General features: G+C 37.8%; 2 protein-coding genes, 1 long non-coding RNA gene and 3 pseudogenes across 8 annotated transcripts; 4 read left to right on the top strand and 2 right to left on the bottom strand.

The window, feature by feature from the left end:
- The first annotated feature begins 6,986 nt into the window (after positions 1-6,986).
- On the top strand, positions 6,987-9,311 carry LOC129492685 (ubiquitin carboxyl-terminal hydrolase 7-like; annotated as a pseudogene).
- Positions 9,312-94,145: 84,834 nt separating this feature from the next.
- Positions 94,146-116,396, top strand: LOC129492512 (uncharacterized). Of its 2 annotated transcripts, XR_010114472.1 has the most exons (7): positions 94,146-94,402; positions 96,159-96,868; positions 98,784-98,915; positions 103,590-103,726; positions 111,787-112,084; positions 113,374-113,563; positions 116,268-116,396. It is a non-coding gene; the product is annotated as an uncharacterized lncRNA (long non-coding RNA). The 2 variants fall into 2 exon arrangements; XR_010114473.1 differs by lacking the exon at positions 103,590-103,726 and having other exon boundaries at positions 111,784-112,084.
- A 20,417-nt stretch (positions 116,397-136,813) lies between these two features.
- On the bottom strand, positions 136,814-670,146 carry FBXL17 (F-box and leucine rich repeat protein 17). Of its 5 annotated transcripts, XM_055298027.2 has the most exons (9): positions 668,726-670,146; positions 656,019-656,141; positions 652,918-653,175; positions 636,388-636,519; positions 505,461-505,568; positions 467,242-467,372; positions 298,895-298,971; positions 159,543-159,685; positions 136,814-139,684 (listed from the first exon to the last, which is right to left on the bottom strand). In XM_055298027.2, exons 1-9 carry the CDS (start codon positions 669,716-669,718, stop codon positions 139,544-139,546), a joined length of 2,106 nt encoding a protein of 701 aa, XP_055154002.1. In that variant the 5' UTR covers positions 669,719-670,146; the 3' UTR covers positions 136,814-139,543. The 5 variants fall into 5 exon arrangements, with proteins under 5 accessions (XP_055154002.1, XP_063468953.1, XP_063468951.1 ...); XM_063612883.1 differs by lacking the exons at positions 136,814-139,684; positions 159,543-159,685; positions 298,895-298,971 and adding an exon at positions 385,670-385,913 and having other exon boundaries at positions 668,726-669,866; XM_063612881.1 differs by lacking the exons at positions 136,814-139,684; positions 159,543-159,685; positions 298,895-298,971 and adding an exon at positions 446,703-446,742 and having other exon boundaries at positions 668,726-669,866.
- LOC134731844 (collagen, type I, alpha 1b-like) lies at positions 669,893-676,079 on the top strand. Its single transcript, XM_063612884.1, has 2 exons — positions 669,893-670,447; positions 671,269-676,079. The coding sequence occupies exons 1-2, from the start codon at positions 669,934-669,936 to the stop codon at positions 671,331-671,333; spliced, it is 579 nt and encodes a 192-aa protein (XP_063468954.1). The 5' UTR covers positions 669,893-669,933; the 3' UTR covers positions 671,334-676,079.
- Positions 676,080-855,594: 179,515 nt separating this feature from the next.
- LOC129492686 (syncytin-1-like) lies at positions 855,595-856,624 on the bottom strand (annotated as a pseudogene).
- Positions 856,625-872,635: 16,011 nt separating this feature from the next.
- LOC129493379 (small ribosomal subunit protein uS10-like) lies at positions 872,636-873,031 on the top strand (annotated as a pseudogene).
- The last annotated feature ends 111,304 nt before the right edge of the window (positions 873,032-984,335 follow it).

Consider the following 984,335-nt stretch of genomic DNA (forward strand, 5'->3'; position numbering starts at 1 on the left):
ATCCCAGCTACTCAGGAAGCTGAGGCAGGAGAATTGCTTGAACCCGGGAGGCAGAGGTTTCAGTGAGCCTAGATCATGCCACTACACTCTAGCCTGGGTGACAGAGCAAGACTCTGTCTTAAAAGAAAAAAAGAATTCCAAGAATAGTGGGACAGCTAAAACAGTGTAACACACATGTAATGAGAATACCAGAAGAAGAAGAAGAAAAAGAGGAAGGAAGAGAAACAATATTTGAAGCAGTAACAACTGAGGATTTCTCTCACATTAATGTCAGACATCAAGCCACATATCCAGGAAGCTCAGAGAACACCAAGTAGAATAAATGCTCAAAACTCCTACACCTAGTTATATCGTATTCAAACTTCAGGAAATCAAAAAAAATTTTTTTTAATTTTGAAAGAAACCAGAAGTAGAAAACAGTTTACCTATAGAGGAGAAAGATCAAAATTCTGTCTGACTTCTCAAAAACTATGCAAGCAAGAAGAGAATGGAGTGAAATATTTAAGTGTTGAGAGAAAAAAATCACCAACTTAGACTACTCTGTGAAATAATTTTTCACAAGGGAAGGAGAAATAAAGATTTTCTCAAACAAAAGTGAAAGAATGTGTTGCCAGTAGACCTGCCTTGTGAGAAATGTTAAAAGAAGTTCTTCAGAGAGAAGGACAACGATATAGATCAGAAACTTGGATCTATGTTTAAAAAAAGAACAGTGTCAAAGAAAGAATAAGTGAAGGTAAAATAAAAACCTTATTTTTCTTATTCTTAACTGATTTGACAGATAAAAGTTTGTTCAAAATAATATAAACAATGTATCTGATTACATATGCCTATATAAAATATATATGTTATATATATATAGTTGCTCATGCATACATGAAATGAATGACAGCAGTGATTCAAGAGGTAGGAGGGAATATTTTGTTACTACAAGGTACTTGTACTAGCCATGAAGTAGCAAATTGTTATTTGTTAATGAACTTGAATTAGTTGTAAATGTATAGTGCAAACTCCAGGACAACCACTAAAACAAGTTTTAAAAATGTATAATTTATATGGTAAGAAAAGACAGGAAATGAAATAATAGTGCTTAATTAAAACCACAAAAGGCAAGGAAATTATGGATGACAAAAATAAAAACAAAAAATAAGGGCAAAATAACTTGGAGCGGGGCCAAGATGGCCAACTAGAAATAGCTGTGGGAGGCTCCCACAGAGAAGGTAAATGGCAAGTGAATTGTGCACCAGCAACTGAGGTATCCAGGTTCTCTCACTGGGACTGACTAGGCAGTTGGTGTGACCCATGGAGAGTAAGGAAAAGCAGGATGGAGTGACAGCCTACCAGGGAACTGCACAGGGCTGACCCCTAGCCAGAGGAGGTGGTGAGTGATTTTGCTACCCCACCCGGGAAACCACACTCCGTACACAGATCTGTGCATCCTGAGTATCACGAGATCCCCCTCATGAGCCATACCACCAGAGCCTTGGGTCCCAAGCACAGAGGTGTGCAGATTCTTGGCAGCCACTCAGCTGGAGACTGCCTAAGATGACGGAGTTTGGGTGGTGAGGGGGCTGCAGCTGCCTGCTGCCTAAGATGACTATGCTCCCAGCGGGAGGGGTGGCAGCCATCACTGCAGCTGCTGGCTGCCTAAGATAACCAAGTTCCCAGGTGGAGGGGCAGCCATTATCACTGCAGCTGCCTGCTGCCTAAGAAGACTGAGCACCTGCTGAGAGGGGCAGCAGCTATCACTGCAGCTCCAGTCTGTCAGTTTTCCCTTGCCAGTGCCGGGGAGACTGGGCACTTTGGACCCAGGAGGAATTCCCCACAGCACAGCACAGTGGCTGTGACAGATCATGGCCAGACAGCCTCTTTAGGCTAGACCCTGACCCACCCCTTCTCACCATGCAGGGCCTCCCTTTGGGAATTTCAGCAACCCCAGTCAGGGCTGCAGTGGCTGCAGATCAGTGGACTTAGTCTTTCCCCCTGCTGGCTCTGAAGAATCCGGGCATTCCAGACGAGTGAGATTCCCCCCAGTGCAATGCACCCCCTCCACCAACGCGCAGCCAGACTGCATCATTAAGCAGGTCCCTGATCCCATGCCTCCTCACTGGGTGACACTCTCCCAACAAGGGTCACCAGACACATACAGGAACATTTCCACTGGCATCAGATCAGTGCCCCTCTGGGACAGAGCTCCCAGAGGAAGGAGCAGGCAGCCATATTTGCTGTTCTGCAGCCTCCACTGGTGACAGGAGGGACCCAGATGAATAGGGTCTGGAGTGTACCCCCAGCAAACTGCAGCAGCCCTACAGAAGAGGGGCCTGACTGTTAAAAGAAAAACAAACAAACAGAAAACAACAACAACATCAACAGAAAAGTCCCCAACAAGACCCCATCCAAAGGTCAGCTACCCCAAAGATCAAAGCTAGATAAACTCACAAAGATGAGAAAGAATCAACGAGAAAACACTGAAAACTCAAAAAGCCAGAATGCCTCTTCTCCTCCAAATTATTGCAATACCTCTCCAGCAAGGGCACAGAACTGGGCAGAGGATGAGGTGGATGAATTGATAGAAGTAGGCTTCAGAAGGTGAGTAATAACCAATTTTGCTGAGCTGAAGGTGGATGTTCTAACCCAATGTAAAGAAGCTATGATAAAGCAATGTAAAGAACCATGATAAAACATTACCGGAGCTGTTAACCAGAATAACCAGTTCAGAGAGGAGCATAAATGATCTGATGGAGCTGAAAAACACAACACAAGAACTTAACAATGCAACCACAAGTATCAATAACTGAATAGACCAAGTGGAGGAAAGAATTTCAGAGCTTGAAGACTCTCTTGCCGAAATAAGACAAACAGACAAGATGAGATTTAAAAAAAAAGAATAAAAAGGAAAGAACAAAACCTCCAAGAACTATGGGATTATGTAACAAGACTGAACCTATGAATGATTGGGGTACCTGAAAGAGATGGCGAGAACAGAACCAAGTTGGAAAACATACTTCAGGATATTATCCAGGAGAAATGCCCCAACCTAGCAAGACAGGCCAACATTCCAATTCAGGAAATCCAGAGAACCCCAGTAAGATACTTGATGGGAAGATCAACCCCAAGACACATAATCATCAGATTTTTTAAGGTTGAAATGAAGGAAAAAAATGTTAAGGCAGCCAGAGAGAAAGGCCAGGTACCTATAAAAGGAAGCCCGTCAGACTAACAGCAGACCTCTCAGCAGAAACCCTACATGCCAGAAGAGATTGGGGGCTAATATTCAACATTCTTAAAGAATTTCCAACCAAAAATTTCATATCTGGCCAAACTAAGCTTCATAAGTGAAGGAGAAATAAAATCCTTTCCAGACGAGCAAATGCTGAAGGAATTTTTCACCACCAAGCTGCCTTGCAAAAACTCCTGAAGGAAGCACTAAATATGTAAAGGAAAAACCGATACCAGCCACTACAAAAACACACTGAAGTACAAAGACCAATGACACTATGAAGCAACTACACCAACAAGTTTGCAAAATAACCAGCTAGCATCATGATGACAGGATCAAATGCACACAAAAATATTAACCTCAAATGTAAATGGACCAAAGGCCCCAATTAAAAGACACAGAATGGCAAGCTGAATAGAGTCAAGACCCATTGGTGTGCTGTATTCAAGAGACTCCTCTCACGTGCAAAGACACATATAGTCTCAAAATAAAGAAATGGAGGAAAATTTACCAAGTAAATAGAAAGCAGAAAAAAGCAGGGGTTGCAATCCTAGTTCCTGACAAAGGAGATTTTAATAAGCCAACAAAGATGAAAAAAGGCAAATAAGAGCATTACATAATGGCAAAGGGTTCAGTTGAACAAGAATAGCTAACTATCCTAAATATATATGCTCCCAATACAGGAGAACCCAGATTCATAAAACAAGTTCTTAGAGACCTACAATGAGACTTAGACTACCACACAATAATAGTGGGAGAATTTAACACCCCACTGTCAATATTAGACAGATCATTAAGACAAAAAATTAACAAGGATATTCAGGACTTGAACTCAGCTCTGGATCAAGTGGACCTGATAGATATCTACAGAACTCTTCACTCAAAAACAACACAACATACTTTCTTCTCAGCACCACATGGCACTTACTCTAAAATCAATCACATAATTGGAAATAAAATGCTCCTCAGCAAATGCAAAAGAACTGAAATCATAACAAACAGTCTCTCAGACCACAGTGCAATCAAATTAGAACTCAAGATTAAGAAACTCACTCAGAATCACACAATTACGTGGAAATTGAACAACCTTCTCCTGAATGACTCCTGGGTAAATAATGAAATTAAGGCAGAAATCAAGAAGTTATTTGAAACCAATGAGAACAAAGAGACAACATAACGGAATCTCTGGGATGCACTATTTTAGCTGCACTAAAGCATTGTTAAGAGGGACATTTATAGCACTAAATGCCCACACCAAAAAGGTAGAAAGATCTCAAATCATCTCCCTAACACCACAACTAAAAAAACTAGAGAACCAAGAGCAAACAAATCCCAAAGCTAGCAGAAGACAATAAATAACCAAGATCAGAGTGGAACTAAAGGTGATAGAGACATGAAAAACCCTTCAAAAAATCAACAAATCCACGGGCTATTTTTTTTGAAAAATTAATAAAATAGACTGCTAGCTAGAATAATAACAAAAAGAGAGAAGAATCAAATAGGCACAATAAAAAATGATAAAGGGAGTATCACCACTGACTCTACAGAAATACAAACAACCATCAGAGAATGCTATAAACACCTCTATGCAAATAAACTAGGAGATCTAGAAGAAATGGATAAATTCCTGCACACATACACCCTCCCAAGACTGAACCAAGAAGAATTATTGTGTGGGAGTCTGAATAGACCAATAACAAGTTCAGAAATTGAGGCAGTAATAAATAGCCTACCAACCAAAAGAAAGCCCAGGACCAGATGGATTTACAACTGAATTCTACCAGAGGTACAAAGAAGAGCTGGCACCATTTCTTCTTAACCTATTCCAAACAATTGAGAAGGAGGGACTCCTCCCTAACTCATTTTATAAGGGCAGCATCATCCTGATACCAAAACCTGGCAGAGATACAACAAAATAGAAACTTCAGGCCAATATCCCTAATGAACATTGATGCTAAAATCCTCAATAAAATACTGGCAAACTGAATCCAGCAGCACATCAAAAACTTCAACACATGGACACAGGGAGAGAAAAAACGCACACTGGGGCCTGTCAGGGGGTCAGACGGACTGAGACCATCAGGATAAATAGCTAATGCATGCGGGGCTAAACACGTAAGTGTTGGGTTGATGGGTGTAGCAAACCACCACGGCACACATTTATCTATGTAACAAACCTGCACATCTTGTGAACTTAAAATTAAGTTAAATTAAAAAGAAACAAATGAGGACAACAAATAGAAAGTGTATCAAATATGATAGATATTAATTTAATATATCAATAATCATTTCAAACATCAATTTTCCAAATACAGCAATTAAAAGAGAGAGATTGTCAGAATGGATTAAAAATCATGACCCAACTATATGTTGTTCATAAGAAACCCACTTTAAATATAAAGGTAAATATAGATTAAAAATAAATGATGGAGGAGAATATATCAGGCTAACAATGATCAAAAGAAAGCAGCAGTAATTATATTAGTTTCAGACAGAGCAGACTTCACAACAAACAATGGTATCAAGAATAAAGAGAGGCATTAAAAAAAATAAACAGGTACAGATTTCAAGATGACATAACAATCCTTAATGTATATGGACCTAAAAAGAGTATCAAGCTATGTGAGGCAAAAACTAGTAGAACTGTGAAGAGAAATAGATGAATCCACTATTATAATTGGAGACTTCAACACCCCCTTACCAGAAATAAACAGATTCAGCAGGCAAAAAAATCACTGAGGACATGCAGTTGAACTCAATACCACCATCAATCAACTGGATATAATTGACATCTATCAACCACTTCAACAACAGAATACACATTTATCCCAAGAGCACATGGAACATTCACCAAGATAGACCACGTTCTGTGACATAAACACAACTTAAAAAAAAAAAAAAAGAGCCAGGCACAGTGGCTCACACCTGTAATCCCAGCACTTTGGGAGGCTGAGACGGGTGGATCACGAGGTCAGGAGATCGAGACCATCCTGGCTAACACGGTGAAACCCCGTCTCTACTAAAAACACAAAAAAATTAGCCAGGCGTGTTGGCGGGCGCCTGTAGTCCCAGCTACTCGGGAGGCTGAGGCAGGAGAATGGTGTGAACCCAGGAGGCGGAGCTTGCAGTGAGCTGGGATCACACCACTGCACTCCAGCCTGGGTGACAGAGTGAGACTCTGTCTCAAAAAAAAAAAAAAAAAAAAAAATTGAAATCATACAATATCTGCTCTTAGACCATAAGGAAACTTAGTTAGAAATTAATAACTGAAAGATAATGGAAAAATCTGAAAATACATGAAGATTAAATCACATACTTCAACATAACACATGGGTCAAGAAGAAATCTCAAGAGAAATTTAAAAATATATTAAATTAAATAAAAACAAAAGCACAACTTATCAAAATTTGTGGAATGTGGTGGAAGCAGTGTGTAGAGGGAAATTTATAGCATTAAAGGTAGATATTAGAAAAGATGAAAGATTCAAAATGAATAATCTAAGTTTCTACCTTGGAAAACCAGCAAAAGAAGAGCAAATAAAATCCAAAGTGAGCAGAAGAGAAAAACTAGTAAGAATTAGAGTCAAAATCAATGAAATTGAAAACAGAAAATCAACAGAGAAAACCAACAAAACCAAAAGTTGGTTCTTTGAAAAGATCAATAAAATTGCTGCCGATGACGCGCGGGAGGAGGAGGAGGAGGCCGCCCCGCCGCCTCCGCCTCCCGCCCACCCGCCTGCAGCCCCGGCCCCCGGCCGGCCGTGGCCAACATGAACCAGCAGCAGCAGCAGCAGCAGAAAGTGGGCGAGCAGCAGCTGAGCGAGGCCGAGGACGTGGAGATGGAAGCTGGAGATACAGATGACCCGTGAAGAATTACTCAGAACCCTGTGATCAATGGGAACGTGGCCCTGAGTGATGGACACAACAACGAGGAGGAGGGCATGGAGGATGAAACCAGTTAGTGCTCTGAGGCGACCTTTCAGTTCACTGTGGAGTTCTTCCGCAGACTGAGTGAGTCGGTCCTTAGTCCTCCGTGTTTTGTGCGAAATCTGCCATGGAAGATTATGGTGTGCCACGCTTTTACGCAGAGAGACCACACCAAAAAAGTGTAGGATTCTTTCTCCAGAGCAATGCTGAATCTGACTCCACGTCATGGGCTTGTCATGCACAAGCGGTGCTGAAGATAATAAATTACGGAGATGGTGAAAAATCGTTCAGTCGTCGTATTAGTCATTTGTTCTTCCATAAAGAAAACGATTGGGGATTTTCCAATTTTATGGCCTGGAGTGAACTGACTGATCCTGAGAAAGGATTTATACATCATGACAAAGTTACCATTGAAGTCTTTGTACAGGCGGATGCTCCCGATGAAGTTGCGTGGGATTCAAAGAAGCACACAGGCTATGTCGGCTTAAAGAATCAGGAAGCGACTTGTTACATAAACAGCCTGCTACAGACGTTCTTTTTCACAGATCAGCTACAAAAGGCTGTGTACATGATGCCAAACGAGGGGATGATTCGTCCCTTAAGCATTACAGAGAGTGTTCTATGAATTACAGTGCAGTGATAAACACGTAGGAACAAAAAAGCTAACAAAGTCATTTGGGTGGGAAATTTCAGACAGCTTCATGTAACACGATGTTCAGCAGCTTTGTGGAGTGTTGCTTGATAATGTGGAAAAGAAGGTGAAAGGCACTTGTGTAGAGGGCACCATACCCAGATGATTCTGAGGCAAAATGGTGTCCTATATCCAGTGTAAAGAAGTAGACTATCGGTCTGATAGAAGAGAAGATTATTATGATATCCAGCTAAGTATCAAAGGAAAGAAAAATATATTTGAATCATTTGTGGATTATATGGCAGAAGAACAGCTCAATGGAGACAACAAATAGGAAGCTGGGGAACATGGCTTACAGGAAGCAGAGAAAGGTGACATTTCTAACATCACCACCAGTGTTACATCTACAACTGATGAGATTTATGTATGACCCTCAGACGAACCAAAATATCAAGATCAATGATAGGTGTGAATTCCCAAAGCAGTTACCATTTGATGAATTTTTGAAAAAAACAGATCCTAAGGACCCTGCAAATTATATTCTTCATGCAGTCCTGGTTCACAGTAGAGATAATCATGGTAGACATTACGTGGTTTATCTAAACCCCAAAGGGGATGGCAAATGATGTAAATTTGATGATGATGTGGTGTCAAGGTGTACTAAAAAGGAAGTAATTGAGCACAATTATAGGGGTCACGATGACAACCTGTCTGTCCGACACTGCACTAATGCTTACATGTTAGCCTATATCAGGGAATCAAAACTGAGTGGAAGTTTTACAGGCAGTCACCGACCATGATATTCCAGTTGGTGGAACGACTCTAAGAAGAGAAAAGGATCAAGGCTCAGAAAGTGGACGGAATGGCAGGAAGTCCATCTCTATATGCAAGCCCAGGTAGCCTCAGAGGACCAGTTTTGTGGCCACCAGGGAAATGACATGTACGATGAAGAAAAAGTGTTCAAAATATTGAAGAACTCCTCACTTGCTGAATTTGTTCAGAACCTCTCTCAGATTATGGAATTTCCACAAGATCAAATTCAACTGTGGCCCATGCAAGCAAGGAGTAATGGAACAAAACAGCCAGCAATGTTAGATAATGACGCTGACGGCAATAAAGCAATGATTGAGGTCAGTGATAATGAAAACTCTTGGACAATATTCCTGGAAACAGTCGATCTCGAGCTGGCTGCTAGTGGAGTGACCTTACCCAAGTTTGATAAAGCTCATGATGTAATGTTTTTTTTTTGAAGATGTATGATCCCAAAACGTGGAGCTTGAATTACTGTGGGCATATCTACACACCAATATCCTGGAAAATATGTGACTTGCTCCCAGTTATGTGTAACAGAGCAGGATTTATTCAAGATACTAGCCTTATCCTCTATGAGGAAGTTAAACTGAATTTAACAGAGAGAATTCAGGACTAAGACGTGTCTCTTGATAAAGCCCTTGGTGAACTAATGGATGGTGACATCATAGTATTTCAGAAGGATGACCCTGAAAATGATAACAATAAAAAGATTAGGTTGCCATAGTTTGGACAGGAGGGAGAAATGAAAAGGTAAAGAACAGAGAATTTTTAAGGCCGTGAAGCTATTCTTTATGATACTATAATGATGGGCATATGTCATCACACATTTGTCAAAACCCATAGAATGTACAACACCAAGAGTTAACCCTAATGTAAACTATGGATTTGGGGTGAGAGTGATGTGTCAATGTAGGTTCATTAGTTGTAACAGATGTATCACTCTGATGCTGGTTTCATAGTAGGGGAGGTTGTGTGTGTGTAGGGAGAGGGGCTATATGGGAACTCGCCGTACTTTGCATCCATTTATCTGTGAACCTAAAACTACTCTAAAAATAATGTTTATTTTTTTAAAGTAGGGTCAGAAAACATAAGCAAATTTTCACACTCACATTTGGAACTTCCCTAGACATTAAACTATGAAAACTAGAGAAAAATGGTTTTATTCAGTTGTGTTTAGAATCATTAACACCACTTAGGTCTCATTTTATGAACCTTGGTCAATGCTTTTCCTCGTGATAGAAATACAGAAAAACCCTCTTTCTCTCATGGTAGTTGAGAGTTAATACACACCATTTTCCATTGTAACAGAAGATTTCAATTTCATAGTTTTATATGATCCTCTCTGATTTTTAGATTTCTAGAGAGAAAAGTATTTTATTACCCGTGTTAAAATATAGCTTTTGGGTATTTCTATTGAGGCTTTAAAAAGAATATGTCCTAATAGTTGTTTCATTAATCTCTTTTATTTAGGCTAGCATGAAAATAAAAGTATATGTAATTTCACATTAATGCTAATACATAATACATTGTGTTTAGATTGGTTATATAAACCAAAACAAATTTTTTTTTCATTACAGAAGAAATAATGTGAGTACCAGAAGAGAAATAGAGCATAATGGATATAATTTGCTATATTTTTCTGATTATCTGCAGGTGGTAATATTTATGAAGTAGGCATTTTTTTCTTTCTAATGTTGATCCCTGAGCAGATCTTTTGCTGTTACACTAGTCTGTGCCCCCTTCTAACTGCACCTGCTCTATTCAGAGATCATGTTGCAAATAATGATATAATTATCTACTTTGGGAGATTATTGCTATGTTATGAGTGAAAGATAATGGATCAGTCACTTTGCATGATTGCAATTTTTTAAAATGTTACCAATAATATTTGAACAACAAACTCCATGAGAAATCGATTCTCAAGACTTGGGAAGTCCTGGGAACCAGTGAGGGAGCATATTTAAAAGGACTTGCCAGGGTCTGCAAGGCCGAAAGAGTCTAACAACTCACTGAGATATTTTTCACATATAAGTTAAAAAAGTAACTCCCAACATATTTCTAGAAATGACCATCCAATCTTTCAAGACTTCATTCTCCACTGGAGAGACAGCACTTCCTTCATACCAAATTTGTCGACCTTACCTCCAATTATTTCCAACCCCATTCTTCTCTGATTTTACTTAATTATCTACTCTCCAAAGAATTCCCACAAATGGTCCTAATAACTCTCTTTTACCTATCTTCCATGATTGCCAACTATTTTTCTATGCCTCACTGTCTCTTCTGACTCTGTAGGGATAATGAGCTCCCTACTTTGACTCACCTGCTCAGGCCTCTTGAGGGATGTCTGAATGTCACCATAGTGATAGGGTACCACAGCAGGGCCCTACTGGGAATGAGTAGTGCTCAAGGGGTGAGGCATACTTCTGGCAGAATGAGTTTAAGTCCTCTTGGTTGTGAGAGAATAGGAGATAGAGGTACATAAAGCTATATTCTGATGCTGACAGACCTTGGAAGCCAAATTTAACTCACTATTTCAAAGAAATGAATCCTGGTTTTGCAGCTTATATCTCTATTCCAATAAAAAGATAGTCAAAATTCAGGCCCCAGAAATATTGCTGTGTCATCTGTGTTAATGAACCTGAAGACATATATGTGTGTGTAATATAATAATGCTCTCAAATAAATTAAGCTTAACATTGGTTTGAGTCATCTATTTGTAGGGGTAGTTTCAGAGTAATTAGTACTGGGGGGAATAATTATTAGCAATCTAGTTATATCAAAGTGCCTTAGCATAGGACAAATAATCCAGCCATTCCTTCACAGCCCGATTTTAGATCAATATTGTTAAGGGATAACCCCATAGATGCTGAAAATCTAGGAAACCCCGTTTCATTAAGAGTCCATAACTAATGATGCAGTAACTACTTCATAACTGTAAGCTGGCGTATAAAAAATCATCTCAAAATCTTCAGAATATATTTAAATTTAGTCTTTTCACTACAAACTTTTAGAAGACAAAATTCTAAACAATATATTCTCTAAAATGTCATAGATTTTCCAATAACATTCTCAAATGGCTGCAGAAAGGGAAAAGAAGAATCATTTATTGATCAAAAACCAAGAAAAAAAACAAAATCACTGGCTCAACAGGATAAGGTTAAGGAAGGATTTGAGATGACAAAACGCATTTGGAGTTTGAAAATGCAGGAAGTAAAGAAATAATAGACCATATAGGTAGTATTTTGTAATTATAATTTCAAGGATTTTGAGTGAGAGCTAAAATCAACAGTCTTGTGTATAGAAGAAACGTATATAACCCAGCATCTTACATATTTTTCTCTCACTAATTTGTTCCACTTGGGTGGATCTCCAGCTGGCTCCTCAGTCTCTATTGTCTAACATGGTGCTAAGTATGAAATTCTTTCTAGGTACGGAACAGACCCTGCACACCTTCTTAGGGATTAGGGAAATTTAAGAATAACCACTGGGTTGAAATATAATTTTCTTACGTGCTAAAGTGGTGGTTCTCAAACTGGTGTGCATCAGACCCACATGGAGGGCTTGTTAAGATGGATTGCTGGGCCCTACTGATTCAGCAGGTCTGAGGTAGGGCTGAGAACATGCATGTCTGACAATTCCTAGGTAATGCTGATGCTGCTTATCAGGTGGCACCCATTGAGGACCACCATTCTGGACCAATGGTCTCTACCTTGGCTGCACATTACAGTTGCCTGGGAGGTTTTAAAACACCTGATGTCCAAATCATAACCCAGACCAATAACATCAGAATCTATGGTGTTCATGACTAAACTTCAATATTTTTAAAATTTCCTTTATAGTTTCTAATGTGCAGCCCTGATTGGGATACTGCCTAATGTCGTAGTGGTTCTTAGCCCAAGCTTTACATTAGAGTTACCTGGAAAAGTGTTTTGGTTTTTTTTAATTGAGATATAATTGACATACCACAACACCCTGTTAACATGCATACTTTTTTAAAGTCAGTGGTTCTTTTTTATTCACAAAATTATACAACTACTACCACTATATAATTCCAGAACATTTTCATCACCATCTAGGAAGTTTTTAAACAACATTCTGGTATGTGAGTTCTACTCTCAGGGATTCTGACTTAATTGGCTCAGACATCATTGTTTAAGTTCCGCAGGTGCTTCTTAAGTCCAACCAGGGTTGAAAACCACAGTTCCTGAGTTTGATTACAGGTGTTCCAAGAGAGTTTGAAAAGTTAAGAACTAGTCAGAGGATTTTGTTTACCCTGGGAGGGATGTTGTCTGTACAGAGGAACTAGGACATATTCTCCTTACATCATGCCTGTCTATCAAATTTGGTCAGTCATAATACAGGGGAACCATTACTCTGATTTCTAGCTTTTACTACATGGACATGAAGGTGGCATGCTGTTGAGTCTGGCTCCACTGCCGGCAGCATTTCCCTGCGAATCAAAGCTGAGTTTTGGAGACTGCAGGAGGCTCTGCAGAGCTCAACGGGAAAAAACAATCCTCAGAGCAGAACTGCTACTGAATTTTCCAGCATTGGCTTACTATTTTTAAGAATCCTACAAGCTCACACCCGCAATCCCAGCACTTTGGAAGGCTGAGGTGGGCAGATCACCTGAGGCCAGGAGTTCGAGACCAGCCTGGCCAACCCGGTGAAACCCCATCTCTAATAAAAGTACAAAAATGAGCCGGGTGTGGCAGCACATGCCTGTAATCCCAGCTACTCAGGAGGCTGAGGCAGGAGAATTGCTTGAACCCGGAAGATGGAGGTTGCAGTGAGCCAAGATCACACCACTGCACTCCAGCCTGGGTGACAGAATTTGACTCCATCTCAAAAAAGAAAAAAAAAATTCCACTCCTTATAAAGTGTTGGATAGATGTTGTTTCAGTGTTGGCCTTTTGTTGATTAAGGCACAGAAGCAGGGTGCACTTGTTATTTGCCCATTTTTAAAAATGTATTGTCTATTTATTTTATCTTCTTTACAGACAGAGTCTCACTCTGTTGCCCAGGCTGGAGTGCAGTGGTGCAGTCATAGTTCACTGCAACTTCGAACTCCTGGGCTCAAGCAATCCTCCAGCCTCAGCCTTCTGAGTACCGAGGACTACTCTTATGTGCCACCATGCCTGGCTAAGTTTTACGATTTTTCTGTAGAAACAGGGTCTCACTATGTTGCCCAGGCTGGTCTCAAACTCCTGGCCGAAAGTGATCCTCCCACTTCAGCCTCCCAAATTGCTAGGGTTACAGGTATGATTTACCTGATTTTGAGTAAAATTTTCTAAGCTATACTTTCTTCGTTTTGTAATGGTCCCTTCCTTCCAGAGATGCTCTAATTATTAAGGAAAATAGTGTATTGGACACACTCACCTATGTAGACTGGATATAGTAGAAAGATCGTGAAATTTTGTGTGAAATGATCAAATTCAGTCCCTGGCTCTGGCCCTTCCTGCCAATAAGATTTTGGTAAATCAGTGAGCATTTATAAACTGTTATCCCCTCATTTGTAAAGGGAAACTAATACCTAAGTCATCTACTTTATAAATTTTTGGGAAGATCAAATGTTACAGTTCACATGAAAATGGTTTATATACCATGACACCATGTAAATGGTTAGGCATTAGGTTATAACTAGATAGATAAAAATATGAAAGGATAGAAAGGATGCATATTTTATAAATTAAGTTGATTTCTTTTGACGTATAGACAGTTCGAAACTTAGGACCTCAGAGCAAAGTGATATTTCCTCTTATGGATCATTTAAAAATAGCTTTTGCCTGAAATCTAAATAATAAAGTCTCATTTAAATTTTTTAGGGAAAAAGATATCCTGGTTTGATACCCTTCAAGAAGTCACTTTTTTTAACCTTCTCTGCCCCTCTTCATTTTTTATTTTTTTGGTCCGTGCCTATACAGCAGTGAGTGAATCATGCTCTTTAGTTCATAGCACTTCATTAGTCTGTGCATGGCCACTCCTGTTAGTTTACTTTCCTCTTTCATCCACATCTCTGATCCTATTCCCCATTTTCTCACAAGTCTTCATTCTTAGGTTTGCAATGGCAGTTCTTCCAAACTACCTTCTGTAAATTTGTTAAGATGTATCCATGTGTATTTGTAAAAATATTCTTTAGTATATGTGAATGGGGGGAGGAATTTACACAATTTTTTTTTTTGAGACGGAGTCTTGCTCTGTCGCCCAGAATTTACACAATTATTGTGTGCTATAAGTTTCATTTGTTTTATTTCACTCAGCAGTATGTTTCTGAGATCTAGCCATGTTACTATACGGCAATCTAATTAATTTCTTTTGACTACTGCATATTATTCCATCCTAGGCAAGTACTCTATTATACTTTCCTACTCCCCTAGTGAAAGACACACATACCGCCTCCAACTCACCATATCAAAAACAATGCTGCAATGCACCTCCTTGTGTGTCTCCCTGTACATAGTTGTGCCAGGAGTAGAGTCTCTAAATCATTGGATACACAAATACTTAGTACCATTAAATTCTGCAAAATTGGCTGGGCACAGTGGCTCACGCCTGTAATCCCAGCACTCTGGGAGGCTGAGGTGGGTGGATCACATGAGGTCAGGAGTTTGAGACCATCCTGGCCGACGTGGTGAAATTCCATCTCTACTAAAAACACAAAAAATTAGCCAGGTATGGTGGTGTGCACCTGTAGTTCCGGCTACTTGGGAGGCTGCGGCAGAAGAATCACTTGAACCTGGGAGGCAGAGGTTGCAGTGAGCTGAGATAGCACCATTGCACCCCAGCCTAGGCAACAAGAGCGAAATTCTGTCTCAAAAAAAAAATTCTGCAAAATTGCAATCCAAAATGGATTATGTACCAGATTATGCTCCCACCTGGTTTGCATGAGGGTTCCTATAGCTCTGAATTCTTGCCAGCTGATGATATCTTTCATGCTTGAATTTTGCCAATGTGAATAATATCAAGTGATATATCCTGATAGTCTTAATTGGTATTTCTCTGATTATTAGTGAGACTGAGCATCTCTTCAAACAGTTTTTCACCATTAGAGTTTCATGAATTGCCTATTCATACCTTTTGCCTGTTCATTTTTCTGCTGGGTTTCTGTCCTTTCCTTGAAGATTTTTGAGAGTTTCTTAGATATTCTAGAAACTGATGTTCTGTCTGTTGTTTATGTGAAGATCTCCCAGTCTACGAGTCATTTATTAATGTTGTGTGTAGTATTCATTGTGCAATAGGAAACTTGAATTATTTTGATGTAGTCAAACTCAATCCTTATCTCTTTATGGATTATGCCTTGGGGGTTCTACTTAAAGACATACTTTTCTGCCCTGAGGCTTCAAAGATTGCCCTGAAACTCTGTATAACTCTACAAAACTGTGTTTTGTAACTCTATTATTTTGTATTTGTCATTTGTTCTTTCACCAGTAGTATATTGTTTTAACTAGTATAATTTGTCATAATATCTGTAGTATTTCTTAGTGTCTGCTAGGGCAGTTTTCTTATTTGCCCTTCTTTTTCAAAATTGTCTTAGTCGTTCTATATTAATTAATTAATTTATTGTTCCATATTAATTAGAATCAGTTTATCCAGTTTCCTGCAAATATTCTGCTGGTATTTTTATTGAAGTGCATTGAATTTGTAGATCAACTTGCAGAAGTCTACACCTTTACATTGTAAAACAATAACATCCATTTATATGGTGTAACTTTCCATTTATTCAAATCTATCTTCTTTCAGTTGAATCTTAAAACTTCCCCTGTAAAGATTTTCATTAGGTTATTTCCTAGGAAGTTCATAGCTTTGTGTTATTGTAAATAGTGCTTTATTTTCTATTGAATTTTCTAAGTGGTTAGTGCTAGTGTAAAAAAAGTTATTTCTCTTTGGTTAATGATATTTATTTCTCTACCTTGCTGACTTGAACTCTCATATTATTTTTAATAGTTTGTTGATTTGCTTGTGTTTTTAAGTAAATTATTATGTAACCTACAAATGATGGCAAATTTTCTCTTCCAAATTTTATTTACTTCAATGTGATTGCATTGACCAAACCTCCAGTACTATGTTCACCCAGTAGCATTCAGACTCAAACATATCATGGTATGAAACCACATATCCTCTTGGTTAGGAATGTGGTAGTTTTTCCCATAAGACTTTCATCAGCCTGTGGTGGGAAAATGGGTGGGATTAGAATGTGGCAGGAAATGAAATGCAGGTATATGAAGTCTTTGATAACACAAATCCAAGGATTCCTTGTACTAAAGCCAGGTAATTATGTTAAAAATGCATTTTGGGTTTACCCTTGAGTGATTACTATAAACTAAATTAAATTTCCTCCCTTTCTTTTCTCTCCCATTCTTTCCTATTCTAAAACATACTCTGGCGCTCCTCTGTCTTTTTTTTTTTTTTTTAAAGACATGCTGTGTCTTTAATTTTTTTAAAGGTATGTTGTGTGCTCAGGTTGGGATGCAGTGGCTGTTTACAGGCACCATCCCACTATTAACTAGCACTGGAGCTTTGACCTGCTCCATTTCTGACCTGGACTGGTTCACTCCTCCTTAGGCAACCTGGTGATCTTCCACCCATGTGAGGTCACCATATTGATGCCAAACTGAGTGCAGACACCCAACTGGCATAGCACACAAAAGCTCAGAACTCCTGGGCTCAAGCAATCATCCTACCTCAGCCTGAGCAGCTGGTACTACAGGCACGTGCCACTGCACCAGATCCTTCTGTCTTTAAACACAACCAGCTGTTTCTTCACATGTGCTCATTGGCTTTTCTGTGTCTTCCTCTATCCCATCCTTCTTTCCCACACTATCCTTTATTATGTAGCATAATGTAACTTGTCCCTCAGAGAAAACCCTCCCTGGGAAGGGGGATGTAGAATATACAAATAGCAGGTGGGAGCAGAGAGAGGGCTGTGAATATTTCCATTGGTAATTTTTGTCCTTCTGCAATGTGATTTGGCACATTGAGGGAAGATCATTACATATTCAGGTAGAAATATTTGAAAACTTTACTTTCTTTGGCTCTATGTCTTTCTAACCTGCAAGCCTAACCTTATGATATGTGCAATATGACATCTGCCTCCATCACTACTGTATCCTATTTGTGCAGTCCAATGTAACTCTATTTATTTATTTATTTATTTTGGCAGCCATATCATGTTGTTGTACATTTCAAAATTACATTTGACTAAATTTCCAGTGTTACCCAGTTATTTGTATAATTAGTTTTTGGATCTAATTCAAAGATTTTACATTTGGTCTTCTTAAAATTCAAATTTTATACTCTAGCTTATGAAGAATTTTAGAAACCAGTCTCTGTTATCCAACATAATATCTAGTCCTCCAATCATCTTGTCATCTGTAGCATTTGATAGGAATGCCATCAGTCTGCTCATCCAAACCTTTGATAAATATGTCAAAAAGGACAGGCCCAGGAAAGAACCCTGAGGCACACAGCTATAAAATTCCCTTCAGGTTGACATGGAATTAGCATTCTTGGACATGATCCTTCAATTATTGATGAAGTCACCTGATTGTACTTGCATCCACTCCAAATTTCTGCATGTTATCCACAAGGATTTCATGAGAAACACTGTCAGATGCTTTGCTAAAAGGCTAACATACTATGTTTGCAGCATTTCCTTGACCTACCTGAGTAGTAAACCCACGTATGTTCAGTTCAGCTTCGATTTTAAATGAATTTCAGTTTAAACTAAATTAAGCAAAATAGATGAATTCATAGGAATTCACCTAACTGTACATTCTATCCTCCAGAGCACTGGCTGTCTCTGCCTCTAGGCTCTACCACCCTGTGCATGAGTCCCATTCTTATGCAGCCTCTTCACTCTTAGAGCCAAGATGGCTACACCAGCTACAGAGCTTCTTTCCCCAACAGCTCCTCTAACCTCTTAGAACTGAGTTGCATTGTCCCTGACTAGATCATGAGCCATCTCTAAACCAAACCCAGGGATAATCTGAGTGGCTAGCCCTGGGTCACATGCCTGCCCTTGATGACAGAGCTGCACTCTGTTCTACCCAAATTATATAGACTCACAGATTATTATAAAAGCCTCACAGATACCAAAAGAAGAAGAATGAACAGATATTTTCCATATTCAAGAAAAATATTTTACCTCTCAGTGTAGGTTCCACAGTATCTTCTGAACATATTGTTTTTCTCAAGGATTATTCACATCATATGTTTATATAACCAATTACCTTCTGTGTATTTATATACATATATCAACCATATATATGTATAGACACCGAATAATGTCTATACATACACATATATAAAATCTCTAGTTATTATGCAGTTGAAAGCATGCTATACTTGGATAAATAAGGTATCACCAGATGTTTATTTCTATACGGCTGACTAATGAGTATTCTCCATTCTGCAGCTGGCCAACAGACTTCAAACTCACTCACCACAGAAATCTGGGCAAGAGAGCCTGTCCACAGATGAGAGGTGGGGTATCATGTATGCATTCTGTGGTGAGCTGTTCTATTATGAAGTGATAATTTCCTGGTCCTGATTCATTTGGATGGCAATGTTAATCACAATCCAGAATATAGTGGTCTTAAAGCAACAGGAAATACCAGAGTTGAGAGATATAAGAACAAGAGTTATACTTTGGCTTCAATATAACTATCAGAATCTGGGGAATCTGGGGCTGAAAACTGCTTTTTCAGAGATGGATTCTCCAAATGCACTTAATAGTGGTCAAATTTGTTCATCACCAAGGCATTCTCCCAGGCCCTAATTCTATCTGTCCCAATCACATTCAAGTCCACGGAGAAAGAAGTTTCACTTTTTATCATGCAAAAATCTGGTAATGAGAAAATGCAGGGATGAAAGAGCTCTTAGGGAACACTTTGAGAGGATGCTTTGGAGGAGAAAATCTTGGGAACTTTTATCTCATGGGATTGATCGAGAATCATTTGCAGCCAAACTCATTGGCAAAGTGAGGACACTTCAGGTATGACTGCCTGACGAGGTCACCATATTGATTCCCACTCTATCCTTAGCTTTCTCGTCTCTGTACTGTCAGGTGTCCCAGAAGGAAAGCCAACAGCAACAAAGACAGGACCCCACGCTCCCCTGTGACCACCCCCACCAACAATACAATATGACCTTGGCCTGAGTTACATACCTCTGTTGGTACGTAATACCTCATAGTGGTTTGTGTCTGCCTCTTTCCTGTTCTTATTTTACATGGTGTCCTGTCTTTTGTGTTAGGTGAACTTGATGGTGTATCAGAATCAACATCTACCTGGGCAGCAACAGAATCACCATATCTGACACTGAAAGGTAGATAGATAGGCAGCAGAGAAGAAATAAGAGGATTGCCAATGTCACAAATAAATTGAGCTTGACCTGAATGTACTAGAAGTAAAAATGAATGCAAAAATCTGTTGGGATTTTTGTCAATATGCAATACTTATTAGCACGTGAGGTATTACTCTCAGAGAAGGTAGGGAAAAAAGCGAGTATTTCAGGAACCTAAGAAAGAAGGCCAATAAGCCACCTTTTCTTGACAAAGTAGAGCCAAGCCACATAGCCATGGGAGTGTTAGAGCATTTTGGTACTTTCAAGACTGATCGATAACATTAAATGCTGCATTTAAGTCTAACAAAATGAAACTAGCAAGAACATATCAATGAACACAAAGAACCTGATCATTATCACTCCTAGAATGTATAGAACAACAACTAAAATGTAATTTATCTAAGGGTCTCACCATTAGAAAATAGAGCAGTGTCTTAATTTTCTTTCCCATTTTCACAGTAAGAAAGTCAATCCAGTGCTCCAGGCACTGTTACATTAAATATTGATATAGAGTCACTGTATAGTAGGTTTTCCTTCTAAGAAATTGATAAATTCTTAATGAAGAGTAGGGAGACAGAGCCCAACATGAATGGGTAATTCATTCAAATACAGTTGACTTTTGTCTTTGGAGTTGTTCTTTTTCCATATTACACAAGGAACGATTTTCCTCTGGATTTAATTTTTCTGACACAAAAACATATATACCTAATAAATATTTCTAGATTATAAATGAACATTCTTGGAAAGCTTTCATTTGGCATAAATAAAAATGAACAAAATCGAGTAGGCAGCTAGCTGACTTAAAACCTGTATTTTATGAGAGGCCAAACAATCAATAGCACCTACTTAGGAAAAGAAAAAATAAAACCCGGTTGGATATGTGGCTTCTTCTCCTGCCGCTTTCTGAACCTTTGAGGCTGCACAATCCTCTATGCTGTAGGTATGTGGAAGACATGGAGACTATAGTGCTCTGAAGCTAAAAGGGCTTTGAGATGTACATCTGCATTGGGGCTGCACAGAACCATCTAGATATATAGTTGTCAGTTCAAGGGTTCAGCTCCATTCACTTCAGCTCAACAAATTTCCATTAAGCACTTAGGTAGAGAGGTATAATAAGAAATCTAGAAATAGAAAAGGCACAGAAGACATGATTCCAGTCCTCAAGATGCGTATCACCTGGAAGACATTCAGAGCACACATACATGAACTAAATAGCCAAGATTAATGTGTGATGACAATATCTATCAAGCTATATGCAGAGATGCTAAGTGGAGGAAGCTAATTAAGGAAGATATTTTGGAGTTTTGAGTTGAAATTTAAAGAAAATGACAAGACTATCTTTTGGCCTCAACTTGCATGCACCCACATGTGATATCACGGAAAGCGTGCCTCAATTCAAATATGCAGTAGGAGCGCTCTTTGGATTTAAAAGATCACTAGGGAATCCCTTCGTAACTTAGAAAAGATGTATTTCCTGGAACTGGGTATGTATTTTTCTAAAGATCCCAGCAGAGCTCTGCTCAGGGGATGGCCAGTGAGATGTCCCATACAATTTCCAGATGACCTCTAACCAGGCAATTGGCACCTGGAGGGCAGCCCAGCCTGTCCAACAGAAACATCAGTAGAATAAGATAACTCCCTTATATAAAAAAGATCACAGCGAATTAAATATATTGATGCATTAGACAATCCAATAAAAATGGAAACATATACTGTATTTAAAAGAAGGAAAGTGAATGTCTTGAGAAATTCCAAAGAGTATTCCACGACCACAGTATTGAGGTTTGAACTAAACTAATCAAAATCAGTCAAGACAAGTAGCTAGATAAAATTACGTTTACTAAGATTTACAAGCATTCCTATTGATTAGTACCAGGCCTTCTCGATGTATCTGAATGAGAGATTTAGTCCATGTTATCAAGAAAATGAATGAAGAGTCTTTAGCTTGCTTTTAAGACCATGGTTTTGGTATAATGAGTACCTTTGTTTTTGAGTATTTCTTTTCTCCTATGTTCTTTCTTGCCTGATGGAAACAATAGCACTATATTTTAGTTGTATTTATCCGTGTAATTTCCTAATTATTTATTGTTGCACACGTGTAGACTCAGTACTTAAACCTCCCATTGGTTGACTTCCCAATCTCTTATCAACACCAGGCTGTAGGGTGTGGCGGTTAAGAGTATAACTAAAGAGTCAGGCTGCTGTCTCCAAATCACCCCCTTGTCATGCACTATTTGTGTTACCTTAGATGACTTACATAAAGTCTCTTTGTCTGTGGTTCCTTATCTACAAAATGGAAGCAATAATAGACCACACATCATGCATGGTCCATTATTTGTAAACATTTACAGGGATAATGTAAGAAAATCTAGGTACAATGTCCATAGTTGGCTCTCAAAAGTATTTGTTAATTATTTTCATTGACATGAAAACAATCCTATTAACTTTGATTAACATGGTTACAAAATGAACATTATTGTGCCACAGCTTGCAATTTCTTAGTATTATCATTGACTACTTCCCTGCCTGATTGCCCTAGTTATGGTCAATTAACTCCACGTGGGCTTCCGAATTGTTCCAGATTCTTTCTCAGTCCTTTAGATGAGGGGTGATTTGATCCTCACCTGATTGATAAGGACCTACTCCAGATGGACCTTCATTTTTGACGTGACAAGAACTAGACCAGATCTGGAGGCAAGAAGTTAACTTTCACCAAACATTCAACCTGTGCTCTTCTTTTCTCCTATAGAATTTCCCATCTTCTGATTTTCTTACTTTTATTATTTATGGCTTACTATATGTTTCTCCCACTAAACTATAAGCCCCAGGGAAAGAATGATCTTTGTTTTATTCTTGGAAGTACCCCAGTTGCCTAGAAGAGTTCCTGACACATAGTAGGAACTCAAGAAACATCTGTTGAAATGATTCAACTTGTTGAAATGAATTGAGTGCAATGAGCCTCACAAAGATATCTTGCTTTGGACCATATTCATTCAACAAATACCAATTAATTAGGGCAACCATGCATATTTAACCATTAGAGAAGTCTCTCACAGAGAATACAATCCCCAAAGCATATGCAAAGTGGTCTCTAGTTGAGTACACACTAAGTGTACCTTATTTGGGGCTATTATAAAATACAGTACTGACAACTGAGATGCTTGCTAACCAACTGGAGAGACAGGACAATTACAGAGAAAAGTACAACTGAAACGTCAGACTCTATATATCCTGTGCCTCAAGAATGATAGTGAGAGTGAGGGCTGGCATTCAGTTGAAGGAGAATGGTAAAAGAAAGGTTTAAAGGCAAAAAAATGCAATGACGTGTTCACAGGAGATCTGTGAGACTATGGCAGAGGTTGTGAAGTACAGTGGAGAAGGTATTAATGTTGGAAAAGGAAGTGTTCACTGCAGGCATTGTCCCTTCCAAACATTGACTGCACAAAAACTGACATGGCCCCTGTACTCATGGAATTTAGTCTATTGGGGGGTAACAGAAGTTAATAAAATAACCAGTCAAACAAATGTAAAATTACCTCTTCTTGGGAGCATTTAACACAGGAACACATACTATTAAAAATGCACATAGGGGATATGACCAAGATCAGGGAAGGTTTCCCTGAAGAAGAGAAAGGAGAGAATTTGCCTGTTTCTCACTATTATAACTTGAGGTCAGAAAGTGTCCTATTTTGCCTTTGTCTTTACAGGCAGCATAATAGATATACAGTATCTTAATTCACTTGTGCTACTATAATAAAATATCACACACTGTGTAATTTATAAAGAGTGTATTTCTCACAGTTCTGGAGGCTGGGAAGTCCAAGGTCAAGGCACTGCATTTGCTGTCTTGGGAGGGACTTCTTGCAACATCCTCACATGCCAGAAGACAGAAGGGCAAGCTAGTTGAATGCTGTGTGAAGACTCTTTCATAAGGGTCTTAATCTCTTTCATGAGGGAGGAACACTCAAGAACGAATCATCTCTTAAAAGCCTTACCTCTTAATACTATCACATTGGCAACATTTGAATTTTGGAGGGCACACCTTCAAACCATAACACACAGTGTAGTTCTGATGAGTGACTAAATGAAGGGGTGCAGACTTTGGAGGGCATTGGATTTTGAGTAGAGGATGTGAATCTTATTCCAAATTAGATCCCACTCTGAGCATATTTCTACTAAGCCTGGTGGGAAAGTCCATTTTAGTTATTATTTTGCTGTCTGCCATTCCAAAATACACTAGAATCCGAAAAACTTGTCTGAATCTCAGAAAAAAAAAGGATCAGATCTCTATTACCTATTCTAATGTGAAGATGCTGACCATTCTTATTTACTGTGCTCACTGAAGTCCTTTACAGCCCCTTGAAGTCCTATGACTCTCTTGTTTTTTTTTTTTTTTTTAAACAGTGGCATCTGGGAATCTTTGCTAAGAATGTGAATATGGTCCCATCTCTTGGGTAGACCCTAAAGCCATTGCTTCTGAAGTCTTACCTGCTTTGGGGGGCATTGCCATGGAAGACACACTGTATTCCCTATCTTTTTTCTGAATCTGTAGCAATCACCCTTTCTCACCTCTAGCTACCTTCAAAGACATTAGTGCTACCTTCAAAAAACTAGGTCACCTTTGAGAAATGAGATAGGAGATATTAATAATAGAGGGGTAGGGGTAGCGTTTGGGTATCCCCTATTAATTAATATCTCAAGACTCTTTCTGCCACACCTAGATGAGAAGCTTAGAATTCTTATTTTAGACAATGATGTTTTCAAATGTATAAATGATTCTCTAACTTAAGGGGACAAGACGGATTGTATGGGGGGCAAGTTGGGAAGGCATTACTGGGAAACCAATGAGAAGCTTATGGCCACAATCTACATGTGATGTAAAAAGATTCTGGACTTTATTGGTGGCAATGGATACGGGAAGCAGAGCAGACATTAGAGGCACATAGAAAAGACTTTAGTAGCTATGGAATACAGATGGTGTGCGAAGGAAGATTTAAAGTCTCAGTGAGTGGAAAAAGTTGACTTGGAGGGAAACAGGGACATGACATGAACATGTTAGCAAGACAGTCATTGAGGTAGAGATGTTCAACTAGATGATGAAGCTGTGAGGTTGATCCTCTGGGAGAAAGTTAAGTGCTAGAGAACATTTTGGGAATCACTGGTAACAGATGGTGATTGAAAATGTGAAGATGAATGAGAACTCTGAAGGAGAAAGTTAGAGAGAAAATCAAGACAAGGTTGGACCTTGGAGTTTGGTGGAGTTTAGACACAGGCAGCTAAAATCCAGAAGCCTGTCTCATGAAGAAGAAAGTCTCCCTAGACCACTGACACTGAAGCCTCGAGTCAAGCCGGGCTGACTTCTGTGAAACTAAAAGCCGTAGAGAGGACAGAAAGAATGAGAATGGCCAACTTCCTAAAATTAATTTAGGAAACAAATATTAAAAAGCTATTAGAGTAGGCTACTAGAAACTTGGTGGGTTCTAGTTTGGTGGGAAGAAAAATTAGGAGTTCAGGAAAAAAATAGGTGGTGAGGAAAAAGAGGAAGGGCTTGAAGACCCATTCTTTCAGAAATCTGGCAGGGAAAAGATGATGAGAAATATGACAATAACTAGAGGGTGTTATAGAATAAAATAAGAAATTGTTTTCTCTTTCCGAGTACCTCAAGAAAATGTCTTTTCCAAGGAGGCAGAAGTATCAGATTTACACTCTTAAAGGAAATAACCAGATTTCTATAACATTTTGCCATTTGTAGGTAGTCATACTGGAAGTTGTTCATCTAAATTACTTGGCCCAGGGTATACCGTGACTCAGTAAATGATTAAATGTCCATTTTTGTGGCCTTATGAAAGAGACACTCACCATCACAGCACAATCAGCAATGATAATGGATTCTTTATTTCTCTGTTGCCATCATGGTTACTAAAGCTGACCACTCCTTCCCAGTGGCTGTCAGTTCTGCTGCAGAGGATACAACGAAGAGAGAGAGAGAAGTTGGAAAAGAAATATATACTCCAGTCCCACACAGAGATCTAAAGAGTTGGATTTAGATGTGTGCTTTTTTCAGAATTTGGATTACGAATAAGCAGAATGGAGCCTTGAGAACAGTGCCTCTGGCATCATGACTCACTATTGAGGATTTCATTAGGAGGGGAAGTACATATCCTTCAGTCAGTCATCAGGAAATTATGACTGCCTGCTTATTCCACTAAATCCTGCAGAAGTTAGCTGGAGAGGGTAAGAGTCTGGGGGTGGAAACTTCACACTGCAATGCTTTCCTTGCCTAAATCCAATCTTTTCTATTTCAAATCATGAAAATACATATGTTTTTAGATGTATTGAGAGATGCACATACAGATATATACCTGTGTATATATTCATAAACATTTACCTGTCATGTAACTTAGGGTACCTTTAAATAAAAATCTCAACTGAATTAACCTGAAATGAAATGTTCTCTATACAAGTCCCCAAAAGAAGATGAACCCCAAGAAGGACTACTTAAATTCATTCCAGAGAAAATAGGGAATAAATGAGCATACCAGGTAGAGTTAGAGAGTTATTTTGATGAACTGATTTCTATATAATATGAAGGAAGATTACAGCTCATAGGGTTTTATATTTTAAAATAAATCATTGCATAGAAGCATAGGAAATAGAATTAAGAATTTTGTTCTCATGTCAAGTTAACACTTTCCTCCCTTTACAGAATTCAAAATTGCAGAATGAAAACACGATTTACGCAGTCCACCACTCATTCAACCAGAAGGCATTGGGGGTCTCCCATGAGCCAGGCACAGTGTTAGGCTCTAGGACAAGATGGTGAACAGAAAGATCTTTCTCACTTGCATGGAGTTGAGAGGTTAGTGGGGGTAGGGGGAAAGAAGTAAACAAATAATGGCACTGATGAATGTATAATTACAAACTGAGATAAGTGCTTTAATGGAAAAGAATGGAGACTTCTAAGAAGCAACAACAAAGGACTCCAAGTCGGGGGCATAGACCTGGGAAGGCTTCCTGCAGAATGGGCTATTTGAGCTTAGAGCTAAAGAACAAAGTTGAGTAAAAGCTAACCAAGAAGCAGGTGGGCGGCAGGGGGAGCATCCCAGATCCTGAGAAGAGCTTGCACGAGGGTGAATCCCACTCCCACTCCCAACCTCCACAGGGGCCAAGCCAGGCAGCTCCTTGTTAAAGATTTGGTCTTTATTCCAACATCAGTGGGAAGCCATTGAAGGATTTTAAGCAGGTTGGTGACATGATCAGATTTGTGTTTTGAAAAGAGCACCCTGGCTGCAATGTTGAAAACAAACTGGAAAGACATTGTTTAAAAGCCAATTGTCGCACTAAGTAAATGCGAAGGCCTGCAGCTGTCACAATCACTGTCTTGTGGTCACCTGACCCCAGTAATATTTTTCTCTGCCCCGAGGACATTTGGAAGCTATTTGCAGTGAAGAATTAAGAATTTCTTGATTCCAGATTATTACATGTCAACCTTTGAGCTAGAGACACAATGTCTTTCTGTCCGCTCACAATTTTGATTGGCACAACTAATCACTGTTCCTGTTGGTGACAGTCCAAACAAGGCCTAACAAGCACATGTCTGCATTTCAGAGTCAGGGAGAGCAGCAGATTCCTCCTCTTCTCCTTCCTTCTTTGTGTTGTACTTACTCATCACCCTTCTATCTTGCCCATCTGCACTTTGACTCTCCATGCTTCTCACCCCTGTCTCTAACTTCCCTGGTTTCCCATCATACCTAGACTCCCAGTCAGTTATTTCAACAGAGCTGTTGCTGTACTGCCAGACTGAGGAGGACAGGGAGAGGAACTGGCAGGAGCCAGGCAGGATCCAGTCATCTCTGACTAGCTTGTAACCTTGTCTTGGAAAGGACAGATTGCAAAGGCCTGTTTATCAAATCTCAACTAACCAGGACTAAAACCATGTGTATTGCCCTCATCAGAACCCTGAGTCCCCATTGTCATGTTAGGAGTACTCCTGGAGCCCAAGCAGGGCTGAGATGGAGTAGAGAGCTGGACATCTTAGCTGGGGTACGTGGTAGAATATGGGGACAGGGAGCTAGGTAGGTTCTGATGACTCCAGCCTGGGAAACCCACCTGTCAATATATGTATACCTGCCTCCAAGTTGCAAAACATTGCTGTAGAAACTAATGTGCTCTTAGATGGCATCCAAAATGTACCCTCTGCCACGTTTAAAGCTCTCTTCGCCATTGCAGGCAAGTGGCCATGACCAGATATTAATAATATGCCTTTAGCTGTTGTCTTCTTATGTTGACTCCAAGCAGACCCCTCCCTTAATTTCCACTAACTTAAGCTAATTGCAGCCTATGCAGCCACACAGGCTAATCCTTTGTTGACAATAAAACCCTTTAGTACTTTCAGTGTGTCATTATGTCTCATAGATTTTCTGCAGGCTGGAGCTGCTTCTTTCTTGGCATGGGTGCTTCTCTGCTGAGGCTTCCAGTGTGTTATCATACTGGCTGCACTTCTGTGGACCTGCCAAGAGTCTACCATTTTTAAGACATTTGCAATTGGTTGATTCAATGAGCTGATTAATCAACGTTATTAGTTTATCCATTGCTTTCAAACCAGTTCCGTTTCTACCATTGTCCAAAATTTGAAACAGACCCCACAGCTTTTCTAATGTGGGAAATAAGAGTAGTCCTTTTAGACATTTAAAAACTAATAACTCTGTAACTCCAGTTGGGTCCATCACAGTTTGCTCAACATTCCAAATATATGTCCAGTTTAGGGCTTATCCCCTCCTGCCAAGATCTGACCCAGTCTCAGAAGCCTGGAGTTGGGGGACAGAGTATGATTGCATATTTATTGTTTCATATCTGTTTCTCCTTTTCTCACCGACTGCTGTTTCCCATGATTTAGTGCTGGGCTGAGGAAGAAGAGACTATGGGAACGTGGCTGACACAGTTAAATGTGCTGATGCCTTCGAAGTATAATGGCTGATTCTCTCTTTTACATGACACCATTATATGTTCTTTGAGGTGCTTTGCTGATGACATCTAAACCAGTTCTTCTCAAAGTATAGTCCATAAATTACACAAGTATTATCACCTAAGAGCTTGTTAGAAATACATATTTTTGGGTCTCACCTCTGTCCTAAGGAATCAGAATCTCTAGGAGGTGTGGCTGAGGAAATTTGTTTTAACAGGTTCCCAGGGTAATTCTAATGCAGGCTAAAGTTTGAGAAGCATTGATCTAGATAGTGGTTTATCCTCTGGCTGGTCACTTACAAGGCCTGGGTTTGGGGACACATTGCACATCTAGGCCTGCGTTTTCCTGTGAGCTGAGCCCACAGGTGAACTGCAGGACAAGACAGCTTTTTCCCAGTTTCCTCCCAACATTATCCTTTCCTCTCTGCTTTACTTCTCAGAGGTCCCTGAACCCAGTTGTCCTTCTTACACTTCTGGGATGAGGCAGGTGTTAAGCGTCTCTGCTCCAAACTCCAGGAGATAAGAACAAATCTCTCAGGGAATTCTAAGCCTCCCTCTCTTGATTTAAGGAGTGGAGAATGTTCCTCTTTTTTCTCTCCCATTGAAGTGAGTGATAGGCCCATGCAAACAAAACTGGATTTACTGTCCATTAGCTGTTCCACAAAAGTGATCTAGCATTTCCATTTGGGATGCAGAAGGACTTGATACCTCTTGTATTATTCATGGCCTTTGGGGTCTGTTGCAAAAATCTGAGAAGCAGAAAATTCACATTTAACATCTTCTTGGACATGGCAACCAAAACTCAATCCAATAAGATGGCTCTTCTTTGTTGTACACACCCCTTTTAGGTATGCAGTCAAAGTTCACATTGACCACATCATATCACTGATATAAGAAATATACTGTCAATTTCCTTAAATTATTTTCCTTTATGCTCCTGTTGTCATGTCTGCCCAAATTTATTCTTAGCTGGGTTTTTGTGTTGCTTTTTAAATAGATTTTTGCTTCTCTTTCATATTTACCATGATTATGGCCCCCTCTTGCCTTCTTGTGTGTGTACATTGTGGAGCTCACAGAACTTTCCAGCACTAACTTTTCTAATATCCAGATTATCTGTGTTACACACATTCAGGTAAAATGATCACAGTTCCCATTATTGGCAACATTTTCCCCTTCTTGTTGATCAGAATTAAGAAGAGATTACTAATCCCCTGGTCCATTCCTCTACATCTGAAAGACGAAATTATCATCAAGGCAAATGAATTTATCAGACGTTTTGCTGTCATTACATCAGACATCCTGCAGATGTTTATTACACATATGTGCTATCTGCCCTTCCTGGATGGACATTCACTGCTGCCCAGCAATTTATTTCTTAACCCTTTATTGCTCTCCATGAAGATTATGCCAAATCTTCTTCATTCCTATAAATTCAGGCACCATTTGTTCCCCTCACTCCCCATAAATGATTCCACATCCAGTGGACTAAAAGAATTGTCAGACAATATGAGATCCCTGAACTTTCCTCCTCTCTACCTCAAAAATCTCTCTGTAATTTGACTCTGTTACTCTTTCCTCTAAGACCATGTCTCCATCTTTGTCGTTTTTTCTCATCCCACTTGGGGCTCCCATTTATTTTTCTCTTTAATCTGTCTCTCTGCATTAGCTAAATAAGTCTCATATCCCAAAAACCAACCAACAAGAAAACATGTCGTGACCATCATGTCCTTTTCCCATGTCCCACTTCTGTTGATCCACTTCTGCTCACTTTCCTCCATTCTTCTAATAAAGTTTCTTCAAAGCCAGTCAATGATCTAATCACAGATCCCAAGATCTTTTCTTATTTTTTCATCCTTTTGGAACCCTGTCATTTTTATGTTAAAATGTATACTCCTGACTCTCCCCTGGGCATGCGATAAGTACTCAATGTATTTCAATCCCAGTGATTACAATTTCATCAATTTTAAAACTGACCTCCCTACTGCTAGTTTCTTTGTCTATTGTATACTGTTGCTGGAATTACTTTCCTAAAAGAAATTCGACCTTTGCTGAAAAATCTTAAATAATCTAACTCCAATATTTATTTCCAGCCTTATTACCTACTGTCTAGTGTTTTTTTGTTTTGTCTTGTTTTTGTTTTGTTTTGTTTTGTTTTGTTTTGACACGCCAACCAGTGAATGACACAAGGAACCATTTCCTCTTCTCCAAGGTGTTTTCATTTCTTCAAGCACTGGATTATGCTACTTTTTCATTTAGAATTTCCTTCCTTCCAAGTTGTTTACGTCACAATACTACTTATTATCTAATATCCCTCACAAATGTTACCTTTCTTCAAAGCTTTGCCACGTTCCTTTAAATGAGTGTAACTTCTTTCTTCTGAATTCCTATAGTCCATTGACATGGTCTTATGTTATACATTCAAATACACAAGTGTGAATAAATACTAAATTTAGAGAGTGTAATATTTTTTCCAAAATAACTACATCTTTCCAATACAAGATAAACAATATAAACTACTCCACTTTTTGTCTTGCATTAGATTAGACAAAATACCATCTGAGAATTGGGAAAACTATAATTTTCTTTAGGTTTTTGCCTGTAATTTGTAAAACAACAGAAAATATTCCTGTGGACCTGTTTAAAATTTTTCCCAGATGCCATAATTTCAGTACTCTATGGTGATGCCTTCATGACACCCACTGAATATTCAGATGTTGAAAAATCTGGAAGATGGGAATTAGAATGATTAGCACTTTTGGAAATAGGCCCTTTGTGGAAGTAATTTATATATGAAGAGGGAGGAGGAAGAGGAGATGGAACTGGAATTATTTGACTTAGAAAAGAAAATGCAGGGGCAGAAAATATTAGCAATTAGTTTCTGAGTATCTTAAAAAAACTATTATATGAGTGAGTGACAGTGAGCAGCTGTTTCATGTCCTACTTAGAGCAGGACAAATGCTTTGAGGCTATTGCAACAAAAAATCCAAAAAGGCATTAGGAAAAGTCTTCAGACTCTAAGGTTGGTAAAATTGTGGTGTATGATAACAGGTTGTCAATGAAGGCAAAAAGACATCTTTCTGCACTGGGGGTCAAGGTGGTTTCCTGTATGGAAGAAAATATACTGTAGATGAGGCTTATTCAAGGTTTTTATCTATTCCAATGAGATCCTACATGTAGGGAAAGAAGTGATTCATTCTATCACACAGTATTGAGAAAGCTTTTTCAGAAAATGTAAGTTAATTATCTGATCTACACCTAAAGAAGAAAAGAAGGTTCTGAGAATATGGCATTGTGAGCGGATAGATGCACAGTCTGAAACCAGACAGTTTGGTTGCTTCTCCAGGATCATCACATCCTAGATTTGTGACCCTGGAAAGGTTTTAAACTGCTCTAAGAATCAATTTTCTCCTCTGCAAACTGGCGATAATAGAGATGTGAGTAGTCACGAGATGATACTCGATAAATGTCAATTTTTATTATTTTATTAGACATATAGCACCTTCTAGGCACTGTGTTAGGCATTTTCCCAATAATTATTTCCTTCACAGAGCAGTCATCCAAGGTTTCTATAAAATAGGATGATATGATGACTTTTCACGAGAGTTATGTTCTTTAATTAAAAATGAAAGCCCTAGGTATCAAAGACCAGCCTGCTGAGTTCCCTTACCTTTCCCAATCATGAGACATTTCCCTGATGTCTGCAGCACGTCTTTGACATCTGGGACAGAAGACCAATTTGCCTCCACCCCCACGTGGCTCCACCTGTCACCATTATTATGTGATCTTTATCAAACTAAACTGAGAATGTACTAACCTCTTTTCATTATGCTTTTAACCAAAGCCATCAAGCTCACAAATATGGTGTCTGTTTCATAAAATGAATTGATACAGGAAAGAAAATTCTGGTATTTAATTTCATATCTTCAAGACAATATTTTTATCAACTAATATATTCATGTTCTATTTGAGCTATAATGTATTTCTCATCACCTGATGAACTTGTGATAGAGGGTCTGTTTGTAGCCAGTGGTTAATACAGAGTGTATTTTCCTCTGGGTCACTGCCTGTTTCTTCTTCTACAATTTACCTTCAGAAAAAAAGCCATTTTCTCAAAAGCCATTTTGAGAGTCAGTTAAATGTGCAGGATGCTAAAGTTACATATGTACTTGTATCAGAGTTTACGTGTGTGTGCACGCGCGTGCGCAACGCATTTGTGTATCCTTTTTAAAGAAAAGTTTGTATTCCCAGGAGCAAGGATAATGAGGCATATGCTCTATTCCTAGCAAAACAACAAGCTCAGTACCAAGTGTTAGATATAACTTAATGTAAAATATATTAATAACTCTCTCTATGCTAATAGTGAGATTTAAAAATCCAAACCATAGGGTTGAATTTATATGGCTAAATCAGAAAGAGCCATCATAATTGGAATTTCAGCAACATGTTTGGATGATAGAAATCAGTGGGGCATGACAATCTTTACTTTGAGTTATACACAAAGGTATCTTAGGACTTGAATAAGACATGCATAGTGTATAAAGAAATCCTGAGACACTGTGAAAATAGTTTACCACTGTGAAGAGAAAAAGGGAAGGTTAAATTACTTTGGCTGTAAAACCACATGTAATGCAAAAACCCACTGAACCAACTTTGTTTTCCAGATGTCTTCAGAACTGCATAATTGCAGAATTTTGAGAAGTATATGAAGATGATTTCAGGATGTGCCTGATACTTTGCATCAGAAACAGCAACAATAATGATAAAGTTTTAAACGATCCTAGAATGGACAAAGGAAGTACTATTGCATTAGATTCAGTAAAGCATTCTTTTATAGAAGATGTTTAAAACATCAACATTTGGAGGAAGAAGAAAAACTTGGGTTTGAGCCCCAGCACCACCACTTCCTCGCTATTGGACTGTGGGAAAGTCCTTCAATTCACTAAGCTTAATTTCTTCATCTGCAAAGTGAGGACAATAACAAGGCCAATCACATGGGGATGTGAGGATTTCAGTGACATAAAATAAAGCCCTTAGCATAGGATCAGGGGAATAGAATAAGTGCTCAATAAATGTCGGCTACAGTGTTGATGATGCTGAGGCTGGAGGTGATGCAGAGGAGGAGGAAGGGAATAAAGAAGAAAAACATCAGGTAGACTCTGCATGTATATTATTTGTAAAAAGCAACTCAATAGAGGAAACAACTGTCTGATGATAAAATGAGAAAAATCTTCTCACTCCTTCTGAGGACAAAATATTTTATAGCGAAGCTTTTAGGTGTGTTTTTTACTTGTCTTTGCAGAAAATTACTCATTGCAAAATTAAAAGGTTGTATACCTTTTGTCAGAGTAAAAAAATGATCCTTTTAGCCAAGAATTAAGAACACATTTCAGATCTGCCATTTAAAAATAAATTCTGCCCTTGGCTAAAACCCTATATGGCTAAGAGTTTATTAAAAAGAGCAGTTTCTTCACTCTCTCTATTTTGCAGAGACAGTGGAGATAGAATATGACACACCAAAAATTGAGGCTGGATGAGGAGGCCTTTTGTTTGAAATTGGTGAGCTGACTCTAACATTTATACAAAAGGGCAAAAGACCTTGAACATTCAATCTTGTAAAAGAAGAAAAAGGTAAAAGACTTATACTACCTGATTTCAATATTCTATGATGTTATAGTAATCAAGACAGTGTGGCACTGGCATAAAGATGACAGAACAATGGAACAGAACTAAGAGCACCAGAATAGACCCAAACTTATGTGGTCATTTGACTTTTGACAAAGGTGCCAGAGCAATCCAATAGGAAAAGAAAATTCTTATTGCATACAATAAACTAAATATTAATAAATTGAATATCCACATAAAAAAGTGACCTGTGACCCCTACTGATGTGGTTTGACTGTGTCCCCACCCAAATATCATCTGGAATTGTAGTTCCCATAATCCCCACATGTAATAGGAGGGACTTGGTGGGAGGCAATTGAATCATAAGGGTGGTTACCCCCATGCTGCTGTCCTTGTGATAGTGAGTTCTCATGAGATCTGATGGTTTTATAAAGAACTTTCCCCCTTTTTGCTCAGCACTTCTCCTTCCTGACATCTCCTTCCTGTCATCATGTGAAAAAGGACATGTTTGCTTCCCCTTCCACCATGATTGTAAGTTTCTTGAGGCCTCTCCAGCCACATGGAACTGTGAGTCAATTAAACCTCTTTCCTTTATAAATTACCAATCTCAGGCAGTCCTTTACAGTAGTGTGAGAATGAACTAATATAGTAAATTGGTACTGAGGGTAGGGTGATGCAATAACGATACCCGAAAAGGTAACAGTCAGAGGTTGGAACAGTTTGGAGGGATCAGAAGAAGACAGAAAAAGTGGTCAAGTTTGGAACTTCCTGGAGACTTGGAGGCCTCAGAGGACAGGAAGAGGTGGGAAAATTTGGAAGTTCCTAGAGACTTGTTGAATGGCTTTGACGAAAACGCCGACAGTGATTTGGACAATGAAGTCCAGGCTGATGTGGTCTCAGATAGAGATGAAGAACCTGTAGGGAACTGGAATAAGGTGACTCTTGCTATGTTTTAGCAAAGAGACTGGCAGCATTTTGCCCCTGCTCTAGAGATCTGTGGAACTTCGAACTTGAGAGAGATGATCTAGGGTATCTGGTAGAAGAAATTGCTAAGCAGCAAAGCATTCAAGAGGAAGCAGAGCAAAAAAGTTTGGAAAATTTGCAGCCCAACGATGAAATAGAAAAGAAAAATCCATTTTCCGAGGAGAAATTCAAGCCTGCTGCAGAAATTTGCATAAGTAAATGAGGAGTTGAATGTTAATCACCAAGACAGTGGGGAAAATGTTTCCAGAGCATGTCAGAGAACTTCACAGCAGCCCCTCCCATCACAGGCCTGGAGGCCTAGGAGAAAAAAGGTGGTTTCCTGGGCTGGGCCCAGAGCCCTGCTACTGTGAGCAGCCTAGGGATTTGGTGCCCTGCATGCTAGCCACTCCAGCCATGGCTAAAAAGGGCCAAGATACAGCTCAGGCTGTGGCTTTAGAGGGTGCAAGCCCCAAGTCTTGGCAGCTTCCATGTGGCATTGAGCCTGTGGGTGCACAGAAGTCAAGAATTGAGGTTTGGGAACCTCCACCTAGATTCCAGAGGTTGTATGGAAATGCCTGGATGTCTAGGCAGAAGTTTGCTGCAGAGGCAGAGCCCTCATGGAGAACCTCTGCTAGGGCAGTGCAGAAGGATAATGTGGGATTGGAGCTCCCATACAGAGTCCCCACAGGGGCACTGCCTGGTGGAACTGTGAGAAGACGGCCACTGTTCTCCAGACCTCAGAATGGTAAATCCACTGACGGCTTGCACCGTGCAACTGGAAAAGTCTCAGACAACACCAGCCTGTGAAAGAAGCTGGGAAGTGGGCTGTACCATGCAAAACTAGGGGTAGAGCTGCCCAAGGTCATGGGAGCCCACCTCTTGCATCAGTGTGACCTGAATGTGAGAAATGCAGTCAAAGGAGATCATTTCAGAGCTTTAAGGTTTGACTGCCCTGCTGGATGTCAGACTTGCATGGGGCCTGTAGCCCCTTTCTTTTGGCCAATTTCTACCATTTGGAACAGGTCTACTTACCCAATGTCTGTGGCCCCATAGTCTGTAGGAAGTAACTAACTTGCTTTTGATTTTACAGGCTCATAGAAGAAACTTGCCTTGTCTCAGATGAAACTTTTGATTTGGACTTTTGAGTTAATGCTGGAATGAGTTAAGACTTTGGGGGATTGTTGGAAGGGCATGCTTGTGTTTTAAAATGTGAGGACATGATATTTGGGGGGAGCCAGGAGCAGAATGATATGGTTAGGCTTTGTGTCCCCACCGAAATCTCATCTTGAATTGTAGTTCCCATAATCCCCGCATGTCATAGAAGGGACCTGGTGGGAGGCAATTAAATCATGGGGGTGGGACCACCATGCTACTGTTCTCATGACAGTGAGTAAGTGAGTTTTCATGAGATCTGATGGTTTCATAAGGGGATTTTCATCTTTTGCTCAGCACTTCTCCTTCCTGCCATCTCCTTCCTGTTATCATGTGAAGAAGGGTGCATTTGCTTCCCCTTCTGCCATGACTGTAAGTTTCCTGAGGCCTCCCCAGCCATGTGGAATTGTGAGTCAAACTAAACCTCTTTCCTTTATAAATTACCCCATCTTGGGCAGTCCTTTATAGCAGCGTGAGAGCAGACTAATACACCTACCTTACATTATACACATAAATTAATTTGGTATGAATAATAGACCAAAACAAAAAAGCTAAAACTGTAGGCTTTCAGAAAAAAAACACAAGAGAATATCTTTATGATTTGGGGATAAGTTAAGTTTCTTTAGGTACAACAAAGAAGAACTAACTATCAAAGAAAAACACTGATAAATTAGACTTCATAAAACGAATGCTTCTCTCATCAAAACACAGTGCTGACAAGATAAATAAGCAAACTGCAGACTGGGAGAAACTATTTGCAAAGCATACACCTGACAAAAGACTTGTATCCAGAATATAAAGAACTTCCACAACTCAGTAATACAAAGTCAAATAATCCATCAATAAAGGAGGCAAAAATTTAAACAGACACTTTACAAAAGTAGATGTATGTGTGGCCAATAACTACATGAAAAGATGCTTAACATCATTAGTCATCGGGGAAATAAAAATTAAAACCATAATGAAATAGCAATATGTATCCATAGGAAGGCTAAAATGAAAAAGACTCAGCAGCACCCAAATTTGGCAAGAATATGGAGTGATTAGAAGTCTCCAACATTATTGGTAGAGGTAAAAAAAATGGTACAACCTGGAGGATGTGCAAGCTATTTTATGTTCCAAAAACGCTACTCCTAGGTATTTACCCAAAGGAAATTGCAATATGTGTTCACAAAACCTTGTATAATCATGTTCATAACAGCTTTATTCATAATACCTAAAAACCAGAAAGAGTCTATTAATAACATAAAAATAAACTGTGCTCTATTCATATAATGGAATATTGCTAAGCAATAAAAGGGAAAAAACTTGCCAATTACAGAAGCACTGATGAAACACAAAAACATAATATTGAGTGAAAGAATCCTTACACAAAGATTCCAGTTAGAGTGGTTCTAAAACAGGCCAAACTAATTTATGATGAAAATGTCAGAATTGTGGCTGGCTAAGGGGGAGAGCAATTGACTGGAAAGGGGTATGAGGAAACTTCTTTGGAGTGTTAGTGATGATCTGTATCTGGATAGGGCTTTGAGTTACACAAGTGTATATATTTGTCAAAGCTCAACCAATGTTTACTTAAGATTTCTGCATTTTATTATAAGTAACTTTTACCTCATATAAAAACAACCCTGTAAACAAATATTGAACCCTGGTAAATAATATACATGCTGAAATGTTTGGGGAGAAGTGTACTGATGTTTAAAAGTGGCTTTGAAATATATCAAAAGATAAACTAGATTGATGGGTGCATAAAGGAATAGATAGGTGGATTGTTGCGTGATAAAGCACATATAGGAAATTTTTAATTGCATTATCTAAATAAAGTGTCTGTAGGTGTTCACTGTAAAATTGTTTCAACTTTTCTGTGTGTTTGAGCATTTTATAACAAATTGCTGGAAAAAGAAGTTAAGGCTAAATGGGTAGCCAAAACCCTGATGAGTGAGTTTGGTCCTACCATTGAGTATAGAATGGGGAGCTATGAAGGTTTTCAGCAGGGCATGCTATCATCAGATTTATACTCTAGAATGTCTCTCTGCCTTAAGTATACAGGGTGAATGGTAGGCATGGGTATAGGAACTAACTTCAGGCTTGAAAACCAGTAAGAAAAGATTTCAGTTGTCTGCGTGAGAGACTTAACAGGTTAAGATCTATAGAATCGCCATTGGTTGGTGATGGTTAGATATTGGGGGAGGGTGAGGAAGGAGTCCAGGATGGCTTCCAGGTTTCCAGCCATGCTCCCTGAGTAAATGGCAGTGACCACTTCTGAGAGGAAATAGAGGAGATGAAGCAAATGAGAGACTGGGAGAGGGAAGGGTGAGATAAGATGTTTCATTCTATATTAGACATGTTGAATATGAGGTTCATTGTAATTCCCTGAAGTGAAGATGTACAGGTGGCATTAGCAATATGGGTCTAGAACTCAAGAAAGGGGGTCTAGGTTGGTGGCATAGTCCATTTCGTGCTGCTATAACAGACTACCTAAGACTAGGTAATTTATAAAGAAGGAAATGTATTCTCACAGTTCTGGAGTCTGAGAAGTCCAAGATCAAGGTGCTGGCAGGATGGGGCCCAGTTTCTCTGCTTTCAAAATGGTGCCTTGAGTGCCATGTCCTCCAGAAGACAGGAATGCCATATCCTCACATATCAGAAGAGCAGAAGAGAGACAAATAACTCCTGCAAGCTCTTTTATAGAATTATTATAGGGAATTAGCAGAGCTCTCATGACCTAAACACCTCCCAAAAGGTCCTGCCTCCCAACACTGTTGCATTGGGGATTAAGTTTCAACACATGAATTTTGAAGGGGGAAAATACATTCAAACAATAGCAGTTAGATATATGGATCTTAGCAATATCAGCTAAAAGATGGTAGTTGAAACCATGCTAATGGATGAGATCATCCAGGAAGAGAACACAAGTGAGACAGCCCTGAGGTTAGCAACAAATTGGGGATTGACTGAGGAAGAAAAGAAACCCAAAGAGGCATTTGACGAACAACTTAGAGCAATGTCTACAGTTCTGAAAAAAACAAAGAATAAAATTTGTACAGAGGAGGGTGTAAATAACTTTGTCAGGGATATTGGTGTGAGGAGGAAGAGGTCAGGAAAGTTTTCACAAGGAAAATGATACTTGAACACGACTATATAGGGCAAGTAGGAATTGTCCAGGCAAATAAGGCAGACAGAAGTAAGGCAGACAAAAGAGAGACAGAAAGAACAACATAAGAGGCCAGAAGCTCTAGGAGTGTTCAGGAAACTTCAGGCTATGCCTTTTTGACACTAGATTGGGGAATGTTGTGTAGCATTTTCATTCAATATGAATCCGTTGAAATATAGTCATGGGGTTGGGGAAGGGCAGCCTCTGTAATTCTCCCTGATGTAAACCACTAGTTCTGCACCAGAATCACCCGCAAGGCTTGTTAAACTACAGATTGCTGGGTCCTATCTCCAGAGTTTCTGGCATAATAGGTGGACAGATGAGAGACTGAACTGGGTAAATCTGGGTGGGGCCTGATAATTAGAATTTCTAATGAGATCCCAGATGATGCCAGCGCTGTGGGTCTGGGGCTCACACTTGGAGAACCACTGAGGACGCTGGGAAGAAGGGGTGCTGTACAATGCCCAGAATCAGCTTCTCAGGGCAGGCCTTTCTTACCGAAAGGTGCTAGTTATACTGTGGATAAGGCACATTTCCCACCATATAGTTTACATCCTCTCACTTCCTTGGTACACAGAACCTTCTTAATTAAACTTCAACTTACAGAAATCTTGGAGAATTTTTGAGGCTGAGGTCTCTTCAATAAAATAGACTCATACTCATGCTGCATCTCAAGGACTCCTCTGTTCACACACCCTGGTGACATATAGGAAACAACTGCTGTGCAGTTCTCTGCATCCTTGGCTGCCTCATGGGGACTGATAGCTGGATGAGATGTACCTAATATAGTAGTTGTTGAATGTTTTGTACATTTTAAAGTACATTTACATCAATTCAGCATTTTAATTTCCTTATAAGCCAGCACTACTATTACTGATCAATAAAATAAGCAATAGGAGAGGATGATGTGTCATTTTCCACACAGGTCCTGGTCTGTGGTGACCCCAGTGACACCCTAACATCTCTTAGAAAATGGGTAACAGGTTTCTATCACTTTATAAGAAGGAGCTGCTTTTTATTCTCCTCTTTTTCCCCAAATCTTGGGATTGTGGGGGGTCTTGTGGATGTTTTTCATACCACCATGTCATGGGAATAGTATAATTAACACGTCTGCAAGGTGAATGCCAAATGAGTGCCCTGAGTCTCTCTGAAATTGGTGCAGGGGAGGAGCTGGGCTTTCCCTGAGTACACAAGAGGAACACAGAAGGGATGAGTGAGGATCAAACTAGTCCACAACGAAGAGGACATAGTATGAACTGTGGGGCCTCGCGACAAAGGCCATGAAAGGAGGTTATTTAGTTTGCGGATGGCAGGTCATAATGCGGAGAGGTGTTTACACCAGCTAAGAAAGTTTAAATAGGGAGACTTACAAGCAATGGTAGAGACAGGACCAAACTAAAATTTACTTGCAAGATACTTTAGAGCTGTGGAAGGCATTCATTCAACTCAAACCGAGCCAACAGATAGATGAAGTTATCTAGTTTCAGGATATACAAAGAGAAACATAATCACTAAAATATGAGACTCCTATAGTCCATCCCATTCCTCTGTCAAACTAGGTTCCATTTATGATAAAGACATTTACAAAGTGGGGTAGAGTAACTCAGAAGATGAAAAGGCCCAATCTCATGCCATCTGTGATCCGATAGGAAAAAAACGATGATACTGAACCATGGGAAGAGGCAATTCAGGGAGAATGTGATATTCATCATTGAATATTTAAGACTCCATCATGTGAAAAAGAATTATACTTCTGTGGATATACAGTAGGCACTGTGGGTGAATGTTACAAGAAGTAGATTTCAGAGCAAGCAATATAAGAAGGAATTTTCCAGAAAGTAAAACAGCATGAGGAATAAGAGCATAGCATTTAAAATAAGGCTGCTTGGGTTCGAATTCCAGTCCTGTTTGATCTTAGACAAATTATTTACCTCCTTGGTGCCTCAGTTTTCTAATCAGAAAAATGGCATTAAGTAGTATCTTCTAATTGTATCATAAGATTAAATGAACTAGACATTTTAAAATGGTTAGAACATCGTCTGGCATGTGCTAAGCACGCAATAAATCCCAGCAGCTGTAGTTGTTGTTATTATTGTTATTGATAGAGCTGGCGATGGAAGGACAGCCTTGACTGATGGTCTGTACCCTCTGAGGAGCTGTCCCAGCAGACGCCTGGAGACACCAGGCAGGAAGTTCTGGTGAGAGGAAGCAGGGCTAGCTCGCTGATGGCACCAGACTGATGGTTTTCAGCTGGTAGGCTGCATGCCACCCATGGGCTGGAGGAGTAGTACATATAGACACAGGATGTCAGAACAACTATATATTTATTCTCTGCCATATGTATTTCTAATGGCAACGGTATCATGACTACTTTTATGTTCTAGAGATATTTTTGTTTCAGCAAAAACACCAAAACTCACTCCCAAAAGTACTTCTGCCATTTTAATATCTTTAAACCTGTCCATAGATGATACATATTTTATGTAAACTAATAAAAGTCAGAGTCAGCCTTGAGACAAAGTAAGTGTTTTAAATCATGGTGAGGTCCAGGGATGCTCAATCTTCTTTGATCCAATACTTACAGAGTACTTCACATATATTAGACACTGTGCTAGACACTGGGGATGTTTAGATTAATATTAATAAGCCATAGCCCCTGCCTTCAATAAGTTTACAATTTAGTCACGTTGGTTGGACATAAAATACAAAAGGTTAAGCACTACTAAGTTAGATGAATCTTAGTAAAGCCGTTCAACACTGAGTGAGAGTCTAAAATTTTATCATTCTCAACAAGTGAGCAGCAGCAGCAACCCAGTGGACAAATTTCATACAGAGGAGAGACAAACAAACAAACACGAAAAGCCCCAGCAGCCTAGAATCAGCCTTGAGGTTGTATAAGCCTGTGAGTTAAAGGCACTGAAGGTCACTGCACTTTTGAAAAGTAAAGTACAAGGGCAAGAAAGAGCAATCCCTGTGTGATGAAGCAGAGAAATTACTTTTTCGGAGAGAAAACAGAAATTCTTTAAAATAAAATATCTTGTAGCAAATGAAAATCTACCTGGACATAATTATAGCCACTGAACTACCAAATGTGTATATTAAATTCAGATGGGATGGGGTAGATAAACAGAGGATACACAAAATAAATTGTTGAAAACCTTTACGAAAACTACATATGGTAGTTCAGAAGCTGGATGAAAAACTGTGTTGCCAAAGATAGATTTCACAAAGAATTTGACACCAAGCCGAGAATTTAAGAGATGCAGTTTCAACAAAAGAAGTTTAAAGTAAAACAAAAATTTCTCCTGCAATCATTTTTAGTACAACGTTGATGGAGAATAAAGTTTCCAGGAAGTCGTTACATAGCACTGAAGACATGTAAGTGTTTCAAATCTCCAAAGCCAGATGGTATGCATTGTAAGATCCCAGAAGGACTCACATGTGAATGGCCATCGGACTGGTCAGGACATGAAATACACTCTCACTGCCACGTTCTTAAGATCTGGCTCCACTGGGAATTTTTCCCTAAATAAAGGTTGGAGAATTGGGTCCCATCATCTATTAGTTCAGACAAATTATTTTGGGAAATTAGAAAGGTGTTCTGTCCTCAGGAGATACAAGAAATTAAAAACCTCTGCGCCTCTTAAATTCTGAAAACACTTGCTTCAAAGACTAATTGAATCAATATGCAGTTATAATCTTGATATACTCTCAATTGAGAAATAAAGTCAATATTCAATTTAAACTGTTTTGGGGGAAGGACAATAAAATGGGGAGAAAATAACTAACATTACTTTCTGAAGGTAACATATTTTTCTGTTTTTTTTCTAAATTTCCTATCATGCATATGTATTATGTCTATAGTCAGGAAAATTGGTTGAAATAAATAACTGTAAGATACCAATATTAAAATGTTCCCTGAAATATTTACCTAAAAGAGTATAATTAATTGTGGTGACTTTACTCAAAAAGATCTAGGACAACTCTGTATAGTAAGAGTTAAAGCAACCACTCTTGGCTGGGACTCCAAACAGACACTGTAAGATGGAACACAGTGGCTGGGCGCAGTGGCTCACACCTGTGATCCCAGCACTTCGGGAGGCCGAGGTGGGTGGACCACAAGGTCGGGAGTTCGAGACTAGCTTGGCCAATATGGTGAAACCCCGACTCTACTAAAAATACAAAAATATAAAAATACAAAAATACAAAAATTAGCTGGGCATGGTGGCAGGCACCTGTAGTCCCAGCTACTCAGGAGACTGAGGGAGGAGAATCGCTTGAACCCAGGAGGCAGAGGCGGCAGTGAGCCAAGATCATGCTGCTGTACTCCAGCCTGGGTGATAGAGCAAGACTCTGTCTCAAAAAAAAAAAGGAAGGTCCAATACATGGCATGAAATTGAACAGTCTTGCATTATGTTATTCTGCAATAGAGAAAAATTATTAGAGCCTTTATTGAGCTATTCAAACCCTCAATGAAATCTGAGTAACTAGACATTTTTACCTAATTCCCTAAGGAGTAAAAAGGAAAATTAGCAAAAGATATGAATTAATACTTTTATCCTGTATAGAGCTAATGTATGGAATAGAGGGTCAAATATTATAGTAGGAAAATAACAGAAGTATATATTTTATGATTATTAATTATATTTTTCCCATAAGCATAAAAAATTATTCTATAAATCTCTCTTATAGGTAATCTGAAGCTATCAAAAGCAATAGCATATTAATTATCTACAATAGAGTATTTCCCTTACTCAATAATGTCACCTTGGAATGCATACCCATTGGTTATTGCATTATATGGAACCCATGGCCAATATATTTTGGAATTATCAGCTACTGGCAACTAATTAAACAAGACACCTGGTGAGGGAGACCAACGATTTGGCCATTCATGGGAGATCTTTGTCTTGTAGTATTTTTCTTTAAGAGACGCTTCTGGCCCTCAGTCGAGAAGACCAGTATATTTCCCAGGGAACTGAAAGCTGTGTGTAAAATAACCTCTACTCAGCACGAGATAACATCTGTCTCCAGGTCAAAGAGAGGATATACTGTGTTGCAGGACACTGGTTCCTTTTTGTTCCCATTGGATTAAGATAAGGTCAGACACTTGGCTTCAAGCAACTGCTGCACAAGTCACATACCCCAAAGTTTATACATGGCCTAGTGTCAATCAGCAGTCTGGAGGGCAAAAACTCTTTCCATGTAACAATGATGCTTCATTCTTAACTCATAGCTGACATCCTCCTTAAAAGCGATTATCACATCAAAAACTCTCAACATTTAACCATAGGGGATGGAGTAAACATAATCGGCATCTTTACCAAGGGCAAGGACTACTAGGACTGCCGTTTTATTGTGCTCATAACCTTAGTATGTTGATTTTCTATTAATTTGCTGATCATGTAGGGACTTTAGGCTCAGTGTATATATTTAAAATTTGTAGAAATTGATTCTATAAAGACACAATGTCCTGTGACTGCTTTAATAGAATTAAAATGCCTAAGCAGCCCTCCCCATACAATCTTCCTTTGTGTATCTGACTTCTGAAAAACACTCTCTTTGTAGTGTTCAAGCAGTATCCTTGAGCTGGAAGCAAGAGTGAAGGTTAAATAAGAGAGGAAATCTTAAATAAATCAGATACATTTCATTTTGCACCAAGAATTTTTCTGTCATACTTACCTCTATCAAAAATCCATCTTTATAGTTTACTTTTTACTTGGAGTAAAAATTAGAGTTTGCAAATTGTAAATAGAGTGGGGCAAGATAATTTAGCACATTGTTTTATCACTGTCAACCCAGTGGTTTTCATAACCGAATTCCACATATTTCGAGAATGTCATTATTGCTTGGCAGTGTTTATAGAGCAGAGTGGAGCAAGCCTGCCTCCACCAGAGGTCAGAGAAAGAAACAGAATGACCCAGGGAAGGACTCTCACAAACAGAGAGTGACCTGTTTGTGATTAAACCCCAAAAAAGATAAATTGAGTTAGGATAGTGGCCAGAGTGGAGGAAATAAGGTGCACACTTAGAGTTCAGTCATATTTCCTGAATCTTTTAATCCGCCCCCCACCTACCCAGAGGACGCCATGATTAATAGCTGCTCTTCTACCTCAAGGCATAAATGCTCTTTCTTCAATGCAGTCATTAAAGCTGGAAGAAGATGAGGATCCTATTTAGTGATGCCAGGATGTACTTCTGTTTATTTCTTTGTAGTTGGGGACAAAAAACGGCAAGGGGAGTTTACTCTGGATTTCAACATATGTCAAAATCGAGGCAAAAATTTTCAGCAGCTGAAGTCAATCAGTTTCTGGAAAGTGCTAAGCAACCATACCAAGTGCTCCCAACTAACATTACCTCTGAATGTGCATGACCAGGCATATTTCAATATGCTCTGCCAGGTGGTGTTGGTAATGCGAGCAATATGCAGCTCACTTTACTTGCTGACTGGCTTAAAAAGAGAAAATTAAATACATTTCTCATAAGGATATTTTGTGGAATTTTTCCACATCATTAAATAAAATGTAGCCCTGGTTTAAAGGCATTTCCTGAGAGAAAACATTTCTTAACCTAAACTAACTGAACTATGTGAAACAGTCTGCCTGTATACACCATAATATTTTTTTCCTGATTACATGTAATGGGTCTCCTATCATCCTGCAAGCTTACCCATATCACTGAATTGTTTCACAGCCAACTGAAAAAATTGACTGCAAACTTTTTAAAGCGGTTCTCGGGAAATGGGTGGTTATTCAATTTTCTCCTCACAGTTACAAAAGACTGGATGGTATCGAAGGTGACATTTCTGAAATAATTAAGAAAAATAATGACATGCTTTCTTCAGCTAGGTACATACTTCCTTCACAACTTCAACATAACAAGCTATAACACCGCTTCCTTATTGCTAGAGAAAGGAAGATAAACTCAAATATGACAGACAGAAAGTGGCAAATGCTATAAAGAAGTACAGAATCAAATTGAAAGCTTTCTTTTTTGCCGTTGCAATGCGTATTTTCACCTTCTTCCCAAGGAAGGGATGGCACATCCCCAGCGACAGCTTAAATCCATTCAGAGTTAGGTTTCCCAATGCCCATTTAATTATTTTAGAACTCCAGTGAGGTGAATTACCACTCCTGACTTCATGAGTTCATGGTTCCTGCCTAGGGACTGAGGTGCTGTACAAGGCTTATGTTTCTTTTTGGTTTTCTATTGGAATAGCCACATGAGGTGTTCTGATTTTTCAACACACTCTCTTGGCCTCTTTGGCTCACTCAGAAATTTTCTATTAAAAAGAAAGGGGAAAAAAATGCTCCTTACAAGAAGACACCAAATATCTTCTGTTCAATCCCAGGAGCCCTCTAGCCAATTTGAAAGTCAACATCAGACAGAGAGGTAATGCTTTTTTGTTTTGTTTCAATCTGAACTCTCACAGCTGTTCAAATTGAATCAAGAAGCAAGAGTTTCAAACTAAGTGGTGAGCTAAAATAAAACTTGGAGACATCCATTTTACAAGGTTGTATGGGAGAACTGCTGAGTACACCCTGAGAGAAAAATAAAGGAGGGGTAACCTTTCTACAAGAGGTTATGGCTTCACAACGATCCACAAAGCAACGTGTAGGAAGAGAATGTACACACCTCCTACACAGCATAACCCACATTGTTGTAATATGGCTTGGTGAAATATTTTAGCACTGGGGTTTTTGAAAGAACTCTGTGAGTGAGATGCCCTCTGAAATAAAAACAAAGTCAGGTTCCAAGAATCCTAGTGATTCTTGTTCCCATCTGGCAACACTGACACACGTGCATGAGTGCGCACGTGCACACACATACACAGTAGATGAGCCATAGAAACAAGGGTGCTAACAAGAAACATAGGACAATTTTCTCTTTGGGATGCTGGATCAAATTCCAGTTCTCCTAACTAGGTTAGGACTTTGTCCCTGCTCTGGGCATTGCCTTGTGGCAGAGAATAACCTCCTGCTCCATTCCTATTCCCTGAAAAAATAAAACTCTCAAGAAGAAAGAATGTCCTATTGTTGGAGCAGAATTATTCCCCCAGCTTCTCAAAGAGGAGGTATTTTTTGCATCTGGGAAGAGGTTGTGTCCAGAGGGGCTTCTTACTTTTACAGCTGGGTCCACTCAAACCAGTCCAACAAGCCAGCATTACATAGAGGAGCCCAGCCAAACACAGGCACTTCAATCACGCTCAATTCACTTGGGTTCTGGTAAGTGAAATGAAACCCCAAAGCTTGGCTTTTTATTTTTCTTAGGGCAAAGTCCATTTAGAATTGATATAATCACTTGCTGTGGTTACATATGCCACATTTATTTTTAAATAGCTCTACATCCCAAGGGCTCCTGATTTCCATCCACACGACATGTAGGAAGACTGCAGAAAAATAATTTTCAACACAGTTTACATTTTACTAGGCTCAAAAAAAGCACATCTGGAGATGCATACCTTCTTTGGGAAGGAGCTGGGCAGCTTGGTAAATATGCCCAGCATTTTGTGTCCTGCAAAAGGGGGCCCAGCCGAGGGCATAGATGGGGGATGAAATCCATGCCACGGTCTTCTGGCCAAGCCATGCATCCTGTCGTGGGGTTCGCAAGTGCCTAGAGGAAGAGGTCTTTTTCCCTATCCTGTGTGAATATGTCATCCACTTGCAACCCTTGTGCATGTGGGGCTGCATCCACAAGTCTCCTGAAGTAACGGTGACTCTGATTAAGAGGTCTTCCATCTGCTCTTGAATCCCAGGTGGAGGTGGATCTGTTGAAGGATGCTTATCTGTTGAGACACAGCTCAGGTGCCAGACTTTCCCAAAGCCTAGCTAAGTTGCAGAGAAATACGAGCTCTCAAGTCTGTTTGTTCTTCTTCCTAGCTAAATAGTGTTTTTTGCTTCTCCAAAGGCAGTTTACTTTTTTTTTTTTTTTTTGCCTAATGTTACCTAACTTTGGTGCTTTCCTTTTCTCCCTTATCAGTCCCTTGCAGCCAAGGACTGGGTCCCACTCATCTTTGAACGCTAAACCTCATCCAATTGAGTCTTGCTAGTTAATGTTTTATCTAATTCAGATTGCAAACTGTGGCCTACAGACTGATCTGGCTGGTCGCGTATCATTGTCCCAAAGACAGTTTAACAAACTGTGAATTGGGTTTTTCGTTTTGCATACATACTCATATTTACAAATGAAGAGATTCCACGTGAAAAATCTGCATTTCTACTTTATTTGGAAAAATTGGAAGTGTTGGCAATACTAGGCTTGCTTTTTCTCATGATAGCAATCAATCAGAGGAGGGTAGCTGCTGCCTCTTTTTACCTGGTGTGTTCTTCAGGTCACAGAATCAACATCGTGCCCTATTCCTTCTTGTGATCATCTACCTTGCTCCTCTAGGTATTTGGTTTAATTGAATAGGAGTCCATTAGCATATATGATCCAATAATTTCCCCAACATTCAATTACTAGATCCCTTGCTGTACCACAGAGTTTGTCAACATTTTTTCTGTCTTATCATCCATGGTAGATGGCTTTCACATATGCAACCACTCCCAAGGGTGCTGTCAGGGTTGTTCTAGCTGTAACCAGACAGTGAGATGGTTACTATAGCCAGGAAACCTCTCGTCTTAGCAAAAGGAAAGCAAATACTTTGCAGGCTTCAGAGAAACTATTACCGGTAACAAATTTCTTGTGACATCTCGCAACTGATCATGACACATATGCGGAGTGAGTGCAGTTGAGAACGGCCCTTGTAGCCGAAAAAGGAAAAGCTTAAATAAGTTTAGAGAATTGTATTTATAAATCATGACAGGAAAGAAGCATCAATAGGACCTCCAAGTGAATAATTTTAGGTCAGGGTAAATACTAGGTTTACTAACTTCAATTCGATTTTCTACGCACATACAGTCGTACCTCAGAGATATCGTGAGTTCAGTTCCAGACCACCAAAATAAAATGAATATCGCAATAAAGTGAGTCACACAAATTTTTTGGTTTCCCAGTGCATATGAAAGTTACATTTATACTGTACTGTAGTCTATTAAGTGTGCAATAGCATTATGTCTTTTAAAAATGTACATACCTTAATTTTAAAAAATGCTGCTAAAATTGCTAGCAATTATCTGAGCCTTCGGCAATTCGTAATCTTTTTGTTACTGGAGGATCTTGCCTCAATATTGATGGCTGCTGATAGATCAGGGAGGTGGTTCCTGAAGGTTGGGAGTGGCTGTGGCAATTTCTTAAAATAAGACAGCGATGAAGTTTGCCACATTGATTGACTCTTCTGTTCATGAAAGATTTCTCTGCAGCATGTGATGCCAATTGATAGCGTTTTACCCACAGTAAAACTTCTTTCAAAATGGGAATCAGTTCTGTCAAACACTACCACTGCTTTATCAACCGTCTGTGTAATATTCTAAGTCCTTAGTTGTCCTTTCAACAAGGTTTACAGCATCTTCACTAGGAGTAGTTTCCATCTCAAGAAACCACTTTCTTTACTCATCTCTAAGAAACAACTCCTTATGTACTGACATTTTATAATGAAATTGCAGCAATTCAGTACCATCATCAGGCTCCACTTCTAACTGTAGTTCTCTTGGTATTTCCACCATATCTGCAGTTACTTCTTCCACTGAAGTATTAAACCCCTCGAAGTTATTCATGAGGGTTGGAATCAACTTCTAAATATTAGTGTTAATATTAAGACTTTTCCCCTTGAATCACAACTGTGCTTAATGGCATCTAGAACTGTTAATCCTTTCCGGAGGTTTTCAATTTACTTTGCCCAGATCAAAGAAATCACCATCTATGGCAGCTGTAGCCTTACCAAATGTATTTTTTAAATAAGACTCGAAAGTTGAAACTACTCCTTGATCCACGGCTACAGAATGAATGTTGTGTTAGCAGGCATGAAAATAACAACCTCTTTATATATCTTCATCAAAGCTCTTGGGCGACTAGGTACATTTTCGAAGAGCTGTAATATTTTGAAAGGAATCTTTTTTCTGAGCAGTAGGTCTTACCAGTGGGCTTAAAATATTCAGTAAATTGCTATAAACAGGTATGCTGTCATCCAGGCTTTGTTATTCCATTTATAGAAAACAGGCAGAGTAGATTTAGCATTACTCTTAAGGGCCCTAGGATTTTTGTCTCTAAGAGAGTTTTAAAGACCAGTAGGTTCTCTCAGACATTCTTCTTGAATTTGCACTAGGATTAGCATCTTAGATTAATAATCTGTACCAAGAACCTCACCTGGAGATTCTCAGGACTCTTGGGCATGTTTCAAGAGAGGTGGGGGAAGTCGAGAGTTCAGCAGCAATAGAGAGGCAGAAGCAGTAGGTCTGGAGCAGGGGGTTATAAAACCAGATGAAGAATTGCCAGGGAGCCTGGGGGTGCTGGGTCCTGGGTGCTTGGTGCTGTCTTAGGGAAAAAGACCCAGGAGATGAGCTTTTGATAAAGAAAAATGGAGTAGGGGTGAAATCTACGGGGGTTTATTACTTCATAGGTTCTCCCCAAAGTTGGCTTTGTTATTGATTTTGAAATTCACCAGTGTTATGCCAGTTCACTTAAAAGCATAGTTGACAGATTGCATGAGAAGCCAGCCTTCACCTGTGGGGCAAGTGCAGCATCAGATGCCAGCCCTTGTTTTTGTCTTGATCACCAATCTGTTTTTCAGGATTTTAAATACAATGACTGGCATTTTGCTTGAGAGGAATAGAGTCATCTTAGGGAAAATAATGAACATCTAATGTTTTTAAGAATTACATTTTTAACAGGCAAAGTAAATGGATCAAGTGGTTCATCTTTTTTGTAGGCTGGATTATTTACAGGTTATGCTGAGAAAATTAAGGTATCAAGAATTAAGTATTTATTACTCTGGTTTCTTCAGAGTCAAAGTAGTATTTTGAAAGAAAAAAGGGATTTCAGGGGCTTCTAAAAAATGTTGTATAGGCTAATGGTTTTAGTCATAGCTCTTTAAAATGTCTTTACCACCTCTCAGAAGGACTTAAATTTCAGCTGTCTGAGCTTGACTAATTATTGAGGTAGAGTTAAAAGTTGCTCGGTACTCAGAGAGGACAGGGGAAATAAAAGCAGTGAACCACAAAACTATGTCAGGAAAGTTTACTTTTCATGGTCATTGAATTAACGAAGGAACAAGCCAGGCCCGGTCCATCTCTGTCTGTCTGCGTGTCACCCTGGGCCTCCCTGCCACAAAGGGAGAGATATTTGTCAGACCCAGACACTTTTGAACAACAGAATGCTCCTTTATTAGAATAAAAGGTTGGAAATTTCTAATTCTCACTTTCTATGCACTTGCTTGAAATGTGACAATTATGTTTCTGGGGTGTTCTTCAATAGATATAAGGATGAGAAGGCATGGGGCAGAGAACACAATGCCTGTCTTTTTTCCCTCTGTGGAAATGGAGGGTGAGCAGAGTGGCTTGCAGGTGGCCCTCTCTGCAGCTGAAAGGAAGGCAAGAATTTTGAAAAAAAGAGTACTATTTTTTTAATTGCAAAAAAGAATGAGAAAAAAATGCTAATAGTTGCAGCTAGAAAATATGCCTGGGAGAATGGCCTTTATCATCTGCTTTTGAAGTAGGGATTGAGAAAAAGATGAAGTCCGGGAGAGAACCGAAAGGGCCGATCAGGCTCTATGGGCACCAAGACACAAGTGACGCCTGAGGGAGAAACTTTTCTATAAAGCCGTTTCAAACTTGCTTAGTTATTTGGTAAGAGTAATTTACATGGTATTCTAAATGGTATATCCCTGTTTCATCTCCAGACAAGAATTCAAGCGATGTTTATAAAGATCCCAACCTCTGTTTAGGGATGTCTAAATACATTCTGGTAATCAGCTTAACTTTGATCCAATGCAGTTCTTTCTCTTAGTAACATAAATAAATCAGTGAAAAGTTCTGGAACACTCTCCCTTTTGAGATCTCTGCCTATTAATATAAAACTCAGTTATTTCTATGAATATGGTTAGTTTGATGTTCACTTTTTTAAAAATCTGATGTCTGGTTGTCCTGTTAATAAATAATATTTAACATCTATTTATAAGAGTTCTAAGTGAAAAACTGTGTAATTAATGCAATGCCTATATTTTCCTCATAAAACAAAACGTGAAAAATGTTCCATATGAGAATATCCACACTTTGACAATGTTCTCATCATAATCCGCATCCCAGTTTCTCACTTTGTCAGAAATACTTGATCACATGGCAAAAGCAATAGAAGGGACAGTGTTCACCTTCCATACCAGTGAATGACTTATGTTCAACATTTTGCGTGTGTCATTTTTATGCATTCCTCTACCATAGAATCCAGAAAGAAAAGAATGAGGTAGAATTACCATTTAGCTGAAAAGTATCCCAGGCTAGTAAATATCAGACATACTGTCTACCTGCTCTCGTCCCCGTTTCCTGGCATTTCCTCAGTTGTGTTGTCTGAGAAATTGGCTGGCCTCAGATCAGACTTGGAGATATAAAAATAAGTATGATTCCTTTTATTATAAAGAGAGAAATAAATGGACATTTAATTATTTGATCTGAACATATTAATGTACAACATAGTCTCATAACAACAACTGATATCTTCTTGTAAAAAGATTTTGGAATGCTTTTTCAATCTGTATAATTATGAGTAAGAGGTTCCAGAACAGCATTCTCCCATAAAATAGCACTGACCCAAAGACAATAAACATAATGTACTTTAAGGGGGCTGGACATTATAGAACAGTCAAGGAAAGGAAGGCTCAAACAAGCCAATCTATTCTCATTCTGAAATTAGACATTTTAACATAATTTTAAAATATAACTGTTTCTGAATTTAATAACCCATAAATATATAAAGAAAAAAATTTGCTTGTATCTCACCACTTAGAGATCATCACAAACAACATTGTGAATGATTCCTTTTCAGACTTTTAATATGCACATAAAATACCACTTTTTGCAAAACTGAGATCCTGCTGTATACATAATATTGCACCCTGACTTTTTATTTAAAGTTTATTCTCCCATGTCATCTGATGTTATTTAAAAATAAACATTAGCTTTTTGTAAATGAAAATTACATGTTGATGTGTTGAAAAAAAAAATCAATACACTGTGAAATGTGATGTGATGGAAAGGAATTCTCTCTTCTCTTATTGCAGACCTCAGTTTTATTTCCCAGGATTGAATAACCATGGCCAACAGTTTCCTATAGACACCAGTTTTCATTGAAGTCGTATCATACTATTGCAGTGATCGAAACATCCCACAGAATTTTTGGGAATGAAAAAGGAAAAGTTGCCATACTGTTCATTTAAGAAAATATGAAAGTTCACTGTTAATGTGAACAGTATTGTTTATGTGATTGTGCAGGTGAACAACCAAAGATTTGTACAGGTAAATGCAAACAGCTCTTCACAGTGTCACTAAGGCCAAAGGAGTTAGAATAGCCAGTGACACTGGCCTCTAACAAAGACTGTAGCATCCATGAGAAAGGCAAGGTATTGTCATGTTTAATAGAGGATATTGCACTCCACAATTTTCCCCAGGTATGCTCTTGCATCTTGAAGGTTGCAAATTCAGGTGCCCACCTGGCCAGGGGAAGCAAGTGACTGAAGTGGGAAGGTGTGAGAAATGAATAGGGGATGGTGGGAACCATGGTGAACGGGAAAGAATGTGTAATAGGGCAAGGGGGAAGTTGCTACTCAGACTGGTACATTATGGAAATGCAGTCCAGTATTATCCTTCTGATTTGTTAAAAAGAAATAAAAGACCTAAATTTTTCTATGAATTTTGCCAATTTTTAGAGATTAGCTATTTATTTAAAAATTTAACAACGCTGAACTGAAAAAACTTGTCTAGAGGCTGCCTTAGAGTATGACCTTATTTTCCCACCAAAAGGCCCCCTTATCAAGGACAACCATTTCCTTAACTTTTCCTGCAAGCCCTGGCCTCACTGAGCTCTGCAACATACCTCCCTCTACTTATCTCCTTCCCTGCAGGAAGCCTGTGTGACAGAGCTGGCTGGCACAGATGCTGACATTACATCACATCACAAGTTTCAGCATATCCAGAGCAAAGATGAGCAGGGGCTTGGATCAGGGGTAGAATGAGGACAATCCTGCTCTTGCCATAGACAGAAAGTGGTGCTTTGACCTCCTCGTCCTGTTGCTGTGATAATGTCGTGGGTCTCCCAGGACTGCAGGGGTGAACAGGACCCATTGCTGCAGCCGCTACCCAGGAGCTTTTCAGTGCAATGCTTGTGTCTATAACAGGAGAGCACTTACGGTAGAAGTTATGGGTAAGAGATCTGAATATGGTACCATTGTCCTTTCTTAAAAATCCACTTAATGTGATCTAAAACATTTTTCCCCACTCTAAGATATTCTTTCTGTGATCCAGTCCAACTCCCTTTGTGTTAGCAGATTTGCCCTTGAGTGTCCCTGGGTGAGTTTACTTAGTTTCTTAAGAGGCAGAAAGAAAGCAGATTTAATTTTACATAAGTGGTGAAAGGCAAATACCATCAAGAAGCTCCAGGGGGGCAACTGTAGATGTTTTTCACAAGGGGAATTTGAGACTGTGCTGTGTAAAAATGACAAAAGGTTGCTAGGAAGAGTCAACAAACCAGCTTAGAAGCTGGTGTACCACAAAAATGATGGCCACTGGGCATGGTATTGGTGGGATTAAAGGGTGCTGGACCCCAGCGAGGACTGCAGGTCCTGTCTTTATGATGGATCAGACATCAGTTTACTCAAAAGGCTTACAACTCATGTCTTTGCTATCCTCCTACATAAAGGGGTGCCCTATTATTTGAATAGTAAAATATGGACTCAAAGCTATAGATCTATTTTTCCTAGTTATTTGCATTTCAAATTAGTGCGATCTTTTTAAATATTAATATTCTTCGACTTGGTAACACCACTTACAGGAATTTATTCCAAGGAAAAAATTCTAAACAATAGCAAACAATGGAAAACAAGTTAAATATTCAATAATGGTGAAATGGTTAAGTAAAGCACAGTTTATGATCTCAGTGAAATGTTATAGAACCATTGCAATGATTATAAAGATTGTGCAATAACAGAGAAAATACTTATACTAAAATGTTGTCAGAAAAGCAAGACACAAATTTCCAAATAAGCATGATTATATATTATGCAAGCCAGCCAGCCAGCCAGCAAGTAAAAAATCTTTTGTATAGGAAATATAAGATTAGGGGAAAATTCACTGAAAAGTTAATAGTAGCTCTGTGTCTGGGTGATACCAGCTTTTTCCTTTTTTCCTTAATTTTCTGCATTTTCTTAAATGAGCATGTTTTACTTTTATAATGAAAAAAGTACAAATTCTTAAAATGAAACTTAAACATGTTTTAGGAAATGACAGCTAACACCAAAATGAAGCAGTCTCTTCAATAAAGTGCATTTCAGGTTGTCATGAACAAGCTTTTCTAAAGCAAAAAGGTTCATTTAGCTCCATAATGATCCAAAAGCACAGCTTCTAAGGAAGAAAAATAAATCCAACTCTTCCCTCGAATAGCTTTGCCCACACTCTGCACAGAATCAAGTTAATCATTCCAGGGATGGTTTACAACCCAAAGATGAGATTTTATTATTTTTATCATAATCTCAGCTAAACCTTGCAAAAGTGGTACAATCAGTCAGAAATTTAACTTTATTAAAATATGATACATTATTAAATCAAGGATTTCCATGGAAGCAGATTCAGAAGGTTGCATGAATGTAATGCGAAGTGGAATTTCCTTTCATTTTGTACCCCCTCCTCTCATAAATCTTTGTCCTTCAATTTCATCAAGCAATCCTTTGTTCTAACATTCTGGGCAGGAAGTACGGTGAGAACTGATCAACTTTCCTAACACCTCTCATGATTTTTGAATTTGCACATGTTTGAATACATCAAACACATCTGCTTCAAGAAAGTCCATGCTAAGTATTCTCAACATGTGTAATTCATATACAACACGAGCTCCCTTCCTCTCTTCTCCCCTTTATGTAATAGCAGCTCACGATATATACACACTGCAGCTTTCCCAGCCTGATTTTTTAAATGAAGGAAAACAAATTTACAACAAGAATGTGCAAAGCAGTATGCTGCTATGTCCAAATAACCATCAAAAGTGAATTAAACTGAGGGAAGAGGAAAAAAATTTAAGCCTGAGACTTCATTGTGTGATTTTCAAAGGATTTTCTGAGCTTTCTTTTCTCTATTATCACCTTACAAATAGCCTAACATATGCCCATTGAGAAGAAATGGATACAAATGTTTGTTTTTGTGGCTTTACTACCTTCTTCTGGACTTAATGGACGAAGTTTTTAAAGAAGATATTTTATTATTCTCAAACAGCTTTTGCTTACGTTTCTTTGTAGTAGCAAAAAGACATAAAGTGAACACACAAAAATAACCATTACTATGTCACCAGTTGACTTACTTTTTCACATTGTTTTCTTGGTGTCTGTGTTTCATGTTGCTAGAAAAAGGTACTGATTGGTTGACAACTATTTTGAAGACCCTTCCACAGGGATGTGTATGAATTAAGTTTGTGTGTGTATGTAACAAGTTTGAAGTAGGCAAACTTCATATTGCCTTTCCCCAGTCATTAGCATCTTTCCTTTCATTTGTCCACATTAAACACTACATGCCTTTTGTCTGCCCTCTTTCCCAATTTGCTTGGTTGCATCTAAAATGTCTTCAAATTTGCCATTGCTTATCCTTGAAGGAAGAGTATTACTGGCGTTGAACATCCATAACTAGGCTTCAAATTTGGTTCAGAAAGTAATCTGGTAGACATTATTATCTGTATTTGGGCTTCAGGTTACTTATTTGAGGATGTTCAAAAAATAAGGATACTCATATAGAGTTTAATTGAATAGAATTCCTAGGAAGTTAAACGTCATTTATGGAAAAGCATATTCAGTTCCTACTCCCATAAGCAGCACTCAACAAGGGCGGGGGTTGATGTTCTGCTACTAAATGCTGCCTTGCAAGTCCACAAGTCCTTTCCTTTCCTAGCTGGTTTTCAATTCATGAAGAGATCTGACCTTTACCCTATGGTTACTTATTTCCTTTAAAAGACAGGAAAAATGAAAGACTTTATTAAAATGTCTTATAAAAGATGGCATATTCTTCAAAAGCTGGCTCCTGCCTCCCAGCTTCTCTCTTCCCCCATTTTCACTGGGATTTCTGGTTACCCAAGTCAGGGTAGAATTTTCTCTTCATTTCTCACATATTCCTCTGACCAGACCAAAATTTTATTTTATCTTATGTTTGAGACAGGGTCTCTATCTGTCACCCAGGCTGGAGTGCAGTGGCTAGATCATGGCTCACTGCAGCCTCGACCTCCCTGGGTTCAGGTGTTCCTCCCACCTCAGCCTCCTGAGTAGCTGGGACCACAGGTGTGTGCCACCACACCCAACTAATTTTTTGTATTTTTTGTAGAAACGGTTTTGCCGTGTTGCCCAGGCTAGTGTTGAATATCTGGGCTCAAGTGATCCTACCACCCTGGCCTCCCAAAGTGCTGGGATTACAGGTGTGAACCACTGCACCCGGCGTCCAGAAATTGTAAAATAGCAAGAGCTTGCAAATTGGAATAAACAATTCCATAGGTATTCCAAGTACCCATTAAGACTTGGGGTTATCAGGAGAGATGTATGTGGAAATGGCCTACAAAGGCTAGTAGACTGGTATATGGGTCTTAAAATTCACCCAGTATAAGTATTTTTCAATGAGTTCTCAATTTAAAAGAATTAAAATAGGATCCCATAGTTATATGTGTTGTATTAAGAATATCACACATTACTTATTCCTACCTGAAAGATTTCCCAGCCACTATGAACCCTTAGTTTTCCTCCGAGGCCTCTGCTCTACAAGAGGGCTCTTGCTACATGTGGCCCTAGCAGCTACCCTCAAACTTGGTCTCAGCTCTTCAAAAATCATAACAGTTCTTTTTATAGTGACACTGAACAGACCATCTCTTTGTGACTGTCTTAATGAAAATGGACCTCAGCTAGAACATACAAATGCACATACCCTTTCTCCACCCCCCCACACACAAATTATCTTGCTTCCAAACCAAAATGCCTTTACTTTCCTTTGATTCTCCACGTGCCTTTTTGAGAGTAAAGAGCTACATTGTTTTAGGCCAGTTTCAGTGAATAGGTCATTTCTCCGCCTTACTTCTGCATTATGAACACACTAATGATAACAATTAATGAGAGGAAGGGTTTTTATGATAGTGCCCAGCATCCTGTTTTCAGCTCTTAAACTCTCCCTACATGTGCACGGATCCTACTACCCCTGGGCGAGCTCTTATTAATCTCAGTGTCGGAGCTGTTTCAACAAATCTACTGTAATAATGAAAAGTCATCTTATCACACTTTGCTCTCAGTAAATTTACCATTCTTTGATAAGGTTGCAAACAACTGGGAAGTAATTGATCTGTAATTAGTGTGGCGACTGCTGAAGAGAGGCTGTGCTGGGGTTTCATCATTTATCTGCCCAGCACAGTGCATCCTGCTCGTGCACACTAAATTATTTAGCATTCCTTTCAAATACAAATGGTCTCAATGGGTCCTCCATTATTTTAAGAACTTTCTGAAGAGGAGACTAACATTTAAATTTCTGATTATCTGTCACCAGTGCAGTGCTTAAAGGAGCTGGGAGTGGAAGGGGATCATTTTTCACACATGACTTGCCTGCTGAAGCCGGCCTGTGCTATGAATGGAGAAGGACAGGGGTTCTTTGATCTGAACCAAACTTGCACAATTTATCTTTTAAATGCACTAAGGCTTTTGATAAATGTCAATTTGACAATTAAATTCTTCAAGGGCCACAATATATCACCATCACAGTGTCTATTTTTGAGGGTCGGTCAGCCATAACATCTTTCAGCAGACTGCAGCAAGCAGAAGTCAGAGGGGAAATGACAGCTCTCAGGCCTAGCTCTTCTACACATGGTAGTTTTATCTCTTGGTAAGTAAAATAGCTGTGATCTTTTCCTTCAAGACATTCACAACTCCAATGGCAACTCATGGTTGGCCTGGCAACCCAAAGGGATTGTGTTCAAGATCCGTTCTCTATCATTTCTCTGATAGTTCAGGGGAGAAAGGAACAAACCCCTTTCTGTTACATGGCCTTTTGAAACTATTTCTCTCTCTCTCTCTCTCTCTCTCTATATATATATATATATATATATATGTATGTGTGTGTGTGTGTGTGTGTATATGTAAATATGTATATATATATACGTATATATATATATACCACACACATATATGCATATATATACACACACACACATATATATATATACATTTTTCCCCCGTCTCAAAAATATTTTCCTTTGTATTTTGCAAGAGATGAGCTAAGGCAAGTCTTTCATTCACAGAGGTATCAGAGTCAGGAAAAGGAATGGAAGTAGAACCGCTGAGTTGTGACTTCGGTTTTATGGAAGACCCAATTTATCCTTTGATTATAAAGGTTACTGATTAAGTCGGAGACTGTGGATGCAGTTGCAGGTTGAAGGGAATGGGGAAAATAAATAGCAGGCACGATGATTTGGGGTAAAATTTCATCTTTGAGGACATTCCAATTTTTTAGGCTATGGGAACTTCGAAGTTATCTCTTGCCTAAACTCAGATCTTTCTATGCATCTTTGAGACAAAAATAGCTATCAGATCATGAAGAAGGATTGCTCCCTGCCTTCTCAGGGTTTACATTCAAAAGCACTTCTTCTCTTTGCTCTTTTTGCACTATGAAAACTCAACGCTAGCTGGAAGAATAACAATTGTAATGTGACATTTTGAAGTGTTTCACATGAAAGATTATTTTGAACTCCATGGTTACGAAGGAGTTTCTGAAGAGCTGACAAGGGAGGACCCTTTGGACATAACAATGCCTCTGTGATCACCTTTCAAGCTCTTCCATCATCATAGATAGTGTTGCCATGGCCCAATGCAGCCCCACCACTCAGATATTTGGCATTGATGTGATACTATCTTCTGACAAACTGACATTTCAGTATGATTGTGAAGAAGACTAAAGCTCCCAGATTAGATGGCTGACCTGCTGAAAATACACACGTTAAGATGCTGTGCGGATGTCTGCGTGTTACTTTTCCTCAAGGACAGAAGAATCACTATAATCCTTACTATCTCTAAGAAAAAGTGAAAAAGACCCAACTGACTGTCTTTAGGGTGTTTCAATGCTTTCAACACAGATTAATTTTTTGGTTGGGCTATCATGCAGCATTGTCAATCAAACCCTCCTAGAATTGTCGTGTGACATCAGCTCTCAGAACAGCTGGAGTCATGAGTGCTGAAGGTTGGCTACAAAACAAATGCAGATCACTTTCCTGACCTTCACAATGTCTGAAGTCTTTAACTTTTTGTGAAGGACTGAGAATAAAAATTATTTTGCAGATGCGGCTACCAGAGGATGTTTGTCATGTGCTTAAGATTATTTCATGAAAGTAAGACTGGGTATAATGACTACACAAGAAAAAACGTAATTTCGGCCAAGGCCATTTCTAGATGGAGTTCTACATAACACCAACCCCTCTAGATGAAATTTACTCAGTGATCATTTAGCTTTCCGCTGGCAGCTGTGTAGTGTGTAGGTCTTTGTTGTGCCATATATATTAATTTAAGGTACATACTTGCCTTGTAAGTAAACTCCTATTTGGTGTTTTCCTCATATTTTTCTCCAAGTATATCTTATTGGATATATTTAAGAGGTCAGTGGGTAGGTAAACCTTTACAAACCTTCGATGGATAAAAAATCATCTATTTTAAGTACTGATATTCAGATCAATGCTTTTCATAATATATGTTAATGTATATTTTTAAGAGATTGGCAAAGTCCTTCGGAATGATATTGCTAATGTAATAAACTTCTAAAGTCTCCTTTTCTCCATAAACTGTCTTTTCAAATATCACTAAATGAATCATACAGATTAAACATATGGAAATCAGATTGAACACTTAATTCCTAATTGAGAATTTCATCATTTACCCTGAAATAGCACTTAGTAAGTATCTCCTGTTATTTAACATTCTCCATGCATTACTGGATGAACAGCTGCAAGAACTATCCAGAGCTTTATGTTTTTCACTGTCTTTTGCTGCATCACACACTGTAGAACAGGCCTATCCTTAACACTGGTGGGGCCTGAGGCAGGAGTACAGATGTAGGTTAGTATATCTTATGTCTTAATATGTAAAAGGTAGACATTACATCTACAAATATAAAAGTTATACATTGGAGCTAGCTGTCAATAAAATATACTTTCTTCATCTACCTTGATAAATATAGGTTCATAACAACAAAATGGAATAGTATGTATAAAGGATACACATAAAGAATAATATGTATATTATAAAATAATATGTTTTTATGTGACTGAATGTCAGCAAAATACAAAAGATGACAGAATTTAATTATTTTTTGATTTTTGTTGATGTGCTGCTGATGTTTGGATAAATAACAAAAAAACACACATAATTCATAAATTATTATATATTTATCCCTCAAAATTGTGTCTTGCCTTCCTGTCCTTTGCCCCTTAAAATTTTGTCTTGCCTTGCCTTTTTATTTAGGTGAAATTCACATAACACAAAATCGATCATTTTAAAGTGAACAATTCAGCGTCATTTGGGATATTCACAGTGTTGTGCAATTACCATCCCTATCTACTTACAAAACATTTTCATACCCCGACCTGTTAAGCACTTACTTTCCATTTCTCCCTCTCCCCAAGTCCTCATAGTCACATGCAAAATTCTATTGTAATAATTAAGAGTTGCACAAAACTTTTGTTCTATTTCCAAGAATAAAGTGTTAAATGTAAAGGGTAACAGCAAAGTATATGACATTTGAATATAATTTTAAATCAAAATTTAAATCAAACAAAAATTAATATTAGTTTTTGTATATTTTTCAAGTTATTTTTATTCTAAAATGTCAAAAGTTATATATTAAAATGAAAAGGCAAATTATAATAAGTGACAATTACCAGAATATCAAAATTCCACGAAAACTTTAAAAGATAAAGTCGCTTTAAAATTTATTTTTAAAAAATAAAAAGCTCAATTATTTTTATAAAAATAAAAATAGACACAGTATTAACATTCTGTGTCTGAATAGGAAATAAAAAGTAAGTTAGAGGGAACTCCTGCCTGACTACCTTTATGTTAGAACATTGTTTTCTTTCCTGCCTTCAGATTCACACTGAAACACAGCTCTTCCTTGGTCATGAGCCTGCTGGTCTTCAGATTGGAACTACACTATCAGCTTTCCTGGGTCTCCAGCCTGCTGATTGTGAATCTTTGGACTTGGGACTTGTCAGCCTCCATAATTTATTGAGCCAATTTGGTACAATAAATCTCTCTCTCCCTCTCTCTCTGTATATATATTATTTGTTCTGTTTCTCTGTAGAACTCTAGTACATTCCTTTCCCAGGGTTTGTTGTTGTGACTATTTGTTTATTACTTTCTTGAAGTAATTCTTATAGTTGTATTCTTTGTTGTGTGCTGCCCATGTAGTCTCTACTTGGTTAGTTTAGTGGTCAGCTAATGATTGAACAGACATTTGCTTAAATTCGAGGACCAATAAATCTCCCTCCCACACTTTGCTGAGAGGCTGTGTGTGTGTGTGTGTGTGTGTGTGTGTTGGGACACACCTTCAATTCAAGGGAAGTTCACAACTCTGCCTTAGTCTTCACTTCTTGCTTGTACAGAACTAACTCTCAGCTAGAGTTGAGAGATTAGAGTCTCTTCAGGTCTTTCCTGATCATACACACAGTCCTGCACATGCACATGGCTATCTAGATTCCCAGGAGTGTGTCAAAACTTTTCAAAATCTCCTCCAGACCTCTTATGACCCACACTTACCTTTTAATTATTTTGGCTAGTCTCTTGTTTGCCCCAGCTTGGAGTATTGCATCATGCAGCTGCAATAGTAAACAATTGCCACTGACTGTTTTCAACAAATGGTTTGCGTATTGAGCTTTGCTCATTGAGTGAACTCTGAGTCAGGTAAAATAAAGAAAATGTTTCTAATTTTTTTTTTAACGGAGCTGACAGATCAAACAGTGGTAATTCTCTCAGTGTAAGGCTTATGGGAGAGATCCAAACCCAGCCCTGTTCAGTGGCTGCCAGGATTTTGGTTTTCACAGCCACCATGACTGTGAGGCTCCCAGATTTCAAAGCTACCACATAGATGGAGAGAGGAAAACAGGAATAGAGCAAGTTACAACACCACAAAATGTACTATTCTTATCAAAGTTTAGCCTTTTTTTTGAATAAATGCTTCTCTAATTGTTGCAAGTCTTTGGTTAATTTCCAAAGTTCTGAAAAGGTTAATTTTGGCCATTTGGGGCCAGTTTTTAAATTGCTTTTATATACAACAGATTTTGTCAGGTTCTTACTCTGCCAGTTTAGAAATGCTTCCTCTATTCTGCAAGTTTTACACGTTCAAAACTTTTGTCTGTCATCTTTACACTTGCTGGAAATAAAAGTTTGGCTGAATATAAAATGATTGGCTTACACTTTCCATTCCTTAAGCATGTTAAATTGTTGAGGTGCTGAAAACTTCTTTGGAGAGATTTGAAGCCAGCCTAATTTTTGCCTTTCTAGGAGACTTGACCGGTTAGCCTTGCTGTGCTCCCTGGGTTGACAAGACTTCATGTCTATTGTCACACATTGACATTGAGAAGGTAATGTGTCCTAAGTGCAATGGAAGCTTCATGCTGGGAACTCAAACAGATTCTGCCCTGAGTGTCTCTTCTTCCGGCTGGTTTTTTGTATTCTTTCTCTATAATTAACCATATTATAAGAATAATAGTTTTAAGTGAGTTCTGTGACTACATCCAATCAATTATCAAAACTGATGGTGATTTTGGGCTTCCTCAAACTTGAAGTTGGTATCAGAAGTGAAGGTGGTTATGTGGAAGACTATGCCCTCAGACCTTGCAATTTGGCTAACTCTGGGAATGCCCATTTTAAAAGAGATTTTTGTCTTTTTTAAATTAAAAAATTGATTTTTTTTTACACATTCTGAATACAGGCACTTTGCCAGATATCTATAAGACAAACATTTTCTCCCTGTGTGGTTTGCCTATTTATTTTTTAAGTGTCTTCTTATAAGCAGAAGTTTCAACTCTGAAGACATCTAATTCATTATTTTTTTCTTTTGTGGATAGTGCTTTCTGTGTCCTGCCTAAAAAATCTTTTCTTGCTCTGGTGTCGTAAAAATATTTTGACATGTTTTCCCTAGAAGCTTTACGGCCTTTGTATGTACTTTAGAATTCGTTGATTATATCTGTCTCCTATCTTCTCACTGAAAATAATGTTTACAAAAGTTTTCTTTATTTACTTTGTGCTTTTATATAGAGGAAAGGAGAGAAAATGCTGACATATGATATCCTGTTCTTACAGGAATCTATGGCAATATAATTTTAATTTACAAAACCGATCCCACTATCCTGTCAACTTCATATATTTGGAATCTGTTCTCTTACTTAGAAGCATTCTTTTTTCTCCGTTATAGCTCACTTGAAAGTAAACTTTACTCAAGGAGATTATAGTATCAGCCCCAGATAAGATGAGTGTATAATATTGAAAGAAACACCTCACTTCTTCCTCTGACAAGGAGAATAATGACATGTGCATTTGACAAGGGAAATGTGGAAATAGGGACCCAATGGCCCACGCTAAAATATTGACAGATGGCATTTGGGTAAGGAGGAACAAGGGAAGAAACAGGACAAAGAAGGCCATAATAAGATTTTCTATCTAGGTGCTTCCTTTTTTTCTTAAAAAGTTATTAGAAAACTTGTAGTTTCCATGTCTATAATAATCTCAGAACTTCGTATCATGGACCTGGTGACTTATAAATACTGGTCTGGTCCAATTGGAGGAAGGAGAACTGAATGCATTTGGCATAGAAAAGAGACATTTGGTAAAAATGATCTAGAAAAAGATTGGTAAATTGAAGTTATAAATATAATATGCTGCAGCCTAGCCCAACTTACCACTAATAGAAACGTGAGTGGGTTCAGAATTTGTCTTGAAAGAGATTAGGCAGTAAGTTAGTAAGAATGACAGAAGGAATGTGTGTTACAGTGGATTTAACTATTACTGAGTCTTCCAGACAGAGTTGAGATCATGACTAAGCATTTACTGCTGTGAGAAGGAATAGGAAAGTATTACCGGGAAAAATCTTTTGCACAGACCATTTTGCTGAGGTATCAACCAAACCAGTGCATATATGCATGTATATAAATATGAATGTGTTATCTGTAAAACATGCACATAGTCTTCCTGTTCATTATTTCCTGTCTAACAATCTAAGGCAAGTATACTATACGAGTTAAGACTAAGCAATTCTTTCTTTTTTTATGATAAGGATAACTAGTTTTGAAAATAGAAATATTTTATGAGTTTTTGATCCCACTTATAAGGCTGATGATATTTAATTCAGACTGTATAAAGCCTCCCTCATTCTCTTAGTATGACAGTCTGAAAGTTGTTTAAATAGGATATAGTCTGGAGTTAAGGTGTTTTATATGGCCTTCATGTATTTAGGCATGAAAACTTAATTTTTTGTCCTTGGCTGCAAAATAGTTATTTCCTTTCACAGACAGCTACTGACATCACTGTATCCAACAAAATAATATTCAACTGATTTTTGCTAATGTAAGTTCATGGAAAAAAAAAGAAGCACAACTCTTTGGAAAATAGAAAATGTTCATTTCCTTTTCTCTGTTTCCACAAAATGACAAGAGTATCAATGAACTGACAAATGCACAGAGTGCCAACTTCATCTGAGGATTCCACTATTTCAGAAATACAGGTGCAGATTAATGTATCTTTAGATTTATATTTCAGGATGAAATTTTAACACTGCAATACTCATGATATATAATAAAATATAAATAATATTCAGCAGTTATATTCCATTCTGAAATTATCCTACCTATTCTCATCATTTATCATTCCTTTCTAACCATAGAAATCTATAACTCTTAACACAATGGGTTCTAACTCTTTCATCTTCTTTGAGACTGCAATTGTAGCAGGATTAATAAATTAGTTTCTTGCCTCAGTTCAGTGATCATCTACAATCTTTATTGGACATATTCTTGATCCCCTCCCTAATTGCAATAAAAATATTCTTTAGAAATAATAAAAACAACTAGGTTTTTATAAATATTATATTTACAGTCATTGATTGTGTTACTGAAGGCTTACCCATTATAGCCACCAAGTTACTTGTACTTCTAATAGAACTATATTCTCCTGACACTGCTTTGCTCCTAAGATTCAAATTGCAATGGGAAAACTCAATAGTAGCCTTTTTCCAACTGGGTTCCTTGAAGTATTAGAATGCTGCAGACAGAATATAACAGGTCTTTAGCCAAAATAAAGAGAAGAGGTAGAATTTCATGAGAAAATGTATTTGGAAAATGTTCTGTGAAAACAAGGCCTTTATTCTTTACTACAGAATTCTCATGACTTTTGATATGCTAATATATTTTGTGACTTTCTGAAAAGGCCATAAATTCTAAAACTATCCCCAAATATTGGAGACCAATAAATCATTCAAAAAAATTTATTTAAAAAATGAAAACAGATTTTAACAGGTTAATCTTCAAGCTCCCTTTCTATCTAGGTATTGGAATCAATCTTAAACACATCAGTGAGGGACTAATTAAATAAATTGCACAATAGCTATACAGCAGAATATTGTACAGCCATCAAACATAGATTTACAATAATTTTGAACGGTATAGGGACCTGCTAATGATATAATAATACTGAGTAAAAATAATACATAACTATAGATAATTTGTCATCATGTCATCATGGCTTTCTGAGGAAATCTCAGCCAAGCCAATGGGAAGCCCAAGAACAAGACTGGAAGGAGAGGAATCCTGCAGTAAGCAGGAATGGCCTGGATCTAATAACCCTGCCTTAAACACCACAGTGGGTCCACGGATGTCACTGCTGGAGGCTGTCAGCTGAATACGCACACAACAGAAAGCTGTTTTAAAGAGACATCCACACAGTACACCTCCATGGCCACCACAGTGCTTATTAATATTTGCCCATGTGATTTAAGGTGTATAGTGGACATTGTGGTTATTTCCTCCCGAACCATCTGCAATAGATTGAATGTTTGCATGTTTACATCTCTCCAAAATGTATATATTGAAATCCAAAACCCTGAAGTGATAGTATAAGGAAATGGGGCCTTTGGGAGGTGATTGGGTCATAAGGGTGAAGCCCTCATCATTGGGATTAGTGCCCTTATAAAAGGACCCAGGGAGCTCTCTTGCCCTCTTTCTGCCATGTAAGCATACAGTGAGAAGAAAGCAGTCTCAAACTGGAAGTGAGCCCTCACCAGGATCCAACCATAGTAGCAACTGATCTCTGACTTCCAGCCTCCAGAAAGGTGAGAAATTAATTTCTGTTGTTTATGTGCTGCCCAGTCTATGGTGCTTTGTAACACCAGCCCAAAATGACTAAGGCACCATTCTGCATTCCCTTTCTGGTTCGAAAGAGATTGGCCCTGTTTTGGACTTAGGCAATCAGAGTTAGGTCATCCCTAGTGCCATAGTGATTGCTGCAGAGACGGTTGAAGCAGAGTGAAGTTTAGGACTTTTAGTCAGTCGTTACTGTTAATGGTAGCTTCTCTCTCCTTGGGAGTAAATGAGGAAGGATGTAACCCTGGCTGCTGCTGGTATTCTGTATTAGTCAAGAATGCTTTTAGCCAAAAGAAACAAAAGGACCCCTCCTTAATGTGGTTTATCATTGTGAAAGAACAAGAGGGTGGAGAATGAGGTTTACTGACATTGATTCAGTGGTTTTGAGGCAACGTCTCCATGATTTGCTTGGTCTTTTTGTTGCAGCAGCTCCATCCTCACACATGTGTACTCAGTGGCAACAGGCAGAGGTGACAAAAGGCACAGGACACCATTTCTCCTCACATACCTTCCTCCCATTAGCGATGGAAATGTGTCATTCATAAACACTCCTAAAACCATTTGCTTGTCCAGAACTGATTTGCATACCCACCTTTAAACCAGATCGAGAGCCCACCTTCTCTGAGATGGGGGCATCTCTGTTAAACACTACTATGAATTGAATATCTGTGTCTGCATTCCCCCAGATTCATATGTTGAAATCCCAACCTGCTAGATGATGGTATTAGAAGGTGGGGTCTTTGGGAGGTGATTATGTCATAAGGGTGGAGCCCTCATGAATTGAATTAATGCCCTTATAAAAAATGCCTCAGAGAGACCCCTTGCCCCTTTCTCCATGTGAGGATGCAACAAGAAGACACCATGTATGAATCAGGAAGTGAGCCCTCACCAGATACCAAATTTGCTACTGGCTTGATCTTAGACTTTTCAGCCTCTAGAACTGAGAGAAATACGTTTCTGTCATTTATTGTTGAAGCAGCCCAAATAAACTAAGACAGAACACTGGTCTGACTAGAGGGTGCTCTGTGATAAATACCTAAAAATGTGGAAGTGGTTTTGGAACTGGGTAATGGATAGAGGCAGAAAGAATTTTGAGGTGCATACTAGGAAAGGCCCCATTGTTATGAACCAATCTTTAAGGGTAATTATGGTGAGGGCCCAGAAAGAAAAGAGCACTAAGAAGAAGCCTCAATCTTCCTAGAGAATACCTAAGGAATCTTGAACAGAATGTTGGTAGGAATCTGGATGGTAAAGGCCATTCTGATGAGGTCTCAGGCAGAAATGAGGAACACATTACTGAAAACTGAAGAAAAGGTGATCCTTTTCTTGTTATAAAGTAGTGAAGCACTTGGCTGAATTTTGCTCATGTTCTAGGCTTTTGTGGAAAGTAGAACTTGTCAGTGGCAAAATTGACTGAGGAAATTTCTAAGCAAAGGTTTGAAGGTGCCCCTTGTCTTCTTTGACTGCTTGTAATAAAATAAAGGAAGAGAAAGATGACTTAAAGATGGAGTTTTTCATCAAAAGAGACGCAGACTTTACCAATTTGGAACATTCTTAGCCTATCCATATTGAAAAGAAAGCCTGTTCAGGTGAGTATTCTAAGGATGTGGTATTAAAAAAAAAAAAAAAAAAAAACTACTGATAAGATTAGTCAACTACCTCAAAAAAAACGCAGACGCTACTGTCTAAGAGGGGCCACCCGCAAAGGAGAGGCCCCCTGAACCCACAAGACCTCTATGAGTGCTGTCCATGCTGTCTCACATCACAGGCTCTGTTCTCCACACTCCAGCACCATGCTCCTTGGCTGCCCCAGGTGCAGAACCAGTGGCCTCAGCGCAGCATGGTCAGCACCCAGCATAGCCTTTGGGACAGGGCTGCCTGGAGCTGCGAGGGCCCAATTCTTGCCCAGCAAAGTTTTAGGGGGCAGAACTATCATCCCAGTGGGTTCAAAAGGCGAGACCTCTGTCACTGTGGGCCTGGAGGGCACAGCATTGAGCCAAAGAGGATTATTCTCGAGCTTCAAGATCTAAAGGATTTGCCCTTTTGGGTTTCAGCCTTGCTCAAGACCTTATTTCTCCCTTTTGTAATAGGAATGTTAATCCTATACCTGTCTCACCATCGTATTTTGGAAGCATATTAGATGTTTGATGTCACAGGTTCACAGCTGGAGAACAATTGGCCTCAGAATGAAACAAATCTTAAGTCTCACTCTTATCTGATTTAGATAGTATTTAGATGAGACATTGGACTTTAGACTTTGAGTTGATACTGGAATGAGTGAAGACTTTTGGGGCTATTCAGATGGAATGAATGTGTTTTGCATTTGAGAATGACAGAAGTTTTAGGGGCCAAGGGCAGAATGCTAGGGACTGAACATTTGTGTCCACCCCCTCTAAATCCATATGTTGAAATCCTAACACCCAAGGTGATATTAGGAGGTGAGATATTTGGGAGTTGATTATATCATAAGAGTAGGTCCTCATGAATGGTATTAGTACCTTTATGAAAGAGTGGCTAGAGACCTCCCTTGTCCCTTCCACCATGTGAGGATGCAGCAAGAAAGAGGTTGCTGTCTATGAGCAGGCAGCAGGCCCCCACTAGACATTAATCTGCCAGTACCTTGATCTTGAACTTCCCGGCCTCGAGAACTGTGAGAAACAAATTTCTGTTGTTTATAAGCCACCCCATCCATGGTATTTTGTTATAGTAGCCCAAACAGACTAAGACACACTAAACAAAAGTAGGCCTCCACCTAGCATGGAGATACCAGGAGGTAGGAAATAGTTTTTAGAAGGGAAACAGACAGAATATGCCTCTTAGTTGTCTTACAAGGACAGCCTAAGGATGAAGCTGGCACAGACAGAAAGATAGAGCTCTAAAAACATAGAGACATGGAGCTAGAGCCCCAATCAAACCACACCTGAAGCTCACCTGAAGGTCAGGAATTTCCTGTTATGTGAATAAATATAACCCCTTTTCTGATCAAGTCAGTTTGAGTTGGTTTTCTCTTTCCTGTAACTGAAGGACTTCAACTGATAGAAGGGAAAAAGAATTTCCTTGCCTTTAGACTTTCCAAGACAGAGCAGCAAGGTGAAAAATCACCCAAGTATCAGCATCTATCAGTTAAAACACATTTGGTTGCAAGTTACAAAACATACCCTAACTCAAAGTGACTTAAGCAGTAGTCAAACGTATTATCTCTTATAACCAGAAGTGCAAAAGAAAAGCAAACTCTGACTTGAACAGCTGAAGAATATTATCAAGCACCGAAGTTCTTTCTTTCTCTCTACTCTATCATCAGCATCAGGATAACCTGAAGCAAATATGGATGCCATTGACAATGGAGCTACATCCAACAGAAAAGGGAAGGAACACAGAATCCAGGCCTTTCTCTTCAGTATGCTATGGTCCATTTGAACCAATAGCACATGAAGTAAATGGCTGTGTGGAGGGGAAGCAGGGATGAGATTTGGGAATAGCTGATATGTGTATGTATGTGTATATGTGCATGCATACACATACACTCACAGTAATACAGCTAGTCTCCTATTTCTTCAAGTTTAGAATAAATCTAGTCTTAAGTACTTCTTTCATCGTTGTAATTACACAAACTAATAATTGCTAAGCGTTTACCATATGCCATTGTACAACCATTTTATCTTACCCCCTTTACAGAGGAAGCAACTAAAGACACAGAAATGTTAAATAATTTGGACAAGGTCACACAGCTAGTAAGTGAAAGAGTTGATAGTTGATTTCAGACAATCTGAGCACAAGTTTTAGTACCCAGCAGTCCTAGTTTGGATGCTTGGCTCTGTTGTTTTCCAGCTCTGCAATCTTAGGCAAGTCACTTCACCTCTCTGAGCTTCATGTTCCATGCAATAGGATCATCTGATAGGGTCTCATTTACATCACAGATATACTCATCACTGTGCTGGAGTTCTCTAAGACTACCCTCAGGTTCAATGATTCACTAAAAGGACTCAGTACTCAGAAAAACTGTGTTCCTTGTGGTATGATTTAATACCATGAAGGGATATGCATTAAAATCAGTGGAGGGAAAAGTAGCATAGAGCAAAGTCCAGGGAAGACCAGGCACAAGCTTCTAGTTACCGTATCGCAGTGGAGTTTATGAACAATACTTCATTTTCCCAGCAACAACGTGTGACAATATGTATAGAATATTGCCAACTGGGGAAGCTCAACTGAGCCTTGGTGACCCCTCACCCCTTGGTGGTAAGGGGTTTTATCGGGGATTCTTATTGGGGGTTTGTCATGTAGACATAGAGTACCCACATGGCTGACTGTAGTTATTTGGTCTCTAATCCCTCCCAGGATCAAACTAATATAGCCAGGCCCTAGATCCCAGGTATACAAAGATACTCTTATCAGGCAGGATCTTTCAAGAACTTAGATGTCATCTTCTGGGAGACAGTCAAGGACCAATCCTTTCTTTGGAATATAAATGGTTTGAATGACCCAGGCAGGCTGGTTAACCCTTTACTGTACAATCGGATTTGATGAAATTGGTACCATCTCTTGAATCCAAACATTGGGCCTGTCTCATCTAGGCACTTACTTTTCTCTTCTTCACCCCTACCCTCACAGACACAAAGCTACACTTAGCAATTAAGGACTTGAGAGGATCCCTCCAGCTTCAACTCATTGAGTACCTTTATCTAGCATCTAATTCTCACTATCCCTGGTCCCACAATTAGTAAATACCAATAAACTGCTCATTTTTATTTTGGAATCTCAGAACCAAACACTTTTAAAAGGGAAGATTCCTCAAAAGTCATAGAATTTATCCATAGCAAAAAAATGTCAGTGGTTTGAGGTCATACTCTTTATGATAAATGTATCGAACTGTTTCCTCTAAAAATCAGATGATCACTTTTTATTTTATTCATGCATATGTAGACAGATCAAGATGTTTACTTTCTGCTTGGAAGTCTATTCCAATAATCTGAAAGCATTTTAAATTGCCTACTCCATCTCTGAAATAATTTTGACTTAGCCTCTCCAATATAGTCATGCGTCATTTAAAACATTTCTGAGAAATGCATCGTTAAGCAATTTCATCACCGTGTGAACATCATAGAGTGTACTTACACAGACCTAGATGATATAGCCTACTATACAGCGAGGTTACCTGCTAAAGCCTGTTACTCCTAGGCTACAAACCTGTACAGCATGTTACTGTACTGAATACTGTAGGCAATCATAATACAATGGTATTTGTGCATCCAAACATAGAAAAGGTACAGTAAAAATACAACATGAAAGATAAAAAACAGTACACCTATATAGTGCACTTACCATGAATGGAGCTTGCAGGACTAGAAGTTGCTCTGGATGAATCAGGGAGTGAGTGGTGAGTAAATGTGAAAGCCTAGGACATTACTGTACACTACTATAGATTGTATAAACACTGTACACTTAGGCTAAATTTATAAAAAATAAAGTAATTGTACTATGATATTATAATGGCTATGACATCACTAGGTCATAGGAATTTTTCAGCTCCATTATAATCTTATGGGGATGCTGTCATATATGTTGTCTGTTGTTGAACAAAACATCGTTATGCAATGCATGACTGTATGTATATATACATATATATAAATTTATAAAATGTGCACATGTATACTGCTGTACTAATATAATGTACATATAACAAATCACATTCTCAATAGAAATCTTCAGAGGGTAAAATTTAAAAGTAAATTTAAATGGGAATTCTAACACTATCTTCTGTTACTTGAGGGGATCATCTTGTAAACCCCTTGGGGTACACACCTCCAGTATGGATATCATTGTTTTTCACATTGAAACCACATCCCAATCCCTTAATGTCATACTATCCTGCTGACCTAGAATTCATGCCATCTCCCCTGAGGCCCTCACTGTTATAACCTTATTGTAACAGCATTGTGGTCCAGAGGATATGATTTGATAAAGTAGTAGGATAAAAGAATCAGTATGTCTGACGTAACTCAAAGCAATGGAATATAAGCTGTGCGGTAAGGGAACTGGGGATTCAAGGCACTCTCCAGATGCTGGACGAGGGTCATTAGGAAGGGTCCATAAAAGAGGGAGCTATATGGTTGGCCTTTAAGATGGATGGGATTGGGTTGGAAGGTAAAAGTATAAGGTGAGCCAAGGCCTGAAGGAAGGATTAAATGTGACCCAAATTGAGGAGATTATAGACCAGCCCGACTAAAACGCCAAACCCAGTCCAACCTCAAAGCTCTTGACTTCTTCTCCCAGTGGGCTACTAAAGTAATTCAATCTGGTTCCTTTCCTAACTCTCAGGAGCTCCAGAGCCTGACAGCTGTCCTCTCAGGCCTCATCTGTCAAGGTAACTAAGGAATGTCCATAGTTCTCACAGGATAGCTCTCTGCAAACTCCTTCCCCTGGATTTTTAGCCTCTGGCCGGCTTTCAGGCCCTTCCCCAGGTAGTCATAATAACTAGGCTTCCTCTAAGTGGGACAGGGTTGGGCAGATGACGGGTGGGGAGTTTTAGTCAGGGTTGGAGCCTTTTTGCTACGGTAAGTAATTCATGCACTCAACCTCAAAGTTTTGCCCATATAGTGATGTACTAGGTGCAGTTTTCCTTTAAACAGTGTGCAATGCAGAAAAAGATACTCTGTTGTTACCATCAACAGAGTAAACAGACAGCCTAAGGAATGGGAGAACATTTTTGCAAACTATGGGTCTGACAAAAGTGTAATATCCAGCATCTATAAGGATCTTAAACAAATTTACAAAGAAAAAACGAACAATCCCATTAAAAAGTGAGTAAAGGGCATGAACAGATACTTTTCAAAGAAAATATGCATGTGGCTGACAAGCATATGAAAAAAGGTCAACATCACTAATCATTAAAGAAATGCAAGTCAAAACCAGAATGTGATATCATCTCATACCAATAACAGGTGCTGGTGAAGTTGTGGAGAAAAAGAAACAGTTATACACTGTTGCTGGGGATGTAAATTAGTTCAGCCATTGTGGAAAGCAGCTTGGTGATTCCTCAAAGACCTAAAAACAGAACTACCATTCGACTCAGCAATCCCATTACTGGGTATATACCTGTAGGAATATAAATTGCTCTATCATAAAGACACATGCACACATGTGTTCATTTTGGCACTATGTACAATAGCAAAGACATGGAATAAACCTAAATGCCCATCAATGGTAGACTGGATAAAGAAAATGTGGTACATATATACTATGGAATACTATGCAGCCTTAAAAAAGAATAAAATCATGTCCTTTGCAGAAACATGGATGGAACTGGAGGCCATCATCCTTAGCAAATTAATGCAGGAACAGAAAACCAAATACCACATGTTCTCACTTAAAAGTGGGAGCTAAATGTTGAGAACACATGGACACAAAGAGGGGAACAACAGACACAGAACTATCAGAGGATGGAGCATAGGAGGAGACAGAGGATTAGAAAAAATAACTAATGGGTACTAGGCTTAATACCTGGGTGATAAAAATAATCTGTACAACAAACCCCATGAAACAAGTTCACCTATGTAACAAACCTGCACATGTACTCATGAATTTAAAATAAAAGTTAAAAAAAAAACAAACTTGAACTTCAGTTTCTGTTTTCCAGTAATGGTAGGCTAGGTTACCTTAACCAACCCTCCTGCTGAAAATATGTACTGTTGTCGAATAAAATACTTAAAAATATATTTGTAAAGCATTGAAGAGAAAAAAAGTGTGCAACGGGCCAAGGTTGAAATAATATCGCACTGATACATCAACTCCCTCAGTAAAGTTCACTTAGGATCACGCCCCTGGGAATGTCTCCTCTGCTGAGAGTGGGCCTACAGAAAGCTCTCTGAGAAGGGGTGAGGATGGTGGGTACTGCGGTAGGAAATCTGCATTAATGGAACTGAAAATTAATTGGCGTGTGTGTGGTAACGGAAAAAATGAAGGAACAGATGTTGAGCCAAGGCCAATTGCCAGCACATAGAGATGGATTGCCTGTCTTTCTGCCAGAGCTCACTCGAGCTCCTAGGAGAAACTGTTCTGCTACCTCGAGGTCTTAATGGAACATTAGTCAGGGCTATGGGGGCTAAGTTTTTGCCAAAGAGATGTCATTCTAGACCAGATTTCGAAAAGGCAGTGGGAGCCAGGGGCTCTGCTCTTTGTGTGTTCTGTCAGACCCACCCCTTCCAGGCTCATGAGCTCCTGTAGCACCTTCAGAGGCAAAACCGAAGGAGCCCATTGTTTTCTATCGCACACACTGTGTGCTGTGCCTGAGACATCAAGTTGCCACTCCATCTCCAGACTCAATCCAGCCACACCACAGGCCACAAGCGTCAGGCCTTGTCCTCCACAGCATTAGGAACTGTTAGGGCATGGGTCTTCTGCAGAGATGGATTTCCATGCATAATGCCATTCATTCATTCATTCACTCACCACAAAGACATGGTGAGCACTCCCATTGTGCTTTGTGCAAGCACTAGCATAAGCATTGAGATAGGTCGGTAAACAAGACAGACAAATGTTCTCGTCCTCACAGAGCATACATTGCAACGGGAGGAGAAATCCATAAACAATAACTATAATGAATACATTACATTTTTTGTTGAAGGGGATACATTGTACTATGGATGACAGGAAAAAGTAAAGCAAGGTAAAGGGGATAGGATAGTGCCAGGGGCAAACACCAATGACAACGTTGAATAGAATGCTAGGTGTATTAGGCCATTCTTGCATTGCTATAAAGAAATACCTGAGACTGGGTAATTTATAAAGAAAAGAGGTTTAATTGGCTCATGGTTCTGCAGGTTGTGCAAGCATGGCGCCAGCATCTATTAGGCTTCCGGGGAGGACTTAAGGAGCTTTCACTCATGTCAGAAGGCAGAGCAGAAGCAGGCACTTCACACGGTGAATGCAGGAGTAAGAGAGAGACAGTGGGGCGGAGGGAGGTGCTATACATTTTTAAATGACCAGGTCTCGTGAACTCACAGTGAGAGCTTACCACCAAGGAGATGACCCAAGCCATTCATGAGGGATCTGCCCCATGATTCAAACATCTCCCACCAGGCTCCACCTCCAACAGTGGGGATTACATCTCAACATGAGATTTGGAGAGGACATCCAAACTATATTGCTAGAGTGGCTTCTTCATTCAAGCAAGTCAAGCACACATTGATATCTGGGGGAAGAGTAGTCCAGGCCATGGGAACAGCCACTGAAGAAGCCCAAAGCTGGGAGGCCATGAGCAGAGTGAGCAGGGGAGAAATGAGTAGGAAATGAGGTCTAAGGGGAACAGGGCCACAGCGCGGAGGGCCTTAAAGGCCACTGTAAGGCCCTGGGCTTTGGCTCTGAGTGAAATGGGAGCCACTGAGGGATTTTGAGCAGAGGAGAGCCACGATGTGACATGTTTCAAAAGGATCCCTCCAGCTGCAATGTTGAGAATAAACTGTAGGGGACAATTATAGACACAGGAAGATGATTTAGGAGTTCATTGCAGTAATCCAAGCAAGAGATGATGGTGGCTTGGATCAGGGCATAAGCAATGAAAGTGGGAAGAAGCAACTGAAGTCTGGATATATTCTTTCGAGACTCTTCTTTATTTATATTTGAGTTTCCCAGAGTGTAAGTTACTGCATTCCCTTTGCTGTGTATTTGTTACTCACTCTATCTTGAATTTCCCAACCATATGTTTTCATGTAACACTCATGAAAATAAACCTTGGAGGCCAGGCGCGGTGGCTCACATCTGTAATCTCAGCACTTCAGGCCAAGGCAGGTGGATCACCTGAGGTCAGGAGTTTGAGACCAGCCTGGCCAACATGGTGAAACACTGTCTCTACTGAAAATACAAAAATTAGCCAGGCGTGGTGGCACATGCCTGTAATCCCAGCTACATGGGAGGCTGAGGCAGGAGAATCGCTTGAGCCTGGGAGGCAGAGGTTGCAGTGAGCCAAGACTGCACCACTGCACTCCAGCCTAAGTGACAGAGTGAGACTCTGTCTCAAAAAAATTAATTAATTAAATAAAAAATAAACCTTGGAAAACATTTCAATGTCTAAGCCTTAAGGCAAAAACTGGTAACTGGCCATCCACCGGCTATATCTGGTATAAAGTGGGGTTTGTTTTGTTTTGTTTTGTTTTGTTTTAACTGAGCCAGCATTCTAAGAACAAGTGATTCACATAAACTCTGAATTCCTAGCTTCACTTGAAAAAAAAAATGGAATATCTGATAATGCATTTTCTCATGGCAGTCATCAGCTGTATTTGAGTAGCTGTCCCCATTGTGCTCTCCAATTCCCCATTGTCCCTATTTGGCCCCCTTCACACATTGAGGTTACTGCCCTGGATCACATAGGCATTAGGGTTTATAAAACTGTCCAAGTCCAGGAGGAGCTTTGAGGAGGAAGAAGACAAGTAGCGATGTTGATTGAGACCACAGGTACTGATAGTCCCTTAGGTCCCAAGTACCACTGGGACATAAGCAGACAACAAAGTTCAAAGCTCATCTGTCTACACAAATAGTCTCTTTGGATTTTCTCTGTAGGCACCTGTCTCTCTCTCTCAGTTCCTCTTGTCCCCTCTCACAAAACTGGTGTGATGAGAGGAACCAGATGTCTTCCAATGTGTGAAGACAATTGCTTCTCTCTCATTCTCCCTGGAGAGAGCCCAGTGGGTCCAACACAGGGTCCAGGTATCAGGACATAGGGAGTGGGTGGCAGACCCCACATGCTCTAGACTTTAGGAAGAATTTCACTCTCTCTTGCTCTTGCGTATATTATTTTCTGTGCTTTATTGCCTTCTGACTGGTACAGCCTGTGGGGCCAACACTAGTATGAGCTTGCGCGTAACAGACTTAAGCCATAGACCTTGAGCCTAAGGGACAAAAGCCACTTGAGATCCAGTCCAGCTCTCCAAAGCCAGGGACCCTAAGGAGGTCTCTGGGCCCAAATTTCTCAAGTCAGGAAATGTGCATTTGTTTAGAATTTCTTTTGTGAACCTGTAGTATCTATAAACAAAGAGTCAAAGAGATGGTGACCGAGGGTCATCTCTCTACGTAAGAGCCTCATGGACCTCAACTAAGAGTCCTTAGTAAATGAGACATATTTTGAAAGTCATAATTCCTGAACTCCTTAGGAAAAGACAAGGGTAGACTCACCATGCCCTCCTCCTCTCTTGCTATGAATCTTGAAGATGCAACAACATGGTCTACCTCACTCACGTGTACAGTTCAACCTCAAATGTATACTCTTTTCCTTGGCCCTTACCAAAATCATCCCACACGTGATGAGATTTGAAATTCCAACTCTTCCATTGCAAAATGAGAAAGAAGACTTCAAATGCCAACTGTAGAAGAACAAGCCCTTTGGCAGCACTGGTCCTATGAAGGTCCCAGGATAGCAGAGAAGGCAGAGATCATGAGACAAAGTATCCAGGTGAATTTCTGATCATCTTTCCTCACACAATGAGAAGCAAGCAATATCATTGTCGGGCTGGATTCATAGGAGAAAATGTTCACAAAAGTTTTATAACATATCCTCATCTCTTCCTACTTCCCATCCTTCTATCACCATGGCAACCCACATTTTATAAAGGCAGGAGACAAGATTTGTGAATCTTAGCTCCTTGACTTTCAGGCCTCTTTAACATTAAGTTTTTCTCCGTGCTTTTCAAGAACATAAGTTACCTAACTTGTATATTGCAGGGGAGAGGATTCCTAGGGAGGAATGTGGGAAATATCGGAGAACTTCTAAATGGTTATCCAGATGTAGCAGGAAAGTAATCATGCTAATGGCTGATCATTTAAATCTATTTCACCAAGGGAAGAAGATGTCAGACTCCCAACTAAGACTGCATGAGGAAATGTTTATGACACATCTGAGGTCACTCCCACCCTGTTTGAATGTTAGAACTTCTTATCATTAAAATTTTTCCTGGAGTGCTTATTGTTACAGATAAATAGATTCATCTGGGAGAAATGACATACGTACTCCAATTCTCACTAAGGTAGAAATGACTGACTCCAGATCACTCCTGAGGATAGTTTTAAATAAAAGAAGGGGGGACAACCGATAAACACTATGGAGAAAAGAAAATCAACCGACTAGAAAAGTTAGTGAGCAATAGGTACAGAAAATGCCACAGAATGTCATTTAAATAGTTTGCTTTTGGACGTATGGATTAAACTTGAAGTGGAGATTTTAAAGATAGTCTTTGCCCTCACAAAGGAGCTTACACAGTGAGTTGATATTTATTTATTTATTTTAGATTTTATTTATTTTAGCTTTCATTCATTTGTTTATTTATTTATTTTAGAGACAGAGTCTTTCTATGTTGCCCAGGCTGGTCTTGAACTTCTGGCCTTAAGTGATTCTCCTGTCTTGGCCTCCCAAAGAGCTAGGATTACAGGCATGACCCACCACCGTAGCCTATGAGTTTTACAATCTAATGCATACCCTGATTCTGGGTGAAATAATGAGCTCAAATGGCTCTCAGCATTAAATCATCTCTGGTGTGAGGTGAGTCCAGTCAATATGGTTCCCAGATGCCCCTCGACAAGCTCTAATTTGAGCCAGGTGCTTGGGCGTGATCAACTCACTGTCCTTGACTTAGTCTTAGCTGTTGCCCCAGTGACACGTCCACTGTTCTAAGCGCAAAGAGGAAGCAGTCAGTGCATTACTGTCAATGATAATAGCAGCCCTGCAGAGGTCTGACCGTGAATGGCTCTAGTGCTATCTCATCGCTCTTGCATGGAGCCACATTTGTGGCAGCCCACAGCCAAAAAAACCTGATCTTTTCCTTGACTTTTTGGAAATCTGAGGAGCATTTTTAAAAACCTCAGGGTGCAAATGATAAAATGAACTCTTTACCCATGTAAATGTTTCGAGGCTCCAACTTCTGAGAGATCTAATTCATTGACACAAAGGCACAATATCTCAACAAGGAGGGATATTTTGCTTCTATCAGAGAGCGATTTCTTTGGACCTCCTACTGTTCTCAGACAATAATAGCCAAAACAGAGAAACAGGAAGACAAGATCAGTTACTTTAGAAATCAAAAAGATATTGAGTGGGGGGTGAGGAGGGGTAAGACAGCAAACATATGGAAGAGTTTTCAGTTATGGAGGAAGGAAGCCAAACACAGGGGCCATTATTTCAATTTTCTTTTGTTTTCAGCCTTAAGAAATGCCCAGGAAATACTTTATGCTAATTCTCATTTTTTAAAAGCTGGAAAATCTTTCAAAACTAGAGGACAGTAAATGTGGCTTAGAACTATGTTTTTCCCCTTTTCTTCAAAGTAAGCTGCATGTTTATTCTATACAGAATTTAACTAGTTCAAATCAGTTACATGTAACAATTTCACTAAAATAATGAGAATATATTTGCTGTGTAGAAATCTTCATGAAGTGAAATAGTGAATGACAGCATTTTATAGAACACTAGGTACATTCACTTGTGAACATTCTGGAAACACAGAAGATAATGTCTATTAACAAGAACATTCTGGGCTTTTGTTATTTTTCATGGTGCTTCTTGGCCTATTTTCACCCCTTTTTTCAGTAGCCTTCTCTGTAGAGAAGCAATTTCTCTGACAAAAATAAACAGACCAGAATTTAAAGCAATTCTTATTTTCATAAGCCTTACATCGTTTTTGACTGATGTTTCAATAAACATAATCTAAAATTGTATAGGGATAAACATCCTCATGTAACATTGTTTAAACAAAAATTTTTGTCCTCCTTTGCAAAGATATTAATTCATATTCACAGCTACCAATGTGAAAATTGCACTATTTCTGTTACGAGGTAATTTTAATTACTTAAGATACATGAGGTATTGAGTGCTTTCTTTGATCTCAAGGAAAGCCAATCAGAGTAGCAGAGAGCAGAAAATAATCTCAGGCAAACAGAACCCATGATCTCTTCATGCACAAGTGCGAGTTTATGAGTGTATGTATATTTGTGCACAGATATCTGGTGAGAGCAGGGTACATTTCACAGCAAGTTTTAATTGTCTCAAAATGTCACTTTAAAAACAAAATGTGATTAAAGGTGAAAATTTGAGTAATTTTATCTTAGTAATATCTCTACCTTTAAGTTTAGTAATAGCACTACCTTTTCATACAGTGTTTCTTGCTACAACATGATTCTAACATAGCCTTCTTCTTAAAATGTATGTTATCAAAATTAAGTTACCTATTACTTACACATTGATCAGTGACACACAAAAAATCATATAATTAGTCACAATCAAGAAAAAATATATCATTATCATCAGTGGTAAGGAGAATTAGACCACTCACAGCCTGTTGGCTCTAAAATCTGTTGTACTTTCCCAAATCCTTGTGGTATCAGAGTAAACCCTCTCGAGGCTCAGTAAATAACCACATCAATTCCTATAAAGAGCCTCAGTGGAGTGGGTGCTGGAGCAATGGGAGCCCGAGTGCTGGTGGTGAAGGATCCCATTAAGCACTGGCCTGAAAAGACCAATGGAAGTTAAGAGACAGCTCATCAACGGAGCCCATACTTGGGATCTGGATTATTTAAAAAGATGAATAAAGGATCAGCATTTAAAAATCAGTATATAGTTACCTAAAAATCAGAAGTTCTGGCTCCTCTTACAAAATTGGACAACCTGATCACACAGGACATGCACTCTTGCCCAGAAATGCTAGGCTGCAACAGAGGAGCCCTGCTCCCTTTAGAGGGGAGCAGTCTTCAGTCTATAGTGTACGTCCCTCACATCTTTCCTGTCTCACTCACTTGTGTTACCTTCCTGACAATGGTAGACATTTGAATTGTCTCCATCCTCAGAGAATGCATGGCCCAAAGCACTAATTTTGGGCATGAATAGATGAAATAGCCCAACGAGCTACCTGAAGATAGAAACTAGGATGTACCCCAGTGTCCTTCAGCTGGAAAAACTCTACCCAGCCTTAGGTGTCCTCATCTCCCAGAAGGCTTCCCTGCCCCTCTGAAGACAAGTCTGATGTCCTCATACCCCTAGGGCCCTATATGCTTCTTTATCATCGTGCTTGTCATATCACAATACAATAATCTCTGAATGTGCTTGCCACCCACAGGTTTGTATATATCTCTTACCCTGTGCCAGGTCCTACAAGGATGCTAGGATACATATAATATATTCCCAAAAGACATTAAAATATAATAGATGAAAAATGAAAAGAGCCATTTTCAAGTTTAATTAAGAAGATTAAGAAGGACTTCTTGGAGAAATCGACATCTGAAATATTTTGTGAAGGTTTTTCCAGGAAAGATGAGCATGGGATTTGTTCCAGGAGGAGGAGACAAACATTGGAAGAGCATGTAGGGATCAATGAGTTTATAGGGTGTGTCTAAGCACAGGGGAAGACCATCAATACAAGGCTGAGGAGTGGACACTTGGTTGAATAAATGGCAGGAGCCCTGTGGAGGTCTGTGAACTGCAGAGTGACTTGATCAGTGCTGGCTATGGTGGCATATGTGGCAGGATGAATTGGAGAGGTGAGACGTAATGTGAAAAGGAACCAGCATTTCTTGGGTGTGTCAGCCTGTGGTAAGGCTTTTAATCTATGATTTCATCTTATCTTCACAGCTCTATGAACAGGTTGCTAGGATTCTCATTTAAATTACAGAGGGGAAAGATCAGACACAGTTGGTTATGTAAATTGCTACGCTTTCTATACCTGTATCTGTCACATTTTGCCTAATAAGGGTTTGTTGTAGGGTATAGACAAAGATGAACAAATAGATGAATGAATGAATGGGTTGGTGGATGGATGGATGGAAGCAGTGTTGAATCAGCTCTGCCTGATGCTAAACTCATGTTCTTAGCCTTCTGCTGATTGGAAGATGCTTCAATAGGCCAGAACAGGCTCAGTAAAGGCCTAAACTGGGGCTGCGGTACTGAGAGTGGACAGAGGGGCCAGCAAGAAAGATGCTAGAAAGAGAGAGACCATAGACTAAAGATCTTGCACTGCTCATCTCTAAAGGAGGAAGGGCTCTTTTGTTCCAGCCTAGTGTTTCCATATGGGAATGTGTGCCCTATGTGACCAGAATGCCCAATTTTGTAAGAGGAGCCAGGACTTCTGATTTTTAGGTAAAATCTACTGATTTTTAAATGCTTATCCCTTAATTACCTTTTTAAAAATTGCAGATTGCAAATATGGGCTCAGCTGGACTCATGGGCATCAGGTGATGAGCTCTCTCTTAATGAATGAAATCCTGGCTTGAGTGACCAACTATCTAAATTTGCCTCAGACTAAGGAGTTTCTGGGATCACAGCCTCTTAGTGGTAATACTGAGATTGTTTGTCCCCTTAACTAAGAGCCCAGAGGAAAGTGTCATACATCCCAAGGTAGGGAAGGAGAAATGCCAGAAAACCCTTCAGGAAAGGAATAATGCTGTAACTGGGTAGCAGTGGTCCTAAAACTGTAGCAGCCACGGGAATCCCCTGGAAAGCTTATTGAAACAGAGTGCTGGGACCACAGCCCGAGTTTCTGACTCAGTAGGTATGGGGTGGGAGCCAATAATTTTCATTTCTAACAGGTGCTACTGGCACTGCCAAGTCCAGAATCAAACTTTCAGAGCCACTGCTTTCCAGTTTGCAAAGAACTTCTGCAGGCCTCAACCCATTTGCAGCTTATGGGGTGGGCTGGGACCGGGAAGGTCTGAGAGTGACTGCTGGCCCATGGAGCTGTATGGTCTCAGACCAGGGAAGAAGTAGAAATGGGTGTCAGACAAGACGCTGCTTTGGCATCCAGTCCCTGGGAATTTATCTGTACTTCTTTGTCAATACCACCCCAAGGCTCTAATTCTCCACATATCCTTGTACCCACAGAGAGCTTTTATGCAGAGTGAATCCTACCCTGATGCTCCAACATTTGAAATCAATCCCTTCTATCTAGACAGAATCATGAAAGAATTATGAAAGACCTGCCATTTCCTGCAACCTTGCTTATCCTATGATCCTACGCAAAAGTTTCTACTTTCTAGAATTGGTTTTCTAGAAGCTGCTCTGTTCTGCTGTTTATAGAGATGCCTGTCTATACAAGAAGAGTTGTCTGTTTGTAATTAACAATCTCCCAAAAGCACCCCTGGTTTTTATCTGGCACTCTCTGGATTAAGCCAGAGGTTGCTTGCATCAGCTTTTATGCTTAAGAATTGAGGATGCCAGTTGGATATAGACTATCAACTTTTACAAAAGAGATTAGGGAAGAAAAGGTTATTTTTATGTATTCTTTATACTCTACAAAGTACTTTCATAGGTCATGTCTCACTTAATCCTTATAAAAATCCTCTGAGTCCTTTCTACGTTTTACCAATGAAGGAGTTACAGTGATGTGTCCTAGCATTGCCATCTAAGAAGCAACTGAGTTCGGACACATCCTCACTTCTGCACTGTTGTCTATCTTTACCAATCGCGAAGGCAGAAAGTCTGACTGGCTGCATCCTTTCATACATACATGATGAAACATACATAGTTATTTCATATGAGTGCCAAACCTGTGAATATCCAGATCCTGGCCATCCCATCCAACTCACAGCCCCACAGTGAATGCCACCTTCTTAAACTACTTTGTGTCATGGATTTCATATGTACGTGTCTATTTTCTCCAATTAGATGGTAAGTCCTCACAGACAGTTTTACATTCCTTCTACTCTCCCCAAAACCTTAGAACAACACTTTATAAATAGCAGGAACACAGTGAGCATGCAGTCAACATTAAAAGACTATTAAATAAGAACTTTGCCTTCTTGCAGATCTATACATACCAAATAGAGTGAGATATATTTTAGTTTCCTATTGCTGTAACAAGCGACCACAAAATTACTGGCTTAAAACAACACAAATTTATTCTACAGTTCTGGAGGTCAGAGTCTGAAAGGGTTTCATGGGACTCAAATCAAGGCATTGGCAGGATTACATTCCTTATGGAGGCTCTAGGGAATAATCCCTTTCTTTTCCTTTTCTAGCTTCTAGAGGCTGCCCACATCCTCTGCTTTGTAGCCTCCTTCCTCCATCTTCAAAGCCAGCAACAGAGGGTGAGACTTGACATTGCATCACTCTGACCTTCTCTTCTGCCTTTTTCTTTTGCTTTTAATGACCCTGTGATTACATTGGGCCTACCTGGATAATCCATGATAAATTCAGCTGATTAGCAAACTTTTTTTTTTTTTTTTGAGATGGGGTCTCGCTCTGTCTCCAAGGCTAGAGTGCAGTGGCGCAATCTCAGCTCACTGCAGCCTCTGCCTCGTGCAATCTTAATTGCATCTGCAACCTTCACTCCCCTTTGCTATGTAACATAACAGATCTCCAGGTGTCTTAGTTCACTTGCATTGCCAGAAAGGAATGCCTGAGACTAGGTCATTTATAAAGAAAAGAGGTTCATTTTGCTCACTGTTCTGTGGGCTGTACAAGAAGCATGGTGTCAACATCTGCTTCTGGCGAGGACCTTAGGACGCTTACAATTACGCAGAACAGGAAGGAGGAGTTGGCATATCACATGGCAGGAGCGGGAGCAAGAGAAATGGGGAGGTGCCTGGCTCTTTTTAACAATCAGCTATTGTGTGAACTAACACAGCAAGAAATCACTGATTACCTCGGGGAGGGCAGCATTCATGAGATATCCTCCCCCACGACCCAGATGCATCCCACTACGCCCACCTCCAACATTGGGGGTCACATTTCAACATCAGAATTGAAGGGAACAAATATCTAAATTATATGAACAGGTTTCAGGGATTAGTATGAGGACGCCCTGGAGGGAGGGGCTTATTTTGTCTTCCACAGCGAAACAGAGCGTAAAAGTGAAAAAAGGGACACAGAAATTTGTAAAATTCACATTAACATTACTCACCGAAAGCACCTGCCACCACTGCCCACTATTTGAGCACTACGAGATATCTGAGTCTGAGTTCAGGGCCTTATATAGCTTTTGGGTATATAATCCTTACATCAATCTGGTAGCATTGGTATTAGCCCTATTTTCAGATTAGGAAAGAGAGGCAAAGAGAAATTATGTAACTTGCTTACGATTCATAGAAGTGCTAAGTAACAGATCCAGGACGGTGCAGTCCTCTTCATACTGCCCGGCCCTGCCTCCTGGAGCCCATCTGAACTCCACTCTGCTGGCCGCCATGGTGTTGCATTTTCATAGGTCCTGTTTTCTGTAACTCCCAGTCCAGATCCTGCTTAACTAGACAAAGAGAGTTAGGGTAAAATGAGACCTGGCAAAACCCTCCAGCAGGTAACTCTTAGGGGATTTGTTTTTCCTCTTATTCTTGTTGTTCAAGGAGACAGATGATAATTAAAATGTCAGAGCCCTTCATGCTTCCCTGATCAAGATAACTACTTTGCCACAGGTGATAGAAAGAAAAGGAGGAAAATGTGTGCTCTCGGGGGTGGGGGGTAGGTAATGATTCTGATAAGGGGCAAAGCTGGGGAAACTGAGCCCCCTCAGCTCAAGAGAGAGCTCATTGCAGCTCCAGCTGCACCAGGGCGAGTGCTCACCCACAGGCTCTTCAGGGAGCTTCCCACCTCATCCCACCTCCCCAAACCTCCACCCCTACCAGCTCTCTGGGAACCTATTCTCAGAGGATCCATCCAACAGCTTGCTAATTCTATCCAATCTCTCCAATTCAGTTAATTCCCAGTTTCAGTAACAGAAGCAGCAGCTGTCATGATCAGCAGCTGTGTTCTTTGTCTCTAGTTCTACCTCTCCCCCTTCCCTCACCAGGTTAACGGAGTGGATCGCACACAACTTTCTAGGGGAGAAAGACAATAAAGGTCCTCGACAAATTGAGAGAAAAAAGGGGGAATGAATTTGTATGAGCATGAAAGTGTCAGGTGGACTGGAGACAATGAAGAACATTCTTCCCCAATCTCCAAGTCCCAGTTTAACATTGAACAACCTCCTCAACAGCCATGTGCTCTCTAGAAGTTAATTCTTCTCCGACTCGCAATGGCAGAGAACTAGTTTTTTAAATTCCAATCTGTTGTGGACTTAGTTTACAGTTCTACTCTGGAATGACTAGTGTGTAAATTCACGCCACATATGACTCACCCTCAAGTGCGACAACACCTGGATTGGCCTACCCCTTGCTCCAGAGCCACACGCATGGATGTCAGGGCAATGTCAAGTTGCTGGAAAAGTTTTACACATTTTTATTTTTGTATTTATCTCAATTGACTAAGTAGCACTGTCCCAGAGGCTCATCGAGAAAGTGTGATTAGCACAAAGATTTAAGGTATGTGAGCCTTGTGAATTTTTGGAGGAAAAGTATTTTAGGTAGAGGAAACAGCTAGAGCAAAGGCAAGAGCCAGGGTGGCTGGATCTCAAGGAGTGATGGGATAATTAAAGATGAAATCTCACCTGTAAGAGAGGACAGTAGGTCATGTTGGGCCCTGTAGACTGTTAAAGATTTTGCCGTTTTTTCCTTCTGAGTAAAATGGGGTGCATTGTAGGGTTTTGAGCAGAGTGGCGGGATCTAGTTGCAGCATTAGGGGACCAAGGATAGAGGCAGGGAGACCCATCAGCTGCTGCAGTCATTTGGGCAAGAGATAAGAGAGGTTCAAGCCAGGATATCAATGCTAGAGGATGTACAAGAGGACCCAAACTGGGTCTAGTTTGAAGATAGAGGATGGATAGGGCTTAAGAGAAAGAGAGCAGTCAGGGATAGTGCCATGGTTTTGGCCTGAGCAACAAAGGGTGGAGTTGTCATTGCTGAGCTGGGGAATGCAGCACGTGAGGGAATATGAGGAGTTTAATTTTTGACACAGTGAGATTGAAATATCCAATAGACCTCCAAACAGAGATGATAGATGCAGAGCGGCAGTTGGATATACAAGTCTGGAGTGTGGGAGAGACGTCTGGGCTGGAAATATAAATGAGAGTGTTGTCAGTATTTAAAGCCATAGGATTCAGTGAGATCACCAAGGGAGTAAATTTAGAGAAGAGGGCATGCTAAAATGAAGAGATCAGGGAGAAAAGGAAGAACCAGCGAGGGGAAGGTAGGATGGAAACCAAGAAAGTGTGGTGCCCTGATAGCCAAGAGAAGAATGTGTGTGAAGCAGGGATTCGGGTGAATTGCCTAGCTTCACTTTCTGCATCAGCTAAATGGGAATATTAATTCTTCATGTGAGGTTACTGTGAGGATTATAAATGAGTTAACCCATTTAATAAATACATACTAAGTGTAGTGATTGTACTAGGTACTTGAATTTGAGTAGCATATAATTCTCTACCTTAAATAGGAGTTACAAATTTGCAAAACATCTAAGCCCAGTGCCTGACCCCAGAAGGGGCTCAATAGATACTTTTTTGCTAGAATAATAATTGCCTCTGTGTGGCCTATATGGATCCACACTCTCCTCTACTTCTTGAGACCAATTAAAATATTTAGTGCTCATTAGTTGGAATGGATAAGCAAGGGAATCTTTCCTTTCCCCACCACTCCAACCATTTCACGCTAATGCTCTGTTGCTCCATAGAATGTGTGGATTTCTTCCTTGGTTAGGGAATATGAAGGGTTCACTTGGGAACTTAGTAACGAGGCTTATCTGGGCTAATCTGAGAGCCTTCAGGGCCTGAGGCCACCCTGGGGAAGCCAGTAGCCCAATCACACCACATACACAACTCAGTCCCAACTCTCCCAGCTTTGAGGTGAAATAAGACAAAGAGCAGTTTCCAGAAGGGGAAAGAAATCAAGGAAGGGCAGCCTCAAGTGTGCAGCCTGGAGGATAGGCCCACTGCTTTCCCTGTGGCCCATGGACAGGATTTAGTGTTCATTGCATTCGTGCTCCCGGAGTGTGCACATGGGTATATGTAAGTAGGTGGGACTTACTGTTTTATTTTCCCACAAGCCAAGCAGACACCTCTTTCACCTTGTTCACTTTGAGTCTTCCAGCAGCCCAGGGCTTGGAACAGTGCCTCCTCCTCCCTTCCCCACTTTTTCTCCAATCCTGCCTACAGGCTAGGTCTGACACCAGGGCTACAGAGCCAGGTAACCAAGGTAACCAAAAGCCCTGGAGTCCAGGGGCTCTCCCTAAGGACCACCCAAATGCCACACGCTCCATGCAGTCAGGTGGAGCAGCTCTCCCTGCTGTGTCCTCTCTCCCTCGACATTGCCCGGCCCATCTGGGCCGCTGCTGAGAGAGGCTCCTTGGGGCCTGCTGTTTTCTTCGTGACTATGGGTGACATGGCACAGGCGGTCCAGTTTCTCTCACAGTGCCTTTGCTTTGATCTGCAAAAATCTGCTGAGTTTCTTTTGGGCCTTGTCATGTTAACAAAAACAAATGTAATAATATGCACTTGAAAAGGCTCACATGTCTTGATATTTTAATAAGCTTTTGATTCTACAGGGACCTCTGAGCCTTTAAAAGTTTAAAGTTAATAAAGAGAGTAAAAGAAAAAAATATGAATTGTTTTTAATTATTATTATGCAGGATTAACCAAGCCAGTTGTGTATAATTAGACAGTAGCTAACCTTGCAACGTAAGGCAGTAAATAGGCCCACAGGGGGGCTGCCAGAATGCTGAGGTGTTTACAAGGCACTGGAGATGTTTTCACCAAGCCCATAATCCCTGTTGCAGTTACTACTGCGTTTATAATGGATGTGTTCATTACAACCAGAGACTAATAAGTGTATCCATCATCTTTCTAGCACAGATGACTCCAAAGTGGGGGATGGCAGTGAAGATTGTACGATATACTTTGGTGATAAAATTATTAAGAGAGCCCATTTGTGTGCAGCTTTTTTTGTGTGTGGTTTTATTTTTGTTGCCATTGCTGGGAGGAATTTTAAGAAGTTAAATAAACAATTGCCAAAGGAGTGATGATTAAGATATTGCTAAGAAAGTTTTGTTTCTTTTAATACCTCCAGTAGTGAAAGCAATGAGCCAGGAGTTCTAGGGCTTTGTTATGAACCAGCCTGTGATCTTAGGGAACTCATTCATTAATTCAACATTTATTGAGTGCTGCCATATGCCAGGCATTGTCCTAGGTGCTGGGGATAAAATGAAGTGCAAGAAGGACTGGGCCCTTCTTCCCATATGTTCTCAAACCAGGACATTCCTCATGATCACCTGGGAAGCTTTTCAAAATGCTCTCACTGTGACCCCAGCACGGCCTTAGTAGAGCTGCATAGCATCTTCAGGGTACCACTCAAGCATGTGAATTTTGAGGAAGTGTTTCAGTGATTCTGGTGGTTTCTCATTGCAGTGGGAGGGAGTTATAAATAAACAATAAAATACGATAAGTGCTATGAAAGGGAAGATGTGACTGCTCTGAGCTTCCATTTCTCTATTTTTATAAAGGAGGTAATAATTCCTGTCCTGTATATCTATCTTAGGTCACAGATTCTGAAAAGGAGAGTATAGGAAATTTGGTAGGGAGTGCTCTCAGATAAACCATTGTTGGGGTGAAATGGGCCAGTCATTGGCTGCCCCCAGGAGAAGATGTGTCTTGGGGCAAGTAGTAGTGACCAACCTTAGGCCAATTCCTGGAGAGTGGGTCAGCTGATAGCTGCCAGTCACCACCTTTACCCAACTCCTAGAAGCTGGGGAATGAGGATGGGAGTGAGAGCCTCTGTCCTGAAGGAAGAGGGTGCAGGTGGCATGTCACAGCACCACCAGAGCATCCTGCAGGAATAGACATAAGAATTCACATTGGGAAGTACTGAAACAGATAAGAAGTCATTTGTTTTCTATTATTAGCCCACAAATAAATTTGCTCATGACAATGGTTTTCTTTATTCATATTTGATGTAAGAATAATCGGGCTGCAGCATCTGTCACTCCATGCTTACCAGCGTTGATTGGGCTCAGCTTGCTGGCTGGGCTAGAATCCTATTTTTGCCCCAAAGCTCCTTGTATGTCATCTCCCAAGCCTGCACACTTGAGCTGAGAGGGCACATTTTCAGGGAGAGAATATCTGATTTTTGATAAGAGACATAAGTGAGGCTAGCTCTCCTACTACACATTTTAAACAAGTTGGCAGGTTCCACTTGTCATCGAACTGCAACTACTAAGTTCTTTTATTTCCATTTGTTCAATATTTTTTTGACTGTCCTACTCAAGGGTGAGTTGCCGGAGCTATATCATCTCTTCCTCCTCTAAACTCATTGGAATAGCGAATAAATAGGTGGTTTTTACACAACGGCAAATGGAGTGCAAGTGAGAAGATACTACCAAGGGGAAGAAAAACATTATTGAAAATTGGGTAAAACATTGGGGTCTTCCTCCATTGTCTTGGCTGTATGCAAATTACACTTCATCCTTAAATCACGTTCATCCATGTTCCTAATTTTGTTAAACAATTGGGATGAGAAGCGCCAATTAAGTTTTTCATTTTACATTTATGTAAAGAGCCATCTCTCATCAAGCTGCTCCATCTCTCGGCATGTTCGAGAATATTTTAAACAACAAGAAATGCTCCATACAGCTTCACTGGAACCTGTAACTCCCTGTTCTGGAAATTGAAAGCAGCAAAACAGTTTGCTGGGGGTTAGCAGGGCTGAAACACAAATATTTAGAGTTAGGGGTCGATACTTGGAACTCCAGAACGCTGGTAATGAGCCCAATGGCAAGTTGGAAATGGGTTTTCAATACAATCACTTGACAAACATGATTTTTAGGACTTTGAGCTTCAACCACAGGCCATGTTATTGGACAGACATGTGAATAGGTAAATGTCTAACTACTATTTCTATATTTCTATAATATTCTTCTTTTTGGGACCATCAGGACAATCTACCGGGCCTAGGAATCAGACTACTTTCCGAATCTGAAAGGGGGCTGATGGCAGCTACCAGGATTTGGGAACTAGGAAGAATGAATAATGACAACACAGTTTAAGAAAAGATGAAAGAACTACTTTGGAGCAGAATTGGCTAGAATAAATGTTAATGGCCTGCCTTCATGGTGTTGTACAGAAAATGAAATATTGAGAAGCCACAAAGAGAGCTCATCCCTGTGGTATAACTGTGAGGCATAATAGGAGGAATTTAAAAAGAAAAACTTGAGACAGGCATTAGGAAACAGACAGAACTTCCATATTCCCAGAAGAAGGTGAGCACGTTGAAGGCATTTAAAAACTGAGGTTGAATTAAACTCTAGGAAATATTTTCTCTTGTCGGCAACAATTCTCTGCTGGCCCAGTGGGACACAGTACATCATCTAACAAGACATTTTTACTTCTAATTTCTTTAACTCCATGGAAAATCCTTCCTGAATTCTCCGCAACTCTCTGTGGTGTTTACTAAGTGAAATAACTTAGTGCCCTCCACAGCCTTCACTAACTTAGTAACCATTCGCTCTTCCAAATCAATAATAAACACATTAAATACATTGGTCCCCATACAGACCCCAAATGCACCACACTATTAACCTCTCTCCACTCCAGGAAACCAACAGTCACTCTGTTTCCCGCGGCTTAGCTGGTTTTGTAGAAATCTCCAGCCTTTGACTGCTCCTGCCCAGCTGAAAGACGGGTCTAACTCCACTTCTGCTCTTTCCTGGTTAACACTGCAGGGCTCTCTGGCAGAAGCCTGCACCCCTGGGGCAGTGGCTGCAGGTAACACTAGCCCATTTGATGGGAGGCCTAAGAGTTTCAGCAAGGAAGGAAAGCAAGGTGGAAAAAAGTTTATTGTTCTTACTGAAAACCCAATTGCACTGCCATTTTTCAATTCCATTGAGAAATGTCAATGTTCTTTCCCACCGTCTGGCAGAGGCAGATTTGACCAGGTGTCTCCACACAGAGTGGGTTCTCACAGTTGGGCTGCGTGTGTGTCATGAAGCTATATAAGGAGCCAGTTCAGTCCGCCACCCCCCTTCGCTTTTGCCGGCCAGACACACTTCCCCATATGACAGTCTTATAAATAGCTGCTAAGCAGCTGGTCCTCCTCTCACCTCCTGACTCTGTCAGAATCCCCCACCAGAAGCCCCTGACAGTCATGCAGCTGGGAGATCCCCCTTTCTCTTCTTCTCTCCTCTCCACTCTCTACCTCTGACATATGGCCGCCACCTCAACGATGTCCACTGAAACCAGCCAGGGACTGATTTCCATGGGAGAAGGGGTCAAGCAGGCTGAGGGCTGGATCCGACCACTGAAGCAAGCTGTCACCCAAGTAAGCAGGGGGATGGAAGGTTGGGAGACACCACAGTGAGGCACCAGGCAGCCCACAGTACAGCGGCCAGATGGCTGACCCAGCAAAAATCCCAGGAATCTTTCTGGAGTGAGTCAAACATTATAAATATCTGTGGGACTCCGTGATGCTTCTAACTATATATGTATATATTCGAAAATAGTTTTGGACAAATAAATATAGGATAAAATGTATTATTATTAACTTTTACAAAGTTCCAACAATGTGTTCAGAGTTCAAATGAGGGTAGGATTTAGGATAAAGAAAATACAGGAAAGAAAGATTTGGAAGCCAATACATGACAACAAGATAATAAAACAGAAATGGTGCTTTGTTTCTAAATATTGTTGGTTTTCATGAAAGAAGAGGCTCTAGCTGATAGGGTATTAGAGCTGCAGGTATGGTCAGAGAGAGTCAAGTCAACTTCACAGGAACTTATTGAGTGCCCACTATGTGCTAGGCACAGGGAATGCAGAGTTATCCCCAGCCTTGATCAGCCCAGACAAGTAGAAGGCCAGTAGATGTTGTAGAAGGTGGAAAGGTCAATTTTGCTTTTGGGGTAGAGAGTCGTGGAAGTCTACAGCGAGGACACAGGACAATGTAAGCTGTAGGAATAGCAGGAGGTCAGGCAAGAAGGTGCCCGCGTTCCCACAAGTCTAAGAAACAGTGAACAGGTCCCCCTGGCACAGCAGGCATAGTGTGGGAGGCGGGGACCTGCTCAAGCGTGCTGGAGTGGGCATGCGGCTGGGGGAAGAGGACTTAGACACAAGTAAATGAAGCCATTGAACAAAGTGTGCAGTAACCACAAGCTAATGCTGAAATTTCAGATCTCAATTGTCACCTAAAGAGCTCACCTCTTCTTGGTTCTCTTCACATAAGCTATTCTGAAAGTTTATTTTTATTTATTTATTTATTTATTGAGACACTCCGTCACCAGGCTGGAGTGCAGTACACTATCTTGGCTCACTGCAATCTCTGCCTCCCAGGTTCAAGCGATTCTTGAGCCTCAGCCTCCCAAGTAGCTGGGACAATAGGCACCTGCCATCAAGCCTGGCTAATTTTTGTATTTTTAGTAGAGAGGTGGTTTCTCCATGTTGACCAGGCTGGTCTCAAACTCCTGGCCTCAAGTGATCCACCCTCCTCAGCCTCCCAAAGTGTTGGAATTAGGCATAAGCCACCGCACCGGCCTAATCTGAATGTTCAAATAGATCATAGTTTAAATCTCCTGTCAAAGAGTCATCCTTGAACCATGGACCCCCAAGCATTTCCCAACACGCCCGCACATTTCACAGGAAGTGCATAGTTGTGGCTGCCACAGAGGGACCCTTCACAAAGTGTTCCAAAGTTCTGCCCTGGCATTGCTGGACCAGGACCCCCTCTGGGGTTAACACCACCATCTGGATATTTCACCGGCAGGGCTGAAGCCAGAGGGCAGGGAGGACACAGGCAACCAGAGATACTTAGTGGTTTCCTTTGGGAAAGATCAGGGCTTGAGTCCTGAGGCTGGGGAGGGGCAGCCTCAGTCTTTGAGGATTTAGTGGGGCCCAGCAGGGATTTGGCAGATGGGGCTGGGCAGAAGCTGAGTATGCTTTCTTCTGAGGTCAGCCAAATCATCACACTCTCAGGGACACCTTCCCCAGCCCTTTATTACATATTCTGATAGAACTGTGAACCTTTTCTGCATACTACCCTTGTCACTGTATGGTTATTAATTGACATCTGTTCTCTTCTTCTACAGCACAATCCGCAGATTGTCTTTGCTCTCCGTTGAATCCCCTGTTTGCAGCATCCTGCTGGGCACGCAATAGACACTCAGGAAATAACTGTTTCTTGAAGGATTATAAGAGCTAATGTTTATTGAGAATTTTGTATTCTACCATTTAATCCTCACCAATCACTTGTGAAATAAGTAATATTAATTAATCCCATTTTACAGATGAGTAAATGGAGACTCAAAGGATTAAGTGACTTGCCAAATGCTAATGAGTGGTGGAGTGGGGCTTGAACCCTAGTAGTCTGACTGTTGAGTCTGGGAGAGGCCATATGGCAGGTCTGGTGGCAGAAGAGGAACCAGAGTGGCCCAGAACAAGGGAGGCAGAGAAAGTGGTGGCTCTGGGGGTAGGGATGTGGGGAGATCCTTTCTCCCATTTAGGCTTAGGGGACCCAGATTTCTGGCATCACTGCTAGATCGCCCCCGCTTCAGCTGTTCAGGGAGTATTTTAGCGAGTGAATGAGGCTGGACATCCTTAACAGATGCTGCCTGCCCACGTGGACTGGTCTTCCAGCCGCTCACTGCTGAGCTGAAGCTGTTGAACGTTTCCTCAGGCATTCCCTCCACAGCAGGGCCTTCCAGCAAACCCGCAGGCTTCCTGGCTGCTGCCTTGACCTAGGTCCTGTTCTCAGGAGCTTCTCTGCGACAGGCGAGAGGCCAGGTGCTGGGAGTTCAAGGTAACCTAGTTCCTAGGACATTGAGATGATGACATTAACTAAGGCTGTCTCCACAAGCTTAAGTCAGAAGTATCCCAAAACCTGGGGGCCTGGGAATTCAAACGGTCCCTATCAAGTCTGATTCTTTCTCCATCTCAAAGCTATTCTGTTACCCTCAAATCTTAATCTGATGCCACATGGACAGTAATTTGTAATGTTCTGAAAGTCAGGATGGCTTCCTCGGTGTAGCTTTCTAAAATGAACTGAACTTCAAGCGGTGCTAAGCACTCTACATGCATTCATTTCATCCTCACGGTTTTACAGACAAATCAACCAAGGCTCAGAGGGGCGAAGGCACTTACTCAGTGTCACTCAGGGAGTGAATGGTGAAGCTGGAGTGAGAGCCTAGATCTTTCTTAATGTAGAGTCAAAGATCCTGGCAACCAGCGTATCCTGGGGTAATAGCCCATTATGGCTGCCGGGATACTATATGTATAATTTTTTATATTTTTGCCATGGAGAATAAGGTTTTTGAACAGTCAAATCTATCACCTGAAATGTCGTGAGGAGTTAAGGTGAAGATTTCTTTCTTAATCAACAATTTGATTGTTTAATGGCCTTGTTTTTTTTTAGAAAATAAGACTCAGACTACAAATCCCATCTTGGTCTGCAATACTAATTCTAGGAGGCCTCATCTTTAGTTCTTACAGCAAAACGCAAGGGCAAAAATGGGAAGTAACACTGTCTGAATGGTATCATTTGGGGATTTTTTTCTTTGTGATGCTCATAACTGAACAACGGCTTTTGTCTAAAAAATTAAATGTGACAAGAAATTAATCCACATTGTGATCTAATTATTTTTAGAATTATGAGAAAAATGTAAGGTGTCTCAACTATTTAATTTTGAGAAGTGTCTATGGAAATTAACTTTCACTACCTTTCATAAGTATTTTAGTTTTCTTGCCACCCTTAAATGGCATTTTCAACAATCACTAATATGGCTATTGCTGTCACGTAAGGTCACTGGCTTGTGAGGTAGGGTTTCTTGCAAAGCCTGACTTTAAAGAACATGTGATGTATCATGCTCTAGACTACATTAAAGTGTAATTTATCAAATTAATGAATTAGAATACAGGGGCTAATCAAAGAACCAACCAGTTTCCTAATTTCCTTAACATCTCTGAAGAATCAACTGTTAAGCAGGAATGAACACCAAACACAGGGAGATTTCTTGTGGTACGTTAAAAGCAAATATCACTCTGATCCTTGAAAATGAGATTACAATAAGACCAAAAATAATGGAAAAGTGGTTACTGAATGAAAAATATTTGGGGAAAAATGAGTTGACAATTGTGACATTTTAATAAAAAGGTTTTGGCGATACTAAGTTCCACCCCCCAGTCCCCTATGTTCAGGCTATAGTGACCTGAATTCTGAGTACTGAAGTTGATCTTCTGGGAAAAGGCATTGGATCCAGAAGGCACTGATCAAACTCAAGAATATAATCTGGAAAGGAACCTGCTTAAGTGGTCTACTCTTAGGAAAGGGATATTTATTATAGAGAGAGCAAGTTGTAGGTGAACTCCAAACTTGGCACCAAAAGTAGTAGAAATTCTGCTGTGGGGTAAGAATGAGGGGAAAGTAAAGGAAAATGAAGAAGGCATGTGGCCTTAATAAGAGGAGTGCCACAGGGAGCTGTCAGTGGAAAGCTTTGGATTCCCAGTGCTGTGAAAGGAAAGGAAGGAGCTCCAGAGACGGAGGTGGGGAAGCGCAGGAGATGCTCTGTTTTATTTACCTGGCAATTCTGTGGACCCCTCGATCACTCTAGATTCTAAGTTCAATGCGAGCACATGCCTATCTGTAATTCTAAACATCCATTTTCCTGAACAACACCCTTAAACCCCAGGGAAACACTTGTTCACATCTCTTGCCCTAGGTCCTCAAAACAAATGGTGACCACATCCAAATGCCATGAAGCTGTATGGGGTGTCATCTGCTAAGGTAGGAGATGGTGGGGATGGACTCCACCTCAGAATACAGGGAGGATTTCATCAGCAGAAGTGCTTAGGTAAGAGCAAGGACAAATTAATTAACTTGTCATATTCTTCCTCTCACAAAGCGTGAATGCTATGGATTCTTGCATAACAAAGCACCGTTTCCCTGTGGTGCCAAATGTCCATTTGCTTGCTTCTCTTCTTTCTCCAATTGGGGGCCCCAAAGGTACACAACATGTTAACATGACAGTCCCAACAGTTACACATAGCTGCTAATGGAAATCACTCTGAAGTGTGTATCTATACATAGGTCTGTATGCAATGTGAGTGAAGCATGATACTGATTCTTTACAGACAGCTAGATAGACACTTAATGCTAGGGCTGCAGGGCTTTTTAAAATAAAAATGTACATGTTTACAAAACTAAATATCTGGCCTTTATTAGAATATTCTTTATTTAAAAATTTGACATTTATTAATCATAATTTATATTTTGCCTTTCAATTTTAAGAGATCATTTTGAATATTTCACAAGAAAACTTTTCGTATTGTGGTAAAAAACACACAGCATAAAATTTACCATCTTAATCATTTTTAAGCATATAGTACTTTTTAAGGTATAGTGGTAACTATATGCACCTTGCTATACAACAGATTTCTAGAACATTTTCATCTTGCAAAACTGAAACTCTATACCCCGCCAACAACAACTCCTCTCCCTCCCCCATGCTCCTGGCAACCACATTCTACTTTCTGTTAAAGGAAAATTGGTTTAGAAAACATACTACACTTTTAATTTATTTTTAAGCATTAATTTACATTTTGATGAAAATAAATTCAAATTTCGTATATATGTATTTGAATATAATTGTATCTTAATATTTTAACTCTTTAGACATTAGTCTCAATAGAACACACATTGTATGAAAAATGTTGAATATAATATCTTAACTAGTGAGTTCATTGAAAGGAAGGAAAAAATAAATTTTATGGAATGAATCTATAATAGTTCATGAATTATGTATGTCTTTATTTTATTACTCATTTAAACATCTCCAGCTCTTCAACAAAACACCCAGACATATGCAATAACAATTAATTTAGTCATTTTTGACATTTTGCTAACTTTAACTCATAGAAAGGCTATACTTTCACTCATACGTTTCAATTTGTCTCAATGAAATATAATTGTCAAGGAAGGAAAGTAGAACATATTTTGTTTAACAGTTTATTAGCTTTAAACATTTAGGCATATGCTATGTGGGCTATCTGTACTCTCGTCCTGGCCCCCAAAATATAAGTATGGCTGACTGCAATTGCATGTTAATTGTCTGTGTTACTTACCATAAATTTTGAAAGGACAATATTTGTTTTGTTTATCTTTGTATCTCCAGTGTTTGGTATAATTGAGCCTCAAAGAAATGTTTGAATGTCATTGAAGTCACCTTTGTTGATGACAACTAACTAGCTGTGAAGTGTTGGCCACTATTCTATCTATGCTCTGAAGAGCAAAGGTGAATAAGACAGGGTTCCCACTCACAAAAAGCTTGTCATTTAATTGAGGAAGCAGATCAGGCCTATAGAAGGGGCTTTATAGTAGGAGTTTTATTCATATAGGTACAAAGTAAGTGCGACAGGCAGTAAGCCTTGCTAAATTCCAGACCACATTTGTAATATGGTGACAATAATAGGACCTACCTCGCAGGGTTGTTTTGAAGATTATAAAAGATAATTCATGTGAAGCACTCAGCACTAGGCTGGCACAGAGTATTCACTCAATAGTGGTAGATGGTGGTGATAATACAAGTAGTAGTAATTGTAATAATAGTAGTGGTCGTGGAAGTGGTATTAGTGGTAGTCATAATAGTAGTGATGGTAACTGGTGTAAAATTTAATAGTAAACAGTGTTTATGGGTTCAGATGGTCAGGGAAGACATCATGAAGGAAAATACAGAGGTATTAGAGAGTTGAAGGTACTTCAATGAATGTATTTTTGAAAAGACATTTCAAGGAGTCTATACTGGATACAAAAACAATGGAAGAAGGTAGAGCAGAGGAACCCATAGGTCAGTGGATGGATCAGTTGGAAATGGGACAGGGTCATGTAGCCGAATGGTCTAGTTCATGATGGAACTGACTCAGAGAGAAAGGAGGTGGGGCTATTGTGGTCAAGTAGAAGCAGAAGCAAAGAGGACCTGACCCCTCCTGCTACCCATGAAGCATACTGGATGGGATAGAGTAAGAGTCAGACGTGCAAGGGCTGCAGCCTTGGGGAAGACCCAGGTGTCAATTCAAAAAAAGAGCTAACAAGAGCACCCCGAGAAAAGAGTATAGATCTGGTTTGCTGGGACATGGTGAGTCCAAGCAGCCAGGTAAAAGCATTGATGGTGCTGGGTTGAGATCAGGAAGCTGTATCAGGAGCAAGGAAGGAAACAACCTCACCGGGGGTGGTAGAGCAGTTAAGGAGGATGTGAAGGTCTAAGTTTGTGGAGAATCCATGCACAACGGGGCTTATGCTTGCTGCACCAACTGATGAAAATAGGGAGAGGTATTAAGATTTTATTTTCACCAGTTTCCTTGGAAAGGATAATATATCATCCCAATCCTGTCACCAAACATGTGTGAACTTAGATAAGTGACTCAACTTTCTGTATTTGTTTCTTCATTGAAAATATAAACTCAAAAGTGCTTGCCTCGTGTGTCCATAAAAATAAAATTATAAAGATTTGGAGGCTTGGAAAGGTACAAAACGCTTTGCAAATACAAGGGATGATTATGATATTCATATTTCAAGTCAGGATGGCTTCCTAGTTCAAATATTCCAAATATACTAGTGTGGTAAATATGTAGAGGTGCACAGGGCAGCTTCAACTGCTTGCTGGGTTTTTGTGAGACACAAAGCATTGGTCCTAACAATAACCTTAACCATGGGCATGTTGCAAATCAAGCTGGAGAAGGATGGACATGAAGAAAGAAGAGAATGGAAAAGGAGAAAGAAGCAAGGCCAGACATTTGGAAGGTTCTGTGAAGTCAAAGAGCCAGTGTGGTGACAGGTGCTCCATAGAGAGGGGACTCTCCCTTCCCTAGTGGAGTCACGGCTCCATTACATGCCACATGACTCAGCAGTCTTGAGTAGAGAAACAAAGAATAACTCAACAGGATAGAAATTAAATTAGCAGCATGGAAGAACTTGAGTCATATTTGAGTAGAACAGTGATATTACTTCCTGGGCTCTGGTGATATTTTTTCCCCAATCTTGGCTGTGGACAGCTTTAGTCATATATCTCTCCCCAAAGTTGTAATTCACTGTAGTTTCTCACGTGTTCATGTATCACATTGAGTGTTGACAGGCTGGGCATTTAATTATCTGAGAACTGCTGTACTTTCTTTGCTTCTTGAATAATGGACTGGATTCTATATCAAAGTGTGAGGTACTTACAGCTTCTTTTAGACACGCGGGACCCTGCCTTGGGTTGCACAGGGATTCAGTTATTCACATATACCCCAAGAGGGCAAGGGAAGCAATTATCTGGAGATTTCAAGAAAACCACTGACTCATCTTAATTATCTGGATGTAGGTAAAATCCCATTTCAACACACTTTAACACACTGTCCTAATTACTTTGAATATTGAATATTGTTTGTAAGAAGTGAGTCATCATTTGGGTATTAGAGCTCTATAGGCTGTTATCATTGTAATGGTGTCTGTTATAATCAAATTTAACCTGCCTAAATTACCTTAAAAAATGGCCTGAAATGATTACTTCATTTTTTTAAGTATATAATCCACCTTGAGTAGAGATAAGCAGAAACTGCCCCTATCAATAATGTATTTGAGTTTGCAGAACATGAACTCTGCCACAGTAAAATTATGGTTCTAGCAAAACAATTTTTTCCAAATTTGCCTGAATGAAGGCAGCAGTGGGCTTGCGCTCCTGTGCCAGTCAGTTTTGCATTCTGGGCAGCTTGTTTAGATCAGCTTGCACACAGTGTAGTTCAACAGTATCTGAGCACTGCCTTTCCTTAGCCTGGCCTTTCAGGTGGCATGATTATCTAGAGCTGCTTCATTTGCCAAGGTCATCACTCCAAGGGCCTAGCCTTTCCCCTGGTCATGTTAGGCACTACTACAAGGATATGAGGGCTTGTGACTTTACATTTTCACACGATTATAATGGCTTTAATTACTACAAGGCCACAAGAGGTAGAGCCTCCATTAAGAAACAGAAGAGCAACATCCAAAGTACTACCTGAAGGCCTAACATCGTGTCTCATGCACAGAGGGTGCTTGGATATTTACTAAGTAAAAGAGAATGTATCTAGGGCATTCCCCATTCTCAAACACAGCTGCTATAGAGCTCTCTGGAAAAAAAAAAACGCTTCACACAGAATTGTTGTTTGGCCCAACTTTCCTTTTCACTTCAAATCTTTGTTTTAAATGACTCAATTGCCATCAGCATCTTGAGGCCTCATAGTCAGCTCAAACAACATTGCAAAAGGCCAGTGTGGTAGGTGTTCCCTACAGTGGTTGCCAATGACCCTGCCTCCTGCTATTCGTGCCCTTGAGAAGGCTGAACCTAGAGACTTGCTCCTAACAAATGGAGGATGACAAAAACTTATGGGATATGAATTCTGAGGCTAGATGCCCAAAGACTCTAGCAACTGTCTTGCTTGTCCTCTCTTGCTCTTTAACCCTCTCTATCTCTCCCTAGTTTTCTTTTTCCTTCATTCTCTCTCTCTCTTTCTATCAGAGACCTTGCTCCAGGGGAAGCCAGCTGCCATGTTGTGAGAGTTCTGTGGAGAGGCCCATGTGACAAGGAACTCGTGTCTTGGCCAACATCCAATGAGAACTCAAGGCCCACCAGGAGCCACGCAATTGAGCTTGGAGGTGGGTCTTCTGAGGGCTCCCAACAGCCATGTGAGTCAGCTTAGGAGTGAACCCTCCCCTGGTCAAGCCTGGAGATGACTGCAGCCCTGATTGATACCTTGATTGCAGCCTTGTGAGAGACTCTGAGTCAGATATACCCTGCTAGGCCATGCCTGGACTCCCAATCCACAAAAAGGGAGATAAGAAATGTTTGTTGTTTTAAGTTACTAAGTTCAGGGATGATTTGTTACACAGCATAGATAGCTAATACTGCAGTGCTATGTTTTCTAGAGTATTATAACAATCTGATGAATGGTATCCTTGTTTCCTTTAACTTCCTTGCTAATTTTCCTTGCCAAAAATTCAATCACACTCACCTCACTGAAAAATATTTTACGATCCCTTATTACTCCAAAAGAAAAATTGTGAAATCAAGCACAGAACATTCTAGGTCTTTGGTCATCTGGTACTTACCTAGAGCTTTTCAACCTATTTTCTATCTGTGTTCCCACTTCTTTTTTTTTTTTCAATAGGGTCTCACTCTGTCACCTAAGCTACAGTACAGTGCCACCATCATGGCCTACTGTAGCCTCAACTTTCTGGGTTCAAGCAATCCTCCCACCTCAGCCTCCCTAGTAGCTGGATTGCAGGAATGCACAAATATGTCCGGCTAATTCTTTTTTTAAATTTTTTGTGGAGACAGGGTTTTGCCATGTTGCCCAGGCTGGTCTCAAACTCCTGAACTTAAGCCATCTGTCTGCCTCAGTCTCCCAAAGTAATCCTAGGATTACAGGAAAGAGTAATCCTGGTGAGTGTTCAGACTTCTAAATGTCTTTATTCCAACCACACCAAAGTACTTGCAATTGCCCAGCACACCACAATTTTTGTGTTCCTCTGTCTTGTCCTGGCTGTTTCCTCTCCCTGGAATGCCATTTCCACCTCACCTGTGCTGGTGACATCCTGCAAAACTCTACCCATCCTTCTAGATTTAGGCTCCAACTTCCTTTCTGTAAAGCCTTTTCTGCTATAGATAAAGTGGGACACTCCCTCATCTGTGTTCCCATGGTTTTCTGCTCCCACTCTACCACTCTCTCCTTGACTAGACCATGGATTTCTCACAGGTAGAAAAAAATAATTCCTAGAGCATGATTATTAAAAGCAAAGGGTTAGGAGCCAACCCGACTAGGTTCAAAATCCTTTGCCTATCTCTTTACTTAGCTACGAGCCTTAGACAAGTTATTTAACCACTGATATGGTTTAGCTCTGTGTCTCCACCCAAATCTCATCTGGAATTGTAATCTCCAGAAGTCAAGGGAGGGCTCTAGTGGGAGGTGATTGGACCATGGGGGCGGTTTTTCCCCTGCTGTTCTAATGATAGTGAGGGAGTTCTCACAAAAGCTGATGGTTTTAAAGTGTGGCACTTCCTTGTTCTCTCTCTCCTGCTGCCACGTAAGACATGCTTTGGTTCCCCTTCTCCTTCTGCTGTGATTGTAAGTTTCCTGAGGCCTCCCCAGCCATATGGAACAGTGAGTCAATTAAAACTCTTTTCTTTATAAATTGCCCAGTCTCAGGTAGCATCATTATAGCAGTGTGAGAACAGACTAACACAACTACTGAAGATTTAATTTTCTAATCTGTAAAATGAGAAGAATAATAGGACCTATGTACAGGGTTGTTTTCTGGTTAAATGAGATAATATGTGAAAAGTGCTCAGCACAGCCTGGCAATAAGAGGTAAATATATATCAATTATGATTATTTATAATTATAATCACAGAGATAAGCACATAGTAAAATTTCAATCACTGTTTCATGATTCTCTGAGAATTATTTGCATTTTCATTGGGGACAAAGGCATGTAAAGAAAAAGGTGTGACAATGGTAGAATTTCAGACATCACGGACACCTGTTTTGCCTTCTTCTAAGTTTGGCCCTGGGTATTAATATTAAAACAGATAATAAATTAACAGGTAGGAAAGAGAGCAGGGTTCATTTATTCACTGGACTCTTTGTCAAGAGTCTGGAAATGAGAAATTTTCCCCAAATGAAAGATTAATATTAATGTGATGAAGTGATTGTAGTCTTGAGGATGAGAAACCGATTTCCATTTTTTTTGAAAGGAAAAATTGCCAGAGAATCTATTCAAGGGGTTCACAGTCTTTGACAAGCCCTTTCAAGCAGCAGGATGCAGTGGAAGGGGCAGAGACTGAAGAGTCCAATGACCTGGGTTCTAGATCCAACACTGCCTCTACTAGTTTGTGCCTTAAGGCAGGACACGCTCATGCCATCTGTAAATGGGGGATGGCAATATCCATTCTCCCTAATTCACAGCACCATAGGGGGGAGAAACTGAGATCACGAATGTGAAGACAATGTTTGAAAGTTTAAGAAAACAGAAATGCACGATGTATATATTTTCATGGTTTCCTATTTAAATAAGAAATAGCCAAGCATGTGTAAGGACAGCGATGGAAGATATAATTGATTCTGCTTATGTAAATGTGGTGTTTTTCTTATAAGCTTTCCAAAAAACTCAAAAGGAAGTCATAAGACTAAAAGTCATTTTAAGGAATTTTTTTTTTTTTTTGAAGTAAAAGCAATTTTTCTTTTTTGGAACTAACAGAACACAAAAGAAAAACAACCTGAGGGATCCAATATTTAACATGAAGAAACTAAGGATCACAAGCCAGGAGTTGGCTTCTTTACGTAGTGTTTGAGTCCTTGCAGATGTCCTTGGGCCAGGTAGACCAACTCCTAAACATTAGCAAGTATGCGTATTTCCCAGGAGCCTATTTAGAATCTGCTCATAGTTAGACTTAACAACTTGTCTTGGAAGAAACAACCCATCTGATCTTCAGAAACCTCTGTTATAAGCAGATATTTTTTAAAAAATCAAATGCAGAAGAGAACTCTAGGTAAACTAGGTAAACATGATTGTCCTTAAAGGGTGCTTCATTTCAAGAGAGAAGAATAATGAAAGAAAACGGTAGATGACCAACATAGTCTACATATTAAACAGGGTCTCCCAATTCCAGTCTTCTTTGGTAATCTCTCAGAGATAAAAATCACTCTTCACAATTTGAAACAAAGTAAATGGATGTTTGCAATGCTAAGAACCCCTGTGGAAATGAGGCGGAATAAGACAAGGCCTTCAGACCTGTGAGAAAAAAATCAATCTGATGGAAAATTGACAAACTTGTTTAACGTGGGGCACAAGAGCCAAGGGCTGACCCCAGAGGCCTCCTCTGAGACACCCAGTGAAGTTCCCGTCAGTTCCCTTAATCCGTTCAATTACACAACAGCATCGCGAAGGGAACCTTTTTTTTCTAGCCAAACATCACTTTAAATTAACTTTTTTGTCATTGTGTTTTAAATTCCAATTTCTTTCTCTTCATTCTTTCTGTACACTAAATTATTAAAATCACCAACTGCTCTACAATCAAAAATATTTCAGAAAGCAGTGATGCCAAATTTGGATTGACTAAAGTGAAATCAGACAGAAGGAAAGATATTTTGAACATTTCTACGCTTGGTGCATTGTTTAAAGATACGGCAACAAGTAATTAAGATGGACTACTTGGCTTTTCCCCACAAAACCAACCCAGTGTTTGGCCCCATTACAGCCTAATTCAGACCAGAGAGACATCTGAGTGAAGTGAAACACACCAATATATTTACAAATAGACTGATTTTTTTCTTCATCTATAACATGTTCCTTTTTTATATAAAAAAAGTTAAGCTACACTAAAATGAAAAAACAAGTAAAATAAGCCTTTTATTTGGAAGTCAGAACGAAAAAGCAAAGTGGACTAACTTTTAGAACTAGAGAAAGGAAGTACTTGATTTTTTTTTTTAAAGAGCAGATTTTACTCAAAATGTCGCATCAACGGACTTGCACATGAAAGTGGCCATCTAAATTCTGACAATTTTCTTTTCATTTACCATCATCTATCTACACATGACACAAATAAAAGTGTATGCACAGCCTCACAGAGGAAACCGAATTACACTCCACCTTTACACACAAACACACCTCAGCCACGGGCCTTGTTTTCTGATGGGTGATGTGCCCTGAGCAGACTATCTGCAGGCCAGCGTTAATACTCAACACCTGTCAGCTCACGGCTTCTCCTTATTACACTGCATTCAGTTCAATGGCTGAATTCAAACAATTGTCACAGCACCTGGTGCTAAAGATGCAAAGATAGTCCCTGCTCTTTAAAAGCTGGTGGAATAGTGAGTCCCTTAACATTCCTTCACAGCAGGACCCTGAATTCCAGGCAGCACTAAGCAGAATATTTGTTAAATTGGTGCATCCTCAATCAACAAATTGGCTTTATTTTAAAAAGAAATAAAGAGGTGGGTCACGTGCTAATTATTTGATTGGAAATCAATTCACTCTTTTCCCTGTGAAAGAAAATGTGCCAGGCACGGTGGCTCATGCCTGTAATTCCAACACTTCAAGAGGCAGAGGCAGTAGGATTGCTTGAAGCCAGGACTTTGAGACCAGTCTGGGTAACAGAGCAAGACCCCATCTCTACAAAAAATAATAAAAATTAGTCAGGCATGGTGGCACGCACCTGTCCCAGCTACTTGGGAGGCTGAGACAGGAGGATTGCTTGAGCCCAGGAGGTCAAAGCTGCAGTGAGCCATAATTACGCCACTGCATACCAGCCTGAGTGACAGAGCAAGACCCTGTCTAAAAAAGAGAAAGAAGATAGAAAGAAAGAAAGAAAGAAAGAAAGAAAGAAAGAAAGAAAGAAGAAAGAAAAGAAAGGAAGGAAAGAAAAGAAAGAAAGAAAGAAAAGAAAGAAAGAACAAAGAAAAGAAAGGAAAAGAAAGGAAGGAAGGAAGGAAAGAAAGAAAGAAATAGAAAGAAAGAAAGAAACAAAGAAAGAAAGAAAGAGAAAGAAAGAAAGCAGGAAGGAAGGAAGGAAGGAAGGAAGGAAGGAAGGAAGGAAGGAAGGAAGGAAGGAAGGAAAGGGAAGGGAAGGAAGGGAAGGAAGGAAGATGAGTAAAGGAAAAAAAGAAAAGGTTCCATGGTGGTGGTAGTTGCAAGCCTGGACATATGAAAGCCTGTTTAACTCCTAACATGGTCGCAATTCCCTATAATGGTAAAGAAAAGTTCAAAGGTAATTGCATTGTTGTAAATACATACCATTTCAGATATGAGTTTCATGTTTCAAAAAATCTGTACTAACTTTCAGAGTATAAAAAACACTTGCAAATATTACCTTGTTTGATCCTGTGAGAAAATTGACTTATTGATCTTGGTTTTTATAAGTTAGGAAACCAGGCTTGGTGGGGGTTGTGGGGGTGGAGGGGGTTGCAGGCAACTCCCTAGGGATCAGCTGGTTAAGAAGTAGTGGTTCGGGTACTGGAACCCGGGCTTCTGGCACAGGAGCCCATGTTATTCCTTCTACCTGAGACTGTCTCAGAATATCTCCAGGGTAATTCAAGTGATATACCAAAGCATTGAATTTTATTTCAAGTTAGAAAAAAAAAATGTTCGCCTTGAATTTTCCTATGTTCCTGGGATATTTGATTTCTTCCTTGGGACTTTGAGAGTAAATCTATCTCAGAAAAGAATAAATTTATCCTGAAGCAGTTTTTCTGGCAGTGGATGAGAAGCTCATTAACCATCTATTATTACCAAGTTTATTAGTTCTTGGTTCTATTTATTTGTAATAATCATTTAAAAAAGAGTTTCCCCTTTAAGTGGCCAATTTGGAAACCAACATAATAATTAATCAGAAAAGAGAGAAGGGAACTGCTGCTAAAATACAAAGATAAGCTTGTAAAGATTGGTCTTGCTTAGTTTGGACATAGGTCATCCAAGGGGTTTTTTTGTTTGGTTGGCTGGCTGGTTTAAATGAAAGAGTAAAAATATCTCAAGGCACTTATTAAGGCATTAGTTATACAAAGTTTATGTATTTTACCAAGAATTTTATTTAAAAGATTAGGTCTTCAAGCAAATTAAACTGAAGTCAATTGTATTTTTTTCCTAAGGGACCAAGGAGTCTAAAGGGACCAAAAGCATCACCAAAAACATGGCACTTGCAAGAACCGATTTTAAAATTAAAACACCTGAATTTTAGTCACATGCTGAAGGGAAACAAACAAAGGCATTTATACTCCAAGTTGTTGGACTGAATGTTAGAAGTGAATGTGTTTGTGTCCGGTTGCATAAATGCATTATCTCCAGCTATTTCTAAATTCACAATACGTCTTCTGTATGAAGATTTACCCTTGTCCCCTCGCCAGACTCCACATCACTTATAATATATACATAGTTTATTACTGTACCATGCAATGATGACATATTACTTTTACTTTGTGAGTCGAATATTGCACTTTGCCACATGTTACCAAGCTGTAAGCTTTTGTTAGCTCTCATGGGAAATTTGTGATGGTGTGAAGTGAACTCCTGTCACCATTCAATGGATTGCAAAAATGGTACAGCTCTTGCCAAAGACCTGGATCATATCTTGAAAGATTGCCTGATCAAATCAATATCTTCAACAAGGTTGGTTGTAGCCAACCATTTTTCAATGTGTGAAATCGATATAGTTTGCTTAAGAATGTGTGGTTGGCCATCTTTTTCCATTGTATTCCTTCTAACTAATCTTTTGGCATGGATTTTTGTAAATATAAAGAACACAAGGTAAGTATACTCAAACACCTTTCTTGGCACCCTATGGATACTGAACTGACCACAATTAAGTATTATTGCAAAAAGGGGATGTTTTGATGTCCTGCTGACCTAAATTCAAGGCCAAGCTCTGTTGCTAAGTAGACATGTAACTTTGGGCAAGTTACTTAACCCTCCTGAGTCTTAGTTTCCTTCTATGCAAAACAGAGGTTATAATGTCTGCATCACAGGTTTAAGAAGTACCAGACATGTAGCAGAAACCTTCTAAATATTAATTTACTTTATTTTATTCCCTCCTAGGTACCATTCTCTTTTTTGCTCCATAATCTACCAACATTTTATCTTTATATTATCCCCTTCTTAAATATATCTTTACATTTATATAGGTGCACATGCATATGTGTGGATTTATGTCTTTATTTGCACAATGTTAAATATTGAGCTGTACATTGATATTTGCTGTCATTACCTTTAAGAATTTCAAAATAAACTTCCTTTTTATATAGCTATTTTTATTTCCAGTTGGTATAGTCAGTAAAAAGAAATATTCCTTTTACAGCGAGATTATTGACTCCAAAATCTGTAAAAGGAACTTATAATTAAAAAGAAAGTTTAAATGAGTAGCAACATGCCGAAAAACTAACCATATGAAAAATAGTGTTTTTCAGGCACTCATTTACATATTAAGAAAAATTGAATTATAAATGGGAAAGATTAAAAAGAAAATACCTTTAGAGGATGTGTAGAGAAAAGAAAGATAACAAAATCATACTGAATGTTACACTCCATTTTTATATAAATTTTGACCTCACATTATACCAAGAAGAACAAGGGCAGCAGAGAACAAGTTAGGAAGAGATCTGGTATTCACCGCCATATTGGTAATATGGTCTGAGAGACCTGGTATTCACCACCGTATTGATAATATGGTCTTAGAGAGTGCTTGAAGTCCTTTGCCTAAGTTAAGACATTAGAACACAACTATTTCAAAAAGAAGAAACAAACATCAGTGTGCTTAAAAGTAGCCATATTTGGAAAACTAACGCTAAATTTCACAGAGTTTGCTGGAGTTCTTCATTCTGATATATTGCTTCGCTTTACCCTTAGCAAGCAGGCATTAGGAGCTGCAAATGTGGGGACTTTTCAAGGAGAGATTTTTGCTTACTATGCTATTTTATCTTTGTGGCAGAATAATATCTTTGAAATATTAATGTGTTTTATACTCATTCAAGCAGCTGGGCCACTTTAGGGTCATTCTACAGGGGAAGAATGCTATGTAGGGTGGAAAGCAAAATTGCGTTCCTGGATTTTGTCTTCCAAAAGCCTTGGCTCTTGAATCTCCCTAGAAGATAAAGTGACAAAAATTTTGAGAGCCGGCGATTGAATGAGAAAATGTAGAAATTCATTCCTCTCTACCTTTAACTCAGCAGACTAGAAAAAATCTCCTGGGCTGGGGAAGATGAAAGAGAGACAAGAAGAATCCATGAGCGCATAGATGGTTAGAAGTGTCTTCTGAATAGAAGTATCTCTAACTCTGCCTTCTGTGCCGAGCCCCGTGGAAGCAGGAAAACCCAAGGTGCTTTCCAAAATCCAAGACCACAGGGCCCCTGTGCCTTTCCCAAAGGGATAAAATGGCTGTACTCATGACAATCTTCTGGAGATTTTCGTGGCTCAGCAGGACACGTGGCATGAAAGGATCAAAATGATGACTCATCAAGCATGGCCCTGGTAAGCTGAGAGAGATGTTTGGCCTTGGGGTCCAGGTGAACAGGAGCAAAGGACTGAGGACAGAGGCAGAAGGGCTGGTAGACTACTAAGCAGAAACCTGAGCGGCAGATACTCTGTGCTCAAAAGTATCGCCTCTCATACCCCCTTCCACACTCCTCCTCTCCCCTCTGTAAGTGCCTGCACAGCAAATGCCATCCCAGAGAGAAAGGCGAGGTGGAACCCTGGATCAACAGAGGGTACACTTCCTCTACCTCAGCAGAGTCAGGGCTGAATATAAATTAGCCAGAGTTAGAGAAAAATAAACTAGTATAGTTATTGCACAGCTGATTTGTGATGTGCATTCTTATGAAAGCCTAATCAAAAGTCCAGAGATAAAAACCAGACCGCCTGCCTGAGAGAGAATGGCCAGAACAAGGACAGGGCAACATGGTCTCCTATAGTCAGAATTGCATCCTCCTCCCTGTCATCCCAAGTCTCACTTCCAGTTCTGTTTAAGTTTTGAAGCTGAGAGAAAAGAAGAAATGTCAGAGGGAGTTGGGGCCTTTAATATTGTGCACCGCAGTTAGCTCTTGAAGCAGAGTCACTCTGCTGCGCTGTTTAAAAACGAAGTGCAGTTCTCAACTCTCAGTGCCTCACATTCAGGAACTTCAGTAACAAATTCCTTTCACATTTGTTCCAAAGACTCTCCTTATACCTGAGGGTGAAGCTCTGGGTTTTTTAAGCGTTCAAATGCCATGTTTAGAGATGGGACAAAGTTTTCATTCCAAAGCAGTAGCGATGGAGAATGATGCCTGAGGCACATCAAGGTTTTCTTGCCAGATCCCAAGCAGCGTCGGTGGAGGGCCCCTAGAAGGTAGCTTCAGAAGAGTGGGGGACTCAGACTCTCTGGAGCCAGGGAGAACCTGACTCCAAAGCAGAGACTCTCTGCTCTTTAAAACTTTGAACTGTTGAGCCAAAAATCTCCATGATACTGAATCACAGTCGAGTGGGCTTTATTTTACAATATGGCATGGGTGTCGGTCACTAATGCTGAAAGAAGCTGACAGATGAGCCATCTATATCCCAGTAAGGAAATAGGGCTGGCTGGATTTTAAGCAAAAACCTTGTGATAACAAAAACAAATACGTTAAGAGCTGGTCAAGGGCAAGTCAATAAATAAAGAGGGAAAGACAGCCTCCCTGGTGTGGCTGCCAGAGGTTAAGATTGATTGCTTTGCGTGTGTTGTGAGAGAAGTTGCATGTGATGCACTTCATATTTGTGCTTCTAATCACACCACTTCTGGCTTACAGAGAGAGGACTCTGATCCCAGACGCGTACTGCCAATCCTCAGCACGGAAGGGAAATGTCTTCCTTCTGGATGGCCTCCTTTTAATTTTTGGTCACAATGAAATCACTTGTCTTCTTTTGTGATTCCTCTCAGAATGTGGGAAGGAAGATGATAAGAGCATCTCCTGAGGTCTGCAGGGTCCTCTTCAGCCTGTAAGTAGCATAGAAGGTGTAGATCCACCTGGTAATATTTCAGGGACACCTGGAAGGTTCCTTGCCTGCCTCCTCCAATTGCTCCCAGGTGCTCAAAACTCTTTTAAATAAATGCAATCTTTCTTTCCACTGTCAGACAGAAAGAATCTTTTAGGTGTAAATGACTGATACCAGATTCTTTCCCAGGGACAGGTTTTGATGAAAGGAAAATAGGAGACAGCGTAGAGTTGTTATTGACAGCTTTAGAGAAGGGAGGGGGATGCCGTGTTGGGGGAATAATTTAAAAAAGGGAAGGGTGAGGTTCCCAAAATTGGTCACTTTACATTTTTTGCATAGGGCAAGACTTATCCAAAGGTAGTGAAATGGCTTTGCTGAGCTATGTGGAGGTGTCATTCAGAATAACCTGCTGGTTGAGAATTCTTACATATTCCACATTATTAACAATGATATAGGCAGAACTCCTACCAAAACACTTAAAAACATTTGACCTTTTTCAGCTCTGGCTTTCTGGGTGATTCAGCCTTCAAGTAAAACACAATACTAATACTGGTCCAGCAGAACTCACTGCTGAGTGTGGAGGTCAGTGTGCAGACACCATCAGAATCTCCTTGAAACTTTTACAAACGAAGGGTCCCAAAATGTTTAGTCAATAAGTCTTTTCATCATTAACATCAATTCCCTCTAAATTACAGATTGAACATGATTCCAATAAAAGCGTAAATGTCCTAGTCTGGACCTAAATGAGCTGATTTTCAAGTTCATATGGAAAAATAAACAAGCAAAATAACCTGGAAATTCCTAAAGAACAATTGGCAAGAGCAGAGGTATTAGAGATCGGCCCTCGTAGATATTAGAACATACTAATAAAACCTAAATATTTAAAGACTGTGGTGTGCCATATCAGTACACCATTGAAACAGAAAAGAAAAATAAAATACACTTAGAATTCGGCATGTGATAGAGACGGACTTTTTTATACAGGGCATTGAGACAACTGAGTATCATGTGATAAAGGATAAAACTGAATCCATACTTTTCACTATACGACAAGATCCATGTTTTAAATGTGAAAAGTAAAATCATAAAAGTACAAAGGAAACACATGAGAATTCTTTCATAATCTTGGTTTCATGAAGGCATTTCTAGCTATGACTAAAACTTCAGGATCCATAGAAAAAGAAATTAATAAATTCAATTACATTAAAAAAAACTCCTTCTCAATGCAGAAAGAAAGTCAAAAGAGAAAAACAACTGCAGCTCATATACAGGCAAAGCACTAATTTCTCTGTGGAAAGTACTCTTAGAAAAGAAAAAAGACTAACAACTAACAACCCAAATATAAAAATGAACCAAAGACATGAGCAAACAGTAGAAAAAGAAACACAAATGTCAAACATACATCAAGATTAGCAGTGTCACTCATTACAAGAAAAAAGTAAATTAAAACTATACAAAATGCCATTTCTCCCTAGGAGACTGACAAAATCCAAAAGTTGGACAACAATTCCATTGGCAGGGCAGGAAAAGAGGTGCTGGCAGAGTGCAAAATGGCAGACTCCTGAGATAGGTATTGACAGTGACCTTCAAAATAACAACACACCTACCAGATCTCCACTTTCAGCTGTGATGGAGGAGGAGAAACTGAATGTACTATCTCTCGAGTCTTCACCTAAAGACTCTTCTGATCCATGAGTTCATCTCAGTTCTGGGTGCCTCTCTTGGTAGAAGCAACTTTACAGATTGTGGGTCTTTAAAGACTCATTTAAAGACAGCAGGCCCCCAAAACCCCAACCCGCCACTTCATTTGGTGTGCAACGTAAGAAATAACGATAGCATTGACTCTGAAGGCAAACTTGGCAGTGTTGGACTCAATGACAGATGTGATCATCTCCCGCATAGTGACTTCCTAAGAGATTTCCAGAGGCTATTTTGACCCTCTGCTACTTTCACCTGGTGTAGACTTCAGCTCTGTGCAAAATACAAATCAAATGAAATGGCAAGACTACTCAATGTTGAGTCAGGTGACTTACTGTAGGCTTTGGTCTGTCATATAATCTCTCTGGGTTTGTTTTCATCATTATAAAATGAAGTTACCCAACTATGTGATCTCTAAAACCCCCTTAGTTCTAGAATTCTATAAAAATTTCTGATAAGAATACATCAGAGTCACAAAGAATTTACAAGGCTCCAAGATAAGGCATAATTACACTGGCTCTAAAATATATAGTTATGCTACTTAATTTTATGATGAGATTTAATTAACTCTCCTTTCCCACTGTCAGAAGCTGCAGTGGAACAATTGTCTTTGCAAGTCATACAGGGCATCAGTGCCTTGGCTGGGCACTCTCGATCCCAATTTGCTCTCATAGCAGCAGGCAAGAACCTTGGAAAGCAGCAATGCTTGCTTCACTGGTGAAGGGGGGCAGGGCAGTTGCACAGGAAATCTACTTCCACTCTCCCCTAGCAGCCCCAGAGGCCCTCCCAGAAGAGCTATGGCACCAGGTGCCAGCCAAGGACCACGAGAAGGATTTAGCCCAATAGATAAAGTTTGTTCCTTCGGCTGCCTCAGACGGGTGGGTCCATCTGAAGCAAATGTTACGAATTGGACTTTTTCATATAGCCTTGTTGAAATAACCAGTGCCCCTAGGCCCCGGTAGCCAACAGGGAACTGTCTGACTTACCCACGGTTTTACTCATCTTTCAGCTGGAGCAGACCTTCAAACATAAACCCAAGTCGTCCAGGGCACGGAGTGGATTTGTGATCCTCCCTGGAGGTTGTTGGCTCCAAATCCCAGGAATGTGTTATATGAAAAAATAAATGCCTTTTTTTGCCATCTGTGAATGAAAAAGTTCTTCATATGTTTAACTGTTTCAAATTGCCATATGTGACATACACGCTCGCGCACGCGCGCACACACACACACACACACGTCTGTTTGGGGGATGGGATCGAGTTGGTAATACAGACTGGATTCCCTCTTTCACCCTCTGTTTTTTCTTTCATAAGGGCTAGAGGCAAAAAGCTTGCAGGTTTGTACCCCCCCCAGAAATAGAGCAGTTTTAGTCTTCATGGGGTGGGAGGTGTGCTGAGCCTGACTTAGCCAGGGCATTTTTCTGGAATTTCAACCATCTGCTGCAATCCTCCCCTCCTATGCCAATTGTTTGCCTAAACTGCCCGTATGCCACCACAAAATCATAAACATCTGATGACTAACACTATGGCAGAATAGGGCACAGGCCCCTTATGTTGTTTTATGAGAGGCTGGAGGGTGGAAAGAGAGGGGAGAAGGAAGAAACTGACACGATTTGCTGAGTTCAACTCTCCCGCATTAACTCTCAATAAGAGAATGAATGGACTTCTTTCAAAGACGTTTTATTTGGTCATTTGCTTGAATTTATTTTGGTCAGGGAGAAAGCCTAACAAACCAGAGCTTTGTTTATTGCTTACATTTCATTATTCATCCCACAAAGCTGTTAGGGAATGAAGGTGAAATCCTTAATAGTACCCACTGCAAGATCTATTTTGATCTGACTCTCCCGTGGTGATTAAGGAACTGTCTGTGAGTAAGATCCTAACCCATCAAAGCCATTATCTTCTAAATCTAAAGGAAACCCTCTTATGAAGGACCTTTTCAATGAACTCACGTTGCTAAATACATCTTCTTGTAGCAGGCAGTGGATACTGTTTTCTGCCTACCAAGATCAATCCACAGATATTTCTTTGGCCCACGGTTTGATATTTATTCCATTCCCCCTGGATAGGGTTTTTATTTAGTTATGATCACGTGACTCAACTTTGGCCATAGAGATATGAGAGGCTTGGGATTTCTATAAAAGGCTGTTTTGGAAGTCTTTGCTCATGTTCACTGGTAATCTGGTTCTGGTCTACTTCTATGTACTTGGCAAATTGTACCTGCCCATCCCGTTGAAATTAGGCACAGCCATAACAGAATTCTAGTCAACAAAATCTAAGACACAGTTACATGTATCACTTCAGGCCAAAGGATTTAACAGCAGGAGCTAAACCATCCAGCCTTCTCTTCCCTTGCCACCGCTAAATTTGAAGTTCTTTTTAATATGAGAGCCTCAGTTAGCCTGGGTTCAAAGACTTGAGCATGCAAGTCTTTAAGACGTGGAGCAAGAACAAGCAATGCACTTGTATTAAGATACTAAGATTTGAAGGTTATTTGTCACTATGGCATAAATTTGTCCTTGTGATTGATACAGCTTTTCTTGCTCTTAAAAATAGACATGAGATACAAGAAGGAACAGCCTCTTTTCCTACCCTAAATATGACTTGGGGGCTGATGCTGCCATCTTGCAACTACCAGAGGACAGACTGTGGATCACCTCAAGTCAGAGGAGGACACCACCGCACCAAAACGTGAGGAAACAGGGCTCTTGATAACATTATTGAACCAGGGAATTAAACCTAGATGACTCTGTCACCAAACTTCTGTGAGATAATAATCATCTCATTGTTATACTGCTTTTAGTCAGATTTTCTGTTACTGTCAGTGAAAAGCACTCTAACCGACACACTCCAGAAGTGCCTCTCTCCTACTCTCTCTGTCTCCATCCATTCATCCCTCCGTCCGTCCATCCCTCCGTCCATCCATCCATCCATCCATCCATATATTCATGTGACAAAAAAGTATAACACATGCTTTTTAGGCCATGCCAGCCATGAGAAACAACACAAAACAAAACACTCCCAGAGTTTTAGTTAGAGCCATATGCAGATTTCCTGGAACTCTGGCTCCACCAGATCTTCCCAGAGGTCGTCAGTGCTGTTTTTACTACCGATCACCTCCAGGAGTCCACACTGACTCTTCTAAGGCAGTGCTGGAAAGCTGGAGGTCTTCCGGGGTATGAGGCCTCTTTTCTTGAGTACTTTCAGTCCTACAAATATGTTTCCTGTGGATAGGCTCTATGCCTGGCACTGCAGTGACCGCAGGAAACACCACAGTCACTGCCATCAACACAGACAGGTGGGCATTGGGCAGGGAAGAAAGACAGACAAATCAACAGGCCACCTGAACACGGGTGTGCCACTGTGACCTGCAGACACCCTGCAGCTTCTCCCTGCCTTCTCTCTGGACACCACCCACCGTATCTATGGTGGATGGGGGTTGTCACGTGATGTCAAGTCAGCAGGCCATGCTGGTCCCGCATGCTCCAAACCTTCATAGCCAAGGATCCTTCAGCCCTGGAAGTAGCTTTTCTTTTTTAGGTCTAGACTGATGCCCTGAGATGCCTTAGAAGCTTTTCTTTAAAGCTCTACTTTGCCACATGATAGCACTGCTTTAATCATTTCTAACCAGTGATTGCTTCAGGACAGACCCTGGCCTGCAAGGTGACTTCCTAAGCATCCATGACAAGCATGGGGAGGCAATCTTTATCTCCTGCCCTTGATGCCTGGCTCTGGGGCCAAAGATTCTTTCAGGGATAGCAATGGAATGCATTCTCCAGAAGCAGAAGCTTAGATGGCATTTGGGGTGCAAGATGTTTTTTAGGGAATCATAGCTGTGAATAGAAGGCAGATAGTGCAGAATTAGGCAGAGGGAGAAGTAGAACTATGATGCAGGAGTGACTGACCTCAGCCAAGCCAGTGGGTGCTTTGGAGAGCTTACCGCCCATCGGAGTGCACCGAGTTTGGCTGAAATGGCCAGCTTCACGCTACTCTGCCTTACTCAGTCATCAATCAGAGCTGTCCTAGGAGCACGTAACCTCAAGTGAGCAGCGCTCTGCATCTTGGCTGGATGGTAACAAAAGTGACAGAGGAGTCATCTGTCCACTGTGCTGCCCACAGCTGGGTGGCAAGTCCTTCCCTGAAAGAGGATCTGGGAGGTGTATCTCTGTCCTTCCACCCAAAGGGATCTGTCTACCGCAGCCCACCCTTTGGACCACCTGAATTCATTTCTCCATATATGTTCAGGAAACAACGCTTCCAGGATTTCCATGGACTTCTCTTCCTGGGGGAAAACTTAGAAAAGGGAAATTCATGGTCCAGTGCACTGGCTCCCACCTGCAATCCCAGCACTTTGGGAGGTTGAGGAGGGAGGATTGCCTCGGCCTAGGAGTCTGAGACTAGCCTGGGCAACATGGCAAAACCCTGTCTCTACAAAAAAAAAGAATTCTTTCAAAAATTACCCAGATATGGTGGCAAGCCCCTGTAGTCCCAGCTACTTGGGAGGCTGAGATGGGAGGATCCCTGGAACCCCGGGAAGTCAAGGTTGCAGGGAGCTACTATCTCACCACTGCACTTGGCTCCGGTGACAGAGGGAGACCTTGTCTCAAAAAAACAAAAGAAAAGGAAAATTCATGAATAGTTATAGCGCCCATGTGATTGCCTGGACAGGGCAAGTGTTTTTTGGACCCACAGGTGACCATCACTGACTCCTCCTCCACTACTCAGTTTAGATTCCACTCACTCTCAGTTCCCACCTCTGTGCACCTTTGTGGGTGGGCCCCCATCATCCTCTCCAGGGGGCCAGGGCCTCTGGTCACCATGTCCTTCTCGGACCAGGATTGCTGACCCTGTCCACTGACAGTTACAACTGGGCAAGGGAGTAAAAAAGCACCCAGTGGGTTTTTCACATATTTCTCCTGCTCCCACGGTGAAACAGCGGCCCATCCTCTACTGATGATCAGGGTCAGTCACCTCTACCGCTGTTCGTGCCCAGTGGTCCCTGGATACAAGGATCTTGAAATGCCTGCCCAGAGAGCAGGGACATCACTAGAGCCCACAATTCTGTGTCTATTCCAGTCATGGCTCATTTCTTTTCTGCACAAGTTGATGCCAGGTATGACCCTTGAAACTGCCCTTTGGGACGATGGTCCCTTGACGCTGTCTTTCAAGGCCACTGCTGATGAGGCTATATTGAAGCCACCAGCTATTATTTTTGGCTTACGCCTACACACTGAGCCACCCATCTGTAAAGCAAACTCAGGCTTTCCCTCTGTTTTCAGTTAGTTACACACTATGCCCCACACACTCATAAGCAGGAGCCAAGGCAGGGACTGTGTAACAGTGGTGGGTGCCGTAGATCTGGGCTTCCTACGTTCACGCAGCTTGCTTATTTGGTCCCACCTGTGTTTGATCCCAGATGTGTTTGATCCCAGATGATCCCATCTTATTGCTGGGCCTGCCTGACCTTATGATGTGGCAGATCTACAGGACCCAAACCATGATGGGTGGTTGAGGCTGCATGGTCACTTAGTGTCTCGTGTTTACTGTGATCAACAGTCTCAGTTTGCACAGAACTGGGGGGTTTCTTGTGACATGAGACTTTCAGTGCTAAAACCGGAAAAGCTGAGAAGATCTTGGGCAAACTGGGATGCATTGGTCAGATGCTCTGTCTTTAGCAGGACCTAGTTAATATGCCAGGAGTTCTATTTCAAAAAGTATGTGATTCTCCTTTGAGCATAACATGGTTTAGCTGCAGAGCGTCAGAAGCCTGCATTGTTATTCTCCCACTGGGGTTTTCTATACACTTGATCTTAGCCAAAAGGCTGAAAAGCGATACTGGGGTTTGCCATAAATTCTTTGGAGTCATCCACCCAGATGTCCTTATTCCATGGGTCAAGGTCCCAGGTTTTCCCAACCACAGCCCTGACCTTGGGTTAACAGACCTGTCTTGGTTGCGTCAGCCACTCTGACTTAAAGTCCTGGGCGTGGTCCTTGGCTTTCTGCATCCTCCAGCTGGAAGTGATGAAAGCTTCACTGCGTGTAACCGAAGAGTCCCTGTGGCTCGCATTCCTGGATTTCAGTTGCCTGTTGCTCATCTTCAGCTGTGCATTATCTTTTTGGAGAGGATCAATGACACTTAGCAATAACCATCCAATCCCACTCTCTTTATGTCTGCACCTTCTTAAGTGTCAAGCGTCCTGTAGATTGCTCTCACTAGTTCGTTCCCTTCTACCAATACACCATCCCAATTTGCAACTAATTAAAGTGTTAACAACAGGACCACCACCTGGTGCAGAGGCTGTCAGTACTCCACCTATCACCAGAAAAACAGGCCCTAATTGCCAGGCAGGTGGTGAGTGACTCAACTTCAAACTCTGTCTTATCTCCACCAGCTTTCTCAGCCCTCCTTCTCTCAGTGCCAACTGTTGCAAGGCTGGCTGTCTAGAAGCAGTCACTGACACAGAGTTTGGGGAGCACAATGCTTATTAGAGATTAATACCTGTAAAAGGAAGAGAGAAGAGACAGGATTGGTCAGAGGAAGAAGGTGATCACCAACGCAGACCCACAAAGCTTTGGCTAACCTGGCAGGGCGTTCTGGAATGAATATTCCCTATCAGAATCTCTTGCAGGCTGCCCTGGAGGAGCAAGACCAGCGAAGTGGCTTCTGCAGCTGAGGATGATGCTGGAGCTGATACCGGCTGCTAGCTTCGTTCACTCTCTGCAGCTGGCGCTACGTCCCTCTGGGAAGGGGGGTCTGCACAGCACATTTCCACACCGACTACCTTCCCTCTCCTCAGACAACTCAGGAGACCTCATGAAACAGGGCAATGGCGTTGCACAGGATCCGATGTGGTCATTCCCTCCACCTAGGAGGACAAATTGAGCCCTCTGTGTTCCCACTATGTGGTGAGGGGGAAGATGGCAGGGAAGACCCAAAGAATAATTGTGTGTAAATTAGAGGGTAAAAGATAAAAGCACCACAACAACCTAAGAAGAAAAATGACAGCTTGCCCCTTTCCAGATATCTCTTTCATTGTCCTTTCTTCCCATCTTTTTCAGTCCAAGCTCCACAATAAGAACACCAGGGCTCAGTTCCTCTAAATTTCTTGGAATAGACTCAGATCTATCTGTATTAATCTTTCTTCCAGATTTCTGCCAGAAATGTTCAGTCAAATCATGATTGATCTTCCCTGTATTTGAAACCAAAGCTGGAAAAGAGAAATCTATTACTTGTCTATAAATGCCAGCCCTGGGAATCCCATCCTAGGTTCCATTTCCCGCCTAATCCCCTAACCATCTGGTACCTGCCCCCCCATGGATCATCCTGCAGGGAACTGACCCATCGTGTCATCCCTTTAGTGTGACCAGCCACACAAATACACCAAAACCACTTTCGACAGGTCTACAACGTTGCATGCTGAAAAAGTTAAGAGCGTTTAAAGTGCAAGTATTACTCTGAAAATGTTCCCTAATTAATAAATGTTCTACATTTTTATGTGAGAATGTTTAATATTTAATTTTTCAATAATTTTATCATTTATAATTTATTAAATTTATTTTGTGGCTTGTATTTATTAAAAATTGATATACTTCCTATTTCTCTTACTCCAATGTTAGATTATTTTTATGAAAAATGAAAAAAAGCTGGCGCTTTTAAGTTGCAGGATTTTTTTTCTTAAAGCCTCAGTTATGGCACTTTCAGACTCCAATATTCTAGGCCCCCCTTCTATATCTCTCCCAACATTTTCTCGATGGTTATTACATTTTTGTAGATCAGGGGATCAGTGAGCCTTCAGAAGCAGGGTAAGATGCTTACGTTTTTTCCAGTGAGCTGGGTGTAGAGATTATTGCAGTTCTAAGTTTCACGTCATGGGAATGGTGTGGACTTAGAGCAGCCATGGTCCATATGCCACTGAAAATTCAGAGTCTGCATGAAGATGCGTTGAGTCAGGGATTGCTAGCCCTCAGAGTTGACAGCACAAATGTCTTCAGTTTCCAGTCAGGTAATATAAAAGAAGGAGGTGCTAGAAGTGGAGTTGGTGGTAAATGTCTCAACCTTTTGAAACTAAATGTTTTCAAAGAAATAAAACATGATTTATGGCTGTAATCTGGATTCTGCCAGTTTGTGGCCTCTGCAAGGGAAGCCTTGAGACTTTAACTGAAGTCTGAATATAGGGCAATTTGTCCTCCTAGGTGGAGGGGATGCTATTATTAAACTTCTTTCCTTAGTATGGGTTATAGGCAGTTCAAGTTGTTATTAAGGTCAGGGAACCACAACGTGTGCTAAATGGAGGGGCATACTAGCATAAAATTCAGCAAGCACACAGCAGGTCCAGTTCATTCCATGCACAAATGTTTATTGAGCATTTACTATGGAAGGTGCCCGTGAGGTCAGCTGAAGAGAGAGATTCAAGGGGTGAGAAGGGCTTGTCAGTGGAGTTGGCAGCATGAGCAACAGAGGGAAAACATGACCTTTGAAACTCTGTAAATCACCAAAATTCTATGAATAAAAGCCCGTCAAACAGGGCTGTGAAGTGCTATGAAATACTGTGTTCAAAATATAATATAAAATCATTAATATCAAAATCTACCATTCATATTTAACATCATCTTAGGACGACTCATGAACGTGCCTTTTCACCACTACTGAACTAAGGGCACGGTCCACATCTGTTTTTTCTTTGTTTCTTGACATCCTGCACAGTTCTTTGCTCACAGTAACTCTCATAAAGACAGGCCAAATAAATTAATGTTTATACCTAGATCATCTCTAGCTTGTAGGCTACTGGAAGATAGATTGGATGTCTTTTTAATTAACGTGTCTTCCAAGGAACCTAGAGCAATGATTTGCATTGAAGGTGCTGACCAAATGCTGGTTTCCTTGAAGGGAACCCTTTGATACTCAATCCTATTTCTGATCCTCGCTCCCTCAGTGCCCTTCTCTCAACCTGGCAGTGCTGAGTGGGGTCTCCTTCGGTGCCAAACAGAGCTGTCTCCCGTAATCTAACTGCTGAGAGTCTGTAGCATTTTGATATAATGCATTAAAACATTTCCTCAGCCAAGTGTTTTACACAACATAAAATATTTTTCTATGCTAATGTTTCTTTTATTGAGTTTTTTTTTTTACAAAAAATTATCACACATTCTACAGATATTCAGCAACACTTACTCAACTGAAACACAAAATAAGATTACAGAAACAGCAAATACAGACATTCTCTCAAATTAACCAGAAAAAAAACATTGTTAGTGAGAAACAAACTCCACAACATCAATGGCAGCACAGCCCTGCCTAGGGTCCCTCCCGTCATACGTCGTGTCGGTGGACACTCTTCAGGTGGCAACACTGCCATCACTTTACCTGCTGAGCCAGCAATCGAGACAGAGACTGAGCATTCCATGTCTCTGTTCTTAGAAGAGGGTTTATCCTGTAGCTCTAGGAGTCTATAAAGGAGACAGAAACACCAACATATTGTACAGCCCAAACCAAATGAGAGCAAGGAGGATACGAATCTCTTATGTAAATTCTGCAAGAGCTACTGCATTGAGAAGAACACTCTCCAACAGAAGAAATTGGAGAGGGCCTTCACCCTGGAGAAGGACCAGAATCTGAGCAAAAGGTGGTGAAGAGCTATCAAAAGAGAGAGGATATTAAAGGCCTGGTCATAGGGAGAAGAGTGTGAGAAGGAGGAAGAGTGAGGGAGGATGTCCAGGTAGGACATCGATAAGGGAAGGTCCACGGTGGAGAAAGTGTGGGGAGGGGGGCACGTGGGTTGCATAGTGGGAAGTGAGGTCACGAGTTGTATATGGTGCTCAAGGAAGGCTTAGATTATGTACACAAAACTCAACCCTTTATACTTCAATTTGCAACTTCACATAACACCAATTTTGTCCCTATGAGTTAGAGGCGAAGGGCCAAGGAGCCTACAGCCTCACAGACAAGGTTAACAGCACTCGTGCATATATGCATCCTATCTGATCCTCACAAATCAGTCATGAATTAGCTATCGTGGGTATTTTTATTCCTAGTGGACCACTAAGGAGACCCAGGGTCAGGAAGTTTAAGTAGCTTGCAAAATGTTGCAATACACAGGGAGAAGGAGATATGGGGGCTGGAATTCAGGTCTTCTGACCACTCACTCACTGGGTTGCTCTCTTATTTCCTTTATATCTCTGTTCACATTTTACCCTCTTGGTGAAGGTTTCCCTGATTACCATGTACAAGTAGTAACCCTCACTCCACATCCAGACTTCCTTCCCCTCTTTCCCTGCCTTAACACTATGACCATCAGAAACTCAAATACTTATCTGTCTGCTTGTTTATTGCTTTTTCTCCCTTCTCCCATTAAAATGTAAATGCAACACAAGCAGGACTTGTCTGTTCTATTCCCTACTGGATCCCCCAAACCTAGAACTGTGCCTGGCTGATCCTCTTTGGACTGAGGATCAGTCCTTCTGAATCGTCTGCAGATTTTGTTCCGGTGCAGATTTTGATGCCTGGGATAGGGCATGTGAGGCTGATGTTGCTGGTCTGCAGACCATTCACCATGACATTAGCCTATTTGGTATTCTTTGAGCTCTGGGGTGGGTGAAAATCGCCATTGAGGAGGGAAAGCAGGGCCAGAGTGGAGGGCAATGGCTAAAGCGAATCTTCCATAGGTCCGTTCTATCTTCAGTAATTCCTCTATGATCTCATGTGCATCTTGCATGTGTGATGTTTCCAAATTCCAAATAGGAACTAGCATTTATCTCGTTTCTATCCCACAGCACTTTGACAAAACAGCAAGTCTCAGATTCACCAAGCCTCCTTCATGAACCTTTAGGGAGCTGCTCTGTAGTTGAAAACCTGGTTTAATTCCTAAGCATACCTTAAACACAGAAAAGCCTCAAAGATTGCAGATAAAGGAACCAAATCTCTCAAACAGGGATTTTCTTTAGGGTCTGTTTGGCAAACACGTATGCTTCTTACTTTGAGGCAGGCCATGTCAGCAGTTTAATTTAAGACATCAAATGAGAAACAATCTGTCTGGTATAACCTTTTGCCGGTGAAATGAACAGATTCTGAGCCATCTCCCAGAGAACACTCTCATTATCCTGGTCTCCGTGACATGGGACATATTGTCTCTTTTCTTGACTTGACCTTAACACATAACTGATGCAAAACATATTTCTAGTTTGAAAAATAGTCATCTAGAAAATAAAACCATTTTATCATCTCAACCACAGTTCCGAGCCTCAGCACTGCTGAAAATGTGTTTTATTTGTACCATTCACTGCTACCAGCCTCTTAAAAAATTAGGGAAATCTTTGTGAGCAGAGAGGTACCTTGAAAAAATTGATGTCTTTCCATTTGAAACATAAGGTCAACAAATGAAGATGAGTGGGAACATAGACTCTGGGGTCACAAAGTGTTCTTTCAAAATGAGGGATAAAGGGGGTTTTGTTTGTAACAGAGATTCATGATCAGAATTTTGAAATTACAAGCTCTGTAACTCCTTAAGATAGTGAAAACATTATCTACATCCTGGAGAGGTTCAGTGGAATGAGGAGAGAAAAATGAGAGACCATTTAATTTAATGCAACATTTTCACAGATGAGGAGACGGTGGCCCCAGAGAGGGGTACTTGCCCAAAATATGTAGCCTAGTTGGAAGAAGCAGGACTAGAATGCATGTTCTCTGGTTTTCAGGCTAATGGCCTCTCTACTTCATCACTTTATTCCCTGAAAAGTCCAACATGATGGCTATACCTGTATTTATTGCTACATTACTTATATGAGAGTCTCCTTGCATTTAAATTAGTTAGGATTAGCATCAACTACTATTAATAGTGGCTAGAACAAGACAAAAATCTACCTGTTGCCAAAAGAAATGTACATTGTGACTCTACATCAAATATGAGTTTTTTCACTGAAGAAGAAGAATATGCGTATTGGGAGGCAAGGAGCTACCTACCTCTGCTAGTGTAGACTGTGTGTATGTAGTACTAAAAACAGCAGAGTTTGGCATCTTTAAAACCAATACATTAGGGATATGGTTCTGGCAGCTTGTATTAGACTAACCCTCCATAGATAACAATTCAACAGTTTGCTGGCAGGGGGTGGTGTGGGGGTGGGGGGTGGCCTTCTTGAAGTCACTGGAGAACAACAAAAAGTGAGCAGCTATTGAAGGGGATTCGACCATTTAAAGAAAGGAGCCACACTTATTGGGCGAGATCCACTTTTATATGGCTTTTCCCTTGAGGGTACTCCCCAGTCTACGAGGTACCGGGGTTAGAACCTGAGCAGAATGCTACTATCTTACAGACTTGAAGGATCAGGGAATGGATTTGGGGTTGTCCATGAGACTGGAAATTGGGTGGGGAAAATCCTAGAAATTAGAGACTAATCAGAATCTGCATATAAGCTTCCCACAAATCTTTTGCTGCCTCCTTTTCTGTGCATGCATGGGGGAGGTTATAGAGAGCCTGGTGGAAGCAGCAATTGGAAGGCTGAAAAAATTAAAAATGTAGTTCAGCTCTGCAGATGCCGGCAAGCAAGAGCTGGGGGTTTAGGTTCCTCCAGGTAACAGGGGTTGGCTACTAGTTTTTCAAATATTTTCTCCCCTATTCTTTTCTTCCTCTTTGTCTGGGATTCCAATTGCACATATATTAGACTGCCTGATATGGTACCACAGACTACTGAGGCTTTGTTCTTTCCCCCACCCCCCAGCTTTTTAAGAAAAATCTTCATTCTTCAGATTGGATCATTTCTATTGCTATATATTCACATTCACTGACACTTTTTTCTGCCAACTTGCATTTGCTCTTAAGCCCATATTCAATGAATTTTCTATTTCAGATATTGTACTTTTCAGTTCTAGAATTTCCTTTTTTAAGAAAAATATAGTTTCAATTTCTCTGCTGAAATTCCCCATCTGTTCACTCTTTATGACCATTTTTTCCCTCAAAGTACTTGTACATATTTATAATAGTTTCTTTTAAGTACTTGTCTAATAATTCCAACATCTAGATCATATCAGGTCTATTTCGATTGACTTTTCCTTTCTTGAAAATGGGTCAGATTTTTCCTTCACATATCTAGTAGTTTTTTTTTTATTGTACAAAGGATTTGGAAGAGATTCTGGTTTCTGTTATCTTCCTTTGTATACTGTTGACTTTTTTCCATCAGTTAATTAAATTATTGGCTGATGATCTTAAACTTTTGAAGACTTAGTTCTCTGTGTTGTTAGAGAGAAATCACAAATAACCAAAGAAGGATGTTTTATTCACAGTAGAGGGTCTTACACTGCTTTCATTAAATGTACTCCTTTGCATTGTATGCTCTTTGATGCTGCTATAAATGTAGTTTACAAATTTTTTATTTTGAAGTTGTTCATTACTAATATATAGAAGTGCAACTTGTTTTTGCATATTGTCTTTGTATCCAGTGACCTTGCTATATTCACTTATTAGTCCTAAGTAGTTATTTGAAAATTTCTAGAATTCTTTAATCTAAAAACTTATGTCATATCTGAAGACAGTGCTATATAAGTGACATTACTATAGATTCTACAAATATTAAAAAGATAATAAGGGATTGTGTACAACTTTATGCCAATAAATTCTACAACTCAGATGCAGTAAAAAACTGACACAACAGAAAACAAACAATAGAAAACTTGCCTCCAGATAAACTCCAGACCCACGTAATTTCACTGGGGAATTCTTTCAAATATTTAAGAGATAAATTACCAATTTTACATAAACTTTTTCAGAAAACACAGAAATATTATGAGGCCACACTATAACAAAAGAAAATAAGTGAGAGAATCTCTATGATCATATCAATCCACTTTCAAGAAATACTAAGAAGAAAATTTTCGGGACTAAAAAAATATTAGAAAAGACTTATATAAACATGAAGTAACAAAGAATACCAGAAGTGGGAAATATAAGGATAGATATCACAGGACTAAGAAAACGTTTGATGAAATCCAACACCCATTTATAATAAAAACCATGGATGAACTAAAAATAAAAGTGAACATTTTTAGTTTTATAAAGGCAATCTAAAAGACCCTAGAGCTATGATCATACTTAATTGTGAAAGATTAAATGCTTTCCTCCTAAGATCAGGAATAAGCAAGTCAGCTCTCACCATTTCTATTCAATATTGTACTGGAGGTCCTAGCCAGTGCAATAAAGCAAGTAAAAAAAGTTATCGATATTAGAAAAAATAAACACTGTCTTCACATATGACATAGGTTTTTAGACTAAAGAATTCTATAAATTTTCAAATAACTACTTAGAACTAATAAGTAAATTTAGCAAGGTCACTGGATACAAAGACAATATGCAAAAACAAATTTCCCTTCTATATACTAGTAATAAACAACTTCAAAATAAAAAATTGTAATTAACCACCTGAGTGGTGCTTGCATGGTGTTTGCTTCTTAATCATTTTACAACTGTGCACATATGTGTTACATATTTTCTCTGTGTCATATTTCAAGATATAATGTTTGGCAACATCACTGAGCATTCTACATAATTCATTTAATTCTCCCTGCCACCACCATCTCTTTCTCTCCCCAATTCTTTGTTTGAAGATCGTGCCCAGGTGCGCCGTCCACTCTAGAGACATGAAGATTCTAATCACTAATTTTCTTCGTCTCTTTGGTTAATATTAAGAATGAAGTAGGACTGGGAAGAAATGGGAACAGTAACATTCAACAGCAGCTGCAGAGTAGGGAAGTGGACTAAACATCCATTAGCACAAATTTATTCTAAGACAAGTATGTTTTCTATTATATAGTTTACTTTAGAGCAAATTAACTCATCTAAATTATCTAATAATCAGAGTGCCAGTAGCTTAATTTTCACATTAAACATAATTATTTAGGTTATCTACAAGTGTTTTTCCCAGTATTTGCCTCTCTACATCCATGAATTCTATATTGTAATCCAATTTTGATTTGAAATTGAAAAAACACTTTAATAAAAGCTTTATTTAAAACCAATTATCAAGATTTCTCTTTTCCCACTTAGTAAATGATTCAGTTGCAAGATGTTGCTTAAGAATCCAGTAGAATCATGTCTGTCAACAAAATCAAGCTTGCTAAGCTTTCTCCATTCATTTCGGCATTATTTATAAAGCTCACCATTGTCAGTAGCTACTAGCCCCATTAAGGCAGCATCTATGTGTGACACTGTTCTTTTTAAAAATCTTTTATTTAATGACTAATTTTTCATTTTCCATTATGTTAACCACAGAGGGCTGAATAGACTGCATTTGGTAGGCAGTATTCATGGTGGGATGGTGCATGGACACGTGAGCACGTGCACACACACACTCCAAGCCACACCATTGGAAGATTTCAGTCTACAGAAATGAACTCAGTGAGTGCCCACCGGCCTGGTTTAGCCAAATATCCTCAGGCCACTTGACCTTGACGCCTCTCATCTCCAAATCTTTCAAGTAATGCCAAACTGTGGGGAAAAAATTCGAGAAATGCATGACTGTCTCTTCCATCATGTGGTGAATAAAAGAGCTGTACCAAATAATGCCTGCCCTTTCAAATGTTTCTGTTTTCTGCTGGGCTGTTGGCATCCGCACATAGTTTTATTAGTCAAGGAAAATCATAGGAACGGGGATGCTTTGAAGGGCTAGTGCTTAAATGATTTTAGTTTTCTGAAGTTTATTTGCTGGAGATGGTTGCATTTCAGGGATTGAGGGAGCCTCTCTAACTGCGTTTGTATCTACTAAATAGCTCATGAAACTGTAATGAATTTTTATAAGCATTATGCCCCAATAATATCCAGCAACAGTAGTATGGGCAAAGAAATTGTGGTATACTCATATAATAAAAGGGATAAGCTTAACCCTAACTGAATTTCCATTTCAACTCTAGATTATGACATTATCAGATGAGTGTCTGTATTCTTTGAAGAAGTTTTGATACCAGATTTATTGGCATAATGAAAAATGAAGTGATAATGAAAGGGCCCTCCACTGCTTTACAAAACCTGTATAGTGGTCCTTTGATTTCTATGGTAATGACACGACAGATATGCCACACGAATTCTCACAGCTGTCTCGGCACAACATGAACAGATGTTCCACTTAGAATTCCAATGGGGGTCAGCCCAAAACCAGGAACTTACATAGTGCTATGCTCCCAGCACAGGAGAAGGGTGAGACTACTGGGTTCTCCCATCTCTGCCACCTGCTTAAATATGGAATTCTGTAAGCTCTGCCTCATGCGGAGATAACCTCCACAACCAAATAGGTGGGCAAACTTGTGTTTAGGTTTAACAACTCTTGATGGTCAGTCAATCGATTTAAATGAGGTATAAAACAATTTTAATTTAAAATTTTAATATTGGATGCAAAATAATTTGTTACATATTTTAAATATGTTTTGTATAATGTAATGTTACATATGTTTAACTTAAAATATGTTTTATATTAATAAAACAAATATTGGTAAAGCCATCCTTCAATTTATGAAATAGAACCTACGAATTTGGTTGAAGGCCTCTTTGTGGTCCTAGAATCCCAGCACACTCCCTGTCGTCCCATAAATAACAACTACTCTGAAATTTTGCAATTGTTCCTTCTTTCTTTTTCCCTTTTTCTAAATTCAGTTGCATCCCTAAATAACAGATTATTTAACTTTGTTGGTTTTGAACTTTATACAATGATGTACAGCTTTCTGCATTCTTCTAGGACTCGCCCTTTTCATTCAACTCTCTCTAAGATTCACACATGTTGAAATATGTTGTTGTAATTCATTCATTTTTACTACTTTAATTGAATTAAATATGTAAAAGTTCCTAGTTTTACTGTGATAAACAATGCTGCTATGCAGGTATTTTGGTACATGTCTCTCGGTTCACATGTGTTAATGTTTCTCTGGGGTATACACCTATGAAAGGAATTGTATGTGCATGTTTACCTTTTTAAGATAATGCTAAAATCTTTTCCAATTTCCAGAGCAATGTGTAAGTGTTCTCACTGTTCTATATCTTTGCCAAAGCTTAATCATGCAAGACTCACTTTTTGCCAGTTTTTTGGGCATCAACTTTGTATCTTTTAATTTGCATTTATCTAAATACAAATGAGTTTGGGTTTGTTCTTCGATACAAATTTAAGAAAAAGCTTGTTGAGTTTGATTTTTAAAAAACCTTATTAGGATTTTGTCTGGAATTGCATGATATTAGTAGATTAATCAGGGGAGAATTATCAGGTTAAGAACTGTGAAAGGTTTGAGATTTTACTCTACTTGTAAATTCACATCAGTCTGTTAGTTTCAGGGATGCTGGCAGAAGACGCTAGAGTCTTGAATCAGAGACAAAGGGCTTTATTACCCACAGCAATGGCAGTAGCCAGAGTATCAGCATTTTCCTGAAACGCTGATTCTGAAGGTTCTGAAGCTGCAATTCCCACAGGAAATGTGAAGAGGGTGGGTGACCCCCGTGTCTGTACTGGGTTGTGGTACAGGAGAGGAACACTGAGCATAGGAAACAAGTATTTTATATGGAACAGCAAGTACATTTACCCTCTGCTCTAGAGGGAGACACTCTCTCTGTCTTCGAAGGCTATTCACCATAAGAACATCTTTGAAAAGATAATCCAGAGCAAAGGCAGCAGGTAAATAAGGAATCTCTGCTTGAAAGATGTGCAGAAATGCAAGATGCCTATGGAGACATGTCTTTCAACATGACCTCTGTAGAATATTAAGACTTCCTTTCCTTGAAGATGTTTGCTGTCTACATTTTTTTCTGTCTTTTATTATAGTTTTGTAATTGACTCATAAAAGGAATGCTACTTTGCGCATTTGTTGCTTTTGTAAAAAGTATTTTTTCAAATTACATTTTTCTACTTCATGATTGGTGTATAGAAATGTAAATAGGTATTATATTTGAACATTACATCAACTAACTTTTAAATCCTCTTAATTCTATTTTCTAGATTCTTTTGGGATTTTGCTTGTCTATGTCTGTTATGTCTATATTCCTGTCAGCTGTATATAATTCAGTTTGTCCTTTCCATTATGGCTCTTACTCTTTTATTTTGATATTTCTGTGCTGGCTTAGCTCTCTGATTACCATGTTAAATAGAAGTTATAATAATAGTAATCATTCTTTTTTCTTTTTTTGATACAAAGTCTTGCTCTACTGCCCAGGCTGGAGTGCAATGCTGTGATCATAGCTCAGTGTAGCCATGAATTCCTGGATCCAGGCAATCCTCCTGCTTCAGCCTCCTGAGCAGCTAGGATAGGAGGTGCCACGCCCAGCTACTTTAAAAATTTTTAGAGACAGTTCTCACTATGCTGCCCAGGCTGAAGTTGTCCTCTCACCTCAGCCTCTCAAAGTGTTGAGATTACATGTGTGAACCACTGTGCCTGGCCTTTTAAAAATTCTATACTATTTATTTAGTTTTTTTCTTTAAGTATCTGTTCATTTTGGTAGTTTCTTTTTTTCTTATACCTGTTAAACACCTTTTTAATACAACATGTTTATTTTGTAATATGTATCTGAAAATGTAATATTGAAGTCTTTGAGGATGTGGATCTATTTGTTGTTTCTACTGACTTGCCCTGCTAATCCTGGGTTATGTCCTTTTCATTTCTCTGTGATTTTAGATTGTGGGTTTATATTTGCTGGCATGCTATCTCTGGAGTTTCTTTTGAGGACTAGTTTGAGGGTACCTTTCTCCAGGGATGATTTTTGTTTGCTTTTGTCAGACACTGAGCACTACTGACATGAATCCTCTTAAAAATACAATGATCAGCAACATACACTATGTAAACAGTATAGATTCAGTTACTAACTACATCTGTTCTGTGTGCGTGTGTGTGTGTGTGTGTGTGTGTGTGTGTTTGAGACATGGTCTTGCTCTGTCACCCACATTGGAGTACAGCGGTGTAATCATGGCTTACTGCAGCCTCGCCTTCCCAGGCTCAAGTGATCCTTCCACTTCAGCCTCTCAAGTAGCTGGGACTATAGGCATGTACCACTATGCCCGGTTAATTTTTTTTTTTTTTTTTTTTTTAGTTTCTTGAATTTTTATAGAGATGGAGTCTTGCCACGTTGGCCAGGCTGTTCTCGAACTCCTGGGCTCAAACGAGCCTCCTGCCTCGGCTTCCCAAAGTGCTCGGATTACAGGCATGGGCCACCACACTTGGCTTAAACCCATTTGAATGTTGTTAGCCAGTAGCTGTTAATTTGCAGGGGAGCCCTTAAAAAAATCCATGAACAGCCCAGGCTGAGAATGGTTACTTTCCTCACTATCTGCCTCTTTGATCTTTTGATTTATTGTAGTTCACTCTTTTTATTTTATTTTATTTATTTATTTTTATTTTTTGAGACGGAGTCTGGCTCTGTCGCCCAGGCTGGAGTGCAGTGGCGCAATCTCGGCTCACTGCAAGCTCCGCCTCCCGGGTTCACGCCATTCTCCTGCCTCAGCCTCTCCGAGTAGCTGGGACTACAGGCGCCCGCCACCACGCCCGGCTAATTTTTTGTGTTTTTAGTAGAGACGGGGTTTCATCAGGATCTGGATCTCCTGACCTCGTGATCCGCCCGCCTCGGCCTCCCAAAGTGCTGGGATTACAAGCGTGAGCCACCGCACCCGGCCAGTTCACTGTTTTTAAAAGGGTAGAGCCTTTCAGGAATCCAGGCTTTCTGTGAGGTAGCTATGACTCTCAATTATTCACTGGCCCTAAATGTTCCACAAGTTCTCTAGGCTATCGTGATCAATATAGTCCCACGTTCTGATTATTTCCAGGCTTGTCTCTATAGAGATAAAAGTTTAGTTCATGCATCAGTCACCTGGAGGATTTGCACACAGATTTTGGGAACTCACTCTCTGAGTTTCTGATTTAGTAGGTCTCAAGTGGGGCCCAAGAATTTGTATGTTTAAGTTCCCAGGCGAGGCTGATGTGATTGATCTGGGGGCTATACTTGAGAACCACCTCTCTGAACTAGGTTGATTGGCAAATTTTCTCTGTGAAATGCCAGAGTAAATCTTTCTGACTTTGTGGATCACATGGCCTTTGGGGCAACCAATCAACTCTACTGTTGTAGCATGAAATCAGTCATAGAGAACGCAACAACAAATGGGTATGACTGTGCCCCAAGAAAACCTTATTACAAAGATGCGTGTCTGGCCACGTTTGACCCAGGGTCCTCTCTTTGCTGATCCCTGTTCTAGGCTGATCCCTGTGATCCCTTGTCCCAGGCCACAGGAGCTTTCTTTTGCTTTCTCACAGTTATACTGGTCACTTAAGAAGGTTTTTAAAAAACATTTTAATGAACATTTTTAGATGTTACATAGCACAAAATCTTTCAGGATCTCCTTTCCACTATATTATTATAAGTGGAAGTCCTGCATTTTAAATTTCTACTTGTTTGAATAATTTAGGGCAAGGCTTTTCTAGCAGATCTGATTTTTCCCACAAGTCCAATCTCTTTAGTAGGCCATAAAATGTTTCGTTTGCCCTTGTTTTCTTCCTGGAAACTTTTCCACCTGCTGCCTCTATAAAACATACATTCCTATTAAACTCAGTTACCTCAAGGGCCCTGCTCTTTCCACGCTATCTCATTCCGTCATGCCTCTGCACATACTTTTCCATTTTCCAGGTTGCCTTCCGTTCCTTCCCCCAAGCAAGGCTGGTAAATTCCCGCTACTTCTCTGGCCTTCATGAAAAGCTCCTCCTCTGTGAAGCTCTCCCTTCCCAAAGCTGCTGATCAGCCCTAGATGCGCTCCCCATAATTATGCCCATCATTATATCTATTGTACTCCACTGTTACTGCTAGTGCCCCAGAATGTCCCCTTGTTAAGGCTGTGAGTAACTTGAGAGTGGGAGTGAGTTCATTTATCTTTAAATTTCCAGTGCCTATAACATATTTGTCACTCAATAAATGTTTTACGTATTTATTTACTTTGGAAAAATAGAATATATGGCTATATAAATGAAGACTATTTAGGAAGTGGGATTTTAACAACTCACTTTTGATACGGTTTGGCTGTGTCCTCATCCAAATCTCATCTTGAACTGTAGTTCCCATAATCCCCACGTGTCGTGGGAGGGACCCAGTGGGAGGCAATGGAATCAGGGGGGTGGTTTCCCCCATGCCATTCTTGTGATAGTGAGGAAGTTCTCATGATATCTGATGGTTGTATAAGGGGCTTCTCCCTTTGCTTGGTTCTCATTCTTCACTCTCCTGCCACCCTGTGAAAAAGGACTTGTTTGCTTTCCCTTCTGCCACGATTTTAAGTTTTCTGTGAGTCAATTATACCTCTTTCCTTTATTAATTACCCAGTCTCAGGTATGCCCTTTTAGCAGCGTGAGAATGGACTAATACACACTTATGTAAATCCTTGAGATTTTAATCTTATCTCTATAATCACCAGCCCAATCAGAACCTCCTAAACTCAGTCTCGTTTATTATTCTGGGTTAGTCAAACCTACATAAGTCTGTAGTGAAACACACAAATACACAGACCACTGCATGCATCATACCCAACCAGCATCAGGGAGGTCATTTATTGTTTCTAAAATAAAACAAAAGGCACAGTGTTTTGTTTCTCTTTTATTGCAACCCATTGCAAGGTCAAAGATTCACAGAAATATAGAAACTACAAACTGGGTGAATTTTCTTTATCCACTCAAAAAGACATTAAAGACAAAGGACCAGAATTTTCCACTACAGCAATATATTTCATAGTCTTTATTCTGAAAATACTGTTGACATTTTGGAGAGAATAAAAAGCCCTGCATTAAACGTGTTCACATGTATTTATGACATTCTAAGCAAAAAAAAAAAAAAAAAAAAGAAACTCTATATTGCCCAGAAAAATTATTTTAAGCCTCATTTCAAAGCATCTAATGAGAACACATTCAACAACCATCACAGGACCACTCAAGGTGATGCTTTTTTCTGGCTGTTTGTTTTTTTTTTTGTTTTTTTTTTGTTTTTTTTTGAGATTAATGCTTTGAGGCTGGATATGGTATTTCTATGGATTTCTACAAATGTACCAAAGCAGTTTTCCAGATTATGTTGCATCAGGCTTTCTGGATTAGTCAACATTTTAGAGAATAAGTGCAAGTCCCCACCCCACCCCCCCCCACCCCCCCCAAGCTAAAGCATGTTATAGTGCTGTACTTTAGATTCAAACAATGCAACATTTTAAAAAATCAGTTATACACTCTGAAACCATTTGACAACCAAACTGTAACACTTCAAAGGTTATTCCAACTTTGAACTGAAATGGTACCATCTATATCATAGATGGCTCTCCCTTCTTTTGTCTTTTTTAACTATTTAAAATATAGTATGACATATATAAAAATTAAACTTTTGCATATTCACTCAAGCTACTATTACTATACATACTGTCTTATAAATTAGTTTTGGATTAAAAATCAGTTAAAATATTGTGAAATAAGATATTTCAGTGGTGGGGAAGTGGATATGAAAATGATACAGTTCAATGTGTAAGAAGAAATATAGTTTATTAATGTTAAACAGCTTTTTTCTTACACAAATCTTATTCCCTTCAAATTAAATTAGAAACCCATTTAGTTATGGGAAGAATACTCATGGTGCTTACTGACTAGATTTTCCTAACTGATTGGGATTAAAACAAAAATGCCACATCAGAAACATGTTGACATAATCAAAGGAAACAGTTGTTTACAAAAAAAGAGAATCATCAGAAATCAGTAAATGGCATTCGAATGTAAAGCTATCTTTTGTTTCTTACAGCTAATGTCATGTTAGCAATGTGAGACTTAAAGAAAATGAAACTCAAACCTCAGTATATCTGTTAAAGACCAAATAACAGTTACATTCACTCAGGGAAAAATAAATAGCAAATTCACAAGTTAGGGTTTTGTTTCTAGTTCTACTGTGAAAGATAACCACTCTTTAGCTTAAAAAGGCTCCCTGATGTCCTCATTATAAATCTAGACACAGGAACAGTTATTTGAGCCTGAGTCCCTATTATGAATTAATTGTAAAGATGTGTTAAATCAAAACATATATTCATTTACTGATAGGTCTTGTCTTAACTGAAGCTGGCAATCTTTAATTCAACAAAGAAATGCTTATTTCTGACAAGTGTAAACAGAATTTCAATGAACAGATTTTCTAATTTTCTTTCTTAACTCATATATTGGCTAGCAATAGATCTTTGCAGTAGCATGAGAACTAGTCCAAAATGACAACATGCATATATCCAAAAAACCTGTTCAAGAACCCAAAGCAAAGCAAAAAGAGCAACAACAGTAGAAAGATTGTCTACTTATATCTCACTCATGAATCCTCTATTAATGTGACTACCCTCTCGTATCTCAGAAATAGACTTTAATAATTACCAAAATTAAGAAAATAAGGAAATGATCTGTAGTTTTTAAAATAACTGCACACCATTAATTACATTGGTGGCTTCAATGTTAATTGCTACGTTGGTGGCTTCAAATATCATTAAAATATATCCTGACCAGTTACTACCCAGGAAATAAAAGCTAACACATTGTTAACATAAAACCAACTAAAATATTTAGTGCTCAACAGAATGCATTTGTAGAATAATCTGTAATTAACTTTTGTGAGCTGGCCGGGGGAGTTCAGATTGTTGCCTCTATATAACAAATTTAGAAAAGGCTTTATTCTTTCTAGTCCCCAAGTCACCCACCAGATAGCAAGTTGGCCACCTGAAGATACACGGAGTTAGGCAGTGCCACAGTGGATAACATGCTACCTTAGTGGCCTGGATGAAGGCTTCTCTGTCAGGAAATGATCTAGAGTAGATCACAGCCCTGGTGTAGATGTGCACACGTGTGAATATGTGAGAGAGTGTAAGTGCCTATACGTGCAACATCACTTCTGCTGTAGTCATCATCAGTAGAAGTGCACAATTCATCCCATGTAAAAAGAAGGCCTTCTTACTTGGACATCCCCAAGTGGCAGCAATTAGAAGCTCAAAATAATACATCCAATTTTTTGACTCTATATTAAAAATACCTTTTTTTTTTTTAAAGAGAAAGAAGCCTTTGAAGTTAAAAACTAAAAAGTTTGTGGCTTTCATAATCTCTAATTTCTAAGAAAAAAAGCCAGCTCACTTGGGAACAAATGACAACTGCACTTTTGGTATGCAGTATGCAAACAAGACACAAATACACATACTTAACACACACAGACAGGTGACAGTCAAAACCCTTCTGAGAGATCAGCTCCCCAAATGTACAATTCTCCTCTACTCTGCTGAATGATCCCAGTGGACTAGGCGGGGCAGGAGCGTTAGGAGGAGGCGGCAGACATGTTGGGGGTCCAGCCCATCTGATAGGCTCTCTCCAGGGTCCTCTTGCAGTCCTGCAGGACGGTGCTGAAGGTGATGTGGGGGTACTGCTGCACCAGCTGTTCCACCGTCACTTCGTTGACCTGCAAACAAAGAAGAGTCACCATCACGCACAGAGACCACCAACACCACGCTGCTGCCCACGCTCACTGATGTGCTGCAGCCGGCTCACTGTGACACAAAGAGCCCTCGCCTTGTTCCTCCTAGCGATGTGAGGAAGGGTTTTGTGAGAAGATATGCGTCCCCTTTCATCTGACCTCTCTGATCTCCCAGTAACACACCTGCCCTTAGGGATTTTTAAAAGACATAATATCAAGAAATCAAAAGTGTTTTCTAGAAGCATAAATGACTGTGATTTGTCAAGATCTTAACAATGTCCACTGAAAATCTAGTGCTTGGGAGGTAAAGAAGCAGTAAGATAGCTAATGTGCATTTGACTTCATCATCAACCCGACAGCCTTTTTAGGACAAAAATTATGGAATGCTGGAGAGGATACACTAGATTCCAGACAGAAGTGTTGGGGAAGATGTTTATTTTTCTTCCCTTTAAATGTTAAGGTACGGCAAACTTCAAGTTCCTTTGTGAAAAGGGCTGAAATGTGAGGAATCAATAATTAAAACATACATGGCTGGCAGGTCAGAGATGGCCCCAATAGACCTTAACCATCAAAGATACCACCTTGATTCATGATTAGACAAGGCAATCAGACAGGCCTAATTAAAACTAACACCTTTACAATTGCTGTGCTGTGAAGGGATTAATTTGTCAATTATTTTTAAGCTGATTGCAGTTCATATCACAGAAGTAGACAGTTTTCTTCATTCTTTAGATAAATAAATGATTAACCTAAGAACCACAACTTTTAGGTAGTTTTATTTAAAATCTTTATTGAACACTTGAGCATTTTCAAATACATCAATATTTCATTCATCTCGAGTAAGCTAGCCTGAAAGAAAGGACTTGTGACACACATTTTTGAGTACACCTCTTGATGCCCATTATTGGAAAAGATCAGGACCACTAGGAAAAACCTAAAACAACATCAAATCCTTGCTGTTTGCTTTGAAAACCTACTTAGAAGTATGATGATCATGAAATTCAGCTATCTGCACTTTTCTGAACTAGCATGATGTTTTCTAAGTGATCTAGAAAAGTATGTTATCTGCTAATCTTTTTACATTATTGAGAGTTGATATTTCAACATTGTGTTGATGATGCCAGAGCATTTCTCTATTTAAGACTTGCTTGTGTTTAAGTCAACTTTTATTCCAAATTTAACAAAGCCATACAACTAATTCCTTTTGTGATAAAGCTATGATTTATACCATTTTATTTTCGAAAGCTAAAATAAAATAATTTTGAATAAAAAAAGGAAAACTGATATACATATTGGAGTTGAAATATGAACTGATGAATTTAATATAATTTAAATGTGTGCTCTAAGTCTAGAGTTCAGACAGCTTATAATAGTACATTTAGGAGTCATGTATCACCTGGCCTTGCCTATTCCTCTAGCATATTTTTGATACTATCCAGCCACTTGGCCTAGTTTCTGTTTATTAAGTTGTTCAAGTTCCTTCTGGTCTTGGGATCTTTACACATCCCTGGAATACTTTTTGCCCCACTTATCCATTATGACCCCTTTCGCATGCCTACTTACTACTCATCTTTGAGTTCTTAGCTTAAATGTCATTTTCCCAGCAAATTTGGATCACTGCCTTATCTCTGCTCCCCTCACTAAGTTACATAAGTATTCCAGATCATTCACTGCTGCCCACTTTCCCCCCATAGTACTTATTATTGTACTAAGTTTACGACTGCTTAGTTTAATGTCTATTTCTCTTGCTCCAATCTAATATCTACTTAAGAACTATGATAAGCCAGGCATAGTTATTAGTGAGTGAACGCTAAAACAAATACAAACTACAAATAAAAAATAGAAATCCAAGAATAAGGAAAAGCCAGACACTAACATACTAATCAAGAAGACCAACATTTTCTTGAGGAACTCATATTCAGCTCAATAATCTCCTCCTTCAGGGAAGCCCTCCCTAGGCAACCCAACCCAGAAGGTTGAGTTAGGCACCCCTTCCCAGTGCACCATGGCAGGCACCCTGCAAGGTATGTCCTCTCTTTGAGCACTCTCACACTGTACTACAATTATCTGTCCACTTGCCTATATATTCCACCTCAGTAAAAGCCTCTGGAGATTAAAGATTGCCTTTTATCTTTAAATCTATTGGGCTGTTCAAAATAGAGAAGAACCATGGCAACTGTGGTTCGTATCATGGGCTTTGGAAGCCACCAGAAACAGGTTTGAATTCTGCTTTCATGTTACTTCTTTTTTTTTTTAATCTACCAGGTTTTATTTTGATAAGATGTGATTAAGGAATCTAATTTTACTTTTTAAAAAAATTATACTTTAAGTTCTGGGATACATACGCAGAATGTGCAGGTCTGTTACATAGGTATATACGTGCCATGGTGGTTTGCTGCATCCATCAACTCATCATCTACCTTAGGTATTTCTCCTAATGCTATCCCTCCCCTAGGCCCCCACCCCCTGACAGGCCCCAGTGTGTGATGTTCCCCTCCCTGTGTCCACGTACTTTCATTGTTCAACTCCCACTTATGAGTAAAAACATATGGTGTTTGGTTTTCTGTTCCTGTGTTAGTTTGCTGAGAATGATGGTTTCCAGCTTTATCCATGTCCCTGCAAAGGACATGAACTCATTCTTTTTTATGGCTGTATAGTATTCCATGGTATATATGTGCCACATTTTCTTTATCCAATCTGTCACTGATGGGCATTTGGGTTGGTTCCAAGTCTTTGCTATTGTGAATAGTGCTGCAATAAACATACGTGTGTATGTGTTTTTATAGTAGAATGATTTATAATCCTTTGGGTATATACCCAGTAATGGGATTGCTGGGTCAAATGGTATTTCTGGTTCTAGATCCTTGAGGAATCCCCACACTGTCTCATGTTACTTCTTTAACATTTGGTTTTTCTCAACTGTAAAGACAGGACAAAAGTACTTATCATAGGACTGTTATAGGGATGAAATGTAATAATATAACTAGCACTGTGACTGTTATAAAAGGCCCACCATACAGTGGCTCTCACTATTGAAGGAGGCACTCAGTAAATGGTCACTGAATGCAAGAGTTAATTCATGATCTCTTAGGGCCACCAATTCTCTATAGCGTTAATCAATATTGTTCCACCTCTAAGTTATCTCATAAAGCAAACCTTGTTAACACTAGTTGTAATGTTTAAAATAAATTAATCACCAAGCAAGAAATAACTTTTAGAATGTTCTCCATGTACAAGAAGAATCTATTTTTTCTTAATGCTTTCTTGAGCAGATTCCAGAACTCTCCTTAACAACATAGTCCAGGTTTTAAGTGACTACTTTGGCATGGTTTGGATATTTGTCCCCTTCCCATCTCATGTTGAAATGTGATCCCCAATGTTGGAGGTAAGGCCTGGTGGGTTTGGTTCACGGGGGTCTGCCCATCATGGCTTGGTGCTGTCTTCGACATAGTGGGGGAGTTCTCTCGAGATCTGGTTGTTTAAAAGTGTGTGTAGCACCTCCCCCAACTCTCTCTCTTGCTCCCAGCCTCGCCATGTGACATGCTTGCTCCCCTTCGCCTTCCACCATGACTGTAAGTTTCCTGAGGCCCTCACCAGAAGCAAATGCCAACATTGCACTTCCTGTACACCTGCAGAACCATGAGCCAATTAAACCCCCTTTCTTTATAAATTACCCAGTTTCAGCTATTCCTTTATAGTAATACAAACAGACTAATATATCACTGTCAGGAAATTCTTCCTTTTTTTTAACGGATGTTCCCCATGCTGCAGTTAGGTGCCTTGCCTTCCTTCTGCCATAAACAAACAAAAGGATGCAGGTTTCCCTAAGAGATGAAGTCATTTCGTCAGAGAGGAACCTTGGAAATCTGCATCACATTGCAAAGAAGTAAATGTAGTCCAAGCCACTTGGCATTCAAGTAAGTACTAACTAAAAATAAATGAGAAAAGAATGGAGCAGAGAAAACATTCAAAACCACTGTCAACGATATGAACTCTTTTCTATGGTACATCTTTTCCAATTTATACACAGGTTTGTACAGAGTTTTGTACCTAGGGTTGACAGGCAATTTGTTTTAGAGGGCCAATTAATTTAAAAATAGAAAATATCTCTATGTGATAACTGTTTTCCAGGAAAAGGCACATAATTCACCTTAAGCAAACTGGATACATGAAGATATGGATTTATGAAGTATACAAATTAGAGAATAATTGTTCACTTTAGTAAATAATTTCATGGTAGGGTTAATTTATTTTGCCAGCTCCCCCAGTGTATTTTATATATCCTCTGATTTCCCAAAATGCAATTTACCTATTTCGGCTGCACAAAGTAAAATACATCTGTAGTTGAGAATATAGATGATGATGTGTTTGTTCTCTGGCTTTCATAGGTTTGGGGTAAGAATAGACAATAATTTGACTTTGTGTAACTGTATGAAAAATGAAACCAGTAATCCTCTGTGGATATAATGTATCTTCTAAGCAATCCTTTCGCTAACTGTACTCTGTAAATCCTAGGAAACAAAGCAGTGGGGAAAATGCAAATATTTCATTTTAGAGCTCTGTTGGGTAGAAGTTATTCAGGGGAAATACATGGGCTCCTACTGTGGGAGGGTTATTTTACTTATAATCTCTCCTGGCAATAGTGTGACAAATATTGTACTACAGTTATGTTCATTTACTCCTCAGAAGTACAAGTTATGCTCACCTTTTCTTTGTATGGACTCCATAAGTGCTTTGGTGACACAGAGGATTCAGCGTAAGACTCCAGCAGAGCCCAAATCCTTTTACAGCGTTATGCCTACATGCACATTCCTGCAGACATTTTGTCATGCACAACTCCACTCGCTAGAATGAAAAGAACCTCTCTCTGTTCCAACTTACAAAATATATGTAATATAAAAAGGGAACATTAAAGATGAAGTTTTTTTTTTAATTTCCCCATGATCTCTGGTTTTCTGTATTCAATTTCTTTTCCTCCTACTGAAAACTATCAATGGCAACTCCTATATGACACATGAGATTTAAAAAATGCAATGTATCTTCCTAAAAAAATATGCTGCACTGTGATTTGAAGAAATTACTGTGATTAAAGGGGAAAAAACCATGTGCCACAAGTTTTTTTTTAATATAAGGAAGACTGGATTTTATACTTCTCTCCAAATGCTGCATAACCATAATTTACATTTTCAAAATTGTTGTAACTCTTTTTAAGGTGGTAGCAATTTGTCTGGTATTTTAATCTATTTTGAGTTAACATCTATTAGCACTTTGTGAAAATGTGAGGCAAATTGCTATGCTAATGAAGGTAAATCACACCACAATTTCATGATATGGCTGCTGCTCTTATGGAAGGGTGAGGAGAGAAACTTCAGAGTTACAGAGAGTCGCTGTAACCAATTTATCTAGGCCATTACAGTCTCTTTATTAATTTCTACAGAAAGTTCTAGAAAAGTGTAAACCCAGGCCTGACTTATATCCTCAATGATACCTACTGTTCAGTAAAAGTAATTTCCGATAAAATTTGCAGAAGAAGGCATTTTCATTAAGTGACTGCTACTTCCTTTTTGACTCAGGTTTTAAGAGAAGACATATTTATGATGGGGGAAAATATCTGACATCTGAGTATATTAAAATCACACTTAAGACTGAACCACTTAAAGTTCCTGACAACAAGGAGAATTTCAGTCATCTCTTTGTTGTTAGTCCTATAGGCACTGTCTGGTATATTCTTGCCCATCAGAATACAGGCTCTATGAGACAGACATTCTTGCTGGTTTCGTTCACTGTCAAATTCCTAGCGCATAGTATATACTCAATAAATATGTGCTGGCTAAATTCATATAGGGATTGTTCAATGAATATTTATTGAGTACATTAAAAAAGCACCAAATAGTACTGTACCAGAAATTGAAGAGAGAAGCTCACCTTGTTCCCAGACTGCTCAGCTAGAGTGGTAGCAGTCTCTAAAGTCCTGATATTATGGCAGCCCCGAACTCCTTTAATCCTCTGAAGTTCATACCCATGGTGATTCTTTGGGCTATTGTCTTTTCCATCTGACATCACCAGATACCCCTTTCCGGATACATCTTCCCTAGAGTTTCTAATAATTTTGCACAGGAGACCAAAGCAGCTCATGACAGTAGTTTAATGAGTTTTGATGGGTCATGTGGCTGTCAGGGAGTACTCGGAAAATAACTAAGCTACACTTTGGATTACCTGATGGCAACCCTCCATACCAAGTGTGTAGACTAAGAGGCATGCTAATGATCCTGGACGTGAATCGGTTTCCAAAACTTGGCAAAACCCTACACAGTTCAGAGGATTTGACACTGGTGTTTACAGCATCAGCAGCCTGCTCAGGATGGCAGGCCCAGGAGGGCAGATGATTTGGAAATTTTGTGACATTTAAGCTCCCTTTTAATGTCATAGTTATCTGATGGCAAAGAATAAATTGTGGACAGGTCTCCTGACTCAAAGCAATGCCATTTCTATCTTCTGATTTCTTGGGCTTTGGGGAGTTGGTATGCCTTCACCCCTATGTGGACGCAAGTGGGAATGTGAAGGGCTATCTTTTTTTGGTTGGTTCTGCTGTCATGGTAGTGTTTAGTATCTGGTGCCTCAGGAGCATGCAATAAATGGCAATCTCAGATAAGGAGAAATTCTGCCACCAAAACTGCTCCATGCTCCCCCTGCTAAACACGTAGTATTAGGCTTTCGTGTGTTAAGAGATAATCAAACACTTCTCTTCAGCATTGTGTATTTTGGCAAAATACTTGAAAACAATTTGTTAATGTTTTACTCAAATAACCAAGGCAAAATAAAAGTATGTCTCTGTTCAGGTAAGGACAGGGAAGACAGGAAAGGAATAATATTCAGTGAACATCTATTATTTCCCAGACATCTAAGCATGAATACCCCTACTCAGATGGAATTCCTATTTCACACAGCTAGTAAATGGTAGCTAGAGTTTGAATTCAGGACCCCAACGCACAGTGCTCTCTGCACTGTACCACATTGCCTGGCCCCTTAGGTAAGATGGTGTGGTGTGGAAAGTGTCCGACTGGGGCCTAGCTGATCTCCTGCCCTGTAAAATGTTTACTGACATTCGTTTTTTCACTGAACATAAAACAGATTGCAGTTTGCATATAAATACATTTCAAAGTCCTTGATAATGTTTTCAAAATGGCTGCTCTAAATGTAAATTATAATGGATCTCATTTGGCCTGCAGAATGGTCTGTTGTGGAGCTGTGGGTTGCATGAGACTTTGAAGCATGATGGAAATGCGATGAAGCTGCAGGCCTGACAATGGGCCTTTGGATAGGCCATCCATGACTATGCCAGAAACGGGCACTGCTTCCTTTCCCGTCTCTCACCCATAAAAACACTTTTCCTTGTTACAGAGGTAGGATGGCCTGCAAGCCAGATACGGCCCCTGCCCTCTTGCAGCTTATAACCTAGCAGGGGAGGAACAATGACACCAACAACAGCAAAGCCCAAGAAGTGCTTTCTAGGGAAGTGGAGGTTGCTGCAGAAGGAAGCCTGCAGTAGGCACCTGACCTGCTCCTTGAGGGCTGGAAAGGGCTTTCCAAATGAAATGATATTTCAGTGGACTTCTGAAGGACAAGGAGGTGTCAGCCTGTGTACCACATGCATAAAATATGCACATATTATTCAGAGAAGAAACCAGCTCATGAGCTAGAATAAAACAACTCATCAGTTGTTACTTTGTAAGCTATGCAGTGTTTCTCCCGCCCCATCCAACAAACTCAAGGGTATACCTGCAGTAAGTTCTTGTGTCAAATAGCTCTGCTCTGAGGAAGAGGGGGCGAAGAAGGTGGACCCCTTTATTTGCAGGTGGGAAACGTAAAGTGCCCACAGTATACCTGTGAAGGCATCACAAATAGCACACTCAGCGCCTGCCTCCTAATTCAGGGCTTGGCCCTTCACACTGGTCTGTCACTCTTCACAGACTCCCTGGGCAATGTCACTCACTGCTAACAGCCCCAGAGGCTGACTCCTGGCGGCCCAGAGGCAGAGTGTTGTCTCTGGTGCAATAGCCTCTGGAGCCTGCTTCTCTCCGCGTTTCTTGGCTCTCTGGGAAACTGTGGTGGATATCTGTGGAACCTGGTACTCACCAGGTGCCAGCAAAAGTCATCGTGAACAATGCATATTCAAATGGCCCTTAATGTGCTTTCAGCTGGTGCCCACAGACTCTAAGATGGGCACATATTAAAAAGGATGAAATCAGGGTAATGTGAATTTTAGTAACACCCCAAATTTGCATGTAAATGAGGTGAGTCATCTAAGTGCAGTTTAAAATATTTTAAATAGGACACTAAGAAAAGAAAAAAAGAGCAGATGATATATTGATTTTTCCAGGATCCTGCACAGCTGACATGTGCCCGCTCTCTGCTGGCCTCGGTAGATTTTTATAATTCCATCTCTCTCCCTTTACAGCAGGACTTCGCACATCCCTGTTTGGGTGACATGCCACATTCTGCTGAGGTTTGCTATGGTGAGAGCAGGGAACTAGGAATCCGGTGCCGCTTTTCAATCTCTCACCTCTTTCTCTTCAGTGGCAAGGCTAAGCTTCCTACCTTAGCACTTGGCTCCTTTGTTCTCTCGTGTGATCAGCTTCACATTCCCTTCCTTCCCTCTTCCTTTCTCAGACAAACGAAGGCCTTCTGCCATAAACCCTACAGTGACTCATATATAGCAAACTTATGATAAATGTTTACTGACATGGGATGAATTAAACTGTGTCTACAATGGCAAGCAAGATACAAACAAGAATAAAGTGGTTGTCAACCCAACTGCTCATTAGAACTACCTGAAGATCTTTTAAAAGTCCCAATGCCCAGGGCATATCCTAGGCCAGTTATGTCAGAGTCTTGGTGGAGAGGGTGCCAGGCATCAGGATTTGTATAGCTCCCAGGAGGTTCCGAAACGCAGATCAGGTGAGACCTACTGGTTTAAAGCCACTGACTGAAAAGCTCCTAGAAGGCACAGGTGATTTCTGTTCTTGGGGATCTGAAGGCAAGGTCTGAACTAAGCACCTGCCCACTTCCCATGATGTGACACCTCTGAGCTACAGATTCTGGGGAAAAAGAACTGTTGCTACTATAGCTTATTAGCCCTTCTTTTTTCAAATATTCATCACTGTCTGAAACAAAATGTGTATTCTTTGAATGTGGTAAAAATGGACTGGCTTCCTCTCCTTCAGCATCAAGTCTTAGATCTCTAATTAGGCAAAGCCAAAGGTGGCCTCCATCTGATCTTCCCAACAGCTAAGGGGAAGGAAAAAAAATTACCCTATCCTCAGTTCTCACATGGATCTAGTGCTTCCTTAGTGGAAAACCCATGATATGGAAGGAGAGGGTACTCATGATTAGGTATTTAATACAATTTTTTTTTTTTTTTTTGAGATGAAGTCTCACTGTCACCCAGGCTGGAGTGCAGTGGCGCCATCTCGGCTCACTGCAACCTCTGCCTCCTGGGTTCAAGTGATTCTCCTGCCTCAGCCTCCCAAGTAGCTGGGACTACAGATGTGTGCCACCATGCCCAGCTACTTTTTTGTATTTTTAGTAGGGATGGGGTTTCACTGTATTAACCAGGACGGTCTCGATCTCCTGACCTCGTGATCTACCCGCCTCGGCCTCCTCAAAGTGCTGGGTTAATACAATTTTAAGAAAAGAAATTTTAAGAACAAAAATTGACTATGTCACTGGAGCCTAAAAACAACCTGCTAAATATGGGAGTCAGCTGACCACAGAACATCCATACGACGCTTCATGCATGAACCTCATACCGGTAGCCTGGGGTCTTTAAGGATGCGTTTTTCACACAGAGGTAAGAAATATTACTCTTGGGTGGCAAAAACAAGCAAACAAACAAAAACTCATCTAAAAATCTCGAAGTATACAATAAGACAGATACTGAGAATGCAATGAACCTGACAGAGGCAGGCTCATAAATTCAGTCAACTTTGTCAAATGCAGTCATTCCATTTCAGAATCTGCAATGATTGGAAGTGCTATGCTCTGTCAATATCACAACAGGCCTGGCTTCATGCTGTCTCTTTTTCATGAAATGTGTGTTGCCTGTTAACACTAGCACTGCTTCTATTCACTTGAATTAGCACAGTGAGAAAGCAGCAAAGAACTTGGGAGGATGGGGATCACAGAAACGCCTGCAGTGTTAAGTGAGAATTGGGGCTTGCTAACCTGAAGCCTCTAATTAGAGATTAGTGTGACAGGAAGTCCAACAACCAGACTGTCAGAGAGAAAAATTAGTGACATTTTCATTCCCTGTATCACCAAGCTATCCTCCACTGACAAAGATGTTTCCAGCCACGTGCATGCAAGCTCCAGGTACACAACCATGCACTGGCCGCTCTACGGCCACAAACCACTGGCCATGGACTTGGCCATGCTCAAATCTATGCATATGCACGTGTGGTGCAGATGAGAACCAGAACATACATATGTGGGACACCAGGATGGAGAAAGTTGCTTGGGGGAGTCATCTGCAGTGCTACAAATGGTTCAGCAAATGTCAACGATTTGAAAAACAACAACAACAACAACAACAACTAGGCCCTAATAAGATAATTAATATAGTCACTAAGAAAGTGGTAAGTGCAATGTATTTACGGAACACATCTGGGTATTTCTAAATTAAACTCATGAAGTTAAGCTGAAAAACATAATCGAGGGGGAAAGCTCTCTGAACTAAAAGTGTGTTTTCTTTTGTGCATAATGGCTTTCTTGATTTCAGTTATTACTTTCTTACATAAAGGATAAGGTAGTGGTAATCAGCAAGTGCACACTTGATGAAAAAAAAATCTTTCTAAAATTGCCATTTCCATTATGTAGAATTTATGAATTTGACCTGTTTCCTAAGACAAATTTATGATTAGCAAAAATTTATTCTGCATTAATGTAACTGGTAAATCTGTAGATTTAAAAACCTGAAAATAAGTTATATTCTTGGTTTTCAGAAGATGAACTGTATATAAATCAGGGCATTGCAGGGCCGGGCTCTGAAAGATGCCAAGTTCAACCATGGAGCAGATGCTGAGCTCATCTGAATGTCCTGATCCCCAAGGGCTTGCAGCTGCCCTCACAACTCCCCAGCTATACGGAATTCATATGAAATCCAAGGGGGAACCTTTCTTACTTGTTTATTTATTTTCTTCTGTCTAGGTACTTTCTACAATCCATTAAATTATTAAGAGGCAGTGGGATCTAATGGTTTTCAAATTTGCTTTTAGCTGTATAATACTTTCACAAACCAAAACTGTAGATTTCAAACATATAAAGCAATAAGAATGGGGCTGCTCTGGTTGAAGAGAACTCAGATGAGAAACACAATCCAATCTATCCATCCATCCAGCATGCAATACATATTTGTCTAGCAACTAGTATGTACCAGCCACTGTGGTAGGTCCTGGTAATATAACATAGAAGGAGAAACCCACAGATCTTATATTCTAGTAAGGAGAAGGAAAGAGATGAAGGTAGGAAGGGTAAAAATTAAACACTACAACAAGAGCTAATATTCATTGCTTGCTTCATAGGCGGAACACTACACAGATTAATTCACTCAACTCTCTCAATGTGAGATAGATGCTATTATTTTCATTTTACAGATGAGGGAATGGCGGCACAGAGAGGCGGTGGGGAATGCAGAGATAGCAGCAAAGCTCGCAGTCTGGTGACGTGGAAGACAAGAGACAAGCATTCTCCGGCAGGACAGAGTGGTTACCATATGGATGCTGCTGCCAAGAGATGGGGGAAGTGAGAACAGAAAAATGGCCACCACATTTGGTGACACAGAGGCCACTGCTGACCTAGAAAAGAGCAGCATCCGTGGCATGGTGGGGATGGAAATAGATCATAACAGGTGGCGAGAAAGTAAGGAAAACTGTTCCTAGACAATCCTTTTCAGAAATTAAATAGAATGGCAAGAAGAGAGGCTTAGAGGACCACAGCTGAACGCTGATGTAGGATCAAAGTGAGGCTTTTTGTTCAGAAGAAGCATAACCTTGGGTGCCATTTAAAAATAAATAATCAGCAATTTTACAGTACTGTAGCTGCCCATTTGCTTGTCCTCTCCCAAGAGGCTGCAGGCCCCATGGGGTAGGGAGTATATCTTGTTCACTGTTTTTTCTGACCTATCATCTATCACAGTGACTGGAATATAGTAAGCCACTCAATAGATAATTTCTTGAAAAAATCAACTATTAATAAAATATATGATAAAAATTGGAGGCAGGAGAGGCTTAGTTTTTCTCTGAAAAATTCCTTGCAAACAGGAACAGGATTTTCTCTAGGCACAGCATGGTAGGCCCTGAAGACCTGCTGCTGCTGGATGGACAGGCCTGGCATGTGGGCTGAGCCATTCCTTCCCCACCTGCAGTAGTCCCTCAGTCACCTGGTCACTGCAGGCTGGTCTTGTTGCTACTTGGTGAAGTCAGGTGATTAAGAGTTCTGGGATCTCATCTGAGCTCTGTTGAGGAATTGCTGCTACCTATTCTATTTTTAAATTCAAAAAATAATATGATCCTACAATCTAATTCTTTCATATAATTACTGAAACCAAATCAAAGCTCCAAGGAGATTATTTACTGCAAAGCAATGATGCTCCAGGGTGCCTTCAGGCAAACTCCAACACAGCAATCTATTCACCCTACAGTATTTGGGGAACAGCAGGCTCTCTCCTTCCCCCTTTTAAAAGCAAACAATTTCACTATCCATCAATCCCATAACAGAGGCCAGCAAAACATAAGCAGCTACTTGCAGCACATTCCCTTAAAAGGTTCTACACAGATGTTGATTTTCCTGAAAAAACAAACCAAACAAATCTCAGCCTGGACAATGACTGGCTGTTTGACTTGGCAGGTCTTCACTCTCTGCTCGAAAGGACTGACTCCTACCGGTTCCAGGTTTCTTCTTTCTCTGTAAGTCTGGCTGTAATTTAGTGAGTCCTAATGATTAAAAAAAAAAATTCTATCATTTTCAAGAATTCCTGCCTTAGTCTCAGGAGGCTAGTTTTTCTATGAAGATCTGAGCTTGTGAATTTATATTCATGGCTAGAATATTATGAACCTGATGGACAGGTGATTAATATACCAGATATAAGATTCCAGAGCAGGTATGTATATGTGAATAAATAGAATGATAATGCTAATAGTAGTTAACATTTATTGAGTGCTTATAGTGTGCCTGACTTCGGGCTAAGGGCTTTATCACAATATTTCATTTAATTTTGTAACAACCCTATGAAATAAATGTCATTATCATCCCCATTTTTCAGTTGGTGAATTTGAGGCTTTTAGAGATTAAGTTGCCTAAGGTCCCAGAGACAGTAAAATGACGGAGGTAGAATTTGAAAACCTAGCAATTTGACACTAGTGCTCAACCATTTCACCTCTTTTATAAAGTTCCACATCAGTGTTTCTTGGTTTCATATTTAAATACTGGAAAGGACTTTTAGTTACTACTTCTTAGAAGTTCAGGTGAACAGGGTTGGAAGAGGAGGAGATGGGAACACTTAACTAAAATGAGGTTGAAAGGTAACCTCTGAATTTCAGCTGATGTGTTTTTCCCTGTTTCAATTACCAGGAATAATCAGGAGAGGGTTGTAAAATGTGTTTTAAAGTGCGCCTATGTGAAAATCACCTGGAGAAACTGTTTAATCAGCAAAAGGAACAAGATGCTGATGCTTCAAGTGAAGGACTTAAGTTCAGATTTTAGAGCCCCAGCTGCACTCTCACAATTTCTCATCCCCCCTTTCTTTTGGGGCACATGTCATGTGGGCTGAGTAAGGGTTACGTCACCCACAACAGAGGACTGCACAGTCTGACACTCCTGCCTTATTCGGATAGAATGTTTTCTTTTCTTTCTCTCTCTCTCTCTCTTTTTTTTTTTAACTTTATTTTCTTTGATATGGCATCAATTTTAAATCTTACATTTTGGCTATGGGCAACCTGGAAACAGCTGTGCAGACAAGGCAGGGAAGAGGAGAGTCCCTGCAGGTATACGCTTTGTTTCATGGCTGAATTGCTACCAAAACAGTCCTGGACACAGTGCCCTCAAATTATTTTTCTCTGAAACTGATTTTTCCAGTTAGTTCTGTACATTAGTTACAGAGTCCTATATTATTTTCCCCATAGGGCTTTCCTGCTCATGATTCCTAAACAAGCTGATAAAAACTCCATTTTCTCCACAGAAATATTTAGGTTGTTGAGGCTTTCTGTTACCATAATTACTTCCTGAAATATGCAGTGGTCAATTTTTCCTGAATATTTTTACATTAAATTGGGCACCCAAAACTTGGCCCTAGATATTTTCAGGTGGTAAAGCAGACTCCTGGCTCGAAAGAGCTGATTGGTTTCTATTACTTGCTTTCTGTATTGGCTTCTTATTGATTCGATTTAAAAAAAATCTCTCTCCCATTTAAAAATGTGGAACTCCATGTGAAAACCAGGATTTCTTATGTCCTGAAGAATACAGCAACATTTACTAAAAGAAATCACTATTTCACTCCTCAACTAAGAACTTCAGGAATTGAGGCAGGTAAGGAGAAAGGTCTTGGCCATGTCAGTTTGATGAGAAATGAATTAACTCGATTATTTTCATGGTGTGGATCAATAGCAGTCGGCCTCCACAGAGGCCCCTGGCCTGAAGGCAGCTGGATAATCAATAGGCTCACACAGAGGCGGGCTCTCCTCCCCAGCAGCTTCTCTCATCTTTTCTGGGCGGGCTCTTCACGCCTGTGTAATTCTAATTTATGTCAACTAGAAATCAAAGAAATTCCAAGAGGCTTTGGTCATAGGACATTAGGGTGGACCTTTCACAATCTATTTATGTCTGTTCCTTAAGTAACATGGCCCCCACAGCCCTCCAGGCGCCTCTACTGGCCAAGGAGAAGAAAACCTCCCAGCAGAAGGGTAGCCATCTGCTCCGGGCCATGGCAGAGGTGTGGGGTTAGGTAAACCGAGGCACACCTTCTCCTTCCCATCTATAAGTATGCAGGGACATAAGAACCAAGCATTTTAAGCAAAATGCTTTGCCAAGAGTGGCTCCCTCAATAACGCTCTTTAATGATACCCCAGACGCTGGCATTTTCAAATCAAATGAACAGTGTATAAAATTAGTTCTGCATGAAGTTAAAAAAAAATAGAAAGTGAAAGGGAGCTTTTAAAAGCTCCAGCATTTCTCCATCCAACTGCTTTTCACAAGGGTTTGGCATTTGAGAATTGCTACGTTTATGATGTTATTCACTGCTCATAATTCAGGCCTGCATCTCCAAACTTCTGTATTAACACACACTGCAGAGGTTTCCACCATGACACTTTTATCACCGAGGCCTCGCAAACTAGCCAGCCTGCCTCTGGTGAGGGCTGTTTTTTCCGCCAGTGCCAGGCCATGGTGCCTCCTCCCTTCTCATCAACCTTGTCACCCCAAACATTTTTCATTAACCTTGAACACTGCATTTCCATTTGCCCTACAGCTTTATCATTATTCTTTTTTTTTGGTCCTTTTTAGTTTTGTTCTCCATCCAAACTGCCTTATAAGAAAAAGAAAATATAACACAATTATAAGAAACAGATCTATAGAGAATCTAGAATTCACTGAAGTCACAAAAACAATTTCTATGACCAAAGACGCTGTTTATAATTGTGGAAAACAGAGGGAACATACTGCTCTTATTAGAGAGTCCCGTTGATTACACAAGTATTTTTAACTAAATCACCAGATAAATGTGAGTTAAGTTGATAGGTGATTTTGGGTCAACTCTAATTCCCAAGGTCAAGTAAGCCTTTGAACAGTCTTTAAGAATATAAGCTCACCCCAATTCATCAAAGCCGTCTCACACAGCGTTTTCTTCTCTTGGTTCTTACAATGCACTAAAGTTTAGAAGATTAAGTGGCGTCAGCTTCAAAACCCTCTAACATGCTTATCCATCCAGCAATCAGAAAAGCTACTCAAACAGGGGCTTCTTAATGCACTTCCTGACTTTACAATTGCATAGGGAATGCTGCATTGTTGAATGACTGGAGGACTCCTCCCCAGGAATCACCAATGTTGTAGCCAAACATGTTTACTGCAGTTTAGCTTAGCCCTTGTTTGACAATCCAAGTACATGTTGCTTTCATCTGCAATGAATATGTTTAACTTTTCCCATTTGTTCTCTGCTAACCTAACCAAGAGAGACGGGGGGTGGGGGTCGTGGGGGGAAGCACTGTTTTCCTACAACAAATACAATGCATTTTGTTATTCTTGCAATTCCTCAAAAGGTGAAATGAGGAAAAAAGCATCAGTTTGCTAAAGTATAGCCTCCAAATTAAATATAAGTGGCCCTCAATAAAACTGACTGTGAAAGAACATGCAACTAGAATGTTCTTTCTCAGAACCACAGGATCACCGAATGCCAGCGCAAGGACACACAGACTTCACAAACCACGTCTCTCTCCAGTGCAGGGATCCCACTGACGCCATTCCTGACCAAGGGGTTTGTTGAGCAGATGCTGAGGTTCCCTGCCTCCTCCATTGGTGTGCAGAAACAAGAGGAGAACTCCAATGGCTTTTATTTGTGGTTAGCAGATTTGGTTAAGGTAGGGAGAAAAGTGACAGGGCCAAATTAATTTTGTTCTTTAATGCTTTGCTGGCACAGATGATCACAGACTGCCAGGAGATGGTGTATCTTCTTCTCCGTTCCCTAATCATAGTTTTTCTGTTTCCTGTTTCTATTCTTATTTTTCACGTTATTTTTCTTGTTACTTTCTGTTTCCCTAAGTACTTGAAGTATCTTCAACTCACCCTTTTCTCCCACTGTAAATCTTTCTGCATCCCTGTGCTGGAGTAAGATGGTTAATAAATTCATTCCAAATACTGAGTGTCCTACGGATGCATTAGTTTTTCCATTGCAAAGTGTGTAGAAAGTGTAATTACTGACATCTTTGTATAAAAAATAATCTTAATTTTAAATTTAGGGGAGGAAAAAGCACAAAGGCAAAGCATTCTCTAATCTGAGTTTATTTTTTTCCTTTCTTTTTAATTTTCTTTCAAAATGGGATAGCAGGCAATATAATTTTTTTTTTTCTCACTGGGAAATTCCGATATCACAGCACAGGTTAATATAATGATATTGATGATAACAATAATCAGTAACAGAGCATTTTATATGTAATAGACATTATTCTAAGTGCTTCACATATGTTAACTCGTTTACATGCTCATAATTCTACAAGATAGGTACTAGTATCATCCTCCTTTTGCAAACGAGGAAACAGGCACTGAGAGGTTAGTAACTGCCCACGGTGACACAACTAGTAAGTGCAAAGCCCAGATCTGAACCTGAACTCTGGCTCCGCAGACCATACCCTTGCTACTAATTTCTTTTCTTTGTTACTCAAATCTTCCTTTGAATCTTGATGGTAACTTAAAATCTGGAGATGGATGGCATGATACAAAATCTGAAAACTGAATAGCTACTTTAGATTTCCATCCAACTAAACCAACCAGCAGGCTTTTCTGTGCAAGGCTTTGCTTGTGCTTTGTGTGTGGTTTGGAACTGTCTTCCATCCTCACAGAGCCTCTCGTGTTTGGCTCTGAGCTGCTTTAAGTCTGAGGAAGCCAGACAGCAAGGCTGGGTCCAGCATCTCCCTGGGCTGCGCTGCAGCAGGCTCTGACCAGACGGCATCATGCTGGAGCCAATGGGTTCTCAGAGTGGCTCTCTGGTTAGAGAAAGGATTCAGAGGCAGCCCAGGGAAAGGGCTAAAACCCTCAGGGATACAGCTAATCTGAACACTGTCTCTATTTAATTTTGGACTAATTTGCATTTGGGTAGAAAATAACCCATTTCTTAACTAAAAATCAGCAAAATGCTGGTCAGCAAATATGTCTGGAATAATATTCTCCCGTAGTAACTGTAACATACAACTTCTACAGTGTATGTCCGAAGATGGAGCTGATCTTAACCATCTAAAGATTACAGGTTAGAAATATGGCAATTTCTGAGAATGGCTGTGGACACATATGTATGAAGGTGTACATTTTGGTAGCTTTAGTTAGACAGCATTCATGTGGCAGTTCCTTCTGCTGGAAGCTGAGGAGCTCTGCTGTCATTGACTCCTGTTTCTAGAACACTCTGCCTATGGTGGACCCTTTAACTTGTCTTAAAAGAAGTCATTTTAAAGTTTCAGGGTTAGCAGCAGCATTAGGTTGGTTAGTAGAAAGATTTGTGGGAGACTTGCAAGTCCCGGATCTCAGTGCTGTTGCCTAGTTACAAAGTAAGTCGCTTCTGGGCTGGGCTGAGAATATATAATAACATTTCTCTAAACATAACTAGCTGGCAAAGGTCTCCTATAAGTTGGAATTCTAAAGTGTTTGGAGAAAAGAATTAGCCAATTAACAAAAAATGACAAAGGACACAAGGGCTTTGGGCCATACCTCATTTGCCCCCAGATTTGCTACATTTAGAAGATGCATGCCCTTTGAATGGCATGTCTATTTAGTTTCACATTATTTTGCTAGATTTGTTCCTAATCACCATTTACAAAAGTAGCACACATGTGTAAATTAGTACAAGATGGCGGCACTTTCTGAGCAAGTATCTGAACTGGACATTTTCTAAGGTAAGCAGTCCCCGTGGCCAGAGACTGCCCCCTGGGTTGTGCCAGCAGCACTGGATACAGACTCCAAAGACCCGGCATGAAGTCTTGCCAGAGTATCCCTGGGCCACTGACTGGTCTTTCTGAGCCTCCATTTTCTCCTCTTCACAATGCAAGTAACTATTTCTTAGAGTTGTTATAGGAAAAACATGGAATAAACAAAGAAGAAGACACCTGTGGAGTGCCTGGTGTCCAGTATAGGTTTTTTTGTTTGTTTGTTTGGGACACAGTCTTGCTGTGTCACTCAGGCTGGGGTGGTGTGGCACAATCACGGCTCACTGCAACCTTGGCCTCTTGAGCTCAGGTGATCCTCCCACCTTAGCTTCCCAAGTAGCTGGGACTAAAGGGGTGTGCCACTATTTTCTTTTTTTTTTTTTTGGCGGGGCGGGTAGAGACAGAGTTTTGCCATGTTGTCCAGGCTGGTCTGAAATTCCTGGGCTCAAGTGATCCTTCTGCCTTGGCCTCCCAATGTGCTGGGATTACAGGTGTCAGTATAGATTTTTATTGTTTTCTCAGTCTTCAAAGGGTCCCACGTTAAATGCTACACCATTTCCTAAACTCATGCTCACATCCCTGGCTGGTTCTACAGGCCTTCCGCCAGGACCTCTGGAACCACTTCTTATCATGTGCTAGGAGTGGCATTGGATGTATGGGGAGATGCAAATTCCCACATACCCCCTCACTGGCCCTTTCTTGGTCCCGAATGGCCAGAATACATAGATGTTCAGTACCAAAATTACACACTTGTGAAAAACCAGTTTGGCACTGTTCTTTCCACCTTTACTGTTGCTGGAAACTTGAAGCCCAGAATATAATTTTACGGTTAGACCCTGCAAATTGCAGTTTGTCATGTAACCTTTTACATTTTGGTCCATGGACTTATGAACAGGATGCCAAACTCTAAGTTGACTATGTATATGATTACTTTTTCTTTCTGCTTAAGCACAAAACTCATTATTAAGTGGGGAAATACAAAGATAATCTCAGATTAGTTTACAAAAACAGGCAAACAATGCATAGCTATAATTGTGTATATATATATATATAATGTATATATAATATATAATACACAGGGTGGGGATAGAGAAGGAGAGAGGATATGACATCAAGCTATTAACTATACTGACATGTAGAAAGCAAACAACTTGATAGTCAACTCTTACTTTATCACATCTCATCAGCCCCAAGTATCTCAGAGACTTGCTGCTCTGTGCAATCAGGGTGGCTCCTTGGTCTGTAATTTCTTTACACCATCCAACATCCACAGTCTCTATTGTCATGCTGTATCGCCCAATGGCTATCAGTGCTGCAAGAAGGGACAGAGAGGAAGCATTAATGTTAGCAGTGTAAGGGAGCTCTATCTTATTATGACTATTCATCTCATTTCCTCACTAAATTTGTTCCTGAAATTTTGTGTGTAATTTTGTGAATGTTTTATAAACTAAATTAAATTTGAAATGCTTTAGGAAAGCTTCCCTATGACAAAACCATTTGCAAAGTGAATAATCATTCCATAATTTCCCTTTCATTGGACACAACCTTTTATCAGTTTTATTCATTACAAGGTTACCTGTACTTTCAAACATTCAGCTCTGCAGAAGGAATAAATTAAAATGTATTACGGATACAACATTTTAAAAAACCCAAGTACTAACTTAATTTTACCCAAGATAACTTTAATTTTTTTTTAAAGAAGAACCCATGTAAACACCATTTTGAGGAGTGTTATACTGCATGTGAATGTCTTTACCAATTGGCATAATTTTTTCCATCTGTTCATGACCTGTAAAATGTAAAAGTATAAAATATTTTTCACATTAGCGCTTCTTGAGACTGTTAGGAATTAAGAGTACATCATACATACAGCTGATTTTAATTGGTGCCATGCTAGAGTGCAGTAAAGGGACTGCATTTGTTATGGTGAATTTCCTCATCCTATCCGAAGTCTTCCTTCTATTAACATACAAAATGAAGCCTGTCATCTGTAAACTAGGAGAGTATCTGTAGTCTTCTCGGCTGTTTAGCATTGTACCACCACTAAAGTGCAGACACTTATCCCATAATCTATGACGTGCACTACTAATCACTGCAAAGTCCCATAACCCATCACCCCATCACAGTGACCAGTTGGTGAATGTGGCTCTTTTCTACCGACTTTGATAAATGTGCCCACCTCTATATTTAAGGAGCAGAAAAACAAATTTCAATATTCCAGCACCAGTTTATGGTGCATTGGTTTGTGAATCAAAACCCTGAAAACAGTGCCACAAATATCAAAAAGAAAAGAGAAATGGTTTTCTGATAATTTCCTCATTCTAAGATAGCATAAGTTGATTTCTGTGACAATAAAGGTGAATGATAGGTCCCAAAATGTGTTGACTAGATGGATAATTTAGAGTTAAGTACTCATGTTAACAAATGTTTACTCCTACAGCTCACAGAAGAGAATATTTGGCAAAATCTTTCTTTGCTAATTATCTCAGTATTTTTTTTTTTTTTACTAGAAAACTCATGTCCGTACATTCCAGTAGGAAAGCACTCCCAAGTAGCCAGATATTTAATGTTTATAAAAACAACAATCATGATCCCAGTGTTTTCCAGTGAAAATACAATAGAGACAATTTTTTAAAAAAAGTTCTTTATGTACCGGTTTAATGTTTTCATCTTTGTGCATGCTGTTTTGATATTTAAAGTTTTCCAAGGGGTTTGGGGATTTGCCAACTACTAAAAGTTTGAAGAAATGGTCTGAATACTATTTTTGTATAGAAGGAGCAACATCCCAGGTTAATTTTGGTGTCTCTGACCTAAGAAAATTGTTCTCTCTGGTATCATCATGACTTTCATTGGTAATGATATCCTGAAGATCTGCTAAGAAAAATGAAGTAGGGGATACATAAAATAAATCCCTTTTAATACAAAGTGCTCAAACTATGATTTCCAAAGATGACAAGGCACCACTTGCAGGATGGCCTGAGGTTGGTAGATTTTGTGCAGCTGTTTCATTGAGGTCTGAGGCTAGAACATGAAAGCCCGGTCCTATCCAGAAAAGCCCTGGACTATCATAGCCTGCTTTATAAGCAGATAAGCAGTCAATAGCTATTGATTCTGGGTGGTAAAATCACTGATGTTTGAAGGCTTTTCTTTTGACTTAGTATTATTTACTGAAGTTATAATGAAATTTTTTATTTCTTAACTCATTCATTTATTTAATAAGCACCTCGTGAGCTCTAGAGCATTTTTGCCAACATTTACTGACTACATTCCATGTGCCAGGCCCTTGGCTAAGAATTTCAGGTGTATTGTCAGATTTATTACTAACTGCAACCCTATTAAGTCTTATTGTTATTTCAACTTTAATAATCAGGAAACGGAGTCACAGAGAGATTGAATAACTTTCCTAGTGTCACAAGATAGTAAGTGGGGGAGTGGATTTTAAGTTGGGAGCCAGCTCCCAGCAGAATCATGGGGCAAGGCAGCTGGCAGTTCTGATAGGCCATGCCACCAATGGTGGAACTGCAGTGTGACATACTGGGCCTGTGCCGGCTACTGGGAATATAAGATTCATGGAGCTCAGAGTCCAGTTGAGTGGAGGTGGGGGGTGGGTGTGAGGTGGGGTAGAAATAAGGAATAGCCCAGTAAACAGTCACAATCCAAGGCTCACCCCCCATCTCTTCCCTTTCCCAACTCCTTACCTTTCAGATCTCAGGTCAAAGGTCAACTTCTCAGAACTGATCACCCTAGCATTTATTGCTATTGGGAATGTTATTATTTGTTTACTTCCTTGTGGCCCACTCCCTCATTAGAACGACAGCTCCTATTCACTGCTGTATGCCCAGCACCTAGCACATGCCTCGTACAGAGAAGGTTCTTAAACATATCCATTGAATACAGCAACAACTGTAACAGAGGCATGCTAAGGGGGCTTAAGAGCCCCCTCACGCTTCAGGGAAATGGAGATACATCAGAAGCCCTCACAGAACAGCTGAGTTAGGTCTTGAAGGATGAGTAACGGTTTTCCAGATAAACAAAGGAGCAAGGATAGGTATGCTGGGCAAAGGAAACAGCATGTGTGAAAGTAGAGAGATGAGAAAGGACAAGTGAGTTGCAGGTATTCTACGTGGCTGAAGTAAAAACAAGTACAAGAAAGTGGGAAGACTCATTTCAGAGAGATTTATTCAGTGATTAATGGCACTGGGGTAGGTATAAGAGACACAGAGTAACAAAACCAAGCAGAGTCCTTGATGTCATGAAGTTTATAGTCTAGCAGAAGAGACAGATGTGAAACAAATAAACATGAAAGTAAATGTAACTCTAAATTGTGACAAGTGCTCTGAAGGAAATGGACTGACCACTGTAGGATAGAATAACATTTAGCTGGGGGCTTCAGGGAGGGTCTCTCTGATGAAGTTACTCTTAATTCTTCCAACAGCTCTGCAGAACAATAACCATTTCAGAGGTAGGAAAACAGAGGTTCAATAGCTTACCAAGGCCCAAAAATCTAATAAAGTGGCAGAACCAGGGTGCAAACTGAGGTTATTTGGCTCCAAGGCCAGTGCTTATTCTGTTACAACAGCAGTACCTAGGGTGGGAGTAGAGCCCTGCACATGGTCAGAATGGATTTCTCTTTACCACTCAGGTAGCCAAGTATGTACCCTATGTCTAAGAGGCCTGAGGGAATCTTTTGATTCCAAAATACACAACATGTAATTTGCCTCTCTTTGACTATATCATGTCCTTGGACAGTTTTTCATTGTTGTTTCACAAGCTAGCTATAAAACCTGTAGTGTGGTCTAGTCTCAAGTTCGGTTCTAGCCTTATTACGCAGTAGATGTTTGACACTGGGATCACATTTAACTTTTCTGAGTCTCAGCGTCCTTACCTGGACAATGGGGAGGTTAATTATATGTCCTATCTACTTCATGAGGTTGGTCTGTGGCTCAAGTGAGATGATAGATGTAAGGGACTTTGCACTACATAAATGTCATGATTTATTTGATATTTCCCCAATCCATCCTACAGTTGTGTAGTTGCTATAAAATGAAAAGACTTGAAAGAATTTTGAAAAATAAAAAACTCTGGGCAAATGATAGCATTATATAAATACTTAGTCATTATGTCACTGGTAGAGTTCTTGAACTGCCTACTCTCTATCAGTGATCATAAACTTCTAGTCTGCATCTGGGCTGATAGGGCTGTAAATGTAATGTATCATTACTACCTTCATTAGAGGCTGTTGACACATTACAATGGTATTTATTGAACCTTGAAAAGGGATAAATTATGCAAGACTAATTCCTAACTCCAATGCAATTTTAATATACTTTTTAATGTGCTAAGTGCAACTAATGAAGAAAGTTAAATTTTAAAAAAGGTACACAAATTAAAAGCTGTAGTTCAGTAACTTGTGTGTTGATGAAGGATATACATTAACCCCCTAATAGTCATTCCCATAGGCATACAAATGACGGAGTGATTAAAAGACTTAAGCACACATGCACTTAATTTTGACCAAGAAATGCCATTTCTAGGAATCTACTCTGACAATATACCTCTAATAGTACAAAATTACTTCAATATATACAAGTTTATTTATTGGAGCACTGATTGTGATTGCAAAATAATGGTAACAGCCTAAATATCCATACATAGGAGAGTGGTTGAATAACCATGCTATATCCACACAACTGAATAATACTATGCCACTCTAAAAATATGAATAGGGAAAATCCCTAGGAATTAATTTGGAATGATTTTCAAATCATTAAGTAAAACAAAAGCAGAGGCCAAAAGAGTTTATATGATGTGTTACCACCCTTCATAAAAAGCACAAGGGAATATAATAAAATACATATTAATCTGCTCATCTGTGCACAAGCAACAAGGGAAGCATAAACCAGAAACCACAAAATACTATGTAACTATAAAGGTTGGTAAAAAATAAAGAAGCAGGCATGAGATGTGCGCGTGGGGTTGTGAGGAAGAAGAGAGATAAGAAGAGATACTTCTTGTAATAGCTCTTTTTATATAGCTTTGACTCTCTGAACCATAGTAATGCTTTACACACTTCCCAAAATAAAAAAACAAACGTGTAAGAATCCAAAGAGGAATACGAACAGTAACAAATGAACCCAAATAAACAGCATAACCCAGATGAATAATATAACTATGCCAAAGGGGATAGGAATTTAAAATGAATTTAAGTCACTTTGGAAACATGATCTTGACTGTATAAGAGGAAAACCAAAAAGAACTGTAAGCAAACAAATACTGTACTATAGCAAGTAAATTTATTTGTCACAGGAGTATGAGTTAGGAATTCCGTAACTACTCGGTAATCTAGGATTGTAAATAATGACAGCTAGTGTTTTCATTGTTAGAGAAAGAAGTTACAAATAAGAAAATAGGAGAGGCACACACATACACAGATACATAGATAGCTACAGAAGTAAGTAATAAGTATTGTGTATGTGTATTCCTGGTTTAGTATACATACGTATATTCCCTAGCTCTTTCTGCTGGGAGGAACTGAGGGCAATGGCACCCTAGCAGCACTCAGATCTTGGTTTCTAAATATCATTCTCCAGTGAAAGGAATCAGAGCTTCGTAGAGAAATGGCTGATTCCAGGACTGGAGCAGGAAAAGTACAAGATGAGTCTGGAACATCTAGTGATACCAGAAAAAGAAAAGCTTTTAAAACAATGAGGGCATTTCAAAAGGACACAGGATCCAATCAGAAGAAGCTGCCAGTGACCAAAGCTGGAACAATCTGAGCATCAAAATAAATAATGATAGTACGGATTATAGTTCATAAAGTAAGTATCCACAAGTCCATACTGATACAAATAATCAGATAAATATAAACATATTGACATTATATATACTCCCTGATCACTTCTACAATATTCTTGCCAAAATGAATAACTTCATTGTACTTATAAGAAAACATCACATGAATCCAAAGTGAAAAACATTCTACAAATTAATTCACTAGTCCTCATCAAAAGGGTCAAGGTAATGAAATACAAAAAAAAAAAAAAAAAAAAAAAAAGAACAAGGAACTGTTACAAATTGGAGGAAACTAGGGTGACATGACAACTAAACACAATGTGGCGTCCTGAGTTGCATCCTGGAACAGACAAGTCAGGGAAAACTAGTTAAATTTAAATAAGACTTGTAGTTCACTTAATTGAATTGTTTCAGTGTTAATTTCCTGGTTTTGATAAGTGTATTGTGGTTATAGAGGTTGTTAAAGTTAGAGGTAGCTGGGTGAAGAGCATATGTGAACTCTACTATTTTTGCAACTGTTCTGTAATTCTAAAATGATTTCAAAACAAGGAGTAAAAAAAGTATGGATAAGCTAAGAATAGGTAACAAAGTGAATGAATTAAGTAGAGGACTAAAATTTTCTAAGTGACAACATTTTCACAATGGAACCTTGGATATATAAATGTGAGAACTAAAAATACATTTCCTCCTCAATAGAAGGAAGATTAGTCATACAAGTGCATTAACAAGCGACCTGCATGTGCCATTTTTTCCTTCCCAGTTCTGTCTTCTCCTATGGATCTATGTACCTGTAATAAAATCAGAAGAAAAGCCCTAGTGCTTGAAAGAATTAGGGTTAAAATTTAACAGTAGGATTAACATCTTTCATGTAACACTTCGATAAAAGCCATTTGCAAAGAAATTTCTTGGCACGGTTACAAAGAGATAAATATGAAACGTGCTCTTCTTTGTAGAAGCCACAGAAGCTCCAAAAACAAAGAAATGACACTTTCAGAATCATTTGTTGCGTTGATGGTCCCTGCAAAGGCTCCCTCCATCCCGCAGGGACTACAGGGATGGTTCCTAACTCAGGCTGTTCAGGAGAATCACAGGTGCCTATTCAAAGTACAGATGCCTGAGTCCCACCCCTGGAGAATCTGATTCCGGAGAAGCTATAAAAGTTTCTGTGATCCTGATGTGCAGCTAGAGCTGAGAACCACTGGAACAGAATAACCTACAGCTTGAGCAAAGTCAGTCAAGTGAAAACAAAAGAGCTCCCTTCTAAGGATATAAATAGCTAATGTGTTCTGACACTTTAAAACAGTTTGGTCTCTCAAACGGTAGTTACTTTGTATATAATCCAATACTTTTAAATCTCTTTACTTCTAATTTATACCATTTTTATACCTTATTATATTCTTCCTATTATCTATAGTAAACTGTACACTGACCACACTCTAAAACGTTTTTCCAGATAGTTCTTTTTTTTGCAATATTTTGTAAACATTTTCCTTTTCTTCATTGTACTTATTTTATATTTCTAATGTAGCACTTACCAGAGTTTGTTTCATGTTAAAATTATTTATCAACATGTTTGTCTTCCCCATTAGATTGTAAAATCCTTGAAGCAGTGAATATGGAGTGTGTTTTACCTAGGACCTCTGAATGTCTGAAAATCAAGTGTCACTCATTTTTCATAGTTTTAATTAACTTTCTGGAAGCATAACTAACTGTAGAAAGTTGCACATGTCTGAAGGGTACGCCTTGATGAATTTTAGTAAAGTTCACACAGCTGTGTGACAGTTTCCAGGCTGAGAAACAGAGCAAGCCCAGCATGGCTGTGGTCTTTCATCCCCACTTCAGTCGCTTCTGTTTTCCCAACAAGGATAATCATTATCTTGACTTCCAATCACACACATTACCATTCCTGTTTTGAACTTTATATAGAGTCAAACACCAAACATTCTTCTGGGTTTTTAGCTGCCCATTACGCATGGGAGATCCATCCACGTTGTTATGTACACTGGTAGTGTTATTCATTTCTCAATGCTGTATAATATTTCATTCTGCTAATGGACATCTGGGTGGTTTCCGCCTTGGGGCTATTACAGATAATGCTGCTGTGAACTTTCGCATACATGTCTTTGTGTGGACATATGTTTTCATTTCACGTGGGTAACTGCCTATGAGTGGAATTTCTGGGTCGCATGGTGTTATGTTTAACTTTATAAAAAAAAACTGCTAAAGTGTTTTCCCAAAGTGGTTGTACCATGTCACATTCCCACCAGTATTTATGCAAGGTTCCAGTTTCCCTTGCATTCTTGGTACTTGATAATGTGTCTCTCTTGGATTACAGCTGTTCCAGTGGGTATGTAGTAGTACCTTCTCATGGGTTTTAATTTCCATTTCCCTAAGGATTAATGGTATTGTGTATCTTTATCATGGTGTCATACTTTAAAAAATTTTCTAGCAGAGTGTCTCTACCATTGTAATACCTAGTAGATATCTATTACATTAAATTAATGATGGGAAGGCACATAATTTTTCTATTATTGGATTACAGCAAATAATAGCTTTCTAAACACCAGATAATTTCCCATGTAATCTGAAGATGTGAAACTTAAGTAAATTCAGGAAAAAATAAAGTTATAGAAAATGTTGCAAATGCTCAATTGTTTGTGAAAATTTTAAAGATGGTGGAGTACTTTTTATTTAGAAACTTTGAATCCCTGAAAATCAAGTGGAAAAATACAAATAATAAAAATGATTGCCCATCAATGGTAGATAACATTAGAGACTAAAAATTTGAATTGTGCTAGCATTTTCAAGCAGCTGCATGCAGGGGCATTCGTTTTATATAACTCTGCTTATTGAATTCAGAATAACAACACATAGGTATTGTCTGACTCACAGAGGGAGCAAGCTGGCTGTGGCCCTTGACCTTTCTGGGAAGAGGCTCTCCTGCCCTGTAACTCCTGAAATGGTAATGCAAGCCTTATTTATAGGTTGCATCTGCTTTCCTTCCTATGAGATGAACAAGTTGGTGGAAAAGTCAGTTCAAGTGAAGAATTTTTTAAACAAATGTCTTAAGCAGCAGCAGCAGCAGCAAGGATAAGCATTTATCCCTTGTCCCTTCTTATTTATTTTTATTTTGAAAACAGACACAAATTTGATTATGTAGAAATGATTCCTATTATGTGACTTCCAAAAATGTCAAAAACAAGGGGCATATTTAGAACTAACATATATTTAACAGGAATCTGATCCACTGCTCTGGTTTTCAGTGGTGCTGTATTTGGTGGGAACCAACCCTTTGAGTAGAATGTTAGGTTCCCCTGACAATCCCCCTATTACATTTTAAAATTAAAGATGAGGAGGAAAAAGAACCTTACAACTCTAACATTCACTGAGAACCTGAAGTCCCTGGTTCAATGATTCTTTTTTATTCCAGCCTGCATAAATACATATATTACTTATCAAATAATTATGCATCCTTTCCAAAATCCTGACATTACATTAGATTTCCTCACTTTATGAGAAGTGAATTCTGCGTTTAAATATGTTAGTTTGCAGAGATGGGAAAGTACATTAGTGTCTCTGTCATATATCTGCCGTGTCCAGCTTCCTAAACTGAGTTTTTCAGACCACTGTAAAGACAGAATGTCAGTTTTAAGCTGGTCTCAGATTTAAAAAAAAAAAAACTGTCTGAAGCTGGGCATGGTGCGTTCATGCCTGTAATCCCTGTACTTTGGGGGGTCAAGGCAGTCAGATTGCTTGAGGCCCGGAGTTCAAGACCAGCCTGGGCAACATGGCAAAACTTCGTTTCTACAAAAAAAAAAAAAAAAAAAAAATAAGCTGGGTGTGGTGATGTGCACCTGTGGTCCCAACTACTGGGGAGGCTGAGGTGGGAGGACTGCTTGGGCCTGGGAGGTGGAGGTTGCACTGGGCCAAGATTACGCCACTACACTCCAGCCTGGGAGACAGAGCGAGACCTTGTCTTAAGAAAAAAAAAATTGTCTGACCTACTGTGTATCAGAGTAGGATATGATTTCAGTGAGCGCCACTTAAAAGACACCAAGGTTGATGTAAACATACATGTTGTCAGGCTGACCAATAAACATTGTAAAAGTATTTTGGTAGTGAAGCAAAGGAAAACAGAGGAAAAGGGAAGAACATGGAGGATAATGGCAGAGTGAATAGATTACCTTTTCTTTCATTTGACAAATACAAATTGAGTACCCACTATGTGTCAGGCAAATGTTTCAGTGGTTGCGGATAAAAAGATCAAATTCCTGGTCTTGCAGAGCTTGTATTCTGGATACAAATAAATAAGTAGAATATATAATTTGTCAAATGGCAATAATTCTTTGGAGAAAAATAAAGCAGAGACCAGGATGAGAGTGTTACAGTTTTAATGAAGTCTGCTAGGGAAGGCCTCACAAAGAAAGTGACATTTGACCAAAACCTGAAACGGTGGGGGAGTAAGCCATAAAGATATCTATGGCAAAGGCTTTCCATGCAGAGAAAACCTAGTGCCAAGGCCATGAGGTAGGAAGACTGCTGGTTTGTTCCAGAACGATGGAGTGTCGTTAAGATGACATCAGGGAGTTAATGGAAAAGAGGGTGGAAAAATAACCTTGTAGGCCATTTTTAACAATATTGGCTTTCACTCTAAATAAAATGGGAATTGACCGAAATATTTGGGGCACAGGAGTGATATAATCTAAGTTAAATTTTCAACGAATTGCTCCAGCTTCTGGGTTGAGAACAGACTGTAAGGAGGTAAGAACAGAAGCAGGAAGACCAATAAGGAGGCCATTGCAATTATCCAAGCAAGAAGTGATAATGGATTGGCCTAGGGCTGCATAATAGAGATGGAGAGAAGGGGTTGAATTTTGAATCGATTTTAAAGATAGGACCAACAGCATATGCTCATAGATTGAATGTGGAATGAGAAAAAGAGGACTCAAGGATGTAAAAAGAAAAAAAAATTTCTTGGCTCTTAGATTTTGAAGGAATTTCTTACATGGAGTTTTACATAGTTGCTCTTTGTGTCCTTGTGTGTCTAAGTGTCCTTGGATTGGTAGGAATACACTGATTTCTTCTACTGGATATAAACTCCACTGAGGGGGCAAAGACCACTCTTATTAATCTTTGCATCATCATTGACTAGCTGAGTCTTTCTTATTATTCAATATATATTTGTTTAAATAGAGATACTCTTCAACTTACGATGGGGTTATGTCCCAATAAACCCATCGTAAGTTGAAAATATCGTAAGTTGAAAGTGCATTTAATATACCCAACCTACAGAACATCATAACTTAGCCTAGCCTGCCTTAAATGTGCTCAGACACTTACATCAGCCTACAGTTGGGCAAAATCATCTAACGCAAAGCCCATTTTATAATAAAGTTATTGAATATCTCATATAATTTATTGAATACTATAGTGAAAGGAAAAAACAAAATGGTTGTATGAGAACTCTAAGTACCGTCTCTATTGAATGTGTATTGCTTTCACACCATCATAAAATCGAAAAATCATAACTCAAACCAATGTAAGCTAGGGACTGTCTATGTGTACATATTAGTTATCACAATTACAAGCACTTAGGGGAAAAATCAGAAAGGGGTCTTGTTCATTGGTCTAGAGTTCACACTTATTCTTTTATTCTGAAAATATTTATTGGGTAGCTACGAGTAAGTCAATCACTGCGATGATTGTGTCACTGAGATGTCTTTGCTTGGGGGAGATTATAGGTAATACATATTTTTCCTTACATGTTTGTGTATTTAAAATTTTTCAACATTATGCATGTTTTATTTTTACAAAGTAAAAAGAAAAACATTTTTAAAAGGCTTCTACTGAATAGATCACTTAATTTTCCCAGAGTAAAACTAAGAACTTGACATTTCCTACAGTGAGTTTTCTTTCTAATCCAGTGCTCCCCAAGGCAAACAAAGCTATTTACTGGTGCCAAAATCCAACACCTAAAATCATGTAAAATTATGTGAAAAAAAAGCAAAAAGCTACTTACAAACTAAAACTAAACATGGAAAATGTAGCACAATTGTTTCTCCCTAACTGCAACCAGTACAGTTGTAACTCAGAGGCTGTTGTCTGGAGTGTGGATTAGCGTAGATATTTGCAATGATTTTTGCTATGGGCATTTCTGCCATAAGAAAGGCAAAGGAAATAAAAACATGAAATTCAAAACATTTCCAGTTTTGACAGTTTAGTAGAGAACTAGATTAGAATACAGCAAATAATAAATTTTCTATATTCTGTTTTCAATATTCTTTATTATCTTCCTATCAATGGCCCCTTCCATTCCCAGTTTGCTGTCTAATATACCTGTCTATCTCTCAAGTCCAGCAGTTATTTCAATCCAAAAATCCAGCAATGGGACTTGTGGGTATCATTGTCAGGGTTAGGAACTAATGAAAAAGTAGGGGACACAATCAAAGGAATGGGAGGTAGAAAAAGAAAGCACAAGAGGAAGTAACAAAGCAGGGAGGGAAAGGACAGACATTGAGAGAAAACAGTTGAGGTGCATAGAATAAACAAGATGGATGCTACAGAAGGGAGAGGCCTGGTTCTGGATCTGCTCATCTGGGAGCTTAAACCATGCACACAAGCACACTGTTCACATGTGCACACACATATACATACACAAATACACACACACATTTATCCCTAGGCCCTAACCCACAGGTAGATTCAGCATGAAGCTAATGAAGGTTGAGCTTCAGGGTTTATCACTTACATGGACCTATACATTAGAAGGGCTTAGAAGTGTGTTCACATGGTAATATGTTTTGGAAAGTCTGTAAAAACAAAATACTGTTGTATTCTTTTTCTTAATGAGAGCTTACCTATTGTATAATCCTCAGGCACTACAAAATCCTGAATCTGTCCCTGACCCAACCAACAATATTCTGATTCCAGTGGGTTTGGGGATAAATGCTGTCTTTTTTTTTTTTTTTTCCTTAAATGTCACCAAGTGATTTTGATACATAGCTAGGTTTGGAAATCACTGACGAAGGACTACAGACTGATCACTTTAATGAGTCTCTGACACCTAGGTGGTATTTCTTTCTGGAGTTTTGCCACCATTGATTGCGACATAAACCATATAACACTATGCAGTTTGGAAAAATCTGACAATTGGCAACATTCACTTCCACATTGCAGTGATGAATCACATAACCCTCTGTGCCGAGTAATTAACTATCCATTCGTATGTACTGGCTGTAGCGATATAGTTCTTTCCAACAAGGAAGGAAGGGAATTTGGACCTAACATTAACAGTTGTTAATACCAAGCAAATAGAGTAAATTGGATTTATTAAAAAGAGTATGTGTGTGGATTTTTCCCTAGGAGTTGATATAATTTGCCTAGCTTTCTAATTATAGCTGGGACAGAAAATGGCTGAACCCAAAGACCTCTCACGGTATCTAATAAACTTTTACTTACAGGGAGAACATTTCTTGGGTTGGAGAATGACAAATAATTTACTAAGCTTTTCCTGAAAGATAGCTAAAGGTGTTTCACCTATATCCAGCTGATGAATTAGCTTTAGCTAATAATCAGTGTCATGAGACAGGGAAGAAGCAGCCTGTAATTACTTTGAAAGGAATAAGGAACAGATCTGATAAAGAAACTAAATCAGCTAATTCCTCTAGTGGCATACCAAGTGGGAGAGAAGCTTACTTTACTGCAAGTTTTAAAGTGAGGCAAAGATGGGGGACATTGGTGGTTTTTACCTGCCTGGCATCAATTCTAATTTTCTCACAACAAATCCTCAATTTTCCTTTCCATAGGATGCAGTCTGGGGCATATGATCCAAGATTCCCTGCCTTCTTCAGGCCGGGGGTAGGCATGTGTCCCAAACCTGACTAACCATTCTCAGTTGCAAATAATCTGAATCCTGCCTGGAATGACTTAAGAGGAAAACCAGCTGGAGCTGATCCATCCTGGGGGACATTATATATAAATCTCACTCTTATATATAATTATACATGTGTGAGATTTATACATAAATCTCATTCATATATATAATTACACATGCTTTTAAAAATGTATTTGTTTTTACATAAATTTAATCAAAATAGACTGAATTGCAACTATAAGAATCAGAATTTCAGCTATTTCTTTACCATAAAATATAATAATTTTTAAAAGAATTTACATCAATTAAGACAAAATTTTATGAAACCTTTAATAATTTGGAGTCATTTAAAAAATTCTGCACTTTAAATTCAGACAATCTATTAGGAATCAGTTCTAGGAAAGATGAGAAAACTGGCAGGCACTTCTCCCTTTTCCCTTTTCCTCCTTTTATTTTTGTTAGCTATATTATTACTTTTATATTATCAGGTTTTAATGTTTCTGTCTCTTGTAACCACTCTCATGGTTGTTTTCCTCTGGTTCTATACTTAGCATACTTTTATCCACAATTTTTTTTAAGTTCTTGAGATCTTTATTGTGATTAATCTCTGGTGGCTAGATACCACCTTTAAGAAATTTTTTTAAAGAAAGATTCATCATATATTCCCTAAGTTGTTGTATGCTTGAGGAAAACTGGTACCCTCATGCCTGGGAAGGAACAACATGGCTAAATAGTAAATTTTGGGATCATCTTAATTTTACCTTCGAGGCTTTATAGATAGGTGCATCAGTTTGCTGCGAAGAAGCCTAAGTCCAACATGATTTCTTACCCTTCTTATGTATCTAGCTTTTAATGTCTGAAGCTATATTCTTCCTTTGTATCTTAGGTCAGTACCTTTATCAGGACATGTTTTCATTGTTCTGTGGCAATTTATTTAACTGGAACTTCACAGGCTCTTTTAATTTTTATAGATTCAAAATCCTTTAGACACAAGATCCACAAGCATCACTCCTGTTCTGTTGGTCTCACTTCACTCCCCATCCCCACTTTTCTGCAAATGATGCTCTCAAATAAAATGCAAGTTAATAGGTACTGTAAATGATCCTATGTTTGTTCCTTTCAGATTGTTTCTTCTTTGATTGACCGGGGTTGGTTATCTGTTGGGAATATGGGGAAGTGATTAATGAGCTAGAGCTGTCTGTGTGTCCAGTGTTGTTACCAAAAACCTATTATTTCCTTTATGCAGGCACACTTTTCCTCCCAGATTTCTATGTTCAAGGGGTTACATGGTATTAATAACAATGATTTAAGTCGTTTTTGTGTTGAATTCTGGCACTTTCTCTCTGTCATCCTCTTTTGCCCCCTTAACTTCTGGCAATCTCCTCCATTTGGAGGCAAGGTGACAGACAATGTAGATGGCTCATCAACATGGTCTGTCCATTGGATCCCTCTTCCCTGACATTTTTGGGATGTGAAACTGGGACTCTTTAAAGATATTCTCACCTCTTCAGGGACTGGTATACTACTGGAGTCATGACTGTAAAAAAAGAATTGCTGGATGTGCCTTTCTAGATGGGGATACTCACTTTTATGTTAACCAGAAGTATCCCGCATCATTAGTTTGTTTAAGAATTATGAAGTTAAAGAGAGTCAATAATGTTGAGAAATAAATTATGCAATGAACTATTAAAGTTTAGGTTAATTTGACTAATATTTGTTATATGATTACTTCATGCAAAATAACGAAGGAGATTAAAAAAAAAAGATGAGTAAAAGAAAGTCCTTGTCTTCACTTTGTGTGGCAGGAGAATAAATAAAACAGAAGATATTTATATTATTAAGACTGTGCAAATACTGTTCACTGCTGAGCCAACTAGAAGGTGAGTATTGTGAGCATCCACTTAAAACACTGTGTGACACTACTCATCTCCATGTGAGCAGTACATCTCTCAGTAAATGGCATATCATAGTAAAAAGTGATCTCTTGCAGTTCTTGTCTATTTTTTATCATGTTTAATGCAAAATTGTAAACCTGGAATAACATCATGGGACACATACAACATGCCACTAGTGATGCTGGAAATGCTCCCAAGAAGCAGAGAAAAGCCATGACATTACAAGAAAAAGTTGAATTGCTTGATACATACTATAGACTGAGGTCTGCAGCTGCAGCTGCCTGCCATATCAGAATAAATGAATCCAATGCAAAGACCACTGAAAATAAGAAAAGAGAATTTGTGAAGCTGTCACTGCAGCTACACCAGCAGGCATGAAAATTTGTCATTTTTTTGTGAAATACCACACATTTTTATCTCATATTGAAAATATAGCTTTTATATGGGTAAAGGATTACTTTAAGAAAGGCAAACCTATAGACTTTAGTATAATTTAAGAAAAAAATGAAGTCATTATAGTAAATGACAAATTAAAGCAAACGGAAGACGAAGGATCTAAATATGGTGAATTTAATGCCAGCAAAAGATGGTTTGATAATGTTAGAAAGTGGTTTGGCCTAAAAAAATACCAAGATAATAGGAGAAGCAGCTTCTGTCAACCAAGAGGCAGCAGAGTTCCCAGATGTCATTAAGAAAATCATAGCAGAGAAAGGATATCTGTCTGAACAGATTTTTAATGTAGATGAAACTGCCCTATTCTGGAAAAAAATGCGACAAAAATTTTATTAGTAAGGAAAAGAAGCAAGCACTAAGATTTAAGGCAGGAAGGGATAGGCTAACTCTGTTTTGTGCAAAATGTAGTTGAATTCATGATCAAGATTGCCCTTATCTATAAAGCTGCTAACCCATGAGCCTTGAAAGGAAAAGATGAATACCAGCTGCCAGTCTTTTGGTTGTACAGCAAGAAAAACTGGATAATGACAACCTTTTTCTGGATTGGATCCTTGGATGCTTTGTCCCTGAAGTCGAGAAGCACCTTGCCAGGAAGAAACTGCCTTTTAAAGTTCTTTTGATGTTGGACAATGCCCCTGGCCACCCAGAACTCCATGAGTTTAACACCAAAGGCATCAAAATGTCTACTTGCCTCCAAATGCAATGTCTCTAATTCAACCTCTAGATCAGGAAATTGCAAGGACCTTTAAGGCTCATTACACGTGGTACTTTTTGAAAAGAATTATCAATGCTGTGAAAGAGAACCCAGATACAACATGTAACAATCTGGAAGCACGACACCATTGAAGATGCCATTCTTATTATTAAAAAAAAAAAAGCTGTGAAAACAATCACTGCTGGAGAAAACTATCCAGATGTGCATGACTTCACAGGATTTATGACAGGGCCAATCAACAAAATCATGAATGAGATTGTGGATATGATTAAAAAAAAAAAAAAAAAGAAAGAAAAAGAAAGTGAGGGGTAGAGGATTTCAAGATAAGGATCTGATCTTGGGGAAATTCAAGAGCTAATAGACACTACACCAGAGCAATTAAAAGAAATGAAGATAAGTAGTAGTTCTAAACCAATGCCAGAGGATGAGGATGAAGATGTAGAAGAAGCTGTGAAAGAAAACAAATAGACATTAGACAATCTGGCAGAAGAGTTCCCATTACTCAAGACGGTTTTGGATTTTTTTTTTTTTTTTAATGACTTGGACCCTTCTATGAAGTGGGCACTGAAACTAAAGCAAATGGTGGAAGAAGAATTGGTACCATAAACACTTTTAGTGAAAAAGGAAAATAGACAAAAATTATGCTGTATTTCTGTAAAGTTACACTGAGTGTAGCTGCCTCTCCTGCCTCCTCTTACCTGTACTCCACCTCTTCCTCCTCTGCCACCCGAGACAGAAAGACCAGCACCTCCTTGTAAGTCTACTCAATGTGAAGATGATTAGAATTACGACCTTTATGATGATTCACTTCCACTTAATGAATAATAAACACATTTTGTCTTCCTTATGATTTTGTTATTAACATTTTTTATTATTATATTTTACAAGTTTGTTATATAAGTATACATGTGCCATGGTGGTTTGCTGCACTCATCAACCCGTCATCTACATTAGGTATTTCTCCTAATGCTAACCCTACCCTAGCCTCCACCTCGCAACAGGCCCCGGTGTGTGATGTTCCCCTCCCTGTGTCCATGTGTTCTCATTGTTCAACTCCCACTTACGAGTGAGAACATGTGGTGTTTGCTTTTCTGTTCCTGTGATAGTTTGCTGAGAATGATGGTTTCCAACTTCATCCATGTCCCTGCAAAGGACATGAACTCATCCTTTTTTATGGCTGCACAGTACTCCATGGTGTATATGTGCCACATTTTCTTTATCCAGTCTATCATTGATGGGCATTTGGGTTCCAAGTCTTTGCTATTGTGAACAGTGCTGCAATAAACATACATGTGCATGTGTCTTTATAGTAGAATGATTTATATTCCTTTGGGTATATACCCAGTAATGGGATTGCTGGGTCAAATGGTATTTCTGGTTCTAGATCTTTGAGGAATTGCCACACTGTCTTCCACAATGGTTGAACTAATTTACACTCCCACCAACAGTGTATAAGTGTTCCTATTTCTCCACAGCCTCTCCAGCATCTGTTGTTTCCTGACTTTTTAATGATCACCATTCTAACTGGCATGAGATGGTATCTCATTGTAGTTTTGATTTGCATTTCTTTAATGACTTTTCTCTATTTACTTCATTGTAAGAACACAGTGTACAATACATATAACATAAAAATACGTGTTAACTGGCTGTTTATGTTATCGGTAAGCATTCTGATCAACAGTAGGCCATCAGTAGTTAACTTGAGGGGAATCAAAAAGTTGTAAGGGCTGGGCTCACACCTGTAATCCCAGCACTCTGGGAGGCCGAGGCAAGAGGGACAGCCTGAGGCCAGAAGTTGGAGACCAGCCTGCGCAAATAGTGAGACCCTCCCTGTCTCTACAAAAGTTTAAAAATTAGTCAGGTGTGGTGGCAGGAATCTGTAGTTCCAGCACTTGGGAAGACTGGTGTGGGAGGATCACCTGAGCCCAGGAGTTCAAGGCTGCAGTGAGTTATGATTGCTGCACTGTACTCCAGTCCTCTTAAAAGAAGATTTTTGACTACATGGGAGGTTGGTGCCCCTACACATTGTTCAAAGGTCACTGTACTTAAATTTAGGTTATTCCATACGAATGAATGGATGATTTTCTAAACGTTAAGTTGTATACATCTAGATGTACTTTATCAGCTGGAGAACTGTATTTACCATTGAGTAAAATAATATTTAAAATTAAATCCTGAGGAGGGGGAGTGAGGGTTGAAAAATTACCTGTTGGGTCTAATATTCACTATTCAGGTGACGGGTACACCAAAAGCCCATACTTCACCACTCAACACATGCATTTTAAGAAATCTGTACTTGTACCCCCTAAATATTAAAAAAAATTAAATTTTGGACGCTTGAAACTTTTCCAAATAGTCTCAAGAAAGTTTCTATAATTTGAATCTTTCCTTCGTAACATATTTGAAACATTTTTTTCTGATGCAACCAGCACCTTACATACACTAAATATTTTTATTTCAAGATATATGAAAACAAACAAGTAAACACCTGATATTTTTTTGTAAAAGAGTATTTCCAGTAAGGATTAGTTTTGCTAAAATAAGTTTATTAACAAGACTTGATTCAGTTGGTCTTTTAGTAAGGTTAATTCTACTTTGTTTAATTGAAGCAAATCTTGATGAAATAGTATTATGCTTCCATTTACTTCTTTCTATCATCTGCCCACAATATATGTAATAGTCATTACATTCAGCCAACTATTTCTCGGGTCAAGAGAGAGGTCTTCAAGAAAACAGACTATGATTGACAGTTCTCCCAAATCAGTAATATCATAAATATTTATATGTACAGTTATAAACAAACTATGAGTTTAAGAAATGCAATTTATCCTTGGTGATAATAGCTTTGAAGGTTAAAAGGCAGAATTTAACATTTTAGTTCTCTAAAATTTTATGCTTTCAACAAAAACAAACTGTTCTAACTAAAGAATATCAGATAATGTAGTTCTCTCTCTACTGATGATTACATTTCATTTTTTTAGATATGCGTACAGCATGTAGTAACTACTATGTGCTTAAAAATTATTTGTGTGCATTAAATGCATTACTTGGCAGAACTGTTCAGACAACAAGTAATGAAAGATTTTAAATAAAATTCCATTCCCAAAAGCTTCTACTTAAGTAGTTTGAATTTATTGAAGCTTCTAATATAGTAAAATCTACTGAATTTTAGGTGACAATCTCTTTTTAAAGCGAACCCTATAAAAACAGCAAGTTGCATCCACAGAGGAGAACTAACAAAGTGCAATGCACTTAATTTCTTGAACAGATTTTATTAGATGCTAAATAAAGTAAGCCTCTCCAGAGACACTATTACATTTCAGGGGATTAGAGGATTTGTAAAACCACTATCTGCTCATAATGGAGGGCTTATCAACTGAAAAATATTTTTAATGATTTTACTGAGTATATTATCACATCCATGAACATAAGCTGCATTTAAGACTGTAATGAAGCATGATCTAGTGTTTTAATTGCTTTTATAAGAGTTACATAATATTTGTAACCATTCTTCAGTATACTATAAATTTTCTTAACCTGGATAAAGCACTGTTTCATTTATTTGGTATTGCAGAAAAGAAAGAGTTCCATATAAGTGAAATAAACACATAGCACAATCTTACTACTTTACAGTGGGTTATTTCATGTGAAATTGACACTTTTGTGGATCAAAAATTGTTAAATACGGACAATTTCAAATGGCTCAGCTTATACACCAAAGGTTTCTCATTTTATTAATAACTATTTTGGGTAGAAATAGTTCTGGAAATTTTTACTTTCTTGATTATCTTAAAATAGCCTTTATTAGATCTAGGCAAACTTTTCCTTAATGATAATGATTTCACTCTGCTAAAGTAAGAAGCTGTGCTCACAACTACTGAAGACATCTTTACTAAACTCCAATGCCTAACGGGCCCATGTAGGTAAAGGGAACAGGTGAGGGTGCTTTAATATATTATTTTGACAGGGACACACTTTGTTTGCACATAACACACAGAAATATCCTTCTCCATAAAGACATGCACTTGCTCCCTTTCTGTATCCGCCACTCATTCCTCTAGGCCTGCCTTCCTATTGCTTGCTTTTGATAGTGACTCACATGTAACAAGTATATTGTTCGGTTTCTTTTCAGCCAGACTGTTTTTAAAAACACACAAAGATCAATGGCAACCAACACTGGGCCTCTAGGTTGGGGAGATAATGGGGAAAGGTAGGAACTGGGAACACTGAAATGCCCTCCATAAAAGTGGGGGCTGTGGTAAACTGGAACCACATACAGTGCAGTCAGTTTAAACTCCCAAGAACAAATACCTTTTAGGAATGTATATGCAGTGTTGCTAGATCTTCAGTTCTTCAAGAGAGACTTGAAATAGACTTTTAAAAATGTGAATTACCTGATATTTAACTGCTAGCAACCAAAACAAGACAAAAGAAAAACACTGTGTAGATGAACATCGTGAGAGCTAAACAAAACCAGTTTGTGAGCTGAATATGGCCCATGGAGTTTGGAATCTCTGTTCTAATTGTTTCCATACTATGCTGTGGTTTTTTAGTTTTTCTGTGTATTTCTCTCTCTTCCCTTGTTTTCATAGCTGTTTTTCAGTGGTTCCAAAGTTAGCTGGATACTTTGAGAAATCAGATCATCACACTTGTCACAACAGTATATAAAGTTGGAATTAATAGGTTTATATGGGAGGAAAGGACAAGAGATTTCTCTGAAATGATTTAATTTATTGATACATTAAATCAATAAATTAATTTATCCAATACATCAACACAGCAGGTTTTTAAAGAAATATTTATTACTGGCAATCTGCTAATGCAGCTCAGCGTATCAGAGACACAGGTAAGAAAGGAGTTGCCATGAGATATTATCCTACCACAGCATTTCTTTATTAGAGTAAAGGAGTTGCGGCGGTCAAAATTGTTAACACTGCAAGATTTCAAACAGCTAAATTGGGATTATCCCTCAGACCTAAGCAAAGCATGGGTATCTCAGAGGCTGTTCTCCTCCTTCCATTAAGTAAAGCAGCTACCTGAAGATGATGTACTCTTGGAGACCATCTAAAAATATCTTTTAGTACTTTCTTCCCATCTGCCTTTATTTATTTTTTAAAAGTTCTTATTATGGAAATTTAAAAACAAAAGTACAAGAGATTTTATGCATGCACTTTGTGGTATCTATTTTAATTACATAAAGTTTTTTTTAATAACTTGCAGGCTTTTGGTTTGTGTTCTAGTTGAAGTTGGTTGATAATTGATCTCCAGACAACTGAAACTTTACTGTAGTTTGTATAATAAAAATCATCATTCACTACACTGACTGAATAAAAAGTGAAGAGAATAGAAATTTTGTGTTTTGTCTCAGTTAGTCATTTATAAGACTGAAGAACTTTCCTTGTGTATTTCATCGACCTCTATATGATCAAAATGAAAACTAATAAATCATTTAGATTTTATCTTTGTAACTGTAACTTGACTTGTAATCTAAGCTTACAAAAAGAACAAAAAGACTTGGGCAACATAGCTCTGGAAAATATTTCATATTTTACAGACCTTACAACAGTGAGACATGTCATTCTACATTATTTTTTGCTTTTGATTTTCAATTTAAATACTAGCTTTACTTGATATACCTTTAAAATAAACTATCGCTGAAAACGAATTAATGGGGTATATTTACAGAGTTAGTAGCAGTCAGACATACAATAATTAATGAAAAATGTATTTATTGAGCATTTTCAAGGTACTTGAAACTGTATCTCATCCTCACTATAACACTGCAATGTATTAAGGTAAGCCACATGGAAATGCTGTTTTTATAGTCCAAACATCAGCAATTTCAAGTGGTTCAAGTTAATAAGTAATACTAGCATAGAACTTATTTTACAGAAGAGGTAACTAAGTAAGGAGAGGTGGAATGATTTGTTTACAGTCATGCAGTTAGTCAGCAGCAAAGCTAAGAATCACACTGAGGTCTGCATGGTCCAAAAGCCTGTATTCTTATATCAAATAACTGTGGTGGGACATCTGCTGATAGACGAAGACAGAATAAAAGGAAAAAGGTAAAGATAGGTCTTTAACTACAGGATATTTATAACTTGCTTAGGGAGAAAATAATAATGCCAAAATTATCAGGAAAATAGAAACCATCCTAATACAAAATGCAAAATGATGGGACATTTGTTTTTACACCACGATTTGAGCTTTACTGGTGCAACTTCAGAATCAATTTTCCTCTGCTGCTCTTCATTTCTCAAGTGCTTTTTTCTTGAGGCCATTAGAGCACCATGTCACTGGTTGGCAAGAGAGAAGTATTGATTATACGATCCAAATACTACAAGGGCAGCTTTCTCTAAAATATCTATAGTTACATATTTATAAGAATTACATTTTGACTTTGATATCTGCATAATTCATTACAAAACAAACAGACTTCTAAAATATTAATGACTCCAAGCCTAGATCCCCTTTCCAGAGCTCTCCACTGCATTTCTGCCTCCAGGGCTTCACCTGGATGCTCTAGAGGTACTCAAAAGCGACATGTCCATTTATAAACTCACTCTTTTGTCTCCAAACCTATTCTTCCTCCTATTTCCTATCTCACGATGGCACCATAGAGTTGTCCAGATCACAGCCAGGAGAGACAACCCCTTCTCTCACTGCCACTGGCCTCCACGTTCAAATCAGTAACTCACTATTGATCCTGTCTCCTAAATAGCTTTACCATCTCTTTCAGCATCTCCAACCCCACTGACTCTGCGCTATTTGGATCCTCATCATCTCTCCCCAGTCAACAACCAAGTCTAACTGGTTTCTTGACTCCAGTCTTGCCCCACTCCAATCTAGCTTTCTTAGAAAGGAAACTTTCTGTTACATCATCTGATATATAACTATATCTAGTTTCTAGTCATACCAAGCATATTTAAAAGATGAAAAACCACCTTCTCTCCTTAAATAGCCTGCTTTGGGGCTTAGATCAAAAGCACAGACATCATAAACACTAGATAACGCAGGTTTTGGCAGGTAAGTGATATCCACTGACAGGTTGGGCTCCTTAATGGAATATTTATTCATGCTAATAATAAAATATAATAACAAAACCCAAAAATATATTTTGCTTAAATAAATTTGCTAAAGGACCAAATGTGTAAAATAATATCAATGCTTATATATTATCATTCTAAGAAAATATAACATATGCCTAATTGCTGTTAGATTTTTTAACTCCAGGAGTGACATTCTGACACAATGCTGAAGAACCCCCAATTTTGCGGCAGGACCTCTGGGTCCCTCATTTCCAGGGGTGAAGCAGGAGGAGGAGGGTGAAGGTGGGAAGCAAAGAGAAGAGGAGGGAAGAGGCAAGGAAGATCCCAAATAAGTGAGATTCCTAGCTTCCTGCTTCCAACTCAAACAGGGCAGCTGAACTTTTTTGATAAATATATATATGGATTGTGGATCTTCATAAGACTTAATAATAAAAGAATAATAATGCTTAAAATAGTAATTTAAAAATTATTGCTCTATAGTCTAAGATGAGAAAAATTTGAATGGATGAGAAAAATTTCAATTTAGTGTGTAGCAACTAATTGTATATATACATAAAAACAGTTTTTAACTAATCATTAACACAAAACCAATTCCTCTTTCATAAATATAAAACTATTCTGTGCCTTCTTAAACATTTTCTGTTTATAAAATATCTGATGTATTTCTAAAAAGAGCTTATCCCAAACTCAAGATTTTATCTAACATTGTTCTGATTAATTCCTTTTGCTTTGATTTCTCATATAATCTACTTTTTTTGTTGTTGTTAAGCAAGAATAACCTTAAAACAAGGTGTATGGAATACCTCCTCAGACATCCATGTTGATATTTGTTTGCTATTTGTGAAATAACATATACTGAGTATATATTGTGAAAAACGACACTTTAAAATACATCAAATACACTCAATTACAGACATGTATAGTTAAATACAGCCAACAACAGGTCATTCCGAGCATACATATGATCACAATGTATGTGCTATGTGCATGTATGTATATATCTTCTCTCTCTGGATATGCAGATGAAGCTATAACTCGCCCACACTAAAATATTATTTTCAAGACTTTGTCCATCTGGAATTATTTCCATAATGGAATTTCATATCACACTTTTGGGGTGGAGATTCCCTTTTAACAAATTCTGTATGTTTCACATTTTCTCTAGGCCTCACCTGCCTCAGGCAGCTGCAGCCTCCCGTGGTAATTTGTGTGTCTACATTTGTGCATATGTGCCTCTGGGCAACATTTCTTAGAATGAAGTGTGGGACTGTAGTCAAACTCAGCAGGAATACAAGGGCATGACCACATTGGGAACCAATCTAATATTATGCCCAAAGAAACTGAAAAGGAAAAGAGGCAGACTACATGCCTAGAGTGAAGCTTTTTTTTTTCTCAAGAAGTTTAGCAAATCTGGTTAAATTCCCTGGATCCAAGTGTATATTTTGACCTTTTCTTGGAAACTAGATGACAGGCCAGCCAAGAAGTCAGAATAATTTCTACTAATACATATTTTTAAAAGACATGTTCCTTAAACATCATAGAGATTCAAGATGTTATGTTTATATGTATATGCTAAATGTGAATAAAATATATCCAGTATTTATTATTTGAAGCTTCATATACTAATGCTTAACTGATAAAAACTATTTTAAATATAAGTAAAATAAGAGGGAAAACAATATAGCACCCACTGTTATGAAAAGCACTTTGAACATAAAAACAACAAAAGGAACAACAGTTTTTCAATATTTACTTTGTGGTAACATCATGCTAAGTGCTTTCATGTACATTTACCAACTAATCCTCAGCCCATTCTTGTGATGTAGATGCTATTTGTATCATCTAAATGAGGAGGCTACATTTCACATGACTGAGCAACTTAAGGACCCAGTTAATAAGAAGTAGGGACAGGACTGGAGCCCAGGTCTGTCTGACCATACAGGATCCCAACATCTCACCTCATACCACTGGGTAATCAGATAAAACTGAGAAAAGGAAATAAGGTAAAAAGATTTGAGTGGGGAGGCCATGTATAGGAAGAGGGCTAATAATGGCAAATTGTTATGAATAGTAAACTAAAGTAATCAAAGAGATTTAAAAGCAACTAAGGAGTGGAATACACTTTCATTTAACCAGTCTGAACAAAACAAAGAAACTACACATTCATTAACATTATGCAATATTCAGGTAGCTTATAATACTACTGTTACATTAAACTTAATTTTCTTTCAATTAGGCAGTATCTTTAGAGGAGTTTCCATTCTGCATGGAAAGTAATGTGATACTGAAATGCAAGGGCAGACATTTTCTAGTCAGAGTTAGAAATATAGTCAAACTTTCAAATCACAATTCATATCTTTGTAAAATAGATAATACTCCCATGACATATACAGTAATTCATTGATGAATGGAGCAAAATATTAATAGCTAATTTGCACCTTCCTACCCTGTTGTCCTCTACCTCTCCTTGACCATACCATCCATTTACACTTCACACATTGACCTTGTAAAGACCTCTGAAGTGTGACTACAGTGTAATGAATAAGGAGTAGTCTCAAAAGACGACTAATTTGAAGGCAGTAACAATGATCTAAATGGGGAAGCTCTAGTTATGTTGGTTAAAGATCAGTCACATTACTTTATAAGCATCCTTTGTGCTTTTAGAATGAAATTATTCAACAGCTACAAACACATACATACAGCCTCAGAACTAAGCACCTGTGAACTCTCAACACAGTGCCTGGCTCAGCACAGCTGCAAAGTAGTATCTCTCCAAAATGAAACAAAACAAGGCAAAGCAAACAAACAAAAAACATGAAGCCAACCAAGTAAACAAAGAACCAACATGATTCTACCTGGCAGTAGGCTAAGAACTAATTCTGATGTATTTTGGTTATTTAGTCAAGTTAGGTTATTTGCTAATTTCTCCAATATTCAAGTATTGTCTCTCACATGCAGAGAATCTACTTTTTTATTCAACAAATGATAATACAGATCTACTAGGTTAAGTTTCAGGCACAATTCTTAGGCACTGCAATACAAAAGAATAGGTTGAGTGGGAGACATTAAAATACATCATTTAAAGCCAAAAATATCCACATATTCAAATTTAAAGGAACTTTGACCTCATCTGAGAAAACGACATATATAAAAACTGAGATATGTGGCCAAAAACCTATATGCAATTAATTCTCCATAAAGAGCTATGGATTTATAGGTAGGGATAATCTCATATGCGCTAGAGTAGTCAGAATACTTAGGAGAAGTGTGCTATCAGCAGGGCCACTGAAGCACAAGAGGGCTGAAAAGTGACAGGAGGACTGCAGGGCAAAGGCCATCGGGTGGGAATGCTCATGGTAGAATGGAGTTCAGTGAGCATATCAGGGAGCCTTTAAATTTCTAGATAGAAACCGCTAGCATCAGGGTGGGATATGTAGTTTAAGATCTTCTGAGGACAGTGTTAAATGTTAAATGCCAGTTTGGGAAGTTGAACTGTATTAATGGCCCCCAAAGCCTCAGGCTTATGGATCTGGGACAGTGAACTCCTTCTGAAATGGTTCTATCTGCTCTGTCAGTGCACACCTTTGCTGGCTACAGCGCAGCAAGTGGCCGTCGTGATAGATTGTGCCCCATCTTAACTATGATTAACTGAACCCGTGATAGTCTCATTTGTACACTTAAATGAACATAAATAGATGTTTGGAGCAACCTATATTGAGATTCTGGGTAAAAAATGAACAAAATTAAATAGAATTCTATACTGTGAATCAATGTAGATTGAGTAAAAACACAGTGAAGGGAGTATTTCCAGTCAGACCATTTTGAAGACTCATTATTAACTCATTTAAGTGGATTCTGAGTACTTCAGAAAGAACAATTGAGCCAAGTTTCCATGGAAAGAGCCACAATTTGTGCACAGTGCTTCAAGACTGTCAAATTAGCTTCAAATAATGATACCTACTGTATGTGAACAATGTTTATTGCTCAGTGGCTACACATAACTTACATATTCTTTAGACTAACAGAGCTTCAAACCATAATTAGCTGCCTTGCCTAATGAGTACATGGAACTTTAGGAAGGTGGTTGAATGAAATTGTCTTTAAGATCCTTGAACAACAATAAGAATGATGGAAATACAAAGAATAGCTATTAGTTCTGGAGGCCTTTGAAACATTTTGCCCCTAAACTAAAATATTTCTTCAGCCTATCCTGCATCATAAGCTTAAGTAGCAAAATCTTACTTTTCTCACTAAGTGAGGCCTTTTTGCCTGAGGGATTTTTCAAGAAAACGTAATGGCAGCATCTTCTTCACATCCTCACCCAATGAATTCTGAGACTCTAAATAAAACATAAAGCTCTAGTGCAGAGACAAGAGAGGTGAGCAGAAGGGCTGAGCACAAAGATTGAGCCAGACCGTCAGAATGCATCAAGCCTCACTCTTGAAGCACTGGGACCAGACCAGAGCAGTCCTCTACTTCCAAGGAGGTTTAAACATTTCAGGAATAAAAGTCAGTCCTGAGGAAGGCAAACAAATATATTTATATTTACCTGACTACTACTGCTGCTGAATGTATATGATACACTTTGGTTGCGCTCTACAAACCCGGCTTCTTTAGAAAAGTAAAGTCACTAAATTATTCTTGGAGAGCTACATACACTGAACTAAAGTGACTTCACCACAAGCCACTCAAATAAATGCAACTCAGAATCTCCAGTGTCATTTGCTTGCCGTGTGGGATGGGGGTTTGGGGAGGGAGGTTATTTGGGGTGGATAAAGGCCTGGCCATGGGGGATTAGGGGACAAACTATTCAAGCAATTCAAGAAAAGAAAAGAAATAATACAATTGGGCCAGACTCTTTTGAAAACTAAGTACGAAGCAAATGAAGTAAATTAAAAATCTTATACTCCTAAAAACTTAATGAGTGATAAATTATAAATACATCTACTAGGACTTCTAGAAGGCTGACATACAATTTTAAGGCTAATTGTTTTGGTCTTCAAAACAACGAAATGAGAAACAGCATGGTGTAGCAGAGATTCTCACTAAAAAGTGTCCATCTGAAACTGACAGCAAGCATCAGATTTGATGGTCCAGTAGTCTAAGTATCCATTAAAGCCATAAACAAGTTAAGAGATGCCTCAAACATTCCCAGTATCCAGTATATTATCCAGTATATTCATGGTCCTAGATAATTACAATAAAAAAGAAGAAATATGAGGCATAAAAATTGGAAAGAGGCAAAATGATCAGGATTTCCAAAGGATATAATTGCTTACCTAAAAAAGTATAAGAAACTCAAACTGATATACTATTAAAAATATTTTTTAAAATTTAGTATGTTAGCTAGTTACAAGATCCACAAAACCAGTTGTATTCCAATACAGTAGCAAGAACCAGTTAGAATTAGAGAAAAGATTCCACTGACATTAGAAAAAACATCAAAAAAAGTTATATAGGAATAAACCTAATAAAATATGAAATAGCTTTGTTGAAAAAAGTATAAAACTTTATTAAAGGACATTAAGGAAGACCTGAAATGGAGAGCTACACCAAATTTAAAAATGGGAAAATCTAATGCTATAAATATATCCTTTGTCTTCAGAAAGATCATTCTGTGCAAAACTACATTCAATGTAATCCCCTAAAAATACCAACATGATTTTTAAGAAAAGTTTAAGACATTGATCATAAAATTAATATGAAAGAATGTTATGTGAGAATAAGTAAGATAATTCCAAAAAGTAGTTAAGAGTGGATGAATCTCCTAGATATAAAGTCATTATGTAAGTTGCAGTAGTAACAGTATAGTGTTGGCGTCAAAATAGACAACTAGCTGAAGAGATTCCAGGAACAGACTTGTGGATATATGAAAATTTTTATAAGAGAAGTGCTATATCTAATCAGAGGAAAAAGGATATTAATAAATGATGTAGAGAAAATTCATGTTTCCTGTATTAAAATACACAGACGCCAATATCACATATAAAAAGCAAATTCCAGGTGGACTAAAGACTTAAACCTTAAAAGAAAACTGAAATAATTATGATACTAGAGGAGAATATCTGACTTTGTGTTGCAGACGGCTTACTTCATAATAGAAAACACTTATGTGGTGTTTACTCTGTGCCAGGTACTTTATATATATTAACTCACACACCTTACAGCAATCTGTAAGGTGGATACTATTATTATTCTCATTTTATGGCTGAGGAAATGAAGGCATCCAGAGATTATATGAAGTTGTTCCAGACCTCACAGTCAGTAAGTGACAGAGTTGGAATTCAAATCTCAACTGTTAAGACCGAAAGTACATAAAGGAATAGATTGAAAACTGTGGCTTCATAAAATTAAAATCTTCTAAAAGCCAAATACATTTTAAGTCAAGATAAATTTAAGTAAGTGGCAGAATAAGAGAAAGTATTTGTAGCATGTAACAAAATGGGTCAAGAGTATATATTTTTAAATTTTACAAGGTCTACAAAAATAGAAACATGGCTAATGGTTACAAATAATTTAGAGAAGAAATAAAACTGGCCAATAAATACATTAAAATGTTATACTTCACTAGTAATAAGGGAAATGCAAATTAAAATGTCACTGAGAGGACCTTTATCATTGGACAGAACAGCAAATAAAAAGGTTTGATAATACAAGGTGTAGGCAAGAATTAGGAAAATGGACACTTTCTCATACTGCTGAGGGGAGTATAAAACGATGTGGCCAATCTGGAGGACAATTTGGAAGTAGCAATTAAACTGAAATGAATACAGCTCAGGACCCAAACATTTACAATACTAACAGCTCTCTTTATCTGGAGTGCTTACCTTGTGCCAAGCCTGTAACTCCACACCTTAAATACATTATTCATCTAATCCTCATCACAACTCCATGATGAAGAGAATGAAACTCAGATTGTTAAGGCAACTCCTCTAAGGTCCCATAGCTAGTAAGTCCAGAGCTGGGATTTAACCAGGGAAGTATATTGCTCGCTGCACCCGAAGAGGTTCACTGAAGTATTTATAATAGTGAAAAATGAAGAAGAGCTTAATGTTTACCAACATGGGAATATATAAATAAAACATAGTATATTCATTTCAAGGTATACACAAAGTGGCTAAAAGAACAAAGTACATCTATATGTATCAATATAAGATGAATCTCAGGGAACACTGTTGAATGAAGAAAGCATGTTATTGACAGATATCTACACTCTGATACTATTTACATAATAAAAACAAAATGCCATAAATTTTGGATGGGTACATACATATAAATATGTATAAAATTTTTTGGCAGTATGACCACTATGAAAGTGTTTTCCACTAAGGAAGAGAAGAGAGAATTAGGAGGGAGACTGGTAGCTAAAAGGAACTTCAGTTTTATCTGTAGCATCACACAGGTTTTTACGGGACAATGTATTCATATATTATCAGTGCAATTACAAATGTAATAATAAGGAAAGTGCACAATTTGGTGCCCCAAGAACTTGGGTTCAAATTTTAGCTCTGCCACTTATTTCCATATTTGGCCAAGGAATCAAACGTTCTGAAAAAGTATAGTGTAAGACTTAGGGAGGAGCTAAGGTCTGATGTGCAGGTGGGCACTGGGGACCCTTTGAAGGATATCAGTGGCTTAACTAGGGTGACAAATAGCTAACATAAGATTATAAGTGCTTTAAAAGTAGAGATCATATTTTATTCATTTTTTTATCTTAACAATGATTAGCTTTTTACACAATAGGCTCACAATACATACGGAGAGTTGCTAGAGAGACTTTAGGAGAATATATGGGTTGATGGGGAGGGTACAAGGAGCTGAAGAAGCTGGTATGGACTACATTATTTACCACCAAGACAGTAGCCATGAAGGGCAATGAGAAGGTGGCATTTTTGTGGAACTGACAGACTGAAGGAAGAGAGGTTTGTTTTGTTGCCTTAGTTACATTCCAAGTAGGCAGAATGTAGAAATGGCATGTCAAGTCTTGGAGTAGGGCAGAGGAGATGGGATGAGAGAAGTATATGTGCAGATGGTCAGGTTAAGAGAAGTAACATTTGCTTCTGATATGGGAGTGTAGGAAGAGAAGAACCGTGAAGAGATAGTGGTGATGTGGATGACAGTGATGATCATGACAATGATGATGGTGTCACTTTTTATGTTCCCTTGATCCTCAGAGACTGCTACTTAGTTTCAAAAACTTTAGAGCTCCCCTGAGAATTTCTGAACTTTAAGTGAAGCAGGTCCACCAACTCTTGACTGCACTGCATCCTGGAGATGAGGGGTGGAGGGTGGGAGGGAGGAAGGAGCACACTCTAATGCTTAGACTCCTCCCCTGTAACATCTAAGAACAGCATTTGGGGCTTAGCTTCGTCAACAATACGAAAGAGATGCTATATGCTCAGGGCAATAGTGTCACTGCTTATTCTGCAAAAACTATCAGCTGTGGGCAAAAAGTCATATCCAAATTAGGGCCAACCAGGGAAATTTTAGAGCTGTAAAAAACAGTACAAGGGCATGTGCCACACAGGATTGAAATGGGCATATTTGGATGATATTATGTAGACAGGCAGGAAAAATAAAGGGGAAAGACTTTAGGTTTCATTTTATGAGTTTTTTTTTTAACAAGAGGCACTTCACACAATGATATAAGTATAAAATGCAACCATGAGTTTATGGTATGAAAATTTAGTTCTATAGGAATACTTCATTATAGATTTAGTTTAAAAACCTCCAGTAAAACTGGTGAAATGATTCCTATCAAATTTAACTTTTCTCTAAACTCTACAAGTAGTTCATTGAAACGAGAACAGTGTTTCAAATCAGAGAGTATAGTCAATTTAAGTGGATTGATGGGATACTAGAGTCATGGGGGAAAACTCTCCTTTATGTACTGATTACACTACTCCTTTGAAAAGTGAATTTCCTTCCAAAAGATAAGGCTGCAATGTCCCTACCTGGAAATACCCGAATTATGAGTTCTCTCTCCTGAAAGGTAAAGGGGATGATGGGCAAGATAAACTTTCCCCAACTCATTTCAGCTTAAGCATCTAGTCTGTATCCTTTTTTTAGATCCACAGGTGCAAGGAATATTTGCTGCTGCCCCCAAATTATTCAATTTTCCTTTAAGAATCAGGCCATCTCGAATTCTTAACAGTACTTAGATGGTTGAAGCCATCCTCAACTCTGGGGTTAGGCCTTGATTGGCTTAAGCACACTTGCGTATTCCATCCACTTGGCCACAATGGTGGGTGGGGATTTGACGTAAGTCAATCCCACCCAAGTGACCCCGGGACTTTTGCTGGGAATGCTCAGAGGATTCTTTCTTTCTTCAGGATGGTACCTATGAGGTATAAGGTCTAGAACTACTGTAGCCCTTTCTGCTACCATAAGGAAAGTCTGCCTAAGAATAACACCAATATATTGAGTAAGACAAAGTGGAAGGAATTGGAGAAAAACCGAGCTGAAGCCCGAGAACTGTGAACTGCTGCTCCAAACTTTACATATAACTAGAACTACCTCTTAATTTCCATGAGCTAATAACCCTCCCTTCTTTGTTTAAATCAGTTGAGGTGGTGTTTTTACTAACTGCAACCAAAAGATTCCTGACAATACTCCATTTAGTTGATTAATGGTTTTAAAAATAAACATGGATAGAACACTGAACTACATTTTAGTCTTTGATGAAGAAGATAATAAACTATCTTTTGTATAAAGAAAATCTACTTTCTTACTATAATTGAAATTTTAAAATATATTATTTGCTTAGACCCAAGCATCTCTTCATTATTTTTGGCACTCCCTAAAATTTATTCCATATGGAATCTGGAGAGGGATGTTTGAATTCTAAATGAAGAGTCTCAACCATTACAAGCTGCATAAAACATAAGTAAAACATTTTTGCCAATTTTTAAAATTTGTATACCCTATTTTAGATCTGGGAATCTGATGCTAAAAATGGTCTCAGATTTAATGTTGATTTGTATTCAGTGCCAACAATAAAAAAAAGAACCCTAGTTAATATGTCTTTGGTGTTTTTATTTTAGAGAACTGCTATTTCATAAGAACGTTTTCCCAGACTGGGTAAGGGCTGGGATAGGGGACTGGTTTATTCTTTATATGTGAAGAAAAATTTCCACCAATAGTCTGGAAAAAATACACAACAGTCTTCTTTTCTGCAAGAACTTATGAAAGTAATGAGATGTTTTCCCCTTAGCTTCTAAGAAATTTATAGTGAGCCACAATGTTCTTGCGTAATCTAGTCTTGGGACATATAATTTTATAAGCTGAATGTACCTTTTTGCATGTAGAAGTAAAAGTAATTTTGGTACTTATAATAAATCAACAGCTAAACAGGAGGATTGTGTTTGCTCTAGCCTCGTCTGCTGCCTTGTTCAACTGCTAGAACCAAATACCTTAATCCAAACTTGACTTCCCAAACATTTCATCGTTATTGCTAGTTCCCGCTGTTCCCCCTGTCTGTGTTCAATCAGGCTGACATCTATTGGTTCAAAGAACTTTACACATCTGCCAGCAGACAAAGGATGCGTGGTGCCACATCTGCATGTTACCAGTAGGCACCTTGGACTTCTCATCTTTTTGCAGATATTTTCTCTCACTGTATAAAAATTCATTGAACACTTTCTTTGCTCCAGACAATAGATTTTTCTTCTTCTGATGGGGCAGTCTAATAAGAACATAACCTGGTTGCTTAAAGATCTTCTGTGTAGCACAGATCTTACCTAAGCCACTGCTAGGCAGTGTACATGGTGCAGTAAACATAAAGTCCAGATCCCCAGTGTTATGTCCATATTTATTCAATAAAGACTAGGTGGTTTGGGACTACAATAATCAATCCTTTGTTTTCACAAGGTTTTATGAAATGTAAGGCCATCTAAACATGGTTAAGGTCATGCTTTTAAAGTCTAAAACAAAATTTACAACAGAGGTTGGGAATGTTCTTTTGTTGAGACTAAAATCACTGTAAGAACCCAACCTTATACACATTCTACTTGAGCATGGGGGGTTGGGGAGAAGGGCTACCCCATGTACTCTAATGTCTTATCTGACATTATACTTTTCCTCAAAGCTGCATCACCTGCTGCTTAACTTTGTAAATACAGTTTCATGAGATAAAAATGAAACTAAATAAAGATATTTGGAATATACAATTTCAGAAAAGGCTGTTCTTTCCTCAAAGATATTCAACAATAAATAGGCATTATGTTTAATCATTTTAAATGAAGTCAAGTCTAAAATTTGCTATTTTTATTCCAGAGCATAGGCTATACAAACATATTTCTGCTTTCTTATATAAGAAAATAAACTTCTTAAATAAGCTGTCCTACTTCCCATGGCTCCTGGGCATAAAATGTGCTATTTAACTAAAGAATATTTTACTTCTTTCCTTTATCTTGTTCATCTTCCACAAAATAATGTACATAGTTCACCTTCAGAACAGATTGAATGAGAAAATGCCTCAAACATATGTGGTTAAAAATTTTTGTTTTCTGAATTAAAAATACTCAGAAGCAGAAACCATTTTCTCAGTAACATGCTAAAAATTTAGTCTCTGAGTATGATCAAAGTTGTATCGCTAAAACATAGCAACTTTTGGTTAAGAATCCTACTTAGGATTTCCTATTTCATAGCCTTTCAATATATTTCTATCCCTTCATAAAGACTTTTCAAAGAAACTAGTAAAAGTTCACTTTGTAAACCTTGAGTATCTTTTACCCTGTTAACTTGCAAATATTAATAGATTACTACCACCGCCACTACTATTACAATTACAGCTATTATTGACAGCAACTGTTAACTTGCTAGAAGAGAGCAAACGGGGTAGGAGAAGCCTTCTTTATTTTCCTATTCTAATTTCTAAGATTACTGAGGGTTTAAAATGATCTTGTGAGGATGCTGGTAAAACCACAGCTGAAAATCCAGAGAATGAGCATTCTATAAAACCTAAGAATGAAATAATATCAAAAGATTTACAAAGCTGTGGGGTTTTTTTTAAAGAAGGTGAAAGATGAAAGAAAAACCTGCACAAGTAGCATACCAAGAAACAGATGGTCTTTTTAAAAAATGAACCAAGAGTGTGCCTTCCACAAGTCTGCTTCTTAATTGTAGCACACTGAGCACTTTCATGCAGATGATTTCAATTGCTAAGCACAGAACCGAATAAACAGGGTTAGCTCATTGACATTAAATGACATAGTGTACTTGGAGCTCATCTACTATTTAGTCTGTAAACACCTGATATGCAAAATTGTATGAAGAAACTAGTGCCAAGACAGTTTAAGATTAACCAATGTTCAGTGAAGATTTAAAAGCTTGGCTTTCATTTTGCTAAAGATGCTCCCTTTCATATTTAATCAATGAACTTCAGTTCTGTTTTAAGTGCTCGATTTAGAATTTATGATTTTGTTTCTTTTTGGCTTATTCCAAAATGAGTTAAAGAAAGCTTAAAATTAGGAGGAGAAAAAGGAAAAAACAAACTCAATAACTTATATGAGTTAAGCAGCAATACAATTTCACAAGAAAATTTCAGAAAGAAGTAGATTATTGAATTTACCTTCCACTGGGCAGACTGAGAAATAATGGTTTAAATGTTTATTACAGGATCAGGACAGAATCATTGAAACGTTAATAACAATCCTCAGTGAAGGTCTCCTTCTACCTTCCTCACTTTTGACTTGCCATGCCATGTCCCCTCATTCCTTGCTGAGGAAGACTTTCAGTGAACATCCAGGCAGATCTACTCACCCTCAGGAACACAGGCAGCTCCCTCAGCTCCCATGTGGGAGAAGACCCAGAGCAGTGGGGGCCTGCTGTGAAGAGTGGCTGAGCTCCCTGGAGGCTGTGGGGCTGGGGTGGCCCTTATGGTGGCAAAACCAGAAGTGATTCAGAGTCTGCACACAACTGCTCTCCAACTTCCTTGGACAGTCATAACCCAGTCAAGGGTAACTTAAAGGGCTGGCTGGGAACTGGCAAATCTAGGAGGGTTGCTGAGATTACATTACTCAAATGTACAGAGAGTTTTTAAAAAGAATCTTGATCAACATCTTCTGATTAATTAATTCACTGATAAACAGTGACTTCTGAGTCACTGTTTGGGTACTATCCAAACAGCTTTTTCACAGACAGAAAACTTGAGTAGCTTGTATAAACTCTTAGTTTACTATTGTTTTACTAATCAGGGTAGCCAAACAATTTCTGAATACTAAAATATGGGACAAGAATATGGATAAGTTTGCATTCACATACCTATATTGCTGGTTTCTATATACATAAAAACATGTTGAAATATTTATATATATATCAATATCAGTATCTGTATTCAAAATAGTCACCTTACTGATAAATCTCTGTAAATGACATAAATAAAATCCTAGTGTTCCACTGAATGATGATAGACAAAGTGCTTTCATGAGACTTTAAGCTCCTCAAAGACAAGAAATGTGTCATATTCTGTTGTTGATTCCCAATGCTTAGCCTTGCTGCTTTGCTGAGTGAGTAACTACACCACCAGCTTTTGCTCAGCCCTCTTCTGGATTTTGTAGATCCAAGGAAGCCATGCATGAGCTCTTGCTTTCGTTATATTTTAAACTTAACCCTCTCTTGGCTTGCATTGCTAGTGGACTATACTTTGTGGGAGGGGCTGTGTGATGAACCTGGGTGTTTGGCAAATAAATTCTCAAGCAGTATCTCTATTTTGTTACACCATAGTAAAACTTTGTTTACTTTTCAAAAAATACTACCAGTATCATATTCTTTTTAAAGACAGATAAACAGATTATGCACTGAGTCAAAAAAAGAAAAAAAGTTGCAGGGTCTTGACTAAATAAAGATTGGATTCCTTATCTTGGCTACATAATAAATAATTGGGACGACAACACTGGCATCATCTTGACTCTCATTTGCTCTTACACGCATATTTGATCCATTAGCATGTCCTGTTGGCTCCGCTTTCCATCGATCCAGGATCCAACAGCTTCTCCCCAACTCCTTTGCTCCACTCGGGTCCAAGCCTGGATTACTGATGGATCGCAACAGCCTCCTGACAGGTACCTCTCCTTTGTCTCTGGCAGATCTACTCTCATGAACAGCCAAAGTGATCCTCTTAAAGTGTATCAGCTCAGGTCCCTCCTCTGCTCACAGTAGGTTCTCACCTCACTGAGGGTAAGGCCATAAAGGCTTTAAACGCTCCAGTGTCCTTTACCTCCAGATCTCATCTCTTTCTGCTCTTGCTCTTGCTCACTCCACTCCAGCTACACTGCTCTCATCCCTCTTCCACCAACAAATGAATCATCCTCCTGTCTCATCCCCCAGATATGCTCTATCCTCCCATCCCCAAATCTTCACGGCTCATACTCTCTCATCTTTCAGATCTTTCTTATAGAGTTCTCTTCTCACTGAGGTCTTCCCTGACTACCCTTGTTAAGATGGCACTTGCACACATTCTCCATTATCCTCCCTGCCCTGCATCATTTTTCTCCAGATCACTTACCAACTGATTGTATTTACAGAATTTACTGACACTAGAATGCAAGTCCCAAAAGGGCAAGAATTTTTGCTTTTCTTCAGCGCTTTATCTCCAGCAACTAGGACAATTCCTGGGGTATAGTACTCACTAAATACAGAATAAATGAATTGAATGATGACTATATAGTGCAACCAAGCAACCTTCTAAGATCTAGTTTTATGCCACAGTTGCAAAATGCATACTTTAAACTTAAGCAAAACAGCAAAGTTATTCAGTGTTGTGACTCCTCTTCAGCAATTAGACATTTCAAATGCCACATTAGTATGTTTTTGAGAAATCTGCAAACTGAGAACCAAAGTGATGGGGCCAGTCACATTCATATCGAAACTGTGGATGTGAATCTTTTTTTTCTTTTTGAGATGGAGTCTCACTGTTGTCACCTGGGCTGGAGTGCAATGGTGCGACCTTGGCTCACTGCAACCGCCGCTTCCCGGGTTCCAGCAATTCTCCTACCTCAGCCTCCTGAGTAGCTGAGATTAAAGGTGCCTGCCACCATGCCTGATTAATTTTTGTATTTTTAGTAGTGACGGAGTTTCACCATATTGGCCAGGATGTGAATCTTAGTATAGGAATTCCGAATCTTAGTAGCACTGCCTTTGTCACTTAATCAGCAAAATTATGGTGGCCAGAAAGAGCTAATATAATTTCTAGGTAGACATGAATTATCAGAAGGGATTGGAACAACCTAACTCAATATGAATCTGAGAATATTTCTTAGGTGGTCAACTTCAAGGGATAATGAAGAGATGTCTGTAATATGAATAAATCCACACCCCAAATTCGTAAGTGAACTTTTGAGAAAATTGAATGACTTCTGTATAGCACCTTTTATAAATCTAGCAGAAGCCAAATTTACATCAATGTCAAAGGCAGAGTGAATCCTTCTCCAGGAAGTACCTAATCCTGCAATAAACCTGTTGAACAGACAGGTTTAATGTTCACCAAGGCTAAGTGTTTAAGAGGTCTCCACGGTATAATCTGTCACCACTACAAGTTTCTGCTTTGCCTTAAAAGCCGTGAAAATTGCTCCACAATCTCACTAGGAACTAGGTTGCTCATGTCAGGACCACGGTTTACAATGCATTTTTGTTTTCATAGAACTTCCTTGTTTATGGCTTGTTGAAAAAAAAATACATGCTATTATATACATTATAAAAGCCACAGAATATAGATAGTTGCATGAAAATTCAAAGGGTAAATGATTTAAAAACTAACAGTTTGACTATAATAAATTGAGTAAAAAATAAGATTGTATTGTTCATCTAACAAGGCACAACAGTTTGAATAGAAAGTTTCAGATTTAAATGGGAATGGGGGAGCTGGTCATTGAATTTTTATTTCCAACCAGTGGAAAAGTTAATTATTTACACACTAGTAGCCCAATGACTATCGTGTAGTCCCTGAGGCTTCTTCAGAAATTCTGTAAAGTTAAACAGCTGCCACCTTCATTTAGTGTGCCAAATATGATGCAAGGCAGTGGCTGTGTGCATATATCCCATACATACCACATATTTGCATGTAAAGTATTAAGAAATCAGTAATGCAAAACTTAGTATCAATGAGCCGCTTTAGTAGATTTTTCATAGCCAAAGGCAATGACATTGAGAAGCAGGAAATAGTATGGCAAAGCACCCCGCATACATGGTGGCAGGGCATACAGGAAGGGGCTGGTCATAAAAAGGAATGTTGAAAATGGAGACAACAAGGCAACATTTTCTTACTTATTGTTAAACCAACTCCACGTACAACTTGAAGAGTTAAATCCAAGCCAGCTGTCATGATGGCTGCTGGAAACCAGGTGAACAGTCCAACACTTGTGCTTCCCCTTGGTAAGCTCTTGCTCTGAGCACTGCTGGCTGCTCCTCCCTCTGTCTAGAAAGCCAGGGAAGGTACAGTCACATAACCCAAACCTGGTTTGACCCAGGTTTACTGAATCCTGATTCCATTTCAATGACTATTCAGCACTTGCTGAATATAAAGCTCACATGGGTAGGGTAGTACTGCTGGGAGCCAGCAGACTGAAACGTGGATTCCAAAGCTAATGGCAGAGACCTGGGTATCACCAGACAGATTCTGAACAATGATGCCTGCTGCTGGCTTCCCTACACAAGTACTAAGTGATGTTGGGAAAGACAGAGAGAGGCCAATAAGACCTGCTTTTTCCCTTACCGTATGGAACATTTCATTTCCAAAATGGATTGAGCTCAGACAGAAATACCACGAGGCATGCTGAATCTCTGAAAGCGGATGGTTTGCAATGTGTGCTCTAATGCTGTGGGCACTAGAGTCACTAATATGTATGAAAGTCTATGGGACTATTTCTTCATGTAATACATTACAATGTCTGAAAAATCAATGTCCTAGGGCACAGAAAGATGAATACAGAGTTTTTCAATTATCTTTTTTATTTTTTCCTAAAAATACTGCTCCCTTCAAACAGATTCGAAAGACAACATGAGATTGTTTTCATTTTGCTTAAGAAGATGTTGAGTCTACGCAAGGATCTTAACTGGCTCAATCCCGGTGGGTAATGGCCCACTGGGCAGAAGACTGTAGAGACCTTGAAAACATAATAGGTTGAAAAACCCTCCATGGAAGCTCCATGAATAAGAATGAGATATCTTCAGCAATTGACTATCAGTGTAGCTGCACCCAATTTCTTAAGATTGACACTGTCTTTGTTTTTTAAACCAACATCTTCTCTCAGTAAGTCTACAGATCATAAATTGTTTTAAAATAAAATCTCCTGTCACACTCACACCTTGGGAAATAAAACAGAAGGAATCCCAAAGACCGGCTACTTCATATTCAGTCAAATAAGAAACCAGAGTGAGGTTAATATAACAGGCAGAAACCTAACTTTCAATCTCAATTACCCAAAAGGCACAGGGTCATCTGCCACCTTCAGAGAAACAGGCCTGCACATAAATGATGTGGTATAAAGAATAAGCTCAGAGACCTCTCAACTTCTTGGGGGGCAGGAATGGATACTGTAGCGGGTCATATAGCATTACAATTTTTTCTTTCATTCAGTGTTTTGGAACAGGTGTTTCTGTCTAGTGCCTAAAGCACTTCCTACCAGTGTTAATAAGGTGTGCTGAGAAGGCTTGTCAGACTTGTTATAGTGGCATAGCCCTTTTTGAAAATCAAATTTTTCATGAAAGGCTAATAAATAATAGAGTCAAAAGTAGAATGACTCTGTAGCAATGGGCATGCCAGTATGTTGTGGAGGAGGAGAAGGAAAAAAACAGGCAGGAATTGAAATATTGAAATAGTACTGGGCCATGGAAGGTGCTCAATAAATATTTGTTAAAAGAATAAATGACCTGTCATTTCAGGAAAGCACAGACTGGATTGCTCTGAAGACCCCTGGTGTGCTTGCCTCCAATACACTCTGCCTGTCCTTTCCTCTGGTGGCCGGTTATGGCATTTTCATCCTTTCCTAGTCTTGGTAAGTAGGCCCTGGTAACTAGGGAATGGCTGCAATATAGGCCCTAAGAAAATAGGGTTTCTTTGAGCCTCCTAGGTCCTGGCCAATTCATGTAGTCTTAACTCCTAAATACTTCCCAAATACAGTTCCACAGCTGCCTGGCACAATGGCCAACAGCATCTTCTCCTGGCCATCTTCTCAAGCCCTGCACTTAGTGCTCCCTTTCAGAAAACCCATGGTCAATGGCTCAGCATTCTACTCCTGAAAAGGTGCTTCTTTTTAAAGCTTATGTTATTGCTGTAGTAAAATGAAATGCACTTTTAAGCTAGAAAGGGTCAATATTGTTCCCTAAAACACTAGGGTACTTGATATTTTTCAAGGGCACAGGATTCTTAATACCCACTCTTTCATTGATTCATTCAACACATATTGAGTGCCCACACTGTGGGAGGCACTGTCCTTGACACCTTGACACTGGGATATTACAAACAAGCCAGACAATTCTCTTCCTCCAAAGTGGTAACATGCTAATGGGGGGTGTCAGACAAACATACAAACAGATGAAGGAACAAGAACTTTAGGGAGTGATGAGTGTGCTGAAGACAACTAAACTGGATGAAGTGATGGCAATGAGGGGCCAGGAGAGGGGGCTGCTATTTTAGATCCAGTAACCAGAGAAGTTCTGCCTAAAGAAGTGGCACATGAGCTTAGTGTTTGTTTTTGTTTGTTTGTTTTGTTTTGTTTTGTTTTGTTTTTTAAGATATGGGGTCTTACTTTGTTGCCCAGGCTAGGCTTGAACTCCTGGGCTCAGCCTTCTAAATACCTGGGACTACAGGGGTGAGCCACTACGCCCGACTTTGCAAGACTTGTCTTCTGAGAGAGTGTTCCTTTCAGACCTTAGCTTGCAGCCTTCACCAGGAAACACCAAAAATATGAAGGAAGTACATAAAAGATCACTTTATTTGTCTGCATTAATGTAGTTTAGATTCCATTAAAAATTAAGCTTCATGGCAGAGAGCCATATACATTTCTAACTGGGTACAAGGAGTCTCATTAGAGAAATATTTATTACATGTAACTGGGTAGAATACTCCAGATGGTATCTAGGCATTTGCATAGAACTTCTGTCAAATTAATAAACGTTAATGAAGGTTTAGATTATTCAGGATAAGATGGGTTAAAAAATGGTAAATACGCGGTCAGGCCAGTACTAATCCTCTATAAAACTTTAAAGAAGACAAGGTTTGGCTTTGAGGCTGCCCTAGTCTCCATCTAGAATTCTCTTTTTATCATATTCACTATCAATGTACCCAGCATCTTTATACTCTACAGTTTAGCAATTCTGGACTTAACCAGGTAATTATGAGGATCTGCCCTAAGAAGAATCTTAGGAACCCTCCTTTTAACCTGAAAGCAATTTCACCAGACGATCTTAATTTAAAATTAAGTAAACCATCCATCACGAAATTCTTGAGACCAGTTTAAGAATTCAACAAAATTTGTTGTGCCTAATAACACTTGCTCAGCTGCAGAGGCAAACTAAGAAGATAATATGTGAAATAGAGCAATTCTGAAATCTTTGCATTTTCTCATTTGTGTTATGGTATAATGCAATGAAAGAATTGCTTTTGACCCTGTCAAGTGGAACCTCAAGGACAAAGATTTTTATCATTTTCTTTTCCTGGAAAATTGATGTAAAGATTTGATTTACTTTGGAGTCTCCAAGTGCTTCAGCAACTAAAAAAACAGATTCATTTTTCATATAGATGTGATGTAATTAAGTTCTAATTTGATAAAAGAGCTGATCAAATAGTGGTGACCATTCTGAAATGTTCTCAGTGCCAAACAATTATCTGTAATGGTTCTTGAAAGAAAAACTCCCAAGTATATTTATTTTCTATAACTCAGGTGTTGTGTTTCCATACTGTTTTCATCTTTATTCTAAAAAAAGAATTATAAGCCCACTGTTTGCACAGTTCTACTTCTCTTATGTTTCTATGTATTTTAATCTTGCCACATCCTGATTTATGTTGTAGTTTTTGGGTGAAGATCTACGTAGCAGATGCTATCATTGCCTTCCCATATTCCTTCAACGATCACTGTTTGTGAAAAGGCCAATGGCTTCCTGTTGCAAGTACCTGTCTGTGACTTTGTTGACAGCACGCTTTGGCCCCAGAGCATGCCTGGATTGAATACACTGCTGGCTAGAAATGCCACAGAATTATCTGCCCAAGAGCAGCCCCTGGCCAATGACAGAAAGGCAATGGCTAATAAATATCCCAGTTTCTTTCCCCTTTGGGTAGACAACTCTGAGGTGTGCTTTGTCTTCTTGCAGAAACCCCCAGGCGGGACTGAGCCCCAGTTGTCCACAGTAGTAATGTGTTCATTAATGCACTCTCTAATGGCTATTATTTTTCTGACTCCTCCTTCATCCCCATTCCCCTACCAGTATGTCCTGAGATGACCTCTTAAATATACTACATACATTCAAATCTTTGCCTCAGAGTCTACTTTAGGGAATTACAAACTAAAGTAATCAATATCTTAATATGCAAAAAGACTACTAATACTAAAAGAAGGGTTTCATGCGTTCACAGACTTTTTTGCATTTCTTTTAACACCTAATGCAATGCTTTTGCACATAAATTGTGGCATTGATAAACAAAGCATCTAACATCGACTGAGCACATTCTCTACGCAATGCACTGTGCCAAACTTTATATCCTATTGACTCCACCAACAGCCTTATAAGGTAGATAGTACTGAAGGCACAGACTTTATTTAGTTCACTGCTAAGCCCTAGCTCCTAGAAAAGTACCTAAACATATCAGGCACTTACTAAATATGTTGCATAAATCCAATTTTACAGATGATGTAATAGTGACTTAAAAAGGTAAGTAACTTGCTGATGGTTCTGCAGCTGTAACTGGGAGAGCTGACTCCAGAGCTGAAGCTCTTAACCCCCTACTATTCTCGATGATGGAGATGAGGAAGGGGAGGGAGGAGTGCATTGACAGAGATTACAGAGAGATTAAGTAATAGGTAGGTTGCTAACACATTTGTCCTCCCCACCAAACCTGTATTACTTGCATCTTCGTTTTCTAATTATACTAGTTAGAATCCTTCTGGCTACTTGCATCCTTTCCTATTCTTGTTCCTTGCATCTCCTGAGTAGGTAAATTCACGTTTCTGCCCTTGTGTTTGGTGAGAATATTCTGATGTTTAATTTGGTGATTAACATGTGTCATGATCTCTGGCAAACTTCCTACTCGTCTAATAGCTGGTTCTCAGGTCAAAAGTTAGGAAGGCAGAATAATTAGCTAGTCTATGATAGGGAAAGAAGTAAATGCTTCCTTTTTTTCATTAAAAAGGATAATATGGAAGAAGACAGTTGGGAAGGTGGTAGTGACAATATTTATTTTCTGCTTCAAAATAAATTAGGAACACTTAGTACTTCAAACATACATTCTTTTCAGTTACTAATGCACATTTTGGAGCTATCTACAACTGATTTCTCCAGTAAGTTATGATTTTCCTAGCCCATTCAGTTGGAAACATTTGTTTTTACTGGACTATTGACCTGAATTTTGTTTAAAGACAAAGCACAATAAAATTACCACTTAAACATTTAAATGAAATAAAGCAATAAGGGATGCATCTAAAAATAATAATTGAAAGTTGCATAAGTGAATGAGCAAGTTTTTAGAAAAAAAAGTTAAACTTAAAGCTATACACAGAACAGGTCTCAGTGGTTATTAAAATGAAGCCCCTAAAGTCCTATGACTTTTAATAAAAACACTAAATAGAAAATAAATGCTAAATCAATTTCTCTTAAATATTTAAAATGTTAAAAGTTAATCTATTTTGGTGAACTAGCCATGACAGAGTGACACGTTATAAATAATAAATGGCCTCTAATAATAAGAACTGTAACTACATTATATAATAGCAATATTTAAATAATGGCTCAGGGCCATGTTGCATGCAATGGTGTAGGCAATTAACTGTATGAGGGAAAAACGCAACGGCTACTCTGACTTCAGAGTTACTTTCCTAAACAAGTGGATATTGTAGAGGACCAAGCAAATGCTTAAGACTCTTTGGTAGAAGGTTTTAAAGATTTTGATTCTTGAACAGCCTATGCGCTCAACAGCTAGGAACAATCACTTTCTTTTACATAAAGGAGTATGAGCCAAATGTAAAAACCAAAACATATAGAAAATAAAATTTCCAATTAATAAACTCTCATAAGGCTACTATGAACACATAATGATTCTCTAGTAAATAAACTTGATATAAAAGAGCCTATTATCTATCACAAGATTGTATTTGTCACTAGCATAGTAATTTTCTTCCATAGAAAAGGTTCTTTAATTTCCAAGCAGTATTCTTTACAAGGGGAAAAAAATCTTAACTTTTTGATGATTTATAATGATAAGTCGACACTCAACTGACTCTTTTTCTTGCCATATGCTGACTGGTATTCTACATGTGTTCCAAGAAGTTAAGAAGCAAGAATGAACGAGGTTGCACACGGTTTTTTTCAGATCATGTTGGCAATTACTCTTTTAAATTCACCTGCTCTTATAACTGACCTCCTCTGGCATTTAGATATCAAATATCCAAATATTTTAAGAATGGCAAACGATATTTAAAAATGACTGCATTTCTCACCATCTGCAAACCTTTTTAAAATATTAAGGCTACCCTAGGAAATGAAGTTCTTGGATAATCCCTGCCATAACAAAGACAATTCTAAATAATAATTAATATGAGAAAATACAATTTCTCTTTGAACATGAGTGTAGGAAACAAGTATATCTTAAAATCTGGTAAAGAGAAGCAGCATGTAGAAAACATAAAGAAAAAATAGGACTCCTATGGGGTCTGCTCAAGCTCTAAGGAAAGGTTTTTCACTAAGATTAAGGAGGCAGTGAGAAAAAAGTCTTTGACTAGCTTTGCAGGGAAATACATATACAGTGGCAATCCATCACACCATTAGTTGAGAAACATTTATTCTTTTAAACCTTTATTTACTTAAGAGAGTTTGGCTCTAGGATTCTTTCCAAGAGACGAAAAGCTACATACTTTGATTTTTTTTTTTAAGTCAGCAAAGATGACCCCCACCCCAAATACTCCCTAGTTACTCTTTTTGAAGAGGCTGTATTGTATTTTGAAATAATATTACCTCTAATTGTACATACAGAAATTCAACTTGGTAATATTACTTCTAAGTAATCTTACATGCTCAGATTTGAGGGAGACAAGTAATTGGCACATTTAGTTCACTGATACAATAGCTTCAAAAATTTATTTTTGGGGGGAAGGAGAGAGCTTGATGAGAAAGAGGTAGTGGTTTTAACAGGATTATCTACTATATTATTACTATAAGCAGAGCAAAAGGCATATATCCCTAATCTTCCGAGTCCTAGTCTTTCATTTGCTACTTAGCTGTGGGCTCACCTACAATTACACAATTATCAGTGTCTCTAAGTGTAGGCAGCCATTTGTAGAAAACATGCCCTTAAAACAGAAGTTATACATATTTCCTCATCACCTCTCTGGAAAAAGAATTCTTTGCTAAAGCAGATTTTTTTTTTCCAAATATAAACTGACACCATAAAAAAGAAAACAATCTTCTTGTGCAGGAGTGAATAGTCCAAAGCTCTCCATTTCATGCACTGCCATTTTACCATTTACCTTTCTTTACATAGTTCAGTAGAGGGGAAATAACACAAGGCAATGAAAGGTGAAATCTCTCTTTATCTCAAAGGAACTTGCCATATTGGTGGTGAAAAGAAACTCACTGTCAATATTGAAAATTGTGAAGACTAAACAGACACAATAGGGAAAGTCTTCAGAGAATAATTCATTTTTAAATGGCTTGTCCTTTTATTTCCTTGTGGGTGGGATGGCGGATATGGAGCCAAGTGCTTTTGAAAGCCTAAATCTAATTATTCTGTGGTTTCAGATTTGTCCTGATGCTTCTTTCCTACTCCAGTCTCATTACTTAAAAGAGCCACATTTGTTTGGCATTATTAAATCTGATAAATTAACCTAAATGCTCTAAAATTACTTTTACTACTACTTAGTGGGAACACATAGTAAATTATTATAAAAACAGTGTTTAGCCAGGATAGGATATATATGTGTGCAATAGTAAAATAAAAATACTTAAGCACACACATAATATATGTAATTTATTCTGGTATTGAGAGTTTCTAAAAGCTTCAGGTTTACTCTAAATCTAAAATGCTGATTTATTGACAATATTAATTTGGTGTAAAAGGCAAAAATTGGAGTTGGAATCAGATACTTATGAAACAATGATTCCAAGAAATATTTGCTGATGTATCCAGAGGACCCCATAATGTGTTAGATCTCTGTGGGAGGAATCAAAGAGAGAAAGCCTGTAGGCGCATCACCTGTTCCATCTCTTCCCCCCATCTGTATATACAAAGGCAAATGGTTCTGTGATGACCACTCCAAAAAGGACAGAGTCTAGGACGGGAGAAGAGATGGGAGCTAGCAATTGCAAAATTTTTATACCCTATTTCCCTACACTTCTACACCCATAAAGTCTGGATATAGTCTTCGTGAAAATGATGCTCCTAGCAACTTCAAGCAAATTCCAGAAGAAAATCTAATGAACCATGAATCCATTCACTTTTGTCCATTTCCATGGCCACTGTCATCCTTCCTCAGGCCATAGCAACAGTCCCCTACCTGGTCTTTTTCCTATCCCCAACCATTCTGTACACAGCAGCCAAAGTAAATTTTTCAAACAGTAATTCTGATCTTATTTCTCCGTACAACACCCTTCAACGGCTTCCTGTTGCATTTAGAATAGAAGCCAAGCATATTACCACGGCCTATATGAGTTATGTCCCAGTCCACCAATCCAACTTCTTGTCCATTCCCCTTGTTTCTGGGGCTGTGTTCATCTTCCATCAGTTCCTTTGACTCACCAAACTCTCTCCCCTCTGCCAGGCCTTTGTGGCCACTGTTCTCTCAGTTTCTTTACCCAGCTCTTCTTGTGGCCAACTCCTTCTCATCTTCAGGCCTGTACTTCGACTATTTCCCTCAAGAAAAGCCTTCTCTGACAATCTTATGTAAAGTTAGGCCCCTAGCCTGTTCTTTTCTGTCACAAAGTCTTGTAAATTCCCTGAAGCACTATTTTATTACTTGATTTGTTCAAGTTTTCATGAACTGCCTCTTCAACTAGTACGTAAACCCCAAGTGGAAGGAATGATTATGTGTGCTCATTTTACGTGGCAGCCCCAGTGCCCAGGCCAGTGCCTGGCAACATCACCTAGTAAGCATTTATTAAATGGAAGAACACAAAAGAAAGAAGTGAAATGAACAGAAGATCTAGCAGGTTCCTGAAGTTCTTTTATATTTCATTTTGTTGTGTGACCTATTTATATATAATTATGACCTACAGGACAAACTATTATGCATGCATATTTATGAAGGTGACCTATTTATTGGAATTAGTACTTTTTAAATAAATACTGGAAAGCTACATCAGTTTTTTGGAAAGTTTTATTTATACTAGTTTGTCAATATTTCCTACTTTGACATTTTCTATTGATTGTTCAGCATCTTTTGGAAGTTAGTTCTATTTACCATTTTGAAGTATTGGACAAAAAGTAAATAAAGACATTTTCCCTTGGGGCTATGGATACAGCCTTTGTGACCAGTGTGAACTATCACTTTTGGTTGTGCTGAGCAGTCGGTTGATTTGAGCAGAACAATAAAACCCAAGTGATGGATATTTCTGAGATGCTGCCAGTTGCACATCTGAACCGATCAGGTTGTATGTACTGTTGGCCTCAAGTAGATTGACTTGATGTTGCTTTTGCTAGGAAACATGTAAGAAGTCAAAACCTCTTCAGCATTTTTATTGCTGTTCATGTTAAAGAGAATTTTTATTATTTATTTATTTATTTATGTATTTATTTATTTATTTATTTGAGACAGGGTCTCACTGTCATTGCCCAGGCTGGAGTGCAGTGGTGCAATCTCGGCTCACTGCAGCCTTGACTTCCCAAGCTTAGGTGATCCTCCCACCTCAGCCTCCCAAGTAGCTGGAACTACAGGCGTGTGTCACCATGCCTGGCTAATTTTTTTTATATTTTTATACAGACGGAGTTTTCCCATGTTGCCCAGGCTGGTCTTGAACTCCTGGGCTCAAGCTATTTGCCCACCTCAGCCTCCCAAAGTGCTGGGATTACAGGCATGAGTCATCATGCCCGGCTGAGAATTTTTTTTTTAATTGAGTGATTTATACAGGTATCTTTCTACTTCATTGCATAGCAGATTTATTCCTAACTTTTGCAAACATCACCTCATTCTGACATATCTAGTTCAAAACAGAGTCTCTAGAATATGTTTAATTTCTGTTAAAAGTTAAAGACACCTAAGGCATAGAAATATAGGTAAATATTTATCCAGGTGCTCACTCCATATGTTAGGTCACATATTCACATTTTATATTCATTAGAAACATAAATTTAAGTATTTATCAATGCCATTTCTATTAACATAACTACCACTGGTATTGTACTTCTATATCTTTTCATGTCTGTCTTCTTGACATACAGGTGCCTCTCCAATTAATAAGCCTCAGAATCACTAGCTTATTAATCACTGGTTTACATAATAAGATGGCTTATTAAAAGTACAGATTCCTGAATCCCACTTGCAGATTATAATTCAGTAGATCTGGAGTGGGGCTCATGAATCTGCATTTTTAACAAGTTCTGCAGACGATTCGGATGTTGGTAGAAAGAGGCATACCCTTGGAAAGACACTGGTCTAGACTTTCCTTCTTAGAAGAAGGATTTTTGTTTAGCTCATTTTAATGTCTCATTTAGTACTTTGCACATTACCTGGCATTGCATAGGCATCGATAAATTTCACTGAATGAAATGTTCATGTGAATAGAAAGTTTATTTTATAATTTTATGAGACATATAATAGAATGTTCTCATTGGTATAATTTATCTTCTTAGTAGTACTCTTAATTAATACTAGATTTTTAGGAAAAGACTACATTTAAAGAATATGTTGGTGTTTAAAATTTTCTAGGGATAGAATGAGGTTGGATATTTTAATGACCTCCATGTGGCTAGCAGCAGGTAGAACTACTGTGAAGAAGAGGAAAGTGCACTTTACTACTCAATCTATTTGGGCAATTTGATTAAATAGTTTGAAATAAAGTGCTGACCATTGTCCACTGAACCTTCTAGCCCAAACAGATATAATAAAACAAATGCCATTTGTTTTAAAAGCACAATTGTATGTAAAATCACTGAACTAAACAGTCTTTTTTCTCCTTTAGCATATGGTGAAAAAATTTCAAGAATCAAAGACAATCTTAAAAAATTCAAAATGAACATGATTTATTTCTAAATAAGAGTTATTACCTGTTAAAATATGTTTAAAGAGAAACTAGAAAGAATAGCAAAGGAGAAAAAATCCATAGACTATCTCTAAAACAGATTTTAGAATCCAAATTACTTCTAAGCTTAAAAAATCTGTCACTGCCAAAAGCAACGAGCCAGCTAAGAAATACATAAGACGTCTCGTTCAGTGTTGATTGTGGATATAAACTAGGAAATTTAGGAAATGGATATAAGGTCATGGTTATTATGAAAGAGGAAAAGGGAGATATATGTGGTTTTGAAAGACAAAATGGAATTGTATAGGAAGATGGGTGAAGGCAGCAGTACGGAAAGGAAGTTTGAGGTCCAGCAGTGGAAGCTTGGCCATGTCACTTTAAAAAAGTTCCAGGTTTCTTATTTGAGGTATGGAACGGTACTGAATTTACAGGTTTATTCTGAGGATATGCTATAATCTATGCTAGAGTGCCTGGTAAATGGTTGATTGATATCATTGTTACCATTACTGCAGCACAGAATTAGGATCTATAGGTAAAGAATGAGATGGAACTTGGGAGACATCTGCATTTGCCATTCTATCCAGTTTCACAGGTCTGCTCAAAATTCACCTCCTCACTGATTACTCCACACATTCGGTCTGGGTATGTGCATCACAAATATTTTCTATTTACTTATCTTTGTTTTGGTCCAGTAGGCAAATTCTTACTTACGACTTACAAACAATAAATAGTCACTTACATTGGACTTAAGACAATATGAGTTAATAGGCTTCTCAAGTATTCTTTACATCAAGGTAGCTGGAACGCAAAGAAATGGAAAATCTAAATCCCTTCTTGTCTTCCTAATTATTTCAAACATGCAAGGAGTTTATGGTAAGTATACAGACTTAAACAATACCCTGTTCCCTGAATACACTTAAAATGTAGTCACTGAAATGCATACAATTCTATTTCCTTTCTTTTTACCAATTTGTCTTTGATTCTGCTTATGAGTTTTCATCTTGGCTTGCTATTCCTCCTTTTGCAAAGTGTGAAGTAGTGTTAGGAATTTTAAAAAAATCTGTGATTTATTCTAGGATATATCTATCTCCCTAACTGTTTTGACTTTGACCATTACGTTTCTTTTCATTTGACAATTTTGAAACAAAAAATAGATAGGAATTGGGGAAGGGAAGGAAAGGATGTGAACTCATATCCCACATGATCAGCTTCAAACATTAATTATATAAAAGAAGCCGTCTGAATTCCTACAGTGAGATGACAATTGTGGCTCCTTCTGAGTATAAGGCATTATTACTGTACTGCCATATAACATGGACTCAGGAGCCTTTAAGCCCTACCTGTCTTTTGACATCACAGGTGCTACACTGTGAGATCTGAAAAACTCTATTTTTTTTATAGTATCTGAAATACTTCTCTCATAATTGACTCTAACTTTATTTACCTTTTTTACTTTCCAGGACAAATCTAGGCTTTGGGAAAGAAATTATTTTCATTGTGGATAATAATAATCTAAAAGTAAAGTTTGACCAAAATTCTATCTCAAAAATGGCATATTTAATTACGTATATTGCACTGTGAACTTCGAGAACAATTCTAGTTAAAAATCATTTTTGATTGTCATCCAATAGCATAAATGACCATTTTACATAAATAAAACTAATCTTTTTCTTGGTTTCAAAATAGTCAATATGACAGAATAAGCAGACATGATATTCTGATATTTTAAAATTATTTCCCAAAAAGTAAAATTATTGAAAAGTTCATTTAAACCTTGAACCTTTCTTTGAAGCACTATAATGTCACCAAAGGTGTTTTCTCTTTTTAAAACCAGAAGTACACTCCCAACTTTAAAGGTTACTTTTTTACTTTCTTTCCTGTTGTAAAGTTTTCTTAATTTCATTTTCTTCTCATTCTCTCACTAGGCACTTTATTTTGCAGACTAGCTCTAGTTGCCAGATCTCAAAAGTAGTTCTTTAGGTCCTTATTTGGGGCTGGTGGAGAGGGAGAATCCCAGAGATTGCTATGACTGCATTTCAGACAGGCCATTTCAGGAGGTCACAAGAGCTGGAATCTCTCACTATGTATTATATTTCCTGTAAAAGTATGGTAATGCATTTTGAACTACTGCCCTAATGACACAAATTTTATCACATACTTTAATGTACTTTGGAAAGAATATAATGTCATATTAAACATGGAGGTGCCAAATGTTGGCCTAAAACACAGTATTCTTTTGACTGGAAATAAAATCAGTGTTCTGACCACCAAGTCAGGTGGGCTGTGAAATGAGTTGTTCTAAGAAGGTTATTGTTGTCATTAGTCTACAGAAAAGAATGGTCTGTAGATCAACAAGATGGTATCTTTTGTTTTTTTACACTTTACACACATAAGATATTTTTAAATAAGAAGTCATATTTTATGTATTAAATGTCTATTTCCTTACTAAAGATGCAAAGTTTGCCTATATTAGATTCTGGTTGTTATGTGTGAATAGCAGCCTTCAAGAATCAAGGACTCTTAAGAATTGATTTGAAAGTGACTGTTGTCCTTTTTACATTGGAAGGAGAATACAGCAAAAGTACATAAGTGTTACTGCTATGCCTAAGCTTTTCTGTAAAAACACACCAAAGAAAACAAATGAAACAATGCTCTTGATTTTCAAAGTAACTTTAAACAAAAGAGGCATCTATATGTCTGTGTTTGTGTGTGCGTGTGTGTGTGTGTGTGTGTGCCTTATCTCAAAATATTGTGTTTAACATCTTTTAAAAAAAGTGTTGTCAGTGGTAATGGAACACTTTTCACAGTGATAGTTAAGAATCTTTAAGAAAGAAGGTGAATATGCTTTCAAGGTTTGCCTTAAAAACATTTTACATTCTTGTACTTTAGGAGTAACAATAGAGAGGTAGTAATAAATAGAATTACGTCATTATTTTTTCTTGGACAATTTTGCAAGATGTAAGCACGTAAGTTGGTATAAAGGGCCATTTTCCAATTACTAAGCCAAACAGAAGTGTTAGTTAACAAGTCTGAATAGATATGCCAGCACCAGCTTGTCCAAAAGGTTCACAAGATCTCATTCCATAGATCAGTTGGAACACGGAAGCAATGGAGGGGAAGCTAAGATTGTATCACCATAGCAACCTGAAAGGGTAGGGTAAGGCAGCAAACTGCATGCCACCTGCTAATCAATTAGAACTGTTTGCAAGCTCAAGAAATCCTGGAGAATCTGAGTGGGGCTGTAGGGTCAAGTACACAGAAAAACTTAATTGGGAATTCTCTTTTAAACTTACAACACTCAGTCAAATCATCAACACCCATATATTAATAATACTGTAGTTCAAATCAGCCACTTTGCAGTATGCCATCTGCTTTGAAGAAATCTTACTTTCTTGTATTATTAGTAGGAGTATGGTATCCATTTTCTAAAGTTGTATTGATAGTTTCTTTTCAGTTTGCATTCAATTGCAATATGGGATGAGTTTGAAAATCAACTTGATTTTTCAAATTCAGTATTTTATAATCTCTCATTAAGGCATCATGTAGCTTCAAAGTTTATATAACTTTACATTCAAATCTTTTCAAATTCTTAATAGCTGAAAAAGGCAAGGTATCAATTCTCTCTTTACATTTATTTGTTTTGGGTGGCAAGATTACTCAATTTACTGTTAAATGGGGTCAAAAATGCTTGTAAGTTACTTAATTTACTACTTAAAAAAAAAAAAAATATTCCCAGGGGCTGAGAATCCTCTTACGTTTGCTGCTTTTCTTTTACCTTCTAGCTAATTATTCTTCCTCCCCTTGCACCACCTTCTACCTTGGCAGATTTAACAAATATTCTTTTGTCCTACTTTTCTTAAATTTGAAACTACTGATGACGCTACATTAGAAGAATGACTGATGTGTTACACAAAGGTCCCTATGTGGGTGAAGACTGGAGATGTGCTAAGCAGCCTATTATTTTCACAGTACAGTGATCTGCTTGTGGAATTTTCTGAAAACATTTCCAAGGGACAAGACATCAGAGCCTCCATTCCTGTTTCATATTGACTTTTGACCTAACATTGGACCAGTAAATCCCATATGTAAATATGAGGCTGGGTGGCAAGACGACTTTTTAAAATATTTACAATGGTAAACTCTCTGGATTATAAATTACAACAGAAACAAGATGAACAGCTTTACCCACCATAAACTTGTCTTTAACACTTTTTTTAATTATATTAAGCAGTCTAGCAGGAGTTTCACTAGCAGCATAAAGAAACTCAAAAAAGAACAAAAATTAGATTAAACAATTCATCACTGAAAGTAACCACGGATTAAAAAAAATTGGATGGGAAAAAACACAATGGCTAATGTCAGCCTTGAAAAATGTTTTTTAAATTAAAAAAAAAAGTCAAGATAAAACCTGGGTAATAAATAAGTCATATTATTAAACAAAAAAAAAATCCATATTCTCATTTGTAAACACAAAAGGATGTGAATTAGTGACAAAAATATATTATACAACGTATGTGAAACATTCAATAATCATCTGAGCATAAATAGGGTGAGATGCTCAGTCACCAATGGGTGAAGCAGGGATGCAAATCAGCCTGATCTTTTGCAATCTATTGTGTGAGCATTCTCTGAGAATGGAATAAAGGACTCAGAAGCCAGTGTTAGACTGTGATTTTTGTCCTCTGGGAAACTCCACTTAACAGCTCTGAATATCATTAAAAGCCTGTGAGGCAGTCATTCAAGGGCTGCTGTTGTAGGTTGTCATGGGAGCTTTCAAAACACACACACAGAAAAACAGGCCATGATTACAGATCTTACTGCAGAGTAAATCCAGTGGCCAAAATGTTGATAAGCTTACTCTGACCTCCAATGGCAATTATTGTCTGTCTGTTCTAATCATGAGTTGAACTTTCATCATCATACAATAACACTGTAAGCTCCTTGAAGGTAGAAACTGTACCTTTATTTCTCTCTTGTGGCATCTTGTGTATTTCTGGGCAAATGGTAGGTGTGCAGTGAATACACGTTGAATTGAATTACAGCATGAGATCACGTACTTGCCCCCATCGGCAGAATCCTACACACCTCTCACTGGCAATATTGAGATTACAGGGGTCACTGGCAGCACTCTGCCTAATGGCATACTGACTGACAGAGTAGAAAATCAAATCAAGAAGGCCAGTATGACCTTTGAGTCGGCAGACAGGGTGGGCACTCACTGTAGCAACAAGGTCAAGATCAAAGTGATGAATGTCCAACCTTCTCGTACATGGCTAGAGACCTGAGCTGACCACATCTGATTATCTGCACAATTTCATCAGCATCACATGTGAGTAATACTTTAAATAATAGTAAACACTGAGAGAGGAGCACAAACAACACAATCCCAGAATGCAGCAAATTCACCAGCTTGAAGATGTGCACTTGACGACAGACAGGCTTCTTATGGATCATGCAAGCCTGCTGATTAGACATGAAAACAACTGCTTTATGGTGACCTGAAATGGGATTAACGTAAGCCGGATGAGTGTTAGAAATGCTTTAAAGAACCCAGTGAAGTACCATTCAAAATGATACAGCCAAGCTGTTTAAGAAAAAAAAAAAAAATCCTGGGAAAACAGAAAAGCTGAGATCAACTTGCTTATCAGTAATCAAAAAACAGGATAGCTCACACTGAGAAAAAACTATGTGGGAAAACACGGTTCTAGGCATCAAAGTCGGTAGTTTCTATGAACCTAGGGTGAAAGGGGTTGTTAGTCACTTATCTGTCTTTTAGTGACATCGGTCTTCACAAACTGTAGTCAGAAGAAGTAGCATGAACTTTAAATACTAAGGATAAAAATAAATACATTGTATGTAAATAGGTGTCTAAATGATTTTCATCTTTAAAAATAACTTCACTTTCAGCTATTGAAAAGCTCCTTTAATTGCTAAGACAGAAAGTCAGTAGGTGACTAAGGCACTGCAATTTACATCTGCTTAGTGGTGATATATTAGTATACTCTCCAGAGAGCTTCCAACCCGATTTTCTCCATATGATGCCCATATGTTATATTTCCATAAACATATTTTCTAGAAAACAGCCAGATGCTTCATTTTTATACCTGAATAATAGTGGCCCTTCTTTATCCTTTGGTCTTATCTCTTCTGTAGATTTTGAAATATTTATAGTAATTAAATATGAAAAGAATTATTTTAAAATGCATTGAATATAAACCCAGTTATTCATAATATTGTATTTCTAGGACCTACAAACTTCTTTTCTAAAATACAAAAACTCGTAAGCTTGAATATCAAGATAGAATATTACTGCCATTCAGATGAAATAGAATTTAGCGTGAATTTTAGCACATCGTCCAAACCAACATTCCTGACTATGTTCTGGAAGTGGATGATTTGCTGAATGAGTCATGAATGATCATCATCATACTTATAATATCAACAAAAGTTTATAGTTACTGAATACATATGATGTGCCAGGCATTATGCTATTGGACATAGCGTATCATTTTTCATTTTACCTACAAGTAATATGTAGGTAAAAATGTCGTTAATAATGTTTACAGCTCCATTATTTTCAGGTTGAATTCATATAATTCTCCGTTATCACAGTCATGATTTTGCACATCTGAGACTTGACAATCCTGGTGCTTCTGGGGCACACAACATAAGAAAAAGTAAATAAGTGACCTCTTTATTTCCTCTCTGTCCTCTTTCTCAATCTTCTTTCTTTTCCTTTTAACTACTAGAACCTCCACAGATTCGGGCCACGGGTCAGGGAGGAGTATGCAGATCTGCTTTCAACAAATGCCTCTGGGTGGGTGACTCTAACCATGAAGTATTAGTGTGTATCCAACTTTTAATGTCAGGCTGCTGTATAGTGGGGAATTCAGAGGCAGTCTCTACCCTGGGTAGATTCTCATTATTTCACGTCAGAGTATGGAGGATCACCCTGTTTCCCGTATTTCCTATTTTCAATCACTGTATAGAATAATTCTGTGCATATATTATACAATCTGAATTATTTCACTCTCTTGCTATAGCATAATCTGTCAAAAGACAGAATCCTCTTGCTGTCTTCCAAAGTCTACTAGCTCTTTCCTGTGTACTCCTTTCTCAAGATTAGTCAATGAAGGCCCTGGAAGAGCAGAGCAGGAGGGCTCAGCCGACCCAGACCAGGCTAATGCAAATTTCATGAAACAGGTGACTATATTTCACCTGTTTCATGCTCTATTCCTGTCGCAAATAATTCTTACAGTTCCATCCAGATGAAAATCTATTAAGGGGTAATAAGAATAATAATAGTAAGCATTTAGTGCTTAATGTGTTAAATAGTATACTAGCCACTCTGACTAGCATCTCATTTCAGTCTCACAAGCCTCTGAAGTAGGCAACAGTATTATTTCTACTTAATAGACAATGAAATTGACACTAGAAACATGAAATAACTTGTTCAAGGTCACAAAACCAGTAAGTGGCAGAGTTGTCATTTGAACCCAGGAAGTCCGACTCCAGAACCCACCTACTGCTACATATAATGCATTTTTAGAATAAATTGTATTCATTCATTCATTCATCCATTCATGTAGTTCCTATGTCTCAGGCACTGTGAATAATACAAAGAATAGTAAGGCATGAATCCAACCATCACATAAACTCAGTTTTTTGGAGGAGGGGGACACATGGACAAACAACAACAGTGAGATGGCGTATATGCAAGGTGGTCAGCATGCAAGGTACAGAGAGGAGTGAATGCTGCCTGGAAGAATCAGGGAAGGCTTGTTAAGTAAGGTGGTGATCTTCAGGGGCATGTTTAAAAATGGAAATACTTTAGTGGGGAAGGATATGGTCTCTTCTCCAAAGTATTTGCTAACACATGGAGATGGAAGGTAGGACTGCCTATTAGAAAAAATGAAGTAGTTGGAGGGTGGGTGTGTACAGGAAAGTAGCATGAGCTTATCTGGGAGGGTAATGGGTCCCTTCTAGGAAGGACCTTAAATGCCTTGCTCCTTAGTAAGGAGGCTAAGGCTTAGGCTGTTGAGGAAAGGTTTTAAACTAATACGCATAATTGGATCTGCATTTTAAAAGGCAGGCGTTCTCAAATCTGGCTACACACTAGAATCACCTGGGGAACTTTGAGAGAAATACTGGGGGCCTGACCCCATCCCAAGAGAATCAAATGCAATTAATCTGTGGGAGGGCCTGGCATCAGTATTTTAAAGAGGTTCCTATGTAATTCAAATAGGTAGCCTAGGCTGAGAACCACAGTTTTTTGGCTTCTAATATCTAATTTATGGGGGAAAAAGTGCTTTATTAAACATTTGCCATACAAACAGCAAAACTTAACTAGTAATTCAGGACATTTCACCTAAGATATGATTCTAAAAGATGTCTCAAACAAAATTATGACTAAATCAAGTGAAAAAGAAAAACCCACATACACTTTTGTCTGCAATTACATTTCAGAGTTACAGGTTTGTTGGCAAGGTGTGTGCCAGGGTGCTGAGGGGTTAAGAACTAGATGATGATGCAACATTGAAAAGCCATGGCATTTAATGGAGTAAAAAGGAAATCAACCACTCATCTTAAAACTCCACGATACTCTATCATTGCATCTTGGGCGACAACAGTTAAAAGTCACTTGAATCATTGCACTACTCTACAGAATCATGGCTGACCTCTGCTGTGACAAGTGCAGAGTACCCTCGGTTGAGTTACATAATGGAAGTATCTGCAACAGTGAGTTATTCCAACCCTCGGGTAGAATGACGGATGCTCCACAGTTTCCTCGGATGTGAAGCCACTAGGGACCTGGTTGCAAGCATGTATTTTTATAGACACCTTAGCTCATATAAAAGTTCTAATGCAAACTTTAGTGCTTGGGAATGTTAAATAGGTTTAGGATGCTTCCCCAGAGAGTTTTAGTTCCATTAACACAAGACTTGGTGACTAAGGACGGATATAATCCTGATCCCACGTTAGAGATACAGAAAGAGAAACTCTTCACTGTCTTCAAGTTAGCACTCACATTTCAAAAGATAAGACGAACCTTTCAGCATCAAGAGGACTAAATAATTGAATTCGAACCTAATTCAGCATCTTATGCATCCCCCTTCCTCCAACAGAGCTCATGTGGCAGAATATAGCTAAATTATTTCAGCTGTTAGAAAAGAAGGTGACAGAATTCGTAGGCTTCCTTCTGTGACCATCGTGGCTGAAAGTTCTATTACTGAACTACTGGCACTTGGCCTGTGGAGATTCTGACTGTTCACTCTCAAATGGCTAAGGGCTGAGCTGCATGTAATAATGTCTGCCACCAACTCAAAGGTGCCATGTTGGTCCCTGACCATGGAAGGCCAGGGGCACAGATGTTCCCATGTAGAGCGTCTACCTCTCGGCACAGGGCTAAGGGCGTACACAGCTGGATGTACCAGCACATCTACTGAGGCCCCATGACCATCTTCAGAGTGCCTAACATGCCCACACTGGGTCCTTCCCCACCACCATGGTTCCTCAGCTCATACAAGGCTCTAAAGGAAAAACAAAATTTGTCCTCCTAGAAAGTTCAGAGCAGAGGTGGAGGGGAGAGACCACGACATTTCAAGGCTTCCCAATGGCAGGTTCCACAGCCATTTTTTCAAACGTGTGTGTTCCTCATCTCTTTGTATAACCTCTGCTGCAATTAAATGGGCCTTCTCAGCAATCACCCAACTTGATATGCAAATTCTTACCAACAAATAACTACTGATGACACACCTAGCTCCTCCTCACTATCTAATCACAAATGGCTCACTCGAACCATGAAGATTTGCCCATTACATTAGCTTTGCATGACTTCCAACGGAGAGAACCAGGACATTTGGCTGGAGCTTTTTCCACTTAACTCAGTCCCTTTACCCATCTCCCCCTTATATGCAGCCAACCTCTTCACCTGTGCTTCCAGTGCACTCATGACTACTACTCTGGGATTTTGTCCCATTGACAATGCCTCTCCCTAGTATCTCTTATTTTAACCAGCTCCCATTCTCTGTGTACAAACATGCACAAGTATCTCCCTTCCTGAAAAGAAAAAAAAAAAAAACCTATCTGATTTCTTCAATCATACTTCACCTTAGTGGAATTCTCCTTTCCCCATTTCCTCACCTTCTATTTGCTTCTCTGCTTCATCATGCTGACTGCTCTGACAAAAGTCACCAATGTATTTCCCTTTCCAAATACAATGGACGCTTTTCAGGTCCTCATTTCACTGAATTGACTTTTTGGTAGCACCTGGCATAGTTGTTCATCCCTCCTTTGTGGAATGCTCCTTGCCCTGCCTCTCTGGGTATTTGCTCACTCTTGCTGGCTCTTCTTTGCCTTGGTATCATGTAAATGTAGGTGAGCCCAGGCTCTGTCATTGCTTGTCTCCCACTACACAACACTTCCTGTATCCTGCAGACTTCAATCAACTCTACACTTTGAGTCCCAGACTCTCCTAAGCTTTAGAGACATAAGTGCAATAACCCAAATCTCCTTGTGAGCCCTTTCCATTCAGTATGACAAAACTGAAATACATTCTGTTCTCTTAGCTCCCTCACTAAGCCTCCCTCCCTCACACCATCTTCCCCCACAAACAGAAAACACCATTCATCTATTCCTAGGTTTACCACCTTAGTTGAAGCCATCACCATCCACCTTTTGGTTAACTTCGGTCTTCCCTTTCCCTTACCACTAGCCCCACACATACCAGAGCAGTGTTGCCAAATTTCTTTTGCAACATTTTTCTCATTCATCCCTTTCTCTCTATCCCAACTTTCATAGTCTTGGTTTAGAACCTCATCTTTATTTTGTTTTTCACCCAATCTACTGCAATCATTGTAGTTAACCTCCCTTCTTCAACGCATCTTCACTCCAAGCTCTCCTCTACTCCACTGGTCAAATAATGATGGTGCAGGGTCAAATCTGGCCTGCTGCTTTTGGTATATAAAGCATCTGCCCACTCCTTTATGTATTATCAATGACTGCTTTTGTGCTTCAGTGGCGAAAGACACTGTACGGTCTGTAAAACCTGAAATATTTATTACCTGGTCCTTTAGAGAAAGTTTGTCCAACCCACTACTGCCAGGATGATTCTGATCAAAAATACAAACCTGATCACATTGCTCCCATGCTTAAAAGACTTTGGTAGTTACATTAGATGGTGAGGTACCAATCTATGACTGCCAAATGCAGCACTTCTGGCCACACTAAATAAACCCCTGATCTTGAAGGTGCCTTATATACTGATGCCAACTTTGTCCTTCCGTGCTGTTGCATATGCTGTGCGTTTTGTATACCATGCCCTTGATGTGAATAATTTATTTTCATCCTCCCAGATTCAGTTCAAATGTCATCACCATGTAGCCTTCCTTGACTGCTCTCAACAGTGAAATCTTCCCTACATACCTTATTTCCATATACTTTATACATTTGTCTATTTTGCTTTTATCACTCAGTATTTCATTCATTCATTCTTCTATTTACACATCTGGTTGTCTTGCTAAGTCATGAGGACCTGACTTAAATATACCAAGAGTAAACTTCCAAATGAATGTAATGGAGGTTTTATGCCCTTATTTATATCAAGGTCAATTTTATTTCAAAATAGTTCGAGAATTTCTTCTATGTGTCTGCTCTCAGAATCACTTTATGTTCATTCAAGAAAGGCCATCTTAACATTTCAAAGTTAACATTTCATTTTAAATTAAACAAAAACGTTACTCTCCTGCTTCATCAGCAATCATGTTCTAAAGGACTTTGAATCTTTCAAAAAATCAAATCTGCCCTTAAAGGAAAAAGTTTACCAATGTTGGTAGTTGCTAAGTAAGGAACAGCAGACATTGGATGTAATTTTGTAAAGATAATTTTAGAAATATTTTGAACAATGACAACCATCTTGAAATAGATAAACACTTTTGTTAACCTATTAACTTTGATGAGACTGCTACACGTTCTGGAATGTCTTTGTCTTTTTTGTTCATTCAATTAAATCACACTGAAAAAAGAATGGACTACTCAATAAATGTATATCCAATTTTTTAAAAGACTATTGGATTCAAGTAGATAAAAGATCTAAATATAAAAAGCAAATTCAAACTTTCAGGAGAAAATTATCATTATAAAGTTGGAATAAAGAAGGCCTTAAAAATGCAAAATAGAAGAAACTGAACAAAGCAAAAGATAACTTCAACTACATTAAAATGAAAAATTTGTTCATTGAGATAACATAATAAAATAAAAAAGTCAAGCCATGAATTTGGAGAATTCATACCAGTAAAAAATATAACTGACAAAAGATTGGCATCCAGACTAACTACAAATCAATAGAAAAAAATTGAATCTTCTAAATAAAAAAAACATATGAATGGACAATCTAAAATATGAGGAAACTTGAAGATTCAATACACATACCTAAAAAGGCTCTACCTCATCAGAAATCAAGTAAATATAAATTTAAACCTTAAGGAGATTCAGTTTCACAGCAATCGGATTGGCAAACATTAAAAAGTCTGGCAACATCAATCATTGGCAAGGATATTGAGCAATGAGAAATGTTATACCTGATGGTGAGAGTATAAATTAGCACAACTTACTTTGGAGAGCAAATTGGCTCTAGTAAATATCTAGTAAAGTTGAAGATGTACTCTTATATTTATTCTTAGACACAAGAAGATACACAAGGATATTCATTGCAGCACTGTAATATAAAAGTGGAAAATAACCTAAATTCTCATTACTGTGAGAATGGAAAATTAAGTTGGGGTTGTTACACATAATGGCATAAACATATAAGAGCAAACGTGAAATAATTAGGACCACATATAAAAACGTGGATAAATCTCAAAAGCATAATGCCAAGAAGCAAACAAACAAAAAAAGCAAGATGCAGAAGAATGTAAACGTACAATTTACATAAAATTTCAAAATCTGCAAAGGAATGATATATATTGTTTACAGATGCATACAAATGAAGCAAAGGTATCAAGATGTGCCAGGGAATGATAATACTAAAATCAGAAGGGTGGTTACTTTTGGAGGGCAGAGACAGGAAGGTAATTAGGGACTTCATTTTTCTTTGTCAACATTTATTTTTTAAGCTAAGGTATACTGATGTTTGTATACTATTCTCCATGTTTTGCTGAATATCTGGAATTTTCACAATTTGAAAACTCACTTTTAAGACAATTAGTTTTGGAGGAAGTTGTATAGAGCATGTACCCCTATAACATAATCTAACAGCTAGACATATTCCAGTGCATTGAAATCGAGATTTTAAAGTACACAGTATTAGCAGTTTTAGAATTAGAATTTGCCTTAAAGTCTGACCAGTCTACCCCTTTCCTATTTGCAAATAAGGAAATGGAATAATTATTTTAATCACTTAGTATTATTAGATTGGCTAGTAATAGGGTTAAGACCCCATCTGCTACAACCCCAGACATACGAGTGTAATTAAATTAAGGCATTCTAAGCACAATGCCCAAAGTTGTTCTAGTATTATTACTTTTATCAATCTCATTATATATATGTATATATATATTAGTGACAGAGTCTTGCTCTGTTGCCCAGGCTGAAGTGCAGTGACATGATCATGGCTCACTGCAGCTTCAAACTCCTTGGCTCAAGTGATCTGTTTCAGCCACTGGAGTAGCTAGGACTACAGGTGTGTGCCACCACACCTGTCAATTACTATTATTATTATTATTTTGTAGAGATGAGGTCTCACACTGTTGACCAGGCTGGGCTCCAACTCCTGGCCTCAAGTGATCCTCCGGCCTTGGCCTCCCAAAGTGTTGGGATTACAGGCATGGGCCACAGCTCCCAGCTAATCTCATTTAATCTGGAATCACAATCTTGTATCTTGAAACTTTTGTCAGGGACAGAAGCCCCTGCATAATTTTTGGGCTGGAGATGACTCTGTATTGAGAAAATAATCATAATTATCAAACGAAAACAGTAATATGCAGAATAGTGTATATATTATAGTACCACTTTGTGAAAAATAAAAAGAAATAAGAATATTATATTTGTGTGGCTTGCATATGGAGAAAAATACCCATGAATGGATAATACATAAGAACCATGCTTAGCAATTAGCAGGAATGGGTACTCGGTAGCGCACAGTGACATCTGGAGGGTGATTTTTTTTCGTATACTTTTTTATTTTTTTGCAATTCAAACCATGTAAAGATATTACCTATTCAAAAGTTAATTAAAGAATTAAAAAAGAAAGCCCCTATAAGATGCACTGATTTAGCTCCTCTGTTGTGAAAGATGTATTATTTTTCTCACCTACTTCTCTCAATGAACTCCAGTTCCAGCTTCTAATCACACCAACATGACTTTTTTCATGGGCTGATCACAAAATGATGGCTGACAGATCCTGACAGGTAAAGTACAATGGCCTTTACCGCGGCATTGCTATGGACAATGGAGACAATTTCAAGGCCTCAGCTTCTTGCGTATTAAGACTTTAGTTTTAGCTTCTGAGTTGAAATGTCTCATGCCTCTTCCTTCCTATGGGCTTTAAGCTCTGGCAGGTAACATGGCGCAGGCCTTGCCTGGGCTGTGAGGTGCCTGAGTTTCTTCTGAGTATCTAAAATATGCCCACCAGGCCACTTGGCAACCTTGGCTCACCTTGACCCCTAGGTTTGTGGGTGCTTACTGGCTCATTATCTTGGCTTAGGCTTGGCTGACCTCGACCATGTGCTGCTAATTGTCATTGGAGCATCCACTGTAAGCTCTTTTCCCCCTTTTCTCACCTGCCAAACCTACTAATTCCTAAGATGTGAAGTTCTCACTAATATATTCTTCTGTTCTGATAATTTCTACCAATTAGATGGAAGCTACTTCTTCCTTAACTTGTAATTTTGTTTCTTTATCTACTGGTCCTTTCTAAAGAGCAGGGTTCTAGCAGATAGCTTCCAGGAAAATCATGACAGTGGCAAGAACCCTAGACTGAGGATCTAGGGCTCCATGCTGAATAAAGAATAACTTCTCTGGTCAACTCCAAGACGAGTGGCTTAGTGGACATTATCTGTAAGGTTCCTTTACAGAGCTAAAATTCTATGACTCTCTTATTTTTTAAAAAATTCTCTTTTACCTCCTTCCACCCTATTACTTTTCTACCTAAACATTTAAAACATACTCTGAGCAGAAGATGTGTTTAGACACATGTACCCATGATTTAATCTCATAGAAATATATCAGAGAAGACTATAAAGCCTCGGAAACCTAAAGGAACAAATGGGACTTGCTGCCTGCCAACTTTCCTCATGGGAAAAAGGCATTTTCTTTTAGAGAGAAACATCTCTCAATGCACTGTGGTTAAAAAAAAAATAGGCTCCACTTTCTCATAAGGATATTATCATATATAATTTTCCCTAAGAATAAGAGGTAATAGAGAAATAAACCTTTTGAAAGTAGTCTTTTATTTTAACTTTAACATATATAATCTATACATTTAGACGCTCACTTTTTTCTGAGTATTTACCTATCATAACCATGTAATTAATTCTTAACTGATTTGTATTTTTAATAATAATTGTGACTATAATAATTCAGCATCGTGTGACTGAAACTGCACACCTGGGAGTCACCCTGGACTCCTTCCTTTCCTTGCCCACACATTCATTCCATCACCAAATCCTGAACATTCAAACTCCGTAACAGACCTTGAACCATGTACTTCTCTGCTGTTCTTCTCCCGGGCCTAACCATCTCTTGCTTATACTCTTTAATAGCCTCGTGGTGGCCTCCTTGCACTCTGGCCATTCTCCAATCTTCTCTCCAGAGAGTAACCAGAGCCGTCTTTTCAAATCCATAAACCTGGCTGTGCCACTCCCCAGGGAACGCTTCAATGTCATATCAATGGCTTTTGAATTAAACCCAAATTTCTTCCTTGGTCTTCAAGGCATACATGATTTAATTCCTGCCTTCCTTTCCATCATTAACTAGTTATGTGAGCTTGAGAAAGTTATAGGACCTCTCCTTACAGTATAAATTTCATGCTATAAAATGCCACTAAGAGGCAGATCCTGCCTATAAAGTGCTTAAGATAGCTCTTGGTACATAGCAAGTGCTCAATGAGTGATAACTATCTGAAAATTTAATAGTCAATAAAGACAGGGCATTCGCTCTGTGTGTAACACTAAACTAGGCACTTCAAAAAACGAATGAAGCCTTTCTAAAACTTCTCTCAACCTTCATCTTTTTCTTATCACTATATCAACAAGGAGATTCCTAGTAACTATATGAAGTCTTGCACTTGGGGTCAAAGATCAATAGTACCAAAAACGGCTTAGGGCATTTTCACAGTTAGTGTGAAAAGATCTTAAGGATTTTAGGTGAATGGCAAGTAGCTAAGAGCACAGTGGTTTCCACACCACATTTGTCAATGCACTTCACAAAAAAAAAAAAAAAGAAAGAAATCTTAGACCACGATGTTACTTATATATACAATAAGAGAAGTAACATGTTGCACTGGTCAGATAATATTTGGTTTTATTCTAGGTACCATATCTTAATAGGGACATTAATGACCAATTTAAAGCAAGTAGGGAGGTAAGGGGCCTGCAAAGAATGTTATATATGAAAGTTAAGGGGCCTGTGTAATTACCCTTGAGAAGAAAAGATCTAGAAGAGTAGATAGACAAGATATTTCAAATATTTGAAAAATCTTTTTATAGACAACACATTCTACATGTTTTAATGAGCAGGGCTGGACCCAAAGCACAGAAATCACAAGAAGGAAGACTTCCATTCTCATTATTAGAACTATCCAAAAATGAGGGGAAAATACTTGGGAGAGGAGCAAATGGCTCTTCACAGGGAAAGTTTTAAGTACAGGTTGAATGAGCACCCTTTTAGAACCATGTGAAAAGAATTTCCTTTTGGATAGAAGCACAGACTAGATAAGAGCAGCTAACATTTACTAAGCACTTAATGATAGGCTAATACAAAATTATTCATTTAATCCTCACACCAACTGCAAGAAATAGGTACTCCTATTTTACTGATGAGGAAATTGATATAGGTTAAGTGACTTGCCCACTGTCCAACAAGAAGTAGCTGAAACAGGAGTGAAATCCAAGCTGCTTGGTTCCTGAGTTTGACTATTAGTTTATGTTCTACACAACTTCTAAACCAGATGATTTGTGAATGTTCCCCACCTCCAATTTCCATGTTTCCATCTCACATAACTTTCTGCAGTCACTTTGTTGACTGCTGTCCCATATGTCTTTAATTTCCTGTTACTAAGATTTGTTAGAAAAGAAAGAAAGTTTTTTTCTGAATAGATGAAAGTATATGATTTCCTGGAAATGTACAGCAATTCACATGCAAGGGGAAGGGTTGTTGAAGAACGGGAGTATTAGTCTATGCAAACCCTCCAAGAAAAAGACAGAAGTCCCTGCAACCAGAGAGGACCCTATAGGAGACCTCTCTACTCATTTAGAAAGCAAATTTCCGGGATCAATTTAGATATACAATTATCTTAAATATGCAACATCTGATCCCTATTTAACAAAGGGATCTCAGAGAAAATAAAAATATATAGTAATCTTTACAAATATCTTCTTGCCATTAGACTAAAAAAGTTTAATTGGAAGTTATTAACACTGCAAATATTCTGAATATAGAATAATCATTATATAATCTTCCCCATAGAGTTTATAAAATAAAATGTTTTGGAATAATTTGAGATACATATAAATATGGGGTAGATAAATGAGGTAATGGCAAAGAGGAGAATGCCCCACAGAATGCACAAATGTGCCACTCTGTTAGAAACTTTTGGGTATAGTACCACACTCCGATGTCTCATATGGTCTCATCTGGCACAATTTTGCAGTGATAGTAAAAAATGCAATTTGCTCACTTAGAACATGTTTTAGAGCTGGGTGAGAAATAATTTCCCTAAATTGAATATTTGGGAACCAATTTACAACCCCAAATCTGCTATTAACCTCAAAATAGGTAATTGCAAGTTTGTGTCTAAATCCATTTGTCATAATAGAGCAAATTAAGAATCACATGATGGACGTGATTAATGTGTGACAGTTATCATGAACACCATGAGCACAAACTAATAACAACATCACAGAGAGATTCCAAATGTGATGCAGCCATGAAGGCAAAACTAATTTTCAAATTATAATAGCAACATCCAAGAAAGCTAATGTTTCCTTTGTGTGATAGTCATGGCTGGGCATCTGGACGATGGCCGGCCACTAATGTCCTAATAAATGGCAGGCACACACTAGAAAGGCCGTCATCATGTGGTGAGCTGAGCACAGTTGCTGCTGCCATTGTCATAATGGACTGGCTAGGCAGAAGGTCACAGGGTGCTGAAAAAAAGTAAGTCTCATTACTGGCTCAGTCTCAGGGTTTGATGTGCCTGAGAATTCTGATGCACATGGCATAAACACATTTTCAATACATATGGGTAATATGTCTGCTTAATTTTGGTCTTATGCAATATTTCTTCCCTATTTTCTGCTGAGGGAATATCAGAAGACTTGAAAAGTACTTGTAATTTAGTGTCACAACAATTAAAACGTTTTATTTTTGTGTAGAGCTTACTTTCAGCAACCGTCACATTGGCATTCAGATAAAAAACTGCCAGTGCATTCTGGCAGAATAGGTGCTTAGCTGATGGCACTTGATATCTGGGGGAAGCACATACTCTGGCAGGGCCTAGTGGGCCTGGTGCTGCAATGCACCTACCCTGCTAGACTGAATGCCATGAAGTGAGGGAGAAAGTCTTTTGTCTTGACGTACCTGGACTGAGCATAATGCCCTGAGCAGATGGCCAAGAAATCAAGGGCAGTATATGAGAGAGCTAAGCAAATGGATATAACTCTGGCTTTGCCATCTACTAGCCTATGTAATCCCAGGCAATGATGTCAGCTCTCTGTCTCAAGTTCTCTCTCCAAGAAAGAAAATAAGTTGTTGTGAGGATTAAACAGTGTATTAAAGCATTTAGTACATAATTGTGCTAAAAATGGCAGTTTATTGCATCAAATACATTTTCATAGATCAACAGTAGCAACAAAAATTCTCTGCACAGCACCTATGAGATGGGCGCAAACGATCTTTACTTGTACAAAACTAGTTTTAAAAAAGGAAAACTCTAATTGGCTTTTCAAAGCTTTTTCTCACAACTGTCTAAAAGAAAGCTGTCCCAAAACAGTAAATTCTCATAAGTATAAATGATGATCTGAATATTTCTTGCCATATATAAGCTCAATTAATTTCTGAAAATTTTGACTATTTTAACACTTGCAGAACATCAACAATAGGAAAACACAAGCATTTAAAAAATGTCCTTTAGTCATTTGTGCAAGTATGCACATATATGCCAATTTATGTGCAAAAACATAAAATAAATAATTGATGGCTCCTCTCTTTCAAATATTTTTACATTTACTCTTTGCATTCTTCTATAATGATCTTTCTATGGTTTATCTCCCTTGACAGAATAGAAATTGAAATTTTTTGTATCGCTAACAGTCTTGAAATTAAAGTGGATGTATTAGGTGCTGGCAGTTTTCTACATCTGCCTCCACTATAACTGAAACTATTTCAGCATCATCTTAAGGAATAAACTTTACTTGTTATTTGTAGACTTCAGTCACAGAGTTGGTTAGAAATGATGAGTATTTTAATATAATTGTTTCTTATTAAAGGGTCAAACCTTAAAGAAAGTATTGTTAGGTCTTTGTGGAACTGTTTGAATTACAGGTTCTCTGATGTATGTTACATTTTGAATGCACAAATGTGATTGTCTTATTTTAATATACCATCAAAAAGCTCAGATAACCAAATGACGTTTTCAGTGGTTCCATTTCAAATATTGGCATGGTTCCAAAATGTAGACCTGGAATAAGTAATCAGAGATTGAAGCAAGGCTAGTTGAACTACTCTAATGGCATAAATGGCATCTTGAAATATTCACACATTCAGATTAAACTATATAGTGTACATGAAAACGGTTTGGACTAAGGAAGTCTAGCTTTTCTTAGAATAGGTAGTAAGTTAATATGACTTTCCGGATGCATAATATATAAATATTCAATGCAAATAACTAGGGGGAAATCTATATTTATATAATTTAAATTTAAAACTACAGTATTCCTCAAGGCTCAGTCCTCCTCCATTACTCCCACCAAATATTCCTCCCCTCTCACAGGTCAGATGTACTTCTGCAGATTCAGCTATTGCTTTTGAGTGGAGAACTCTGAAACGTTTATTTCCAGTATGTTAAAGGTACAAGGAATTTCAAGACTCTTGTTTCATACTTTAAAAAAAAGGCAGATGTAGGCCGGGCAGATATAGGCCGGGCAGATGTAGGCTGAGGTGGGCGGATCACGAGGTCAGGAGATCGAGACCATCCTGGCTAACACGGTGAAACCCTGTCTCTACTAAAAATACAAAAAAAAAATTAGCCGACCGTGGTGGCAGGTGCATGTAGTCCCAGCTACTCAGGAGGCTGAGGCAGGAGAATGGCGTGAACCCAGGAAGCAGAGCTTGCAGTGAGCAGAGATCTCGCCACTGCACTCCAGTCTGGGCAACAGAGCAAGACTCTGTCTCAAAAAAAAAAAAAAAAAGGCAGATGGAATCCATGAAGTTGCTTGACTAAATTTACCCATCTAGTTGGTGTAAGGAAAGGAACTAGAACACAGGTCTCCAAAACTCCAGTTACGTGCTGCTCTCTATCATACAATACTGCTTCCCTTTCTAGGTTTGGTATCTAATTTGTTCTCTTGTATATCTGCCTTCTAACTAGACCTCACACTTCAAATGTCCAAAAGCAAAGTCTTCACCTTCTCTTGCAAGCCAGTTCCCATGACATCTTTCTTCACTAATGACGTCTCACTCTCTAGGTAATCCCTGCATAGAATCGTAAGATCATCTTTGACTCCTTCCTTTTGACCTTCTAAATATAATCAATAAGTCTTTGGTATAGCGAGTACATTGAACTTATATCCATCTTTCAAGAACAAGTGCAAATGCCAGCTCTTCAATCAAACCCTCCAAAGTAATTAATTCATGTTAATTTCTCTTTCCTCTAAAATCATACATCATTGATTGAATCCACCAATTATTTTGATACTTAATCATATATCTTACTGTGTCACTAATGACTAAACTCTAAATTGTTTTGTATTTCTCATAAGACCTAGAAAAGTTTATGATTAGTAGGTACTCAATAAATTCTCACTGTGTTGAATCACATTTCTTTATAACTTGTTATTGGCTGACATATCTCTAAAACATGAATAAAATGCTTGCAAATATTTTTGATAGTTTTGAATATTAAAACCATAGAAACTGAGTTCTGAATAAATAGTCCTCTTAAAAGAACATTTTATTTAATATAATAATTCCAAGTGAGAAGAAAGTATGAGAAAAGTTATGCACAAAATAAAATGGATATAAAATAACCATCAAGTATTGTGTACATTACCAAAATGGGGCCATTTAAATAAATACTTTTCCTGACATTTACCTATTTGAATCACACAAAAATAATTTAAAATAGCTACGACTTTAAAAGACCAGTGATATCTCATTAGGAAAGAGCAGTTCAGAAAGTAGGCTGAATCATGCAGTGAACCACAGTCAGTGGGCCTGTAGGCCATGGAAGGAGCACTGTTACAGAGTGCAAGGGTCCTCAAAAGGAAACACTCTGCTTTAAGAAATCATTAGTAGGCAAAGACAGCTGATTTTAATTGTTCAGACTGGTACACAGGAGGAATGACAATCTCCAAAGTAGAGAATTCTTTTTAAAAACCCTCCTAATTAGTCCAAGAAGTTGACATACCATGGCATATTCATGAGTCTACAGGAGAGGAAACAGATTTTAAAAGGAGGGATGAATGAAAAGACAGCAGATGGAAAGAAAGTGGTTTTGATCACAGATGACTATAAATGAAGGACAACTGAGATAAATTAATATTAGAAAAGTTAGAATAAAATTAATAAATATAAAAAGCAGAAGATAAATGGAAGAAGGCTATAGGAAATTCCTATCTATAAAATTAGGCTTAAGAACTATAGGTTGCACAATTTCTACTTTGATATTAAACATGCTCATAAAGCCAGAGATTTACTTCCAAAGTCACCCAGGAAATTCCATCTTGTTAATTTACTGACAACCCATAGATGTTAAGTATGGAATATGTAAAGCACTTTGAAAATTGACTGTCTTAAGTTTTACCCAACTTCAAGGAAACAAAATGATCAGTTTTAATTATAAGACAATTTCTTAGAAAAATAAAATGCTAAAAGCTAGTAAACTAGAAAGGATGGCATCTTTTACTTCTTGATATTCTTTAAAAATTGCAAGAAATAATAGAATAATTTTTATAAATAAATTAACATTAACTAGGAGTAAGTACTACGCCAAAGGACCATAAATTCAACACACATCACAAAATAGTTCTTCCTCTCACCTAAATAGCTTTTAGTCTTAACAAAAAAAAATTAGAGTGTCTAACACGAGTAGCATAAGTTTGAGATTTTTTAACAACAAAAAAACTAAGAAAGATTACTTTTTAAAAACCAATAACTAAGAAACATCAGAAAGATGCTTCACTTTACCACAAAGTGATCTGAAACCCTCTTTAATGTTGATTTTGCAATCACAGTAGAGGCAGCTCAGAGCTATTGCAGTGCGCTGTGACAAGAGCCTCCAAAGGAGATGAATGAGATCTTCCTATTGATAAGGTCGCAATCGATCTGAAGCAGACCTTTTTTAAATTAGCGAAATGTTACAGCACTTTAGTAGGTGTCACCAACAGCCCTTCTCCATGAAAAATGCACTGGCTTATGGAAAAACTAATTTTGTAAATTAAAAATTTGTCTCATAACAAAAAAGTGTTGCTAAACCTATTTTTCCTCCAAATGCTCAGAGACAGAGATTCTCAAGGTAGCCTGCTTTTATATCTGGTTTCAGAATAGCCCACCTCTCAAAGGTCTCTTAAAATAAGTTGTGTCTACTAATTAATATCAATGTCTATGGCTAAAAGTGTCAAAAGAAAGGTTCCTCAAAATACTAATAGATATCAATCTCAAATAAATTCTGATCCCATGAAAATAAAAACATCTTTAGCGTTACTTGCTAAAAAATCAATTACCTCAAAATCAATTACCTCTAATTCATCTGAAGAAAGCAAAACTAACCCTTCAGCTTTCTTGGGAGGAAGAAAGTGGACACAGAAGCAATCTTATCGATGGCAAAGGGGTTGTCATAAAACCATCAAAAACATAATCATTGTGTAGTAAAAGTCAATTTCTTTTTCCTTCAAGTAAAAATGATTATGGAAACTTTTAGATATATACGCACACAATGGATGAATGTATAGATAATAGAAATAATTTTATTAATATCTTTAGAAAGTGATTCTCAAAATGGAAATCTGCTTCAGAATTACCTTGCACTTGTTAAAACTTCAGATTCCTGAGATCTCTGTGGGTATGGTAAGGAACCTGCAATTTTACTATGTTCCAAGGTGTTTATTTTGTACGGGTTTCAGAACCACTGCTATAGAAAAACTTGGTTTGCCACTTCACTTGAATACAAGATAGTGCTGGTAACATCGAGCTTGCTTTCTAAAGGTGTAAGGGGTAGTGATCAGAGGTCAGATAGACCAAAGGCACCAACTCTAGTTTTTTCCTTTATAATCTAACTTTGGGCAAGTTACTTAAACTCTGAGATTTAGGTTTCTCATCTGAAAGCAAAAATTTTAATATCTCATAGAGATGTTTTAGGGATTAAAGAAAATTTATGTTAAGGGTCTGACACACAGGAGGCTTTCAAAGATAGTGTAATTAGTTCAATCCCCACAGTGACAATTAACTTGTTCTGCAGCTGGTCCACAGAAAGTACCTCAGAACAGCAGCCAATAAAAGAAACTGACTACTCTGGGGTGGTGTGCTCCTAACTCCCCAAGACAAGCTGATTTCAAGAAATCTTGAAAATTTTTACTACTATTTCATAAAATTAATTTTCAGTGGGTGGGCAGAAGAGAGAATACTTACTGGACAGCTTAGGAAAAAATTAAGAGAAGCACCAAAAAGAACTTGCTTCAAAATAAAGACAAATTTTTGGGTTTTCTCAGTGCTCAACTCTAGGCACTGATAGTGTTGAGATGGTAGCAAGTGAATTCGCATCGATTTCACATTTAAAATTAGGGTGTAATTTGCCACCTTCAGTACTGTGAGGTTGACTCCTTTCATTTTAAATTTACATAGCTTCACTGCTTTGCTTAATATAGTCACTTCCTGATTATTCCTTTCTTTCTTTTGTGGTTTCTCAACCTTTCGGTGTCCCTGATTAAGATTCCTTATACCAGAAGTATATAGCTAACAGGACAAAGGGCCCCAGCTTTGTAAATAATCCAGGTGAGGATAATAGGGACAGAGACCCAGGAAGAGTGGGTGTAAACAACATTTGGTTCCACTGACTGTTCACTATACTCAGCCAATTAGTGTGATGAGGAAGTAACATGCTAATAAACAGTTCTAACACTGGAATGGAGAAAAAGGAAACAAGATTTTTTCCCATTGGTTAGAAAAAACTGGCTCCAGGTCTAATTATAAAAAAAAATCACTCAACAAGAAGAGAAGCTTTAATTCTTATTTTGAATACACAGTTAGAAATATATTATTTAAAAAGGACTACACTCAAAAATGATGTTAGTGAACAGAGAGTTGACATCATCTTTCAGATCTCCATACAAATTTTAACTCATTGGTGACATATGCTTTCTAAATTTGCAGCACATACTATTTTTCCAACTAAAATAACTATATAGTTCTGTGCTCACATCACCTCAGATTTAACCTAAATTGGTTTGCATGCCCAAACACTGCATAAACACACACTGACATATACATATAGAAAAAGCAAGCACTTTCAACTGTACTTTGACTGCCTAGGCCATAATTTGTACATATTTAAAATATAATTGTGGTAGAAAATAACTAGTGATTCAGTTGGATTGAGGAAGAAATCAAAAATGTTGAAAAATGAATCTCCATTTTCCATGTTCACAGAGCAGTTTTAAGATGACCTGGTCAATTCTGTGGGGAGCAGACATCAACACAGGCAACGTATCCTTGAACAGCAGTCTGTGGCCCAAGCATTCTGTGCAGGGAGTGAGGCCCAGTGTCCAAGTAATACATCGTTAATTGTTGACATGGCAGAGAAACGGTCTAAGTTGAAATAGTTCAATGGCCATGTAATACAGGTGAACAGCACGATTATTTCCCTTATGATTATGAGTCAACTTTGGTACACAGAAATGGAGTAGCTTGAGAAAAAAAAAAGAATCATGAGTAAAAATAAAAGGAGAAAAGATATCCCAGGTTCTGTTTTTATTTATTTATTTATTTATTTATTTATTTACTTATTTATTGGTGGCTGTTTAGAGCACATAAAGATATAAAACTGCTTCTTTATTTTTTCATAGGTTTAAATATCTCTTTTCCCTTTATGGCCATCAATGTTTCCCCTTTTTGTTCTAATTTTTTGTTTAGTTTATGGACTAATATAAAATCTTTAATCTCAGAACTAAACATGTACTATATGGACCTCAGAGTAATTTGCACTGCAGCCAGCTAGAAAATTTGAGAATCAACATCTCATATAGTTTTTCTTACTTCCTTCTGAAAAGAAAGAAAAGCTTAAATTATCTTTCCTTCTGTAGTTTGCCAGCCAGAGGGTAACTTGTCCTTAAAAAGCACTGAAACATAGATGACTTAACTATAGACAGCTCTTATGTGCTCCTCTGTCCTGCAGCCTCACTTCTTCAAGGAATGGTGCAAGAGCTGTCAAGTGAACATGTATATAGTTGCTCCTGGCATGCCCCTAAAACAACAGTTTCTTCTTCCAGTCCGTCTTTTCCCAGATAATGTGGCTGCCAGCTAATACCTGTGACCCATTTTTCATATATTAGGCAGGCCTGTGCTTTCTCAGAAATATCTAAGTTAAAAGAATTACATTTAAAATTAAATGGAAAATAATCCTGTCATAATGCTAAGAAGAAAATAATGGAAAAATTACATCATGTTCTAAATTGTATATAGGTCACTCATTTTCTTAAAATAAATTCTGGCATATTAGAGTTTAAAATGTCAAGTATGGTCAAGGTTCTGTGGAAATTAGTGAAGAACTGAAGATCAGGTGTATTAGCATCAGGAAGTGACTTGAATCATGTGGTCTCCATGGTAACAGCCTTGGTGCTTACATCAAAGTGCCTTCTCTTACACATACCACACGCCATGATATTTCTGATGAGTGCTTAGGCCATGGAATTGTTCTCCTCATCGGTGGGGGCCCTCTGCATTCAGGGCTGGCCATTAACCTTAATTTAGGAATGCTGATGGGTGAAATTGTCAGTCACAGAGCCCTGGATCTAGCAGGGTACAAGGAGCACTTTGTGTAAAGAGGGGTGGTCAAGAATAATTTAGAAGTACCTTATATATTTTCAATTTACTTTTGGTAATACAGAAAACTAAAGTGTTTTGAGTCATGATCATTATTTAACATACAGGGCTGCTATGAACACACACACACACGCAACACTTTATTATTGAAACGTATTTTATTTCTGTACATGTGTTGTGCCCCACCTGCCTTCACCTGGTTCTAACCAACCTCACGCCCCCTTACGCTCACTTATCAAACTCACTGGTTTATTTGCTTGGTACATTTCAATGGGCACACTGTGAAAAGCATGTTAACCACCCCATCTTGTTTATATTTTAATAGGAGTGGCTTTTATTACATCCCCAATGTATAAAGTTTTGTCATAATGGTTCTTATAATGTGGGGACTAAGTGTGATATTTGTTACTAAAAACATTACAGTTTTCAGGTCTTTTCCAACTTGGCCTTGACTGACAGAATAGGGCTTAAAGAAGTTTGCTGAAGTTGTGGTCAGAAACAACCTCTGAGCTCTCTGCTTCTTTGAAACTTTGTTTTCTCATCTGTTGAACTAACATAGTCTCACAAAGGCAAGAAAAGCTCTGGGAGGTTTATTCAGCACTTTGTAATAAAATCCATACTTACTTCAGGGGATGTTTCAGTAGATCTGTTCTCAGTGACTAAAATTAATCTATGTACTTTCCTTCCCACGTGACACAGAAGTCCCAGGGCCTTACTCTGTTGTGGAAACTGATATTCAGATTAATCAAGAACAGGAATGATGGGGACAGAAATCTTGAGAACTCTGTGTTTCCTATTGGTTCTCAATTCCTTTTTATTTTTGCTCCTTTAGTTACCTTGCTTTTCACCTGGACTAAAGCTTACTCATTTATCCACGGTTCTGGGACACAGTTTGTCCTAAGTCTCTCAGTAGTTACTCATTCATCTACTCTTTCTCTTTTCTTTAACGTGTACAACGTGATATTTTAAGATATGTACACACTATGGAATAATAACTTCATATATCATTTTTGTGGTGAGAACATTGGAAATTTACTCTCTTAGCAATTCTAAAATATACATTATCACTAACCATATTCACCATGCTGTGCAACACACCTCAAAAACATATTCCTTCTCTCTAACTGGAACTTGTATCTTTGACCAACTCTCTGCTCCCTCCCACTCCCAGCCTCTGGTAACCACCAGCCTACCCTCTGCTTCCAGGAGTTCAACTTTTTTAGATTCTACATATAAATGAGATCATGCAGTATTTGTCTTTCTGTACCTGGCTTATTTCACTTAACATAATGTCCCATAGGTTAATCCATGTTGTCCCAAAGTAATACAAAAAGGTTTCTGAATAAATAAAAAATACAAATCCAGCAATCCATTGTTCTTGGGTCTGACTATAACTACTACAACTACAACTGAAAAAAATGCTAATACTGTAACATTTATTTAATAACTATTTACTGACTGCCTTTTCCTTCATGCCAGGTACTGTGCTGGGAAATCGAGATACAGGTAAGTCACAATCCAAGCTGTAGGGAGTTCCAAATCTATAGACAAAGAAGGGCAAATACGTATACATTTTCAGTAGAGTGTGACTCAGGTTACCAGAGGGTATGCACAGGAAGTTATTGGGGAACTGAGGAGAGGCAGGTAGGATGGGTGCCAGAGAAGTTTTCCTTGACAAAGTGAAGTCTAAGCTGAGTAAAAAGTGAAACGGAGAACCAGGCTGGCTGGAAAGAAGTGGGGGTCCAGGTTGGTGAGGGACACTTCAGGTAGAATAAGCAACACATGCAAGAAGCACAGACATGGGAACTTCAGGTGCTGTCAGCTGCTTATTTTTCTTTTCTTTTCTTTTCTTTCTTTCTTTTTTTTTTTTCTTAGAGACAGGGTCTCGCTCTGCTGCCCAGGCTGGAGTGCACTGGCGCAATCTTGGCTCACTGCAGCCTTGACCTCCCAGGCTCAAGATATTCTCCCACCTCAGCCTCCCAAGTAGTTGGGACTACAGGCACATACCACCACGCCTGGCTAATTTTTGTAATTTTTTTGGTTTCCCCATGTTGCCCAGGCTGGACTCTAACCCCTAGGCTCAAGCCATCTACCTGCCTCAGCTGCCAAAGTGCTAGGAATACAGGTGTTGCCTGAAGAGCCAGGCAACTTCTGATTAACCAGTGTGATGGGGGTGGAGAGTGGGAGTAGGCAGTAAGAGTGGGGCAAGGGGCAAGGACAGGGGAAGTAGTTACGAATTATTCAAACTCATGATTAAGACAAAATGAGTCAAAACCTGGTATGATTTGGATAAAATGGAACATAAAATCATAAAATGTATTTCCTGATAAATATTTTATTTGTTAAAAGATACCTGATTCAAGAATGCTTGCATTTCAATGTGAGACAGCCTATCTCATGGTTGCATGGGTTTCTCAGCTACACTTTTTTATTTCAAATGATCATGGGATAGGGTCTATGTCTGTGCAGATAGGTGGGAGGGAACACAGGCTAGGAGATAGGCTCTTGGGGTTTGAAGAAGAAAAGGTCAACATTTTAAAAATGATACTTCTATTTACATTTACAGTAAGAAACTAATTGTAAATGTGACTCATCAGACAGTGAAATGCCTTTGGAATAACAAATGTGAGCACAAAATTATGTTCACTATAGATCTGTTAAATATACTTCTATTGTATAATTCTTTGAAAGGAAGAATCATTTTAAGATTAAAAATAAAAAAAAAATCTATACAATTTCTCTTTCAGATGATGAAAAAGGTCTGGAGATAGTGGTGATGGTTGTACAACACTGTGAATGTACTCAATGCCACTGAACCATATGCTTAAAAATGGTTAAAGTGGTAAACTTTATGTTATGTATACCTCACCAGTTAAAAATTATTTAAACCTATAAAATAATAGTTATAATTTGTAGTATAAAAATTTTTATGTAGAGTAAAACAGCATTAATGACATTTAGCAATCTATGCTTTCACTGTGACCATAACATTCTAGTATATAAATTGCTACCAATCATTGACCATCCATTCTGTGTTAGACCAGCTACACAACACATGCATTGTATAACTTGGATATTGGTATTTTTTCATTTTAAAGATGACAAATACATATTACTGGGATAGAAAGTACCATCTATATACAAAACTCGAAAAACATACATGGATATTATTGCTACTATCCTGCATGCCAAGAGAAATTTTTAAATTGATATTGCTTATTACATTATTAAATGCATTTTAAAAGTTATCTATGAGCTAGTCTCTCTGGAATTAAATAACAGGGCAAGTGTTAAAAGTTTTTTTTTAATGAACAAATCTGATTTCATTTTGAAGGAGACATGTCTATCTATAAGCTAATTATTTTTTTCATAAATTAGAATGGAGAAGTAGATATCAATAAATTTATATTGCTTGATACATTTCTTTTAATGACTTCAGTTATTTCATGATCTATATAGAAGTCTTTGTAGATGTGCCCAAATTTGGCAAAAGTATAAGGTTTGATAGAGAAGACAGTTATTTTATACAATGCATACCACCCGAATCTAATTTTTAAAGGATATATGAGTAATTTCATGGTACAAAACCCATCCTCCGTTAGGAAACATTTTCATTTGAAACTGAAAGTTATATGTTCCCAGTGAAGGAAAAACACACTTAAAATATTTGGAAGTGCTAATCTCATACTATCAAAGATCAAAGATATTTTCTTTTTATTATTTCTAAGATTCTGGTGTCCTGATCTTTTACTAAAGTACACATATTTTATAAACTGAAGAACTTTACCAGAGAGAGTATTTAAGGGATTAGTTTAGGCATTAGAAGCCCATGGCTCTGATATTGGCATGCCCATCCACCCATACATTGAGGGCCTATTGTGAGCCAGGTACCGTTGTTAGCACTGATGGATAAGACAGACATAGTCCCCTGCTCCCAAAATGGGAAATGAGAAATTAAACAAAACTGTGTGTGTGTGTAGGTGTACATTATACATGATTATAATAAGTCCTATAAAATAAATGTACAGGAAGGTGTTAAGACTAAACATGAGGGGAGGGATCTAATTTGCCACTAATTTTAATGAGCTAAGAGCAAAAGCTTTGAAGTCAGAAAAAAATGGGTTTTAATGGTGGATTCTCTAGTTAGGAGTTGTGTTTCTTAATGGCTGTGGTATTGAACTTTTCTAAACTTGTTTTATTTCCTTTAAAATGAGGATAGCACTACTTTTTCTTTTAGGGTTATTGTAAGAGTTAGTGATAAAGTATGTAAAATACTTAATAGTATAAATTGCATACATAGTAGATGTTATTATTATCATAATACCTCCATTTGCTATAAAATACAATAACTGAGCAGAAAGCACATTTAGCTCTGGAAGCATGGAAAATCATGTTGCTTCTCCATGTCAGACTCAAATTTCGGAGAAACAAATCAACAATTTTATTATTTGAAAACTCACTCCAGGCTTTATAAAACACAAACTAAAAATTGTGGGAAATAGATTCTTTTCTAATTAATGAGGTTAATCATCAGATAACTCAGAACATCTAAAAATCCTTTAAATATTTCTGAAGTTCATCTTGCTTTACCAGTACAATGGAGACCTAACACATTTATCACTTAGGCAAATGTCCAAACAAAGTTTGAGAAATATGAATAAAGTAGCATAGTTTTTATGTCAGTGGGAGCTTTATAAGATTTATTATGGTTCCACTCTAGTACAGACAGGTGAATTCACTGCACAGCTGGCAACTTTTTACTTCACTGTGTGTAGTGAAGCCTGGCATCAACCAAAGGTTCCCATTTTCTTTATCCAAATGGATAATTTTGCCCAAAGAGATAGCTTTGTCATATCAGCTTTCATGTGGTGAGCTGGCAGAATTGCCGCTGCCTTATATGATCAAACAACAACAATAAAAATCACAGGGGATGCAGTGTATAGGCAAAGTACAATTAGAGCCATCAATTATTCTCAGGGATAAAACTTATTTAGAGAATAAACATTACGAAATTACTGATTATCTGTTCCTTTCAAAAAAATTACCCAAAATGAAGAGTAATAAAATGTAATACAAATATCAAATGTAACACAAATATCCAAACTGGATCATAACTACACAAGATAAAAATTCTGAGCCAAGAAGCTGTACCCAATTCTCATACTTTAAATTAAGAATCTTAATAGAACTGATAGTCCCCATTAAATTTTGTCCCATTATCATTAGTACACAGTTAAGACTTTATATACAATGGACAGCTTTACCTTCAAGGCTATTTATAGCAAGCTAATAACTGAGACCCCAAAGACCTCAATTTACATAAAAAGAAGGCAAGGCTACATTCACTCAGGTATACAAATCACAACTATATAGACAAAAGCTCTAAGAACTCATAATCTCTTCTTTTTGGATTTTGTCAGGGATGGCTGGCTAATTGGGGAAACTCATGAAAGTACCTTACAATCCAATTAGCACTTCAGTGCAATTAAGTGGTAGAGGCTTCCCTATTCTGCAGAGACTGGCTTTGATCTTGCAGTGAAAAGTGTCCTTCCTTAAAGCTGAGGTTTTGATTTTTTTCTCAGTAATTAGTGCTAATTGTAAACCCAAGCCTGACCTGCTATAAACAGAGTGTTTTATCGCATTTGACACTAGGACCCTAAATCAGTGTTCTCTTTTGTCTATATTGTACTTGCTTATTAGAAATCTGGCTATTTTGCTCATCATTTGATGCACAATGGGTAAGTACATACTAAAGTCAGCTGAAACAAATGCCTTGATCTTAAGAGCTTGTGTGGGTATTTTCATTGATGTCTTTTAAGCCCAGTTACCATAAAAGTAGTTGATTGAATTTCACTTAAGGAATATACTGTAGTTTTTCTACACAAAGAATGACTATTCAACAGCAGTTTCTAAAGAGGTTTAACAACGTTTGTATGTTTGGAAAATAAAAACAAAAGATGAAAATGGTCTTTTCATGGGATCAAACATAAAGAACTGCATAAATCAATTGCAGAATTCTCCTGAAAAATACCTATTATAACAATGTCTGTTAAATCAATTCATTGTTTCAATTTATAAAAATGAATTAAAATAGAGGTCAGTGAGTGAGTAGGCTGGTGAGATATCTCTATATGGAAATAAGATGCTGTAAAATAGAAAATCCCAGACCTTCTCCAAGGTATAGATAAGAATCCTTTGAAGCTAGCACACAGTTTCTATGCAAATACAAAGCAGCTGGATGTTAGATAGAATGTTTCTCCCTCAAATATGTTTTTAAACATACCCTGTCCCATTATTTAGCAAATGCTTTCTTCATAGGAAAATTTATACATGGAGATATAGCCAGTTGAGGTTATAATGTTAGACACTCTGAATTAGGACCAATTTAGTGATCTTGAAATAGACATAGTCTAGTGTACAGATACATAATTACTGGAGGGAAAAATAGGTTCCCAATACAAATATGCATTACATATAAAATATGACGACACCAATTAGCACTTCTTAGAAATAGCTATTTTGGTGATATTTTTCCCCTTAGGGAAAAAAATCAAGAGTCTAATAAGAGTTTTTTTTCTATAAAAGACAATATGATTGAATCTGACTGAAACAAACAAAAGGCAGAATGGGCTTTTGGAAATTTTCCCTGATTTTATGCCTTGTAAATTTATTTTAATCATTTTAAATCCAGAGTATTACAGGCATAAAAATCAAACAATAATAAAAAGCCTGTTGAAAACTTTGGGGTATTTGCCCTATCCCTTCCCCTCCTCCTCTCCAGACACTACTTTCAACTCCTGCAAGCCATTGCGCTGGCTCTTCATCTCTATGTTTTTAAATCAGAAATGGCTCAAAGGGATAAGCCCTGACTATCTGTATTTTGCAGTTACTCAGGGGAAGGGGCTGGGATATTACATTTAGTACCAGACTCTCACCCTTGTTTTCAGTCTGATCTCACCCTCTTCAGTCCCTGCAGTCTCCAATCCCTGAGGCTCTCTAATTCAATCTTCCAAGAACATCATTTCCTGCCAGGATGGAAGTGGTGAGGTCATTTGTCCAGTGACAGATAATGTTTCGAGGAAGGAGAGATCAGGAGATCCAGTTGTAACTTACACACACTTTCAAGCAATGCCTGTTTCCACTACCCACACCTTCACTACCTGGCTCCCACTTTCTCAGACCTTTCTGGGAGGTAAACTGGGTAGCTGCTCTTTGGTACTTTCAACCTGAAAGCATTTTTGTTTGACCTCACTTCTCTCCCTAAAGCCTTATCATTCCTTTACAACATTTGTGTGGTAAAATGTATACAACAAAATTGGCCATGTTAACTGTTTTTAAGTGCACAATTCAGTGGCATTAATTTAACTTACCTTATTGAACAACTATCACATCTAGTTCCAAAACTCTCCCATCATTATGAACATTTTTTTATTCTTCCATCTGCTTTCCTGCTTCACAGGTTGTGTTTTAGGAGTACAGTGATCTACTTTAATAATAATTGAAATGTGTGTTTCTTTTTTCCTTGTTTTGGGTAATTTTTCAAGAGAAGAATGCAGAAGTATCTTTATTCTGTCATCATAAAACCAAAGTACCATCTTCTCTTTTAAAGATGGGACAACTCTTGCCTGGAATGATTAAGTAACTTGATCTGGCTATCAATGTGAATCAGTGTCATGACAGGACTAAAACCCAATTTGCTTAATTATCTACCCAGGGTACCTTCCATCAACTACACTATTGATATCATTATTGGAGTCCTTGTGAGTTAGGATCTCAATTTTTTTTCCTTTTTCTTGTACACCGTTTTAAATTGTGTATACCAAAGAGATTGAGAATGATGTTTCTGTAAATATTATTATAACACTAACTGTTGGACAGTTGCTCAGTAGGAAACTAGATCTACCTAATTCTTGTGGTGACAGTAAGTAGGAAATCGAAGATCAGAATCAAATCTCTAGAACTTCTTGGATGTGCAGGCATGGAAGAACTTGACCAATGTTGACAGTTAAGTTTATATGCCCTTCTCCTAGAGCTGGCAGTCTGTATTTTAGGACCCGTTTAAAACAACATTTTCACTCATAGGTGGGAATTGAACAATGAGAACACTTGGATACAGGAAGGGGAACATCACACACCGGGTCCTGTCATGGGGTGGGGGGAGGGGGTGGATAGCATTAGGAGATGTACCTAATGTAGACGACAAGTTAATAGGTGCAGCACACCAACATGGCGCATGTATACATATGTAACAAACCTGCACGTTATGCACATGTACCCTAGAACTTAAAGTATAATACAAAAAAGAATAATAAAAAAAGAATAGGAAAAAAACACAACATTTTCAATATTTTACCTAGTATGCATCCCAAATTAGATGTAAATTACAGCTTAAATATTTAACGATGTAACAGCAAAAAGGGTAAAAAAATTTTCTGTAATTGGATGCAGCTTTTTATGTTACAAATACTAACTTCCTATATTCCACGTATCACGTGGTCACCTATTTTAAGGTGGGACAAATAATTTTATCTAATGTTAGTTATTATCCGCTTCAATGATAAACTGGCTTTAACAGGGTGGTATTAAAAATAGCACATTATGTTTTGAGCTTATAAAAGCTATTCCAGTTATACTAAGGTATAACTGACAAAACTGTACATATTTAAAGGTTATGGGTGATGTTTTGATTACGTGTTAAGTTTTAAAACTAGACTTGATGTGAGTGTCACTAGCAGAAAGGAGGAGGAAAAGAGTAACAAGGTCAACAGCATCAAAGAAACAGAAAACAATGCTCTCAGGTGGGTATCCTTGGAGTCCCTATTTTCAGATGGAACAGCTTTTTTTTTTTTCAGAAAAGTTATGTAACTTGTCTAATATGACACAGCTATAAGTGATAGAACTAGGATTTGAACACAGATCCACTGCTCTAAACAACTAAGCTATGTGTGCAGATTAAAGAGTTCCTGAAAATTCAAAACACAAAGTTTACTTATGTACATAAAGTAAACCTAGATGTAAGCATAAAATATTCTAGTACACTGATCATGGTGAGGGCAGGGCAATTTCTTCTCATTTGTAAAAGGCAATTTAGTCTCTTCTTTTAGAGTAGACACATCTGTTACTCTTGCTAAACCATTCATAAATATGGAAAACATGGGACAAGAAACACTAAACTATGCCCATGAAAATGTAGTTGAAAATTTTGTTCTTACTTTTAAGCGAATGTGATGAATCATTACAAAAGCCTAATGAATCATAACAAAATTCTTTTAATATAAAACTTGGTTTACATGCCAACAATTAGGTGAATAATCCAAAAATAAATAAAAATTGCCTCTGAATAAACATTGAGAAGGAATGCCATATCAAATGCACTCTGTACTTTCTTTATAGGAAAGCCTTGTGAACCTTGCTTGGAGTCTAGTGGCTCTTATTTTAGAAACAATTCTGATAAGCTAGTTTTTTTCCTTGTAGTATAAAGCACATCAAAGTAAGTAAACAGAAAGGAGTGATATACTGCTAAAAGTAGGAATACAAGAACACTAAAACATCAAAAATGGCCATGATGACCCCCCAAACAAAACCCAAGAAAGAAAGAACTCCCCAAAATTACCCAAGCATAACTTAGAGGTTGTCAAACCACAGCCTGGAGGCCAAATTCAATCTACTGCCTTTTTGATGACAAAGTTTTACTGGAAATCAGCCATGTTCATTATTTATACATTGTTTATTTTATGGCTGCCTTCCCAGTGCAATGACACAGTGGAGTGGCAGCAACAGAGACTAGGTGGCCCAGAAAACTTAAAACATTTACTATCTGACCTTTTGCAGAAAAGGCTGTTAACACCGTGGTCTAGGTCATTGAAAGCATGGATAAATAGCTTTCCATACCGCACGGGGTACTGTGGACATGGCACATTTGACTCACACAGAAATTGTTGGTTTATGATTAGTACACTTTAGTATACACTCTAACAAATCACTGAAAAATGCAATGCATTTTAGAAGAGTTTCCAGAAAAAATGACTCATAATTGTTTAATGGACACAGCCTAAACATTTCAATTAACCAGAAACCCATTTATATAGAACACCCAAATAAAGATATCTTTCTCCATATTTCAAAAAAAAAACAAAAACTATTTAGAAGCTGAAATCCCAAAATTATTCACTGGCAGAAGCAGGTGAACAAAGTTAAGTCAATTCAGATGCCCTTGTTAAAATACTTTTTCCCCTTAAGATCAAAGTTTGTGTTCTTCTAATTTCCTGCAGGTGATCCACAGTCTCAGGACTGTAGAAGCCTCAGGTTCCCTAAACTGAGCACACTGGAAACAGTGATATTAGACAAGCGAATTGGCATTTTTGAAGAACTATGGCTGTAATTTAAACTACTCCTTGATCTTCCCCTAAAGCATGCTAGAGAACCTAATTTCCATAAAACTTTCTAACCCAATTTGAACAGTATAATGTGGACAGTGGGGAATAAATGGGTTTGATCAATTATGAATTTATATGATATGTTAGTAAGCTATTCAGGCATCATCTTACAATTCAGTATTTTGAACACTAATGCTATGCTACATAATTTTAAAATGATGCATTTCAGAAAAACCTCACTAGGGCATATTTGCATATTTGGAAATCTAATTAACCCAAGCATATCTTAAGGCTTTCAAAAGAGAACATACAATAACATTTTTGTCAGCTGAATGTTTGCTTCAGGCTATGTAAGGATTGTATCATCTGGTGTGTGTTAACCCTTCAGCTCCCCATTTTTTATGTAATGGCTGTTTAATATGGGAGTTGGGCAGAAAGAACTTTCCACTCCTTGTCTGGGCTGGAGACTCTAGGGCTCAGCATGAACAAGAGGACCTGTGATGGTTCTCTTTGTTACCAAACGCAAGTTCAAAACTCTCTTCTCTCCTGCCTTAGTTAATATAACTGAGAGCTGCAGTACTTGCAGAAACACTTGAATTAGATGAAAAAAAATGACCACCACATTGCATACACAGCAAAACATCCCTTTTATATTTTCTGTGGGAAAAATATTTCAGAAAAAGGACAGGTGCCCAGTGAGGGACATTACCCAACCCCACAGCTGCTACCGCTTCTGCCCTTTAATTTCATCTAGTGGGGTTTTCTTCTATCCCTTAGGCCAGAATCTATGATCAAAGCCAAAAATAAGAGCAGAAAGAAAAGGCCTCTTCTTTAGACCTATCAACTCTACTAGAAGGCAACACTTTGCTGCTGCATGCATGGCTCTCTCTGCATGCCTGGTGGTAGAGGCTGATCATGGCCAAAGTCCCACTTTCTTGTGATTTTTCCTTTGAAACGCTGGCCATTTATCTTGCCAGAGTGGAAAAAGACCTGCTGCCCTTGTTACCACACCTCCCCAAGGATTGCTGCAGGTATGGAGGGTCTGACTGCAAAACTGCCTGTGCTCCCACGGCCTTCACCTGTTTTGCCAAGTTCCCTGCAGGTGCTCCCTGTGTTAGAAAAGCCCAGAGAAAAATGTTGCTCTGGAAGAAATGGAAGTTGCTTATGTGAGCGTTAGTTAAGTAGAAAACTGGATTTATGTAAAATTATGATATGCCCGACAGAATCTAGACATAGTATGCTAGAAATTTCAGAAGTGAGGTAAAAAATTATATACTTAATTTGCAACAATGTACAGTCAGTTCTTCTATAAAACGTGCTTTGAAGTCACAAATTTATTCCAAAAGGATTGATATATGAGGGAACAATTTGAGCATAATGCAAATTACATTTGCTTACCATTTCTTTGTGGAAAACACCAGTTCAACATGGAAAACTTCAACAGGCTGAACTGGGCTAGGGAGATGAAATTCACAAAGCACACACAAGCACACATCTTAAACTTCTACCAGCTATCTCACTCCACCTTCTGTGTTATGTATGAGCCACACCCCTCCACATCTGCTGGTACATCTTTACATGGGATTTCGGATAGTTCTACTTCCACCATGTCACCATAACCTTCTGGTGGCAACTTCCACATGTAAACTTAAGGTCTTTTTCAAGGCGCACTGCCACATTGATTGTAGTATATATGTAGTTCTGTAGTATTAGTATGTATTTCTTAACCACTTAATACATGTAAAACTATGCTATTTTTTATGAGGTCCCCATCCTTTAAAAATTTTATGTGTTCCTGATAAAGTTCTTGAGTGTCAGCCCCTGATTCTGTTTTCTCATAAGCTACAATTTGGTGCATGGTGTGATGATTCTGTCACTTTATAACAGAACTGACCATAAATTAGGTTTCATTGTTTTATTAAAGAGCAAACAAAGGGCAGAGGACAGAATTACTAACATTTTAGTTGAGAAAGTGAAACAAACGTTTTCATGTCTACTGCTAGTATATATCCTATTAGGTAGGAACAAAAAGTTCACATGATTATTGGCATTTTAGAGCATACTGGGCTCCCTTCCCACCCCATCCCAATTCAGCTCACATGCCATCTCCCCCAGCAAACCTTAATTCCTCACCCCAATTCTGTATTAGATGCCTCCACTGTATCCCATGTGTTTCTAAGCTTCTGCTCATACCTTTGGCAAAGGCCTCACCACACTGCACTGCAATTCTGTGTACTTACTATACTCATTCACTAGATTGTGAGCTCTTTAGAGCTCTCTCTGCACATATATTTGAATTCTGAGCATGCAGCACAGTGTTCGCAGAGTGGAGGTGCCCAGCAAACGTGTGTGAAGGAAGAATAAAGGAATGTCCAGTTCTTCTTTGTATCACTCACAGCCCTGTGCACAGTGCTTTGCACAAAGCAGGCACTCAAAAGATACTTGCTGAATAAACAAAAAGAAAAGAGAAAACAAAAAGTGTACTTATTTAGAGAGAGGCAAACAGTAAGCAAAATTGTTATCTTGAATTTATCAAATAAAGTCTTGATATAAATGGTGTAAATGTATCTTTATAGGTAGATAAGAAAGGAAGAGGACTCATATTTTATAACAAGGATAGAACTGTTAGATTTCCTCAAGAGGTTGTCTGGCTCATTTCTACCATCCAGTCAACTCTTAATCCTCCCAACTATGTAAGTGTTCATTCCATTTTAAACATCTTCAAAGACTATATTATGTTCCTTGGTAGCCCTAGACAGGCTTAATAATATTTTATAATCAAGTTTCTTCCAATGTAAGATCAAACTTCCCCTTACTACTTTAACCTAATTTTCTTTTGTTCTTTCTTCTACAGGGATGGAGAACTGGTCAGCATTCTTATTTTTATATGTTATTCTTATTCTTATAAGCATTCTTATGATAAGTATACTATAAGACAGTTATTAAGTCACCGCTTAGCTTTCTATTTTCCTAACTAAGCAACCAAACTCCTTTAACCTTTTCCCACATGATCTATTTTACATCCCATAAGAATTTGTCACTTTTTTTACAGACCTTTCCCAATTTTCACACTTAACTTTAAAATGTGGAAACTCAAAGTTGTCAAAACAGTTTAATAAAAGCTTATACAATGCCAAACATAACAAAGAATTATTTCCTAATTCCCTAAATCCCAGTATCATGTGAGTTTTACAGCATGCTTTGCTAATAGCCAACAACCTCTCACCCCGTCTCCATCCCTGTTAGTCCTCATGCGCTCCCTGAACGGGTGGTGCTTGAGGAGGGCCTGGCACCCACACTTTCTCTATGGACAACGTTCAAAGTTGCCCTCAATGCACACAACATTCTCTGGGTCTGCCCTCACCAGCTCACTGAACTAGGGCTTCAGGAAATGGAGCCTGTTCAGGGTATACTTCATTTTAATTTTCTGTAGTTCTGGCCACAGAGGAGCTAAACATGCCTTATGCAGAGCAAAGCTAGCCTTTTCAGTCTTGTTTTAGACCAAGCTTGTCCAACCTGTGGCCTGTGGACCACATGCAGTCTAGGATGGCTTTGAATGTGACCTAATACAAATTCATAAGCTCTCTTAATTAAACACGATGTTTTTTTTGTAATTTTCTTTTTTTTTTTAGCTCATCGGTTATCAGTCAGGGTTAGTGTATTTTATGTGTGGCCCAAGACAATTCTTCTTCTTCCATTGTGGTCCGGGGACGCCAAAAGATTGGACACCCCTTTTTTAGAGTGTGCACCCCTCTGCTAACTGTCATACCTGTGCTCAGAAAATCTTCCTCCCTCTGCTGACAGTATAGTTTGCTGTCTCTCTCAGGATATAACCTTGAATTTGTTCCACAATTTCGAAATGTGATTTATATAATTTATTAAGATCATTTTGAATTCTAGTTCTAGCGTTCCAAGTGTTTGTAACTCCTGTTAGCTTAGTGTAATCTCCAAACTTAATCAGTTATGCCTTTAATTCTGTCACCCAGGAAATAATGAAAAATGCAGAATGGAATCTAACACAGGCACCGGGACTGAATTCTGAATATCTCCAATCAACAGGCCCCTATTGGCTTATGGTAAAGACTTTTGGGGTAATCTAAAAAAAAAAAAAGTACACTTAACTAATTGCGATAGGCTCTAGTTAGACAAAATCTTATTTAGTGATAAAGAGTAGCAACTTATGGGGCTGAATTAATGTGATACTAAATTGATAACAATTCCATCCGTTGCTTTCCTTTAGCCTGTGTAAGTTAATACTTCATCACAGAAAAAAATTATACCATTTTTGGTAGATTTGCTATTTGCAAAGCAGAAAGTAAAATTATACCCAAGGTTTTGCAAAGGGTGATCTTTACTACATTGTTTATTGTCACTGTGGAACTTTTTTTTTTTTTTTTTTTTTTTTTTGAGACGGAGTCTCGCTCTGTCGCCCAAGCTGGAGTGCAGTGGCGCGATCTCGGCTCACTGCAAGCTCCGCCTCCTGGGTTCACGCCATTCTCCTGCCTCAGCCTCTCCGAGTAGCTGGGACTACAGACGCCCGCCACCACGCCCGGCTAATTTTTTGTATTTTTTAGTAGAGACGGGGTTTCACCGTGGTCTCGATCTCCTGACCTCGTGATCCGCCCGCCTCGGCCTCCCAAAGTGCTGGGATTACAAGCGTGAGCCACCGCGCCCGGCCGGAACTTTTAAAACATCAGTAATCTAATAGTTTTAAAAATGTAAAATTACATTACATTAAAATGTAAAAGGATGTTTAAGTCAATATAAGAAGCTAAAGATAGAGACCTCATCAATCTAGGTGACTGTGATAGTCAACAATGTATGTACGGAGTAACTGCATAGAGAGGCAAACACTAGCAAAAAATAACTTGATTGTGAAATGCATTCTTCTAAAAAAATTCCTTTACCTTCTAGACTTCAAACTAGACACCCTATTATACAGTTAAACAGAAAAGAGTAAGGCAATTATGTCTTAATATTTATAAAGACTTTTTTCACTGGCAATTTTTAAGTAGGTAAGTAAATTTAATTTCCACTCAAAAATGTGATCCAGAGCAATTTCCATCAGACAACATTTCTTTTACCATTGCTGCAGTCTCCAAAGGATCTAAATAACACACCTAGAGACAATTAACAGCAGTGCTCTTAAGGAACAGTGTTCGGTTAATCAACAATATTTATTGACTGAAAATTCAACTGCCATATAGTCTCTTAGTTGATTATTTTCTAATTTTTTTTAGTTTTAGGTCCAGTGTTTTCAGATTACTAGGTTGTTTTATGCAACTGCTTATTAAATATTTACAAAACTGCACAGAAATAGGTATACGGAGAGTTAATAAAAAATTATCTCACTAGACTCAGATTTATGGAATGTTTGACAAAGGGATATCCAGTAACAGAAAATGGAATATGTATCAAAAGAAGAAAAAAATCTGAGCTGTGATGTTCAGCAAGGAGTTAGTGAACTGACCTTGGAGTTGTATTGTATAAACATACAATTCTCCCCATTTAGTTTTCTGCTGGCACATACACTTCTGTCTTCATATAATGTTAATGCATCATTTATTTATATCAAAAGCCTGCCCTAGACGAGAGTCCTAAAAATATAGTTAGATTAATTAGTCTTTGTTCTGGGAGTAAAATAACTTGAGAAAGTTCTCATTCTTAAAATATGTCATTTTATAAAATCAATTCTTAGATACTCAAAGTCTAGTCATTGAGCTATGAATTGCCTATAAATATGCTCAGATATTTCTCCTCTTCCTTCCTTTTCTTCATGTATTGGCTTTGACTGCTCATTAGCACATCCAGGATAAGACAGGCTGGGTGACACAAATCTACCAATTTAGAAAACTTGCCAAAAACTTCTGGAAATTGACTTCTCGAGGGTTATCTTATTTTTCATTATATAATGTCCTTAATATATGTTTAATTACTAGGATTAAGTCCAAGGGCAAGTAAACAGATTACATAGAGAAATGTCATAATATTTATTTTCACATCTCATATACCATCAGCTTATAATGTATTTCCATTAAAAACTATCTGATATTTGTTTTTTATTCTATACAGTATTCAAGACTGAAGATGTAGGTGAAATCTTAAAATGAATGTGTTTTTTAAAATGTGTTTTGGCACACTCTATTATATTAAAAAGTACCTGAAATAAATGTATCATTGTCTGGGATTTAGATAATAAAAATAGTGTGGTTTTCATTGTAATGGCATTAGGATTAGCATAATTTGACTTATTAATTGAAATGGGTAGGATGAATTTAGTTTTCCTCAATAAGACACAAAGAATTCCAGAAAGCAAAAGAAAAAAAGGATGCATGGAATCTAAACCAATCTACATGTAAATTTGACCCTTTGCTTTTGCTTTTATTATGACAATGAGAAGGATTTTTTTTTTTTTTTTTTTGAGATGGGGTCTCATTCTGTCACCAGGCTGGAGTGCAGTCGTGAGATCTTGCCTCACTGCAACCTCCGCCTCCTGGGTTCAAGCGATTCTCCTGATGCAGCCTCCCAAGTAGCTGGACTACAGGCAAGAGCCACCATGCCCGGCTAATTTTTTATATTTTAGTAGAGGCAGGGTTTCACCATGTTGGCCAGGATGGTCTAGATCTCCTGAACTCGTGATCTGCCTGCCTCTGCCTCCCAAAGTGCTGGGATTATAGGCGTAAGCCACCACACCTGGCCTAAAAGTCTGTCTTATGTCTACTGGTTACAAGAAGTATGAAGAACATTTTAAGTATTACAAAAACAGAAGAATCTAGGATTCTCTATCTGCAATTTTTCATCTCATCCCTGGATTTCCCTCAAACTAACAATTACTGAAGTAGGTATAAGAATGTCTGAAATAGGGAGGAAAGAAATTATTTGAATTGTTATGATTATTTGAAGCTAACAGATAATAATATTCAGTCAACAAAGAGTTATTGGGTAGATTTGTTAATTTTATACAGACTTAGATAATGGACAAAAAGGAAGAAAAAAGGATCCTACCCTTTCTCCCTCAGAGATAAGCAGTCATAAACACAAAGACTGAGTGGTGGTGATATTGGCAGCAGAAACCTGAAGGCAGGAATTGTCTGTCCATGACTTCCCATGATTGTCTAGTTTGGGCTTGCAGTTTGACTATTTGGGAATGCCTGTTCTAAACAACAATGAAGAATCAACCATGTGAGATATGAGTAGAAAAAAGGAACACATTTCATTTTTTAAAAATGCTTTAATGACTTTTTTTTTCTCCTGCTTTTTGGGACATTTCATGTTATAGAATCAATTGGATAAAAAAAAAACGATAAGACAATAACATATATAACAGACTTCAATATATTAATAAATAGTGTTTAAGGTCTCAAGCCATATAAGCTAGAGATAAAAGATGGCTGATTCTAGTCTCACAGGGGTTGAGGGGGAATTATAAGTATTAGAATATACTAAGACAATGAGATACATTTTAAATCCCATTCACTTTCACTCCCTTCTCTCTTTCCAAGCTCATATATGACTGGGTTGGCTTGGGACTGCAGAATACGGTTGGAAATATCTGCTATTTAAGTACCAAATTAAAACTAAAAATATGCTTATCCCTTGCCACTATTATGGGGCTAAAAATATCTAGTTGGGTATAGGCAAGCAGGAGCTAAGTTTTATTCATGTATTATACTAAATTATTCATTGGAGATAACTCTTGCTGAGAGAGTTAACAAATAACTGTTTAGTTTAGGGTCTAGTAAACTGCACATGTTCCAATTTTTTTTTAAATGAGAAGCAATTGTGGTTATCTCTGAGTTAGCATTTATTTCGTTTATGGGTTTTCATTTATTTTCTTCGTAATTTTCTGTATTTTCCAAATGATAAAGAACACACACACACACACACACACATAATTTAATGAGTGACCTACTATAATGCTAGGAACTTTACATTTATTATTGCTAAACTTTCAACAATCTTGCAAGGCTGGTATCATTACTCCTACTTTATAGAGAAAAAACTGGGGCTCAGAAAAGGTAAATCTTGCTTAAGTTCACCATAGATAATTGTCAGAGGCAAGACTTTTCAAGAAAAATGCTAATGAACAGAGATGGCCTGTTCATTATTGTTGCTGTGAGGGGTATATATGGGTCTAGGGTATAATCTTGGCATTCTTTACAGTCACTGCCTGAGAGTCTTCACCTGAAATCTATGGACTTTCAGTGGATTAACTCCAGGCAAACATGATGAACACAGTCTACATGGACATACATAATGTACACTTCTCTGGGCAGGAAGTTAATAACTTTCATCAGATAACGACTAGATAAAGTGCTTGTTCAAGAAACCCAGCACATAGTTTGTTCTTTGAATAAACATAAAAAACATTTCTTGTATGGCTGGATTCATTAAAGGCAGGAACGTGGTGAAACGAGGGGCTGGGAGGATGGCAAGTGAAAGGCAGAAATCAGCTGCAGCTGTCTGGGCAGATGTAGGTTAGGAAAGCTAGCCGGAGACCCATGCCTGAGACGGGAACAGCGGAAGGCCATGATCTCTAACTTTTAGGAAGCATGATCAGAATCACCTGTAGGGCTTGTTAAACCAGATTGCTGGGCCCCATTCCCAGAGTTTCTTATTCAGTCAGCCTGTAGTGGGGCCCAGGAATTTGCATTTCTCAGTGTCCAGGTAATGCTGACACTGCTGGATAGGGGACTGAAAGTGCCTTTGCCAAGATTATAAGAGAAATCTAACATGGCTGACTCCATCTTGCTTCTAGCCACACACGCTGGCTGCCTTCACTCATTCCTGGGTGTAGGCCAAGCTAATAATGGGAGGAAATTTAGTTTATGGTTTAACTTTGAAGCAAGGATGATAAGAGTCCCTCCCTAAAACTGCTCCCACTCCTTGTTTGGGGGCTGAAACTGCCTTTGTAAAACTAATGAAAATCCACAAGGTTAGGATTATGAGAGGGGCCTGAATTCTGCTAAGATATATCTGCAGTTAAATAATACCAAGCCATTGTTCCACAGCTCATGAGATTTGTAACTTCCCCATTACTCCTGTAGATAACATCACTATTGTAGAGCCTAAAATTGACCTTTTGAGATGTTTTTTCAGACTTTTACATTTCTGGCCACTGATTGATTCCACCTGGACCTACAACTTGTGATTCAATCTGTCTATGGCCCTGACCCAGAGGCTGACTCAGTGCATGAGGACCATTTTCCACATCCCTATGATTTCATTCCCGACCAATCAACATTCCCCATTCCCTACCCCACTGCCCACCAAACTATCCTTGCAAAACCCCAACCTCCAAGCCTTCAGAGAGACTGGCTGAATATTAGAGATTTAAGTAATAACTCTGTTGTCTTGCATGTGGCTAGCCTCACGTTAATTAAACTCTTTCTTTACTACAATACCACGGTCTCAGTGAACTGGTTTTGTTTGTGCAGGGGGCAGGAAGAACTTATCAGATTACAGAACCACATATAAGGGCTGAAACATAGGCTTTGGTGCCAAATGGAGTTTAAATTCCGGGTCTTACCAGATGTGGAATCATTGTCAAGTTAACTTCTATCTCAGTTTTCTAACTGTAAAATGGGGATAAATATGTCTTGTGAAGATTAAATGAGACAATGCAGTGAAACGGTTATTCCAGTTCCTGATATACATTAAGAGCTCTATAAACTTAATGTATAAGTCAATAAACTTAATAGCTCAATAAGCTTTATACATAAAATATATACATGTCTCCTTGGATTAAACGGAATTATGTAACACTCAAACAATCCCACAGAATAGGATAATATATTAAATCAAAGCAAGTTGGGTATAATATAATTTTAATCATCTTTCAGATAAATAAATCCTGTTCAAATTATTGAGTCAAGCTAATCATATCATTACTATTTCCTTAAAGTTCCAGCATTTCAATCGAAGCAGACCCATCAATGTTAAGGGAATCCATGGTAACCACACAAAGTAAACATCCACCTACCCATTAGTGCCAGCAATTATTTGGCATTTGTTACGTTAGTTAAATTGTGTAATGGTGTGTGAGAAATCAGTTTCTGCTTCCTTGACCCTTTGGAAAGCTGGTTCTCCAAGCCAGCATCCCTTGCTGAGACTCCAGAGGCTGACAGCTGTGACTTCCGGCGCTGGTTCTCTCACAAGCCCAAGAGTATGAATCTATTATAGGGGCTTGATTATTGGTAAGGACCATTTCTATTATGGGGCTAACATCTAACTAGGACTTTTATTGTTTATTTGAACAAATATTCATCATGAACCCTGAGTGATCCTTCAGAGAACATCAATTTTAGATGCATATGATACAACAAAACAAACTGAAAGGTTTATTTTCATGCCTTTAGATTTTAAGAAATATATCCTGTTTACTTAAAGTATATGAAGAAAAGGAAAAGAGATTTAAGAAATAAATAAATAATCCTTAACAATAATGGTTTTTAAATATAAATGCATCTGGTATGCTCTGACAAATCTTTAAATTTGATCCTTTTTTGTTGGTGGAAGAAATAGTCATTTATGTGAAATAGACCAGGAGGTGTCACTTGATCACATGCGTGAACCTATGTAGGATGTGGCTTTCGAATGAACTAAAAAGACCTTAAACTGCATTATCAGAAATTTTTAAAGAGAGAGAGCTTCCAGTTTCATTTTGCAGAAGCTAGGCAGAGAAAACTACAGCTAAAGTAAAGTGGTAAGGCACCTAGAACGGTGAAAATCTTATTATGAACAAAATGATAAAAGGACTTGATGAAGCTTGGCCTATGAGAGAAAAGACAGAGGGGATAAAATAATCATCTTTCTATTTAAAGAGTTGTCACGACTACCCTTCAATTAACCTAATCCTACAGGTATTATAGATCTAAAACCACCCACAAATTTTACTTAATTTTTTTTTTCTTTTTTTGAGACACGGTCTCCTGGGCTCAAGCAATCTTCCCACCACAGCCCAGCTGGGACTACAAGCTCATGCCACCATGCCCAGCTAATTTCTGTATTTTTTGTAGAGACAGGGTTTCACCATGTTGCCCAGGTTGGTCTTGAACTCCTGGGCTGAAGTAATCCACCGACCTCAGCTTCCCAAAGTGCTGAGATTATAGGCGTGAGCCACCACGACTGGCCAACAAAATAATATTTTATACATATGCAAATATATATATAGTTATATATACAAATATAATATTTTATTGTGTATATATATATATATTTGAGACGGAGTCTTGCTCTGTCGCCCAGGCTGGAGTGCAGTGGCAGGATCTCGACTCACTGCCAGCTCCACCTCCCAGGTTCATGCCATTCTCCTGCCTCAGCCTCCCGAGTAGCTGGGACTACAGGTGCCCGCCACCAGGCCCGGCCAATTTTTTTGTATTTTTAGTAAAGATGGGGTTTCACCATGGTCTCGATCTCCTAACCTCATGATCCACCCTCCTCGGCCTCCCAAAGTGCTGGGATTACAGGCATGAGGCACCGCGCCCGGCCAAAATAATATTTTTTAATACAATAGCTATTTACTACATCTCCTTAGTACGATATCCTGTATTAAATTCTGGGAGGTATACAAAAGTGAGTAAGTGCTTCTCAGTCATTAGGGAGCTTATAATTCATAGAGAAGATGAGACACAACTGTGAGGGAAAGTGGGAGGGCATCTGAGACACAGGCAACGTCTCAGAAACTGGGCTGAGGGTAGACACTAAAGGGAGAGTGAGGGGGAGCTCAGCATGGCTTGAGCAGGAGTCCATGCTAGAAGGAAGTTGGAGATAACACTAAGTACATGGAGAACCAGGGGTGAAAATGAATCCTATGGACTGGATCCTGTTCAAAGCTAAAGGCCTCGTAAGTCAGAATTCTGGTATCAGCCTAACATTTTCTTCTTCACTGTTTCTGCACATCTGTGCTGGTCACAGATATGCCTAGGAGGATGTTTACACGGAGTGACCACAACTGTGGGTCAGTGCTCCTCTCCATTTCCACAGCATAGAGATTTTGCTAGGGGAGTAGCCCCTTATTGGAGCAGAACAGAAAGAGCGGAGGTGTAAAGCTGCTCAGTCAGGACAGGCAATGGTGTAGGAAGGACTGACAAGGTCTTCATCACCCAGCCACTCCATTCCGCTCTGAGTGTCCCACTGGTCTAACGGAACACTTCTCCGTTCTGCCCAGAAGAAAGCATTTTCCCTTTAAAGAAATCTCAGTTGGCTTTCGCAGTTTCTGTTTTAAAATCTAACAAATTATGGCACCAGGGCAGGGAACATTATACAAGAAAAACATTCTCCTTGATATTCTTGCCAGCATGCGGAGGGGAGAAAAACCAATGAACAAACACAGTAAGTAAAAACAGCATTGATTCTAGAGCCACATCTACCTGAATTTTTTATCCCACCATGCTGATTTACCTTTTCTACCACTTCCCTTCATTACGGCTGAAAACAAAATGCCTCCCTATGGATAAAACCATGAATGTAACTTTATTACAGAAAAATGTACAAAGAGGTCTAAACTAAGGCTGATTGTGAAAAATATTATACATGATTGCTAGTTCACTGTGCAGCATTTCTAATAGACTATGGAGTCTCAGAGTAGGGACCTAACTATGAATATAATGATAGCTTAATGAGGGCAATTTCATATAATATCTTAAGGTTAAAAAAGAGGCAAAGATGAATCTTAAGCGCAAAGGTAAAAGATATTTGAATATACAGTACTCTCCACTTAAAGTAAAAGAGTCTTGTCTTTAGTATATAAATAAATTTTCTTTCACTTGTAAACTGAAAGCTTAAAAGGATAATTGTACTTTAAGGTACATCAGGCATACTTGATAGGATTACAGTACTGGGCCATCAATATTGACCTTATCTACACAAAAGGCTTTTATATTAGGATGTCAAGGAAATGTACCAGGTTCATTTAAAAACAAATCCTTCAATATTCAGTAACAGAACGATGAAGTGAGTACTCTTTGCTTTATTAGGCTCTTCTCAATGCTTTTAAAAAAAAACACACATAGCAATGAACTTGCTATAAAAATAACAATATTTCAAAACGAAACTTTCCTCTACTGACAACCAGAGGAAAAACATGCAACCATTTGCTAAAGGTACTGCTTAGCTACATTTCATTTATGGAGATTTTAGGTTAATTGATAGGACACACAGACAAGAGTTCTATAAACCATTTTACTGAGCATACATCCTGATTATAATGTCACGTTAAGAAATGGAGTGCAATCTGTCTTCATGTCATATTTAATAGATTTCTAGTAAATAGCCCAGAAGTGCTCTTTCTAACAGGTGATGAATTATATTAATGCCCTGTTGTACTTTAATAATTAAGGGTCTGGCAGCACTTCCATTATAATCAAGACTTGAGATTGGAAACAAAAGGAGTGGTTTCCATGTTTCCTGGCTCTGACTACAGTGCTCCTCCCATGCCCCACTGCTACGTTTGGCCATGGGGAACACACCTAGAAGGCTGTTCTCAGAAATAAAAGCTGGGGAGTTAGCTTAGATTTTCTTAGCAATCCATTATCAAGTCATTCCTTTTTTTTCCCTGGTTTTCTAGCCCCTTCAGTCAGCCTCTGCTTTTCCCCTTTCTTATTAATTCATAGAAGTCCTATTCTCTTCATCTGGCCTAGACCTGATGACTTTTCTTTGATGCTATTTGCTTACCCAGATGGGGTGTTGCCCTGCTGTTTCCTCCAAATGAAACCTGGCTGCCCAGTGTCTGAGTTGCATGCTGTCAGTTTTTGTTTTGTTTGAGGTAAGAGTCTCACTATGTCACAGGATCATAGCTCACTGCAGCCTCAATCTCCCAAGCTCAAGTGATCTTCCTGCCTTGGCGTCCTGAGTAGCTGGGACTACAGGCACGTGCCACTATGCCCAGCTTTTTTTTTTTTTTTTTCTTAGTAGAGACAAGGCCTTGCTATGTTGCCCAGGCTGGTCCCAAACTCCTGAGCTCAAGTGATCCTCCCATCTCAGCCTCTCAGAGTGTTGAGATTACAGGCATGAGCCACGGCGCCCATCCAGCATTCTTTGTCTTTTGCATAACTAGGAACGAACTTCATAAAAAAAATACTGAGATAGCAAAGAGAGAGGGGGATATGGTTGATGGGGAACTTCCCTCCACAAAACAGACACAAATTTACCAGAAAATTCAGAGAATAAAACCATATCCTCTTGGGTCCATTCCAAAGAAGTGCTTCTAGTGGTAAGAAAGTCAGAACACCTAAGCCAGGAGAGGAGAGCAAAGTCCGGAGAGGACTGGAAACTGGCATCTTTGCTGTATTCCCCAAATTACTTTGGGTAGATGCATCATACTCCATTTGCATTAACACACATCAGAAATAGAAATGGAAGAGACTGGGCACGGCAGGGAATAATAGAGGGAGGGACACAGGAAGAACGGGAGGACACAGTGAGAACAAAGGTGGGGAGGGTGTCCTGGATTGGTTTTATGTGTTTTGCAGTGAAGAAAAATAATTGACATCCAGAAAAAAAAAAAAAAAGAAAAAAAAAAGAAAATGGGATTGCCAACTCTGCTCCTCAAACATAAGTGATTTTTATAAGTCTTCTTATATTTGTAAATTCTTTATATTCTATTAATTTCTATCGCAGGCAGATTATCTAGTGAGCAAGCTCGGCCTTGGGGATTTGTACTGATAAGGTTTTTTATTCTCAGCTTTTTTCCTTATGAGCTGGTGGCATCAAATTGGACAAGTTATATAGAGGTAATATTAGTAACTTCCCACAGCTGTTATAAAGGTAGGCTCAGGTATTTAAAAAACTTCAAAGAGTCACAGTCCCATTTCCCTCTCCCTAAACTTTCAAGCTATTATGTTAATTTGTAACATAAATTGTACTTCATTTTTACAAAATTCATACAGAGTATATTACTATTAACAAGTGAGCACATATTGTTGGAATGACAGTATAACAAAGGTCTAGTCTCTCATGCTGATGCTGATGAGGTCCTCAAGGTTACTTGGGATCTAGTTCCAGGGTATAGCAAGCCAGCCACACAACTTCAGTTCCCGGATGCCTATGAGTTCCTGATACCTACTTGCTATAGCATACACTGCATCTTTCTAATGTCCTCTCCCTTTACTTGCTCAAACCCACGCATGCCTTTGTTTCTCGAAACCAAAATAGACTGAAACCATTGAAGCAAAGTCAAATAAAAATTAAAAATGGCTATCATGCCATCTAAATTCCTACTTGTTTTGCACTGGCATTATATGACCACAGAGGAAAAAATAATTTGTTATGCTTTTAAGATAGATCAGATATATTTAAATATTGAGAAATACTATTAAATATTGAGAATACTAGAAAATATTCAGAAAGCTATCATTCATTTTGGCACACAATAAGGAAATTGTGCACAGAATCCTTATATGTGCATTTTGGGGCAAAAAGGACAAGAGTATTTTTGTTGCTGAAGTTGTGTATACTTTTCTAGAGTAAAAACTTTATACCTGTCTTTTGTAGAAAATCAGAATGAATTAGTATGGTGTATACAATAACCTACTATGTCATTGTGCCAGAAGTTTGACCAATTCCTTTTCATGGAAGTTTGAAAATGTCAAGTTCATTTTTAAACCCATGGCTAGTTTCATCTAGTTTAAACCAAAAGTGACAAAATAGGAACTGACTGGGGGAAAATTCTGCAATCCACTGTTCTAATTATTTGATAATCCATGTGAAGCAGGTTTACCACAAACTGCTGTGACAGAACAAAGATGACAGATAAACTCCTGTGACCAAATTAATTGGAAATAGATGCCTCAGTCTTGTGATCCTATTTCAGTTTCTGAAAGAATTATATGCACCTTCAGAGCATGCCACATCTAAGGATGATTAGTCCTTGTACTGCTGGCATTGGGCTGATATGGCATGTGGACAAGTGTCTCAAGAGAAAGCTAAAAGTTTAGCGGAGGGGATGCAGACTACGTAGCTATTCCAGGATTACCTTGGAGAACATTCTGTCTTTTCTGTTGAAAGCTTGTCAGAGTTTGATAACTATTCTCTCTATGCCTATCATGTGTGTTTTCAGATTGCCCTAAGTGGACCTTCTTAAATTAGTCTCTTGTTTACTTCATTTTTTTCTACACTGCTGAGAAACACAATATAAAATTACTTTGATCATTTTATCAGGTCATCTATATCCACATATCTTTTCTCACCTTTGTTATGATCTACATACATCTGAATGATCTCATATTAAACTACGGCAACTACTCCCAAAGGGAACTCTTAATGTTTTCTATTTGCCAAAAAACAATAACACCATGCAAGAGGCAAATGGTCAACTATTTATAAATACAAATTGCTAATTTTAAATAAGTCATAATCTCTCTTGGTTTTGCTTCAAAATAATCCAGTGTGTGGGTAGAGAGTAGGGAAGGTGAGAGTGCAGATGAAACAAGTTTAGCTGTCTATTGGTCACCGTTAAAGCTGGGCTATGTGTACAGGGTTTCATTATCATCTTCTGCAGACTATTGTCAATGTTTGAAAAATTACATTATAAAAACAGTTCAAAGACACAAAACCTAACAACTTAGAAAAGTTATAATAATATTATATGTGGTTAAAATAAGTCTACTCTTTTGACTAGAGATATAATCTATCAGATTATCAGTAATTGAATCTACTCTACACAGCCAACCATAATAAATTTATGAGATAACCCATATCTGTAGCTGAGGTAGGTATTTTAATATCTGACACAGTTATAAGTTTTTTATACTGATAAATATACTTTTTGCCTTGTTATGCCAACCATAACAAAGATAATATAAGAAAACCTGAAATAAACAATTATTCTAATAAAGACTTCTTTTGTTAGCGTGTTTAACTCACAATCACAAATGATGCTAACCCTAACAAATTAATCTTTTTAAGGCTAAAAAAATTATAAGATTAAATATAAAGAAAAAAGAAATTTAATCAAATGTTAGAACAACATAACACAAACCTAACAGCAATTTATATTAATATATATTTATCATTTTGTTTGCAATGTGAATAAGATTGCAAGCATCTTACTTTACACTATAGAATTCAAATCCCAATGTGTCAGATCTTCCTTATCTCTTTAATATAACAGGGATACCTACTAAAATCAAGTAAACTGCTTAAAAAGACCTAAATCACATCACTTAAAATTGTAAGGTTAAAGTACAATATTCTTTTAAATTATATTTTATTCAAATTATTTTAACAAGAACTTGATATTCTCATTTAAAAGATAAAGCAGATTTTACAATAGTGCACTATAACTTTCTAGTTAGTAGAATGACATACAAATGTACAACCCTATTTATAATGACAATTTTGAAAACCATTAGTCACTGAAAATTTAAAGTATATTCTGAGAATCAGATTTGAGGGTGGAAACATCTAACAATAAATGCAATTTTAACCTGGAAGATAAATTTTGGGAAAACTATGTTTATAAGGTTGATCACTTTTTTTTTCTAATTTTAATGCTACTGTAGTTTCCAAAAGTTTATACAAATTTATTGACATGTTAAACTGAAAATACGAATAAACTCAGGACAAAAATGTCACATAACTTAAACCTTCATACATTTTTGAGCAACGGCATTTATGAAAGAATGGCTGAAAATGAACTAGCTCCTTTGAAAAGAGATAGGAAAACACAAGAGAGGGAATTTAAAATATAATATAGCACATAAAATTGAGTTATCTTTTCTGTACAGTCCTTTGATTATTTTTTAAAAGTAGCATTAAAATATTTTCTAATTGATATGCAAAAACCAAAACCACATAAGTAGTATGGATTTTCAGCTTCTCACATCTGCTATTACTTTTTTTTTTTTTTAACCAAAAATCACCTTTTTGTAAAAAGAAATTTCAAATTCATAATGGTCAGGAAGGTGAATGAATTTTACTTCCCTGGTGCTAAAGCTGATCTTGAAAATAATATTTTTATTTTAAGATAATAATAACTATCACTTGCCGAACGAAACTTGTTGAGCTGGGTGCTTTTTATAAGTTCATGTGTGCACTCCTTCCTAAATATTTCAGTGTTTTTCAGTTGAAGGAAAAGGCTCAAGTAGCTCAAGACACACAACTAGTAAGATAGTTTCAGTGGCCTGGCATGAGCCCTGCTCATGCTCTTTGCATATTGTGTGTCCAGAAGATAAAACCTCTTTGTGAAAATCTTGTCTACTATTTTTAATCGATGTTTATAATAAAGATATTCAAAACCAAGAAATCTAGTGTAATTTAGCACACGTTGAAGAGATGCTATGAAACCCTGGTTGGGTATGACAAAATTGGAAAAGAGCTTTTGAATACCCTTAGGATGGAGTGAGAAGCTCTGGTCAGGCCAAACAATGAATATATCTATACCATTTTAATAATAAAATATAATTCTTTGGCCATGTTGAATTCATTACAGGATGTATTAGATGAAATTGAATTGATGCTGATAGCTGAGAGGATTATTTTGTAAATCAGTTAGATATTACTGTCTAAATATTGGTTAAAAGAGTACTGTTGGATTTATTTCATTTTTATACAGATATGTTTGAAAACGAACACACAAAATCTGCCAATGATAACTTTAAATCACCAATTAAAAACAAGAATATCATCAGGTTTTCTCAATTTTAAAATATTTCTCATTTTTAAAAATATAATTAAAATAATAAAAATCAAATGACAAGATATTCAGAAGTCCTCTTCAAATATATCCTCTGTATAATACAGTTACAATATCCTGAGTTCTGTGATTAGTCTGAAACCAAGTAATTCTATATCTAAGAGTCTAGCAAGATATCTTTCAATTCATTACCACTTTTTTTCTACTGCAGAAACAGATTAATCTGAGAACTTACTGATCAACACTTTCCCTCCACTTTTGCAATTAAAAATTTTTTTTCAATCATTTTCTTTTGAAGATGTCATACAGAGTGCTAACACTTTCATAAGCAAAATCAACACCTTTAGAGCACTGAAAATTTGATATGAGTTGAATATATAGGCTGCTACAAATAGTCCTTTTCTACGTTTAGTTTTAGGAGTAGTATTTTTGCAAAGGACCAAATAAATCATTCTATTAAAATGAAGGCAATGCATTTAAATTAAATATTATGTATCACATATAAGTGAAACATCAAAGATCCAAATAATGGGTTCTATCAATAATAGATCAAATTTGGATAATAGTTTTTAAATGTAAAAATCTTGCTTAAGTGAATTAAAAGGATGAAATTCTTTTATTATAGATATAGTGCTATCTTTAAATTTGTTGGTCCATTAATTAAAAGTGAATAAGAGCATGATGATCTGATGTTTTGTTTAGCTTAATGCAAGTAACTGCCCACCCTGGAATTTAACTCCAAGGTAAAATTTTCTCGTAGATAGTACTGAAATTTGGCCAAGAAAGAATCTTGTACAAAGAAGCCAACTCTTAATTGTACCTGATAACGAAGGGCATAATCCCAAATGACTACTTTAACTCATATCATGGCTATTTGCCCATGGAGATGTCTTCATTTTCTTTTTTCTTTTTATTGATAGATAATAATTATATATATTTATGGGGTACAGGTGACATTTTGATACATACATACAATGTGTAATGATTAAGTCATAGTAATTGAGATATTCGTCACCTCAAACATTTACCATTTCTTTGTGTTAAGAATATTCCAAATCTTCTCTTCTGGCTATTTTGAAATATACAATAAATCACTGTTAACTATAGTTGTCCTACTATGCTATCAAACAATACCACTTATTCCTTCTATTTTAATGTATCTTTGTACCTATTAAGCAACCTCTCTTCATCTCTCCCTGCCCCCTTCCCAGTCTCTGGTGACCACCATTCTACTCTACCTCTATGAGATCAAATTTTTTTAGCTTCCACATATGAGTAAGATCATGTGATATTTGTCTTTCTGTGCCCGGTTTATTTCACTTAACATAAAGTCCTCTAGTTCTTAGTTCCAACCATGTTTCTGGAAATAATAGGATTTCATTCTTTTTTATGGCTGAATAATATTCCATTGTGCATATGCACCATGCCTTCATCCATTCATCTGTTGATGGACACAGGCTAATTCCACATCTTGGTTATTGTGAATAGTGCTGCAATAGTAAGAGAAGTGCAGATACCTCTTTGATAAACACTGATTTCCTTTCTCTTGGATATATACCCAGCTGTGGGACTGCTGGATCATATGGTAGTTCTACTTTTAGTTTTTTTGGGGAACCTCCATACTATTTTCCATAGTTGCTGTGCTAATTTACATTCCTCAAGAAGGTGTTCTCATCAGAACATCTAAATATCTAAATAAGGGTGTATTTGCAGCTTGTAATATTTCTAGATAACTTAAAAAAAATACTGTGACTTCTTGAATTAAGACAAATATAAAATTGGTTAATTTCTCCACCAGGTTTACTGATTGGAACTGTTTCTGGATTTCTACATGAAAAGGACCACCACTGCTGGGCTCTAGAAGAAAGCTATGAAGTTCTTTTCTTCTCTTCCCCTAACCCCTTTTCATTTCTCTCAAAGGAGGAGGAGTGCAGATCTGAAACTGGATTCTGGGATAGTAACTGAGCAACATGTTCTAGGGATGAAACTTTAGAAAGAGGTAAGAGCTTTTCTTTATCTACTGTGGTTGTTGCTTTCTTCTGGCATCCTCCTATGACGGGAAACTAGTAAGGTAAATTCAAGCTCCCTAACATCCCTTTTTCTTTCAGCTGGGGCATACAGAACAGGGGCTATTGCCCTAGGGAGACAAGGTCTGGGATAGTAGGGATGGGTATGGCTTTTTATTTCAACAGGGTTAACAATTATAAGATTGATGTTTGGGAGCAGAAACTCATTTGGTCCTTAAGGCAAAAGGACCATGTGTTTTTAAAATTAGAGTTCTGCATTAGCTTTGGGGTAAAAGATGTTTATCATCATTTATTCATTTATCATTTGATTATTAAGTGAATAATGATTAGAGCACACTCTGGAGTTGGTCCCTGTCAATTTGAATTCTGGCTCCATCACTTAAAAACTGCATTACTTTGGGCAGGTTATGTAATTTATCTATACCTTAGTTTTCTTATCTGTAAAATGGAAATAAAAACAACAACTAAATAATAAATCCCTAGCAGAAGAGCTGTGATACTTGATTAAGTTAATACAAGTGAAATCCTTAAAACAGGGCTGGCATATAGCAAGTGCTCAATAAATATTAGTTACTATTATGAATATTTAATATAAGAAATAATGTTAGTCTTATTTGGCAAACTGATAAGCAACAGAAGATGCAAACAGAAACATGAAAGACAAGGTCCCTGTCCCCAGGGAACCTATCTCATGGTGTCTTGTGTATGCATCTTCTCAGAGACTGACATCTTCTCCGAGACTGGTAGGATTTGTCTCAGTCTCAGACTTCCGGAGGCAAAGTACCATCTTAACAACCATCTAATTTTATCCTTACAACAAACATCGACTCTCAGAATGATGCTGGCACCAAGTCTGAGCCCCACTAGCTAAAATCTTTTGTTTTTATTTGAAAAGGGCTAGTTACAGACATAAATGCAGAGGCTCTGAGCTAACACTGATGTGTGGCATCATCAAAAAGGAACAGAAAACTGTAGGGGTAATGTCAAAATGGCCTACTTACATCATTGTTACTGTACCTCCAGAAAGATAAAGGATATGGGCAGTCTTAAAGATGGACAACCAAAGTGACTGAAGGGATGGAAATTTTCAGTGGTTACAGGGGCAGAGAACTAGCTCGCTTAGATGTTGAGAAGTTTGGAGGAAACTGAGGAGATACTGAATGCAGCAGTGCCCTCATGAGAAGAAACCCACAAGAGAGCTGCTTTAGTTCCCTACAGCTCTTCGGTTTCACACCTAGGTTATTTGCCTTTAAATCTTCTTTTGGGGGGTGGGGTTGAGGTGGGAAGAGGTGGCCTGAGTGAGTCCCTGTTTCTTAGTTTCTATAGTTAAGAGCTCATACCATGCCCATGCATAGGATTTCTCTACTGCTTTCACTCCATTCCTTTTCTCAGTTGAGACTGTTTCCCTTCTACTATATTTAGAGCCTATATTGGTTTTGGAGTGTCAGGAAGAAAGATTGTGTTGGCCTTGCAAGTTACTGTGTTCTTGCCCAGGCAGGGCTACAACAGAGAGAGAAGGTGGCCACTACAGTTTGCAGACTGGCTATATTCATCCCTCCTATTCCCCAGAAATAACCTGCTCTTTCAGATCTAAGTTTCTCTTGCTATTTTATCTCTTTCTATCTTTGGTATTTAAATACTGCTTACGCTGGGAGAAGAACAATCCTGCATGGTTTATCTGCTATTTTATAATATCCTTTCATTAGCTTGGAAAATGAGGAGTCAACATAATTTATTTTCAGGAGTACCCTATATAAAACTCACTTAAAAATATCTAAGCATATCATTCCATTGCTTAAGGTAGAGAGATTTAATCATAGTATTTAATAAAATAAAAACTAATTGCTTAAATCAGAGTATCAGAATTTCCTTCAAATGAAGTGAGGGGACCAACGGATTATGACTTTTGCCTGTTCGCATCTAAAATATTGAGATAAAAATTATACAGGCACACACATATCATATTAATTGTGTGTGTGTGTGTGTGTGTGTGTGTAAAATGACTTTTAAATCTATAAAACTGGAGCAGATAGATGACCATTTAATGTTGTAATTTTCTTTATGATAAATAAGAATCAGGTATGAATTGCCTCTCTTTACAGAGTTTAATGATCAATATAGACTGAGTCAAATTAGGATGGAACTAACTTTCTATTATGGAAAGAAAACATATCACTAACCAAATATCCTGATTTAACATGAAAAGTATAGTATTAAACACAGAACAAAGGTAAATTTTCTAATTTGGTGTATCAGAAAAAAAAATACATTGTCTCCTTGAAACTGGAACTACAATCAGAAAAATGTTGGCCTTGAAAAAGTCATATAAAAAAGGCTATAACTCTTCCAATTTCTGTCATTATTTATTTAATGTGAAAAACACTGCCATTACTAAGCAGATTTTCCCTTTTATCCTTCTACATGATGAAAAAGGCAACTGATGCCACTTGTGTCACTGAAACAGGAAGAATTACTTAGGTAAGTTCTATGTGTGCTTTGGGGTACATATTTTAAAAATTTTTTGTCATGGAAAATTTTAAACTTAAATAAATGTAGACAAATAGTATAATAACTTTCATGTATCCAACACCTAGCTGCAATAATTAACCCATAAACAAAAGCATTTTTTATATATCCCTACCTACTTCCCTTATTCTATGGATACACTGACAGATTGTTTTATAGCAAATACCAATTAGCATGTCCTAACATTTTGGTGACTCATTTAATTAAGCCATTACCCAGCATAACAATAATTATGCTTTCGTTTTTCCTTTCTCTTTTTTTTCTGAGATGGATCTTGCTCTGTCGCCCAGGTTAGAGTGCGGTGGTGTGATCTCGGCTCACTGCAAGCTCCACCTCCCAGGTTCACACCATTCTCCTGCCTTAGCCTCCCGAATAGCTGGGACCACAGGCGCCCGCCACCATGCCTGGCTAATTTTTTGTATTTTTAGTAGAGACGGGGTTTCACCATGTTAGCCAGGATGGTCTCGATCTCCTGACCTCGTGATCTGCCTGCCTTGGCCTCCCAAAGTGCTGGGATTACAGGTGTGAGTCACCACACCCGGCCTGTTTTTCCTTTCTAAGTCCTATCGCTTGTACTTTCCTTATTCCTAATTTTTTTTCTCTCATGTCTTAATGATTTTATAAGCCTGCAAGGGGTAAAAAGAAAGATTCTCATACTGTTATGGTAAGATGATGAGTGATTATTCTTTATCCATGTGTATTTCTGATATATAATTTGTGAATCTATTAAACAAATAATTAGGTAAGAAATTAGAGATACAGGGATTTATTAAACCCCCATGTGCAAATATGTTCTAAGCAAAGCTACTAAATACATATGATTTTCTGACATTTCTAGTAAATTAGGAAAGTTGAATGTCAGTGAAGCTTCCATTTTTACATTCAGCTGACTAAGCAATAAATAGTGTAGGCAGTTGCTTTTTCACATATCTAAAAGCCAAGACCTGCACAAGTAGGAACATTTCTTATATTCTTCTCAAAACATTTAATCTAATATATATTTTCCTACTGTTTTCCATTTTTACATCTGATGTCTACTTTAAACATGTTTTACGTTTAAAAGGAAGGTATACATTTTATCATTTTTCAGGAATTTTCCTGTGAAATCACACTCCTTGGTATCGTGGTGCTAGCCCCAATAATTAAGTCATGACAATACCAAAACAAAATATGTGGCAAACCAAAATTTATATCTGATAATGCCACAGCTAACCAATTTTTGAATAGAGCCTGTGTTACCAGATCAAGCTCATTTCAGACTAATATCCTTTTCTTAAGAATATACATTCCCCTCATAGTGTCCATCTTAGGGCTGTGGTATAGAAGTTAAAAAGTTAGAATTAGCTGATAAGAGATTTTCAAAATAATGTTAAAATCACACTAAAATTATAATTATCATTAATTCTACATGTTTTAAAATAAAAATTTAAAGTGAATATTGTTTCATTAATTAAGAAGGCTTGGAAAAGGCATAATACATATTGATTCATAAAGCCAGATTGTTTCCTCTACCGTTCTAGGAAGTTTCTAATTTATTTCCATTAAACCTAGTGACATGATATCACAAATATTGATTTTAAAAATAAAATCCTCTGTTTTAATGCCAAATAATTCCAAATATTAAAAAAATTGAATGAATATTTTTTTTCTTCTTACCATTGATAATATGTTTTCTTGCTAATACACTGCTCTGTATAAGAAGAATTTGTGGTACGGCAAAATCTTTTTAGTGTGTTGTGTGTGTGTGTGTGTGTGTATGTATGCACACGTGTATCAGTCTCCCTCCTTCTCTTTGAGGCCACAGGTAATTAATTAAAAATTAGTTTATCTTCAGGCTGAAGATAGCATTAGAACTGCATATTTTAAAAAATAAACATAAAGGGCAATAAACATACTATAAAACCTATACAGAGCCGGGCACGGTGGCTCATGCCTGTAATCCCAGCATTTTGGGAGGCCGAGGTGGGTGGATTATGAGGTCAGGAATTCAAGACCAGCCTGGTCAAGATGGTGAAACCTCATCTCTACCAAAAATACAAAACTTAGCCAGGCATGGTGGCAGGAGCCTGTAATCCCAGCTACTTGGGAGGCTGAGGCAGGAAAATCACTTGAACCCGGGCGACAGAGGTTGCAGTGAGCCGAGATTGTACCACTGCACTCCAGCCTGGGAGAGAGAGTGAGGCTCCATCTCAAAAAACAAAAACAAAACCAAAAAATATATACAGATATTTCTATAATGTTATATATGTTTAAAAAATGTTTTCTAAGTATAAAAGAAGTTAATATTAATCAACATGGTTAGAAGTAATGATACTGGTTACCCTCGGGGTAGGGTAATGACTGGAAAGGGTCATGGGGGCATCGTGGCAATAATAGAAATGTTGTTTCTTGATCTGAATTCTGGTTACAGAGTATATTCAGTTTGTGAAGATTCACTGAACTGCATACTTATGATAGTTGTGCAATTTTCTCTATATTTACATCAATAAAAAGATTTTTAAAGCAGAAAAAGAACTAAAATGGTATTAGAGCATTTTAACACTGTATCACCTACATCATTCTGCTATTTTATATATTAGAAAAATATTTTCACATTTATAAATACGTATAAAATACAGAAGTGATTCAATGTTTTACAAGTCAATTATTTCCTATTTAACCTGATTTATTTAAAACACATGCTGTTTGAAAAATTTGGAATAATCTTGCATATGACTTAGCTCCCATTAAGAGAGGCAAGCATGGCTAAATGAACTCTTTCCTATAGGATATTTAAACTCTATCAGGTGAACCAAAAGAACCAAAAAGCCAGGATGTAATTCTAGTAGGACTTATTTGAGAGAAGACAAACTTTCCCTTACTTTTAAGAAAAAAAAAGTTTTATAAGCGTTTGTGTGTGTGTGTGTGTGTGTGTGTACGTGCATGAATATAGCCAAAGCCAAATCAACTCAAATTTCTGAAGGCTTTTATAAATTATTCAGTATATTTAAAATACTTATTTTGGAAAATTACATGAGATTTATACTTAGAAATTCAAGTAATCTGGCCTCATTTAATGATGTTATGAAATAAGAATAAACATTAAATAAATAAGTAATATTAATCAATAAGCATTTAAATTAGTTCTGTGAAACCTAATAAAAAGCACAAAGCTGTTATTCTAAAAGAAGGTGAAAGTTCAGGACATTAAATATGAAAAATGGAAAAATACAGACGTAGAAAAATGAGACAATGAAGCGACCCAAAAAATCAGAATCTGCAGTTGATGAAACACAGTGCAGTAGCTGAGTCTATAAAAGACAATCCACCTCAACAGATTTATTCTTTTTCTTTTCTTAAAGCTACAGCTATATGTTCAGGCAGAAGCAACTACTTAATTTTATGGTTAGCTTATGACGAAAAACTCAACAACTTGGACCATGTCTAAGTGCTCAAAAAACATGACAAATGTCAAATTTCCTAATACACACCATGCCTGATTTTTTCCCCTTTGTTTCATACAATATCACTCTGCCTTGCTTGAGTTCTCCTGTCCAAATCCTCCCTTCCTTTCTCTACCAGCCTAAAATTTCATTTTTTCTTAAATGTTCCCTGATAACATTCCAGCTCTTAAATTATCTTTATCTTTCTCTGAATTCCTATGACACTATTTTTTGTTTGTTTGTTTGTTGGAGACAGAGTCTCTCTGTGTTACCCAGGCTGGAGTACAGTGGCAAGATCTCAACTCACTGCAACCTCTGCCTCCTGGGTTCAAGTGATTCGCATGTCTCAGCCTCCCGAGTAGCTGGGACCACAGGTGTGTGCCATCATGCCTGGCTAATTTTTGTATTTTTAATAGAGAAAAGGTTTTGCCACGTTGGCCAGGCTAGTCTAGAACTCCTGATCTCAGGTGATCTGCCCACTTGGGCTCCCAAAGTGTTGGGAATACAGGCATGAGCCACAACACCTGACCCAACAGTAATAATTAAACTTTTATATAAGAAATGTTTTACAAGTAAAACTCTCAAAGAATAAAATATATCTACTATATTTATCATTGATTCTTTACCACAGTCCAATTTATAGTGAAGAAACTGAGATCCAGAGAGACTAAAAAATGTGCCCGTCTTCACACAGATATTAAGACACAAGGTTGGGTTTTGAACTTAGGCCTGCTTGCCTCCAAAGCATTGAAGCTTATAGCTTTAAGCAGATGGTAATTTTGGAAGACAGAGAGAATCTGATTTCATCATGGTACCTCTCCTGGAAAACTGGGTTGAATTTCTAACATCACTACTTTTAGCACGTTGCCTGTGACAGACACAGATGTAAAATATTAGAGGGAAGATGAGGAATATGCACATGTTCGTATAACCAGTTAATATCAGGGCTGAGACTGGAAACTGTCTCCTGGTCCCTTTGCACCATGCCCCACTGAAAACTTACAGCATGGAGTATTCCAGGATGAGAGATTTTATCTAAGTAGGCAGTATATTGTAGCGGAAAGTTTAGGGTCAGTGAGATCTGGTTTTAAATCCTGTTTCTACTATTTACATTGTATCCTTAGGCAACATAGGCAAATACTCTAGGTATATTTCTTTATCAGTATAATACTAATAATATAGATATTGAAGGTTGATAACTGTGAAGACTAACAAAATACTTAGAGCTGATCTCTCTGCTCCATCCTAACTTATATGTAAAATTGAAATGCTGAACTCTGATATTCTAGTGACATGTCATCATTTGCAGGGGTTTGTCATACAGCAAAGTCCACAATGTATGTATGTACGTTCTCAACAGTGGCCGTATGTTCTCTACAGTGATGTAGAGATGTACAGATGTATGTTCTCTACAGTGGCTCTTCTCCACATGGGTGTCCAAGACCCCCCCAGGCATCTTAATGAGGGAACAGTGCTTCTCGCTATTCATCACCCAAGAGAATTAGGGAGATGGCATCTTGAAAACAATTTCAAGAATTCATTATCATATCAAATACTACAGGTTTCATTACAAGAGGGCAAGCAGTTACGAAGGAGATGGTTTCCTTTTTCTTTCTCTGTCTGATGTTCCTGTCTGTCTTCCAAGATGTCAGATGAACAGTCTGCTTTATTTATAAATGCGACTGAGGCTGAGAACAAAAGGATGTGATTATAAAAAGAAAGGAAAAGCCTCAGAAGGATGAGGCAGGAGGTGAACTTAAGGTCTGTTAACTAGGCGGATAAATCAACACCCTGAGTCACTAAGACAATAAGCAAAATAAAATTCATGTTCAGTGACTGATTGCATATTTGCCACAAAGAAAGAAACTAAAGTCCACACTGACAGCCATTTTCTCCTGTTTCAATAAATTTAGAATGAATCCTGAAGTGGAGTTTCAACATCACAGAAGGTTATTCTAGAGCTACACTGTCCAAAGACACACATGGCTACTGAGAACGGGAAACATAGATAGTTCAAATTGAGACGTGCTGTAAATGTAAAATACACACCCGATTTCAAAGACTTACTATAAATAAAGAATGTAAAACATTTCATTAGTATTTTTTAATTGATTGCATGCTAGAATAATAATACTTTGATTATACTGTATTACATAAAGTATATTATTAAAATAAATTTCACCAGTTTCTTTTTACTGTTTTCAATGTGGCTACTAGAACATTTTAAATTATATATGCAGCTCACATTTGTGGCTTCCATTAAATTTCCATTGGACAGTGTTTGCTAACGGTAAGAATGAAAGACATTTTAGACAAGTGACAATACATAGCAATTACTTTCTTCAACTTAAATGTAAAGGGTTAAACTTCATTAAGAATTCCATTTGCAAACCGTCTTTTGAGTCGCAGATGTTCATGTGATATTAAACAGTAGGTATTTAGTATGTTACAGTGCTACCTGAAATGTTTTGGCCATTAAGTTTATAATCTACGGAGATAAGATTTAAATTAATTCTAAATATATATATTCTGAATATAATTTCTAATATATAAATATAAATTCTAAATATATACAGTGACACTGATAAGGTGTCACTAGAATACCAGATTTCAACATATATGTATATAAAATTTTTGAGGTCAGAAAGTCAAAAGCAAAAACCTGAGAAACCTGAAATTTGTCATCCTCAAGTACTTTAATATCTTCCTTATTGTTGGTTTCTTCATGAAGCTCTTCCCAGTGCCATCCATCCTCCATTGCTAAAGTTCTATCATTGCAAGATAAATTTGACTTGACATTTGCCTCTTCAAACATCTCCAATAACTACTAACATTTATAGCATAGAGTCTAAACTCAGAGTTAAAGCTTGAAAACACCTTACTCCAAACCCCCTTTCCACTCTCATCTCAGATAATTCTCCACCATATAGTCTAAATACTGAAGGCGAATACCATGCCCTTTCCAATCAGTCCAAGCTTGAGCAGTGCTCCTGCCCATTTCCCTCCATGTCTGCTGGCGATCTCTCCTTGCCATCAGCGCCAGCTGCAGGTGACTTGGGAGGACCTTGTCTACACTTTCCAGGTATCTGGTAGATGAATATCATCATATATTCCACCTGTCATATTATGTTATATAGGTCTATTGCACCCCAGGTTAGTTTGAGATAGAGTGAGTAGGATGAAGATAAGAATAATGATATTTTATCTTTGTGTATGCAGTATCTAGCACAGCGATAGGCATATACTAGGCCTAAGTCTTCGACAAATACCTGTTGACTGAGAGCATTATGCCTTTTACCCTCCATATCTTAGGCACTAGCCATGCAAGACTCTTACGTTTCTGAAATATCTAAAATTGGACCTATATCGTTGCCGTTCTACTAAAGTGTGGGATGCTTTTTTTGAAATTTACTTTTTTTTTTACTTTTGTCAGAAACACACACACACACACACCACACACACACACACAAATTTCTGAAGTCAAATACTACAACTAGCAGTCTCATGCTGTATGCCTCCACATTCCCAAAGCCCCACCACTTTCAACTCATTTAGCTGCTTCTTGCAATTCTTCCCTTCATTCTCATATTTCTAAACAACACATGCACACACACACACATACACACACAAACACAGACACAACTCAGACCTTGCTTTCAAACAGGATATAAGCAAAAGGAGGCAGGTCTATCTTTATCTTTATGCTCCTCCAAATATAGGACTTTACACATAATAAATACTCAAAAAACACTTACTGGTTGATTGAATGAAGGGATAAGTGAATACACATGTTCTTTGGTGCTTAAGTGTGATCTATTCAACAGTCTGACATGGAGATGCATTCATATACCACATTCAAGGCAAAGAAACAAATGGACACACCAATTAAGAACAAGTAGAAAGGCGATAATGAAAGGAAAGAAAGACAAGGTGGGTAGAAACTAGGAAATCCTCCCTAACCAAAAAGTCAGGATATCCTGGGAATAGAGGTTATGTGAATGAGTTTTACTTCTAGATGTATAATCTTGGGCAATTTGCTTAACTTCCCTGGATTCCTGTTTTCTTATCTGTAAAATGGGATAATGCCTCCTCCCTTCTAGATTTGCTGTGTCTAGTAAGCTGTATAAATGAAAGCTGTATTGTTTTTATTGTTGTATGCATGCATATGTGAATAATAATATCAATAACAACATCACCCTGGCAACCCTGAAGATGAGCTGACTTCCGGTCTAACCAGAAGCTTCGTATACGCATACTGCTAAGACTTCACCAGGCAAGGGTGAAAATAGAAAATGTGGGTACACTTGGTAATGAAAAGTACGGAGGGAGAAGATGAAGACAGGTTCCTTGCAGCACTACTATAAAAAACTGAATTCTATTTAGAGCTGCATGTTAATCACCTTTTCTGTTTGTTCGTTTCAGACTCTACCAAGGAAAATCAAGTCTGTTCTTTAGCAATAACAATATTTTACATATGACAATAGATATCTGATTACTGCAAAAATTTAATACATATACTTGATGGAAAAATAAATTTCATAACATCCTATACTAATGTAATCCATACACTGAATAAAAACTCTATCTTCAACTTTCTATTAAGATAGATACGCCAGAATCTCAAGACAATAAAATCTCACTAGAGAGTATCATATGCCAGAACCTCAAATTGCTTTCAGCATCTCCACAATGTTCAGTGCATTAATGTTAAATGATTGGTTAAAAGCATTTAAATCAACCTTCTGTTCTTGAAATTTTCGATGAATGAAAACAACATCCATTTAAGAAGATCTTGCAAAAATGATTTTGTTGAAAAGAAAAAGAGGAACATAGCACAATAAATTATTTCAATGCATTTGGCTAGTGAAGTAGAATACAGCAGAAGCCCTTGAATCCTAAGTGCTCATAGATTATAAACATTTAAACACACCTGTGCTCCCTTTAACTTCAATGTACACAGGAAATTATAAAATAGCTGTGCACTTATTCATTAAAATGATCTGCAAATATAAAACTGTAAAGCAACTAATAATACTAAAATGTTGACCTCAAAGCCCTAAATAACCTAAAGGTAAAAAGAAGAAAAATTATCTTCACATGTGGTAGTAGACTTTGCTCGCTGTGTAATTTATATATATATATATATAAAACACCTTCAACTACTCAATAGTTTTGATACAACTTAGGGAAAGGAAAACCCCAAACAGAGAAATAAGAATGACATGTGTGAATATTTTTATGTTTTTAGTGAAAGCACAAGTAAAAACCATGTCTGCAAAATGGAATTAATCCCTAATTAAATTGCTTCATCATTTAAAATGTCTTTAATTATCACAATAATAAAGGTAGAATTTAAGTACTCTGTATTTAAATAATTGAGTAAATTAAAAATATATTTATTTGGCTGAAAATGCAGAAGGAAAATTAGTGCTTTTTTTTTTTTTTTTTGAGACAGAGTTGCACTCCATCGCCCCCAGGCTGGAGTGCAGTGGCGCTATGGAGTGCAGTGGCGCTATCTCGGCTCACTGCAAGCTCCGCCTCCTGGGTTCAAGCCATTCTCCTGCTTCAGCCTCCCAATTAGCTGGGACTACAGGCACCTGCCACCACGCCTGGCTAATTTTCCGTATTTCTAGTAGAGACGGGGTCTCACCGTGTTAGCCAAGATGGTCTCGATCTCCTGACCTTGTGATCCGCCCACCTGGGCCTCCCAAAGTGTTGGGATTACAGGCGTGAGCCACCGTGCCCAGCCAGAAAATCAGTTTCTTAAGGTTAGTTTCTGACATTCCAGAATTAAAAAAAAAAATTCCTGGGCTAATACTTTAAACATCCTATTGAAATTTTTCCTCTTGTGCTATTAAAGAACCTTGATGATTCTAATAACTAAAAATTAAAAAAAGAGATGCAAAAATATGATCATTACCTTGCAAGTGAATATTTTCAAATGACATAAATTTCAAATTGTAAATTTCTCTTGTAGATTTTTTTTTTTTTTTTGAGATGGAGTTTCACTTGTCACCCAGGTTGGAGTGCAATGGTGCGATCTCAGCTCACCGCAACCTCCGCCTCCCGGGTTCAAGGGATTCTCCTCCCTCAGCCTCCTGAGTAGCTGGGATTACTGGCACACACCACCACGCCCAGCTAATTTTTTTTTTTTTTGTATTTTTAGTAGAGACGGGGTTTCACCTGTCGGTCAGGCTGGTCTTGAAATCCTGACCTCAGGTTTTCCACCTACCTCGGCCTCCCAAAATGCTGGGATTACAGGCATGAGCTACTATGCCCAGCCGTCTCTTATAGATTTAAAACAAACAAAAAAACCCCTTCTCTTTCAATAACTCTTGTGCTCCAGATTTGCCAAACTTTTTTCCCACTTCAATAGAGATAGAAATGCTGGATAAAATACAATAAGCATTCTTTAAAATACATAAACGACTTAGTAAGAAAGTAAGAAAAAACTTATGATGCTACTCAGTAATACTTTTCCCAGGTATCTATCTAAGATAAATGAGAACACGTGTTCAAATCAAAGACTTGAATGAGAATGTTCACAGCAGCATTATTTATAATAGTGAAAAAGTAGAAATAACCCAAATGTCCATCAACTGGTGAAAGGATGAAAAAAAGTGGTATAGCCATAAAATGGAATACTATTTAGCAATAAAAAGGATAAAATACTAATACATTCCACAAAAAAGACAAATCTCAAAATACTAATACATGCCACAACATAGATGAATCCCAAGAAACTTACTAAGAAAAAGAAGGTAGATGCAGAAGACCACATCTTGTTTGATTCCCTTTATACAAAATGTTCAGAAAAGACTAATCTATATAGACAGTGAATTATTAGTTGCCTGAGATTGAACAGGAACAGTGATTAACTGTAAACAGAGAAGAGGATCTTAATGGAGTGAAAGAAAATTTTAAAACTGAATTGTGATGATTTCACAACTCTGCAAATTTACTAAAATAATTGAAATGTACACTTAAAATGCATGAATTTTATAATGCATAAAGTTGTTTAAATAAAGTAAATGTAAAAAGTTAAGGACCCAAAAATTAAGTATGAATGCCACAGCTACCTTGAGGAAGCTTGCTAATATTTGTGGCCTTTTGAATTTAATGGCCATGTGGGATAAGGGGAAAAAATATCTCCTCTGAGAATCAAAGTCACAGGCCAACCACATGAACACGGAGTGTGAGTTACCCTTTTTTCTGCTCTTAGAAACCCCTGCCCAAGAAATAAACTGAAAGTAGTCCAAACCGGTAGTGTACCAGAGTTCCTGGTGGACCAAACACAGATCTTTGAAGGCACATCCATTAACACAGGTCACAGTGGGTTCCCATAGATAAAGATCAAATAGAAGTTCACAATTAAAAACAAAACAAACAAAAAACCCAACTCACTATGAATGAGAGCCAGCAAAAAGAAGAAGGAAAAGACTAAAACCCTAAAGGACTTCAGACTTTGGATTATCAGACATAAATGTAGTAAAAGTATATTCAAACTGTGAAATAGAAAGAGAACTAAAAACATGAGCAAGTAACATGTTACTATAAAAAAGACAAAGCAGACTTATGAAAAAGAATCATAATCTCCAGAAAGTACAAAGATGATCACTGAAATTAAAAATGCAACAGATAGCTTACAGAGTAAATTGGACAGGGCTGATGGAAAAATTAGCAAATTCTAAGTAGATGTGAAAATAACACACATTATAGCATAGGGATGGAGAAAATAAAAGAGAGATTAATAGATTAAAAACATAGCATGAGAAGGTCTAATATATGGCTAAATGTCCAGAATAGAGATAATGGGAAAAAGGCAATGTTTGAGAAAATAAGAATTGAAACTTTCCCCAAATTAATTAAAGAACTGAGTCCTTGGGTTGAGGAAGATCTGTAAATTCTGAACATGATAAATAAAAAGAAACACATAGGAAGAGATATAACAGAAAAGCTGCGGAACATTAAAAGTAAAAAGAAGATATTGCAAGCAAAGAAAAAAGACAATTACTAACAAAGGAATAATGATTGGCAGCTCTTTCAACATAATGCAAGCCAGAAGACAGTGGGATAATATCTTCAAAATACACACAAAAAATTTAATTCCTAAATTGTATACCCAATTAAATATTATTCAAGAACCTGGGTAAACTAAAATATGGTTTGATATTTTAACAGATATTTGTGTGTGAAAGCCTCATACGTTTCAGTTAATGAACACTATTTTCTCCATTTTTTGATAAAAAGTAATAATGTAATCCTACTTAATCTAAATAATTAGGTAAGAAATTGTATCTGTTTTGAAAAAGCATATGCAAGAAATTAATAAAAATATTTCTAAAATCATTACATCATAGAAATAAAATAATATTCCATTATCATATAACATGATTTAATTGGAAAATACTCATATTTTCTACCCCCTCTACTACTGAGTAAAGGTCTGGTTGTCTCACAGAAAAGTTCCTGGGCAAAGAGGAGGAAAAAGTGCCATAGTTAAGCAATGGGAGGGAAAGTACTCCAGCCTGGGATCGAGGACAGCTTACTTCTGGTTCTAGAGCTGGGAAAAACTAGGCCTCAGTTTTCTTCTGAATGAAAATGGAGGCTTCAGAGGAATCAGCATTTTCTCACAGCTCCTATAGCTCTGAAGCTTGAAAAATTTTTAGCCAAATTCTATAGGATACCACTGAAACTTCTTCATAATCTCAGAACCAATAATCAAACTAGTGGGAAATACTTCTAGACAGAATTTGTAGCATATTATATAATACATTCTTGCAATATTTTCCCATAAATATTCATATTAGCTAGGAAGCTTCCATTCTGATTCCTCATTCCCCCAACCCTAAGAAATTAGATAATAGACATACTTGTTTTAAAAGATGTTTGCAAAACTGACAACTTTTTGCCAAGAACACTCTACGCTGGTTAGGGGATACTGAGTGCCTGTCTGCCAGTGTTCCCAATAGTAGCAAAGCAAATTGCTAGAGTGTCAAATTTTCAATGACTTTTTTTTTTTTTTTTTTTTTCCTGTTTTGCTCTGTCATTTGGAGACCAGACTGAATAGGCACAAGCAAGATTCTGGGTGATTTTGCTGCCTCGTATTAGCTAGGTTTTTCTCCCTTATGCAAAAATAAAATAGGAATCTAATGGTATTTATTCCTGTGGCTATGTCTGGACGATAAGTAAAGTATCAGAGTCCAAGATGAGGCCAGGACTGGCTGGTCCAGAGGCCAGAAGGGAGGATTTCAGAAACAGCACTGTAATCTTTTCATATGCCCTACCTCCTCTGTCTCAATTTTAGGAGTATAATAAATGTTCTCTTAAAAAGCATGCTGGGAAGAGGAAATAAAAAATGTGGTATGGATGGTGGTTAAATATCTGCCATCTAATACATATAGAATCATTTTTACATTTAAAGTCAAATCTGAAGCTGATTTAAAAATTCCTACAGTGGGTAAGAGCTAAGAAACCTTTTCCATGAAAATCTGACCTTTGGTTAGCTTCCCAGATCTGTTCTCTGGCAATTCTAAAATGGTATTTTAACCATGTTATTATAAGCAACTATGATTGCTTATTGTAACAATGACCCCGATTGATAAATAGCATCTGTCTGGTTTGAGAGAACTATAAATACCCGATGGGGACACCATTGCTTTCGATTACCTGAATGCAATCATTGATATAACTGGACTTACAACGTGTGGCAATTCTAGAAGCTATGCCTGTTGACTGTTCCAAGACATATTAGGTGGTGAGGGCTTGAAGCTTCTAAGCCAGGGTAATGCCTGTATCTATGCTATGTGGATGTTATCTCCTTATACTTGAGCCTTCATCTGGTGGGTGAAAGAAGAGCCTCCTGACTGCTGGGTGAACCGTGACATGGGACTACCACAAGGTCTCCTACAGAAGCTGACTGCCTGACACTGCCCTCTGGCAAGCTAAGGCTCTTGTCTTGCTGAGCACACTGTGCCAAGGGTGGCCTATGGTGGCTAAATGTCTAAATATTTAGTAGAATCTAAACTAAATGGGAGGCAAGGCACCAGAAAGTTTAAATTTTAATGTCTCTTTTGATTTTAGGTCTATATGTAACCCAGGATAAACACCATATTGCTAAAGTCATAAAAAAATTAATTTAAATAGCATTTTAATTCATTCAAAAAAATTGTAGAATGTTCATTGAAGCCACTCTGTGATAAATAGATTATAAGATAGGAAGAAGACAAATAGGGGATACAGTTAAGTGGTTAGCACAGTTATCAGTGGATTTGGCTCTACTTAAATATATTTTGAGGATAGAATTGACCAGGCTTGCAAATGGATGTGATGAAAGGTAGAAAGAAAGTGAAGCATCAGGGAGATCAAAGTTTTGGCAAAGTAAAAAGGTGAATAGTGATGCCATTTACACAGGGAAGAACAGTAGTGGTTATGATGAAGTGATAGAAATGATTGTGAGAATAAACAGCCTTCTATTCTGCATTTAGATTAACCTACTGAAAAGGAAGTACTTACATTAGCCAGTGCAGGGATATGATGCTTTGAAAACAGTGATAATGTGGATCCAGTTTTATAATCAGTGTGACATACTTAGCTCTTTTTACGGGAAGCAGGGATGAATAAAGAAGAAAAAGTAGGAAGTCAAAACACAGCTTTAAGTGTGCAGCACATCATGTGTTAAATTGAAACAACCCCAAAGTTCAACTTTCTTCACTGTTCAAGGAGAAAATCCTTTACTATGTACTTCAGGATAAAGGATTTGCAACTATATGGTGCTTGAGAAATATGCTATTGCTGTAATTTAACTCACTGTATGTGGGCTTCAAGATGCACAGTGGCATTCCAAACCAACTTTTAAAGAAAATTGCATGGAATTTTGAAGACATCAGGAGCGTTCTTAAAAGTTATGCAGAGAAAACGGATTTTTGATAGTTATAAATTATATTTAGTGCTGCCAGATTGCAGGGAACGCTCTTTTTGCCTCAGTGTGGTTAAAATTACTGTTGACAAAGTTTTAATTTAAAATTTTAAGGATTTAAATGGAAGAATATAGGTCACTGAATTTTCATTCACTGTGTAAGTATGACTACTGGCAGAAAGCAAGCTTTGTTAGTGAGGGTCCAATTTTGGCCCTGGAGTCCATCTTTTCTGTAGTAGTTGGGAATTGAGTATGTGTTAGCGAGAATAATTTGGCTCTCAGTCAGTCAATCAGTGGACTGAACACGCACAGTTAGAAACCTGCCTGGCACACAACAGAAGCTCAGTTCAGAAAATACTAAATGCATTTGTGAGACAGACTAGAGTCCACACAAATCATCTATTACAATCACAAGCTGGAAGGGATCCGATCTTTCCTAGCAAGTTGTAGATTTAGATAGATTTGTAATAGTCCAAAAATATACTACACAGCTTCAAAGTCTAATTCTACAATTTTCAACCGGTTTCTTAAAGGTGAAAAAAAAAAAGTAAATATTCGTAGAGCCCACTGCACGTAAAAAATGTTTTAAAGGACCTTCCCATTACCAGAAAAACTTGGGAAATTATAGTAGGTTTCTAAGTTAAATGCCGTATCTTAAAACAACTAATTTAAAAGTATATGGTATGTAGGCTATTAATATCAAGACCACACTTTTGAACAATATTTAAAAAGTATATTTTTTCATAAATCTGAGAGAGTAGATTTCAAATGAAGTCTAGGAACGAAGATGAAGCATGAGCTTCATGCAAAAGACAGCATAACGATAGAAAGGCTGTACCTTTCCACATAATGTAGAGTATGTGAGAGCGTCATCAGGTTTGTGCTGTTTGGTGTCCTATTTGTCCTCAAGGACCTCCTCCAGCTCTAGAATCAGCATTTCCTCCACCGAATGATGAATGTGATGGATAATGTTTAAATGTGAGGCACATATTCATGCGCATTCCCTGAATTTTCTGTAGCCCCAAAATATTGTGGAAAACAAGAATGTGACAGAAACGTGGGGGGAATATGCATTAGGGGAATAAGGGACTAGACTTTATAACAATAATACACTTCACAGGCATGTAAATAACTAATAAATCATACACTAGTAAGTACAAGCATCAAAAGCTGTGACAACAAAGAAACCAGAAATCATGTGCAAATATCAACATGCTTGATACCCTCATCCCTGTTTCTAGCACTTAAAATTTTGTCAGGGTCCAAGAGAGTTAAAAGAAGATATCACTTAATCTGTTCCAATTTATAATTTTTTTGAAAGTTAATCATTTGCAAACCTTGAATGCAAGGTGTGTTATAATGGCAAAGTTGAAAACGAATGCTTTAGAGGATTTCACCCAATTTCTTATGTAAACCAGAACAGAAGGGATGATTCTCAGAAAAAAGCCCAAGTACATTTGCCTCAACATAAAATAGGACTGATTAAATTTCAAACTCTTCATTTATTTTGTACAGCAGAAATTTTAAGTTCCTTATTGCTGTCCAAAATTGGCAGCTTAAATCTTATTTATTATTGATGCACATATATAGGTGTGCTACTATAATATATATGTGTGTAATAATATGTATTATTCATTAAAAGTTAATTGGTTACTATAAGATAGAAATAATTTAAAGTTTCAAATATACCGTCTTCGAGTATATTCAGAAAATATCATTCTGGATGCGCGCAGCTTGGTTGTGAGTTGCTCCCTGTACAAGTGCCTGCTCCTCAGAACACCAGAGACACATCTCTGGACTTCAAACCTCCACATCTGACTTCATAAGGTTGACTTCGGAGAGATTTCCAAACATACAAAGGGCAAGGAAGGGATTGGATCCTATTAGGATTTTATTGTGATTTTATTTCTAATAGTAGAACAGAAGAATCCTTTATGAGCGGAAATAAAATATCTTCAAAGCAAACTGCTTTCTTGGAGAGGCTCCTAGAGCCATATGTGAGGAAAGAGATAGTAAGTAGGAAGAAAAAAAAGGGAAATTTAACCTACGAAAGAAATAGAGATTATTAAAAATACACAAGTATCAATCATCAAAGAGTACATAGCTAGTTTTCCACACAATTTTTTTTCTCTGCTTCTAAGAATTATTTACCATATGAAAGTATTTTGGCAGGCAACATGTATTATATCAGTATGAACATAGTTCATTTGAAAATCATATATATATATATATGCAGCTTGGTCGTGAGTTGCTCCCTGTACTATATATATATATATATATATATACAGTTTTGCTTTTTTCATATATATATATGTGTGTATATGTGTGTGTGTGTATATATATATATATATATGGTAAATAGAAACGTACCATAACTTCCTGAAGATGGAGTGAATTTTCTTTGTTTATTCCTAATTTTTAGTTTTTAAAAATCTTTTCTCTGCCTGCACTCAGTCATTTTCAATGAAAGCCAAGTCACTTTCAGTCACTTGGCATACACAGCGCACAGAGGCACGGAGGCTGGATCAGCCATGTCAACTCAACACAATTATTTGAAAAGTTGAAAAGTTCAAAGTATTTATTTAATGTCATGCAGATAAACCCAAGGGAAGAAACACATTTGACAGATAAATTCTAGGTGATTGAGTCTTTACAAGCCCAAGGGAATGTTTTAGGATAAGGGTGAAAATTAACAGCTTAATATTTAAGTTAAAAGTAAGTTTGATTTACTTAATTAGGAAATTAGATGAACAAAACAGTCTTTTTGCCTAAGGAGAAAGTTCCATTTAATATCTATCCTACAGTGAAATCATCAATCTGTCTGGTTCTTTGCCTCCCAAAAATATGAGATGGAAGGAATATTAACCCCTGATTTTATAGCTAATAAGATCAACATGTGGGATCTGATGAGCCTGAGAAGGCTGGTACCTTCTACCTCGAGAATAGTGTCCATTTTGTACCAAGGAAATCTACCGGTTTTCTACCCTCTAGCAGGTCACTCACTGACAGATCCAGTTCTTACTTATATATTGAGAGAGAAGTTGAACTAGACTAGTATTTTTCAAACTTCTGGTCATTGTATTAAGTGACAAAATTAATCTACTGAGAGTCCAACAAGCACTTTAAATGCCAAATGGATTTCTCACTGCAGGACAAAGAAGTTTGAAAGCCCATGAATGTAATACCATACAGTTTTGAACACTTTTCTATTTATTTCCAAATGGCTGGGTCCAAGGGGTCTATTTTCAATACTTAAAACAAATGCAGAAAATTTGAGACAAACAAAATCAGAAGGTAATCCCCAGCAAGTTGATGGACTAGCTAAAATGTAAAATTACTTCTTCCCAAGTCCCACCTCCAACTTCTCCAAAAGTAGAAAATGTGTCTGGGGATTAAGTGAGTATTGAATACAAGAAACTACAAGCTTTTAGTCCTTGAATGAGGATGCTTTAAAACCTGTGGGGTAGGGGCTGACTTTGCTGAGTTGTAATGAGAAGGCTGGACCTGTGATGAGGAATATACTAGGTTTTAAGCTGGAGGAATAAAAGACATAAAATACAGTGACGTAAGATTCGGGATGTAGCAGACTTAGAAAAATTCAATCAAAGGAGGCAGGGTTCTTTAGAAAAATGGATTATCCCATGTCTCTACCATAACATGCATAAGAAGAGCCTGGTGTATCTTGACATAATGAGTCCATGTCAAAAGAAAACAGGAATCAAATGAAGAAGCTTCCACTATCAAAAATATGGCAATTTGAGCATCAATTAAAAAAATTGCAATGGATCATTGAGTTTAAAATGATAATTAAACAACAACAGTTCTTCATTGATCACCTTTATGGGATGATGTAAAACCACTGAATATTTTAAAAACCGGAAAATAAAGGAAAACAATTATGTACTATTCCTGCCTTTCCTAAATAAATTGAACTCAGGTAAACTGGAAAGTTGATATTTATCTAAGGAAGTCCAGCTAGGAGATGAAGAGGGAAAGACCTTCTGGAGAGGCTTAACTATGCCAATGTTCGTGGATACAAGAATGTGACTTTAATCTGTGATAAACATACAATATAATGAATTATTTTAATGTTAAATTTATATTGTGTTTTGAGTGTTACTCTCACTTTCTAAATAGGAAAGTTGGGACATGTTTGTTTTTATTTTTGTTTTTCTTCAAAATAAATCATGTGCTACGTGTCTAACATTAGTAGGCTAATTAGTAAGTAGTGAAGTAGATTTAGTCCAACATCAGCTGGTGAGGACAAAATTATCTTGAAGAGCAGGTAAAACCATAAGAGAGCACTTGGGAATAGAAGAGATATGGTTTGATACTTTAGAAGAAAGGGATGCAGCTCTTGGGCTTTTTCTCCCTTTTTGCTCCTACTTTTCATTGTATCTCAGAAAATAAGGAACACTAAAGCTAAAGAGAACAAAGTAGGTAGAACACAAAGACACACTGAAGAGGGATTTGATTTTTTACTTCTCAGAGAACATTCTCGGAGAGGCTCTCTCAGGAGAAGAAAGTTAATGGGGCACCCTGGCTCATGCCTGTAATTCCAGCACTTTGGGAGGCCAAGGCATGCAGGTCACTTGAGGTCAGGAGTCCGAGACCAGCCTGGCCAACATTGTGAAACCCTGTCTCTATTAAAAAAACAAAAAAAAAAAAAAAAAAAATTAGCCGGTCATGGTGGTACGTGCCTGTAATCCCAACTACTGGGGAGGCTGAAGCAGGAGAATCACTGGAACCTGGGAGGTGGAGGTCGCAGTGAGTTAAGATCTCGCCACTGCACTCTAGCCTGGGCAACAGAGTGAGACTCTACCTCAAAAAAAAAAAAAGAAAAAAGTTAACGGGCAACTGAGGGTGAATGATAACACTGAGGCCTGAGAACTTCTGAGTGTAGGGTTAAGAAAGGAATTCAAGAAAGCAATTGCTTACATTTCTAGAAATAGTAAAATTATGTATCTCTAGAAATATCTGCACTTTAAAGCTACTATGAAAGTATCTCATTGAATGTTGTCTTAAATTGCTTTAAAATTACTACTTAAATAAAGAAATAATTCTTATATGAAAAGCAGAGAAATTTGAGAAGTCATCTGCAATGGGGAAATTTTAGTTTTTGTTTTGCAAATTGATTAAAACCTGTCAGGCCTCAGCTTCCTCATCTATTGAAAATAGGTAATACTACTTTCATAAGTTAGTTATAATAATTTTAAAAGAGGATTGAGAAAAATTTTAACTCAAGAATTATATACACTTTTGAAATCATTTTAAGAAAGTATTTGTTGAATATATCAATACATACTGAATATCAGTAACAATGTCCCCCTTTCAGCTACAGAACACTTAATCATGGCACGCAACTTACATTTGGTATCAGCATGGCAAAGTTATAGTGAATAAGTAAATTAAACCTATTAAGTTCTAGAAGAATATAATTAGATCTCATGGGGTAGCTGCTTTATGACATTGTTTTCTCATATGCAGATTAACAAATATGGCTGTCTGGATTTAGTTATATTTTTAAGGCTCTGACATCTGGAAAAATCCTACTGGAAAAAAAAAAGTGTTGCTAATAATAAATACAACACATCACTGACCTCTGAGGGATTATGCAAGACACTGACTTAATATTGAATGCATACTATAGTGTTACTCACAAATTATGTAAACCTGAAGCTATCCAGGTCTCAGTTTCCATGTCTACAGCTTGAATAATAATAGTATCTACCTGGCCGGGCACGGTGGCTCATGCCTGTAATCCCAGCACTCTGGGAGGCCAAGGCAGGTCGGGAGTTCGAGACCAGCCTGACCAACGTGGAAAAACCCTGTCTCTACTAAAAATACAAAATTAGCCGGGCGTGGTGGCACATGCCTGTAATCCCAGCTACTAGGGAGGCTGAGGCAGGAGAATTGCTTGAACCTGGGAGGCAGAGGTTGTGTCAGCCCAGATCGCACCATTGCACTCCAGTCTGGGCAACAAGAGTGAAACTCCAGCTCAAAAAAAAAAAAAAAAAAAAAAAAAGAAAAAAAAAAAAGAAAGAAAAAAAGTACCTACCTAAAGTGGAATACTAATAAAATTAAATGAATAACGCCCACAGAAAACATCCAATACATTTTATCTATTTTATCTTTATTATTATTGTTATGAAAGTTTGTTATTTGACTTATTTCTAATTTAATTGGATACTTGATTAGTAGTGATAACCCAAAGTAACATTTCCTTTCACATAATATATGTTAATGGAAGTTGTTACCATGGGAATGCTGAATAAGACAGGAAAAGTCACAACAAAAATTGGAACTTACCCTGAATTTTCAACTAGAATATTTTCATAAGGTTTCTTCAAAAATTTGTCCGTGTTTGCATGTAATCACTTTGGATGATTTCTGTTCTTTCTTTAGAATAACGAACGAATACAAAAGCATCCATTCAGACACCTGTTCTTGCTCTGAGCCTTTCCAAGGGTTGTTCTACCTCAAATGCCCTTCCTTCTCCTCTCTGTTCTCCCATGTCTCCTCTTCCACAAATCCTTCCCCAAATATTGCAGTCTATGATGATTCTGTCCTCTCTTCAGCCCCAACATGTCATAGGTAGAAAACTTTACATGGCTTACATCTTCTTTCTCAACACAAGAGTACTTCCCATCCATCTCTGTATTTTCCACAGCACCCTGCCAGTAGCATGCACACACAGAGTAAATATTTGCTGAATGAAAGAAAAATTAAAAAACAGTCTAGAATGAACCCCAGGATTAGAAAGGAATTTAGAGATCATATAGGCTGATTTTCTACCCAATGCTTCCATCTTTCCACATCCTCCCTCAGATACTATCTCTGCTTGAATAGTTCTCGTAATAGAGAACTCACTACCACTCAAGATATCTATTTTCAAGAAGTTTTAAACATTAGGAAGTCATTTCTTGTTTGGCATACTGGAAGTCTAGCATTATTGCAATTATCTTGGTATTCATTCCAGCTCCATTTAGAACTATCCATCAGTGATATAATACTGATAATCATCAATAATAATTCTATACATATATATATGTATATATATACCTTTAGATAGTACTTAGAAAACAATGCTTAGTCTGCATATCCAAGGGTACTATGCAATGAGGGTTAAAGATAGGAACTTTGTGAAAAATGATGCTTTATATGATTTGGGACTAATTTCCTATACCTATAGCAGACTGTTTCAAAGACTAATGTTAAAAATAGCTAGTTAAAAATTAGACAATATATTTCAGAAATGCTAACAGGAATTGAGGAAAGAAAAGATAAAAAGTTAATATTTCAGTTAATAGTTAAATATGTAAATTTATTATTTAGCTTAAAAACTAATTTGGAACAACAACATACATGTACCTTAAAGGGTAAGAAAGTTAAGGGGTAAGCACATAAAAACAGGTTCATTTGTCTTTTAAATGAAGGCTAGAATGTTTCTTAATTTAAAAAAAATGATTAAATGTAAAGCTAGAGTTAATCTTTGAATTGGTTGTGGTGGTATTTTCTTGAACGGATGTTTTAAGAAGTCCTTCTCAATAGATTTGACATTTGTAGTCTATTCTAGCAAGACACAGTGATAAGAGTTGTCACTGCTCAGTCTTCTATTTCAAGGTTACTTAGCTGCAGTCTTGGGATGACCTAGGCAATAGGAAAGAATGTCAACAATTTCTTTGCTGTAGAGCAAAGGAGAAAGGAGAAAAGCTTAATAATTAAATACCAACTTTTGGGTGAAAAATCATTTCCATTATATATTAGTCCACTTTCATGCTGCTGATAAAGACATACCCCAGACTAGGTAATTTATAAAGAAAGAGAGGCTTAACGGACTCGCAGTTCCATGTGGCTGGGGAGGCCTCACAATCATGGGGGAAGGCAAAAGGCATATCTTACATGTCAGCAGGCAAGAGAGAATGAGAGCCAAATGAACAGGGGAAACCTCTTATAAAACCATCAGATCTCATGAGACTTATTCACTACCACGAGAACAGTATAGGAGAAACTGCCATTATGATTCAACTGTCTCCCATTGGGTCTCTCCTACAAGACATAGAAATTATGGGAGCTACAATTTAAGATGAGATTTGGGTGGAGACACGGCCAAACCATATCACATTACTAAGAAAAAGAACATAACACCTGCTAAATGTAACAGTAGGAATATAAATCTGGTAATGGGGAACTCCAGGAATAAAACAAAATTTAGAAACGGAGACAAATAACTTTTAAGATGAACATAAAAACAAGGGAAATTTGCAAGCACAGATTTAGCAATTTAGTACTACTTTGTTAGAAACAATAAAAGTTACCTAATTTAAATAACAGAATGGAAAAAAAGTGTGAACAATCAACAGTAAACATTAGGACATCCTTTTTGATTTACAAATGTCTTTTCTAACATTCTTCTCTATCACCTTACAACTATTAGATTTATTCCTGCTGACAAAAGGAGTGGAATCTTACCTAGCAATCTTAGAGCAGTTTAAAATACTATTTAAAAATGAAACAAAATATAAAATGAAAAAAAAAACCAGGAATTTCATTTAAAATGGGAGATCATTCCATGTAATGCATACCTAATAACATAAAACATAAAATGATATAATAAAGAGCAAAATTATTTTGGGTATAGAAATTTTTTTCTTGAATAATTTCAGTGCTAGTCTGGCAACAAAAGGGATACCACGGTAACCCAGAATGCTTGCTGGGGTTTCTTTTGTTTCATGAGTGTATTTACTTTGATGATGTAGCCCAGATCCTAATTTGGGTTAACTAACAGCTTAAAAGGGTTGGTATCCCAAGGAGAGGTAGAGAAGGTATAACCTTTTAATCTTCCAATAGTATCAGAAGGTTAACAAGGCTGGGGTGAGGCGTGGGTTACACCAAAACAATGAAAAATGTCACCAGGCCACTCCCTGCTATTCTTGTCTGGAAAAGAAGATGCATTCTTTTTTTTTTTTTTTTTTTTTTTTTTTTTTTTTTTTTTTTTTTTTTTTTTAATAAGCAGGCTAGCCTGTCCTCTGGATCCTACCAGCATTATCCCTTTAGGAATGCAGAAACTAAACATCTGTATCTAGCACATGGCCCAGCACACAGTGGGTGCTGACTCAATATCTTTTGACAGAATATTACGTTTGACAGAATGAAATTTTTTTTATCATGTCTGACATATGGCAGCCCAAGTAAAATGACATCTCCAATCATAATCATGGACAAAGTGACCTCCTTGACTTGGAAGACCTTTTGCCCAGAGCAATTCAAGAGTTTTGTCAAGCCACACGGTTATGTTAAAAAGTCCCAGATCAGTACTGCAATCAAGAATACAGGGCAGCCAAAGACAGCCTCAGGAGAGCAGTCCATGGGTCTGTGGAAACCACACAGAAGGATGTAGAGTGGTACTGAGTGAGCCTGTGGGTTGTCAGTGACCTGTATGCCCCCAAACAACAATGTCAGTGTTTGAGTGTTTACAGTCCTCTTTAATTAAAGATTATTTCACTACTTTAAAATGGAAACAAAAAGATATCTCTAGAGTGTATTTCTAGGGCCCACAAGAGTGCTAAAGTGAAAAAACAATGTGATAACTCAGAAAGAAACCTGGGTCATTTTACAACTGCCCCCCAACACAAGGGTCACAATGGTAATATTCACTGTGGAGGCACTAATGGAGATAAGCGCTTTATTCATCCATCCCATTTATTACACCATATGAAGTGCTGTGTGGCCCAAGAGAAAGATCACTTCCTCCATAGGCCTGAGGGATACAGGTTGATTTCTCCTTCTTGTCTTCCTCTTAATCCCAAGTATACATTTTCCTGAAGGAAGTAAATTATCTTTTTTCTTTTTTTTTTTTTTTTTGAGACAGAGTTTCGCTTTTGTCGCCCAGGCTGGAGTGCAATGGCATGATCTCAGCTCACTGCTACCTCTGCCTCTCAGGTTCAAGCAATTTTCCTGCCTCAGCCTCCCGAGTAGCTGGGATTACAGGCATGCGCCACCATGCCCAGCTAATTTTGTATTTTTAGTAGAGACGGGGTTTCACCGTGTCAGTCAGGCTGGTCTCATACTCCTGACCTCAGGTGATCCACCTGCCTCAGCCTCCCACAGTGCTGAGATTACAGGCATGAGCCACTATGCCCGGCCTTGAAGGAAGTAAATTTTCAAAAGAAAATTGAGCAAAAAAGTAGGTTGGGAAGTATTTGCTGACAAATTGTTCCAGGAACAGAGAAAAGCACAAGGGGAGCAATGAGAAAATTATCCACATAAAATGAAAGTAGCACAAAGGAGAGACAGGTGATAAATCTAAGACAGGAAGGCAAATGAAAGGTTTTAGACTTTTTGCTGTATCTTTTTCTATTGCCTACTAATAATCTTGTTTAGCTAGCTTAGCTCTGGAGATCAAGTAGGCAGGTATAGACTAATGCAGGTCTAATTTCTAAATAATGATTTCCACAAACAGAAAAGCCACACTTGGAAGAGGAGAAGGGCTAATTCTTCTTCAGAGGGAGAGAGAAAGAAGATTCTGTATGATAAGAACTGCCAATCAGTGAGTGTCAACTATGCCACCAGGCACTCCACGAGTGTTTTATATTGATTTTCACTAACGTATGTGGAATGTATCATCATGTGGATTAACAGATGGCAAAACCAGGAAGTTAAGTAACTTGCTTTAGGTTACAAAGAAAGTAAGTGGCAAAGCTGGAATTTTAACCGAACTCTCTAACACCTAAGTTTGATTTTTTTTCCACAACACTGCCAATGACATACATTTGTTTGGTGATATAGGAATGACAATATTATATTTCTCTTTAGGGAGCAATTTCCCAAGACTGTATTTTCTGTTTAACTGTGTCTGAATTACTGATTTGTTTATAATTGCTACCCTTTACCATAAAGATCTATGTTCAATTTGGGGAGTAAGAAGTCTATTAGCATGATCGTTTTCTTTATGACAACTATATCATATATCAATTAAAATAAACATAACTCTGTAACAGCCTGGCCAGGTGTTACAAAGTACTATAATACTACATTCAACACCTGTGAGAATCCTGACAAAAATTACAAATGATATGCCAGGTGAGGAGCTGTTTCTGAATCAATGAAGCCTGTAAAAAAAATCAAAAACCTCAGTATACTGTACTAAAAGAATATACATACCCACCACCATAGAAAGAGGAGGCCAAAAACAGACTCACCAGCTTGAATACGAGTAAAGCAATAGGAGGCAGAATCACGGGGTAGTCTCTTAAAGGATGAATTTCCCACTGTATCAAGATGTACATCAAATTTTACAATTTGTAAGTAGCTTCAATAATCAAAAAGTCCTATAGAATATGTTTCTACTCGTCCAGTCAAAGAAGGAAAAGGGCATCTGTTTTTCTTTCTTAGAATTTGTAACAATAGGGTAGGGGGGACACAGTCTCTCCAGCACAGCAGTTACCTTCAATAACACGCTGTTTCTCTGGTTACAATGAATAATCTTTTTGCTGCCTCTTTGACAAAAATTACTCATATAGCATTGGCATTGTAGTGGGTGAAAAGATGAGATGAGCTTTCAGTAATTTGTTTAATTTTATCATCAAATAGCTATTGTAGTACGATCTCATAACCTATCAACCTTTCCCTCTCTTCCTCAATTGTGCCCCAACATTTTGGAGAACAGAATCAACAGATGCAAAGACTTTCACCATGAACCTTTTGAATACTTGAAATCCTACTGAAGAAGGAAGATAAGATGGGGCAGAGAGCTTGAGAGCTGGAGGGACTGAGGTGCAAGAAAAATCATGATCAATTTCTCATCACAATGGAGAGGAAAGACCACAAAATTTTCACTTCCGATTATGCTCAAACGGACAAGATCAGTTGTCAACTTTGCCTAATATTATCTTCATTTAGGCAAGTTTTACAAAATGACTGGTTGGGGCCCATTTCATAGAAATTCTAATTTGACTAGTTTTAGGTGAGGCTTATATGTCAATATGTTTTAGAAACTCTTCAGATAGTCTAACGTGCAGACAGGATTGAGAAACACTGAACTAAAATAATTCAGAGACACAAATAAATGTAAACCATATTGGTAAGGTTTTTAACATAAACCTCTTCCAAGACTTAGGAAAGGAGAGGTGGCAGAAAAATTTTAAGTGAATCTTGTTTCCATCCCACTCCTGTAGAAAAATAACACTTACTAACAGTGTACACTGTGCTACTCACCAGGTTAGGTACCAGATACATACAGAAGCATGAAGTCAGACATTAATTCCTCATTTTACAACTGAGGAAATGGAGTGTCCTATATGTGAAGGAACTTCCCTAAGGTCAAAGAACAAAGACAGAACTTGATCTCAGATCTGTCTCAACTCCAGAGCTTTTTACCTTCTCAATTATCTTCTGGAACATTTCATTTTGTACCTGATAACTTAATAGTAGGTGCTGGGTACTGCCTTTGTTATGACACAAAGTATCTCTATGCCTTCAGAATAAAGTGTGACTTTAGCAACATTTTACACTGCAGAATCTCAGAAGAGTTCATTATAAGGGATTTACTATCCATAACTCCTGGCTATTAGCTAAAAGGGGGAAATATACAAAATGACCAGAAGAGTAGGTAATGACAAGTTTCAAATGAACAAATGAAAGTATTAGTTAATTAACAAATCTACATGGGTATATATACAATATACATACATAATACACACATACACACACACACACTCTCCCTCTCTCTCTCTCTTACTCTCACTCTCTCAATATGCCATGTGTTGGTCAGGGAGAACTCTTTAGGGCCTAGACAATGCAAGACATAAGAAGTTTTAGAGAGTTAACCATGTCTAAGTAGCAATCTAATTGCCAAACCAGAAAACAAACAATGTAAGTAAAGAAAAATATATCAAAACACTACTTTTACAAGGCAAAATTAGGAAAAAACTCACAACCCAGAAACATTATGAATAAGACATATTCTCCAAAATAAACTGAAATTAGGTGTGTTTCTAAATGTAAAAAAAAAATTAGATTATTTTTAAAATTATAGCTTCAGTAGAGTTTAGTAAAGTTTTTCAAAAAGATGAATTTAGTAGCTAATAAAAGACAGCTCTCCCATCCATGGCAGATGGTCAGTGTGACATCCTAGGACTGGAGTCATTTATTATTATATGTCAGGGCTAACAATAAAAACTTTAATAGATTATTAACTTCCCTCAAGGTAGAAAGAATATTCTCAAATTTAAATGAAAAAATCAAAAAGTTAGAGAAAATAAAAGAAAACCATTTCATTCTCTTATAAAGCCTAATATATTTTCTGGTTAAAACTCTGTAATTAGATTAAATACGCAAACAGTTACGAAAAAATTTATAAAATTAAACAAAAAAGGAAGAGTTATTTTTCTTTATTACTGCGACAATATGACTTCATATTTTTCATAACTGTAGAAAACAACTTGCTTTTCACCACTTTAAAAGAATATTGAAAAGTGAGATAATTTAAAATGTTGCATATAAATGTATACACTTTACTTCCTACATCCACAAATGGACATTTCCAAGGCTTTTCAGAATTTAAAGTGTTAAGAAGTTTGGCATTTAGAATGTCAGTAGATATGCCTTTGACATGATATTACATTAAGCAAATAAACTCAATGTAATAATTTTCTTAGTTATATTTATTATGCTCAACATTTTATTGTTAAACTTATTTTCATTGTATACCTCTTTTAGCTATACTTTTTAATTTTGTGTGAGTGTGTCTGTGTGTGCAAACGTACATGTGTGCGTGTGTGTGATTGCATGTGGCAATGAAGTAATATGCATATTCATTTTACTCTGGTTCTTAGCTCATAATTTTTTTATTTTTATTTTTTGATATGGTCAGAATGAGCATAAATGACGATAGACAGTCTCTATGATATAGTTCTTGATTTCTTTTTAAAAACTTTCAATGATTTTGTATCTTTTTATTCTTAGGATTAGGAAAATGGTTCATTACCTACCATAATCTGTGATTTTACAGGACACCAAATACAGCTCTTTCAGGTTTTGTCCTTCCTTTGCAATGACCTCCACACACCTGAAACATACAAAAAGTGGTGAGTTATACTAATGCGTTCCAAGTTAAATTAGCAAGGGTTTGAATATAACAGGAAGAGGTCAGAATTTGGTGAATGCCACAGCTTCTTTAATGGTGTTTCAGGAAAGGTATTATATTCCCTGCTTTAAGGTCAAGTGCCGTCATACCTAAATGACTTTATTTAAATATATTTATGACTAGTGCATCTTTTAAAACCAAAGAGCTTAGAAAGAAATAGTCCCATAAGAGTCATGTTACATTTGGTAATAAAAGACTAGTAAACATATGCTATTTAATGAATATATATTATTTATATAATTAAATAATTTATTATAATAGAACTGTAGAATATAGATAGATCATTATTACAGGTAGATGGTTATATGCTCATGGTTCAATTATTAATGATGGAATTAGGTAGCACTGAAATAGTATTTTTTGCAAAATTTTATTCAACATAATATCAAATATATTCTAAAAAGCTATAATTTTACAGATTAAAAATGAAAGAAAATATACACACATAACTTTAAAATCTTTTAAAGTATCTTATTCTTAATATTGTAAATAATTTGTTGTAAAGGTTTAGGCCATTTTAACAGTATAGATATAGATATGTAAGACTGTCTTTTCTGGTTTCATTTAGGTTAAATTTTTTTTTAATGGTGCACTCTGCTCTAATAGGCCTAGTGGAAGTTGTATACAGAATCGAATGAACTTTAAAAGTAATGATTAACAATATTATCCATTTCGTGGCTCAGTTTCCTATAATATCAGAAAAATTTGTGCAGTCATACAGACACACAGGCAAATGCACCCTTCAATGCAGTCCCTCTTTTAATCTTTATAAATAACAGTTAAGTAAAAGGGTAAAAGCAAAAAGAGTCATTAACCTTTTCTAGGAAGTAAGGATCAAGTAATTTGATACCTGTGTGCATAATCTATCAAAAAATTACTCAGTATCCATCTCTGTCTTTCCTATATTTTATTTGCTGTCTGGCTTATTTGTAGGAATCTTCATAAAATGTCAGGAAATTTTATACAATTTTACTTCACATAATTCATTATTGAAGGTTAAATTAGTTATAGAGAAGACACATATGTCTTTTAAAAATTTTTTATGGAATTTTGTTTTAATGGAATGATAAACATTTCAAATTTCCTCAGAATAACCGAATAAACATTCTTTATCTTCCCCTATTAAAAAAAGATCTATAAAAAAATGGATAAACTTTTCCATGTCTAAAACAGGAAACTTAAAACAGCAACACAATGCAATTATGACTGATACAGGTTGTGAGGGAAATTTTAAAGCCTAATTCCAAGTCATTTGGTTTTAACATAACATTTAAATAAATTCATTTAAAAAGGAATAAAAACAGAAATGAAACAATACCAACAATAACAACATTTTATATGGTAAAAACTATTTTTACATGCCAAGAGTACAAATAAAGGCCCTAGATGACTGTAATATCCTAAATCATTAAAAAATAATATGATGGCTTTCTGTCAAATCAAATATACATCTCACTGTCCTCCTCCATTGCCTACCAAAAAAACTAACAGATCCAATATTTTGCGTGGCCACCAAAAATCATTAATTGTAGTTTGTTCTCATGCTCTATTTGAATAATTCAAAATGCCTGATTTATATTTGATTATGCTCTAAACAAGTGCAATATCCTATTTATCTTCCTTGTACTTGATTTCACATTAAATATGCTATAAGCACATATGAACATTAAAGACATACAGATGACTACAAATAGCAAATGACACAAATTGACTTCACTGTACAAACCAAGTCAAATGTTAGTACATAGGCAACAAGAACCAACATTTATATAAAATAAGATGATCAATCACTGGATAAAGATTGTCCTAAAAACTGATAAAAGGTCATGAGCATCAGGTTTCCCCGCTATTCACAGAGAAAAGTTCAAGAGGTATAGACAATTATGAATACATATTATAAAATCATTTAGCATACTCAGGAGGCAATACAGTGGCCAAGAGATAACACATGATTAAGAGTGAGCAGTGTCTTTCAGATAAAAAAGGGAGAAATATAAGAGAAAAGCAATTTGCTTTTTATAAAGAATCCTCTAGGATTTTTGCTGTTCTTGAAAGTTCAGGTAAACAAGGTTTTCCAAATACTTTTAATTACCCTGATCACAGCCAGTGTGCTAAAAGTCACGTACAACATAAAATTATTCCTGAAGTAAAAATTCATGGAGACAAAACCATACTCCTTGGAAAACTTGTAGCAAAATATTAATTTTATATCTGTTATGGATTTTACATTTGAAAAGAGAAACCCCAAATTCTGTGTTTGGACAGAAACGTCATATATATTGAGACACAAAATTTAGTGGTTGAAATAGGTAAATAAAGGACATAAACGTCATATATATTGAGACACAAAATTTAGTGGTTGAAATAGGTAAATAAAGTAGGTGTTGTTTTAAGAATTGAAAATGGAAGTGGTTTGTATTATCCCATTACTACAAATTGGTGGAAATGGAATACCACCTCATGTTCCCGGCTAGTGTCTAAAGTCTCATAATCCACCTATGTCGCGTTTCCCTGGCAGCATGTGGTGATAGCAGTTCATGACGAGATTGTGGGTGGTGACTATCCTTTTCTCCTGAAACTTTGAGTCCATTCTATAACATGTTTACAAGTAGTACATAACACAAGTCTGTGAACATACTTACTTTAAATAATTCCACTGTTTTACAAAGAATCTTGGCTCTAGTCATAACCTTTAGTGTATTAAAATCAGAGCAATTCTCAGCTCACTGTATAGAATGTACGCAAAAAACAAAGTCATAAATCTTAGTATGGACTACAGGTACAGCAAGTTAAGAGGTTTTTATAAACTGATACCAATAAAAGAGAGAAATGTGTGCAAAGTGATAATCTTGAAGTGAGAAGGAGAGTGATAGAACCAAAGACTACATTTAAAATGTTTACTTCTTCATCACCTTTCTTACAGATACTACATAGAAGAATATTCATTAATCATAGTGATGAATTAGTTTGGTCTGTAGGAGCAAGCCATGAGTCTCTAAACTCAGAATCTAGAATTCAAATTATTCCTATTCTTCCCCAACCCCTTGTCCCCATCACTCCTATAGGCAAAGCTCAGAATATCACATGGCCATTCTCTATGGATCAGTAGGTTCAAAGATTTCCCACTTCATGTATGACAACATAAGGAGTTATAAAATTTGGAAAAAGAACTGTCTCCTTACAGAAAGTAACCATGTATAAGATAATTAAGAAAAAATCATAACATGGGAAAATGGCATAGTGGATAAATGCTGAAGAATATAAAATACTTTAAAAGTAGCTCATGAATGTCAAGCACAATTAAGATTACTAAACCCTAAGGAGAGATCTGTCTTAACAAGAGAGAACAAAAGAATCAAAAGACATTCTAGTCTTACCTCCAGCGAATCACAGAACAATCACGTACATTTTTTGGAGCCCTATATCATCATTCTCTACAAGATAACTCCTTATGAAAAAGTTCTCCAAATCAAATGTCTTAGGTTCATTTAAATATACTTTAATTTATTCTGAATTGCCTACCCTCAGTTTATTTTCCTGCCTTTATGTTTTGGCAGGGGTCTGAAGAGAATTAAAAAAAAGACATTGCTACCATTGTAAATTCCTGAGTAACAGCTGTTGAGTACATATATATAAACTCTTTTGGAATACAGAGAAAGGGCCAGAAAACCTGCTCCAAAGTATCCTAAGCATCCAGAGTTATTTTTGATAATAATGTAATTTTATGCTCACTTGCTTTTGATAATGTTCTAAAATGCATCTGAAACATTTGATGAAATATGAAAAGCAACAGAAAGGTTACTTTGGTAAGCTAGATAGGATTTTTTTTTTTAAAGATGAGAAGGCATTACTTATTTTCAGTGGAGGGAAAATCTGTCTCCTTAGCAAGAGATTCCTAATCACATGATTTATGTGAAGGGTAAAGGTTAATGAATTAAGCTGTGTAAGCTTCAAAACTATCAAAGGAATTCAAAAGAGCCTTGAATTATGGAAAACAATGGCCCATTCTACATACATACCAAATTTTTATGTTTTTTTGTCTCCTACTCAAAAGCTAGAACATGGCATTAGTGACAATTGAAAAGAACTAATGAGGAAATATGACTACATCGCTTGCAATAGGAGTGTCCTAGGAGACCTTGTTACTGTTTGTGATGTGCTTCAAACCCAAAAGAAGCTAATTGGAGCTGCCAGACACTGGTTTGCAAATCTCACTTTAAAGGACAGGCTCAATCACCTCAGAGGTGTGAAAAGAAATGTCCCCATTAGAGATGCATTAGTATGTGGCTTGGTGAATTTCTATATAAACTTTAGGATGTTCTTTCCTAAGTCACTTTTATATTTGAATAACAGATATATCTTTAAGTGAAACACAAATGCAACAAGACAAAAACAACCCCACAGATCTAAAACAAAGAACTATGAAGAGTGTCGTAAAGTAATTGGCAAATAAGTGCATCTGGGAGCTAGGTATGTTTAGGTTGAATAAACATGTGGATCAAACCTCAAAACTCCTGAAACAAACAATCATAAAAGTGATCTATTTGGGGTTTTAGAAATAGAACCTCATTTTCATCATTTCTTGAAACTAAACAAGCCAAGAATCCAACCTATGTTACATAGACTGTAAGTGGGTAGGGGCTTAAGTAGCTACAACACATACACACACACACACACACACAAACACACACACAAGGACACACACACACACAGAGACCCCACATGAAAGGAGTACAAAGTGTTTATGAGATCTAAAGAGAGTAACAAGAGAGCAAACAGTCCAATTCCATGCTGCAGAAGCTCATCCCGACTAATTCATACATGGGTCATTTAAATGATAGCAGAGGCCACCAAAACACAATTTGGTATCTTACAGAAAGAATAATGATATCTGATTGATTTTTCTAAAGCTCCAAATCAAGTTTTACTGAAGAATAATCCAATCCCAGTGCAGTAAATGAATGGGTATAATTTATAGGTTTACTCCACTTTCAGAAAATGCACAATATAAAAGATTTCTATGCACAAAAGAGATAAATTTACAAGTAAACTTTTACAAGATGAGTCAATTCAAGAATCTATTAATATACTTGATCTCAGTCAAAAGGCCAAGAAGTAATCAAGAATCTATTAATAGTATGTTTCCCCTTAATACATTTGAATACAATTTCATTTATGAGTCTTATATTTATAGTTACTTTTTCTAAGTAATAGGACATTTTAACCTTGCAGAAATGGCATGAAATATGTTTTCTTTTAATCTTCAAGTAAAACAGCTGTACATAAATGACAAATACAAGATTATTTATGGAACATGACAGATGGTATCAAGGTGATATGTTAAATCCACTTTGTATTTTACAGTATAGTTTTTTTGTAAATGCTCTTCTATTCAATCCTATTGACAACACAACACCAAATATACACCTAAGTCAATTTTTCATGTAAACTTCTAAGATGTGCTCATAGAAGAGATGTTTACTGCAAGAAAAATTCTTTTTTAAAGGTTGACTTGCAATTAACATGCGAGAGCATTTGCTCAAAGCACATTCTTAATATACCACAGGGGCAAAGACTAGGAGTGACATGCAAAATGTCACCAAATCCACCAGTTAACAACAATTATCTTGGGACACTCATTAAGTTCTCACTACCAAATGTTATTCTCTAGAAAGCCAATATCTGATTAGTGTGGCTGAGATTAATTTAAGCTCTTGCTACTTAAACAATAGCAAACCGATGCCCATTTTGTCACACTGAGAGGTAATGGAAGGCTACAAAATTAGAATAGCAGTGTTTCGTTATCTATGTTTTAATGAGACACACCACAAGAGGTGGCCTACAAACTGAAATGTTACTAAAACTTAAGTTCTATGGGCTTGCATCTTTGCCAACAGAGGGTATCCTTTAAGGAAAAGGAGGCGGAGCAGATGTCATTTGCTGATTCTTTCTGGACCACTCTCTCCTTGAGTGTCTGTGACATTAAATAGGTTTTCTCATTGGAGAACAGGATTTAGCAATGAAAAAGTAATATACCAACAAAATAATATTTTTCATATATTTAGGAATGGCCATCACAAACCTGCTGATATGAAAATACATTTTTATTCATTTATATAGTAAAATGTTTAAATTTAATTTGAGTGTTTCTTAGAATACTTTAAAAATGTATTTTAGATAGAATAATGCCTGCCATATTTTAAAATGCACATTTTCTGTAAGCTACTAAGACACAAGACGATTAAATGTTTTTCTGAGGGGCAGGTACAGAAATTGAACTAACAAACTTGCAATAAACTTGGCTCTGGCTTTAATATTTCAGATCTATTTAACCAAAAGTCTTGCTTTTTAATTTTAGCCATTGTTCCATCCATTACCATAACTAACTAAACCTTATATAACAAGTTAACATTTTCTAAGCATTCCTCAGAATATGCAAGAAGCAGAAAAAAGATGCTAAGCTTTATTTATTAATTACTTAATTCAAGAATGTTTCATTCAGTGTAAACTATGTTTTAGAAATACTAAAAGATATAATCAAAAGCCACATTATTATAAAATGATGAACATAATACTTACAATCTTGATGGATCAAATATTGTTTATTTTTTGTGACCGTAGTTGATATTAATGTTCATACCTAGGAGCAGCAAAATCATATTACTATGTCTATAACTATTAAAAATCAACTGAACGTAAGCATTTCCTTTAGTCCTGTAAAGAAAATATTTCAGGACTAAGGAAACGCTAGAAAAAAAATTAAAGGCAAGCTTTCCTAATTCACCAGTTTATTCATTCTTCAGTAGAAACACATGTAGTTAGTTACTTTGAATAAGGAAATGCTAAGAGACCTCCTCCATCTTTGAAGGTTTTTGAGTTTCCATCAATTCATAATCCGTAACTCTAATGGAATCCAGATACTGTAAAATTCTGATATAGTTAAGACTGGTGCTATCTTTATGGTGTTCTGGTATATTTTAATATAGACAGCAGAAGACAAGACTTTGTTACCCTACATGTAACAAAGATTTACCATGTGGAAACAAAAGCTCAGGACCCTAGAAAAGCAGAAATACTAAAACATTTAAAACTACAATCTAGGTTAATGAATTGTAATTCTTTAGAGACCATTCTTGTCCTGAAAAAAAGTCAGGAAAATTCTGCAACTCGAAACTGATGCCCACCACAAAAACATTAATAATGAAACTAGAAACATTGTAAAGAGATTTGTCAGAGCTCCAAATAGCTAAAAAGGATACCGTGAAATTTAGGTGAAATATTAAACATATAATTGATGATAATCTCTCTGCCCAGCCTGTTCCCTTTATCTTAACTGCTATAAATATTGATATGAAAGTCTCAATTCAACAGAGCATGTATTTTAAGCTTACTTTTAATTTAAAATGGCTAAGACTAAATTATTTTAGTGGAATATAAAAGCACTCAGAAGATGAGATTTCAGGCATCATTCATGAAAGAGTTAAGCACTTCCTCACCAGAAGACAGCCACAACTCTGCTTTGTAGTGACTAATTGCCTCTTTAACCCCTGTGCTCTGGGAGTTGGCCTGTGCTTCAATACTAGTTTTGTGATACAGCCAAAGACTGATGTTCAACATAGACCTCCCATGACCTGTGTAGCCAAGGAGGCAACTCAGACAAGATGCTGACAAAAGGTTTCCTTCTCATTTAGGAAGGCATAGAATCTTTTTTTGGATAAGCCAAATTCTCAGAAGACTATAAAACACAGGAGGTAAAGATAATTTATAAAAGTTAAAAGAACGGTTTCTCACTTGAGCTAAGAATGATTCTAAGAATCCCAATGTATCACTCAAAATTTTGTTCAAAAATGGTTTTAGTAACATGAAAAAAAAGTTTAGTTCTTTTAAACGCAATGAAGAGGGTACCTAATTTGATGCCTTTGAAAGCTTATAATTAGATAGCTATAATCAAATACAGAGGAAAGCAGGTCAACATCTTCATTCCAAATGTTTCCCGTATGCTTTAAACATTTGTAACCAGGAAGCCTGCACTTTGTCATTAATTTTTAAGCCTGGCAACTTCTGGTTTGATCAAAAACTAATAAAAAAATTTTACAGGAGATTTTATGTAGAGATTATATAAAACTAATTAATCCTGCAATCAGGATGGCAGAATAGGATAGTCATGACTTTTTGTTATTTTTAAAAGGGAAGGAATGAGGAAGGAGTTGTAGATTAGGGAGCAGGAAAAGTGTACGCAGTGGGAAAAAAGTAACCCGCATATTCATTCACAAATAAGAAAGGACAAGCTTGAGGAAGACAGGGACCTACATAAATTTGACATTATTAATGCTTAGCCAGACTGTACTCTGAATCCTTTGAGTCTCAAGGATCATCACTGAATATATAAAACCTGCTTCCAAAGCTCTGGGACTGCCATTGCTTTACTCTCATTTTTACCATATAATTGCACATTAATGTTCACATCAGAGGCAAATCATCTTTGCTGTAACATTTTTAAGAAAGAGGCAGCAGGTCATGTTAAGTTGTTTTGGTGCACCGTGTTTATGCAGAGAGATAACGTTTTACTTAAAAAATAATTCTTTTTATTTATAGAAATATGTGGACTATATTTAAAAAAAGAATGTGACAATAAAGGGCATCAACCAATAATTCTCTATAAAAACTATGTAGTTTATTTTTTTAATCCAAAAGAAAGGAAGACAGCTGATTTCGGTTATTTTTTTTTAACCTGAAGGATAGAGAAACAGTCTTCCACATTTCCTTTTTAATGTTCAAGTAAATGCTATAGGATTAGATTTTGAGATTCCAGAAGAGGCTATTAAATCTTACGTAGCTTCTCTGGCTATCAGGCCATTACAGTGGTTCCTAATGTTAAAAAGTCCATTTGTCTATAAAATAAATATACTTCTAGAAGTTTCTTTCTAAACTGATAATGCAAAGACTTGGTTATAAATAACTTATAATCAAAAGACTATGTAGTATATGTGTACATGTATGTATATACATTTATGAAGAGAACTCTTAACAAATATATTTTTTCCTTATCAATATTGTCACTAAATCAACAAATACATAGTTGTTGTGTGTGCACTAAATAAAATAATTTAGCAGCCTAACCTCTGAAATACCGTAATCACAAAAATCCAGGTTGCTCTGCATGGACTAGTCACCAGTCTATTCCCTCTGAAGAGAAACACATCTCATTGTTCATAGGGAGAGTGATGGAAAGCTAATGAAACCAGTGTGTAAGACTGATAGAGACCACAGGGAGGAAGTATTATCTATTTTCTCCTTGCAGAAAGTTGCAAAAGCAAGACAGTAAATAAACATGGAGAAAGAAGAAGGCACATTTCACTGTTTGTTTCAGACACTGGGTACCTCTGCAGGCAACATCATGTCTGACAGCCAGCAGAAAAAACCAACATTCCCAATCCAGTAGACAGATTTACGTTATTTTAAAGGATAAACCAAAATGAACAGTGCATCTCTCTGGCATATTTTGAAATGACCTACTATTAATTAATATAGTTACTGTTCTGTCTGCATAATCAACAAACCATTTAGCAAAAGACAGAAACTGTATTAAAATTTCTGCTCTACACAAAAAGCACTCCTTTCAAGTACCCAGCTAAATAAAGGAATAACATTCTGGCATTCTGTGAAAGAAAGATTGAGAGTTCAAGAGAAATACTTTATTGTTTTCAAAAGTCATTAGTGGAATAAGGAAGGGGAGCAATGGCAGGTGTTTGAAAGAGATGGTAGGTAAATGTGCCTAGAGTCAGTTGGTCAGTTTTGTGCTTCCATAGGTCGTGAGGGCATCATGAATTCCATCCCAGTAATGACAGAATTTTATAGAAAAAATAAAGTTAGAGCATAAATTCGTTTTTTGGAGATATTTTATTGAAAGGTAAGCACAGACAGGGTCATTAGATTCACGATACTATTAGGCCATTTGGCAACATTTGGGGCTATGGGAAAAGTAAGAGCAATTCAATGACACATCACACTGAAAAAGGTGACAAATTATAAAAGGTAACAGCATAAGCAAGTTAGCAAATGTGGAGATATACTCAGGGAAGCATTGGTTGAGTTAGTAATTTAAGCTTGTGGAGAGAACATTGTAAAGGGGAAAAAGAAGAAAATATTTTGGGGGGTGGAGCCAAGATGGCCGAATAGGAACAGCTCCAGTCTACAGCTCCCAGCCTGAGCGACACAGAAGACAGGTGATTTCTGCATCTCCGTTTAACGTACCGGGTTCATTGCACTAGGGAGTGCCAAACAGTGAGTGCAGGACAGCCAGTGCAGCGCACTGTGCGCGAGCTGAAGCAGGGCGAGGCATTGCCTCACTCGAGAAGCGAAAGGGGTCAGGGAGTTCCCTTTCCTAGTCAAAGAAAGGGGTAACAGACGGCACCTGGAAAATTGGGTCAGTCCCACCCTAATACTGCGCTTCTCCAACGGGCCTGGAAAATGGCACACCAGGAGATTGTGTCCCGCACCTGGCTCGGAGGGTCCTATGCCCACGGAGTCTCGCTGATTGCTAGCACAGCAGTCTGAGATCAAACTGCAAGGCCACAGCGAGGCTGGGGGAGGGGCGCCCACCATTGCCCAGGCTTGCTTAAGTAAACAAAGCAGCCAGGAAGCTCGAACTGGGTGGAGCCCACCACAGCTCAAGGAGGCCTGCCTGCCTCTGTAGGCTCCACCTCTGGGGGCAGGGCACAGACAAACAAAAATTCAGCAGGAACCTCTGCAGACTTAAATGTCCCTGTCTGACTGACAGCTTTGAAGAGAGTAGTGGTTCTCCCAGCACGCAGCTGGAGATCTGAGAACGGACAGACTGCCTCCTAAAGTGGGTCCCTGACCCCCGAGCAGCCTAACTGGGAGGCACTCCCCAGTAGGGACAGACTGACACCTCACTCGGCCAGGTACTCCTCTGAGACAAAACTTCCAGAGGAACTATCAGACAGCTGAATTTGTGGTCTCACGAAAATCCGCTGTTCTGCAGCCACCGCTGCTGACACTCAGCCAAACAGGGTCTGGAGTGGACCTCTAGCAAACTCCAACAGACCTGCAGCTGAGGGTCCTGTCTGGTAGAAGGAAAACTAACAAACAGAAAGGACATCCACACCAAAACCCATCTGTACATCACCATCATCAAAGACCAAAAGTAGATAAAACCACAAAGATGGGGAAAAAACAGAGCAGAAAAACTGGAAACTCTAAAAAGCAGAGCACCTCTCCTCCTCCAAAGGAACGCAGTTCCTCACCAGCAATGGAACAAAGCTGGACGGAGAATGACTTTGATGCGTTGAGAGAAGAAGGCTTCGGACGATCAAACTACTCCGAGCTACGGGAGGAAATTCAAAACAATAGCAAAGAAGTTAAAAACTTTGAAAAAAAATTAGACGAATGGATAACTGGAATAACCAACGGCGAGAAGGGCTTAAAGGAGCTGATGGAGCTGAAAGCCAAGTATCGAGAACTACGTGAAGACTGCAGAAGCCTCGGTAGCAGATGCGATCAACTGGAAGAAAGGGTATCAGCGATGGAAGATGAAATGAATGAAATGAAGTGAGATGGGAAGGTTAGAGAAAAAAGAATAAAAAGGAATGAACAAAGCCGCCAAGAAATTTGGGACTATGTGAAAAGACCAAACCTACGTCTGATTGGTGTACCTGAAAATGATGGGGAGAATGGAACCAAGTTGGAAAACACTCTGTAAGATATTATCCAGAAGAACTTCCCCAATCTAGCAAGACAGGCCAACATTCAGATTCAGGAAATACAGAGAATGCCACAAAGATACTCCTCGAGAAGAGCAACTCCAAGACACATAATTGTCAGATTCACCAAAGTTCAAATGAAGGAAAAAATGTTAAGGGCAGCCAGAGAGAAAGGTCGGGTTACCCACAAAGGGAAGCCCTCAGACTAACAGCTGATATCTCGGCAGAAACTCTACAAGCCAGAAGAGAGTGGGGGCCGATATTCTACATGCTTAAAGAAAAGAATTTTCAACCCAGAATTTCATATCCAGCCAAACTAAGCTTCATAAGTGAAGGAGAAATAAAATACTTTATAGACAAGCAAATGCTGAGTGATTTTGTGACCACCACGCCTGCCCTAAAAGAGCTCCTGAAGGAAGCACTAAACATGGAAAGGAACAACCAGTAGCAGCCGCTGCAAAAACATGCCAAATTGTAAAGACCATCCAGGCTAGGAAGAAACTGCATTAACTAACGAGCAAAATAACCAGCTAACATCATAATGACAGGATCAAATTCACACATAACAATATTAACTTTAAATGTAAATGGGCTAAATGCTCCAAATAAAAGACACAGACTGGCAAACTGGATAAGGAGTCAAGACTCATCAGTGTGCTGTATTCAGGAAACCCATCTCACGTAAAGAGACACACATAGACTCAAAATAAAGGCATGGAGGAAGACCTATCAAGCAAATGGAAAACAAAAAAAGGCGGGGGTTGCAATCCTAGTCTCTGATAAAATAGACTTTAAACCAACAAAGATCAAAAGAGACAAAGAAGGCCATTACATAATGGTAAAGGGATCAATTCAACAAGCAGAGCTAACTATCCTAAATATATATGCACCCAACACAGGAGGACCCAGATTCATAAAGCAAGTCCTGAGTGACCTACAAAGGGACTTAAACTCCCACACAAGAATAATGGGAGATTTTAACACCCCACTGTCAACATTAGACAGATCAACGAGACAGAAAGTTAACAAGAATATACAGGAATTGAACTCAGCTCTGCACAAAGTGGACCTAATAGACATCTACAGAACTCTCCACCCCAAATCAACAGAATATACATTTTTTTCAGCACCACACCACACCTATTCCAAAATTGACCACATAGTTGGAAGTAAAGCTCTCCTCAGCAAATGTCAAAGAACAGAAATTATAACAAACTGTCTCTCAGACCACAGTGCAATCAAACCAGAACTTGGGATTAAGAAACTCACTCAAAACCGCTCAACTACATGGAAACTGAACAACCTGCTCCTGAATGACTATTGGGTACATAATGAAATGAAGGCAGAAATAAAGATGTTCTTTGAAACCAATGAGAACAAAGACACAATATACCAGAATCTCTGGGACACATTCAAAGCAGTGTGTAGAGGGAAATTTATAGCACTAAATGCCCACAAGAGAAAGCAGGAAAGATCCAAAATTGACACCCTAACATCACAATTAAAAGAACTAGAAAAGCAAGAGCAAACACATTCAAAAGCTAGCAGAAGGCTAGAAATAACTAAAATCACAGCAGAACTGAAGGAAATAGAGACACAAAAAACCCTTCAAAAAATTAATGAACCCAGGAGCTGGTTTTTTGAAAAGATCAACAGAATTGATAGGCCTCTAGCAAGACTAATAAAGAGGAAAAGAGAGAAGAATCAAACAGACACAATAAAAAATGAAAAAGGGGATACCACCACCAATCCCACAGAAATACAATCTACCATCAGAGAATACTACAAACACCTCTATGCAAATAAACTAGAAAATCTAGAAGAAATGGATAAATTCCTCGACAAATACACCCTCCCAAGACTAAACCAGGAAGAAGTTGAATCTCTGAATAGACCAATAACAGGCTCTGAAATTGTGGCAATAATCAATAGCTTACCAACCAAAAAGAGTCCAGGACCTGATGTATTCACAGCTGAATTCTACCAGAGGTACAAGGAGGAACTGGTACCATTCCTTCGGAAACTATTCCAATTGATAGAAAAAGAGGGAATCCTCCCTAACACATTTTATGAGGCCAGCATCGTCCTGACACCAAAGCCTGGCAGAGACATAACCAAAAAAGAGAATTTCAGACCAATATCCTTGATGAACATTGATGCAAAAATCTTCAATAAAATACTGGCAAACCGAATCCAGCAGCACATCGAAAAGCTTATACACCATGATCAAGTGGGCTTCATCCCTGGGATGTAAGGCTGGTTCAACATACGCAAATCAATAAATGTAATCCAGCATATAAACAGAACCAAAGACAAAAACCACGATTATCTCAACAGATGCAGAAAAGGCCTTTGACAAAATTGAACAACCCTTTGTGCTACAAACTCTCAATAAATTAGGTATTGATGGGACATATCTCAAAATAATAAGACCTATCTATGACAAACCCACAGCCAATATCATACTGAATGGGCAAAAAATGGAAGCATTCCCTTTGAAAACGGGCACAAGACACGGATGCCCTCTCTCACCACTCCTTTTCAACACAGTGCTGGAAGTTCTGGCCAGGGCAATCAGGCAGGAGAAGGAAATAAAGGGTATTCAATTAGGAAAAGAGGAAGTCAAATTGTCCCTGTTTGCAGATGACATGATTGTATATCTAGAAAACCCCATTGTCTCAGCCCAAAATCTCCTTAAGCTGATTAGCAACTTCAGCAAAGTCTCAGGATATAAAATCAATGTACAAAAATCACAAGCATTCTTGTACACCAATCACAGACAAACAGAGAGCCAAATCATGAGTGAACTCCCATTCACAATTGCTTCAAAGAGAATAAAATACCTAGGAATCCAACTTACAAGGGATGTGAAGGACCTCTTCAAGGAGAACTACAAACCACTGCTCAATGAAATAAAAGAGGATACAAACAAATGGAAGAACATTCCATGCTCATGGGTTGGAAGAATCAATATCATGAAAATGGTCATACTGCCCAAGGTAATTTATAGATTCAATGCCATCCCCATCAAGCTACCAATGACTTTCTTCACAGAATTGGAAAAAACTACTTTAAAGTTCATATGGAACCAAAAAAGAGCCTGCATCGCCAAGTCAAACCTAAGCCAAAAGAACAAAGCTGGAGGCATCACGCTACCTGACTTCAAACTATACTACAAGGCTACAGTAACCAAAACAGCATGGTACTGGTACCACAACAGAGACATAGATCAATGGAACAGAACAGAGCCCTCAGAAATAATGCCGCATATCTACAACTATCTGATCTTTGACAAACCTGACAAAAACAAGAAATGGGGAAAGGATTCCCTATTTAATAAATGGTGCTGGGAAAACTGGCTAGCCATAGGTAGAAAGCTGAAACTGGATCCCTTCCTTACACCTTAAACAAAAATTAATTCAAGATGGATTAAAGACTTATATGTTAGACCTAAAACCATTAAAATCCTACAAGAAAACCTAGGCAATACCATTCAGGACATAGGCGTGGGCAAGGACTTCATGTCTAAAACACCAAAAGCAATGGCAACAAAAGCCAAAATTGACAAGTGGGATCTAATTAAACTAAAGAGCTTCTGCACAGCAAAAGAAACTACCATCAGAGTGAACAGGCAACCTACAGAATGGGAGAAAATTTTCGCAACCTACTCATCTGACAAAGGGCTAATATCCAGAATCTACAATGAACTCAAACAAATTTACAAGAAAAAAACAAACAACCCCATCAAAAAGTGGGTGAAGGACATGAACAGACACTTCTCAAAAGAAGATATTTATGCAGCCAAAAAACATATGAAAAATGCTCATCATCACTGGCCATCAGAGAAATGCAAATCAAAACCACAGTGCAGTACCATCTCACACCAGTTAGAATGGCCATCATTAAAAAGTCCAGAAAAAACAGGAGCTGGAGAGGATGTGGAGAAATAGGAACACTTTTACACTGTTGGTGGGACTGTAAACTAGTTCAACCATTGTGGAAGTCAGTGTGGCGATTCCTCAGGGATCTAGAACTAGAAATAGCATTTGACCCAGCCATCCCATTACTGGGTATACACCCAAAGGACTATAAATCATGCTGCTATAAAGACACATGCACACGTATGTTTATTGCAGCACTATTCACAATAGCAAAGAGTTGGAACCAACCCAAATGTCCAACAACGATAGACTGGATTAAGAAAATGTGGCACATATATACCATGGAATACTATGCAGCCATAAAAAATGATGAGTTCTTGTCCTTTGTAGGGACATGGATGAAACTGGAAAACATCATTCTCAGTAAACTATCTCAAGGACAAAAAACCAAACACCGCATGTTCTCACTCATAGGTGGGAATTGAACAATGAGAACTCATGGACACAGGAAGGGGAACATCACACTCCGGGGACTGTTGTGGGGTGGGGGGAGGAGGGAGGGACAGCATTAGGAGATATACCTAATGCTAAATGACGAGTTAATGGGTGCAGCAAAACAACATGGCACATGGATACATATGTAACAAACCTGCACATTGTGCACATGTACCCTAAAACCTAAAGTATAATAATAAAAAAAATAAAAAAAAGAAAATATTTTATACATTCATATATTGCCCAATTACTAAGGAGCCCAAATGTATTTTACCTGTTTACTTATATTTAGCTGTATTCCATTAGAAATTCATATAAAACTAAAAGAAATATTTGAGAAAGGCAAGGAGGGTAAAAAATAGGTAGAAAAATAATAAAATCTGGGATATAGCCATCCTGAAGGCATTCATATAATTCGGACCTGGAAAGCTTCCACAAGTGGGATAAAATTTCAAGCTTTCAAAGAACCAAAGAAAGAGGGAAACATGGTAATTTATGCATAATATCATAGGAGTTAAAAAAATCAGATGTTCAAAAGAAGCTACAAAAAGGCTAGATATGCTTGAGGCATTTCCGGTAGAAAGCTGAAGTTTTAAGAAAGTTCAAAATATTCTGTATCCATTTAGAAAATTTCCTCCCACTTCTTAATAGCATTGTAAACTTATTCCATGAGAAATTGGTCTCTCAAAAAAAAGTTTTAAAAATCAAAAAGTATTATTGTACATGGGTAGTAACATAATACAGTAATAAAACAGAGATGATATTTCACCAGACCTGTATTTTACTGAATTTTAACACTTCAGGTAGAAAATCAATTGGTTATAGATAATGGAAATGCATCTGCAATGCTGACTGCCAAAATTCTGTGTGTGTTTAGGACATGGTACTGAAGTTGGGAACTAAATTCAACTTCTCTAAGTCTCTTCTATAAAATAGAAATTATAATATCTACTTCCAAGGATTTTGTGAAGATTACATTTCATAACGTTTGCAAAGACACTTTTAGTCATTTAACAAACATTTGCTAACATCTACTTTGTCATTAATTATTTGGATACAAAGACAGATAAAACAAATCTCTTCCCAAAGGAAATTCACAATCTTGTCAACTTTAAATATCCTCCACATAAATAAGGCAGGGTTATTTAGAACAAAATAGTATTTCCTAAGGTACATTTCTCAGAAAACTAGCACTCTGGGGCTTTAATATTTGATATATGCAAGAAACAGTAAGTTTATGTTAAATCAAGTCCATTTTTTTTTATTTAGCAGAAATACAAATGTAAAGTATGTAGAGCAGCACCTAGCATACAGTAAGCAATTAAATGTTATTTATCATTATTTAGGCCCTAGCATGGAACCTGGCACACTTAAAAAATACCTGTAATAGGCTGAATGGTGGCCCCCAAAGACATCAGGTCCTAATTCACAGAGCCAGTAAACGTTACCTTCCATGGAAAGAGTGTCTGAAGGTATGATTTTGAGATGGAGAGATTTTATCTTGGATTATCTGGGTGGGCTGTAAATGCAATCACTAGCATACTCACAAGAGAGAGGCAAATGAAGATTTCACACTGACAGAGAAGAGAAGGCAATATTACTACAGAAACAGAGATTGTGGTGACGTGGCCACAAGCCAAGGAATTCCTGTAGCTATCAGAAGCTGGAAAGACAAGGAATGGATTCTTCCGTAGAGCCTCCAGACAGAGGATGACACCCTGATATCGGCCAGGGAAACTAGTTTTGGACTTTTATCCTCTGCTATTGTGAGAGAATACGTTTTCATTGTTTTTAAACTACAAGGTTGAGGTAATTTTTTACAGTAGTCACAGGAAACTAATACAGTGTCTAAGAATGATATTAATCACTGAATTACATGTGTAACACCAAAGAATTTGATTTATAAAGGTAACATGTTAATGGCAATTAAGATGATGTGATTGGATGGAACAAAATTTTAAGTTGTGACAAAGACAAAAAAAGAAAACCTATACTTAAAGAATGCTACCATATCTTCAGCCTGAATTAGAATAAATTCCAAAAAGTATGTATTTAAAACTTGAAACTTTTTTAGAATAAAGACTCATTTTCCTCTGATATAATGGAAAATTTCAAGCAAAAAGTTGACATAATTGTGCAGTAAAAAACCCATTATCCATCACTTAGATTCTATAATTAACATTTTGCTACATTTGCTTTATCACAGATGTATCCATCTATCTCTGTATTCATCCCTGTATCCATCCATCAATTTATCTTATTTTGTATGCATTTCCAAGTGCAGACATTGATACATTTCACTCCTAAACATTTTAGCATACACATCATAAACTACAGATGTATGTTTGTTAATGGTTTTTTTTGGTTGTTTTTTTTTTTTTCTTTTTTTTTTCCGAGGCAGAGTCTCGCTCTGTTACCCAGGCTGGAGTGCAGTGGCACAGTCTTGGCTCACTGCAAGCTCTGTCTCCCGGGTTCACGCCATTCTCCTGCCTCAGCCTCCCGAGTAGCTGGGACTACAGGCGCCCGCCACCTCGCCCGGCTAATTTTTTTTGTATTTTCAGTAGAGACGGGGTTTCACTGTATTAGCCAGGATGGTCTCGATGTCCTGACCTCGTGATCCGCCCGCCTCGGCCTCCCAAAGTGTTGGGATTACAGGCGTGAGCCACTGCGCCCAGCCTGGTTATTTTTTAAGTAAATTTTACTCACTGTGAAGTTTGTGATTTGGGCACAAATCTTAAAAGCAATCGGTTTTGACAAATGCATATATATGTCTACCTTGAACCCCTAACAAGATCTAGAGTATTCCTAACACCACCAAGTTCCTTCATGCCCAAGGCCCATTCCCACTCACAAACGCAACTAGTGTTGTAGATGTTTTTGTTACTTTGTTTTATTTTACAATAGCTTAGTTTTATCCATTTTCTTTTGTGAGTAGAAACCTAAAAGTGAAATTGCAGAGTCACAGAGTATTAGTAGTACATACGTAGTAGGTGTGCAATTAGTTTTATAAGAAACTGCCAAATCTTCTTCCAAAGTTGTTATACCATTTTATATTCCTACCAACAGTTATGATAATTTTAGTTGCTCCACATCCTTAACAACATAGATGTTATCAGGCTTTCAAATTTTAGACATTCTGGTGAGTTCGTAAAGACAGTTCAACATTAAAAAATTTAAAGATTTCCATAACAACAATTCTACTCTTTTTATTTTTTCATTAAGGAAATACACAATGACAAAAAGTAACTAGAAATTGGGCAATATTTTTAAAGTAATTCATACACTTTCAGAATTTTGAAAAAGTGTACAAGACATAAAACTACATATATGTCATATAATTAATGCATTTTACAGGCAATACTTGTTGTAAACCCCATGCAATAGCTTTCTGGTCCCAGATAACATTTCACATGCTAGTTCTTTGGGATATCTTCATGGTTAATTCTATTTATTTCATCACCTTTATTCCAAGCAACCTACATATCCAACAACGACCAGATAACTTCAGGACGCAAACCTTTAGTCATTGCATATAGCCCTCAATATTATATTACATGTAGTTCTCCACTTTATCTCTCATGAGTTGAATTGGAAGTTGGGAACCAATTTTAAACTCAGCCCCAAACTGTCATCCTTGTTGGCATCAGGCTTTTCATTTAAGGTTTCTACTCTAACTGAATATTTGATGGAAGACCTTATATAATGTTGTAACTTAAAAGGTACACTGCTTATCCTATCACCGAAAGAATTCTTAAAATTGTGTTGCCAGAAACTGGATTAGGACTCTGGCATTAGCTAGCAAACAGTAAAGCCAGATACCATGTACCTCCCAGCAGTTTTCTTCAAATCACTGAAAATAAAAAAGGAATTTCTTTTCTTTTACTATTTCTAATTAATACTTAAGTAAATTGCTCAATTTTAAGAAATATGCAGTTATTTATTTTCATAGCTATGAATACTGTACATGAAATAAAAATCTTCACTGAAACATGCTAAAACCTTAGAAGTTTTCAAATGAACATAAAGTTGCTTTGTATTATTAGAGAGACAAACTATTATTTTTCATAAGATTAATGTTTTAAAAATGGAAACCACTGAGAAATAATGGCAAAGTTAAAAACTGTATCAAAGCTTTTAAAAGTCATTTTACAGTTACACTATTCAATTATGCCATATAACTTTCAGAATATTCAACCTAATTCTTTTTAAAGTAAACTTACTATCAACCTCAAGGTTTTCATTTATTGACATGAAGGGTAATTTATCTTCTCTCATTGTTCTTTACAATGTTTGGCATTTTGAAGCTATAAAAGACAATTCACAAGAACCCTTCCCCCAATAAACATTACATAATTTTTTTCTACTAATGATCTAATACAGAAAGCCATGGAAAGTGACTCCAAATTACTCAATTGTTTTCAAATTTAAAGAAATTGATCTCTCAGTGTGTAGTTATGTACCTTTATAAATAGTTATGTTTATACCTTTCTTCTAAGAACAATGATTAGAATCAATGTCTACAAATAATTGCAAAGGAGAATAAATGCATACTTATTGCAAAAATTAATACAGAGTCCAAATCTGTGAGTTTAAAAATCTCTCATAATAGTTAGCAAAACAAATGCCAAACATTAATTATAAAAAGACATTCAGAATTATGTAGGAGAGGAGGAATTTTTTGTTTGTTTGTTTCTTTTTTCAGATGGAGTTTCGCTCTTGTTGCCCAGGCTGGAGTGCAATGGCATGATCCTGGCTCACTGCAACCTCTGCCTCCCAGGTTCAAGCGATTCTCCTGCCTCAGCCTCCCAAGTAGCTGGAATTACAGGCATGAGCCACCACGCCTGGCTAATTTTTGTATTTTCAGTAGAGACGGAGTTTCTCCATGTTGGTCAGGCTGGTCTCGAACTCCCGACCTCAGGTGATCCACCCGCCTCGGCCTCCCAAAATGCTACGATTACAGGCGTGAGCCACCACATCCGGCTAGGAGAGGAAGAATTTTTACATGGCCAGCCAACTTTGTATTCACACAAATGCAGTAACACCATATTTATTATTGAGCCTTGCTTCCAATGCCCATGCCCAGCCACCTCAAGTCTAGAGTTCAGCCAAACACCTAAAGCACTCTACCCTTGAAATCTGAGATATTATTGCCTGATCCAAGCCAGATAAAGGTGTGGAGAGGACATGAAGACCTGGGAAAAAAATATGGTTCCTTTTCCCTCTAGTTTTGTGAAAAACAATAATGAAAATACTGAATTGTACAATTGATGAAAGGAAAACCAAAGTCTAATTTTTTTCAGATTGTTTATGCTGCTCTCATCATGCTGATACACTAAGGCTGTGCCTGGTATGCCTAACAATAATCCAGGAGAAAGAATGAGTTTGTAGAAAGTGACTGCTGACCGTACTGGCACCAGTCTATTTTCCTGTTTTATGGATTGAGATGACTGTGCCAGTATTTATTTTTTAAAGTGAATGTAAATTGTATTGTGTTCTTAATTTTGGTGTCCACATGCTCATTGCTAGTATACAGAAATACAATCGATTTTTGTATGTTTATCTTTTATCCTAAAGTCTTGCTTACTAGTTCTGGAAATGTTTTTATACATTCCTTAGGATATTTCACATAAACAATCCAGTCAACTGTAAATAGGGGCAGTTTTATTTATTCCTTTCCAATCTGTGTGCCTTTATTACCTTATCTGGCCAACTGTACTGGCTAGAACTTCCAGTACTATATAAGAGTGGTGAGAGCAGATATCCCTACCTTGTTCCTGGTCATAATGAAAAAAACATTCAATCTATCATCATTAAGCATAATGTCAGTGGCAGGATTTTTTTATAGATACTCTTCATCAAGTTGAGAAAGTTCCTGTCTTTCTGCAACTAATTTTTATTATTAATGGATGTTAAATTTTGTCAAATGCTTTTTTGACAACTGATATGATCATGTGATCTTTTGATTTTTGAATACCAAACCAGCCTTGAATACCAGGAATAAATTCCAGTTGGCCATAGTGCATGATTCTTTTTACATGGTCCTGAATTCTATTTGCTCATACTTGTGAAGGATTCATGGGGAACACTGTTCTATAGTTTTACTTCTTTGAAGTGTATTTTTTTCTGATTTTGCTCATCAGGGTAATATTAGCTTTATAAAATGAATTGGGAAATGTTTCCTTCTGTTCTAATTTCTGGAAAATATTGTCTAGAATTGGCATTAATTCATCTTAAAATATTTGGTAGAATACTCCAGTGAAACTATGTGGACCTGGAGATTTATTTTGGGGGATTTTTTTAAATTATCGATGCAATTTCCTTAATAAGTATAGTGCTGCTCAACTCAGCTGTTTTGTATTGGATAAGTTGTGGTAGCTTGTGTTTTTCAAGGAAGTGGTCTCCTTCATCTAAATTGTCAAATTTATGTGTGCAGAATTGTTTGTTGTATTTCTTTATTATCTTTCCACGTGTGCAAAGTCTGTAGTAATATCTTGTTTCATTCCTGACATTGGCAATTTGTATCTTATCTTGTTCTTTGTCAGTATTGCTAGAGGTCTGTCAATTTTATTGATCTTTTCAAGGAACCAGTTCTTGGCTTCATTGACTTTATTGTTTACTGTTTTCAATTTCATTGATTTCTGATATTATCTTTATAATTTCTTTCCAGCCAGGCATGGTGGCTCACGCCTACAATCCCAGCACTTTGGGAGGCCGAGGTGGGCGGATCATGAGGTCAGGAGTTCGAGACCAGCCTGGCCAGCATGGTGAAACCCTGTCGCTATGAAAAAATACAAAAAATTAGCCGGGCACGGTGGTGCACACCTGTAATCCCAGCTACTTGGGAGGCTGGGTCAGGAGAATCACTTGAACCCAGGAGACAGAGGTTTCAGTGAGCTGAGATCGCACCACTGCACTCCAGCCTGGGCGTGCAGCAAGACTCTGTCTCAAAAAAAATAATAATAACAGTAATAATAATTTCTTTCCTTCTGCTGGTGTTGGCTTTACACTGCTCTTCTTTCTCTAGCGTCTTGACATAGAAGCTTAGATTTTTGATTTAAAAATTTCCCTCTTTTCTAATATCTGCATTTAACAATATAAATTTTCTCTTAGCACTATTTTAGCAGTTTTCTAATACCAAATTTAGAAAATTGTATTTTGTATTTTCATGCCAATTTAGTTCAATATATTTTTTCAAATTATTTCTCTTGTGACTTCCTCTTTCACCTATGAATTATTTAGAAGTCTTTTCTGTTTACAAGAGTTTGGAGAATTTTCTGATATCTTTCTGGTTTTGATTTCCAGTTTGACTCCACTGTGGTCAGATAATACAATCCACATGATTTTAATTCTTTTAAATTTGAAGTTTGTTTTATGGCTCAGGATATAGTGTGTTTTGGCATATGCGACATGGTTACTTGAAAACAATGTGAAATATTGTTCTTGGTTGGAGTGTTCTATAAAAATCAATTAAGTCCTGTCGGTTGATAGTGTTATTGAGATCATTTGTATCCTTGCTGATATTTTCTAACTGTTCTACCAATTGTTGAAAGAGGAGTGCTGACGTCTCCAACTACAACTATGGATTTATCTTTCTCCTTTCAATTTTACCAGTTTTTGCTTCACATATTTTCCTGCTCTATTGTTTGCTGCACAAACATTTAGGATGGCTATGTCTAATGGGTGGATTGATCCTTTTATCATTACATAATGTCCTTATCTGTCTCTTGAAATTTTCTAAAATATGCTTTATCTGATGTTAATGTAGCCATTCCTGCATCTCTATGTTGCATGATATATCTTTTCCTATCCTTTAACTTCCAACCTGCCTATATTGTTATAGTTCAAGTGAGTTTATTAAACATGGCATATACTTGGGTCACGGTTTAAAATCAACTCTGTAAATCTGTATCTTTTAATTGGAATAGTTAGAGGTTTATACTTAATATAATTATTGATATGTTAGGCTTATGTTTGCAGTTATATTATTTTTGTTTTCTATTTGTTTTCCCTGTTTTGCATTGGTCTGTTTTTTCTTTCCTGCCTTCCTGGGGTTACATGAACATTTTTTAGAATTGTATCTTACTTTTAAGAGTATCTCTTTATATAACTTTCCAAATGGTTGCTCTAGGTATTACATTACATATCTATAATTTATCACAGTTTACTGGTGGCGTCATTTTATCAGTTTGAGTGAAGTATATAAACCTTACTTCTCTTTGCATCCCTTTACTCCCCATATTTGTAATCAAACATTTCCTCTGCATATATTTGGAACTACATCAGGCAGCATTATAATCTTTGCTTCAACCATCAAATACAACTTAGAAAACTCAAGAGGAAAATAAAATACTATTGTATTTACCCACGTTTGCTTACCATGTTCTTTTTTTTATTGCAAAGTCCCTTCCTTTATTATTTCTTTTCTGTTTAGAAAATTTCTTTTTGCCATTCTTTTAGGGTAGGTCTCCTGGTGACAAATTCTCTTACTTGTCCTTCATCTGAAAAACATCTTGGATTGGGTGGGGCCAAGATGGCCAACTACAAGCAGGGGTGATGGGAGGCTCCCATGGAAGAGAACCATAATTAGCATATGAATCCTGCACTGGCAACCAAGGTATCAAGGTTCTTTCAACAGAACTGACTAGCCAGCTGGCATGATCCATGGAGGGGAGGGAAGAGTAGTGTGGTGCGGTGGCACAACTGAGAGCCAAACGGGGCAGGGGAGCCACCCCTCATCCAAAAGAGGTGGTGAGTAAGCATGCTACCCAGCTAGGGAAACTGTGCTTTCCCCATGGAACTGTGCAACCCACAGATCAGAAGATCCCACTCGTGAACCCACACCACGGGGGGCCTAGGGTCCCCACCCCAGAGCGACGTAGATTCTCAACAGCCTCTCAGCTAGAATCTGCTTAAGCCTGCCAGGTCCCCATGGGGAGAGGTGACCAGCACCAAAGCTGCAGCTGCTTGCTGTCTAAGTCCTTTGAGATCCTTGGGGGAGGGCCAGCAGCCAGCACCAGCACCCATAACTGCCTAACACGCTAAGCTCCCTGGGTGGAGGAAGGATGGCATCCATCTCTGTAGCTCCAGACAGTGCTTTTCCCTTGCTGGAGCCAGGGAGGCTGGATAACTTGGTTGCAAGAGGTGTCCCCCAGAGCCCAACACACCAGCTGTAGCATACTGCGGCCAGAGCGCCTCTTCAGGCCTCATTCTGACCCATCCTTCCTTACTGGGGATGGCCTCCCTGCAGGAACTCCAACAACTCCAGCCAGAGGCTCAGGGACAGAATCTAGATCTCCCTGGGCCTGAGCCCCTAGGAGGAGGGGTGGCCACTGTCTCTGCAGACTAGCAGACTTAACCTTTCCTCCTGGTAGTTCTCAGGAATCCAAGCAGCCCAGACAAATGGGGCTCCCCCCAGCAAAGCACATCCCTCCACCAAGGAATAGTCAAAGTGCTTCATTAAACAGATCCTGTTCCCCATGCCACCCAACTGGATGAGACCCTCCAACAGGGGTTGTCAGACACCCTAGAAAAGAGCGATCCTACTGGCATCAGGTTGGTGCCCCTCAAGGTCAGAGATCCCAGAAGAAGGAGCAGGCAGCCATCTTTGCTGTTCTCCAGACTCCTTGAGTGACATCTCCAGGCATGGGAGCAAACCAGATGAAGAGGGCTTGAAGTGAACCCCCAAAAAACTGAAGCAGCCCTACAGGAGAGGGACCTGAGCAATGAAAGAAAAACAAACAAACTGAACGCAACAACAACAGCATCAACAACAACAACAGAAGCCCCCACACGAACCCTATCCAAGGGTCAGCAGTCTCAAAGATTGAAACTAGACAAACTCATGAAGACGAGAATCATCGAAAAAATGCTGAAAACCCAAGAGGCCAGAGTGCCTCTTCTCCAAATGATTGCAACGTCTCTCCAGCAAGGGCACAGAACTGGACAGAAGATGAGACGGACAAATTGACAGAAGTAGGCTTCAGAAGATGGGTAATAAAAAACTCCGCTGAGCTAAAGAAGCATGTCCTAACCCAATGCAAAGAAGCTAAGAACCTTGATAGAACGTTAGAGGAGCTGCTAACTAGAACACCCAGTTTAAAGAGAAACATAAATGACCTGATGGAGCTGAAAAACACAGTCACGAGAACTTCATGAAGCATACACAAGTATCAATAGCTGAATCAACCAAGTGGAAGAAAGAATATCAGAGTTTGAAGGCCACCTTGCTGACGTAAGGCATGCAGACAAGATTAGAGAAAAAAAGAACGAAAAGGACCGAACAGAGCCTTTAAGAAATATGGGACTACATAAAAAGATGGAACCCAGGATTGATTGGAGTACCTAAAGGATATGAGAATGGAAACAAGCTGGAAAACACACTTCAGTACATTATCCAGGAGAAGATCCCCAACCTAGCAAGACAGGCCAACATGCAAATTCAGGAAACACCACTAAGATACTCCAAGAGAAGATCAACCCCAAGACATATAATCATCAGATTCTCCAAGGTCGAAATAAAGGAAAAAAATGTTAAGAGCAGCCAGTGAGAAAGCCCAGGTCACCTACAAAGGGAAGCCCATCAGACTAACAGCAGACCTCTCAGGAGAAACCCTACAAGCCAGAAGAGACTGGGAGCCAATATTCAACATTCGTTTTTTTTTTTTTTAGACAGAGTCTCATTCTTGCCCAGGCTGGAATGCAGTGGCGAGACCTCGACTCACTGCAACCTCTGCCTCCCAGCTTCAGGCAATTCCCCTGCCTCAGCCTCCCAAGTAGCTGGGATTACAGGAACCTGCCACCACACCCAGCTAATTTTTTTTTTTTTTTGTATTTTTAGTATAGATGGGGTTTCACCATGTTGGCCAGGCTTGTCTTGAACCCATCTTGGCCTCCCAAAGTGCTGGGATTACAGGCGTGAGCCACTGCACCTGGCCTATTCAACATTCTTAAAGAATTTTCAACCCAGAATTTCATTTCCAGCCAAACTAAGCTTCATAAGTGAAGGAGAAATAATATCCTTTCCAGACAAGCAAATGCTGAGGGATTTTGTCACCACCAGGCCTGCCGTGCAAGAGCTCCTAAAGGAAGCTCTAAATACGAAAAGGAAAAACTGGTACCAGCCACTGTGAAAACACACCAAAATATAAAGACCAATGACACTATGAAGAAACTGCGTCAACTAGTGTGCAAAATAACCAGCTAGCATCATGATGACAGGATCAAATTCACATGTAACAATACTAAACTTAAATGTAAATGGGCTAAACGCCCCAATTAAAAGACACAGACTGGCAAATTGGATAAGCAGTCAAGACCCATCAGTGTGCTGTATTCAGGAGACCCATCTCACATGCAAAGACACACTATACAAGCTCAAAATAAACGGATACAGGAAAATTTACAAGCAAATGGAAAGCAAAAATAAAAGGCAGGGACTGGAATCCAAGTCTGACAAAACAGACTTTAAACCAACAAAGATCAAATAAGACAAAGAAGGGCATTACATAAAGGTAAAGGGATCAATTCAACAAGAAGAGCTAACTATCCTAAATATATACGTACCCAATACAGAAGCACCCAGATTCATAAAACAAGTTCTTAGAGGCCTAGAAAGAGACTTAGACTCCCACACAATAATAATGGGAGGTTTTAACACCCCTCTGTCAATATTGGATAGATTAAGGAGTCAGAAAATTAACAAGGACATTCGGGACTTGAACTTAGCTCTGGATCAAGTGTACCTAACAGACATCAACAGAATATACATTCTTGTTAGTGCTACATGGCACTTATTCTAAAATCGACCACAAATTGGAAGTAAAGCACTCCTCAGCAAATGCAAAAGAACTGAAATCATAACAAACAGTCTCTCAGACCTGTACAGTGCTATCAAATTAGAACTCAGGATTAAGAAACTCACTCAAAACCAAACAATTACATGGAAATTGAACAACCTGCTCCTGAATGGCTCCTGAGTAAATAATGAAATTAAGGCAGAAATCAAGAAGTTCTTTGAAACCAATGAGAAAAAAGAGAATCTCTGGGGCCACAGCTAAAGCAGTGTTAAGAGGGAAATTTATAACACTAAATGCCCACATCAGAAAGCTAGAAAGATCTCAAATAGACACCCTAACATCATAATTAAAAGAGCTAGAGAGGCAAGGGCAAACCAATCCAAAATCTAGCAGAAGACAAGAAATAATTAAGATCAGAACAGAAATGAAGAAAATAAGAGACACTAAACTCCCCCCCCCTGAAAAATGAATGAATCCAGGAGCAGGTTTTTTGAAGAAATTAACAAAGTAGATAGACCGCTAGCTAGACTAATAAAGAAGAAAAGAGAGAAAAATCAAATCAAATAGAAAAATCAAATATATTTGATCAAATCAAATATAAAAAATGATACGGGGATATCACTACTGATACCACAGAAATACAAAATACTATCAGAGAATACTAGAAACACCTCTATGCAAATAAACTAGAAAATCTAGAAGAAATGCATAAATTCCTGGACACATACACCTTCCAAAGACTAAACCAAGAAGAAGTTGAATCCCTAAATAGACCAATAACAAGTCTGAAATTGAAGCAGTGATTAATAGCCTACCGACCAAAGAAAGCCCAGGACCAGATGCATTCACAGCCCAATTCTACCAGAGGTACAAAGAGGAGCTGGTACTATTCCTTCTGAAACTATTCCAAGCAATTGAAAAGAAGGGACTCCTCCCTAACTCATTTTATGAAGCCGGCATCATCCTGATACCAAAACTGGGAAGAGATACAGCAAAAAAAAAAGAAAACTTCAGACCAATATCCCTGATGAACATTGACACAAAAATCCTCAATAAAATAATGGCAAAGCGAATCCAGCACGGTCAAGTTGGTTTCATCCCTGGGATGCAAGGCTGGTTCAACATATGCAAATAAATAAATGTAATCTATCACCTAAACAGAACCAAATACAAAAACCACATGATTAATTACCTCAATATGCTCAAAAACGGCCTTTGATAAAATTCAACATCCCTTCACGTTAAAAACTCTCAATAAACTAGATATTGATGAAACATACGTCAAAATAATAAGAGCTACTTATAACAAACACACAGGCAATATCATATTGAATGGGCAAAAGCTGGAAGCATTCCCTTTGAAAACCAGTATAAGACAAGTATGAGGCTGGGTGCAGTAGCTCATGCCTGTAATCCCAGGACTTTGGGAGGCCGAGGTGGGCAAATCACGAAGTCAGGAGATTGAGACCATCCTGGCTAACACAGTGAAACCCCATCTCCACTAAAAATACAAAAAATTGGCCTGGCGTGGTGGCTCACGCCTGTAATCTCTACACTTTGGGAGGCTGAAGCAGGCGGATCATGAGGTCAGGACATCTAGACCATCTTGGCTAACATGGTGAAACCCTGTCTCTACCAAAAAAATGCAAAAAAATTAGCCGGGTCTAGGCCGGGTGCGGTGGCTCACGCTTGTAATCCCAGCACTTTGGGAGGCCGAGGCAGGCAGATCACGAGGTCAGGAGATTGAGACCATGGTGAAACCCCGTCTCTACTAAAAATACAAAAAAAAAATTAGCCAGGCGTGGTGGCGGGCGCCTGTAGTCCCAGCTACTCGGAGAGGCTGAGGCAGGAGAATGGTGTGAACCCAGGAGGCAGAGCTTGCAGTGAGCCGAGATTGCGCCACTGCACTCCAGCCTGGGCGACAGAGCGAGACTCTGTCTCAAAAAAAAAAAAAAAAAAAATTAGCTGGGTCTAGTGGTGGGCACCTGTAGTCCCAGCTACTCAGGAGGCTGAGGCAGGAGAATGGCGTGAACCCAGGAGGCGGAGCTTGCAGTGAGCCGAGATCATGCCGCTGCACTCCAGCCTAAGCAACAGGGTGAGACTCCGTCTCAAAAAAAAAAAAAAAAGAAAAAAGACAAGGATGCCCTCTCTCACCACTCCTATTCAACATAGTATTGGAAGTTCTGGCCAGGGCAATCAGGCAAGAAAAATAAATAAAGCGTATTCAAACAGGAAGAGAGGAAGATAAATTGTCTTGGTTTGCAGATTACATGATTCTACACTGAGAAAACCGCATCATCTCAGCCCCAAAACTCCTTAAGCAACAAGCAACTTCAGCAAAGTCTCAGGATACAAAATCAACGTGTAAAAATCAGAGCTATTCCTTTACACCGACAATAGACAGTCAAATCATGAATGAACTCCCAATCACAACTGCAACAAACAGAATAAAATACCTAGCAATACAGCTAACAAGGGATGTGAAGGACCTCTTTAAGGAGAACTACAAACCACTGCTCAAGGAAATAAGAGAGGACACAAACAACTAGAAAAACATTCCATCCTCATGAATAGGAAGAATCAATATCATGAAATGGCCATACTGCCCAAAGTAATTTATAGATTCAGTGTTATTCCAATCAAACTACCATTGACATTCTGCATAGAATTAGAAAAAACTATTTTAAATTTCATATGGAATTAAAGAAGACCTGTATAGCCAAGACAATCCTAAGCAAAAAGAACAAAGCTGGAGGCATCATGCTACCTGACTTCAAACTACACTACAAGGCCACAGCAACCAAAACAGCATGGTACTGGTACCAAAAAGACATATAGACCAATGGAACAGAACAGAGACCTCAGAAATAACACCACACATCTACAAACATCTGATCTTCAACAAACCTGACAAAAACAAGCAATGGGGGCCGGGCGCGGTGGCTCACGCTTGTAATCCCAGCACTTTGGGAGGCCGAGGCGGGCAGATCACGAGGTCGGGAGATCGAGACCACGGTGAAACCCCGTCTCTACTAAAAAAAAAAAAAAATACAAAAAATTAGCCGGGCGCGGTGGCGGGCGCCTGTAGTCCCAGCTACTTGGAGGCTGAGGCAGGAGAATGGCGTGAACCCGGGAGGCGGAGCTTGCAGTGAGCCGAGATTGCGCCACTGCACTCCAGCCCGGGCGACAGAGCGAGACTCTGTCTCAAAAAAAAAAAAAAAACAAGCAATGGGGAAAAAATCTCCTATTCAATAACGGTGCTGGGAAAACTGGCTAGTCATATGCAGAAAACTGAAACTGGACCCCTTCCTTACACGTTACACAAAAATTAACTCAAGATGGATTAAACACTTAAATACAAAACCCCAAACCATAAAAACTCTAGAAGAAAACCTAGGTGATACCATTCAGGACATAGGCAGTGGCAAAGACTTTAGGACAAAATACCAAAAGCAACTGCAATAAAAGCCAAAATGACAAATGGGATCTAATTAAACTAAAAAGGGTCTGCACAGCAAAAGAAACTACCATTGGAGTGAACAGGCAACCAAAAGAATGAGAGAAAATTTTTGCAATCTACCCATCTGACAAAGGTCTAATATCCAGAATCCACAGGAAACTTAAACAAATTTACAAGAAAAAAAAACAACCCTATCGAAAAGTGGGCAAAGGATATGAACAGACACCTCTCAAAAGAAGACATTTACATGGTCAACAAACATATGAAAAAAAGCTCAACAGATCGCACCACTGCACTCCAATCTGGACAATAGAGCAAGACTCCATCTCAAAGAAAAAAAAAAAAAAGCTCAACATCACTGATCATTAGAGACATATAAATCAAAACCACAATGAGATACCATCTCATGCCAGTCAGAATGGCAATTATTAAAGTCAAGAAATAATAGATGGTGGTGAAGCTGTGGATAAATAGGAACACTTTTACACTTTTGGGAAGAATGTAAATTAGTTCAACCACTGTGGAAGACAGTATGGTGATTCCTCAAGGATCTAGAACCAGGAATACCATTTGACTGAGCAATCCCATTAATGGATATATACCCAAAGGAATATACATCATTCTACTATAAAGGCACATGCACATGTATGTTTACTACAGCACTATTTACAATACCAAAGTCATGAAACAAACCCAAATGCTCATCAATGATAGACTTGATAAAGAAAATGTGGTACACATACACTATGGAATACTATGCAGCCATAAAAAGGAATGAGATCATGTCCTTGGCAGGGACATGGATGAAGCTGGAAGCCATCATCCTCAGCAAACTAACACAGGAACAGAAAACCAAATATCACATGTTCTCATTCATAAATGGGTGTTGAACAATGAGAACACATGGTCACACGGAGAAGAACAACACACACCAGGGTCTGTTGCGGGGTTGGGGGAGAGGGGAGGGAGCTTAGAGGATGGGACAATAGGTGCAGCAAACCATCATGGCACATATGTATCTGTGTAACAAACCTGCACATTTTGCACATGTATCCTGGAACTTAAAGTAAAATAAAAATTAAAAAAAAAAAAGTCTTTATTTCTTCTGCATCCCCAAAGGGTATTTTCACTGGGTATAAAATTCTGAGTTGACAGTTGTGTTTTTTTAGCATTAGATCTCCTCCGATAAGACTCCAGGAAGAAAAGGAGGGTCACTTCATTACTGCTGGGCAGTGGTGGAAGTCAGGCTCCTTATAGAGCCTGACTCCTCTACAGAGTTTCCACTGACACCTCTACATGTGGGGTATGTATGGCAGATAGTTGCTAGCTGGCAGAAGGGGAAGCTCCAACTCCCTGTTTGGCCTTGTCTGCTAAAACCACAGTGGGGTTAACTGAGGTTTCCCATTGTAGCTTTGCTCCTAGTCAGCCTTTGCTGAATGGGTAAGAGTAGCGTCACAGTTTTTTCTGCGGTGCTTGCCTGGAATAGAGTGGTTATTATCTAAAAGATTTTTCTCTAAGGTTGTCCCTTTCCTGGTCCTTTGGCTACAGAAAGCAGGCTTTTGTTGGAGCATTTCTGTCTACGCCCATTGCTGTCTCTAGATTGCCAGCTTATTCACCTCCAAGTTTGGGATATATGAAACAAAAAGAAAACCCAGGGAGCTCACCACCATGTCGTTCTCATCAGGTCCCAAGTTCCTAATTAGTCTGCATCTTCTCTTCACCATTTAGAGTCTTCTTATGTTTGTTTGATAGGTAATGTCTGGGATTTTAGTAGTATTTAGTGCAGGTAATAGGAAAAAGTATGCCTATTCTAACTTCCTCAAAGCGTAAGTCTGTCATAGAGTTTTAAAGACACTGAAAACTCTCGAATGCCAAGTATGTAATAATGTCATGTGAATTCCAAGGGTTTTTAAAAATTTTTCATCTTCAATAAATAGAATGATATGAATTTTTTAATTGAACATTGTTCCTCTTGTTTTTTAAATAATAAAATAACATTATTATTGATACTATGCTACTGTATTATTACCAGATGAGTACTCTCCAAGATGACTTTTAAAATTTAGACTGCTGGTGACGGATTTTTAAATGACATAGAATTTTTAGAAAAAACAAACAAACAAACAAACAAAAAAACGCTTCAGGCCAGGTGTGGTGGCTCCTGCCTGTAATCCCAGCACTTTGAGAGGCCGAGGTGGGCGGAGCACAAGGTCAGGAGATCGAGACCATCCTGGCTAACACAGCGAAACCCTGTCTCTACTAGCAAATACAAAAAATTAGCTGGGCGTGGTCGTGGGCGCCTGTAATCCCAGCTACTTGAGAGGCTGAGGCAGGAGAATGGCATGAACCCGGGGAGTGGAGCTTGCAGCGAGCTAAGATTGTGCCACTGCTCTATAGCCTGGGCGACACAGCAAGACTCCGTCTCGAAAAAAAAAAAAGAAGAAAAACCCTTCAAAATAAGAATGGTTCCGCATGCATGTAAAACAAAAGGTATATGAACTATAATGAAAAACTGAATTTTTAAAATTTAGAACTGGACATTTAGCCTTAAAAATTATCTTTTGTTATTCTTCACCTGGAGAAATAAACCTTTTAAAAGTTCCTCCCTTGTTATAAGATTTTGAAGTACACTTCCTAGTCTCTTCTGTAAAAGAAAAAAGAAAAAAAAAGTCCAGTCCTCATGTCATTTTTAGCTTAGTCTGAAAGTAAAGACTTATAATAATAAAATAATAAAAAGTTCATGATGATCAAGGTTATAGAGAGACTAAGACCTACATGGAATCACATACCTTCCCGCCACTGGCTTTGATGTAATACATGGAAAATAACCAGAGGTAGCTTTCTAAAACTATTTATATATATCATAGAATTTTTCAACATGACTGATTATCCAACATAAAGTTACCTATCTAGTCAAAATATTCTTATTAATTCTTTTATACCCTACACACATTCCTTTGGGGTAAAGGCCATGGTAGCTTGACTCGTAGGTGGGTGTCTGTGATGGTCCTTTAGTTGCCTTGTGTATGTAAATACTAATAATTTCCCTGGCAACTGCCTATCAGAGAGAAGCCAAAGCCTCTGGTCAGAGACTTGCCTCTCAAGTATTACAAAGAGTTGCAGAACAGCACACACCTGCAGTGAAAGTAAGTCTATTGAACTACAAAAGCTTGTGTTTCTTACAACAGGTAGTGGGGAATAATTTGTCTGTAATTAGTTTTCTAGTTTTGTTCACTCCCTTTCTGTGATTGGTTATGAGCAAAATAGAAAACCCTAATATGATCTGAGACAACATTAGTGCATATGCTGGGTCTATTACCCCAGCCGACTGGTGATGAGTTTTACAAATACAGAAAGTGCTCAACCCTAATATATTGATGCAGATAAGAAATGACGACCTCTCAGTGAGATGTAGGCAGCCACAGTGTTGAGACAGTGCTGTGACTACAAATGAAACAACATAGACGTTCATATACTCTATGATGACCTCCTAGAAAACTAGCTAAGGAGCACTCTCTGCCATCATTAATGGAATGAAAATAGACACCTCGTCTATGAACTTTTGAAATGTCACCAATTTAAGCACATCTTAGATGGGACAATAATTTACATGTTTGGACAACTTTTCTCAAAATTACAATTTTAAGACCATTTCTGCATACACACTTAACTCCCACAGGACATTATAAAATGCCTACCTATTCTCACTTGGAAAGTGAATTATGAATAGACAGTTGCAATGGACAGAATAAGCAGCCAGGTTGTTAGAGACATAGCCCAGTAATCTGGATCTTTCCCCTAAATGTTCAAAAGAACAGAGATTTAACAAAAAGGCAAGCTATCCGCCATCCAAAAGCATTTTGCAAATGACTTCAAAAACATTATTCTATTCAAAGAGGTTAAACATTTAAATGAAAAATTTAAGTAAAAAGTGTTTGACATAATGTAAGATAAATATAATACATGTCTCAGAATAAATAATCTAGTTTACAAAAAAAGCCTTAAATTTTTGCACCAAACTACTAAAAGTTCACATCAGAAATTAATTTGAAAACACACTAAAATAGCTAGAGCAAAACTGTAATACCAATAATATATTTGTGTTGTGAAGTTAATAGATTTAATGACATATCTTAAACATGACAGAAGAAATAAACAGTACGATTTTCATGTAGGAATTTAAAGACAGTTTCCCAGAGTTCTAAAATGTAGTTTTTAAGCCTCTCAAAAACACATTTTTCACATCTTTCCCATTTAAGGGTCCCAAAGACTTATAAATTGTTAACTCCATCTCTCCAAGCTCTATAAATTTTCTTTTTGGAGCCTTTCTGATGCATGGATTTGATCTATACACAATTCAGCTAAAAATTAAATGCACGATCTTCAAAAACTCTAAATCTCTTACAGTTGTGCAGTTGAAGATGAAAGAACTTGTATACAAATGTTTAAAAGTATATAAACCTTCCCATGTAAGATGGAAAACAAGAGGCTCTGTACTTTTTCTTAAATCCGTCCTAAGGGATTTTGTTCAAATAGTGTGCTCTTTCAGCAATCCCATTACAATACCTATTTTGCTAGAAAAAAAAAGTCCCTCTATCAGACTAATAGTCAATAATAATTTTACCACTACTAAGAATAAGTGTGATTAACTGGCACATGTTTTGAATCTTTCAAAATTAATTACACATCTGTTATTTCAGTTTATCCATAAAAAACACCACATGAGGTGGTTTTATCTTCATTTGACAAATGAAGGAATTGAGTTAGAGAGAACTTAAGTCCCAAGGCCAACAATATTCTATGTTGTGCAAAGTAGCAATGAATTAGTAAAGAAATGAGCCTAGGTTACTAGATTCCTAATTCTAGGACCACCTGCTAGACAATGAAAGAATAAAGTTACCTAACATTAGTGAGCACTCAGTAGTAATGGTAATCTGCTAAATATTTACTTAGTTAATTCTTCAGAATATCAGTCTGTTTTACCATTTGACCATCTCTGTTTTACAACTGCAGAAACAGAGGTTCAGTTTGATAGTGGTCTGATTTATTATATCTAAGTGGCAGATTTAAACTGAGGTAAGTGTGATTGCAAAGTTCCTCTTTCTCTAAGAGGAATATCTTACATTTAGAAAGAATTTCAAAGCCAAGATATGCACTCCTGCTATTTTCTACAGTCTACACGGATTCTTTTTTTTCTCTTTCTCTTTCTTTCTTTCTTTTTCTTTCTTTCTCTCTCTTTCTTTCTGTCTTTCTCTCTCTTTTCTTTCTTTTTTTTTTTTTTTTTTTTTTGACAGTCTCGCTCTGTCACCCAGGCTGGAGTACAGTGGCCCAATCTCAGCTCACTGCAACCTCAGCATCCTGAGTTCAGGCAATTCTCCTGCCTCAGCCTCTCGAGTAGTTGGGATTACAGGTGCGTGCTGCCACATCCGGCTAATTTTTTGTATTTTAGTAAAGACGGAGTTTCAGAAAGAAAAGGAGAATGAAACTGAAATGCAGGTGAACTTGGGCCAGGTCTGTACTGTAATTCTTTATTCTGATATTCCTACACTTCTTCCTAACACTGAATTCATAGCCCAATGCCTTGAGGTACTTCTATAGAAGTTGCCCCTCAAAGCTAAAGCAAGCTAGTAGAAGGGCAGATTTTAGCAAGAGGAACACTCAGTATATTTCATGATTGTTTAGCTGAATATGTCTGTGGTTTGAGAAGAGCCCAAATCATCATTTCCCAGAATGTAGAGACTTTCTGCACAAAAAGGCAGACTTCATTCAAATCATTCTGGAACCCTCAGATCCTTGGGTCACAATGCATATATGAGCATAGAAAAAGCTCTGAGCAGTATTGCGGAACAAAGGCTCGTTTCACTTGGTTTGACTGAGTGTTTCCCAAGTATAAGACCTATTAATATTCCACAGAATAACTTCCAATGTTTCAGACTTGACTCTGAAAATAATCTGAGTATGGACTGCACTGTGCTATTCCTGTGCAACAATTACCACAGAGTGAAACCTTTACTGCTTTTTCTCAAGGTTCAGACCTGTGGTGCATTATTCTAAAGGTATAGACAAGAAACAGTTCCAAGGAGGATGAGACTAAATCTCTGAATATTAGACCTGGCAGAGGCCTTAAGAGTTATCATCTCTTTCCATTAACATATGAAGAAGCTAGAGTCTACAGGGATTGACAACTGGCTCCAAGATCATAAGATCTTAGAAAGTGGCTGCCCTGCTGCCCTCTCATTACCAGACTTGGCAATGGTGCCTCAGCAGGATGGCATTTCAGAGGCAACGCATCTTGCACAACCTGGAATTCTCTGGAGGTCTAGTCCAGGGCCACCAGGTGGAAGGCTAAGGAGGAACAGGTATGAGCACTGCAGGAGACCGCCTCAGGATACTCTTGTTCTCTCCTCTTGCTTCGCTGTTTTTGTTCTCCAAACGACCATTGTCGTCAGAAGACAATTTTGACCATGAAATGTTTGTAGTGAGAATATCAGGCAGGTGTCTGATATTCCATGGTTTACAGTTTATTCCAGGCAGGTTTATGTTTCCATGCTAATATACCTATAATTTTCCCCCAACTACTGTATTGACAGGCATTTACAACACTCAGGAGTATTTCTAAATTTTATATGGATAATTTGGGGTAAAAATTAAGTGTTTTTCATCATACCTACATAAAGAGTGATTTTAAAGTGGTTTTTATGGTGGAAATGTATATAAATTATATATATTTTTTCAGCATATGAATATATATAAATATACACTGAATATGTTTTTATATACTGAATATATATAAAAACATACATATCCTGAATATATATATTTACATATTCATTTACTGAATATATATAAAACATATGAATATATATATTCAGCAGGACATTTGAAGTTTCTATATTTGTAGTAATATACTAAGTACAAATCTACATGTTATCTAAATATCTCTATTCCACATATGTGTGTATATATATATATATATAGATAGATCACCACTAAAAATATATTGATTGGTATTACTACTTCTGCTTCACACTATTTTTCAGCTAAATGGAGAAGAAAGTTTATTTAGAATTAAGTAATTATATTATTTAAGAAATAATATACTTATATAGCCACTAGTCTCTTAGTGTCTAGTTACACTTCTGAAAAAACCTTTTTCAGAAAGTGATCTTCCTAAAGTCCCATTCATCCCAGAAAATCAACAACTTCTAACCAGTATATTAAAATCTCTCAGTTCCCATAGAACTCTCTCTCAGACCCTGCCTTCCCTGGTTTTAACTTTTCTCATTCCATGCCCCCCCACCCACACACAATCCTATGGCCTTCCTTCTCAGTGTAAACCAAACATCCCAGAGTCCTTTCACCCCCAACTCCATATGCATGCATTAAATCAATCCGCACACCACCACCAAAAGGGAAAGTGGAAAAAAGACGTTCTTAGTCTGCATTCCTTTGATTGTCTACATCCCTGGGGCCCTTCCCCACAGATGCAGTGTAATGCAGGGGGAGAACCACAGGCCAACAACCAGACATCTTGACAGCAAGATGATCTGGGTTTTTTAATTTAAAAAAATTTTCCTGGCCAGGCATGGTGGCTCATGCCTGTAATCCTAGCACTTTGGGAGGCCAAAGTGGGCAGATCACTTGAGGTCAGGAGTTCAAGGCCAGCCTGACCAACATGGAGAAACCCCGTCTCTACTAAAAATACAAAAATTAGCCGGGCGTAGTGGTGCATGCCTGTAATCCCAGCTACTCGGGAGGCTGAGGCAGGAGAATCGCTTGAACCTGGGAGGCTGAGGTTGCAGTGAGCTGAGATCATGCCATTGCACCCTAGCCTGGGTAACAAGAGCCAAACCCCATTGCAAAAAAATAAATAAATAAAAATAAAATAAAATAAAATAAAGTTCCTTATTTCCTATTAATCTCTTACTCAAGCTTTTACAAATAATTATCCACATGTCTCTTAGTACCAATGAGATGACTTATGCCTTTTGCAAAAGAGAAGAGGAAGAGAAGAGAGAAAATGAACACAAGGCTCATCTCCAGAACCCGCCTTTCCTGCTGCCCTGGCCAGACCCCATCCACAGGCTGCCCTTTCTCTGGCCCTCTCAACCACAGTAACAAATCGTTCAAAAGTTGACCCTGACAACACTTTTTCCCACTCGATATTTTTATAATTTTGATATTTCAAAGTATTAAACGAATAGTCAGGTCTGTAAAATTAGGCTTTGTTAGAGCTCATTTTTGTTATGCCACCATTACTCTTAACTGGATTATGACAAGAATGCACTAGTACCTATTTCTACTCTCCACAATTTTGTTACTCTTCAAGAGGAGTATATAAACTGATATCCAGGTCCAAGAATCCTGAGTATTTTCACAGGTATATATATTTAATTAAAACCATGACTTTTGTTGTTGCAGGTGTGGGTTTCTTTTAGTGATTTAAGCTCTCTAGGCTTCATTTTTTGTACTAAAAAAAAAAAAGCCAGGGGAAATGCTACTTATGCATAAAACACTTTGAGCTCCCCAGATGAAAGCCTGCAGATATAAGTGTGATGCGTATTTATTGCCTCTCCTCTGATGAAAAGTGGCAGCCTTCTGCTTAAAATGGGATTAGAAATCCTGACTATAACAGAGAAGAGAGAAGCACAAATGAGTAACAAGCAGTCAGAACAAATAAAATTGAAAAGATGGAGAGGACTCCTTTTACAAAAGGAACATCAGTTGCAAAACTTGTGGTTTAATTTCATATGCTTTCTACTTTTAAAAAGTTGGGCTCAACTGCTTGTATAATGAGCTACAAGCAGAAGATACATTCAGTAGTACATGAATAAAAAATGACCTTTTCATTTGCTCTTCTGTACCTTGGCATTCCTATATTATTACAATATAATGTTTTAAAGATTAAGTAAGCATATTAGCATACAGACATCATGCTTCTGTGGTCATGGATATGAGGACTATCTAACATGAGGCTAGAAATCCATCCATGCAAAATTCATATTTTTAATAGTATAGATATCAATCAAAAAGAACACAAAACTTTTCCAACAACTATTATAGTTGACTATTCTATTAAGTACGGAAAAGAAAGCAATGAGGAGAGAATCTCTAAAGGGAGCCATAAATAATAATCACCAACAATTGTAGCTGGGAGTGAACTGAATTCTACATCATAGGAAACATATTAAATATATAAACTTCCTACTCTAATAAAACTTAACATTTTTTAAACCTAGGAATTTAAACGCTAAAGCAACTTTCATGCCTTTTTTGGAGAATAAACTATTCGTTAAAAATTTTTCTTGTATTTATTTCATCTCTATGGCTTATTTTTCTCTCTTTTCGACATATAATCCATAAATGTACAGAGTATCAGAAGAAGTAACTGCACAAAGAAGTAACTGCAAAAACATAAGATAAAATTATCAGATTTCCAAAGCAGAGAGCTTTCCTTTCATCTCATTATTATGTAAACGATATGGGTTCATAAAAGAAAATTTGAAGTTCGGCAAAGTGAAAAGAGAGAACAAATAATACTATGAGTATTAGTGCAGTTGCTGGTCACTTCTTATATATTTACCTTTACTGTTTTCTTTTTGTATTTTCTTCTCACTTTTATCTCATACACTATTATAGTAGAGATACAATATTATATCATGCTCTTTTCACTTATGTCAAGAAGTATTTTATACCCAAGCATGTGTTTTTCTAAGTTCATTTTTTTTCCTCTTCTAAAAACTGCTGTAACCTCTCACAATGGAAAGCTGACATTCCTAAATGTACAAAGAGGAGGCACTGTTGAACTCAGAGCTTCAGCATTTGTCCTACAGACTGTTCCCAATGGTGAGAAATGATAGTGGCAGTCTTATTTGGAGTGTTCCAAGAAAAGGAGACACCATAGTGTCTTGGTATCTAAACTTAGAGAGAAGCCAATAACTAATCTTGTCAACTATCCAAGGATTTGGTCTCATATTAGTTACAGGAAAGTCTTGGGTATTTCCAAGTATAGTATAAGATCATAACTATCCAGTAACCTAACCCTAACATGGCTTTCAAAAACCAGAACTGTCAATCTCTCTCTGCTGCAGCTCTCCCACCCTCAGCCTGCTGTAATACTTTTACCATGTAGGGAAACAAGAAACCCAATCTATGAATTACTATTCTGAATTTGTCAAATTCACAAGGGAAGTAACATAGAAGTGTATATTGGAAAGGAAGAAAGTCCTTCATACATACATTCATTAAAATGAGTAAAAATCTTCCTTATGTCTAAAAAATTACGTAAGACAGAAATCATATAAAAAGGTAAGCTAAACTGAAAATCCGGGGGGGAAATGCAAGCTTTTATTTTTAAAATGATATCAACACAAAACAGATGTTTATAATAGATGTATCTTTTTTGTTTTTTGTTTTCTTGGATGAAAAACAACAGTGATTTAAAAAAATTTGCTTTGAATAAAATTTATCATCTGCTGATGCATTATTAATTTCTTTTTCATATTATCTCTCGGAGATAAACGGCAATAACAAAGACACATTAACATGACACTAAGAACAGCTTTTTATAGTTTTAGTTATTTTTTCCTTTTTGGTAATAAAAATGATGTGGTATGTTTGCATGTGTTATATATTGAGAAGCAATAATACTCTTTAAATATTCACAATTATGAAGATAACTTTCACTCGATATTTAAAAAATGAAATAGCTTCTGGCCCCTTAACATTATGGCCCTGTTTATTAATATATATCGCAGGCACACCTATATTTATGTCAGTCAATCACTTACTGTGCTTTTTATTCTATTCTGAGTTATTCTGCATAAAGATAATTTTCTTTTATGAGTCCATCAAGTTTCATTTTCTGAGAAATAATTTCACAATTTGTAATGTAGATAATGAGCAGTCATTTTCCCACTTCTCTTGGGATTTGAGCTCATTTCAGTCTGTGAAATAAGAACTGAAGAAAAGAAACTAAAATCTAAAGTAGGGGAGACCATGATGAGTGGTGAACATGTATGTTCAGCCCTGCTACAAGCAGGGATGGAGATGCCAATGGAAGGTGCCGGCCAGCAGCTTGGCAGAGCCTCTCAATGGCAGCACTTATCCAGGTCACTACAGTCAGGGCCTAGTCTTACCTCTGCACTCCAGAAATGATTTTGCTTTTACAGAGAAATTGAGAAGCCTCTCTGGGATAAACTCATGAAAACCAAACTCCTTTATAATGAGACTTTATTATTTTAGAATAAGACATTATTGTAATGCAAGCTGAATTGCTGGTCTTGTCAGATTAGTTATTCTCACCCACTCAGAAATTTATAGTACAGAATTTGCCTGATGGGCAGAGTTAGAACTAAAGGGCTTGGTGATTTTATCCCTCAGTTCCTAGGCTAAACAGTTAGGACAGCCTTCCTGCAGCTTCCTTCCAGCAGAGGACCTCATCTGGGCCACTGCTTTTTAATTTTAGCTTTTTAAATTTAATTTTAATATTATATTTTATTTTTCTATTAAGATAGACATTACATATAAAAGCTACAACAGTTAAGAGAGTGAAAATGAAGTCTACCTTTCTCCCTCTTCTATCCCTAGAAGCTCAGTTTCTTTCCTTGGAGGCTACCCTATTAGCAATTTTTAAATGACTTTCCAGAGGCAACGAGTGAATTTACAAATATATGCCATGTGTGTGTATACATGTGTGTGTATGTATACGGGCATGATATGTACATATGTATGTATATATACAATTTGTCTCCCCTTTAATAAGAGCAGAGCATACATGCTGTTTTCACATTTTGCTTCTTAACTTTCCAAATATAGAACTTTTAAATTTTAACATGTACATAGGACATACAAAGCACACACGGGAAGTATCATTAAATATTATTTTATACATGTAGGAGTTTAAACAGCTACAATGGAATTTCTGTGTCAAAAAAGTATACACTTTTTGTTTGGAAAGATATTACCAAATTGTTCTTACATTTTATCAATGGTAAAAACCTGGATTCACAATTACAACGTGGCAATTAATCCCTTGTATGTTGTGACTATAGAATGATTTACCATGAATTTTTACAGAAGGGAAGACAATTCAAAATTAATAAATTCTGCTTCTGGTTGCCTTCTTATTCTCAAGGCTAATAATTCAAGGTGTATGATTGATTACAGATCCCTAGAAAATAAGACCATCAATCACATGGAGTATACTGCTTGATAGATGAGAAAACAAGAAATGAATTAGGTCCAACATGAAAGAGAAAGTTTTGGACTTGGGTTTTAAAAGAGTCTCCTTTCCCAAGTAACCTTGGAGTTTCCAGGCAAAATTTCTGTCCGCCTACCTCTGAAGCAAGAGTTGATGAGACAAAAAGAAACTGTAGAAAGAGTAAAATATAACAACCAGAACTATCTGAACTGGAAATCCTAAAATTTCCAACAGAGTCTCACATGGGAAAGGGATGGTTGTCAACAAAACAAAACAAAACCCCCAAAACTAATGGTACATGAGTACCTGGGAAAGGAAATGGCTTCATAAAGGAACAGGGGACTATTGAAGGTTAGGTTTATGGCAGGGATTTTCATGGACTCCCCTTCTGATAAGAAATTCTCCAAAAGCGAAGAAGAGGAAGGTGGGAAGAGTAAGTGGGTAGACCTAGGCTTTCAAATATCAGAATCCTAACCCAAAATACCACTACTGGGGACAAAAGAGACATCATGACATTGATTATAAAGAAGGTCATGAAATCTAAGAGATTATTCATATTCAGCTAACTTGTACTGTTATTAATGATGGCACTATGTTGGGTTAAAGAAAGGACGTTTAAAATGTCCAGGATACAACTATTAATATTCATTTCTATAACATATAAACTAAACGCACACATTATCATTGTATCTTTTTTGACATAAAAAGTTTGGGATATGTACTTGTTATGAACTAATACATGTATATAACCTTATTGCCTTTATTGAAAGACTTAAAATGAAAGAATTTATAAAAATTATTATAATTTTAATACTAAATGACTTCAAACAACTTACATAATTCTTGAAAACTATAATACTATCTCTTTTATTAACTATTTGTGAATTTTTCTAACTAATGCAGGACACGTAAAATAGGTTTCAAGTGTATAATTTGTATCTAAAATTTGAGGGCAGAGCCAAAATATTAAAACTTTCTTTTCATAATGTATCATTTTAGAAGGAAAATAATTATAATTTTCCTCCATTTTATTATTTTATCTTTTCTATAAACTTACATATTTTCACAAGTTTTTAAAATCACTTGTTTTTATAATTATAATGTTTACCTGAAATGGGATATATTAATTACTCACTTTTATTCTCAATTCTTCAAAATACAATAGATGTGCCTTTACAGTATGAATTTCTGATTAGTCTATAAAAATATATGAGAAAATTCTATCTGAAATTAAAGTCTTTGAATATTGAAAATGAGCACTAAGCATTTAGATGTAAAAGCTAAATAAAAAATTAAAGCAAAAATATATTCTACAAATAAAATTTTTTGAAAATGAACTATTAATTTTCTTCTTATATTTATAATAAAGCAAGGTCACAGTACTATATAAACCTGAATCTACGGTAGTTTTAAATAAATGTACTGAAAGACATACTCTAGAATGTAGTTTGTTTGTTGAATGAATATTCTAAAGGAATGTGATGAATGTCATTAATAATTTACACAACATAGAAGAAAACTTGTTTTCGTAACAATATGGGCTTTGTTAATGACCCTAACAGTATATGGTATTATTTGAGACATGTAAAACAGACTTAATATCTACTTCGTATTTTTGTTGTTGTTGTGATATGTATACTTCTTTTATCTTCCTCCTGGGCACTATATCATTGTGTACCGATTAGTAAGCATAGAACCTCACAAATTGCAAGAGTTCAATAAACACTGAGTAAACAAACAAACAGGCAAAAAACACTCCTAAAGTTAAAAGGAGACAAATTACTACTATAAATAACTAGAAAACAAAAACTTAACAGAATAAATATATTTACTAGAAAGTCAGTTTCTATAATCTATGAGCTTGAGGGCCTCTAGATTGTGCGTGCTGTTTCTAAGGCTTGAGAGAAATCCTAGCACTGAATTCACATGGTCATTTGTATTTGTACATTTTTCATATTTTAACTATAATTAAGACTATTGCACGTTTAGAACCCAACTTTGTATTTGTAGTTTTTTATATGATTTCTTAAGGGGTGGAGGGCAAGTATAAAAGTGAAAGGCCCAATAAACTTGGATCTGCTCCTACATATTTCCCTATTGTACTGTGCATAGCTTAATAGGAGAATTGAAATTGATCCCACATTTGGACAAGTAACAAAGGTTTAGTTTACATTCATAAATATTTGTCACTCCCTGTTGAAAAATAAAAATATAGCCAATTCTAAGTTACAGGCTAAGCACATTATTCTGAAATACATTTTATCATCTAACAAATCGTGTGGTGAGATCTCCATTATGTATCAGCACATATCCTCAAATTGCAGTTTTCTTTTCTAGTCATCATGCTTGGACATTTATTGATAGTTAACAGCTGCTTCAATACTTCACTTTTTTAAACTTCACGTATTGACATTTCATATTCACTCATACTTTCAGATAGCCTAAAGTATTTGAAAAAATCCAGCTCCTTTAATAGAATGTCACTTTTTAGATTCTCTACTTAAAAAAGCTTTGCCTTTTATTGCATATATGAAATTATCACAAAGTTGATAATTTTTGCTTATGGATCTAAGATGTTTCATAAAAGTGTACAGTAATTAAAATACACAACACTGATTTTCAGTTAAATATTTTGACATATTCTACTGAATATCAAAAGTCACTTCTCAGAAAACCATCATCAGGCCGGGCGCGGTGGCTCATGCTTGTAATCCCAGCACTTTGGGAAGCCGCGGCGGGAGGATCACGAGTTCAGGAGTTCGAGACCACGGTGAAACCCCGTCTCTACTAAAAATACAAAAAATTAGCCGGGCGTGGTGGCGGGCACCTGTAGTCCCAGCTACTCGGAAAGGCTGAGGCAGGAGAATGGCGTGAACGCGGGAGTCGGAGCTTGCAGTGAGCCGAGATCGCGCCACTGCACTCCAGCCTGGGTGACAGAGCGAGACTCTGTCTCAAAAAAAAAAAAGAAAACCATCATCAAAAACTGAGTCAAAGACGACTTGGTTAAAACTAGTCCCCCCAAAAGTACTCTTTATACCCATAAAATCTAAATACTCTTAATTTCTTTTCTTTTTTTGGGGGGGGGGCAGGGGGGACGGAGTCTCGCTCTGTTGCCCAGGCTGGAGTGCAGTGGCGCAATCTCGGCTCACTGCAACCTCCACCTCTCGGGTTCAAGCGATTCTCCCACCTCAGCCTCCTGAGTAGCTGGGGCTACAGGTGCGTGCCACCACGCCCAGCTAATTTTTTGTATTTTTTTAGTAGATACTGGGTTTCACCGTGTTAGCCAGGATGGTCTCGATCTCCTGACCGTGTGATCCACCCGCCTCAGCCTCCAAAAGTGCTGGGATTACAGGCGTGAGCCACTGCGCCCAGCCAATACTCCTAATTTCTAACAGACTTTTTCTGACAAGTGTTAGCCCAAAATGAATGTTTACAATCTACAGTGTGCAATGGATGCCTGTAAAATAGCATTTATAATGGAAACACTGACACAGTTTAAAACAAAAATGAAGGAAAAAACATCAAACTTGTATAGCAGTGCTAGCTAATGGGGTGATTAGAATACTCTTGGCCTTGGAATTGATTTAAGAAAACATTTAGAGAACATCTTATTTGGCTGGAAACAAGACCATAAGATAATTCTGTTAAAACAAGTGCTTGAAGTTGTGAATGTAACACTTTCACACACATACACACACAAACATACACACACCCCTTACAGTCCTCAGGAAGAAATATTTTGATCCATAAGACATGTTACTTTGGGGGCAGAGCTAGGAGAAATAAGAAAAACTACCCAGAGAACATGCCCTAAAATTTACAACTGAATCTTGTCAACTGAAACCATAATATCATTTGTTTTCCCCTCTAAATAAGTGGCACTGTATTGAAAAGGTGGAGATCAAAGATTTAGGAAACTACTATTTGAATCAACAATTTGGCTTATGACGAGGCTACTCGAGAATACATATTTTATTTTAAAAATAGGAATATTAAGGATATACTATTTTTAAGTCAAAGAACATATGGAATATGAGTGTTATCTATGTGCAATGAAACAATAAGGAAAAATCATTTTTAAAGGATAATTTTGTGTTATCTCTGTTAATGTGTTTTTGTGTATACGCATCAGGCCAACAGTAGGCATAAATAAAAAGTAAGAACTCACAGGAAGAAGTCACAAAGGAAATTATACTCATTAAAAAGCATGATTCTATAACCTGCAAGTCAGGAAATCACAGAGGTAAACTTCCTGCTGATCCAGGGAAGAAAGGAAAATTTTCCTTCCCCATAGCCTGGTTACAGTTGGTGAAGAAAACGTCTTAACTTTTCTTGGTTTCAAAGGGTGTCATGCCCCACACAGCTGGAGGAAGAAATGAGAGCTGACAACTCCTTACACACATCTTTCTAATTTCAAAACCTTCCTCATGCAGATGCCTGAAACAAAGTTCTATAGTGCTGATAACGGATTTTTTTTTCACTTTATATTCCAGACTACTAGCTATAATTATTTTGAAGCTAGACAGCACTCCAGTGGTCAAATAACAAAACTAATCTGTAGAAACAGTCTTACAAAGAGAATTACCTATCTAAGTTAGTTGGTTGATTCTTCCTCTATTGCTGTCCTAAGTTGTTTCTCTGGACACATGGCATATATTTCAAATTAAAATAATATGCTTTAAAACATCATATTAAGTAGAAGTATTTCTTCATGTAGCAGATTTGTAAATGAGCCTGTGAATGTTAGAAAACTCATCAAAAATTAATATGTTCACTTTATTGCTCCATTAGAACCAATAATGTCCCGCAAAGCCTAATTCTACAAAAGATCCACTAACATATGTAATCTTAAGGCTCTGATCAGGTTAATGATGGTTTCCTTCAGGATAGCATCAATCTACACAAAGTGTGGTAGTTTTTAAAAACCACTGTTAGGTTCAGAGGCATTAACTCTTAAATATATTTTCAACAGTTTTTCACTATTACTAAAAATCTTATATTTCATGCTGGCAAATGCAAAGACCTTTTGATAATACCATGAAGAACTAAATTGCTATAAAATGAAAACTGAAAAATTATACTGTTTTAAGTCCCCAACAGGGTTTACTTAATAAGGGTATACCTTATCACTACGAATGCTTCAAAAGCATCTCACAAGATGCATCTGCTTTTCTTACTGTTGTTTCCATTGCATAAATCAAAACAGTACTCATTAGTGTAAACTCATTAGGGTAAACCAAACCTCAATTGCAAGGATCTCAGCATTTCTGAAAACACAGATACAAAGATATCCAAGTTAATGTCACTTAATTAAAAATATAGTTTGCTTTGGACAGTTTTTACTAACCCTAGTCCTTATTATCTGGACTAGTGAGATTAAGATAATTTAAGGCTGAATAGTTTGAGAGTGCAGCAGAGCATAAAAGCCCTCTAAAATAGAGAGGCCCAAACCCAGAATACCCACTACCATGTAACTACCACTGGGAACTGCAATTTTAATTTGCAGCAGGATTTTAAAGAAATTCTTTGGTGTAGAGTTTATTTTAGTTCTACAAATCTTTTAAATTCAGGAATTTTGCAGATGAAGCAGATAAGACATTGCCATAACACTTTCATTTTTAAAACCAAATAAACACAGTTTCTTGATGGAGAAAAAGCTATCTCAACTGCAATCCAAAGCACCTTGAAATAAAATAAAAGAACAATTTGTGACAACAGTATATGTATACTGAGATACAAATGGCACTATCAGGTACAGGTTGCATTGCTGCGATGAACTCGGTTGTCACACTTCAATTCTCAAAGTGTAACTCTTGGCTTGGTTGCCAAAATGTGCACTTTAGTATTAGTATTGTGTTTCAGCAATATTAAGTAGCAGTGAGTACTAATGTGAGTACTAAGATTTTCATGACCCTACTACACTTGACCTTCCAGGTTTAAGGCAATGGAGCATAATCTGCAAACTATCTGCTTCAGGCCTCAAGAACAGTTGAAAAATCAAGAGCTCTATTTGGGTCACATCTCATGTGTAGACTTGAAATTAGAAAGAAAATTTATGTCATGATTGTGATCTCCAGTTGTGAGGATGACTTCACTGAAGTGCATGGATTCCTCTTTGGGCCAATCTCAATCCAGATCTAAGTTGACAACCAGCTTAATTCCATGTCACTTCCCTCCCCTGCTGTCCTCTTTCCCATCTCCTTCTCCCCCTGTTCCTCCTCGTCTTCTTCATTCTCCTTTTCTCTTTCTCTTTCTTTTCCCCTCTCTTAGTCTCTTTCTCTGTTTCCTCATGTTCAAGTTTTTCAAATCCTAAAACAAACTTCCCTTATTCTACTTTATCCTGAAGTGAATATTGCATTTTCCCCTTTCATTCATGAGTAAAGGCCAAATCATTTACACTTGCCATCGCTGCTTCTATATATTTCACTTACTCATTGGTATGTTATAATCTAGTTTCTATCCCCTACATTTTAGAGTACAACTCCAACAAAATTACCTAAGCCACAAAATTTCTTAAATCAAAGGCCTAGTTCAGGATCTCATTTGCACAACTTCTGTGGAATCTAATATGCCAAATAATTCCTTCATGAAACTGTCTTCTCTGCAGCATGAGATTGGTTCTTCCTCTATCATCCGGATTGTTTCTTAGTTTCCTAACATAAAGCTAGTGATGTTTCCTCAGCACCCTTGAATTGAGTAACGTCATTTATTCAAAGTGATGGGTACTTCACTTTGCCTGAATGATTCCCAAATGCATTCTGAGTACTGATCTTTGCTCTTATGTTTATGCCAGCAACACTTACCTACATGGACTTCAACTGAGATTCCACGTGTCTATCTTCCTCATACTTAACTATACCTAGCTAAAGTTTTAGATAGTTCAGGTAACAGAGTGTAAAGAAGTAAGAAAGAATACCCAAAAAGCTCCTTATTAACAGCTCAAGCCTTTACAAAATATTGTAAAAATGAAATAGTTATTAACAGAAATTAAAGTATGAGCAATAGCAAGTCAGTTAACAATTACAGGGCACAATTGGCAGAAACGTTCCTTAGAAAGCACAGAAAGAAGCCAGGCGCGGTGGCTCATGCCTGTAATCCCAGCACTTTGGGAGGCTAAGGCAGGTGGATCACAAAGTCAGGAGATCAAGACCATCCTAGCTAACAAGGTGAAACCCCGTCTCTACTAAAAATATTAAAAAAAAATTAGCCGGGCGTGGTGGCGGGAGCCTGTAGTCCCAGCTATTTGGGAGGTTGAGGCAGGAGAATGGCGTGAACCCGGGAGGCGGAGCTTACAGTAAGCCAAGATTGCACCACTGCACTCCAGCCTGGGAGACAGAGCGAGACTGTCTCAAAAAAATGAAAGTACATAAAGGAAATCCTCAACTATATCTTGACTTCAATCAATCACAACACTGATTATCTCATTCCTCATTAACGCCTTTTCATTAGAACCATTTCAGATGCCTAAAAGAAGACTAATATACATTTACTTTCCCTGATATGAAATACGTTGCTTTTAGCAGAAAGATGTCCTATAGTTACACAAATAAAAGGACTAAATCCGAGGTGAAAGAGATAAAAGTATATGAGATCATGAGCATAAAACTAGTGAAATATATATGCTTAGTTTTTGATAGCCTTTTAAAATTTACACATATTTTTACATCAGGATGAAAACTCTTTAGTCCTATGTCAAGTTACAGAAGTTAGAAAGGCTATATTTTAACAATATTCTACAGCAATAGTTGGATAAAAGACACAGTAAAGAGGACAAAATAAAAAATGAAAAACTCTGGCTATACTTCTAAACTGAGTAACATCAAAGCTACTGGGAAACATCTCTTAATGGATAAAAATCTGAACCAAAACAACTCTTAATGGATAAAAATCTGAACCACATTGGTTTTGAAATTTAGCGCTAAAGTGGGGACAAGGGGTGAAGAGAATATATATTTTAAATATTAACACCCTGCTTAGTTTCTGAAAAGAAACATGACTTGATTCATGTTTCATTTTGTTACTTGAGACACAAGTAAAAAGAAAGAAAATGTTACTCATGAATTTAATTACTGCCAATTATAAGGTATTACCTACAAAGACCCAAATTGAAGTAAAAAACCATAAAAAATATTATACATGAAGAAATGAAAAATAACCAAAACTAAAAAAACTAGAGTAAGTAATATAGAAATAAAAATATACAGCAAGTAATTAACCTGCTCTATCTGGAAGGCTCATCAGATGAAATAATAAGACAAACATAACGAGGCTTTACAGTACACTACAAATAAGTTTCCCTGAAAATCCAACATGTTAAGGTCATTGTCATGGAAAGCACTCAGTGCCATATTTATAAATAAATAAACAAGAGTTCACACAAGATCTATTGTTTAAAAGAGCCTGGCGCCTCCTCCCTCTCTCTCGCTCCTTCTCTCACCATGTGATACACTGGCTCCCTTTCCACCTTCTGCCATGATTGCAAGCTTCCTGTGGCCTCACCAAAAGCCGAGTAGATGCTGGTGCCATGCTTCTACTGCCTGCAGAACTGTTAGCCTAATAAACCTCTTTTCTTTATATATTACCCAGTCTCAGGTATTCCTATGTAGCAATGCAGACTAACATACTGGCCAAGCCTCCACTTTCCCCCATAGCCTCTTGCCTCTATAACCTGATTTACCACCATTACCTGTTTTGGGCTATGTTCTGAGCCCCCATTTTTTCTGTAACCTCAAGAATGTATAAAAGCTGTACCCCATTGGGGGACTGTGATGCTCCCAGTGTACACATTAATACGAGCAGTCCATTTTGGTTTGGTATTTGTGTGACCTTTGATATTTTGAGGTACCCATTTAACTTCAGAGAATACCTTTCATAAAAAGGAATTTAAAAGCCAGAGATACTGGCAGTTTGTCCTAGCTAAAATCTGATAAGAGATTTAAAAAGATTTATTTTATTTATTTATTTATTTATTTTAAGGAGCTCTACAGTCAGAAGTCAGCTTAATTAAAAGCTAGTTTTCAATGTATGTATTTAATGGACTTTCCGCTTCTTCTCCTTTTGGATCCTGTTTTGGGGATTTTTTTATTTTTTTAGGTGACTAAATAACATTTTTTAAATTACGTGTTTGGTCCCTCTGTTTGCTTCCTTTTTTTATGAATTGTTTTCCCATTAATTCTATTTCTCTCTACTCTTTCTTCCTCTTTGTCTTTTAAAGTACACATGAAAGGATCTACAGGGGACGTCTAATGACTCAAACTCCTTAAGGAACACACAAAAAAGGCACCACTCACCTGTCTTCTGCCTTTTCTGTATTCCTGAGGAGTCTAAAGTCATGGACAGATTCATCTCAGGGTCTAAAACTCTGCTCTCTTTTGTATTACATTACCCGATCGCTTTGGCTTTTGTGGGTACCAGAGATTACTTTGCACTATGAGAGAACACTTGACCTTTGTACCTGTGATGGCTGACTAGTCACTGGTAAGAGCTGCAGTTTTGGAAGTAGCTGACAGCAATTGTTTACAGTAAATGGTTATTACTACAAGAGGCTACTCGTTTCTTTGTGCATTTAGATAAGAAAGGCATGATTTAAACACTTAGAGAAGTGTCTTTGTAGCGAATCTCATTGTGAAAGGATTGCTCTGTCCAGTCCCATGGTGGTTCCCTTTTGTGGGGAACCCAGGATTCCGTGTAAAAGTGAAATTCTTTATTTTTTTAAAGATCCAGACGGTCTGCCTTCCAGCTGTGCATGTTTTTCACATGTTTACATTATTAGGCCCTAAAAACTGCAAATACTTTGTTGACTCTGTTTCTTTATGGGCTCCACCCTGAGCTCAGTTGTCCAGTTGGGAAAGAGATCAAATTAAGAGCTACCTATCTAAATGAAACTGGTCTTCTTATAAAATCCTATGGTAAATTCCTGTGATTTTGTGCTACCTTAGCATCATTCTTAATCTTCCTCTAACTAACACAAAATCATCTTTAAGCTTAAACTTTCCACCACTCTCTGTGCTTTGAGATGTAAACTTGCCACTGTTCTAAAATTCCATAAGGCCTTCAACCATGTGAAATAGATGAACTTTACTTTTTCCAATTACACAAAGGCACAGTTTGAATCCCGTGTTGTTTGTTTTGTTTTGAGATGGAGTTTCGCTCTTGTTGCCCAGGCTGGAGTGCAATGGCTTGATCTAGGCTCACTGCAACCTCTGCCTCCCGGGTTCAAGCAATTCTCCTGTCTCAGCCTCCTGAGTAGCTGGAATTACAGGCGCCCGCCACTACGCCTGGCTAATTTTTGGTATTTTTAGTAGAGATGGGGTTTCACCATGTTGGCCAGACTGGTCTCCAACTCCTGATCTCAGGTGATCTGCCCGCCTCGGCCTCCCAAAGTGCTGGGATTACAGGCTTAAGCCACCACATCTGACCCCAACTGTCCTTTTAAACTAGTGAGTTTTACCTTTCTCACAGCTGAACTTTTAAAGTCAAAGTTATAATGTCATTACTTGTGTTTGTCTGTATTTCTATGCATATATGTGTTATACATCTATGTTTACATATTGTCTTTATGATGCCAAATCGACTTATAAAACAAATGAGTATTCATAAATTAAGGAAATGAGCCCAAATGTTTTTCAAATCCAATAATTGTAGTAATCTTTGGTAAATAAAGGTAGTTTTAAAAGTGTTGGTAAAATAAAATAGAAATGTCTTTAGAATTTCAACATTTTGGCCTGGGTTGTTTAGTGAGACAGGTTTATACTATCTCTGCTAGATGTTTTAAGGTCACAATATTGGTGAATCTGTGATATTTCTCATACCTGCTTAATTTGTCTTTGAGCTTATATCTTTGGATGTGAGCTTTTCAACTCTGAGGTTGAGACAAGTGACCATAGTAAGGCCTGGGGACAACACCCAGGCCCTATCTTCCCTGGCTGGGGTGTGGATCTTGGCCATGCTAGGAGGAATCAGATTGTCCAGGCATTGCCTTCATAGCTCTGTCCTTTATCCTACGGTTTGCATGTGTTACATAATTAAAATGGCTTACTTTTATGTTTTTCACTGAAAATAAGTGTTATTAAGAGTTAACATTATAATAAGTATATAAATTAAAACTCCTATACATAAGAAAAACAATTCTATACATACAGTACAGGAAATTTGTTTTTGTTAAGAAAGGTTATTAAAAAGCATAAAATGTGATTTTTTTAAAGAAAATTAAAATATTTTACCCTGAAATGTATTTCTTTTTTTTTTTTTTTTTTTGAGACGGAGTCTCGCTCTGTTGCCCAGGCTGGAGTGCAGTGGCACAATCTCGGCTCACTGCTAGCTCCACCTCCCGGGTTCACGCCATTCTCCTGCCTCAGCCTTTCCGAGTAGCTGGGACTACAGGCGCCCGCCACCACGTCCGGCTAATTTTTTTGTATTTTTAGTAGAGACGGGATTTCACCGTGGTCTCGATCTCCTGACCTCATGATCTGCCCACCTCGGCCTCCCAAAGTGCTGGGATAACAAGCGTGAGCCACCGTGCCCGGCCCCTGAAATATATTTCTTTGACATATTTTAAAATGGCTGCTGCTTGGGCATAAGGCAGAAGCGGCTTCGCAAAGCTACCTTAAGTAGGAAAAATTTGTAGCCATAGAGCAATCTACCTTCATATGGCAATATCCCCTCCCCTTTCTACACCTTTCCCCAGATTCCAGAGAGACTGAGAGTCTGACACCTTTCAAAGTCTGAAAAGAAACATGTACCACCTATTCCCTCTGAGGGAGGCTTCATCTACATAACAAAGCTATTTTTGCTAGCCAGACTTCTTATTTTACTCAGGCTTTGACTGGAATGGCACATAGTCAAATATAAACGAACTACTTCAAGGAACTGAGGTTGACTTTATAGAGCCAATAAGAAACGCCTTGGAAAGACTGGTCTGATGCCTTGTCTATATGGTTCTTTTACAAGGTTCCAGACCTAAGGTAAGTACAGAATATCACTTTCTGACAGGTCCAGGAACCTCAAGTTATTTTGCGACCTGAAAAAAAGAGGAATTCACCCAATTCATACAGGTATTGCAAGCAAAGTCTGATGGTAAATACTTGGCTTGACTTCCTAGCCTCATTGATATCAAAAGTCTAATCTGAGATTCCTTATGCATTTTCCTTATGGAAATGTTTCAGTAAAGCCAATTTAAAAGAGCTCACATGATTAATCAATATTCTTGATGCAAATAGGCCGAGTATAATAAGACTAAAATTTATTTTGCAAATAAGTTAATCCTACTATGATTTTCTCTGGTAGAAATGGGGGGCAGGAGGGAAAAAATTGTGTTTCAAAAGAAAATTATAGGCTGGGCATGATAGCTCATGCCTGTAATCCCAGTACACTGGGAGGCCGAGGCAGGAGGATCACTTGAGCCCAGGAGTTTTAGACCAGCCTAGGTAACAAATGAAACCCCATCTCTACAAAAAATCAAAAAATTAACCAGATGTGGTAGCATGTGCCTATGGTCCCAGCTACATATGAGGCTGAGGCAGGAGGATTCCTTGAGCCCAGAAGGTTGAGGATGCAGTGAGCCATGTTCATACTACTGCACTCCAGCCTGGTTAACAAGGCAAGATCCTAACTCAAAAAAAAAAAAAAAAAAGAAAGAAAAAAAATGAAAATGATAGTATATCCATTTTTGGATTGTCCGTTGTTTTTGAGTTTTTATTATTTGTCTACAATTTGGACTGAATCCTGAATTGTTTCCTGGGTACAAGTCTCCAAATTAGCATTTTCAAATTTTTCTTCAATTTCTTCTAACTTAGAATCACTAAGAAATTAAAACTGTGCTTTTCTTAAAGCCCTGAAAATGGAAGCTAAACAACTTAAATGAACTTCAGGAGAACGCACAGCAACTTATATATAAACAGCCTTCATGTCTGTTGCTATATAGGCTACTCAGAAAGTTCACTTAAACACCTAATTCAAACTACAATCCAGAAAAATCTGTCAGATTGCCACTGCAATCTGAACATATTTCAGAGCTGCTAAAAAAACTATAGACTACTCCAGACATTAACTTTTGTTTTTCTTATGTTTCTACAGAAATGCCTCTTGTTAAAAATCTGTTTGCCTATATCACATATACAGGCCTCGCTCATCTGCAATGCCACCACCTGGACTGGGACACAGCTGTTCAACTGAACTAATCTATGCTCAGGAGTAAGAGACTGATTCAAGAAGATATGAGATGATATACTTAAATTTGCTCTTTTTTGTTTATCTCAAGTTGATTTCCCATTCCTTTGTCCATCTCTAACAACCTCTAACCGAAATTTCTCCAAAGCTATCAGCTTGGTTGTCATATGTGAAACTTTTTAAAGTTTCAAAGTGGGAACTGAAAGAAATCAAAATATTTTACTCTAAAATATATTTCTTTGACATATTTTGAGATGACTGTGAGAAAGCCAGCAAACAGAAGTGGCCCTGCAAAGCTGTCTTTTGTGAGGGAAATTTGCATCTGCAGAGAATCTACATTGATGCCAGCAGGCCTTCTCCTGCTGGGATCTCGGAAAGATTAACCGAGAGTTTGACACCTCAAAGATCTGAAAGAAGCATTTACTCTCTATTTTCTCTGAGAGCTGCTATCTGTGAGGTTTCATCTACATAAAAAGACTACCTTTGCTAGCTAAGGCTTCCTCTTTTCTCCCTCCCATAACCTGCGTTGCCACTATGACCTGATTTATCACCATTACTTGTTTTTGGCTATGCTCTGAGCCTCCATTCTTTCTGTAACCTCAAGATATTAATAGTATATAAGCTTCTGTACTCCACTGGGGGGTCAGGTAATCACTGTGTGATGCTCCCTGTGCCCAGATTAATAAAATGTATGCCTTTTCTCTTATTTGTTCATTTACTTATTACTAGAGATGGATCACATTCTGTTGCTCATGCTGCAGTGCAGTGGCACAATCAGCTCACTACAGCCTTAATCTTCCAGGCTTGAACGATCTAATTTTTTTTTTTTCCCTGGAGAGACAGGGTCTCACTATGTGGTCCAGGCTGGTCTCAAACTCCTGGGCTCAAGTGATCCTCCTGCCTCAGCCTCCCAAAGTGGCGGGATTATGGGCATGAGTCACCAGGCCTAACCCCTCTTTTTTTTTTTTTTATTAATCTGCCTTTTGTGAGTTGATTTTTTTAACCAACCTTCAGTTGAAGAAGACGCCCCCTATAAATGCTTATTAGAAAGCTAGGTGATTCTTAATGAGACAAGTGGGAAACTTTTACTGAGTATCTAGACTATGTTGCTGAAAAATAATTGTGTAATAATGGAGCAAAGTGATCCTGAAACTCTCTCCACAAGGGTTTTTTTTAGAATTTTTGACATATTTCTGAAATAGGATGTCTTGAAGATACAATTCCTGACTACTGATTAAAATAAAATTAGAAATAATAATGTATTTGAGGTTGTTTGATATGATGAAAGACACTGGGTAGAGTTTCAATACTGTTAAAGACAAAACATACTTTACATATGTTTTAATCCTCTGTATTATACAAGGACCAGAAAAAGTTTTGGAGAAAAATAAAATACCTTCAAACTGAAAAAATCCCATTATTAACCTCTGCTTAAAAAGTTAAATGTGTAATTATAGGCTCACTGGGAAAACAAACAATGTAGTTATAAAAAAACTGTATGGTTATTTTGTGGGTGCCAGCAATGAGGTTTTAAGGATTATCTCACAAGGGGTTTAGAAGTAGCAATTGTGAAGTATTTCAGGTTGCATAAAACAGGCTTGTCTCATGTTAACTACCCAGGAATTGCAATGGGTGTAATTTACACAACAATTTCTTAGAAGTTACTCTTTTGAAATGCACTGTGTGATTAACTGACTTGGCTTCAAAAATGGAATGCTGTTTCTACATTTTTGTTCACTTCAACCTAATGCCCCCTAGAGCACAGATCCAATTAAGAATTAAGGCAGGGAGGCAGGCAGATATTAAGCACAGTGTTTCTGTATTACACAACGCTTTTGTATAGGATTGAACACCACCACCTACTGTCTGCAGGCACTAGATTTATTCAGTGTATCCCTGTGACACTGTGAATATGGCTGACGGAAACCCATGAATATGAGTTAAAGCAAATATCTTAGCAAAGAACTACAACCAGATAAATTTACCTTACAGTAAAATTTTTGTTGCTTTTTAAAATAAAAGCCTATCTACACCTAAAAACTTGATTTTCATATAGAAATACAAAGGATAATAATCTGTTCTATTAATTATTTATATCTGCAGTAAGAATAGAATTTTCCTCTGAAATTAATGTTTTCAACCAAATTGCCATCAGGGAAACAATTCTTATGTTTCAACAACATTTACATTTCCCATCTTGTTCAGAGGTCATGCACTTTCTCAGTAGAGGCAAGATCTGTAATCAGTAGAGTCATATACCAAAATTCATGTTATTGATGAAAAAGAGTCAAACTCTGTAAAATATTTGAAGGAATATATTTTGGGCCAAGTACGAGTGACCAAGGTCTAAGGCACATTCTCAAGAGGTCGTGAAAACATGTGCCCAAGGTGGCTGGGTTACAGCTTGAGTGTATACAGAAGTTACAGGCAGACATCAATCAATACTTGTAAGGTACACGTACATTGGTTCAGTCTGAAAAGGCAGGACAACTTGAAGTGGGGGTTTCCAGGTCTTGGTGAATTCAAATATTTTCTGATTGGCAATTGGTTGAAGGAGTTAAATTATTATCTAAGGACATGGAATCAGTAGAAAAGAGTATCTGAGTTAAGATAAGGCGTCCTGGGGACCAAGGTTCTTATTAATGTAGATGAAGCCTCCAAGTAACAGGTTTCAGAGAGAATAGATATTAAATGTCTCTTATCACACCTAAAAAGGTGCCAGACTCTTAGTTAATCTCTCCTGGATCAGAAGGAAACCTGGAAAGGGAAAGGGATTCTCTACAGAATGCAGATTTTCTTCATAAGAGACAGCCTTGTAAGGGCATTTCAAAATACGTCAAAGAAATATATTTTGGGGTAAAATTCTGACCAAGCCCTGCTATCTGTCATGTGATGCTACACTAGAGTCAGTTTGGAATTTGGTATCTTATTGCAACAAAGAGTCAGTTTTATCAGTCTTAAGATCTCTTTTTTAGGCCGGGGGCAGTGGCTCACACCTGTAATCCCAGCACTTTGGGAGGCCAAGGCCGGCAGATCACGAGGTCAGGAGATCAAGACCATCCTCGCTAACGCGGTGAAACCCTGTCTCTACTAAAAATACAAAAAATTAGCTAGGCGTAGTGGCTGGTGCCTGTAGTCCCAGCTACTTGGGAGGCTGAGGCAGAAGAATGGCGTGAACCCGGAAGGCGGAGCTTGCAGTGAGCCCAGATTGCACCACTGCACTCCAGCCTGGGCGACAGAAGGAGATTCCATCTCAAAAAAAAAAAAAAAAAAAAAGATCTCTTTTGTAATGTTAATGCTGGTCAGTTGTGCCTGAAATCCAAAAGGAAGAGAGTATAATGAGGCACGTCCGGCTCCTCCTTCCCATCACAGCCTGAATTAGATTTTCAGGTTTACTTTGGAATCTCCTTGGCGGAGAGGAAGGATCGATTCAGTTGGTTGGGGAGCCTGGAATTTTATTTTTCATTTTACAATGTGAACACAGCATTTATATTTTGAGAAGTTAGGGTTCCTTACCATTAAGACTGCTTCTTCTAAGATAAGAGCCAGTAGGCCGGGCGCGGTGGCTCAAGCCTGTAATCCCAGCACTTTGGGAGGCGGAGGAGGGCGTATCACGAGGTCAGGAAATGGAGACCACCCTGGCTAACACGGTGAAACCCCGTCTCTACTAAAAATACCAAAAAAAGTAGCGGGGCGTGGTGGAGGGCGCCTGTAGTCCCAGCTACTGAGGCCTGAGGCTGAGGCAGGAGAATGGCGTGAACCCGGGAGGCGGAGCTTGCAGTAAGCCCAGATTGCACCACTGCACTCCAGCCTGGGTGACAGAGGGAGATTCCGTCTCAAAAAAAAAGAAAAAAATCTCTTTTTTAATGTTAATGCTGGTCAGTTGTGCCTGAATTCCAAAAGGAGGAGAGTATAATGAGGCACGTCCGGCTCCTCCTTCCCATCACAGCCTGAATTAGATTTTCAGGTTTACTTTGGAATCTCCTTGGCGGAGAGGAAGGATCGATTCAGTTGGTTGGGGAGCCTAGAATTTTATTTTTCATTTTACAATGTGAACACAGCATTTATATTTTGAGAAGTTAGGGTTCCTTACCATTAAGACTGCTTCTTCTAAGATAAGAGCCAGTAGGCCGGGCGCGGTGGCTCAAGCCTGTAATCCCAGCACTTTGGGAGGCGGAGGCGTATCACGAGGTCAGGAAATCGAGACCATCCCGGCTAACACGGTGAAACCCCGTCTCTACTAAAAATACAAAAAATTAGCCGGGCGTAGTGGCGGGCGCCTGTAGTCCCAGCTACTTGGGAGGCTGAGGCATAAGAATGGCGTGAACCCGGAAGGCGGAGCTTGCAGTGAGCCCAGATTGCACCACTGCACTCCAGCCTGGGTGACAGAGGGAGATTCCGTCTCAAAAAAAAAAAAAAAAAAAAAAAAAGATCTCTTTTTTAATGTTAATGCTGGTCAGTTGTGCCTGAATTCCAAAAGGAGGAGAGTATAATGAGGCACGTCCGGCTCCCCCTTCCCATCACAGCCTGAATTAGATTTTCAGGTTTACTTTGGAATCTCCTTGGCGGAGACAGTTGGTTGGGGAGCCTGGAATTTTTTCATTTTACAATGTGAACACAGCATTTATATTTTGAGAAGTTAGGGTTCCTTACCATTAAGACTGCTTCTTCTAAGATAAGAGCCAGTAGGCCGGGCGCGGTGGCTCAAGCCTGTAATCCCAGCACTTTGGGAGGCGGAGGAGGGCGTATCACGAGGTCAGGAAACCGAGACCACACCTGGCTAACACGGTGAAACCCCGTCTCTACTAAAAATACAAAAAAAAGTAGCGGGGCGTGGTGGAGGGCGCCTGTAGTCCCAGCTACTGAGGCCTGAGGCTGAGGCAGGAGAATGGCGTGAACCCGGAAGGCGGAGCTTGCAGTGAGCCGAGATCGCGCCACTGCATTCCAGCCTGGGCGACAGAGTGAGACAACGTCTCAAAAAAAAAAACAAAATAAATAAAAAATAAGAGCCAGTAACAGCACCTCCTTACAACCACATGTTCAAATATTATTCAAGCTTTGCTTCACAAATAAATGTCCAAGTCATTCCTCCAGCCCCACTCCACCTGCTCTCATCCAGCTTCCCTCCCGCTTCTACTCTCTCCGAGTAAATTTCTAGTCTGCTGACTTTGCTGAACATCACCTAAGCCCATTACTCTGGGCTGCAAGTTCATCAAGAAGGAAAGAGTTAAGCCTCTCAACTCTTCATAGAGCATAGATAAGGCCTCCAATATTGTTACGAGGGCAGAAGCCTAGTAGTTGAGAAAACATGGAACCAAGAAGTGCACAGGCTCAACTATAATCCTACCTCTATCCTGACAATCTGACCTTTGGAAAGTTACTCAGTGTCTCTGAGCCAGTTATATATTTACATACGAGGATACATGAAAAATAAGGAGGATTATTACAGAGGATTTATTAAATCTCCTCTGGTAAAAAAAAAAAAAAATGCTAATGCTGTAATGTGGAAACAGCAGCAGTTGAACCAAGGACAGTGGGTTCAGATCTCCTGGGTTTAAGTATCAGCTAGATCACTTCCTAGCAATATGACAGTGGGTCTCTGATTTCTTCTCTCTAGCATGGTGATACACCTCATAGCATTGTTATAAAAATTAAATGAGTCAATATTATCAACAAGTGCTTAGAATAACAGCTGACACACATCAAGTGCTCAATATGTTTGTTATTGTCATGGTTATTCTAAAAATTTCTGGTGACATACAGGTGTAAGCAGCCACCTGACATGCTGCCTCTATTTCCCAGTAGACAACATTTTACAAAGTAGCAAGCTCTTTTGTTTTTTCAACTTTTCTTCTTTCCAGTCCTGGAAATATTCCTTTATAACTGCAAAGTGTGGTAGAACATGAACCCCAATGATAGTCCAGAGTGATCATTTACAAATCCCTTTTTTAAAGCATCAAAATAATAATAATAGTAATAATCAAAAAATTATAACATTATTGTTTTGTTTCCAGTCCCTTTTGTAGAATTTATTTCCTCATCTTTGAACAGACTGAACTTTGCTGTGATCATATGTTTGGCCAAAAGAGATATAAAAAGATTGTAGAACTAAAGTGAAAATAGTTGAATTCTTCCAATAACTGGAGGTAAGTGGAGCCTTTCAGTAGGAGTTGGATAATAAAATTTGTAATTTAAAGAAATGTACGTTTCAATCAGCTATTTACATTTGTTTAAGAAGGCAACGTTGTGTAGCAGTATTGCTGAAATGTTATAGAATTAATGCATTATTTTGCCATTGTCCATGACTGAAGAGGGGAAGATATAAGAAAACTGAAAAATTATAATCCTCAAATAACCAATATTTAAGAAGGTGTAAAATAGTAAAAATATTTAATGTGAAAAATATCTACCTAATACAAGGAAGATAGAGCAGGAAACAATTCATATCCATGGCTTCTCCCTCACCCTCACCTCAGAACACACACACACACACACACACACACACACACACACACACAGAGAGATATTAAGATAGCAGCTTCTTTTATGATGCATATACGAATAAAATATTTTACATTCCTTCCTTAGCTCCATGTAAACTCACAAAACACTGCTCTCTAGGGTTTTCCAACTTGTGAAACAAAGCATCCATCCCGGAGTTTGTTTGTTTGTTTTGAGACAAGGTCTTGCTTTGTCACCCAGGCTGGAGTGTAGCAGTGTGATCTCAGTTCAGTACAACCTCCGCCACCCGGGCTCAAGCCATTCTCGTACCTCAGCCTCCTGATTAGCTGGGACTCGCAGGTGCATTCCACCATATTTTTTGTGGCTAATTTTTTTTTTTTTTTTTTTTTTTTTGGTAGAGACAGGGTTTTACCATGTTGCTCAGGTTAGTCTTGAACTTCTGGCCTTAAACAATCCACCTGCCTTGGCCTCCCAAAGTGCTGAGATTACAGGCATGAGCCACCATGCCTGGCAGTCTCAGAGTTTATGAAACCATTAAACTATAGGTGGCTTAAAGCATACTGGAAATGTAAATGTTCTCATAAAATATGATTAAATACGACCAAAAAAACATATGGCATAACAGCAACAAAACAGAGCAGACAGCTGTATACAGGGACCTGGGCCTGGAATCCTTACTATGTCTCCACAGCTTGGAGACCGGTGCTCAGCATCATCAATATGAAGGATCTGACTGACACCTAAGCTAGGAGGGAAAACAAAAGACACTCTGAAAATGTAAAATAGTTTCAGACTGATTTTCATAAGAAAGCTGGAAAGCTCAGTGTGTTTAATCGTTTTTACTTAGCAAAGAATTTATCTTTCATATTCTTATAAAGTGGCTTTCTTCTGTGTTATCAGTAAAAACTAACATTGACCTTCCTCTTGGAAGGTTAAACTTCTAGCTTGTGTTTGAAACGCTAGAGTGCCTTTTCTCAGAAGAAATGCTACATATACGTGCCGCAAGCAATGAAAAAGGATACAGCATCTCTCCGACCCTTCATTAGTCAGAGGATCTTGGCAACAGCAATGCTACTTGTATACGGTCTCTGCATGAAAAACTGTTTTCAAAGGTAACCTTGCCAAGGGCTATGTTCTGTCTTGGCAAAAGGAAGCAAACTTTACTTTTCTACCAATCAGTTTGCTCTGCGTGAGAAACAGGTGTTAAGGTATGAAACAGGGCTTGGAGCAGTAGCAAAATAAAACTCACCCAAAATAAGTTTCATCTGGAAAAAAACACAACTCAGAGATAATAAGCCTGCAGGGCCAACATGTTTTTCCAAAATGCAAATCATGAAAACTGGTTAAGGGATTAAATGCTCTTTTGCAAAAGTGACCATGGAGATTATAATCATTAATTAAATTCATGTAAATAATTTTCTGAAAGAACTCTCCCTTTTTATCTCATAGGTTTCAAACAGTCTAATGGTAAAAAGGTTTAGTCTCAGAAGAGATTCTCTAATTAAAACTAGAAATCTGGTATAATTAATAAGTGTCAGTATGCAATCTCAACCACTTAGTAAAGGCAGAGAAATCAAATGCTGATGTTTTGTAAAAAACCTAATAAAATCTCCAAGAAAATGAAATTTTTATAGGGTCTACTTCCCATCAATACAATAGGTGTCCCAGATGGGACTAGAAACTTCTTAAAGTAGATAAATATTTTAACACTTACAATTCCTATATGACAGTTTTATTCGTTTTTCTTTTCTCTTTGGAGTTGCAACTCGACCCAAAAGAAAGCTTTCAGTGATTTAATTTGGGTTTACATTTTTGAATTATCTAAGCTCCTTGATTCTTTCACTTTTTTTCCTCATTGTCTTCACCCAGAGGTGAACCATAGCAAAAAAGACAAGATGAAAGTCAAACATATCAATTTCAAATTTTGATTACATAGTCTTGCATAGTTCCTCCTTCCCTTCACTGGATGTCCAACTCTATGACAGCTTTAGTGTTTATAAATTTAATTTTACCCACAAGTAACAGTTCAAAGAACAAAGATAATTGGTTTTTAGTAACTAAGTTTTTGGTTTGTAGCTTGGTCTAGAGTTCTGCCCACACAGGTAAGGTAAACTGATTATCATCTGACAACAACACAGCCAGAGGCATTTTCCAAAAATCCATTTCACATTGTTTGTTGGTGGCCTCCCCTCCCTATGCAACAGCCCCTGACTTCTACTGGGAAACCAAGGGATTCCAGGAAAAGTTGACTCCACTGGTGGCTCCAAGAATAGATGGCTGAGCCTAGGCTAAGCTAATTATTCTTCTTTACCTCTGCCACTATTTGAACCCCATGTGGTCCAGGCTGAGCTTATCTCTGGACTGTCCCTGAACACTGTGTGCTGTTGGGGCTCAGAACATGACAACTTAGTGTATGGTACCTTGGCATACTGAATACTGTGAACAACAGAACACTGGGGCTGGGTGTGGTGGCTCATGCCTGTAATCCTAGCACACTGGGAGGCAGAGACAAGTGGATGGTCTGAGTCCAGGAGTTTGAGACCAGCCTGGGCAACACGGCAAAACCCAGTCTCAACAAAAAATGCAAAAAAATTAGCTGGGCGTAGTGGCACGCGCCTGTAGTCCCAGCTACTTGGGAGGCTGAGATGGGAGAATCTCTTGAGACTGGGAGGCAATGGCTGCAACGATCCGAGATTATGTCACTGCACTCCAGCCTGGATGACACAGTGAGACCCTGTCTCGGTAATAATAATAATAGTAAAGAACACTGGAAGAGCCTTAGAAGCAAGGTCTTTCTGACTTTCTTCCCTTCTCATATCCCCTGCCCCTTTTTTCTGCCCCTACCAAATTCATTCATAGAAATCAGAATTTCTTTCCACCATGGAAGATCATAGAAACTGGAATTCCTCAATCCCAGACCGTAAAAACCTAGAAAGGTCACACTCTCCCTTCTCCCTTGAAGATACTCATTTCAGAGAAGTCCTGCCACATAATCGGAAGGAAAAAATGGTACACAAAGAGGCCAGGAAAAATATAAACAGACAGGCCTTGGTGGGTCCACCTACCCTCTCATCTATTACCATTAGATCATAGCCTTTTGTCCAATCACATTTCTACATAGCTGTCTATTCTTCATCAAACCTAAGCATAAAAATAGACAGTTTTCCCTGGGTCTACGGGTCTTGATTTCTGAAGGCTCCATGTCACATAAAACATTGATTAAACAAATTTGTTTTTTCTCGTTAACCTGACTTTTTTTTACAGGAATGTTGGCTGTGACTTTCTTTGTTTTTGTTTTTTGAGATAGAGTTTCACTCTGTTGCCCAGGCTGGAGTGCAGTGGCACGATCTCTGCTCACTGAGACCTCTGCTTCCTGGGTTCAAGTGATTCTCCTGCCTTAGCCTTCCAAGAAGCTGTGATTACAGGCGCATGTGCCACCACACCCGGCTAATTTTTGTATTTTTAGTAGAGTAGGGGTTTCACCATGTTTGCCATGCTGGTCTCGAGCCCCTGACCTCAAGTGATCCACCCGCCTCGGCCTCCCAAAGTGCTGGGATTACAGGTGTAAGCTACCGTGCCCGGCCAGCTGTGACTCTTATAATGTGTGAGGAAAGGTTTCACACCCTTTTGCCACTACCATGGCACACCACCAGATGGTCTTTCCTTTCCTGGACTGGCTGGTATGCAGATGTGGGGCCTCAGTCACCTTGCTGCCACAAGAGAGGCCGGCCTGCAGCAAGAGCAAACTGAATAGGACATACAATTTCCATACACTGTCCATGCACTGAATAGGACAAGGTCCAGAACACTCTGGTGAACGGAGCTGGAGCTGATGGATTAAGGAAATTCTGAAACTTACCCAACCTCTGGGCCTCTGTTTATATGAGCCTATCAAGGCCTTGACTTGGTAAGTGCGAGTTGTTGCTATTGTTATTTGTAACATAAAAGATCCAAACCAATTTAAATGTATTCAACTCAATTACTTGGAAGATTACAATATACTGTGGTAGAGACAGATGCACTGATCAGATCCCTCTTCAAGTAAGGACTTGCAGCCAACCACAGGGTGGGGCAGCAGCCAGCCTATTCCAAGCAGCAGCCTGCAACAGTCACTGAGTGAGGTGGGGCATAAACGTCCATCCATGTCAAACCAAAGCAGGACACTCCAACAGGGAATACATGCTTGAGGGCTCCTGTTGGGTTGGCCAACACATCTTTGTGACCGCATCAAAGTTTGAATTTTACCTCTGTTCAATCCTCCTTCTTTCATACTTTCTTTTATGGAGGTTGATGCCTAGTAAACATCTTATACCCCAATCTTGATCTCTGTCTGCTTCCAAAGAATCCAACAGTAACAAAACATCTCTGTCCTTTTCCACATTATAACACACCTTCACATTAAAAAATCATAAAGCAGGAAAAAAAGGCAATTAAATACATATGAGAAACCACATGTAAACAAACAAAATGCCCCATCTCTCCCCTTTTCAACCTTCCTTTGATAACACTCTAGCCACATACAGAACAAATGTTGGTGAGGCAGAAAGGCATTATTTAATAAATTGAAGTAATACAATTAAGTTTGCTGGAAACCTACTTAAAATTGAAAAGACCTTTGAGCAATGTATTTCTCATGAGTCACCAGTTTTACTTTTTTTAAAAAACAAAAATTGTAAATGTTGGAACAAGAACCTTTTTCTTATTATTGCCCGTTTTTATTAAAGGGGATTTGATGTATAATCTGGGTAAGATTTAAATATTTAGGTGATGGGAAACAGATGTTTTCAATCAAAATTTGCTGCGAAGCAAATTTCTTTTAAGTGAATCCATTTTTAATTAACTGCCATTATAAACCTGGAGATCAATTGAACAATAAAAAGATCACACCTGGGATTGTAGGTTTTCTTTACAACTAATATATTTAAAGGTATAAATAACTTTGATAATAATTTAGGGATTCTAGTCTCACTGCCTCATCAAAACATTTCTTGCTCTGGTCACCAAAGACATTCAATTCACAAAATCCATGGACATTCATCAATCTCTTTTTGTTGACTTTTCTAAAGCATTATTGTTCCCTTGACACTTCTCTACCTTTGACTTCTACCACACTACACTTTTCTAGTTTTATTCCCATTTTTCTGCTTTTCCTCTGTATACTTTCCAGGCTCATGCCTGTAATCCCAGCACTCTGGGAGGCCAAGTCAGGGGGGATCATGAGGTCACGAGATCTAGACCATCCTGGCTAACACAGTAAAACCCCGTCTCTACTAAAAATGCAAAAAATTAGCTGGGCATGGTGGCATGCGCCTGTAGTCCCAGCTACTCGGGAGGCTAAGGCAGGAGAATCACTTGAACTTGGGAGGTGGAGGTTGCAGTGAGCAGAAATTGTGCCACTGCACTCCAGCCTGGGTGACAGAGCGAGACTCCATCTCAAAAAAAAAAAAAAAAAAAAAGATACCTGTATATCTTGGTCCAAGGCCTCTCTCCCTTCTCACTCTCTTAGCAATCTCTGGTGTTCTCAGCCATACTCAAGGCTCTAAAGCAGCACTTATCAACAGATTACTAATACACAGATATGCATAGTCCACTTATACACAGGTAACTCACGTAACATTTCAAATGGATGCCTCAAAGGCACCTCAAATTCCACCTGCCAAAGAGTGAACTTTTGACAGGCCTCCTCCCAAATTGCCTATCTCAGAGAATGGTGCTCCTACTTATCCGGTAAAGAAAAACCAAAACCAAATAGTTTAACGTAAAATCCCTCTTTCCTTCACTGTCTCCCCATATTCAAATCCATCAAGTTCTGTTGGCACAGCCTCCAAAATGTATTCTGAATTTATCTACTCTTGCCTATCCCTATTGGTACTATCATAAAACAAAATGCTCTTATCTCTCACTTGGACTGCAATGGCCTTCTAGTTGGTCTAGCGGGCCAGTTAGAATTTGTGCCCCTTGTTTAAAACATTTCAGTGTTGCTGCTTTTGGGGTAAAGACCAAAAATCTTAATGTGGCTACAAGGCCGGACATCTCCTGGCTTTTGCCTCAATTTCTATCCACACTAATCTCTTCCTTTTTCCTATAACTGGCCACAGGAGCTGATTTTCACTCTTAACTCCTACCATGGACCTTTAGCACCTATATTTCCTTCTAACCCAAATGCTCACCACTCTCCCATATCCATCCCCAGAATAACACCTGCTTCTTCCTTAAATCTCTTCTTAATCTCTACCTCCTCAGGGAAGATTCTCACGGTCCTCTGATTCTGGACCTGCTTATTATATGCTCATATCCTTGATGTCAATTACAGCCTTTCCTAGGAAAATTCTGTATTTGTTTGTGATTATTTGAGAAACCTTCTTCTTCCCCATAGACTGTTAAGTTCCTAAAAGGGCTGAGACCCATAGCTTTTTTCCCCTTGTTTAGTTTTTGTTTTGTTCACCATTACAACTGAGGTTCCTGACAAACTGCCTCATACACAATAGGCACTCAAGAGATATTTGTTAAAAGAATGACCAACAAAGAGTTAAATAAATATAAGTAAAATGCTTTTGTTGTTGTTGTTGTTTTGTATTGAGACAGGGTCTCACTTTGTCACCCAGGCTGGAATACAGTGGCACAAACACGTCTCACTGTAGACTCGACCTCCCAGGCTCAAGCGATCTTCCCATCTCAGCCTCCCAAGGAGCTGGGACTGCAGGTGTGTGCCACTATACCCAGCTAATTTTTGCACTTTTTGTAGAGATGGGGTTTAGCCATGTTGGCCAAGGCTGGTCTTGAACTCCCGAGCTCAAGCAATCTACCCACCTTGGCCTCCCGAAGTGCTGGGATTACAGGTGTGAGCCACCATGCCCAGCCAAAGTAGAATGTTTTAATAAGCTTAATCATAACATAAAGAAATTATTAGTAACATGTATCATCACTAATCTGAGTAGATAAAATCTCCTGTTTTGACAAATTATAGACATCTTAAAAATGCTTTACATGTATGAATTTGATTATGGCATACCACATGAGAGCCATTCACCCTCAGTCTTCTACATTTTCTCCCTTGTACTTCCCTTCATTGTGTGGACCTTCCTTAGCCTACCCAAATAGCCTGAATTAAGACCACTCTTTCACGATGCCTTCCCTGGCTTCAGCATTTAATGGTCCCCCCTCTTCTTCCACCATAGTATTTCTTATGGAAGAGGTTGGCAAATTTTTTCTGTAAAGGGCTTGATAGTAAATAATTTAGGCTTTGCAGACTATATGGTCTCTATCACAACTACTGTGCTCAGCCACTGTAGCAGAAAAGCATTCGTAAACAATATGTAAGTGAATGAACATGGGTGTGTTCCAATAAAATTTAATTTATAGGTAATTAACTAGAATACCATATAATTTTCACATCATGATAAGTTATCTTTTTTAAAAATTTATTTCAACCTTTGAAAATATAAAAGTCAGTTTCAGCATGTGGGCCATAAAAAAACAGGTGTTGGTCAGATTTGGCCAATGGACTAGGTGGTTTGTTGACCCTCTATCTCACAAGACTTACCGGGGTTTCTCAGAGCACATACCTTGGAAAGTTAGTTTTACTTGAGGATATTTTAAGGGGTTTTCAAATGCCTGGTTGTATTTTATAGGTTAAACATGAATACAAAACACATAGTCACTATCATCTCTCTTTCTATACTAAAATAACCAATTATTTAACTTGCGCCACTAAGTTTTTGTTGTTGTTGTTGTTGTTTCCTCTGCCAACAGTGTGTGGGGGTGCTGCTTAAAAGAAACTCTTATTGCCCTCTTATTTAACTGAAGACTATCACAATGTGATGTTCGCAGAGCAAGCTGTTAAAACGAAACAAAACCTCACAATGGACAACCATTTATCTGTGTGAATCAAAATTCTTCTCGACAATATGCAGTCTGAACAAAATACAGAAACACACTGAAAGCTGAGGCTAACAACACATTGCCATGGCTATCCAAAGCACATAATATATAAGTAATACCAACAACAGTAATTAACATTTATTGAGTCCTTCCCACAGACCAGTCCCTTTGCTACTTAAACGGCCTCATTTCTTGAATAATTTCTTGAGTAAATGGTATATACATCTGAACTTGTACGACAAAATTACAGTAATAAAAGATCGCATTTCTCTGTTTTCTATGTTGGTGTTGTGCACGCACTTTGATTTGGAAAGGGAGCTCTGCTTTTACTTTTTCCTTTAATACACCACCCATTTGGGTACTTTATTGCATGTTTCTTATTATTTCTTTATTCCATGTTTCTTTTTTATTTGCTTCTCTGCTGTTTGTTTTATATGAACCTTGCTTTTTCTCTAAGTAGGTTGTTAAATGTTTCTTGAGAATGGGAATCAGGCCTTATACCTTCCCCCTACTTCTTACACACAAAACACATACCCTCTACACTCCACTAAAACAAGGCTTAGCACAGCAGGACCCTAGGAAATGAACTGCTGCTTACAGAAGTGAATTTTTAACTTAATTTGTGAATTCCTTAAATTTGCATTTTGCTTAAATGCATTTCACAGAAATTGAGGTACATGAAACAATTCTTGTAAATTTTTAATATGCTCTAATCTTTATGTTGTAGATTAGAATAATATGTGGATAGCAAAATGAAATATTTAGTTTTAGTAACAGTAAAATAATATATAACAACACGTTTTCTTTGTTAATTTAGGTGTTATACACCTTTGCCTGTTAAACACAATATCCTTCCTCTGTTTATTTTCTGGCATTAGCTTTGGCTAATTACATACTAAAACTTACTGGACTGCACCACCAAAAATTAACTAGTGTCATTGTTGTAATTGAAGATCAGAGAAGCTCTTCAAAGCCTCCTCCTAGTATGCTGGACCAGTGGAGATCTGGACTTTTTCAAACGACCCTTAGCAATCCAGAGAAAGATGGATACAATGAGAGTAGATAACACTTGCCCTTCAGAAAGGACAAAATGAAAGTGAGGCTGGAGCTGAATGGGTCTTTTTTTTTTTTTTTCCAGACAGGGTCTCACTCCTGTTGTCCAGGCTGGAGTGCAATAGGCAATAGCGTGATCTCAACTCACTGCAGCCTTCACCTCCCTGGTTCAAGCGATTCTCCTGCCTCAGCCTCCAAGTAGCTGGGAATACAGGTGCCTGCCACCACGCCCAGCTAATTTTTGTTTTTTTAGTAAGTAGAGACTGGGTTTCACCATGTTGGCCAGGCTGGTCTTGAACTCTTGACCTCAGGTGATCATCCATCTTGGCCTCCCAAAGTGCTGGGATTACAGGCATGAGCCACTGCATCTCGCCCTTAGGTCTGAACTTTTTCAAATGACCCTTAGCATTCCAGAGAAAGGTGGATACAATGAGAGTAGATAACACTTGGCCTTCAGAAATTAGAGAGTGAGGCTGGGGCTGAATGAGTCTCTTCATTAGATTTTTTTAGACAGGGTCTCACTCCTGTTGCACAGGCTGGAGTGCAGTGGTGTGATCATGGCTCACAGCCTCGACTTCCTGGGCTCAGATGATTCTCAGCCTCCTGAGTAGGAACTATGGTTCCTACTCACACACGTCACAGGTACGTGCCACCACACCTGGCTAATTTTTGTAGTTTTAGTAGAGATGGGGTTTTGCCATGTTGTCCAGGCTGATCTTAAACTCCTAGGCTCAAGCAATCTGCCCACCTCAGTCTCCCAACTGCTGGGATTACAGACGTTGAGCCACTGTGCCTGGCAAGTGGGTGTATCTTTATGTAAATATGGAATTTACAAAATTTGGAGTTGTTTTCTTTCTATTGCCAAGAATCATTTATAGGTCTCATTAAATGTTTTCCCCGAAATGAGAACACAAGCAGCCCTTTTCAATTACACACCTGAGGGATGAATGTTTCCCAAAGGGAACAGAATGAAAATAAGCAGTAACTATTGAATTTGTGCATACTGTTAACGCTGTATGACATATTTTGAGAATTTGGTTATTTTTGTTTTGTTTTGAGGAAAGAAAGGGCAATGAATGGAGAGAATGACTATGGTATACTCTCTTCAATTCCCATATTATATAAACATATAATCAATGTGTGAAATAATTACACAGAAAATTTGCAATAGAGGGAGAATAAAACATTTCTAAACCATTCACTTAGATCAATAACAAAATTTAACAATTAATATTTTAACTTTATACATGCGCAGACCTTTTTTCACCTCTCCCCATACATGCATCATGCATACTTCCAAGCACCCTTCCAGAGAGTATATTAAAATTCAATGTTTATAATTAATTAACATAAAAGCTGGTAATTAGTTTACTATTGAAAAATGCCGTTTTCTGTATTTTATGTGCCATAACCAACTGTTATTATAATGTTCCCACTAAAAATTTTAATCTACTTAAAAAAAAAAAAGAGTAGTTTAGTGCAGATGGTTATCTTCCCCTGGAACTACTGCCCCCTTGAGTTCTATAAGAAAACTCAGTCTGCACCACCCCTCACTGCATTTTGTCAGTAAATTACCAATGAAAAACAAAACTTTATGAGGAACCATAGTTGACTTCACTGATGTGGAGCATTAAAACGATTACTACTAAAGAAGACTTCCTTTGGATTTCTAATAAGAAACTCCTCTTGAAAAGCTGAAAAGGTAATTTACACTACTAGATATTCCCTAAGGGTCACCAATGAAAAAGTATTTTATCATACAGTATTTACTGTCTTAGAAGAATTTCCTTTTCTACCTATTCAAGTTCACAATTCTACACTGACAGTTTTTAACATCTTCTGATTTAGTCATTTTATTGCATTTATATTGGCAAAGATCGTACGCAGACCTCAGAATTAAGTGGGTATATCTGTCTAAGGGTAAGTACAATAGAATAAGATTTAAAATCTTTAGCTCAGTGGGGTGTCTATGTTTTATTCTAAGGCTTAAATTTATTTCAAGATGTAATGTAAATGTATGATAATGTACAAAGAAACTGTGTGATTTTTAAAAATCAAAGTCATTAAATACTTAGAAAACCACAGATTCAGGATGTTGGAGCTTGAACACATCTGCATGTACTATCATAAGCCTTAATTTTAGACGTCTGTATTCACCTTTGTAGTTTTTTGATCACTTGATGTTCTAAAATAATAGCATAAAGTCTAGGATTAAAAATCAAAATCTGCACCTCCACATAGTATGCTCTCTGAATGCTGCACAGTTAAAAAGCCTCGGGCTCTTAAACTTTAAATGGTTACTTTACTGGAACACAGGCACAAAACGCAATCTACAGCTCATAGTAGCGTGTGCTCTTTTCAGTCACTGTTTTGTGCAAATTAAGCTCCCTTGATCATTTAGTTAATCAAAAAGCAAAGGTAGAACATGAGGGAAAAGCTCTTCTGCACAAATTATGAAATCATCATTCTGATAAAACAGGACAAAATTAATTACGTATCTTTGTATATCTTATATCCAGAAACTTGTTCAAACTCTGGTATACAAAGGAGGGGTGACTATTAGGTGAACAGGTTTCCTTCATACAAATGCCAGCAGGACAAGTGTTGAACACCATGTAACCATTTTGCATTAGTTGGAGAAGAAATCCAGAAAACTTTTCCATATTCACATCCATTCCATCTCTCTCCAATATATTTAAAGAATACTGAAACTATTTTTAAACTTCATTCTGCTCATTCACATGAACAACATTTACAACTTCCCCATTCATGTATAAAAACAGGTCTGTGGACAAATAACATAAAGTTGCAAATGTGTTCCTACTATTTTATGAAAGAAAGATCTTTTTGTAATTGAAAATAGATTCCTTTCAAAATCTGCAAAGGGCCATCATAGTCTGCTCTAAAAATGTTATTGTCTAAACCATTTCTGGGACTAATTATGACATTATTTACTACGATTAGGAAACTCATGGAGGCTGAAGCAAAAATAAAGATGACTTTAAAAGCCTAAATTTTGAAAGGTTTTATCAAAATTGACAGGAACAAGGATGCAAAAAAAAATAAATGAGTGACCTTCTATGAAAAAATCAACTGTTTATCTTGGCAAGCCTATTTCTTATGCATTTTATCAGAGCATTTCAAAATTGGTAGGGAAGCAATCATCACACTGAGGAAAAAACTTGCTTCTCTGGCCAAATATGATAAGTGATATATTTAGCTCTTCTACTTTGTATATAAGTGAGTCTTCTTAAAAAGCAAATAAGCCATTTACAACATTCATTTAAAAATCAAAACGTAATATATTTACATTTGGGGGGGGCTCATGAATTTTTCTTCCTATTAATGGTAAGCATTTTCCATGTGTCCATCAGAATTCTACTTTTAAAGGTTTCAAATCAACTTTTTAAATGACATCAAATGGTTAAAAAAAAAAAAAGTTTACCTACAATATGAAAATAAAGAACTGAGAACAGATATCGGTGGGAACCTCAGATGCTTTCTCACTTAATATGTGGTATTTACTTAACCTTTATCATACTTAGGAAGAAAGAGAGGGGATGATATTTATGTCCACTGTGTGGAGAAAATCTAAATACAATTTAGATAAAGTATTTTAGTAAGCTATTAACAAACAAATTGTTGAAGAAGTCTCTTCTAGTTCTAACCTCATATACTATATAGGGTAGATCAGTTGAGTAGCTAATCAAATAAATTAAAATATTTTCGAGCACCTGTTTTGATAATTTATTGACAATTTAGATAATTTTTGATTCAACAAATCTTAACAATATTTGGTGTATTAGGAAAATATAATGTGTTAGGAATCCATTATATACAATTTAGCACTTTTATTATTAGAGACAATAAATGGCAAATTTACTTACATTTTATTCATAATAAGAACTAATATGATGATAAATGGCATCATTCACAGAGTTTTCAACAGAACAAAATGACACAAACTCGATTGTTTGAAAAGAACTAGGAAATTTTAGGAAGAGAACTGTCTTCTCAGAAATAAGAAAAACTGATAAATCAATTTCTAGACAGGTAAAATCACTGCAAGACATGGACACACTCTCTATGCCAAAACACAACTTCTAAAAACATAGATAAAATTGTTTAAGTTTAAAATTCTAAGGAGCTAAAACTGCTCTACATCTGTTTAAACAGCATCATTACCATATCAATCTAGTTATCTTCCTAGATATAGATTCAGTATTTTAAAACTGTTATACGCTTGTTTGCAATTCCATAAAGCTAAGGAGTCCAAAAAAATGTGAATGATTACCGCAACACAAAATACCCTGATTTTGTTCATAAATGTTAGTTATCCTTTGCATATGTACTGAAGTGGCAATTTATTTAGGCATAAAGAGTCCACACATGGAGCATTAGCAAAATGATTTTTCAGCTCAGTAAGAAGCCATTAATTCACTATCAATAACATTGATCCTGTGCAAATAGAAAATATAGTGTTTTTCAGACATGAACAGAACAGCTCTCAATTTAGGCAGTTAACCATATAGGACGATCTTAGTGTTACAAGGCCCATTTTCTCCAGAATGTCTTTGGTGGCAGTTCAAAATCAATACCCAATGTATGGGAGATGCCCCAAAAGACCACTGGAAAATGTGCTTAGTTACCCTGGAGTGAGAGAACATGATTGACAAGCAAGGCAAAGTGTAATGGGACACAGAGAAGGAGAATACAGTCAAGCTTTCTTGCACTCATTGGCTCAGCTTGGGATGAATCAAATTATCCAGAAGTAAACTCCGGAAGAACAAGAATTTGGCATTAAGCAGACAAAAACAACACGATCAGCTTTTCTTATTTGTGGGGTGTGGGATACATGCAACAAATGTGCCTGGATGGCCAGTGAGTATGGAAGGAAAAGGATCAAGAAATAAGGAGCTGTCTGAGCAATGGGAGTACAGTATGAAGCTCTGGGTTAAGGAGGGCAGGCCTCGTAAGAATGGATGAAAGGCAAGAGAAGTATGGCAAACATAAGCATCCTGCTTTGGGCTTTGCACTGGAAGTTAAAAGGCCCCTATGGTGTGTTGAAGAGTGAAAGAGTGGTACACATTTAAAGGCACATGCAGGGGACATTTAGCTAGTTTACTGATGGGCCTAGTAGAACTAAGGTTATACATATATTAATACGATTTGGCTCTGTGTCCCCATCCAAATCTCATCTCGAATTGTAATCCCAAGGTGTCACGGGAGGGGCCTGGTGGGAGGTGAATGGATCATGGGGGCAGTTTCTCCCATGCTGTTTTCATGATAGTGAGTGAGTTCTCAGGAGATCTGCTGGTTTTATAAATGGCAGTTTCACCTGTGTGTTCACACTCTCTCTCTACCTCTCTTGCCGCCTTGTGAAGAACGTGCCTGCTTCACCTTCCGCCATGATTTTAAGTTTCCTGAGGCCTCCCCAGCTGTGTGGAACTGTGAGTCAATTAAACCTCCTTTGTTTATAAATTAACCAGTCTCAGGTAGTATCTTTCTGGCATTGTGAAAATGGACTAATACATATATATTATTTGGACAAAAGCCTGCCACTATGAAAGTTGGACATAGCTCTAACATTCTAGTTTTTAGCAAAAGAACTAAGCAATTCATTTTTGCATGACTGACTCTTTGTTGATCTTCTGATCTCAACTTAAAGATTTTATCTTCAGGCTGGGAGCGGTGGCTCACACCTGTAATCCCAGCACTTTGGGAGGTGGAGTTGGGCAGATCACGAGGTAAGGAGTTCGAGACCAGCCTGGCCAACATGGTGAAACCCCGTCTCTACTAAAAACACAAAAATTAGCCAGTCGTGGTGGTGCATGCCTGTAATCCCAGCTACTCAGGAGGCTGGGGCAGGAGAATCACTTGAACCCAGGAGGCGGAAGCTGCAGTGAGAAAAGATCATGCCACTGTACTCCAGCCTGGGAGACAGAGTGAGACTCCAGAAAAAAAAAAAAATCGTATCTTCAGAGGTGTCTTTCCTGACTACCTAGTGTCTCTCTTTCCATAACATCATGCTACCATAATTCTCTGAATAACATTTTATACTAACAGGTTTCTTATTTATCTATCGAAATAACATTTTATACTAACAGGTTTCTTATTTATCTATCCACAACCCCTATAATGTAAGCTCCATGACAGCAGAAAGTTGTCTATTATTCACCACTAGATCTCCTAGAAGAAGCTCATAGTACACACTTCTCATATGAATAATGAATGAACAAATGGACAAGCATATGGTCAGATGGATGGAAACATAGTGACTTCAGTAAAACTTCAATAAATATCTGATGATCATCTTCTGAAAAAAAAGAAATCTAATCTGGGCTATCACATACTGCAAAGATGATTTTTGTGTCTATCTGCAACAGTCTATGAATCATAGGGTAGTTTTTTTCTTAATAAATGTTTTGATTTCTTAAAGAAGGGTAGCTTGAACTCAGATAGTGAAGGCTGTAGTGAGCCATGATCATGCCACTGTACTCCAGCCTGAGCCACAGAGTGAGACCCCGTCTGAAAATAAATAAATAAAAATAAAGGCTTTGATTTCACCTCAACTTTTTGGGTCAACTTGCCACAAACACCAGTATTTAAAAAAATACTTCTCATGCCAGGCGCAGTGGCTCATGCCTATAATCCCAGCACTTTGGGAGGCCGAGGTGGGTGGATCACGAGGTCAGGAGATCAAGACCATACTGGCTAACACGGTCAAACCCCATCTCTACTAAAAATAGAAAAAATTAGCCGGGCGTGGTGGCGGGCACCTGTAGTCCCAGCTACTCGGAAGGCTGAGGCAGGAAAATGGCGTGAACCCGGGAGGCGGAGCTTGCAATGAGCCGAGATCGCGCTGCTGCACTCCAGCCTGGGCGACAGAGCGAGACTCTGTCTCATAAAAAAAAAAAAAAAAAAATACTTTTCAAATGGAATGCCATCAAACTTTCCAAGCTGAAAAAAATATATACTTTAAACGTTTTCATATGGCAAAAGTAAATGACTGTAAACATGAATATATCATGTTTACATGTTTATATCATGTTTATCATCACTAATAACTTCTTAGCTAGGATGTAGCATTCTTCAGAGAATATAAGATCAGTTACTTAGGCTCTGAATTGCTATATTCAAGAAAATACTAAGAGTAGCAATAGATAAGAGCAGAGTCATTAAAGACTCATCCTGCTTACTCAATAGTTACCAGCAACTACTTGATATTCCCATTGCCTAGAATACTAACATTAATGGCCTCATTAGAGTAAAGCTTTCGCAGTGGGAATCCACCAAGATATGCCCATCCCCCAACTAAGCAATAATATAACTACATTTTTTTAAAAACCTGAACTTTAATATAGTTGATTAATGGTTGAACTAAGCCAAAGAAAAATAAAGTATAAAACAGCTTATAATGTGATACTGGGTACGTAGAACATTGTAGGGGGGCAGTATTTTGCCTCTATCCTCTTAGTTTTCTTAGGCTAGGCCTGAGAATTAAACTAACCAAAGACAGATCAACAAGAGAAAAGCAAACAAATTAATTTAATATAAGTTTTACACGGCACAGGAGACTTCATAGGAAAATGAAGACCCAAAGATGCAGTTAGAGTTGAACACTTAGATACTGATTTATAGACAAAAGATTAGAAAAAGTTAGACAAAAAGCAGTAAACTATGAAAATGTGACAAGGCAAAGAGGCTTGGGCTAGAGTGTTTTGGGTAGAGAAGGGACTAGGAAGATGAAGGTTCATGTTTGTACAGATTTTCCTTGGCCTCAACTTACCATCCTAGATATGAATGATACTTTCCTTCTGGTATAGGGAGGGAGGACATATTTCACATGGAAATTTCATCCACTGCTTTTACAAAACAGAAGGAAGGTCAGAGTGATCTTCTTGCCCCTGCTGTTTATCAAGTGCCTTTACCTCAAAATAGTTAATAGTTAATATGCCAGAATGGCATGTTTGAGGATGGCATATTCTTTTTTTTTATACTAAAATATCTTTCTATTCCTTGATATAGAGAAATCTTGCATGTTGCCCTTTTTGTATCGGCAGCTTTATTTTTATAAATTTTGCTTTTTTTGTTTCTCAATGACAAAATATGGGAGAAAGTTCATACTGATATTTGTTAAAACTTTGCAACTAACACATTGAGAGTATAGTTTTACATTTTAAATTCCCAATAAGTAATAAGCCACATTGGATACATTTAATCTTTTTCACATTGAATTTGGAAATACTGGTGACATGGCTGTGTGTAGATCAATGCAGATGGCTTTAAGAGGAATTTGCTGACGTTATCATTTTTATGCTCCTTATTAACTACTTTACATCAGTGTCCTTTGTGCTTCTGTCTCTAGCCAAATGGACAAATATAAGTTTAAACTTCACAATATGTAAATAAGAAGAAAAGTAAGTTAAACCCGCACACTGGTGAAAACCACCCAGCGGTGGGGCGTGTCTCGTCATTAGCGCATCCGTGCAACCCAAAACTTCCCCAGACACACTCACTAGATAACTATTGGAGGGTTCACAAATTGTTTAAGGGAAAAAATATTCCAAGAGTTATTTTATCTTTAAATCCACTGAACACTGTGGTATTTCAAATTCTAGATTGGGGGAAGGCCTGCAAAGAGGGACCTTTGGACACCGGGGAAGAAGGAAGGGAAGGAAGTGGAACAGGAGAGACACAAACTGGACGTTTAATCCCTCGCTGCTGATGCACTCTCTTCGATTTCATCACTTTTGACACCCTTCACTACTGTGCTTCCTGTATCTGAACATCCTTGCCCTCTAAATTTACAAAGGTTTTCTACCAAAACTTTCTGACAGATCACTCCATGTGGGGAAGACAGGTGGCCAGGTGGGGTGGAAAAGAGAACAGAGCAAAACTGATGTACTCAGGGAAAAAATCATACCATAGTCTCTATTCCAGAAAGAAAAACTATAACCCACTTAGTCTGGTGGGACTAAGGCTGGAACATATGTGGGACTCTGGATGTGGAAGATTACATTATCCTTTGTGATAGATATAATGCTATAACAATAAGCAAGGTTACAGTTTGGCATATTCTTAACTCCTCTTTCATCTTTCATTCTCTTAACTGACACTTTATTAATCGAAATGTTTCCAACACCACAATGGTACGATAAATCATAACCATAAGAATCCAACCATTTTCTGGATCTTTTCACAGAAATTAGGTTGTCTAGTGTAGGTTTACTGCTATGTATTCCAGTATAGTAATGTTTTTAGCATTGTTTACCTGTGAATAACCTGTATTAGAAATTAAACTATCCCAAGTATCTCAATGACCTAAGCATTTCAGGTATCAAACTATTTATAGTATGATTTTTATATCCATATTCACAGCTAGCATTCTAAATGCAATCACTGGAGTAAAAATAGATTATTTACAAATGTATTATTTGCATAGCATACAAATTTTTAAAGATTCTAAAGTAGCTTAGATCTTTGGACTCTGTTTCTTTAACAAGAAAACATTTCATCCTATGAAACCATCATTCTGAACCATCAGAAAAAAGTTTTTAACTTTTAATTACAAAAAATTTCCAACATCTAAAAAGTAGAGGGAATAGTATAAGAATGTGCATGTATGCATCATCCAGGTCAACAATGAATTCATGGCTAATCTTATTTCCTTTACATGCTGACCTATTTATCCTTACATCAAACTGTTTTTAAGCAAATCCCAGAAATTATGTTGTTACTATGTAAGTATTTCAACATGTATTTCTAAAAGATCTTCAGATTTTAAATACTTGCATAATGTAGGTTCTTGATCATTTTATTTAACTCTTTATACCCTACCAGGAGGCTGGTTTTATAACACAGAATTAAAATACGCTTTAGAAGAACTCCTAGGAGACTCTTCTTGATCATTTACAATATCAACAGCATATGTTTCTATTACCCAAATATTCCTGGCTTCTTCAGGTACTTTCTGGCAGACTCTGACTATAAAATTTTTGTTCTGTTTTTAAGAGTAAAAATTAGACACAAAAGGCAAGTTATAATGTCATAGCTTTAATGATCTCTAGAGTTTAGTTTTCCTCCTTTGCTTTCAAGGGGGAACTGCTCATAAAAAGATCAATTCATTTCTGGAATTAAGATTTACTGAGACAAATTTAGACATTTCACTACAAATACAGATGGAGCTGTAAACAAAAAAGATCAGAACATCAGAAATTCTGCAGCAAAAAAAAATTTGTGATTACCACAGCTTTCAGAGGGAAGACCTTTTGAGGGGAGAAACAGTGAATGTCTACGCTGCTGTCCAGCTTAAAGAGTTTGCTCTTCAAGTCTTTGGACTTAAATTTCAGAGAGCTCCCAAATAAAAGAGTAGAGCTATGCCATTTTTACATCAGCCACTTGTTTCTGGGCATACTCAGAGGAGAGGCATTGAAGAACCTCTTCAGAGCTTTGCTTTCAAAGTTTAATTATGAATGGAATAGCATAGCAGGAAGACAGAGAAATTCAATGTGTGTACATAGACCTCTGTCCACAAGCCAAGATTTTATTTCCAAAGGAACACAGAGCCTTCTCATTGAACAATGCCATGGTTAGCTCATCATACTGACACAGGGCCTGTGCCAGGACATTTAAGCCTTTCGATGTTCCACTATTCATTACTCCCTGATGCTTGCCAAAGACCAGACTGAGCCCATTCAGTATAAACTTAGTGCTGGGCCCAATCAAAGGAGGTCAAGGAAAACATGAACAAGTGTTTTGTATGCAGAATACAGCCACTGGCAATGTCTATTAATGTAACAGTTCTCAGCTAATTCTTCTCATTTAGAAAATGGCTTTTGAACTAAATTGAGTTACCTCTCTGCCTTATTTCAACACTAAGAGATACAAAAAGAGGAGAAAATGTTTATAATTAGCCATTTTAAAATATACTTTGTGATAGTAATTTCCTAAACAATCTTCTCCCACGCTTCTCAATAGTGCATGGGCAGGGAAAAGTATTGGACAAAAAGTACCAACTTTTAATTACCATCTACACTAATCTGTGGCTTTTAACTAACAAAAATGTTTCAAAGCTACTAAAAATACAGAATTGACTATACAGGGCATGCCACTTAAGTTTGGGAGAAATGCTAAGGATATACTTTGCAAAAAGTTCAAAGTAGACATCACAGAAGCAAAAAATTCCTTGAGAAAGTGGCACATTTGACAGAGACCTGTGTGAATGGGTTCACAGGTTCCCAGGGCAGCTGCACTCCAGGACTAGGGCAGTTGGTGCAGCAGGGAATAAAAGTAGCTGGGGCCCAAGTGAGATGAGTTGCATTCATTTCGGCAGCTTGTACTCTGCCCCAAGGAAGAAGGATTAAATTCAGCCTTGAGAGAGAGATGGCAATTAAAGTGTTTCTGTCTCCAAAGAGGGAGATTCATGGAGTCTGAATCTGGAGAGACACAGAGGGCATAGGAGAGCCTGGTCCCAAAACAAAAACTCAGAAGTGACTTAGCACTATTTTTAAATGCTAAAATCTTCAGTTCCGTATCCGTTTTCAGTATCAAATTAAGAATATAAGTTATTACAAATTTTAATTTTCTTCTACTAAAAATGACTTTATGTCTATCATATTTTTAGAACTGAGGTAGCCAAACCATGAGTTTGGAAGGTAGCCAAATTCATGGTTCCAATCAGACAGACCTGAATTTTAATTCTGATTAAACCTTTGTGAGATACTGATTCCTTATCTATACAATGAAAATAACGCCTACATTATTGCATTTAAAGTGTGTGTTGTGGTGGGTGGGGTATCTCCATTTTAGCTTAGGCTACTCTGTTGGTCAGAAAGGCTCCAGACCACAGCAACTGTGTTACTTTTGGCTTCTCTTTTGCTTTCATTTAAGTTCACCATTGCACAATGGTGCGTGTAGATATACAGTACAAAATAAATGCAAGACAAAAACCTTCATGAAAAGATACTTCTGCAAACACACACTCAGGAATAATGCCTCCGTGTGTGTCATTAATGTTTAACCATCTAAAGAATTCCTGGCAGAATAAATATATAAATAATATATCTTGTAAGATAGAGAAATCTTAAGACAAAGCAATTTTCTCAAGGCATTTTTTTCTGCCAATAACATTTATTATTCTAAACACTGTAAAGCATAGTTGAGAAACTAAAAGATATAACATCAACTAATAGCACAAGGTAAAATATGTTATAAACACCACAGTGAAGCTAATCAGAGTGGGGGATGATATTTGCCATAAGAATTACTGGATACTTTGAAAATATGTATAACATCTTGTGAAGCTGTAGGACTATTTCATTTTTCTGTCTCTAAAGGTTTTATTTTATGTGAGCCAGTTAATCTGTCTTTGCTCTGCTTATAACCATCAGCTGTGAATTCACTTGGGCAGACTTTGGAAAGCAATCAGAGCAAAAGAGACCCATTTCATCAGCTTTATACAATTATGCAAAAGGTAACCTGTATTCAGTAATTCAATTTCTAAAAGTTCAGGAAACTTCCTGCAGCTTATGGTTTTAAGCTGCAGCCATTCTGCTTTCCAGTGGCATAAAGAACTTTAAAATTCAAATAGCATTCATTAGAAAATTCACAAAGTCAGACCACTGCCTGTTTCAAAAACAACACATTTATTTGCTACTGTTAAAAATGATCTTTTGGTCAGTGGATCCTATCGCTGCTATCGTCAATGTGAACCTTTAGTATAAAATACTATTAATCTAATTTAGGAAAAAATAAAATATAACAGTCTTTGTGAGAATCAAAAGTAAACAAACATATGTCAAAAGATTATTTTTTAGCTTTTATGTCATGTATTTTTCAGGCAATCTCATACTCCTGTAGTAAAACTTTTTATTTTTCAACTGTTTCAGGACAAAGAAGAGATATTCTCTTTCATTTACACACAAAGCTTATCTTTTTCCTTGATGGAATAGGTATTTTGGGAAGCCAGTAGGGCTTTTATTATAGTCAAAAGGATAAAAGGTCTCTTCCGTAGTTTTTGTATTGACTACATGTATTTGACTTCTCAAAAAGTTTCCCTTCATTTACCCTTTCTCTCAGTCCCCAACCAAGTCACTGTTATACTTTTTGTTGATTTACCCTTTTTATTCCCCAATACCTGCTATCCTTTTCCCTCATTTTACAAAGCAAATTGTGCCAGACAGTATGCCTTATGCTGGGTCTTCTCAAATTTCTGACATCAATTTTATTCTTTCTGCGACCAATTTTGCTGTTGTTGTTGTTGTTTTTTGAGATGGAGCTTTGCTCTTGTTGCCCAAGCTAGAGTACAATGGCACGATCTCGGCTCACTGCAACCTCTGCCTCCTGGGTTCAAGCAATTCTCCTGCCTCAGCCTCCCGAGTAGCAGGGATTACAGGCATGCGCACCCACGCCTGGATAATTTTTTGTATTTTTAGTAGAAACAGGGTTTCACCATGTTGGCCAGGCTGGTCTCGAACTCCTGACCTCAGGTGATCTGCCTGCTTTGGCCTTCCAAAGTGCTGGGATTACAGGCATGAGCCACCATGCCCAGCCCTGCAAATAAATATTAATTTTACATGCAATTGTACTTCCAAATGTTATTTTCATTAGAAAGATTACCTATAGTGAAAATAGTCAATCCTCTAAGACTTCTCTTGAATTTATAGACTTCTCTTGAATTTACAGAAGATCACACTAAGTATAGGCTCAAAATGTCCAATTTAACCAACACTTACTGAGTACCTCCTACAGAGCAGAGCTCTGTGCATTCCTGATGGAGAAGAACAAAAGTTTAAGAGTTAAGATATAGTCTCTGTCCTCCAAGATGTGTCTTATTTTAATTGGAGGAGTAAGACTAATCCACATAAAAACATTAAATAAAAACAAATAAAAAGTAAGTGAGTCATTCAGTGAGTGCAATAGATGACCCATAGTTTTGTGACAAAGCAAGTGCACAGCAACATATATGGGATATTCTCATTTGTGTCAAAAATATATTTGGATATATATTTAAAATGACTGGAAGGTTACACATAGAGTACTTTGGGGAGTACACAATTCTGTTTTGTTTTGTTTTGTTTTTTGTTTTTGTTGTTGTTGCTGTTTTTTGAGATGGAGTCTCGCTCTGTTGCCCAGGCTGGAGTGCAGTGGCACGATCTCGGCTCACTGCAATGCCCGCCTCCTGGGTTCATGCCATTCTTCTGCTTCAGCCTCCTGAGTAGCTGGGACTACAGGTGCCCGCCACCATGCCCAGCTAATTTTTTGTATTTTTAGTAGAGACGGGGTTTCACCGTGTTAGCCAGGATGGCCTGGATCTCCTGACCTTGTGATCCACCCGCCTCAACCTACAAAAGTGCTGGGATTACAGGTGTAAGCCACCACACCTGGCCCTGATTTTTTTAATGTATGAATTGCTTTTTCTATCAAAAAACAGCAGTAAATAAAAAGGATTCTAATGAATGAAGAAAGAGAAGAGAAGGCTTCTTGGAGAAGGCGCAACTGAAGTGGACCTTGCAGGCTGGACAAGAATAATGGGCCAGGCCAGTGGCACAAAGAGGGCAAAACACAATGGAAAGAAAGTTGATGGCACTTGTGAAAGATTATAATTGTGTCAATTTGGCTTCAAAAGATGATTCAGGCAAAACTGTGGTAGAAAAGTCTGGCTGTTGTAAACCAGTGAAGGCTTTGGCCACATGCTGTTTTTAAGACATTAGATCTTGCATATGTTCTCAAAGTTGCCTTTATCTGAAAAGAAGGTAAAGGAGAAAACACAGCTTTCTTTGGATACATACTCAAGTTATAAGAATAAATAAGAAAACTGTGGAAAAACAATTTAAATACTAGAAAAGAAAAAGAGCCACATAGTCATCTCTTAATTATCCATGTATGTCGATTATCTACTTCATTTATTATCCTAGACAAATTATAAAATTCTTCCCAAATGGAACGGACCAGGAGACAAACTTTGCTTTCAACTTTTCTGCTAATACAACTAACTTTAACTACCCATTACAAAGACAGAAAGGAAATTTAAAACGTGTTTAGGGTTTATATCTTATTAGGGAAAGGCCATTAAGGCAAAATTATTTAATATCTCCCCTTATTTATTTACTTAAGAAATATGCATCAAACAGAGAGTAAAATGGAGGGAGACTGAAAAGGAACAGGAAGAAGAATCTTATCTTCTAATATATTTTACATATTGCTTTACTGGATCATTGCCGGAAAGCAAGGGTTAATCCTATTTTAAATAGGGGGATACTGAAGCTCACAGAAGTGAAGAGAATGATTTATTCAAGGTCATTCAAGCAGTAAGTGCTAAACTGGGACTCACACCAATTCTTCTAAGTTTAGGGCTCTTCCTACTATACCAGAGGTACCATCTCCACCATAGTCTATAGCAGGGAAAAACTGAGCATGTAGAACAAGCAAGCAGGACAGGTTTCTAGTTCCTCTAAATGTGAAAATTAATGAAAATAAAATTGAAAAGACAGATAATAACAAGTGTTGGCAAGAATGTGTAGAAATTAGAACTCTTAAACTCTGCTAGCAGGATTATAAAATGGTGCAACCACTCTGGAAGAGAGTCTGGGAGTTCCTCAGAATATTAAATGTAAAGTTACCATAAGTCCCAGCCATTCTACTCCTAGGTATATATCCAAGAGAAATGGAAACATATGTCCACACCAAAATGTATATACAAATATTCACAATAGCAAAAAAGTAGAAACAACCAGAATGTCTATCAGCTAACGAATAGACATGTGGTATATCAATGGAATATTATTTGGAAATAAAAAAAATAAAGTTTGAAAGTGAATACATGCTACAACATGGAAGAACATTTAAAACATGGTTTTATGTGAAAAAAGCCAAACATAAAAGGGTACATATTATATTACAGTATTCCACTTACATGAAATGTCCAGAATAGGCAAATCCATAGAGACAAAAAGTAGATTGGTAGTTGCCAAGGGCTGAGGAAAACGAATAAATCAGGAGTGATGCTATGGGTTACAGAATTTCTTTTGGGACTGATGAAAATTTACTGAAATTAGATAGTAGCAAGAGTGAATATACTAAACTGTGAATATACTAAATATGAATATACTAAACCACTGTGAATATACTAAAACCACGGAATAATACACCTGAAATGGGTGAATTTTGTGGTATGTAAATTACATCTCAATGAAGTTATTTTTTAAAGAGGTGAAAAAAATTAAAGGAAATGCTCAGAAAATTGGAAAAATGGAAAATATTATAAAAATCAATTATGTAAAATTTCTTCCTTAAAAATATCTGAATTTAATTTTATTTATTTTTTTGAGACAGAGTCTCACTCTGTCACCCAGGCTGGAGTGCAGTGGTGAGATCTCAGCTCATTGCAACCTCCAACTCCTGAGTTCAAGCAATTCTCCTGCCTCAGCCTCTCGAGTAGCTGGGATTACAGGCATGTGCCACCATGCCTGGCTAAGTTTTGTATTTTTAGTAGAGACAGAGTTTCTCCATGTTGGTCAGGCGGGTCTTGAACTCCCGAACTCAGGTGATCCGCCCACCTTGGCTTCCCAAAGTGAAAACCTCTTTTAAATACAACTACGAAAAGTATATTATTTTGGTGTTTTCTGTTAATTAGATGAAATAATGACACAAATGCTTTTTAACTGTTAAGCAAAGTGTCTACATGATCAGTCATTAATTTATAATTCACTTTCCTTTGAAGCTTGACAATTTCACTTTGTTAGATTCCTTTAAGAGAAATCTCGGCCGGGCACGGTGGCTCAAGCCTGTAATCCCAGCACTTTGGGAGGCCAAGGTGGGCAGATCACGAGGTCAGGAGATTGAGATCATCCTGGCTAACACGGTGAAACCCCATCTCTACTAAAAATACAAAAAATTAGCCAGGCATGGTGGCAGGCACCTGTAGTCCAGCTACTCAGGAGGCTGAGGCAGGAGAATGGCGTGAACCCGGGAGGCGGAGCTTGCCATGAGCCGAGATGGCGCCACTGCACTCCAGCCTGGGCGACACAGCAAGACTCTGTCTCAAAAAAAAAAAAAAAAAAAAAAGAAAGAAAAAAAAGAGAAATCTCATTCTCATTCTGTTCAAAATCTTCCAATGGCTTTCCACTGCACCTAGAATAAAATCCAGACCCCTTTGCATGACCTGTTAGGCCCAGCATAATCTGCCTGTTGGCTTGCACCCCAACCTTATTTGCTACCTTTCCTTCCTTCTCTGATTCGGTCTGGCTATACTGCCCTCCGTTTTGTTTCTCAAACACACCAGTGTGTTTCTGCTTCAAGGACTTTGTACATACTGTTTACTCATTTATCCATGTGGCTTACTCCTTGATTTTACTTAAGTTTCTGCTTCAGTGCTAGCTCCTCCATGATAACCTACCTTCTACATCCATTTAATCTCTTATAATTTCTTACCACTATGTGATGTAAAGAATATTTCTATTTGTCCATTATCCATTTCCTGCTGGAATATAACCCCACAAAGACAGTGTAGTTTTGTTTTATTCACTGCTGTAACTCCAGTGCTAACAATAGGGAAATCAACAGTATTTGTTAAATAAGTAAATAAACAATCAGATGAACCTTAATGAAAGTGTTTAGAAAACTATAAAGTATCATGAGCTCTTTAGATATAGGATTCAATTTGGGGCACTTAGGGCTGCATATCTAGTACGTTTAAAGGTTTGATAGATTCATGAATGAATGAAGTTGTTATGTCTAAGAATAATCATGTTAGGATAGATCTATATATTTAAATAAAGACATGGGTAGCAATTACCAAAGGTTTCTTAATTTTTCCTTTAGTTTTCTACTGTAAAAAAAAAACTTTGTTATCCTCTCCAATTTTTTCAGCACTAAGTAGAACACTCCTTAGAAATCCTGGATCTGTGTCCTTACTTAAAACAAGGCAAGTTAGGAAAAGCACCCCCATTATATCTGGTTCCCCAGTGGGCCAAAAGACTCACACTTTGTTTTTTTTGTTTTGTTTTGTTTGTTTTTGAGACAGAGTTTCGCTCTTGTTGTCCAGGCTGGAGTGCAATGACGTGATCTCGACTCACTGCAACCTCCGCCTCCCGGATTCAAGCGATTCTCCTGCCTCAGCCTCCTGAGTAGCTGGGATTACAGGCATGCGCCATCACGTCCGGCTAATTTCATATTTTTTAGTAGAGACGGGGTTCTCCATGTTGGTCAGGCTGGTCTCAAACTCCTGACCTCAGGTGATCCGCCCACCTTGGCCTCCCAAAGTACTGGGATTACAGGCGTGAGCCACTGCGCCCAGCCAAGACTCACACTTTCAAAGACCTATTGGGAAAGTAAAAAAGGAGAACAGTAAGGGAAATACCTGAGATTCACAAAAGGAGGGACAAAGAGTAATGGAGAGAATTGATGAGGGTCAGGACACACTTCCCCAAAATATGGTACCTTGGCATTTGAGAAAACAGCAGAAGGAGGAAGGTCACTCTCACCTTCCCCATGTCCTTTTTCTGACCTTCCCCTGAAGCAGGTCATAAGATCTTCATGTGAGGGGTGCCCATTCTATATCCACAAGAAAGGAACATCCTCATGACTGATGATACAGGGACACAGAGAAGAATCTCAACAAACAAGACTTGCTAAGTTCTTCCCAGTTTATTACCATTAGATCATAACCCTTTTGTCCAATCACACTTCTCTGTATTGACTGACTTTTTCATCAAACCTAGCATAAAAAATATACAGGTTTACCTGTTTCTTTAGGTTTTAATTTCCTTATGAAGGCCACTATGTCACATAAAACTTATATTTAAATACATTTGTATTTTTTTTTCTTGATAGGCTGTCTTGTTATAGGGGTCTCAGCCATGAACCTAGTAAGGGATAAGAAGAGAAATTTCTTTCCCCCACAGAATGGAATACCAGTTAGTGCCCCACTCCCAGATTCCCATACTGTGCTATAGGAATCTTTAATTACATTATTGCATTAGCTCAATGTAAACAATGTATATCAATACAAGAGCAATACATGATTAAGATGTTCTGAGACATCTTTGATCACAATACTACATTTTATCTGAATCACTTTTCAAACATCAAATTCATTCAGTCCATAGAAGGCGGGGTCGTGGGGTTGAGGGAGAGAACACTTCCATTCTATTAAAATCAGAGAAAGAATTCCTTTTCCTTATAATGAATATTTCCATCTAAAAGTCTGCCATATGACTGAGTCAGATACCTTCATTCTCTTCTAGGTTACAGGTAAATAAGTGATTAAGATCATAGCCTATCGTACCACACAGCTCCTAAATGGGAAGGGTGTGCCCGTAGCTCACATCTGCTCCTTGGCCAGCCAAGCAAAACTCTCACTGTTCTGTCAGTACTCATTCTCACTCACTTGCTTTAAAATCCAGTGTTTTACTGGGTTCAAGAACACTCAAGCAGAACCTGAGCATAATTTTGAATTAATCTCTTATAAGATCCTCTCTTCAAGTTTAATTTGAAAGAAATTCTTCAGTAATACAGCCTATTTATTTATATTAACAACTGAAATAGACTAAAGTACATATTTCTAAATACAGAATTTCTGAAATTTCTTAACTAGCTATTAATGGAAATAATTGCGGTACATTACAGCTATGTCATACAAAAAAAAACCTATGAATTAATGCATGTATTCATAAACAAAATTGCCACTTGAATGTGGGAATTAGATTTTAATTAATGGGCTCTTTTTATCAAATTTGTAAACAATTTACCATTTGAAAGTAGCTTCCTATTTAGAACCCTAGTTTCCACACAGAGGAAAAGAAGGCACAAGATTAAATGATTTCCATTTTTCTATGCTGAGTAATGTACAATTTTTTCAAAGTATTCTTTATTTTCTTGTTTAAAAATTTGTTATTTTTTACGTGATTCATAACCTGCCAATCCTACTGCAGCTTCCTTTCTTTTTCAGTATATTAGCATGCAGAAAAAACGGGCAAATTTGTGCCTCAAAATTTTCACAGTGCCATTATTTGCTGTACCTAGTTGTTTTTTTTTTTTTTTTTTTTTTTTTTTTAGGAGAAAAAGCCCTGCACATCTTTATTAGGATGGCATTTGATTTTTTGTATTAACCATCTAAAGAGTGGTTAAACTAAAATATCATAATAATTATTAAACTAGGTACTAAGCCTCCCTTTCCTCCTCCCTAATACATTGAATAGTCCACATTCACCAGCATCAAGTCTCTTTTACTAGGACAATGGCAACAAGAAATCTTCAACAAGTGCTGGCCTGACCCCTTTCCTTTTTCTACAGCTCCAGCTGAGCAGCAGAAACTGCTTGAAATTCAGCAATCACATTTCTCACTGTTCCAGAATGACCTATTTCGCACTAGAATGAACCAGTGAATTCATACATATAAATAACTATCTGCAGACCCTGCTTTTCAAAACATGAACAGAAATAAGTAAAAAGAAGAAAAAAAAGAAAGAAAAGAAAAGAAAAAGAAGAAAGGGGGAGCAGCAGTTACAAATGAAGGTTTGATTGGATTGGTATTTTTCAATAGTTTGATATGATAATTAGAAACAAAACAAGACTATATAACTAAGATATCAATATTATATTTAAAGTTTTTTGGAATCGTCAATAAATAATATTCATGACAGTTCAAACTAAAATAAGTCAGATTATTTTTCTCTAAAACACACATCATCATATTATTATTTATTTAAGCTATCTTTTCTTGGAAACTAAGAAAAAAGGCTGTAAGCATTTCCTAGCAGAATATGCCTATAAATTAGCTACACTATCATTCATTCTTAAGTATTTATTGAATGCTGTATACAAGATCTAGTTATATGCTACATCCTGCAAACACAAAGTTTCTAAGATCTTCTGATCTCTCAGGATAATCTCCAATTATAATAATCTTTTAATCTCAGTCGGTGTAAAAAACTGTCTGTACATGTTAGCTTTTTCAACTAGTCTATGGGACCACACTTTATTCATCTCTGTATTTCCAATAATTAATAAAATCCTATTACATAATTAACTCTCAATAAATGTTTACAAATGGATTGATTACTTAGTCACTGCCCTTGATCTTACAGAAGTTCAAGCAGTGTTCAGAGAAGCCAGTATATAGATCATGTTAGCTCTCTGTCATAAATCTGTTGACACACATTGAACAAGGGGTAATGCTGCACAATAATATCTGAGAGAAGGGAGACAAATGAGGACAGCCATATACATAAGTAAAACGCTCACTGTCTGGAGAGAGTTTCCAGATGTGGCAAGGGGAAGGAGATCCCAAACAGAGCCCAACAGTCTTGCTTGGTTTAGGAGACAGAGTTTAGGGCTCTAGGATACCAAGGTGGCCAGAATATGCTGGGAAGAGTGCCAGAAAGGAGGTAGATGCACAGAAAGGGCAAGTGAGCAAGCTCTGGAGATAGGCACAGTCCAATTGAGTCTTTGGTTGAATACTGGTCTGGTCATATAAAAAAGAAAACTACTGAGGCCAGAGAAAGAACTATCATTAAGGAATAAGTGGGAAATATCTGGAGCTTATAAAGGCCTGGGAGTACTTGATACTTCATGAGCTTGGATAAAAATGACCTGCTAATTCCCAGGGCATTGAGTCAATGGCTCAGAAGGGCAATGCCTCACTAGTGTGGCTGAATTAGCCCTTGACTAAACACTGTTCAGGATTTACCCATCAAACTGTACCCAAGTAACTTTAATTCTTCCCAGAACAAGGCCCAGAAATATTTAAAGAATTTTTTTAAAAATCAATACCAAACATCGTCATATTCACAATGTTGGTCATCTGGTCAAAATTACTAGGCATGAAAAGAAACAGGAAACCATATCCCATAATGAGGAGAAAAAACAATCAATATAAATAGACATATAAATGACATAGGTGATAGAATTAGTAAACAAGGCATTTAATCAGGTATTAAAATATATTACTGCTCAAGAAGGAGAAGGAATGCATGACCATGATCAAGAGTGAAATGAAAGTTGTAAAAAGATCCAAATCAAACTTCTACAGATGAAATGGTATGCTAATATGCTTCAAGGTCAAAATATTCTAAATTTAACAAATATTGTATTTTCATAAAACTTTACTTCCTCTGATACCTTCTGATATTTTAACTCTAAAATAGGGGTAAAGTGGGAGTAGATATTATGTCACATCTCACTGGTCCCAAACTTTTTCTTAGTTCACCATTCGTATTCTTAATTAATCTTTCTAATATTCTTCATCTATTCTACCTCCATTTACAGACAGAAAGTCATACTCCTAAAATTGCCTAGCAAATAGTGATCAAGTTGACTGCAATCTAGAGTTTGCTAATAACTCCCCCAGTCCTTCTCATACTTCTTACTTACACCCAGACCACTTTTATCCAGACTTGGCAGTACTGCAGGGAAGGTACAGGCAGGGCATCAGAGACACGTGTTCCCATCTGAACTCTGTCTCTGTCTAAAGACCACATGGGCATGTGGCTAACCTGACTACATCTCAGTCTCTTTATTTTCTAAATTAAAAGATGGGATGTAATCTGCAATTTTAAAACACATTTTAACTACTGAGCCTTTAAATCTAATATGCAAGAGAGATAGATGCTATGCTAAGTTTGCATTATGTATATATATTTAAGAAAACAATTTTTCCAACATATGCACATATGTGTATATATGCTATACACATATATATACATATAAATAAATTTTTCTTCCAATGTATCGAGAATGAAAGGAAATATGAACGGAGGTAATAAATGTGAGCAAATCCAGTAAAGTAAATGAAAAATATGGGCAAGTGGACAGAAAAAAAGTAATTGAGATGTCCTCTGATGGAGGACAGCTACCGAGGCACTCTCAGAGGCACCACTGAAAAGTAGTAAATCTCTCTGAGAAATGTCCCCATTGAACTATACATTCCTCACATTAAAAATGTACAATTTTAGGTATACCTATTTTAAAATTCTCTTTTCTTGTTAATCTGGAAAGTCTGTCCCCAGAATCATTCTATACCATATACCTGTCTTCTCTGACATAATCCCTAAACACTACACTTGAAATAGTCATGCCAGGAATTAAGCTGTGTATAACTATTCTTCAGAAAATTGGTTTTTCAAAAGAAAATGTGCATCAGAATTAAAGCATAATTAATTAAGAAATATCCATTTCAGTTACTTCTATTTTTAGAACTTTTACATGTAGAACAAATGTATAATTATTAATTTTGAGTCATTTAAACAGAATAATCCTTTGTATGTCTCTTTCAGTTATACAAATAGACTTGTGGCAGTCAACTATTTGCATTACACAGCAGTGCTGTATACGAAGGTCATGAAGCTAATCTTCATTACCATTCTGTAATAAATAAACAAGAAAGTACCCCTCCCAAAGAGTTTATACTCCATTGTACGAACAAAACATGTACATATTTTACATAATCCAGTTCCCAGAACTTTACAATTGTTTATTTATTGTGCATAGTAACCATTTGCTTACTCTTAAAGTACTTCTGATTTGTTTTTGTATCTTAGTGAGTTTATTCCACTCAATTCCCTATAAGTTGTCTCTGGTTTCCAAATTATTATAAATTCAGTATGACATCAAGCATAAATCATCATTTATATTAATTGAGTGTTATTGTTAATGAAAGACAATTAGGTACACATCAATAAATGTCTGATTCAAACAAATTAGGCAAGAAAATAATTTTATAGCCTATAATGAGAAATAAAGTTGTTGTGTGTTCAGTAGCCCCACATTCTTTGTTTGTGATGGTGTAGGATACTAAGTGACTTTTATATTCTTATTTGTGGACATTTGTTTTTCAAACTATGTATATCAGAAAGACATTCAAACGGGCAAAATTTACCCTGATACTGAGTGGGGCACACAAATGCTTGGCACATTGAAAATGCTTCAAGCTTGGTTGGCTTTTCAATGCCTGTAAAGAGAATTAGAGATAGGCCACTGAATGCTAATCACACTACTGCATCTATTCACCACATTTAAATTCTTAGGGTGAACATATTTATCATTGGCTTGTGATGCCACATCATTTTTTAATATTGCTTTCAAGCTGCTGGATAGAATTTCATGTCCTAAGTCCAGAGAAACAAGGTAAATGACAAACATGTTGCAGCTTTCTTATCTGGAATATTAACAGAGTGTCTCTAATCCTATACAGAAATGTAGTCCAAAAAATGTAGTGATTTCAATATGGTGTGCACTCTTTTAAGTGTATACAAGATCATAATCACCAAGCAATTTTTTAAATGACTGCATCAATTACCTGACAATTGGGCAAATTCAAGACGTATTTAAAGAAAACCTGAAGAACGATGATTAGGAAATATAGGAAGGTGTCTATTGTCCAAGTGCAATAACCTGCTAGAACAGTAAGTACTCAAGTAAGGCAAACAAAAGTATTCACCTCTTCCTAGTACCCCGAGGAAAATCAGAATGTTCAGACTGAGAGAAAAAAAAGAGAAACAGGAGAAGCATGGGCTTTATTCACTATTTTTTTTAGCCTAAGTTAGTTTTTAAAATATGAGAATTGAGTATATATATAGGTTGAAGCTGATACAAAAAATTATAGTATTTAAAAACTTTTTTAAAAAAGCTCACGCTATCATATATATAAACTTAGTCCTTAAATTCTAGAACTGACCTTATTTTTTACACTAACTGTTTCTATGTAAATCTCATTGGCTCAATTCATTACAAAATTGGTGAGGTAGGCACTGAGGCAAATTGAAAAGGACAGGACACTAGATAGAAGTGGTCGTCAACACTCAGCTCAACCTGCTGGGGGGGAAGAAGAAATGCAGACACAGTATTTTCACATCTTTCCATCTTTAAGGAAAAAAGAAAGAAGAGTAAAATCTCCCAGTTTTTAAATATTTACAACTAATTAAAGGTTGAAAAAGTTTTTTCCCTGAGTAGTTCTACAAAGTGACCCACATATACACACCATGTCAGTAAAGAGTAACTGAGCAAGATGAAAAGCAGTAAGAATTAGAGCTATTAGAGATGAAAGAGAAGGCCCCAAGATATCTTCTCATCTGGCCCCCTGCCTGCAGACAGGTAAGATATTCATCTAGTTTAAAAGCTGAGGCAGTCAAGGCTCAGAGATTAAAATGAGCTTGTCCAAAATCACACCGAAAGTAAATAACATAACAGGCTGACCAGCTTCCATGACTGTTTTTGTTTGTTTTTAAGCTAAATAACCACTGGCTTGGAAATTTTACTGAATAAGTCATGGCCTGAAAAAAGATGAAAAGATCTAACAAAAATTTTGAAATAAAGGTGACAGTGAATCCCCATAGAAAGAATGTAGTAAACAAAAAAGAAAACAGAAACAAGAAAAATACTAAAGTTAAGAAAGCATATAATAAGGAGCATAGTAAGGGTTTCTCTGCCTTGTATCCATAAAATTACTAAAGAATAGTGGTCTAGGAGAAAGAACAACAAAATATAAAGCAAGTGGAGAATCAAGTTAGGTAGTTAAGAGGTTAATATGCAATCCATGGGAGGGTAGTGAATATCATTAATTCAAACTGGGCAATTAAAAATAATAAAACAGGGCCAGGTACAGTGGCTCACGCCTGTAATCCCAGCACTTTGGGAGGCCAAGGAGGGCAGATCATGAGGTCAAGAGATCGAGACCGTCCTGGACAACATGGTGAAACCCCGTCTCTGCTAAAAATAAAAAAAAAATAAAAAAAAAAAAATTAGCTGGATGTGGTGGCATGCGCCTGTAGTCCCAGCTACTCAGAAGACTGAGGCAGGAGAATCGCTTGAACCCAGGAGGCAGAGGTTGCAGTGAGCCGAGATCACACCACTGCACTCTGGCCTGGCGACAGAACGAGACTCCGTCTCAAAAATAAATAAATAAATAATAAAATAATAATAAAGCAGGTTAATAAGATAAAGAATAATGAGATGACAGATGAATAATACAGTTTTCAAAAAAAATATGTGCACAAAAAATTCTTATCATTCAAAAAAACAGCTCAGATAGATCCATCCTGGGATTAACACCCAGGTCTTTAACTCCCAATCTGGCCAGCAGCCTTGTATCCTCAGCTTTAGCAGGACTGAGAGGGTAATTCTCTGCCCTACAGGTAGGTGACCCTACAATCAGAAAAGGGGAGAGAATACATTTAAAAAAAAATGGGTGAAAACAATAATTTTTATAATTTTGTTAGGGCTGCAGATATTTCATTTGTTATTTCAAGTGTATGAAACGTTTAAGAGAATCTGACACATTGGGAAATCAATTTAAGGCTTGTAGTTTTTATTTAAAATATTTAAGGCGATTCACTAGTAGTAATCTTGTCATTTTAATTTTAAATACTTAAGGACAGTTTGATTGACTAAGTTGATATACAGTGTTTAAAAACTGATTGACTAATGCATACATTTGGCTTTCAGTGTGAAAGTGGTGTTTAAGTGCTCAGGAAGACTTGCATTAGATTTGTAAGGCTGCCTTCCCAGAGATTGAGAGTGCCTGGGAAAATTAAGCATATTGGGGGTTACAGTTTGAAAAGTCTAAAGGAATGCAATTAATCAAGTTTGAAAACGATGTGAAATGTTTAATAGAATTTAGTCTGTCAAATGTATAAGCTAACTGATCGCTAATTAAGGAACAAATGAAAAAGAATGTTTTAAATATAACCCTAAATTACTAGATTTATGAATAAAATAAGATATATAAATTGAGCTTAAAGGCTTACGAAAACTTGGCTTTATAATTTAAAATTTTTAAAAATGTTAATTACAACACAGTAACTATGAGTATGCCTTTCACATACAAAAGACCCTCAAAGATTAAAATCCCAAATGACTATGAAGATGACATTAATTTCTCCAGTCAAAAGATGAGCATTTTTCCAAAAATGCTGAGGTATTAATAGGTAGTCCATGAGGAAAAGGGATCTGTGGTTCGGGAAAAAAAAAAAAAAAAAAGCTCAAGAAGGAGCTACTAACTACACCCCCTCTCAGAAATCCTTGGCCTATATTATAAAGGTTTTGAGAAGGCCTGCAATTAAGAAATGTTTCATATTTCAGTTTTTGACACAGGAGTTCATGGATGCTTATTAACATCTTGCAGAATTGCCAGAGATGCTCTGGAAAGCAGTTTGGGAAGCCCTACATTAGACAGCTGGGAAAAAACTCCTTTAAGTATTCTTCTTTGTCAGCATACTAGAAACCGTAAGGAATGAAAAAGCAGGAGATGGAGGGAGGTTGAAGTTTCCATTATTTGGCATTACCACATTAACACCTGGCAGGTAGGCTAACTTAATGACATGGTATAGTTCTACCTCAGGATTTTTTCATGTATTCCCAGTGTTCAAAGCTACTGTTTGTGCTTTCCTGAGTATAACACTTAAGCCTGTTCTCTTCTTAAAACTCCATGCATATGTAAGATTTTCACTGTAACCTACATCCTGGATGATTCCAAAATCCTTATCGCCAGTCCTGACTTCCATCTTCAGATTCAAACCCAACTGAGTAAGGGACATCCCTGCCTGGTGGACCTACAATAACTTCAAATTCAACATGTTTAAAACCGAGTCCATTCTTTTCCATCCAAAAGTTGTTTGTGCTGCAACTTTCCACAGTTCTGTTACAGTATCCCATCTACCCAGGTGCTCAAGCTAAAAACTTGAGAAAATTTTAGAGTCCCTCATCTCCCTCAGCCTCCACATGGGTAAGATCTTTTGCGACACATCCTTGATCACACTTAAGTTCATCTTTTCCTTTCCATTTTGGTTTTCACTACTGACATTTAGGATGTCATAATTTGTTTCCCTGGACCTTTGCAATCTTCTCTGGTAGATTGTCCTTCTTAAGATCTCCCTCTGTAGTCCACTGTATGCAGGTGTTTTTAATTTTGTTTTTTAGTGTAAGTCATTCAATGTTTCCCCATCATCTATATATAATATTCTAAATTCTTGGCATAATATCCATAGTCCTTCATGCTCCGGCTCCTACTTACCTCTCTAGACCCCTCTCTCACTATCACCTCCAGGCTTATGCTGTGTTCTGGACACATCCAACTTCTCGTACTTCGAAGTACACACAGTGATCCTTCAGCTCTATCTTTACACGTGTGATTTTCCCTAGAAAATCCTTACTATACGCCCTTCTCCCAAAAAAACTCCTAACTCATCCATGAAGATTCAAATGAGATGCCACCTCCTCTGGGAAGCCTCTCCTATCCTTCACATATTTCCTTTTTTTTTCTGGCTTAGTTCACCACATTTTATTCATATATGCAAAAGGCACTCATTTCAAATTGCTGCAATTATTTGCTTTACATAGCTGCCATACCCACTAAGACTGGAACAACATGGAGTATTTTCCAGATATTTTTAAATCTTTGAAAAATACTTGGCATAGTACCTAAATTAAGTCAATACTCTATTTTTTTAAAGTCTAAATTATAATTTGACCATTTCCTTCTTTGTCTAATTCTCCCTTAGAAACTCCATCAGAAATGTCCATCTTACTATCTTATCTATTTCCTCAACTTTTCTTTTTTTTTTTTAATTAGCCAGTAGTAAATGATAAATGTCTCCTCCTATCTTTTCCTACCCATTTCTATAATTAAATCACAAAATGTAGTCGTTTCAAATTTGTTAATTTTAATATATGTTCCTTCTCTTCTGGTCACAAATCCATGTGTCTGAAGGACATTAGGACCTGAGGTGCTTGGGATGATTCTTCTGACAGGGTCAGAGGCCTTAGTCCTTCTTCCTCTAGGGGGAAAATTGATTCAATTAAAAAAAATTTACTGAGAAACCACAAAGTAGTCACCCCAGGTATGAAGATACCAGTTTTCCCTACCTAGCAAAAACTACTCATGACAGTGAGCCTTTTTTTCTTTTGAGCCCTATTTAAACACGCCAAGATTTAGTACAATTTGCTACCTACAAGAAGCCTTTCCTAATCACCCTCTCTCTGTTATTTCTCTTTTGTGTTTAAATGAAACACAAGTGTTTGGTTATACCACTGTACTCACAATTTTATTCACTAATGTGTCCTTCTACTTGTCGTTGAATTTCTCTATGTCTCTAGTTTTTGTCTTGCCTCAGGAGCAAGACCATTATTTCCTGTCTTATTTCTGCGTCACTGATAGAACCTAATGCAGTGCTCTGAATCCTTTATGAACTCAAAAAACACAGGTGTTCTAAAAGGAAATATTCTAGGACTATGATTTTCCTGATTCATGTATTAATATATTTCATCTAACAACTCACTGAGTTAATAGACTTTTTGTAATCAAGTTTCTAGAAAGTCAGGCTTAGATAAAGGCAAAAGAGGATGCCAGTACCTTATGAAAAATATAAATAAATTCAAGAGAATGTGACACTCCAATAGCCTCTTATTACTCTTGTTAAGTGCTCAGGGTGAGGACTGCACAGGGTCAGATGGGAAGCTCCTGCCTGACCCTGGCATGGATAATCATGTCCTGAGGTTGTGCAAGGGGAATGCCACTAGTCCCAAATCAACAAGCTCATTCTATTCATAACCCAGAATAAATTAGCCACTTCAGGGAATGGAAACTGCTATTCTCCCCAGGAGGAACCAGGGCTATATGAGCAGGTCAGAGTACCTGCCTTGGGCATGTCAGGTGCCCAGCCAGCTGTGAAGTTCTTCCTAGCCTTGCTCAGTTGGAAGCAGCATAATAGGGCCCATTGTTAACACAAAATCAGGACCCTCAACTTCAGAAAGAATATATTTCTCTTTCTCTAAAACTCAATGAAGAAAGTTCTGGAATATAGACCTTAAGCATCAGTGAAATTGCAGCATTCATATTTTTGTCAGAAAATTAAATAAGAACATCTAATACTCTAATGAGGAGGAATTAGCTGTATAGTAACTTGTTACTTTAATTAGACATTTTGCACAAGGTTCTATGTAATGAGAATACACAATCTACTCATTTTGAACCTATTTAATCCCCCTACATTATAACAATAGCAATTCCTGATCATTTCCCTATGTTTTTAAATAATTCTGGAAAACAAAATTTAGTAAAGATTAACCTGTGGCTGAATTTCCATGTTACAGAACTTCAGGAAATAAAGAAGGTGGCCCACAACCAGTGGTATCTGATGGGTCACCTATTGGCTCCAGAGCACTGCTTGATCAGGCCCTGGCATTAGACTTGCTTCATAGTGTGCATTCATCATTATTGCAAACATGCTGCACTTGTGCTCTTTGTGTTGGTCTACAATTAACTCTTGCCCACCTTCATTCCCACTACAAAAACTAGGCACTAGGTGAAACGAAACTGGCTTGAGAACATCATCTTAATGTGACTTAGAGGAAAACAAACCTTTGTGGGGAAGGGGAAAGGCAAAAAATTCCCCTATTCCAGTGTTTTGGAACAAAGAGGTTGATGCATAGCCTAAATAAAACTGGTTTAAATCAGGTAGCAACGCACCACTTATTATCCAAATTTAATGAAAAAGGTGGCTTATAAGATGGAAGTTCTATAAATAATTCTATTGTGTTTAATCTCACCTTTGTAAGAGATGATGTTTCAGTTTGTAGATAACTAAGATATTTTATAGAAGACAATAAAAAACCATTTTAACTGCATGACACAGATAAAGAAAAGCACTGTGTACTTGGATGCTATCAACAATTAAGACCATGAAGTTCCCATATCACTGAGAAAAATTTAATTGATACAATTATGAGTTCATAGTTTGATCTAAACGTTTCACTGGGGCTGGGTGCAGTGGCTCACATGAATAATCTCAGCACTTCGGGAGGTGGAGGCAGGAGGATCATTTGAGGCCAGGAGTTTGAGACCAGCTTGGTCAACATAGCAAGACTCATCTCTACAAAAAAACATAAAAATCAGCCAGGCCTGGTGCATGTGCCTGTAGTTGTAGCTACTCAGAAGACTGAGGCAGGAGGATCCTTTGAGCCCAGGAGTTCGAGGTTGCAGACGGCTAGGAGACAGAGCAAGACTCTATCTCTAAATAAATACATGTTTCACTGATGTATCCTTAGTGCCTAGAATAGTGCCTAGAAGCACTCAAATACTGATTGAATGAATGAATGCCTATCCTTAATCACCATATGTATGTTTTTTTTTAAAAAAAAGAACCAAAAACAAACTTTAAAAGCTCAGAAGAATACAGGAACTTCAGATTCAGTCCTCCACTGTTAAATAATTTCTAAATAAATAGTCTATACCATTAAGAAAATCTTTTTGGCCGAGTGTGGTGGCTCACGCCTGCAATCCCAACACTTTGGGAGGCTGAAGTGGGCAGATCATGAGGTCAAGAGGTCAAGAGCATCCTGGCCAACATGGTGAAATCCCATCTCTATTGAAAATACAAAAATTAGCTGGGCATGGTGGTGCATGCCTGGAGTCCCAGCTACTTGGGAGGCTGAGGCAGGAGAATCACTTGAACCCAGCAGGCAGAGGTTGCAGTGAGCAGAGATCATGCCACTGCACTCCAGCCTGGTGACAGAGCAAGACTCCATCTCAAAAAAAAAAAAGAAAGAAAATCTTGTTAATGTTTTCTGGCAATGGAATACATAAATGATGACAAATAGGAAGCACACATTTATATGCTCTACACACAAAGTCTTGACAAAAACGTAAAGCAAGGAAGAAAATCTTTCTAAGTTATACAGAATGAGTCCATGCATATTTTAATATAACTATTTATTATATGAAAGGAAAATGCTACATAAATCTCATTGATACAAAAATATATTTACAATTTTTTTTTTTTTGAGATGGAGTCTTGCTCTGTTGCCCAGGCTGGAGTGCAGTGGCACGGTCTCGGCTTACTGCAAGCTCCGCCTCCAGGGTTCACGCCATTCTCCTGCCTCAGCCTCCTGAGTAGCTGGGACTACAGGCGCCTGCCACCATGCCCGGCTAATTTTTTTGTATTTTTAGTAGAGAGGGAGTTTCACTGTGTTAGCCAGGATGGTCTCGACCTCCTGACCTCGTGATCTGCCCGCCTCGGCCTCCCAAAGCGCTGGGATTACAGGCTAACACCATGCCCGGCCCAAAAATATATTTACAATTTAAAAGTTTTCTTTATCTTATTTTTAAAGATGATGACAAGAGATACTTTGTTACTCTGTATTTTTAACATCTATTCCAACCCCAAAATTTTGCTTTTATTTGAAAGACTAATACTCTAATTCTAGGTACTAGAAAACAGATGGAATCAAATTAATAAATATTAAAAACATCTTTGAAAGGCAATGAAATATTATTCTCTAAGTTGTAAACCACATTTTGAAAAGGGCTTATTATGTACCAGGTACTATACTAGGTACTATATATATCATAATATTAAAATATATAGTTTTATATAATTTATGAAGTACTAAGTACAATGCACATATATTTGATTCTCACAAGAATCCTACAAAGTAGATGGGATAGTCTCCATTTTAAACAGGAAGAAACTGAGGCATACAGATATTAAATAATGTGCTGTTAGGTCACAAAGCTAATACATAACAAAGCCAGGATTCAAATTCAGGGTCTGGCTCTTGATTTCATGTTCTCAACCACAGTGCTATACTTCATAAAGAAATACATTTTAATTTTTTGTGAAAATATCACAAATTAAATATATTGTTCGAAAATGTAAAGATAATTTAAAATCTTTTAATAAATCCATTTATGAATTTCCCTTAAAATATGGACTTATGTTTTATAGTAACTTATTTTACCATGAATGGGAGGTGCATGCATACAGCAGGAAAGAAACAGAAATAATCTCTAGAGAGAAATGAATATAATTAGAAAACCAACATTATAGAAATGTAAAACGAATGCCAATGTGTATTCACACAAAAGCAAGACATTGAGTAACATATACTCAAAGTCAGGGAGGCAAATGCAAATGACTCTTAATATTGTCTACTGAATTATTTATCTGCAAAAAGCTTTACAGAAAATGCCCACGAGGAACTGCCCAGACAGCACTGCCTCTGCCTCTTCCTACAGTATGCTCTCATTCCTACAGCATTTCGGAAAAGCATGTGCAAGAAAACAACACGTTCCTCGCAGTCACCTCTGATTACTGGCAGTGCTGTCGCACTCATTAGCCTAACAGTTTACAAGAGCATCTGCTTCTAATACCGCCAAAACATGACCTTAATCTGTGGCCAAAGGCTAGGGCTGAGTGACACAGGCATTATTTCTCAGGTTCTAGTGTGATTTTTACTTTTTATTCTTTGGCTGCATATAAAATCTCCTACTTCTCCATACTGGATCTTTTAGGAAAAGTTTTTCTTTTTCTTGTTGTGTGATGGTGGTCGTGTATTTGCTTGGGTAAGTTTTTTGTCTTTTGCTTTTTTTAATTGCCACTACACAGTTTTGGCAAAACCACTTACAGGAAAGTTAAGATTCCCCAAGAATTGCTCAAATATCTCTATTTTCAATACAGTTTTATCCTGAAAGAAGTGCATTAGCCTGTCAATTTCCCTCTTTTTACCTTTTCTTTGCCCCCAACACAGGCAAAGCTGTTGAAAGCAACATTGAGCAACTCTTAAAATAATTGAGAGAAACTACCCAAAGATCAGCAATCATGTGTGCAAGCCAATTCCTAAAAACAAATCTTAAAATAAATGTCACTGTGGGCACTGAAATATATTCAGCTACTATGTTTATATTTCCATTTGAAAGCTTTAATATAAACAAATTATTTTCTAGTGTTTTCATGTTACTAAATCTTTGGTAAAGATATCACCGAGTCTTTTCCTTAGAGCTTACGTTCTAGGATGAAAGAAAAAAACCAGCAGCCTGAATGAAAGCAAACTTCAGTTTCATCCTATTCCAGCACAGCTCAAACTGTCGTCTCGTTGTCACCTTTCATTAGCTGATACTCCCTATTTCTGTTTTCTTGTCTATATACCAATGGAGCACACACACACACACAAAATCACTGCAAAATATGAGATCTCCCAGATTCTGCTATTGAGTAATGGGAAAGTAAAACAAAAACTTACATTCCTAAATGGTCCGTCAAAATCAGTACTTTCATATGCAAAACGTAAGACACCACTAACAAAACGAAGAATTTAAATTCCCACGGAAGCTATGGCTGAGAGTTCTTCTCTTGATCCCAACTAAAGATCACCTACCAACCAGCATTCTTTTTGAAAATATATTAAAGAATACAATAAGTTTGAGTCAGTGACTGGCAGTTTATTTAGGGTAAAGGATCACTTCACACTCCTGTTGTTGACATTGGTAAACTGTCTTCACAAAATAAGAGAAGCATATTTGCTAATGCCTAATTTAGTCTATGTTTTTAAAGTTTTGGCCAACTTCACCAAATGAGTCCTACAAATTCATCTTAAACACTGCAAATTTCAGGTCATCTGGAGGTTAAATGTAAACTGGAAGAAGAAAAGGCATTTATATTCCTGAAATGAATATATGTTAAGCATGGCAATTTCATAAGATATGAAATATGTTTAAAAAAAGAAGCAGAGTAATGCAGGAAAACTTATTTTAATTCCATTCATGCAAATTTCTAGGTCTTTGACCTTGGCATATTTTTTAACACTTCTGGGCCTCAGTTTCTTCATATGTAAAATAAGAAGGCCAGGCTGTTATAAACACTATGGTTCCTTAAAATTCTAAAACTCCAAACTTAAGCAAATTCAAGGATTTTAAAGAACAAACATAATTACAGGCATTTAAGCCCAGGAATGACTAAACCAGACTACTACAATATGCAGTAGTACTGAAAACATTTCATTTTGGCTCAAAATGTTATTCCACTTTAATAAGAGTGCTACCCAGATAGTAAGCAAATACCTGTACATTGAAAATATTTTTACAGCAAGCATAAACAGTTTGACAGTAATTTGTATCATTCTCACGGGAAAATAACTTCTCCAATCTCATCTTTCTAGTCTATGTAGCAGTGCCAATTTATAGGCATATAAAATTTGAAATCTCTTCTGTGCATCAATTATAACTTACGCAGCTCCCTGAGCAGCATTTAAAAAGCAAAGAAGTGCAAACAATATTCTGCTTGCTGACATAGTAAAAAACTTAGCTAACATAGCTTTACAACTTCACAGTTTAACTGCAATCAAATATCCCCTTTTCAAGAAAGGAGAACGACTAGGGCAATATCCTAAATATAAAAATCCATGTTCAACTAAACCATCCCTGAAATTATCTAACTAGTTGTTCAAGGAAAAGGGCTATAGTTTGAAAACCTGGCTAACACTATTTCTCCTTGTTATCTAGGTACTAGAAACTATAAAATTCTGTATTTTATTTAAAAAAAGAATGCTTGAGGGCCGCCTACTCCTACCGCCCTGGCCCCGGGCGGCCCGGGGCCTGCTGCGGGCGGGGCGCGGCCCGACCAGAGCTTCCTGTGGAACTTCTTACAGAGGGTTGATAAAGACAGCAGTGGAGTCATATGGACACTGAGCTTCAGCAAGCTGTCTCCAACTGTGAGTGGGCCAGTGGGACCTGGGCCTCCAGACCAAGAAGCCGCGAGCCTGCCCTGCTCACAGTGGATAACTTTCTTTCTGAAATTGATTTTCCAAGGACTAAGGAATCATTAAGACAAATTATTATTACTGCTTCATGGTGGAGATGCTTCTGGTATATTTTGTGGCTACCGCAGTTACTGCTTGGAGTGCCTCACCGAGCCAGCTAACAACTGCGTGCGTGAGCACAGGGAAAGGCTTCTTGAGAAATGAAAACCAGGTTGTAGGTTTAGGAGGGGAATAGGAAGGTTAGCTCTGTAGAGCCGAAAGCCTTTTGGTAGGTTGGAGGTCCTTGAATTTCCTCGGTGACTGCATCTTGGTGACTTCTTTGAATAGACCTTCGAGGGCACTGGGGGGTGATTGTTGGAGGGCTTGGGGAGCTCAGGCAGCACTTGTGTGGGAATGTGGCTGTTACAGGAACTGCAGAAACTGGGACTGGGTTCCTCGGGAAAGGATTGGGGGTGTTGGAGGCGCTGGCGGGGAGTTATGGGGAGGTGTTCTTATCAGTGTGCGAATACTGGGCGTTCAGGCAGCGGGAAATCCGGGTCCTTGCGTGTTGTGAGCTCCCTGGAGTTACGTTCTTGCCAGTTTCAGCTCAATTGATCCCCCTCCCCTGAGCTATCATTGGATACATTTTACTTCATTGAACACCTGACTGCTGCTTTTTCTGTAATCCCTCAGGGGCAGTCATCTTTTCTGATTCTGTGTATAGTTTGCCTTTCCAGATCAGTGCCATTTAAGCTAGAAAAGGGGTCAGTTTTGAGATGATGTGAAAATGTTGAAAGCCTCCTCGTTATTAGTGGGAAGTATCTGATGTTGCCAGAGACTGAACTGGGGCGCAGGGAGGACTACCGCTGCTAGACACTGCCTCACTGCGCTGTGGGTGGGGGGTGCTGGATTCAGTCTTACTGCCTAATGATTGTGAGGATTTGTGTTTTCAAAGTAACATGTTTACCTTATGACATCAGTTCCTAATATGTGACGTGTGGGCCACAAAAAAAAAAAAAAAGAATGCTTGAAACCAAAGACATAGAAATTTAAGCAACATACTAGAAAAATAAAATGTAATGCAACATAAATGAGCAATCTTACCCCATTTATCTTGATGTGATTGTTAAACATTATATGCCTATATCAAAATATTTCATGTACCCCATAAATATATACACCTACTATGTACCTGTAAAAATTAAATAAGTAAGTAAGGGATATTAAACATTAGGGCTTTCTCTGCTTGTACTATACAGAAAGATGAGATAAAGCTACATAAAAATAAACTTGGAAGGACTGAAAGTTTTTTAAGAGTTCCAGAAGAATCAGTAAAAGTAGGTCACGATCAAAACTGAACAAAATGGATAACACTTGTATCAGCTAGAATTTAAGTCACCCTGAAATAAGAACTTCCTAAATGAGATATTTAGAATTTATATTTTATGTATTAGTAACGATAGGAGTATTCTGTGGAGGGTGGCAAGGAAGGGGTAGATAATGAAATGTTTTAGATCTTTGAAAAAACGGCAGATAGTTTTGATGGAAGGTGGTAGCTTGGGTGGGATATGTTAATAGAAATTTGGGTTGATATTTACATATACTCTTCATTAGTGTTACTAAGACTATGTTATAGTTTTGTGTTGGAGGAGATGATCCTTTTTAAGCTGGATGTGTTTATATCCAGTTATTGTGTTTATATTCATTTGTGTTTATATTCAATTATTATTCAAAATATATCTAAACCCCAAAAAGAACCAGAAAATCTATTTTTAGTCGTATATGCCCTTCTATTTTCCTGATAAAGTAACCAAGTGAAACATAACACCTGTATATTCTTACAGTCCAAAGGGCCCAAAGAGTCAACAAAAATTCTAAAAGCCCACAAGTGGAAAAATCCTATTTCTCAACTCCTTAATTTTAGATTGCTCTGATGGAATGGGGCTTTTGAGAATTTCCTCTAGAGCAATCATGTGCAGTTATAAGAGGGGCAGAGGCAAGTAGTTTCTGGTCAGCTGTAGACTAGAGATAGTCCTAAGGTGCCCTGCTAATAGCACACAGCTTAACTAAAATACAGAGCATAATTTAGCCCCTAATTTGATCAGTTTAAAAATCAGGCAAAAAAAAAATTGGGCATTAGGCTAGAACCTGGCATATGAGATATCGGTCCAAAGGCACATTTTCTCAGAAACTATTTTGGACGTCTCATAGGTGAAGCTAGATCAGGTTCATTCACTTCCCTCTATTTTCATTTAAGGTTCAGTTTCTTTTGTTAAACCACTAAGCATTTTTTTAAAAATCACCTGCGAAAGTAATAAACCTAAAAATTTCATCCAATTAAAATCAGACTATATTTACTTCAGATTAAACATTATTTTATTAACATTCTAGACAGCTAAGACCCTAGAAGAAGAAATTGACAGTTTATATTTTTACCACCAGTCATAGGTTATTTTATATATGTGTGTATATATCATTAATTCTTGGAGCAACTCATGCTATGTAAGATTCTCTCTCTCTCTGTATATATATATATATAGCATGAGTCAGCTAAAGGCCTATTTTCTAAAAGAAGGGTCAGATGACAAAGCTCACTGACTTTAAAAAGCTTTCACAGCACAACATTTTTGATAAAAAGGTTTAGTCTATTCTTTAATTCACCTAAAGATACATTTAGCAAAAAAGAAAAAAAAGAAAAAAAAAAAAACACCATTGAGAGTCAAAAGAAAATATCGTGTCAACTAAAAGTAAAAGGAAAAATAAAAGAAAAAATCTCAGTACTCACTGAATACTACTATAAACATCAAAAAACTTCCATTTAAAGTCACCAGAAACGTTTGGGTTCCTAATACAATTTCAATCTTGTCTTTGCTTCTGTATATTATATTTGATATTGTTGTTGTTTATGTGTATGTTTTGTTTTTTAGTTTGCTTGTGCAAACAAGAATAACGAGAAAGATATGCATATGAAATTTTTTAAAGCCAGTTTTGTCTAAGAAAGTAATTACAAATTTGGAAGACACCAACACTTATGTCTTTGTAGAAGTAGCTTTCAAATTGCCTATCATCCTCACTATAGTACAAATTAAGGCTATGATGAGGCCTACAGTGATAAATTCTGATACTCAAGAACTACAATGATGATTAACATCAAACCACTGTCACTGTCCTGTTCAAAACATAATAAGAAAGAAAACAGCGTAGAAAAGCTGTGATGGCACAAGGGGGGTTATGCATTTTTTATTCCCTTTTTGAAATTACCATTAGTGCTCTTCTCTTACTCATATAAATAAAATGCACAGTCAAATTGGCATGACTAACAGGACTTTGGGTTTCAAAGATTATCGACACATAATGATTGTTCTCTTGGGGAAAAGGAGGTGCTTAGATTAAGAAGATGATGAGAAAAGAGAGTGCTTAGGACATGGAATGAGCTAAGAAGGGGGAAATTCTGAAGCATGGTATTGTTTCCAATTAAAAAAATCTTTAATAGATTTTTTAAAATTCTGCTTCAAAAAATCTATAGGTAATATGATGTAAACTTGAAAGCATAATTTTTAACATTAAAAGAAAACTTCCTAAATGCCAATAGCTTTCAATGAAATTAATCTAATAAAAAACAAGCATTAATTAAAAATTAATTTTTTAATATGCTATGTATAAATCCATCCAAACAGTGACAAATCTTTGAATAATAGCCCCCTGGTAGGATTTTCAATTCAAAGTTGTACATTTTCATAAAACAATTGTTTTTTTGTTTTCTCTACATATCAGTTAATTATTAAGAATTTCTCACTGGGTGCAGTGCCTCATGTCTATAATCCTAGCACTTTGGGAGGCTGTGGTGGGTGGATAACTTGAGTTCAGGAGTTTGAGACCAGGCTGGTCAACAAGGTGAAACCAGGTATCTACTAAAAATACAGAAATTAGCTGGGCGTGGTGGTGCATGCCTATAATCCTAGCTACTGGGGAGGCTGAGGCACAAGAATAGCCTGAACATGGGAGGCAGAGGTTGCAGTGAGCCGAGATCATGCCACTGCATTCCAGCCTGGGCAACAGAGCAAGACTCTAACTCAAAAAAAAAAAAAAGAATTTCTCTTTAATCCTGAATTTATCAGAAAATGTAACCATCTTTCAGTAATTATTTTTTTGTTTTTACTGGATTTCTATCTGTGATGGAGGCCAACGTTCCTCATTTGAGGTATCATTTTCTCTAATATGAGCAGTCAGTTGTGCTACTAGGGATTTTTTAGTCGACTAGCCTGCCTCAGTTTCAGTACCAAAAATGCTATTACATTACAAAAGAAGGTTATAAAACAGATGAAAAGTGAAAGAGTTAATATATCAACAATAATTTGCCACCTTATTATAACTTGTCCTGTGGCACATAGAAACTCTATGATAAAAACAGCAACCAAGAGAGCTTCTCCTAAACACATTTCTGATGATTTGTCATGATAACTGATTAAAATTCCAAATTCAACAAGAGTCTACAAAACACAGTTAAAAATTATGTGAAGATCTATAGCACAATTTTATTTCAAGCAGTTTAAAATTTTAATGAGATATAGATCACTCAACACTAGCTAAAGAAAGCAACTGGGAAACACCAGGGAGTACAGCTACCCATGTATATTTCTATAGGAAATATATTGTAAGGAAAACAAACTTTTCAAAAGTATATATAACTTCAACAGGAACAACTAGATATTTAAATATCTGCAACAAAATGACGAGCCCAACCAAGCTCAATTACTACATTTATGTTCATGGTATGTAGGAATTCACTTCCCTAACTATTTAAATGGGATTTTTTGGTTGATATGATTTTTAGGTAGATTTGATACCAATTATGACTGAGAATTACATACTCAGAGAATTGTATCAAATAGGTTGACTTAAAAACTCATTCAACAGTCTTGACTATTGTTAGTGGAAAATCTGAAGTTAAGTATTTTCTTCTGATGGTAAGCAATCAATCTACTGTTATTGCATCCTGTTGGAGCACGTGAATTAAAAATGAGAAAACCAAAAGAAAGGTTCTTTCAGCACTGTCTTTTCAAGAACTGGGATTTTACCAATTTGTTCTACAGTTACATAGGCTGTCAAGTATTATGAAATCAATGCAATGTATTCACTAGTTGTCACTCACAGGATGACAGTATTGTAAATTAAGGGAATGCATCTTCAAGCAGGGTTGCATACACATATTTCTAAGGAATTTATCTGTAGTCTGATTTACACTCTTAAAATAGACAACCTACCACTATCTGTTGAAAAGTCTCACAGGTATTAAATTGTCTAATTGAATATCATTTTCCTTTAGAATCAAAGCAGGCTCCCATTTAGCTTCAATCACTTTGCAGTTTTAACCTTAATATTTTCTATACAGTGAAAACGAGTCAAAAGACTTCAAGAATCATTTTGAATAACATTACTTATTTAAATATGTCTCTACTGAGATGAAAATTACTGAGTAAAAATACGTCATGGTAGTTACATAACTCCTGAGAATATATCAAATTGCATTTCTTATAGTAGTAATTCATTACCATAATGGATTGCTAAAATCTATTCTAAAACCTGAATAGAACAAAGATTTTCAAAATAAATAAAAAAAATTATTGGCAGGTAAACTAAGATCTTTTACATCTAAAATAATGGTTAAATTACCATTTTTTAAATAAGGTTTTTCAAGAGGCTGTTGCAGTTCTTTTTTTAATCTAAATAACCCATTTTTAACCACATTAACTTAATAATCTAATAAAAAGTGACCAATGTGATAATCAATACAAGTTCTGATAAGTCTCTATAAACAATTACATTTTTATGACTGTTTTATTAAAAGAGCATTTTAAAAGAAAAAATTATTTCAAAGAAAGAATAATCATACATGAACTGCTCTTATTTTTAATGTTTCCTTTAAGACTTTGTCATACACGTTTATATAACCATGAATATAATAATAAATATAATTTACTTTTAAAATATAATTTTTATCATGGGAGAGAAAGAAAACATTAAACAGGTTTTGTGAAGTCAAAACTGAGACTTGGATTAGGAAAGAAATGACAGGAAAAAAAAAAAAATCTCCCTTTCATATGCACATGTGAACTCTAAATTCTAACCCAAGAAGCATAAACCTTAAAATTAACAGAAAATCTCAAATCTTAGTAATTAAGAAGCTCTGAGTGGGAGTGGAAAATAATAATGATATTCAAAAGTATCTGGATATAGTAATATAATTTTAGGACATGCCTCTAAATAGAATGATTACTAGGCCTTTGAATAAGATGTCAGGGGCTTTTATTATATACAATTCAATTTAAATGAATAAAGAAAACAAAAAGTATCTTTTCAAGATTTTCACTCTGGTAGTAAAATGTAAAAACCCAGAACAAGCTCATTTGTAAAGACAGCTTTTCTGTATGCTGAAAATATCTCAAACCAATTCTTTTCCAATGCTGCCTTAAAAGAACATTTATTAACTTCTAAGCTGATAAATGTTAAAGAATGACTGCTTTAATATCCTACTTTATTTTTTTAACTTTTATAGACTGTCAATTGTGTTCTAACTGCATAAGATTTATGGGCTCAAAGATGGCACAACCACATTAGCCAGGTGTGCTGAGATTAGGATAGCTCTTATAAGTTCAATTAATAACACCATATTATTGTGTCGTAATTTAAAAGACTGACTTTGAAGTTCTGGTCCTCATTTTAATATATTTCTCATTTAGATTTTGTTTCTGAAAAAGGAAGACAGAATAAGTAATTTTTTTCATTGCTCTGAATTTTTCAAGTCTTTCTAAACCTTCAAATTTTAGAAAAATAGCAAAACTCAAGAAACACAGTTTTCATATAAATCTCTAAGCAATTCTCAACTCTGCTACTGAAATAAATAACATATTTCAAACAGGAATAAGAACAATTTTGCAGGTTTAGATCTATGCTTGTTTTATATCTATTCTGACACAAACTTCTTGGTTCAAGTTATTTCTAACCCCAGTAAATTATTACTTCCTGGTTACATTAAAAGGCTCCTTGAGCATCTAATGAATCTTAAAAAATAAATGTGTTTCCTTGACTATTCACCAGTGGAAGTTCTGAATTCTCTTATAAATAAATCTGTGACTGTTTGGTAATAATATTTTGCTATAAGAGTGATTTGTGAAAGATTGCAACCAGCCCAAGAATTCGGTTACCAAAATCACAAATGAAGAGACCTCCAGGGACCTCATTAATAGGATGACTATAAATGATTTAAAATTGCAGTGAGGTGGATGCTTCTATGAAAAGATAACTTACATGGGCATTATTGGTTTTAATAATGAGAACCTACACCTTTGAAGGAAAATTCTAATAAAACATTCCATTAGGGGGATAAAAAACGGGGTGGGATTTACTTCTTACCAACTATTCACCACTGTGTATTCCCTTATATTCTCAGAGCAGCAAGAGACCACATTTTCATCAAAATATAAATCTTTACTACAGAGGAAATTTCAAACATTGATCAGTAAGAAAAAAAATTATAGTATTTGTTATAGTTATGAATGCTAATTATTATATGGCTACAGTAATTATGGTTCCATTATAACTTATAGCTTTCTCTTATAATTTCTAAAAATTATCTCAATAAATGTAAAGGCTAAATTTCAGGGTTTTATTTGTATAAAATCATTTTAATTATTTAAGAGTAATTGACACATAAATTTGCATGTACAATCATATTAAATTTAGTATTCTCCTAGGAGGATAAGCATGAGTCCTTCCAAAATGAATTATTTTATATTAACCTTGACTGAAGAAAGTCTTTTTTTTTTTTTTTTTTAGATGGAGTTTCTCTCTTGTTGCCCAGGCTGGAGTGCAATGGCACGATCTCAGCTCATTGCAACCTCCGCCTCCCAGGTTCAAGCGATTCTCCTGCCTCAGCCTCCCTAGTAGCTGGGATTACAGGCATGTGCCACCACGCCCAGCTAATTTTGTATTTGTAGTAGAGACGGGGTTTCTCCATGTTGGTCAGGCTGGTCTCAAACTCCTGACCTCAGGTGATCCGCCCGCGTCAGCCTCCCGAAGTGCTGGGATTACAGGCATGAGCCACCGTGCCCAGCCTGAAAGTCGTTTTTAAGAAATGCAAAAGTGTGAAGAATTCACAAAGCTCTGTTAAATCAAAATTATCTCTTACAGATAGTAATGACCACAATAGACCAAAATCTGTGTTTGTTATTAGTGTTATGTATAAAAGAACAGAAACCCCTAATTACTTAATACACTAATGCTCTCTTCTTAATAGACATTAACCAAAATGAACACTATTTAGGAAAATGTGTTCTTTTTAAGGGAATAAATAATATTTTGCTCTATATAATATGTTGTATGTATAACAAACATTGAAAATGTAAATAATATTTTCTCCTTAAAAATTATTTTAGAGAAATTTTATTTTCTAATGGATTTGATTAGCAAGTACAAAAATGTCTGCATTTCAGTAGGCTTTCAGTAAGCAATGATTTACAAAACACCTTTGCCTTCATTATTACTTCCTCTCGACAGACATTTTATTTAACTATGTCATAATGATGGTCTTACCACCATACAGAGAAGTATCTGATTTCCCAGGTCAGGCTGTGAAATAAGTTTATATTGCCAGCCCTCACCCACACTCCATATTTCCAAATATGCATAAGAACATCTCCATTTGGATGTTCCGCCATCAGTTTACCTCTAACCTGGCATAGAAACATGGAACCAAAAGAAAGGGATGTCACATTAGCAATGGGAAAAATAAGCATTTTAAGGGCCTTCAAAGAGAGAAATGGAAATGGTTAAGTAAAGTGTGATAAATACCCACTCCAACGCATATTGGGAAACAATAATCGTCATTAATATGATCACTGAAGATTCTAGAGGAACACGAAGGCAAACAGTAAAACTGTACAAGCACTATGATGACAATTTTAAAAGCATTATTCATAAAAAGATGTAGGAAAAGCATCAAAAATAGTGAAATTTTTGAAGTAAATTTTAAACTTCTCCCATAAACCACCTCCTCTTTATCTTTTTCTGTCTATTTGTATATCCAAAATTTTTTATATCAAGTTTGGCTCTTTTTTTTCTCTCAGGGGTCTCCAACTAGTACTATGCCTGGGGGAAGTGGCCATGAATGAGATATTAGTACACTGTATTTAAATATTAATAGTTTATGCGTTTGAATTCCATGTGCCACGTTAGCCTTACTTATAAGCAGCAATAATAAACTAGTTGAAATTATGAGAGAAATCTGAAGTATTTATTTTATTTACTCCATTCAGTCATTCATTCAGAGCACAAATGAACAGTGCCTTCCGGAGAATGAATTTTAAATTCCCTGAGAGCAGCACTGAATTCTCAGTGCCTACCACGATGAGAGGCATCAAGACAGCATGCAGAGCTCTGCCAGAAGAGAGAAAGAAAGAAATGGAGGGCTGAGAAGAAAGGAAGGAAAAAAGGTTGGTCTATAGGAAAGCAAAGAAAAGGAAGAGAAAAACAGAAAAAAAGAAGAAAAGATTTAAAAAGTAGGCTTGTCTATTCTTACTGACTGTAAAATTTCAAATGTATTTTAATTTTTATGCTCCCATTTCCTTGTCTGTAAAAATGAGTCAAATGAGTTGGCACACGTAAAATACTCAGCAGAAGTCCAATACACAGTAAGTATTCAGTAAATACCAGCTGCTCTATTAATGCCTCAGTACACTTGGAAGAATATATATTTTTAAATAACTTGTAATGTTCTAATACTATAAATTTAAGTACTGGCAGTAAGGTAAGGTTAAACATTGGCTGTCCTAATTAGCTGTTTTGAAGATATATTACCATTACTTAGAAAAGCCCAAAAATCTAGCTTCATTTTTTCCAAAAATGGCAAAAAACAATAAATAGTGATTCTCAAGATAATGCCAATGGCAAACAACTCTAGTATTTCCTAAAAGACCACAATATTCCACTAAAGGAAAATTATGTGAACAAAAAACCCCCAAACTCTTGTATTTCATCTCAAAATTGAAGCAAACGTATGAACATATATGGAGTTGTAAATAGAATCCATCAGGAGAGCCAGAGTGAATCCTCTGTTTTGTTTTAAGAAATTATTTCATAATGCAAATAATTCCATATTCACTTTGTCTGGTTTTTACTTCTATAATTTAATACATGAGGTTTTCTTAAACTGGGGACATAGTTGTATTTCTAACCATAAGTTTTTAAATAACAGATAGATATAATTTCAGAAAAAGACAGATAAAAATCCAATTTTTCCCCAAAAACCTCGTTATCTGAACTGCAGCCACTCTTTCTGGGATAATAACAGAGTTCTCTTTCCAAAATGGGCCCAGCTCAGTGTACTGAAGGAAAGAAAAACACAGTTGTATCAGGAGAGATACCACAGAGAACTAACAGTGTGACAAGAGTAAATATTGGAAGAAATTTTCCATGAAGTAGAACATTTGAAAACCATATGTATGTGCACTATGTGTACTATATTGATGTACCTGCTGGTTTCCAATCCTAATTCCAACATCCTCCAGGCTCCTGAATTCCCCACAGGTTGGCAGCTTCTTCTGTAGAAATCCTCAGATGAAGATGCTTTGTCCCCCACTTCTGCTACAAATTAAGTCTTTCCTGAATTTGCTTTTCTTTCTCTTCCTTATTGACAAAAACAGCTGCTATGGAATTTGTAGTGTTTAATAAATTTGTATTTTAATAATGACATCATCTAAATATATTTTTGTCATTATATGTTTAAATAAAAAGTATTGCTGTTACCCTTATGTTCCAAAGTAATCCTATCAGAAATTCACAGCCTCAAAAAGGGTAGCAATATATGTAGTGGTAGCTTCAGAATTTCATTGAAGAAGGGATCTGGGGACATCAATTAGGTGGAAGGAAGAGTACCAATGGATATCATCTTACTGCTGTGCTGACATAGCTGGCCCATAGCTTTTACAAGTCATCTGTTTATTTAGCATAGATTTGGAGAAAAAAAGCTGGTGGTAGTTCTGAGAGGGGCTAAGACCCACAAAACACTCCTTATAACAGCTCCTTCATATTTAAAAGGGAAAGTTTCAATACGGACTAGGAGTGAAGGTGGCAACAAGGGGAATATTTACTCCCAAGTGCTGTTTCTGTTCCTGGTAATTTCACCCTTACATGTAAAAGGGTAAGAATTATGCAAGCATCTGGATCCTGATGAGAAACCACCTTAACTAATATCCTTGGGAATGAAACCATGTTTATAAGAGATTCAGTACTCCACTAACATCTTAAAGTACACTTACCTGTAGTGAAGTGAACAAATCTAGACTTTTGTGTCTATCTTGCTTCATAATTCCTTACACTCCTAAAAATTTCTTACTGAGTAAACAACAAGGAACTTAGTCTACACATGGAATTTTGGATAATCCAGAGAAAAGGCGGGGGAAAAAAGGTCTTTGTTCTAAAAGGTGACATGTGCATTTGGCATTCGTTTTCTTCTTAATTTTCGATTTAGGGCTTATGGAGTTCAGAAGCAGAAGGATAAGATGGTTATCTCCTCTCCAATCAATCACTCTAAACTTTATAAGTTGGACATATCTGATCTCCCATAAAATGAAATTCTTTAGGTGAATTATTTTGGGGAGCATCAGAATGGAGGCAAAGAAGTAAGTTCTAAAATATTCATCTCTTCCTCACACTATCCAGATGTCAATGCCTCCAACATAGTTTTTTATAGGCCATGGCAAGTATAAGGGGTATTTCAATCATCAATGAGCAACAATGGTTGCTGTTTCAAAATAGGAGGAAAAAAGTTGAATTATTTTGGGGGAGAAACAACATGATATGACTTTTGAAGAAAGTATTTTTTTGTCATCTGAAAATATGAATATGTATATAAGTATGCTGTTTATATGTAAAAGAAAAATATGCAGATAGGTCAAATCTTTTAGATTTGGAGATGGGAAGACCTTAGACCTTCTTCTTTGTATTTATGAGCTTAACTCTTTAAGTAATTCAAATTACTACTGGTTAATGTTTCTTGAATCACTCATTTATCCTGAAAAACTTTCCTTTATTTTCACAAAACAAGGAAAATGGCAAACATATTTTAAGCTTGGTAAATGTGAAAAAAGTAGATATTCAAATAAAAGATCCAAAACCAACAAGTCACAATGATAGCAAGTTTCTGTAATACATTTCTGGGTATGCTACAACACCAAGTTTAAACAATGATTTTTCTTGCTCCAAAGTGGGTTGCGGATGTAAGAACTAGTTTTTCTTGCTCAGTCAAGCAATATGAAGCAAAGGACTATAGTCAAAGAAATAGCTGAATAGCTTCTGCAGCCAATCCATACAAACACACAATGTGGTACTTAGTGGTACCTTCCTTACACCAAAAAAGATATATACTAATACATTAGAGAGCTTGGTAATCCCAGAAATTTCTGTGAGTGGCTATTAATAGGAATGTGGTCTAAACTCAACAGGATACCTCATATTTCTGTTAGTATGAAAAATTGCTTTGATCATTCCACATTTTCTTAAGATAGAAAAAAGGAAGATTTGATGAATCCAGAATATTACTGATGTTATTTTGAAACCAGATTTTAACTTATTAATTACTTCAAAACTATAACTTAAAATTGTATGTTTAAAGAAAAGGTAACATTCATTTCAAATTCCAAGAAACTCATTTTGATGATTAGATAACATCATATAATCTTTCAAACAAAGGGCAATAACATTTAAAAATTAGAGTTATCAGAAATGTTATATTAACTTATAGTATTATCAAAGTTGTCATAATTTAATTCTCTATGAACTAAATATATCTCTTTTAAGATGATAATCATAATGTTAATCACAAAACATGGAAAAATCTTGAGATGTCTTAGGCATTTTTAAGAAGGATAATTACATTCAGTGTAATCTCTTATAAGTATACATTATTTCATTCTGACTCTATGGAAATTGGTTATCTGCGCATAATACATAGCAGATGCTGGCAAGCCAAGGCTGTTTTTTTGTAGGAGAAGGTAAGAGGATCAGCCACTGCTTTCCCTCATGCGTTACTTGGAAGAGCCTCCTCCCTGATCTCTCTGCCTCTACGTCGTGGCATGTTGCTCCTTATCTCCCCACCACCCACCTTCACAGAATCAGATACATCACCCAAAAACTCTGTGTTTTTTAATGTTGGCGTGATCACCTATTAGTAATCATGCATGAGAATAAAGCTTTGAAAAAGATGCCATAGACTATAACTGCACACTGATAAGATTATTTCATTATTCTGGAGCTTATCATTGTCCAGCAATTACTTGCTTCAGAAAATGTACTGTACTTGTGAATTATATATTTAAAGAGAAAGTCATGAAATCAATTTGATAAGATACTCCTGGACAGGTATCTTACTAGCACCCTTCTTCCTCAAAATAAATGATCTAACAAGACCACCTACACATTTATTTCATACAATGTTTCTTGAACAAAATGAAATCTCAAATGTTGGGATAAAGAGAGGCATTACATGTAATTTTAGGTCCAGTACGAACTGGATGAGTTGCTAAGAAATACGTTATCTATGCCTAGACTATCCCTAATCTGGGCACAACGCTTCCAAGATAAATACTCAAGAGCTATTAAAACTATTTGTAACTGTATACTACCTGGATTTTAAGTTACCTTGTTTTAGTTTTCTAGAATTTTTTGTCTATTTTTGTAACTTCCAAAGAAAGTTCTCAGGACCAGGACTTTATAAATGCACAGATAACTTAAAGATTCTAAATCAAAAGGACAAGATTGTTGGTAGGATAATGTGTTATTCAGTAATTTGTCTAAAGTTATTTTTAAAACATACCCTAGCTAATTGGAGATACCTTACAAACAAAAGTAAAACAAGGTCAAGCAAAGAAAATATGTTTCAGACTATGAATGTCAAGATTACTGATATTTATAGAAACTCTTTTTTTTTTTTTTTTGAGACGGAGTCTCGCTCTGTCGCCCAGGCTGGAGTGCAGTGGCGCAATCTCGGCTCACTGCAAGCTCCGCCTCCCGGGTTCACGCCATTCTCCTGCCTCAGCCTCTCCGAGTAGCTGGGACTACAGGCGCCCGCCACCACGCCCGGCTAATTTTTTGTATTTTTAGTAGAGACGGGGTTTCACCGTGGTCTCGATCTCCTGACCTCGTGATCTGCCCTCCTCGGCCTCCCAAAGTGCTGGGATTACTTTACTTCTCCCCTTTTTCTCCTTCTCTCTCACACATCTGGCCAATATTTCATCGGCTTCACTCTAAATTTGCATTATCCATAGAATTTAAGCATGGAGAATTTAAAACTCTCTCTCTCTTTTTGCTTATCAATAATGTTGGTAAAAGATTTTGTGTGGGCTTTTGGATTGTGTGTAGATATCATACCTTTTTTTCTTTCCTATTCCAATGCCTAGTATAATTGGGCCTTATATTATTCAAGAGATAAACATCTCCTCTTCAATTGGTCAAAGGTTAAAAAGGTAAACCAGAAGATACTGCAGGTGAGAAGAGGGGACAAAGATAAATTACAGGTAGTCACAAAGAAAGTTTAATTTTTCCCTTCACTTACACATATCCTTTATTTTGAAGAAGTAATGCATCATTCATGAAGTTAATATTTACTTACTACTGATTTAGTGTGCAGTTGGCACTAGGCAACAGGGAGACACTGGAAATACAAAGATGAGTCCCCATTCTCATGGAATCAAAAACTGTATAAAAAGAACCATGAAATTCTGTGGTAAGTGCAATATGGACAAAATATGAAAAAGAGGTAGAAAGAGGAGATCAAGTTGCCTATCTAAGAGGGAAAATAAAAGCTTGTGGCAAATTTTACGGAGAGAGCCACATAAGAACTAAACTTGGGTAAGAATTGCCTCAGATTTACTAACTCATTGAGAATGAGCATTCATCTCCCTGCAAGAGAATCATTTATCAGAAGTAATCTTGTATTCATATGTGGCCAATTGAGAAATCTTTAATACTCAGATGAAATGATGTAACTGAAATAAGAATATTTTAGGCACAAAGTAGGCACTGGAAGAATTAAGATTATGCCATATTTAGTATGTGTGTGTGTGCACGGTCACCATAGGGGAAAGGGGGACCATCGGGGAAAGGGCGAGGCATGGAGGTAGTGATTACAGTATTTAAGTAACGGAGGATATTCCTGGATAGGAAACATTACATAGAAAACAAGCTGTGTCCATTTAGCACCTGAGATACAGCATTCGCTAATTTTAGAAATCACAAAATAATTCAGTCTATTGTCATCTACAAATCTGAATTTATGAAATTTGATAGGTGTCTTATACCATCTTGGATTCACAGCACCTCCAGTTTCAGTTTCAATCAGCATTTTTTGAGTTCTCATAACTGGACTGCTGACTTCTGCTGGAGGAAATACAACAGTCATGTGGACCGATGGCACTACAAATTTATAGTTTCCAAGCTCTCAAAACCACTCAGCAATTCTACATTCTGCTCGTCAGCTTCCTCTGCCACTTCTCACAGCAGCTCTTCCAAATTTTAGCTCCTGTCCCAAGGGCCCTACCCAATTGCTTCTCTGGCTCAAGCTTTTATCTCACAATTTGATTTGCTTCAAAGAACAATTAGAGGACCCCAAGCCTGCATTCTCTCAGCTTCCAACACTCCACAAACTCTTAGAAATGTTTAACCACCATCCATCTTCTTTCTTACAGCTGGAAGGCATCTACTCCCTGCCTCCTTCAGGTTAATTCCTTCTGATACTACTTTATTCTTAACTACTTACTTACTAGTGATTCAGTGCGCAATTTGCATGCCTTCTGAATTCCCCCTGAATTTCTTCCATGAATTTCTCCTTCCTCTCACTTATATCTCTCTCTTATTTCCTTTGGCTCAGCCCCTAAACATGTTTAAGTTTCTCCCACTTTGAAAGACTAAACAAAGTGAAACTCCTCAGTATATTATAATCTGGGTTTAGTCCCCCACCCTATCATTTTTTGTTTGTTTGTTTGAGACAGGGTACTCTTGTCACCCAGGCTACAGGGCAATAGCGTGATCTCAGCTCACTGCAACCTCTGCCTCCTGGGCTCAAGCGATCCTCCTGCCTCATCCTGCCAAGTAGTTGGGACTATAGGCACATACACCACACCAAGCTAATTTTTCTGTTTTCTGTACAGATGCGGTCTCACTATGTTGCCCAGGCTGGCCTCCAACTCCTGGGGTGAAGTGATCCACCTGCCTCGGCCTCTCAAAATGTGGGATTACAGGTGTGAGCCACTGCACCTGGCAACCCACCATGTCTTTTGCTAAGAAAAGAGTCTTCTTTTGCAAGATCCTCCTAATGCTAAATGCAAACTGCTTCCCATAGTCCTTAACCTTCATAACTCTCTGAGGGACCTGGTAACCTCTTGCTTGAAATTTTCTCTTCCTTTGGCCTCAGATGACAACTTTGCCTATCTTTCAGATGATTCATCTTCTTCATTTTCTCTAGGGTTTCTGCTTCCTCTGCCTACACCTTACAAATGACGTTTATTGGGGTTACATCTGGGCCCTTATGCCATAGCAATCCTGAGAATATATCCACACCCAAGGCTGTAACAGTCACCTATAGATTGACATATCCTGAATGCCTGGCTCAGATTTCTCTCCCAGGTTCTACTCCATACATTCAATAGCCAGGTAGATATAAACTCAAGGATATCCCCCAAAATTCAAGATGATTGCTTATTCATCGAATGGTACCACCCAATTACACAAACAAGAAACTTCAGCCATTCTTTTTTTTTTTTTACTCCCCACATCAAATCATTACTTCTATCTCCTTCTAATTTTGAATTATTTTCCCTTAATACTTTCTCCCTATCCCTGCCTTCAAACTAGGTATTGTCATCCCTTGCCTGGAACACCTGAATTGCCTACCTCCATTAATTTTCTTACGTCTTGATATTAAACTTCTCCTATTTGTCCTAACATGGAAATGTGATGATATCATTCCCCTATTCAGAGTTTCCTTTACGGTGGCCCCTGTCTACCTTGCCTGCTTCTTGCACGCATTATACTCCAGTAACAATGAGATATTTCTATTGCTCCACACATGGTATTCCTTCTACAGCCTGGTTTTGTCTGCCCAGGACGGGTTATCTACCTGGAAGAAGAGACCAACTGCCTGGCAAAATTCCACTTGCATTCAAGTCTCAGGTCCAATGTTTTTCCCTTCTTAGTGAAACCATCTTTGGATCCCCTCCCTTGACCCACCAACCCAACACACACACAGACCCAGAAGTTTCAGGCATTCCTTTTCCTATTGTCAAAATGACTGATATCCACTACAGACCTTTCCACACTATATTCTTATTTGCTAACATGCTGTATCCCTGCTGTTCTCTGAGCAGGGCAGAGGCCAGGTTTTCTTTACTTTGTAACCCCAGAGTCTCAAACCATACCTAAGCCATTGTAGGACCTAATCAATATTTTTTTCAATGAAAAGAAGGACATCAGTCCTTTCCCCTTCCCATCACTCTTCTACACATCTACAGGAGTTATATTTCTAAAAACAGATCCGGGCAGGTTACTTGCCTAATTAATCTGAAGGCAATGCGGAGCCTCTGGAGAAATTTCCAAACACCTCAAGATGGCATCCTAATCTCTGTAATACCCACCTGAACCTGTTTGCTTCAGTCACTTTCTAACACTCAATCCTCCTGTCAGATTCCAGCAATCAGACTATATGTTGCTCTATGCCCCAGGCCTGCACTGCTCTCCTCCAATGTCCACATGGGAAAGTCCCCCTCATCCTTCAAGCTTCAGTGTAAACCTCACACCTCTGTGAATCATTTCTGACCTCACTACTCCCATCCCAAGTTGAGTTGATTGACTTGCTCTCTGATATACTTCCAGCAGAGCTCAATACGTTGGACTCACTCTCTGTGTTTTAATTATTGGTTTAAAAATGTGTTTCTCCTACTAGAATGTCAGCTCCTTCAGAATGCAGGTTGTTACATTTATCTTTAAATCCCTGGCACTTAAAAGCATATGTTTCACATACTAGCAGAATAAGAAGATAAGCATGTATAAACAAAAAACACAAACACATTCTAACTCACTTTGATTGGCATTAATTTGTCTACACTTAAAATATTCTCTCTCTATTCCTATCATTTTGCACTGGTATTTCAGAAACTATAAGAGGCTCCACTCAAATTATAATTATTTTGAATTCAGTGTTTTACTTCCTCTGTAATCTTTTTTGCAAATAGTAATTTTTTTCAAAGACTGTTTTGATACTTTTTTTCTCCGTCTACTTTTAGCAAAAAGAGATTCTTAAAAGGTGTTTAATGAGCTAAATCTGTACAGACCCAAAATAATAGACTAAATGGTAAATCAGTTAGACTTGAATTTCTAGATGCTCCTTACTATTTATTTTCTTAAATCAACTCAAAGCAGCAGTGCTCTGGCATTCACAAGAGCACCTCTGTGCAAAAATGTTGTTTATAAACAAATATCAATTTGTTTACTGATTTTTTCACCTAGAGCCTACATAAATAATATTCATTAGTAATACTTATCATTGCATTTGAAAACCAATTGGGAATAAAGAAAACCGTAGAGGAAAAAATGTTGATGAGAAGTTAGACAGATTTCTTTTAAACTGTAAAAAGTCCTTACACAAGTAGTCCCCAACATATTAGGAACCAGGCTACTCAGCAGGAGTTAAGCAGTGGGCAACCAAGTATTATGACCTGAGCTAAGCCTCCCGTCAGATCAGCAGCAGCAGCAGGGGCATACGATTCTCACAGTGGAGGGATAGCATTAGGATAAATACCTAATGTAGATGATGGGTTGATGAGTGAAGCAAACCACCATGGCATGTTTATACCTATGTAACAAACCTGCATGTTCTGCACATGTACCCCAGAACTTAAAGTATAATAATAATAATAATAATAATAAAAGATTCTCACAGGGGCATGAACCCTATTATGAACTGCTCAAGTGAGGGATCTAGGTTGCATGCCCCTTATAAGAACCTAATGCCTGATGATCTGAGGTGAAACGGTTCCATTCTGAAACCAACCACACCCCGACCCCGAGTTCACGGAAGAACTGTCTTCCACAAAGCCAGTCCCTGGTGCCAAAAGGGTTGGGGACCACTGCCTTACATGATGAATTGCAATGCTTAAAGGAGAAAATATAACATTACATATCCCACCATGCAAAGTTCTTCAGATACTAAACACATTCTTCAATAAATGAACACAGACAATTAACATGTTTTACCAGAAGAACAGCATTCACACACACACACACACACACACACACACACACACATACAAATAACATGCTATTAATGTATTTATTCATCTGCTGTAGTATTTTATAAAGAACATGAAGTGTAACTCAAGGTATCTCTTCATGACCCGATTTTCTACAACAGATGTTTGGTCACAATGGAACACTCAGTCTTCTGATTCTACCTTGCTCTCTTCTCTCTTCTGCTTTTACCAACATCTGAAGCTAAAATTCCCCCATCTTCTTTTATGTATATGAATATTTAAGTATATTTTGAAGCCTAGATAACTCCAAGGAGGTCACATCCAATAAACCTTCCTTGAGCCCCTTAGCTGAGGTAAAGGTGCTTCTATGTTCCTCATACTTGTGAACTTGCTTTTATTCATGAAAAAAAAAAAAAGGACCCAAGACTGCTTTCTTAGACTCATCCTGTCTGTGGATGTGTCTACAATTTGGCTCCATGTAAATTTGAGAAAAGACTCCATTTTGGCAAGGAAAACAGAATTCACATTCTTTAATTTCTTAATCTATATCCCAGTAAGCTGGTAGAGATTTTGATTTAAAAAACAAAACAAAACTCAAAAAACTTAACCTAATGGAAAAAACTTATAACTGTAAAACTATAGAGAGATATCATAGCATCTCCTTATCTGCAGCTTTTAAAAAATACAATAGCAACTCACATTTATATGATGATGGCAGAACCAAGGAAGGGTGATACCCCTGGAAACTTTACTTTGGTTCCATAATTCTTTGGTATTTCTAACACACTTAGACCAAATTAAAAAGAATCTTAACTTAAAAAGAGGTTTTCTATTTGAACCATTTCTCAAACCAAGGAGAAGACTGTTTCCTTCCAGGTCATACTCTAATGCCCTCAAGGAGTTAATACTCATGCTATTAGGGAAAGTGATTCTTAAAAGTTGCTGAAAAAACTAATTCTATATGAACCCAAAATGATACGATAAATGGTAAATTATTTGTGCCGAATTTAGGTATTCTCATGGACCAAAATAAATACACTGGAATTATTTCTAACATGAAAAAGCCCTCATTTAATCATCTGTCAACTGGAGAAAACAATTTCCCACAGCTAAAAAATATTTTAAAATCTGATATAAAAACAAAATTATATTAAAATGCCATAATGCATGGATTTGGCTACTTGCCAAGGGTAGATACCGACTTCTGCAGATTTTTCTTTCAAAGATATACCAAGTGTTCCAACATTTCTAATCATTTGATAGTCAACTACTGTAGGCAAAAAACTGTACCTAGTAATTCTGTACTGTCGATATTTTAAACTATTTCATAAACATTCCTCATACAGTATGTCTAATAGATTTTTCATACTTTTTCTTATCAGAAACTTCTTTAACACATATAATCTACTGAAATTCTCCAACTAAATTAAATCATAATAGGAATGAAACTGACAAAATCTTTTAGTTGGCCTATTTTACCTGGAGGAACCAGTAAAATAGAGCTCATGACTCTGAATCTCCATATAAATTGAAAATAAACATGTTTAATATTCAAGTAATTTAGTTAGACTTACAGACTGATAATTTTGCTAACTTTTCTATATTTAAAAATGCAAATGTGATAGAGAAGCATAATAACATTTAAACACATTGTTTTAGGATTATGCATTTTCAGTCAAAACCTGCTAGAATCAAGAAAAAATGGCATTAAGTAGAGAAAGCAGTTGCTTCACTATCAGTTTCACAAAAATTTTTAAGAAAATAGTAAATTAGGATCAAATTTTCCATATACTCTAGTTTATAACACTTGCCAATGATGGATTGAGGAATATAATTTAGATTTAAAAAGCATACATGAAGTTTACTGGTCAGATAATTTTCTACTTCTGTCATTACAAGTAAGGAAGTACTTGTAGGAAAAATACATCAGAAACAAAACAATGAACTTAATAAAAGTAAATGAGTAGAGATCACATGGTAACAAGCAGAGCTGTATTCCTTGAACACAAGAGCATCACAGATTTCTTCTCTCTCAGAAATGCTAGAATCAGACAGAACTCTAAAGTTCATAAAATCCAACACCAGATAGGTAAAGACATCTTCCATTTTATCTCCCCACCAAACCAGCCTACTTAATAATTTCCCTCATTAAGCAACACTAACTGGCCAATTTCCTTCCTTCTCCCACTTACTTTCATTTACTAATGCAGAAATGTTAAGAAGTGTCTTACAATGTTTACTATGGGGAAGTCAGGGATATGAAACAGGTTACATTTTTAGTCCCAGTTCTACAAATAAAGAAAATGACTTATCAGATAGTGAGAATTATTCTAAACAACAGTGAGGTCAGTTTTGAAGGGTTACTTGAAATCAGAACTTTAAGTGGCTAGGTCAGTTCCCAAACGATACTTTTAAAGGGCGGCAAAGGAACCATTTTTCTTACAAAATATAGCACTAAATTTTCGGTTGCCTAAATAACAATAATAATAATAATAATAATTCATTATAATGTAGAGATAATCACTACCAACATTGAGAGACAAATGCACAAGACGGCAGTGATCATAAGATATTAAGACTTATCAGGCCAGACGCAGTGGCTCATGCCTGTAATCCCAGCACTTTGGGAGGCCGAGGCGGGAGGATCACGAGGTCAGGAGATCGAAACCATCCTGGCTAACACAGTGAAACCCTGTCTCTACTAAAAATACAAAAAAATTAGCTGGGCGTGGTGGCAGGCCCCTGTAGTCCTAGCTACTTGAGAGGCTGAGGCAGGATAATGGCGTGAATCTGGGAGGCGGAGCTTGCAGTGAGCCGAGATTGCGCCACCGCACTCCAGCCTGGGCAACAGAGCAAGACTTCGTCTCAAGAAATAAAAAAAGACTCATCACCAAAATTGAACCAGGATCTTAGAATGTGTATTAATTTTCACCACTTTGGTACAAAAAAAAAGAAGCACAAATCCCCATATTTGAACGAGGATTAATTTGATTCATGGGCTCCATGGTAATTCTAGTGGTATTCTCTTTCACTATCACTATAGTAGCATATACTAACAGCTTTCACACTCCCAGCTCAGTTCTTGGAATGCCATATCCTCTTCCCCCAGTCAAAATGGCCACAAAAGTCTACCTCACAACCTCAGAGAAGTGATCCTGAGAAAATAAGAATTAAATCCTTCTTTGAGTTTTATAAACCCTACCCAGACTTCTGAGATATAACAAACGGGCTTTTAAGCATTAAGGACTAAAGCTATATAACTTATGCCATCACCCAAAGATCTAGAAGACTCCTGGAGAGTCAGTCATTTCTCTCATGTCAAAAACTATCTAAATTTTCCACACAGAGGAGGAGAGAAACATTCAGAGGAGCTGTATCCTGGGGGTGGGGACACTCAAATCATAGGCTAGGGACCCCCCAGACAGGTTTCAGCAAAAAGGAATCTGTGAAACCTTATCTAGCACAGGCCAGAAGAGCAGTGTCTTAGTCTGTTCCTGCTGTTACAGCAAAATACCTTAGACTGGGTAATTCATAAGAAATAGAAACTTATTTCTCACAGTTCTGGAGGCTGAGAAGTCCAAGATCAAGGAACTAGCAGATTCAACGTCTGATGAAGGTTCTCTCTCTGCTTCATAGAAGGTGCCTTGCTGTTGCATCCTCACATGGTGGAAGGGGACAGGGGCATTCACTTCAACTTCTTTCAAAAGGGCACTCTGCCCTCATCACTTTAATCACTTCCCAAAAGTCTCTACCTCTTAATACTATTACAGTGGGTATTTCAACTTGTGACTTTTGGCAGGACAACAACATTCAGACCATAGCAAGCAGCAAGAACTCAGAGTTTTCCCAACATCCAGCATAAACTCGAAGCATAAAAAATAAAAGTTGAGGCAACAACATCTTTCTCTGTCTCTCCTTTGCTATCTCTTCTCTCCCCACTCTTACAGTCAATGGAAACTACTGTGTTTAGATGAAATTGGCATAATACAATTTGGATGACCTCTCATCAAAAGTGTAAAACATGAGGCACAGTGGCTCATGCACTATGGGAGGCACAGGTGGTGAGAGGATTGCTTGAGGTCAGGAGTTCTAGACCAGCCTGGGCAACACAATGAGATCTTGTCTGAAATAAAAAAATAAAATGACGGATAGGTTACAAGATATTAAGTAGAATGTATGTAGAGGGAAATAACACATAGGTAATTGGAATTCCAGAAGAACACATCAGCATATAAGAAGGTAAAAATTTACAGAGATACTGGCTAAGAATGTTGAGAAATGATGAACACCAATCTTCAAATTTAAGGAGCTCAATTAAAAGCATAATAAATGAAAAATAAACACCTCAATGTCTCATTATAAATCTGCATGATACCAAAGACAGAGATATGAAAATCTGCCAGAAAATAAAGGCTGATCACCTATGAAAGAATGTTAGTTAGGCTTATAACGACCTCTTAATAGCAAGAAAGAGTACCAGGAAACAGTAAAATCATATCTTCAATGAGCTGAAAAAAAAACTCATAATGTAGAATTTAATATTCAGCCAAACTGTCTTCCCAAACAATAAAAAATAATGATATATGCAAAGGAAAAAAACTGAAAAGGGCCTCTCATTAAAGAAAATTCTAAAGAACACAATGGAGAAGGAAGGAAAATTATCTCAGATGGAAGGACAGAGATGCAAGCAAAAACACTTGTATATATACGGGTAACTGTAAATATCGATTGTATAAAACAATTATTTCTGATAGGGAAGGGAGAAGTCTGACAAAAGAGTACATGTTAATTACCTATATATTTTGTTAAATGTGTATATTAAAATAGTGAGTGTAATCATTAAAATACCAGATAATAAGAGTATATAACTGCTAAACGAAGAAAAAAATAAGTGCCAGGGAATCCTGATACTCCACTGACACTTTCCACTGAGATGATCCAAATAAGGCTACTGTTCCACTTTAACCAATCAAATATTTCTTTTGCCTTGCTTCTGCATTTGCCCTATAAAAATCTTCCCCTCGTGTGCCTTTACTGGAGCCCCAAACCGTCTACGGTCTGGAGCTGCCTGGTTCATGAATCACTGTCTGTCCAAATAAAACCTCTAAGTTTTTAACGTGCCTCAGTTTATCTTTTATCAAACAAAAGAAGCAAGTCATAGAGGAATACACACAGTATGATTTCATCTATATAAAGAAACAAAAATATGCAAAACATAATTATATACAATTACACAGGTGACAAAATCTATGCTAATATGTGCTAAGCTAAGAGTATGGTAAGGAAGACTCCAAAAAATTGAATATCCACATTCAAAGATTACAGATTAATATCTCAAGGTGGTCTCACAGGACACATCAGGCCAAGTGATTTCATCCTCTACGGTAGCATATGTAATTCTGATGGCTGCCACTAAGTGGCAGTTCATGCTACAGGTTCTGGAAAAGACACAGAATGCTGAACTATATAAAAGTATGTCACAACAATATCATTAATATTATCATGTTTATAATCTCTGAAATGTTAACTACATGTCAGTCCTGTGTTATGTAAAACATTATGACTCCTCATGACTCAAGCAAAACAGAGGCTCCTTGCTTTGCTAACAATAAATGCAAGACAAGTTATTTTGTCAAGGTTACAAAGCACATGGCAAATGACAGGTTCTAATTACATGACTCCAAAGCCTGTTCTCTTTCCACCACTGTTTTGTGAAATGTACACAGTGTCTCTTGTAGGATGACAATGATTTGTAGACATATATATTATAATTCAACAATATAAATTCCTTGAGGGTGGGCTCTATATCAGATTTATCTTTCTTGTATCCTTCAAAGTAAACATTCAATTTTTAAAAAGGCTTAATTAGATAACGAGAAAAATCTTTTAATTTATTTAATTTTCAAAACTAAAATTTATCATTACATACATTTAGAGAAATTATCTGTCATTTGAAGAATACCTTAGCTACAGATTCTTTCCTTCAAAGATAGTTTCTGACTGCTCAGTTTCTCATTACTCTCATTTCTCATTATCCCTGAAGTAGATCTCACATTTAAGCTTCCTCAGTCTCACTTTGAAGTGTGTTACACATGTGTTAAGCATGAGAAAGCTAGGCTCTAGTCCTGGCTTCTTTTATTTTAACTACCCTTGACACATGAGTCTCTTTGGACAGTCTGTACAATGGCTTCAGTTGGGCATTATGAAGCCTCTTCTGCTATCTTAACCACCTTACATTACATACCAATCTCGGTACTTTTAGTAAGTCATATTCAATTCTTCTCATTATTAAGTCCAAGTTAATTATCCATTAATTTACTGTGAATAGAAAAAAATAGCTCAAACTTTAAGATAGTCCATGTTCTCTCTCTGTGTCTTCTTACATCCCATATGGCTAATGTTTTTAAAATATTCCTTTTTACCTTGATTATTTTTCTGCTCCTAAGTCCAATGCATAAGAGAGCAAAAGCTGACAGCAGAGAATTCTTGAGAGACTTCTCCTGTTCCTAGGCCCCTTAACTTTCCATCTTATATGTGGTTAAAAGCCTAACGTTTATTTGTTGGAAAATTTTCAAACATACTAAAAGAAGAAAGAGTAGAATGTACACCCATGAATGTTTCACTCAGATTTATCAATTGCTAACATTTCACCACATTTGCTTCATTGCTGTCTCGCAACATACATTTTTCTTTGCAAAACCATTTGAAAGTAAATTTTAAACATCGTAACATGTTACCCCTAAGTATTCAGCATGCATCTCCTAAGTACTAGGACAGTCTCCTATTAAATCGCATTATCATTATCATACCCAAGAAATTTAACTTTGATACAATCTTTTTTTTTTTTTTTCTCAGATACAGTCTATCTCTACTTGTCCCAATCATACTGCAGCTTCAATCTCTCGGGCCCAAGTGATCCTCCCACCTCAGCCACCCCAGTAGCTAGGACCACAGGCACACGCCACCACACCTGGCTAACTTTTTTGCTTTTTATAGAGATAGGGTCTCCCTATGGCACCCAGGCTGATCTCAAACTCCTGAGTTCAAGTAATCCTCTGGTTTCGGCCTCCCAAAGTGTTGGGATTATAGGCGTGAGCCACCATGCCTGGCCCCCAGTCATGTTCTTAATAGATTTCTTTCAATCCAAGATGCAACAAGGGATCATGCAATGCATTCAATTGTCATTTTCCTTTAACTTTTGCTCTTGTGTTTCATCACAATGACAATTTTGAAGAATCTATATCAGTTGTCTTGTGGGACATCTATAATCTTGATTTGTCTGATTGCCTCCTTGTGATTAAATTCAGATTAAACATTTTTTGGCAAGAATACTGTAAGAGGTGCTGTACTTCCCACAGGATCACAGAATCACATATGAAGGCACATAATAACGATTTTCTGCATTATTGGTGGTGATATCTGATCACCTGATTAAGTTGCTATCTGCTGGATTTCTCTGTTGTAAAGGTACCTTTGCCCTACATAATTAATAATTAGTGAGCTAATATTTTGAGACTACAAAATTACCTTTTCCACAGCTTTCCACACGGTCATTTTATCAAGATGAATCTGACAACCTTAGTTTTGTGTGGGTCTCTTATTTCTTTTGGTTGTTACATTAACCAGTCCGTCTTTCTCAGAATGCTTACTTAAGTAATGGCACCACAAGTTCTTTCATGAGGCCTACAGTTTTAGCATAACCGTCTGCTGAAGTATTCAGTATAAAGAGTCTCTTTTTTTCCCTAAATCTTTAGAACTTTATCTGAATTAGAGCTTCAAATACAGTATTTTCCATAATACTTGCTTCACGGCTCCTATAGGACAAACTCTGATATATCTGCTTGCCTTACACTCTATAAAAAGAAAGAAAGAAAAAAGTCATCCAAATACAAGCAGAACTAAACTAAACCCATCACATTTGAGCCTATGAGACTCATTGGTTAATAAGAAAATTCTCTTTGCTTCACAAAATTACAGGACAATCTGTCACTCAAACTCCTAACTTGTATCAAAAAAGAGTTTTGCAAGGTTGTCTGTCACATCTCCAGTGTTCTGTATTTGCTGTGGATCTTACTTTACCAGCTCTAATGAAGCAAACTACATAGAAAGGTGAGATAAGGTTTCTATCAAAATCTTAATTCCCAAATCAGAAGTCAAGAGGGCAATTCAAGGCAGAGCACAGCCATCTGTAGACACCCAAAAGAAACTTTACTAAGACAGATAATTATAATAGTGGAACTTTTTGAGAAAGTAACTGACCTAGGCTCAAATGTTACCAATAAAAATCAAAACTAATCTTTCTATTACACAAAATGGAAAGGCAATTTACATAAGGACACCTGTTTCCATTTACATTTTTACCTCTGCGGAAAAACCTGGCAGACATTCAAAGGAAGTGATCTAGGGATGATCAACACCCATTAATGGTTCTAATAATGAACACAATATGCTCCAATGACATTCTTTATTCTTAAGAACTTTGATATCAAAGGCAACAAGAATGCTTGAGTTAAATGATTCATTCTTCCACAGGAAAGCCAAAATGGCCAGCAGAAATCACAGCAAGTAAGAAATTGTGGTCTCAACCTTGCCATTGTGGTCAGTTTCTTCATTTATGAAAAACAGAACTCAACGGGCCCTCAAGATTTTGAATCGCTGGTGAACCTGAATACATAGGTGACTTAGATATAAAAACATTAAGTAGATACTAAAATGAAATAACTCCATGAACTCTCCCAAAAGATTTAACTAGAAGCACAAAATTTAAGGGGGTACCAAAACAGTCAAAAATCAAGGTAATAATTTAGTACAGTATTTTTTAAGATAAAAATTAATGCAGTATGATGGACAAAATATCAACATTTTAAACTAACGCTGCTGTTGTTTGATAATCCTCCACTATTACGCAATGAGAGCAGTCATTTCTACTCAACTGGTGGAGTTCCCCACTTGGAAGGACACAATGGTGTCCAATAGGTTGGGCATTGTGGATCTTTCTATATAGTCAATTTTTTTTATTGTAGAGCTTTTATTAACTTTTTTCATTTGGTACAAAATGTGAGGGGATATTCTGATAAGTGTATATAGAGGCATACTTTCTTCTATATTTTTGCCTCGGGCTCTAGTATGATTCAGCAGGGTACTGGATTTAAGGATTCAGTCTGTCAGCTGATACAGCATCAAGATACTTAAAACTAAATGCCTCTACTACAGGAGCTTTCAGTCTCATAAAAATGAAGAGTCAGTTTTACAAAAAGTAAAGTGAAATACAAAGTACCATAGAGAGAAAAAAATATCTGGAATTCAGGGAGCATCATGTATCCTTCTGTTGAGAGGCATGAAAATCAGAAAAGGACCCCTGGAAGTAATACAGGATTACCATATTTAGTAAATAAAAATGCAAACATTGCATGAGATACACTAAAAAGTATTTCTTGTTTATGTAAAATTCAGATTTAACTGGGCATCTTATATGGTTTGGCTGTGTCACCACCCAAATCTAGAATTGTAGCTCCCATAATTCCCACGTGTCATGGGAGGGACCTGGTGGGAGGTAACTGAATCATGAGGGCAAGTCTTTCCCATGCTGTTCTCATGACAGTGAGTAAGTCTCATGAGATCTGATGGTTCTATAAGGGGGAGTTCCCCTGCACATGCTCTCTTTCCCGCTGCCATGTAAGGTGTGACTTTGCTCCTCCTTTGCCTTCCACCATGATTGTGAGGCCTCCCTAGCCATGTGGAACTGTGAGTCAATTAAGCCTCTTTCTTTATAAATTACTCAGTCTTGGGTATGTCTTTATTAGCAGTGTGAGAACACACTAATACAGCAGCCTATATTTTATCTGGCAATCCTGATATGTTAGCATATAAATTGAATCTTGAAATATGGATCTAAATTAAAAATTTCTATTTTATTATTTGGAAACTACTATTCAACTAGGAAGCATTATGATACATGGCACTGAAGTGAATTCACCACCTAGCAGGATAACACTGGATAAGCTACTTCTTTGAATTTAGTTTTTCCACTTAATGTAATGATATAATTTGTTCTACATACTTTCCAGGGTTGGTAGGCTCAATAAACCTGGTATTAAATATTTGTGAGAAAGAATTACAAGGTATAAATAATGAGAAAATAAGAATTTAAGATAAAGTTTTATTGTAGAGACCAGCCTTCACGTTGCTGATCTACTAGGTGGTAACTCCACAGTTCCATGATCAGCACTTGGTCCATGGACAATAACATCTGTGACTGAGAGTTAGGAAATTTCATTCAAAAAATATCGAGGTTGGGCCAGCTTGCCTTCTTGAACATGGAGCTTCATTTAAAGTCAGAACCATCCTCTGACACAGGGTTCAGTCCATGAGAACACTCTCTACACTGTTGTCATGACTGGTTACAGATGATCAATTATTGTGTAAAACTGTGTTTAAAAACTGTTTTTAAAACATCCAAAATGCTCAAACACCCTTTATACCTGTATCTATGAACCAACTAGATGTCCAGGGCACAATTAACCTGTACAATTTCCTTCTTGCAGGAAGTATTTCTTTCTTGTGGCTATATAGGAACTCTCACATAGCCCAAATGAGCTCACTCTGCCAACAAATCTGCCTCAAATATGCCAACAAATAGCCCAAATGAGCCCACTCCTCAAATCTGCTAACTGGGACATCAGGTAAATGGTGGGTTACTTTACTCAACTGTGCTCCACCTTGCACCAAACAGCAAACATTGAATTTGGATGGTGAAGAACAAGATTATCTTCAATATGGGAGAATGAGAGAGAGAAAGGGATATTACAGAAAATAGAGATACATAAATTCAGAGGAGGAAAAAAAGAAAACAGTGTGGAAAGGATCACAGCTGGAAAAAAAAAAAAAAGATATGCCAGGCATGGTGGCTCATGCCTGTAATCCCAGCACTTTGAGAGGCCGAGGCGGGCGGATCACCTGAGGTCAGGAGTTCGAGACCAGCCTCAACATGGAGAAACCCCGTCTCTACTAAAAATACAAAATTAGCTGGGCGTCGTGGTGCGTGCCTGTAATCCCAGCTACTCTGGAGGCTGAGGCAGGAGAATTGCTTGAACCTGGGAGGTGGAGGTTGTGATGAGCCAAGATCACACCATTGCACTCCAGCCTGGGCAACAAGAGTGAAACTCCGTCTCAAAAAAAAAAAAAAAAAAAATATATATATATATATATACGCGTATATATACACACACATATATATATATATATGAAAAAAGAGGACAAAAAATATTTTTAAAAAGATGAATGAAAAGGGTGAAAAGAGGAAGCATGAAGGAGACCCAGCCAACCATTACCCCTGAACAGACCAATGAACACCAAAGAAATCAGGAAGGACCAAATCCTTATAGACTGCTCTGAAAGAAGGAAGCAAAAAATGAAGTCAAGAAACTGGGGATTTCCCTAAATTGAAGGAATAGATTAGAGATTAACAAGAAATCAGGCCACCCTTCAGACTTAATAAGAAAAAACAACCTAATTTGCCACTTTCCTCTAACTAGCTACCAGTAAAACTAATAAAACTAATATTCATGATAAGCTGATTAAATCTTTTGTAACCAAGTAGGGAAACAAATTAAACACATATAAACTCAAATACAATATATATACACATTTAAAACCTCTGGTGAAGTTTCTTGGACAGAAAAAACTGAGATATTATAATACATAAAGCAGGTTCTTACAGCTGTTTGTGGTTTCCAATGAGAGATTAATACAAATTTTAGGCTGGGCGCGGTGTCTCACGTCTGTAATCCCAGCACTTTGGGAGGTTGAGGTGGGCAGATCACGAGGTCTGGAGTTTAAGACCAGCCTGAGCAACACGGTGAAACTCCATCTCTACTAAAAATACAAAAATTAGCCGGGCGTGGTGGCACACGCCTGTAATCCCAGCTACTCAGGAGGATGCGGCAGGAGAATCACTGGAACCCAGGAGGTGGAGGTTGTAGTGAGCGGATATCGCACCACTGCACTCCAGCCTGGGCGACGGAGCAAGACTCCGTCTCAAAAAAAAAAAAAAATTTTAGTTGTGGGCTCTACAATTAACCCCCAAGCAGCTAGGAGGGGTAAAACTCTCTGACTTTGAACAATGAGCAACATTTTGACTAGCAGATCCCTGAAATGCTTATTAAGAATTTATTTTGATTTCGGATGAACTTACAAGTGTGCCTTCCTAATCTCTCTAGCTCCTAGTCCATAAACTGATTTTCTGTAAACACCTAAAACGCCATCAGAGTTCAGATATAAATTAGTCCTAGAATAAATTATGATTTAGAACAAAAAATAAAAATAAAAATTCCTTAAGGAATCCATCTTGCAAAAAACACTTTATGCCCTCAGGTTATTTTCAATTTTAATTATTATTCTTCTCTGCATTTTGCTTTTAAAATTTAATTTACAGCATATCAAAATTATGTAATTCTTATATGCTGCCTGGAAAATTAGAGTACTATAAATAAAAAGGCTACCTTTTGCTGGAAGAAAAGACACTAAAATGTAACTTTAATTTCAAAGAAGCAACCTATAAACAGTTCAGATTAGCTGAGGACGGCCTTATCCACCATAAACTGTTAAAACTTGGGAAGAATATTTGCTATAACTCTAACAGGGAATTATTCTTATTTTTAATTTTCCTTCTCATGATTTCTATTACAATACGCATCAGATCATGCTTTAGTTATTGGTTCATACATATGATAAGAGATCACATTATTTATTTACTTTTTTGTGTCCAGCACCTAGCACAGTGTCAGAATATATTAGGTGTTCTATATATATATACTTGAGTTCATAAAATTAATTGAGAGGACAAAATCCTCTATGAAATGTAAATTGTATATACTCAACATAGGAAAAAATCAATATATTTGATATCAGTAAATAATTTCTGGAAACGTACAGTAATATGGGTTGTAACTACATAATCCTATTTATATATCTTAGACATATTAAACCGAGTATTTTTTTTTAAGTTGTCATTTTTACAATGGTGAGAGTTAAAATTTCCTGGAGTAAAGAAAGTATCAAAGCTTGTTGAAATTTTAGCATCCTATTAGGAATCAATCCCTAATTGTTTTTGCTTTTTCCTTACTTAAAGAAATTATAAATGTGTTGTTATAAAAATATTTGGCATAAATAAGTTTTCATCTTCTTTCATAAAAGCAAGGTTTAGGAATCACTTTATGACTCTATCTAAAATTGCTTTTCCTTGAAATATATTTTCAGTTTTATATATCAAATAAAAAACAAAACAAAAAATTAATAGGAGCAATTAAACTTCTGCTCTAATCTGAAGTTCCAAGAATAATAATTTGTTTCTAATGCAAATATGTTAGCACATTTGCATGGCAAACAGACACCAGAAAAATTAAAACAATTAAATTAGTGAGGGCCAAGACAATTAGTTATATGAAGGACTAAACTAACAATCTTTCAAAATTAAATTATATAACTTTATCTCTAATCATCCTTTAAATAATCTATATTTTCCATATTTAAAAATAAGAATTTCAATAAATCTATTTTATACAATGAAACAAGACACAGAGTTAGATCTAGCTCTTAGATATGCAAATACCTACCATCTGATAATATGCATCATCTAGTATTCGATTTTCCAGTTCATGGACTCCTATCTATGGCACTGAACAAACTGGAAAAAAAAAAAAACTAGGCCAGGGACAACATACAAATGTGATATAATTAGAGAAAATAAATAAATAAATAAATGAAAGGGGAAAGGTTTCTTTCCAAAAGACTTTTCCATTGCAAATAATTCATTTCCTTTGACAACACAGGAGTGTTAATACACATTCCGTGAACAAATGTTCTAAAATTCTAAATCACTACTAAGTTACATTATTTCATATAGATATAGTCATGAAAACATGTCAAGGTATCTCTTAGAGGAAGGTTCGTTTTTTTAAAGAGAAAATATAGGAAAACTCACAAATAAAACTTTATTTCAAAAGATCATGTTTGCTGTATTCTATGAACAGTTTTAGAAACAGTCTATGAAGACTCAATAACCAGTGAATTGAACTTTGATTTTTCTTTAAAAAAAACTAAAACTAAAATCTGCAGGTAAATTATTACATTTAGCATATTATATGCAAAATAAACTCATATAATGGTACTATTTGAGCAGAGCCATATTTTAAGAAATATACTTAAGAAAAAGAAAATATTAAAAAAACTGAGAACCATTAATTTTTACTTGATAGAAATTAAAAACAAAAATGTAACCTGGTTTAGCTTTTTAAAAGTTCAATGTTAAGCAGAATGAATGCATCAGTTATATCTATATACCACCTTTCAACCCTAATTTCCCAGACAATGGTAACTTTCCATTAATACTCATTGCCATTTTATTTCATTTAATATATCTGCTTAAAAATACAGAAGAAAAAGAAAAGAGGGGAAGTTCACAGAAAAAGCAAGAAGTAGATGTAAATAATTAAACTTTACTTACAAAACTTGACTCTTGAATATCTAGAACATATAATCAGGTATATAAAGGAAATAAAAGGTGAAAATCCTAGAGAACACTGGGCAAATTTATCCTTATTTTCAGGTATGTAACTGTCTACTTTCAAATTCAAGAGACTCATCTATAAAACTATTAAAACTCGTCTATAAAACTATTAAAATTATTAAGTTCAGAAAGATGATAAATAAATTTGATCAGAAAGATGATCAATAAAATTAGCATCCATAAGTATATTAAAATGTACAAAAAGTATATTCTCATTTACCAACAACCAATTAGAAAACACTGAACCAATATAATTCACAATAGCCAAAAAATTATTGGATACATAAAAGTAAATTTAACATGAAGTATACAGAAATTTTAATAAGAAAATTAAAACCTCAAAAATGGGGCTTAAGCAAATAGAAAGTACTGTGTCTTAAAAGACTTTAAAGATATCAAATTTCCACAAATAAAACTATAACTGTAAAGCAGTGACAGTAGGGTGTGTGTGTGTGTGTGTGTGCACGAGTCCACATTTGCACATGTGCATCCATGTGCCCAGGGTGAGGGGAGGTAGAGGCTGGCATTATTTAAACACTAAAAAAATAGAGAGACTGGAGCAGAAGGAGCAGGGCCAGGCACTATTTTAGTGACATACAGACCAAGGATTAAACATCCTAAAATCAATTCATCCAAAACTGGATTTCTAGAGAATAAGGATAATAGTCACTGATTATGCAGATAAGTGGAATGTCTCAACTCCGGTTTTAATTACAGCAAACTAGGCTCAGCAGGAAGTTTAAGGTAATCGATCATGAAATATTCAGATTAGGGAATTTAAGACAATAGCATCTGAAAGCTAAAACAATAAAAGAAAGCCTTGATGAGTCTTTCTGGTTTTACATTTTCTCTGGGGTGTAGAAGATGCCAGAAGAGATCAATATAGATATGGAGAGCTTCAAAAAGTGGAAGATACACCTGAAATCTCACTGGAACAAGGAAAAGGAAACCAGTATAATATAAATGTTTCTGACAAGTGAGTGGTGGTATCTCAATTAGTAATGCAATCTTTTAGATTTAGAAGGGTATCAGAGAATAAAGATCAGAATGTCCTTGACCTTATTACCACAGTTACTCTAAACAGAGAAATCTACAACTCAGTATCAAGATGTAGGTGTTTTCTCATATCCCTCAAAAATCTAAGCCAAACAACTTTCCTTTCGCTTTTTCTTACTTCAAAACACAATGAAATTTGATCTTAAAAATCGTACAGCAAAGGACAATTTAGGAAGATGACCTTTGAGATCTGTAATAATCTGTTGATATGTGATACATCCTGCATAGCATATACTATGATCTGAATGTCTGTGTCCCCTGAAAACTCATATTTTCAAACACTAACCACCAAGGCGATGGTATTGGGAGACGGGGCCTTTGGGAAGTGATTGGTCAGAGGCAGCGTCCTTCTGAATGGAATTCACTCCCATATCAAAGAGACCCCAAAGAGGTAGCTCCTTCCTCTACTATGTGAGGACTCAGTGAGAAGGTGCCATCCATGAACCAGGAAGTGGGTTCTCACCAGACCACAACAATGCTGACACTCTGATCTTAACTACCCAGGCTCCAGAAATGTAAGACATAAATTTTTGTCATTTATAAGACAGTTTATGGCACTTTGTTATAGCAGCCTGAATAGACTAAAACATCGTGTAAAGATACATTCAAAAGTGTTCGGATAGACGTTAAATAATGGGTGAAATTAATGAAAATATTTCATTTCTATCATATTTTCTTAACTTGTACTAAATCCACAATGTCTTTTATGAGCTAAAATCCCTTAAATACTACATGAAGATATAAAAGCAGAAATAGCAATGATAAATCAACTTAGGTCCCAGGATTATTTTCTCATTAGGAGAGTAAAAATTTATATACTTTCCCTATATGTAAAAAGAAACATGATTGCAATAGTATACAATGCATGATTACATAGTATATCCCTGTCAAAAAAAATTTAAAAAACCTTAACCTCAACAGGTTATTTTGCTTTGTCAAATACCTAAAAATAAAAGGGCTAACCAGTGATTTGGAGGACCTATTTGTACTCATGTTGGCCAGGTTTTACAAAACCCAGATCTTAAAATTTATGATGAGCCACAGTGAAAAGATATACAGTTAACATAGGTTGCTTGCAATAATCTCTTCTCTGCAGCACCGAAGGCCTTTAATAGGGTGAGTGTACTATAATACCACGATTAGATTTATATGTCTTAGAAGACGGGTTACATGCTGATGAACAGCATTAAATTGACATAATGGCTCTTAGTGATTATAAATGTAGCTTTTTCCTCCTTTAATTGGCAATGACTAGACTGACCTTTTCTCTATAATTGTAACTACAGTATAGTAATTAGACAAACCACTACTTTCTTGTGAAACAAAGAGAAGAAGAAGAAAGTTCTCAGTTAGTAGCTTTGAGAATATAGGGTGAATTGGGTTGGCATTCTACTGGGGCAAAATGAGCAACCAATAAGAAAAACAGTTTTTCACAAATTATGTCCTACGTTTAGTTGAATATCTGAACTACAGACAAAAATCCCATAGGGAAGCCCTTTTCATATACTAGAGGCAGCCACCCTGAAGACAAAAACTAGACCTAAAAACAGGATTGAAAGTCAAAAAGTGAATTCAGCTATTATTTAGGACAGTTAGAGAAAGGACTAGAGAAGAGAGAATTTTACTCTCAAAGATCTAAAAATAATAATGATTTAAAACACTAAACTGTGGTCCATGCACATGCACCTTTTTTGGGCCCACATAATTCTGTGGGGAGGTAAGAGTCTTGACAAGGGCCTTATTGGAAAGGCAGCTGCCGTCAACCCAGAGGATTTATGGCTGAGGCTGTGAAGGGAGCCATTTCCCTTGCTGAGAACAAGGGCCCCCTGCTTTTGGGCCTCTGAGAAGGTCAACTAGTCCCCAAGCCTTTAAGCCTCCACATTGGTTAACACTAGGTTCCTGGAGGAGAGGAAGGGGAAGAGAATTTATTTTTCAACATCCAAGATTATGCATAAATGGTAGCCTGTTAAGAGAGTACCAGGAGAAAAAACTGTGGCATCTTGGGAATAATTAATTAACAAATAGATACATACATACATACATACATACATACATACATACATACATACCCTGGCCAGGCGCAGTGGCTCACACCTGTAATCCTAGCAGTTTGGGAGGCCCAGGTGGGCGGATTGCCCCAGCTCAGGAGTTCGACACCAGACTGGGCAACACAGTGAAACCCCGTCTCTACTAAAAAATTAGCCAAGCGTGGCAGTGTGTGCCTGTAGTCCCAGCTACTCGGGAGGCTGAGGCAGGAGAATTGCTTGAACCCGGGAAGCGGAGGTTGCAGTGAGCTGAGATCATGCCACTGCACTCCAGCCTGGGCAACAGAGGAAGACTCCGTCTCAAACAAACAAACAAACAAACAAACCCACAAACACTCAACCAGTAAGTTGATTCTTTTCACAAATTGCTACCCATTTGCATCCCAAGATCTCCACAGAGGTTAGCAACAGCTGCAATAACCAGCAGGCATTCACACCACTGGGCAATAATGAATCAACTAGGGGTCCAGGATTACTTTCTCATTAGGAAAATAAAAGCGTATTCATTTTTTCCACATATATAAAGAAATTTGATTGCAATAGGAATTTTTAGTTAAATACTATATCCCTGTTAGTAGTTCGTAAAAGTAAGTTAGAAAACCTAAGTGAGAACCAGGGACCATCTTTCATCAGCAAGAGCAATGATGTTAGACATATAAAAGGCAGGTTAAGGAATTTATTCTAAAATGTGTGAAAATCTAGGTTAAAGAAAAGTACAATATATAGTAATTAAAAACTGTCCACATATACAAATTGGAGACCATTAATTATAGGAACAGCAAATAAGGTTTCAGAGCATGCTCAGCAGAGTTAAAAGGGGTAAACAGAAATTATGAAAATGTAAAGTGACAAAAGCATTATACAATTATTGCTAAATTATAAACTCTATGAGGCAAATATTGCTAAATTATAAATTCTGTGGCAAATTCATGTTAAATTTTAAACTATGTGAAGGTAGGAAACCCGAATGTTCTACTCACTGCTTCATTCCAAATGCTGGATCAAGGTAGGAGCTCAACAAACACCTGGGGCTGGGTGCAGTGGCTCATGCCTGTAATCCTAGCACTTTGGGAGCAGAGGCAGGAGGATTGCTTGAGGCCAGGTATTTGAGACCAGCCTGAGTAAGACTCCAACTACATAAAAAATGTAAAAATTAGCTAGGCGTGGTGGTGGTGTGCCCCTGTAGTCCCAGATACTCGGGAGACTGAAGCAGGAGGATTGCTTGAGCCCACAAGTTCAAGGTTACAGTGAGCTATGTCACTGCACTCCAACCTGGGTGACAGAGCAAGATTCTGTCTCTAAAAAACAAACAAACAAACATACAAAAATCTGGTAAATGAATTAATGAAATTATATTCAGTAATTTCCACATATTCATTCTTGAATTGCACAAGCAACTACTTCTTGTAATGTTTATAAGACACAAAACAGTGACATGTGAATAATGCTTCTCAAAATAGCTCACTTGGGATAGAAAATTGTTTTCTACCTATACAACATTGGGCAAGTTATTTAATCTCTTGTGCCTTGGTTCTCTCATTTAAAAACTGGGCACAATAACAGTATCACCTCACAGGGTTATCGGAAATTTAATATATATATATATAACATTTGGAATAGTAACTGTCAGAGTCAGTGCTATAGAAGTGTTAGTGGTTACTGGTATTATTCTGTATTGATGTGCAGAGAAGTTTCTGAAATCCTAAGTAGCCATCCATAGGTCTTATTAACCCCTCAGAGTAGAGCCCATTTCTGATTCAACTATGTATCACCAGTACAAAGCACAGTGCCTAATATATTAAAAATGATTTTAAAAAATACAAATTGTATTGGATCAAACTCTTATATTGCAATATTCGTAACATCAGAAAAAAGTCATCTAGTACCATTATGATTCAGAGCATAAATTTCCTACATAATAAATTCAAATGTGGTAAGCATTTTCCTCTAACATTTGATAATATCTAATCAGAAGACAGTTACAATGAAAGAGGTTAAAATGTTTCATTTTTGCCAGGGCCCATCAGAGAGTCAACCTCAATTCCTTTATATTCTCCTTGCCATTCATTCATAATTCAAAGACTAAACTCTCAATCCTTTAAATGTATTATTGTGACACCAAAGGCAAGGAAATAAGATAAGAAGGTTCAACTGACAATCAAATACACGAAAATGGGCTAAGATGTCAACAACACAAGACATGAAAACTTTTTTTTTTTTTTTTTGAGACAGAGTCTCGCTCTGTCGCCCAGGCTGGAGTGCAGTGGCGCGATCTCGGCTCAGGGCAAGCTCTGCCTCCCGGGTTCACACCATTCTCCTGCCTCAGCCTCCCGAGTAGCTGGGACTACAGGCGCCCGCCACCACACCCAGCTAATTTTTTTGTGTTTTAGTAGAGACGGGGTTTCACCGTGTTAGCCAGGATGGTCTCGATCTCCTGACCTCGTGATCCTCCCGTCTCGGCCTCCCAAAGTGCTGGGATTACAGGCGTGAGCCACCGCGTCTGGCCTTAAAACATTTTTTAAAATCTGTACTGAAGATATGCAGAACTACATATTTGTCAAAATATGTTTAGCATTACATGCAAACTTCTTTGCAAAATTATATGTTAGAGGTCTAAGAAACACTGGATTTGTTTTACTTATAGTTTTAAAACTTTCCACCTAATTGCCTGAAATACTGCTCTCTTTAATTTCAGAAAAATAAAGTCTTTATTGGTTATTTTAACGCAACATGCTAGGTCATCTAAAACCTGGCAATAAACTATTTTTCCAGATTTTATCTCCTGATATTTATAAGCAGTACAAGATAGGCAAGTATGAGCTTTTCCCTGAGCACCTGAAAATAAGATTGTCCTCTAAATCAAACTATAAAATTACTCCAAAATAGAACAAATCAGCAAAGATGCCTTAGTAATCGAAATAGTTCTCAAGCCAAAGCAAGAATTGACATCACAATGACACTGACAGAAAGAAAATATCAACAGGAAATAGGATAAGCATATAATTAATTTAGTATCCGACCACGACATTAAGCCATACACGAACCAGGACTGTGGTGCACCAAGCGAGAAACATGATCACTCTAAATCAGAAGGTTTGTTCCTGTTAGAATAAAAAACAAGTAGAACAAACTTCATTATTGCCCTTCCAAGTATTATAAGAGGACCCTATTTCATGAATATATCACTCATTTGGTAATCAAAGATGTCTTAGTCCAAGCCTCTTCTTAGGCTGTAGTTCTGCTTTATTTAACCTAATTATGCAACTTTCATTTACTTAACGTCTTATTTCCTCCAGTACATGGTAGGTATTTTTTTGAACACTGTGGTGGTAATGTCTCATATTTCTTTTCAAATTCCACATTCCAACAACATTGTAGGTAGAAATCAAATACTCACTGACTGATAATAATAATAATTATCATTATTATAACTGATATGTATTAAGTAGTTAACTATATGCCAGGAACTATTCTAAGTACTTCACATGTATAATGACATTTAAATCACACAATAAGTTTATGAGGTTAAGTACTACTGCTGTCTCCATTTTACAGACGAGAAACAGGCAAGTTAAGTAACCTGCACAATGACAAGCAGGTAGAAAGTGGCAGAGCCAGGATTCAAATCCAGATGGTTTGGCTCCAGAGCTGATACTCGTGTCTACTACAGTATTCTGCCCCTTAGTGAAAAATACACTCGTGCCTAAATAACTTATTCCAAGTTTTGTCAGTTATTAAACCTTAACGCCATTTTTAAATGCTCCAAAATAGCTGATGATAGCATCCACAATTGCCATAGGTATGGAGAAAGAGACACAGACATAGAAATTCCATTTCATGAAATTATTCCTAAGGAGACAACAAAAAGTATACAAAGATATAGATATAAGAATGTTTATCATACAGTTATTTATAGGAGTAAAAATTGGAACCAGTCAGAATGTCTATTAATAAGAGATTTGTTAAATACCCTGTGCTAAAATCTTACCACTAACCTGTTAGAAATGGTGATATGGGTCTATAGTTATTAAAACAAAAAGAAGTTGAGTGACAGACACCAATTGCAAAATATTACAGACAGTGTAATTACAGCAGGAAGTGGGTAAGTTATACACGGATATGCACATAACTGAAAAGATTATCACCAAAATGTAAACATCTGAATGTAAACATCAAAATGTAATCTCTGAACAGCGGGATTTTAGGTAGTCTTTTCTTTTAAAAAGTATTTACTAAAAATCTACTGTGTGTATGCTATTTTCCATTCAAAGGAACATAAAAGAACTACAAGGGCCTACAATCTAGAGACTACAGTCAATTCTAGACCATGAAAGAAAACAAACAGTGACAAATAAATTACTAATAAAGAAAGGCAAGGGAGTAGCTGAGCATAGTGGGATATAACAGCCTCACAAGTAACGGAAAGCAGCATTCAGGCTTCACCTTCATCACTAACTAGCCGCATGAATCTGGACAGGTCACAGATTATCCTTGAGCCTCAGTTTCAAAATAGCAAAATATAGGTGTTAGATGGGTTGTCCTGCTCGGGAGTTCTTTATAATTCTGAGTGTCTGTGGTTAAAATTTTCAAAAAGAGCATGTAGGAACATGAAAACTCCTCCATCCACTACCAGTCACAAGTGGTAGTGGCTTATTAATCTGCAGTTTATTAATCTACACTTTAGTCAGTTTGTACAAGATATGAAATACCAAAGCACAGAAAATGGGAACAACAAAGAAAATCCACAAACACACTCAAGTGCTTGTTATTGAAAATACGATTATTCTTCAGGTAGTGAAATAATACACTAACCTAAGGAAGAAGCCCACGTGAGACACCTTACTATCCCACCAAAAGCTCATTTTCGAGCAGTTGACAGTTCCCTTATAACATTTCACTTTCATACAGATTAAAAAGTACATATGATCTATCTGACATTGAGGTATATATATATTTCAACTGACAAATATCTAAGGAAAGAGTCAAGTGAGACTTTGATGTTGCATTCCACTGTAATTCAGATATATCAATAATCAAATTTGGAGAGCTGCCAATAAAAATGGAATAAACAGCATTAGCATTTTACCTGCATGCACGGGCCTGGAAAAACAGAGCAAGAACCAAGCAAAGAAAAATCAGCACCTGCCAGTGTCTTACCTCTAGCAGTTTGCCCTTTGGCAGTCCACAGTGCCCTCCCTGTTCTACTCCTGCAAAACACATGCTCCAGGGAGACACCTCTGTATTTTAAAATGTCTCATAGACGTTTCTAAGCTCCAAAGTTAAGATGATGTGTTACAGTCTTTTTAAAAAGCTGATAATAAATAACCTGATTTAAGAAATACTCTAAGACAGTGCTGATCTGTTAGTTGTAAGAAGCATTTTGAGCATCAGATAGAGTGTGATTTGATATGTTAACAAAGTGGACCCAGATGATATATGAAGATAATATGGTAAAAAGATGAAAAACAAAAAACAACAAGCTATATGCAATAGATAAAGAGCCAAGAGCTTGTTGGCAGAAGGCTAAATTAGCTGACCTTTGACACTACTTCCAATCAGATCCTTTGATTCTTGGAATACATCAAGTTCAAAATTAAAATATAAACACTCAAAATAAATAGTTAATTTTCAGTCACTAGATCATTTTCTCAACTGAGCTAGAAATTAGAAATTAAAAGGTATGCTTCCTGGAATAATTTGAATTTCATTGAATCTCCTATTAATCCATTGGATGTGTATGTGCAGATAATGTTAAAATATATATATTTAAATGTAACTCATTAAAACATGTTTGGATGAAAAATCCAAATGAAAAGCATTTCACAAAAATATAAAATAGCTATATACTAAGGGATCTTATTTTATGGCAGCATAAAATATAAGTAGAGATCATTGTGTTTTTTTTTAAATCTCTGTTATGAATTTGAATGCACTTTGTCCATTTAATCTGAAAACAGACAGTATAATTGTCCTATTTTCTTCAGATAATTGTGAACACTTCAGTGCTACCATACCATAAGCAATAAGTCACCTTCAAGAATCTGCTAGTGTCTTTACAAAGTTTAAGACCTTCACTGTCAATTTGCAGAAAACCATGAGGCTAAGATTGTGATAAAACATCCATGATTGATGGTACCACCCAAGCCACCATTCTCATAATGAACTAATGATTCATGCTCAAGGTGCTTTTGAAACATGATTAAGCCTCCAAACATTTCACTAAGGTGGGTTCCCATTACCACAAGCATAAAAGAGAACTTAAATAAGTTTAGCAAGGTTATATAGTGAATGACCCAATGATAAAATTTTGGAAAAACAAAAACATAAAGGACCTCAGTCTCCTAGCTCCCACTGCAAGCTCTATTCATAGGTATTTGAAGAAGCCTTTCAGGGTAATTTATGTCATTGCTCTAACTGACCTTCTCTGGTGGCCACTGGCAAGTGTTTGCCAAAATGTCAGTGACCAAAAAACTCCTTACAAAGCCAATGTTTTATAAAATGAATATGTCAAGAATCAGATGAAAATGTCATCAGTGACACTGACAACAATAAAAGAAAATATTCTACAGATTTAAGAAAGTGAAGAAGATCCATATTAAAGGGGAAATAAATTACCTGAGAAAATGTCATCAGAAAAAAAGTAAACAGATCACAGCTTTAAGAAAGGGAAGAAGACACAACTTAAAGGGGGAAAAAATTATCCAAGAAACAAATGTTCTTTAAAGGGTCAGAAAGAGAAAGACTCATTTTACAAAAGCTGGTGGAAAAACTACATCTCTTTTAGAGATCATATCGTTGCTCCTGGGGAAAGGAGGAATGAGGAGATGGGAGGCACCTGTGAGGAGCTTGTCACATCTGAATCCCAAAGTTATTCACTTTCCTATTTGCGTGTCAAAGTGAATGACATAATTTGTGAACGTCAAAAGTAGTCACAGCAAATTAAATAAAAATTGAACAAAATTTACTCCAGCTGCCCTTAAAATAGAAAGTCAAAAGTTGTTGATTTTCCCACTTTGCAGTCTTTGGAAGTGAGTTTCACTTATATAAATACTTAAAATCAAACAACCCAGCTGAATACACCTACTCTCTTGAAATTTAAAAAAGAGAGGGGAAGGGTAAGGGTGATCTCATGGAGAAAATTACTTTAACACTAAGACTAGAGATCTTTCTTTCAAGTGAGTCTAGCTTACAAATGTGATTATCTAAAGAATGACTGCAGCTCATTACTGATGAACAGAATATATTTTTTGTATACTCTGAAATTTTCATACATGTATGATTGGCCCATTCCAAATGACCGCTTTAATAGAACGTTTGAAATAACCCATATGTAGACTTTCCATTAACGGCCTAAAGATTAACAGTTTTGAAGATTAATTTACCTAGGCGGAACCCCAGGCAGTTTGCTCTATCCAAATGCTTGCAGGACATCATCCTCCCAACACCCAGCTGAACTGAAATCAATGCTAATATAAGCATTAATAAAACACAGAGAGCTGCGATTTAGGATTTCCTACCACTTTGCATTACTATTCCATGTTCTCTCCCATGCATACTCCCAGGAAAACCGGTGTGGATCACCACAAATTCTAAATGCTTTACCAACTGCAACATGTACATAGGGAACCCATTTAGAGGATTGAAATATAGTGTACAACTAAGAGTGGCAAGTTAGTAAAGAAAAACAAAACCATTCAAATTAAACATAGGAAAATACTGTCACTGGGGAAAGAATCGGGAGTAAAATATATGTGCATCCCATCATCCCATGAACAACAGGAGTGTAGCATTGTAAAGTTATTGTGACCTTGTCCCTTTTTAAACAGCTACATTTTTCACAACGGAAGAAGGCCATCAAGCAGCAGCAACGTCTGCGTGGATGTCTAAATGCCTGTCAGGGCCTGCTTGGTAATACTTTACACTTCTCCCCCTCTAACAAGCTTCACTGTTATGTCCTACTTACAGATGGATGGCTGCCAAGAGCTATCACACAAAAAAGCTCCTCTATAACATAATGATGTGTCTGTACTGGGAATAAACTTGTGAGAAAAATCTTGGAAATAAAAAGAAGATAGAAATCTACTTAAAGATATAAATTACTGAAAGTTTTAATTCCAACAAGATCATAATATCCAAAATATTAACTCTATGTAAGCAATACGTATTTCCTCAAAGATAGTCATCCCATAAATGTCTATACATCTGTAGAAATAAGTGTTAAAGAAAACAACTGTTGTTTTGGTTTCCTTCAATTCATTTACTAAATTTAATGAAGAAAGCCAGGGCATTGTCTTGACATATTTTGTCATCTCTTTTCCAAATAAATTGTTGCCACAAGAATATTATGTTTCTCCAGCATTTTTATCCCCCGTATTTAGTTTTTTTAAACCTAGTAAGGTTAACGTGTTGTCAGTTAGGCTAAAACTGAATCCACATACCTCACACATAAGCCACCATTCTATGTTAGAGAATTCAGTGAGTGCTGCTTTAACTCTTCCATTACATTTACAGAGTATTTTTAAGGGCCATGTCTACCCCCAATAAATGAACTTGAAGATTTTTACTGACTTATTTTAACTTATTCTATCTTGTTCAACTTGAGTTGGTCAATTTTCTTTCATCTTACCTTGAACATAGGCTTATATTCACTAGGTTTGACTGCTATCCAATCAATCCATCAACATGCATTTAGTGAGCTTCTGTTTAGAAGCCCAAGACTGTGAAAAAGTCACAATTCCTGGCTATCACTTTAACTTCCATGCTGTTAACAATGTAACATTCTAAAAAATTTATAATCCATCTGAGTGTAAATTAAAACTAAAAGAAAAAAATGTAACTTACTCTCTCCCTTCTTTCCCCAAACATAAGATTCTCCAAATACATATTCACACATAGCAAAATATTTATGTGCATGTGTGCACAATACAATATTAAAATCATTGGTAATTTATTAATGAAAAAAATTATATCAACACCAAAAATAGGAATTCAGTTTAAATTCAAGTTAAAAGGAAAACAAATGGAAATCATATTTTCCAAATGAAAATAGCTCTCAAAATACCATAATAAATCATGGAGGAAATGCTCCCAGACATTAATATTTAACAAGCAATAAAATATGAGGCAGGTCTGATTAGTGTGTCACTATGGTAAATGGGTATGATAAGATATTATATACATGTCAGAATCACCTACTAATATTAACTAGTTTATGGATGTACTGTCATTAAGGTATTAGTTAAAAGAATTTCAAAAATAAAGATTCCCATTTCTATATGTGGAGTTTTTTAGTAGATATTAGTACCATTATTACATATACACCATAGAAGTTATGTTATTATAAGACTTTTTTTTTTTTTCCTTTTTTTGAGACAAGAGTCTCAGTCTGTCATCCAGGCTGGAGTGCAGTGGTGCCATCTCAGATCACTACAACTTCCGCTTCCCAGGTTCAAGCAATGGTGAGTAAGTCTCACAAGATCTGATGGTTTTAAAAAGAGGAGTTCCCCCACACAAGCTCTCTCTCTCTTTTTGCCTGCTGCCATCCATGTAAGACGTGACTTGCTCCTCCTTGCCTTCCACCATGATTTTGAGGGCCCCAGCCACATGGAACTGTGAGTCCAATTAAGCCTCTTTCTTTTGTAAATTGCCCAGTCTCAGGTATGTCCTTAACAGCAGCATGAAAACAGACTAATATAGATGGTCTAAGATGGCCTTACTCACACGTCTGACAGTTGGTCCTGGCTGTTGGTTAGACTTCCAAATTCATGTGATTTCTTATTCTCAGAGAGACCAGTCTGAGCTTATTCACATGTTGGTGGCAGTGTTCCAAAAATGCAAGAACAGAAGTTGCAAGGCCTCTTGAAGCCAAAGCTCAGAAGTCCCACAACAAAATTTCCACCATATTCTATCAGTCACAGCCAAGTCACAAAGCCAGCACAGATGTAAGAGGATAGAAGGATAAAGCAAAAGACTCCACCTTTTGATGGGAGGACAGGCAACGTCATGTTGCACAAAAGAGTCCATATATAAAAATACAGCCACAAATTGTGTCTATACTTTGACATCTTCTATCTTCTACAAAACAGAGAAATTTTTATAGTACCTATATTTTCAACTATAAATAATCAGAGAAGTTTTGAAGGACAAAAGTAGGTACTAGCTTGCATTTTCCCCAACATGAAGTAATATTACTCTGCTGCTTCAGTCACAGATTTCAACAGAAGACCAAGATCCAGACTCAACGTCTGATACCATCATTTAAGTTGCTTGGTTGGGTGATTTTTCTGTGTTTTAAGAGCCTTCAACGCTTTTCTATTTGATATAATCAATAAATTTCCATCTAATTTGATATTTTTACCTATAAGAGCAGCTTTATTTTATTTGTTTATTGTTTTTTGAGATGGAGTTTAGCTCTTGTTGCCCAGGCTGGAATGCAATGATGCAATCTCAGCTCACTGCAACCTCTGCCTCCTGGGTTCAAGCGATTCTCCTGCTCAGCCTCCCAAGAAGCTGGGATTACAGGTGTGAGCCACCACACCCGGCTAATTTTGTATTCTTTTAGTAGAGATGGGGTTTCACCATGTTGGTCAGGCTGCTCTCGAACTCCTGACCTCAAGTGATCTACCTGCCTCGGCCTCCCAAAGCACTGGGATTACAGGTGCGAGCCACCATGCCCGGCCAACAGCAGTTTTCTAATGGAACATTCCACAACAAATAGCACCACCAAGAAATCTAGATTGCGTATGTAGCACTACTAGAAACTATGAAGTTTATAAAAGAAGAAAAATATATCCTTATAAAAAGCACATATACTTTTTTCCTATGAAAATAATCCCTAGAGAAAATTTTGATTTTGTGATGTAGTTAATTAGCTATGTCCAAAGATCTATTCACAGTGAATTATGAAGAGATCAAATTTATTCCAGTAAAGAAATGATTATTGCTACCATGACTTCCTTTAACACGTTTCTCTAAAAGATTCATTTGCAGAGCCACAGTCTTTAATACAATACAACCTATTTTCTTTGAACAATTTAACGGGGCAGGATATGTCACTAAACATACCGCATAAGAATTGCTTCTATGGAAAGACAGAGGTAAAGGAAAGAGCTACTTGCTTGTTTGACAATATGGTGAACAGAGAAACAGTTTGGGGAATGAAAGGTTATTCCTCTAATAATGGTATTTCTACATTTCCTGACAAGAAATTGATCCCTAAAATTGTCATTCTTTTCAGCTGAGGACCTGCTACAACACTGCTTCATAGAGAAACAGCTGGAAACATAAGTAGCTTACAATTTTCGACAAATTGGTGCTGCCAAAATTATAATAGTTAATAACAAGGAAAACCTCAATAATGTGAATTGTGTCAAATCTGGTTGTCAATACATTTTAAAATCCTGTTTATGTTATGAGAAGCCATATGAGCAGCCAAACATACATTCATCTGGAGAAAATGCCAGTAGCCAATGTCACCTTTGGAGGCTAGCTATTTCTCACCACATTCAGCAAGCTGTCATAGCATGAATTGTTGAAATTAGATAATTCTAACTGAAAATTAGGATTAAAGATAACCCTATGCTATAGTTCAGACATAGGTAATCTACTCCTCAATTTATTCTTTATGGAAATCTTATAAATATATAAAATAACCTTATTTTGTTTAATTATTTCAAAGTACTACATGGATAAGAGATACATTGTACAGGTTTATATGGAATAGTTAACACTTTTAAAAAATAGTGACTATTCTAACATTTTTTAATTATATTGCTCACTAATCTTAATTGCCACGATTTCAAAAGACAGTTCCAAAGTGCATCTTGAACAAACAGAAAAGCAATTAGCCTAAATTAATTGCTTTGCTGATGTGATTTGCAGTAGGTATGCTTGGTGGTTTTGAAACTCCTGCCAGTGCTTTCACAACTTGATGTTCTGATGATTTTTTAGCCTCTTTTTGCACCAGAGCAATTAACCAGATAATTGTTCTAATGTGAACCTGGCCTTAATCAGTGTGTTTAGGTTCATAGTAGCAATTAACCAAACACTAAATATACATTTGAAAAGAAGCACTTAAAAGTACTACAAGAAGAGCTAAAGAAAAACTCGTAAGATTTTTTTTTTCTCATATAGCTGTACTTTTTACACAAAGAAGCAAAATAAATAAATAAATAAATAAAAATTTTAAAAAGCTGCAACTGTCTCCTCAGCCTCTTTTCAATTAACACAGGTATAAATGGAAGGCAGGCAAAGTTTCTGGTTCTTCACTTCTTCACTCAAAGTATTCCAAAGTCCCTACTAAAAGGGCAAAACGCACTGATTGAACATTGGAATTCTATTCCTTGTTCAAAAATGAGGCTATGGCTTTCAGACAGATAGCAGGTAATACATAAAGCAAGCTCTATCTGAATCCGAACAATGACATTAAATTTTCACTTTATGAAGCACCAACTTTATTCAGAAATAAATAAATCTGTTAGAAAGGGAGAATCTGAACCAATTGCCTGGATTTCAGCCAGAGTTTGAGCCAAATTTAAAAGAAAATTTATTCATCATACAAAAGCATGATCTATAATTCTCTCAACACGAATGTATTAAATTAATTCTCTGAGCAGGGCCCTGTGTGAGGTGCTGATTGGAAGCAGGGGTGGAGGGGGGCTGTGAAGTGAGGGCACAGGGCGCAAGATGAAGACCCAGGTCCTCCTCACAAGGAAAAAGACTCATAAACAAAACATCACACATCCGCACAACAATATATGCCACCAACAGAGCCATGTGCTATAGATTCAGCTAGACAGTAACATGATACAGCACTTCATTACAATCACCATTATTATTTCATCTTTTCTTTAAATAAATGGAATTCATATTCATTTTAAGGGAAATTATTAGTAGCAGTGCAACTATAATTGTTAAGTAACAACTTTGATATTTTTCATACTTCAGTAAGTGGAGTAATTGTATACTGTCTTAAATTAAATGTTGTATCAGTTGAAGAATGATATACATAAAACCTTTCCATTTTCATGAAGCGTAAAGGTTCAAGCTGAAAGTATTCTGTCATTCTTCATGTCTTCAGGAAATACCTCCCTTTCTTAATCTCTGAAAGGACTATCACACAGAAAATAGCCCAGACACTTGCATGTCATGTCTGCCATTTTTAATTATTACCAATCAAGTTCCAGCAATTTCTCCTATGGTTAAACATGTGTGTATCTATCTTCTAAAATACTTCTATATGCCACTGTTCATAAAATATTTTAGGCTGAAGCAAAATCCCTTGCACTAAATTAATAACTAACCACAGAAGATATTTATCATCTCAAGTCTTTTACAAGAAAATTGTCAGATTTAATCACCTTTCTCATATTTTCACTATTTACTGGGCTTCATTTATCAAACATTTTAAAATTTTGACAACAATGAGTTATTTTAATTGCCACTTTTGGTTTGGTGAATTAAGAATAAGACAACTCTTGGGAGAAGTGGGAGATGGTATAAATTTGTCCAAGCAGTCAATAAGGTATCATCATTTTCATCAATAAATGAAGATTTTCTTCATTGTTGGCAATTTTAAAACAGATCTGAGACTAGATGTCCATAAATCCATGGGTTTACAACACCGTATTCATCATGATATAAAATGTATCTCATTCTTTCCTATAATTTAATAACAAATTATGATTTCATAACATGGAAATATGTTTAAATACTGCAAGCTAAATGCATACCTCTGTTTACTCATCTTTTTATGGCCTGAAAAACACAAAAGCAGTTGCAGCATTTAGAGTAGCACATCCAGAAATATCCGTAATGTGATTCTATGGGAACTCTTAATTACTACTATTTGTATTTATAGAAATGTTCACTCATGCACTATTGCTCACTAGGAACCAAAGACAACACAGAAATTACAAATTACCATTACATGTTAGGACCATAATAAATATTCACATTATTCTATTAGACAAAATAGTGTCAACATGGAGAATCAATAAGCCAAAATCACCCACATCAAATTCAGTCCCATCTCATCTCTTGGAGTTAAAAGTCAAAGCAGGCTGAAATATATACATATCATATAGATTTTCCTTTAAAGTGATTTTACTAGGTTAAATATTCTGGTGTTACATAGTAAGTAGTATTTCCTTAAAAATGATATTAAATAACTAGAAGTACTAAAAGAATCAATATCAGAACTGATATTTAATACTACTACCTACCAAACAACTGAAAAAGTTTATTTAAATTTGAATGCACTAGGAATCTCATCTGAGGATAAGTGCACAAATAATTTTACCAGAAAAAACTCTGCCTGTTGTAGTAAAATTCATCGATTATTTGAAAAAACCCACATACTTAAAAAAGTATTGAGATTAATTTTGCCAATTATTTCTTGCCAAAGTTACTGAACCCTTTGATGAAGATAACTTTCTTCTTTTTAACTGAAAGGCAACTTATTCAAAGTATTATAACCAGCAGTCTCCTTTAATCTGCAATGGTTAAGTATTTGCTACAATCTACAAGGAAGCATTTACAGATAATGAAACATTTGTAAAAACAATTGTGCATCATTATAAGTTAAATAAATACCTATTCAAAATTCATTAGTGAAATTCTTTTTCAGACCAACTATGAGTCATGTGTAGTACAAAACACAAAAATGGGCAAAATTTTCTACTTTTCCTCAAGAAACATCATAAGAAATGAAGAGTATTTACAAATGGGGTTGATTGGAAAAATTACTTTTTACCAAAAATAAGCTGTTTTTTAAAATATCCACAACTCGATATATGCAGTAAAATATTCAAACATGTCACCTTTTAGATATCCCATAGGGAAAAGCAAAGGTACCATTCTAATTATGTTCAGAATGATCAACCATGTCTGATGTCTGAGGTCGGATGACCATTTAATTTATCATTTAAAGCAAGATATTCTGGAACTTAGGAACAGCAACAGCACAAATACTAAACCCGACAGAATGCCAAAACAACAGGCATGGGTTGGAACTATCCTGGGCAAATCAGGATATATGGTCACTCTAGGTCTGAAGCAGAATAAGGACATGGAGGACAGTGAGCCCTTCATGGTAGGAGCTTGAACTCTGAAGACCACAAAAATGGGTTCCAGTCTTGGTTCCTCTAGTTGTGAACTACTCAACGTGTCAGGCCTTAATTCCTTTGTTTGAAAATAGGAATAATTCCTTCCTCAGGGTTGTTGTAGAGATTAAATAAAACAATGTGTATAAACAGAAAAGTGTCTGGAACAGACTATAATTAAGTGGTAACTATTATTAGCTACTGCTATTATCCTTGCTCCAGAAAAAAAAAGAGAGAATATATATATATATATATACATATAGATATATATATACATATATATATGTATATATATATACACTATTACCTCACTAGCACTACATGGCCAATCATGGTTTTAGAAAGAAGGTCTAATGGATAGAAGAACAGAATAGGCATGGTTTTGTTTTGTTTTGTTTTGTTTTTTTGAGACAGGGTCTTCCTCTGTCACCCAGACTGGAGAGCAGTGGCACGATCACAGCTCACTGCAACCTCTGCCTCCCAGTCTCAAGCAATCCTCCCAGTCTCGAGCTATCCTCCCAGCTCAGCCTCCTCAGTAGCTGGGTCTACAGGCACGTGCCATCATGCCCGACTAATTTTTAAATTTTTTTTTATAAAGACGAGGTTTCACCATGTTGCCCAGGCTAGTCTTGAACTCCTGAGCTCAAGTAATCCACCCTCCTTGGCCTCCCAAAGTGCTGAGATAAGAGATGAGCCACCATGCCTGGCCTCATGATTTTTTAAAGATAGTTTGGAAGCCCAGAATAATAGTTACTCCAATATCAAACTAACTTTCTAGGGATGGTCTTACACATAATTGTGAATATGTGAATACAAAAAAATAGCGTCAAAAACATGCTTACCTCAAACTAATGTCACTAGTTTAGAAAGACTCCATTCTGTTTCTGTAATCCTCTCAGAACTCCATAAAATATATTTCATTATTCTTTTTGCAAAAACACAAATAATGTCATAGACAATACACAAAACTATTCAGTAGATTACAGAAATAAGCTAAAATTCAGTTTTACTAAAGCTTCACCTAACCAGCCCAGGCACATTATTAGGCACCAAAAGTATGCAGACAGATTGCTCTGCATTCTATAGTGGCAGGGCGGTGCTGCTATAAATACCACCCCCAAGCAGCTTCAACAGTCAGCATTATTTTTGCCACCTCTTTATTTCCAAGTTTTCAGGCTTTTATGATAGAAAATTGCTCAAACTTCACACTCAATACTCCAAGGTGAAAAGTATTTCTCTCCTCCACACCACTTAACTTTAAAAGAAAACAAAATATTCTCAAACTCAAATTCAGCTCTGCCTGCTGGATTTAATGGATAGGTTTGTTCCCCTTGGGCAATCTTTAAACCTCAGTCTCTAGGAGAATTAAGTAATATTAGGGGATTGAAATGAAATAAAATTCTAAGTCCACTGTGACATGACATTCACAGGAAGATGGTAGATTATCTACCCAGACCTTGAACACTTATAAATACAATATATAGCATATGTTCACAAAACAATTCTTGGAAATAAAACACAATGGGCACTCAGCAAATATTTTATATCACCAACACCTGCTCAAATCCTCTCTGAACTTTATTTCTAAATATCACCGTTTTTTATTGAATCAACTGAAATTTGAAAGAAGAAACAGAATAAACATCCAGAGAAGATCAGGGGAGTTAGAAAAATCTTTATATAAAGCCTCATTGAGTTTTACACGAGCCAAGGTGCTGTCAGTCTCACTGAAAGGGGTGGTGGAGTAATCTGTCACTCTACAACTTTCACCTCAATATACCTAAAAAAACAAAAGAGGGTTTTTTCTATACAAAAATAAAAAAAGAGACAGAATAGTATTAAGATTTTTTCTTAATATTGAAAACAAAGGAATCATGAACCAAACACTAAACATTGCCAATGAATTCATTTTAAAATAAGCAACTTCAAATTACGGGTTTGGAGTTTGAGGGACTTTAATAAACTAGTCCAACCCTCCTTATAATTCAGGAAACTGCTTTACAGCACTCTGTTTGAACACTAACAAAGAGTGCATTCTCTATTTTGGAAGGCAGTCAATGAAAATCAAGGTTTTAACTTATTTTAAGCTGCATTCTGTCTCCGTCTATAACTTCCACCTGTTGACTAACATTCTGGTGCCTGAAATAGTAAATAACTAATTTAGGTAGACTAATGAACTATTATTTTTTAATATATTTTACCATAATCAATTTTGAAAAACCATATGATTTAAATATGAAATATCTAAAATTCTCTACATCTTAATTTTAAGGAAGGATAATCCAGTTTGGTGGGAAGAGTGGATAAATGGAAAGGGGGCCAAAGGGAACAGTCCATTCACTATCTTGGAAAGAATGTTGACATGAGAAAATGTGGGACTAGTATTCTTGGGTCCACAACTTTTCCAAAAGCCTGAATTCAGAATATTTATGTGAACTATCCCAATTTTTAAAGTGCTGGCAACTAATTCAAAATTTTTAAATAACTGTATATGCCAAACAAAACAGCTTTGTGGACTAGACTCAGCTGTGGCCCAAAAGTTTGCAACTTCAAATGGTCTTATTTAAAAGTTACATTTAAAGAGAAATATCTGGCTGGGGGCAGTGGTTCACACCTGTAACCCCAGCACTTTGGGGTGAAAAGGTAGGCGGATAACTTGAGGTCAGGAGTTCTAGACCAGCCTGGCCAACATGGTGAAACCCCGTCTCCTACTAAAAACACAAAAATTAGCCCCACGTGGTGGTGAATGCCTGTAAACCCAGCTACTTGGGAGGCTGAGGCAGGAGAATCACTTGAACCCGGGAGGCAGAGGTCACAGTGGGCTGAGATTGTGCCACTGCAGTCTAGCCTGGGCAACAAAGCATGACTCCGTCTTTTTTAAAAAAAAAAAAAAGAAAAAAAAAAAAAAAGAAAGAAAAATATCTATAGGTACTATTTTAACCTCTAGCACATATAAAATAAAATAGCAATATTTTGTAGACTTTTTTTTACTTGAAAGAAACTGGATAACAGCCTAAGATTTAAAATTCTCCAAATTTTAGAGTGTGCACTGATGCAATAGCTTCCCTTACATAAATACAAGATTCACACAGCAAATCATGGCAATATAATTGGTATTAACAACAACCCTGGCCTTTGTTATGCTTTGTGACTTTAGCTACTGGATGTTAGATAATCTTATTTATCTTGTATTTTTTTTTATATTGTTCTCCTAATTCATGAGCAAGCATGGTCAACTGTCAAAGAAAGGCTCATATATTTGATAATGGGGATATAAAACATAAGATTAAACTAAGTTCATTTTCATGACCAATGTTAAAAATTGAAAATGGAGAGATTACCTCTTTGATAGTTTAAAAACTGAAAACAGCTTTTGTAAAGATCTATTAAAATCAATTAGATTTTATTTAATTCTTATTAACAAAAAAAGAATAAAAGAACCATTATAAGTATATTGCTATAACAATGCTCAGACCAGTTTTTTACACATCAGCTGTTACACCCAAAAGATGCTGCTTTTGGACTCCATGTCAAACATATAAAAATGTTGTAGACCAAATTGGATATGAAATAATAAAGACTGATATAAATACAAAAAAAATTTCAATAAACTTAGAATCAGGCAGTAGATGAGACGTAATAACCAGATGTTTAATGTAAATCACTGATAGAAATAGTACGGTGTCCTCTTTTCATAAAACACTTGGATGTTATTTGTATTCAAAAGCAATGGTAAATGTCAAATCACTACTAGACCATCCTTCTGAATACAAGAAAATATCATGCTGTTTAACTCTCTAAACACAAAAAGTGCTTTTGGAAAAACAAAGATAAAGAGCAGCATGTCTTAGTCACAGAGATCAATTCAACGACCAGAAAATGCTAACAGACACCATAAAGTATAACAGTAAAGTCATTCAATTACTATATATTTTAAAATTTTGAACTTAAAAAAAGTTCACAGATAAGAATTATTAGAACCTAGGATAAATGTTATATATATAGGACTGTGACAAGTACTGAAATTTATCTTAATGTGAGAAATCCTTTATTAAAACTAGCAACATTCAGGATAAATCTTTGTAATAGGTATTGTATATAAATTAATATCTAAAAGTTCCATTATACTTTCAATATGAGAGAAAATAATGAGCTTAGTTAAAAAATTAAGAATTTTATATATAAATGTCAATCGTATGTGAATCCCAGCTATGATATGGAAAATTGACTGATTAGCCATTCACTTTTTCTTGTTTAGAGTTTTTACTGCAACGATGATGGAAAAATACATCCACTGAAAAGCCAAAGAAAGTCAAAGAAATGGTCTAAATTTAATAGAAATAGTATGACCTTCCCCTGAACAAAAGACGTTGAAGAGATTAAATGAGAACACGTGTAAAGTCCCTATCAATTACCTGGGTAATAAAGGTTACTTTCGACCCCTCGATCCTTACAAGGCTCACTATTATCATTAAGTCTTATGTCCCCTAAAGAGAGTGACCTTTGAGAACAGCAGGAACTCAGTGCCCCACAGTCTGAGACACAGTACCAAGTATTTAGTAGGGGGCTAATAAATGCTTTCTGATTTACTGGAGGATAATAATAATGAACGAATGTAAAACAGAATTAATTGATAGGCTAAACGCATTAGTGCATTCCAGTGCCCTCTATATGGAAGGTTACTAACCCATCTCAGCTAAGTGCTGAAATTATAATTAAGTCTGATGGGAAGTTCTAGATTTATACCAATATAATTACAAATATTACTTAGCTTAGTAATATAGTATGGCAAGAACAATGAGATGAGTAATTTAGATGATACTGCAAAGTGGGTTTTAATGTTTGAAACTTCTATTACAGTATACAGGATAAGTGCAAGTAGTGTAATTAAAACCTAAAAGAGCCTGATCTTTAAAACTCTACTGCTCAACCTCATTAAAATGCATGTTTTCTTAATTAATCCAAGCTTTTCCATTAAAAACATAAAAATACACTTTCATTCCTTGCAAATAAATCTCTACAATACATATATTTAGGATCAAACACCAAACAACCATTAGTTAAGCGGGAAAAAAATGACTGAAATAGCACAAGGTTTGAGTACATGAAGCCTAACAAAGGGAAGGAAAGGCAAAGTGAGAGCTCTCAACATTTTCATTTGTAAATTACCCAGCTACAACAAAATAAGCATTTAAAGAACTAGAAATTAGAAATCCACTCTCCCATCTGTATTTAAATGATACAAACCTAAGCAAAATATTTACTTAGATAACTCACATAACCATGTATAGACCATATCTTATTTATCAATTATAGTATCTCCCATTAAATGACTCTTCTACACATGTCCTGTATAGGGAAAATTGTTGTGGAATATAATCACCTTATTGCAGAAACAGTTTTCTACTTTTTTTTTTTTTTTTTTTTTTTGAGACAGAGTTTCACTCTTGTTGCCCGGGCTGGAGTACAATGTTGTGATCTTGGCTCACTGCAACCTCCGCCTCCCAGGTTCAAGTGATTCTCCTTCCTCAGCCTCCAGAGTAGCTGGGATTACAGGCATGCGCCACCATGCCCAGCTAATTTTTGTATTTTTAGTAGAGATGAGGTTTCACCATGTTAGCCAGGATGGTCTCAATCTCTTGACCTTGTGATCCGCCCGCCTCAGCCTCCCAAAGTGCTGGGCTTACAGGCGTGAGCCACCATGCCCGGCCCAGTTTTCTACTTTAATTCAATGCATTACCAAGAAATTTACAGTAATATATTAAACTAATGTTAGATATTTAAAACCACAAGACAGTATTTATGTAATTTATTATTTGTTATGAGCAGCTTTTTAAAGATTACTTTAAATTGTCTATATAGGATGTTGATTATAGAGAAGAATTTTACTTTGTACACTTTGTTTTCAGGAAAGTTAATTTATTTGAACTTTCTTTTTCTTAAATGTTTTAATTTCAATAACTTTAGGGGCACAAGTAGTTTTGGTTACATGGATGAATTCTGTAGCGGTGAGGTATAGGATTTTGGTGCGCCCATCACCCGAATAGTATGCATTGTACCCCATAGGCAGTTTTTATCCCTTGCCCCCTCCAAGCCTCCACACTTGGAGCTCCCATGTCCATTATACCACTCTATATGCCTTTTCGCACCAATAGTTCAACGCCCACTCATAAGTGAGAACACACGGTATTTGGTTTTTGATTCCTGAGTTACTTCACTTAGAATAATGACCTCCAGTTCCATTTTCTTTAGACATTGATATATTTCATATGGTGAATATTATTCAAAAACAAGAGAGAATTTTTATGAATGGTGATCACATACCCATTCTAGAGGAGTACATTTTTCAAGAAAAATTTTACTAAGAAAGAGTGAAGTCAAGGCTATCACATAAAGAGTAATTCAGGGTAATTTAAGAAAATGTCACTAGAATTTACCAAAATTGGGGAAAATGGAGTCTACATGGTTTTAAGGTATAAAAGGAAATTAAAAAAGGGGAGGCCAGGCACAGTGGCTTATGGCTCACGCCTATAATCCCAGCACTTTGGGAGATCGAGGCAGGGGTTGGGGGGGGATCACTTAAGGCCAGTAGTTTGATACCAGCCAGGCCAACAGAAACCCCATCCCTACTAAAAATACAAAACTTAATCGGACGTGGTGGTACACACTTGTTTTTTCGTTTTTTTGTTTTCTTGAGACGAGGTCTTGCTCTATCGCCCAGGCTGGAGTGCGGTGGTGTGATCTCGGCTCACTGCAAACTCTGCCTCCCGGGTTCATGCCATTCTCCTGCCTCAGCCTCCTGAGTAGCTGGGACTACAGGCACCCGCCACAACGCCCGGCTAATTTTTCCGTATTTTTAGTAGAGATGGGGTTTCACTGTGTTAGCCAGGATGGTCTGGATCTCCTGACCTCGTGATCCACCTGCCTCGGACTCCCAAAGTGCTGGGATTACAGGTGTGAGCCACCGCGCCCAGCCAGTGGCGCACACTTGTAATCCCAGCTACTAGGGTGGCTGAGGCAAGAGAATCCCTTGAACCCAGGAGGTGGAGGTTGAAGGGAGCAGAGATCATGCCACTGACTGCACTCCAGCCCGGGTGCCAGAGCAAGACTCGGTCTCAAAAAAAAAAAAAAAAAAAAAAAAAAAGAGAGAGGAAATATCTTACATTTAAAGCATTATCTTACACAAACAAATTATTTATCCTATTTTTAAAAGAATATTTAAATCTAAACAGGTTCTAATTTTAGCTGAAATAGTGCTTTCTATTTCGAAAGGAAAATATTTTTGGAAACTTATCTTTTAAAACAAAATTCTTGGAAACTTACTGGGCAAGAATCCTCCTATGCTCATATTTACAAATCTACCTAATCAGTAGTGCTAGTGCTACTCTGTTGTTTTCATTATAATAGTCTACTTGTAAGGGTTTTCATGTATCTTTTTCTTCCTTCCTATAATATTTCAAAGAAAAATGGGTTAATCATTACCCATGAGAAAAAACTTCTGATACTATACTGTATAGTAAGCTATTCACCACGTGATTTCCATTTCTGAAACAAATTACATATATATACATACTGAGAACAAAATGTCATCCTTAGGTGCTGATATGGTTTGGATTTGTGTTCCCAGCCAAATCTCATGTCAAATTGTAATACCAATGTTGGAGGAAGGGCCTGTTGGGAGGTAACTGGATCATGGGGGCAGATTTACCCCCTTGCTGTTCTCCTGATAACGAGTGAGTTCTCACAAGAACTGGATGTCTAAAAATGTGTAGTACCTCCCACTTCACTCTTCTCCTTCCTTCTCTAGCCATGTAAGATGTACCTGCTTTTTGCCATGCTTGTCAGTTTCCTGAGGCTTCTCCAGCCATACTTCCTGTACAGCCTGCAGAAATGTGAATTAAACCTCTTATCTTTATAAATTACCCAGTCAAAGGTAGTTCTTTATGGTAATGCTAGAATGGGCTAATATAGGCGCAGTGGTGTATGCCTGTAGTCCCAGCTACTTGGGAGGCTGAGGCGGAAGGATTGCTTAAGCCCAGGAATTGCACCTAGAAAACACAGTGAGACTGCATCTCTGAAAAAAAACTGTCACCTTTAAGAAAGGGTTTAAATGTTAATGTTTCAGATGGTTTCTCCAAATCATTAAAATCAACCACAAATGTTGCAAAAATGTTAAAGTGACAAATAATATATCATTACAAACTTACAAGCATGGCAAAAAGCAGGCATGTCTTAGATGGATAACAAAGAAAAAATTCAACAGCCTACTGTTACAATTGTTGAAGTAAATATTTGCATTAAAGCACCTAAAAACTTTGCTGCACTTATAAGCAATAGATGCATTAAAAGTATAGATCTAGATGGTTTTCAAAACTTAAACATAATTTGAAAAGGCACAGCTGTATTCAATTTTAGTTATAGACATGCCTTGTTATAATAATTAGTATTTGTTAAATGTTTTCCTCTAGAAAAGTATTTTTAACATGTTACAATGGTTACCTGTCATTTATGATCCAGTTCAGACAGAGATTGAGAGAGCTAAGATTTTTGCACCTCTTGACAATTTCCATCACGGTTTCATTATCCAGTTCAGTGATATGACGTAGGTCCAAGCTGGAAAGGTTTCTTAGCTAATGAGATAAATAAAATGAAAGATGAAAAAGGTAAATGCTACATTCACTCTCAAAACTTACAAATGTAGTTTATTACAAGGTAGAGTATCATTGTAAAATATTTAAAATAGATGATAGGATAGAATCTTTTAATTAAAGATATTGTATATGTAATATTCTATACACTAAATTAAGCATGAATGTAGTATAGAAATCTATGGTGAATATCTGAATGGCAACAAACATTAAAAGAAAGTAGATTTGGCCGGGCGTGGTGGCTCACATCTGTAATCCCAGCACTTTGGGAAGCTGAGGCGGGTGGATCACGAGGTAAGGAGATCAAGACCATCTTGGCCAACATGGTGAAACCCCATCTCTACTAAAATACAAAAAAATTAGCTGGGCGTAGTGGTGCATCCCTGTAATCCCAGCTACTTGGGAGGCTGAGGCAGGGGAATTGCTTGAACCCGGGAGGCAGAGGTTGCAGTGAGCCCAGATCACATCACTGCACTCCAGCCTGGCGACAGAGCAAGACTCCGTCTCAAAAAAAGAAAAAAAAAAAAAAAAAGAAAGTAGATTTTACTTAAGTATCCTAAAAATCAAGTTAGCAATCTAATGTCTAATAGGTAGGCAAGATATTGAATATATTACATTAAGTACCTACAATTTGATAAGATTATTCTAACATTGTTCAATTTCAGATATTACCTTCATAATTATAATGCCATTTCTGTATAGATTTTCTTATTTTTTTAAGGATGAAATATGACTAAATGGTTAATTCAGAGATAGCTTGGTGATATATTATCAATGTACTCCAAACTGTACTATTATGGGTATGTGTTTCATCATAAAACAATATAAAATGTGGCTTAAGAAGCAAAAATTTCTCCAGGTTCCACCTTCTCCATGTTTTCATTTTCTATTTCTTTAAGTTTCTTGTCTTCCCCTGATGTTTCGCCTCTAAAGCAAATTAATGATAATATTTACATAAAGGTGGTAGGGTCTTTATCCTCTTCAAATAAGCTACCTTTTCAAATATTAAGCTATTTTTGCTTAATAATACCCAAAACTTAATCTGGAGGCATATGATAGACCAAATAACACAAATACCCCTCCCACCAAAGATACCTATGCTCTAATATGTTACCTTATAAGGCAAAGGGGATTTTGCAGATGTGATTAAAGGTATGGATCTTGAGATGGGGAGATTATCCCAGGTTATCTGAGTGGACCCAGTGTAATCACTGGAGACCCTTATAAGCATAGGCTTACTCAGAGAAAGCCAGAGAGATGTAATGGAAGATACAGGAGATGCTTCAATCATGAAAGGGATTCAAGCTACTTTTACTAGCTTCAAATATTGAGGAAGGGGCCAGGAGTCTAGTAATATGGGCAGCTTTAGAGTTGGAAACAGCCCTCAGCTGACAGCCAGGAAGAAATAAGGACCTCAGACTTACAACCTTAAGGAATTTAATTCTGCCAAAAAACCTGTAGGAGTGAGCAAGAAAATAGATGCTCCCTTCAGAAACAGAATCCAGCTGACACCTTGAATTTAGCCTGGTGAGACCTGTGTCAGACAGGCTTCTAACTTACAGAATAGTGAAATAATAAACTGGTACTGTTTTAAGTTGCTAAGCATGTGAGAATTTAAGTCAGTTCAGCTTAAACCCCAAGAGAACACAAGACACTTGAATCTCCACTGAAAATGTTCTATATTTCTGCTGTCTGATATAGTAATCACTAATCACTTGTACCTACTGAGCACCTAAAATGTGACCAGTATGACAGGGGACCTGAATTTTTAATTTTATTTAATTTTAATTAATTTGTATTTAATTTTTATATCTGCATGTGGCTAACGGCTACAGCGTTGGACACGACAGCTCAAAAGAATGGTTGTTGGAAGGGTGGGAGGTAAACCTGCCAGGCAGTACTCACACTCTCTTTCCACCTCAGCTCCCAATGGGAGAAGCTATACAGAGAGAGTTCATAGAGTCACTACTCAATGCTCTCTGAAGCATGCTGCCCAACTATGGAGATAAATAGAGATCGCTGCGACACATAAAACACAAAAAGGTCCACAACAGCAGTTAAATTCTAATTGAGACAGCAAGTGTATGCACCAGCTTCTTCTAAGGGCTAGGTTGTAGGCATTAGTAAAGGCAGAGCTTCAGGAAAAGCTCTCTGCAATTGGCTTATCAGGTAACATGTTCAAGGAAGTCATGTCCAGTCCAGTATGGGACTCAGCAAAATGATGCTCCAGAAAAGAGGCAGGTCAAGCAAAGAAGAAATGGGTTCTTACAAAATTCCTATTCAATAACCACAGGTTAAGGGTTTTAGCAACATCAGAACATAATTGGTACTTGGCAACCAAAGCACACAGGAATGGACTCATTCTTGTTAAAAAAGACCTTTCCGGTTATGTCAGCAGCTTCAGGCAACTGACCAGTCAGAACCTTGGTCAACTCCCTCAGTTTCCCCTTCCTCAAGGTTCACCTTACTGAAATAATTATAATTAATACTAAGTCCAGGGCTCAAATGTGAGCTGTTTGGGCTCTAAAGTTCTGCTGCAAACATAGCCCCTGTTTCCTATATCTTACTTCTCACTGTAGCTTTTTTTAAGTATCTAAAGGTATATAAAAAAGACAAATAAAATACAAAATAAATAGCAAAATAAGTTTCTATAACTTTTCTGACCTCACTAGAATTCACCTAAGGGAACAAAGGGCTGATATGAATGCTCTTTGCTGTGCTTTCTTCCTTTCCAATACGTGATCTGCATGTGGTGGGCATAGAAATCGAAATCACCCACAGTCATGGCTGGGCTTGGAGCAAAATGGAAGGCCAACATCTTTTATGAACAGGAGACACCAGAAGGATAGATGGCTAGGTACACTTATCAACTCACTAGTTCTGTGGGTCAGGAGACCAGACATGGCTTAGCTGTGTCCTCTGCCTAGGGTTTCGCAAGGCAATCAAGATCTCAACTGGGGCTGTCTTTCTGTCTAGAGCTGAAGTTCTCTTACAAGTTCATGTAGCTGCTGGAAGAATTCATAGGATGGGATGGGATGGGATGGGATGGGATGGGATGGGATGGGATGGGATGGGATAGCAATAAAATGAAAGAGACAATGGTAAGCCAAAAAGCGCAAGTCTCAGACTCAGTGTTTTTTTGTTGTTATTTTTCATGAGAGGAAGGAAAATAATAGTCTGAAAGCAGCTATGGAGAGCAAAGAGGATCGTGCCCCCACCTCCTGACCCTGAGAGAAACACAGTGAGAAAATAAACAGTTAAGGTAGGCAAAATTCTAAGATGATCCCAATGGCCTATGCTCTATCATAATCCCTGCCCCCTTGAGTGTGGACAGGACCCATGATTAGGATGGAAATTCTTATAAAGCCAAGAGATTTTGCAGCTATAATTATGGTTCCTGATTAGTTGACACTGAATGAATCAAAAGGGAAAGCATCCTAGGTGGGCCTGACATAATCAGTTGAGCCCTTACAAAGGATCTAGAGGTCAGAGAAATTAACCTGCTTGGCCCTAAAGAACTAAGCAACTGTGCTGTGAAAACGACTGTGAGAGGCTTCTGAGTATTGGCCACTGGCTGAGGGCCAGCAAGAAAATAAGGATGTTAGTTCTACAACCACGAGGAACTGAATTCTTCAAGCCACTACATAAGCTTGTAAGAAGACTTGAGCTTTAGAAAGAAATACAGCCCCGGTTGAGATCTTGATTGCCTTGTGAAACCATAGGCAGAGGACACAGCTAAGCTATGTCTGTCTGGTCTTCTGACCCACAGAACTAGTGAGATGATAAATGTACATTGTTTTAAGCTGCTAAACTTGTAGTAATTTGTTGTGTATTGGTAGAAAACAAATACAGGAGGGCTGTGGGGACGTTGTATTGCTGAAGAAAAGCCAGGCTTCACTCAAGACAAGGGGAATATCCTTGCCCACTTATGCTGAGGCTCTCTGTCCCTCTTCAGATACTTATGCTCACAAAAGCACAGAGTGAGAGGCTTAGTCCATTCGGCCTTCTCCTCTAGGTTTGTCTTCAGCTTCCAAGAAAATACGTCCTAGAAAACAGTCAGTTATGATGTGGCCACTCTTGTCAGAATAAAGAGAAATAGAGAGAGACAGAGAGTCTGAGACAGAGACAGAGAGAGAGATCTAGAAAGTGGGGAGGTCTTCCTAAATTTCTTAAACCAACCCTTACTCATGGGAAGATGGGTTTAATGGAAACAGTTTATGAAAATACTTGCACAGCTTCTGGCTTTTACTCAATTCATACTTGTCAATAGTCACATGCTTCCATATATACCTTAACACAGGTTAACTGCCTTTTTATGTTCCCTAAAGTTTTATTTTTCACAAGATTTTGCATTAGGGCTAGATAGGTGGATAAAATGGTTTCACTGGTCAAGTTTTCTTGTTTTTGATTGAGCAAAGATGAATTTGTGTGTGTCAAGGATCTGAGTCACTGTTAAATTTGATAATCCTCATACTACTGTTCCCAATACTTCTATTTTCTACCTAAAAAATCACCATTTTTTTAAACCACATTGTCTTTACAGCTAGCTTTCTTTATAGGGCATTTTTGATCCCCACACCCAAGAAGTTTTTATCATGGTTGGAAATATACTGTTCAGTGACATGTAAAAATAACCAGAAGGCCCTTGAGAACTGCAGACGCTGGGCAGCTTTCTGGGCTCATGTGCTGACAGCAGTCCCATGTTGGTATCACAGGAAAATAAGAAATAAACTACATTAAATGGACCCATAGGGCTGCCTGAAAATACTTTGACATATGACTCTTAAACCTATAAACATTAAGGATTAATTTTGCTATTTGTAGCTATATGCATATGTGAACTACTGAATAGAACCATTCAAAATACACATATAGCATGATTTATTTTCCCAATTTATCCTTTACCATAGTTTCTAGGAAGATTCGAAGTCACAAAAATTTTATCCAGCTACATAAATATCTCCTACGCATGCATATTTAGGGTTCTAGCACAGCTTCTGACACAGAGTTTCTATGTGAATTCTTACCTATCTCTTGCCTTCCTTGTAATGTTATCTCTTCATCACAACCGTTTGAATGTACTTAATGCCACTAAACTGTACATTTTACATGGTTAAAATAGTATATTCTATGTTACGTACATTTTACCACAATTTAAAAAATCACATATCAACAAGAAGATGGTGAGAGCATACAATAAAAATTGTGTAGAGAAGAAAATATAAAGCTGCTTGTGCCAGTTCAGTCCATCATAGGAAAGATAACTGAGTGTCAACGAGGCTGGGATAACTTATCAAATTGCAGATACTTGATAGAGAGATGTTGGCAAATCTGAGCTATTTTATAGACTTGTGAAAATCCAAAAATAGCTAAAATTTGAGTTCTATTTGACTCTTGAACTTTTAGAAAGCTTGCATCCAGGCCTACTCCTCACAGTAAGGTAGACTGGATGACGGATGACACTGGGCTACTTGTGACTTACTGCCTGTATGTACTGTCCATAAATAAAACATTTCTCACTCTTCCAGTGGAACATAAATGTATCCAGGAATAAACAGGTTTACTTGAGCTCTTATGCTCCAGGCTTCTACAGCGACCTTAAAGAGTATTTTACTCTTGTTTTTTCATGAGCTGACACTCACTACATTCACATGGCCTTCCCCATAACCACTTTGGCCAACTCAACTTGAAATATGACAGTATCTAAAGGCAGTTCCAAGAGACGAATCCCCAGTAACCAGCATCATTACAAGACACAAAACTAGCACTTCTATGAGATGTGGCATTTTTATTCAAAACTGCACAAACAGCTCTGTCAAATTCATCACATTCCTTCCTTCACTATGGGAATTTCATAATGGTGCCCTCCAGTGTTTCATAAAAAGCTACATAAAATAATCCTTCATAGTCTCAAACAGATAATTACATTTAGGAAACTGACATTTTAATTAAACTTACTTTCCTTATAATTCACTGGTAGTTGTGAGTTATACAAATCACAGAGGATTTGAATAAGCAAAGCCTTACAATCAAGATCTAAATGTTTCACTCCAATTTTTAAATATTTAGTAAGGTATTTTAACAGAAACCCAAGTCAGAATGTATAATGTAGGTAATCATCTTTCAGTTTAATACTGCTTTTATTAGAAAAAAAATGACATCTAATTAATTCATGTTAAAGACTAAAATTAGTCAATGATTGGTATGGCCATGTATGTACTTAAACATAAAATGAGAAACTAAAATGTTACCTAGGAAACATAGGCTTGGTGGATTATAGAAAGACCTCAAATGAGTCAGGAGTTCGAGACCAGCCTAACCAATGTGGTGAAACCCCGTCTCTACTAAAAATACAAAAATTAGCCAGGCATGGTCAGGCGTACCTGTAATCCCAGCTACTCAGGAGGCAGAGGCAGGTGAATTGCTTGAACCCAGGAGGCAGAGGTTGCAGTGAGCCGAGATCGCACCACTGCACTCCAGCCTGGGTGACAGAGTGAGAAGAAAGAAAAGAAAAGACCAGACCAGACCTCAAATGGCTTCCAAATTTTCTTAAGACCCTACAAAAGTTAAAAATGAAACAAAACCCTCGATTGTAAAGATTGACTGAAGTGGATGAACTAACAGAAGAGGACTCACAGTACCTTAGCAAAGGCAACATGGAAGTTCTATCACTTCAGGACTCTGAGGATAATTTAAGTGAAACAAGTTGGAAGTGTTAATTTTTAAAAATAATGAAAACTTCTATATAGTTAAATATGTTCAAATGTCAATTAGTACCTAAATTGCTTCTTGCCAGTACTGCACATATTGACTTTATTGGACCAGGTTTCTAAGTAATTGTAATGTTTAGGGAGCAAAGCCAAGGGTTAAGACAGGCTGCCTTGCTGATGAAGGGGTTGCTGGGTGTAGATTAGCACGACACACTAATCTGCCAAACAGCTGTCAGGCTGTCAAGATGGAGACCAAGGGAGATCCTAAAGGCACAGGAAGAGAGAAGGGTCAGAGAAAGGCACTTATAAGAAAACTGGGAAGAGCTTCCTATTAAAGACAGGGAGAGTGACTCAAGGAGAAAGGGAAAGGGGTGGTAGCAATAGATCTTGAAGTATAAAAGTAGAAAAAAAGTAAAGAAACTAAGACTGCTGGGAATGAAAAGAAAAGGGGCAGGGAGAATTTCTGTTCCCAAGTCTAGAAAGACTTCCATCCTTGAGAAGGTCTGGTATCTACACTTAGAGAAGGACTTGGTTGGACAAGGGAGGGAACAAGGGGTATCAATAACTAGGCTGGAATCTCAGCTAGTGTATTAAAATGTAATAAAAATCTAAATAAGCCACATTTCGGACATGAGGCAAATCCTTCCCAGCATCTGAGGGTAGAACTCAAAGGCTCTAAATAGCCTTAAAGCTTCACAGAGACAATAACAATTGCTAGTACTAACTATGAAAATAGGACTTCCAGGTTCTTGGAATTAATAGTAGCTATGATCTTAATTCTCAGGCACCTTCTCTATGTATTCTCTTTCACCCACTGCCTTTTTAATCACACTGGGCTTTTGTCTCTGCATTATTTTCAAATCCAAGGTGTGGTTTTGCCATTCTCCTGCTAGATCTGACATTATTCTCCATTTTATTCTTTCTGTTTTGCTTTCTAGGACATTTTACGGCCCGCTTCTCCTCAAAGCTGTCCCTTCTAACTCCTTTTTTGCCACATCACTAGCCAGATTAATCTTCTTGAAACAACTTTGATCAAATCTCCCACCTTCTCCAAAGCCTTTAGGAAACAAAAATATTTCTGCTGCAAAAAGGAATCCCAGAGCTTCCCTATCAAGGCCCTTCATTGTCCATCCCTACCATTCCCTGAAATCTGTTAAGCCAACTCGGATCTCTTTCCCCAGATTTTGAGAAGTTGTTCTCACTATGCTCGGTGAACTGTGCTTATTATTTTAAAACTGCTCTCACTTCACTTATGTTACTCTGATAACTTAGAAGTATCTGTTCTCCTCTCCCTTCCTCTTATTCCACTATCTGGTTCAAATCTCATCTTCTCCACAAAGTCTTTTTGATTAATATAGAGAGGAAAAAAAAAAGTCTTGGAAATATACTTGCCTTAATGCAAACTATTAACTAGGCAGTTCCCAACATATCTATGCTCTTTAAAAATGGGGAATCATTAATTGGCAACAGCTGCCAAGGAACCAGGTAACAATCTTTCCTCCCTGCTACAACTACATACGAATGCCCTCTTTGACTTCTCCGTCTCTTCACCCTCCCTTCCCTGATCGCTTCCTTCTCCCCTTCTAGCCTTTCCTAGACTGTGCTGCTCAGGATCAATCTCTCATCACAAACATTTGAAATCTAATCTTAATGCTTAAGCTGGGCCTAATCTGAGTCTCTGAGGTAGTAGTTGTGGTGACTCTTGATTCATTCATTCACATTCATTTAAATGTTTCCTGAGCACCTGGCTCTAACCTTGGCTCCAAGTTAGGATAACCAGGGAACATAAAAAAGAAGACTGACGGCCAGGCCTCATACTTAGAGATTTTGATTTAATTGTCTTGGAACAGGGCAAGCCTTCAGTATTTCTGAAAAAGATACCCAGTTGATCTCAGCCTGGACTGGTAACCACTGCTCTGGTGCAGCACAATTGATATTTAAAACTCCAGTTACTGAAAGTACAAAAATAATTTGTAAAGCTTAGTCCCTTTAATCACTTAAAAAATGCAAAAGGTATTATTCTTGTAGTCAGTAACTATTGATTAAGCAGCTACTGTGTACCAGGAACTTCTCCAGCTGATAAAAATACAGCAGCGAACAAAAAAGCAAAAATCTCAGTCCATAGAATGGTTATATTCCTAGTTGGGGGATTGGAGGGGGCAATAAATAAAATAAATAAACAAATATGTTAAAAAGTGTTAAGTACTATAGAGAAAAATAAAGCAAGACAAGCTGGATGGAGAACAGAGGGAGGGAAGATGGGTGTACTTTTAAACAGGCAGTCAAGGATGATCCTACTGAAAAGACGACATTTGTGCAAAGATTTAAAGGAAGTGAAGAGCAAACAAAGCCAGGCTGATATCTGGGGCAAGAGTTAGGACAGTGCAAAGGTCCTGAGATGGAAACTGGCCCAGCACTTTGGAAGATGAGTAAGGTGCTGCAGCAGAGTGAATGGAATGAAGACTAGCAGGAGACATGGTCAAAGCAGAGGGCTAAGAAGGACAGATCACACGGGGTCTTGTGGGTCCTGTAAGGATTTTAGCTTTTGCTCTGAGAAATATGGGGAACCTCTGGAGGGTTTTGAACAGGAGTATACCATGTTCTAATTTAGTTTTGAAATGATCACCCAAGCTTCTGTGTTGAATTCAGAACATAGAGCCAAGGGTGGAAGCAGAGAGAAGCTATATTGAATTAATCCAGTCAAGAGTTACAAGCGACTTCGACCACTGTGACAGCAGTTGGAGGTGGCATGAAGTGATTTTGGCTATACAGAATTTGAAAGTAGAATCAACAGAATTTTTTGACAAATATGTTATGGGGCATGAGAGAAAAAGAGGAGTCAAGGACGATTCCAAGAGTTTTGGTTTGAGCAATCAGAAAATATTGTTGCGACTAACAAAGACAATTTGGGGGCAGGCAGAAAAGATAGTTTTGTTTTGAATATGCTATGTTTGAGATGCCTAGATAACCAAGTAGAGATGTCAAATAAATTTAGGAGCCAGTAGCACATAAATGACATTTACGCCTCTACATTTAACATATAATTGTATTAATTATGTATAAACGTGTTAAATTCATTAAGTTAGCTAGGTACAAAGAGTAGTCTTACAATTTATAGTGAATAAATTTTGAATTAATTGATTGAATTAATGTGCAGGCATACATTCTCACAGTAATAAAATAGAACACAAAGAGCCTAGCCCAATTCTTTAAAAAAAATACACTTATAGCAATGGTGTCCCCCAGGCCATCTGAGGCAGTTACAAGGCAGAATTCATTTCCTTAGTCTATAACAGCATAATACAGCCTTCCCAGCCCCAGTGCACATCCTCTGTAAAGCTACCTGGGATGCTAGAATTCAGAGCAGCAGACTCTGCCCTCTGTACATCCACTGATGTTGCTCATTCTTTCACCATGTTGTTAACCAAGCTGCTTTATAATCTGGTCTAATTAAGTGTATGTTCCTTCCACTAGAGTCAAAAGGAAGCTACTGCAGGTCAGGACCATGTCTTATTCACTTTTGTGTCACCAGCGCTTAACACAGTACTAGGTGCATTAAACACATTTATTAAATGCTTAGAACTGAATGAGTAAATTTGCAATCAGGATCAAAACTTTAGATATGACTTTATTTATTTAAGTTTCTAGAAATCAGTTCTCCATTCTAACTCCATCAAATGCAGGATCTGCAGCTCTGAGGCTACATGCTTTTAAAGCTCTTCTATTTGAACATAAAGTTAAGTAATATGTAAACATTAAACAATAAAAAACTACTTTCTCATAGCATACAATTAGAGGTCACTTCAGAACAAGAAGCATAATGAGTTCTCTATTTACATATTTGTTCTTAAAATTCAAAACTTTTTTTTAAGAGCCTCTGTAAGTTATCAGTTTGAAGCATGTGGCAGGAATTTTGAGTAGTTCACCAAAATTTTAATCACTGTCTGCTGCTTCAGAAATGTGAATTTGTTAATTGGATTTCTGCTTCTCAATATACCAATTCAGAATGGATGCTCTGCTCCTCCTCTTTCACTCTGGCAGTCACACAGTCTCTAATTGAGTTTTTTTCCTAGGACTTTTCTTTCCACCAAATCTCTTTCTTTCCTCCGTATAAGATTTCTAGAGCTCATAACAAACTACAAACAGCACTTAAAGTTAGCAGCGCTAAGCAGCCTTGTCACTTTTTTACCCAGCAGGAGCTAAAAATGAAAATTTCCCTTCAATTAAAAAATAAAATATTCACACTGTTTCACTTAAAGAAGAAAAAAAATCAAAGCTTAAGTAAATTAAGGGTAAATTAAGTCAAATGTGAATGCAAGCAAGAAAAGACTGCTTCAACTAATTGGACTGGTTGTGTACTTCATTTCCTCATATCAAGTTCAGAGATCTACAAAAAAAAGAGACAGTTCACAAAATTCTGAACCAATTTCAGTCACTTGCACTCATGGATCACACTTCAAAAGGTGAAAAGTTTTGGAAATATATTCCAAATGAAAGTTTTACAATCTTATTTTTTAAAGTAGTGAAATAACTAAAATGCCATTAGCCCAAGTTGAAAGCTTACCATATCCAAGCCAAGCGACCTGTACACTGGCCTCTTGATCTTATACTATTAAAGCAATACAGTCAAATCATTTCACTCATTATTTCTAAATGTGTTAAGCTGAAAAACAAAGGAATGACAGCAATGATTTTTAACTTAATGAATGTTATGTCATATATTTTTATTTTCTGGCATTCCAAAAATGTTACAGAGATGTTGTATCTACACTCTCAAATAAAATATCTTTTTTTTCATGGTTTACAGTATGCAACTGGGACTCACCTTCACGTGGAAAATCTCATGGCCTTACATTCTCATTTATTGGTCTCAACCCCAAGTTAATAAAAAATGCCTAAACCTTAATTTCAGAAATCAGTTTTTCTATTCCGTGATCAGATACTGTTTCAAAGAGCGGATGAGAAACTTTCATCTTTTGAGCCAAAAAGCTGTAGTGCACAGGATGATAACCATCAGCTGAGCCACCTGCAATCTTTGGGTCTTCTACACTATCACAAAAGGATTCTCTAATATGTGGAGAAACGCCATGAGGCCCCCGTCAACAGGTCCCTATGGCTTCTCTCTGTAGAAGAGGTTTACTGCATAGACCTAGAACACTCTAAGTCACCTAGGAAGAAACTAAATAACCTAGGCATTCAGCAGCAGCTTTCTCTCCTTCTAATTTTAAGTCGTTTTTATGATAAAAAAAAAAATCCAAAATGTATACATAATTCTCCCCCAACCCGTGCTCCAAAGTCTGCAAAGAAAGCCACAAGTCTAATATTAATAATCTAAAAATAAATCAATTGGGTCATCCATACTACTGAAACAGGAGTCACAGACTCTGGTCCTAAAATAAATAACGATGCAGATTTGAAAAAAATAGTATTTCTTCCACAATCTTCAGCATTGTACTTGATTTCATTTTTCATGGTTATTACCAAAGTGCTCCCAGTCACCTGTCATGGATAGTGAAGGAACAAACACTTTCCAGCTGAGAAAAATCTTAGAAGCGTCAAACTTTTTAAAGGGCAAGTAAGGATTCATATTTGAAATCCAGGTCAAGAACTCCCCAAACACTGAATCAGATCACATTTGTTTTACTTAGTTTTACATTGTTCTATAAACAGTTCCAAGAGGCAACAGCATTTGGTCCACCAAGTATTTCAATTTGAAATTTGTAAGTTTTACTTCCTGACTTCTGCAATTATACTCAATGTTATAAGCTGAAAGTGAATGAGCTAAAATTCTAGGTTAATGGCTATGCTACAGGGAGTATATCAGTTATCAGCATGAAATGGTAATCAGAAAGATCTCTCTAAAGTTTTCCTTGATATTAAATAACATGGAATATGAAATTATTAAAGATGATAAAAGTATTTTTAAAATGAGGCGCAAAAATTTATAATTTTGATTTATATATTAAAGCACTACTTTCTGAAACAAAGAAATGTCCATCTGTAAAAATGCTCTCTCAACCAATTTTAACCACCTATGAATTCAAAAGCTTCAGGCAACTGAAATAAAATTAAAAATAACAATATCTAGTGTACATCTAAGGTAGAACTTTAAATATAAACTTATCATTTACCTTAATATTGCATACTTTGGGTCACTTATACCTTCTCACACCAATACAAAAACACGACCAAGATTTTTCAAAACAAATAAACAAGTACAGACAGGATAACATGAGTTGTCTTTTAATTGTCAATCAAAACTAACCAAGATACAGCTTCAAATAACTAGTAACCAATAACTCAAATAACTAGCTCACAACAGTTAACTTCTTTAGTCAAATATTTTTCTTTATTGCTTCTGTAGATTGACATTATAGATTACAGCACTGAGACAGCATTTCAACTCTGTTTTTGCTAGAAGCATGTGTGAAAACGATCTTTCTATAATTAGGCAGCTAGCACTCCACCCTATTCTTGGAATTCATCATGAACTTGTAGCTTTATTATTCTTAATTGTCATGTAACTGCCTGAGCTTACGTTTCTAGCTACAGCTTTTCTGGATTCAGGATGGCAGTACAGTTAGTGGTAGTCTAAGAAAGAGTCAAGTCTAATTTAAATCTTATATTATGTTCAATTCTCTGCTTGTGCTTTGATGCCAATTGTTCCAATGTTCTCTTAAAGAAAATAAATATCAATTCTATTGTCTTAAATGTGATTTCATGAAAGAAACCCAGAATGACACAGAAAGGAAGATGTGTTGGTCAAGGTATAATTAGGAAAACAGAAACTACTATAAATATGAAATTACACGAAGGAAATTTCATTAAGGGAATTGGTTATTTTGGTGAAGGAGCAGCTAAGAAGACAAACTGGATATGGTAGTGTAAGCCAGAAACTTAGCAACAGCAGGAAACCACCAGTATCCCAAAGCTGAAGACACTGAAGCTGATCCCTTCAGCACCCCAAAGCTGAAGACACAAAAGGAAGAGTCAGTGTTACTGGGACCCACAAGCCACAGTCAGCCAACACAAGTTGGAGCTGCAGATCAGTCCAGGGCTGGAACCATGGAGGAGATAGAGGTGTTGCCAGAAATGCTACCTGAGTTAGAGAAGGAGAGAGAAAAACATTTATTGTAGCTTCTGCCTCCCTGTGGCATTCCTGTCTCCCACTAAATGCAGCCTGCAAAGTTAAGCCCCCCATAGAATATAGATATAGAAGAGCATGCTTAGAGAGAAGAAAGGTTCTGAGGGGAAGGAGGCCTGGTTCTGAGGGCAAGCAGCATGAAGCAAAAGAAAAGAAGGAAGAAGGGGGGCATAGGTTTCCAGCAATGAAAAGAAACAGTCACTCTAATGGGAGTTCTTTATAACAATCCAGAAACAGGAATAATTGCCAGAGTATTCCTGTACTTTGCCTGAGAAACCCACAGTGCTGACCAAGTTTGTTTTCTTCTTTGAGCCAGATGAAAGCTGCTTTCTCAGACACAGGAATATTGTTTCACTGTTAAAGATTCAAGATTGACAGTCAATTTCATGTTCAAAAGGGCCTCTGATAAAACACAATAACCAAGCATTTCCTCTAGTGAATGTAACAGAGAAAGTTCCAGTGGGAAGCTTTTTCTCGAAAAAAAAAAAAAAAAAATTGATGGCCAATCATCCCACTGGGATACAATCAATTGAACAGAAGTCTACAGTGGGGGAAGCAGCTATGCTCCTGAAGGTTTTGTAAATACACTGTGATCAACAGCTTTTGTGTAAATGCCTGTAATACCTCTGGGCTAGAGAGCAAACATGTGAAGAGCTCCATTGCCTTTAGTCAATGTACTCTATTGGACTCTATTATTGGGTAAGTATGTCTAGAGAAGCGGGAGCTCAAAACCAAACTCTAATCCCAAAATTATTAGAGAAAATAATGAGTAATAACATGTAAGCCCAAATTCTGCTAAGATGTTGAGGTTCCTAGCTAAAATTTCACAACACTCTACTGTCTCATAAACAAGTAACTTCTAATGATTAATAACAGGGAGTTACTATGAAAATGAATTCCCTATTTTTAAAGAATGCAACGACAATAAAGACACAACGTAATTTATCTTGCTTTCAATACCCAGGAGCCCCTTTAGAATCATGAACATTTTCGTTCACCACTATAGAATCCACACAACATTAAACAAAATTGCAAAGAAAAAGATAATACATAGATTCTTTGGATTAGCTATGATTAATAATTGGTGCAGTGTGAATGTATGTACTGTGTTGAAGTATGCATGTAAATGAATAAACAATATACACAGACACAGGTACTTCCCTGTGGCTGATTGTGGCAGACAAGATCTGCCCAGGTGCAGTAAAAATGCTTCTGAAATAAGACAGTTTAATTAATTAAAAATAAAATATAGTCAAGTATTTTACACATGTACAAACCAATTGCCTATAACTATCAATGTTTTTAATCAATTTTTTAAATTAATGTTTTTTAAATTAATTGGATTCTATCTAACTCTGTAATTCTCAATACATGCTTACTTCAAGTTAATAAGTGAGATCTGCTTATTTTTTTCTCAGTAGTATATTTTCTCATTAAATTAAATTATTTATTTATCCTCATTAAGCTCCAAATCTGGTTTCTCTAATTCGGGCAGTCTGTTCTGCTGATTTAGAAATGGGACCCCTTCCATGTTCGATATCACTCTTTATGTATAAACCTGTCACAAGACTAGGGGAAGTAGAGTGACACTGATCCTTAAATAAAATTCCTGCCACAAAACGCTGTGAATGAATTTGAAAGTAAAAAGAAAAAAAATGAAAATAACAGCTCATAATCTCTTTCTTGGATAAAGACTGACCTCATGTGTTAGAGACCAGATGAAATAGAGTTGAAATCCTTTTTACAAGAGTATTTTCAACAAAAACCACAATTTACAAACAAGTATGTGATAAACATTCAGAGTGGACTGGGGATAATATAAGCAAAGCAAAATAATATTTAAAATATAAAGCCATGATCCAAGAAAGGTTCTTTCAAAAACAATTGCCAATTCTCTTCATTTTATATTTATATGTTTATGTTAAAGCCTGAAGCAACCATTTTATCAAAAGACAGATGCCACAAAGAAACTTATCGACTCACTTTATTTGTTAGGACTTTTATAAACTGAGTCATTTGAAAGATGAATTCATTTATTTTACTAGTGTGATACTGATACATATTGCCATTGAAGTTGCTGAAATGAAAACGTAGCACAAACAAATACACATTACAACTAGAGTGTAAGTAATAGAGTTATAAAATATAAAAGAGTACCCTCACTGATCAGGTATTACTGACTAAACAGCATGAAAAAATAAAAGTGGTAAGTTTCTATTGCTTATGTAGATGTTGTCTATACTAATTTATAAAAACATCAAAGTCACTAATTTGGGCAGTAATAATAAGGTAGAAGACTATATCCCAGTTTCCCCTTAGCCCAGGGAGATGCAATCCAAGACTCTTAGGGGATGCCTGAAACCGAGAATAACACAGAACTCTATCCATACTATATTTTTTCCTATATAGTAATAGGCAGGTAGGTAGATTATATAGTATGGATATGCTGGACAAAGACGATTCATAGCCCTGGCAGGAGGGAGTGGGACAGTGCAAGATTTCAACACACTACTTAGAACAGCTGCAATTTAACACTTACTAAGTGTTTATATCTGAAATTTATCATCTAACAGTTTCGGCCTGTGGTTGACTGCAGGTAACTGATGCCTGGGAAAATGAAACAGCAGACGGTGGGATCTACTGGATCCCCTTATTCAGTGTATTGCTACAGTATGAGTTTTTTAAATGATTTTTTAAAAATACTATTTTAGTTACACAGTGAGTTTAACTTAAACAAATAATTAAGCAACCTTTAATAGGTCAGCAGGAAAAGAAAAAAATTATACAACAAAGAGTAAACAAACATAGTTATTAATCTTAACATTCAGCACTGGCACTCAGGTAGAAAAAAAGGTCATGAAGTTTTTAAGTAAGATTTATTTTCATAAAATTATTGTATCTCACGTTAAAGAATATAAGTACATCAGGACTAACAAGTTATGAGGAACTTTTGTACATAATGATGGATATTTTTTAATTAGCTTTTTTTTTCATTTTTCAACCACTTCTTTAGTTATGTGCCAAGCACTCTTCCTCATGCAACCCTAGAGGTAGGCAGATGCTATTACTATCCTTGTTTTACAGATGAGGAAACCGAGGCAGAGAGATTAGGTGATTTGTCCTAGGTCATACAATCGGCAATCATACAATTAGCTTTGTTGACTGCAATAAATGCTTTGCTGGCCTTGGCAAACGTCTAAGGAAAAAATATCAATTAATGGATCACATCAGGCCTAGATAATCAACGCTTATATTCTCAACACTCAATTTTTGGCTCAATTCTTAACTGCTAAAAAGCTAAAAAGCAGCAAAAGCATCGTCATCCAACAAAACCCTTTCATAATACTGTACTCACTAGGTCATATTCATTAGGGAATATTTCAGAGCTGAATGAATTTAAGAACATATTTTTTACATCTCAGAATATCACTCAAGCACCTATAATTAATCAGAAACAAATGAAATGATAACCTATGACAAAGCAGCAATATTACCATTTAAGTATTAAAACAGTATGTTCTTTCTATAGAGTAAGGCAATCTAAACTGATTGTTTGAAAATTTAAAAGGCAAGAAAGTTAATTTTTCATTTCTAGTCTCTGAATAAACAAAAAAAGGAGGATGAAAATTGAGTTAGTTGCATGAATGAACATTCTTTCAGTTACTTATGTTAAATCAACTGAAAAAATCAATTTTGTTTTCCTTTAAAAACATTTAACACTTCCAACCATAAGCACTTTTAAAATATGTGCTTTTCTTGAAGTTCTTTAAATGTGATTATGATACAAGAAAATATCACAAGTTTTATCTAGCTGTCTGTTACCTTCCTAAGGAACTCTGTTTTTAAAAAACAATATTAAAACAAAACTCAACCAAACCCATTTGCAACACACCCCAAATATTCGGTTAATGTTTGTAAGCCGTTGATAAATAAATATTATAAATATTAATAAAAATTCTCTACCATCTTAATAGTTATTTAATATAAGGTCTTTTCTTTTTTCTTTTTTTCTTTTTTCCTTTCAGAGATAGGATCTTGCTGATTGCAGTGGCATGATCATGGCTCACAGGAGCCTCAAATTCCTGAGCTCAAGCAATCCATCCACCTCAAGCCTCCAGAGTAGCTGGGAATACAGGCATACACCACCAAACCCAGCTAATTTTTTGTAGACATGGGTCTTACTATATTAATAGCCCAGGCTGGTCTTGAACTCCTAACCTCAAGGGATCCTCTCACCTCAGCATCCCAAAGACTGGGATTACAGGCATAAGCCAACACAGCCATCCTAAAAAAGGTCTTCTTGACTACTGATTGAAATCATTTGTACTGATTTGATATAAATAAACACACAAGAGATTTGTGACATATTGATGAATTTACAGCATTTCTAAGGCTTGCCTTTGAACTACATGTAAAAATAACTTGCCATTTTTTGGCATTTCAGACTCTACAGGTAGCCTATTCAACATATAAAATAATATATGTTAATATACATTATCCTAAGCATTTTCCATGTCATTATGTATTCTTGAAAAGTATAATATTGAACAGTACAATTTTATCATGTTAGACTAACATCAACATTTTTAATTTTTTGACCCCTTAAAAGTTTTTTTAATCATTATGGAAATTTTCAAATATAAACAAAAGTATTGAGAAGATATAATAAACCTTCATGTCTTAAAATCTAGCTCGATTATCATTCTTTCAGAAACAGGGTCACACTCTGTTGCCCAAGCTGGAGTGCAGTGGTGTGATCGAAACTTACTGCAGACTCTAACTCTTGGGCTCAAAAGATTCCCGTTTCGGCCTTCCAAGCAGCTAGGACCATAGCATGTGCCGCCATGCCCAGCTAATTTCTAAATTATTTTTAGATACAAGGTCTGTTACCCTGTCTTTAAAAGGCTCATCCTTTATTATCATACAAGCCATCCTCCCACTTCAGCATGCCAAGCATCTGACATCACAGGCACAAACCACATTGCTGGCCCAATATTTTCATGATTTTTGTTTCCTTTATTGGCCTATGCACTTTTGTCTTTCTCTTGTTTTTAATCCGTTTGTAATATTTTAAACCAAATCCCTAATACTGTGTCATTTTACCAGTAAATGTCTCTTACTGATAAAAATTTAACAAGCATACCACTATCATTCTTGACAAAACTAACAATAATACCTTATTATCATTCAATGACCACTTCACGTTCAAGTTTTCTCAATAATCTCAAGGATATATATTTTAATGTTGTTTTGTTACTGTCAGGACTCAAGCAAAATCTCCATACTTAGTTGTTTTGTCTTCAGTGTTTTCTATAAAAATGTCTCTTCCTTTTTCTACAATGTTTTTTCCTTGGAGAAACTGGGTCATTTTCCTTAGACACATCTAGCTTTAGCTGATTGTCTTTTTGTGGTATTATTTAACATGATGCTTTAATCCTACTATTTCCTGTAAATAGGTAAATATACAGGCAGATTAGATTCAGGCTTTTTTTTTTTTTTTTTTTTTTAGACAGAGTCTCACTCTGTCACCCAGGCTAGAGAGCAGTGGCATGATCTCGGCTCACTGCAACCACTGCCTCCCAGTCCCGGGTTTCAAGCAATTCTTGTGCCTCAGCCTCCCGAGTAGACGGGATTACAGTCACTCCCCATCCTGCCTGGCTAATTTTTGTACATTTAGTAGCAAGAATACTATATAAATGATGCTGTGTACTCTCTACTGCATCACCTCAAGAGTACTTAAGGTCTGCTGTTTCACTTTTCTTCATGCTAAGATTGATAAGTGAGTTAAATGGTATCAACTTCTTCCCTCCATTACGATATTCCTACATGGGAATATCAATCCACATATAATCGCTTTTGCTTTCATTGATGATGATCATTGCCTCGGTCCATTATTTCAAGATAACTGCAAAATTACAATTTTCTAATTCTATCATTCCTCTTTCATTTGTCACTAGAATCCTATTCAGAAGAACTTTCCCTTGTGAATTATGTGGTTACTTTTTTGTAATTCCTATAAGAAAAAAAGGATAGGCCGGGCGTGGTGGCTCACGCTTGTAATCCCAGCACTTTGGGAGGCCGAGGCAGGCGGATCACGAGGTCAGGAGATCGAGGCCACGGTGAAACCCCGTCTCTACTAAAAATACAAAAAATTAGCCGGGCGTGGTGGCGGGCGCCTGTAGTCCCAGCTACTCGGAGAGGCTGAGGCAGGAGAATGGCGTGAACCCGGGAGGCGGAGCTTGCAGTGAGCCGAGATTGCGCCACTGCACTCCAGCCTGGGCGACAGAGGGAGACTCCGCCTCAAAAAAAAAAAAAAAAAAAAAAAAAAAAAGAAAAGAAAAAAAGGATAAATATGTGATTCTCATTTTGTTTACTCATTTTCAGAGTAATAAACTGCTGCCTTATTAAGTTCCAAAGATGACCAATGAGCTTTTCTTTAAAAACAGCTTTACTGAAGAAAAACTGACATACCAAAGACTGCACATACATATTTAAAATGTATAATTTGGTAAGTTTTGACATATGCACCATGAAATATTTGCCACAACCAACATAATATATGTCATCCCCCAAAGTCGTCACATGCTCCTTTGTACTCCTTCCTTTTTGTTCCTCTCTCCTCCCTCCCCTCCCTTACTGGTGGACTCTTTGTAACTTGACAATCATTTGCATTTCTTAGAATTTCACAGATGAAACAGAACTCTTTTTTTTTTTTTTTGCTGGCTTGTTATACTCAGCAAAATTATTTTGAGATTAATCCATGTGATAGTATGTATCAGTAATTCATTCCTTTAACACCCTGTGTGGTATTCCATTGTATAAATATACCAGATTGTTTATACGTACACCAACTGACAGACATTTGGGTGGTTTTAAGTTTGGGACTGTTTCTAATAAAGCTGCTATATGGATCCATGTCTTTCCATGTACCTGTGCTTTCACTGATCTTGGGTAAATACCGAGTCGTGAAATGACCATATCATATAGCAGATACACATTTAACAGTTTTAGAAATTACTGAAGTGTTTACCAAAGTAAACACTTTGGACCATTTTACATTCTCACAATGTGTAAAATGGGACCACAAGTATGTGTAATTGGACCACATACCTATCATACAGTTTAATTCATCAGTTAGGCATGAGATTAATGACAATAACTAATAATAAAATAGAACAATTATAACAATATGCTGTAATAAAAGTAATGTGAATGTGGTCTCCCCGACCCCCTTAAAGTATCTTCTTGTTTTCTACTTTGGGTAACTGATACCACCCATGGAAAGTGAAACTGCAGATAAGGGAAAAGGGACTCTCTCCTTAATTTGGATGAAATTTCCATTCATCTAAACTGTTGAATTAATAGAGGGTTCTGGTTTCTCTAAATTCTCACGAACAATTGATATGCAAGTGTTTTTTTTTTTATTATTATACTTTTAAGTTCTGGGGTACATATAGCAGAACGTGCAGTTTTGTTACATAGGTATACATGTACCATGGTGGTTTCCTGCACCCATCAACCCATCACCTACATTAGGTATTTCTTCCATGTTATCCCTCCCCTAGCACCCCAGCCGCCAGCAGGCCCCGGAGTGTGATGTTCCCCTCCCTATGTCCATGTGTTGTCACTGTTCAACTCCCACTTACGAGTGAGAACATGTGGTGATTGGTTTTCTTGTCATGGTTTGCTGAGAATGATGGTTTCCAGCTTCCTCCATGACCCTGCAAAGGACATGAACTCATCTTTTTTATGGCTGCATAGTACTCCATGGTGTATATGTGCCACATTTTCTTTATCCAGTATACTATTGATGGACATTTGGGTTGGTTCCAAGTCTTTGCTATTGTGAATAGTGCTGCAATAAACACACGTGTGCACGTGTCTTTATAGCAGCATGATTTATAATCCTTTGGGTATATACCCAGTAATGGGATTGCTGGGTCAAATGGTATTTCTAGTTCTGGATCCTTGAGGAATCACCACAGTCTTCCACAATAGTTGAACAACACTCCTATCGAGTGTTGTAAGTGTCCCTATTTCTCCGCATCCTCTCCAGCATCTGTTGTTTCCTGACTTTTTAATGATTGCCTTTAATGATCTGGTGTGAGGTGGTATCTCATTGTGGTTTTGATTTGCATTTCTCTAATGACCAGTGATGATGCGCATTTTTTTCATATGTCTGTTGACTGCATAAATGTCTTCTTTTGAGAAGTGTCTGCTCATATTATTTGCCCACTTTTTGATGGGATTGTTCTTTTCTTGTAAATTTGTTTAAGTTCTTTGTAGATTCTGGATATTAACCCTTTGTCAGATGGATAGATTGCAAAAATTTTCTCCCATTCTGTAGGTTGCCTGTTCACTCTGATGATAATTTCTTTCACTGTGCAGAAGCTCTTTAGTTTAATTAAATCCCATTTGTCTGTTTTGGCTTTTGTTGCCATTGTTTTTGGTGTTTTCGAGATGAAGTCTTTGCCCATGCCTATGTCCTGAATGGTACTGCCCAGGTTTTCCTCTAGGATTTTTATGGTCCTAGGTCTTACGTTTAAGTCTTTGATCCATCTTGAGTTGATTTTTGTATAAGGTGTAGGGACAGGGTCCAGTTTCAGTTTTCTGCATATGGCTAGCCAGTTCTCACAACACCATTTCTTAAATAGGGAGTCTTTTCCTCATTGCTTGTTTTTGTCAGGTTTGTCAAAGATCAGATGGTTGTAGATATGTGGTGTTATTTCTTAGGTCTCTGTTCTGTTCCACTGGTCTATGTATCTGTTTTGGTACCAGTACCATGCTGTTTTGGTTAGTGTAGACTTATAGTATAGTTTGCAGTCAGGTATCATGATGCCTCCAGCTTTGTTCTTCTTGCTCAGGACTGTCATGGCTATGTGGGCTCTTTTTTGGTTCCATATAAATCTTAAAGTAGTTTTTTCCAATTATGTGAAGAAAGTCAGTGGTAGCTTCATGGGGAGAGCTTTGAATCTACAAATTATTTTGGGCAGTATGGCCATTTTCATGATATTGATTCTTCCTATCCATGAGCATGGAATGCTTTTCCATTTATTTGTATCCTCTGTTATTTCCTTGAGCAGTGGTTTGTAGTTCTTCTTGAAGAGGTCCTTCACATCCCTTGTAAGTTGTATTCCTACGTATTTTATTATCTTTGTAGCAACTGCGAATGGGAGTTCACTCATTATTTGGCTCTCTGTTAGTCTGTTATTGGTGTATAGGAATGATTGTGATTTTTGCACATTGATTTTGTATCCTGAGACTTTGCTGAACTTGCTTATCAGCTTAAGGAGATTTTGGGCTGAGATGATGGGGTTTTCTAAATACATAATCGCGTCATCTTCAAAAAGAGACAATTTGACTTCCTCTCTTCCTATCTGAATACTCTTTATTTCTTTCTCTTGCCTGATTGTCCTGGCCAGAACTTCCAATACTATGTTGAATAGGAGTGGTGAGAGAGGGCATCCTTGTTTGGTGCCGGTTTTCAAAGGGAATGCTTCCACTTTTTGCCCATTTAGTATGATACTCACTGTGGGTTTGTCATAGATCACTCTTATTATTTTGAGATATGTTCCACCGATACCTAGTTTATTGAAAGTTTTTAACATGAAGGGGTGTTGAATTTTGTCGAAGGCCTTTTCTGCATCTATTGAGATACTCATGTGTTTTTTGTCATTGGTTCTGTCTATGTGATGAATTACATTTATTGATTTTCGTATGTTGAACCAGGCTTGCATCCAAGGAGTGAAGCTGACTTGATCATGGTGGATAAGCTTTTTGATGTGCTGTTGAATTCGGTTTGCCAGTATTTTATTGAGGATTTTCACATCAATGTTAATCAGGGATACTGGCCTAAAATTTTCTTTTTTTATTGTGTCACTACCAGGTTTTGGTATTAGGATGATGCTGGCCACATAAAATGAGTTAAGGAAGATTCCCTCTTTTTCTATTGTTTGCAATAGTTTCAGAGGAAATGATACCAGCTCCTCTTTGTACTTCTGGTAGAATGCTGCTATGAATCCGTCTGGTCCTGGACTTATTTTTGGTTGGCAGACTATTAATTACTGCCTCAATTTCAGAACTTGTTATTGGTTTATTCAGGAATTTGATTTCTCCCTCATTTAGACTTGGGAGGGTGTACGTGTCCAGGAATGTAACCATTTCTTCCAGATTTTCTAGTTTATTTGCATAGAGGTGTTTATAGTATTCTCTGAAGGTAGTTTGTATTTCTGTGGGATCAGTGCTGATATTCCCTATATCATTTTTTATTGCATCTATTTGATCCTTCTCTCTTTTTTCTTTATTATTCTGGTTTGTGGTCTATGTATTTTGTTGATCTTTTCAAGAAACCTGCTCCTGGATTCATTGATTTTTTGAAGGTTTTTTCATGTCTCTATCTCCTACAGTTCTGCTCTGATCTTAGTTATTTCTTGTCTTCTACTAGACTTTGAATTTGTTTGCTGATGCTTCTCTAGTTCTATTAATTTTGATGTTAGGGTGTCAATTTCAGATCTCTCCTGCTTTCTCTTGTGGATATTTAGTGCTATAAATTTCCCTCTACATACTGCTTTAAATGTGTCCCAGAGATTCTGGTATGTTGTGTCTTCATTCTCATTGGTTTCAAAGAACATCTTTATTTCTCCCTTCATTTTGTTATTTACCCAGTAGTCATTCAGAAGCAGGTTTTTCAGTTTCCATGTAGTTGTGCGGTTTTGAGTGAGTTTCTTAATCCTGAGTTCTAATTTGATTGCACTGTGGTGTGAGAGACTCTTTGTTATGATTTCTTTCTTTTGCATTTGCTGAGGAGTGTTTTACTTCCAATTATGTGGTCAATTTTAGAGTAAGTGTAGTGAGGTGCTGAGAAGAATGTATATTCTGTTGATTTGGGGTGTTCTGTAGATGTCTATTAGGTCCGCTTGGTCCAGGGCTGAGTTCAAGTCCTGAGTATCCTTGTAAATTTTCTGTCTCGTTGATCTAATATTGGGTGTTAAAGTCTCCCACTATTATTGTGTGGGAGTCTACGTCTCCTTGTAGGTCTCTAAGACTTGCTTTATGAATCTAGGTGCTCCTGTATTGGGTGCATATGTATTTAGGATAGTTAGCTCTTCTTGCTCCATTGGTCCTTTTACCATTATGCAATGCCCTTTTTTGTCTCTTTTGATCTTTGTTGGTTTAAAGTCTGTTTTATCAGAGATTACTACTGCAACTCCTTTTTTTTTTTTTTTTTTTTTGCTTTCCATTTGCTTGGTGAATATTCCTCCATCTCTTCCCTTTATTTTGAGCCTATGTGTGTCTTTGCATGTGAGATGGGTCTCCTGAATACAGCACACTGATGGGTCTTGACTCTTTATCCAATTTGCCAGTCTGTGTCTTTTAACTGGGGCATTTAGCCAGTTTACATTTAAGGTTAATATTGTTATGTGTGAATTTGATCCTGTCATTATGATGCTAGCTGGTTCTTTTGCTAGTTAGTTGACGGAGTTTCTTCATGGTGTCAATGTTCTTTACAATTTGATATGTTTCTGCAGTGGCTAGTACTGGTTTCTTCTTTCCATGTTTAGTGCTTCTTTCAGGAGCTCTTGTAAGGCAGGCCTGGTGGTGACAAAATCTCTCAGCATTTGCTTCTCTGTAAAGGACTTTATTTCTCCTTCGCTTATGAAGGTTAGTTTGGCTGGATAAGAAATTCTGGGTTGAAAATTCTTTTCTTTAAGAATGTTGAATATTGGGCCCCACTCTCTTCTGGCTTGTAGGATTTCTGCAGAAAGATCCCGTTAAGTATGATGGGCTTCCCTTTGTGGGTAACCCAACCTTTCTCTCTGGCTGCCCTTAACATTTTTTCCTTCATTTCAACCTTGGCGAATCTGATGATTATGTGTCCTGGGGTTGCTCTTCTTGAGGAGTATCTTTGTGGTGTTCTCTGTATTTACTGAATTTGAATGTTGGTCTGTCTTGCTAGATTGGGGAAGTTCTCCTGGATAATATCCTGAAGAGTGTTTTCCAACTTGGTTTCATTCTCCCTGTCCCCTTCAGGTACATCAATCAAACATAGATTTGGTCTTTTCACACAGTCCCATATTTCTTGTTCCTTTGTTCGTTCCTTTTTATTCTTTTCTCTAATCTTGTGTTCTCTCTTTCTTTCATTAAGCTGATCTTCAATCAATGATATCCTTTCTTCCGCTTGATCAGTTCAGCTATTGAAACTTGTGTATGCTTCATGAAGTTCTCGTACTGTGTTTTTCAGCTCCAGCAGGTCATTTACATTCTTCTCTACACTGGTTATTCCAGTTAACGATTTGTCTAACCTTTTTTCAAGGTTCTTAGCTTCCTTGCATTAGGTTAGAACCTGCTCCTTTACCTCAGAAGAGTTCGTTATTACCAACCTTCTGAAGTCTACTTCTGTCAATTCGTCAAACTCATTCTCCGTCCAGTCTTGTTCTCTTGCTGGCGAGGAGTTGTGATCCTTTGGAGGAGAAGAGGCTTTCTGGTTTTTGGAATTTCAAGCCTTTTTGTGCTGGTTTCTCCCCATCTTTGTGGATTTATCTACCGTTGGTCTTTGCTTTTCGTGACCTTCAAATGGGGTCTTTGAGTCAACGTACTATTCGTTTCTAGTTGTTAGTTTTCCTTCTGACAGCCAGGCCCCTCTGCTGCTGTCTGCTGGAGTCTGCTGGTGATCCACTCCTGACCCTGTTTGCCTGGATATCACCAGCAGAGGCTGCAGAACAGCAAAGATTGCCGCCTGATCTTTCCTCAGGAAGCTTCGTCCCAGAGGGGCACCTGCCAAATGCCAGCCAGAGCTCTCCTGTGTGAGAGAGATGTCTGTCAGCCCCTAGTGGGAGGTGTCTCCCAGTAAGGATACACAGGAGTCAGGGACCCACCTGAAGAGGCAGTCTGATCCTTAGCAGAGGTTGAATGCTGTGCTGGGAGGTACGCTGCTCTTTTCAGAGCTGTCAGGCAGGAACATTTAAGTCTGCTGAATCTCACCCACAATTGCTCCTTTCTCCAGGTGCTCTGTCCCAGGAAGATAGGGGTTTTATCTATAAGTCCCTGACAGGAGCTGTTGTCTTTTTTTTCAGAGATGCCCTGCCCAGAGAGGAGGAATCTAGAGAGGCAGTCTAGCTGCAGAGGCCTTGCTGAGCTGCAGTGGGCTCCACCCAGTTTGAACTTCTCAGTGGCTTTGTTTACACTGTGAGCTTAAAACCGCCTACTCAAGCCTCAGCAATGGCAGGTGACCCTCCCCCTACCAAGCTCAAGCCACAGCAGACTGCTGCTGTGCTGACAGTTAGAATTTCAAGCCAGAGGATCTTAGTTTGCTGGGCTCCATGGGGGTGGGACCCACAGAGCCAGACCACTTGGCTCCCTGGCTTCAGCACCCCTTCCCAGGGGAGTGAATGGTTCTGTCTTGCTGGTGTTCCAGGCCCCACTGAGGTATGGAAAAAAGAACTCCTGCAGCTAGTTCAGTGTCTGCCCAAATGGCCACCCAGTTTTGTGCTTGAAACCCAGAGCCCTGGTGGCATAGGCACCACAGGGAATCTCTTGGTTTACAGATTGCAAAGACCATGGGACAAGCGCAGTATCTGTGCTGGAGTTCCTCAGGCTCAGACCCTCATGGCTTCCACTGGGTAGGGGAGAAAATTCCCTAACCCCTTGTGCATCCTGGGTGAGACAATGCCCCACCCTGCTTCAGCTTGCCCTCCACGGGCTGCAGCCACTGCCCAACCAGTCTCAATGAGATGAACCGGGTACCTCAGTTGGAAATGCAGAAATCACCTGCCTTCTGCATCATTTTCGCTGGGAGCTGCAGACCAGAGCTGTTCCTATTCAGCCACCTTGCCAGCAACTATGGCAAGTGTTTTTAATATTAGCCAATCTAATAGGTGTGTGGTGGTATTTTGCTATAGTTTTCATTTGCATGTCCCTAATTCCTAATGCTACTGAACATCTTTTCATGTGCTTATTTTCTTACTTAGTTTTGACAATTCTTAATATATTCTAGACATAGCTTATCAGATATACAGTTTTCAATTATTTTTCCCAATCTGGGGCTTGTCTCCTCAACAGTACAGGAGTCCCTCTCCCCTATCTGCAGTTTCGCTTTCCATGAGCGGTACCAGTTACCCAAGGTACAGTTCCAGAAGATACTTTGAAGGGGTGGGGAGACCACACTCACATCACTTTTATTACAGCATATTGTTATAATTGTTCTGTTTTATTATTATTGTTATTAATCTCATATTGTGCCTAGTTGATTAATTAAACTTTATCATAGGTATGAATGGGTAAGAAAAATCATAGCATACAAAAGGCTTGGTACTATCCATGATTTAAGGCATCCACCAGGGGTTGTGGAATATATCCCACGAGGATAAGGGGGAACTACTGTATATGTCAAAGAGTAGAATATTTTAATTTTCATAAAGTGTAATTTATTAATTAGTAAATTTATTAATTTTTTTTTTTTTAAAGATGGAGTCTCACTCTGTCACCCAGGTCAGAATGCAGTGGCTCAACCTCAGCTCACTGCAACCTCCACCTCCTGGGTTCAAGAGAGTCTCCTGCCTCAGCCTCCCGAGTAACTGGGACAATAGGCGCATGCCACTGCACCCAGCTAATTTTTTTAAATATTTTTAGTAGAGACAGGGTTTCACCATACTGGCCATGCTGGTCTCAAACTCCTGACCTCGTGATCTGCCCACCTTGACCTCCCAAAGTGCTAGGATTACAGGCACGAGCCACTGCACCCTGCCCAATTTATTAATTTTGATCAGGCTTCTGGTATCCTCTTTTAGAAATCTTTGTCTAACCCAAGATCACAAAAGTTTTCTCCTGTTCTTCTAGAACTGTTTTATTGATATAAAATTTATTTCCTATAAAAGTCATCCTCATAAATTGTACATTTCAATGGTGTTTAGTACATTGAGTGACTTGTGCAACCATCACCAATATCTAATTTCACAACATTTTCATTATACTGAAACGAAACCCAGTATACATGGGCATATTCTGGACATTTCATATAAACAAATCATATAGAAAAATAGCCTTTGTAGCTATCCTCTTTATCATAATGCTTCCAAGGCCATGTTACAGCCATATTATAGCATATTTCAGAACATCATTCTTTTTCATGGCTGAATAATATTCCTCTGTATGAATATACCACATTCTGCTTATACATACATGAGATGATAGGCATTTACATTGTTTCCACATTTTAGCTGTTGTGTATATTGCTGCTATGGGCATTCAGGTACAAGTTTCTCTTTGAATCCTGTTTTTAGTTATTTTGATTCTATACTTAGGATTGAAATTTCTGGATCATATAGTAATTCTATATTTAAACTTCTGAGGAACTGCCAAACTGTTTTCCATAGCAACTGCATAATTTTATATCCCCACCATTAATGTACAAGGGTTCTAATTTCTCCACTTCTTTGTCAACACTTGCTGTTGTCCATTTTTTTTATTATAACCATCCTAGTAGGTGTGAAGCTGTACCTTACCAGGGTTTCTGATTTGCATTTCCCAGTCATCTGCATAACTAATAATGTTGAGCAGCTTTTCATGTGCTTGGCAGCCAAGTATATCTTCTCTGGAGAAATATCTATTCAAGTCTTTTGCACATTTTAAAAAATTAGGCTGTCTTTTTGTTGCTAAGATAGAGTTATTTATATATTCAAGACACTTACCAGATATGTGATTTGCAAATATTTTTTCCTATTCTGTCGATTGCCTCTTCAATTTCTTGAGAGTACCCTTTGAATTTTTAATTGTGGTAAAGTACAATTTATCTTTTTTTTTTCTTCTGTTGCTCATGCTTTTGGTGTCATATCTAAGAATCCATTACTGAATTCAAGGTCATGAAGATTTCTCCCATGTTTTCTTCTACGTGTTTCATAGTTTTAACTCCTACATTTAGGTCTCTGAACCATGTTACAGTTAATTTTTATATATGGTCTGAGGTAGGGGTCTAGTTTCACTCTTTCCGATATGGATATCCAGATATCCTAGCACCATGTGCTTAAGAGACTCTTCTTTTCTCATTGAATGGTTTTTGCACCCTTTCAAATATTAATAGGACATAGATGTGTGAGTTTATTTCTGGACTCTTGATCCTTTTCCATTGACCTACGTGTCTATCCTTACATCAGTACCATACTGTTTTGGTTCTTATAGCTCTGTAGTAAGTTTTAAAACTGGGACATATGAGTCTTCCAACACTGTTTTTCTTTTTTGAGATAGTTATGGCTCTTGAGTTGTCCTGCAACTCAATAATAATTTCAATATCAGATTTTCCATTAAAAAAAGCTGCTGAGATTTTTATAGAGATTCCATTGACTCTATAAAGTGCTTGGAGTAATACTGCCATCTTAACAATATTAAGTTATTTTAAGATGAATAGTGGATGCCTTTTCATTATGTAGGTCTTCTATAATTCCTTTCGGTAACGTTTTGTGGGTTTCAGTGTACAAGTCTTGATATCCCTGGTTAAATGTATTTATAAATATTTTCTTACTTTTGATAATAATGTAAATGAAAGGTTTTTCTTTATTTCATTTGCAGATTATTCATTGCCAGCATATAAAAATATAACTTTTTAATGCTTCTTTTAAAAGTCTTTTTAATTTTTTTAACTGACAAAATTTGCATATATTTATGGTATACAGCATGATGTTTTGATGTAAGTATACATTGTGGAGTGGCCAGATCAAGATAATTAATATATGCCTTGCCTCATATACTGAAAGGAGTTAGTTACCTTGCCTTAGGTAGATAACAAGGGAAGCATCTCAGAGAGGCCCCCGCCTATGGGTCAGTGCCTCATCCCCACATAACATAAAAAGCAGCCCGAGAAAAAATTCAAGCGGCAGGTGCCAATAAGGGAACTAGCACGGGGTGTTGTACCTAGAGACACACCCACGGCTGCACAGATAGAAAAACCTCCAGGCCATTTGGATAAAAACTTGCACAAACCTCCAGCTCACTCAGATAAGGGAACAAGGCCAGGCACAGAAATGCCTTTGTCCCCACAGTGGGATCCCAGAAAAAGTTTCTTCTCCTTTTGTGGGCATGGGCACAGTGGGCTCTGGTGGGTTCCAGTGGGCACTCTAGTTTCCTTTATTTGGACTGTAAGTCTGGCCTCTATGAATCATCACCTCAGCCCCTGATTGGTCCCAGGCCAAGCTGAGTCATGCATTTGCCAAGACAGCCCACAGACTAAGCACATTCCTTCCCCTTCCCAGTCCGTAAAAACCCTGGATCCCAGCCCCACAGTGGATACTCCCGTTCTGGACCCCCTCTCTGCTGGCAGAGAGCTTTCTTCTTTTGCTTATTAAACTTTCGCTCTAACCTCACCTTTGTGTCCATGCTCCTTAATCATCTTGGAGGTAGGACAAGAACTCCCAGCATTATCTCAGACAACAAAAGTTTGTTTTGATATTATATTGAAACAATATATACCCTTGCCATCCTTTTAATATCTGTAGTATCTGTAGTTTTGTCAACCCTCTGAGCTGTAACATTGGCAACTTTTTTTTTTTGATCAGTGTGACTAGAGATTTATCAATTTTATCTATCTTATCAAATCGCTAGCTTTTGGTTTCATTAATTTCCTCTCTTCTTTTTGCTTTCCATTTCAACACTGTTTCAATATTATATTATTTGTGGTCGACCACTTAAAATTTATTCTCTCAGCAATTTTCAAGTATACAATATAGTTACTTACTATAGTAAATATGTACTATATGTACTATGTACTATATGTACTATAGTCTATAGTCTATACTCTATGATGTACTATAGATCTCTTGAGCTTACTCTTCTTGCCTAACTGAAATTTTGTATTCTTCAACCAGCACCTCCTCAATCCCTTCCCCCCCTTCAGCATCTGGTAACCACCATTCTAATCTGATTCTACGAGACTGACTTTGTTAGATTCCACAAGTAAGATGATCATGCAGTATTTGTCTTTCTGTGTCTGGCTTATTTAACTTAACATAATCTCCCTCTAGGTTCCTCCATGTTGTTGCAAATGACAGAAATTTCCTTCTTTTTAAGGCTGAATAGTATTCCATTGTGTGTATATACCATATTTTCTTTTGTTTTTTTCTTTTTTTTTTTTTTTTTTTTTGAGACAGAGTCTCACTCTGTTGCCTAGGCTGGAGTGCAGTGGCCACTGCAAGCTCCACCTCCCGGGTTCACGCCATTCTCCTGCCTCAGCCTCCTGAGTAGCTGGGACTATAGGTGCCTGCTACCATGCCCATCTAATTTTTTTGTATTTTTTTTAGTAAAGATGGGGTTTCACCATGTTACCCAGGATGGTCTCAATCTCCTGACCTCGTGATCCGCTGGCCTCAGCCCCCCAAAGTGCTGAGATTACAGGCATGAGCCACCGTGCCTGGCTTACATTTTCTTTATCCATTTATCCTTTAATGGACATTCCATATCAACTTTGGCTACTGTGAATAGTGCTGCAATGAAAGTAAGAGTGCAGACATCTCTTCAGCATACTGATTTAATATCCTTTGGATATATACCCAGTACTACTGCTGGCTCATATGGCAGTTCTATTTTTAATTTTTTTGAGTCACTTCCATACTGTGTTCTACAACAGCTATACTAATTTACATTTCTACCAACAATGTTCAAGAGCTCCCCTTTTTCTACATCCTCACCAAAACTTGTTATCTTTCCCCTTTTTAATAACAGCCGTTCTGACAAGCGTAAGGTGGTATCTCATTGTGGTTTTAATTTGCATTTCTCTGATGATTAGTGACACTGAGCATTTTTTTCATATACTTGCTGGCCACATGTATGTCTCTTTTTGAAAAACCTCTAATTGGGTACTTTGCCCAGTTTTCAATCAGGTTATTTGTTTTCTAACTATTGAGTCGAGTTCCTTATATATTTTGGATAGTAACTCCTTATCAGATATATGGTTTGGAAATACTTTCTTCCATTCCATAGGTTGTCTTTTCACTCTGTTGTTTCCTCTGCTATACAGATACAATGGATTTTTGTGTATTGATTTCCTAGTTTTGATTTATCTTGAGTGCCTAATCAACTTTGCTTTTCTGGGATAAACTCTCATTAGGTCATGACATAATTATTCTTTTAAAATACTGTTAGACATGATTTTCCAAACTTTTGTTTACAATTTTTGAATCTATATTCATGAAAGATAGTGATGTTCAATTTTCTTCACTTAGAGTGTCTTTGTCAAGTTTTTTTAATGTGGGTAATAATAGTGTCTTTTCTAGAAGATTTGCATTGAATTGGTATTTCTTTCTTAAATATTTGGCAAAATTCAACAGTGAAGTCATCTGGGATGGGAGTATTGGTGGAAAATTTTTAACTACAGATGCAATTTCTTTAAGAAATACAGGGGTATTCAAGTTATCTATTTCTTCTTAAGTGAGCTTTGGTAGTTTGTGTTTTTCAAATAAATTTTCCATTTCATCTAAATTGTTGAATTGATAGGCCTAAAGATGTTCACTGGCTGGATGTGGTGGCTCACGCCTGTAATCTCAGCACTTTGAGAGGCTGACATGGGTGGATCACCTGAGGTCAGGAGTTCGAAACCAGTCTGGCTAACATAGCGAAACCCCATGTCTATTAAAAATACAAAAAATTAGCCGGGCGTGGTGGTGGGCGCTTGTAGTCCCAGATACTTGGGAGGCTGAGGCAGGAGAATTGCTTAAACCCGAGAGGTGGAGGTTGCAGTGAGCCAACATCCCATTACACTCCAGCCTGGGCAACAAGATTGAAACTCTATCTCAAAAATTAAAATAAAAAAAAAAAGATGTTCATAATATACCCTTGTTATCCTTTAATGCCTGTAGTATGTGTAGTTTTGTTAACCCTCTGAGCTATAACATTGGCAACTTTTTTTTTTGATCAGTGTGACTAGAGATTTATCAATTTTATCTATCTTATCAAATCACTAGCTTTTGGTTTCATTAATTTCCTCTCTTCTTTTTGTTTTCCATTTCATTGATTTCCTCTTTGATCTTTACTATTTCCTTTTTTTTTTTTTTTGCTTACTTTGGATTTAATTTGCTCTTCTTTCTCAAATTTCATAAAATGGAAGTTGAAGTCGTGATTTAAAATCTTTTTTCTCATATTGGTATTTGTTTCATTATTTTTATCTAAGTAGTACTTTAGTAGCATCACACTAAATCTGATACATTGTGTTTTCATTTTCATTCATTTCAAAATACTTTCTAATTTCTCTTTTGATTTTGTCTTTACTCACGGGTTATTTAGGATTGAATGCATAAGGAGGGTCATCCACAAATCCCTGGGATTCTTCTATGCAGTTCTCCCCACTCCAATATTCAGTCCTCTGAAATCTGGCTGTTTTGGTCTCCCTGGCCTTTCTGTTCTGTTTTGTCAACTCAGACAGTCTGCTGCGTGTTACCTGAGTTACCCCCTCCCTGTGCTGCAGTCTGGAAACTCTTTCCATGCACTAAACTGAGACAATCACAGAGCTCCTCTTGCCTGTTTCCCATATCATAGGGATCATTGTCCTTGGTTGCCTGATATCCAGTGTCTTAAAAACCATTGTTTCCTATATTTTGTCTGTTTTTTTAATTGTTTCAGGAAAGAGTAAATTTGGCCCGTTGCGCCACCTAAGCTGGAAGAAATTCAGTTTCGTTTTGCCTATATCATTATAAATCCATTTTTATATATTTTATTTCTTTTAATTCATTGCAGAGTCTTCCTTTTCAATGCTCAAAATATCCCAACCTAAGTCAGCAGGAGCCATTTCACGTTGGCTTTTGGGTCCTTTGACATGTTCCTTCTAGTCTCTTTAGTGGCAAATGACATGCAGGTCCCACAGTCTAAACACTGAAGGGAACTATATATTTGCATTTGCTGAACTTGTTTTTAAAAGTGGGTGAGAGAGCAAGATATACAGATTTTATATTTATATAACAGGTACACTACAATGAAAAGAACACACTTGTCTTAGAGTAGACCCAATTCTGCCACATACAAGTCACTAATACTCTTAACTGTTAAATGTAGACCTCAAAAATTATTATCTTTGCTTCCTAAATATAGACCTCTAAGTTTCCAAACAGTCCCATAAATCTGACTTTATCTTATCAACCTGTGTGAATTCAGTCTGGTTATTCTGGACTCTCATTTACACAGTCATAGCAGCTTAGAAAGGCTTCTTATCCTAATATTGCTTGATATTAGCAGAATCTAAGTAATAATGGAGTGTCATCAGTAAATATTACAAAGTAAACGGGAATCCAGTCAAGCCTGAGAAAATCAAAATAAAATTAAATCAAAGGGACCCCAAGAGGATATCAATGTCCTTCCATCTATTCCCAATCCTCTGTTTTCTTGCCCTTGATTTAAAAATCAAGATGTCACAAATCCCCAATTTTCCCTTCTAACCTACTAAATTAGACTTGATATTTCTTAGTTTCCATGAGAGCCCATAACAGTCCCTTCTATGCCAATGATTCCTAAATTCATAGATTCTTCAGGGTGCAAGAAATTGCAGATCTGAAGACAGATCACCTAATACAGGCAAATAATTTCAAAGACAGGAAACTAAGGTACAGAGATTTTTATGCTCCTTGCCTCTCTTAGCAAACTTAGAAAGCCAGGGATTTAGTGACATCATGTGTTAAAGAGATTTTCTAAATCACGTAAAAACATATTTAGGCTGATAACTCTCAACACCCTATATCTCACAGTTTCTTGATTATTTATTATGTACTATGATGATAAGGAAACACAACTTTTTAAGGGGTCTTTATATGATTACAAACATTTTTGTGAATGTCTTAGTAACCAGTATGAAAACACTGCCAGAATGCAAAGATCATAAAATAAAAAGCCTTAATTTTATTAAAAACTGAGTCTACCCTTGGTTTTCAAGAGATAAACCAATTAAAATAGCTTTGCAGAACCAATGCATGTATAAAATGTCCTCTTTTGCCTTTACTTGAATCCAGAAAACTAAGCTTCATTGCTTTGTTGTACACACCAGTTTTCTCAACAAAGAAAAGGCTCTGTTGAAGAACAAAGATGTTCCTCAAAACTTTGCGGACTAACTGTAATATGAGTCCAATAGATTCTGATTGTTGATAGACCAAACCAGCAATCCTTGCCTAAAATCTTCAGAAGAACCATTTCAGCAAATTGAGCTTTCCAATGCAGACATTTGCTGTAGCTGTGTTTTGTCACAGAGAATAATTGTGATCTTTTAAGTACCAGTGTACCATAATTTTTGGCCATCTCAAAATGCTCAGGGAAGCACTTACTGATCTAGTAAGTCTTGTTTTGTCTTTAATGAGTACAATTTCAAGTAATCATAAAAAGCCCACATATGGCCATCATAACACTTGTTGTGCACAATCTGTTCAACCAAAGGCATTTTTACTCTACACCATAAACAGCATCAGATGTGACTAGAAAAACATTCATCTACCAAGATGTTCAGGCCAAGGTTATAGGAAATGAATTAAAAATTATGGTTACATATGGTCTTGGTTACACTAAGATGTTCTGATAGAGCAATAATTGAGAATAACAGGCCTATCCTCTCCTCTAGCTTTAGGCTCTGATCCTCACAATAAAATTAAAGCTAATCAGTCCTTTAAGACATAGTACAACCACAGACTTTCTTTCAGATACACTAGACTAGAATAGTGATTTGATTTCTTAAAATCAAACTTTGTACTAATTTTCTAGCAATTTAGATACTATGGCATCTGGGGTTTTTATGTTGTTGTTTTTTGGGTTTTTTGTTTGTTTGTTTTGTTTTTTTTTGAGACGGAGTCTCACTCTGTCGCCCAGGCTGGAGTGCAGTGGCGCAATCTCGCCTCACTGCAACCTCTGCCTCCCAGGTTTAAGCAATTCTCCCATCTCAGCCTCCCAGGTAGCTGGGATTACAGCCACCGCACCACCATGCCCAGCTAATTTTTGTCTTTTAGTAGAGATGGAGTTTCACCACATTGGCCAGGCTGATCTCAGACTCCTGGCCTCAAGCAATCCACCTGCCTCGGCCTCCCAAAGTGCTGGGATTACAGAGGTGATCCATTGCGCCTGGCCTGCATCTGTTTTAATATTAATAGCTAACATTTATTTAGCATTTACTGTGGTCTCTATTCTGAATCAAGTACCTTATATATATTACCTTATTTAATACCCTAAAAAATAATTTTCCCACTTAGCTAAGTGATAGACCCAATAATCCAATCTGAGGTTATAATGGTGCCCAGGGTCCTATTCATTGTGTGACCCTACCATAGTCCTAGGTAACTCATAAACATTTGCTCTTTTCCTAGGGAGTAAAGAAAGACATTATTTCCCATTAAACTGTAAGCTCAAACAGATCTGAAGACACCAAACCGAAAGAGACCTGGAATCTTACCTGTTTTTTTTCATCATTGTGTTGCCAATACAGCAACTTTCTAATAGTTGTGAAATGAAGGAAGGTTGAAGGAAAAGGTTGCTCAGCTATAATAAGTCGGAAAAGGCAAGAATCACATTTATTTTCCTAAGTACTATAGGATAGAATTGAAATTTATACAGTAACAAATTTCAGATAACACATAGGTAAATTTTATAGTAGCCAGTTTTTCCATTACACAAATCTAAGAATTGGCTTTTAATTATTTTAAAGCTCTGGAAAGCAGTAGAGATGACACATCGCAGTAGAGATGACACATCAGTGAGAGATTACTAAAGAACTGGCAGTTTGATCATTTCTAAAAATATGAAATTTCATATAATTGTTATATTATTGAACTGTCTGAGCCATAATGTAAATTTTTGTCATATATTCACCTCTCTTTTCACCTTACATATTCAGCTTGATAATATACACTGACTAAATTCACTTTTTAAAGCCAAATACTCATAGGATCTAGTGATACATGAGCACTTAAAATTCAATCAAAATATCTTCTAAGCACATTAACATTTAAATGATTCTTGTCGTATATATTTATTTGATATATATTTCATAGCCATTAGCAATGAAAAAGCAAAAAGCTTCTTGTTTAAATGAGTATTCCATTTCAGAAAGGGTAAGTTTGGTATTGCTTTCTTCAACTCATTTTAACTTTTATCAAACCCTAGTAGACTTCTATAATGATCTGACTATCCCTTATTCAAGTAAATTAAACAATTTAGGGCTCATCACCTGTATGATACTCAAAAATACCAAGGAAAAGCAGCCATAGTACCTACCTTGGTTAGGTGAATGACTCCTTTAGAAGTGACTGAACAACCCATGAAGCCTACATATTGAAGCTCAGGACAGTGTTCAGCAAATGCTTTCACTGACTGATCTGTCACCTAGGGAAAAGACATGGATGAAGTTATTCAAGGTAATAGTCCAGTGAACTCAAGGATTTGGCTCCTGAAAATCCTCTCAGCCCCACCTTGCATCATTACTATTTTCTGCCCTGTTAGATCATTTGAATCAGCATACAAACATGCTATAATATTCCTGTATTTTTAAAAGTCGTCTCTTGACCCTACATCCACTTTTTATCACCCCATGTTTTTTGTACTTCTTCAGAGATGTTGACACTGGCTACCTCCAATTCTTTACCTTCTCCCCTCCCTCTGTGTGTATATATACATGTATATATATATATATATATACACACATACACACACACACACAAACACAAACATACATAGTTGGTTTTTGGGTTTTTTGTTTTGTTTTGTTTTGACAGAGACTCGCTGTGTTGCCCAGGATGGAGTGCAGTGGCACAATCTCGACTCATTGCAACCTCTAGCTCCCAGGTTCAACTGATTCTCCTGCCTCAGCCTCCCAAGTAGCTGGGAGTCCCAAGTAGCCGGAACTACAGGCATGCATTGCCACACCCAGCTAGTTTTTTTGGTTCTTTTTGTTGTTGTTGTTTTGTTTTGTATTTTTAGTGGAGACGGGGTTTCACCACGTTGGCCAGGCTGGTCTCAAACTCCTGACCTTAAGTGATCCAGCCTCCTTGGCCTCCCAAAGTGCTGGGATTACAGGGGTAAGCAATCACACCCAACCAATATATATTTTTTTATTGACATTTAATTCACATACCATAAAATTTACCCTTTCAAAGAGTACAGTTCGGTATATTCGCAAGGTTATGCACCATTACCGATATCTAATTCCAGAACATGTTCACCACCCACCAAAGACCCCATGCCCATTGACGGTCATTCCCCTATTTCCCACTGCCTCCAAGCCTGGTAATCTGGATTTTCCTATTCTGAACACTTTATATAAAAAGAACTACACAATTTATGACCATTTATGACTGGCTTCTTTCACTTAGCATAATGTTTTCAAGGTTCATCCATGTTGTAATATGTGTTGGAATTGCCTTACTTTTCAAGGCTGAAAAATATTCCATTGTATGGATATACTACATTTTTATGGGTTGAATTATGTCTCCTTAAGACTGACATTTTGAAATCTTAACCCTCACTACCTCAGAATGTGATCTTATTTGGAAATGGGGCAACCATTTCCAATAGTAAAGTAAATAGTTAATTTTGGATGAAGTTGTACTAGAGTGGAGTGGGCTCCCAATTCAACATAACTGGTGGAGCAGAGATACACACACAGGGAAAATGCCATGTGAAGACTGGAGTTATGCTGCACAAGCCAAGGCACACCAGATTGCCAAAAAGAGTGCCACAAGTTAGGTGAGAGGCCTGGAACAGATCCTTTACTAGCACTTTAGAAGAAACATGGCCCTGCCAACACTTCGATCTTGGACTTCCAGGCTCTAGAACTGTGACACCGTAAATTTCTATTGTTTAAGCCACTCAGTTTGTGGTACTTTGTTCTAACAGCCCTAGCAAGCTAATACACACATTTTCCACTCTCTCTTGATCTCATAGTAATCAAGTTTTTGTCCCTCTCATTCATTGTCACCATCCTATCAATTAAATGGTCAATCTCAATTATCCCAGCATTTCAGCAGCATCTGACACAATAGATGATTCTTCTGGAAACAATTAATTCATTTGCTTCTTGTATCAACTATCATGGCTTTCCTCCTTCCTTACTGTTGGCTCTTGGTCACTTGGTTGAGTCTACCTCATCTCAGTCCTCAGCTCATTTCTCCTTTCCATCTTACTTCATTCCTTAGGTGATCAAAACTAATTGCATGGCTCCTTAATAACTCTCCTAGTCCCTCTTTGTGTCTCACCACACTTTGATTTTCTTCATAACACTTATCACTACTGATCACATTACACACTTACTCACATGTTAGTTTGTCAGTCTTCCCCTCTCAAAATAACTCTTCCCTCCTTCTCCCCTAGAATAACCAACCATTCTGATTTGCCTCGGACAGTTTCAGTCTTAGCACTGAAAAGTCCTATGACCCAGAAAACCATTTAGTTCCCCATCGGCACCTAGAATAATCCCTGGCACTTAGTAGAAAATATTGAAATAAATAAATGAATTTTTTTCCTTCTTTCCATGTACTCCATCATACCTTTGACTTCTACTTTATTTTTAGACAAAGGATACATTTGTATCATTTTAATATATGATTTTTTAAATGTCATTGTACTAGTGGCTTTATTTTCTGATATAGTTCATGTGTCTTATGAAGTCTTTTTTTAAAGAAGTGGGAGGAGGCACATTTTTACACCAGTGACTCAATTTTGATCTGTACCATGGTTAATTTTCTATATCAACTTGACTATGCCATGGGGTGCCCAAATATTTGGTTAAACATTATTCTGGATATTCCTGTGAGAGTGTTTCTGAATGATATTAACAGCTCAATCAGTAGACTGAGTGAAGCAGACTGCCTTCTTCAATAGAGAGAAACTTCATCTAGTCTGTCAAAGGCCTGAATAGAACAAAAAGTCAGTGTAAGGGACAATTGGTGCTCTCTCTGCCTGACTATCTTCCAAGTAGGAGATCAGTCTTCTCCTGCCTTTGATTCAGACTTGCACTGGAACTTTCACCATTGGCTCTCCCAGTTCTCAGGTCTTTAAACCTGGACTAGAATTTACACCATTAGTTTTTGTACTTCTCAGGGCTTCAGACTTGGACTGAGACTATACCACTGGCTCTCCTGGGACTCTAGATTGCCAAGTGGAGATCTTGGAACTTCTCAGTCTCCATAATCACATAAGACAATTTCTTACAACAATCTCTAGAAACATATATAGACAGACATACAGACAATCTCCTAATGTTCTGTTTCTGTGGAGAACCATGACTAATACCTTGAGTATTACAATCCCAAGTTTTATTGTATTAAAAACTCAGAGCTGAAAGGAGTGGGGCCCAAGGAACTGTATTTTCAACAAGCCCCCAAGTGACTCTTAAGCATGTGAAAACTTGAGGCCCCTAGTGCTTCAAAGAAGTTACACTGACAGTGTTTTGTATTTCTAAGCAGCCCTGCTTTAAATGAATGGCAGAATAAAATTCCTTTTTTGTCTCCCTCACCTCCAAAAAATTTCCATTTACAAAATTATCTTCTTGTAATTGTGCTTAAATTTTCTTCATGGTTTCCCAAAGATGTAGCTTATAAAAGAAAGTCCAAATATTCTCTATCATATGCTTAATTTCAGATTCATTTTCTTCACAGTCAAGATGAAATCGACAAATTTAACATCTTTGTTAGTTTTTCAGACAATAGCAACTTATATCTCTTTGGCATTAGCTTTAGCATGGGTGACTCTTTTTGTATCTTCCTTATCTATGCTGAACAGATATTGGAAAAAAGAATTATGTGAGTAGCATTAATGCTAAAACAATCATAAGAACATTTTCCTAAAATAATGAAACCAACAGCATCTATGGTACATGTGATAAAAGATTAATTCTCCCCTCAAAAGTAAAGTATGCTTAAGCATATTAAGACTAAGGGTGCCATTGATAAATTAAAAATAGGCTTTCTTGACACTTAACATTCTAAAGGCATTATGTTAACAAAGAATTTTTAAGGCACTAAAATTGCTGGAAGCTTCAATGAAACTCAAACACTATTAAAAACAAAAAGGGGTAACAGAGGTTAAGTACATAGTCAGTTGGTTAAACACCCTGCTCAATTTCAGTCTAACATTAAGTTTTTCCTATATCCATCCTCGAGGAGAGGAGAGGAACTCGGATGAGGATTAAGGACAGAAGAAAACTCAGGTCCAAGGGGCCAGAGCATTCAGAGAGAAAAAGTGGGGTTTAAAAATGTGCTTCTTGGGTCTTTCTCTTTCAGCTCAAGCAATCAGAATAAGATAGCTCAGAGGAGCCTCTAACATCAACAGAGCCCTGGAAAGCAAGACAAGAGTGTGTCATGAGGATACAGAAACAGTCTTAGTAGGCTTGGGTACGTTTTAGGAGACTAATGAAAGGGCCTTGAAGATTTGGGTGGCATCCAGCTCCACTCCCCAAGGATAGAAGATCAGTTAGGGATTTGTGGCAGAAGGTCTGGAAGAAACAGACTATAGACTACAGGAAGCAGGTACTGGGACCCTGGAGTCTCACTTCTGGCTTCTCTGGGACCCTGGAGTCTCACTGTCTAGCTTCAAATCCCAACTGGACCACTTACTAGCTGTGTCATTTTGAACAAGTCATTTCTCCTCTCTATATGCTTTGTTCATTCTATAATATGGAGAAAATTACAGTACCTACCCCACAGGGTAAAATGTGAGAGTAAAATAAGATAATGCATGTAAAATATTTTGAACAATGCATGGCATATTGTAATTGTTCAATAGATTTTAGCTATTATCATAATTACTCCAGGTTCCCCCTTCTTCTGTATTCTGATTCTTAGCCAGGACTAAAGGGTTGAAATGTGTAAGAGAATATTCAAAAAGAGTGTATTTAAAGCATTATAGTTTCTTCTCCTGGTTATCACAAGAGATGCTGATCATAATGTGGGGGTTTTCAGTTATAACCTAAACTATAGGATGGCTGTAAGGGAGACATAGGTGAAAGTTTGTTACTGACTCCCTATGATAGAAAGAACGCCATTTTGTCAAGGCTCTTAACCGAGTTGCACATAAGAATCACTAAAGAAGATTTCTAATTTAATTGTTGGGTACAGCTCTGCATCAATTTTATTTTTAAAAGCTCCCCAGGAGATTCTAATGAACAAATTCTACTGCCTTCCATTCAAAGTGTAGTTCTCATGCCAGCAGCACTGATATCACTTTGGAGCTTGTTAAAAATGCAAAATCTGTAGATTGCTTTTAGCAGTATGGTCATTTTCACAATATTAATTCTACTCATCTATGAGCATGGGATGTGCTTCCATTAAATTCCCATTAAAATACCACCATCATTCTTCACAAAACTAGAAAAAACAATCCTAAAATTCATATGCAACCAAAAAAAGAGCACACATAGCTTAACCAAGACTAAGCAAAAAACAAAAACAAAAAACAAATCTGGGGGCATCACATTACAAGTTCAAACTATACTGTAAGGCCACAGTCACCAAAACAGCATGGTACTGGTATAAAAACAGGCACATAGACCAATGGAACAGAATAGAGAAACCAGAAATAAACTCAAATACTTACAGCCAACTGATCTTAGACAAAGCCAACAAAAACATAAAGTGAGAAAAGGACACCTTATTCAACAAATGGTGCTGGGATAATTGGCAAGCCACTTGTAGGAGAATGAAACTAGATCCTCATCTCTCACCTTATACAAAAATCGACTCAAGACGGATCAAGGACTTAAATCTAAGACCTGAAACTATAAAAATTCTAGAAGATAACATCAGAAAAACCCTTCTAGACACTGGCTTAGGCAAAGACTTCACGACCAAGAACCCAAAAGCAAATGCAACAAAAACAAAGATAAATAGGTGGGGCTTAATTAAACTAAAGAGCTTCTGCACAGCAAAAGGAAGAGTCAGCAGAATAAACAGACAACCCAAACAGTGGGAGAAAATCTTCAAAATCTATGCATCTGACAAAAGACTAATATCCAGAATCTAGAAGCAACTCAAACTCAAACAAATCAACAAGAAAAAAACAAACACTCCCATCAAAAAGTGGGCTAAGGTCATGAATAGACAATTCTCAAAAGAAGATATTCAAATGGCCAACAAATATATGAAAAAAAATGCTCAACATCACTAATGATCAGGGAAATGTAAATCAAAACCACAATGTGATACCACCTTAGTCCTGCAAGAATGACCATAATAAAAAAATCAAAAAGTAATAGATGTTGGCATAGATGTGGTTAAAAGTTCTACACTGCTGGTAGGAATGTAAACTAGTAAAACCACTATGGAAAACAGTGTGGAGATTCCTTAAAGAACTAAAAGGAGAATTACCATTTGATCCAGCAATCCTACTACTGGGTATCTACCCAGAGGAAAAGAAGTCATTATACGAAAAAGATACTTGCACACGCATGTTTATGGCAACACAATTCACAACTGCAAAAATATGAAACCAGCCAAAATGCCTATCAGTCAATGAGGGGATAAAGACATTGTGGTATATATACACAACAGAATATTTCTCAGCCATAAAAATGAATGAATTAATGGCATTCACAGCAACCTGGATGAGACTAGAGACTATTATTCTAAGTGAAGTAACTCAGGAATGGAAAACCAGACATCATATGTTCTTACTCATAAGTGGGAGCTAAGCTATGAGGATGCAAAGGTATAAGAATGACACAATGGACTTTGGAGACTCAGAGGAAAGGGCAGGAGGGGGGTAAGGGATAAAATACTACATATTGGGTTCAGTGTATACTGCTCGGGTGATGGGTGCACCACAATCTCACAAATCATCACTGAAGAACTCACTCATGTAACTAAATACCACCTGTTCCCCAGAACCTATGGAAATAAATTTAGAAAAAAAAAAAAGGAAAATCTAAAGGCATAAGAATGATACAATGGACTTTGGGGACTTTGGGGGAAGGGTGGGGGGGGCGAGGGATAAAAGACTACAAATAGGGTGCAGTGTATACTGCTCGGGTGATGGGTGCACCAAAATCTCACAAACCACTATTAACGAACTTACAAATATAACCAAATACCACCTGTACCCCCAATAACTTACAGAAATTTTTTTTTTAAAAAAAAGCAAAATAGTAGGCCCTGGCACAGACCTATTGAATCTTAATCAGCATTTTAGGAAAATCCTAGGGTGATTCTTATACACCTTAAAGTTAGAGAAATACTGCTCAAGTGATAAAGAACTATGTCATCTTCTTGGGGTGAGATGAAGCAAAAACTAAATGGCTACGCCATAATCCAAGTACTACGCACAATTTTTAAACAGCTTTATTGAGGTACAACTTATATGCCATAAAATCCATCCATTTTGAGTATAATTCATCAAGTTTTAATAAGTTTATACAGTTATATAATCATCACGACAATCCAGTTTTGAACACTTTCATCACACCACCCAAAAAATTCCCTCTATATTCTATGCTCATATACAGTTAATCACAGCTCTCACCCACAGGCAACTACTGATCTGCTTCCTATCTCTATACTTTTACCTTTTCTAGAAACTTCATATAAATAGAATTGTGTCATAAGTAGTCTTTTGTCTCTAGCTTCTTTCACTAATGTAATGTTTTTGAGGTTTATCCATGTTAGTCCATGTATCAGGAGTTGTGGAAGTGGCACCACTCACCATTACCCATAGTGATCCACTAGCAAAATGTGTGCTTCCTGTTCCCACAACATTACATTCTGCTGGCCTAGAGGTCTTAGTTCCACAGGGAACGCTGCCACCAGGAGACACAACAATGATTCCGTTAAACAGGAAGTTAAAATTGCCACTTGTTCATCTTGGGCTCCTCCTACCTTTAAGTCAACAGGCTAAGAAGGGAGTTACAGTGTTGGCTGGGGAGACTGACAGGACTATCAAGATGAAATCAGTCTACTACTCCATAAAGGAGATAGGAACACAGGAGATCCATACAGGATACAGGAATGCATGGAGTACAGGAGATCCACTAGGGCTTCTCTTAGTATTACCATGCCCTGTGATTAAGGTCGATGGGAAACTACAACAGCCCAATCCAGGTAGGACTACAAATGGTCCAGACTCCACAGGGATGAAGGTTTGGGTCACTCTACCAGGAAAAAACTATGACCTGCTGAGGTGCTTGCTGAAGGCAAAGGAATACAGAATGGGTAGCAGAAGAAGGTAGTCATCAGTACCAGCTGTGACCACGTGACCAGCAACAGAAACGAGGACTGTAACTGTCATGAGTATTTCCTCCTTCTTTTGTTAAAAACATGTTTGTGCGTGTATACACTTGTACTAAGAAAATATCTTCATTTTATTTCCTTTTCCTTCATCATGTGACATAAGATTTATTGACTTCACATAAGCATTTAAGTATCGTTAACTTTTACGTAATGGTATTTGGGTTGGGGATTGGCACGTTTGCAGTTGTACAAAGGACAGCTGCATTAAGTTAGGCGTAATTATGACCTTATTATTGTCTTTATTTGAAGATTATGTATGATCTCAGGAGATGTGTATGGGCTCAAGTTGGCAAGGGGTGGACTTGTGATGATTAATACTGAGTGTCAACTCGATTGAATTGATGGATACAAAGTATTGATCCTGGATGTGTCTGTGAGGGTGTTGCCAAAGGAGATCAACATTTGAGTCAGTGGGCTGGGGAAGGCAGATCCACCCTTACTCTGGTGGGCACCATCTAATCAGTGGCCAGCGAATATAAAGCAGGCAGAAAAATGTGAAGAGGCAAGACGGACCTAGCATCCCAGCATACATCTTTCTCCCGTGGTGGATGCTACCTACCCTCAAACATTGGACTCCAAGTTCTTCAGTTTTGAGACTCGGACTGGCTCTCCTTGCTCCTCAGCTTGCAGACAGCCTATTGTGGGACCTTGTGATTGTGTAAGTCAACACTGAATAAACTCTCATATATATATACTATATAATATATATACTATTAGTTCTGTCCCTCTAGGGATCCCTGACTAACACAACAGTTTATTCATGTTATTACTAAGTAGAATTCCACTGTATGGATATACTACATCTTGCGTATCTATTCGCCAGTTGATAAATATTTGAACTGTTTCCAATTCCGGGCTTTGACAAATAATGCTTCTGTGATCACTCACACATAAGTATTGTATGGACATATATTTTCATTTCTCTTGAGTAAATATCTAGGAGTAGAACTGGTGAATCACACAAATGTATGTTTAATTTTTCACCAATTTTTAAAATTCGGTCATTTGTCTTATTAAGTTGCAGGAGTTCTTTATATATTCTGAATAAACACCCTTATCAGATATTTGTTTCACAATTGTTTCCTCACACTCTGTGCCTTATCTTTAATTTTCTTAATGGTGTTCTTAGCTCTGACATTTAGGTCTATGATGTTCTCAGAATTCATCTTTGTTTATGGTGTGAAATAAAGGTAAAGGTTCATCTTTTGCATATGTATACCAATTTTGCCAGCACCATTTGGACCTTTACCTTGATCCATATGTTAAAAATTACCGGCTGGGCGCAGCGGCTCACACTTGTAATCCCAGCACTTTGGGAGGCCGAGGCGGGTGGACCACGAGGTCAGGAGATCGAGACCACGGTGAAACCCCGTCTCTAGTAAAAATACAAAAAAATTAGCCAGGCGTGGTGGCGGGCGCCTGTAGTCCCAGCTACTAGGAGAGGCTGAGGCAGGAGAATGGCGTGAACCCGGGAGGCGGAGCTTGCAGTGAGCCGAGATTGCGCCACTGCACTCCAGCCCGGGCGACAGAGCGAGACTCTGTCTCAAAAAAAAAAAAAAAAAAAAACTAAGAAACTCTTGGCTAGAAGGATAAAGAGAAGACAGGCAGTACAGGCTCACCAATTTTGCTTGGAGAGTTACTGTTTATAAATGTGATTTGGGACTGTGGATTACTCTACTTATAAACTTGGAGATTCAGTCTCTAGACGGTTCACACTCAGCCGAGGTGTGGGGTACTAGTTGCCACAGGGTTGAAGAGAGAATAGACAATAAAAATAGCTACATTTACTAAGGCCTTAACGTGTGCCCAGCTAAGTCCTCTCTATCCATCATCTGAGAGCCTCATAATAGTATTGAGAGGCATAATTATCCCCACTTAATAGACTGACTTCCTCCTCCAAACCAAACCACTAGCAGGTGGCAAAACTGGGTTTTAAACATTGGCCTTTTAGGCTTTAAAACCTATGCTTTGTATGTTACAGCAATTAGGATATGATTCCTTTCATGGAACTAATCTCACTCAAATGCAAGAGCAAATCCAAGGCCTTCCTTTAACCTCCAGAGAAGTGGAGTGGCAGATATCAAGGCACAATGGGTCTACTTTCTAGGGAATTTTCTGAGAGAAGTGTTACCACTTGATTACTGTTTTCATCTCCTGCAGATAGAATTGGTGTGGTACTGATGCTATGATAGTCTTGTATATCCTGAGAACTGCTCCAAAAGATGGAAGCATAGTAGAGAGTTAGGGGAATCTAATTCAGAGGTGTTGAAGAAGATACATTAGTGGTAGTAAATTATAAAATCATAAAAGTAGTAACTGGAATCCAAGGAAGCAGTTTTATCTAGAAAGGATTAAAATTAACAAAGAAAAAAAAGTAAGGACAGGGAAAGCTTTTCTATAAATTTCAAGATTCTAAATAAAGAGATGCAATGTAGTCTTATTTTAAGACTTGAAGTTTTCTTGGACTATAGGAAGACAGATCTATCTTTATCAGAATAAGATTGATTCAACGAAAGAATTTTGTAATCTGTGCTGAAAGATATTTTGGGAATAATTGCTAGCATATCTGGGATGAAAAGGAATTTGGTGTACTAATTCTAAAAAGGTGGAACGAATCTTTGGACATTTTAATACTGCCAGCATTATAGAGTTACTCTGTGTAATTCTACATGCATGTACCAAACAATATAACAGTATTTCTTGACCTTAATTAGAAACTAAAAAATTTTCCTAGACTTCACCCCAGACTACTAATTCAGAGCCTGAAAATACATACTTCTAATCCTTCTCTTAATGATTCTTACGGAATTGACCCAGAAAGTCTCATGACTAAATCTCGTAACAATGGCTAACTGGACCCATCATTACACTAGTACTGTAGATGGCCTGGAATATACATTGTGGTTATCTCTTTGCCTATTTCTACTGCCCCCACCTTGGCCAAAGATATATCATTCTTTTCTGGGATATTTGGAATAACCTACATAATAGACCTCCTTCTGCCATTCTTGATGCCACCAATCTATTTTTCCACTCATCAAGCCAGAGTGATCTTTCAAGAAGCACAAATCATCAGATCATCAGATCATGGCAGTCTGCTATTCAAAATCCTCCAATGGTACTCTTAAAATAAAATCCAAACTCCTTTTATAACCTATAAGGCCCCGCATGATCTGATCCTATCTCATCTAATTCATTTCATCCCACTATCCCCTCTCCTTGATCACTTTGTGATGATCTCTCCATTTATCCTGTTCACTACTCTATCCCTAGAGTTTGGTACAGTGTCCCACGTACAACAGAAGCTCCAGAAATTAAAATGAATGAATGAAGTATCTTTCTGATGCATGCCAATGGCTTGCTGGTTCAATACTGAAGAAATATATTTTTTGATGCAAAGAAAAACAGAACTATTGATTTTATTGCTTCCATGTGGCACACACAAGTAGTGGCTAAGAATTAGATAAATGGCTTCACAAAGCTAAGGAGAGAATTTTCAAAAAAATCAACAGCAATACTTTGATTCTTCAATATGTCTGAAGGGAACTGAAAAACCAATGTGGGATTAGTGGCACATGCCTGTAGTCCCAGCTACTTGGGATGCTGAGGCAGTAGAATCACTTGAGCCCAGAGGTTGAGGCTGCAGTGAGCTGGACCATACTGCTGCACTCCAGCCTGGGTGACAGAGTGAGACCCTGTCTCTTAAAAAAAAAAACAAACAGGACAGGCAGGGTGGCTCATGCCTGTAATCCCAGCACTTTGGAAGGCCAAGGCGGGAGGATCATTTGAGGTCAGGAATTCGAAACCAACCTGGCCAACATGATGAAACGCTGTGTCTACTAAAAATACAAAAAATTAGCCAGGCGTGGTGGCAGGCACCTGTAATCCCAGCTACTCGGGAGGCTGAGGCAGGAGAATCACTTGAGCCTGGGAAGTGGAGGTTGCAGTGAGCAGAGATCACGCCATTGCCCTCCAGCCTGGATGACAGAGCGAGACTCTGTCTAAAACAACAACAACAACAACAACAACAACAAAACCACAAAACAAAAATAAATAAAAACAAAAAGCAAACAAACGAATATCAATGACAATGTGGAAGAATTAACAGCGGTGAACAACTAATCTCACTTGAGACCTCAAGACCAATTCAAGACCTTCTTTCCACCCTCAATGAAAAAGAGCAAAACAGAGACCCACAGCATAGCAAGGTTAATTTCTGGGTCATTTTCCAGGAGAAATACCAATCGTTGATTAATTTTTTCATCTCTTGCAGGCTGAGTGGTCAGTGGGCCCATAGAGTACCCTCATCTTCTGAATGCAAAAGAAAGCCAGCATAAAGTAATCTCCTTAGACTAGGCTCTGCCCTGACTCAGCTTATACAGGAAGCGGAAATTATTTCCATCTGTTCCAGTGAGATTTACCAGTCTAAAACAGTCACATAGATTCGGGGTAGGAGTCTGTGGGATAGTTTGGTTGTCTGACTATCCTCTCTGCCATGTAGGGGGTGGTAAGAAAAGACAGCAACGGTGGGCATCGGGACAGGTTACTAGTTTAGGGAAGCATAAGAGAATATACTCCAATCCTGAACAGCTACCCTACTCCACTGAGTCAGCATTATCTTTGAAATAATAAAGTCACATTTATAGTGTGTCTAATGAAGGGTTTATTTCACTTAGGTATACTCAGACTCCTAAATCCCTTTAATTCAACAAATATACAAGTACCTACTATATGCACAAGACTTCATGTTAAGTGCTAATGCTGTATGAAGATGAGGTACAGTCTCTGCCTCCAAGAGCAGAGGTAATAGGTTGGGATGTGAACAGTCCTAGCTCTCACAACTACCAGTGAGATCTCTGGGAATATTTTAATCTGCAGATTGCATCCCAGTTCAGTTCAGATCCAAAAACAAGTTTGAAGAGAGAACAAGATTATGGGAGACCGAACACCAGCAGAATGGTTGTGACTTTATACTGAAGGAGTCTATTTTATTAGCAATAGAGAGACATATGAGCTTAATGGACTTTAATATCCCCTTGAGTTCCAACCGACTGCAGGTCCATGACTGATGGAGTCATTCATTAAGGGCTTTAAGGGCAGGGTAATAAAGAGAAAGTTGCACTTCAAAGTCCAGCAGGTATACACAAGACCAACTAAAGGGATATTAACGAGGCTGGCCAGGAGGCTATGAATGCAACAAGCCCCATGTACCCAGAAGATGATAGCATATCACATCCCAGGGCACCTTAGTTAGGCCTAGCCACATGCCAATGTCAGTAAACATCCATATCTGATGCTCTACAGAGTATATAAAGTACTGTGATGACAGCAATACCAAATGAAAGAAATTTATTTAAATTCACAATAAATACAAATTATACTTATTAGAAGCCTTAAAAATGGAACACAAGAAAATTTTTCCATTTGTTTACTCAACTCTTCAAAATCCATGTGAAAATTATCTTTTATCTTTACCTTCCTTTGCTTTTATGTATTTACATCTTTTACAGGGTACAGTATGTATACCTACTATTAACGCACCAGGAAGCCTTCTTATTTGAAACAGTAATACAAAAACAGAGAACACATTGGCACTTGTCACAGAAAAGGAAACAGCTAAATATGGTGACAGAATACTTGGTATGGATTCACTTTATAAATCATTTCAGTAAGACTCATCACTGTGCTCTTCATTTAATGAAAACTTCATATCTAGTAAATTTTTTAAAGAAATCTAAAGGCAGATTATTTAGAGTACTTTTCTTTTAAACCACAGTCAGACAACAATATTTACTGAGTTCGTGTTATGTGCTAAGTACCTTGCTATATACAATGATTAAGAAAGACAGGCTACCCTCTTGGAGCTTACAATCTAGTAAGAAAGGCACGTGTTAAACATCTATTTCAAGTGTGATCACTATATGAAAATGGTCGTTTGCATTAGTAAATGAATTGTGACTTTTTTATTTTTATTTACCTATTTTGGGGGAACAGGGTCTCATTCTGTCACCCAGGCTGAAGTGCAGTGGTGTGATCACAGCTCACTGCAGCCTTCACTTCCCAGGCTCCGGTAATCCTCCCACCTCAGCCTTTCCAGGAGCTTGGACCACATGCATGCACCACCATGCCAGGCTAATATTCTTTTTTTTTGTATTTTTTGTAGAGAAAGGGTTTCACCACGTTGCACAGGCTGGTTTTGAACTCCTAAGCTCAAGCAATCCAGCTGCCTCAGCCTCCCAAAGTTTTCGGATTACAGGTGTGAGCCACTGCACCCAGCCGAACTGTTACTTTTTATATATGCCTAACTCCATGTGTGGTTAATGTGGAAAGCAGCCAAACACATGACTAAAAATCACAGTAAATTAGTACAAAATATTTTTCTCAAATATTTTAAGTTGTAATTATATGACTGATATCATTTCAGTAGAGAGCTGTAACAAATATTACTTTTTTAATAAATAAATATTGCTCTTAGAAATCATGAGAAAACAAACTTTAAGAACTTATATGTACTAATATAACTTTGACATTGTTTTTTTTAGAGACAGTGTCATACACTGTCACCCAGGCTGCAGTACAGTAGCGCGATCATACCTCATTGTAGGAGGCAGAGCAAGATGGCTGAGTAGAATCTGCCTCCAACTATCCTCCCTGCGGGAACACCAAACTGAACAACTATCCACATAAAAATGCACCTTTTTAAGAACCAAAACTCAGGTGAGCAATCACAGTAACTGGTTTTAACTTCATATCATTGAAAGAGGCACTAAAGACAGTTGAAAAGACATTTTTTTTTTTATTATTATACTTTAGGTTTTAGGGTACATGTGCACAATGTGCAGGTTTGCTACATATGTATCCATGTGCCATGTTGTTTTGCTGCACCCATTAACTCGTCATTTAGCATTAGCTATATCTCCTAATGCTGTCCCTCCCCCCTCCCCCCACCCCACAACAGTCCCTGGAGTGTGATGTTCCCCTTCCTGTGTCCATGAGTTCTCATTGTTCAATTCCCACCTATGAGTGAGAACATGCGGTGTTTGGTTTTTTGTCCTTGCGATAGTTTACTGAGAATGATGGTTTCCAGTTTCATCCATGTCCCTACAAAGGACATGAACTCATCATTTTTTATGGCTGCATAGTATTCCATGGTATAGATGTGTCACATTTTCTTAATCCAGTCTATCGTTGCTGGACATTTGGGTTGGTTCCAACTCTTTGCTATTGTGAATAGTGCCACAATAAACATACGTGTGCATGTGTCTTTATAGCAGCATGTAGTCCTTTGGGTATATACCCAGTAATGGGATGGCTGGGTCAAATGGTATTTCTAGTTCTAGATCCCTGAGGAATCGCCACACTGACTTCCACAATGGTTGAACTAGTTTACAGTCCCACCAACAGTGTAAAAGTGTTGCTATTTCTCCACATCCTCTCCAGCACCTGTTGTTTCTTGACTTTTTAATGATGGTCATTCTAACTGGTGGGAGATGGTATCTCACTGCGGTTTTGATTTGCATTTCTCTGATGGCCAGTGATGATGAGCATTTTTTCATATATTTTTTGGCTGCATAAATGTCTTCTTTTGAGAAGTGTCTGTTCATGTCCTTCACCCACTTTTTGATGGGGTTTTTTTTTCTTGTAAATTTGTTTGAGTTCATTGTAGACTCTGGATATTAGCCCTTGTCAGATGAGTAGGTTGCGAAACTTTTCTCCCATTCTGTAGGTTGCCTGTTCACTCTGATGGTAGTTTCTTTTGCTGTGCAGAAGCTCTTTAGCTTAATTAGGTCCCATTTGTCAATTTTGGCTTTTGTTGCCATTGCTTTTGGTATTTTAGACATGAAGTCCTTGCCCATGCCTATGTCCTGAATGGTATTGCCTAGGTTTTCTTGTAGGGTTTTAATGGTTTTAGGTTTAACATTTAAGTCTTTAATCCACCTTGAATTAATTCTTGTATAAGGTGTAAGGAAAGGATCCAGTTTCGGCTTTCCACATATGGCTAGCCAGTTTTCCCAGCACCATTTATTAAATAGGGAATCCTTTCCCCACTTCTTGTTTTTGTTAGGTTTGTCAAAGATCAGATAGTTGTAGATATGCGGCATTATTTCTGAGGGCTCTGTTCTGTTTCATTGATCTATGTCTCTGTTGTGGTACCAGTATCATGCTGTTTTGGTTACTGTAGCCTTGTAGTATAGTTTGAAGTCAGGTAGCGTGATGCCTCCAGCTTTGTTCTTTTGGCTTAGGATTGACTTGGCGATGCGGGCTCTTTTTTGGTTCCATATGAACTTTAAAGTAGTTTTTTCCAATTCTGTGAAGAAAGTCATTGGTAGCTTGATGGGGATGGCATTGAATCTATAAATTACCTTGGGCAGTATGGACATTTTCACGATATTGATTATTCCAACCCATGAGCATGGAATGTTCTTCCATTTGTTTGTATCCTCTTTTATTTCATTGAGCAGTGGTTTGTAGTTCTCCTTGAAGAGGTCCTTCACATCCCTTGTAAGTTGGATTGCTAGGTATTTTATTCTTTGAAGCAATTGTGAATGGGAGTTCACTCATGATTTGCCTCTCTGTTTGTCTGTGATTGGTGTACAAGAATGCTTGTGATTTTTGTACATCGATTTTGTATCCTGAGACTTTGCTGAAGTTGCTAATCAGCTTAAGGAGATTTTGGGCTGAGATGATGGGGTTTTCTAGATATACAATCATGTCATCTGCAAACAGGGACAATTTGACTTCCTCTTTTCCTAATTGAATGGCCTTCATTTCCTTCTCATGCCTGATTGCCCTGGCCAGAACATCCAGCACTATGTTGAAAAGGAGTGGTGAGAGAGGGCATCCGTGTCTTGTGCCCGTTTTCAAAGGGAATGCTTCCAGTTTTTGCCCATTCAGTATGATATTGGCTGTGGGTTTGTCATAGATAGCTCTTATTATTTTGAGATACATCCCATCAATACCTAATTTATTGAGTTTTCAGCATGAAGGGTTATTGAATTTTGTCAAAGGCCTTTTTTGCATCTATTGAGATAATCATGTGGTTTTTGTCTTTGGTTCTGTTTATATGCTGGATTACATTTATTGATTTGCGTATGTTGAACCAGCCTTGCATTCCAGGGATGAAACCCATGTGATCATGGTGGATAAGCTTTTTGATGTGCTGCTGGATTCGGTTTGCCAGTATTTTATTGAGGATTTTTGCATCAATGTTCATCAAGGATATTGGTCTGAAATTCTCTTTTTTGGTTATGTCTCTGCCAGGCTTTGGGATCAGGACGATGCTGGCCTCATAAAATGTGTTAGGGAGGATTCCCTCTTTTTCTATCAGTTGGAATAGTTTCAGAAAGAATGGTACCAGTTCCTCCTTGTACCTCTGGTAGAATTCAGCTGTGAATACATCAGGTCCTGGACTCTTTTTGGTTGGTAAGCTATTGATTATTGCCACAATTTCAGAGCCTGTTATTGGTCTATTCAGAGATTCAACTTCTTCCTGGTTTAGTCTTCGGAGGGTGTATTTGTCGAGGAATTTATCCATTTCTTCTAGATTTTCTAGTTTATTTGCATAGAGGTGTTTGTAGTATTCTCTAATGGTAGATTGTATTTCTGTGGGATTGGTGGTGATACCACCTTTTTCATTTTTTATTGCATCTATTTGATTCTTCTCTCTTTTCTTCTTTATTAGTCTTGCTAGCGGCCTATCAATTTTGTTGATCTTTTCAAAAAACCAGCTCCTGGATTCATTAATTTTTTGAAGGGTTTTTTGTGTCTCTATTTCCTTTAGTTCTGCTCGGATTTTAGTTATTTCTAGCCTTCTGCTAGCTTTTGAATGTGTTTGCGCTTGCTTTTCTAGTTCTTTTAATTGTGATGTTAGGGTGTCAATTTTGGATCTTTCCTGCTTTCTCTCGTGGGCATTTAGTGCTATAAATTTCCCTCTACACACTGCTTTGAATGTGTCCCAGAGATTCTGGTATGTTGTGTCATTGTTCTCGTTGGTTTCAAAGAACATCTTTATTTCTGCCTTCATTTCATTATGTACCCAATAGTCATTCAGGAGCAGGTTGTTCAGTTTCCATGTAGTTGAGCGGTTTTGAGTGAGTTTCTTAATCCTGAGTTGTAGTTTGATTGCACTATGGTTTGAGAGACAGTTTGTTATAATTTCTGTTCTTTTACAGTTGCTGAGGAGAGCTTTACTTCCAACTATGTGGTCAATTTTGGAATAGGTGTGGTGTGGTGCTGAAAAAAATGTATATTCTGTTGATTTGGGGTGGAGAGTTCTGTAGATGTCTATTAGGTCCACTTTGTGCAGAGCTGAGTTCAATTCCTGGATATCCTTGTTAACTTTCTGTCTCGTTGATCTGTCTAATGTTGACAGTGGGGTGTTAAAATCTCCCATTATTCTTGTGTGGGAGGTTAAGTCCCATTGTAGGTCACTCAGGACTTGCTTTATGAATCTGGGTGCTCCTGTGTTGGGTGCATAGACATTCTTGAATTGCCAACACCACCCCTCCACCATCCTCTGGCAGCAGCCACATGGCACAGGGAGAGAATCTGTGTGCTTTGGGAAGGGACAGTGCCATGACTCTGTGACCTTGCACTGGAACTCAGTGCTTCCCTGTCATAGTGGAAAGCAACACCAGGCAGAACTATGCTGGCGCCTATGGAGGATGCATTTATACCAGCCCTAGCCAGAGGGGAATTCTCACCCCAGCAGTCAAAACCTGAGTTTTGGCAAGCCTCTCACTGTGGGCTGAAGTGCTCTGGGGTTCTAAATAAACTTGAAAGGCAGTCTATGCCACAAAGACTGCAATTCCTAAGCAAGTCCTGTGCTGGGCTCACAGCCAGTGAACCTGAAGGGCACATGACTCAGGCAGAAACCACCTGGCGGGAGGTGGGAGGAACCAAGGGAGTGCTTGTACCACCCCTTCCTCACCCGTAGGCAGCACAGCTTGCAGCTCCAGGCGAGACTCCTTCCTTCTGCTTGAAGAGAGGGAAGAGTAAAGAGGACTTTGTCTTGCAATTTGAGTACCAGCTCAGCCACAGTGAGGTAAAGCAGCAGGCAGAGTCCTGAGGCCCGTATTCCAGGACCTAGCTCCTGGATGACATTTCTAGATACACACTCAGTGAAAAAAGAACCTGCCATCTTGAAGGGAAGGACCTCAGCCTGGAAGGATTCATCATCTGCTGACTAAAAAGAGCCCTTGGGGCCTGAATATTCAGAAGCAGTACCCAGGCACTACTTGCCATGGGCCTTGGGTGAGACTTAAGTGCTGGCTTCACGTGTGTCTCAGAGCATTCCTAGCTGTTGTGGCTACAGGGAAAAAACTCCTTCTACTTGAGAAAAGAAGACATGAAAGAGGACTTTATCTTGCAGCTTAGGTACCAGCTAGGCCACAGTTGGGTAGAGCAACAAGTAGTCTATTGGCATCCCTGATTCCAGGCGTTAGCTGTTGGATGGCATTTCTATAACTACCCTGAGCCAGAGAGAAGCCAACTGCCCTGAAGGTGAGTCCTAGGCCTGGCAGCACTCATCACAAGCTGACTAAACAGCCCTTGGTCCTTGAATGAACATCAGTAGTGGCCAGGCAGTACTCCCTGTGGGCCTGTGGTAGTGGTGGCCATGAGAAGAGACTCCTCCCCTTATGGAAAGGGGTAGGAAGAGTGGGAAAAACTATCTTGTGGCTTGGGTACCAGCTCAACCACAGTAGAATAGAACACCAAGTAGATTCCTAAGGTTTCTGATTCCAGTCCCTAGACCAGATGTCATCTCCGGATGTGCCCAGGACCATGGGGAACTTGCCACCCTGAAGGGAATGATACAAGCCTGGATGGCTTGACCATCCTCTGATTGTAGAGAACTAGGCCCTTGACTGAACACAGGCAGTAGCCAGACAGTGATTATACTGCAGGCCCTGGGCAAGACCCAGTGCTATTCTGGTTCAGGTCTGACCCAGCACAGTTCCAATGATGGTGGTCACAGGGTGCTTGTGTCACCCCTCCCCCAACTCCAGGTAGCTCAGTGCAGAGAGAGAGAGAAAGACAAAGGCAGAGGAGGGGGAGAGAGAGACAGAGAGAGAGAGAGAGATTGATTCCATTTGTTTGGGAGAAAGTTGAGTCTCTGACTGATAATTCACAGAATTCTTCCAGATCTTATCCACCAAGATGGTACACCTCTATGCGAGAGCCACAGCATTACTGGAAAGCCTTCCCAAGAAGGATGGGTATGAACAAGCCCAAACTGCAAAGACTACAACAAATACCTCTTTAATGCCCAGACACCAATGAACATTCACAAGCATCCAAAAGTCTATCCTGGAAAACATGACATTACCAAACAAATAAGGCACCAGTGATCAATCCTTGAGAGACAGAGATACGTGACCTTTCAAAGAGAATTCCAAATAGCTGTTCTGAGGAAACTCAATGAAATTCAAGATAATGCAGAGAAGGAATTCAGAATTTTATCAGATGAGTTTAACAAAGAGACTAAAATATATTTTTTTAAATCGAGCAGAAATTCTGGAGCTGAAAAATGCAACTGGCATACCAAAGAATGTATCTGAGTCTCTTAACAGAATTGATCAAGCAGAGAATCAGTGAGCTTGAAGACAGGCTATTTGAAAATACATGGGGGAGACAAAGGAACAAAGAATAAAAAAGAATAAACAATGCCTACAAGATCTAGAAAATAGCCACGAAAGGGCAAATCTAAGAGTTATTGCCTTTAAAAGGAAGTAGAGAGAGTGGTAGAAAGTTTATTCAAAGGAATAATAACAGAATTTCTCAAACCTAGAGAAAGATAACAATATTCAAGCACAAAAAGATTATAGAACACCAAGCAGATTTAACCCAAAGAAGACTACTTTAATGAACAAGGCATTTAATAATCAAATTCACAATGGTCAAAGATAAAGAAAGGCTCCTAAAAGCCGCAAGAGAAAAAAAACAACAACAACAAAAAAAAAACAAATAACATACAATGGAGCTCCAATATGTCCGTAGCAGACTTTTCAGTGGAAACCTGATGGGCCAGGAGAGAGTGGCATGACATATTTAAAGTACTGAAGGAAAAAACTTTTATCCTAGAATATCTAGCCAAAAATGTCCTTTGAACATGAAGGAGGAATAAAGCCTTTCCCAGACCAACAAAAGCTGAGGGATTTCATCAGCACTAGATCTGTCCCACAAGAAATGCTAAAGGGAGTTTATAAATCTGAAAATGGATGTTAATGAGCAAGAATATATCATCTGAAGGTACAAAACTCACTTATAATGGTAAGTACATACAAAAACACAGAATATTATAATACTGTAATTGTGGTGTGTAAACTACTAGTATCTTGAGTAGAAAGACTAAAAGATGAACTGATCAAAAATAATAACTACAACAACTTTTCAAGATACAGATAGTACAATAAGATAGAAATAGCTCATTGCAACCTGGAACTCCTAGACTCCAGCAGTCCTCCTGCCTGAGCCTCCCAAGCACCTAGGACTAAAGGCAGGTGCCACCATGTCTGGCTAGTTTGTTGTGGTTGTTGTTGTTGTAGGAATGAGTTTTTGATATGTTGCTCAGGTTGGTGTCAAAGTTCTGGTCTCAAACAACCCTCCCACCTCAGCCTCCAAAAGTGCTCAGATTATAGGTGTAAGCCACTGTGCCTGGCCTATAACTCTGACTTTAAGTTAGTCCTATGTAATTATTTCATCAAGCAAACTAGAAGCACAAAGCAGTGAAATATTTTAGCTTTTATTTATGAAAAATTTCAAAAACAAAAAATGAAAGTTGACAAAAATAGTAAAATAAACCTCCACTTAACAGTCTTTTAGCTTCAACAATTACGAATTCATGGCTCACCTTGTTTCATGGTCAGCTTCATCTACTTCCAAAACATATTTAAGTATTTCAATATATCTATAAAAGATAAGTCTCTTTAAAAACCATAACCATAATACCATTACTATATCTAAAAAAATTCAGCAAAAATGTTCATGTGAAACTTACGAAAAAGGAACTAAGAATAGTTTTATGTAGCTAATAATACACTGAATGATTTTTAAATCTCATTAAAATTTTACCACAACTTTATAAAAACTGACCCTTTGTCAACAAGGGCATTGGAATTCATAGCTAATCATTTCCTAACTATTTAAAACTCTATTAGCATCCAACGAGAATCTGATAATTCGATTGTTTATTTGAACTTCCCTGATTTTTGTTCATTCTATCTTGCTTAGTGTTAGGCTGGATTTGGAAAAGTCAGATTGGCTGAAAAAAAGAGATTGATAAGTTATGTGTTAAAGTATCGTGAAAGAGAAAGACATTGGTCTACAACTAATGGCACAGAGATCTGTCCCTATTAAAAAGACCTATGATAAGTTAAATATGACTTAACCACTTTCCTTCAATTTGCTGACCAAATTTCTTTGACTAATATTGCTTTTATTTATTGAAATTTAATATTGAGATAATCCAAATGAAACAGAGTAATTATTCTCTGACTGTTCCCTCTTTAATTAATGAAAAAGGTAATTCAAAAAGTAATCTACCAATGTAACAGCCATAAGTATGTATAACAGTAATGTTTAGAAAGTACTTTTTGTCACACACATACACATTTGTACAGTAGTTCACTGAGATCAACAGGCAGGTGCAATCTCTGTTTTACAAATGAAGAAAGAGAGAAGTTAAAGTAATCTTCCCAAGATTATACGTGAGCCTAGTAGGTATTTCATTAAAAAACAATTAATCATTTGGTTAAGTGTTTTAACTCTCTGAAAGTAAAGAAACCTTCTTCCATTTTGTCAAACTGTATTTCATTTCTAAATAAGATATTTAAATTAACAGATATGGTTAAAGACTAAAAAAGAAATTTACAAGAGTATTACTGAAGGCTAAATTAAATCCACCATACAGATCACTTACCAAAAGCTGATTGTGTGGCTATATCATGTGTTATATACAAAAATAGAAAAACCAGAAATAGTATATACAATTTGAATTCTGAATCCTCTAATCATAAAGGATGAGATGAACTTAAGTCTCAGAAGGGTAACATACAAAGAACAGCGGAAGAGCTCTGAGCAGTGGCAGAGCTAGTCAGTATTTCAAAAGGCATGCTAAAATTCACAAAACCAGGGAAAAGTCAGCTATGATAAAGGCAATGTATTTAGATTTTCGAACTGTCTATGGTTCTTTTCTTACCTATGTAACTTTGCTTTCTGTGTTTTTATTCTTCAACCTCTTCCTGAATACCTTTTCCTCTCCATGCCATTTGTTGTCCTCACACCTTTTCTCCATTTCCATGTCACTTTACCTCCATTTACTAGTTCTCTTTTCCTCATATTTCTTCTGAATCCTTTTGCCCATTCTCATATTCTTTCCTAACTGGCTGGTCATAATATGGAAGCATTTTAAGTATAATTCTTATATTAATTTAAAATCAGTAATATTAAACTTTTCATTTATCTCAAAAGGAAATTTAAGTTTATATAACCCTATGAAATTACTGGAATGTGTGTCTAGGTTGCAATCCAGCTCCACTTCTTACTAGCTATGTGACCTTAAGGAAGTTATTATCTGAAAAGTGTGAAAATGAGATACCAACCTAAGGGGGTTCTTTAAGGTCATTCAGAAGACCTGCATGCCATGCATATACTATACAATGCGCTTAACAAGGGCTACCCACTATTCAATGTACAAACACTTCCTTTCTCCATCTACATGGAGCTGACATTTTGAACACTACTGGGCACTAACTTATTTCTATCATTGTACTTGATAGAATAGAAATCATTTAATGAAAATCTTCATTATGACATGTTGCACCTAAGCTCTCCAAACCATTAGAAATAGAAATGACAACAATACATAAACTGCCCTGTTCTATACTTATTCACGAGGCTGAAGTCATATATCAGGGGGAAAAAGTGCGAGTTAAACAAAACTTCCAGTTAGTAAAATATCAGTAACAAGTTTAACTGTATATAACAGGTTTACCTGTACTTTGCAATATATTTAAAATTATAGGTAATTTTTGAAAGTATCCAAATAACTGTTTGATACTTGAATATGGCAGCATATTCTACTGTTGTTAAAGTCTCTGGAAAGCACAACAATGTGTATATAGTCAAAATTAGGCTTTGTAATGGTCTTAAGGATATAAAATCTTGAGTAATGAGCAAAATACTGAAGTTTCTTATTTGTAAAGGAAATACATCAGGAAGGTTTCACTAAGGTATTTAACTCATATAGATATGAATAGACTTGATTTAAACGTATAATATTGCATAACAACAAAGAACATACCCATCTCTGGAAGTCTGATGTATAATATGCAAAAAGAAAATGCACAGAAGCAAGAGCACGACCTTCAAAAAGTCACCTGTGTTTGTGAAAATATTTCAGACTAGACTTTAATATTTTAACAGGAGAAAATGCTTCCCAAGATGAATAAAATCTAACCAAGGTATAAAGCCCTAATAATCTGTATTTTAATCATAAATGAAAGACAATAATTACTTGTTAAAAAAAACAAACACCCTGATGTATGAATATAGAACATTTCTTACATATTCATGCTAACATTCTTTAAACAAGAAAACCTATCATCAAAAAACAAAATCTAAAATTAGGTTATACATTTTTCATCATGTCAGACAAATAAATTCACAGCTCACTAAATGTTCTTTCTTACATTTCAAACAGCTTATAAAATCCCACCTCCTTTAAATAAGGTTCTCCAATAATGGGAAGTAAGATGGAGAATCCACCATCCATCGTAACTTAGCCCTCTTGGCATAAACACTTAAACTCTACAAAGAAAGCCATGCTAGTAACAGGAAAGCACAGAAGACATTTTCTTTGTCACTTTTGGCAGAGAGGAAAAAAAGAAGTCTTTTATACAAATCTGTTTAACTTTTTTAAATTAGAAGGTCAGAAAGGGCAGGGCTCACATTGTACAACACCAAGACATAGATTCATCTCTCCAATTGGAGGGGTCGAAGGAAGTTTTGGGGTATTTTCATGATAACTCTTCTACCCAAGTCCAAGTTAACATATATAAGTAGCACAGGGCCTGACAGACAGTAAGTACTCAATAAATATTTATTGAATACATGAATGAGTTAAATCAATCCAGTGCTTTGATTTCGACCTCAGTGCCTCACAATGTCTGTCTCTGCCACACACAGTTTCTTCAGTTTCTGGCCCTTTCCCTCTAACTACAGGAATTAAAATCAAGGACAAGAGGTTGGACGAGGAAGAGGTGCCATATACCTTGAGTCCTTCTTTACTCTTCCAGCACAAATCTCTCCCCCCTCCTCATAATTTCAAAAGATACACATTAGAAACTGTCAAGCACTAGAGGCTGGGCATGGTGACTCACACCTGTTATCCCAACACTCTGGGAGGCCAAGGTGGGAGGATCACTTCAGCCTTGGAGTTCAAGACCAGCCTGGGTAAAATAGTGAAACCCTTTCTCAAAAATAAGTAAGTAAATAAGAAGGCAAGTAAGCAAGCCGGGCATGGTTGTGCACATCTGTAGTTCCAGGTGCTTGGGAGTCTGAGGTGGAAGGATCACTTGAGCCCAGGGAGTTGAGGTTGCAGTAAGCCATGATCATGCCACTGCACTCCACCCTCAAAAAAAATAAAAAAAGGGCAGACAACAGTTTCTACAACTTCAGATGGTTAAGACTTGCATCCAGAGTCAAAAGGACTGGATTTGAATCAATCATTTCACAAACCAACAGTCACATACTTAACCTCTGCTAACTCTAATAATCTCGTAAACAGAATTGCCATAGTGCATCTCCCATTGAGTTGTAAGGATTAACAGGGATAATGCAAGTAAAGAATTCGCATAATACAAACTTGGTAAAATTGCTTTAAATCAGTTAATTTGGCAAAAGGTAGAAAAGATTATATGTTAATCTGGAGGAAATACCTAAATTTTCAGAATTTCATTTAAGAAACAAAAGCACCAAGAAAAGCATATCTTTGCTCGATGATGTATTTGGATTACTTTTGTTGAGGAGATTCAGTCTCTTGAAATATTAGGTAATTTGTACTTACCTAATATTGTGGAATTCACTCTATTCAGAGTATACATGAGTGAAGTGAGGGCCTGACTGGGGGTAAATATTAAATATAATTCAATTCACAAATGTTCACCACCAACTACATAATAATGCACACTTTCAAAAAAATAAAGGCCCTGTTTAGTATATCTGTGTTTGCAATAGTGGTGATGGTGGGATAATGTGCACAAGTATCCATAACAACATGAGATAAATGCTAAAACAATTATGCAAAAATTGCCCTGGCTTCGAAGAAGAGAAAGCAATTGGTTTTATGTATTTGGATTCCCATTTGGTTCTACATAAAACGAAGATAGAGGGTACAAAAGGACAGCCTTTCCAAAGATAATTCCAGAGATGGAAATGAGGTAGGGACCATTGTAAAGAACAAAAAATAGGGACAAGGGCCCAGAGATGTGAATGTACAAAGTATATGAGAGAATAAAAAAGTGAAGGTATCAAATTCCGACTTTGTCCTAGACAGCACTATAACAGTTGGTCACATTATTTAACCTTCTGTATCTCAGTTTTATTATCTGTAAAATGGAAATTAGATTATTAGGCTAAGGCTTTCTCGTAAATAAGGTCATTCTCCTAAAAATGTAAGGTATTATTGTTAAGATATATTTTGTCAGATTCCTTTTAACCTCAGGTTTTAATATTTTAAATATAAATATGTCTTTAAAATTAATAAATCTAAACTTGTGATATTTAAAGTTTATTTTTAAAAGTTTTGAGGATATTTTAATTTTTACTCATAGCATTTAAATTCTACTGCCTTTTAAACTTATTTCAGAGTACCCATGGCTTTTAGTGGTTTACATCATTCATCTACGTGATACTTGTGAGTGACATGATTCATAACAGCCAAATACCAGGGATTAACATTCAAGTCAATGCTTCCAGTTCCAGGGCAAAATGGTGTATTCTATTCCTCCTGCTAAGAACAGCTAAAAACTCTGGACATTATTTGTAAAACAAACACATGTGAAGACTCTGACTCTTTGGCTAGAAAGAGCAGTATTTCCTTGGGGCTTTTCTATCTGCATGCATTGGTGTTTCCAGGTTATCCGCTAATGTAGCACCTGGTCTGCAATATAGGAAGCAAAAAGAAAATCCAGAGAATTCATTGTTCTGTTGGTCCTCTGGTTCCTAGGAAAATCTCAACTTAAATAAGAAAAGACAATCAAGAGATAACACAGATTTTAGAATTATTTGATAAAAATTGTAAATCAAACATCATAAAAATGCTTTAACAATTACAGACATACTTGAAGTAAACGAACAAACAAAGTCTCAGTAAATAAGCAGATGATATAAAGAAGAACCACATGGAAGTTTTTGAACTAAAAAATACAATACATAACCAAAATGAAAAAGTCATTGGATGATCTCAACAGCAGAATGAAGGCAAGAGAGAGGAGTCAGTGAACCTGAAGATAGAATAAAAAGTACCCAATCTGAAAAACAGAGAAAATGAATTGAAATAAAAGAACATAACCTTAGACACCTATGTGACTATGACAGAAATTTTAATGTTCATGTTATCAGAATTCCAGAAAGACAGGAGAAAGAATATAGGACTAAAACGGTATTTAAAGAAATAATGGCAGAAATGTCCCCAAATTTGGTAAAAGACATAAACCTACAAATTCAAGATGAGCGAATGTTAAACATGAAAAACTCAAAGAAATACATGTCAGGAAATATCATAACCAAATTCCTAAAAACTAAAGGCGAAAATAATCCTGAAAGCAGTAAGATCTCTCTACAACTCAAATTTAAAACACAATTTGAATGACATCAGATTTCTCATCCGAAACCATGGAAGCCAGACGGAAGTAGGGTAATATTTTTCAAGTGCTAAAAGAAAGGAACTGTCAAGCCAGAGTTCTATATCGAGAAAAAAAAAAAATCCTTCAGGAATGAATAGGAAATAGATAAGAAAAACTTACAGAATTTTTTCCCAGCAGACCTACCCTAAAAGTGTAAGAGAAAGCTCATGAAATGAAATCCAAATGATTAAAGGAATCTTGAAACATCAGGAAGAACAAGCAACAGGAGAAGTAAAAATATGGATTAATACAACAGACTTTCCCTCTTCTCTTCAGTTTTCTAAATTATGTTTGACATCAAGACAGTCAAGTCAGTCCAGGATGAGAAAAGTTCAAAGCCAGATGCAACCCAGAGTTAATGCTCCTTTTCCCATTTTTTTCCTTTTTCACCAGAAAATGGGTACACTAATCATTCCTTGGCCTAGAGACCTGTCTAACCCTCTGACCCTACAACCACCATGACTAGACATGCCTTACCCTGTTACAGCTTTAAGAAAAGGAGATTTCAGTCTTTTCTCCTGCTAGGGAGTGTTTGAGACAAGCCAGGAATATATCTGACTGATACAAGAGCTCCACACATTATTTTTAAACATGAGAGGAACAAAATATTAAAAGTGAAGGCTCGTTCTATTTACTATCTGGTCAAACAAATATACTGCCTTATTCTGTACCAACATATTAATTTATAGAAACATATCTAATCAGCATTACAAACAGTATCATGCACATTGATGATAAATTAACATAATTCTACATTTAACTTATTCAAATAGTGAAGCTTGTTGCTCTGCAACCTTTGAAAGGCCATACACTTGTATACAAGTACAGCCTACACTGTAACAAAAAGAAAAAGGAGTTTTGCACCCCGGCCTTCAGGAATGTTATCTTCTGGGTTTGGCCTCAGTTCATATTCCACTGCCCCAAACAAGATGCTGTAAGAAGCAGTACTGAGCTGAGAACTACAAAACATAAGCGACGTATATTTTCTGGAACATGCTAGTAGAGGTTACCTGACCACAATTAGATATATTCTTGTACTAACAAAATATGCACACTAGGAAAGTCCTGCTGGAGGCCACCACATTAGGACAGAGAAAGAACTCCTCTTCCCTTTATCCAAAAGTAAACAGCAACGAATGAAGAGATTGTAAAAATAGTTAGAAGGAGCTGACAGCTCTCCTACATCCAGGAAACACATTTTTGGCATGCAAGAAAAAAGTGACCTTATTATTTTTTAAGAACTGTTTCATATCCAAGAGCCCATATAAATCTCTTCAAAGGTTTTTAAAATGTTTAAAAGCCAGGAAATTTAGATGTTTCAGTACCATTAATGCTAACCTTGGCACTGCAACTGCTACCAATCAGTTTTTTCCTTTTAGAAAGAATGCATAATTTTGATGAATGCTACAGCAAATTACACACTAAAAACATAATTTTTCATATGAATGGGGCCAATGTCTCTTGGCATGCTTGTCATCACAATATAGCTGCTAATCTTCAAACACAGTTATCAACAACTTCAGAAAATCATTCAGAAGACCAATTCTCCTTTTTTAGGTCAAAGATTACCACAGTTAATGACCAATTGGCTTTAGCCATTAATGTTCTGACCTTTACATCATTTTTTAAACTAACAAGGCAATAAATAATTATTAATAATGATCCATTTTGAAGGATGTTTTTTAGTGACCATCTATGCTCACTGAAAACATAACTGTATTGTGTTTTATATAATCACTTGCTGGTTTTTACTTGTTTTCTTGTTGCAGCTGGTAGTGTTTTATAATTAATATAGGAATAAGAGTAGAGGATGAAGAGATAGAAATTCTGACATAAACTCCAGTGGCATTTAAAAAATAAACACAGTAAAACATGTATTGGGTTAGAAAATATAAAAAGTACTGAAAGATACAAAATGAAAAGTTAAAGCCATCTTTCTCTTATATTCTCCAAAAGCAAACACTGTTATATTTCTTGTACTTGCTTATAAATTGTTTAATGCAAATGCTCCTGTATGGTATACATACTTGTTTATTTTTCCCTTTGATTTTACATAACAGTTTCATACTTGATACATTCTTTGCAGCTTTTACTTAAAATATCTTGGGGAACCTTCCACATCAGCATACATAGATCTCATTTATTTAATAGCTACACAGTATTCTATCACATGAAAATACAAAATTATATAATCAATTCCATATTGATAGATATCTAAGTTATTGCCTGTTTTTGTTATTTGTTTTGTTATTGCAAAAAATACGTCAACAAATATCCTTGTAGATATATTTTGAAAAACTAGCGCCAATTATCTGCAATAATTTCTTGCAGTCCAACTCTCAGATTAAAAAATATGGGCCTTTTTAATTATGAGAGATTTATTTATACTGTCTTCGAGAAAAACTGCACTGATTGATACCAGCCATTGAAAAGAGTGTCCCTTGCTTCATGCTCCTGCCAACAAGTAAAAAAATACCTCGATGATGTTTTCACTTGGAGTTCTTTCATTATTAATAAGGGTGTAAACCTTCTCATATGTTTATTCCAAGATGGGTTTTTCAGTTATTATTTTCTTATGTAGATAGAGTAAGAAAATTAAGTCTGTTCCCTTTCACTTTGGGCCTTAAAGATTACAGCCACTTAAATGCTTGTCCTCTTATCAGATGAATCAAGTAACAATTTAATAGAAATCGTCTTACAGCCAGACTTCATTATTCTGACACAATCTAATGTCTGGTTTTCAAAATTCGTAAGATTTCCTGAAACTGAGCCAAGAGAAGTTGGCAACACTACAGGACAAGCAGGTTACAAACAGAAGAATGTATACTGCAAACACAACACGCAGTAGCTTTCCTTTAGCTATAATCATAGACAATTTGCTACCCTGTTACACATAACACACATTTCTCCACATTATATAAACTCTTCGTAAAGCTCAATAATATTCTATCAATTCTATATAAATTGTTTTATAAGTTTTTATTCTTTATATAAATAACATATTGTATAGTTCTACAATTTGCTTTTATCTTTTCATTCAATATTATGTGGCTGAGATAGACATATTCATTGATACATGTAGATATATTCCATTAATTTTAACCACTTCCCATTATTTAATATACAGTGATTTATCAATTTTCTTATGTATTTTTATTACAAACAATGATACAATGAACATTCTTGATATGTCTCTTTGAACACATGGACAATAACCATAAGATCTGTATATGCAGATATGTGTGTACCTAGAAGTGGAATTGCTGAGTCTTAACGAAGCTTTTGCACAGGTATTGGAGAGAATACAAAGAAAAGAGAACTTTTCCAATATTGGTGAGAATATAAATTTTCATAAGCATTTTGGAGAACAATTTGCCAATATCTTGTAAAGTTTCTTCATCTGTAACTATAAACTAGTTTATCAGTAAGATTCCTTCTAGTCTTGTACTTTTATAACTGGGGGGGTTTCTTGTTATCAGGTGTAAAACTGGCTTAAGTGTATTCAGAGCAATTAAGCTGCAATGGAAAGCATACCAATGCATGGTTGAAGAAAAGTGATTTACAAGGTTAAAAAACATCATTCATACAAAATTAAATCAGCAGCCTCTTTGTTAAGACAAAACGCTATGTTGTTTAAAAAAAAAAAAAACTAATTCTGAAAAACCAGAATTCTGCAAGAGTATTATTTTCAAATTTCTTCTAAAATTTCTGGAACAAACAAAATGACTAAAACCAGATAAAAACACAGTAAGATAGTTGGGGTGAATTCCAGTAGTCATTGATTATCTGTAAGTTGGCAATGCACATATGCCAAGGAACCTAATACCATATAAATATGTTCTACTACACATAGAAAGATACATGAACGCATATAAGACTATCCTTGGCTTTGGTTTGAGGGCAAAAAGTCACAGAAATAACTATAGGCCACAAGAGAGCTGTATAGATATCAAATTTCTCTGACAGCAGAGAGGCAAACATTATTTCACCCACAAAGCTGGGTAAAAGGTACTGCCGCCATTCCTTATGCTCTAATTGAAAAATTCTCAAATTCTCATTATGCACACCATCCACATGAATCAGTTACACCTATACTCTTAGAAAAGGCTGATGTGAAGATTTTCTGAGGCCCCCAAGTAGAATCTGTGGATCCTCTAAAGGACTTAGGATTCTATATCAATGATCTGAGAGATTCCAAAGAACGGCAATAATAAAGCACCTCAGCAAGTTAAAACAGATTACCATATCAATAAAGCATTCTCAAAACAAACATTCAAAATTGTAACTGCATGATCAAAGTAACTGTTAAAGTTAATGAAGAGAAGAAAAGCTTTCCCAACCTGTACTATATGAAAATTTCCTTGTAAGACAGGTTCCATGAATCACAGAAAAGGTACTTTATTCTAGGAAAAAAAGGTGATTTTTTTTTTAAATCTTTATTTCTGTCCTGAGCAGGTTTTCTGTAATGGTAATTCTGTTATTTATGCGTGTAGAATGGTTCTTTGAATACTGTCTCCAAATGATTCATACCTGCTAAATGTAGTATTTTTAAATCTTTCCTCATGTTTGTTAAAGCATGAAATACCACCTCTCCATTCAAAGTTCTTCAGATTGCAGGAATACTATTCATCATTTAATGGTTCTTTCAATGTCATATGTCTTACCAATATATCTCATAAAATTATATTCCTCTCTCTTCTTTGTTCTCTTTACAAGAGGAAAATGAATAAATTAGCTTACATCCTGCCACCAGCTGACTCCCCTATTCAGCCCATTCTCCTTGGTTCTAACATTCCGCATTAACCATCAGGGATAATTAGAACTAACAATAATTTAAGAAGTAAGTATGAAAACATAGCAAATAATTAAAAATTTTTAAAGCGGGCTGGGTGCAGTAGCCTATACCTATAATCACAGCACTTTGGGAGGCCAAGGTGGATGGATCGCTTAAGCCCAGCAGTTCAAGACCAGCCTGGGCAACAAGGTGAAACCCCATCTCTACTAAAAATACAAAAATTAGCCAGGCATGGTGGTGGGTGCCTGCAAACCCAGCTACTTGAGAGACTGGGCTGAGAGGATCACTTGAGCCTGAGAGGCTAAGGTTGCAGTGAGTGGAGTGGGAGGCCACAGAGCAAGACCCTGTCTCAAAAAAAGAAAAGAAGAGAAACTGTAAAGAGGTATCCACATACAAGTTATACTGTAATAGATGTGCAATCACCTTTTCACACAGTATAGGTATTCTTATTAAGCTCGTATTTTGAATCATAGAAACAATTAAGACATGAACAAGTTTTACAAAATCTTAAACTTCAAATTTAAAGCATTTTCAAGTTGCATTATATACCAAAGAAACTTACTGGTAAAACGAGATAATTATGCCTTTTGACAAATGTAAACTGTGCTTCTAGAAAAGAAAGAACGAACAAAGATTTTCCCCAAAATCACAACATATTGAAGGCAATTTCCCTATTTAAGCTCGAACTGGATAAATTATATATTCTCTGGTATTTTAGAGGAGACAAGAAAGCAACTGCAAATTTCTAAAATTCCCTGCCTATGGTCTCTTCCCTGTCAATTCCCAACTATACAGAAAACCCTGTCCCGAATGCTTTCCTTCTCTCCACTGTTTAAGTCATTGCTGTGACTAAGTTTGCTGATCTGCTAAGGATCAGAAATCAGCACCAGGACATTCTATAGGCATCATTTATTCCCAAGAGATGAGATGAACAGCAGGAGAAAATGAAAATCTCTAATTTCCCAAGATACTCATTTAACTCTGTAATATTAAAGAGTAATAGATTTCTATTTAATTGTATCGCAAGGATGCTACAATATGCTAAATTGTAGAATATTTAATAATTTAAGTCAAATTTCACACAAATATATATTTTCCCCCACAAAGGTGAGCTAAATAATCACGGTAAAACAAAGGACAGCCCAACCCTCTGCTTTCTTTAATAGGGCTGTTAGAAGCACTGCATTAAGACCTTCAGAAAAATCATTGAGTGTCAATGTTTAAGTTAATCCCAATGTCTTAAACTGTCTATCTACATACACACCACTCAATCACAATTTACTGTAATATGATACTATGCAATCTGCACAATAAAGTTATTGCTTTACATACGTATCTACAATGCCGGAAATAATTTATCATGGCTTTAGTGAGTATACAAAGGGCTCATACAACTTGATGGAAAAGAGCGTTAAGTAAGTATTATCTTCACCAAAGAGATTAACCAATCTAGAGGAAAAGTACACAAACACAGACCTACATACACATACATACACACACACACACACACAATTTGTTCTTTATTTTTCAACATAATAAAATATATTTTTTGCAAATTCAGAAAAACATTAAGATAGAACATGATCACAGCAGAATATAATTATTCTAAAAATAGATGTTACTGTGTACTGAAAGCTCAGCATGCAGAATATTTTAATATATACACATACCGTAACATGGATTTTCACTTTTTCATTTGGTTGTTCCTATCTTATCTTTGTAGTATTTTATAAAATCATAAATCTAAAAACTGACATGATTTTTGATGTTTGTTCAATGATCCCTACATTTTGACCAATTCAAAGCTAAATTCATAAAAGAGGAGGAACAGATAGCAGGGTTTCTTTTCACTTTTTTAAAAAAGTAATCTAATAACTGATTTTCAATTCATCATCAATAGGCTTTCCTGGTTTATGGAAATTTAACAGAATTCTGTTGGGTTCATATTTAGGCTTAATCTCAAGAGTCCTCTGGGCTTGCGTCCAAGGAAAAACTGACCAGATCCATGACATGATCTAGTTTCACTGCCTGCATGCAACAAGGGCAGATGTCATTTCTAACATGTGGGATATGTTAGTTTATTTCCACACATTGCATTTCTGTAAACTGGTTGAAAATCAGATAATGGGAGTCTCACCATCCAAAACAGATAACACAGAACTTTTTTTTTTTTCCTAAGGCCTCTTTCTAGGAAGGCAACCTTTAGAGAAATCACTTAGGAAAACTGAGATTTCAATATGTTACTGCACATCAATTCCAAACTTTTTCTTTGGTTGTTCGGGAGAGGTAGGAAGTAATACCTAAAACACAGGAGTTATAGTGATAAAGTTAGAATCTATGTAAAAGTGATCAGCAAAAAGCCAGGCTCATGAAAAGCATGCACAAATTTTAGCAAAAACTTTGAATTTTGGCTTCTATGTTGACCTGGAAAACAGCCTAGCATTTTGCCCTGAGAGAAACCACTTAGCCTTTCTAGGCTTGTTATCTCCTTTGTAGGCTTGTTTACTCATCTGTAAAATCATACTCTTAGGTTCTAACCTTTCCAACTAAAAGAGACTTGGACTCAAAGGACTGGCCAGGAAGAAAAACAGAGGTGATCTGGTTCCTATTTCATACAAATATTATATACAGCCTTTCAGTAGTTTCACCTCTGCCCCACCACAGGTACTCAAAAAAACACTTGTTGACAAATGAAGAAACATTTGCTCTGACATAAGAGGAAAATTAGAACTAAAAATATAACGTCGATGAAAAGGTTTTGTTCCTGCCAATTTAATTTCTCTACCTGGGATTCAACTTAGGTGAAATCCACCAAAGAAAATGCTGAACAAAGCAAGGCGTAAGGCAAGGGCCAAGATCACCAAGACTAGAAACAGATAAGGGTCTAGGATAAAGCCAATTCTGCAAATCATAAGCAAGACCAAGATCAGTGGAAATATGAGCTGTACTATTAACCCAAGGCTTGAGGTAAAGCTCAGAGTCAAGAAGACTAAGAAAAGCCTGCTCCCCTGGCAGGTATTACATATAATCTTCCATTTCGGTTATTTGCATATATCTCATCTCCTGACAAGATCACAACTTTCTTGGAAGGACTATTGTCTAATTTACATTTACATCCCCTGCTATGCCTAGCACATTGCAGACATTCAATTAATGTTAGGCAAATTAAGTACTATGCCTTCTAAAGAAAATCAATGCTTATCTTGACATTCAAACAAAACATCAGCTAAAGTCAAAATATTTATCATTGGGCAAAAGTTTATTTTTTTTCTTTATTTCATTTTATTAAAATTATACAGGCACCTGGCTTGAATTATCAAGTAACTCCAAAACGTTTAAAAAATAGCAGACTTGTCTTTCCACACCACCTCTACCCTATTTCCCCCTTCCCAGAGGTAAACATTTTCAGTTCTTTCATGATTATTTTGGAATTTACTTCCGTATCTCCAAATACCATATCTCCAAATGTTTGTATTGCTACTTCTTGATTTCAAGTTTTAGGCATTTGACTTTTCAAATATGAAAATAAGGATGAAGCTGTATTTCCTCCACCCAGACCCAACAAATACACAATCTTTCCTATGTAGTTGTATAATTTTAGTTAGATTCACATTTAGTGTTTACTTAGTTATGACTATATAAAAATATATTTTTATATTTATCATTCCTATTATTCCTATCATATTATTCCTATTATTCCTTCTCCTTCCCTGCACAAGTTTTTGTTTACCTGAGGTAAATAAGTGTATTTTTTTTGTTTCTGTTCTGTGTTTTCCTTACTTAGATTTTTAAGCGTGTAACAAGAATTCAACACAAAATTCTTCACTAAAGGATATTTTTAAAGTTGTGTTGTGCATTATGACAGTGGTGTCCCTTTAGTATTTTCAGGAGCAATATAAATATTTAAATTGTTTTTAACTGTGTTTCAGTTACCAGCCTCTGGCTGAACAGGACTCCATTAGGCTTGGATCACAAACTACCTGGGCTTTATATTGGTTACAGATATTTGGGATGTTACAGAACTTAACACTGATTAGCTATCACTTAAAAGTATTAAATTGTTTTAATGTGACGTAATGAAAACAGCACAACAAATGAAGACAGACAGATCCAATAGAGAATTCTGGCTTCACCCTAGCTGAACAGTTATTAACTTCTTTGACCCTCAGTTTCCTTATCTATAAAATAGGGATTACTGGGAATATCATAAGTTGATTTCTGATTACTCATTGAATAATTTAATAATAACAAAGGACTTGGATAAAATATTCTATAAGCATACATCCACCATGATGAAACACAGAATTGATTAAATCTTACCAAGGCTGTAAATGACAAAGGCAGGATCTTTAGGGTAAATAAATACTGAGAACAAATGAGCGAGAGTCATTTGAGCTCCAAAGTTCAGGAAGAGTAGCAAAGGAAGATAATAATTATTATCGTTATTATTAACTGAATAATTTCTATTTATCAGGTGCTATCTCATGTAATCCTCACTGTCAGCAGCTGTGATGTAATCTTGTCCACTTTACAGATGAGAAACAGAGGCAGTGACTAAATCCTTTCCAGGTTCACAGATACTAAAGTGGCAGAGCCAAGAAACCAGGAATTCTGATGCCAAAATATGTGCCCATGTGGACTCAATCATGACCCGATAATGTCTTCCATGAGGATTTAAATGGGCAAAATGATCTTAAATTGTTCACATACATCCTGTATTATAATTTTTTTGAAAGAGGCCGGGCATGGTGGCTCACGCTTGTAATCCCAGCACTTTGGGAGGCCGAGGCGGGCGGATCACGAGGTCAGGAGATCGAGACCACCGTGAAACCCCGTCTCTACTAAAAATACAAAAAAAAATTAGCCAGGCATGGTGGCGGGCGCCTGTAGTCCCAGCTACTTGGAGAGGCTGAGGCAGGAGAATGGCGTGAACCCGGGAGGCGGAGCTTGCAGTGAGCCGAGATCGCGCCACTGCACTCCAGCCTGGGCGACAGAGCGAGACTCCGTCTCAAAAAAAAAAATAATAATAATAATAATTTTTTTGAAAGAAAGACCTGTTGGTACCTGGACCGAGGAACTGAGAGAAATCCTATGAGGTTGTGTATGCTTTGTTAAAGGTAGCAGAAAAAATTATGCTTGCATCAACCTGCATCTCCCCAGACCAGTCATACCTTGATCTCAAAGACTGATCACATTAAGGATGCTGAGGCAGGCATGCCAGCAACTGTGGGGAATGCAAATTACATCACAAGGTTATGATACATAGAGCATACTATAAACTGAATTGTGTCGCTCCAAAATTCTTATGTTAAAGCCCTAACTCCCTAACTCCAGACTGTATCTGGAGATAAGGTCTTTGGAATGTAATTAAGATTAAATAAGGTCATAATGGTGGGGCCATAATCCAACAGGGCCGTGGCTTTAGAAGCTCTCTCTGCTATGTGATGACATAGCAAGAAGGCAGTCATCTGAAAGCCAGAAGAGTGCCCTCACCGGAAATCAAACCCTGCCAGACCTTGATCTTGGACTTTTTATCCTCCAGAGTTGTGACAAAATAAATTTCTGTTGTTTAGGCCACCCAGTCTATGGTATTTCGTTATGGCAGCCTTAGCAGACGAATATGAAACATGAACTTAAAAGGAACAAGGTTAGTTTTCTTCTTTCTACCCTTTCATATGTTGGGGTAAAAAAACAGGTAGCAAAGAAGCACGCAGTTGTTAAAAGAAAAATAATGTGAGATTCCTAGAAGGAGAATAGGTTCAAAGAAAAAAATTCAAAATTTCTGTTTGTCATTCATTAAGGAGATTAAGTAGCATATAAAGACCAGAGTTGGGTCAAAAAACCTGGGCTCTAAGGAGGTTCAGTCTCTTATTAGCTAGATGCCCACTGGCCAGGTCATTTAACCTTTCCATTTCCTCAGATTAATTAAGGAAGTCAGGATAAATGGCCTTTAACATTTTTTTTTTTTTTTTGCTAAAACACTCTAGGATCCTACAGTCTAGCTGGTGGAAAGCTAGTCAACAGAAGAGTATACCCAGGATATATTCCTGAAGTGATAACACACAGAGAATTTAAAAGAAATTCCAAATTAGATCTGAGACACCAATAGAAAAACTAAACATAATAAACATAATACATAAAGCTAGACATAATAAAAGCTGTGATATGCTTTATCCAGGGCCCTCATATTTCCAAAGCAGTCTACATATCATAATGAAAGCAATTATACAATTTCCATTTAAATAACAAGTTTCTGTGCGTTAAAAGTGGCAGGTTTTTTCTCCGTTGAACAATAAGTCTTTGGCGACTATCAGCTATTTTCAAAGCATAATTTGAACTGAAGAAAAGACAGCACAAACAATACTGTTTTTCAAGCTATGAGAATCAGGAATTGAAGAGATCTCATATAAGAGGATGTCAGGTACAAAGAAATTATGTTGGTTAAAAATATATATACCACAATCCATCAAAAATGTCTATCAATATGGGATATGATGGTTTCATGGAAATCTTTGACTTAAAAGTTTCTAAAAAGCTAAAACTATGAAGCTCATTTTATTATGAAAACTTAAATTAAGAATTGATTTCAAAGCATTCAGAGGATTCTGAAGTTTTAAAAACATAATGTATCCTCAGTGTAGCTGTAGTGAGGCAGACAGAGAGCCCTGCAAGTAAAGTTGTTACATTCCCGACCTGCCAGCTGCTGGCTGTATTATCAGTTCTAACACACTTAACCTTTCTTAGCCTTTTAGTTTCACCCATACAGCCTCAGTTAGAAATGAATATGACTAATATATGTGAAAGGGCTTTGTAAAAATGTTGACTGAAAAACATTTGAGAACTTCTAAAGAAGTCCAAGACATTTTCTCAGTGTCAAAGATGTGACAATATGAGACGTAAAACACATAAAGCAAAACAAAAAGCAAAAGGAAGTCCCAAGGCAAAAGAATCACATAAGGATAGAGAGGGTATCTAAAAGGAATTTTTTTCAATAGCCAGCAAAATAAAAATTTAAATACCTGAAAGCAAGCAATAGATTATTATTTTTAAATTTATCCACTTGGCACTAACGGTTTTTAAAACTTAGACTAAGTTGAAATGTGCAGTTATCTATAAGGTAATATATTTTACTGTTTCTATCAGGATGGTAAACTCTGTCCACTACTGGCTTCCTCCACAAAAATCAATACTGGAGAAACTAGCTTAGTGAGAGAAAGTTATAAGAAACTTAAAAAAAAAAAAAAAAAAAAAAACCTATGTACGTTGAAGTCAGGATGCTGCAGCCTAATTTGGGAGGAAACCAGTTGCTGGAAAACTTTTCCATGCTACTCTTGCCTCTCGTATAAAGACAGATAAAGCATACACCAATTCACATTACCACACACGGTAGCTATATCCAGGAAATAAGAATTGATCTAAAAATCAACTAATAAAAACACCTACCTATTAAAGAAATACAAGTATCTAAACATGTAATATAATGGGCTTCCCCTTTCGGTAGGCATAAGGAAAGGGGGATATAGGAAAAGGAAGAAACGGCAAAACGGCAAAACCATGCCAGGCAACATCATATTACAAGTAGGGAAGAAGAGAACGGGTTCCTATACCCCTACATTTCTCCCAGACCAATCATTCCAATCAGGCCCACAAAATGAGAGACAACTAATCAAGAGATTCTTGGAATTGCTGCCACTGTCTTGGAGCTCACAAAAAGAAACTGTATTGTGCCTGCGGAACTTTAAGCCAGAGGAGCAGAGTAGGCAATGGCCACTAGGTGGCACCAAACTACAGCCAGGACCAAGAAAGATTCCGCTCTGTGCCCAACCCCCAGGACTTCTGCACAAGTTTGCTATAGTCATTTCACCAATATCGGTATCACACAGTCTCGCACTTTACATAACTGAAAAATCTGCGATCCCCTTATTGTCTTGTGTAGAGGTTTTATGTGCTGAAGCAGAATTACTGAAATACATGCCAATAATTCAAAATAAACATGACATAGCTAAGGCAGTAAGGAAAGATATCAGCAATGTGAAGTATGAATAAGAAATCATTAAAAATAATATTAAGTATTAGTAAAAAAACATAATTTTAAAATACAATAGAGATAAACAGTAGGATAAATACAGTTATAGGATAAATTGTTGATTTAGAAAATCAACCTGTGGTCCTTCCTAAAACACAATAGAAAATAATAATATAAAACAACATGAAAGAAAAGCCAAGGAATAGAAGCAGTTATGTGAACATACAGATAACAGGAGGCTCAGAAAAAAATGGTGAGAAGAGGGAGGTTGACAGAGAGACAAAAAAAAGCTTGAAAGGGCAATTAAAATATATGTTCCAGAACTAAAAAAGAAAGATCAAAGGTCTCAGAATGGAAAAACTAATAGGACAAATAAACCCATACCATGACATATTATGGTTAAATTTTAGAACAAAAAGATAAAATTTCTAAATCTTCCAGAGAGAAAGAAGATAAACTTTGGAACATGAGTAAAAGAATATAATATATTTTTTAAGTATTGAAGAAAACAATTTTGACTCTAGAATTTTACATCAAGCCAAACTGTCATACAAAGATGAGCACACAATAGAAATGCTTTAGGCATATAAGGCCACAGAAGGTTTGTCCATAAAGACCCAAACTAAAAACATTCTAGAGAAAGTATTCAAATAAAAAACAAAATCAGGAAGATGCAAGTATACAGGATAGAAGGGTTACCCAACATTTTACCTGTTATTGTCTTAAAAACGAACACAAACTAAATACAAGCTTAAAAAAAAAGAAAAAAACAAGCCGGGCGCGGTGGCTCACGCTTGTAATCCCAGCACTTTGGGAGGCCGAGGCGGGCAGATCACGAGGTCAGGAGATCGAGACCACGGTGAAACCCCGTCTCCACTAAAAAATACAAAAAATTAGCCAGGCGTGGTGGCGGGCGCCTGTAGTCCCAGCTACTCGGAGAGGCTGAGGCAGGAGAATGGCGTGAACCCGGGAGGCGGAGCTTGCAGTGAGCCGAGATTGCGCCACTGCACTCCAGCCTGGGCGACAGAGCAAGACTCCGTCTCAAAAAAAAAAAAAAAAAAAAAAAAAAAAAAAAAAAAAAAAAAAAGAAAAAAACAAAGAACACCCACAACTGAGAACTAAAACGCTAAACAATATTAAGAACAAGCAGCACAGAAATAATAAAGTGAATAAATCAACAAAATTCCAAACAAAAATGTAATAGGGAAGATTTTTAAAAGCTTACTTTCCTGAAGACCAAACATATTAATAAATATTTATAAACTTTTCTCAAGATTCATCAAATATAGGGATGAGATGGGGAGATGGGATGGGACAAAGCAGCGAAATACAGAATGAAAAGAGAGAATACAAAATGATAAATATATATTTTTATTTTATTTATTTACTTATTTATTTTTTGAGACAGAGTCTCGCTCTGTCACCCAGGCTGGAGTGCAGTGGCACAGTCTCAGCTCACTGCAAGCTCCGCCTCCTGGGTTCACGCCATTCTCCTGCCTCAGCCTCCCGAATAGCTAGGACTACAGGTGCCCACCACCACGCCTGGCTAATTTTTTTGTATTTTTAGTAGAGGCGGGGTTTCATCATGTTAGCCAGGATGGTCTCAATCCCCTGACCTCATGATCTACCCGCCTTGGCCTCCCAAAGATAAATATATATTTTTAAAGTGTTGTAAGTATAGGCTAATGATTTGGAAATCTACATAAAATGGGAAAAAGTCCCAGAAAATATATACATCAAAATTGTCAAAAGAAATAGAGACCTCGAATATACCAAAAATTATGAAATAATTTGGAAGGTACTCAAAGCACCCCTCTCAAAAAGCCAATGGTCTACATGGTTATTTACAAGTGAGATTTAAGAAACATTAATGACTTTATAATGCAAGCTGTTATAGCAAATAGGAAGAGTGTAAAAGTACCTAGCTCATTATAGGAGGCTACCAGAATCTTGATTCCAAAATGAGACAACATACGAGAAGAAAATATGGGCCCACTTCACTTAGGAATTAGATGGAAAAAACAAGCAACAACAAAAACCACCATCAAAAAAAGAGCTAAATAAATCCAATACTTTATTAAAATACAATTGTCATGAAGTATTCTGGGATGTAAACTTAGTTCAGCAGTATCTATGACTAGCTCAATTAAGAGGGAAAGCACGTGATAACCATTACTACCTATTTATAATTTTTTAAAGAGTTAAATTATAAAGTGAAGGGAACTTCCTTAAGTTGGTAAAAGTTATACAAGGATACTGTTCAGTCTGAACTTGGCTGAAAACCTGCTAGTGGAACTCAGTGACAAAATTAATTCAAATAAATTTTCAGTTTTTAATTTTCCTCACTATCTCAGTTCTCATTACTCACTATCCAAAATTCATGAACCATATATAACCAATTAATTGAGAATCTTGCTACACCAACTCCCCATCTGATTTCAGGCCCCAAGTAATCTTAGCAAAGAATACCTGTATAACAAAAACCTGCATGAACACTACACTTAATGGAGGGTCTGCATCTCCTTTAAGATTAGGAACAAAAGAGACTACTATCAACACGACTCAAACACAGTTGTAGAGGTCTTGGACAAAATTAAATTGAAAATAAAATAAAATCTGTAACGACTGGATAGAAAGGAAAAAAACTGTCATTATTTTTAGATGATATAAATATCCACCTAGGAAAAAAACAATAAAATGTTTAAAACTGCAGTACAAGGGAATTCAGTGAAGTTGCCAAAAAAAACAGTTCTTATCCTGGAGTCCATAAACTCTAATGGGTCCATAAATTTGGATGGAAAAATATATACATGTTTACATTCAATGAAATACTTCTATTTACTTTCCCTAAACTTTATTACATTTTTACTTTCACTAATCTCTATTCAGGATTTCTATTATAAATATAGTCAAGAAACCACAGTTGTCAGCAATAAAAATCAAAGGTGTTTCCACATCACATTATATTTGTTGCAGACATCTTAAAAAAACATTAATGTTCATTATTTCAAACTTATTAGTCAATAGTATTTAATATATAAAAAACACATCTATGTATTTTCACATTATCCCGAAAAACTTCCCATAGAATTCCCTGCATTTCAAAGTGTCCAGGAAACTTCACTCCAAAAAACCATGATATGGGAGAAAGAGAAAATTCTCTTTATTAGAACAAACTACCCAATATGATAGGCAAATTTCATTCTTAATGTGAAGTATTTGTTTCTTTTAAAAGAATCTCTACTTTATGCCGGGTGCAGTGGCTCACGCCTGTAATCCCAGCACTTTGGGAGGCTGAGGCAGGTGGATCACGAGGTCAGGAGTTCGAGACCAACCTAGCCAATGCTGGTGAAACCCTGTCTCTACTAAAGATACAAAAATTATCTGGGCATCATGACACACAACTGTAGTCCTAGCTACTTGGGAAGGTGGGGGAGGAGAATTGCTTGAACCCAGGAGGTGGAGGTGGCAGTGAGCTGAGATCATGCCACTGCACTCCAGCCTGGGCGACAGAGCGAGACTCTTTCTCAAAAAAAAAAAAAAAAAAATCTCTACTTCAAACGTCTCTTTTCAGTGAAATCATTTGGTCCCAACTGATTCAGAAAGACAACAGGTACTGTTGCACCAATGTAGCATCTATAAGTTAAGAGCACCCAAAACACTGAAAGAGTCAGGTGCTCTGTCCCAAGTGGTCAAAAGATAAAGAGAGAACCAACAAAGGAACTAAATTATTTAAACTGGCCAAAAAAGAGAGAGTAGATAAAAATAGTCAACTTTATAAATCATTATATAAAGTAGGATAACAGGATGGTCCCTGTCTCTATACTAGCTCTTTATACTATTTCCATTTTTTAAATGTACAGGTATAAGTAGGCTTAAAATGAAAATAAAGAGATTCCAATTAAAAATAAATTAAAATTTTCTGACATTGAAATAAATGAATTAGGAAGTATTCAGAATTTTCATCTAGAAACCTTTCTAAATACATCTCCAGTTGTTGAAAAAGATCAGAGTGCAAAGATGAGATCAGCTCTCTTAAGCCTTGCCAGCTTTATTGACCCATGACAACAACTTCAGTTGAATAAATCTTAGTATGAAAGTGCCAGTTATAACTCTTCTAATTTCAGTGAAAGAATAAACCAGTCAATTATTTTCGACTTCCTTAGTTTACATTTCCTAATGATATCTAGTATCAGTAAACATGAAAAAAAATCATGTTTTTTAAATTATATCATTATAGTAAGAGTTGATACTTTTTAAATTTTTATTGGCATTGTCATAGGTCAAAAGCCCTATTTCTTTTATCCGTGATCCATCCTCTGTATTAAAAGATTATTATATGAATTAATATTGTCAAGAATACAAAAATCTTTAAAAGAAGCAACAGAATAATTTATGTTTTGTTTTAATCAATGATTTATCTACATTTAAAAGTTTTGTTTTCATAGACACTGATTATTTCATTGTCCTTTTAGTTGCTTTGATTATATGACTAACCTGAGGTAGCTGTTACTTCATTTTCTGAAATACTTTATCAGCCATTCTACCTAATCAGATAGAACTATCTGCACTGATCTTCTGCACTAATCTTCAGGAAAAAAAAATTCAATTTGACATTTAAAGATACTAATACAATTCTTAAATCTAGACAACCGACCCAATTAACCATATACATTTTCAAATGACAAGAAACCAAAAGCCACCATTGCACATACTTACTGTTCTCAACAATTCCATAATATTAGATCTACACTATATTAAACCCAGTGCCACTCCATAATTATATAATAAATAAAATCAACATACACTAAAAAGATCCTATCTGTGATTTCCAATGTTCAACTGTATTTTGTTAATCTCTATATCATTCATTAAGAGACAACAAAACCAACCATTGTTCTTAGGGCTCACATACACAGTAACATCCTTACTTTCACCAAGACTTATGGAATTTGCACTATTATTAAATATCTTCAAAATCTCTGGAAAACAATATTTAACCATCTTCAGATCAGGATCTGTTTTCTTTTTTGTTTGAGAAATTTACTCTAAACCAGAGCATCTCAAATATTAATGTGCAAGCAAACTATAGCTTGTTAAAATGCAGAGCCTGTTTCAGTTGGTGGGTCTGGGGTAGAACCTAAGTTCCTGCATTTCTAACAAACTTTTAAGTAATGCCGGTATACTGCCCGTCCTCAGATCACACTTTGAATAGTAAGGTTTGAGATTACAATTAAGTTTAACTTTTACAGAAATGCAATATGGTTCTTCATATACAGAAATACTTAGTTGCCCTTCAGTGTTTTCTTACTGAGGGGAACTAATTCCAAATCTTCCGTATTTCTGAACTTTAAAATGTCTATAATATACAAGTAAGTGTGGGGGAGTTGTGGCACATACTAAAAATACACAATTTTTTTTTCAAGTTTTAAAAATAGCAAGAATTTGCTTGAAATCTCATAATGCAACTTTAAGTAAGGAGCAACTATTAGCAGAAACTATAACTCTAACTTTAAAGTTTGAATACAGTAGTCCCTCTTACCCATAGTTTCACATTCCAGTTTCAGTTACTTGTGATCAACCACAATTCAAAAATATTAAACAGAAATTTCCAGAAATAAACAATCCATAAATTTTTCACTTTCACATCACTCTGAATACCAAGTATCATGATTAAATCTTGTGCCATCCTGCCCTATTCCACCCAGGTCATAAACCATTCTTTTGTCCAGCATATCCACAAATGTCGACACTACACACCCTTAGTCACTCAGTGGCTGGCTCAGTTATCAAATTAACTGTCAGGGTATTACAGTGCTTATGTTCAAGTAACTCTTTTTTCTGTTAATAACATCCCCAATGTGCAAGAGTACTGATGCTGGTAATTCACATACGCCACAAATAAGCCATAACGTGCTTCCTTTAAGCAAAAAGGTAGCAGTTTTGGAATTAAGAAAAAAAATGGTATACTGAGGTTGCTAAAATCAATGGTAAGAACAAATCTTCTATCTGTGTAGTTGTGAAGAAGGAAAAAGAAATTTATGCTAGTTTTGCCATCACACCTCAAAACAGCAAAATTTGTGGCCACAGTGCATAATAAAGTGTTTAGATAAGATGGAAAAGGCATTATATTTGTAGATGGAAGACAAGGGAAATGTGTTCTGATTGAGGGCAGTTGGGTTTAGCACTATCTTTGGTTTCAGACATCCACTGGGATCCCTCATGGATAAGGGGAACTATTAGAATCAAAAACAATTTTTAATTATTTAGATTTAGATTTTAGATTTATTCTATAGCATAATTTTATATTTATTCTATAGCATAAGTTGCATTTAATTTTACAAAAATAATTATTCGAAAAAGCAGCTTTTTACTATTAAAGGTATTTAACATTTAGATATTGTAAAATTTTGAAGGGATTAGCATAATATATTCAGGATTTTCCAATAATGGATATCACTAAAAATTAGTTAGGAGATTATTAAAAAAATCTAGTTGGCAATAAAGAACCAGTTTCCCTAAATAATAATGAAAAGTCGAATTAAGAAAAACTAATGCTATTATCAAATTTTTGTATATTTGAAATTGTTATATAATCTAAATTTAGAAAACAGACCAAATTTTTACTACTGAACTAGCAATCTAATAACTACAATAAGAAATTTCACATAACCACGAAATACTCAACTTCTAGTTTATATTAAGACATTAACAAATTTAGGTGGTCTGAAATTCTTAATTATGTAAATCATCAATGTTCAAAATATTCAGTATAAGATGCAGAGTGCTACTTAATCTTACTCCTACTAGTCATAAGTAGTGTAACGTTGGTAAAGTTATCATCATTAAGTATTAATTTCCCATTTCTATAAAAACAAAGCAAATTACTTCCCTCGACTATAGTTTATTAAACAAGTATTTTGGCCTATTCTGGGGCAAGCACTATGCTGAAGTAAAGAATGCCAAAGTACTCACCACAGCACTTACAGTCTAAATCAGAAGACAGACAATATACAGGTGGCTGGACAAGCAGATGAATAAATAAAATAAGTGCTATGAAGTCAGATAAAGTCAGATACGAGGGTTAAAAATGACTAGAACTGCTGTATTTGGTAGGGACAGATTAAAGAAGGCCTCCTTGGGGAAGTGACATTTGAGCTGAGATCTGTCTCTAAGACATTATGAAAAACCAATGTTCAAGCTTATTTTGTTTTAAATGTATTTTCTAAATTTTATTATTAATCAACTCTATTTATAATGATAAACAGGGATGATGTAAAATGCAAAAGATAATTTCCAAGTAATTTTAGTTTTTTGTTGATTGCTAACAAAGTACAAAGTTGGATAATTTAAAGTGTGTGTCCTGGACATGTCCCATCCTCTAGTATAGTAATAAGAAAGAAAAAATTAGAAAACATTAGGCAGCTGATGGGGAGAAACTGGGGAGAGGGGAAGAATAAAGGGAAATTAAAGATCTACATGATCTATAAAGTGGATATTCGATTCATGAATAAATCATAAGTGACACTTCTATTTTCATTTTATTCCTAAGAGGCAACAACAGGTAGGTAGGGGTGTGGGTGTGTGTGTGTCTGCAGGCACAAATGCATGCATATGTGCTGTGGCTTTTATACTTAACTTCACCTAACACTCCTCTTTTCACTTTCAAAGCATTTTATCTCAAAGTATAAGATTTAAAGGCAAATCTGTAACTATGAAATGGCTCTGGTTCAACGTTATCAGAAAAGGACCAGAACTTTAGGTTATATAAATTCTCATGTTTTTCTTCTGAAATGCATCAGTCACTTGGCACAATACTTCAGTCACTGCAGAACACCTGATTCCTCACTCCTTCCCTGATAAACTGTTCAATCAGAACTATGTTGAATGTATTTTTAAGTATCAAACGAAAAAGCTAGAATTCAAACTGAAAAAAAATGGCAAGGAAAGAAACGCATTTTTTTAAAGATATTTACATACTACTCAAAAGAGGTTGATATCACTTACTACATATACTCTTTTTATAGGTTTTTAATTAAGGGACTTTAAAATGGACTATATGAATTATCTTGGAATGTATTCTTTAGGGGAGGTAGAATTTTACCACTACCATCTTAGACTTTTTAAGCTGGTCCTGAGCATTAAATTGAAGTGAGATCCACAGGAGAAAAGCTTACACATTTATTTAATACAAGTTTTATGTGGCACAGGAGCCTTCATAAAGAAATGAAGACCCAAAGACTCAATTAGACTTCAATTAGAGTTGAATATTCATATAATGAGGTAGACAAAGAGTTGTAAATTATGAAAATATAACAAAGCAAAGGGACTTCAGTTAGGGTGGTTACTTTAGGCAGAGACGTGACTAGGAAGATAAGAGTTGGTTTCATAAGGTTGTTTGTACAAATTCCCCTCAGCTTCAATTTCCCATCCTTGATAAGAATGTTACTTTCCTTCACATTGGGAGGACCTCTTTCACGTATGAATTCCATCTTGTGCTTTTAAGGAGTAGGAAGAAGGTAAGAGTGATCTTCTTGAACCTACTGTTTTTCAAGTGCCTTCACCTCAAAATAACCAATACGCCACTCAAAGTGGCGTATTTTGAGGTGGCATGCTCTTAAGTTCTTTAATTATTTCCTTACACTGTTATGCAAGCATTCAATCTTTAGTTTTACATGACATCCACGACCACAGCAACAGTACTGACGCCATTTAACCCAAGAAAGGTATAACCTCAAGAACTTAGTGGGAAAAATATATACAATAACTAATGCCATCAAATTTAGTTATATTGGATACAGATGAAAAAATCTGTAAATTCCTCAATTTTTATTTTTTTTTCCACATGATCATAAAACTGGTGGGCAAAAGAACAATCTTCATTCTCTAGACCTGGAGAAATCTGAAGGCAAGATTAAAATATGGGTACTGGATCTCCTCCCTCATCCTCTGTGCCCCTATTCCACCACCTTCCTTCCAACAATATATCACCTAGACAGATCATAAGGTCTTCCAAAGAAGAGAACCATGTATTATTTGTCTTGGAATCCATAGTACCTAAGACAGTGCCACCACAAAAAAGCTATTCAATAATAAAGAATATTTGCTGAAATCTTTTAGACGAGGGTTTGTTTTCTCTTTCTTAATCACGTTACTTTACTACCTGAAACACTGAATAAAACCTAGGTACTGCCCTAAAATACATTTCCCCCTACTACTGTTGCTACAAATATCAAGGCACAGGAGTGTGGCTATGTCCCCCCTCAATGGAGATTAGGTAGGTCCCAGAAGAACCAGAAAACAAAACAAAACAAAAAGCAGCCAAACCAAGTATCAAAGCTAAAAGGTCTTCTCAACAATTTTGAAACTAAGATTTCAAATATGTAGATTAAAAGATACTAAAGAAGTAAACAATCTCCAGCATCTAAACGCACCCAGGAGAGGTAAAAAGTACAGATGCCAGGTATGTTGCCATGTAAAAAATTAGATTATAAGAAAACCGCAGAAAACTCTTAATGGAAAAGGAGTCTTAAATACTGAGAAACTCTCAGCGTCTGTGGATACCCTACAAAAAAGTGAAGGCGATCTCCCCTACAATCCATTCCAGTCATACGTTGAGAGAGGCTGTTTCCTCTGTACATGTATCTAAATGAAATGCACCTAAATCATATATTTATGATGCAGTTAAATCACATATTTTTTATAACTATATGAATCATATTTTAATTACATTTATAATTAAATATAATTTATACATCATATATTTATTTATAAATACATAAATCATATATTTAGCAACAATTGTAATGAAAAGGAGGTGACTCTTAGGTTAATATAAAAAAAAAAAAAACATGTTCTCAAGGAAATTTGTCTAGTAAAACCAAAGAAACAGGGCATCCATTAGCCATAAACTTTGAGGATAACTGACATTTAAGATTTTCTTTCTCAGTATGATGTTTGTTTCAAGTAAATTAACAGTTATGTTAGCAGTTTTAAATTATTATGTTGAAATAATTGAACAGTTGACAGTTTTAAATTATTTCTCCTTTTTACTATTATGAGAAGGGGGACAGTTCTGTTAACAGTTTTAAATTATTATGTTGAAATAACTGAAGAGTTGACAGTTTTAAATTATTTCTCCCGTACCCTTTTTACTATTATGAAAAGGGGGGAAAACCACATATACATAAAGACTAACAGACTGCTGAAATTCTCCTCCAAAAGTCCATTTATTCATGGTAAACATTCATCTCTCCCTCTTTCCCCCTCTCCTTCTCCACATTCCCTACCTCCCTGTGTAAGCATGCAATTCACCTCCTTTCCCAATAATTACATCCAATAGAGCAGTGGAAATGATGAAGACAAATGATTTGGTAAATAAAGACAATGCAAAGAAAAAAAGAAATAGCAACAGAAGAGAATATGATTAATGAAAATTAGGTACTTACACCTAATCAAATCACAGTAGAAATCATAATACATGATGGTCTCAATTCCTCCAGTGAAATAAACCACTAAAACTAGAGCTCCCTTCCTCTTCCAGTCTATTAAAGAAGGCCTATCTTCTCTATTAATCCAACAAATGTCCAAATCATATTTATTTGTGGCAGCTTCTCATCCTTTCCCCACTCTCAGCCCAACATCTGTTTGATTGTGATAAGAACGCTACAAGCTAGAGAGAACATTCATTTTATATAGTCATTTACATTTACTCATCACACATTTATTAAGCCCATTCTAAGTTCCCGGCCCTACGCTTGGCTAGAAGGATCACTGCTAAGATAAGAAGAACTGAAACAAAGAAGAGAGGTTGCTCCATACTCAAGATTTGCTCCATGAAATATATCACTGGGCTCTCTTACGCTTTTCCTGTTCTTCCTCTACCCATTCAGTAACCTGGGAGGAGGCACCAGAATATACACACACAGAACAAACTAGGTTAAGATAGCTGGTGAATTCCTGACACCCGGCAAAACCATAAGCAATCTCTTTATTCATTACAATACAGACTTAAACTCTGGAGAAAAAAGCAGGAAGGTCCTACAACCACACATTATCAAGGATGGGCAGCTACCATGAAGAAAACTACCAATACAGTCAACTTCTTGAGAACATACTGGTGGATTAATACATGTTTATGAGTTGGGAAATACCTGCCAACAGATAATAAACTGTAAAACAACACCTGAAGCAACATGCTCAGAAAGACAGATATAAATGCAAGATTTCTCTATGTATCTATTTGTAACATCTTAATGTTCATTCATTGCTTTCATCCAGTTGGAAAAAACCTTCCAAGTATTTAGTGATAGAACTAGGGAGGAAGCATTAAGAATTCTTGAAAGATCTCCAAAACAGGAATTTCTGGCTCCCTTATGTGACCTTCAGCAAATTGGTCTCTCTGTGCTTCAGTTTCTTCATCTATAAAATGAGGCTATTACCAGGGCAAAAGGCCCTAAAATGGGCCTTATAGGGTGGTAATGAAGACTAAATGAGCTAATACACTGGCACAATGTGTGGCACATAAAAAGCAACCAACGGCCAGGTGCAGTGACTCACGCCTGTAATCCCAGCACTTTGGGAGGCCAAGACGGGAGGATCACGAGGTCAGGAGATCGAGACCATCCTGGCTAATACGGTGAAACCCCATCTCTACTAAAAATACAAACAAATTAGCCACGCGTTGTGATGGGCACCTGTAGTCCCAGCTACTCGGGAGGCTGAGGCAGGAGAATGGCGGGAACCCAGGAGGCGGGGCTTGCAGTGACCCGAGATTGCCCCACTGCACTCCAACCTGGGCGACAGAGTGAGACTCCATCTCCAAATAAATAAATAAATAAACATAAAAAAAAAGCAACCAACAAATGTTGGCTATAATTTTTTTTTTTTGAGACAGGGTCTCACTCTGTTGCTCAGGCTGGAGTGCAGTGGCAGAATCTCAGCTCACTGTAGCCACCACCTCCCAGGTTCAAGCAATTCTTGTGCCTCAGCCTCCCAAGTAGCTGGGACTACAGGCATGTGCCACCATGCCTGGCTAAAATTTTATATTTTTAGTAGAGACAGGTTTCACCACGTTGGCCAAGCTGATCTCAAGCTCCTGGCCTCAAGTGATCAATCTGCCTCGGTCTCCCAAAGTGCTGGGATTACAGGCGTGAGCTACCACACCTGGCCATTAGCTACAATTTCTATAACAAATGATCCTGCATTTTCCCAATAAAATGGTTTCTCATTTAACTTAGGATAAAATCAATATTATTGTCATCAGAAACCTATTATATATATGACTAGTGTCCTAATTGTAAAAGTCACATCATGAATACAGCTACAGTAAAATGAATTATTTATATGTGTATGTATATAAAAATACTCTATGCAGAGTATGGTATGAAAAACATAATCATAGTTAATAACTATCGGTGAACGTGCCCCGATATTCACGTAGGTTCTTTTCTATTTTCCCTAAGCGTCGGCCAGCTTGAGAAATAAAGGGACAGAGTACAAAAGAGAGAAATTTTAAAGCTGGGTGTCTGGGGGAGACATCACATGTCGGTAGGTTCCGTGATGCCCCACAAGCCACAAAAACCAGCAAGTTTCTATTAGAGAGTTTCAAAAGGGGAGGAAGTGTGCAAATAGGTGTGGGTCACAGACATCAAGTACTTTACAAGGTAATAGAATACCACAAGACAAGTGGAGGCAGGGCAAGATCACAGGACCACAGGACCACAGGACCGAGGCGAAACTAAAATTGCTAATGAAGTTTCGGGCACCATTGTCATTGATAACATCTTATCAGGAGACAGGGTTTTTGAGATCAACCAGTTTGTCCAAAATTTATTAGGCAGGAATTTCCTCTTCCTAATAAGCCTGGGAGCGCTATGGGAGACTGGAGTCTATCTCACCTCTGCAGTCTCGACCATACGAGACGACCACACCCAGGGGGGCCAGTTTAGAGACCTACCCCCAGGTTCACATTCTCTTTCTCAGGGATGTTCCATGATGAGAAAAAGAATTCAGTGATATTTCTCCCATTTGCTTTTGAAAGAAGAGAAATATGGCTCTGTTCCACCTGGGTCACCGGTGGTCAGAGTTTAAGGTTATCTCTCGTTTCCTAAACATTGCTGTTATCCTGTTCTTTTTTCAAGGTGCCCAAATTTCATACTGCTCAAACACACATACTGTACAATTTGTGTAGTTAATGCAATTATTACAGGGTCCGGAGGTGATATACATCCTCCTCACTAACAGGATTAAGAGATTAAAGACAGGCATAGGAAATCACAAGGGTTGATTGGGGAAGTGATGTGTCCATGAAATCTTTACAATTTATGTTTAGAAACTGCAGTAAAGACAGGCATAAGAAATTATAAAAGTATTAATTTGGGGGAACAAATAAACGTCCATGAAATCTTCACAATCCACGTTCTTCTGCCGTGGCTTCAGCCGGTCCCTCCATTTGGGGTCCCTGACTTCCCGCAACAAATAACATTAAGGATTTGTATGTTACAACTTTTACATTTGTTACAATATTTAAAAACAGAACCCCAAGTGTAAGTACCATTATTACTATTATTATCCTAATTATACATATAAGGAAACTGGAGAGCAGAGAGGTTAACTATGCAGGTCCACAAAAAGGAAGTGACCAATACAGAATTAAACCCCAAGTCTTTGCAATCCTCCAAAACAGAGTTCCTTACCAATATGAATGCTACATCCACAAATAACTCACTCAGAATTCAATTTATACGCACATATTTAATCTCATTTAATGACCTATAAGATTACTTATAATGAATGCTGAATAAAATGCAAATGTGCAACTTATAAAGTAGAGGATAAGGACACTTCTTTCACCCTAAGACTGCAATGAGAGTCTGGTTGACTAAGGCACTGCCTATGACACAAGACTCCAACAAAAAAGTTGGTCAAAGAGCTAGTTAAGATTTTTTGTTTTGTTTATTGTTTTGGAGGGTTTTTTTAAAACAAAATATTTAAAGTCAAACCAGTGTGTGAAATTACTAAAGCAATTTAAAAAAATGCCACAATTGTCACCTTCTAAGTGGCCTGGTCTATGCTAAGCATGCTATGACTTACCCTGAATATATTTCCATAGAATGTAAAATAGTAACCCTAACTCCCTTCTGCCTACTTCTATTGTCACTAAATAGGTCAAATGTTTTACTATCTTTGCTATCAGACAGAAGTGATGGTGAACAGGAACTAACATCAATGAAGTGCTACCTGTGTCAAGAACTATATAAACAGTTCTCGAATAGTTGAGATATAGAAATATATCTTCCCAACATCACATGAGCAAGATATTATTCAAATTTTGCAGACAGAGAAATGCAGACAAAGAGAGACTTAAGTCTCTTGACTAAATCTTCCACTAAGCAATGGACAGAGCCTGAATTTGAACTCTAACTCTAGAGCTTGCTCAAGCATGAATTCCAGAAGCAGCCTCAGCTATGCTTAATGAACAACACGTAACCTAACTTTCTTTGCTGGCTCTAATCTCCTAATTCGAACCCATTTACTATCCCAGAATCAATGTGGATGAGGAATGTTGGTAGGAGAGAATTTGTACACTGCATATAGATTTACCCTTCAACATAACCAGGAGCAAACAATTTGAAGAGACATTAAGCATAAAATTTTTAACACTATATTAAAAGTTGAAAACAATAAAAAGAAAGAAAGTAAATGTAATCCAATATTACATTATCACTGGAGGAAAAATAACATGTCTAACTCCAAGTATGAAACAAAATGCTTAATTAATTAGCTGGATTTATTTTAATGTTTCTTAACTTTTTAATCCTTCATTTCACTCCTTCACTGTACTACAGAACTTTAAGAAATGGACATAGCAGTTTATTTTAAATACTTGAATTGCTTAGTTAGAATATGAAAACATTACTTTCAGAGAAACTATCAAATGACCTTGATGATCTACACAACATTCATTATAGACTGGTAAACATTTGTGAAAATCCTTGCTGTGATGATTGATTGCATTTTTCCTTGCTTCAGTTACTGCAAACTAAATTGCCTGTCATTAAAGTGATGACTTCTGTCAACATAGTTTCTTAATCCTTATTCAGTCCTTTCTAGCAATGACAACCTTAGAATAATATGCTGTAAGTCTTTATGGATCAATAATGCTCAGTATAAAACACTGCAATCTACCACTAGGATTTTTATCCTTCTATTTATAATGATCTCTGACAAGCTAACTAGCAGTAAAATTTCTTACTAAGGAGAAAAAAAGGCATCTAACAAACAAGTCAAATACAACACTATAAACAGCATATGCCAATCCAAACAAGTTAAGAATTTTGAGTGAAGCTCAATATTAGCAAAATGCTTTTATCCTAAAGTAGTTAATGACTGAGATGTCATCTGCAGACTACTCAAGAAAAAAAATTATTATTCAAGCCCTTAGACATTTTGAAATGATGTATGGGTGGTTATTTATGTAAAAAGCCTTCTCCACAATGTCAGAAACAGAAAACTTCCACTTAAAAACCATAAAACATAAGCCAATGCACACCCTGGCTAATTTTTTCTCTAGGCAATTAGAGGACTTTTTTTTTTCATTTAATCTATATTTAGATTGTACCTCAGACATCTTTATATGAGAAGTAGATTATAATTGCCTTTAAACACCACAATTTAGATGTTTCCATTTAAACCAAAAATTACTTTAAAAAATGCCATTCTATCAATGAAAACAGAATCATGACACTGCTTTACAACTGACATTGCCTCTTTTATACAAAGAGTTATGTTAACTATGTCTTCTCTAAATCTGCATTTTTATCATTTATTAAACTCAACTAACCTGATATATTTGATAGCACTGAACTGGAGGGGAAATTTTTCAACAAGCTAGCAGTTCACCATATTTCTCCTCCCAAACTCGTTAACCAAGAGAAAATAATCTGATTTTATTGTTATTATTTTTTAAAATGAGAGTGTATTGGATTTATGAAAGAATTAACTTCTTAACAACTTATTAAACTTTCCGGGGGAAAACAATGTAACCTCCATGCATCCCTTCTCAAGAAACTACTGAAAAAATCAAAATTGAAGAGTAAAACAAGTAAAAGGAAAATACAGAACCAAGAAAACCAGAAATCTAATACAGAAAAGAGACAAAAGAAACCTAAATTGAAGCAGGAGGGTTGAAGGTTTCAGGAGGAATGTCTCTAAAAACAAACAAACAAAAAGCCAAACACTAATTTATTTGGTCATTCTGAAAAGAGCTTAGAGTTCTCTCAGTCTGAAGCAAGAAGCAGTAATTGGTACAAAGAAAATTAAGCAAATGGGGGTTTAAGTTATTAACTTCCCCTAAAAAACAAAGGAATACCTCAGAGATATTGCAGGTTCAGTTCCAGACCACCACAATAAAGTGAATAAAAGCAAGTCACATGAATTTTTGGTTTCCAGTGCATATAAAAGGTATGTTTATACTACACTGTATTCTATTAAGTGTGAAATACCATCATGTCTTAAAAAATGAATACACCTTAACTAAAAATACTTTTCTTTCAAGACAGTTGACTAGAAGCATTTCAAGCATGCTTCATTCGCTTAGAAGAACCCAAATCATGTGTAGACAATCACACTTTGAATACATGCCTAAGAGGGAACACAGGAGTTCAACAGAAAAGCAAAAGGAAACACTGCAAACTAGGAAGGAAAAGGAGAAAAGGCAGCCTGCTTGGCTGGGACCAGCCAGGAATTGGGAGTTATTCCCAGTACGGGAGAGGATAAGTGAGGGTCCTATTGAGGTCCACCTTCCCACAAGGGAATTATACAATCCGGGCTGACCCTCCAATGCCCTGACCCTCCAACCCCCAAATATAACTTACAGAGTGGCTAGAAGACTGTAAAAAGGAACTACTTCAGGGAAGGAACACATCCTGGGTTCCACACCCTTTCTGAAACCTAAGAAACAGTAAGATGCCATTCTCAATCTTAGCTCTTAAAAGGTTGTGTGCAGTCCTAGGAACCCGCGGCACCAGTCCTAGGTGTTAGAGAAACTCGGGCTGCTGCATGCAGAACAGAGGCACAAGTTGGGAGTGGACTCCTGCAAACAGGACTGAGAAGAAAAGTGTAACATGGGCTGCAGCCCCCAGTGCTAGAAGCAGGCACTGTCTCCGGGACTTAGGGAGGAGGAGAGTTGCCACAGAGGCTTGATCTTGAGCTTGGCAAGGGCTCCAATGGCCCAGGACTGAGTTGCAGGCCAGGCACAAACTGCCAGGTCTGATAGAACAGCCAGGTCAGCTGCAACAGCAGGGACAGTGGAATAAGCCCCACCAGAACCGGGGTATGAGTGGGACGCAAGGCCTTGGCCACTAGGTTCGACCCCACCCTCCCTGTGGCTGGACCTCAGTAATGCGGCAGCCACCACTCACCCAAGCATTCTGCCAGGGGCCTGAGAACTGAATTGCCTCCCCATCACAGCTGGTGCATGCACTTGCCACTGGGGGGCCTGAGTGCAAGCTTGACCAGTCCAGATGTGCCTGGCTTTGCCCGACCTCTTTTGACAAGACAGGGTAAGAGATCCAGGGTCCTAAAGGTTACAAACCCAATCCACCACCTGGTACATTGAAGCACTCCTCTTGAGAGACTAAGGTTGGGCATAAACACCCTGCTGCTTCTGGCTCTTACCTGTAAGCACCACCTACTGGCCTGGAAGCCAGCCTGCACATTTCAACCACTGCCAACACAAGCACACAGCATTTGGAACCCCAAAAAGCATCTCAACACTGTTACTGTCATCAACAATGCCATGTCAGCCAACTCAGAGACTCGTGAGCCACTTCACCTGGCCAGTAAACTGCTATTACAACCAACATTCAAGAAAGACACCTAGAGGCCCAAGAATCAGCATGCCTGGAATCACTAACACAATTGCCAGTGTTCAAAGCCCTGGGAACAAAAGGCATGCTTAGTCCACCACCATCACCATTAAAACTTGAAGACCAGGCCACCCAGCATCCCAGACCCCAGCACAACTTCATCACAGCCTCCAAAAAACAACAGCACCCTAACAAACTGAGGAAAACACGGATACCAGTAATGCTATTTAGCTAAAATAATAATATTCACAATCACACACAGACTTCAGTGCTGCATGCACCCAGAAACAAAACCAAAGGGCCCTACTCAACCAACATCATAGTCACATCTTCAGGAAAAAAAAAAAAAAAGTAATATGATACCCCTAAAGAAGCACAATAATTTTCTACCAATAGATCTTAACCAAAAAGAAATTCTCAAAACCCAGTTAAAGAATTTTAAGTATTTATTTTAAAGAACCCCAACAAGATGCAAGAGGAATCTGAAAACAAATACAAAGAACACAGAAAAATAATTAAGAATATTAATGAAAAATTTACCAACAAGATAGATATCTTTGGGGGAAAAAAGCAAATTCTGGACTAAGGAATTCAATGAAGGAATACAAAATACATTCAAAAAATTTTTTAAAAAGACTAGTCCAAAAAGAAGAATTTTAGAACTTGAAGACAACTCTTTTGAAATAATCCAGTCAAATAAAAACAAAGAAAAAAATAAAAAAAGAATAAGCAAAGCCTTCAAGACATTTGGGACACTGTGAAGCAACTGAACTTATGAATTATTGGAATACCTAAGGAAAAAGAGAGAACAAAAAGTTTAGAAAACCTATTTGATGAAATAATAATTGAAAACTTCCCAAGTTTAGCATGAGATTTAGACAACCAGATACAGGAGGCTCAGAGATCCCCAGGCAAATACAATGCGAAAACGACTTTGCCATAGAACATTGTATCAGGCTATCTAAAGTCAAAGTAAAAAGAGCAAATTCTGAAAACAGAAAGAAAAAAAGCACCTATTCACCTATAAAGGAAATTACATCAGATTAACAGCTGACTTCTCAGCAGAAACCTTACAGACCAGAAGAAAATGAGATGATATATTGAATGTGCTAAAGAAGAACATTGCCAGCAAGATTAATCTTCATAAAAGACGACAAAATAAAGTCTTTCCCAAACAAGCAAATATTGAGGGGAGTCACTTCTATTAGACTGGTTTTACAAGAAATGCTCAACGGAGTCCTAAACTTGGAAGCAAAAGGACAGCATTAACCATCATAAAAACACATGAGAGTATAAAACTCATTGGCAAAGTAATCACACAAAGGACAAAGGGAAAGAAATGTCACCAAAACAGAATACCACTAAATTACAATAACAAATAGAGGAAAAAAAAAAAAGAATTTAGAAAACAATTACAACATGACAGGACTAAAACCTCACATATTAGTGTTTACCTTGAATGTAAAAAGATTAAATGCTCCAATTAAAAGCTATACATTGGCTGAATGAATTTAAAAAAAAAAACATGGTCCAACTATATGCTGATCACAAGAAACTGACCTTACCTATAAAGACACATAGAACTGAAAATAAAGGGGTAAAAAGAGATATTCCACACAAACATAAATCAAAAGCAAGCAGTAGTAGCTATACTCATATTAGATAAAACAGATATTAAATTAAAAACAGTAAAAAGAGGGAGAAAGAGAGAGGGGGGATATAATAATATAAGAATCAATTCAGTGCAAGGATATAACAATTCTAAATATATATATATGCTCCTAACAGTGGAACACCTAGAGTCATAAAACAAATATTGCTAGACCTAAAGAAAGAGACAGATAGCAATACAATAATAGTGGAGGACTTCAACACCCTACTCACAGTATTAAAACAGATAATCAATACAAAAAAACAATAAATGCTGGACTTAAACTGGACTTTAGACCAAATGGACCTAACAGAATTTACAGAACATTCTGCCCAACTGCAGAATATACATTCTTTTCATCAACACACTGAACATTCTGCAAGATAGACCATATGTTAAGCCACAAAACAAGTCTTGGCACATTTTTAAAAATCAAAATAATATCAAGTATTTTCTCAGGCCACAGTAGAATAAAACTAGAAAATCAATACGAAAGGTCAAATCAATACCAAGAGGGACTCTGGAAATTTTACAAATACATGGAAATTAGACAACATACTCCTGAATGAACACTGGGTCAATGAAGAAATTAAGATGGAAATTAAAATTTTTTGAAATAAATGCAAACAGAAACACAACATAACAAAACCGGTGGGATACAGGAAAAGTAGTACTAAGAGGGAAATTTATTGCATTAAATGCCTACATCAAAAAAGAAGAAAGATGACAAATTGCCAGTATAACAATACATCTCTGGAAACCATAAAAGCAAGAATAAAATAAACCCCAAATTAGCAGAAGAAACAAAATAACAAAGATCAGAGCAGAACTAAATGTAACAGAGGCTTTAAAAAATACAAAGGATCAACAAAATGAAAAGTTGGTTTTTCAAAAAGACAAACAAAATTGATAAATAGCTACACAGACTATTCAAAGAAGAAAGAAGACACAACATCAGAAATGAAAAAGGAGAAATTACAACTGATAACCACAGAAATACAAAAGATCATCATACACTTATATACTCACAAACTAGAAAACCTAGAGGAAATGGATAAATGCTTGGAAACATATAGCCTCCCAAGGTTGCATCAGGAAAAAATAGAAAACCTGAACAACCAATAATTAGTCAGTAATAAAAAGACTGAGTCAGTAATAATAATAATAAATTCCCCAAAAAAGAAAGACTCAGGACCAGATGGATTCACAGCCAAATTATCCCAAAGGTACAAAGAAGAACTAACTACAATCCTCCTAAAACTGTTTCAAAAAATGGAGGAGGACGGAATTCTCCCAAACTCACTATATGAATCCAGTAACATCCCGATACCAAAAATGAAAGACACAACATAACAAGAAAACTACAGACTAATATCTTTGTTTAACACAGACACAAAAATTCTCAACATACTAGGCAAACCAAATCCAACTGAACATCCAAAAATTATAACATGATCAAGTGGGTTGTATGTATCAGATATGCAAGGATGGTTCAACATTTGCAAATCAATAAATGTAAATGTATCATATAAACAGGATCAAGGACAAAAACCATATGATCATCTCATTAGATGCAGAAAAAGCATTTGATAAAATTAAGCATCCCTTCATGATGAAAACCCTAACAAAACAGGCAGAGAAGAAACATACCTCAAAGTAATAAAGGCTATATACGACAAAACCACGGCTAACATAATACTAAATGATGAATATTTAAAGCATTTCCTCTAATAACTGGAACAAAGCAAGGATACCCACTTTACTATTCCTATTTAACATAGTACTGAAAGTCTTAGCTAGAGCAATCTGGCAAAAGAAATAAGTAAAAGGATCAAAACTGGCAAAGAAGAAGTCAAATTATCCCTGTTTGCTAAGATACAATCTTCTATCTAAAAAAATTTAAAGAGCCTATTAAAAAAAACTCTTAGATAACTAAATTAAGTGAAGTTGCAGGATACAAAATCAACATATAAATATCAGTAGTGCTTCTATATATCAACAATGATCTAACTGAAAAAGAAATCAAATTGTCAATCCCTTTTATAATAGCCACAAAAAAAAAAAACCTAGGAATATTTAACTAAGGAAGTGAAAAATCTCTGCAAGGAAAATCACAAAACTCCAATGAAAGAAACTGTATTACAGATGACAAAAATGAGAAAACAGCCTATGCTCACAGATCAAATGAATTAATATCATTAAATGGCCCACACTGCCTAAAACAATCTATAGTTTCAATGCAATCCCTATCAAATTACCAATGTCATTTTTTACACAATTACAAAAAAATCCTAAAAATTATACGGAACCAAAAAAGAACCCAAATAGCCAAAGCAATCTTGAACAAAAAGCACAAAGCTAGAGTCATCACATTAGCTGATGTCAAATTATATTATAATTTTATTATAAAAGAACAAAGCTCACATCACGTAAGCTGATAACAAATTACAGTAACCAAAACAGCATGGTACTGGTATAAAAACAGACATATAGATCAATGGAACAGCATATAGAACCCAGAAATAAAGCCACATATTTATATTCAACTGATCTTTGACACAGTTGACAAGAACAAACACTGGCAAAAAGACAAATAGTGCTGGAAAAACTGGACTGCCATATGAAGGATAAAACTGGACCCCAATCTCTCACCATATACAAAAATACACTCAAGATGGATTAAAGACTTAAACATAAGAACCAAAGTTATAAAAATACTAGAAGAAAACCTAGGGAAAACTCTTCTGGACATTGATCTAGGCAAAGAGTTTAGATTAAGACCTCAAAAGCAGAGGCAACAAAAATAAAAATAGATGAATGTGACTTAATTAAACTAAAAGGGTTCTGCATGGCAAAAGAGATAATAAACACAGTGAAGAAACAACCTGCAGAATGGGAGAAAATATTTGCAAACTATTCATCCAACAAGGGACTAATATACAGAATATACAAAGAACTCAGACAGCTCACCAACAACCAAAGACTACAAATAACCTCATTTAAAAGATAGCAAAAGAAATGAATATACATTTTTCAAAAGAAGACATAAAAATGGCCAAGAAGTATATGAAACAATACTCCACATCACTAATCATGAGAGAAATGCAAAGCAAAACTACGATAAGATGTCATCTTACTCCAGCAAAATAGTTATTATTAAAAAGACAAAAAATAACAGATGTTGGCAAGGATGTAGAGAAAAGGGAACATTAAACACTGTGGTGGGCATGTAAATTAGTACAACCTCTAGGGAAACATCATGGAGATATCTCATAGAATTAAAGATAGATTTACCATTTGATCCAGCAATTCTGCTACTGGGCATCTACCCAAAGGAAAAGAAATCAAAAAAGATATCTGCATTCATACGTTTACTGCATCAAAAAATAACTGCATTCATATGTTTACTGCATTATTCACAATAGCAAAAAATATTCAATCAACCTAAGTGTCCATCAACAGATAAAGGAAATGTGGTATATACACATAACAAAATACTACTCAGTCATAAAAAAGAATAAAATGTCTTTTGCAGCAACATGGATGGAACCGGAGGTCACTATCCTAAGTAAAACAAGCCAGGCACAGAAAGACAAATATCACATATTCGTATTCCTAAGTGTATGCTAAAAAATGTGCTCTCATGGATGTAGAGTGTGGAACGATAGATAAGAAGACTTGGAAAAGTGAGGGAGTGGGAGGGGGGGAAGATGATGAGAAATTAGTTAATAGGTACAATGTAGGTTATTCGGGTGATGGATACCCTTAAAGCCCTGACTTTACTACTGTCCAACCTATGCATGCAACAAAATTGCACATGTACACCGTAAATTTACACAAATGTTTTAGTCCTAAAAAATGCAAATGATCATCTGAGCCTTCAGTAAGCTGTAATCTTTTTGCTGGCAGAAAGTTTTGCCTCAACGTTGATGGCTACTGATTGATCAGGGTAGCGGCTGCTGAAGATTGGGGTGGCTGTGGTGATTTCTTAAAATAAGAAAACAACAGTGTTTGATGTATCAATGAACTCTTCATGAAAGATTTCTCTGTAGCATGTGATGCTGTTTGATCGTACTTTACCCACAGCAAAACTTCTTTCTACTATAGAGTAAAAATTGGAGTAAATCCTCTCAAATTCTGCCACTGCTTTATGAACTCAGTTTACATAATATTCTAAATCCTTTGTTGTCATTTCAACAATATTCACAGCATCTTCACCAGTAGATTCCATCTCAAGAAACCACTTTGCATATCCATAAGAAGTTTGATCATGCAATTGCAGCAATTCAGTCACATCTTCAGGCTTCACTTCTAATTCTAGTTCTCTTGCTATTTCTACCAGATCTACAGTTACTTCCTCCACTGAAGTACTGAACCCCTCAAAGTCATTCAAGAGAGTTGGAATAAACTTCCTCCAAACTTCTGTTAATGTTTATATTTTGGCCTCCTCCCATGAATGATGAATGTTCTTAATGGCATCTAGAATGGTGAATCCTTTCCAGAAGGTTTTCAATTTACTTTTCCAAAGAGGAATCACTATCTATGGCAGCTATAGCCTTACAATATGTATTTCTTAAATAATAAGAGTTGAAAGTCTAAATTACTCCTTAATCCACAGGCTACAGAATAGATGTGTTAGCAGGCATAAAAATGACATTAATGTCCTTGTAAATGCCATCAGAGTTCATGGGTAACCAGGTACATTGTCAATGAGTGGTATCATTTTGAAAGAAATCTTTTCTTTCTGAGCAGTAGGTCTCAAAAGTGGACTTACAATATTCAGCAAACCATTCTTTAAACAGATGTGGTATCATGTGGGCTTGAAAACAGTGGGCTTTGTAAACTGTGGGCTTACAATATTCAGTAAACCATGCTATAAGTGGGCCTACAAACAGTGGGCTTTACAATACTGTAAACAGTGGGCTTACAATATTCAGTAAACCATGCTATAAACAGATGTAGTATCATGCTATAAACAGATGTGGTATCATTTGTTGTTCCATTTATACAGCACAGACAAAATAGATTTAACATAATTCTTAAGGGCCCTAGGATTTTTGAAATGGTAAGTGAGCACTGGCTTCAACTTAAAGTCACCAGCTGTATCAACCCCTAACAAGAGAGTCAGCCTGTCCTCTGAAGCCAGGTAGTAACTTCTCTTTACCAATGAAATTCCTAAATGTCATCTTCTTCCAATATAAGGCTGTCTCATCTCCGTTGAAAACGTATTGTATACTGTAGCCACTTTCATCAATGATCTTAGCTAGATCTTCTGGATAACTTGCTTCAGCTTCTACACCAGCGTTTGCTGTTTCACACTTTGCACTTTTATGTTATAAAGACAGCTTCTGACCTTAAGCCTCATGAATCCACCTCTGCTAGCTTCAAACTTTTTTTCTGCAGCTTTCTCACCTGTCTCTGTCTTCAGAAAATTGAGGACAGTTAGGTCCTTGATCTGAATTAGGCTTTGGCTTTACAGCTGATTTGATCTTCTATCCAGACCACTAAACCTTTCTCCATATCAGCAATAAGGCTGTTTAGCTGTCTTATTTATGTGTTCACGAGAGTAGCAATTTGAATTTCCTTCAAGAAGCTTTTCTTTGCATTCACAACGTGGCTAACTGTTTAGCACAGGAAGCCTAGCTTTAAGCCTATCTCGGCTTTTGATATGCTTTCCTCACTAATCTTAGTCATATCTGGCTTTTGATTTAAAGTGAGAGATGTGTGATTCTTCTTCTTACCTGAACACTTGGAGGCTACTTTAGGATTATAAATTGGCCAAATTTCATGATTGTTGTGTCTCAAGGAATAGAGAGGCCCAGGAGAGGCAGAGAGACAGTGGAACAGCCGGTCAGTGGAGCAGTCAGAATACACGCAACATTTGCCAATTAAGCTCAGCATTTTATATGGGCACAGTTCACGGTACCCTAAAATAATTAAGACATGAATATCACCAATAACCATAACACATATAATAATAATGGAAAGGTTTAAAAAATTGTTACACAACAAAATAAAAAAAAAACTTCAGGCCAATATCGATGATGAACATAGACACAAAAATCCCCAAGAAAACACTAGTAAAACATATCCAGCAGCTTATCAAAAAGCTAATTCACCACAATTAAGCACGTTATACTTGGGATGTAAAAGTGGCTCAATATGCATGTCAATAAATGTGATTACTCTTATAAATGAAACTGAAAACAAAAAACACATGATTATCTTAATAGATGCAGAAAAGGCTTGCAATATAATTCAACATCCCTTCAGGTTAAAAACCCTCAACAAACTAGACATTGAAGAAACATACTTCAAAATAATAACAGCCTCTATGACAAACCCACAGCCAACATCATACTGAATGGGCAAAAGCTGGAAGCATTCTCCTGGAAAACCAGAACAAGAATAGGATGTCCTCTCTCACTACTCATATTCAACATAGTACTGGACGTCGTAGACGAGCAATTAGGCAAGAAAAAGGAACGAAAGGCAACCAAATAGAAAAAGATGAAGTCAAAACTATCCCTGTTGCAGACTATATGATTCTATACCTAGAAAACCCTATAGCATCTGCCCAAAAGCTCCTTGAACTGACAACTTTAGCAAAGTTTCAGGACACAAAATCAATGTACAAAAATCAGTATCATTCCTATATACAAACAACATCCAAGCTGAGAGCCAAATCAAGAATGCAGTCCAATTCACAGTAGCCACAAAAAAGAATAAAACACCTAGGAATACAGCTAACCAGAGAGGTGACGGATCTCTACAGTAAGAATTACAAAACACTGCTCAAAGAAATCAGAGATGACACAGAAAAACATTCCATGCTCATAGTTAGGAAGAATCAATACTGTTAAAACGGCCATACTGCCAAAGGCAATTTAGAGATTCAATGCTATTCCTATCAAACTACCAATGACATTATTCATAGAATTAGAAAAAATCTATTTTAAAATTGGTATGGAACCAAAAAAGAGCCTGGATAGCCACAGCAATCCTAAGCAAAAAGAACAAGTCTGGAGGCACCACATTCCCTGACTTTATACTACAAGGCTATGGTAACCAAAACAACATTATACCGGTAGAAAAAAGACACACAGACAAATGGAACAGCACAGAGAGCCCAGAAATAATGACACACACCTACAACAATCTAATCTTCAACAAAGTCAACAAAAACAAGCAATGGGAAAAAAGACTCCCTATTCAATAAATGGTGCTGGGATAACTGGTTAGCCACATGCAGAAGATTGAAACTGGATCCCTTCCTTACACCATCTATAAAAATCAACTAAGATAAATTAAAGACTTAAATATAAAACCTAAAACTATAAAAATACTGAAAGATAACCTAAGAAATACTATTTTGGACATAGGCCCTGGCAAAGATTTCATGACAAAGATAAAAGCAATTGCAACAAAAACAAAAATTGACAAATAGGACCTCATTAAAGAGCTTCTACACAGCAAAAGAAACTATTGACAGAGTAAACAGTCTACAAAATGGGAGAAACTATTTGCAAACTATGCATCTGACAAAGGTCTAATATCCAGAATCTATAAGGAACTTAAACAAATCAACAAGCAAAAAGCTAACAATCCCATTAAAAAGTGGGCAAAGGATATGAACACTTCTCAAAAGAAGATATACACATGGCCAACAAGTATACGAAAAATGCTCAACATCACTAACCATTAGAGAATGCAAAGAAAAACGACAATGAGATATCATCTCAGCCCAGTCAGAATGACTATTATTTTAAAAAAAATAAATAACAGGTGTTGGTGAGGCTGCAGACAAAGGGGAATTCTTCTACACCACTGATGGGAATGTAAATTAGTTCAGCCATTGGGAAAAGCAATGTGGTGATTTCTCAAAGGACTCAAAGCAGAACTACCAATCAACCCAGCAATCCCATTGTTGGGTATATACCCTAAGAAATATAAGTCATTCTACCTTCCAGACAAATGGACATGTAAGTTCATCACAGCACTATTCACAATAGCAAAGACATGGAATCAACCTAAATACCCACTGATGGTAAACTCGATAAAGAAAATGTGATACATATACACCATGGAATACCACCAAGTCATAAAAAGAATAGATACGATCCTTTGCAGCAACATGGATGGAGCTACAGGCCATTATACCAAGTGAACAAACAAAGGAACAGAAAACCAAATACTACATGTTCTCACTTATAAGTGGGAGATAACCACTGAGTACATATGAACATTAAGAAGAGAACAACAGACACTAGGGCCTACTTGAGGGTGGAAGGGAGGAGAAGGGTGAAGATCGAAAAACTACCTTGTATCAGGCGCTATGCTCATTTCTTGGGTGGCAAAATATTCTGTATAGCAAACCCCCACAACATGCAACTTACCTATATGACAAACCCGCACATGTACCCCTGAACCTAAAATAAAAGTTCAACAACAAAAAAAGCTGAAGATAACATTTAGAAAAAAAAAAAACAAACATGGTGAGAGTTACCAAAATATGACACTGAGACATGAAATTAGCACATGCTATTGAACAAATGGGACCAACAGACTTGCCTGATGTAAGGTTGCCACAAATCTTCTATTTGTAAAACATACAGTATCTCAGAAGCACAATAAAGCAAAGCACAATAAAATGAGGTATGCTTGCAAACAACCACAAGTTACAAAAAGGAGGGAAAACAGAACATAGTACATTATGTAGCTCTGTTGCAAATGTTCACATAGTAATGATAGTGTTATATAAATATATTGGAAGGATGGGAAGAGAAAAAAACAGAAAATGATGGAAGGGAGGAAAAATACTAAATTATTTTCTTTCATACTAGAAAGGCATTATGTTATTAAAATTTAAAAGTCAGGAAATGGCAGTGAGAATTACATCCTGTAAAATGATGGCATATTAAGCAATTTCAAGAAATGTGTGTGGGGGTAATACAGAGGTAAATGAAAGAGAAAATACAATAACAAAAAGTTGAAAGCAGCTGTCTCTGTGGAGAAGACTAAAAATGGAGAAAGAGGTATCTACTCTTCACTTTAAACATAACTTTGACTTTTTAAACTATGTATACTTACTACTTTTAGAAACATTTTTAATTACTTGAAGTAAAACTACATGAAGCAATGCTGATGACATCTCAAAAAATGTTGGGCAGAAAATGAGAACTGCAGAACATTCACTATTGATGCCATTTATACCAAGTTTAAATACAGAAAACCAACAAAAAGAGGGAAATGTGGACTCTGAAGTTAAGCAAACTGGAACACCTCGACTTACTAGTAATGACATCATGGGTAAATTAATGACAGCTCTTAGCTATAGCTTTCTCAAGTGCAAAACACAGATAATAATACCTGTATGATTATGTTGTTTTGTAAATTAAATGATATAACACACACAAAGTACCTGGTTCATAGTACATGCTTGATAATGTGTTATTATTAATTTTCTTTTTCTCCACTTTTCAACTTTTCTATAATGAATATGTAAATTTAATTCAAAAATGTTTTTCTAAAATGTTAAGACATTCCTTGAATTAGGAAGTTACATCTATTCTTTGTTCTAATATCTGGTGTTAAAGGAATAGTTCAGCCTCAATTACACCTCCTTTGTGCTGATCTCACACACAAACATTGGACCAATATGTAAAGAAGTACCAGTTTGAAGTGCCCTGATTTCCTCCTCTACTTTTATTCATTCTACAGATTACTGGCCATTCATTAGGTTTCAAGGGATGGTATAAGAAGGTATGGGGACTATAAAGATGCAAAATGCATGGTGTCTATGCTCAAAGAGCTTACTGTAATCAGGAGAGGGAAGCAGAGAGGAAACAGGCAAATACTGCCATGATATGACATGGCTTTGAAGTTAGGCAGTCTGGGGTTCCAATCCTGTAACTGTGTTTTGGGGAAAATTTCTTAATCTCTAAGTTCCAGTTGCCTATGTAAAAATCTGAAGAACAGAAATTGCTTTGGAAGGTTGCCTAACAGCCACGATAACATCCTTAAAGCAATTATCATATGACTTACAGTGCTCAATATTTGGTAATTCTTGGTCCTATTAAAATTATTGCAGGAGATACCTTCTAAAATGAAAAATTCAGGGGAAAGTCTTTGTGCAAGTGTATTTTACTCTGTAAAACATTCACAAAAACGCACAAATAAACGCTATGCAGATTCACAGGGACAGAATCTACTTTCAGATAAGTGAAACCAAGGGATATTTTTAGTGGAGACACTGGCATTTTAAATACCATCTTCCACAAATCTTAAGACACATTTTCATGCTTTAACATCTCTGAAGCTGGGTGTATCTGGCAATGATGGTGTGTCAGTTTAACGGGCAACATTTTTTCTTAGTGGAACATAAATTAATAACACATCTTAGATTCAGTGAAGTAGAGTTCATAGGGATGAAGAGAATTCTGTAGAATGGCAATAGCAAAGGCACACAATACTGGGCGTGAATGTTAGCACATGCAGTTCAGGTTGGCTGGCATGTCGTGGTACACAAAGAGGAGTTAGGAAGCAAGACTGAAAAGGCAGACTGTTCCATTAGTTGTTTTTTTACCCCATGTCTCGTGATCACACTATTTTAATTTACCATTCCTGTATGGTAAATCTTGGTATTCGGTAAGATTAATCACCTTTAGTGTTCTTCAAAATTATTTGACTCTTCTTGCTATTACTTTCCCATGTCAATTTCAAATCAGATTGTCAAATATTGTAAAAAGAACATGCTAGTTGGGATTTTGATTGGGATTGTATTGAACTTAATGGATTAATTTTGGAGGAATTTCTATTCAATCATAGAAATTACAGAATAGAAACTATAGAACAGAAATTCCTGTTTTCCCATCCAAAAGCATAACACTGATCTCCATTTATTTAGATCCTACATCTTTCAACAAAGTTGTATAATTTTTTTCCATAAAGGTCTTATATATCTTTTGTTGGATTTACTCCTTGGTATTTTGGGGGTTTTTATTGCAAATAATGTTTGAAGTACATCCTGTAAGTTGATGGTATATTAGGCAATTTCAAGTATATACGGTGATTCAATTAATGCTAACGTTTAATCTTGTTTTCTGTATGTTGATATAGATCACAATTTAAAAATTAACAAAAATACTTCCATGATATACAGAATATTAAAACTGCAGAAGTGCAAACAAAAAAGTTCATACCACATATGCAATGCCATTTAAAATAATTAAAGAACAGATTTAAATTGTCCTGGAAAGAGCATAGCATCCAAAACCTACACTCATGTATATTATAAAATACATATAAAATGTTGAGCTATTAAATACTGGACTAGTTCCATTTCTGCAACTGTGAAATAAATGATATGAGTGGCAACGATATCAAAACAATTATTGTCACCCACCTTACTGATTATATTGTCAACTCTCAACTGCTCACACCAACAGAGAGGAAACACTGATACATGCAACAAAAAAACTACAAATAGTTTACCTAGCTGAGTTGGAGGCATGCTAAAAAGTTAGGCATCCTCTCAGTTTGTTAAGTATTCGGAACAGCCAGGTCATCATGTGCTCTACTTTTCCTTAAAACAACTTCACTGATCCTACAAGGCAGCTGGTAGCAGAGAATTGAAATTACTGGCAGGAGAAATGAATCTCAAACAGTTGCCTTAAGTGTGAAATAGGCTCCACACAGACATTTATTTTTCCAAAAGTTCTTTAACCCAAGTTCTAAATTCTCCTTATTCTCTTTACTTGACCCTTTCTTAGAGAAATATTAACAAACTTAAAAAATGAAAATAATGAAGTGAGTTTGGGACCAGTATGCTAACTTCCAAATTACCATGATCTGAATTCCAGATCTCAAGACATCCAACTGCGTAGAAATTCCTTTAATTGGTCTATCTCCATCCTCTACAGAATGATCAGAATAATAATTCAAAAATGTAAATAGATGTTACTCTTCTATTTAAAATTATTTAATGCCTCCCCAATGCTTAAAGGATAAAAGCCAAAATTGTTAACATGGCATCCAAAAAGTTTTTTTTTTTTTTTTTTTGGAGACAGTTTCGCTTTTGTTGCCCAGGCTGGAGTGAAATGGCGCAATCTTGGCTCACCGCAACCTCCACCTCCCAGGTTCAATCAATTCTCCTGCCTCAGCCTCCCAAGTAGCTGGGATTACAGGCATGTACCATCACGCCCAGCTAATTTTGTATTTTTAGTAGAGATGGGGTTTCTCCATGTTAGTCTGGTCTCGAACTCCTGATCTCAGGTGATTTGCCTGCCTCGGCCTCCCAAAGTGCTAGGATTACAGGCGTGAGCCACCATGGCCGGCCCCCCAAAAGCTTTTATAGTCTGTATCTCTAGTTAGTCTCATGGTCCACAGTCTGTTCTTCCTGATCTCTCTCTCCAAATGCCCACCAGAACTTTGCATATACTGCTCCCTCAACCTAAAATCCCTTCTTTATTTTCTATTATCCACCTGGAAATATTCTTCAAATCTTTATAAACTAGCTGAGGTATCATGACCTCACAAAAAACCTCTGAACTCCCAAGAAGACTTAAGCAATGCTCTAAGTTTCTTTTCAATCATGCCTTATTACATAGCACTTAGAACATCACATTTTAATTCTCTATTAATGTCTTTCTCCTCCTAAATAATATTTAATTGGGAAATACCAAGACTTAGCATAATGTCAATATTTATTAGACACTGTAAAAATAACTTGTTGAGGCCAGGCGCGGTGGCTCACGCCTGTAATCCCAGCACTTTGGGAAGCTGAGGCGGGTGGATCACGAGATCAGGAGATCGAGACCATCCTAGCTAACATGGTGAGACCTCGTCTCTACTAAAAAATACAAAAGATTAGTGGGGCATGGTGGCGGGCGCCTGTAGTCTCAGCTACCCGGGAGGCTGAGGCAGGAGAATGGCGTGAACCCGGGAGGCAGAGCTTACAGTGAGCAGAGATCACGCCACTGCACTCCAGTCTGGGTGACAGAGTGAGACTCTCGTCTCAAAAAAAAAAAACTTGTTGAATAGAAACAGTATTCCTATATTAGTTTCTTATTAGTCTGAAAATATGATTATTGCTGATACTTTAAATATTTCTTGGTAGGTATCATTACATCTTACAATAAGGAATTCTCATAAAGTGAAATATTGTAATACTAGTAAGTTATTTTAGAAAATTGAAATATTTTACACTAATTTTAGTGGCCTATTCACAAGAAGCTACTGAAAGCTTTCACATCTAAAACAAAGTGTGAAAACTGTGAATTCCATTAAGTGAAAGACATTTTCAAGTATGGTGACATGCATAATTTTATTCCTAGAAAATAATATTGGAATACTTCTGTTTCCTCTATAATTTCCCTAAGTCTCTACCTGATTCTGAGCACACAACTTTTAGGGGATCATATACAATTTCCAAAACAAAAACACAGCTTCAAAATTGTAAGTCTAAAAATGAAGATTATATGCCTAAGTAACTTCTCCAAATAAACCAGACTTGCTTGCTAAATCATGGTATATTTTATAATCAAAAGATGAAACACCATAAAAAGCAAACAGGTATTGGCTGTTAAGTCATTAATTTTACCACTGCACAAATTATTTAAGAACATTGTCAATAACGAGGATCTCACTCAGAAGTAATGTATTTTGGCCAGGTGTGGCAGTTCATGCCTGTAATCCCAGTAATTTGGGAGGCCGAGGTGGGCGGATCACTTGAGGTCACAAATTCAAGACCAGCCTGGCCAACATGGTGAAACCCCATCTCTACTAAAAATACAAAAATCAGCCGGGCATGGTGGCACATGCCTGTAATTCCAGCTACTTGGGAGGCTGAAGCACAAGAATCAGTTGAACCCAGGAGGCGGGGGTTACAGTGAGGTGAGATCATACCACTGCACTCCAACCTGGGAGACAGAGCGAGACTCTGTCTCACAAAAAAAAAAAAAAAAAAAGGAGAAGTAATGTATTTCAATCATTAAGATAAAAAATTCAAAGCAGACAAGATATTAAAAAAACTGATTGTCAGATCTATACTTATTTCTAACATAAGCATTCAAAGAAAGAAAACTACATATTAACAGTATTTTGAAAAGATATACTATATATATAGTGTACATATATTCTTACTGAATATATATATATTCTGAATATATACACTGAAAAATATATATATATATTCAGAATATATATATATTCTTACTGAATATATATATATTCTGAATATATACACTGAAAAATATATATATATATATTCAGAATATATATATATTCTTACTGACAGCAGTGTTCAAAATACAGGCTCTAACCCAAAAAAGGATGAATTCTTCTTATTTTATTGTCTGAAGTGCATATTTTTTGTAATTCCTAATAGCTGTAGGCTCCTAAAAAATACTGTGTGCTTTATCATCTAAGCTAATATTAACATTACTCAGTGGTTCTCATTCATTATAAATATTTTTATGAATTTTTGAGGAGAACTGTCTAGGTTCAGAAGTTTATATCCCAACAGAGGCTTCTAACCTTCATCTTACAATGTCAAGCGATGAATAAAAATCTCAAACTGAAGAAATCAAATTTAACTCTCTCTCTCTTCTCTTGACATTTGTATCCATCCATATTCTTCCTCCATAAACCACTGAAAGCAAATTGCATAAAGGTAAATCTTCACTCTGAACTTGGCTAGAAGTGATAAGAAAACTCATCAAGACAACAAATATAAAAACAAGTTAAAAAAAAAACAAAAAAATACAAATCTAAGACATTATTAGTCATAAGCAAGTCTATTTCTGCAATAAACCTTGTTACAGAATGACTTACTTCATATCCACAGTTGTTTTTTAAAGCCATCTACTAATGTTACTACATTCAGCCTATATTTAAAACAAAAACACCTATGTTAGGTCTTCATTTTTAAATTTAAGAGTCTACTTTTACAGATAAGGTGTCAATTTACTTTTGTTCTTAACAGTATTTATATTTCAAAAAAAGATACATTTTGGTTAGTAGATATTTAGAGTGACATTACTTTAACACAATGTAGCAACAACAAAAAATATTTATATAAGAGTGCACTTTTTTAACTCTGAAGGATATATTATTTACTGAAACTTTACACCATTCGATTCTTAGTAAAATTTTAAAATATTTTTCAGTCAAGATTTTCAATTAACATTAATTTGTGATATTTTACTACAAGAAAAAATCTTTAAGAACTTTCTCCCAAATTCATATACTTTTCCAAATTTTGAAATACAGTAAATTATTCTTTTTAATATTTTTAAATATAAAAAATAATATTGAGCATTTAATTCTCATATGTTCTAAGCACATTACATGTATATTAACACATTTAATCCTCCTAGTAATCTTATAACATAAATACTGTTATAATCCCCATTTTACTGAAGGGCTAGGGAATTAAGTAAATTGTTCAAGGAGACAAAGTAGAGGAGGTAAGAATTGAACCCAGACGGTCTGCTCCAGAGTCCATACTTTTTACTATATTATTATACAGACTCCTGCCTGCCAAGCACTATCCTTAAGACTTGAAATTGACAGATCAAACAAACAAAACAAATCAGAGTTACTGTTTTCAAAGAGTTCACAACTATCAACACACACACAACCAACAAACCTTCTAGTAACGAGATCTTCCAGTAATACAATCCAATTGCTAGTAGAGCCCAAACCAGCATGATTAATTCTTACGTAACACTTCACAAATTTGGCCTGTGCCTCAGGTCTCAAAAGGTAGGAAGGGGAAGGAGAAAGGAAAAAAGTAAGGCTTAAGGTCAACTGGATGAAGACTATTAAGTTCTAGCGAGTGACATTCTAAGGAATTTAGATTCGACTGTGTAGCACACAGTTGACAGCCATTAAAGAATCTTTAAAATGACCAGCCAAGTGTTCTAGTAGGAAAATTAAACAAAACCAAAAACAAACAAACAAACAAACAAACCTTTCAGTGCTAGTAAGAATAGGGTGGAACAGGGAAGAGATTGGAGACAATAATATTAGTAATACAATTAGTCAACATTACACAACAAGCTCTCTGGAATAGATGAGGAAGACTGAAATAAGAGAGTTGTAAGGAGAAAAGAAAGAATAAAGTTATTTCCAAAGCTTAGACACTAAATTTTTAGGAGAAAGATAAGAGATAGGGAAGAATCAAGGCTGAGTCTCAAGTTTCTAGATTAGAACATTAGGAAGAAGTGATGACATTAAGTGGATAAGGAAAAAGCAAGAGGAGTCAAGGGGAATCAGGATATGATTCATGATTTGAAACAATGTAATACAGCTGACACTACAAGTCTTCATTTTCATATAAAAAATCAGTGACTTTCTGTTATGAAATATAAAATGCCAATTTAGTTTCTTAAACCTGTTTCTTTCAGCCTTATTTATAACTATTTTCTTGCTAATAATACATCTAATACTAAGTACTGAATGATTTATGTTTAGAAAGTACAACCTAAAATAAAAAAGTCAACCTCCCTAAAACCCAAAAGCACTGATTTATTTACTGTACATTATTAATGTACGAGGGTTAAGACTTTGATACAGCTGTAGCCTCACTTTGATGTCAGGAATGGAGAGAAGTACCAGTTGCCTTCTATATCTAGTCTTAAAGAATACACATTTTTAATATCTTTGAAACCATGAAATGTCATTTCATATTTATTTTTTTGCTTTGCTCTGAGAAAATAAGTAGCTTTATTAATACCTGTATTAAATCTATCATTAAAATATCTTTTAAAATGAAAACTTCATTTACTAATACACACTTCGATGGTATCCATTTCAAACAAAATAACACATTCAATATGACAAAAATCAAAATTCTAAAAATTATGTATTAATAACAAAAATGGCAATTTTTGTTTTTAATATACCTAATTCCATTGTTGCGCAATTAGATAATATACTTTTTTCATTCAAATTGATATTAAAGGAAAATAAAAAGCATTTTATTATCTTAAATATTAAATTTAGCATCATTTTCTGAAATAATAAACCTAGCATGCATAGGTAACAATATATAAATCACCTAACCTTCTTCAATTGGATAATCTCCACTTAAAGCAAATAATCATATTTAATAACTCCATAAATGAACAGGGTTTATTCTTAACACAGGATTAAGACCATTCACCTCTTTTAAAGGAAAACTTATAATTCAGTAGTATATAGCAAAGTTAGAAACTTAAATATTAAAGGTAATAAAAGTGAGTCATTTTATAATCTACAACAGTAAAGGCATTCTGGTGAATTTTATGAGAGGTACAGTCTTTAGACATAAGACCTTATTGTGAGAAAATTATGTAATATATAGAATCTCAGTAATTAAGGAATTTAATTAACAATTTTTGCTGAATTGGCAAATTAATATACTTCACACTGACCAATAGATGGTGCTCAATCTCCATATATATAGGAATAAATATCCCAAAAGCATTACCAGTAAAATAAAATTATTTTCAGACTATGTGGCAATTTAAAGACTCAAACATCAAAAATCCAATGCATAAACATCATATTAACTGTTTATTCTGTGCAGAGGGAAATAATTTTGGATACCTTCAAAGAGAATTTTAAGAATGATACTGACTGACCATCTATACAACTGCTAAAATTGTTTTTTAAATGTTTCTGAAACATTGCTTTCAAAATTAGCATTTAGTACTACAAAAAACATTAAGCAACTCAGAAATAAACTTCAAAAAAAGTTTATTCATAACAAATTAAGAAATAATTTTAAGTCATTTATCCTAACTTAACTCATGCTTTAGAATTCTTACTGAGTAAGCATTTAACATTCTACTCCTTTGGTAGAAATATAATTTTTACAACAAACAAAAAACCTAAAATACTCAGCAAAATCAGAATCCATATATCTTCAAAAATTTACAGTTTATGGCATTATATTCTCCATTTATAAAAATGGCATATGACCCAACTGACTGAATTCTAAATGTAAGCTACAGTCACCAAAAGCAATAAAATTACTTCTGAACAGAATGATGATAAAGCAATTACTCCTGAATTGCCACAAATACCCACGTAGGGCTTATATTATACAATTTTAATTTACTATTATATAACTAATTTATTTTTCTTTTTAGGGAGCAAGAAACATAAAGTACCACAGAAATTCTACAAAGTACAGCTCCATATGATATACAATGCCCCAACAATAACTTTTTGTCTATTTAAGTTATAGTCTTCTTGCTACTTCTTACTACATGTGAACAAGACATACAGAATTTGGCTTCCAAACATCTAAATAAAGAACAGAAAGCACTGAGAAAAATCTTTTTGTATAAAATCTGTGCATAGAGAAAGTTATTTCTTTCTACCCCACCAGTCAAAGAAGATCAATAAATCAAGACAATCATAGATTTAAACTAAAATCTAAACAAAACAACTTCAATAGGCTTTAAATTTTACTGAAAGCATCCAAAGCCCCAAGTTTTTCTTTATAAAAATTAAAGTCCACTAACTTGCCTAATAGTGCTAAGAAGAAATCAACAAAAATTCAGTCTGAGAGATGGAAAACAATGTTGTAATTGTAGAAAATATAAATCTTTTTTTTAATAGCAAAGTTCTTGATCAACACAAAACACAGTTCATCCTTTGATATAGTAATATACTATCTTCCTCATACAGAATATTAAATAAAAGTATCAAAGTCCTATAATTCCTAATTAAATTTAATTTTTAAACCCATGTTTGTTTATTCACTATTCTTAACCATTAATCAAAAACCTGATTTAGTGTATACATATTTTCAAAATAAAACAAAAAATAAAAACCTAACATGTCAGCATTTAAAATATATTTATCCTTGCAGTTTTTAAAATGAGTCTTTTTTCCATATCCACATTAAAAGTATAGCACACTGATTTAAATAATATTATTTACTTTCAGTTTCATATATAGTGTCAGCATTTAATGTATTAGGAGAGTATAACACTTTTTCCTCTATTACCTAGCTGCCAATATGGACACCTCATTTTAACATGAGTACATGTCTTAAAAAAAAGCCCCAAGTACTTACTGCTATTTTAAAACACAGTCTGATTTATAACAGCTTTTTAAATTACTTAAAATTGTTAAAAATCTGTCAGGATTCTATCAAGCTTGTTTTTCTTTTAAACAAATGGCAGAGTTGGACCTTTATACCTTTATGACATACATACAGCATAAATTCCCAGTCTGCACCTAGTTTAAAGCATTAGGGCAGATCCCTCTCTTCTATTTCCAAATTAAACCTGAGGTTCTCACCCACCCATCTCCCTACCTCAAGATACCATTAAAGTATATTTTGTACATACATAGTATAGTTTTCAAACTACTTTTTCATATCAACACAAGCAAGTTTACATTACACAAATATGTACTAAAAAACAAAGACACATTAGTTTATAGAAATAGAAAAGTGCTTAAATCACAATCTAAAAGTTATTGAATAAGGAAAGAAAAGAAAACAGGAGGGCTAATTTCTATATAATCCTTCAATTTTAGATAAAGATGTATTTTTCCAGAAAAGCTCCCTGGCGTTTTACTTTCCAATAAATTGCTATAATGAATACCTATACTTCAAAATGCAAAAAATTATAAAAATTAAAAAAAAAAAAGGTCAGCCTGCCCCTGTTCATGATTGGCTGCTTGTCCAGTAAGGCCTGGGTCCCTAGGTAAGTTATCCACTCTGCAGGAGCTGATTGAAGCAGTGCATGTGAAATTCGGAAGGCTCCAGGAGGAACTAAATAGCGTGGACACAATAACACGACAAAATGTCAGTCGAGAATCTGAAAAAAAGGGTAGATGCCATGGAAAAATCGTTAGATATTTCTGCCCAGAACATCTAAAATGATGGGTAAATAAAGCTAAATGTCCAAATCTAGATCCTACATTTAAAAGTTTCAGAAAATTAATTTCTTAAAGTTTAAAAGGAGTATGTCCATTCCTACGGACAATTCCTGTTACAATTTTCAGTTTATAAAATTTTAAAAAACAGAAATAGATGATCACATATCAGCAGTTTACTTGAGATTTTTGTTAACATTTTAGAATAATCACTGCTTATACAAATGAATTAGTATTTATATCTCTCACTCGAAAACTTTTAGAGACTTAAAAAGTAAAATAATTCTCAAAAGTTTTACTCATTGATACTAAAGAACTCCATTTACTTGATTAAAAAAATATAGCATCGAGGAAAAAAATACGTATCTATCCTTCAATATTCAACTATGTCAAAGACCTAAAATGGAAGATTCTTTCTACAGAGATACACTCAAACTTTTTCTACTTCTATATTTAGTTCAAAGTGGCCCAATTTAGAAACAAATAACATTTATTATTTTTTCCTCATATTCAATTTTTGGAATTGTTGAACAAATGCTTCCAGAAATAAATATAATAGTTGTAATTAAATGGGCGAATCAAATTATCTATGGTATTGTTTGGATAACTGTTTAAAACTAATGACTATAAAAGATCTTCTTTTTTATATTACTTATCTCCACATGAAGATTTTCTACTGGAAAGTTTAACCATGTTTTATATACAGAAGAAATAGCTTTATTTCATTATTGTAGCAATTTAAGAAAACCTGGAGGGCAGCTCCTAGACCTAAAAATTATTCATTAGTATGAAATAACTCACTTAGCTTTTTTCATTCACCCACAAATAAAAAGGTAACAAAGAAAAACGAAAAAATAAAGATATCTATTTTTATTACCTCGCATCCATATAATAAAGGTCTATATGGAATTGTGTTATATATGTAAGAGTAAAGTTCTGCTAGTTCCAAAAAACTGATGAGTCAAAATGATTTAGAATGAAAGATTATAGTAAAATAAAATGAATATTAAAGAATATGTCTGTGTATACATATATTTAAAGTCTAAAATAGTAGTTTAAAATACAGTTTATAACTAGATCACACAGAGTAAAATATAGTATAGATACACATGTACACAATAAGTAACAGACCTACTAAAGCTTCATTTTGTAAAATCAAATTGATTCATGATGTGATTACTATAGCATTTTAATTATAGCTTCTTACTGCATTTTTTATGTCTCTGAGCATATGAAAATATACAAAAGCACTCAGAGATCTCTGAATTCTATTATTCCTGCCACTTATTAATTCAGTGGACTTTGGTGCTCAGTTTTCTATTACCAAGTCTTAAGATAGAAGGGACACATACGTATATAGATGAATTAAGTGATAAAAATCTAAGATGAATTCAAGAGCTGTAAAAATGCATAATAAAAAGAAGTTTTAAAAACAATGCAGGTCATTTTTTCATAGAGAACTGTTGGCATCATTTGAATTCCAAAATGATGTTAGGTCAGTAGTTTTACTAAATTTATTTTTACATATATTTACAACAGCTTATCTATACTGCAAGATCCTTACATCTTTCTCACACAGCACTTGCAGCTACATTTCTAATGGGGAAAAAATCAAATATTATGCTAACTGCCATATAGTTGAATGGAACAAAAATGAACCGTGGTTAACTTCTAGGGGAGTTGTTTGTTTTAAATTGCAGTACCACAGGTCTAACCTCAAGAAAAAAGACAAACACTGGAGAAATAACACTTATTCTTGGATTGAATGTGAGTGATAAAATTTTAACATTCCTGGAAAATGTATATCAGTCATTGGTATAAATGGTGTGTATTAATAACTATCCACCAAGAGACAGGATTTTTCCATTTAGGACAACCATCAAAAATTTAGAATCCAAAAAAGTTCAGCACATTAATCCCGAGAATGATAATTTCTATAAATTTTATAGATGCCTATCATACCTATAAATGCCTATTATGATTTTTAACTCTGATAACAATGAAATCCAGATATGTCTCATTCTTAATGGGAGATACGTGTATTGATACACTACAACAGGATAACTAATTTTAAGAATACCTCCTAGTAGGACAGGCAATCCAACCACTTCTCATGTCGTGATTGGAATATGAGATTTCTGTGCACCAACCCATCATATGTCTTTCTGAAAAACATGCCACAAATGTGGACCAATCAATAAAGTAATTGGTCAAGGCTACTTTTTCTGAAAATACGTATGTCATCCAATACAACTAAATTGATACATCCAAGGATAAACAAAGTTTACACTAAAATCAACACAAAGATAGTGTAATGACTATCCCAAGTAAATATAAAGTCATCACTAGTCAAAAATACTTCCATGAATACACCAACATAATGTAACTGAAGAACAATTTCTTTCCAAAAAACAGGGTGGGAGGGTTCACCTCCAGTTTATGGAATGAGTGCTTCAAACAAAATCCCAAAATAAAAGAAATACATATTGCTTCCTAATTCTACAGAGTTAAATCTTTACCTAGAAGCCTCTCTAAATGAGTCTTTAGCTTACGGAAATAATCACTTTTAAGAATTAGCCTATCATTGCCTAGGGTTGAGAGAAATCTTAGAAAATTAAGAGATACTTGCAAGATATAATTCTACACACAAAGCCTGAAAAATTTCTTCTAATCAAACAACTGTAATTAAGATAATCCCTCATCAAACCCTTAATCTAACTGAACTGTTAATTTTACTAAATTTAAATAATACTTTAAGGAATGAAATGTTTTATATTTTCTTAAATATTTCAATATAAAATGTTCAGCCACTGACATTTATCCTTTATGTATACACTAACAGTTTTTCAATAATGTAATCTATGGAATTTACATATAGATATGCCTCATTTCCTAAAGAAAAACCTATGTTGAAATACAAATCAGTAATAATTCACAGCTCAAAATCATTTATTTATAAAAAAGAAAAGCCTTATCATTTAAGCCAAAAATGTCACAAATAATGAATATGTAATTCAATACAGAAAGGCGATTTACATTCACTTCCTAGGTAGAGTACCTAACACATAAACCTGCAAACACTAACATTTTTAGAAAACTGGACATGAAATTATATAGTTTCACCATTACATTTAAGCCCTTGGTCTAAATCTAGTTTGTGTTCACAACAAACATTACAAAATGCTTAAGTTTTAATATACTCTTCCCAGAGCTCAAAAAAATCATAAGACTTGTATACATATAAAAATGTTTCAAAATACAGTCCTTCTACTAACTCTTAATTAGTGAGTACAGGGCACAAGTAACAGTCGTATAGGAAACCACAATGTATGACTAAAAACAGGCTACAAAATGCATATATTACCACCACAAATGTTAACTTAATAAGCTACCAGAACAAATTTCTAGTCTCAGTTCAATTCTGCTTGACCAGATAACTTTCTCCAAAACACGCAGGCATACACACACACATACACACGCGCACACACACACGCGCACACACACACACACAAGCAACACTACTTATTTCCCGTTTTCATATGTTGGTCTTCCAATTTAAGACTACAGGCAAATAAAGACAAGTCAAACTATGTTCTTTCACTGCGGAAATAATTGTGAATTTAAAAGGGATGACTTTGCTGAACTACCACATACAACATATGTATTCTGAAGACTTTATTTTTTACTTCAACTAGAGGCCTCTCCAATTTAAAACAAAGAGTTTTAAAGTGGAAGTATTTTTTTTTTTTTTCGAGACAGAGTCTCGCTGTTGCCCAGGCTGGAGTGCAATGGCGCGATCTCGGCTCACTGCAGGCTCCGCCCCCTGGGGTTCACGCCATTCTCCTGCCTCAGCCTCCCGAGTAGCTGGGACTACAGGCGCCCGCCACCTCGCCCGGCTAATTTTTTGTATTTTTTTTTTTAGTAGAGATGGGGTTTCACTGTGTTAGCCAGGAGGGTCTCGATCTCCTGACCTCGTGATCTGCCCGCCTTGGCCTCCCAAAGTGGAAAGTATTTTAACTACAGCAAAATTTTCAGAGTTTGGTCCAGGTATCCTTACCTGGGGTCTGTCCAAGTATCTGCAAGGTCAAAAATATTTTAATAATAATATAATACTAACACATTATTTGCCTTTTCCACTCTCATTCTCTCAGTAACAGTGGGATTTTTCAGAGACTACATGACCTGTGATAACATCATCACTCTGATGACTAACAGAATGTATCCTTGTATATTCAAACTTTCTCATTTTGAATTTCAAGTGAAAACAATTCAATAGATATAACAACATAACAAAATCTCTTTGGCATCTCAAATAACTTTTAAGAGTATAATGGGTCTACAGACCAGAGCTTGAGAATCAGTGAACTAGTGGAAATCAAATACAGCTTTTTACTGGGAGTGGGGTAATCTTATACCATGTTCCTTCCTACTAATTTACCTTTCACAGCCCAAAGACATATGTCTCCACCCATTTTAATTTCATTACACTTTTAAATTCAAAACAAATAACCTATGATGGGCATTAAACACTTTGATAGTTGTTTTAAATAAATTTGCAGCAGCCAAAATTTCTATGAAAATTTGTATCTACTACCGTATACTTCTTTAAATCTGCTTTTCTTCAAGTAACAGCATTCTAGAAAAATTATTTTAATCTTAATTTGAATTATTGATATGCTTCAGAAATCATATGCCAATATTACTTCATTTTAACATTCAGTAATTCAACCCAGAAGGTTTATTCAACATTTATGAGTTAACCAAATAACATAATTATCATTTATAATTATCATGAAAAATTTCCTGAATTCCAAAATTCCTGAATAAACTTGAATGATACAATCACTTTCAGTGAAGATTTCCCCTACTTAAATGAAACTAAGATTAGTAAAAAAACAAATACACCTATCTGCTTTAATTTTGTATTTAAAAATAAATATACCTATCTGCTTTAATTTTGTATTTAAAAATAAATACAGCTATCTGCAAGCCCTTTGGGTTGCCAAAAACAAAAATAAACCACAATGAAATTCAGAAAAAGAGAATCTCTTACAATTATCAATACAAGAATGAAAATGCCCAGGCACCAAGAAACCTTTTTCTCTCTCTCCCTCATTTGGTATTTCTACCCTCATAGTCATTCAATATTCCGTTTCTGTTACCTCATATTTCAGCCTTGCACATACTGGATTAAAAACTAAAATCTATTTCCCTACCTGAGGGAAGGGAGACCTCTTCCTTGTCCTTCTCTATAATAAAATAAGAATAAAACTTTTCCATAAGGGACCAATACTCTACTGTATGTCTACAATAAAACTTTTGTATTAGAAACTGATTCCATTTCTCAATTTCTAATTCTGAAAGGAAGAACCTAGGGAAAGGTAAACTTTTTGAGCTTCTACTTCTCCACATGAAAAATGAGGATATAAAACCTACCTCATAAAGCTTTAATAAATCAACAAGTCTGACCCTAATAGAAAAGAGGGGAAAGAGAACTTACATGCAGGAAAAAGTGAGTGTATATGGCATGTTCAGAAAACCACATATGGATTTGGCTAACACAGAGTTGGTTAGTAAGGACATAGTAGAAGTCAGGTTTGCTACCACATGTTCTCACATATAACTGGGAGCTGAATGATGAGAACACATAGACACATGGGGGGGATCAACACACACTGGGGCCCGTTGGAGGTGGGTGGTAGGGAAAGCATCAGGGAAGAATAGCTAATGGATGCTGGACTTAATAACTAGGTGATGAGATGATCTGTGCAGCACACCACCACGACATAGGTTTACCTATGTAACAAACCTGCACATCCTGCACATGTACTCTGGAATTGAAAAGTTGAAGGGGGAAAAAAAAAGAAGTGAGGATTGCTAAGCAGAAGTGAGGCCAAGAGAGACACTGTCAACTATGCTAAAGAGTGTGGCATCTCCATCCTGTATGAGAGGAAAACTCACTGAAGGGCTTTAACCAAGAATGGGTACACAGAAAAAGAATATAGTGACAGAAGAGGATAACTAAGACTACAAGTTCAGTCCAATTGAGTTTTGGGCATGCTCAGTTTGAACTGAAAATAAAGAGATGACTAAGAGAACTAATTGCTCAACAATCTCAGCAAAAAGGCAGTAAAGTCAGAATACTGTTAGGTAGTCCTTTGAAACTGTTTTGAACAATCTGAACAGAAACAAACATCCATCCGTTTTATCTCTCCACCCCTGAAAATAACAGTTCCATAAAACAATGTTTACCCTTATTGTATGATACATCCTGATAGCTTTTCCTTTTTAAAAAAATGCCAGTTTGGATCTCATAAATTTATATCAAAACCCATTAGCAGAGTCAGATTAATACTGATTTAAGATACCGTTGCAGTAATCTGAGTAGATCCCCAATATCCAAGGGCTGTTACATTTGGATTTTTAATCTTATCCATACCTGTTTACATAAATGGAAGAATACATGAATTCGCATATTTTTAGGAGATCTTTTTTACTTTGGCAGTAAAATTTATGAAAAAACATATGTGTACTTACTGATATTATAATTCTGCTTTTTAGATATATGGGGGAAAATACACTTCCCACTGCCTGAAGTAGGCCTAAAGACTTAATCAATGATGCTGTGAATGAGAAACACTGGTGATTATGCATTTAATACAAATTACTAAACGATATAGGTCTCCAAGAGCAACTTTTTAGCACACTGTAGTCTAAAACAACATTATATTCAATAATTTGCTATACAGATAGCAGTAGTTAAGAATATGAATTTTGATGCCATACTACCCGGTTTCTAACCTTGTACCTGAAATATACTAGCTGTCATCTCCCCGAGCTTCAAGTTTCTTCATCTGGAAAATGGAGTAACTACCTTACAGAGATAGTGTGAGAATTAAACTAGACAAAATATTTAAAGTGTTTTTAAAAGGATCAGGTTCAAATGTTAACTATTATTATAATTTATCTTTGAGCATGTCTTCTAGCTTCTTTGAAGTAAAGGTGTTTTTCACTCTGTGGTTTGTCAAGTATTCTATCATCTTCAGTATAAAAGATAGGGGATAGCATTTTTCCATCACTGTGTCCACAGAACACAGAGTCATATTTTAACTTGGGTACAACTTGCAGGTCTTATATAAAAAGAAACTGAACCTTCATATTCTTTCTCTTCACTAATTAATTATCACTTGTTAGCACATTAAAAAAAGTCCAAGGGTTATCTTTAAATATTGACACTAGCAATTACTCCATACTATTAAATGTACTAATTTACTTTATTGATTATGCCTCTCTTAATCCCATTTATTGGTTCTTACACTTCCTCTCTTTTTTATGATATACATTATCTTTAGGTATCCATCATGAAACCCAAAAAGTAATAGTCTAAGATCATCAGGTCAAGTACCCCTATACCTCTCACTTCTCCCTCAGTGTATCAATGTATGTAACACAGGACCTGTTACTGGTATTTATGGTGATGAATGTGAGTCACCAAGAAAAGGTTGTATTATATTGATACATATTCTCCTTAAGAAGACATTTTTGAAAGACTGTTTTAAAAAAGAGAAAAAGCTTTAAATTTAAGTTAGTGACCTTCAGTTATCTAGTCTAGGATGTTAACACTTTTGAGTATATGTAAAATCTTGTTTTATTTATTTATTTTTTGAGACAGCATCTCACTCCTTCACCCAGGCTGGAGTGCAATGGTTGCAATCATAGCTTACTGCAGCTTCAAACTCCTAGACTCAAGCAATTCTCCTGCCTCAGCTTCCCAAGTAGCTGGGACTACTGGCATGTGTCACCATAGCCACCTAATTTTTTTATTTTTTTGTAGACACAGGGTCTCACTATGTTGCTCTGGCTAGTCTTGAACTCCTGGCCTCAAGCAATCCTCCCACCTTGGCCTCTCAAAGTGCTGGGATTATAGGTGTGAGACACTGCACCCAGCGATATTTTGTTTTGTTATATACCATATCTACCTCTGATTTTGTTTAACATATATATTGCTATTACTGATAGTCGATCTTTGCACAAAGGTACTTTGCTGCTATGAATGACTGGGTGTTCTTTTGTATGAAAGAGTCTGTACAACAAATTACTCTTCATCTTGACCCATTAACATAGCTTTAAAATAAGATAGCTAAAGAAAAAATTGCTTTTTTTGAGATACACTGTTATAAAACATCAAAGAATAAAGAAAAGGCAAATTATCAGAAACTTCATAAGCAACTCCAGCTTGCTTTAGCTTTTATCTATGTGTATATGTAATACACAATTTAACAACTTCATTTAAGTAGTGTATAACGGAAAACAAAATAAAATATGATACATGCACATTTTCTTATATATTGGATGACCAATGAATACTGCCTCACAGATTCAGGTTCTTGGTTCTGTTTGTTCCTATAAATAGAAACACGACCTTGTCCCCATTTTTACCCTAGCTGTCCAAAGAAATGCCTACTACTGCTGTTTTTCACTATCATGACTTTTTAAAAAACTTTGTATCAACTAAAATTAAGGAATGAGAAAGAATATTACTGTATTAATAGTAAAAATAACAATGGTAGTAGTAAAAATAATAGTAGTAGAAATAACAATAACAAATAATGGTGGTTTTCATTTTTTGAGTGTCTACAATGTATAGGCATTATAAAAAGCATATTTATACATTATCTCATTATAATAATCCTATAAGGAAAATATTCCCATTTTATAGATTAGTAAAACTGAGGTTCAGAGATGTTAAATAACTTGCCCACAATCACAAAGCTACTAAGAGTGGAATGGAAATTCAAACCAGTACTGTCGTCTTACCACTAGTAAGAACTCTGACTCCTACAAGTATATTCTGCAATCAAAACAGGTTTTGCTTAATGGAAAATGTGATAGAAATATTAATTCTAATTTAGGAAGAACACCTCCATCATAGATTTTGAATTAGCAATTATTCCACAAAATAGCTTAATTACTAAGAGAATCTGAATGAGCACTGTGACACATCAGGTTGCTGCTCAGAACAGAATTAACTTTGGCCTTCACTTCCTCCATCCTTTACCTGTAGTTGATAAGACAACTATTTTCAGTTGAAATAAATTAGGTAGCATTAATTTTTTTAAAGCATAATTGTAAATTTACTGAACTTAAATAATTTTTAAGTGGCTAACATATGGTTTAAAATGGACACAAGGAAAAGGGCACTCATATACACTGTAGGTAAGAGTATAAATTGACACAACTATTCTTCCTGAAAGGTAATCTGCCGATAGGTAGCAAATTTTAAAAGCAAATACCCTCCAGATCCCAAAATTTCACTTTCAGAATGTGTTCTCAGGAAATAATTCCAAGAGTAAAAGAAAAAACAAATACCTGGCATGGCAATAGAGAATTATTACAGGGATGCTTATAATACTGAAACATCAGAAACAACCTAAATAGGAAACATAATTAATTGGTCATATAGACTATGATACATCAATACAATGGAAGACCAAAATCGTTTTTTAAAATGATGGTATAACCTGTATTCCTTCACACAGAATAATGAATAAGAGATAGTGTAAACAAGCATAACCCAAAATAACAGAACATAGCCATTTTTAATATTAAAATACATACTTTATATCTGAACATACATGTATTAAGCCTGAAATGAAACTGACCAAATTATTAAGAGATTATGTGTTTGAAAGAACTCTGTAAACGTACTTTTAAAAACACATTACTATACTGTTTAAATTCCAATCAACGAGCATTACCTTTATTAAAAAAAGGCTATTTTCATCTTTTTAAAAACGAACAATCAAGATGCCTACACCAAGATGTAACTACAATACTCATTACAGCATAATATAGAAAGCAAGAGAAAATTTTAAATACCAAATAAATTAATATACGCAGTATTTCCCAGCCATAAATAACTAATGTTCTATTTGATTATTTATCTTAGAATAAAGTTCAAAGTGTACTAATAAGTAAAGCCACATATAAAGAATAACTATTTTTTAATAAAATACAACTTACATTTACACAGAAAAAAACTGAAAGTATTCACTCAGGTACAAACAGTGACTGATTTTTGTATTTGGGTGGTGGATTATGGGTAATCTGCGATTTCTGCCATTTGTACTTTACTGTGTTTTCCAAGGTTTCTTTAGTGAGAATGTACTGATTTTGTAATTCTAAAAAGTAAAACAAAGAAATAAAAGGATTCTCTACCCCTCATCTACTTACATTTGCAACAACAAATATTCTATATTCAATACTTCAAATAAAAACAATTCTGTTTAAATTATGTTAGATGGCTAAAAATCACAAAAGTTCTTCTGAAATTGAATATTTATCAAAATGCAAAATATTATTCTATAAGTTATATATTTAAGGTTTTTTAAAGGTAGGTGAATGTGCATTAAGAGCTTTCTTTAAATAATTCTATTTGAGAATAATTCAGGTCTTCCTAAGCATCACCAGAATTTTCTGGCATAATATTTCCTGTACAAGATCACAGTTCTACAATTTTGAGCTCTCACAAAACATGTAAGACCTCCGGGTGGACTACCATCTTCAATATATGCAAAAGGACTGCAATGTTAAGAGAAAAGCACTATCATACTATCCACATATCCTAACCTTTAAAATATTACATAACCAACAGACAGTTCCTTTTCTACCCAAATATCTTGACCTCAATTACTAAATGTTTTTACTCTAAGAGCCGCTTTACTGTAAAAAAATGCTTTTAATCTTCTGTCCCAAATTTGGCCACACTATTTCTACTTAATGATCCTGTCAAGTTATCTGTATCTCAAAAAGTTTGATTATATCAGAAATTGCTCATTTAAACTGTGTAGCTAAATAAATAACACAGCTGTGGATACAACATATATAATTTGAAATATTCTAGTAAATTACTTATATAACAATTATTTTCAATCAGAACTTTGAGATATTTTTTAAACTGTTTCAAGAAATTTAAAGCTAGCTACTTAATAGATTACGTATGTTAGGAAATCTGTTCAAAATCTGCAGGGCCCTTCTCTTATTGCCATATTAGACAATCATTACACCACTACTTAAGCATCATAATATGGAATGTAAGTTTCTTTTATTTTAAATCAAAGGCAATATGTGACCTGCAAGGGTTCCTTCTTTACATATGTCCTACATATGAATTGCCTCCAGCCCAACACCGAAAGTCCACAGACAATTTTACTTCACTAGCTGCTGTTGCCAGTTGAGATTTAATCTCCTCTCAGCATTCTCTCTGCCAAAATGCCAGCAAACTTCTTCAGAAAACTACAGCCACTGCCATTCCTGCTTCTAATAGACAACAATTCATGACCAATTCAACACAAATAAAATTTGGGGCTGAAGGAGAAAAGGGAATGACGGAAAAGTAAGCATCACTGAAATCACTGCATTCTACCTTCAGTTCCCCACTGCATACAAGTCAATCTACCTAGCCTTCTCTTACATACCTTTTTTTATTTTTATTTTTATTTTTTTTCTGAGATGGAGTCTCGCTGTTGTTAGCCCGGCTAGACTGCAATGGCATGATCTGGGCTCACTGCAACCTCTGCCTCCTGGGTCCCAGCAATTCTCCTGCCTCAGCCTCCCAAGTAGCTGAGATTACACGCACCTGCCACCATACCCAGCTAATTTTTGTATTTTTAGTAGAGACAGGGTTCCACCATGTCGGCCAGGCTGGTTTCGAACTCCTGACCTCAGGTGATCCACCCCCCCGCCTTCGGCCTCCCAAAGTGCTGGGATTACAGATGTGAGCTGCCACGCCCGGCCTTCTTACATAGTTTTTATCACTAATTCTCTTCATGTTCTTTACTCTTAATGTGCTCCAAGGAAGTCTGAGTATTCTTCCAAATGTACAATACATTATTTTGGGTCTCTGAATTCCCAAAGATCCATCACTGGTATCTTTCCTTGGACTGAGTCTTCCCTAAGAGTCTTTTTATTTCATCTCCAAATCCCCATTTGCCATTCTGCATAAGCTCATGGAGAATCTAAAATAAAGATAGATTTGCTCTGATGACAGGAAAAGAGAAAAAAACATTAACATTGTTTTGTGTCTTGTTAGTAGAAGAAGAAAGAGCTCTTAGAAAGAGAATGCATAATAACAAAGGGCTAATAATGAGCCAATGAAAGAGAAGAAGAGAGATAATGGCACAGTGCCAGGAAATGCTGCAAGCGTTCTAGGTACTTACGTAGGAAGAGTTCTAGTTAGTCCCTTTAGCTTTCAAACTATTATAGAAAATCTATTCTCCAGACCCTGACCCCACCTCCTGTAGCTTCAGCTAGCATACAGCTTGATACTCTGTCCAGGTCATTGAAGCTACCGTCAGAAGACAGAAATGTGTCTTTGGGACACATTTCTAGGACTCAAAAAGATACTTTTTTTTTTTTCTATAACAACATTCTTATAAAAGGTGGCTAGGTCTCATAATACATACCATCAGCAACATAGCTTCTGTAAAACGCTATTGCAGAACAGATTAGGAACCGATTACATAAAACATTCCTAGAAAGAATAAGCATCCCTAGTCTCTCTCAACTCCTATAAAAAACACAATTTTTAAAAAATCAACTCTTAGAATGTTGCTCATTTGTATTTCATGAACTACCTATACTTCTAATTTCCATGTAGAAAGCAATTTCCTTTCTCTGTTAAAAAAAAATGAATCTCTTTTTTCTAAACTTACATATCCTGAGTAGCAGATTGCTTGACTGTAGCAGTCCAAGCCATTGCTGGAAGGCAGCCCCAATAGTAGGATGAGAGTAATTTCACACATATCTTCTATTTAAGCAGCCACACATGTTATGACACTGCCCAGATGCCAAAGTATGAGTAAAAAACTTTTATAAACCTAAGTTACACTTGAAAAGCACCTTAAAACCAAAGGAAAAAAAAAAAAAAACCCAGCTATTCTAATTTTAAATGTTACTTCCAAGACAAGGTAGTACTATAGTAAAAATAAAATTTCTACCCTTAAAAACACAACTATGTAAATTTTTCATTACTTTAAGGACATACAAAGAAATGAGTCTCACTCTATTATTGTCCATAGGGCCAATTTAGTTATTCTATGTAATATATTCACAAATGTATATATTTCTTCCAGGCCCTCTAATTAAATTACTCCAATATCGATAATTTCTAAGTTATCAGCATAATCATTTCAGCAGTTAAAATATGATAAGCTAGTAAGAGAGACTCTGACTTCCTATTTTTAGGTTACACTGAAGTTATTCATATGAAATAAAATGAATTTAATCAATTACAAATTCCAACTGATAATTACCATCATGTTTTTAAATAAAGGGAAATAATTTCACAAATAATCAAATCTTAGTTACTAAAAATCTGACTGTCCAATGTTCAAGCGGCTTTTATTTCTCCTTCCAACTTCTGCTCTTGGGTCATCTTCACTGCTTACCCATCGAAGAAATAACATAATTATAAGAACAGATGATAAAGTAGAGATTCATCTAATACAGGTTTCTACCTGATGAATGACCTTTCCAACCATATTGAAGTACAGATAATCCATTCTATTCAGAGAAGTACCAGCGATCACAACTTCTCTGGAAGAAGCCTATCTACCACTTATGTTTACATCTAACCTTGGACACCTGGATTGGATAAACATCCTCTGGCAGCAGACTTCAATTTTAAAACAACAGCCCAGGCTGTCTTCAAAAAGCAGACACTTAAGGCCAATTAATTTCAACTCTACCTTCTGCCATATAAGAAGTCCACCACTGTGTTGGTGAGGTAAGAATTAAAACAGACAGACCTAGTTCTGTCATTCATTTACAGCAAGCCAACAACTGCAAAATATGCCCTTAGTAGCTATATTAAACTACTCTCATTAACATTTCAGTAAAAGTTGGATAGTGGCAAAAGACGAATTATCACAGGCTGGTATCAGGTTTAAAGATTTTTCTTTCAATTATTTACATTTATATATTATGATATTCTATTGTCTGTTATTCTTCAATGCATTATTAAGATATGGATTACTGTTTCATTCAACAGCCTGAGTGACAAGGAGTACCACATATATGAAAGAAGGTAAATATCTGTACTTTGTAGTCATTTAATGCACATCAGTTCTAGTCCCAAAGCATACCTAAAAAACATTTTTGAACAATTAATACAGTATTCTATTTATTTTACTATATAAGGTTTACATGGCAAAAAGAAAGAACCTGATAAAACAGATCTAAAAATAAAATTCTTACTAATAGGAATACTTAGTTACCATACAGAAAAATGTAGGCTTTCATGATAAAAATTGAAGATGTTGGGAGATATTGTATTTGGTGGCAAAATGTTAAAAATTATTAAATCTGGGTAAAAGGTAATTAGGAGTTCTTTGTGCTATTTTTGCAACATTTCTATTTTCTATTACTTCAAAATAAAACAAAATTTAAACTCAAATCTGCAAGAAAGATCGTATTTAAAACATTTTAATACTACCAATATTTAATAAGTAATCATGGAGCCTTAAATGCTAACATATTTCCACATTCTTCTGAATATATTTTCTCCTGAACTGTGATAAAAGAAAAAAAGGCATCTAGCAACTGAAATACGCTCTTAAAAATAATCATGGTCTTCACATCGTTCGCCAATACTGAAATGGCATAATCAAAAAGTCTTTAAATTATATTTACAAAGACTAGATGTATAAGAAAAAAGTAATTCTGTGAAAACATAAAATTCCTAAGACTATCCCATAAGTGAGTTTAGAAAATAAGTACAATAAGAGAAATAATTTATAATTTAACATTTCATTCATATGGTTGTCATATGCTGTGTTCCAAATGCCATTATTCACTTTAACTCTAAATTTTGTATTTAGCCTGAATATTTCTTCTTCCATGTTACAAATTTAATTCAGATTAATACTGTGTTCAAAAGTTAGTCAGTCTGTAGTACCTAGAAATTAGGCCAAAAAATAAGAACAACCAGAAAAAAAAATCAAAGTGTCTGAAATTACTACTTCTAAGAGTGATGATGAATTTATTTTATTTCATTATTTTAAAATCAGGCAAGAAAGTTATTAAAGTCCTAAGATTTATAATACTACAATCCTATGTTTATATAACATTTTATAATTTATAAATTACTTCAAAATCTATAGTCTTATTTTAGTCCTACAAAACACTGCAGACTAGGTTAAGACAGGTATCATAATACTAATTTAGTAGGTAAGTTTTATGTCTACTGTAATATTAAAGATCATTTATTGTCTTATTTTCAAATTTAAAATTTTTTTCCATTTTTATTTACAATTTTATGTAAATTCTAAACAACAAACACCATTATTTTCACTATGAGAACTGTCCTCTAAAAATCAATCAAGAATGATAGATAAATCATTTTTAGAATAAATTACCAGAGTTTAAAAAAGTACAACCTCATTAGAAAATAAAGACAATCAAAACTCAGGAAAAAACCTATAAATTTGGTCACTTTATTACTGAAGTAAAAAGGTAATTTAAAAAATCAAAAAAGAAACTCTCATTTATCTTTTTAAAATCTATTAGATCTATGAAATCCAGAGAAGAAGATGGAGAGAAAATCAGCTTTAGTAACACATTCTGTTTTACTTTTACTGAGTTATTTAACATACAAATAGTAATATCAGCAAGATTCTTCCATTTATAATTTAATATTTTGTGCTTTTAGGTGACAAGATGAAAATGTGTAATTTATGGATAAATTTAGTAAAAGTGCAACCAATACATTACTTATTAAAGTGTAAATAATTACATTATATTTCAAAATATTTGTGTGTCAATAAAGTAACACATTAAAAATTACCCCAAGCTTGTATAATTTTAACCAAATCTGATAATATATTTCTTTCACTGTTATTTCTAATTATAATACAACCAAGAGAATTTATTCTCTTCCAAAAAAAGAACCTTGTTAAAAAAAAAAGAGAGAAAAAAAAATCCTTTAAGCAACAAAGCATCAACCATATGCTTATTTAACTTCAGCACCATAGTCTCTCATAAAAGCACAAAGAATTCCCAAACAAAACAATTGAAATTAGGCTTGCTAATCAAAATCATTTAATAATTCAATTAGGATATAAATCTAATTTTTTCAATCATTTAAAATACATATAATATTTAAAGATCAATTAACATGTCATAAGTCTATAAAATACTTCAGAACTGATAATGTTAAGAAAAATCATCTTTGATGCATAAAAAAAACCCTCTATGTAAATAGCTATCATTTTTAGACATTCCAAAATGGGCACAAAACATAATTGGAGTCTGACTGCAATGCTGCCCTGCAAACGCACCTACCTTGATGATGAGGCTATCTCATGACATCTATTAAACAAGGGTCTTCAGAAATAAAATCTCTTTGAATGAGGCCCACACAGATCTATCCTGAACAGTATATATTATGATACATGAAAAACTGTATATTATGAAATCTAATAAAATTCTACCCTTAAGAAAGATTAAGACTTTTAGTAGAATCCATGCTTGCTTGCATGATCCTCTAAAACTTCAAAGGAGGAAAAAAAAAACAGTGACACACTGTTATTAAAATACTTTGCTAGACAAATATATCTTTAAAAGATCAACAATGGAATAATTCAATGTGAACTATAAACCATTTTTACATGGCAATATCAATTTTAAATTCTAAGTTCTTATGAAATTACTCCTACAACAATAAATTACTTCTGTTCTAGATTAAATATTAAACCTAAAAGACACTTAATTTATGATTAATAAAATCCTCTTTTAAAACACAAGTGCTAGCCAACATTGTACAGAACCTTAACACAGCAGGCACTCAAAAGTATATCACATAAATAATAGCTACCTTCAAGTATGAACTCTAAAATTTTTAACATTAAAATATCAAAACAAAACACTGAGGAGCATTTTTAAATTCAGAAGACAAAACTTATTTCCTTTGTTTAACGATGTCTATTCATTATTACACTAACTAGATTCAACATAGTTTTAGCCTTATAGTCATTTTTAAACAGTATAATAATGTTCTAAAAACAATAAGCAAGTCATGAACCAGATAACAGCATACTAAAATAAACCTTAAAATAAATAGTATATATGGGAAATTATACTGTTTTTTTTTTAGAGATCGGTAATCACTAAATCACATCAAAGTATTAAACAACTGGAAACTTTGTAAGTTATTATACATCCAGTTAATTACATGAAATATAAGTTTTAACACTGAACCAATAAAATATTCTCTACTATACCTTTTTATACAATTAACTGTGTATTTATCAATCTGTATATTTATCACATTTAAAGATATTTATAACAATTTCAAAGTCTATTCATGTAAAAACTGTACATAATGGTCTCAATTTCTAGTTCTGAGTTATACCACTATCAAATCCCAACAGGTACTAATTAAGGAGAACAGATGCAAAGCTAAATCTTAGCTTTCTTCTGTATTATGTTTTCCACTATAAGGTTTTATAAAACATGTAAAGTTAACAAATCAGTTCCCCCAAAATCAAACCCATATATATTCATTTGTTAATGTCATATACATAAAACCTTCCTCATAACTTTTTAAACTCTAACATAAAGAACACTTTATTAAAAGTTACAATAAATTACTGAGGTTTTTTTTTTTGGTTTTTGTTTTTTTTAACTAGAAAAGATCTGTAATAGTCCCAACACAAAGAAAAGACAAAAGTTTGAGGGGATGCATATCCCAACTACCCTGATTTGATCATTACACATTGTATGCATGTATCAAAAAACCACATGTACCTGAAAAATATGTACAACTACTATACATCGATTGAAAAATTTTTGGAGATTTTTAAAAATAGTTTTATTATCACTATTTTTTGTATAAATTAATAATCTGCTAAAAATACTCTGTTATGGTATAAAAATGACGATATAATACACTAAAGGTTAACTACATAAGTAAAATAAAAAAACATTTTCAAACATCTTAATATGCCAAATTCATGAAAAAGTTATACCCATAAGCATATCCTAAGTATAGTCATATTACAAATATTTTCTTAAAACAACATGATTAAACATCTATCCCAAGACCTACACAGAATTTCTGCAATCAAATGGAACAGTATTCTTTAGTGTAAAAGTATTAATGTAAATGCAAAAGGATTTAAAATCATACATAATGAATCAATCATTCACTATGTATCTGCAAATAAATAATCAAATGAGGCTACTGTTTTTATCAGAATTCATATTTGCTAACATAGAAGCTTTACAGATAATTAAATAATTATAAAATTATATACGGTTCTGGCCCAAAATGACTTTTATGAAACAGATCACAAAAATATTCCAATGCCTGTATTTAATGTAAAATAATACACTGATAGCTAAAAAAAACTATAAACATTTTTCCTTCCGAAGAAATCAACATTATGTTTCCTAATATAAAAGGAGAAAAAACCCATGTGCACAACAAAGATGCCTTGTATTCTTAATCATCAACAGCCAGTTTATCAACAAACTAGTAATGAGCTATACCCAGCATACTGTACTCAGTAACAGAACAATAATACACCCAGTAACTTAGTGCCTTATGCATTTGTTTTTTACCCTTGCCATGTCTTCAGCAAAACAATCAGTGAGATACACAGATAAGTATTTACTGACCTCCTATTACATACTTTACACTGTGCTATATGTTAATATATTTATAATTATTCCTATTTTGATTTCCAAATAAATCCCAAATAATCCAATACTATTAAAAAACATGTATACAGAAAAGAAAAGTTCCTCAATAACCAATATACATAAAATCCTTGAAATTTCGAGAGGGAAGTGAAAACTAGTTTTAAAGGCTAATAGCATTTAATATCTTTCACTATTTGTATATAATTTCAAATATGGGATATATTTTGATTCTCTCTCATCAAAACTGTATTTCATTAAGCATTTCTGGCACTCCGTGCAATCGTAAATAGGAAACAGAAAACTAGCCTAATTTTACAGGATTAAGAGCCAGAATTTGAGTACCTAGAATTAACGGCATATAATGACATAATATGATGCTCTCTGATAGTGAAATGTTTAATATTTCCATCCATGGTATTAAAAATTATGAGTCAAACAAGTGATGGTTATGAAAACAACTGCCTAGCCTCTATTATATTTATAATGGGATAACTGCAATTAATATTTTAAAAGCTCTGTTAACTTTACAGTTTTAAACATCATAGTGAAAATGAAATATTGATTTAAAAAAATAAGTCATAACACATCCCAAATCAAGGCCAAATCCAACCATAACTGACTATGACTGAGTTCACACATGGAGCATTCTGCTTTGTCTACTCCCCTGAAAGACACAAGGTGGGGACACACGGCACTGCCTTCCCATGGTTTTATTCTACGCAAACAGGCAACGACAACAAAAATATTTTAAAGAAGCCATTTCACTTAAAATTGTCTATCTTCTGTGTAATAGTGTTAAAATTATAGGAGAAATCTAGTTCTTGAAACTGATCATTCCAGTGCAGAATGTGCAAATTAACATTAGAAAAAAGCAAAATACCAAGTCATTCCCATTAAAACGGCACTAATTATGTACCATCCGAAATTTTTCTGGATGTGAAAATTATCTGTGTGGCATTACAACTACAGCAAAACAAAGGTTAAATATCTTATTTCTCGAATTAAAGCATTTGTAATTTGGTTAGGACAAGTAACTATCATTAGGGAGAGGTTATACCTAATGAATTTTAACTATGCACTGTAACGCAAATGCATTACCAAAAAAACTTATTTTTTCAACAGAATTTACTTTATAAAACATTTGAAATAATATGAAGATTTTAATGTTTTCCTATCAGTTAAAATACTACTTTCAAGATAATTTGAAAATTTTATTTTTTAATAAACACAAACTAATTTTGAAAATAATTATATATAACCCTAGGAATCGTATATTTTAAATGAACAAAAATCTACAAGTTATTATTTTAACTGGAGAAAATTATCTCACAGAAAAAAATAAAACTTGACATTTTTGATAACTTTCGTTTTTCAATTTAGCAATTTATTTTTAACTATATAACTTCTACTAATATTACTATAAAAACTAGGATAATTACCTCTAGAATCCATGCTAGATATCACCAAAAAGTCAGCAGCAATCTTTTTTCTCAAATATGTGTATTTGAGAAGTGATCAGTGAAAAATAAACTTATCAAAATATGAGGTGAAACTGTTTACTAGGGTCCCAAAATGACTACTTGCCTTGAATATTACTTACACATCATGAAAAATTACTCAATTTTGAAATTTAAAAAAAATCTATTCTTACCTCAAAAAACATTTTCTAAGATGATGAGGTCCACCTTTAGAACATTTAGCATTAGAAACTTCTCTCTCCTTATTAGCTAGAAATTATTTCACCACTCTAAAATTATCATGTTTTCCTTTTCTTTTACCTTTAGCTTTGTTCCTTTCCTTATCTTTCTCTTTTACGCCCTTCTGTTTTTGTCTTTTCATATTTCATTCTTTCTTTAAGCCAGCAGCATACAGACCCAAAGTGGCCTATGTCACTAGGTCTGGTATAGCTATAAAAAAATAAATTCTTACTATTTTTAAGGGAAGAAAAACAAGGCAGTAATCATCTGGGAGAGCATGAAGGGATTTTAACCCACCAGACAAGCCTGTCCAATAAAACTCAGACTTGAATCAAGTGATTGTAACTTCTCAAGCAAATACATAGAGCTCTTGGAAAGCATCCAAAAAAAAATTTTTTTTTGGTCTCTTCTGTCTAAAAAGAGAACTAAAAAAAAAATTGGACTATAATAATTCAATCCCTGTTACAAGTCTATTTAACATGAAAATATTTTAAACGAAATTTTTATGTTAGGACTTTAAATGTTTTGAGAATTTTAAATTTTATTTAAACATTTAAATCTGAGGGAAGGCTCAACTCTGTTTTCTACTTCCCACAATGTTTGCTCCAATTAGATATCAGTTACTAAATATGTAATTGCTAGATTTGTTAAGAACAAAAACTCTCATTTTTACAATTAAGAAAATAACCAAAGTAATTCTGAGGGCCTCTAAAAACTTCATTTTCAGCATATTATCATATTTAAGTAGGTTATCCTCGAACAGGGTTTTCTTAAAACAAATTAGCTTTGTAACAATTTATAGATAATGCTGATTTTAATTGTAAAAATCATGCAAATTTGTTTAAAGAAAAAGCACGTTTAATGCTTATCTGCGAACCAAACTGTATGCCAAATATCTGATGTTAAATAAATAATTACCAACTAGTACACCTAGGAGAGGTGCTCTAAGAGTATGTATTCCACAATATATTTAGTAACAGTAAGCTTCATATTGCCTAACCATAGATACTTATAAGAAATTATTATTTTTCTGATAATGATAATTTTCACATCCAATATAACTGTTGATGCTCATAAGAAATTATTACTACTATTATCTATTATACGTCACAAATGCACTTATTGCTGTAGTATGTTCAAATCCAAGCAAATGTTCACATTTAACATCCTTAATTACTGAGTATATAATAATATTACAATATTGAATTGGAAGAAACTGAGTATCAAAGTATCATACTGAATGGGCAAAAACTGGAAGCATTCCCTCTGAAAACTGGCACAAGACAGGGATGCCCTCTCTCACCGCTCCTATTCAACATAGTGCTGGAAGTTCTGGCCAGAGCAATCAGGCAGGACAAGGAAATAAAGGGTATTCAATTAGGAAAAGAGGAAGTCAAATTGTCCCTGTTTGCAGATGACATGATTGTATATCTAGAAAACCCCATTGTCTCAGCCCAAAATCTCCTTAAGCTGATTAGCAACTTCAGCAAAGTCTCAGGATACAAAATCAATGTACAAAAATCACAAGCATTCTTGTACACCAATAACAGACAAACAGAGAGCCAAATCATGAGTGAACTCCCATTCACAATTGCTTCAAAGAGAATAAAATACCTAGGAATCCAACTTACAAGGGATGTGAAGGACCTCTTCAAGGAGAACTACAAACCACTGCTCAATGAAATAAAAGAGGATACAAACAAATGGAAGAACATTCCATGCTCATGGGTTGGAAGAATCAATATCGTGAAAATGGCCATACTGCCCAAGGTAATTTATAGATTCAATGCCATCCCCATCAAGCTACCAATGACTTTCTTCACAGAATTGGAAAAAACTACTTTAAAGTTCATATGGAACCAAAAAAGAGCCCGCATCGCCAAGTCAATCCTAAGCCAAAAGAACAAAGCTGGAGGCATCACGCTACCTGACTTTAAACTATACTACAAGGCTACAGTAACCAAAACAGCATGGTACTGGTACCACAACAGAGACATAGATCAATGGAACAGAACAGAGCCCTCAGAAATGATGCTGCACAGCTACAACTATCTGATCTTTGACAAACCTGACAAAAACAAGAAATGGGGAAAGGATTCCCTATTTAATAAATGGTGCTGGGAAAACTGGCTAGCCATATGTAGAAAGCTGCAACTGGATCCCTTCCTTACACCTTATACAAAAATTAATTCAAGATGGATTAAAGACTTATATGTTAGACCTAAAACCATTAAAATCCTACAAGAAAACCTAGGCAATACCATTCAGGACATAGGCGTGGGCAAGGACTTCATGTCTAAAACACCAAAAGCAATGGCAACAAAAGCCAAAATCGACAAATGGGATCTCATTAAACTAAAGAGCTTCTGCACAGCAAAAGAAACTATCATCAGAGTGAACAGGCAACCTACACAATGGGAGAAAATTTTTGCAACCTACTCATCTGACAAAGGGCTAATATCCAGAATCTACAATGAACTCAAACAAATTTACAAGAAAAAAACAAACAACCCCATCAAAAAGTGGGCAGAGGACATGAACAGACACTTCTCAAAAGAAGACATTTATGCAGCCAAAAAACACATGAAGAAATGCTCCTCATCACTGGCCATCAGAGAAATGCAAATCAAAACCACAGTGAGATACCATCTCACACCAGTTAGAATGGCCATCATTAAAAAATCAGGAAACAACAGGTGCTGGAGAGGATGTGGAGAAATAGGAACACTTTTACACTGTTGGTGGGACTGTAAACTAGTTCAACCATTGTGGAAGTCAGTGTGGCGATTCCTCAGGGATCTAGAACTAGAAATACCATTTGACCCAGCCATCCCATTACTGGGTATATACCCAAAGGACTATAAATCATGCTGCTATAAAGACACATGCACACGTATGTTTATTGCGGCACTATTCACAATAGCAAAGAGTTGGAACCAACCCAAATGTCCAACAACGATAGACTGGATTAAGAAAATGTGGCACATATACACCATGGAATACTATGCAGCCATAAAAAATGATGAGTTCGTGTCCTTTGTAGGGACATGGATGAAACTGGAAAACATCATTCTCAGTAAACTATCGCAAGGACAAAAAACCAAACACCGCATGTTCTCACTCATAGGTGGGAATTGAACAATGAGAACTCCTGGACACAGGAAGGGGAACATCACGCTCCGGGGACTGTTGTGGGGTGGGGGGAGGGGGGAGGGACAGCATTAGGAGATACATCTAATGCTAAATGACGAGTTAATGGGTGCAGGAAATCAACATGGCACATGGATACATATGTAACAAACCTGCACATTGTGCACATGTACCCTAAAACCCTAAAGTATAATAAAAAAAAAAAAAAAAAAAAAACAAAAAACAGATCATAATCACATGGAAAAAAAAAATAAAATAAAATAAAATAGAAAAAAAAAAGTATCTACAGGTAGAGGTAAATTCACAACTCTAAAATATTTATTCTGCTGTTTCTTTGAGGACAGAAGACTAGAGAAAACGACTTCTTTCCAAGTACTGACCAAATCAAGTACATGTCTTTTATTTGTGCAGATATGAAAAAATGGCCAGAAGCTCTTTCCATACTGCTTCACATGAAAAAAAATGGCCACCGATTTATAGAACAGTAGACTGGCATAGAATGCTATTCTTTAAGAGTACATCTGCTCAGTATTGTCCTGAACATGTTCCAATGTCCCTGGACACATGCCATATTGTGAAATTTACATTGCTACTGCTCCTATTACCTGTGGATATTCCAGTCCATTCAAAAAGTGCTGTTTTGACTTCCTAACTATAACTCAAAACTCAGAAGCCAAAAAACAAAAAAGTGGTAAATGTAAATAAATTTTAAAAAACAAGAAAAAATTCTGCATGTCAAAAATGCTATAGAGGCAAAGCCTAAAACTAAATGACAAACAAGAAAAAAAATTATAACTCCAATCACATATGAAGAACTAATATCTTTAATTTATAAAAAGTACCTAGGAATGTAGAAGAAAAAGATTAGCAACTCAGTAGAAAAATGAGCCAAGGATACAGTTACAGAAAAAGAAACCCAAATGGTTTTTAAACGTATCATTCCCAACCAGATTCATAATAGGAGAAACAAATTAAAACCAACTCAGATATCATTTCTTGCCTGTCAAAATGGCAAAAATTGAATAGCTTAACAACACACCACTGGCAAGAGTGTGGGAAACAAGCACTCTCAATCCACTGCATATAGGAATGCAAAATGGCATAATCTCTAAGGAAGCAAATCTGGCAATATCTACGAAAATCACAGGGGCCTGTACACTCTGACTCAGCAATCCCATCCTAAGAATGTCTCCTACAAATACACCTAAATTTGTACAGTATATTTATAAATGACATAATTTATTTAATTGCAAAACAGTGGCATATCCTAAGTGTCTAGCAATCAACTGGCTACTGATTGAAAGAATTAAGCTACCTGCCAATACTAGACTACTATACAAAACTTTCAGAGGAGAAAAAAAGGGAGCAATCTTATGAACCAATTATGAAAGACCTGTTAAGTGTGGGGAAAAAAAGTGTGATGTACATACTAATCTAACTTTTATGTAAATATCATCCTGTTCTTTGTGTAAATACTAGCTACCCTTGTATAAGAAAAGAATAATATAAGAATTTTTTTTCATATTTTCATAAACACTAATTACACATAGAGAGCAGACGGTGATTGGTGGGAGCAAGACTTCCTGGTTTGTATTTTTGAAAATAATTACATTTTTGAACCACAACGCTTTCTAAAAATAATAATAAATATTGACTTTGCCAGATATTAGAGGTAAACTATTACTCTAGATCTCTCAAATCATCTATTAAATTTCCATCAACAATGTAACAGATGTTTCCAAACAGGGTGCTGAGGTAATATCAAGGCCTGCCTATACTGTACATCAAGGTCTGTTATTTGAAGAACTTACTGTATGCAAGACTCCTGGAATAAAAGATCAAGCTCCAAAATCTTATTAAATGTCAATATAACATGGTCAGTTTATAGCTATAAAATGTATAATGTGTACATTGGATGTGACCAACAGTGCTCAATAAAAACTGACAGAAAGGTCCCACAGCTAATAACATATTCAATGGTGAAAGACTAAAAGCTTTACCTCTAATAACAGAAACAAGACATGATGCCCATTTATGCCACTTCTACTTAACATAGTACTGAAAGTTATAACCAGAGAAATTAGAGGGAAAAAAGGAAAGGAAAGACATCTAAATAAGAAAGGAAAAAACAAAATTATATCTGTTCACAGATGACATGATATAAATAGAAGACCCTAAAGGTTCCACATACAGAAGAACTACTATAATAAATGACTTCAGCAAAGTTGTAGAATAAAAAAAAAACATAAAAAATCAGGTGCATTTCTAAACACTTATAAGGAACAATCTGAAAAAGAAATTAAGAGAACAATTCCATTTACAGTAGCATCAAAAGGGGTAAAATTCTTAGGAATAAACTTAAAGGAGTCAAAAGACTTATACACTGAAAATTACAAAATATCACTGAAAGAAAAGACACAAATAGATGGAAAGAAATCCTGTTTTAATGGATTGGAATACTTACTATTGTTAAAATGTCTATACTACTCAATGCAATATACAGGTTCAATACAATCCCTATAAAAATCTGAAGGGCATTTTTTGCAGAAAAAGAAAAATGCATCCTAAAACTCATATGGAATCTAAGGACCACAAATAGCCAAAACAATCTTGAAAAAGAAGAATCCACTGGGAGCCCCACACTTCCTGATTCCAAAACTTATTACAAAGCTACAGTAATACAAACAGCGTAGTGCTGGCAAAAAGACAGACATAGACCAAATGAAACAATCTAGAAACAAATTCTTGCATAAAAGGTCAAATTATTTCCTACAAGGGTGCCAGCACTATTCAGTAGGGAAACGGCAGCCTTTTCAACAAATGGTGCTGGGAAAACTGGATATCTACATGCAAATGAATGAAGTTGGACCTTTACCTTGATCCATATGTTAAAAATTACCGGCTGGGCGCAGCGGCTCACGCTTGTAATCCCAGCACTTTGGGAGGCCGAGGCGGGTGGACCACGAGGTCAGGAGATCGAGACCACGGTGAAACCCCGTCTCTAGTAAAAATACAAAAAAATTAGCCGGGCGTGGTGGCGGGCGCCTGTAGTCCCAACTACTAGGAGAGGCTGAGGCAGGAGAATGGCGTGAACCCGGGAGGCGGAGCTTGCAGTGAGCCGAGATTGCGCCACTGCACTCCAGCCTGGGCGACAGAGCGAGACTCTGTTTCAAAAAAAAAAAAAAAAAAAATTACCTAAAAATGAATTGAAGACCTAAAACATATGAATTAAAACTATAAAACTCTTAGAAGGAAAGGTAGGATAAAAGCTTTACAACGTTGGATTTGGCAATATTTCTAAGTTTTGACACCAAAAGCACAGGCAACAAAAGTAAAAATGTATGTTAAAATACATAAAAATTTTAATAATTTCTGTGCAGTACAGTACACAATTAACAGGAAGACAAAGAAACCTATGGAATGGGATAAAATATTTGCAAATCATTATTTGATAAGGAGTTAACATCCGAAACATACACAAAGAACTCCTACAACTCAACAACAAAATAACCCAATTTTAAAATGAGTAATGTATTGGAAGAGACATTTATCCAAAGATATGTAAATGGCCAAGAAAAGCACATGAAAACACGCTTAGCAACATGAATCATTAGGGAGATGCAAATCAAAACAAAGAAATACAACCTCACATCCATTAAGATGTCTACTGTAAAAATAAATAAATAAACAAACAGAAAATAACAACTGTCAGCAAGGATGTGGAGAAATTAGAATCCTCGTGCACTGTTGGGTGAAACGTAAAATGGTGCGACCACTATGTAAAACAGTATGGCAGCTCCTAAAAATATTAAAAATAGAATTACATTAAGATCCAGTAATTTTACTTCTGGATATATACCCCAAAGAACTGAAAGAAGGGTCTCAAAGACATTTTTGTATACCTATGTTCATAGCGTTAACTTATAATAGCCAAAAAGTGGAAGCAACCCAAGTGTCTATCAATAGATGAATGGATAAACAAAAGGTGGTGTGTATATGTATATATATATGTGTGTGTGTGTGCGTGCACATGTACACACATACACAACGTAATATTACTCAGTCTTTAGAAGGAGGAAAATTCTAACACATGCTACAACATAGATGAATCTTGAGGGCATTAAGCTAAATGAAGTAAGCCAGTCATGAAAAGGCAATGCTGTGTGCTTATAATGAACAATCTGAAAAAGAAATTAAGGTACCTAGAAGAGGTACCTAGAGGAATCAAAGTCAGAGAGGCAGAAAGTAGGTACCTAAAGGAGTCAAAGACACAAAGACACCAAGTAGAATGGTGGTTTTCAGGAGCTGGAGGAAAAGCAGTGTATTGTTGTTTAATGGGTATAAAGTTCCGTTTTGCAAGATAACGAGACTTTTGGAGACTGGATACACAAAAATGTGAATGTACTTACCATCACTGAACTGAATACTTAAAAATGGGTAAGATGGTAAATTTTATGTTATATATATTTTACCACAATTATTTTTTTATTTAAGAGATAAAAAACTGATAGAAAGGCACAAACTTGCCATGTAACGCCAACAAATTCAGTCAAGGAAGAAAAGAGTGATCAACCAAGAAGTATTATCTTTGTATTCAAAACTTTACCAAATAAGTAGAATGCATGAATTCTTATCTCAAGGAGGAAACAATTCTAAGGGCACAAAAATATAGTATCTGAAATATTCAGCTAGGTAAGTTAGGCAAAAATTTGATCTTAAGAATAAACGGAAAACTTGAAAAATAAGTGGGATTTATTTAAGCGAGAGAAAAAGGGATACGTTTTCAGGAAAAAGTATAATAGGTAGAAACTGTAAAAAATAAGAAGAAAGGGAAAAAGAAATATTAACATGGCAGGTCCCACCTCACCATCTGTAACAGAGCTTAAATCAGTTCTTAAGCAGGAAAGCAATATTACTGAAAAACAGTAAATACCCTATTTGTCTGGAATTGGATTATAGGTACACCTAGAAGAAGTGGTGGCATCTGACAAGCCTAAGGAGATGCTATTGCAGTTCACAAAAACATAAAAGGGTTAGGATTAAAGAGTCAGAAGTAGAAATAGAAAAGCAAGGAATCAACCTAAGGAAACAAGACAGTAATAATGACAGGTGAAATACAGGGGATAGAAGTGAACAAGACATAAGCAACAGCTAACATTTTCTAGCCTACAAAACCAAAAGAATCTACTCATTCCAAAATTACTTTTGAGCAACTATCATGTGCCCAACACTCTTCTAGACAGAGGACACAGCAAGGAACAAGGAAGATAATCTCCCCATTTCCACTGAGTTTACACTTTAGGGGTGGAACATGATAAACAAACAATAACAGAGAAAAACAACTGATACTATCAGAAGATTTTAGACAAGACCCAAAAGCCCTTACCATTAATAAATTGAGCTTCATCAAAGTTAAAACCTTGCTCTCTTCAAAAGATGCTATTAAAACAAAAAGATACACACATAGAAAAAGTAATCACAATGCATACAGAACACAAAAATATAGAACTCTTATAACCTGATAAGAAGATAACCAATTAAAAAAAAATAGGCAGAAGATGTGGCTGGGCACAGTGGCTCACATCTGCAATCACAGCACTTTGGGAGGCCGAGGTGGGCAGATGACTTGAGGCAAGAAGTTCAAGACCATCCTGGCCAATATGGTGAAACACCATCTCTACTAAAAATAAAAATTAAAAAAAAAATGAGCTGGGCATGGTGGTGCATACCTGTAATCCCAGCTACTCAGGAGGCTGAGGCAGGAGAATCGCTTAAACTCGGGAGGTGGAGGTTGTAGTGAGCCAAGATCATGGCACTGCACTCCAGCCTGGGTGACAGAGTGACACAGCGAGACTCTGTCTCAAAAAAAAAAAAAAAAAGATTTGAACAGACACTTTAAAAAAGAAGAGATAAGAAAGCCTAATACATATGTTAAAAGGTACTCAACATCATTAGACACAGGGCTAACCAAATAAGGTGCCACCACACACTCACTGAGAGTCAAAACCACAATAAGGTACCACTACACACTCACCAGAATGGCTAAAATTTAAAAATCTAAAAATTACACCACCTGTTGGTAGCGACATAGTAGCCCAAATGGAGTTCTCAAACATTGCTAGCAGGAATAAAAAATGGCACAACCACCTGCAAAACTCATAGTTTCTCACAAAGTTCAAGCTAAACATACACTTCCCAAACAACTCAGCCAACTCATTCCTTAAAATTTATTCAAGAGAAATGAAAGCTTTTGTCCATTCAAAGACTGGTTCATGTATGTTCACAGCAGCTTTATATGAAATAGTTAAAAACTGGAAACAACTGAAATGTCCATTAACAGGTAAATGGATGAGCATATTGTTTTATGTCCTTACAATGGAATGCTTTTCAGCAATAAAAAAGCAATAAACTACGATACACATACAATATTCACTTAGGAATTGTTGTCAACAATCTTTGATGCAGAAGTAAATCCAGACTTAGACTAAGGTTGACATAAGAGAAAGCTAAGCCAAAAGTCAAAAAGAACTAGCTCCCTAAATGCATGGTGGAGACACTGAATTAACTCAACCCTAAAGCCTGAACTACACCCCAGCACAGTTCAGTTATAAGCCAGTAACCTTATTGTTTAAGCAAACTGACTTGAGTTTTCTGCAATAAGAAAATTACAGATTATACTATGTAGTTCATATTTAATGATTTCAATATTTGCCATTTAATAGCAAGATTATTTAACTGCAAAGAATGAAGATTCATGGCAAAGAAAATGATACACACCAAAGCAAAAAAAATGAATGGACTGGAACACCCACTGTGGATACGTTACTAGGAGTAAAAAATATAAAAGATGTAACAAGTGTAGGCAGAGTTTTGAAAACAACAAGCAAACACTAAGGTTAAATATGACTCTTCCAGAAATTCCCAAGATGAAAGGCTAACTGAACCTCAAATACAGAAAGCAACCATTGGTTACTTTTCCCCCTTGCTAAGCTCTCAGTAAGAACAGCATTCACTACCAACAAAGCTCTGGCAATAATTCCAGGTTTCCTTTGGTCATGAAGAAGAGAGAAGAAAAACAGCAGTTGGGAACTTAACAAGAGGGAAGCTAACATTTGTGAACAAGTATTTCCCAAGATGCTTTGTTGGACAGTTTACATATACTTCTCAACAAAATAGATTATATCATCTCCAATCTATACATTTAAAAAATCAAGATCCAAGGAGCTTAAATGCTTAAGAAGGAACCTGCAATTTGTAAAATGATTAATATTGGTGCTGGAATCTGCATCTGTCTGACACAAAAACTATCTTCCCACAAACCACTTGATGAGGATAGGCACCAAGAAGTTTGTCACTGTGTGTCCCTTTGTCTGGCCTGGCCTTAAGGAAAGCATTAGTTACTTCCCAAAAGAAAAATATGCTCACTAATGATATGATCGAGTATATAGTATCAAACATTTTTTAAAGTATCTTAAGCCTGTTTATTCTTATCTCTGACTCCAGGTATTAAACTATTTGGTGGTCTCAGAGAATGACAGCAGCAGACATGGACATTATTTAAAAGAAAAAACAAAAACACTAGGAATGGAGATGAAGAGAAGTATGTAGCAAGACGTGCCTCTTGGTTTCATCAAAATTATCAACATGATAACATAAAAAGGGCAGGAGAATATGAAAATACATTCTTCTGACAGAAAACCATCGAAATTTATGGCTATTGTTTGTGACGGGAAAAAATGAAAAGGGCCATAGTACCTATCAATAATGAAGTGTTGTAAAAGAGAAAACGCAATGTAATTTTTGAAAATAGGCACAGATACACGCATGTTGGTATGTGTATTAAAAGTTTTCTGAAAATAATCACCAGAGGAATTAGCAGGAGGCTTTCAGTTTTTATTTTCTACTTTTCTATACTATTAGAATTTTATAATATGCACTTTTTTATGAGAACAAGGATTATTTGGGCCTCTTTCTTATATATCTCAATATATTGTAAAATCATCCCAAGTATATACTTTTAAATTATGAATAGCTTTCAATATTTATCAAGAGTTTTGACAAGTAACTGACTGAAGAGATACTCTAACTAATCATTTAACATGTGACTAACACTTTTACATATACCTGACTTAATCCTAAAGTAATAATGTTATTCTTATGCCATAAATGAGAAAACCACCTCAGAGTCACTTGCTAAGGGTCACTCAACTAAGAGACAGAGGTAATTATCTATCCTTTGATCTTCCCAATTCAAGCTCCAAGGTGCTTTTCATTATACCACAATTGCCCATGCAAACAAGAAGGTATTTTAAAGTTAAAATATACTTATGTAAGAACTTCTGTTTATATTTAGGTATATCTTGTCTCTTTCCAAAAAGAAATTGAGGCAGTTCTTTCTGGAAATAAACCCTACAGGAGAAACACAAGTAGAAATAAAAATTAAGGAAAAAGGAAAAAGAAGCATTTTCCAAAACGTTACTCTATAATAAAGATGGAAGTCCTGAATACTTTGCCTTAGATGGACTACTATTTGTTTCTTGGTTTCTTAGATGTCAAAGCAAAGAGGAAAAGGACAACTATACCCCTTTAATAAAATTCACAGCATTATCTTAATAAAAGAAAACAACTGCTTAAAGTCTAGCTTTCCCTAGTACTAAGACCGGGGGAATACTTAACTGCAGGTTCTCATAAGGGAGGACTCATAGGATACAGTGGACAATGTCCTTAACAATAAATAAACAACAATTCAATAGAATAATGCCAAAACTCAATTCACTTTATTTAATTCTTCAAGTATTGGTACCTATGCATTACCCAAGTACTACCATAGCTCAATGAAATAAGTCTTTAACAGCAAAATGTATTTATAAAAAATTATCAGAACAAGTCATTGTAATGAGCACACCACGTTTTATATTATAAAATAGCTTCTTTAACTTTAATCTTCAAAATATTTCACTTGAAGATGAAATAACTTAGAAGTTATCATTAGTAAAATAGATATTACGTAAGTGACATCACTTTCAAATTCTTACTCTTAAAACACAGTATACAATATATGAGAGGCTAACAGTCCAGGCTCAGGAACAGTGGTTTTGATACCAGGTGTTACTGTCTTCCCCAGCAAGCACTTAGATAGGTAAATACAACATAATAGGAAATTACTCCTATTAGTTAAAAGTTACTATAAAATCAGTAGGCTGGCATGGCCTATGGAAAAGGGTCTGGAATCATACTGCATCATGTGTGGTTAGTATTCAATAAATACTTAATGCATGAGAGAACAGTAAGATATGGGGTTACAAAAAATTAACTGAACCATATAGCTAATAACCATGAAGTAGCCAAAGACTACTTTATGGATCCAGAATCATACTACCTATAACAACAGAACCATGTATGCCCTAGCTTTCAATCTAGTTTCTTAGGGTATAAAATAATGTCACGCCATTCTCAAATCTCTGTCTCTTCTCCCAAACACCATAAGGAAATGACGACTATGAACCATATGATAACCTTTTTCCATTAAATTATTCAAATGACTGATCTACATTGAGAAAAGCCAATAAACTATACCATTTTATCTTTACAAAATTATTTGATATTGTTTTAAAAAGTAATCAAGGGATTACTGTTTAGCTCCTTCATATGTTTAAAACAACACTGAATAAACTTCAATGCAATTAATTATGTGAAACTTCTCAAACTACAACCCAAAACCTTCTATGCCAACTGTTTTATTAATAATTCATAAGCAATCTCACCAAGATATATTTTAAAGAACACACACAAATCAACAAATACAGATTTCCTAGAACACTTCGTAAAGCAAAGTTTAGTCTCAATATAAAGTAACAAGGGAACAAAAAAAAACTCCCCTTCTAAACTCACACTATCACCTTATATTATTTTATACATACACACACATCATCATCGCATGTATACACACATCATCACACGTGCACACACATCATCATACGTCCACACACATCATCGCACGTGCACACACATACATATGCCCACATGAGCTTTCCACTTAGATGAAAATCTCCTAAAAATTGAGACTGGTACAAAAATGTATTCTATATCCTGATGAAACCCCGTCTCTACTAAAAATACAAAAAAAATTAGCTGGGCTTGGTGGCGGGCACCTGTAGTCCCAGCTACTCAGGAGGCTGAGGCAGGAGAATTGCTTGAACCCAGGAGGTGGAGGCTGCAATGAGCCGAGACTGCGCGACTGCACTCCAGCCTGGGCGACAGAGCGAGACTCCATCCCCCCCGCCAAAAAAATGTATTCTGTATCCTACATCCTTGTAAATACAATTGATCATAACTTGTTCAAAAGGAAAAAAATCTATTGTTGTCAATGTTAAAAAGTGCTAATTTGATCTCCACCAAAATTTTATCAATTAGTTCACTCAATATCAAGAAATCATTAACCATTCTGAGTACCAACTATTCTTAGTTATAACCAACCACATTTCCAAAGGACTAGCAAAAGTATGAAGGCAGATATGAGCACACATTTTTTATTTTACATAGACTTCATGTTAAAAATGGAAACTGGAGAAAACTCCATCTGTAGTGAAAGCAAATATTTTGTTTGGTTTGATTTTACCAAAACTGTATAAGATAAATACTAAGCTACTGACCAATTAACTCAGTTGTTACAGAAAAAAAAAGACTAATGTTTTTTATAAATTGGTAGTTTTGAAACCCAAGTCTTAAAATCAACATGAATATTTAATGTGGTTTTTCCATTTTTCCCCTTTAAAGCTGTTATTAAATCAATAGCACTTCTAGCAATCAAAGAAATTTAGTGCAATCATTTTATCCTTATGAAAAATTACAATGGTTGAACTTATTAATGACACTACACATTCATAAGTAAAACATAAAAGTCATTTGGTAAGCATAAAATTCACTTATCTCCATTCCAAACCAGGAAATGGCTAGACATTCCTGACCAACTACACCTGTCACCTAACAGAGTAACTCTTCTAACCCGTACATCAAGTCACAGGAATTGCTAAAATTGCAACAAATCAAAACTGAAAAACAAGACCTCGTTATCCATATTTATGAATATAACTTATAAATGGAAAATGCAAATGCAAGAGACCAACATATAGATACCACATATTCAATCTAAAGATCTGAAATAATTTGATGTGAAAATATAGTAGAGAATATCTTAAAAGTTAGAATCTAATAGTATCAACCAGTTCATCAATGACCTCCTTACAAACTTATTAAAAACTAGTAAAAACGAAATAATGTATTGACCAGACATAGGTATAAATGTAACAAAATGGAAAGAATGATAAACATAAAATTCAGGATAGTAGTTAATTCTGATTACCTCTGAAGGGGAGTCAAGATGAGAGAAGGGAGGAATGCATAGGTAGATGAAAGTTATTGATAATATTCTAATTAATAGTATGGATGGAGTGTTCCTGAGTAAATGTTTAAAAGCTTTTCGATAAATTAACTTTTATAATGAAATAAGATTATGCCTGGACCAATTACCACAGTATATCATGAACCAACGATTATAACTAGTAAAATTCTATGTTGCCAAGGTCCATTTTGAAAAAAATAACTTATATTTACTTACAGAAATTCACTTTTTATGTTTCCTCCTAACATGAATATTAAAACATCAACAAACTCCAATCTTTTTAAACAAATATTCAGATTAAAAGAAGGATTATAGGAATTACCTCAGAAAACCAAATGGCCAGGGCAAACATGTTAACAATCAAAAGCAAAAGCAAAAGCAAAAAAAAAGAGAGTCTACAGTTAAGGATTATGAAATGAATCTGTATTAAGATCTTGTAATTTTCAAAAAGCTTCAAAAATAGATACAAAATCTTACATAAGAAGTTCTAAATCAAACTACCTTAAAATGAAAGCCGAAGCAAAACATACAATAATTTATAAGCAAATTTTGCTTAAGTCAAACCAGAAATATCAGTGTATATATATATATATATATTTAACATATTATTCTGAAATCTCCCCAGCACAAAATATATTTATAGCTAACAGTAGTCTATGAGACAAATATTAATGTGAAGACAATGAAACATAATATATATTGTTTTATATTTACATTTCTAAATGTATAAAGGAAGATGATGTAAGGTTACCTGAAAGTATCAAAACCAAACATGAGACTTCATGCAAAGATGGACAAATTACTAGATTAAAAAATCACTTTTAAAATGCTTAAGTACTAAGATTCTTTATTCCTCTGACTAGAAAATAAGTAATTTCAAATAAACTCTTACATCCAGAGTTCTGAGGACAAAATGACTGTTAACTATTTATGAACCTGAATAAAATGTGGCAGTATTTAAAATATCAAAGGTTCAGACACTGAAATCTAGTAGTGGTCAAATATTTGCTCTTAATGTAAAGGAAAACAATATAACTCAAGTTTTTAGAAACTGTCAATTGTCAATTTATCAACACAGGAAGCTAACAAAAGACAAAAATATCATCCTTCTGGACTTCAGTCACATACTCTAAAGATGAAAGGGCAGGGAAAAAGAACCATATATACAAAAACCCCAATGAGATTGTCTCTTTAAATTTTCTTTCAATTGACTTGATTAGAAAGGGTTACCTTAAAAGAAAACATAGTAATAAGTATTTATGTGCAGAGTTAATTCAAATTTATTCAAAATTACTTAGTGAGGTAACTTCCCAAATTTTACCATGAGGAGACCTGCTATGTGCCAAGCTCAGTACTATGCACTTTATATCCACCATTATATTTTACAAATGATCTAATTGAAGTTACAATTAGAAGCTTGAGAAATGTAGAGTTTGATGACTTGTAAAGCCTGACCTACAGTGCTATTGGAAATTGCTTATTAGTAGCATTTCCAAATATATAGTGATAACAAAGTCAGAATGAGTACATGTTAATACTTTATTCAACAGAACTTCTAGGTAATTAAGGTAAAAAAAAAATAAACACCTAAATTGCCCAAGAACTAGGAAATGAAAATCTCTGTGCTCCAGTTAAGCTTCCACTTGACTTCTAATTCACTGTACATCAAAGAAAATCAACTTGCCCTGACACATAAGGACTATTCCCTTCAGTGATCAGGCAGGTGTTGAGGCCAGAAAGAGAGCCTATTTTCCACAGCCCTTTACCTTGTTTGATCACTGGTTACTTTTGATCTGACACGGCCCTCTCTCTAGTAATGACTTCCCCCTCACAGACCCTACCTCACATCTGTCAGAAAGAATAAAGGGCATCAAACTGAGACCTGACAACGCCTATGGGCCATGCGATGTGCTGCCAACAGAATGTTCCCCAGCTCCCACAATTTTCAATTCAGTTTCTTTTGTTCTGGTAGGTAGAGAGTTAGGGTACCAATGACAGCAGAAAGGATTATGACCAACTGTGAAACCAAGCCTTCTTGAATGTGTATCTTTTATCTTTGCTTCTTCATCTTCTTAAATGCTGCAAACTTTATGGTGGTTACTATAAAATACATATTCAACAAGTGCAATAGAAAGTTTGTTTAAAATCCTTTTCCAGGAGAAAACAAAGGACACAATATATTGTAATTCAACTATAAAGCTTTAAGGAAAAAATTTCAAACCCATGGTGTGAGATTAGTAAAGCCAGCTGTCAAAGAGCACGTTAATAGTAAATGAAACCACCAAGTTTTATGCGGACCACTACTTAGTGGGTACTGCCATTCACTGTCTAAAAATGGAAAAGTCCCCTAAAACAACGTACATATTCACAAGAAGTAATCATTTCAATTGTTAAATTACAAATTCTACACTATCAGTGTGAGAATAAGGTAAAATGGAAAATAAATTCCACTAGTCTTGTTTAAATAATGTGGTGAATATATACAACCTTTTTCTTAAGGCATTGATAGTACTAGTTTTTAAATGTTAGAAATTAGAAAAATCAGATCAAATATTTTGGTATCATTTTACTCATAATTTTTCAACTATCATTAAAACATTTTGAGTTCTTGAATATAAATATTTACACTCTTCAACCCCCCCCCACACACACACACACAACAATATATGGCTCATTACCAGGCATGCAATAAAGAGATTTGCCAAAAAGCAGGCTTAGATGATAGTATGACTTTTAAGGTTAAGACAGTGTCTTTAAAAAAAAAAAAAAATAGAGTTTTTTTTAAATTTTGAAAAGTAGGACCAGAAGAGGAAACTGCATGATTATGTTACAAGCAAATTTAATGTAAATATAGCATTATAATGCATAACAACAAATAACCTTAGACATGTACTAATACAGAAGCTCAGAGATGGAGAGTAAGCACTAAGGTGATTACAAGTTGATTCCAATAACTGGAAGTTCATTTCTGCAACAGCTGAGAAAGGTATGCCTTAACAGAAAGGGGGAAGGTACCCATGTCTAAAGAATTAACCTGTGACACTAGGCAAATGCACACATTAGACTGAAAATGATTTACCATGATTGAAGATCAGACGTGAAATTCCTCCTATTATTATATTGATCAGGAATTAGCATAATTATATTCTAAAAAAAACCCTGTTTTTGACTATAATCTAAAAACATGATAATATAAAGTATATTAGAAAAATGTGATTGTTTTAAATATATTTTAATATATGAAAAAGATTATTCTTATATACTTGGACTAACTTTATAGCAGAAAACCAGAGGGGTATACCAGAAAAAGATATTACTTCTAGAGGGGAAAAGAAACACAATTTAATCCAAGGATAAACAATAGTTTGGCAGAACCAACACTTGCCCAATTTTTTCCCTCTCAAGTTGTCCAAATGTCACTTAATCCTCCAAGAAAATGAAAAAACAAACTGCATTACTGTAACAAAATATCTCTCCTTATTCTTGGACATTCTTTTCCCGTTTTTTATTCTACAAAATTGTTAGAACATATTAAAGAAAAAAATATATGGGAAGAATTTATGAAATTAAAAACTAAAAATTTTATATAAAGCATTTTTTAAAAAACACTTGCCAGTGTAACTTCTGCATGGTATATTACTCTCAAAGCATGCAATGCCAGTATTCTGAACTAAATTTAATGCCAGATCTGCCTGACACATTTTATTGGTACCAAGCAGCAAATATCTATCAAATATTATATTTAATATCTACCTCTAATTGCAACAATAAAGTCAAGCTCTTCTGAACAAACTCAACCACAGAAGCAACTAGTTAACTTTCATCTTTTCAAGAATCAAGTAATTAAAGTATGACAAAAGAAAAGAGACCACACTTCTTAGCAGTCTTGAGAGATTTTTGTTAGGGTTGCCTGAAACAGAAGGATGAAATACTGAAACAAACCAAATATCTTCAATGAGATGTACAACCATGTGAATGAAAATATATAATAGGTAATCTGTAATAAAATATATAATAGGTAATTTGCAATAAAATAATAAAAATAATTCAGTAAATAAAAATGTTTAAAGACATTAAGTTTCAAAATCCGCTTTTAAGAAATCATTTCCTAAAATCTACCTAATTCTTAAAAACAACACACTTATTTGAGATTTCACCTCTTCAAACTATCATTGCCATTCTTCTTGTATGAATGTTAATGAAGAATCACTTGATATTGCTATAGAATAAATTATATTTCACCAATTCAGTAAATAAAAATTGAATTTTACATCCTAAAGGCTATACTTTTATGTACATATTAAAGTATAAATGGTTATGTTTAAAGTTACTGACATGTGTCTCATTTAAAATGTGATTTTAAAAGAAACTCTTTGTTCCTTATCTCAAAAAGAATTTTTGGCCGGGCATGGTGGCTCACGCCTGTAATCCCAGCACTCTGGGAGGCCGAGGCAGGTGGATCACAAGGTCAAGGGATCGAGACCATCCTGGCCAACATGGTGAAACCCCGTCTCTACTAAAAATACAAAAATTAGCTAGGTGTGGTGGTGCGCGCCTGTAGTCCCAGCTACTCGGGAGGCTGAGGCAGGACAATCGCTTGAACCTGGGAGGCAAAGGTTGCCATGAGCCAAGATAGTGTCACTGCACTCCAGCCTGGGTGACAGAGTGAGACTCCATCTCAAAAAAAAAAAAAAAAAGAATTTTCCCAGAACTAAACCAAAAGGACTTAAGTATATAAATGGTTCATCTTCACTGGAAGTTCCTTTCAGAAAATTTACAATTCATACACTTAAAAAAATTTTATTTTTAAGAAGTTCTAACAACTATCCATTTAATCAAAACACTGAAGAATATACAGGTTTCTTTAACCTGTATGCAAACAATCTCATTCTTATTCTAAGGAGTTACATTGGGAGACATTACCGAACTAAAACTCTCAAACCTACAACAAATTATCAATGGATTAGTAAGAACTAACTAAATACAAGAAGCTGACAGAATATAGGAAAGTAAAAAATGTGAGGTAATTCTCAAAGAGTCTTTACGAAAAATAATATTCAGCTGAGCTTGAAGATAGTAATGAACACATTCTGGAAGAAAGAAGAAGAAATGAATGATAAATGGACAAGTACAGGAAGTAAAAAAAAAAAAAAGTAATAAGACAGAGACTAGTAACTGAAGAAATCTTTGAAATGAGCCACTACATATTTCTGAAATGATAAAAATAGTATTTTGGAAAGAGCACTCCTAGACTGTAGATATGATTAGTAAGAGTGAACCTTTAGAAACATCTTAGTTCATGAGTGAATTCACAGGAATATATACAATGTATCTTTAACCTTTCACACGTTATTCCATTAAATTCTTCACACAAAAAAGCTTAAAACAATGAAAAACTATAGAATGTACACTAGATTACATGATGAAACTGCCTACAATTATATATGATAAACAGAGATTTATCAGTATATTAATAGAATAAGAGTATATGTGTATATTTTAAATTGTGTCCTGCAACAATTTAAAATGTATGAAATAGTAAGCTACAAAATTATCTTCAAATACTTAGAATAAATATTAACCTACTAAAAAGATATAGAAATTTTATCATGTTCTCAGAGGAGTTAGAATGAAAAGCTAGCAGAACATGATGCAAATAATTTTATAACCTCTAGGCATTCACTTGGACATTTAAACAGTAACGAATATAAATATATGCCTTCTTCTTTAGATTCTCAAAGATATACAGTAAAAACGAAAATAAAAGAAAATCACCCAACTGTAGTTCAATAAGAAGGACTCGGATTTACAACCACTTTTCTTTGTATTACAGAGTCTCAATATATTTATTTATATGTCTTATTAAAGTGAATAATAACCATCTAGATTTTATGCTCCAATCAAAAATAGCCAATAAAGATCTGGTAACAGACACTACAAATTTTTTACCCCCAAACTCTCCTCAAGTAACTTGAGTACTTCTACTATCATACTTTAGAAACCAAAAATAATGAAATATGGCAGCCACTAAAGAAAAATACTATACTGATAGTCTGCAACCTAGATGTGGCTACAACTAAGATGCAACAGAAGAAGGGTTGGGGAAAAAAAAGTAAGTATCGAAACAGTATGGACTTATCTGGCTTTTAAATTTCTTGGCTATTAAAATCTAGATGATATAGTCAACAACAACAACAAAAAGAATCCATCCCAAAACTCACATGACTATTCATCCTTCTACTGCCTATCAGGTAACTTTATGTTCAAACCTTTGTAAATAATTTCAAGAGGCCGGGCGCGGTGGCTCACGCTTGTAATCCCAGCACTTCGGGAGGCCGAGGCGGGCGGATCACGAGGTCAGGAGATCGAGACCATGGTGAAACCCTGTCCCTACTAAAAATACAAAAAAATTAGCCGGACGTGGTGGCGGGCTCCTGTAGTCCCAGCTACTCAGAGAGGCTGAGGCAGGAGAATGGCGTCAACCCGGGAGGCGGAGCTTGCAGTGAGCCAAGATTGCGCCACTGCACTCCAGCCTGGGCGACAGAGCGAGACTCCGTCTCAAAAAAAAATTTAAAAAAAAAAAAGGCAAATCTTTATTTAAAAAAGAAAGAAAGAAAAAAAGCTAATTCTCCAATTCTCCTTCCTTTAAGCTTAGTCACTGAAATAACTGGGATTAAGCCTTGGATATCCTAAAACCCTAGAACCTCATTACTGTGGATAAAAACATAAGCCAAAACTTCTTCCTAGATCCAATAATACATTTCATTTGTTGACTGACAGGCTAGAAAGGTAGTTCAGGAACATATCCTCATAGATGATAGGCTTAATGTACTACTAGCATGCCACTGCCATCTAGTCTTATAAAATTTCTATTTGCTAAGCCTAATGACTCAAGTCTTTATCTCAACCCACTATCTCCCGTTGCCAACACTTGAGCACAAAGCCCAAGACTGCACTTCCACACTTGTATCTTAGAGATAATTTGTTTTGCTTCAAATCTCTGATTTTAACAGGTAGTCAAAAAAGAAAGCAAATAAAAATTAGATTTTTATTAAAAAAAAAACAGGACTTAAACTACAGACTATGTATATGGGGAAAAAATCACTAGCCAAAGAATTACACCAAAAATAATCTACCAACTATAAATTTTAAATCCAAAAGAAGCACTCTAAAATTTGATCCAGAAAAAAATATATTTTTAAAGAATACTTAAATACTATTTGGAATTTCCTATTTTTAACCATAACAAATTCTGCATTATCCACACTGGGATATCTTTATCAGAGTTTTTAATACTAAGCTAGCTTCCTCCTGAGATCCTGTTTGCATTTGGTCATCTCCTATCATCAGCCGATGAGTCCCCAGAGTTTGTGAACTAATTTTAATATTACTAAACTAATATAATTAAGCAGGTAAATCTGCTGGGTAAAAAATAATGCATTCCAAAGAAAAATTGTTTGGATACCATCCAAGTCACTGCCTGTCTTCCATATGACACTGGCACACAGGGAAAGAAAAAATACACAATCATTCTTTATTGCCTTCTATGCCTTCAAATGACAGAATATAATCCACTTATGTTCCTGCCAAGCTATGTGATAAAAAAAAAAAAAAAAACCTTAAGAGAAAGATACCAATAGACTAAAAAGAGAGTAAGAGGATACGATCTAGCAAAGAATTTAGAATGAGTAAAAATGTATTTATTCTTCAGATTGAAATTATACTGTCAAAAAAAACTTGTTTTAGGCCATGCATGGTGGCTGATGCCTACAATCCCAGCAATTCGGGAGGCCAAGGCAGGAGAATCACTTGAGCCCAGGAGTTTGAGACCAGCCTGGGCAATATAGTGAGACCCTGTCTCTACTTAAAAAAAAAAAAAAAAAAACTTGTTTTAAATTAAGTTGGATCTTTCAAATACCACTTTAACAAAATAAAACTGATTTTATTAACAGTAAGAATGTACAAGTCAACATAATTCTGACAAGAATTACATTCTAGTTGATCAGAACTGCATGTTGTTAAAGACAATTATCCCAAAAAATACCCCTTGAGTACATTAGTGACTTTGGCTGGATAAATTTGATACACAAAGAATGGCATCATTAATGTGCTAACTAGGTCAAAACAATTTACTTACTTTAAAAGTGAAAAAACATTTGACTCTTTAAGCTATTTTAAGCTTTTATTTAATAAAATACGTCACCAAAATATTTGAAGTGATACATGTTTTAAAGAATGCTCAATGCAGTAGTAACCCATCTGTCTCTAACCCAACATTTATTGAATGTCTATTATATTCCAACACTAGGAGGGATGAATAAAAAGATGAGTACATACTCCTGGCCCTCAAAAGAGTTGACACTCCATCAGCAAGATACATCTCTAAATCATGATTTCAATTACCAGTAGAGAGTGATTTGACATGATATAGAAAAATTTGAAAATGTACATATCTTAGTACCATATTATATATACTTCTAGTATATGCCCTAGAGAAACTCTTGAAGATGAGCCCAAGAGATTTATACAATAATTTTATTGCAATACTGCCTCTGATAGTAAAACAGTAGAAGCAATGTAAGTGTCCTTCAATAGGGAATGAATAACCCAGAGATTTATACATATAATAGAATACTAACAATGAAAAAGAATGAATTATATTAATTATGGCTAGATCTCAAAAATAAAAGTAAACATGCAAATTGTAGACTCATATATACTTTGTGAGACCAGATATTTAACCATATGTCACTAGATATAAATTACATGTGACCACAAACTAAATAATACCATGTCATGGGTATCTACATACATATTAAAATATTTTTTAAAGCATTTTAGATCATCATAGCAGTTGCTCAGGAAGGGAACAGTGGGACAACAGTACGAATGTAAGACAACAGAGACTTGAAGTTTATTTGCTTTATTAATTCAAGCAGCAGAAGCAAATTTAATAAAATGTTAACAACTGTCAATTTATGGGTGATGGGCATATAGCTGTTATTACTCCTTTTTGTATTCTATATTTTTCTTAATTTCTCAAAATAGAAAAATAAAACAAGAATTAAAATCTGATCACATTTCACACTGCTAAAATCTCATGCTATAGTTCTTATTACCTAGAGACTTTCAAATTTCACAGCATGACACTGAAAAAAATTTAACAACCTGGTCCCTTCTTTCTTTTCCAGACCAAATATGAATACCTCCCTACTACCTAGTACCCAGTGGCACTGTAACACTCACCACTTATTAAGCATTCCCCATATTTTTCTGATGTTTTATCTTTGTTAATGTTCTTTCCATTACTGCAATTACCTTACCCTAAAATATGTCTGCTTGCATATTCATCACATCACTATATGTAATTCAAAACTCAGTTCAAATGTCACATACTATTTATAGGATTTTCAGATTCCTTCCTTATCCCTCACATAAGAATAATTATTTTTGCAACTGGTGTTTCTATGGCACTATCATGAGACCAGGATCTTCTCTCTTTGGCAGTATAACTCTTGTTTAATTCTTCAACACCTCTCACAGTGCCTGGCACATAGTAACTGTTCAAATGTTAATGGAACTGAATGAACATCTGAAACAAGTGTTAAGGAACAGAGTAGAGTTATCAGTTCATGAATTCATTAAACCTTCTTGACAAAAATCAAATGGTACTAGCTTCTGAATCGAAATATCACAAAAATATAAAACACTGTGTTTGTAATACAGAGAAACTTTGTATAAAATACTGCAATTCTTTTATTAATTATATTCATATTCAAATAGGATTAAGATTAACACTAAATACTAGCTTTCCTCTTTGATAATTTCAGGAATTTTCCTAGAAAATTTTTTAAATACACTTCTGCTGGTACTTGCAGCTTCTCCTGAAATCAATTATCATCCTAAAAAATTATTTTCTACTAATGCTAATAATTAACTTCTTCCTTTGATGTCTCACAGCACTGGTCCATAAGTGTTTTAAAGGGAGATAACGTCTTTTGGAAGTTGCTACTTGGTTCAAAGGTGTGTAGATTAGCAGTACAGGTAATGTATCCATGCAATCCAAAGGGCTAGAGAAGAAAAGTTTGGGAATCTTAACAGATCTGGGTTAGAATTTTGACTTTGACACCTACCTGTTGTTAACTTCTTTATGCCTCAATTACCTCACTGGTAAAATTGGATAAAAATAGCTACCTCACATGGTAGTTATGAGGATTAATTATATAAAACAGCATAGTACCTGGTATATTAAAAATACGCAATAAAAGATAACTTGTATTAAATATTTTCTATTACCAACAAATGACAGCAAAATCCTGAGATGTAGTTGCTACAGTCTGAAGGTTTGTGTACCCCCAAAACCCATATGTTGAAATCCTAACCTCCAAGATGATAGTATTAGGAAGTGGGATCTTTGGGGAGTGATTAAATCATGAGGGCAGAGCCCTAATAAATGGGATTAGTACCTTTATAAAATAGACCATAGGGAGCTTGCTTGCCTTTCTACCATGTGAGGACACAGGGAGAAGGTGTCTATAAACTAGAAAGCAAGCCCTCACCAAACACCAAAGCTGTCAGTGCCTTAATCTTGGACTTGTCAGCCTCCAGATCTGTGACAAACACATGTCTGTTGTTTGTAAGTTATCCAGTTTATAGTATTTTGGTACAGCAACCCAAATGGACAAAGACAACAATAAGATGAGGTTCAATATCTTTAGGTCACCTCTTTAGAACGCCACATTCAAATATTACTGTTCACTGGAAACTACCATTCTGGGTTTAAGTAAATGCTCCATCCATTAAGAGGGGAAAGAACACTGAAGGCGAGTATGTACTCTGGATGATTTTGGAGGCTAAAGTGAGTACTTAACCCTTTTGTACGAAATCCCTCAAAAATGTAAGTTATTTATGTCTGGTATTACAATTAAACTCACTTCACCAGGAGTATTTGAGAAACAAGACATCAAGAGTATAGGAGGGGAACTAGGGGTGCGGACAACAAATCTCCTTAATATATTAACTCATATATAAACCCATTAATTTATTAACTCTATGGTGAACAGTAAGAGTCAGGAAATGGAAGCTTTCACATAATGCTGAATTAACTACTGCTACTTAAACTCTGACACAAATGTTTATCTGATATACTACTCTAGCTGATTATCAACATGGCTACCAATTTTTTCACCTGACTGCTACAACAGCCTCAAATCACAGCAAAGAGAAAAAAAAATTAAACTGTCAGTGGCTAACACGTAAAATCAGACTAGGTGATACGAGACATTGATACAACCCAATTCAAATTAGTAAACTGCAGAAAGCAAATAATAGGCTTCACTATCCTCTCCTGATAGGAGAGGAAAAAAACCTTTATTGAAGCCTTCTTGTGTTTTGTGGCAATGAAACTCATTTGGTGCTTCACCTCTTAATCTCACTTAGTCTGATCCTCATAAGAACATGTATGAAGTAGTATTCTATCCTTTCTGCAAGGAAGGAAAACAAAGTGCAAAAATTAAGATACCTAAAGCAAGTCACATGAGTAAGAAACAGCAGGATCAAAGTTTTAACTGAGTTCAGTGCAACTCAAAAATGGCGTTTGCCTCCATCTCCCCTTAAAATGCTTTCAGCCTAGGGGGTCGAGGGGGAAAGCCTGGAGAGGTGAATTTGATCCTGCATCATTCATGTAAGCCTCCAAAGGATGAAATTTAAAACAAGATTGTTACAGCAGCAGCCAAAGGACTCTAAGAAAAGTCACAGAATTATAAAACTAGTAAAATATCAACTAAGAGATTGAAAAGTATACAGTCACAATTAACTTCCAGGAAATCAACTTTCAATTAGGAAACTTTAATCATTTCCCTATAACTTGCTGAAATCTATTCATAGTGTTACTATTTTCTTGACAATTGGGTAATCTGTAATAGGTTACAGCCTAATTATTCAGAGTAGAAAATGTAAAAAATAGACCAAACACACACATAACACATACAGATCTACATCAAAAATGCTCTGACATAGGACATAGCACAGAAGCTATTTTTGGAATAACTCATAAAATTCCAGTATTTTAAAACACTGGTCTGTATAACAAATGGCAGGTAATCTATCTGACCTCATCATTTTACAATGGAATAAAAAGCCACCCAAAGAGGTTCTCTGTCCAAAAAGTAGAGATGCAGAATCTGGTACAGGGAAATTAAAGAAGCAGAGGAAATATACTTAACTGAGGTTTCTAGATAATTAATAACTATATGCTCAAACTAAGTATGACTTAAAAATAGCTTTGTGGCATGCACTATACAGAAGTGATATAAAACCTATCACTAGAAGAGACAGACACATACAATACGCTAGACCCTCACTACAGTTGTACTCCTCAAATCTATTTGTACAGTCGACACAAGAGTTTTAAGCAAATGCAAACTATACCTATGTAGGTACATGACACTTGTCTCACTCAAAAGTAATAACTGAAAGAGAACTCAAAGAATTCTCTTTCCGGAAAATTCTACATCTAAGGCCGGGCACGGTGGCTCACACCTGTAATCCCAGCACTTTGGGAAGCTGAGGTGGGCGGATTATGAGGTCAGGAGTTTGAGACCAGCCTGACCAACATGGTGAAACTCCATCTCTACTAAAAATACAAAAAAATTAGCTGGGCATGGTGGCTTGCACCTGTAATCCTAGCTACTCATGAGGCTGAGGCAGGAGAATTGCTTGAACCTGGGAAGTGGAAGTTGCTGTGAGCTGAGATCGCGCCATTGCACTCCAGCCTGGGCTACAGAGCAAAACTCCATCTCAAAAAGAAAAAAAAAAAGAAAAAAAAATTCTACATCTAAGTCCTCAGTTCTCTGCTTCACTATAACTCATTTAAGGCAAATCATTGTTCTCACTTTCCACATGAATAAAACTTCTCCTTCATAAACACAGGAATCCTTCCCCTTTTCTAAAGTTTATCTTACTTAAACCACTGCCACAAATAAAAATGTTCTACTATCTTACTACTTTGTGTAAAATGGTAAGTTCATCCTGTAGCATTCTAGATACAATTATTTTAAATAACTTAAGAAGAAATTTTCCCATTAAGGTCACATAAAGAACAAAAATGTAAAATAAACCATAACATCAGCAGAAACCATCAGCAGAAACTTATAGACGGATTACATTCTTATAGTTACATCAAGGACACAAAAGCTATGTCACAGTAATATACAAAGACAATGCTGCCATCTAAAGGCCAAGATGTAATATGAAAAGATGTATGTATACTCAAATACTACCAAAATAGCTTATTTTCAGTCAGCAAAGTTTATACGAAAACTATGCTATGATTATTTTTAGACTCTGCAATTAAGCTATAATACTCTTTTTGAGAATATTCAGTTTATTAAGAGAATTAGCAAAATAATTTGATTATCAGTATTTGTCAAAGCATAGTTGAAATTCTTTTGGCATTCTTTCTGATAGTGTTCTCTGTACATACCTGTATTAGTTGCTAACTTAAAATATTTGTTGTTACATTACTAAGAATAGGTGTCAAAGTAAAAACATCCTAATTACTTAAAACTGTGGCTTCGCAAGTATTTAAATATTTCTCCTTATTTCATAAATTTTAAAAATACAAACTTCCTACAGGAGGTTAGTTATCAGTATCTCAATTATCCAATAAAGAGTTCAAATTATTCTAAATTTCCTTTTGTAATAAACTTAAATGGGTAGAACTGTAGTGAATTAGCCTTTAAGACTAGGCAAAATTACCTCAAATTTCCAATGAAATGAAAATGTTAAATAAAAAAAAAACAAATATAAAACTGATTCCCTTAGCATTTACGTATATAACATATTTTTAATGTACTAAAATATTAGAAAAAAACTAATGTGAACATAACAAAAACCTTAAAAACATAAACAGTTGCTTTCTTTGGGAAACCATTGGCTAAAAATTGTTTGTTGTGCCAATAAAACTATTTCATGTTTACTCAACAAGAAAAATAAAAGTCAACAAATATCCTATTGCTTGAGAAATAGAAAACTTCTAAATTAAGATCACCATCCTTTAATTTACTTTGGATGTAAAGTGAAAACCAAAAGTTAGGTAACAAATACAGTTGTGATGCCATAAAAACTACTATGTTTTACATATCTCCTGTAAGTCAGAATTCATACTAGACAACTTAAAGATACGGTGTCATTTAATCCTCAAAACTATAACTAGAAAACAGACAGATATCAATAACCTCATTTACAAATGAGGTGTAAAGAACTCAAGTAACTTTCCCGGGATCACAATGCAAGTGAGTGGATACCAATATTCAAAAATTCAGTCTAACACAGACCTAACTTCTCTTTACAAAATCCTACTGTCTCAAGAATGACTATTACATAAAAATTATTAAATGTTATGAACTCCAAGGGGCAATAAAAAGATCTCATTTTTGAAATATAACTAAAAAAGCAAGTCTTGTTTGTGGTATACTACACATTCAGGACTACCCTGACAACATTTTCAAATACAGACATGCATTGCTTAATGACAGGAAAATGTTATGAGAAATGTGACATTAGGTAATTTTGTCGTTGTGTGAACATCATAGAATGAAAAACCTAGAGCACACAGAAAGCCCTGGGCCATATGGTATAGCTTTTACTGCCCCTAAGCTGCAAAGCTGAACAGCATGTCACTGTACTGAATACTGCAGGCAACTGTAATACAATGGTATTTCTGTATCTAAACATAGAAAAGGCAAAAATACAGTATAATAATCTTACAGGACCACTACTGTATATGCTATCCACTGTTAACCCAAACATTGTTATATGGACTATGACTGTATGTACGCTGTTTTTCAATTTTAAGAACTCCTACTGGTGCATCCTAGTGACAAGTTTTTCTTTTAACTGATATGATGTACCTATCATATAAAAACATAAATGCTTTGGAATATTATTCAGCCATAAAACATAATAAAGCTCTGATACATGATAAACACGAATGAGCCTTGAAAACATCATGCTAAGTGAGACACCAGAAACAAAAGACAACGTATCATGTGATTCCATTTATACAAAATACCTAGAATAGGAAAACCCATAGAGATAGAAAGTAGATTAGCAGTTGCCAGGGACTAGAAGAAGGGTAAAATGGGGAGGGATAGCTAATGGGCACAGGATTTTTTTAGGGGTAATGAAAATATTCAAAAATCAGACATTGGTAATGACTGCACAACATGGTAAATATACTAAAAACCGTTGAGTTGCACACTTTAAAGAGGTGAAATGTGTTTTATGTGAATTATCTCTCAAAAAAATTGTAAGATTTTTAAGCATAATACATTAAATGTGTCTGCATTACCCATGTATGTGCTTAAAATATAAAATCTATGTAATTGCCCGTATTATATGCTCTAACTTACTGAATCTCATTTTTTATCATACTAAGTAAAAGGTTCTATTTTACAAGAGTACATTTTTCCGGACAATAAAAAAAATTCTGTCTAGAATTATTATAATCTCTAGAGATATCAGAAAGAACTACACAACCATAGACTTATGTTTGGCAAACAAATTTGATTTTTCCAATTTACCAGTATCAGTTCACTGTCCACATTTAGAAAAGATGCATTAGCACATGCTAATGAGGGATTTTTAACATGCAAGTACCACACACAAACACCATCTATTCAGTTAAAAGATCGATTTATAAAATCATCGCTTTAAAAGGATTTTTACTTTTAAAAGTAGTATTTGAACCATCACAAGAAAATAGGCAGAAAAAAATTATAAATAAACTTGAAAGAATTCAAAGGTTAGGAACAAAATGAACAACACGAGGATGATAACAAGTACTTACTAATTTGTTTTCCTGCATGTATATCCTTTGTAATTTCAGACAGCCCTTAGCTATGACGATCATGCCTTCATCTGAGATCTTGTAACACTGGCCGAAATGAATATCTTTGAGTTCTCTGCATTTTGAGCCCAGCTGTAAACAAACGGATTTAGCTGAATGCTCAAAAAATAACAAAGGCAACATATTTCAAGTGAGATTTTCATATAATTTTCTGAAAATACCCATGTGAGAGTTAAATATTTATGTTACTTGTAAAATAAGATAGAATGTAAGCAATCCATAACTTAAAACACTACTGTATAAACATTTTTAACCTTCTAATTTACCTCCCTGTTGCAACCAACTCATATTACAAGCCCACCAAGGTATGTATATGCCTTAACAGTTCAAAATTATATATCTATTACTCCAGTATTTTTTTTTTTAAAGACAGGGTCTGTGTCGCCCAGGCTAGAGTGCAGTGGCTCAATCATGGCTCACTGCAGGCTCAACCTCCTGGGCTAAAGAGATCCTCTTACCTCAGCCTCCTGAGTAGCTGGGAGTACAGGTGTGTTCCACCACACCTGGCTACTTTTTAAATTTTGTTGTAGAGCTAGGGTCTCGCTATGTTGCCCAGACTAGTCTGAAACTCCTGTCCTTGAGCAATCCTCCCACCTCAGCCTCCCAAAGTGCTGGGATTACAGGTGTGAGCCACTGCACCCAGCCTCTCGAGTCTTAATAATGAGGAAAAAAATATAATGTTTAAAGGAATAAATTATGGTGTATTCATAAAACTGAATATTATGCAACCACTACAATTGGAACAAACATTTGACAAAAATGTATGTAAGCTTTTATAGTATAATCCAATTTTATAAAGAAATTATGCATATTTAAATGCATACATATGTATTTGTGCACAGAAAAGGGACTGAAATACATACTAAGGTGTTCACAGTGGTTAATTCTGATTAGTGCATGAGTGAGTTTTTATTCCCTTCTGCCTATGAATCTTCTCTAATTTTTTTAATAAACATTGCTTTTGTAAGAAAAAAAAACTTCCAAGTTCTGTCTCAAGTAATGACATTAGAAATATATGTGAGTTCAGTTACTTTTCCAGGGGTGGTGATAGACATAAACTATATTATTATAATCTAGGCTGCACTACAACCAATGACATATTCCTACAGAAATGTAAACTCCATGAAGACAGCAGTTTGTCTGTTTTGTTAAATAAGGTATCTCTGGTGCCTGGTATCTTACACTTAGTTGATTTGTTAAATGAATGAAAAGGCTGATCAGGATTACGCACTATAAAGAAGCTCATTTTAAATGGGCAAATACAAGAAACCATGATTTTGGCCTCATATACTACTAAGTTCCAGTTAATTCAGGGGTTCTAACTGGCCCATGGAGAGAATTCAGGGGTTCCAGGAAAGCAGATTTTTTAAAAGTACATGTTCATTTTTTATGTTATCCTCCAAATGAACTTTAGCCTTTCCTTAAGATATGAAAAACACCGCAGTAGCTTAGCAATACCTGAGACTTTGCAAGCAATAGAAATCAAAGACTATTTCATATATCACTGTTGCAGATACCTTGAAATATTTTTCATTAGTAGTCATCATGCTCATTAGATATCAGATTTTTATTGAATTCATTAAAAGAGGCATATATATTGAATTCATTAAAAGTGGAAAAGCAAAGAAGTCTACTAAAGAACTCTCAACAGGCTCACATATGTCTGGCAGTGAGGCTGAGGTTGGGGCTAAAAATACTAGAATTCTTGAAAGTCTGTTTAAAAAGCAGTTAAATCCGCAGTGGCTCACGCTTGTAATCCCAGCACTTTGGGAGGCCGAGGTAGGCGGATCACGAGGTCAGGAGATCGAGACCACGGTGAAACCCCGTCTCTACTAAAAATACAAAAAATTAGCCGGGCATGGTGGCGGGCGCCTGTAGTTCCAGCTACTCAGAGAGGCTGAGGCAGGAGAATGGTGTGAACCCGGGTGGCGGAGCTTGCAGTGAGCCGAGATTGCGCCACTGCACTCCAGCCTGGCCTACAGTGCGAGACTCCGTCTCAAAAAAAAAAAAAAAAAGTAGTTAAATCCTCAGATCACCTCCCCATTACTACACAGCCTGACCTTGCCCTTTTTTCCACAATGGCAAAAAAATGTATTTCTCTGGGGAGAGAAAACATAGGGTTTTTGGACGGGGTATACCACATATAGCTGAGAACCCAAGCACAATGCTGAAAATATGGGGATTTGTGAAAGTTTATACAGTGAAAATGGAGGAATTCAAAGAAACATTTCTATCCCATTTTCCAGAATGAAAGGATATCAATTTCCAGACTGAAAGGGCTTATCCACGTGTCCAGCATAAATGACAAAAATAGACACATGGCAATGCACATCATCATAAAGTTTCAGAAACAGGAGTTTAAAGAGATTCTACAGACTTAGAGAGATAAAATTCATAGAAAGGATTAGGATGAAAATGCATCAAACTTCTTAACAAAACTAAAAGAAAGCAACAGTCCAATGCCATCAAATTCTGAAGATAAATTATTTCTAACCTAGAATTCTGTACTCGGGATTCAGACTATGAATTAAGTGTGAAAGCAGAATTAGAGATGTCTTCAGACATACAAGTTATCAAAAGATTTACCTCCCATATACACTTTATCAGGAAGGTATTGGAATCTGTGCTCTATAAAACACGAGAATACACCAAGGGAAAGAAAACATGACATCTGGGTAACAGAAGATCTAACCCAACAGCAAGAGAAAGAAAATCTTACGGGTAACGGTGGTAAGATACTAAGATGACCACTAATGCAATCATACTTGTATACCAGAAGTCCAGACTAGACTATCCCATGCAAATCTGCTGTAGGGCAGTAAATGTAATTAAGTATTCACATATAGACATACTAATGCAACTGGAGGAAAGCTTTGGTCTTCATTAGTGTTAAGAGTATAAAAACTAGGTAAAGACATTTATTAATTCCAATGAAAACAAAATGCTTTAGAGAAAAAAGATAGGTACATAATTATAGAATGTAAATACTGAATACTTATTTAACAAAAATTAGAATTATGTTGGAAGGATGAGAGGACAAGACACAGGGAAGGAAGTATAAGTGAGCTAAATCCTTATCTTTGATACAAGTAATCAGCAATAAACAGTCAAAAGTGAGTTTTTTAAAAAAATACAAACAGACATGGCAGGAGAAAATGTTTTCTCATTCTGTAGGAAGCCCAACTAGTCTGATTCCCGGTCTCTCCACTGATTATTCTGTATTTAATAAACTGGGTATTTTCAGCTCGTACGTGTACTTCTTCCCCTTGTGAATAAACTGCACACAGGGAGCAAGCAATCTTTACTTCTCTATTTGGGGCCACTCTGCTGGTCAGCCTAGTCAATGACTAGTCAGTTAGCCAAACTCCAGAGTCAGGCTAACAATCCCATTTAGCACTGTTTGTAAGCAACATTCTCCACCTTAGATTTTCTGAGTGCTAAAGCTGACATCTTGCTCCTTCATCACTATTTATTTGTCATACTTATCAATTTGATAACATCCTGAGCAGTGAATAGGAGGCCCCATGAGACCTCAACAGTTAGTACACGAGCTAGAAAAACGGAGAAATAAAAGAACAGAATCTACATATCAACAGAAGGCATAAGTGTGGTTTTTGGTAAAGTCTTAGACATCAATGTGTGTGGACAAGTTGGTAGAACCTCAGGTTAAGACATGTAAATCACAGCGCCGCAGGCTGGGAAAATAATTTAAACTGACTACATGGTGTTTTGACATAGAAAAGTAGCTTTGGTGGCTTTATCTATAAAGAAACGACTTTTCATAGAGGCCACATGGATAACCACACAAAGATGAGAACCATGTGGATGGCATATGCAGAAATTACCAGCATGTGAGGTAAAGTCAGATATGGGGAACAGTGCCTCACAGGAGAAGCTATTATGATTTACTACTACTGAGTAAAACCATCATTTAATCTCACTGCAGAAACTGCTATTTAATCTCACTGCAGAAACTGATATTCTGTTTTAGACATCACTGGATATAACCGACAAGACTGGACCTAAATCAGTGCCTATCTGCACTAATCACCATTACGCCATCCACAAATGTCCTAAGTTCCAGACTATCCAAGCACTGTAAAGTCAATCATTATAACTGATATATTTACAATTTGGCTGATAGTCTTTAAAAATTTCTCAATGTTGTATTCATCTAAGACCCACAGAAAAACATTCAGAGGGCATCAACCAAACCCTACAAAAGCATCACCATTAGGATGCCTTAAATCTAGCACAATTAGTACTCTATCTAAAAACCATAGAAATAGAATACAATTCTTTTTTTTTTTTTTTTTGAGACGGAGTTTCGCTCTTTCGCCCAGGCTGGAGTGCAGTGGTGCGATCTGGGCTCACTGCAACCTCTGCCTTCTGGTTTCAAGCGATTCTCCTGCCTCAGCCACTCGAGTAGCTGGGACTACAGGCACCCGCCACGACTCCCGGCTAATTTTTGTATTTTTAGTAGACACGGAGTTTCACTATGTTGGCCAGGCTGGTCTCGAACTCCTGACCTCATGATCCGCCCGCCTCAGCCTCCCAAAGTGCTGGGATTACAGGCGTGAGCCACTGCGCCTGGACGAATACAATTCTTTTAAATAAAAAATTATCTATCCAGGAAGACAGTGCTAGAGACACTGGAGCTCTACCCTGTCAAAAGGGAGAAATCCTGTTAAGTGCCCTGGCGTCCAGCTGAGACACCAAAAAGTTGGTACCTTGGGAGCAAGAACTATGCCCTAGAATAAGGCCTATTCTAGATCATCGAAGTTAGAGGGATTTGAGAAACACCCTGGGCTTTCCACATAATAAAGCATAAAACTGAACACAAACAAGATAAGGATGATCATTCAGTAACTGTAATGCTTGCTTTAAAAGAAAAGATTTCTGGTTTTCAGTCTGGCATGTAAGGAGCTTAGAAGTTGCCACTCTGTTCTAAAAAATAAAAAGCTGAACACACTGAAAAATTAACAATTCTTTTTAGATCCATCAGAGAAATGAAGACACAGACCAAACCACTGCCACAAAACTGCAGAGACAGGCAGATGCAGAGAAGCACAACTCACCAGAAGAGAAGCTACTATCAGAAATCTCAGCGGGAACCAGGGCTAGAGCCTGTATTTGACAAAATACTAGAGGCACAGCGTGGATAAGTCTGATAATTAAAAATTCCAGGGGGACCTAGTTATAAGACAACACTCATGCTTTTGTGAGTTTTATCTACAGGAGCTCTACCAGGTCTTCACGGAGAATACTGGAGAGAAATCACCTCATGCATACAACAATGAGAAGAGAAAAGTAACCATTTTGAAATATGCCAGAGCATTCTATTATTCTTAACAAGGCCTGTCCTCAGAAGGAACTATTTCACCAGAGCCTAACCTGTGGGAGTTTTGTCAGAGTCTAACCTTCCTAGGGGAAGGGAAATATTGAACTCCAGCCAGTTCTAGCCTTCCATGTAAGGAAAGGGATATACCAAACTCCAGCCCACTCTAGCCATTCTAGCCCACCTAAGGGTAAGGGGAAAAAAAGAAACACTGGTAAAGGTAGCCCAGTGGCACAGACTTGCCAAAATATTAAAACCTAATCCTAAAACTATAGATCATTTCTCCTCTCCCCACACCTAACCACTACATTACTAAAGGCCCATTTATGAAAGCTGCATTTCCCAGTATAGGTTGAGTATCCTTTACCCAAAATGTTTGGGACCAGAAGCGTTTTAATTTTTGGAATTTTTTCAGATTTCTGAATATTTGCATTACTTTTATCAGTTGAGCATGCTTAATCTGAAAATCCAAAATCTGAAATGTTCCAATGCGTATTTCGAGTATCACGTCAGCACTCAAGAAGTTTCCAACCTTGGAACATACTGGATTTTGGAGTTTTGAATTAGGGACATTCAACCTGTGCATCGTGTCCACCTTTCAATGAAAAATTAAAAGGCATACTAACAAGGAAAAGATAATTTCAGGAGGCTGAAAAAAGTAACCAGAGTCAGATACAGCAGGAATGCTGGAATTAACAGACCAGAAATTTTTTAAAACTATGATTAATATATTAAGAGCTTTAATGGGAAAAGTAGGCAACATGCAAGCACCAATAGGCACTATAAAAAGATACATTAGTAGACGGAACATGGTTAAGGAAAAAGTTTGAGTTTGAGAATATGATAGAAAGTTCCAAAACTGAAAATCAGGAGAAAAAAGACTGAATAAAAATGAACAGAATATCTAAGAACCACACAACAACTACAAAAGGTATAAGTGAAAAGTGAATACCAAGAAAAGAGAGAGAGACAGGAACAGAGAAACATTTGAAGCACTGGTGACTAATAATTTACCTAAATTAAGATCAGATACCAAACTACAGACCCAAGAAGTTCAGAGAATACCATGAAGGAAAACTGCAAACAAACAAACAAACAAAGAAAAAACTACACCTAGGCATATCATTTTCAAACTACAAGAAATCAAAGGTTAAAAAAAAAAGAAAAAAAGAAGTAAGAAATCTAGAAAGAAGCCACAGGATAAAAACAACTTACCTACAGAGGGGCAAAAATAAAAATTCTATTTAACTTTTCCTTAGAAACCATGCAATCAAGAAGAAAGTAGAGTGAAATATTTAAAGTTTCAAGTGAAAAAAACCCCAACAACCTAGAAGTCTATAGCCTGTGAAATTATCTTTCAAAAGTGAAGGAGAAATAAAGACTTTCTCAAACAAAAAATGAGGGAATTTGTTGCCACTAGACTTGCCTTGCAAGAAACGATAAAAGAAGTTTTTCAGAAACAAGGAAAATGACACAGGTCAAAAACTTGGATCAATACAAAGAAAGAATGAATCAGAGAAAGAATAATGAAGGTAAAATAAAAACATTTATTTTCCTTATTGTTAACTAAGCTAGCAGATAACAATTTGCTCAAAATAATAATGATGTAGTTCATCATATACACACATATATGCTTATATATGTGAAGTAAATAGTATCAATAATATAAGGGATGAAAAACTTTATTTATTCATTTATTTTTGAGACAGTCTCACTCTGCCCCTAGTCTGCAGTGCAGTGGTGTGATCTTGGCTCACTGCAACCTCTGCCTCCCGGGTTCAAGCAATTCTTGTGCCTCAGCCTCCTGAATAGCTGGAATTACAGCCGTGTACTACCACAGCTGGCTAATTTTTGTATTTTAATTTTGTATTTTTAGTAGAGATGCGGTTTTGCCACGTTGGCCACGCTGGTCTCGAACTCCTGACCTCAGGTAAGCCACCTACCTCAGCCTCCCAAAGTGCTGGAATTTCAGACATGAGCCACCGCACCCAGTCAGAACACTTTAAAATATTTTGTTATTGTAAGATATTTTCACTGCCTGTGATGCAGTACAAAGTTATTTGAAAGTGGAGTTGGTTATAAATGTATATTGTGAATTCCAGGATAACCACTTTAAAAAGTAAAAGAAAAAAACCAACTATGATTGACTGCTAAGAAAGAGAGATAACTGAATCATTAAAATGCTCAATTACAACCACAAAAGGCAGAAAAAGTATGGAAGACAAAAATAGTAGCAAAGAACTAGGGCAGCAAATAGTAAACATTAACAGATATGGTAGATATTAATCCAACTACAGAAATAATCTCTTTAAACATCAGTGGTCTAAAAACACTAACTAAAAGACAGATTGTCAAAATGGATCAAAAAACAAGACCCAACTCTATGTTGTCTACAAGAAATCTACTTTTAATAGACAGAAATACATAAATTAAAAGTAAATGGATGAAGAAAGATATGCCATATTAATACTAACCAAAGGAAAGCAGAAGTAGCTATATTAATTTCAGACAGAACAGGCTTTCAAAGCAAAGAATGTTATCAGCAATAAAGGGGGACATGACTTAATGATAAAGGAGTCAACACTCCAAAAAAACCTAGAAATCTTTAAGACATATGTACCTAACAACAGAGCATCAGAATATGTGAAGTAAAAAATGACAGAACTAGAAGGAGAAATAGATGAATTCATTATTATAGATGAAGACTCTTACCACATGATCCAGCAATCATGCACCTTGGTTTGTACCCAAAAAAGTTGAAAAAATTATGCCCATGCAAAAACCTACACACAGAAGTTTATAGTAGTTTTATTTATAATTACCAGAACTTGGACATGCCCAAAATGTCCTTCAGTATTTGAATGGATAAACTGTGGTACATAACAGGCAATAGGATATTATTCATTGCTAAAAATAAATGAGCTATGAAAAGACAGGGAAGAACCTTAACTGCATACTACTAAGTGAAGGAATCCAATCTAAAGGGGTTACATACTATATGATTCCAACTGGAATCATAAACATTATGGAAGAGTTTTAAAAAAACAATAAAAACATCAGGGGTTGCCAGGAGTTAGAGGGGAGGAGTGAATAAATAGGCAGAACACAGAGGATTTTTAGAGCAGTGAAAATACTCTATACTGTATCTATAATGGTAGATACGTGTCATTATGTATTTGTCCAAACTCATAGAATGTACAATACCAAGAGTGAACCCTAATATAAATTATGGGCTTTGGAAATAAAGATATATCAATGAGGATTTATTGATTATAATAAATGTGTCACTCTGGTGAGGGATACTGATAATGGGAGGGGCTATGCATGTGAGAAATAGGAGTACGTAGGAAATATGCAAAATTTCTCAACTCTGAGATGAACCCAAAACTCCTCTTTTAAAGGCTTTTAAAAGTCAAAAGAGCATTCACAAAAATTAGGCAGCAAACAAAATCTCAAAATTTCAATGAATTCAAAAGTGATCTGAACAGTGAAAAAAACTGTAAATTAAGAGTTGTAAATTGAGAGAAAAAGTACTTAAAAGCAATCCTTCAGAAACGCTTAAGAAGAATTACAATTAACTAAAATAAAACTGGGAACAGCTATAACAACTTCAGACAGAGCAGACTTCAGAAGAAGAAAAGTTATCAGGGATAAAGAAGGACATACATAATGACAAAACGGACAATACTCCAGGAAGATATAATAATCCTTAACATGTATTCATCTCACAAAAGAGTGTCAGAATATGTGAAGCAAAAACTGTTAGAACTACAAGGAAAAATGGATAACTTCACTATTAGAGACCTTAATATCCTTCTATCTGAAATGGAAAGATTCAGCAGGCAGAAAATTAGTAAAGGCATAGTTCAACTCAATAAAACCATTAATTGACTGGATATAATGGACATCTAGAGACCACTTCATCCAGTAGTAGAATAGACATTCTTCTCTAACTCACATGGAATATTCACCAAGACAGACCACATTCCAGGCCATAAAACACACATTCACAAATTTAAAAGAATAAAAATTATACAATGTCTGCTCTCAGACTACAATAGAAATAAAATAAAAATCAATTACAGGAAAATGACAAAAATACCCCAAAAAATTTAAGAGATTTAAATAACATTTTTTTTTTAATTATACTTTAAGTTCTAGGGTACATGTGTACAACGTGCAGGTTTGTTACACAGGTGTACATGAATGACGCGTTTCTTAATAACACATGGGTAAAAGAAGAAACTTCAGAAGAAATTTTAAAATATTTTGAACTAAATGAAAATAAAAAGAAAACACATCAAAATTCATGAGATACAGCAAAAGCAGTGTTTAAAGGGATAGTTATAGTTTTGGATGCTGTTGTAAATGAAATCATTTGGATTCTATTTCTTTTGGGGTGTGTAGAAATACAACCGATTTTTTGGTATTTTGATTTTGTATCCTGCCACTCTGCTGAAATCACTTACTAGTCCAAATGGGTTTTTTATGGTTTCTCTAGGGTTTTCTATTCATAAAATGTCATCTTCGAATACAAATAGTTTTACTTCTTCCTTTCCAATTTGGAAGCATTTTATTTCTTTTTCTTGCCAAATTGCTCCTTAGAACTTTCAGCACAATGTAAAACAGGATTGCCAAAAGCAGGCATTCTTGTATTATTCTTAATCTTAAGGAAAAAGTTTTCCACCTTTTATCACTGAATATGTCAGCTGTGGGTTTGTCACATGTGGTCTTTATTACGATAAGGAAGCATCACTCTATTCCCAGTTTGATAGGTTTTTGTTTTGTTTTGTTTTGTTTTTACAAGAAAGGCTGCTTATTTCACCAAATGCTTTTGCACACCAATTAAGATGATTTTTTTCCTTTCATTGTCTTCATGTGGTATATTACATTGATTGGTATTTGTATGTTGAGCCACCCTTGTACTCTTTGGATAAATCATAGTAGGTTACGGTGTAGAATCCTTTTAATCTGGTGCTGAATTCAGTGTGCTAGCATTTTGAAGATTTTTACATACTCGTTAAAGATACTTGTCTGTAGCTGTTTTTTGTTTGTTTTGTAGTTTCATTTTTGTAGGGTCTTGGGCTGGCTAATGCTAGCCCCACAGAATAAGTTAGGAAGTGCTGCCTCCTCTTCAATTTTTTTGAAAGAGTTTGAGAAGGACTGGTGTTAATTTTTCTTTAAATATTTGAAAACACTCATCAGTAAAGCTATGGTCCTTAGTCTTTCTTCATTGGAAATTTTTTTAACTGATTCAATCTCCTTATTTATTATAAATACATTCCGATTTTCTACATTTTTCTTTTTTTGTTAAGAGATGGGGTCTTGCTATATTGCCCTAGCTGGAGTGCAGTGAATATAGCCTCAACCTCCTGGGCTCAAGCAATCCTCCTGCCTCAGGCTCCTGAGTAGCTGGAACTCAGAATTTCTACTTCTTGGGTCAGTTTTTCTGGTTTCTGTATTTCTAGAAATTTTTCCATTTCTTCTAGGCTATCCAATTTGTTGGTATGCAGTTATTCATGGTTTTCTCATACAATCTTTTTTATTTATATAAAGTCAGTAGTAATGTCTACTCTTTCATTTATGATTTAATAATTTGAGTCTTTTTTTTTTGGCAATCTAGTTAAAGGTTTGTCAGGGTTTTTTAAAATCTTTTTGAAGAACCTAGTTTGGTTTTCAATAATTTTTTTCCATAGCTTTTCTGTCCTCTATCATGTTTATCTCTGCTCTGATCATTATTTCCTTCCCTCCACGAACTTTGGGTTTAGTCTGCTCTTCTTTCTCAAGGTGTACGCTTTGATTACTGCTTTCAGATCTTCTTTTTTAATGTAAGCTTTTACAGCTATAAACTGCCCTCTGAGCACTGCTTTTGCTACATCCCTTGAGTTTTGGAACGCTGTGTTTTCATTTTCACTCATCTCAAGATATTTTCTAATTTCCCTTGTAATTCCTTCTATAATCCATTGGTTGTACAAGACTCTGTTATTTAATTTCTACGTTATCTTTGTATTTTCCAATTTTCCTTCTATTATTGATTTCCAGATTCATTCCATTATGGTTAGGGAAGACACACTGTATGATTTCAATCTTTTTTAAATGTATAAAACTTGTTTTGTGATCAAACATATGGTCTATTTATGAGACTGTTTCATGTGCACTTGAGAAGAATGTGTATTCTTTTGTTGTTGAGTGCACTGCACATATCTGCTAGGTGCAATGGGTTCATGGTACTATTCATCCTCTACTTCTTTGTTAATCTTCTTCCTGGTTGTGCTATTCATTATTGAAACTGAATTACTTAAGTCTCAAATGATTAATGTAGAACTGTCTATTCCTCTCTCCAAGTCTTTCAACTTTTGCTATATATATTTTAGGGATTCTGTTGTTAGGTACATATATGGTTATAATTTCTATATCTTCCTGAAAGATTAATATTTTATATTTATCAATATACAATAATTCTGTCTCTTGGATCCCTTTTGGACTTAAAATCTGGGTTTTTTGGATAATAAAACAGCTATTCTAGCTCTCTTCTGGTGTCGAATATCTTTTTCCATCCTTTCAACCTCTATGTAGTTACTTTTATCAGTTTTCTTTATTCTTCATATGGTTTTCAATTGCCGTCTAGCATCTTATTTCAACCTGGAGGACTCCCGTTAGCATTTCTTGTAGGGCAGATCTATTAGTAACAAACTCCTTTAGCTTTTGCTTATCTGGAAATATCTTAATGTCCCCTTGAGTGCCCCCCTATTCTTTAACAGTTTTGACAAATATAGAATTCTTGCTTGACTTTTTTTTCTTTCAACACTTTAAATATTGTTAGCCCACAGCTTTCTGGTTTCCGTAGTTTCTGATGATAAAACAGTTGCAAATCTTATTGAGGAGTGCTTGTATGTGATGAGTCACTTATCTTTTGCTGCTTTCAAGGTTCTGTCTCTGACTTCTGACAATTATACTATAATGTGTCTCAGTGTATATCTCTTTGACATTATCCTCCCTGAATTTGTTGAGTTTCTTGGAGCTATAGATGCGTATCTTCCACCAAATTTCGGAAGTTTGGGCCATTATCTCTGCAAATATTCTTCCTGCCCCTTTTATTTCTCCTTTCCTTCCGGAATTACCAAAATGTGAATGTTTTTCTGCTTGATGGATGTCCCACCCATCTCTTAGGCTCTACTTACTTTTCTTCACTCTTTTTTCTTTCTCTTTCTTAGACTCGATAAATTCAATTGTCCTATCTTCTTTCTTCCACCTGCTCACTTCCGCTCTTGAATCCCTCTGGTAAATTTTTTATTTCAGTTATTGTACTTCTCAGCTCCAGAATTTCTATTTGGTTCTTTCCATAATTTCTAGCTCTTCACTGATATTCTCAATTTGTTCATACATTATTTTCCTGATTTCCTTCATTTCTTTGGCCATGGTTTCCTTTATGTCTTTGAGCATATTTCAGATAATGGATTTAAAATCTTTAGTAAAATCTTTAGTAAATCCAATGTCCAGGCTTCCTCAAGAATGGGTTCTATTTATTATTTTTTGTTTTAATGGGCAATACTTTTTTCTTTGCATGCCTTGTAATTTGTTGTTGAAAACTAAATATTAAAATATTAGATTATAATGTGGTAACTTGGGAAATTAGATTCTCCCAGCTTCACTGTTTTTGATTAATCAAGGCTTAGCTTGTGTTCAACCAGTGTTTTGAAAGAGATTTCAAAGCTTTTTGCCAAAGCTTAAAAACAAAACTAAAAAAAAAAACAAAAGCACTTATCCAAGTCTTTGCAGACTGGCTCTGTGCTGGGATATTTCTTTAAGACTCAGCCATACCATTCACAACTCTGCCTTGGCCTTTACTTCCTGCTTGTACTGGACCTAGCAAGCACACAGTGATAAAGTTTACGGTCTTCTTAGGTCTTTCCTGAACATGTGTCCTGCCCTGGGCATGCATGCGGCTTTCTAAATTCCCTTCTATACACTGAGGCTGACTGTCCTAATTTCAAAACAAAAACAAAAATAAAAACAAACTCTCTCCCAGGCTCTTTCTCCTAGGTCAATTGTATGTCTCACCATAATCTATTGCCCAAAGAAGCTTGCCCAAAAGCAAGTTTTTTTCATTTGCCTTATAATGTGTTCAATCAATGCCCACTAGTTTTCCTCCCTGACTGGGTTCTAAATTAGGTAAAACAGATATATAAGCACCTGCATCAGCCCTTCAAATAGCTCTCAGGTAGGTTGATCAGACAAACGAATAATTTGCAAATAAGGTCTGCTCTACTCCCTCTAGAACCAGGGATCTGGGTCCCACACTGGGAACTCAGACTGTTATCTTCAAGACTGTTGCCAAGCTGGGGAATGGGTGAGGCACAGGCAAGTAAAAAAGCCACAAAGCATTCTTTCCACCTTTCAGTTGCCTTTTTCTTGTCTCAGCATTCCTTTGGTTGCTATAAACCTTTGACGTTTCCAGAGTTCTGACAAAGTTGGATCTGATAGTTTAGGCTTGTTTTTCAATGTTTTTGTGGAGAGGTAGGGTTTTGGAGCTGCCTGCTCCAATATTTTGCTGATAGTACTCTAAGTAGTTATTTTTAAAGACCTAAAAATTGATAGCATAGCCAGATCAAAATTTACTAATGTAACATTTATTATTTTTGTACCATTTTATCTGAAAAAAGCCTACAGTGACTTATTTACAGAAATATCTACTGCGCTCCATGAGCTGGAGTGTTAAACTGCTAAAACTGCATATAATTGAGTCACATAACATAGTAACTTCATTTATTCAATTTCTTAGATATATTTTAATACTTTGCTATTATCATTTGTTTGCTGGCAAGTGCTAGGTGATAATAAAATATTAGGAAAACTGAAACAGCCCTTTATTCTTAAATAGATTTTTCCCCTAGATACATGATTGTAGTTTTAAAAGATATATACAATAGGAACACATTCCACTGGTAAAATTATTTTGAGTGACTATTATGAAAATAAAAATATAAATATTTCAGGGTGGTATTTCACAAAGAGGATGGTATTCAGCCAAAACCAGCCTGATTTTTTTAGGTGCTTCACCATGTTTAAGAAATATTGTTACGCAGAATCCGATAGTTAAAACATTAGAGTCTACATCTATTAGAGCTCCAAATTGAAATGCTTTAAGCAACTGTTTTTGTAAACAAACTGACAGAATTCAAAAGGCACACATATTTGGTATCTGCTAAAGTCAATCAAAATTATGGCAGTTATAAAGAAAATATATTCTAAAGAAATTATCAATAAAATTTACATATATCATTCTAAAATATTTCTCAATTTTTACTGACAGAAGAGGGAAAAAAAGAATCCTGCAACAACTTAATCTGTAGAATCAACAATTCAGTCAATTGCTAAATTAATGAGTTCAAGAAAAAATAACAGTCCCAGGCAAATCATCAATTATGGCTAGTTCCCTCTTAGGCTTTCGTAACTCTATTATACATTTTAACATAACACTGTCAGTTTACTAAAACCATAATATAAATCCATAGTCGGATTATGAAATATCATTAGGTCATAAAATTAATTTAGTGAGTGGGTCAAGGCCAACATTTAACAGTACAGAACAGAATAGATAATACCAATGTGCATTGCACATAAGGATATATATTGTTTCATAAAACTTAATTTCTATTTTATGTATATATGAAAGCCATTCTCTTTCTACTATACCCATAACACTATTCCATCAGAGGAAAGGGTCTATTATGAAATCAGACATACCCTGCTATAACAGTCTTAAGTATAGGAAAATATTCTCTACACTGCAATGGGATCCTATGTAATTACTGAAGAAGAAAACTACCTAAGGGGAAAAAAATTTGATTGTTTTGCTACTTTTATCAGAATATTACCTCACATATAACTAATTCATAACTCAGAAACCATAAATATCTGAAGGAAACATCTAAGTAACAGGCTCTAAAATACCTCACATTCTAGGGAAGATTTACATAATTACTCTCAAAGTTGTAAATATAAGATAAATTCATAATACTTGATTGGCATATTAAATGTTGCTCCTTCTCTACTTCAACCATGACTACGATCTTATTCTTTTTCATAAAAATTACTAGGTATACCCTAAGAAGTCTGCTAAACTACTACCTATTTGTGTTATATCAGAATTAAATATGATATATATCTAATCCAGTTCTTAATAAATACATACACCTTTTTAAAATGTTTCATTGTGAAAGATAAATTGCTGAGAAATTTCCATCAAAGTAAATAAAATCATGCTATATACACAAAATATATATTTCTTCATAAAAGATTAATTTAACATGTTTAAGAACTTCATGAAATGCTTTCCAGTAAATAATCCTGTACAGAGCAGAAATGAATCAAGAAAAATATTAAAACAAATAAGACTTCTTGCACAATATGCCTTTGCAAACAAAACAGCCTCCCTTATAAGGTGGTAACATTCTTAATACATAGGTTGTACTGACACACTCAGTACTCCCTATTTAGGATAGTCTTCCCAAATTTCTTCTCATACCAAGCTTTCAGTTAATTCATACATAAGGTTTAAATTTAAGGATATTCATCTGTTGAATCTACTCTGAGCCAAGAAACCTTAAATGCCATTTCCAAAGGAAGTATAGTAAACAGTAGGTATGCATAATACTATTTTTAACCCAGTTATTGTACCAAATAGAGGTCATTAGCCCTTTGTTCTAACTTTTATAATCTTCAATTTGGACTTCCATTTATCCCTTAAACATTTAGATATTTAAGCACGTATGTCATCTAGTATAATAAAAGGGGAATTAAAACGTTAATTTTTAAAACCTCATGCTGACCCAAACTACGCAGTTGCCCAAAGCAAAATGTGGTAAAAAATTTAAGTAACAAGAGCATAAATTTATAAAATGGCCGGTCACAGAAGTTCAGGCTCTCACTATAAAACATAGCAGTTAATTTACTGATTATAACCATGGCACTCTAGTTAACTAATCTAAAGAAATATTCATTAATAGGTAAAAAAGATGATTCACTTGAGTCTCTGGGAATTATTTTTAACATAACGATTTAAAACGTTGTTGCTAGAAAACATTTTTAATTAATTCAAGTAAAATCACTTTATAAATGCTAAAATTTACCTGCTTGAGTCCTTCATCAGTGAGTTTGTCCTGGTTGCCTACATGCACTTTCTGAAGTAAAGGACAGTGAGAGGCAACCGCAATAATAGAGGTGTCAGAAAGTTGTTTACACCTGTAGGCTGTATACCTAAGAAGTCCAGGACATTTAAATGCTAAAACACATACGCCATTATCAGACATACTGCGACAATCAGAAATGTTGATTTCAATTATATTCTGACTCCTTGATGCAATTTTTTCCAATAATTCATCAGTGACCTGTAAGAGAAAATGCAATAAATTTAAACTTTTGCTAAAAATAAAAACATATTTTCCATTTTTTAATTAAATGTTCCACAATAAACAATATACTAATTAGATTATAGCATGAACAATACAATCAAAAGAGAAACCGTCTTAACATTGAAGCATAACAAGAATTTGGTATAATAAAAATATTGTATTTGGTCTTTGTCCTGAATTCTTGCCACAGATTTCCCAAAATTCTTGGAATTTCCTAAGCAATAGAATTTCTTTAGTTATTCATAACAAGCCCTTTAGACCATATTTGAGTTCATACTAATGAAGTGACTTAGAGTGCGGCACCTAGATGGCTTCAGAATGGGGGCTGGTTACCAGAAAAACTAAACCCTTGATTAGAGGGTGATAACTTTCAGCACTACTTACAGGAGAGGAAGGAAGCTGGAGATTGGGTCATAAAAACTCAAACGACAGAGATTCAGATGGTAAACACATCAAAGTGCTGAGAGGGTGGTATATCCCATATCTTGCCTTCTGCATCTCTTCCAGTGGGCTGGCCCTGAGCTATATCTTTTATAATAAACCCATAAATATAATAAGTATTTTCCAGAGTTCTGTGAATAGTTGTGGCTAATTGTCAAAACCGAGAAAGAAATTAAGGGAACTCACAAGTTTATAATTGGTCAGTGAGAAGTTCAGGTGGCTTCTGGGACTTGCAACTGATATGTGAAGTGTGGGTAGTCTTGTGGGACTGAGCCCTTAAACTCAGTGATACCTCTGGGAGTTAGCTGAATTGAATTGTTGTACATCCAGTTAGTGTCAGAAAATTATCTGTTAGTGTGGAAAAACTCCATATATTTGATGTCAGAAGTGGTATCAGAAAACACCAACAAAGGATATGTGTTTGTTTCATTAAAAGCCTAAAAATCTATCCTTAGTGGGAAAATTCAAATTCAGCAAAAACTCACCACAAACAAAACTATACTGAGATTTTCAATGTTTCACTTTCCATTTGTAACCCATGAAATAGTATACATCAGTAATAATGTTATATGAATCTTCACTTTTGCACTTGATATCAGATGATACCACAGCATGTAAGTTTTTAATCTTTTACTGTTTCTATGAGAAACAGTACCTCACAGTACCTCACATATAATTCATAGGTTGGAAAATACACCATTTTGCCTATCAGAACACCAAAGACTATAAAGAAATGTCCACATCAAAAAGTTTTTTTCAGACGACTCAATTCATCTGGTGAAAAACTCAGATGGCCATCTGAATTTTTGTTTTAAAACCAGCTTCTACATATTCTGTGCCCAATCACCACATTTCCAAAATACAAAACAAAGTTAATGTTATTCAAGTCCTTTCGGTAAAAATGATGGAGACAGAAAATGCAAATGAAATTTAGAATAGAAGGAAAGAACTACACTGTTAAGCAGCACTTAGAGTAACAGCCAAAGATAAAACTATCTTTGTTTATGCTTGCTGGAAACAGCATAAACACAGTTCTCGGAAAAGTTAAAACTCTGACATACCTCTCCTTTTATTTTTTACTTTTTCATCTCCACACCTTACTACCAGCAGCGGGCTGGGTGGGGAAGGGGTTGGGATGGGGGAGGAAGCTATTATTAGTCTGAGTTCATAATAAATAACTCAAACATTCAAGAGTAATGATGTAACAAACTGATAGATTGCTTTACACATACCTGCTCTCCATTCTACTGCCCACAACTAACTCCCTCACCATTCTCCTTGGATATAAAGGTCATGAACCCAAGCAAGTAAATAACAAATTATCTTAATAGTTTTAACCTCTTGCCAATGAAGGAGAAAAACAGAAAGGGAACAACTTATACACAAATCCTCGTGAGCTTGCTTAACTTGATTAAAGTGTTATACACACACAAACACATACACTACCAGTGTGCTGGAGCTGGCTTGCAGCAACTCACAAGAGTTTATAGTGTGCCCCTCTTTCCAAATCTGCATTCAATGGCATAATGTGTAGCTTGACACTGGTCATGGTGGGAGTATTTATGTAACAGAAATTGGCAAATATTACAAATCAGGGCTTTTCTTAAAGACAGTTGCTAAACATTTATCAGCACACCAGTAGTAATATACCATGGCAGAATTTAGACCAGGTTTAGTACTTCAATAAAATGCTATTCTTATTGATATTTTTACACATTTCTAACGCCAAATACCATCAAGTTTTAAAAATGAAATCTAACAAGTCAAAAAAAAAACTGTTTGCAACAAACGCTACAAACTTTTTCCTAATTTATGCCCCTATATAAACACATTAGGCAGCTAAGCAACAGGAAGCGTAGAAAGTCCACCAAAAGAAAAGTTAAAGAAAAAAAAAAAGGTTATCTTAGCCCATTTTACTTCCATTTCTTCATCTGTAAAGGAGAAAAAATAACAGTATATACTCACAGAGTTGTTGGATGGATCAGATGAACTAATATGTATGAAGCCCTTAGAACAGTACACAGCACAGAGGCAGTGCTACAGAAATGTTTGCCATCATTTTCTACTATTAAACTATTTGTAATATGATCTCCCACAGAAAGAAGTTTAATAACTTTTTGGAAAGGTAATGAAAAAAGACAAAAAGACCTAAAAAGCAACGCTAAATTACCAATCTACATGAAAAACTATCTTGTTTACTATAAGAATCTAGCTTTATCTCGAAATCACATACACAAAAAACTACAAAAGCACAAAATTGTAGATTATAGTCATTTGAACTACCTTAAAAAACAAGAAGACAGTAAAGATTTCTGAAGAGGAATAAAGATATTTTTTGAGTAGGTCATATGAGTGTTACTTAGAATTGGATTCCATACCTGCTGACGACTACTAAGATCCAGCTGCTTCCAAAACTGGAAGTCTAAACAAAGGTCACGCCAGTACTTGCAAACCAATGATGCGGAAAGGCAACGCTCATCCAGTGACAAATTGGAAAATATCTGTGAATAAAAAATGGTACCATATAATATGTGCTAAACATTTTCAAGGCACAGGAAAAGGCTTTTATTAATTAGAAAAAGTTAACTTTGTAAAAAGAAAACCTTCTTGAATAAAAGCGGCCATTATTGTAAGTCACTGTAAGACACCATCTTAAAGAGAAACTATGATACAGGAGCTAAAAAAGGACTGATGTTATATTTTCTGTAAGAAGAGGAGGGGAAGAGAACAGGCATGTACTGACATGTGTGTCCATGTATACCTTTGTGTTTGCTTATATTTTAAAAAAAAAGAATTGAAAGCATTAACCAAAAACTAATTTAAAAAAAACTGTTTACCTTTCTGGGAAGGGAAAAAAGACTAAGGAAGAAAGAGTGATAAACTTGAGATTATTCTGAAGTTTTACAGTTTGACCTTGGAGCCATGTGAACTTTTCATATGTGATTTAAGAAAAAAAGAAAAACAAAAGTAAATCATAAGAAAGGTACTTTACCTTTATGGTATCTTTTCCAAAATATTCATAACACCAATCTAATAATAAAGAAAATATATATACCAAATGTGGGACATTCTACAAAATATTGGATCAAAACTCCTCAAAAAATTCAAGGTCATGAAAAACAACAAAAAAAGAAAGAAATTATCACAATCCAGAGGAGACTAAGAAAGAATGACAACTAATGTTATCCAGCTAGATCCTGGGACAGAAAAAGACATTAATGGAAAAATGAGTGAAACCACATAAAGACTGGAGTTTAACTAATAGTAATGTACCAATGCTGATTTCATAGTTTTGGCAAATGTACCACAGTGTCAGAAGAAAATAAAATTAGGGGAAGTACACAAGTATGAAAGAAAAATAAGTCTCAAGACCCCAAAATCACTAAGCCAAAGACAAAAGCCAAGGTGGGAACTGCATCAGGCAAGCCTGCCTCCCATTTTATTCCTAAATAAGACAGCTACAAGGATTTAAAAAAAAAAAAAAAGCTACATACTTCCCTCACAATTTGACCACAAGGAAATTCTCTGTAGACCTCAAGATCTTGACCCTAAAGCAGTTCTGTTGAATTTCACCCTGACCATGTAAATTAATAGCTTCTCTTCACAAATATGGGACAAATGACAGACAGAACTCCATCATCCCTCTGCTCCACCATGTTAATAGCTTCTCTTCACAAATATGGGACAAATGACAGACAGAACTCCATCATCCCTCTGCTTACCTGAGACAAATGTGTATCTGATTGCTTCCTCTGCCATATTGTTTATGTAAAAATGCAGGTTCACTGAGTCAGACTAAGGCGTAAGTGATTATTCCTCTATACCTCCCAGGTGTAAATTGAGTATTCAGTGAAGCACTGATAAAAGACCCAAAAGAATGCAACCTTTTATCTTTTACCTACCTATAACCCGGTAGCCCTGATTTCAAGTCTGTCCCTCCTTTCTGGACCGAACCAACGTATATCTTATGTCTCATGTTAAAAGGTACAAAACTAGGTTCTGCCCAACCACCTTGGGCACATGTTCTCAGGATCTCCTGAGGGCTGTGTCACAGGCCACTTATCATTCATATGTGGCTCAGAGTAAATCTCTTCAAATACTTTACAGAGTTTGACTGCTTTCGTCAACACTGGATAAGGAATATAGGGGAAATCTCTGTACTATCATTGCAATTTTTCTACAAATCTGAATGTATTCCATGTCAAAACACCATAAGTTTTAAATATATACAATAAAAATAAAATTATTCCAAAATAAAATCTATTCTAAAAAATAATTTTTAAAAGTTACATCATAAAAAGATGGTTAGGGTCAGGATGAGGGCCAATACAAATCTTGGAAAATTAAAAGCTTTATCAACAAATACCATGTGTGGGCCACACTGAGATCCAGAATTGAACCAATTCTAAGAAGATACTTTTGAGACAATCAAATAAAACTGAATATAAAAGATATTAATTTAAAGGAATTATTAAATAAGGTTAAACACTGAAACAAATGTGAGCTATACATTTAAGAAAGATTAATAAAAACAAGTAAGATAATTATTTACCCAGTTATTCCAGTTCAGGGTTGCAGGTGACCAGAGGTCAGGGCACAAGGTAGGAACCAGCAATGCACAGGACACCAGTGCACCACAGGACACACCTACACTCACTCATACTGGGACCATCTAGACACATGCACACCTTATACAAAACCTAACGTACACAGCTTTGGGATGTGGGAGGAAACCAGAGTACCCAGAGAAAATATGTGCAGCCATGGGGAGAACATGCAAATTCTACACAGACAGTGGGCCCAGCTAGGAATTGTTTTTTTTTTTTTTTTTTCTCATTAACATTATAACAAAATGATGCTGAACTAAAGGCTATTAGTCAAGGATTTGTTGTAATACATGATTGCAATTATAATTATGACCTAAAATGACTTACCACTATATGGACAACAGTTGTAAACATATAAGCTAGAATTTCTATTATGTTTAAATCTTGGGCCTTGGGAAAACAACTGCCTGTTATCTTCACAACCAGTTTTTCCTCCAACAAGTCTAGTGAGAAGTATAGAATATCATAAAAGTGGCAGGGCATGGTGGCTTACACCTGTAATTCCAACACTTTGGGAGGCCAAGGCAGGTGGATCATGAGGTCACGAGTACAAGACCAGCCTGGCCAATATGGTGAAACCCCATCTCTACTAAAAATACAAAAATTAGACAGACATGGTGGCGCATGCCTGTAGTCCCAGCTACTCAGGAGGCTAAGACATGAGAATCATTTCAACCTGGAAGGCAGAGGTTGCAGTGAGCCAAGACTGCACCACTGCACTCCAGCCCGTGCAACAGAGCAAGACTCCTTCTCGAAAAACAAAAAAAATCATGAAAGTCACTAGCGAATTTGTCTCCCATGCCAGCAAAAATGTATTAAGCCCACTGCAGCCTTTTACTTGCAGGCATTACAACAGAAATATCTGGATAATATACTAAAAGCAATTACCTCAAAACTCTAAAAAGTTAGTAACAAATGAATTGTGGAAGGGTGCCAAAATTTGAAGAATGGCCAATAACAAAGATGAGTTTCCTGGTTTTTTTTTTTTTTTTCTTTAATCCCCTAGTATGGAATTCAGGGTGGCCTCTGTACAGAAATGTACAGGAGGTAAAAATCAACAAAAATTCAGAGAAAAAGCTATCTTTCCCGACAAAGGACCAGGAAAATGGGCCTCTGCAAGACAGAGAATGTGAGAAGAATCTTCATTTTTGGTTTTCCTTTCTTCCCCTTTTCTCTTTTCTCCCTACTGGCTATGTCCCAAATGCTATGTCAGTAGTAGAGCTACAATATAGACCCCAAAAGTAAACCCACCATTCTGGCCAAAAGAATTGGGGAAGAGAACTCTGTGGTCCAACAAGTAAACAAGGAATCCCCACTACTGTTTCTTAATTTTATCATAAAAGCAGCCCCAGTCATGCAAAACTACACAGCAGCACAGGTGGCTGTATCTCTGAGAGAAACTCCATCTTTCTAGCCAGATAACCAAATAAAGTTTTACTGGCACACAAAACATAAATGAATGTGTACAACTATGTGCCAATAAAACATGATTTACAAAAACTGGCAGTGGATTTGGCCTGTGAAGGGCTATAGTTTTCTGGCCCATTCACAAGAAAAGAGGAAATGAAAAGAAACTGCCCAAGAGGAAACCCAGACATTGGACTTACTAGACAAAGACAATAAATCAACAATTTAAGACATATTCACAGAGCTAAAGAAAACCGTGGACAAAGAACTAAAGGAAATTATGAGAATGAAATAGAAATGTCTCACCAAATAGAGAATATTAATAAAAAGTAGAAATTACGAAAATAAATCAAATAAGAATTCTAGAACTAAATTATACAATAATGACATTTTAAAATTCACTACAGAGATTCAACAGATTAGAGCAAGCAGAAGTGTTATATAAATGAGCCAAAGATGACCTCTGTGTATTGGTTCCTAGGTTATTTCTTCACTGTAGGATGAGACTCATTAGCTCAAGAGCCCACTAGTACCAAACTCAAATTTTTACACATCCCATCATGCTGCTGAGTGACATCACCTAGACAGGTAAGCCTGCTCTCCAATTCTCCTGTCCCCCAGGGATTGCCTTGGGGTTGCCTTGCCCTCCTCCCCTTCTGTATGGCGGTCTACCTCGCTGTAAGCCTCTGCACAGCTTCATGCTGTAAAAGAAGTTTCCTCTCATATAATCCTGTCCAACTGCCACCAAATGAAGCTTGTTGTGTGTTACCACCTCTTATAATCATATCTCTTTCTTGAGAAGCATCAAAATCCCTTGAACCTCTACAAGAATAAAGAATCAGCAAACCTAAAGATAGGTCAATTAAAATTACTGAGTCTGTGGACTGAAGGAAAATGAACATACCTGTGGAACCCCACCAAACATACTAATATACATATAATTGGAGTCACAGAAGGAAGAGAGAGTGAAAGAGGCCTAAATATTTGAAGAAATAATGGCTAAAACTGTCCAAATCTGATGAAAGGCATGAATCTAGCTCATAAACTCAATGAATTCCAAGCAGGATAAATGCAAAAGCATTTACATCAAGATGCATCATAATCAAATTGTTGAAAGACAAAAACCGAGAGAAACCTGAAAGCAGCAAGAAAAATGCAATTCATGAAAAGGATACTCAAGATGATTAACAACTGATCTTTCACTGGAAACCATGGAGACCAGAAGGCAGTGGGATAACATATTCAAAATGCTGAAAGGAAACTGTCAACCAAGAATCCTCTATCTGGTAAAACAACACTCTAAAAATAAAGGCAAAATTAAGATATTTCCAGATAAACAAAAACTGAGGAAGTTTGTCACTGGTAGACTTCCCCTAAAAGAAATACTATAAAGAGTCCATCAGGCTGAAATGTAAGGGGATCAGACAGTGGCTTAAAATCACATAAGAAATAAAGGATACCAGTAATTGTTGGTATTTACATAGGTAAATATAAAAGTGCATATTACTGTGTCTTTGGTTTGTAATGCCTCCTCTTTGCTATATGATTTTAAAAACTACATAAAACAGTAATTATGAATCTATATTGGCACAAAATACTTAAAGCTGTAACTTGTGACAATAACAACAAATACAGGAGCAAAGTTTTTATATACCACTGAAACTAAAATGGTATTAATTCAAACTAAATTGTTATAATATATACTGTTAATTATAACCCCCAGGGCAAATACTAAGAAATACATAATTATTTACTATATTTTATTTATATATATAATTCTCATATATACATATAATTCTCACATTATACAATGTGAGAATTATATGTATATATGAGAAGGGGATCAAAATGGTATACTAGAAAATATCTGACACAAAGAACAACATCAGAGGAATTGACAAACAAAAAATATATAAGACATAGAGAAAACAAATAAAGAACAGTAAGTGTATTTCCTTATCACTAATTACACTAAATGTAAATGGGCTAAACTTTCCAGTTAAGACACGTAAGGCCAGGACCAGGCACAGTGGCTCACACCTGCAATCCCAGCACTTTTGGGAGGCTGTGTTGAGTGGATCACTTGAGCCCAGAAGTTCAAGACCAGCCTGGGCAACATGGCAATACCCTGTCTCCACAAAAAAAATGACAAAATTAGCCAGGCATAGTGGTATGCACCCATGGTCTCAGCTACATAGGAGGCTGAGGTTGGAGAATAGCTTGAGCCCAGGAGGTTGAGGCTGCAGTGAGTTTGATCGTGCCACTGCATTCCAGCCTGCACAACAGACTGAGACCCTGTCTCAAAAAGAAAGACACAATGAATGACAGGATGAAACTTAAAAACACAATCCAATTATATACTATTTACAAGAGACTCACTTTAGATCCAAAAATATACACAGATTGAGAGTAAAAGCATGGAACAATACATATAGCAAAAACTGACAGAAATGAAAGGAAAAAAAATAAAAAGAGTTCTGCATTAATGCTTGGAGACTACAACACACAACTTTCAATAATGGATAGAACAACCAGACAAGAGATGAACAAGTAAACTGAACACTTGAACAAAACTTAAACTTGGCCTATCAGATATCTCTAGAACACTACACAAAATAAAATACACATTCTTCTGAAGTGCATAAAAACATTCTCAAAGACCAAAGTCTAAAATACTACCCTACAAGTCAAGTCTCAACAAATTTTAAAATATTAAGCTCATACAAAGTATCTTTTCCAATGACAATGAAAGGAAATTAGACATGAGTAACAGAGGCCAGGAACGGCAGCTCAGGCCTATAATTCCAGCATTTTGGGAGGCCGAGGGAGGCAGATCACTTGAGCCCAGGAGTTTAAGACCAGCCTGGGAAACATGGCAAAACTCCCATCTCTACCAAAAAATACAAAAATTAGCCGGGCATGGTGGCATGTGCACCTGTAATCCAAGGTACTAGAGAGGCTGAGGTGGGAGGATTGCCTGAGCCCAGAAGGCAGAGGTTGCAGTGAGCCATGATCACACCACTGCACCCCAGCCTGGGTGATACAGTGAGACTGTGTTTCAAAAAATGAAAGAAAAGAGAAGAGGAGAAGGGAGGTGAGGAAAGAGGAGGGGAAATCACTAACGGGAGGAAATCTGGAAATTTCACAAACACATGAAAATTTAACAATCAACAAGTGAGAAGAACTCATAAAGAAAATTAGAAAATAATTTGAAATTAATGAAAACAAAAACATATAGCAAAATGTATGGGATATAGATACAAGTAACTATATTTAAAAAGAAGAAAGATCTTGAATTGGCAACCTAAACTTCTACCTCAAGAAACTATAAAATCTCAATACAAACTAAGCAGAAACAAGGGGCAAAAAAAAGAACTAATACAAATGAAATATAGACTAGAAAAATAATAGATGATCAACAAAACCAAAAGTTTATTCTTTAAAATGATCAGGCCGAGCACAATGGTTCACACCTATAATCCCAGCACTTCGGGAAGCCAAAGTGGGAGGACTGCTTGAAGCCAGGAGTTTGAGATCAGCCTGGAAAACATAGCAAGACTCTGTCTCTACAAAAATTTTTTAAGAAATTAACCAGGCACACACCAGCATGCCTGTGGACCCAGCTACTCAGGAGGCTGACAAGAGGGAAAGTCACTGAGCCCAGGAGTTTAAGGTTGCACTTCCATTTACATAGCTATAAGCTATGATCACACCACTGCACTCAAGCCTGGGTGACAGAGACCCCGCACACACACACACACATAATTGGCTAGACTAAGAATAAAGAGAGAAGACTCAAATTTTAAAATCATGTATAAAAATGAAAACATTAATATCAACCTTACAAAAAGTACACAATTATAATACTATAATTGTATGCTACCAAATTGATGAAATAGATGACAAATTCCTAGAATATAAAAACTGACTCAAAGGAAATAGAAAATCTGAATAGATGTATAGCATGTAAAAAGATGGAATATGTAATAAAAAACAAAAAACTTACAACAAAGAAAAGACAAGGACCAGATGGCCTCACCAGTAATATGCTTAAATAAGAATGAACACCAATCTATTTTAAATTCTTCCAAAAATGAGAGGATGGGATAATACTACCTAACTCATGCTATAAGGCCAGCATATCCTGATACCAAAGCCAGGCAAAGAAATCTCAAAAAACTACAGACCAATGTCCCTTATGAATACTGATGTGAAAATCTTCAATAAAATATAAGAAAACTAAACCCACAGTATAGTAAAAGGGTTACACACTATGACCAAGTAGGATTTATCCCAGGAATGCAAGGATGATTCAACATACGAAAAAAAAGGCATGTAACACACCATATTAATAGAATAAAGGTAAAATGCAAAAACAAAACACATGATCATCTCAACTGATTCAGGAAAAAGCACTGGACAAAATCTAATACCCTTACTTGATTAAAACATTCAGAAATATAGGAATAAAAGAACACTTCCTCAACTTGAGAAACAGCGTCTACCAAAAATCCCTAGTTATCATTATACTTAATGGTAAAAGACAAAAAGTTTTTCCCCAAAATCAGAAACAAAACAAGGATTTCTACATCATGACTTGTATGCAACATTGTACTGGAGATTCTGGCTAGGGCAATTAGACATGGAATATAAACAAAAGGCATCCAGATTGGGGAGCTGGAATTAAAACATCCTCTATTCACAGATGTCATTATCTTATATAGAGAAAATCCCAGAGAATAAACACAAAAATTAATTTTAGAGCTAATAAGCAAATATTTTTATATACCAGCAATGAATCATCTGAAGATGAAATTAAGAAAGCACTTCCATTTATAACAGCATCAAAAAGAATAAAACTTTTTTTACAGCTCTCATTTCTTTATTGAGATTTCCAATTTGTTGGGTCAATGTCATCATATTCTCCTGTAATTATTTAAATAATGTTTCCTTTCTTTTACCATGTTTATAGTAACAGTTTGAAGTCTTTGCTAAGTCTAATATCTAGGCTCACTCACAGTCAGTTTCTATTAACTGCTTTCTTTTTCCCTCAGTATGGGTCATATTTTTCTGACTCTTTACGTGTCTTAAAATTTGTTGTTAAAAACTGGACATTTTGGATAATATAGCCAGTGTGTGTGTGTATATATACATATATATACACATATTTTTTTGAGACGGAGTCTCACTCTATTGCCAGGCTGGAGTGCAGTGGCGTGATATCGGCTCACTGCAACCTCCACCCACGGATTCAAGCTGGGATTACAGGGGTGAGCCACCATGCCTGGCTACCAGTGTAGAATTTTATATTTCTGAGCCTTTTAACATGTCTGGCCCTAAACTGTGGAATCTGTGTCCTGGGCAGTGTGACATCTGTTCAGATTTTAATTCACATATATATGTTCTAGCCTGGCTTTCTAGGGAAGTCATTCTGTGTCTGAATAGCTTAGTTTTCAGCTATGCATATGCCAAAGATATGCTCAAACAGCTTGAGCCTGCTCTTTAATCTGTGTGGGTTAAGGAGGGCACATTCAAAGCTTAAGAGAATTCTCATCTGCCTTGGCCCTTGCTCTCAGTTAGACAACCTCAGGTCTCCCCTACAATGTGCATAGTTTCACGATATGCCAGGATATGTGGAAAGGTTATCCCTTCATGGTTCTCTCATTTCCAGGATCTGCCTTTTAATTTACAGCTACTCTTCCACTCACCCCAACTGGCACTACAACCTTAAACTAGCAAATACATGGTTTTTTCTTGTTTTTCCCTATCAAGTTCAGTACATTTTATCGACAAAGGTTTTTACTCATTGCCCCAAATTGAATCAGCTCTCTGACAGCAAAGCTGCTGGTTTTCCAAACTACAGTTCTTGCCAAAAGTGCTGGGACAGGAGGACACAGTAGAAGCCCATGCGAGAATGCTGTAGACTTGCACTATTCTTACCTGAAGCTCTAACAGTTTTCCTAAGAATAAGTGTTTCTCAATGTTTTTCTTTGCTTTTGGTTGATTTCCAGAGTTCAAATAGTTTTGGGCAATTCTGCCAGTTTTACAGTTTTTTGTGTGTGGAAAGGATTCACCAAACTCTTCATGCAGCCACAGGTGAAAGTACATTTCTTGTGGATATTTTTATGCTTGTCTTCCTCATTTTATAAATGAGAAAATAAAAACTTAGGAGGCCTAGATCATTTTTTAAGGTTAAAGGACTATGTGGTCTTAAAGGGCTAATTTGTCAGTTAACAATCAACATGTACGGCATGGTCACTGCAACCAAGTAGCATCTTGTTTGAAACCTGCCTGACTTTAGCTATTATCTTTTTTGTAAAAGTGATATGGCTGTTATAAACCACAGGTCATTGACTAAATCCAGATGTGGTTTATCCAAGTGAAGAAATTTAAGATGTGGGTAATAAGCATAAAATAGGATATTTTGCCTAAACAACTTTTTAAAGAAACTATTACATTAAAATGCATTTTTGACTGCTTTAAAGCAAGTAATATTAACCTATATAAAAGAGAAACATCCTTGTTGATATTTAGCCAAAAATCAGCCTATGATGCAACATATAGTTTAGTTTCTCTCCTCTGCCATAAAAAAAAAAAAAAAAAAAAAAAAATGGGCAAGTATGGTAGCTTTCCCAAAAAACATCCTTTAAATTCTTAAACATCCTCACATTTCTCTCCCAAATTCTACCTGCCTCGTTTTTTGTTGTTTTTTGTTTTTTACAGCTATAGCAAATTCCTAGCATAAAAGATGAAGCAAAAGCAATACAATTATAATAGCTATTGACTCACTACCAGGAGAACAGGGCATTAATTTCTAAGCATGTTTTCCAATAGTGATGATAGACCTGTGCCTCTCTATACAACAACCCTTCTAATATTAGAAAAGAAAAATTGTCATAGCTCCTTAAGTCTTCCCTTCTCCAAGTCAAACAACTCCAGTCCTTACCAGCAGAGCCAGAACCCTTTCACCACCACACGGCTCTACCATGGCACCAACAGTAACTCCAGTCAGAATATGGAGGACATTCCTTAGAAATATCTCTTCGTGGTGTGGCATATTCACCCGAGTCTCAGCCCAGACTGTAAACACCTGATCATATATCCATTCATAAGTATTTACCGAGTGCTACTATATGCCAGGCACTGCACTTAAAGGAGGAAACAGAGCAATGAACAAGATTACGAATCCAGAGTCGCTGCACCCAAAAACTGGGGTTGGCAGACACTGAACAATCGCTAATTCAATTCATCCCAGACAGTACAACTCACTTCGTGCTGAATACCACTAGGACCATGAGACTCAGGCAGAGAATCTTTATTAGCGTTTTCTAATACAAGGAATGGAAATCTACATAACAGGTCCAAATACACACAATAGGGCAAGCCCATGGTAATTCTCAGACGTCCTTTAGACAAAGTTTTCAACAATCCTCAGGAAAAAATATGAAAAAGAACAATGTGGTATTAATAGGATAAGTTTATTTTATTCTATTAGAGTTTCTCTTTATTATGAGATCATGTCCCTTTTTTTTTCTTGGCATTAAAATGTTTTTTACCTCATGAAATAATTTGTAAGTAGAAGGTACCTGGCTTTGTTTTGGTTCATTTCGAAACAGTCTTTTTGCCAAATAAGAAGACAGCAATCAAGTTTCTATACCAAATATTTGTTGATATTTTATTTATCCATATCATCCAGTGATTTAAAGTATTCAAGAAAGTTCCCTTTGTCCTAAAATGCACCTCTGCACACACAGAGTAGGCAACTACTCTTCCAACAAGTAGACCTCCAAAAGAATTAGATCATTACATTTTGACACAAGGAAATGTAAGTTCTCCCACCCTCTTGCTGTATCATTCACAAGAACAATAATATCACAGTAAAACAGACCCAAACACACAGTACTGTAAATATGCAAAAAGTCTAGTCAAAGAAACTATATTGGTGACAATAACAATTGTAATTAATGACAGTTACTTCAGTAACGGTAAAAGTAGCCAAATTCTTATCAAGGTTATTTATGGCTAGTCTCTAGTATCATCCACAATGAAAATGGTTTATATTTATTAAGCTCCAGATAGGGTAGGGTGGGAGAAGAAAGAAAAAGAGGAAAAAAGTTAACAATAACTTGATAAAAACTCTACTATGTAACTAAAGTTTGTCACTAGCATTGACAAAACTGCAAAATATCCTTGGTAGTTGAAAATGACACAAACTTCACGCAGGACACCCATCTCCCAACAAAAAATACATCTGTGCTTACCTCTGGTAATCTGTATGCTTTTATGTAAGCGTTAAAATGTAGAAGGGCATTAAAACATACCATAAACAAAGGGTTCTTTAAGTCAGGTGGTCTTAAATTCCCTCATTCAAGACCTAGATCTGCCCTTTACTTTCTGTATGCGACCTTGCACAAGTCATTCAACCACTTCAAGTCCCACTAGACTGTCAGCTCCGCAGGAGCAAAGACCACTTCTGCCTGACTCACTACTATAAACCGTGGCCCACAGCACGGAGAAATGAGTTTCTTCCTGTATAAAATATAGATATTAACAGTATTTATCTCGCAGCGTTAACTAGAAGAATAAATGGGATATTATATATATAAAGCTCTGGTGCAGGCCTGATTATGTTAAATGCTCAATAAGTTAACTGTTTGACATTAACGACTAGCCATCAAACATGAAAGTAATGTTTAAAGACTTTCAAACACTAACATGCAAAGCCTTTACCCACTAAGTATAAACTCCTCGATTAAAAAAAATTTTTTTTCCACAGAATACCTGCGAAGTTCCTAAACCACTGGGTTGGGATTCTAATAATAGCTGAACCCTGAATGGTGGGTTATAGAGTCAAGCTATTAAAAGACATTCAGTAGACTCCAAGTGCTCCTACTTCAAAAAATAGGCCATACGCAGAGGCCCCACTGGCTTCCCAGTCTCCCCATCGGACGTCCCTAGGCTGTCAGGGAACCCCCCTCCTCCGCGCTTAGGGGGAGGAGAGAGAAAGCCTCGGAGGCGGGGGCCGGGGGTGGGGGAAAGCGAGCATCCCTGAGCCTCTCGCCCAGACCCACCTTGAGCAGGATGGACGGCGGCAGCTGGTTGATGTCTGGGGTTTCGGGGGGCGGCTCCCTGTGACAGTCGCAGGGGTTTTCGGGGGGCTCCCGACAGTCCGCGTCGCCACATTCATGCTGCTGCTGGGCGGACGAGGGGGCGGTGCCCCCGGCTCGGACAGCGTCCCCGCCAGCTTCGGTGGGGGCACCTTCGGAAGTGGGAGAAGAGGGCAGGGGGCAGAGCGGCTGCGGGGGCTGCTCCGGGGCCTGGCAGCAGCCGGCGTCGGGGGGCCGGGGCGGCGAAGCGCCTCCCCCCGCAGGCCCTCCCCCACCACCACCACCGCCACCGCCGCCGCAGCCCCCACCGCCGCAGCGGGGCTGCTTGCAGGGGGTGCAGGCGGGGACCCCGGCCCCCTTCCGCTTGCACACCATTTCGGGGGGCGTAGGCGGCTCGGCAGGTGACGGTGTCGGCCCCCGGAAGAGCTGCACGGCGGCGGGCGGCCCCAGGAAGCGCACCGGCCCCAAGCTGGCCAGGAAGAGACTGCGGCCCTGCTGTTCCCAGGCGGCGGCCGCAGCCAGCCCCAACTCTTTGCAGCAGGAGGCGGGCGACGAAGCCGAGGCAGCAGCGGCGGCGGCGGCGGCGGCCGAGGATAGCAGGAAGCGGCGGGCAGCAGCGGCGCAGTCCTCGGCGGCCAGGGCCGCGTAGCGCCGCGCCAGGTGCTGAGAGGAGGCGGCGGCAGCGTAGGCCCCGTCCCGCGGCGGCGGCGAGAGCGGCGGCTCCTCCTCTGGGCCGGCGGGGGCGGGCGCGCCGGGACTGTGCACGATGAAGCAGAGCATGCAGGGCCCGCGGAAGAAGCAGTCCCGGCTCCGGGGCGCCGCCGGCTGAGGGGGCACCTTGGCTGGGGTCCGGCGGGGCAGCCTGAGGAGAGGGCGCCGGCGGCGGCACCAACTGCAACAACGAGGCCTCTTCTGGCTCGGGCGGTTACGCGGCTCCTTCGAGAGAAGGTGGCCCATATAGAAGGCCCCGAGGAGGGGGACCGGGACGGGAGGGAGGGAGACCCAGGGAGGCGGGCTCCCGGCAGCGGGGCAGGCCGCTCGCTGGCTCGGCCCCCGGCCCGCGGCGGGGTCGCCCTCCCTGCGCACACACACGCACACACGGGCACACACGCGACGGTGGGGGGGGGGGTGGGCGTCAGCTGCGGGCCGCCGGAGTGCCCGACGGGGGCTACATGCTTTGCCCAGGGAAGCCGGGAGAACGATGGGCGCGAGCTTTGGGGACGCGAGGGAGGGAGCGAGCGAGCCTGCCGGCTAGGCGACCAGTCCGGGCCCAGCCAGCCGGCTCAGTCAGTCAACGCGGCGGCGGGGGCAAGGCTGGGTCCCGCTGGGACCATTTTAACTGCGGATCCGCCGCCGGCGCGCGCACCCGCGACTCTGCTCGGAGCCGCAGGAGCGCGCGGCCCGTTCCGGCAGGGGGCGGAGCCAGTTGCGGTGCCGCGCTCGTGTCAGGGACGCCGGCGCCCGGCTGCTCACCCGGGACGGCCGCCACACCGGCACTACGGGAAGAAGCCGGCCGGCTAGGGCACGGAGCTGTGGGCTTGCGGGGTGCGGCGCACGCCCCTCCCTCCCGCCGCCTAAGGTTTTTCCGAAGCTGCTGGGCGTGCGCCGCGTTTCTGAGGCGGGAGGAGACACTTCCGAGCCAGCTGTGTGACATCCGTTTACACAGCCGCGCTGACGTCTCGAGGTGTAAGTTCAAGAGCTGCCATTGGCCGGGAGCCGCTTGGCTCTTCCCCTCACCTTTCACCCCTATCACCACCCCTGACTCGGAAACCGAGGCCACTTCGAAGCCGCGAGGTGGGTTCCGCCGGAAGGGCTAGTGTGGGCGCTGACCGCGCCTCAGGCGGAGTGGCGGATGCGGCCCCTGGGTGATGCGCACCAAAGTCATGTGAGGGGTTCATTGGTTGTGCGGCACCACTGTTTACCCACTTGTGTTTTCTTAATTGTTGCGTACTACTGCCTTTCCGCAACTTTATGTCAGAATGAAAGCGTATATCAGATTACCTGTGCACAACAGAAAGATAACAGCTTCCCCACCCAGTGAGCCATTCAACACCCAGGCTACAAACTGTAGATCACTTTATTGTCTACACCCTCGGAATCCTGTCTAGCCGTCTGTTATATATTTTAAACATGACAGTGCAGTGCCTGCTATATGACAAACCTTGGTGATCCAGATGAGAAAGAGGAAATAGCTATGCAGCCAGTCCTTTAGAAGGTTTGACTATATCGAGGCTAGAGAGCTAGGGTAGCTGCTAGAGCGGTACCTGGTGCGGAGAGGTTAGCTTTCACAAGCGAAAAATTGGAGGAGGCAAGTACCATGGGAATGAGTCACTGTAATGAGAGAAATGAGAGGAGAAGGTGGAATGGAGAGTGCTTTAGGAAGGATACTTTCTTCATTGTGATTACAGAGAACGAGGAAAGGTAGATAAAGGATGGATACAGGTAGGTGGATGTTTCTAGCAGGAAGGTGAAATAGTTCCTTTCTGTTGGTTTCTATTTTCCTTCAGATAAAGCTTGGTTACCTGCTGAAGGATGGAAGAGAAGTGGCAGGTGTTTAAAAAAAATCTGCTAAGGATAACTTGAGAGAGCTGACTGAGGAAGCAGTATTGCAATATTCAAGGCCCAGTGGCTTGGAGAAGACCACTGTTGGAACCTACATTGCTATTCCCACTATAGTGGCCAGCCCCACCCAGCCTGCCCTCAAACATGCTATCAAACAATTGTTAATTCTGGCCTGTTTGTCAGAAATGACCAATCTTAAGTCTGTCACATTCAGGGATCCTTTCAGAGCCTTATGACAGTGATGTGGAATTCCAGAAGCAAATATTTGTCAAAAGATTTCACAGACATACACGTTATTCACTATCAAATGCATTGCCTGAACTACATTTACGTATACATATAATCCACATAACTTTCATCCATTTGCCTGTAGGGGAATCTTCCAGGGTCCCAGACCAGTGCTTGAGGGCTTATTACAGATCCTTTGACATCTCTACTAGGCTGCACTTTCACAAAAGGCAAGAGTATTATAACGTGTTTTGTAACTTTATGTCAAGAATATGAACCTGTCAGAGCCAGATGTGGTGGTACCTATCACTCAAACTACAACAGGGCTGGTGAGGCGTGAGGATCGCTTGAGCCCAGTTTGTTATGTTTATGCATGTGAATAGCCACTGTACTCCATCTTGAGCAGCGTAGCGAAACACAGTCTCTTAAAAAAAATGCGACCTATCCATTTCATATAAGTTAAGTACACGTCTGCCCTATGAGCCAGCAATCCCACATCTAGGTATTTATCCAGAGAAGTAAAAGCATATATCAATAAAAAGACTTGTACAAAAATGTCTGTAACAACTTTATTCATGGTCACCAAAAACTATAAACTGCCCAGATGTCCATCAGTGGGAGAATGGATTAATAAACTGATATATTCATCTAATTAAATACTACTCAGCAACACAAGAAAAAAAGCATGGATGAATCTCAAAAACTTAGGATGTTTTATGCTTTCTTGATACAGGGCCCTCGAATCTCTACCTGATAACAGGCTGCCTATGTGATTCCTGTACAGACAGCCTGGCACCATGCAAATGTATCAGAACTACACATACTATCCAACTTCAACTTCTTGTTTTTAGAGATGAAGCAACTGACTTTGGCAGTTCTGAAGTCGTTGCTAAAATTTACAATATTTGTTTTCTTACTCCCAGTTCCTAAACCAACCACAAGCAAATTGTCTTTGGTCTACCTATTGGACTCTGTGCTGACAAAAGATACTTGTTTTTTATAGTTGAGATATTTTGCATGTCTGTTCTCATCACCCACCATCATCACACCACTAGTTCTCCCCAGAAAAAATTTCAGATTCTGAGACTTAGGATTATCTCTAACCCTTCTTTTTATTTCTTTACCACAGCAAATAGCAGAGAGAGTCTTGTATATTTCATCAATGATTAAATAAGCTACTACTATTATCAGGAGAGCTGTAATGAGTTTTGGAACTCGGTACCCTAAATAATAATACTAATGTTGTAAACTTTAAAGATACAGAATTATGAATAAGTGTCATAAATTAGAATTATAGAGACAGTTGTAGCAGCTGATGGCTTCGCTACTTGGCGGGCAGAGAGGGCGGAGTTGCAGTGGGAACCAACCCCGGACAGCCAGAAGCTGGACTGGCACTATTAGCTAGGCATTTGTGGTACTGGCAGCTGTCCTGGCATTCTCAGTTCTCATTGTTTTGTCAAATATAAACAGTCTCACAAAACATCAACATCAGTTATAGTCACTTTATGACTACAATAGGCAAGACAAAAATAAGACCCCTCTGTAATCATGTCTGAACATAGCAAATACAAGAACAGTCTCTAAACCACAAAAATGACCAAACATTCTGGTTAATATAAATGACCACTGTTTCTTGGCCAATTACAACCTTAGCCTTGATCCATTCTTCTTGCCTTCTAGATAGCAAATATTAAAATATTCAGTTATAGGATCACCTGTTTCCTGCCAGCATCCAATCCAGAGCAAAACCTTGACACTTCCCCAAAATCACCTAACACACGCTCATTGCTGTAATGTTTTTCACAATACCAATACCCTCTTACCGAGAGTGCTCCCGCCCAACTTCGTTCCTCGTTGCTGTCTGCCTCCCTGCAACAAGTCATTAAACCCACCCTGGTTTGAATCTAGTTGTTTTCCTGCTGCTCTTTAGCTAGAGGGCATTAGCATTTGTTATTATCAAATGTCACCAGCCTATCTAAAGTTAATCCCTCCTTTGCCTTTTCCTCTTACCGTTTTTATTTTCTTTATAGCTCATTATCACATTTTTAAAAATTTTTGGTTTGTTCAATTAGAACACAGGCTCCATGAGGACAGGGATTTTGTTCAGTTTTTGGGAAGATAATCAGGCTACTGTGTAGAAGACGGACTAGAGGACAAGCAACCTCTTAGAAGGAAGGCCAGTTAAAGTTGTTCAAAGGGTCCATAGAGAAGCCTTAAAAGTATGAATTTAGGGCCGGGTGTGATGGCTCACTCCTTTGATCCCAGCACTTTGGGAAGTCAAAGCGGGCAGATCACCTGAGGTCAGGAGCTCAAGACCAGCCTGACCAACATGGTGAAATCTCACACTACTAAAAATACAAAAATTAGTTGGGCACGGTGGCGCATGTCTGTAATCCCAGCTACTCAGGAGGCTGAGGAAGGAGAATCACTTGAACCCGGGAGGCAGGGGTTGCAGTGAGCTGAAATTGTGCCATTGCACTCCAGCCTGGGCAACAAGTGCAAAACTCCATCTCAAAAAACAAAAAACAAAACAAAACAAAAGAATGTAGGCATTCTGGGAATAATGAAGTAAGGTTGTTATTGAGAAACATTTCTGATGTGGAGTTATCAGGATTTAATTCTGAATTGGATAGAGGGAAGGGAATGATGAATATAGGGAGAAAATGAACCCCCAAATTGCTTGTTCTTATGATTTATTTCAATGAATAACTTACGGTGAAATAATGGATTCTATAATGTAAAATAGTTACATATTTGAATAATATCCCAACCTGAGGTAGATTTGAGTTATGGCATACTGAGATTCACACGGAAAACCAGTATATAAATTTAAAATGTGGCAAGACAGATAAAAAGAAAAATTTTTCTTTCTTCTTTGCTAACTTAGGTTATACTCAATTTGAAATTCACATTTGCCTATAAAAAGCCAGCCTTGTGTAAAAGGTTTTCATGCTGCTTGAAGTTGGGTAATGGTGGTTCTGGTAAATGGCTAAAACATCCTATAGCACCAGTGACGCACAAGGAGAACAAAGTTCACATGCCATTGATCCCAGTAATTGTGGTATATGTGATGGATGGCCTAGAAAGACATTGTCTTATGCTTCTGGAAATCATGAAACACCCAGGTGTTCAGTAAATTTAATTCCATACTATATTGTGTTTTTGCTGAAATACTCAAGGCCAAAGATGATAGTGAAAAACAAGTTTCCAGAGAATTCCCTTCAGGAGGACAATCTGCACTCCTGAGTAATTGGTTTCAGACATGATATGAAAGTTCAGCTGCTGCCTGGCCTGTTCTTTCCTGACCTCTTCTCTTGACTGATTCATTCTGAGTTTCCAGATGATATCAGCCCTAATATCACCTCCTGTCATGAGAGTTCTTCCCCAGTCACTGTTACACTCCCCTGTTCATTTCCTTCACAGCAGTTACCACAGTCTGCAGTTGTGGTATTTCTGTGTTAGTTGACTATCATTCCCATCAGAATTAATTCCTACTTTGTTTCCTCTCAAATTGCCAGCACCTAAATTTGTTAATCAACTGAATTTTAAAGGCAGATTTTCAGAGGCTGAGACAGGAGGAACACTTAAGTCCAGAAGTTCGATACCAGCTTGGACAACATAGGGAGACCTTATCTTTACAAAAAATTTAAAAATTAGCCAGACATATTAGCTCACACCTGTAGTCCCAGCTAATCTGGAGGCTGAGGTGGAAGGGTTGCTTGAGCCCGGGAGGTCAAGGCCACAGTGAGCCATGATCTTGCACCACTGCACTCCAGAACCTGGGCGACAGAGTGAGAGACACCCTGTCTCAAAAAGAACCAAATAAATAAGTAAAGGCAGATTATCCTAGGTGGGCCTGACATAATCAAGTGAACTCTTAAAAAGAGGGTCAAGGAACGGCTGGGCACGGTGACTCACACCTGTAATCCTAGCATTTTGGGCGGCCGAGGCGGGTGGATTGCCTGAGCTCAGGAGTTCGAGACCAGCCTGGGCAAGACGGTGAAACCCTATCTCTACTAAAATACAAAAAAAAACAGTAGCCTGTAGTCCCAGCTACTCAGGAGGCTGAGGCGGGAGAATTGCTTGAACCCAGGAGGTGGAGGTTGCAGTGAGCTGAGATCGTGCCACTGCACTCCAGCCTGGTGACAGAGTGAGACTCCATCTCAAAAAAAAAAAAAAAAAAGAGAAGGTCAGGGAGAAGTCAGGGAGATCGAAAGCAACAGCAGATGCTTTTCTTTTAGCCGCGAAAAAGTAAAGTTTCATATTGTAGTGAGGCCTATATGGCAGAAAATGGCAAGTGGCCTCTAAGAACTGAGAGTAGCCCCTAGCTAATGGTCAGCAAGAAAGCAGGCCTTCCTTCCTACAGAATTCTTAATTCTGCCAACAACCACATGAGTTTGGAAGAATACCCAGAACTACAGAAGGGAGCACAGCTTGGCTGACACCTTGATTTCAGCCTGGTGAGAACCTGAGCAGAGAACCCAGCTGAGCCCATGCCAGGACTTCTGACTTACAGAACTACGAGATAATAAATGTGTTACTTTAAGTCACTTCATTTCTGGTAATTCGTTTTTGCATCAAATGCAAATGTTTTTGCATGGAATAAAGCGTGTATTCAAATACAGTCATATGGATACCAAAACCTGATGTAGTTTTAATAGCAGAAACCAAATGATCAATTATCCATAACTTCAAAGATTAATTCAACCTCATGAAAGGGAACAACTAATCAGAAGTTAATACCTGCACAGACTATTTGTTGTTCTCCCACTTTTGCATAAATTAGATAATTGAGACAAAGGTATGAGCTTATTTATTTTGCTTAAGACTCACATATTTATCTTTTCCTTAAATGGAATTAGTATAACACAAAGATGTTCAACTATTTATATTCCTTCAATTCTTTGTGTGTCTATATTCTATAATTAGTATTTTCTCATTTTCAACTGACAGAAACAGTGCTTATAGAAAAAAGAAATTACATGTGTCTCCCTAACATTAAATGTTTTTCCTTCTAAATTTATTTTTTTTCCTTTTTTTATTTCTTTTTTTTGAGATGGAGTCTCACTCCATCACCCGGCCTGGAGTGCAGTGGTGCTATCTCAGCTCACTGAAACCTCCGTCTCCCAGGTTCAAGCAATTCTGCCTCAGCCTCCCAAGTAGTTGGGATTACAGGCATGTGCCACCACACCCAGCTAATTTTTGTATTTTTAGTAGAGACAGGGTTTCACCATATTGGCCAGGCTGGTCTCAAACCCCTGACCTCAGATGATCCACCTGCCTCCCAAAAATGCTGAGATTACAGGTGTAAGTTACCAAGCCCAGCCTCCTCCTAAATGTAATAACATTTGTATTTCTTATTATATAATTTTTTTTTGAGACGGAATTTTGCTCTTGTTGCCCAGGTTGGAGTGCAGTGGCACGATCTCTGCTCACTGCAACCTCCCTGTCCCGGGTTCAAGCTATTCCTCTGCCTCAGCCTCCCGAGTAGCTGGGATTACAGGCATAGCCACCATGCTTGGCTAATTTTGTATCTTTAGTAGAGACGGGGTTTCTCCATATTGGTCAGGCTGGTCTTGAACTGCTGACCTTGGGTGATCCGCCCACCTCAGCCTCCCAAACTGCTGGGATTACAGGCATAAGCCACCATGCCCGGCCCTTATTATATAATTTTTAGATGGTTACATACTTGCACGTAATAGCCAGATAATTAAATCTACTTTTAGTGACTCAGAAATGACAAGTCACCTTCAAAACACCACATGTTCAGAATTTGTTGTATTACTGTAATAACGAAATGTCTATGTCCCAAACGTGCGTGCTCTACCCTGAGTCTGATGAGTAGCAGGTTGCCCCTTCCTATTTCATTCCCTATATCTGGAGGTAAAATTATTATAACCAGAATCCAGAAACTGGAGGGATGGAAATAACCATTTATATATGTAATCCTTCCTGAGGCAGGTGGGCAACAGAGGAAGGGTGGCAGGAGTAGTAAGGCAGAGATCACTCTCCTCAGAGCCACTGCAGGTGGCTGTCACGTATCTAATATATCTGATACTGCTGGGTTTAGAAATTCCTAGATTTTTTTTTTTTTTTTTTTTTTTTTTGCTCTTGAGGAAAGTAATGAAGCATTGGTTTTTGTCACCACTCAGGGAGTGGATAATTTTCTTCTCTGTAGCCTCATAAATTATATAAACTCCTTTAAACTTCTGGCAGGACCCTTTATCAACATATCACCAGTGTTATATTGAGTGGGCTTAGGTTTCAATTCTGTTCTATCTGCTTTTTAGTTATGTGTTATTGTTTGTTTATCATGTTTAGGTTATTGTGTGTTCAGTCATACCTACAGTGTGTTGTGATGCAAATGGATCAACTATACTTAGGGCCCGTTATTTAGGGTCCATTATTTCCTACTAACTACATGTTAAGTAAGCTAAGGGGACAGATATTTAAAAATACTATCTATACTCAATTGTTAAAACAGATGAAACATCTTTTTTTTCTATTTTTAGACAGGGTCTCACTCTGTCACCTAGGCTAAAGTGGGCAGTGGCACAATCATGGCTCAGTGCAACCTCAACTTCCTAGGCTCAAGCAATCCTCCCACCTCAGCCTCCTGAGTAGCTGGGAATACAGGCAAGCACCACCATGCCTCACTAATTATTATTTGTAGAGACAAGGCCACATATGTTGCCCAGGCTGGTCTTCAACTCACAGAGTCAAGTGATCCTCCCGCCTCAGCCTTGCAAAGTGTTGGGATTACAGATATTAGCCACCATGCTGCGCCTGAAACATAGTATCCTGAAATTTGTTTGTTCAGCAACACTTGTCATTGAGTCACCTCTCCCATTCTCAATTGAAAAATGGGAATGAGTAAAATTTGGGTGTAAGGATCTTTTGATCCCTCCAGGGCAATTCATTTTATGAGCTTGAGAACCATTATCATGGGTAGTATGCTGTCCTTGCTAACTTCTTTTCCTTTCAAAACTGCTTTATACCTTCATTTAAGTCTTACTTTGGAAGAGAGCGAGAGAGAGAGAGAGAGTGTGTGTGTGTGTGTGTGTGTGTGTGTGTGTATGTATGTCTTGGGGAGGATACTAAGAGGCAGGAACTCTTCCAAATTCCCATTGTTCTGCCAATGATTTTCCCTGGCAAATCAATATATTTCCTGCCTGTTGTCTGCGACATTCGTAAAAGTTGACATCTCTAAACTTTAATGCATTGCGTCCAATTTGAATGATTTGAATCTTTATTGTACTACAAATCAAAGATGTTCACTGCTGAATTATCAATAGGTAACATAACTGCAGATTAGTGGTGGGTGCTGTTTTTATGTGCTGTGGATCCATAGGACTTCTATTTAAAAAATTAATACAGCTGTTTTCCATGCCGGCCATGAAATGATAAGTAATATCCTCCCCATCTTTTTCATAAATAAAAAGTGGGAAATTTACTTTGGAAGTCTTAAGAGGACTAAAGTGTGTCAGAATCTTCACTGAAAAAATTTTGTAAAGCACATACTCACTGGAAAGTGACAAGAATCCGTAAAGAACTGCAAGAAAATGTGTTATTTCTAAAAGAAGTTAATTCTAAGGGAAGTTAACCCCAAAACCTACTTTAAATTGCATTGCCTGTTTCATACTGTTTCATCTACTTTCATTACCTACCAGCTTTCTCTCACCCCTGAAATGTCCCATTTCTGACTGTGCCTTTGTATTTTAATCTACACCTCAACAATATTGAAACATGCATCGTAGTTTTTTCTTATGGATATAGTTTTGGGGAGTAGTCTGTGAAGAAAATTAATCCTTTTCAGGCACATTAAAGGGAATATTTGCTAAGATCAAGTTGGAAAATATTTACTCTGAAAAGAAATTGTGAAGGGAGGGTTTATGGGGTAAAGAACAGTTTCTGGACTAATATGTGAGCATGGAATACATTTTCTGAAAAGCCACCATTTTTTAGACTGTGTGAGGTATTCGTATGTGTATATGTGTGAAAGAGAAAGTGAGGGTGGCAGAAATAGAGCTTATCATTTCTGCTACCATCAATAATAATTTTCAAGGAATTCCAAATGATTCCTAACTAACTCATTCTCTTCCTTTGGTAGTGAAACCATAATCCACACAAGTTAAAAAAAAACAGTGTTAGGAAAATTCTGTCAGCCTTCTGAGTAGACTGAGACAAGCATTGGGGCTTGGTTTTATTTTCTCAGCCAAAAGAGAGAAGGCTTGAAAGGGGGAAACAAAGACAATGGAGAAATGACTTTAATGTTTCACTGGGGTAGAGTCTTTCTAATAGCAGTCAGCTTAAAAACTATCCCTTCCTGACCTAAAAACATAGAGTTCAACATAAGTGTTCATGAGAGTAATACCAATTAAAGCCATAATGAGACACCATCACACAACTATTTAGAATGGCGAAACGAAAGACTGACATAGCAGGTGTTGGCAAGAATGTGGAACAACTAAAAATCTCATAGGCTGGCTTTGAACTCCTGGCCTCAAGTGATCCTTCTGCCTCAGCCCCACAAGGTCCTGGGTTATAGGCATGAGCCACCACACCCAGCCGGGCTCTCATATACTGATGATGGAAATGTAGAATGGTACAGCCACTTTGGAAAACATGTTGCTAGTTTCTTATACAAGTTAACATACAGTTACAGTGTGATTCCCCAATCTCAATTTTAGCTGTTTACCAGTGAGAAATGAAAACATATGTTTATAGAAAAGCCTGTATACAAGTATTTATAGAGGTTTTATCCACTATTGTCAAAATCTGAATATCAAAATTTTTTCCACTTATAAATGGATAAACAAATTTTGGTACATCCACACAATGGATAAATCTCAAACAAATATGGAAAGTAAAAAGTCAGATTCAAAAGGCTACATACTGTATGATTCCCGTTATATGACTTTCCTAAAAAGGCAAAACTGTAGGGATAAAAAATAGAGCAGTGGTTACCAGAATCTTGCAGAAGAGGAAAGTGTTTACGACAGAGAGGCACAATGGAACTTTTTCGGGAGTTAGAAATGTTGTTTATCTTGATTGTGATGGTTACATCACCGAATGTATTTGTAAAACCTCATGAAAGTATACACCAAAAAAGACGAATTTTACACTACATAAATTATACTTCAATAAACCTGACTTTAAAGGATTATAGAACAAAAATTTACAAGATATCAAAAATTCAAAGTCATAAAAGAAAAGTAGGGTATCTCAACTAGATCTAAAGAGATGACAGAAACAAAAATACCAAATGAAATATATGAACGTGGAATATATTCTAGTCTGAAATAATCCAATAAAACCACTAATAAAATTGTGTTTATACAATTGGGAATATTTCAATATGGCCTGCATTTAGATACTATATAATTAATGTTAATTTTCTTAGGCATTAAAAGTATATGATGACTACATAGAATGCCTTTTTTTTGTTAGGAGACACATACTGAAATATTTAAGGTGAAACAGTATTTACAACTTTCTTTCAAATGATACTGCAAAATAAAAGAAAAGCAAGAGGGAACATAAGGTATGCTGATTGTATTAGGGTTCTCTAAAGAGACAGAATTAATAGGATATCTGTATATATGAAGGGGAGTTTATTAGGAGACGATCACAAGGTGAAGTCCCACAATAGGCCATCTATGAGCTGAGGAGCAAGAAAGCCGGTCCAAGTCTCAAAACCTCAAAAGCAGGGAAGCCGACAGTGCAGCCTTCAGTCTGTGGCCAAAGGCCCAAGTGCCCCTGGAAAATCACTGGTGTAAGTCCAAGAGTCCAAAAGCTGAAGAACTTGGAGTCTGATGTTCAAGTGCAGGAAGCATTCAACACGGGAGGAGAAAGATGGAAGCTGGAAGATTCAGCAAGTCTGCTCTTCCACTTTCTTCTGCCTGCTTTATTCTAGCCATGTTGGCAGCTGATTAGGTGATGCCCACCCAGATTTAGGGTAGGTCTGCCTCTTCCAGTCCACTGACTCAAATGTTAATCTCCTTTGGCAACACCCTCACAGATACACCCAGGATCAATACTTTGCATCCTTCAATCCAATCAAGTTGACACTCGATATTAACCATTACACTGATCATTGTTGAAATGAGGTGGATAATCTGTGGGCACACATTGCATTAGGCAGACAATGTCTTTTAGGTTATAACACTGATCTGAACTGTCACCTTTATTATATACCAAATTTGGAGGTATATTTTTGGAAAATGTTATTTTGTTCCATTCATCATTTAGTTACTATGCCAATACTATCCTGTTTTAGTTATTAGAATTTTATAATGTTTTTATGTCTGATAGATCAAGTCATTATTATTTATATGTTTCCAAAATATTCAGGGTTCATCTAATCAATTTAGACTCTCAGATGAATATCAGAATCATTTTGTCAGTGTCTCATTTGACCTTGGATTAGTATTAGATTTATAAATTAATTTGTAGAAAATTAACATAGTTTTATTTTTATTTATTTTTGGAAACAGGGCCTTACTCTTTGGCCCAGGCTGGAGTGCAGTCACAGGATTATGGCTCACTGCAGCCTAGGCCTCCCAGGCTCAAGTGGTCCTCCCACTTCAGCCTCCTGAAGTAGCTGGGACCACAGACACACACCACCACACTCACCTAATTTTGTGTAGAGACATGGTCTCACTGTGTTGCCCAGGCTGATTTGAAACTCCTAGACTTAAGCAACCTCCCACTTTGGCCTCCCAAGGTACTAGGATTACAGGCGTGAGCCACCACGCACAGTTGACATATTTTTAAATAGTAATATTTCTTTAAGAAACATGATATACTTCTACATTTACTCAAAGCTTTATGTTCCTTAGTAAAGTATTTCATTTTCCTGGACATTTAAAAATATTTCTCATTGCTTCATAGCATTTGTATTACTGGAAATTGATGCTTTTCGTAGTATACTGTTTAGTTAGTGTAATTACTGCTATGTAGGAATGTAGTGCTTGTTGTATAAGTATTTTGTTACAAACCACTTTAGCTGGGCATGGTGGCTCACACCTGTAATCCCAGCACTTTTGGAAGGTTGAGGCAGGAGGACCGCTTGAGGCCAGGAGTTTGAAAAAACAGCCTGGGCAACATAGCAAGATGCCCATCTCTACAAAAAAAAAAAAGCCACTTGAATGAATTTGCTTATTAGCTCTTATATCTTTTGAATTAAAATTTTCTTAGGTGGAAAATCATCCAATCTTCTAGTTTGACTGATTTTTCTACATAAATAAAGAAACTTTCATAAATAAAGTTTCATTAAAAAGAAACTTTCATTTCTTTTTCTTAATCTTACTTATTTGCATAAACTTTCCAAGCAAGATCAAATAATAGTGATGAAAGAAGCAAAGTTGCCATGTACCTGAAATATAAAAACTAATGATTCTAGTGCTTCCCAAATTAAGTGTGACTTTGGCTATTTGAGATAAATATTATTTTTCTTGCATTCCTATTTTTGCATTTTTTAAACAACCAGCAGTGGATATTGGATACCATTTCATTATTTTGGGGGCATTTATATTAATAATTATACATTTTTTAATCTTTGCCCTACTGATGTGATAAATTACATCAACAGATTTCTAATTAGTAAGCCATCCTCACATTATTATAATAAACTTTATGTGATCATCTTGTATTATTTGAATATGTTACTAGTTATTTTGTTTATAGTTTTTTTTAGATTTTTGAATCTATGTGAGTTGAATTGTTTATTACTTTTTTGGCTTTAAAATAAGATTTCTCATTTTGACTTAGAAGCTGGAGAAGTTTTTGTTCTATTTCACATGCTAATTAGTATTTTATTATTTTTCATAGGAAATAAAAAATTGCTTCCTAAGCAATGCAGGGAAGCTATAATTTTTAAGAGGGGAATAATGGATTTGATTGTATTTAAAAAATTAAACATTTTTGTTTTTTTGAGACAATGTCTCACCCTGTTGCCCAGGCTGGAATGCAGTGGCACTATCATGGCTAACTGTAGCCTCCACCTCCTGCACTCAAGCAAGCCTCCTGACTCAGCCTCCTGAGTAGCTGGGACCCCAGGTGTACACCACCATGCCCAACTAATTTCTGGTCTTGAACTCCTGGACTTGAAGAATCCTCCCACCTTGGCCTCCCAAAGTGCTGGAATTACAGGCATGGGCCACTTTGCCCAGCCACATTTGTGCATAGCTAGTGACACATATGAAGAAACTCAAAAGACTGGGAGAAAATGGATGTTTTACATGGAATGAAGAGTTAATAAAGATATTTAGATATTTGATATTTAGAGGGCTTCTAGAAATTAATAAAAAATTTAAAAGCAACATAAAATGGGAAAATGGGCAAAATTATGAAAAGGAATATTTGAAGAAAAACATAAAAATCAATAAATACATTGAAATGTGTTCAACTTCATTATTGGTCAGGAAAATGCAAATTTCTGTAACAATGAGATTCCATTTCACTCATCACATTGTCAAAACTTAAAAGATTAATACAATCCAGTGTTGGTGAGCATGTGGAAACTGCTATTCTCTGATATTCTTCAAGAGTATTTGGGAGGAATAATAACTTCTACAGTCTTTTGAAAAAGCAAATTGGAAAAATCTATTAAAATAAAATATGCCTATATAGTTTTTCCCAGAATTTATCTTACAGAAATGATAGTACAAGAATATTCAGATATAAATGTAAAGATATCCATTGAAGCATCTTTTTTTTTTGCAATGGCAATATACTAAAACAAATGACCATTAATAGGAAAATGGTTGAATAAACCATGATCTGCCACTACAAAAAATATTTAATAACTCTAAAAACAAACAAACAAACAAACAAAACTAATGAATAATAATCTTCTTATTCTGACCAAAAAGAAGCCCATAGTAAACAGCTATGAATAAAAGGAAAATTATAGACAAATATGTATTGCATGATTCTAGGTTTTAAAAATCTATGTGTGATTAGTACATGTAGTTATATCTTTATAAACTCCTGAAAAAGTTCATATCATTAATAGTGGCACCCACTGGCAAATGAGGCAGGGGGGCAGGACTGGAAGGACCCAAGTGGAAATTTCATTTAGTACTCTAATTAATACTTTATATTACTTTAAAATGCTAAAAGTCTTTTGGATGATTCCTGTATTTCTTGTGGTAAAAGACTCAAGGAAAGTGGAAAAGAGATCATCTAAAACATTATTTTTTATCTTTAGAGTCTTACCTGCAAAATGAGACCAAAATTATTTCCAAAAGACTTTTGGCCCTTTCTAAAATCGGATCCTCCTTAAATGGATGAATATTACACTGAGGTATTCAGAATAGTGTACTTGTATATTTGAAGGCAATTCCAAAGAATTTAGAGAAACATTTTCAGTAACAACAGCGTCATTGAATAAGTACATACATTCCATAGATAATCTAGTTCCCAAAACAATAATAGAATAAAAATTTATTTGTAAGTTGTTACTAGACTTTTTTTTTTTTTTTTTTTTTTTTTTTTGAGACAGACTCTCGCTCTGTCGCCCAGGCTGGAGTGCAGTGGCCCTATCTCCGCCCACTGCAAGCTCTGCCTCCCAGGTTCATGCCATTCTCCTGCCTCAGCCTGTCGATTAGCTGGGACTACAGGTGCTCACCACCACTCCCAGCTAATTTTTTGTATTTTTTAGTAGAGATGGGGTTTCACTGTGTTAGCCAGGATGGTCTCGATCTCCTGATTTGTGATCTGTCCACCTCAGCCTCCCAAAGTGCTGGGATTACAGGCATGAGCCACCATGCCCGGCCAGTTGTTACTAGTCTTGTAGTCATAAGGAATTATGAGAGTAGGACCTTTTCCTCTTCTATTTAAAAAAGCTGGAGAAATGTTACTGAGATTTTTACTTAATCCAAAAATGTTGAGTGGAATACATTACACAGTTTCCTACAGCAACGTTTTTTTGTTTGTTTGAGATGGATTCTCACCCTGTCGCCAGGCTGGAGTGCAGTGGCGCAATCTCAGCTCACTGCAATCTCCGCCTCCTAGGTTCAAGCCATTCCCCTGCCTCAGCCTCCTGAGTAGCTGGGACTACAGGCACACACCACCACACTAGGCTAATTTTTTTTGTAATTTAGTAGAGACAGGGTTTCACCATGTTAGCCAGGATGGTCTCGATCTCTTGACTTCATGCTCCGCCTGCCTTGGCCTCCCAAAGTGCTGGGATTATAGGTGTGAGCCACTGCACCTGGCCCAGCAGCATTGTTAAATACGTCTTTAAGGCTTGAAGGCTAGATGGAAAAAGTTTATTCAACCCAAATGTGACTGAGCTATAGTACTAATAGTATGCTTCAATAAACATTTGTAGTGTAAAAGAGTGAGTGGATGGATGAATCAATAGAAAGGACCAGGAAATTCACTGGATTGTAAATTCTGGGAGGAAGGAGCTAGTCTTCTATATTCATAATTGTATCCCCAACACCCTGCCACATAGTTGGATCACATGAATGATCCCAGAGCTATCCTCACTTTCCTGAGTGTATAACTGGATTTTATAATAAATTATATATGTCTTAAATCATTATTAAAGGATAAATGTTTTTAAAGGTAAAATTATGAATCTTGAACAAAAAAATAAAGATATGTTAAAGAATGTTTTAACTCAGTTATTGAAGGAACTAGAAAAGGGTAAAGAGCCAAATCAAGGAGATTCCAAAGAAGACACAAATAGACGTAATCTGGAGTGCTGAAATGAATTCAATAGATTCAAAATTCGTCAAACTCCAAATTCCACAGGGAAATAATCAATTGCATCATGACCATCAAAAGTCATTTGAATTACTAACAACAGTTTACTACAACTAACAGAGTGGTAAAATAGCTAAGAAGCAATAAAAGTCACAAATAATGAGAAAGGGTGGGGATTTGCTGGCAAGATGGCCGAATAGGAACAGCTCCAGTCTGCAGCTCCTAGCAAGATCAACGGGGAGGGTGGGTGGTTTCTGCATTTCCAACTGAGTTACCCAGTTCAAGTCGTTGGGACTGGTTGGACAGCGGGTGCAGCCCATGGAGGGCAAACTGAGGCAGAGTGGGGTGTCATCTCACCCAGGAAGTGCAAGGAGTTGGGGATTTCCCTCCCCTACCAAGGGAAGTCGTGAGGGATTCCGCCATGAGGAATGGTGCACTCTGGCCCAGATACTGCCCTTTTTTCATAGTCTTCACAACCCACAGACGAGGAGATTCCCTCTGGCGCCTACGCCACCAGGGCCCTGGGTTTCAAGCACAACACTGGGCGGCTGTTTGGGCAGACATCGAGCTAGCTACAGAAGTATTTTTTTTTTCATACCCCAGTGGCACCTGGAATGCCAGTGACACAGAACTGTTCAATCCCCCTGAAAAGGGACTGAAGCCAGGGAGGCAAGTGGTCTGGCTCAGCATGTCCCAACCCCATGGAACCCAGCAAGCTAAGATCCACTGTCTTGAAATTCTTACTGCCAACACAGTCTGAAGTTGACCTGGGATGCTGGAGGTTGGTCGGGGGAGGGGCATCGCCATTGCTGAGGCTTGAGTAGGCAGTTTTACCCTCACAGTGTAAACAAAACCAAAGGGAATTTCGAACTGGGCAGAGCCCACCACAGCTCAGGAAGGCCTACATGGCCAGACTGCCTCTCTAGATTCCTCCTATCTGGGCAAGGCATCTCTGAAAAAAAGGCAGCAGCCCCAGTCAGGGACTTTTAGATAAAACAGCCATTTCCCTGCGACAGAGCACCTGGGGAAAGCAGTGGCTGTGGGCACAGTTTCAGCAGACTTAAACGTCCCTGCCTGGCAGCTCTGCAGGGAGCAGCGGACCTCCCAACACAGCGTTCAAGCTATGATAAGGGTCAGACTGCCTGAAGTGGGTCCCTGACCCCCGTGTCTCCTGACTGGGAGACACCTCCCACTAGGGGCTGACAGACACCTCATACAGGAGAGCTCTGGCTGGCATCTGGTGCGTGCTTCTCTGGGACGAAGCTTCCAGAGGAAGGAACTGGCAGGAATTTTTGCTGTTCTGCAGCTTCCATGGTTGATACCCAGGCAAACATGGTCTGGAGTGGATGGCCAGCAAACTCCAGCAGACCTGCAGCAGAGGGCCCTGACTGTTAGAAGGAAAACTAACAAACAGGAATAGCGTCAACATCAACAAAAGGATATCCACTCAGAGACCCCATCCGAATGTCACCAACGTCAAAGACCAAAGGTAGATAAACTCACGAAGATGGAGAGAAACCAGGCAAAAAGGCTGAAAATTGCAAAAACCAGAAAGCCTCTTCTCCAAAGGATCACAGCTCTTTGCCAGCAAGGGAACAGAACTGGATGGAGAATTAGTTTGATGAATAGACAGAAGTAGGATTCAGAAGGTGGGTAATAACAAACTCCTCTGAGCTAAAGGAGCATGTTCTAACCCAATGCAAGAAAGCTACAAACACTGAAAAAAGGTTAGACGAATTGCTAATTAGAATAACCAGTTTAGAGAAGAACATAAATGACTTGATGGAGCTGCAAAACACAGCACAGGAATTTTGTGAAGCATATACAAGTATCAGTAGCCGGATCGATCAAGCGGAAGACAAGATAGAAGAGAGATTGAAGGTCAACTTAATGAAATAAAGCAAGAAGACAAAATTAGAGAAAAAAGAATGAAAAGAAATGAACAGAGCCTTCAATAAATGTGGGACTATGTGAAAAGACTAAATCTACATATGATTGGTATACCTGAAAGTGATGGGGAGAATGGAACCAAGTTGGAAAACACTCTTCAAGATATTATCCAGGAGAACTTCCCCAAACAAGCCAGACAGGCCAACATTCAAATTCAGGAAATACAGAGAACACTACAAAGATACTCCTCAAGAAGAGCAACCCCAAGACACATAATCATCAGATTCTCCAAGGTTGAAATGAAGGAAAAAATGTTAAGGGTAGCCCATCAAATTAACAGCAGATCTCTCGGCAGAAACCCTACAAGCCAGAAGAGACTGGGGGCCAACATTCTACATTTCTAAAGAAAAGAATTTCAACCCAGAATTTCATATCCAGCCAAACGAAGCTTCATAAGCAAACTAGAAATAAAATCCTTTACAGACAAGCAAATGCTGAGAGATTTTGTCACCACCAGGCCTGCCTTACAAGAGCTCCTGAAGGAAGCATTAAACCTGGAAAGGAACAACTAGTACCAACCACTGCAAAAACATACCAAATGTAAAGAACATTGACACTATGATGAAACTGCATCAAATAATGGGCAAAACAACCAGCTAGCATCATAATGACAGGATCAAATTCACACATAACAATATTAACCTTAAATGTAAACAGGCTAGATGCCCCAATTAAAACACACAGACTGGCAGATTGGATAAAGAGTCATTGGTGTGCTGTATTGAGGAGACCCATCTCATGAGCAGAAACATACATAGGCTCAAAATAAAGGGATGGAGGAATATTTACCAAGCAAATGTGAGCAGGGGTTGCAATCCTAGTCTCTGATAAAACAGACTTTAAAACAACAAAGATCAAAAGAGACAAAGTGCCGAGACCAGCTCAGTCGGGGAGACCCTAACCCAGCGTCGCTAGAGGAATTAAGGACACACACACAGAAATATAGAGGTGTGAAGGGGGAAATCAGGGGTCTCACAGCCTTCAGAGCTGAGAGCCCCGAACAGAGATTTACCCACATATTTATTAACAGCAAACCAGTCATTAGCATTGTTTCTATAGATATTAAATTAACTAAAAGTATCCCTTATGAGAAACGAAGGGATGGGCTGAATTAAAGGAATAGGTTGGGCTAGTTAACTGCAGCAGGGGCATGTCCTTAAGGCACAGATCACTCATGCTATTGTTTGTGGCTTAAGAATGCCTTTAAGCGGTTTTCTGCCCTGGGTGGGCCAGGGGTTCCTTGCCCTCATTCCCATAAGCCCACAATGTTCCAGCATGGGCATCAGGGCCATTATGAACATGTTACAGTGATGCAGAGATTTTGTTTATGGCCAGTTTTGGGGCCAGTTTATGGCCAGATTTTGGGCCTGCTCCCAACAACAAAGAAGGACATTACATAATGGTAAAGGGATCAATGCAACAAAAAGAGCTAACTATCCTAAATATATATGCACTCAATACAGGAGCACCCAGATTCGTGAAGCAAGTTCTTAGAGACCTACAAAGAGACTTAGACTCCCACACAATAATAGTGGGAGACTTTAACACCCCACTGTCAATATTAGACAGAACAACGAGACAGAAAATTCACAAGGATGTTCAGGACTTGAACTCAGCTCTGGACCAAGCCGACCTAGTAGACATCTACAGAACTCTCCACCCCAAATCAACAGAATATGCATTTTTCTCAGCACCACATTGCACTTCTTCTGAAATTAACCACATAATTGGAAATAAAACACTCCTCAGCAAATGCAAAAGAATTGAAATCATCACAAACAGTCTCTCAGACCACAGTGCAATCAAGTTAGAACTCAGGATTAAGAAACTCACTCAAAACCGCACAACTACGTGGAAACTGAACAACCTGCTCCTGAATGACTACTGGGTAAATAACAAAATGAAGGCAGAAATAGATATGTTCTTTGAAACTAATGAGAACAAAGACACAAGGTACCGGAATCTCTGGGACACATTTAAAGCAGTGTTTAGAGGGAAAATTGTAACATTAAATGCCCACAAGAGAAAGCAGGAAAGATCTAAAATTGACACCCTAACATTAAAATTAAAAGAACTAGAGAAGCAACAGCAAACAAATTCAAAAGCTAGCAGAAGACAAGAAATAACTAAGATCAGAGCAGAACAGAAGGAGATAGAGACATGAAAAACCCTTCAAAAAAATCAACGAGTCCAGGAGCTGGTGTTTTTTATTATTATTATTACTATTATTATTATTATACTTTAAGTTCTAGGGTACATGTGCACAACATGCAGGTCTTATACACAGGTATACATGTGCCATGTTGGTTTGCTGCATCCTTCAACACATGATTTACATTAGGTATTTCTCCTAATGCTACCCCTCCCCCAGCTCCCCAGCCCCTGACAGGCCCTGGTGTGTGATGTTCCCACCTATGAGCAAGAACATGCGGTATTTGGTTTTCTGTCCTTGTGATAGTTTGCTGAGAATTTATCCATTTCTTCTAGATTTTCTAGTTTATTTCTGTGGAGGTATTTATAGTACTCTCTGATGGTAGTTTGTATTTCTTTGGGATCGGTGGTGATATCCCCTTTATCATTTTTTACTGCATCTGTTTGATTCTTCTCTCTTTTCTTCTTTATTAGTCTGGATAGTGGTCTATCAATTTTGTTGATCTTTTCAAAAAATGGATAAATTCGTGGACACATACACCCTCCCAAGACTAAACCAGGAAGAAGAGGAATCTCTGAATAGACCAATAACAGGCTCTGAAATTGAGGCAGTAATTAATAGCGTACCAACAAAAAAAAAAGTCCAGGACCAGACAGATTCACAGCCGAATTCTACTAGAGGTATAAAGAGGAGCTGGTACCATTCCTTCTGAAACTATTCCAATCAATAGATAAAGAGGGAATCCTCCCTAACTCATTTTATGAGGCCAACATTATCCTGATACTAAAGCCTGGCAGAGACACAACAAAAAAAGAGAATTTTAGACCAATATCCCTGATGAACATTGATGCAAAAATCCTCAGTAAAATACCAGGAAACTGAATCCAGTAGCACATAAAAAGGCTTATCCACCACAATCAAGTTGGCCTCATCCCTGGGATGCAAGGCTGGTTCAACATATGCAAATCAATAAACGTAATCCATCACATTAACAGAACCAATGACAAAAACCACAAGATTATCTCCATAGATGAAGAAAAGGTCTTCAGCAAAGTCCAACTGTCATTCATGCTAATAATTCTCAATTTACTAGGTATTGAGGGAATGTATCTCAAAATAATAGGAGCTATTTATAACAAACCCACAGCCAATATCTTACTGAATGGAGAAAAACTGAAAGCATTCCCTTTGAAAACTGACACAAGACAGGGATGCCCTCTGTCACCACTCCTATTCAACATAGTGTTGGAAGTTCTCGCCAGGGCAATCAGGCAAGAGAAAGAAATAAAGGGTATTCAAATAGGAAAAGAGGAAGTCAAATTGTCTCTGTTTGCAGATGACGTGATTGTATATTTAGAAAACCCCATCATCTCAGCCCAAAATCTCCTTAAGCTGATAAGCAACTTCAGCAGTCTCAGGATACAAAATCAATGTGCAAAAATGACAAGCATTCCTATATACCAACAACAGACAAACAGAGAGCCAAATCGTGAGTGAACTCCCATTCACAATTGCTACTAAAGGAATAAAATACCTATGAATACAACTTACAAGGGATGTGAAGGACCTCTTCAAGGAGAACTACAAACCACTACTCAATGAAATAAAAGAGGATACAAACAAATGGAAGAACATTCCATGCTCATGGGTAGGAAGAATCAATATCATGAAAACGGCCATACTGCCCAAGGTAATTTATAGATTCAATGCCATCCCCATCAAGCTACCAATGACTTTCTTCACAGAACTGGAAAAAACTACTTTAAAGTTCATATGGAACCACAAAAGAGCCCCCATTGCCAAGTCAATCCTAAGCCAAAAGAACAAAGCTGGAGGCATCACGCTACCTGACTTCAAACTATACTACAAGGCTACAGTAACCAAAACACCATGGTACTGGTATACCAAAACAGAGATATAGACCAATGGAACAGAACAGAGCCCTCAGAAATAGTGCCACATATCTACAGCTATCTGATCTTTGCCAAACCTGACAAAAACAAGAAATGGGGAAAGGATTCCCTATTTAATAAATGGTGCTGGGAAAACTGGCTAGCCGTAAGTAGAAAGCTGAAACTGGATCCCTTCCCTATACCTTATACAAAAATTAACTCAAGATGGATTAAAGACTTAAACATAAGACCTAAAACCATAAAAACCCTAGAAGAAAACCTAGGCAATACCATTCAGGACATAGGCATGGGCAAGGACTTCATGTCTAAAACACAAAAAGCAATGGCAACAAAAGCCAAAATTGTCAAATGGGATCTAATTAAACTAAAGAGCTTCTGCACAGCAAAAGAAACCACCATCAGAGTGAATAGGCAACCACAGAATGGGAGAAAATTGTTGCAATCTATGCGTCTGACAAAGGGCTAATATGCAGAATCTACAAAGAACTTAAATTTACAAGAAAAAAACCCCATCAAAAACTGGACAAAGTATATGTACAGACACTTCTCAAAAGAAGACATTTATGCAGCCAACAGACATATGAAAAAAAGCTCATCATCACTGGTCACTAGAGAAATGCAAGTCAAAACCACAATGAGATACCATCTCACACCAGTTAGAATGGCAATCATTAAAAAGTCAGGAAACAACAGGTGCTGGAGAGGATGTGGAGAAATAGTAATGCTTTTACACTGTTGGTAGGAGTGTAAATTAGTTCAACCATTGTGGAAGACAGTGTGGCAATTCCTCAAAGATCTAGAACCAGAAATACCATTTGACCTGGTAATCCCATTACTGGGTATATACCCAAAGGATTATAAGCCATTCTACTATAAAGACTCGTGCACATGTATGTTTATTGCAGCCCTGTTCACAATAGCAGAGACTTGGAACCAACCCAAATGTCCATCAGTGATAGACTGGATAAAGAAAATGTGGCATATATACACCATGGAATACTATGCAACCATAAAAAAGGATGAGTTCATGTCCTTTTCAGGGACATGGATGAAACGGGAAACCATCATTCTCAGCAAACTAACAGAAAATCAGAAAATTAAACACCACATGTTGTCGCTCTTAAATGGGAGTTGATCAATGAGAACACATGGACACAGGGAGGGGAACATCACACACCAGGGCCTGTCGTGGGTTGGGGGGCTAGGGGAGGGATAGCATTAGGAGAAATACCTAATGTAGATGATGGGTTGATGTGTTCAGCAAACCACCATGGCAGGTGTATACCTATGTGACAAAACTGCACATTCTGTGTGTGTACCCCAGAACTTAAAGTATAATAATAAAAAAAAATGAGAAAGAGTAGGTTAGACAACACAGCATTTTATAGGACACCTAGTAATATTTTTTTCTTTTTTGTAGTTTCAAAGTGTTTCACAAAAATGAGTGTACCATACTAAAATAATACAATATGATCACATAAAGTTTATTTTAGTAATATGAGGAATGATTGCCAACCTTTCCCTGAAGCAGGTCAGAAGACCTTTACGTGAGAGTATCCTCCCTCAAGTGGAAGAAAGGAGCATCGTTATCTCCAAAGGCACAGAGATGCCAATAAGAATCAAAAAAAACATACCTTGCTAAGTTTCCCCCAGTTTATTACCATTAGATCATACCGTTTGCCTTATTTGTCTCCATGACTGTTACTCTGCATCAAACTTACCATGCAAAAAACCCTTATATTTATCTGTTTCTTCATTCTTTATTTGCTTGTGAAGCCTCCCGTGTCAAGTAAAACTTGTATTAAATAAGTTTGCATGTTTTTCTCTTGTTAATCTGTCTTTTCTTGTGGGGACTTCAGCCGTGGGTAGAAGGAAAGGTATTTTTTCCTCCCTTATAACCTAAGACTCCAGTATGGCTTGGCATGGCACTAATACATCTCATTCATCTCATCCTTGTCCTGGTCCTGTCACAAAGCTTAAAATAATTACTAATTGGCCTTTTATAGGAAAATTTATGAAGAAGAGTGTTAACAAACTGTATAAGCTTCCTTGGGTCTGCTGTTCAAACATAAGCACTAAGTGCTAAGGCCACAAAATAAACTTCTGTTTGGGAGGTGTCATAAGGAATCTTGGATTGGAATCTTAAAAGCTTCTATTATTTGCTATCTTGAGGTTTAGAAATCAAGACCCAAAACTTATCTCCACCAGTTTTCTTCTATAATATCTATAGAAAATGAGTAATTGCCCCTCTTTTTGAGGTCCTCACAATTGGCTAAATTTCCTGTCTTGCCAATATGTGATCTTCCTTTAATCATCTGTAAACCTGGGACATGTAAACCAATTTTACTAGGTGGGCTTCGTAAGTATTTGTCCCATATGTAAAGCCAACCTTTGTTTTTCATAAAAGTGACCTGTCATGTCTGATTAAAAAAGCATCATTCTGAAATCATACACTTCAAGCAAGGCTTTGGTTATACAATCTATCCAATTACATCCTGGTAAAAAAGCAGATAAGTTCCTATCAAATGTACATAAATAACTATATTGTCATGAAAAGCACTGGGACTTAGTAAAAGTCTCTAAATTCTGGGGAGTGAGTCAGTGAAAATCGGATACCATGTAAAAATGTTTTATTTCAGCATACAAAGGCAGTCAACTGAATTATGGGTTACACATTATTTAAGAAGAAAATGGCTTTTTGATATACGCAGAAAATAGAACAATAACACAACAATATTCCAGACAAATAACCACCATAAAATTTCCCTCATCATTCCACTCAGTCCTCTGTAGTTAATTTTGTTTTATCGGATCTTGGTTAGCAGTCTGCTTTCATGAAGTCACCAGTTTATAGACTAAAAAGAGTTCTGGAAATTCTGACTTAGTTCAAGGTAGGGTCTGAAAGTTATCTAAGTGATATCAGTTCAGAAGCCTAGGCAATAGTCTGTGTGTTGAAGTGTCAACAGTTAAAAGTACCTGGTGTGGTCCCCTTTCCACTAGTATATAAAACTGTATTTATTTGTTAAAGACACAAACTCTGGGCTGTAATATAGAGTCTTCAGCTGAGAGTGAAGTAAAAACTATGTGTAGATTACAACAAAGACAGTGGGTGTAGTTTATTTATTACTGCAAAATAATATAAGAAAGTAAAATTCTCTACTGTGGTGTAGTACATAACTATTTAGTGAATTTCCAGCCAGGTGCCGTGGCTCATCATACCTGTAATCCACTTTGAGAGGCTGAGGAGAGAGGATCACTTGATCTCAGGGGTTCAAGACTATCCTGGGAAACACAGCAAGACCTTGTCTGTATAAAAAATGTTAAAAGTAGGCCGGGCACAGTGGCTCACGCCTTTAATCCCAGCACTTTGGGAGGCCGAGGCGGGTGGATCACCAGGTCAGGAGATCGAGACCATCCTGGCTAACACGGTGAAACCCCCGTCTCCACTAAAAATACAAAAAATTCTCCGGGCGTTGTGGCGGGGGCAGGAGAATGGCGTGAGCCCGGGAGGCGGAGCTTGCAGCGGGCCGAGATCGCGCCACTGCACTCCAGCCTGGGCGACAGAGCGAGACTCTGTCTCAAAAAAAAAAGAAAATGTTAAAAGTAGCCAGGTGTGGTGGCGTGGGCCAGGAGTCCTAACTGCTCAGGGGCCCAGGAGTTTGAGGATGCAGCTAGCCGTGACCACGCCACTGCACTGCAGCTTGGGTGACAGAGTGAGACCCTGTCACTAAAAACAAAACAAAAAAAACTATTTCATGAGTTTTGATCATATTTCCCCTGAGAGTAAAAACCTATTATAGATAGCAAGAACACTAGCAAACGTCCAGGACCTTCCCATAAAGCATACACATTGTGAAAAGTTATATTAATAACGTTTGCCTACACAAATATTCTAGGGAAGATTGAACATCTAATCTGACGAGTCTTCCCATCTAACACTTACAATAGTAACATTTCAAAAAAAAGTAATTATTTCTGGCTTTTCTTTGTTTATATGGTGAGAAACCAAAACTGTGATTTTTCCAGGAGCCCTTGAGAAATCTGAAATATATTTTGGGGTACATAAAAAATAAATTTTGGCAAGGTATATAAAAAATAATTTTTTTCTAAATTTGGGGTTTCAATTTTGGGAAATCTGTTTCGAAAGAGTTGTCAGAGGATATACAGACACTTAATTAAGGTAGGATCATGGGTTACTGAGAAACAATACTTTGTTACCTGTTTAATCAAAGAGACAGTAAACAATTTTTGGTAAGATGATTGTAAAGAGACTTAGCTCTTTCAAAAGTGAGATTTTTTTCCTTTAAATAGTAAAGAACATAGTAAAATCAAAATAAAGCAAACACAAAAAAATTCTGATTAGCCACAGAATCTCTGCTATGTAGGCAGATAACAGGAAAGGTAAAAAGTAATCTTTCATATTATAGGTGACAGTTATTACTCTGTAAACCAAGGAAGTAAGTTATTAAAACTGAGTAATCTTTGCTAAAATTTGACGTATTTTAGAATCTCTTTTCATACTCAGTTATTTTAAATCAAGAGAAAAAAAATCACTCTCAAGTTTTCTCCTTCATTATACTTTTATATTCTAGCATCAACTCACCCTTTTCTTAAAGATAGAGTACAGTGTTGGGAACTCTAAGGTTCCTGAAACCCTTTTGGGGATGCACAAAGTAAAAACTACTTTCGTAATAATATTAAAATAGCATTTGCCTTTTTCATTCTCACACATGTACAGTGCAGAGACTACATGATATATCATATTATAACAGATTAAATGCAGACATAGACATGTGAATCCAGGTATTTTCTAGTAAGCCATACATTTAAGACATTTACAAAAATGTAAAACAATGCCGTTCTCATATATTTTGGCTTTAGAAAATTTTGTTATTTTAGCTGGGTGTGGTGGCTCATGCCTGTAATCCCAGCACTTTGGGAGGCTGAGGCAGGCGGACTACTTGAAGCCAGGAGTTCAAGGTAAGCCTGCAACATACTGAGACCCCATCACTAAAAAAATTTTAAAAATTAGTTGGGCGTGGTGGTGCTCACCTGTAGTCCCAACTACTTGGGAAGCTGAGGTGGGAGGATCACTTGAGCCCAGGAGTTCAAGGCTGCAGTGAGCCATGATTGAGCCACTGTACTTCAGCCTGGGCAAGACAGTGAGACCCTGTCTCTAAAAAAAAAAAAAAAAAGATAGCTAGATATATCTTTTTTTGTGTCTACATGATTGAGCCACTGTACTTCAGCCTGGGCAAGACAGTGAGACCCTGTCTCTAAAAAAAAAAAAAAAAGATAGCTAGATATATCTTTTTTTGTGTCTAACATAGTTTTTATATTTAAGATATATATAGTTATCTTTCACAAAAACTGTTGTCTTAATATACAATGGATTCAGATAATTGATATTGCTGCTGTCCAATGACTCAAAAAATAAATATTCTTTACATTTCTCATACAAACCAAATCTCTTTGGAGTCCCTGAAGTTCTTACACTCTTTGGAGTAAAGGAGTTGGAGATTTAAGAAAACAACCTTTTTATCTTCATGGGAAAAAAACTACTCTTTTTCTTTGAAAAACAAAAGCACAATCCCAATTTTGTTTCTATGTTACTATCGCTCCTGTTATGGTCTCAACCATCCCTAATAATTATAATTTTTAACCAAGTTACTGACTTTTAATTCACAGAGAAAAAAATGATGATATGGGAGTGAAGGGATTAAAATTACTTTAAACTAAAAACGTGAACAATCTGCAGCCACAGAGAGAAACATTATCTAAACTAAAGCAGATACTCCCCAGATATAGCAGCCATTCACTCCTTCTTGGAGGAAGTTTCTTGTTTGAAAGAAAGACTTACCACCAGACGTGTGAATTGAGCTGCTCATTAGCGTCAAAAAGCCCAAGAGAACCTTCGATACTTTCCCTTTAGAGTCCTAAATCTACCCTTTTTTGGTTAAGTTTGTATATAAACCTTTACCTCTGGCTGTTCGGCAAGTTGCTCATTATTGAATGACTTCCATATGTAGGCATAAATAAATCTTGTCTTTTTTCCTGCCAGTCTGTCTATTGTTAGTTAATTTGCAGGCCCCAACCATTCTAACATAAGTGAGTAGAGGAAAACTTTTTCTCCCAAGAGAAAAAGTTTCTGGCATGCACAAGCATTTGAGTAAACTAGCATGTGAACACAAAAAACACAACATTCTACAGCAGCTGCACATCTCTTTTACATCTTCTTAAGGTGGTAAAAATAAACATACTCATTCACATGACTGGAAAATATAGCCTTTCTGTAGCATATAAAATCAGAAGCAAAAGCAGATAAATTTTAAACTGTTTAATTAATGGTTCAGGGTTCTTATTTACTTAGAAATTGTCCTAGGACTCAGTGATTATCTATTAATTAACTCAACTTAGTGGCAGTCCAAGATTTTAAGTTACCTAAAGATCTTGGAAATTATCTTAAAGCTGACATACTAAAATAATAAGTTGTTTAGGATAGTGACTAAATTTAGCTAAACAAAATTTATATTTTTTGAAATCCTAAACATTATATAGGAGTAATGTCAGCTTATTAGTAAGCCTGTAGCTTGGGGGAAAAAAATCAAATTAAAATGCACATGAATGGGTCCAGAACATGCTACTGTAGCATAAAAATTATTTTGAACAGTCATTTGAGTCCCTGAAATCTATCTACCTAAAAACAGAGCCTCCCAGAAGAATTGCAAAAAAAAAAAAAAAAAAGCTCAGTTGACATAAATCTGCTCCCCAGGAGCAACCAGGGAAGATAGACTCTCATCACTGGTGATGAGAAGTTTCTATGCCATTCATATAAAGACATTGTCACAAAACTATCATGTCTCTCATATACTCTCCTAAGGGCTTCTTTGTCTTTCCAAAAAGTCATTTGTTTTCCCCTAAGTGTCCTTTGTCCCCCACCCCTATCTCTATTAAGATGATATATAAGGCCCAAAATCTAACGGCCCCTTTGTGTCACATTTTTCTGTGAACTTCCACATATGTATGTATGTGAATAAAAATATATCTTTTCTTTTGTTAATCTGCCTTTGTCATTCTAATTCACAGCCCTAAATCACTGAATCAAAGAAGGTAGAGGAAAAGTTTTTCTCCCTTACATACACATATGTTATACTTAACACTGATAAATCAGAGAGAAGACATAGCTCTTTTGTGAAAACCAAAATTATTTTTATTTTTTTTTATTATACTTTAAGTTCTGGGAGACATGTGCAGAACGTGCAGTTTTGTTACATAGGTATACACGTGCCATGGTGGTTTGCTGCACCCATCAACCAGTCATCTACATTAGGTATTTCTCCTAATGCTATCACTCCTCTAGCCCTTCCCACCCCCTGACAGGCCCCGATGTGTGATGTACCCCTCCCTGTGTCCATGTGTTCTCATTGATCAACTCCCACTTATGAGTGAGGAAAACCAAAATTATTAAACTAGCCTCATTTACCAAAGATGCACTTAATTATATAAATTTTAATTCTTAAATGTTCCTTATTTAGCTGTTTCTACAGGATGGATTTTTTTTTTTTAAGTACAATACTTTTTAAGTATTAAACATTTGGTTTCCTTACTGTCTGGGAATTTAGGGATATTCAATTTATATCAGCACTTACTTCTTTATAAATCAATCAGAAAGAACTGTTACAGAACTGAACTGGGCTCTGCTTGCCAGGCACAAGATCAAACACTGACATCAAGATAGCAGCGAGAGTAAGTGAAGCATTTATTTGCACAGTGCCAAGCAAGGATGATAGGGCAGCTAATGCTTAAATTCTGACCTCTCCAGTGGCTCTCAGGTAAGGGTTTTTAAAGGCAGGAGTAAATTTCAAGAAAGCAGAAATTATAGGCAAAACTGTAAATCAATACACTGAGGTTAAACATTGGTTTTGACCTAAAAGGGCAGGATATCTTGAAGCAGGGCTTACAGGTTATAGGTAGATTCAGAGATTCTCTGATTTGTAATTGGTTAAGGAAAAGAAGCTTTGTTTAAAAACTTGGGGTTAGGAAAAAGAATGTTAGCTCTAGCCTGTGAGTGTGACTTTCTCCAGGTCACTCAAAAAGAAATTTAGAACAAAGAACGATGATTGAAGTTTAGTCCCTATTTTCCCCTTACCTGAGGTCTATGAGCTGGCAGATCCATTTGGTGGGGGACATATGTTAAGATGTAATCTTTTTTTTTTTTAAACTATTTAAACGGACTTCATTGAGATATATTTTACATTTCATAGAATTCATCTTTTTTTTTTTTTGAGACAGAGTTTCACTCTGTCGCCCAGGCTGGAGTGCAGTGGTGCAATCTCAGCTCACTGCAGCCTTGACCTCCTGGACTCAGGTGATCCTCCCACCTCAACCCTCCAGTAGCTGGGACTATAGGCATGTGCTACCATGCCCAGCAAATATTTTGTGTTTTTTGTAGACATGGGGTTTTGCCATGTTTCCCAGGCTGGTCTCGAACTCCTGGGCTCTGCCCACCTTGGCTTCTCAAAGTGCTGGGATTACAGGTGTGAGCCACTTCGTCTAGCCGAATTCACCCCTTCTAAGTGTACAATTCAGTGATTTTTAGTAACATTACGAGTGGTACAGTCATCACCGTGAACCAGTTTATAACACTTTCACCCTCCTAATAAAGATCCTTCATGATCATTTACAGTTAATCCCTGTTCCCACCCCAAAATGTTATCTTTAGTTTCTGTAGGGTAACCAAATATCCCATTATTTTAGCCTTGGCTATTGTTTTAGGCTGCTATTACCTTCTTGCTTATCAAGTTGCTTATTTGCTGCTCAAGGCTAGGTAGGTGCCTGGAATTTCCCTTAAAGAATCTCAAGATTTTCCTTTATTTCTATGCTTCGGGGGCCTGACACATTTTAAGAAACTTTATTAACTAGTGTATTAATATTCTCCAAAGATTTAAAAAAAAATTTTATAATTACAAAACAAGAAGTAAAGGCTTTCTGAATTATGAACACATATACACAGACACAAAGAATATAATTTCAGTTGTAGAACTGAAGTTATAAGTTTAAGATTAAACAAAGAAAACACAAAAACTCACTGGTCTATATATATTCTGTGAAAATAAGCACAAAATTCTTAACTGATTTAAGCTCAGAATAAACAGACACTTAATCAGTGGAGGGGGGAAAAGTCGAGAAACAGAAATTCAACAGTGTTAAAGTTCTGTTACTGCTTGATACTCATCTGCGGAAGCTACAAAACATGTGCTGGGGTTCCTTTGAAGTGTACATCACCAGCAATATGCCTCCCCTGGCTCTATAAAACATTATGGACATCTTGGAAGATGATCTCTTAAACTGTTAAAGTTTAAATTTTTTTTTTTTTTTCTTTGTAGAGACAGAGTCTTGCTCTGTCACCCAGGCTGCAGTGCAGTGGCGTGATCTCCAGCTCACTGAAACCTCTGCCTCCCGGGTTCAAGCAATTCTACTGCATCAGCCTGCTAAGTAGCTAGGATTACAGGCGCACCACCACGCTTGGCTAATTTTTGTATTTTTAGTAGAGGCGGGGTTTCACCATGCTGGCCAGGATGGTCTTGATCACCTGACCTCATGATCCACCCATCTTGGCCTCCCCAAGTGCTGGGGTTACAGGCGCAAGCCACCGCGCCCAGCAAAGTTTAAATTTTTAAAAAAGAAAATCAGAGCTTTTAACAAATGTAAAATGAAAACATGTCAAAGATTTTTTAGAACTCATTGATTAGTAAGCGAACTAGAAACGTTTTAAAAACAAGTCCAAAGGAGAATCTAAGGAGCAAACAAACTTATAGGCTGTCAGAAAGGCTGAAACGAATTTGTTAACAGATGCAAAGCTGGCGGGTAACCACAGGGAAATAACTGCATCCCCACTAGCAAAAAATGTATTTGCATTTTGATAGACAAGAATTATTTGTATTACTATCTGTTTAGAACAACTAAGAGTGGTAAGATAACTCTGAGGCAATGAAACATGTAGCTAAACGAGAAGCTTGGGCTGGACAAAAACCAAGCTTTCCATAGAACACCCAATCATCTTCAAAGTTTAACAGTGAAAAGGAGGCCTAGCATGAGTAACTCCATTTTGCTTGTAATTGCCCCCACTTAGTGATATCCTTTAGATTAACTCCTTCTGCTTATGTCCACGCATGAGCCAAGCTAACTATGGGAGGAATCGTTTATAGTTTAACTTAAAGTAAGGATGATAACAGTCCCTTTTCTAAACTAACTCCTGAGGAGATAACGAAGGTGTACACACAAGTTACAATATTATGTAACTTTTAGGATAATATTAGTAATAATAGGATAATATTAATTATCCTGTTAAGATTTATAGGAGCACTGTGACTTGACCAAAGACAAAGAAGTTTCACAACCTCCTTGGACTCTCTCTAACGCCGATGTTTGTGGTCACTGGTGACCTCCTGATCTCATCCCCCTCCCTTTTCCCCTTTCCCCAACATAAAAGGAGTCAAATTTGTATTAACTTAAGATGGTTCTTTAGGACATTAGTTCACCACCATCTTTGTTTGCTGGCTCTCTGAATAAAGTTGCTCTCCTTGCCCCAACGTCTCTTCTCTTAACTTATTGACTGTCATGTGGTGAATCATACAAGCTTGGACTCAGCCACAAAATTGTTGCACAGTTTTTCCTGACACTATTTTCTTTCACCTCTCAAAATGCCTCTTTCCCACTACCCTCAAGCTGTCCTAACAACCTCACAAAAGCCTGCCCTTTCCTTCTCTATCCTCCTCCCTCAGCACACGTCCCATTTGCCGATTGGCTCCAATGCAGTTGTTCTCCATTAACTTTCAGAAAAAGCACTAGGAGTGAAGTAATTCATAAGAAGAATCTATCAGCCCCGTGTATTTTATCTGCTCAAGTGTATGGATATGCTGACAGTACCAATAATAGTAATGATATTTATTATCCTAAATAAAATCTCTAATGAAAGTATTTTTTAGTTGGTAGCAAAGTAAACAAAAATCATTTCGACAGCTTACAGGGAACAAGTTTTTTACGTTGGGTAAATACTAGGCAGCCCTGCTGTGGCTGTTGTTGATCTTCCAAATTTTGGACTTCGTGGAAAAGCTTGTAGCAAAAGTCACATGAGTTTCAATAGTCAGGGAAGTAAAGGTGGGGTCAGTAGCAATTTGGATGTGTGAAAGTTATCAGAATCAAAACAGAGTCACTAATATTAAGAAATCCCTGACAAATCAAGCCAGGGAAGGCCATGAAGAAAGGGTTCTCATGCTTGTATGGCTGGTAACAAAAACTATCACAAAAGACTGCAAAAATCATAACCTTGCACGAAAGCCATCATATCCTTATACAAAAAATACTTCTACAAGGATATCCGCCCAGCAACTGTCTGTTCCATAAGTGATCTTGGGCTGGAATCACTCATGTTATTAATGGCAAGGATATTGTAGCCAAGGATAATTTTTTCCAAACAATTATGTAATCCTCATTTTTTTTTCTTTAAAAATCTTTATCTTCCTTCACCTCCCTGAATGTGCACATAGTTTACTATGGCGTGAATATTCCCATTGCAATGCTCCAATTCCAAATAAATATTTTTTCTTTTAGAGAAAATAATCTGTAGATTACTTATAATACCCAATACAATGTAAATGCAATGGAAATAGCTGTTATACTGTACTGTTTAGGGAATAATGAAACAACTCTGTATATGTACAGTACAGGTGCAACCATCATTATTACAATTATTGAGAGAAACATGTTACATAGGTTGACAAGCATATAGGTGTTTATTTTTTAAAAGTTGCACATACAGAAATATGTAATTATCTGTTCTTTGATGGGGACAGTAGTCATTGGGTAAATGAGTCCGGTCATTTAAAATCATTTTGTTTACATAAGTCATCTTGTGGTAACAAAATGTTATGAGTAATGTTTTCCTCTTTGTAGAAAGTGTGAGAATTGTTATGAAGCTTTTTATTTACCTAAAACAAAGTAGGTCACTGTAATGTAGTGATTTAAATCATTTTAATTTAGAAATGTTTCTATTTTTATTTAAAAGAGTTAAAATACTTAAAGTTTCAATGTTATGGTCTTTATATTATTTTTATTTTCACATGTTCCTCAATTTAGCACTTTTGAGTTTATTGAAACTTGCTACACATGTCTATCTTTAAGTTATTCTCTCACTAATCATGGTTTTGAGAAAAAATCTGTAAGGAAAATGATATACAGTTGGCCCTCTATATCTGTGTGTCCCACACTCAGGGGTTCAACCAACTAAAGATTAAAAATATTCAGAAAAGAAATGATGGTTGCATCTGTACTGTCAGGGTTTTTTTCATTATTCCCTAGATAATACAGTGTAACAGCTCTTTCCATTTCATTTCATTTACATTGTATTGGATATTATAAGTAACCTACAGATGATTTAAAGTATACGGGAGGACATGTATAGGTTACATGTAAATACTATGCCATTTTATATCAGGGACTTAAGCACCCCTAGATTTCATTGTCTGTAGGAGGTCCTGAAACCAATCCCCCACACACAGATGCTTGGGGATGACTACAATTGATTTCATTGATTGATGAAGTACAAGAAAAGAAAGAAGTGATATAATGACAGATGGTGTCTTGGAAAAGGTTCTCATTGTTACAATTATTGAGAGAAAGCATTCAATAAAAGTTTGCATTTGTAAACCAAAAATAAAATTCTAAGCTCCTCAACAGACTAATGGTCCCTCCCTTCGGCCAAGGGCATTCCAAAGTTAACCTGAAAAACCAGTCCAGGACATGATGGAAAGTAGAGGTTGAACATGACTCATTTTACCCTCCTCCTGTTGGAATTCAGGCACAGCTGACCAGCATTAGCATTAAAACAGAGACCTTAAGACTGATAGAACAGAGTCTCTAATTCTATAAGAAGCATTCCTTCTGTTGATTGTGTTTGCGTGATGAGAACCTTGGTCTCCACAACCTTTTAACTCAGACATTCCCTTCTATTGATTCTAGGTCTTTAGACAGTAACTTGATCCTTTCAACCAATTGTAAATTAGAAAATTCTTGAATCCACCTATGACCTAGAAGCTCCTGCTTTGAGTTATCCACCTTTCTGGACCAAACCAATGTATATCTTATATATATTGATTGATGTCTTATGTCTCCCTAAATTGATGTCTTATGTCTCCCTAAATTGTTCAGCTGTAGCCTGAACACCTTGGGCACATGTTCTGAAGATTTCCTGCGGTTGTGTCACAGGCCATTGTGACTTAGAATAAATCGCCAAATATTTTACAGAGTTTGACTCTTTTCATTGATACATTTATCTTGACAAAGACTCTCTCCTTGAGCAAACTTTACTCAAATTCCTCTGAATCCTCTTTTCAGTTAGGCCCTAATCTTGGCACCACTATGTCTTTGGCCTGCCTAGCCCATAGTTTTAGCAGGAATCCTGCTAAGTCAGTTTAGCAAGAATCCTCACCTACCCACTCTTGATATTTGATCATGCTTGAGATCTGACCAAGATACCCATCCTTCACGTTTGAGGTATAAGTCTTTGGCCTGTCTTTAGCAAGAATCCTATTTGATCAGTTTAGCAAGAATCTCCCTAACTTGATATATTCTCTTAGTAATTTTGATTCAATGACTCCCTCACTCTGCTCTTTGCTTATAAATTTCCAGATTCTTGCAGGTGGCTGGTTCCAGATGGAGTCCATGACCAGAATGAGAATTTCTTGCCTGCTCTTTCCCAATTGGTTCTTTCTGAATAATGCTTTTTAATCAATCAAATGTTGCCTTTTTCAAGGCTACCTACAGCCCACACCTACCCAGTTCTGAGCCTATAAAAACCTCACACTCAGCCACATGGGGATACTACCTGCCTTTGAGTGGGGACAACCCACCTTCAGGTGGGGGACTACCCACTTTGGGTCCATCTCTGCTGAGAGCTATTCTGTGACTCAATAAAACTTCTCCACCTTTCTCACTCTCTGGTTGTCTGTGTAACCTCATTCTCCTTGGATGCAGGACAAGAACCCAGGACCATGGAACAGTGGGTGCAAAAGGAACTGTAGCACGGATAAGCTGCAACCCTTCTGGGGCCCATACCTCGGGACTCCTTGAGCCAGAGCTGTAACACACTAACACCCCCTTTGGGGTTCCGTGGTTGCTGGAGTCTCCAAGTTTTTTGGTCACCACCGTGTTCCGCTTGTCCAGACACCAGCACTCAGGGAAGAAGCTACTTGTGGTACGCCTGGTCCAGCCATAGCCTCACACAGAGCCAGCACCTGGGGCCACCCGTCCTACTGCAGCAGCCAGCACGCCTGGCTCACTCTTAGTGGGCATGAGATCCAGGCTGGTAGCACAAGCCAAGCACAGCCAGCCAGGGCCAAGTGGGCAGCACAAGTCTAGTGGCAAGCCCAGAGCTGAGAAAAGCCCAGGCAGGAGTGCTGTCAAGCCATGGAAATTTCCAACTGGGAAGCAGCACCAAAAAAACAATCATGTGTCAGTTATACCATGTACAAAAATCAATTTAAGGTGAATTAAATACTTAAATGTAAAACCCAAAACTAAAATCCTGGAAGACAATCTAGGCAATACCATGCTGGACATAGGAATGGGCAAAGATTTCATAACAAAGACACCAAAAGCAATTGCAACAAAAGCAAAAATTGACAAGTGTGATATAATTAAGCTTATTGGGTACTGAGCATAAATTCCTGGGCAATGAAATAATCTATACAACAAACCCCTGTGACATGAATTTACCGATTTAACAAACCTTCACATGTACCCCTGAACCTAAAAATTAAAAAAAAAAAAAAAAAAAGACAAGTGCTTTGGAAAACCAGAGAAAATGGATCAGTTAATCCTGTGGAGGGAGGGGGAGATCTTTTGGGATGCCTTCACAGAATGGAGCAGCTGACTGTGTTTTTTAAGTATGATAATGATAATGACAACAATTAACCTTTGTTAATTAGATACACTTCTGATACTGTGTGGTGGTGGTCTGAGACTGAAATGAGAGATTATTTTGGGAAGGCAATTTATAATAAATCCAGGTTACGTAAAGTCTTGAATTACACTCAGGGAACCAGCAACAGATATGTAAGCCTTAGCAGATCTTGACTGGCAAAAATTACTAGACAAAAGCCACTATGCTGTCCCCACCCTATGTCCTACATTCCTCTATTCTTCTCAGCCTAGTGTTTTCATGCTCTCTCAAGCCATATAAGCAGCCACCTCTTACCTATGTCCTTCCAGTGAGTTTAGGTAGTTGCCCTTCAACATTCCCATTATTCACAAATGATGATAAAAAATACACAATATTCCAAGTATATTAACACATGGTTTTACAAAAGTGTAGGAAAAGGATTTTCTTGTTTTGATACTGGTGTCAGAATTTCCTAGGGAGGGGATTCAGTAATCACTTAGAAAAATATCAGTAGCATTTCTAAGCTAAAACACACTCTGGCCCTGTTTCTCAAAAGTTCCCATTTCAATTCCACCTTCAGTTATTTCTCCCACTACCCCCATCCCATTCTGTCTGCCTGTCTGTCTGTCTGTCCATCTGTCTCACACACACACACACACACACACACACACACACACACACACAAGCTCCTTTTTCTCTTTTGGATGGTAACAGTGCATTTGATTTGTCCGGAGTCAGCTATTCAAAATGCCTCAGGTAGAGATAGAATTTATTAACAACTCAATGACTGAAGTTTCTTATCTTAAATCCTTCCAGCTATACAAAGGAAAAGTCATTGAGAAGCCAATGATTCTCTGATAAGGCTTTCTTCACATCATTTATAAAGATGCTAAAAAGACTGATTCTACCATTAATTATTAAGAAATCAACCCTTCAAACTTCTCGTTTATCTACTCTATTTCCTATCTCCAGGCCAACTTTCAGTTTTGGACAAAATCCCACCACCTTCCCTGTCTTATTTCCATAACAAATTGTGAAAAAAAAAAAAAACTATAATTTCAGCCCTTAGTCCCCTTCATCCACATTTTCTCCTTTGAAGAATTCCAATAAATCAAGCATAATTTTATTTTTGCAAAACACCACCAATGTTTTGTTTTCCCACTTGGCAATTTTATCATTTACAAAATCCAGTAGTTGTAGTTGCATAAATGAGAGACAGTTAAAGCAAATTTTCTATCTGAGAGCTAATTTCCATATCTGTGAAAAGGCCGGCCCAGCAGCTCTTCCATGGTTAATGAGCTCCTGTCAGTGAGGACCACTAACACACAACCAGCAGGTGCACAATCACTGTTGGTTCTGCTCCAGACAGCTCACAGGCCGCTTTGTTTCATGCTCACGTGGTCCTTCTAAACTAGCTTCATCTTGTCCACAGCTATCACCTGTTATGCCACCAGTCTAGCCAATAGTAGTTCAATTTCAGCCACAATTGGATTGACGTGGGTTACTCTTCTTTTTTTCTGCCTTAAGTCTTTTCATCAACAAAGCAGGGTAGTACATACATGCATGCATTTATTTTGTCAACGTAACTTGCAGCATTTTAGATATGAATCACTATTTGATGCAGTAACTCACATATAGGATCATATATTTCTTCATTAATTCATTCATTCAACACATATTTTTGAGCATCTACTCTGAACCAAACACTTCTCAGATGTATTGAATAAAACTGTCAAAGTGCCTGTTTCTTGGGCCAGCCAGTGAGCAGTGAGGGGTGGGAGGGTTGGGTGAGGGAGCTTACCTTTTAGAAAACAAGAGTATCTGTTTTGGGAACTGGGGCTATCTTAGATAAGGTAAGTAACAGACGCCTCTTGATGAGGTAACATTTGGACAGATTGAGGAATGCAGTGAGTGAGCAGATTATGCTGAAAGGTGGTGGGGTTGGGGGAGAGGACAGTAAGTGCAAAAGCTCTGAGGTACAACTCCCAGAACAGTAAGGAGGAAGTGTGGCTACAGCAGAGTGACTAAGGGCAAAGTATAGTAGAAATCTGAGAGGTAGCTACAGGCAATATCAAGAGTGACTTTCTTCAGCTCCAGTAATGTCTTCAGAATTCATTCTGAATGATGTGGGAAACCACTAGAAGGAATACCATTTCAAATTGGGCCCTGCTTTTAAAAAGACAAATGGTAAAAATCAACTCAGTCCTTGTGTTACCAAAAAGGGGGCCCTTTCCAGACCCCAAGGGAGGGTTCTCAGATTTCACACAAGAAAGGATTCAGGGCAAGGCCACAGAGCAAAGTGAAAGCAAATTTATTAGAGAAGTAAAGAAATAAAAGAATGGCTACTGCATAGGAAGAGCAGCCTCGAAGGCTGCTGGTTGGCTGTTATTATCATTATTTCTTGATCATATGCTAAACAAGGGGTGGATTTATTCAGGAGTTTTCTGGGAAAGGGGCAGGGTATTCCCAGGGAACTGGGGTTCCTCTTCCTTTAGACCATATAGGGTAACTTCTGGACTTAGCCATGGCATTTGTAAACTGTCATGGTGCCGGTGGAGGTGTCTTTCAGCATGCTAATGCATTATAATTAACATATAACGAGCAGTGGTCACTTTCATCACCATCTTGGTTTTGACAGGTTTTGTCCGGCTTTTTTACTAAATCCTGTTCTTATCAGCGGTGTCTCTGTGTAACTGTGTTTTCCACAAGAATTTATATTATTATCTTTAAAGCAAAACCTATTCTTAAACTAAGAGTGCTTTTGTTCTTAAGATATCAGAACATAAAGACATTTTCTGGGTCTTTTAAGTCCTAGGTCTGTTTGGTAAACATTATTAATCTGTTCCCTTAACCATAAATATCCTGTGACTAAGAGTGCTTTACCTCCTGGGGAATGCAGCTGAGTACGTCTCAACCTCATTTTACCCAGCCCCAATTCAAGATGGAGTCACTCTGGTTCAAATGCCTCTGACGCATGCATCGTTTTATTTCTGCCTTGAGGCATGCTCTTTTTTTTTCTTTTCCTTTTTTTTTTAGGTGGAGTCTTGCTCTGTCACCCAGGCTGGAGTGCAGTGGCACAATCTTGGCTCACTGCAACCTCCACCTCCTGGGCTCAAGCAGTTCTCCCACCTCAGCCTCCCAAGTAGCTGGGACCACAGGCACGTGCCACCATGCCCAGCTGATTTTCAAACTTTTTTTGTAGAGACAGGGTTTCACCATGTTGCGCAGGCTGGTTTCAAACTCCTAGGCTCAAGAAATCCTCCCACGTTGGCCTCCCAGAGTGCTGGAATTACACCCATGAGCCACTGTGCCCAGCCTGAGGCATGCTCTTAATCTTACAGTAATTAGCTGACATAAACGTTCAACAAACATTTTCTGTAAAGAGCCAGATGTAAATATGTTAGACATTTTGGTTCATACAATTTCTGTCACAACTACTCAACTCTGCCACTGTAGTATAAAAATAGCCATAGACATGTGTGAACAAAGGAGCATAGCTATGTTCCAATAAAGCTTTATTTATAGATCCTGAAATTGAAATTTTATATAATTTTCATGTCATGAAATATTACTATTTTTTTCCCAACCATTTTTTTTATTTCTTTTATTTGAAAAATGGGATACATATGCAGAACTTGCAGGTTTGTCACATAGGTATATGTGTGCCATGGTGGTTTGCTGCACCTATTGACCTGTCCTCTAAGTTCCCTTCCTTCACCCCCCACCCTCTAACAGCCCCTGGTGTGTGTTCTTTCCACTCTCTATGTCCATGTGTTCTCAATGTTCATCTCCCACTTATGAATGAGAACATGCATTGTTTGGTTTTCTGTTCCTGTGTTAGTTTGCTGAGGATAATGGTTTCCAGCTTCATCCATGTCCCTGCAAAGGACATGAACTCATTCCTTTTTATGGCTGCATGGTATTCCATGATGTATATGTGGCACATTTTCTTTATCCAGTCTATCATTAGTGGGCATTTGGGTTGGTTCCAAGTCTTTACTATTGTAAATAGTGCTGCAATAAACATATGTGTGTATGTGTCTTTATAGTACCATGATTTATATTCCTTTGTATATTTATGTATTACTGGGTATACATTACTGGTGTATACCCAGTAATGAGATTGCTGGGTCAAATGGTATTTCTGGTTCTAGATCTTTTAGGAATCGCCATACTGTCTTCCACAATGGTTGAGCTAGTTTACACACCCAATAGCAGTGTAAAAGCATTCCTGTTTCTCCACAGCCTTGCGAGCATCTATTGTTTCTTGACTTTTTAATAATCGCCATTCTGACTGGTGTGAGATGGTATCTTATTGTGGTTTTGATTTGCATTTGTCTGATAATCAGTAATATGGAGCTTTTTTTCATGTTTGTTGGCCACATAGATGTCTTCTTTTGAGATGTGTCTGTTCATATCCTTTGCCCACTTTTTGATGGGGTTGTTTTTTTCTTGTAAATTTGTTTAAGTTCCTTGTAAATTCTGGATATTACACGTTTGTCAGATGGGTAGATTGCAAAAATTTTCTCCCATTCTGTAGGTTGCCTGTTCACTCTGATGATAGTTTATTTTGCTGTGCAGAAGCTCTTTAGTTTGATTAAATCCCATTTCTCAATGTTGGCTTTTGTTGCAATTGCTTTTGGCTTTTTTCTCATGAAGTCTTTGCCCATGCCTATGTCCTGAATAGTATTGCCTAAGTTTTCTTCTGGGGTTTTTATGGTTTTGGGTTTTACATTTAAGTATTTAATCCATCTTGAGTTAATTTTTGTATAATGGATAAGAAAGGAGTCCAGTTTCAGTTTTCTGCATATGGCTAGCCAGTTTTCCCAGCACCATTTACTGAACAGGAGATCATTTGCCCCATTGCTTGTTTTTGTCAGGTTTGTTGAGGATTAGATGGTTGTACATGTGTGGCATTATTTCTGAAGTCTCTGTTCTGCTTCATTGTTCTATATGTGTGTTTTGGTACCAGCACCATGCTGTTTTGGTTACTGTAGCCTTGTAATATAGTTTGAAGTCAGGTAACATGATGCCTCCAGCTTTGTTCCTTTTGCTTAGGATTGTCTTGGCTATGCGGGGTCTTCTTTGATTCCATATGAAATTTAAAATAGTGAAGAATGTCAATGGTCATTTGATGGGAATAGCATTGAATCTATAAATTACTTTGGGCAGTATGGCCATTTTCATGATATTGATTCTTCCTGTCCATCAGGATGGAATGTTTTTCCATTTGTTTGTGTTCTCTTTTATTTCCTTGAGCAGTGGTTTGTAGTTCTCCTTGAAGAGGTCCTTCACATCCCTTCTTAGCTGTATTCCTAGGTATTTTATTCTCTTTGTATCAATCATAAATGGGAGTTCATTCATGATTTGGCTCTCTGCTTGCCTATTGTTGGTGTAAAGGAATGCTTGTGATTTTTGCACATTGATTTTATATTCTGAAACTTTGCTGAAGTTGATTATTAGTTCAAGAAGTTTTTCAGTTGAGATGAAGGGGCTTTCTAAATATAAAATCATGTCATCTGCAGAGACAACTTACTTTTTCTCTTCCAATTTGAATACCCTTTATTTCTTTCTCTTGCCTGATTAGGCTGGCCAGAACTTCCAATTCTATGTTGAAAAGGACTGGTGAGCGAGGGCATCCTTGTCTTGTACCAGTTTTCAAAGGGAATGCTTCCAGCTTTTGCCCATTCAATATGATATTGGCTGTGGGTTTGTCATAAATAGCTTTTATTATTTTGAGATATGTTCCATCAATACCTAGTTTATTGAGAGTTTTTAACATGAAGGGATGTTGAATTTTAGTAGAGGTCCTTTCTGCATCTATTGAGATAATCATGTGGTTTTTGTCATTGGTTCTATTTATGTAATGGATTACATTTATTGATTTTTGTATGTTGAACCAGCCTCGCATCCCAGGGATGAAGCCCACTTGATCGTTGTGGATAAGCTTTTTGATGTGCTGCTGGATTTGATTTGCCAGTATTTTATTGAGGATTTTTGCATCAATGTTCATCAGGGATATTGGCCTGGAACTTTTTTGTTGTTGTTATGTCTCTACCACATTTTGGTATCAGGATGATTCTGGCTTCATAAAATGAGTTAGGGAGGAGGCCCTCCTTCTGAATTGTTTGGAATAGTTTCAAAAGGAATGATATCAGCCCCTCTTTGTATTTCTGGTAGAATTCGACTGTGAATCTGTCTGGTCCTGGGATTTTTTTGGTTGGTAGGCATTAATTACTGCCTAAATTTCAGAGCTTATTATTGGTTTATTCAGGGATTCAACTTCTTCCTGGTTTGGTCTTGGTAGCATGTACATGTCCAGGAATTTATCTGTTTCTTCTAGATTTTCTAGTTTATTTGTGTAGAGGTGTTTATTGTATTCTCTGATGGTAGTTTGTATTTCTGTGGTGCCAGTGGTGATATCCCCTTTATGATTTTTTATTGTGTCTATTTGATTCTTCTCTCTGTTTTTCTTTATTAGTCTAGCTAGCAGTCTATCTGTTTTGTTAACTTTTTCAAAAAACCAGATCCTGGATTTGTTGATTTTTTGCAGGGTTTTTTTGTGTCTCTATCTCCTTCAATTCTGCTCTGATCTTAGTTATTTCTTGTCTTCTGCTAGCTTTTGGATTAGTTTGCTCTTGACTCTCTAGCACTTTTAATTGTGATGTTACTGTGTCAATTTGAGATCTGTCTAGCTTTCTGATGTGGGCATTTAGTGCTATAAACTTCCCCCTTAACACTGCTTTAGCTGTGTCCCAGAGATTCTGACATGTCATCTCTTTGTTCTCATATGTTTCAAAGAACTTCTTGATTTCTGTCTTGATTTCATTATCTACCCAGGAGTCATTCAGGAGCAGGTTGTTCAATTTCCATGAAATTGTGTGGGTTTTCAGTGACCTTCTTAATCCTGAGTTCTAATTTGATTGTACTGTGGTCTGAGGGACTGTTTGTTACGATTTCAGTTCTTTTGCATTTGCTGAGGAGTGTTTTACTTCCAATTATGTGGCCAATTTTAGAATAAGTGCCATGTGGCACTGAGAAGAATGTATATTCTGTTGATTTGGGGTAGAGAGTTCCGTATTCATCTACTAGGTCCACTTGATCTAGAGCTGAGTTAAAGTCTTGAATATCCTTGTTAATTTTCTGTTTCATTGATCTGTCTAATATTGACAGTGGGGTGTTAAAGTCTCCCACTAGTATTATGTGGGAGTCTAAATGTCTTTGAAGATCTCTGATAACTTGTTTATGAGTCTGGGTGCTACTGTATTGGGTGTATATATGCTTATAATAGTTAGCACTTCTTGTTGAATTGTTCCCTTTACCATTACGTAATGCCCTTCTTTGTCTTTTTTGATCTTTGTTGATTTAAAGTCTCTTTTATCAGAGACTAGGTTTGCATCCCCTGCTTTTTTTGTTTTCCATTTGCTTGGTAAATTTTCCTCCATTCCTTTATTTTGAGCTTGCGTGTGTCTTTGCACATAAGATGGGTCTCCTGAATACAGCACACTGATGGGTCTTGACTCCTTGTTCAATTTGCCAGTCTGTGTCTTTTAATTGGGGCATTTAGTCCATTTACATTTAAGGTTAGTATTGTTACGTGTGAATTTGATCCTGTCATCATGGGGCTATTTGGTGGTTTTGCACACTAGTTGACACAGTTTCTTCATAGTGTCATTGGTCTTTATATTTTAGTGTGTTTTTGCAGTGGCTGTTACTGGTTTTTCCTTTGTATATTTAGTGCTTCTTTCAGGATCTCTTGCAAGGTAGGCCTGGTGGTAACAAAATCCCTCAGCATTTGCTTGTCTATAAAGGATTTTCTTTCTAGTTCACTTATGAAGCTTAGTTTGGCTGGATATGAAATTCTGGGTTGAAATTCTTTTCTTTAAGAATGTTGAATATTGGCCCAGAATCTCTTCTGGCTTGTAGAGTTTCTGAGGAGAGGTCTGCTGTTAGTCTAATGTGCTTTCCTTTGCAAGTGACCTAGCTTTTCTCTCTGGCTGTCTTTAACAGTTTTTCCTTCATTTCAACCTTGGAGAAGCTGACGATTGTGTGTCTTGGGGTTGATCTTCTCATGGAATATCTTAATAATGTTCTCTGTATTTCCTGAATTTGCATGTTGGCTTGTCTTGCTAAGTTGGAGAAGTTCTCCTGGATAATATCCTGAAGTGTGTTTTCCAGCTCATTTCAATTCTCTCCATCTTCTTCTGGTACTCCAATTAATCATAGGTTTGGTCTTTTTATGAAGTACCATGTTTCTTGGAAGCTTTGTTCATCCCTTTTCATTCTTTTTTCTTTATTCTTGTCTGCATGTCTTATTTCAGTAAAGTGGTCTTCAAAATTCTGATATCCTTTCTTCTGCTTGGTCAACTCAGCTGTTGATACTTGTGTATGCTTCACCAAGTTCTCATGCTGTGTTTTTCAGCTCCATCAGGTCATTCATGTTCCTCTCTAAACTTGTTATTCTCGTTAGGAATTCCTCTAACCTTTTATCAAGTTTCTTAGCTTCTTTGCCTTGTGTTAGAACATGCTCCTTTAGCTCATTGTAGTTTTGTATTACTCATCTTCTGAAACCTATTTCTGTCAACTCGTCCACCAGATCCTCTGTCCAGCTCTGTGCCCTCGATAGAGAGACATTTTGATCATTTGCAGGAGAAGAGGCACGCTGGCCTTTTGGGTTTTTTGGCATTTTTTCATTGATTTTTTTCTCATCTTCATGAGTTTGTCTAGTTTCAGTCTTTGAGGCTGCTGACCCTTGGATGGGGTTTTTGTGGGGGCCTTTTTGTTGTTGTTGTTGTTGTTGTTGATGCTATTGTTGTCACTTTCTGCTTGTTTGTTTTTCTTTCAATAGTCTGGTCCCTCTTCTGTAGGGCTGCTGCAGTTTGGTGGGAGTTCACTTCAGGCCCTGTTCATCTGATCCACTCCCGTTCCTAGAGAGGTCATTCAAGGAAGCTGGAGAGCAGCAAAGATGGGTGCCTGCTCCTTCTTCTAGTACCTCTAACCTGGAGGGGCACCAACCAGATGCCAGTAGGATCGCTCCTGTATAAAGTGTCTGACAATCCCTGTTGGAGTGTCTCATTCAGTTGGGTGGCACGGGGAGCAGGACCCATTTAACAAAATACTTTTTCCGTTGGTTGAGAGGGTGTGTTTCACTGGAGTGAAGCGCACTCAACTGGGCTGCCCAGATTCCTCAGAACTACCAGTAGGAGAGGCTAAGTCTGCTGGTCTGCAGAGAGTGTTGAGAGTGTTGCCACCCCTTCCCCTAGGGGCTACAGCTCTCTGAGCCTCTGGCTGGAGTTACTGGAGATCTTACAGGGAAGCCCATGGGTCAGGATTAAGCCTGAAGGGACACTCTGGCTGCAGACTGTCATAGCTGCTCTTTTGGACTGTGGGGACAAGTCTTGGGACCAAGCTGTCCAGCCTCCCTGGTTTCAGCAGGGGAAAAGCACAGCCTGGAGCTATAGAAATGGGTGCTGCCCTTCCCCACCCGGGGGGCTTAGCATGGTAAGCAGTTGCAAGTCCCAGTGCTGGCTGCTGCCCCTTCCCCAAAGAGCTCAAACAGCTTAGACAGCAGACAGCCGGTGATGGTCATCCCTCCCCCAAGAAGTTCGGTAGGCTTAAGCAGATTCTAGCTGAGAGGCTGAAAGAATCTGCAAGTTCCAGGGTTGAGACGCTAGGCTGTGGTTGCATTTGTTTGTGAGTTGGGTCTTCTGATTCTGTGGGTTGCACAGTTCCGTGGAAAAAGCAGTTTGCTGGAGGAGGGGGTTCCCCTTCCCCATATGGCTGTCAGGTGGGCTGCCGTACCACACTGCTCTTTCTTCTCTCCATGGGTCACATCAGCCTTCTAGCCAATTTTGATGAGAGAACCTGGATACCTTGGTTGCCAGTGAAGGATTCACGCACTTACTATGTTTTTTTCTGATGGGAGCCTCCAAACAAGATAGTTTCTAGTCAGCCACCATGGCCCCACCCTTTTTCCCAACCATTTTAAAATGTAAAACCCTTTCTGAGTTCATGGGTCATACAAAAAGAGGCCTTGGGTCAGGTGTGATGGCTCTCACCTGTAATCTTAGCTACAAATACTCAGGAGACTGAGGTGGGAGGATTGCTTGAAGCTAGGAGTTTGAGACCAGCCTTGGCAACATAGTGATACCCTTTATAAAAAAAAAAAGAAGAAGCCTTGGGTTGGACTGGATTGGCCCCACAGGTTGTAGTTTGCCATCCTCTGTCTAAATCATAATTTGTTACAATATTATACTGGGTTTTTGTTTCTAGGCTACTGGAAGAAGAAATAATAACTTGTGGCAGAAGAAAAAAAATTACTGCCATTTGAAATCTCTTAAGTAACATATTCACTTATATATTTAAAACAAAAATATACAAGAAAAGGTACTGACATCTTCTTAAGTGAATATAATTTTTGGCTGGGCATTGTGGCTCAAGCCTGTAATCCTAGCATTTTGGAAGGCCAAGGCAGGAAGATCACTTGAGCCCAGGAGTTCGTGACCAGCCTGGCCAACATATCAAGGCCTTGTCTCTACAAAAAAAAAAATAAAAAAATTAGCTGGGCACAGTGGTACACACCTGTAGTCCCAGCTACTTGGGAGGCTGAGGCAGTAGGATGCTTGAGCCTAGGAGGTTGAGGCTGCATTGAGCCATGATTGCACCACTGCACTTCAGTCTTGGTGACAGAGCAAGATTCTGCCTCAAAAAAACGTATATAATTTTTAAGGTCAAAAATATGAGTGTATGTAAAACAGAAAAGAGAAAAATCGCTTTTATAAGAAATCTGAAAAACACATCTAAATTTCTATAGCTGAGAAATAAAATAGAAAGTCTGTTTAGAAATAAAGCTATTAAAGTGGAATTTTCTAAAGAACCTAAAACTAGGGTAAAGCTTACTTGTGTGCAGTAGATGACAGCCATCACTGAGTAATTTCCACAGCAATGGACAACTTCTAGTACCTTCCAAAGTTCTTTGACTCCCAAGCTTGATGGTACTTGAAGTTTCTTTAAATAGAATGAATCCTTTTATTTCATATATATAAGTAAAGCTTAAAATAAATGTAAGGTTTTAAAAAAATGACAATATGTACACTTAAATGAATAGCTTTAAGGGATATCAACATCCTGAGTACCTTCTCCTAAAATTGATCTGCCTATAATGCCTGACTTCCCAGTAGTCCATAAGAAGGGCACACTGATGTCCCATCTCTCATCCCAAATCTCACTACAACAGTTGACTCTGGAGCCTAAATATCTCTGAGGAACCAAAAATAGAAATATAAAGTTTATTTTGTTCAAGAAAACCTTTTGCAATGATTAATTAAGGCACATATGTCTTATGCATATTTCTGTTAAAGGTAAAGTTTGGTCTGAGAAATAAGATGTTTTGACCCATGTTGAAATGCTCTGAGTTCAGAATAGGATAGGTAGTGTAGATGATGATACCTATTCCTTTAAATGCAAATGTAATGTGTCATGAGGCTATCAAGTATTTGAAATAAAACTCACAGATAAAACGTTAACATCACTTCCTCAGATGGGATATATTTATTCAAAAATGTAGTTTAGAACCATTTCATCAAATCCTATCTTGAAAGATTGATTTCAGTTTTACTCAATCATCCCATTTTATTTAAAAAATATGTAAGATTTTGTATCTTCTATTAACAATAAATACACTTTTTAAAATACGTGATAAAATTTTAGTTGTCAAAAATGAGCAAGAGTGTTCATAGATTTTCATATTTATTTTAATGAATAAGTAAACAAAAGTGTTTGAAAACATTGTGAATCATTGTCTTAGAAAGCTATGTGGGCGTCAGAATGGCTATGATTAAAAAGTCTAAAAACAACAGATATTGGCAAGGCTGCAGAGAAAAGGGAATGCTTACACACTGTTGGTAGGAATTTAAATTCAGCCACTGTGGAAAAGTAGTTTGGAGATTTCCCAAAGAACTTACAACTACCTTTTGACCCGGCAATCCCACTATTGGGTATATATCCAACAGAAAACAAATACTTCTACCAAAAAGACACACACTCACATGTTCATTGCAGCATGATTCACAATAGCAAAGACAGAAACAGAAAACCAAATATCACACATTCTAACTTGAAAGTGAGTGCTAAACATCGGGTACTCATGGATATAAAGATGGAACAACAGACACAGGGGACTACAAGAGGGAGGGAGGAGAGACAAGGGTTGAAAAACTAACTGTTGGGTACTATGCTCAGTACCTGGGTGAAGGAATCGGTCATACCCCAAACCTCAGCATCATGCAATATACCCAGGTAACAAACCTGCACATGTACCTCCTGAATCTAAAAATTGAAAAAGAAAAGAAAGCTAGGTGTGGCACTTGGTTCCTGCAGAGGGAGCAAGAAACCAGGGATTGGGGGGACAGCACAGAAAGTCACTGAAGAACCCAAACACAAGTACCTACTTTACAATTTTTCCAAAGAACAGCCCTGGTGCTATTTACTAAATCTACTTGTTTCCTCATTCCTTTAAGATTGGGCAAGAAAGGAGATGAAGAGGAAGTAGCTTAACACAAATTGTCCAAATTAACCAACATTTTTAATGCAAAAGTAAAGCTTGAGGGAGCTGCATGTGTCCCTGGCTGGGTCTGAAAGGAAAACTGACAAAGTAACAAGAAAAAAGCATACAACTTTATTTAATACAAATTAAATGTGACATGGGAGACTTTGTAAGGAAATGAAGACTGAAAGGAACAGTTAAACTGGAGTTTTTAAAATTGTAGTTTCAATGAAGAATGGTGAGTCATGGAGAAATATGACTGGGTAAAGAGAGTGAATCTTATGTCATATACTGGGGGAAACTTAGCAAGGCCTTTTTTTTTTTTTTTTTCAGATTACTTTTTATATCTCTGGGTCTTCAGAGACAAGGATGATCCTTTCCTCCAGGTAAAGGGAAAACACCTCTCACATGAGGGTCTTTGGGAGGTCAGACCTCCCAAACGAGGTTTTATGACCTGATTTAGAGGAGAAGGGCAAGGGGAAGGTGAGAGTGACCTTCCTGTTTCTGGTGTTTTCTCAAATTCCTTCAGCCAAAAATATTCAGCCTGAACCCCATCATCATAAAATTTAATTCTCCCAACAACTCTGTGGGAATAGATATGATTCCCTCAGCAACAGATGAAGGAAATGAGGCAGAGAGAGACTAAGTGAATCTATTATAAATATGCAGTTAACAGGTGATTGTGATAGAAAACTCAAACTCTGTATTCTGACTTTAAAACTCATGTTCTTTCATCTCACTTCAATTTCACAACCACAAGGCAGAGCTAGGTTCAGTCAACACTTTTCATTACATGATGTTGTTCCTCATCAGAGAACACCATCTCAGGCTTGCAGAAAGAACAGGGTACTTGAAGTGGGAAAGAACAGGGTACTTGAAGTGGAAAAGAAGACTATAGCTCCATGCAGAACTTCCTCAATAATTAATTCCCCAGTGACTTTAAGATGCTAAAGCAGATTTTTTTACAGGAAGCCAGCATCTATTAAAGGTGAAGAAGAAGAAGTGTGCTCTGGAAAATTTTCATGTTTAAGAAATCCACCCTTCATTTTAAAACTAGGCTACTAGGAGAGGGAGAAAACTTCATTAAAAACTCTTTCTACCCCAGAGTGGGAAGAAAACCTCTATTAGATAGAAGAGAAAGAAGTAGATTCAAGGGTAGCTTAAAGAATTCCTCAGAGGCTCATCTGAAATTTTCAGCTTCTATTTTTACAGTCAGGCTGCCAAGAAAGAAAACAGGAAGTAAAAGAAAAATCAAATTACTTTGAAGCCTCTCATTTTAAAAGAAAACCCACTATGGTAATTAAGACTATAAAATTGGCAAATGAAAGAATAATTTCTTCTTAAAATTCTCCTAAATAATTTTCCAGAACCCCTAAAATCTTCACAAAGACTCTTTAAGATCTTCAAAGCTAAAATGAATAAAATGGTAGAACTTACTTAAAATCATAGTGTCTTGGGTCTTTAAGAGTAGGAGGAAATAAAAATACTCCTGGGGAGATTAGAGAAGCTCCATGAAAAATATTAAAAACAAAGCCAGGAAAACTACAGGTAAATAAATAAAATGAGGAAAGAACACAAAGAGAATGATTTTAGTGGAAATAAAGAGTAAATTTATGTAAAAATTTCCTAAGATGTTTGAGGCTATGGATTACACCGATCTGATGTAGAAGAGGAAATGTTTTGCTTAACAATTTTAGGGTCCCTGGCTAGGTCTAAAAATCAAACTGAACCTAATGTAGGTCACAGGTTGATGGGTACAGCAAACCACCATGTCACGTGTATACCTGTGTAACAAACCTGCACGTTCTGCCTAAAATATAATAAAATTTATTAAACTTAAAACATTATATGTTATATATAATATATTAATAAATATATTAAACATATTAAACTTGAAATACAATTAAAAAAATCAAACTGATGAAGAGAGATTAGTAGAAGGAAAGCATATAAATTCACTTAGTAAGTTTTACATGACATGAGAGCCTTTAGGAAGAAATGAAGACCCAAAAAGACAGTTAAATCTCTTTCTCTTTCTCTTTTTTTTTTTTTTTTTTTTTTTTTTTTTGAGACGGAGTCTCGCTCTGTCACCCAGGCTGGAGTGCAGTGGCGCGATCTCGGCTCACTGCAAGCTCCGCCTCCCGGGTTCACGCCATTCTCCTGCCTCAGGCTCTCCGAGTAGCTGGGACTACAGGCGCCCGCCACCACGCCCGGCTAATTTTTTGTATTTTTGGTAGAGACGGGGTTTCACCGTGGTCTCGATCTCCTGACCTCGTGATCCGCCTGCCTCGGCCTCCCAAAGTGCTGGGATTACAAGCGTGAGCCACCGCGCCCGGCCCTCTTTTTTTTTTTTAAAGACAGGATCTCTGTCTTTCTCCCAGGCTGGAGTGCAATGGTGTGATCACAGTTCACTGCAGCTTCAAAATCCTTGGCTCCAGAGATTCTCCTGCCTCAGCCTCCCAAGTAACTGGGGCTACAGGCATGTACCACCACTCCCAGCTGATTTAAATTTTTTTTTTTGGAAGAGATGAGGTCTTGGTATGTTGCCTGGGCTGGCCTCCAACTCCTTGCCTCAAGTGATTCTCCCATGTTGAGCCCCACAAAGCATTTGGATTACAGGCATAAGCCACCATGCCAGGCCTGAATGTTTCTTTATAGTAGATTTCATGAAGTTAAATATGATGAGACAAAATGGGTATAATCTAATGGTAATAAACTGTGGAAAACTTAGCAAGGCCTCTTTGTTTAAATTCTTCTTCACATCTTTGTGTCTCTGGAGATAAGGGGGCTCCAGGTTTGGATCATAGTCTTGAAAGACACAATCCTGAACACCATAATTCTGAATGTTAAAATCCCAAAAGTCTAAAATCTCTAACATCCAAAATCCCCAAAATCACAATCACAGGATAGTTGCATCATGTTAGGCAGAGCTATTACCTTCTCATTGTCTTTGAAATTAAGTATGGTTTTAGGAGATGAATATGGGTGCCAAGTTGAGAAGAGGTGGACTTGTGGACTTAATTTTAGGTGTCGACTTGACTGGATTAAGGAATACCTGGAAACCTAGCAAAGCAATTTGCTATGCTCTGTGTATCATCTTAACATCATTTCCAATACTGGAGATATCAAGTACGTAGAGACTTTTAGAGATTTCTAATTCGTTTTATGCATTTTTTTCCACAAATTTGACTCCATGAAAGTGCATTATCACAACACTTTGTGTGTAAACACTGTGTATATACATAAAAATGTTGAAACTTCCTCAGTAAATGAAAAGATGTCATTTTGTACGCATGCATTTGTGAAAGATAAAATTTCTGGAGATCTTGGCTTTTGGGGCAACTGCATATGTGTTGGTCACCCATTGTAGTTTTTTTGTTCATTTGTTGTTGTTTTTTTAGCAACGTGGTCTCACTCTGTTGCCCAGGCTGAAGTACAGGAGTGCAGTGGCTAGATCATAGCTCACTAAAGCCTTGAACTGCTGGGCTCAAGGGATCCTTGCACTTCAGCCTCCCCAGTGGTTAGGACTACAGGAATGTGCTACCATGCCCAGCTAATTTTTAAATTTTTCATAGATACGGGGTCTCACTATGTTGCCTATGCTGATCTTGAACTCCTGGCCTCAAGGGATCCTGCTGCCTCAGACTCCCAAAGTGTTAGGACTACAGGTGTGAGCAACTGTACCTGGCCCCATCACAGTTTTTGATCAATCTTGTCAAAAGACTTAGGTTGTTGGTCATGGTATTTCAAATAACTGCAGTTACAAAGCAGTTTGCACACAACTAGCAACCATAGTAATATGTGTTTGTACAGTTCCCTTTTTGACCCATTTCTTTATGAATATGGTTCATCTACCCATAACTGTTATACCTGTGCAACTGTGGTTAGTGTACCTCAATGTTTATGCTTACAAAAATATGTATATTATTATTGGCTATTTTAATGTGTCAAGTGGCCTATGAAGGGTTCTGTTAAATTTTTATATATTTTTCAAATAAATTCCCTTTTAAAAATGTAAATAAATATCTCTTAAAGAAATTTTTAAATGATTTTTTCCACACTTATATTTTCAGGATTATAATCACTTAGAATTTCAGCATTTGGGATTATGGCATTAAGGATTGTGTCATTCCAGATTATGATTGGCTCCTGGATGCTCCTTTCCTCCAGGTATAGGAGGACACCTCTCACATGAGGGTCTTATGACCTGCTTCAGGAAAAGGTCAGAAAATCCTTCCTAGGTTTTATGACCTGCTTTAGGGGAGAGCGGTGGGAAAAGGTCAGAGAGACTTTCCTGATCCTTTAGTTTTCTCAAATTCTTTCAGTTTAAAATATACATCTTACCAAGGCATCATATTTTGGGGTAGGATTTCTGAGCCCGATCACTGACCTTAATTTTAAACTAAGCTACTGAAAGGGCAACAGGCCTCAGAGCTGGTACAACAAGAGAAAAAAGTTCAGAGAAGTTACATTAAATAAGTAGAGAGAAAGAAAGGCCTTCATGCAAGATTTTCTAAACCGTTTCCAAGTACCTTCAATAATTAAGACAAAATACTTCAGAGGGTAAAAAAGAAATGTTGGAGAAAGAAAAAGAAGTATTAAATAAATTACTCTCTCAAAATTACAGGTTTTCTAAATGTACTGTGTTATTGAAATCTAAATGCCTCAAGAAAAGAGTTTTTTTCAATGTAAAGATTTTGTAAATACATTAATTTAGTATTAAAAAATCAATTTTAGGGCTTTGTGGCTAAGTAACTAGAGGAAAAGAAGAATCAATTTCTCTTATTTAGCTAACTCATCAGTGTAGGTAATTGATTTTCAACTATGGTCTCATATGAAGGAATTTAAAATGCACACATACACACACACACACACACACACACACTCACTCCAGGCCAGAGATTTTGATTTAATTGATCTGGGGTAGGAATCTATTACTATATTTTAAAATATCCCCTGGTGACGTTTACTCTCATGTGTGTAGCCAGGGTAGAAATTCACTGATAGTACAGAATTGAGGATATGCATTAAGAAACTTTTAAACTGGGCACAGTGGCTCACACCTATTATCCTAGAACTTTGGGAGGCTGAGGTAGGAAGATTGTTTGAGGCCAGGAGTTAGAGACCAGCCTGTGCAACATAGTGACATCCTCTATTTACAAAACAACAACAAAAAAGTCCAATGTGGTAGCACATGCCTACAGTCCCCGCTACTCAGGAGGCTGAGTTGGGATAATTGATTGAGCCCCAGAGCTTGAGGCTGCAGTGAGCTGTAACTGTGCCACTGCACTCCAGCCTGGATGACAAAGCAAGACCATGTGTCAATAAAAAAGAGAGATTGCTGGCAAGATGGCCGAATAGGAACAGCTCCAGTCTGCAGCTCCCAGTGAGATCAAGGTCAGAAGGTGAATGATTTCTGCATTTCTAACTAAGGTACCCGGTTCATCTCACTGGGACTGGTTGGACAGTAGGTGCAGCCCATGGGGGGCGAGCTGAAGCAGGGTGGGTTGTCACCTCACCCAGCTAGCACAAGGGGTTTGGGAATTTGCTCTCCTGCCCAAGGGAGGCCGTGAGTGACTGAGCCTGAGGAACTCCAGCACAGATGCTGCGCTTGTCCCAAGGTCTTTGCAACCTGCAAACCAGGAGATTCTCTCCGGTGCCTACCCCACTAGGGCCCTGGGTTTCAAACAAAAAAATGGGCGGCCATTTGGGCAGACACCAAACTAGCTGCAGGAGTTATATTTTTTTCCATACCCCAGTGGTGCCTGGAATGCCAGTGAGACAAAACCGTTCACTCCCCTGGAAAGGGGTGCTGAAGCCAGGGAGCCAAGAGGTCTGGCTTGGTGGGTCCCACCTCCACAGAGCCCAGGAAACTAAAATGCACTGGCTTGAATTCTTGCCACCAGCACAGCAGCAGTCTGAGGTCGACCTGAGATACTCAAGCTTGATCGGGGGAAGGGCATCCGCCATTGCTGAGGCTTGAGTAGGTGGTTTTACGCTCACAGTGTAAACAAAGTTGCTCAGAAGTTTGAACTGGGTGGCGCCCACTGCAGCTCAGCAAGGCTGCTGTAGCCAGACTGCTAGATTCCTCCTCTCTGGGCAGGGCATCTCTGAAAAAAAGGTAGCAGCCCCAGTCTGGGATTTATAGCAGACTTAAACATCCATGCCTGATGGCTTGGAAGAGAGCAGCAGACCTCCCAGCACAGTGTTCAAGCTCTGCTAAGCGTCAGACTCGCTTCTCATGTGGGTCCCGACCCCTGTGTATCCTGACTGGGAGACACCTCCCACTAGGAGCTGACAGACACTTCGTACAGGAGAGATCTGGTTGGCATCTGGCAGGTGCTCCTCTGGGACAAAGTTTCCAGAGGAAAGAACAGGCAGTAATCTTTGCCCTTCTGCAGCATCCGCTGGTGATACCCAGGCAAAGAGGGTCAGGAGTGGACCTCCAGCAAACTCCAGCAGACCTGAAGCAGAGGGGCCTGGCTGTTAAAAGGAAAGCTAGCAAACAGAAAGGAATAGCACATACACTCAAAGACCCCATCCGAAGGTCACCAGCATCAAAGATAAAAGGTAGATGAATCCACAAAGATGGGGAGAAACCAGTGCAGAAAGGCTGAAAACTCCAAAAACCAGAACACCTCTTCTCCTCCAAAGGATCACAACTCCTCGCCAACAAGGGAACAAAACTGGATGGAGAATGAGTTTGACAAATTGACAGAAATAGGCTTCAGAACGGGAGTAATAACAAACTCATCTGAGCTATAGGAGCATATTCTAACCCAATGCAAGGAAGCTAAGAACCTTGAAAAAAAGGTTAGATGAATTGCTAACTAGATAACCAGTGTAGTGAAGAACATACATGACCTGATGGAGCTGAAAAACACAGCACAGGAACTTTGTGAAGCATACACAAGTATAAATAGCCAAATTGATCAAGGCGAAGAAAGGATATCAGTGATTGAAGATCAACTTAATGAAAGAAAGAGAGAAGATTAGAGAAAAAAGAATAAAAAGGAATGAACAAAGCCTCCAAGAAATATGGGACTATATGAAAAGACCAAATCTACGTTTGATTGAAAGTGATGAGGAAAATGGAACCAAGTTGGAAAACAATATTATCCAGGAGAACTTCCCCAAACTAGCCAGACAGGCCAACATTCAAATTCAGGAAATAGAACACCACAAAGATACCCCTCAAGAAGAGCAACCCCAAGACACATAATCATCAGATTCACCAAGGTTGAAATGAAGGAAAAAATGTTAAGGGCAGCAAGAGAGAAAGGTTGGGTTACCCACAAAGGGAAGCCCATCAGACTAACAGCAGATTTCTCAGAAGAAACCCTACAAGCCAGAAGAGAGTGGGCACCAATATTCAACATTCTTTAAGAAAATAATTTTCAACCCAGAATTTCATATCCAGCCAAACTAAGACTCATAAGTGAACTAGAAATAAAATCCTTTACAAACAAGCAAATGCTGAGAGATTTTATCACAACCAGGCCTGCCTTAATGAGAGCTCCTGAAAGAAGCACCAAACTTGGAAAGGAACAACCAGTACCAGCCACTGCAAAAATACACCAAATTGTAAAGGACATTGACACTATGAAGAAACTGCATCAAATAATGGGCAAAACAACCAGCTAGCATCATAATGACAGGATCAAATTCACACATAACAATGTTAACCTTAAATGTAAATGGGCTAGATGCCCCAATTAAAAGAGAGAGACTGGCAAATTGGATAAAGAGTCAAGACCCATCAGTATGCTGTATTCAGGAGACCCATCTCACGTGCACAGACACACAGACTCAAAATAAAGGGATGGAGGAATATTTACCAAGAAAATGGAAAGCAAAAAAAAGCAGGAGTTGCAATCCTAATCTCTGATAAAACAGACTTTAAAACAACAAAGATCAAAAGAGACAAAGAAGGACATTGCATAATGGTAAAGGGATCAATACAACAAAAAGAGCTAACTATCCTAAGTATATATGCACCCAACACAGGAGAACCCAGATTCATAAAGCAAATCTTAGAAACCTACAAAGAGACTGAGACTCCCATATAATAATACTGGGAGACTTTAACACCACACTATCAATATTAGACAGATCAACGAGACAGAAAATTAACAAGGATATTCAGGACTTGAACTCAGCTCTGGACCAAGTAGATGTAATGGACATCTAGAGAACTCCCCATGCCAGATCAACTGAATATACATTTTTTCTCAGCACCTCATCGCATTTATTCTAAAATTGACCACATAAATGGAAGTAAAACACTCAGCAAATGCAAAAGAACGGAAATCATAACAAACAGTCTCTCAGACCACAGTGCAATCAAATTAGAACTCAGGATTAAGAAATTCACTCAAAACCACACAACTACATGGAAACTGAACAATCTGTGCCTGAATGACTACTGGGTGAAGGCAGAAATAAAGATGTTCTTTGAAACCAATGAGAACAAAGACACAACATACCAGAATCTCTGACACATTTAAAGCAATGTGTAGAGGGAAAATTATAGCAGTAAATGCCCACAAGAGAAAGCAGGAAGAATCTAAAATTGACACCCTAACATTAAAATTAAAAGAACCAGAGAAGCAACAGCAAACAAATTCAAAAGCTAGCAGCAGACAAGAAATAACTAAGAGCAGAAGTGAAGGAAATAGAGACACGAAAAACTCTTCAAAATATCAATGAATCCAGGAGCTGGTTTATTTTTAAAAGATCAACAAAATAGAACGACCACTTGCTGGGCTAATAAAGAAGAAAAGAGAGAAGAATCAAATAGACGCAATAAAAAATAATATAGAGAATATTACCACTGATCCCATAGAAATACAAACTACCATCAGAGAATACTATAAACACCTCTTCACAAATAAACTAGAAAATCTAGAAGAAATGGATAAATTCCTGGACACAAACACCCTCCCAAGTCTAAACCAGGAAGAAGTTGAATCCCTAAATAAACAAACAACAAGTTCTGAAATTGAGGCAGTAATTAATAGCCTACCAACCAAAAAAAGTCAAGGACCAGACGGATTCACAGTTGAATTCTACCAGAGGTACAAAGAGGAGCTGGTACCATTCCTTCTGAAATTATTCCAAACAATAGATAAAGAGGGAATGCTCCCTAACTCATTTTATGAGGCCAGCATCATCCTGATACCAAACCTGGTACAGATACAACAACAACAAAAAATCAGGCCAATATCCCTGAGGAACATCGATGAGAAAATCCTTAGTAAAATACCAGGAAACTGAATCCAGCAGCACATCAAAACGCTTAACCACCACAATCAAGTTGGCTTCATCCCTGGGATGCAAGTCTGGTTCAAAATATGCAAATCAATAAATGTAATCCATCACATAAACAGAACCAATGACAAAACCACATGATTATCAATAGATGCAGAAAAGGCCTTTGACAAAATTCAACAGCACTTCATGCTAAAAATTCTCAATAAACTAGGTATTGATGGAATGTATTTGACAATAGCAAGAGCTATTTATGACAAACCCATAGCCAATATCATTCTGAATGAGCAAAAACTGTAAGCATTCTCTTTGAAAACCAGCACCAGACAAGGATGCTCTCTCTCACTGTGTCTGGAATTGGTGGGTTCTTGGTCTCACTGACTTCAAGAATGAAGCCGCTGACCCTCACAGTGAGTGTTACAGTTCTTAAAGGTGGTGTGTCTGGAGTTTTTTCCTTCTGATGTTCGGATGTGTTTGGAGTTTCTTCCTTCTGCTGGGTTTGTGGTCTCGCTGGCTCAGGAGTGACGCTGCAGACCTTCGGTATGAGTGTTACAGCTCTTAAGCTGGCACGTCTGGAGTTGTTCATTCCTCCTGGTGGGTTCATGGTCTCGCTGGCTTCAGGAGTGAAACTGCAGACTTTCACAGTGAGGGTTACAGCTCATAAAGGCAGTGTGGACCCAAAGAGTGAGCAGTAGCAAGATTTATTGCAAAGAGCGAAAGAACAAAGCTTCCACACTGTGGAAGGGGACCCAAACGGGTTGCCACTGCTGGCTCGGGCAGCCTGCTTTTATTCTCTTATCTGGCCCCACCCACATCCTGCTGATTGGTCCACTTTACAGAGAGCCAATTGGTCTGTTTTACAGAGAGCTGATTGGACCGTTTTGACACGGTGCTGATTGGTGTGTTTACAATCCCTGAGCTAGACACAGAAGTTCTCTATGTCCCCACTAGATTAGCTAGATACAGAGTGTCGACACAAAGGTTCTCCAAGTCCCCACCAGAGTAGCTAGATACAGAGTGTCGATTGGTGCATTCACAAACCCTGAGCTAGACACAGGGTGCTGATTGGCGTGTTTACAAACCTTGAGCTAGATACAGAGTGCCGATTGGAGTATTTGCAATCCCTTAGCTAGACATAAAGGTTCTCCAAGTCCCCGCCAGACTCAGGAGCCCAGCTGGCTTCACCCAGTGGATCCCGTACCGGGGCCGCAGGTGGAGCTGCCTGCCAGTCCTGCACCGTGCAGCCACACTCCTCAGCCCTTGGGTGGTTGATGGGACTGGGTGCTGTGGAGCAGGGGGCGGCGCTCAGTGGGGAGGCTTGGGCCACGCAGGAGCCCACAGCGGGGTTGGGGGAGGCTTAGGCATGGCGGGCTACAGGTCCCGAGCCCTGCCCTGCAGGGAGGCAGCTAAGGCCTGGGGAGAAATCAAGCACAGCGGCTGCTGGCCCAGGTTCTAAGCCCCTCACTGCCTGGGGCTTGCGGGCCGGCCGGCTGCTCTGAATGCGGGGCCTGCCAAGCCCACACCCACCCGGAACTCACGCTGGCCCACAAGGGCCGCGTGCAGCCCTGGTTCCCGCCCACGCCTCTCCCTCCACACCTCCCCGCAAGCTGAGGGAGCCAGCTCTGGCCTCAGCCAGCCCAGAGAAGGGCTCCCACAGTGCAGTGGCAGGCTGAAGGGCTCCTCAAGCGTGGCCAGAATGGGCACCGAGGTCAAGGAGGCACCGAGAGCGAGCAAGGGCTGTGAGGGCTGCCAGCACGCTGTCACCTTTCATCACTACTGCTATTCAACATAGTATTGGAAGTTCTGGCCAGGGCAATCAGGCAAAAGAAAGAAATAAAGGGTATTCGAATAGTAGGAGAGAAAGTCAAATTGTGTTTGTTTGCAGATGACATGACTGTATATTTAGAAAGTCCCATGGTGTCAGTCCACAATCTCCTTATGCTGATAAGCAACTTCAACAATGTTTCAGGATACAAAATCAATGTGCAAAAATCACAAGCATTCCTATACACCAATAACAGACAAACAGAGACAAATCATGTGTGAATTCCCATTCACAATTGCTACTAAGAGAATAAAATACCTATGAATACAACTTACAAGGGATGTGAAGGACCTCTTCAAGGAGAACTAAAAACCATTGCTCAAGGAAATAAAAGAGTACAGAAAGAAATGGAAAAACATTCCATGCTCATGGATATGAAGAATCAATATTGTGAAAATAGCCATACTACCAAAGTAATTTATAGATTCAATGCTATCACCATCAAGCTACCACTGACTTTCTTCACAAAGTTGGAAAAAAACTACTTCAAACTTCGTATGGAACCAAAAAAGGGCCTGCATAGCCAACACAATCCTGGGCAAGAAGATCAAAGCTGGAGGCATCATGCTACCTGACTTCAAACAATACTACAAGGCTACAGTAACCAAAACAGCATGGTACTGTTACCAAAACAGATATATAGACCAATGGAACAGAACAGAGACCTCAGAAATAACACCACACATCCACAACCTTCTGATCTTTGACAAACCTGACAAAAGCAAGCAATGGGGAAAAGATTCCCTATTTAATAAACAGTGTTGGGAAAACTGTCTAGCCATATACAGAAAACTGTGACTGGACCCCTTCCTTACACCTTATACAAAAATCAACTCAAGATGGATCAAAGATTTAAATGTAAGATGTAGGACCATAAAAATCCTAGAAGAAAATTTGTGCAATACCATTCAGGACATAGGCATGGGTAAGGACTTCATGTCTAAAACACCAAAAGCAATGGCAACAAAAGCCAAAATTGACAAATGGGATCTAATTAAACTAAAGAGCTTCTGCTCAGCAAAAGAAACTATCATCAGAGTGAACAGGCAACCTACAGAATGGGAGAAAATTGTTGCAATCTATTCATCTGACAAAAGGCTAATATCCAGAATCTACAAAGAACTTAAACAAATTTACAAGAAAGAAACAACCCCATCAAAAAGTGGGTGAAGGATATGAACAGACACTTCTCAAAAGAAGACATTTATGCAGCCAACAGACATAGGAAAAAATGCTCGTCATCACTGGTCATTAGAGAAATGCAAATCAAAACCACAATGAGAGACTTTCTCACACCAGTTAGAATGGCTATCATTAAAAAGTCAGGAAACAACAGATGCTGGAGAGGATGTGGAGAAATAGAAACACTTTTACACTGTTGGTGGGAGGGTAAATTAGTTCATCCATTGTGGAAGACAATGTGGCGATTCCTCACAGATCTAGAACTAGAAATACCATTTGACCCAGCAATCCCATTACTGGGTATATACCCAAAGGATTATAAATCATTCTACTATAAAGACACATTCACATGTATGTTTATTGCAGCACTATTCACAATAGCAAAGACTTGGAACCAATCCAAATGTCCATTGATGATAGACTGTATAAAGAAAAGGTGGCACATATACACCATGGAATAGTATGCAGCCATAAAAAAGGACGAGTTCATGTCTTTTGAAGGGACATGGATGAAGCTGGAAACCATCATTCTCAGCAAACTATCACAAGAAAACCAAACACCGCATATTCTCACTCATAAGTGATAGTTGAACAATGATAACACATGGACATAGGGAGGGGAACGTCACACACCAGGGCCTGTCGGGAGGTGGGGGGTTAGGGGAGGTATAACATTAGGAGAAATACCTAATGTAGATGACAGGTTGATGGGTGCAGCAAACCACCATGGCACATGTATACCTATATAACAAAATTGCATGTTCTGCACATGTACCCCAGAACTTAAAGTATAATAAAGAAAGAAAAGAAAAAGAAACTCATTTTAACAAAAAAAATTTACTGTTGAATAGTAAAATATTTCAGCTTGCATTTTATTTATTTTATTTTTATGTATTTTTTATTCACTTGTGTCTTATAAACATTGTTGTATGAAGTAGAATTTTAAAATTAAAAATTACTATTGTAAATAATTTCACAGTGTCTGAAGTGTCTTCAACATGTATTTTAAAGGTTATGCTGCAAAGTCTTTTTGTGGCAGAAAGAAACATTATTTTTAATATATCTACAAATTATTACTTTTTTTGAAACAGGGTCTCACTCTGTCACCCAGGCTGGAGTGCTGTGTTACAATCACAGCTCCCCGCAGCCTTGAACTCCCTGGGCTCAGGTGATCCTCCTACCTCAGCCTCCTGAGTAGTTGGGACTACAGGCGTGTGCCACCATGCCCAGCTAGTTTTTGTATTTTTTTGTAGAGACTGGGTTTTGCCATGTTGCCCAGGCTGGTCTCAAAGTCCTCGGCTCAAGCAATCCACCCACCTCAGCCTCCCAAAGTGCTAGGATTACAGGTGTGAGCCACTGCATCCAGCTACTATAAAAAGTATTACAGATCCAAGTAATAGCTGATGTGGTATCAGAAGTGTAGTCAGGAATTAACTACAATGAGGGGTGAGGACCATAGCATGGGCAAAGGCCCTGAGGTAGGAGAGTGCATAGCCATAGAAGACACCAGAGGAGGTCCAAAAGACAGGAAGAGAAAATGGTCAATATATTTACCTCTGACTGGTCACAGTGGATTAGCTGTGTCCCACTGTGGAAGGCCCCACCTGTCTGTTTGTGTTATCTATCTCCTGATTTACCCCTCAGGCCTAGAGATTATAACCAATCTCCATGGCTACTATCCCTGGTGTAGGAAACGATCCCTTTTTACTTTCCCAAACCCTATCCACAACTTAAACTAGCCTCAAATTACCCAGTTTAAGGGTGTCATCTATTCCAAATAGGACTGATACAGATACCATCTCCACGTTTTAATACTTAAAAGCAAAACAAAACCCACACATTTCTGATTTCCTCATTTGCATGAATGCCAACATGAATTAAATGCCATGAATCAGATATAGACTCCTGCAATATTTATTTGGAGCTGAGTTATGCAGGGAAACAAGTGGGTACATAGCACCCATTTTGGTGTCAGGGATTATTGCAGAGAAGGTGTTTCCATGAAGCTCATTCAGGAAAACAGAACGACTATGAATATGTAGAATAAGGATTTATTTTAGGAATTGGACAGTACACAATTGGGAGAAGTGCTAGGCAGTAAAGTTCTGGGGAAAATAAAGGAGTTGGAGGATTATGAAAAGACCAGTTGCTCTAAAGCACTGGCGTATGTGGACAAGTCAGAGCTTGGGGGAAGCCAGGCACATCCAGCTGCTAAGAGTGGGATCCTACGGGGCTGGTGTCAGTCTAGGAATAGCTATTCCTTATTCTTGACTGTTGCCTCTAAGTTCACAACTTTCCAAATCCCTCTCATATTTCTCTTTTGACTGTCTCTAACCAGGAACCAAACCATTGTCCTGAGGTCTTTCAGGGAGTTTGGGGGCCTACATTTTCACTTGTGGTTGCTAGACAGCAGAGGACACCAGCCAGACTCCAATGTAGGGTTAAACTGACATAATCATCTACAGCGGTAGACTTTGTTGGCTCTCCTGGCAGATTCAATGTTGGCAGCAGCTAAGGTCATCCCCACAGAGGGGGCTTGTGGAATCTCTGTGAAGTTTTCCTTTATGGCCCTAGTATTGTGCCAAGTTATCCCAGCCATTTTGAACATGACCTGGTCTGCATATAGTTCCAACTGGCCTTGTTGGACACATCATAGCAGCTAGAGAGCTAGTTAGCAACAGTCAGGTTACACCTGGCAAGGTGAGGGAAAACTCTAGAATATGGTGACCAGGCATGATCAGCAAGCCTTCCTGAAGGGATATCATGTTCATTTTTCTGTTTATACCTGCAACTAAATTCCTGCCCCAGGTGGAAGCTCCTTGAAAACAGGCCCCTAGAGACACAAAATTTCTAATCAATTATCAGTTAAAGATGATTATTCTCAGGAGAAACAAAGCAGGGTTTCATCAATTATAAAACAAAAGGTTTGGCCGGGTGCAGTGGCTCATGCCTGTAATCCCAACACTTTGGGGGGCTGAGGTGGGAGGCCAAGGCAGGTGGATCATGATGTCAAGAGATTGAGACCATCCTGGCCAACATGGTGAAACCCTTTCTCTACTAAAAATACAAAAATTAGCTGGGCATGGTGGCATGCGCCTTTGGTCCCAGCTACTCAGGAGACTGAGGCAGGAGAATCCCTTGAACCTGGGAGGCGGAGGTTGCAGTGAGCCAAGATCATGCCACTGCACTCCAGCCTGGTGACAGAGTGAGACTCTGTCTCAAAAAATAAAATAAAATAAAATGAAATAAAATAAAATAAAGGTTTGACTATATACTCTATTTTGTGAGGAAATTGACTACAGAAACAAATTTTGTAATTTCACCCTTGTATTCTCTTTTTATAAATTATTGGTAAAATAAAATAACGACATAAAGAAGAGTATATAAAATGTGTAATATGAATTAAAATAAAAGGCCTAGCAGATGATATGATTATCAATGTAGAGAATCTGAAAGAATTGACAAAAAGCTCCAGGAACAAATAAGCAATTATAGCAGGATTGCAGGATACAAAGTTAATACAAAACCTCAGCATGCTAGAAGCTGTCTACAGTAGGTGCAGGTGAACTCACTGGATTGAGGGCATATGGGCTGGGAGAGCAGCCATGTCTAGTACATCTAGGATGACTGAAGTAATGGGAGAATAACTCAGAGAAGGGGAAATCATCACATCCTTTATATTTTAAGAATTACAAACAGCTGGGCATGTGGTGGTACACATTGGAACAATATCAACTAAACTGCAATCCTATTATAATTTTGTTCCAGCTATTCTGGTGGCTGAGGCAGGAAGATTGCTTGAGCCCAGGAGTTCAAGGACAGCCTGAGCAACATAGTGAGACTCTGTCTCAAAAAAATAATAATAACAATTAAAAAGAAAAAATGCTGCTTGCCTTTTGGATTATTCTCTGTGGGGAAAAGGCAGACATGGTTTTGATGTTGTGAGAAGGCCTAAACCAGAAACCAATCCCATCCCAGCACTCCTGGCTTAACAGAAACCCTGGGATGTGTCTGTGTATGAGAAATGAAAGGAGCTAGCACAAAAAGCCTCTCTCCAAGGAGCCCAAGGGTAAAAGAAACTTAGCTGGTTAGCATTGAGGGAATGGATCATTCCCATTCAGAAGACAATGTGCCCTGGTCAGGGATCTGTTTCAAGACTAATGAATTATATTAATTGTAAAAACCCTTTTATTTTAAATTAATTTTAATTTTTAATTTATTATAATTTTTTTAGAAACAGGGTCTTGCTGTGTTGTCCAGGCACTGGAGTGCACTGGTACAATCATAGCTCACTGCAGTCTCCAAAATCTGGGCTCAAGTGATCCTCCTACCTCAGCCTCCCAAGTAGCCTTGCTAATTAAAAAAATTTTTTTTGTAGATATGAGGTCTTGCTATGTTGCCCAGGCTGGTCTTGAACTCCTGGCCTCAAGTGATCCTGCTGTTTCAGTCTCCCAAAGCACAGGGATGACAAGCATGAGCTACAGCCCTTTTATTCTGAGATAATTTTAGACTTATAGAAAAGTTGCAAAAATAGTTCAGAAAATTTCCATATACCCTTTACACAGCTTCCACTAATGTTAACAACATCCTCCATAATATATAGGCACAAGTGAATAAATGGTAAAAGTGAGACAGGCAAGCTAGAAAGTCAAAAAAGAATATATTATAGAGTCTGTAACTATGGTGGGCAACTGGGACTCTGTGATGTTATATACATAATAATAATATAATTATCAAAACCAGAGAATTAACATTGGAACAATATCAACTAAACTGCAATCCTATTATAATTTTGTCATTTTCTCACCAGTGTTCTTTTTCTAGTCTAGGATACATATTGCAATTAGTTGTTAAGTTTCCTTCATCTGTGACATTTCCTAAGTCTTCCTTTGTCTTTTATGACTTCGACACTTTTGAAGAGTTCTTATAGGTCAATATTTTTGTTTTTTTTTAACAATCTCCCTCAGCTTGGATTAGTCCAGTATTTCATTATGTATGATTACTTTGGAGTTAGGCATTTTTGGCCAAAAACCACAGAAATGAATTTGTGCTCTTTTCAGTGAATCATATCAGGAGGTACAGGATGTTAGTGTATCATATTACCAGGGACAAAATTACCTTTCATCACCTGATTAACATGGTGTCTGCGGGGTTTTTCCATGTACACTTTCTATTTTTCTATTTTCAATTAATAAATATCTTGGAAGGAGAGTCTTTGAGACTGTCTTATTTCTCATTACATTTTGCCCACTAATTTTAACACCCATTTATGGTTCTTGCCTAACATGTTATTACTGTGTATTTGCCTAATGGGCTGTTTTTCAATAACTTGTTGGGTTGCACTAATTACAAGGATGGGCTGATCATAATGCAATTCTATTCCTGCATACATGTGGAAGCTGGAGTATCCTCCTTCTGAATTTTGGGGCGGTGTAATGGCCATGAGAATTCATGGGTAGATCTGTGAGAGAATGGAGCATCAAGAGGCAGATACTCAACTTCCTTTTAATAAAGCAATTAGGGAACTCAATGATTAAATGAAAGAATTAAGATACTAAACATATGTATAGATGATTTTTGTGGAGTAGCTTATTCTGGTTACATTAATTTTTATCTGTAATGCAGTGATCCCCTTAAATCTGTAGACTCAGGTATGTATGCTTCCATTTTATGAAAGTTTTGTTGTTTTTATTCCATTGGGCTTGTCCTTCTATTTATAACAAATATTTTTATTTTGGCTTTCTGTTATCTTTCTATTATCTTTTTTTCTCCTACACTATGTTTATCCTTTTGTCTTTTTCCTCTGCATTGTGTGGAAATCCTAAACATGTCCGAATGTCATAAGTTCACTTTTTCTGTAGGGTAAATTTTGCTCCAGATTAAGTTGAGGTATTTTCCTCCTAAAATACTTAATTCTATCTATTCTATTTTTATTTTATCCTCTTGTTTTTTTCCTCTGACATTATTATGCCATGTTTTATATATTTTTTTCTATTTTCTGGAGTAAACTTCTTCCATGTATGCTCTTGGGATGCTGGTGTTCACTTTCTTTTTTCCTTTTACTAAACTTTTGCATAGGTTCTATTAAAATTTGTTTTTTTATTCTCAACTTTGAATCAGGATAGTTTATGTAGGATTATTATTTCCCCAAAAATACTATATATGAATTCTTACTGACTTTTCCTATTTCCCTGTGCACTGAGTCTTCACTTAGAGCTCGAACTAGAAGACTACACATTGTTGGTTTGTATTCTCTATCCAATTATGAAGCTATATGAGATGAATGAAAAGAAGTCTATGCCTATGGGCAACTGTATAAAGGGAAATTTATCTTTGTTGTGTTTCTCTTTCATAATTCTGCTGAAATCCCTGAACCAGAGGCTAGCTGAGTTGAGCCAGTGATGTAGTATTTCCTAACCAACTGGGAGGGCATACTACCTTCAGTGTGTTTTGCTCTTCTCTTCAAGATGAGTGAACCACATTGATGAATAGTCACCATATTTTTTGTCATTTGTGTGTGTATGTGAGTATGTGTTCCTACATCCCTGAACTAATCTGCCTTTTCTTGCCACTCTCACTGAAGAACAAGATAGGGGTCCCCAGGAATTATCCTCATCTCTCTCCCACTTTGTGGTGGGTCAAGGAGAAAACCTCTGTGGCTCAGCATCTCTTCTAGCTCCTGCCTTAGAATGTTGGCTAAGGGTCCAAAGAATATATTCCATGTCTTTTTTCGTAGTGTGCTTCTGTCATCAAATGCGATACTTCCAAACCGGAGAGCATCAAAGAAATTGCTGGGGGTTTTTGTGGGTTTTTTTCTGTTTTTGTTTTTGTTTTTTTGAGACAGGGTCTCACTCTGTCACTTAGTTTGGAGTGCAATGGCGCAATCATGGTTCGCTGCAGCCTTGACTTTCTGGGCTCAAGCAAGCAATCCTTCCACCTCAGCCTCCTGAGTATGTGGGACCACAGGTGTGCATCACCATGCATGGACAATTTAAAAATTCTTTTTGTAGTGACAAGTTTTCTTATGATGCTGAGACTGAAAGAAGTTTGTTTTTTTTTTTTTCAGTGTCTTGCTATACACATTGACCTTTCCAGAAAGGAAGCTCTTTTGACCCTGGTATTTACATTTACCTCGATCTAAATTGAATTATCCTTTATTGGTGACCTGTGGAGTTTTTAGACAAGATTAGACACAGTCTCTTAGCTCAGAGCTGATAATAGTGTCATTATACTTTGCTTTGTTTATTGTTGGATTAAAAAAATTTGTGAGGAATCTTCTGCAAAATCCCCATAATTTCAGAAGAATCAATATACTTTTTTAGCATAAAAAGCAGCTTTCATCTTTCCTACCAATCAAACAAGATAAATCTAGTTTCCATCTTTGGTTCTCATGAAATCGAAAATATCCCTTGATTGATTTTCATTATATAGCCCATCTCTAACTACTTTTGTAATCTTCTACATGTTTTACCTAAAAACAACTTTTGAAGTTCATGAAATATAAAAGTACACACTTAAAAGTTTTGGTTTCTATAGAAGCCTTAAAACACAAATGAAATATTTCCAAGGGCATAGTAGTATGTGATAAACTTATTGATCACCAGATGTCACTCTTGCTTCATGCTATATAAAGACAACTTTCAACCAGAAAATGAAAAAGAGATACTGCAATGCTGGTTTTTAAGTGGCAAAACATTTTTATTAGCAGGGAAGACTTATGTCCTTCAATTAAGCAATAAGACGTAAAAAGAAGTTCATTTTCATAGTAGAAATGCAAAAAATATTGATTGGCTTTAATTACCAAAAGAAAGAGGTAATTATTTGAAACACTCACCTGTCACCAAAAGAATGAAGAAATTATCCCACAGGGCTTAGCTTGCTGTTAATAACATACTAGCTTTATTAAATTGACATATGCAATGGTTATTTCATGGTTTTAACTGATGTTATTAAAATTATAATGAAAATTTAAAGTATTTTCTCTAAGTTTTGGTAAAACTGAAGAAGTTTAAGGTCAGTTAGGATGAATTAGAAATTGTTATAAATGACTTTGAATTTTCCTACTAAAGAAAGTGCAGGTGGTAACTTTTTTGAAGGTCTTTCTTTTGAAAGATATATATGATGATCAATTTTCATAAATATTGTGCAAAAGTTATCTTAAGGATTTGTACTTGATGCTGGGCACAGTGGCTTATGCCTGTAATCCCAGCACTTTGGGAGGCCAAGGTGGGTGGATAGCTTGAGCCAAGGAGACCTCGAAAACTCAAAGTCCGGTTTCCAAATCCATGAAATATGTTTCCAGGATCCAGCGCTATGCCACCAATGAACTTTAAAAAAATTATAGAAGTTAAACTACCATAGATATATAGTACTTTAGCAATTTTAGTTTGGTTATATAAACTTGATTATAGATCAGAAATTATAGGAACTGGTGGGGAAGGGAATTAACAGTTGAGAATACATAGGTTCTATGCCAAAAACAGAGGGAATGAGTGACCGTATACTTAACTGAATGCTGAGTGCAGACTCCATAGCTTCATCCCTTATTTGGCTTCTAGAACAACGACAGTCAGATGTTCACCCTCCAGTCAGAGTATCAGAGGACTCTTGGAAATATGACCAGGCCAGAAGGGAATACCTAAAGATATCAACACCAGATCTTTCTCCCAAAATGGCTCATCCAGATAAACTTATAAAGAAGTTCAGTGTTGACAGACCTCATTCACATTCCCAAAGCTTCTAGTTAGCTTTTTAGTCCCCAATTCTTAATCAGTCAAGGACATGAGCCTTGTATTGCCAGGTATAGGAGGAAAGCTACCATAGAAAATGAGGACAGAAGCTAGCAGAAAACAGCAACTTGGAGGAACAGAAACTATCCAGGTAATAAGGTTTGGCTGTGTCCTCACCTAAATCTCATATTGAGTTGTAACTCCCACAATTCCCACTTGTTGTGGGAGGGTCCTAGTGGGAGGTAATTGAATCATAGGCTGGGTCTTTCCCATGCTATTCTCCTGATAGTGAGTAAGTCTCATGAGATCTGATGGTTTTATAAAGGGGAGTTTCCCTGTACAAGCTCTCTGTCTTTGCCTGCTGCCATCCATGTAAGACGTGTCTTGCTCCTTGTTGCCTTCCACCATGATTGTGAGGCCTCCCCAGTGATGTAGAACTGTAAGTTCATTAAACTTCTTTTGTAAATTGTCCACATTCTGATATGTCTTTATGAGCAGTGTGAAAATAGACTAATACAGTAAATTTGTACCAGTAGAGTGTGGCAATGCAGAAAAGATACCTGAAAATGTAGAAGCAACTTTGGAATTGGGTAACAGACAGAGGGTGGAATAGGTTGGAGGGCTCAGAAGAAGACAGGAAAGTGTGGGAAAGTTTGGAACTTCCTAGGGACTTGTGGAGTGGCTTTGAACAAAATGCTGATAATGATTTGGACAATGAAATCCAGGATAAGGTGGTCTCAGATGGAGATAAGGAACTTGTTGGGAACTGGAGCAAAGGTGACTCTTGTTATGTTTTAGCAAACAGACTGGTGGCGTTTTGCCCCGCCCTAGAGATTTGTGGAACTTTGAACTTGAGAGAGATTATTTAGGGTATCTGGCAGAAGAAATGTCTAAGCAGCAAAGCATTCAAGAGGTGACTTGGGTGCTGTTAAAGGCATTCAGTTTTAAAAGGGAAACAGAGCATAAAAATTCAGAAAATGCATAGCCAGGTGATGCAGTAGAAAAGAAAAATCCATTTTCTGAGCAGAAATTCAAGCCAGCTGCAGAAACTTGCATAAGTAACAAGGAGTCAAACGTTAATCACCAAGACAATGGGGAAAATGTCTCCAGGACATGTCAGAGACGTTTGCAGCAGCCCCTCCCATCACAGGCCCAGAGATTTAGGAGGAAAAAATGGTTTCATGAGCCAGGCCCTGGGCCCCTGTGGTGTGTGCAGTCTAGGGACTTGGTGCTCTGTGTTCCAGCTGCTCCAGCCATGACTAAAAGGGGCCAAGGTACACCTTGGGCTGTTGCTTCAGAGGGAGGAAGCCCCCAGCCTTGGCAACTTCCACATGATATTGAGACTTTAAGTGCACAGAAGTCAAGAATTGAGGTTTGGGAACCTCTGCCTAGATTTCAAAGGGTGTATGGAAACTCCTGGATGTCCAGGCAGAAGTTTGCTGCAGGGATGGGGCCCTCATGGAGAACCTCTGCTAGGGCAGTGCAGAAGGGAAATGTGGGAACAGAGCCCCCACACAGAGTCCCTACCAGTACACTGCCTAGTGAAGCTGTGAGAAGAGAGCCACTATCCTCCAGACCCCAGAATGGTAGATCCACTGACAGCTTGCACCATGCACCTGGAAAAGCTGCAGACACTCAACACCAGCCCATGAAAGCAGCCAGGAGGGGGCCTATACCCTGCAAAGCCACAGAGGCAGAGCTGCCGAAGGCAGTGGGAGCCCACCTCTTGCATCAGCATGACCTAAATATGAGACCTGGAGTCAAAGAAGATCATTTGGAGCTTTAAGATTTGACTGCCCCACTGGATTTTGGACTCACATGGGCCCTGTAGCCCCTTTATTTTGGCCAAGTTCTCCCATTTGGAATGGCTGTATTTACCCAATGCCTGTAACCCCATTGTATCTAGGAATTAACTAACTTGCTTTTGATTTTACAGACCCATAGGCAGAAGGGACTTGTCTTGTCTCAGATAACCATTTGGACTGTGGACTTTTCAGTTAATGCTGAAATGAGTTAAGACTTTCGGGGACTTGTTGGGGAGGCATGATTGGTTTTGAAATGTGAGGACATGACATTTGGGAGAGGCCAAGGGTGGAATGATGTGGTTTGGCCATGTCCCCACCCAAATCTCATTTTGAATTATAACTCACACAATTCCCACGTGTTATGGGAGGGACCTTGTGGGAGGTAACTGAATCATGGGGGCAGGTCTTTCCCATGCTAGTCTCATGATACTGAATAAGTCTCATGAGATCTGAGGGTCTTATAAAGGGGAGATTTCCTGAACAAACTCTCTTCTCTTGTCTGCCACCATGTGAGATGTGCCCTTCACCTTCCACCATGATTGTGAGGCCTCCCCAGCCACATGGAACTGTAAGTTCATTAAACCTCTTTTGTAAATTGCAGTCTTGATTATGTCTTTATCAGCTGCCCAAAAATGGAATAATACACCAGGTAAAAGAAAATGTAAAACAAAAAATGATCTGTAAAATATCCTCTGAGTGATAAAATGTTGCAACTGTAAAAGAAGATGAGGATGCTAAGCCATTTTTTAAAATTATACTTTAAGTTCTGGGATATATGTGCAGAACGTGCATGTTTGTTACATAGGTATACACGTGCCATGGTGGTTTGCTGCACCCATCAACCAGTCATCTACATTAGGTATTTCTCCTAATGCTATCCCTCCCCTAGCCCCTCACCTCCCGACAGGCTCTGGAGCATGATGTTGCCCTCACTCTGTCCATGTGTTCTCATTGTTTAACTCCCACTTATGAGTGAGAACATGTGGTGTTTGGTTTTCTGCCTGTGTTAGTTTGCTAACAACGATGGTTTCCAGCTTCATCCACGTCCCTGCAAAGGACATGAACTCATCCTTTTTTATGGCTGCATAGTATTCCATGGTGTATATAGGTCATATTTTCTTTATCCAGTCTATCATCAATGGACATTTGGATTGGTTCCAAGTCTTTTCTATTGTGAATAGTGCTGCAATAAACATACCTCTGCATGTGTCTTTATAGTAGAAAGATTTACAATCCTTTGAGTATATACCCAGTAGTGGGATTGCTGGGTCAAATGGTATTTCTGGTTCTAGATCCTTGAGGATTTGCCATACTGCCTTCCACAATGGTTGTGTTACTCCCACCAACAGTGTAAAAGTGTTTCTATTTCTCCACATCCTCTCCAGCACCTGTTGTTTCCTGACTTTTTAGTGATAGCCATTCTAACTGGCATGAGATGGTATCTCATTGTGGTTTTGGTTTGCATTTCTGTGATGACCAGTGTTGATGAACTTTTTCTCATATGTTTGTTGGCTGCATAAATGTCTTCTTTTGAGAAGTGTCTGTTCATATTTTTTGCCCACTTTTTGAAGGGGTTGTTTGTTTTTTTCTTGTAAATTTGTTTAAGTTCTTCATAGATTCTGGATATTAGCCCTTTGTCAGATGGATAGATTGCAACAATTTTCTCCCATTCTGTAGGTTGCCTGTCCATTCTGATGATAGTTTCTTTTGCTGAGCAGAAGCTCTTTAGTTTAATTAGATCCCATTTGTCAATTTTGGATTCATTGCCATTGCTTTTGGTGTTTTAGTCCTGAAGTCTTTGCCCATGCCTGTATCTTGAAAGGTATGCCTAGGTTTTCTTATAGGATTTTTATGGTTTTAGGTCTTATGTTTAAGTCTTTAATCCATCTTGAGTTAATTTTTTTTTTTTTTTTTTGAGACGGAGTCTTGCTCTGTCACCCAGGCTGAAGTGCAGTGGGACAATCTCGGCTCACTGCAAGCTCTGCCTCCTGGGTTCACGCCATTCTCCTGCCCTCAGCCTCTCCAAGTAGCTGGGACTACAGGCGCCTGCCACCACGCCTGGCTAATTTTTTATATTTTTAGTAGAGACGGGGTTTCACCGTGGTCTCGATCTCCTGACCTCGTCATCTGCCCACCTCAGCCTCCCAAAGTGCTGGGATTACAAGCGTGAGCCACCGCGCCCGGCCGAGTTAATTTTTGTATAAGTTATAAGGAAGGGATCCAGTTTCAGTTTTCTGCATATGACTAGCCTGTTTTCCCAACACCATTTATTAAATAGGGAATCTTTTTCCCATTGCTTTTTTTTGTCAGGTTTGTCTAAGATCAAATGATTGTAGATGTGTGGCATTATTTCTGAGGTCTCCGTTCTGTTCCATTGGTCTATATATCTGTTTTGGTAGCAGTAACTTGCTGTTTTGGTTACTGTAGCCTTGTAGTATAGTTTGAAGTCAGGTAGCATGTTGCCTCTAGCCTTGTTCTTTTTGCTTAAGATTGTCTTGGCTATAGGGGCTCTTTTTCAATACCATATGAAATTTAAAGTAGTTTTTCTACATCTGTGAAGAAAGTCAATGGTAGCGTGGTAGGGATAGCATTGAATCTATAAATTACTTTGGGTTCTATGACCATTTTTTATGATATTGATTCTTCCTATCCATGAGCATGGAATATTTTTTTATTTGTTTGTGTCCTCTCTTATTTCCTTTAGCAATGGTTTTAGTTCTCCTTGAAGAGGTTCTTCACATCTCTTGTCTGTTGTATTTATAGATATTTTATTCCCTTTGTAGCAATTGTGAATGGGAGTTCACTCATGATTTGGCTCTGTTTGTGTATTATTAGTGTACAGGAATGCTTGCGATTTTTGCACATTGATTTTGTATCTCGAGACTTTGCCGAAGTTGCTTATCAGCTTAAGGAGATTTGAGGCTGAGATGATGAGGTTTTCTGAATACACAACCATGTTATCTGCAAACAGAGACAATTTGACTTCCACTCTTCCTGTTTGAATACCGTTTATTTCTTTCTGTTGCCTGATTGTCCTGGCCAGAACTTCCAATACTATGTTGAATAAGAGTGGTGAGAGAGGGCATCTTTGTCTTGTGCCAGTTTTCAAAGGGAATGCTTCCAGCTTTTGCCCATTCAGTATCATTTTGGCAGTGTGTTTATCCTACATAGCTCTTATCATTTTGAGTTACATTTCATCAATACCTAGTTTATTTAGAGTTTTTAGCATGAAGGGCTGTTCAATTTTGTCGAAGGCCTTTTCTGCATCTATTGAGATAATCATGTAGTTTTGTCACTGGTTCTGTTTATGTGATGGATTACGTTTATCAATTTGCATGTGTTGAACAAGCCTTGCATCCCAGGGATTAAGCCAACTTGATCATGGTGGATAAGCTTTTTGATGTGCTGCTGGATTTGGTTTGCCAGTATTTTATTGAGGATTTTCGCATTGATGTTCATCAGGGATATTGGCCTGAAATATTCTTTTATTGTTGCGTCTCTGCCAAGTTTTGGTATCAGGATGATGCTGGCTTCATAAAATGAGTTAGGACAAGTCCCTCTTTTTCTATTGTTTGGAATAGTTTCAGAAGGAATGGTACCAGCTCCGCTTTATACCTCTGGATGCTAAACCATTTTTAAAGAAATAAAACAAAGTTTTTGAAGTTAAAAACACATAGCAGGGGAAGATACTCAATATAATATTGGAAGATAAAATGGAGGAAATCCCTCAATAAGCAGAACAAAGATATGAGATGGAAAATAGGAATGAAGAAAACAAGAAAATTAGAAGACTAGTCTAGGGAATTCAATGTCCAAATAATAGGAATTCCAAGAGAGAGAGAGAACAGAGACACCTGATGGTGGGAAATATTGAAGCGGCCCAGGAAGTGTCCAGCATAATGGATGAAAGTAGACAAATAAACCTGGAATGCTATGAGAGGATTGGCTAAAGTACTCATTGTGGTGCTCACTGTGGGTTGTCTTGTCAACAAGCTGAGACTCAGCTTACCTCCTCCATTGATTGGAGAAGCTACATCCAGATTTAGCTTCCCATGTGATCAATGACTTCTGCCCCTGACAGAGGAGGTGCTATACCATCCCACAGATCCCCCAGATCTCCAGGTGTAAGCAGCTAGTGTTCTCATATAACTCCTATAAAGGCTGGCACTCATAAATCAGATTAAGTAGTCCTCTCTCCTTAAATCTAGTTTGGCTTTAGAGACTTGCTTTACTCTAGAGAATGCAATGGACATGACGTTCTGGGACTTCCAAGACTAAATCATAAGAAGCCTTGCAGCTTCCACCCAAGTCCCTTGGACCACTTGCTCTTGGAAATCAGTGGCCATGCTGGAAAGAAGTCCAAGTAGCCCTTTGGAGAGGAACTGAGGCTCCCTAAAAATTTCATCTGGGCTTCTAGATGACAACTAGTACCAACTTGCTTGCCAGGTAAGGGAGCAAGTAAGTTGATCTGCCCAGCTGCAGTTGAACCACCCCAACTGAAGCTGTGTGTAGCAGAGATGAACTATCTCTATGAAGTCCTCCCCAAATTACCCAATTACAAGCAAAATAATATGCTTTTTTTTTTAAGTCTGTTTCTATGGTAAATTGCATTTGTAGATTTATTGATGTTGAACTCCTTGTGTTCTTGGAATAAGCCCTTTTTAATCTAGATGTACTCCTACAATTTGGGTACTGTACTGAGCATAACCATGGAAAAATATGTTTACCAAATTAATAATGTAAATAAAATACATGAAAAGTGTTTCACCTATTTCTGAGAATTTCAGACACATAGGTAGAATATCATTATTACTCCAGAAGTACGCCTAGCTGGCAACATTGTAAACCAGTTTTTCTTATTTTGCAAAATTGGATTTTTCTTTAATTTAGAACACTTAATCCAAATGAGCTAGTATTTCATATTTTTGAGCTGTTTTGAAGGCTGTATTTGAAGTTCTGTTTTTCCATTTGTCTTTTTTATGATTCAACATGGGGACTTAATTAATGAAATTCCATTTAGAAAATAATCCAGGCTTCACTAATATGAAATAATCAGAAGAGGAATTCTCTCTCCCCCTCTTTCCTTCTCTCCCTCTTCCTTTCTACCTCCTGCTTTCTCTCCCTTTTCCTTTCCCCTTCCACTTTGTCTTATATCACTGGATGTTTTATTTTGTGAATGTAATCAACTGTTTATGTAAAAATGGAGAAACACAATGATCCTTGAAACATTTCTGAAAATTAAAAATAAGAAAAAATTAAAATAAGGCAGTCTAGAAGCTTGGGATTGTCAGTTTTAAACGTTTATTAAGTGAAAAGGCCTTTCTCTGCTTTTCAGATACAATATTTAGGTGAGAACTTTCCACCCATCCCCCACTTTTCAACCCCTTCCCCATACACCTGCCCCCCCAACACACACACATATATACACACACTCCCCTATAACTCCATCAACTTTAAGATGATATACTTTTAAACAATTCCTCCAAGCATTTAAATGGAAATGATGAACTCTCCCCTACAACCGCTACCTTAGGAAACTTCCTAGGGAAAAAAAGAAATGTAGAAGCCTTAGTAAATTCCCTTTGGATGTATTTCCATTTCTGAGGTTTTTCATTCAAAGTTTCGTCTAAAAGACTGCCGCTTGGAGAAATTTACTGAAGTCCCAAACAGTGAGGGACCAGCATTTATCGCCAGAAGTGACACAAGCAGAGAGTAGAGCTCCCAGCTGGGAAGCTGTCATTATGTAAATGTACCCATGTGACACCTCTCTGAGGAGGACAAATGACTGTCAGTGACTTCTTAATCAGTCTGTCTCTAGCAATAATAATCTAATCACTGGTCACCTAATTAAAAATCAAAGAAATTAGTGCCTTTTTCAAACACTGAGCTTCTAGAATCTCAGATCACGGACGGTCATTAAGCAGAGAGCTGTCAGCTGTTCGCATTTCACATCACAGAGAGGCAGACTTTTGTGAGTTGTTTCATGTTCTTGTCCCTGATTTGATTACTCTTACTATCATTCAGTTAATGCATTGATTGGCTTTTTTTTTTTTTTTTTTTTTTTTTTTTTTGCTGCTATGTGCCCTTGTGCATTTATTCTTTCATTCACCATTCCCACCACAAACATTTATTGCAGGCTTATTATATGCCAGGATATATATCCTGGGGATGTAAAGATGAAGAGGACAATGTTCCAGCATTTGGAGGCTGTCACTATGAGAGAAACAGACATAAAAAATATTTAATTATGATACAATTTGACCAAGCTGTTTTAGAGATAGCAACTATACATATGTATTCCATATTATGGAAGAGGAAAAATGGTGGCTCATTGACTAGAACCAGTCCACAGAATTTGGGATGCTTTTATTTTAGGCTTGTGTTCCTCAGTTTGTCAAAGACTCCACTATATCCTATTCTGTTAAACTTAATCTGCTTCATTTATGTGTGTTACCTGCCTGGTCTTTGTTAAGCAGTTGAGTTTGGTATAGAGATAAGCCTAACAAGCAAATACCTACCATGAGATGCTATATTATGAACTGATTTTAAAAACTGTTCTTGTAGGCTGGTCATGGTGCTTCATGCCTGTAATCCCAGCACTTTGGTAGGCTGAGATGGGAGGATTGCTTGAGCTCAAGAAACAGCCTAGGAAACAGCAAGACCCCATCTCTACTAAAAAAAAAAAATTAACTGTGTGTAGTGATATGTACCTGTAGTCCCAGCTACTCAGGAGGCTGACGTGGGAGGATCACTTGAGCCTGGGAAGTCAAGGTTGCAGCGAAGTGTGATCAACCCACTGCATTGCAGCGTGGGTGACAGAGCAAGACTCTGTCTCAAACACACACACACACACACACACTTCTTTAAAACTCATTTAAAAGAAAATTGTGTAATTGTGTGTGGTGTGTTAAAATATTGTCACTCACACTCCTCTCAGCTGTGGAAAAAAATATCTCACAAGCCACTTATGTTGCATAATAGGGAAACTAAGCAAAATTTAAACTTTGATTATCAATAGTATCTCAATTTATTCCCATTTAAGTAGTCTTTTGGGGATACTCATTCCCTTTTGGGTCACTACCAGTATTTGTCTCTTCCCTCCTACCTGCTTTTCTCCAGAAACTTTTAGATGTGGCAGGGAAGGGGCTTTCTCATTTCTGGGGATGTTGGGGAGAAAAGTGTCCTTGCAGTCATTGCTGGTCCTGCTATGGACCCTGGACCAATGACTTGGAAGTACAGCTAGTGCCTGGCATGCTGTGAACTCTCCAGGCACAGAACTCATCGCAGAGTTCATCAGTCATTTGTCTCCAATATTTTCACTCATGGTGGCCTCTTTCTCTTGAAGTCAGGATTTTGCTCATGTATAGCAATCTTAGCACTTTTAGGCTACCCTGGAGCACTGAAAACTTCTGGATGTCCTGAAACTGATGTATAGATTGTAGTATTAATCATACTGTATCAGAGAACATAATCTGTATGACATCAATAATTTGAAATTTGCTGAAACTTGCCCTAAGACTTTGTTTGTGATCATTTTTTAAATGTTCAATGCATGGTTAAGAATATGCTTCTCTAATTGTTGAATGTGTACAGTAGTCTGTGGTTTCATTTTCCATTGTTTTAGTTACCCACAGTCAACCACAGTAAGAAAATATTAAATGGAAACTTCCAGAAATAATTCATAAGTTTTAAATTGCATGCCATTCTGAGCAGTGATGAAATCTCATGCTCTCCCACTAGGGATGTGAGTCATTCCTTCGTCCAGTGTAGCCATGCTGTATGTACTACCCACCAATTAGTTAGTAACCCTTTCAGATATCAGATCAACAGTCACGGTATTATAGTACTTGTGTTCAAGTAACTCTTATTTTAATTATTAATGCCCCCAAATTGCAAGAGTAGTGATGCTGGTAATTCAGATGTGCTACAGAGAAGCCATAAAGTGCTTCCTTTAAATAAAAAGGTGACAGTACTCAACTTAATAAAGAAAAAAATTGCTGAGATTGCCAAAAGATACAGTAAGAATGAATCTTCTATCTGTGAAATCACAAAGAAGGAAAAATAAATTCCTGTTAGTTTTGCTGTTGCAACTTAAACTGTAAGAGTTACAGCCCCAGGGTGGATCACGTGAGGTCAGGAGTTCAGGACCAGCCTGGCTAACATGGTGAAACCCCGTCTCTACTAAAAATACAAAAAATTAGCCCGGCATGGTGGCAGACACCTGTAACCCCAGCTACTCAGGAGGCTGAGGCAGGAGAATCACTTGAACCCGGGAGGCAGAAGTTGCAGTAAGCCGAGATCACGCCACTGCACTCCAGCCTGGGCAACAGGGTGAGATCCCTCTCAAAAAAAAAAAAAAAAAGTTACAGCCCCACTCCATAATAAGTGCTTAGTTAAGATGGAAAAGCCATTAAATTTGTGAATAGAAGACATGAACAGAAAATGTGTTCCAATCAACAAATCAACAGCAATGTGGTTTGCACCAGAAAGCATTGAACCTATATGGAGACTTCAGCAAATGATCCTCTGAAATGAGTGACACCAAGCCATTTACTGCAAGTAAGGGATTGTTACACGGAGTCAGGAATACAGGAATTCAGTAGTAGCCTAATGCTCCATCACAATGCCTATGTCATTCACCTCACTTCATCTCATCACGTAGTCATTGTAACAGAGTACAGTACAATAAGATATTCTAGGAGAGACAGAAAGACCACATTTGCATAACTTATTGCAATATATTATAATAATTGTTTTATTATTAGTTATTGTTGCTAATCTCTTACTGTGCCTAATTTATAAACTTTAGCATGCTATGTTTTTATAGGGAAAACATAGTCTATATAGGGTTCAGTGCTATCTGTAGTTTCAGGCATTAACGGGGGGTTGTTGAATGTATTCCCCTCAGAGAAGGAGGCACTATTGTATTAGTTTTCTATTCCTGTATAACAAATTAATACAAACTTGGAGGCTTAAAACAACACCCATTGATTAACTTACAGCTTCTGTAAGTCAGAAGTCTGGGCATGGGCTCATGGGAAACAAGACTGAAATGAAAGTATCCACCAGCAGTGTTCTCATCTGCAGCCCAAGGTCTTCTTCCAAGCTCATTCACGTTGTCGACTGTATTCAGTTCCTGTGGTTGTAGAACTGATGTCTTCATTTCCTTGCTGGTTGTTGGCCAAGGGTTGCTCTCATCTCCTAGAGCCCACTCTGGTCCTAGCCAAAGGATCCTCTCCCTGATGACAGATTACTTTACCAAAAGCCAGCAGGAGAATCTCTCTAGTCTGGCAAGATGGAGTTGGATATAATATAATGTAATTAAGGAAGTGACTATCACATCATATTCACATGTCCTGCCCATATTCAAGTGGAGGAGATTATATGGGTTGTGTCTATCAGAGGGCTATATTGGGGACCATCTTAGAATTCTGCCCGCCACAGGGTATAGGGTCTTACATCTCCTTTATGCTTATTTTTTTGTCTGCTTGACTTATTTTAATCACTAAAACAGTTGTGTTGATTTTGAATTTATCTACTTCTTATAGTTGCATAATTTCCTTTTTTCTGCTTTATATATTTTGAGAACTTTTTATAATGTGTACACAATTTAGAATTATACTGACCTTTTAACTTAAATAGTAACTTTTTATTAAAATCAATTTTATTTGACATTAATATACAGCTGAACTTTCACCTTGTTAGTATTTGTCATGTATATTTTTTAAATCTTTAATCACCCTATACCTTCTACTTATTGTACACATTAGTTATCTATTGCTGCTTAACATGATGCTCAAAAATTTACTAGCTTATTACAGCAACAATTTAATTTGCTCTTGATTCTGTGGGTCAGCAATATGGGTGGAATTGAGCCACATAGTTCTTCTGCAGACTTGCCTGGGATTGCTCAGGTGGTTACAAGTCACCTGGTAATTTCACTGGAGTTAGATGGTTCAAGATGTTCTTCTAGGTCTGGTGGTTGGTGTCAGCTGTTGACTGAGTTATTCTGTTTAGTCTCTTATTCTTGAGGAGGATGCCTGGGCCTCTTCCTGTGGTATTGGCACGTGAAGACTGAGAACAGAAGCTATGAGACCTTTTGAGGACTAGGCTTGGAAATCTCACAGGTTACTTTTCTAGTATCTCCACTATTTGCTTAGTATGGGCTGGGAGCAGGGGGAGAGTGTGTGGCCTCCGTGTGAAGCTTGTGGAGATATGACAGTCAATAATGTTCCTCACAGCAAGTACTTTGAAAGGAAGTCTGAGTGCTGCTTCTCAAGGGCCACCACATAGATATGTTTGAATACAATAATTAAAAACATTTTTGACTTTTGCTATTAGTGAAAAACTAGTAGCAAAACCTTATTTTTGACTTCTATTTTGTGTTTTCATCGCTTGTGTTTTCCCTTCACATGCATCATATGAAGGATTCAAAACATTAAAAATTGAAGATATAAACATTGGACATAAATTAATCTTTTAAAAACCAATTGCCATAACCATGGGTCAATTAACTTATGAAGACAAAAATTGGTTACCTGTTTTTTTTTTTAAATCGAGTATACTTTTCTTCTAAACAACTAGCTCTAAATGGCTATCAAGACAATGTAATTATGTAGTAAAGACTTTAGAAGATATAAAACAACAATTAGCTTCTGCTTATCAACTCTGTTTTTCAGTTTGAGTACAGTCTTCAGAGTTATTCATCCTGATTCTCTGCTTTCTGCAATGCAGTCCATTGACTCTCAATACTTGTCTTTCCTTCTTCAATTTTTAGCTGGGCATATGTTTGGCAGGAATGAAAACTAGTTTTGGTTATAGAACTAAGTTATTTAAAATGGGATATTGATAAAGTGATGTATGGAACTTCCAAGAAGTCTCTTTAAAGAGAAGATGAATGCTCATCTTCTTTTCCTTTCCCCTCTCTTTTGGCTAGAATACTATAGACAAGAGAAATAGAGCTGAAGCTGCCATCTTGGATCACTAAGCAATAGCTGCCTAATGAGGTTGATGGAACAATAAGATAAAAATAAAGCTCATTGCTATCTCTTCATTCTAGATCATTGATATGGACATTTAGATGAGAGAACAATAAAATTCTGTCTAATAAGCCACTGTTATTTTAGGTCTTCTGTCATTAGCTGACAAAACTAATTCTAAACATCTCCTTTCTGTTTGTTTTTGCTCACCATTTTATCCCTGGGGATATGTTCTGTTCCGAAGGGAACAGAACTATGAGAGGCAGCCATCTGGATGGATAAATATGATCCATCTTCCCCAGCCTGAGGAAGGGGACATAAAAACATGGGTCAAAATTAGGGACAAAACCCATCTCTGAGACAAAACATACATTCATTAAATATTTGTTAAATAAATTTATGAATATCAGAGATCACTGCCATATTTTTGACCCAAATGTTCTACCTGTCTAGAAGATCCCTGCTTCCTTTGCCAGTTAGCCAACTCCTAGTAATCTCTCAAGATCCAGCTCAAATGTGACTTTTCTGTCAAGCCTTCCCAGCCTCCTTTCCTCCCTTGCATATACCTTTGCTGTTGTCTCATCATGTTGAAATGTCAAAGCAATGCCCATGATTTTTCTTCTTTGTGTTCTTAATACCCAATATGGTATCTGAAATGATGGAGGATAATCAAGGAAGAAATCCTGCTAAACATAAAAATTCACATTAGACTTTCCTCTAAAGATTTACTTTCTTTGAAATTTGGGAACAAGAGTTCTCCAAAGAAATAAAACGAATAGGGTATATATTGGGTGAGGATTCCTTATCCAAAAGGCTTGGGACCAGAGGTGTTCTTGATTTCAGACTTCTTCGTATTTTGGAATATTTGCATATACATAATAAGATATTTTGGGAAGGGGACCCAAGTCTAAACACAAAATTCTTTTGTGTTTCATATATACCTTATACACATAGCTGAAGGTAATTTTGTACAGTATTTTAATACATTTGTGTATGAAACAATTTGTGTACATTGAACCATCAGAAAGCAAAGATGTCATTATCTCAGCCATCCCTGTAGATCATCTGTGGTTGTTTGGCCTCACCATCATTCTTGACTCCGAATTAATATGCTATGGATAAGCAATCATTTTCTTACAGTTATTCACACTTAAGCACTTAACAGCAAAATAAATGACATAACATTAATACAGAGAAAAAATAATAAGATCAGGGTAACTAAGCAGCACAGTAGCACTACCAGAATACCTGTATCAGCTGTTAACGCAAACAACAAAGAACAGCAGGCTTTCAGTCATTCTCCACCTGCAATGCTGTGGGTTTTTTTTTCAGGCTGGATTTGAACTCCTGGGTTCAAGCTATCTTCCTGCCTCAGCCTCTTGAGTAGCTGGGACCATAGGCTAGAACTCTCACACCCAGCTTGAATGCTGTGTTTTTATTTAAAATGATTTTTTAAGATGAGAAGAAACAATCAGAAGCAGTTGAGGGATGAGGAAGTGGGTCCTTTAGGAATGAGGAGGTATCCTGCTGGATGGCTTTTTAAAATGTTTCCTCCAGTCATCTGCCTCATTAACAACTTTTGTTCTTTTGTTGGCTTAGAAGGCTCTCTTTTATTTTATTTTCGGTTTTGATTTTTTTTTTTTTTTTTTTGGACAGGGTCTTGCTCTGTCACGAGGCTGGATTGCAGTGGTGTGATCATGACTTACTGCAGCCTCGACCTCCCAAGCTCAATTGATCCTCCCACGTCAGCCTCCCAAGTAGCTGGGACAACAGTTGCATGCTACCATGCCTGGATAATTTTTCAGTTTTTTGTAGAAATGAGGTCTCACTATGTTGCCTAGGCTGGTCTCAAAATTCTGAACTCAAGTGATTTTTCCACCTCAACCTTCCGAAGTGCTAGGATCACAGGAGTGAGCCACTGTGTCTGGCTGTCTCTTTGATTTTACAAACTGACATTATTTCTTGCTCTGTTATGAATGCAGACTGCTCCAGTCCTTCAGTAAGCCCATTACATATTTTCACCATGCTGTCTATTGACACTTTTTCTGCAGCATTAACAAACATCATCTTCATTATTAGTGTTATCACGATCACCTTGATTCAGAACCATTTCTGCTATTTCACCATCAGTCAAAGAATAAACAACTGGAACCTCATTTTCTTTTTATTATTTTTTTTTTAGACAGAGTTTCGCTCTTGTCGTCCAGGCTGGAGTGCAGTGGCGTGATCTCAGCCTACTGCAGCCTCCGCCTCCCGGGTTCAAATGATTCTCCTGCCTCAGCCTCCCAAGTGGCTGGGATTACAGGTATGCTCCACCACTCCTGGCTAATTTTTTATATTTAGTAGAGATGGGGTTTCACCATGTTGGTCAGGCTGGTCTTGAACTCCTGACCTCAGGTGATCCACCCACCTCGGCCTCCCAAGGTGCTGGGATTACAGATGTGAGCCACCATGCCCAGCCTGGAGCATCATAATCAATGTCAAAAACTTCTTCAGTATCCGCTTCATTCAGTTTACTGATGGACTATGAGACATATATTTTTTGCATATGTAAGGAGTCAGACATCTGGTTCCATTTAATGAAGAATGGGGCTGAAAGGGTCCTTTTTTCCTTGGGAATGCTGGATAAACGGTGGTGTGGGCCTGTGTTTTGACTGTGACCCATCCTGAGGTTACATTTGGAATTTTCTATATGTGGCATCATGTTGGCAATCAAAGACTTTTGGACTTTGGAGCTTTTCAGATTTTGGATTAGTGATGCTCAACTTTGTGTGTGTGTGTATACACTCGCAGGCATACTTCAGAGATGTTGCGGATTCTATTCCAAATCACTGCAGTAAAGCGAGTCACACAAATTTTTTTTGGTTTCCCAGTCCATATAAAAGTTATATTTATACTGTACTGGTCTATTAAATGTGCAGTAGTATTATGTTTAAAAACACAATGTATATGCTTTAATTAAAAATACTTTGTTGCTAAAAATGCTAACAAATCATCTGAGCCTTTGGCAAGTTGTAATCTTTTTGCTGGTAGAGGGTCTTGCCTCAGTGTTGATGGCTGCTGACTAATCAAGGCAGTAGCTGCTAAAGGTTGGTGTAGCTGTGGTAATTTCTTTTCTTTCTTTCTTTCTTTTTTTTTTCCGGTTTTCTTTTTTTTTTTTTGAGTCGGAGTCTCACACTGTCACCCAGGCTGGAGTGCAATGGTGCAATCTCGGCTCACTGCAACCTCTGCCTTCTGGGTTCCAGCAGTTCTCCTGCCTCAGCCTCCCAAGTAGCTGGGATTACAGGGGTCCGCCACCACGCCCAGCTAATTTTTTGTATTTTTAGTAGAGACAGGGTTTCACTCTATTGGCCAGGATGGTCTCAAACTCCTGACCTCGTGATTGGCCCGCCACAGCCTCCCAAAGTACTGGGATTACAGGCATGAGCCACCGTGCCCAACTGGTAATTTCTTAAAATAAGACCACAGTGAAGTTTGCTGTGTCAATTCAAATTCACTTTTCCTTTTTTTTGGGGGGGGGACAGAGTCTCACTCTGTCGCTCAGGCTGGAGTGCAGTGCCACCATCTCGGCTCAATGCAACCTCCACCTCCCAGGTTCAAGCAATTCTCCTGCCTCAGCCTCCCGAGTAGCTGGGACTACAGGCATGCACCACCATGCCCGGCTGATTTTTTGTTACTTTTAGTAGAGATGGGGTTTCACCATGTTAGTCAGGATGCTCTTGATCTCCTGACCTTGTGATCTGCCTCCTCCAGCCTCCCAAAGTGCTGGGATTACAGGCATGAGCCACCGCCTCGTCTGGCCCACATCGCATCTGGCCCACTTTTCCTTTTATGAGAGATTTCTCTGTAGTCTGCAATGCTGTTTGATAGCATTTTAGCCACAGCAGAACTTCTTTCAAAATCTGAGTCAATCCAATTGGAAAAATAGCACTGATACACTTGCTCAGTGCAGGGGTGCCACAAAGCTTCAATTTGTGAAAGAACACAATATCTGCAAAGTACAATAAAGCAAAATATGCCTACACACACACACAGGCACACACACACAGATTTATTTTAAGGATATGGCTCACACCAGTTTGGAGGTTGAGCAGTCTGAAATCTTAGGGGCAGTCAAGTGGACTTGAGACCCAGGGAAGAGTTGATGTTGCAGTCTCAAATCTGAAGACTATGTGGTGGCAGAATTCCTTCTTTTTTGGGAAACCTTAGCTTTCTCTTAAGGCCTTTGACTGATTCAATAAGACCAAACCACTTTCTGAACACTAATCTGCTTTACTCAGAATCTATAGTTTTAAATGTTAATCATATCTAAAAAATACCTTCCCAGCAACATCTATACTGCTGTTTGACCAAAAACTGGGGTACCATGGCCTAGCCATTTGACACATAAAATTAACTATCATAGGGCCCTTAAATAGAAACAAGTTTATTTAATAGTTGTATTAGTCTGTTCTCACATTGCTATAAAGAACTACCTGAGACTGGGTAATTTAAGAAGAAAATAGGTTTAATTGGCTCAAAGTACTGCATGGCTGAGGAGGCCTCAGGAAACTTACTATGAGAGTGGAAGGCAAAGGGGAAGCAAGGCATGTCGTCACATGGCCAGAGCAGGAAGAAGAAAGGGCAAAGGAGGAGGTGCTACATACTTCCAAACAATCAGATCTCGAGGGGATGGTGCTAAACCGGTAGAATACACCCCCATGATCTAATCACCTCCCACGAGGCCTCACCTTCAATACTTGGGTTATTATTTTTTTTTCATGGCTAAAGTTCATTCTCACTGAGTATTTGCTGTGTAACAAAATTAAGCCAAGCTTATGTGAACCAAGAGCTCTGGGTGACAAGCAAAAAGAATGTGCACATCAGCAATATTCATTTAAGGTTAAAAGATTTTTAGTACTATTAATCAAGAATTTAAATGTCCCAAAGATATAATAATTCTTTGCTTAGGACAAGATGTCCTATTCATAACTCAAATGAAAACTACATAAAAAGGAGGAAAGAAGAAAGTGGTCCCTATAATGCATTGATCTAGAGTAATTGTTCCAGTCAGCCATGTTGTAAATTTAACTTCTATTGCTGTTTGTGCACTAAAGGGCACTCAATTGCCCTGAAAGAATTAATGTAACTGCTAAAAAGTAGGCCAGCTAATTTATAGGCAATAGCTTACACACCAGAAAAAAACTGGATCAGTAAGTAATGCGATATTTATTTCCAAGAAATCTGGCAATGTTTTTCTCACTGAAAAATGAATAGGAATGAAGTCGATCTGAAAGTGATTTTTTTCAGAGGTGGGTGAGCACAAGGAAACACCTTTCGCTGATGAAGGAGGAATATGAAGCAGCAGTCGCAGAGGTGAAGAGGAAGAGGAGTATTTGCCAGGAAAAATAGGATGGACCTTTCCCAGTATACATACAGGGAGGATGTAAAAGTCAAAAACTTGGATTAAAATTAAGGCCAACACCGAGAAAGAAAAACCAGTTCTCTCAGGTAATAGAATTACTAGACTCCCATTCAGCCTTTCTTTTATTCATTCATTTCTCAATCTTCCTTTTTGTTTGGCTCTTGTTTATGGAGCATGTACCATATTCCAGAGCTTGATCTTGGTGCTGAGATTATGACAGGAATAACTTGTTCTTGCCTGGTCCATATCCATTCAGCCTTCTCTGGAGATTTCCCACACATGGTCCCTTTTCATGCCAATGGATTCTCAAGTGTCTCTGCTGAGGATGTTCTCTAGGCCTGGGTGTGCATTAACACCTCTGAAAGGATCCTCAGCCAGAACTGAATAAGGTTGATCTTCAACCAATGAGGATGGGAGATGTTGGATATGCCCTAGCTTCCTTATCCCTCAGTAGGACAATTCTGAAACATCTCCCATAATTTCTGAGAGGATCTCCAGAAGGATTGAGGTCTAGTTCACCCCCAGTGGTAACCTGCTCATCAACACTGTCTTTGCTTTCCTTCCTTCCTGTCTCATTTCTAGGCTTACCTCTCAAAAAACCAAATCTGCATCTGTTTTGGGGTAAACCAAGCTAAGACAGCAGGGAACAAGGCAGATAAGGTTCCTGTTCTCATGGAACATATGTATCACCTCAGAGAGAGAGAGACAATAAATAAGTAAAGGAAATAAATATACAAGATAATTTAGGATCAGAACCCAAAGAAGGCAATGGCCAGGAATCTGGAAGAATTGGAGGGGGGTGTTCTCATCAGGGAGTATAGAGGGCCCCAGTGAGGAGGTGACCTATGAGCTGTGGCCTGAGAGAAAGGAGCAAGGTATGTAAAGAGCTCAGGGGAAAATCCCTTTCCCATGAAGCTCTTTTTTCTCCCATCAGGATCCCAGAGTTCCTGGGGATCCATCTTTCTCTTCCAGAGTTGCACTCACCCTCCCATCCCTATAGGGTTCAAATATACTCAGCTGAGGCAGCATTATTGGTTCTGAATGCTGGGCTGTACCCGCTGCAAGGGAAGGAGAACTACAGAGCATTATGGGCCTTCCTGCTTTGAATTCAGGCACCACGGGGCCTTGGGATATCCCTGGGGACCCTGCCTCTCCTAGATCTGCCAGAATCCTTGTCTCTGTGATAGTCTTCACTATAATCTGAGACTTGTGGCCTCTTCTCCAGGTCTGTCTCTTTCCCTTCATGCACAGCGAGAAGAACCTCACACCCACCCTTTTTCAATTCCTGGGAGGCTGGGATGGATGAGGGGGTACACGGGGGCATGGCTACCAGTAGCTTCTCTCTCCATTTCTGCTGAGCTCAGCCCAGTGGACTGGAGCTTCTTTAGGCTGCAACTCCAGGCCACTCTGGATAGAGGAGAACAACTGAAGCCAGAGGAGAGGGGTGTTTCCTTATACCAGGCATTTCCTTTATTCTTCCTTCCATCAGTGGAGAGAAGAGTCAGCTTTCACCTGCTTAGGATCTAGGAATCGCTCTAGGGGCGTTCTGATTACCTTCTACTTTTTAAGAAGTTGGAGAGGGGTGGAGAATAGTCTACTCAATTTGGTGGTAAAGACTTCCCATTTTTCCCCTCAGGACGGTGGATTGGAGGCGTTGTTAGCATGCCTGTCCCACTTAGAAAGACAAAATAGTGTATAGAGATTCACAGTGTGAACTTTATTCCAAGAAGCAACACACAAACTTAACAAGAAAACTGAAAGAAACCACAGATCCTTTGAATGAAGTGACAGGCTACAGCCTACACCATGAGCCACGTGGAAAACTGCAGGAGACCACAGTGCCCAGGAAGGAGAAACCTTGTGTGTGACCTCAGCTATCACCATTGCCTGAATCACCCTGGCTAGAAAACCAGAAGGTCCTAAGTCTGTCACATGACCAGTTCCTTACTACTATAGCTGGAATTTGAGAGCCAACACTGTAAGGTTATTTATAACCAAGGAATCTCACAGAGTCTTTATCACTCCCCTGCCATCCCTATCAGAGCCGGTGCTGGTATCTGCTGCTAGGAGACTTGAGGACAGTTCACATGTCTGGATCCTTTGCAGACATTTCCTGGCACCAATGTGGATTACTGTGGTCCCACTGGGTGGCTAGACCCAAAGGAACAGCAGAATTGGGCCTCAGGGACTCCTACTCCAGAAGCAGAAATATACCACACCAAGGGAGCACTCCATGGGACAAAAGAATCCAGATGACTGGAATTGAGTCCCAGAACTTTCTGCTTGTGGGAAGTTTCTTTCAGCAGAGGCACAGGTGCAGTACTGGGCTCAGTGGGGAAAGTCTGCAGCTCTACCCCATCAGTTAGTTAGGCAGCCCTAGTGCTAATGAAGGGTCTTGGAGAAGAAACTTCTTACCCTTGCCCACCACTGTGGACACAGCTGGGGCTTCTCCCGTGGGAGCATGGTGTGGGTGCACTTGTAGACAGACTTTCTGGAGCACTTAAGGGTGACTGCATCCACATGGGAGACTGCTTTTCAGTTCAGGCTTCCACAAGGGATAGAGTCACAATCCCTCTCTACATAGAACATCAGCATTCATACAGATGTAGACAGGTGCCTGTCTGATCTAAATAGCTGGAACACTGGGTCAGGAGTGTGACTGGGAGGCAGATTGCTTTCCTCCTGGCCTGCAGGAGAGCTGAGGTGTCTACCTCCCTCCCCATGAAAAGACCTCAGTGTGATTCACTGAGAGCTCCCTCAGCCATCTCTGTCAAGACTGGGACCTCAGCCCATCATTGGGTATTGCATTTATCCACTTGCTTTAGCCACAGCTGATTTGTACCCATGGACCCTGTTTCTACTGGCCTGAATCCTGAACTGTTTAACCCAGTAAATAAACTACTGGGGGAAAAATAATAAATAAATAACTGCACACCACTGAGGAATGAGATAAGCTTCAAGAGATCTCTGCCATTCTACCCCAAAGGAGACAGCAAATCTGCTCACACACTGAGCACATTGTTACTACAATCAACATCTGATAAAGCCATCATAAAGACTCTCTATAAACAGGAAACTCATGCAGAGTCTTCACCCTTGAAAGCACCCAGAGCTGAATTAGGTTACGATAAACTACAATCATTAAAGTCACATCCTTAAGGGGAAAAAAAGAAAAAGAAATTTAAAAATAAACACAGTTGAATAAAAAAGAAATTCTAAAATAATTAGAAGAAGTACTCCATCCAAATGAGGAGGAATCAGAAAAAATAATTCTGGTAATATGACAAAACAGGGTTCTATAACTGCCCCCACTCCACTACAAAGATCACAGTAGCTTTCTAGCAATGGATCGCAACCAAGATGAAATCTTTGAAATACCAGATAAATAATTCAAAAGGTTACTTATTAAATTACTGAAGGAGATACAAGAGAAAGGTGAAAACTAACATAAAAACTTCTTAAAATAATTCAGGATATGAATGAAAATTTTTTTAAAGAGTTAGATATTTTAAAGAAAAACCAATTAGAACATCTGGAAATGAAAGACGCATTTTAGGGAATTACAAAATGCAGTGGGAAAGTTTTAACAATAGATTTGAACTAGAAGAAAGAATTTAAAAGCTCGAAGATGAGCATTTCGAACTCACCCAATCAGAAAAAAAAAAGAAAAAAAACTCAAAAGAAGTTTACTAAATCTCCAAGAAATATGTAATTATATAAAATGGCCAAACCTAAGAATCACTGGTGTTCCTGAGGGTGAAGAAAAAACAAAGTGTTTGGGCAACGTATTTGAGGGAATAATTGAGGAAAACTTCTCTGGCCTTGCTAGAGATTTAGACACCCAAATAAAAGAAGCTCAAAGAACTCCTGAAAGATTGACTGGAAAAAGGACTTCACCAAGGCGTATAGTCATCAGGCTATGTAAACTTAACATGCAGAAAAGAATTCTAAGAGCAGTTAGACAAAAGTGTCAAGTAACCTATAAAGGAAAACCTATCAGACTAACAGCAGACACCTTACAAGCCAGAAGGCATTGGGGTCCTATCTGTTGCCTCCTTAAATGGAGTAACTCTCAGCCAAGAATTTTGCATCCAGAAAAACTATGTTTCAAAATTAAGAAGAAGAAATAAAGTCTTTTTCAGACAATAAAATTTCTGAGGGAATTTGTCACTACCAGATTATCCCTACAGAAAAATGCTGAAAGGAGTTATAAATCTTGAAACAAAAGCTGGATATGCACCATAATAGATCCTCTTGAAAACACAAAGACTCACAGGGCCTATAAAACAATAATAATGAAAAAACAAAGTATCTAGGTAACAACATGATGACTGGAACAGTACCTCACATCTCAATATTAAACATTGAATGTAGATGGTCTAAATGCTCCACTCAAAGGATACAAATTGGCAGAACAGATTAAAAAGTCACAAACCAAATATCTGCCATCTTCAAGAGACTCATCTAACATACAAGGATTCTTATCGACTCAAGGTAAAGGAGTTAAAAAAAAGATAGTCTATGCAAATGGAAACCAAAAGTTAGAAGGAATATACTATTCTTTTACGAGATAAAACAGAGTTTAAAGCAACAGCAGTAAAAAAAGACAAAGTCACTATGCAATGATAAAAGTATAAATCCAGCAAGAAGATATTACAGACCTAAATATGTATGCATTTAACTCTGGCATTCCCAGATTCATAAAACAATTACTACTAGACCTAAGAAAAGAGATAGACAGCAACACAATAATAGTGGGGGACTTCAACACTCCACTGACAGCACTAAACAGAGATCATGAAGGCAGAAAGTCAATAAAGAAACATTGCACTTAAACTGCACTCTAGAACAAATGGACCTAATGATATTTACAGAACATTCTACTCAGGAACTGCAAAATATACGTTCTCATTAGCACGTGAAACAGTCTGCAAGATAGACCATATTATAGGCCTCAAAATAAAGTCAATAAATTTTTAAAAATCCAAATTATATCAAGTATATTCTCAGACCACAGTGGAATAAAACTAGAAACCAACTCCAAAAGGAATCTTCAAAACAATACAAATACATGGAAATTAATCTGCTCCGGAATGATTTTGGGGTTAACAATGAAACCAAGATGAAAATTTAAAAATTATTTGAAACGACTAATAGTGACATAAGTTATCAAAACCTCTGGGAAACAGCAAAAGCAACGTAAGAGGAAAATTTATAGTGCTAAATGCCTAGATCAAAAAGTCTGCAAAGTCACAAATTGACTGCCTAACACACACCTCAAGGAACTAGAGAAACAAGAACAAACCAAACCCAAAGCTAGTAGAAATAAATAACAAAGAACAAAACTAAATGAAATTAAACATAAAAATAATATAAAAGATCAATGAAACAAAAAGTTGGTTCTTTGAAAAGATGAAAAATATCAATAGACCATTAGCTAGATTAACCAAGAATAGAGAAGTTTTAAACAAGCTGTTAGAAATGAAAAATGGAGACATTACAATGACACCACAGAAATACAAAAGATCAAAAGAAATACAAAAGATTTGAGGCTGCTATAAATACTTCTATGCACACAAACTAAAAAACCTAGAGGAAATGGATAAATTCCTGGAAACATACAACCCTCCTAGCTTGAATCAGGAAGTAATATAAATCCTGAACAGACCAATAGCAAGCAGTGAGATTGAATCAGTAATAAAACAATTTCCAACTACAAAACAAGCCCAATGCAAATGGATTCACAGCGAATTCTACCAAAGAAGAATTGGTACTAATCCTACTGAAACTATTCCAAAAGATTGAGAAAGAGGGAATCCTTCCTAACACATTCTATCAAACCAATATCACCCAGATACCAAAGCCAGGAAAGGACATAACAAAGAAAAGGAAAACTACAGAACAATATCCCTGATGAACATAGATGCAAAAACCCTCAACAAAATACTAGCAAGCCAAATCACACAGCACATCAAAAAGATAATTCAAGCCAGGTGCAGTGGCTCACACCTGTAATCCCAGCACTTTGAGAGGCCAAGGCAGGAGGATTGCTTGAGCTCAGGAGTTCAAAACTAGCCTGAGCAACATGGTGAAACCCCATCTCTACAAAAAAATATAAAAATTAGATGCATGTGGCGGTGCACACCTATAGTCCTAGTTACTCAGGAGGCTGAGGTGGGAAGATTGCTTGAGCCCAAGAGGTCAAGGCTGCAGTGATCCATGATTGTGCCACTGTACTCCAGCCTAGGTGACAGAGCAAGACCCTTTCTCAAAAATTAACAACAACAATAATAATAGTAGTTCACCATGATCAAGTGGGTTTCATCCCAGGGATGCAGGGATGGTTCAACATATGCAAGTCAATAAATGTAATTCATCGCATAAACAGAATTAAAACCCACATGATTATCTCAACAGATGGAGAAAAAACATTCAGTGAAATTCAGCAGCATTTTATGATAAAAACCCTCAACAAACTAGGTATAGAAGGAATATACCTCAAAATAATGAAAGACATCGATGACAAACTCACAGCCAACATCATACTGAATAGGGAAAAGCTAAAAGCATCCCCCCTAAGAACTGGAATAACACAATGATGCCCACTTTCATCACTTGTATTCAACATAGTCTGGAAGTCCTAGCCAGAGCAGTTAGGCAAGAGAAAGAAATAAAGGGCATCCAAATTGGAAAACAAGAAGTCAAACCATCTCTGTTTGCCAATGTTATGATTGTATACCTAGAAAACCCTAAAGTCTCCTCCAAAAGGCTGCTATATTTGATAAATGAATTCATTAAAGTCTTAAGTTACAAAATCAATGCACACAAATTAGTAGTACTGCTATACACCACCAACAACCAAGCTGAGAATCAAATAAAGAACTCAATCCCTTTTACAACAGCAATAAAAAAACAAAATACCTAGGAATATGCTTAAACAAGGAGATGAAAGATCTCTACAAGGAGAAGTACAAAACGCTACTGAAAGAAATCATAGAGGATACAAACAAATGGAAATACATCGTGTGCTCATGGATTGAAAGAATCAATATCATGAAAATGATCATACTGCCCAAAGCAATCTAGAGATTCAATGCAATTCTTAAAAATACCAACATCATTTTTCAAACAATTAGAAAAAAATCCTAAAATTCATATAGAAACACAAAAGTGCCTGAATATCCAAAGTCATCTTAAGCAAAAAGGATGAATCTGGAGGCATCACATTACCTGACTTCATACTATACGGCTACAGTAACCAAAACAGCATGATACTGGTATAAAAGTTGTTACATAGGGCTGGGTGCAGTGGCTCACACCTGTAATCCCAGCACTTTGAGAGGCCGAGGTGGGCGGATGATGAGGTCAGGAGATCGAGACCATCCTGACCAACATAGAGAAACTCCATCTCTACTAAAATACAAAAATTAGCTGGGCATGGTGGCATGTGCCTATAATCCCAGCTCTGTAATCCCAGCTACTCAGGAAGCTGAGGCAGGAGAATCCCTTGAACCAGGCAGTCAGAGGTTGCAGTGAGCCCAGATCACACCACAGCACTCCAGTCTGGCGACAGAGCGAGACTCCGTCTCAAAAAAATAAATATAAATAAGTAAATAAATAAAAATAAAAGTAGTTACATAGATCGGAACAGAATAGAGAACCTAGAAAGAAAGCCAAATACCATACTTACAACCAAGTGATCTTTGACAAAGCATGCAGAAACATAAGTTGGGGAAAGGACACCCTATTCAGTAAATGGTGCTGGGAAAACTGGATAGCCACATGTAGAAGAATGAAACTGGATTGCTGTCTCTCACCATACCAAAAATTAATTCAAAATGGATTCAGTTTCCATGTAGTTGAGCGGTTTTTAGTGAGTTTCTTAATCCTGAGTTCTAGTTTGATTGCACTGTGATCTGAGAGACAGTTTCTTATAATTTCTGTCATTTTACATTTGCTGAGGAGTGCTTTACTTCCAACTATGTGTTCAGTTTTGGAATAGGTGTGGTGTGGTGCTGCAAAAAATGTATATTCTGTTGATTTGGGGTGGAGAGTTCTGTAGATGTCTATTAGGTCCACTTTGTGCAGAGCTGAGTTCAGTTCCTGGATATCCTTGTTAACTTTCTGTCTCGTTGATCTGTCTAATGATGACAGTGGGGTATTAAAGTCTCCCATTATTATTGTGTGGGAGTCTAAGTCTCTTTGTAGGTTACTAATGACTTGCTTTATGAATCTGGGTGCTCCTGTATTGGGTGCATATATATTTAGGATAGTTCTTCTTGTTGAATTGATCCCTTTACCATTATGTAATGGCCTTCTTTGTCTCTTTTGATCTTTGTTGGTTTAAAGTCTGTTTTATCTGAGACTAGGATTGCAACCCCTGCCTTTTTTTGTTTTCCATTTGCTTGGTAGATCTTCCTCCATCCCTTTATTTTGAGCCTATGTGTGTCTCTGCACGTGAGATGGGTTTCCTGAATACAGCACACTGATGGGTCTTGACTCTTTATCCAATTTGCCAGTCTGTGCCTTTTAATTGGAGCATTTAGCCCATTTACATTTAAGGTTAGTATTGTTATGTGTGAATTTGATCCTGTCATTATGATGTTGGCTGGTTATTTTGCTCTTTAGTTGATGCAGTTTCTTCCTAGCCTGGATGGTCTTTACAATTTGTCATGTTTTTGCAGTGGCTGGTACAGGTTGTTCCTTTCCATGTTTAGTGCTTCCTTCAGGAGCTCTTTTAGGGCAGGCCTGGTGGTGACAAAATCTCTCAGCATTTGCTTGTCTGTAAAGTATTTTATTTCTCCTTCACTTAGGAAGCTTAATTTGGCTGGATACAAAATTCTAGGTTGAAAATTCTTTTCTTTAAGAATGTTGAATATGGGCCCCCACTCTCTTCTAGCTTGTAGAGTTTCTGCTGAGAGATCAGCTGTTAGTCTGATGGGCTTCCCTTTGTGGGTAATCCGACCTTTCTCTCTGGCTGCCCTTAACATTTTTTCCTTCATTTCAACTTTGGTGAATCTGACAGTTATGTGTCTTGGAGTTGCTCTTCTTGAGGAGTATCTTTGTGGTGTTCTCTGTATTTCCTGAATTTGAATGTTGGCCTGCCTTGCTAGATTGGGGAAGTTCTCCTGGACAATATCCTGCAGAGTGTTTTCCAACTTGGTTCCATTCTCCCCATCACTTTCAGGTACACCAATCAGACATAGGTTTGGTCTTTTCACATAGTCCCATATTTCTTGGAGGCTTTGTTCATTTCTTTTTATTCTTTTTTCTCTAAACTTCTCTTCATGCTTCATTTCATTCATTTCGTCTTCCATCGCTGATACCTTTTCTTGCAGTTGATCGCATCGGTTACTGAGGCTTATGCATTCATCACGCAGTTCTTGTGCTATGGTTTTCAGCTCCATCAGGTCCTTTAAGGACTTCTCTACATTAGTTATTCTAGTTAGCCATTCATCTAATTTTTTTTAAGGATTTTTACTTCTTTGCCATGGGTTCAAACTTCTTCCTTTAGCTCTGAATAGTTTGATCTTCTGAAGCCTTCTTCTCTCAACTCATCAAAGTCATTCTCCATCCAGCTTTGTTCTGTTGCTGGTGAGGAGCTGCATTCCTTTGGAGGAGGAGAGGCGCTCTGATTTTTAGAGTTTCCAGTTTTTCTGCTCTGTTTTTTCCCCATCTTTGTGGTTTTATCTACCTTTGGTCTTTGATGATGGTGACATACAGATGGGTTTTTGGGATGGATGTCCTTTCTGTTTGTTAGTTTTCCTTCTAACAGTCAGGACCCTCAGCTGCAGGTCTGTTGGAGTTTACTGGAGGTCCACTCCAGACCATGTTTGCCTGGGTATCAGCAGCAGTGTCTGTAGAACAGTGGATATTGGTGAACCACAAATGCTGCTGTCTGATCATTCCTCTGAAAGTTTTGTCTCAGAGGAGTACCCGGCCATGTGAGGTGTCAGTCCACCCCTACTGGGGGGTGTCTGCCAGTTAGGCTACTCGGGGGTTAGGGACCCATTTGAGGAGGCAGTCTGCCCATTCTCAGATCTCAAGCTGCATGCTGGGAGAACCACTACTCTCTTCAAAGCTGTCAGACAGGGACATTTAAGTCTGCAGAGGTTATTATTGCTGTCTTTTGTTTGTCTGTGTCCTGCCCTTAGAGGTGGAGCCTACAGAGGCAGGCAGGCCTCCTTGAGCTGTGGTGGGCTTACCCAGTTCAAGCTTCCTGGCCGCTTTGTTTACCTGCTCAAGCCTGGGCAATGGCAGGCGCCCCTCCCCCAGCCTCGCTGCCACCTTGCAGTTTGATCTCAGACTGCTTTGCTAGCAATGAGTGAGGCTCCATGGTCATAGGACCCTCTGAGCCAGGTGCAGGATATAATCTCCTGGTATGTCATTTGTTAAGCCTGTTGGAAGAGCATAGTATTAGGGTGGGAGTGACCTGATTTTCCAGGTGCCATCTGTCACCCCTTTCTTTGACTATGAAAGGGAATTCCCTGACCCCTTGCACTTCCCGGGTGAGGCGATGACTCACCCTGCTTCAGCTCACGCACAGTGCACTGCACCCACTGTCCTGCACCCACTGTCTGGCACTCCCCAGTGAGATGAACCCAGTACTTCAGTTGGAAATGCAGAAATCAGCTGTCTTCTGCGTCACTCACGCTGGGAGCTGTAGACTGGTGCTGTTCCTGTTCGGCTATATTGGCTCCACCCCAAATACTGTATTTCTTATAAGTGGGAGCTAAGCTATGGGTATGCAAAGGCATAAAGAGTGGGATAATGGACATTGGAGACTCATGCTACTTTATATTAGTATCCACCCCATCCCTGTCCCCTAGCATCCACTGATCTTTTCTCTATCTCTATAGTTTTATTATTTGGAAAATGGTATATAAATTTAACCATACAATATTTAACCATTTGAGGTTGGCATTTTCACTAAGCATAATAGCCTGGAGATTTATCCAGGTTGTTTATTATACAAATTTATTCTTTTTATTGCTGAGTAGTATTCCATTGTATGAATGCATCAGAGTTTAACTATTCACCCATTGAAGGACATTGGGTTGTTTTCAATCTTGGCAGCTGCAAATAAAACTGCTGTGAACATTCATGAACAAGTTTTTGTGTGAACATAAATTTTCATGTCAGATGAATGCCAAAGAGTGTGACAGCTGGGTCATATGGCAAATGCATGTTTACTTTTAAGAGAAACTGCTAAGTTATTTTCCAGAGTGGTTGTACCATTTTACATTCTACCAGTAGTATATGAGTGATAAAGTTTCTCCTCATCTTACCCAGTATTTGGTATTATCACCATTTTTTATTTTAGCCATTCTGATAGATGTGTAATGACATATCATTGTGGTTTTAATTTGCATTTTCCTAACAGCTAATGTTGTTGAACTTCTTTTCGTGTGCTTATTTGTTATTCCTATTTCATTCTTGGTAAAATATCTCTTCATATCTTTTGCGCATTTTCTAATTGGATCATTTGTTTATTTTGCTTTTGTGATTTGAGAGTTCTTTATATTCTAGATAAAATTTCTTGTTGGGTGTGTTGTTTGCAACTGTTTTCTCTAGTCTGAACATTGTTCTTTCTTCTTCTTAAGAGGGCTTTCACAGAGCAAAAGTTTCCATTTTTGATAAAATGAAGTTTATCAAATTTTCCTGTATGGTTTTATTGACTTTTAAATGCTCATATATTGAGGAAATTAGTTCTATGTCAGATGTATTGGAAATATTTTTCCAATTTATGTTACTTTGTTTCATATAAAAATTATTCTTTCTGTTGTATAAATCATCATCATTTTAATGTATTACTTGTTTTGTGCTATGATTTTCCTAAACCTTCTCCTTCTTAAAATTCTCTTCTGCTTTGGCTTCTGTAACATGCATCCAGATTTTGTTCAGCTGCCCCAAAATGTAAGACTTTGCAAAAATATTTCAGTTATTGACATCTTAATACAAATTTTTTTTTTGCTCTACATTTTTTTTTCCAGCCGATCTCACAACTTTATCTGCCACTTCTAGCTTCGACTTGTATTTCTAGCTCCAGACTGATGGGACATTTATATATGGCTATCCTTCCAACACCTCAAAGTCAAATGTTCCCTCAAAAAATTATTTTTCTCTCCCCTTTGGTTATGATTATCCCAATCGTCCTAGGTAAGAAACTGTAGCATCATGCTAACCTTTTATATTTGTCTTATAAACACATCAGTAGTCACAAATTCCTACTAGTTTTATTTTACAAAATCTTCTCCATTGTTCAGATGTCAGTCGTCACTAATGTGAGATGTTATAGTTGCCTTCTAAACAGTGTTCCTGGTGTTCTCTTTCAGTCCATTATATTCATTATCATGAGTATTGTCTCTCTGGGACATAGTCCAAATATGTCATTCTCCTGCTCATAATCCTACAATAAAAGAGGAAAGTAAAAAGATATAATATTAAAGATAAAAAATTGTATGGAACTGTGGGTAGATAAGAGAGTAAAAATTTTATAGAAGAATATTATTTGAAACTCTATGACAATATGTTAAAAGATCTGGAAGAAATGGATGCTTTCATAGAAAAATATAAATTATCCAAATGGAATAAATAGAAAACCTGAATAGATCAGTAATCATGGAAGAAATGGAGAAGATAGACCATTTGCAGAGGGACCAGGGCTAGTCTTAGTTGCTATAGAGGGAAAAGAAATGAATACAAACTTTCAACCTATCATAAATTTACAGCCTACTAAATAGGTTTCAAAACCAACATAAACAGGTTCCACTTAATAGATTGGGCCAGGCAAAGCAAGGGAGTGAGACTGGGCAATTTCATACTTGTTTCTCTCGAATTAATGACCTTTAAAATTTTTTTCCAAATAAAATCCCTTGCATATAGAAACATCAAACAGAAACAGAGTGTTTGTGGGGGTAGATTTTTTTTTTTTTTTTTTTTGCCTCATTTTTGTACTCTAGAAGCCTCCAGATGGCAGCATTTTACTTTGGAAGATGTTCAGTGCTTGCAGTGCATCTGCTTTTTAATTCATAACAGCACCTGTGTCAGGCTGTCAACGGGGGAGGGGATGGGAGACAAGGTGGTAGATGTGTTTCAAGATATTCTTACCTTTCACATTCTTCTCTGATTTACCATCCACAGAGATCCTCTGTAAATTGGCAGTTGAGGTAAGCACTTTCCCTGCAGTCAATATAAAAACAGGCATTTTATTCCAGCTGCCTTTGTACCACCCCACAAAAATTAAACAGCTGATTTTTGTGTTCCTGACATACCATTTGCCCAAAAACAATTTTTGTTTTTCATCTTGAAAATTAGTAGTAAAGAGTCAATATTACAAAATTGCAATAACATGGCCAGGCGTGGTGGCTCATGCCTATAATCCCAGCACTTTGGGGGCTAAAGTGGGTGGATTACAAGGTCAGGAGTTCGAGACCAGCCTGACCAACATGGTGAAACCTCATCTCTATCGAAAATACAAAAAGTAGCCAGGTGTGATGGTGTGCATCTGTAGTCCCAGCTACTTGGGAGGCTGAGGCAGGAGAACCTCTTGAACCCAGGAGGCAGAGGTTGCAGTGAGCTGAGATCACGCCACTGCACTCCAGCCTGGGCAGCAGAGCAAGACTCCATCTCAAAAAAATAGATAAACAAAAAAATTGTAATAACATTGGCCCTTGCCTAAATTGCTGAAATGTCCTACTTCTTGCCTCTGTAGAGCCTCTTCTCCAAAGTGAATATCATGTCACTCTCCTTTTCCCAGCCTCTGCCTTCTCATCACAACTAAAGTAAACCCAACCTCCCTAAAACGATCTGCAAGGCCCTATAGGATCTGGCCCTCTCCACTTCCCTGACCTCATCTTCTACCATACTCCCTCTTCTCTGCTCACTTTGTTCTAGCCACGATGGTCTTGATGCTTTTTTAACACAATGAGCATGTCCCACCTGGGGCCCTTGCACTTCTCTATTGTCTCTCTGATTTTTGCGTAGTTTGTGTCCTCATTAAAGTCTCTTCTCAGGTGTCACTTCTTTGGAGAGGCCTTCCCTGATCACTGTCCCCTCTCCCAACTTTATCCTCACCCTGCTTTTTTCTCCCTCAGAAGGACGGAAGTAGCTAATAATTTATTGTGTGTCTTTGTCACGAAGTATATAAATTCCATGGAGGACTGGGATTCATATTGTTTATACTTATCTCCCCAGAACTAAAAAAAAAAAAAAAAAATGCCTGATACATAGTAGGTACTCAATAAGTTGTTGAATGAATGAAAGAATGAAGCAAAGTTTAGTCCTGATGTGTCTATACCATCTCTTTTGACACGCTGTATGGCAGATACTTGGAAAATAGCAGCCCAGCCCTGATTAAGCGGTCTTATTGATGCTAGCTCATTAAATTTCTTAGATTCCCATGATTCTATACTTTTATTTCTTAAACAGACACTTAATTTTTAAAAGTCTCCCCAAAGTTGTCACTAAAACAAAAGTAGCGAGATAAATGTTAGAGATTACATATCTTTAGCATTTATGTAATTGAAAACACATTGAAATCAGCATCAGATTATTCTATAATAGATTTGTGGAACTAATTCTTAAATAAAGTATATTTTACTGAGAAGTTAAGTAAGTTACCAAAAAGAACTTGTCACCTGTGTCAAAAGAGTGTTTGCATTGCTAATCCTGGATGATATTTTGTCTGCAAAACAATTCTGAAGCATAGAATATTCAGGCTGCAAAGAGAAGAGTGTAAATAATTAAGATGTAAATTGAATTATGGCTGTGTCCCCATTACAGTTCCTTTTATGGTAATAGCAGTATACTGTGTCATCAATTATAAGTGGAATTGCATCCAGATATAAGTATGTGGAAAAAGGAGTTCTGAAAATTTCTTGTAAGGAAAAAGCGATTTATTAAATACTGTTCCCATCTGTATGGATCTAGTAATACTCCCAATATTTGTTTTGTAACTACATTGAATCCCAAAATTAAAACATAATAATTTAAGTAATATTATATTCTAAAAGATAGTAGAATAATTTTGTAAATTCTTCTTTAGTAACAATAAACAATCTTTAAGCTGAAATATATTAAATACCTTCTCTAAAGTGGAATTGAGGACTTAATTTTTCATATTACCTTTCTGAGTGTTCCTATCTGTCATTTTTCTAAGTGCTATTACCTTAATTTGTATTTTTTATTTTAAAAAATTATTTTGATGATTTTGTTCATGCTTATCATATTATAACTAATAGCAGCTTTAATCTATTAAGAGTTTACAATGTGCTAGGCATTGTACTAAGCACATTCAAATTACTTGATTAATACTCATAGGTTAGTCTGAGAATCCAGTTACAATTTATAATAAATTTTCAATGTAAAAATGAGCTCCAACTTTAAAAGCACTGACTTACAAATGAAGTATCTTAACACAATGTGTTTATAAGCAAAGAACTGTCTGAACTGAGTGACTGCAAATTTCAATGAATGAAAACCTATGCAGCATGAGAAATTGAATCAAATTAGAATAACGTGTGCAGGAGGCTATTGGAGCTCTTTCACATCTTATCTTCATGCAGCATTCTTTGCATTTAAAGATACTACTGATGACAGTATTGCTTTCTGAGTATTTGCAAGGCTACAAAGGCTGATGCATGGGTGGCTTGCAGTTACTTTCACAATAAGCATTATCCATATGAATTCAGTCTGTGGATTGTTGTGTGGCAAAGTTCTTTGGCAGCAATGTCTCTACCCTCTGTGTTAAAGGTTGTCTTTGCCCAAATAGCCACATCATCTCTTATTGCCATAGCCTCTAAGTTTTCTGCTGCTATTATTGTGTCTATACAATCTGCACTGATATGACTCAGTGAGACCTCGTTAGTATTCTTTGGCTTACTCTTGCCTTGACTCACCACAGATTAGTTCACCATAGGGAAGTCATGGTGATGGAGATTCCCCAAATCTCCTCAAAGTCACATGACAAGATGGCAACTTATTCTTCTGGCATGCCAAAATGGATATAATGGTCATCTGTGGTTTATCCCTGCTCAGCATCTGTTTCCTTACATCGAGGTAAAATCAACTCCTTTGGGGATTAACCCTCCTCCGCTGATTCAGTTGAGGCCCACGATACTACTGGGGCTAAACCATGCTCTGAAGCCAGTGACTGGTACATGACAGTTGAGTATAATGTATGCCTTGACTATAAAGACTAGTTAAAGAGTAGGCCCGTGACCTAAGCAGGCCAGTTACAGCCATGAACATAATTTTAAGACTTTCTGCTGGAACCTTTGGAAAAGAAAAACTGTCTTTTTTTTTTTTGTGGTGGCTAAGCCTAGACTTGCTGGTAGCCATTTTGATGCCACTTGAGGTCAGCCTAAGAATGAAGGCAACATGGGGGAAAGCCAAGCTGGGAAGCGAAGAACATACAAACTACGTTGTTTGAGCACCTAGATCTAGCTTCACTTGAGGCCAGCAATAAACCCTTCACGTTTTAGATTAGTTTAAGTTAATTGCATAGGGTTATATCCTTTGCAACCAAAAGAATCTTGAATAATTCAGTAGGCATGTCCACAAACTAAATCTCAGGAGCAGTCATGTACCTATACATGCCTTCCCATGTATAGGTAAAGAGTCATATTGAAATATAGTATAGTAAATAGTCATATTGAATACCTCTACTAATAATGAAGAGTGGGCCATGAAATCAATTGCTGGCGTATCCCTGAAGATCAGAAAGTGAAATGCAGATTGCTGGTGCTGTATTTTGGAATTCTACATTTCTGTCCTTTAACCTTTTCATAAAACTGGAGTAGTGGAGAATGCTGATTAGGGGAAATGCTCATGCTACATCATGATGTTGGCTCTACAGTCTTGAAGCAAATCTTAGTAGTTGGTTGACAGGTACTGTAATTAATAAATAAATGGGGAAATCCCAGTTGAGGTACGAAATTGCTGTCACGTGATGGACATACTTTTGAATTTAGGCTCTGCTTTCTAGCTTTGTGATTGTGGCCAATTACTTAACCTTTCAGCCATGGTTGCCTCATATTTAAAGTAGGAATAATAATAGTCCTGCCTAATAGGGCTTTAAAAGAAATTAAACAGGTTTATTTGGAGAACGAGCTTAGAACAATGTCTGGGCATAATAAGTACTCAAAATGTATTGATTATATTATTTCTTATTAATTTTAGACATCACAACATTGCCCCAGAGGGGAACCCAGGATTCTCACACCATGACACCATCCTCGTCTGTTTCTCCAGCCACATTTGGATATGGATCTGGCAGCCTAAGGTACAAATGCAAGATTCTATACTAGACCTTAGAAGGTTGTCAGTTTTTTGTGGGTTAATAGTTAATATAGAAAAACAACAAAGTATGACTGCTGTATCAGGAATATATTCAGCCTTGAAGCAATTTCTATTTTTATATGCTCACTTAGACCAGTTTGTATGCTGCAAAATCAATGAGAAGAGAATTGGTTGGCAAGAAATCTGCCTGGTGAATGAATGAATGAATGAATGAAAGAAAGAAAGAAAGAAAGGAGGGAGGGAAGAAAGGAGGGAGGGAAGAAAGGAGGGAGGGAAGAAAGAAAGAGATGTTTTCTTAAACTACATATGCCTTTAAACATTTTTATTTAGAATTTTTTATTTCCCTGCAAATATATGATTATAGCATTACAAGGAAGACATTGTAGTTGTACAATAGCCTTCATTCAGCTCTCTTGAAGCAAATATTAGACATGTCTAGTGTAAGTAAAACCACATGTTATAATGGGGAACTATTATAAGAAAAAGGATGTAACATTTGAAATTGGTCAGAAAATCGGAGAAAGGTTGCCCTTTTCAGCATATTTGTAAGCTATCTCCTTTAGATAGTATTGCACAATATGAATTTCTGTTACAGGAACAAAGTTATTAGAGAGTGAAAATGGGGCATTATAATAATGTAATGAAGATTTTTTTACTGAGATAATTGATCTCAGTTTCAAGTAAATAGTTACCCACATCTCCCAATTTAAGGCTGCTTTGAATACTTTTTCTGCCTCCTTTTTTATTGTCATTCTGTCAGCTATCACATATTACAACTGTCAGATGCCTGAGACTAGAAGCTACCCCTTTTAATTTCTTGCTTCTAATCTGCAGTGAAGAGGGAAATTAGATTTTCCCTAAAACAAGAGTTAATAGGCTGTAAGTGAAAGTCTGAGAGTTTTCTAATGGTTAATTGGGTGACTTTAGTGTGTGGTTTTGTGATTTTTTTCCCCCCTTGAATACTCAAGACTGCTTTTTGCTTACTTCTGGTTTTCTCATCCATATCTAGATACGGATATGACCTTTGGTTAAGTGAAGTGCTTTTGTAACAAATTTAAATTTTTGGGGAATTTCTATGTAGCTAAGCTTTATACTTATGCATAATTTATTTTCCTTTGTTCATGATCTTCCAATGGGGGTGTTTCATGTCAACAAGAAATAAATCTAGATTCCATGTTTTGTATTGGTTGCTCTTCCAAATTAATACTCATCCCCCCACTAACCAATCCAAGACAATCATTGGCCTCATCATTGTTCTCTGAATATACCTTGCTTACTCTTGCCCATATGCAATCTTTTAAACCGTTGCTTTGAGGTAAAGCACTTTTTCCTACCTCTCTTAATGTTCTCATGCTTTCTAAGCCATCTCACATTCTAATGTTTCCATGACTCTAAGTCTGGACCACATGGATCACTTACCATTCTAATTACCTGTAATTACTTTCTCATGCATTGAGAGAGGGGGCTGATCAAATACTATTACTTATTGTTCTCTACCTGGGGGTATATATGCTTAGCATCTCTAAGTATGCTAGTATCTGCTCTGAGTAAATGTACCTTCTTTCTGCAGTACAGAAAAGAGAAGGACATTATTAACACCCACTTTATATTATTTTAATCATCTTGTCTTATGTCTGTTAGAAAATAGATGACATCTATTCAGTCAAGGATGAAAGAACAGCAGACAGGATGGCTACTGATTTGAGAAAAAGTGTTCGTCCTTCTTTGCACATATCTTTGTTTCTCCTCAAACAAGCCTTCTTTGTATAAACATGTTTGGAAATTGTCACATTACATAGGAGTGGGTAGGAAAAACAATTCCTTTACTACAAATGTACATCTGTGCAGGGCTTCAAAGGCAACTTGAGCTCAAAGGAGTCAGTTTCATACATGATAGTTGAGGTAACAGGTCCACCTATAGATTTTAGATTAGCTCAAGCACTTTTTTCACAGGATTTCTTGTCTCAGACATGTGGTCTAGATATATGACTAATATAGCTCTCTTATTGTGGATCCTATATACTTTCAACTTTAAAAGAACATCTTTTTATAATTCTGTTTTTCCCGTCTCAATCTTTATGTTTTGTCAAAGGGAATATTTTCCAATAGTTTCTTTCCTCTTTTGAAACCACTCTGATGGAAAAAAAAGGGTGTACTTTTTTGTTATATTCCAGAAGAAGTTTATTTTATTTTTATTCTAACTATTTGTTAATGAGTCATGTAAATCCCTTGGGTTTTCTTGACCTAAATTTCAAGTCTTATAAAAAAAAATCTCACAACATGGTAAACAATTATTAGAGATGAATAAAAATTTTTATGAAACCCTCAGTTCTTCCAAGCCCTGAGCCTAGTATAGAGAGTTGCTTGGAGTCCATGTGACTGCACATTGCTCCAGAGAGAGTATGTGTGAGGAGTACCACCTCTGGTCCCTAAGCTGCTGCAAAATGGTGCCATTATGAAAGAATAGCCAACACTAGACTTCATCCTGCCCTGGGGCCCAATAGTCACTATACCTCCACATCCTTGGGACCCCACCAAGATCCCCCCCACATCCACCCAGAAGGTTGCAGCATCATGACGCTGCAATCCAATAATTCATGGATTGGAATTATAATTCAGGAGACTCATTTCATGTGCAGAGACACACATAGGCTCAAAATAAGGGGATGGAGGAAGATCTACCAAGCAAATGGAAAACAAAAAAAAGGCAGGGGTTGCAATCCTAGTCTCAGATAAAACAGACTTTACACCAACAAAGATCAAAAGACACAAAGAAGGCCATTACATAATGGTAAAGGGATCAATTCAACAAGAAGAGCTAACTATCCTAAACATATATGCACCCAATACCGGAGCACCCAGATTCATAAAACAAGTCCTTAGAGACCTACAAAGAGACTTAGACTCCCAAACAATAATAATGGGAGACTTTAACACCCCACTGTCAACATTAGACAGATCAACGAGACAGAAAGTTAACAAGGATATCCAGGAATTGAACTCAGTTCTGCACCAAGTGGACCTAATAGACATCTACAGAACTCTCCACCGCAAATCAACAGAATATACATTCTTGTCCACACCACACCACACTTATTCCAAAATTGACCACATGGTTGGAAGTAAAGCACTCCTCAGCAAATGTAAAAGAACAGAAATTATAACAAACTGTCTCTCAGACCACAGTGCAATTAAACTAGAACTCAGGATTAAGAAACTCACTCAAAACCACTCAACTACATGGAAACTGAACAACCTGCTCCTGAATGACTACTGGGTACATAACAAAATGAAGGCAGAAATAAAGATGTTCTTTGAAACCAATGAGAACAAAGACACAACATACCAGAATCTCTGGGACACATTTAAAGCAGTGTGTAGAAGGAAATTTATAGCACTAAATGCCCACAAGAGAAAGCAAGAAAGATCTAAAATTGACACCCTAACATCACAATTAAAAGAACTAGAGAAACAAAAGCAAACACATTCAAAAGCTAGCAGAAGGCAAGACATAACTAAGATCAGAGCCGAACTGAAGGAGATAGAGACACAAAAAAATCAGTGAATCTAGGAGGTGGTTTTTTGAAAAGATCAACAAAATTGATAGACTACTAGCAAGACTAATAAAGAAGAAAAGAGAGAAGAATCAAATAGACGCATTAAAATGATAAAGGAGGTATCACCACCAATCCCACAGAAATACAAACTACCAACAGAGAATACTATAAACACCTCTACGCAAATAAACTAGAAAATCTAGAAGAAATGGATAAATTCCTCGACACATACACCCTCCCAAGACTAAACCAGGAAGAAGTTGAATCTCTGAATAGACCAATAACAGGCTCTGAAATTGAGGCAATAATTAATAGCCTACCAACCAAAAAATGTCCAGGACCAGATGGATTCACAGCCGAATTCTACCAGAGGTACAAGGAGGAGCTGGTACCATTCCTTCTGAAACTATTCCAATCCACAGAAAAAGAGGGAATCCTCCCTAACTCATTTTATGAAGCCAGCATCATCTTGATACCAAAGCCTGACAGAGACACAACAAAAAAAGAGAATTTTAGACCAATATCCCTGATGAACATTGATGCAAAAATCCTCAATAAAATACTGGCAAACCGAATCCAGCAGCACATCAAAAGGCTTATCCAACATGATTGAGTAGGCTTCATCCCTGGGTTGCAAGTCTGGTTCAACATGTGAAAATCAATAAATGTAATCCAGCATATACACAGGACCAAAGAGAAAAACCACATGATTATCTCAATAAATGCAGAAAAGGCCTTTGACAAAATTCAACAACCCTTCATGCTAAAAACTCTCAATAAATTAGACACTGATGGGACGTATCTCAAAATAATAAGAGCTATTTATGAAAAACCCACAGCCAATATCATACTGAATGGGCAAAAACTGGAAGCATTCCCTTTGAAAACTGGCACAAGACAGGGATGCCCTCTCTCACCACTCCTATTCAACAGAGTGTTGGAAGTTCTGGCTGGGGCAATCAGGCAGGAGAAAGAAATAAAGGGCATTCAATTAGGAAAAGAGGAAGTCAAATTGTCCCTGTTTGCAGATGACGTGATTGTATATCTAGAGAACCCCATCATTTCAGCCCAAAATCTCCTTAAGCTGATAGGCAACTTCAGCAAAATCTCAGGATACAAAATCAATGTACAAAAATCACAAGCATTCTTATACACCAATAACAGACAAACAGAGAGCCAAATCATGAGTGAACTCCCATTCACAATTGCTTCAAAGAGAATAAAATACCTAGGAATACAACTTACAAGGGACATGAAGGACCTCTTCAAGGAGAACTACAAACCACTGCTCAATGAAATAAAAGAGGACACAAACAAATGGAAGAACATGCCATGCTCATGGATAGGAAGAATCAACATCATGAAAATGGCCATACTGCCCAAGGTAATTTATAGATTCAATGCCATCCCCATCAAGCTACCAATGACTTTCTTCACAGAATTGGAAAAAAACTACTTTAAAGTTCATATGGAACCAAAAAAGACCCCGCATTGCCAAGACAATCCTAAGCCAAAAGAATAAAGCTGGAGGCATCATGCTACCTGACTTCAAACTATACTACAAGGCTATAGTAACCAAAACAGCATGGTATTGGTATACCAAAACAGAGATATAGACCAAGGGAACAGAACAGAGCCCTCAGAGATAATACCACACATCTACAACCATCTGATCATTGCCAAACCTGATAAAAACAAGAAATGGGGAAAGGATTCCCTATTTAATACATGGTGCTGGGAAAACTGGCTAGCCATATGTAGAAAGCTGAAACTGGATCCCTTCCTTACACCTTATACAAAAATTAATTCAAGATGGATTAAAGACTAAGATGTTAGACCTAAAACCATAAAAACCCTAGAAGAAAACCAGGCAATACCATTCAGGACATAGGCATGGGCAAGGACTTCATGTGTAAAACACCAAAAGCAATGGTAACAAAAGCCAAAATTGACAAATGGGATCTAATTAAACTAAAGAGCCTCTGCACAGCAAAAGAAACTATCATCAGAGTGAACAGGCAACCTACAGAATGGGAGAAAATTTTGCAATCTACTCATCCAACAAAGGCTAATATCCAAAATCTATAAAGAACTCAAACAAATTTACAAGAAAAAAACAAACAACCCCATCAAATAGTGGGTGAAGGATATGAACAGACACTTTTTAAAAGAAGACATTTATGCAGCCAACAGACACATGAAAAAATGCTCATCATCACTGGCCATCAGAGAAATGCAAATCAAAACCACAATGAGATACCATCTCACAGCAGTTAGAATGGCAATCATTAAAAAGTCAGGAAACAACAGGTGCTGGAGAGGATGTGGAGAAATAGGAACACTTTTACACTGTTGGTGGGACTGTAAACTAGTTCAACCATTGTGGAAGACAGTGTGGCGATTCCTCAAGGATCTAGAACTAGAAATACCATTCTACCCAGCCATCTCATTACTGGGCATATACCCAAAGGATTATAAATCATGCTGCTATAAAGACACATGCACACGTATGTTTATTGCGGCACTATTCACAATAGCAAAGACTTGGAACTAACCTGAATGTCCTATCAGTGATAGACTGGATTAAGAAAATGTGGCACATATACACCATGGAATACTATGAAGCCATAAAAAATGATGAGTTCATGTCCTTTGTAGGGACATGGATGTAGCTGGAAGTCATCATTTTTAGCAAACTATCGCAAGGACAGAAAACCACTGTATGTTCTCACTCATAGGTGGGAACTGAATAATGAGAACACTTGGACACAGGAAGGAGAATATCACACACCGGGGATGGTTGTGGGGTGTGGGGAGGGGGATGGATTGCATTAGGAGATATACCTAATGTAAATGATGAGTTAATGGGTGCAGCACAGCAACATGGCGCATGTATACATATGTAACAAACCTGCACGTTGTGCACATGTACCCTAGAATTTAAGTATAATAAAAAATAAATTAATTAATTAAAAAAAGAGAGAGAAAATATTAAATGGTATATGGATTGTTTGGTTACAACAGGATGCTAATAACAGTAAGTATGACAGAGCCTCATTTTAGGCCAAGTAGATTAGTTTTATGTTGAGAAAATTTCTGCTATAAATGGGTATACTATTCAGTGCAGTTAGACATATCAATGATCCACCTGCTTCATCAGGAAGTGAGAATACTGAATGTAGCCTCATCACTGTGAGTGAAGTTTCAAAGTGAAGAGCTCACATTTCTATGGATGCAGAACTGGTGAATATCAAACCAGTTATTTATTTGTAAATGTCTCAGAAATGAAAGATCATGCTATGTTCAATTTCATGTTAACCCAGCACGTTTCTCTTCCTGGAGCCAAACTAACCTACAAAATGACACAGAACATCAACCTGTCCTGATTTTGTTACCTTTACTCCCACATCTTTCCACAAAGCTTATCGTAAAGGAAAGTTAATTGCAGATATGACTAACTACACAAAACCGACACATTTAATATATAAAGAGCTTTTTATTGCCAGATAAATGCTTTCTCAGCTGCTGTTTTATTGAACAGCAAATGGTGATACCCAAAGATGGCTAATAACAGGTCTGATTTCCAGGGGATTACACAGAAGTTATACTCTGCTTTCTACCTTCTACTCATGAGAGGTATGAATTTGAGTCAGGTAAAACCTTTTCAGATGACATACCTGTTACATGTAAAAACTTACATTTTATGACTCATAAGGGCAAATAATTAGTATAAACTGTGTTTCTTATTTAAAATACATGAAATGAAAGATCATACTTGCATTTGGCATTCTTATAACTTTATATAAAGAGATTTCTGGTATTTTCTCATTTATTTCCCACCACTTTTTGTGAATAATACGTTACCTTATAGATTCTCAGTGGAGATTTGAAACTTTCAAGGGAAAATGCTATATAGTAGGAAAGTTCAGATTCTTTTAAAAAAAATCAACTTTTTATTCTATTATATTAATACTTAAAGCAACTTTTGGGGTCCTGTCATTTTTTCGATGTCTGATGGAGAATTACTGCATATACATTAACCGTAGTGCTCAGATTGTGTGCTCACTTCCGACTTTTCAGGTATCATCCACTTGTCCATTAATCTTTTGTTTGTGATGGAATTATTGTTCCACAATTATTGAAGAAAGCCAAGTTTATTGTAACATCAATTTTCAGTGTAGTAACACATTAATGAAAGCTCTCTTATTGTAAATTTTTATGACTTGTTAAGAAAAGGATCTCTTTGCACAAGATTATTCTATCAACAATTTGGGTGTCTCACTGACATTAATTATTCCAATTTTACATTTTTAATTTTAGATTTATTTTTAATAAACAATCCATACACATAGGAAGTTTCAAGAATTATGAAAAGTATGCATAGCAAAAAGTAAGCCTCTCTTTTATTCATCTCTAGAACAACTCTTACCAGCATTTTTCGTAGTCTTCTAGATATATCCTATGCATATGCAAGAATATATCCACTTTTAAACACAAATAACAGCATGACATATAATGATTTTTTACTTTGCCTTTTCATATAATAATGTATCTTGGAGATAGAACTCTTCATATTCAGTTTTATTGGTTTTTATGGCTGTATTATATTCCATCACAACTCTTGAATACACAAAGAGTCTCTGATCCCTTAAGACTTTTTCTTTTAATTTGAATTTTAGATACAGGGGATACATGAGCTGGCTTGGTACAAGGACATGTTGCATGATGCTGAGGTTTGGGCTTCTATTGACCCTGTCACCCACATAGTAAACATAGTAGTATTCAATAGGAAGTTTTTCAGCCCTTGCCCCATTCCCTCCATCCCTCCTTTTGGAGACCTCAGTGTCTATTGTTCCCATCTTTATATCCATGTGTACCCAGGGTTTAGCTCCCACTTACAAGAGAGAACATGTGATATTTGGTTTACTGTTTCTGTTCATTTGCTTAGGATAATGGCCTCCAGCTGCATCCATGTTGTTGCAAAGGACATAATTTTGTTCTGTTTTGTGAATGTGTAGTATTCCATGGTGTATATGTACCACATTTTTCTTTATCCATTCTACCAGTGATGGGCACATAGGCTTCCTGTTTTTGCTTTTGTGAATAGTGCTGTGATAAGTATACAAGTGCACGTATCTTTTTGGTAGAACAACTTATTTTCCATTGGGAATATACTCACTAATAAGATTCCTGGGTCAAGTGGTAGTTCTGTTTTAGTTCTTTGAGAAATCACAAAACTGCTTTCTACAGGGGCTGAACTGTGTACATGTTCCCTTTTCTCTGCAGCCTTGCCAACATCTATTATTTTTGACTTTATTAGTAGCCATTCTGCTGTTGGTATCCCATTATCGTTTTGATTTGCCTTTTTCTGACGATTAGTAATGTTGAACATTTTTTCATATGCTTATTGGCCATTTGTATGTCTTCTTCTGAGAATCGTTGATGTCCTTTGCCCACCTTTTAATAGGGTTATTTGTTTTTTTTAATTGTTGATTTGTTTAAGTTCCTAATAGATTCTGGATATTAATCCTTTGCTAGAGGCATAGTTTGTGAATATTTTCTCTCATTTTGTAGGTGTCTGTTTACTCTGTTGATACTTTCTTTTCCTGTGTGGAAGCTCTTTAGTTAATTATATCCCACTTGTCAGTTTTTGTTTTTTGTTGCATTTGCTTTTGAGAACTGATAGAGTTTGTATGTTTATCCCTGCCCAAATCTCATGTTTAATTGTAATATCCAGTACTGAAGATGGGGCTTAGTAGGAGGGATTGATTCATGGGGGTGGATTTCTTATGAATGATTTAACACCATCCCCTTGGTGCTCTCCATGTGATAATCAGTGAATTCTTGAGAGATCTGGTTGTTTAGTATGTGAACACCCCCCAACTGTCTCTATTGCTCTATTCTTGCCATGTGATGTGCCTGCACCCTCTTTGCCTTCTGCCATGATTGGATGACTCCTGAGGCCTCCCCAGAAGCAGATGCCACTATGCTTTCCTGAACAGCCTGCAGAACCATGAGCCGATTAAATCTCTTTTCTTATAAATAATTCAGTCTCAGGTATTTCTTTAGAGAAGTGCAAGAATGGCCTAATATAGAAAATTGGTACTGGGTGTGGAGCATTGCTGTAAAGACACCTGAAAATGTGGAACCAACTCTAGAACTGGGTAACATGCAGAGATTGGAAGAGTTCGGAGGGCTCAGAAGAAGACAGGAAGATGAGGGAAAGTTTAGAACTTCTTAGAGACTGGTTAAATGATTATGACCAAAATGCTGATGGTAGTACACAGTGAAATGCAGGCTGCCAAGGTCTCAGATGGAAATGAGGAACTTATTAGGAACTGAAAGGTCACCCTTGTTATGCCTTAGCAAAGAAAGTGGCTGTATTGTGTTCCTGCCCTAGAGATCTGTGGAAGTTTGAACTTGAGCCTGATTACCTAGGGTATCTGACAGAAGAAATTTCTAAGAAGCAAAGCATTCAAGATATGGCCTGGCTGCTTCTAACAACCTATACTCAGATGTAGGAGCAAAGAAATAAGTTGGAACTCATATTTAAAGGGGAAGATGAACATAAAAGTTTGGAAAATTTGCACCATAGCCATGTGGCAAGGAAAGAAAAAGCTTTTTTGGGAGAGTAATTTAAGCAGTCTGTAGAGCAACCACTTTCTAGAGAGATTTGCATAAGTAAAAAAGAGCCAAGTGCTAATAGCCAAAACATGGGAAAAAGGCCTCAATGACACTTCAGAAATCTCTCAGTATGCCGCTAACCTCACAGGCCCTGAGGCCTAGGAGGACTGAATGGTTTCATGGGCCAGGCCCAGGACCCCACTGCCCTACACAGCCTTGAGACACTCCTCTCTGAATCCTGACCACCACAGCTCGAGCCTCAGCTCAAAGGAGCCCAGGTAGAGCTCAGGCTGCTGCTCTGGACAATGTAACCCATAAGCCTTGATGACTTCCATGTGCTGTTAAACCTGCAGGTGCACAGAATGCAAGAATGAATGAGGCTTGGCAGCCTCTACCTAGATTTCAGAGGATTTATGAGAAAACCTGGGTGCCCTGGCAGAAACATGATGCAGGGGCAGAGCCCTCACAGAGAACCTCTACTAGGGTGGTGCCAAGGGGAAATGTGGAGTTGGAGCCCCCACACAGAGCTCCCAGAGCTATGAGAAGGGTGCCAGAATTCTCGATTCCAGAATGGTAGGTCCACCGGCATCCTGCACCTTGTGCCTGGAAAAGCTGCAGGCACTCAACTCAAGCCTGTGAGAGCAGATTTGGTGGCTGCACTCTACAAAGCCACAGGGCAGAGCTGCCCAAGGCCTTAGGAGCCCACCCCTTGCACCAGTGTCCCCTAGTTGTGGGACAAGGAGTCAAAGGGAATTATTTTGGAACTTTAAGATTTAATGACTGCCCTGCTGGGTTTTGAGCTTGCATGGGCCCTATAGCTCCAGTTTTTTGGCTGGGTTCTCCCTTTTCAAAGAGGAATGTTTACCCAACGCCCATACCCTCATTGTATCTTTGGAAATAACGAACTAGTTTTTTATTTTACGACTTGCAGGTGAAAAGGATTTGCCTTGTCTCAGATGAGACTTTGGACTTTTCAGTTAATGCTGGGATGAGCTAAGGCTTCAGGGGACTTTTGGGAAGGCATGATTGTATTTTGCAGTGTGAGAAGGACATGAGATTTGGGAGGGGCTGGAGGCTGGATGATATAGTTTGGATATTTGTCCCTGCTCAAGTCTTATGTTGAATCGTAATCCCCAATACTGGAGGTGAGATCTAGTGGAAGGTTTTGGTTTATGGGGGTGGATCCCTCATAGCTTGCTGCTGTCTTTGTGATCATGAGTTCTTGCAAGACCTGGTCATTTAAGAGTGTGTGGCACCTTCTTCCTACTCTCTCTCTCTCCTGCTTTCACCATGTGATGTGCCTGCTCCCACTTTGCCTTCCACCATGATTGTAAGCTTCCTGTGGCCTCCCTAGAAGCCAAGCAGATGCCAGCACTGTGCTTCCTGTAAAGCCTGCAAAACTGTCAGCCAATTAAATATCTTTTCTTATAAATTACCCAATCTCAGTTATTTCTTTATAGCAATGCAAGAATGGCCTAATGCAAGGACTTAGTCAAAAATTATTCCCCAAGACCGATGTCCATAATGGTGTTGCCTAGGCTTTGTTTTAGGATTTTTATAGTTTGAGGTTTTACATTTAAGTCTTTAATCCATCTTGAGTCGATTTTTGCATATGGTCAGAAATAGGAGTCCAGTTTCATTCTTCTGCATATGGTTTGCGGTACCATTTATTGAAAGAAGGTCTTTTCCCTATTGTTTATTTTTGTTGACTTTTTTGAAGATGAGTTTTTGTAGGTGTACAGCTATATTTCTGGATTCTCTATTCTGTCCCATTGGTCTATGTACCTATTTTTGTACTGATATCATGTTGTTTTGGTTATTGTAGCCTTATAGTCTAGTTTGAAGTTGGGTAATGTGATGCCTCCAGATTTGTTCTTTTCGCTTAGGATTGCTTTGGCTATTTGGGCTCTTTTTTGTTCCATATGAACTTTAGAATAGTTTTTTCTAATTCTGTGAAAAATGACATTGATAATTTGATAGGAATACAGTTGAATCTGTAGATTGCTTTGGGCAGTACAGACATTTTAACAATATTGACTCTTCCAATCCATGAGCTTGGGATGTTTTTCCATTTCTTTGTGTTGTCTATGATTTCTTTCGTCAGTGTTTTGTAGTTCTCCATGTGGAGATCTTTCACCTCCCTGGTTAGATGTATTTCTAAATATTTTATTTTTTGTGTGGCTATTGTAAATGAGATTGCATTCTTGATTTGGTTCTCAACTTGTATGCTATTGGTGTATAGGAATCCTATTGATTTTTGTAGTTTAATTTTGTATCCTGAGACTTTGCTGAAGTCATTTATCTGGTTTAGGAGCCTTTAGGGTTTGCTAGGTATAGAATCATCCCATCATTGAAGAGAGATAATTTGACTTCCTCGTTTCCTTCCTTTTATTGCTTTCTGTTGCCTGATTGCTCTGGCTAGGACTTTCAATATTATGTTGAATAGGAGTGGTGACTGAATGTCCTTGTCTTGTTCCAATTGTTAGAGGGAATGCTTCCAGCTTTTGCCCACTCAGTATGATGTTGGATATGGCTTTCTTTTAAGACATATTTAAAATGAAGATAGATTTCATTTCTCATAATCAGAATACATTTTTTACCTTCCTATTCTAATTTTGAATATTTTTGGGCAACAAAATCAACCTAATATGTTTGCTTATGCAGATAACAGGTAAATGCAGTGTGGTTTCAACTACTGACGCTTTATAGCTAAGTAACTTTGGGCAAGTTATTTAAAGCCTCTAAACCTCAGGTTTTTCATTGGTAATATGAAGTAATACCCATCTCAAAATATTGTTGAAAAGATAAGACAAATTAGTGACTATGAAGCACTTTAGCTCAGTACATGGAATATAATTAATGCTATATCTAGACTGTTTAGATCTATATTTACCTGCTATCTATACCTATTTATATGTTTTTATCTGCACTTGTCTATGCCCAGGTCCACAAGAATATCCATGTCTTCACTGTATGAAATTGAAATAAGGATGACTGTCCTAGCTAAAACCACACTGATGACTCTCTATACTTTTTCCATGCTTTATTTTTCTTCATACCACTTACTGACACCTGACGTTATATTATGCAGATATATCTGTCTGCTTTCACTAGAATATAAACTAAAAGAGAGCAAATAGCTTGTTTGTCGTGTTTGTTATGGTGTCCTACAGTCTAAACTTGCCTGACTCATAATAGGTGCTCATTAAATATTTGCTTAATGGTGAATGAATGAATTTAATAAATATTTGTTGCATATCTACATAAGACCTATCACTGAGCTTAACTCTCACAATTAAAAAGACATTGAATATCTAGTTTTTCGTCTACTAAATACAGTGCATGGAATGTGATAGAATTTTAGAATCAAGTCAATATGATGTGCATTATTTTCACTATCATGGCTTCTGGGCAAATAACTAAAATAATTAGTATCTAGTCGAATCAGGATTCAGGAGGTAAAAGTGGTCTGAGTGATATGCATCCAGGCTCTTCAATTCCCAAATAAAGAGAATTCAGCCTGAAAGACAAAGCTTGAACTTAAAAAATGATCTCCTGACTCATATACTTTCTATCATATTAATTTGTCTCTCAAATATCTACTGTGTGCTCAGGTTAATACAAACCATTGTCAGAACCCAGGGGTATAAAACAACGTATCTGTCTGTCTCTGAGGAGATCTCATTTAAGAAAACAAGTCTAACACACATGAACCATTAGAGAATACCAGGAGATAGCACAGTTCTAAAGATAGTGATATGCAATAAAGTGATTCAGAGATACTCAATGAAAGATTCCATGGGAGCCATGGAACTTCAGCTAGACCGTGAAGGATGACTTCATTTGGAAGAGAAGTTTGGGAGAAATATTACAAGTAGGAAGACTACATGGAAAAAATGTGGGAATGAGTATAAGTGCTTACGAGTCAAGGAGAAGGGAAGCAGATGACATATTGTAGGAGTACATGATAGATAAGTGGTGGGAAGTATTGTTGGACAGGGAATGTGGCACAAGTAAAACAGCCTACGCAACATTTATCTCTCTGTGGTGTAGGAGTTTAGGCGTAATGGTGTAGGAACTGGAAAAAAATCGGAAGGATTTGATAAGGAAACTGATGTGTTGAAAGTGACATTTAACACCAGTAAGACTGGTGATGTTGTGCTTAATGGGTTAGGTGGAGACAGCTTGGATTTAGTGTAGCCAGAGATGTGGGAGGAGGATGTCATCTTCCTCCTGTACACTTTTGGTGCCTGCATCCATCATTTGCATATCATAGGGACTGGCTGTCTTAAATCTATCTATCTATTTCCTAATTAATTTCCTAAGTAACTGGCACCCATTACCTCCTCGGTGAAATCTCTGAAATAGTCAAGTTTTTTACTATACTTTCTCCTTTGTATGCAAACTATAGTTGGGTGTTTCATGTCAATTACCATCTACCATATACTAAATGGAATATGTGTATTTACCAGTTTTCTCTGATCAACACTGTGTGCTCTTTTAGTTCATATTGAGTCTGTCTTATACCTTAATGCAGTACCTGATACAAGTGGGTCTGTACGAAAGTTCATTAAATTGTTGCCTTCTTCTCCACCTGAAGTCCTTCTTGGTTTCCTCAATATCTACACATACTCTTCTAGCATCACACTTGTCTTAGGATTTCTACTCTCCTTGGCTCTAAGGATTTTGCCTACTCGCATTTAGTCACCTACTTCAAAGCTGTTCCTTGAACTAGACTGGTTCCAACTCTGAAATATTAGACCTCTACATGTTGTTATATGACTAGAGCATCCTATCATTTTGGTTCTCATCTGCCTATTTCCTAGTACCCTGACCCTTAATCTCATCATCATCTTTTAGGCCATCAGTCTTGTCCTGGCTTCACTTCCTTCTTTCTGGCAGAGATCCATGACACATAAATACCCTCAACTATTTTGGCCTCTTGTTTTGACTGTACCAGCCATGTATCAGCTATGAAGAAAAATCATACAACTGGGTTGATATGGAACCTCCACAGATTCATGGCCTGCAACATATGCTGGTCTTTCATACTGCCTGTAATTTATCCTCATTCTCCTTTTCAGCTCACTTTCTCCGTCATCTCACTTTGGTGACTATTCCAAGCCTTCACTACTCTCCTCATGTCTTCTAACCCACCATTACTCTCAAGAAAGAATTTCCACTCCCACTTAACAGACAAAATAGAATTAATCAGGCAGGAACCTCTTCAATTTCCCCCAAGATAACTTCCAGTTCCATTTTACAATCTATGTCCAGAGCTAATTTCTCCACCCCTGCTCATTGTTTTCAAATTTCCACCTTGAATTCACTGCTCAGTCAATTGTAATGTGATTTCTGCTTGACCCTTACATACCTTGCCTCATTACTGAAACTTGTCTTGCTAAGAGTACTTATATCTTTGTAACTGCCAAATTTCTTGGACAAATTTCAATCTTTGTTATCTCAACTATTCTCCAGTGTTTGACACTGATAACTGTGTCCCTGCTTTTAGTATTTTTGTGTGTGTCTCTGGTTTCTGTGATATGCCCTTCCCTTGACTTTTCTTACTTTCTCTGTATTTGTTCTGCGTTTACTTTAGGAGCTCCTCATCTTTATCCTCTTCGTAAATTCCACTAGTCCTTGAGGCTCACCTTTCCTCTCCCCCTTCCCCTTCCCTTCCTAACCCTCCCTTCCCTTCCCCCTCCTCTCTCCTCCTCTCCTCTATTTCCTCTTCTTTTCTCTTCTCAACCTATGTACTTTCTGTGTATGATATTATCAAAATCCATGGCTTTGACTACAATGATGGTTGACAAAATCTCTATCTCTACCCCAAACTTCTCTGCTAAGCCAAAGAAAATGTAATCAATGGAACGCCTCCATTTTGGCATCCCACAAGAACTACAAATTCAACCTGTCAAAAAATGAACTCATCGGGCCGGGCGCGGTGGCTCACGCTTGTAATCCCAGCACTTTGGGAGGCCGAGGCGGGCGGATCACGAGGTCAGGAGATCGAGACCACAGTGAAACCCCGTCTCTACTAAAAATACAAAAAAATTAGCCGGGCGTGGTGGCGGGCGCCTGTAGTCCCAGCTACTCGGAGAGGCTGAGGCAGGAGAATGCCGTGAACCCGGGAGGCGGAGCTTGCAGTGAGCCGAGATTGCGCCACTGCACTCCAGCCTGGGCGACAGAGCGAGGCTCCGTCTCAAAAAAAAAAAAAAAAAAAAAAAAAATGAACTCATCTTCTTTCCCAGACTTCCTTTTTTTCTATCCTACTTTGACCACCCCAAATCTGAGAATCATCTAGGACTTTTCCTTTGCCTGCTCTCCCAATTTTGGAGTCGCTAAGTCTTGTCATTTTAAACTCCATTATCTGATCAGTCTTCTTTGTGTCCTCACTGCCACTAACCTGGTCTTAGTTTATAGGATTCCTATATTACAACAGCTTTCTAACCAATCTACTGGTTTCATTTGTGCTTTTCTAAACTATTCTCTAAGTTACTGTCAGTTTCTAGAAAGCAAAACTGCTCATTTTCCCATTATACTTAAAACATTTCATTTGTTCCTCGTCTCTTTCCGGATAAAATTCAAATTCCTTGATATGGCAATAGCAAGCACTTGGTGGTTTGGCTCCAAATTCCCTTTAAGCCTTGCATTTCATTCATTTATTAAGCAAAGAACATGTGCCGAGCACTCTGCTAGGCAATTAAGATACAAAGAGAATAAGACAGTTCCTGTCCCAAAGAAACTCATAGTCTAGCAGAAGAGAATGACATGTAAACAAATTTTTTTTTACAAAATAGGGTAACAGGAATAACCCAGGAGTCTAGTCTAGGCTCACCTCTCAAGTCTAATTTCAGCCATTCTTCATGTCAGCACACAAACACAAACACAACTCTAACTGTGGCCTTAAAGCAAAGATTACAAACTAAAAACTCAGGAGCTGAATCAGATCTGAAAATATATTACTTTTTTATGGCTGCTATAACAAATTATGACAAATTTGGTGTCTTAAGAAAACACAAATTTATCCTTTTATAGTTCTGAAGACCACACAAGTTCAAAATCAGTTTCACCGGGCTAAGCTCACGGTGTTATTAGAAGGGCTGGTTTCTTCTAGAGAATCAGGGGAAAGTTTTTTGTTTTTTGTTTCTTTTTCTAGTTTACAGAGCCTGGCTGCATTCTTTGGCTTGTGAACCCTTCTTCCCATAATTCCCATCTCTTTCCTCCATGTCACGTCTACTTCTTTTTTATAGTCAAATCTTCCTCTGCCTCCCTCTTCTAAGGACACTTGAAGTATTGTTACATTTGGGACCCTCTCAGATAATCCAAGATAATCACCCCATCTCAAGATTCTTCTCCTTAATCATATTTGCAAAATCCCTTTTGTCACTTAAGATAACATATTCACAGTTTCCAGAAATTAAGACCTGGATATCTTCCAGGACAATTATTCAGCCTGCCACAGAAGACATGTTTTACTTTGTCTACAGAGTGGTAATTTAAAAAAAAAAAACAACTTGCTAAGAATGAAAAATTTTAAGATACTATATGAAAATCCGCATTTCTGGCTTCTTTTGAGAAGCCAGGAAGATCTGACCTCTCTGGACCTGCAATCCGTCTACATGGCTATGATAGGCCCATGCCTTCAAAGTGGCCTGCATTCGGCTTAGTACCCATCAGTTCCTACTGCCCCACATTCAGCTGCATTTTCTCATCCACACTGTCTGCCTGGTGCCTGGAGACATTGGAGTGTGTGAGCCCTGTGCTAAAATTTTTGTGCCTTTTCGCAACTCTCCACCTTCACAGATGTTCATCTCCTCCTCCTAGAGTTCTTTTTCTCATTCTCCTTCCTCTGCAATCACCTGGATATGCCTACTCATCCTTCAAGAACAAGTGAAAGTTCTCCCTGTCTGGGGAACTTTCTCCACATCTCCTGTCTGTGTGGAATAGTAGCTGTCAACACCGGTATGTTAATGTTTGGTTCACTTCATCTGTCACCTCCTTGAAGGCAGAGTTAGAGTCTTCTATCATTAGCACATCACCCACAGTGGGAGTTCAATAGATGTTTGCTGAATAAATATATGTGATGGATGAAACCAGTGACACTACAGTTATGGGTGTTTATTATGAAGTTAAAAAACACTATTAAAATGCTATTAAAAGAAGAGTTTTCAGCTATAAAAAAAGAGGATAATTTTTATGTTCCCATATAGCAGCTTTCTGGAAAGAATAGAGGGGACCAGATACTTTTGAATGAGAAAAGATTTGAGGCTGTGTGCGGCCTCCCTGTAAAAGGGAGGCAGAGGAACATTTGACTATAAAAGAGAAGTAGTCATGATGGGGAGGCCAAGGAGGGCAGATCGCTAGAGCTCACGAGTTCGAGACCAGCCTGGGCAACATGGCAAAAATCTGTCTCTACAAAACAAATAAACAAGAACACCACATGCATGCATGCACGCACAAACACACACACACACGCACACACACACACACACATATATATATATTAGCCAGGCATGGTGGCACACTCCTGTAGTCCCAGCTACTCAGGAGGCTGAGTTGGGAGGATTGCTTGAGCCCAGGAGACTGAGGCTGCAGTGAGCAGTGATCATGCCATTGCACTCCAGCCTTGGCAACAAAGTAAGACCCTGTCTAAAAAAAAAGAAAGAAAGAGAGAGAGAGAGAAAGGAAAGAAAGAAAAAGGAAAGAAAGAAAGAGAGAGAGAGAGAGAGAAAGAAAGAGAGAGAGAGAGAAAGAAAGAAAGAAAGAAAGAAAGAAGGAAAGAAGAAAGAAAGAAAGAAAGAAAGAAAGAAAGAAAGAAAGAAAGAAAGAAAGAAAGAAAGAAAGGAAAGGGAAGATTTGAATTCAGAGAGAGTATTAAAGCGTATGGAAAAGAACCAGGCCAGATCAGATTCAGGAAGAGTGGGAACCATAAAACCTGGTCATACTCTGCTTTACAAGAGTGACAGATCTACAAATAATATCAGAGGGCTTGATGTCTAGCATCGTTTCAGTTCTAGCATGGTGAAAGTGCTCTAAAGAGATACAATTTGAATAATGAAATTGGTAAAATCTTGTGGAAGATGCAAGGGAGATGGAAAGCTTACCTGAATCATGAATTATTCATGCTTCACTGGAGAACAATGAGGTAGAATTTTGGCTTTTATTACCGCTTCTGGTACAAAGTGATTAGTTTTAATTTTAGATGATTACGCATGCTTATGTAACACACTAAATTCTATTTGGGTATTAACATTTTTGTTTTGACCATTCCAATTTGAGACAATTTACTTGAGGTTATGGAATTGTTTCTTTCTAATGAATGCATTAGAATTGAATATTAAGATATATGGAAGACTTCTTCCCAGTCCTCACGGTTAATCAAATAAAGTAATTTTTGTCTCTGATGCAGAACCAGAGATGAATAAATCTTTGAACTAAAATTAGATTAAACTGACACAGTTGTCTGAAAAACGGAAATATGCACACCCTTTGCTAATATTTATTACCAGAGAATATGCATGTTTTCTGCTGTTGATCATAGAGATGCTGGCTGTGACATGAATTGAACTTAAGTTACAAGATGAATTTCTAAAGTTGGCAAAGGTGGTTTAGCTGTTTTTTCACAACAAAGAATATTGACTATGTAGTGGTGAACAGAAACAATCTAAACAATCTAATATCAGAGTTGTTTACCATAATCACATGAATTTAACTACAGATACACTGTTCAATTTTTGCTAATCAATAGTTATAACAAGGGTTTTGAATCTAGAATTTCTTTGGTTGTCTTGCATATTCTGCTTATTTTCAAACTATAAGGGAGTAGTTATGGATCCCTTATGAAGCTTATTTTAAGATTGTGTGACTTTATATCAAAGTAGACTCATTCATATTATTGTTATGCAGTTTTAAAAAATTGATCTCAGCAGAGAAAATGGTATTTTTTTCTGTGATCCACCACCCACTGATACCATAAGTTCAAAGTCAAAAGAATGACTGCAATAATTTAAAAGACAACTAGATGAATTATTTTTTCAGCTAAGAAAAAGGTATCAATGAAAACAACATTAAAAATACTGATTTTAGTATTAAGGCTATGATAATCTTTAATCTCAGGATCAAGGCTTAATTTAAATTTGCAGGCAATTAAAAAACAACAACTCTACATGTATTTAAACCTCTAGTGATCTCAGACTGTGCAGATCTCTCTTGGAATTAAATGAGTCTCATGAAGTGTGTTTTTCAAGAATTAGTATAATGGTCTAGATCTGAAGAAAAGTTTTAGTTTTTACATTTTGAAACACAGACAGTTTTTAAAATATCTTAGACTGAAAATAATCTTTTTTCATCTTAACACTATGCATTTTGAACTAAAAATGTATATTTGGTTCAAACAGTATTGTGGAAATAATTGTATACCTAAACACATGTTGTTTGTGTTAGGATCACCTGTTAACTTGTTGACTTTTTTTCTGAAATAATAGAAAAGCTAGTCCCTAATATTTGGAGATAATTGTCACGATTTAATTGTTCTTATCATATGAATAGAGATAAAATTGATTCCAGAGAGGTGAAATGTAACAATTCTCTTCCAAATTATGAAGATGAAGTTTCATCCCCACAAACTTTGGCAAGTGACATTTCTTAAAAATCTTTTTCAAAATAGGACAAAAGTGAAGAATCTATACTTTTTAGAGCCAAGAGTGACACAGGGGTCACTTTTTAGTTGTCTTCAGCCTGGCTTTAGCCACCAGTGCAAGTCTCCTGATGTTTTTCTGTAGGAGTTGCCCATCTCATCAGTTCAAGTTCATTTTCTCAAAGCACAAAGGTAGAATACTGTCCCCTTTTTCCCTCTCAAGAGTTGCCATGGTAATATCCTTTCCTTGTGCTTCATGAGAAGCAATGGCTTTCTCTACCAACCAAGAGAGCTAAAAGTCTGCCACTTGCTTCACTCTTCAAGAATGAGTTGATCTTAGTCATCACACAGTCCCCTCTCCGTCACATTTCCCAACCCCACACTCTGAAAATGTAAGCCCTTCAGAAAATGAATGACCTTTAGGATATTGCTTCTGCAAGGTTGATGGCACTTACTTGAGAGATTAGATTTCATTAGATTATTCCACGGAGCTTTCCTTTACCTATGACATTTTTTGCTTTACCTTCTGACGTCTCATTTTCTGTGAGAGAGAAGAGATGTAACAGTAGCATTTACTTCCTCACAATCATTTCTAAGAATATTGCTGTTGTTTGCCTACTACCTGAGGATTCTTGGAAGAAAAGTGCTCTGTGCTTCTAAAAGGTATGAAACATTTTCTGGTATTTGTGAAGAGATTTACCAAATTGAATGGCTCTTAGAATAAAAGTGAACAACTCTACCTGGAAAAGAAAGCCAGAAAAATGTCTGAAAGCACTCTATTCTTCTGAAGCCTTAAAAATTCACTGAGTTCAATTTAAGGTTTTAGAAGAGGCAAAGCTAGAGTGAGAGAATGCATTTATGCTCAGTACAGTGGATTTCAGCTAAAGGTTACTCTTTAAAGAAACAAAATAAAAAACAACTTTGTTTTTTATATCTCGAGAGAAATCCTTCTTTCCTAGCTGGAGGAATTTTGATAGTGACAAGTCCACATCCTGTGACATCTGAAAACATGCCGAGGGCTCATAAGGAATCCAGTGGTTTTGGTATCTTGAAACATCTGCTAAAGAGAGGTTCTGGGAGAATCTAACAGTCCATGAAGAGTGGTCATACTCTGTACTACTTTAGGGGAAAATCTCACTTTAATGGTACCTTTTAATATAGTAAGTCTAAAACACTACATTCTCTTCTTACTCTGAGGAAAAAAAAATTCTCCATTTTGAATTTTCTGGAGATAGAAAATGCCACGAGAAGAGGCAACCCATGTTTTACTCAGAGTATAGACATTTAGTGATTAATACAATTCATTCATTAATTCATTCAATTAACATTTATTGAGTACCTAGTATTATATGCCACAAACTGTTAATCCATAAATAATTAATTGAGACTTCATTCCTTTCAAAGAGGGACTCAGATGGGGTAAGATGGACACATAATCAAATAATCATACTATATGGTGATAACTGCTTATGGTAAGTAATATACAAGCTCCACAGAGAACAAAGTATCTAAAGTTTGTCAGATATTTCCAGATGTAATTCTATAGCAAATCACTCTCTACAAACCTTTTTATGTCCTTTCTGTATGGATATCAAAGATGATGCTTCCTGACCAGGCCTCTAAAGGGGCCATAGCCCACACTGTGCATGGTGTGCTTTGAAGTCAGGCAGTGTACCACCTACATAGACCATATATGGTGGCCCTGTGCCTAGCACGTGCTGGCTTCCCAACTTGCTGAAAGAATGGATGAATGGATGTTCATGTATTGGGATGGTTTATGGGGTAGATAACACGTTACATAGAAGAAGAAAGTGGGGAAGTTGTGGAGGTGAGGCAAGTTTAGGTCCCATTTCAAAATAAAGCCCTCTATATAACAGCAGAGAGAAGAAACCACATTTATAATAGTAACAAATATTTAGGAATAAAGTTAACAAGAAATATCTAAAATCCATATGAGGCAAACATTTAGAAATATCTAAAACCCATATGACATAAGCATTAAAACACTCCTCAAGTACACAAACATAGACTTGAAGAAAGGAAAAGTATACCCACTATTTTTCAATAGGAAAACTCATGACATGCACCCTAAATGAATTTATTAATTTAATGCAATCCCAATAAAAATACTAACAAGCTTTTCTATGGAGTCAGATAAGTTGATACTAAAGTTTGTATATAAAAACAAGCATGCAAGTATTGCCAAGAAGAAAGAAACAGCACTAAAAAAGAAAAGCACGAAGGAGGACTACTTTTATGAGGCATTAAAACATATTAGAAAACTTCTATAATTAAGGCAGTGTGATACTGGTGCACGAATACACAGAAAGGCAAATGAAACAGAACAGAAAGCCCAGATAGATATCCAAGTTCATACAGAAATTCACTGTATGATAAGAGTGGCATCTCAAATCACTGAGTCAAAGATGTACCTGAGTAGCCATTTGGGAAAAGGAAATTAGATTCCACAATACACCAAAGAATAAACTCCAGATTCCTCAGAGAACTAATTGTAAAATTATAGTAACTTAAATGTCAAAAGAAAACGGGAGTGAATACCTCTTTAATATTAGGGCGGGAAAGACTTCCTAACTATAACTCAAAATCCAGAGACAATTAAAAGAAAAATGATAAATTTAACTACATAAAATCAAAACCTTTTTTTATAACTTCTGTGATATTCCTGCCAAAGACAATTGGGATCTAATCATAAAGAAATATTAGACAAATCTAAACTGAGGAGCATTTTACAAAATAACTGCCCTATAATGTTTTAAAGTGCCAAGATTATGAGTATCACTGATAGAATATCTCCTTCCACACTGAAGGAGATTGAAGGGATGTGATAACTAAATGGAACACATGATTCTGAATTAGATCTTTTTGCTGTAAAGGACATTCTCAGTACAACTGGTAAAACTTAAATGCGTTTGAGGATTAGATAGTAGTAATATATCAATGTTAGGTTCCTGAATTTGATCCTTGTATTGTGATTATAAGGGATACTTTCCTTGTTTGTAGGAAAATTACACTAATATTTGGGGATGGTGGTGCAACAGGTCAACAAGTTACTGTCAAAGAATTCAGGAAAACCAAATTTCTTTGTATTGATTTGCAACTTTTTGTAAGTTTGAGATTGCTTTAAGCTGTGTGTGTGTGTGTGTGTGTGTGTGTGTGTGTAAACTCTCTTGATAAATGATTGACTTCATGGGAAAAAGTTTAATTACCAAAAGTGACCTCAGAAGAGATTTGAAAATATAATCAGGAATTATCAGAGGAGAAATATGGAATGTTGTCAAAAAACAACCCCCAAACCATTATCAAGTCCATATGCTCTCACAATAGAATCCTACTTAGCTCCTAAACGATAGTTCCAATGTTACCTAAATTGCTCTAGAACATAGGAAAAGAAGTAAAGCTTCCAAATAATTTTCATAAAATGAGAAAACATTGATACCGGAACCTAAATATGACAGCAAAAATAAATAAAGAAAGAAAATGGCAGATTAATCTTTCTTATGATGATATAATCTAAATAAAACATCAAGAAACAAAACTCAGCAGCACTTTAAAAGGATAATAAATTATGACCAAGTGGCATTTTATCTAGAAGTACAGGGATAATTTAACATCAGAAAAAAACTATTAAAATAATTTATCACATTAATAAAACAAAATGTAAAAGTATATGATCATGTTCAAAGATGCTGAAAATGTATTTAATGATATGCAATATCCATTCTTCATAAACAATCCATAAATAAGATAGGAATTACTAGATACATTTTATCATGTTGAAGAAGAACACATCTTCACCTTAAAGGGACGTCATGTTAATTTAAAATTGTACCCTGGAAACCCTGGAAATGGTCTCACAAGCTAATGAGCAAGACAAGGATGCCTACTGCTATTTAACATTCTTCTAGAAGTCCTGGTCAACACAATTAGAAAAGACAAAGAAGACAAATGAATAAACATTGGGAAAAGGGAAGTAAAAGTACTGTCATTTCTAGGTGATGTGATTCTCTACGTGGAAAGCACAAGAGAATCAACTGGAAAACTATGTAAACACTGAGATAATTCAGTGAGATAGTAGGGTAAAAAATTATATAGAAATAAATTCCCCTCATATATGCAGACAATGCTGTGAACCTCAACTAGTGGTAGAGGACTCAGCATTTCCAGTAACATCTTTGGGTTTTTTTCTTTATGATATGGATATGCATCAGAGATGAGTTATCTAAGCCTCTAATCTGACTTTTCTCTCGGTAACTGTTAGGATTTTCTCTGTGATCTTAATATTCTCAGTTTCAGTACAATGTTGTCAGATGTGCATTGATTTCACCTACTCTCCTCAGTAATTGGCATGCTCCCTTCATTTAATACCTCATGTTTCTTTATAGACAAGGTGATTCTCTTGGAGAATCTAAGCCATTTTTTATTTAAATATTGCATCTCCTCCTTCTCTGGAACTTTAATTAGATATATATAGGACCTGATTTTTCTATCCCCAATGTCCCTTAATATCTCATTCATATTTTCTATTTCTTTATCTTGCCTTGGAATTCTCATGATTTCCTAGCTCTGTCACTCAATTTATTTATTTATTTATTTTTGAGATGGAGTCTGACTGTCGCCCAGGCTGGAGTGCAGTGGCGTGATCTCAGCTCACTGCAAGCTCCACCTCCCGGGTTCATGCCATTCTCCTGCCTCAGCCTCCCGAGTAGCTGGGACTACAGGCGTCCACCACCATGCCCGGCTAATTTTTTGCATTTTTAGTGGAGACGGGGTTTGACCATGTTAGCCAGGATGGTCTCGATCTGCTGACCTCATGATCTGCCCACCTCAGCCTCCCAAAGTGCTGGGATTACAGGCGTGAGCCACCGTGCCCGGCATGTCACTCAATTTAATACTTTTCTTTTGGTCATATATAGTCTACATAGGGGTTAGAGGAAAACTTTTCCTTTGCCCTCTGAAGCTTCCTGAAAATCAATGACAAAAGGCAGATATAACAGAAAGGGCACACGAATTTTCCATTTTTTTCCTTGAAGCAAACTGACCCTTCGTTCATTTTAGTCAGCTTAAAACTAAGGAACACGTTTTCTTCAGGGAGATATAGAAACTGCAGTTCTGATTTCAGCATGGTGTGATTCAAAATGGCTTGTAATACTGTACCTCTGAGAAGTAGAGATTTTAGTGGTGATGGCCCCAAGATAAAGCTGCATTACTGCAGTGTGACATAAGTAGGGGCTGTCCAGTGGAAAGAATTATGGGTAATATATTACGGAGTTATTACAAAGCCAGCACACAAATCTAAGCTGGCTTGAATAACCTACTTCTGAAGTGTATTTACATAATCAAGAAAACTTCCCAAAGGAATTACTGAACATTCAGAATAATTTGCCAATAGTTAGGTTTCAAAACATAAGCCATGGAAGCAAATCATAAGCCATGGAAATATACTGGACTGAGTCATTTTCCCTCTGCAAGTAATATGGGCTGAATTATGAAATATGCAGCCAGTCTAGCTCCATTTTGAGAGTGATTCTGAAGACTGTTGTGGGAGATATAGTCAAGCAGACATTATAAAATGTGTAAACAAATAGTATATGAAATTAAACAGGGGACATAACCAGGAAAAACTTATCATATGTAATAATCAGCATTATTCAGTTTTTAACTAATTGGGTCCCAAAGAGCCAAAACTAAATCAATGCCAAATAACTGAAATTTAACCAGCTGTGTGCAGCGTTGCTAACATTACTACTAAAGCCAGAAATAGAAGAGTGCCTTCCTTGATTAGGAGGAAAATCACATCTTTAATGTAAGTTCTATTTCCTCCATCCCAGTAGAATTGCTTGGGTTTACTTACTCTCAAGGATAGAGTTTTTTTGAAAACTGTAAATATAAATCTTATTCTTTGGTGTTCTAGCCTTTCTGCCCAAGTGCAAGGTAGCTCAGAACTAGCCTTTTTCTACTGTACAAGGACTTCCAGCTGGTCTAGAGTGCCTGCAGCCATCTGGAGGTCCTTCCCTTTTGCTTAGTGATCCCCAGTGACCCTCTCCCCAGCAGCACCCTTCAGACCCCACCCTGTCTCCCTATCCACTTGCATGGACAATAGAAATCCAAAGGAACCAGAGCCCCATCCCCATCTCTTTTCTTTCTGAAAGCTAAGTAAAGCAATGAATTTTATTTTAGGCTTCCTACACACAGCCACAAGATTTATTTTCCACTACCTGGCTTCTACTTCTCAATAAAAGCAGTTGTGCTAACCATGGTAATCAGTTCTTTCCGCTAGCAATAAAGCACAAATACCACAAGTCTGAGCTTATTTTTTAAAAGAAGCACAACTTAAAAATCTTATGAAAGTTGATGCCTGGAGCTGTGGGTATAATGACCTCTCTTTTAGAATCAACATTAGACTCAGATTGTATTTCCAAGTGAAAAGGCTGCTGGGCCAGAGCAAGTGACCTTTGGATGAGTGACTACTTGTTACCTTGTCAGCCTTGGTGCTGCCTGCCATTAGAAAGAACTACCAAGTAATAAACTATTTACAGCCTGCACTTATCTATCCCCTGAAGAGCACTTTCTGGGCTGGGGAAAAAGAGGCAATTGATTTTTTTCTATCTGATGGTCATCAACTTATACTTAGGTCATCTAACAGCCTAGCACTGCTTATGTTCAATTCTCAGGGTACCTTATATAACAAGGGCAGTTGATTTTTCTTTTTCTTTTTTGGCAGATTTTAAAAGCCTAGTGTTTTGCAGAACATAAAATAATACCTAGAGTTGTAGACAAATTAGGTGCAGAGACAAGGAATACAGAAGGAGGCTATCCTGTCCTAATGAGTCTCATTCGAAAATATCCAAATTCTCTCTCTATGCCCTCCAACCATTTTTATTCTGATCAAGAATTATCTTGAACTCTGAATATTTCTTTTGGAATTTTTAAAACATGTAAATTCACGCAATATACCAAAATTCTGGTTTCTACATCTGAAAAATAAAGTTTTTCTTTACCTCTTAGATTGTTTTGATTTTAAGAAGTAGATAACATGTAGCAAGAAACTTCTACTTTTACGGTTAGTTTGTGTGGTGGAACAAGTTTGTAGACAAGGAAGTCATCAGGATACTTTTTAAAAACAAATAAATTGCATGTGGATGTTTTCAACAGATATTTTCTGAAGATCTCATATTCCTCAGTATGCAGACTATCTGGGTGCCAGAGATCACCAGAAACCTAACATGGTCTCTGTCTTCAGGCCTGATAGTGCAACTGAGTACCCCGTTTTTAAAGTTTTACTCTTTTTTTTCTTTGTGTTTACTTAACCACTGGGTGCCCCCTCACATTTTTAGTGTATCTAATTATCTTAAAACACTACAGGTATTACTGGAAAGGGGTCCAGATCCAGACCCCAAGAGAGGGTTCTTGGATCTCGCGCAAGAAAGAATTCCAGGTGAGTCCATAAAATGAAAGTAAGTTTACTAGGAAAGTAAAGGAATAAAAGAACGGCTACTCCATAGGCAGAGCAGCCTCGAGGGCTGCTGATTGCTCATTTTTATGGTTATTTCTTGATTATATGTGAAATAAGGGGTGAGTTATTCATGCCTCCCCTTTCAGACCATATAGGGTAACTTTCTGACATTGCCACGGCATTTGTAAACTGTCATGGCACTGCTGGGAGTGTAGCTGTAAGGACGATCAGAAGTCACTCTCTTTGGTTTTGGTGGGGTTTAGCCGGCTTCTTTACCGCAACTTGTTTTATCAGCAAGGTCTTTATGACCCGTATCTTTTGTTGACTTCCTAACTCATCCTGTGATTAGAATGCCTAACCTTCTGGGAATGCAGCCCCATATGTCTCAGCCTTATTTTACGCAGCCCCTATTTAAGACGGAGGTGCTCTGGTTCAAACACTCCTGACACAGGCACCTGTGGAAATCTCCCCCACCAAGAGATTGCTTCAAGGCTACAGTTAATTTACAACCCAACTGAGCCTGAGATGATGCCAACCCACTCACCAAATGGGGCAATAACTCAAGAAAAGTCACTGGAGCAAGTCACTTAGACCTGCACTGCCTCACCCCCTACATACCCTCTATGCCAGAGCATGGATCATTTTCCCCACTGCTAGCTTTGGTTTATAATAAAGTCACTCTCCTTCTACCATACCTCAAACTTGCTAATTGGTTTTGTAAGCTGCGAGTGGTTGAACCTGCATTTGGTAACAATAGCCTTGCTGGAGAGACAAGATATGTAGACATACAAGCCAAAGAGTCTGTATTAGTCATGGAGAGAACTAGAGGGACAGAACTAATAGTGATATAGGAGTTAAAAAGAAATTAGGCAGATAGTGAGGGTAAAGGAAGTCCTTGGTAAGGTTTCCCTTTTAATAAAAAGCAGCCCCCAAATCATTTCTTTTCTAACAAAAAGCAGTCTGTAAATTTGAGCTGCAAACATAGATAAGGAAGCTGGAAGCTTGCGCTGGTGAATGTCAGCAGCTGTGACAATCGGAAAAGTCTACCTGGGGGCTACAGGCATGTTGAACATGGTGGCTCCATCTTCCCTTTTCCTTATCAACCATGTATACAGTAAGGAGCAGACAACAGGGTACCAGCCAGGTAAAAATTCATTTGCATAATAAAAGATTAGCATGGAGTGGCCAGCTTCTTCATGTACTGTGTAAATGTCACACCTGGTCCAACCAATCTTTGGGCCCTATGTAAATCAGACACTGCCTCATCAAGCTAGTCTATAAAACCCCATGCATTTCACCACAAAACCAGAAGACCCACTCAGGAGTCCCTCTCTCTGCAGGAAAGAGAGCTATTCTCTTTTCTCTTTCTTTTGCCTATTAAACCTCTGCTGTTAACCTCATTCCACATGTGTCCATGTCCTTGATTTCCTTGGCATGAGGCAACAAACCTTGGGTATTACCCCAGATGAATGAGGCCGCTTCAATAGGACATAGGTATTTATGAAAGAGACTTTATTAAGGAGTATTGACTCACACAATCACAAGGTGAAGTCCCACAGTAGGCCTTCTGCAAGCTGAGGAGCAAGGAAGCCAGTTTGAGTCCAAAAACCTCAAAAGTAGGGAAGCTGACAGTGTAGCCTTCAGTTTGTGGCTGAAGGTCCGACAGCCCCTGGAAAACCACTGGTGTAAGTCCAAGAGTCCAAAAGCTGAAGAATTTGGAGTCTGATGTTTGAGGGCAGGAAGCATCCAGCATGGGAGAAAGATGAAGGCCAGAAGACTTGGCAACTCTGCTCTTTCCAACTTCTTCTGCCTGCTTTATTCTAGCCACGCTGGCAGCTGATTAGATGGTGCCCACCCAGACTGAAAGTAGGTCTGCCTCTGCCAGTCCACTGACTCAAATGTTAATCTCCTTTGGCAACGCCCTCACAGACACACCTAGGAACAATACTTTGCATCCTTCCATCCAATCAAGTCGACACTCAATGTTAACCATCACAGAGTCAAAGTTAGCATATACTCACATGGGCCTGGCAATAGGCAGGACAGGACTAACATGGGACCCCATGTATTGGGGAGGTCATTTAGGGGCCTCCTGGAGGGCTCCTGAGCCAAGGAGCTGAGCCTTCAATTGCAGTGAGTGTGGCTTACCAGGATTGCAGAAAGAAAGCTCCTTATACTATGGAATTTACCTTTCATAGCAGTGAAAGGTAAGTTTAGAGAAGGATAGTAGAAGATTACAGAGGAGAATTATGGGCTTGGATTCAAACCTAGATCTTTTGGGAAATGCCTCTCATTTTGTGCCTTTATTGTAGTAGTCTCCATAGTAGGGTACATGTATGCAAGGATTTGTATAAGATAACTCATTGGGATATGGGAAGAAAGTAATAAAACTTTTATTTATATTTATTCTGTATTGTATCCTTTAAACAGTTCTGTTTTAATTTTTTGGATTGTATGTAACACATTTGGCTACATGGATATAATTTTAAAGAAATATAAATATTTTGGGGATACGGTATCTAATTTTATTTTCTGACAGAAGTGAATGGTCAGGTCAGGTGTGATGGCTCACATCTGTAATCCCAGCACTTTGAAAGGCCAAGGTGGGAGGATTGCTTGAGCCCAGGAGTTTGAGACCAGCCTGGGCAACACAGGGAGACCCCATCTCTACAAAATAAAAAAATTAGTGGGCATGGTTGCTCATGCTGGTGGCCCCAGCTAATTAGGAGGCTGAGATGAGAGAATCATTTGAGCCCAGAAGTTTAAGGCTGCAGTAAGCCATGATCACCCCACTGTACTCTAACCTGAGTGACAGAGCAAGACCCCATCTCCAAAAAAAAAAAAAAAAAAGTGCCAGGGACTATGTTAAGTTTTTTTATGTAACAATATTATTTCATTTAACCCACACAATCTATGCAGTAAATAGTGTAGAGGCAAAAGGAAATTTTCTCCTTCTGCTTCTGAAGGTTTGATAATTTCTGTCTATAAAACAACTGACAATAGACAGATTGACAGGAGACGAGGCATACAAATTTATTAATGTGCACATGTGCATGGGAGGCACACAAAATATGAGACTCAACGAAGGATCACATGACTGAAGTTTTTACACTGTACAGAGAGAAATAGAGCCTTGGAGCTCTTGGGTGAAGTGGCCACAGGTTACAGGGGTTTTGGGGAGATAAGGGGAGGAAATACCAAGGTTATCTGTTAAACAGATGCATTTCCTTGGGGAGCAGCCCTCAGACTGTCTGTAGTAAAAGTTTCTCTGTCTGAACTTTAAAAGTGCCAGACCTTTAGAGTCTTTTTCCTGTGCGTTTTCTTTTCTAAAACCAGATAAGGTAGATAAGGGAGCCTCAAAGAAAGGATGTTTGCATCTGCTGTTAACTTCATGAGTGCGGATTTCCTCTACGGGTACAAATCTCTCCCACAAAAGGACAGCTTTCAGAGCTGTTCCTGTGTCTGCAGCCCCTCTGAACAGCCATCTCGAAATATGCCAAAGAAGTGTATTTTGGGGTGGCCTATTTTGGTTTCCCACAGTAGTGTATGTGATCCCATTTTACAGAATTTGAAACTCAGACAGGTATAGTAGCATGTCCAAGGTCACTCCGACTGTAAATGGCAGAATCAAGTTCGAACCCTGAACTGCCAGCTCCAGAGCCTATAAACTACATTTTCATTCTTTTGGTCTAACAAAGCTCTAATTGTCAGATCTTGCTTGATATAAGTAGTGTGGACCTTTTTCCCTGTCATTTATGAAGCACAGATGAATGGTTTTCATAATAATAGTTTATGTCATAGTAATAGTTTATTTCATAATAATGGTTTATTCCAAGAAATCATGAAGTAGGAATCTTTCAGAATTCTTAAAAGTATTTTTAATAGCTTTGCATGATGTACCAACACTAGAGTAAAATCAATAAATACTTCTGTTGATTTGTCCACTTGTCCTCTAGATCCTTAGGACATTTTGTGTGGGGTTAAGACAGTCCTTTTCCAGAAGAGAAGCTTTATGTATATGTGCCATACTGTTAGTAGCCAGGAGAGGTCACCATTTATAAAGACTTAGAGGCATGTGGCCCTACCTCTCTTGTAATTATACTTGAAGATAAGGCTATATGGAACAGAAAACTGGGAATGGAAAAGCCAAAGGTCAAATTTCATTGTGCAGAATCCTTTATGGGGCACAGCAATTCATTTCCCTACTTCTCTGGACTGCTCAAGACAACATTCTCTGAAACTAGTAAAGTCTGGGAGTGGTGGAGACCACGTGAAGAGTGATGTGACACACTCATTATTGTGGGGGTGTATAGGCATAAGGCACACATCAGTCTCCACCACTTTGCATATACATGCAGTTGGGAGTTCCTGCACACTGTAGTACCTAGGGAAAGTGCTTGGTTCCAAGCCAATCAGAACAGTCTAGTAATGATCAAACTATAGAGCCTATTGACCTGAAGACTATAAGACAAAACCTCTTCAATAATGGAACAATTAGAACCCATGTCCTGGGCCATTCAAAGACTAATATTCCTATAATGAATATGTCTACCTGAATTATCTTCATATTTTCCATCCAAATCTGGCCATAGTTCAATTTGCTTTATTACAAATTTTCCCCCCTAAAGTTCTAATTTGTTCTTCTTGATAGAAGAATCATTTACTTTCATTTTGTTGTTTGTTTTTGTTTTTTTTGAGACAGAGTCTCGCCCTGTCGCCCAGGCTGGAGTGCAATGGTGTGATCTCGGCTCACTGCAACTTCTGCCTCTCAGGTTCAAACAATCTCCTGCCTCAGCCTCTTGAGTAGCTGGGATTACAGGCGCCCACCACCATGCCCAGCTAATTTTTTTATTTTTAGTAGTGACGGGGTTTCACCATGTTGGCCAGGGTGGTCTTGAACTCCTGACTTCGTGATCCACCCGCCTCGGCCTCCCAAAGTGCTGGGATTACAGGTGTGAGCCACTGCTCGTGGCCTACTTTCTTTCTTTCTTTTTTTTTTTTTAAATCATGTCCGAACATCTATTCCCCTTACTTTTGCTATTTGTTGTCTTGGATCTATTCTGTTTTTCTCAAGGACCACTTCTGATTCTTCTTTTTTCATGGGATTTTTGTTTCATATGTACAATAGCTTTTTCTCTCCCCTCAATGGTGATGGTTTCCTAATCTGTCTGTGATTTTGTCTGACAGTGTTGATTTCCAAATAGCTGGCCTGGAGCGCCTTTTCTGTTTTTCTCATTGGTTCTTTAGCATCATCAGGACGGCTGACCAAGAGCTCTACATCCACGGGGAGTGGGGGCAGACAGGGAGCTGGCCATAACACAAGAGTGGCCTCAAAATGTCAGAATGGTAATAGCTGCACACACATGTACTCTAATAAGTCTAATTCTCCTCTGACAGTTGACTAAATTCCTAAGAGAAGAGCCCCCTGATTTTTTTTTGCCTGGGAATGAAATTCTTGATATCCTAGAGAGAAGAACCTGGGAGAGGAGCTATTCAACCGCACAAGGTCCATCACCCCCTCACTCTTTTTGGTTCCCCTTTCCATCTGACTTTCTCATGGTACCTGCTTCCCCAAGCTTCTGCAGAATATCAGCATTCTTATTTCACATGCACAGCTCAGGGTTGTCTTTTCTTTGCTTTATTGAATCTGTCAACAGACTTTCTTTCTTTTTTATTTTCTAGAAATGTCTCAGAATCTCTCCTCCACTGATGTGATATGGGTTTAATTCTTTACTATCATTTCATTGAGGTTTAGGGAGAGAGAAGAAGTAAGCATTAGTTCTAAATTTGCTATTTGAACTAGAAATCACAATTTGTATCTTGAAGTATATAAATGTAATACTTTTCTACGGAATGTAGAATGTAGAACTATCTGAATAAGAGATTTTGAATATTTCACTAGTCTTCAATGTCCTTTAGATTGGGAAGCTTTGGCCTGAGATAGTTTCTTGCACTGAATTGAAACCAAGAAATGATATTGCAAACCTTCACTGACCTAGTTTTTTTGGTGAAGTTTTACATATAGTATTTAAACTAATGTCTCCTATAAAATGTAAAATGCTGACGAAGCGCACCATTGTAAAACACTCGTCAGACCCAGTCTCAGATACAATGGAAAACTTCATAAGATGCAAAAAAAATAGAAGAAAATGAAGAGGGTAATGAACTCATGAGTCAGCCAGAAGAACTTCCTCTATCAGAAAAATGAACACCACATTTTCCATAAACATTTAATTTCCATTTGAACGTCGCTATTGAGTTTACTATAATTACCTCTTTAGGGAAATGGTTCCACTTTCTGACTGTAGTTAGCTCCAGGAATATTTTTCCAATTTCAGTTTGAGTTTGCCCTCTGCTCTTGCCTTACTATTCTTCAGACCTCTTCAATCTAAAGTCTGTTTTCCTCTCAAGTTAGTTTTTTTAGAGTTTTTCTACTTGAAATGTTGTTTCTTTAAATAAATCAGATCTCTTGACCTCTTTGTGTAGTCTCTCTCTCATATCAATAGCTTATCTTTGTTTGTTTCTAGAGTTTAAAGTTTCTCTTAATATTTTATCTCCCTAACTCATTTTTCTTATAATGTATAAGTGAATCTTTTATCCAACTACAAAATAGCACCATTACAAACCTCCTGTGTTACTTTTCAAATCAGATTTGGGTAACTCTTTCTTTAATAATGTTTCACTCTGTATTCAATATGCTTATAAGTATGTCTCTTGGGGTAAGTTCTTAAGGCAATTTTAAGAATCAGGTGCTATTCACCTCCTTATTTGAACTCTCTTTGTCCTGTTTAACCCATAAATTCTGCAAGCGTTAAATTATCAACCAACAAGACTCACAGCTATTCATGCAGACTTTAAGCCCAATAAGTCATCCATCCGTCCATCCATCCATCCATCCATCCATCCAACAACAATTATATTCCAGACACTATGCTAGCCAGTTGGAAGCAGTAGTGAATTAAAAGCAATGAATTAAAAGCCCTTGTTCTCATGGAGCTACCCATCTAGTTTCAACTGTGGTAATTCCAACTGTGGTAATGCTATGAAGAAAATGCATGGATAGGATTAACTCTAATGGGACTAGAGTGGTTTAGGAAAGCTTGCTTGAGATTATAGATGAAATATACAAATATATTTATTTGTGTGCATGTGTGTAAGTAACATTTAAGAGATATTTTTGGCTTCAGCAGCCATAGTTGTGTGTGTGTGTGTGTGTGTGTGTGTGTTTTAGTAATAGCTTTACTGAGATACACTCCACATATAATATTCACCAATTTTAAGTGTACAGTTTAATGGCTTTGGTGTATTATTAATTTTTTAAAATTATGGTAAAATGTATATAACATAAAATTTGGCATTAAAAAATTTGACCAAAATGTGGTTATGTGAAAAAAATGGAATTTTAACTATTCTTAAGTGTACAATTCAGTGCCATTAATTACACTCACAATGTTATGCAACCATTTCATCACCCCAAACTGAATCTCTATACTCATTAAACAATAACTCCTCATTCCTCCTTCCCTCAACCCCCGGTAACTTTTATTCTACCTTCTGTCTCTATGAATATGCCTATCCTGGGTACCTCATATTAGTAGAATCGTATAATATATGTCTGGCTCATTTCACTTAGATAATGTGTTCAAGGTTCATTCTGTCGTAGCACGTAGCAAAATTTCATTCCTTTTTATAGCTGAATAATATTCCATTTGTATCTATATAATACATTTTGTTTATCAGTTAATCTGTTGATGGACACTTGGGTTGTTTCCACATTTTGGCTACTGTGAATAATGCTGCAATAAACGTTGGTGTACAAGTATCTGCTTACGTCCCTGCTTTCAATGTTTTGGGTAGATACCTAGGAGTGAAATTTCTGGGTCACATGGTAATTCTATAACTTTTTGATGAATGACTAAACTGTTTTCCACAGTGGCTGAAACTTTCTACATTCCCATCAACAATATATGAGAGTTCCAATTTCTCTCTAAACTCACCAATACTTGTTAATTTCATTTACAAAAATTATAACCATCTTAGTAGGTGTGGAGTAGTATTTTATCTCTAACTTTTGGAAAAAATGCTAGGCTATTTTCCAAAATGGCTATACATTTTGCATTCCCATTAACAGTGTGGAGGATTTTGATTTCTCCATATCTTTGCCAACACTTATTATTACCTGACTTTTCAGGTCTAACCATCCTAGTGAGTATAAAGTGGTATCTCATTGTGGTTTTAATTTGCATTTCCTTAATGACTAATGAATGTCTCTCCATGTGTTTATTGGCCATTTGTATATAACAGATCCTCGAATAACATTGTTTCATTCAATGTCATTTCATTATAATGTTGATGAGAAAAACAAAATCAATTCCCAGCCAGGGGCACTGTCTGTCTGGAGTTTGTACATTCTCCCTATGTCTACATGGGTTTTCTCTGGCTACTCTGGTTTCCTCCCACATCCCATAGCTGTGCCCATTGAGTGAATTGGGGTGTCTGCATCGTTTCAGTCTGAGTGAGTGTGGGTGTGTGTATGAGTGTGTCCTGCAATGGAGTGGCATCCTGGCCAGGGCGGGTTCCTGCCTTGTTCCCTGAGCTACTGGGAGAGGCTCTGGCCCCCTGTGATCCTGAACTGGAATAAGTGGGTAAATAATGATCTTGTTTTTATTAATCTTTTCTAAATGTGTGTAGAGCTCACATTTATTTCCATGTATAATATAAGAAGTGTGTTGGACTTTATTTAGAATTTTGGTGATGTTTTTGTGACCAGAAATGTACCATAAAAACTTAAACTCTTGTTCATATCAATTAGCCTGTGGTTTTGTTTTATGACATTTTTCTTAAAGTCACAGTTTCCAAGAACCTAACAAACACATTAAATGAGGTCTTAACTGTGTCTTCTTTGGAAGAACGTCTATTCAGTTCCTTTGCTCATTTTTAATTGGTTTCTTAGACTTTTTATTGTTGAACTGTAAGAGTTTTAGAAACAATAGTTTTAACTTTAAGCTACCGGGCAACATTTTAAAAAGGAGCTCGTCTTAACCCCAGTGAAATAAAAGATGCCCATCTATAACCCTTTGGAAATTTTTATGAGTCTTGAAATACTGCAAAGATTTATCAGGGTAATTATTTTCCTGCCTTGATTCCTTTCGGGTTTTCATATGAAGTCAAATGATCAATTCTGCAAGAGAAGAATATCACTTTAATCCAAAGCAATAGTCAAATGGTTGTCTTATTTTGTTCCCACCCCATAATTTTATTATTTTTCTTGAGCCCTGAGCTGCTTTTTTATTATTTTGAATTAGTGTTTAATTTTTTCTCAAATGTTTATATCTATTTCCATTTTTCATTCCTCCCTACTTGGCTAGAACCATCAAGTTTTATAATTACATCTTTTATACCACTCCTAGGTCATGACCAATTTTGATTCATGTCAAATTAACTCACATTTGATTAATGTCAAATGCATTCAAGGTTATTAATGAGAAATAGTACTTGGAATTTTTAAAGCAATTTCTACATACAAAGCAGTCTTCAGATAGTAACTAATTATACTTTATAATACACTTGAAAGATAGATTTATTATTAATAATGTTTGTCCTGATGTCAAATTCCATGAAGTACCCACTTGACATAAATGCCTAATGTGATATAAGTTAATTGAGACGAACGTTTGCTTTTCAACTTGCAGGCAACTGTTTATCCAGATTTCATGTTACTAATCTCTTAGCAAATGGTTTTCTTCAAAAGCAATACATCAAAATGTTACTCAAATGTGATAAATTATACCTTGTCTTAATAGAGGAACTATGAATAAAAATCTGCCCCGTAGCATTTGATTTCAACATAAAAAGAAGGGGAAATGATTCAATTTATTTTTTAAGTTTTAAACATAAATGCCTTGAGAAATGATTAACCTATTTAAAGCATTCTGAATTTTAAGTTAGTTATTGAATACATACCAGTGGAACAAGTTCAATGAATCCTTAGGGTAAGAGGAGTGCTAGGAACCAAAAGAATTTAGTTCTAATTTGAACCTTGACATTAAGTACTTTGGTAATGCTTGGGCAGGTCTCCTAACCTTGACATTTTACTTGTACAGTTGTGGGGGTGGTCACAGTAGGTCAGTTCCATAAAATGGATGAGATATCAATCCCTTCCCATAGGATTCTTTCTTGTGGTATGTACTGACGATTTCCAAAATGTGTGTGTGTGTGTGTGTGTATGTAGTTGTAGTAGTAGTAGTAGTAGTAGTAGTTTCTTACTGATGCATAACAATTACTCTAAAATTTAGCAGCTTAAAATATTTATTATCTCAAAATTTCCGTGGGTCAGGAATCCAGGAATAGCTTAGCCGGATAGTTCTGACTCACTATCTCTCACGAGGTTACAACCAGGCTATTGAGTAAGACTGAAGTCATCTTAAAAGGTTGATAGATGCTGAAGGATCCACTTCCAAGCTCACTGATATGGTTGTTGGTAGAAAGCTTCATTTCTTCCTTATGTGAGCCTCTCCATAGGCTACTCATAACATGGCAGCTGGCTTCTTCCAGAGAAAATAATGAGAGAGAGGGAGAACCAGAAACCAAGATGGAAGCCAATGTATTTTACAACTTAATCTCAGAAGTGACACACCATCACTTCTGCCGTGTTCTGTTGGTCACACAGACCAGACCTCATCCAATATTGTATGTACCTAAGACTATGAATATACAGAGCCAGGGATCACTGGGGATCATCTTGGAGGCTGGCTGTCATAATGCCAGTATACAGGTACATGTATATATTGATGTGTGTGTATTTATTTGTACATATGTGTATGTATGTAGGGGTATACATGCATATATTTCCTAACTGCTGAAAGGGCTAAGAAGCAAAGACATACCAGTAGCAATCAGTATACTTAGCATCCAGATTTTAGTCTGTAATATCAGTCCCCACAGAAAACAACTAAGACTTTTCAGAGAAATGGCTTCCAGTGTTTGGGCAGGAGCAGAGGAGGTACAAGGTAATACAGGAACATCTTGTTATCCCAGAAAGTAAAGAAGTATTCAAAAACATGATAGGGGTATGTCACAAACGCAGAGAGGCCAGCTGAAGAGGTTCCCACTGGCCAAATATGGGAAAATTTGAATACCAAAATTACTAAGTAAAATAATGAGTTATAAATCATTGAAAAATATGAACTCATGAGTCTTTACTAATGATAGACAGATAGATGATTGGTAAATAGGTGGATAGGTAGATAATAGAATATAAGTGACTTCTCTTGCTTAACACAGAATGACAAGGACTTCCTGGTAAATGTCAAGGGAATACTGGATTTGGGAGATCATCATTTGCAACCATGGTGGTAAAGACTGGTTTATACAAGAATCACCAATGCATGCCAAACCTAGGAGGAAATTTAGTGAGGAGCAGGATATTTGCATAACATTATAATACCTCTCTACTGCCTTCTTATTGATTGCAACTGAGGGAAAACCCCAGTAACTACAGAGTGGAGAAACTGGACAATACTTTGACCAGGTGATTAAAATTAGCATCATCCATGAGGGACAGATGCACACTGTGTGCTTCCAGGTAATATTTACTGTATTAGCCCATTTTCATACTGCTATGAAGAAATACCCAAGACTGGGTAATTTATAAAGAAAAGGAGGTTTGAAAGACTCACAGTTCCCCATGGCTGGGGAGGTCTCACAATCATGGCAGAAGGCAAAGGAGGAGCAAAGGTACGTCTTACATGGTAGCAGGCAAGTGGGTGTGTGTAGGGGAACTACCCTTTATAAAACCATCAGATCTCATGAGACTTATTCACCATCATGAGAACAGCACAGGAAAAACCCATGCCCATGAATCAGTTACCACCCACCAGGTCGCTCCCATGACATGTGGGGATTATGAAAGCTACAATTCAAGATGAGATTTGGTGGGAACACAGCCAAGCCACATAATTCTGCTCCTGGCCCCTCCCAAATCTCATGTCCACACATTTCAAAACCAATCATTTCTTCCCAACAGTCTCCCAAAGTCTTAACTCATTTCAGCCTTAACTCAAAAGTCCACAATCCAAAGTCTCATCTGAGACAAAGCATGTCCCTTCCACCTATGAGCATGTAAAATCAAAAGCAAGTTAGTTACATCCTAGATACAATAGGGGTACAGGCATTTGATAAATACATCCATCCCAAATGAGAGAAATTGGCCAAAACGAAGGGGCTACCAGCCCCATGCAAGTTCGAAATCCAGCAGAGCAGTCAAATTGAGAAGGAAAAAAGGAAGGAACCAGTTAGGCAGACAGCAAAGTCCTCAGCTGAATTTCCTTTCTGATGGAAGAAGCAGCCTGAAAGATTAAACTTCACACATAGATAAGGAAGCAAGGTCCAGCATAAAAGGATGCCTTTTGTGTAATCAGCAGGTTTCACATATATACGGTGGGCCTCAGTGAGCACATTCCTTTCCTTTTTTGGATATACCCAGATAAGGAAGCTTACACTGGGGAAGGTTTACTTGGAACATGTCTGCAACTGCAAAGATAAGAGGAGCTACACTGGGCTAGGCACGTCTGCAACAAAGAATTCTGCCCCCTAACACTTGTGCAGTAAGGGAGGTTGAACAACATGGAGTAACTCTGGCCAAGAGCCCACATGTGCACTAGGAGGGCAGGGTGGGGGCTGTCAGAAATTCACACCTTATGCAATGACATATCTAGTCCTAACCAGTTTTTTGCACCTTATATAAATGAAACATTTTCCCCACTAGCTGGTTTATAAAAGCCTTTGTATTCAACTGTAAAACGGCAACCCTTTATTGGGATCCCTTTCTGCAGGAGAGAGCTTTCTCCCTTTCTCTCACTTACTAAACGTCTGCTCTAACCTCTCCCTTGGAGTTCGTGTTCCTTGATTTCCTTATTCATGAGACAAAGAACTACAGGTGGTACCTCAGGCAATGAGGCCATTTCAAAATCTTAAAACTCCAAAAGGATCTCCTTTTGACTCCATGTCCCACATTCAGGACATGCTGATGGAAGAGGTGGGCTCCCACAGCCTTGGGAAGCTCCACCCCTGTGGCTTTGTGGGGTACAGCCCCCTCCTGGCTGCTTTCATGGGCTGGTGTTGAATGTCTGTGCACAGTGCAAGCTGTCAGTGGATCTACCATTCTGGGGTCTGGAGGACAGTGGTCGTCTTCTCAAATCTCCACTAGGCAGTTCCCCACTGGGGACTCTGTGGGGGTTCCAATCCCACATTTGCCTTCTATACTGCCCTAGCAGAAGTTCTTCATGAGGGGAACCTCATGGTTCTGCAGCGAACTTCTGCTTAGACATCCAGGTGTTTCCATATATCCTCTGAAATCTAGACAGAGATTCCCAAACCTCAGTTCTTGACTTCTGTGCACCCACAGGCCCAACACCACATATAAGCCACCAAGGCTTGGGGCTTGCATTCTCTGAAGCAAAGGCCTGAGCTCTATGTCAGCCCTTTTTAGCCACAGCTAGGATTCAGGGCACCATGTTCTGAGGTTGCATAGAGCAGGAGGGCCCTGGACCTGGCCCACAAAACCATTTTTCCCTCCTAGGCCTCTAGGTCTGTGATGGGAAGGGCTGCCCTGAAGGTCTCTGATGTGCCCTAGAGACATTTTCCCCATTGTCTTGGCAATTAGCATTTGGCTCTTCATCACTTATGCAAATTTCTATAGCCAGCTTAAATTTCTCCCCAGAAAATGGGGTTTTCTTTTCTACTGCATTGTCAGGCTGCAAATTTTCCAAACTCTTATGCTCTGCTTCCTCTTGAATGCTTTGTCACTTAGAAATTTCTTCCACCAGATACCCCAAATCATCTCTCTCAAGTTCGAAGTTCCACATATTTCTATGTGCCCTCTAGGGCAGGGGCAAGAAGGCACCAGCCCCTTTGCTAAAGCACAACAAGAGTCACCTTTGTTTCAGTTTTCAACAAGTTCCTCCTCTCTATCTGAGACTACCCCAGCCTGGACTTTATTGTCCATATCACTATCAGCATTTTGGTCAAAGCCATTCAGTAATTCTCTAGGAAGTTCCAAACTTTCCCACATTTTCCTGTCTTCTTCTGAGCCCTCCAACTGTCCCAACCTCTGCCTGATACCCGGTTCCAAAGTTGCCTCCACATTTTTGGGTATCCTTACAGCAGCGCCCCACTACCCAGTACCAACGTCTGTATTAGTCAGGGTTCTCTAGAGGGACAGGAGTAATAGGATAGAAGTATATATGAAAGGGAGTTTATTAAGGAGTGTTGACTCACACAATCACAAGGTGAAGTCCCACAATAGGCCATCTGCAAGCTGAGGAGCAAGGAAGCCAGTCTGAGTCCCAAAATCTCAAAAGTAGGGAAGCTGACAGTGCAGGTTTTCCATGTCGAAAACCAAATGTGATCACTGAAAATGATCTCTCTATCCTAATAGTGAAACAAAAATTTCCCTGATTCCTTCATGGGACTTATGAAGAAGGTGCCTCATTTACTCAGCCTGCCGCTCTCAATCCCTCGCAGGAGGGGGAGCACACAGGTGAGCAGGTGCAGGTACCAGGATAAGTGCTTCTGGGAACCCACAGGAGCAGAACTTCATGCAGCCCCATGGCAGCATCTAGGGGAGTACCCATGACCCTCAGAGCCCCAAAGGACATGTGTTACAGTGCATTCTTTTAGCTTTGCTGTCCACGGATGGCTTAAGGGTTTAACAGCTCAGTGTGACAGCCTTCTGTATCCTGAACTCTTGTTCAGCATCCAGGAAGAATCAGGTCACACAAATGAATTGAAGATGGTAAATGTGGGGGATTTTATTGCCAACAAAAGTGGCCCTCAGTGGGATGGAGAGCTGGAAAGGGGATGAGCAGGAAGGTGGTCTTCCCCTGGAAAAGCAGTTTGACTTCAGAGGGACAGCTTGACTTCAGAGGGACCTCTTCTCTGAGATCCTGCCATCAAGCCATCCCTCTGAAGTCAAGCTGCTTCTCTCCAACATCTGGCTGTTTCTTCTCTTCTCTCCTCTGCCACGCTGCTGCCAGTGGAGCCTGGGGTTTTTATGGGTACAGTATAGGGTCAGGGCAGGCCAGGTGGTTTTGGAAAAGGCAACATTTGAGTGGGAAAAGGGGGATGTAAAGTTCTCACTTTGGGCTGCTGGTCCAGGCTTGAGGGTGGAGCCCTTGCTGGGGACTGCCCTCTTCTATCTAGTATTTCCCTGTCTCCTGTTCATATCAATAGTATGAAACAGTTAAACAATTTCACTAAGCATATATCTTACCATCATGAGGAATTAAGGCCACTGCTACATGTGGTCTAATTTTTCTCAGCTACTTTAATGATTGGTGTTGGCACAACCAGATTGGCTGTACAGGACCCCCATTTGCTAATTAACTGCCAAAAACAGTTTTGATTTTTTACAGAGTGTTAGACACCTGCTGAAGACCAAATAAGACATGATACCAACCCAGCAAGCTGGTTGTCTTAATGCCAAGACTGTCTTTTCTTGTGTCCTATGAATTCTCTTTGGGGCATTCTATAAAGGCCATTCTTCAGAAAGACAGCAATATTTCAAAAAATATAGGATTGAATTAGAATTTGAATAACCACAATCTTTAACTGATTCCTAGGATTTCTTAGAGTAATGGAACTGGTATTGAAAGAGACTGTATAATTCCCTACCAAAATTTTTGCTTTTTTAGTAATTTGCCTTTTATTTTATTTTATTTTTTGAGACAGAGTCTCACTCTGTCCCCCAGCCTGGAGTGTGGTGGTGGGATTTCAGCTCACTGAAGCCTCTGCCTTCTGAGTTCCTGAGTAGCTGGGACCACAGGCATGTGCCACCATACCCGGCTAATTTTTTGTATTTTAGTGGAGATGGGGTTTTGCCATGTTGGCTGGGCTGGTCTCGAACTCCTGACCTCAGGTGATCCGCTCGCCTCAGCCTCCCAAAGTGCTAGGATTACAGGCATGAGCCACTGTAGCCGGCCATAATTTGCCTTGTTAGTAACAATGATAACTCACTAGGAACATGAACAGTCAGTAAAAATCGGCACAACACAAAACAGAACAGAATCCCTGGATTTTTTTTAACTAAAATATACTACATGCATTGACTTCTCTGGCCTGCCGACCCCTTAAGGCTGGAGAAGATCCCTCGTGCACCCACCATGCTTCTGACCTATTTCTGTTTGCAAGATATCTCAGATTTACTTGAAAGGACAGAAACTCATGGGCATGTTTTTAAATTTTTATCCTTTTATTTCGGAAGTAATATATTCACTTAGTTCAATATTCAAAAGGTACAGAAACATATGTAATGAAAAGTCTTCTTTGAACCTCGTTCCCAAGCCACCCAGTTACCATCTGTAGAGCAATCAATGATATGAGTTTCTCAATTAATTTATTGAAAATCATGTATCTGTTGACTTATGTTGAGGTTTGTGTAAAACCTGTTTTTGTGTGTTTGGGTTTGTCTGTTTGAGTGCTGATATTCAATAAGTGTTAATCTTCTCTGTGTAACACGTTCTCTAATTGGTGTAGCGAACAAAGCAGTGCTAATAGCTCTCTGTCCTCCAACCTGACATTCTAGGAGACAGGAAGCAAGAAAACAAGCAATGATAATAATAATGAATTTCTGATCTATTTCTCTAGGCATATTTTGTACATATACAAGCACATATACAAGCACATATCCCCCCTCTTCTGTGGATAATAGTGTAATATATACACTGTCCTGTACCCTGTTTTTCTTTTTCACCCAGCAATATATCTTGGAGATCATTCCATATCAGTGATACGGACAGGAGGCAGGGAAATACTGGGTAGAGGAGGGCGGTCCCCGGTGAGGGACCCACCCTCAAGCCTGGACCCGCAGCCCAAAATGAGAACTTTACATCCTCGTTTTCCTGCTCAAATGTTGCCTTTTCCAAAACCACCCTAGACTGCCCCATTCCACATCCTATACCTATAAAAACCCAGCCCCCACTTGCAGTGGTGCAGCAGAGGAGAGAAGAGGAGAAGCAGCTGGATATCAGAGAGAAACAGCTTGACTTGACAGAGACAGCTTGACGGTGGGACCTCAGAGAAGAGTTTGGCCTGGGACGGCCAAACTCCAGGGGAAGACCACCTTCCGGCTCCATCCTCTTTCCAGCTCTCCATCCCACTGAGAGCCAGTTTCATCAGCAATAAAATCTCCTGCATTTACCATCTTCAATTCGTTTGTGCGACCTGATTCTTCCTGACACCAAACAAGAGCTCAGGATACGGACGGCTGTTACACTGAGATGTTAAACACTTAAGCTGTCCACAAGCAGCAAAGCTAAAGCGCACATTGTAACACACGCACTCTGGGGCTCCAGGGGTCGCGGGTATCCCCCTAGATGCTGCCGCAGGGCCTCAAAGAGTTCTGTTCCTGCCAGCGCCCAGAAGCACTTGTCCTGGCCCCTGCACCCATTCACCTGCATGCTTCCCCTCCTGTGAGGGGTTGAGAACTGCAGGCTGAGTAAACGAGCCACCTCTTTCATGAGTCCCGTGAAGTGGTCAGGGAAAATTTCCTGTTTCATCAGCTCATAAAGAATATCCCCATTCTTTTCTGGGGCTAAGGGTAACTTGTTTGACTTTAGGATTATTTTACCAGTCCATTACTGGTAGACATTTAGGTTGCTTTTCATCTTTTGCTCATGAAAGCAATGCTGCCACACATATCCTTGTATATGTGTCAACTTACAAATTCTTGAACATTTCTATAGATTAAATTTTTACAAGTAGAATTGCTGAGTCAAAGAAAATCCATTTGTAAATGTGATAGATATCATCAAATTGTCCTCCATAAAAGTGGTACCAATTCACATCTCTCTGTAATATAGAAAATCTTGAAGATCTCCTTGATTTTGCCACACAATGTTAACAATCTTTCTGACCTTGAACAATCTGATAGACAAAAAGTTCTGTTTCAATAAAGTTTTATTTATATTTCTCTTGAAATGGGATTGCACATTATCATATATATTTCTCTTGAAATGGGATTGCACATTTTCATATATATATCTTGTACTTCTTTTTTCTGTGAACTATAAGTTCATATCCTTTGCACATTTTTTTCTTGGGTTATAGATCTTTTTCATTTTGATTTTAGGAGGCTTATATATAGCCTATATAATTATATATAGTTATATATAGATTAGGACGATTAACCCTTAGTCTAGGATATGAGCTGCAAATATTTTTTCCAAGTTTATTATTATGGAACATGTCTTATATTACCTATTTTTATATTTTATTGAGGTGTAATATACATACAAAGTGAAGACACCCGTGTATCCACCACCCAGATAAGAAATATAATAATATTTTCAGCATTCATAGACATATTTTTAATGCAAGAAGTTCAACAATAAATCTTTCAAATAGGTGAATCATTTTGGACAGATTAGAGACTATAGATAATTAACATTTTAATTTTGATTAATTCTCATTATTTATTTAGTGGGATTGTTTGGATAGTAATATTAAAAAGTTGTGTTTTGTACAGGAGCAGAAAATTGTAGGGAATAATGATGTTTTTGGCTAGAATGCATTATTTTAACACTCGCCTACTCATATTCTCCTCTGATAAGGTAAAACACACCCTAAAGTAAGTGCTATGAAAGGAACCTTGAAGAATGTTAATTTTTGATAGACCCTAGAAGGATGATTCGCCATTTTGGTCTTGGAACAAAGATCTAGGGATGTTCCAATGAACTCACATTTGCTGATGATTACTTGAGGGTTTCTGATGCATTTTAAATAATATGGAAGCTTTTCTTGTTTGGGTCAATGATTCGTTCAAATGCTTATTTCTTCTAACTGTTCTAAATGATTGTCCATTGAAACAACTTTTCAAGTTCAGCACTGAGAACCTTTGGCAGAGCAGCACTCAAACAATTTCAAGACTCAACACACAGCATCAAAAAGGCCTCTTTCAAATATCTTGATTTTAAAAGGCATGCAGAAATTTTGACACTAGACCATAACAAGTAGCTATTAAAAGAAGAACTCTTCTTTGAATAAATGTACTGCAGCCATAATCTCAGATTGGTACAATTACATTTTGTCTTCCTGTTATAACTTCATTTTTAATAAGAAATCCCACACCCAACCCAGATGGGAAATACCTAACTTTATAGCATATTGGTAGCCCATGAAATTCACAAATGAGAAACAAAAAAAGCTCCCAAGTCAGGCAATTCAAGTAAGCTATCCAAATACAATATCTTCTGGCCTAAATTTGTTCAGTACTGATTTTTGCCTTAGGTGGAAACCCTGGAGAATCAAGAAGAAAATGTATTAATTCTGTAAATTTAGCTGGGATTTTTTTTGGCTGCTTTACACAGCAAACACACCAAAGACTCATTTCTTGCCCAGCATTATTGTTAAACTGCCATGCCCTTTGTATAATAAGACTTTCCAAAAACATGATGAAATCGGAAAACCAAGGGTACAGTGATTAAGAGAATAACTAGAAACTACTTATGTGAGAATTTCTGACAAGGAAAGCGCTTCTCCTGCTGTGAGAGATTTTCACCTCTCTCTTTTTGTAGCAAGCAGAATGTGAAATAGCAGGAGCCTGAAACCCTCTGATCATCCCCAGGACAAGAATAGCATTATCCTGTGTTGATATTCAAGTATGTACTCTGTGTGAGTGCTCTGAATAGCTGAGAGCATCTTGCGAACTTCATAAGAATGGGACAAACATCAACTCTTTTGAAACTAGTTCAGTATTTCAAAATACCCAATTCATCCCTCTTAGTCGAATTTGATCAAGGGCTATGTGTTTGCAAAATACAAAGGCAGGCAATGCTTTTCATCAGTATCATCCTGTTTTGCATCCTTTGCCACATTGTTTGCACTCACAATCCAGCCCAAAGCACTGAGAACCCTTGGCCAAACTTCTACTAAAACACCTGCTCTTGACTCCACCATGAAGAAGCAATAGGGTGGAAGAAATGCTGAACAGATGTCTGGGTTTTTATAGTCCTGACTCTGCAGTAAAGTAGATGTCAAAGTAGATGTTTCTCCCTGCTATTTCTGTCTCAGTGGTCTCTAAGTACCCCAGATCATCAGCATTCTGTATTTTACACCAAAGTAAAAATGACTGACAATCAAACTGGCTACTTTATCCCTCCCAATGTAAGCTCAAAACCTGAAAAAAGAAATCTTCCCTTCTTATCAGCCTGCTTGTTGGAATTGTTAGAAGGGCACATCAAGCAAGGAGGAACCACAGAGGCATGCAGAAAGAGAAATGTTGAAAAGAGGGTATCAGAGGCTGTATTGGGCTATTTCTGTTGCTGCTGCTCCTTCTAAAGATGCCAGTACAAACTGGAGGTGGCTAGAAGCTGGGTTATATAAATATATGGCTTACATGTTGCCAGTCTAAAAATATTTTATTGGCACAAATTTCTATAGCTCTGATATTTCTTTTGACCCTCTACTGATACTAACAGTAATCTTCCACCTATCAAAATTTTACCCAAATAACTGGCATAAAGACAGACATATAGACCATTGGAATAGAATAGAGAGCTCAGAAATAAACCCTCATACACATAGTCAAATGATTTTCAGCAAGGGTGCCAAGACCATTCAATGAGGGAAAGGAAAGTCTTTTCAACAAATGGTGCTAGAATAACTGGATATCCACATGCAAAAGAATGAAGCTAGATCCTTATCTAATTCCATATGCAAAAATTAACTCAAAATGGATCAAGAAGTTAAACATAAAACCTAAAACTACAAAACTCAAAAGAAAACATAGGGCAAAATCCTCACCACATTGGATTTGTCAGTGATTTCTTGGATATGACACCAAGGACGCAAGCAACAAAAGAAAAAATAGACGTTAGCCTTCATTAAAATTAAAAACTTTTGTGCATTGATGGATGTCATTAACAGAGTGAAAAGGCAACCTACTGAATAGGAAAATATATTGCAAATCATATGTCTAATAAGGCATTAATATCCAGAATATATAGAAAAAACTCCTAAAGCTCAACAGCAAAAAAACAAACAACCAGATTCAAAATGGACAAGGAACTTGAATAGACATTTCTCAAAAGAAGATATATAACTGATCAACAAGCACATGAAAAGATGCTGAATGTCACTAATTGCTAGGGAAATAGAAATCAAAACCACAATGTGATACCATCTCACACCCATTTGGATGACTACTATCAATAATGCAGAAAATAACAAGCTTTGGTGAGGATGTGGACAAATTAGAACACTGTGCACATCTGATGGGAATGTAAAATGGCACAGTCAGTGTGGAAACCAGTATGGTGTTTCCTCAAAAAATTAAAAATAGAATGACAGTATGATCCAGTAATTCTACTTCTGAGTATATATCCAAAAGAAATGAAAGTAGGGTTTCAACCAGCTATAGTGGCTCATGCCTGTAATCCCAGCAAACTTGGGAGGCTGAGGTGGAAGGATTACCTGGGGTCAGGAGTTCAAGACCAGCCTGGGCAACATAGCAAGACCCCATCTCTAAAAAATAAATAAACTTACCTGGGTGTGGTGGCTATGCATCTGTAGCCCCAGGTACTCAGAGGCTGAGGCAGGAGAATCCCTTGGGCCCAAGCGTTGGAGCTGCAGTGAGCAATGATCACTCTAGCCCGTGAAACAGATCAAGACCCAACTCTAAACAAAATTTCAAAAACAGAAGGAAAGGTCTGAAAGGGATATTTGTACATTCATGTTCGTAGAAATATTATTCACAACCGCTAAAACATGAAAGCAACTAAAGTAACCATCAATAGATGAATGGATAAGCAAAATGTGATATACACATACAAGGAAGTATTATTCAGCCTTAAAAAGGAAAATAATTCTGATCTATGCTACAACATGGTTGAACCTTGAGGACGTTATGCTAAGGGGAATAGGCCAGTCACAAAAAGACAAATACTATATGATTTTACTTATATGAGGTACCTAGGGGAGTCAAATTGATAGACACAGAAAGTAGAATGGTGACTACCTGGGGCTGGCAGTGGAGGTGAGTGATTGCATTGTTATTTAAGGGGTATAGGGTTTCAGTTTTGCCAGATGAAAAGAGCTCTGTAGGCTGGGCGTGGTGGCTCACGCCTGTAATCCCAGCACTGTGGGAGGCCGAGGTGGGCGGATCACCTGCGTTCAGGCTTTCGAGACCAGCCTAGCCAACATGCCGAAACCCCGTCTCTACTAAAAAATACAAAAATTAGTAGGATGTGGTGGCGCATGCCTATAGTCCCAGCTACTCGGGAGGCTGAGGCAGGAGAATGGCGTGAACCCGGGAGGCGGAGCTTGCAGTGAGCGAGATCGCGCCACTGCGCTCCAGCCTGAGCCACAGAGCGAGACTCAGTCTCGAAAAAAACAAACAAAAAAAAGCTCTGGAGATAGATAGTGTTAATGGTTGCACAACAATATGAATGTACTTAATACCACTGCACTATACACTTAAAATAATTAAGATGGTAAATCTTATGATAGGTACATTTTACCACAATAAAAAATCTTGAAGAAAAAAGTTTCACCTCAAGAATCTGCAAATTAATTTTAACCAGGTAGGAGGTACTCTTTGAACTTCAGGCCACAGATTCCTTTAACAGGCTATGAAATCCACATTATTCATTAGAAGTCAACACCATGTTTGACCTGTAGCAGGTGTTCAATAAATATTGGTTGAATAAAGACAAAAATGTTGGTTGAAAAATTTTTTCTTCTTTCTTACTCCTTTTTTCCCCCTTTGCTTAATGAAAGAAAGAAATTAAAATCTGATTTCAGTAGAGTGTTAGAAAAAGGGATAGTCACAGGAATTATTCATCATGCTGCAATACTCAAAGCTAGCAGCTGTGAGGAGAAGGTTTTTAATGGCCACTGATTTGAATTCTGAAACCATCTTCTTCTAAGATAGAAGTCCTCAGCCCAGCTGCACACTTAAATAATCTGGGCCATTTGAAAACAACGCAGATGTCCAGGTCCTACCCTAGAATAACTAAGCCAGTTTCTAAGCATTAGTACGTTTCATAATGACTCCATATGGTTGTAATGCACCGTGCAGTTTCTAGGAGCAACATATCCCCAGAGATGATTTAAGACAAGTTGGAAGACAATTATTAGTACAATGTGAAGAATAAGCTAGAGAAATATTAAGCTATGGTATCACAACAATTTAGTATAAATTACTGAAAAAGGTATCAAATTATCTTTTTCAGTCAGTGACTCATTTCTTTATTTCTGTTTTTCTTTTTTCCTATGAGTTATTCAAACAATTGTCCTTATATACTGTTCTGCCCCATTTCCTGAATCCATACCAAGGAAGCAGTAACAATATTTAGAGCCTACTGCCGTCAATTGATGACATTTATACTTTTGGCCAAGTCACAACTTTAGCACACTTCCTGTTCAACAGTCTATACCTTAAAAAATAATAACTAATGTTTATCGAGTGCTTACTGTATGCCAATATGCTATTCTAAGTGATATATATATATACTAACCTTCATTACAATGCTATGAATTAGGTGCTTTTTTTTTTTTTAGACGGAATCTTGCTCTGTCGCCCAGGCTGGAGTGCAGTAGCGCGATCTCAGCTCACTGCAACCTTCACCTCCCAGGTTCAAGCAATTCTCTGCCTCAGCCTTCTGAGTAGCTGGGATTACAGGCACCTGCCACCACGTCCAGCTAATTTTTGTATTTTTAGTAGAGACGGGGTTTCACCATCTTGGCCATGCTGGTGTTGAACTCCTGACCTCGTGATCCACCTGCCTTGGCCTCCCAAAGTGTTGGGATTATGGGAGTGAGCCACCGCACCCGGACATGTAATATTATTATGCCTGTTTTACATATAAGAGAACTCAGACATAGAGGGGTAAAGTCACTAAGTGGTGGAGTTGGGAGACCATCCCTGGTTGTTCAGCAGGCAAGTCTCTGCCTGTCTCCAGATCCGTTCCTTTTCACTGACCCTAGAATGCCAAAGTCCCAGCATAGTTTGCAGCTGAGCCAACCCTCAATCAACAACTTGATGAACGTATTTCATTAGAATTAGCCAATGACATTAATAATATTAATACAATTAAATTCCCACTGTGCTATGCACAGTTGCAAATCTCTTTATATAGACTATCTCATTTGATCCTCACAATAACTCTATTAGCTAATGTGATAATTAGCTCTATTATTCACAGGTAATGAAACAATAGTACAAAGAGATAAAAATAAAATAACTAGCCCCAAATCGCAGAGGTAGAGAGGGGCAGAGTCTGAACTCAATATCAGGACTCTGACTCTGTTACCCACCATGCTATACTGCCTGTTAAGAAAAAAATGTTAAATATCTCTAAATAATTTAGCAACTCTAATAAAGAGCTATAGTTTGGGATTTGGGTTTTCTTTAATGTAGACTTTGAAAATTCAAGATTCATGATATGAATTTCTTTGTATTTCTGGAAACATAGGATCCATGCATTTCTCATCACCTGGTGGGAGTTCCCTTAATTTTAAGAAAAGGATTTCAGTAAAGCTGTACACAGAATATGAAAATCTAGTCTGTGATGTTCAGTAGGCCCCTCTCATTGGCTTCCACTGACTCAGGACAGCTAATTATACGCAGCTTTCAGCTCCAAAATGATATCACTCTGGTAGGTTGAAACCTACCACGGTGAATGGGTATATTTAACACCATGGAAACTGGCAAATGCTACAAATCAGAACTCCTCCTCCCCACCCAAAGAGCCAGTTTTTAAACATCTGTGAGGACACTACTGCCTAAAGTTATAAAATGAAAAATGAAAAATATTTTAGTAATTTAAAATGAAGGAGCCTGTTGTCATTTTTGGAAGTTATTAACATTGTACTTATTTTTAATTAAAATTTTGCTTATAGGAAATTAAAGAGTAAAATTCATTTAGTTTTAAAAATGTCATTAAATGTCAAATACTTTATCTGTTAACTTGGTTTAGCTTTAGAATAGCTATTGAAGATGGTTTTACTCTAATTTTTGCAACTGACATATTATTTTGACCACTTGCCAGGAGTCTTATATAATGATTTCATCTTACAAATACCAGTGCATATTAGAACATTAATTTTCTATCTCCTCTTGCCTTTTTTAGATTTATATAACTAAATAATTGAAATACTTTAGATGTGCTACCTTGAAAGGAGTAAGTGTGAAATATCTGAAAAGAACTAGGATAGATATGGCTTGAATCCTTGCTTTTCAAAACAAGTATATGTTTGAGTTTTAGAGTAATTCTTCCTCCTGCTGTCTAATAAAATGGAATGTTTTATCAATTTATGTGAATTTATGTGACATTTTAAATATTCAGTATATATCATTGCTGTTGAATACCTCCCTCAGCACTACCACTTTAACACCACCCTGTGCCCTGAAGATCTAGGGCTCGTCCATCCATCTGGGATGCCAGGATTAGCATTTGTCAGTCATAGGCTGGAACTGGTTACTCTGCTGAAGATGCCTCAGCATACTAACATCTAGAGTGATAATTCCACAGAGGAAAGCTGAGGTTCAAGGACATTGAGAGGAGTTGAAGCGGGGGCTGACAGAACTAGGGATTCAGATCTAGGTCCATAAGGTTAAGAGTTAGCAAGGTAATTGTTCAAACTCCAGTAGGGACTTTTAACTCACCTCATGGTCTGAAGATTTATTTTACATACATGTTCAAAGAGGATTAAAAGCCTAGGTTCAATTTTATAGTCTCCCTAAAGGATGAAACCTCTATGAAGGCAGTCTTTGTCTAGCTCTTTCCTGTATCTCCAACATGTGAAACTCTGCCTGCCCCATAGTCAGTGGTCACATTTAGTCATCGTAAAGATTTGTGGAATGAGTGAATGAATACATGCTTGGCCCTATTGTGAAGCAGATGAGTTTTTTTTTAAACTCTCCTATCTGGTTATTTTCTTTAGTATCAGTTTACCTCTAGTGTGCAGAGGGAATTTTTTTCTCTTCAGAAATTATAGCATTTTTCCTAAAAACTGTTCTGCAGCATACTAGTTCTGAGAGATACTACTGTAAAAGGCTTAATGATAAAATAAAATGGAAAAATGATGAGTTAAAGAAAATTTAAAAGCATTATTTAATGCTGAGCTTCTCAGAGCTCTTACTGTGCTACTCTGCATATTGAATCTCTAAAAAAACGACAGATGGCATGTCAGGTTTTCCAAAGATAATTTGCCAAGGAGCCCTTTTACAGAGAAACTTGGGACAAGTGTTCCAAGGAAAAAAGATTTGGAAATTTTTATCTAGAAGTCTAGAGGTTTCCACAATGGTACCCTATCTAAATCAATACATGCGGTATTTCCTCTGTGATCTGACTCTTTCTTGACCTGCTACATACTCCCCTAAAACTTACATCATTTTAATCCATTTCCACCAGTGTCTGCCAGGGAACTGACAAATTTGATAAAGTATATTGATGTAAAATGTTAGTGCCTGCTAAGAGCTTTCTAGCTTCTCCAAGGCTGCTTGACATTGAAGGAAGCGTCAGGTGGCCCCAGCCCAAGGGTCAGCCAGTTCAGAATTTCAGTCAGGGTCAATCAGTGGAATGGGAGCAGAAAGTGTGCTAAAAATGAGGAACAATTTGGCTTGGAGACAAAAAATTTTTGGTACCCTCTTAAATCATACCCTTTAGGGATCCACTCTTCTCTGTTCATAAACAGCAAGTTAGTTACAATTCCTGGTGTCACACTAGTTGGGGGAAGTGTTTTTTTTTTTCTTCAGTATCAGAGGGAGATACCAGTAGAGTAACCAAGTATCTCAAGTTTCCCCAGATTGAGGGATTTGTCAGGACTTAACTGTACTAAAACCAGGAAAATCCTAGGCAAACCATGACAAGTTGGTCACCTTCACAGAGCCACCACTTCAGAAACTGAAATAGCTCTGTAGGTTCCTAAAATGTTTGGAATCAGAAACTTCAATTGTCAGCCACATTCACAATATTTTCCACTGATGTTGCAGAAATGCATTTGTGAGCTTATTTGCATATGATGAAAAACACTTATAGTATGCTTTCGATCATTTGAAATCTAATTATTCAGTTGGTAGAAGGCCTGAGTCCTTCACTTACCCACTCCTCTTCCACTTGCCTTTTCGGGTACTTCACTGCTTTTTTGCAGAAGTACTAGAGGGTATGGAAGCTGGCAGGGGACCTGTTGATTCCAGTAGATTGGGGATACTTGCCATTCTCATCCTGCTTTTCCTCATTCCCCAGTCTCTCTAACCTACTGAGATATGATCTGGGCTTTCTATCATTATATTTTATCTCTCTTTCTTTTACCTTTTGTTTTGTTTTGCTTTCCTTGTATTATTCCCTAATCTTTTCATGAAAAATGAGAATAACATCCAAAATTTACTGTGTGTCATACACTGTGCTATAGAATTTGTATACATTATTTTTGTCTACTTTTCACAGTGCCTAAGATGGAAGTAATAAATTTATCTCCATTTTATGGATGATACAGGTTAAGCAACTTGCCCAAGGTCATATAGCTGATAGAAGATGAAATTAGTATGCAAACCCAGGTTATCTGGCTCTGAGCCAGTATTCCTAAACCGTGACCTACATAGCTGTCTCTGTGGCTTTCCAAGGTTTGAGAGAAACCTAGTGAGACTTTGCAACCACTGGCTGTCATCCTCAGGTGGGATGAATCTGAATGTTGGAAAAACTCACACCAGACTATCAGATATTTGTGTTAGACTCAGAGCTATTTCGATAGCTGAATTCCTCTTTGCTCTCTGGCTAGTCCTTCTCAGTTTCATTTGTACACTTTGCCTCTCACTAGTCATTATATGATGGGATTCCTCGAGTTTCATTCCTAGCCCTCTCCTCTTTTCACTCTTTACTCTGTTCTCAGGCCATCCAATCTCTGTACATGTCTCACAAATTTTCATCTTCCAAGCTCCCCAGACCCATATGTCCAGCTGGCCCCTTGCCTTCATCTTGGATGTCCTGAAGGCCCCTTCTACTAAACATATTCAGAATCAAAATAAATGAGCTGCTCCCTGTGCTTGCTTGCCTATACTTGGAAAACCTGGTTTGTTCCAGTGTTCTCCATGTTATGGCTGCTATACTATCCAGTTACACAAGCTGGAAACCTGGGAGTAATCATCATCATCTCCTCATCTAAATCCATGACAAATAGTATTAGTCTCTCCAGGGCAACCGATAAAATTTCCTAATAGATCTACCCACATCCATTCTGGCTTTCTTACAATTGTTTTTTATTACAGCCAGAGTAATCTTTTAAAAAACATATCTGACCGTAACAGCAGGGTTATTCCCTTCCAATGTCCTCAGCCTCATTTCACACCAAAATTATACAGCTGTATCAGTCAGCAAGAATTGGATGGAACAATCAAGTTAGATAATTTGAAGAGAGTTTAATAAAGAGGTGGGCAGTGTCAATGGCGTGTGGAGCTAGTAGCAAGGAGGTACAGGGACCATTCAAAGCCTGAAGGGGCAAGAGTTACCATAACCAGGAGATGGTAACTGTATGGAACTATTGCCTGGCAGGAGCCATGACCTTGGGTAGAGAAACACAGATAACCCATGATGACCTGTCAGGGAGCATGCTGTGGAAATAAGTACTTATATGCATTCATCTCATATGCAACTCATTCTCCTTCTACCCATCCTAGTGCCTGTCATTGACTGAACTCAACTGTAAGTCAGGGGCAAGAGACCACTGTGGAAATGCATGAGCCTCCAGGAGCTGAAGGAGGAAGAGGCTAGAAAATGGGGGAGGAGCAGTCAGAAGCTAGCTAGGATACCTACTAAGTCAGGGTGAAATTTCAAATATAAAAAGAGAACAAATGCAAAATAAAAATATCTAAGCAGTCATGACCACAAAATATGAACCTCAGATGAAATAATATCTACTTGATCTTCAGTGTGTAGTTCTAGAACAGAACTTCCCAAATTTACAGAGTTCCATTCTTCCACTGGTCATAACTAATGGGTATACTTGCTTGTATGGTCATACCAAAACCTTTTTTTTACCAAACATTGGGTGCCCCCTCACATCTGGTTTAGTCAGTCCAACTCAGAATGTTCTTTCTAACTAAACTTGTCTTAACCAGTTTGAAGATTGTCCCTGCACAACCTTCCTCCCCTTTTCTTTACTGCACTGCTATGAAAGAATTCCCTTCATTTTTATTCTAATGCCTATGAAAGAATTCCTTTCATTTTTGTTCTAATAAAGGGAAAGTCTGTTACGTTTTTTTCTTAAACTATTAGACATGTATTGTTATTCTCTATTTAATAACTGTAAAATATATCTATGAAAACAAAAATTATTATATGAACACATTAACACTGAAACAAAGTGAGTTGTTTAGATTAAATTGACATACCCCTAATAAAATCTAGCAGATGTTTTATAAATATCTGTCAGCTATTTAAATTGTGAGATTCTTATGGGAAATTACTATTTGTGCTGACTACAATACATATTTAGAATATTTAGGAAACTTTCAAGACTTTCACTTCCAGAAATTTGGCAGGTTTCTTATCCTGAAAAACTCCCCTGCTACACCTAGAAAAGCTGCATATGGTAGAATAAACATCTTTTAAAAGGCATAGATGAGGCCAGGTGCGGTGGCTCATGCCTGTAATCCCAGCTACTGTGAAGGATGCAAGTCAGAGATAACCAAGTCCATGCACATTTGTGTCTTTCCACAATGTTAGACTTTTATTAATGCTATTTCAATTACAAAAGCCAAGAGCTCCATGGAGTTCCCAAGGAGGCAGTTCTCCTTAGTACTTCCTGTTTACTCGGTAGTCAGAGCCACGGGCACACAGGCTCAAGTCACTCCACAAGTCAGTCAATTTTGCAAACCATACATAATAGTATACTTATTCAGTGTATAAATAGTATAGACTAAATGTTCCACAACAAACATTTAACATTAAGAGAAAGGGGATAGGAAAAAGGATTAGTGAACCAGTCGAGCATGAGTGATGAGACAAAAAGAATATCCTGGTCTGGCCCAGGTAATCTGTTGTTCTTGCAAGGAGGAGTCTTTGTTGTGGGCAGAGCCTTCGGCAGCAGATGCCAGGTGCTTATCACAAGTGACAGCAACGATGGATGTTAGGAGATGCAGAAGTCCTGCTGTTTTTATGGCCACAGAATCCTCTGGTGAGGATTGATATTGGAAGAGTGTGCTTGGTTATGTCATTACCTGGCTGGATGCAGTCTTTATTGATCACGCAAAACATCTGCTCCCTGTTGGCAAAGTGCCTTTTGAAATGTAAGATGGAGTCTTTTTCTAAGATGGAGTTACTTATGTCAAGGGCACTCTATACACTAGCACTTTGGGAGTCTGAGTTAGGAGGCCAGCCTGGGAAACATAAGGAGACCCTGTCTCTACAAAAAACAAAAAAATTAGCTAGCTGTGGTGATGTGCGCCTGTAGTCCCAGCTACTCCAGAGCTGAGGTGGAAGGATAGCTTGAGCCTGGAGTTGAAGGCTGCAGTGAGCCACGATTGCACCTCTGCACTTTAGGCTGGGAAACAAAGTGAGACCCTGTCTCAAAAACAAAAAAAGGCATAGATGATTTCACAATAAAACAAGGAAATCCACAAGTGTCAAAAATGAAGAGAGGAGAAAAATCTGTGTGGTGGTGATACCCACAGTGTGCCCTGAAGGAATCTGAAGAATGAAGAGACTAGGATAGTGGTGTAATGGGGCTGTGGGATGGTGGGGAGTGAGTGGAAGGTGGTGGGAGGGGACCTGAGACCAGGTAATGGTGCAGTGGCACTCACCAGGTGGGGAGTTGGAACTGATGTCCCTACGGGAAGCCCAGAACCTCAAAAGTCACAATTTCACCTCTTCTTTTCAGAACAGAATGCAGTATGAAGTTTAAAAAATATAAACTAATATTAGATATTTTGGGGGATAGAAAATATAAATGTCTATGTGGGGAGGACCTGAATGCAGTGGAGGAAGGGAATACATAGGGTGCAGTGTTTAATTTCTTAAGTTTTGTCCAACTTAGGTTTTTTGTATTACTTTTTGTATTTGCCAGATGTCTTAGGATGAAAAACTGTAAAGAAAAAATGAAGTTACAAAACAGCATATACAGTAGGTCTGTGTATGCGTGTGCACATATGTGTGTATAGAATTTCTGAAAGACGTGCACTTAAATATAACTAGAGCAGATTACAGAAGAACTTACACAGTAAGATAACACATACAATTTAGAGCGTGCAACACAACACTATTGGTGCTTAAAGATACATATACATATAATAAAACTATAAAGAAATATATGAGATTGATAAACACCAAATTAAGTCTAGTCATTATATTTCAGGGGCAGGATGGAGAAGGCACCCAGGGAGGGCCACACTAGGTGAATTGAACATTGTTGGCAATATATTAGCTCTTAAGCCAGGTGGTAGTACATGGGTATTAGTTATGTTATTCTTTATTCTTTTTTCTTAAATGTTATAAAATATACTTTAATACTTTTTAAATAAAATATTTTCTGATAATCTTCTGAACCATACTTGGGCATGCCTGAGGCCTTGAAGAGATGCTGGTAGTCTGATATCTCTGGAGAGTGACCACCTCTGTCCAGAATTGCGTCTTATTTTTATTCTAATGCAACAATTTATTTTATCAGCAATATTTATTGAGTACCTACTATGTCCCAGGCCCTGTTCTAGACACTGAGAACACAGCAATGATGAAAACAAACAGAAATATATTCTAGTGCATTTTAGGTTTAGATAATATCAAGAAAGATGACTCTGCAGGAAAACAATTGCTGAGATTTTGTCTTTTTTGCTGTTAGTGGATTTGGTGGATGGGGTGGTAGAGGGTGCCAAAAGGCCTTTTAGGACTAATCTCTGAGAATGTTGCACACCCTCAAATAAACTTAGAAATCATGATCAGATTCTGTTATTAGCACCTGATAAAGTACACCTATGATTACCACCTCACACACTGTCTGGATAGGCTTATCAGCTAGGTCTGGAGGAAAATTGGATTAGAATTAAACTGGATATTATAATGGTATTTCTCATGTATGTGCTGTCCTGATGAGATATTCTTGATATTATTGTGGTTTAGATCAACCATCCTAAAAAACAGGAATCTGCTCCTGCACCTGTGAAGCCACCTTCATCACCCACCCTTCATTCCCAAGTATTGATTATGGTTTTGTTGCATATCTTATTGCTGGGCAATTGCAACCATTCTTTCAAAGTAGGAAGGGAGTAGACAGTCATACCTTCTTTGAAGTACAAAAGTCAGTCTACATGCTTGTCCTGTCATGTATTGTCATTTAAAAAACCACCCAAAATGTAATGTCTTAAAACAATAGTCTATTCATTAAGTTCAAAGTCTATAGGTTAGAATTTTGGCCAGGGCTTAGCTTGGCAATTCTTCTGCTTCAGGGCATTGACTGGGGCCACTCAATCAATGAATACAATGTTCAAGTTATCTTCAGCTGGTGGCTGTTCAGATTTGTGGGGGTCCAAGAAGCATTCTTTAATGTGTCTAGCAGCTTAGTTGGGTTGGCTGATGCCTAGGCTCAGCCAGGGCCTTCTTCCTCTTCTGTGGTTTCAGGACTTCTCCACGTGGCTTCTTTGCAAGATAGCTGAACTTCTTCCATGTGGCTCAGGGCTCTAAGAGAGTGTGTTTCCAGAGGCCAAAAATAGAAGTAACTAGTGTCATAAGTCCTAGACTCAGGTCTGGAACAGTGTTATTCTCAGTGTATTCCGTCAGCCAAAGCATTCACAGACCCAGATTCAAGTGGATAAATATTCTCCGACATATACTGGAGAAGAGCTAGTGAGTTTGTGGTGTTCTTTAATCTATCATATCATCCCTTCCCACTGTTTGCTAGTGAACTTAGATAACAATCATTGGTATTCCTGGTCAGACATGGGCTAAGTCCACTATCATAAGCAGAACTCAGTCAAAGCAGAATAGGTCAGAACATGAGTAGAATATCAAACTATCTCTTGTAGTGCCTTGAACTGGAGAAAATCCAGTTAATGTAACACTGGGAGCAGGGTAGCTTAATAGCCAAAACAATTCAGCAACTTGGGGCTGGAAATTAGAGCTAGAATGTCATTCCTTCAGTACTGAGTGCCTACCTACTAGGTGCCAGTTATTACTAGACACAAGGGTGAGATACTTGTTCTCTTAGATCCCTCAGTGTGTTGAAGATGAACAATTAATGGATGATGGATGAATGTTGAATCTATAAAATGTGTCTGATTTGGCAGAGAGTGAAAATCTAATGGTGGCTGGGAAGGATGCTCTGTTGAATGGACATTAATCTGATTACCTGAATGGTACAAAGAAGCCAAGGTTGGAAGGAAGCACCTTCTAGGAAGAGAGGGCAGCAAGTGCAAAGTAGAAGGAACAAGATGGAGGTCAGTGTGTTTGGAGGATCCTGAATGATGAGTTGCAGGAAGTGAAAACAGAGGGAGAGAGAAGTAGTATAATATAGGACCTTGAAGGCCACAGTCAAGAATTAGGATTTCATTTGAAGTGCAAAAGTGAGCCAATGAAGATATTTTATTAAGACAGTAGTATAACTTAATTGGTGTTATGAAAACACCTCTCTAGCTGCCAAGTAGAGAAAGGACTATGAGAGCACAGGAATGGGAGCAAGGACAGCATGGTGGTGGTGGTGGTGGTAGGGGGTCCTGATGAGAGATGAAGGTCAAGTATTAGTGACTGAGATGGAAACAAGTGTATGGACTAGAGACATTTAGGAGGTAATATTGTTAGGGCGTGGTGATGGATTGGAGGGGGTACAGAGGGAGAGGAAGGCCTCAAAGGAGAGTCCAAGGTTTCTGGCAACTAGGGTACACTGTCATCCCACCCTGCCTCATCACCCAACCTAGGACAGAATATTTAGATCATGAGTTTTACTGAATTCATCTTGCTTTTGAGAGTGAGTCTTCTATAACCCTACTTGGCTTCTAGAAACACTACCCAGCAGTGAGCCCAGAAATGTTCAAAGACACTAAATATATTTTCAAAGTGCTTTTCAATTCACTCAGGGAAAGAAGAGGGGAAGGTTTGTTCCTAACCCTTTCACTGTCAGTATGTTTAACTAAGCCAGGTAACATGGGCTCTCCCCTTGTGAGTGTCACAGTACGTCTTTGAAAAGTAGCTAACCTGATCATGAAAATAAAGTTGAGAGACTCAGCCTCTGTGGGAGACTCTTGCTCTCCCAGCCTGCCACAGAAATTGTTCTGGGATACCTCACTTCCCTGCCACATGGCACTGTTCCCTTTGATTTATTTTCTCTCATGAAGGGACATTGAGTGATCACAGCTCCAGCTTTGTGTCATCATGATCAAACTCCATCAATCATAGCTGGGCCAAACAAGCTGCTAGAAGAAAATGAGTGAGAATTATTTTCTGTGCACCTTTGCAACTCTTCAGATTATAGCTGATCATTCTCATCTGAGGGAAAGGGAGTGCAGACACCAGAATAAAACAGTAGTTTATTGTTGTGAGGAGTGACTGACAGGTATACCTTGAAGATGCAGCAATGGAGGGAAATAAATGTGTTCCGTTAGCCAGACATTGCAATCTCTGGCAAGGAAATGCTGTGGGTTCACATTTTCAGGCCCTGCTTGGCCTCACGGTTTAGATGGTTGTTGATCTCCCTGTGTAACATTTTCCAGGCTCATGTGAGAAACGTGTACAAATAAATCTGAAGATGAGAATCAAACACTTAGGTATCAAAAAATCCATGATTCTTGCCTCTGACAAGTAAAATCTGCTTTCAAGTGAAATGCTTCCCTGACCCTTCACGTTCAGCAATATGCTATGCTCAACTTGCAGCAAGACATTTTAGAATTATTTCTAAATCTATGTTTCAAATATGCACAAATACATAGAAATTTGCTGTCAGTGATCTCTGCTCCATCTGCACCAGACTAAAGGTTCCAAAGACTTTAAATGTGCAAAGTAAATATCTCCCACTCAGGGTCAATGCATGGGACAACTCCATACCATATTCCCTGTGAGTCACTGTCCAGGTGCCTACTGGGTAGTGGAAGGGCTGACCTTCAAATGCCCTTGGAGTTGTAGAATGTGGCAGCCTTGTTGCTCATACCTCCATGAACCAACCTCATATGCTTATTAAATACCCCTTTCCCATCTGTGGCAAGGGTCTGTGGTACCTTTGGTAGGCCTCCAGCCATTCTCAGGCTTATCTGGCTTCAGACTTTCCCCTTCAACCAATGGCATACATTGCTTATGACTTGGCTTTTGCTTCAGTTTCTTAAAGTATTTTTTCTTTCTGGTACTAGAACTCTACCCCAATCTCTATGTAGTCTTACATTTCCTTTCAGGGGGACTGGAATGTGTCCCCTGAACCCATCCTACTCTACCCCCACATTTGGCTAGAGTCTTGTCTAGCAAAGTATAGTTTGCCTCACTCTGCTCCAGAAACTCTTGCTGGCAAACTTTTTTTTTTAATTTTCCTGAGACAGGGTCTTGCTCTGTCACCAGGCTGAAATAGATGTTGCAATCATGGCTCACAGCATTCTAAAACTCCTGGGCTCAAGTGATCTACCCACCTCAGCCTCCTGAGTAGCTGGAACTATAGGCACGTGCCTCTGCACCTGGCTAATGTTTTAATTTTTTTTTGCAGAGACAGAGCCTCGCTATATTGCCCAGGCTGGTCTTGGACTCCTGGTCTCAAGTGATCCTCTATCTTGGTCTCCCAAAATACCAGGATTCCAGGCATGAGCCACTGCACCCAGCCATTGCTAACAAACTTCACCTGTCAGAGTCAATTCAGATTAAGCCCATGCTCAGCCTCCTAAAACACTGTGACTTGTCCTGCTGTGATTTGATACTCAGCATTGATCTTACCATTTTGGGCTTATTCCCTTCTTCATGCAGGGTCACTTTTGAGAGTCTAGTGGGCAACACAAAAGACAACACTTTCCCATTATAAATCCACATCAAGTGTGGGCCAAGTTTTAAGTTACTTCAATTAAGAGCCTCTGACAATAAAGTTTTAAATTTAACTCATGAAACTTGCCAATAAATACCACATCCTTTATTTTTTGTTATATATTAAAAACTCAAAAATATTTAGAGGATCAATTCCCAAGCATCTTTCATTAAGCCAGCTGGTGACATAAACTTTCCTGTCATGCACTTTTATCCTCCTCTTTTCATCCAAGATCATACCATCAAACCTTTATGAATTTGGGCAAAAGAAGGAAGTTAGGTATGGGAGATGCAGGCCACAGAGTACCTTCAGGGATTATTTTTTTCATGGTGATAGGGTGAGATCTGTCCTTATCTTCCTAAAGAGACTCATAAAACTCTGGATGTAATGAGTTCTGTTTTGAGAAATAAACCAAAAATTGAAATTTAGAATTTTTAGTGCTGTACTCCAGTGATCCAAAGAAAATAATGAGTTGCATATTTGCAATTACTGTAATGTGACTTAGCTACACTATTGTAATCTGGACACAGATTTAAGACATAAAATCCCTGTGCTCCCTGGTGGCCTCAGGGGTGACATCACTTGTTATGAAATTGAGAGGGAGTAGTTCAAATAATGTAATGGAAAAATCCCAAATGCATATGCAGTTGGTTATGAATCCAGAAAGATCACTGTGTTTATACCCGGAAGACTGACTACATCTCATAGGAATCAGGAGAGTCTTTCGCTGTTACCACAAAACTGTCTGTTGACAATCCTGTTCCTCCTACTCATGGAGCCAGATTTTAGAGGTTAGGAACCAGACCTTAGTGTAAGGGCCCACAACCACTGCTTTTTTGGCGGAATGGGAAGTAGGGAGTCTAGGAACAAGGGATAAAACCCTATTCCTTTTCTCTAATAATCTCTCCTTACTCTCAGAGTGAGAGAATTTGTGCAAGTGTCCAAGAAGTGTTCACAGTAGGCCTGTGAAGTAGGCACATGTACTGGGGTCACACAGCACAGTAAAACAAGCTCTGCTCTGGCATCAAAATCCCTGGACTGGGTTTGAACCCCTGACCATTACTAGCTTCATGACCCTGGGAAAGTTCTTTAATCTCCCTGAGTCTGTTTCCTCATATGCTACAGTGGGAATCAAAATATCTACCTTGCAAAAATTATTGTGGAAATTGAAGATAAATAATTATTGTAATGTTTTCCACAGGGTAGAAATTCATAACCAATAATAGTTAACTTATAATTATTACTAGTATTATCTTCTCCTCTCCCTCTCCTGTCACTTTCTCCTGAGAATTCCTTACAAATTCTCCAGTGACAACTAAGTACAGAGGGACATTCTATCTCTTCTTTTCTCTTTGGGTGGAACTAGGTCTTAAGAGGAAGAAATAACTTTCACAATCTCCTCCCAAACTTACCCCAAATAAACAACCCACAAGAGTCTCCTTGGACTCAGAACCTGAACATGCAGAAGCTATCTTGCTTCACTCCCCTTTGTGGGGTTCTCCTCCTTATGCTCAGAGAGCCCCAGAGACTTTATGCAACTCCACTTTACCAGTTAAGATCAGGCCATCAGCATGACGGACGGCATCTGTTCATGGGAGGCTCAATCAATGTTTGTGCCCTGAATAAAGGTGTAAACCAAAAATAAAACTCTAAGCCCCTAGACTGACTGAATGGACCCCCTCTTGGCCACAGGGATTCCAAAGAAACCTGAAAACTAGTTCAGGTCATTACAGGAGGGGGCAGGCGGGGATCAGACGTGCCTCATTCTACTCTCTTTCCTTCGGAGTTCAGGAACACAATTGACCAGCATTAACATTAAAATAGAGATCCTAAGACTGACAGAACAGATTCTTCCTAGCAATAAGTTACCAAATTCCAACCTGACTCTAGTATAGTATCACATGACAGATAGCAGGACCCTGAAGGAAATCAAAGTATTTTACTCCACAATATATTTCTTTGATGTATTTTAAAATGGCCCTGCAAAGCGTTTTGTGGGAGAGAATTTGCATCTGTAAAGCGTCTCTATTAACAAAACTAGGTATTTCCCCTTGCAGCCCCGACCCCACCACCATCACCAACCCTGAAGAGATTAACTGAGACTCTAGCACCTTTTAAAGTTCTGAATAGGAAACATTCACCATCTATTATCTCTAAGGCAGCCACCTGTAAGACTTCATAAGAATCTTAGTCTCTACGATCCCTTATCTTACCCCAGACACTTCTTTCTATTAATTCCAGGTCTTTAAATAATTACGTAACTCTTTCAACCAATTGCCAATCAGAAAATCTTTAGATTTACCTATGACCTATCAGCATCCCACAGCCTCTGACCTCACTGCCCTTCAAGTTGTTCCACCTTTCCGGACCAAACCAATGTATGCCTCCGACCCCACTGCCACTCAAGTTGTTCCATCTTTCCGGACAAAACCAATGTATTTATTGATATCTTATGCCCCCTAAAATGTATAAAATCAAACTGTATGCCAAACACATTGGACACATGTTCTCAGGACGTCTTGTGACTGTGCCTCATGCCATGATCATTCATATTTGTCTCAGAATAAATCTCTTCAAATATTTTACAGAGTTTGACTCTTTTCATTGACAAAGCAATTAGTTAAATCTGCTCATAACTTTACTTAGATATCACAAATAGTCACACACTTATTTCTAACTTTTAATAACTTCTACACCATAATACTAATTTTATCCATGACCATCAATTTTAAGTTTATATACTGCTCAGGTGTGCAAAAATGTTAACTTTTTACATCTCAGAATTAAATTCAACTAATTCAAGTTCCCACCCCATCCCCACTCATCATTTCTGCAGACGTTGGGAAAAATACCTTGATTTTGCAAATTAAAGGTAATTTAATCACATTCAGTTTGAAATTTAGTCTCTCATTTATTAGGTTCAGGTCAGGATTCATCATTACACAACTCAAAAGTTATAGCTTTTCCTACCGCCCACCCCTGCATCAGTATTACAGTTGTGGGCAGGGGAGCTTATGTCCCATTATAGTATTGGGGTACTGTGTCTGGTCTACAGACCTGTCGCAGGTCTTCCCTGGCCTCTGCTGTTGTCTTTCTCACTGGGATCTTTAGATATTGGCCTCTGTTGCTCTATGCTGCTGATATATCTGGCCACACCTGGTTTGGGGGCTTGAACAGAAATGTAATGCTGATGTTTGTGGTCCCTGCCAGAGCCTCTAGTGACAAGGTCCATGTCTTCTGAATCCTCTTCACCCCTTACTGGGGCATCTTTTAGTCCACTGCCCTTACCTCCCTTCTGAGTACCCTACTGGGGAAGTGAACTGGGCAGCACCTCATAGTGTGCTCAGGCCTCTCTCTGTCTAAACACACCCCTCTACCTTTCTACCCAACTTCATCACATTGTGACAATGCCAGTATACTGAGAGGAAGCCTCCTCCTACAGTTCCAGATAGGGAGTGGGGTGGTCAGCCTACTCCTAAACTATATTGGATTTTTATAGCCTCATACTTCTTTCTCAGTTGAGGCCCAGGTGATAGACGACATCACTGGTTGCCTTTCTAATAGCTCTTTCTCTTCTCTTTGCTGAAAGAAACCCATTTTTCTTCACGGTACCAATGTGATTAGTACCAACATTTACCTTTTTGAACTTGCTTTTGCTGGAGATGGGTAGTAAGATATAAATGGATATTACTTGATAGGTTTTTCAGAAGGATTTAAAAAAAAAAACAGCTGGCATGTACCTTTTGCCTTTGCTCTTTTCCCTTTTTAGTGATTGTAATACAAACATGATGGAAGGAGGTAGAGCAGCCACTTTGCAACCAGCAAGCTACATACTAAGAGGGCAGAAGGAAGCTAGGAAGTGTCTGGACTGATGATTACTTCTCTGAATACAGACCTTCAGACTTCTTTAGGGGAGAAAAAAAAATGCCTATTTACTTATACCACTATGATCTGGCCACTTGTACATGCAGCTAAAAGCATTAAAAAATGATCAGTTTGGGCACCATATTTATCCTAGTCTTCTGGCCTCTAAGTATATGTGGCCTCTTTAACCCCATCTCTACCTCCCAGACTAGCAAGTTGTTTTTTTTTTTTATTGCCATCATACATTTTGGGAAACTACTGTTGTATCATTGTGGGGATATGAAACTTTCCGCAATTCATCAGTGTTCTTGTAAAATGCACTATCCTCCTGAAACTTGGAAATGTAACTGATAGAAAGAGGAAAAAAAAAGTTGGCTCTCACTTCCCCTGGAAACATTTTCACATACCATGAAGATTAGATCTGTAGCCAATGTTTCCCTAAATGATGGAGCTAATAGCTCTGATATAAAAGGATAATAAAACTTCTCTTATCTTCCCTAAAGTCAGTTGTCCTGAGATAGTTATCTAGGTTAGCTCCTAGGAATTTACATATTAAAAGAGTGGATCAGGACCTCTCCAGGTGGGAACAGTCCTGGAGAAATTTCATTTGTAATCCAAATGGTTAAGGTGAGAAACCAGGATCCTTTTCATCCTCACCAGAAAGCAGCAAAAGGTTTTTTTTTTCCTTCCTCTCTTATTTTGGGAGGGAAGCAGGAGGCAGTTGGTTTTTTACTGCATGTAAATGGAGAAAATCCATTATTTCCTGTCCCCTGGCACCCACATAGAAAGATTTCATGGCTCTTATCTTCTGCAGGGCTAGGTGTGGGGAACTGGTGCTGCAATGTTATTCTGGCTGTTGATCTGCTTATATTGGTAAAGAACTCTTCCCTGACCCAGATGCCTCATGACTCTGCAGTGTTCACATATAAAAAGTACATAGCTTTTCAAGGGGAGTTGTATCTCCCAGTTCTCGACAAAGCAATTATAGCTGTATCCTTCCTATTTTGAGGTCCATTTTATAACCTCTATTCTTTGATTCCTTGATGTTTAGGCTCATTTTAAACAACCTGACACTTTCACAATCTTGGGCGAAATGGACTTTATAACTGAACTTGGAAGTCCAGATGGAACCATTTAATCTTTTGTCTGCTATGTTCTTTCCTCACTTTCAAGAGAGCCTTTGGAGAAGTAATCTTCCAGAAATAAAATATGCACAATATAATATTTGAAAACATTAGCCTGCAGTACCTTTCCATTTTAACAAGCATGATACTGTCATACTACATGACATTGTAAATTTAACCCATTTTCAGACTTCTTCAGGACCGTGGTAGCAGTACTTCTGTCCATCCACCACACTTCGTTTCATCTTGCACTGGGCCATTTCCCTCTGTCTCTTTTCACAATCTCTTTCCTGCATGAACATGGTTCTTTGCATCTTGGGGTAGTCTCATGTGTGTCCATCAACCGGCTTATCTTTTTTCCTTCAAATCTGGAGGTTTTGATTAAGGATGGCCACAAATTCTTTGATCCTTTTCCTCTTGAAAGGTGAGGTCCATTTTTCTTCCTCTGAATCTGTGACTGTTTTGGCCAGTAGAGTATAGCACAAATAATGCTGCACTAGCTTCTAGGCCAAAAGACCAGCTGCTTCCACTTCACATCTCAAGGAATGATCACTCTTGCAACCCTGAGGCACTACGTAATCAGACCAATTACCCTGCTGAAAAGATCACATGGAGATGACAAGGAGCCCAGACAAACCTCACCTCTAACTCTCCTTGTTAAGATATTGGACATGCACATGAAGCTGTCTTGGACCTTCCAGACCAGACCATCCACCAGGTGAATATCCCTGCAGAGTGTCTAGTGGGCACCACATGGAGCAGAATTGCTAAGGTGCCTGAGTTCCTGATCCTTAATATTATGAGATATAATTGAATTGGCTATTGTTTTAAGCCACTAATTTTGGGGAGAGTTTATTACATAGTACTTGGTAACCAGAACATCCAAGCTTATTGCTGTCCTTCCTAGTCACCTCTCTTGTCACTAGCATCCATTTCTTCCCCTTCTTCTCTCCAAGACAGCCTCATAGCATCTCCAATACCAATTTTACCCAAATGATATTTATTACGATAATGGTGGTTCAAGGAACCATATAGAAATTTAATTGTCCGACAAATTGCTTAATAGCCTAGAATGTGAATTGTAATCTTTATGTTTGGATATCTTCAAGATCTGGGTCTGTCCTCTACTTAGTGAGACAATGTATTCCCTTAGAAATAAATTTTTGTAAATCTCTAATCAACATTATCATTACTTATTCTGATAGAAGTATCAGTATTAGTAAACCCTAAACAGCCTCAGGGCTTAAATTTCTTTTCCATTTAGAAATGTCAGGACTCATAAAACACAACTTTGATTAATGCAAAGAAATAAGTTTGATATTCAATGATGTAATTAGTGCCCAAAAGCTTAGGGAGAAAGACAGCATTTTTAAAACAAAGCAGAATGAAGATTTGATTTCTATGCTTCTCTGAGAGATTCAGAGAGGTGAGAAAGGAAGAGATGAAGAGGTTGCAATATGTTTGCATAGTCATGCCATTTTGATTTTTCCTCCAATATTTTAGAACCATTTTCAATCAAAGTATTTCCCCCACTACTGGACTCCACCCAAGTGAAATAGTAGACAAATCTGAGGTACCAGGCCCCCCTACCATTGGATGTCAACTGTAGCAGACACAAGACCCCCTTACTTTCCTGCAGTGAAATTCACAGGTGACATCTATACAAATATTTTGAACTAAATATATAGTGCCCTAATTTTAATGTAAAAAAGAAATAAACTAAAAGTAATTTATAATCAAATATTTCAGTAAGTAAGAAGTTGGGCTCAATAATACTACAAGAGTAATGAACAACTGGGTGCCTGCACATACACATAGAATCACTATGATGGTGACAGCTAGAAATGATTCAGGTGTTGTGTACTGGCAACTGAAATACCTCAAGCATTGTTGCCATAGGTGAAATGATTTTCTGGAACAATGAACAGTTGAAATGACTAAAACAAAAAGTCAAATCATCCCTTAATTTACACAGTTGTTGCATTCTGATTCTTAAGATTCCATTGTATGTTAAATTCATTATACATTAAAACCAACCCAAAATACTTTGTTTTTAAGAATGTCCATGGGGATATGCAAAGTCATGTGGCTACGGGATAATTCTCTGTTGTGTAAGATTGTTCAACACATGCACAATATCTAGCATCCCTCATCCCTCCATCACTGTGATGACAAAAATTCCGTCCACAAATTATGAAAAAGCTCCCTAGAATAGGGTTGCCAGATTAAGTCCAGGATGCTTAAATTTGAATTTTAGAGACACAAATAATTTTTTCACTATAAATAGGTCCCACACAATATTTGGGATCTAGCTTTACTTAAAAAATAAAATGTTGCCTCTGACATTCCTTTTTAGCTAGGTGTCTTGTATTTTTACTTATTAAATCTAGCAACCATATCCTGGAGGAAAGTACCAGTCTCTTGAGAACCGCTGCTCAGCAGGCTACTCTCAAGTCCTCAAGCCAAACTTCCAACATCTGGGATCATGACTTTCACTCGCATCCGTGTGAAGAGACCACCAAACAGTCTTTGTGTGAGCAACAAGGCTGTTTATTTCAGCTGGGTGTAGGCAGGCTGAGTCCAAAAAGAGAGTCCGCGAAGGGAGATAGGGGTGGGGCCGTTTTATAGGATTTGGGTAGGTAAAGGAAAATTAAGTCAAGGGGGGGGTTGTTCTCTGGCTGGCAGGGGTGGGGGTCATAAGGTGCTCAGTAGGGGAGCTTTTGAGCCAGGATGAGCCAGGAGAAGGAATTTCACAAGATAATGTCATCACTTATGGCAGGAACAGGCCATTTTCACTTCTTTTGTGGTAGAATGTCATCAGTTAAGGCAGGAACAGGCCATCTGGATGTGTATGTGCAGGTCACAGGGGATATGATGGCTTAGCTTGGGCTCAGAGGCCTGACATTCCTGTCTTCTTATATTAATAAGAAAAATAAAATGAAATAGTGGTAAAGTGTTGGGGTGGTGAAAATTTTGGGGGGTGGTATGGAAAGATAATGGGGAATGTTTCTCAGGGCTGCTTCGAGCAGGATTAGGGGCAGTGTGGGAACCTAGAGTGGGAGAGATTAAGCTGAAGGAAGATTTTGTTGTAAGGGGTGATATTGTGGGGTTGTTAGAAGAAACATTCGTCGTGTAGAATTATTGGTGATGGCCTGTATACGGTTTTGTAGGAATTGAAAGACTAAATGGAATAAGAGAAGGAGAAAAACAGGTATTAAAGGACTAAGAATTGGGAGGACCTAGGACATCTAATTAGAGAGTGCCTAACGGGGTTCAGCATAATTACTTGCTTCGTTGGCAAGTTTTTGGGCTCTATCATTGAGTTTTTTTATGTTGTCATACACCAAGCCAGATTGATTTAGGTAAAAACAACGTGCTTCATTTGAGAATATACAGAGTCCTCCTTTTTCAGCAGTGAGTAGGTTAAGGCCTCAGTGGTTTTGGAGGACAACTGCAGCTAAAGAGTCAACTTGGGCCTGGAGGACGGATAAAGTTTGTGATATGTCTGTGATGCTAGCAGAGAAGTCATTAGAGAGGCTACAGAAGGTCGTGACAGAGGTTGAAATGCCTGCTATTCCAGTACCAAGAGCAAGAGTGGAGGCAGAAAGTCTTAAACCGACAAGCAAGGGAATTAGTGGAATAACTCTTTTGTCATGTCGGTGTCATGAGGGGAACAGGGAGCTCTTCGGTCCTATTTGCAAATTGAATTTGGGAGTAAGGAAAACTAGTGTGCATGTGCCTGTCCAATTAGCAGGTAGACACATGTAGGGAGAGGATCCACAGAGGAAGAAGAGAACTTGTGCAAGGCAAAACTGGAGATGCAAAGTATGAAGATGAGAAGGAGTACTGAAAGGGGTGTCTTGTACCTAGACTCCTAGGGATCCAGCTAGGGTGGCAGCCGTCAGAGGTTGTAATGGGGACTGATGAGGTAACTGCGTAGAGGGGGAGGTTCGATTTTCATGGTGTATGAGAAAACATCGAGTACCTACGAGCAACCTTTCACTGTTATTTTCAGGGCTGGGTATAAGTAAACAAGAAGAGGGCCTGGGAGGAGAGTCTGACAAGCAAGGGGAAGGTAGCCAAGGATGGAGTGAAATAGAGTGTAAGTGTCTTCCTAAGCAATAATTACTGCTAATGTTTTTATGTTTGCCAGTATTGATGGAGGGCTTGTCTGTAATATGGAGCTGGAAGGCTCTAGTTGTTTCAGTGATGTGTGTAGTTGGGCTTTGGAGCTGAAGAGTAAAAGAACATCGAGAAAGTGAAAGGTTACCTAAGGGAATTCCAGTGGGTCCTTGCAGAGAGATACATAAAGGAGCGGCCACAGGAATAGTAGTTTGTGTTGTGAGAGGTCTAAATGTGGGGGGAGTAGAGTTGATATAAGGAGAAAGATTTTTTAAGTAAGTGCAGAGGAGGGCAGCAGCTTGATGACGTGAAATGTCTGGGGAGGTCTTGCTGGACCTGTCTAGAAAGTAAATGAGTTCTTCAGAAGGGTAAAGGTGAGGGCTGTTAAAAGAATTTCAGAGGTATAGGGGGACAGGAAATGTTGCCTAGTCTGCAAGTAAGGCGGGGACAGCTGTGTAGGTGCTGGAAGAAAGGGAAATGCAAAGCCAGCGGTTGTTCGCTAAGGAGCGATTACAAATGGCTAGGAGAGAATGAATAAGGTTGATAGTGTGGTGGAGATAGCTGGGGAGAGGGAGAGGGTGGCATAAGAATGGGAATGAGAATAAGAGTGAGTATAAAAGTAAAGAATAGAACTTGATCAGGGTGAAAGTACTGGAGGGTCCTCTGCCAGCAAAGATCATCTATCCACTCTAAGAGAGAGTTAAGAGTTGCCAGTCCTGGGCGGGGGCAAATCCCCAAACTTGATGTGTAGGGAAGGGAGGGGGCCTGAATAATCCCTGAGGAGTAGTAGAATAGCAGATGGAACAGTGAGAAGTTATTTCCTTGAGGATAGATTTCCATGATGGAAAGGAAATGAGAGGTTCTAAGAGGCGGGCTGGTGGCTTGTACTATAGCATAGCCTGCCTTTGCTGGTATGTGGCGATTAGTCCTGGTGGAACTACCGTCAATAAACCAAGTGTGATCAGGGTGAGGAACAGGGAAGAAGGAAATATGGGGAAATCGGGTGAATGTCAGGTGGATCAGAGAGATACAGTCATGAGGGTCAGGTGTGGAATCTGGAATAATGTGGGAGGCCGGAGAAGTCCGGGCCAGGAACAATGGTAATTGTAGGAGACTCAACAAAGAGTGAGTACAGCTGAAGGAGCTGGGGAGCAGAAAGTGTATGCATCAGGTATGAGGAAGAAAATAGATTTTGGAAGCTATAAGAGCTGTAGAGAGTGAGTTGAGCATAGTTTGTGATTTTGAGGGCCTCTAAAAGTATTAAGGCAGTTGCACCTGCTGCATGCAGACATAAGGGCTAGGTTAAAACAGTAAGGTCAAGTTGTTTGCGCTACAGGGCACGGTCCCAGCTCTTGTGTAAGAATTCTGACTACACTAACCATGCCTAGGAAGGAAAGGAGTTGTTGTTTTGTAGGAGGGATTGAGGTTTAGGAGATTAGTCGGACATGATCAGCAGGGAGAGCATGTGTGTTTTGGTGAGAATTACGCTGAGATAGGTAACAGATGAGGATGAAATTTGGGCTTGACTGAAGTAATGGGGGCTATCTTTAAAGCCTTGTGGCAGTACAGCCCAGGTAATTTGCTGAGCCTGATGGGTGTCAGGGTCAGTCTAAGTGAAAATGAAGAGAGGCTGGGATGAAGGGTGCAAAGGGATAGTAAAGAAAGCACGTTTGAGATCCAGAACAGAATAATGGGTTGTGGAGGGAGGTATTGAGGATAGGAGAGTATATGGGTTTGGCACCATGGGGTGGATAGGGAAAACAATTTGGTTGATAAGGTGCAGATCCTGAACTAACCTGTAATGCTTGTCTGATTCTAGGACAGGTAAAATGGGGGAATTGTAAGGAGAATTTATAGGCTTTAAAAGGCCACGCTGTAGCAGGTGAGCGATAACAGGCTTTAATCCTTTTAAAGTGTGCTGTGGGATGGGATATTGGCGTTGCATGGGGTAAGGGTGACTAGGTTTTAATAGGATGGTAATGGGCATGTGATCGGTTGCCAGGGAGGAAGTAGAGATGTCCTATACTTGTGGGTTAAGGTGGGGGGATACGAGAGGAAGATGCAAAGGAGGCTTTGGGTTGGGAAGAAGGGCAGCAATGAGATGTAGTCCAACAATAGACAGGGAAGCAGATAATTTAATTAAGATGTCTCGGCCTAATAAGGGAGCTGGGCAGGTGGGGATAACTAAAAAGAAGTGCTTAAAAGAGTATTGTCTAAATTGGCACCAGAGTTGAGTTTTAAGAGGCTTAGAAGCCTGGCCATCAATACCCACAACAGTTATGGAGGCAAGGGAAACAGGCCCTTGAAAAGAAGGTAATGTGGAGTGGGTAGCCTCCTTATTGATTAAGAAGGGGACGGACTTACCCTCCACTGTGAGAGTTACCCAGAGCACCTGTGATGGTCCTGTAGGCTTCCAAGGCAATCGGGCAGTGTCAGTCTTCAGCTGCTAAGCTGAGAAGATATGGGAAGGAGTCAGAGAGCCTTGGGCCAGAGTTCCAGGGGCTCTGGAACTGGCAGCCAGGTGAGTTGAACAGTCCGATTTTCAGTGGGATCTCGTATAGATGGGACATGGCTTAGGAGGGATCCTGGGCTGTGGGCATTCCTTGGCTCAGTGGCCAGATTTCTGGCACTTGTAGCAAGCTCCTTGGGGAGGAGGTTCTGGAAAACCTCTGGCAGCTGCAGTTCAGGCGTTTGGAGTTCTTGTGTGCTGGGAGATGTGGCTGGGGTTTCTCTCACAGTGGAGGCAAGGAATTGCAACTCGGAAATACGTTGCTACTTGGCTGTCTCTATTATTGTACACCTTGAAGGCAAGGTTAAGTCTTGTTGTGGGGTTTGAGGGCCAGAATTTAATTTGTGAAGTTTTTTCCTAATGTCAGAAGTGGATTGGGTGATAAAATGCATATTAAGAATAAGGCTGCCTTCTGGCCCTTCTGTGTCTAGGGTGGTAAAGCGTCTAAGGGTTGCTGCTAAGTGGGCCATGAACTGGGCTGGGTTTTCCTCTTTACCTTGGGTAGTTTCTTTAAGCTTGTCATAATTAACAGCTTTATAAGCTGCCTTTTTAAGCCTTTCAACTAGGAAGGAAATCATGTAATCTCACCTAGCTATACCTGGGGAATCTGCCTAATAGTTCCATTGGGGATCCTCTCAGGGAACTGCTCTAATGCCTTCCTGGAGGTGTGGCTTGTGAAACCGGCGGTTATCAGCTTCAGATTGGGCTAGAGAAAAAACTCTTTCCAGGTCATCTGGGGAGAGGGTAGAAGTCAGGATAATATTTAAGTCACTCCAGATTAAGTTGTAGGACAGAGTTAGATATTGGAATTCTTGTATATATTTAGTGGGGTCTGATGAGAAAGATCCTAAATGCTGACTGATCTGAGAGAGGTCTGATAGAGAAAAAGGTACATGTACCCTGACTATGCCTTCAGCTCCAGCCACTTCTCTAAGAGGAAATTGTTGGGCAGGTGGGGAAGAGCTAGTCACGGAACTAAACTGTAAGCTGGACTGGGTGTGAGGAGGGGAGGTGATAGAAGGATTATAGGGTGGAGGAGCAGAGGCTGAAGAGGAATTGGGACTTAGCTCAGCCTGGCGACGAACAGCCTGGTGAGGAGGGAAGAGGTCAGATCGGTCTGTAGAAAAGGAAGACTGGAAAGACTCAGTGATGCTTCGGGTTGGGACTGAGGGGACAGGCAGGAGGGAAAGGAGGAGGATTCGGAAGGAATCACATTGGGAAGGGAGACTAGGGAGGGAATGAAGTGTGAAAAGTGCCTGGATGTAAAGCACCTCAAACCATTTGCCCATTTTTTGACAAAAATTATTTAGGTCTTGTAGGATGGAGAAATCGAAAGTGCCATTTTCTGGCCATTTAGAGCCATTGTCAAGTTTGTATTGGGGCCAAGCAGTGTTGCAGAAGAAAATAAGACATTTAGGTTTTAGGTCAGGTGTGAGTTGAAGAGGTTTTAAGTTTCTGAGAACACACGCTAAGGAAGAGGGAGGAAGGGAGGGTGGAAGGTTGCCCATAGTGAAGGAGGCAAGCCCAGGAAAAAGAAAGAGTAGAGACATGGAGAAAAGGGGTTGGGGGGTTATTGCCTTCCAGAAAAGCAGAGAAGGGGTAGAGACACAGAGAGAAGGGGTCGGGGGGTTCTTGCCCTCCAGAAAAGCGGACAAGGGGTAGAGACACAGAGAGAAGGGGTCAGGGGGTTCTTGCCCTCCAGAAAAGCAGACAAGGGGTAGAGACACGGAGAGAAGAGGTCAGGGGGTTCTTGCCCCCCCAGAAAAGCAGAGAAGGGGTAGAGACACAGAGAGAAGGGGTCGGGGGGTTCTTGCCCCCCAGAAAAGTGGTACTTGCCACTAAGGGTGAAGGATGAAGACAGGCGTCCCTGTGTGGTCAGACACCTCTGAAACGTGAGTGAATAATCAGGCAAGCGTCACTGCATGATTAAACACCAAGGGAAGACTGTCTTCCTGGGTCCATGACCGGTGCTGGAGTTTTGGGTCCACGGATAAAATGCATCTCCTTTGTATCTACCAGAAAAGGAAAAGAACTGAAATTAAGAGAAAGGAGAGATTGAAGTGTGGCACCAAGATTGAAAGGAGAAAGAGGTTGAGGGATAGTGAGAGAGGTTGGAGAAAAGAGTAAAAATGTTACTGGGGGTCCTTGCTCCTAGAGCTCCTAAGATGTGGTGGGCAACTTCTAAAATGATGGTGGGCCACTTCCAAGATGGTGGCAAGCCTCATATTCTCTGACCTGGGGTTCTTGGCCTCACCGATTCCAAGGAATGAAATCTTGGGCCATGCGGTGAGTGTTATAGTTCTATTAGAAGTTGTGGGTCATGGAAGAGAACCGTGGAACCCAGTGACTAGTGTTCAGCTCAATTAGGATGAACCCAGGCACTTAGCGATGCAGAAACAATGACAACCCTTTAGCCCGATTGGGAGTGGCAATGGGTGCCTCTCTGGATCAAGAGCACAGCGGACACCCTGCTGGATCCGGAGGGATGGAAGTCAGTGGCAGGTCTGTGACAGTGGCAAAACCGCAGTGGTGGATGGCGAGCGAAAGCTCAGCTCAAGCTGTAACACGGACCAGAAGAGTGCAGTTGCAAGATTTAATAGAGTGAAATAGAGTGAAAACAGAGCTCCATACAGGGAGGGGACCCAAAGGGGGTTGCCGTTGCTGGCTCAAATGCCTGGATTTACATCCTGATCCTTGTCCCTCCCAATGTGCTCTCAGGCAATAGATGATTGGCTATTTCTTTACCTCCTGTTTTTGCCTAATTAGCATTTTACTGTGCTCTCTGATTGGTCAGGTGTGATCTCAGTTGCAAGCCCCATGTTTAAAGGTGGATGTGGTCACCTTCCCAGCTAGGCTTAGGGATTCTTAGTCAGCCTAGGAAATCCAGCTAGTCCTGTCTCTAGTACCCCCTCTCAACAGGAAAACCTAAGTGCTGTTGGGGAGGTTGGCCGATGACCGCTCTAACTGCTTCCTGCTGAATTGGGGTGTATAGGGGTTGTGCAGTTGAGATTTCCTTGGGAAGGGTAATTTCGATGTCATTAACATCGGAGCATGGGCTAGCAGGCTGGTCCAGGGGTCTGCGGTAGATCTTAGTCATGGACTGCATCTGGGGCTCCATTTGAAGAACCATTTATGGTTTTACAGCTTTGATTCTGATTCTGGAAGAGACAAACTTAACAAGGAGGTTAAAGATACAGGGTCTAAAGATGAGTAGCAATATTATAGCTGCTAGAGGTCCTAAGAAGGGGAAAATCCAGGGCATCCATTGGCTGAGGAGGCCTCAGTGTCCAGTGCTTTGAAGCTCTTTTGCTCTACGTTGTATTCGATTTCGAATCTCTTTAAGTTTCTCAGTGATAATTCCAGATTGATTAACATAATAACGCATTCTTCCTTTAAAAATAAACAGGTTCCTCCTCTTTCGGTGGTTAGCAAGTCTAAAGCTCTTCAATTTTGGAGGACTGCTGTTGCTAGGGAGTTAAGTTGATCTTGCAAGGTGACCAGGGAGTCGGCGACCTGTTCCATATCACCATTTAGTTCTTGAGATAGTTTGTAGTAAAACTGAGTAGAGGTTGTGATACTGCCAATGCCAGTATCTAATCCACCTAGCACTCCTGCTCCGATAACAAAAGGGAGAATGGGTACCCTCTTGTTGTGGGGCTTAGGTACAACATAATTGTGTAAATCTTGTTCATTATAGATGGTCATAGGGTGCACTAAGAATGAGAGGAAGCATATAGATTCTGAAGAGCCATTTAAACAATGATAGGCTGAGGTACTACAGACAAAAAATCTTCCTGAGGGTAGGCAGACTATTCGTGTGGGAGGAGTTACCCACCTGATGCATTGGGAGTTGGTTGTGTCTATATTGTTGCTAAATTTTACACAAGTGAGGTTTGAGGTATGGGTTATTTTCAGTTTGGAAACAAGAGGTCCTACTAAAACGGAAGTGGTGTTTATTTCTGTGCTGAAGTTGTTGCATTGTTCAAGTACAGGGATTGAAACATATGGCCTGAAGTGCAGGGGGAGGCACATCCAACAGTTAGTAGGGTTTTGGGCTGAGACCTCATGGAGCCCAGTGAGGGTGGTATTAAATAGGCTTACTAGGTGAGTGTGGGTACAGAGGGTTTCATGTAGTTTTGAGAGACCTAGTCTTTTTGTAGTGTCTAGGGGTGCTATGTACAGGGGTCAGTTGGGAGATTACTTCCTTTACGTGTTTTTCTCTTGCCTGATGTTGAACTCCACCTCCATCAGACATACCAGTATGGGTGAAGTAAGTCCAACAGACAGTGGCTCCAAGTCCTCCAGGACAACTAGGATTAATCATTTTTCCTGTCTAATAATGAGTATTTGCATGCATGCAAAGAGTGGCAGAGTTATAACAGTTGCAGGGCATATGGGTGTGGGCAGTGAAGGGGGGGTTTCTGTTAGATAAACTCCTATACAATGGGGCATCAATATTTCCTGGACGCCGCATTCTCTATAGAAACTCTTGATGAGGGGAGCTATTGGTGGTACAGTGGCATGGAGGGGGTGCAGTGAGAGTGAAAGGGGGTAAGAGAACAGTAAAGAGAAAAATATGATAAGGGAGGGTCATGGGGATTTACCATTTTAATTACTTTCCTCTTGGTCATCGTTTGAAGAGCAGGCGCAGATCCTCTAGAGGTTCACAGGAATAGTTAGCATTGTCTCCTGGACTTTTGGGTTCCTTTGGCAGTATCTAGGGTTTGACTCGTGTGTGATGTATCCAAGACTCTACTCTAGCCACCTTAACCGCGGTTGGGGTAGATAAAATGACTGCGTAGGGTCCTTCCTAGGATGTATCTAGGGATGAGGAGTTAGAGGGAAGGGACTTGACTAATACCATGTCACCAGGGTGGAATAGTTCCTTTCCCTCTTCTTGGGGACAGGCTCCTTGTAATGTTTTAAGATCTTGTTGATATTTGGTTAAGGAGGTGATGTCTGCAACTCGGCCGTCTCTCGGTCAAGCACAAGGTCATTGGTTAGGAAGGGTCATCTATACAGCATTTCGTATGGGCTAAGTCCTCCCCTTTTTGGGGAGAAGTTCGGATCCTTAGTAAGGCTATAGGCAACAGAGCAGGCCATGCAAGGTGGCCTGGGCTAGCTTTTTTGGATGTCGTTTGAGTGTTTTGTTCATTTTCTCGACCTTCCCTAAGGACTGTGGCCTCCATGCACAGTGTAAATGATATTGTATACCTAACGCCTGTGATACTCCCTGAGTTACTGTAGCCTTGAAAGCAAGGCCATTGTCACTCTGTAAGCCTCAGGGAAATCTGAATCTGGGAATTATTTAATGAACTAGTGCCTTTATTACCTCTTGGGACTTTTCTGTCCTGCAGGGGAAGGCCTCTGCCTAACCAGTGAAAGTATCTACCCAGACTAGTAGATATAGAAATCCCTGAGATTTGGGCATGTGGGTAAAATCTAGTTGCCAGTCTTCTCCTGGGTAATGGCCTGTTCTTTGTTCTCCTGAAGAAGCTTGGTGATAAGGCCGGGGATTATTTCTTTGGCACACTTTACAGGCCCTGACTATCTGCTTGATAGTTTTGAAAAGGCCTGGTCCAGTAAATGATGATTTGGCCATCTGATGGGTGCTATCAATTCCTAAGTGAAAGGTTTGGTGAAGGGTTTTAAGTAATTTCCATTGGTTAGCTGCAGGCAAAAGTATTTTCCTTTCTTTGGTGGCTAGCCATCCTGAAGGGAGAAAACTATGTCCTTGTGAGTTTCCCCATTCTATTTCTCCTGCTGAGTACTGGGGATTGGTTCCCTGGAGGGGATTACCCCATACTAGGGGTCCTTCTATAAGCATTTCTAATGGAGGGTCCTGTCTTGCGGCTCTTTTGGCTTCAATATCTGCTTGGCAGTTCCCTTCTATTTCTCTTTTCTTTCCTTTCTGATGACCTTGGCAGTGTAAGACTGCCACCTGTTTAGATTTCTGTACGGCCAATAATAATTTCCTAATGGCTTATTGATGTTTGATAGGTGTTTCCTCGGAAGTTAGGAATTCCCTTTCTTTCCATATTGCTCCATGGGCAGGGAGGACTCGGTAAGCATACTTAGAGTCTGTATATATATTTACCCTTTTACCTTCTCCTAATTCTTGTGCTTGAGTGAGGGCTATTAGTTCTGCCAGCTGAGCACTAGTTCCTGGAGTGAGGGGATTACTTTCAAGTATTCCATTATCACTGACCACTGCATACCTTGCTTTTCAAAGTCCTTTTTCTACAAAGGAACTTCCATCAGTATACAAGTTGAGGTCAGGATCAGTCAAGGGAACCTCTAAAGACATGCACACAGGGAGAACTCTATGTGAAGATGAAGGCAGAGATTGGTGTGATGTTTCTACAAGCCAAGGAATGCCAGTGATTGTCAGCAAACCATCAGAAGCTAGGAGAGAGGCATGGAACAGATTCTTACAACCTTCAGAAGGAACCAACTCTACTGATAACTTAATCCTGGACTTGTAGCTCCAGAACTGTGAGACAATACATTCTGTTTCATAAGCCACCTAATTCATGGTACTTTATTATGGCAGCCCAGTAAACCAATACACATGGCCGGAAGTTACCTAAGTCATGAAGTTATCTTCCTGTTCCTATGTCTCCACCTCCTTCAGAGTTCTCCAGCCTCTGATGCCTTTGACCCTATTACCTTCATACCTCATCAACAGCCATATGCAGATAAGAAGTCAGGAAAGTTAGTGGTCATAATAACAAACTGTCCCCCTCTTTCTCCCCTTTCTTCTACAGTTCCCTGGTGATATAAAAGCATGCATGGACTTTCAGGCTTATTGTTATTACTCATCACTATTACTAAATAATAGTAATGAATAACTTGTATTGTTATCTACAACTAAGAAGCTTAGGGGTTACTTTTTACTACTATTTTTTTCCAGACACACTTAGAAGCAAGCTCAAGGTATGAGAGGAGCACAGAATTTCAATGACACAAATATCAAATTACTCAATGGTATAAAAACCTCTTTCTGAAATCCAGTTCCTTTCATTTTCAGCACAACATAAGACAAGTCTAATGGTTGTAGCAGATACTATTGGGCACAGGCCATAAAAACCCTCATCGCTTGCTGTGCCAGTACATGTAGACAGGGTCCTACTGCAGGCAGATGAAACTCTCAGCCTGAGTGCCCTCTCTTGGCCAGTTGAAAGGGCAGGGCAGAAGTGCTCAGAGTTAATGCCCCTGGGAATAATAGCCTCAGCCAATGACAGATGGGAGTCAAAAGCAAAATATCCTACTTCTCTAATCCCATAGGTGGGATAAATCTTAGGAGTGTTCTCAGAGGGTCAGAGCACCAGTTGCCCACTGTCACAACCACTGTGATGATACACTTCTTTTAGCTTCCTTCCCTTCCCTTCTTACACCTTCACTCCCCTGTGATCACTTCCCAGATAAACTACTTGTACTCAATTTCCTAACTCAGAGTTTGCTTCTAGGGAAACCAAGCTAAGACAATGGTGTAATAGTATAATAGTAAATTATACTATTTAATTTTTAACTTCTTGTTCTATGCACTGATCTGTTTGTAACTGGTAAATCTTTCTATAGAGGCCAAAGTGATTTTATTTCATAGACAAAATTTGATTGTCACTGGGGCTATCCACAAATGTTCTGTTTCTCCTCTGTCCGGGTATATAGTAGGTTTCATCCTTCCCACCCTCCATCCTTTCCACACTCCACACACAAGACAGATATTGCCATATGGCCTTGTGACTTGATGTGGCCAATGAAATGGGAGTGAAAATGTTGTGTCTTTAAGAGTCAGGCCATTAACTCTTATGTCCATTTTTGTGTGTGAGTGTGCCTTGGTGAGTGGTAAACAGACTTTCAGATGGCCCCCAATAATCCTTGCCACCTGGAATTCACATCCATGTGCAATCCCCTCCCCTTGAGTGTGGGTTGATTTGATGACCTGCAACAAATCAATAGAATATGGCAAAGGTGATGGGAGGCCACTTCCATTATTGTATTACATAAAACTACAAACTATCTTGCTAGCATATTCTCTTCCTGCAAGGAACTGAAATCTGTCAACAACCACATAAGCTTGGAAGCAAATCCTTCCCCAGAAAAACCTTCAGGTAAGACTCCCAACCCTGACTAACACCTTAATAGCAGCCTTGTGAGAGATCCTGAAGCCAAGGGCCCAACTCAAGCCAGGCCTGGATTCCTGACCCATAAAACCTGTGAGAAAATAAGCATGTGGTTTTTTTCTTAAATTGCTAAGTTGGTGATAATTTGATACACAGCAATAGAAAACAAATTGGCAATTGTGGCAACACAGATACGGAGCCTCCTTCAAGCTAGGTTCCAGCTGACCCAGTGGACATGTAGTATGGTTGCAAAATGAAGATTTAGTATTTAAAGCCACTGTGATTTTGGAGTTGTTACTAAAGCATACTTTAGCTTATCTTGACTGAATTATAAGGCAGTTTTTTGCTCTCCCTGCCAGGCTACCACATTATTGAACAAAGGAAAAACCCAGCTATGATAGTCACCTTGAGTTATGCAGACAACAAAATTTTGCATGGACCCAAAACTTAGTTTAAAAATCTTACCTCCTCCCAAATTAGTATTCAGCTGTAATAACCTCTATGCCTTTCTCAGCACTAGTTTTAAAATATGACCTCATCAAAGTTAAGACCTATTCAAATCTCATCTTTGAAATGCAAATCATGCTAATATTATGCCAAATTTCAGAGTAATTGCCTCAAAAATCTAAAACAGGATAGCTAGTTCTATCCTTGTTGAAAATAACAACAACCCAGCATCTCTCTCTAGTTTGGTGATTTGCCTTTCTGACATTTTGTGTTTAGCAGGAGGTTAATTAGACACAATTGCAACTCTGCTGTGCTGCCCTAGGGCATAACACAAAGGGCCAATTTGGAGACAACTGAATCTTAGAAACCCTAGGAGATACCAGCTTGAAATTTCCAGCAGGTTTAAAACAGAATCTTCTTCACAAATTTAGTAGCTTTACTGGAACTTTAGGTTTGCAGCATAAACCCTAATTGGACTAAAGTTTCCATTGCAATGAGCTGCTCAAGGACATAATGAAAAGTCAACTTTCTGATGTGTTTATCTGTTTCTTGGCTCCTAGGCACGATTGGAAATGCTAATACCCAGATGCTGTTCTATAGAAAGAAATTGAAGACTTTTTTTTTTCTTTTGAATTATAGAATGCAAGTTTTTCTGACCCCAAAGCTAACTCACACTATTAGACCACCAGTGAAACAAAAAGAAAATGTAAATGCAGAAAGTGAGTATACTAGAAACAACTATCTGTAGCTCTCTGAATGCCATAGCAAAGGGAAGAAGGTAATCATACCCCAGGATTGAGAGCTTCAGGATAGACAAGCCAGTCTCAGGCTTCTATCTTCCAGTCCTTTCTTTCCTTCTTAGTCCACTTGGGCTGCTATAACAGAATACCACAACCTAGGGGGCTTATAAACAACAGAAATTTGTTTCTCACAGTTCTGGAAGCTGGGAAGTCTAAGATCAGGGTGCCAGCAGATTTGGTATCTGGTGAGGGTCCATTTCCTGGTTCATAGATGGTGCTTCTAGCAGTGTCCTCATGTGGTGGAAGGGGCAAGTAGTCTCTCTAGGACCTCTTTTATAAGGGTACTAATCCCTTTCATGACGGCTCCATTGTCATGCCCTAATCACCTCCTAAAGACCCCACCTCCTGATACTATCACCTTATACATTAGGTTTCAACATATGAGTTTTAGGAGGACTCAAACATCCAGACTAAGGCACCTCATACCCAATTTGGAAGGCTCTTGTCCTTCTTTTAGCCACATGCTCTGTCCTCTAAGATTCAGCTCATATTAGGTTACTTCTCTCCCGAGAAGTCTAATCAGTCCACTACACTAAAATCATTAGAAAAAACAGGTCTAAATTCCAATCCCAAAACCCCTCACCTACCAGTTGTGTGAATTTAATCAAAATGCTTCTCTGAACCTGAGTTTTCTAGAATGGGGATAATACCTCAGAAGCTGTAGAAAGGATTGCATGGGACTGTACATGGAAAGTCCTTAGCCCAGGGCTGGGTACCTTATTAAGAATTTACTTTTGTGTACCTCTTATTCTACTTAGCAGGAAAGGAAAAGTGTTAAGCTTGTCATACTTATGTCTTGCTTCTCAGCTAGCTTCTAAGTTTCATAAGAGGACCAAATTGTCATTATTCTATCTATTCAACTCAAAACATAGCACACAGCAACAGTTGATTTTATGGTATAAATGATGATGACATTCACCTCACAGGGACCTGTCCCAATGACTTGCCCTTAATAGTGACTTAGCACACTGAATGATTGCTGGGACACACAGCAAAGAGGTCACAGTAGTGCTAATTTAACTGAACTGGCTGGAATATGATAATTTTCACCAATGTGAATTGTAAATGTGAGCACTGAAAATGAGTAACTTGTATTGCTCAAGATCTGTGGGCAAGAGACATTCAGTTTGCTAGGCCTTATAAAGTTAAAGAGTCATTTGATTTGTCCCTATATGACTGCTTTCGGGCACATTCCTGTGCTAATTAAGTCTATTTTTCAGGGATTTTCAGCAGTACATGCCGCATGTACTCAGGCATGAAAGGCAAGAACCTCTTTACATATTCATAAATTTGGAGAGGAGATTTGAGCTTCTCAGGAGAGGGTAAATTTGTGGCAGGAAGGTCTCAGATGCTTGAGGCTATTTTCTTTTCCAAGGAGAAATTCTCATGTTCACCTCCTTTTCAGATTTTAGAAAGAAATACTCTTGTCTATGAAGCTTCTAAGACTCAGAGACCCTGAATATAGAATAAACTTTTTGTGTGTAGCTAAGTAGGACTAGTAAGTAATACAAATATTTTAATATATTCTATTGCTGCATTAAAATCCTTGGAAATAGAATTCTAATAACAGAAAAACCTAAAGGCAGCTTCACTGCCAGCAATTCCTGGCAGCCTGCAGCTGCCCTCAGTCTCTGCTCAGCCAGCCTTTGCTCTAGAGAATAAAAGGGAGGAGGGGCAGAAAATAGGTATGGCAGCCTGAAGAGGTGATGAATTTTACCCACAGGCACAAATTAGATGATGCATGCTATACTCTGCCTTTTTGCCCTCGAAGAGTGGTATATTTGCCCTAAAGTTTCACTGAAACTGTCAATTTTAGTTTCAAAATATAATAGATTTTAGTACCAGTTACTTAGCAGCAAATACATTTCCAAGAGAGATACAACTTGAGATTCCAAACTTTAGTCACATCTTTCCATTCCCCAGTTTCCGGATTGCACTCCTGCCTGTTCCAAAGGGTCTGTAGCATATCACCTCTCTGATACTCCAGAGTCTGGTGAAGAGATGTGAAGTCTGCACACGTACATTACTCAAACTTGCCTTTGGCATAAAAGCACTGCTCCAGACATACATGTATTTGCTGTTGCTGTAAACTGCAACGCATATTGTATTGCACCTATAATGTTGTATGTTTTCATTGTTGATATGCTAATCTTGACGTGGGCAGTTTATTTAATTAGTGAATAAATCAGGTGACAATAGATAAAAGTGTTTTCATTAGGACAATAAAAATGGCAGTGATTATGCTGGTTCTAACAGTGGTTAAGATTTTCAGAGATTTTCCTGGCCAGGCATGGTGGCTCACGCCTGTAATTCCAGCACTTTGGGAGGCCGAGGCAGGTGGATCACCTGAGGTTACAAGTTCAAGACCAGCCTGGCCAACATGGCAAAACCCCATCTCTACTAAAAATACAAAAAATTAGCCAGGTGGGGTGGCAGACACCTGTAATTCCAGCTACTCGGGAGGCTGAGGCAGGAGAATCTCTTGAACCCGGGAGGTGGAAGTTGCACTGAGCCAAGATCGTGCCATTGCACTTCAGCCTGGGCAACAAGAGTGAAATTCTGTCTCAAAAAGATAAATAAATAAATAAGATTTTCAGAGATTTTCCATTAGATAGGATGCAGGCTAACCTGATATAACAAAGATACCCCCAAATAGAGGGAATGATGGAGTCACTACTCCACACACTCATCCAAAATCCAGGCTGCTGGGCCAGCCCAACCATCCTTGATACATAGCTTACATCTGTAGGTCCAAGGCAGCTCCTCCAGTTGCCATTTCCCTAATGTTGGGAATGGGAAAAGGAGCCCAGAGGAAGTGGTTTCTCTTTATGGAAATGACCAGAATTTCCCACATGTATGCTCCTATCCCAATCTATTATGCTGAATCCCATTTGGCTTCGCTTAGTTATAAGAAAGGCTGAGAAATGCAGTCTCAAACTAGGCAGTGATGTTCCAAGCTAAAACACAGGGCATCCTTTTATTAAAAAGAAGAAAGAATAAATATATGGAATACTTAACAGTATCCTTTGAATTCCTTTCATTGCTAACCAAAATGAAACAAGAATAGAAGCAGACTCATCAGCAGAACAAGGAGAGGTCATTCATCTGTATTATAGAATTCCTTTCTGACACTTGCATCCAGAAATGTTTGATAGTCAAAGTAGGACACATTTCTGGTCTCGGGCTAATTAATTTAATATTGATTTATGGGATCATTGATCCACGAAATAAAATATCATTTAAGAGAATATAGAAACAAGTGACCTACTGAGACCTGAACATCACTCCCCACTGTATTTCAAGATTTGATAGATTTCCTGCACAATATAGCAGTCACTGTCCCAGCTACAGATCTTATTAGTCCCATAATATGGGGGACCAACACTGTGTGTCCTATATTGTGAAGGGTCAAAATACAGAGAACAAAAAATGGACAACCAGTAGACATCAACCTGAAAGGAGTAACACTGAATGCATCATCAACAACAACAATAATAAAAGATCTTGAATGTGTGTTTGGCAACTATGTACTATTATATTCAACTTAGAATCCTTCTTTGGTTTTGCAAACTGGTAAATGAAAAAGGTCACCCTCTCTACGGCTGAACCCTGTTTCTACTTTCATGAGGCATAGGTAATATCAGATAATTGATCAGGGTATAAGCATACCTTCCTTTTTTTAACCTTGCTAAAATAGAATTATATAATTTAAATGTAAAGCTCCAAAACCTCAGTTTATATAACTTAAAATTATTTTGGTTCCTGCACATAGCAGATGAAGGAACAGTCTTCTGATAGCAAAAGATACTTTTATAATTAAAATATTGGTAATTTTATACAGAAAGCCTATTGGAAAAATATGTATTTTTAAAATGTAACTAAAAAGAAAGGTAAGTCTTTCTAAAAATATTCCTGCCATTGCATTTTATGCAGTTCCTAAAGAATAATGCATGTAAATTTAAGCCTTTTTCCTCTATGGAATCCATAATCATATTTGTACCACTGTACTCAACAAGGCATATTTGCAGTTCAGGGGTTGATAACTATTTTTAAAATAGCATATGATTTATGATTATCCATAATAGTTGGAGAATTCCTTGGAGTATTGGGGAAAATTCTCTACATAGCTGGTCACAAAATGTTCTATGTGTACAATTGGGAAAGAACAGTCTCTTCCATAAACGGTGTGGGAAAAACTGAATATCCATAAGCAGAAGAATGAAATTAGATCCTCATCTTATACCATATTAAAAAAACTCAAACTGGATTAAATGTAAGACCTGAAACTGTAAAACGGCTAGAAGAAAACATAAGGGAAAAGCTCCACGACACTGATCTGGGCAATGATTTTTTGGATATGACACCAAAAGCACAGGCAACAGAAGCAAAAACAGACAAATGAGATCACATGGGCTTAAAAGCTTCTGCACAGCAAAGGAAGCAATGGAGTAAAGAGACAACCCAGAGAATGGGAGAAAATATTTGCAAATGGTACATCTGATAAGGAGTTAATACTCAAAATACAAGGAACTCAACTTAATAGCAGGAAAACAACCTGATTTGAAAATGGGCAAAAGACCTGAATAGACTTTCTCTAAAGAAGACATACAAATGTCCAACAGGTACATGGAAAATGCTTAGCATCACTAATCACTAGGGAAATGCAATTTAAAACTACAATGAGATATTACCTCATACCTGTTTGAATGGCTTTTGTCAAAAACATGAAAGATAACAAGTGTTGGAAAGGATGCAGAGAAAAGGAAACCCTTGTACACTGTCGATTGGAATGTAAATTGGTACAGTACAAAGGTTCCTCAAAACCTAAATGTAGAACTACCATATGATCCAGTAAACCCACTTCTGGGTATATATTCAAAGGAACTGAAATCAGTATGTCAAAGGGATAACTGTACTCCCATGTTTATTGTAGCATTATTCAAAATAACCATGATAGGGATTAACCTAAAGTGTCCATCAAGAGATAATGAATAAAGAAAATGTAGTATATATACATAATAGAATACTATTCAGCCTTAAAAGAGGGGAAATTTGGACATTTATAACAACATGGATGAACCTGGAGGAAATTATGCTAAGCGAAATAAGCCAGGCATGGAAAGACAAATATTGCATGATCTCACTTACATGTAGAATCTAATAAAGTAAAACTCTTAGAAGTAGAGAGTAGAGTGATGGTGACTAGAGACTGAGAGGGTGGGGAGAGAGGGAAGGGGAGTTGTTGATCAAAGGGTACAAAGTTTCAGACAGACAAGAGGAATAGGTTTTGATACCTATTGCACATCAGGGTGACTATAGTCAATAATAATGTATTCTATATTTCAAAATAACTAAGAGTAAATTTCAATGTCTCATACTGTAAAAAATAATAGGTAAGTGAGGTGATGGACATGTTAATTTGCTTGATTAGATCATGCCACATTGGATACATGTATCAAAACATCATGTTGTACCCCTTAAATGTATACAATCATTATTTGCCAGTTAAAAATAATATTAATAATACATTTTTAAAATAAATATTGGTAAAATTTGTGCAGAAAATCTATTAGAAAAATATATTCTTTTCAAATGCAACTACAAGGAAAAGTAAATCATTCTAAGTACATTTCTGCAGTTACATTTTATGCAATTCCTAAAAGATAATGCGTGTAAACTTAAGCCTTTTTCTTCTATTGGATTCGTAATCTTATTTACACCACTGTACTGAGCAAAGCATATTTGCATTTCAGAGGCAGGTAAATATTTTAAAAATATTATACTACTGTATTTATGATTGTACATAATAGACTCCTTGGCTAGTTATTCTCTGTATATATGATAAAATATCATGTTCTACTTAGTAAACAACTTCAAAAAGGAAGAATAGAATATTTTTTAAGTATGATTGCAGAATTAACTTTAAAAAAGCCTTCAAAGGAAAGAAAAAGACTTGTCTGTTTTGACTCACAGAATCATAAAATGGAAATTCCTTCATTATTAGTGACTGAAAATTAATAATATATTAAAACACTTCTTTCAAATAAGCACTGTGCTGAATTGAGTTCTATAATGTTGCAAATAAAAATTTAGCCATGTACAGCAGATTCTTAAGAGAAAAGGTTATGTGTGGTAAAGATGAATTCCCAATTCTCAGATTGCTTTTCAATTATCTTGTTGTTCAAATAAAAAGTGTCATTGCATTGCACCCTGGCTTCCTCTCATCCTCCTATATGGTTAAGAATTTCAGAGACTGAAACATCTGGTTGGATGAATTTTATAAGAACCTTCCAGTTAAATCCAATCAGTGTGGCCTTCAAAGGCTAACTCAGTTCTGTTTATATTGGAACCCAGCCTCAACTTGTAAAAGAGCAAATCAAGCAAGTATATTGGCTGAGATGTAGGGAAATTTACAGTCTGTAGAGATTTTTATTGTAATTTATATCCAAAGTTAGGATTTAGCTTAGAGCCAAAAAGGAGAAGCCTCGTGGAAGAGCCACTAGGTTAATGGTAGAGCACAAAATAAAGGCCAAGAATTGGGAAAGGGAGCTGGACACAAAACCAGGTTATGCTCCCAGCAGGTCCTTGATGACTGATGGCATCAGCCCCAGGCAGGTTATGTGGTAAGACTAGAATTATTAAGGAATGGTATGGCAGAGGAGAGTTAGACTACTCAGGTTCTTTACAATTGTTATTTTTATCCATCTATATATCCTTTTTTTTTTTTTTAACTAAATCCTGATGCCTTCCCAGAATTACCTTCTTCTGCATTTTCAATTCACGTGCTTCAAGGAGGTTCCTGTGACTTACATCTAGCTAATCAGAGCATTCCATTCCCCTGATACATAGTATTTGTCTACAGATGGACACACACCCAATCAGGGCCAATGAAATGTACTCAGATGTTTTGCTGGATCTGCTGAGAGGATCTTTTTTGTTGTTGTTAGACTTAAACTTGGAAGGTTGTGGAAGCAGGATTCACGCTGGACCTTACATATACTTGAAGCAGTAAACTCCATTTATTTGTACAAGCTACATTTGGTTAAATTTTCCCAAAGTTACAACCCAGGGAGTTAGGATCAGGTGAACAGATGGTGACTTAAGAAATAAGCTAATTAATGCATCTTTTGTTCTCATCTTCATTTCTGAAAAGGAAGTCAACACAGTGTTTCTGAAAGTCTGAGTATACCTCCCAGAGGGGAGTCAAATGTTTTTCTGTTTGATTGACTAAAGAGGCTTGCCTTTAACAATAATCATTTGTTATCTCCCATGGTTTCTGTGAGTGAGATGGCTTATCTCTGTTCCATGATATCTGGAGCTTCAGAAAGAAGGCTTGAAGATGGAGGGGGGAGAAGTGGGTGGGGGTGTGTGGAGGGGCTAGAATCTTCATTCATATGTCTAGGAGTGGAGTTGATCCTGGCTATTGGCTGAGGACGTACCTAACTGGGGCTATAGGCCAAAACATTCACAAGTGGACTCTCTAGATTGCTTGGGCTTCCTCAAAGATGGTGGCTGAGTTCTAAGACCACCCATCATGAGAGAGACCAGGCAGAAGTCACATAACATCACTTCTACCACAATTTGTTAGCAGTGAATCCTTCCCAGATTCAAGGAGAGGGGATTATGATTTTATCTTCTGAAATGAAGAGTTTAAATAATTTGCAAACATATTTTTAATTACCCCCAGATAAGGAGAGAGAAGAGTTTTCTTTACACTGCAGAACTAGTTAAAATGAGGTAAATTTTCATCTATAAGAGCAGAAAGTTAAAAGATGCTATCTAACAAATCAAGAAAAGTTATAATAAATGTTTTATTTAGACATATGGCAGTAACCTCTAAGAGAATTACAAACAGAAATAATTTAAAGTGATTGTCCCTGGGTACTGAGAATTCCACTGAGGGAGATAGTTGCTTTACATTATAAGGTCTTTAGTAGTGTTTAAGCTTTTTTGAAGCTGTGAACCTATATTACTCTTGCTAAACTTGTAAAAATTAAACACTTAAATATTCATATATATCCTCCCCAAATCTCAACTCAAGTGTTTTCTTCTTTAAAAATTCTTCTCTAGCTTCTCTCCGCCTCTGTTTCGGGTTGGTTAGCCCTCCAAAGGACCACAAACCTAAGATCTGCCACATTGCACTGCAGTGACTTGTGTCTTGTGATCGTTGGGATGCTCACTGAGGGCAAGACTGTCTTGTATCTCTGTGTGATAGTTAATACTGAGTGTCAACTTGACTGGATTGAAGGATGCAAAGTATTGATCCTGGATGTGTCTGTGAGGGTGTTGCCAAAGGAGATTAACATTTGAGTGAGTGAGCTGAGAAAGGCAGACCCACCCAGATTAAGGGTCAGCTGCCAAAGTGGGTGGAATATAAAGCAGTCAGAAAAACGTGAAAAGATGAAGCTGGCCTAGCTTCCCAGCCTATATTTTTCTCCTGTGCTGGACCTTTCCTTCCCTCAAACTTATCAGACTCCAAGTTCTTCAGTTTGGGCCTCGGACTGGCTTTCCTTGCTTCTTAGCTTGCCGATGGCCTATTGAGGGACCTTGTGATTTTGTGAGTTAATACTTAATAAACTCCCCTTTTGTATATATATCCATCATATTAGTTCTCTCCCTCTAGAGAACCCTGACTAATACACTCTGTATTTCCAAAGTAAAGCATAATAAATGGCATGTGATAAATACACAGTAAACCTATTTTAATACATAAAGAGGAGTGACATGTTTGGATGCCCCTTAAGAAAAATAACTCATAGCCATATTGCCAGTAGAGTATGCATGTGGCAGGGGTCGGGGGAGCATTGTATATGTGTAAGTTTTGCGAGTGTGTGTTTGGGAGCCGTGGGAAGGAATGAAATCCTGTAAGGAACATTTGTAACATATCAGTGATACGATTCTGAAGGCGTGAGGCAGGGTGGTGGCAGGGAGAATGGTGAGACAATCATGGGAGACATGACTTGATGTAGAATAAACATACTTAGCACTGAATGTGGGGTGTGAGGGGAAAGGGAGCAATATAGAGGACACAGATAGGAGAGACCACAAAAGGACTTGTGGTGTTGTAGGTAAGGGAAAAGCCATGCCATAGGGTCAGCATGGCCAGGTCTAGTGGTCTATGGATTCCCCATTCCTACGCCTTCAGTCTTCTGAGGCAATTCTCCAACCTAACCTGGGGTGTGCATACCTGCTTCTTAGACAAAGCTGAAGTGTCTGAATACCAGGACTTCTACAGTTACACTTCATGAAGGCAAAAAGCTGTGAAAGAAGTTAAGCATGTTCACAATCAGGATGTGGTTAGAGCTGAGACGGGTCAAAATGGGGAGCTTAATATGGGCTAGTTGTTATCAGACTGTAAGAAAGTATGATAGTGTATATTTCCCATAAGCAATTCCATCCAGATTTTTCACTGTATTAGTTAGATTTGCTTGGGAGAAATGGTATGGGTTTCTCTCTTATCAGCCTCCTGTGCTTTTTTCAGTGATCTTTGGGGGACACTGTGCAGTCATTAAGATTTAAACTTTTGAAGACTATTCAACAACAAGGAAAATTATTATGAGACATTAAATGAAAAACAAACATAAAATTGTATCTACACTGTGATAACTATAAAAACATATCCATGCATATGCATAGATGTTGGTAAGAAACTCAGAAGTTGTATTTGTTTGGGTGTCAAGAGAGTGTAAGGACCTTTCTCACATCGTTGTTTCCATTAACTTTGTTTGAACCAGGAATATTCACTTAATATGTTATTTGTGGATTTTAAAATAGTACTGAGAAAGTTGCATTGCTCACAGTCATGATTGTGATAGAGTAAGCACAGGGCATCTCCTGATCAGATAAAGTATATTAAAAAGAAGGGACCCAAGGCCCTTAAGTCAGAGAACAGGAATTTCTATGGAGTTTAGAAATTAAATGAGATTTGATTGTATGTTATAAAAATATGTGTCAAATTTGAAAAAATGTGTGCTCTAACAAGTGATATCATAATCAGAATAGAGCCATTTGTCATTCTTCTGAAAAATAATATATGACAAACAAAAAGTCTCCAATGTAATGATCAGAAGTACAATTGGGAGCCCTGAGGATCCTGGTATTGGAAATTAGGTAAAAAGAAGGTGGGGGGTGCAGCAATATAGAAATATGTTTTTTCATCAAAAGCTTTGGAGAAAGATGGGGAGTGGGGAGCTGGGATTTTATAAGAGCAGATTCAAATTAAACCATATGAAATAATACCAACTAATGCAAGCAAGAGTAAAAGCAATTTTTAAAAATATCCTGAGATAAAAATTCCAGGCAATAAAGATGGCATGGTACAGAAATATGTTTATTGTGACTCTTGCAACCTCATGAAAAAATAGTGCTAGGATTGAAAAAGACATTAACCTACAAGAACGTAGAGAAAAGTTTAGGAGCAAAACAGCAACAATGTCTTGGAAGCCAGAAAGCAGATGAATAAATCTTAAATATCAGGGTAGATGTGAGAAAATGACATAACAAGCCAGCAGAAAGGAGAGTTGAAAGATTTATACCATAGAATCCCAAAAAGCCTCAGAAATAGGTAGTAGTAGGTATTTGTAGAAGAGAGGGTTAGCAGGAATTGTTTTTGTTTTTTTGTTTTTGTTTTTTTTGTTAATTGAGACAGAGGCTCGCTCTGTTGCTCGGGCTGGAGTGCCATAACTAGGAGACTAAGAAAACAAACAAGTCAAAAAACAAATATCCAAGACAAGCAGAATTAGCTCCAGGACACACAAGAGATTTAATGGTCAGGCAGAGATCATGTAGAAGAGAAGAGAGCATAGTGGGTTCATCTCAAAAAGGTGAGAATCCCATTTGCGTGGAAAAATAGGACAAATCTGAGACCCTGCTACTAATTAATCAAAAGTAAGGGGCTGGGAAATGTGTTAAACCAGAATAGCTGGGTGCAGTGCTGTGTAGCTGTAGTCTCAGCTCATAGGAGATGGAGCCAGAAGGATTGCTTAACCAGGAGTTCAAGTTCAGCCTGGTCTGAACCTTTAAGAGAGCCCCGCTTTTTGAGGAAGATGCGGTCGCAGGTGCTGTGGACCTCTGGTCCGCTGGCTCCTACTCCTGACCCACCGCTGGTCGCTCTCGCCGAGGAACAAGTCGGTCAGGAAGCCGTGCAGCAGCCATGGCTTTTAAGGATACCGGAAAAACACCCGTGGAGCGGGAGGTGGCAATTCACCGAATTCGAATCACCCTAACGAGCCGCAATGTAAAATCCCTGGAAAAGGTGTGTGCTGACTTGATTAGAGGCGCAAAGGAAAAGAAAATCAAAGTGAAAGGACCGGTTCGAATGTCTACCAAGACTTTGAGAATCACTACAAGAAAAACTGCTGTGGTGAAGGTTCTAAGGCATGGGATGGTTTCCAGATGAGAATTCACAAGTGACTCATTGACTTGCACAGTCCTGAGATTGTTAAGCAGATTACTTCCATCAGTATTGAGCCAGGAGTTGAGGTGGAAGAAGCCATTGCAGATGCTTAAGTCAACTATTTTAATAAATTGATTACCAGTTGTTAAAAAAAAAAAGAGAGACCCCCCCATCTCTCAAAAATACAAACAAACCAGAGGTGTCAGTTTTGAGAAAGCCCCACTTCTGGTTGAGAAGGAGGTGATGTCCTTTGTAAATTGTCAATAAAGGCAAAGGGAGTGGCTGAATATAAGGACTAGTTATAATATAACATAAAAATTAGAGCTGAAAACATTTTTCTAAAGCATAATTTATTAAGGGAGCTGCATTATATCAACAAAAAAAGGTAATCTTTTTTTTTTTTTTTTTTTTTTTTTGAGATGGAGTCTCACTTTGTTGCCCCGGCTGGAATGCAGTGGCAAGATCTTGGCTCACTGCAAGCTCCGCCTCCCAGGTTCACGCCATTCTCCTGCCTCAGCCTCCGGAGTAGCTGGGACTACAGGCACCCGCCACCACGCCCAGCTAAATTTTTTTGTATTTTTAGTAGAGACGGGGTTTCACTGTGTTAGCCAGGATGGTCTCGATCTCCTGATCTCGTGATCCGCCCACCTCGGCCTCCCAAAGTGCTGGGATTACAGGGGTGAGCCACGCGCCCGGCCAAGAAGGTAATCGTGCACTAAGAAATAAAGTAAACTACTCAAATCCCCTCCTCCTTAGAACAGAATTGCTTATTATTTCTGGACTTGAAAAACACAGTAGAAATACTCATGAAAAAAACAGGATCCGTGCAGTTATAATGTGAAAAAAAAAACATAAAATAAAAACTTTTTAGCAGATTAAAACACTGAAAAACAAAGCAAAGGAAAATAAAGAACTATGAAACAGAGGAAAACTTGAAACAAAATATTCTTCATGAACTAAATATAATCTCCAAAGCAACTGCAGATGTGAAGGACCACCATGGATCAGAAATTAAAAATTCACAATAGTAATGGGCAAGCAATAAGATATAAAATACAATCTGAATAAACTAATGGAAATAATTTTTGTTTCAAAAGACAGAATCATTTTTAAAATAAAAACGAAATTACAAGTTACCCAAAGAAAATATATAGGACCTGGTACAGTAAGAATTATATGGTCTAGAAAGTAAAAGAACCAAAAGAAATGTAGAAATGAAGACAAAGGTGAAAACTACCAAAAGAACAGGAAAATAAGATCCAAAGTACATATAATTAAATTCCTAGAAGATAAAGCAATACAACATACTAGAACTATATTCAAACTATAATTAAAGTTTTCTGAAAGAAAAAAATTCTTAATTTACATGTGAAAGAACCCACTGTTTACCAGGAAAATTCTCCCAGATTAGTAAACTTGAAGGTGTTACTAAAACTCTTAGACCTTAAAAATTAAATGTCCTTTGAGTTCTCCAGTCACTTATAAAATAAAATTGATACCAATGACTCAACAGCAATAAACAAAGCAAGACAATACTGGAGGAATATATTCAAAAAACTTAAGGAAAATGTGAGTCAAAGATTTTATATCCAGCCAAATTATCAGTCAAGTTTTAAGAATATAGAAAAACAATTTTTAAAATGCAATAGGTCAGAGAATATTTGTGGTGGACTCAAAATGGCTACAAATTCTCTTGACCCTTCTCTCATGGACAGGTGAGTTCTAAGTCACCCCTTCTTGCAGCTGGGCTCCATGACTACTTTGACCAATAGAATATTGTAGAAGGCCTGCTGTATCCATTTTTAGGCCCAGGGTGTAAACTGGCAAATGGAGAATAGCTTGAAGAATGGTTGAAGGGGATGCAGGTAAGCCTGTTACTCTAGGTAAGCAAGAACAATGTCTTGTATTAGGCTGGGGCTACTGGATACCTGATGGTGCCATTCCCAGAGATGAACAGCAGGAGAAACACTTCCTGGCTCATCAACCCACCTGACTTGCCTTCTCTGTTTTGCTTACAGCTTCTCCTCCCCAGGACTTTGCCTTTCATGTGGCTGTTCCTTAACATGGCTTATCAAAGCTTCTCTGGCCTTACCTCTACTTCAGTGTTACTGCTAACTGCTTTAGTTTCTCAGTTTTCCAATGCCAAATTCCTGGGAAAGAAATGTAATTGGCCCAGTTATTCTTTTTGAGGCAGGACACATAGGCTATGGTGGGCTCACCAGCATTTGAAACAGATGCCCATTAGCCAGATCCAATCAGCTTTACCCTTTAAATCAGGGGAGAGAGACAGGCTACACAGTGAAAACAGATGCAAAGGTGTTTGGGAATGGTGGACATTGATAGATGTCTTCACTCTAGTTCCATTTTGGGAAAAGGAACTACATGTAGAGAGATAGATATTTACAAACCTAGAATTATATCTGGTGTTTTGAGCTTTTAGAAAATAAGCTGCCAGGAATCACTTTATTAAACACTACTGCAATAGGAAAATTATCAAATTGTTCATTTTAACATCATCAAGAGAAATCAATCTTTTTATATGTGGCAGAAATTTAAGAAAATCTTAGTAAACTAATTTTTAAATCTTTTATATTAACAAAAAATCTATAATTTCAGATATGGGGGAGAGAAAGAGAGAAAGAGAGAGAGAGAGAGAGAGACTATTTGCCACCAATGGAGGCAATAACACCATTCCTGACTCTGAAAATTGGCAATGAAAGAGAAAAAAGTAAACATTTACTGAGCCTGTTTATGAGAACCTCTATTTTATTTCTAGTTCAGGGTTAAGTTCTTTGTTATAGAAGACCATCAGCTAAAAAATTTACAAGTAATGAATGAATTAGACAAATCAGCATTTTGTAACCCCATTCGAAATAATGTTCCAAATAAAAATGATTAATTGATGCTAAAATCATGTTGTGGGGAACAGAATATTTTCAGAGCCCCCAAATAACCATCATGTGGATTAGCTGCTAACTGCAAAGGAAATGACATTCATTTTCAGTAGAGAGATCTGCTGATCTTCACCTTACTTGAGCGTTCAAACTTAACATCACAAATAGTGGGGAAACTTGACACTTTGTGCCTCCTGCTGTGATGCGCTCTGAGGTACATGGTATAATCTGCGGAACATTTTTGCCAAATATATTTAACCTCAATCTATTCAACTTCCTGACCTTAGTACTAGCATGCAGTATACAACATTGTTAGAGGAGAAAGCTAAATAACATCCAGAAGAAATAATTGGAAAAATTCAAAATATAATATGAAACATGATTCTGTAAGTAGCTGGTCTGGTTTCTCAATGTCAGAGAGAGAGGGAGAGACAGTATACACAAACACACACACACATACATACACACATATGCATACATATATATATATGCTATAATAGACAATTAGATAAATTTGAATGTAGAGTGGAATCAAGATGATATTATGAAATTAGCATTGATTTCCTTAGGTGTGATAATGGTCCTGTGGGTCTGTAGGAGAATGTCATCACTATGAGCCACCCACTTAGGATGATCAACTGTCCTGGTTTGCTGGGACATGGGGAGGGGGTGGAGGAGTTCTCCAGACACAAGACTTTCCATTTACAGATCAGACCAGGGGCCAGGCACGGTGGCTCACGCCTGCAATCCCAGCATTTTGGGAGGCTGGGGTGGGTGGATCATGAGGTCAGGAGATCGAGATCATCCTGGCTAACATGGTGAAACCCAGTCTCTACTAAAAAATACAAAAAATTAGCCAGGCGTGGTGGCAGGAGCCTGTAGTCCCAGCTACTGGGGAGGCTGAGGCAGGAGAATGGCGTGAACCCGGGAGGCGGAGCTTGCAGTGAGCTGAGATGGTGCTACTGCACTCCAGCCTGGGCAACAGAGAGAGACTCCGTCTCAAAAACAAAACAAAACAAAACAAAAAATCAGACCAGGATGAGCTGATCATCCTATACCCACTGAAGAATTTAGGGGTTAAGTGACACAATGTCTACAATTTATTTTCAAGTGGTTTGGCAAAAAATTTATACATATACATATATACATACAGATAAAACAAATATAGTAAAATATTAACAATGATTGAATTTGGGTAGTATATATATGGTTTTTCATCATACTACTACTCTTTTACTATTTGTATATGTTTAAAATTTTTCATAATAATATGTTAGAGAAAATATGCTTAGGTAGCAAAAGATGATGCAAAAATGAAACCAGACAGGATGCCATAAAAAAAAGAACATTCTATTAGATATATTAGAATCTGAAGCTAAACTTATTAGATAAAATATTTGAAACTGAAAATATGATAAAAATGAATAGCTTAATAGAAGGGTTGAAAGATAAAATTAAGAAAATATCTCAGAAAGCAGAGCAAAAGAATAAAAATATGGAAGATGAAAGAGAATAAAATGAAAATAAAACTAGAAGATTAATTCAGTTTAATATTCAAATAACTGGAGTTCCAAAAGAGGAAAGCACGAAAATAGAAGGGAGACAATCAACAAGTAATCAGGGGTAAAAGTTTATTAGAACTGCGTTAACTAGCTTCCAAATTGAAAGGACCCACCAAATCTACAGCACATGTAGATAAAAAGAGATCTATACCAAGGTTCATCACTGTAAAATTTCAGAATACAGAGAACAATGAAAAGGGAATAGAAGCTTCCGGAAAGAAAGAGAAAACTCATTAAGTACTAAAAGAGCAGGAATCTTAATGCTTCAGACTTCCCAACAACAATGTTGGAAGCTATTACAGAAGGCACCAGAGTATTGCCTTAAACAATCTGAAAGAAAATGGCTCCATTCTAGATCCGTATTCCCAGTCAATGATTGTATAAGGATAGTGTAAACTTGCAGGAGTGTCCAATCTTTTCGCTTCCCTGGACCATATTGGAAGAAGAAGAATTGTCTTGGGCCACACATAAAATACACTAACACTAATGATAGTTGATAAGCTAAAAAAAAAAAAGAAAAAAAAATCTCATAATGTTTTAAGAAAGTTTACAAATTTGTGTTGGGCCACATTTAAAGCTGTCCTGGGCCACAGGCAGCCTGTGGGCTGCAGGTTGGACAAGTGTGGCCATAAAGCATCTTCAGATATACAAGTTACCCCAAAAAATCACCTCCCATGCCCGTAGTTTTAGAAAGCCTAGAGAATAAGCCAAGAAAGTGGAAAACACAAGACCGAGGGACCAGGAGAGCCAACAGAAGAGGAGATAAATGAATCCCAGGAGAGTGGTGAAGGGGGATCCCAGGATCAAAGCTGAGTATCAGACCTAGAGTGCCACCATTTCAGACTGGAATATGTCAGAGGCTCTGGAAGGGTCTTCTGTAGGAAGATGAAATGAAGATAATATCTAATGAGTCTGGTAGTCTTGATGGGAGCGTTCATCAAAACATAAGTTAGGGGATGAATGAATGGTAAGTAAAACAAAAATCAAAAAGAGGAAGATAATCATGAATTCGAGAAAAAACAAGTTGTGCAGTAAAAGTAACGATCAAGTAAAATTAACTTATCAGAGTTTATAATTTATTTCAGTTACAGATAGTACTTATGTAGTCATAATAAAATGAACCCTCATATTAATCTAATAAAAATTATGCAGAGAATGAGGTAAAGGAAAGGAACTACATACGTGGTAGGAACAGGTGAGGCTTGGAATGGTATGGATGACAAAATCCCATCTTCCATAGTGTGAAGGCAATAGATAATGCCAAAAATTGTTGTTTCCTGATTTTTTAATGATGGCCATTCTAACTGGTGTGAGATGGTATCTCACTGTGGTTTTGATTTGCATTTCTCTGATGGCCAGTGATGATGAGCATTTCTTCATGTGTTTTTTGGCTGCATAAATGTCTTCTTTTGAGAAGTGTCTGTTCATGTCCTTTGCCCACTTTTTGATGGGGTTGTTTGTTTTTTTCTTGTAAATTTGTTTGAGTTCATTGTAGATTCTGGATATTAGCCCTTTGTCAGATGAGTAGGTTGCAAAAATTTTCTCCCATTCTGTAGGTTGCCTGTTCACTCTGATGGTAGTTTTTTTTTGAAAGTCTCTAGAAGAAATAAAGTCTGTAGGAAGTAATGAGAAAAAAACCTCTAAAACTTAGTCTGAAAAAGTAATAAAATATTTAGTACATCCAGAAGGATAATGTATATGACACACATCCAAGCATAAAAGGACTAGATGATGTTAAAGAAATACATCAACAAGTTACTTCAAATGGAGAACTAGCATGAACTACTAAAAATAAATACATGAGCAGAGATGTGAATAAGGAATAAAACAGATATGTAATTAATATTTTAAACAATAAGTATGATTTGGATCAATATCATCTGGTTGTTTTTATGTCAACAAATTAAAAAATTATAGTGCAGCTATTGAAAGAGAAAAGTTGTAAACAACTAGAGCGCAAGAGAAGCTATGTCCAACATAAAGCACAGATCTGCAGTGAGACCATATTCTATCAGGAAAACACCCAAGGAGGAGAGAGAGAAAGTGCTGCATAATTGATTAATATAGGTGCCAATGGATCATTGTATCTGGACCTCCAAATCTTATTTGCAAAATTAATTTAAAACAGGCTTGAATAAGAATCTAGTTATATTTAAAATGCTTGGGTGATGATAAACAATGGGCAAATGATTAATGATAGTATAATTAACTCTAGGGCAATGTGTAGTAGGGCGTTGCAAGAGTCCATGTTGGGTCTGGTCTACTTTAATGCCTTTAATGATCTGGAAAAAGGAGTGAATAGAATTTATAGATGGTGCTCAATTTTTCACTGGGTTCATGGCCCTAAAAAAGAACATTTTCCTGGCATGGTATGGATGGCACTCAATCTGGCATAGAAAAGGATGGATTACAATCTCTAGTCCTTCACCCTCGAATGCTTGCCTTGTGTATTAGAATTAATATTCTTTCCACCTGGCCCATTTTGCAACCCATGGCTTTCTCTGGAACATTTTTTTTTATTCCCTTTACTATATTTCCGCTGAAAGAACATGTGAAATGGCTCTCCCCTGTCCTATATGTCAGTTACTACTACTCTCTCAGGATCTGAGTTCATACTCTGATCTCTTATATACATTTAGCATACAAGTCTACTATAGATTTAGTTGAATGTAGTTCAAATTTGACCACCTTGTTCTGTGAGCTGGACAATCAATTGTGTATGTATTTGTATAATTGCACATATACTAATTGCATATGTTGTTTGATTTAAATATTCGTATGATTTTCAAAATCTGATTCTTTAAAATCTCTCCCTTAAATCATAGGCTAAACTATGCCATGTTATCTCTTGACAAGATGTTTTGTACATTGTTATCCAATTAGGAAACTTCATTATTCTCTGTAAGGTTGGGCTCTCTCAGTACTTTTACATTAGTTCCCTAAGAGAGGCTACTAAGTTGATTCCACTTTATTTTTGCTTTTGAGGGCTTATTCAATAAGCTTGTTTCATTAAAATGTTCTAGTCATTTGTAAGTCATGAAAGTGCCTCAGTTATCCACGTGTTAGGGCTCAGGACACACCTCCCCAAAGTATGACTATAGAAGATGAGAATATGCCACTCCAAAATATACTTTTGTGGCATATTTCAAACAGGTTGTTTTGAGAAACTGCAGATGCAGGAGTAGCTCTCAAAAGCTGGACTTTTGTAAAAGAAATGTATGTCTATAAAATAAATCTACATTGTTAAAATATCTGTACCAGAAAAAGGGCTGCTTGAGACTTTTATTACCTACGAGACTTCTTATCCCCGTAATGAGGCAAACTTTATTCACCACACATCGCCTGCCCTCACCCTCCCATAACTTGTCTCCAACACCTCTCAGAAGCCCAAGATGTTTTTCCTTTCTGTGGCTCAGAATACTATATAATCTTCAATGATATGGCCCTTCTTTGATGTTTCATATTTAGTGGGACTCCTGTGCATACATATGTAATTAAAAATAGTTTTTCTCCTGTTAATCTGTTTTATGCCAATTTAATTCTTACCTCTCTCCTACACATCCAATAAGGATTCAGGCATAGAAGAAACCCACTAATAATGCAGGAGCTTTATTTCAGCCAGCAATTTCACCCAAAGTCAGCCTTTTTTCACAGTAATGAACAGAAAAGGAAAAGTGATATTTGATTTTTGTATTGCATTCTCCTTGTCCTCTTTATTTGGACAACTAAGGAAGGAAGAATAAAGATAAAAAGAATAAATGAGCAGGAAAACAACTTGAGAGTTGATTAAGTTATCTACCAGCAGACAGTTAACCCTAATTGTAAAAAAAAATCTTGATATTTTAAAATTAGAAGACCAAAAATGAGGGATTAGAGCAAAATGCTGGACTGAGCCATGCATCTACCTCCTTTCCCACTCAAATCCCTTTTAAAAAATTGAAAACATATTTTGCAATGAATAAATCTTTAGAATCACAGGAAAATAGATTTTGAAAGTGCTATCAACAGATCAAAAATTGTGAAAAATTCCTAGGAAATAGAAAGCACATGGGACAAAATGGAGAAAAAGATAGCCATGGCCGGGTGCTGTGGCTCACGCCTGTAATCCCAGCACTTCAGGAGGCTGAGGCAGGCGGATGACTAGGTCAAGAAATTGAGACCATCCTGGCCAACATGGTGAAACTTTGTCTCTACTAAAAATACAAAAGTGAGCTGGGCGTTGTGGTGCATGCCTGTAGTCCCAGCTACTCAGGAGGCTGAGGCAGGAGAATCGCTTGAAACCAGGTGGCAGAGGTTGTAGTGAGCCGAGACTGTGCCACTGCACTCCAGCCTGGCAACAGAGCGAGAATCCATCTCAAAAAAAAAAAAAAAAAAAGATAGACACACACAAACACACACACACACAACACACACACCACTAACCCCATCACCACCACCACCAGCAACAACTACACCTTCAGAGGTAATGATGGATGTAGCAAACTTCAAGCTCAGACTGAGCAAATGGCAAGTTCCGGATGGGACCCTGGGGCTGCTGTCAGGAAAATTAATTAGAGATTGATGCAGAGCAGCAGGACCAGTGAGACCTCCTAATTCAATCCACCTCAGCAATAGGCTGCTGCAATGCTTGATCACAGGTTAAAACCCAAGACCTGTGTGATAAAGAATGTGAACTACCTATCTAAAGTTCCTAGTTGGGTGTATGAAGTAAAGAGGAGGCAGAACAGAATTTATGTTGGTTGAATATCCTATTTGAAAAGCTCCTTTTCCTGGAATAAAATCTCCTAAGGACTTTCATTCCTATTGTCACAGTTCCTTATTTTTGATAACTTGCAAAACCAGCAAGTCAACATGCTCCCACCTCCAGATGGAACACGACTAGAGGATCCAACTGACTTATACCAACTGCTGACCCACTGAAATTGTGAGATATATTTGTGTTGTTTTCAGCTGATAAATTTGTGGTAACTTGTTCTGCAGCAATAAAAAACTAATGCAATACCTATTATTTGACCTAGTGTTTTCAGTCATAAAAATGCACTGATAACCTAGGGTACTGCTATGGATTGAATTGTGTCCCCCTACACCAAATTCATACAAGTCCTAACCCAAAATGTGACAACATTTGAAGGTGGGGTCTTTGGGAAATAATTACATTTACATGAGGTCATTATGGCCCCTATGATGAGATTAGTGTCCTTATAAGAAAAGAAAGAGAAAGCAGAGCTTAAGACTTCTGCAAGCCAGAAGAGCCCTCACTGGGGAACACAATTGGCTGGCACCTTGATCTTGGGCTTCTTAGTCTCCGGATCTGTGAGCAATAAATTCTTGTTTTTTAAGCCACCAGTTTATGGTATTCTGTTACAGCAGCCCAAACAGACTAATACAAATACCAAATGCATGAACAAAAAAAAAAGAACAAAGAAAATAAATGATTCCTGAGAAAGGAAAGAGAATCCAAAGGGCAGAAAAGAACTGTAAAATAATAATAATTATTATTATTGTTATTATTTGTATTCTCAGAAAGACTAAAGAAGATCTTGTATTCATAAAATAAGACTGGTTTTAAGAAGAAGCCAGAAAAAGTTTATTTTAAATTTAAAACATTGAGAACTAACCTCTGATTATTTTTATCTTTCCCAGATTCCTATCTAAGGGGTTTGGGTAGTCATGGCCTACAAACCCTAAATTCTCATCAGATGGGTCTTATTTAACCCTATATATCGTGACTTACTTTCCAAACTGACTCTGGCATAACATTACAAGACAAGGAAGAAAATCAAAATATTTTACCCCAAATCATGTTTCTTTCCCATATCTTGAAATGGCCCTGCAAAACTGTCCTTTGTGGGGGAAAATTTGCATCTGTAAATAATCTCTATTAACATCGCTAGATCTTTTTCTTCCAGGATCTCCCAATTCTAAAGAGATTTACTAAAAGTCTAGCACCTTTTAAAGCGCTGAATAGAAAACTTTTGTCATCTCTTGTCTCTAAGGGCAGCCACTGTAAGACTTCAAAAGAACCTTGGTCTCCACAATCTTTTATCTTTTTTTTTTTTGAGATGAAGTCTCACTCTTTCACCCAGGCTGGAGTGAAGTGGTGCAATCTCAGCTCACCTGTAACCTCCACCCCTGGGTTCAAGTGATTCTCCTGCCTCAGCCTCCTGAGTAGCTGGGATTACAAGTGTCCGCCACCACACCCAGCTAATTTTTGTAATTTTATTGGAGACAGGGTTTCACCATGTTGGCCAATCTGTTCTCGAACTCCTGACCTCAGGTGATCCACCCACCTCAGCCTCCCAAAATGCTAGGATTACAGGTGTGAGCAACCATGCCTGGCCAGCAATCTTTTATCTTAACCTGAACATTTTCTTTCTATGGATCTCAGGTGTTTAGATAAACTCAACCAATTGTCAACCAGAAAATGTTTACATTTCCCTTCAGCCCCCACACCTCCCATGGACTTTGAGTTCCCCTGCCTAGACCAACCCAATGTATTTCTTAAATGTATTTAATTGATGTCTCATGCCTCCCTAAAATGTGCAAAACCAAGCTGTGCCCCAACCACCTTGGCCATGTTATATATAAAGTTTTGGTGCCACAAAAGAAATAGCACTTGAATATAAAATTTTATTTTTAATTCTCAGCAAGGCAAGTTACTTCTATATAGAAGGGTGTGCCCTTACAGATGGAGCAATGGTGAGCGCACATTTGGACAAGGGAGGGGAAGGGGTTCTTATCCCTGAGTCACGTGGCCCCTGCTGCTGTGTTGCTCCCCTGTTGGCTAGGGTTAGACTGCACAGGCTAAACTAATTCCAGTTGGCGGCTAATTTAAAGAGACCGACAGGGTGAGTGCTTTTGCAGGAGTCAGGGCAGAGCAGGTAGCAGGTAATCAGAATGAGGTAGGGTGGAGTAGGTGATCGGAATGAGTTAGGATGGAGCAGGTGATCAGAATGAGTCAGGGTGGAGTAGGTAATCGAAAAAGGTTGCTTTACGAGGAAGTTAAGTTTAAAAGTAGAAGGCAAAGAATTGAACATACTGACATATTAATTCTTTGAAAATACATTTAGAACTCGTATCTAACAGCCACATGTTCTCAGGACCTCCTGAGGGCTGTGTCATGGACCATGATCACTCATATTTGACTCAGAATAAATCTCTTCAAATATTTTACAGAGTTTGACTTTTCATTGACAACATGATTGTCGTAATTTGAAAAATAATAAGTAGAAAGGCTTAATAATAAAATGAATCAAGATGAAAACAAAACAGAGATACAAAATATCAAGTTTAGAAAATATCCTAGAACACAAAGAAAAAGGAGAGAGGAATGAGGTAGAAAGACAGAGAAATAGAGAGGACATAAAACTGAAGACACATGGAAAATATCTTGAAAAGGAGAAGGTGTAGGAGGGGACAAGAGTGAAGGAAGGAGAAGGAAGGAAGAGGTGAAGGAGGAGGGGGAAAAATAAGTTATTTAAATGTGCCCTTTAAATATACAGAAACAACTTCTAGGAGACTACAATCAATATGAGTGACCTCCAAATTATTAACAGAAATATTAAGGGAAAAAATAAAAATTCAGTAAGGCCAGCAAATGGTAGAAATATTTTTTAAAATGAAAAAAATAACATAGTCAATAGAAACATAAGATGAAAGGAATAACTTGGAGTATGTAATACAAAAATGGTGAATGGGTTATAAAAAATCCAATTACATGCTATTTACAAGAAAACAAAATGGCACAAGAAGGTTGAAAATAAAGGGAAAAAACAGATATTTCAGACAAGTGCTATAAAAAATATGTATCAATAGATTTGAAAAATGAAATGCACTAAAATAAATGAAGAGTTAAATTTCATTTTAGCAAGAAGTTACCATCCACCAAGAAGTCATACCAGCCAGGAAAATGTATGCATTTAACCAAATAGATTTGTAATATGTTGAGCAATCACTAATAAGATTTTACAAGGAAAAATCAACCAGAATTTTAATGGAAGATGTCAATTTAGTCTTTTCAGAATTCATTGACAAAAACAGATGAAAAAGAGATAAGGGTATATGGTACTTATAATAAAATTAGCAAGTATGATCTAATAGTTTTACAAAGAATTTTCTTTTTTTTAATTATACTTTAAGTTCTAGGGTACATGTGCACAACGTGCAGGTTTGTTACGTATGCATGCATGTGCCATGTTGGTGTGCTTCACCCATTAACTCGTCATTTACATTAGGTATATCTCCTAATGCTAACTCTCCTCCCTCCCCCCACCCCACAGCAGGCCCCAGTGTGTGATGTTCCCCACGCTGTGTCCAAGTGTTCTCATTGTTCAATTCCCACCTATGAGTGAGAACATGCAGTGTTTGGTTTTCTGTCCTTGCGATAGTTTGCTCAGAATGATGGTTTCCAGCTTCATCCACGTCCCTAAAAAGGACATGAACTCATCTTTTTTTTTTTTTTTTTTTTTCATTTCTTTTTTTTTTTTTTTTTTTTTTTTTTTTTTTATTTTTTTTTTATATTATACTTCAGGGTTTTAGGGTACATGTGCACAATGTGCAGGTTTGTTACATATGTATCCATGTGCCATGTTGATTTCCTGCACCCATTAACTCGTCATTTAGTATTAGGTATATCTCCTAATGCTGTCCCTCCCCCCCCTCCCCACCCCACAACAGTCCCCGGAGCGTGATGTTCCCCTTCCTGTGTCCATGAGTTCTCATTGTTCAATTCCCACCTATGAGTGAGAACATGCGGTGTTTGGTTTTTTGTCCTTGCGATAGTTTACTGAGAATGATGTTTTCCAGATTCATCCATGTCCCTACAAAGGACACGAACTCATCATTTTTTATGGCTGCATAGTATTCCATGGTGTATATGTGCCACATTTTCTTAATCCAGTCTATCGTTGTTGGACATTTGGGTTGGTTCCAACTCTTTGCTATTGTGAATAGTGCCGCAATAAACATACGTGTGCATGTGTCTTTATAGCAGCATGATTTATAGTCGTTTGGGTATATACCCAGTAATGGGATGGCTGGGTCAAATGGTATTTCTATTTCGAGATCCCTGAGGAATCGCCACACTGACTTCCACAATGGTTGAACTAGTTTACAGTCCCACCAACAGTGTAAAAGTGTTCCTATTTCTCCACATCCTCTCCAGCACCTGTTGTTTCCTGATTTTTTAATGATGGCCATTCTAACTGGTGTGAGATGGTATCTCACTGTGGTTTTGATTTGCATTTCTCTGATGGCCAGTGGAACTCATCCTTTTTTATGGCTGCATAGTATTCCATGGTGTATATATGCCACATTTTCTTAATCCAGTCTATCGTTGATGGACATTTGGGTTGGTTCCAAGTCTTTGCTATTGTGAATAGTGCCACAATAAACATACGTGTGCATGTGTCTTATAGCAGCATGATTTATAATCTTTTGGGTATATGCCCAGTAATGGGATGGCTGGGTCAAATGGTATTTCTAGTTCTAGATCCTTGAGGAATTGCCACACTGTCTTCCACAATGGTTGAACTAGTTTACAGTCCCACCAACAGTGTAAAAGTGTTCCTGTTTCTCCACATCCTCTCCAGCACCTGTTGTTTCCTGACTTTTTAATGATTGCCATTCTAACTGGTGTGCAATGGTATTTCACTGTGGTTTTGATTTGCATTTCTCTAATGGCCAGTGATGATGAGCATTTTTTTCATGTGTCTATTGGCTACATAAATGTCTTCTTTTGAGAAGTATCTGTTCATATCCTCAGGTATTTCTTTATCAGCAGTGTGAAAATGGACTAGGGCAGTAAACTGGTACCAGTAGAGTGGGGCGTTGCTGAAAAGATACCCAAAATTGTGGAAGCAACTTTGGAACTGGGTAACAGGCAGAGGCTGGAACAGTTTGGAGGGCTCAGAAGAAGACAAGAAAATGTGGGAAAGTTTGGAACTTCCTAGACACTTGTTGAATGGCTTTGCCCAAAATGCTGATAGTGAAATGGACAATAAGGTCCAGGCTGAAATGGTTTCAGATGGAGATGAGGAACTTGTTGGGAATTGGAGCAAGGGTGACTCTTATTATGTTTTAGCAAAGAGACTGGCAGCATTTTGCCCCTGCCATAGAGATATGTGGAACTTTGAACTTGAGACACAATTTAGGGTATCTGGTGGAAGAAATTTCTAGCAACAAAGCATTCAAGAGGTGACTTAGGTGCTGATAAAGGCATTCAGTTTTATAAGGGAAGCACAGCATAAAAGTTTGGAAAATTTGCAGCCTTAAAATGTGACAAAGAAAAGAAAATCCTATTTTTTAAGGAGAAGTTCAAGGTGGCTGCAGAAATTTGCATAAGTAACGAGGAGTCGAATGTTAATTCCCAAGACAATGGGGACAATTTCTCCAGAGCATGTCAGAGGTCTTCATGGCAGCCCCTCCCATCACAGGCCCAGAGGCCTAGAAGGAAAAAGTGGTTTTGTGTGCTGGGCCCAGGGTCCCTGTGCTGTGTGCAGCCTAGGGACTTGGTGCCCTGTGTCCCAGCCACTCCAGCCATGGCTGAAAGGGGCCAATGTAGAACTCAGGCCATGGCTTCAGAGAGTGCAAGCCTCAAGCCTTGGAAGCTCCCACATGGTGTTTAGCCAGTCAGTGTACAGAAGTCAAGAATTAGGGTTTGGGAATCTCTGCCTAAATTTCAGAGGAGGTATGGAAATGCCTGGATGTCCAGGCAGAAGTTTGCTGCAGTGGTGGGGCTCTCATGCAGAACCTCTGCTAGGGCAGTATGGAAGGGAAATGTGGGATCGGAACCCCCACACAGAGTCCCTACTGGGCCACTGCCTAGTGGAGCTATGAGAAGAGGGCTATGGTCCTCCAGATCCCAGAATGGTAGATCCACTGACAGCTTGCACTGTGCACCTGGAAAAGCCGCAGATACTCAACACTAGCCTGTGAAAACAGCCAGGAGGGGTGCTATACCCTGCAAAGCCACAGGGGCAGAGCTGCCCAAGGCCATGGAAGCCCACCTCTTGCGTCAGTGTGACCTGAATGTGAGACATGGAGTCAAAGGAGATCATTTTGTAGCTTTAAGATTTGACTCCCCTGCTGGATTTTGGACTTCTATGGGCCCTGTAGCCTCTTTGTTTTGGCCAATTTCTCCCATTTGGAATCGTTGTATTTACCCAATGTCTGTACTCTCATTTTATCTAGGAAATAACTAGCTTGCTTTTGATTTTACAGGCTCATAGGTGGAACAGACTCACCTTATCTCAGATGAGACTTTGGACTGTGGACTTTTGAGTTAATGCTGAAATGAGTTAAGACTTTGGGGGAACTGTTGGGAAGGCATGATTGGTTTTGAAATATTGAGGACATGAGATTTGGCAGGGGCCAGAGCAGAATGATACGGTTTGGCTCTGTGTCCCCACCGAAATCTCATCTTGAATTACACTCCCATAATTTCCATTTATTGTGGGAGGGACCCAGTGGAGATAATTGAATCATGAGGACAGTTTCCCCCATACTGTTCTTGTGGTAGTGAATAAGTCTCAAAAGATCTGATGGTTTTACTAGGCGTCTCTGCTTTTACGTCTTCTTCATTCTCTCTTTGCCTGCTGTCATCCATGTAAGATAGGACCTGCTCCTCCTTGCCTTCCACCATGATTGTGAGGCTTCCCTAGCCACGTGGAACTGTAAGTCCAATTAAATATTTTTCTTTTGTAAATTGCCCAGTCTTGGGTATGTCTTTATCAACAGCATGAAAAAGGACTAATACAGCATGATAAGGATTATGATATCTCACTTTAAATTCTTCTCTATTGTGTGTGTGTGTTTTAATACAGAGAATATGTTTGCAATTTAGTTATAAAAATTGATAATAAAAATATTTAAAGGAGAGCACTTCTCTAAACAGGCTGTATTTCAAATTTAATTAAGCTCTAGACATAGATACAGAAAAAAATCCACACTACTTTGCAAATTAATTAATACTCAAGTGAGTAAAATTAAGAAAGGATGTTATTAATAGTTTCTATGTCATTACTGGGAAGTTAAATAATTGCCAAGGAGTTCTCTTAGAGCGTGCATATTCCTATTGTGAAAAAAACGCTAAAAAATGAGCAAGGGGCATCCTGCAAGACTTCATGGGCTCTGATAGTCAGAGATGAGAAAGGAAGAAAAGGAAACACAAATATTTGGGAATGATGGAGAAAATGAATTGTTCATTGAGCTACAGATAAGAAGACATCTATACTTTACTCATGCTGTCCAAATGCATTTATTTTTCATATTGATTTGAGAACCTATCCCTTGGGTGATTGTGACTCCACTTAAGGGAGCTTAACACCAATTCCCAAAGTCATGAGTGTGACAGCAGTTCAGCAGAGTCACAAGAAATGCGTATTTGAAATGACAAGCAGCAGGTAGCTGAGTCCTTCTCTATTACTTTTTAAAATCAGTATGCATGTGGTCCTGATCAAACAAATCTTAGACTTGAAATCAGCCCCTATTTATTTATTGAGGACCAGCTATGTGCTGGGCCCTGGGCTGGATGCTTTCACATCCCATATACCTCATTAATTCCACAATGTTAAAAATAAATGTGATTTCTGCTATTAAAATATAAAGTCATCCTGAAGATAAACAAAGACAGCTTAGAATTCTCATCTATCCCCCATGCTAACCAGAGGTTTGATGATTATCTTAAAGGATGAATGACTTGAATGCTGAGATTTGAATGCACTGAGAGCTTATTTTCATTCATTTTTAAAAGACTAACTGAATAGTCTTCAAACTTTCGAATTTTTATACAGTTACATACACAAACCCATTTAGGAATTTTCAAGGATCATTTTGACTACAGGGGATTCCTGACTAAATGACTTTAGGACCCAATGCTGCTGGAAGGTGTATATCGTAAAGACACAGAATTAATTCTTATATAATTAAGTTCAGAAACTCCTATAGTTATACACAGGTTAGATTTAAAGTCTGATCCTAAGTCCATTTGTTTATAAGGACAATGTAACATTTATATGAACAATGTATAAACATCAATGTGGAGCTAACATCACTTTGGTTTCTATCATTTTTTTAAGCACGTTCAATGCTTTTGAATTTACAGGATTTTATATGATCTGGTAACAGATCTGGAAATCAAGGACAAATGTTACAAATTGTCATGGGGCCAAAAAACAGCACTATGCCTATGACTAATTTAACTACATAACTGCTGACACCATCTGTTAGCAGTGATACTCTGTTGAGATGGGGCTGAGGCGATACTCTTACACAAACATATAGTTTTGTTTGTCTCTCTCCAGACTCCTAAATTCAAAGTTAGTTTGTACAGGAGTTTCTGTTTTACAGTCTTTAATCCCAAAGCTCCCATCTCTAACATAAGTTAAAGCAAATTTGGCCGGTTAAACAAAGGGAAGGAAGGGAATTTCATACCATTAATGACCTCTTCCAAACTTCTGTTTGTTCAACCTGGAAAAGAAGAAGGTAAATAGGTGAATACTGAGATGTTAACACAACTCGGAGTATTGATAGGTATCCCTCACTTTAGCTGCTGTCACCAGCCTACAGTAATATGGGGAAATGGTAGCTCATCTTTTTATACTGCTCTATTCATTCACTATCTCCCCAAATAGAATATAACTTTCTTAAAGGAAGGAGTTTCACCTGTATTGTTCATCTCTGTACCTCATACATAGAAGGATACAGAGTATCCATGTAATAAGGGAAGAAAAGAAAGGAAGGAAAGAAAATATAGGAAAAAGAGTGGAAGAAATGTACTGATGTTTATCACAGTCTTTAACAATTATATTTTCTGTTATGCTCTAATACAACAAAAAATTGTAGTTAACAGATGATGCAAGAGAACATAGTTCTCTGCATAAGATTTTCGAGAAACTTTTAGTTTTTTATTTTTATTTTTTACTTGTTGGACAAAGTCTCGCTCTTGTCCCCCAGGATGGGGTTCGATGGCACGATCTCGGCCCACTGCAACCTCCACCTCCCGGGTTCAAGCGATTCTCCCACCTCAGCCTCCCGAGTGGCTGGGATTATAGGTGCCTGCCAACACGCCCAGCTACTTTTTGTATTTTTTTTTTTTTTTAGTGTAGACGGGTTTCACCATGTTGGCCAGGCTGGTCTTGAACTCCTGACCTCAGGTGATCCGCTCATCTCGGCCTCCCAAAATGTTGAGATTACAGGCGTGAGCCACTGCGCCCAGCCAAGAAGCTTTTAATTTCTCAAGTCAGTTGTCATCTTTATGAGAAAAAAAGGAACTTTTCCTCTCTTGTAAATAAATTTGCACTCATAAACCCAAGATAACTGCTAGCAAAACCACTTGCTTATTTTGCTGGTCTTTAAGTAAATGTGTATGTGTATAATGTGTGTATAAATCAGAAACTAATGGAACTGATTACCTGCAAGTGATGGATAAGAACAGAATGGAAGGAATAGGGAAGGGAGTGAGACCTCCTGAGTATATCTTGCAATATACATTTTACTTTTGAAGTAATGTTTTACATATTTTAAGAAATATAATTATATCTACAAGGATGAAAAGGCCTAAAATTGAATATAAATAAAAACAAATGAAGCTAAAATTTTGAATATCAAATTTTAACATAAGCACCAAAAATGAATCAATTAAGCAACTTCTGAACACAGTACACTATATGTATATAGTATACACTCTCAGAACTGCAAGGAAATTTTGGATTTTACTTAGTTGGTTTGTTCTTGATACTAGTATAAATATACTGATTCTGAAATAAAATTATTTTGTTATAAAATAGAGCAGATGATTAAATTTGAATTCATCAGTGTTTGAACCAGAGTCCTTACTGTGGGAAGGAAAACACAATAAGGAAATGAAGAAGGAAAGAAGGAATGTGGTGTGGAAATGGAATAGGCAATATCTGTACAAACTAGTATTTTTAAAAAAAATTTTATATTTGTTAGCTTTATCACGAAAAGTTTCTAGAAATAATGACAACTCCGTGGAAATGAACACATTTAGCATTCAGGTCTCCCCTTGCTACTTCTCACTAAAAGGAACCAAAGATCTGCAAAGACAAGACCAATTCCAGATCTGAAGCAGAAAAAGTACAGTGTGAGCATGGAAGATCTTATGCTAGAAGGGAAGTGCTCAAGAATGAATGGCAACATGTCAAAAGATCACAAGAGGCAGCTTGAAGGTATCATTTTGATGCTCAAATTGTTTCACATTCAAAATTTTAATGTGAAAAAGAATACATTAAATGTTTAAAATCAAGTTGAGTTCCAAGTCACATTCAAGTGAATGTTACATATTGTATAAAGGCATCATTTTCTTGAACCCATCTAAGAGCTACGTTTTCCAGTATATCCAACTATTATAAGTTAAAAATGGATGCTTCCAGGAAGAGACAGTGCATGAGCCATGGGTTGCCTTTGGCAGAGCACAGAGGAAGATGAGGTCATTATACAAGTGAGTAAGATTTAAGGTAAAATTTTTAATGAATTGCTAAAAGTTGAGTATGGGCAAGTCTGAAAATACAGAGCCACTGGAAGCCTTAGGTACAAGGGACATTTACAAGCACTTCCAGGCAACTCTGCACAGACCCCAGTGGGCACTTTGGAGGAAGACCAAGGCAAGGTAGAGAATGCAGAATGTCTCCCTCACCAGGTAGCCAGGAGAGGGAGAGCAACTGCTACTGAAGAGACTTGACAACAAATTGTTTGAGACCCGGATCTTTAGGAAAACAAAAATCTATAAAGGATATTATTGGGACAATTGGAGAAATTTGAATATGGAATTTACATAAGAACTTTTCAATATTTTCAGTATAATAGTGGTCTTCTGGTTACGTAGTGCTGTGGTATAATATAAAATATATTTAGTCTTTGTCACTGATTCTTGTCACAAAGCTCTTAAAATTCTTGGAATTTCCTGAGTAATAGGAATGTCTTTGTTATTGATAACACCCTTTGCCTAAGTTTTTGCTAATGAGGTGACTTAGGGTGGGGCTCTAGGATAGCCTGTGAAGGGGCTGGTTGCCATGAATACCTAACGATTAGAGGATTAGAGTTGGAAATTTCAGTCCCACCACCCAACCTCCAGTAAAGGGTGGGAGGGGGCGAGGAGGTGAGGAGGCTGGAGATTAAGCTGTATAAAACCTCTTGAACACTTGGAGGTGCTAGGTGGCATGCCTGAAGAGAGCATGGAAGCTCCACACCCCTTCCTCCATACCTTGCCCTATGCGTTTCTTCATGTGGCTATTCATCTGTGTCCTTTATAATAAACCAATAAATGTACATAAAATGTTGCCGTGGGTTTTATGAGCGATCCTAGCAAATTACCAAACCCAAGAAGGTGGAGATAGGAACCTCAATTTATAGCTGGTCAGTCAGAAGCACAGGCTACAACCTGGAACTTTTGATTGGCATCTACAGTAGGAGCGGTCTTGTGGCAGTGAGCCCTTCACCTGTGGTATCCACTGCTCCCCAGGTAATGTCAGAATCAAAGTGAATTATAGGACATCCAGCTGGCATTTAGAGAGTTGGAGAATTGCTTGGCATGTGGGGAATAATCCCTACACATATGGTCACAGAAGTGCTCTGTACAATGGGGAAAGAAAAGTCTGTTCAATAAATGGTGTTGCAAAAACTGAATATTCACATGCAGAAGAATGAAATTAGGCCCTCATCTCACATCATACATAAAAATCAACTCAAAATGCATTGAAGACTTAAATGTAAGACCCTGAAACTGTAAAACTACTGAAAGAAACCATAGGGGGAAAGCTTCATGGCATTGGTCTGGGTGAAGATTTTTTGGCTATGACCACAAAAGCACAGGCAACAAAGAAAACATAAACAAATTGAATGGCATCAAACTAAAAAGATTCTGCATGACAAAAGAAACAAGAGAGTGAAGAGACTACCTATGGAATGGGAGAAAATATTTTGCAAACCATACATCTGATAATGGGTTAACATCCAAAAATATACAAGAACTCAAACAACTAAATAGAAAACAAATTACCCAATATAAAAATGGGCTAAGGACCTAAACAGGCATTTTGAAATAAGACATACAAATGACCAACAAGTAAATGAAAAAAATCCTCAAAATCACTAATCATCAGAGAAATGCAAATCAAAAACATAATGAGATATCACCTCACACCTGTTAGAATGGCCATTATAAAAAAGATGAAAGCTAACAAGGATTGGTAAGGATACGGAGAGAAGGGAACACTTGTACACTTTTGGTGGGAATATAAATTAGTATACCCATTATGGAAATTTCAAAAACTTCAAAAAGACTTTAAAAATTTCAAAATAGAACTACCATATGATCCAGCAATCCCACCGTCGGGTATATATCCAAAGAAAATGAAAAAATGAAATCAGTATTGTGAGAAACACACTCACCTGTCCAAACCCAAACAATGAACTCAGAGACATGAAGAAGAGCGGAAGGGAGACTTTTAATGGCGGTCTTGCAAGATCGGGTGTCTGGTAGGCAGGCACACCTGGGGCAGTTACAGCAGGTAATTTATTTCCTAGCACACAAGTCCCTCATCCCAATTCCTCACTGGTTGAGCACTATGGGGTTACAATCTTCCCAGACATCGCCCAAGTTTCGTTATCCCCTTATAAGATCATACGCAGGTCCCCTTCCCTGCTTAAGTTTTGATTTTTCAATAATGAAATTTTATTCCCTTTTATGGGCTGACCCCTCCTCTACATTCTGTTCGCTTATCGTGACTTTCTAGGTGCATGAGCCCTGCGGTTTGTTACGCCCGCAGGCTGGCTGCCAGTGCTTAGATTTATCCTGCCTTGCAAATGGACCATTAAAATATCTTCTCACAGGCACGGTGGCTCATGCCTGTGCCTAGCACTTTGGGAGGCTGAGGCGGGTGGATTGCCTGAGCTCAGGAGTTCGAGACCAGCCTGGGCAACAATGGTGAAACCCTGTCTCTACTAAAATACAAAAAATTGGCCAGGCGTGGCGGCATGCACCTGTAGTCCCAGCTACTCAGGAGGCTGAGGCAGGAGAATCACTTGAATTGGGAGGCGGAGGTTGCAGCGAGCTGAGATCATGCCACTGCACCCCGGCCTGGGCATCAGAGTGAGACTCCGTCTCCAGGAAAAAAAAAAAAATCTTCTCACAGTATGTCAAGAGACATCTGCACTCCCATGTTCGTTGCAGTATCATTCACAGTAGCTATGGTATGGAATTAACTTAGGTGTCCATCACTGTGTTAGTGGTAGCGAATCTGTACAGGTCTGCAGCAACCTCCAGTGTTGCCTCCTTAGAAGAAAGAATTTGACTGAGGGGCATAAGGCAGAGTGAAAGACTGAGGCAAGTTTTAGAGCAGGAGTGTAAGTTTATTCAAATGCTTTAGAGTGGGAATGAAAGGAAGTAAAGTACACTTGGAAGAGGGCCAAGCAGGCAACTTGAGAGATCAAGTGCACAGGTTGACCTTTGACTTGGGGTTTTATAGATTGGCATGCTTCCAGGGTCTCGTTACTTCTCCCCTGATTCTTCTCTTGGGGTGGGCTGTCCACATGTACAGTGGCCTGCTGGTGCCTGGGAGGGGCTGCATGAAGTGTGTTTACTGAAGTTGTATGCATGCTCACTTGAGACGTTCTTCCCTTACCAGTTGAGTGTTCCTATAAGGTCATATACCAGTAAAGCTTCTCCATTTTTTCTCTTACTGCACATGCGTAAGCCCACTTCACCAACTCCTGAGATCTTCTGGGGAAGCTACTGATCACCAGATTCAGGTTTTTCATATCTTTTGGGAGACTACCTTTCCGTGGTCCTGGCTGTGAACAATTACTATTTTTGAGAGACAGTTAACAACAGTTAACAACTGCATAACCATCACCTGATGGTCGCCTGACATTCCTGGTTGGGGGGTTGCTCTCCTGCCCCACTCTTGTCTGACTAGCTACACTACTGTAACAACTGGATGAATGGGTAAAGAAAATGTGGCATATATATACAATGAGATACTATTCAGACTTTAAAAAGAGGAGATTCCTGTCATTTGCAACAAAATGGATGAACCTGGAAGACATTAAATGAAGCCAGGCACAGAAAGATAAATATCACATTATCTCACTTAGGTGTGGAATCTAAAACAATTGAAAACACAATAGAGGCAGAGAGTAGAATGGTGGTTACCAGGAGTCGTCAGAGCAGGGTGGTTTGGGAGATATTGGTCAAAGGATAAAAACTTACAGTTAGAAGGAGTAAGATCAAGAGATCTGTTGTACAACACAGTGACTATAGTTAATAACAAATTCTTGAAGATCACCAAAAGAGTGGATTTTTAGCATTCTTGCCACAAAAAAAATGATAAGTGTGTGAGGTAATACATATGTTAATTAGCTTGATTTAACCGTTCCACAGTGTATACATATTTCAAAACATCATGCTGTACACAATAAGTATATATGGTTTTAAAACTGTCTTCTAAAACAAAAAGAAGTATTCTGTGCTGTGTTGAGTGTGAAAGTACAGAGGAAAAAGTAGTTTGTTTTTTCCTTTTGCAAGTGTTTGTGTGGTCATATTCTTGTTTTTCGGATATACACTGAAGAATTTAGAAGTAAAGTATAATGATGTCCACAGCCTACTCCTAACTGGTTCAGATAAAATGAGTGTGTATATGGATGGAGAGACAGAGAGAAAGCAAATGTGGCAACATTTTACTAATTGGTGAATACAGTATATAGTGTATGTGTGTTCATTGTATTAACAAATCTTTCAATATTCCTGTAGGTTGTAGCAGAGAATAAGGATCCATTAAGATTTTAGGTTCGGGTGTTATTTGATTTTTAAAACTTTTTATTGAAGTATAACAGCTATAATATGTGTATAACATTTATACAGAGAAGTAAACAAATTATGGGTACACAGTTGGATGATTTTTACAAACTGAACACACCTTTATAATCAATATCCAGATAAAAGAGAAAGTACATTACTAGGACCCCAGAAGCCCACTTATAAAGCAAAGATATATGTGCTCGGTAGATCCTGTTGCTTTGCATCAATAGATTGGATAGGAGTGATACCAGTGTACTGGGGGAGGTCCCAAAATGCCAGTGGGACCTTGACCCCAACCAGTGTCCAGGTTCTTGACACCACCTTGAGAATGAATTCAAGGATAAGTCAGAAAACAGAGAAAGTATGGAGTTTTATTGCAAAACAAAAATTTCACAAGAAAGGGGAGTGTGAGCATACTCCCACACACACAGGGGAGTTTGGGGCTGCTATCTTTATGAGTTTCTTTAACCAAAGGGTAGAATATTCATGAATATTCCTGGAAAAAGATGGAGGTTTCTGGGAACTGTGATGCCACTCTTTTTTCTTTCTTTCTTTTTTTTTCTTTTAAGACAGAGTTTCGCTCTTGTTACCCAGGCTGGAGTGCAATGGCGCAATCTCGGCTCACTGCAACCTCTGCCTCCCAGGTTCAAGCGATTCTCCTGCCTCAGCCTCCCTAGTAGCTGGGATTACAGGCATGTGCCACCACGCCTGGCTAATTTTGTATTTTTAGTAGAGACGGGGTTTCTCCATGTTGGTCAGGCTGGTCTCAAACTCCCGGCCTCAGGTTATCCGCCCGCCTCGGCCTCCCAAAGTGTTGGGGTTACAGGCGTGAGCCACCGCACCTGGCATGCCACTCATTTTTACAACAAAAGTGAGTGTTCCCAGAACTGTCATGGTACTGATGGGTGTGGGTTTAGTATGCTAATGAACACATAATGAGGTCCTAGGTGAATCCTCGGTCAAATCTAGTGCCATGATGGGTCCAGTCACTCTTAGCCAGCTTGGCCTACACCTTGGTTTTTCAGGATCTTCTCAGCCACTAGATTCTGCAGTTATTTCAGCAGTTTCCTTTTGCTAGTCATGTGAAACTGCTGCCTGGAATTTTCTATTTTCCTGTGATCACCCTATATTATTCCTGTCTTGGGAAAAATGGTTATACACATAAGCCAAGAAGGGGAAAAGTGCAACTTTCCTTACCTGTATACATACTGCCCACTAGAGTAGGCCAGTTGGCCACATGTACTAACAGAAAGACCTAGAAGAAAGAATATCCAATTATTAGGTGTACCAGAAGGTGATAATACCCAACTTTTACTTTTGATAAGTATATTTTATTTTCTTCAGTGTGGCATTTGATTATGATCAATGAAGTTGAGCTCATTCTCATATGTTCATTGGCCACTTGGATATTCTCTGCCCAAGTAAAACCTTATTTTTTTTTTTTTTTTTTTTTTTTTTTTTTTGAGACGGAGTCTTGCTCTGTTGCCCAGGCTGGAGTGCAGTGGCGCGATCTCGGCTCACTGCAAGCTCCGCCTCCCGGGTTCACGCCATTCTCCTGCCTCAGCCTCTCCGAGTAGCTGGGACTACAGGTGCCCGCCACCACGCCCGGCTAATTTTTTGTATTTTTAGTAGAGACGGGGTTTCACCGTGGTCTTGATCTCCTGACCTCGTGATCCGCCCGCCTCGGCCTCCCAAAGTGCTGGGATTACAAGCGTGAGCCACCGCGCCCGGCCGTAAAACCTTATTTTTGTATTAGGTTATTTGTCTTTTTCATATGTACATATATACATTCCTATCACACAAATGAATAAGAAAAAATCTATATATGCATTAATTTATATATTATATATAAATTATACATTATATAAATATGTAATATACAGTTGATTATATATTAATTTTATAATATATAAAATATAATGCATAATATATAATATATTATATATAATACATATTGTATGTATTTTGTCCACAGTTCCTGGCTCATAATTCCACTAGCCTTTGTTATAGTCTCATAAATCCCATAGCCTTTGTTACAATATTTTGTTATAATTTTGGGATGTTTTAGGCTTCAGGAGCAGGTCCCAGAATCTCTCTCTGTAATTTTATCCTGGCCTCCTTTAACCTGCTCAAAACAGGACTCTAATCTAATTGTGGGTCAAAAGACCCTTATTCCAGAGACAGTCCCACCCCATACTCTGGAGGAAGGAATGCTGCACAGAGGGACAAGAAGAATCTGAACAGACAGGTCTTGCTGGGTTTCCCCACTCAGTCTTCTAGTATGATATCATACTCTTGTCCAGTCACATGTCTACGAAGTTGTCAATCATGCCTATGTAATGAAGCCTCCATAAAAACCCAAAAGGACAGGGTTTGGTGAGCTTCCGGATAGTTGAATACATGGTGGTTCCTAGAGGGTGGTGCTCCCAGGGGGGGCATGGAAGCTCCACACACCTTCCCCTCCTCTCCTTATGCATCTCTTCATCTGTATCCTTTGTAATATCCTTTATATTAAACCAGTAAACGTGTTTCCTTGAGTTCTGTGAGCCACTCCAGCAAATTAATCAAACCCAAAGAGGGGGCCGTGGGAACCTTAACTTGAAGCTTGTTGGTCAGAAGTTCCAGAGGCCAGGACTTGAGACTGGTATCTGAAAGTAGATATTCTTGGGGACTGAGCCCTCAACTTGTGGGATCTGATGCTATCTCCAGGCAGATAGTGTCGGAACTGAATGGGGGGACACCCAGTGGTGTCCACTGGGGAACTGATTGCCCACTTGGTGGTGGGGAGAGCCTTCTCACACACACATTTGGTCCCAGAAGTCTTCTGTGTGGATGATTATTGTGGTGTGAGAGCAGAGAAAACATCATAAAATATTAGAGTTTTTCCCAATTTGCATTATTCTTTACATAATCTGGCTTTAAGTCCTTGGTTGGTTATCTGTATTAAAAAAATCTTCCCTGTACCGTGGGTGGTAGTTTTACCCATTTAATGGTGTCCTTTAATACACAGGGCTTAAAGTTCAATTTATCAATCTTTTTCTTTATATGGTTAAGAAATTTTGCCCATGTCACAGTCATGAAGAAATTCTCCTACATTTTCATCTAGAAACTTTGTTTCACCTTTCACATTTGGATCTGCAACCCATTTAGAATTTATTTTTTTGTATGGTGAGAGGTGGGGCACAAATTTATTTTTCCCCATCTGGGTATCTACTTGATCCAACACCAATTATTAAGAAGATTATTCTTTCCCCACTGCACTGCAATGTCATCTTTGTCATAAATCAGGTAACCATATATGTTTAGGCCTATTTCTGGACTTTTTTTTCTCTTCCATTGCTCTATTTGTCAATCCTTGTGCCACTACCATACTGTCTTAATTATTACAGCTCTTGATATCTGATAATACAAGTCCACCAGCTTTGTTTTTCTTTAAGATTGTCTTAGCTATGCTTGGCTCTTTGCCTTTCCATCTAAGTTTTAGAATTTGATTGCCAATTTCCAAAATAAAAATTCTGCATGGACTGTCATTTAAATTTGATTGCATTTTTAAAGGTAGTGTTCTCTTTACACCTGTTTTTTAGGTGAAACATTTGTTGAGCCTCTTTGTATACTTTTTCCTATGGTGGAGACTGGTGGAAGTTCAAGTGGTTTTGAAATATTTTTGTGTTTAACTGTTTTCAGTTAAAATGTAACTATCCTAGAAAAGAGATATTATTCAAGTAAAACCCACTGAATCATATGAATCCTGACCTTAACTCTCCACTCTGAGTGGAGACATTTTATATACAGAATAGTCAAGGCAAATAATGGTGAGCGAGAAAAGAGAATCAGAGTTCACGTGAAACTTGCTAAAAAATCAGACATCTCTGTGATTCCAATCAATATATTTTTCTTCCTTTCATTTTGCTCCTTTACATTGTGTTGAAAGGTAACGAAAGTAAGCTGTGTCTCTGCATTATCACTTGTTTTGGAGGTCATGGCTACTGTCAACTTCTCTGAGGAACAGCCCCTCATCTGCACTGCTGTTCTGTATTATTATGGGCTATGCATTTTCACTTTCTCTTTCCTCTTCATTTTCACATTTCACTTGCTGCTCCTCAGTTTGCTCTGTGTCATTTCAGTGTTGTGTCTCAGTGACAAATGAGTGTTCAACCCTCTTTCTTTTCATGAGTTTGTTATAGTCTCTAAAAAACCAAGAAGTGCCATAGTACACTTGTGAAACTGATGGTGATACTGTCAAGCCTATGAAAATTTCTGTCAACAAGAGAATAAAGAGAATAAATCTTTGTCAACAGGCTTCCCTGTCCATTAGATTGAGAATTTCATGCCAGCCACATTTAAAATCTTGTATGGTATTAATACTAATCAGTGTTTATTAACATTCAGACATGTTCACGACTGTTGTAGCAGCTGAGTGCCTATAAGTTAAATTGATTTTAGTCCTTAGATACCAATTAACAGCACTGCTTCACATTTTCATAATGAAATACAGTTGTTTGGGGGTGTTTATGAAATGACATCCATTTGATTTATAAGTAACCTTGACTAGGAAGTCTCTGTGTATTAGAATGTAAATGATCACCTCCCCTACTTTGATTGCCACATTGCAGCTGTATATTCCCATTTCCAAACAGTAAGAGACAAAGATCTGGAAACACAACAAAGTTAGAGTCTGTCAGCCTACAGCAGATAGCGAAGATAGTGTTCAGACTTGGTTTTAACCAGACCAACCATGAGTCCGCTAAGGGGACTGTGTGAAGATGTAGTGAAGAAACCTCAGGAGGTGTTCCGAATTCGAAAGAAGAAGAAAAATCAGGCTCAGAATGCTGGCAACCTGTTCGCAGGCACATTTTAACCCTAAAGAACCTTGGAGTCTGGCCTGCCTTAGTGAGTCAAGATATTCAATCAAAGCAAGCCCAAGAGCTGTAGGGAGAAAAAAGTACTACCTCTTGGTTTTCTACCCCAAATGCAATTTAGAGTTGATTGAGAGGTTTGCTGAAACCAACCTGGTTGAAGACCCCTGAGTCTTGACACCTCTCTGATTCTCTGAAGAAGTTTGCATAGAGGGAGTAGAAGTTTTGATAGAGTGTTCCTCTGCCTCCATGATATTCCCTTTAGGGCACACTTATTTGAAGAGAATGTGTTTTGCTCTAGGCAGAGTGCAAGTACTTTGGCCAAGAACACATAGCACCAAGTGTGGCTCTTTCCTACAAGGGGTGAAGAGTGAGGAGAAATAGTCTGAGGGGGTTCCCACCTCAAGCCAGGCCCACTTTTGGCTTACAGCTTTCTGATTTTTAGCTTGAGAATAGCATTTATTTTATTTTAAGTGCAACAGCAGGCCCAACAATTTTTGTCCTTCAATGTTTTATAATTCAAAGTTGAGTCACAATATCCCTTGCCTAGGTATTGCAAAGCAAGTTTATAGTACTGCTTACTTTGTTTTCCAGGGGGACTTTTAATACACCAGATTTTTTGTGTAATATTAAAAGGGAATATTTGTTTAAGAGGACAGGTTTCCATTGGGCTCCATGGCTATAGGACTATCTGAATGCTGATATTCTAAGTTTTTCTGTCTTTACAGGCAATAATACTTTGTTTCCACAGACTTTAAATTTTTTTCAGGGATTTTTATGAAAAAGAGACAGATTAATGACTACAGTACTCAGTAAAAAATGTAAATTGCACTTGGAATAATACAGATAATAAAAAACATGGCAGAAAATGGAAGGTAAGAAAATGTGTAACATAGAAGTGCAACAGCATGTATGCATCAGGAAGAGGTACAGTAGGAGTAACCTCACAGAAAGGAAAATAATAAAGTGCTTTCTCTGCAAAGAAGAATGGAGGTGTTGGTTATTGGCATTGGGGAGAGTCACCCCAAAATAATATAAAAACAAGAAGAATAATTCCATATAGAATGCATGGATAATTTTTGTGGCTCTCCATCCTAGGTACTTGTCCACTCCACCACATACAACCCACATTACATACACTATACTTGAAAGATTGAGCAATCCCAACATGGGAAAGACTTACCAATGCTTCAAGGCTGTTTGTGGTCACTGCCTTCAGTGTTGTTCCTGCCCTGACCTTGCCTTGATCTCTGCTTCTATCAGACTCTCACCACTTGGCTTTGCACCTTCAACTTCTTTCCTACGTCTAACCCTTTGGCCTTGATTTTTCCACATTTTTCCTGCAGAGCATAAGCTGGCTTGTTTGTCCGTTAGCTATGTAAGCCCTGGGCTTCCTCAAGCAAACCCTGAGACCCATACCAGCAATTGCAGCAGTGGCCAAGCCAGCCAAACCATCATTTACTTCCTATATGAGATTTTCAGTTCACATTTCTTTTTCTACACGGAGTTCACCAGGAAGCCTAGGAGACACATAGAGTTTTTCCTGAGGTGTGTTTGTGTGTGTGTGTATGTGTGTGTGTGTGTATGTTTTGGGGTTTTTCTTTTTTGGTATTTCTCTTCATGACTTTCATTTGTTGTCATGACCCATGGTATCTTCATGATTTTCAGTGAAGGGAGGAATTACATGGGTTCCCCTGGACTAGAACTTTAGTATTTTTTTGAGGATTATGATCACATATTTCCTAGCATTACTATTTTACTCTATTATTACAAATTTCTTGCTCATGCGAATAGGAAAAGGGAAGAGAAGACTGGGGAAGTGGAAATACTGAGGAGAAACTTATATTACTTGAGTTATGAGTAATTTGCTTCCAAGGACATAATATTTCCATATAGCACATACTCTAAAAATCAAGCAGACCCAAGGTAGGAAAGATTTGCTGATATCTACTTTCTTAGAGTCATATAACCAAAATTGAAATATGTAATGAAAAGAACACAGAGTCAGCTAGGTCAGATTCTACTTCACTCACTCTAGAAATTTGGGCAATTTAAATAATATCAGCCTCAATATCCTCACCTGTAAAAATGGAAATAATAATTCCTAACAAGATTTTCTAGGACTCGATGAGATAATGTATATGAAAATCTTTTACACTGAGACCTGGCCCCAGACAGACACGCAGTAAATATTTATTCCCTTTCCCTTTACCATCTTTGTGGATGCCAAATGAAAAAGCTGATGCACTTTAATTTATTGTCTGCCATCTTGTGGGGATAATAGTTATCTAAGCACATTAGAATGACTTTGTTGTACATTTCCACTGAATTATTCTCTGCCAGGTGTCTCAAATCATTAGTCCTTTTTTCTTCAGTCATAAGACTGTATGATATGTGTATTTCATAAATTAAAGTTGTCCTTAAACTGCATCTACTAAAAGGGATAGACCTTTAAAACATGTTCTAAATGTACCTAAAGAACTATATCCAACAGAGAAGGGCAGCAGTCCCAGGAAATGAGAATGAGAGGGTAGAGGTCTGGCTGAGGCCAGATGACATGTAACCAAGCTTTGTGGCCCTTCTCTGGTGGCTCTCAGATCCGCTATATCTTCACCTCACAGAGGAGTCCACAGTTAGAAGGGGCACTCATTGGTCCCCTGACCACACAGCAAGTCACTGCTCCCATTTTCTGTCTCTGGCTCGTACTCCAAGCATGGTACATTGGACTTCCCAAATGCAATCTGCTCTCTTGGTTGCTGTTGACAATTAAGATTTTACAGCCTGAAGTAATTTGTTTGAGGAGGGAGTCGCAGCAGCTTTGAGTGTCCTTTGCTATGATTGGTGGCATGGGCTTTCAGCCTCCATAATAATGCACAACAGATGCTGAGGAACATCTCGTTCTAAGTGACACCACGTTGGAAATGGAGAACCAGCCTCCACAATTATTTGTACTATCATTTGTATGACTGAATTTCCCATTTTGAGGGAGGCAGATGACACTTTTATCTAAAAACAATTTAGCTTTATTTCTTTGGGGAGGAGGGGCTAGATCTAGGAGCAGAATACAGAAGAGGTTATGGAGAGAGGGAGAAGGTCTGGGTGGAAGGAAATGAACCAAACCAAACGAAGCGATTAAATGAGGAATTTGCACCCACCTGTTTTTTGTACAATGATAACACAATAACTATTTTTTTTCTGTGAACACTTACTCCTTTAAGTTGGCTTCACCCAGTGTTCATAATAAAGAAGGATGGGGAAAACCAAAAGCTTTATTTGTGTTTATCACATGATCAAATTGCTGGGCATTTGAGCAGCTTGGGAAACAGGATAGCTGCCTGGGTGAGAAGTGAGAGCTCTTCTGAGACAGCAGCCATGAGCAATTTAGACTGGTTGTCCACTAACTGAACTCACAGCTGTACCCAACCCAGCAGCAGATGCTGTGGTCCTTGATCTGTTGTCAAGACTGAGGTGGTGTCAGGTTGTACTCTGCTTAGTTGTGGCATTTAAATCACAAAGGGCAGAGTGACAGAAAAGGCGGTGTTTTAAACATAGTTCCATGGAAGCTCTCAAAGGATGGTACTCTCGGGAGAGAATTATAAGCTTGAACCATCAAATCTAATATTGTTTGCTGTGACTTCTGAGTTATTTATGTTGCCTTTTCCAAATTTTCCTCCTCCTGCTATTTTTCTTTGGGAATTTCCCAGAATTTATTTGAGGAAGGAGGGAGCATGTTCCCTGGACTTCCCCCAGGCCTTCTCCTTGACATTTCTGCACATTTCACAGATACAGAGAAGAGGGCTAGGCCTCTGCCTTAGGATATTTCTAGGTACTCCTCTGACTATATCTTCCTCATAACCTGTTATTTCCTTTCCAATTGAACATGTGGTTGGACATTCCAGATAAACGCAGGTTTATACATAAACTATTCCAATACCTAAATTCATTCTTAAGGAAGTGGCTTGAATTCAACTTGAAAACTATGATGTGTTTATGCCTTAGCAAAAAAAGATAGAGTAACAATATCTATGAGTCTATAATATGACTATCCTGGGTGTGAAGTGGTGTCGAGGGACCCTCTGCAGAGCTGGCATAGAAGTGAAGGAGCAGACATCCTCATACAACCAGGTCTCTAAATTCCAGGGTGTGTGCGTAAGGTGGGTGGTAACGTTGTCCCAGTAGCTGTTTCTCCTCTGAAGAATGACCTGTTCCTCTTTCTACTGATAATTTTAAGAGAAGGATGAGAAGAGAATAGAAAAGGAAGAAAGTTGTATGTTAGTTTGCTAGAGCTGTGTTAGTCTGCTACAGCTGCCATCACAAATACCACAGACTAGGAGGCTTAAACAACAGAAATTTATTTCCTTATAGTTCTGGAGGCTTCCTCATAGTCCAAGATCAAGGTGGCAGGGTTGGTTTCACTCTGAGGTCTCTCTCCATGTCTTATAGATAGCCGTCTTCTTTCCTTTGTCGATGTTACCTGTATCCTAATGTCTTCTTATAAGTATGCCAGTCATATTGGACTAAGGCCCACCCTAACAAATCCATTTTAAGTTAATTACATCTTTAAAGTTCCTATATCCAAAAACAGTTCCATTCTGAGGTACTGAGGATTAGGCCTTCAAGTTATGAATGTGAGAGTGAGTGGCATAATTTAGCCCATAATAGGCCATAAGGGAAGAAGTAGGATAATGGCATGTTCTTTACGACACAGCCCCTTTCACAGCCCCTTTCCCAAGGTCTTCCTATTATTACCAAAAACCGTACATCCTCCTTGCTGTCAGATATCAATCTGGAAACAAGAAAATTGTTCTATTTGAGGGCAAGAAGAATTAAAAATGGGTCTTAGGGTCTAATAAGAGAAAAACCTGCTTAGTGTCAGATGCCATAAAAAAAATGCTTGTAAAAAATAATTAGTGGGTGAGGTTTCCTGTCTCCTAATTTTGCGAAGGGTTTACATTTTGTTAGATTAGTATGTAGGGAAGGGGAGCTATTACCTGCAACTTAGTTGTGGACCAGAACTCCCTTGCCTCTCCACTAATATGACACAAAAACTGTGAAATTTAGAAAGAAATTATTTGTAAACAAGAAACATGTAGCCTTGTTAGCCATTGGCAGCCATGCCACTCCCATGAGGGAAGCCAGCCTGAAACCCAAACCAGCACAGGGAAGGGGCACAGCCAAGCTCTCCAGAGACGTGGAGCCAGAGCCCTGATCAAACCAGGCTTAAAGCCACATGACCACCAAACTGTTTATTTTTGGAGAGATGGGGTCTCACTATGTTGCCAGGCTGTTCTCACACTCCTGGCCTCAAGGGATCCTCAAGCCTCAGCCTCCCAAAGTGCTAGTATTACCAGTGTGAGCCAAACTGTGTATTACATGAGCCAATAAAGCACTTTCAGTGCTTAAGCTGAATGTTCTGTTACTCTGCATGTTCTGTTACTTCCAACCAAATACATCTTAATGGACCCAGAATTTGTTCCCAAGAATATGGAGTTGAAAGTAACAGACTGTAAATTGCCAGAGTTCCTGAATGAAAATTAGGTAGAAGGTAGTGGACCTTTATTCTAGTCTCGGAAATTGGCAATCATTGTCATGTGATAGCACATCAGCTGGTTAAACACAGAGATTGTGACCACATGCCCTCTGAGGCTATAGCACTAGAAAACCTGATACAGAAAACTCAGTGGGTTAGAATGCCTGTGGTCTTCAGAAGGATCATAAAATAAAAAGGCAAGCTTAGTCTTAACAGAGCTTATACAAAAACAAAGAAAAGTGGAGCATGTATTTTCTAAGAGAAGCCCTCACTGAAAACCTGGAAAAGCCTAGAGAATTACAGAGAAAGGGATATGACCCAAGTCAACATCACCTGAACACCCCCACATAAACGATGTAAACTATAATTTATCTGGCATGCTCAAACCAGTTTGAGTTGGATTTTCAGTTATTTACAGTTACTAATCTTCCAATGAATATTTACTTACTTTTAGTTACTTTCTTTAAGTCAATACAAGGCCTAAAATGTGTCATTGTTGCTTAACATTTATTCCATTCTATTGTTCCTGCCTTTTCCAGGATATTCAAGGTTTTACTATTTTTCTTTTTGGTGTCTGGTTTCTGCTTAATCTGAAGAGAAGACAGATGAGCTAAATGGTGGCACTATTTGAGTAGAGCGACTTCTTAAACTACATAATATCAAATCAGGATTCAGAAAATAAACCTGAGCATTTGTGCTTTGGTAATGCATTAATAGCCTAACCATGATAAGCTATTATCTATGCTAGTTCAGAACAGATCCAGCAACTGAATGGTGAACCAGCAATCTCTTCTTTTTGTCAGATTATAATCGCTGGCTTGTGGCTTGGCCCTTGCCTTCTCTGCTCTTGACTGAGGGCTTGGTGATTTCTCCTGGGGCCGAGACTTGGGAATGCAGTTCTCCACACTACCTCTGCCTCCATCTTCCCAGTATATGCCTTTCCTCTTCAACCCTTTTGTTTTTTTTTTTTTTTTTGAGATGGAGTCTCGCTCTGTTGCCCAGGCTGGAGTGCAGTGGCGCGATCTCAGCTCACTGCAAGCTCCGCCTCCCAGGTTCACACCATTCTCCTGCCTCAGCCTCCCGAGTAGCTGGAACTACAGGCGCCTGCCACCACGCCCAGCTAATTTTTTGTATTTTTAGTAGAGACGGGATTTCACCATGTTAGCCAGGATGGTCTCAATCTCCCGACCTCGTGATCCACCCGCCTCAGCCTCCCATTTAAAACTTCTTCTAGTATTATCATGACAACCATCTTAACTAAAGAACAAATTTCAGTGGATACTCAAGATTCTCAGTTGCAAGTTGCAGAGACACAGTTCTAACTCTCCAGAGAAGAAGTGAATTAGCCCACATAATGCCATGGAATAATTGGGATCTGACTTCACAGGTGATTGGATACAGAACTCAAAAGCCGACAGGTCAATGTTTCTCCATGTCTTTCTTCAAATAACTTCTCTTCTTTCTGAATGTCAGCTTTGGTCGTCCAGGCCAGCTGTCTTTATAGGACTCTAATGATAGCCAGATTTAGGCTTACATCCTGACAATTTCATGACAAGGGATGAAAGAGGGATCTGCCGTACCAGCTGCAGTTAGAAAAATTCTGAGAAAGGACTCTGATTGGCTTGACCTAAGTCATACACCCTCGTACAGTCACTGTGGCAAGCGAGAATGGGTATAAAGCTTGACTTATCTGGGCTAGGTACCCACTCCTCATAGAGGGAAGATGAGTGGCCTCCCTCAACACAGCCACGTGGTTGGAATGAGTGAAGAATGATTCCCCAGAGAAGAAGGGGTACTGTTCTAGACAGACATAGCAATGCCTGTCCACTCAAGGCAGCAATGCTAGCAAAGTAGCAGTCTGCTTAGTAGTGAGCTAGAAATGCATAGTAATATAATCAGTGTCTCACATTCAATAGGTACTCAATAAATGCTACTGAATGGACAACTTAGTCCTGTGCTCTCCAGCTTTGGAAATGGTTTTTACTCATATCTCAGTCTGGAGATGTCTGTTTAACCTCTGCCTTGCCCCCATTCTCAGTCTGTGGTCCTTCTGCCTACCTTCCCAAGAAATCTTTATGACTGTTTCAAAAGTAAAGCTACCAATAAGTCAGGCAATTTACTTGTCTCATTTATTTCACAAATGGAAATATTTCTCTCTTTTTTAGTCTTCGCCTTCCTTCAGCCTCAGCTCCTGGCTACCCTTTGAACTTAGTGGTTTCCATTCTCACAGTCATGAGGGCTTTCCTAGATGATGTATCCCACTGGCCAGATGCAAGATTTACTTAACAGTGTGTAAATGCCAGCAGAAACAGTGGAATTACACATATGGTCTACATTTAGGAACCTAGACTACCATTCATACGGGGATGCCTCAGTTTATTGTAGATCCTCAGTTTGTTGTTGGTGACAAGTGCAGAATGAATACTTCTCAAGTCCTATTTCTAACCAGCAACAAGTATGGAAAATCCTGAAGCCAGTTTTTGAGGGGCATCTTCATTGAACCTTCTTGCCAGTTAACTGCCTTGTTACAATCAAACATGTGGAACGTGGACAAAAATTCCTGAAAAGTGACCATTAGTTGACTATAAATAGCTGGGAGAAAAACATCCAATGGAAGCTCATGGAGGATTAGCTTGCCAACTAATGTGACAGATAAGACAGAAATGGGTAAATGCTTCCTTCTTCTTGGTACAAAGACAAAAAAAAATGAACAATTACTCAATGTTTTACAAATGAGAAAGTGTGTTTCTTTTCTTTTAAAAAAAAACTAGAAAATAAAATAATGTATCACTTTGGGAGTAAAGGAAACTCAGATCACACTATCCTAAAAGATAACTACAAATAAGAAACTCAGGTAATATCAAATGGAAACACATGGTATACAGCAACCCTGCTGTCTGAGACAGATACAAGAATCTAAACTATTGATTCTGGCAACACTTGTATGACTTTCCATTACAGCAAAGTTACTGAAATGGAAACGTGGACTACCATTTTGCAAAAAGGATAATCTCAAAAATATGGCCGTCTTGAGATAGAGGACATGCAAACACTGGACTCTTTATTTCTTGTCTATTATTGCTAGATTTCTCAATTCACAAAAACAAAATACTTGGTTAGCATTTACTGTGATGGAAAAAATAAGAATCTCCTATCTAGTATGTCAGATTAGTCATTGAGAGAAATGCAAATTAAAACATCTTGTGGGGAAATTTTGCTGTTCTGTAAATATATATAGCAAGTTTAAAAAGGAAAGTGGTAAAGGATAAAAGGAAGCTTTATAAGAACAGCTGACATAATTTCTCCAAAAATATCTATGGGAAACTTGTGTGCTGTGATTTTCATAGTTTATCACTAAAAATGTCATAGCACCTTATATTAATTAAAGCATGGGCATTTATGGCTAATTTCAAACACTAAATTATTATTATTTTTTAAAGCAAAATATATTTCATGAGAAAAATCATGAAAATTAAAAATGAAGATAATTTCAAGTGTCAAACCAAATCATTTATTTATAAAATTAAGAATACTTATTCCAAGGGAAATCCCAGTTTATTTATTTTTTCCTTTTTATTTGTTTATTTAGAGATGAGGTCTTGCTATGTTGCCCAGGCTGGTCTTGAACTCCTGGGCTCGAGTGATCCTCCTGCCTCAGCTTCACAAGTAGCTGGTACTACAGACGCACATCACCGTGCCTGGCTAAAGTCCCATGTTAAATGCATACATACTGTATTTTTCTGATTGTAAGAGATAGGTGCAGACCACTTGATTTATGGCTAGAATATGACATACATGAGCATTTGCCTTTCCTAAGATAGTTCACAATCATCCCCCCAAAAAATATAGATAGGGATCAAAGTAAACAAACAAACAAAAACAGAAGCAATTGAATTTGACCTTATAATGGTCATAAAGCGATGATGGACATGACCAAAGCCACAGCATCAGTAGAAAGGCAGTGAAAGAAGTAGTAACATAGTGGCAGGGGCTTCCAAATGAGGGCTCACCACCATTGGTGGTGTGAAGAGAGATCCTGCGTTGATTTCAGGAGCACATGAAAGCATGGAATGTTTGCTCTAGAAAAGACCTTTGATGAGCTCCCACCCTTCCATTTGACAGACAGGTAGACCAAGATGGGCTAGGGGATTAGCTCAGCCCCTTTCCTGCTTTTTCTGGCTAAACCCTCCTATATGTGAGAGCTCTTCTAATTTTTTTTTTTTTTGACACAGGGTCTCACTCTGTCACCCAGGCTGAGTGCAGTGGTATAATCATGGCTCACTGCAGCCTCAACCTCCCTGGCCCAAACAAATGATCCTCCCACCTCAGCTGGGGCTACAGGCACATACCAACATGCCCAGGTAATTTTTTATTTATTTGTGGAGACAGGATCTTGCTTTGCTGCCCAGGCAACTCCTGGACTCAAGCGACCCTCTTGCTTCAGCCTCCCAAAGTGCTGGGATTACAGCCGTGAGCCACTGTGCCTAGCCTGCTCTAATTCTTTTCACCATCACAAATGCAAAATCTTTGGGGGCCTTGCCCCTGCAAAAGAAGTGCAGGTTTAGTTTTAATTTTTAAAATCTTTATTTTCTGTCTTTTAAAATGCAGCTTCAAATCTGCAATATAGAAAATATATGGTTTGGGGAAGCCCAAAATAACAGACTTTTTTTCAAATGACTTTCATTTTGGATCAGCCCACAGACCACCTGGTGAATTTTAGAATTCCAGAATGTTTGCATCTAAAAGGCCTTAGAGAGCATTTAGAAGCATATCCCTGCTTAGAAGAAATGGAAAGAGTGGTTTTTCCAGGTTGTCTCACATGCCAGAGTCTCACTGGAAGCTAAGTGACTGCAGGGTTTGGGTCCAGCTCTCCTGATTCCACTCTAATGCTACTTCCATGTTCTCTGCTTCCTCTGTGTTCTTCCTTAAAAAGGAGGGGCCTGGGGAGAGAGAAAGGGATTGAGAGAAGAAATCTGAAGTTTCCATACTGGCCTATAGCAATATTTGCTTCTGCTAATATATAAAGCCTTCTATTATCTGACACTTTTGCCACAATTTGTATCTATTTTGGGAAGTCATCATTCATGCAGATAAATCATTAGTTCTGCCCTCTCACTTATAAATGATCATTATGCATGAACTCTTTTGGAACTGCACTTTAAAAACCACCTATGCAGTGATTATTTCATTCATGCATTCATTCATTTAGCAAATATATATTGAGAACACACTCTGTGACAGAAACTGCTAGGTATGGGGAGGAAAAAGACAGATAAAATATTATTCCTTCCTCTGAGGTGCTTATAGTCTAATGGGAAAGAAAGACATACATCAAAACATAAGTACACTCAGATGTTATGAATGCTGTGCTACAAATGTTGTGCAATACACAGCAACATAACAGAGTGGTTAAGTGTGTGATACTTGACTCACACTGTGAGAGGGAGGATCTCACTTCTGACACTTATACAAATTACTCAATATCCCTAAGCTTCCATTTTCTTATTTTTAAACTAGAGGCAAATAATACTTCCTATGGCATAGTATGTTATGAGGATTAAGTGAGATATAACATGTAATGTTACTGGCATGTAGTAAGTGCTCAGTAAATGTTAGCCATTATTCTTATTACTTATACAGTAGAAGCACAGAAGAGGTGGGGTGTCTTATTTGAGGGTCTAAAGATGCTTCATGGGAAGGTTTTACTGTAGCTCAGTCTGGAAGATGAACTAAACTGCTGCCAAGTAATTGTGGGGAGAAATCGATTCTGGGCAAGAGGAGTTACACGAATAATACGCTAGCAGCAGGACACAGCCTGATACTGGAGAATCTTCTAGCCATTTGGAGTGGCCAGTGCTCCAGATGCAGGCCTAGTAGCTCTGTGCAGCAGATCCAGGCGGAGACTGGGACCAAAATGCTACCAGAAGGACCTGGTTCTGTCCTACTCTCTGTGCTCCAGGGCAGCTACTTGTAAGATTTGGGGTCTTAGTTTTCTTATTTGGGAATTAAGGAGGTAAAACTAGATGACCTCTATTATTCCTTCCAGCTCCAAATTTCTGTGGTTTTAAGGTAAAATCTAATTAGGTCAAGTTAGAAGCTTTAGCTTGCATTCTGGGCAAAACCAATAAGTATTATGAATTAAGAAGCTGCTAAAGAAATATGTCGGTTCTTCAGGGAAGTCTGTGGGGGGAAGGAGGGAACATGGGGAAAGGGTGGGTGCAAACTTCTGAGCAGACACTGAGTTAAAGAGTATGCATACTAAGCACTACCTAAAAAGGATTAATGTGACTCACTTCTATTAAATTTTTCAAACTTGTGGACTCGTTCAGTTGCTACTGGGATGTGATCAAAAGCTTCTGCTTTAGTCATTAGATAATTTCTCAATCAATGGCTACTAAATATTCTACTACTATAATGTTCCGGGAAGCATGACATATTTTTAACTTTTAAAGGGTTTTAAATATAAAAATTCTGAAAATCATTAAATCAAGATACTGCTTAATTGTTACTAATTGACTTTGTCTCAGGGCTATAAAGTAACCCACATAACCTAAAATTAAAAAAAAAAATTGGCCAAGAGCAGTAGCTCACACCTGTAATCTCAGCACTTTGGGAGGTTAAGGTGGGAGGATTGTTTGAGGCCAGGACTTTGAGACCAGTCTGGGCAACATAGTGAGACCCCTGTCTCTACAAAAAAATAAAAGGAATGAACCGGACATGGTGGCACATACCTGTGGTCCCAGCTACTTGGGAGGCTGAGAGGGGAGGATAGTTTGAACTCAGTTTGAGGCTACAGTGAGCTATGATTGTGCCACTGGACTCCAGCCTGGGCAACAGAGTGAGACCTCATCTTCAAAAAAAAATTGTTTTTGAGAAAGTAAAATGAATCCAAGACAGATAAAAATGACACTGAGGGAAAGTAAAGCATGATCAAAATGAAGAAACATCCCCTGAAAATGGAACCTTTGAAGATTTTCTGTGTCAAAAACCTTACACTAAGGATGCTGGTAATATGGGAGGACTGTGGAGTTTTTGCACCCTGTTTTGAGCCTGAAGAAATTTGGAAGCTCCTCCATTACATAAAGGAGGTTTGCATGGCAGAAATGACCATCAGATCCTGATTAATTCTCATTGCCACTGACTCCGTGTGACAGTAAGAGACGTTCATATTTTTGAAAGCCCAAGTGCACCCCATGTTTGAAAACAGAATTCATTCATCACGGAAGCTGCCCAGGAAGGGTGCTGGACATAGGTAAAAATCTCAAAGACAGTCCTCTACCCTAATCCAGGGGTATTATCTCCCTGCCATTAGTACATCCCAGAATATTCACACAGATGACTTCTGGAATGTTCATTTTCCAACCTAAGAAATGCAGAGTGGTAGTGGAGAAATTGGGACTGCAAGGGGAAAATATGTGAAACTCATTTGTTGACAGCTATAATTGGGACTGAAATTGCATACATCCTTCAGTCTGTCCGTAAGGCTCAAACTATATCTTGAAACATGGTCAGTGTCAACAGAGAGCATTGTCCACTCTCACTCACCAATACTGTTCTCACAAGAAGCAAGAGCCCTGCAGTGCCTGGTGACCTACCCACAACAACCAGTTCCTAATCATCCCCTCCCTCCTATAGCCATCACTCTCTACTAGGAGGAGTTGAGTTGTGTTACAGGAAATGCCTGCCTGGAAAAAGGCATTAGCCTGTTTCTGTGTGGCTTTAAAGGATGGAATTTATAGACATCTGAGTAGATTGGAATCAGTATGGGCTGCCTAGTTCGACAGTCACTTCTAAATCTCTAGAGAGGCGAATTGGAGGCCTGGATGACCAGTGGTTATGAACATTGCTGAGGAGTAGTTGGGCCTCTGGCTTTTTTAAGCTTCCTTCCGATTCTAGGCTATGACTTAGTGATGTCTTTTGTTCATTTAAATCAGTTGAAGACTTAACAGAATTTAGGAATTGTACAGAAATAAATATTCCCTAGCAATGTCTAAAAATAAAAAAACAAGAAACCCTTTGCTCACTCTAATGATACATTTGTGAATATGTCATTCGTCTGGACCGATGAGTATGGGAAGCCTGTGGTTTGGTGTACTGGAGATGATTGCTTAGCTTAAATTATACAAAGATTTCATTACTACAATTTCCTTGTCTACTGTATGGATTTCTTTTAGCAGTCCCCATTACTGAAAAGAGAATACAAATCAACAAATAAGTTCTTTTCTCTTCAACAATCTCAAAATTAGATCAGTAGCAACTTTTTTAATTTGAAAGTACTTTTTTCACTTCTACTAGTGTAAATAATCCAAGAGTTATTATTATTATTATTATTATTATTATTGGTCTTTTTTATCTTCCTTCCTTTGAGAAACCTTCTATTTGTGGTCAAAAGATTGGGGAAAAGTAACTATTTTATGGTCCTGGCTGTGTCTAAACCCTAATCTAAAAATTTGGTGGCATTCTGTCATTGAAGTTGTCACAGCTTACATATTTAGTTTTCTATAATATCTCATACACCAAAATCCAGAAACCACAAAAACACATCTTTCCTTGGTTTTAACATCAATATCTCATACACCAAAATCCAAAAACCACAAAAACAAATCTTTCCTTGGTTTTACATCATTGAGATGCTTCAAGGTCCATTCGGGGTCTGGATGTGTGCTAGATGAGGTACAAAGATATCACAGGTGAGCTGAGGACAAAACCAGAGCCAGAGCCTCCCACGATGATCAACTTTGCTGTATGTAATGTTCCACACAGAGTCACTGAAAGGCTAACTTTGGTCAGAGAGTTCTAAAGTGGAGGTGCCAGAAAGAAAGGAGAAGGTGGACCCCATGCCAGACACATGTTTGCATATATTATTTCACATAGTCTTCACACTCACCTTGACTGGTTTATAAATGGAGAATCTTACATGTCAAGAGGTTAAGTAACTTGCTCAAGGTCAAAGAGCTAAGAAGTGACAGCAACAGGATTAAAATCTTGGCTGGGCGCAGTGGCTCACACCTGTAATCCCAGCACTTTGGGAGGCCGAGGCGGGCCGATCACCTGAGGTCGGGAGTTCGAGACCAGACTGACTAACATGGAGAAACCCCCGTCTCTACTAAAAACACAAAAATTAGCCAGGCGTGATGGCACATGCCTGTAATCCCAGCTACTCGGGAGGCTGAGGCAAGAGATTTGCTTGAACCTGGGAGGCAGAGGTTGCAGTGAGCCGAGATTGCACTCCAGCCTGGGCAACAAGAGTGAAACTCCATCTCCAAAACAAACAAAACAGGATTTAAAAAAAAAACCGGATTAAAATCTTGCTATAATTTCAGGGTCAAGAGAAAGGCCTATTGTGAGTATAAGTTTATTGCCCTACTGACTGATTGATGTATGCAATTTTGCTGTTAAAACTAATTTTGTATAGTGGTTTTCCAAATGCATTCTTCCAAAAATTACCATTCTAAAGTTTTAGTGGTTTTTCAGTGGTTCTAGAAATTTTATTTGAATATCATTTATAAAATGGAGTTCTAATTTGAATGAAATGCATGTGTTATTTACCAACACCTGCAACACCACGAAAATATTCACTTAAATTCTATTGGTTAATTTCATAGGTAAATGTCACAAATTGGGACTTACAAAAAAAGAACTCTGTTTTTTAAAATAACACTTTTTGTGTTGTTCTATAATTGGAATTCTGTTACTGCCCTATTTCTCTGATTCTCTTTTCATCAATATTTACTGAAAGAAGTAATATTCTTTGATTGCATTTCCTACACCCCCTTGCTCTCTGAAGCCCACTTCAATCAGAACTCAATCCTGTCCACTCCAACAAAGCTGCGATAGTCTGTGTCATGACTGCCTTGGCGAAAGCCAGCCAGGACACCCAAGTTCTGGGGTTACTTTTTGCTCTTACCTCACTGGCTCCTCAGAAACATTCAACACAGATAACAGCACCATTCTTCAATCCTTTCCCCCATGGCTTCCAGGGTACTGTAGTTTCCTGGTTTCCTAACTTCTCTCTCCCGGGCCCCACCGCTGGATCTTCTTCCTCACTTTGTCCCCTAATCTACATGCTGATAACTGGCCCTTACCCTTAGTTCTAGAACCATATATTCAGCCCTTATTTGGTATCTCCACAGGGAAGTTTAACAGAGTTCATATTTAATGTGTCCAAAACAATATTCTTGATCTTACCCCTCTCAACCTATTCCTCGCATATTGTGCCCCATCTTGGTAAATGACCTGACTGTCTACCCAGTTGCCCTGACTGAAAGTATGGGAGTAACCCTTGACTCCTTTTCCTTTACTTTCCACAGCTAACTGACAGGTCCTATCAGCTTTATCTCCAAAATATATCCTGAGTCACTCTCTCTAGCCCTGCTGCTACTGTTCCAGTCCAAATAACCAACATTTCTTCTGGGTTTCTGCTCCAGCCTCCTGCTTCCACTCTTTCCCCTTCTCCAGTTATCCATTCTCCCTGCCATAGCTCTGGGTTTCTCAACCGCGTCTCGATTGACAGTTTAGGCTGCCTATTTCTTTGTTGTAGGGAGTAGTCCAGACATGGTAGGATGTTTAGCAGCATCTTTGGCCTTTGCCCACTAGATGTCAGTAGCACTCCCCAGTGTGACAACTGAAGCTGTCTCCAGGCATGGACAAATGTCCCCAGGAGGCAAAAATCACCCCCTGTTGAGAATCCCCGCCATAGTATGAACAATTTTTACTTTTAAAAAACGAGTCATAATTAATGATAATTATAAGTAGTAAAATAAAATAACAATAATAGTAATGTCACTTCTCTCATTTAAACCCTCCAGTGACTCCCCAAGTCTCTTACCACGGCCGGGAAGGCTCTGCATGATCTGGTTCCTGCAACATCTCTGACTTTAAGGCCCCCATGGCCTGATTTCTATTCCTCATATAAACAAAGCTCATTCTCACCTCAAGGCAGTCACACTTGCTATTCTTTCTACCTAGGGCGCCTTTCCCTTAACTTCCTTCATGGCCACTTTCTTTACACAGTGGATCCAACTCCTCAGAAAGTTCTCTCGCCATCCTACCTCGTGTGCCCCCACATCACATTATCATGTCTGTTTTCTTCCCAGCATCTATAGTTAGTTATGTGAGATGACTTCATGTACATGTTTCCTTATCTGTCTCCTCAACTCAATATAAACTCCTAGTCTTTTGTGCACACCACTATGTCTCCAGTGTCCTGAACAGTGCCAGGCACACAGTAGGTGCCCAAGAAATATTCACTGAGTTTTAAAATTCTTCAAGAGGCCAGGTGTGGTGGCTGTAATCTCAGTGCTTTGGGAGGCTGAGGCAGGAGGATGGCTTGAGGCCAGGAGTTCAAGATCAAGGCAACATAGTGAGACTCCATCTGTAAAAAAATTATTAAAAATTAGCCAGGTATGGTATCTTGTGCCTGTAGTCCCAGCTATTTGGTAGGCTGAACCAAGAGGATTGCTTGAGCCTGGGAGTTTGAGGCTGCAGTGAGCTGTGATTGTGCCACTGGACTCCAGTCTGAGCAACAGAACAAGACCCTGTCTCTAAAAAAAAATAAAATAATGATGATTGGTCATGTCTTGGATTAACATACTGATGTGATTATATGCAAAGCTTCTCAGTCTAAATGTTTGCAGGTATTTTTAGTAGAACAGGAGACTAGTCACACACAGCTCAAATAAATTCTCATGTTGACATTATGCATTTGATGGGACACATGTGGAGAATGTCCCTTTCGTAAGGAAAAGCTATTGGCTTGATTGGATTATAATTGGACCCCAAATACTAATAAACAAAGTTTGGCAAAGTTAAGACCATGAAACTCATCTTTGTAAGTGACCTAAGCTTGTTGAAACCCACTCCCAGAGGTGAAAGCCTAATGAATCTATCTCTTGTGCCACGGAGCCTTCTGTTTGATATAAGCTTTGTCAGGGGAATGAGGTATTGACGTTTTAATGTCTGTGGATTATGGTAATGTGCTTAACTATATTGATCTGTTCAGTATTCTGTACTTGCTTTGGCTGCTATCCCAAAACTCCAAGAGAAGGAGGTGTCCAGATGGCCATAACACAGACTATGAAATGGAATCAAAGAAGTAGCATATCAGTGTAATTCATAAAATATTAGGCATCAAATTTTGACACCTCAGTTAAGCCACAGGCCTAATGGGAAAGTACTTAATGGGCTAAATTAATCCTACCACTGACGAAAATTGATGTGTGTGATAAAAATGAAAATCTCCCAACTGACCTGCAGTCTGTGGGAGAGACAGAGAAGTAACTTTATGGGTGAGCCCTTGGGTTCTGCCATTCAGGCAAGGACTTGGAAGTAATGTAGTAATGGAAGTACAGGTAGGGGAGCACAGAATTTTGGGGACCCAAGTGGGCCTGGAAAACTCCAAGGCAAGAATCAGTGGAGGGAAAAGCCCTGGGCTCTGAAGTTAGGTAGGCCTGGCTTAGCCCCCCAAGTTCTGCACTTACTAATCACTGCTTATCAGGATGCCTGCCTGCAGGTTCTTTTATATCCCTATGCTTTCATTTTTTTCACCTATAAGGAGAGGGAAAATAATGTTTCTTATCTCATAAGATGGGAGAGGGATAAAATGTGATAATGTAGGGAAAGTATCAGGACCAGATGAGGCATGTGAATTCTCTTCATCCCTGTTTTCTATTTCATTCCAGATAATGTGGCATCTGCTCTAATTAAGTTACCATGTGCATTACCTACCTGACCTTGAAATCAGCAAAGACCTTCAGAGAGGGAACCCAGAATCACTCTCCTGTTCTCAGCAGCTTTTGTCAGCTGCCTCAGAGGAAAGATTAGCTTGTGTGAGATGCTGACATTGAGTTACCCTCTGTTCTGTAAAGGTGATCTAAGGCTTGGCAGGAGCAGTTGGGAGGTAGAAGGGAGAGTTTGGGGAGCATCTGTGACCACTACCCCAAGTTGCCAGCCCGCAGCAGAAGAGCACAGAGCAGCAGACCCCTGCCCTGCCAGGATGATCCTTGTCACAGATGCCACAGACACTTTACAGCCATTGTAATAAAAGCTGAGTCTGCCAGCCCTGGCTTCATAAGAGAGGGGATAAACAATAGCTAGCAGATTAAATAATGCAGGACATTTTATATTCAAGTTTGTGAGTTTAGCAGAAACTGAGAGCGTAATAAATAAAGAGGACCACGATAGCCTTTAATAAAGCAAACAGACCAAGGAGTCATTCATTTGCCATATGAAGGATTTGTTTTCCGGGGCAATCATGCAAAAAGGCTTAGCCTATTCTGCAGATGAAAAACTGGCCTGACCCTATCTTGCCCCGCTGAATGAACTCTGCAAACAGGATTTTCAAAGTACTCTTTTTCAATTAATGTTTTAATATTTTGAGACTTTGCATGGAAATTATAGCTTTAGCTGTTGAAGATGACTTAAGCGAGTGCCTGACTTACAAATGCACCCAAGCAATGCCAGTGGTCTTTGCAAATTAGATTTTTAAAATAATTCACAGAGCAGCTTTTTTATGTACTCAAGTGCCTCCCATGCGCAGCCTTCCAGCCTTGTTCTGAACAGATTTTTCAGAAACAAATGCACATTTCAACTCCTAATTCATACTTCTGCCTTTCCTTTTTGATGACTTCACTACTACTTTCATTTATTGGAAAAATTAAAAGAAAACTAAAGGGCTTGCAATGAGGAGTTGTCAATCATCAAGTCTTCCTTCATAATTGCCAAATCTCAGGTCATCACTAAACGTTCATTTCCTCTCTCATCACCTTGCATCTGTGTTGTTGCCACAGCCTCCTGATGTTGTGATCCACTCTATACATTGTGGAAAGTGTCATTCTTCAAACATTCCTCTTAACCATGTTATTCCCTGTTCAAGAAATGATAAGAGCAATCTACTAGCTCCAGTCTAAACTTTCAACTCCTTATCCTGACTTGCTTTTTAAAAATTTTTAAAATAGACTTTACTTTTTAGGATAGTTTTAGGATCACAGCAAAATTGAACAGAAAGTATAGAGAGTTCCTGTATACCCCTTCCCCTCCCACACATACAGCCTCCTTCACTGTCATCATCCTGTACTAGAGTGGTACATTTATTGCAATCAATGAACATACATTTACACATCATTATCATCCTAAATCCGTAGTTTGTATAGAGTTTGTTCTTGATGTGCATTCTGTGGGTTTTGACAATGTATAATGACATGTGTTCATGATTATCGTACAGAATAATTTCACTGCCTAAAAATCTTCTGTGCTTTATCTATTCTTCTCTTCTCCCTCCCACAACCATTGATCTTTTTACTGTCTCCATAGTTTTGCCTTTTCCACGATGTTATATAGTTGGAATCATGCAGTATGTAGCCTTTTCAAATTGGCTTTTTTGACTTAGTAACATGCATTTGGTTCCTCCATGGTTTCTTTTTTCTAGCTTGGTAGTTCATTTCTCTTTTTATCACTGAATCTTAATCCATGTATAGATATACCACAGTTTATTTATTCACCTAATGAAGGGAATATTGATTGCTTCCAAATTTTAGCAGAAATGAACAAAGCTGAAATGAACATCCTGATATGTCCCCCACTCAAGTCTCATACTGAATTGTAATCCCCAGTATTGGAGGTGGGGTCTGGTGGGAGGTGATTGGATCATGGGGGCAGTTTATCATGAGTCATTTAATACCACCTCCCCCTTGGTGCTGTTCTTGTGATAGTGAGTGAGTTCTTGTGAGATCTGGTTGTTTAACAGTGTGAAGCACCTCCCATCTCTCTCTCGGTCCTGCTCTTTCCATGTAAGATGCCTGCTCCCACTTTGCCTCGCACCATGAGTAAAAGCTCCCTGAGGCCTCCCCAGAAGCAGTTGCTGCTGTGCCTCCTTGGACAGCCTGTGTAACTATGGGCCAATTAAACTTATTTTCTTTATAAATTACCCAGTCTGACGTATTTCTTCATAGCAATGTGAGAATGGACTAATACAGGAAATTGGTACTAAGTGGGCAGAGGTTGGAAGAGTTTGGAGGGGTCGAAGGAAGACAGGAAGATGAGGGAAAGTTTGGAATGTCCTGGAAACTTGTTGAATGGTTATGACAAAAATACTGACTGTGATATGGACAATTAAGTCCAGGCTGAGGAGGCTTCAGATGGAAATGAGGAACTTATTTGGAACAGAATAAAGGTCACTTTTGCTATGCTTTAGCAAGCTTGGTTGGATTGTACCCTGTTCTAGGAATCTGTGGAACTTTGTACTTGAGAGTGATGATTTAGAATATTTGACAGAAGAAATTTCTAAGCAGCAAAGCATTCAAGAGTCAGCATGGCTGCTTCTAACAGCATAGCTCATATCTATGAGTAAAGAAATGATCTGAAACTGGAACTTATATTTAAAAGGGAAGCAGAGCATAAAAGTTTGGAAAATTTGCAGCCTGGCCATGTGGTAGGAAAGAAAAGCCTATTCTCTGGGGAGGAATTCATGCAGGCTGCAGAAATTTGAATAACTAAAAGGAAGGCAAGTTCTGGTAGCCAAGATAATGGGGAAAAGACCCTGAAGGCATTTCAGAGACTTTGTGGCAGCCCCTCCTATCACAGGCCCAGAGGCCTAGGAGGGAAGAACGGTTTTGTGGGCCAGGCCCAGGGCCCTGCTTCCCTGAGCAGCCTCAGGACACTGCTCCCTGCATCCCAGTCATTCCAGCTTTGCTAAAAGGGGCTCAGGTATAGCTCAGGCCACTGCTCCAGAGGGTGCAAGCTATAAGCCTTAGTGGTTTACACATGATGTTGAGCCTGCAGGTGCACAGAGTGCAAGAGTTGAGGCTTGGGATCATCTGCCTAGATTTCAGAGAATGTGTGGAAAAGCCTGGATGTCCAAGCAGAAGCCTACTGCAGAGGCAGAGCCCTCATGGAGAACCTCTACTAGGGTAATGCAGAGGGAAAATTTGGAACCCCCCACACCAAGTCCCCACTGGGGCACTGCCTAGTGGAGCTGTGAGAAGAGGGCCACTGTCCTTCAGACCCCAGAATGGAATATCCACTGAAAGCTTGCACTGTGCACCTGGAAAAGCCACAAGCACTCAACACCAGCCCTTAAGAGAAGCCCTAGGGGCTGAACCCTGCAAAGCCATGGGGGCAGACCTGCCATAGACCTTTGGAGCCCCAGTGTGCACTGGATATGAGACGTGACGTCAAAGGAGATTATTCTGGAGCTTTAAGATTTAATGATTGCCTTGCTGAGTTTCAGACTTGCATGGGACTTGTAGTGTTTTTCTTTTGGCTGATTTCTCCCTTTTTAAATGGGAATTGCTCCCATTGTGTAAATACAATACCTAAACCCCCATTGTATCTTGGAAGTAATTAACTTGATTTTTTGATCTTACAGGCTCATAGGCAGAAAGGACTCACCTTGTCTTAGATGAGACTTTGGATTGTGGACTTTTGAGTTGATGCTGGAATGAGTTAAAACTTTGGGTCCGGGCGCAGTGGCTCACGCTTGTAATCCCAGCACTTTGGGAGGCCAAGGCGGGCGGATCACGAGGTCAGGAGATCGAGACCACGATGAAACCCCATCTCTACTAAAAATACAAAAAATTAGCCAGGCATGGTGGCGGGTGGCTGTAGTCCCAGCTACTCAGAGAGGCTGAGACAGGAGAGTGGCGTGAACCCGGGAGGCGGAGCTTGCAGTGAGCCGAGATTGCGCCACTGCACTCCAGCCTGGGCGACAGAGCGAGACTCCGTCTCAAAAAAAAAAAAAAAAAATTTGAGGGACTGTTGGAAAGGCATGATTGGATTTTGCAATGTGAAAAGGACATGAGATTTGGGAGAGTCCATAGGCAGAATGATATGGTTTGGATCTGTGTCCCCCACCCTTCAAATCTCATGTCAAATTGTAATCCCCAGTGTTGGAGGTGAGACCTGCTGGGAAGTGGTTGGATCATGGAGGCAGTTTCTCATGAATGGTTTAACATCATCCTTCTTTGTGCTGTTTTTGTAATAGTGAGTGAGTTCTCATGAGATCTGGTTGTTTAAAAGTGTGAAGCACCTCCCTTCTCTCTCCCAGTCCTGCTGCTGCCACATAAGGTGCCTGCTCCTGCCATGTAAGGTGCCTGCTCCTGCTTTGTCTTCCACCATGGAGTAAAAGCTCCTGGAGGCCTCCTCAAAAGCAAATGTTGCCATGCTTTCTGTATAACCTGCAGAACCATGAGCCAATTTATAAATGACCCAGTCTCAGGTATTTGTTTATAGCAATGTAAGAATGGACTAATACACCTCCATATGTAAGTTTTTGCATTGACATAAGCTTTCAACTCATTTGGGCAAACCCCAAGGAGTAAGATTGCTGAATTCTATGGTAAGAGTTTAGATTTATAGGGAACTGCTGAACTGCCTTCTGAGGTAGCTGTTCCATTTTGCATTCCCCCCAGCAGCGAATGAGATACCCTGTTGCTCCACATCCTTACCAGCATTTGATGTTACCAGTGTTTTGGATTTTTGCCATTCTAATAGTGTGCAGGCTGACTTTTAAATACCTCTTTCAAATTTCTCTTTCCAAATGTGCTTGTACTTTTCTCAGACAAGAGCATCCTACTGTTGTCCAGCTTGTGTTCTTACTGAATCCTCTCAGCCTCTGTTCCAGAGCCGGACTTTTGCCCATGTTCTCATTCTAAAGTCTTCCTCCTTCTTTTATGCCAAAAACATCCTATTCCCTTCTTTGCATACCAGACATTATTTCCCTTTCCTTGCTGTGAATTTCTCTAGGGATATGGTTCTCAACTGCAGAGAGCTTCAAGAGATACTGATGGCTTTGTCCCATCACCAGAGAGTCTGATGTTGCTAAGCTGGGTGCAAAGACTTCAAAGTCCACCAGATGATTCTTAATGTGCTGCCAGCATTGAGAACCAAGCACTGGGGCTTACAATCCTCATTAGAAAATAAAATATTTTACTGCATACTAAGTACATGGTATAACAGGCACTCTGTTTCTTGTTCCATGGTTGTGTTATGATGCCATAAATACTATCTGCTGAGTCAAAAAAAGAGACAACAATAAGGTAGTCAACAAATGCTATTTGCAGGCCTGTCTGAGCTGAGCGTCTAGATTTTTCTTGCCAACTTTAACCGATCCTAAAAAGATTACTCAGCCCTCTAGGAATTAGTCTTCTTCATTTCTTTCCCAGGCACAAAGCATATCAGAAAACATCCACTGATGGTCAGTCATTTAGCTAAGTTTCTAGGGGCTGAGTCCTTCCCCAGATAGTGAGGTCACAAATTATCTCACTGGCCCAGTTTCCTGTTTAAGTGGCTGAACTTTGCCTTTCCCAAAATTCACCTCTTCTAAAATTTGTGGCTCACTGTGATACCAGAAGAGGAGGTTTATTTTATGAACATATATAGCTTTCAAGGATGCAAGTGAAAGTGAACGTAAGCCCATCAAAATGTAGAAGCTATATTTCTGGTTCAGGAAATTGATCGAAAACCTGTATTTATTTATCTTCCCCCATGTCCCACAGAAATGACAGTAAGAATATCTGAAGGGGGATAAGTCCATAATAATACTGAAAGCAGGAAAGAGCAGCTATCAGCAGACCAGAGATTTTTTATAGACTTTTAGAAGATGGAATTGTAGATTATACTGATGGAGAAGTTAAAACTGAAAATGATAGCCAAGAAATGTGCACAAGAGGGATGAAGCACAGGTGGGAGCTTCTCTTCCCAGTGTGGACAGGCTCCCAACTAAAAGTCAGAAGGAGAGACAAGCAAGAACAGGAGTAGCAATCAGGATGGAACCTGGAGAAGTATCTTCAGAACAGCTCTGCTGGTCTGTCCCTTAATTCTGCTCCCTGCTGAAACTGGAAGTGGTTGCCATTATTTTTGTCCTTGGGACAAACCATAGGTCTGCTCTCTAAAGAAAAAATGGCTCCAGAGTAAAGCCCTGAAAATTTTGGCACTAAAAGGGGTGTGGCTGGGGGTAATCCTTCCTGTGCCCTGTCCCCACATCTGGGGAGTGATGTGAACCACACACCTAGAAATTACAGTGCAATCCTGGAGTGAGGGAAAGACCCATACAGCAGCAGAGAAACCTGTATCAGCGATCATTATTAACCAACCTCATCCTTAATTCACAAAGCTGAGTAGAAAACCAAGGCTCATCCATGGCATGAGAGAAACAAATAGAATAAAAAGTTACCCAGAGGAATAAATAGCTGAGGACATAAACAATTGAAGGGAAAAGCAGGGGTTGGTGGGTAGAGGAAGAAGGAATTTTTTGAGAATTCTAATTAGTATCAATCCAGTGAGATATAGCTTCTATAAAACAGGAATAGCTGCTATAAAAAGGAATAATAAAAGAAAAAATACAAAACATGATTGCCAAAATAAAATACATAATAAAATAATAAAGATAAAGTAAAAGAAATCTTTCAGAAGTAGGACAAAGATATAAAAGGATGGAAAATATAAAAATTTTTAAAAAGTTCAGAGATACAAAGAATACAGCCGAGCACTCTAAAATCTGTCTAATAAGGCATGCATAATGAGGAAAACATGCCATGGGGGAAATTATTGAGGAAATAGCTGAATAACCTTTTCCTTAATGAAAGACACAAGTCTTCAGATTGAAAGGCTTATTCACCACTGAGCAGGATGACTACGACTAGCATGAATAACATTGTTGCCACCATCCACTAAGTGCCTTCCATGGATTGTCTCATTCACTCTCATAACAACCTATAAGTATGACTAATAAAGAAAAACATATTTAGTCACATCCTCATGATTTTTCAAAAATATTCTAAAAGTTTAGAGGGGAAAAAATGGTCATTTACAAAAGAATTCAAATTTGATTGGCATCAGACTCCTCAACAGCAATACTGATTACCAAAAGACAATGAAACAATACGTTTCGATTCTGAAGGATAATTATTTTTAACCTAGACTCATCTAGAATATTTATTAAAAGAAGAAGGTATAAGCAAAATAAAAACTTTTCTAGGCACTGACTCAAAAAATTTACTTCCATTTACTTTTCCAAAAATATTTGAGGATATACTACAGAAAAACAAATGTAAGAATTCACTGAAGAGGGCAACATGGAATCCAGTAGAACAAACTAAGCTAAGAATGCAAGAGGAAAGTAATATCAGAAAGATAGCTGAGCAGCTATCATACAAAATCAGAACTGGATGTGAGCAGCCTCCTATTTTAAGAGGAATAACAAAGAAGCCAGAAAGCTTAGTGGTGTGATAGAAAAAGTCATATTTCTTCATTGAACCAGAATGATGGAAGGCAACTAAAAATGTCGGGAAAAACAGAAAACTGTACCAGAAAATCACAGTATCAATGTGAAGCAAACTTAGATATACTATTATTTTGAATAATTGGTACAGAGTAAGAAAAGAAAATCCACTTATGCCTTGTATCTGAAAATTTATTTTTTGAATGGCACAAGTCTGTAACATAAACTACATTTCTTTCCTGTGGTTCCAGTCACATTAGTCAATTTTACAGGGAATAATATTAACATTATCATAATATTTATCATTTTGTGTTTTGGCTTCTAATTTTTGAAAAAAAAAAATGTCCTTTATGTAAAGCATGAAAGACAACTACAGTCGTAAAGTAGAATGTAAATGTCAACCACAGTGTAAAAGCCATGATAAAACTAAGAATTTGGGAAGATAGCAGAAGTGCAGAAATAGTGTGGGAGCACTAATTTGCTCATTTCATATTATTAGGCATCAACAGATACTGTTAAATTTGTTGATGTATGCAGAAATTAATTATTTAGAGTTATGATCATAATCATCAGTTGTATTTTTAAAAAACCAGTATTGGGGGAGAAAGAGAAAGGATAAATTCACTTTTTATTTCATATAAGTTCCTCTTTAAAGTGTTGTTTGCCATGTCCATAAAGTTCATAATACAGTATTTACATAATATTGTTAAAGCTTGTGCTTATCTCATTGTTTTATTTTTTTATTTTTTTTTTTTACACTGAGTCTTGCTCTGTCACTCAGGCTGGAGTACACTGGCGGGATCTAGGCTCACTGCAACCTCTGCCTCCCGGGTTCAAGCAATTCTCCTGCCTCAGCCTCCTGAAGTAGCTGGGATTACAAGCATGCGCCACCACGCCCGGCTAATTTTTGTATTTTTAGTAGAAACGGGGTCATGTTGGTCAGGCTGCTCTCGAACTCCTGACCTTGTGATCCACCCGCCTCAGCCTCCCAAAGTGCTGGGATTACAGGTGTGAGCCACCGTGCCTGACCCATTCTACTGCTTTTAGAATATCTGAAATCAGGCCATTTCCCAAATGTTGATGATACTTCCCTGCAGACTGGCAACTAATATTGACTCAATTCATTCTGACCTCTTTATTCTCATGTTAGTCGTTGATCTGTACACTCTTCACCCTCACCTAGATGTCTGCAACTTCCTACTTGAATCTACCACCTTCATTCTTTCTCTTTTTCTACTTCTCCCTGTTTGGGCCATTGTACCTCCTTCACAAAGCTCCTTAACAACTTCTGATGGTTCTATAGATCAAGTTCAAAGTCTCAATTGTATGGTGTATGACTGTAGCCAGAATACCTACTGTGTGGAGTTGGACCTGAATTTTAATACCTACCTCTGTGTCTTGAATAATATTACAGCACAGCAGAAAAGTAGCATCACAAAGTAACAAGAATCACAGACTCTGAAGCTAGATCCACTAGTTAAATCCCAGCTCTATCACCTATTGCTTATGTGACTTAACCTATCCACATGCTTTAGTTTTCCCACCTGTAAAATTAGGGTGATAACATTACCTTGACTCATAGGGTTGTTGTAAGGAGTACCTGAAGTAAAGTGTGTAAAACTTTTGGAGTGGAGCCTGGCAGAGAGTAGATCACTCAGGCTCATATAGATGACTCTACTTCAGAGTACTCTCATGAAGATCAAGTGAGTCAAGTTATTTAAGCACCCAACTTAAATAATAATAGAATATAAATTCCACAGGGCAGAGATTTTTGTGGTTTTATTTACTGGTATATACCAAGACCTGGAACAAAACCTGGCACTATTCTCAGTGGTTAACGTATTTTAATTCATGTACATGTATCTATTCAAAAATAAATGTTTGTTGAATGAATGGATTGATTAAAATTGTCACCAATCTCTACCAGTTACACCAGACTCTCTTTCTCTCTTCTCTTACCATGTCAGACATCCTAATATTTCAACCCACTTCTGTTCATTGCAGGCTCATTCCTTTCTCCTCAATTCTTTGTTTAAGCCTTTCCCAAGTCAATATGAAATTACTTCCTTTTCCTTTAAAAAACAAAACACAAAAAAACCTCCTCCAAGAATCCTTTACACATTAGTCTAAAATGAATTGCTAATGTTCCCTGAAACCATAAGGAGATAGAAATCCTCCCTCTTCCTAGTCACTTTATGCTCTTCTTGCCTATGTTGCTGTATATTATGAGCTGGCTTGTCCTGGATGGGCCACGTTTGGGAATGTCCAGCATGCCCACAGCCCTTCTCAAACGAGATTTTCCCAAAAGTTGCCTTGCTGTTACCTGTGGTCCCAAGTGAATGAATCAGGGCAAGCAATCGATCTGCTGGTTAGAGATATTTTAGGTTGTTGATATATGAGCTTTGCCCAAATAGATCTCTCCCAAGGAGTTCTCAATGTAAGGCATTGGAATGAATCATTTGTTTTGGGAACAAAGCCAAATGACAAAGAGAGAAGGTAAGATACTGAGGTCATGAATAATCAGAAGCAATGAGAGATAATAAACAGAAGCAATGTGAAAGAGAGAAGGGAATAGAGAGAAGTTGGTGGGAACCAACAAGCTAAATGGGACTTTGGGGATCCTTTTAAAAGAGGATAGCCTCGGTCAGCATGCTCCTTTGGCTTTTGCCTTCCTGAGAATGGAAGTCCTACTAAGAATGGCAGTTCAAGAAGAGATAAGGAAGCTGGTTCTTGTTTACCTAAAACTGAGAAAAGTACTTTCAGGTAATATGGATTTTTCTTATTATTCTTGTATGCATTTATTGTCCTTTAAACTCTGGACTTCAGGTACACAGAATTGGATTCATCTTCATTCTTGGTTAATGGCATGCTACCATCATTGGCCCATTCATAGCATGGTCTCATTTTATTTCTTGTTAACATAACGAACACCCACAAATTACCACACAATCCAATAATTAGAACAATAACAATGATTCAACCCTCCCATATACTCTTCCCTATTGCATGCTTTTGCTTTCCTGCCATAAATAATCATTTTCCTAAATTGGGGTTTATCATTCTCTTACTTTTCTTTTTTATTATATGTGTGTATGCTGAAATGAAATCTTGTTTAGTATTCATTGCATTTGAACTTTACTAAAGGACATCATGTTGTATGCAGTCTTCTGAGACTTGCTCTTCTTATTCAGCAGTATGTTACTTGGATTCATACAGCCTGTTGCATGTAGTTATAACTCATTCATTTTCACTGATGCTTAATTATTCAATGGTTAATTTATACATTTCCTAGTCACTGGGCATTTCGATTGTTTCCAGTTTTTGTTGGTTGGTTGGTTTACTTATTGCTGTTACAGGGTTGCTGTAAACATTCTTGTATATAACTCCTGGTATGTGTTCCTTTGGGCATAGTCTAAGGAGTACAATTGTTGTGCCATAGGGTTTATGAATTCTCAAATCTTCAAGATAATACCAAATTATTTTTCAGTGTAGTTGAACCAGTTAAACTCTTGACATATAAAAGATGCTGTTGATTTATATCCTCTCCAATACTTGGAATGCCAAATCTCTTAATTTTATCAATAAAGTGGCTATAAAATAATATTTTATTGTAGTCTTTTTTAAAAGAAATGAAGTACTGATACATGCTACAACATGAATATTTTTAATTAATTAATTATTTTTTTTTTTTGTAGAGACAGGTTGTGGGTGGGGTCTTCCTTTGTTACCCAGGCTGGTCTCAAACTCCTGGCTTCAAGCAATCCTCCTGCCTTGGCCTCCCAAAGTGTTGGGATTACAGGCATGAGTCAACATACCCAGCTTGTAGTCTTTTTTTTTTTTAAGTGAATATGTATTACTTGAAAAATCAGGTAGAAACAATATAAGTATTACTTATAAAGCCAGCTAAAAAAGCATGTGGAAACAGAAATACCTTGATTCAGAAACTCACATACACGTACATATAAAATCCAAACCTACAAGTTCCCCTACCCTTCAGTTCTGGAAAAAAAAAAATCTCAATGGTATATGAGCTGAATATAGGAAAAAGCATAAACTATCTAGAGTTCCTTTTCTAAGCCACTTACTAAGACAAACATAAACTCCTAGATTTTTTTTCTGCTGCACTATAAAGCAGCCCTTCAAGTATATGCAGCCTGTGGCAGCAAGGGGGAAAGTGTCTGGATCTCAGTCCTACAATGCCTTTTAAATTCAGTGTTGATTCCATGAGTTGTGTTTATGTGACATCAAAGTAACTATTTTAACTTGGGGGTAAAAAGTGTGTCTTTGGCATCACATAGACAAGAGCTCAAGATGTTTGATCGAATTTTTCATGTTTAACCACTCAGGTTGGCATTTATAGAAAAGAACCCCTTGTCTGCCAGATTACCTTGTGGTTACTTTCCTGTTCCCTAGAGGAGCTGTAAATTACTCAGAGGATAAACCGGCAGGTGTTACATAAACACTGAATACAACTAAACATTCCTTTCAAATAATGTCACTTTAAAACTTGAACAAGACTCAAAGAATTTTGCAATATTCCAAAGAAGAAAGCAATATATAGCAGCCTCGGAAATACTGAAGTTGCTAGTAAAACAAATCTACAAAATTGACTTTGGAAAAAACAACACCAAAACAGCAATAAGAGCAACAAAAACAACAAAGTTTATGTACAAAGAGAAGCAACCAATATTAAATAAAATATCTTCCTATAACCAGACTTACTGCTATGTTCCACGGGTTCAAATGAAAGTGCTTTTATTCTGCAAAATTATAGTTTACAGCATCATATGTGATAAAACAAGTAGCAGTGAAAATGTCTACCTGTCTACTGGAAGAAACGAAAGCTAGGTATGATATAGAAAGGATAATCAGCTATTTCCTGTTATTTTCCTCAGAACCTTAAGTCAACTGAATCCAACAAGCATTAGCTCATTTTCCTTTTCTCTGACTCAATTCATACTAGTTTATTGAGCATCTAATATGGACCACTGGTGAAAGATGTTAAATATTTAATGGCAAAGAAGACTCAGCAGGGTATAGGGGGAATTCAAACAGGGATAAGACTTTATGTGGCTGAAGGGCAGAAAAGACATCGTATGCGAGAGTAACATCCGAAATAGATCTTAGAAGATTGGGCCGATGGAGATGCCTTCATCTCCCAGATGTGTCCCAGATAGAAAGAACTACACAAGCAAAAGCATGGATATATAAAATAGTTATGCTTGGAGACAAGAGTGAATGGTTTAGCAAACGACAGAGGGGTTGAAAGAGTTGTTTAAAAAGAGATGAAAGCTATAGGATTCTTTAGGCTAAAGGTGACTGCAACATAACTAAAATCGAACTAAGCTCAGAAAGGCAGGTATTGGCCTATTTAACTGGAAAGTCAAGAATGCTGGGTTGGTGTCATGAGACTATAATCACAGCTACTCAAGAGGCTGAGACAGGAGGATCCTTTCAGCTCAGGAGTTCAAGACTAGCCTGGGCAATATAGCGAGGATCCTGTCTCTAAACAAAAACAAAAAGCACAAAGTCAAGGAGGTGCTCTGGTTTCACTCATAGCTGGATCCAGGGAGTCTCACTTTGCTCAATAAACTTGACCTCTTTTTTTTCTGTTGGTTTCATGTTATAGTTGGTAATTCCTGGCAACTTTTGTCTTTTATCATAGTGACTTCTAGCAGCCTCAACAGAAAATGAGCTGCTCTTTCTCAACTGCTCAGACAAAAGTCTCAGAATAGAGATTCATTTATCTGACTTCACTAATTTATGCCTATCCCTGTCCCAATTATTGGGTCTAGGAGGATTCGTCATGTGTTCACTCCTGGAGCCAGGAAGAAGGATCATTGCCAGACAAACTGGGATGACGGAATGGGTACCTGTAAACAAATTTAAAGCCCTACCAAATAAATAACTGTATGTTGGATAGAAAAAATACCAGGCGTCCCCACCAGGCTCTGAAACCAATCTGAAGAAAATGCACTTAGGCCACTGAAAAATTTTAGGCAAAGAAGCAGCATGATTAGAGTAGTTCCAGAATGATCTGGTCCCAAGGTGGAGAATAGATAAAAGTTGAGAGGGACTGAAAGTGCCTGCGAGAGAAAAGATGATTCAGTAATAATGTTTTAAAAAGAAAATGAGGGTCTTGGCCTGGTGCAGTGGCTCACACCTGAAATTCCAGCACTTTGTGAGGCTGAGGCGGGTGGATCGCTTAAGCTCAAGAGTTCAAGACCAGCATGGGCAACATGGCAAAACCCCATCTCTACTAAAAGTACAAAAATTAGCTAGGCATGGTAGCATAAGCCTGTAGTCCCAGCTACTCAGGAGACTGAGGTGGGAGGATCACTGGAGCCCAGGAAGCTGAGGCTGCAGTGAGCCATGATCACACCACTGCATTCCAGCCTGGGTGACAGAGTGAGACTCTGTCTCAGAAAAAAAAAAAAAAAAAAAAAAAAAAGAAAGAAAGAAAAAAGTAAAAGAAAAAAAGAAAGAAAAGAAAACTAGGGTCTGAACTAGAATTGTGGCCTTGATATTTGAAAGGCAATGGATTAAGGAGACATTTTAGAGGTTTGTATCAACTTGGTTATTGGCTGAATTCTGTGGAAGAGAATATGAGGCACCAAATATGATTGTTGTTTTCACGTCTGGTTAACAGGAGAAATGGGGGAGTCAGGAGGAGTTGTCTGGGGTTGAAGCTGTTTAGCTTGGAAGTGCTGAGTTTGAGGATAGGTGCTGCTCTCGGTAGAGATTTTCATCAGTCAGCTGGGAAATGAAGTTGGAATAAAATCCAGAAGCAGAGCCGGGTCCAAAAGGATAACAGCAGTAAACACCAAGGTAATCCCAGGAGGCAGAAAGCCAGAATGAGGGCAAGAGCCATGGAGCAGAGAATGGCTTGTCTGGAGGGTTTCTCCATTCACACCCAGCGATTGTATGTGGGGTCCCTACAGGTACTAAAGAGCAATCGAGGACCTGGGGCTTTGCCCAGGTGGCCACTATGGATGATAACAGAGATAAGGAAAGAGTACTGGACCAGTTCTTTGTATAACTGACTGATTCTTTCTTGACCTCTCCCCTAACAATTGAAAGTTTTCATTTCTTCCTTCCATTTTCTTCCTTTTTATTCCTCATGCATATTCTAATCCTCTGAGTTTGTTAGCCAGTCTGCACAAGATCTTTCCATTCTCCAGTCTCTAGTTACTTGTCAAAATAGTTCCTCTGTGAATTATCATCCCCCATGACCTCCCACCCACAACACCATTATTGTCAGTTGATTACGGTGGCTCTTGTGAAGGAAGTCATCCCAGACCTGGGCTAAGATCTTTCCTCTGGAGCAGTCACTGTATGATTGTGGTCATGTTATTAGCTTTTCGAAACCTTGATTTCCTCTTCTAAAAAAAGGCTAAGTAACCATACTACTTCATATGGTTGTAAAGATTAAGTAAAATACGTATGGTGCAAAAGCAATATGTTGTGTTTAACTTGCTGATTGTGTTTAACTTGCCTAATTTGCAAGAGAGGAGTTTGAAGCTGGAGAAGGATTTAATCTTTCTGTCCTTGAATTTCTCACTTCACTCCTCGTAGGACTCTCCTCCTTTCAACCTTAGTTGAAATCTGTTGCTAAGTGGGATTCTGGTTTACTTGTAAATCTAATTTTGAGATACCTCTTACACAAGGTATCTCAGATAAAGTGACCTTCAAAAGGAAGAAAGAAAAGGAGAGAAAAAAGGAAAAGAAAGGAAGAATGGGAAGAGGGCGGGAGCCAGGAACAAATAAGTTGGCTCCATGTCTTTTGCTGCCTTTTATCAGGAGCAGAAGAAATGTCTATGCTGATGGTGAGATCAGAGAAAGACAGTGTCACACCCAAGGCCAACATCTGACTTTTTCACCTGTTCGAGGCTACCCTTTCCTGGGACCTCGCTGATGGTTAATCACTAACTTCTGCTACACTAACACAACTCAGTTTAGATAAAATTGTGATTCTCAAAGTGTAGTCCCAGCAAAAGCAGCATCAGCACCACTGGGGAACTTATGAGAAATGCATATTCTTGGGCTCTACCTTAGACCTACTGAATCAGTACCTCCAGAGGTTAGTACCAGTAGTCTGTGTTTGAACAAGCCCTCCAAGTGAATCTGGTGTATGCTTAAATTTGAGAATCACTGACCTGAAAAAAAGGCTCTCTCAGGTATGTGAGGGTGGTTGCTTTGAGCCAGAGGGAAGTCCTTGCCTTGCAGGACTCAGATCTTACAACATAGGCAAGAAACAGATGCCTGCTGGTGCCAAAGGTTGGATGCTTCATGGAAATGTGAAACACGGTTGAAAGGCAGGTAAAAGAAACCTCATTCCCCCATAAGTAGAGGCACCATGAGAGTGAGGTTCCTTCCTTCTAACTCGCCTGTGGGAACCCTAGGGGGTCCAATGCACATAGTGTTAGAGAATCTTTGGCCAAATGAGGTCCCACCTTGTGCTTTAACTTCTTTCTTTGCGGAAATGTGGGCACACATTGTCTCATCTTGCAAGAATCACATGGAAAAGCTCAGTTTCAGATTCCTGTAGACAGAATTGATCCCAATAGGGTGACGACCTTCACTGGGCTCTGGGTGTGCAGAAAGCAGAAGTTAGCAGGAACTCTCAAACCCATGAGCTGCACTCTCTTCCCCCCAGCCTTCCGAATAAAGCAGAACACTATTTTAGCATTCGTTCCAACCAAGGTGGGAGACAGCCTGGTCATAACAGGGAGAAGTCAAGTCTGGGAGCACTGGGGGAGGGGAATATGAGCACGTGTGAGCGAGCAGAGAAAACAGGTAATAAGAAGGAAGTGGTACCCTCTGGGAGAGAAGCAAAATGTGGGACAGGATGGTCAAAGCCAAATGTATATCCTTCCCTACAGATCTGAGGCCAGCCTCCAGCCTGCCTGTAAGTCTCATTCCTGACTCTGCAGAGAGCAGAAAAGAATGGAAAGGCTTTAAGAAGTCCAAGAATATCTGGTTGAGAAAAATCCACTTTTCTGGACTTCCTACTTTGTTCATTTGCTACAAATTAGAGTCAAGAGTCTGGATCCTCCCTGTCTTTTAAATGTTGTGGTATTCTACCAAAAGGAGTGAAGCAGGAGGACACAGACAGCCACCTCAGGTGACCTTAGAGGGAAGCAGGGGGTCTGAGTGTGCTGCAGGCAGAGACCATACAGAGCAACGTGGATTCCACATTGCCACAATGGGACCAGGCCAGTGCCAAGTGCATGCATAGGAACAACTCTTTCATGAATCTTGCTATTTTGAAAGGGCCATTCAGCTGTCAGTCCAAGCCCAAATAAATACAACTGTCTCAGTCAGAAGCCCTGAAAAAAGCCCTTCTCTTTGGCAGTCTGATTACAGCTGGCACTGACATTCCACAGAATGCAATGATTTATGCAGCAGGAAGATGACTGGCTGCAGGGCAACAGGGGGATTTTCTTCTGCAAGAGTTTCTGTCATGGCCTTTTCTGACCCTTCACCCTAGTGATTGAAATTTGAAAGTAAAATGAATGACTTTTCTATGAGTTATTGAGTTTTCCTACCCTGCATTTAGCATAACTTGCAACTTGGGGGAAAAAAGGGATAAATGGCTCTGTTCAGTCAAATGTCTGAATTAATGATGTCCCCAAGCATCTTGGATTTAGATAGTAGATTTGAGGATGCAGGGGACATGAGTGTTTCCAATGAGAGATGCAGCTTTATTGGAACTTGTTATAGAAGGAGAAACTAATCAGCAAATTGGCGATGAGACTCCAGTAAGGAGAATGACCCCAGTTGGAGGGTGATTTTTAAACTGTTTTTGTGGACCAGACAACCTTGGTTTCCAAGCCCTCTCTGCTCATATTGAGCTAGTTTCAGGAAATGGATTCACACAAGCACACAGCCTTGACCTTACCAAAGGGTTGATAGGGAGAAGACAAGTTGTATTTACCTTAGATTTGCCAAAACAAATCGAGTGATTAATGGAAAAGGAATGAGTATCAATTACATCATGGGGCAGACAAGGCCAAAAGGAACCCTACGGCAGTTCTTTATTTCCTTGAAATTTGTTTAGAGGTAATATTTATATTTACACTAAAGTTTCCAAGATCTTTTTTATGATAGTCATCTAACACTACAGGAAGGGCCACATTGGAAAATCAGAGAGAATGGATGCATCGTGTACTATAATAGATCAAAAGTCTGTGCACTCTGTACCAGCCTGTGGTTAGCATTGTTTTTTGTAGCTGGAAGTTTCCCCTAAAGCTGTTAGCATCTGTGACAAGACAACTTAAAGACAGTGAGGGCCTGGCAAGGTGGCTCACACCTGTAATCCTAGGACTTTGGGAGGCTGATGTGGGAGGACTGCTTGAGGCTAGTAGTTTGAGACCAGTCTGGCCAATATAGGGAGACCTTCGTCTTTACAAAAAATGAATGAGCCGGGCATGGTGGCACATGCATGTGCTCCCAGCTACTCGGGAGGCTGAGAGGGAAGGACTGCTTGAGCCCAGGAGTTTGCTGTTGCAATGAGCCATGATAGCACCACTGCACTCCAGCCTGGGCAACATAGTGAGACTCTGTCTCTAAAAGAAAAAAAAATAAAGATAGTGAGGCTATACTGATGTCCACATTAAACAGCTGGGGCAAGCAGAGTAATTCAGAGAGAACAGCATCTAATTGGAACTGAGAACACCTTTATCCACAATGGCTGTTCAGACAGCCTTTGCCACAGCTGTCTCATGATGAAAGGATAAAGGCTTCCTCAATGCTTTCATTCACTAAGCATACTTACTGTTTGTCAAGTGCCATGGGACTGCACATAGAAACAATACACTTAGAGTTTGATGAGTGAGAAAATACTCTCCTAAATAGCCATAATACAAAGCATAATATGGTAAATATCATAAGCAAGGCATACAAAATCTCACAACTAGCTTTCCAACAATCTCTAAGACCCATTGAGCCTACAGGTGACTGTGTGGCAAATTAAGGCATGACTACAGTACCCGACAAGCATTTATTTAGCAGTACGCACTGGAAAGTAATCTTCACAGGGCAGGAGATTTTGTCTGTTTGGTACACTGCTGTATTATTATTGTTGTAATAGGAATAAGGACAATAACAATAGCAGCTACCCCTTTTGGAGGGGCTATTACACCAAGCACCATGGTACAAAGTTTACATTTATTAGCTCATTTCATCTTTTCAAAAATGTTATGAAATGGATATTATGATCCCCATTTTATGGTCGAAGAAATTGACTTACTGAAAAATCAAGTTTTCTAAAGTCACACAGAGCTGGAACATAGAGAAACAAAGATGAAAGCTGAGCCAACTATTGAAGAATAGATAGGAGGAAGTCACAGAGGTAGGCCAGCAATAGAAAACTTGGAGGAATAATACAAGATTAGTTGGATACAAGTTGCAGTGTAAGTCGTGGTTAGGTAGCTATGTTGCTTGTACAAGACAATCACAAATAATAGAGAATGAGTGTGCCAAATGGCCTCTAGCTCAAGCCTACTCACATTCTAATATGGATACAAATAACTTGGGGATCATGTTAAAATGCATACTGTGATTCAGCTGGTCCAGGACACGACCTGAAATGAAGCATTTCTGACAAGCTTACAGGTGAGGCGATGTCCCTTTTCTAAGGCTACAATTTGAGTAATAAAAGTCTAGCACTTTGGTCTCAAATGCTGTTCTAAGAACCAGTGCTTAACAGTCTATAAAGAAGTCTATAGTTAAATGAAAACAACAAGACAATAGACTGAAGTTTTTTACAGGTAACTTTATTCAGTTTTTTATTATTTATTTTGAGATACAATTCACTGTATTTGCAACACAAGATTATTAAAGCAGACTACAGTCATCCCTCAGTATCTGTGGGGGATTGGCTCCAGGAACCCTGCAGATACCAAACTCCACGAATGCTCAAGTCCCATATATAAAAAGGTGTAGTGGTTGCCTATCATCTATGTGAATCCTCTGGGATACATTAAATCATCTCTAGATTACTTATAATACCTAATACAATGTAAATGCTATGTAAATAGTAGCTATACCGTATTGTTTAGGAAATAATGCCAAGAAAAAAGCCTGTGCATGTTCAGTACATACTCAACCATCCATTTTTTCAAATATTTTTTATCTGTGACTGGTTGACTCAAAAGACGTGAAGCCTATGAATATGGAGGGCCAACTGTACCTAGGTAAATATTGGATTTAATCATAGGCTAAAACCTAGTAACACTATGTCAGTCTCCAATTTTTTTTTTTCAAAAAAGCTAGGAACCAGTGATCGAGTCCAACTTCTCATTTTATAAATGGGGAAACTGAGGTCTAGAGTGGAGAAGTGATTTACCCAGTAACAGAAGATGTAGGCTGAGAGTCTCCTGTCTCTGAAAGGTAGAGACAGAGTAAGGATACAAGGTAGGTATCTTAGATTGCAGAGACCATTACTTGTCACATTGAGAAATCTGAATTTTATCTTAGAGACCACAGCAAATTATTGAATAATTTGATAAGAGGAAGAGACATAGTGAAAATTATGAGTTAGGACAGCTGATCTGGTAACAAAATATAGCATAAGTGCCTAGAGGCAGAGAGATCAATTTAGAATCCAATGCTTGATTAGCATGATCTATAAAATAGAATCTAAGGTGCCATCAGTTATTAGAAGCACTTAGATACACCCCAAAGAAAGAAAAGTTATAATAAAACGATGGCAAAACGATTCCTTATCACTTTGGAATTTTTATTTCATGCTTATTGAATTGCTCTTTTATACTTATTTAGACATTGCTTTTTAACATATATTTCTCTTATACATTCATAAAAGTAAACTATGAGCAAAATAGATTGCCCAAGGCCATGGTTCCCAAACCATGTACCACAGCACCTCAAGGAGCTACTGGGCACTTACTGGGGTGCTGTGGGATATAATATTTTTAACACAATGATTCTTGACATCTTTTCAGATATGGTATAAACTTCTAGCTCAATGTTAGTGACAATTTCAACATTAGATCAGGCTACATTCCTTTTGACGACATTATATTTTGTGAAGCTTGGGTTGATGACAATTGCTGTGATCTTTTTAAAAAGTGAGTACTGCAAAAACAAAATGGAATCGGAAATGAAGATGGCAATGTCCAATTTGATCCCAAGATTTGGGATGTTGTGCAGTGCTCGAGAAGCACACCCATCCCATAAATAGGTAATTCTAGTTATTTAAGGATAAAATGAAAATGTTTTTTCAAATGGCTACTAAGTTGTTGGACCTATCTAATAGATGGAAATGTTAGGTATTTCTCTTGACCCAAGGGTGCTGTGAAAAAGGTACCAAGAAACTAGAAGTGCCATCAACCAAGAAAATTTGAGAATCTCTGGGTTAAGTATTCTTAAAACTTCTTGACATCAATACTGCAATTCTTCTGGATCACTCTTTGATTCACAGTAGTCTACATCCATGTTCAATATGTACAGCATTATGCCTGTGCCATAGATGCACTGCCAATGCACTGTTTTTTAAGAGTGCTCCACTATTGTCTTTGCAATATATTTTTTCAAGCTCCTTTCATTTTGGAAATTTTGTTGTTGGAAAATATTCAAAGATGTTCATGAAAAGTTTTTAGGCAATAACCAGAACTCGTACTTAGAACTCATTTTTAGGCAATAACGAGAACAGTCTATTGAAATCTAGAAGTTGAGAACACTGAGTTCCATTCATACTACCAGGAAAAATACGTCAGACTGAGCTCATAGAGGCAATAACAAATACACCACAGCTGCCTTCATGTCAATAGTAATTGTAAGTTGCCATTGAGTATAACCCCATTCCAATTTTAAATATATTAAAGTAAGAAAAAGATATGTCTATCAACAAACCAACAAAATGCAGTGATATCTATTTCATAATGTTGTAAGAGTTGATGTAATATATATGAAAGGGTTTTGGTTTTTGGGGGGGTTGTTTGTTTTTGCAAGACAATCTTTTTTTTTTAAATTTTTCCATAGGTTATTGGGGTACAGGTGGTGTGTGACATGAGTAAGTTCTTTAGTGGTGATTTGTGAGACTTTGGTGCACTCATCACCCAAGCAGTATACACTGCACCCTATTTGAAGTCTTTTATTCCTCGACCCCCTCCCACCTTCCCCCAAAGTCCCCGAAGTCCATTGTATCATTCTTATGCCTTTGCATTCTCGTAGCTTAGCTCTACATATCAGTGAGAACATAAGATGTCTGGTTTTCCATTCCTGAGTTACTTCACTTAGAATAGTAGTCTCCAATCTCATCCAGGTTGCTGCGAATGCTGTTAATTCATTCTTTGTTATGGCTGAGTAGTATTCCATCGTATATATGTACCACTTTTTTTATCCACTTGTTGGTTGATGGGCATTTGGTTTGGTTCCACGATTTAGGCAATTGCAAATTGTGCTGCTATAAACATGCGTGTGCAAGTATCTTTTTTGCATAATGACTTCTTTTCCTCTGGGTGGATACCCAGTAGTGGGATTGCTGGATCAAATGGTAGTTCTACTTTTAGTTCTTTAAGGAATCTCCACACTGTTTTCCATAGTGGCTGTACTAGTTTACATTCCCACCAGCAGTGTAGAAATGTTCTCTGATCGCCACATCCATGCCAACATCTACTGTTTTTTGATTTTTTGATTATGGCCATTCTTGCAGGAGTGAGGTGGTATCACACTGTGGTTTTGATTTGCATTTCCCTGATCATTAGTAATGTTGAGTATTTTTTCATATGTTTGTTGGCCATTTGTATATCTTCTTTCCAGAATTTTCTATTCATGTCCTTAGTCCACTTTTTGGTGGATTTGTTTGTTTGTTTGTTTTTGAGAGGGAGTCTCACTCTGTCACCCATGCCAGAGTGCGGTGGCGCGATCTTAGCTCACTGTAACCTCCTTCTCCCGGGTTCAAGCGATTCTCCTGCCTCAGCCTCCTGAGTAGCTGGGATTACAGGCACCCACCACCATGCCCAGCTAATTTTTGTATTTTAGTAGAGATGGGGTTCCACCATGTTGGGCAGGCTTGTTTCAAACTCCTGACCTCAGGTTATCTACCCGCCTCGGCCTCCCAAAGTGCTGGGATTATAGGTGTGAGCCACCATACCCGGCCTCTTTGTTTTTTTCTTACTGATTTGTTTGAGTTATTTGTAGATTCTGGATGTTAGTCCTTTGTCAGATGTATAGACTGTGAAGATTTTCTCCTACCCTCTGGGTTGTCTGTTTACTCTGCTGACTATTCCTTTTGCTGTGCAAAAGCTCTTTAGTTTAATTAAGTCCCAGCTATTTAGATTTGTTTTTATTGCATTTGCTTTTGGGTTCTTGGTCATGAAATCCTTACCTAAGCCAATGTCTAGAAGGGTTTTTCTAATGTTGTCTTCTAGAATTTGTATAGTTTCAGGTTCTAGATTTAAGTCCTTAATTCATCTTTAGTTGATTTTTGTATAAGGTGAGAGATGAGGATCCAGTTTCATTCTCCTACATGTGGCACCATTTGTTAAAAAGGGTGTCCTTTCCCTACTTTATGTTTTTGTTTGCTTTGTCAAAGATCAGTTGGCTGTAAGTATTTGGGTTTGTTTCTGGGTCTCTATTCTGTTCCATTGGTCTATGTGCCTATTTTTATACCAGTACCATGCCGTTTTGGTGACTATGGCCTTATAGTATAGTTTGAAACCAGATAGTGTGATGCCCCTAGATTTCTTCTTTATACTTAGTCTTGCCTTAGCTGTGTGGACTCCTTTTTGGTTCCATATGAATTTTAGAATTTTTTTTCTAATTCTGAGAAGAATGGTGGTGGTATTTTGATGTGGAATGTGTTGAATTTGTGGATTGCTTTTGGCAGTAAACTATAAGGCACTACTGATATTACTTTCATTAGGCACCAGATGATAAGGGCCTAGACTAGGATATGAAAAGAGGCTATGGAAAAAGAACTGTAAGGTTATGAGGCACTGAAAGAGAGTCAACAAGATTTTCAAATTAGAACAAAAACATGGGTTGTTAAGCTGCTTTTGGCTCATAAAAACTGTCCTATAAATGCTTGGCCAGATGCTTGCACCCAGGCTAGAGCTTAAGAGAAATGTACAATCCATCTGGCAACTCTTTGGTCCTCTTTGTTATATTCCATTCCAAAGTCACAGCCATAGACTTCCTGCTCCGATACAAGTCAAACAATAGAACCTAGAGTCCTTAGTAAAACTGTGATGGAAGGGAAGAAGTTTACAGCGAATCACTTGTATATTTCATTCTTGGATAGTGGTTTAGTTTGCTAGTTAAATTCACTTGTTTTGGTAGAAATTGGCCTGGATTACAAGCCCTAATTATACCCTTTATTAGCTGTGTGACATCAGTCCTCTAAGTCTCAGTTTCCTCATCTATTATCCTTAGTGTAATAGGAATAATTATAACATCTCCTTCATAGGTTGTAAAGACGATTAAACTAGATAATGTGTAAATCATGGTGCTTGGCTTAGATTTAGCATTTAAATGTCCAAAAAGCGAACATATTCTATTTTTTTCCACCTCTTTGGCAGGTTTGGAATTGTTTCACAGAGGAGTTTGTTCCCATGTTTAAAATTTTGTTTAGAAAAGCGTCATGAGCAATCAGTTAACAGAAGCCATATGTGACTTATATGTAGCATCTTCCCACTGGTTTCATCTTCACTAGCATCTCTCTAGTCTATGCCACCATCAAGTCTTTCCTGACCCAGAACTATACCTTCTAAGTGCAAATCTTGTTTCCACTCTTGACTCACTGTAATCTGTTCTATACACACATTTCTAAATGTTCTTCAGATTTTGTCACTACTGAGGTTAAAAATCCCTTCAACAACTTCCCATTGCACTGTCAGTAAAATCCAAACTCAGTATCTAGACTTTCCACATCTAATGCTCCTACTGCTACATTTGTCACTTCACTCCAACTGCGTTGACCTGACTTCTGATCCTTCAACACACCAAGCCCATTCTCACTGTAGAGGCTTTTATGTTCCCTGTGCATAACATTTTTTACTCTCTAATATTTTTCTTGTTCATCAATTTAACAACCACGTTTTCTCCATCTCCTCAGCCCCAGCCTCCAGAATGTGAACTCCATGAGAGTAAACATTGTCTTGTTCTCTGTGACATCCCCAGTATCTAAAGCACACCTGGCCCATACTAGGCATGCTATAAATAATTGCTTAATCATAAATAAATGTATGCAAGTTAGACATCAGGAAAATGCCATTATAAAGTACCCTTTTGTGGAAACATTTCTTAAGAGACAACATTCCATAAGGAGTAAGTAACAGCATATATTACAATTCAGATCTGGTAGTGAAGGACTGTAACAGTCTTGCCCAGGTACTGATAGATTGAATTTGTACAAAGCCAAGGAAATGATATTTTATTGTCACCTCTCTTTGTTTTAAAAGTGTTTAATAACCAAGAGCTCTCTGTTAGATTTTTCCTTTTACATCCAGAAGGTCTTCTCCTGGCTTCTAAAAGATTTGCTTGTCAGTTTATTTGAGCAGACAATATATTTCAAAGACTGACATTCAGTAGCAATTTGAATCTTGTAGAGTTACTTGATTATTCTAGCATTTAACAAATAGGCTATTCCAGGACACCAGGCTAGAAGTGTGCTTTGAATAGCTATCAAATGGGAGGGATATTTATCTCCATATGTATCTGTACACATATAGTAATCTCCCTCTCTGTCTCTTTCACTCCCTCTACTTGTTAATAGAGAAAATGTCAACTGCAGTAGAGATTTATTTCTTTGAACTCTTTACTCACAAAGCTGACAAAAACTGGGAGCCAAACTCATTTATCCCAGTCTGAAGGACTAGTCTTCAAAGAATCAACAGTAACAGCATATAAATCTGTCAGCGTAATAGTAGTTGTTCAAGGAAAATCTGTAACTTAATTGCTAAGAAGTTACAGCAGAAGAAAAGGGTCCTCTGTAAACTACTAATCAACATAGGAAAGATTCCACTCCATTCATTTAAATTAAAATATTTATTGAGCAACCACTATTACCCTCCAACTCTATGCAGTGAGGCAAGATAGCAAATCGGACACCCAGAAAGGGCCTTGGGAACAGTGTGTAAAATGCCAAGGCATAAGGCTAGGCACACAGAAGACACTGGCAAATTCTGGTTTACCCCGAGTTTCTTGATTTTTCCTCTGACTCTTGAGGTGTATCTTCAAAGGTACTGCAACTCAACCCAGATATACACCAAGGTGGCTAAAGGTGGCAGCAGCAGCCCAATGTGACAGCCAATTCTGTGTGCAGCCTGAGACAGGACACTTCACATACATAAAATCTCACTTCCATCCTCAGAGGTAGGTATTTGATTTTCTTTTGCCAAAAAAGGAAATGGAGGTATGAGAGATTAAATAAATTATGTGTGATGGATACAAAATGAAAATTAAATTCTGGTTATTCATGGCCATATTCATTTCGTTCAGAACACATTTATTGATTGTCTTGAATCTCTGAAGCTGAGGATTCGAACAAACAGGGCAGGTTCCAAATGCTTAAAGAACTTTTACCTAATGTGGGGTAAAACACATTTTTTAAAGCGTACATTTTATAACAGAGGTGTGCTTGGTAGGCGAAAGAGAAAACGGCTCACTTTGCCAGAGTGCAGTGAGAGTGAAAGGAGAGTGGCACTGTCACCAGCATGTGATAAGAGATGAATCTTGGAAAATGGACAGGAGTCCATGGGACAATCAAAGGGAGGGAGAATGAGGAGATGACAGGCGGGGTGCCACGGGTGTCAGGGCACAGGGTGAGGAGGAAGATAGTCTAGGTGCTGGGAACTGCAAATGCTAGGTCTTCAGGACTTCCAGGAACAGTAAGTCATTTGATCAGTCTGGAGTGTGGGTGTGTGTCATGGGTGGCAGGAGATGAGCCTGGAGAAAGAAGCCTGGCAAGAGGAGTTTGTGTGTCGGGCTGAGTTCAGGCTGTACCACGAAGGTAATGGGAACCCAACAAAAGATTTTGAGCAAGGGGATGACATCTCCAGAATGAATCTTCTAAAGGTCTCCCAGCAATGGTATGGAAAAGAGACTAGAGAGAGAGAGACCCATCAAGGAGGCAGGGAGACCAGAGAAGAGCCTTCTATGCTAGGCCAGGCGAGACACGCTGAGTCCTGGATCGAAGCAGTGGCTCAAAAATGCACTTGTCTGGGCCCTCTGCCCTGCACAGTTCAGCTTGGTATGCTCCTTGAAGTAGCTCTGTTGCCTCTGCAGCATGAACCAGATTTAAGGGACAGTAGAGCCCTGTTCTCAGCCACACTTCTTCTGCTCACCCTCCTATTTGATCATCCAGTTGGATGGTATGTAGGTTGTTGTCCTAATGTTGACCTTAAAAGGGTCCTGAAATTAACCCATTAGTCACTTGTTTTCATCAAGTTAAGGAGACTTTTACTAAAGCACAGCAGATTCCCTAAAAGGAATGCAGCATTATTAGCCATTAATGCCCTGCCCTGAACTGCTTCACCAGATTAATTAGGTGGATGCCCAGCAAGGCCCTAATCAAAGGGAGGCAGAGCAGGTAACTGTTAATGAAGTAAGGGAATAAATGAGATCGTGCATTGGGCACAAGCTGGGAGAACTGTGCTCAGCATCCTGGGCAGAAACAGAGCAGCCAGTGCACAGAGGGAGATCAAGGGTCAGGAAAAAAGAAACAGCAAGGAGCTTTAGAGACAAAGAAGGCCAGCTGGGCTCATCAGGCCTAGAATCCTCTCAGGAGATCCCTTTTGCCACCTATGGCAGGTTCTCTGTCCTAAAGACAGCCCCTCACCTGGCACGGGAATGTAGACTGGTCAGTGTTATTTCTTCATTTTATCCAGGATGTTGTGAACAGAGTGCCAGGTAATTTCTATGCACTCTATCAGTCAGCCCTCACTACATGTGTCAGCTAGGCTTAGTTTCCAGGTTTCCCATGAAGAAACTGAAGTTCAGAGAGCTTAAGTAAACTGAGCACAGTCATTCAGCTGAGTAGCAGTCAGGATTTGAATCTAGATCCATTCTGGCTCTTAACCACTGTTAAGACTTTACCTCTGCAGAGGTAAAACTCACAGAAGCATTTCCCAGATGTCCTCATTTCATTTTAGAAACAAGATTTTCCCAACCTCAGCCCTTGCCTTAACAACAGATCTGCTTTGTGCCACTGGTTCATCTGCTTCACATCTCAGCACTCAAGCAGTCACTATCACACCTCTTCTGACTGATTGAGGCTTCTCAAGGCCTACAGAGGTAGTTTGGCCTTTAAAATCCTTGGATGCACATATAAAAGCCCCAACCCCATTCCAGCTCCCATTTGTACCCAATCTGGGCACCTGAATACACCCTTACCATAGCCTGGATCTGCACTCTGGGGCTTACCTGGAAACTCACAGTGCCTGCAGTTTGAGCATTCACAAAGGGGTTTACATCCTGAGAAAGCTGCTGGATTCTTGCAGCAGTAAGTGTGTAGAGCTGGTAAAGCAAATGCATGTTCTCTCTGTGACTCTTCCAGTAGAGAATGCCTGGGCTGACCATTGAACAATGATGGATTATAGGAGGTGAAGAACAATGAAAAACTGTAGGCCAAGACAACCCCACAGCCATGTAGGCTGGATGCAGCCCAAAAAATGCTTACAGAACAGTGAGCCTAAAGTGCTTAAGAGAGAATGCGGGTGGCAAGAGATGAGGTTGGAAAGGTGGTTTCGGATGACACTGGGAAGGTGATGACACAGGAAACATCCAGTGAAGGAAAATACCCTTGTCAGTGAGATGATTTAAGCAGTTGAAAAATACGGGGCAAAGAAAGCCTATTTTGGTTAATGACTGGTTATTACTAAGCTGTATTGAAGCCCCACAGGGGGAGAATGAGAAATGAGAGTTAACAAACAGTTAAAGGCTAAATGTGAGTTTAAGTGGTTTAGAAAACGGCCCTTATCTCCTGCAGTGGTAGAACAATCAGAGCTGAGGAGCAAAATTAAGGTCTGAGAGATGAGGTTGCCTGGCTCCAGAGATACTTAAATGCTCAGCCAAAGCAGGTCTATTTGTTAAGGTAAGGGCTGAGGTTGGGAAAACCTGGTTTCTGAAATGAAATGAGGACATCTAGGAAATGCTTCTGTAAGTTTTACCTCTGCAGAGGCCCCTGAAACCTCTGAGATGGGAGAGGGGGGCCTACCTCTCCAGAGGAAGAGCTAGCAGCCTCAGAGGAAAGATACTGCGAAGGTCTTTCCCCCATAAAGTAATAGGTACCCTCTTCAGGGTTTAATTCTGCCTACATCCTGGCTGTCAGGATAACATAATCCAGCTGAGGACATGCTGAACCTGAAAATGAAGGAAGGAGATTTCTGCTGAAGGAGTTGCAAAAATTAGCCAGCATGTGTATACAAGATCTGGGAAAATACCCTTGGGAGTGAATTTCGAGAGTGCTTGATAAAGGGAGTTATTATAGAACATAAAACTGGATAAGTAGAAATTCAGTAATTTGTGTCACTTCCTCTGGACATGAGATTCACCACCCTAGCAAGGACTCAAAGGAATAGGACAAACTTTTAGCTAGGGTGGCTCTTAGAAGCCTGGAAAAAATAATACCCTATGCTAGGCAAAATGGAAATGACTGAGTTGCCCTGTGCATGATGGAGGAGGGAATAATGATGCTGTAGAAAGTGGGATGCTGGAGTGGGTATAGTATATGAAACCAGAAGACCTGCCACAGGATGATATTCCATGGAGAGGCCCAGAGAATATGCCATTCGCTATGACAATCAGGAATGTACTGGTGAGAGGGGCAGCAGCAATGCTCGAATATTCAGTGGTGGCCTCCTCTGCAGGCCAGGGATGATGGTAAGGGAGGCTTTCCTAGAGCTAGACTCATAATGAAGAAGTGAACAAATAGAGCCAAGAAATGGTGCTTAGCCACTAAAAGCCAGAAGCCCACAATTATTGTATTATCCAACAAGGACAAAGGGGCAGTCAAGGATACTTGACTCCAGGGAGTTGTGGAGAAAATTAATAGAGCATGGCATCCCACGGGGCAAAATTGGCCAGTGCTGCTTAAAATCTGCAGCCAGAAGCAAGACCAGAGGGCAGAAGTAAACTGCACAGGCAGGTGGTTTAGATCTTCATCACAGGTGCTCCGGCATCCCTCTCCCAGATCGCATGGATGCCTATATGTGCAGCCCCTTAGGACCAGCTGTACCTTCTACAAAACACAAAACACTAGGACATGAACATGTCTCCATGTTATTTGCCACTTTATAACAAGGATTGCCTTTCCTCCATTGTTCAATAAGATGTTCCTTTTTTCCACCTGAGATTTCATCAGAATGGGCTTTACTGTCCATATTTCTAACAACATTCTGTTCATGACCACTTACGTCAATCTTCTCTGAGAAGACTGAGGCCTTCCCTGTAGCTCTCCTCTCTTTCTGAGCCATCACCAGAATTGCCTTTAAATATCTGTTCATTGAAATGTAGGCTTTGTCTAGCACACATCTCAAAACTCTTCCAGCCTCTTCCCAATATCCAATTCCAAAGCCACTTCCACATTTTTAGGTATTTATTACAACACACTCACTTCTCAGTGCCAGTTTTCTCCCTTAATCTGTTTGGGCTTCTATAACAAAATACCATAGGCTGGGTGGCTTCTCAACAACAGAAAGTTATTTCTCACAGTTCTGACGGCTGGGAGTCCAAGATCAAGCCTCCAGCAAATTTGGTGTCTGGCAAGCCCACTTTTTGGCACATAGATGGCTCTCTTTTCAGTGTGTCCCCATGTGGCAGAGGGGCAAGAGAATTCTCCAGAGTCTCTTATAAGAGCATGAAGCCTATAGGATTTCAACATAGGCACTTAGGGCAGACAAACATTCATTCTATAGCAACAGTAACAGGCAACTTTTGCTCCAGGATGCTCTATCAGCACATATGAGATTTTCTTAGAGCTGAACTGTGGCCTGTGGCCCTTCCCATCCAACCCTTCCTCCCTTCCTTCTCTCTCTTCACAGGTACCCCACCTGTACTGTGATCTAAGGGCTCTCCTTGACTACTCCAGTTCCTTTATTCTTCACAGGCATTTCCCCCTATAAATCTCTTACACATCTAATTCTGCTTTGGGAACTGTTTCTCAAAGGATCAGAACTGACACCCCACTATATTTTATGTTCCATGAAGACAGGAATTATGTCTGCTTTGTTCACCACTGTATCCTCAGTGCCTAGTTCCATTCCTAGAAATTGAATTCATCAATGCACTCATTGTTAATCACAGCAGCACCAATAACATAGTTGGAATGGAATCCATACGGGATGGAAATGAAGATTGTCCAGGACACTCAAGAATACTGACAGTGAAAGAGGAAAAAGATTGAGAGTTGAAGGTGGCTAGAGAAGAAAGCAGGGTTGATGGGAACTCTTTTTGGATTGGCTAGGCTTGGCTACATTTATAAGCTGAGGAGAAATCAATGAAGAAGAAAACATCACACACTGATCAGAGAATGGATAAAATCAAAGAAATGAAGAACAGAGCTAGGATGGGAGCCAGGGAGGAGGTGAGAAGTTGAATACCTGCCTTTAGGTTTCCATTTTTCTTTTTTTTCTTTTTTTTTCTTTTTTTTTGAGACAGAGTCTCGCTCTGTCACCCAGGCTGGAGTGAAGTGATGCGATCTCGGCTCACTGCAACCTCCACCTCCTGGGTTCAAGCAGTTCTCTGCCTCAGCCTCCCGAGTAGCTGGGATTACAGGCGCCTACCACCACACCCAGCTAATTTTTGTATTTTTAGTAGAGAGCGGGTGGCCAGGCTAGTCTCAAACTCCTGACCTCACGATCCACCCGCCTTGGCCTCCCAAAGTGCTGGGATTACAGCCGTGAGCCACCGCGCCCGGCCAGGTCTCCATTTTCCTAGTGTCACAAGAGGCCAGATCATCTGCTGACAAAGAGATGGGGAGTGAGGATAGTAGAAATCTAGAGGGGTGTGAGTGAAATTGTCCCTGATGGTGAGTGAACTCAGTAGCATGCTGAGCCATCTGTAAGGCTGGGGTGGGGCTCCTCTGATGCTGGAACCACACATCTGCAATTCCAGATATGGAGTTTTCTTTAACATCCCTTAGGGGCTCCTTGGCAGAACTGGACAAGTTAGACAATACTGAGGTACAGGTTAGGGGAATGACAGGCTCTGAGGGGAATCTGGGGTGGAACGATAGCGAGTGAGAAGAGTGTGCTGGTAACTTATTCTACACGGAGGTTCACCAAGGTCAGGACTGGAGAAAAAGACCCATTTATCCCAGTTAAAGAAATAATAAACTGACCACTTACTCCTGCATCCTGTCTAATTCTCCCACATGAAAGTATTTTTCTGCCCACTTTGCAGATGAGGTGATGGAGGCTCAGAGAGGTTTAAGGACCTTACTCAAGTTCCCTTAGCTTAGCTTTTTTTTTTCAACTACAAAAGAAACTTATTTTTGCTTTTTAAGATAAATGATCTTTGCATGTGAAGAAATTATTTATAATTATATATGTATTCATATATTTACTTCCACAGATACATGATGAAAGTTTAACATAAGGAGCCACAACTAACTTCAGAATAAAAAGATCTCTTTTTTTTAATGGATGTTATACTTCGCTGTGTCTGATATAGATAATTATATGCCTTGCTGGGATTTAGCTTTCATTTTAGTATTGGATATAGTTGTGGAGAAATATGAAATATTATGTTGCCCCACATACATACCTATTGAATTCGGTGGGATGATTTTGGAGAGAGGTCTGAAAATTTTAGTCACCTCATTTTTGTATATTGGGAAACTCTTCCAAGGTTTGGAATGGGGGTGGGGGTGCTGCAGGAAGGCTTGAATCCATCTAAATATTATTTTATACTTTCTTTTGAGAATGAATACTTATTTAAGATTTTATACTTATTCTTAGGAATATGCAAGAATAAAGGCTATGACTTATATTGTTCTAATCTTAAATCATTAAATAAATTAATAGTAACTGCATTGACTTTTTAGGAACTAATGAGAAAGTATTTGACTTGAATTCCATTTCTTCCCTTTTAACAAACTTCAGGGCTATATTTTATATATAAGTAAAAGATGGTTTTTATCAAGCAGACAGAGACAGCTTTGTGGGGTATGCCAACCTTTACAATGTGTGTGATGAGGACACTATTTTTATGGTTGGCAATATGTGGATTTCAAATTTCTTAATCTGCACTTATCAAATGAATTTATGGTTTTGACTATTGTTCTCATCACATGTTAACTGTAACATATCAGAGATATTAGCTAGGTCAAAGAGATTTTTCTTAAAAGGAACAGAGAAAATTGCCCTATGTCCAAAATGGACTCTGACAAGAATTTTAAGAAGTTTTGCAAATGAGATTGCTCCTGGAAACTTCTTCAGTCATGATGAAGCCCCTCATTCATTATCTGATAAAGATAATTTGAGTCAAGTAAAGGGTGAAGTTCAAAATGAAAGCAATAAAGGATTTATTTTCAAATCTGATGATAATATGTCCCCATAAGCGTTCTAGTGAATTTAGATTTATGGACATACGTGACTCTGCAACATGTTTTAAAATTATAGTGGATTCCCTGCAGTGCCATCTTTGACAGCTGGTCTCATGCAAATGTGAGGCTGGACTATTAACCACACAACATCACAGATGAATATGAGAAGCATGTTTCAGGCTGTCATTCATTTTTATTTTTTAAGACATTAACTACAAGAAATGTGAAAAGATTCATTATATGCAGAAGAAGAAATGGAATTGCTTTCGTGATTTTTTCCTATTGAGGCTGAAAGAAGTAGTTCACTGAATTATGTGTAAAGAATAAGCACTTACTTGAGGAGGAATTTTATTAAAATAATGTTTTTAAAATCCAAAATGAATAAAATCTGCCAAAATTTTGTGAATTGTTAAAAAAAAAAACAGTTCACTAGAAATGTCAGAAAGAATCTGTTCTGCAAGTTGATTCTGAATCACTGTTAATGTGGTGAGACCCTCACTTATAAGTAAAATCCAATATACAGTGGGTTTATGATTCCATTTCTTTGGTAAGTGGGTAGGTCAGAGCTTAGGATACATCTTGCTAAAGAAAAAGTAGTGCTACAGAATTGATATGGGCCAGACCCATATCACAGTAGGACTTTTAGATGCCTAATACTGCAAGGCTGCCCATTTTATAAGTGAGGGTGGAGGCTCACAGGAAATCCATATGGAACTACCGTCAGCACCAACAGAGTCAGTCTGTGTTCTGTGTCCTGTGAGGGAAAACATGGGATTCCAAGAGGAAAGACATGAAGCACAGAGACATTTTTCCAACTCTTGGCCACACAGCGGGAAGCCCAGTGAACTGCTGAATTAAAGAATGCCATTTGCATATGCACAGCTTTCGTTTTCAAACCTCAGTGCCTCTAACACCTCCCAGTCTTCCTCCCAGAAAACTGGAGCTGTTTCTTGCCCCCGGCTGGGACCTGGTTCCCCCCATGGTCTGGCCAGGACTGAAATAGTATCACTTGCCCATAGGTTCCAGTACACAGAACTGCAGAGAGTGATCAGAAACAGAACCCAACCTGCCTTTAGTCTAAAGGGGCATGGTGGAGAGTGATGATCAGGATTTGGGACAGTGGGACCAAAAGTGAGAGCAGGAGAGCTTTACAGAGGATTTCCAAGCAAGGGAGATAGTTCTCAGCAGCCTGGTGGTCATGGGTGGACATAGGCGAGAAAGAGAATCTAATTGAAAAACAAGTAATTTCTTCTCCTCCTCCTCCTCCTCCTCTTCCTCCTTCACTTCCTCCTCCTCCTCCTCCTTCTCTCTTATATGCTCTTGTGGTGGTTTCAAAACATGTCCACAAATTCTTTCACACTTCTCCCACCAAGAGGTAAAGTCCACGGCCCCTCCTCTTGAACCTGAGTGGATCTTCGTGACTGCCTCAGTGAATAGAGTACACTGGAAGTGACACTGAGTCCCTTATTGGCTAGGCTAGAAAAGACCAGGCAGCCTCTGCTGGTGCCCCTGGGATACTCACTCTTCTCACTCTGGGAGCCTTTGGCCACTCAGTAAGAAGTCCAGCTGCCCTCAGGTTTCCTTGAGACCATGTTGGGGGGCAACATAGAGGGAGAGATGCCCAAGGAACTCAACTGTTCCAGCCCTAGCTGTTGGAGTCTCCCCAGTACAGGTACCAGCTATAAATGGTGGAAGGGCCTTCAAGATGACCCCAGGCCCAGCCACCTTTCACGGCATAGCAATAGATAACTTGAACACAACAGCTCTCCATAATAGGGGCTTTTATCTTTCCTTTCTCAAAAGGGCAAGTATCCTGGAGTTCTGAAGCTGTCTTTGCTCAGAAGGTTAAGTCTTTGTTTTTGAAAGTTTCTGTCCCTCTCTCTGTGTCTCTGTCTCTCTGTCTCTCTCTCCCTCTCTGTCTCTCTCTAACAGCAGGATTGTACGGATAGGGAGGGCTCTGTTGTTTGAAAGAGAGGGGAGAACCCAGTTCTAAGTATGGATGCCTTCCAGAGCCTAGAAGAAGTAAAGGAGTGGTAGGTTCTTGTAGTCGACACTCATGCCGTCCCCTACGCAGAAACTCAGAAGGATGTCTGATGGGACTGGTGCAAGAATGCCTGTTTGCTGAACACAGAATGCCTCAGTCTTTAGAGCCTCCTCAGAGGACCCAGTGGCTAACTTCGGTGCAGAGGGGCAGGTGCCACAATCAGCAGAGTGCCATGTAATAAGTACAAATAATGAGGATTTCAGTGCAACTATGATGAGCTCATACCAGGCTCTCCTCCCCAAGGTTTTTGGATAGCACAAGCTGCTTGGGACTCTTACATAACACTAGAGAAGAGGAAGAACTCCTAAACATGACTGATACTGAATTTTCCATCGTATTTTTTAATTAAGAAAAATATCATTTATTGTCCCAAAGATTTATTAAATCAATCTCACCTGATAATATACACACATTTGTGAATGGTGAGATTACCTTAACCATCCCAAAGGTGTTTACTATCATCATATGAGGTTTTGGTATTAATAAATCAAATGAATTTCTTATTGATGAAAATTTTAGGCAATGTAAAAAATAGAAACTTTTAGAGTGATTAAGTCATGAGTAGGTGCTTTCGGGGCTTTAGAGGAATCCATTAAGCTGCCCTTGCTCTTAAGAGCATCCCCATTTCTTCACTTCTGAAATGACAAGATCTTTCAAAGCCTCAAGATGGCTTGAGTGTTTGAAAGCTCTAGGATGATTTTTATTTGTTCTCTCTGATAGAAATGTCAAATGCAGGAGTTTGCATGACACAACATGTTTAGGCACACATAGCTGTTGCCATGAACAAAATCCTCTGTATACAAAAGAAGTATTCTGAACTGTTTCCATTTTATTTTCAAGTAGCCTTTAAAATAACCAGATAAGATCAATCATTAGGGCTTAATGACCCGGAAACTAATTGCTGGAAACATTTACTCTTTAATGATGTCTCCTCTTCCTTCCTTGGTCTCCCTAACTAAAATAAATTGGTCATTTGCCTTTGTCTATGAAATAGGATCAGATTGACTAGGGTCTCTTCTCAATATATATATTTTTTTTACCTTAACCATGTACTGCAGTTGATCAGAGCAATTAGCAGTCATTCAATCCAGATAGAAAGTTATTTTAAATAACCTGACAACCAATCTGAATTCCAACTCTATGAAGGAAACTTGGCCAAAATATGTTTAGTGTGTTCAAACACAGGCACTATTCAAAATCAAAGCAGAAAAAAATGAAACTCTGTTAAAAGTGGCTCAAGATGAAGGCATTGCAATTCCCATTTTGAGGGCGGCTGATGAGTTCTTTTCAAGGTGAGGTGTGCTCTAGCATGCAGAGGGGACAGAAAGGGATAAAAGGAACAAATAAACAAACAGAATGTGCTCTCAGAACTCCCAGCTGGATTTCCTCAAAGAAAAAGTAGAAATAGATCAAATCAAAGCATTCTTTAAAGATGCTGAGGTGGCTTTAACTGACTAAAATGTAGCTGTAAAAAAATCAGTATCCTAAATGCCAGGTGATTAATAAAGGTCAAGCAGGCAACTTCCGGACTTTATCAGTATGAGTTTAGTCGTGTGCCTTTATTAGGAAATGATCAATAACTTCCTACTTAGCAATATTTTAGGGAATATTTTCCTATAATAGGTAAGGTTTTTAAAATATGAGGACAAAAGTGTAGTATAGCTAATTTGTTTTTCTGGTAGAGCTAAGGAAGTAAATGAACCTCACAGTAGTCAGTTTATGCACCCAAGTGAGATCAATTGCTTTACTTACACCATTACATTATTACACAATTCTTGTTATGTGGGATTTTAAAAGTCTTCACTGTTTAAGCTGTTTTCATTTTAGTTATTCTGTTATTTATAACTGAAAGAGAAAGCTGGAGAGGTCTTTGTGAATCTCTACCACATTTTTTATGACTTTTGATTTCAAGAACCAAAATTGAGGATAAACCTGAAGCAAACACTGTTGAAATGGCCTTTGCAGTACAGACTTCACAGGCTAGAGGGCACAATTGTTTTAGCAGGTCCAAGGCAATGGAAAGCAAAATCTAGTCATCTGTTTCTTACACAGTGACCTAGCAGTTTTAAAATTTGGACCAAGAATGTGATATTGCTCCTCGCTAAAAATCCAAATCTGCTGGAAGAAACAGTAGAATAAAATGTGCATTTTCTATAGTTGTTTTGGATGTTTTTTGCAGAGGTCCTGGGGTTGTGAGAAAAAACAGAACACTCCAAAAGGTCCTTTGGTTCAGCAAAATTTTCCTATCTTAGATTTATCAAGCTGTCCACTCAGTTTTCAATGTGGCCTTTTCCTCCTAAAAATAACAGCCCCAGCCAGGCGTGGTGGCTCATGTTTGTAATCCCAGCACTTTGGAAGGCCAAAGCGGATGGATCACCTGAGGTCAGGTGTTTGAAACTAGCCTGCCCAACATGGCGAAACCCCGTCTCTACTAAAAATACAAAAAAAAAAAAAAAAAAATTATCCGGGCGTGGTGGCAGGTGCCTGTAATCCAAGCTACTTGGGAGGCTGAGGCAAGAGAATCACTTGAACCCAAGAGGTGGAGGTTGCAGTGAGCCGAGATTGCACCACTGCATTCCAGCCTGGGCTACAAGAGCAAAACTGCATCTCAAAAACAAATAAAATAAAATAAAAAATAATAACAGCCCCTCCCCCCGCAATGTTTGTATGTATGTATGTATATAACGTACTTGACAAGGAACTTGGTAAATACTTGACTATCATTAGGAAATTAGAGGGTTGATTCTAAGTAGTGAGATTATGTCTTCTATGAAAATGGTTTCTTTTTAAAATATACACATATTCATAATTTTTTTTCCTAAAGAAGTTAGTTAGTCAATGATATTGTGTGGCCTTAACATTATCTCTGCCTTTATTTGTTCCCTTCCTGCTTAGGGCTTTCTGGATCTTCTTTGCTGTTTTATCTTTCTTAATATGAAATCCTTCTGGTTTCTCCTCCTCACATATCATGTATAACCCCAAGTCCCAGATTATTTTCCTCTTTACTCATTTCTTCTGCTTCCTTCGTGCCAGCACACCCAGGCAGAAGGAGAGCCACAGGAAAAGTGACTTCCACACTCACAAATTCCTGCTTCATTTCATCATGTTTTTTGCCTCACAAACCACAATTCTTATTCCCAAATTAAAATTTTTTCTTGAGTGATAGTTGTCTTTCTCTTCTTTCTGCACACCCAAAGATCTCAAGTGGGATATTTATGGACTGATAAAGGGTTTCCCCTCAAGGAAATGACTGGGGCCTCAAAGAAGCTTCTAGGCCAGGTGTGGTGGCTCTTGCCTGTAACTCCAATACTCTGAGAGGCTGAAGTGGGAGGATTGCTTGAGCCCAGGAGTTCAACACCAGCCGGGGCAAAAGAAGGAGGCCCTATTTCCACACACAAAAAAATTTTTAATAGCCAGGCATGGTGATGGGTACCTGTGGTCCCAGCAACTTGGGAGGCTGAGATAGGAGAATTGCTTGAGCCCAGCAGGTTGAGGCTGCAGTGAGCCGTGATCATGATCATACCACTTTACTCCAGCCTGGGCAACAGAGTGAGATCCTGTCTCAAAAAAAAAAAAGAAAAGAAAAGAAAAAAGAAGAAGTTTCTAGATAAGGGATAAATGTCTCATTAGATATGATGTTAAATACTTTTTTAAGCAAATCTTTCCATTTCCACCTATGAAATATATTCCAAACCCATCTGTGGTAGGCAGAATGTTGGGCCTCATGACCTTCTCCCTCTGGAGTCACTTCTGTGAACATGTTACTTTACATGGCAGAATGGACTTGACAGGTGTAATTAAGGTTACTAATCAGCTGACCTAAAATGGAAGGTTATATTGGCTTATCCAAGAAGGCCCAGTGGAATCACATGAGCTCTTAAAAGCAGAGATATTTTTCCATCTAGTAGTAGAAGATGAAGTCAGATATTCCAAGATGAAAAGGATTAAAAGTGCTGCTGTTAACTTGAAGATTAAGGTAACCATGTCATGGAAATGGCAACCTCAGTCCTATAACCTCAAGAAACTGAATTCTGGCAGGGTGTGGTGGCTCACGCCTGTAATCCCAACACTTTGGGAGGCTGAGGCAGGTGGATCATGAGGTCAGGAGATCGAGATCATCCTAGCTAACACGGTGAAACCCCATCTCTATTAAAAATACAAAAAATTAGCCAGGCGTGGCAGCGGGCACCTGTAGTCCCAGTTACTCAGGAGGCTGAGGCAGGAGAATGGCGTGAACACGGGAGGCGGAGCTTGCAGTGAGCCGAGATCGTGCCACCTCACTCCAGCCTGGGCGACAGAGCGAGACTCCGTCTCAAAAAAAAAAGAAAAAAGAAACTGAATTCTGCCAACAAACTGAATGAGCTGGAAAGCAGAATCTCCTCAAGAGCCTCCAGATGAGCCCTGTCCTGCTGATGCCTTGATTTCAGCTCTGCTAAACCCTGAGTAGAAGACCCAGTTGAGCAATTGCTGTGCCCAGACTCTTGACCCACAGAACTGTGTTCATGATAATTATTTACACCACCATTCTTGTTATGTGGGATTTTAAAAGTCTTTCCCGTTTAAGCTATAGTTATTCTCTTATTTATAATTTAAAAAGAAAATTTATATTGTCTTCTCAAGCTGTGAAAAAAAGGCTTAAAAGTTAAAACTTTCTTTGCTTATGTATTATAGAAATGTATTGGTCTTTTGATGAAAGAATGCAGCCGTCTTTGCACTGACTGAATGGATGTCAAGTGCTAGGCTCTGTGCTAGTCAGTTTATAGATCCCACTTCCAGTCCTCATCACAACTTTCATGTCCCAAAGGGAAAACAAATGATGAAATTGAGGGAAAAAAACAGCAACCATATTTGGTGATAATAAAAATAAGGAACGTTATTTCAAAAAGGAGGCAGGTATATAAGGAAATAGTTTATTTTTGAATCTGACTCCAGTATGTAAAATGTCCAGGGTTTTAGGAGCCACCTACAGAGGGGAAATGTTTCTATCTTTAAGGGTTATGAACCCAGCCTTTCTCTCTGGATGCACTTAACATTTTTTCCTTCATTTCAACCTTGGTGAATCTGACGATTATGTGTCTCGGGGTTACTCTTCTCGAGGAGTATCTTTGTGGTGTTCTCTGTATTTCCTGAATTTGAATGTAGGCCTGCCTTGTTAGGTTGGGGAAGTTCTCCTGGATAATATTCTGAAGAATGTTTTCCAACTTGGTTCCATTCTTCCCATCGCTTTCAGGTACACCAATCAAATGTAGATTTGATCTTTTCACATATAGTCCCGTATTTCTTGGAGGCTTTGTTCATTTCTTTTCACTCTTTTTTCTCTAATCTTGCCTTCTCGCGTTATTTCATTGGGTTGATCCTCAATCTCTGATATGCTTTCTTCCGCTTGATCGATTTGGCTATTGATACTTGTGTATGCTTCCCGAAGTTCTTGGCTGTGTTTTTCAGCTCCATCAGGTCATTTATGGTCTTCTCTAAACTTGTTATTCTAGTTAGCAATTCCTCTAACCTTTTTTCAAGGTTCTTAGCTTCCTTACATTGGGTTAGAACATGCTTCTTTAGCTCGGAGGAGTTTGTTATTACCCACCTTCTGAAGCCTACTTCTGTCAATTCGTCAAACTCATTCTCCACCAGTTTTGTTTCCTTGCTGGCGAGGAGTTGTGATCCTTTGGAGGAGAAAAGGCCTTCTGATTTCTGGAGTTTTCAGCCTTTTTGCGCTGGTTTCTCCCCCATCTTCGTGGGTTTTTCTAGCTTTGGTCTTTGATGTTGATGACATTCAGATGGGATTTCTGAGTGGACTTCCTTTTTGTCGATGTTGCTACTATTTCTTTTTGTTTGTTAGTTTTCCTTCTAACAGGCTCCTCTTCTGCAAGTCTGCTGGAGTTTGCTGGAGGTCCACTCCAGACCCTGTTTTCCTGGGTATCACCAGCGGAGCTGCAGAACAGCAAATATTGCTGCCTGTTCCTTCCTTTGGAAGCTTCGTCCCAGAGGGGCACCTGCCAGATGCCAGCAAGAGCTCTCCTGTATGAGGTGTCTGTCAGCCCCTACTGGGAGGTGTCTCCCAGTCAAGATACACAGGGGTCAGGGCTCCATTTGAGGAGGCAGTCTGTCCCTTATCAGAGCTTGAACACTGTGCTGGGAGATCCGCTGCTCTCTTAAGAGCTGTCAGGCAGAGAGCTTAAATCCACTGAAGCTGTGCCCACAGCCGCCCCTTCCCCCAGGTGCTCTGTCCCAGGGAGACGAGGGTTTTATCTGTAAGTCCCTAAGCGGGGCTGCTGTCACTTTTTCAGAGATGCCTGTCTAGAGAGGCAGTCTGGCTGCAGCAGACTTGCTGAGCTGTGGTGGACTCTGCCCAGTTCAAACTTCCCTGTGGCTTTGTTTACACTGTGAGGGTAAAACCACCTACTCAAGCCTCAGCAATGGCGGACGCCCCTCCCCCCACCAAGCTCCAACGTCCCAGGCCAACCTCAGACTGCGGTGCTAGCAGGGAGAATTTCAAGCCAGTGGATCTTAGCTTGCTGGGTGCCACGGAGGTGGGACCCACTGGGCCAGGCACGGGAGAGAATCTCCTGGTTTGCCAGTTGTGAAGACCATGGGAAAAGTGCAGTATCTGGGCCAGAGTGCACTGTTCCTCCCAGTACAGTCTCTCACGGCTTCCCTTGGCTAGGAACAGGAAATCCCCCGACGCTTTGTGCTTCCCAGGTGAGGCAATGCCCCACCCTGCTTGGGCTCGCCCTCCGTGGGCTGCACCCACTGTCCAACCAGTCCTAATGAGATGAACCAGGTACCTCAGTTGGAAATGCAGAAGTCACCCACCTTCTGCACGATCTCTCTGGGAGCTGCAGACCGAAGCTTTTCCTATTCGGCCATCTTGCCAGCAATCAAATGTAGTTTTTGGGGGGAGTTTTGCTTCCTAAGTCTAGGACCCATTCCAACTCTTACCTGTCACCAGTCGGGCCAAAGTTTCAGCACCCAGGACCAAGGTGGTCCCCTCTGGATATCAATTGCCCACCCATCTGGTTTTATAGCAGAGTGGTCCATTGTGCTGCTTAGCACAGCTCTGCAACTTCTGTGCCATATTTGAGGCATTGGAATCTTATTTCTAGGTGTCCTATGAGAAAGTCTACCTAGATACATAGGCTAGTTCTCTTTCTGCCACATTTTTCATATGATCAAACCAACACATAGCCTGAAGGAAGGCAGAAGTAGAAGAAATAAAAAGAAAAAAATAATATTCGTTAATTTCTCAAGCATATTTTCTTCCAAACATTGTAAAGAATAAACTGATTCATTCAACCAACACAAAGGCATTCAGATGCTAAAGTATGTGCATTCACATGCTAATTCCAGAAAGAAAAAAAATGCATCTCATTAGCCTAAAGACATTGGAGTCTGAGTTTAGCCATTCAGTATAGCTAGTATAGTACTCAAGAAACCTGTCTGAATTGTAATTCAAGTACTAAATATATTTTTTTCCTCAGTAACACCCAATACTGGAAACTACACTAATCATTCATGTCTTAATCTCTCTTGTTCTCATGTTTTATCTCTCATGTTCTTTTGTGTGTGTGTGTGTGTGAGACAGGGTCTGTTGCCCAGGTTTGAGTGCATGGCTTACTGCAGCCTTGACTTTCCTAGCCCAGGCACTCCTTCCACCTCAGTTCCACAGGTAGCTGGGACCACAGGCATGTGCCAGGACACCCGGATAATTTTGTTTAGTTTTTGTGGAGAGGAGGTCTCCCTACATTGCCCAGACTAGTGTTGAACTCCTGGGCTCAAGTGATCCTCCCACCTCAGCCTCCCAAACTGCTGAGATTACAGGCTTGAGCCACTGTGCTGAGCCTAACTCTCATATTCTTAAGTTTCTGATTGCATGCTGTTGTTAGCTGTATAAGCGTTTTCACATTTTAAGATTTTTTTCTTGACCTTTCTGACAATCACACCAGTGAAAAAAAGGTAGGGCAGTGTATAACATACTGCACAGAATGCATTGATCTGTACAACCTTGTGAAAACATGGTATAGTTTTGCACATAACCTCTATATATGAGGATAAGGCCTATGATAAAATTCTTGAGATTACTTATGTGTTGAATATGGCTCTGGTGTTCATGTCAAAAAAAGCATCATAAGTCCATAGAATTTCTGAGGCAATTGAGAGATAAAATATCAAGTTTTTTTTTTAAGAAAACCTTGTGGTTTTAAATAACATAGCAAACACCAACAAACATTAAGGAGGTTGAACCACTCAGTTCATGATGTTGTCATGACAACAGAGCTTGAAAACTGAAAGTGAGGCTAAAGATGAACAAAATTTTAGGTTGTATACCTTGTAAAAGGATCAAATCTTTAATTTTTGAAAAAGAAATTTTTCCAGTAGGCAAGGTTTCTGTAGGAGATCCTTCTGGACAAGAAGCGCCTCCCCCATTGGGTTTTACTTCCCTCTTTGCCTTCTAATGGTTTCCTGATACTGACACCCAGCCCGGCCGGCCCGTGGAGTCTTTCTGCTTCCCTTAACTGCTGGCTGAAAAGAGGCAAAAAATTCCATTCCTTAGTAGTGCAACAGAAACAGCTTGGAATGTTCCAAGAGAGATGTTAATAAGAAAATGGAAGAAAACAAAACAGAACATGAATATTTTTCAGCTCCCCAAATCATTTTTCAGTGACACCAACGTGTGGCTCTTTTGGCTCTAGCAGTTTCTGAAACTGTGACTAGGAAGACAAACCTATCCCAACTTTCCCAGACCTTCTGGTTTTAGCACTGAAAATCTCTCATCCTGGGAAACCTGTTCGTCCCTAACGAACAAACTGGGACAGTTGGTCACCGTACCTGACTGTTAGAAGGAATACCCTAAAATCCCTCTTTTCCAGTCCTTGAATATTTTCCTATCCAACTCTTCCAGTATCCCTTTAGACCAAAGGTGATAAGATTGAATGAGCCTGTCTCAACTTGCGAATAGAAGGGTCCCACTTATTCAAATATATTCACGTGGCTATAGCTAGTCAAATGGCCACTGAGCCATGGACTTGTAAAAAAGCATTTCACACTAGTCCTCAATCAGTTGTCTTAGAGACAGATGTCATCAAGCCCCAACAGGAGACAGCTGCTGCCACTACCATGCACTCCTCAAAAAGTTTATCACAAGTATTGCAGGTGCTGACGTCAAAGGTAGGCTGGATCTTTGGGTAGTAAAACAACAGCTATTTGACTGAGTACTGTATAAACAGTCAAAGGGAAGTAGCTTTAAAGACTTCTGACCAAATAAACCAGCAAACTTGATCTTCTGTAGATCCAAAAAGTATGGACCACACAGTAACTAAAGGTGGAGAATTGACATTACTAAAATTAGAGGTGTCATTAGCCTCAAATATGAGTCCAATTTTTATAAATAACTTTTGTTCTTTTTTATGTATACCCATGTAGAAAAATTAAAAATATATAGAAAAAATGACAATAAAAACCAACAAAAGCCCAGGCGCAGTGGCTCACACCTGTAATCCCAGCACTTTGGGAGGCTGAGGCCGGCAGATCACCTGAGGTCAGGAGTTCAAGACCAGCCTACCCAACATGGCAAAACCCCATCTCTACTAAAAAATACAAAAATTAGCTGGGCGTGGTGGTGGGTGTCTGTAATCCCAGCTACTTGGGAGGCTGAGATAGGAGGTTGCAGTGAGTCGGGACCGTGCCACTGCAGTTCAGCTTGGGCCACAGAGTGAGACTCTGTCTCAAAAAAAAAAAGAAAAAAAAATCAACAATAATCTTATTACACAGAGATATGCACAGCTAATTTTTTATCATTTCTTCATGATTTGTCTCCATACATGCTAACATATATATATATATATATCATGTAGGTATAATGTATATACATTTTTCTATTCTTTTTCTCATGCCTGAGAGATCAAGAATAGTCTCTTTTGTTTGATATAACATTTGTTATTGACTGAATGTTCGTGTTATTTCCTCCCACCCCAAAATCATATTTTGAATCCCTAACCCTCAATATAATGGCATTTGGAGACTGGGTCTTTGGAAGGTCATTAGGATTAAATGAAGTCAAAAAAGTGAGGCCTTCTTGGTGAGATTAGTGCCCTCATTAAAAAAGATACCAGAGAGTTTGCATTTTCTCTCTCTGTCTCTCTCTGCCACATGAGGACACAGTGAGAACAGGAATAGAGCTTTCACCAAGAACTGAATTACCCAGCACCTTGATTAGCCTACCAAACTGTGATAAATAAGTTTTTGTTTAAGCCACCCATTTTATGGTATTCTGTTATGGTAACATGAGCTGACTGAGACAGCATTTATAATTTTTTTCATTTTAAACATTCTTCAAACCCAATATTTATAATGATCAGATAATCATCCACCATAAAACATGAATGTACTATAATTTATCATACCGCTATTTTAATTCATTTAGATATATAATGCACACTTTGGGTTGCCCTTTCTGTTTTCCAAAAATAATTTTTTTCCAGTAATACAGTCTTCCTCCAAATAGCCAAACATCTCAAAGAGATGATTTCACTACGAGTTCTAGGAGTGGACCTGACTGGTGTAAGAATAATAGACCAATCCAATGATTAGTTCAGAAATGGCATATGACTACTTCTAGCCAATAATATATGAAGGGAACTTTGGTTAGAAAGATTTGGGAAAGTTTTCTCACATCTAAGACAGAGTCATTAGAAAAGATTGTCTCTTTTCTTCCTCTAGACATTGTGAATTCTGAGTGGTCAGCCATCTTACTTCCGAAAAATCACAGAAGAGATGAATGAAACTTAGTTATTTCACAACACTGATGAATCACTGAACTGCAGCCTTGAAGTTCACCTCCTCCTCTGTACTTCTTGTTATGTGGGATAAATTTGCTTTTTATTTAAGTCATCTTGTATCAGGGTTTCAGATACTTGCAGGTAAAATTATTCTGACACAAATTTTTTTCTACTTTTGCTCTTACAACAATCTTCTTGCATAAATCTTTGTTTATATCTCTGATTATTTCCTAAGATAGAATCTCTGAAGAAAAGGTTCAGGGTCAAAGACTATGAACATGTTTGATGTTCTTTTTTTAATACATTTTTCTTGAGATATGGAGTCTCACTATGTTGCCCAGGCTGGTCTTGACTTCCTGGGCTCAAGCGACCCTCTCACGATGGCCTCCCAAAGTGCTGGGATTACAGGCATCAGCCACTGTGCCTGGCCAATGTTCTTTATATTTATTGCCAATTTATTCTGAGAAAGTCCGCATCAATTTACATTCCCATGAGCAGTATATGAGGGACCATTTCAATGTATCTTTACCAGCATCAAGTATTATCTTCTTAAAACTTTTTATTGATATGATAAAGAAATAATAGTACCATGTTGTGATATAAGTTGGAGATTTTGTTAAGAGGGCTGACCATATTTTTATATATAGTATTTATTAGTCATTTGTATTTAGTCATCTATACATTTTCTATTCATATCCTTGGCTGATTTTTCTTAGTTTTGTTAAGTAGAATTTGAGGCTAGGTAGTCATTTTTTAAAGTTGGATATAATATACTCTTTATTTTAATATCTCTAGTTTGGATAGAAAGGCTTATTATTACAGGACAGAAATTGACATTGGATTTTTAGGTGAGGTCATAAAATGGAAAAAAAAAAAAAACCTTGAAAATCATTAGAGGCACAAAAACCTTCTTTTCTTTAAAATGTTCATATCTGTTGAGTTTGGGTAAATTCATGAAAGAGTTTAATAATTTAATAATTGTAGTCTAAATTCACATGGAATCTCATAACTTTGATTTCAATAATCAGTATTCTTAGGTTATGTAGCCACTCCTTTTAAAGATTCATTTATGACCTACTGAGTAATATGTAGGTTTCTCTGTAATGCCTTAATAACCCACTATGACTTTCCTCATGCACCCTCTTGCTAAAAATTGTTTTATGTCAGGGCTTAGCAAATTTATTATCAGTTGGAGAGAAACGTGGGCGTGTAAAATAAAAAATAAATTCTAATAATAATACATGCTCAAGATATAGGAGACAATACTTGTCCATTTTTATTCTAAAAGTGCCAGTTTTCATTGTGTTTGCAATCCCGGAAAATAGCATAATTCAGTCTTCATTATTAATGTGTTCAATTACACATTTTTATATAGATTGGCGTTAGTGTGGTGCTCTCTTGAGAGAAAAGGGGAGACATGATGAACAGTGCTTCACTCTCTTACTGCCCAACCTCCTCCCACAACTTTGACTGGATTGGAAAGAATATTAGAAAGTGCAGCAGCCTGCTTTGTCCCAGAAGTTATCATGTCAGAAGAAAAATCTGTGTCACCTTTGTGTCACCTGGCCTTGTATGTAAAGCGTGGTGGCCTCGTCTATGTGATCAACAGGTCCCTCTCAGGCAGCAGCGTAGGAGCCAGGAACCCTGGACGAATGGCCCTTGAGTCAGGTGGGCTTTATCCTAAAAATCAGTCTGCAGATCAGGCAGAGAGGCTGCAGTCACTGAGGATTGGGGCAAGCCTTTAGATGCCCGGGAAAATCTGGCAAGTGGGAGAGACAAGTTACCAAGACCAGAAAAAAAAAGCAAATCTTGGAAACTGGAGCACACAGTGGTGGAAAGAGCTGTAAGTCAGAGAACAATGAGCTTTCCCCAAATTTGACTGGCAGCAAAGGATACTCAATGTGGAATGTGGAAATCCAGCAGTTTGCTCTGGGCAACTCAAAATCCAGGCTGGTAACAAATCTCTGCAAACTAGTTTTAGCCAAAGAGGATAGGGTTATCGTAAGAGCCAAGGTCAGGAATTCAAGAAGCAACTGGAATTGGGAATAAGAAAATCATCAGGATCGCAGGCCATATTTTAACATCTCTGCTTCTCACTGGACATATGCTACATTTTTCTCTCTCTGCATCTGTTGGATAGCTCACTTCAGTCCACACTGATCGTGGCAGCTTCTAGCTCCTGAGTTCATATGGTATAGTTCAGCCACACAAACTCTTGCAACCTCTATCTAGTCAAAAATTGTATTTAATGATTGGCCCAGCTCTAGTGCAATCAGCTGTATTCATGGCAGGCAGGGTCACCGTGAAGAGATAGGACCGTGGAAACCCACCCCTGGTATATTAGTCAGGATTTTCAGGCCAAACAGAATGAGTAGGAGATGATAGATAGATAGATAGATAGATAGATAGATAGATAGATAGATAGATAGAAATAATAAGATTTATATAAGGAATTGACTCACATGATTATGGAGGCTGAGAAGTCTTGTAATCTACCATCTGCAAGCTAGAGTCCTAGGAAAGCTGATGGTGGTGTTCAAAGGTCTGAGAGCTGGAAAATGAATGATTTATATTCCAGTCTGAGTCTAAAGCCCTGAGAATCAGAAGCACTGAGAGCAGGAGAAGATCAGTGTGTTAGCTCAGACATGCAGAGATTTCAGCCTTCTTCCACCTTTTTCTTCTATTCAAGCCTTCAATGATTGATTGGATGGCACCTATCCACACTGGGGAGAGCCATCTGCTTTGCCTAGTCTCCCAATTCAAATGCTAATGTCTTCCAAAAATATACTCACAGACACACCCAGAAAATGTTTAACCAGGTGTGTGGGCATCCTGTGGCCCAGTCAAACTGACACATAAAATTAACCATCATATTTGAGAATTAGAGTGATTAAAAGGTGGGCAGCAGAGGCAATTAAGGGTGTTATTGTAAGCCATCTACCCAAATAAATTCTAAATCTCATTAGATGGAAGATGGAGTGTGTATTAGTCTGTTCTCACGCTGCTAATAAAGACATACCTGAGACTGGGTAATTTATAAAGGAAAGAGTTTTAATTGACTCACAGTTCCACATGGATGAGGAGGCCTGACAATCATGGCAGAAGGAGAATGAGGAGCAAAGTCACATCTTACATGCCAGCAGGCAAGAGAGCTTGTGCAGGGAACTCCCATTTATAAAACCATCAGATCGTGTGAGACTTATTCACTACCACGAGAATAGTATGGGGGAAACTGGCCCCATGATTCAATTATCTCCACCTGGCCCCACCCTTGACACATGGTGATTATTGAAGTTCAAGGTGAGATTTGGGTGGGGGCACAGCCAAACCATATCAGAGAGGGGGATAGTTAATATACTGCCTGCTTCATATTGTGATTGGTCTTTGATCTAGGGACGCAGATTTTGTGGAATTAAGGACAGTAGAAGCTGGTACTGACTGTTCCTGTTTTAAGAAAGACTTCTGAAGAAATGGCTGTAAAAATGCTAATAAATCATTCTGTTATATAAATATACATATCTAATGTATATTTGTTTTTATACTTTAAAAAATACTAAAAGCTTTTGGCCATGATGGAGTAATAAGGACTGGATTTACCCTCCCACCTTAAACAGTTAGAAAACCAGACAAATATGTAAAAAAATTGTTAGTATACCTAATGTATGCTACATTAGATAACAGGTAGTACAGAACTGTAATCCACAAGCGAAGAATCCTATAATTATCCCAATTTATTGCCTGAGGAGGCCACAACATAAGTAGGGCCTGGTATTCTCACTGATTTTAAAGTGCATGAAGGCCAATGTGGTTAGAATTTGTGGGGCAAAGTAAAGAAGAGAAAGAGCTGCAAAGAGAGAGGTCTGCACAGGCCTTTCCTCAGATCTTTAGCTGAGTATTGATCTGAGTAAGCATGTTTGTAAGGAAGCTACCCAAGGCCAATGAGTGAACCAACAGGCAGGAATAGGCATAGGAATTACCAGAATTCATGCATATCTAGGAGTAATTTATGTTCATAACAGTCCAAATGGGAAGACCTCCTCATACTTGGGGCATTGGGCAGAACTTCCAAATATATGATTTTAGTCGCAATCACAAATTAGCTCTAAACTAAAGGCTATTTTAATCCAAACCAGACAAATCTTAAAAGCAAGCTTCAAAATTATCACAGCTAATTCAAATTTACTTAACTACATCCCAAAACAAAGCTCAACAAGAGTTCATGTAAAACAGTAAAACAACACTCAACAACCTGAAATTCAAAATATCTGTTATCCAATCAAAATTAGCAGGCATGCAAAAAGCAGGACAATATGATTGTCAGCTGAGAAAAAATCAATCACAAACATGTTAGAATCAACAAAAAAAATATTAAAATCTATTATAAATATATTTCATATGTTCAAGAAGGTAGAAGAAAACATTGAACGTAATGAGAAGAGAAATTGAAGATAGAAGATATAGATAAGACATCTAGAAGTGATTATATAATACCTAAAATGAAAACTATATTGGATGAAATTAACAGCAAATTAGATCATTGGACTTAAAAACATTGGAATAGACACTATCCTCAGAGAGAAAAAAAAATGAAGAAAAAATGAATGCAGAAGCAATGACTTGTAGGACCTTTATCAGGCAGTCTAATAAACATATATTGAAGTCACAGAAGGAAGGGCAGGGCAAAATGGAAAAAAAATTAATGAAATATTTCCTCAAGCTTAATGAAAACAATAAATCCACAGATATAAGAAGCTCAGCAAACTTCAAGTGAAGAAAAATGAAACAAAACAAAAACGCTATAGTAGGCAGATTAATGGTTTAATGGTCCCGCTAGATGTCCATGTCCTAGTTCTTGGAACCTGTGAATGTTACCTTATAACACTTTGCAAATGAGATCAATGTAAAGATTTTGTCATGGGGAGATTAACCTGAATTATATGGGCAGGCCCAATGTAATCACAAGAGTTCTTATAATAAGGTGGCAAGAGAGAATCGGAGAAGATGTGGCAATGGAAGTGGAGGTTGGAGTGAGCAAGGAGTAAGCCATGAATCAAGGAATACCGGCAGCCTCTAGAAGCTGAAAAAGACAAGGTACGGAGCCTCCCGTACAGCCTCCAGAAGGAAGGCAGCCCTGCCAACACCTTGAGTTTAACTCTTTAGGGCATATTTTTGGGCATCTCATATCTAGAACCATAAGATAAACTAAGTTCATAGTAATTTGTTACTACAGCAACAGCAAATTAATACAAACACCAAAGGACATCATAGTCAAATTGATGAAAATAAGTGATAAAGAGAAAATCTTAAAAGCAGCCAGACAGCTGGGCAACATGGTGAAACCTTGTCTCAAAAATTACAAAAGTTTTGCCAGGTATGGTGGCACGTGCCTATACTCCCAGCTACTTGGGAGGCTGAGGTGGGAGGATGGCTTGAGCCTGGGAGGTCAATGCTGCAGTGAGCCCTGATTGTGCCACTGCACTCCTGCAGCCTGGATAACAGAGCGAAATCCTGTCTCAAGAGGAGGGGGGAAAATAGCCCTAGAAAAAAAGAAGGGGAGTGAGAGTGATATACATTATGCATAAAGAAAAAAAATCCATTTTTACCACCACTGTCTTAAGGTTGTAGTTCACTCACTATGCCCTCAATATGTCCTATAGGTTCCATTTGTACACAGCGTAGAATGTCATCATTTTATGAGTAATAATAGCTCCTTTTTTAAAATGAGCTCCTGATAGAATCCAGGCTTTCTGAATATACTGGTATTTCTGACATCCCCCCACCTCCACCAACTAATCAGTGAGGTTTTGAACCCAGACACAGGGTTAATAAATGGAAGAGGCAGGATTCAAATCCAGATCCTCCTAAGAGGATGTACTCATTTCACTGTCGGCATTTTTTTTTCTTTTGCCTTAGAGGGAATGCACGCGTCCTTCAAAGCCCTACTGTCTCACCTTATCATCCTGTCAGTGAAATGTCTTCCTCGACGATGCTGTACATAATAATTTCTTCCTCCTAAAAATCTTTATTGTCATTGGGGAGCATGTTTGTCTTTAAAAATGTCCTCCCTCCCCCATGAACCATACTCATGATATTCAAACTCTTGAGTAGCCCTCATCTGGACTAACCCTGTAACTCACTTTTTTACTAATAGAATTTAATGGAAATGAAACTGTGTAACTTCCAAAGCTAGGTAATAAAAAAAACCTAGTTTCTTTCTGGGTCCCTGAAAGCACTTACTCTTAGAATGCTTGCTCTGGGGAAAGTCAGCCATCAGGTAAAATAAATAAATAAATAATGACTACCCTGAGACTGCCATGTCATGAGGAAGCCCAAGCTAGCCACACTACAGGGGCATGTGGAAAAAGACAGATACCTGACCTGCCCCTAGCAATTGCAGCCATTCCCAGTCCCAACTGAGGCAGAAGAAAATTACATCGGATGGAAACTTGGATCTAGACAGATGAATGAGCAGCACCAGAAATGGTGAATCAGTGCATAAATAAAAAATAATTATTTTTTTCTCGTTAAAAAAATCTTTTAAGAGATCATTGCTTAAGTAAAAATAGCAGGGTATTTATTGTAGAGTTGATAATGTGTAGTAGTAAAATTATGGCAATATGACAACAACAGCACAAAGTAGGAGAGGAAGAAAATGGAAGTGTACTGTAGCATAGTTCTTAAAATATAAAGTGGTAAAATATTTTTTAAAGGTATGCCGTGATAACTTCAAGATGTATATTGTAAACCCTAGAGAAGGAGTTGGCAAACTACAGCCCGCCAGCCAAATTTGGCCTGCCCATTGTTTTGTAAATAAAGTTTTATTGGAACACAGCCAAACTCATTTGTTTTCATATTTGCAGGACCCACAGAGCTAAAATATTTACTATCTGGCCCTTTACAGAAAAACTTGCCATCCCTGCCTTAGAACAACCACTAAAAATATCAATGAAACAGAGAAGTATAGGTAGTAAGTCAATAGTGGAGAAAAATGGAAACATTTAAAAAGCTCAATTAATCCAAAGGAAAACAGATGCAGCAGAAAAAAGTAACACTTATGCTCCCTGCTGCATCCCATGCAATTGAGTGTCCACCTGAGCCCTCTCATTCCCTTGTCTTCTGTGACTCAACCTTAATTTCCTTCTCCCCACCTGGCTGCTCTTTCTCTGTCTCCTTCCCAGGTCCCCCTTCCCCTGCCTCTCTCTTAAATGCTGGCACTCTCTACCTCACTAGCTTGCCTGTCACTTGCTGCTTGCATCCTCCTCTCCAGACAAACAGAACATCTACAGTTCTTAATACTTCATGCTCTTTCATGCATCTGAGTCTTGGCCCATGATATTCCCTCTACTTGGACCTCCTCACTCCTTCCACCCCCCTTGCTACTGCCCTGCCGCTTGCTAGCTCTGGTTAACTCCAGCTCAAATTTATGATTCAACTTAGACATGATCTCATTCACCATAAGCTTTCCGTCACTCCATCCCACCCATGCCCAAGATTCTTTCTACTATTAAAGCACTTACTCCTTTGAATTATAATCATTTATTTACTTGTTTTTCTTCTCCATGAGACCTAAGAAGCTTGAGATCAGGAATAATATCTTATTTGGCTTTTTTTTTTTTTGGTATCCCCAGTACAGAGCTATACCAAATAGATGGTTAATAAATATTTGTTAAGTAAATAAATGAAAGGTTAAATAAATATCTATTACACAATGAAGCTATTATAATTTTACAATATAATAATAGGAGCTAACATTTATTAAAGCATATTTATATGCCTAGTACTATCCAATGTGCTTGACATGTATTAATTTATTTAATATTTATAGCAACCCGATTAGGTAGGTAGGTATTATTTATTATCCTTATTAACTGGAAGGTTAAGCAAGTTTTTCAAAGTGGTAAAGAAATAATCAAGATTCAAACCTAGGCATTCTGATGCAGAGCCTAAGATCTAGAATCTCAGTAGAAGGAAACCTTAGAGATTATGTATTCTAACCCCTTCTCTCCACAGATGAGGAAGCTGAGCTTCACAGAGCTGATGTGTCTTGACCCTTAAAAAGGACAGCTGAACATTCAGAAGCACTTACAAATTTTTTGTCTTATTTAACTTGTAAACTAAGTATCTCCAACTATAAACACCTCCAGAAAATAGCACTGTGTGATTATAATTGGATTATAGGGAAGCAGATACAGAAGGCTTCTCCAGCAGCTACTGGGATGTGCAGAACTTTATAATGTATTGAAATCCTTGGAAGAGAGAAGGATGTTGCCAAACGTAGAAGAAGGTTAATTCAGAGAGAATGTCTGGGTTAAAACACAACAACAAAAATACACTAAAAATGGAAACTGAAGAAAGATAATAGAGGGGCAGAAATGCAATAACTTTATTATCTATAAATAAGCAGTCATAACTGACATTATATGAAACTCATTTGTGCTTCTGTTTATGAAATGTAGCACAATGAAAACGCAATGCGCTGGACTTATTTTTCCATTAATATAGGTACAGCCTGATAACAAATTAAGTCCTGCATTCCCACTCATTCCAGAACAGTTAGTTTTTGTTTGTTTTTTTTAGCTTTGGAAATAAATAAGATAGACTTTGAAGTTGGCTGTTTTTACCACCCCCTAAGTAGGATTTAAAACTTTTACATCAAATTTGAGGAATGGTTATATTTTATTCTTTCTAGTGTAGCGGTTTTTTTAAACCTCAAATATTTAGTTCTCTCTGTAAGCATATGCTAAAGGCAAAAAAATTATTCTGTGTAATAATTCTGATGGTGAGACAGGTGATAACAGCTGCAAAGGGCAGGTAGAATATATTCTACATTCCCAGTGTCCTAACATAAACAGACTATTAACATAAATTGCTTCTTCTCAAGCTCACATGGAAAAAAAAAAAAAAAGTTTTCACCGAGACCCAAGAAATCAATGCAGACAAAGCGGACAGGCAGAGAATTTCTCAAGAATAACCTGATAATCATGGGGTGCAAAGTCTGGCAGTTTTAGATTAAGTTTTTGCTTAATGAACTTTCAGTAAAAAAAAATTCTGCAAATTCCAAAGGATCATCCACCTAGACGGGTTCAAATACTGAATGTTAAATTGGAACTATGGCTTTGACTTTGATTATAATGGAAATGGATGTAGTATTTTATTATTCATTCTTAATTTATGATTAAGTCTAATTATCCTTTGAGGCACTTTTCTAGATTAAAGAAAATATCCATGGTGACAACTAGCTGTTAAATAAAAATTACATCCTAAAGCACATTAAGATCTTTTGTTCATGTTTATAAGAAGGTTAAAAAATTCTATAGCATGAATATATATTTCCCATCTATGAGTGTAGTTTTCAACTTTCCAAACTGGTTTTTTTAGTCCTTTAAAACTCACCTCTGGATTAAATATCAATCTTTCTCCTTAAGGAGATAAATTGTAGGTGTTTTCTTTTTATGAGGCAATAACTATAATCTCTACTAAATAAACTTAGGGACTGTGGTATTTATAGGAAATAAACTCAAGGCTAAAAAGCTAAAGGGTTTTTTAGCCTAGGATATAATTTTAATAGAGTATTTCCAGGAGTACACCCTCAGGTTAACTCAGTTATACTGAACTGGCATCTCTCGCTACTTTTCCATTTTCTTCAAGATCCTCTTTACAAACTCTCCATGTTTCTGGAAGATGGTTCTAAAAATTCTGTGACAAGTTGCTCATTTTCCCATAAAGAATTTAAAAAAAAAAAGTCAATCCAAAATCTCTGTTGAGCTCACTATGAAGTCATAACACAGCACTCAGAAATTAAAAAGAAGGAGGCCGAGCGTGGTAGCTCATGCCTGTGATCCCAGCACTTTGGGAGGCCTATGCAGGGGTGGATCACCTGAGGTCAGGAGTTAGTTTAGTGGAAACTGCTGTCTCTACTAAAAATACAAAGATTAACCCAGGCACGGTGGCTCACTCTGTAATCCCAGCACTTTGGGAGGCCGAGGCAGGAGGATCACGAGGTCAGGAGTTCAAGACCAGCCTGGCCAGCACAGTGAAACCCCATCTCTACTAAAAAAATACAAAAAATTAGCCAGGCACAGTGTCACATGTCTGTAATCCCACTACTCAGGAGGCTGAGGTAGGAGAATTGCTTGAACCCAGGAGGCAGAGGTTGCAGTGAGCTGAGATCGTACCACTACACTACAGCCTGGGCAACAGAGGGAGACTCTGTCTCAAAAAAAAAAAGAAATTAGCTGGGTGTGGTGGCAGGTGCCTGTAATCCCAGCTACTCAGGAGGCTGAGACAGGAGAATCACCCAAACCCAGGAGGCAGTGGTTGCAGTGAGCTGAGGTCATGCCAATGCACTGTAGCCTGGGAAAGACAGCAAGACCCTGTCTCAAAAAAAAAAAAAAAGAAAGAAAGAAAAAAAGAAATTAAAAAGAAGGGGCTTGGGCGTCCTCCTCCTTCACTACAAGCAGTGTGTGGAAAACATGTATTAGAACCCATGACTTAGAATCAATTAGAACATATAGTCACATAGTAAGAACACAAATAAACAATTTTAAAATAGCTCTAAACCTTGTCCTTTGGGGAAATTGTGGTTTGGCTGTTTACTACTTTAGTTTATTTCAGTTCTGAAATCCAATTTGTTACCTATATAAATAAAATGGAGTCTTTGCTTGTTTATCGCTTTATGACAAAAGTAGAGCTGAACGGATTGTGGAGTATGTTTGGGAAGGCCTGATGCATTAAAAAAAAAAGATTAGGTCATAAGGGTGCACACACAATTCATTTTGAAAAGTCATCGGGGTGGCACTTCAAAGAGACGGGGAAGTATCCTATCCTCCAGAACAGCTGCAGGCTTTCAGATTTGTAGGGGCGGCCCAATTGCATGCAGACACAGAGCTGTGTGTCTCCAGCATGAGGAACAGCAGCAATTATTTATGTGACAATGATTGGTGATTCTCCAGAGAAATGCTGGGGTGGCCTGGCTAACATTGCAAATATTTTTTTAATACGTGAATTTTTATCAATTCTGGCATATTCTTAGAAATGGATATCATTTTAGGTTTTTTCTTTTTTTTGGTAATATTATAAGCGTTCCTTAAATTGAGAATTTAAAGGATGAAAACTATTTTATGATACAATTTCACTGAAGCAGAAATCTATATATTTACGAAATAAACTGTTCTAACACAACAAGGAAAAGTTTCTGGTTATTAATTGTTTTAATTAATTTGTATCTTGTTATCAGTCACAGTCCCACCCATATCCATGGGCCCAACTCCTGGGTCATTTGTAATTTCAGGGGCCTGTTCTCGTAAACACCAAGTGCTTCCTGAAGTACTTGTACCTCCTGCTCAGCCCATGTGCGCTACAGGTCAGAAGTGCCAGGAAACAAACATTTTTTTAAATTATTGTTTTAATTTTTATTTTACTGTAAGTTCTGGGATACATGTGCAGAGCGTGCAGGTTTGTTACACAGGTATACGTGTACCATGGTAGTTTGCTGCACCTATTGACCCATCATCTAGGTTTCCTCCCCTTGTCCGCCACCCCCCAACAGGCCCCGTTGTGTGTTGTTCCCCTCGGTGTCCATATGTTCTCATGTTCAGCTCCCACTTATGAGTGAGAACATGCGGTGTTTGGTTTTCTGTTCCTGTGTTAGTTTGCTGAGGATGATAGCTTCCAGCTTCAGCCATGTCCCTGCAAGGAACGTAATCTCATTCCTTTTTATGTGCATAGTATTCCATAGTGTATATGGAATTTTCTTTATCCAGTCTATCGTTGATGGGCATTTGGGTTGGTTTCATGTCTTTGCTATTGTAAACAGTACTGCAGTAAACATAAGTGTGCATGTGTCTTTATAGTAGAATGACTTACATTCCTTTGGGTATATACCCAATAATGGGATTGCTGGGTCAAATGGTATTTCTGGTTCTAGATCCTTGAAGAATCGCCACACTATCTTCCACAATGGTTGAACTAATTTATATTCCCACCAACAGTGTAAAAGTGTGGAATGAACATCTTTAGGAACAACAGTGGATTAAAATGCCAACTTCTGGCCGGGCGCGGTGGCTCACGCCTATAATCTCAGCTCTTTGGGAGGCCAAGGCGGGCGGATCACGAGGTCAGGAGATCAAGACCATCCTGGCTAACACGGTGAAACCCTGTCTCTACTAAAAATACAAAAAAATTAGCCGGGCCTGGTGGAGGGAGCCTGTAGTCCCAGCTACTTGGGAGGCTGAGGCAGGAGAATGGAGTGAACCCGGGAGGTGGAGCTTGCAGTGAGCCCAGACGGCACCACTGCACTCCAGCAGGGTGACAGAGCGAGACTCCATCTCTAAATAAATAAATAAATAAATGCCAGCTTCCTTGCCCTTGGTAGGTCAGTTCTGAGCCATGTTCTGCAGTCTCTTGGAGAGTTCCAGGGCAGTGAGCTTACATAGTGATGTATTGGTTAATACTCTTTTTGTCAGCTGGCCTCCCTTCTCTGTCTACCTCCTCACACCCACACTGTGTTTCCCAGAATAACCTCTCAGGTGAGTTTACATGCTTTCAAAACGTTATCTCAAGTTTGCTTTGGGGAGAATCCAAACAAAGATAAATTTAAACCATTGGCAATTTCTTACCTTGGTAGCACTTTTTTTCTCTTTTTTTTACATCCAGTTTGGTGGTGAAACTCATGAGTTCTTACATCAAGCAGGCCTAGATTTAAATCCTGGCTTCTCCTGGAATTAGCTGTGTAATTTAGGGCAAATAACTTAACCTTTCTGAGCTTCAGTCTTCTGCATCAGTAAAGTGGGGGTAACAGTAGCACCTATTTTACATTGTTGTGTCTTGTGTTCATTAAATTAGATAATACACTTAGTTCAGTGGCTATACATATAAGAAGTACTCAATAAATGTTAGCTGTGATTACCTTGGCTTGATAACGTCTTGTTTTGTTCTAAAAGATTTGTAATAGGTCTAAGTTCATCTAAAGTAATTAATTAGGTTTCAGATGGGCTCATAGGGAAGGTGAGTGGCCACTCCCTGAAAATGATGTGGGAAGAAAGAGCTGGAAGAATCGTCCTTGCTAGCAGCATACTCACCTACATCCCTGTCATTCACTATTTGAATGGTGAGAAAGACAGATGCTCTTGTCATCGTCACCTATCCCTAGGCACAGCATAAGCCACACCGTTTCCATGACACCCTCCCTCTTCCTTTCTCTCGATGATAGATGGCATTTACTCTCCACACTGCGCATTTTCACACTTAACCATATGTGAGATCTTTGTGGTGATTAATTTTATGTGTCAACTTGGCTGGGCTACGGTACCCATATATTTGGTCAAATATTATTCTAGATGCTTCTATGAAAGTACTTTTGGATGAAATTAATATGTAAATTGGCAGACTTCCAGTAAAGCAGATTATCCTCCATAATGTGGGTCAGCCTCATCCAATCAGTCGAAAACCTTAAGAGAAAAAAGACTGACTTCCCCTGAAGGAGAGCGAATTTTACCAGCAGAATGTCTTCTGACTCCAGTTGCAACTCTTCTCTGGGTGTCCAGTCTGCCAACCTACCCTCCAGATTTGGGCTTGCCAGCCTTCAAAACTCCATAATCATGTCAGCCAATTATTTAAAATCAATCTCTCTCTATCTCTCCCTCTCCGTCTATATATATATCTCACACACACACATATATATATATCACTCATAAACACACATATTCTATTTCTCTGGTGAGCCCTGACTAATACATTCTTGATATATTTTTCATACACATTCAAAATTACTGTTTTAGGAATTTTTAGATACTGTTCTGTCTTGTACTCTAATTGTAATTTAAATTTTTGATATGTATTTATTCTTTCTAAAGTGATTTTAAATTCTTTTAAGGTGTAAGGAAGACTGTAACTTGTGTTATTTTCTTAGTATAATAGAAATAATCTTTAGATGGCATTGAAGAACATATTTGCTAGTATTTAATATTATTTAGTTAAAAATTAATTTTAATTTAATAAAGCAAATATTTAAGATAATATTACACAGTAGCATAGAAATTATTTTTTCTTCAGATATTTTGATGAAAGTAAACATCTCAGGGTTAGGAAAGCAAATTATGTCAGCAATTTAAAACTTCGTTGTTTATTACTAGGAACATGCAGCCTATAGGTATTTATTGCACAAAAAATAAAGTAAATAAATTAAAAATCACAACCTTGGGCCAGGCACAGTGCCTCATACCTGTAATCTCAGCATTTGGGAGGCTAAGATGGGAGGATCACTTGAGCCCAGGATTGTGATACCCCATCTGTACCAAAAAAATAAAAAACTTAGCTGGGTGTGGTGACATGCATCTGTGGTCCCAGCTACATGGGAGGCTAAGATAACAGGATCGCTTGAGTCCAGGAGGTTGAGGCTGCAGTGAGCTGTGTTCCTGCCACTGCACTCCAGTCTAGATGACAGAGTGAGACTCTGTTTCAAAAAAAAAAAAAAGAAAATCACATCCTTAGTTGTCTGGAATGATAGAGGAGACTTACAGAACCCTAACACAGGGAGGGCTCTTATCAGTGCTCTGTCCTCATCACTGCAGGGTATGAATGAGACTCTCAGGCCTAAAAGGACACTGAGGCCTAAAAGGCAATGCGGCAATGCTTGAATTAAAATTAAGGCTTCAGTGTCCTTTTTTTGTTGTTTGATTTTTTTTTTAGACAGATTCTTGCTCTGTTACCCAGGCTAAAGTGCAGCAGCGTGATCTCTGTTCATTGCAGCCTCTACCACCCGGGTTCAAGCGATTTTCTTGCCTCAGCCTCCCATGTAGCTGGGATTACGGGTGTGCACCACCACACTCAGCTAATTTTTTGTATTTTTAATAGAGATGGGGATTTGCGTTGGCCAGGCTGGTCTCGAACTCCTGACCTCAGGTGATCTGCCTGCCTTGGCCTCCCAAAGTGCTGGGATTACAGGCGTGAGCCACCACATCTGGGCTTTAGTGTTTTTTTCTTTAAATCCCTATCATTAAGCAATTCAGTGTTCTTTATATGTCAGCGTAGCACCTCCCCATAAAGCGGGTGGCACTCAAGGACCTGCCCGAGGCAGCATAGAGCCCCTGCTCTTGTTACTATTGTCCATCGTGGAGCTCCTACACAGTTCTTTCAGCTGCAGCCACCACTGCCGCTAGGTTTACCACTGCACTCAACACCCTCAAATGCCTGCCCCAAGGTTCCTGAAACTCCTATTCCTCTTGATTCTTGGTATCAAACAGCTACTGATTCTGGCTAACTTAGGCTAAAAACAAAATGAATTTATTATTGGAGCTGAGCTGGTAGGCCTGCTGAAACGAGGCTGAAAAAATGGATAGGAACCAGTAGGGTCAAGCTACAGTCACAATCACATCACAGTAATGGTCTGCTTGGGATGCGACCACTAGACACTCACTGCCACCCTGTGAGACTGCAATCCTGGGCACTGGCCACAACCAGCCTGAGCCATCCTCTAAACCTCACCTCACATAGGGACATCCAATTCACCAAAACTGGGTCACATTCTTCAACCCACATGAGTGCACTGGCTGCTGGGAGAGGGAATATTTGCCTTCGGTTTCAATCAAGGGATGCAGGGCCTTCACTGTTTTTCTCTTTTTCTTTTTTTTTGAGATGGAGTCTTGCTCTGTCGCCCAGGCTGGAGCTCAGTGGCATGACCTTGGCTCACTGCAACCTCTGCCTCCCGGAGCTGGGATTACAGGCACCGGCCACCATGCCTGGCTAATTTTTATATTTTTAGTAGAGACGGGGTTTCACCATCTTGGCCAGGCTAGTCTTGAACTCCTGACCTCGTGATCCACCCACCTCAGCCTCCCAAAGTGCTGGGATTACAGGCATGAGCCAAGGCGCCCGGCCTATTTTTTAAAAAATCATTTTAATAGGAACTTTTTGAAAAAAATCATTGCCTTTAGTAGAAATTAGAACTAGGATTAAAGGTACATATAATTTTCATGGAGTTGAAGGTTGAACTGAGTATGTCATGACAGATTGCAAAAGTTACTCTAATTGTTTTAAAACCTTAATATATTCACAACCACAACTGTAGTTACAACTGTGGATTATGAGTATGATAGGAACAAATTACATAAAAATTATATTTAAAAATTAAAGTGTAAGAGTTTTTAAATTTCACAAGGACATTACAAAGATACTGTTCTGTCTTGTATGGTAATTGCTTAAATTTTTGATACGTATTTATCTATTCTTTCTAATATGATTGTAAATTCCTTTAGGGTGTAAGGGAGATTGCAACTTCTATTATTTTTATAGTCCCCACAGACCTACAGTATTCTGTGAGTAGCAGCCAGTTAATGAATGAATGGCTGGCTGGCTAGCTGACTAAATGAATATATACGTGCACTATGCGTTGCTTTTCCAGTAGTAGATTTATTCTAATCTGTAGTCACTTTCCTGCTTGTTATCATAGTGAGAACACATTGACATGAGGTAGAGTCTGTGGCTATAGAACATGTTGTGGGTTTTCCTAAGGTTGGGATTCCATCTTTTTTGACTACACCAAATATCTGAGTTCCCTCACCTCAGACAGATTCATGTTTCATGAATTATTGCTTAGTCCTGAAAGAAAGAACAAATCCGCACTCTAGGAGAATGGCAAGGACAGCCTCTGGAGATAGATGATTGAGATTCAAATCCAGGCTCCTGAAAAAACAAGCCCTGTGACCTTGAGCACGTTCAAGTCCTCTCTAAGGATTACTTTCCTTATTTGTACATGGGGATCATAATGGTGCCTGTTCCTCAGAGAGTCATCCTGCGGATTAAATGAAGGAACGAAGCTTGGCCTCTGGCAAGCACTCCAAGAACGCTAATTATTGTTACGCCTGCTTTGGGTGGTGCAGGTGATAGGAATGCTGCACTACTGAGCTCATAGATGCCGTCCCCTGGTGGCCCAGTTACTTTTGCTCTGAACTGTGGGCCACACCCCTTCTTGTTCTGTCCTCACTGCAGGCCTAGTAAACACAATGAAGCCACAGTGGGGCGGAGATTTTGGTAGGATGCATAAAACCATAAACCTGGCTTTCGTTTAGGTTTTAAGATAGAGGAATAAAGGTATTTCTAAAACATTTCTGTATGTCACAGAGATAGGAGGGCAAATGGGGATGTGGGGCACTCTTCTGTATGATTTAAAACATTACATGATTAAACATTTAAAAATTTTTAAATATATCCTTGTTGACATCACTGAGGTACTAATGCCATTTTGTGTTTCAGCTAGTGTCGGGTTTTTGTTTATTATTTATTATGTAAAGATGTCTACATCTAACTTACAATGCCACCAGTTTTACTTCATACTAAGTTTATTACTTAATATGTAAAGATGTCTACAAAGTATAACACCACCAATTTTACTTCTTAGAATGTATTGTATTATGACACATGCTCAAAGCCATATTTAGACTGATACTTATTGGCATATTGTTTGTAATAGCAAAGTTCTATAATAGGTCTACGTATCACACACCCCCTACTCCCACAGTTGGGGGCCAGTTAAGTCATTTATAGTGCATTGGTACTGTGGGGCACTATGCTGTTGATGGTGAATTAGCACTGAGCATACAAACAAACACCTTTCTATGTTCCTGCCCCAAGGAAGAAACAGTTTTCTCAAATTCTCTTGCAGCTAGAGTTCTGGGTGAGAATTTGCTGCCACCAATGGGAAACACGTGTGATATTTGGAAGTTGGAAGTAAATGGAGGCCTCCTTTGTATGAGCTGCCAGCTCATTAGTGTTTGCAGCTAGACTCAGCGCTCCGGTGTCTAGTTATCAGCTTTGTCATAACCTAGAGGCATCTGCCTAGATGTAGCAGTGAGTGTCTAGTCACCAGCTTCAGGGGAACTGAGGCAATTGTGGGGCTCAAGCAGTGGAAGCAGCAGCAATTTGCTGACCTGTGGATTGTAGCGGTGTGCCCTTAAAATCAATATCCAGTAGCAGACCCCTGTCTTCTGCTTCAAGAACCCATCCACAATTTTGTGAGTACCCAATTTCCTGTTTTAAATCCCTTTCTATCTGAAATACCTAGAGTGATTTCTGTTTCCTGTACTAAATCCTGATAATACTAATACTATGTGGATATCAAGAAGAATTAAGATTTATATGAGCTATGGAACAACATACAATTTATGACATTACAGTCCAAATAAAAATAGAGAATTGTATGTAAAGTATACTTTCATTTG

Source organism: Symphalangus syndactylus, chromosome 11, assembly GCF_028878055.3.
Source record: "Symphalangus syndactylus isolate Jambi chromosome 11, NHGRI_mSymSyn1-v2.1_pri, whole genome shotgun sequence".
In the NCBI taxonomy this organism is placed as follows: domain Eukaryota; kingdom Metazoa; phylum Chordata; class Mammalia; order Primates; family Hylobatidae; genus Symphalangus; species Symphalangus syndactylus.

Coding starts and splice junctions, on each gene's coding strand:
- FBXL17 (XM_055298027.2), bottom strand. CDS start 669,718: ATGGGCCACCTTCTCTCGAAGGAGCCGCGTAACCGCCCGAGCCAGAAG. Junction 636,520..652,917: donor CTGATGAAGGACTCAAGCAG/GTAAATTTTAGC, acceptor GTTTGTTTACAG/CTGGGCTCAAAATGCAGAGA. Junction 467,373..505,460: donor GAGTCATTCACCTAACCAAG/GTAGGTACTATG, acceptor TTATCTCATTAG/CTAAGAAACCTTTCCAGCTT.
- LOC134731844 (XM_063612884.1), top strand. CDS start 669,934: ATGCTTTGCCCAGGGAAGCCGGGAGAACGATGGGCGCGAGCTTTGGGG. Junction 670,448..671,268: donor CCGCGCTGACGTCTCGAGGT/GTAAGTTCAAGA, acceptor ATTTTCCTTCAG/ATAAAGCTTGGTTACCTGCT.